This window comes from Pleurodeles waltl, chromosome 2_1 (assembly GCF_031143425.1).
Source record: "Pleurodeles waltl isolate 20211129_DDA chromosome 2_1, aPleWal1.hap1.20221129, whole genome shotgun sequence".
Taxonomy (NCBI): Eukaryota; Metazoa; Chordata; class Amphibia; order Caudata; family Salamandridae; genus Pleurodeles; species Pleurodeles waltl.
Window position 1 is genome coordinate 645,488,689 of NC_090438.1, and position 1,153,433 is coordinate 646,642,121.

The window sequence follows — 1,153,433 nt, forward strand, 5'->3', positions numbered from 1 at the left end:
AAACTTCTAAAAATATCTGGATCTTCTTCCAGAACCACTTTTATGGAACAAATCTGTTTATTGGTTTTAACATACAAAGTACGAAGCACATTGTTTGAGTCGCCAGCAATTCGACCACCTAATTACAGTGTCTTAATCTGACATCCAAGAGAGCATGCACATGATCACTGTCTTATCGCCAAGAGAAATCTCCCTTTTCGTCCACTTCCAAACATTTAGAAGAACAAGGTAGGTAAAGACAATGATCTAATGACCTCAGAGCTTCGTACATAAGCAAACAAAACATACAAAAAATTAACAACACAAAAACTGTGCCTCCCCCATCTGCTATGTCGCTCCTCTCCCCCAGCATTCTCCCCGTCTTCACACGATAACATCATGCCGGGTCACACCCAGCCAACAGGCCAAACATCTTCTAAGAAGCATTCGTCAGCCCCAGAACCCTCAAATAAGCCGGCCATGTCAGCTCCGTGAACTCTGTTGATAGGATCTTAACAAACGGCTTCCATAACGTATCTATGTCACCCACTCTCTGCTGAGAAACCAGAGTAAGCTTCTCCATTGCAAGAACAAACCACAGCTTCTGAAGCCAGGTCGCATACGTCGGTACCCTGTCCGTCCCCCATAAGGCTAGTATTGACTGCACAGCCGCATTGAGTGCCAGCGCCATCTGTCGCCCTTTTAGGGATCGTAGAGGGAAGGTGAGGGGGTTGTGTAGGCCCAAGAGTACATACGATGGAAACCTAGGGAGCTCGGTCTGAAACACTTTGTCAATATCGTCTAAGATGCTCGTCCAATATCTCTGAAGTTTGGGGCAATGCCAGAGCAGATGTACCAGCGTACCTGTATTACCACACCCCCTCCAGCAAAGGCTAGGTGGGGTCCCATGAATGTATCCTGGCTGGGGTGTAATACCAATAGGAAGCCACTTTATACGCCGTCTCCGTCCCCGCTGCATTGAAAGCTGTATGATGTGCTCTACAGTATATATTGTCCCATTCCTCGTCAGAGAACTCCCTCTCCAGCTCCCTCACCCATCTCAGTTGCCCTTTAGACTTAGCCAGGCGTTCCCCTCCTTGCAAGAGTCTATACAGTTCTGAAAGGACTCGTCTGTCATCCTTCTTCATCAACAGCCATTTTTCGAACAGCGTGAGCGGCCTATCCATCAGTGTTCTGTTCGCCGGCTGAAGAGCCCAGTGCCTCACCTGGTAATACATCAACCTATCTGCCTCTGTCAGTCCATATGTCTCCCTCATCTGATCAAAAGAAACTACTCCCTGTTCATCAAACAAACTCCCCACCCTTTTACATCCTCCATCATACCATCGGCGCAGGCCCTCCAGACGCAGCCCAGCCTCAAAATCAGGGTTCGCCCCTATCGGGGTCATAGATGACTGGAACGACGCAAGCCTGCTCGACATGCCACTGCATCCCAGACACGTAACGTCCCCTCCGTAATCGGGGAGGAGTATAGGCCCCATGCCCTATGTCAACGTCGAAGCCAAGGTTCCTTTCAAATGTGAGATCCCGCTACCGCCTGATCCATGAAACACCAGTGTTTCTCAGTAAATGGACGGCTCCACTCTAAGGGCCAGATTTAGGAAGCCTTTTGCGCCTCGCAAACTGCGAAAAATGCAGTTTGTGAGGGGCGCAAAAGGCCAAACGCGATGCACAACCGCAAATTGCGAGTCGGTACCGACTCGCAATTTGAGGCTTTGACTCGCAAATAGGAAGGGGTGTTCCCTTCCTATTTGCGACCGCATCGCCATGCTGATTTGCTTTGGGACCGCGAATGCGGTCGCAAACCAACTCGCAGTTACCATCCACTTGAAGTGGATGGTAACTCATTCACAAAAGGGAAGGGGTCCCCATGGGACCCCTTCCCCTTTGTGAATGTTAATAAAAATATTTTTTCAGAGCAGGCAGTGGTCCTATGGACCACTGCCTACTCTGAAAAAACGGAAACCAAATGGTTTCGGATTTTTTTCTTTTTGCAGCTCGTTTTCCTTTAAGGAAAACGGGCTGCAAAAAAAAAAAAAAAACTGCTTTATTCAAAAAGCAGTCACGGACATGGTGGTCTGCTGTCTCCAGCAGGCCACCATCCCTGTGAGTGCATAGACTCGCTATGGGGTCACAAACTGCGACCCACCTCATTAATATTCATGAGGTGGGTCATTGCGACCCCATAGCGAGTCGCAGAAGGTGTTTGAGACAACTTTCTGCATGCACGTTTGCGAGTTGCAATTTGCGAGTCGCTATGACTCGCAAATTGCAAGTCGCAAAATAAAACTTACCTACACCTGGCCCTTAGAGAAAGCGCAACTGTGCTGCCTGATAATATTGTAGAAGGCAAGGGACCGCCAACCCTCCTTCCGCTCTAGAGCAATATAAAAGTCTTCTAAGGAGCCGTGCCGGACGCCCATCTCAGATGAACTTGAGGATTGCCGACTGAAAGGACAAGACGGGGGAGCCAGAGGGAGCACCTGGAAGACGTATAATATGCGCGGCAATGTGGTCATCTTCACCGCCGCTACCCTGCCCCGCCAGGAAAGTTTATGTTTCGCCCAGCTCTCCAAATCTCGCTGCACCTCCCGGACTAATGTCGCATAATTCAAGCTCACCGTCTTCGCAACTGAAGACGCCAAATCAATACCCAAGTAAGGGAGTTGTGATGACGACCAAAGAAATGGATATCGAGTCTTCAACTCCTGCTCGCGTTCTGGGTTCACAGACAAACTAAGGACCTGGGATTTCTGCATATTTACTCGGAACCCCGAGATCTGGCTGAACTCCTCCATTATCGCCATTAGCTCAGGCAGGGAGGTCGCGGGTTCAGCCAGGGTAAGAATCACGTAATCTGCATACAGAGTGATAAGGTGATGATCCCCTCCAAACTTAACCCCAGAGACCAAGGGGCTGTCGCGTTGACGCTGCGCAAAGGGCTCCATATAGAGCGCAAACAAAAGGGGGGAGAGAGGGCACCCCTGTCGAGTCCCCCGTCCAATCGAGAATGGCAAAGAGACTGTACCATTAACCCGGACCGCAGCCCTAGGCGAGCGATAAATTCACTGAACCCACCTCCTAAAGCCCGGACCCAACCCATAACACTCCAGCACCCGGAATAAGTAAGGCTAGTGGACCCTATCAAACACCTTCTCTGTGTCAATAGAGAGGAGCAGCACCTCCCTACGAGATCTGTTACTTTTATCTATCAAATGTAGCAGTCGCTTCGTATAATCACTACACTGACGGTGGGGTATAAAGCCCGCCTGGTACGGATCTATAAGACCCGGCATATAGGTATTAAGGCAGTGGGCCAGTATTCCAGTAAAAAGCTTAGCATCTATGTTCAAAAGCGAGATTGGTCTGTACGAGGCACACTCCTCAGGGTCTTTCCCTTGGTTGTGTATCACCGCAATGGTAGCTTCGGACATACTGGGCACAAGAGCCCCTGACTCCTGAAAAGAGTTAAAAAGACGCGCCAGAAGCGGTGCAAGCTCCACGCAGAAAGTCTTATAAAAGAGCGCCGTAAAGCCATCAGGGCCGGGAGACTTCCCCACCTTTAGCCTTGATATTGCCGAGATAACCTCCTCTACTCTGATAGGCTGATCCAAGGAAGACGGTTCCCTCTCACCAAGCGGAGTAATTGCTATCCCCGCGAGGAATGCGGCTGGATTCGCATCGCTCTGAGCATCAGCCGTATATAACACTCGCTAATATTCGGCGAACGCTTCTGCAATATGATCATCTGTGTGGACCTCTCTCCCCGAAGGTGAGCGAACCATTTTTATCGCTGCCGCGCGCTGTGCTCTCAACCGAAGCGCCAAGAGCTTGCCACACTTATTACTCCCAATGTAATATTTATGCTTAAGCCGCGCTGTCCCCGACCAGCCACCTCAACTGCTGCCTCATTGTCTCCAGTTCCCGCCAAATTCTCGGTGCACCCGTGGACTTATGGGATCGATCCAGTGCTGCCTCCTTTTGTTCTAGTGCCACCCTCTGCTCCCTCCTTGCCCTATTATCTCTTGCTGATAGCGACATTAACTCCCCCCCCACCACTGCCTTCAGAGCCTCCCACAGAGTCTCTAAACGGGTTGTCCCATCATCATTGTGGCTAAGATAATCCGAAATCACGCGCCGTAGCGACTCCTCCGTTTCTCTATTCTGCAAGATCGCGTCCCTAAAATGCCAGCTCGAATTGCCCACCGACCCACATCCACACCAACCTCCACCGTGATAGGCGCATGATCTGTAAGGGCCCTGGGCTCTATTGTGGTCTCTCGAACTCGAGAAGGGAATTCTCGTGAGGTCAGAAAGAAGTCAATCCGCGCGTACGTCTTGGTAGCCGCCGAATAAAAGGAGTAGTCCCTAAGCGAAGGATGTGTTCTCCTCCAAACATCCTCCAGTCCACACTCAGCCAACCACTGTCGCCCTGCCATCGTCAACGCACCGTCTGTCCAAATCGGTGCCCAGATCGGTCCAACTCATAGTCCATTACCAAATTAAAATCACCTCCCACTAAAACAGCACTATCGGGTGTCACAAGCACCGGGGCAATCGCCTGTTTCAGGAAGGATTCTTGCTGTGCAATGGGGGCATACAAAGAAGCAATGGTGAAGTAGAAAGCCCCCACCCGTAGTCTAAGGGCCAGGAGTCTGCCCTGTGCCTCATGTATCTTTGCTATCACTTCCCCAGAGAAGGTCTTCAAGAGCAATATTGCCACCCCAGCATGTTTCGTGGACGACGAGGACCAGAACTGTCTAGGAAACCACTTTGAGTGCATACGATATGTGTCCCTAGCCAGTAGATGCATCTCCTGTAAGAGGCAAATGTGACTACCAGAGCGCTCAAGCATCGACAGGATCGCTAATCTCTTAGCCGGACTGTTAAGACCACGGACATTCAAGCTTAGACACTTAAGAGACATATGACCCAGTATCAAAATCACTCATGAGGAGGATCCGCCGGGGGAGCCCGCACCCAGACCAGTCCCAAGGCCGCTCCGAAACACGGGGCCAGGCAGCCAAGACAACTTGTATACAAGTTCCAGGGGAAGCACACCAACATACAACCGTAATGCACAACAGGTGCTCATAACCACAAAGTCCTCTATCACTCATCTCCTAAGAGGCAAAGTCTCAACAGGGGCAGCACAACCACTCAAGTTCGTCGTACAGCGTCCAACGACTCCACCGCCCAAGTCCTGCCATAATGGTCACATGACCCGAATTGTTGCGCCCCACATCCGAGCCACCGTCCCAGCCCTCCAGCCACAAAGTATGTGTTCCAGCAGCCAGATTGCCGCTCCAACGCCTGCTCCGATGTTGTAGGTCGCTGCTGTTTCCTCTTCCTCTCCTTACGCCGCCATCGAGGTCGATCCCCATCAGCCGTGTCCATAGATGTGCCCTCTTCTTGATTGTCTCCCTCCAAACAAAGAACCTTTCTCGCTTCTGGCACTGATTTCACCTGGCGGAGCTGCTCTTCCCAACGAAAGAGAAGGCGGAAAGGGTGCCCCCAAGTGTAAGACACCGAGTGCACCCGCAGGTGCTCCGTGATGGGCTTAAATTTGCGTCGCCTCTGCAGAGTCCATAGCGAGAGGTCTTGAAATAATTGGAGCATGTGCCCTCGAAACTGAATCTGTGGGAGATTACGGGCTCTGCAAGATGCTTTCTTTAAGCCCATAATTATGAACACATGCCAGGATATCGGGTGGATGTTCCCCGGGTCCGCCGCTGCGGCCCGCACGATGGACCCTGTCTAGTGTAATCTCCCGAGCACCTTCCAGGCCAAGCAGTGAGTAAACAGCGCCACCACAAATTCACTAATGTCCTCCTTCTCTGCTCCGAGGGCACATCTCTGATGAGAATGTTATGGCGTTGCAACGTATTTTCCAAGTCTTCAACTGCAGACTGGAGGAATTCCTGCTGGTCACGCAGGCGTATGACCTCTTGTTGCATGCCCGCTAACTCCTCACCACGAGAGATCTCGCCATCCTCAACCTGGGACACCCGTTCGCCCAGATACGTGACCTCCACTCGTAGCTCTTTCACCTCTTGGAAAATGTCTCTACGAAGTTCCTGCAGGTCACTCAGCAATGAGTCAAACAATGAGGTAAGGAAACCCTTTGTGACCGGGGCCTCCCCGTCCTCCTCCATCTCCCCACGTACCTCATGAGACCGCGCCGCTGCTGACCCCTCAGCCGATTTTCCTTGTACCGGGTGGGATCTGGTCAACATTTCTCTCACCGACTGATCTCGTTTTGGCTTGGAGGACATCAGAGCCCCGAGTGCCTCTCTGAGGCCCGCGCCCATCACGTCTAGAGCCTCTTCGCACTGCCCGCTGTGGGTCGAGTTGCAAGTTCCTTCACTTTATGCCCTTCAGACTCTGGCCACCAGCTTCTGCATCCACCGCTGCCAAAAGTTCAGAGGCCAGTTGCAGGCCCCAAGCTCCCCCCGAACTTGGGCTGCGCCACCGCAGGCCGACCGCTCCGCCAATGGGTGTTCCGACCTCCTAGCGCCGGTCCAAGCTCCACCAACCTAGAATGGGAGCGCAAATAAGCAATGGTGCACTGTATCGCGCCCGGGACCTCCATCCCGCAACAGCCCAGCAAAGAAAAGGCCGCCACGGGCCGCGGAGACCAGCTGCACCCCTGGTTGAGCACTCTCTGCTGCTCCAATGCGGGCCCGGGCAACCTCCGCATTGCTTCAGGGTGCCGGCCGGCAGCCGCGCACCCGGCCGCCCCATGCAGCTCAACCGCCACGCACCGCGGCCGCCGACCGCTAGCGCAGTCCAGGCCGCAAGGCCCAACACCGCCACCGCTCTCCTCAGATATCGTCCCCACTCTCCCTCGGGGGCCTGCAGTCTCTCGGTCCCCTTCAGCTAGCCAGGAGGGCCTGGGGCTCCAAAAGACGGGGCCACCAAGCTTTTACTGGGACCCGGGTGGCAGAGCTCAGACGAACGCATCCGCTCACGCCGCCATCTTGGCATTCCCCCCCAGAACTACTTTTAGGGTCCTTTAGGTGTTTACAACTCACCCCAAGGTTCCAGAAGCTCTTGGGGGATAGGACTTCAGCTCCTAGAATGCACCTGGTCCAAATCCTAAAATGACCACTGGTCAGCTGGTCAGTTTTGGCATGGCTTGATGCAGTGGACTCTGGTCAGCTCTTTTCTACTTGTACCTGTAGCTTACAGGATGTCCCGTCTTGAAGTAGTAGAAGACAGGCAAAGTCCTTTTCTTGGTGAAGGGCAAAGTGTGCAGCTGGTGCAGTCCTTCTGAGTGCTGTGTTCAGGTGCAGGCAAAGGAACCAGCAGGCAAGTCCTTCTTATTATTATTCCAGTAGGGATCTAAAGTGTGGGGCAGTTCTGCCAATTTTATCATTGCTCCCTGGGTGGAAAGCAGAGGGGTTCTCCTATCAAATCACGTGCAGGCCACCACCCTCTTGAATGACCACTTTCTGGGAAGTGTCGCACAAATAAATCCTAGGGAGAAACATTCCTCCAAAATCCAAGATGGCAAAAATTCAGTCTTAGAGTTTAGATCTAGCTGAGCCCACCCACTGGTGTGGCTAAGTTTCTCTTAACATACCCATTTCCAGACCTCTCTTAACCTGATCAGGGGCACCTAGTTGTCAGGGGCTACAGTAAGTTGGGGAGGTCCAGTTGCTGTCCCAAATGTCCTTCCCTCCTTTGAATTCAAGTTTGACTGCTCTCCCCACTTCCTGTTCTACCATCTGCTGAGGCAGATCTCCTCCCACCAGATGCTTCCTCTGTTTCTGCCCAGACCACTTCACACCTCATCAAAGCAGCCTGGCTCAGGCTGCCAGATGCTGACCAGTCATAGAAGGGCACCACAGGGCTGAAGTTGGTAACTTTTAGAAACAGTTCTAAAATTCCTTCTCTGTCCAGGTTGTATTAAATGTAACAGTGGCAGGTTAGTGGATTTATTATAACTTTTAATTTGAGACCAAACTTGCTATATTTAGCTCCGTCCTATGGAAAATTAGACTTAAAAAAATAAATAAAGTCTCTCCATGTTAGCCTATGGAGCCCATTCACAACAATAGAGAAGAGCAAATTTGGCTATGTTTCTCTCACCAGGGCTTATAAAACATATTTTATAAAGTCACTGCTTATAGGTACACTGCACCCAACCCTGGAGGCATTTAGTACATACCTTAGGGGTGACTTATATGTAAAAGTAAGGTAGCTTAAGACTTTGGTAGCGGAAGTACTTCAATTTCCAAAGTCTAATTTGGGGTTAACTTTAAATTGAAAGCAGCCAACAAGGCTGGCCTGTGTTTGAAATGACACTGGGCACAAAAGCAGTGCACCTATGGGTGCATGGCCTCTGCTGGGGCCCCTAAACCTCCATGTCCTACATATACTAGGGACTTATAGGTAGGTTGGTACAGCCAATTATAATTAGCCTCATTTGCATATGCCAGCACAGGCCCAGGGACTGTTTAGCAGTGCCCAGGGCACCATCATAGTCAGAAAAACACCAGTATGAGTGAAAAACGGGAGAAAAAAGTTAGGGGACTTCTGCAATCAGTCCAGTTTTCCCACACTACATCTCTGGAGTTCATGCAAAAAACACCACCTGAGCTGATAATATAAATATAAGTTTGAATACACACATGAAGAAACATATAGTAGGCTGATTGTATGTGATATGGGTGTTTAATCCATGAAAGAAGCACAGGTGTTGTTTTCATTTTAAAAACGAATGAGAAAGGCATATATTTTAGTGGCTGAATTATAAGATGTTACCATGAATCCTGGAACTGAATCCCAGCATTTGCACTTAATTAAATTACGTGAACCTCCACATACCACTTCTACAATGTGCCTTGTAGTCCCGATATGCCCCAAACCCAATGTATATCGATGTGCAGAAAAATGCCTCAAAGTAGAACGGCCCATGGATTGATATAGTTAATAAAATGCAGACTTGGCCCCTGGACAATTTGTGATTCACAATAAATCATATGCGTGTGGTTTCCACAGTTCAATCTTTTCTTTACAGTGCAGAGAAAATTCACTTGCACTGCCTTCCTGTACCCCATAAATATGGCATGCCCAGGGTATAAGGAAATACTACTACAACACTGGCAACTGCTATTTTATTTGCATTTTTTTAAGCCCAAGGTCGTCCCGAATGCATTGGAGCAGTCTATATCATCATCAGGTAAACTGCATAAGGTCACAATTATATTAATGTTCATGTTTTTTGTAAGGGAGGTGGCAGAGGATAGTAAATGCATGACTGCAAGTTCCTATAAAAGGCTTTTGCTGCAAGTTTGTGAATTTCACAAATTTGTGGCAAAAAATGAAAAAACTAAAATGCTTTTTGCTCTGACGGGGTCCCACTGGGACCCCAACACCAGAGTTAAGGGGTCAGGGTGTCTCTACCCTGGCCCCTTCTCTGTTTTATTGCCAATTTTTGAGGGACTTGGCTGAAGCTGAGTCCCAAGATGGCTGCAGGGACTTCCTTGTTTGAAGTGTTGGCAGCCAATCAGAGCTGTGCATTTCCCTGCATGAGCTTGTCACTATTCACCAAGTCATTGCTGCCAGAAATATAAAAATTTGGATTTCCTTTAATATCTCAAAAACTACTGAATGGATGTTCTCCAAATAAGCAAAAGCCTCATCTGCATACAAAAAGCTAGCATTCTGCCAAATTTAGGTCCTCATTACAACCCTGGCGGTCGGTGTTAAAGCGGCGGTAAGACTGCCAACAGGCCGGTGGTAAAGAAAATGGAATAATGACCATGGCGGAAACCGCCAACATAGACAGCCACTTTAACACTCCGACCGCCAAGGCGGTACAGACAAACAGCATGGCGGTCACTGCCAACAGTCAGGCGGAAGACAATGTACCGCCCACACTATCATGAGAGGCCAATCCACCACCTTTTCCGGGGCGGATTCAACGCTAGCAAAAACACGGCGGAAACAGGACTTAGAAGGGAAAACACTCACCTCTACACACCTCATGAGGAACCAGGACGCCATGGAGCCTGAACTCCATATACTGCCTGCGATTGTCTTCCTGCTCCTCTACCAGGAGCACAACCGATGGTGGCGACGGCCACGGTGAGTACTGCACCTACAACACAGGGGAGGGGGGAGGGAAAAGAGAGTGACACACACACGTACCACGCAACACTCCCACCCCACCCACAACACCATACACACAAATAAATGCAGAAACATTACAGTTACACCCCCAAACCCCCCTGGAAGAACGCAAGGGCAAAAGGAAATGAGTTGAACGATTGTAATCAAGAAAATTCCATTTGCCAAAATCATATATACACCATAAACAAATATGTACACCAAGATTTCAAGTCCAGGTATTGAACCTATATAGTCCGTGGACCACTGGGCCCAAAATGCATGGGCAAGGCCCACACTCGATACCCGATGGAAACGGAGAGAACACTGCTGGGGCATCAGATCAAAATAAAACAGGCACCTCAGGGGGAAGGGAAGGGGGGCACCTCAGCCGAATGAGTGCACAACGCCAGCTCCACGAGGGGGCTACATGCCTATTGATGTATCCTGGGGAGTGCAAAGCCACAGTCTCACAAGTCTTTACAGTGGGTGGTTTGCCCACTGCTTTATCCTGGGGATTGCAAAGCCACAGTCTCACAAGTCTTTACAGTGGGTGGTTTGCCCACTGCTTTATCCTAGGGAGTGCAAAGCCACAGTCTCACAAGTCTCTCCAGTGGGTGGTTTGCCCACTGCTTTATCCTGGGGAGTGCAAAGCCACAGTCTCTCAAGTGGATAACAGTCTCCACTGGTTCTGGAGGTGGCTTGGTGCCCAGAGTGCTTCATCCTGCCAAGGGCTGAATTAGTGGATGAGATTCTCCACTGGTTCTGGAGGGGGCTTTGTGCCCAGAGTGCTTCATCCTGCCAAGGACTGAGGTAGTGGATGAGATTCTCCACTGGTTCTGGAGGGAGCTTGGACCCTAGAGTGCTTCATCCTGCCAAGGACTGAGGTAGTGGATGAGATACTCCACTGGTTCTGGAGGAGGCTTGGTGCCCAGAGTGCTTCATCTTGCCAAGGACTGAGGTAGTGGATGAGATACTCCACTGTTTCTGGAGTGGGCTTGGTGCCTAGAGTGCTTCATCCTGCCAAGGACTGAGTTAGTGGATGAGATTCTCCACTGGTTCTGGAGGGGGCTTGGTGCCCAGAGTGCTTCATCCTGCCAAGGACTGAGGTAGTGGGTGAGATACTCCACTGGTTCTGGAGGGGGCTTGGTGCCCAGAGTGCTTCATCATCCCAAGGACTGAGGTAGTGGATGAGATACTCCACTGATGGTGGGGCAACATGGAAGCTGACCAGGCCCCTGAAACTGACCACCAGCCTCGTACAAATGACCACTGGGGATGGCAGCCATGTCTGCGGTGGGGCCACTGGCTCAGGATGTGGGATGGCCGCTGGTGGTATTGGCGGCGGGCTCAGTAGCGGCGGTGCTTGCGGCGGTCATTGGGCAGCGGTGCTGGTAGGGGGCTCACTGACCTCGGTGCTGGCGGCAGTGTCCTGAGAGGTGGTGCTGGTGGGAAGCTCACTGACCTCGGTGCTGGTGGCAGTGTCCTGAGCAGCGGTGCTGGTGGGAGGGTCACTTACCTCGGTGCTGGCAGTAGTGTCCTGAGCGGTGGTGCTGGTGGTGGGCTAACTGACCTCGGTGCTGGCGGCGGGCTCATCAGCGGCGGTGCTTGTGGCGGGCTCACTGACCGCGGTGCTGCTGAAGGGCTCAGTATCTTGGTTGCTGGCGGCGGTGCCCGTGGCGGCGGTGCATGTTGCGGTGCCGGTGGCGATCTTGTCCACCGTGCAAGTTGGCAGAGACGTTGGCTTGCCTTTCTTTTTCAGGCCCTTCCCCACCTTGGATGGTGGCGCAGCTGTCTTACCACTCCCAACTGTTGTGTTGGCTAAGCCCTTGGCGGCAGGTGTTTTGGCCTTCTCCCTCTGGGATGTGGGCAACTTCTTCTGTTTTGGAGGCAGGGGAATGTTATTGGACTCGCTCTGTGGGACACTGGCAGCCCTGTTGCTTGGCGCACTCCAGAATCCGGATACTTCTTGCACCACTGTGCCCGGTGATGTGGTAGCTGAGGTGCTGGGTTGGGACCTGGAAAGGCGGAACCTAGGGGACGGACGGGGGGGAGGTGTAGGGAAGAGGTCAACATTTAAGAGGAAAAGCTTTTTTGACACACTGGGACGGGTAGATGGAGGGGGTTTGGGAGTGGAGGAAGAGGTAGTGGTTGTAGGAGGTGTTCGTTTGCTGACTTTGGGTGAAGGTGCATGGGCTGGAGGCTGTTGTGAGGTGGATGGCTGTTGTGTGGGTGTGTGACTGCGTTTGTGTAGTTTGGGAGGAGGGCTGACAGACACACTGGTAGAGGACACAGTGAATGGTAGTGGGGGTGGTGACTGCCCATGAGTGGTGTGTGGTGATGGGTGTGCTGGTGATGGAGGTAGTGGCTGAAGATGTAGTGCATGTAGGTGTGAGTGGAGATGTGACAGGGAGGGAGGAGGGAGACGTGGAGGAGGGGGACACAGTGGAGGCAGTGGATGTTGGCATGTCTGCATGGGTATGATGCTAGTTTGAGTGCCTGTGGGATGTGTGGTCCTTATGTTTGCCAGAGACACCCTTGTGTGCTGAGGTGTGTGCATGCTGGTCTGATGGTGTGCTTGGGATAGGCTGAGGTACAGGGGATTGGGTCTGGGTTGAGGAAGTTGGAGGGGGGAGGCTGGAAACAATGGCTGCCATCAGTGCAGAGGCCAGAGCCTGAAATGCTCGTTGTTGGGCTGTCTGGCCAGAATGAATGCCATTCTGTTCCAGGATGCCCACTCCCGGGACATAGTTGTTTGCTTTGCTTGGTGGGAGGTGATCACTCCCACCGAGCAAAAGCAAATATTACTCTGCTTTCTGACAGCAGGACCTGTCAGACAGGTCCTGCTGTCAGAAAGCAAAGTTTTCATCTGTGTTCCCTGCACGCAGATATGTGTGCAGGGAGCACAGATGAAAACATTGCTCCAGCAGGCAGGGAGCTGCTTTTCGAAGCAGCTCCTTGCTTGCTGGAGCAATGCCGTCTCACTCAGGAAGTTGGAGGTGGCTAGGTGTCTGCGCGGGCCTTGAGGCTTCCCCCGCAGTGTCAGATAGCCTGTAAAGGGTAATAAAAAATGGAAAAAAGGGAATCAATTGGGTAGGACCAAGGGGGAGGCCTTGAGACTACCCCTGCGGTCCCAGATAGCCCAGGAAGGGCAAGAAAAAATAGAAAGAAAAAAAAGATAGCGTAATGGTGAATGTCACAGTGAGAGCTGAGGGTTTGACTCCCGGTGTATCAGTAGTCATTTCCCTCCTTGAATTTCTTTTCAACTGGAAATATTTAAGGCTGTTACTGAAATGTGATGGTACTGTTTTTAATTGACAAATACATTTTTCTTTTCAATTTGTGCAGAAATATCACACATCAAAGCCTGAAAAAGTCTCTCTCTTTCTCTTTCTCTCTCTTTCAATCTCTTTCTCCCAATCACACACCCACTCAGACCCTTATGCAGCCACTCACGGACCCATTCAGACACCCACAAGCCCTCTCATAGACCCACTCAGATCTTTGTGCACCCACTCACAGCCTTACTCAGACCCTCTTGCACCCACTCACAGACCCACTCAGACACTCATGTACCCACTCACAGATCCACTCAGACTCTCACACAACCACTGACACCTCATGCACCCACTCACTGTGGCCATGCGCAGCGGTGGTTGGGTTGATTTATTTTAATTAAAATTATTATGCTTTAAATAAATCCATAGAAATTCACTGGACAAAAACAAAGGTTAGAGGGACATTATAGTTAGGCTTACATTTTAAACATACAAAACCATAGAAATTCTCCAGTTATTTTTTGTGTCATCTCAAGTAACTATAACTTGTGCCCTAAGGTAACTATAGCTCACACCCCGCCATGCACTGCTAATTACCCAACAAATTATGGCACTCATTACATTTTTGATAACATCAATGTAATGGTTGCAGTAATATTTTTGATGAAAAAACTGTGCATGGTGGGGTTGCAAGTTATTGTTACCTTAGGGCATGAGCTATAGTTACTTATGATAACTCTAACTGGAGAGCTTCTATGGTTTCAGAAATTTAAAATGTGACCCTAACTATAATGTCCCTGTAACCCTTGTTTTTTTAGGTGAATATATATATATATATATATATATATATATATATATATATATATATATATCACAGATTGCCAGTACCTAATCTATAATCATAGTCAAAGTTATCAATGATAGAATGCCTCAGATATTTCACCATTAATTACTTTGTGCCCGTTTTATGAATCTCCACAAAATCTTCCAAACCGATTGCTCTTTTTGCATTGGCACAGGATGGAAGGTTTTGTAGTGATTGGCCAAAGGGGACCAAAGATGAAAAGTGGGTATTTAGGCATCAATTAATTTGTCTTTCGACTTTGCAGTTATATGTAGCAACAAACCTCTGGATACATGTCCATTAAATTCAGCAGCATTATACATTATGGCATGCAGATGATCCTTTTGGGTTCTACAGGTAGTAAGAGTAAGTATTAATCACATTTTAAGGCATTTAAATGTAGTGAAAGCCATTGTTGTGGTAGTTTCACAAACCTTTACATTTTTCACAGTACTTGTGAACCTACCACAATACATGTCGATGAAAAAGCATTAAGTGATTGGGTAATGACTGCCTTTACAAAGATTAAAGGCAGCTATGATGTTTTCAGTTCACTTTTCTGCTGGGTTCTGAGTTATACCCTTAGATATAGGCTTAATATTTTCCCCTATCCATTACCACTTAATTAAAGTGTAATAGGTAGCTTTTTTTAAATAAAAATCATGTACTTTAAAAAAAATTCACAGATTACCATGGTACTGCCTTAGAGGATCTGGGGACAAAAAAAATTAAAGAAATATGTTAAAACATTTTAAATACTCTGAACTACACATTAATTACACCATTCTAATCTAAACTACTTCACGGTAAGCTATTACACCATATCGCACTCTATTCCAGTCCACTCGTCGACACTCCAGTAAATGCTATTCGACTACATGCCACTCTACTCTATGCCACTCCACTCTGTAACACTACACTGCATGCTATTCCACTCTACACTTCCCCACTCCATTGTACACCACTCTACTTTACACCACTCCACTGTTCACCCCTAATCTCTATGCCATTGTACTGCAAGTTATTCCAAAGTAGGCTATTCCACTCTATACCATTGCATCCTAAGCTACTCCGTTGTATGCTGTTACACTATATGCTGCCCACTCTACCACACTACACTCAATGCCACTGCACTCTAAAGCACTCCACTGTATGCTATTCCACTCTACACCACTTAACTATATGCTTCTCATGTCAACACTACTCTATTGTACCACCTTTGCTGCACTCCACTCAATTATACGCTATTTCACTCTATGCCTGTTGGACTTTTTTCCTTATGCAGGGTCATCCCGTCTTTTTGCCTTCTTCCTCCTATTTTTTCTGACCTCTCGCTGTTGGCTCTAGGACTCTGAGCACTTTATCACTGCTGACCAGTGCTAAAGTGCAGGTGCTCTCCCATCTAAAGTTGGTATGATTGGCTTATACCTCATTGGCATATTTAATTTACTTGTAAGTCCCTTGTACAGTGGTATCTCTATACCGAGGGCCTGTAAATTAAATACTACTAGTGGGCCTGCAGCGGTGTTTGCACTACCCACTGAAGTAGACTTTCAAACCTGTCTCAGGCGTGCTAGCACAGGGCTTGTGTACACAGTTTTCTGTCACAGGGTCCTGACATCTAAATTTACTTGCCAGGCCCAGAACTCCCTGTTTTACTACATGTAAGTCACCCCTAAGTAACGCCTTAGCTAGCCCTATGGGCAGGGTGCTATATATGTAGAAGGCAGGACATGTGCCAGGTTGCGTGGCCTGTCCTGGTAGTGACAAACAGCCTAACTTGGTGTCTCACTGCTATGAGTGCTGCCTTCTCATAGGATTGCGTTAGAAATGCCCTGCATTATGTGTAAGGGGAATTGTCTGATTAATGAGGGGTAGCATAGGTATGTTTGGTATGGCTGTGATGGTGATAATAAATGCTGCTTACTGGTGTAGGTGTATTTTTTATTACTATGACAGAAATGCCACTTCTAGAAAGTGCATTTCTCTGTGCTTATGACTCTGGTGTTTTTCAGCCTGACTCCAATCCATGTCTGAGCAGAGTGACAATTGGGGCTTTGTGCATACTTTTCAGACACCCTGTACACAGGGAGGGTGGAGGTATCACAGAGGTGCATCTGCATACTGAATAGTCTTCCTGGGCTGAGAGAAGGGAGAGGCGGGGCACACCTACATTTGTAAAGGCTGTGCCCTGGCCTCACACAATAGGGTCATTTACCCCCCACTGATGTTTGGAGCCTGTGCTGAAGGAGAGAGGGAGCACTCCCAGAACCAATTGTAACTGGCTGGAAACTCCTCTCCCTACCATTGCAAAACATTGTAAGGACTGAGTATAAGTACAGGGGAATTTTCCCCACAATTTGGAGACTCTTGGAATCATCTTGGAACTGGACTCAGAAATACTGAAAGGACTCACCAGGAACCGCCATGGACTGCTGTTGCTGTGCTGACCTGTGACTTGCTTTGCCACTGTAAAGGACTTGCCACTTGCTGCATCTTCTTTGTGCTGGCCTGTTGATGGGCCCCTCCACCTGTGGGCCCTTTTCCTGGAACTCCGCTCCCCAGGGGCAGGATGCTGTGGCCCCTGACCCCTGCATCCACGAGGGGTGCTTCACCTTTTTGCTAAATTAAGCTCTTGGGAAAGTGCTTATTGGGGGATTTCTTTAGCGCTTAAAAGTGCTTCGCCTTCCCTGTAATGGGTGCCTTAACAAGCACTTATTTATGGTGCCAGGATAAAATCACTGCCGTGACCCGGGCTACATGTTCTCCAGCGCCAGAGTTGTGCTGTCCTTTGTGCCCCCAGGGCACAAGAACACCCAACTCAGCAAGGAATTGGAGCGAAAGCACTCCTGTCATGCCCCTGGGGTGAAGCGTGCTCCGTGGAGTGCCCCCGGGGCACAGGAAGGCACCTACATTGGTGCCTGCCCCTTTCCGATGGCCGGACGGGCCGCTGAGTGCTGCTGGGGCTGGTGGGCAGGGAAGGAAGCCTCATCGGAGGCTCCCTCGTCCCACCAGGCCCCTGTTGGTTCCTTCTGCCGGGCAGGGGGAAGGGAAGCCTCACCAGAGGCTCCTCCTGCTCCCACAACATTCCAGACCTGTTTCCGGAGTCCGCGGGTGGGACGGGAACCCCGCATGAGGTCCCCCCGCTCTGCTGGTTTCCCTTTGTGACCCCGTGTAGGCCAGTGTCATCTTTTTGTGGTCTCCCCCCACAGCGGAGGGCCACTGCAGGCCCAGGGGAGACCCCAGGAGATCGCGGGCCCCACAAGGGGCCTGTTACAAGTCAGAGGGGGGTGCGTGCTGCCCTCCTCTGGCCCAAAGTATACAAGAGGACACGGTTTTGCGCAGAGGAGCGCTGGGGGCCCCATTTTTCATCCTCTAGGCACTGGAGGTGCCTTTATCATTACCACAGATATTCCCTACCAGGAACTATATACTTCTTCTAAAGTTCTTTCTACAGTCTTGAATACATATATTGCCTACATGTGTTTTCATGTGTTGATAGATGTATGAACATGTTCCTATTATGGGCATTACATACTAATATGTTTTGATGGCTTGCCATATGTTTTCTAATGTTCCTACTATGGGTGTTTATGATATTATTATGACAAGTGTCTTAGTGTAATAACGTGTTTCCTGACTACTGCTTATGTTGCAGAATACTAAATAACCTGTGTGTTTTATGTGACAACTGCTAAGGTAGCAGGATAGTACTGATATGTGATGTTTGTTCTAATAATTGTGTTGTGTACAATGCAGTATATTTTCATATAATCTGGTGCTGTGTTTCCTTTGTGTTGGGGATATTGTGTCACGTGTTGTGTGTGTTGTGCAAACGCTCTAAACATTGCTTCTGGGAAAGGCCTGACTGCTCGTGCCAAGCTTCCAAGGGGGTGAGCAGGGGTTATCTTGGACGTGTAACTCCCTTGCCCTGACTAGAGTGGTTAGGTTCTGCCTGGCTGAGGTGCATACCCAACCAGAAACCCCATTTCTAACAATGCCACTACACTATAACAGCACTCCATTATACGCTACTTCATTCTATTCTACTTTATACTATTACATTGTACACAACTCTACTCTATGCCACACCAATCCATGCTACTGCTCTCTACTTCACTTCACTGCAATGTATATAACTCCACTATATGCTAATCCACTCTATGCCACTTCACTCTATGCACTTCACTCTACACTATTGCACTCTAAGCCACTACACTCTACCTTACTCAACTGTAAGCCACTCTACTATACACCACCCCATTATACACTAGTACACTGTATACTATTACACTCTAACCCACTCCACGGTAAGCCAGTCAACTCTTCACAAATCTACTGCATGCTGTTCCACTTTACCCCACTCCCCTCTATGCCAATCCACTCTTGAACACAACACTATGTTTTTCCACCCTACACTACTTTACTGTATGCCATTCCACTCTACAGCATTCCACCGTACCCAATTCCACTCTACGCCACGCCACTGTACCCCACTCTACTTTATGTCACTCCACTATTTGCTATTCCACTGTATGCAACTCAATATATGCCACTCATCTCTATCTAAATTGTCTCTATGGCACTACACTCTACCCAACTCAACTGTATCCACTTCACTGTACATCACTCCACTCTATCCCACTCCACCACTCCTCTCCACCCCATTCGACTGAATGCTGTTCCACTATATTCCACTCTACTTTATGCCACTCCACTCTACACCACCCTACTGTATGCTATTCCACTATACACCACTCCTATCTACCACACTCTGCTCTACAACACTGCACTGTACACAGTCATTTGTACTCTGTTCCACTGTATGCCTTTCTACTCAGCACCACTCAACTCTATGTCATTCCACTTTACAGCATTACACTTAATGCTATTCTACTGCATGCCACTACACCGAATGCCACCACACTCGTCATTCTCATGTATGCCACTCCAATCTATACCACTGCAATCTCCACTACTCTACTGTACACTATGACACTCTACAACACTCCACTCTACGCCACTCCACTCTTTGCCACTCCACTGTACGTTACTCCACATTATGCCACTTCATTCTCCTCCAGTGTACTGTACCTCACTTCACTACATGACACTCCACTATAAGCTATTCTACTCTACACCCCTCCACTCTATGCTGCCCCACTGTATACTATTCCCCTGTACGCCACCCCAAACTTCGCCCATCCACTGTATGCTATTTCACAGTATGCTGCTCTACTCTACTACAATCTACACTATGTCACTCCACTCTACACTTCTACACTCTATACTACTATACTATAAGCCACTACAGTCAATGCTATTCCACTGTACACAACTCTATTGTATACCACTCTTATCTATACTATTCCACTGTATGACACTCCATTCTATGCCACTCAACTCCACGTAACTATACTCTACCTCACTACACTTTTTATACTTTATACTATGCATTGACCACACTGTCATTAACACGCATAAGCACTTACTATGCATGCTTTTACCTTGCATGTGTTTACTATGCATATATGAGGTAATGGCAGAGAAAGTGGTCAAGGGGGCTGGGTGGAAAAGGAAGGAGCAAAGTAGTGAGCGGTAAGGTGGGCCAGGTTTGGGGTGGTTGGGGTCGTTTTTAGGACAGGATGAGGTAGGTTTTAGGGTTCAGGGTGGGGGCGAGTATATCAGGGTAGTTTTTAGGACAGTGCGTGGTAGGTTTTAGGGTTCATGGTGGGGGTTAGGTGCTCAAGGTAGTTTTTAGGACAGGTTGGGGTAGGGATTAGGGTTCAGGGTGGGGGCAAAGAGGTCAGGGTAGTTTTTAGGACCATGTGGGGAAGGTTTTGGGCTACAGGGCAGGTTAGTTTTTAGGGTACTGGGTGGCGGTGGGAGGTCCGGTAGCTTTTAGGGCAGGGTGGGGTAGGTTTTAGGGTTCAGGGTGGAGGTGGGTGTGGGGTAGTTTTTATGACAGGGTGGGGTCGAATTTAGGATTCAGGGTGAAGGGTTGAGATAGTTTTTAGGGTAGGGTAGGGTAGGTTTTAGGGTTCAGGGTGGAGGCAGGTGTCGGGGTAGTTTTTAGGACAGGGCAGGGTTACTTTAAGAGCTCAGGGTGGGGGGAGTTTAGGGCTCAGGGCAAGGGGTGGAAGGGGCAGTTTCAAGGGCTGGGCAAAGTGGTGGAGTATGGTATCAGGTGAAAGGGGGCAGGCATGGGAGAATTTGCCATGCATGTTCCTTTACTAAACACGCTTTTATAACGAAATTCATTGTAAAGTCATGCGTTCTAAAGCCATGTGTGGTAAAGACGTAGTTGTTGTTGAGACCACGTTGTAAAAGCAAATGTGATTTATGCATGTGTTGTTCCATCATACATCCCTCTACTTTCTGCTATTCCACTGTACACAACTCCTTTGTATGCCACTCCACTTTATGTCACTCCACTATACTCAATTCCACTCTGTGACATCCCCCTCTATGATATTCCACTCCACTATATAACATGCTACATCACTCCACTGTATTCCACTGTGCTTATGTTAAGAAACTATTAATTTTGGCCTAATGGCACAAGTTATACTTTCTTCAGAAAAGTATAAATATAACTATAACTGCTGAATTTCTATGGAGCTGTGTAGGTAAAACATGAACCTAACTATAATGTCCTTGTTACCTTTTTTTTTCAGTGAATGTCCATGTTTTTTTTAACATAAACTAATATAGAATTACCGTATGTTACCACAACCACCGCCATGCATGGCATTGGGCTGTGAGTGGAGGGAGTGTGGTGTGTGAGTTTTATTTTTCATTGGGCTTAGGATCTATGGCTCCTTTGTAGATTTACACTGGTGGTTTGCTATGTCCCATGGTTTGCTCCACAGATCTTCCTAAAAAAGGGGCCTTTTGTGCCGATGAGGGGTCCCTGAGAGACCCCCACATGTGTCCTATAAGTCAAGATACCTCTATCCCTTATGTGTGTTTTTAGTTATGTTTTCTCCCTGGGGGCCAAACCTAGAAAGAAAATCGCAGCTGTTCCTTTCCTTCCAGATTTCAGCCAGCCAATCAGGGCCTTTCCTTTTTTCCTGGATCTACTACAGATCCCCCACAAGTGCCAGTGAATCTCCCACAGGTAGATCCACGTAGGATCTGAATCTCTAGATCTCTATATTTTTCCCCTAATAATTCCAAAACTACTGAACAAATTTATTCAAATTGACAAAACGGGGGCTTTCTGGACCAAAAACTAACATTCTGCCAAATTTGCTGTGATTCCTTTCAGTGCTTCAGGCTGCAGTCATGTTTACAAACTGCAAAATTTCCATAGACATTGCATGGGTAAAAAGTGTTTTGGGACAACACCATTTTCTTAGCCTCCGCTTGGTGAATCAGTCCGAAACTTTTCAGGCAGCAGCTAAACGCAATGGCGTATTATTTTAAAAATTTCATCAAACTGTGCCAAAGTTTTTAGCAAAACAAAAAACACTTTTTCTATGAAAAAAGTTGGTCCTAACTTTAACTAAAACATTTTAATTGTATGCAGGGGGGACCGTGTGCCAACCCCCCCAGCCCAGGGACCACCACCTCTCCAAGGCAAAGATTCAATTGCATGTGATAAATACATTGCTACCACAAACAGGGAGATGCTATTTAAAGCAGCTCTATGCTCATGGGAGCTATGTCGGCTCCCCCTGGACATGAGGAGCTGGCTAGGTCTGCAGGGACCTTCAGGCTCCCCCAACGGTCCTATCACTCTCTCTTGGGATGGAAAAAAGAGAGAGAGAGAGAGACAGAGATTGATTTTTATTGCAATGGCCTTTCCATACAATGTCTTCAAAAAGTCAGGCTAGCAAGATGTTTGGTACAAATGGTATTGTTACATTTAGATGCAGAGCAAAACAGGGTCACGTCCGGCCTAATGGTCAAGGTCAGGAGGCTGAAGGTTCAAATCTGAGTATCGCTTGGAAGTGTGTTTGTTTACTTACTAGTGTTTTGACTGTTAAAGCTTCCTAGTGATAAAACAGTCATGTTTCTTTCCAATCTCATGCGTGGGTTGACTGTCATAGATATGTGGAAGCTTCACATTAAAGAGAGACCTATGGCTGAAAGGTTAAGGTCACAGACTCTCCCAGTGTAACTTGAGGGTTCTACTCCTGGTGTGTCTGTGATCCTTTTCCTTCTTTCATTTCTTTTAAACTTCAAAGTTTTAAGATTCATACTGAAAGGTGATCTCACTCATTTTAAATGTCAATTCCACTTTTCTTTTTAATTTGTCCTTTAATATCTTATTCTACGTGTATCATTCATCAGGACCTAAACAAAACGCTCTCCCTCTTTCTGTACCTCTCAAGTTCTCTTTGTCAATCTGTTTCTCTTATTGTTTCTCCCTCTCTCTCAATCTCTCACTTTCATTGTCTCTCATAATGGGATGAAAGAGAGGGAGAGAAATTGTTATTGCAACGGTTTTCCATTCAATGACTTCAAAGTGTCACAGCAGCAGGATGTTTGGTCTGAATGTTCTAGTTATGTTTTAATACACAGCACAATAGAGTCACTTCTGGCCCACTGGTAAACCTCTTGTGCTTTCACTCAGTAGGTTGAAGGTTTAAATACTGGTGTCTTGTGGTAGTGTGCCTGTATATTTAATAGTTTTTCGATATTAAGCATTCCTAGTGATGGAACATTTAAGTGTTTGCCCATAAAAGCTTTGCTTTGAATGCCATAGTTATGTCTCAACATGACACAGTAGGGTTCAACTGTGGCCTAGTAGTTTAGGTGTTGTGCCCTGCCTCTGAAGGTTTTGTGTTCAAATCAAAGTGTGTCACTAGTCATTTCTCTGTTTAAATTTCTTTTCAACTTAAAAATGTAAGGTAAGTACCAGAAGGTAATCGCCCTCTTTTTACTTGACAATTATAAAGTTCTTTTCAATTTGTCCTAAAATATATCATTCTAACTATATAATTAAATGAAATTTAGAAAACTCTCTGGGTGTTTACAGGAAGTTGGCCGCAAGGCTAAATGTAGGTACCTCCCTGCCCTTGCCAATTCCCACTTTCCAACAATCCAGAATGTGCAAGTTTAAAGAATGCTCTTTTTATTTCTTTATTAGTTTTTATGTCAAGATAATACAGAAAAAAACAACCTTACAATTCAATCACTTTCCTATCCCACCCTCCCTATAGCCCCCTATAAATAACAAGAGTGATGTTGGTCACATCATATAACATTAGGCATCAGCATTGGTTATTTTCTTTTTCCCACTAACCACTGTCCTTATAGTATGCCCCTGTCACCAAGACACCCTCAGGTACTCATGCACTCTAGAAATTTAAAATTCAAAATTCATATACATCACCGGAAGACTATACTAAGAGAATAAGGCCCTCATTCTAACCCCGGCGGTCTCAGACCGCCGGGGCCAGGGTCGGCGGGAGCACCGCCGACAGACCGGCGGTGCCCCGCAGGGCATTCTGACCGCAGCGGTTTGGCCGCGGTCAGAAAGGGTAAACCGGCGGTCTCCCGCCGGTTTACCGCTGCCCTTAGAATCCCCCATGGCGGCGCAGCTTGCTGCGCCGCCATGGGGGATTCTGACACCCCCTACCGCCATCCTGTTCCTGGCGGTTCGCCCGCCAGGAACAGGATGGCGGTAGGGGGTGCCGCGGGGCCCCTGGGGGCCCCTGCCGTGCCCATGCCAATGGCATGGGCACGGCAGGGGCCCCCGTAAGAGGGCCCCACAAAGTATTTCAGTGTCTACCTAGCAGACACTGAAATACGCGACAGGTGCAACTGCACCCGTCGCACCTTCCCACTCCGCCGGCTCAATTCTGAGCCGGCATCTTAGTGGGAAGGTTGATTTGCCCTGGGCTGGCGGGCGGCCTTTTGGCGGCCGCCCGCCAGCCCAGGGCAAATCCCAAAATACCCTCAGCGGTCTTTCGACCGCGGAGCGGTATTTTGGTGGGGGAACTTCGGCGGGCGGCCTCCGCCGCCCGCCGAAGTTAGAATCACCCCCTAAATGTTCTCAAATCCTGTTGCAATCTGACCTCCACCAGGTCCCATTCTGCCTTCCCTCTTAGTTCCACTTCCTTGTAAATCAGTCTATGTCGTACCCCATATTCGGCCCTCGCCCATCTTGCAAATTTACATAGCCATTTTTTTCACGTAGGTAAGTGTTTAGTCATCCATCTTAGGGCTATGCATTTTTCTGCCACACATACCATCTGTACATTCATAGAATGATAACTCTTCCGGTTCCTGTACACCTGTTCACTCCTATGGGGGGGGACCAAAGCCACATGGGTCCCATCAATGGCACCTATGATGTTGGGGATATGTCCAAGGGCATAGAAGTCACCTTTCACTGTAGGCAAATCCTCCACCTGAGGGAAAACGATGTAGCTCCGCATGTGTTTCATCAGGGCAGACAACACTCTGGACAATACGTTGGAAAACATAGGCTGGGACATCCCTGATGCCATGGCCACAGTTGTTTGAAAAGACCCACTTGCAAGGAAATGGAGCACTGATAGCACCTGCACTTGAGGGGGGATTCCTGTGGGATGGCGGATTGCTCCAATTGTGTACACAGTTCCTGGATTGTGGCACGGTCAAACCTGTAGGTGATAATCACATTTCTTTCCTCAATTGTCAACAGGTCCACCAGCGGTCGGTACACCGGATGATTCCGCCATCTCCTCACATGTCCCAGCGGACGGTGCCTATGAAGGACAACAGCGAGCACAGAGTTAAACAACTCAGAGGTATGTACCCACAGTCTACACAGAACACCATTCATACACAAAATGTGGCCTGTATGTGTGTTGAGACTAGGCCTAGGTATGTGTGACGCACTTGGTAATTAGGCCATGTGGGCCCCTGAAATGGTGGCTGCCTGACCTGTAAAGTGGGACAATGGGATGTGAGGTAACTATGCTGGCGTTGTACACCGTCGTGGTAGGCGGTCGAAGACCGTGGCGCAATGCTGCATTGGTTAACATAGGACCCTATGGGTCCCAGGAGCCAATGACAATGTACGCCGGCACTGATGGTACGCCCCGCCGCGGACGTGACCGCTGCGGACGTGACCGTCATTTTCTATCTTTTGAATCACTCAATACCTGATCTTCGACAGGAGAGGACCTACACTGCAAGTGCTGCTGTGACCTCGGTCTGGAAGAGACAACGTCTTGTGCGTCTGGGGAAAGGGCCCCTGCCTTCACATCGGAGGAGTTGGAGAAGCTCGTCAATGGGGTCCTCCCTCAGTACACGCTACTCTACGGTCCGCCAGACCAACAGGTAAGTACACAGGGAGCATGTTGTATGGGCTATGCCTGTGTGGACAGGGCTGGTTGTAAGAAGGGGCCAGAGTTCTGAGTGCATGAAAGACGGTGGGTGCATGTGCCACATGGCAAGGGTAGGGATGGGGGCCACTCACTTTGACGGCGCAGTTGGTAATGACTTCTCTTCTTACCCTGTACATTTCATGTAGGTCAGTGCCCACCAGAAGAAGGATATTTGGCGGGCCATCGCCAAGGGCGTCCGGACCCTGGGGGTCCACCACAGACGGAGCACCCACTGCCAGAAAAGATGGGAGGACATTCGTCGCTGGAGCAAGAAGCCGGCGGAGGCTCAGCTGGGCATGGCCTCCCAATGTGGGAGGGGTGCCCATCGAACCATGACCCCCCTGATGTTCAGGATCCTGGCGGTGGCCTACCCGGAGTTGGATGGGCGCTTGAGGGCATCACAGCAGACACAAGGGGGTCTCATTCAGCTGACTTTGCGTGCAGTGGAGGTGTCTGGGTGGGGGAGGAGGGCTGTGGGTTTCCCTAGGCCAGGGCTAGTTCCGTAGGCTAGGCCCCTCCGTAAGGCATGGCCCTGTGGCCCCCCACCCCACCTCTGTAGAGTGCCAGGTACAGCTATTCATGCACCTGTGTCATCTATGTGTGCAGATGTTGTCCATAGCCTTGTAGGCCATTTCCCATGAATTGCACTGTAGAGCCCAACAGCGCGACGTAGTGCAAGGGGCTTCTGTGTTTGTCTTGTCCGCCAACGGTAGCGGTAATCCATGCACTCAACATGCCTTTCTTCTGTTCCCCCCCCCCTTTTTTGTGGTCTCCCTGTTCTTGTGTGCATTAGCATCATCAGGTGGAGGAGCAGTGGCACCGGAGCACGAGGGAGCTGTATCCCACATGGCCCTGGAGGGCCACACTACGGACTCAGAATACACCAGTGGGACGGAGGGCAAGGGGAGCACCACGGCGGGGACAGGAGCTGAAACCAGCGACACGGACTCGTCCTCCGATGGGAGCTCCCTTGTGGTGGCGGCAACATCTGTGCCCCCCGCATCTACAGGTACAGCCGTCACCCCCCCTACCAGCACCGCCCTCCCAGCAGCCCCTCAGCCTTCGCCCCGTGCCCGCTCACCCAGGAGGGTGGGCATCACCTTCGCCCCAGGCACCTCAGCCCCTGCCCCTGTCACTCCTGCTGCCCTCAGTGAGGAGGCCATTGACCTCCTCAGGTCCCTCACTGTTGGGCAGTCTACCATTTTGAATGCCATCCAGGGTGTAGAAAGGCAGTTGCAACAAACCAATGCATTCCTGGAGGGCATTCATTCTGGTCAGGCAGCCCTTCACCGAGCCTTTCAAATTCTGGCCTTAGCACTGATGGCAGCCATTGTCCCTGTGTCTAGTCTCCCCCCTCCAACTTCCTCCACCCAGACCCAATCCCCTGTACCTCTGCCTATCCCAAGCACACCATCAGACCAGCCTGCACACACCTCACCACACAAGGGAAGCTCAGGCAAACATAAGCACCACACATCCCACAGGCACTCATGCAAGCATCACACACATACAGACACACCAACATCCACTGCCTCCACTGTGTCCCCCTCCTCGTCGTCTCCCTCCTCCCTCACAGTCTCGTCTACACTCACACCTGCATGCACTACCTCTACAGCCACTACGTCCCGCACCAGCACACCCACCACCACACCCCGCTCACGTGCAGTCACCACCCCCACTACCATACACACGTCCCCTGTGTCCTCTCCCAGTGTGTCTGTGACGCCCCCTCCAAAGATATACAAACGCAGGCAGAAACCCACCCAACAGACAACCACCTCACGACAGCCTCCAGCGCATGCACCTGCACCCAAAGCCACAAAACGTACACCTCCTACAACCACCACCTCTTCCTCCACTCCCAAACCCCCTCCAGCTACCCGTCCCAGTGTGTCCAAACAACTTTTCCTGTCCAGCCTTAACCTATTCCCTACCCCCGCCCCCGTCAAACTCATAGGTCCCGAACTTGCACCTCAGCCACAACATCTCCGGGACCAGTGGTGCCTGTGGTCACAGGTATGTGGAGTGCACCGGCCACCAGCACAGCCAGTGTGGCACGGAGCCACAGCACAGCCATTCCCCCCCCATGTGAAGCACCAGAAGTTGGCCAGTGCACGGCGGGAGAGGGGGAAGACTCCAGCCACCCAAGCCGCTGCCAGGGGTCCCGGTGGGGAAGGGCCGCAAGAAACCCGGCAAGTCTGGGAGGAGCAGCACGGCAGAGAAGACCGCCATCATCCCCGCTGCCCAGGAGGGCCCCGCCAGCCCCATCCTCGCTGCACAGGAGGACCCCTCCTGCCACAGCCCAGCTGCCCAGGAGGCCACCGGCAGCCCCATCCTCGCTGCACAGGAGGCCACCACCAGCCCCATCCTCGCTGCACAGGAGACCACCGCCGGCCACATCCTCGCTGCACAGGAGGCCACCGCCAGCCCCATCCTCGCTGCACAGGAGGCCACCTTCAGCCCCATCCTCGATGCACAGGAGGACACCGCCAGCCCCATCCTCGCAGCACAGGAGGCCACCGCCAGCCCCATCCTCGCTGCCCAGGAGGGCCCCACCAGCCACAGCCCAGCTGCACAGGAGGCCACCGCCAGCCCCATCCTCGCAGCACAGGAGGCCACCGCCAGCCCCATCCTCGCTGCCCAGGAGGGCCCCGCCAGCCACAGCCCAGCTGCCCAAAGAAGGACCGCCAGCCCCAGCCCAGCTGGGCAATGAAGGACCGCCAACTCAAGCACCGCTGAACAGGGCACCGCCAAATCAAGCACCGCTGAACAGGGTACCGCCAAATCAAGCTCCGCTGAACAGGGCACCGCCAACTCAAGCACCGCTGAACAGGGCACCGTCAACTCAAGCACCGCTAGCCCATGAGTGTCAGCGGACCGATGCAACTGGGACCGTCACGGGGTGCGTGATGCACTCTGGGCACCAGTCCCCCTCCAGAACCAGTGGAGACATGCATCTACCTGAGAGACTGTGGCTTTGCACTCGCCAGGACTGAACAGTGGGCAAACCACCCACTGTAGAGACTTGAGAGACTGTGGCTTTGCACTCCCCAGGATTGGACAGTGGGCAAACCACCCACTGTAGAGACTTGAGAGACTGTGGCTTTGCACTCCCCAGGATTGAACAGTGGGCAACCCACCCACTGTAGAGACTTGAGAGACTGTGGCTTTGCACTCCCCAGGATTGAACAGTGGGCAAACCACCCACTGTAGAGACTTGAGAGCCTGTGGCTTTGCACTCCCCAGGATACATCATTGGGCATGGAGCCCCCTCGTGGATCTGGCATCATTCACTCATCCGGCTGAGGTACCCCCCTTCCCTTCCCCCTGAGGTGCCTGTTGTATTTCTATCTGACGCCCCTGCAGTGTTCTCTCTGTTTTGATCTGGTATCGAGTGTGGGCCTCGCCCATGCTTTTTTGGGCCCAGTGGTCCACGGACTATAAATGGTGCAATACCTGGACTACTATTTTTGGTGTATATTTTGTAAATAGTGTTTATATGTATATTTTTGCGTACTGCATTTTAATATATTCCATTGGTTACACTCATTTCCTTTTGTCTTTGCATTCTTCTGGGGGGTTTGGGGGGTGTTACTATAATATATAGAAATGTATTAGTGTGTGTGTTGTAGTGGGTGGGGGTGGGGTGTTGTGTGTGTGTGTCCCTGTTTTTTGCCTCCCCCCTCCCCTGTGTCGTAGGTGCAGTACTGACCGTGGTCTTCCCCGCCGGCGTTGGTGCTCCTGGTGCAGGAGCAGGAAGAGTATCGCGGGTAGGATTTGGAGTTCAGGGTCCATGGTGTCGTCGTTCCTCATGGAGTGTGTAGAGGTGAGCGTTTTCCCTTCGAAATTCCTGTTTCCGCCGTGTTTTTATCCGCGGTGAATCCGCCCCGGAAAAGGTGGCGGATTGGTAGGTTGTGATACTGTGGGCGGTACTTTGTCTTCCACCTGTCTGTTGGCAGTGACCGCCAAGCTGTTTGTCTGTACCGCCGTGGCGGTTGGAGTGTTAAAGTGGCTGTCTTTGTTGGCGGTTTCCGCCATGGTCGTAATTCAAATTTTTTTACCGCCGGCCTGTTGGCGGTCTTACCGCCGCTTTAACACCGACCGCCAGGGTTGTAATGACCACCCAAGTCTTCAGGTGACGCCTACAGTTCCAAGATGTGATCAGTCAGGTCCTAACTGAGATCTGGGACCTGAAGCAGGTAAAGAAGGAGAGCAATGTGGAGCTACAGAACATCAATTCCACTCTGGACTCCTTGACTGGAGTGATGTATGACATCCACTAGCTCATGCTCAGGGCTTTTCCTAGTCTATCTGCCCCTGTCTGTGGCCTCTCAAATTTGGGCAAGCTATACCTCTGGCAGCCACAAATAGGGAGGCCCTGCAGGAAGAGCCTGATCCTATCACCCTAGGCCCTGTATATATGCTCTCCCCTAATCCTCAGAGTAGACTATCATCTGGACCAGCAGCAAAGGATGGCATGACCAACACCACAACCTCCAAAAGTCGACGTACCTAATCTCCCCAGTGTGTCTATCATTCACCATGTGGACTGATCCATGGACACATTTACCTTTTTGAGGACTGCATTAATTTGGACACTGGACTCCAAAATGTTTTTGGGCTCTACTACCATGCTTCCATCCAACAGAACATACTCTTTTTAGTTGAAAACGAATTATTTGAATTACTTTATGCTTATTTTTGCTTCTACTCAATACATGTAATGGGCACTGAGTACAAGACTACTGTTTGTTTTTTTGTGGTCTTTTCACTCTCATGTCCATATACCAACATCATGTTGGGAACACTATGTACAATCATTTTGTAGAAAAAAGTTGCAATAACAAAGATGGAAAGTGTTAAAAAATGTATTCGAAGACAACAAACTCTACTGAGAATGTATGTGGACCATGCAAAGTTGGGAAGAAAATCCTTGTAGAAATGGAGTCTGGGTAATAAACACCAGTCCTAAACCCCAATGTCTGTGCCAATCAGGTCTACAGGCTCTAATACCTTGTTACCAGGGAAGAAAGGGATAAAGGGAACAGATTAAATAGGCAAACTATCACTGACGCATGACCTCAGTTGGAGCCATACATCCTGCCCTCACAACAAGAATCCTAGATCAATAACTTTAATAGTCCACATCATGGCAGTGACAACAGTTGAGGCCACATGACAAGTTCAGGACCCTATGACCGTATCTAGTGCAATGACACATTCACCATTCAGTGGTATGCTAACAAAACGTCCTTGCACCAATGATTCAATTTAATTTATTGTTTAAGTTAATTAAAACCATAACAGTTTTGCCATTTACATAATAAAAACATTCAAATTAATACAGAGTAATTAAAAATAAAAGGAAAACTAATTTTATGTTTTAGCTTTCCCAGGCCACCGAGCTCCAAGTCCTTGGTAGTGAGACTGGAGGAAGCCTCTTGTACTGTCTACCATGAGCAGTGGATCTGGTCTTAAAGAAGCCTACAGGGCCGATGTGCCATAAGGGTTTAGTCCAATTTGCAGAAAGAACCAGTTAGTGCACTCCAGTCCTAAAGATAGGGGTGCACCAGTTTAGTCAATCAAAAGGTTCAAGGTTACTTAAGTAAGCCACAGCTTTCATTGATGACCTGTGATTTAAAAGCATTAGTTAAAAAAAAAAAAAAATGATTAAGGCTCTCATTAAAACCCTTGCGGTCAGTGATAAAGTGGCGGTAATACCGCCAACAGGCCGGCAGTAATTACGGCCAAATTATGACCATGGCGGTGAGAACTCAGATAGACAGCCATTTTACCATATACATATATATAACAGCTACCACAACCACGGCGGTATCCGCCTACAACCAGGTGGAAGTCAATTTTCTGCCCACCATTATAAGACCCTGGAAACCGCCACCTTTTCTGGGGCAGTACCAACGACATCAAAAGCCTGGTGGAAACACTGCACAGAAGTGAAATGACTCACCATTGGAGACCCAGGGAAGAACCACGCTGCCATGGAGCCTTAACTTCATATATTCTTGATGAATTTCTTTGTCCTGCTCCACCACGAACACCAACATCGGCGAAGACGACCATGGTGAGTACAGTCGCCTAGCACACAGGGGGAGGGAGGAAAAAGAGAGTGACTCACATATGCACAACACACACCCCCACCCCCAACACCATACACACAATCAGCTGCAGTAAAAAAAACATATTTACCCCAGAACCCTGAGGAATAATGCAAGGACTACACTACAGGATTGTGCAACAGTAAGTGTAATAATAACAACACAGTAGAAATACAAAAATGTAATGTAATGGTATATACATACATACAGTTCAAGGGACACTGCCCCGTCCATATTGTGCGTGGGCCACAGGCTAATGTTCAAGGCCCCACTTGTCACCTGCACCAACACGGAGAGAAAACTGCAGGGGCATCAGTTGGTAAATAGGCAGGGACCTCAGGGGGACAGGGAACTGGAGGGGGGCACCTCAACCGGTAGATGAAACAAGAGCACTGGTTCTGGAGGGGGCAACATACCCTGTGCTTGGTTCTGGGAAGTGCAAGGCCACAGTCTCTCAGGTGGGTGACTTGCCCACTGGTTCTGGAGGGGGCATCATGCCCTGTAATGCTCATCCTGGGGAGGCTGGGTTTGGTGGGTGACTTTCCCACTGGTCCTGAAGGGGTCCCTGTGCTTCTGATCCTGGGGAGGCTGGGGTTGGTGGCTGACTTGCCCACTGGTTCTGGAGGGGGCCTCGTGCCCTGTGCTTTTGATCCTGGGGAGTCTGGGGTTTGTGGGTGACTTGCCCACTGGTTTTGGAGGGGGCATTGTGCCCTGTGCTTCTGATCCTGGGGACACTGGGGTTGGTGGGTGCCTTGCTCACTGGTTCTGGAGGAGGCATTGTGCCCTGTGATCATGATCCTGGGGAGTGCAAGGTCACAGTCTCTCAGCTGGGTGTCATACCCACAGGATTTGCAGGGGGCAGGCTGCACAGCAGCCCATGGAGGCAGGACTACATACCGTCTGCCGGCGGTGACGCTGCTGGTGGTGGTGGTGGTGGGGGGAGCTCCAGCCCAACCCCTGCAGCCTCGGATGGCTGCCCACTTGTGGTGCTGCTGCTGCTGGTGGTGGTGGGGGGAAGCACCAGCCCATCCCCTGCAGCCTCGGGCGGCTGCCCACTGGTGTTGGTGGTGCTGATGGTGGTGGTGGGGGGGAAGCTCCAGCCAATCCTCTTCAGTCTCAGATGGCTGCCCACTGGTGGTGCTGCTGCTGCTGGTGGTGGGGGAAGCTCCTGCCCATCCCCTGCAGCCCCGGACGGCTGCACAACCATGGTTGGTGGTGGGTGCTCCGTCTGAGCCCCTGCACCAGGCCCCTTGACCTTCCTGCCAGTTGGTGCTGGCTCCTTGTCTTGCCTGGCAGCAGCAGGGGCAGGCACCTTGCCCTTCCTGGCAGCAGCTGGGGATAGCTCCTTGCCCTTCCGGGCATTAGCTGGGGATGGCTCCTTGCCCTTCTTGGCAGCAGCTGGGGATAGCTCCTTGCCCTTCCTGGCAGCAGCTGGAGATGGCTCCTTGCCCTTCCGGGCAGCGTTGGGGCAGGCACCCCTTCCTTGAGGCTGCCTGGTGCCCTGGATTCTTTCCCACCATGAGTGAGGAGGAGACTACTGGGCCCGTGGACTGGGTGGCTGAGGTGCTTGCCTGAGTTTTTGCCACTCTGGCCAGACGTGAAGGACAGGGGGGAGGGTTAGGGAAGAGTTCAATAGTGGAGAGGAAAAGTTTCTCATGGACATTGGGGAGGGAATGGGGAGGTTTGGGAGTGGAGGAAGAGAGAGTGGTTGTAGGAGGTATTTGTCTGCTGTGTTTGGGTGCAGGAGCATGGGCTGTGGATGCTGTTGTGAGGTGAATTGCTGTTGGTTGGCTGAGTGCTTGCGTTTGTGTACTTTAGGAGGGAGGGCAGACACAGTCAGAGAGGACACAGGGGACGTGTGCATAGTTGTTGTGGAGGTGTCTGCCAGTGAGGTGTGTGTTCTGCTAGGTGTGGTGGTGATGAGGGTAGTGGATGAGGATGTAGTGCATGCAGGTGTGAGCGTAGACACAACTGGGAGGGAGGAGGAGGAGGAGGGGAAGACAGTGGAAATTGTGGATGTTGGTATGTCTGCATCTGGATGGTGTTTGAGTGAGTGCCTGTGGGATGAAGTGTGGTGTTTGTGTTTGCCTGTGCCACTCTTATGTGCTGTTCCGACAGTGAGTGCTCCACCTGCCATAGACCCCCAGGGTCCGCACGTCCTTGGCGATGGCATGCCACATATTCTTCTTTTGATGGGCGTTGACCTGCAGAGAAATACACACAGGACATGGTATCAGTCAGACCGTCTTGCCTGTTACACTTATGGCCCACCATACCCCTTCACATCGCCATTTACACACACATGACCCAGTACACAAGCTGTATGCCGCCAAAGGGACATATACCTAACCTCCCCCCACACAAGGCCTTCACACACACCACTCCATGCATTCATGCCACCTGCATCATGCTCACAGTGTACTCACCTGTTTGTCTGGAGGCCAATGCAGCAGTCCGTACTGGGGTAGGACCCCATCCACCAGACATTCCAACTCCGCTGAGGTGAAGGCAGTGGCCCTTTCCCCAGTCACACGAGCCATGGTAGGTTCCTGACACATGTCACAGCAGCACATGCAATGTAGGTCCTCTCCTATGGAAGGTCAGGTAGCAAGTGAGTGATCAGATAGAAAATGGTGGTCACGTCTGCGGCAGTGCATACGATCACCACTGGCGTACATCACCATTGGCCACCGTACCCCATAGGGCCCAATGTTGACCAATGAGGGGGTTGCATGGCGGTTCCAGACCGCCTACCGCAACGGCGCACAACATCAGCAAATTTGACCTCACTTCCACTTATCCCTCCACCCAGGACAGGCGAACGACATTTCAGGGGGGGGGCAGGCCCTGGATAATAGCTGCGTCACAGTCAAAAATTGGACCTACAGGACAAATACCACTTACCCATTACAAATTAACATCATGCATTGTACTGTTGTGGCTGCGATGTTCGGTTTGTGGTGGCTTTGGCAACAATGGAGGACAGGCACATTATCCTCACCTATAGACTTGACAGGGACACAATCACAGAGCTGTGTGCCCAGTTGGAGCTTGACCTGATATCTGCTAGTCGTCACCCCATTGGGATCCCCACTCTTGTGCAAGACCAATCTGTGCTCATTTCTTGGCAACTGGTTCTTTCCAAGTGACAGTGGAATTAGCAGCAGGAATGTCACAGCCAATGTTCTCAATAGTGCTCACCAGAGTGTTGTCTGCCCTGATTAAACACATGTGCAGCTACAATGTATTCCCCCAGGTGGAGGATTTGGCCATAGTAATGGCTGATTTCCATGCAATGGGACATAGCCCCAACATAATTGGGGCATTTGATGGAACACATATTGCATGTGTACCCCCCCGGTAAAATTAACAGGTGTACAAAAATCGAAAGAGTTTTCACTGAATGAATGTCCAGATGGTGTGCTTGGCGGACCAGTACATCTCCCATGTCAATGCTAAGTATTCAGGATCGGTGCATGATGCCTTTATCCTGAGGAACAACCACATCCCAAATGTGATGGCCCAACTACAGAGGCACAGTGTGTGGCTAATAGGTGAGACCTGGTTCCCACCCAGTAGATGTTGGTGTATGGGTATGGTGTGGGCCATATAAGATAGTGTGTGGCTAAATGTCATCCCTCGATGTTTGCAGATGACTCAGGTTATCCCAACCTATCATGACTGCTGACCCCTGTGAGGAATGCCAGAACAAGGGCAGAAGAACGTTATAATGAGGCACATGGGTGAACAAGAAGGATAATCAAACTGACTTTTGGCCTCCTGAAAGCCAGGTTCAGGTGCCTACATCTAACTGGGGGATCCCTGTGCTACTCACCCAAGAAAGTCTGCCAGATCATTGTGGCATGCTGCATGTTGCACAACCTTGCCTTGAGACGCCATGTGCCCTTTCTGCAGGAGGAGGAGGCTGGAGATGGCCGTATGGCAGCAGTGAACCCTGTGTACAGTGAGGATGAGGAGGCAGAGGATGAGGATGAGGATAACAGAACTGCAGTGATTCGACAATACTTCCATTGACACACAGGTAAGACAGTGTTCCTTCACATTTTATTTTGATTATCTTTGCCACTGGCACTGTCATGCTGTCATTTCCCACTTCTATGCCCACTCACTGTACCCTTTGGCAACTCATTTTGCAGATGTTGGTGCCCCACTATCACTCCTGGTGTGATCACTGCGGCCAACAACAGGTCTTTCCTATTTGAACATTACTGTACATTGGAATTGCAATGTTTGAACCTGGTTAAACGAATACATACTAAAATAAGTTTGACATTCTCCATGCTTGTATTTTTTTCAAAGGGTGTTTATTTATGTGCTAAGAAGTAGAGGGGCAACTGTATTGGGATGTTGTGATGATGGAGGAATGTCCAGGGTATTGTTCCAGTCTAATTGTAGCAGCGCAGGTGCATTGTCCATGGAGACATACGAAGGGGAAAATGGCAGTTCAAGGTGGACAGGGTGACAGAGTGGGACACAAGGGTGACAATGAGGAGAGTATGATTTCCTGGTGGAGGTCTCGGCAATAGTCTCCGTCTTCTGCCTGGATCACAAGGACCGTTTGCGGGGTAGTTCACCTTCTGCAGGGGGAGGGGTGCTGGTGGCCTGTTGTTCCTGTGGCGGGGCCTCCTGTCCACTAGCGGCAGTGGAGGTGGAAGGCAGTTCAGATGTCTGGCTAGGGGCAGGGGCCCACTGTTGTGAGGGTGCCCCCTCATAATATTGGCCATGTCTGCCAGCACACCTGCTATGGAGACCAGGTTGGTGTTGATGGCCTGCAAGTCCTCCCTAATCCCCTGATACTCTCTCTCCGGCAGCCGCCTGTTCTTCTGCATGTTGTCCAAGATCTGGCCCAGCATATCCTGGGAATGTTGGTAGGCTCCCATGATCTCTACAAGTGCCTCCTGGAGAGTCAGTTTCCTGGGCCTGTACTCTCCCTTGTGCACAGCAGTCCTCCCAGGTCTCTGTTGTCCTGTGCCTCTGTCCCCTGAACTGCGTGCCCACTGCCACTAATCCCAGGTCCCTGATTGTCTTGGGTATATGGTGTGCCCTGGGGTCCCTGTACAGGTGGATACACTGCTGATTGATGTTTCCTGGGGACAGAGGTATGGGTACGCTGTTTGGGTGCTGTGTTGATGTTTCCAGATGGGGGAGGCTTTGTGGTGGTGTGTGACTGCCCAGAGGTCCCTGATGGGCCAGGTTGGTCATCCAGATCCCAGGTGACCAGAGTTTCTGTCATCACTCTGGGCCTCTTCAGTTGGGGGACTGGATAGTGCTGGCACCTCTCCGCCACTGACATTGGCTGGGATACCTGTGGAGATGTAAATGCAGTGTTATTGTTTCTGTGTGTGACATATTGTGCATCAGTGGGTTGCCCTCTTTGGTTGTATTTGCCCTGGCAGCTTTCACTTGTGTACCTTGGTATGTGGTGATATAGCTGATTCCCTCTAGTGTTCATGCTTCAGTGACAGGTGTCCATGCAGGTCTGTGAGTGGTATCCATGCATTAGTATTGCTTGCAGGGCTTGGCATTGGGATGAGTTAGATGTGATGGTGGGGGATGGGAGGTGGTGGAGTGATGGGTCTGAGGGTGGGGATATGTGATGGCATGCAGGTAGGGGGGTAGTAGTAGTATAGAGTTGACTTACCAGAGTCCAGTCCTCTTGCTACTCCGACCAGACCCTCAGGATGCATGATTGCCAAGACTTGCTCCTCCCATGTTTTTAGTTGTGGGGGAGGAGAAGGGAATCCACCAGTCCTCTGCACAGCGAGTTAGTGTCTTGCTGCAATGGAACGTACCTTCCTCCGTAGGTTGTTCCACCTCTTCCTGATGTCGTCCCTTGTTCTGAGGTGCTGTCCCACGGCATTGACCCTGTCCACAATCCTCCGCCATAGCTCCATCTTCCTAGCAATGGATATCTGCTGCACCTGTGCTCCAAATGGCTGAGGCTCTACCTGGATGATTTCCTCCACCATGACCCTTAGCTCCTCCTCTGAGAATCTTGGGTGTCTTTGTGGTGCTATGGGTGTTGTGTGTGTTGTGTAGGTGAGGGTGTGTAGGGTGATGTGTTGGGGTGTGTGATGAGGGATGCGTGGGAGGTGTATAGGTGTAGGTGGTGTGTGGCTCTGGTTTTGTATGTAGTCGTGGTGAAGTCATGAAGAGTTGTGGGTAGTGTGGGTGTGTGTTTTATAGTGGTGGGGTGTGTGGGTGTGGTGTGTGTATGGGTGTCAAGCGTGTGTTATTTAAATTGACCAATGTAGTGTTGTTTTGATGGATTGTGTGTATTTTGAGCGCGCCGGTATGTACCGCCAATGGTTTACCGCCATTGAATGTCCGCCATGGTGATTCATGGGTCATAATGTGGTGGGCGTTGTTCTATTGGCGTAACGTTGTGGGTTTGGATACCACCAGTTTATCACTGACCTTTTGTGTGGCATACTTGTGTCTATGGCTCAATAGTAACGGATTGGTGTATGTGTGTCACAATATGGTGAAGGGATATCCACCACGGTGGCGGTATGTTGGCGGCAGTCAGCATGGTGGTAAGTGGGATTTACTGCCAATGTCTTAATGAGGGCCTAAACCTTCTAAAATGTCTCGGCTTATATTAAAAGATATACAGATTTATTCAAAACTGGGGGTTCAAAGTGTTTTCAGTGGGACACATCATTTTGTTACTGTCATGGAGTTTAGATGTATCATAAAGAAAACGTATAAATCCTCCAAAATATGAACTTGACAAACTTACAGTCTAGTTGGGGATCGTGCGGGTTAAAACAGGCTACTATAGCTCCCCTGCAAGTCCATATGACTGTGTCGGTGAACATCCTCTTATGAAACTTCCTCTAAAGGTCTAGCAGACCCAGGCAAGGGAAGATTATGTGTAATAAATCTTCCTTTTGACATGACCAGTGCTTACACTGCTGCGAGATAATGTTCGTCCATGACGGAGTGTTGGCGGAGGTTGGCAGGTTTCCTAGTCACATTAACATAAACTCGTGTTTCAAGTGTGGTGCGTAGGGAGTAGAAAGATAAGCAGTGGGTTCTAATTTGGCATAGTGCTTTATGAGCATCCACACATGTGCCCAGGCACTGAATTTGACTTTGTCTTTGGTGAACAAAAGCAATTTGCTGGCATTATTAACACCTCTTGAAAATGAATTGTATGATGGTGCTGTCTCCCACAGATCCTTGAGCCATAATTGGCTAACAGATGATCAAAGGTACTTATATGAGCTGAGTGCTGGTTATTTTCTACGGCCTGCCAAGGTGCATCGTTCAATTTGTTGACTGAGTGGCTGATTTTATACTAAGTTTTTGCCGCCTCTGCTCTTGCGGCCAAGTCTTGCACTACAACTTCGAATTCAAGGCATAGCTGCACTAGAGAAGTGGAGTTTGGTAATTTGAAGACTCGCCTGAATTCTTCAAGCTGGATGTTACAAATCAGGGGCTCTTCCAGACCACGCATAGCTACTCTAGTGTAGGTTAGTGTGGGAAGCGTTCTGGATGAGATGACTGTTAGCAGTGGATGGAATGATGGACCGTGTAGCCGTTTGGCCAGGAGAGAAAAACATAAGTTAATGCTGAAGCTCTTTGCATGATGTATCTCATCTGTTGACTGAAGGAGCCCTGAGCATCTACAATTACTCCTAAGTATTTGTAGTATGCACCGCCTCTAGCAAAACATTGTTTAAAACCATCCTGGGTCTGAGAGTGTGGCTCCACCCTACACGTATTACTTTAGATTTGGACACGTTGATTTCCTGCTGGTTGGTGTGGACGTAGTTGGCCAGAATATTTAAAGATCTTTGGAGCCCAAACTTGGTACAGCTGAACAGCACCAAATCGTCCACATTCAATAAGTGTGACAGTGAGCTCCCTCCCAACCCTGGGGTTTGAACATTTCCGGCATCCAAATATGGAGTCAAGCCTGCCATAAATAAGTTGAACAAGTGTGGGACAAGCACACAGCCTTGTTTCAGTCCAAGGGTTGTGGAGATTTTCCTTGAGATGCCATCTCTGATTTTTATACCTACTCATGTGTCACAGTATAGAGTGGTTATTGCATTCAGGAGGGAGGCCGGGAGACCCCATAGCTTCAGTTTGCTCCAGAGCAATGTCTGTTCGGTCAAAGGCAGCCTTTAAATCAATAAAGCCAAGATGTGCTTTTCTATGCCACCATCTACTCTGCTCTACAAGTAAGGAGGTTATTAACATGTTCATCATGGTACCCACCCCTTTCCTGAAGTCTGTTTGGTTTGATGGATTAATATTATTTTTTTCTGGCCATGCTGTCAATTCAGTGAGGAGCAGGGAGGTGTAGTTTTTTGCCTCAACATCAATAAGGGCAATTCGCCTGAAGTCACCCAGATTGCCTCTATTACCTCCCTTGAAGATAGGATTGATTATAGAGCCTTGGCAGCTCTCTGGGATGCCTCCTCCTAGACTTGCTTCCTGGTATAGGGAGGTCAGCACTTCTGACCATAAGACTGCTTCTTCCCTGAAGATGGCTTGTGGAAGGCTATTTCGCCCGGGGACTCCTTCCTGGTGGGGCTTAAGGAGTGCTTGGTATGTCCTGTCAGTGGATAGAGTGAGATCAGTCATCTCCCTGTCTTCCAGAGGGAGGATATTTCCCCTTTCATATATCCATTATGGCAGTTGGGGGCTGTTTCCACAGTGATAGCACTTCAATGAAAAAAATTGTCTTGAGATAGCTCACCCAGATCTTTTCAGGGATGTTTTAATTGTTAATTAAGTGCCCTTGAGTATTTAGATGGGTGATGATTTCCCAGAATTTCTTGTTTTTTTTTCTCTTCAGTTGTTCTCAGAGGAGTTAATTGCCTGGGCGAGCCTTCAGGTGTCACACCCACTTCCTTTGAGCTTTTCTAAGGAGGTGGGTTAATTTTGGAAGAAGGGCTGGGGTGAATTGGCTGGTTTGATGAGCTGGCCATGGTAGATTGCGGGAAGAGTGCTGGACCAGTATTTCCTCTCTGAAATCTTCCCAGGCGTCCAATATATGTCCATGGTTTTTGAGGGTCTCCAGCATCTGCAGCTTTGCAGATAAGCATAAGGCTTCTATTGTGTCAGATGACCAGCATAGTCTCTTCAAGCTTGTCGACTCTATAGAGCGGACTTGTACCAGGGCATGGTGATGCACAGGCAGGGAGGACCTTAGGGTGAGTATTTGGTAGAAATGGTCACTGGATGTGGTGTATTTTATTTTGAATTGCTGTACCAGTGGGATCAGGGACAATGTAACTAGGTGTAATGTAGGATGGACCATGTGTTAGGGCTGTGGAAAGTATGGCTTGATGGAGAGTCGCCCGGAAATGTTCCATTTAGGGCTCGTAATTTGAGGTATTCCAAAAACGTCACCAACTGCGCTCCCTGCTGGACATGGCATAAAATGTTGCCTGTGTGGGGACATTCCAGCAGGAGTTGTCGGCACTTAGTATTTCATCATCCTCTTGCACCTTAATTAATTTCGAGTTGAAATCTCTAGTCAGGATGATGTTCCATTCGGGATGGGTCTGCCTGTAGTGCGAGTTATTGGCTGTTAGCCTTTTTATTGCTGCCCGCTTGTGAGAAAAGCCGGGATGAATGTATGAATTGATCTGCAGTGTTAGTGGCCTATCATTCAAAGGCCGGTTACATAGTTTGAACAATTCTCAGTCTTGGCCTTCTTGTGGCTGCTCTTCTATATCCATTTTCGGGTCTAGTGAACTGTAGACTACTAGATCCTCACTTGGCCTTCCATGCTGCTTGTGTTTGACTGCATTTGTTTGGAAGGACGTGAAACCCGACAGAGGAAGATCCTGTTGTGACCAAGTTTCCTGAAGTGGAAACATGATGTGCCGGGCTTAAATTAGGAAGCCAGTTTCCATCAGTGATTGGGCACCTGCTATATTCCAGGTTAGAAGCTTTAGGTGTTTCTGAGCTGGGCATGTCTCTGGTGGTTGTGTTTCTCATGCGAGAAGAGGGGTGTTAAGAGCCTGTGGGAGCCACTCCCATCTAGCTCCAGCAGATAATGTGTGAGTTTGGGTTGGATAGGTTCTTTGATTACCTGGCTGCATGGGCAAAGCACCTAGAGTGCCCCTCAAAAATGGTTAAATGTTCTGCGTCCTCTACCAAGGGAGCATTAGAGCTTAAAAGCAGAAACGGGTATCTGTCCAACTCTGGCCTGGTTATACATATCCCCCCCAGGTCTTGAAGCGCGATGCAATGGACAGAATGTGGTCTATTATTTCTGCTGATTCCCAGGTTGTTAAAGTGGCTTCTGTTTGGTTGTTATCCTTAGCTGATTGAAACTCTACAGTTGTTAATTCGACTGAGCACTAGGTTTTAAGCTCTGGAATTGTTTTTAGAAGCCTCACTATGTTCCCTCTAATCAGGATGTTATAGTTCCCCTGCGAGGTGTAGTGTGGTTGAAACCGCAACTTAAGGAAGGATCCCTCATACCTTGGAGGTGGTAGTAGCTGTGATAATACATTTTGAGCCCGTGCCATCCTGAGTATTTTGAGGCATGGAGAAGAACAGGGACAGGGGGTAGAAGCGTCTGAGTCAGGCGCCCTACCCAATTTTCCTGGGACTTGGAGTAAGGAGCTTCAATTCCACTGGAGGGAAATAGTTGTGTGCGGAGTTGGTTCTTGTCTAGGTGCTATTGCGGGCTTTGCCACGACTGAGCGGCCATTGGTTCCTATGTTCACTGTTAGCCTGCTGTTTAAGGGGGGACCAATTTCTTTTTCACAGTACTTGAAGCATCCACATTAGCAGGTTGGTGCCTTTAGCCAGATGTTTAGCCAGGAGCCAGTGAATTTATGGCTTGTTGGTCAGATGTCCTATTCAAAGAAGGCAAACTGTATTGTTTAGTCATGATTGCATCGCTTGGCTCGTGCCAAGAAGCGCTGCAGAAGAGATGTGAGCCCAGAATGGTTTCTGTACCTGCTGTGGTCTATAGTTGATTAGATTCTGCTGGGTGAGTTGGACCTGGGTGACATTATGGGGTAGTTGTTGCCCTTTATCAGCAGAGGTGGATTGATTATCAATATTGCCTTGGTCTCTGATCCTGTATTTTGAGTTTGTTCCATGTGGCTCTGGCCAAGTGGCTCGAGATTGGGAGTGTGCTATTGATGATTTTTAATCCTGTTGCAACCCTATTTCACCCGAGTCTGGGGGTGGGCTGGAACCGGCCTGTACTTGTTCTTGAGTTGGTTTGCATTAGGGAGGGGAGGGCAGTACCATCTAACATTAAAACTGACAGGGATGATTCTGCCAGATCCAGTTCATTGCTGCCTTCCTGTATACTGGTATCTTTAATGGCCTTCTTTGAGGCAAAGTTGTCAAGTTGATTAACAAATATGGGATATATTATTTTGCTTGTCCCATCCTTGTGATCAGTTTGTTTCTTCGTGGCTTTCCTTAAGCATTTGCATTGGCTCTTCATTCATTTCAGATGGGAAGATTCATTGCTGTTTGGGGTTGGCCCTTCTGGTATGGCTTCCTTGACACATAACTGAGTGGTGGGGTGGATCTGGGTAGTGGGTATTTGTGAGTCACAAATCAGCTCGTGTTGGGTAACATTCACTTCAGGTTTTTGGGGAGAGCTTGCAAACAACAATGTCATTAGTACTTCTTGATTACTGGTGGGCGGTAAAGAGATTAAGATATTTGACAGTTTGGGCCTGATTCAGACCCTGGCGGCCGGTGACCGCCAGGGTCACCGGCCACGGGAGCACCGCCGACAGACCGGCGGTGCTCCAAAGGGCATTCTGACCGCGGCGGTTCTGCCGAGGCCAGAAAGGGTAAACCGGCGGTCTCCCGCCGGTTTACCGCTGCCCTTGGAATCCCCCATGGCGGCGCAGCTTGCTGCGCCGCCATGGGGGATTCTGACACCCCCTACCGCCATCCTGTTCCTGGCGGTTCGCCCGCCAGGAACAGGATGGCGGTAGGGGGTGCCGCGGGGCCCCTGGGGGCCCCTGCCGTGCCCATGCCAATGGCATGGGCACGGCAGGGGCCCCCGTAAGAGGGCCCCACTGTGTATTTCAGTGTCTGCCTAGCAGACACTGAAATACGCGACGGGTGCAAACTGCACCCGTCGCACATGCCCACTCCGCCGGCTCCATTCGGAGCCGGCTTCCTCGTGAAGAGGGGTTTCCCGCTGGGCTGGCGGGCGGCCTTCTGGCGGTCGCCCGCCAGCCCAGCGGGAAAGCCAGAATGGCCTCCAGCGGGCGGCGACCGCCGCCCGCCGGGGTCAAAATGACCCCCTTTGTCTGGAAGTACCGCTAGTTTATCAATGATTGGGCCGCAAGAGCATTGCTCTTGGTTCGTTGTGGAGCCTGCCCGTGGTTTCACAATTAGAGATGATAGAATCTCCATTTTTTTATTTATTCCTGCAATTTGCTCTGTCATTAGGTTCATGATGTCGATCCGTGTGTCCAGCTTATCCGACTAGAAATTTAGGACTAGAAATTTAGGACTTCAATGGATGCTTGCAGGGTTGAGAGTAGGCTGTCCCACTACTGTGGCACGTTTGATTCTTGATTGTGTGCTTGTATTAGGCCTTTCAAATTAGTTTGGTCATGTTTTCACAAAGGGGAAGAGGTTTGCTGAAGGTTTTTTAGACATGCCTCATTGTGGTCCTGCCTAGGTGTGTACTGCGTTAAGTAGAGAGATGAAGAGATCCTAGTATCAGGGGAGATCTGCATTGTCCTAGACAGGAACATTTCCAGTGTGCCATCCACTTTGATGAGGTCTGATGATGATGGGGCCACCTTGATTTCACATATGGTTGTTGCACTGCTGGTTGTTGTTGCCTTGTACTGGGCTTCCCAAGTGCTTTAGAGGGTGAGTGTCCTCAATATGGATGGTTTTGACTTCTAGTGCCTGTATCAAGTCGGTGTTATTTGAAAGTGAAAGAGAGCAAGACCAAAGTTTGTCTATATAGGACTGTACGGGCCCTGCCACACCAAGACCTAGCTTGGCTGGTTCCATGGTACGGGGCTCAACCTGGGGGACCTAGTGCCTCCTGTAAATCACTTCAGCTGCAACCTTGCTGTTGCTGTACGGTATGGTACCTGCTATTATACTAGGTATTGTGCCAGGAAGGTGCAGATATTTGTGGAGGTAGTTGCTCTCCTGGTTGTCCTAGCTCTTCAATGCATTTTCTAGGTCTCCTGGGTATTTTGGTGCACTTCTAGAGCTCTCCTGAGGCACTATGAGACACTCCTGTGCCACCTCTCTTCCCTGGTTAGCTCCTCTTTCAAGAGAGGGGCTGGGAGGGGCATGAGCATGCAGGAGCTGGGGCAAGGTCAGAGCAGTGTAGAAGTTAAAGTTGAAACTGAGGTTGAACAGGTTAAACTGAGTTAAAATAACTCAAGGCACTTAAGCTGGGTTGAATGAAGTTGCGGTTGGTGGTGGATGGTGGGTGGTGGATGGGGTAGAAGGCGGTGGCAGAAGTGAGCAAGCCCTCGAGCACCTGGGAGTTCCAAGAGAGGCAGTCGGGCTGTTAGGACAAGTGTGTCACTGGGCTTCAACATTCAATACAATTCCACCTTGCACCAATGATGAAACACCTCAACATCTACCTCCACTGTCCACAACTTAAAGATGTAGCCATTGTGAAGGGAAAACATTATGCTAGTGCTTCACATACACATATGGTTTGAGTAATTCAAGTGGCACATATTACCTTGATGCAGCCTCACACAGAAAACATGCCAGTTTCAATCTTCTAAACTTCCATGCCATCAGAGAGCAAGTTATCTGTGGAAAAGGTTTGTCCATCCCAAGTGGGTGCCTCTCCCAGGAATCAACACATGTTCACCTTGTACTTCCAAACAGCAACCTATCATTCCAAATGTTAAAACATCGAACTGCCCAAATGAAGATGACATTGTGAAGGTCCCTGAAACAGAACAACAATGGAAAATCAATTTGAACACATACAATACAATATGTAAGTCAATTGACAAGTCATGAGGACACTCCTATATAGCATAAGCATTTTTCAACTATTTCAATGACCACATAACCCAATGTGGAGAAACATTGATCCACTAGCATCTTTGCCTTGAGCCATCCTGCACTGACTAGTCCTTAAAAGGCACCATAGCAGACAGATATGTACACTAGGGAATAAGTTGTACTGAAAATTGAGCATAGACCTTGTAAAGATAAACTTACACTCAGGTGAAGAAGTGGGCAATCACATCTTGACATAAGTCAACTCCTTCTTCTTCATCACTGTCATCTTCATAGGGCCATTCAATATCCTCACCTGGGGGCTCCTCATGGTCACCCTCCTCTGCAATAAAAAGGATGTCTCTCCTCAGGGCAATTATATAGATTATTTGACAGGTAACTGTGATTTGGCACACCTTTTCCCAATGCGTAGAGAAAGGTTTCACCCATCTTCTCCAGGCACTTAAACCTAGTCTTCAGTAGCCCAAAAACCAGTTCCACTGGCCTCCATGGTCTTCCATGGACTTCATTGAAGAACACTTATCCTGGTATTGTTAGATTCCTCAGTGGTACCAATAACTATGGTCAGTCAGGATACGCTGTGTCTACTTCACAGAAGCAACACATCAACAGATTACTATCAAAACAAACCATTGTCCCTTTCTAAACTAAGATTCAGGCAACATATCTACAAGTCATGTTGTACTTACCAACAAGCCAGGCCCAAGTTGTGAACTCTGCATGGGTATGTTGCTGTTACATAGTATGAATTAATCATATGTTGACACAGGGAATGAGGCACTCACAATTGTGATGTATAAGTCTGGTCAGCAGACAACATGCACATTAATGGAATGGAAGTTTTTCCAATTGCTGTAGACCTGTTGTCTGTTGTGTGGTGGCACCAAGGCAATATGCGTGCCATCTATTGCTCAAACTACTTGAGGTATTCCACTCAAACCATATCATTCTCCCCTACTGGTGTCTAAATCATGCAGACTTGGAAATTGGATGTGGCAGTTCATTTTCTTAATCACGGAAGCAAGGACTTCTTGTAGCACACCACTGAATGTTGGCTGAGATATACACTCAGATACTGCCACAGAATACTGAAAGGTGCCAATGGCTACAAAATGTAGTACTGCCATGAGTTTGACTATTGGTGTTATAGCTGATGAGAAGCGGGAGATCAGGATCCAACTGCTGCACAAACACATGATAGTTTGCCTATTTAGACAATATTGTTTGATTAAGTCACTTTACTTCAAGGTGGCAAGGTCTGGAAAAAGCCAGAACACTGGGTCTGTCACCACCTACTCATGGCTGGTTCAGGCATCAATACAGTATGTATGGAAAAGAAAACGTCAGATGAAATAGTCACACCATACTACTAATGCCAAACACATCTGACTACTGGGTAACAGTAAACATTTCATTAGGTGATACATGTACACACTTACATCAAATATATGGCCCACTCATATGTCAATTATACAAATTTATGATTTTGTATCAGTATGTGCAAATATTACTTTTGACCTGTATTATTTGCACCTATATTTATTTTCTTTTTTTTTAGTAAAACCTGGCAACGGGGGTTAGTACTGCCCCCTTGGCACTATCATTGACAAACACAGTCACAGTACAAATGTGTACATGTCATATCTTGCCCAGAAAAGTTTCATTCATATCTGACTGTAAGACATGCACTAGCCCCCATTCTGAGTGTTGGTGACACATATACAATTGTAAAATACGCAAGTAAACACCCTAAAATGGAGGCTACCTGAACTTGCCACCAGAACATTGCATAGCCGGCAGCTGGCAGAAGACATTGTTCGCATAGTAGATGGGAACCTCCATGAGGGTCTTTCCAGTGGCTAACATGTGTGATGGCTATGCACGAAAGACAATGGCTGTGCGGTCTCCATCATGTACTTTTGTGCCATGTTATGTAAAAAAAATCACTTGCCTCCTAACACTGTAGCCATCAAGACCTCCTCGATTCTTGCTGCTGTCACCTCTGGGAGCCAGGATGCCAGGCAATACAGGTTAAAGGGCCCTTTACTTCTCCCCTGAGGAGCCGGAGCTCCTTACCAGGGAGGTTCTGCCCCTGTACAGCCAACTCTAAGGGACCCCAGAGGAACAGATACATGTCTGATTGGCGAATGTCTGACTGAGTAACCTCTTCCTTTATGGTTCAGAGCAAATTTGGTTTCCTTTTGGTAATGTGGCTGTTGGTGTGCTTTGAGCTGTCAGGATGATGTATGTGGGACAGCATTTTGTGATCTAGGTTTGACTGTTCTGTGCATGACAATGTTAAGCCACCTGATAGTAAAAGCTGCAATGTGTGACTATGTGTCACATAAATCCTATTTCTTCACACAAACAGCAGGCCACTGACTGCCAATGGCCAGTGGACAGTCTATCAGTTATGTGACCAACACAACACAGCCAATGTTGAAATGACAGTGATTAAGTTTGAACAATTTGGGGTTTTGGAGTTGTCTGATGCTGTACTGTCATGTGGGAGCCCAGCACATATTGCTGATCATTTAGCTCTATATGATTTCAACCAGTCATGAAGCCACATATAGTTGAACGTATTTAAGGTGCAGCAAGTTCAGATGACAGTGGCTCGCCATCATCCATCCCTCTCTGTCCCATTAGAGTCCAAACATGTCCAAACAACCCACAAATCCAGGCTCTTATTGACATATAGCAACCCTCCTCTGATGCCCTCAGCCACTGAATGTGATGTAGTCCATGGGCTCTGAATCTTGGGAGTTTATGCAGGAAGCCAATGTAGGATGTGAGTATGAATATGTGCAAGGATTATACAAATGGTTTGGTTTACAGTGGCTCACAATGATTGTGAATGACAATGGATGGCTCTTACAAGATAATTGGTAACATAGTTCTGCCCAAGATGATGTTGTAGGCCTGAGTAGGTAACATGAGGATCTATCAGGTATTGATGGTGCACATGACATCACTGCAAATCAGTACTTCCACTCTAACTATGACTGTTTTGTTGACAAAAGTAATTGCAACTATTTTGCAAATGTATGTGTTGATTAGGAATATATGATGTCACTGCAGTGCTGCCAAACAGTGACACTGAATTGCCTTTTCCTGTTCTTTGAAAGGGACATTTGCATGTGGAAGGCTATATTACAGATATGTTGTGGTATCCCATTTTCATCAAGCAAATTCCATCCACAAATCTTATCCTTTAGGGGAAGGGAACCAATATTAGCTCTGCACTTCAGTGGTTCAGAGATGTAGCCAGGCCTATGTGTTCACTCATGCTGTTGGAACCCTTTGTTATGGAGTGAACTACCAATGTATAGGTGACACAGGCATACATGATATGGGAGCAGAGATGGGGGATAACTGAACGTGTTGCAAAAGTTGTGTGTTGAACATTGATGTCCAATTGTGTTCTCACAGAAAAACTATAACTGTTGTATCTTGTGTTTCCACAAACAAGAACATTTTCCTTTGGGAATTATTTAAAACCAATGAACTTAATAAATATTGCTGGTGCACAAAGTTGTAAAAAATGACTAAAAACCAATTTATAGCCGTATCAAATCCTATTTTAAATTCAATACCCTACTTAGACCACAACATGTAATCATTGCTGTTTTATTTACTTTCAATAAATATACAATATACCTCTGCAGTATATATTAAATTCAAATTCTATAATTAAAAATGATCATCTATTTTCATTAAAAACATACAATTCAACACTTAAAAACTACCTTCCTCGTATATTCTCTAAAATGCTATCTCTCATGTACACTCTAAAAAAACCTGTCTCATATGCACTCTAAAAAACTGTCGACGTGGCATTTCTGTGGTTTTCAGTTGGTTCACCCCACCTTCTTCAGGACAAGTTCATTAATATACAAATTATTTCTTTCCAGAGATTAACTGCAGATATATAAAAATCTGTTTTTACAATTTCATAGTGTTTAACATTAAGGGTTAACAATGGCAATGCTTCATATCTTCTAATATCTTTTACTCCATTCTCTCTACTTCTCATTCTTTTCTAAAGGATATCAAGGTCAGTGTCATATTTGAGCATCTCTATAGGATAATATTCCAACCATTAATATCTTCAAACATTTCTAAATAAAAAACCTTCCTACATTTCTTAACAAAATATATTGTGTACCAGCCTCTCAAGTTTAAAGATCCTGTAGCCACAACATTTATTGATTTTTCCAATTGTAGCCTCATGATGCCATTTTTCACTGATTTACTAATTTCTATTTTTGTTCTTTAGTATATCCCCACATTTGTTATTCTCCAATTATATGTAGGGTATTGTTCAGTAACTACAGATTATTTTAAATATTTTTAGTCACTCCAAAAAGATAGCCTGTTTCCTTACTGACCTTATATATTCAACACATTTTAATGTGTCTTTTAACTCAATTTTTTGGTTAATAGGTAGTAGCCCTGTGTTGCAGTGTTTTCTACTGTTTTCACATTACATGGTTATAAATAGAATTATTCCCTATTTTCTTCCCAATACAGGTAGACAGTCAACCATGCTATATTTAAACTCTTTCTTCCTTCATCAATACCTCTTAATTTTTCCAATGCACTCTGCTTCTCTCATATATTTATTCTATTGTTGTATTGAGTCACCACTTTAGAGAATAGGTCCTGCCCCACCTTTTTGACTCTTGTGCTTTCGTCGCCACTTGATCTATGGAGCACGTCTTAGATTTCGTGGGAACTCCGCTTTCACACAGATCTAAGAGAAAAAATAAATTCTATCATTCCCTCTTTAGGTTAGACTATCGAGTTATATCACAAATTATATTCCTAAACCCACAAGCACAATTGCCATGCTCACCTGTTGAGTTCCCCTTCTGTAAAATGTGTCCAGTACCGCTTTTACGACTATCACGCCTCCGACTTTCAATTGGTATATAAAACAAGCAGTCTTGTCTTATTTTTGCATTGTTACGAAATATTTTCTGATAATCTTATTCCTGCTAATATGTGGGCCATGCACTTCCTCTCATTTGTAACAGTGACAAGCACAGGTTGTGTAGTTTAGTTATTATTTAAAATGCATACATTTGAGTGTGTTTATGCTGGACATATTATTTTGGTGCAAGAATTCATCATGTTACTGTACATATCCACCAAAGCTATCTGCGTTTCTGTTACTGTGAGTTGAGAATGCATGTGTGTTTAGTTTGACATGCCATGTCAATGATATGCACATATGCATTACACAGGTGAACTGACACCTTACATTCTTATATGATCATATATTTGTGATATATTACACACAACAAGGGGACATGTGACCTTCGAACATCATTGACATGTTTGCAGCTCACCATTGAGCATTGTGTCACTTTAAGGGTAAAACCACCTGTAGCATGTTGTAGTGTTTGTGCTAAATTGGAATGGGTATTTTGTGTGAAATGTGGGGTTATTTTTTGAATGATCACTTTCAGTGTTTGGGTACATGTTTGCACAAACATTTGTGAATACATTGTGGATTGTTGAGACGTTTTGTGTAGGTGTCCATTGCCATGTAGGTAGTCTGTTACTACTTGGTGGGTGCTACTTATGATCATTTTCCAACTTCAACATAACAAGTTCTGCATTGTGTATCAGTATGGTGGTGTTCATAAATATTTTAAGGCGTGCACAAATCTATTGTTGCTATGCAGCTACAAGTCCGAGAGTAACAGGAATGCCCATGACTTACCTTCTCTTCTGGCAACGATGGGGTTGATTTCCATCTTGGACCTGGCCCAGGAGGACTGTTAGCCCCAGATTCATGGCTACAGGGTATAGTATATTTATAGTATGTATTGTGAAAGTACTTTGAATTCACAAAGTTTTTACAAAAACCTTTCAGTTGGAAGGAAATGCATAAGTACGGATATACAGAATGCATCTGATAGTAACAAGAGAGAAGTAAAAAAAATGGGTAAGGTATGTGTTACCAACTCACAATATGGGGTGAAATAAAGTGCAAGGATTGATCCTTGTTCCATCAATAATCGGCAGTCAGTAAGGCCCACTTGGTGGGGAAAAGTAGTGTAAGCTGGGAGCCTGATGAAAACACAGGGAGCTTGCTCTGGAATAGTGGCAAGTGATGGCTACAGTGCAAATTTTGGTACGTGTGCTCCAGAGTCATTTTCAACACAGTAATAATGTACATTGGTTTTTGAGAGTTTCTCTCCTCAAATAGACCCCTTAGCTTCTAATCCCAGCTTTACAGTGTAGTCTAATTTTGAGGTTAATTGTTGGAGGTTTGACCTAACCTCTCAAATCCAGCACTTATCTGAATGAGCACTGCCGAGGCCTGTGATTACCTGGTGGGCCTCATGAGGCAAAAGGAAGACACTGAACTCTAATGACGCAGTGCTCTGAGCCAATATAGAAAACATAGAGATATACAAAGGCCAAGTCCAGCACCAAATTATATATTGTCTGAAATAATGCCAACAACCCAGCCACCCGCAGGGATGTGCAGATGTTCGATATGGTCTATCTCAAAGGAAATAATAATACTGGAAACCGCAAACACCTCCACGTGAGCTCTGAGCTCAAAAATGTGTGAGAAATTGGTGCAATTGTGGTAATGAGGGGCTAATGACCAGTTTGCATTATCTAACACCTGAAGCTTTACTCTTGATAGGGCTGTATTTGGTACTGCGTTATTCAAATATTTTTTTTTCTAACTTTTTAAATATTTGCGAATTCATTGTGAATTTTTACATTATGTTCACTTGTCACGATTATTCACAAATTCTGCAGTTTTTTAAAACTTTTTGAATTATATATATATATATAAATATACACATTTTGTACTTAATGTTTGAGATCAGTATTTCACTAACATGATGTAAAAAATTGTAATTCTGTGAGAAATGTAATTGTGAAGCCCTTATTTATTTCTTTTTGCGCATTTGCTACAATGACATTATTCAGGAAGACGTTGCCTTTCTCGAGTAACACATGACTCTGAAATGAAGGTACTTCAATGGACAGCAAAGAATTTGTTTATATTTTGAGGATGACCACACCAGTCTTCTCTTTGGCTTAGTATCAGTACTGAGAGAAGAAGCTATTTCTGCTCTGCTCAATCCAGTGATGCTGCTACCAACTTTTGATATATTTCTTAGTTATTTCTTAATAAGATAGCATCTGCACGTAGAGAAGAACCTCAGTGACTTTCAGTGAAGATACTTCTTTGGATGAGGAGCCTCCCCAGAAAAGTCAATTGATTGCTAGGGATTTCTTTATGATCCCTTCAGGAGAAAAGAAGACAGTGGTGAAATTTATGAAGTGCACATTATGTAAGAAAACCCTTTCTAAGGCACAACCAACAAATACTCATGCCCAGGATCAAGCCTGCTCTCTGATTTGAAAGCATACCACAACCCGCAGTACGCAACAGATCAGAGGGACTGAAGAGCTGGAGAAGCCTCAACATCAAGTACACTGACACTATCTGCAGGGGAAGTTGTGCTACCAGAGATAGCAAGGTGACTTTTGGAGATTGCACCTAAATTGCAAAGGGTGAGCTCCTTCTGCCTTGACTGTAAGAGATACTTACAGCAGGTGAGCAGTCTGTCACTGCACTGTTGGGCACAACAAAAAATCAACAATTCAAAAAATTTTGTTTTGAGCTTGTTATTCCTCTTTACCTGTTTTTTTTATGTTTTAGGGACCTTTTTTTGGTCTAGTTGCCATTTTATTTAAAAGAAATAACAAAGTGATTTACAAGAGTTTGTGAAAATAATAAAAAAACTTTTCAAAGTTCCAGAAAAATATGGTTCTCTTTGGAACCAACTTTCTTGGTTAAAATAAAGATGAGCTATATGTGTGATTGTAGAAGAAAGAGAGTCTGTATGATTTACCAATTGCCTCAGTTGGTATACAATTGACTGACTGTATGATTCAGTGAATGTGTGTGTGAGTGTCTGCATATTTGAGTGAGTAGTTATGTGAATGGCTGTATGGGTGAGTGACTGAGTTTGTGAGTGTATGCATAATTGGGTGAGTGGTTGTGTGAGTGGCTGTGTGAGTGTGTGACTGAATATGTGAGTGTCTGGATAGCTGAATGGGTGGTTGTGTGAGTGGTGAATTGGTGAGTGGCTGAGTGTGTGAGCGTCTGTATGGGTGTGTGACTGAGTGTGTGAGGGTTTTTTTTGAGTTAGTAATTGAGTGTGTGAGTTTCTGTATGGGTGAGAGAGTGGGTATGTGAGTGCCTGCATTACTGTGAGTGGTTCCATGAGTGGCTCTATGGGTGAGTGACTGAGTGTTTGAGTGTGTCTGGATGGTTGAGCGGGTGGTTGTGTGATTGGTGAATGGGTGACTGGCTGAGTATGTGAGTGGCTGTATGGGTGAGTGATTTACTGTGTGAGAGGCTATATGAGTGAGTGGTTGAGTTTGTGAGTGTCTATATGTGTGAGCGAGTTGATGTGAAAGTGTGTGCATGATTCATTGAGTGAATGAGTGAGTGACTGAGTATGTGAGTGTCTGTATGATTGAGCTAATCATTGTGTGAGTGGCTGAATGGGGGAGTAACTGAGTGCATGAGTAGCTATTTTGATGAGTGAGTGGCTAAATGAGTGAGTGATTGGTTGTGTGACTAGCTGTGTTGGTGAGTGATTAAGTGTGTGTCTGTATGAGTATGAGTGAGTGAGTGTGTCTATGGGTGATTGAGTGGGTATTTTAGTTGGTGTATGGGTAAGTGAGTAGCTGTGTGAGTGGCTGAATTGGTGAATGAGTGACTGTGTGGGTGATTGACTGTGTGTCTGATTGGGTTATTAGTTGTTGTATTGGTATCTTCATGGGAGAGTCAGTAAAGGTATGAGTTAGTGTTTGTGTGTGACAGTGATTAAATTGTGGTGTGACTGTCTCTATTGGTCAACGAGTGGTGGAATCACTGAACGTATGAGTAGCTGAGTGGAAGTGTGAGTAGCTATTTCATTGAGAATTATTTGAAGAAACAGCTGTCAACAGAGTTGAAATGCATTTATGAGAGTTGTTCCCCATTCACTGCTTCCAAACCAGAATAGTTGTAAAGAATTGTAAGCTCAAGAAGATTCTCTCCAGAACGTCTTCAACAAGTACTCATGAGGCACTAGAAATATGTTCACAGATGTGAACATATAGAAGTGCAATCACTGTTGAAAAAGAATAGAAGTAAATGTTAGTATTAGATTTCTGGAATTTCAAATACAGAACAGTAAACACAGCGTACTCTGTAATTGGAAATTACATCTTCATGAAACATTATAATTCCCCTCTTTTTGGTTCTCAGCTTTTATACTTGCACATGCAGAATTATGATTAGTATGAATTTTCTTCATTGAATAGTGGGGACAAAAATAGTAGCATGGATTGTATAAAAAAACAAAACTGCATAGTACCACTTTACAAATATGCAAGACTATGTATTGTTCTCACTAGAAAACTCTTCATAAATTGTTTTATGTACACTTTTTAAATGTATCCATTTATTAGTGTCTGGAATGTAATATTTTTAGTATTCCATCTGGTACAACAGTAGTTATAAATATAAATACAATTTCACTTTCTGAGGCAATATAGACGACATCATTCAAGGTAGGCCAAATGATCTTCAAAAGATTGATTCTCCTTGTAGATTAAATGCCATATATTACTTTTTCCAGTTTCTAATCTCTTTGCATTCTTTGTTCTTTGGGATGTTGTTCCAGGAGTAAGTACATTTGAATATTTTGGAATCCTTTGTAAGGACATTATCCTTGGTAGGCGTTATGATGTTGAACAATTCCATTTTTAAGTAGCAATCCTTATTAGAATTTTGGTTGAAGAAAGAGTTTGTAAGAATTTGGCATCATAGAAATTCATCTTTGGTTGAATGTAAGTAGTGTCCACAAGTTTCCTAATTTTTTTGCAGAACATTTTAAGGACATCACCCCTGGTAGGCCGAATGATGTCTGAAACACTCAACATTTCTGCAGTGGAAATTATGGGCCTGATTACAACTTTGGAGGAGGGTGTTAATCCGTCTCAAATGTGACGGATATACCACCAGCTGTATTACGAGTTCCATAGGATATAATGGACTCGTAATACGCCTGGTGGTATATCCGTCACATTTGGGACTCATTAACACCCTCCTCCAAAGTTGTAATCAGGCCCTATGTGTGTTACTTACTTTTCCAGAAATAGATGTTTGAATTTTGGTTGAAGAAACATAAGATAAGTTCATTGTAGTTTGAAAGGTAGTTTTGCTTTGAATTTAAGGCTGCTATTGTTGCACTCTGTCCATCCAGTTTCAGCCTTTAAAAGACAATGTAGTGTCCAGATGTTGTATTACCTAATTCTTGTAAAAAGATAGGTGCAGTTATGTACTTTGTTCCAGAAATTGAAATTTGTTCAGCTTTGAGGTTCGTAATTTCAGTTTCAAGTTTAGATCTATCTTCTCTGCATCATTGTAACATTAGAATAAGGCCTTTTCCTGTTCTTTATTTTGAGTGCAGGATGCAAAAGAGCAATCTTCACACGCATGGTCTCATTTGTATCTCATTCCAAGTAACTCATCAACACTTACCACTATAAATTCTTGTGTATCTTGTTAAGTGTTGAGATTAAATAGAACGATCCATTACATGCATCTTCGAGGTTTCGAACGGCTGAAGCAGATTGTAGTAGTGTATTTTCACTCAGTAACGTTTGTAATAAATTGTATAGTGCAGGACACATCCTTTTATCTGTTTTCTGGTTAATTCCATTTACAACATGTGGTAAATGAAATAATACATGAGAACAACATTTACATAGCAGTTGACACCGAACTGTTTTCCAACTGGTAATCTACAATATTGCCCTTATTTTCTAATTTCCTCTTCTTAACACTTTCTAGATCAACCTTCTTTTTCTTCTTGTCCTCAAAATCTGTTGACTATTTTGGAAGTTCTTCTTCAGACATATTATCCATTTCTTAAAAATTGGGTAGTCACCTAAGTGAGGAGCATATAAACTTCTTAAACAAGTATGCTCCCTCACACAGCTTACATCAGCACTAACTTTGTTTTCATCAAATTCAACCAAGAACAAACCAATGTTCTAACGTGATTATGCTACATATGACATACCTTCTTTAAATACTGTACTTCCAATATTAATACAATCTGTGTCTACATTTCAACTTGTTAGTTATGGATTGTGACAGCATATGCTAGAGAGAATGGATATTGTCGGCACTGGACATATAAATCCTTTAATAACAAAAATGATACAACATATTGGCCAATGTGCTTCACGACATCAATCTGTTCAAAATTTACAACCAAATATTCAACCTCATCTCTATTCGGAAATTTATTAGATCGCCGACTTTACCCATTGCACCATTTACTTATCATTTCTCAACACTTCAATTAAGCTGCAAACATAGGCTACAGTTTTTGCCTATGCTTTAGGACTTTTCTAATCCTGCAGTACTTGAGAACTGACTTTTCTAAATAATTCAATTTTGCATGTAGTTTTTATGTTAGTAGAATTGTCACTCTCTGATATTCCATTTTGACAATATCTTCTTTCACCAATCTCAACAATTTTTTGTTAAACTTCAAACACTCTTGAAGTGCTGGCATTAAACAGAGTACAGATTTCTCTTCTTGAATACATTTTAATATTAGTTCAATTGGTGCAATGTTTGACAAAATTATTTCTTGATAAGACAAACTTGCTAAAGCACGTTTTCCATCTTTTGTCAAAATTCCTACTCTAATGTCCTTCAGAATATTTCCATGTTCTATATCAGATGCTTGATGCATAGTCTTCACAAGCTCCCTGTATTAGCCAAATATTTGCATTCCCAATATTTCCCAAAGAATGTTTTATCTCATTGTAGAGAAGTGTTTTGAAAATAGATATGTCATACTCTGCTCTTAAAATTTGCTGCTTTATTCAGTGTATTATGGTAAGCATTAGGTTTGACACCATGCACACCTCATCGATAATTTAAAAAGTCAGTTTCTACTTAACTTTGGGAACTTTGTGACAAACTTCACCAGATGATTTCTGCTATTCCAGTTTATTATCACGTCCGACAAGAAGCAAAAGTAGCTGAAGTAAAGTAATTCCTTTAATGTTGTGGGCAGCTAATCATATTTGTGCTGTTACTACACACAATAAAATTAATTAAATAGTCTTCTGTAGCTAGGCAGTGAGGACTTTAATTAGAAAGCATTTTCCGGTGCCAGCTTGACCACAAATGCATCATAACAGTGGTTTAAATGAAAAGCATGCACATTCTTTCTTTTCATGCAAACTTCTGTGCTCTATTTTATATTTTAGTCATAGATCTCTTTCTGTTCTTTTCTTAGCTGTAACTCCTCCAACTCAACAGGTTCCTCGTTTGCTTGCTGCATTGCAGTCTCTCCTCATTCATTGCTATAGCTGCTCCATTTTGAATAACTAGCTCTCCAAGAGGATCTTGACTGAATGGTCCAGATCTTTGGCTGATTTGTGAACTCCCCTTCACCATCTCAGCAGCTATCATCCTTTCCTGTTCAATTTTATCTTTTAACTTTTGCAAATTGTTAGGAAAGAGGAAACACTCAATGTTGTCTGTCACAATCAACAAAGTCTTCATAGCAGTTATAGTCTCCAAGTAATTCTGATACATCACACAACGGCTTGAATACCTGCGAAAGTGCTAAGTAGAAAAACTCTTTTCATTGCAGTCTAGCAAGTAAGTTTTCTGTGGTTAATTAGATTTCATTTGCTGTGTCTCACTAAACAACCATCACATCCAAGAACTGCATACCTCCCTTCTTCTATATTTCCTGTTACATTATTTCTATACCTGTAGTACTTAAATATTTCATAGAGGCACATATATTCTAAATATGGACTCCTTGGGTACTATGTGTCTAACATGTTTGTTTTTACAAGGTCCCTACTTTCCGGATCAAATTCTGCTAGATACTGAATTTCAGAGAAAGATTTTAAGACTCTATTTTGTGTGCTTGCAGGCCCTAGACTTACCCACACAATTTCTCTAGACTTTGAGAATAAACTAAATGAGTCCAACCTATCTCTGCATCCATAAGTTCCAATTTCCTTGTGATGAAGCATTTTGACGCTGAAACTGTACAATTTCTTATTAAATCTCTTTTCAGCAGAAATCTCGTCCCACATCTTCTTCATTTCTGTCTTCTCAGACTTATGACAGATGATGTGACATACCGAGCAACAGTATTATCTCAAACAAATTATGTCCATGTTTGCATTCCACATCTTTAAACTGACAGGATTATAATCATTAATATACTTTAAAGCCTATGTTCTTTTCAGATTGTAAGTATTTTAAGCTGACATTTGTGTCAATGTATGTCTGACTGCAGATTGAAAGCTGTTTACTCGTCCTTGCAAAATAACAGGTCGAGGTAAACCAAAACGACGTCTTGCATAAAATGTACCTTTGGTTCTTTATTTTTGTTGACAGTAATTTCTACATCTTTGAATTTGGAAGCACAGAACGTGTTGTCTCAATCATTTTTCAGCAGTATTTTTGGAAATTACACATGTCACATACTGTTCAGTGAAAGACAGAACAGATTCATTAATGTCTGTTCCAAATTTAGGTCCACCTTTAATTCATAACAGCATGTGAATATGAGGAGCACCTCTTGGTTGGTACTCTTTACTCCAAAAGAAATCAGCTACTTCACCAAGAGGGGATTTTGCCTTGTTGCAGATGAAAGTCATCATAGCTTGAAATCGATGGTTAAAGTTTCTGCTAATATTAGGGGGATCAAAGGAACCGAGTTTGCCTGCTGTCTTCAAATCATAAATATTTATAAAGCGCACTACTCACCCGTGCGGGTCTCAAGGCGCTTGGGGGATGGGGTTACTGCTGCTCGAAGAGCCAGGTCTTGAGTTGCCTCCGGAATGCGGAGTGGTCCTGGGTGGTCCTGAGGTTGGTGGGGAGGGAATTCCATGTCTTGGCCGCCAGGTAGGAGAAGGACCTCCCACCTGCCGTGGTGCGGCAGATGCAAGGGACGGCGGCGAGAGGGAGTTTGGCAGAGCGAAGTTGACGGGTGGATGTGTAGAAGCTGAGGCGGCGGTTGAGGTATTCGGGTCCCTTGTTGTGGAGGGCTTTGTGTGTGTGGGTGAGGAGTCGGAAGGTGATCCTTTTGTTGATGGGAAGCCAGTGCAGGTGTCTCAGGTGGGCGGAGATGTGGCTGTTGCGGGGTATGTTGAGGATGAGGTGGGCGGAGGCGTTTTGAATTCGTTGCAGACGTTTCTGGAGTTTAGCGGTGGTTCCTGCGTATAGGGTGTTGCCGTAGTCCAGGCGGCTCGTGACGAGCGCGTGGGTCACGGTCTTTCTGGTGTCAGTGGGGATCCAACGGAAGATCTTTCGGAGCATGCGGAGGGTGAGGAAGCAGGAGGATGATACGGCGTTGACTTGTTTGGTCATGGTGAGAAGTGGGTCCAGGATGAAACCGAGGTTGCGTGCGTGGTCTGAGGAGGTTGGTGCGGTGCCAAGGGCCGTGGGCCACCAGGAGTCGTCCCAGGCGGTCGGGGTGTTTCCGAGGATGAGGACTTCCATTTTGTCTGAGTTCAGTTTCAGACGGCTGAGTTTCATCCAATCTGCGACGTCTTTCCTTCCATCTTGCAGGTTGGTCTTGGCGCTGGTGGGGTTCTTGGTGAGGGAGAGTATCAGCTGAGTGTCGTCGGCGTAGGAGGTGATGATGATGCTGTGCTTGCGTACGATGTCGGCTAGGGGGCTCATGTAGACATTGAAGAGAGTCGGGCTGAGCGAGGAGCCTTGTGGGACGCCGCAGATGATCTCGGTGGGGTCGGATCGGAAAGGTGGGAGGTAGACTCTTTGGGAGCGGTTGGAGAGGAAGGAGGTGATCCAGTCCAGGGCCTGTCCTTGGATCCCGGTGGAGCGGAGGTGGGTTATTAGGGTGCGTGGCAGACGGTGTCGAAGGCAGCCGAGAGGTCGAGGAGGATGAGGGCGACTGTTTCTCCGTTGTCCATCAGGGTTCTGATGTCGTCTGTGACTGAGATGAGGGCGGTTTCTGTGCTGTGATTGGCTCGGAATCCGGACTGAGAGGGGTCGAGTAGGTTGTTGTTTTCAAGGAAGTTGGTAAGTTGCTTGTTGACGGTCTTCTCTATGACTTTGGCAGGGAAGGGGAGGAGCGAGATGGGGCAGAAATTCTTCAGGTCGCTTCGGTCCGCCGTAGGTTTCTCCAGTAGGGCGTTGACTTCAGCGTGTTTCCAGCTCTCGGGGAAGGTGGCAGAAGAAAACGAGCTGTTGATGATGGTCTGGAGATGCGGGGCGATGATGTCGTCGGCTTTGTTGAAAATGAAGTGTGGGCAGGGGTTCGAGGGGGCACCGGAGTGGATGGAGTTCATGGTGGCTTTGGTCTCTTCCGTGTTGATGTGAGTCCAGGCCTTGAGGGTGATGGCTGGGGTTGTAGGTTCTGTGGTGGTTGGCTGGGTCTGGTGTCCGAAGCTGTTGTGTAGGTCGGTGATCTTATGATGGAAGAAGGTGGCGAGGGAGTTGCAGAGGTCTTGTGAGGGCATGATGGCGTTGGCGTTAGGGTTGGAGAGCTCTTTGACGATGTTGAAGAGTTCTCTGCTGTTGTGAGTGTTTTTGTCCAGTCTGTCTGTGAAGGAATTTCTTTTGGCGGCGTGGATCAGTTGGTGGTGTTCGCGAGTAGCGTTCTTGAGGGCAGTCATGTTATCTGCGGTGTGGTCCTTGCGCCAGGCTTTCTCGAGGGTGCAGCAGTTTTTTTTTTTATTCCTTGAGGGTATCAGTTCAATGTCTTAAAAAGTTAGAGTTTTTCTCTCAATAATTCAAGGAGATTATAACAGACATACTCAGCAGAACTGAGTGTCAGGGACCAAGTAGGTGGACCTAGGTTTCTTAACATACATATCAGCTCACAGTGTCAACAATATAAATATTCATTTATCCCATGTTGGCACACCATCAAATAATCAAGCTGCACTCCAACATTCCATCCTTTCCATTAATTTTTCTCAATGAACTCCTTTGCAGAAAAGGTTTGAGGATTTACTCCTGTCTTCAATATATGGTCCACAGCATATGAATGTCCTGACAAGTCACTCTCAAAAAGAAGATGAAATACAGAAGGAATGCACTGTCGAAATCTAGGATCTTCTGAATATAATCTTGTTGAGTGGTAATCAGCTAATAGTATCTTTATAGGACGGTCATCATAGTACCCAACGTCTCCAGTTGGAAAGATGTTTTTGAAAACAGTGAGGCTCTAACCTTTTTTCCCAGACACTAATGGGAGGTCCTTTAGTTTTGTTCATTTGGAAAAGGTCAATTTCATCACCAATAACTTCTTTTGATTTAAGAGGATGGATACTGTAGTGTTCATAAATTTCTTCTGATATTGATTGAGCTACCTTTTCTAATTTGACCCCTTGATGGTAATGTCTCATCTTGTATATGTGTTCTGTCTTGAATAATATCCATATTTTTGTAATAAATGTTGTGTGTAGCAGGTATAATGTTGCTTTCTTGCCTTATTAATATTTACCAATTCTTGCCATATCTTTTCGCCCCATGTAGGTACACCATTTACTATAGATAATAAGAGCATCTTCACAATCTCTCTGTACCCCTACAGTTTCAATATACTTTTTTAAATCTAATGGCAATTACAAGATTCTACCCCTAAGTCCTTTTGATAGTTCTGTTGAAAGTCATGTATCTGTTTTCAGTTCCATGCAAGCAATAGCTTTGGAAGGATGTACATATTGAACAAGAATTGATTCATAAACATTTAAATCTTGAAGTTCTTCCAGTATTGGCACTATTTCTACATTTTCATTTACTGTTCTCAATGGCATCTTATTATCCTCTAACGTGTCATAGCAGTACTTACATATTATTTGCTTTGTTGCCAAATCAAATTGTTCCTCTGGAAACAGATAAGCAGCATATTCTTGCCACTTTTGTCTGCTTTCTTCTTTGTTTTTTTGAGTACAGAAGAACATTACCTACGGACTGCTCTCCTACACCTCCTACACCTGCATCTACCATATCTTAACTTTTCCTACACTCTTGTTCTGGATCAAAGAAACAAAACTGAACATCCTCAGAAACTTTTTCTACCTCTGCTATAGTACCATGCAAAATAACTCTCCTAGAGATAAGGCAGGAGTTTGCACATAGTAAAGCCTCCTATCAAACGTTTGCATTCATGTATGACGTACAGAAAACATTTTGAAAGGATGAAACGTGCTTTGACAATCTAGTGAATGTCTTTGTGATGTTCTGTACTTCCTAGCTTAACATGGATCTAATCCTTGCAACATACCTATTTTCTTTTTCAAATGTTTGCAGGGAAAGTTTAAAAGGAAAGATCTCACCCTATCAATTGATTCCTGTTGTACACTTCAAATACTGCTACAGTTCTATTTATAAACAGGGCCTTCTCTACACTGTCCCTGTATCGCTTCAGCTATCACTTCCCCTACATTTCTAGGTACTATCTCTTCTTTTGGAATAACACTACCATCTCTCATCTCATAACGTCATCCACATGCTTCAACTGCATGCACTAATGTATTTTCTTGAAAGCAGCTTTCTCATTAAAGAAAAGCTCAGGAATAGAAGTATGTTTCTATTCATCACTAAACATTTTGCAAAAGATAGTTTTATTTATATGTCTTTTTCTTTTGGCTTTTTTCTCTCAAAGACAGCACAATTTTATCCAGTTTCCTCATTCTGCTTAGAAACAAAATAAATAGCTTCCTCTTAAGAACAAAAGCCTTTTCAACTACAGCCTCAACATGTACCTTTGTCTCACAACTTCACGTCTCCATTTATACTTCTTTATAGATTGTGTCAGACTCTGTATTATCCTACTATTAAAAATTCTGCCTCTTATTTCTGCCTTCTGTCTTCTGGTTAAACTCTGTCCTTGATGATATGATTTGTTTTACTCTTCATGAGGTACATATATAAGTTATTAAAACTATTCATTGGAATGTATCCTTTTTATAACTACTGCTGCCTTCCATTTTAACTGTCTTTCATTTATTAAATATATCCTTCTTGTGCAGCCTTCTTCTGTGAGCTATTCCTGCTTGCCTTCACAATACTCAGAGTGTGGATTGTGGGACACAGCTTTGCCTTTTGGGTTAGTGAGTATGCCACAAAGAGTAGCATTGACAGGACTCCTGGTTTGTCAAATGTGGATATTACTTGGATTGGTCAAAGAGGATTAAAGTGGCATCAGTTGCTGCCTTTGGTAAAATGCATCAGAGATTGCCAACTCCCTCACCTCATGATTGTGCACTGTGGTAGTAATGCCCCCCTGGGCAAACTTACTAAATCCTAATAAACGATAACCTTGCACAATTAGTGACACTTTTTCCTCACGCTTCCTTGGTATTGTCAAACATATGTCAAAGGCGAAAATGGAAATGATCAACCAAATTCTGTCCACTGGCGGACAAAGCCAGGAAACATGTTAATAAAACTGTTTCAGCATTTCTCAGAGACCATCTCTATCTACAGTAACAACCTGCACTTTGATATGGATGACATTTATAGAAGTGATGGCTTTCCCTTCACAGACAAAGGATACAGGGTGTTTCTCACCAACTTAAAACACTGCATCCTATATTATGTGTAGTTATGATCCACTACACAATAAACATAGCAGATCTTCTCAGACCCATCCTATTTCCCAAACCATAGTTCATTTTATTTAACAATCACTTTTTTCCAACTTTTCATAAATTTGCAAATAGGCTGCAAATACACAAAACAAAGCATATATTCAATACACACACAACATTTACATTTTACAAGTACTTAAGTGATTATGATTATCAGAATGGGTGCATCCATGTGTGAATTAGTCTACCTAAGTATATAAGAGGGTCTTGAGTAGGTGCATGACTGTCTGACTGCATCTGTGAGTGAATGCATTAATGTCTGAGTGGGTCTGTGAGTGGGAGCATAAGGGTATGACTGGGTTTGTGAGTGAGTGCAAAATTCTCTGAGTCTATGAGTGTGTGCATAAGCCTCTCAATGCATCTGTCAGTGGGTGCATGAGTACCCAGTGGGTGTGTGAGGGAGTGCCTAAGTCTTTCAGTGAGTCTGTGAGTGGGTGCAGGAGTCTCTGAGTGGGTATGTGAGTGAGTGCAAGAGAGTCTGAGTCTATGAGTGTGTGCATGAGTCTCTGAGTGGGTCTGTGAGTGTCTGCATGAGTACCTCAGTTTGTCTGTGAGTATGTGGATGACTCTCTGAGTGCCTCTGTATGTGCAGGAGTCTTTGAGAGGGTCTTTGAGTGCATACATGAGTACTGCAGTGGGTCTGTGAGTGGGTGAATGAGTACCTTGGTAGATTATGTATAGTGGGTGCATGATTGTCTTAGTAGGTGTATTAGTGGATGCATGAGTCCAAGATTCTATGACTGCATACATGAGTCTCTGATTAGTTCTGTGACTGTCAATTTGACTACCCCCAGTGTGTATCTGTGTGAGTGTATGAGTCTCGGAGTGGGTGTTTGAGTGGGTGTATGAGCCTCTGAGTTGGTCTGAAATGGAGTGCATGAGTCTCTGAGTCTATTAGTATATGCATGAGTCTCTGCCTGCATTTCTGTGTGGCTGCATGAGTACCCCAGTGGGGGAGTGAGCAAGTGCATAAAACTTTCAGTGGGTTCCTGAGTGAGTGCATGAATACCTCAGTTGGTCTCTGAGTGGTACATGAGTCTCTGAATGGGTCTGCAAGTGCCTCCATCTGTGCTTGAGTGAATCTGTGAGTGGGTGCAAGAGTGTGTGAGTGGGTCTGCAAGTGTCAGTGGGTGTCTGAGTAGGTATGTGAGTGGGTGCATGATTGTCTGAGTGGGTCTGTGACTGGGTGCATGAGTGTCAGAATGGGTTTGTGAGTGGGTGTGTGAGTGCCTCAGCGGCTCTGTGAGGGGGTGCTTGAGCATCTGAGTGGGTCTGTGAGTGAGTGCATGATTGCCTGTGGGAGTCTGTGAGTGGGTGCATGAGTGTCTGACTGGATCTGGGAGTGAGTGCATGATTGTTTGAGTGAATCTATGAGTGAGTGCACGAGTGTCGGAGTGGCTATATGAGTGGGTGAATGAGTGTCTGGGTGCATGAGTGTCCGAGTGAGTCTGTGAGTGGGTGCATGAGTGCCACAGTGGGTCTGTGAATAGGTGCATGAGCATCTGAGTGGGTCTGTGAGCGTTTGCATGAGTGCCTGAGGGAGTCTGTGAGTGGGTGCAGGAGTGTTTAAGTGGGTCTGTGAGAGGGGGCATGGGTGTCTGAATGGTCTGTGTGTGGGTGCATGAGTGTCTGAGTGGGTCTGTGAGTGGGTATGTGAGTGTCTGCGTAGATCTGTGAGTGGGTGTGTGAGTGTTCAAATGGATCTGTGACTGGGTGCATGAGTGTCTGACTGGGTCTGTGAGTGGGTGCATGAAGGCCTCAGTGGGTCATTAAATGGCTGCATGAACATGTGAGTGGGTCTGTGAGTGCAAGAGTGCCTAAAGGAGTCTGCGAGTGGATGCATGAGTGCCTGAGTGTGTCTGTGAGTGGGTGCATGAGTGCCTGAGTGAATCAATGAGTGGGTGCTGAATGCTTGAGTGGGTCTGTGAGTGGCAGTGAGAGTTCAAGCAGGCATGCAAGTGGATGCATTTGAGTTGGTCTGTGAGTGGGTGCATGACCATCCGAGTGGGTCTGTGAGTGGGTGTATGAGTGCCTGAGGGAGTCTGTGGGTGGGTGCATGAGTGTTTAAGTGGGTCTGAGAGCTGGTGCATGAGCATCTGAAAGTGTCTGTGAGTGGGTGCATGACTGTCCGAATGAGTCTGTGAGTTGTGTGCATATCTTTTTTTGCTTTTTTTATATTCACAAATTCAGCACAAAGCTAGATAGGGGGCTGCACTCGGAGACAAATTCACAAATATTGCACAAGGGACAAAAAAACATTTTCTTTTGTGCTTTATGTTCATACTTTCTTCAAGAAACACCATAGAGCCAAACTATGGGGTCTGGTTACATCGAACTTGGCCCCTTTTAACAGTTTTTAGATTTTTTTGGAACCCCATGACCTACGCCTATAATTTAAAGTGACAACCACAACTTTCTGTTCAGGTTGCAGCCAGCAGATTACTGCACTTCTATTCATGTATGCATTAGCAACTATGCACAAATTTGTCGCAATTTTGTCATGACCCTAGAGATACAAACTTGTTTTTCTTTAAGTATCTCAAAAACTCCTGAACGGGTTTACACTAAATAACAACCAAATACTCTTTCTGGACCAAGAGCTACGTTCCTGCTAAATATGGTGTAATTCCATTCAGCCGTTCAAGCTGTAGTTGTGTCTAACAATTTCTATGGGAATTAAAATGGGAAATGCACTTTTTTGACCCCCCCCAATTTTCTCATGCCCGCCAAATGGATCACTCTGAAATGTTTCATGCACAAAAAGATTCTAGGGAGCACTTTTTTGGGAACATTTTGTTAAAATTCATCAAATGGTACTAAATGTATGGGCACATCAAAAAATAATTTTTAGAAGGAAACTAGGTCCTAACTAAAACTACCTACTGGCAATCACCAGCAGGTAATCTAGAGAGCTAGCTAGATAGCTAGATAGATAGATAGATAGATAGATAGATAGATAGATAGATAGATAGATAGATAGATAGATATTCTCTGAAAAACCAAGGTTACAGGGGCGTTACAGTTAGGGTCTGAATTTACTTGCACAAAACCATAGAAATGCTGCAATTATAGTTATGGTTAACTGAAGTAACTATAACTCATGCCTTCACCATGCACAGTTTTCTCAACAATAGTCTTATTGCAAATGTTCCATTAATAATATCAATGATGCCATTGAAGGTGTCATCAATGATGTAATATGTGGAGTAATTAGCTGTGCACTGTGAAGACGCAAGTTATAAATACTTCAGGGAGTGACTTATAGTTACTTGAGTTAACCATAACTATAACTGCTGAATTTGTATGTGAGTAAATTCAGAACCTTACTATAACATCCCTGTAACCTTTGGTTTTTCAATAAATTTCCATGTTTTTTTATCAGACACACATGTATATATAATGTGTGCCGCTCATGGCCTTTGGCCGTGAGCAGTGGGGGTTAGCCACCAGACCTACACTATGGCAGGCTTGGCGGCCAACCTACCTGCCTGTACCCAAACCCTGGATGCACACTGCCTTTGGACGTGCATAGTATGAGGTTGGATGCAGTAGATGTTTTTTTTTCTTTTTTTCTCTGGATTCCCAGATCCGCCATGTGGATCTGCTAATCAGACAAAAAAAAAAAAAGCGCAATTTTTTCCCCATGAGGTTTCCCTAAGAGACCCCTCTATATACCCAAGGGTTCAGAATACCTGTATCCTGATCTCTTATGTGTTTTTGCACTCTTCCTTTCCCACCCCCCAGCCAACGCATCAAAGAAATGGTGGGCACAACTTTTCTGTCAGGTTGGAGCCAGACAATCAGGGCCTTTTTTCCCCTCATATCTGCTAATCCGAGCCCTGATCCACAGATCCATATCCGCAGAGGTTCCGTATACCCATATATATATTTTGTAAGCTCCAATATCACAGAAACTACTGATTGGATTTACACCAAATCATAAAAGTGTGCTTTCTGGACTGATAGTTAGCTTTCTGCCAAGGTTGGTGTAATTCCGTCTAGCGGTTCAAGCTGTAGTCAAATTCAAAATCCCCATAGGAAAACACGTTTTGGGACTCCTCCTTTTTCTTGCCTCCCGCTTGATGGATTATTCTGAAACTTTCAAGACAGCAGCTGAAGCAACTGAGGTATAAGTTTCAAGAAATTCATGAAGATTCGTCAAGCGACGCCAAAGTTATAGTCAAAACAAATGTCGATCATATGGAAACTAGGTGCTAACTATTACTGCAACTATAATGATAAATAGATAGATAGATAGATAGATAGATAGATAGATAGATAGATAGATAGATAGATAGATAGATAGATAGATAGATAGATAGATAGATAGATAGATAGATACTGTCAAGCAAGGAGGCAAGAGCCAGAATTTAGGAAGTGCAAGATGAGAGCTCAGTTATAGTAAATATTATGGCGGTCATTCTGACCCTGGCGGTCAAAGACCGCCAGGGCGGAGGACCGCGGGAGCACCGCCGACAGGCCGGCGGTGCTCCAATGGGGATTCCGACCGCGGCGGTAAAGCCGCGGTCGGACCGGCAACACTGGCGGGCTCCCGCCAGTGTACCGCCGCCCCATAGAATCCTCCAAGGCGGCGCAGCTTGCTGCGCCGCCGAGGGGATTCCGACCCCCCCTACCGCCATCCAGATCCCGGCGGTCCGACCGCCGGGATCCGGATGGCGGTAGGGGGGGTCGCGGGGCCCCTGGGGGCCCCTGCAGTGCCCATGCCACTGGCATGGGCATTGCAGGGGCCCCCGTAAGAGGGCCCCTAAATGTATTTCACTGTCTGCTGCGCAGACAGTGAAATACGTGACGGGTGCAACTGCACCCGTCGCACAGCTTCCACTCCGCCGGCTCGATTCCGAGCCGGCTTCATCGTGGAAGCCTCTTTCCCGCTGGGCTGGCGGGCGGCCTGAAGGCGACCGCCCGCTAGCCCAGCGGGAAAGTCAGAATTACCGCCGCGGTCTTTCGACCGCGGAACGGTAACCTGACGGCGGGACTTTGGCGGGCGGCCTCCGCCGCCCGCCAAGGTCAGAATGAGGGCCTATGTGTCTTCTCTCCCCCCATTGCTTAAAAAACTAATTTTGTAAATGCATGATAGGCGACCCATTGCAAATCGTGGCTGAGATTCAGAAAAAATTCTTGCAACACAACACAGCAGCTAAAGTTATTGTTCTGCGTTTCATGACAGGGAGTTTGCAGAACAGTGCAATATCAACTTAGATAGGACACTTGTTGCCTCTCTCACAGCAATGACGCAATTTAGGATGCTATGCACCAAAGCACACACCCTTGTGCAATAGGGCAAGAGTCTGTGTTTTCTATAAGGAGTTCGTTTTCTTTTTTTTTTAGTGAACCCTTTCAGCACAAAGACTATCTTTTAACACAATTCCTGCTTTGCATGTATGTTGTAGAATGGAGCACGAATGTAATGTAGGAAAAACAAGGAGAAATTTAACATTTCTCCTCGTAACATCTGCCTCAAGGAGGTGCAAGGTTTTGATGCAAATCCCTGTCTATGAATACATGTAGATAAGGATTCGTGTCAGAATCCATAGGTGTTTGCAGGGAAACATTCAGGTACCACCTATGGACACCCGGATAATGCAAAGGAAGGCAAACACTGCACAGCAGAACTCTGTGTTAATTTGAGAAAATATACAAGGCAAATCCTGATTTTCGTTGGATACCAAATCCCAGCATAACACCTTGTATGGGTTTGCACCTCAAAAGTAAAAAAAAAGCCTATGCAAAGTGTTAGTAAATCTGGGCGTCCATTTCTGGGTTTGGTTTATTTTCTACGTACATTGTATTATTTGGTGCAAAGGTGTTGTGTTGAATAACAAATGCCTGGCTCTGGCTCTGGTTGTTGTCCTCTTGAACCCTCGAGCCCAAAACGAGCCAAGCTTTCTTGTGACTTCTGCCAGGCAACCATGCTCTAACCTATGGCACAGGGGATTTAAAAAGAAAATGATGTACAACAGAAGGAGGAAATGGATACCCATCAAGTGGCTGAATGGCACAGTGTGAAACTAGAACACCTAGGATTTTTTCAAGCATAACCAAATTGTGTGACCTTATCCAATCATTTTATTTTACTGTGCTTCCTTTCAACTTATTGCATTTTTGAGCTCTTGACGTATGATTTCAGAGTGTGTGCTATATGAGAACCTGCCTTGTATCTGATTTAAGTAGACTGTAATGTTGCTCCATGTAAGAATCTAAGGGCTTGATGTATTAAAGGGTTTTACCAATTCTGTGTCTATGGGGAAATGCTTTGATACATAAGGGCCTACGTCACAGGTAAGGTGCACATGACAGCTGACTTGCCTTCTCTAGAGACATTGTCATGTTGGCACATGAATATTTTTAAGTTCATGTATCAAAGCTGTCACGTTTAGTAAACGCCTCTTAGTGCTGGTATATGATCTCATATACTAATTTGAAACACCTCCACAATTTAAAGGAAAACTTTTTTTTCAATGTAGAAGAGTCTTAATCATAATTTGATATAGTGTTTGTTACACAATGCCTTGCTCGGCTTGTGCACTGGCTCAAAGCTCAGCCAGATCCTCGGCTCGGGTTTGGCCCTCCCTGTTAACTTAGTGGCTCGCCCACCTCTAATTTGTTGCAAATATATTGATAGCAAAGGATAAACACGGTTTAAAGGGGAATCAGAAAACAGCTGTGACAAGCCTGTAATGTTTAAACAAATTAGACTTTTTATACACTATGAAGATCTAAATTATTCCTGCACACCATGAAAAGTCAGCAACAGTGTCACGACTGGCCTGGAAACCAGCCAGGAGAGCAACGTTATTTAAATTAAAAATGTATCAAACCGCAGCACACTTTAAAGGCTAACATAGAGCAGCAAAACCATACATCAGAAGGCCCACTGTATAAAAGCACTTCATTAGGCGTTGACAATTAGTTGGGTATCATGGGCTATTTAGAAATGATGTAATCGTGTGGGAATGGAGCAGCTTCAAATGTGATAGTAACCTAGCCTCTGTCTCGGCAGTTTACAATTAATTTGCCCCCAGTTACTTCGTGGAGACGTGAAAAAGCGTGAACATAGTCAACGTTGGTGCTGACCATACGTACATTATGTTTGCACTCATATATTATGGACGCAGCGATTTAAAAAAAAATGCACAAAAAACATTGGTTGTATCGTCATTGTGATTACGTCTTACTGTCTATTAAATCCATGTATTGTCCATCTTCAGGAAGGAACTTGCTTGAATGGAGCTGACGATATGCAGATTCCCGTTGCATTAAAAAGAATTGAACCTCATTCTGGAGCAAACGTCAGCCTACGTGCAAGCAAGCACATGCATCCGAGGACAGCATTCATAGCCCATTCTCATTTTGCCCGCGGAAGGCTGTCTGCTGATGTGTTTCGCATTCAGTGCTTTTTTTGTACTTTTGTACCAGTTCGCTTGACGGTCGCCCAACTTTCTCCTCCTGTGCAGAATATTATTCCTCCTTTCTCCCCTTGACATGCACCGTTGACTTTATTGTATTCCTAAACAAGGGCTTCATACATCACATTGCAGGCTTTACAAACGTATTTTGTGTCCCTCTTGCACTGTTCATGTTGTCTCTGCGTGGCTTTCGAGCTAACCTTACTGGGGGATATGAATGTTAGGCTAACCATCTTGCAAGTTAACTTTATCACGTGATGCAAAAAAATGAATTAGCCAAAAGGCCGATTTAGTGGCCACTGAGACTTGGCTGTATCCCCCTGTGTGCATTAAGAACACTTTCTGCAGTGACAGCCCAGGCACCGCACGAACTGTTTCTCAGGTGTTTGAGGCGAGTGTCTTTCATAGAAGACGCCACTTCTCTTGAGGTAACGTCTGGTGTACCTCTGTGGAAAGAAACACCATCACGTCATTCTCCATTTGCACCGTGAGTGAGGAAAAGTCAGTAAACGAGATGGTTGCGCGCACGTAGTTGGAAGTTTGTCATTTTTGTGGTCTTTAGAGCTTGCAAAATAGTTACATGAACGGAAATATATGAGCAGCATAGTATATTTACGATGAAATCGGCGTCTGTACGTTTTAAAAATATCGCGAAATAATGGACAATTATAAGGTTCAGGACGTTCGAGGGTCAACGCCACCTCTAATTAAAAGTCATGAGACAACTCTTGGCTGTACGTTATTTTTGCATGAAGTACCAGGACACAGTCCGGGCAGTTTGCCGTATGGAACAGCGTCAGAATAGCGCGGAATATTGGTCTAGAGTGCTTTGAATGAGTACCGTCATCCATGGCAGCACACATGATTGCTATGTTCAGCAGAGCAGAAACGAGAAAAGGACATCGTGTGCTCTGGCTTTCCAGGGCTGTGTAAACACATGTGACAGAGCCCTTTGTAAGAATTCCACATACATTGTTCACTCACAAAACTCATTGAGAAATATCTGCCAACTAGGGGATGCCCCTGTTGCAGATGTCCTCACTCGAAAGCGCAATATGTGTCCCATCAACCGCATCTGATGATTTCCCGGAGACAAAGATGGCGGCAAATAACAGAGGGCCAGATGTATCAAAGGGTTTTTTACCCAGTTTGTGTCTAGGGGAAAATGTGGTCATACACATGGCCCAGAATGCCTATTTTAAGGGTTGTCAGGACCCGAGCCTGTCTTCCAGTGTCTTGTTAATATGCAACGTAGTGTGCAAGTTGCTATGAACTGATTCGTACAAACAGAGGGTTGATTAACATTTTCTGTCGTGGTTAAGCCACTTTTTTGGCGCAGCCACAAAGCAAAATGGATTTTGAAATTTACTAAGCCACCTAAGGCCCGACTTGCATTGCCTTGCATGGCTTTGTTAAAAAAAAAAGAGCGACACAAGGCAGCACATAGCATTGCATTGGGCAGGCATTACATGGTTGGAGCAAGAGCGTTCTCATGCACCCACTCATGTATTTTGATGCAAACCCAGATTTACTAAGATCAGTAAACCTGGGTTTGCACCGAAATGGGGCGCCTACCCGAGGCTGCCGTCTTGAGAAGAAATATCTTTATTTCTGCTTGTTACTTCTTGTTTGCATGTGTGGTGCAATATGCATTCTACAGCACACAAACAAAGAGGAATACACCCCTGAGAATAATTTCTGTGCAGGAAGTTGTCCCTTTCCGCACAAACACTATTCAGACCACAACATAGGCACCCTTGCTATGTGGCACAAGGGTGTCTGCACTGGCACTAGGCAATCACAAGTGCACCTTCGCAAGAAGACAGCTGAACAGTGGTGTATCTTTAAATATGGTGCTGATTAGCTCTCCCACATTCACAACACAGTGCTGCAACTTGATGGGTTGCATGGACCTTTAGTAAATCAGCCCCTGATTTCTAAGACTATGAGAGCCTTTTGAAAATATATTCTTTTATTCTTAATATAAATCAATGGCTAATTCTATAGGCCATTGCATTAATCATGATTGTTTTTACTGGTTAAAATATTGTTATTGAGCTTCCAAAGATGGACTGACAGATAGCATGAGTGTCACACCCCATTCCAGGGGCCACAGGTCAACAGGAGATGCTGGGCACTAACAATGGTGGTCAAGGTAACTTGCCACTGGTTTCCTAGGGCCTATCCTACAATGACTAGTAGTGTGGAGGCAAAGCTCAGAACTCAACAGTCAGTCATCAGACACAATAACATATTGTCCAGCCAAGTGCTTAACATAGTAAGAAAGTACTTTATTATCACAGAAAAATGTAACATAACATAGTTCAGTAGCACTCACATGCAACTTTGCAGTTGCAACTATGATGACTAATAAAGTGACCCACCTGCTATGGCACATTCTCTCCATTCTTGGAGATGGTATGATGGCTTTAGCCCTTCGATTCTGGTCATGGACACAGATCATGCACAACTGCAGTCCACTAATTCTGCACACAATCAGCATAGTTAGCAGTTCAGTTCAAGAGCTTGTACTCAAATTAAACCAATTGCTTAGGCAGCAGTCATGATTCCTGCTGCAGGACCTGGTCTGTGGATCTGCTTTGGTCTCACTTGCGAGGACTTGTTAGCTGCTCATGTGGCAAGAGCCAGCTGGTGCTGCTAGGTGTCCCTCAGAAAGGCACTCTCAGTGGCAACTCTGCTACTCAGCAATGGATCCACTTGCACCTTGTTGCTATGGTTAGGGAGCAACACAGCTGGACTGCTGTAGGAGGCTGGCCTGGCTTATAGTGGGTACCTTATCGTACTTACACCTTGTGCCAGGTCCAGTTTTCCCTTATTAGTAGATTAGAGGTGTTCTAGTAGCATAGGCTGATAGAGGTAGCTATAGCAGAGCAGCTTAGGCTGAACTAGGAGACACGCAAAGCTCCTACTATACCACTTATATCACTTTGCACTGTATCGTAAGAAAACACGATACTCGGAGTTACCAAAAATAAAGGTACTTTATTCTAGTGACAATATGCCAAAAGTATCTCAGAGGGTGCACTCCCTTAGTAGGTAAGTAATATACACAAAATATACACACACAAACCAAAATCAGGTAAGTAACAGTTAGAAAAGTAGTGCAAACAATGTAGAACACAATACAATGCAATAGGGAGAAATAGGCCTAGGGGCAACACAAAGCATATACTCCAAAAGTGGAATGCGAACCACAAATGGACCCCAGGCCTAGTGTAGAGTGTAGAGGGTCGCTGGGAGTGTATGAAAACACTAAGGGTGTCCAAGATACCCCACCCCAAGACCCTGAAAAGTAGGAGTAAAATTACCCTACTCCCCCAGAAAGACAGTAAAGTCGAGATAGGGGATTCTGCAAGGACAACAACTGACTGCAAAGCACTGAAGATGGATTCTTGGACTTGAGGACCTGTAAAGGAAGGGGACCGAGTCCAAGAGTCAACCAAGTATCCAGGGGGGGCAGGAGCCCACTAAACCCCAGATGAAGGTCCAAAGGGCTGCCTCTGGGTGGAAGAAGCTTAAGATTCTGCAACAACGGAAGGTGCCAGGAACTTCTCTTTTGGTTAGAAGATGTCCCACAGCATGCTGGAGGATGCAGAGTTGTTTCCATGCAGAAAGACCGTAAACAAGCCTTGCTAGCTGCAACAGTCATGGTTGAGGATTTTGGGTGCTGCCAGGGCCCAGGAAGGACCAGGAGGTCGCCCCTTGGAGGAGTAGACAGAGGGGGCGCTCAGCAATACAGAGAGGCAACGTAGAAGCAGGCAGCACCCTCAGAAGCACCTGAACAGGCACTTAGAAGATTTGAGGCTGACAGTTGACTCAGAGCAACAAAAGAGGGTCCCACACCGTCGGAGTCCAACTCAGCGAGTTGGGCAATGCAGGACGGTGTGCTGGGGACCTGGGCTAGGCTGTGCACAAAGGAAGTCTTGCAAAAGTGCACAGAAGCCCTAGCAGCTGCAGTTCACGCAGTACACAGGATTACTGTCTGGTGTGGGGAGGAAAAGACTTACCTCCATCAAATTTGGACAGAAGGGCCACTGGACTGTCGAAGAGGCTTGGACCCAGCTCCTGTGTTCCAGGGACCGCGCTCGTCAGGCTGAGAGGGGACCCAGAGGACAGGTGATGCAGAAGTTTGGTGCCTGCGTTAGCAGGTGGAAGATTCCGTTGACCCACAGGAGATTTCTTCTTGGCTTCCAGTGCAGGGTGAAGGCAGACAGCCCTCAGAGCATGCACCACCAGGAAACAGTCAAGAACGCCGGCAGGATGAGGTGCTACAATGTTGCTGGTAGTCTTCTTGCTACTTTGTTGAGGTTATGCAGGCGTCCTGAAGCAGTCAGCGGTCGATCCTTGTCAGAAGTCGAAGAGGGAAGCGCAGAGGAACTCTGGTGAGCTCTTGCATTCGATATCTGGTGAGATAACCACAGGAGAGACCCTAAATAGCCCACAGAGGAGGATTGGCTACAGAGAAAGGTAAGCACCTATCAGGAGGGGTCTCTGACGTCACCTGCTGGCACTGGCCACTCAGAACTGTCCATTGTGCCCTCACACCTCTGCATCCAAGATGGCAGATGTCTGGGACACACTGAAGGAGATCTGGGCACCTCCCCTGGGAGGTGCTGGTCAGGGGAGTGGTCACTTCCCTTTCCTTTGTCCAGTTTCGTGCCAGAGCAGAGCTGGGGGGATCCCTGAACCGGTGTAGACTGGCTTATGCAAGGAGGGCACCATCTGTGCCCTTCAAAGCATTTCCAGAGGCCAGGAGAGGCTACTCCTCCCAAGCCCTTCACACCTTTTTCCAAAGGGAGAGGGTGTAACACCCTCTCTCAGAGGAAATCCTTTGTTCTGCCTTCCTGGGACCAGACTGCTCAGGCCCAAGGGGGGCAGAAACCTGTCTGAGGGTTGGCAGCAGGGGTAGCTGCAGAGAAAACCCTGGGAAGTTACTTTGGCAGTACCCTGGCTCTATGCTGGAGACCCGGGGATGCATGGAATTGTCCCCCCAATACCAGAATGGTATTGGGGTGACAATTCCATGATCTTAGACATGTTACATGGCCATGTTCGGAGTTACCATTGTGATGCTACATATAGGTGTTGACCTATATGTAGTGCACATGGGCAATGGCGTCCCACACTCACAAAGTCTGGGGAATTTGCCCTGAACAATGTACCTTGGCTAGTGCCAGGGTGCCCACACACTAAGTAACTTTGCACCTAACCTTCACTAAGTGAGGGTTAGACATATAGGTGACTACTACGTTACTTAAGTGCAGTGTAAAATGGCTGTGAAATAACATGGACATTATTTCACTCAGGCTGCAGTGGCAGTCCTGTGTAAGAATTGTCTGAGCTCTCTATGGGTGGCAAAAGAAATTGTGCAGCCCATAGGGATCTCCTGGAACCCCAATACCCTGGGTAACTAGGTACCATATACAAGGGAATTATAAGGGTGTTCCAGTGTGCCAATCAGAATTGGTAAAATTAGTCACTAGCCTGCAGTGACAATTTTAAAAGCAGAGAGAGCCTAACCACTGAGGTTCTGGTTAGCAGAGCCTCAGTGATACAGTTAGGCACCACACAGGGAACACATACAGGGCATACTTTATGAGCACCGGGGTCCTGGTTAGCAGGATCCCAGTGACACCTAGGCAAAAACAAACATACATACAGTAAAAATGGGGGTAACATGCCAGGCAAGATGGTGTTTTCCTACAACTGCTCAGCTGGCACCCATCTAGGGTAGTGCAGTCTCACTCCAAAATCTGCCAGGTGCTCATTGTGCAGTTATGACCTTAAGTTTGGGTTTACGAAGGTTGTACTTCTTCGGGCAGTTGAGACCCTCCAGCCTGGATCAGCTTCATCAATGGCAACATTAGCTCTCAGAAACACAAAAGAGTATGGGGTTCACTTATAATAAGGAGCTGCACACAGGGGAAGGTTCCCCGGTGCTCCTTAAACTCACTCAATAAGAAGATTGTGTTAAGTGCTGTGGAGGGTTGTGTAGTGATGGTGGGGGGTGTTTCCTTTACTGACTAGGTGGTCTCACACACTATATAGTGTCATGCTTCATCATTTGACCCCACCTGGGCGGACTCAACCTCACCGTTAGAAGAACAGGAGGGAGTGGGTACATTTTTACTGGCTGGAAAATGTGGGATCCAGCTGAAATAGGGTAAATATAAAAACACCTAGACAGTCACCTGTGTGAAAGTACACATTTAATAGTGGTGTCTGCTGGTGTGATTAAGAACAGGGGTGGGACACCTCTTTGAGAGTAAGGATTCACTGGGTCACCTATCTAAAAGTAAATGGCCAACATGTTTCTGCCCACTACAACGAGCCAAGGAAGGTCTAGGGGCATTCTTCAGGGCCTGGGATACCTCAAAGTTATGCAATGCAAGGAAAACCTGCTCTGTTCAATGGGAGTGTGGGTGGAATCGTGTAAAAAGTGATATGGGGCCTACCTTAGACAAGGAACTACCTTGTGGAGGCGCTATACCTAAAGGCTACGAGCCCCAGGACTCGAAAAGGGGGAGTGTCCCCTTATAGTCACACAAACATCAAAGGAGGCGCTCACTGTGTGCCTAATCTGTCCCCTCACTGGACCGCTTGAGGAACATTAGCTCTCATACAGTATTTACTGAGGTTCAGACAGCAGCAGCACCAAGCTGCCTGACACTTTAGGGGCGCTGGACAGCATAGGATGACTTCTTAGTTTGACTTCTGTATTTTTGTTCACTGCAGGGGCCACAATAGCAGAGCAATAACTTGTGTTAGAGACTGGGTATTGTTGTGGGTAAGTACCCGCCTACCACTAGCAATACACCCCTAACTCAGGATTGTGTCCAGTCAAGGTCCCAAAAAGTAGCCCGTGGCTCAACGCCTGGTAGTTTGGCAACAAGCAGTCAGGCTTAACTCAGAAGACAGGTATATAAAGCATTTAAATGCACCAATAAAGTAAATAAGTAAGACACAACACACAATAAAATCCCTCAAAAATAGTAAATATTTTTAACTTTAAAATTACACCAAAACGACAAAAATCAAATATGGGGAACTAGAGATATGAATTTGTAAAGATTAAAAGTAAAACTAGCGCTTAGTAGCAAATAGCGCTGTAAGGGAAAGTTGCACTGGACCAGGACACAGTCAAGAGTTCCAGCCGTCCACAATGTAACGCTTTTACACTTACTTCCTGCAGTGTTTCTTGATGCAGGAAAGTGATCGACAACCACAATCCATGGTTCCAGAATCTCTGAGTTTCTCCTTGGAACATTGGGACTACAATTCCCAGGATGCACATCTTTGCAAGTCCACTGGACACATTTCAAGCTGGGGACTTTTGTGGAAGTTGATGCAGGGAAGCTCTTTTAGCTTGTTGCTTCAAGGAGTCCACCCCTGAATCCTTTTTGAAACAAGGCAAAGGCCTTTGGGCTGTGGTTCCAGTGTGCGACAGGCATAGTTCTTAAGTGTGCATGCGTCTGGGTTGCAAATCATGGTTTTGGCAGGACATTCCTTCTTGTGGTTTCAGGCAGCAGATCTGAATTCCAATGCAGATCAGCCACTTTTATTCAATCAACTTGGGGGAGAGTCAGTGGGCATACTTGTAAAATGAGCTGCAGGGTGCTACCCAGAAGTATGGCAACTTCCTCCAAAGTGTGGCATCTTCTTGTTGCATAAAGCATGGCACTTTAACATTCCAGGATTAATGATTTTCTTCAAGATGAGTAAGATCTGGCTAAACCAACCCGCTGGTGTAGCTAATTTTCATTAACCCCTCTCTGGACATCTGCAAATTCCTTTCCTAAGCTCCCCATCTATGTGTGGGGTACAGGAGTGAGAGGCAGGCCTGGCTGCATTCCTCTTAACTGGTATCCTTTTGAAACCTCAGCTTGATTCACCCAGCCCCCTTCCTGGTATGGCTTCACCATTTGCCTACCTCCCCCATCAGATAACCTCTACTTGGTGCAGGCCACTTCTCACCTCATCAAAGCAGCCTGGCTATTCCTGTTAGGGCTGACCAACCAGGAGAGACCACTAGCAGGCTGGAACTTGGCTTATAGTTATGAAACTCTGTTAGACCTGACAGCCTTAGGGTGGTCACCCCCAACTTTTTGCCTGCCTCCCTCCACTTTTTGGACACTGTTTTTGCTGGTTTTAGGACTCTGCACTCTTTACCACTGCTAACCAGTGCTAAAGTGCATATTCTATCTCCCTTAAAATATGTTGACATTGGTATTTATCCAACTGGTTTATTTAATCTACTTGTAAGACTCCAATAAAGTGCACTACATGTGCCCAGGGCCTTTAGATTAAATGGTACTAATGGGCCTGCAGCACTGATGATGCCACCCATATAAGTAGCCTCTTAATCATGCCTCAGGCCTGCCATTGCAAGGCCTTTGTGTGCAGTTTCACTGCCACTTCGACTTAGCATTTAAAAGTACTTGCCAAGCCTTAAACTCTCCTTTTTCTACATATAAGTCACCCCTAAGGTAGGCCCTAGGTAACCCATAGGGCAGGGTGCTATGTAGCTAAAAGGCAGGACCTGTACCTGTGCAGTTTATATGTCCTGGTAGTGTAAAACTCCTAAATTAATTTTTACGCTGCTGTGAGGCCTGCTCCTTTCATAGGGCTACCCTCATATACTGTTTGAGGGGTAGATTCTGATCTGAAAGGAGTAACAAGGTCATATTTAGTATGGCCAGAATGGTAATACAAAATCCTTCTGACTGGTGAAGTTGGATTTAATATTACTATATTTGAAATGCAACTTTTAGAAAGTGAGCATTTCTCTGCACTTAAATGCTTCTGTGCCTTACAATCCACGTCTGGCTGGGTTACTTGGCAGCACCCTTGTGCATTCCACTCAGACAAACCCCGAATACAAGATGCTCAGTCACGCTTGCACACATCTGCATATTGAATCGGTCTTCCTTGGCTAGGAGGGTGGAGGGCTAGGAGGGTGGAAGGCCTGACACTTACATGTCAAAGGACAGTAGCCTGCTCTCACACAGAGGACTGCCACACCCCCTACTGGGACCCTGGCAGGCAGGATGAAACTGAAAGAGGACCTTGTGCACTTCTATGCTACTCTTTGAAGTCTCCCCCACTTCAAAGGCACATTTGGGTTATTAAGCAGGGTCTCTGACCCTACCAACTCAGACAATTCTGGACAAGATACCACTGGAGAAGAATCCCTGGACCAGACTCTGCAACCTGCCAAAAGGAACTGCCTGGCTGCCCAAATGACTCACCTGACTGCTTTTCTGCATAGGACTGCTGCCCTGCTGTTGCCATACTGCCCTGCTGCCCTCTGGCTCTGCTGAGAAGTGCTCTCCAAGGGCTTGGATAGAGCTTTCCTCCTGTTCCTTGAAGTCTCAGGACCAAAAAGACTTCATCCTGCAAAAGAAAATCATGTGCAGCGAAAATTCAGTGTAGAGCCTGCCAGAAACGATGCACAGCCTGCATCTCAGTGAGAAAATCACCGCACGCCAAACCGGAATGAGGCAGCCCGGCTCCCCGAAGTGGAGATCGAAGCAGCACCAGCGTTGCGACTGGAACTTTGACGCACGGGCCACGGAATTGATGCAAAGCTGAGCCGGAACAATGCAGCCTGACTTCCTAAGAGGAATAGACGCAGCGCCTGTCGTGCAACAAAAATTTCCACGCATCACCCGCTGGATCAACGCAGCCCCTGTGACTTCGTCTTGCACGCCCAGGATTTCAACACATTGTCCCCAGGGCGTTCGAAAACCCTGCAACCCTAAGAGGATCTAGGTCAGTGCTCCAGAAATTGACGCAAATCCTTCCCTGTGTGAAAACTCAACAACGCATCATCTGTCTGCACCGGAAAAATACACGCACACCTCCCCGTCTTCCACACATCTCCTCCTCTGCGGTCCCTGCAGAGAATTTGAACGCAAACCAGGTAATTTGTGCTTGCAAGAGACATTTGTTGCTTTTTAAAGACCAAATACTTTTTTATCATTCTTTGAAGTAAGTGATATTTCAATATGTACTTATTGAATCTTGATTGTTTTGACCTGCATTTATCCAGATAAATATTCTATATTTTTCTTAACACTGTGTGGTATTTTTTTTTGGTGTTATACTGGGTTATTGCATGATTTATTGCACAAATACTTTACTCATTGCCTTCTAAGTTAAGCCTGACTGTTCAGTGCTAAACTACGAGAGGGTGGGCACAGGATGATTTGGATTGTGTGTGACTTACCCTGACTAGAGTGAGGGTCCTTGCTTGGACAGGGGGTAATCTGACTGCAACCAAAGAACCCATTTCTAACAAACTCTCATAACTTCTTTTCTTTATAAGCTATGATAAATACAACAACTCCAAATTATTGCATTCATCATTACCATTCATTTGAGTCCTTTCATCGTAGTTGTATCTCTTTCCTAGCAATATTTAGATTTCTGTTATAGCCTATGAAGCCAACAATGTGGGAAGTTGATTTTTTCCCTCTACAGGACATTTAAAACATCTTTTATAATGTCCCAGTTATTGTTATATGGCACCCTACCCCTGGGTTATTTATGGAAACTTTGGGGGTGACTTATATATAACAATAAGGTAGATTATTTCTTTGGAAGTACCTTTAATTCTAAAGTCGACTTTACATACATTTTACATTTTAAAGACTCTCCAAGGCAGGACTACCTTAAAAAATGACAGCATGAACACAGCAGTGCACACTCCCGTGCGGGAAATATATTGGGCGTCTAAACGTCCTTGCCCTAATATATACTAGAGACCTATAGGTAGTTTGAATCCCCCTTGCCCTATTACCTACTAGGGACTTAGAGTGTCTGTCATTGCCAATTGCAAATATAACAGTGTGTCATCTGACCATATACCATTTATTCAGAGTGCTGGGTCTTTTAAGCAGAGCCCAAGGCACAGTCATGGTCATTTACCATCAGTATCAGTCAGAAACATTGGGGTGAACATGCTGAAAGGGTGACTTTCTCACAACTCGTAAATCCCTTTGTGAATAGCAAACAATTGTAAACTAACATCAAGTTATAGGTTTACCTTTGTGAATCTGGCACTCATTGTGTAAGGCTCTGCCCTTCCATCACAGGAAAGCAGATATTACATTTTCCCAGTCTGAGTGAAGCTCTCCTCATCCTCCATCTTGTGCCATGTTAAACCAGGGACCTACAACATGGATTGCACCGATCCTAATACCACAAATCTTAAAACATATGGATATAATACCCTACATGTGTCATGCACTCACTGCATTTACACACTTTTGACATGCACACAGAATTTCAATACAGGGCTGTGTGTTTCACACAATAGCAGATTTTTAAATGACTGCAAGTGAGTCTCCTTGACACAAAGACAAAAGTATGGTCACTTTAATGATTCACAAAACACTGCATGCTGCACTACCTACCACCTTATGTGATGCACCCAGGGCATGGACAGGATCCAGTATGCACTAAGGGGTCAAAGAACAGGTTCAGGCCTCAAATTACCTGGGACAGTCTTATGCTTTTGGATACACACTAGATTACTATAACAATTAGGCCAAAATTAAAGCCAAGATACTAATTTCACAAGCAATCAGGCACGCGTTATAGCAGTACATGCACATTTACCCAATAATGTTTTTAAGCACTGCTATATTTGTACTATAAGCCATTCATTTTGACAGTTGTTGGAAATAACTATCCTTTGCATGATATTCCCCTCATGTTTTCCTTCTGTTACTAAACCTGGTTTTGTTGACCTTAGGACTCTGTGCACTTTACCCTCCCTTTCACCCTCCCCTTCAAATATGCCAAAAGTGATATACACCTGATTGGCACATTCCATTTTCTTGTAAGCCCATAGTAGAAGGTACAGTTTGTACATAGGGCTTGCACATTTAATGCACCTAGTGGATTGTAGTACTCATTGTTCACTCACTAAAGAAGCACTGTAAACCATGCCTCCATACTGGCCACTGCAGCCTGAGTGTGTTGTTTTGAACTGTCATTTCAACGTAGCAAAATAAACCTTTCGACAGGCCTAAACCTTCCTTTTTAATATTTAAGAATCAACTCTAAAGTAGGCCATAAACGTTCACATGGCAGAGTGCATGGTATTTTAATGTAGGCATTCAAATTTAGGGTCAGATTTACTATTCATTCATGCAAAGCAGCAAGCGTTCTTGCTGGGCTTCTTTGTGTGAAAGGGAGAGAGCAGAATGTGCTGTATCATCTATTCTCCTTTAGTGTTGATTCACTTCAATCAGCCTAGCTCCAGGATGCCTGTGCTACCGACAGGACTTTTTTTGTGCTGGAAGAGATACCGTAATTCACAAACACAATCCTTAGAGGAATGTTCCCCTTTGTATGTGTGCTGCAAAATGCAGCCTACATGGAAAGAAGAAGCAATAAGGAGAAAGGCATTTCTTGTTGTTGCAAATCTTTCAGGTAGGCGCACCATTTTGTCACAAACCCAGGTTTAAATCTGGGTTTGTGTCAAAATGCATGGGTGGATGCACCAGAGCGTTCATGCTCCACCGATGTTACACATACTCTCTGCAAAGTAATGCAAGGCAGTGCTGCACTGCGTTGTATTACTTTGTATTTACTGAACCATGCAAAGCCACATAAATTGACTTGTGGTGATTTAGCAGATCCCAAAATGGATGTTGTGTTGGTGCTGTGCTACAAAAGTGACACAACCTCAATGTAAAATCTAGGGGCCTTAGTGTTTTACATACTATGGCAGTGAAAAACCTTAAAAGTCAAGGCTGGCACTCTCACTGTTTTAAATTACATTTAATAAGTGCAAAATTCAGTTTAGGAGCAACCAGAAAAATGTTTTAAAACTCATTTTGATAGCAATTTAAAATCTATTATAGTGGCAAAACAAGACTTTAAATTACTATTTTGTAAATGTCATTTTCCTTTGTAAAACCAAAGGGTTATCCTGCTAGGATTCAGTCGTCACCTGGCCACAAATGGCTCTCCTGTGGTGAGATGTTTATTGATCCCAGACAGTGTGCAGAGGACTCTGAGTGTGGGGTTAGGGTCTCCTTCCTCAAAAGTATTGTCTGGGGACTGCGCCCAGGCCCTTCCTCAGCTTCAAAGAATGCCCACCTTTTCACTGGCAGTTGAACTTCATGTCTAGGCTCATTCCTTTTGTTTCCCTAGTCCAGCTGGCTCCAAACAAGTTTGAAGAGGATAAAAAGCCTAGAAATGTTTTAGGGAATGGATAACGTTTTGACCTCTTCCCACAGGCTGCCCCTGGGCATAAATGTCAACCCACAGACCTCTCTTCAGAACACTACTGGACCTTTAAGGAATCTGAAAAAACATTGTCCTGCTGTCTGAAGAGCCTGAAAGAAGACTGGACCTCTTACCTTGTACCAAGGACCCTAGAGGTGACTCCAAAGGTTGATTGGCTGATCTCTTGTTTAAGCTACAGAGACAACACAAGCTTACAGAGGACTATCTCCTTGGATCTGCCCAGCTGACCAGTACCAACTGGACCTGCCCTGGACCTTAATGTTGGCCTGTGCTGGAGTGGGTCCTAAAACCCAAGTGGTGTCTCCTAGATCTTGGCCACTTTGATGATGTTAGGGAGTAAAGGATATTGGGGGTTATTCTAACTTTGGAGGAGTGTTAATCCGTCCCAAAAGTGACGGTAAAGTGACGGATATACCACCAGCCGTATTACGAGTTCCATAGGATATAATGGACTCGTAATACGGCTGGTGGTAAATCCGTCACTTTTCCGTCACTTTTGGGACGGATTAACACCTCCTCCAAAGTTAGAATAACCCCCATAATCGTCTTGTGCCCAAACTGCATGAAGTGTGACCTAGGAATTTTTTGCCACTTTTCCTGGGATCGCTTTTGAAGCTGTATCTGTTGACATCGATTCACCAGTCAGCCTAAATTTGCCGGTTAGCCCCGCTGAAGGTGATCTGACTTACAGAAAATTTTCTAAGTCCTAATTTAGAGGGCTTCATTGAAAGTGATGCTGAGCAGCATCCAATCAACACAAGGCCTTCCTGGAACAGGACTTAAGACTTTGTCCACTTGGAGCTTTCCCACTTTGGTCGATGACCACACCGGAAACCCACTCTTCAGTAACCCGTGTCATTCAGCCCCCACTTCGGATCTGGCATGAAGCTTGCCGCACCGACAATTTGTCAACAACCACTTTTTCTTCATATAAGTTCCTAAGTCACAAGGTAAACCTTTCACCTGGATGAACCTGGTCCTTGTATCTGACTGGAGATCCATCACAATCATCCATAACTGTTGACTTTGACCTGGTCTAGTTGCCTATTAGTGCTGCAAAAATACTTTACACATGCTTCAAAGTTAGGCTTCACTGCTTTGCCGCAAGCTACCAGAGCGATGAGCCCAGGTGTATTTAGTGACTTCAGTAGTTCACCCTGACAAAGACTATGATTGTTATATGAAGTAGGTTTTAATCCCCTTCAGGTCATACTCCAATTTCTTACAATATTGAATCTGTAGTCCAAGTAAAATAAATTCATTTTATACTAAAGGATCTGCTTGAGACATCAACATGCACTATCAGTTCCACAAATGAGGCACCTATAGGCTGCAGAATTAAAGTACAAGTAACATGATTACATTTTTTAAAGTGTAGTTTGTCATTTGTCCTGGGGGGGAGTACATACTAGACATTTTGCTTCATGGTAGTAATGGTTTAGAATAGTCTGGCGGTAATGGATTGTTATTTATATCATGAAAAATATTAGTCTTGCAATTTGAGAACTACGATTATTGAGAAACACAATTTGGAAAAAGGTAAAGCGCTTGAGCTGAGCTCTATGTGCTGTGATATCTGTATCTTTTTGAGATACAAGTATGGCAGATGCACATCCGCATAGTTACCGTTTTTCCAAGTTTGTTCCATGACTCCATTCTCTCCTATCCTCCGTTCTCAGTTAAAACTTGCTCTTAAATCACTGTCACATTATAGCTTCCAAGGCACAGTGATAACAAGCAGCAGCAAAGCTAATTACTATGGCTTTCTAGTAAGGGAAATTGTTGAAATATTTCAGACACTCTTGGTTTGTTGCCCAGAGTCGTTCTAAAAAGAAAGCAACATCTTGGGCTACAATAATATGGAAGTTGGGAGTAGGGCCATTCCCTGATCAGATAGCATTGACAGAAGAAAGTTGTACACTCAAAAAAGAATGTTATTGTTAGAAATGGGGCCTTTGGTTGGCAGTCTGGTTACCTCCTGTGCAAACAAGGACCCTCACTCTAGTCAGAGCAAAGGAGAAACGAGCCTGGTTAACCCTCGCTCACCCCCTTGGTAGCTTGGCACAGAGAGCAGAGACAATGTGTAAAGTATTTGTACCAAAACACACAGTAATACAGTGAAAACACTACAAAATGACTTAACACCAGGTAAGTAAAATAGCCAATATTTGTCTGAACAAAACAAGACCAAAATGACAAAAATCCAACATACACAAGTCCAGTTATGAATTTTTAAAGATTAAACACAAAAATAGTGCTTAGAAACACAAATGCTTCGATTAGGAGATATCAAGACCTCGTGAGGGAGTTGTTCCCAACAATCTGACGCCAATGGTGCCGGTAACGGAGTCAAACAGACCCCCAGGTACAGTACCTTGTGAAAATGAGGAAACAAGCTGGTGCACGGAGTCAGGGATTGCAGCAGCACTGGATCCGAGGCAGTGTCAGTTCTGGTGCTGACACAAAAAGGCTTTGGGTCCGTGCTGCGGGGCGGTGGAGGTGAGGCGGTGTCTGTGAAAAACTTTGGATCCGTGCACTTCTGGCAGAGTCGATGTCTGGTGGTCACGATGTGGTGCAGTGACTTTCACGGAGTCACAGACTTCTACGGGGCTGCATCGGCATAAGGCCTGTGAGGTTGTCGTCCTCCAGCGAGGATCATGGTTTCAGTTGCAGGCGGGATCACGGGATTCGGCAGCAGCATTGGTCTGGAGTGATCCGAAGTCGATTTTCTTGGTTTTCCACCAGCTTTTCCTATCAAGGGCCCAGGGACTGGGGTAGGCGCCTGTTGGAAAATGGGTTATTGACAAGGGCAGGTAAGTATTTACACTTAGCAATAGGCCACTAACCTCCACTTAGGTCCAGTCAGGTCTCAGTAAATTAAACCTAGCTCAACCCTTGGTAGCTTGGCAACGAGCGAGAAGGCTTAACTTAGGAGACAAAGGCGCCGCCCGCCATGCGGTAACCGCCATATGGCCGCTCCGCGGTCAAAAGACCGCTGGGGCCATTTCAACTTTTCCGCTGGGCCGGCGGGCACTAGCCAAGTTAGCGCCTGCCGGCCCAGCGGGAAAGGGGCCTGCAACACTGAAGCCGGCTCCGAATGGAGCCGGCGGTGTTGCAGGTGCGCGACGGGTGAAGTTGCACCCGTCGCGCTTTTCACTGTCTGCCAGGCAGACAGTGAAAAGCAGGCTGGGGCCCTGTTAGGGGGGCCCTGCACTGCCCATGCCAGTGGCATGAGCAGTGCAGGGGCCCCCAGGGGCCCCAGGACACCCGTTCCCGCCATCCTGTTCCTGGCGGTGAAAACCGCCAGGAACAGGCTGGCGGGAAGGGGGTCGGAATCCCTATGGCGGCGCTGCTTGCAGCGCCGCCATGGAGGATTAGCCCAGCCGGGGGAAATCCGGCGGGAAACCGCTGGACCCGGTTTTCCGACCACGGCTTTACCGCCGCGGTCGGAATGGGCTTTGAAGCACCGCCAGCCTGTTGGCGGTGCTTCAGTCATCCGCGACCCTGGCGGTCATAGACCGCCAGGGTCAGAATGACCCCCAAAGTGTAAAGCATTCAAATATCACAAAACAGTAATTAAATAAAACACAGGAAACAGTTTAAAAACCCCAAAACAATTCATAAAAATAGATTATATTTTTATCTTTAAAATGACACCAAAACAAATAAAATCGGATGAGGGGAACCAGAGATATGAATTTGTAAAGGATTAATGCTTTCTAGCGCATAGAAGCAACTAGCGCTCAAAGGGTTAAAAAAGGCCACACTGAAAAGGAACAAAGGGCCAGATGTATCATCACGGCCCTTTGCGATTCGGAAATAGCGATTTTTAAGAAATCGCTGTTCCCGACTCGCAAAGTGCCATGTATCACATTTGCGATTCGGTAATAGCGATTTCTTAAAAATCGCAAATGCTATTACCGAATCGCAAATTGCGATACCGGCCCCATTCACAGCTATGGGCCTGTTGGCCCATATCTGCGGATTTTTTGCATTTCCAAAATTTCGATTTCTGAACCAGATATCACAATTTTGGAAATGCAAAACCCCTAGGTGCTGGGGGGCTAAGGCCCCCCTCTGCTGCACCCCAAACATTTTGTGGGGGACATGTAAGGTGCACACATGCCAAAAGGGCATGTGTGCTTACATGTACAATTTAAAAATGCATTCTAAATGCATTTTTAAATTTTACACATGGTTACCACCAAGTTCGACTTGGTGATAATTAGCGATTCCTAAATGCCAAAATGCATTTGGCATTTGCTTCATACATGTGCTAAGAAATCGCAAATAAGGAATTTAGAGAGTCGCAATTTGCGACTCGCTAAACAGGGTCGCAATTTTAAGGAATCGCTATTTTAGCGATTCCTTAAAATTGCGTTCAGAATGTATTTCATACATTCTGAACTGGCATTTTGCATTCGCAAACAGGCATTCGCACCGTTTGCGAATTCAAATTGCTTTAATACATCTGGGCCAAAGTCCAGAGTTCAGGCCGCCCACGAGGTAACACTGTCACACTTACTTTCAGAAGTGTTTGATTCAGGAAAGTGGTCCACAGCACCAGCCAAGGGTTCAGAGGCTCTGGTGTGCCTCTTAGGGTCTGGGGCTACAACTCCCACAATGCACCTCTTCAACTTATGGAGTTTCTCCAAATGTCTCCAAACTTCTGGATCTTCTTCCAGAGGTCCTTTTTGTGTCCTTGAAGTGTCCACAACTTGATCCAAGGTTCCAGAAGCTCTGAGTTGCTCCGTGGGAGTTGGGAATGCAATTTCCAAAATGCACCTGGTCAGAATCCTCAAATGGCCACTGGATGCTGGTCAGCTGGGCTCTGCTTGCAGGACTTTATGCAGAGGACTCTGGGCAGCTCCTTTGTACCTGTAGCAAACAGGGAGTCCCTTCTTAAAGCAGTAGAAGACAGGTGTTAGACCTGACAGCCTTAGGGTAGTCACCCCTAACTTTTTGCCTGCCTCCCTCCTCGTTTTGGATACTGTTTTTGCTGGTTTTTAGACTCTGCGCACTTTACCACTGCTAACCAGTGATAAAGTGTATATGCTCTCTCTATGTAAACATGGTAACTTTGGATCATACCTGATTGAACTATTTAATCTACTTATAAGTCCCCAGTCATGTGCACTCCAGGTGCCTAGGGCATATAGATTAAATGCTACTAGTGGACCTGCAGCACGGATTGTGCCACCCACTTAAGTAGCCCCTTTTCCTTGTCTCAGGCCTACCATTGCTAGGCCTGTGTGTGCAGTTTCACTGCCACCTCGACTTGGCATTTAAAAGTACTTGCCAAGCCTAGAACTCCCCTTTTTCTGCATATAAGTCACCCTTAATGTGTGCCCTGGGTATCCCCTAGAGCAGGGTGCTGTGTAGGTAAAAGACAGGACATGTACCTGTGTAGTTATATGTCCTGGTAGTGTAAAACTCCTAAATTCGTTTTTGCACTACTGGGAGACCTGCTCCCTTCATAGGCTAACATTGGGGCTGCCCTCATACACTGTTGAAGTGGCAGCTGCTGATCTGAAAGGAGCAGGGAGGTCATATTTAGTATGGCCAGAATGGTAATACAAAATCCTACTGACTGGTGAAGTCGGATTTAATATTACTATTCTAGAAATGCCACTTTTAGAAAGTGAGCATTTCTTTGCACTTAAATCCTTCTGTGCCTTACAATCCACGTCTGGCTAGGTTTAGTTGACAGCTCCTTGTGCATTCACTCAGACACACCCCAAACACAGGGTACTCAGCCTCACTTGCATACATCTGCATTTTGAATGGGTCTTCCTGGGCTGGGAGGGTGGAGGGCCTGCCCTCACACAAAGGACTGCCACACCCCCTACTGGGACCCTGGCAGACAGGATTGAACTGAAAGGGGACCTGGTGCACTTCTTAGCCACTCTTTGAAGTCTCCCCCACTTCAAAGGCACATTTGGGTATAAAACAGGGCCTCTGCCCTACCTCATCAGACACTTGCTGGAGAAGAAACCGGAACCAGAAACTACATCCTGCCAAGAAGAACTGCCTGGCTGCTCAAAGGACTCACCTGTCTGCTTTCTACAAAGGACTGCTGTCTTGCTGTTGCCCTGCTGCCTTGCTGAACTCTTGTCTGGCTGTGAAAGTGCTCTCCAAGGGCTTGGATAGAGCTTGCCTCCTGTTCCTTGAAGTCTCAGGACCAAAAAGACTTCTTCCTTTCACTTGGACGCTCCGTGCGCCGAAAATTTCGACGCACAGCTTGTTTCGCGGCGAGAAAAACGCCGCACACCGACGCTGATCGACGCGACGCCCTCGGGACGATCGAGACTTCGACGCACAACCTCGCAAGGACAAAGCCGCTCGACTTTCCAGGAGAAATCGACGCGACGCCCACCGTGAGTGCGAAACTTTGACGCACGGCCTCGCAAGGACAACGCCGCCCGACTTCCAAGGAGAAATCGACGCGACGCCTGCCGTGAGACCAAACTTTCGACGCACGGCCTCGCAAGGACAACGCCGCCCGACTTCCAAGGAGAAATCGACGCAACGCCTACCGTGAGATCGAAACTTCGACGCGCAGCCCCGCAGAACGACGCGCAGCCGGAAAACAAGCAGGAGAATCCACGCACAGACCCGGGACATCTGGTAATCCCCGCGATCCACAAAAAGAGACTGTCTGCGCGCCGGAAAACGACGCCCGACTTCCCCGCGTGGAAAAGACCGACGCAAGTCTGTGTGTGCTGAGGAGAAATCGACGCACACACCCCTTTTTCCACGCATCTCTTCTCCTGTGGCCCTCTGAGGAGATTTTCCACCAGAAACCAGGTACTTTGTGCTTGAAAGACACTGTATTGCATTCTAAAGACTTAAGACACTTTATATCACTTCCCTGTGATATTTCTACAATTTTCCATTGCAACTTTATTCTTTTTGACCTACAATTATCCTGATAAATATTATATATTTTTCTAAACACTGTGTGGTGTATTTTTGTGGTGCTATATGGTGGTATTGTATGATTTATTGCACAAATACTTTACACATTGCCTTCTAAGTTAAGCCTGACTGCTCGTGCCAAGCTACCAGAGGGTGGGCACAGGATAATCTTGGATAGTGTGTGACTTACCCTGACTAGAGTGAGGGCTTTTGCTTGGACAGGAGGTAACCTGACTGCCAACCAAAAACCCCATTTCTAACATTGGTGATCAGCGGTGAGGATAGGACTTGTATTTGTGCAGTGACATACAGTAGCTAAGTATTTCACTACATACCCACAGTTGAAGGTCAACTTGGTTTTTATCTCTTTTTGAAAATCCGTTTTTTCCTGACAATTTTCAAAAACTAAATCCTCACTCAACATGTCTCTGACTGGGTCTCAGACAGGGGACTTTGACCTAGTCCAGTTGGATACATACACGGTCAAACAACTAAGAGGATTCTGCAGGGCATTAAGGGTACCCACCCAAGGGGCCTCCAGAAAGGAGGACTTTCAAGTGGCGCTGAGGGCCTGGGCAGAAGCCCATTTAGAGGATGATGAGGAAGAGGAGCCAGAAAATGGCCCCTCAGAAGGATTTTCACTATCTATGGATGGTGTTACCACTGCAATTGTGCACCCTTCCAGACCAGGGAGCAGTGTCTCCATGCAAAGCCTGACCGCAGAGGAAAGGAGAGAGGAAAGGGAGTTCCAATTGCAAATGGCAAAACTGAAAATTGAGGCACAACAGGAGGAGAGGAGGGCAGAAAGAGAAGCCAAACAAGCTGAGGCTGAAAGAGCAGCCAAACAGATTGAAGCTGAAAGAACAGCCAAACAGATTCAAGCAGAAGCTGAAAGGGCAGCCAAACAAGCAGAAGCTGAAAGAGCAGCCAAACAAGTGGAAGCTGAAAGAGCGTTGGCTGAAAAGAAACTATTGTTGGCTCATGAACTGAGTCTCAAGGAGCTGGAGATCAAGGCAAGACAGTCTGAATCCAGCAATAATGGTGGCAGCATACAGACAGGACCTGCTGGAGAAAAGAAGGTTCGTATACCCAAAAATGTGGTGCCCAGTTTTGTGGTGGGAGATGACATAGATAAATGGTTAGCTGCTTATGAAGTTGCACTAAGGGCTCATGAGGTTCCTGAAGGGCAATGGGGGGTAGCTATGTGGGGTTATGTGCCGCCATTGGGGAGGGACACACTTCTCACATTGGATCCACCGGATCAAAACACATACCCACTCCAGAAAGCCACTTTACTTGCCAAGTTTGGGCTGACCCCTGAGGGATACCGTCAGAGGTTCAGGGACAGCACCAAACAAACCACACAAACATGGGTAGATTTCTTTGATTTCTCTAGTAAGGCACTGAATTGATGGTTGCGGGGCAACAAAGTAGCAGATTATAAAGGTTTATATGACTTGATCCTGAGAGAGCATATGCTTAATGTTACTTATACCGATTTGCGCCAGCACCTAGTGGATAGTAAGCTGACTGATCCCAGGAAGCTTGCTGAGGAGGCGGACCTCTGGGTTAGCACCAGAGTGTCCAAAAAGGTACCTGGGGGGGACTCCCACAAAGGTGGTCAGGGTTCCCAACAGAAGAAAGAGGGGGGAGATAAACTTACAGATAAGGAACTCTCTAAAGGCCCCCAAAAGAATTCCCAGGGAGGGGGTGGCAACCCTTCCTTTTCCAAATTTGGGAAGAAGCCAGGGACATTTGACAGGTCAGGAAAATCTAGCCCCAAATGCATGGAGTGTTACCAATATGGTCACTACAAAGGCGATCCACAGTGCCCCAAGAGGGCACCGTCCACTACCGGACAGGCGCCTGGGTTGACTAGTGTAGCACTCGGGGGGGAGATGGACCCCACTAGCTTTGGGGAGCAGGTAGAGATTTCCCTAGTGTCCCTGGGAGAAGGAGAAATGATGTCCAAGGTCCACATGCCTAAAAATACTTCCAAGTACCGGCAGTGGGTCCTCATTGATGGGCAGAAGGTGGAGGCTCTGCGTGACACAGGAGCCAGTATGACTACTATCAAGAGTCAGCTGGTGTCCACAGAGCAGATAATCCCTAATACATTCCACCAGGTCATAGTCGCTGACAATCGCGAGAGTCACCTACCGGTGGCTCGGGTTCCCTTTGAGTGGGGGGGGGTCTCTGGTACTCTGAAAGTAGCTGTGAGTCCTGCCATGCCTGTAGATTGTCTGTTAGGCAATGATCTAGAGCATACTGCTTGGAAAGAAGTAGAGCTCAGATCTCACCTGGAGATGTTAGGGTTACCTGAGTGGGTCTGCATGACCACCCGGTCCATGGCTGACCGAGAGGGAAGTCAAGGGCATCTGGAGCCTGGAACGATGGCCCAGGGAGCTGCCAAGAGGAGGGACGAGGGGCGCGGGAAACCGGCCCCAGAAGTTCCCACAGTGGCTGACGGGGCTCCTGAGGAGGAGACTCCCGAGCCAACTGGGGAAGACATTGCCACCCTAGGTGACTTACCGGAGCTTGCTGGCTGGCAAGTTGAGGGTGGACCCACCAGGGAGGAATTCTGCAAGGCGCAGAAAGAGTGTCCCACTCTAGAAGGGTTGAGGAAACAAGCCTTAAACCAGGCAGCAGGTGACGCCTCTGGCAATCACCACCTATATTGGGAGAATGATCTCCTCTACAGTGAGCCTAGGGTTCCGGTCTTTGGGGCAGCACGTGTGCTGGTGGTCCCCCAATGTTACCGAGCCTTCCTACTGGGTCTGGCTCACGACATTCCCCTGGCAGGACATTTGGGACAAGACAAGACCTTCAACAGGCTTGTCACCCACTTTCACTGGCCCAAAATGAGGACACACTCAGACAAATTCTGCAGGGCTTGTCCTACCTGCCAGGCTAGTGGTAAAGCAGGAAAGAGGGTTAAAACCCCCCTGATTCCACTTCCTGTCGTTGGCACCCCCTTTGAAAGGGTGGGCGTCGACATTGTTGGCCCCTTGGACCCCAAAACTGCCTTAGGCAACAGGTTTATCCTGGTTTTGGTGGACCATGCCACCCGGTACCCAGAGGCAATCCCTCTGAGGACCGTAACTGCATCGGTGGTAGCCAGAACCCTGATGGGGATATTTACCCGTGTGGGATTCCCCAAGGAGATAGTGTCTGACAGAGGCACTAACTTCATGTCCGCGTACATGAAGCATCTGTGGGATGCGTGTGGTGTAACCTACAAGTTCACCACACCCTATCACCCCCAGTCTAATGGGCTTGTGGAGAGATTCAACAAGACCCTGAAAGGCATGATTGGTGGCCTCCCTGAGGCCATGAGGCGTAAATGGGACGTCCTCTTACCATGCCTTCTCTTTGCTTACAGAGAGGTCCCCCAGAGGGGGGTAGGGTTCAGTCCCTTTGAGCTTCTCTATGGGTACCCCGTCAGGGGACCCTTAAGCATTGTCAAGGAGGGATTGGAGAACGCTCCAAAGACACCCCCTCAGGACGTGGTCAGCTACATGTTGGCCCTCCGCAATCAGATGACCCGCTTCTGGAAAGAGGCCCAAAGTAACCTGGAGGCCAGTCAAGAGGTGATGAAACAATGGTATGACCAGAAGGCCACTCTGGTAGAGTTTCAACCTGGAGACAAAGTGTGGGTAATGGAGCCAGTGGAGCCCAGAGCTCTCCAGGACCGCTGGTCTGGCCCATTTGAAATAAAGGAGCGGAAAGGGGAGGCCACTTACCTAGTGGACCTCCAAACCCCTAGGAACCCCCTAAGGGTGCTCCACGTGAACCGACTAAAAGCTCATTTTGAGAGGTCGGAGATCAACATGCTTCTGGTCACAGATGAAGGAATGGAAGAGGAGAGTGAACCTCTCCCTGACCTCCTCTCTGCCCAAGAAGGTGATGGGTCCGTAAGCGGGGTCATTCTGTCTGACTCCCTGACTCTAAACCAGAAAGGAGACTGCTATGAGCTGTTGGAGCAGTTCTCCCCCCTCTTCTCCCTTACTCCGGGACTGACCCACCTCTGTGTTCATGATATTGACACCGGTGACAGTCTCCCTGTGAAGAACAAAATTTACAGGTTGTCAGATAAGGTGAAGGCCAGCATCAAGGAGGAGGTCTCCAAGATGTTGACGCTAGGGGTTATTGAGAAGTCCAGTAGTCCCTGGGCCAGCCCAGTGGTGTTGGTCCCCAAGGCTACTGCCCCAGGCGCGAAGCCAGAACTCCGGTTCTGCGTGGACTACCGGGGTCTCAACTCAGTCACACGGACTGATGCTCACCCCATCCCCCGAGCTGATGAGCTCGTGGACAGGCTAGGCGCTGCCAAGTTCCTGAGTACGTTTGATCTTACTTCAGGGTACTAGCAGATCGCCCTGACTGAGGGGGCTAAGGAAAGGTCCGCCTTTTCCACCCCTGACGGCCATTACCAGTTCCGGGTGATGCCGTTTGGATTGAAAAATGCCCCCGCTACCTTCCAACGGTTGGTTAACGGGGTCCTGGCTGGCAAGGATGCCTTCTGTGCAGCCTACCTGGATGACATAGCTGTCTACAGTTCCAGCTGGGAGGAACACCTGCTCCACCTCAAGGAGGTGCTTCAGGCCCTGCAACAGGCAGGCCTGACCATCAAGGCTAGTAAGTGCCAGATTGGGCAGGGTTCCGTGGTGTACTTGGGACACCTAGTAGGTGGTGGCAAGGTGCAGCCACTCCAGGCCAAGATCGAAACTATCAAGGCCTGGCAACCACCTCGAACCCAGACTGAGGTGAGAGCCTTTTTAGGCCTCACCGGATACTACCGCAGGTTTGTCAAGGGCTATGGTACCATTGTGTCCCCCTTGACAGAACTCACGTCCAAGAAGCAACCTAGGTTGGTGAATTGGACAGAGGCTTGTCAGAAAGCCTTTGACGCCCTAAAGGAAGCCATGTGCACGGCCCCCGTGCTCAAGGCCCCTGACTACTCCCAGGAATTTATTGTGCAGACAGACGCTTCAGAGCATGGCATAGGGGCAGTCCTAGCACAGCTAAATGAGGAGGGCCAAGATCAACCGGTAGTCTTTATTAGCAGAAGGCTATTACCACGGGAACAGAGGTGGAGTGCTATTGAAAGAGAAGCTTTTGCTGTGGTCTGGGCACTGAAGAAGCTGAGGCCCTACCTGTTTGGGACTCACTTCCTAGTTCAGACAGACCACAGGCCCCTCAGATGGCTCATGCAGATGAGGGGTGAGAATCCAAAACTTCTGAGGTGGTCCATTTCCCTACAGGGGATGGACTTTACGGTGGAACATCGCCCAGGGGTTGACCACGCCAATGCTGATGGTCTCTCCAGGTACTTCCGCCTTAGCGATGAGAGCTCCCAGGAGGTCGGGTAGCTCTCCCCACTTTCAGCTGGGGGGGACACATGTTAGACCTGACAGCCTTAGGGTAGTCACCCCTAACTTTTTGCCTGCCTCCCTCCTCGTTTTGGATACTGTTTTTGCTGGTTTTTAGACTCTGCGCACTTTACCACTGCTAACCAGTGATAAAGTGTATATGCTCTCTCTATGTAAACATGGTAACTTTGGATCATACCTGATTGAACTATTTAATCTACTTATAAGTCCCCAGTCATGTGCACTCCAGGTGCCTAGGGCATATAGATTAAATGCTACTAGTGGACCTGCAGCACGGATTGTGCCACCCACTTAAGTAGCCCCTTTTCCTTGTCTCAGGCCTACCATTGCTAGGCCTGTGTGTGCAGTTTCACTGCCACCTCGACTTGGCATTTAAAAGTACTTGCCAAGCCTAGAACTCCCCTTTTTCTGCATATAAGTCACCCTTAATGTGTGCCCTGGGTATCCCCTAGAGCAGGGTGCTGTGTAGGTAAAAGACAGGACATGTACCTGTGTAGTTATATGTCCTGGTAGTGTAAAACTCCTAAATTCGTTTTTGCACTACTGGGAGACCTGCTCCCTTCATAGGCTAACATTGGGGCTGCCCTCATACACTGTTGAAGTGGCAGCTGCTGATCTGAAAGGAGCAGGGAGGTCATATTTAGTATGGCCAGAATGGTAATACAAAATCCTACTGACTGGTGAAGTCGGATTTAATATTACTATTCTAGAAATGCCACTTTTAGAAAGTGAGCATTTCTTTGCACTTAAATCCTTCTGTGCCTTACAATCCACGTCTGGCTAGGTTTAGTTGACAGCTCCTTGTGCATTCACTCAGACACACCCCAAACACAGGGTACTCAGCCTCACTTGCATACATCTGCATTTTGAATGGGTCTTCCTGGGCTGGGAGGGTGGAGGGCCTGCCCTCACACAAAGGACTGCCACACCCCCTACTGGGACCCTGGCAGACAGGATTGAACTGAAAGGGGACCTGGTGCACTTCTTAGCCACTCTTTGAAGTCTCCCCCACTTCAAAGGCACATTTGGGTATAAAACAGGGCCTCTGCCCTACCTCATCAGACACTTGCTGGAGAAGAAACCGGAACCAGAAACTACATCCTGCCAAGAAGAACTGCCTGGCTGCTCAAAGGACTCACCTGTCTGCTTTCTACAAAGGACTGCTGTCTTGCTGTTGCCCTGCTGCCTTGCTGAACTCTTGTCTGGCTGTGAAAGTGCTCTCCAAGGGCTTGGATAGAGCTTGCCTCCTGTTCCTTGAAGTCTCAGGACCAAAAAGACTTCTTCCTTTCACTTGGACGCTCCGTGCGCCGAAAATTTCGACGCACAGCTTGTTTCGCGGCGAGAAAAACGCCGCACACCGACGCTGATCGACGCGACGCCCTCGGGACGATCGAGACTTCGACGCACAACCTCGCAAGGACAAAGCCGCTCGACTTTCCAGGAGAAATCGACGCGACGCCCACCGTGAGTGCGAAACTTTGACGCACGGCCTCGCAAGGACAACGCCGCCCGACTTCCAAGGAGAAATCGACGCGACGCCTGCCGTGAGACCAAACTTTCGACGCACGGCCTCGCAAGGACAACGCCGCCCGACTTCCAAGGAGAAATCGACGCAACGCCTACCGTGAGATCGAAACTTCGACGCGCAGCCCCGCAGAACGACGCGCAGCCGGAAAACAAGCAGGAGAATCCACGCACAGACCCGGGACATCTGGTAATCCCCGCGATCCACAAAAAGAGACTGTCTGCGCGCCGGAAAACGACGCCCGACTTCCCCGCGTGGAAAAGACCGACGCAAGTCTGTGTGTGCTGAGGAGAAATCGACGCACACACCCCTTTTTCCACGCATCTCTTCTCCTGTGGCCCTCTGAGGAGATTTTCCACCAGAAACCAGGTACTTTGTGCTTGAAAGACACTGTATTGCATTCTAAAGACTTAAGACACTTTATATCACTTCCCTGTGATATTTCTACAATTTTCCATTGCAACTTTATTCTTTTTGACCTACAATTATCCTGATAAATATTATATATTTTTCTAAACACTGTGTGGTGTATTTTTGTGGTGCTATATGGTGGTATTGTATGATTTATTGCACAAATACTTTACACATTGCCTTCTAAGTTAAGCCTGACTGCTCGTGCCAAGCTACCAGAGGGTGGGCACAGGATAATCTTGGATAGTGTGTGACTTACCCTGACTAGAGTGAGGGCTTTTGCTTGGACAGGAGGTAACCTGACTGCCAACCAAAAACCCCATTTCTAACAACAGGTAAAGTCCTTTTAGTGGTGAAGCCCAAGTGTGCAGCTGGTGCAGTCCAGGTGCAGGTCCGGGGCCCAGCACAGCAGTCCTTTTTCTCCTGGAGTTCTTCCTTGTTGGAATCTGATAGGGATCTGGTAGGGAACTGAGGTGTGGGTGCAGGTCTGCCTGTTTTATCCTTGCTTTTGGGTGAAAAGCAGGGGGGTCCTGGTTCTCCAATCAGGGGCAGGGTCCTTCCCCCTGTGATGACCACTTCCTGGGAAGTGTGGCAAAAATCAATCCCAGGGAGCAACATTCCTCAAAAATCCATCATGGCTGAAAGTGATTTTTGGAGGTTACATATGGCTGAGCTCACCCTCTGGTGTTGCTAAAAATCTTAAACACACCCCTCTCCTGCCCTCTCCAAATCTAATCAAGGGGGGACCTAATTGTCTGGGTTTGCAGGATGTGAGGGTGTTGCTGGGTTGCTCCAAATGTCCTTCTCTGCCTTTGAAGACCAGTATGGCAGCCCTCCCCCTTCCTGCTTCACCATCTGCTGAGAGGAAATCTCCTCTCCCAGACACATCTCTTTGTGTGGAGCTAGGCCACTTCACACCTCATCAAGGAAGCCTGGCCAGGCTGCCAAAGGCTGGCTAATCAGAGCACAGCAGCAAAGCAACTGCAGGGCTGAAGTTGGCAACTTTTTAAGTAAAGTTTAAAACTCTTTACCTGAACAAGTTATATTAAATCCCACAACTGGAAGTTATGGGATTTATTATAACAATTAATTATTATAACAATTAATTTGATACCAAATTTCTGGTATCTGTTACTTAAGGGGATTTTTAAAATTAAAATTAAGTCTCCCCATTGTAGCCTATGGAGGCATTCACTACAATGAGGGGAAAACGAATTTGGCTGTTTTACCTCACCAGGGATTATAAAACTATTTTTATAAGGTCCCTGCTTATAGTTACATGCACCCAGCCCTATGGGCATATAGGGCACACCTTAGGGGTGACTTATATGTAAAAATAAGGTAGTTTGAGACTTTGGAACTACTTTTAATTCCAAAGTCGAATTTGCATGTAACTTTAATTTAAAAGCAGCCAGCAAGGCAGGCCTGCCTTTAAATTGACACTGGGCACCTCAGCAGTGCACCTATGGGTGCACTACCTATGCTGGAGTCCCTAAACCTATATGCCCTACCATATACTAGGGACTTATAGGTAGGTTGACTTAGCCAATTATTGTTAGCCTAATTTGCATACTGGGTTTACACAGAGCACAGGCCCTGGGACTGGTTAGCAGTACCCAGGGCACCATCAGAGTCAGGAAAACACCAGCAAAAAGTGGAAAATGGGGGCAAAAAGTTAGGGGGCCTCTAGAATCAGCCCTGTTCTCTCACACCGCCACCTGGCAAGATAGGAGTCTCAGCAGCGAGTCCAGGGGATGGCAGAGGAAGTCTTTGATGGCCCTGAGACTTCAGAACAGGGGACAAGCTCAGTCCAAGCCCTTGGACATTCTTCTCAAGCAGGAATATACCACAAAGTCCAGTCTTTGTCCCCTTTCACAGGTAGAAGCATCAACTGCAGGATAGCCCAACAAAGCACAGTCACAGGTAGGGGCAGCACTTCTCCTCAGCTCTTCTCCTTAGCAGAGGTTCCTCTTGAATCCAGAAGTGATCTAAAGTGTGGGGGTCTGGGTCCACTACTTATACCCCTTTCTGCCTTTGAAGTAGGTAAACTTCAAAGGAAAGTATGCGTTGTTCACCAGGTCAGGCCCCAGACACACACCAAGGGGTTGGAGACTGCATTGTTTGAGGGCAGGCACAATCCTTTTAGGTGTGGGTGACCACTCCTCTGTCCCCTCTAGCACAGGTGGCTCATCAGGATATGCAGGCTACACCCCAGGACCCTTTGTGTCACTGTCTAGAGGAGATGCACAAACAGTCCCACTGTCAAACTGACCCAGACAGGGAATCCACAAACAGGCAGTCAAGGAATGGTTTAAACAAGAAAATACCTACTTTCTAAAAGTGGCATTTTCAAACTAACAATCTAAAAACCAACTTCACTAAACAATGTATTCCTAAATTGTGGGTTCAGAGACCCCAAACTCCACATTTCTATCTGCTCGTAAAGGGAATCTGCACTTTAATAATATTTAAAGGCAGCCCCATGTTAGCCTATGAGAAAGGTAGGTTTTGCACAGTGAAAACCGAATGTTGCAGTATTTCACTATTAGGACATGTAAAACATATTAGTATATGTCCTACCTTAAACATGCAGTGCACCCTGCCCATGGGGCTACCTAGTGCCTAGCTTAGGGGTGCCTTACATGTATAAAAAGGGAAGGTTTAGGTCTGGCAAGTGGGTACATTTGCCAAGTCCAACTGGCAGTTAAAAACTTCACCCACAGACACTGCAGTGGCAGTTCTGAGCCTTGTTTACAGGGCTACACTTGTGGGTGCCACAACCAGCGCTGCAGACCCACTAGTATCATTTGATTTACAGGCCCTAGGCACCTCTTGTGCACTTTACTAGGGGCTTATTAGCAAATCAAATATGGCAATCATGGAGAAGCTAATGAATACTATTTCACATAGGGGACACTTGCACTTTAGCACTGATCAGCAGTGATAAAGTGCCCAGAGTAACAAAAACAGCAAAAACAAAGTCCGGGGCACAGAAACAACCTGGGAGGTAGAGGCAAAAAGTTAGGAGAAACCATGCCAAGGATGCCAATCTCACAGTCATGAAAATGAGCCTTAAGATGAAGTTTCAATCACATGTGCTGCGCTTAAAATTGATGACACAAGTTAATCCTGACAACTAAAGATTTCTGTAGCTAGACCTAAAAACAGATTGGGCACTCCCCCTTAGATCTTTAGAATAAGATTCTAGATTTACTAAACACTAACAAGACTAGGCGCCAGATGTGCAAAAGTTTTTAGATGTTACAAACGGAGAATCAGGCAGTTTGTGACCACTAAGAAGCATTTCCTCATATACAAAGCCCTATTTTGATATTCCGTAACCTATTATCAAAAAACAAAATTGGTTATCGATTCGGCATTAGGAAGGGGCGTGCTAAAGGCATTCCTTCCAAATAGTGACTCTCAGTGGTATGCGTGAATGTTTTGAGTCCAATATTTGGTGGCAAATCATTTACAACTCCTTGAAGGAGGTGGCAATCATTCACAATGGGGAAGGGGTCCCTAAGGGACCCCTTCCCCATTGTGAATATGGGAGCAAACATTTTTTAGGAGCAGGCAGTAGTCCCAAAGACCGCTGCCTACTCTTAAATAATGAAAAAAAATACTTTAGAACTTATCATTTTCCTTTTTGAAATGCATCTCATTTTGCTTTAAGGAAAACTGGCTGCATTTATTTTAAAATGCTTTTTTTTAAAGCAATCACAGATATGGTGGTCTGCTGAGTCCAGCAGGCCACCACCCATGTGATTTTTGGCTATTCCTAATGTGTCACAAATTGTAGCCTACGTCATGAGTATTGATGAGGCAGGTCCATTTGCACCTCTTTGGGAATCACAAACAGTGTGAAACACACTTAGGTACATCACAGTTTGCATTTTCCCAATAGCAAACCACAAAAAAAAACACTATTAGGAAATCACAAACACTGAGGTGCATGCAGTTAGCATCTTGATACACTTTGAACATTGTGCCATGCAGAGACTTATAAAATTACAATACACTTAGATAATTTGCACATGTGTATCTAAAGACGCATAACTCCAAAAGTGCTCTGGCACATATTTTTTCATGGCTGGTAAAGCTCATCTTCATGCATGCTATAGAATGGTGAGACTTAATTTAAGTGAGGTATTTACAGGCGAGAACAGCTGCCAACCTCTCAATGGAGCACAGTACGCAATTGACAATTTGCACCTGAAAGTTAACATTAAGCATAAGTTGCACAGTTTTGCAATGTATATTTGGAGTTCAGGCCACAAGATTAAACAAGTGCAAGTCCATGAGTCTTTGGCCTTTTCAGGCACACAGTAGTACTCAGGAGTTTCTGTGTGTAAGCAAACTCAACAGAGGAGAATTAAAGAAAGAAAACAAATACCAAAAGCTGATGTGGGATGGTAAAAGAAAGGAGACATGTAGCGAGACACGTATCAAGACATAGATGAATGGAGAGCAGACAAGAGACATATATAAAAAGAATGTTGGTGTTAGAGATTGGGTCTTTGGTTGGCAGTAAGGTTACCCACCCGTCCAAGCAAGGACCCTCACTGTATTCAGGGTACGTCACACACAATCCAAGTTATCCTGTACCCACCCTCTGGTAGCTTGGTACTGAGCAGTCAGGCTTAACTTAGAAGGCAATGTGTAAAGTAAGTGTACAATAAATCATGCAATAACACAGAATAGCACCACAAAAATACACCACACAGTGTTTAGAAAAATATATAATATTTATCTGGTTAAATACAGGTTGAAACGATCAGGATTTGATAAGTACAAGTTAAAATGTCACTTCAGAGAATGATAAAAAGAGTCTTTAGTCTTTAAAAAGCAACAAGTGTCTTTGTAAGCATAAAGTACCTGGTTTGCGTTCAAATTCTCTGCAAGGGAGAGGAGGAGATATGTGGAAAACAGGGAGGTGGGCGTCAATTTCTCCAGCACACACAGACAATGTGTCAATAATTTTCCACTCAGGGAAGGCTTTGTGTCTATTTCCGGCACGCAGACTTGGATCCTCTTTGGGTTGCGGGGTTTTTGGGCACCCCGGGGATGATGAAGAGAAATCCTAAGTGTGCAGAACGAAGTCACAGGAGCTGCATTGATCCGGTGGACATTGCATGGAAATTTCTGTTGCACGGCAGGCGCTGCGTTGATTCTTCTAGCAGGAAGTCTGATTGCATCATTCTGGTTCGGCTTTGGTCGATCCAATGGGCCGTGCATCGAAGTTCTGGTCGCAACGCTGGTGCTGCGTTGATCTCCTCTCAGGGATACTATGGACTATATTTTTTCTATTTCAATTGTTTTTGTGCCACTTTTCACATGAGATAGGTGAATTCAATTTGAAATAATTAGGGTATATGTCTTTGTCGTCCCAAAGCCCAACTGTTAGACCTGACAGCCTTAGGTTGTTCACCCCTAACCTTTTGCCTGCCTCCCTCCATATTTTGACACTGTTTTTGCCGGTTTTAAGACTCTGCTGACTGTTAACCAGTGCTAAAGTGCATATGCGCTCTCCCTTACAACATGGTGACTTTGGCTCATACCCAAGTGGCATATTTAATTTACTTGTAAGTCCCTAGTAAAGTGCACTTCATGTGACCAGGGATAACATTAGGGCTACCTTCATATACTGTTGGAGTGGTAGGTTTTGATCAGAAAGGGGTAGACATGTCATATTTAGTATGGCCATGACAGAAATACAAAATCCTGCTACTGGTGAGGTTGGATTTTATATTACTATTTTAGAAGTGCACATTTCTCAGCACTTAAAATCCTTCTGTGCCTTACAGCCTGTCTCCAATCCACGTCTGAGATGGGCTGGTTGACAGCTCCCTTGTGCTTTTCACCCAGACAACCACAAACACAGGATGCTCAGTCACACCTGCACACATCGTCATACTGAATGAGTCTTTCTGAGCTGGAAGAGTGGTGGGCCTGACACTTACATTTCAAAGGTCAGTGTCTATCCCTCACACAATGGACTGCCAAACCCCCTAAAGTGAATCCTATCTTGTTTTAATGGGAAACAGGAGTTAGCTTAGTCTTCTGGCTTGCGGACCTGTGCCCCGCCACCTAGTGATTTTTACCCTACGTAGCCTGCTCTGTTTTAGCGCCATTATTTAATTTAATTTATTTATATTTTTCCAAGAAGGCTGCATTGTTACTAGTTAGGCCAATGTTTTAGTTTCACGTTATCAGTGCCACCGCGCTAAGGCGTTACTGTCAAGCAACAAAGATAAACATACTTTAGGTATTCACATTAGGTTCTTTCCCTCTTCACAACTTCGAGGGAATTGTTTACATAAATTGCCGTCCCAAACATGTATTGTCATCTATTGTTTGGGAACAGACCTATGTCAGGGGTTCAAGCAGATCTGTATGAAGGCACCTCACTCAGACAGATAATGAGAAGGATTCAGACCAGATGCCATCGCTGCTAGCAATGCTGCACTTCGCCTTGATGCTGACCCAGTTTTCGTGTCTGTAAGGAGTCTGAGCTAGAGACTGCATTTCAAGGTAACAAGGGTTGGGAGGCTCTTCTCATGAGCATGGCATTGGCAGATCAGATTTATCACACCTAGCTCTCTTTTAGGTTAGAGGTTAGCTTTATCATGCTAGGGTATTAGGACATATTTCATATCTCATGTCATTTTGATGTTATTGCAAGATGATGGGGGTCTTTGTACTAACAACACAATTCTGTTTCTTGCATTGTTCATTATCCTGATCACTGCAGCCCATGCAACTTATTGTAGATTGCAGTTTTGTTAATAAAACCTATTGTAAACCTTCCTGCATCTCCTTCATTGCCTGTCTGTGACTGAGACATGTTGTTCAAGTGAGAAAGGGGTAATCTTCATTTAACCACGGCACTCCTTGAGATGTCGCACTCTTGAGTCCATGCGTAAAGGCTGCCACAAATCACCTTTTATTGTTTGGGTTTTTGGTGAGATACTGCTTGTAAGCCGGGAGGGTTGGGAGGACAGTTGCGACCTGTTGTAGGATTGGCATAGTCGCATACAGACATAAATATTGTCATCCTTAAACCAGCAGTCTTGCCTATAGAAGAGTCAAACTACAACATGGCACGACCAACAACGGTGTTTAGGCACTAATTTATAGATACCCTGATTATCACCATCTCACATACAACAGGTACCCTAAGTACCATTATACAGAGACATCCGTGGTCTTGGGGAAGGTCCTCAGCTGAACAGGGAGCACCGAATTAGGCTGTTGGTTGTTCAAGCTCAAACCATTAAAAGGACTTTTCCTCCCACTTGGTGTACCATCTCTTTACCTATTACACAATATGGCTAACGCCATAGACATTCCTGAGAATGGTAGCAAGCATTAACTCTACACCTAACAGACCATGGCTTAACAGATGAGATAGTAGAAGCTAGTGAAGCTTACCAAACAGAAACAATTTACTCTTGGGTCACCTTTCCTGAGGAAGACCAAAGATCATTCAAATTCCACACATACAGAATTGCAAATGTACCTCAACGGTACTAAGCATACTAGTATTTTGAAATCCCAATTACTTATCAAGAACATCAGAACTGGTTTAATGGCACCCCAACACATGCAATATAACCCCTGAGATTAGGTCCCCTAGGAAATGATGGACCAACGTGGCCTATGTTTGCCACTTGCGCACCTCACCCAGGAATACAAAACATGGAGGCAGCTGGTCTGCACAATTTATACATTGAGATAGTAACACTATATAGATGACTTGTTCAGTTCGTAATGCAAACTCTGAACACTACACCAGCACGTCCAGCACCACCAGCACCTGCTGGTTACCAAATGGCTACTACTGGGATCAATCCTCAAACAGTACATTCTATTATGTTTAAAGTACCCACAGAATGAGAGAATTTTCTGTTCTGGATAGTCAAGAAAACAAATCAGCTGGAATTAGTGTTTGCCCCTAGGGGACCACAGGAAAAACATACAATTCTCACAATATGCTTGCCTTTCGGGATGGTTCCCTCAGTGGATGACTGCGCCACATGGGATACAGTCCTTGCTGCAATTTATAATAACTCCCATGGTACCCCGACACATGTTAATTTACCGGAAGAGGTAAAACAAATTCAGAATGAGCATGGGGTTGCACTAGCCCGAGATTTGGGGATGAAATTAATGCGTAAATTCAATGCAGTCTCCTCAACAATACTAGGTAACATTAAAGGAGAAGCAGTAGCACTGGCTACACGCCAGCGTCTCCAAGACATTTCACACTTGGACCAAGAGAAACAGCTACTGAAAATTATTTCCGACACCTATACCAGTATCGGACAGGATAGTTTGGAAACCAAGCCAAAAAAACTCAAAATACAGAGTACTATCCCTAGGGAAGATACTAAACAAGCACAGGAGGGTTCTAAAAAGCGCTGAGATAAACAAAAGCAATTTAAAGACAGAAGAAATAAGAGAGCAGATTCTCCACACCCGGGGAATTCTGAAAGGAGATACACTCTCAGAAGTAGAAAAAATATAAAAGCTCCTGACAAATATACTGAGTCACGTCCCTCTCGTTCCTTTCAGGATGCACTGGATAGACGTAGCGAGAGAGGGGGCCGTTCTGATCGACGTCCTGAACGTGAAACAGAAGAAAGACTCACCACAGTCTTCAGACAAAAAAGAAGATAAGTCCCCACAACAAAAGCCACAGTTTAAAAAGAAAAAGGTCTGTCAATTAAAAGTGCCAGTATTGCTGAAGAATACGACGTGGGCAGTGACACTGTTAGACAGTGCAGCAGATGTCACAGTAGGTCGCCAGAGTCTGAAAGATCATCTGGACGTGACAGCAACTAGTGATTTTATTGCATTTGAGACTACAGATGGGCGCGTCCTCCCACCATACAGGGTTTATGGTTTAAAAGTCCAAATTCTGGGAGACGTAGAGCGCATCATTGGTGTGATCTTCTGGGATGAACTTAGTTGTGATATCCTGCTGGCCGAGGGGGACTGGCCACTCGAGCACATCCGTAAGTTTTCATATGGGGAAGATGTCCTTTTGCCCTCTTTCTCTGACCTTGTTCCAGAAGTGGTAAAAGAAGCCTATGCTGTCAATTGGGCTTTAGCGCGGACACCTGTGTTGTAATGCAATCATGTAGTTTGGGACAAGAATTCACCTTGTAATGTAATACCTAGCAGGTCTACTCCCCAGCCTCAGCCACAATATCCTGTTAAATATTAAGCTAAATCTCCTGTGAGGGAGATCCTCACTCAGCTCAAGAACCAGGGAGTAATTGAGCCCTGTGTCTCTGCAATGAATAACCATTTATTCACCGTTGCAAAACCAGACCATTCCTACAGAATAGTCTTAGAGTACAGACACTTAAACAATCATACATACACATATGCTATACAATATTCGCATAGCACAGCACTAATAAATAACATAGGGCACAAAAAATACAAAACAACCTTTAATATTTCCAACAGTTTCTTCTGACAAAACTTAGCACACAAAAGTTGGGACCTGGGTGCATTCTCATTTGGCTCACAAAAATGTTTTTGCCATTGGCCCCAAGGCTATAAGAACAGTCCTATTACATGATATTGATCCAGGGGCGTTGTCTTACATGGATGACATTCATCTTATGGATGACGACCTTAACATTCATCTTGCCGGGGTCGATTGGATCGTTCTAGATCCGCAGCCCTTGGCTACAAATGTAACTTTAGGAAAACTAAAATAGCATTTCTCAGTGTGTAATTCCTGGGATATCAGCTATCAAACGAGGGCAAGAGCCTGGCCCCACACTTTCTAGAGTAATGTGCTCAACTACAACTACCAAAAATAATCAAGAAACTACAGTCTTTACTTGGTTTCTTTAACTTTGGCAGAACTTACATTCCTGACTATGCACAACATATCAAGCCACTTTATGACTTAATACACCCTGGTTTTTCTAGCAGACACAGGACAGTAGACCACACACACATCCTTAGGGAATTGTAACAGGACATGCTAGAAGCAAAACACTTGCACACCTGTGACAAAAAAACAAATTTGGTCATCAGAATAATTGCTGGTTCCTTTGGGTTCACTTATGTCACCTCTAATGAAGGTGACACAGTACCTATTGCTTATAAATCACATTTATACTGTGATTCAGAACAATGTTTTGCACCCACAGAAAAAATTCGAAGTGCAGTTCAGATGGCTGTCATTAAGGAGAGGCCGCTTGCCCAAGGTAAACACATTATTGGCATTACCATGGTGCCAGCCTTAGAGGCCATTACCAAACAAGTGTTCCTAATGCTAAAGCATTACATCCACGCTGGATTCAGTGGGCAACCTCCCTGACTGCCCCTGATGTAGATTACATCTTTCATCCAAAACTTCAGACACAAGAATTTCTCCAATACAAACAGGAGTAACCCGCGCCTCTAGATATTTTGCTACTTGACAGATACCATGCTGTCATTTACACTGATGGTTCAGCACAACTAGCTGTAGGTACCAAACAGCAATACTCCGCCGCTTGTGCAGCCGTGAGCGGAGTGATGAAGGATTGAGTATTCCACCCTGACAATACCTACACGCAGTCCCTAGGGAATTGCACAGCTCAGCTGATGGAACTCAAAGCCCTTATCTTAGCGCTAGAACACACAGAGCCAGGACTACTGACTTTGATTGTCTGTGTCTTAATCATTGTCGATTGAATGGGTTCAGAGATTCCAAAGGGAACACCATAAAACACTGAACTCGGTGGGGGAGAGTGGCTGATCTCAAGTATAAGTTACCTTGTGTCCATGTAGTACATAGATTGGGCCACCAACGTGTAGGATTACACGCTATTGGCAACACTTTGGCTGATGAAGCGGCCAAATCTGCAGTAACTACTGCTTCTGTGGCTTGCAGTGACTCGTTCTCAGATGAGATTGGATAATCAAATTTTGACTGCTGTGAAAGCTTCAGCTGAAACAAGTCTCTTCCAAAAGCATACCATACAAAATACTCTTACCACATCAGTGAACAGAATGTTGCCTACGCAACACCTCCTGGGGTTGGAGAACGAGTGATCCCCAACCAAGACCAGAGATTAGATCTAATAAAAGCAGCACATGAGGGTGTCGCTTCGGCACATGCTGGCATCTCGGCCACAGTAACACTCTTACAGAAACGCTTCTGGTGGCCAGGTCTATACAAACAGACAAAACAATATGTTCTTTGTTGTGACATTTGCTAGCAAATTAACGGCTCTAATATCAAACGCCCATAGCAGACATCCCTCTTAGTGTCTCTTAGGCAACTGCAATGTACCTACCTGGACCATTGCAGTCCCCTTCAACCTGATGGTGCATACAGATGCATCTTAGTCTTGATTCTTGTTCTAGATTCCTGTGGGTGTGGCCACAGTGGTCAGCTGATGCTTGAACTGTTATCAAAGACATGCTGATCTTTATCGGTTCATATGCGGTTGCAGCATTCTATTCTGATCAGGGCCCTGCCTTTGCCTCTAAGGCATTCAGGGACACCATGGGGACGATGGGTGTTGAGCTCCATTACTCCTCACCATACCATCCCAAGGGAAATTTGGTCATGAAGAGGAGGAATTGTGATCTAAAGCAGTCCTTAACAGCCAGAATATTGGGTTCTGGCTGCAGTTGGCTTCATCAACTATATGGGGTCCAGAGAGCACTGAATAAACTGCCAAGACGGTCCTTGTGGGGATGCACTCCCTATGAGGTCTTTGGGATGCCTCTGTATGTCCAAGATCTTGATGACCCTGGTTTGGTGGCAGCAGATTCACCTTTTGACATAAATAAACGTCTCACTGTCTTACAGGACCTTCAGCAATTTTGTGATGATAAATCAGCCACCAGTGCTGCCAATTTAGGAATAAGGGATTTACCAACTACTTCTACTGGCTGGATTCTTAAAGTTGGGGATCTGGTTCGTGAGAAGTTCACTGTGAAGAGGGAATTCGGTCCATCCTACAGAGCACCGGTCCCAGTCCTGGGAATACAAGTTACCAGAACTGTCATTCTACCACCACTGCCTTCTTGAAAAGCAAACAGAATAATTTCAATTTACGATGTCAAACTTCACCATGTGGCAGATCCTGCACGGAAGACCCAGAGGCCTCTTGGGTAGTTCCCAGGCCCCTCTCACTACCCTACAGAACACACCTCTTCAAAGCAGAACTGACAATACTTCTGACTACACAAGCATGACGAACAATGCTACAAATGCCACCTCGACTGTGGGGAGGTCAGAGAATGAGCTCTTGCTGATTCCAGTTACCACTTCTACAACAACACCTGTCCAAGATTTGGCTGTTTTCTACATCAACACAACACAAACTGACATCGTGTACCGTGAACATCCACGCAAAGTTGATTCATCCACTGGTAATGCACCTGCTCCTGCGTTTGCTGAGACCGCTTCTGGTTACTTGATCGACATTGATGACTTTTCTTCAGATTCATCCACTCCTTTGATTGGAAAAGTTTCAAAGAAATGTAAGCTTAAAAATAAGTATTTGATTCACGCATGGAACTATCTATGGTTATCCTTGACATTATGTGCATTTTTCTTATGTAGTGGTTTTGTGACTGTTTTCTTCTTGCTTATAAATGGTCATTACCTTCCTGAATGCTCCTCTGTTGAGCCTGTGGATGAAGTCTTAACTCCATATCATTCCTCACAAAAGGTACGAAGAGACTTGTCCCTTGTGAACATTTCAGTTGTACCGATTCCTTATGGGATTGTGTGGGATAAAGTTCAATTTGATAGAAACAGGCCTACTGAGGTCATGAAAATTACATGTCTTTAAAATTTCTATGAATTATGTAATCACCCCTTTGTTGAATCTGATGACTGGAATGTCCAGACAGTTGATTCAATGTTAACCAAAATTAAGGATTATTCAGTATTTGAAAGTGATGATGTATAGAGCAAAATAAAGAATTATAAGGAAAAGTTCTGCTATAACAACTGGAGATATTACTACCTGCACAGAACCATGGACATAGATCAATATTTAACTACAAACAGTGGGAACTCTGTTCTACACCACCTGTGGGGAGCCCAAAACATTATTTGGATACATTCACTTATTTTTCTGGGCATGACACAAAACATGCAGAGTTATATTATTTCAAGTTACCTCCTTCAAAAATTAGGAACATTTTGCTAACTGATACAAAACTGATTTATTCCGATTCCTTTTTTTCCTGTCTTGCAGTTGAAGGTTACGAATACTGGAAGAACACCATTGATTTAAAAAGTGTTTGGGGAACACAAGACTGGCAAATAAAGGGTAGGGAAGCTTTAATTAGAGTGTGCTTTATTCCTGTGCAAATTATCTTTTTGAATGATATCATTCAACAGACATCCTGTCTGGGGATAGCGAAAATAAAAGAAATGAGTAATCCTAGAATCCCCACACCAGCCAAGTTTAATAATTGGCAATCCTTCCTGAATGTTACAGAGGGAGAACTAGATGCAAAGGTCCAGGCTGGTACCTATAAGTCTTCACTTTCCAGCCCTGGCAGGTGGTTACTATGGCCAATGGACACAAATGGGTGGCAGGCACATTTTGTGAATTCCTAAGGGGGGTTTCATGATTAGGGGTCCAGGCCCTCGCTTTGTCTCGGGTCAACACACGGTTGTAGTTACAACATACATTTTGGTTAAACTGTGCCAACAGTGGGTACAGACTAACATGTTAGCCGCAGTTAGCCGCAGTTAAGGAACATCTTAACACTCTTTCTGAAGATATAGACTTGCATGACTTCTTGTTAGGTCCTAGAAAGCCACGCTCAAAAAAATCAATCTATGCCACATATAATGAGATTTGGAAGCTTTCTCAGATAGAAGCTGCTGTGCTTTTAAGGCAGATAGACAAAGCAAACTTATAAAAGGCTTTAGCTGTTGTTGACAATGGCATGAACTCCCTGTCCAGCAGGATTTATTTCCTAACAAACATAGGCCCTCATTACAACCCTGGCGGTAAATGGCGCTTACTGCCGTGCAGAAGACTGCCAACCTACCGCTGGGCCCGCGGAATTCCGCTGCAGCTATTACGACCCACAGCTCGGAATCCGCCTTAATACAGACACTCACACAAGTCCACCACACCAAAGGTCAGTGATAAACTGGTGATAACAAAACTGACACCTTCACGCCAACAGGAATACGCCCACACTATCACAACTCACGAATCCACACGGCGGACTTTTAACCACGGTATTCCATTGGCGGTACACACCGCCGCGCTCAAAATACACACACATTTACAAAACACAACCACATTGGACAATTCGAAATACATACACCTGACACACATACACACACCACACCCACACACCCAATCCAATATAAAACACACACATCACCCACAAACCCTTACTTCCAGAATCCTGATACCACGCCCGAGTGAGACACCACCATCAACAACACCAGCATCCACAGACACACAACACCATCACTTACACAACATCCACGCACCTCAAACAACACACACCAACACATCCCCTCACACATCACAACACACACCATCTCACACATCACCCACACCACATCATGGCACCTCAACGACACCCCAGGTTCTCTGAGGAGGAGCTCAGGGTCATGGTGGAGGAAATCATCCGGGTAGAGCCACAGTTATTATGATCACAGGTGCAGCACACCTCCATTGCAAGGAAGATGGAGCTATGGCGCAGAATCGTCAACAGGGTCAATGCAGTGGGACAGCATCCAAGAACACGGGATGACATCAGGAAGAGGTGGAACGACCTACGGGGGAAGGTGTGTTCCGTGGTCTCCGGACACCAGATTGCTGTACAGAGGACTGGCGGTGGACCCCCACCTCCTCCCCCACAACTAACAACATGGGAGGAGCATGTCTTGGCAATACTGCATCCTGAGGGCCTCACAGGAGTAGCAGGAGGACTCGATTCTGGTAAGTCAAAGCTTCACTATTATATACCCCACCCTACCTGCATGCCATCACATACTCCCACCCTCACCCTCATCCCTATCACTCCAACACTTCACATATGCCCCACTATCACAACCCACCCATCCCAACACAAAGCCCTGCATGCAACACCAAAGCATGGGCACCTATCACCAAAGCATGTCCACTACAGATACCCACATAGACCCCAACCCAAATATCACACAAGGACCAAGACAAGAATGCAAGCACTGGAGTACAGGGTCACTCACCCATTGTGCACAATGGCACACACAGATGCAATAATAATGCCTTTCCACCCCTGCAGGACCCCAACCTAAAGTCACTGGACAGGAGGTACCAGACATGGCCAGTCCCCCCACAGAAGAGACCCACAGTGATGACAGCAGCTCTGCACAACTGGATCAAGATGACCAGTCTGGCCAATCAGGGACCTCGGGACAGTCGGTTCCCCTGACACTGGCACATGCCACCACAGAGCTTCCCCCCTCAGGAAACACCAGAACAGCATCCACCCAGCAGGCCCATCCCTCTATCCCCAGGACACGTCAATCAGCAGAGTATCCACCACTACAGGGAACCCAGGCAAACCCACTAACCCAAGACAATCAGGGACCTGGGGGCAGTGGCAGTGGGCACACAGTTCAGGGGACAGAGGCTCAGGAAAACAGGGAAACTGGGAGGACTGCTGTGCAACAGGGGGAGGATAGGCCCAGGAAACCCACTCACCACGAGGCCCTCTCCAACATCATGGGAGCTTACCATCATTCCCAGGAGATGATGCCAACGGTACTGGCCAAGTTTCAGGAGACCCAGTGGCTGCAGGAGGAACACTACCTTGGGATCAGGGAGGACCTGAAGTCCATTAACAACACCCTGGTCACCATTGTAGGGGTGCTGCAAGACCTTGTCAACACCAGGAGGGACACTGTGGCACAAGAAGGGGCCCCTGACACTAGCCTGGACGATGAACAGCCCTCCACCTCTGCCGGCAGTAGTGGACAGGAGGCACCGCCACAGGAACACAACACCAGCACCCCACCCCCTGCAGATGGAGAAACACCCCGCAAACGGTCCCTGAGATCCAGGAACAAGACAGAAAACATTGCCAAGACCCCCGCCAGGAAATGAGACCCCCCTGAATATCACCCTTCTATCCCACTTTGTCACCCTGTCCTTCCTACAACTACCATTGCTCCACTTCCTATGCCTCTTTGGACAATGCAACTGTGAAACAAATAGACTGGACTCTGCCATGGACATTCCTCCACCATCCCCCTGCCCATTTTACAACCCCCTCCACTTATTTGCACAGAAATAAACACACTTCAATCACAAAACAATCTGGAGTCAATCTGTGCTTTAACAAATGTGTAATTACAATAACCATGGAATATAGCAATGTCAATTTAATTGTTCACATACCAATGTAACACAGCTGTAGGGCTGGAGGAAATATAGCAGAGGGCACAAAATGGGACCCACATCTGTGAAATGGAAAGTCAAAGTGACAAGTCAGGGTCCATACACTGAGTGAAAATGACAGACTTATGCTAGCTCCAACAATAGTATGAGATGTGGGAGGCAGTGACATCTTCTTACCTGTGACTCACTGGAAGTATTGCATGATTATGTTGTTTTTCTTGTCAATATCCTCTTCTTCTGCCTCCTCTTCTTCACTGTCCACAGGCTCCACAGCTGCCACAAGACCACCAGCTGGACCATCCTCCTGCGGAAAAGGCACCTGCCGTCGCAAAACCAGGTTGTGCAGCATACAGCAGGCCATGATGATTTGGCACACCTTCTTTGGTGCGTAGTAGAGAGAACCATCTGTCATATGGAGGCACCGGAACCTGGCTTTCAAGAGGCCGAAGGTGCGTTCAATCACTCTCCTAGTTCACCCATGCGCCTCATTGTAGCGTTCCTCTGCCCTTGTCCTGGGATTTCTCACTGGGGTCAGTAGCCATGACAGGTTGGGGTAACCAGAGTCACCTGCAAATATCGAGGGACAAGTGTTAGACACACACTAACCCATAGGGACAACCCCATACCCAGAATACTATTCACACTGTATAGGGTCCTTGTCCTCACCTATTAGCCACACACAGTGCCTCTGGAGTTGCCCCATCACATAAGGGATGCTGTTATTCCTCAGAATGTAAGCGTCATGCACTGAGCCAGGAAATTTGTCATTCACATGGGAGATGTACTGGTCGGCCAAATACACCACCTGCACATTCATCGAATGGTAGCTCTTCCGGTTTCTGTACACCTGTTCACTCCTGCGGGGGGCTAGCAAGGCCACATGTGTCCCATCAATGGCACCTATGATGTTGGGGATATGTCCCAGGGCATAGAAGTCACCTTTCACTGTGGGCAAATCCTCCACCTGAGGGAACACAATGTAGCTGCGCATGTGTTTCAGCAGGGCAGACAACACTCTGGACAACACGTTAGAGAACATTGGCTGGGACATCCCTGATGCAATGGCCACTGTAGTTTGAAAGGAACCACTTGCCAGGAAATGGAGTACTGACAGGACTTGCACTAGAAGGGGGATTCCTGTGGGATGGCGGATAGCTGACATCAGGTCAGGCTCCAACTGGGCACACAGTTCATGGATTGTTACACGATCAAGTCTGTAGGTGACTATTACGTGTCTCTCTTCCATTGTCAACAGGTCCACCAGCGGTCTGTACACCGGAGGATGCCGCCATCTCATCACCTGCCCCAGCGGACGTGCCCTATGGAGGAGAAAGCGAGCAGAGAGTCAGCCAACACTGAGGTATCACAAGTCATTTGCACACATTTATCAATCCGCAATGTGCCAGTTACTGTGTGTATTCAAGGCCTACATTGGTGTGACACACTTAGATTAATGTCATGTGGCCCCCTGATATGGCGGCTGCCTGACCTAGAAGGTGGGACAAGGGAATATGAGGTAACTGCGCTGGCATTGTACACCATCGCGGTAGGCGGTCGAAGACCGCGGGACAATCCTGCATTGGTTAACATTGGACCCTATGGGTCCGAGGAGCCAATGACGATGTACACCAGCGGTGACGGTACGCACCGCCGTGGATGTGACTGCCATTTTCTATCCGTTCCCTCACTTGATACCTGACCTTCAACAGGAGAGGACCTACACTGCAGGTGCTGCTGTGACCTCAGTTTGGAAGCGACGACGGCTCATGTGTCTGGGGAAAGGGTCCCCGCCATTTTCTAACTGTTCCCTCACTTGATACCTGACCTTCAACAAGAGAGGACCTACACTACAAGTGCTGCTGTGACCTCATTCTGGAAGTGACAATGGATCATGTGTCTGGGGAAAAGGTCCCTGCCTTCACTTCGGAGGAGTTGGAGAAACTAGTGCATGGGGTCCTCCCCCAGTACACGCAACTGTACGGTCCTCCAGACAAACAGGTGAGTACACTGTGAGCATGCTGCACGGGCAATGCCTATTTGGAGTGGTGTGGATGGAAGATAAATGGGTGGGGGGGGGCTGAGGCCTGCATGTGCGGACGGTGAGTGTATGTGCGTCAGGGCAAGGGTGGGAACGTGGGCCAATGAGTATGACAGTCCGGACGGTTAAAGATTTTCCTTTTCTCCTGTACCATTCTTCTAGGTCAGCACCCACCAGAAGAAGGCTATGTGGCGTGCCATCGCCAAGGACGTCCGGACCCTGGGGGTCCACCACAGACGGAGCACCCACTGCCGGAAAAGATGGGAGGACCTTCGCCGCTGGAACAAGAAGACAGCGGAGGCCCAGCTGGGGATGGCCTCCCAACATGGGAGGGGTGCCCGTCGCACCATGACCCCCCTGATGTTCCGGATCCTGGCGGTGGCCTATCTGGAGTTTGGTTGGCGCTTGAGGGCATCACAGCAGCCACAAAGGGGGTGAGTACACTCTCATTCAGCTGACTCTGTGCACATAACGAGGTGTCTGGGCGGGGGAGGTGGGCAGTGGGTTCCCCTAGGCCAGGGCGAGCTTGGTAGGCAAGGTCCCTTGTGAGGCAGGCTCAGTGGCACCCCAACCCCACTAGTGGTTAGTGCCTTCTACACCTAGTCAGGCTCCTGTGACTTCCATGTGTGCAGCAATCAGGCTTAGGCCTTGTACCCCATGAGCATTTGATTATTCTAAGAACTATAAGTACCTGGTGTAGTGCAGAGGGCTGCTGTGTCTGTAGTGTCCGCCAACGGTAGTGGTGTTGCATGCACTGAACATGTCCTTCTTCTGTCTCCCCCCCTTTTTGTGGTCTCCCTGTTCGTGTGTGCAATAGCATCATCAGGCAGAGGAGCATTGACACCGGAGCAGGAGGGAGCTGCATCCCACTTGGCCCTGGAGGGTGAAACAACAGAGTCTGAAGCCACCAGTGGGACGGAGTGCGAGGGGAGATCCACGGCAGGGACAGGAGCAGACAGCAGTGACAGCGACTCCTCCTCTGATGGGAGCTCCCTTGCGGTAGCGGGCCCCTCTGTGCCCCCTGCATCAACAGGTACAGCTGCCACCCCCCCTACCAGCACTGCCCTCCCAGCAGCCCCTCAGTGTGTGTCCCGTGCCCGCTCACCCAGGAGGGTGGGCATCTCCTTCACCCCGGGCACCTCAAGCCCTGCCCCAGTCAGCCCTGCTGCGCTCAGTGAGGAGGCTATTGACCTCCTGAGATCCCTCACTGTTGGGCAGTCTACCATTCTGAATGCCATCCAGGGTGTTGAGAGGCATTTGCAACAAACAAATGCATACCTGGAGGGCATTCATTCTGGCCAGGCAGTCCAACAGAGAGCATTTCAGGCTCTGGCCTCAGCACTGATGGCAGCCATTGTCCCTGTGTCCAGCCTCCTCCCTCCAACTTCCTCTACCCAGACTCAACTACCCAGTACCTCAGCCTATCCCAAGCACACCATCAGACCAGCATGCACACACCTCAACACACAAGGGTGGCTCAGGCAAACATAAGCACCACACATCCCACAGGCACTCACACAAGAATCATACCCATGCAGACATACCAACATCCACTGCCTCCACTGTGTCCCCCTCCTCCACGTCTCCCTCCTCCCTATCTCGTCTCCACTCACACCTGCATGCACTACATCCTCAGCCACTACCTCCATCACCAGCACGCCCATCACCACACACCATTCACGTGCACTCACCACCCCCACTATCATTCACACATCCCCAGTGTCCTCTCCCAGTGTGTCTGTGAGCCCTCCTCCCAAAGTACACAAATGCAGGCACACACCCACCCAACTGCCATTCACCTCACAACAGCCTCCAGCCCTTGCACCTTCACCCAAATTCAGCAGACGTACACCTCCTACATCCACTACCTCTACCTCCACTCCCAAACCCCCTCCATCTACCCGTCCCAGTGTGTCTAAAAAACTTTTCCTGACTAATATTGACCTCTTCCCTACACCTCACCCCTGTACTTCCCCTAGAGCCAGGTTTTCCAGGTCCCAGCCCAGCACCTCAGCCACTACATCCCCAGGCACAGTGGTGCCAGCAACTGCAGGGTCATGGAGTGCGCCAACCATCAGGGCTGCCAGTGTGCCACGGAGCGAGGGTAAGGACATTCCGCCAACTGCCAAGGTTAAAAAGGTGCCCACATCCCGGAGGGAGAAGCCGAAAACACCAGCCACCAAGGGGCCAGGGAAAATGAAAGCGGATAGTGGCAAGACAGCTGTGCCACTATCAAAGGTGGGGAAGGGCCAAAAACTGAAGGGCAGGTCAGGAGAGGGCATTGTGGCACCGACTGAGGGACCAGTGTCACACCTTCTGTCCACGTCGACGCCAACCTGTATGGCGGAGAACACCGCCACCTGCACCACCACCTGCACCGCCACAGACTCCCCCGCCAGCACCTCCGCCACAGAGCCCGCAGCCAGCACAGCCGCCACAGAGCCCGCAGCCAGCATCGCCGCCACAGAGCCCGCAGCCAGCACCGCCGCCACAGACCCCACCGCCAGCACCACTGCCACAGAGCCCGCAGCCAGCACCGCCGCCACAGAGCCCGCAACCAGCACCGCCACCACAGAGCCCGCAGCAAACACCGCCGCCACAGAGCCCGCAGCCAGCACCGCCGCGAATGTCACCGTGGCAAGCACTGCCGCTACTGCCACCGCAGCAAGCACCGCCAGCGGCCCCGCAACATCATCAGCCAGTGGCACCACCGCAGACATGGCTACCATCCCCAGTGGTCAGTCGTCCGAGGCTGGTGGTGAGTTCCAGGACCCTGGGCAGCTTCCATGAAGCATCACTCTCATCACAGTTGTCACCTGCATATGGAATGTGAAGCCGCAGCAGTGTTGGGTATGTCGCTGCCTCCATGGCGTATCATGCCACCTGTACCTCAGCAATCACACCCAGGTGAGGGAATTGTACTGTCCACACTGCACGTGGAGCACTCTGGGTACCAGGCCCCCTCCAGAACCAGTGGAGAATGACATCCACTACCTCATTTCTTGGAAGGATGAAGCACTCTGGGCACAAAGCCCCCTCCAGAACCAGTGGAGAAAGGCATCCACTACCTCAGTCCTTGGCAGGATGAAGCACTCTGGGCACACAGCCCTCTCCAGAACCAGTGGAGAAAGGCATCCACTACCTCAGTCCTTGGCAGGATGAAGCACTCTGGGCACCAAGCACCCCTCCAGAACCAGTGGAGACTGTTATCTACTTTAGAGACTGTGGCTTTGCACTCCCCAGGATAAAGCAGTGGGCAAACCACCCACTAGAGAGACTTGAGAGACTGTGGCTTTGCACTACTCAGGATAAAGCAGTGGGCAAACCACCCACTGAAAAGACTTGAGAGACTGTGGCTTTGCACTCCCCAGGATTAAGCAGTGGACAAACCACCCACTGAAAAGACTTGAGAGACTGTGGCTTTGCACTCCCCAGGATAAAGCAGTGGGCAAACCACCCACTTGAGAGACTTGAGAGACTGTGGCTTTGCACTCCCCAGGATACATCAATGGGCATGGAGCCCCCTCGTGGAGCAGTGGCGTCGTGCATTCATCAGGCTGAGGTGCCCCCCCTGCCCCTCCCCTGAGGTGCCCATCCAGTGTTCTCTCTGTTTGGAGTTAGGTATCTAATGTGGGCCTTGCCCATGCATTTTGGGCCCAGTGGTCCACGGACAATGATTGGGGCACTATCCGGACTTGTGTAGTTGGTGTACATATTTGTATATACTGGATTTTTACTTTTGACTAATGGATTTTTATTGATTATACTTGTTACAATCATTTCCTTTTGTCCTTCCATTCTTTCAGGGGGTTTGGGGGGGTGCATATGTCATGTTGCAGCATGTATTTGTGTGTATGGTGTTGTGGGTGAGGGTGGGGGTGTTGCGTGTTGCGTGTGTGTGTCACTCTCTTTTTCCTCCCCCTCCCCTGTATTGTACGTGCAGTACTCACCGTGGTCATCACCGCTGTTGTTGGAGCTCCTGATAGAGGAGTAGGAAGACCATCGCCAGCAGGATCTGCAATTCGGGCTCCATGGCGTCCTGGTTCCTTGTGGGGTGTGGAGAGGTGAGTGTTTTCCCTTCTGTGTACTGTTTCCATTGTGTTTTTATTTGCATTGGTTCTGCCCCGGAAAAGGTGGCGGATAGCCGTGTTGTGATAGGGTGGGCGGTACAGTCTGTTGGTGGTGTCCGCCGCGCTGTTTGTTTGTACGGCCGTGGCGGTCGGAGTGTTAAAGTGACTGTCTATGTTGGCGGTTTCCGCCATGGTCATAATCCCATTTTTATCCGCCGGCCTGTTGGCGGTATTACCAGCGATTTAACACCAACCGCCAGGGTTGTAATGAGGGCCATAGTGTTGTCTGCGATAGATATCATTCAGACACATATGTCTCCTTTATATCATGGGCAAAGTCATCTGCGTTCCATCATGCAGTTAGGTTGGACATTACAGACTCAAAAAACCGGCTGTGTTCCGGGGAAGTATATTAATGGTAGTGCCTTGTTTGCTGCTTTTAATTTATCCAGGGAACAACAGACAGTGGCTAAAAGGGAAGCGAATTTCACCATGCTTCACATGGAAAAGTTAGAGAAGTTGCCTTTCACTGTGGCAGAGATTCCATCAACAGTATGGCTTTTACATTGCATTATTAACTTGCTCATTTCCACTTTTCTTTTTTCGAAATCCCTGAAACATCCTGCCATGGGCAGGTATGAGCGGCTAGGCGATAGCTATATTAAAGAAGAGTGGGAGTTGCTCTTTGAATATAAAAGTTTGAACAGTGAAACAGAGGTCTTACGTAGCAGAAACAAATGTGAGACTACTGTTAGTCATTCAATGATCTGCAAGCAGGTGTCCCTTCACGGCCTTTGCAATTCGGGGTTGCAAACTTGGCCTGTTTTCTGAAGGGTACTCCCATCCCTTTGACTCGACCAGCATTTCATGTACTTTCAAATGAAAGTTATGTGGTGCTGAGTGACCAAAGCTGTTGCAGTATACGACCAGGAATGGCCTATGCCATTTCAGTCTCTAAGGTTGTTACGTGTTGCGGACATGTTTTATTCCACCCCCCTCACACAGGAGAAAAAATGTGGCCTCACATTGATACTGCTGATGTAAATTATGACAAGCTGAGCAGACTAAAGGCACTACTGTTCCAAAAACAAATTTCGTTGACATCGGCTAGAGAGACGCATGCTCTCCAGATAGCAAGACCATCAGACAAGATACAATCCTTATTAAATACCAACTTCCCCAAGCACTTTGGAGAGCTGGTATCCAGAATTTTCAACTCTTCGAGCACTACTGGGATTGTCCATTTCTTTAAGGCTGCTGGGCCTAGATTTGTGTCCATCTGCCAGACTGTCTTTGGAGTCATTGCTTCGGACATCCATTCACTCTTTTCATTTGTGTTTGGCGGCTTCCCTATCATTTTGGCATTAATAGGCAGAATACTACTGCTGTTGGTTCTGATTCACAGTGGTTGTGCTTTCCCAGCTAAAAGGAGTAAGGGAGCCACTACCACTTGCTCAACTGTGCTGTGAACACATGGTTCAGTTATTTAAAGCTCCGCTGCTGGAAGAGTTGGAGCGTGATTGGTCATTGTCATTCAGACCAGTCCAATGGTGCATGCAGCCAGTCTTTCGCTGCGTGTGGTGCCTCTTCAAACACTTGCCTACAGTGTGTCTTGCTGTTCCGCCAGTGCCTTCTGTGAACCAAGAACTGCTGATGTCCCTGATGAGGGTTCATTTACGGTCGTGCTCCTTGAGAATAAAGCTGATTTGTGAGGCCACCTATGAGCCACCCTTGGTGAATGATCTGGCTCTTTTTGGCACTGTGAACCTGCACAAGAGAATGCTATGCACTACTGCTCCGTGGATCCACCTGCCTATCCTGTCATAGATCTAACATATGTTGATGTGGCCTCTTCCCTGTGGTCCTTCCCATTCAATGGCTTCAAAGATGCTCTTCAAGATCATGACTACTGTTAAACAGATTTGATTATTGTCTCTTTTTACCAAATCCAAAGTTTGCATTTATTGCCCTTACTTTGGCCTGCTGTGCTTGTCATGGTTGGCATTTTATATCTTTGTGTGTTTTTTACTGTTTTTAACATGTTTTTAAATGTAATCTTTAGATAGTGTTAATGTCTTTAGCTTATTTTAGTTCAGAGCATCTTTTAACTTGGATTCCTACGCCTTTAGTGGTGTCCTTCTTTGGCATCAAGAATGGTACGACAATATGGAGAGTGTAGTGAAACCTTTCTTGTTTTAATTGCAAACAGGAGTTAGCTTACCCTTCTGCCTTGCTGACCGGTGCCCCCGTCACCTAGTGACCTTTACCCTACTCAGCTTGCCCTGTTTTAGCGCCATTATTTAATTATATGTCTCCAAGTTGGCTGCACTCTTTTTAGTTAGGGCAATGTTTTAGTTTCACGTTATCAGTGCCACAGTGCTAAAGCGTCACTATCATGCGACAAAGATAAGTATACTGTAGGTATTCACATTAGGTACTTTCCCTCTTCAAGCCTTTGAGGGAATTGTTTACATAAATTGCCGTCCCAAGCATGTCTTGTTATCTATTGTTTGGGAACAGACCTATGTCAGAGGTCCGAACAGATCTGTATCAATGCACCTCACTCAGACAGACAGTCAGACGGATTACGACCAGATGCCATGACTGCTATTGATGCTGCACTTCGCCTTGACACTGACCCAGTTTTCGCGTCCCTAAGGAGTCTGAGCTAGAGACATCATTTCAAGGTAACGAGGGTTGGGGGACTCTTCTCATGGACACACCATTGGCAGATTAGGTTAATCACACCTAGCTCTCTTTTAAGTTAGAGGTTAGTTTTATCATGCTAGGGTATTAGGACATATTTCATATCTATTGTAATTTTATGTTATTGCAAGATGGTGAGGGTCTTTGTACTAACTACTCTCGTGTTCACAATTCTGTTTCTTGCATTGGTTCATTATCCTGATCATTGCAGCCCATGCAACTTATCGGAGATTGCAGTTTTGTTAATAAAACCTATTGAAAACTTTACTGCATCTTTTTCATTTCCTGTGTGTGACTGAGACGTGTTGTTCATGTGAGAAAGGGGTAATCTCCGTTTAGCCACAGCACTACCTGAGATGTCGCACTCTTCAGTCCATGCAGAAAGGCTGCCACAAATCACCTTTTACTGTTTGGGTTTTTGGGCAGGTACTGCTTGTGAGCCGGGAGGGATGACAGTTGTGACCTGTTGTAGGATTGGCATAGTCGCCCACAAACATAAGCACAGTCATCCTTCAGCCAGCAGTCTTGCCTAGAGCAAGAGTCAAACTATGACACCCCTTCAGGGATCCTGGCAGACTTGGTTGTACTGAAAGGGGACCTTGTGCACTACAAAACCACTCTTTGAAGTCTTCACCACTTCAAAGGCACTTTTGGGTATATAAACCGCGTCACTGACACTACCAACTTAGACACTTCTTGGGACAGATACTCTGAACCAGACCCTGCAACCTGCCAAGAGGAGCCACCTTGCTGCCCAAAGGATTCACCTGATCTGCTTTGCTGTGAAGGACTGCTGCCTTGCTGTTGCTCTGCTGCCTTGCTGGCTTCTGGCTCTGCTGAGAAGTGCTCTCCAAGGGCTTGGATTGAGCTTTCCTCCTGTTTCCTGAAGTCTCAGGGCCAAAAAGACTTCATCTCTGCAAAGGAATTTCTTGTGCGGTAAAAATTGATGCACAGCCTGCCGGAATCAATGCACAGCCTGCCTAGTGGTGAAAGAATCATCGCATCGCCGAAGCGAAACAATGCAGCCCGGTTCCCTGAATGGAGATCGGCGCAGCACCAGCAATGTGACTGGAACTTTGACACACAGGCCATTGGATCAACGCATTGCCGAGCCAGAACCAAGCAGCCCAACTTCTTGTGGGAGGAATTGACGCATCGTCAAGCCAGAATGACACAGCCCAACTTCTTGCAGGAGGGATTGAAACAACGCCTGCCATGCGGCAGAAACTCCGACGCATCACCCACCGGAACGAAGCAGCACCTGTGACTTCATGCTGCACGCCCAGGATTTCCACACATCGTTCCTGGACATCAAAAGAGCCCACATTGCAAAGACGATTCAAGCCTTCAGTGCCAGAATTTGATGCAAATTCCTTGCCGTGTGGAAAATAATAGACGCATCGTCTGTGTGCGCCTGGAAATCCGATGCACCACCTTTGTTTTCCACGCATCTCCTCCTCTGCGGTCCAAGTGCATGTAATTTTGACGCATACCAGGTACCTTGCTCTTGCAAGAGACACTTGTTGCTTTTTAAAGACTTAAGACTCTTCTTTTCATTACAAAAGTGATATTTCAACTTGTACTTATCAATTCTTGATCGTTTTGACCTTAATTCATTCAGATAAATATCTTATATTTTTCTAAAACTGTGTGGTGTATTTTTGTGGTGTTTTCACTGGGTTATTGCATGATATATTGCACAAATACTTTACATATTGCCTTCTATGTTAAGCCTCACTGCTCAGTGCCAAGCTAACAGAAGGTGGGCACAGGATAATTTGGATTGTGTGTGACTTACCCTGATTAGGATTGTGGTCCCTACTTGGACAAGCTTGTATATCTCTGCCAACTAGAGACCCCATTTCTAACATTGGTGATCCGCAGTGAGGATAGAACTTGTATTTGTGCAGTAACATGCAGTAGCTACGTGTACAATACCTACCCACAGTTAAAGGTCAACTTGATTTTGTCTCTTTTTCAGCAATTTCGTTTTTCTGCTTGACATTTTAACCTAATCCTCAAACAACATGTCTCTGGCTGGGTCTCAAGTAAGAGCTGAGGAGTTTGAAGTAGTTAAGCTGGAGGCATACACTGCAAGCCAGCTGAAAGGGTTCTGTAAGGGATGGGAGTACCTACCCAGGGTGCCTCCAGGAAAGAAAAGTACCAAAAGGCGCTGAGGGCCTGGGCAGAAGCCCATTCAAAAGATGATGTTGAGGTGAAGGAGTCAGAGATTAGCCCCTCAGAGGATTTTCTACCATCAATGGGGGATGTTACCCCTGGAATTGTGCCTCCTGCTAAACTAGGGAGCAGTGTCTCTACCCATGGCCTGACCGCAGAGGAAAGGAGGGAGGAGAGAGAATTTCAATTGCAAATGGCAAGATTAAACATGGAGGCAGAGGAGAGAAAGGCTGAGAGAGAAGCCAAGAAGGCTGAGGCTGAGAAAGCCTTGGTTGAAAATAAACTTCTTCTGGCTCACAAACTGAGTCTCACGGAGCTGGACCTCAAGTCTAGGCAGTCTGAGTCCAGCAGTGATGGTGGCAACATACATGCAGGACCTGCTGGAGAAAGGAAGGTTTGTATGCACAAAGCAGTAGTGCCTGGTTATGTGGTGGGAGAAGACATTGATAAATGGTTTGATGCACATACAATTTCACTAAGGGCCCATGGGGTTTCTGAAGACCAGTTGGGGGTGGGTGGGTATGTGGAAACATGTTCCAGCTATTGGGAGGGACGCACTCCTCATATTGAACCCAAAGGATCAGAGCACATACTCGCCCATGAAGGCCATTTTGATTGCCAGGTTTGGACTTACCCCTGAGAAGTACTGTCAGAGGTTCAGGGACACCACCAAACTCTCCACATAACCTTGGATAGACTTTTTTGATTTTTCCAGTAAGGCACTGTTGGACTTTTTGCCTCACGCAGGGTCATCCCCAGTCTTTTTGCCTCCTTCCTCCTGGTTTTTCTGACCTCTCGCTGTTGGCTCTAGGACTCTGAGCACTTTATCACTGCTGACCAGTGCTAAAGTGCAGGTGCTCTCCCATCTAAAGTTGGTATGATTGGCTTATACCTAATTGGCATATTTAATTTACCTATAAATCCCTTGTACAGTGGTATCTCTATACCCAGGGCCTGTAAATTAAATACTACTAGTGGGCCTGCAGCGCTGCTTGCGCCACCCACTGAAGTAGACTTTCAAACCTGTCTCAGGCCTGCTAGCGCATCTAAACTTAATTGCCAGGCCCAGAACTCCCCTTTTACTACATGTAAGTCACCCCTAAGTTACGCCCGAGCTAGCCCTGTGGGCAGGGTGCCATGTATGTAGAAAGGCAGGACATGTGCCATATTGCATGGCCTGTCCTGGTAGTGACAAACAGCCTAACTTGGTGTCTCACTGCTGTGAGTGCTGCCTTCTCATAGGATTGCATTAGAAATGCCCTGCCTTATGTGTAAAGGGTATTGTCTGATTTATGAGGGGTAGCGTAGGCGTGTTTGGTATGTTTGTGATGGTGATAATAAATACTGCTTACTGGTGTGGGTGTATTTTTTATTACTATCACAGAAATGCCACTTCTAGAAAGTGCGCATTTATCTGTGCTTATGACTCTGGTGTTTTGCAGCTTGACTCCAATCCACGTCGGGGCAGAGTGACAGTTGGGGCTTTGTGCATACTTTTCAGACAGCCTGTACACAGGGAGGGTGGAGGTGTCACAGAGGTGCATCTGCATACTGAATAGTCTTCCTGGGCTGAGAGAAGGGAGAAGCGGGGCACACCTGCATTTGTAAAGACTGTGCCCTGGCCTCACACAATAGGGTCGTTAACCCCCCACTGATGTTTGGACCCTGTGCTGAAAGGAGAGAGGGTGCACTCCCAGAACCAGTTGTAACTGGCTGGAACCTCCTCTCCCTACCATTGTAAAACACTGTAAGAACTGACTATAAGTACAGGGGAATTTTCCCCACAATTTGGAGACTCATGGAATCATCTTGGAACTGGACACAAAAGGCTGAAAGGACTCACCAGGAACCGCCATGGACTGCTGCTGTTGTGCTGACCTGTGACCTGCCTGGTCACTGTGAAGGACTTGCCACTTGCTGCCTTTCCCTTGTGCTGGCCTGTAGCTGGGCCCTCCACCTGAGGACCTTGTCTTAAGATTCTGCTCCTCAGGGGCAGGGGGCTGTGGCCCCTGACCCCTGCATCAATTTCTTCAGGAGGGGTGCTTCTCCGTGGTTGCGGCTGCCATAGGGCTGATTGCAGCACGCTTATGGAGCCTTGGGAGCTCGTAGGCTCCTTGCTGCATTGTGCCCCTTTAAATAAGATCACCGCAGCGGCCCGGGAAGCTGGAAGAACACTCGCGCACTGCATCGGGTGCAGGCGAGTGTCTGCTCGGGCCCCAGGAGGGGTCTGATCTTCTTGTGGCTTCACGGCAGGACCAGGGGAAGGTGCGGAGAGTGACCCCTTCCCCCTGGCCTCTGCGTTAGGAGCAGGACGCTCCTTTTCTGCTGTTAGGTAAAACGGGCATTATTGCCCCCCCCCCCTTGGTGGAAGGGCCAGTGGAGGCCCGGGGGGCCCCCAGAGATTGCGGGTCCCAGAAGGGGCCTGTCATTAAACCGGAGGGGGGGCGTGGTGCCCCCCTCCTGCCCTAAGTTGTTTTTGCTGGCTTTGGCCCCCCTTGTGAGGGACGGTTGAGGCCCTGGGGGGCCCCCAGTAATCATGGTCCCCAGAGGGGCCTGTCTATAAAAGAGAGGAGGTGCATGTCGCCCTCCTCTGACCCCAGAGTATAAGGGAGGCCCCCGTTTTGCGCATAGGAACACCGGGGGCCCCATTGAGCACCTTCTAGGCACTGGAGGTGCCTTCATCCAACCAGGTACTGTTTAAAGGACCAATATAGTTGCAATCCAAAGTTCTTTCTACAGACTTTTGTTTGATTCATATATTACCTACCTGCGTTTGATGTTTTTACATATGTGTATGCAAATGTTCCTTTTATGGACATGCTTGCTAATATGTTTTTCTAACTTGCCATATGTTTTCTAATGTTCCTACTATGGGCATTTTTTGATATTCTTATGACAAGTGCTGTGATGTAATAACGTGTTTTCCTGACTACTGCTTATGTTGCAGAATACTGAGTAACCTGTGTGTTATGTGTGACTACTGCTAGGTTGCAGAGTAACTAATGTGTAACATTCTGACAACTGCTAAGGTAGCAGGATAGTACTGATATGTGATGTTTGGTCTGATAATTGCCTTGTGTACAATACAGTATATTTTCATATAATCTGGTGTTGTGTTTCCTTTGTGGTGGGGATATTGCGTCACATGTGTTGTGTGTGTTGTGCAAACGCTTTACACATTGCCTCCAGGTTAAGCCTGACTGCTCGTGCCAAGCTACCAAGGGGGTGAGCAGGGGTTATCGTGGACGTGTAACTCCTTTGCCCTGACTAGAGTGGGTAAGTTCTGCCTGGCTGAGGTGCATACCCTAGCCAACCAGAAACCCAATTTCTAACAGGCACTGAATGGATGGGTGTGGGGCAGTACAGTAGATGACTATGTGGAGTTGTATAATTTGATCCTGAGAGTGTGTATGCTCAGTGTTTGCTTTACAGAGTTGTGCCAGCACCTAGTTGACAGTAAGGTGACTGATCCTAGGAACTTGCTGAGGGGGAGGACCTCTGGGTTAGCACCAGAGTGTCCAAAAATGTATCTGGAGGGACACCCACAAAGGTGGTCAGGGTTACCATCAGTAGAAAGAGAAGGGGGGGGAAACTTAAAAATAAGGAGTTCTCAAATAATTCCCAGGGGTGTGGTGGTAATCAGTCCCAACCTTTCTACTGAAAAGAGGGCATGGATTTTTTTAATAAGAAGAAAGGGAAGTTTGCACTCAAAGGCTTAGCCTGCACCAAGTATAGTCACTTCAAGGGTGACTCCAAGTGTCTACTAAAGGCATAGCCCCCCACTGGATGGCAGACACCGGGGTTAGCTAGCATAGCGCTGGGAGAGGAGGTAGTACTAGATAGCTTTGGGGAACAGAGAGAGGTAACCCTAGTGTCCCTGGGAGATGAGGGAATGGTGCCAAAAGCCCAAATGTCTGCAAATACTTCCATGTATAGGCAGTGGGTCACAATTAGTGGGCAAAGGGTGGAGGCTCTGCATGACACAGGAGCCAGCATCAATATTTTCAGGGGTCAGCTGGTGTCAGCCGAGCAGGTCATCCCCAATACATTCCACCAGGTCATAGTCGCTGACAATCGTCAGAGTCACCTACCGGTGGCTCTCATTCCCTTTGAGTGGGGGGAGGGTCTCTGGTACTCTGAAAGTAGCTGTGAGTCCAGCCATGCCTATAGATTGTCTGTTAGGCAACAACCTTGAGCATAGAACCTGGAAAGAGGTAGAGCTCAGAGCTCAGGCCCCAACTGGAAATGTTAGGTTTGCCTGAGTGGGTCTGCATGACCACACAGTCCATGACTGCCCGGGAAGGGAGTCAAGGGCGCCTGGAGCCTGAAACAATGGCCCAAACAGCTGCAAAGAAGAGGGCAAGGGGCACCGGAAACCAGCCCCAGAAGTTTCCGCTGTGATTGGCAGAGTCCGAGAGGAGGAGGGCCCTGAGCCAACTGGGGAAGACATTGCAGCCCTCAGTAACCTGTCTGAGCTTACTGGCTAGCAAGTTGAGGGTGGGCCAACCAGGGAGGAATTTTGCAAAGTGCAGAAAGAGTGTCCCACTCTTGAGGGTCTGAGGATACAGGCCTCAGCCAAGCAGCAGGTGAAGCCTCTGACATTCATCATATATTTTTGCAAGAATGATCTCCTCTACAGTGAGCCTAAGGTACCGGAGGCTGGGGCAGCATGTGTGCTGATGGTCCCCCAGTGCTACCGGGCCTTCCTACTGGGTCTGGCTCCCGACATCCCCCTGGTGGGACATTTGGGGCAAGACAATTCCTTCACCAGACTTGCTGCCCACTTTTATTGGCTCCGGATGCAGATGGCCTCATATGCATTCTGTAGGTCCTGTCCAACCTGCCAGGCTAGTGGGAAGACAGGGAAAAGGCTAAAAAAAACCTTGATCCAGCTCCCTGTCAGTGGCACCCCCTTTGAAAGGGTGGGCATTGACGTCATTGGTCCCTTGGATCCAAAGACTGCCTTAGGCCACAGGTTTATCCTGGTTTTGGTGGACAATGCCACCTGTTACCCAGAGGCAATCACTATGAGGACAGTGACTGCACCGGTGGTGACCAGAGCTCTGATGGGGATATTTACCCTGGTGGGATTCCCAAAGGAGATTCTGTCCGACAGAGGCACAAACTTCATGTCTGCATACATGAAGTTCATGTGGGATGTGTGTGGGGTGACCTACCTGTTCACCACCCTTTACCATCCTCATTCCAATGGTCTTGTGGAGAGATTCAACAAGACCTTGAAGGGCAGGATCACAGCCCTCCCTGAGGCTATGAGGCGTAAGTGGGATGTCCTCTTGCCATGCCTTCTCTTTGCTTACAGAGAGGTGCCCCAGAAGGGGTGGGGTTCAGTACCTTTGAACTTCTCTATGGGTACCCTGTCAGGAACCGCTAAGCATGCTAAAAGAGGGATAGGAGAAAGCTCCCAGGAAACCTTCCCAGGATGTGGTCAGTTACATGCTGGCCCTCTGCAACCAGATGCAGTGGTTCTGTAAAAAGGCCAAGAGCAACCTTGAGGCCAGTCAAGAGGTTATGAAACAATGGCATGACCAGAAGGCCACCCTGGTAGAGTTTCAACCTGGTGACAAAGTTTGGGTGATGGAGCCAGTAGAGCCTCAGGCCCCCCTGGACCACTGGACTGGACCACTTGAAATCAAGGAGCGCAAGTGGGAGGTTGCTTACTTAGTGGACCTCAAGTCCCCCAGAAACCCCCTAAGGGTGCTCAATCAGAACCGACTGAAGCCTCATTTTGAGAGGTCTGAGGTCAGCATGCTTCTGGTGATTGATGAGGGTATGGAAGAGGAGAGTGAACCTCTCCCCGATCTTCTCTCTGCCAAGGAAGGTGGTGGGCCAGTGGAGGGTGTCAATCTCTTTGACTCCCAGACCCTGGATAAGAGAGGGGACTGCTACCAGATACTGGAACAGTATTCCTCCCTGCTTTTCCTCACCCCTGGACTCACACACTTGTGTCTCCATGATATTGACACAGGAGACAGTCCCACTGTAAAGAACAAAATGTACAGGTTGTCAGATACGGTCAGGGCTAGCGTCAAGGAGGAAGTTGACAAGATGTTGACTCTTGGGTGATTGAGAAGTCCAGCAGTCCCTTGTCCAGCCCTGTGGTACTGGTTCCCAAGGCTGCCGCTCCCAGTGCCAAGCCAGAACTTAGGTTCTGCGTAGATTACCGGAGTCTCAACTCTGTCACGAAGACAGACGCTCACCCCATCCACCGAGCTGATGAGCTCATAGACATGCTAGGCACTGCCAAATTCCTCAGTACTTTTGATCTCACATCAGGGTATTGGCAGATCACTTTGACTGAGGGGGCTTAAGAGAGATCTGTGTTTTCCACTTCTGAGGGACATTACTAGTTCAGAGAGATACCCTTTTGGTTGAAGAATGCCCCTGCTACCTTCCAACGGTTGGTTAATGGGGTCCTAGATGGGAAGGATGCGTTCTGTGCAGCCTACCTAGAGGACATTGTCATTTACAGTTCCAGCTGGGAGGAACACCTGCTCCACCGCAAGGAGGTGCTTCAGGCTCTGCAACAGGCAGGCCTGAGCATCAAGGCCAGTAAGTGCCAGATTGGGCAGGGTTTCGTGGTGTACTTGGGACACCTAGTAGGTGGTGGCAAGGTGCAGCCCCTTAGGCCATGATTGAGACAATCATGGCCTGGCAACCACCTCGACCACAAACTGATGTGAGACCCTTTCTGGGTCTTAGGGCTATGGCACCATTCGCCCCTTTAACAGGACTCACATCTAAGAAACAACCTAGGTTGGTGCATTGGCAGAGGTTTGTAAGAAGGCCTTTGACTCTCTAAAGGAAGCCCTGTGTACTGCACCTGTGCTCATGGCCCAGACTACTCCAAGGATTTAATCATGCAGACAGACGCTTCAGAGCATGGCATATGGGCAGTTATAGCACAGCTGAATGAGGAGGGCCTAGACTAACCAGTAGTCTATATTAGTAGAAGACTATTACAATGGTAACAGAGGAGGAGTGCCATAGAAAGAGAAGCATTTGCTGTCATCTGGGCACTGAAGAAGCTGAGACCCTACCTGTTATGGGCTCACTTCCGGGTTCAGGCAGACCACAGGCCCCCCAAATGCCTCATGCAAATCAGGGATGAAAATCCTAAACTCATGAGGTGGTCCAATTCCCTATAGCGAGCATCACCCGGGGACTGACCACACCAATACAGATGGTCTTTCCAGATACTTCTGACTTTGCTATGAGAGTTGCCAAGGAGTTGGGTAGCTCTCCCCACTTTCAGCTGAGAGGGACACATATGAGGCCTGACAGCCTTAGGGTGGTCATCCCCTAACTTTTTTGCCTGCCTCCCTCCACTTTTCTGACACTGTTAATGCTGATTTTAGGACTGCCCACTTTACCACTGCTAACCGGTACTAAGGTGCATATACTCTCTCCCTACAAACATGGTAACATTGGGTCATACCCAATTGGCATATTTGATTTACTTGTAAGTCCCTAGTAAAGTGCACCACATGTTCCCAGGGCCTGTAATTTGAAAGCTACTAGTGGGCCTGCAGCACTGGTTGTGCCACCCACGTAAGTAGCCCCTTAACAATGTCTCAGGCCTGCCATTGTAAGGCCTGTGTGTGCAGTTTCACTGCCAGTTTGACTTGGCATTTAAAAGTACTTTCCAAGCCTTAAACTCCCCTTTTCTGCATATAAGTCACCCCTAATGTAGGCCCTAGTTAACCCTGAGGGCAGGGTGCTCTGTAGTTGAAAGGCCGGACATGTACATGTGTGGTTTATAAATCCTGGTAGTGGAAAACGCCTAAATTGGTTTTCTACTACTGTGCGGCCTGCTCCTTTCATAGGATAGCATTAGGGCTACCCTCATATACTGTTTGAGTGGTAGATTCTGATCAGAAAGGGGTAACCAGGTCATATTTAGTATGACCAGAATGGTAATACAAAATCCTGCTTATTGGTGAGGTTGTATTTTATATTACTATTTTAGAAATGCCGCTTTTAAAAGTGAGAATTTCTCTGCACTTAAAATCCATCTGTGCCTTGCAGCCTGTCTCCAATCCACTTCTGGGCTGGTTGACAGCTCCCTTGTGCATTTCACCCAGACAAACACAAACACAGGATACTCAGTCACACCTGCACATATCTGCATACTGAATGTGTCTTCCTGGGCTGGGAGGACGGAGGGCCTGACACTTACATTTCAAAGGCTAGTGGCCTGCCCTCAAACAATGGACTACCAAACCACCTACTGGGACCATGGCAGACAGACCTGTATTGAAAGTGGACCTTGTGCACTTCCAAACCACACTTTGAAGTCTCCCCACTTCAAAGGCATTTTTGGGTATATAATTCCCTGACCCCACCAAATCAGACACTTCTGGACCTGAACCTGCCTCCTGTCAGGAGGAACTGCCTGGCTGCCCAAAGGACTCATCTGGACTGCTTTGCTAAAAAGGACTGCTGCCCTGCTGTTGCCCTGCTGCCGTGCTGCCCTCTGACTTTGCTGAGAAGTGCTCTCCAAAGGCTTGGATGGAGCTTGCCTCCTATTTTCTGAAGTCTCAGGGTCAAAAAGACATCATATCTTCATGGAACTCCTTGTGTATTGACAATCGACGCACAGCCTGCCGGAAACGGCACACAGCATGCCTTGCGATGACAAAATTGCCACACAGCCGAACCCGAATGACGCAGCCCGACTTCCGAAGTGAAGATTTGATGCAGCGCCTGCCTTGCAAGTGAAAATTCGATGCACAGCTCTACTGGATCGATGCACAGCTGAACCGGAACAACGCAGCCCGTCTTCCCAAGTGAAGAATCAACACAGCGCCTGCCGTGCAACAGAAAAGTTTACGCATCGCCATACCAGATCGCATCCCGCATCCCCAGGATTTCCAGCCATCGTCCCTGGGTGTCAAAAAGATTCCCGCATTGTAGTGAGAAACCAAGGCTGCATGCTGGAAATCGACACAAAGCCCCTGTCCTGTGCCTAAAATTCAGAAGCACGCCCTTTTTTTCCACACATCTCCTCCTCTGTGGTCTCCGTGCATGTTATTTTTGACGCAAAACAGGTACTTAGTGCAAACAAAGACAACTGTTGGTTTCTAAGATTTAAGACCCTTTTTAATCTTTCAAATGTGATAGCTCAACATGAACTTATTGTATCTTTATCGTTTTGACCTTAATTTAACCAGATGAATATCATATATTTTTCTAAACTTGTGTTGTGAATTTTTGTGGTGTTTTCACTGTGTTACTGTACGATTTATTGCAAAAATAATTTACACATTGCCTTCTAAGGTAAGCCTGACTGCTCAGTGCCAAGCTACCAGAGGGTGGGAACAGGATAATTTGGACTGTGGATGACTTGCCCTGACTAGGATTGTGATCCCTATTTGAACAAAGGTGACCTCTGACATCTAGAGACCCCATTTCTAACAAGAGGTAGTAGTTAAACCATATCTTTGAACTTGTAATGATATGCTCTCTTTAATGGTAAAGTCTGATTTATAATTTCAAGCTTGAAAATGCCTCTTTAGAAATCTAGCAATGTCCTGCCCTTAGCCCTCTGTACCTGGAGTCTGACTTTGGTTACATGACTGAGTGTAACTGAGAGTTAAGACTTTGTGAATTCATTCTAGACAGTCACACAAAAGTGGGATTCGCAGAGCCTGAATGAGTCAATAACTGACTTGATGGGTGGGGGGCGGACTTAAGAACAACCCCACTTGCACCTGAATGGGCTGGGCTCTGCCACCACACAATAAGCTTCACAACCCTGTGTTGTCAGTGCAGCCAGTAGAGGCCAGGGCAGGGTAGGCGGAAACTCCTGGAACTACAAAGAACCCTTCTGGAAACTTCTCCCAACTTCTAGGAGTAGGTCACCAGGTTCTAAAAATAGGGCTCTCAGACCCACTCTTCAAATCACTACAGGACCTGTGGAAGGACTCTCAGAGGACTGCCTGCTGCTGTGAACTTGTGTGCATGCTGTCAGTATGACGGTGTATCTAGAAGGACTGCTTTGCTTCCCAGAGCCTGCTTTGCTGGCCTTCTGTTCAGAACCACAGGCACATGACAGGCTCCTACCATCTTGAACGTGCACATGGACCCAGTCTGAGTGAGTCTGGAACCCCCAAGAGGTCTCTCTCCACTCCTAGAGTCTTGGTTGTGGTGCTAAAGATTCCCAGGTGGCCATTTTCCAAAACTGAGGACTTGCTATTTTGAACTTTAAACTTTAAAAAGGCGTAATTGCGTTTTTAATAATTGGACTTTGATGACTTTGGTGTCACATAATTTATCACAATTTATTTTCCATTTTTCTAACTTGGTTTGGGATTTTCCTTGTGTTGTGTTTTCACTTTATTACTGCATGTGTGTTGCATTAATACTTCTCACATTGCCTCTAAATTTAGCCTCCCTGTTTTTTGTGCAAGCTACCCAGGGTTAAGACAATTTAAATTAGTTGCTTTTTTGTGGTTCACCATGCAAGGGTTTATGGCTGTTGCTTGTCAAGCACTCACACCCTAGTCATTCTGGTTAAGAAACACCAAATACGAGTAACTAGTTATTCCAAATATTCCACAAAAAGAGCACCTTTCAAAGACAATTATCCCCTGAGAACATGGCTAGCTCTCTTTTTGTTTCCTTACTGAAGTCTAGCTACCAATTGCAGATGGCTAATTGACCAGGCCTGTGCTTATTGATCACCGAACACTCCGATAAACTCCAACATATAGATAGACGGTCCATTAGGTGAGATGAGTCAGTGAACTAGAAATACACATATAAGATTTCTACTCGTAAGATAACTAATATTTCTAGTTTTAAAATACACGAATATGATTATTGAAGTTGTAGTTGACACACCTAAAATTGTTTCATCAGTGCATCAGGAAAACTCGGCAAAAGTCAACAATTCTGAAGTGAAGTTTTTAGATCTGTTGGAATTAAACCAATCCTTCCCTTAAAGTTACTCAGATCTGATTTTTGACTGATATACCTCAAGAGTTTATGAGGGTTGAATGTTTCACAACTGTGACAGCCAACCTCTGTCCTGCAAAATCCTGATTGGTTACAACTTCTCTCCTCGCTTTTGTGCTCACACTTTTGTGATATATGCGGAGTAGTGATGTCTTTTTTCAAAATAACAAACGATGACGCCCGCGAAGCGGGGTTTGGCAACTTATTATTTATTGGATGCAGGCCCTTTTACATGCCTAGAGGACTTAGAATGAGGAATTGCCACTGGTATCAGAGAAGCAGCTGCAGCAAGGTCTACAGGAGTAAGAATGAGGGATTACCATGGGGACCAGAGACGCAGCTAGAAGCACTGTCTAGAGGACTTAGAATGAGGAATTTCCACTGTGACCAATGAAGCAGCCAGCAGCACTTCCTAGAGGACTTAAAATGAGGAATTAGCCATGAAACCAGAGAAGCAGCTAGCAGCAATGCCCAGAGGACTTAGAATGAGGAATTAAATCTGGGAACAGAGAAGCAGCTATCATCACTGCCTACAGGACCTAGAGTGAGATATTACCACTGGTGCGAAAGAAACAACTGCAGCATTGCTACAGGACTAAGTTGAAGGAATTACCACTGAGACCAGAGTAGCAAAAAGCAGCCCTGTCTACAGGACTTAGAATGAGGAAATTCCACTGGGACCAGAGAAGCAGCTAGCAGCACTGCCTAGAGCACTTAGAATGAGGAATTACTGATGGGACCAGGGAAGCAGCTAACAGAATGAGGATTGACCAACGTGACCAGAGAGGCAAATTGGAAAATTATCTAGAGGAGTTAAAATGAGGAATTACTGATGGGACCAGAGAAGCAGCTAGCAGCACTTTCTGGAGAAATAAGAATGAGGAATTATGATCGGGACCATAGATGCAGCTATAGCACTGTCTAGAGGACTTAGAATGATGAATTACCACTGGGACTAAAGAAGCAGCTAGAATAGGGCATTAAAACTGGGACCAGAGAAGCAGCTGCAGCATTGGCTACAGGAGTAAAAATTAGAAGTTACCACTGGGACCAGAGAAGGCGTTAGCAGCACTACCCAGAGGACTTAGAATAAGGAATTACCAATCGGAACAAAGAAGCAGATTATCAACAGGACCAGAGAAGCAGCATGCAGCATTGTCTAGAGGACTTATCATGAAGAATTACTGACAGGACCAATGAAGCAGCTAGTACCACTTCCTGGAGTACTTAGAATGAAGAAATGCCACTGGAACCAGAGACTCAGCTAGCAGCACTGTCTAGAGGACTTAGAATGAGGAACTACCACTGGCAGAAGAGAAGCGGCTGCAGCATTGTCAAGAGGACTTAGACTGAAGAATTTCCACTGGGGGTCAGAGAAGCAGCTGCATCATTGTCTACAGGAGTTAGTATGAGGAATTACACTTGGGACCAGAGAAGCAGCTAGAAGCACTATCTAGAGGACTTACAATGCAGAGTTACCACTGGGACCAGTGAAGGAGATAGTAGCAATTCCTAGAGGACTTAGAATGAGGAATTACCAGTGGGTCCAAAAAAGAAGCTAGCAGCATTGTCTAGAGGACTTAGAATGAACAATTATCACTGGGACCAGAGAAGCAGCTAGTAGCACTTCCTAGGGGACCAAGAATGAGGAATTACCAACAGGATTAGAGAATCAGCAGGCAGCATTTTGTAGGGGACTTAGAATGAAGAATTAAGGACAGCACCAGAGAAGCAGGTAGCAGCACTTCCCATAGGTCTAAGAATGAGGAATTACTACTGGGACCAGAGAACCTGTTAGCATAACTGCCCAGAGGATTTAGAATGAGGAATTACTGACAGGACCACAGAAGCAGTTTGCAGCATTGTCTAGAGAAGTTAAAATGAGGAATTATGGACGGGATCAGAGAAGCAGCTAGCAGCACTTAATGGAGGATTAAGAATGAGCTGAAGCTGCAGCACTGTGTAGAGGATTTAGAATGAGGAATAACCACTGGTACCAGCAAAACAGCTAGAAGAACTGTCTATAGGACTTAGAATACGGAATTACCGCTGGGACCACAGAAACAGCACTTCCTGGAGGACTTTAAATGAAGAATTACTAATGATCCAGAAAAGAAGCTATCAGTACTGTCTAGAGGACTTGGAATGAGGACTGACCGATGGGATCAGAGAAGCATCTAGCAGCATTGTCTAGAGGATTTAGAATGAGGAATTACCACAGGGACCAGAGAAACAGCTAGCAGCACTGCCTGGAGGACTTAAAATGAGGAATTAGCAAGGGAACCAGAGAAGCAGCTAGCAGCACTGTCTAGAGGACTTAGAATGTGGAATTACCACTGGAACCAGAGAGGAAGCTAGCAGCACTGCTAAGAGGACTTAGAATGAGAAATTGCCACTGGGACCAGCGAATAAGCATATAGTATTGTCTAGAGGATGTAGAATGAGGAATTACTGATGGTAGCAGAGAAGCAGCTAGCAGCACTTCCTAGATGACTTACAATGGTACCACTGTGTAGGAAATTAGCCTCTTTCTAGCATGGTTACCGCAAGTTTTGCCCTGTTTGTGAGTGTGTGTCAGTGTGTTTTTACTGTGTCACTGGGATCCTGCTAGCCAGGATCCCAGTGCTCATAGATAAAAACCTATATGTCAGTGTGTTTTACCTGTCTCACTGGGATCCTGCTAGCCAGGACCCCAGTGCTCATAGTTTGTGGCCTAATGTGTATGCCTGTGTAGTGCCTAACTGTGTCACTGAAGCTCTGCTAATCAGAACCTCAGTGCTTATGCTCTCTCTGCTTTTAAATTTGTCACTGTAGGCCAGTGATTTAATTTACCAATTTCAATTGGCACACTGGACCCCCCCTTATAAGTCCCTAGTATATGGTACCTACATACCCAGGGCATTGGGGTTCCAGGAGATCCTTATGGGCTGCAGCATTTCTTTTGCCACCCATAAGGAGCTCAGACAAATCCTTACACAGGAGTGCCATTGCAGCCTGCGTGAAATAGTGCACACACTATTTCACAGCCATTTTCACTGCACTTAAGTAATTTATAAGTCACCTATATGTCTAACTTTCACTTGGTGAAGGTTAGGTGCAAAGTTACCAAGTGGGATGGCACGCTTGCACTAGCAAAGGTGCCCCCACATAGTTCAGGGCCATTTGACTTTGTGAGTGCGGGGACACCATTACAAGTGTGCACTACATATAGGTCAATACCTATATGTAGCTTCACAATGGTAACTCTGAATGTGGCCATGTAACATGTCTAAGATCATGGAATTGTCCCCCCACTCCAAATCTGGTATTGGGGAGCCAATTCCATGCATCCAGCTCTACCATGGACCCCCAATACTGCCAAACCAGCTCTCTGAGGCTTGCACTGCAGCTATAGCTGCTGCCACCTCACAGACAGGGTTCTGCCCTCCTGGGGTCTGGGTAGCCCAGTCACAGGAAGGCAGAACAAAGCATTTCCTCTGACAGCAGGGTGTTACATCCTCTCCCTTTGGAAATAGGTGTTACAGGCTGGGGAAGGGTAGCCTCCCCCAGCCTCGAGAAATGCTTTGAAGGGTACAGATGGTGACCTCCTTTCATAAACCAGTCTACACCAGGCCAGGAACCCCTTCAGCCCTGCTCTGGTGGGAAACTGGACAAAGGAAAGGGGAGTGACCACTCCCCTGTTCATCACCACCCAAGGGGTGGTGCCCAGAGCTCCTCCAGTGTGTCCCAGACTTCAGCTATCTTGCTTTGCAAGGTGTGGGGGCACTCTGGAGGCCTCTGAGTGGCAAGTGCCAGCAGGTGATGTCAGATACCCCTCCTGATAGGTCCATAGCTGATAAGGTAGCCAATCCCCCTCTCAGGGTTATTTAGGGTCTCTCCTGTGGGTTCTCTTCAGATTCTTCTTGCAAGTTTCCTTCAGGAATCCTCTGCAACAACTTCACACTGTCCTGACCTCGGATCAACCGCAGCCTGCTCCAAGAAACGCTGTAACTGCAACAAAGTGTCTACAAGAGACACTTTTCTTCAGCAACCTCAGCTCCAAGTCAGCAACTGCAACAGTTTCCATGGTGTGCATGCTCTGGGGACTCCCTGTCTTCATCCTGCACCAGAAGAACCAAATAAATCTCCTGTGGAGTGACAGAGTCACTCCCATGCTCCAAGCAGGCACCTTCCAAGGCACCAACTGGTACCCTGGTAATCTTCTCATGGCAACAAGCATGCTCCTAAGGACACAGAGGGTGGACATCATTGACATAGACTGTCCTGAGGTCCTGTTGACACAATTTGGAGGAGGTAATACCTTGCCTTCTCTGAGAACAATGGTACCCCTGTGCATTGTGTCTTCTTCGTCTCCTGAGGCCTCTGTGCACTCTTTGCAAAATTCCTTCATGCACAGCCTGGCCCAGGTCCCCAGCACTCCACCCTGCGTTGCACAACTCGCTGAGTTGTTCTCCGGCGGTGTGGGGCCTTCTTTTGTTGTGCTGCATCAACCATGTTTTGTACCTCCTTTGAACATGGATCCTGCAGCTTCTGGGGGTGCTGGCTGGCATCCTGAGGACTCTCTTAAGTTCTGAGAGTCCCCTATTCCTCCTCACACAGAGTTGAGGCCCCCATGTCCCTCCTGGGTCCGTCCAGCGCCATTTTGATGAAAAATTAGCTTTTGTCGTAGCCAAGGATTGTTGGTGCCTTCCAACACGAAATCTCATCTGCAACAATCTTCACACCGTTGGACATCTTTTGCATTATGCAGGAACCCACTGGCTTCTCCCAAGGGTGCCTTGCTGCAGTCTTCAAACTAACTGGGGACTCTTCTTTTGCACCATCTTCTGGGTTGGCAGGGGCTCCTGTCCTTCCTGGAACTTCTTTCAACTTCTGGACTTGGTCCCCTTTCTTTGCAGGTCTTCAGGTCCAATAATCCAGCAGTTGTTCTTTGCAGACTTGATTGGCTGCTGCAAAATCCCAAAATGAGGTATAGTGTGTCCTGAGGAAACTTGCAGTACTTTACTCCTGCTTTTCTGGGCTCTGGTGTGGGGTAATTTACTTACCTTTACTGTATTCTTACTCTCCCAGCGATTCTGCACACACTACACTTGTCTAGGGGGGAGTTCGTGATTCACATTTCACCTTTTTAGTATATGGTTTGTGTTTCCCCTAGACCTATTTTCTCCCATTGCATTCTATAGGATTTCCTACTGTTTGCATTGTTCTATGACTATTTACTTATTTTGGTGTATATTGTATATATTGTGTATAATACTTACCTACTGAAGGAGATTTGTCTCTCAGATATTTTTGGTACTGTGTCACCCAAATAAATACCTTTATTTTTGGTAACACTGAGTATTGTCTTTGCTTGTATATAAGTGCTCTGTAACTATGAATGGTGTTGCATGAGCTTTGCATGTCTCCTAATTCAGCCTAAGCTGCTCTGCTATATCTACCTCTATAAGCCTAAGCTGCTAGAACACTACTACATTCACTAACAAGGGATAATTGGACCTGGCGTAAGGTGTAAGTTCCCAACGTACCCACTACAAACCAGGCCAGCCTCCTACACACTGGAACCAGAAAAACAGCTAACAGCACTGTCTAGAGGTCTTAAAATGTGGAATTACCCCTGGGAGCAGAGAAGCAGCTGCAGTACTGTCTAGAGGACTTAGAATAAGTAATTACCATTGCCACAAGAGAGCAACTGCAGAATTGCCTACAGTACTAAGAATGAGGAATTACAACTAGGACCGAAGAAGCAGCTAGCAGAACTGTTTAGATGACTTAGAATGAGGAATTAGCACTGGGACCAGAGAAGCATCTCAAAGTACTGCCTAGAAGACTAGGAATGAGGAAGTATCAACATGACCAGTGAAGCAGCTTTCAGCATTGTCTACAGGAGTTAAAATGAGAAACTACATACGGTACCAGAGAAGTAGGTAGCAGCAGTGTCTATAGGACTTACACTGAGGAATTACGACTGGGACCAGAGAAGCAGCAGCAGCACTGTTTAGAGGACTTAGTATGAGGAATTACCACTGGGACCAGAGTGGCAGCTTCAGCATTGACAACAGGAGTAGAAATGAGAAATGGCCATTTGTAGGAGGCTGGCCTGGCTTGTAGTGGGTAACTTAGGTACTTACACCTTATACCAGGTCTAGTTATCCCTTATTAGTGAAATGTAGAGGTGTTCCAGCAGCTTAGGCTGATAGAGGTAGCTGCAGCAGAGCATCTTAGGCTGAACTAGGAGACATACAAAGATCCTGCAATATCACTATAGTTACACAGTACCAATACACAATAAAAGACAATACTCAGTATTACCAAAAAGAAAGGTACTTTATTTTAGTGACACAAAGCCAAAAATATCTTAGAAGCAATACTTCTTCAGAAGGTAAGTATTATGCATAATACATATACTAGACACCGAAAACATGTAAGTAAATAGTTATAGCATAGTGCAAACAATAGAAAATACCAATGAATGCAATAGGAAGAAATAGGCCTAGGTGCAACACAAAACATATACTAAAAAAGTGGAATGCGAATCACTAATTCCCCTCTAGGCAACTGTAGTGTGTAGAGGGTCGCTGGGAGTGTAAAAAACCACAAAGCTGAATAAAATACTCCACCCTAGAGCCCAGGGAAGTAGGAGTTAAGTACTGCAAGTTTCCTCAGGACACACTACAAGTCGTGATTAGAGTTATTGCAAGAACCAAGCAAGACTGCAAGCAACAAATGGTGGATTCCTGGACCTGAAGACCTAGAAAGAGAGGAGACCAAGTCCAGAAGTCGCAGAATATTCCAGGAAGGACAGGAGCCCCTGCCAACCTAGAAGATAGTGCAAAAGAGGATTCTCCGGTTGGAAGAAGTCTGCAGAAGAGAACTAAAGAAGATGGCTGCGGGTTCCTGCATGATACAAAGGATGTCCCACATGGAGATGTTGGATGCAGGCGAGTTGCAGTGCTGAATTCGTCCAACAAGTGTTGGTTCAAGCAATTTTGTGGATTGCATCAAAATGGAGCTGCCTGGACTCAGACGGGACCTGGGGGCCTCTAGTCAGACTGAGGAGGCAGAGGGGGCTCCCAACACTGTAGGGAACCCACAGATGACCAGGCAGCACCCACGGAGGTCCCAGGACACGGGGACAAAGAAGGTGCAAATTGCTGTTGCTGCAGCACCACAAAAGAAGGTCCCATGCTGCCGGAGAACAACTCAGTGAGTAGAGCATCACAGGATAGAGTGCTGGGGACTTGGGCCAGGCTGTGCACAAAGGATTCTTGAAAATAGTCCACAGAGGCCTCAGGAGGTAAAGATGATGCAGTGCACAGGGGTACTGTCGCAAACGGGGAAGGCAAGCTCTTACCTCCTCCAAATTTGACAGCTGGACCTTAGGACAGTCTGTGTCAAAGGGGTCTACCACCTGTGTTCCAAAGAGTCCCGGAGAACCTGTCATTGTCTTAGAAGGTGCCTGCTGGAGCAGGGAAGTGACTCCATCACTCCACTGGAGTTTTCTTCGGTGCTTCTGGTGCAGGGTGAAGACAGGGAGTCCCCAGAGCATGCACACTGTAGAAACTGTTGCAGTTGCTGGCTGGAGCTGAAGTTACAGAGTTGCAGTAGCCTTTCTGGATACTTTGCTGTAGTTACAGTGGTTCCTGGAGCAGTCTGCGTTTGATCCGTGGTCAAAGGATGAAGCAGGAGTTGCAGAGGATTCCTGGTGGAATCTCGCAAGCTGAATCTGAAGAGGAACACACAGGAGAGACCCTAAATAGCCCTGCAAGGGGGATTGGCTACTTAACCAGGTATGCACATATCAGGAGGGGTCTCTGACATCACCTGCTGGCATTGGCCACCTAGAGATCTCCAGAGTGTCCCCACACCTTGGAACACAAGATGGCTAACACCAGGGGCACACTGGAGGAGCTCTGAGCACCAACCATGGGGTGGTGATGGACAGGGTGTGGTCACTCCCTTTTCCTTTGTTCAGTTCCATGCCAGAGCAGGGACTATGGGTCTATGAGCCAGTGTAGACTGGCTTATGCAAGGAGGGCACCATCTGTGCCCTTCAAAGCATTTCAAGAGGCTGGGGAGGCTACCCCTCCCAAGCCTGTAACACTTATTTCCAAAGGGAAATGTTGTAACACCCCCCTCCCAAAGGAAATGCTTTGTTCTGCCTTCCTGGGACTGAGCTGCTCAGACCCCAGGAGGGTAGAACACTGTCTGTGAGGTGGCAGCAGCTGTAGCTGCAGTGCAAGCCTCAGAAAGCTGGTTTGGCAGTACTGGGGGTCCAAGGTGGAGCCCCCAGGATGCATGGAATTGGCCCCCCAATACCAGATTTGGAATTGGGGAAATTCCATGATCTTAGACACCTTACATGGCCTTATTCAGGGTTACCATTGTGAAGCTACATATAGGTATTGACCTATATGTAGTGCATGTGTATAATGGTATCTTCACACTCACAAAGTCCGGTGAAATGGCTCTGCACAGCGTGGGGGCACCTTTGCTAGTGCAAGGGTGCCCTCACACTTAGTAACTTTGCACCTAGCCTTCAGTAACTGAAGGTCAGACATATAGGTGATTTATAAGTTACTTAAGTGTAGTGAAAATGGCTGTGAAATAGTATGTGCACTATTTCACACAGGCTGCAGTGGCAGTCCTGTGAAAGGGTTTGTCTGAGCTCCTTATGGTTGGCAGAAAAAATGCTGCAGCCCCTAAGGATCTCTTGGAACCCCAATGCCCTGGGTACCTAGGTACCATATACTAGGGACTTATGGGGGGTCCAGTGTGCAAATTGGAATTGGTAAATGAAGTCACTAAACTATAGTGACTAATTCGGACGCAGAGAAAGCATAAGCACTGAAGTTCTGGTTAGGAGAACTTCAGTGACACAGTTAAGCACTATTGACAACACACACATTAGGCCACAAACTATAAGCACTGGGGTCCTGGCTAGCAGGATTCCAGTGAGACAGTAAAAACAATGACACACACTCACAAACAGGCCAAAAGTGGGGGTAACCATGATAGAAAGAGGCTACTTTCTTACACCATTGGAACCAGAGAAGCAGCTAGAAGTACTGTCTAGAGGACTTAGAAGGAGGAATTTCCACTGGGACCAGAGAAGTTGCTAGGAACACTTTGTGGATGACTTAGAATGTGGAGTTACTGACAGGTCCAGATAAGAAGCTAGCAGCACTGTCTAGAGGTCTTAGAATGAGGAATTACCAATTGGACCATAGAAGCGGCTAGCACACTGACTAGAGGACTTAGAATGAGGAGTTAACTCTGGAACCAGAGAAGCAGCTAGAAGCATTGCTTAGAGGACTTAGAATGAACAATTACCACTGGAACCAGAAAAGAAGGTAGTAGCACAGCCTAGAGGATGCAGCATTGTCTAGAGAAGTTAAAATGAGGAATTATGCATGTGAGCAGAGAACCAGCTAGCATCACTTAATGGAGGATTAAGAATGAGCTGCAGCTGCAGCACTGTGTAGAGGACGTAGAATGATGAATTACCCCTGGGACCAGGGAAGCAGCTAGAAGCACTGTTTATAGGACTTAGAATGAGGAATTACCACTGGGACTAGAGAAGCAGCACTTCCTAGAGGACTTTGAATGAGGAATTACTGATGGGGTCAGAGAAACAACTGCAGCATTGTCTACAGGACTAAGGATGAGGAATTACCAATGGGACTAAAGAAACAGCTAGCAGCATTGTCTAGAGGACTTAGAATGAGGAATTACCCCTGGGGCCAGAGAAGCAGCTAGCAGCACTGTCTAGAGGACTTAGAATGAAAAATTGCCACTTGAACAGAGAATGTAGCATACTTCATTGTTTAGAGGACGTAGAATAATGAATTATTGATGGTATCAGAGAAGTAGCTAGAAGCACTGTCTAGAGGGCTTAGAATGTGGAACTACCACTGGGACCAGAGAAGCAGCTGCAGCTCTGTCTAAAGGAGCTAGAATGAGGAACTACCACTGGGACAAGAGAAGCAACTGGAGCATTGTCTACAGGAGTAAGAAGGAAGAATTACAAATGGGACCGAAGAAGCAACTAGCAGCACTGTTTAGATGACTTAGAGGAAGAAATTACCACTGCGACCACAGAAGCAGATGCAGCATTATCAAAAGGAGTAGAAATGAGGAATTACCATTGGAACCAGAGAAGCAGCTAGAAGTACTGTCTAGAGGACTTAGAATGAGGAGTTACTGACTGGTCCAGAGAAGAAGCTAGCAGCACTGTTTAGAGGTCTCAGAATGAAGAATCACTAATGGGACCATTGAAGCGGCTAGCGCACTGACTAGAGGACTTAGAATGAGGAATTAACTCTGGAACCAGAGAAGCAGCTAGAAGCACTGCCTAGAGGACTTAGAAGGAGGAATTACTGAGGGGATCAGAGAAGGAGCTAGTAGCACTATCTTGAGGACTTAGAATGAACGATTACCACTGCGACCAGAGAAGCAGGTAGTAGCACAGCCTAGAGGACATAGAATGAGGAATTACTACCAGGACTAGAGAGCCAGCTTGCAGCACTGTCTAGGGACTTAAGAATGAGGAAATAAGGACAGCACCAGAGATGCAGCTAGCAGCGCTTCCTGGCGGACTAAAATGAGGAATTATCACTGGGACCAGAGAAGCAGCTAGCAGCATTGCCTAGAGAACTTAGAATGAGGAATTGCCATCGGGACCAGAAAAACAGCTTGCAGCATTTTCTAGAGGAGTTAAAAGGAGTAATTAGGGACAGGACCAGAGACAAAGTTAGTAGCACTTCCTGAACAACGAACAACGAGGAATTACAACTGGGACGAGAGATGCAGCTGCAGGACTGTCTAGAGAACTTAGAATGAGGAATAGACACTGGGACCAGAGAAGCAGCTAGCAACACTTCCTAGAAGGCATAGAATGAGGAAATACTGACAAGTCCAGGGAAGAAGCTAGCAGTACGTCTGGGCGACTTAGAATGAGGAATTACGGATGGGATCAAAGAAGCAGCTAGCAGCACTGTCTACAAGACTTGGAATGAGCAACAACCACTGGAACCAGAGAAGCACCTAGCTGCACTGCCCACAGGACTTAGAATGATGATTTACTGACGGGACCAGAGAAGCAGCTAGCAGTACTTCCTAGAGTACTTAGAATGAGGGAATACCACTTCAACCAGAGAAGCAGCTAACAGCACTGTCTAGAGGACTTATAATGTGGAATTACCTCTGGGAACAGAGAAGCAGCTGCAGCACTGACTAGAGGACTTAGAATGAGGATTTATCACTGGGTCGAAAGACACAACTGCAGCATTGTCTTCAGGACTAAGAATGAGGAAGTACCCTTGGGACAAGAGAAGCAGCTAGCAGCACTCCCTAGAGGACTTAGAATGAGGAATTACCACTGGGATCAGATAAGCAGCTAGCAGCACTTCCTGGAAGACTAAGAATGAGGATTTAGAACTGGTACCACAGAAGCAACTGCAGCACTGTCCAGAGGATTTAGAATGAGGAATTACCATTGGGACCAGAGAAGCAGCTGCAGCATTGTCTACAGGTGTAAGAATGAGGAATTACCAATGGGACCAGAGAAGCAGCTAGCATCAGCGTTCAGCGCCTTGAGACCCTTACGGGTGGGTAGTGCGCTCTACAAATACATTGATTGATTGATTGATTGATTGATAGAGGATTTAGAATGGGGATTTACCACTGGGACCACATAAGCAGCTGTAGTATTGTCTACAGGAGTAAGTGTGAGGAATTACCCTTGGGACCAGAAAAGCAGCTAGAAGCACTGTCTAAAGGACTCCCAATGCAGAGTTACCACTGAAACCAGTGAAGCAGCTAGCAGCACCTCCTAGAGGACTTAGAATGAGAAATTACCGACGGGTCCAGCTAGTAGCACCGTCTAGAGGACTTATAAACAGTAATTACCGAGGGGATCTGAGAAACAGGTTGTAGCACTGTCTAGAGTACTTAGAATGAACAATTACCTTTGGGACCAGAGAAGCAACTAGTAGAACTTCCTAGAGGATATAGAATGAGGAATCGCCAACGGGACTAGAAAAGCAGCTGGCAGCATTGTCGAGAAGACTTAGAATGAGGAATTAAGGACAGCACCAGAGAAGCAGGTAGCAGCACTTCCTATAGGGCTAAGAATGAGGAATTACCCCTCGGGCAAGAGAACCAGCTAGCAACACTGCCTAGAGAACTTAAAATGAGGAATTGCCCTCAGGACAACAGAACCATCTTGCAGCATTTTCTAGTGGAGTTAAGAGGATAAATTAGGGACAGGACCACAGACAAAGCTAGCAGCACTTCCTTGACAATGAAGAAGGAGGAATTATGACTGGGACTAAATATGCAGCTGCAGCACTGTCTAGAGATCTTAGAATGAGGAATAACCAGTGGGACCAGAGAAGCAGCTAGCAACTCTTCCTAGAGGGCATAGAATGAGGAATTACCAACATGTCCAGAGAAAAAGCTAGCAGTACGCCTAGAGGACTTAGAATGAGGAAAATTACCGATGGGATAAAGAATCAACTAGCAGCACTGTCTACAGGACTTAGAATCAGCAACAACCACTGGAACGAGAGAAGCATGTAGCTGCACTGCTTTCAGGATTTAGAATGATGGATTACCGACGGGACCAGAGAAGCAACATGCAATATTGTCGTAGGACTAAGAATGAGGAATTACTGACTACCAGAAAAGCAGCTAGCAGTACTTCCTAGAGGCCTTAGAATGAGGAAATACCACTGCAACCAGAGATGCAGGTTACAGCCCGGTCTAGAGGACTTAGAATGTGGAATTGCCTCTGAGAACAGAGAAGTACCTGCAGTACTGTCTAGAGGACTTAGAATGAGTGTTTATTATTGGTTCGAGAGACGCAACTGCCACATTGTCTTCAGGACTAAGAATGAGGAACTACCGCTGGGACCAGAGAAGCAGCTAGCAGCACTCTATAGAGGAATTAGAATGAGGTATTACCACTGGGACCAGAGAAGCAGCTAGCAGCACTTCCTGGAAGTCTAAAAATGGGGATTTACAATTGGTACCACAGAAGCAGCTGCAGCAGTGTCTAGAGGACTTAGAATGAGGAATTACTATTGGGACCAGAGAAGCAACTGCAGCATTGTCTATAAGTGTAAGAATGAGGAATTACCACTGGGACCAGAGAATCAGCTAGCAGCACTTCCTAGGGGATTTAGAATGATGAATTACTAACAAGTCAAAATAAGAAGCTACCAGCACTGTCTTGCCGTCTTAGAATAAGGAATTACATGAGACCAGAGAAGCAGCTACCACACTGTATAGAGAACTTAGAATGAGGAATTTACACTGGGACCAGATAAGCAGCCAGATGCACTGACTAGAGGACTTAAAACGAGGAATTACCAACCGATCAGAGAAGCAGCTAGTAGCACTGTCTAGAGGACGTAGAATAAACAATCACCACTGGAACCATAGAAGCAGTAAGTTGCACTGCCCAGAAGACACAGAATGACTAGAGAAACAGCTAGCAGTACTGCCTAGACCACTTAGAATGAGGAATTTATGACAGGGCAAAGGAAGCAGCTTACAGCATTGTCTAGAGGAGTTGAAATCTGAATTACGGACGGGACAAGAAAGCAGCTAAGAGCAGTTCCCAGAGAACTAAGAATGAGAAATTATGTCTGGGACCAGAAACGCAGCTGCAGCATTGTCTAGAGGACTTAGAATGAGGAATTACCAGTGAGACAGAGAAGCAGCTAGCAGCACTGCCTAGAGGACTAAGAATGAGGAATTACCACTAGGAACAAAGAAGCAGCTAGCAGCGCTGCCAAGAAGATGTAGAATGAGGAATTACCGACGGAACCAGAGAAGCAGCTGCAGCATTCTCAAGGGGACTTAGAATGAGGAATTTCCCCTGGGACCAGACAAGCAGGTGCAGCATTACCTACAGGACTAAGAATAAGGAATTACACTGGGACCAGAGAAGTGGCTAGCAGCACTGCCTATAGGAATAAGAATGAGAATTTACCCCTGGAAAGAGAGAATCAGTTGCAACACTGTTTAGAGGACTTTAGCATGAGGAAGACTGATAGTGGATGAGTATGTGTGTTCCACGGAGTGCAAAACATGCACACATAGCCAATTATTTCTAAAACAGAAGTGGAGGGAAAAGTGACTTGGAAAACATCAATTAAGTATACCTGAGCATAGGCACATGAACAATGGAAACCTGAAACCTTTGGTTCCTTTCTAAACACAGTGTCTTCACTTATGTGGTGTGAACACATTGCTGTGGACAACTGAAAGAACCTAAAGCTGCAATGTCCAGACGGGAGGTGGGGCCATCACATGCTGTAACAGGAGGAAGCGTGAACATTGTGGGATGGCAAACAAAAATGTTCTCTTAGTGAAATCGCCTGGGAGAGAACTAAGCACAGAAAGGAGGGACATTTAGAAAAATGCACCAATAAAAAGGAAGCTCTTAAGACAAACACAACAAAGAATGAATGGCATTAATGGACATGGTTAAAGTCTATAGATTGAATACAGAAGGTATTGCAGACTGCACATGTGCGCTGCCTAAGCTTGACCTAAAAAAGCTGGCCCTTTAAGTGGTATGTGATTACAGTGTAAAGGGTCCAGGGATTCCCCAGTGAGTGGACAGGGCTTGCTATGCAATCCCAAAAAGGCTCTATTTAGGGGTAGTGTGGTCGAGCAGCCTTGGGTTTAATACAGAGGAGTGCAAGACATCTGCAAATACCCACAATAGTCAACTAATGAGACAACTCAAGAAGGAGATCCACACTGATTAATAAAAATAGCAGATATCTTTACATATGTTTAGGCATCAGAGAGAAATCATTCAGGTACATTTTTAAATAGGAATTATTTTCACTTTAAAAAATAGACACAGTGCAAATTGTGGGTGCTGCAATGTTATCATATGGGAGGAAGAACAGTAATGCATTCAAGTACTGTTTGATGACTTATGGGCCCGATCTCCAAGACTTAAGATGAGTATTGAGCAAGAGCCAAGACCACACCAATAGATCACTGTGGCCAGCACTGTTGCAGCTGGGTGCAGCTGTGTAGTACTGTGTTGGATGCACAATGTATTTCAATACAGATCAGTCTCTGTAGAAAAATGCTGCAGGCTCTGGACAGGAGACCATTCGAGGTCAACAAATTGGTAGGTTACAAACGTAGGGTGCTCTTGGACATAGGTACACTTTTGGTCCTCTCTCCACAGGTCAGGGGTGCGGTGTCTTTTGGTGTCCGGTTTCTGTACCCAGGAGCAGTCGCGGTTGATGGGTCCTGTGGTCTAAGGCTGCAGGCTTCATTGAGGAGTCCAGGAGAGGTGAAGTCACAGTGGACACAAGCTCAGGAGAGCTGAGGGACTTCGTTAACACCAGGGGTCCACTTCAACTCAGGCCGGAGGCGACGAGTGCAGTGGTTGTTTTAGGCATCAGGTTTCTCTCACCACAGAAGCAACGGGAGAGGGAGCCTGCATGCAGAGATTGCAGGTGACTTCAGTGTGTGCAGAAGGGGTGAAACCACAATGGACTCAGACTCTGGGGAGCTGGGGAATCTTGTTTGCTCTGGGGGTCTACTTCACCTTGGGTCAGAAGAGGAGGGTGCAGTGGTGACTTCAGGTGTCGGCTTTTGGTAGTTTCAGAGGCTTTAGAGTCCCTTTTTTGGAAGTTTTTTGGAGAACAGGTCTGCTGTTCATGGGAGGTCTTGAGACTTGTTGAAAGCAGGCTGCCCTCCCGGATCTTTGGAGTCACAGCTGCAGTATGAGTTGACTTTCGTGCAGATTTTATTGAGGGATGCAGACAGGCCATTGGATTTGGTACCAGGTCAGCTGCTCTTTTTCTCCTCTTCTGCTGTTGTGGCTCTTTGGGGTCCTTTTTCATCTCTGGTCCTCAAGATCTGCCTTCTGGTGCCAAGGGCTCTCCTAAATACTAAATTAAGGTGTGTTAGGGGTGTGTCGGTTTGTCGCCAATTGGCTACTGACCACTGGCGTCATTACGTCCCCAATAGGACCACTTCTTGTGGGAAGTGGGCATAACCCTGTCTCAGAATTCCAAAATATGCCATCACCATAGTGGTTACTTCTGAAAAACTGTGTCCACCTCACAGTAGCCATACTTAGGGTTGGTACTAGAGGGGAGTGGCATGCCTACCCGACTAGCTAATTATCCCACTTGTCCAGGTGCCAAATGGGCTCTGGATGGTGGGGTGGCTTCCTCTACTGTGAGGGGAGCCAGTTTCACATTTCAAAGGCGACAACCCTTTGAGGCTTGCCACCTTAGGAAGTCTAATCAGCGGGTCATCCTTTGAGAGTTGATGTTACACCCTTTTCATGGGCAGGCTTTTGATCTGGGCCTCCTGAGAGCAGCGGGCTCTCTCCCTAGGCTCCAAAATGTTTTTTCTGGTGGCAGGCTGTCAGAAACTGGTCAGTGAGCATACCAGAGGCTGGTAGGGTTTCAGGGGGCACCTCTAAGGTGCCTTCTGGATGAATGTATTGGTAAATCAAACACTGGCATCAGTGTGGGTTCACTGATACAAAATAATTAATGCCAAACATCCTTATCTTCAGTGAAGCCATCATGTAGCTGGGGAACTTGTACCAACCAGTGTCCAGCACATGCATTAAAATGGCTTCTCTGGTCACTTACTATGTTTGAGAATGGACAAAGACAAAGCAGGGGCATAGCTGCTTGAGCAGATGTGCCCTCACCTATAATATAATGCACCCAGCCTTAGGGCTGTAAGGCCTGCTAGAGGTGTGACTTATATATATTGCATGCAGTTTGTGTGCCATATTGTGTTTTCACCTTTATCTGCACAAGGACGTGCAGCCTGTAAAGGCAGCCGTCATGTGCATGGTGACGGGTCCCTTAGGGTGACACAATTAGTGCTGCAGTCCTTAGGGGCTCTCCTTTTTACCCCAGGCCCTAAGTACCAAGGATACCATTTATTAGGGACTTACAGAGGGTGCTAGATGATTTGCCTATTACGGAAACAATTGTGCAGGTTTGGGAAAGAGATCTGGCACTGGGTACCTGGTTAGCAGGAAACCAGTGCACTTTCAGTCGAAATCAAATCATGTGCCAGGCAAAAAGTGGGAGGGTAACCATGTCAAAAGAGGCAGAATTCTTCATCATATGCAGCTTTTTCCTTAGACTAATTTACAATTAAAACAGTGTTGCAAGATGTCCATTCTCTGGCATCTTCTCTGTGTTTCTCAGACATTGCTGTTGTGTCAGGGCTTGTCTCTTCATTTAACTCAAACCTGGCTTTATTGCTTTTGTGAGAAAAGCTGATGCTTATTAATGTGCCATAAAACAAGTATTACCAAAGCCAATAGACCTGTTTATTTTATAATTGAAGGGGCCTCTTCATTAATTGGGATATCTGTGTATGTTTGCACATATGGCATCTGTGGCTCACTTCTGATTGGCTGCACTGTTGTTAGAGCACCATGATGTAGCCCCTTCTGAGAAGCAGAGCGTACACTGCTCAGCCACGTAGGACCAACCCACGGGGTCAAGATGATGCCCAGAGGCCCCAGCAGCCCAGGCTTTCGAGAGTGACCACCACTGCACTGCTGCCAGGTGAGCAGAGTGTGTTGGGAGCCCTGAGCAGCGTGTTGTACCCCGCAACTCCAAGTATATCTCAAGACACGTTGGCGCGAACCGCGGTATGGAGGCCTTGGACCCATGTGACATCACAGCCTCTTCTGCTTTCTGGGTCCCATGGGCTCTTCTCAACTTGTAGAGTCCTAGCCCTATCCAAGTGACTACATTTGCAGACACTGCACTGCCACCTACCACAGCAAGCATGACTCCTAAGGCAGTGGGGAGATCAGCATGATGGCACTTATGCGGGGAGAACCCGGACAGAACCCAATCCATGCTGCTAGGGGCAGTCAAAAGGTAATGCCGGCCTTACTTGGTACCATTCAGCAACAAATCAAGCCTTCCACCACTTCCAAACCCCACCAGTGAGTCTTCCGAAAGCATAACCTGCTGCTGGGGACCCACGATAGGCATTAGCACACTAGAGATGAGCCATGATAGGAGGCAGGGAACCAAAAGATGACTCCATCAAAACTATGGTACAGTAGGTCTCTACACGTCAACTCGCCATAGACTCGTCACAAGGCACGGAGCATTCAACTGGAGCCAGCGGGCATTAACCTGACATGGGAACCCAGGCGTCATGAAGGACTTCCTCCTAGTGACTTTTCAGGACCTCCAGGATGAGATTCTTACCATCAATCCCAACCTGCCCAGCAACTTTCAAGAGGTGTGCAGAGGCATATCGGAACTGAGCTTCAAAGTGGAGGAAATGGTGAATGGCCAACATGAGCAAGTTGGCAACTGGGACAAACTCCAACAATGAATGCTACTACTCGAGCAGCAGCTGATGCTACTTCAGGACAAATGAGACGATCCTGAGAATAGATCACACCAGAGCAACATCTGCATCCACTGAGCCCTCTTGGAAGGCTGTGCCACAGACCTCACCACTTATGTTCAGGAATTATTTGAGGCTGTACTGGAGGACCAAATGCACCCACACATTCGACTAGATGCCCGAAGGGGGCTTGACCCCAGATGTCCTCACCAGAATCCACTTGCTTGAGAACAAGGAGACCCTCATGTCCACCCTTTCCAACTGCTCTTACAGTGTGGGAGGGCAAGACAAGATCCCATACTTCACTGTAGATGGCTCAAAAGCTCCTTAGTATGCCCCACTTGGAGGAATCTGCAGGGCCGCATTAGACCCTTGAAATGAGACCCAGGAGTGATAAGTGGACCACAGTACAGCAAGCCTGCAGTGGCTGAATGCCAAATGAAAAGGAACTAGAGGTCAGAAAGAAAAGGCTCATCTTGCATCTGAGGCGAGCCACTGAAGTGAGCCCATTGCTCCCACATGACTAAGATTCCACAGCTGCACAGCAACACTCCATTAAGCATCATTGAATTTCTGCACTCCTTGAATTTCATAAGTTATGCTGGATGCCCTTTCTCCTTTTGCCTTTACGGGGTTGAGGGCCTGACTGGGTCTTGACTCAAGGCTGTTACCTCCCCATGATAACTTTAAGTTGGACATTTCAGCGACCTGATGAACTATTGGGCACTGGATCCACATAGGACCCCTTTACCTTTCTGTGTTGGACATTGGTTCCTCATCATTGGTCATAATGTTTGTTTTGGGTTTACAAGAGGAGAACACGCCACTTATCTTGCCCAAATCTACACAGCAGCCCATTCATCCCTTGTGAATGATCTATGATATCTATCTGCTCTTCATCACCTTTCATGCACACCATTATTACAGTCCTGACATATAGGCCCTCATTATGACATTGGCAGTAAATGCTGCTTACCACCATGGTAACAGCCACCAACATACAGCCACGGTGGCAAATATCCGTTCCCCATATTATGACACACACACACATCAATCGGACAGAATAATGCCACATACACAAATCTGCCAGCCCAAAGGTCAGTGGTAAAGTGGCGGCACCAACACCCATACGGTCACACCAACACAACAGCGCCAACTACATCATGACCCATGAATCACTGCGGCGAACATTCAATGGCGGTAAGCCATTGGCGGTACATACCGTCGCACTCAGAATAGACGCCCACATACAAAACAACACTACATTGGCAATACTAAAAACACATACCTGACACTCATACAGACACCACACCCACCCACCCACAGCACCATAAGACACACACCCACATTACCCACAACCCTTTACGAACAACAATTATTGCCACGAGATAGACATGAACAGCACAGAGACAACCAGACACACACACCACATACACTCATACATCCCTCACGCACCCCACATCACACACCCCACCACATTACTCAACACACTCTCAACAAAACATACCACAAAACACCCATGTCCCCACTAAGGCACCCCCCTTTCACTGATGAGGAATTAAGGGTCATGATGGAGGAAATAGTCAGGGTAGAGCCACAGCTGTTTGAGCACAGGTTCAGCAAATATACATTGCCAGGAAGATGGAGCTATAGTGGAGAATCGTGGACAGGGTGAACGCCGCGGGACAGCATCCAAGAACAAGGGACGACATTAGGAAGAGCTGGAATGACCTACAGGGGAAGGTATGTTCTGTGGCAGCAGGGCACCAGCTCGCCATACAGAGGACTGGCGATGGACCCCCACCTCTTCCCCGACAGCTTACAGCATTGGAGGAGCAAGTCTTGACATTACTGCATCCTGAGGGACTCGCTGGAGTAGCCGGAGGACTGTACACTGAAAAATCTATATTTACTACTTAATTCTCCCCATTCCTGCATGCCATCACCCAAACCTGCACACTGCACTACACATATGACTAACTCCACTGCCAAATCCTGCATGCCATACAATGCATGGACAGCCCTCCAGCCTTCCAGCCCTCCAGCCCTGCATGGACACCCATCACGAAAGCATGCACAGTATAGAGAAACTAACATTCCCACAATACATCACCATACACAAACAAAGTTGGCAGGGCAACAGCAACGTTAGAGGGGAAGCCAGGGATGTACAATATGCCACAGATATGAAGCATAATACATCACTTACAATCCCACAGGTGCCCCAGCCAAAGTCAGCAGAGAGGAGGTGCCACGACTATCCAGTTCCCCAACAGAAGATGCCCCCAGTGATTACAGTAACTCTGGACTTCAGGATCTGGACCAACAACTTGGCCCATCAGGACCACTGGACAGTTGGTAACCCCAGCCCACAGAGACTCCCCCTTCAGTGCCCAACACCACAGCACCCACTCAGTGTACCCACAACTCTGTCCCCAGGACACGTCAATCAGCAGTGTGCCCACCTGTACAGGGACCCCAGTCCACACCTCACTCCCAAGACAATCAGGGACCTGGGGTCAGTGGCAGTGGGCACACTGTTTAGGGGACACAGGCACAGGTCAACAGGGACACTGGGAGGACCGCTGTGGGCCAGGGGGAGGACAGGCCCAGGTAACTGACTCTCCAGGAGGCACTCACCGAGATCCTGGGAGTCTGCCACCAGGACACAATGGGCCAGATCCTTGACAATTTGCAGGAGAACAGGCGGCTGCAGGAGGAACAGTGTCAGGGCATCAGGGAGGACTTGCAGGCCATCAACACCACCTTGATCTCCATAGCGGGGGTGCTGGCAGACATGGCCAACATCATGAGGGAAGCAACAGCACAGCAGTGGGCCCCTACCACTAGCCAGTCTATTGACCAGCCCTCCACTTCCACTGCAGCTAGTGGGCAGGAGGCTCTGCCACAGGACCCACAGGCCAGCAGCACCCCTCCTCCTGCAGGACGTGAACCACCCTCCAAATGTTCCCCGGGAACCAGACAGAAGCCATAGACACTTGCCAAGACAACTGCCAGGAAATAAAACTCTCCTGATTGTCCCTCTTGTGTCCCACCCTGTCACCTTGTCCACTTTGAACTGCCTTTGCTCCCCTTCCTATGGCCCCTTGGACACTGGACCTGTGCTACAAACTGACTGGAACAATACCCGGGACTTTACTCCACCATCACCCCATTCCATTACACTTTTCCCTCAATTTCATAGCACTACAATAAACACCCATGAACGCAACTTGACTACTAGTATTTTATGTGTTGAAAATGTGCATTAATGAAAACAGTCACATCTAGTTCAAATGATCTCAATACAGTGAGAGCATAGAAATAATGACTTGTAGCTGTCTGTAGTCAACACATCAGTACACAATTGCTATCTCACCAACATCTGTAAAATGGCAAGCCATAGGTGACAGTAAGTTGAGATGTAAAGGAAGTTAATGTCATCATGCTACAGCCACACAGAAAACATCAATAGTCAGAGGAATGGTCAGTTGCACTGTCTCACCTGTGTGTCATTGGAAATATTGACATATAACTGATATTCGGTTGTCCTCATCCTCATCCGCTGCCTCCTCACCCTCACTGTCCTCAGGGTCCACTGCTGCCACAGAGGCATCTCCAGTCTCTTCCACCTGCAGAAAAAGTACATGACATCTGAGGGCCAGGTTGTGCAACATGCAGCATGCCACTACTATCTGGCAGACCTTCCCGGGTGAGTAGCACAGGGATCCACCTGTCAGATGGAGGCACCTGAACCTGGCCTTCAGGAGCCCGAAGGTCCTCTCGATGATCCTTCTGGTTCGCCCATGCGCCTCATTATAACGTTCTTCAACCCCTGTTCTGCTATTCCTCACAGCGGTCTGCAGCCACGATAGGCTTGGGTAGCCTGGGTCACCTGCAAGTATTGAGGGACAACATTTAGCCTCATACAATGCTACGGGGATGACACCTGGAGGCATACACTAAAATACAGTGGGTGGGGACCATAGCTCACTATTAGCCACACCTTGTGCCTCTGTAGTTGGGCCATCAAATTTGGGATGCCGCTATTCCTCAGGACAAAGGTGTCATGCACCGACTCAGGATACTTGGCAGTGACGTGGAAGATGTACTGGTCCCCCAGGCACACCATCTGCATTCTGGCGGTGGGGACTAAAAAAAATATGTGTCCTATCAATCACCCCAACAATATTGGGGATATGTCCAATTGCATAGAATCTGGCCTTCACAGTGGCCAGATCTTCCACCTGGGGGAAAGCTATGTACCTGCACATGTGTTTCACCAGGGCAGACACTACCCCTGCCAGTACGATTGAAAACATTGGCTGTGACATTCCTGCTGCCAAGCCCACTGTCACCAGGAAATGGAGCACTGATAGCACTTGCACAAGAGGGGGAATCTCAGTTGGATGACATATAGCAGATATCAGGTCAGGCTCCAATTGTGCACACAGCTCTGTGATTGTGGCCCTGTCCTGTCTATAGATGAGTATAATGTGCCTGTCCTCCAATGTAGCCAAGTCCACAAGGGGTCTATACACGGGGTTTGTTTCCTCCTCCTATTCATCTGCAGTGGTAGGTATCTAAGGGACACAAGAGTGAGTAGGCTGTCACAATTTGAACAATGGAACTAGTGGGAATGGCGAGGTATATGTTAATCTAGGCTGTGACGCAGTTAAGGTTGATATGATCTTTGCCCACCACCATGAAATAGCAACCGACTGTCCTGTATGTAGGGACAGGTGGAAGTGAGGTAACTCCGCCGATGCTATGCGTCGTGGCGGAAGGCGGTCTTGCACCGCCATGCAATTCCTCATTGGCTAATATGAGTACAGTGGCCAATGGGAATCAGCGCCGGCGGTGACGGTGTACACTGCTGAGGACCTGACTGCCATTTTCCATCAAATTCCTCACTTGTTACTTGACCTTCATCAGGAGAAAACCTGCACTTCCTGTGCTGCTGTGACCTGTGTCTGGAACATACCATGGCCTGTGTGACTTGGGAAAGGGCCCCTGCCTTCACTGCAGAGGAGTTGGAACGATTGGTGGATGGAGTCCTACTCCAGTACAGACTGCTGTATGGGCCTCCAGATAGGTGAGTACACCTTGGACACAATGCATGTGTGAAGGATACATAAAGATGTGTGTGCAAGCATCGGGTTTTCTTGGGGTGGTGTACCTCGTGTGTGCCAGGCAATTTGTGTGCCAATGGTGATGAAAATGGGACTGTTGGGCTATATGTGTGATGTCATGTTCTGGATTGTATTTGTAATGGTGTCCTCTTGTCTGTATTACCTCTGCAGGTCAGCGGCCATCAAAAGAAGGAATTATGTTGTGCCATCGCCAAGGATGTGTGGACCCTGGGGGTCTATGGCAGGCAGAGCACCCACTGTCAGAAACGGTGAGGTGACCTGAGACTCTGGGCACAGAAGACTGCAGAGGCCCAGCTCGGGATGGCCTCCCAACGAGGAAGGGGTGCCCATCGAATCTGAACCCTCTCATGTCCCGCATACTGGCAGTGGCCTACCCAGAGCTGTATGGGTGCTTGAAGGCATCACAGCAGCCACAAGGGGGTGAGTACTACAATAATTGGTAGGTGGCATGGGATCCGGGTGTTGGTTGTGAGTTAATGGGTGCCCCTGAATGCCAGGTCAGACATTGCAGCGTGATCCAGCTCAAGGGTAATGGGTGTATGGCAAATGCAGGTAACCTAGCTTGTTAGCATTCCATGTTAGTCAGGGCTTTGTGGGTCCCAGGAGGGGTGCAGTTGGCAGTGTGTGGCCCTCATCTTGACGTGGCATCTAGCCAAATCACTGGTAGTGCAATGCATTGTGCTCAATCCTGACCCCTGAATGTGAAGGTGCTGTATATGCCAACTGTGGTGCTGGTGCAGTAATTGACCCAGTGTTTCCTTTCTCTCTCCCCCTCTTTTTTTCTTCTGTCATCCTGTTCATTTGTGCATTAGCATCATCTGGTAGAGGAGCAGGGGCACCGGTGACAGAGAGAGCTGCATCCCACAGGACCCTGGAGGCAGAGTCCACTGACGCCAAGGGAACCAGTGGAACGGAGTGCGAGGGGAGCACCACGTCGGAGACAGGAGGTGACAACACAGACTCAGATACCTCCTCTGATGTAAGCTCCCTGGTGGTGGCAGACACCCCTGTGTCCATGCTAGCTGCTGGTACAGCCCCCACCCCGTACCAGCACCGCCCTCCCAGTAGCCCCTCAGTGAGTTGCCCATGCCCGTTCGCCCATGGAGAGTGGGCATCTCCTTCGCCCTAGGCACTTCAGGCCTTGCCTCAGTGAGCCCTGCTGCCCTGAGTGAGGAGGCTATTGACCTCATGAGATTCATCTCTGTAGGGCAGTCAACCATTGTGAATACCATCCAATGCATTCCTGGAGGGCATCAACAGTGGATTGGAGGCCGAACAGAGATCAATTCAGGCTCTGGCATCCTCTCTGATGGCAGCCCTTGTGCCTGTCCCCACTGCCCCCCCTCCAACTAACACTTCCCAGTCCTAATCTCTTCAAACCCTACCCATCCCATGCACACATACAGGCGAGCATGTTCACAAGACAACACACAAGAGTGGCACATTCAAACACAGGCACCACACTTCATCCTACAAGCACTCAAACAAACACCAGACAGTGGCAGACACAACAACATCCACTGCCTTCACTGTCTCCCCCTCCTCCTCCACCTCCCTCACAGTCAAGTCCACACTCACACCTGCATGCACGGCATCAACATCCACCACCAGCATCACCACACCAAGCAGCACACACACCTCACTAGCAGACACCTCCACTACATCCTTCCACATGTCCCCTGTGTCCTCTCCCACCCTGTCTGTCCCTCCTCCTAAAGGATACAAACACAAGCATGCAGACACCCAACAGCCATCCACCTCACATCAGCACACTGCCCATGCACCTGCACCCAAGTGCAGCAGACATACACTTCCAACAACCACTCCCTCAACCTCCACTCCCATCCCTCTTCCCTCATCCCGTCCCACCATCCCTAATAAGCTTTTCCTTGCCCAACTTGACCCCGTCCCTCCTTCCCCCCCTGTCCTGTCCATAAGAACAGGGTCCCAGCCCAGCACCTCAGCCAAACAGTCCACGTGGGCAGTGGAGGCACCTCCAAGTCGTGGTGGCAAGACAGTGAAGGATCCCACTCCACCAGCCAGGAAGGCTAAGGATCCCACACCTCCTGCCACAAAGCAGAGGCTGTCAGGGTGACACCACCACCACCAGTGGTCACGGATCCCTCACTGCCAGCTGAGGAAGTGCAGCCTACTCCTCCTGCAGAGGCTGCCCAGGAGGCACCTTCACCTGCTGAGACAGTGCAGCCCTCATCTCCATCAGAGGCTGCCCAGGAGACACCTTCACCTGCTGACACAGTGCAGCCCTCACCTCCAGATGACACAGTGCAGCCCTCACCATCATTAGAGGGCATGTAGGCCACCCTCCAGGGACTGCTGTACAAGGGCCCCCCTCCAGAACCAGTGGGCGTGTTCCCCACCTGAGAGACTGTGACCTTGCACTCCCCAGCAGAGAGAAATGGGCATGAAGCCCCCTCCAGAACCAGTGGGCAACTCAGCCACTTGAGAGACTGTGACCTTGCACTCCCCTGCAGATGAGCATGGGGAAGACTTGTAGTTCCGGTTCCATGGCGGCTTTGTCCTTCTCTGTGTCTCTGATGGTTAGTCTTTGGTCTTCAGTGATGTGTTTCCGTCAGGCTTTTGATGGCATTGGCACCGCCCCAGACATCATGGCAGTTTCCTGGGTCATGCTATGGTGAGTAGTACTTAGTCTTCCTCCTGGCTGTTGACGGCTACCGCCGTGGTCAGTGGTGTTAACGCCCTGGCGGTTGGTGTGGTACCTTGTCTGTCTATGGGAGTTATCACCGCCATGGTTATAATTTGGCAGTAATTACTGCCAGCCTGTTGACGGTATTACCGCCACTTTATCATTCACCGCCAATGTCATAATGAGGACCATAACGTCCATGACTGTAATAATCCAACAGAACAGCTTAGTGTTGTAGATGAACTGAGGAGGTCTGAGGCAGAGATATGCCTACTGCAGAAAACACACTTACTCAAGGGAGTCCAACATTGAGTCCACTCCAGAACCTTCCCACTCCTTGTCCTATGCATCCTCTTCCACTAATACAGTAGGGGTAGCAATCCTTCTCAGAGATGATATGAAATTTCATGAGCAATGGGTTCTAACTGATGACTAAGGCAGATGGTTTCTGGTAGTGGGCACCTGCCATGATATGCCCATAGTGATAGAAAATGTTTACTGCTCGAACACTGGTCAGGAGGTATTTCTGATATCCATAGCTCAAAAATTTGCTAGTGCCATGGATTATCCTGTACTAATTGGAGGAACACTCAATAGCGTTAAGCACACCATACTTAACAATTCACAAAAGAGGGTGGAAAGTCCATTGATCCTATCAGCATCAGGCAATGCAATCATTCATAACCTAGGCTTGACATGTGCCTGGCATTTTCACCACCTATGAGTGGAGGACTACTCCCACTTTTCAGAAGCCCATAGTACCTATGTCAGGATTGAATACCTCCTTATAGATCAAATGATTCCCCCTGGTGGTGGGCGCAACTTACATAGTTACACTCCATGGAATTCTGCAGAGTTACATAAAAACTTTGTTAGTTTCTGTGGAGTACCAAAGATGGGTGGAAAACAAGCATGTCGTACTTCAATTTAGCACCAGTAGCCTGAGCAGGGCTGAAAAATCAATGTGCACAACACCATGCTGTGCACAACAGCGCATGGCCATTGAAGCTGATTTTGCTGCAGCTCACGTAGAAAATCCACTTGAACAGCAGCAAGTAAACTCTAGAAGTAGCCCTCTCACCTCAACCATTCATGAACGCCCATGACGTCCTGCATTAGGAAATGGTGCTAGGGGGCACACAATATCACTTGCACTCTCATTTGTGGAGCCTCACTGGAAATAATTCCACCTCGCAGTGACTGCCAGAAATTGTTGGGATCTCCATATTACTGCAATATTGCAGAATTGCAAAATTCCACCAATTCCATGAGTGAAATGAAACATTCTCTCCATCCATAAAGCTACCCCAGATATAGAGTGTCTCTGAAGAACCGATGACCATTTCAGGTCACAGCTCGGTCCTGACCACATTGAAGTGACCTACCCCAAACCTGGTATCCAAACGGGGCTTATGGAGACAAAATGACTCTCTGTTAAGAGACCCAGTAGTGAAATATGAGGTACTTACCACTATTCAAGAATATCTACAACTATCTGCAACTATGTACAACCGAGCCACATGCAGGAGGTGAGGCTACAGGTAGTATAGGATGCCCTGAAGGCAGTTGTATGAGGTAATCCTAATCAAAGAAGCTAGATGCCTCAAACAGATGAGGGAGACTGCACTACTTTGACTAAAGGAAGATTTACTCTGAGAAGAGCGGGACCAAAAGACCCTTCCCTCCAAGAAACTCTGGTAGGAGTTTAACTGCGCTCCAAGCCGAATCTCACTCTAGAGTATGACAGAGCCAATTACATAGTAGCCTGCTCGGGACCCCAATTCTAGGAGGGAGGAAACAAAGCAAACAAACTCCATGCTCAGTGAATTATGGGGTAAATACGAGAACTCAAGCATGCCGCATGTGTCCTATGTATCTTAGAGGAGGCAAAGACTGAGATATTTCACAAATGTTAAAGCACCATACACAAGGCTGGTACTTCAGATGTAGAGGCCCAATACACCAATTTATTGTCACTCCCCCACCCCACCTTTCATGAGCAGGTAGGAACACCATAGATTCGCTCATCACAAACTCCATCACAGAGGGTTTGACAGTTATAAATCATCTAATGCTAGGGAATGCCCAGGGACCCAACATTTTTACAGCTGAGTTTTATAAACACTATACCCATCTGATAGCACCTTGTTGGCCAAGTCTATAACAAAATGTTCCAGTCCTGAAGGCTGACCTCAGTAACAGCAGAAGCAACAATCTCCCTTAATAGCTCAACTGGACAAAGACCAGAACTAATGCGTATCCTGTCACCCTAACTCCCTTTTGAAGCATAGACACTAAAATTACAGCTAAAATCCTGGTGTCTACCCTTAAAGACTTTAGCACTTGTGGAACAGACAGGATTTGTATCACAATAGCACCAGACCCAGAGAAGGTGTTTGACTGGGTGAACTGGTCCATGCTGAAGTCCATGCTGCATAGGGTGGGCTTTCGGGTCCACTTCCAGGCATGGATTGAAGTGCCTAATGCCTTTTCCTGGGCCAGAGTTGATGTTAATGGGCTCAAATTGTGAGATATTTGCTTCCAAAGAGGCACTCAACAGGGTTGCCCTATGTTACCCATGCTATTCCTCTTTATCTGAAACCCCTCCTGCATAAGATCTGAGATCATAGGGGTTAGGGTGGGTCCCTTCCATCAGGATTTGTTCAAAGTATCAGACTTTTTGATGATATTTTGCTTTCTTTGATCAATCTGGTGCACTCCTTGTGGAACTTACTGCTGCTCCTAGAGAAATATGGAACACTGGTGTGCCTTTAAATTAATCTGGGGAAATCTATTGGATTAGTGGTATTTGGGCTAAGGCGTTCCTTCATAAGCTTTAATTAGAGACCCCATTTCAGTGGACACTTAACTCCTTGTCCTACTTAGGAGTGAGCTTAGCCTCTGACCTGTATAGCTGCGCTAGCACCAACTTTACACACCTGGCACACTCCCTCAAAATGGTAACCTCCTCCTGGCATCTCCACACTCTCCTGTGGGTCAGAAGAAAGTCCTCTTTCAAAATGTCAACTCTCCCTAAGATTCTGTATATGTTTCAGGCACTCCCACTCCCCCTCCAGAAGTATAAAAGAGGTGCAGATGACAGACATTTGTAAATCCTTTATCTAGGCCAGGGAAAGACCCAGACTCACAGATCATATTAGTACATGCCACCTGAAAAATTTAAGTCTGGGAATCCCCAGTAGTCAACTTTTAGAATCAACAAAAACTGGAAGTTAGGGACAATTAAATTGCACAAACTGCAGTGTCCGACAATATTTCTCTTTGTTGCCCACTCTATAAGCCAGCTACCAAAAGGCCTAATCCCATCAAAACATTGGTGATTAGAGAGGCAACCTTTAAACCGTATATAAATAAACACAATTACATGAGTAAGTCCACACAATAAAAGATAATGGTTAGTTGAACATTTTCATTCTTCATACTCTTTTTATCCCCTTCATCTGAAAGTGCAGCCAATGCGTTTCGCCCAAAAAGAGTTTCATCAAGGCATAGGCCCTCATTCTGACCCTGGCGGTGTCTCACCGCCAGGGCAGAGGGCAGAGGAAGCACCGCTAACAGGCTGGCGGTGCTTCCGGGGCATTCTGACCGCGGCGGTACAGCTGCGGTCAGAAACGGGAAACCGGCGGTGTCCCGCCGGTTTCCCGCTGCCCTGGGGAATCCTCCACGGCGGCGCATGGGGATTCCGACCCCCTTACCGCCATCCTGTTCCTGGCGGTGTTCGCCGCCAGGAACCGGATGGCGGTAACGGGTGTTGTGGGGCCCCTGGGGTCCCCTGCAGTGCCCATGCCAATGGCATGGGCACTGCAGGGGCCCCCTCACAGGGCCCCACTATGATTTTCAGTGTCTGCCAAGCAGACACTGAAAATCGCGACGGGTGCAACTGCACCTGTCACACCCCTTCCACTCCGCCGGCTCCATTCGGAGCCGGCATCCTCATGGAAGGGGGTTTCCCGCTGGGCTGGCGGGTGGCCTTCTGGCGGTCGCCCGCCAGCCCAGCGGGAAACTCAGAATAACCGCGGCGGTCTTTTGACCGCGCAGCGGTATTCTGACGGCGGGACTTTGGCGGGCGGCCTCCGCCGCCCGCCAAAGTCAGAATGAGGCCCATAGTCAGTCCCTAGGAAAAGACTCACCAGAGGACATCTTTGATAAATTCCACATGCTCTCTACAAAACACTGCGCATTAAAACAAAAACTGAAGCAAATATTTGCATCGAATGACATGCTGATAGTTTCCAGAACTCAAGATTCCACTGTCTCTCAATAATCAAGCATTTGAAGCCGTGTTCGGCACTGCACCACACCATGGGGGTTATTCTGACCCTGGCGGCCGGTGGCCGCCAGGGCCACCGACCACGGGAGCACCGCCAACAGGCTGGCGGTGCTCCCACGAGCATTCTGACCGCGGCGGTTCAGCCGCGGTCAGAAGCGGAAAGTAGGCGGTCCCCCGCCGACTTTCCGCTGCTCGGGGGAATCCTCCATGGCGGCGGAGCACGCTCCGCCGCCATGGGGATTCTGACACCCCCTACCGCCATCCTGTTCCTGGCGGGTCTCCCGCCATGAACAGGATGGCGGTAGGGGGTGCCGCGGGGCCCCTGGGGGCCCCTGCAGTGCCCATGCCAATGGCAATGGCATGGGCACTGCAGGGGCCCCCGTAAGAGGGCCCCGCAAAGTATTTCAGTGTCTGCTTTGCAGACACTGAAATACGCTACGGGTGCAACTGCACCCGTCGCACCCCTGCAACTACGCCGGCTCAATTCTGAGCTGGCGTCCTCGTTGCAGGGGCATTTCCTCTGGGCCGGCGGGCGCTCTTTTGGAGAGCGCCCGCCGGCCCAGAGGAAATGTTTGAATGGCCGCCGCGGTCTTCTGACCGCAGTGCAGTCATTTGGCGGCGGTACCTTGGCGGACGGCTTCCGCTGTCCGCCAAGGTCAAAATCAGGGCCCATTTCCTTTCTACCACTGTCCCTTACCGCATAGCATTCATACCTAGTGCACAAATGAGATACATAGTGGAATTGCTTCATGGGGAAATGGATAAGCCCTGGTGCTTTACAGACCAGAACCTGACTGCTAGACCACTAGTGGAGGTCCTTTGCCTACCCAGGTCCTGGAGATATTGCAAGCTATACACTTCCCTGATCACAAGGGTTACCCTTGAGGCCTGGGACTACTTTTCTCAATATGAAGGGGTCATTACCTACCCAACCCCTCAGACTCCGATACATGGGAATGGATGCTTCTCCCCAGGTTTAGAGGGATCCCTCATCTGGTCATGGATCACAAATGACTGGTATCAGCTTTGAGACATATTTCATAAAGGTACCATTCTGCCCTTTGAAGATATGAAACTAACATACCATGTGCCGGAGTGAGAGATTCCACTATTTCCAGATCAGGCACTGATCCCCTTGTAAAGGTGGCAGCCCCAAGATCCCTCACATAGGTTGAGAAGTTCATACAAGGCCTAACAACATCTCACCAGTTGATCACCCAAATATACTCCACCCTGCTTTCTAACACTTTGAGGATTTGGGAGTACTATATGATGTGGCTGTGTGGTCTTATCGTGCAGTACATGAGCAAATAACGTCTTGGGTCCAGTCAGGCTCATTTACTCAACTTTAAGCTCAACCCGGGGCAGTTTTGGCTGTGAGTAGTAAGGCTTGGCAACGGATCTATGTGTAAAGCATTTAACAGCACCAAACCACAAAATAAGAAAGTCGTACAATACAAAAGAAATAAGACACCAATTTGTAGAACTAAATTGGATTTTTATGAATTTTTAGAGACCTTAATCATCAAAATCCACAGAGGTTCCTAGAGAAACAAATTGTAGAAGAAATAAATAATTGTATATCAACCACAAACAAGCATTTGCCAACAAAAAAAATGGTAAACATTTGAAAAGTTTTAAACAGTTAGTTGTGCCACCTCGGCCTTAGTTAGACAACCAAGTCTGGCAGGACAGAGGTCTAGGGGGACAGAAAGGATACTTTGGCCCCTTACCTGGCCACCAGAGTGTTTTTAAAAGAAGATCTAAACTTTTTAGTTTGACCGTCATGGACATCAATGGAGTGGTCCTGATGATGAGGGATGCGTTCAAAAAGGTGATCAAAGGATGCTACAGTTGTGGTGCAGTTCAATGGGGTATCTTTGTGGTTGTTCCCCTGTCTATGGGCGAGAGATTGGGGTCCCTCAATGTCCTCGACATTGCAGTAGCAGGCCAGCTGAAGCTAGGGGCTACTGATCAGTCTGAACCAACGTTTGGGCAAAATCCCTATGTTGGGGCTAGGGTCCCTTGGGTACATTGAATCCAGATTGTGCTAGCACTCCTGGGTCTGGCAGACATGGGTGTGACTTTTGGCTGTCTCTGATTTGTCTAATTTGTCCTTTTGAGTGGCTGGCAGCAAAAGTTCTGCAGTGGCTACTGCTAGAGTACCTCTGCAAGTCTTCATCTCACCTTGAGTTCAGAAAACACAAACGCTCAGGTGAGACACGATCCCAATTCCTCACCCTCAGAGGTGGACTGAATCTTTGGACTTGATGATGAAGTCAGCAGTTAGGATTGAACAACCCACACATCAATAACATAAAACTCAATAAACAATATTAAACATGAATAATTCAACATTAAAACAGAACTCCAAACTGGATAGAGTTTCAAAGCTTTCTTGTAATCCTAAAATCAATGTCACATAAATGGTGCTCAGAATTAAATTATAAAGATACATGAAGACCATAGGCTGCCCAAAGTGTCTGAAAAGATTCAACCTACTAAGCATCAATACAGTAAGAAACTCCAAAAGAATAATGTAGATTAGCAACAACACAATATCCACATTATTACCAGACTTCAAAGCAGATGATGTTCACATCAAGAAAACAACAAAAAACTGTTTTAGCAATCAATTTCAAATTTCAGGTTTCAGAGCTGGGCCACTCCTAGCACTAACCAGAATTGAGACTCGCATGTGTGGGAGCGGGCTACTACATAAGGGCAAAAGCAAAAATAAAAGAAGACAAAAATAATTTGGAAAACATTTAACTAAAATAACTCACTACACAAATATGCTGGTGTAAATTGTTAGTTGAAAAGAGAAAACAGGAGACTAGACCTAATTAAACCTCTCCTCATGGGACAGCCTACAGTGTTGATTCATATTCACATTCCTCTGGTGTCGGTTGGCAGCAGCATCAGGACAGTGCAGAGCACGAGCTGCACTTAGGACAGATCAATAGTTCAGATTTAGTTTGCCTTATTAGTACTGAACCACATAACAGAATAGGGCAATTAAGACTGTGATGAGAAAACTCATCAGGAAACTTAGAACAGAAATGTGAGTGAGCAGACTTAAGGAAGAATAGAACTGTCTTTTAGGAAAACTGGCGATGAACTGACAGCAAGAAAGTTCAGAGACAGACTGACATCAAGAAGGTTCTGAACAGATCTGGCATCAAGCATGTTCATGAAGGGGTCTGACTTCTGTTCCAAAGTTCTTTACTAATTAAAATAATCAAAATCCATTCTATTGGTCTTTGTGGTGTGCACATACTGGGCAACAGTTTCCGCTTCCAAACACTGTAGATGGCACCACTAAGTTTTGCAACTTTATGAAAATTCTCTCAGCAAATGTCCCTTGTTTGTTCTATGACTTCATAGAATTCCATTAAAATATTACATTTTCTAATAAACTGCTACATGCAATTCCCTTCCCATGGCACACAAACTAAGCTAATATTCTTTCACATGAGAATCGTGAGCTTCCACTGTGAGTCAGCAGCTAGAAAAAATACTGTTACATTACTGCATGTAAAACATGCCTCTTTTCCTGGAATACAATGTAACATTGTACATTTTGCAGCCTGGAGAAAATAATTCAGGTTAAAGTGAAATTAAACACAAACACATTTTCCATGACTGCTTGCAAAATGAACTTTTCAGGCCTAGTCATGTTAAAGAAGACTAAGCATATTTAATACAGTTGATACATTTTATAAAACCTATTGCACACCTTTAAATTTAAATCAGATATGCAAAATAATTATTTTTCTAAAACATCATTCATGTTGTTTCAAAGCAATTTTAAACATGTATTATTTTTCCCGTTATGAAAGATATTCATTTCAATATGTGTGTTTAATTCTCATTCAATTAATGTTCAAAATACGTTTTGTTTCTATAGTTTTCCACTTGAAAATAATACTTTCATGTTAATGTTTATTAATAATTCACTTAAAAATAAATGCATATTTAACGTGGTGTCAGAAAAACGACTGATAGGCACAAATGGCTCACTGTATTTCAAACTGTTGTGTAGCCATTTTAGTTATAGCTCCATGCACGTTATTTTAGCAAACTAGGCCTGCAATTCTGCACTTTCACCTAAAGATATATTTGATTAAGCTTCGTTTATTATGTTAACAATAGCCACATTTGCGGTCTTGTTTTATTTTGCTATATTTAGCTGTTCTTTTCCTTGGCCAGCACTTGACATCTCTTCACTCTGTGCTTTCTCAAGACTGCAGTAAGATAGAGTGCCGGTAAACGTAGTAACGTTTTGTCTCTGGTATTCAAACAAACATACACATCCTTACGTAGGGACACTTCTCAGAAGATCAGCTGTTTTATTATAAAAACACTTTTCTGTCCCATAAACGTTAGAGGGAGATTCCAGCCAGATGACCACGACTGTATGCTGATTGCTGAACGCTTCACTACAGCTGCTCCTGTAGACTACAGGCCTCGTGCTCAGGTAAGAGGGATGATGTCTTCCCAGGGGAACCTGAAGGGCAGAACTAGAGCTTAACATACTGTGCTCTGAGATAGCCCAGATAGACATTTTTTATTGATTTAAGTGACGATGGGGTAGCGTTATTTTTATGCTTCACTCTCCTTGTCACAATTCTAATCCTGTCATGCTTTATCGGCTTGGTTTTTGCAGTACATGCTTTATTATCTAAGATGCAGTTGCTTCATTTTGACCTCATTGAAACATATACTTCCTCTGACTGTCCTTGCATATGTGAGTCTAATGTAACTGAGAGAAACGGATGCAATCTGAGTGACCACGATCTCCTTGAGGAGTCAATTGTGTCATGTGCTCAGCTGCCCAAACATCCCTACTCTTGGGAGGAGATGAGGTACTGCTAGTTAGCCAGAACAAAACCCAGATTAGGCCAACAGGAGTCACCTGTAGTAGGTTAGACTCAGTCCCCCACAATGCAGGCGATTCTGCTGCTCAAATCCAGTAGTCTCATTAGAATAATGAGAACCTACGCGACATGGCGCTGCCAATGTTTGGTCAGGCTCTAATTTTCGGTTCCTCCTGAGTATCTCTGTCTCACTACATACAAAGACACCTCAGTACTATACACAGAGACGTCTGTGGTATTGAGGATTTCCTCCACAGCTAAGTAGGGAGTACCTAACTAATGCTGTAGGTTGTTTAAGCTTAAACTCTTAAAAGGATAATCCCCATTTGGTGTGCTTATCTCTGGTTAACATTCACCATGTGCTATGGCGAACCCGCAGCGGGTAGGAATTGCAGTCAATATGCGACCTTCCCTTACTGCACATTTACTGGCACGTGGCCTAATGACCGGGGAGGGTCCAGTCACATTTGTTGTTGAGGCTCATCCAGCCCATGGAACAGAAATCTTTTATTCTTGGGTCACATTTCCAGCAGCTGATGGAAACGCAAATACATTTTATCACTATACACCTGCAAATACACCTGCACATTACAGGGCATATGCATATTTAGAACTACCTCTATCTTGTCAAAAACATAATAATTAGCTTGATGGCGCCCTACTCTTTACAACTTTACATATTAGGTTAGGTCCTCTAAGTAATGATGGTCCTAATTGGCCTTTATTAGCCCCTTATACACCTCACCCTGATGCAGCAACCTTGGCAGTAGTTGAAGTTCGACGGAAATATCTAGCCGATAAGAACAGTTTGTAATGCAAACATCAAATACAAACCCAGCACTTACTGCTCCGGCACAACCACATGCATTAATGCCAGGCATTAGTCCTGCAACTGGACATTCGATCATGGGTTAAGTACCTGCCAAACGAGAAGAAATTCTATTTTGGTTAGCTCAAAAGGTAAACTCACTGCAAGCAGTATTTCCCCATACAGGACCTCAGGATAAACATAGAATATTAACTATGTGCTTGCATTTGGGATGGTTCCCACTATAGATAACTGTAATACTTGGGGCACGGTATTTGCCACGCTCTATACTACCACACTTGGTACACTGACACTTGCCAATTTACTGGAAGTGTTGAAACAAATTCAAGATGAATATGGGGCTGCCCCGGTCCTGGAATTGGGGATGCAACTAATGGGCAATTTTCCTACAGTATCCTCATTTGTATTAAGTAACCTTAAAGGGGAATCAGTAGCTGTGTGTATGCGTCTCAGGGATGTTCCTCCATAGGACCAAGAACGTGAGGTGCCAAAGATTATTGCGGAGACCTACTCTGGCATTGGTCGAGAGAGTATGGGGGCCAGACCCACAAAACTACAGTTACAGGGTAAATCTAATAAAGATTCTACCAAGCAAGCTCCTGAGGGTACTAAGAAACGCTGGGATAAAAACAACAAACACCTAAAAAAGAAAGGAGAGAATCTCCACATGTGGAGAGCCGACAAAATAGATAGAATTTCAGAAATAGAGAAAATATGAAAACATCTGATAGATATCAATATACTGAAACATGCTAATCTCGTTTCTTTCAGGACTCACTGGAAAAATGCAGTGAGAGAGGTGGGTGGTCAGAGCAAAGCACTGAGTATGTGAAACCGAGATAGGAATTACAAAGCTCAACAGAAGTTTCAGTTAAAAAAGAAGAGAAACTTCACCAACAAAAACCCCAATTCAAAAAGAAAAAAGTGGCAGCGGTTGCAGTTCGACATGCCACTCAAGAAGAGGGCTCTAATAAAGAACAAGAAGTGGGCATTAGCTAGATTAGACAGGGCAGCAGAGGTCACAATAGTTCCCCGGAATCTTCTAGAGCATCTGGAGGTGAAAGCAACTGATGACTTCCTACAAGTAGAAACCACGGACATGTGTGACACCACGCCTGATAGGGTGTATAAAGTAACGTTACACTTTGAAGGAGACATTGAGCATACAATCAACGCAATCTTTTGGGACCGCGTTGTAAATATTTATGATATTCTACTGGCCGAAAGGGACTGGCCACCTGAATTTGACTGTACTTGCCCATATGGGGAAGATGATATCAAACCTTCATGCTCGCCTCTTTTTCCTGAGGAGCTCACAGACTCCTACGCCATCGATTTGGCATTGTCGCTGCACCCGTGTTATTTCACAACCACGTAAGGTGGGATAAAGACTCCCCCTAACATGTAATTCCTATTAAAAATCAACCTCAACCACAACCCCAATATCCAATTAAACATGATGCAAAAGCACCTGTGAGGATAATCCTCACACAACTGGAGTTCCAGGGTGTAATTGAACCCTGTGTCTCACTAATGAATAATCCCTTATTCCCTGTAGCTAAACCGGACCATTCATACAGAATAGTTTTAGACTACAGCCTTTTAATTAGTCATACATGCACATACGCTATATAAAACTCACATAGTATGGCACTGTTGAACAGTGCACAGAAAATACAAAACAACATTGGACATTTCCAATGGTTTCTTCTACCAAAATATAGCACCTGCAAGTAGAGACTTTCAGCGCACTAGGCTACCGGTAAAATTATTTTGTTTACCCCAGGGGTACAAGAAAAGTCCAAGACTGTTTGCGGCTCATGTGACTTCAATATTGCACAACATTGACCCTGAAGCATTGTCCTATGTTGATGATATTTATCTCATGGAGGATGAATTGCTGCAACATTTAAAATGGGTAGCCCGCATTGTTGTGGGACTTGCCGAGTTTGGCTACAAACTCAATAAAAAAAAAATAAACAAAGATAGCCTTCCTTAGCATCCTCTTTTTGGGATATGAGCTGTCAAGTAAAGGAAAGAGCATAACACCTCAATTCTTGGAAAAATGTGCACAGTTACAACTTTCAAGTACAATTAAATACAATTACCTATCAGGAGGGGTCTTTGATGTCACCTGCTGGCACTGGCCACTCAGAGGTCTCCATTGTGCCCTCACACCTCTGCATTCAAGATGGCAGAGGTCTGGGACACACTGGAGGAGCTCTGGGCACCACCCCTAGGGTGGTGATGGACAGGGGACTCGCCACTCCCCTTTCCTTTGTCCAGTTTCGCACCAGAGCAGGGGCTGGGGGCTCCCTCAACCAGTGTAGACTGGCTTATGCAAGGAGGGCACCATCTGTGCCCTTCAAAGCATTTCCAGATGCTGGAGGAGGCTACTCCTCCCCAGCCCTCAACACCTGTTTCCAAAGGGAGAGGGTGTAACACCCTCTCTCAGAGGAAATCCTTTGTTTTGCCTTCCTGGGATTGGGATGCCCAGACCACCGAAGGGCAGAAACCTGTCTGAGGGTTGGCAGCAGCAGTAACTGCAGGGAAAATACCAGAGAGCTAGTTTGGCAGTACTCGGGGTCCATGCTGGAGCCCAGGGGATGCATGGGATTGGCACCCCAATACCATATTTGGCTTGGGGGGACAATTCCATGATCTTAGACATGTTACATGGCCATGTTCGGAGTTACCATTGTGAAGCTGCACATAGTTATTGACCTATATGTATTTCATGTGTGTAATGGCGTCCCTGCACTCACAAAGTCCAGGGAAATTGCCCTGAACAATGTGGGAGCACCTTGGCTAGTGCCATGGTGCCCTCACACTTAGTAACTTTGCACCTAACCTTCACTAAGTAAGGGTTAGATATATAGGTGACTTATAAGTTAGTTACGTGCAGTGTAAAATGGCTGTGAAATAACATGAACGTTATTTCACTCAAGCTGCAGTGGTAATCCTGTGTAAGAATTGTCTGAGCTCCCTATGGTTGGCAAAATAAATGCTGCAGTCCATAGGGATCTCCTGGAACCCTATACCATGGGTACCTAGGTACCATATACTAGGGAATTATAAGGGTGTTCCAGTGTGCCAATCAGAATTGGGAACATTAGTCACTAGCCTGCAGTAACAATTTTAAAAGCAGAGAGACCATAAACACTGAGGTTCTGGTTAGCAGAGCCTCAGTGATACAGTTATGCACCACACAGGGAACACATACAGGGCATAAGTTATGAGCACAGGGGTCCTGGCTAGCAGGATCACAGTGACACAGGAAAAAACAAACATACACACAAGTAAAAATGGGGGTAACATGCCAGGCAAGATGGTACTTTCCTACAGTCACTAAGATAAAGTACCTTAATTTTTAGCAAATCTGAGTATTGTGATTCTTATGATATAGTGCAATATGATATAAGTGGTATAGTAGGAGCTTTGCATGTCTCCTAGTTCAGCCTAAGATGCTCTGCTATAGCTACCTCTATCAGCCTAAGCTGCTAGAACACTACTAATCTACTAATAAGGGATAACTGGACCTGGCACAAGGTGTAAGTACCATCAGGTACCCACTATGAGCCAATCCAGCCTCCTACATGGCTGGTGCTATTGGTTTCACCTATGTAACTTTCAATGAGGGTGAGACAGTCCTAACTGCATACAAATCACATTTGTATTTAGCAGCAAAACAACGCTTTGCTCCCACTGAGAAAATTCTCACTGCTGTTCAGATGGCCGTCATTAAGGAAAGACCACTAGCCCAGGGGAAACGCATTATTATCATCTCTCCAATTTCAGCCCTTGAGGCTGTTACCAAAACCAGCTTTCCAAACGCTAAAGCATTACATCCATGTTGGATTAATTGGGCAACGTCTTTGACAGCCACCGCTGTTGACTACATTTTTGACCCAAAATTAAAAACTCAAGAATTTTAGCACTATGAACTAGAATACCCAGTTCCAGCAAATACATTCCCTATTGATCAATATCAAAGAGTCATGTACACCGATGGCTCAGCACAACCTGCAATTGGCACAAAACATCAATACTCCGCTGGTTGCACAGTCGTAAGTGGCTTTATGGAACTCAGACAAGACGGAGGTCCTCATCCTCGGACAATCCCCTTCGGCCTTGGACGACTCCTGGTGGTCCACGGCTCTGGGCACCGCACCAACCCCCTCAGACCACGCACGCAACCTCGGATTCATCCTGGACCCCCTCCTCACCATGACCAAGCAAGTCAACGCCGTCTCGTCATCATGCTTCAACACCCTACGCATGCCCCGAAAAATCTTCCGATGGATCCCCGCCGAAACCAGAAAGACAGTTACCCATGCCCTCGTCAAAAGCCATCTGGACTACGGAAACACCCTATATGCAGGGACCACCGCAAAGCTACAGAAATGTCTTCAACGCATACAGAACGCCTCCGCACGCCTCATCCTCAACATCCCTCGCCACAGCCATATATCCGCCCACCTGAAACACCTGCACTGGTTCCCCATCAACAAGAGGATCACCTTCAGGCTCCTCACCCACGCACACAAAGCTCTCCACAACATGGGCCCTGAATACCTCAACAGCCGCCTCTCGTTCTACACGCCCACCCGTCAGCTTCGCTCAGCCAGCCTCGCCCTCGCCACCGTCCCACGTATCCGCAGAACCACCGCAGGAGGAAAATCCTTCACCTACCTGGCAGCCAAAGCATGGAACTCCCTCCCCGCACACCTAAGAACTACCCAGGACCATCTCACCTTCAGGAAACGCCTCAAGACATGGCTCTTCGAGCAGCAGTAACCCACCACCCCCCTCCCCAGCACCTTGATACCCTCTCGGATGAGTAGCGCACTTTATAAATGCATTGATTGATTCATAATAAATTTTGTCCCCAACATACATTCACGCAAACCCTAGAGGATTGCACAGCACAACTAGCAGAGCTAACGGCTCTGGTGATGGCACTGGAACACCTGGATCCTGCACAGTTAACTGATTGTTTGTGATTCGTACTACTGTGTCAAGTGCTTCAATGAATACTTGCATTACTGGCACCAGAATGTGTTCAGAGACCATCAGACACAGACTTCTGTGGGGGAAAGTAGTAGATCTGAAAGAAACGCTACCAAATGTCAATGTTGTACATACACTTGGACACCAGCGTGTTGGAATACACATTGATGATAATACATTGGCTGTTGAAGCCGCTAAATCAGTAGTAGCTATGGCTGCTGTTGCTGCAGTAACCCTTTCTGGAACGAAACCGGACGGTGATGTATCAGCTGCTGTGAAAGGCACTGCTGAAGGCATGCTCCATCCAAAAGTATTTCCTGCTAAATATTCCTACCGAGTGGGAGGCTGCCTGAAAGACAAAGTCAAAATATCCGGCATGGGGGTTTGAGTAATTCCCATCAAAGATATAAGATCAGAGTTGATTGAAGCACCGCATGAGAGGGTAGCATTTGCCCATGCTGGTGTGGCGGCTACAATATCATTGTTGCAAGCATGTTATTGGTGGCCAGGTCTATACAAATAGGCCAAGCAGTATGTCCTTAGTTTTGACATCTGCCAACAAATTAAGGGTTCCACCATCCAACTCCCACCGGAGACACCCCTCCTAATTTCCAACAAACCTTTACAATGTGTGCACTTCGACCATTGTGGTCCCCTAACACTGGATAGTGCATACAAATACATTTTACTCACTGTTGACTCTTGCTCGAGATTTCTATGGGTGTGGCCACAATGCTCGGCTGACACTCAGACTGTTATTAAATATTTGCAAGTCTTTATCGGTACATTTGCAGTTGCAGCTTTCCACTCGGACCAGGGCCCTGCTTTCGCCTCAAGGGCATTCAGGGATGCAATGGCTTCTTTAGGGGTCCAACTTCATTACTTGTCTCCATTTCATCCCGAGGGAAATAGTGTCATGGAGCAACAAAACTATGAATTAAAGCAGACCCTAACAGCCAGAGTCTTAGGTACGGGTCATAGTTGGCTTAATCACCTCCATGGAGTCCAGAGAACACTTAACAATCTGCCTAGAAGGTCCCTGGGGGGGGTCGTGCTTCATATGAGTGCCTGTTCGGAACTTGAATGTATGTTCCAGATCTTGATGGTCCTGGCGTGGAGGTGGCAGAAACACCTTTTGACCGAAATTAACATGTCACTGTCTTGCAAGAATTACAACAGTTCCATGCCGACAACGCTTCTGCCAGTGCTGCCTCCACAGGAATTTAGGATGTACCAAGAACACCTACCAGCTGGATTCCTAAAGTTGGGGATCTACTACATGAAAAGGCTGCTGTGAAAAGGGAGTTTGGTCCTTCTTACCGTGCACCGGTCCCAGTCTTGTGAATACATTGTACCATACCTGTCACTCTACCACCATTGGCTGGTGCTAAAGAAAGTTGCTTTTTATCTATCGACAATGTCAAGTTACACCATGTGGCTGATCATGCACAGCAGATCAAGAGGAGCAGCCAGTAGTTCCCAAATCCCTCTCACTACTGGTCAAGACGTCCTTCTACAAGTTTTGAGCAGCAACGCTGCCACCTCTCTGAGCTTGGGGAGGGTGGGAAATGATTTTGCATTAGTTCCATTTACTATGAGCCACCGCGAGAGACCCCTACCAATTCTCCTCCCACAGATGCGGATCCTGTTTTTGCACTAACTGCTTATGGATACCTTGCCGATGTCAATGACACTTTTTCTGACTCATTTGCTTCTTCTACATCTGAATTGCCAAGGACCTGTAAGCTGATAAACTGGCTTAAAATAAATTACTTTATTTTCATTGGAAGTATCTGTGGCTTTCCTTGACACTATTAGCTTTTCTCCTTTGGATTGGCTTTGTCATAACATTCTTTCTATTAAAATGTGGTCATTTTCTTCCTGAAAGAACAACAGTTGAACTGATGGATGAGGCCCTAAAACCCAATTTTTCTTCTCACAAGGTCTGCAGAGATTTGTCTTTCGTGAACTTTTCCGCTATACCAATTCCTGATGGGATTGTTTGAGATAAAGTCACATTTGATATATACGGCCCCATGGAGGTCATTCAAATACCATATGTGTTTCAACTTTTAATGAACTATGTAATAATACCCGTGAGTTGTTTCTGGTGACTGGGAAGTGGGATTCTATGATGATTGAATTGCAGTATTATACTGTATTTGATAATGAGGATGTTTATCAATCTAAATAGAATTATAGTGATATGTTTTGCTATCATTATTATGGGCACCATTTCATTCACAGAGCAAGTACCCCAAAGACTGTTTTTAATTACACACAATGGGAACAAGCGAGTTCTAAAACATATTCCGAAAAGTTTGCACATTTTTCTGGGCACATTGTTAAAAATGCTGAGTCATATTATTTTAAATTGCTATCAAAGGAAAATGCACATATATTATTGACAGATACGAAATTCATTTATTTGGATTCCTTTGCTTCCCGGTTGGCTATAGAAGGCTATGAATATTGGTTGAAGTCAATTGACACAAAAAGTGTGTGGGGAACAAGAAATTGGCAAATAAGGTGGAAGGAAGCCTTATTTAGAGCATGCCTGATACCTGTTCAAATGATATTTTTAAAAGAAACTGTATAACAAACAAGTTGTTTATGCTTAGCAAAGATTAAGAAATTGAATGTGCCCAGTATTCCTGCCCCTGAAAAAGTTTACAAATGGCAAAAGTATATAAATGCAACTGTAGATCAGCAGAATGAATGGGTTCAGAATGGCATGTTTAATGCTTCACTGGCATGTCCTGGAGGGTGGTTATTGTGGGCAATAGATACCAATGGGTGTCATAAATGTTTTATAAACACCATGGAGGGTTTTAGAACCAGTAGGCCGGACCCTCGCTATGTGTCATCCTAACATGCGGGTATAGTGACAACATACAGTGTAGGGAAACTATGCCAGCAGTGGTTGAATACTTCCTCACTAGATGCTGACTTACAGGACTTCCTGTTAGGCCCCAGAAAACAGCATAGAAAGCGCTTCTTATACACAGTATATAATGAAATTTGGAAGCTTTCCCAACAAGAAGCTGCTGCCTGGTTAAGGCAAATAGATCAGGAAAACTTGCAGAAGGCATTAGCTGTTGTAGACAATTGGATTAATACCCTGTCCGACTGGATATACACCTTCAATCAATCAATCATAAGATTTATAAAGCGCACTATGTACTCGTGAGGGTTTCAAGGTGCTGGGGGGAGGAGCGGGGGGTGCTGTTCACTGATCGAAGAGCCTGGTTTTGAGGAGTCTTCTGAAAGCGCGGTGGTATTGGGTCTGGCGTAGGTTGGTCGGGAGGGAGTTACAGGTCTTGGCGGCGAGGTAGGAGAAGGATCTGTCGCCGGAGGTCTTTTGCTGGATGCGGGGGGCGGTGGACGGGGCGAGGTTCGTGGAGCGGAGCTGGCCGGCGGGGTGTAGAAGTTGAGTCTGCTGTTAAGGTAGGCAGGTCCGGTGTTGTGGAGGGCCTTGTGTGCGTGGATGAGTAGTTTACAAGTGATCCTCTTGTCCACAGGGAGCCAGTGGAGGTCTCTCAGATGGTGGGAGATGTGGTTGTGGTGGGGTATGTTGAGGATCAGTCGGGCAGAGGCATTTTGGATGCGCTGGAGGCGTCGTAGGTGTTTGGCAGGGATGCCTGTGTAGAGTGTGTTGCCGTAGTTTAGCTTGCTGCTGACGAAGGCTTGTGTCACGGTTCTTCATGTTTCAGTCGGGATCCACTTGTAGATCCTGCGGAGCATGCGGAGGGTGTTGTAGCAGGAGGAGGAGACTGCATTGACCTGTTTGGCCATGGAGAGGGAGGAGTGGAGAATGAATCCTAGATTTCGTGCATGGTTGGTGGGAGTTGGAGGAGTTCCCAGTGTGGTCGGCCACCATGAGTTGTCCCAGGCTGAGGGGGTGGTTCCAAGGATGAGGACCTCCGTCTTGTCTGAGTTCAGCTTCAGCCGGCTGTTCCTCATCCATTCGGCGATGGCCTTCATGCCCTCGTGGAGGTTGGTTTTGGTGGTGTGTGGGTCTTTGGTGAGGGAGAGGATGAGTTGAGTGTCATCGGCGTAGGAGATGATGTTGAGGTCGTATTGGTGGGCCGTTTGTGCGAGGGGGGCCATGTAGATATTGAACAGTGTAGAGCTTAAACAATATTGTTTCTTCTGCAATAGACATAATTCAAAGTGACATGTCTTCTTTACATCATGGACAAAGTCAACTAAGGTCCATTATGTAGTTGGGTTGGACACTAAAAACACTGAAGGCAGGTCACGTTCCCTGGCAACATGTTAGTGCAAGGGATATATTTTCTACATTTAATTTAACATGACAACAACAACTAATGTCTAAGAAAGAAGCGACTTATGTCATGTTAACTATTGAAAAGTTAGAAAAGTTGCCTTTTTTCTGTGGCTGAAATACCATCTGCTGAGTGGTTAATACACGGGGTCATTAATCTTCCTATTTCAACACTTCAATTCATGTCTTGCTCAAAACTCATTCCAGTAGGTAGATATGAAAGACTAGGAGATAGATATATCCCTGAGGTGTGGGAGCTGCCCTTCTCGTACAAATGTCTCAGTGGCATGAAAGAGATATTTCTTAGCAGCAGTGAATGCAAGACTTCTGTCACCCATTTGTTGGTTTGTAAACAGCTGTCCTTACATGGTGTGTGTAACGCTTCAGCAGCAAACTTGGCTTGTTATCTGAAGGGAGTTCCAGTCCCCTTGAATAGACCTGCGTTCTAAGTGCTCTCAAATGGCAACTATGTTCTCCTCAATAGTGAAAACTGTTGTGGGATGCAAGCCGGAATAGTTTATGTTGTTTTGGTCTCTTAGATTATTACATGCTGCGGGAACGTACTCTTTCCTCCCATAGGACAGAGAGAAGTAGCTGAGATTTGGCCCCATAGTGCTACTTTTAATGTGAATTTTGACAAGTTGAGCAGACTCAAGGATTTATTGTTCCAAAAATGTACTAACTTTCCGAGACACTTTGATGAGCTTGTGGGACGAATATTTAATGCGTCTAGTACTACTGGAATTGCAAATTTCTTTAAGGCTGTTGGTTCTAGTTTCGTTCACACCTTCTTCTCTATATTCGGTTTAATACCATCAGCCATCCACTCAATATTCTCCAGTATTTTCGGGGGATTTCCGATAACTTTGGCTATAATAGGTGCCATTTTGCTATTTCTATTTTTTCTGCGGAATGGCTGTCCTGCCACAACAAGGAGGACTGAAAGCTCTCCCACCAGCGCAGCTGTGTTGTGAAGGCATGATGCATTACTTTGGAGCAACACTCCTGGAGAAATTGGAGTGTGACTGGTCTCTGTCATTCAGATCGGTTCTGCATTGTGTGCAGCCCGTGTTTCGGTGCCTCTGGTGCTCATTCAAACATGCACTGAAAGTTTTTCTTTCTACGCAGTGCTTGCTTTCATTGGATGCTGATCTGTTGATGTTCTCGCTGAGGGCTCATTACCAGTCATGTCCGTTGAGGGTGCATTGGCTACGGGAAGCTGCTTCTGAGTTGCCCTACATGGAGGATGCAGCTCTAAACTCATTGATGGGCACACCACAGAATGATGTTGCCTTGGCTGGAGCCGAGGCTGCACAAACATCCCTGCTCTTGGGTGGAGATAAGGCTCTGCTAGTTAGCCGGAGCAAAACCCGGATTAGGCCAACAGGTGTCACCTGTAAAATCCAGTAGTCTCATTAGAATAATGAGAGGCTACTCGAGAAAACGTGCATCTTTTATTTCTTGGTAAAGCTTCTAAAACATGTGTTTATTAACTTCCATATGCCACTAATTAGTTAGTAAAATGTGATCTCTCTCACTATCAACTTGCCGGTTTGGCCTTCTTCAATTTTTGTGTCCATGAAGCTAGTTCCAGAAGATCAGCCAATTGATTCTTGGAGTCACTGAGGGAGTCCAAACTTTGGTAGCCCAGAATGCAGAAGGTGCAGTGATTCCGCTGGTACAGTTTCTCTTTGTGGGGGTCCAAGGGCAGCTGGGCAGTTCTTCTACCGCATCCCCTACTACCTAGTGATGAAGTTCCTGTAATGTTTTTGCGTCTGGCTATCCCAGAATGCCACATCCTTTCCCCTTGCATAACTTTTCCTCGGTTGTCAGGAGCTTGGTATTCCAGAAGGAAACATGCCCACAGTAACACCTGTCTACAGGAAAAAGAGGCATCCTGTTCATACCTGTGAAGAAGGAGTTTGGCCCAACCAACCAAGCACCAGTTCATTCCAGGAATACACAGTACCAGAACTGTTATTCTACCACCAATAACTAGTTCTAAAGACAACCGCTTTGTGTCCAATGATAACATCAAATTGCTTCATGTGGACGATCCTGCAAAGTAGACCGCCAATATTCCTGGTAGTTTCCTTATCTCTCTCACTATTATTCAGGATATATCTCTTCAAGCACTAATCATTGCTGAAATTATTTCCCGAAAGCTCGGGAGGGCAGAGAATGAACTTTTGTTGATACCTGTTACCACCTCATCAACAAGAATTGTCCGCAATATAAATATGCAGTTTTCCAATGCACCACAAATGGATGGAATTGTTTATGATGAACCACCTATGCATGCATGCATCTACCAGTTCCCTTTCACATGCACCTGCTCCAGTTTTTGCACAAACTGCTTCTAGTTACTTTGCAAACTTTCAGCATCAGCTATTGCACCTGTAGCCAATATCTGTAAGCTTTTCGATTGGCTTAAACATAACTATTTGGTTTGTCCATGGTACTACCTGTGGATAATACTAACATTGCTTGTCTTTCTTCTATGGATCAGATTTGTTTTGGTTTTCTTCTTGCTGATATATGATCACTATCTTCCTGAATGCTCTGCTGTTGAACTGGTAGATGAAGTTTGGAAATCTTTCTTATCCCCACACAAAGTGTAAAGAGACTGGTCCCTGTAGGAAAGTACCATCTTTCTTGGCATGTTACCCCCATGTTTACCTGTATGTCAGTATGTTTTTGCCTGTCTTAATGGGATCCTGCTGGTCATTTGTTCACAAAGTTCAGGGCCATTTCCCGCGACTTTGTGAGTGCGGGAACGACATTACACGCGTGCACTACATATAGGTCAACACCTGTATGCAGCTTCAGAATTGTAATTCCAAATATGGCCATGTAAGGTGCCTAAGATCATGGAATTGTCCCCCCATTCCAAATCCAGTATTGGGGAGGCCATTCCATGCATCCTGGGGTCTCCACTATTGACCCCCAGTACTGCTAAACCAGCTCTCTGAGTCTTGCACTGCAGCTACAGCTGCTGCCACCTCAAAGACAGGGTTCTGCCCTCCTGGCGTCTGAGCAGCTCAATCCCAGGAAGGAGAACAAAGCATTTCCTTTGGGAGCAGAGTGTTACACCCTCTCCCTCTGGAAATAGGTGTTACAGGCTCGGGAGGGGTAGCCTCCCCAGCTTCTCAAAAATGCTTTGAAGGGCACAGATGGTGCCCTCCTTGCATAAGCCAGTCTACACCAGTTCAGGGACCCCTTGTCCCCTGCTCTGGTGCGAAACTGGACAAAGGAAAGGGGAGTGACCCCTCACCTGTCCATCACCACCCTAGGGGTGGTGCCCAGAGCTCCTCCAGTGTGTACCAGACTTCAGCCATCTTGCTTTGAAAGGTGTGGGGGCACTCTGGAGGGCTCTGAGTGGCCAGTGCCAGCAGATGACATCAGAGACCCCTCCTGATAGGTCCTTACCTGAGGTAGCCAATCCCCCTCTCAGAGCTATTTACGGTCTTTCCTGCGGGTTCTTTTCAGATTCTTCTTGCAAGTTTCCACCAGGAATCCTCTGCAACTACTACTTCATCCTCTGACCTTGGATCAACCGCAGCCTGCTCCAGGAATCGCTGTAACAGCAACAAAGTATCTACAAGGGATACTTTTCTTCTGCAACTTTATCTCCAGATAGCAACTGCAACAGTTTCCATGGTGTGCACGCTCTGAGGACTCCTTGTCTTCATCGTGCACCAGAAGGACTAAAGAAATCTCCTGTGGGGTGACGGAGTCACTCCCCTGCTCACGCAGGCACCTTCTAAGTCGACAACCAGTTCTCTTGGACTTCTCCCCTGGCAATGAGCATGGTCCTTGGAACACAGAGGGTGAACCCCATCAACACAGACTGTCCTTAGGTCCTGCTGTCGCAATTTGGAGTAGTTAAGACCTTGCCTTCCCCCAGAACGACAGTATCCCTGTGCACTACGTCTTCTCCACGTCCTGAGGCTCCTATGCACTATTTCAAAATTCCTTCATGCACAGCCTGGCCCAGGTCACGAGCACTCTATCCTGCGACGCTCAACTTGCTGATTTGTTTTCCGGCAGCGAGGGACCTTCTTCTGTAGTGCTGCACCAACCGCATTTTGCACCTCCTTTGTACCTGTGTCCTGGGACTCCCGTTGGTGCTCTCTCCTGTCCAGAGGGCTATCTGAAAAGGTGACTGCCCCCTCTTCCACCTCACTCAGAGTTGAGGCCCCCAGGTCCCTCTTGGGTCCAGATAGCACCAAGTTGATGCAAAATACGACTTTGACGGAACCAAGGATTGTTGGAGGAATCCAGCATCAAAACTCACCTGCATCCAACTTTACGATGTGGGACATCCTTTGCTTCACACAGAAACCCACTGGCATCTTCCTAGGGTGCATTTCTACAGTCTTTGTCCAATCTGGGACTCTTCTTTTACACCCTCTTCTGCGGTTGACAGGGGCTCCTGTCCTTCTTGGAACTTCTTTCGACTTCTGGACTTGGTCTCAGTCCTTTGCAGGTCTTCAGGTCCAGGAATCCACTGTTTGTTGTTTGCAGACTTGGTTTGTTCTTTTAATAATTACAATCACAAGGTGTAGTGTGCCTAAGGAAACTTGAAGTACTTTACTCCTACTTTTCTGGGCTCTGGGGTAGGGTAATTTACTTAACTTTACTGTATTCTTACTCTCCCAACAATTCTGCACACACTACACTTGGCTATGGGGAAGTCGTGATTCACATTCCACTTTCTTAGTATTTGGTTTGTGATGACCATAGACCTATTTTCTCCCATTGCATTCTATAGCATTTCCTACTGTTTGCTCATTCCTACGCCTAATTACTTACCTTATTTTGGTGCCTAATACATATATTGTGTAAAATACTTACCTCTAGAAGGAGTATTGCCTCTAAGATTTTTTCGGTACTGTGTCACACAAATAATCTACCTTTATTTTTGGTAACACTGAGTATTGTCTTTACTTGTGTATAAGCACTGTGTAACTATAAGTGGTATTACATGAGCTTTGTATGTCTCCTAGTCCAGCCTAAACTGCTCTGCTATAGCTACCTCTATCAACCTAAGCTGCTGGAACACTACTACATTTCACTAATAAGGGATAACTGGACCTGATGTAAGGTGTAAGTACCTAAGGTACCCACTACATACCAGACCAGTCTCCTACAGTCCCTTGTAAACATTTCAGCTGCTCTGGTTCCTGATGGGTTTGTTTGTGATAAGGTACCATATGATATCTTCAGCCCTACAGAATTTATTCAACTTCCATATGTGTTTAAAGTATGAATGAGTGATATTATTACACCTGGGGTTAGTTTTGATGACCATTGATTCTATGCTTTTTGGGCTTGGATTTTATACTATATTTGAAAGTGAAGATGTATTTATGAATACTGGAAGTTATGGGGAACTGTTCTTGTAGGAAAGTACCATCTTGCCTGGCATGTTACCCCCATTTTTACTTGTGTGTCAGTTTGTTTTTGCCTGTCTCACCGGGAACCGGCTAGCCAGAACCCCAGTGCTCATAGTTTGTGGCCTGAATGTGTTCCCTGTGTGGTGCCTAACTGTGTCACTGAGGCTCTGCTAACCAGAACCTCAGTGCTTATGCTCTCTCTGCTTGTAAAAGTGTCACTGCAGGCTAGTGACCATTTTTACCAATTCTGATTGGCACACTGGAACACCCTTATAATTCCCTAGTATATGGTACTCAGGGAACAATGGTATTGGGATTCCAGGAGACCCCTATGGGCTGCAGGATTTCTTTTGCCACCCACAGGGAGATCAGACAATTCTTACACAGGTCTGCCACTGCAGCCTGAGTTAAATAACGTCCACGTTACAAACGTTGAGCCATTTTACACTGCACTTAAGTAACTTATAAATCACCTACTTGGTGAAGGTTAGGTGTAAAGTTACTAAGTGTGAGGGTACCCTGGCACTAGCCAAGGTACCCCCACATAGTTCAGGGTAATTTCCCTGGACTTTGTGAGTGCGGGGACACCATTACATGCATGCATTACATATAGGTCAATACCTATATGTAGCTTCACAATGGTAACTCCGAATATGGACATGTAACATGTTTAAGATCATGGAATTGTCCCCCCATGCCAAATCTGGTATTGGGGTGCCAATCCCATGCATACCCGGGGCTTCAGCATGGACCTCGGGTACTGCCAAACTAGCTCTCTGGGGTTTTCACTGCAGCTACTGCTGTTGCCAACCCACAGACAGGCTTCTGCCCTCCTGGGGTCTGGGCACAAAGAATTTCCTCTGAAATAGGGTGTTACACCCTCTCCCTAGGGAAATAGGTGTTAAGGGCTGGGGAGGAGTAACCTCTCCCAGCCTCTGGAAATGCTTTGAAGGGCACAGATGGTGCCCTCCTTGCATTAGCCAGTCTATACCGGTTCAGGGATCCCCCAGCCCCTGCTCTGGCACGAAACTGGAAAAAGGAAAGGGGAGTGACCACTCCCCTGTCCATCACTACCCCAGGGGTGGAGCCCAGTGCTCCTCCAGTGTGTCCCAGACCTCTGATATCTTGAATGCAGAGGTGTGAGGGCACAATGGAGGCCTCTGAGTGGCCAGCAGGTGACATCAGAGACCCCTCCCGATAGGTGTTTACCTGGCTCAGTGGCCAATCTTCCTCTGAGGGCTATTTAGGGTCTCTCCTGTGGGTTTCTCATTAGATTACGAATGCAAGAGCTCACCAGAGTTCCTATGCATCTCCCTCCTTGACTTCTGCCGAGGATCAACAGCTGACTGCTCTAGGACGCCTGCAGAACTGCAACAAAGTAGCAAGACGACTACCAGCAACAATGTAGTGCCTAATGCTGCTGGCTTTCTCGACTGTTTCCTGGTGGTGCATGCTCTGAGGGCTGTCTGCCTTTACCCTGCACTGGAAGCCAAGAAGAAGTCTCCTGTGGGTCGACGTAATCGCCCCCCTGCTAACACAGGCACCAAACTTCTGCTTCACCAGTCCTCAGAGTCCCCTCTCATCTTGACAAGCATGGTCCTTGGAACACAGGAGCTAGATCCAAGTGACCCCGACAGTCCAGTGGTCCATCTGTCCAAATTTGGTGGAGGTAAGTCCTTGCCTCCCCATGCCAGACAGTAATCCTGTGTACTGCATGAACTGCAGCTGCAAGGGCTTCTGTGCACTTTTGCAAGTAATCCTTCGTGCACAGCACAGCCAAGGTCCCCAGCACTCCATCCTGCATTGCTCAACTTGCTGAGTTGACCACCGGCTTCATGGGACTCTCCTTTGTAGTGTTGAGATGACTGCTGTGCTCAGTTTTCTTGAACCACTGTTCAAGTGCTTCTGTGGGTGCTGTCTGCTTCTGTGTGGGCTCTCTGTACTGCTAAGTGCCCTTTCTGTCTTCTCCTCCAAGGGGCGACCTCCTAGTCCTTCCTGGGCCAGGCAGCACCCATTTTCCTCAACCCTAACCTTTTCAGCTAGCAGGGCTTGTTTGTCGTCTTTCTGCATAGAAATAACTCAGCATCCTCCAGCACTCCGTGGGACATCTTCTGTGAAATGGAGAAGTTCCTGGCATCTTCAGTTGTTGCAGAATCTTCAGCTTCTCCCACCCAGAGGCAGCCATTTTGCACCTTCCTCTGGGGTTTAGTGGGCTCCTGCCCCCCGGGCACTTGCGTGACTCTTGGACTTGGTCCCCTTCATTTACAGGTCCTCAGGTCCAGGAATCCGTCTTCAGTGCTTTGCAGTCAGTTGTGGTCCTTGCAGAATCTCCTATCACTACTTTAGTGTGTTTCTGGAAAAGTAGGATACCTTTACTCCTACTTTTCAGGGTCTTGGTGTGGGGTATCTTGGACACCCTTAGTGTTTTTTTACACTCTCAGCAACCCTCTACACACTACACTAGGCCTGGGGTCCCTAAGTGGTTCGCATTCCACTTTCTTAGTATATGGTTTGTGTTGCCCCTAAACCTATTGCACCCTACTGTATTCTACAGTGTTTGCACTACTTTTCTAACTGTTTACTTACCTGATTTTGGTTTGTGTGTATATTTTGTGTATTTTACTTACCTCCTAAGGGAGTATATCCTCTGAGATATTTTTCGCAAACACCAAGATCTTTGGCGCTAGACGGGTCTAACGCCAAAGTATAAATATGGAGTTAGCTTTGCGTCGGATTTGCATAAAAAAAAACGACGCAATTCCGGCGCAAACAGAGTATAAATATGCCCCATTGTGTCTTCTACTATTTACAATATTGACATCATTCAAAATGACATGTCACCCTTCCACCATAGACAGAGTTAGCTTAGGTTGAATTGAGTTGGATATTACAAGTTCTGAAAAACAGCTGTGTCCCCTGGGATCAGGCTAGCTCAAAGGAGTAATTTGCTGCATTTAATCTCACACAAAAGCAACAGATAATGGCAAAGAAGGAAACTAGTTACATCGTGCTTAACATTGAGAAATTAGAAAAGTTGCCTGTCGTAGCTGAAACACCATTGTCAGTGTGGTTAATAAGTGGAGTGATCTCTCTGCAATAGCAACATTCCAATTCACTTTGTGATTGAAACATTTTCCTGTTGGCAGGTTTGAGCAGTTAGGAAACAGTTACATTCACCAGGTGTGGGAACTGCCATTTGATTACAAATGTCTTAATGGTGACACAGAGGTTTTCTTAGTGGAAGTGAATGTGAAACTTCTGAAAGCCATTCTTTGGTTTGATTTGCCCAGTATTTCAGTTACTTTCAAATGAGAGTTACTTGATGCTGAGTGATCAAGGTTGCTGTGGGATGAGAGCAGGTATCAATTATGTGATTTCTGTTTCTCAAATAGTGACTTGCTTTGCCCCCCTACTCATGAGATAAAAGTAGTGGATGTGTGCTACTTTCAATGTCAATTTTGACAAGCCGAGCAGACTAAAAACACTATTGTTTCAAAAACATGTGTCTCTTACATCAGCCTGTGAAATCTATGACCTTCAAGTGGCAAGGTTGGCTGCTGAGATACAGTCCTTTTTAAATGCAAACTTTCCAAGACACTTTGGTGAATTGGTCAGTCACATCTTCAATGCATCCAACACCACCGAGATTGCACACTGTTTTAAAGCTGTGGGTTCTGGATTTGAAAGAACCTTCCAGCCTGTATTTGCAGTTATACCTTCAGCAAATCACTCATGTTTTCTTGGTGTTTTTGGAGTATTCTCAATAGTTTTGGCATTATTTGGTAATTTCCTGCTGTTGCTATTTTTTATTCACAATGGCTGTCCCATCTCAACTAAGAGAAATGATAGAGCTCTCTCCAGCCCAACAGTGTTGTGAACACATGATGCGGTATTTTAGAGCATCAATATTAAAGAAACTTGACAAAAATTTGTCAATATCATTTCGACCAGTTCTAAACTGTGTCAATCTGATGAAGCACTTGATGGGGGGTCATTGCCATAGATGTCCCATGAGACTGTGGTTTTTACATAACACCGTCTGTGGGACACCCTTTGTGGATCTATTGGCTCCTGGTGTCAACCTCTGCCTCCACAGCTGACATTTCACAGAATGATGCCCCCTCAGCCTGAACTATGGATAAGGCAATGGATCATGTATGCTCCTTCCACCTTTTGACTGACAAGCTGGTGGTTTTATCATTTATCGAAGAGGGGTCTATCTTGGGTTCCATCTCCTTGATGTGCTTGGTGACATTTGTGTAACTGAGAGGAAGGCTATGATCTGTTCACCACGACTTTCCTGAGGAGTCAGAGTGTCATGTTCTAGGCTTCAGCAAATCACCTTTACTTTCCAGTTTTGGGTGTGGTGCTGCTAGCTAGCTAGTGGAAGGAATCAAGTCGACAGCTTCCATATGGGATCGGCTCAGTCATCCACACTTGGTGATGCTGCCCTAAACTATGCAGCCTTATCCTCATGGTAGGAGTCCTATGACAGGAGAGTAGTGACACCTAACTCTGCGCCAACTGCCTTTGTTCCTGAGCCCTGGGGTCATTCACACATCTCCCCAGGAGTGCAGAAAACTGTCTGTGTATTTGTTCCATTGTGAGACCACTGGACTAGCAGAAGCACATGGTTGCAAATTTCGTAGGTTGCTTGGATTTAAAATGGATATTAATTTAGACTTGGCCATCAAGTCACCTTTAATGCCACAATTAATTTTATACCTTACATGATCCAGTTAGGTACCCCCATCAGATGTTAGCAGGGACAGGGCACCAACCAGTAACCCTGTGTTATCCAATGGGGCTACTAACATTATCCACAGCCAAATGACAATTTGAAAGATTTGTTGTTAAGACATATTAAAAAGTTTATGCCTGACTTAACAAAATACATCTTCTTTAGGCCTTCCTTAGTGAAGACTTATATATATTGCTAAGGGATAGGCTGGCTTTGCCATTGGTTTGAATGGAAAAGTCCAATTGGCAGTGAAACACTGTCCTTCCAGTCTGCAGAGTCAAGGTGGTAGCCATTTTGTACTATGTCACACCTAGGGTGGCGCAAACTATTCTGCAGCCCTGAGAAGACACTCTGGGCCTGATTTACTGTTTGGTTGATAGGTTACTCCGTCAAAAATGTGACGGATATCCCGCCTGCCATATTATAATTTCCATAGGATATAATAAAATCGTAATATGGCAGACAGAATATCTGTCACATTTGTGACGGAGTAACCCCACCCTCTAAACTCTAAATCAGGCCCTCTGTCCTACATGCTTTGGGTACCCTGGGTACCATATACTAGGGACTTACAAGTAAATCAGTCCTTGCCAATTGGGTATATACAGATCAACCTGTAATTTGTATAGGTATAGAGCACTGGCACTGTGGTCTGGTTAGCAGGCCTCAGTGCACTCTCAAAGTCGAAAAACCAGCAGCATCAGTGCAAAAAATGTGGGGCTGATCATCCAAAAAGAGGCATTTCTTTACAATCCCTCAGGAACCCCTTTCATATAGAATCAATTGGGAGGTGGATCTGGGTGTTGTGCTAGATGATAAAGAATGGGACACCATCCTCACACATGCACAGCCAAATTAGTGATACACGCTCAGGGGAGAGAGACTCTTCACAAATTTTATTCAGATGGGACTACACCAGCAATACTTCATAAATGGGACGTAACAGACCCAGAGAATGCTGGAAAGGGTGTGAAGGGACAGGAACCATATACCCTACCAAGTTTTATATTCTGACTTTTCATTTGTCCAGACCATACACTCAACAAATGACCATCAGTATGGACAGTAAATGACTCTTACAACTTGTAACCCTCATTGTGTGATATAACATTTCCTGCACATTGAAGGGAACAATTACATTGTTTGTTATATCGGTATCATATGTGCATGTAAAGCACTGTGGCACTCTACATTGAGATGTGTAGTGCTATGAAGGAATTAATTATAAAAGTAAGTGATATTTAAAATGTTATTGTAATTACTCATACAGACAGATATGACATTCTTATTGTGGCTGTATGTCTCTTACATGCAGACGTATAAGAGAATAAAAAGCTTCTAAATCACAGATTTTCCTAAGTGCTTGTGAAGTGATTGAAGGAGGCTGGCCTGGCTTATAGTGGGTACCTGATGGTACTTACACATTGTGCCAGGTCCAATTATCCCTTATTAGTAGATTAGTAGTGTTCTAGCAGCTTAGGCTGATAGAGGTAGTTATAACAGAGAAGCTTAGGCTGAACTAGGAGGCATGCAAAGTTCCTACCATACCACTTACATCATATGGCACTCTATCACAAGAAAACACAGTACTCAGAGTTACTAAAAATAGAGGTGCTTTATTTTAGTGACAATGTGTCAGAAATATCTCAGATAATATACTCCCTTAGGAGGTAAGTAATATACACAGAATATACACACAAACCAAAATCAGGTAAGTAAAACACTTGGAAAAGGGGTAAAAACACTGTAGAACACAATAGTAGACAATAGGCCTAGGGACAACACAAATCATATACTCCAAAAGTGGAATGCGAACAACGAATGGACCCCAGGCCTAGTGTAGTGTGTAGAGGGTTGCTGGGAGTGTAGGAAAACACTAAGGGTGTCCAAGATACCCCACCCCAAGACCCTGAAAAGTAGGAGTAAAGTTACTCTACTACCCCAGAAAGACAGTAAAGTCGAGTTGGCTTCCAGTGCAGGGTGAAGGCAGACAGCCCTCAGAGCATGCACCACCAGGAAACAGTCGAGAAAGCTGGCAGGATTAGGCACTACAATGTTGCTGGTAGTCTTCTTGCTACTTTGCTGCAGTTTTGCAGGCGTCCTGGAGCAGTCAGCGGTCAATCCTTGGCAGAAGTCAAAGAGGGAGATGAAGAGGAACACTGGTGAGCTCTTGCATTCGTTATCTGATGAGAAGCCCACAGGAGAGACCCTAAATGGCCCTCAGAGGAGGATTGGCCACCTAGTCAGGTAAGTAACTATCAGGAGGGGTCTCTGATGTCACCTGCTGGCACTGGCAACTCAGAGGCTTCCATTGTGCCCTCACGCCTCTGCATTCAAGATGGCAGAGGTCTGGGACACACTGGAGGAGCTCTGGGCACCACCCCGGGGGTGGTGATGGACAGGGGAGTCGTCACTCCCCTTTCCTTTGTCCAGTTTCGCACCAGAGCAGGGGCTGGGGGATCACTGAACTGGTGTAGACTGGCTTATGCATGGAGGGCACCATCTGTGCCCTTCAAAGCATTTCCAGAGGCTGGGGGAGGCTACTCCTCCCCAGCCCTTAACACCTATTTCCAAAGGGAGAGAGTGTAACACCCTCTCTCAGAGGAAATTCTTTGTTCTGCCTTCCTAGAACTGGGCTGCCCAGACCCCAGGAGGGCAGAAGCCTGTCTGTGGGTTGGCAGCAGTGGTAGCTGCAGTGAAAACCCCAGAGAGCTGGTATGGCAGTACCCGGGGTCCATGCTGGAGCCCCGGGGATGCATGAAATTGGCACTCCAATACCAGATTTGGCAAGGGGGGGACAAATCCATGATCTTAGACATGTTACATGGCCATATTCGGAATTACCATTGTAAAGCTACATATAGGTATTGACCTATACGTAGTGCACGCGTGTAATGGTCTCCCCGCACTCACAAAGTCTGGGAAAATTGCCCTGAACTATGTGGGGGCACCTTGGCTAGTGCCAGGGTGCCCTCACACTTAGTAAGTTTGCACCTAACCTTCAACAAGTGAGGGTTAGACATATAGGTGACTTATAAGTTACTTAAGTGCAGAGTAAAATGGCTGTGAAATAACGTGGACGTGTAAGAATTGTCTCCACTCCCTATGGGTAGCAAAAGAAATGCTGCAGCCCATAGGGATCGCCTGGAACCCCAATACCCTGAGTACCTAGGTACCATATACTAAGGAATTATAAGGGTGTTCCAGTGTGCCAATCAGAATTGGTAAAAGTGGTCACTAGCCTGCAGTGACAGTTTTAAAGGCAGAGAGAGCATAAGCACTGAGGTTCTGATTAGCAGAGCCTCAGTGACACAATTAGGCACCACACAGGGAACACACATTCAGGCCACAACTATGAGCACTGGGGTCCTGGCTAGCAGGATCCCAGTGAGACAGGCAAAAACAACTGACACACAAGTAAAAATGGGGGTAACATGCCAGACAAGATGGTACTTTCCTACAGTGAAGATGAGAAAAACCACTGCAGGTTGTTGCTCCACACAGAAAGCAGATAATGTTGGGCACTGCCGACTATGTCATGTTTCGGCTAATTACACCAGGAGAAATTCAATATATTTCATTGGTGCTAGCCTGGATTCAGGATTCTGTTTAATGATAGCTGCTGAATTCCCCTCATTTTCCACACTGGTGGCACAAAGATAAGAAGAGGATCTGCAAAACTAGAGTCAAGCTGCTTTACCAATCACCGCTGCACAATGCAAGCATCTACAAAATGCCTTGGCCTGTTCCTGAATAGGAACGAAACTTCAAATAAGCAGTGGCTGGAGGTTGTAGGCCCCAAAAGCCAGAGGCAGAAGGTATCTCACCCATAAACCCTTCTCTGTGTATTTGGTCATGACAAATTATATTGGCTTTTTGAAACCTAAATACTTTTCATATTCACATAAAATGGGTTTGACAAACCCTGACAAACAGATTATGCTGAAACATAGGCTCTGTACTTGCTGATACGCTTTCAAGCTGTAAGAATGACATTATGTTTAAAATTGACACAGACCCAAGCTGAGACTTTTTTTAAATGATCACATGAAGTTTGGGTTTCAAATGTCAGTCATTGTTTATAGTTTGTTAATTTCTGAACCCAGATTTTTATGCAAAATATTTTTGTCAGTTTCAGCAAATGTTTTCGAGGTGTGAGAGTGACTAACTGTAAGAAATGTGGAGAATCTGATAGGGCCATGTGAGAATCTATCTCATGTAATATTCATGATCCTTGACTACAAAATTCACTAAATAAAATCCTGCTTAGGCTCTGGTAGCTTGATACAAACCAGTCAGGCTTAACTTAGAGGCAATGTGTGAAGTATTTATGCAGCACTGAAGCAGAAATACATGAAAGTGTTTGCAGGCTCACACCATAGTCAGAATCTCCTTATATAGCAGATAGTAAGCACGTTCACATCAGCCGTTATTTCAGCATGAAACTTGGGGTCAAATTAGGCCAATTCTATTGCTTCTCATTTGCATATTTAATGTCTTTACAACTCTTATCGCATTCTGGAGACCACTGGAATGGTGCATTTTGCTTTGTCAAGTCTCTCTATGGAGCTCTCACTGTAGCAAAGTTGCGGATATATCTCAGGCAATAACCGGCCATGCCTGAAAAGGATCTCAGCATGGGGACATATTCGGGGGATGGTGGTAAGTGGATGATAGTGCTCTCACCCAGCCTGGATCTGGAGTCACCCCCATCGGAAAATATGTGCCCAAAAAAATTTGAGTATGGTCTTGTGAAACTCACACTTTGTGGCATCCAGAGTGAGGCCTGCATCAGTAAGTAGCTGGCACACTAGAGTCAGGGCTTTATCATGTTGTTTTTGTGTTCGCCCACAAACCAGTATATCACTGTAATTGAAAGCATGCATAACAGTCTGAATTAATAGGTGGATGTAGGAGTCTGGCTCTCTATGTAGTGTGTAAAACTAGGCACACTGTGCAGGGGATCAAGGCAACTACAAGTTGGTATCCAGAGGCAAAAATCAGATCACCTAGGGCCAGATGTAGCAAAGGATTTTACCCATTCTGTGTCTATGGGAAAATGCTTTAGTACATATGGCCCCTAGAGCTCCGATTTTTGGGGTAGGTGGTGGAGCAGTTAGGCAAATCTAGGAGGAGTGCTAAGCATTTTTTTTTTTTTACACAAAGCATCAATCATGCACCACATACACTCAAGGAATAACTCAAGACCAATTATATAAAAATACTCCAAATTTGTACATAATTTTTAAGACCAAGATGGTCAAGATACGTTAAGTACTTTTTGAGTTATGATTTTGCAAAGTTTTAATAAAGTTAATCTTTCTGTGTGTAATTACGCACCATAGGAATCAATAGCCAGTCACATTTAAAAATGCATTAAAAATCATACAGTTAGGTTACCACTCTCTTCTTTTGGAGGATGGTTGAAACTGTCGATGGGCATACTGTGCCAGCTGGAGAGCCTCGGGTGGCTTCAGGTTCCAGCAGAAGCAGATCTGGAAAGTCTCTTGGCACAGGGCCACTTGGAGGGGCCACCTGGAAAAGGAGATCGTTTGCAGTTTGTTTTAAAGGTGGTGCCTTGGGGTCCCCTTGGGCTGTTGAGGTCGCAAGAGATTAGGGACCCCTGGAGCACAGCTGATTCCTTGTTGCAAGGTGCAGAGTGGCTGGATGCAGAGCGGGTTGGTGATCCAGGAGCTGTGCGCAATGGAACCCTTTGGAGCTGGAGGTAAGGTTCTTTGAGGGTGGCTCAGAGGACAACGGTGGCACTCTGGTGGGAGGTCTGGGGTTTTCCTGAAGTCCCTTGACTGGGGCTTCCCCTTGGTCTAGTTTCAGCTTGGAGGAGATGTTTATCTTGGAGTTTGATGCGCACTGACCAGTATCTGGGGTATGGCCATGACTGGGTCACTAAAGGGCACAGTACCACCCAAGTTGGCACTTGGCTGTAGCAAAGTATCAGCAATCAGCATACAGTCGTGGTTCTCTGGCTGGAATCTCCCTCTAACGTGTAAGGGACAGGGAAGTGTTCTTATAATAAAACAGCTGATGTTCTGAGAAAATGTCCCTACGTAAGGATGTGTATATTCTATGAATGTCAGAAACTAAACTTATACCACGTTCAATGGCAACCTATCTCACTGCAGCCTTTGAAGAAGCACAGAGTGAGCAAGAATGTCTTGTTTGAGAACAGAGTGCTGGCCTAGGCAAAAACCGTCAGATATAGAGAAAATAAAACAAGACCGTAAAAGTGGCTACTGTAACAATAATAAAGCGAAGCCAAATTAAATATATATCTAGGTTAAAGTGCACAGCGGTAGGCCTAGTATGTTAAAATAACGTGCATGGAGCTATAACTAAAATGGCTACACAACACCAGGATAGTTAACTTTTGCAGGGGGCCCCTCTAAGGTGACCCCTGGGTACATTTTATAATAAATCCAATACAGGTTCCAGTTTGGATTTATCATTCTGAGTTGTTTGATACCAAACAACCCTGGGTTCAGAGTAGCCATTATGTAGCTGGAAAACTCATGTTGCCCAGTGTCCAGCACATACCTTAAAATAGCTGCTCTGTTGACTCACTATGTCCCAGGTTTGGCAGGGACACAGTGGGGCATATCGCTCATGCAGCTATGCCCTCACATATAATATGGAGAACCCTGCCTTAAAGCTGAAATGCCTGCAAATGGGATGTCTTACCCATAACAAAAGCAGTGATGGTGGACAGGGCACACAGGTTGCGTGCCAAGTTGATTTTGTGTTTAAGGTTTGCACCAGGACTGTCAGCCTGCATTGGCAGTGCTGGGTGCATCTGGATGCATGGCCCTAGAAGGTGACACAATCAGTGCTGCTGCCCTCAGGGGCCTACCCATGGTACCCCATGCCCTGGGTACCTATGTATCTTTTACTAGGGACTTATAGTGGTAGCTAATGGTGTATCCAATTACCTTGACAATGTTGTAGGAAATGAGCACTGGAAGTGGGGACCTCTTTAGCATGATCCCAGTGCACTCCAGTCTATGTTGCTTTCAGAAACCAGGCAAAAAGTGGGGAAGTACTGCAACAAGGTGTCAGCTTTCCACAGTGAATAACATCCTGAAATCTTTCAGCAGCTAACGATACCCCAAAATTCAGTCTCCTGTACCTGGACAAACCAACATGAGTTGAAAAGGAAGTAATGTACAGGCAGTTCTCCTCCAACTCGATTTGATGATACTCTTTATGCAGGTCAAGGCGGGAAAACACTTTGGCTCCATTCAATTGCAAGAACATGTCTGCTATGTGTGGATTAGGATGTCTCCCCTAGTCAATGGGTTTGTTTGCATGGCGTACATGAACACAAACGTTCTCTACTGTCCTTTTTTGGTACTACAGGTAAAACACATGGTGTGGTGCCTGTGAAGCGTTCAATAATGTTGTGTTTCAAGATTTCAAGAGGGCTCCCAACTCTTTCTCTACAGCTTCTTGTAGATGGAAAGCAACTCTACATGTCGCTGAGCAACAGGGAGAATGTCTTCATTGAAACAAAGCTGTACTTTCATTTTCTTGAGTTTTCCCAAGCCATGGAATAACAAAGGAAATTGGCTCATGGTTTCTGATTGGATACAGAAGTTGTAGTTAAGATATATCAGTCCCATGTCAGCAGCAGTGGCAAAGCTGAGTAGGCAAGCACTGGACAAAGTCGCTTGTAGAACATGAATGGTGGCTTGCACCAATGTCTTTTTGTTTTGCATTGTTGCAAAGAATAACCTTTGGCTTTGCAAATTTTCAGAAGCATCAGAAGTACATACCTTTGTGATTGATGGAGTGAGGAGAGGCATAGAGGATAAGCTGTTAAACATTTCCATTGGCATGATGTTAATCAATGCACCACTGTCTATAATGAAGGTTATTGGATGATTGTTCCCCTTCAGCTTGATTTTGGGACAGTGTCCAAATGACGTTTGCTTCTCCTTATGGTAAACGTTCCTTAAATTATGATCCTCTTTTCAGGTAGCTAAGCCCACATTTGCATGCAGTCTTTTGCTGGATATCAGCAGTGCATAGTCATCTTCTTCACTGGTGCTTGATAGTGACGTTGAAGAACCTTTGTACAACAAGCTCAATGACAATTGATTTTTCCTGGTTTCTATTTGTCATAGCTGATGTTGCTTTTTGGTTTTATGGACGTGGGGAAAACACATCTGGAATGTTGTCACTGCTATTTTCTCTTGCCATTGTGACATGTTTCAGTTATCTTTGCCCAGACACACAGTTATAAAGTAGTTCTCTCTTGCACAACCTTTGTAAACCAGTCCCATGGCGGGACATTTACATTCGTGGGTAAATGAAAATCCACATCAGAAGCATAGTTTTGAAGATGCCGACCTGCATGCGTCCTATATATGGTTGTACTTACTTTTCACAGTCAACACCGATACATGTGGTGCCATTCCTGCTTCCATGTCAGCAGCTTGTCTATCTGCACATTCTTCTGCTCTTGCAGGCATCATCATTTACTCTAAACTGTGTTTTTCTTTTAGCATTCACCTACTAAAAGAGTATGAAAGGCAGCCATCAATAAATCTGATGTGCATGGCTTTTTCATCAGTGAAGATGCAGAACTTGCACCATTGAGTCTTTCAACAAACTCATCCACTGTTTCACCAACCTGTTGTCATCGTTAGTTGAAGCTACAACTTTCATAATCAGCATTCAGCATTGGATTGAACTTTTACCTTTTGCTATGATTTTGTATCAGTCTGTAAGATTTTCTTTAGCACTTCTTTTACTCTGTCACCTGATAGATGTTTTAGATATTTGATGATCTTCTTGTTACCTTCTTTCTCTTGTGCATCTATGAAGTCGTCGAATGTTTCAATTCACACGGCCCACCTGGCACTGATGATTTGGTTCTTAAAAACATTGAAAGGTGGTGGTTGATTCAGGAACACAGACGCATTATATTTCGTACTCCCTTCTGCGGCCATTGAGAACATGTGCTGTTTAGACAGCCCTCACCATGCAGGATGGCACTGATGACTCCTGAAAACAGTGAGTGTAGGAGGCTGGAATGGCTTATAGTGGGTACCTGATGGTACTTACACCATGTGCCAGGTCCAGTTATCCCTTATTAGTAGATTAGTAGTGTTCTAGCAGCTTAGGCTGATAGAGGTAGCTATAGTAGAGCCACTTAGGCTGAACTAGGAGACATGCAAAGCTCCTTCTGCACCACTTATATCATATAGCATTATATAAAAAGAAAACAAGAAAACACAATACTCAGAGTTACTAAAAATAAAGGTACTTTATTTTAGTGACAATATGCCAAAAGTATCTCAGAGGATATACTCCCTTAGGAGGTAAGTAAAATACACAAAATATACACACAAACCAAAATCGGGTAAGTAAACACTTAGAAAAGTAGTGCAAACACTGTAGAACACAATAGAATGCAATAGGAGACAATAGGCCTGGGGCAACACAAACCATATACTCCAATAGTGGAATGAGAACCACAAATGGACCCCAGGCCTAGTGTCGTGTGTAGAGGGTTGCTGGGAGTGTAAGAAATCACTAATGGTGTCCAAGATACCCCACCCCAAGACCCTGAAAAGTAGGAGTAAAGTTACCCTACTACCCCAGAAAGACAGTAAAGTTGAGATAGGGGATTCTGCAAAGACAACAACTGACTGCAAAGCACTGAAGATGGATTCCTGGACCTTAGGACTTGCAAAGGAAGGGGACCAAGACCAAGAGTCACGCAAGTGTCCAGGGGGGGCAGGAGCCCACTAAATCCCGGATGAAGGTGCAAAAGGGCTGCCTCGTGGTGGAAGAAGCCAAAGATTCTGCAACAACGGAAGGTGTCAGGAACTTCTCCTTTGGTCAGAAAATGTCCCACGGTGTGCTGGAGGATGCAGAGTTGTTTCCATTCAGAAAGACTGCAAGCAAGCCTTGTGAGCTGCAAGAGTCACGGTTAAAGTTAATGGGTGCTGCCTGGGCCCAGGAAGGACCAGAAGGTCGCCCCTTTGGAGGAGGAGTCAGAGGGGGCGCTCAGCAACAGAGAGAGGCCATTCAGAAGCAGGCAGCACCCAGAGAAGTACTTGAACAGGCGTTCAAAAAATCTGAGCATGGTGGTTGTCTCAGCACAACAAAAGAGGGTCCCACAAAGCCGGTGGTCAACTCAGCGAGTTGAGCAATGCAGGAGGGAGTGCTGGGGACATGGGCCATGCTGTGCACGTAGGAATCCTTGCAAAAGTACACAGAAGCCCTAGCAGCTGCAGATCACGCAGACACAGTATTACTGTCTGGTGTGGGGAGGCAAGGACTAACCTCCACCAAATTTGGACAGAAGGACCACGGGACTAGCGGGGTCACTTGGATTCAGTTCCTGTGCTCCAGGGACCATGCTCATCAAGATGAGAGGGGACCCAGAGGACCAGTGATGCAGAGGTTTGGTGCCTGCATTAGCAGGGGGAAGATTCCGTTGACCCACGGGAGATTTCTTGTTGGCTTCCAGTGCAGGGTGAAGGCAGACAGCCCTCACAGAATGTACCACCAAAAAATAGTTGAGAAAGCCGGCAGGATTAGGCGCTACAATGTTGCTGGTAGTCGTCTTGCTACTTTGTTGTAGTTTTGCAGGCATCCTGGAGCAGTCAGCGGTCGATCCTTGGCAGAAGTCGTAGAGAGAGATGCAGAGGAACTCTGGTGAGCTCTTGCATTCGTAACTGAAGAGGAACCCACAGGAGAAACCCTAAATTGTCATCAGAGGAGGATTGGCTACCTAACCAGGTAAGAGCCTATCAGGAGGGGTCTCTGACGTCACCTGCTGGCACTGGCCACTCAGAGGCCTCCATTGTGCCCTCACACCTCTGCATTCAAGATGGCAGAGGTCTGGGACACACTGGATGAGGTCTGGGCACCACCCCTGGGGTGGTGATGGAGAGGGGAGTGGTCACTCCCCTTTCCTTTGTCCAGTTTCACGCCAGAGCAGGGACTGGGGGTTCCCTGAACCGGTGTAGACTGGTTTATGCAAGGAGGGCACCATCTGTGCCCTTCAACGCATTTCAAGAGGCTGGGGGAGGCTACTCCTCCCCAGCCCTTAACACCTATTTCCAAAGGAAGAAGGTGTAACACCCTCTTTCAGAGGAAATTATTTGTTCTACCTTTCTGGGACTGGGCTGCCCAGACCCCAGAAGGGCAGAAGCCTGTCTGTGGGTTGGCAGCAGCGGTATCTGCAGTGAAAACCCCAGAGAGCTGGTTTGGCTGTACCCGGGGTCCATGCTGGAGCCCCAGGGATGCATGGGAGTGGCAACCCAATACCAGATTTGGCATGGGGGGACAATTCTATGATCTTAGACATGTTACATAGCCATATTCGGAGTTACTATTGTAAAGCTACATATAGGTATTGACCTATAAGTAGTGCACACGTGTAATGGTGTCCCCGCACTCACAAAGTCCGGGGAAATTGCCCTGAACTATGTGGGGGCACCTTGGCTAGTGCCAGGGTGCACTCACACTTAGTAACTTTGCACCTAACCTTCACCAAGTGAGGGTTACACATATAGGTGACTTATAAGTTACTTAAGTGCAGTGTAGAATGACTGTGAAATAACGTGGATGTTATTTCACTCAGGCTGCAGTGGCAGTCCTGTGTAAGACTAATCATGAGCTCCCTATGAGTGGTAAAGGAAATGCTGCAGCCCATGGGGATCTCCTGGAACCCCAATACCCTGGGTACCTGGTTACCATATACTAGGGAATTATAAGGGTGTTCCAGTTTGCCAATCAGAATTGGTGTAAATGGTCACTAGCCTGCAGTGACAATTTAAAATGCAGAGAGAGCATAAACACTGAGGCTCTGGTTAGCAGAGCCTCAGTGATACAGTTAGGTACCACACAGGGAACACATATAGGCCACAAACTATGAGCACTGGGATCCTGGCTAGCAGGATCCCAGTGACACATATTAAACATACTGACAAATAGTGTTTCCACTATGAGCACTGGGGCCCTGGCTAGAAGGATCCCAGTGAGATAGTAAAAACACCCTGACATATACTCACGAACAGGCCAAAAGTGGGGGTAACAAGACTAGAAAGAGGCTACCTTCCTACAGTGAGTCGCTTGAGGAGTCCAGATTTAATTTGACAATCACTAGGTCCCTGAACAACAACTCATGATAGCAATGTCGACCACCACATACCAATGCAAACATTCAACAAAACAAGAACACACAATACCAGATGTAAGTCTTAGTCAACACTCCTCCTAAAACTAACATCTGCCATGGCACACATGACACCACAAATATGCACGACAGACATATGTTACAGCATCCAGCCAGTGATGACTCTTTTTGGCAACCCGACGATGGAGGAAGAGCGGGCGTACAATGAAGGGCACAGAACGACATGAAATGTGGTGGAGAGGACATTTGGGATCCTAAACTCAAGGGGGAACACCATTAGTATCAATGGGACATCATGGACTGGTCAGGGTTAGGGACAAAAGTTTGACCCTAACTCTGCTCCGTATATCAGTGGCATTATGTATTGTGAATGCTATTGGCCTCAACCCTGTCACCTGGTGTGCTGTCTCTCAAATATAGCCACACATGTTGGCTGAGAAGTGCGTTAAGGCTTGCAAGACAAGTGGAGCAGCAATGTGTGCTGACCCACTGCACAATTATGCCCCACAGACAGGAATGATCAATAAAGTGGGAGAATGTACCACCACATGAATGTGTGAGTGTAATGTAGGCAGAGTCTGTAGCACTTCCAATGTCTATTCTGGGACACATGTCACACAATTGTGTTCCCTTGACATATGGCTGCAGCTAATCTGGAAATACATGTGAAGACTGATGTACCAATGTACGGCCTAGGTAGGAAAGGATTAGCAATTACCTACAATAGTTGACATGTGTCTGCAAGGTAATCAAGTAAAGTCTGTATGATACCATCACACACCACATATGAATCATACCTGTCATTGACACTCACATGTCTGTCCAAGAGAAAGTGACCTAATGGGACAAATACCCTAAAATGTCTATTTCACACACATGCCAATCTGGTTTAGGATGTGCATGTAAGTCTAGCAACGTCTAAACATGTCACAGCCCCAATAAAAATAGTATGGGTGAAGAAGGAGAAATAAATGTTTCTTGTTGGAAATCACATATTCATAGCTGAGATGACTTCACACACTAACAAGATACACTCATGGTGAAAGTGACATACATTATGGAATGCAGATGTGAATGTATGCCTTGTGCACCTAAGGGTGTAGAAGAACAGCTGACAGATTCCCTCAGACACTTAGAGACATAACATGGGGAGGTCACTTGGACAATACACAAGTACTGTGGCTGGTATACTGTCAAGTGTGTGTGAATGGCATGTAATTTAGGAAAGCTTGGGAATGGGAGGGATACTGTCCCCAGTAGAAGATGTGTACATCTTCAAATTACACAAGTCACACGTAGAATCCTGTCCTTGCATGATGGGACAATGTTGCAGGAGAAGATGTGCACAAAGGGTAAGCAGCCTAAATAATGGCAGCAATGTAGGACCAAATCAATTCTAAAAAGATATGCTGTTAATTTTGGAGAAGGTACACACATAGACCAATACTGGCTGCGCAACACAACAATGTTACCATGTGATCACCAGACATATTTTCACAAAGGATGTCTAGGTCAGTACACAACCCATTCATGTTTGCAACAGTAACAACAATGTAGTTGCCCATTGTATACTATTGTGACAGAAGGCAGTGACAGATGACATGATCCGTCCCTTGGGTTGGAAAATAAAAACAAGTTACACTAGAGATACATCCCCTAAGCAAGCTGCATATGGAAAATAAAAACAATGGATAACCATTTGTATCAGACCATGCAAAATGATGAGACATGTCCTACACGAACAAGCAGCCAGTCCCCAGTACATTGTAGGGCAAGCCTGACGTAAAGTACCCCAAATGAAAAAAAACATGCCAGGCCATGCGATTACATTTGTGCAGGTGTCTGTCTGCAGGCGACTGTGCATTGCACTGCTGAAGAGCTATCATAATAAGGTAGATCCCCAGACTACACCCCCTAATTCCCCTGCTGAGGATATATTGATTCTTGACACAGTCAGGAGCCTGATGCTTGTGCACAGTGGACTGAGCTGAGTGGATCACCATCAACCTCTGTCAGTACATGCAACCATGGCTTTGCATGGGCACACAAAGTGCCACTGGAGCAATGATGATTAGGGTGCCATCATTGCCTGACAGCAACCCTGCTATACTGTTGTATGTCATTGTATGTAACAGTCAAAACAAACATGTTGTGGTCGACTGTATGTACCAAGTTAGTGCCTTGTGCACATATATCTGAATTCTCAGCACACATGTGCCACTTCAATGGTACAGGTCTGGTATCGTGTATTGGAGTATGCACAAAAGTCAACTTTCCAAAAATGAAAATGTATATGTATTACATGATCATACATAGACTTAAATGACCTTCAGATATGTTCTATTATAGGGAAACATCAGTGGCACTGATATGAATTCACAACCACAAAACTATGGCCAACATATGTCCATGCTGGCAAATAGATTTGTGAGGTTTCACATCCCATTAACACAGCGCTTTGGCATTCATTACACATTTTACACTACATATATCTTTCCCCACACATGTCACATACCAACCTTCATTGATACATGTCAGTATACCATCTCCTGCATCATAGATGCATTGGAAACCATATGTTACACGTGTAGCATAGCATCATGAACCCTGAATCATACAACATACCACAGTGTGGACACACATGCACTGAGTATGATTTGTCAAGGGTATCACATGCATGAACATGTATTGGACATAGAGGGTCATTCTGACCCTGGCGGCCGGTGGCCGCCAGGGCCACCGACCACGGGAGCACCGCCGACAGGCTGGCGGTGCTCCAATGAGCATTCTGACCGCGGCGGTTCAGCCGCGGTCAGAAGCGGAAAGTCAGCGGTCTCCCGCTGACTTTCCGCTGCTCATTGGAATCCTCCATGGCTGCGGAGCGCGCTCCGCAGCCATGAGGATTCTGACCCCCCCTACCGCCATCCAGTTCATGGCGGTAAAGCCGCCATGAACAGGATGGCGGTAGGGGGGGTCGCGGGGCCCCTGGGGGCCCCTGCCGTGCCCATGCCAATGGCATGGGCACGGCAGGGGCCCCCGTAAGAGGGCCCCAAAATGTATTTCACTGTCTGCCTTGCAGACAGTGAAATACGCGACGGGTGCAGTAGCACCCGTCGCACCTTCCCACTCCGCCGGCTCGATTACGAGCCGGCATCATCGTGGGAAGGTCGTTTTCCCCTGGGCTGGCGGGCGGTTTAACTGGAACCGCCCGCCAGCCCAGGGGAAAACTCGTAATACCCGCCGCGGTCTTTTGACCGCGGCGCGGTAATTTGGAGGGCGCGATCCTGGCGGGCGGCCTCCGCCGCCCGCCAGGGTCATAATGAGGCCCTAAGTCCATCACATCTAAAGTGGTGTTGTCAAATGCACATTTGGAAATCAGACATGACAATGTGGTGGACCTACAATTATGTGTAAGATCACATATGTACACTCCCAGTACACATGTGGTAACATGTATGTGGTAAAAGTCTACCAACACATGCACATATGCAAATGGTATCAGTCATCGCATGCATCACACACAAACATATGGTAACACATACCGATGATACCGTTACATATATAATAGTGCACATGCACACACGTAGCCATACCATACTGACCACATACATGTATAGCCCCTGTAACAAAGTATGTGAATCTGGGTGCACTTCCAGCCTTTCCAACAAAATCCACACATTCCCATTATGCGTCAAAATGTTTTACACAAGCAGCAGGACTCCATACTTTGCTAATCAAAATAATGACACCTGTCCCCTGCACATCAATTGTAAGTTGACAGGCCTTGTCAGCTGTCCTGGGAAAAAATACCACGCATGACCGTCATGCGTGAAATGTTTTCATGCAAAGGCCAATACTCCAAACTTTGCTAATCAAGAAAATGATGCCTGACCCCTGCGCGTCAATCCCAAGTCAACTGGCTTGTCAACCTTCATGGGTAAAAATACCACACATGACCATAATGCGTCAATATGTTTCACGCAAATACAAATACTCCATACTTCATACTTCACTAATCAACAAAATGACGTCTTACTCCTGCGCTTCAATTTCAAGTCGAAAGGCCTTGTCAGCCTTCATGGGAAAAATACCATGCATCACCGTCATGCATAAAAAAAATTACGCATACCAGAAAATGTGACGCACATGTCCAAGAAATGATGAAACAGGACTTCCTTGCTACCAACATGGTGCAGTGATTTCATTTTCACTATTACTTTACAGTCTTTTTTTCTGTGATTGTGAGAGGGTGTGTGGAGCGGGTGGTGGTTGTGGTGTGGTGGTTTTGAGATTGTTGTGCTGTGTCCTGTTACTGTCCTGTCAATGTTGTCATTTTGCTGAGTCTTGTGTAGTGTTTTTGTCCTGTCATAGTAAATTGATTTGTCGAGTGTTTGTCTTGGGGTACCGTAGTCTGTTGGAGTATTTGGGGTGAGGTGGGGTAGTGTTTTATTATTGTTAGGGCTATTTTATTTGCAGTGGATGGAAACTGAAATATGTCAGGAAAGGGGAGAACACAAAGAAAGAGTGGAGATGAACTGGGAGGGTTATCTGGCTGGTCAAACTCTACCTCCCTGCAATGTTAAGTGTGGGTGGCCAGGTCATCCATGGCTACCCAGCGGAGACACAGAAGTTGCAGTGGGGCAAAGTGCTCCACCACCTATGATGTATGTTTGGTGTAGTGTGTACCGCCCACCAAATCAAACACCATTGGGCCGACATCACTGCACAAGAGCGAGATCTACTTGATCACTTGGTGATTCGGATTGGGGGACCAGTTGGTAAGTAATATACTCATTTGCATGTGCATGACAGGGGGACATATGGTTGACTGCAGCATGTTTTGTCAAGGGTCAGGACAGGAAGTTTTGTATCTTAATCAAATGGCATTTAAGAGAGCTTAGCTTTGCACCAAGTGCAGACAAATTGCACATTCCTCTTTGTGTACATTGTGTATCATGTATACCCCATAAAGTGTCAAATATCAGATACTCGTCTGTAATGGGGCAAGGGTGCATGTTTCATAAGCACAAAAGTACATGTTCACCAAGGGCATTACAACTGTGGAAATGCTGTAAGGAAAGTTGAAATGATGGGAAACATGACGCAGGAGTATTGCCAGTCATGTGTGTGTGTGTGCCAAGAGTCAGGTATGTGCAGAGTGACATGACAGTTACACAAAGGTAAGCAGGAGTGATTGCCTCATGATACTAAATCTGTATTTATTTTTTTAAAGGTAATGGTGTCAATGGAGGTAACTACTACCTAAACAGATGTCAAAAATTTGGCAAGGGCAAGCATTGTGGCAGTGTGAAAGGCTGGTGCCACAGGACGGCAAAATCAGGTCCGAGGAAAGGAAGCTGTGTGTCCCTGCTGTAGGTGGCACCCAAAAAATATAGCCTCAACATCAACTTGGTTACACTGTTCCCTTATTGGAGTCAAATTATTACATCTGCCTAAAGCTGGTTGACTATTTGACTGTTTCCATGTCATCAAGAAGCTACTTTCTACTTTGCACATGTAGCATATTAATGTATGGTGCCAAATATCCCAACTGCAACCTTACTGACAAGCTTGCCAATATCAGTGTTCTTGCAAGCACAATGGTGTGCCATATATTCAATCAATCAATCAATCAAGATTTTTTTTTTACAGATCGCGCTACTCCCGAGTGAGGGTCTCAAGGCGCTAGTGGGGGAGGGGGTGAGGGGGGTTACTGTTCGAACAGCCATGTCTTGAGGTTTTTTCTGAAGAGTAGGAGGTCTTTGGTTTTGCGGAGGTTGGTGGGGAGGGAGTTCCAGGTTGTGGGGGCGAGGTAGGAGAAGGCCCTGCCTCCTGTGGTGGTTCGGTGGATGCAGGGGACTGTAGCTAGTGCGAGGTCGGATGATCGGATGGTTGCGGGTGGGAGTGTGGAAGTTCACTCTTTTGCTGAGGTAGGTCGGGCCGGTGTTGTGGAGGGATTTGTGTGCATGGATGAGGATCTTGAAAGTGATTCTCTTGTCTATGGGAAGCCAGTGAAGAGATTTGAGGTGTGGTGAGATTTGTTTGTGGCGGGGGAGGCCAAGGATGAGGCATACGGCTGTGTTCTGGATTCTCTGGAGTTTGCGTTTGAGTTTGAGTGTGGTGCCGGCGTAGAGGGCGTTACCGTAGTCAAGTCTGCTGCTGATGAGTGCATGGGTGACTGTCTTCCTGGTCTTTGGGGGAATCCATTTGAAGGATTTTTTTAAGAGTGTGAAGTGTGTGGAAGCAGGAGGAGGTTAGTACATTGATTTGTTGTGTCATGGAGAGGGAGGGGTCCAGGATGATGTTGAGGTTGCGTGCGTGGTTTGCGGGCATGGGTGCGGGGCCTAGGGCGGTGGCCCACCAGGAGTCATCCCATATGATTTTGTTGGGGCCGAAGATGATGATCTCGTTTTTTTGGGAGTTAAGCTTGAGGTGGTTAGTTGTCAGTTAGTTGGTTAGTTGTCATCCAGTTGGCGGTGTCGAGGAGAGGCGCGTATAGGTTGGTTTTGGCGGTGGTGGGGTTGCGATTACATATGAAACACACATGATGGTATTGGTAATTTACATTTTTGTGGAATTTCTGGTGGACAGCATGTGTCATCTGAGTATGCTGTGAACATTGCATGTTTGTTCTACCTGTACCCAATCTAGTAGTTGATGCCATGTTCACCTCATGTTTTGACTGGCATAACAACCACAGCACAGAAGCATGATTTTGATAAGAGGGCAGCGCATTTCTGCCACATCATGCAGGTACAGGCAGGATATCAGAAGATGGCCAGGAAATATTTTTGGAAAAGTCTTCGGGGGCTTGGCTTGCCTTTCCACGTGAGGATCTCCAAAACAGGCCGCTACTGCGCAGGGCACATCAGGCACTACATCAGGGGTGCCTCAGCTGGTCCAACCCCCTTCATATCAACAGGACCTATGCCTACTCATCCACTGCACCAGCCACCTGCAGCAGCCACATCCTCAAGCTTTGAGGAGGACATGAGGAGGGACATGGCAGTCATTATGGCAAGGTTGGACAACCTAGAGCAGGACAAAGCTCACAATTTCAAATTGCTGAAGTTTTGCAAAAAAAAAGCTGAAGAAGCTTTAATCATGTTAATGTACAGCATCCCAGTTCCTGTCATTCTCCCGTTGTATATTTTAATCAGGTTTAGTGGGTGTTGGGTGGGTTGCGATAGGTTGGTTAAATAGATTAGGTTAGTTGTAAGATAGAGTAAGTATAGTTGGGGGCAGGTTTTAGTATTGTTTTTTGTTTTTGGGGGGGTTGGTTGGGGGGTTATGTATGGGGCTCTATGTTTATAAAAAATGAAGAAAAAAATCCATAAACAAATTACAAAAATATAAATATTTGTTCAGGCTATAGGTTAAATTAGTATATGTGTAGCTTTAGTTAATGTTGTTCTACTCTTATTTTGTCTCTTAATGGGTCAGGGCACAATGTTTAGTGTGTGGTGTTAAATGTTTAAGATAAGTTTATATTAGGATAGATAGATGTAGGGGTCAGTTTAGATACGTTAGTATAGGTTTGTTTAGTGTAGGACAGTGTCTAAGTTAAGTTTTAAGAAGGTGCTGTTTTTAAGTTTCAATAAATCCCGTTAGTGTTAGACAATTAGGTGTCCATGTTGATTGAGTATCTGGGTGTTCTCATGTCTGCACTGGCCAAGTTAGAGGAATGGCTTAGGGTATGCTTTCTGTGTTGATTTACATGTATGACTATGGGGGTCATTCTGACCCTGGCGGTCTTTGACCGCCAGGGTCGCGAATGACGGAAGCACCGCCAACAGGCTGGCGGTGCTTCCATGCCCATTCTACCGCCGCGGTCAGAAAACCAGGACCAGCGGTTTCCCGCCGGTTTTCCCCCGGCTGGGCGAATCTGCCAGGGCAGCGCTGCAAGCAGCGCTGCCATGGGGATTCTGACCCCCTTCCCGCCAGCCTGTTTCTGGCGGTTGTCACCGCCAGGAAGAGGCTGGCGGGAACGGGTGTCTTGGGGCCCCTGGGGGCCCCTGCACTGCCCATGCCACTGGCATGGGCAGTGCAGGGGCCCCCTAACAGGGCCCCATGATGCTTTTCACTGTCTGCATAGCAGTCAGAGAAAAGCGCAACGGGTGCAACTGCACCCGTCGCACCGCCGCAACACCACCGGCTCCATTCGGAGCCGGCTCCTGTGTTGCGGCCCCCATTCCTGCTGGGCTGGCCGGCCGGCGCTAACTTGGTTAGCGCCGGCCGGCCCAGCTGGAATGTCCGAATGCAGGAAGCGGTATTTTGGCCGCCCGCCAGAGTCGGAATGAGGGCCTATGTGTATCCCCTATGACCAAAGAGCTGTCAAATTGGCTACAATATGACATCAGCTACTCAAAACATTTGTCATCCCCAGTTCCTGACATTCACATTGTGTATGTATACAGAATCTTTGACAGGTAAGTATGGAACTTCAACTGTCATCACTTTGGTCTGTCAGAAATAATGTTGTAAAGTTTGGCACATATTATTTAAACTTATTTGGGATATGTATCCTGGCACACTGACAGCTGTCCATCACTGATCAAATTTGCCTCTTCTGTTCCACACATATTGATTTTACTGGTGCTCTCATCAGTGAAAATTCCAGACACTTAATTCTGACCCATACAGGCCATATGTCATCTTGCATGGATATCTGTTCAATACATGTTTTTAAGGCTCTGTAAGTTGGTTGTAGCCCACAACACTATCAGTCACCTTTGTCATGTTAGGGTCCTAGTGTGTGGCTTTGTGTCTGACAGTAAGGCACACATGTAATTAGGTTTTATTCTCATTGACATAGCTTCACACAATGCATACATTTCCCTGCAAGACCCCTGCCCTAACAAACAAGTATGTGAAGAGGATTATGGAAGAAATCCCGAGGAAAAAACAAAAGGAAATCATGAACCTAATGTGGAGCGAGAGGCAGGGGGCAGCACTGACTGCATTATAACCACTATCAATAACTACTTGCTGGCGGCAGTTAAGGCACTGACATGGCAATCCCATAAGCTGGAGATTCGATTAGATATAATTCATATGATGGCTCAGAATGTGCTCCTGATAGAAAATAAACTGAATGCGCTAATGGGGAAGCTAGAAGGGTGGGACCAGTGTGGTCCAATAGGGAAGGGAGAGGACGGGAGCCACACAGAAGCAATACTGGATAAACTGTCTACACTGCCAGAGCTGTTAGCCAGTCTAATTCAATCTTGCAGGTCCGTGGGGGCCATAGAAAAGGAAAAAACAACTAGCTGTATGTCACTTGGAGGCAAGAAGCACAACACCCAAATAGGGAGTCCCCAGGCCTCCAAGCCTCAGGGGTCGGCTAGTATGGAGCACGGTGTAAGAATTGCCCACCTCCCCATGGTTCCCCGCTATCTCCTGTAATTACTGTGAGGGGAAAAATTCTGAGCTGTTAAATCTGGAGAAAGCCACAGACCAGCTACAAAAACCCTAATCGCTCATGTCGTTTCCACCCCACTTTCCCACTACTGTGGAAAACAATAGATTAGAAGAGCTAACCTCAGAGATAGGTCTGAAAGTGTCCCAAAATGAGTCTCCCTTTATGGTGTTGCAACCTTTCCCCACAATCACTGTGGGGAAAAGTAGACAAGAAGTGAAGACAGAGTCGGAAAAGCAGCATAAGCTGAGCATGGGGTACGGTCAACAGCCACTGTTGTCTAGAAGACAGAAGAAGAGATTGAAAAAATCTCGTAAATCCACAAAAAAAGTCTCAGATGGAATCCGACTGAGAGACCACTTAACGAAACTAGCAACCTGGTTGACAGACTGGCACCTTACCCCATTTTTATGCAGAGATCAGTAACCACCTCCACATTGAACGCCCGCCCTGTAGGCGAAGATCCCTCATCTAATACTGAGTTTAAACCCCAAAACAACGACAACAAGGCTGTTTCAGCTAACAAAGAAATCTATAATCCCCCACTTATCAACTGTGGGTTGGGTGTTTCTAACACAGCACTTAGGCAAGTACCATCTACAGTAGGTGCTAGGTCTGTTAGAACTTCAGTCCCAAGGCTAATAAGCAGGGCCTTACTAGCTGGAGGGGAGCTGCCCGTGATGGGAAAGGAATCCACAGGGAGTACGGAAAATGCACAGGTGACTTGCCACAACTTTGTGCCTCACCATTTGGGCATGATGGGTGGGAGCAGCATCTTTGAAGGAAATCTAGATAGAGCGTTAAACAACAGGCCTTGTGTCTCTAAAAGGGCAGCAGATCTGAATATACAAAATTATGGTGTCAATGCAATCGACTAGCATCTGAGCTTTGTAGATACCGCTTCTGCATTACATGGGGCCTTGGGGCCTGTTGAAAGGGAGCCTCATTTAACAGGAAATTTAAGGCCAGGCTAGGAGGGTGTCTGGAGTGGTGAGAACAGATGTCAGACTCGTCCAGAATCAGACTTTGAATACACTAGAGTGTTAAAGATAAAGCCTGCAATCTATCAACAACATACGGATCTGACGACCATCATTTTTACTCCATTATATGCCACTCAGGGGCCATGGGATATTCTCAATAGATCGAATATCCTACGATTACTACATCACATATCAGAATTTGCAAACTTAGGGCCTGATTCTAACTTTGGAGGACGGTGTTAAACCGTCCCAAAAGTGGCGGATATACCACCTACCGTATTACAAGTCCATTATATCCTATGGAACTCGTAATACGGTAGGTGGTATATCCGCCACTTTTGGGACGGTTTAACACCGTCCTCCAAAGTTAGAATCAGGCCCTTAATGTCAGAAGACCTAATAGAGGTAAACTTTAGTACTCACACATGGATTAGTGAGCTTGAGTCAACATTGACCACATGGTCTGCACAAAGCAATATTGATAGAATTTTTGAATACAAGGGACACTTATAAAACTGTGGCACAAGAATTTGTAAGGAAGTCGGAGACTGGTACCCACGAGCTGCTGGAGACCAAGCTCCATCTCTGCCAAGAGAAAATCTCAATGTATCGAGAGGTACCTCGGTTATGAATCCGCTACTCTCAGGGGAAAACATAACCATACACCTGATAAGGGAAACTGGTGATCCCAACCAGAATGGGCCTAAAAATATAGGTAGGGCTGAATCTGGTGACTAAATGAGAGCCATGATACTCTGAGGGGACAAAGGTTGGGATTGGCTCCCTGCAGCATTGTCTACCAAAATGAAGAAGTGTATTTAGCCCTGTACGCACTTCCAATAAATGTGAATTTAATACAATTAAAATAATTTGCCAGAATGTGGCTGGCCTAGCTTCACTACTAACCGGGACGGGCTTTAAGACCTTTGCGAACAAGACAGACATAATGTGCTTTCAAGAAACATGGTCATCAGAACCACTGGCTATAGAGGGCTTCATAACATGTCAGTCTCCTGCTTACAAAAAAAAATTGTTTGGTAGACGTATTGGAGGCCTTGCCACATATGTTAAGTGAGATCTGGCCGTTAAACTAGTAATGTGGGAGAAATCTACTTGTAACATGCTATTGCTAACAATACATGGCTTAGCCATATGTAAAAAAACTATTCCCGTCACAGTGATAAACATATACATTGATCTATACCAAGGCAAGAAATTGAAGATGGCCAAATCTACTCTAGCGCTACTGAAAGAGTTTTTTAATTCCTACTTTTAGATATATATCCACAATAGATTATATTTTTCTAAGCCCAGCACTCCTGAGCCAGTGCCTAAGCCATAAGGTGACTCACAGACCTGAAAGTGACCACATCCCGGTGGTAATAAAAGTTGATCTAGGGACTACAAGACATGACCTGTATAAAGCAAGTGGTCGTCAACTCGCAGAAGGACCCACTATAAAATGCATTAAATGGTCTGCTCCCTGTAAAACAAAATATGAGGCATGGAAGAAGGCAAATGGTCCAATAAACCTTCATCAGGGGGTTGGTCAAATAATAGATCAATGGGGGATGGTGTTTAAACAACTTAAACAACTTCAAGCTCACCTCTGCAATAGAGCGCAGCCCGGTCAAACTGGGGGTAATCAGAATAGGGCGGTTAAGCAGCTAGTACCTAAGGAATGGTCATAGCATAAAAAGAGATATCGGGAGGCAGAAAGACTTTACAAGAGGCTCAAAACTCTGTCCTCAGATGTGTTAAGGAAGTCGGCACAGAAAGATTATAAAAAAGCCTTATGGATATTAAAGACCAAAGAGACGGAAGAACGCTGGAAACTTCTGGTAACATTGCTTCCATCCACCAAAAGCAGAGAATTTTGGGACTTTATCAGCACATTGATTTACGATTCCAAAACAAACACTGACGTGATCTCGGCCAGCGACTGGGAAAGGCTTGTCGGAAATCTGTATGTAGACAAAAAATATGTAGGGGATCAAGGGCCAGATGGAGGTATGTCCTGAATTGCACCTCTCAAATTGCGAGTCAGAGCGACTCGCAATTTGCGAGTCGCAATTCAGGATGCAGGATGGTGTCCCTGACACCATCTGTGACTTGCAAGGGGGTCACAAAGGCCCAACTGATTGAAATTAATGTAGTGGGTCACAATTTGTGACCCCCTTGCGACTCGCAGCACTCACAGGGATGGTGGCTGCTGGAGACAGCAGACCACCATGTCTGTGACAGTTTTTAAATAAAGCAGTTTTTTTTGTAATGCAGCCCATTTTGCTTAAAGGGAAACGAGATGCATTACAAAATTAAAAAATGTTTTCCAGGCCATTCACAAAGGGGAAGGAAGGGGTCCCATGGGGACCCCTTCCCGTTTGCGAATGGGTTACCACCAGTGTGAAACTCGTGGTAACTGCGATTGCTTTGTGACCGCGTTCGCGGTCACAAAGCAATGCAGCATTGCGCTGCGACTCACAAATAAGAAGGGGAACATCCCTTCCTATTTGCGACTCGCAGTCCCGTTTTGCGAGTCTGTAACCAAGTTACTGACTCACAAAACGGGAATTGGGCATCGCGATGTGGGTTTTGCATGTCTCAAACAGCAAAATTCTCTGTTTGCGACTTTCAAAACTTTTGCTACATCTGGCCCCAAGTCCATAGCGCTGGTCCCTACGAATTGGAAGTATTAGATGACACAATCAGCCCCATCACTGTTAAAATTGTGAAAACTATCCTTGGCAAAATGAGGCGGGATGGGGTCCCTGGACCCAATGGTTTGCCAGGGAGCATTTTCAGAGACGACAAAGCCTACTGGGACGCACCCCTGACCGCTTTATTCAATGACTGCTTATATCTTTTAGTGGTCCCGGCAGCATGGAAGGGATCGATACTTCAACCTATTTACAAAAAAGGGATCATTACTTGCCCTGAAAATTACAGGCTGATAGCCTTATTGGATGTAGATGGTAAAGCATATGCAAGGGTCTTATTACAAGAGCTGGAAGAATGGATCTCAGCAAGTGGCATAATTCCACCTTATCAAACAGGTTTTAGACCTTGTTCCTCCACATTAGATAATGTCCTGGCACTCTCATATCTTGGACAACAAGCACTAAAACCAACGTCCCCACTGCCTTTTGCATGCTTTATTGACTATAGTGCGGCCTTCAATGGGGTGGTGCGCCACATCCTGTGGAAGAAACTAGCGTCCTGGGGGATCCCAAGGAAATTGTTTGCCTTATAAATTGCCCTTTACTCGGACAACTGGGTGAGAATAAAAATCACAAAATCACACGTGACTAGGAAGATTTTTACCAACAAAGGCCTAAAACAGGGCTGCATTATAGCGCCCACGTTCTTTAATTTATATACAGTTGACCTGGGTGTTGAGCTGCTCAGAGGAAAGACGTTTCCTCAGAGGATGGGGCAACTGGTGCTCCCCATAATACAATATGCGGACGACATGGTTTTGCTTGCCCGAACCCGGATCAGGCTTACAAGGGGCCTTGACATACTGCATAACTACAATGCTTTAAAAGCGAATGCAGAAAAAACGAAAGTTTTGGTTTTTAGCCGTTAGTCAAGAAATTTGTATAGAAGATGGAAACTCAGTCCTCTAAGTATAGAGCTGGAAGATAAATAACACTACTTGGGGGTCTGACTATCAAATACGAGGAGAATAACTCATCAAGCAGCGGCATTGAGTCTAAAGCAGTAAAAATCTCCCACGTATTAGCAAAACTCCATAGACGGCTCAAGGCACCCACATTTGAACCCTCAGGGAGGGTGATAAGAGCAAAACTATTACCCTCCATTACTTATGGCCACTTGGCTTTTATGGGCAAGTTGACAGTCACTCTAGAGAATGCCTAGGTGAGAGCTTATAAAAGGATCCTTAAGATCCCTAGATCCACATGGCATGCAGGGATACATTTGGAATTAGACATAATATGCATGGACTTGTTGTGCAAAATAGATATGATAAAGTTTTATCAAAGTGTCAGTAGGGAAGGGGATTGTAGCCTTAGGGGGGCTTTGAAAGTAATTTTCAAAAATAAAGCAAGTAATTGGACCATCTATCTATCAAAAGCTGAGAACCAGTTCAATCTGGCCCCTTCCTATTCCACAGGTCCTGCCATCACAAAAACTGTTTAGAAGAAAAAACTGAATGTGCTTGGTATGCAAGCTTCAAGAGCCAAAGACATCCTAACAGGTAGGGACATCCATGGAGCTGATGGCCTGCATGAATCGTATGCAACTACCAAAGGCCAGCCCTACCTAAAAGCCCCCCTAGGAGATCGAGCGTTCCAGAACATCCTCCAAATGCACCTGCTAACCTTACCTGCCTGGGAAAACCGATGGAAGTGGAAAACTGCACAAGGGCACATGCATGAATGCTCACTGTGTAAATACCACACAGAATCAATAAAACACCTTGGGCCTGATTCTAACCGCGGCGGGCGGCAGTCGCCGCCCGTCTGGCGGGAACCGCCAGATGGCCGCTCCGCGGTCGAAAGACCGCTGGGGCCATTCTGCCTTTCCCGCTGGGCCGGCGGGCGCTAGACAATATAGGGCCCGCCGGCCCTGCGGGAAAGCGGCCTGCAACACTGAAGCCGGCTCCGAATGGAGCCGGCGGTGTTGCAGGTGTGCGAAAGGTGCAGTTGCACTCGTCGCGCTTTTCACTGTCTGCTAGGCAGACAGTGAAAAGCATACTGGGGCCCTGTTAGGGGGCCCCTGCACTGCCCATGCCAGTGGCATGGGCAGTGCAGGGGCCCCCAGGGGCCCCAGGACACCCGTTCCCGCCAGCCTGTTCCTGGCGGTAAAAACCGCCAGGAACAGGCTGGCGGGAAGGGGGTCAGAATCCCAATGAGGATTCGGCCAGCCGGGATTAAACCGGGGTTAAACCGCCGGACCCGGTTTTCCGACCGCGGCTTTACAGCCGCGGTCGGAATGGCCCAGGAAGCACCGCCAGCCTGTTGGCGGTGCTTTCCGTCGTTCGCAGCCCTGGCGGTAAACGGAATGACCCCCCTTGTCTTTTGTTGCCCCAGTCTGGCGTCTGAACGGCATAGTCTACTAAAACCACTGTTTTTGAAACATGGGGTGAGAACATGCAAAGAAGCCCTATGCCTTATTTTTACCACAGTAGTCCCCATGGAGCTAGCCCGTTTTGGAAAATTCATTCATAAGCTGTATTCAGCCCTACGCCACGGGAGAAGACAATCTAGTAAGGGTTTCTGTGGAGGGTGGGGGGCCCTCAAAGAAACAGCTCTGACAAGATGGCTCGTGCAGCCCAACTCATTCCCCCCGTCACCTAATGGTCTTGGACATTGGTAACTGGTCTGGATTAACGTGCAAACAAATGGTTGGCACTTGCAGAAAGCTGCATTATGGGTCTTTACCTGTGTAACAACTTGTGGTAACACCTGGGTTCTCTAGGTTGGGGCAATCCCCTGGGCATTATAGTACATTTATAGTATTTATAGAAGGTGCCTTGACTAGGCACCTGTTTTTGTTGCAGATTATCAAGCCTCTAGACAAGGTTTACTAATTCTTGACAGTCTGTAGGTTGAGGGTCGATTTGCGCTCAGATATCTTTTAGCTCCTCTTTGAGTCCCTTGTAAAACAAGGCTGCTTGTTTTTCTTCAGGCCAGGATGTCTCAGCGACCAGCCAATTAAAGTTGGCTAAATATGACACTAAGTCCTGGTTACCCTGTCGTAAGTCTAGTTATTCTCGATCTGCCGACAATGTTACAGTTCTGCGATCAAATACTTGTTCAAATTCCCGTACAACTTTTTTCCAGTTGTAAAGCAGGGAACTGTCTTTACGCACAAGAGGAATTGCCCAGGTGGCTGCGTCCCGAGTCAGGTATGATAACAAGAAAGCCACCCTGGAACGGGCATCAGGGAGAACACTTGGTCGACAGGTAAAATGCAATTCTACTTGCATCAGAAAGGATTGCGCTTTCAAAAGATCATCTGAGAATTGTTCTGGAGGAGCCAGAGGAATGGCTGAGGGAACGCTGAGAGAAATGTTGGTTGGAGGGTAACCTCTTGTACCTTGAGGAGGAGGACTAGGCCGACTCACACCCAAAGGACCCTGCTCAATCTTTCCCACTCTTTCCTGCAACTGACTCAATCTCTCAGCTAAGTTGGCTGTTATATCCCTTGATGACACTACCTCTGCTTGGAGCTGTGTAATAACCCTGACTAGCTCGTCCAGCGTAGCCATGTTGAGAACACACGCGAACCAGGAGGATAATAATTTGTGGGCTCACTATTCTGTCAGAGTCACCAGATCCTTGTGGTCTGCGCACGTTCCCAAAACGTCCACCACTGAACAGCTCCAAGACTCGGATAGATGAATCACAGAGGCTAAGAGAGTTCAAGAGGGGAAGAGGGGATTAGGAAGGGGACAGCTGGGAAGGAGACCTGTGGGAAGCAAAAGATTAAACAACACAACATCAGATTCAAAACCACATTTAAATTCAATAAAACTCTTTGTTGGATCTATGGTTCAATGATACTTGGAACATGAACTAATACTCTATTGAGTTCAGAATTCTATGACACTCGGAACATGAAATAACACTCTGTTGAGCCTAAAATTCAGTGATACTTGAAACATGAAATGAACACACTGTTGAGCCTAGAGTTCAGTGATACTCAGAACATGAAATAACAATCTGTTGAGTCTAGAGTTCAGTGATACTTGAAACATGAAATAACACCTAAAACTAAGGAAACATAAATGGTCTAGAACTAAACTCTAATTAGACCTTACTAAATCTAGGTACCTGGAAAAGAATCCAAAATGGTTAGTACAATGTTTCATATGGAGTTTTCATGAATTGAAAATATACTGTTCTAGGAATACTAGAACCTTCCTGAATAATGTCCCAAAAACAAACACAGCCTTATTACATGAGGGTAAGGCTCTCCAAAGATTCCTTTGAAAATAATAGGAATTGTATAAGAGACCCTACATGCACATAGAATATAATATCCAGAATTCTAGCACATCTAGATCTTTAGAATGACAGAACCTAAATTGCGCACATCGCTAATTTCCACAAGAGTTTTGCAAATATCATAAAATAGTAGCACACAATGAATAACATTAATTAAGTACAGGAAACCAATTGCGCGTCTTACCAATTTGAAGGGAACTTTGTAAATGCCAGAAAATGGTTGCACGCAATGAATATCTTGATTTGTACACGAACAAGAATCGCATGTCTTGCCGATTCAAATGCAACCTGGTAAATGTCAGAAAATGGTTGCGCACAATGAATATCTTGATTTGTACACAAGTAAAGAATTGTGCGTCTTGCCGATTCGAGAGCAACCTTGTAAATGTCAGAAAATGGTTGCGCACAATGAATATCTTGATTTGTACACAAGAAAAGAATCGCATGTCTTGCCGATTCAAATGCAACCTTGTAAATAACAAAAAATGGTTGCGCACAATGAATACCAAGGGTTAAACACGAAAAGCTAATCGCCCGTCTTGCTGATTCGAAGGCCACCATGTAACTGCCAAGAAATGGTAGCGCACAATGAATATCATTAATTAAGCACGAGAAAAGGATTGCGCGTCTTGCCGATTCGAATGCCACCATGAAACTGCCAAGGAAATGGTAGCGTACAATTAGCATAAAGAGTTAAATCACTAGGAAAATAATTGCGCGTCTTGCTGATTCGAAGGCCACCATGTGAGTGCCAAGGAATGGTAGCGCACAATGAATAACATGAATTAAGCACAAGGAAAGAATTGCGCGTCTTGCCAATTCGAATGCCAGCATGCAAATGTCATGAAAAGTCCAAACGCACATTCACACGCGCAAGAGCAAATTGTTTAGCATGAAGAATTAGGCCCAAGAATTCGAGCATCTTCGATTACGGTGTTGGGGGCCCAGCCCAACCTCCGTCTTACCGCCCTGATTAAGGATCACCACTGTAGTATGAAGGGCAGAGGCCTGGAAGATCAAGGTAGGCCACCGGAACAGGAGCTCAGGAAGTTGCTGCTGCTCTGCACTGGGACCTCTGAATAGTGAGCACGTGGAGCTGGGCTGGCTCCCTTTTATAGTGTCTTGGCCCAGCCCACAACCACACCCAGGCATGCTGCAGGGAAAGCTTCTAGAAGGCCCTGGAAAGGGACCACACCCTGACAAACACTCTGAAAGCCTGCAGCAATACATTGCAAATGAACAGTATTTACAAGCACCTCAAATATAAGTCTTCAGGATTAAACTCTGCAATGCAAAAGGTTAAACAACAGCATATCAACATAATGCATGAATTACGTTATCTCATACATGCTGGGTTTTTGCATTCCAGTTGCCCGTAGAGCGAGCACTGCCCAGATGTTGACAGAGATTTTGTCCATGTGGTACAGACTTGTGCTACTGGGTGGTATTCCGTGTGAATGGTGTTCCTTCCACATCTTCATTCTCCGATGTGTGTGGTGCCTTCTGTGCCATGGGTGGTGCTGTTTTTGAAGTTGTGGGGCCACACACACATTAGGGGATAGAGATGTGGAATCAAAGGTCCCAGCAGCTGCAATTTGTGGGAACAAATAAGACATCACTGCGGCAAGGAGGAACTGCTGATTTCTCAACACCACAGCTGCATCTTGCTGGTAGGCAGCCATGTTTTCCCTGGGGGAGGCCACGTCCTGCTATATGGAGTACAGGGTATTTTGTATAACCCCTGCCTCATAACAGCATCTATGTTGTCAGGACTGCTGGAGTCCACGTAGCGGGGAGTGGATGCCTGTGATGGCAATTGAGTTGTCCTTATTTGTACTGAGGTACCTATGCACTCCCTCTAGGCTGCCTGCCATGGTCTCCATCCCCACCCGCACCTGCTTGGCCAGCTCCTGTTGGACTCCTACCACTGTCCTCTGAAAGGTGATGGCTGGGTCCTCAGAGTCCAAAGGTTGTGGCAGGACTGGTTGGTGCTGTGTGTTGGTAGTTCATGTGGAAACCCCACAATGCTGTGCGTCCTCCCTGTGACTGGAGGTGGCAACTGGGGAGAACCCAGGACATCCTGGAGAGTTTCTTAATTGATGGTCGGCAGCTGGTCATTCATGTCATCTGTAAAATCCAGGACAGGCAGGTCGGCAGGAGGTAAGGCATCACCCTCTGCAATGAGATAGAGAAATTACAATCTTTGACTGAAGTGGCTGTTGACATGGCTCATCATATACGTTCTACTGGAGGCTCAGTGACATGTTACAGACCCCAGGTTGTAGTTAATTATGTGTTGCATTGTACATCATACACAGGGCGACCTTTAAAGCTATTTTGTACATTGATCCCACACCACTATATTCCTTGCAGGCCCCTTGCCCCAGCCACTGACACTGCCCCAGCCAGCATGCCATTTATCTTCCTATTCACCATGGTGGACATTCCCACAGTAGTGTGATGAGTGTTGTCACTATTTTGGTGTTTTACTGCATTGGCACCATGAATGATGGCACTAGTACAGGAAAGCACAGGGAGGTTCATTGCTTTCAATGCTTGTGTTACTTTGTCATCTGCTTTTAGAAAGCCCCACACATGAGCTAATTGGATAACACAGTGCACCCAATATGGATTGTCAGCCCCATTAGTTTGTCCCTCCATACATTAGGAACATTTCCTTGCATACAACATATCTGCCATGGGCATATGTTGGTGTAAGGATGTAGAATGTGGATCAATATATGCATTTTGAGACTTTGTTAATGTGGCACAAGGGGAATGGGCAGCTTGGATCCACATGGGCAAATATTTGTATAATGGTACTGTTGCATTACGGGCTAGTGACATTGTGTCCGTAGTGCAACATTGATGCCAGTTGTGCCTGTTCTTACTCATGAAGGTGTCCCTTAATGCACAAAACCAACCATTCACATAACACAAACTTGTTACATGGTGAAATTGAAGCTACTTGTACAGCAGCACAAATGATGATCATAGACATGCTGCATATGTTGTATGACTTCACTTTTCTGCCCATTTCCAAATGGCACATAGATGAGTGTGAGAGTTGCTGTTGGGCCACCCTCTGTGGTTTGTGTTCCACATGTAGCACACTGAGGGCCTGATTTTTTCTTAAGTGGCACAGCGGCAATAATAATTGCACCGCACTGCGCCACTTTTGAAACACATTTTCTGGAATGCAGCACACCCCTGCATTTCCCCCAGCTCCTATGCAGATTTGTTCTTCCTGTACCAATGCAGGCATCTTGCCACTATGGTGCAAGGGTGCCTGCATTGAGGGGATAGATTGTTTACATGCAGGAAGGTGTCCCTTCCTGCACATAAACAATCTATTATGGCAGGGTGGCATTCCTATGTATGCTGCAGGATGAGGCAAACATGAAAAGGGCAATGACATGAGGAGGATGGACAGCATTTTGCCTTGTTGCGCCATCCTGACACCACCCCTGGGGTGGTGTTGACTTTAGTCACAGTTTCTGGTGAACATGTTGTCTTGGATCTGGGACAACAACGATATGCAATGAGTGATGTGGTGGCACAGCCACAATAATTGCACACCCCTTCCAGGCAAAGTGCTGCACGTGTAGGGGTCATATTTACAAGGAGTTAAGCCATAGTAAGTGTTTTATATATGTCAGAGTGCATAGCGCCACCAGAGCATCACTAAAAGTGAGGCTCGAGTGATGATGGGGCCTTTGGATTCTGGCCCTATGTGTCCCGATGCAACCCTTTTGCATGCATTTAGTATGTCCTGTGTGCCTCCCTCTTCTGCCATTTGTGAGATTCCAGATAGTCTCCCCCTGCAACTTACCCTGCATTTATGGTAGTTCTTGGTAGTCTGTTCTGTCCTGCGATTCCAGTGACCAGTACCTCCGTGATGACCTTTCCGCCATCTCCTCCAGCTCATCCAGGTCCTCCTAGGGTTCAGGACTTCCACCTCCAGTCTGCAGTGCTTACTTTGGTTCCTGGCCAGTTTCTCCTTAGTTCTGCGCTTGCAATGGTGCCATCGCTTCTTGCAATTGGTGGCAGTCCTCTTCACCTCTCCCATGCCGTTGACTTTATCTACTATTGGCTGCCATGTAGCCTCTCTCCTACCTTTTGGCAATTTGAGAGCGACGAAGATTTGTTGTTGATGCTCTGTCACCTCTCTGACCAAGATGTCATTCTCCTCCTCACTAAAGCAACACTTCCGCTTCCTCTTCTCCTTCTCTTGGGACTTTGCTGGACCCACCCCGCTGGTACTTGGCTGATTGGAATATCCCTGGGGTTTGTCCAGGCCTGCATTCTCCATCTCGTCTTCCCAAGTTTTTGTTCTTGCGCGCGCATTTTTTTACTTTAACGCTGTTAAATATGGCGCAAACCCGTTTTGCGTAAAAAAAAATTCTGCCAAAGGTTCTAACACCACTTTTGCAACATTAGTGTCATTTTTACTTACAGCATATCGCAGAGGTTAGAGTAATTTTTTTTACACTAACTATTCCTTAGGGCCATTATGCGTCATTTCATAAATATGGAGCACGATGGCGCTAGGGAATGGCGTTAGCTTGCAGTACATTTTTTTACGCACAACTACACCAGCGCAGTTGTATGTCCTTTTTGCTTAAATATGGGCCGAAGTATATTACATCAGTTCAAGTAGAAGTAAATGAAAATGTAAATCACTTTATGCAAGATCTAAAAATGTTATGGGTGCATTGATACAAGTTGGAGATTGATTTGTAAAACAGTAATTATTTGCTTCTTTACTGTCCATATTTTTGTCTCAGTAAAAAACGACCACAATTATAGTTTCGGTAAGATTCACAATTTCAGGTCAAACACAAATAATATGATCTATAGTTTATGATTTATAGCCGCATGGCCTGCCTGCGCCTTTGCTGCTCAGCTGAACGTTTCAAGTACCTTCAAACTTATACAGTGGGATGTAAAATAGACAGAATCACGGATATTTCGTTTTTCTACTGAAGATACGTTTGTTTGAGATGTAAGCCAATTATAAACCAGATCACTATGCTTGTAATTAAATATAATTTCAAGATCCAACTGTAGGTGTGTCTAAGACTTCTTTTTATCAGTAGTTTGCCTTGTAGGCGAGGCAGAGCAGGAAGATTAAGCTGACTGAGAATGTTGTCAGTATCGTACAGGTTCACGTACAAGTCGTAAATTGCCTCTTAAATGTAAAAAAAAAAAAAAAACTTTGCTGCAGTTAATGATGTATTTCAATGTCCCTGCGATGTGGAAACAGGCTAGTGATGGTACACTTATTTCCAACTTACGTTTCCTTTGTGGGCTTGCTATTCGTAGGCGGAAAAGATGTCAAATTCTGCCCATATATATTTTTTCCAACTAAAGTACATTTTTACTGTTCAATACTCGAAAATCATAGAGCAAAGAAGGAACAAGCTTTGTTTATAATGGGGAAAGATACTACCCGATAGCTCTTCCTCCCTATAGCTTTTCAAATCGTCTCACGCCTTTGTTTTTCGCAGTTGATTTTAATTTCATGGTGAGGGTATGATCTAAATGTAATAATTTAGGATCGGATTTAAGAGGGCCTCCTTGCCCCACATTAGCATCATTTTTTTGTTTTACGCTAATGTGGCACAACAAGGCCAAAATTGACGTGACACATTTACAGAGTACAATGCGCCACTTTGTAACCCCTTGCGGCACATTATGCCTGCGCCAGGTATAATGGCTGCAAGTGGGGCATTCCCCCATTAGAGGTCTGAAAAAATGGCGCAAAGAAATCTGAAAGATTTATTTGGACCATGCTTTTTCAGCATTTTTAACACCTGCTCTGAGCAGGTGTTAAAAAGGGGGCACACCATTGGTTACAATGGGCCCCTATGTACTGTCCAGGGTTAGCACCAACATTTTGGCCCTAACCCTGAACAGTGCATCAATAGCATAAAAAATTGTTGACACTATGGCCCCATACCAGAGCCATGGTGTGCAGTATATTAAATACAGCGCAGACATGGTGGCAGTAGGGGGGCAATAAGGGGGCGCAAGAAAAGTGGTGCTGCATAGGATGCAGCATTACTTTTCTTAAATCAGGCCCTTAGTGTCCAATTATTACTTCAAGGTAAACACAACTGTTGACATGTTTTAGAATTGTGTTGCCTAGATGCCTTATTGAAGGCTTAGGTCCTCATTATGAGTTTGGGGAGCAGCAGAGGCCTCCCACCAAACTCGTACTGCCATCTGACGGCCAGTGCATCCAGAACACTGCCAGCCCTATTTCAAGTTTCCCGCTGGGCCAGCAGGCAGAAACAGCATTTTCAGACGTCAGCCCAGTGAGAAATAGGGCCGGCTAGTAATCGAGCTGGCTGCAATATGGCTTTGCGGCAGGTGCAGCAGCACCTGCTGCGCTTTCCACTTCCCTTAACTCAGGCAGTGGAAAGCACGACAGGGCTGTCCTTGGGGGCCCCTGCACTGCCCATGTCAAGTGTATTGGCAGTGAACAGGTCCCCATTCCAGCAGCCTTTCCATGGTGGTAGAACTGCCATGAAAAGGCTGGTGGATTGGGAAGTCGTAATCCCCAGGGTGGCGCTACATGCAGTACCACCCTGGCAGATTACAGCCACCTAGACCGCCAGGCTGTTAACTGGTGGCAACCTGTCGGTGGTCAAACCGTGGTGACTCCACCATGGTCATAATATGGCGGTCGAACCACCATGGTGGTCCAGCCGCCACTTAGAGTCTGGCAGTCTGTAGACCTCCAGACGCATAATGAGGGCCTTCATCTTTTTTGCCAAATGTTATTACTTTGGTATTGGAATCGACCCAGTTGATAAGATGTGGAAAAAATGATTAAACAATAGGAAGCACCAAAGGGTAAAATTCATCTTTGCAACCTGGATTTGGAACTGTTAGGGCCTCCAGCTTTAGAAGGGAGACTTTTTTCAATTAACAAAGTGATTTATTTTTCAGTAATGGAGAATGAAGCATGAGAGTAGGCAACAAACGGAGTTGAATCCTTTTTATTGAATGCATTTAGATCTTGTATACGGGATGCCCAGGTGCCACTGGAAATAAAATAATACTTTGATGTTGTATATGACCTATGCCCTTGACCAATCAAGGTCCAGATGAGTTTGTTGTGTTTTATTTTTATGGCATCCACTAGTTTGGGCCATGCAGTTTCCTGACTGTTTCTGGTTATTTCAGTGATCTTTCATCTAATCACAGTTTTGGTATTCTCGATCAATAAGTTACATTTATAGGAGGAAACCTAGACTTACTTTATAAAGTTAATCAGGTGGGAGAAGGTTAATTGCTTTGGACAAATGTACTTTCCGGTCTCATATTCAGTTAGTCTGCTTTTGGTCATACAAAGGACTGGATATTCTTTTCTTAGTAAAATCCAAATCTCTTAGTCCTTGTATCTGATGAGTAAGATCCACATTTGACTTTATTTGATTCTTATTGATTGGCGTATACGATTTATTATGTACATACACACTAGTCTGATGTTAGTAACAGTTAAAATGAATTGTGGTAACTTGAGGGCTGCTATCACTTTCTTTTTGGACAAAATTTCAAAATTTTCATCGATTTGAAATTTTGAGTAGTAAAGGAATCTGTTAGAGCTGACAGCATCAGGGTGGTCTTACCCCAAATGTTTGCTTGCCTCGCTTTTTTCTGAACTCGTTTTGCTGGTTTTAAGACTCTGCACACTTTACCACTCCTGACCAGTACTGACATGATATTGCTCTCTCCCTTAAACATTGCTATATTGGCTACTACCCAATTGGCATATTTAACTTACTTATAAGTCCTTAAAGTGCAGTACATGTGCCCAGGGCCTAGAAATTAAATGCTATTAGTGGGCCTGCAGAACTGATTGTGCCACCCACATAAATAGCCCCTTAACCATGTTTCTGTGTGCAGTTTTTTGCCACCTGGACTTGGCATTTAAAACCCCTAGCCAAGATTTAAACTCCCCTTTTGTTGGATATATGTTACCAATGTAGGATGTATGTTACCCACAGGGCAGGGTGCAGTGTATTTAAAAGACAGGACCTGTCCTGTACTTTTAAGTTGTACATGCCCTCGTAGTAAAAAACTCCCTACGTTGTTTTTCACTACTCTGAGGCCTAGTCCTCTCATAGGCCAGCAATGGTAATTTCTTAATATACTTTTAAGCTTCAATTCCTGACAAGAAAGGAGTAGCTACATCTTGTTTCCTATCTTTGGAATGGTAATAATAAATCCACTTTACCGATAAAGTCAAATTAAACATTACTATTTTTTAAATGCCACTTTTAGAAAGTGGACATTTTCTGCTCTCACTGCTCTGTGTGCCTTACAGCCTGTCTCCAATAAAGTCTGGACGAGGTGACAGCTTCACTTTGTTCATTCCCTCCAGACAGCCACAAACGCAGGAAGGCTAGGTGTGGCTGAGTACCTATCTACATACATCTGTATTCTGATGGCCCTTCCTGGTAAAGACGTATTTAACATTACTATTTAAGAAATACCACTTTTAAAAAGTGGACATTTTTCTGCTCTCACTGCTCTGTATGCCCTACAGCCTGCCTCCAATCAACGTCTGGGCTAGGGGACAGCTTCACTATGTTCATTCCCTCCAGACAGCCACAAAGGAAGGCTAGGTGTGGCCAAGTACCCATCTACATACATGTGCATTCTGATGGCCCTTCCTGGGCAAGAAGGGAGAAAAGGGCTAACACTTACAATTCAAAGGGTAGTGGCCTGACCCCACACAAAGGACTGATTACCCCCCACAGATAGTCTGGCAGAAAGGACTTTGTTGAAAGGGATACTTGTGCACTTCAAAGCCACTCTTTGAAGTCTCCCCCAAATCAAATGCACCTTTGGCTATAAGTACTTGGTCTGTGACCCCCACCAAAACAGTCACTTCTGGACCCACAACTGGACTCTGTCAGAAGAACTGCTGGGCTGCAACAAGGACTGTTAGTTTTCTGGACTGCTTTCGCTGTACTGCCCTGCTGCCTGCTTTTTGACCATGCTGAGGGAGAGTTGGACTCTGCTTTGCATGACAAGTGACCTCCAAGGGCTTTTTCATTTGCCCCCTGTTGTTTGAGACTCAGGGACAAAAAAGTCTCTATCTCTTACTCTCTTCCTGGTTACCTGGAAGTGGACCCAGAGACTTGCAGCATGGAATTCAGAGTATCGCCCGGTTGTGGGAGTAAAATTGTAGCATCGGTCTCTGAACCACTGCATTGCCTTGAGAGCCCAACCCATTGGAACTGCCCTTCACCGCAGCAGCAGTCTAAGGAGATTGACGCATCACAGGACTTTGACAGATCGATGCAGCGCCATCCTTCCAAGGGCCTGATCAATGCATCTTGCTGCTGCAACCAGAAAGGTACTTTGTTTGCCGGGCCTGCCTGGGTCCTGAAGCCAGGCTGCACTCCATCACAAATGGCACAAACGTTGACTTTGCCCTGGTTCAGCACATCCTAAAGTAACCCCTAGCAGCATTATTGGAATCTAAGCAATATTATTGTCATTCTGGTCGTAATTTATCAATAAAATTATAATCTATTTTTCTAACCTGGTGTGTAGTCCTTTTGTGGTGTTTTCACAGTGTTACTGTGTGAGGTATTGCACAAATACTTTACAAATAGCCTTTTAAGTTAAGCCTGAATGCTCTGCGCCAAGTTACCGGAGGTTGAGCACATGAAAATTTAGATTGGTTTGTGGCTTACTCTAGCTAGGATTGTGGTCCCTACGTAGACAGGGTGCATACCTCTGCCAAATGGAGATCCAATTTCTAACATTAGTGATCAGTAGTGAGGATAGGACCTGTGTTGTGCAGTGCCATATAACAGCTAGGATTACACAACCCGTCCACATTTAAGACCATTTTCAAATGTTTCTTCTGCAATTTTCCATTCTTTGCATTTTTGACACATTGATAAGTAATTTCTGATTATGAAGTTGCACTGAAGGTGCCCTGGGGGCAGGACTGTAGAAACACATGCCAACACTTGGAAGGGACACACTTTTATTATTATATGCTAGAGACCAAACCAAGTACATGCCAAATTTGATCTGTTCCCTAAGAAGTCTCACCAAAGATTCAAGATTCAAGGGCAGTCAAAAGCTCCCCAGCCAATCCTGGGTAGATTTTGTTGATTACTGCTGTAAGGCACTGAATGAGCACATGCTCAGTATCTGTTTTACAGAGTTCAGCCAGCACCTAGTTGAAAGTAAGCTGACTGACCCCAAGAAACTTGCTCTGGAGGCCGACCTCTGGGCTAGCACCAGAGTGACCAAAAAGGTATCTGGGGGAAAGAAATGCGTTCTCAAAAGGACCCCAAAACAATTCCCAAGGGAGTACTGGTAACCAGTCCCAGACTGATTTTGAAACGAAAGGGTTCTTTGATCATAAGACAGGGAGGTTTGTATCCCAATGCATAGACTGCTATAAGTATGGTCACTCTAAGGGTGACTCCAAATGTCCCAAGAGGGCAGAGCCTCCCACCAGTGGGCAGACACCTGGATTGGCAAGTGTAGCACTCGGGGAGGAGGTAGTCCCAGATAATTTTGGGGAACAGATAGAGGTAACCTGGAGGATAGAGAAATGGTGCCAAAAGCTCACATGCCTGTGACTACTTTCAAGTATAGGAAGTGGGTCACCAGTACCGGGCAATGGGTAGAGGCTCTGCGAGACACAGGAGCTAGCATGACAACTGTCAAGTGTCATTTGGTGTCTGCAGAGCAGGTTCTACCAAACACATTCCACCAAGTCATAGTTGCATACAATTGTAAGATCCATTTACCAGTGGCTCTGGTTCCCTTTGAATGGTGGAGGGGTATTAGGTTCTCTGGAAGTTGCTGTGAGCCCTGCCATGCCTGTAGATTTTCTTTTAGGCAATGATCTGGAGCACACTACCTGGAGGGAGGTAGAGCTCAGGTCTCACTTGGAGATAATGGGATTGTTTGAATGGGTCTGCATGACCACACAAGCTATTGCTGCCCGGAAAATAAGTCAAGGAAGTCTGGATCCGGGAACAGTGGTGCAGATAGCCACTAAGGAGGGGGGCAAGGGGCGTGGGAAAGTGTTCCCTGAAGTTCCCATGGTTGAAGATGACAGGGTCCCTGAGGAGGAGGCCTTAGGTGACCTACCTGAGCTTGCCAGCCGGCAGGTTGAGGGTTGGCCCACCAAGGAGGAATTCTGCCAAACGTATCCCACTCTTGATGGCTTGAGCAACCAGGCCTAAGCCCCTGCAGCAGGTGAAGTCTCTGGGGATTACATAATCTAGTGGGAGAATGTTCTCCTTTACAGTGAGCCTAAGGTTCCTTGTGGTAGGGCAGCCCAGCCTAGAGGTAATGAAACTCTTGTATGATCAGAATACCACACTGGTAGAGTTTCAGCACGGCCAAAAGGTGTGGGTCATGGAACCGGGCTCTCCAGGACTGCTGGACTATCTGGTATGCGATCAAGGAGTGGAAGGGGAGGCCACATAGCTGGGAACCCTCCAGACCCCTCGTAACCTGCTAAAGGTGTTCTCGGTGGACCAACTGGAGCCTCACTTCCAGAGGTCCAAAGTGAGCATGCTCCTAGTGATAGATGAGGGAATGGAAAAGACAAGTGAACTTCCCCCTGACTGCCTCTCTGAGCAGGAGCAGGGTGGGTCAGCGGAGGGTAAAAACCTTTCTACCACACTGACCCCAGAGCAGCAAGGTGACTTTTACCAGTTAGTGGGACGGTTTGCCTCACTGTTCTCACTCACCCCTGGACTCACACATCTGTGTGTCTATGACATTGGCATGAGAGACAGTCCCCCTGTAAAGAACAACATTTACAGGTTGTCACGCAGGGTGAGAACCAGCATCCAGGAATCCAGGAGGAAGACTCTAAAATGTTAGCTTAAGGGGTGATTGAGCCTCTAACATTCTCTGGTCTAGCCTCATGGTGTTGGTACCAAACGCAGCCCCACCAGGTGCCAAACCACGACACCGTGTGGACTACCAAGGCCTCAATTCTGTCACCAAGACTGATGCCCACTCCATCCCCATTGACAGGCTGGGTGCTGCAAAATTCCTCACTGCTTTTGACTTGAAGTCAGACTATTAACAGATTACTCTGACTGAGGGGGCCAAAGAGAGGTCAGCATTCTCACCCCCAGAGGGCCATAACTAGTTCTTTGTGATGCCGTTTGGTTTGAAGAATGCCTCTGCTACCTTTGAATGATTAGTTAACAGGGTCTTGGCTAGTAAGGAGTCTTTCTGTGCCGCCTACTTAGACGACATTGCCATCTACAGTTCCAGCTGGGAGGAACACCTGTATCACCTCCACGAGGTGCTTCAGGCCCTACAACAGACAGGCCTGACAATCAAGGAACAATAGAATGAGCATCATTGAATGAAAGTAACAGAGTGCTCAAATAACGGGGTGCAGGAGCTGTGTAATATTTTGCAACATTTTACATTTAAATAGAAAATAAATTCAATATAATGCAAAACATATATTAAAATTCTACAGGCGCAGAAGGGAGATTTATAATAACCAGAACCCGAAGAGTAATTGAAAGGTTTGATTTATGGCTTGTATGGAGTTTATTCCGATCTCGAGTGAATTTGATGGGAAGATATGAAACAAAGGGTGAGTCTTGCCACCTGCTCCATGAATAAAAGTTGTTGAGGAAATATCTTACTTATCACTCAGACAGGCCATGGTTTTTCCCCTTGCCTGCATTGAGATTTAAATGTGAGCTAGCATCAAGAAAAATCACCTCCCTTTCTTACTGGATCCTTAATCTTGACTGCCAATTTACATGCAGTTTTTGATGGCAATGTATAGCTTAATTCGTCAATGGATTTTTCTAACATGTTAGCAATAGAGCCATTATTCTTTATCAAGATATATTTGACCATACCTTGAACCGATAGAACGCCTCAGCTTTAAATCACCTATTGGACTAGAAATATTGTGGGGTAATTCTACATGCAAAAATACCAGTCTTCATATTAGATTTCATTGCCTCATATCCAAACACGATGAATTACCGTAAAAAATCTCCGACAATTGAAAGCAGGTGACAAGTTATGGTAAATAACCTGAAACACAAACATGTATATATAAAGTTTCAGTGGCTTGGGACCTAACTTCACACAGTACACAAGCAATACACATGTTTAAAGTCTGGAAAAAAAAACTAAAAACATTTAAAGTCAAAATGATTCATGTGAGTACACAATGACAGTTGTGAATCAATTGATGGTAGAAACAGGATTTAGCACCAACATTAAAATCAGAAGTTGGGCCATTGATTAGCATCACTACATTGCATTGCTGGGCAGCTCCCACTCAGAGAATCGATAATATGAAAACATCTGGAGCCAACCAACATATTTGCCATTTGAGTTTATGAAATTAAAGTACTATTTCAATCAGAAACAAGAAAAGCATTAGACAAAAAAGTAAGTTTCTAACAACATGTTTTTACACGAATGACCCCCTTACAAGCCCTGCTCATTCCAAACTAACCTATTCCTTAACAGACCATGTCAATTGCCTCGCTCTCATATCCCGCTCAATCACACTTTTTGTTACATTTTGTATATTGAAATATAGAACCTGTATGCTGGTAAACGTATTGGCCCTTATTACATAGGGTAATCTATATGTGGAAATCTCTGCATATGCTGATTTCCGCCTACCCTGGTTGATGACTTCGGCCCGGATCATACTATGAATCTCTAGCTTCTGACACAGGAGGTGGAGACTCTTACAGCAACATTTAGAACTTAAAGTGAATACTAGAGACTTTGTGACCAGACTCTAATCAGTCCCTGTACGTTTTCTCCAGAAGAGAACTCCTCCCGCTTCTCAATGGAGAATTAAGAATTCAAAAATAGACAAAAAAGCATTTGTCTGCCCAACATTACACACACCTGACAAACATGAACCCTTTGCCCTGTTTCCCTTGGGCTTTGTCACTTTGCTTTTGAATACATATCCTGAGATCTGCTACAGTCTCAATTATGCAATCAACCCATTCAAAGGGAAGAGAAACTTCACTGTTAGAAAAGACACATCTTCCAGTTACCTTTTGAGGAATCTACCATCTTTTGCATGGTGCACCTCCAAAGTTTTGCTTTAACTGTTTTAGCTGGTCGTACAACTCTACTAACCTGTTGTAACACACCTGAGCTCCTCCTTTCAACTCAGTTCTGACTATACATTTCTCCACCTCGACTTTTGAGTTACCAGCCTCCATAACAGATGAGGAGAAATCTGATGTACAGGAGTAGTACATAGGTAAAAGAGAAAAATAAGTTTGTGACTTGGAAAGTATAATGTATGGAATACTGTATTGTTAGTATAATGTGACCGATGCAAAATAAATGTTTTAGTTGCGTTTTAAAGTACATGCGTGTGGTCATGAAAATGTGTGAATGCAATTCTCGATGTTTTGTATGTTTTTCTCCTCACATAACGTGGTTTGTGAAGAAGGAACTTGAAGGTGTTGAAAGATAAAGATACTGTGTGAAAGATAAATCTATTCATAACATGACATTTATCAAATGGAATGAGTGAATTATATGTTAGCAGATATATAAACATTAAGGGCCAGATTTAAGAAAAGTGGCACTACACTACATGTAGCACCGCATTTCTTGCTGTCCTTTGCGCACCCTACCGCCACCATGTGTACACCATATTTAATATATGGCGCACCATGGCGCAGGGTAGGGGGGAATAGCATTAGAATTTTGTGACACTTTTGATGTACTGTTCAAGGTTAGTGCCAACATTTTGGTGCTAACCCTGAGCAGTACATAGGGGCCCTTTGAAAACAATGGCGTGCCCCCTTTTAATACCAGCTGGGAGCAGGCGTTAAAAATGCCAAAAAAAATCAGGTCCCCCTAATGGGGGAATGCCGCCCCTGCTCCATTATGCATGGCACAGGCATAATGTGGCGCAAGGGGTTACAAAATGGTGCAGTGCATGCATTGCATCACTTTGTAAATATGGTGCAGCGTTTTTAGCCACCTAATGCCACTTTAGCATAAAAAAATACACTAATGTGTTGTTAGATTTCTCTGTGCCCTCTTAAATCTGGGCTTAAGCCCTGTGACTTTGTATTTGACATCATTGTGTTGCAACTGTCTTGTCTCAAAACACTCTGGGGGTCATTCTGACCCCGGCCGGCGGCGGAAGCCGCCGGCCTGGCTGGAACCGCCAGAATACCGCTGCGCGGTCAAAAGACCGCTGCGGGTATTCTGGGTTTCCCGCTGGGCTGGCGGGCGACCGCCAGAAGGCCGCCCGCCAGCCCAGCGGGAAACACCCTTCCATGAGGATGCCGGCTCCGAATGGAGCCGGCGGAGTGGAAGGGGTGCGACGGGTGCAGTTGCACCCGTCGCGATTTTCAGTGTCTGCATGGCAGACACTGAAAATCTTGGTGGGGCCCTGTTACGGGGGCCCCTGCAGTGCCCATGCCATTGGCATGGGCACTGCAGGGACCCCCAGGGGCCCCACAACACCCCATACCGCCATCCTGTGCCAGGAACAGGATGGCATACCGCCATCCTCATATGGGGATTCCGACCCCCATACCGGGGGTCGGAATCCCCATGGCGGCGCAGCAAGCTGCGCCGCAATGGAGGATTCCCCAGGGCAGCGGAAAACCGGCGGTACACCGCCGGTTTTCCGTTTCTGACCGCGGCTGTACCGCCGCGGTCAGAATGCCCAGGGGAGCACCGCCAGCCTGTTGGCGGTGCTCCCGCGGTCGTTGGCCCTGGCGGATTTTACCGCCAGGGTCAGAATGACCCCCTCTGTTGTCTCAGAGTGGTATATGTGGTGGTGATAGCCACCATTTGTCATTTACTCAGCCCTATCCAGCCACTGTTGCAACCAAATTAGAAGGCCAGGTGAATAAAGAGACACATATTTAGTCATCATATAGTTACTTGCCTGTAGACCCTTACTTCCTTCTGTGAGCCACCCCAGGACTCTGGATAGGGCTGAAGTTCAGAGATAAGGTCTACATGTAAGAACCATTGCATGGTAATACTGTGCAAAATGCAAGAGGTCACAGTATGCTTGCAAATAACGTCTGCAGAGTACTGGAGCATTCCTCTCTGATGGCAATATCTGAAGCACGGTTGAGTTCTGTGATGGCTCATGTACTCATGTGTGCATTATCATGCTTATTTTGAAGCTATCTGGGTGGATGTTGGAAGAGTTTGAGGGGATGGAGAGAGAGCAAACCTAACACCACCTGCAACAAAGGCTTGTGATATTTGTCATATTGTGATAACCAAGAGAATGTAACATTAATTCTATGCATGTATGCATTCAGTATTAGAATTGTGGGTGTCTGCTGTTATTTGGTTAAGTTATGATTGAATATATTGATGGTTCCAAACCAAAGATACATATGCAGTCCCGGGCTAGTTAGTTAAACACACCTAGTAGCTGCAAACCCATCAAAATACCCAGCTACCTATTTATGTGTGACAGGTGATTCTCAAAAAAATATAGGTCATGTGTGCACTGAGAAAAGACAGTGCATCCATCAGTGAATCAGCACTAAACATCTGAGAAAGCCTGCACGTTAATGGAAAGACAACAGTGTCTGCTGTTATTTGGTTAAGTTATGATTGAATATATTGATGGTTCCAAACCAAAGATACATATGCAGTCCCGGGCTAGTTAGTTAAACACACCTAGTAGCTGCAAACCCATCAAAATACCCAGCTACCTATTTATGTGTGACAGGTGATTCTCAAAAAAATATAGGTCATGTGTGCACTGAGAAAAGACAGTGCATCCATCAGTGAATCAGCACCAAACATCTGAGAAAGCCTGCACGTTAATGGAAAGACAACAGTGACTGTTGGAGAAATGGTATTCCCTGTGATGGGGTAGTTGAAGTGCCATGTGTGTTTAATAGGTGGCACTTCAACCTGAGCTGAGTGGGCAATGACATTACATCCACTTGCCACCCATTGCCTTTCTACCAGTGATTATAGACTAGTGTGCTTGGCTGATGATGCATCTCAATATCTGCCACAGGCACTGTGATTGGCTTGCTTGTGAGATGCCTACTGTGGTCCCACTGATGCTCTGTAAAGATCCAGTAATCAGGGAATGGAGTGAAGCAGTACTTAATTTGTAAATAAAAACATGCCGGTGGCCAAAGCTCTCCTCTTAAACACGCGGATGATGCAATTAAATGTGCGAACACAGAATACTGAGGCAGCATAATCCTGGATCTATCTCGGGCCTCTCTAATCCATTTACAGCCACTCCCTGCTCATTCAGCTCACTCTTGCAGCTCCTCTGTCTTTCCCATGTGTGTCTTGGGAATGAGTAGAAGCATGCAAAAAGACTCTAGCTTTTCTTTTTCAAGCTAAAGAGTGCAACAAATAAACATATTCTCACTGCTTGCTACCTTGAGCTACAAACATAAAGCAGAAGAAAGAAAAACAATATCCTGTTTTTGTTCCTTTAAATAGCTTTTTCAATTATGGTCTGTCACCTAATCTGCCTTTTACCTCCACTGCTCACTGTGGCAGCAGACATTGTAGTGTCAGAACTCGACTGCAATAACTTATAATGGTCGAGTTTTGATGTGTTTTCTTTATATTTAATGACTAGGTGTATCACAAGTCACAGATAATAAAGAAATTTGAGACTGCAGGGGCCCGAGGAAAGAGAGAGACCTTCTCTAGTCTCTCCGCGGGTACGTTCGGGGTAAAGGAAGTGACGTGTACAGATAGGATTGGAGGTAGGTAGGTGAAGGATTTGTGGGGGTGAGTAGTGCGGTATAGACACAATGAGGGAGTGCAGGTGGGGTTTGTGAACGTCAATTAGGGCAGGTTTGTGATGGAGAGTGAAGTAGTAGAGGGGGAGGGTGGAGAGTCAGATGCAGGCTTAGCCACCCTTCCAGGGGAAATAACAAGCAGGTGAAGGATCAGTGTGGAGGATACACGAAGCAAGTAGGGCATGAAAAGGAAAGGGGAGTGTGTAGGGGAATGGAACCAAAAAATGCAGGGTTTTGAGTAAAAGGATCAGTGAAGAAATGGTTGGGTTTATTAAAGTTGGGTTTTCGTTGAAAGTTAAGGATATGCATTATTGTTACAATCCTGGCCTAAATAAATGACCTTTTATACTGAATGGTTTGTATCACTGAAGTATGACCCGATGACGATAATACAAGGATTACAGAATCTTACATATAATAATGACATTCACCTTTTGATAGGTATGGTGGAGTCCTGACTCTTCATTCGCCACTTGCAGCAGCCAGTGTATTTGATGAAAATGAAGCCTAGTTCCAATATGTGTTCTATATTACTTGGAGACATTTGTAATTTTGTGTTTTTAAATAACATTACATAATATATCAATAACAAAATTAATTTTATAATTTTCATAACAATATTTTCTCTATCCTTTCCCGTTTTTCCAATGTGGTGTTTGGGTTATGCTTTCCCTCCATTGATTCATATGAGAGTGGCTTACATTACTAGTATATGGCCATGTGTAGTGTGTGACTTTCTCCAAAGTCTGGCTGGAGTAAATTTGAGCCTCTTCTGCCCGAAGTGCTATTGAAGTAGATGACGGTGTAATTTTGGTGAAAACAATTGTTTTGTTATTTTGAGAGAGTGTTGGAAAGTGGATTTTTGGTAAGGGCAGGTAAGTACCCACACTCAGCAATAGGCCACAAACCCCCAACAGGTCCAGTCAAAGTCTCAAAAAATTAATCCTGGCTCAACCCTTGGTAGCTTGGCCACGAGCAGTTAGGCATAACTTAGGAGACAGGTTTGTAAAGCATTTATTATCAATAAAAAAGTAAATAAGTAAAACACAAAACACAATAAAAATCCAACACAGTTTGTAAAAGTAGATTACATTTTTATCATTAAAATTACACCAAAATGACAAAAATCAAATGTAGGGAACTTGAGATATGATTTTTTTAAGATTTAGGGGTTCATTATGACCCCGACGGTCGGAGCTAATGTGGCGGTAGTACAGCCAACAGGCTGGCGGTACTTTCCGCCGCATTGTGACATGTTGAAGCCAATCTGCCAATGTACCACTCTGTCTGCCATGGTGGTAGCAGCCGCCAGGCTGGAGATAACAATCTCCAGCCCGGCAGCTGCCATTGTGCCGCCAGCGGTATCAGGACCCTGCCTATCGCCATGATTTCTGTGGCGTTCGTAATGCCACGAAAACCATGGAGGTAGAACCAATCAGTTACAGAGAATTTCTTCCCTGTCACTGATAGGAGGCCTCCTCCCCCTAACACTCCCCAGACTCCCCTAACCGCCCTACATCCATGCTCCCCCCATACACACACACACAACACGAGGACACACACTCATCCACACATACATACACACATGCATTCATTCATTCATGCACACATCCGCACACACATCCAAACTTACACGCAGACATGCATTCACATTTCCATGCATACAGGCACTCACACACATGCATACACGCACTCACACACATACATACATGCACTCACACACATTCATAAACGCATGCAAACAGACCTAAACACACACTCGCATTCATGCACACACACACATATATGCACACCACCTCCACACCCACTCCCCTCCCCTGTAAGAAACCCGACTTACCTGGATCCAGGGGGTCTTCTGCCAGGGGCTGGGACAGGACAGCAGAACACCGCCAGGCCATATTATTTGTCATAATATGGCTGGCGGCAGTGTACTGGGATGGTGCTACTGGAAGTAGCAGTGCCACCTTACCAACGAACGGATGGCAGCCGTGGCGACGGTCTTTTGGCGGCCGTTGCCACAGCGGTAGGCAGTTTTTGCTTCCTTTGTTTCAGCCCACGCCACTTCACCTCTCGTAAAGGCAGCCTGGCTCAGGCTTCCAGAGGCTCACCAAACACAGAAGGGCACAACGGGACTGAAGATGGTAACTTTTAGCAAGAGTTCTAAAATTCGTTCCCTATCCAAGTTATATTAAATTCAACAGTGGCAAGTTGTTGGATTTATTATAACTTTTCAATTTGATGCCAAACTTGCTATCTTTAGCTCCTTCCTATGGAAGATAAGACTTTACTATCTTAAAATAAAGTCTCTCCATGTTATCCCACAGAGCCCATTCAGTTCAATGGGGACAAGTGAATTTGGCTATTTTCCCTTCACCAAGGCTTATAAAACATCTTTTTCAAAGTCCTGGCTTATAGTTACACTGCACCCAACCCTGGGGGCACTTAGGGCATACCTTAGGGGTGACCTATATGTAGCTATAGGGGGGCTTAGGACTTTGGAAGTACTTTTAATTCCAAAGTTGAATTTGGAGTTAGCTTTAACCTAAATCAGCTAGCAAGGCAGGTCTGCTTTTAAAATAACACTTGGCACGAAAGCAGTGCACCTATCGGTTTACTATTTATACTAGGGCCCCTAAACCTACATGCCCTACCATATATAAGGGACTTTTAGAAAGGATGGTACAGCCAAATATAATTGGCCTAATTTGTGCATACCATCACAGGCCCTGAAACTGGTTAGCAGTGCCCAGGCCACCATCAGAGTCAGGACAACACGAGTATGAGTGAAAAATGGGGCAAAAAGTGAGGGGGCTTCTGCAATGAGCCCAGTTTCCCCACATAGTATGTATTATTATTTACATATGCCTGATCCCTTCCTGATTCACCTTTTCCTTCTCTCATTTTGCATTAGATAGTACCTATTTTCCTGCTCCTGCAGTTGTACTTCCCACATTTACACATAAAACAGACATTACTGTGAAGGGAGTTCCCTGCACTCTAGTGGAGATCTCTGCTAATAAGAGATGAAGTAGGAATAGGAAGAGGTCGGTGTCTGGAGATTTGGGAATAGCATTTGTAACTTAGTGAATTTGGACCCCTGGAGTATTTACTTACCTACTCAAAACTGTATTTGTGTATTGGCCCCATCAACTCTACTTCTCATCTTCAGTGCTATCGACACGCCAGCCTTTCCTGACCTCCAGCTTTACACCGCTCATTAAGTTCTGAGAAGACCTGTGACTTCTTGGAAATGTTTGTATATTCATTTACTGCGGTTGCTCCATAACTATTGGCATATCATTCTTTGCTCAATCATGCGTCTGGTGAAAGGTCATGCATAAATAAATTCCAGAATAAAGGCATTTTGAGGAAATTACAGCAGAGTAGTCACAAATATTATAGACCACAGAGCAGATATTCTGGTATTTGGATCAAGAATGAAAGTTTCAAGCCAGGGAACTACTGTAGATCAAAATATAATGTGGCCATTCACAAAAGCATTTATAAGTACTGAAACTAGTACTACAGAAGTACTCCTTCAAATACTCCTCGATGAATTTATGAATCATTCCTGAAACTTCAAACTACCAGTTATTAAAAGTGCTAAGGTGACACAGGGGGTTATTACAACTTTGGAGGAGGTGTTAATCCATCCCAAATGTGACGGATATACCACCAGCCGTATTACGAGTTCCATAGGATATAATGGACTCGTAATACGGCTGGTGGTATATCCGTCACTTTACTGTCACTTTTGGGATGGATTAACACCTCCTCCAAAGTTGTAATAACCCCCACAGTCTTTTTCTTTTTGCACTAACTGTATATATGTATTCTATGAAAACTTCTATTCATTCCCATTTAAGATGTTATGCGGACCATTAACAATGGCATGTAAGAGTACACAAAAAAGAATATTGACAGTACTACCTTAAGTACTCCAAAATGCCTCCATAAATAGGTGCCACTGTGGGTTGCCTCAGACAGACTGCAGACCAGGAGCCATATTACAGAAAGTGCCCCAGTGTGCAATGGGCATTTCCACCCGCTTTGTATGCCCCCAGGGCACTTTCGTATTACACAAGGGTGCTGCAGCCATTTGCCTCTGCTCACACGCCGCATTACCGATGTGAATGCCCTTAGGAGCCACACTGAAAGTGCAACCAAAAAAGGTGAGGGCGGCACATTCTTCATGCTAGGGCACACTTTCCCTGTTTGAATATGGTGCAATGGCTTAAAGGTGTGCCGTGACACAAACAGGGAAAGTGCAGTATTGGAGACTTGCACAAAGGCGCACTTCTTGGACGTGCATACTGAAATCCAATAAAGCTAAATGCAACGTTTTGGTACCTAGAGTCATTCCCAGCACTGACGTGCTTGATGAGCATTTCATATTTTATTAAACCTAAGCTTTGTGAGTATCTCCTATCAGTGGTGGCTCCTCCATGTGGGCAGAGGAGGGTCGATTCCCACCTGCAGCTGCAGCTGCAAAACCTTTTAAAGAAAACAATAATAAACTATGTTTATTATCGTTTTCTTTGAAAGGGGTGGGACCGTGGGTTGTCTCAGGCCAGACAAACACACATGCGCTGTAGGCTCTCCCCAGCCCAGCACTGGAGAGAGCCTGCACAGGCTTGCAGTCTGCCTGGGAGCTTCCCAGCAAATCCTGATGCTGCTCTGATCAGTGTCAGGAGTGGCGCAGGGCAGGCTGGAAGCCTGCGCCTGCAGCAGCAGAGGAGCGTTGAGGGACAAGGAGCAGCGGAGGAGGTAAGTATTTTAAAAAAATATATAATTTCATGTTTATTCCCCTCCTCCCCCATGCCTCCCCACCCCACCACTTCCACAGCCCGCAAGCCGCTACTGCCCTACATAGACTGTTTCAGGAATTCTGGTCAGTTTGTTGATTGGTTTCAACTTCAACCAAGCGCATAGGTATTTTGAGCAATGAAGCACATAAACTAACTAGGGTAGGTTTACTGTGCCAGACAGCTTCATGGCCATTATGGTGCTTTTGTCACATTATATCCTATGTCTATGCATAGAGATCTCAAGTGGTTTCATGTAAGGTGTGATGTCCGGTGCCGTACTTTCAGCTAGTCCTGCTTTTTAGGTTACAGCACCCTGACTCTTGGGATCTGTGATTTTAGCATTGTACATACAGGCTCAAATATAGCAGTGTATACAGGGTTAAACCTGCAGCAATGAATGAGGGTGTAACACATGACATGGGACCAGATGGCAGCTATAACAATTGTTGGTTTAAAGTCAGTCACTTGGTCTTTTAAGAAAGTTTGTATCATTATAATACTGTTTAAAGTATACCAAGTATGTGTCCCAGGCATTAACTTTTATGTTAACTTGTAAAACCATGCACATGGTTTAAATTGTCTGTCCTGCATGTGCTTTTCACAAACGCTGAAAAGCACAATTTCAAAGCATTATCTAAGTGTTACTGTTTCTCTAAATGCCAAGAACAACGTATATACCTCTTCCAATTAGATAAAGAATTTACACAGCAGCAAATAAAACTTTAAAGTTGGTTCAGTGTTATTATTCATCTCTTTGAAAAGAATATAAAAATGATTTTTTTCTGTTGCTCTACCTGCGAAAGAATTCTGCTCCTCGAAAGGTGCCTGCATCCATGTGATAGGCTCCAAATGGTAATATTGGATAAATATTAATGGTTTTAAAAGTTATGGTGAGTAAATAAACTGTTGTACTCTCTATATAACCAGTGTTTTTGCTTGGAAAATGAGAAGCAGTAATAAAATGATCCCTGCTCCTGACTTGGTTAAAATATTGGATAAAAAGTTATGATACTGCAAGAACTAATACAGAGCAACAGCCCCGTTAACAGTATTATTAAGCTATCTCAACAGTCTGCTCCAAAGTGCAGTGCTTGATTTGCAAAAAACAGTGCCTGGTGTGTAGAGTTTTGATCAGAAGCCGAGGTAGAATGTTGGAGGTGCCGAATACCAAGACCATTTAGTCCTGATCCCACCTCATGTCTCTTTCATCCACCAGCAGACACTCCCTGCCTCAGTATTGCATATTCTTTTTTCATTCCTGCTTTCTTTCCTTGTGACTGTTTTTCCTCTTTTCCCTTCTTTTCACCTTTTGTGTTGCTTTCTCTCTTCCTCTTGGCCAATGTCTAATGAAAACTACTTCCTAGTCCCCCAAAATTACTGCTGTTGGGCCACACTGCAACCACTGACTCACATTAAGCACTCTCATGGAGACGGTGGCCATTCAGACACAGGAGACCGCTCCCTTCGAGTTTTATCATTGTCTTTGACTCTTTCGTTCTTCAAACACTGATCAGTTGACAAAATGGGGACTTTGCTAGGCCATCATTATCACTAACGCTCCAGGTCAGAACAGATGAAGATGAATGGCTAATAAATGTAGCACTGGAATATACAAGATGATCTCCTTTTTTATGCGAGTATGTGTATGTATCTGGTATCTGTGTATTTCAAACCCACTGAACAGCAATGGAACTCTCCACATTTTATGGGAAGTGGTTGATAATAAATGGAACTTTGTTTCCATGGATATTTGTGGATGTGGTATGTATTGGTGCATCATTAATGAGGATGAATGTTGACAACTATGGATGGATGTATGGGTGACTAACTAGTGAAGGTGTGGATGAATGGGTTAGTGCTTTGACGAATGAGCAGTAGTGCAAAGAGTAGGTAATGTCCTCCAGCAATCAAAATTACTATGGTTTGATGCGCTGATCGTTGAACCCACTCACACATCAATACACTCTCTTACCCATTCAACTATTTATTCGTACACTCCTTATACTTATCTGTAGAGTGACTCATGCATTCCTCCGACCTTCAGTGAGCGTAGTCACTTTCCTAGTCATCCATGCTTTGACTCAATTTCGTGTTTACCTACTGAAGAATCCGAACTAACACATGCAGAAAATTGCAAATGAATGAAGAAACAAGTATATTTTGTTTAAAGCAAGACATATTGGCAAAGCAATTCTTATTTTTCTTTTTCTTCATGACAAAGCCCTATCGCCAGGCCTAAACACAATGGTAACAATTCACTCAAGTGAAGAGGGAGAGAAGATGGGCCAACATGTTTTATTGCTATAGGCAACACTCAGTAGTTTAATTGGAACATAGAGGACCTCATTTAAAAGCCCCTAGCAACACACTGCGCCACCGGAACTTATTTTTTTCTTTTTACGCTTCGGTGTCACAGTGTGCCAGCCTGTATTTATAAGGCCACTCAAAACCACCTTGCGTGGCCTTTCCTGGCCTTGATAATGTCAACCCCTTTCACGCATAACTGTGTGACAGGGGCGTTCCATGGGTATTGCTGTAGGTGTTCACATGCAACACCCATGGAATCTGACTCATCCAAGATATACAATGCTGGGAATGTATCAGATTCCTACGTCATCTCAAGCATGGCGTTAAAGTAGTGCAATGGGGAGAAATTGCATTATTTCTCCTGTCTTTTTGTCCTCTTTCTATGTGTGCTGCATTCTGCAGCACACATAAAAAGAGGAAAATGACACTATTGATTGTTTAGGTGCTGGAAGGTGTCCCTTCCTGCACATTAACAATCATCCCTGTAATGCAGATACTCTTGCACCATGGCAGCAGCCTGTGCACTAGCCCAGAGGAAAATACAGGAATGCTTCATATTTCTGTAAATACAATGCATCCCTGCACTTTCAAAATGATGTAGCACCGCACAGCAATCTGGCTTGCAGTGCCACACTGCATAATTGTTTTTGCAAATGAGCCCTGGAGTTTTTAACCCTCTGCTTACAAACACCCAGTGGGTTGCAGGACTTAGTGGCCAAGGTGTTTAATCATTGCCATATACACTCCATCTCAGCATAAGTAGCTGGAATGAACCTTATAACTGTGTATTAAAATGTGTTTCACACAATGTGCATATATAAAGCCACCAGCACAACAGCTCCAAGTTAATGCAGTCCTGAATCTGGCATACACTAAAAACCATGCTACTTCTAGTTTATAATATCTGTGCTCAGTAAAACTGGAGGGATTAGGAAACCACCAAAGAGTCTAGAATGTAATATCAGTGAGACAAAAAAGCTATAAGGGAAAGAAACAGTCACTCAAAATACACTGTGTGAGGAAAGTGGTGTGGTTGTTCGACCTTAACCTGTAATGCAGTCACGATACTGACTTAGTCCAGTCAGGCTAATTTGCTAAACTGTAGCTCAACCTTGGATAGCTGTGGTTTCAAACCGTCAGCCTTAAACAAAGGAACAAGCACCAAAAAACAAAATTAAAACATCATGCAACATGAAAGAAATCTAAAACCAATTCATAAAAATAGATCTATTTTTTCTGAATTTTTGAACACCAAAAGAAACAAAAATGACCAGAGGGTTTGGAGATATAAATTTTTAGGTAATTTATAAATCACTGCTTTGTATGCAAAATTTCAACAAGTATTGGTAAGCATAAAGTTTGGAAACTTTGTAAAATGTGTATAAAGTTATGTTTTTCTGTTCCAGCTCGCTTTGGGCAACCAGCTGCAGCAGGAAGGAGGTCTAAGGAGCCAATAAGGAGTTCTAGGACAGTGACCTTGTCACCACACAGACTCCAGTTGAGTTTCAAACTATGTGTGTGAACCACCATGGACTTTAATAGAGTGGTTCTGATACAAGGGATACAAGATGCTGAATGTGCAGTAAGATTCTGCAGATGCTATGTGGTTCCTAGGGCTGCTCCTTGCTCCACAATCCAGGTGGATCGACTTTGACCACAGGGGTCAGTGTTCCTCATAGTCCTCCCTAGTGCAGCAAAAGTCCAGTTTCCACTGGACTACTGGTCTCTGGTCACAGCAAAACCAGGGGTTCCCTTTGTTGAAGGCTAGTGTCAGTCTTCCTGACTAAACTGCAGTCCGACGATTCTCCCAAGTACCAGCAGACATGGGTGCAGCTTTCAAGTATCAAGACTTGGTATCCCCAGCTTCACTTCAGCAGGTAGTAGTGATCAGGCAAGTGTGGCTAATAACTAGCCAGGATGGGCATCCTCAGATTTTGTTACCCTGGTGCTGTAACAGGAAGTCAGCCTACTGTCTCTTGGAGTTCACCTCTTTTGCCTGGTGCTCTTGAGTAGCATTTCCATGAGCCAGGTGCTACAGGCACAGTCTTTTCTTTGCTAGCCCAAGGTTCAACAGGTGCAGTAAGGCAGTTGGTGCAGTCTTTCTTGCCAGGTCCAGGGAACAGCAGGGCAGCCCTTCTTCGATTCTCTCTCCAATCCAGATGTGATCTGAATCCAGATGTGATCACAGGTGGCACATTAATGCCCAGAAAGTAACCTGGTGAAATGCAGTGGTTACTAGCAAATAGGCTCCTTGACCCTTCCCACCAGATGAGAATTTCCTGCAATGTGTGGCATATGGCTATCACAGAATGCAATATCCTGCCCACTACTGAGGTGGCAGAACCTCTCTCTCCATGTGTGCTGCTTAGTAGCCCACCCTAGAAATGTGGCTGCCTGCAGGCTACATGCTCACAGAAATAACAGTTTGGCAATTGGTCTCTCCTCTCTGTCTCCGAAGCCAACCCATCTACTGGAACAAAAGAGCAGCACCTCTCATGTGTGTCCACTCTTTACCCTTCAAAGTAGGCTTCCCCTTTGATACTCACCTATGGGGCTCACAACCTTTGTGTCTTCCTGTTATGGAGACTAAACACCTCTTCCATTTGCCAGTCTCTATTTTAGCCTCTCCTGGGAGACATTCACACTTCTCCCCAGGAGGTAAGAAATGTGTCTGGTGGACAGCATCTGTGAATGGACATGGGAAAACATGGGCAACAGAGTAGCAACTTTCTAAAAGAGTTTGACTTGGGCATCAAGCTGGGTTTAAGGCAATGATCATTTTGATACCTTGAAGTATTGACTTTATTAGTCCCACTCAGATGTTAGCACAGCCTAGTTGTCAGTGTGTAAACCTGAACTCGCTAATGGAGTAATTCACGTTTCCACAGGAAAAAAATAAATAAAATTTAGTACTTTCACTTTGAGTGCAAATAAAATTACATGGCCTACTCTTTAACATATGGCACCTCGCAATAGGACATGATAGGCCTCCTGTAGGGGTGACACATACATTAAAAAGGGAGGCATGGGCTTTACCATTACTTTACATGACAAGCTTGAGTTAGCAGTTTAAAATGGCTTTGCCAGTCTGCATTGACAGGCTTGGATTCATGTTTTCACATTGTAACATCCAGGGTGGCACAATAAGTGCTTCAGTCCTGGTGGGACACTTTAACTTAAAGGCCCTGGGTATCCCTGGTCAGAGCACTGGTACAGAGGTCTGGTTGGCAGGCCTCAGTGAACTCTTAGAGTAAACAAAACAGCAGCACCAGTCCTAACCTTTGGCCGTGATTATGCAAAAAGAGCCATTTCTCTACACATTGGTCTTCACATTATGCTATTCAACAAAGTAAATCTAATCACAGGAACAAAAATTCAAATACCTAATAGATGTGCTGTCTTTCCTCCTTGTTAATGGAACAGCAAGTCAAGGTACAACATGGCTGCCATCTTGGAATATGTGTTAAAAGTGTAGGCAGTTAATTAATCCAACATAGCAAGAGAAGTCTCAAAGAAAATTCTAGTCAGTGGTGAAAGTCAGAAAACAATGGTTTAGTAATAACATGCATCAAAAGTGCAGGTAGGCAAACTGTGAGAAATTGGGTTGTCGGTTGACTGGGATGTGAGCCAGGTCAAGCCACAGCCATAGTCACTTGCAGGGTGAACCACAAAAAGGCACTAAATTAATCTGTGCTTAACACCCTGGGTAGCTGAGCGCAAAAAAACATTCAGGCTAAAGTTAGCGGCAATGTGTTCAGTATTTATGCAGGACACAAACAGCAATGCAGTGAAAACACAACACAATAAACATCCCAAACCAATTTAGAAAACTAGAGTACATTTTAATAAATCATTTGACACTAAAACCATCAAAATCCAATTAGTAGAGCCAGAGTTAATCCCAGCTCCCCCCCATTCTATGCTGAGGACAGCCGCCACAGTGCTTCTATGCGTAGGATGGCTCCCAGCCACCCACGCACACAGCACAGGAAATCCCTTTGGTGTGGGCACCACAGGGATTTTCTTTCTGCCAAAACAGCCTCGGGAGCTGGGGAAGAGCTCCCATAGTTCCTGATACCGGTTTGGGTTATCAGTGAAATGACAATCAGCTCGCACAGCACCCTGACATAATTTCACTGAAGACAAAAGTGAAAAAAGCCGATCAGATCATTTCACTTTCGGTGCCTCAGTGCTCAGGGGGCTATCTCAGCACCTAGGCAGACAGGAGAGGTTTATTTGGAAAGGAGGATGTTCCTAAGCAGGGATCCACCCACTAGAATCCAGGAATGGGGAAGCGGCCCCTAGGACAAAGGTTTTTTCTCTTTTTCTCTCCCCCTAATGTTTTGTCCATAAAGCCCACTAGGCACCATGGATTCTTTTATACATCCAGGGGTGGGGGCTGCCCGGAATGGGAACTTCAATGCCTCTACCCGCCAAATAAATCAACAAAGTGTTCCTGACCCCCCTGGGGGGAGATGAGGCAATAGCCACCATTCTGCCCCCCAGGGAAGGGCAGAAAGCCCACTAGGGACTATTTGTTTTTCATTCATCTAGGGGTGGGGCCTGCCCAGAATGGGCATTGCAATGCCCCTAACCCACAAATAAATCACCCCTCTAAATAAATGGGCACAGTCTTTTTGCTGCCCCCCCTGGGGTGCAGCTGGGCATTATTACCTCAGATCTGTCCCCCAGGACAGGCGGAAAGCCCACTAGACACCAGGGAATTAAAAAAAATAGAGGGGGGCTGCCAATCATCATGTGTATGGTTATGCCACCCCACCCCAACTAAAGGGGTCAACAGTCTTTCTACCCCCGCAGACTATAGAATCTCATCCCAATGGTAAGCAAGAGGACATTAGACTCTTTTGGATTTTGAGTTTACATATGTGCCAAGAAAGCTTGCCTAACTACCAATATGTTCCACTTGCAATGGTGAGTGGTGGCGCATTTTGGATATGGGTACACTGCCACCTGGAAAAACCTACCAGACCCAGACACTTCTGGAAACTAAACATCTGGGAAAGTCCAGAGTGGTGTGCTTCACATGCACCCCACACCATTTTCTTACCCGCAATTCCCTGCAAACCTCCACCTTTGCCTGAAACCATGCATTTTCCCTGCATTTCTGTGATGGAAACTTGTGGAATCCACAAAATTCCTACCATCCAGCATTGCCCCATCTGTTCTGATAAAAACTGTGCCCTGCTTGAGTGGTTGCCCAAGGCAAAGTCAGACTAAAAATGTATGAAAAAACGGCCTTCAATTTCTACATGTTTTCAGCCCTTCCCTGGTGCAGGCCCTTGGCCTACCTACACAAATGAGGTATCATTTTCATCGGAAGACTGATGGGAACACTGGGAAGTAGGAAATTTGTTCCGGCATGATAATTCCACACAGAGAATTGAGGAAAATATAATATTTTAGCTAAATTTGAGGATTGCAGGGGATTATGAGTAAGAAAAGATTGGTGAATCCATGCAAGCCACACCTCCCTGGACCCCCTTTGGTGTTTAATTTTCAGGAATGTCTGGGTTTGGAACGTTTACATTGATGGACACCAAGTCCAGTACCAAAAACACAGGTGCCACCCTTGTGATAAATAATTTTGATGTATCCACAATCTGTTTTGGGCTCATCCCTGTTGTGGGCGCTTGGCACACCCACACAAGTGTGGTAGCATTTTTATCAGTATATTGTTTTTGAAAATCTGCCATAGTTAGAAGTTACAGATAAAAACATAGACACAAATGGCTGTTTTTTCAACTCAATTTCAATATGGTTTATTTTAACTGTTACTATCTTTGGAAAAACCATGAAGAATCTACATAAATGACCTCTTGCAGAATTCTTGAAATCTTCTTTTCAGCAATGTATAGCTCTCCGGAATCCACCATTGGTTTCAAACCCATTTGTACCACTAACTGGAAGGAGGTAGAAAGCACATCGTATTGGGCTATCTGCCAGTGAAATGCCAAAACAGTGTTGAAAAATGTGGTTTTCTGATTCAAGTCAGCCTGTTCCTGCAAGCTGGGAAGATGGTGATTTTAGCACCACATACTCTTCAGTGATGACCTTCGCAGGGGAAAAAACAGACACTTTCTTCTGCAGCACCTTTTTCCCATTTTTCTCAAAAAAACAAAATGTAGCTGTATTTTGGCTAATTTCTCAGTCCCCTCCCGGGAAATCCACAAACCCTGGGTAACCTTAAAATTCTCAGGATGTTGCAAAAAAAAAGATGCAAATTGGCATGGATAACTTATATGGACAAAAGTTATTGAGCCTAAGCACAGCCTACCCCAAATAGCCAAACAAAAAGGCTTAGCGCTGTGGGGGAAAAGGCTTACAGCGAGAGGGTTAATTATCCTAGCTCATATTTTATTTACAAGGCTAAGATCTTTTCAATAAATATTTGAAAATGCATTTTTGTATTTTTTTGTGTTTCCTTAGGCATGCAAAAGTGACAAACAAAAGGGTTAGATCAGTTTTCAAAATTTTTGGGGAATTGGAGTGGGCATATTTGAGGTTACTGACAGCACCGATCAACCTGATAGGTTAGGGGTTTTAGATGTGGTTCTGTGAGCTAGCCAAACAAACCAACCTTGACTGATGATATAAGAAAATTCAGTGCATGATATAGATGTTTGTAGTAATGGTCCAGCTATCGTCCTGTCCATCCCTGCAATGGATTGCCCACCATATTTAGATGTTGGCGGTCCCATAGATGGAAGCCAGCATTCGAACTACCATCTACGCCAAGAAAGACCCCCCGCATCGATGAAACAATAGGGAAAAGTGGCTGATGGCAGAACCCCAGACACCCTTCCCGTCGGGATTTGGATGTGCCTTACTTCCAAGAAAAAAGTGGTGGTCTGACCTCCATGTCTGAGTTGGGGGACTGGGAGGGGAAGGGTGAAAACCCTTTATTTTCTCCATTTCATCCCTGTCTTTGACTGGAAAACACATGCCATCACGGTTGCCAAGGACCCCTGGAGAAAACATGACCCCTCCGTCACCGGACTCAAAGGTAGGGACACCGCATTTCCAGGGTACATTGGGTGGGCACTGCATGGGAGGTTGGGGCCACTGCACTCATATACATGTCATAGTAATTTTTTTAATTATGGTGACATGTATATGTCAGGGACAAGAGTAAGTTAGACATGGATGGGGACCCACTGGAGCACAAAACATATTGCACACATACATAACTGTCATTATATTGCCAGTATTCAGAGACTAACGAATGCTGGCACCACACTGATGGTACATTCAGACCTGTCAACTGTGTTCATGTTTGCACATTGCCAGGGGACTTGCACCTGTCATGTTGTGCTATGAGTTGTGTGTGTGAGTCAGTACTTGTATGTGTGTGTGCAATGTGATTGGCTGGTTGAAGTAGAGGGAGCTAGAGTGGATGATGTGATCATGTCTCTATATGTGTCACTTGCATGTGAGACGAATGTTGTTGTTTATGTTGTGTTGCTTTGGGACACATTCAGGTGAGTGTGGTTGTTGTGTGGTGGACATTGTAGTGATGTTTGTAGTCGTGCATGTGTGTGAGTGTGTTTGCGTAGATGAGTGGGTAGTTGGGGTGTCTGTCGTGGTTGTATTGTGTGTGCTTCAGTGTCAATGGAGTGTGTGTGTTGTGTCATGGATTTATGTCAATGTGTGTTTCCAGCATGTACAGGTTGTGTCATATTGGAATTGTAAAGGTTGATGATATGTATGTGGTGTGTTGTGTAGTGTGTAGTGCAGGGTATACATATGGCTAAGGGACTCTGTGTGTGTGTCACCAATATCTTTTCCATAAGCTCTTCAATTATACGAAATCCATTGGGATCTGCCGCCGTCTTCCTCCTTCAGCAATCCTTTGGCATTCAATTTGCTTGCAGAACTGTAACATCTCGTAAGGTGGGCAGAGCACAGGTGGCTTGACGGTCTTTTGGGGTCTGCTGAGACCGCCAAGATCTAAATCAGGATCTAAGTCTCTATGTTGTGAAGTTTTGTTGACCTCATTTACAGTCCTATTAAGTTCCTAGGAACTGTATAAACCCTTAGCAGTTCCTTTATGACCCTTGGCCTCAAAATGGGTGCCAAGTACATTCGGGCTGCTCTGTGTTTTTCAGTTTGTTTTTATTTATATTAATAGTGAATAATGTTCTATTATTCAATATTAGTGTAATAAACAAAAAGAGTACACTTAGCTGGAATGTTGCTTTTGGTGGCAGCTATGATAAGCACAAATGGTTATAAATGTATGTTGTGTGTGTGGATGATGGTGAGTGTTTTGTGTGAGAGAGAATTTATGTATGTGTGAGCATGTGTCTGCACGTGTAAGCATGTTTGTGTGTGTCAGTGACATGTAGTGAATGAGATTATGTATGACTGAGGTCCAGATTTATTATTTGTTGATGCAAGGCAACGCTGCACCAAAGATGCTGCACTGCCTTGCATCAAAGGGAAAGAGAAAAAAAACCACCATATCAAGTGACATATGGTGCATTGTTTCTCGCACTGTGCGCTGGTTCACTTTTGGAAGCCATGCTCCAACGCACACACCCTTACGTCATATAGCAAGGGTGTGCGCATTCTCTGAAGCATTTTTTTTGTACTGGAAGGAGACCATTTCAGTACAAACACTATGGTTTAAGGCTTTTCCCACTGTGAATGCATGCTGTATAATGCAGCACACATGTAGATTTGGAAAAGAGGAGAAATTAAATCATTTCTCCTCATTATGCATGCCATGAGGAATTGTAAGATTTTGCCACAAATTACTCAGTAGAAATGTTTGCAGATAGGAATTTGCATTAATATCTATGGGTGATTGCAAGAGAATGTCCATGCATCACCCATGAAACACTCACTTGATGCAAAATACCACAAAGTAGTGTATAGCACAATTTTGCTTTACTTTGGGATACTATCCAGCGCAAATCAAGATTTGCGTGGGTAAATCCCACACTAACACAAAAGTGACACAAACACGGTGCAAAGCTTTAGTAAATCTGGTTCTGCGTGTCAGTAGGTATGAGTGAATATGAGTGAGATTACGTGAGTGATTTGGAATGAATAAGAATGAGTTTAAGGGCATGTAAGAGTGTGAGTGTGATGTTAGGGTCATGTAACATGTCTTCCTGGAAAATCAGGGAAAAGGGTCATTTGATGTATTTTCCTGTGATGTCCTTAAAGCATTACAGTTGAAGGGTATGTGATGTCACTTCTACTACCCCTGCCATATTTCTGAATCAATACCCATGGGATACCCATGGGATTCCACTCCTATTCCAATTGCTCTGTATTGAGCAGTTGTCAGTGGCAACAATTTAGGCATCCTCATGCCACGGCAGTTTGAAATGTTTCTTTTACTTTGACTCAATTCTTGGACCAGAGGTAGGTTTTCACTGAGCCCCTTTTGAAGTTCATCACTAGCAGCCTTTGGGCGATTGAATCGATCATGCCAGATAGTACTTGTGGGATATTTCCTAAAAAAATGTGTTGTGCTGTTTACACAAGATTCATAGAAATGCACAATTTCAACATGTTAATGAATGCAGTTTTTCCGCCTGGTGCTATAGCCACATTTTTTATTACAACACATTGAAGCATAAAAAGGAATCACTAACCACTGCAAAGTTCTTTGAGGGGTCCTGGGATCCTTTGTGAACCCCCTCAAAAGTCAGAAACTCTCAAGGGCTTGAAATTTGTGAATTTGTTGTACAGTGTTCTTTGTGAATCGAGTACGAGGACTTCTTTCTTGCTGAAGAGTCTGGATAATACCATCTATAGATATAGAGGGTCATTCTGACCCTGGCGGCCGGTGGCCGCCAGGGCCACCGACCACGGGAGCACCGCCGACAGGCTGGCGGTGCTCCAATGAGCATTCTGACCGCGGCGGTTCAGCCGCGGTCAGAAGCGGAAAGTCAGCGGTCTCCCGCTGACTTTCCGCTGCTCATTGGAATCCTCCATGGCTGCGGAGCGCGCTCCGCAGCCATGAGGATTCTGACCCCCCCTACCGCCATCCAGTTCATGGCGGGAAAGCCGCCATGAACAGGATGGCGGTAGGGGGGGTCGCGGGGCCCCTGGGGGCCCCTGCCGTGCCCATGCCAATGGCATGGGCACGGCAGGGGCCCCCGTAAGAGGGCCCCAAAATGTATTTCACTGTCTGCCTTGCAGACAGTGAAATACGCGATGGGTGCAGTAGCACCCGTCGCACCTTCCCACTCCGCCGGCTCGATTACGAGCCGGCATCCTCGTGGGAAGGTCGTTTTCCCCTGGGCTGGCGGGCGGTTTAACTGGAACCGCCCGCCAGCCCAGGGGAAAACTCGTAATACCCGCCGCGGTCTTTTGACCGCGGCGCGGTAATTTGGAGGGCGGGATCCTGGCGGGCAGCCTCCGCCGCCCGCCAGGGTCATAATGAGGCCCATAGTGCGGACAAAACATTAATTTTAGGTAAAAAAGGTTCTGAATTCAACATATTATAACACACTATCCATAAGAATTATTATGATGTTTGGATAATTTTATGAATTCCAACCTCTACAAATTCTACATTGGCAATGAAATTGTTGCAACAACTAGGTGCTCACAATGTGGAAGGCCTGTTGAGGCTTGTTGGCCTACTTGTCTTGCTTCCCTGGCTCTGGGAGTCTTGTTCATCCTTGGATTCTCTCGTAGTTTGTTGTGTACCTATTTTCACTCATTCTTTATGAGGGGACAGAGGTAACAGGAAAGTGTGGGCCATACCTCTGAGTAGCTAAAACCAAAATAAAAGAAATGTTGTTATGTTCAGCCATTGAAAGAAATGTGTATGGATTTCCTAGATTATATTTAAGAGCAAGCAGCGTGTAGAATCTGCAGAAGCTTATTTACATATTCATGAACCAATATATTATTGGGAACACAATACGTTTGTCATTGTACTTCAGTACACAAGCAAGCAATTCTCAAGAGAAGGAGACAAAAAGGGCTTAAATCGGTTGCTCTCAACAACTTGCACAAAAACCAAATTAATAAAACAAAAATAATGCACTAAAATGTAAATTACACAAGAAAAAAAATAATGTGTTACTGGCAAGGATAGGAAATGATAACAAAAAAATAATTCTTAAACAGATCATCCATCTAATAATACTGTAACGTTTCATTTACCAGCAAATTGACCTATGTCCATCAATACTTTGATCATTGTGCACCTTGAATATCAGAGCTAGAATATCGAGGGAGGCAACTATCGAAGACAAAATATTGAATCCAAAATATTGAAAGGTAAGTAAGTATGGGTTTTTTGCGAGAAGGTGCCTTATTAGTTGGCCTGGATGGTAGTCAATCTTAAGTAATCAGGTCACTATTCTTGTTAGTTTTATTAAAGGTTTCAATAATTTAAACCTAAGGTCAACCACCGGCAGATTTTACACAGACGACAAGCATTAGAAGTAGTAAAACTGTTAAAAAGTTAAAAACACAAGACAATAAAAATCCCACTACAATTTATAAAAATACAGAATCATGTAATAAACAAAATCACACCAAAACAACAAAAATCCAATAAGGATTACCAGAGAAATGCATTTAAATTTTTTAATGGAAAATAGCACCAAAAAGGGTTAAGAGCCAACCACGGCCATCTGATTGCAGTTGACCCAGACCTAGAAGCAATACAAAGCCAGTCGAATTGGAAAACGGCTCAGCTAGAAAAACCTGGTTTGACCCCTGTTGTTAGTTTTACCTTTGTGATGAGTCTCTGAAATGAAAGTCAAAAATCCTCTGCTGTACAATACAGATATCTGTGGCTGGGAAGGGCTCTGCAAGGCTGTAAAGCGATCAGGTGAGGTTCAGGTGAAGCCATTGACTTTTGGAGGGAAAGCTCAGAAAGGGAAAATTCAAAATTTGCTCTCAATGAAGATCCTTCGCTGGCCGAATGCTTTTGGCACCTTCGCCTGGTGGAGATTTCAGTGTTTGTAGGAGTACAGTTTGACACAGCCAAGTGTCTCAGGACCTCAGGAACATCACTGGGTGGAGGGTGCGAGGTCTATATTCATCCCAGAATGAGTCATCAGCAGTGTCCAGGGCAGGTCCAGTTGGAACTGGCCAGCTGGGCCCTTCAGGAAAAGGGTCTTCTTGCAGTGTGTTGTGTCACTGTAGCTTAATTAGACGTCAGTCAACTAACCCTAGGTGGCACCTTTTTGGTCCTTAGTACACTTGGGAGCAGATCCAGTTTTTCAGTTCTCCTCACAGGTCTCAGAAGCAGGTGCACTTCTTCTTCTGTCTTCCACAGGCCAAGCAGTGTTCTGAAGAGGGTGCCTGGGGATGCCACATTTATGCTTGGCCCGAGTCTGTCATTGGAGGTGACTCCTGGTCTCCTATCTAATAGGGAAAAAGGTCCCCGGGGTAACGCTATCCACTTTTGCAGGAAATCCTGTGTGACCTACTGCAAACAATCACACAGTGTCCCCCTCTGCCCAAATCCAAAGTGGTGAAAAGCTTTTCCCTTTGTGAAGAGCATGTATGCCCACCCCAGGTATGTGGCCAGGGAAATGAGCAACCTCAGTTCTGCATCACTTCAAACTATTTCTGGGGGCAACTCCTCTCCTTTGGGATTGATGCCTAGTGGCTTGGGAACAATGACGGGCGATGTCTAGGTCTCAGCTAACATTTGCCTTTGGTAGGCCTTTTTGTAGGTAATCCAGTGGTTAATTTGGAAATAAAAACATGCCGGTTCCCAAAGCTGTCCTCTCAAACATGCAGCTGCTGCATTTAAATGTGCAAGCACAGAATACTGAGGCAGCCTAATAATAAAGCTGTCTCAGGCTTCTTTAATCCATTTGCAGCCACTCCCTGCCCCTTCTGGTCATTCTTGGAGCTTTCTCCCTTTCTGACACTTTTTCATCTTGCTTTCCTCCATCTTTCCCATATGTGCCTTTTGCTCACAGTAACTGTCTGATGCATAAACATAGGTGCATGCCCTCAAAAATATGTGCTGTGCCCCCACCGGCAACCACCAGCTCAAATTAGGCACTGAGCTAATCAGGTGCTTAAGCTGAGCCCATCTGGCCATTTTACCAAAGGGACAGAAACACCTCAGACTGAAGGCTTTTGTCTTGCCCTGGGAGCAGTTTTCACATCTCATTAAGAGGCCTGCTAAGCTGCCAGGTGACAGTTTAAGTTCATGTCAATTGATCCGTAGAGACCTTAGGCAGAGGAAAGGTAACTTCCTAAAAGTAAGGCCTGCAAAAGGGTGACTAATTACTGTTTAAAAAGAAGGTTATTTTGACAGGTTAAATTTTCAGTTTACAGTTCTATTACCACCAAATGCTTCACCTGCGCAAATATGTTTGGAGTTTGGGTTAGTGAATCAGATAATAGATAGAAAAGTAACTTATATGAAAAGCTGGTATAGAAGAAAAACAAATAAGAGGCATGGTTTATGCCAGGTGCTATAGCAAGAATTGCAAAGGGACAATGGGACTCCTGCGGTGCAGTATCTGAATCAGGAAAAAAATGATCTAGGGCTGCAAAAAATATGGGAAGCAGACTAGTCTGCAGAAGGTTTTAAGAAGCATGTAAATAACAAAGTAAAGAGGCTATCATTACAACAAGACATAGAACAATTAGCAAAAAGATCACATTCCTGGGGTGGTTAAATAAGAATAAGTTCCTCAAACAACAGCCTCACTTAGGAGAAGTTTGGTCCTTTGTTTTAAACTACAGTTCATGCATTTTAGATTAGGGAAGCTACCGGGTGACACCACGCTCTCCCTAAGAGAAAGGGCAAATAAGAATAACCACTGCAAGCTATGTAAACAAAAGAAAATTAACCTAAATCATTTAATATGTCTTTGTCCAGTCCTAATGCAAGAAAGAAAATGTATGTTCAAAGTTTTGTTTAACCAATGAGGTGTACAAACATGCAGACAAGCAGTAATAGCATGCCTAAAACCTGATGATCCTAATCTGAACTCCCGCATGGTGAAATTCTTACAAGTGGCAGAGAAAATAGTTTTGGCACACCAGCAGACGTAGCCTGCTTGGGAGACAGACGATAAACCTTAGACTCTCATGAACAAGATCAAGTAGAAGCATGTGCCTGTAATATTAGTGAAGTTGTGCTCTTATCCATGAGTGTGTTTTTTTTAAACAGAAATAAAAACACAAAAAAAACAATGTAAGAGCTATTTATACTACGGTTATGTAGTTTAATATAAACAGATTTATATCTGTAATGGTTTTTATGAATTGAATAACAAATTACTTACCTTGCCTTATGGCCACCTATGTGTTATAGGACAATGGTATACACTGTCCCTGCTAGTAGGGAATGTTTTTGGATTTGGATTCTGGTGGTAGCTCTTAGAATTTGGAAATAGCTTGGGGGTTAAAATATTTTATGTGTCAAGGGCTAAAAGGCATGGTTTTACAGGTTAAACCGGATCACATTTCATTCTTTTATAAATGGTGTCATTACTTCTGATGAACACCTTTTACAGGAACTTTAATATTTGCTTTTACGTTTTTATAATTGAATATTGTGTGGCTACATGTGGCTTTTATGGCTTTAATTGGCTGAATAAAGTATATATATATATTGTTTTTTCAGTTTTAAAACTGCAACAGTCAGGCTACAAGAGTAGGCCTGCGGTTGTTTACACTGTCACTGTAGTGGATTGTACAATGGGTGCCGCAGTCCAAAAGAGCCAGTTAACTTGAAGACCCAGGCTACACATTGTAACATATACTAGGTATTTATAGGTAAGTGAAATGTGCCAATTAGGTGTATTCCAATTCAACATGTTTTTAGGGGGTCAAGGCACAAACACTGGGCACTGGCCATCACGGTCCCACTGTGCAGAGTCCACAAAAAAGCAATACAATCTAGCAAAATGTGTGCGTGATCATGCAAAATGGATCATTTTTCCTGCAATAAAGTACATTAAATAAAAGAGGGACATATTCTTCATGCACATTTTCTGACATCAATAAGGTTTCTAAATGATAAATGGATTCAGTATATCTTCAAATAAGAAAATGTAGGACTGAAGCTACCAATTTGCAAACCACAATCAAGCCTCTAGGTCTAACTTTAGCCATTATGTCACTTCAGAATGTTCAAAATAGGGTAGTTTGAATTTCTGCCATGTTTCTCTTTGTGACAGTATTACTATTTCAAATATGAGGCCTCTTTTGATTTATATTTGTCAGTGCTCCCTAATATGTTATTAAAATTTGAATGACATTTATTTCCACTTTATATGGTTTGCCTTTCATATTGAATCAGCCAAGATAAATTAAAATTTTATCAAGATAGCTAAAAGCGCACTCTCATAGGTAGCATTGTTATCTGGGATTACTGTTTTATATTGTCTTACTGTTGGACCTGGCCCTATCGCAGGGTCACAGCAGGTTTTTGCCTTCTTCGGCCTTCATTTGCTGAACACATTTGTGTTGGATTTCGGGCTCTGTGCCCTTTTCTATTTTACAAGTGGTAAACTGCTTGTGTTCTCTCCCTAAAACATGGTAAAATTGACCTATACCTGCTTGATACATTTAATCTACTTATAAGTCCCTAGTAAATCATACTACATGTATCAAAGATTTGTAAATTGATAGTTATCAGTGGGCTGCGCTGATTTTTTAGCGCCAAAAGCTTGTTCTGTGCTGAAAACTCAGCATGAACGGCACCATCTGGTGCATTAGAGGGCGCTACTGCTTGAACCTGCTCGAGCTTAGGTTTTCTCAATGCAAATAGTCACTATGTCCATGACTTGGAAAATCTCGACAGGTTCTGTTCTAGTACCATAAAATTGTGCTAGGGGATGCCAATTCTTGCTCGCATCTGCCAAGTTATGGCTGGTGAGATGTACAGCAGACAAAACTCTTCCACATGTAGGTCGGCAGATTTGGTTGGAACTTTACATTACAAAAGTAAAGCAGAGTGGCCAAAACTCTGCCAACTCTGCCTGAGGAGCGGTATTTATCGCCCACCCCTACTCTGGACCCATTCAAGCCCCTTATTTTTTGCTCACTGTTTAAAATTTGCTCTGGTGCTGCTCCAGTAAGAAACAATCTTGCTCAAACTGCTAGGCCATGTCCCTCTGAAGAGAAACACAAGCAATCTAAGACCAGTTTTATCCAGTGCTTAATTTGTAAATTAAGAGGTGCAGGTGCTCAAAGCCCTTCTCTTAAACACGAGGCTGCTGTAATTAAATCTGCCAACACTGAATACAGAGGCAGCGTAATCCTGAAGCCATCTTGGGCCTCTTCAATCCATTTACGGCCACCCCTGCCCCTTCAGCTCATCCTGCAACTTTCTACTTTCTCCCTTTATGACGCTTTTTAGTTTTTCCTTCTAACGTCTTTCACATATGTGTCTTTTGCTCGCAGCAAATGCTTGAGGCATAAGAATAAGACCCGGCCCTCACAAATAAGTGCCGGTGCTCAGCACCGGAAACAACAAGCAAAATTAAGCACTGGTTTTATCCATGTTGTCCATTAGCAGTCAGCTGCAGCTATAGTCCTCTGATATAGCAAACCGCAAAGCCAGTTCCTCTCCAAACAGAAAAACAAACCACCCTGTTATGTTCCACAGGTAGTACTGCATAAGTAATCAAGGAACCAGGCACAGTTGTGTTGAGATATCCAGTTTAATCAACAAGCTCCTCGCACATCGCCTCACCAACTCCACAATGAACAGTCCTTCACCAACATTCTAAGGCAAGCTCCAGGGCATTCCAATGCCCAACATTCTTAGGAGCTGTTGGACTATACCACTAATGCTTTAAGTTAGTATTCATATGTGAAATGTATATTATACACTGAATTAGATGTTTCAACAATTTACCTAAATTAATATCTATAAAACAGGTTAGTATAAATAAATAACGAGTATACACATACATTGTATGGTTACAACATATCTCCCTTCTTTACTGTTCAAAAACAAAGTCTTTGTGCCAAGTCGGGCGCTTAGTGGTCCTGGCGTGTCTGGTTTGATAATAGCGCTCCGACATGTTTCCCATTTCCTTACCAGGAACCTGACCGGGCACCCCAGTAGATTCCTTGCTGCATGATATTCTGTCCATACTCCACACCCTACCATCTTCTAGCGTTACAACATTCTTTTGCACCTTGATAATTCTTTGTGGTTGAGAAAACCTGCTGCCCTCTTTCTTTATGGATTCCGGAAGCTTAACTTTAACCCATTGTCCCACCCTCCATGGTCTCCTTCGGGTGCGAAAACGATCATCATACCACTTCCTGTACTTCTCTTGATGATGCCTGACTTTAGCTGCAACCTCCTCTTGCTGCCCTTTACACGGTTCCCCTTCCTTCAGCCAATTAGGAGTAAGTTTGGTACCCGGGTGCCTTCCTTTCAGTGAAAAAAATTGTGATATTCCCGTAACCAAATTCGGTGCGGTGTGATACGACCACAACATTTGCTTGAGAGCTGTTTCACATGGTACATGACTTGTTGACGCCCATTGCAAACACTCCTTAATCATCCTGTTGGCTCTCTCAACTAGGCCATTCGCACGGGGATTGTATAATGCTGTTCTAAAATGGTGTACACCGCACTTCGTCAAAAACTCTCTCATGGCTTCTGACGTGAACTGCACACCATTATCGGTGACCAGGGTGCTGGGTATTCCTTCCCTCAAGAATGCTTCCGATAGGAAATCAATTGCATCCTTGGTTGTCACCTGATTCACTATCTTGAACATCATCCAGTGCGAGTGGTAGTCCACTAGCACAAATATGAACCTGCCTTTGACACCTAATTGTGATATGGGTCGTAAAATGTCCAATCCCAGTTTGTCCCACGGTTTAAGTGGTACAGAAATAGGTGACAACGGTGCCCTCCTCGTAACGTTTGTCTTGTCACTCTGGGCACAAGTGATACAATCCTTTACTGCGTCCTCCACCAGCCTATCCATGGTGGGGAACCAATATGATGCACGAAGTCTATTCTTGGTAATGTTCCTCCCCAGATGCCCTTCATGGGCTAGACCCACTAATTTGTTCCACAACTCACTTGGAGGTACTACTCTCTCACCTCTCATTACCATGTCCTCAAATATGTGGAGTTCTGACCTCACTTCCCAATATCCTTTGAGCTCTTCTTCCAGATATCTAACTTTCTCTGGCCACCCTTTGACTATTTTTTCTCGGAGCATTTCTAGTACACTATCATTTGAGTTTTTCTCTATCCATTCATTTCTGGTAAGGCCAGCCAATTCAATGTGTAGTACAGGTTCAAGATCGTCACTTCCTTCCTCCCTTCCAACTCCCCTCAGTGATCTGGATAGGAAGTCAGCCACAACGTTATTTTTTCCAGGAACATACTCCACCCCAAAATTATATCCCTCCAATCCTAAAATCCACTTTGCAATGCGTGGGGTGGTATGCTCTCTTCCCTTGGTAGTGAATACACTAGTGAGGGGTTTGTGGTCGGTTCTAATGGTGAAGGGTAAACCCCATAGGAAAAAACTAAAATGAGTGATAGCCCAATAACATGCCAAGGTTTCTCTCTCTATGGTTGAATAGTTCACCTCTGCAGCTGTCAGAGACCTGGATGCAAATGCTATGATTCTTTCCTGTCCCTCTACCACTTGGGAAAGGGTTGCTCCAAGACCCTTTCCACTGGCATCAGTAGTGACCCATGTTTTTCTTTTGAAATCAAATTTTCCTAGGTTGGGAGATTTCACAATGGCCCCCTTCACCTCATTGAAAGCTTCCTGACATTCCCTATTCCATTCAAATGGGACATTTTTTTTTAACAAAGCTCTCATGGAAGCCGTTCGCTCAGAAAAATGATGCACAAACTTGGCCATGTACTCAGCTAAACCTAGGAAAGACTTTAGTTCCTGCTTGTTGGTAGGTGCAGGTGCCTCTTTCACAGCAACCACTAAATCCAACTTAGGTTCCACCCCATCCTTTGTGATTTTATGGCCCAAATAATCAACTGACTCCACTCCAATTTGGCATTTATCTCTACGGATAGTCATGCCAGCACGTTCCAGCGCCATAAACTCCTTCCGCAAGGTAACATTATGCTCGCTCTCCGTAACACCATAAACGAGAATATCGTCCTGGAAGCACATTACTTGGTTTATTCCCTGCAGTATGCTCTGCATGATACGCTGAAAGACAGCCGCCGCCGAGGCTAAGCCAAAAGGCATTCTGCAGAACCTGAATGCTCCATACAGGGTGATAAAAGAGGTAAGGGAACGAGAGGAAGGATGAAGTTCTACCTGGTGATATGCCGAGGACAGATCTATTACGCTGAAGAATTTGGCTGGACCCATGGTGCTCAACATCTCATTAATCCTGGGTAGGGGGAACCTGTCCACCCATATGTTGGCATTGAGGTCCCTTAGGTCAACACATAAACGGATTCCTCTTCCACCCGACTTACTCGTGACTACAATGGGGGCCAACCATACTGAACTTTCAATAGGTTCTATAACTCCTAAATCCACAAGTTTGTTCAGTTCTTGCTTAAGAGACTCCTGCATTAGGTAGGGGATCGGTCTGGCCTTATGGACTTTTGGAATAGCATTCACCTTCACCTTTATCTTGTGTTGATAGTCCCTGAGCAACCCCAATCTGTCTCCAAACAAATCTGGAAATTCCTCACAAACACTCATGCCACATTTGGATTCACTTACTTGTAGTACTGGTTCGTCATTGTTGGAGTCAAGTCTGATTCCTAAATCCCTTTGGTGTTTCCAGCCTAGAAGGTTGGAACCTTTGTCTGTGAAGTACACTTTCCCTTTAGTATGTCGTCCCTTAAAGGTTATTTGGAGACATAACATACCCCTCAGAGGTATAGGGTCATTGTTGTACCCTCCAGGAGAAATGTCTGCCGGTTGTAGTTTATACCCCTTATCCTTAAAATTCTTTTCAAATACGCTATAATCCATAAATGTAAATGGAGAACAGGAGTCTGCAAATACTCTTACACATATTCCATCCAGTTCGATAACACAAGTAGGGTATAAAGTACCACCTTTACCGCTCTCACTCAAATTTTTCAGTTGCAACACAAATTTGTTCTTTACATCTTGGGTCTCTTCAATAATATGTACGTTCTTCTTCTCAATACTCTCACCCCTATCATTCTTACATACTCTCGCATAATGTCCTCTCGCTCCACACTTCCGACATACACAGTTGCGAGCCGGACACATAGGATTGTTGGCCAAGTGTCTGCTGTTCCCACACCTAAAACATTTACTTTTAATCCCCTCCATGTTACTCTGGGCATTTTTCTTGAGGGACACTTCGTGAATTTTGCAATCTTCTTCTAGGTTAGGTGCACTATTCTCTCGTTTGGGATAAGCTTTAACCTCTTTGACATCTTCTTCCCCCGGGGAATGTTTCATTAGTTTCATACACTCCACCGTATCTTCTATTCCTTTTGCTATATCCACAGCCTCCTTCAAGGAAGGATTGTGAACTAATAACTTCTCCTGAATTTTCATATTATTGGTACATCTTACTAACTGGTCACGTATTAAGGAATCCTCAAGGTTCCCAAACTCACATGTGTTGGCCATTCCCCTCAAACACGCAATGTAACTGGCTATTTTTTCATCCTTACTTTGTGTTCTACAAAAAAATTTATGTCTCTCGAGGACTACATTGACTTTGTGGCCAAAATGATTTTCTAATTTTCTGACCGTTCTCTCATAATCATTCAGGCCATCCCCTTCACCTTCCACTACATCATCAGGGTCTGTTAAACTTTCATACACTTTTCGTCCATGTACCCCTAAATTGTGTAGAAGAATATGCTGCTTTCTTAACGCCGAGAATTTTTCCCCACCAATTGCAATTAAGTAGGATTCAAACAATTTCTCCCACTCCTTCCAGGGTAGGACTGGTTCACCAATTTCGTTCAAAAATGGTGGAGGCTGTGACATGCCAGTTGCCGCCATTTGGTAAGCTCTCACTGAGTTCCAAGATAAGTCTGAAATTTAAAAATATTTGAATACCTCTACACTAAACTTAATAGTGTCTACTGTTGTTATTCTTCTTTTTTTTTTTTTTTTTCAGAATTCTTGTCTCATATAATGCTAATAGTCACTAGTCAACATATAGGGAAAGGAACCTTCCTGAAGAAACTCCTTCTCACTTGCTGCAACAAAAAAAAAAATACCTGTAGCTTCTCACAAAATCCTTCCCTGCACGTCTGAAACGTGTACTCGTACTCACACAACGCTAGTACAGCCGTGTGGTATAATTTCCACGACGTGTTGTGTGCCCTGGGTCTCTAAACGCTCCACGTTACCCCTGGTTACCAGCTCCTTCCTGGTAACGCTACGCCAGAAAATACGATGCCAGGAATGCAGGTCTCCGCCTTCCACACGCCGATGCCAGTTACACTGAGAGGCGGCGCCGTGCTCCACCTTCCCGCGTCACACTGTTTAAATCGAGGAGCAACGCCCATATGCCAGGGGTCGCACCTCCTTCACTCAACGCCACGCCGATGCGCGACACCGCAAAGTGAGCCGGGTCCGCCCACCCGACAAGGCTTCTCTTCGCTGCACCTCTGGGACTAGAGTCGCCGCACTTCCCTTAGCGCCGGGACGCACCTTCAGTACAAAAACACTCACGAACATGAAGTGCCTCCTTCAGGACGGAAAACGGTTACTGCACCGCCAGCCTTCAACACGGTGAGCTCGGAAAAACGAGTATCCAACACCTCACTGGAGTTCCTGGGGATCCCACAGAGATGATGAAAGTACTCAGGGGTGAGGAGTCTCACTGCCCTCTGCACAGGTATCCCACCTTCGTCGCCAACAAAGATGTTATGTTCCACAGGTAGTACTGCATAAGTAATCAAGGAACCAGGCACAGTTGTGTTGAGATATCCAGTTTAATCACCAACTCCACAATGAACAGTCCTTCACCAACATTCTAAGGCAAGCTCCAGGGCATTCCAATGCCCAACATTCTTAGGAGCTGTTGGACTATACCACTAATGCTTTAAGTTAGTATTTATATGTGAAATGTATATTATACACTGAATTAGATGTTTCAACAATTTACCTAAATTAATATCTATAAAACAGGTTAGTATAAATAAATAACGAGTATACACATACATTGTATGGTTACAACACACCCCCAGACCAGTTTCAGATTCAATGGAAGTTAAGTTCAACTTGAGCGCTTTGACATAGTGCGTTATGTCTTACCCATCACACATAAATTGGTTCACTGAGAAAAACAAAATAACGTGCTGGATGAAATGCTTCAATTCATTTGATCAACTGGTTATTGGCCTTCATGAGAAAGTTGTAGCTTGAGTCACAACCAAGCTCTGGGCATACTCATAAAGCTTGAGGTGTCACACTGAAAAATAGAAAAACAAATGTAATGTGCGGAGTGTTCCGGTCAGACTCTACCTCCATTAATTAACCTGGCTGCAATGTACTCCATCTGCAACGCGTTTATTTGTTTTATTACTCATTGTTCCTGTCTAAAAAGAAAGGTCCACCCTCAGCTGTTAGGCTACGTCCAGTCTGAACGGAAACATTAGCAACCTCCGGGTAGTTTCAGCCTCAACCATGAGACAGCTGCTGACCTACAGTAAGATTCTGATTCTCATTTATGAAGTGGCTTTTGTTAAAACTACCCCATTTGCAGTGGCATGATTCTTTAATGGCCTCTTATTATTGCCTCTAATATGCACGCAAACCCTTATTTGTCTACCCGACCCCAGTGTGTTATTGTGCACAGAGGCACGATCCAAGTAGATAATGTTCTTCTTTTAATTTGGTCAAGTAAAACAATGACGTTTGATTCACAAAGCTTTTTCTATGAGGAGCTGTATCTTAAACATATATTAAGAGAAAGTTACATATGAAGTTCCAGGCCTCATTCACACAGCATTTTATGTGATTAGTTTATCTTTCTCCAGCTTAGGTGTGACTTGCTACTTAAATTTCCAGAAGTAAGAAAGGCTTACTACCTAAAGAAAAATATAATTGTGAGTCACAATACTTTTTTTGTGAATGAGCATGTCTAAATCTTATTAGAACATTGGAAGTTGGCAGCTCCATTGAAAACAATGGAGTGCTGCGGGCTTTTACTGGCGGTAAAAGCCTGCAGCACCAACATTCCAATGGGCTTTGTTCACAGCAGCAGCTGTGAACAAAGCCTCACGGAGAACGAGGGGATTCTAATCCCCTCGGGATCCGTGAGCAATTTGTTTTTTTTAAGAGAACATTCTGCCCTGAGTGGCAGAATGTTCTAATAGCCTTAGAACCCGCCGTAGCGGGCTCTACTGGCTATTAAAGGCCCTTTCCCTTGTTAAATGCCCTCGCCTTCGGCTCGGGCATTTAACTCAGGATAATAACTCGGGAGCGGGCCTTTAATAGCCGGTAGAGCCCGCTACGGCGGGTTCTAAGGCTATAAGAATTCATTAGTAACGTACACATGCCTAGAGTAAGAAAAACTATTCACTGAAAATGATTTGTGGATCAATCAGGTCTGGATAGACAGAAATATTTTTAGACAAGAGTAAGACAAAACTTCTAGGAACAACTTTCCTGCCTTGAATGTTTTATGCGATGCCAAACGTACTCTGTCATTTGCTTCCCAATACTTATCCGGAATATAAATATATATATATATATATATATATATATATATATATATATATATATATTGATCTCGTTCCCTTCTCTTCTGCCATTCAAAAAAACATAAACATATATGCTGTCATTGAAAAGCCATGTAGCCATTGCTTTTCCATGCGTATTCCCATTAATGATGCCTACATATTCTGCGGGATGCCAGCGGCTGTAACGAGGTTCAGCTAAGTAACTGTGAAGTCAATGGAAAAGCGCTTGAGGACCAGCAGAAAAGAATGCAATTTTGTTAGGCATTCCTTACTTTTCTCCCACGTAGGCCATGTGTTTGACATCTGCTTTGTTCATAGAAAACTATGATTTTGAACATGATATTTCCATGTACGATGTCTGGGTTTACTTTACTGTTTAAAAGCATGAGCTGGATTTGATATATTGAGTAGTTATCAACACCCGACTTGGCGTGGTAACTGATTCCCAAAGAGGACTCTATCCCGTGGGACAGCTTTCCCCCTTGGGAATTGTGTTGACTTCTATGGATGTCAGCACTGAAAACCTTCAATTTTCTTTTTAAGTGACATGAGATCATTGGTCCTCGAAGTAGAAGAGAGCAACGTATCTCAGATGTAAATATTGAATGCATGCCTCCTCTTTTGAGTGTTACTGTATAAACGCGATGAAATACTTGTCATTAATTTAATAGCGAGCCCAAACCTTCCAGTAATCTTGGCACTTCCTGGTTATGTCATCATAATTGCAAAAAAATAGGTAATTGGTTGAGGGGATTGAAGGCGCCACTCAGGCAACAACCATAATCCTTGTCAGGGTAAATCACAAAAGTCATAACACTAACCTGTACTTAACCCTCTAGTACAGTGGTTCCCAACCTCTGGTCCGGGGACCCCTGGGGGTCCGCGAAGCCTCTTTAGGGGGTCCGCAAAAGTAAATCAAATCAACAGATTAGATCCCCAGCTTTTAGTAATGACTCAGTGGGGGGTCCCCTGATTAAAATAAAGATTCACTGGGGTCCCTGGGTTCCAGTAATGATAAAGTGGGGGTCCACAGAAGTCAGAAGGTTGGGAACCACTGCTCTAGTAGATTGACACAAAAGCAGTCAGCCTTAACTTAGAAGCAATGTGTAAAGTATTTATGCAGCACACAAACAATAATAAAGTCAAATCACATCATAAGGAAATCCCAAACCAATTTAGAAAAATATAGTACATTTTATGAAATAAAATGATAACAGAACAACAGAAATCCAATCAATAGAACCAGAGATATTCCATTCTAAAGTGTTAAGTGAAAAGAGCACCTAAAAGCACTCACTGTCATCTGGTCATGCAAGACCGGGGTTATGTCACAAGTTCAGGCCAACCATGATGGAGCATGGGTCGGATACAGGGACCAGTTTAATTCCATTGAAAAGTTATCTTCAAAGTCTGGCTCTGAGAGCTCTGTTTGCTTTGAAGAAGACCACGAGGAGGAAGAGGAGGCAGAGCGTTGCAGATGGTCGTCACTGTAGCGCTGCTACACCTGTCTGCCTTTTGTGTGTTCTTCTCCCAAACTTTTTGCCTTTTCATCTCCTGTTTGCTGAAATTCATTTTTGTTAGCTGTAGGACTCCGTGCACTTTACCACTACTAAAATGTGTTAAAGTGCATGTGCTCACTCCTTTAAACACATTAAAATGACACCCAATGGGCACATTTAATTTACTAATAGTCAAATGGTTGTACATGTATCCAAAGCCTGTAAAATAAATGGTACTAATGGGTCTCCAGCACTTTTTGAGCCGTCCACTTAAGTAGTCCTGCCTGCCATTGCAGCCTGTGTGCAGCATTAAACAGCCATTTCGATCTGGCAAAATAAACCTTTTGCCAGGCCTAAACCTTTCTTTTTAATTTATTTAAGTCCCTCCAGGGCCTGGACATTTGGTTGGCATCAGTTGAGCTCAACCTGCAGAAGAAATCCTGAGGCTTTGGGCTGTCCATGACCCCGAATTGGTCATTTGCACTGAGACTTGCAGCAACTAGCAATGCAAATCTCTTGTGGACCTGACTCTTCTTGCTACATCGACCAGCAGTGATGACTGGCAACATGAGGTCTGCACTTCATGCTACAGCTGCGACAGCCTGCAGTGATTATCAACTTAAAGCTCCTAGAATGACCATCTGTGATGCCCAACAGGATCTTCGCGTTACATCTGTGACACTATCTAGCAGCAGCCCCTCCCCCTCAAACTAGACTCTTTGCACCAGTCAACAAGCAGGTAATTCTTTCAGTGGCACTAGCCTGGTCCCTCTAGCCTGCCTGTAGGCCATCAAAATTGGCCTGAACTTCCGACTTTTCCACGATCTAGCATGACTAGACAACCATTATTGGCGCTTTGGGCTCTTGAGCGCTATGCTTACCTACATCTTTGAAATTGCACACTCAAGCATGCTTATATTTGTATGGGTGAGTTGCTGGTAACACCATGCGTATGTTGAGACGTGTACTGCATATTGCCACATTGCAGTGGAGCCGCAAGGAGGAGTCGAGAAAAGCGAGCGGCGAGCTGCTACGAGCATGTCCCCATGGACTGCAGGTCAAGGGTCACAGTCCAAGAGAGGCAGAAGTGGCAGAGTGGCAGAGAAGTGGCCACTGGCAACCAGCCCAAGTCTATGTGGTTGGAGAGAAAGGAGAAGGGAGATATGCATATTATTTTATTTTCCTGTTTGAACTGGGCCGTTTGAACTGGGCTGCTGAGTTGGAGCTCGGCAAATTCAGCAATTGCAGTGACAGTGATGGCCTCCATATAGGGTTTATGGGAACTGCAGGAGGCCTATAACAGCGTGCTGATGGCCTGTAGAGATGACCCGCAGAAGAAGCCAGGCTGCATGTGCCGTGGCCCATTCAGCTTCACTGTGTTCTCCCTTTTCTTTGTTCTCTGACACTCTTTCTTGACCTTTGAGTGTTGCCCCCTTGCCAAGTGGAGCCTGCCTCTTACCCTATAAGATATTTGCCCCTGCATCAGAGCCCCCAACATCTCAGAGGTGAGGTGGGACTAAGGTGGGTGGACTGTGATAGGTGTTAGGTCGGCACAGTGTAGGCATTGTTGCAACTGGTCCATTGGTCCTTTGGGGCTCTTAGGGAGCATTGAGGGGGGTATAGCAGTGAGTGCAGGGAGGGTTGGCTGGTGGCTCAGGTGCAGCTTATGGGTGCTAGTCAGAGGAGGCACGCACATATGTTGCTTATGGTACTGATGGCACCTTTTGGCTCTTAGGGGGTCATTTTGACCCCGGCAGTCGGTGTTATAGTGGCGATAGTACCGTCAACAGGCTGGCAGTACAATCTGTCAAATATTCACATTGGAGGTTTGGCAAAAGCCAAATGGCCAATGTACCTCACTGACCGCCACGGCGGTAACGACTGCCGGGCCGGAGACTACAGTCTCCAGCCTGGCGGCCACCCACAGTATTATGACCACCCCCACCGCCAGGGTTTCCGTGGCTTTGTTAGCGCCATGAAAACCATGGCGGTAGGCACTATCAGTGCCTGGGAATTCCTTCTCTGGCACTGATAGGGGTCTCCCCCGCCCCCCTCCCCCTCCCGTTCCCCCTCTCCCTTCTGACCCCCTCGACATACACACAACTACACGCACAGACTTACACACGCATTCACACACACATACCTGCATTCACCCACGCATGCATACATCCATGCACCCACACATCCACACACACTGACATACATACAAGCACACACGCATTCCAAACGCACCACACCCACATGCAGGCACACAGAAACATACACATACACACACACACAACACCCCCCCACCCCCCTCCCCTGTCGGAGCACCAACTTACCTGCTTGCAGGGGTCCTCCGGCAGGTGACAGAACGTGGCACTGCTGCCAGCAGCAGCATCCGCCAGCAGAACAGCCTTGCCAGATTTATGGCAAAATAACTACGTAACAGTGGATTATCTGGTGCTGAGTTGATGCTGTACTGTGCTGTATTGAGCACCTTACATTATTACTTTGCTAGGTCAGCTTTATTTTTTATTACAGTTGCTAAGTCTCTGCAATACAAGTACCGACAGGCATAAGAAGGTCTGAAATTGTGGAGTTTTCCCACTTTTATGTGTTGTTGTGTAGCCATTTTAGCTATAGTTTCACACACACTATTTTAGCAAACTAGCCCTGCCACTGTGCACTTTAAACTAGACATATTTTATTTAGCTTCATTGTTATTGTTTTAACAAATGCCACATTTGTGGTCTTGTTTTATTTTCTCTATGTAGCTGTTCTTTGCCTACACCAGCACTGCGTTCTTAAACAGGACATTTCTTTCACTCTGTGCTTGTCTCAAGGCCGCAGTAAGAATGGTTGCCGGCAAAAGTGGTACGCTTTGTCTCTAATGTTCACAGAAACATAGACACTATCACGTGGGGATCCTTTCTTGGAACATCAGATGTTTTATTATAAAAACACTACTTTGACCCATGTACATTAGAGGGAGATTCCAGCCAGATGACCACAACTGTATGCTGATTGCTGAGTGCTTCGCTGCAGCTGCTCATGTGAACTACAGACCTCTTGCTCAGGTATGAGGGTTGATGTCTTCCCAGGGGAACCTGAAGGGCAGAATTAAAGCTTAACATGCTGTGCTCTGACATAGGCTAGGTAGGAGCTATTTTTTAACAATCTTAGTGATACTATGATAGCGTTATTTTTATATTTCACTCTCTTTGTCACAATTTTAATCCTGTCTTGCTTCATCATCCTAGTTATTGCAATCCATGCTTCATTATCTAAGATGCAGTTACTGCAATAAAACCTTATTGAACTATACTCTTATTGTCCTTGCAAATGTGAGACTAATGCAACAGAGAGAAACGGATGAGATCTGAGTGACCACGATTTCTCTGAGGAGTCAATTGTGTCATGCGCTCGGTTGCCCAATCATCCCAGCTCTAGGGTGGAGATGAGGCACTGCTAGTTAGCCGGAACGAAACCCAGATTAGGCTGACAAGTGTCACCTGTAGTGGGTTCAGACTCAGTCCCCCACAGTCCAAGTGATTCTGCCGCCCGAATCCAGTAGTCTCATTAGGATAATGAGAGCCTACGTGACATTGTCTGGTAATAAAGTGACACTGAGGAAGCTTTGATCTGGTCATCAGACCAGCTCTACTGACGATAACAATTTATCTAGTTCAATTGACAATTTATTAAGATTGAAAGAATCTATTTGTCAAAGGAAGCCTCAACAGTCTAAGCTGAAGTCTTATCCTTCCATATCGAGCTTCATATCAGTGAGCGACAACGATAGTGAGGAAGAAAGAAAGATGATGGCTACTGTGATGGGTCAAGCTGTTGGTTCTCCTTTTGATTCACTTCCCTCTCAAAGTACCCATATGTGTGTGTGGGCTCAATTTAGTTAAACCTCTCCTTGCACACTTAAGTGTTCCGCTCAGTGTGTCCCTTTGGGTGCAGTAGAGGGGGAGCTGATCCAAGGGTGTCCATTCTAAGTTTGTGTTCAAGAGTCAAACCCTGCGGATCTGGAAGTTGTAAATCCTGATTCTCTTTTGAACAGGTATTCTGCTCTTGTTCCTGTAAACGGCTTGCCTAAACCCCAGGAGCTGGGCCTAATGCTGGCCCAGGGAGATCCCATGAAAATCCCCTGTGACTTAGCACAATATAATTTGTCTGGCTGGAAAAATCCCATTGGCCCCAGTGGTGAGGAACTTGGTTAGGGACATAGCATGCTGGAGGATTGCACCTTGCCTAAAATTGGGGTTATCATTAACAAGATTTGTCAGAGGGAGTCATGTTTGAAATAGTTTATTGCTCCAGGGAGGGGTCAAGTTAGGTCAGGTCCTTCAGTGATCGCCCAGCCTCCCTTCCCTGCCAGCATTGTACTGTAGTACACCCTTATTAAGGCACTCTTTGGCTTTGCTGGATTCAATTAATTTAATTAACTCAATGCTCAATGAACATGATAAATTGTGATTCTGTAGTAGTGTCACCAGGTTTACAGGAAAGTGGGCAACAACCAAACATGGAAGGGCATGGAGGGAGGATGTTTCCTTTGGAAATAATGTTTTCCATTACAAAAGTGCTATCTTTCATGTTATCGTTGCAGGACAGTTTGGTTTCTAATTCTGTTCATGTACTAGATTTGTTGTCTTCTATCGTTTTGGGGGTGAAACAACTTACCATTTCAGGTTTGGGTCACTTGGAGGGCCAAAAGGAAAAAGAGTCGAAATCTCAGGCTACCCAACTCAATAATGTGGTTAATGGAGGGGTTTAAAGAAAGTGGCACTCAGGCAGGTAAGCCCTGTGGGGTTCTTTTTTCTAAAAGAACTAATGAAGAACCATGTATTAAATTAGAGAATGATAATGTGTACTCACTGAAATACATATTTCAGGGGTCTGAGCAGGAGGAACCAGAGGCCCAGCTGTCAGAGAAAGTCCTACCTGGTTTTCCAATTTTATCAAAGGAGAATCTTCCGCTGGTGGTGTCCACCTCCCCGGCTTGTTCTGGTGTAGCCTCTGCACCTGCTATTGGGGTCTTTCACGAGCGATGGCTGAGCTCAGGATTCTAGACTAAAACCGTCAAATGGAAAAAGGAAAAAGAAACAGAGCATTCCGAAACATAAGCCTAGAAATTTAAAGTTTGTAAGTATTCTGGCTGAGTCTGTTCCGGTGGATGCCCCTGTGGTCTGCCTCATAAATGCTAAAAGGTTGAATGATGCTTCTCTAAGTTCTGTGCCCAATGGTTCAGAAATTTCTACCACTTCCGTACCACTCAATGGCCCGAGGAGGTAGGAGTATATGAGGGGAGACAGGATTTAACTTGCCCTCCATTAGTTCCTCCTCTGGGGAAGATTCCTATTCGGCTTAAATTACTGCCCTTAAGGAGGAGGCACAGACTTTCTTTAGCTTATTATCAAAACCTTCAGTTGGCCATGATATCATGTCTAGTAACCCCTAAGGATGTTATGAAAGGAGATGGTTCAATTTTCAATACACTGGACTTTGTATCTCTGTTTGATGGGGAATTTGTTTTTTTGAATAAACAATTTATTTTACATTGGCTACGGGATAATGAGGCCCTGAATTTGGTTACAAGCAATGACATTGATAGCGTTTATATACAACCATATGCTAATGTTTCTGAGTTCAAGGGTAACATTCTGTTCAAAGATTGTGGTGATATTGATTTTTGAGAATGCTGACTTTTTCAAGAAAAGAGAAATTGATGCCTTCTGTTTATACCCTCTAAAAGAGTCAAAACGTGATAGCTAAATGTTGATTTCTCAGGGCTGCATATTGGATCTACATTTGAGGGGGTCTTGTAATTTGAAGGATATCACCATCTCCATGGGGGAAGATATGGGAAGAAAAGTTATAAGCACTGCAGAAATGGAGGCTTCGAGTGGTTGGGCTCCTGAGAGGTGTGACGGCTCAACAAATTGAAGTTCGGTAGCTGGCGCCCTGAATGCAACCAGCATTAATGCAAAGCTTCCAGTGTTTTGGAGGTGACCCTTGGGGTAAATTAGTTTCCTAGAATATAGCTGACTTAATCAATCAAATTTAAAACTGAAGTGGGTAACCCAACATGCCCCATTAATTATATGTTTGCAGGAAAAAAGGGTCTGTTCTAAATTGGAAGTCAAAAATGATTTTGTTTACTCTTGTGGGGCACTCCCTTTAAGAAAAAGTAACGCCAGTGAAGTGATTGCAATCTTACTTCAAAACAATAGCAAGTGGAACCCAAGAGGTATTAGTACACTCCTCTAATTAATGCCTTTGTTTAAAGCTTTAATGAGGATGGAGGGTCTTCATCATTACTGCTTGTAAATGTTTATATCCCCCTTGGTCAGGCCAAGGTTTCATCATTTAATTCTGCTTTCTTTAGTTCGCTATATCAATAAGTTGGAGGATTGTCCCTTGATAATTATTGCTGGGAACTTCAATGCCAAAGTGACTACTTCAGCTCACATGGCCCTCTTCTGAACCTTGGGGAGTAGAGAGAGTTGTAATCAATCGTTTCTTGTGCTGTGAAAAGGGTAAATCAAGGAATAAATTCCCTCATACAGGAACAATTTAAGCTCTTTTTACCTTCAAGACAGCAAGAAATTAATTACCTTAAGTGGAAGAGAGTGAGATTGAAGACTGCGGAGCACAGGACGAAGGAGGAAAATAAATTGATTACTTTGAGGGAAGCAGCCACATCTTCTAATTCTCGTAAATACTGGGCTCTAATATCTAAATACTTTGACTCTAGAAAGACAGCCCAGGCAATTCAGATTTCAGATGATGCCTGCACGCAGTACTTTTCCCATTTATATCCAGCAATTCTAGTGGTTGTGTTCAGTACACTCAAAGTGTCAAAGTAGATGGCATGGGATTACTATGTCCTCCCTCTTGTAAAGTGAATGAGGGTTTTATTAAAGGTGCACGATCATCCGTGGCTATGGGTATTGGTGAACTTCCGATTGTTCTCATTAATCACAAGGTGTTTTTATGAGACACTATTCTATATCCCTTTTTATAGCTCTGTTATGTGCCCTGTGATACTCCTTTCTCTTGGAAGAGAAGTCCCAGGGCCCTCCCTGCCAGTTACAGACAATTCACCCTTCTTCATGCAACAGGCAAATTATTTGCCAAATGTTTACTTATCTATCTTCAAGACTGACCATTTGGTAATAATCTTATTTCAGCTGAACAGGCAGGTTTCTGTAAGAGCTGTGGCACTCTTGATAACATTACACCTTTGTAAACATGTTTGAAGAGTAGGAGTATGGCTTTGTAGTCTTCCTTCATTGATTTCCCAACAGTGTTTGATAGGGTTGATTGGTCGATGCTGTGAAGAAAACTATCTGAGTCAGGGATTCTCGCTGATCTTTTGAGGTTACTCATTGCCCTGCACTCTTCCACTTGGACTCAAGTTTTGATGGAGGCAATCAAGGAGAGTGATGATGCAAAATGGCTTAAGGCAGGGGTGTCTCCTTGCACCTCTTTTTTTTCTTTACACCATAGTAGAGTTGGCTCAGTAAAGGGTGACCCACCTAAATGTGGATCAATGTGTGTTGGTTGTCTTCTTTATGAGGATATTATTATTTTGATGCATCTAACCCCAGTATGCCTTCAAAGACACCTTTGTGCTTTGCAAAAACATGCAAGGGAACACTCTTTAAAGATAAATATTGCAAAGAGAAAGTTGACAATTTTCAGAAAGAAGGGGGCTAGATTAAGGAAAGCTTTTGATTGTGCTTTGGGGAGTTCCAAAATGGACATAGTATAGGTTTACCCTTATCTTGGCAGAATTCTTTCTAGTAACTGTTTAAATCACTTTAGAAGTAGGGCACTGTCTCAGGCCTTGGCTATCCGTAGAATGTATAAATGTTGTGGACAGAAGTCATTTGCTCATGTCTTACCTGTTTATAAGACAAAAATTCCACCCATCTTGAGTTAAGCTTGTGAAGTGGTGGATGTCAGGTGCTGGGCTTTTTTTGAGAAAACTGAGGAGCGCTTATGGTGAGAGATCTGCAATATAAACTCAATGGCTTCTCACCCTGCACTTCCATTGAAATTTGGCCTACCTCCCACATTTTTGTTTACATTTGTACGGCTCTGAGGTGGGGGAATAGTATACTGGGTGGTGAATTGGGGTACAATTGAGCTGCACTGAAAATTGAAGTTTACCAATTTCTGAAAGATAGAAGTGCCTTTTTGCTCTACTTATTCAAAAGTATTGGATATATTTGAAATTGTACTTATTGGGGATTTCCCCTTCCCAAATTCTTTGTTAAAAAGCTTGATTTAAAAAAAGAAATCGCTTCACACAATGAGTAGAAACAGAGACATCAAACTCTGCGGACAGTCTGCAAGGAATTAAAATGTAGTGGGAAGTAGTATGCACAAAAAAACACAACCTCCTCTGTTATGGAACCTTTTGCATGGTGTCCGTAGAATCCTTTTGTCAATCAGGCTAAATCCATTACGTGTAATTATGAGTGTGTGGAAAGGTATTCTAAAGGATAAGAGGTGTTATGAGCTCTGCCGAACTTGTCCAAAACTTGAATCATGTAATTTTCATTTTCTCATATTTACACTCTGTATGTCGCCTCTTTCTGAGACCAATTTTCTTGAAAAACATTATCAGCTGCTGAGGCTAGATTTGCTTGTTTGCACCATCCTCAAAAATGACGTGCGCAAAAATGTTTACATTATTTAAATGTTTTCAAAATGTCCTATTTCCTTTTCTCGGGTATTGTGCAATTATTTTTGTAGCAGATCGAATTGGTGGAGAATTGCATATTGCGACCTGTGTATTTTTAATTCCACGTAATCATCTCTATAACAATTTACCTGCACATTTGTACTTTATTCTCTTCATCTAAAAATGGAGTGTAATGACTGTGTCATACTCTAGTGCTTTAGTTCATGATTTGTTTAAATGACTCTCTCTTGTGAATTTGCACTTTTTTGGCTTTTGCACCTTCTATTGGGGTAATGTATATTTTAATTGCACATTGGTAAAATTGGTTAGCACTATATGGAGTTTTATATTTTATATGCCTTTTAAAAAAATCAGTTTTTTTTTTATTTTGTGTGAAAACTGATATAGTAATGTTGTCATGGATCAATTTTATGTGGATCTCGGTTGAGTTCCAAAACACAAATAAAATAATTGAATTGAATTGAAATGGTGTATCTACTGATTGGATTTTTTAAGTTTTGGTCTCCTTTTATCCATTAAAATGGAATCTATTTTTCTAAATTGATGTGGGCTTTTAGTTCTGTTTTCACATTATTACTGGTGTGTGCTGCATAAATACTTTACACATTGCCCCTGAAGTAAACCTGACTGCTTTTGTGCCAAGCTACCAGAGGGTGAAGCACAGACTCATTTAATGACTTTTTGTTGTTCACCCTGACAGCGATTGTGGTTGTTGCTTGTGAATGGTCTTCACCCCCTCAATGAAGAACCCAATTTCTCACAACCGCGAAGAGTGAGCTGGGCATCATGAATGGTCATCGCTGTTTCACATAGAGCTGACCAAGCACTGGTGACATTGTTGCTGTAGCTTCACATAGGCAAGCATTGTGGGCAGTCGCTGGTGTAGATTGAAGTGCAATACTCGTGTTGCCAGTCGTTACTGACGAAGTGAAGAGCAGGTCTCACCAGAACTTCGCATTGGCAGTCATTGCAGGTGACAGAGTCCTGGTGAAAATGGGCTCATTTGTAGGTGTGAGGAGCCTGAACATCAGGATGTTCACATTCCATTAGTAGAAGTACACTCTGATGGCAGCCAAGTGTCCAAGACCAGGGGGGCCTCTTGGGGATCAGTGAGTCTTTTCTGGAGAGGTCAGCAGGGCTCAGGTAGGTCCACTTGCAGGTCCAGCTGGGCCCAGTTGCAACAGGTCAGCTGGCCTATTACTTGGAAGTCTCTGAATCCTGTTGTGTCCATGGGCTCACATTGAAGGTCAGACAATTAACTAGAGGGGGGCTGAACTTGTAGAGCTTCACTCTGTGGAATTCTTCTGATTTACAATAAAACTCAGCAAGATTCAGCAGAATTCCACCAACGGACATAAAATATGCAGCAATTTAGTGCCGGTAGACCGAGCAGGACAGAAAATCAACATAAATGGCACCAATGCATTGCACAAGAGTGTATGGCCATTAGAGTTGATTTTTTTGCCGCTCAAGTAAAAAGTCTATTTGAGCAGCAGAAGATCTACTTGAATGGCAGCCCTCTGACCTTTACTGCCCATGAACGCCGGTTACCACCCACACTAGAAAATTGTGCTAGGGGACACCAAATCTCTCTCACAATCTTGCATATTCTGGAACGTCGCTGGAGAAAAATTCTTCCACATGGTGATTGGTGAAATGTTGGCCACAACACAGCATTAAAGAGTAATGTGGAGTGGCCAAAATTCTGTCAATTGCACAAGCAGAGCAGGACATTACTCCCACCCCTACAACTGAACATTAGAGTCACTCAGCTTAGCCTGGGATGAATGCAAGCAGGTTCAGTCTTCTTTCTCAGACATCAAGGCAGTCCACAAGCAGAAGGGCAGTTGTCTGGCGGCAGGCAGGGAAGTCTTTCTTCTGTAACTTTCAGAGGTCCAGTAGTTTTTTCAAAACTGGCTTTGGAGTTCCAGTATTTAGACCTGATGCCAGTCTTAGTGTAGGGGAACTCACTCTTCTACCCCCACACCTGGCTCACCATTTACCATGGGAGTAATACAAGGGCTAAACTACAATCACCTAATCTGAAAACCTGAAAGCTGTCAGTTTGAAATGAGAAGTGCAGTGTGAGGAAATGTGGCAAATTATAGATGTGGTTGTGTAACCTCACCATTGAATATACTCATGTAAATGACTTGGGTTCATTCCGGTTTGTTTGTTAAATCTTAGCTCAACCCTTGGTAGCTGTGACTTGAGCAATAAGGCTTAAACAAAGGAACAAGAGTAAAGTATTTAGAAGGACCAAAATGTAGAATAGAAAAGTCACAGAACACACACACACAAACAAACACCAGTTTATAAAAATGGATTGTGTTTTTATAAATTTTAAGACACCAAACTGGGTAAAATTCACTGAAGCGTTCTGGAGATATAGATTTATTTTGTGAAATGTAAAACTCAGCTTTTCACTCAAAATCTTGAATAAGCATTGCTAACCTCAATATTTGGAAAAAAAAAATTGTTAAAGAGTTGTGTTCTGCTTCTCTGACTCACTTTAAACAATCAAATCCAAAAGGGGGGCTGCTGACTGTTAAAAAAGGCTACCACAGCTTTTGTGGCCCTGGTGCTGTAAAAGGAAGTCCTAACATGCTCTGACTAGTTCCAGGCCCATGTGGCTCTCCTCACTGAATAGACCTTATACAGAATTTAGCAAGTGTAAAATTATAGCAGGAGGGACTGGAATAAGATTGTGGAACAACACCTTAACACAACCGGCAGCCTACCATACCCATGATTCAAATGAGCAGACCATCCTCTTAGACATCAAGGCAGATTATGCACTCTTAGACCCCTAGTGACTGCTACATCCAATGGGGAAGTTATATACTTACCTATCTCCTGCTTATGGCATCCAGAATCACCTTGTTCCTGCTCAACGCTACCACTCTTCCTAAAGTCAACTCCAGTGTGATTGGTGTCAGCAACATCTCAGATTACACCCTCCTTTGCCTAATGTTAGATCTCAGATTAAGCCGCCTCACTGCCTGAATATGGCGATTGAATGTCTTAACGTTTAAATTTCAAGAGAAAAAAAGAAAACTTGACAATCTACTCCACACCAACTTAGTCCTAATGAATCATCATTTGACTCTTCACAACTGCCCCGGGTGGCAGGCAAACTCTACCTAAGAGCTCACGAGGGATTCAAATATTACACACAAAGGGTTGTAGGATAAACAACTAATTCTGGAAGCAGAAACACTGCAAGCAGCCTATCATATTAAGCTGACAGCAGCTCTACTGCACTTTCTGACAGGGAAAAAGTTTGAACTCAACACTGTCTTGAAACAGGCAGATAAAAAGGCCTTCACCCAAATTAGGAGGAACACCTATGAAAATAGGGGGAAAGCAAGACACCTTCTTGTATGATGATTGAGACATGGACTAGCCTAATTGTCCATTCCCCATACACAATGCTTCCAGCACACCTGTATCTCATATTGCATCACTCCTGAAGGAATTTACCACCTTCTACACTACTCTATATAGCTCAATCTCCCCAGTTTTGACATCCATTGAAGACACCTTCATGTGTGGCTTTTGACACCCTCATCTCACTCAGCATCTTCACAATTAACTCAATAATTACATAACAGAGGATGAAATTATGAAGGTAATCAATCAAAAACATGGTGGCAGGTAAAATCCCTGAGGAAGACGGCTTGCAACTTGCAATTTACAAACCAACACAAACACTGAACATCCAGCTTCTGTCACATATCTACCATGATGCCATGGAGTCAGGCTTACTGCACACTGAACTGCACACTTTGTCCTCATTCCTTAACCTAGGAAAGATAACTCTCTTGTGAAAATTCAGACATATATCTCTCATTATCTGTGACATGAAAATCCTGGTCAAAGTACTAAGTACCAGACTCTGAAGGGTGAATAATATTCTAGTTCATGAGAATCAGGTGGTATTTGTTCTGCACTGTTCCTTCAGAAAACACATGAGCTCTCTCCTCCATCTCCTCTGGTTGATGAACCCCAGTAGGGGTGATAAACTCATGTTGTCCTTGGATGTTAAAAAGTGTTTGACTACATTGAATGACCATTTCTCTTCTGCACTATGAAACATTTCAGCTTCACTGGGACCTTCCCCAAAATGATCCAATGGCTTAATGCAACCCCTTCTGAACAGATTACTTCAGTGGCCTGATAACAGATACCATACTGATCAATGGAGGCAAGATACTGGGTTCATGCTAGACCTAGAACTTCTGGCTATAGTGATACACACTGCAGCACATATTTTGTGGATACTTACCACTGATGGGCAATCCAAGATACTACTTTACACCGACTATATTCTCCTGACACTGGATAACCCATGAAACATTATCCAGACACTGCTTCCCATCATGACTGACATCTCATCCTTTTCTGGATATAAGATCAGCTGGGACAAAACTGAAGCTATGCCGATACCTACCTCCACAACTAGGTAAGCATTAGAGGACATGCTAGTGAGATGTGTCCTGTCAGTGCTCAAATATCTGGGGATCCTCGTGAGCACAAACTTCTCTGACATGGTAAGGGACAATGTCCTTCCTTTGCTGGAGATGTTTAAGATGGATATTGTCAAATGGATATGCATTCAACTCTCCCTTACGGATAGGGTCCAAACAGCTGAGATGGTGATCTCCCCTTGTTTTAACTATTTTTCTAGCATGTTGGCACTCAAGATTTCCCAGGCCACCCTCAAACTCATAGATTCTGTAATGCAGACATTTATGTGGGATCGAATATCGCCCAAATTAGCTGTGTGAAGACTTTTTGTGCCAACCACCTCAGGAAGTCTATGTTTGCCCCACAAGCAAACATATAACAGGTCACTCCACTTCTCACAGATGGCCTACTATCTGAACTCTCACGCACGAACCCCATTTTAGGGTAAATGGGAACAACATCTGCACAAGGGGGCTGGGAGCCCCACATCCCTCTATGATGGCTAGAAAGCATGCTCTGAATTCAACAACACCATCCTGATAGCAGTGCAGGATATCTGGTTCCGAACCTACTTGTGGCTGGGCCAACACAGTGTCCTACACCCCAAAGTGACCCTGTAGCATAACCAGGCATTGATGATTGACAGCTCCTTCTTCAAATCAAAGGGCTGGGACTTGAAAGGGGTACATATGCTGAATCACATCCTCTCCTGCAACACCTTTAAACTGTTTCATGAATTAGGCCCTCATTATGACATTGGTGGTAAATTCCGAATATCGCCGCGGTGACTGCCGCCAGCATACCAACGCAGAGGTGAACATCTGTCCGCCAGATTATGACATACACACAAAACCTACAGAAAACAGCCACAACCACAAATCCACCAGATCCACTGAACGCGATAAACTGTTGGTACAACCACCAACACAGTTATGCCACCAAAACAATGCCCTCCAAATAATGATCCACAAATTACCACAGCGGACATTCAACGGTGGTGAACCATTGGCGGTGCACACCGCCGCAGCAGATATGGCCACCCAAAAACAAAACAATACAACATTGTCCAGAACCGAAAACCCACACCTGACACAAATACACACACCCCACACACCCACCAACAACACTATAAAACACCCCCCCACATCACCCAAAAACCTTTGCAAACACAGGTAGACTACAACACTTTGCCACACCAATCCAAGAGAGAGATGCACACACATACCACAATTACCCATTCATCTGTCACACACCACACACTCCACCACTTCATACATCACTCTCTACACTACACACACACCACACAACACCCATGTTGGAGAATTGCACGTCATGATGGAGGAAATAGTCAGGGTAGAGCCACAGCTATTTGGAGCACAGGTACAGCAGATCTCCATTGCCAGGAAGATGGAGCTATGGTGGAGAATCGTGGACAGGGTGAATGCCGTGGGACAACATCCACACAAGGGATGACATAAGGCAGAGTTGGAACTGTCGCGTAGGCTCTCATTATTCTAATGAGACTACTGGATTTTGAGTGGTAGAATCGCTCCCGGTGTGGGAGACTAAGTCCAACGCACTGCGGGTAACACCTGTCGCTCCAATCCGGGTTTTGCTCCGGCTAACTGGCAGTGCCTCATCTCTACCAAAGGATAGTGATGATTGGGCAGCCGAGCGCATGACATACTGGGCTTCTCAGGGAAGTCGTGGTCACTCAGGTCTCATCCGGTTCTCTCATTTACAATTTAGTCTCGTACATCAATGACAAACAGATGCAGTATGTGTTTCAATAATGAGTTTAATAAAACGACTGCATCTTAGATAGCAAAGCGTGAGCTGCAATAACCAGGACGACACAACATGACAGTATTATAATTGTGACGAGAAGAGTGAAGCATAAAAACAACGCTATCATATTGTCACTATGATCGATAAACTATTTCTTATCTAGGTTATAATTGAGCACAGCATGTTAAACTCTAATTCGTTAGCATCTGTAGCGAGGCATTCAGCAATCAGCATACAGTTGTGGTTCCCTGGCTGGAATCTCCCTCAAACGTGTAAGGAACAAGGAAGTGCTTATATAATAACACAACTGATGTTCTGAGAAAATGTCCCTACGTAAAAGATGTGTAGTTTCCACGAATGTTGGAGACTAAACTTCTACCGCGTTTGCCGGCAATGTACTGAGCTGCAGCCTTGAATAAAGCACAGAGTGATCAAGAATGTCTTGTTTGAGAACAGAGTGCTGGCCTAGGCAAAAACAGTTAGATAGATGAAAATAAAACAAGACTGTAAAAATGTTTATTGTAATAATATTAAAGCAAGCTGAATAAAATTTATCTAGGTTAAAGTGCACAGCGGCCTAGTGTGTTAAAACAACGTGCATGGAGCTATAATTAAAATGTCTACACAACAGAACGACCTACGGGGGAAGGTGCATTCTATTGCAGCAAGGCACCAGCTCACCATCACGAGGTCTGGTGGTGGAGCTTTACCCCCCCCCCACATCTGACAGCATGGGAGGAGCAAGTCTTGGGAATACTGCATCCTGAGGGGCTCACTAGAGTAGCTGGACGACTGGACACTGGTGAGTCACCATTTACAACCTATCACCCCTGATACCTACATACCATCTCGACCCCTCACCCTGACTCCCATCATCCACTCCATCCCACACAGTGCCCCACCCCAATTACCAAACCTAAATGCCAATCCCTGCATGCCATACTCACTGCATGCACATCCCTTCCAGCTCTGCATGCACACCCATCACCAATGCATGCACAGCATGGAGAACTTACAAACCCACAATCCATCACCACACACTACCATAGGTGGGAGGACAACAACCTTGTCATTGGGACAGCTAGGAATGCAGAATATGTCACAGACATGTACCATAACACATCACTTACATTCCCACCAGTTCCCCAGCCAATGTCAGCGTCCCCACCAGAAGATGCCCCCAGTGATGACAGCAACTCAGGAGCTTTGGATCTGTATGATCTCCCTGGCACATCAGGGACCATAGGTCCGTTGGCCACGCCATCCCACAGCCAGTCCACCACAGAGCCCCACCTCAGAGTCTAACACCACAGCAGCCAGCCAACACCTCCAGACCTCTGTCTGCAGGACACATCAATCAGTAGCGTGCCCACCTGTACAGGGACCCGAGTCCACACCACACAGGCAAGGCAATGAGGGTCCTGGTTTCAGTGGAAGTGGCACACCATCCAGGGGACACAGGCACAGGGGGCCAGGGACAGTCGAAGGACAGTTGTGCGCCAAGGGGAGGACATGCCCAGGGAACCCACTGCCCAGGAGGCACTCACAAATGTCCTGGGGCCATACCAACAATTCCAGGACAGGATGGGTCAGGTGTTAAACATCATGCAGGAGAACCAGTGGCTGCAGAGGGAAAACCACCAGGAGGTGACGCATCAATTGCACACCTTGAGTACCACCAGGGCCTCAATTGCAGGGGTGCTGGGTCACATGGCCAACATCATGTGGGAGTACACAGCACACCCGCGGGTCCCTACCACTAGCAAATGTACTGACCAGCCCTCCACAACTGCTGCAGCTAGTGGACAGGAGGCCCTGTCACAGGACCCGTGGGCCTCCAGCACTCCGCGAATGTTCCCGGCGACCCATACAGACACCAGAGAGATTCTCAGCCCCTGTTCTCAGATTCCTAACAGGGGTCAAGAGCCAAGACAGGTTTGGGTAGCCGGAGTCACCAGGAACAAGTGAGGAACACACATTAGCCTTGCACAGTGGCATGGGGTATGACTCCTGAAGGCATACACTGACATACATTGGGTGGGGACTCAGGCTCACCTATAAGCCACAATCTGTGCCTCTTAGTTCTACATTCAGCTGTGTGATGCTGCTGTTCCTCTGGTCAAAGGCATCATGCATTGACTCAGGATACTTGGCAGTGATGTGGGAGATGTATTGGTCATCAAGGCACACCATCTGGACATTGAGTGAGTGGAAACTCTTCCTATTCCTGAACACCTGTTCATTGGCCCTAGGGGGACTAAGGCAATATGGGTGCCATCAATGGCCCCAATCACATGTGATATGTGTCCCATTGCATAGAATCCAGCCTTCACAGTGAGCAACTCATCTATCGGGGGAAATCAATGTAGTTGTGCATGTTTTGATCAAGGCAGCCAAAACCTTTGCAAGCACAATAGAGAACAATGGCTGTGACATTCCTGCAGCCAAGCCCACTGTCACCTGGAAAGAGTCTGTTGCCTGGAAATGAAGCATTGATATTGCCTGCACAAGATGGGGTATTACTGTGGTGCGACGGATAGCAGGTATCAGATCAGGCTCCAATTGTGCACACAGCTCTGTGATTGTGGCCCTGTCCAGATGATAGGTGAATATGATGTGCCTGTCCTCTAGTGTAGCCAAGTCCACAACGGGTCTGTACACGGGTGCTTGTCTTCTCCTACTATTCCTCTGCAGTGGCTGGTACCTAAGTGACCTAAAAGTAAGAAGGGAGTGACAACAGGGATTATGGACACACAACATCAGAGCACACAGAGCATGTTTGTATGTTGGACACTGAAATTGTCTAGGTGTGGTGTCAACACCAATGATGCACTTTTAAATCAATGCCTGTTTACTAGCAGTAGAAAATGGCAACTGCGTGTTCTGCATGCAGGGACAGGTGGAAGTGACCTCATTCCTCCGGCTTTAGGCGTCATGGCAGGAGGTGGTTTGCACCGCTGTGCAATTCCTCATTGGCTAACATGGGGCTCTATGAGAACAAGAACCAATGATGATCAACGCCGGATGTGCCAACCATTTTCCTCAGACTACTTCACTTGATTCCTGACTTTCCATTGGACTACATCTCCAATGCATGTGCTGCTGTGACCTGTGTATGGTACCAGCCATGGCCCCTGCTACAGGGGAAAGGGCCCCAGCCTTCACATCAGAGGAGTTGGAGAGGCTGGTGGATGGGGTCCTACCCCTGTATGGGTAGTTGTATGGGCTTCAAGACCAACAGGTGAGTACATCATGGGTACGTTGCTTGCAACATGGCTGCATCTAGATGTGTGTGTATGTTGGCATTGTGTCATTTAGGGGAGTATGGCTGGTGGCAGTGTTAATGCAGAGGTACGGGTCATGTATGTGCTTGATGAGGGGCAAATGCAGTATGTTGGCAAAATGTGTGACAGGCTGGATTGTCTGGTTCAAGATGTCCCTCTGTCTGTGTTTCCTCTGCAGGTCAGCGCCCTTCAGAAGAAGGGGTTGTGGCATGCCATTGCCAAGGAAATGTGGACCCTGGGGGTCCACAGCTAGCGGAGCACTCACTGCAGGAAACAGCAGGAGGACCTGAGACACTGGCCTGGAAGACCGCAGAGGCCCAGCTGGGGATGGCCTCCCAACAAGGGAGGGGTGCCTGTTGGAACCTGACCCCCCTAATGGCCCGCTTACTGGCAGTGGCCTACCCAGAGATGGATTGGCACTTAAGGACATCACAGAAGACAAAAGGGGGTGAGTAGAGTGTGTGTGACAACCCTCACTTGTTGCCTGCCGTGAGATTTGGGTGCAGGGTTCTAGTCAGTGGATGCCCTAATATGCCAGTTTAGACATTGCTGTGCGGTCCAGCGTAGGCACTCTGAGTGTAGTACATAATTTTGATAGCTAGGTAGCTGGCTTTCCATGTTTGACAGGGCTTAGTTGGTGTGCAGATGGCAGGGTTTGGGTCCTACCTGCTGTAGTACCTATCCATTGGCATGCTAGTGTGGTCCGTACTGCCCATTCTTAGTCCCAGTGAGTGATAGTGATGTGTATGCCATCTGTGTGGTTGGTGCTGTGATTGACCCTGTGCTCCCTTTCTTTCTCCCCCTTTCTCCATTTGTCATCCTGTCCATGTGTGCATTAGCATTATCTGGCAAAGGAGCAAGAGCACTGGCAAGTGAGAGAGCTGAAGCCCACGGGATTCAGGAGGCAAAGTTCACCAACGCTGAGGGGACCAGTGGGATGGAGGGCAAGGGGAGCACCATGGGGGGGACAGCAGCTGATACAACTGACTCTGATTCCTCCTCCAATGAGAGCTCACTGGTGGTGACAGACCCCTCTGGGACCACCACAGCTACAGGATCTTCTGCCACCCCGTACCAGCACCGCCCTCTCAGTAGCCCCTCACCCACTTGTCCGTGCCCGCTCACCCAGGAGGGTGGACGTCTCCTTCGCCCCAGACACCTCAGGCCCTGCCCCAGTCAGTCCTGCTGCCCTCAGTGAGGAGGCTATTGACCTCCTGAGATCCATCTCTGTAGGCCAGTCAACCATAGTGGGATGCCATCCAGGAGCTGGCACCCCAGATGCAGCAATGCAATACCTTCCTGGAGGGAATTCACAGTGGCTTGGCGGCTCTACAGAGATCGTTTCAGGATCTGGCCTCCTCCCTGATGGCAGCCAGTGTCCCTGTTTCTTCCATCCTCCCTCCAACTACCACTTCCCAGTCCCAGTCTCCTCTCCCCAAACCCATCCCACGCACACATTCTGACAAGCATGCACCCAAAACAACAGACAAGACTCACACAGACAAACACAGGCAGCACACTTCAGTCCACAAGCACACACACACAGCCAACACACAGATGCACACACATCAGCCACTGCCTCCACAGTCTCCCCTCCTCCTCCTCCCTCACAGTCACAGCAGCACGCACACCTGCATGCACAGCATCAACAGTCCCAGAAAGTGCCACCTGCACAGCCTTGACCACAGTTACCACAACAGCAAACCTGCAGACATGCACCCCACACACCACATGCACAGTCACCACCATCACCACCTCATGCAGCACACCCACCTCACTTGCAGACACCATCACAAAATCCGTCCACGTGTCCTGTTTGACCTCCCCACCCTGTCTGCCCCTCCAAAGACACACAAACGCTCACACTCAAACCCCGAACAGCCATCCTTCTCAACATGCACACTGTACATGCACCTGCACCCAAGTCTAGCACACCTCCTCTTCCTACAACCACTCCCTCTACCTTCACTCCCATACCTCCTCCCACAGCCCACCCCACTGGTCCTAAAAAGCTTTTCCTTTCCCGTCTTGACCTCTTCTCTCCTCCTCCCCCATCATGCCTGTAAGAGAAAAGTCTCACCCCCCCAACCCAGTACCTACAGCACCAAATTGAGCCCTTTTCCACCCACTAAGACTTCAGCTCCACTAAGGGGCACATGAGTGGCACTCTGGCCCCCCACCCCAAGCCCACTCATCCGTCCCCAAAACAGAAGGGTAAAGAACAGACCCCTGCCAAAAAGAAGCCCCTCTCAACCCCCCTGTCCCTGTGGTGCCTGCCTATTTCCAACATGATGCCCCTGCACAGTGGAGTCCCCATGTTGTCAGGAGTCAAGTTGGGCCTTGCACTTTGCACTGTGGGCATTTTTAGACTTTGGACTGGCCAATGGCCCTGCCTGTATATATGAATTTCTGTTTTATTTTGATTTGGGCTCTTCATCGAACAGGATTACAGTGGTTAGAACAAAGGTATGTGTCCTAGCTTTCTTTCCTCCTGGGTTCTATTACTGTTGGTTTACTCTGCAGATGGTTCTGGGTGTGTGGTGTGTGTTGTGTGTTGATGTGTCACTCTCCCCTCCTTCCCTCCCTCCCTTGTGTGCTAGGTGGCTGTATTCACTGTTGTCGTCTTCATCAGCGTTGGTGCTCCTGAACGGCCATGGGGTGGTACAGCATCGGGAAGACTTCCAGTTCTGGTTCCATGGTGGCCACGGACTTCTCTGTGTCCCTGGAGGTGAGTGTCTCTTTTTATATGATGTGTTTCCACCAGGCTTTTGGTGGTGTTGCTACCGCCCCGGAAATCCTGCTGGTGTGCAATATCATAATATGGTGGGCGGATCCTTGTCTTCCGCCTGGCTGGAGTTTGCTACCGCCGTGTTCAGTGGTCGTACCGCACTGGTGGTTGGGATGGTACATTGGCTGTCTATGGGAGGCATCACTGCCATGGTCATAATTTGGTGGTCATAACCACCGGGCTGGCGGTGCTACTACTGCCATCGCCGGTGTGATAGTCACCTGACCACCAATGCTATAATGACCACCTATATGTACTACTACTTGACTTGCCACCAACTGTAGAAGTATCTCAAACAGAGACATTACCTCCGCTCCAAACTGGGACCAAAAACCATGGACACTGCCTACCTCACCCTGACACGACTACTTAGTGAAATGGGGACATTATAGGAAACAGATCACCAGCTTGTATGACCTCCTGATTATTAAACTCTGTCCTACACCAACAGAAAGGTCACTTCAGTTATGTTGGGAAGATCAGCTGCAGTCTTCATACCCCGGCACAGATTGGCCTCACTTTACTTCAGACACATGATAGTGGACTCTAAGAGGCATGCATATGGTTCAGTTTCTTTAAAATCCTACACTATTGGTGCTGGAACCATAAAAACTCCACTGGACTCGGAAGTCCACTACTGATTAATGTTGGCACTGCTCGATGCCTGGTAGTGACTTATTACACAACTTATGGTCTTAACCCCCAATCACCCATACTGGTCACAAGTATGGAACATCATCAGAACCTCAAGGAGACTCTTACTTCCTTCTTCACTAGCATCATTGATTCTACATAACACAGGTAATGTCCCCGCCTTAAAAAACATTGGATGGACTTAGCCATGGTGTAGGAAGTTGGCTCTGTATGTGCTATTTCAAAGTAAGGAATAGCATGCACAAGTCCAAGGGTTCCCCTTAGAGGTAAAATAGTGGTAAAAATAGATAATACTAATGCTCTATTTTGTGGTAGTGTGGTCGAGCAGTAGGCTTATCCAAGGAGTAGTGTTAAGCATTTGTTGTACATACACATAGACAATAAATGAGGTACACACACTCAGAGACAAATCCAGCCAATAGGTTTTTGTATAGAAAAATATCTTTTCTTAGTTTATTTTAAGAACCACAGGTTCAAATTCTACATGTAATATCTCATTCGAAAGGTATTGCAGGTAAGTACTTTAGGAATTTCAAATCATCAAAATTGCATGTATACTTTTCAAGTTATTCACAAATAGCTGTTTTAAAAGTGGACACAGTGCAATTTTCACAGTTCCTAGGGGAGGTAAGTTTTTGTTAGTTTTACCAGGTAAGTAAGACACTTACAGGGTTCAGTTCTTGGTCCAAGGTAGCCCACCATTGGGGGTTCAGAGCAACCCCAAAGTCACCACACCAGCAGCTCAGGGCCGGTCAGGTGCAGAGTTCAAAGTGGTGCCCAAAACGCATAGGCCAGAATGGAGAGAAGGGGGTGCCCCGGTTCCGGTCTGCTTGCAGGTAAGTACCCGCGTCTTCGGAGGGCAGACCAGGGGGGTTTTGTAGGGCACCGGGGGGGACACAAGCCCACACAGAAATTTCACCCTCAGCAGCGCGGGGGCGGCCGGGTGCAGTGTAGAAACAGGCGTCGGGTTCGCAATGTTAGTCTATGAGAGATCTCGGGATCTCTTCAGCGCTGCAGGCAGGCAAGGGGGGGATTCCTCGGGGAAACCTCCACTTGGGTAAGGGAGAGGGACTCCTGGGGGTCACTTCTCCAGTGAAAGTCCGGTCCTTCAGGTCCTGGGGGCTGCGGGTGCAGGGTCTCTCCCAGGCGTCGGGACTTTGGATTCAAAGAGTCGCGGTCAGGGGGAGCCTCGGGATTCCCTCTGCAGGCGGCGCTGTGGAGGCTCAGGGGGGACAGGTTTTGGTACTCACAGTATCAGAGTAGTCCTGGGGTCCCTCCTGAGGTGTTGGATCTCCACCAGCCGAGTCGGGGTCGCCGGGTGCAGTGTTGCAAGTCTCACGCTTCTTGCGGGGAGCTTGCAGGGTTCTTTCAAGGCTGCTGGAAACAAAGTTGCAGCCTTTCTTGGAGCAGGTCCGCTGTCCTCGGGAGTTTCTTGTCTTTTCGAAGCAGGGGCAGTCCTCAGAGGATGTCGAGGTCGCTGGTCCCTTTGGAAGGCGTCGCTGGAGCAGGATCTTTGGAAGGCAGGAGACAGGCCGGTGAGTTTCTGGAGCCAAGGCAGTTGTCGTCTTCTGGTCTTCCTCTGCAGGGGTTTTTCAGCTAGGCAGTCCTTCTTCTTGTAGTTGCAGGAATCTAATTTTCTAGGGTTCAGGGTAGCCCTTAAATACTAAATTTAAGGGCGTGTTTAGGTCTGGGGGGTTAGTAGCCAATGGCTACTAGCCCTGAGGGTGGGTACACCCTCTTTGTGCCTCCTCCCAAGGGGAGGGGGTCACAATCCTAACCCTATTGGGGGAATCCTCCATCTGCAAGATGGAGGATTTCTAAAAGTTAGAGTCACTTCAGCTCGGGACACCTTAGGGGCTGTCCTGACTGGCCAGTGACTCCTCCTTGTTTTTCTCATTATCTTCTCCGGCCTTGCCGCCAAAAGTGGGGCCTGGCCGGAGGGGGCGGGCAACTCCACTAGCTGGAGTGTCCTGCTGGGTTGGCACAAAGGAGGTGAGCCTTTGAGGCTCACCGCCAGGTGTGACAATTCCTGCCTGGGGGAGGGGTTAGCATCTCCACCCAGTGCAGGCTTTGTTACTGGCCTCAGAGTGACAAAGGCACTCTCCCCATGGGGCCAGCAACATGTCTCGGTTTGTGGCAGGCTGCTAAAACTAGTCAGCCTACACAGATAGTCGGTTAAGTTTCAGGGGGCACCTCTAAGGTGCCCTCTGGGGTGTATTTTACAATAAAATGTACACTGGCATCAGTGTGCATTTATTGTGCTGAGAAGTTTGATACCAAACTTCCCAGTTTTCAGTGTAGCCATTATGGTGCTGTGGAGTTCGTGTTTGACAGACTCCCAGACCATATACTCTTATGGCTACCCTGCACTTACAATGTCTAAGGTTTTGTTTAGACACTGTAGGGGTACCATGCTCATGCACTGGTACCCTCACCTATGGTATAGTGCACCCTGCCTTAGGGCTGTAAGGCCTGCTAGAGGGGTGTCTTACCTATACTGCATAGGCAGTGAGAGGCTGGCATGGCACCCTGAGGGGAGTGCCATGTCGACTTACTCATTTTGTTCTCACCAGCACACACAGGCTTGTAAGCAGTGTGTCTGTGCTGAGTGAGGGGTCTCTAGGGTGGCATAATACATGCTACAGCCCTTAGAGACCTTCCCTGGCATCAGGGCCCTTGGTACCAGAGGTACCAGTTACAAGGGACTTATCTGGATGCCAGGGTGTGCCAATGGTGGAAACAATGGTACATTTTAGGTGAAAGAACACTGGTGCTGGGGCCTGGTTAGCAGGGTCCCAGCACACTTCTCAGTCAAGTCAGCATCAGTATCAGGCAAAAAGTGGGGGGTAACTGCAACAGGGAGCCATTTCTTTACACATGGCAACAGCAAAACTCTGCATCCTATGGCGTTGAAAAATAATCTCCCCTCCTACACATGCGGACTGGATGAATTCCAGGACCATGGTGGCAGCCCATTAACAGCAGATGTACAGACTGAGCAATGAAGTCCTAACATTCAATGAGATCTTGGGTGCATTCCTGTCCTGACCTGCTACCTCTGTGATTGCTCCGTACAGGACTTTATGCCAATTATGCTGCACCCAGACCAGGACCTGATGCTCCTCCTTTTAGTAATATCTACCCAAGGAATGACCAGAGTTACACTGATATTTGTGTACCCCGAGTGGGCCAGGATGCTGCCACTACCTCTTTTACTATGCTCTGGACACTTACTTGTTTACTCAGATGTTTAGGTGCTGAGTGGCTTCCCTTCTTCTTTGTACTGGACATTATGTACCTACACTTGCTACTTTTCAATTGATATTATACCAGTTGTCTGGATATTGGTATCCCTTGATAAGAGTGTTCATTGTATCCCATGATACATTTTGATTATACTCCTGTACTGCGACATATGACAAAATATTAAAAATATTCAAATAGAACAGAATGCTCTTCCAGTCTGCATTGGAAGGCTTGAGGACATGTTTTCACATTGTCACATCCAGTGTGGCACAATAGGTGCTGCAGCTTTGGTGGAACACTTTAATTTACAGGCCGTAGACACCACTGGTACCAAATACTAGAGACTTGTAAATAAGTAAAATTTTACCCAATTGCGTGTAGGCCAGTTAGTCATATAGTTTGTTGGGTCAGAACACTGGCACTGAAGTGTGGTTAGCAGGCATAACTGAAAAAAACCAACAACATCAGTCTAAATCTTTTTGGGTGAAAATACAAAAGAAGCATTTTTGTACAGGCTTTATTTTATTCCCATCAGTGTCTGTTAATGCACCCTATGAAGACTGTGTTGGATTTATAAAGAATATTTCTGATTAATCCTGTAAAATAGATTGAATTCTAAAGAAAACATTTTGAAGCAGTAGTGATGGGGAAGAGTCTTTTCAAACCTTAAACTCTCTACCTCTGCACTTATGCTCTGGCATTATGATCCCTATATGAAATATACTGTAATGGCTGATGCTTCTGAAAGTGTTTTTATGGCAGCCCCTTTACAGTTAAAGTTAGACAACAATGTAGAGAAATCAATATTCTGCTATGGTAGATCATTATCATCCTCTTAACAAAATCATTCAGTCATAGAGCCAGAACGTTTGACCTTAAATGTGATTTGCTAGGAACTGAAATATTTGCTTTTTGAATCTCAATATGCTTATGAAATCAGTCTTGATTATAGGACCTTGCTGGTGTTGTACAACCTTGAATGTAAAAACAGTTGCCACATTTGTTGAGCCTATTTCTTTGCACATTATGAGTTGTTCATTACGACATTGCTGTTTAAAACACTGTCTTGGCTGATACCTTGTCCCAGCATCATTCTGCAACTTGTAATATTGTGCCTCAGCATGTTTTCTCTCGGACATCTTCATTTTTTGAAGACATAAACAATGGACTACTATCAATGGCTAATAAGGAATTGCAAGAGCAGTGTAAAAAATTCAAAGTCAGAAGACTGGATGAGTTTTGTTTCCAGAAATCAGCCCTAAATGGTCCTATGCCCACATTTAAAGAGGAGTACTGTGTCTGAAAACCATTTATTTAACCAAGGAATCTTTTAGAGACTTGTCTTAAGAATTTTATCTCCAAACCAACAATTTGAATACGTCAATCAAATACTTTTTTTATGTTTCAGTAATGATACATTTTACAACTTACTTCTTTGTTGCCATGTGTAGATTTTGCTTATTAGAATACCACACACAAAGCCACCAGAGTATCACAATTTTTTTGCTTGCAAGGGTCACCCCAAAATTAGTCCACAGGTAATACCTTCTTCTTCTGTACCTTCCGGTTCTGATTTTACGGAACATCTTGAAATAGTAAGGAATAGTAGCAAAGAGCTTAACATTAGCTAATGAAAAGGATGAAGAAGCAGTAATATGTACCCAGGTGTTTAGAGATTCTAGTAGAAAATAAAAAAACAAATTAAATAACAGATATGAGTGATAACTAGGCCTCACCAAAAGCCACATTTAATCTTGCACTTTACTTTCTATGACTCACGTTTTGCTTGAATTGCTTGATTTGCTAACATTGACAAATCCCAATATACTTTAATTCAGTAGAGATGTTTCTATCGTAACTTTCCATTGCATATACATGATGCCAACTTCCTGTCTGACAAAGAAAGATCTATTATTTTATTTTTTCTACCTGCCTGACCTGAATTAGAATTTCAAAACTTGCTATTGTAATTTAAAATGTGCTTCTTTATGAATTGGCTTTAGTGTGGAAGCGTGTGAGAACGCATGATCTAAATTCATTTATACAAAAGTTTACACTATTGTCTTTTCTTTCAGAGATCAAGACGAGTGGGAAAATTCTTGTTTATTTCAATTTTAGTAGAAAAGTAACAAAATACATCTTGTCGTAATACTGTCTTTGTTGAAAATTTCCATCCCAGCATAAACTGGCCTTATTGTCCAGGTTTTAGTGCATTTGATTGGCTGTCTAATTTAAGATAAGGCTGTTATGGTTAGAGAAGTGAGCTGCAATAAATAAAAAAGATACCCAAATTTAGATAAAGCCTGAGTGCCCAGAACTCAATTGCGAGGACTGATGTGGTACAGTTTCTGAAGTGGTTGCAGATTGCAGTTGAAGAATTGGTGAAATCGACAGGTGTGACTATTGATAGTGCTAGCACAGGTGTTCTAATAAAAAGTATTAAAGGGTGTTCATGTATTCTGAATAATGGGTTTGTGTAGAAAATAATAAAGTAGGAAAATAATGCACAAATCTGACAATGTGATTACGATGAGTGATGGCCACCGATGTTCACAAAGTGTACTATTCTAATACTGTGAAATGTGGAATATATGTTTGACTAATGTAGCAATATGTCATATAAAGAGTTATACATTATGTATTATCTTTATTCATTGTAGGCCTTAACGTAGCGAAGGTCTTGGCCTAGTTGCCAGGCCTCATGTCAAAGCTGTATTTCTTAATGTTTAATAAATGGCTGTCCTAGAGAGTTAAACTGTGATTTTCCATTTGCATTGTAAAAGTGTGCTCATAATTGAGAGTTTTCTCATGAAAACTGACTGCTAGAAGATGCTGTTCTTGTTACTGCAACATTTTGTGTGTAATATGTGTGAGACTGACTTTCTCAGGAGGAGAACAATGGGGACACTGACTGGAGTAGAAACTGCAACAATATTGTTACATGATGAGGCGGATGATGTGGATATTGCAGGACAACCAATCAATGACATGGGAATGGAATAATAGTAGAATTCATAGATTTTGAGTTTTAGTTTTATTGGACAAAGTGTGAACCTGCGATACATTGACCAATGGGGATTTGGGAAATAGTTTTAGTGGTTTTAATTTAACATGACTGCATGGGGGAAGGGATAGCCTATTCTTGCCCATTATGCGTCTTGACATTATACATGCTTAACTTTAACGCTTAAAGACTGCATTTTTCAAACTTTGATGCTGAATCCTGATGCCTTGCTGATCGACTGATGTCCTGAGGATGAAGACTGACTCTGCTTGCTGATCCACATTGAGGATAGGTATTAGGAATTAGACTGTTGATTATTATGTTTATTTGCTTTTTTTTCTAGGTACCAACTGCACCTATGATAGGGCGATAGATGTTTTTCCAAATTTTTGTTACTAAATTGTTTGCATGAAGCCCAACATGCTGATGCTAATCTGATGTTAGTTAAGGATCCTCACTAATGAAATTGTGCTAAAAGGGAATAATGCTTGATGGATTTCTCTGCTGAACTTGAATGTATGCAATCACTTTGTCACAGTTGACTTTGTTAGTAATTTGCACCGTAACCTTAGAATGTGTCGTAGTTAAAGCTTTGATTAGATCATGTTTTTTCCGCCACTTTGGACAGCCAGTATTGTTTCTGTGTGTGTTTTGTTTGATATTGAGATTAATCTACATGACCTTAGCAGTGTTATTATAAGGAAATAAATAATCTAACTTTTAATAAAAGGTGGGGTTATTTATGACTGAAAGGTCATGGTGTATGACAATTACTCACTCTGTTAATTATCACTGTTATGGATTGTTGTTGATTATTGATATTGTGGATCGATTATTGATCTGCATGTACTGGAGTTATGGAAAGAACATCTTAATTGCGAGTCAAAAGGTTCATCGACCTATGTGTGTCCCCTTCTAAGTTTACTTATTAAGGTCAGACGTGCTAACAATAGGGATGATGCGTCAAAATTGTGCATATTGTGATTTGTATTAAAAAAGGTTTTTATGATGTTTTGATTTGCAACTGCTATGATTTATGTTTAATGTGCTTTGTCAAGGAGATAAAAAAGCTATCAGACTAAGAAATAGTCTAAAATCCCAGGATAGAGATAAAGATATATCGAGAAAAATAAGGTATTCTTGCCTGCTAGGAGAAGGGTAAGTTGTGAGATGTGGTCCACTTTGCACACAGATAGGGAAATAATATGCTGTTGTGATTGTGATATTTGAATTGGTACTTTTGAAACCTGATGCTCAAGGGTGATGCAACAATGATTAGGTGATATCCCGCAGGTCAAGAACTCATCATTGTGAGTGAGAAATTCTTTTTGATTAAAAATCAAAAGGTGGAAAACCTATCTCAAATGTTGATTTGTACTATTGGTTTTCTTTAGAAGATGCAGACAAAGATTGGCGTCTTTTTATGTGGCTTAGGTTTTAGATTGCCTTTCCTTCATTTAGATTGATTTGATTTAACCCCTTGGGTGCCCTGGATGAACTGGGCTCGCCCTCGGCAACCGTGGCGGAGCCCAGCTCGTCCAGCACCCGGCCCATGGGGGGAGCGCTAGTACTCCCCCTGTGGGCCTCCCACCCACACCCCTGTCAGGGATGGGAGGGGAATCACCTCCCCTTCCACTTCGACCCCAGATACCCCCCAGTGACATCTGATGACGTCAGCATGCGATCCCGTGCTGATCTCATCAGAGGTCACCTCCCATCGCGCTGGAAGCATGCTTCCAGCGCAATGCGGAAGAGAAATGCTAAGCATTTCTCTTCTGCTTGGGAGGAGCAGGCAAGCAGATGCATGAAAGGAAAGGAAAGGAAAAGCCTTTCCTTTCCTATCTCTGCTAGCATTTCTGAAGCCCGATCTCAATGCGATCAGGATGCAGAAATGCAAACTATGCCCCAGGGAACTAGTTTTTTTTGTTTCTGTCTGTTATTACATAAGGGCAGCGGCCCCTTGGGCAAGGGTCACTCCCCAGGGGGGGAAATAATTATTAGGCCTACTCCGCCCCCCCTTGAGTGCAGATCAGCCTATTTTTATAAGGCCGCCTGGGATGGTTTTTTTTTAGGTAGGTTTCACAAAACGGGAGCGATCCCTTAGGCAAGGGTCACTCCCCTGGGAGGGTAAATTTACTTAAGGCCATTTCTTCCCCCCTTGGGGCAGATCGGCCTATTTTTCCTAGGCCAATCTGCCCTCAAGGGGGGCAGAAACCACTAGACACCAGGGATTTCTTTTGTGCCAATTTCATGCAAAGGAAGCAACCCCTTAGGCAAGGGTCACTCCCCTGGGGGGCAAATTTATTTTAGGCCATTTCTGCCCCCCTTGGGGGCATATCAGCCTATTTGTGAAAGGCCCATCTGCCCCCCAGGGGGCCAGAAACCCCATCAGACACCAGGGAATACTTTTATTAAAAGAAAGAGTGAGGGGAGAATGGCCATACACCCACCCCAAATAAATAAGGACAAAGGTGTTCTCCCCACCGGTTGGCAGATGGGGCAATGACCCCTGATCCACTCCCCAGGGGGGAAGAAAGCCCACTAGATGCCAGGGAATAAGAAAAAAAAAGAAATTGTGGGCTGGTGGCTACCAACCAGTATGGGCATGGTTATGCCCCGACTCCAGCTAAAGGGGGTAACAATCTTTCAGCTCTCCCCTGCACTCTAAAACATGTTTTCCCGTGGAAAGCAAGAGGACCTTTGATTGTTTTCAGTTTTGGTTTTACATTTGGGCCATGAGAGCTAGGCTAACTCTCAAAATTGTCCCACTTGGAATGGTCAGGGCTGCAATTTTTGGACTTTGGGACGCTGTCATGTAGAAAAATCCACAAGACCTAGATACATCTGAAGGCTAAACATCACCCCGCACCATTTTCTTACCCACAATGCCCTGCAAACCTTCAACTTTGCTGGAAATCACACATTTTTCCCACATTTTTGTGATGAAACCTTTCGGAATCTGCAGGAATCCACCAAATTCCTACCACCCAGCATTGTCGCATCTATACTGATAACAATTCTGCCCCACTTGTCAGCCTAAACATTTTTGTTTTTCAAACTGCCCTTTTGGATCTGCTTTTATTCCCCCCTCAATTTTGACATGTTTTTGGCTCTTCCTTGTCACAGGCACTTGCCCCACCTACACAAGTGACGTATAATTTTTACCGGGAGACTGAGGGGAACATTGAGTGTAGGAAATGGGTCGCGTGTGGGGATCCCACAGAGAAATGTGGGAAAAATTCGATTTTTTCTGCTAAATTTGAGATTTGCTGAGGAATCTAGGTAAGAAAACACTGGGGATCCACGCACGTCACACCTCCCTGGACTACCTCCGGTGTCTAGTTTTCAGAAATGTTTGGGTTTGGTAGGTTTCCCTATATGGCTGCTGAGCCCAGGACCAAAAACGCAGGTGCCCCCGCAAAAACAGGTAGTTTTTTATTTGATAATTTCGATGTGTCCAGATAGTGTTTTGGGGCATTTCCTGTCACGGGCACTAGGCCTACCCACACAAGTGAGGTACCATTTTTATTGGGATACTTGGGGGAATGCTGGGTGGAAGGAAATTTGTGGCTCCTCCCAGATTCCAAAACTTTCTGTCACTGACATTTTAGGAAAAAAAATATTTTGGGCGAAATATTGAGGTTTGCAAAGGGTTCTGGGTAACAAAACATTTTGAAAGAGCCCCACAAGGCACCCCATCTTGGACTCCCTAGGTGTCTAGTTTTTAAAAATGCACAGGTTTGATAGGTTTCCCTAGGTGCCGGCTGAGCTAGAGACCAAAATCCACAGCTAGGCACATTGCAAAAAACAGCTGTTTTCTTTGGGAAAATGTGATGTGCCCACGGTGTGTTTTGGGGCATTTCTTGTCACGGGCAATAGGCCTACCAACACAAGTGAGGTACATTTTTATCAGGAGACCTTGGGGAACGCTGGGTGGAAGGAAATTTGTGGCTCCTCTCAGATTCCAGAACTTTCTGTCACCGAAATGTGAGGAAAAAGTGTTTTTTTGGCCACATTTTGAGGTTTGCAAAGGATTCTGGGTAACAAAACATTTTGAAAGAGCCCCACAAGTCACCCCATCTTGGACTCCCTAGGTGTCTAGTTTTAAAAATGCACAGGTTTGATAGGTTTCCCTAGGTGCCGGCTGAACTAGAGACCAAAATCCACAGCTAAGCACATTGCAAAAAACAGCTCTGTTTTCTTTGGGAAAATGTGTCCATGTTGTGTTTTGGGGCATTTCCTGTCACGGGAACTCGTCCTACCCATGCAAGTGAGGTACCATTTGTATCTGGAGACTTGGAAGAATGCTGGGTGGAAGGAAATTTGTGGCTTCTCTCGGGTTCCAGAACTTTCTGTCTATGAAATGTGAGGAAAAAGTGTTTTTTTTGTCAAATTTTAAGGTTTGCAAAGGATTCTGGGTAACCAAACCTGGGTGAGAGCCCCACAAATCACCCCATCCTGGATTCCCCTAGGTGTTTTGTTTAAAAAATGCACAGGTTTGGTAGGTAATCCTAGGTAGCGGCTGAGCTAGAGATCAAAATCCACATCTAGGAACTTTCCAAAAAACACATCAGTTTTCAGTGTAAAAATGTGATGTGTCTATGTTGTGTTTCCTGTCGCAGGCATTAGGCCTACCCACACAAGAGAGGTACCATTTTTATCAGGAGACTTGGGGGAACACAGAAGAGCAAAACAAGTGAAATTGTCCCTTGTCTTTCTCTACATTTTGTCCTTCCAAATGTAAGACAGTGTGTAAAAAAGACATCTATTTGAGAAATGCCCTGTAATTCACATGCTAGTATGGGCACCCCGGAATTCAGACATGTGCAAATAACCACTGCTTCGCAATACCTTATCTTGTGCCCATTTTGGAATTGTAAAGGTTTCCTTGATACCTATTTTCCACTCTTTATATTTCAGCAAATTTATTGCTGTATTCCTGGAATACAATAAAAACCCATTGCAAGGTGCTGCTCATTTATTGGCTCTGGGTACCTCTGGTTCTTGATGAACCCACAAGCCCTATATATCCCCACAACCAGAAGAGTCCAGCAAACATAATTGTATATTTCTTTCAAAGATCGCAGGAAAAAGTTAAAGAGTAAAACGTGGAGAAAAATGGCTGTTTTTTTTCACCTCAAATTCAATATGTTTTTTATTTCAGCTGTTATTTTCTGTAGGAAAACCTTGTAGGATCTATACAAATGAAATTCTGAATTTTGTCTGCTTTTCAGAAATGTTTAGCTTTCTCGGATCCAGCATTGGTTTCATACCCATTTCTGTCACTAACTTGAAGGAGGCTAAAAGCAGAAAAAATAGTAAAAATGGGGTATGTCCCAGTAAAATGTCAAAATTGTGTTGAAAAATGTGTTTTTCTGATTCAAAACTGCCTGTTCCTGAAAGCTGGGAAGTTGGTGGCTTTATCACCACAAACACTTTGTTGATGCCATTTTCAGTGAAAAAAACAGAAGCCTTCTTCTGCAGCCCTTTTTCCCATTAAAAAAACACATTTCTGCAGTATTTTGGCTAATTTCTTTGTCTCCTCCAGGGGAACCCACAAAATCTGGGTACCTCTAGAATCCCTAGGAGGTTGGAAAAAAGGACGCAAATTTGGCATGGGTAGCTTGTGTGGACAAAAAGGCCCTCATTACAACCCTGGCGGTTGGTGATAAAGCGGCGGTAATACCGCCAAAAGGCTGGTGGAAAAAAATGGAATCACGACCATGGCGGAAACCTGCCAACACAGACAGCCACTTAAACACTCCGACCGCCACGGCGGTAGAAACAAACACCGCAGCGGTAACCGCCAACAGACAGGCGGAAGACAATGTACTGCCCACAGTATTACAAGGCACCAATCCGTCAGCTTTTCCGGGGTGGTACCAACGGCAACAAAAGCACGGTGGAAACAGTACATGGAACCTCTCAACACCCAACGAGGAACCAGGACGCCATGGAGCTCGAGTTACAGGTGTTACCAATGTTGGTTTACCTCATCTTCTACCAGGAACATCAAAGACGGCGGCGACGACCACAGTGAGTACTGAACCTAGCACACGGGGGAGGAAAAAGAGAGTGGCACACACACGCAACACCCCCACCCACAACAACACACACATAAACACATGCAGCAACATTATTTTTACTCCCCGTAACCCCCTGGAAGAACACAAGGACCAAATGAAATGATTGCAACAAGTGTAATCATCGAAAATCCAGATAGGCCAACATAACTGTAAAAGATCAGTATATACAAATATGTACAACAACTACACAAGTCCGGATACTGTTCCATTCAATGTCCGTGGACCAGTGGTCTCAAAATGCATGGGCGAAGCCCACACATGACACCTGCCTCAAAACGGAGAGAACACTGCTGGGGCATCAGGTCGAACAAAACACAGGCACCTCAGGGGGAAGGGGAGGAGGGCACCTCAGCTAGATGATGGGATGACGCCACTGCTCCACTTGGGGGCTCCACGCCCACTGCTTGGTCCTGGGGAGTGCAAAGCCACAGTCTCTCAAGTCCCTCAAGTGGGTGGTTTGCCCACTGCTTGGTCCTGGGGAGTGCAAAGCCAGAGTCTCCCAAGTCTCTCAAGTGGGTGGTTTGCCCACTGATTGGTCCTGGGGAGTGCAAAGCCACAGTCTCCCAAGTCTCTCAAGTGGGTGGTTTGCCCACTGATTGGTCCTGGGGAGTGCAAAGCCACAGTCTCTCAAGTCTCTAAAGTGGGTGGTTTGCCCACTGATTGGTGCTGGGGAGTGCAAAGGCACAGTCTCTCTAGTGGATGTGTTCTCCACTGGTTCTGGAGGGGGTTTTGTGCCCAGAGTGCTTCATCCTGCCAAGGACTGGGGTAGTGGATGTGATCTCCACTGGTTCTGGAGGGGGCTTTGTGCCCAGAGTGCTTCATCCTGCCAAGGCCTGGGTTAGTGGATGCTTTTCTCCACAGGTTCTGGAGGGAGCTTTGTGCTCAGAGTGCTTCATCCTGCCAAGGACTGGGGTAGTGGATGCTTTTCTCCTCTGGTTCTGGAGGGGGCTTTGTGCCCAGAGTGCTTCATCCTGCCAAGGACTGGGGTAGCGGATGTGTTCTCCACTGGTTCTGGAGGGGGATTTGTGCCCAGAGTGCTGCACATGGGGTGTGACAGTTCCCATTCCCTCAACTGTGGGTGTCTGAGCCACGAGAATTTCTAGGAACAGGTAGCATGATACTCGATAGAGGCAGAGACACTCCACCCTGCGGCGACTTTGCCTGGCAACTGCTGGTACTGCCAGTGCTGGTTGTGGTGCCTCATGCAGTATGTGCAGGGTCCAGGGCGTCTCCTGCAGCCTCCGATGACTGCCCACTGGGGATGATGTTGTTGTCAGCTCTGGCGGCACTGGCTGGGCATGTCGCGGGGCAGGTGGCGGTGGCTGCAGTGGTGTCTGCGGCGGAGATGCTGCCGGTGGTGCAGGTGTCAGCACCTGTGGAGGGAGACAGCAGGATGTCTCCTGCAGCCTCGGACGGCTGCCCACTGGGGATGATGCTGGGGACTGTAGCGGAGGCAGCAGACATGCAGGTGGCGGTACAGGTGGCGGTGCAGGAGGCGGTGCAGGTGGCGGTGGTTGTGATGGTGGCCACCGCCGTACAGGTTGCTGTTCTGTCTTGCAGAAGGGGTGACATCAGTCCCTGACCCGGAGGCTCCGTGCCCTGACCTGACTTCCCTTTGGCCTTGTGTCCCTTCCCCACGTTGGAAGTCGCTGCTGGGACCGCGGCACTGTCCTCTTTTGTCTTGTAGGAGGCCATGCTGTGTGGTTGGTGCATCTTTTCCCTATGGCATGTGGGCCCCTTCTTCATCTTGGCAGGTGGCAGAATAGGGTGATCCTTGGCCTCACTAGGTGGCACACTGCCAGCCCTGATGGGTGCCGCCCACAATGTTACTGGACTTGCAGGGACCACAGTGCTAGAGGATTTTGTGGCTGAGGTGCTGGGCTGGGATCTGGACATCCTGGCCCTAGGGGAAGGACAGGGGGAGGTGTAGGGAAGAGGTCAATGTTAGCTAGGAAAAGTTTTTTAGACACACTGGGATGGGAAGATGTAGGGGGCTTGGGAGTGGAGGAAGAGGTAGTGGTTGTAGGAGGTGTACGTCTGCTGAGTTTGGGTGAGTGTGCATGGGCTGGAGGCTGTTATGAGGTGGATGGCTGTTGAGTGGGTGTGTGCCTGAGTTTGAGTACTTTGGGAGGAGGGCTCACAGACACACTGGGAGAGGATAAAGGGGACATTTGAATGTTAGTGGGGGTGGTGATTGCACGTGAGGGGTGTGTGGTGATGGGCGTGCTGGTGATGGAGGTAGTGGCTGAAGATGAAGTACATGCAGGTGTGAGTGGAGACGAGACTGGGAGGGAGGAGGAGGACGTGGAGGACGGGGACACAGTGGAGGCAGTGGATGTTGGTGTGTCTGCATGGGGATGGTGCTTGTGTGAGTGCCTGTGGGATGTGTGGTGCTTATGTTTGCCTGAGTCACTTTTGTGTGTTGATGTGTTTGCATGCCGTCTGAAGGTGTGCTTGGGATAGGCTGAGGTAGAGGGGATTGGGTCTGGGTAGTGGAATTTTGAGGTGTGAGGCTGGACACAAGGACAATGGCTGCCATCAGTGCTGAGGCCAGAGCCTGAAATGCTCTCTGTTGGGCCGCCATGCCAGAATGAATGCCCTCCAGGTATGCATTTGTTTGCTGCAAATGCCTCTTGACACCCTGGATGGCATTCAGAATGGTTGACTGCCCAACAGTGAGGGATCTCAGGAGGTCAATAGCCTCCTCACTGAGGGCAGAGGGGCTGACTGGGGCAGGGCCTGAGGTGCCTGGGGCAAAGGAGATGCCCACCCTCCTGGGTGAGCAGGGGCACAGGAAACCCGTTGAGGGGCTGCAGGAAGGGCGGTGCTGGTAGGGGGGGGTGGCAGCTGTACCTGTTGTTGCAGTAGGCACAGAGGTGCCCGCCACCGCAAGGGAGCTCCCATCAGAGGAGGGGTCGTTGTCGTTGGTGTCCCCTCCTGTCCCCGTCATGGAGCTCCCCTCGCCCTCCATCCCACTGCTCCTCCGCCAGATGATGCTAATGCACACGCATAAGGACAGGGTGACAAAACAAGGTGGGGGGAAGACAGAGAACACACATGGTCAATGCCAGCAACACCACTACCATTGGTGGATACAACACACACTGAGCTGCCCTATGCACTAGGCCTTGCCCAACCACTCACTATGGTAGTCACCAGCCCATGAGATACAATGCCTAACGCCAACACATGCACACCTGACACCCACCAGACCCTGCATGCTAGTAGCTGCCCAATTGTACCATTGGGGTAGGGGTGCTTCTGAGCCTGCAAACAAGGGACATACCCTGGCATGACTGCCCTGGCCTAGGGGCACCCACAGCCCACACCCCCCACCCAGATACTTCCTAAACCGCGCAGAGTCAGCTTTATGACACTGTACTCACCCCCTTGTGGCTGCTGTGATGCCCTCAAGCGCCCATCCAACTCCGGATAGGCCACCGCCAGGATGCAGAACATCAGGGGGGTCATGGTGCGATGGGCACCCCTTCCACGTTGGAAGGCCAGCCCCAGCTGGGCCTCCACCGTCTTCTTGCTCCAGCGGCGCAGGTCCTCCCATCTCTTGCGGCAGTGGGTGCTCCGTCTGTGATAGACTCCCAGGGTCCGCACTTCCTTGGCGCTGGCATGCCAAATACCCTTCTTCTCGTGAGCGCTGACCTAGAGGGAAGGTGCAGGAGGAAAGGAAATGACTTGGCCGTCAGGACCGTTAGACTTATTGCCCAGCAGTTCCCACCCATGCCCTGACAAACGTACACTGACCATCCTCACATGTAGCACTCAGCCCACCCCCCAACATGTGGCTTACATCCACACCACTCGAAACAGGCATTGCCCACGCATCATGCTCACAGTGTACTCACCTGTTTGTCTGGAGGACCATAGAGTAGCGTGTACTGGGGAGGACCCCGTCCACCACTTTGTCCAACTCCTCCACAGTGAAGGCAGGGGCCCTTTCACCAGACACTGTAGCCATTGTGGCTTCCAGACTCAGGTCACAGCAGCACTTGCAGTGTAGGTCCTCTCCTGTTGATGGTCAGGTATCAAGTGAGTGAACAGATAAAAAATGGCGGTAACGTCCGCGGCGGTGCATACCGCCACCGCCGGCGTACATCGCCATTGGCTCCGGGAACCCATATGGCCCAATGATAACCAATGCAGAGTTGCGCGGCCGTCTGCGACCGCCTACTGTGACGCTGCAAAACGCCAGCGCAGTTACCTAATTTCCCCTTGTCCCTCCTCACAAGTCAGGCAGCCACCATTCCAGGGGTGCAAATGGCATGGCACCTAACTGCTTCACAGCACATAATGGCACTTATAGGGACTCACGATTTCACACACAGATTCTCTAACATGACTTCTGACACAGTTGTGCTACCTATTTGGTAAATTACCCTCTGCTCACCGTTCTCCTCAATAGGCTACAACTGCTGTGGCAGATGATGAGATGGCAGCATCCTCCGGTGTACAGACACGTGGTGGACCCGTCGACAATTAAGGACAGACACATTATAATCACATACAGACTTGATCATGCCACAATCCAAGAACTCTGTGCCCAATTGGAGCCAGACCTGATGTCAGCTATCAGCCATCCCACAGGTATCCCCCCTCTAGTGCAAGTCCTGTCAGTGCTCCATTTCCTGGCAAGTGGTTCCTTTCAAGCTACAGTGGCCATGGAATCTGGGATGTCTCAGCCAATGTTTTCTTACATGTTGAGCAGGGGGCTGTCTGCCCTGCTGAAACACATGCACAGCTACATCGTGTTCCCCCAGGTGGATGATTTGGCCACAGTGAAAGCTGACTTCTATGCCCTGGGACATATCCCCAACATCATTGGTGCCATTGATGGTAGACACGTGGCATTTGTTCCCCCCGCAGAAATAAACAGGTATACAGAAATAGAAAAAGCTACTATTCGATGAATGTGCAAATGGTGTGTTTGGCGGACCAATACATCTACCATGTGAATGCCAAGAATCCTGGCTCTGTGCATGATGCCTATATCTTGAGGAATAGAAGTATCCCTTATGTGATGGGCCAACTCCAGAGGCACCGGGTGTGGCTAATAGGTGAGCCCAAGGTCCCCACACAGTATGAGTAGGTGTCTGGGTATGGGGTAGTCCCTAAGAGTTAGTGTGTGTCTAACAGGCATCCCTCGAAATTTGCAGGTGACTCTGGTTACCCCAACCTCTCATGTTTACTGACCCCAGTGAGGAATGCCAGGACAAGGGCAGAGGAATGATACAATGAGGCACATGGGCGAACTCGGCGTATTATTGGGAGGACGTTCAGCCTCCTGAAGGCCAGGTTCCGGTGCCTCCATCTGACTGGTGGATCCCTGTACTACTCACCGAAGAAGGTGTGCCAGATCATCGTGGCATGCTGTATGTTGCACAACCTGGCATTGAGACGCCAGGTGCCTTTTCTGCTGGAGGATGAGCCTGGTGATGATCTTATGGCAGCGGTGGAGCCTGTGGACAGTGAGGAAGAGGAGGCAGAGGAAGAAGATATTGACAACAGAACAAATATCACCATGCAGTACTTCCAGTGACACACAGGTAAGAGGCTGTCACTCCTCTTCACATTTCAGTATACTTTAGGACATTGTACATGGCAGCCTCTTAACCTCTGTCTATGGACACTGACTGTTCCCTTTGGATTTCATTTTTTCAGGTGTACCCCATTCTGCCTTCTGCTATGTGTACTGCTGCCCAACAACTGTCATTCATTGGTATGAGTAAATGAACATTTACATTACAATTTGCTGCTATTGTTTTGATAATACATTTGTGAAAGATCAGACTGACTCTAGATTGGGTTTTGACCAAAGGGTGTTTATTTAGGTGCTAATGGGTATAGGAGTATGTGCAAGGGGCTGGGGTGATGGTGGAGGAAAGTCCATGGTAGAGTTCAGTCTCTTGGTATCACAGGTGCATTGTCCAAGAGGGCATAGGAAGGGGAGCAACGGCAGTTCAAGGTGGACATGGTAACAGAGTGGGACAGAAGGGTGACAATCAGGAGAGTCTTATTTCCTGGTGGGGGTCTTGGCAATGTTCTCTGTCTTCTGCCTGGATCACAGGGACAGTTTGCGGGGTGGTTCTCCTTCTTCGGGGGTGGTCTGCTGGTGGCCTGTTGGTCCTGTGGCAGGGCCTCCTGGCCACTAGCGCTGGTGGAGGTGGAAGGCTGTTCCTCGGTTTGGCTAGTGTCAGGGGCCCTTTGTTGAGCCACTGCCTCCCTCATGGTCTTGACCATATCAGCCAGCACCCCTGAATTATTATTTGTAGCGCCGCCAACATGACGTAGAGGGAAACGCTTGAAGATATTCGAGGCTTATCATGGTCCTCGTATTTTACCTTCTTCAATCGTTTTTTCATCATATACGACATTAATTTGTTTCTAACAATTTGGAATTTCGAGATATTGTCCTTACTATAGCCTTGATAAAGTCTATCTAGACGAAACACGTGTCGGCTGTTTGTATACCATTTGGACTGCTGTCCACGGCTGTTATATATTATTTGGACTTGTACACTTGAACAAGGATTCATGTTTCCATCTTCGATTCTGGTTCCAAGATGTCAGCTTAGGCCACAGGCCATTGTTCTTATTCAAAGACAATACGAGGAATAAAACTGAACATTACAGCTTCTTGGGATGTGCCTTGGTGTTTTTTCTATACCCCTGCTATGGTGACCAGAATGGTGTATATTTTGGTGAGGTCCTCCCTGATCCCCATTTAGCGCCCATCCTGCAGCCGCTGGGTCTCCTGAAACTTGGCCAGTAACGTGCCCATGGTCTCCAGGGAATGGTGGTATGCTCCCATGATGTTGGAGAGTGCCTCATGGAGGGTCGGTTCCCTGGGCCTGTCCTCCCCCTGTCGCACAGCAGTCCTCCCAGCTTCCCGGTTGTCCTGTGTCTCTGTCCCCTGAACCGTGTGCCCACTGCCACTGACCCCAGGTCCCTGATTGTCCTGGGTTAGTGGGGTTGCCTGGGGTCCCTGTAGTGGTGGACACACTGCTGATTGACGTGTCCTGGGGACAGTGGAATGGGCCCGCTGGATGGGTGCTGTGCTGGTGTTTCCTGAGGGGGGAGGTTCCGTGGTGGTTTAAGACTGTGGCAGGGGAACCGACTGTCCAGAGGTCTCATATGGGCCAGGCTGGTCATCCTGATCCAGGCGTGAAGAGCTGCTGTCATCACTGTGGGCCTCTTCGGTGGGGGGAGTGGATATAGCTGGCACCTCCTGTCTGGTGACATTGGGTAGGGGTCCTGTTGGGATGCAAATGCATTGTTATTGTATCTATGTATGCCATCTTGGGCAATGGGTGTGTTTCCCTGTATAAATGTGCTTGCACTGTCGCCTTTGCCTTGTGTGATTGCTGATTAGGTGGGCTGAGTGAGTCTATCTAGTGTGCATGCTGTGGTGATGGGTGCCCATGCAGGTCTCTGATGGGTGTTAATGCATTGTTGTTGCATGCAGGGCTTGGTATTGGGATGGGTGGGTTGTGCTAGTGGGGTATATGTGAGGTGTTAGAGTGATGGGGGTGTGGGTAGGAGTTTGTGATGGCATGCAGGTAGGTTAGGAGGGATTTAGTAGTAAAGATTTGCCTTATCAGAGTCCAGTCCTCCTGCTACTCCTGCGACGCCCTCAGGATGCATGATCGCCAAGACTTGCTTCTCCCATGTTGTTAGCTATGGGGGAGGAGGTGGGGGTCCTCTGTACAGCAATCTGGTGTATTGATACCACGGAACGTACCTTCCCCCGGAGGTCGTTCCCCCTCTTCCTCATGTCATCCCTGGTTCTGGGATGCTGTCCCACGCCGTTGACCCTGTCGACAATTCTCCTCCATAGCTCCATCTTCCTTGCAATGGATGTCTGCTGCACCTGTGAATTGAATAGCTGTGGCTCTACCTGGATGATTTCCTCCACCATGACCCTTAGCTCCTCCTCAGAAAACCTGGGGTGTCTTTGAGGTGCCATGATGTGGTGTGGGTGATGTGTGAGGTGATGTGTGGGGTGCTGTGTTGTGATGTAGTATGTGATGTGCGGGGAAGGTGTATGTGTGATGGTGTTCTATGCCTCTGGGCAATGGTGTGGTCTTTGCTTTTTTCTCTCTGCTTGTTCTAATTTGTTTGTTGAAAGGGTTGTGGGTAATGTGGGTGGGTGTTTTATAGTGGCGAGGGTGTGGTGTGTGTATGTGTGACAGATGTGTGTAGTTTGAATTATCCAATGTGGTTGTGCTTTGTAAGTGTGTGTGTATTTTGAGCGCGGCGGTGTGTACTGCCAATGGATTACCTCGGTTGTAAGAGCACTGTGGTGATTCGTGGGTCGTGATACTGTGTGCTTATTCTTGTTATCGTGACAGTGTGGGTTTTGCTGTCGCCAGTTTATCACTGACTTTTGGTCTGGTGGACTTGTGCGGGTGTCTGTAAAGTGGCGGATTTCTCAGTGTGGGTCATAATACCCGTAGCGGAATGCCACCGCGATCAAGGTATGTTGGCAGCCGTCGGCACGGCGGTAAGCGGAATTTACCGCCAGGGTTGTAATGATGGCCTTAGTTGGCAGTCGCACTAAGCTGCACAAATGGAAACGATTGAAGGACTAACGTCACTGTACAGTCCTTCTGTCTGTTTTGCAGTACTGCAGGTGATGTCACCTCTTCTCTTGTGCACCTAAATGCACATAAGCAAGAAAAACATTAAGTGAAACAATGCATTGTTGCAGTTTTAATTAGTGCAGACAAAAACAATATTAGTGTGGTTGGTTAGTTAAGTAATAATAAATCAACCACTTTATGGTTAAACAAAAACACCATCCCTCTAACATTTATTTTCTAATCAGGATAAACTAACATACTAATATAGCTCTTTGCTTTATGTATATCTATTCTAAAGGAGACACCTGTGAGAGTCAGGGAATTGGTGAGTGAATGGAATAATGTTTAGAAAAATGAAGGTTAGTGTGCTCCTATTAAAGGCAAGGTGGTCTAGGGGGAAATGGAAATATTATTTAATAAAATGAATGATGCTGAATGCATTTACAGTTCACCACAGGCAGGGTGTCCAGGAGAAAATGGAGTTATACCTAAACAAACTGAATGCTGTTGCACGGCTGTGCCCCTTGATGAATGGATGGGTCGAGACAAAATGCAATCAATCAATCAATACATAAATTAATTTGAAGAAATCTAAATTCAAAAGTATTTTTTTTAATTTAAAATAAAAATGTAAAGAATGAAAATGAAAATAAAGAATAGAAATAAAATAATTACAAATAAAGAAATTAAAAAAACTTTAACCCCTTAGCTGCTGGGCCTTTTCCCCCCCAGTGCTGAGCCCTTTTTTGGCTATTTGGGGTAGTTCGCGATTAGGCCTTCATAACTTTTTGTCCACATAAGCTAACCATGCCAAATTTGCGTCCTTTTTTTCCAACATCCTAGGGATTCTAATGGTACCCATAGTTTGTGGTTTCCCCTGGAGGAGACCAAGAAAATAGCCAAAATACAGTGAAAATTTCTTTGTTTCCAAACAAATGGGAAAAAAGGGCTGCCGAAGAAGGCTTGTGTTTTTTTCCCTGAAAATGCCATCAACAAAGGGTTTCTGGTGATGAAATCACTATCTTCCCACCTTTCAGGAACGGGCAGACTTGAATCAGAAAACCACATTTTTCAACACAAATTTGGCATTTTACTGGGACATACCCCATTTTTACTATTTTTGGTGCTTTCAGCCTCCTTCCAGTTAGTGACAGGAATGGGTATGAAACCAATGCTGGATCCCGGAATGCTAAACATTTCTGAAAACTAGACAAATTTCTGAATTCAGCAAGGGGTCATTTGTGTAGATCCTACAAGGTTTTCCTACAGAAAATAACAGCTGAAATAAAAAAATATTGAAATTGAGCTGAAAACAACAGCCATTTTTCATTATGTTTTACTCTGTAACTTTTTCCTGCGATGTCAGATTTCCAAAAGCAATATACCGTTTTGTCTGCTGGACTCTTCTGGTTGCGGGGATATAAAGGGATAGTAGGTTCATCAAGAACCCTAGGTACCCAGAGCCAATAAATGAGCTGCACCCTGCAGTTGGTTTTCATTCTATACTGGGTATACAGCAATTCATTTGCTGAAATATGAAGAGTGAAAAATAGGTATCAAGAAAACCTTTGCATTTCCAAAATGGGCTCAAGATAAGGTTTTGAGGAGCAGTGGTTATTTGCACATCTCTGAATTCCGGGGTGCCCATACTAGCATGTGAATTGCAGGGCATTTCTCAAATAGACGTCTTTTTTACACACTCTCTTATATTTGGAAGGAAAAAATGTAGAGAAAGATAAGGGGCAATAACACTTGTTTTGCTATTCTATGTTCCACCAAGTCTCCCGATAAAAATGATACCTCACTTGTGTGGGTAGGCCTAGCGCCCGCAACACGAAATGCCCCAAAACACAACGTGGACACATCCCATTTTTTTGACAGAAAACAGAGCTGTTTTTTGCAAAGTGCCTAGCTGTGGATTTTGGCCTCTAGCTCAGCCGGCACCTAGGGAAACCTACCAAACCTGTGCATTTTTTAAAACTAGAGAACTAGGGGAATCCACGAAGGTGTGACTTGTGGGGCTCTGACCAGGTTCTGTTACCCAGAATCCTTTGCAAACCTCCAAATTTGGCTAAAAAAACACATTTTCCTCACATTTCGGTGACAGAAAGTTCTGGAATCTGAGATGAGCCACAAATTTCCTTCCACCCAGTGTTCCCCCAAGTCTCCCGATAAAAATGATACCTCACTTGTGTGGGTAGGCCTAGCGCCCGCGACAGGAAATGCCCTAAAACACAACATGGACACATCACATTTTTTGACAGAATACAGAGCTGTTTTTTGCAAAGTGCCTAGCTGTGGATTTTGGCCTCTAGCTCAGCCGGCACCTAGGGAAACCTACCAACCCTATGCATTTTTGAAAACTAGAGCCCTAGGGGAATCCAAGATGGGGTGACTTGTGGGGCTCTGACCAGGTTCTATTACCCAGAATCCTTTGCAAACCTCAAAAAGTGGCTAAAAAACAAGTTTTCCTCACATTTCGGTGACAGAAAGTTCTGGAATCTGAGAGGAGCCACAAATTTCCTTCCACCAAGCGTTCCCCCAAGTCTCCCGATAAAAATGATACCTCACTTGTGTGGGTAGGCCTAGTGCCCGCGACAGGAAATGCCCCAAAACACAACGTGGACACATCCCATTTTTTGACAGAAAACACAGCTGTTTTTCCCAAAGTGCCTACCTGTAGATTTTGGCCTCTAGCTCAGCCGGCACATAGGGGAAACCTACCAAACCTGTGCATTTTTGAAAACTAGAGACCTAGGGGAATCCAAGATGGGGTGACTTGTGGGGCTCTGACCAGGTTCTGTTACCCAGAATCCTTTGCAAACCTCAGAAGTGGCTAAAAAAACAAGTTTTCCTCTCATTTCAGTGACAGAAAGTTCTGGAATCTGAGAGGAGCCACATCTTTCCTTCCACCCAGCGTTCCCCCAAGTCTCCCGATAAAAATTATACCTCACATGTGTGGGTAGGCCTAGCGCCCGCGACAGGAAATGCCCCAAAACACAACGTGGACACATCACATTTTTTGACAGAATACAGAGCTGTTTTTTGCAAAGTGCCTACCTGTAGATTTTGGCCTCTAGCTCAGCCGTCACATAGGGAAACCTACCAAACCTGTGCATTTTTGAAAACTAGAGACCTAGGGGAATCCAAGATGGGGTGACTTGTGGGGCTCTGACCAGGTTCTGTTACCCAGAATCCTTTCCAAACCTCAAAAAGTGGCTAAAAAAACAAGTTTTCCTCACATTTCGGTGACAGAAAGTTCTGGAATCTGAGAGGAGCCACAAATTTCCTTCCACCCAGAGTTCCCCCAAGTCTCCTGATAAAAATGATACCTCACTTGTGTGGGTAGGCCTAGCGCCCGCGACAGGAAATGCCCCAAAACACAACGTGGACACATCAAATTTTTTCATAGAAAACAGTGCCTACCTGTGGATTTTGGCCTCTAGCTCAGCCGGCACCTGGGGAAACCTAGCAAACCAGCGCATTTTTGAAAACTAAAATCCCAGGGGAATCCAAGATGAGGTGACTTGTGGGGCTCTGACCAGGTTCTGTTACCCAGAATCCTTTGCAAACCTCAAAATGTGGCTAAAATACCACGCTTTCCTCACATTTTGGTGACAGAAAGTTCTGGAATCTGAGAGGAGCCACAAATTTCCTTCCACCCAGCGTTCCCCCAAGTCTCCCGATAAATATGATACCTCACTTGTGTGGGTAGGCCTGGTGCCCGCGACAGGAATAGATCACACAACGGTCAATGTTGGTCCTTACGTGAGGCAGCTGTTGACCCTGCGGTGATCCATTCCTGATGCAGGCACTAGGCTTAGGCACTCAAGTGGGGTAGTGTTTTTATCAGGACAGGTGAGGAGTCACTGGGTGGTAGGAATTTTGTGGATCCCAGCATATTCCTGTAGTTTGTGTGACAGAAATGCGAGAAAAATAGAGTTTTTATTCAACATTTCAGCTTTGCAGGGTATTCTGGGTAAGAAAACTTTGGGGAATCCACACAAGTCATAACTCTGTGGACTCCCCGAATGTCTAGTTTCCAGAAGTGTTTGGGTTTAGTATGTTTCTCTATATGGCCGCCGAACCCAGGACCAAAAACACAGGTGCCTGCCTCACAAAACCAATTTGTTTTGCCATGGATAATTTTGATGTCTCCACAATTCGATTTGGGTGGTGGAATTTGGGGCTGAACTAAATTGGGGAGATCCCAAGAGAGCACTCTCTCTCTCTCTGCTTGCAGCCGCATTCACTTGCTCTCTGGGTTGGGCTAACCCACTATTACCCAGTTGCACAAACAGCTTGCGAAGGGACAGCAGGACTGTCCTCATCACCTCCCTCATAATGTACTGGAAGAGGAGTTATCGAATGGGACTCCTCCGACTGAAAAATCACTCCCAGTCTGCGCCATTGTCCTATCCCTCAGATGCTGTCTCAGTATCTGATGTCTCAGTCTCTGATCCTATGTCAGAGCTGTCCTCTATAACCCGAGTGCAGGCAGCAGTCATCCATCAAGATGCCATCTCTGCTATTGGCTAAACTGTTGCTCTAAAACACTAGCCTACGTAGACAGTCACAAAATCGATGGTGTGTGTGAGATACGTGCAACAGTAGAGGCCACCTTACTGCGCTTCTTCCCTCAATCAGCACGTTCTTTCAAGACAATCAAAAAACACCTTGTCACATACCATTTGTCACAGTCTTTAGCACCTCCTGCGCCCAGTCCAACAATCATTATTGGTGCTCCCACTCCCTCCTCCTAGGATTCCCTCATTACCACCCAGCAAAAGTGCCCTTCATCTCTCCATAGCCGCCCTCCACCCCGCACATACATTTCATTGGTATTATAGCGCAGGTAATGGCTGACTTTACTAATGTACTCAGCTATTTACATAAAATACAGATTTGCTCTTTGCAGTAGGCATATAAACCTTCTGCGCTTCTTTATGGCACTAAAACTGCCACTAGACAAGTCTGACTCTTTTCCCCCCAGGGAAACCACACACATATTGACAAAAGTGATATATATATATGACAGCCAACAACCTGAAACTCAACTCAAGCAAAACCGAAATAATCCTCTTTGGCCTACACAAAAACACCTGGGACCCCTCATGGTGGCCCACCACGCTAGGCCCTGCACCCACCCCCGCCAACCACGCACGCAACCTCGGCATCATCCTAGACTCCTCCCTCTCGATGACCCAACAAATCAACGCTCTCACCTCCTCATGCTTCAACACACTCCGTATACTGAAAAAAACATTCAAATGGATCCCCACAGAGACCAGAAAAACTGTCACTCACACACTCATCAGCAGCAGACTTGATTACGGAAACGCCCTCTACGCCGGCACCACTCTAAAACTCAAGCGCAAACTACACGCATCCAGAACTCAGCAGCACGACTCATCCTCGACCTCCCCGGACACGAACACATCTCTCCACACCTCAAATCCCTCCACTGGCTCCCCATTGACAAAAGGATCACCTTCAAGATCCTCATCCTCGCACACAAATCACTCCACAACACAGGCCCTGCCTACCTCAACGAGAGTCACCTTCCACACCCCTACACGAAACCTCCGCTCAGCTGACCTCTCTCTCGCCTCTGTCCCCGCATAAAACACACCACCATCGGGGGCAGATCCTTCTCCTACCTTGCACCCAAAACCTGGAACGCCCTCCCAACCCACCTTCGCAAGACCCAAAACCTATCTTTAATCTTTTTAGGAAGGGCCTCAAAACCTGGCTTTTCGAACAGTGAACCTCCCAGCCCCTTTCCCTCCCCCCATCCCCCCCAGCACCTTGAGACCCTCACGGGTGAGTAGCGCGCTTTATAAATCTCTTTGATTGATTGATTGGGGGAAGCGCTGAGTGAGGAGAGGAGGGGCAGGAGCCCTTTAAACATTTTGCCGCGCTCCCGCCGTCGCGGGAAGCGCTGTGTGTCCGGAGGAGGGGCAGGAGCCCTTTAAAAGCTTTATCCCGCTCCCACAGTCGCGGGAAGCGCTGTGTGTCCGGAGGAGGGGCAGGAGCCCTTTAAAAGCTTTATCGCGCTCCCGCCGTCGCGGGAAGGGCTGAGTGAGGAGAGGAGGGGCAGGAGCCCTTTAAACATTTTGCCGCGCTCCCGCCGTCGCGGGAAGCGTTGTGTGTCCGGAGGAGGGGCAGGAGCCCTTTAAAAGCTTTATCGCGCTCCCTCCGCGCGGGACGCGCCAGGGCGAAGCCCTGGCCAAGGGCGGGCCCGTCCTTGCCCGTCATTGCCAGGAAGAGGCAGGGCAGGGCCACCCCCCTAACATTCACCCAAAAGAAGTCTGGATCAGCTAGCCCAATTGGACAGGGCCGCCTAAAGGTACTGTGCCGGTGATTATTCTCCAAAAACAAAAGAGGGTCCTCGGGGAGTGCGCCTTTGGCACCGCGGTGGAGGAGCACTAATTACTAGCTGAAGGTCTCACCCCCCTCACGCAAGGATTGACCTAGGCGGTTCATGCACAAGGTACAAGTCAGGCCTATAACTCTATAACTGCAGTAGTCTCTGGTGCGATTATTTGGACATTTGAACCAACTAGGGTCTGACTATAATCTGGTTCTATCTTCCTTCCCCCAGACAGGGGATTTGAGAGTGATATATCTGTTAAAGTAATTTACAGTGCCCTATCTTGGACATAGGGACTAGCCTGCCAAAATGGGAAAACGCAAGGGAGATAATGGGGGAAGGGAAACCACCCAGGAGGCCCCCCCACCCAGGCTAATAACAAGCTACCTAACGTCTGTAATGGGTGCCATTGAGACAGAGATAGGGAGGGTAGAAGCTACCCTAGAGTCATCTCTTGAGAAAGCAGGAAAGGCTGGGGAGGGGGGACGAATCCCGTCGGCTACACTGCGGCCGAGTAAGATTAAGGAAAGAAACCCCTGTGTAATAACTGAAATTGATTTAATCGATCTAATTACTCCAACAACCCCAGAGAGTCCACCCTAAAAAAAAACCAGGCAAATAATCCCCCCCCAAACGGCACCAACCCCCATACCCCAAGGGGGACTTCCTGTAGATAGGGAAGGCTTTGGAGAGTCCTCTTCAGGAACTAAGAAGATCAAGAGCAAATGTCCCTCTAAAACCCCAAAAATAAAACAAACTATAGGGAAACAACCAAAAGACAGTAAAATTCTGGATTCAACTAAAACTTATTTTTTGCAAATTGAAGACCAACTCAGAGACATTAAAAAGCTATGCTCATTAGTTCTGGAGAAAGTGGCCGTCCTCGAACAGAAGGTTGAATCTATATCAAATATAAAACTCGAACCACCGAAGGCAGAATCTCACAATATTCATTTCATTCCTGAATATATACCAGCTCCACCTACTCACCAACCTCAGAACTTTAGAATATCCCCTACCCAGAACCCAATCCAAAAACCCTTGAATACAGAGGCCCCATATCATTCTACAAACCCACAATATCAGTGGGACATAAATAAACGGGAAGCCCGTCGGGGCCAGGAAACTATAAGTACTCAGGCAGCTCGCCCAAGGATACCTTTGGCATGTACCCCCTATGTTTTAATCTTGGAAAATGCCCCCATACTGGAAAGCACCCACCCCAAATCCCATATGTCTCTACTGAATAAAGTGAAGCATTGGGTAGGAAAACACACGGGAGGGCGGGTTGACTTCCAGAGGGACATTTTAACTGTAAGAAGGGTACCTTGGGTTGGCTCATCCACTAAAACATCACCTGGGGACTGTATTATAATAAATTTCAGGACCCCCCGGACTGTTAATGTTCTGTATCACCACCTCTCATCTATGAGATCACCTGTAGGGCCTATAAGAGCCCAACTCCTGACTAAGTTTATCCATCCGTTACCAAACCCATGTCATTCTGATTCAACCTACTCCGGATTTCAGAATCCCAGTAACCTTGGTCTCTCTAACCCCTCTGATACTGCCCTGACACTATCTAATAGATATGAGACCCTGACCTCACTAGAGCAGTTAGATTGACAATCACTAACTGACCCATCCCTGCAAGATCCACCGGAGACAAACGTACTCTCACAGTCCCACCTAGAATTTAAAGGAGTCCCTAACATACGTAATATACAGGGTACGACACCCCTAGGGATTATTTCATGGAATGTCGCAGGTCTAAAATCAAAAATTGGAAACCCTGACTGGATAAATCTAGTGATGGGAAATCTTATTATTTGCTGCCAGGAGACCTGGCTCACAGAATCCCCACATATTAATGGCTATACCACATACTACGTCCCTGCAACCAAGGCCCAGGCAGGTAGAGCTAAGGGTGGTCTGGCTACCTTTTTATCTGTGGAGGCTGGAGGGACGGAAGCACGTGTTGCCGGTAAATCGCCTTTTTTTCTGGCCCTATCTCTGAAACTAGAAGAACCATACGATATATTACTGATCAACTATTATAACAACACTTTTGACAACTCAGACACTAACGTGGTCAGTAGCTTGGAGACTCTAATACATAAGGTAACAGTATCTAGTAAAAAGGACATAAGAATAGTCTGGGTTGGTGATTTTAATGCCCATCTCTGCGAGCCAGAACTCCTTGACTGTTGTGGACTCCTGGATGAGAACGACATTCCGATTCAACACTTCAAACACTCCCCGTACGGGAACGCCCTCAACTCTCTGATAACAGTAAACTCCCTTTCCTTTCCCACACCTGCTACCCGAGTAATACCAACATTTGTAAGGGGGGACACTCACACCACTATTGATTATATTATCTATTCTAAAGAATTGTCCCCTATTACAGGTCAATTCAGGGTTACCCCGACCTGTTTTAGTGATCATAACCCCTTATCCATTATGATTAACTTAGATCTAACAAATGATCCAAGCAGAGGGAAGCAACACCCTCCCATGAAGCTCTCATCCCAAAAAGGGCTCACAATCAAATGGGGAAAGATAAACAGCAAAACATTTTTTAGTGATGTATTCTTGAACAAATGGCCAGATGTTATGACATCCCTGGATGACAATAAGGCCCCACACGAAATTATTCGGGCAGTCTCCTCCCTGACAAATTACATGGCAGAGAAACTACAGCCTCAACGAGCCAATAAAGCCCGTGGCCCAAGATGGTTTAACCACGCATGTACCTCATCTTTAAGCAAGCTAAAAAAAACAATCAATGCATCTCACAAAGATCTACAAGCAATTAAGATTGCCCGGAACAACTAAAAAGAAGTTCTTGCCAAAAGGAAAGTTGATCTAAGTGAATCTGCGTGGGAGGAACTGATGACTGCAAGCAAACTCAAAGATACAACTGCATTCTGGCGTGTGGTTAACTCCTCACTATTCAGCGATAACTATGAGACGCCCATGGACACTGTCATTCCAGCCAAGACCTGGGTGAACTATTTTAAAAAAACCTTTGCCACAGAGACAAACACCCAATCAGAAATGCTAAACTGTTTAAAACCTGCAGGAAACGACCAGCTAAGTTTGGCTTTTAGTAACACTATAAGTGTAGACGATGTTAAACAGGCAATCCAAGATAGTCCATCTGAGAAAGCCCCGGGTCCGGACAGAATTCCCGCTGACCTATATAAAGCACTTCCAGACTTCTGGGGCCCATTGCTAACCAACGTCTTAAGGTCGGCTGTGGTAGGTCCTTTAGTAGACTCTTGGAAAGAAGCAATCATCGTCCCGACCTTTAAGAAGGGAGATAGGACAGACCCTCTGTGCTATCGTCCAATCTCCTTGCTGGATAGCTCAGTCAAAATTTTGGGCTGGGTAATTCTAAATAAGCTAGAAGAATGGGCAACCGATACTCACTCCCTCTCAGAGGTACAATTTGGCTTTCACCCAAGGGTGGGCACAGTCGAACAAACCCTTAATTTGACACTCATAGCCCAGAAATATACTAAAGCCAAAAGGGGCTGTATACACTTAGCATTTATGGACCTCTCCTGCGCCTTTGATACAGTCAGCAGGGAGAAATTGTGGAAGGAAATGCTGGATATGGGCGTGGATGAACACATAGTTATATTACTCAGTAAACTTCACGCCTGCACAGAGGCTCGGGTCCGTTACTCTCGGGAGGGAGGTCTGACAGAGAAATTCCCCTCACAAAAAGGGGTCAGACAGGGCTGTGTTCTTGCCCCTTTCCTCTTTCTCTTAGATATAAATGGGCTGGAGAAATTTCTCTGCGATCTAGGAAAAGACTCCGCAGTTATTAATAACTCCCCAATCCCTGTACTTTTATATGCAGATGATGCAGTTTTAATCTCAAGGACAGCAAATGGCCTCCAGATTTTATTGAATGCTTTTAATACCTTTATGAGGAACCTTGGGCTCAAAGTTAATAGAACCAAGTCATTTGTCATGAAGTGTGGTCCTAAGTTAGCAAAAACGAAAAAAATTATTTTAAATGGGAATGAGATACTTAAGGTCCCACATTTCACATATCTGGGGGTCCCTATTGATGTAGATTTTAACTGGAAGTTTTTAGTTAATACACGCTCAATACAATTCTGAAAAACCTTTGAAGCTGTTTTTAGATTTGCAAGAAGACTACGACATAAACCTGTTAAGGAAATGATGACTGTCTACACTTCTAAATGCCTCTCCGTCGCAACATTTGGAGCTGGGGTCTGGGGGCACGCAGACTGCACAGGGCTCCAGATTATAGAAAACAAATTTTTAAGAAGGCTACTATCAGTCCCCCAATCTACACCAATAAAGTTCTGTCACAAAGAAGTAGGTCTAAGATACATATCCAGCTATATAAAACTTCAACCTCTCATATTGTGGATAAAAATCTGGACTAAGCCTGAAACGCTTCTATGTAGAAAGGTGATACAGGACTCCCTTCATCTGTCACGATTTCTAGATATACCCTGGCTTAGATATGTTTACCTTTCTCTCCTATCATTAGGACTAGGAGTTTTTTTCCTTAAACCACATACCTTAACAAGACAGGACATTAAGAAGGTCAAAGACATATTCTGGCAGAAAAATCAGGATATGGACCCGGTCTCTTGCTTAATGAGCCAACGGACAAGATTAGAGACACAACTTCAACCGAAGCTGTACTTGACCATCATTAATCATGAGCAACAAAGGTTTTTACTCACAAGACTACGCCTAAATACCCTACATTATCTGGTAGCATTCCCAGTTGCTGGAACCTGGTTTAAGATCCTCCCTCCCAGTTGCTGCGATGGAAAGACAACTCAAAGTACATTACATTTTATGCTTTTTTGCTCTTTATACACTATTCCAAAAAAAAGGTTTTTACGTCCGCTATTTCAGTCCAACAGTATTAGAACTAGCCAACCTGCTTACTCCCACTTACATGATTTGGGAACTATGGACATAATCCAAGCTGTGCAAAATTTTATACATGCTGCTTTTGGTGCTCGGAAAATGTATTAACAGTGTTTTTAGAAATTTTTATGACTGGAAATTCTGTATGTTATTTATTTATTTTATGTCTTTTATGGTCTTTTTGCACCGAATAAAGTAAATTAAAGAGTGAAAGAGATTGACATATATAGATCTATATATATATATATATATATATATATCTACATAGATATATCCATGTACATAGATATATCTACATAGATATATCTATATATATATATAGATCTATATATAGTTATATTACTTTTTAGTTGTTGTATGGTCCTTGGGGGCCAAAATGGCCCCCAGGGAAACCCTACAACATCTCAAAAAAAATATTGCCCCCACAGGGGGTCACCCTGCCCACGGGCGACCCCCTGTCTTTTTATTTTTAGACATTTTAAAAAATAAAAATGTTTTTAGGGGGCACCTACCTTTTTTTTTTTTAAATATGCCCCGTTTTCTGAGGGGGCCGACCCCCCCAAGTGAAATCCCTGTTGTCTAGTGGTGTTTCCCGGGGAAAGGGAAAAAAAATAAAAAATCCTCGGGTGCGACGCACCCGAGGATTTATTAATACCCTTCCTGGTGTCGGCCACTGGCCGTGACCCACACCAGGGAGGGTGTGTGGCACCAAAAAGGTTAAATAAAAGGTTAAAACAAAAGAAAAGATAAATATTCACTGATGCTTGTATGGGACGGTGAGAAGAAATCTATTGGGAGGCAATGAGGTGCAAAATAACAAAAATGCAAAAATATGCATGTAATATAAGCACTGTTCATCAAAACCATATTCAAAATATATTTGTATTCCAATTATCCTCAAACATCTCATTAAACTGATATCACATCCATCCATTCAAGACTATGGCAAAAACAAATTGGCCAAATGCACAAGATGGCCTTCAGCCACATGGTCAAAAAACAACAGAGAGCAAGGAGACATGGAAAACAAAGAACACATGCCAGCCTAAGGAGAAGGCACACTGACTGAATACACAAAATCACCACCAGCTACAAGGTCAACAACAATAGCAAACAAGGAGGCATGGGGAATAAAGAAAACATTCAGTCCTATGGACACAGACTACACAAAATGGCTACTGGCCACATGGAATGGACTACAAAGACAAATGGTGGCAGATGACAAACACACACACCCACACACACGCACACACACACATACAAACATTTGCCAGAAAAATGGAGGGATAGTGGTAACACTGAAGAAAACACTAATATTAATTCAGCAATGCAAAACACAAAAATGAACTGATCTATAAAAAATGTACAACACACATTTTCCTATGCCACCAAATATTACCCCACATTTCCACTTTCTACAGTACAATGCAAAAGCAAACAATAGCCCACATTTTTAATTCATCGTGTTCCCCCAGGTGGATGATTTGGCCACAGTGAAAGCTGACTTCTATGCCCTGGGACATATCCCCAACATCATTGGTGCCATTGATGGTACACATGTGGCATTTGTTCCCCCGCAGAAATAAACAGGTATACAGAAATAGAAAAAGCTACTATTCGATGAATGTGTAAATGGTGTGTTTGGCAGACCAGTACATCTCCCATGTGAATGCCAAGAATCCTGGCTCTGTGCATGATGCCTATATCTTGAGGAATAGAAGTATCCCTTATGTGATGGGCCAACTCCAGAGGCACCGGGTGTGGCTAATAGGTGAGCCCAAGGTCCCCACACAGTATGAGTAGGTGTCTGGGTATGGGGTAGTCCCTAAGGGTTAGTGTGTGTCTAACAGGCATCCCTCGAAATTTGCAGGTGACTCTGGTTACCCCAACCTCTCATGTTTACTGACCCCAGTGAGGAATGCCAGGACAAGGGCAGAGGAACGTTACAATGAGGCACATGGGTGAACTGGGTGTATTATTGAGAGGACGTTCGGCGTCCTGAAGGCCAGGTTCCGGTGCCTCCATCTGACTGGTGGATCCCTCTACTACTCACCGAAGAAGGTGTGCCAGATCATCATGGCATGCTGTATGTTGCACAACCTGGCATTGAGACTCCAGGTGCCTTTTCTGCTGGAGGATGAGCCTGGTGATGATCTTGTGGCAGCGGTGGAGCCTGTGGACAGTGAGGAAGAGGAGGCAGAGGAAGAAGATATTGACAACAGAACAAATATCACCATGCAGTGCTTCCAATGACACACAGGTAAGAGGCTGTCACTCCTCTTCACATTTCAGTATACTTTAGGACATTGTACATGGCAGCCTCTTAACCTCTGTCTATGGACACTGACTGTTCCCTTTGGATTTCATTTTTTCAGGTGTACCCCATTCTGCTTCTTCTATGTGTACTGCTGCCCAACAACTGTCATACATTGGTATGAGTAAATGAACATTTACATTACAATTTGCTGCTATTGTTTTGATAATACATTTGTGAAAGATCAGACTGACTCTAGATTGGGTTTTGACTAAAGGGTGTTTATTTAGGTGCTAATGGGTATAGGGGTATGTGCAAGGGGCTGGGGTGATGGTGGAGGAAAGTCCATAGTAGAGTTCAGTCTCTTGGTATCACAGGTGCATTGTCCAAGAGGGCATAGGAAGGGGAGCAACAGCAGTTCAAGGTGGACAGGGTAACAGAGTGGGACAGAAGGGTGACAATCAGGAGAGTCTTATTTCCTGGTGGGGGTCTTGGTAGTGTTCTCTGTCTTCTGCCTGGATCACAGGGACAGTTTGTGGTATGGTTCTCCTTCTTCAGGGGGTGGTGTGCTGGTGGCCTGTTGGTCCTGTGGCAGGGCCTCCTGGCCACTAGCGCTGGCGGAGGTGGAAGGCTGTTCCTCGGTTTGGCTAGTGTCAGGGGCCCTTTGTTGAGCCACTGCCTCCCTCATGGTCTTGACCATATCAGCCAGCACCCCTGCAATGGTGATCAGAATGGTGTATATTTTGGTGAGGTCCTCCCTGATCCCCATTTAGTGCCCCTCCTGCAGCCGCTGGGTCTCCTGAAACTTGGCCAGTAACGTGCCCATGGTCTCCTGGGAATGGTGGTATGCTCCTATGATGTTGGAGAGTGCCTCGTGGAGGGTCGGTTCCCTGGGCCTGTCCTCCCCCTGTCGCACAGCAGTCCTCCCAGCTTACCGGTTGTCCTGTGTCTCTGTCCCCTGAACCGTGTGCCCACTGCCACTGACCCCAGGTCCCTGATTGTCCTGGGTTAGTGGGGTTGCCTGGGGTCCCTGTAGTGGTGGACACACTGCTGATTGACGTGTCCTGGGGACAGTGGAATGGGCCCGCTGGATGGGTGCTGTGCTGGTGTTTCCTGAGGGGGGAGGTTCCGTGGTGGTTTAGGACTGTGGCAGGGGAACCGACTGTCCAGAGGTCTCATATGGGCCAGGCTGGTCATCCTGATCCAGGCGTGAAGAGCTGATGTCATCACTGTGGGCCTCTTCGGTGGGGGGAGTGGATATAGCTGGCACCTCCTGTCTGGTGACATTGGGTAGGGGTCCTGTTGGGATGCAAATGCATTGTAATTGTATCTATGTATGCCATCTTGGGCAATGGGTGTGTTTCCCTGTATAAATGTGCTTGCACTGTCGCCTTTGCCTGTGTGATTGCTGATTAGGTGGGCTGAGTGAGTCTATCTAGTGTGCATGCTGTGGTGATGGGTGTCCATGCAGGTCTCTGATGGGTGTTAATGCATTGTTGTTGCATGCAGGGCTTGGTATTGGGATGGGTGGGTTGTGCTAGTGGGGTATATGTGAGGTGTTAGAGTGATGGGGGTGTGGGTAGGAGTTTGTGATGGCATGCAGGTAGGTTGGGAGGGATTTAGTAGTAAAGATTTGCCTTATCAGAGTCCAGTCCTCCTGCTACTCCTGCGACGCCCTCAGGATGCATGATCACCAAGACTTGCTTCTCCCATGTTGTTAGCTGTGGGGGAGGAAGTGGGGGTCCTCTGTACAGCAATCTGGTGTCTTGATACCACGGCACATACCTTCCCCCGGAGGTCGTTCCCCCTCTTCCTCATGTCATCCCTGGTTCTGGGATGCTGTCCCACGCCGTTGACCCTGTCAACAATTCTCCTCCATAGCTCCATCTTCCTTGCAATGGATGTCTGCTGCACCTGTGAATTGAATAGCTGTGGCTCTACCCTGATGATTTCCTCCACCATGACCCTTAGCTCCTCCTCAGAAAACCTGGGGTGTCTTTGAGGTGCCATGATGTGGTGTGGGTGATGTGTGAGGTGATGTGTGGGGTGCTGTGTTGTGATGTATGATGTGATGTGCGGGGAAGGTGTATGTGTGATGGTGTTCTATGCCTCTGGTCGATGGTGTGGTCTTTGCTTTTCTCTCTCTGCTTGTTCTTATTTGTTTGTTGAAAGGGTTGTGGGTAATGTGGGTGTGTGTTTTATAGTGGTGAGGGTGTGGTGTGTGTATGTGTGTCAGATGTGTGTAGTTTGAATTATCCAATGTGGTTGTGCTTTGTAAGTGTGTGTGTATTTTGAGCGCGGCGGTGTGTACTGCCAATGGATTACCTCGCTTGTAAGAGCACTGCGGTGATTCGTGGGTCGTGATACTGTGTGCTTATTCTTGTTATAGTGACAGTGTGGGTTTTGCTGTCGCCAGTTTATCACTGACTTTTGGTCTGGTGGACTTGTGCGGGTGTCTGTAAAGTGGTGGATTTCTCAGTGTGGGTCATAATACCCGTAGTGGAATACCACCGCGATCAAGGTATGTTGGCAGCCGTCGGCACGGCGGTAAGCGGAATTTACCGCCAGGGTTGTAATGATGGCCTTAGTTGGCAGTAGCACTAAGCTGCACAAATGGAAACGATTGAAGGACTAACGTCACTGTACAGTCCTTCTGTCTGTTTTGCAGTACTGCAGGTGATGTCCCCTCTTCTCTTGTGCACCTAAATGCACATAAGCAAGAAAAACATTAAGTGAAACAATGCATTGTTGCAGTTTTAATTAGTACAGACAAAAACAATATTATTGTGGTTGGTTAGTTAAGTAATAATAAATCAACCACTTTATGGTTAAACAAAAACACCATCCCTTTAACATTTATTTTCTAATCAGGATAAACTAACATACTAATATAGCTCTTTGCTTTATGTATATCTATTCTAAAGGAGACACCTGTGAGAGTCAGGGAAGTGGTCAGTAAATGGAATAATGTTTAGAAAAATGAAGGTTAGTGTGCTCCTATTAAAGGCAATGTGGTCTAGGGGGAAATGGAAATATTATTTAATAAAATGAATGATGCTGAATGTATTTACAGTTCACCACAGGCAGGGTGTCCAGGAGAAAATGGAGTTATACCTAAACAAACTGAATGCTGTTGCACGGCTGTGCCCCTTGATGAATGGATGGGTCGAGGCAAAATGCAATCAATCAATCAATCAATACATACATTAATTTGAAGAAATCTAAATTCAAAAGTATTTTTTTTAATTTAAAATAAAAATTTAAAAAATGAAAATTAAAATAAAGAATAGAAATAAAATAATTACAAATAAAAAAAATAAAAAAAACATTAAATAAAAGGTTAAAATAAAAGAAAAGATAAATATTCACTGATGCTTGTATGGGACGGTGAGAAGAAACCTATTGGGAGGCAATGAGGTGCAAAATAACAAAAATGCAAAAATATTCATGTAATATAAGCACTGTTCATCAAAACCATATTCAAAATATATTTGTATTCCAATTATCCTCAAACATCTCATTAAACTGATATCACATCCATCCATTCAAGACTATGGCAAAAACAAATTGGCCGAATGCACAATGGCCATCAGCCACATGGTCAAACAACAACAGAGAGCAAGGAGACATGGAAAACAAAGAGCACATGCAAACCTAAGGAGAAGGCACACTGACTGAATACACAAAATCGCCACCAGCTACAATGTCAACAACAACAGCAAGCAAGGAGGCATGGGGAATAAAGAAAACATTCAGTCCTATGGACACAGTCTACACAAAATGGCTACTGGCCACATGGAATGGACTACAAAGACAAATGGTGGCAGATGACAAACACACACACCCACACACACGCACACACACACATACAAACATTTGCCAGAAAAATGGAGGGATAGTGGTAACACTGAAGAAAACACTAATATTAATTCAGCAATGCAAAACACAAAAATGAACTGATCTATAAAAAATGTACAACACACATTTTCCTATGCCACCAAATATTACCCCACATATACACTTTCTACAGTACAATGCAAAAGCAAACAATAGCCCACATTTTTTATTCAATCCAATGCCATCCTTGCCCTAAATGAAGTTTTAAAACCATATACCACAAAATATTTTTTTCATACACTGATGACTAGTGCTGGGCCTACTGGCGTAACAGCCTAATGGAAGTCCAGGAATGGTGGTAAAATAAAAAAATATTGCAAATGTAACAAACATGGAGATAAGGGACTGAACCGTGCAACAGTTTTCCTTTACAAAAGATAAAATATCAATGAAATGCACAAAAAAATGGTTGTCTGAAGTGCCTGGAAAATATGATGTAAATTTGGAGATATTAAAGCCCTGAAATAGAAGTTACAGATTGGAGTCTATCGTAAAGAATATAGCTAACATGAGATCCCATGGAATGAAATTGCACATTAAAGAATTAATTTCGTACGGCAAGAAATGGGGAACATTAGATAAGTGGGAAGGTAGATGGGCAAAGAAAAGAGATCAGAAGAAAGAAAAAACAGATGTGTCTCTGGCAGGAACAAATCAAGCTGAGGCTAATGTGAAGATGATTCTTAGGAGAGAAATACCAGGTGGAAGCTATGTTCAAGTACCTTGGTGTTGGGGTGATATTTTGTCCTTCGCAAATGATTGCCCAAAATTGAGAGAGCAGCCAGTGGAATGGTATAAGCAGACAACAAGCTTTGTGAAGCTTTCAAAATGCTTCTGGAAAGTTGTATATCCTGTTTGAAATTGTGGTTCCAAATGTCTTGTGGAGTGAATACAAAGTTTTGGTTGATTGGTCTAAAAGTTAATCTCCAGGAGATCAAGTAACAGCTGTGCTATCTGAAAAGGTGATGAAATACTATTAAAAGGCAATTGGCTTTCTGAAAGACAAGGTGTTTCTGAAAAACACTGATTGGCTGAGACTTGACAGAACGACTCAGAAATCGAAGAAGTCGATTCATCCTTACTATGAGTTATTGTTGCAGGTTTTTAAACATTACAATTGTATAGAAACCATATGGGCTAAAGATTGGGGTCATTTTGTGTTCGGATTTGTGCAAGGATTCAAACTAGAGATTGTGGCAGAACAAACCGATAGATTAAATCCTGTGAAATGTAAAATACTGAAGCAATTAATTGGAAATAATGCAGAAGAAATTGAAGGGGATGGTCATGGTTATGCAATTGAAAGCTGTTCAGAAAGCTAGTCAAAGTCTGCAAATGGTGGTGAACACTGGTGGCATGCAAAGAGTGAAACAGCGGGGAACAAATGTTTTCCAACCTAGAGGTAAAGGCTGTGGTACTCAGGTAGAACATGCTGGTGTTTTTGATGCCCAGACTTTAAAAAGATATAGGCCCTCATTATGAGTCAGGCAGTCCATGGACCACCAGACTCACAGTGGCGGGCAGACCTCTGCGGTAGTGGCGGTATACCTGCCATATTATGACCTTGGCAGAGCTGCCACGGTCGAAACGACACCACTGCCAGGCTGTCGCCACCAGGCAGCCTTGCGGTCTCGGCGTTTCAAATCCCCCAAGCAGGGCTGCCCTGGAGATTATGAGTCCCAATCTGCCAGCTTTTCCATGGTGGTTAACACCGCCAAGGAAAGGCTGGCTGAATAGGGGACTCGGGGCCCCTGCACTGCCGATGCCACGTGTATGGCCACATGTATGGGCAGTACAGGGGTCCCCAAGGAGCCCCGAGTCCCCTATTCAGCCAGCCTTTCCTTGGCAGTGTTAACCGAATTCCGGGCAGTCAAATGCGCAATGGGTGCTGCTGCACCCGCCACACTGCTACATTGGTACCGGCTCCATTAGGAGCCTGCGTCAGTATAAAGATCCTGTTTCCCGCAGGGCCGATGGGAAGAAACACTGTTTCTGAGCCCTATTTTGAGCTTTCTGCTGGGCCGGTGGGGACTTGACCGCACTGGCGGTCAAATGGCAGCAATGAGTTCGGTGGTAGACAACTCATAATGACCCCCATAACCCGTGTCATGATTGTGGCAATTGAGGATATTGGAAGAGAGAGTGTCCCCTTTGTCATGTTGGCTCTCATTGTTCCAATGAGGATGCTAGATCTGGGTGGCAGCCTCACCTGAATTGTGGGGAACTGAGATCGATCCCACACCTTCTGATAACTGTTGTTCCAATCCGTTTCCGTATAGCTAGCAGCACCTCACCTGTGCTCAAGAGCAGGGGTGATTTGTGCCAGCTGGACACATGACATTTTGACCTCGAAGGGAAATTGTGGTGATCTGATCTTATCTCTTTCTCCCAGTTACATTTGCCTCACACATGCAAAGACAAACAGAAGCAGAAAATGGATCAATAAGTTTTATTGAATCAGCAGCGTTCGAGATAAAAAGACATGGACTGAAATAATTGGGATGATAAAACATACTGTAAACAGAATAGTGACAAGAAAAGTGAAACATAGGAAAAGACCAACCATACTGTCACCATGCAAGATGTGTGATTTCTACCTACGCTACTAATGTTCTATGTTAGAGCAGAGCAGGATAAGCCCTACTCCGCCCTTCAGGAACCCCTGGGAAGACATCATCCCCCATAGCTGAGTATGGCAGAAGTGAAGAAGCCTGTGGTCTTTTGAGACACCTTCCCCATATCAGCCAGGGAACCGACAGTCAAAGCAAGCTGCTGTGGCAAAGTCAAACAGCATGCAGCGGCAGTCATCTGGCTGGAACCTCCCTCTAGCATACAGGAGGCAGAGAGATGTTTTATAATAAAACAGATAGTGTTCTGAGAGAAGTGTCCCCATGTAAAAATACATATGTTTATGTGAATTGTTGGAGGTGCGTTGAACCACTTTGTGCCGGCAAATCTATCTTGTTGCAGCCTTGAACAAAGCATAGAGTGAAAGAATGTTGTGCTACGAAACGTAAATGCATTCCTAGTTGAAAGGACAGCAAGATAGAGGAAAATAAAGCATCACCACAAATGTGAGCATTTCTAAAAGAAACAAATGGAATAAAATGAAAAGTAAGCAGGCTAAATGGCACAGGCAGCAGACCTATTTGCTAAAGTATTGTGCCCAAAAACAAAACTAGAATGGCTTCACTAAACCTTAATAATGTGAATAATCAGGAACAGAGTAATGTAGCTGTTCAAGTAGTACAAGGTAATATTTAGGTTCAAATACAGGAATTTCAAAGACCAAATGTGCAAAATGTAAATGTGCCTCAAGGACAGCACATACAAATACTATAAGCTCCGATGAATCAACAACAGATAAAGTAATATCAGGTTGCAAACATAGACGTAATTCAGTTAGCATCAAAGTTTCCTTTACTGGATTTGAGAGATGAGGATTTCTCAGAAATTCTTCAACTGGATTGATCAGATGATGAAGAATGCATGCTAGCTGCTTCCTTAGAAGTAGATCAATGTGGTGCCTATGTAAATGCTGATGTAGTGGGTCACCATGTGTCATTTCTTGGCGACACTGGAGCTACACGCTTCACTGTCAGAACAGCAGAAGTACCAAATTTGCCCCTTTCAGGAAGGAAAAGTCAGGTTGTAGAAGTCACAGATATACAATTGTCCAACCCAGTAACAGAATCTATCCCAGTAAAAATAGGTTCTTTTGAAGATGAGCACCATTTTGTGGTCACGTATTCAAGTCCTGTAAGCTTACTTTGATGCGACCTATTGTGGAAGCAAAAGTGCTGCACGCCCAGTGGAATTAGGATCCTAACGAATTATGTGCCATGTAAATTTCGGAGACAGTACCCAAGTGTCACATTGTACCCAATGCTGACATGTAATGATTTGCCCAAGGATTTAAAAGCTACTGTGCCACCTGACATTTGGGACTTCTCAGAAACATTTGTACGACTTATTAAAGGAGTTAAACCCATAAAAATAATAGTGAAGCCAAATGTAGTGTATCTGAAAATTCCCCTATAACACCTGAGACAATAGCAGGAATTACTCCCTTGATAAATTGTATAATCAAAAAAGGAATTCTGAAAGAGATAATGGAAAGACCATGTAACTGTCCCATTATGGGACTGCGGAAACCCAATGAAAAATACCTCATAGCCCAGGATCTAAGAAAGGTGAACAAAATACTTGTCCCAGGTTGTCTTGTGGTACTGAATCCAGCAGTGGTTTAATTTCAAATTCTATTTGAAGCAGAGTTGGTTCACAGTGATTGAAGGTTGCCATGCATTTTTTTCCATATGTTGCATGAGGAGAGCCAATTTCTCTTCACATTTTGGTTTGGCACTTGTGCTTTGTCAAGGGTATACTGAGAGTTCTATTGAATTTTCAACCAGGTGAAGAGTATACTGAGAGCCCTTTTCGATTTTCAACCAGATGGTGGAAAAAAATGTGGATTAACTTAAAATGTCTCTTAAAATGCCCTCTCATTTATTCTTAGTTCAGGATAGTGATGACATTCTTGTAACATCAAACAAGCAAAACACATGTAGGAGAGATACAATTGCTCTCTTGAATCATTTAGGAGAAAATGAACATAAATTGTTGAATTTAGGTCACCACATTGAGAATAGTGTACGGAAGGTGTTGCAAGAAAGAATCTCAGCAATTTTAAAAATGAATCCTCGTATCACTCTGAAAGAAGTCAGAATGTTCCTGGGGATGGTTGGCTCCTGTCGTCAGTGGATTTCAAACTTTTCCCTTTTGGCAAGCCTTTACAGAGGCTGACTCACAAAGATGTGACAGATCCACACCATTGGATGACAACTGCAAATGTACCTTCACAGAGCTGAGAGAAAATCTCTGTGCCCCTGCTCTGGGAATGCCTGATTATAACAAATGTTTTTCTTTGTATTGCAGTGGGAGGAAGGGATGCACTGTTTCAGTTTTGACTCAGTTGCATGGAAATGCTAACAAGCTTGTGGCTTATTGTTCTGACACTTTTGATCCTGTGGCTTCAGCTTTGCCTGGTTGCATAAAGGCAATTGCATCCATAAGCATTAGCATCGAACAGTGTGAAGGGATTGTCATAGATCATCGCCTGAATGTTTTGTGCTCCACTCCATGGAGTTATTATTGTTGTGAACCAAGACCCAACATCTTACCAGTACACTTCTGATTTATTATGAACAAGTCGTCCTTGCCACACCCAATGTTAATTTGCTGAGATGCACCACGTTGAATCCTGTGAATTATTATCTACCCCTAATGAAAATGTTAATGCTTGTACCGGTGAGATTGAGCATGACTGTCTCGATGTTGCTAAACTATGTACAAAGTTAAGACCTGACATTCAACATGTTCCCATAGCTGCACATGACTATGGGGGTCATTATGACCCTGGCGGTCAGTAGACCAGGGTCATTGTCACGGTCGTGACTGTGACATTATGACTGTGGCGGAGCCTCCATGGTCAAACTGTCAACATCGCCGGGCTGTCTCCAGCCTGCAGCCTGGCGGTCCCCTTGGTTGTAATCCACCAGGACAGCACTGCCCTGGGGATTGTGAGTCCCCATCCACCAACCTGTCCATGGCGGTACACACCACCATAGAAATGCTGGTGGTATGGGGAACTCAGGGGACTTGGCATGGGCAGTGTAGGGGCCCCCATGCACAGCCCCATCGCGCATTCCACTCCCTGAATTACGGGCAGTGGAATGCATAATGGGTGCTGTTACACCCGCTTCTCTGCCACATTGGAGCCGGTTGCAATGTTAAGGTCCTGTTCCCCGCTGGGCCGGCCTCCGCCAGCCAATGTCATAATGAAGACCTATGTCATGTTTCTTCTTGGCTTTTGTTTCAGAGATAACGATGGTACTCTGAGAGCTGATTCTGCAGTTTGCACAGTCTCATTTGTGATTGAATCTTCCTGGCTGCAAGGAGTCTTGCCTTCCCAAGTAGTCAAATTAGTTGCTCTTATTAGAGCATGCTGTGTTTCTGAACAGCTGAAAGTGAACATTTTCACTGATAGCCAGTATGGCATCAGCATTGGTCATGACTTTGGTCAATTGTGGTCCCAGAGCGGCTTTATGACCTCTTCCGGCTTACCAATAAGGAATGGAGACATAGGGCCTGATTTAGATATTGGCAGTAACAATCCTGAGGTTGACATTTTGTCTGAAAAAGCACCTGCTATCGTGACGGTCCGCCCACCATAGCTAGATGTTGGTGGTGCCATAGACAAAAGCCCACACTCTAACCACTGTCACCACCAAGAAACACAGCCCATGTCAATGGCAGGATAGGGAAAAGTGGCTGCCAGCGGGCCAAATCACCCTTCCTGCTGTGCAGATATGGATGTGGCTTACCGTCAAGAAAAAAATGGAGGTCCAACCTCCACTTCTGAGTTTGTGGATTTGGGGTGGAAAGGAGTGAAAACCCGCCTATTTTCCCCATGGCATCTCCATCTTTGACTGGACACAACTGGACAACGCCTGCTGTCACTATTGCCACCAACGCATGAATAAAACACAACCTCCCATCTCCAGACTCAAAGGAAGGGACACCGCATTGCCAGGGTATGTTGGGGGGCACTGCATGAGAGGTCAGGACCACTGCAGGCATATTGATGTCAAGGTAATGTTTTCAAATCACTGTGACATGCATATGTTGGGAATACAATTTTGTCACACAGGGCTGGGGACACACTTAATCAACATGCATTTTGCACACATACAACTGTCATTGTAGTGTCATTATTCTTTGCAAAATGAATGCTGGCACCAGAATGATGGTACACTCATACTGCACAACCATGTCCACGTGTGTGTATAGCAAGGTGACCTTTATGAATAGGTTTGTGCTATATGTTGTGTATGTGGGTTAGCATGTGCATGTGTGTGTGCGAATGGATTGGCTTGTTGCGGTGGAGGGTGCTGGAGTGTGTAATGTGGTTCTGTCTGTATGAGTGTCACTGGCATGTGAGACTGATGTTGTTGTTTATGTTGCGTTGCCATGTGGCACATTCAGGTGAGTGTTGTTGGCGTGTGGTGGATGTTGTCGGGATGCATGTAGAGGTGCTTGTGTGTGAGTATGTCTGTGTTGCTGTGTGTTAGTTGTGTTGGTTGTTGCGGTTGTGCCGTGTGTGGGAGCGGTGTGGGTATGTTGTATCATGGATGTATGTCAATGTGTGTTTTCAACATGTACGGGTTGTGTTGTGTTGAAATTGTGATGGATGATGGTGTGTATGTGGTGTGTTGTGTGTAGTGCAAGGGGACACAAATATCAAAGGGACAATGTACATGCATGACTTACCTCTATTCCATTGACCCTGCCATTGTACGAAGTCAATTGGGTCCACCACCATGTCTCTTGGTCAGCAATCTGTTGCCAGTCCTCTGCTTCCAGAGCGGTTACATCTAAACACAGTGGATAGAACACAGTCAACTTCATGGTCTTCTTGGGTCCACCACCACCAATCTAAATCAAAGTCTATAATTTGTTGAATGCATTACAGCTGCCCACAAGAATAGCTGTTGTGAAATGTACTGCACGGAAAAAGTCTACTGATTATGCAACATTGGGAAATACGCATGCCGATAAAGTGGCACCTGTATGTAATGGACTGAGATATATCTTGGTCATTGTGTGCATTTTCTCTTGTTGGGTTGAAGCTTACTCAACCAGATGAAATGATAGTCTCAGAGTAGTGAAGCTTTCACTTCAAGGTTTGGCTTCCTGACTTCTTTAGAGTCAGACTGAGGGACACATTTCAACAGTGAGGTCCTGAAATTGTTATGTGCAGCATAACAAGTTGAGCAAAGACTACATTTCAGTTGAGGACCAATGGCACACTGAAGCCCAGACTGGCAAAAGTAGGTAGTCTACTTGAAATGGCCAGACACTTTTTCTCTTCTTTTGATAAGCATGTGAAGTATGCCTGACAGAAAGACTGGTATTCCCCCTCATGAAATAACCATGGGGAGAGCCAAGAGGTTCCCAGCTATGCCTGCAAATGGCATTGTGAACATTACAGATGACTTGGTACTGGATTATTGCAAAGGACTAGCTGACATGGTTTGTTCTGTGTCTCCTCAGTTTGGAGAAGCTACAGCACAATTGCGGCAGGGACTCGGCCATGACCTGTGTCCAGGTGACTGAGTCATACTCAAGAAGCATATGATGAAATCCTGCTTGGAACTACGTTGGAAGGGTCTTTACCAGGTGGTGATGGTCACAACAACAGCTGTGAAGTGTGCTGGTCTCCATAACTGGGTACACTCGAGTCACACTTGCAAAGTTTAAGGTCTCTGGGATAATACAACACCAGTTCCTGAAGGGCCGGTTACAGTGAGCGAGAGGGATCAGGTTAGTCAACCTGTTGGAGCTAGACAAGTGGCTGAAACAGCAAAGTTGTGGTCTTGGGGGGTCTGAGCGAGTCAGCAGTAGTGAGTGGTACAGAAGAGTCAAGACAGAGTCATGCGACTCATGAAACTCAGATGCTGACGGAGGATCAAATGCTGTATTGAGAAAAGCTATACCAGGAGACAATTGGCCAAGTGAGAAAACTGTGCCAGCTGTACAAGTGCATCCCAATGATTGCTGAGGAGACAGAGGAGTCAAGTCAAAGTGACAGTGATTCAGGAAAACAAGTAACTCAGAGATCAAAAAGAAGGAAAGTACCCAGTGGTAGATAGTCAGCTCCTGAATAGACATATGTTGTTGCAAATGTATGGGAGAAGGAATTTGCAACCTTTTGCTTTACCAATTCAAATCCAGTTCAAATTCTTGAGTTTGTGATTGTGGCGGAACTGAACTTTGATATCTTGTTACCACTTGATGAACAAAGAAATTATGGGGGTCATTACAACCCTGGCAGTCTTTGACCGCCAGGGCTGTTTTGACGGAAGCACCGCCAACAGGCTGGCGGTGCTTCCTTGGGAATTACAACAGCGGTGAAAGTTCCACCACTTTAGTCCCGGTGGTTTAAATCCCCCAGGGCAGCGCTGCTTGCAGCGCGGCCCAGGGGATTACAAGTCTCCCTCCTGCCAGCCTTTTCATGGCGGTTTGAACTGCCATGAAAAGGCTGGCGGAAAGGGGAGTCGCGGGGCCCCCTGCCACGGCCCTATGGAGCTTTTCACTCTCTGCTATGCAGACAGTGAAAAGCGCGACGGGTGCAACTGCACCCATCGCACAGCCGCAACACCGCCGGCTCTATTTGGAGTTGGCTCCCGTGTTGCGGCTGAGATCCCCGCTGGCCCGGCGGCCGGAAACCAGGTTTCCGCCCGGCGGCCCAGCGGGGATCTCCAAATGGCCTCCGCGGGAGTGTGGCTGCATTGGCGGCCGCCAGACGGATACAACATGGCGGGTGGCGGGTGGCAGTTGCCGCCCGCCAATGTGTAATGAGGGCCTATATCCTGGAAGTACTTATTACTGCATTGAAGCTGTGCTTTTATTAGAGACATTAGAACTTTTATTAGAAGCTTTTTGGACATTTGCCAGTAGAAACACTTTCTAGAAGATCAAGGAACTTTTGGGAATAATTTGAACTTTTTCAAAGGAGACTATTTTTGATATTCGTTTTGCTCACAAGTAAAAAAGGAGTGAAAAGAGACAGTGATATATTGAAGCTGCTTTGCATTTTGAGTTTTGAATTTTTGATTTTTGAATTCAGATTTTTGGTCTGAAATTAGAGAACACATGGAGTCTACTGGGAAATAAATAGCAAGTATAAGTATATATGTGTGGGATTATTAATTATGACAGTCTTTATGATCATGTTATTGTTAGTTTGGTTGAGTTTTCCTACACCTAGTGATTTAGAAAAGGTCAAATCTAGAAGTGCCCAGGTTTTTCAAGCCCAAAAGTGAACCAGAAATCATTGTTCAATGGGAAAGTTACATGCAGATGGATCTAAAGGTGATTTGTCCACAAATGCTTATTACAGACTGCTGAATGAATATGTAAATACAATGGAGGGTAGAGACTGTTATGTCTGTACACAGTTGTCGTCATCAGTAGGTAGTATCCCCTTAACCTATAGAATTTCCGGTAGTCTATTACTAACACTTTTGTATCAGCAGGAACAATGGCCCTCATTACGACCTTGGCGGGTGGCTGAAGCCGCCCGCTAAGATCGGACCGCCGCCAATGCAGCCGCACCACCGCCGCGGCCATTTGGAGATCCCCGCTGGGACGGCGGGGATCTCGGCCGAAACACAGAAGCCGGCTCCAAATGGAGCTGGCGGTGTTGCGGCCGTGCGATGGGTGCAGTTGCACCCGTCACGCTTTTCACTGTCTGCATAGCAGACAGTGAAAAGCTGCACGGGCCCTGTCAGGGGGCCCCTGCACTGCCCATGCCAGTCGCATGGGCAGTCAGGGGCCCCCAGGGGCCCCGCGACTTCCCATACTGCCAGCCTTTTCCTGGCAGTTCAAACCGCCAGGAAAAGGCTTGCGGTAGGGAGACTCATAATCCCCTGGGCAGCGCTGCAAGTAGCGCTGCCCTGGCGGATTACAACGGCCGGGGCCATTGTGGCGGGAAACCGCCGGCCCCGGCGGTGCGACCGCGGCACTTCCGCTGCGGTCGTAATGCCCTGGGAAGCACCGCCAGCCTGTTGGCGGTGCTTCCTCCAGAACAGCCCTGGCGGTCTTGGACCGCCAGGGTTGTAATGAGGGCCTATAAGTATTTATATTTCATTTAGGATTTACTTTTCTCATTTGTTCCAACCATTAAACGTTTGAGCAGTATTGCTCAAGCGAAGAACATTTACAGGGTAGGATGTTTCTTTGAACCAGCATTGTGATTTGGTTCAGTTTTTGCACATAGAAATAATCTAACCTATAGTCTTACCCCAGTAGAAAAACAATTCATTGGACAAGTTGAAGACAGAAGGAGAGCTACTAGAAATTCATTCATTAGCAGGGAGTCAAGGATCCCTTGCCTTAGATTGTCAAAATGTAGGGAAATGATGAGTATATAGACCCAATTCAAAGACTGATACAATTTTTGTAAGGATGAGTGAATGTAGACATGTATCCATGTGTTTCTGTGTAAAAGTGTTTGGTGTTTGGACTTGTACGTTAGTGTCAACACCAGGACAGTGCGTGCTCCACGGGCAGTAAAATGCAAAATGTCAAACCTTACACAATGTAATAATTGATGCATTATGTGTTGATATTGCATTTTAACCTTTTGCATTGCAGGCATTTATCTTGAAATGTCATTAATGCTGTTTGTAATGTATTGGTAATTTTCAAGCCTTTCCTGCAGCCTGGCTGGGTGTGGCATGTGGGCGGGGCTTGGGTCTATTTAACGGACCCAGCCCAGCTCCACGTGCTCACTATTCAGAGGTCCCGGTGCAGAGCAGCAGCATTTTCCTGAACTCCTGTTCCGGTGGCCTACTTAGGCATTTACCTGGCCCTGTCCTCATTATTTTGCTGATCTTCAAGCAGGGCGGTAAGGCGGAGGTCAGGGTATGCCCTCGACTCCGTTTCTAGAAACATTTGAGTTTTGGCCTTGTAATTTACAGTGTGCGCGATTTATTCTTGGCAAGTAACCTTGCAGTTCGGATCGGCAGAGTGCGCGATCATTTCGAGGCATTTGAATCTTGATGGTTCTATCGGCAACAGTGTGCGCGATTTATTCTTGGCAATTAACCCTTGCAGTTCGGATCAGCAGAGTGCACGATCATTTCGAGGCATTTGAATCTTGATGGTTGAATCGGCAACAGTGTGCGCATTTCATTCTTGGCAATTAACCCTTGCAGTTCGGATCGGCAGAGTGCGCGATCATTTAGAGACATTTGAATCTTGATAGTTGAATCGGCAACAGTGTGCGTGATTCATTCTTAGCAATTAACGCTTGCAGTTCAGATCAGCAGAGCGCGCGATCATTCCAGGTATTTGAGTCTTGATGCGCAGTCTGGCAATAAGGTTCACAATCATTTCTGGGCAATTGAATCTTGAAACTCACATCAAACAGAGTGTGATCTTTCTAGACAAAACAAGTTTAGTCAGTTTGCCTACAGTATCATTCATGAATCCTATAGAGGTTAATTATTTGGGAACGAATGTACTCATTGATTCTTGTAATGACGTAATTGATATTCTAAGGACTAACTTGAGAGAGTTCAATGTTCAGAGTATATGATTATAAAAAGGTCACGTTATTGAAAAGTTCTTGATCTCTCATGTTATTAGAGCATAGATAATTAAAACAAAGTTCATGAAGATTAATGTGAATAACCTTGCTATTGTGTTCTTAACTTTTGCTTCCACAGGTCTCCTTCCCTGCTGTTCCCAACCTAAAACCCCATTCCCCACTTGGCCATTCTTTAACTCTGTGCTGTGATAGCTAGTAGAGTTTGGAGCTACCAAGAGGTGGACATCTTGGGAACAGGCACAAATCCCGAGGATCCGGTCTTGCTGAGAGTTAGCTGGACAAGACCCCACCATATTAGGTGTTTGTTTCATTTGTAGAAAAATTATAACCTGCTGAAAGGATGCTATCTGCTTCCTAGGTACACGCTACCTAGGAATAGTATTTGCAAAGATTTATCATGTGAAAAATGTTAATGATCCAATTTGGGATGAAAAATTATACACCAGAGTTAAAAGAGGGGCCAGTGCTTCAGAAATAGTAGGAGATATTTTTGGTACCACAATTCCATCAGTGGGTGTTATCCTGAATGATCACAAGATAGGGAAATTGTCAACCATGGTAGATAAGCTTTCTACAGATACAACAGGTGCCATCTTATTAGTTGACACATTTTTGCTTTGAGATCAATTGTTTTTCAAAATCGTCTTGCGTTAGACATCCTTCTCGCAAAAGAGGGTGGAGTTTGCAAAGTGTTACAAGTCCAACAGTGCTGCACTTACATCACTGATAACAGTAAGGAGCTGAAGAAGCATATTGCGAATATGACAGAATTTGAAAAAGGACCTGGAAAAGTTAGAAGCAACAGGTGCCTGGGAAGCAATAGGTAATGGTTTTTCAGCTGTTGGAAAATGGTTTGGAACTTTGGGAGTGAAATTATTGGAACCATTATGAAACCTGTCTTGATAATAGCCCTGTGTACCCTACTTGCAGTTGGTTTTCACAAGTTGATTAAGAAACTGATATATGAAAACCATCAGAGGAGATAGGAGAGAGTAGTTTGATATGAAGACTAGGTGATACCTTTATTTTATTGATATTAGTTAGAAGAGTCCAGAAAATCTTACCTGGAATGACCTCCGAAACGTTGAGCTGTCGCATTAAAATGAGACATTGTAGTTTGTGTCATGGCTCAATTTGCCATCAGAGGGTGAGTTGATGTAGCAAAAATTATAGTACTGTCCAAAGCACTAATAGTTTTCATTTAAAGTGGTGCACTGGAAAGCCATTATAACGTGCATTGACTGTAGTTTATCAGACTAAAAGTATATGGTATAGTTTTATAAGGTTATGTCTAACAGATTAATTCATTTCCATCTTATAGGTTATGATGTAAATTTATAGTCTCCACTAAAATGATAATAGATTTTTTGTGAGGATTATTTTCAAAGTGTCATTGAAATGTAGAGAATGTAATAATTCTTCATAACTACATGAAAGTGTTAACAGAATCTTTTTTGTTTGAATAAATTGTAACCTGAACATGTGTGGTAGTTAATTAATATTGAGTTTATGGTTTAGAAAAGCTAAATGTATATTAAATACATGAATGAATGTTCTGCTTTAAGTCACTTACATTGGCCTAATTGAGGCTGCAGACTGTGACTGTGCAGAAAATGTTTAGTTGTTTTTGCTAACGTGAGTTTTCCTTTCAGACATCATTCTCATGAGAAGGCTAGCTTAGTAATAGATGTTCTAATGTCTTATACATAGAGAGCTTAGGAACCTGACCCTGAGCCATCGGCATATATGGAACTGTGGAACTGGTAACATATACAAATTGTTCAACTTGCATGGATGAGCCAGATGGAATATTTTCTACCTGTTGGTAATGAAAACATTCAGCAGTGTTGGAGCCTGTGTCACATGCTTGAGTTTTTTTGGATGTAACATCTTCTGCATCATGTGGAGTGATGAATTGATTAATCATCTTACTCCATGAACTTTAATATACTGTTCTCCAGATGGATTAGCACCAATCTTTTCTTTAGACCCCACTGGAGCTGTCTGCTCCATCATGATTGATGAACCCCTTGGACTCTGGGAGGTATAGTCCTCTTTAGTCTTTGTCCCTTTGAAATGCCTTGCTGAGACTTAAAGATTTTTCCCCTGACCCAGAAAAGAAGACTTTTGACCAAGCTTCTGAAATGCTGACACCTTCCTTTTATTTACGTTTTGCCTACTTTAGTTAGTAACCTGTTACCCCAAATTTCCCTTTTCCCAATTCGTTTTGTTCTTTTTGTGGTTTTTATCCTTTTTGCTCACATATGTTTAGCCCAGCACATGATAATCCTTCATTGGCTAATCTGTAGTGGTTCCCTTACCCAAATTAGCTCAATTTAAATGACTTTAAATTACCTCAATGCTTGTAAGGACCGAACAGCATTTGTTTTCTGTCCATCAGATGATTCCTCTGATATTTTGGATGTTTTTTGTTGAATGATTAGTTTTGCTAATGTTAATTCATTTGAATGTTTTCTGTTTCCTTGGTCAATCCTTGGTCATTCTGTATCTTTATAACTTTTTTTGTGAATTGTCTCTATGTCTTTGTGTTTGAGTTTGTCATAAAATCTTGCAACTTTATTTCAGGCTGGAGCTACATTCATCATAATATTTTATTTTAGTTTTATTTGCTGTGAAATTTAATGGCATATCTCCACATGTTAGGTCCAAAGAATAATTCACCCCATTTAACAACATTATCCTGCGCAGGAAAAATGCTACAGCATTAGTTCCTGTTCAACCCTGCAGGTCAGGCCCAAATATAAGCCCACTAAAAATGCTGCTTTTCACACACTTAAACAAATCACTTTTTCTAGTTGAAAACGAGTACTACATACACTTTACTTTACAAACACATTTTGAAGTTCAAAGCAGCTTAACCAGGGTCTTACACTCACCCTGGTTAGTCTCTAGGGAGTGTTTTGCCTTTTAGCTTGTAAAAAGGGTAAGGGAGTGGATTAACTTCTAGAGGCCTTAGCACAGTTTAGGGGAAAACTAGGAGAGAAATATAAACAGTCACAAGTAGGAAAAATCACAGTTTTTAAAAAGTACAAATTGTACAGAAACCAAGAGATATATTTAAACAGTCATGAGTAGAGGGAAAAAACTGTTTGAAAGTTTCAAAATACACAGCACAAAAACTGTGTTCCTGCTACCTTTTCTATCATTGCTCACTAGTAAATTGGACCTTGGCAAGCTGTTGGATTTGTTCTACCCACTGTTGTAACCATTATTTCAATACTGTGAATGATATTACTAGCCAGCTGCAATTAAAAGTTCAACTTTATTAAGTTTAAGATAACCTATGGGGCTAGCAGCACTACAATAGGGAAAACAACTTTGGCTATTTTCCTCACCAGGCCATATAAAACATATTTTTTACTGCCCTGCTTTTTATAAGAATACACACTACTCCTGGGGCACCCAGGGCAGACTTTAAGGATGATTTATATGTTATAAATGGTAGGTTTGGGCTTTGGGACAACCTCTAATTCCAAAGTTGAATTTTGACATAGTAGTACCAGCCTAGGATGTCTAGGCCAATTATATTTATAACATTTACCATATAATGCTAGATGACATAACACTGGTCCTGAGTCTCGTTTGCAGAAACCAGGACACTTTTAGAGTCAGTGACCACCAGCATCAGTGAAAACATAAGGGTGACCAGGACACACATTTTTTACTTTTCTACATGTTCCTTAAAGAAACCAATGTTTCTTTAAAAAAGTAAACCTTTTCCTTTAGAGAAAACATCAGAGGGAGCAGGCAGTGGTATCAATGAACCCCCTTTATCTTTGTGCATTAGTTACCAACTTTTTGTTGTGTTGTTAACTGTTAAATTTTATCAGACTAGAATTGTGGTCTCAAACCATAGACACATTGCATACTTATTGGCATTTTGAAAAGCCACATTCATGCTCCTAACTAAATGCAAATCGGTATTGATTACAAAACTCATTTAATGAGCTGTTTTTTGCATTTGAAATGTTCAAAATTAATTCACATAACTCAGAAATTCTTACAAATAATGCATGAACCATAAATAGCACACATCAGAAACAGAACGAGGCAATCCCTGCTTATTGGTTAGGGCATTTGCTTTTTACATTTGATGCATTTATTTGGAGGTCATAAGCTTTAACGTTAGACAGCTAAAAAACATAAAATCAGGAGCTCGGCTCTGCACTGAGCCAGCACAGTTCCTCATCAGATGCCCAAGATGGCTTAAATTTTTACATCAGGTGTTTGGGATTGTCCATCTGAAGACCTTTACAGGTGATACTAGCTTTGCTGTGTGTGTATCTTAATTGTAGAAGGTATGACTTCTCCGGGATTTTAGGAGTAGAAATATTAACTCAGCTCCCTCTTCACATAGCCAGCATAACATGCACTGTCTAGAATCAAGTCACATCAACATATTCATAGTAAGATGGCAGCACAACCACTGGCAGCAGAACTGCTACAGATGGGAACACATTCTTGGATTTCAGCCATCTATGATGAATATGAGACTGTCCTAATACCTGGGCATTGTGAATTCCCTTCCTACTTTTCATAAATGCCTTTATAGTTCAAAACTGAAAAACTCCAGGGTGGAGGAGGAAGCCTTCCAGTCTTACCTTATTAGGTCCAAGCTATGCCCTGGGACAGTTTAGGGCATGATTTAGTGTTTGGCGGACAGGTTACTACATCGCAACGGTAACAGATATGCTGTCTGCTAAAGTGGTAATCAACTTATAAGTTTGCCTGATCTTCACCCATGTGTTGGAGTATAAGCTGTTAATTACATTCAGCAACTGTGGGGAGATACCCCAATTGACCCACCACAATTCCCTCACTTTGCTCAATCATACTGAAAACAGATGTAAACGTTTCAAACATCCAGAAAGTCTTACAGTTACTGGATCCAACACAACTGATAAATAGGCCACTAGCCTCATGGGTCCACCATGTTTCTGTATAAGCACAGAAAGTGCACACCCGCCTCTCTAATGGCAATAACAAAAGAATACAAGGTATCAATTTGACATTCCAATGGAGGGTGCATTACACACACTTTCCCTCATCAGTCAACACCTGGAAGGCCTCTTAATATTCATCATCAAATGGTACTGGATCTTTGATATCACTGTTGGAAAGACTTGCTAAAGGCTTTGCAATCAATGAAAAGTTTGGATCCACTGTTGACAGTAGCCAACAGTTTCGAGGAAGATCCTCACCTTCTTCTGGGTGGTAGGAGGATTCATTTCCAGAACTGTAGAAATGTGTTCTTTAGAGACTTTCCTTGGTCCTTTTACAATGTGATGCCGAAGAAAAAGTACTTCTTTTTATAATACTGCATTTTTGTGCATTTAGTTTCCAACTATTGTCAGCTAAATTATTCAACGTCACATTTATGTCCAGTTTACAATCCTCTTTCCCCTTTGATGCAGCCAGAAGATCATCTACATGATGAACCGAGATTGAGTTACAGGGCAAGCGCACATTTTTCAAACATTTTTTGTAGAATTTGACTAAAATTGAAGGACTTTCAGTACACTATTGTGGGAGTCAAACCAAATTAGATTTTTGTTCTAGAACTGAAATGCAAAACCATTTTGCCTGTCCTCATGCAGAGCAATGATGAAGAACCTTTGGCATAAGTCAATGACTGTATATCATTCTTGCATCTGTAGGGATCTTGAACAGAATTACTGCAGGATTTGTTACCACTGGACACGATGGAATCAATAGGTCCTGCACTATTCTCCAATTACTAATCTATTTTTTAATCCCATTCACGGGACAGTTGCAAGGGCTATCAATGGACTTCCCGAAGAATCTCCTGTTCAATCTTTTTTTTCAATGACAGTCTTCATTTCGTCCTCTGGTTCTCTTGAAAGTTTGAACTGTTTAATTCTGGGGAAAACTGTGTTTGGTTTTACATTTATCCTCATTACCAGAGAAATCCCATGCCTTTTACTTGACTCCATGTCTTAAATCCAGAGGCAAGTCATCTTTTGCCAGAACAAGAAAAAGTTGAACTCTTATGTTATATGATTTAATTTTAAAAACGTATCTTCATCTTGGGTTTCAAATGCAACACTATCCAGAGTGCAGTAAAGCAAGTCCTTGTCCTACAAATTAACAGGAGTCAAATCACACAAAATGAACTGATGATTATTCTCTATTGACCTTATCTTGACAGAGACATCTGCTGCAGCTTGATTAATAATATGTTTTTTATTGTTGCCTACAACTTGGACTTCTTTTCCTAAGAGTGGTAGTTTTGAAACCTCCACAGAAACAATTGTAGAATGGGTACAACCTCTTTCTATCAAGAAGGGAACAGCCATTAATGTCACTGTCAAAATATGGCTTGGCAGTTTGGACTGGACTGTTCCTATAGGGAACACGGACAAGACTGATTTGCATATGCCTGGGTCCAAACTGGAGTAGTGTGGTGGGCAAAAAAATGATGGATTAAATTCAGATCTATGTGACTAGGGGTAAATGTTTGCATTGTTCAGCATTCCGCCCATCATCTGCTCTTTTTGTTTTTGTCATTCTAAGTGGGAAGGGTATGCCCAGATATTGATCCTGTGCTCACTATGCCACTGGATTTAAGCTAGCCTGGTTGATGAGGGGGTGATACCTTGAAACAGGTCCCCAGATGCTTGTTTCAGGTCCAGGGAGGACCTGGCTTGGCAATTCGGGCTGGATTGTTCCCATAGGGAACAGGGTCAAGACTAATTTGCATATTACTGGGTCCAAACTAGGGTATTGTGGTAGGCAAAAAAATGTTAGATTAAACCCAGATCTTATTGACTGGGGGCGAATGTTTACATTGTTCAGGAAGCTGTCCATCATCTGTTCTTTTTGTTGTTGTTACTGTCAATATATGGGCCACTCTAGTCTACACCCAGGATTGCTCCACGTAAGTAGTCCTCCTCCCCCTCAGGCACCATCATAGAGAACTTTTCTAGAGAACATTGCAGCATGAATGGATCCTGTTGATATCCTGGGTTACATGGCATTTTGTTTTTCATGTTTTGCTGCAACAAATAACTATAGGCCTTCTTACAAGTGTGGTAGTCCAAGGACTTGATGGTCAGACCACCGCAACTGATTACAACTCCATGACTGCCATAGAAAGGCTAACGGTAAGGGTGTGCTGGGGACCACAGGAGTTCCCATGTTTAACACCCTTGGAATGTTCACTGTGCTTTGCAGAGAGTTCGCATTCTGAGGGTGCTAGTTGGTCCCCTCTGTGATACGTCATAGGACTCAGTTCCCTTAAGGGAGCCGAGTCCAATATCGTAGCACTGTACCCGCCGGACTGACCGGCGAACACTCTATTACAATGTATCCGTCCGTCAGCCTGGCGGGAACATTGTAATAGGGTGGGGTATCGTCCTCCCCGTGGCATTGACACTCGGCTGATCTGACCATCAATGTCATAATAAGACCCTATGTTCATACCTGGGTTACATTCCAGTGCATCTGGAGAAAAAAAACATTTTGAATTTGATCTGGAGTTTGTTGATGTTCTCTTTTCCAGTGCTTGATTTTTATGCAGAAATGGCAAGCACTGCTTTTATTTTGCATTTGTATATGTATATCAGTCCAGAATTGTGCACACCCTCTCCTCCAGTGCATTGTATCTGAACTATTGCATTTCTCATTTTCACAGCTTACATGAAAGACATAGCATTGAATTTTAGCAGTGTCTGCTTAAATCAGAACCTATCAATGTTTTTTGCCATGTCTTTCAAACTGCTTTGTTTGAGCAATCATCTGTGTTTCTTTGATCCCTTTCTGATTTGCATCAAGCTAATTACTGCTGCACTTGGCATATTTCAGGATTTCAATTATACTCTTTATTTTCTGGCATATCACACTTTGTTGCATCTGAGAACTAAGAGCAGGACACAAACTCATAACAACGTCAGAAATGAAACCACTTGAACCATCTTTCTTGGGATCTTCGACTCTACCACTGTGCTTCTTAAAAGAAAAGTCTCATATAATAGGCATGCACTGACTCTTTTGGCTCTTCCAAAGATCTTAAAATTCTGCACAGTTAATGGCCCTCATTATCAGCCGCTGTGGCAGTCTCAACGCAGCGGGACAGAAGGTGTAGACCGCCATATTATGACCACGGAAGTTGCCCACTGCCAAACCGCTGCATCTCCGCCCATCCCACCGCTTTACCATGGATCACCATGATGGAGGTTTCCACCTGCAGCCTGGAGGGAGTCAGATAACCGTCAAGGTTATTCTGACTAGGAACACCAGCAGTATTTTCCTGGCGGTCTCATTGCCACAAAATGCTGGTGGAAAGGTATCCCGATGGCAGGAACTTGCGTTCCTGTCATTGGGATACCCCCCAAACACCTCTTCACACATGCACGCATGTTCCCACACACACAATCACACACAGACACACCCCCACTCACACACGCACTCACCTCATTCACCCCATAGATGTGTATACCCACCCATACGCATCACACATGCACGTATACACTCTCCACCCCCCTGCCTTCAACTACATAATACATACACACCCCCACACCCTAACTCATATTCACACACCCATACCCCCTCTCCCAATTGTACCTCACTGCACGTAGACACACACCATATACACATCCATACATACATGCACCTCCACGCACTCACTCACACTTCCCTTACCCCTTACTCATTCACCCATGCACAAACTCCCACCCCCATCCACATGCATAAACACATGCATCACCATCACCACATTTACACACAGGCACACAAGCATGCACAGACACTCTACCACCCTCCCCCCACATTCATGACACACATACACACCCTCACACCCACACACACACCCATTCACACCCCCACACATCCCTTCCCTTGCAGACAACACTTACCTCGTCCAACGAGGTGCTCCTATGTGAGGGGATGGGACCCGGCACTCTCACCGCTAGCACCGCCACGCCACAAAAAGACCACCACACAAAATTACTGGTTATAATTCTGTGGGTGGTCTTTTTTCTGGCGTGGCGGTGCCGGCAGTGGAACCACCTCAGCGCCGCCAACCGAAGTGATGAATGCTGCTGGATATCCGACCGCCGATATCCGGATATCCGATGGTAGTCATAATACGGTGGCAGGAAGACCACCAGCACTTGCGGTCTTTCGGCAGCTGCGACTGCGGTGGTCTTGGCAAAAGACCGTTGCAGTCATACTGAGGGCCAATGTCTTTCTCTGGCATCTTCTTTTTCAAATGCTCCATCATCTTGTTGTATTTGTCAGCAATCACTTCAGATGGAACATTATTAAGTACAACCATAACTGGTTCTTCAGTTAGCCAAGCAACAGCAACCAAAGACTTGATCACAAATCACTACAAATTAAAATCTCAAACAGTGACTTAAAGTTAGTTCAGAGCATTTTTGAAATCATTGTCTACCTATGAACCTCTTTTTACCACTTCTCAGGTTTCTCCCACAATTTTTTTTATAAAAGCATAAAGATCATCTCTCACCCTAGGTACATGTACATAGTTTCCTCCATATAATTCCCCTTAAAGAAAAGATTAAGCCTGTCCTTATTTCTACATCACCAGTTGACCTCTTCACTTTCCTCTCTACCTCCAAAGATTTCTTTTGTTCCTTTCATTGTTCTCTGTTTTTCTTCAAGTCCTTCATCCCCTTTCTCTTTTAGGGAAGATGCATGATGTGAGCGCTTAAAGTTATTAAAACACATTCTTTTATTTTATCATTTGTTAAATCCATTTTATAAATCCCCTTACATTTTTCATTTTTTTATTTTACAGATGTCTACCTCACACCAATTCTCGCTGATTCCTTGAGAGTATCATGTGTTTCCTTTGCATATCTCACTGCGTATTTCATCAAGTACTTCATTCCATCAACATTAAATGAAAATAACCAGTTCATTCCAATTGTCTTGTCAAATTTCTTTGAATTCAGGGGCATATTTATGAAAAGTGGCACTGCACTGAGCGCAGCGCCACTTTCCATGCGCCTCTTAACAACCCCGTACCACCATCATGTGTGCACCGTATTTAAAATACGGCGCACCATGGTGCAGGGTAGGGGGCAATAGAGTAATTTTTAACTGCTCTATGGATGTACTCTGCAAGAGTAGCGAAAAACTGTTGGTGCTACTCCTGCAGAGTACATAAGGAGCCCATTCTAAAGAATGGAAGCCCCTTTTAAAGCCTGCTCTTACGCAGGCATTAAAAGTGCCATAATAAATGGCGTAAGGAAATCTCATAGGTTTCCTTGCACCATTTTACTGGCTCCCCTAATTGGAGATTGCCCTGGCGCAGGCATAATGTAGCGCAAAGAGTTACAGGATGGTGCAATGCATTAATTGCGCCACCCTGTAAATATGGCGCAGGGATTTTGTCCTAGTTGGGCCACATTAACGTCAAAACAAATTACGTTCATGTGGCGCAAGGTGGCGCTAGAGGCCTATAAATCTGCCCCTCTATTTTTAAACACCCAACACTAATAGCCATCTCTTTAGGAGACACTGTTATAACAGTAGCATTCATGTCATTGGAAACTGGCAGAAAACTGTAATATCTCTTCTAGTACTTGACAAAACTGTCATTGCATTTTAAGGTGGGGCAGTTACTGACATACTCACAGCAATAAGTGTGGTTGATACCGGTCCCTGTGCCCATGTGCTATTTTCTGCTGCACCCATATCAGGTACAACAAGACAGGGTCTCTGTATTCAGTCTGTACATGGAGGTGGTCTGGAATTCAATCAGTCATTTAAAAAGTTATCTTACTCATCTGAGTCTTGCAGGGAAGACTCACTTTAATGATCAGATCCTCTCCCCAGCTTCCCTGTTGTTGATTCCACTTGCCTTTGAGCCACTGTGTAAACGAACCCTTCACCTGCTTCTTCATTTTATTTCTCTCTTTTTCTGTAGACATTTGATCCCATTTGTTGACTGTCTCAAACTGTGTAGGCATAGTTAATGTTTTTTTATCATTTATAGTTTGTCTCAGGTAATTTAGCTTTCTAATGTTAAAGGTACCCTCTAGAGGAAACTGCACGTGATTGTCAGAAGAGGTTTGTACATGCATTCAGAAATCTAGACACACATTTAAAATGTCTGTCATCATCTCATATGCAGGAGTTCCCTCAGCAGAAGACAGGGCTTTACCTCCTTTTTGTATAACTTTTATGGACTGACACCTGACCTCAATGTAGTCTTGATGAGACCAGTATTTAGAAGCCAAAAGACACCAACATTCAACAACAGGAGCACAACAACCTACTGACAAAGCACATAGAACCATCATTTTGGGCATAGAAATACCATCAAGTCAAGTGACCATGCAATAAACAGGTTGGACCACATAATTAAAGGAAAGACTGGACACCTTGAAATAGAATGTAGCAATAAGGAGTACACTCTGGCTTGGGCTTTTTAAAAAGTGCAATATTATTTTGGTAGAACATATTATTTTGAACTATCTTTGAATGTAATGCAACATAAACTACTGAAATTGTTTTCCACACTCTTACCAAGCCAATTGGGGTGGTAAAAAGATTGTGTGCAGTATTCTTTTGAAGTAATGATAGCTTGGCTGGTCTAAAACAATGATAGTATTATTAACTATAAGTGCATGCTGCTAATTTAGGCCTCCAGCAGCAAATGTCTGACCCTCCCTCGCAGGTAAACTAGGAACTGTAGTACCTCATTATAACATTGACTGTAAATCCCACTTACCACCAAGCTGACTGCCGCCAACTTACCGCCGCCGGAGCGGATATCCACTCACCTTATTATGACACACATACACCAATCTGTCACTATTCACCACATACACAAATCCACCACACCAAAGGTCAGTTATAAACTGGCAGTATTAAAACCCACACCATTATGCAAACAAAATGAATCACCAATGCGGACATTCAACGGTGGTAAACCAATGGCCGTACATACCGTTGCACTCAAAATCGAAACACACAAACAAAACAACACCACATTGGACAATTCAAACAACACACAGCTGACACCCATACACACACCACACCCATCCATTCACACCACTATAGAACACACACCCACATTACCCACAACCCTTTACCATTACAAACAATTGCCACCAGAGAGACAGCAAGACCACAGACACAACCATAGCCACACACTACTCACACCTATGCACTACTCACGCACCCCACATCACACACCCCAACACATTACCCAACACACCCTCACCTACACACCTCACACAACAACCACTTCACCACAAAGACACCCCCGCTTCACAGAGGAGGAGCTAAGGGTCATGGTGGAGAAAATCATCAGGGTAGAGCCACAGCTATTTGGAGCACAGGTGCAGCAGATAATGATAGCTAGGAAGATAGAGCTATGGCGGAGAATCGTGGACAGGGTCAATGTTGTGGGACAGGACCCAAGAACTAGGGATGACATCAGGAAGAGTGGAATGACCTACAGGGGAAGGTAAATTCCATTTCACCAAGACACCAGCTCGCTGTACAGAGGACTGGTGGTGGACCTCTACCTCCTCCCCCACAACTAACAACATGGGAGGAGCAAGTCTTGACAATTCTGCATCCTTAGGGCCTGGCCGGAGTACGAGGAGGACTGGACTCTGGTAAATCAACTCTATACTATTATCACCCCCCTACCTTCATGACATCACATACCCCCACCCTCACTTCCATCACTCCACCACTTCCCCCACACCCCACCATCACATCTCACTTTTCCCAATGCCAAGCCCTGCATGCTCTACCAATGCCTGGACACCACTCACAGCCCTGCATGGACACTCACCACTGAAGCATGCACACTATAGAGAACTAATTATCCCACCATACACCAACATACACAAGTGAAAGCTGCCAGGGCAAATACAACCAAAGAGGGCAAGCAACAGATGCACAATATGTCAGACACAGAAACCATAACACATAATTTACATCCCCACAGGTACCCCAGCCAATGTTACCGGAGAGGAGGTGCCAGCAATATCCAGTCCCCCAACAGAAGAGGCACACAGTGATGACAGCAACTCTGGTCCTCTGGATCTGGATGACCAACCTGGCCCATCAGGGACCTCTGGACAGCTGGTTACCCAGGCCCAGTCACACACCACCACAGCACCCACCCTGTGGGTGAGACATCAATCAGCAGTGTGTCCACCTCTACAGGGTCCCCAGGGCACACCTCATACATATGACAATCAGTGTAGGAAAGTACCATCTTGCCTGGCATGTTACCCCCATATTTCACTGTATATATGTTGTTTTAGTGTATGTGTCACTGGGACCCTGCCAGCCAGGGCCCCAGTGCTCATAAGTGTGCCCTGTATATGTTCCTTGTGTGATGACTAACTGTCTCACTGAGGCTCTGCTAACCAGAACCTCAGTGGTTATGCTCTCTCTGCTATCTAAATTGTCACTAACAGGCTAGTGACCAATTTCACCAATTGGCATACTGGAACACCCTTATAATTCCCTAGTATATGGTACTGAGGTACCCAGGGTATTGGGGTTCCAGGAGATCCCTATGGGCTGCAGCATTTCTTTTGCCACCCATAGGGAGATCTGACAATTCTTACACAGGCCTGCCAGTGCAGCCTGAGTGAAATAACGTCCATGTTATTTCACAGCCTTTTACCACTGCACTTAAGTAACTTATAAGTCACCTATATGTCTAACCTTCACCTGGTGAAGGTTGGGTGCAAAGTTACTTAGTGTGAGGGCACCCTGGCACTAGCCAAGGTGCCCCCACATCGTTCAGAGCAAATTCCCCGGACTTTGTGAGTGCGGGGACACCATTACACGCGTGTACTGTACATAGGTCCCTACCTATGTACAGCGTCACAATGGTAACTCTGAACATGGCCATGTAATATGTCTAGGATCATGGAATTGTCCCCCCAATGCCATTCTGGCATTGGGGGGACAATTCCATGATCCCCGGGTCTCTAGCACAGAACCCGTGCACTGCCAAACTGCCTTTCCCGGGGTTTCACTACAGCTGCTGCTGCTGCCAACCCCTCAGACAGGTTTCTGCCCTCCTGGGGTCCAGCCAGGCCTGGCACAGGAAGGCAGAACAAAGGACTTCCTCAGAGAGAGGGTGTTACACCCTCTCCCTTTGGAAAAAGGTGTCAGGGCTGGTGAGGAGTAGCCTCCCCCAGCCTCTGGAAATGCCTTGATGGGCACAGATGGTGCCCATCTCTGCATAAGCCAGTCTACACTGGTTCAGGGATCCCCCAGCCCTGCTCTGGTGCGAAACTGGACAAAGGAAAGGGGAGTGACCACTCCCCTGACCTGCACCTCCCAGGGGAGGTGCCCAGAGCTCCTCCAGCGTGCCCCAGACCTCTGCAATCTTGGATTCAGAGGTGTGCTGGCACACTGGACTGCTCTGAGTGGCCAGGGCCAGTAGGTGACGTCAGAGACTCCTTCTGATAGGCTCTTACCTTTCTTACTAGCCTATCCTCCCTCCTAGGTAGCCAAACCTCCTTTTCTGGCTATTTAGGGTCTCTGCTTTGGGGAATTCTTCAGATACCGAATGCAAGAGCTCATCAGAGTTCCTCTGCATCTCCCTCTTCACCTTCTGCCAAAGGATCGACCGCTGACTGCTCAGGACGCCTGCAAAACCGCAACAAAGTAGCAAAGATGACTACTGCAACCTTGTATCACTTCATCCTGCTGGCTTTCTCGACTGTTTCCTGGTGGTGCATGCTCTGGGGGTAGCCTGCCTCCTTTCTGCACCAGGAGCTCTGAAGAAATCTCCCGTGGGTCGACTAAATCTTCCCCCTGCAACCGCAGGCAACAAAAGACTGCATCACGGGTCCTCTGGGTCCCCTCTCAGCATGACGAGCGTGGTCCCTGGAACTCAGCAACTCTGTCCAAGTGACTCCCACAGTCCAGTGACTCTTCAGTCCAAGTTTGGTGGAGGTAAGTCCTTGCCTCCCCACGCTAGACTGCATTTCTGAGTGCAGTGTCATTTGGAGCTGCTCCGGCTCCTGTGCACTCTTCCAGGATTTCCTTTGTGCACAGCCAAGCTTGGGTCCCCGACACTCTAACCTGCAGTGCACAACCTTCTGAGTTGTCCTCCGGCATCCTGGGACTCCCTTTTCTGACTTCAGGTAGACTCCAGTTCACTCCTCTTCTAAGTGCCTGTTCCGGTACTTCTGCAGGTGCTGCCTGCTTCTGTGAGGGCTCCCTGACTTGCTGGGTGCCCCCTCTGTCTCCTCATCCAAGTGGCGACATCCTGGTCCCTCCTGGGCCACAGCAGCATCCAAAAACCCTAACCCCGACCCTTGCAGCTAGCAAGGCTTGTTTGCGGTCTTTCTGTGTGGGAACACATCTGCAAGCTTCTTCATGACGTGGGACATCCATCCTCCAAAGGGGAAGTTCCTAGTCCTCTTCGTTCTTGCAGAACAGCAAGCTTCTTCCAACAGGTAGCAGCTTCTTTGCATCATCAGCTGGCATTTCCTGGGCATCTGCCCACTCGCGACACTGTCGCGACTCTTGGACTTGGTCCCTTTGTCTTACAGGTACTCAGGTCCAGAAATCCACTGTTGTTGCATTGCTGGTGTTTGTTTTCCTTGCAGAATCCCCCTATCACGACTTCTGTGCTCTCTGGGGGTTGTAGGTGCACTTTACACCTACCTTACAGGGTCTTGAGGTGGTTTTTTTTTCTAACCCTCACTGTTTTCTTACAGTCCCAGCTACCCTCTACAAGCTCACATAGGTTTGGGGTCCATTCGTGGTTCGCATTCCACTTTTGGAGTATATGGTTTGTGTTGCCCCTATACCTATGTGCTCCTATTGCAATCTATTGTAACTTTACACTGCTTGCATTACTTCCTTTTGCTATTACTGCATATTTTTGGTATTGTATACATATAGCTTGTGTATATTTGGCATCCTCATACTGAGGGTACTCACTGAGATACTTTTGGCATATTGTCATAAAAATAAAGTACCTTTATTTTTAGTATATCTGTGTATTGTGTTTTCTTATGATATTGTGCATATGACACCGGTGGTATAGTAGGAGCTTTGCATGTCTCCTAGTTCAGCCTAAGCTGCTCTGCTATAGCTACCTTCTATCAGCCTAAGCTGCTAGAAACACCTCTTCTACACTAATAAGGGATAACTGGACCTGGCACAAGGTGTAAGTACCTCTGTTACCCACTGCAAGCCAGGCCAGCCTCCTACAATCAGGGACCTGGGGTCAGTGGCAGTGGGTACACAGTTCAGGGGACAGAGGCACAGGCCAACAGGGAAACTGGGAGGACTGCTGTGCGCCAGGGGGAGGTCAGGCCCAGGGAACTGACACTCCAGGAGGCACTTGCAGAGGTCCTGGTAGCATATCAACATTCCCAGGACACTATGGGCCAGATCCTGGATAATGTGCAGGAGAACAGGCGGCTGCAGGAGGGACAGTTCCAGGGGAGCAGGGAGGACTTGCAGGCCATCATTAACACCTTGATCTCCATAGCAGGAGTGCTGGCAGACATGGCCAATATAATGAGTTAGGCAGTCACACAACAGCGGGCCTTTGCCACTAGCCAGACATCTGAACAGCCACTAGTGGCCAGGATGTCCAGCCACAGGACTCGAAGGCCACCAACACCCTTCCCCCTGCAGAAGGAGAACCATCCTGCAAATGTTCCCTGTGAGCCAGACACAAGCCAGAGACACTTGCCAAGACGCCTGTCAGGAAATGAGACTCTCCTGATTGTCACCCTTGTGTCCCATTCAGTCACCCTGTCCACATTGAACCGCCATTGCTCCCCTTCCTATGAACCCTTGGACAATGCACCTGTGCTACAAACAGACTGGAAAAATACCCTGGACTTTCGTTCATCATCACCCCATCCCATTGCACTTGCCCCTCTATATTTTAGCACCTCAATAAACACCCTTGGAAAAAAAAGGAAGTTTGGAGTATGTCAAATTCTTCAAGTATGTATTCATTTAAGCAGCCACAAACATTGCAATTCAAGTGCCCAGAAAATGAGCATAGATTAATGACCTGTAGCTGGCTGTAGTGATCACACCAGGAACATATGTGAGGTCACCAACATCTGCAAAATAAATTGCCAAAGGTTATAGTAAGTGGGCATAGAAGTGGGAAAAAACAGCATGCCAGTGCCACAGATATTCAAACAAATGTCATTGAAAAGTGAAGTAACACTGTCTTACCTGTGTGTCACTGGACGTATTGTCTGATCACTGATGTTCTGTTTTCCTCATCCTCTGCCTCATCATCCTCACTGTCCACAGGGCCCTCTGCTGGCACACGGGCATCTCCAGCCTCCTCCTCTTGCAGAAAAGGCATATGGCATCTCAGGGCAAGGTTGTGTAACATGCAGCATGCCACTACTATCTGGTAGACCTTCTTGGGCGAGTAGCACAGGGATCCACCTGTTAGATGGAGGCACCAGAACATGGCCTTCAGGAGGCCAAAGGTTCTTTCAATTATCCTTCTGGTTCGTCCATGTGCCTCATTATAACGTTCTTCTGCCCTTGTCCTGGGATTCCTCACAGGGTTCAGCAGCCTTGATAGGTTGGGGTAACCAGAGTCACCTGCAAATTTTGAGGGACATAATTTATCCACACACTATCCCATGTGGCCCACACCATACCCCAACATTTACTGGGTGGGAACCAGGTTTCACTTATTAGCCACACCCAGTGCCTCTGTAGTTGGCCCATCACATTTGGGATGCTGCTATTCCTCAGGATAAAAGCATCATGCACCGACCCTGCATACTTAGCATTGATGTGGGGGATGTACTGGTTCGCAAAGCACACCATCTGTACATTCATAGAGTGGAAACTCTTCCGATTTCTGAACACCTGTTCATTCTGAATGGGGGATGACAAATGCAATATGTGTTCTATCAATCGCCCAATTATGTTAGCTATGTGTCCCATTGCATAGAACTCGGCCTTCGCTGTGGCCAAATCTTCAACCTGGGGAAATACAATGTAGCTGCACATGTGTTTAATCAGGGCAGACAACACTCTTGAGAACAATGGCTGTGACATTCCTGCTACCAAGCCCACTGTCACTTGGAAAGAACCAGTTGCAAGGAAATGGAGCACTGATAGAACTTGCACAAGAGGGGGGATCCCAGTGAGGTGACGGATAGCAGATATCAGGTCAGGCTCCAATTGGGCACACAGCTCTGTGATTGTGGCCCTGTCAAGCATAGGTGAGGATAATGTGCCTGTCCTCCATTGTTGCCAAGTCCACCAGGGGTATGTCTCCATCTCCTATTAATCTGCAGCGGTAGCAATCTATGGGGCAAAAGAGTGAGGAGCTGGTCACAAACTGTACAATGGGGCTACAAGAGAACTTTGCATGCTGTTAACTTGTAATGGGTAAGTGTCATTTGTACAGTATGTCCTAATTTCACCAGTGACGCAGCAATTATCCAGGGCCTGCCCTCCTCTGAAATGGCATCCTCCTGACCTGTGAGGGACAGGAGGAAGTGAGGTAATTCCGCTGATGTTGTGCGCCGTTGCAGGAGGCGGTTGGGAACTCCTCATTGGTTAACATTGGGCGCTATGGGTTGCAGTGGCCAATGGCGATCGACGCCGGCGGTGACGTTACGCACAGCCGTAGACGTGACAGACATTTTCTATCTCATCCCTCACTTGCTACCTGATCTTGTAACAGGAGAGGACCTACACTGCATGTGCTGCTGTGACCTGTGTCTGGAACCTACCATGGCCTGTGTGACTGGGGAAAGGGCCCCAGCCTTCACTTTGGCGTAGTTGGAGGGACTGATGGATGGGGTACTACCCCAGTATGGACTGCTGTATGGGCCTCTAGAACAACAGGTGAGTACACTGTGGGCATGATGCATGTGGCATGAATGCATGGAGTTGTGTGTGTGAAGGCCTTGTGTAAGGGGGCTGGGTGGATGTCCTCTGGGTGACGTATTGGTTGTGTGCTGGGCCATGTGTAAGTAAATGGTGATTTGAAGGGGTATGGTGGGCCATAAGTGTAACAAGCAGGACTGTTTGACTAATTCTATTTTCCTGTGTGTATTTCCTTTGCAGGTCAGCGCCCATCAAAAGAAGGGTATATGGCGTGCCATTGCCAAGGAGGTGCGGACCCTGGGGGTCTACGGCAGGTGGAGGACCCACTGTTGGAAACGGTGGGAGGACCTGAGACGCTGGGCATGGAAGATGGCGGAGGCCCAGCTGGGGATGGCCTCCTAATGAGGAAGGGGAGCCCATCGAACCCGGACCCCTCTGATGCCCTGTATACTGGCGGTGGCCTATCCTGAGCTGAATGGGCATTTGAGGGCATCACAGCAGCCACAAGGGGGTGGGTACAGTGCCCATCATTACAACTTATGCATGGTAGGGTGGTATCCGGATGGGGGATTTGTGTCAGTGGGTGCCCCTAGGTCAGTCCTGACATTGCAGCATAGGTCCCCTGGTTGCTAGGGTTCAGAAGGGACAATCTAGATACTTAGCTCGTAGTCATCCACAGCTGGCCAGGGATGCGTGGGTCCCAGGTGTGCTGCATTTTGTGGTGTGTGCCCCTCCCCATGGCATGGCTGCTAACTATTTCTCTGGTAGTGCTATTGCATATTGTGTATGGCTGTTCCCTGTGTGTGAGGGTGCTGTGTATGCCATCGGTGGTGTTGGTGCAGCCAGTGACCAAGTGTATCCTTTGTCTCTTCCCCCCCTTTTTGTTTTGTCACCCTGTCCTTAGGTGCATTAGCATCATCTGGCGGAGGAGCAGAGGCACCAGCGACAAAGGGAGCTCCATCCCACAGTGGGATGGAGGGTGAAGGGATCACCATGGCGGAGAGTGGAGGGGACAGTTCTGACACAGATACCTCCTCCGATGGAAGCTCCCTGGTGGTGGGGGACACCTCTGTGACCACCCCAGCTACAGGTATCACTGCCACCTCCTGTACCAGCACCACCCTCCCAGCAGCCCCTCATCGTATTGCCCGTGCCTGCTTACCCAGAAGGGTGGGCATCTCCTTTGCCCCAGGCACCTCAGGCCCTGCCCTTGTTAGCCCTGCTGCCGCGAGTGAGAAGGCTATTGACCCCCTGAGATCCCTCTCTGTAGGGCAGTCAACCATTGTCAGCCCAGATGCAACAGACTAATGTATTCCTGGAGGGCATTCACACTGGATTGGCGGCCCAACCGAGATCGATCCAGGCTCTGGTCTCCTCTTTGATGGCAGCCATTGTCCATGTTTCTACCATCCCCCCTCCAACTTTCTCTTCCCAGTCCCATTCACCTCAACCCTAACCCATCCCATGCACATAGCCAGACGACCAGGCACTCAAGGCAACACACAAGTGGTTCAGGCAAACACAGGCACCACACTTCATCCCACAGGCACTCACACAAACACCGCCCAGATGCAGACACATCAACATCCACTATTTTCACTGTCTCCCCCTCCTTTTCCTCCTCCACCTCCCTCCCTGTTCCGTCTACACTCACACCTGCCTACACTACATCATCATCCACTACCAGCAGAACACAACTCACTGGCAGACACCACCACAAGAGCCAAGCACACGTCCCCTGTGTCCTCTCCCAGCAAGGGGCCTGGGACAGGAACTGCGAAAGAGTCCCCACCACTAACCATGGTTGTGCAGCCATCCAAGGTTGCAGGGGATGGGCAGGAGCCTCCCCCCACCATCAGCACCATCATCTCCAGTGGGCAGCCATCAGCGGCTGCAGGGGATAGGCAGGAGCCTCCCCCCACCAGCAGCACCACCACCTCCAGTGGGCAACCGTCCAAGGTTGCAGGGGATGGGCAGGAGCCTCCCCCCACCAGCAGCACAACCACCACTGAGCAGCCATATGTAATCCTGCCTCCATGGGCTGCTGTGCGGACTGCCCCTGCAAATCCAGTGGGTATTACACCCACCTGAGAGACTGTGACCTTGCACTCCCCAAGATCAACAGCACAGGGCACGATGCCCCCTCCAGAACCAATGGGTAAGACACCCACAGAGCCAAGACTCCCCAGGATGAAGAGCACAGGGCGGGATGCCCCCTCCAGAACCAGTGGGTAAGACACCCATATAGCTACCGCTCCTTAGGATCAAGAGCACAAGGCACGATGCCCCCTCTAGAACCAGTGGGTAAGACACACATAGCCAAGACTTGTTAGGATTAAGAGCATAGGGCATGGTGCCCCCTCCAGAACAAGTGGGCAAGTCACCCACTCAAGAGACTGTGGCCTTGCACTCCCCAGGACCAAGCACAGGTCATGTTGTCCCCTCCACAGCAAGTGGGCAAGTCACCCAATCAAGGGACTGTGGCCTTGCACTCCCCAGGACCAAGCGCAGGGCATGTTGCCCCCTCCAGAGCAAGTGAGCAAGTCACCCACTCAAGAGACTGTGGCCTTGCACTCCCCAGGACCAGGCACAGGGCATGGAGCCCCCTCCAGAACCAGTGATATTGTTCCATCTCCCGGCTAAGGCGCTCCACCGTTCCCCATCCCCCTGAGGTGCCTGCCTATTTACCAACTCATGCCCCTGCAGTGTTTTCTCCGTGTTGATGCGGATGACATGTATGGCCTTGGACTTTGGCTTGTGGCCATTTGGGCTACGAACATTGTGGACTGGGCTGTGTCCCTTTTTGTGTACGTATGTATATATCTATTATCATGCCTAAGTTATTTATTTTGATGTGTTGCTCTCATTACATTCACTTTTTCAAAATCGTTTTGTCCTTGCATTATTCATCTGAGATACAGGGGAAAAATGTTTTTGTGATGCAGCTGATTGTGTGTATGGTGTGGGGGGGTGTTGTGTGTGTGTGTGTGTCACTCTCTTTTTCCTCCCTCCCTCCCTTGTGTGCTGGGAGGCAGTACTCACCGTTGTCACCGTTGTCATCTTCGCCGCATTGATGTTCATGGTGGAGCAGTACGTAGAAGATCATGGGGAACACATGCAGCTCGGGCTCCATGGAGGTGTGGTTGTTCCCTCTATCTCCAATGGTGAGTCCTTTCCCTTCTGAGCACAGTTTCCTCTAGGCTTTTGATGTCATTGGTACCGCCCCTGAAAAGGTGGCAGTTTCCTGTGTCTTGATATGGTTGGTGGAACATTGACTTCCGCCTGGCTGTAGGCAGCTACCACCCTGGTGGCTGTTGTTTCCGCACGGGGGGTCAGTGTGGTATATTGGCTGTCGATCGGAGATCTTTCCGCCATGGTCATAATTTGACGGTAATTACCACCGGCCTGTTGGCTGTATTACTGCCACTTTAACATCAACCGCCAGGGTGGTAATGAGGGCCTTAGTCTTTTTCTACACAGCACCCATCATTTTGACTCAAAATAATTCAAAAACTGCACAAAATGAACTAGCGAACAACCACTAATCTCACAGCGGCTTTTGCATAGGTTAACCAATCATAGTGGATCTCTGTCAACAAGCAACCAATGACAGTCTGACTCTGTGGTGAGGACTGATAAATCGCAGCTCGACTCCTCAGCATTCCAGCCAATCACTAGGGAAATTCTTTATCTAAGAGAAACAGAGGCATGGCCTTTCTCATATACACTAACTAAACGAAAATGAATCTTGTCTGCTAAACTTAAATAGGAGGAAATTAAGCAGGTTAGAATAGGGCAAATCTCCAAACAATAGAAACAAGACTAGCTGCTTCACAGTACTTGTCAAACCCTCTTCACATTAAGCAGATCCCCATCAGGCGGCAGTCCACTTTGGTTAATGTATTTACTTGAATGCACCGTAGAGCAAGAAACACCAACCTAGATTATACACACACATTGCTAGATAGGAAACCTCATTAATTCAGGAAGTCCTATCTGAGAGCATTCTACATTTTACAATACACACTTCCTTTGTGGAGACAAGTAGAGCCACAATATCTCAAGATGATGGATTTCAATGAATCCAATAACCACAAAACCACCAAACATAAACTGCTTCAACACAAATTACAAATACAAATAATATATTAAAATAACAGTGATCAAACCACCAATTGAACCCAAAATCAACATTGCAAACTAAGAGCTTCAAATACAACACAGCAATCCATCACTCAACACAAGACTCAACACCTCAATAACACAACATACAAATAGCCATCTCAATCTCCAGAATCATTCCACACTTTTCATACTTACAATCAAAATCATTCAGGAACAGCAATGCAAGCCATGTTGTCGGTAAAATCCACTAGGAAAAACCACACTGGAAAATTCACTAGCAGTAAGAAGTAGGCAAAAAGGGAATTTTAAAATCATAAAGGAGATGCCCTTTTGTGTGCAACCATCATCTGCTGCCAGCCTTTTTGGATGTGGGGTACCTCAACATTTGGACATTGCTAAATTCACCTCAATTAGAATGCCAACTTTTGCTGGATCAGAGAAAGTGTTCAACCTCAGTTTCAAGAAGCAAGGTGTCCCTATGTTAAGGTGCCTCCCATATGCATCAGAATGACAAACCACAATTAAGTAAATCCACTCACTCAATAACTGAGTTATAGATCAAGAAAGGTAAAGGGTTTCATTATAAAATTCAAAAATAAAGCAGTTCATTGTCAATGACATAATGTCTCTCAATGGAAAGGATAATGCAGAGAAATCCAAAATCAGAAATTATTCAAAGTCCTTAGTGGGCAGCAAAATTTAAAGAGCAACGTAAAGCATCCCTAGTAGAACAGGAACGTTTTATGATTCACCCCTAATAATCTAGGGGTTTTATACATTATTTTTGCAAATTAAATTACAGAAACAGCAGAATTACTGTTGGGTGAGCAAATGAATACTTTTGTCAGCAAACTAGAGCACAATGCATTTAAATGTCATATTGCCTTAACATGTAAGCACTATCACACTACATGAATTCTGCCCCCTCTCTGCTAATGTGATAAGGAGATGCTAGAAAAAACTAGAATTCACATACCACAGAGGGGTATAGGAATAAACAGGGAACAGTGAACCAACAGAAGGACTTTGAGCAAAACAGTCACAGTTTCATAACTGAGCTGAGAAGGTTCATCAAGAGCAGCATAAACAATTAAAGTAAGAATAATCAAGTACGACTCAGTTTGACTGTGTGCCGCAAAAATTGTGAGGAGAGACATGGGCATGAGAGGAAAGAGATGAGTGATGAGGGTGACTTCCATCTTGGACAATATGGTGTAAAATACCTAAATTAAGGCCTGGTTAACAAGGATTAAGACAACACACTTTTACACATCATGGAGAATTTGTTGCAAAAGCAACTACATTATATCAGTATATACATGTAATTAATCGTGAAAATACATTCTGCACATTATTAATGATTCACAAAAATATAAACACATAAAAATCTTTAACAATGCATGAAAATAAAAATGTTAAAATGCTTCACCTCCTCATTGGGAAATAAAGCTTCCATTTACATAGATGGTCATATGGCCGCGTAACATGACTACTCACAGAATACTCACTGCTTTTAGTGAGGTGGATTCTGCCAGGTCTCAATCCCTGGCAGTAATAAAAACTGACTTTGAAATGGGTCTTTACCCTATATTCTTGTGCTTTCCTTTACAGGGAAATACACAGAATGATTTTTCAAATATGACTGCAAAAACCCTCGAGATAATCCATGTTAGGGATGAAGTCCATATTTTCATTTCACATGTTTTACTTTATCGTGCATTCTCTAAGGGTTTAACTAGATGTTGTGTGTTTGCATGCTTTTTATGTGAAACAAGATTCTTGCATAGTACATATTGTGGACCAAGTCACCTCTAGGTGTCTGGGTGAGTTCAAGTTGTGAGTGGGTGCTCATGATGGGGCATAATTAAGAGCTCTAGGGCTGAGGCCCGTGGTAGGTTTCTCAAAGTCCCTGCCAGTCCATCATAAATATGTTCAGACTATGGGCCAGATTTATCAAGCCTTTGTGCTAGTGAAGAGTCACCAAAAGTGATACAAACTGGTAACATGAGTTGAATTGAGATTTATGTTCCTGTGGTGCAAATTTTGATTTGTCCTGGAAAGCAGTCTCAAAGTAACACAAAGTAGCACTTTGTGCTGCTTTACACTACTTTGCCATACTTTGCATCAACGGGACAAAATTCCATGATTGTTACATGGGCATCCTTCTGAAACCACCCAAGGGTTTTAATTGAGTTTTTGCTGGATCAGAGACAGTGTTACACCTCAATTTCTAGAAATAAGGTGTACCCCGATAATTCTGGTGGACAGGGATTTGTACCACAAGCTTGAGCATTTTTGAGGCAAGTTTATTTTCTCCAAACCTTTCAACCTTTTCATGTGTGTTGTACTGTGCATTACACATATAAACTTGGAAAAGTATCAAACTATGCCTAAGCACAGTATTTGTACTGGAATAGTGTTTGGTTGCTGCCCAGCATTCCATCAAGTCTTAGTAAAGATGCTTTTTTATTCTCATCCAGTCCTTGGTCTCTCTCTGTAGATCACACATCACAACAGTTTCATATGTGCCACTTTAGATAGCATTTTATGTGCAAGAGATTGAGAAGGTTTAGAAATAAGTTAAAATATTAATAGCATCTAGGGAAAAGAAAATGACATGTGTACTAGTGAGAAGAGAAAGAGGGTGTGTGCAAAGAGAGAGGAAATGCTTGGTGATGGAAAAGTGATGAAAGGAAGTACATGGCGAAAGACAAAGTGAAAAGACAGTGATCAATGATGTGTGAGATATGTAGATGGAGGATATCAGAAAAGTGTATTGAGATAAACAGCATAAGAGTCTTAAAGTATCAGAGACAACAGAGGAAAGTGGTCTGAAGTGGACAAATGGAGTGATTGATGGGGATGATTTGGAGTTTGGCGGAGAGGCTCCTCCATCACAACAGAGACAGATTACCCTCTACACCAAACTGAAGGTCTACCAGCCTGATATACAGTTAGGCAGACTTTAAGTATGTCAGTGAAAGAGGCTACTCTGACTCAATCACTGGCATACTCCTCCAATGGCCTGATGGATTAAGGGCTATCGGGGTTTTGGCCATTTGACCACCCGCACAAATTTGAGTGGGTAGTCAAATGCCTAGTTCTTACTTTACCTTACTATACCTTTCCACCTTTAAAAATATGCAATAAGGGAGAGTAAAAGCTTTTACATGACCTACCATTGGAAAACTCTCTCATGGTATGGGTCATTAGTTTTTGTTTTTTTCTAAACAGAAACTCCTGCTTTGCCATTTTGTTTTTGACAACAAAAACATGATAAAAGTTTGACAGGCAGCTGTCATGCTTAACTGAACTTTTAACTCTTTGACAAGAATATTTATAATGAAGGTTCCTGTCAATGACAATGTCGGTGAACATCTCTAAATTCGGAATACAGGCACTCTGAGCTCTCAATTAGGCCCTGAGACACCTCAAATACCACTAAATGTTCTCCAGCCCTTAAAGCACTTTCTCATATTTACAGAATTAAACCATTTTCATTTCTAATCAACCACCACTACATCATTTGTGTTACTCATTTGTCTGATGCAACTAACAATCACTGGCAAAGTCAACAGATCTCATGTTTTTACATGCATGTTCATTTGTGTGTGATGTGTCTGGTAAAATACCAGAAATCTAACACAGAGGAACCCAAATACTAGTCAGGTGGCACACTGTGTGAAACATAGAATTTTGTTCATATGGTTTTAACAATAGTTTATGTGTGTTTAAAATGATTTGCAGTTACATTTTTTTACAACAACCCTTTTAGGGACCACCCACATTTTTCTTGCTGACTTGTTTAGAAGAGAGAAGAATAAATGTATCTCTTAGTCAATTGAGGTTTAGATCTGGCCACTCCATTTATGCAAGCATCTTATTTGTTTGGTGTGCTGGGAAAAAACATTTTAGTTCACAATTGTTCCCCCAGGAGAGCTCTATGCTGTTATCATACTTTTGAAAGGAAATCAGCCTTGTGTCAAGAGATTCAGCATTAAGGTTGGAAGTAAAGGAACAAGTAGGCATCCCACAAAGTTAAAAAAGTCAAATGTTTGATGCCTTCACAACACATTTTGGGGTGCTTCATTTCAGTGGTGCTAGGCCCAACCACAAAAAGGCAGTTCCATTTTTATCAGGAGAAATGTGAGAATGCTATGTGATGGGAATTTTGTGGACCTCCATAAATTCTAAAACGTTCCCTCACAGAAATGTGAGATGAATCTGTGACTTTAGCTAAGGTTTGAGGTTCACAGAGCATTGTGGGTAAGAAAAGGTAGTGAGATTCATGCAAGTCAGACCACCCTGGACTCCTCTTGCTGTCTTGTTTTCATAAATGTCTGAGTTTGATAGTTTTTCCTGGGTGGTGGCCAAACCCTGGCTCAAATTCCACAGGTATCCACTTTGCCAATAAGGGTAGTTTCTCATGCCCAAAATTTAATGTTTCCATGATGCATATGGGGCCAAGTGCGTCGCTGGAGTTAGGCTGAGCCACACAAGTGGAGTACTATTTTTATCAGGAAAAGTGTAGGAATTCTGATTGGGTACCAAAGCCACATGAAGGCACTAATCACTTTATTGGCCACTTACATGCCTTCATGTTCTACACACAAAGTCATTTGCACCACCAGCAGAGGGCCCAACACAACAATTACATCAACAAACTACCACCCTTCAATGGCCCATCACATTCATACACCCACATAACTGAAACACCAGTCACATCACTCCTGACCTAGTGATCGGCCAACTTACATACAAACACACCTCCAGCAAACCACTACATACCACTAGCCATCAGACTCACATACTGCCAGCCAACAGCCACACAATTGTCACTACACACAACTCCAAGCCAATTATAGTGATTAATGCTTTTTTCTGTGTGTCTTTCCTGCCTTGACTATCTGCCTTCTACCCAAATGACATGCCTGTGAAACTAAACCTCGGCTAAACTTCTGAGAATCTGTTCCTGCCTCTGTCTCACTCACTGTCCTAATTAATAAAGCTAGGGAGGCAGGTGCATCTTTAGGAACACCTCCTCTTAGCAATCTGTTTAGAGTTGGAAAGACTTGTTTTTCATGTACCTCACACTCACTAAGCTAAATGTAACTCCTGCTAGTGTTTAGATGTAAGTAGAGGGAGTCTGAGGACGAATTCCTTAGACAGTGTGAGGATATCTACGTTTGAAGAGTGAGGTAAACATGCTGGGGCTTACTCTCCTCAATACCCTAAAGAGCACTTCTAGAAATACTAAGGGCCTGATTTATGGAAAGTTAGAGCCACCTTTGAGTAATTTTTTGATGCAAAAGCGTCATAAACGTAGAAAATATAACTATGCCTAATGAACGCTGCCTAATGAACACTTCAAGAAAGACTAAAGGCCGTAGGGGTTTGGCACTTAAGGAACTCATTCAAAGCAAGGCTGATATCAATCCACCAATACGTACAGATCATTGATTTTAATGCTGTTGCTATACAGTGGACAGAACATCACTATGTTTTGACAGAGGAAAAAAGGTGGCAAGCAGGCAGTAAGCAAGACCAATAGGTAACTGTTTACTGAAGTCAGTAAAGACACAGTGGCTCACATCTAGTTTAGGGAGAAATAGTCTTGGATCATGGTACTTCTTCCCAAATTAGATTGAACAATTTGAGAGGTTAGACAGCGTGTCACGTAATGGGCAATGAAAGATATGTATCCATACACAGTCATTTAAAGGAAGACACTAACTTAATCTGTCTGCTCCACTTCATTTAGTTTCTCAGAATTACACATTGGTGTGGTACAAAGTGAAGCAAGATGGAAAACACAGGCTAGGCTGAGACGGGCACCAGGGACAGTGAAATTTGCGCTCCTGCCTCTTTCCTTGCCAAGCGGAAACTTTTCATCAGTGATACCTTTAACTCTTTTGCTCTATTACAAGAATGCAGTCGGCAAAGGGACAAAGGGACAATTCTGCAGCCTTGCAACATCCTCCACAACATCCTCCACAACTGATGAAGTAGAGACTACTGTTCCTACAGCATTTAAACTTTCATTTTGTTTTTATTTATTTATTTTTTTGGAAAAGAAAGAGAAGTAATTACATTCATAACATAAGATTCAAAAGATGATTACATATTCCCATTAGCCTGGAAGGAGGCGAGTTACTCCTTTGTCATCAGAACAGAACTTTAGATTGAGCCTTCATTCATGGGCCAGAAGCAAATTCTGAAATTGTCCCCAAATTACTTTCCCTTTCTTTCTGGACGATCTCCCCTTACGGTCATACAGTGCGATTTCCAAATGATACACAGATAATAACCTGCCCAACCACTGTTGCCATGACGGTGGTTGCGGGTTCAGCCATGCAGAGGAGATACATAATCGATAGACTGCCATGGCCAGAAAGATAAGCGCCCTATGTCGTCCTCTCATTTCCTCCGCGATCTCTAAGACCATGATCTTAGGGGTTAGGACCACTTCATATCCCAATATTTCTTTTAGCACAAGTTGCATACCGTCTCTCAGTACCGTCAGTTCCCCGCACGTGGCAAACATATGAACAATATCTATTCCATGCGCCCCACACCTTGGACAGTTTGTCCCTCGTGAGTCCCCTGACTTGACAAGGTGAGCCGGTGTATAGTGCAGATCGAACATGGTCTTATAGTGTTGTGCTTGTAGAGAGGAAGAAAGTAACATAGTATGTCCCAGTTCAAGTGATTTGAGAAAATGAGTACCTCCATCCACCAATTTGTCCTTCCACCTCTCACTATGCTTCCCCAGATCATCAGGTTGTTCTGCCATCAGTGATGAGTAAAGTAATTTAATAGGCATATTCGATTTCCCCAAAATACCCTTAACAACAGATTACTTCTGAATCCCTGTGCCCCCCCGTTTTTTACCCAAAAAATCTTGCATCTGTAAATATTTGAAGAAATCCCTTTGTTCTAAACCATATTGTTCTTGAAGACTCCTAAACACCTTCACTCCGAGATCATCAAAGAAGTCTCCTAACCTCTCTTTGCCTTCGGGAGGCCCATTTTACCATATGGATACCCTTAAATATTTCGGGAAGCGACGGGTTGTTCTTGATTATTGTATAGTAATTAAATAAAGCCCATTCTTTATGCACCATGACCACCAACATTTATAAGCTGCCTCTAATACCTTGTATCTAGCTTTCTTATAGTACCCAGGTTCGTGGAAGGTTAACAGACATCCATTAGCGGCCGATCCTACGAGCAGCTCGTAGATATTGGGACCGTCCTCCACCTCATTCTCCCCTGCCCTTCCCCCCCATAATGGGCGCATACATTGAAAAGCTGCTGCCGTTTGATATAATTTCATATTTCGAAGGGACCACCCCCCCTTTTCCCGAGGCAAAGACATAAATTTACCCACTCTTCTGCACTTGCCGTATGCCCAAATAAATCTCATGACTACCAGCTCCATATCCTTAAACCGAGAGTTTGTAAAGTTTAATGGTATGGCACGTAAAATATACAATAGTTTTTGGAGGAGAATCATTTTAACCATATTGCACCTCCCCATTATAGTCATATTCAAATTGTTCCATCTATGCATATCGTTTTTGGTCTTTGCAAGTATTGGGTCTAAGTTCAGGTTGATGATTTCTCCTACTCTTGGTGTAATATCAATACCCAAGTAGACTGCATGATCCACCCTCCGATTGTCCTGAGAGTTCGTATATTGGTTAGCCAGCAACTGTGTTTTGGTTCTATTTAGCAGATACTCAGAGAACAATCAAAATGTGCTCGTCACCATTTCTTTCAACACTAAGGGGGTCATTCTGACCCTGGCGGTCATTGACCGCCATGGCAAATGACCACGGAAGCACCGCCAACAGGCTGGCGGTGCTTCCTGGCCAATTCTGACCGCGGCGGTAAAGCCGCGGTCAGAAAAGGGAAACCGGCGGTTTCCTGCCGGTTTTTCCCCTGGCCAAAGGAATCCTCCATGGCGGCGCTGCAAGCAGCGCCGCCATGGGGATTCCGACCCCCTTCCCGCCAGCCTCTTCCTGGCGGTTTACACCGCCAGGAAGAGGCTGGCGGGAACGGGTGTCGTGGGGCCCCCTAACAGGGACCCAGCAAGATTTTCAGTGTCTGCTTGGCAGACACTGAAAATCGCGGCAGGTGCCACTGCACCCGTCGCACCCCAGCAACTCCGCCGGCTCCATTCGGAACCGGCTTCATCGTTGCTGGGTCTTTCCCGCTGGGCCGGCGGGCGGCCTTTTGGCGGTCGCCCGCTGGCCCAGCGGGAAAGTCAGAATGACTGCCGCGGTCATTTGACCGCGGTGCGGTCTTCTGGCGGTCTCCGCCCGGCGGGCGGTGCCCGCCGCCCGCCGGGGTCGGAATGACCCCCTAAATCCGGGTAAGAAGATATAATGGTTATATCATCCGCATACGCTAAAACTTTTGTATCCCATCCATTCCTACACACCGGCGAGATCTTACTATTCCCTTTGAGCTGTGTGAGCAAGGGATCTATATATAGAGCAAACAACAACAGGGAGCAAGGGCATCCCTGCCTAGTGCCGCGCCCCACTTGGATATATTCAGACTGCCCTCCCATTAGTTGTATTCTCAGTCCCGGTGACCTGTAAATAGCTTTGATTGCCAAAATGAACTTCTCCCCAAAGCCATAGCTCTCCATAACCTGCCAGAGATATTTCCAATTAACCCGATCAAATGCTTTCTTGGCATCTAACAATGCGACAGCCATGGGCTCCTCCGCGACTTCTGTTGCATCGAAGAGCGTAATAACACTTCTGAAATGTTCAACCGTGTCTCTACCCGGGACGAACCCATGTTGTCTAGGCGTTACCAATTTCTTGATCACCAAAGATAATCGAGCAGCTAGTATTTTTTAATGGATTTTAGCATCGCTGTTGATTAATGTTATCGGCCGGTAAGAAGCCGGGCTTTGTGGAGCCTTCCCTTTCTTAAAAAAAAACTGCTATGTTGGCCATTCCCCATGATGGCGGGATTTACCCACCGTTCTGTACCTGAATAAATAACTCTATCATCAGAGGAAGTAACAATGTTTTAAAGATTTTATAGAACTCTAGGGGGATCGCATCAGAGGCTTTCCCAGTGGCGAGTTCACTTAATGCCTTATCTATTTCTAGACTATCAATCTGTCCCTCCAATTGCAAATGATCCTCCTCTGATACTTTGTTAAACCTAATGAAGCTTAGAAATTCTTGCATCTCTGTAGCTAAAAATCCAGATGTATCGCTATAAAGCTCCATATAGTATCTCTGAAACATCTTCCTGATTCCATCTGCATCTGACACTATTTGTCCTTGCTGACCCCTAATCTCTCTAATCACCCCAGCTGCTGCTTTATGCCTTGCCCTTATCGCCAGCAGGTGCCCGGTTCTTTCTCCAAACTCATACCCTTCAGATCGTTGTGCAAGATATTTTTCCGCTATTCTTTGTGCAGTAAGCTCGTTTATTGCTGCCTTTGCTATAGCAATCCGCTCCTGAATTTTGTTTATATCCTTCCTCTTTTCTATAGTTATAATCAGATGTCTTTCTGCATCTCTGAGTTTCATATGCGTTTTTGTTTCTTGAGGCTAAAGCTCAAAGTTTCCCCCCATTAACCTGCTTTCAAGGCATCCCAAACTATCTCTATTGGGGCAGACCCCAGATTAATCTCTCAGAATTCAACTAATCCAGTTCTTCATATAATAACAATATTCAGAATCCTTAAGGATCCCTCTTTCAAAGGTCCAACTCCTGGCTTTATACTCAAGACCATATAGCTCCAGATCAAGTACCAATGGGTTATGATCTGACGTAATCCGTGGGAATAATTCCATACTAGCATGCGTTAACAATTCGGGGGATATCAAGAAAAAATCTGGTTGAGCCAATTTTGCCGAGGGGCAGAGAAATAGGTGTACCCAGGATCTGAGTCGCAAAGCTTAACCTAAGCATCTACCAATCCTAACTCCTTCTGAATACCAACCACTGCCTTAAATACACGAGGCTTACGTCTCTGATATTTCTTAACTACGGGCGCTAATAAATCCTGCAATCCATCCCAAGAGCCATTAAAATTGAAATCCCCACATAAAATCTATGGGGAGGCCAGACAGTTAATTCTACAGCTAAAGTATCCATTACTACTGGATCATCGGTTACTGCCCCATATACAGAACATAAAGTAAAACATCCTTTACCATAGGAGCATTCTACAATAGCCCATCTCCCATTCCTGTCAGCCTTCTGTCTAGCAAATTTTAATCTATTACTCCGATCCAATATTGCTACCCCTTTAGTTTTCACATCTTGTTCTGAGCACACTACCATTCTCATACCAAGTGCTCCTAAAATTCTGCGGTTCTTATATTCCACATGTGTCTCTTGTAGGCAGTAAATATCCGCCCTAAGAGTTTTCAGGTCTTCCATAACTTTTCTTCTTTTCGGGGATCATTTAATCCACAGATATTAATAGAAGCTATTCGGAGTCTAGTCATTTCTATCCCCTCTTTCCCCCCGCCCCCTTTTCTACCTCCCATTCTTTTTCCTTTGCTTTCCATCCTGGCTGTATAAAATCTCTAGTATCTTAAATATACCTCCCTTCTCCTTTCTCTCTCTTTCCCTTATACTTCTCTTAATTCTCTTTATCCCCTCCTTTCCTATTTTTTCCCCCATCCCCCCTTCCAATTACCACCCTTCTCCCCGGACCAGCTTCCACCCTCTTCCCCCTCCCCACACCACTCCCATTCGCCCCCCTCCCCTGCTAGGGCTGGTTGGGATCCCCCTCTCCCACCCAGCCCCCCCTTCCTGTAGAGCAATCAGACCACCTTTGGTCAGAATATTGGCATTGTGTAGATGTGAGGTGCCCGCCCACCACCGGGTTCACTTGACATCTTTAGCCCACATCATTTTAACCCCATCAAATACTCCTTTGCTTGGATCTCTGACGTAAACCATCTCACTTTCCCATTCATAATCGTTTTTAGGCGAGCGGGGGCTATCAGATAGGCTTCCCCTTCCTTGTCCAAAAACGGTTTAATCAGCTGTCGGAGCTGCCATCTGCGTTCCACAGTTGTATGGCAAAAATCCAGTTGAGTGAAAAAAGTGACTCCTTCTATGTTACGTGGGGCATTAGGGTGAGATTTGTCAAAAATAGCTTGCCGTAGCAAAAAGTTACCAAAAAAGACCAGGATAGCTCTAGGATATTTGGAGTCTGCTGTGTGCGAACCCTCCCTCAGAGTTGCCGGAAACCTATGAACACGCTGAATCTCATTATCCCAGTCCCAGTTGCTCAGTTCGGGAAAAGCCCCCCGCAGAAGCTTAATCATGTAAGCCCGAATGTTGCTCCCTTCCAACCCTTCATTTATGCCCAAAAAGCACAGATTATTTCTTCTCTGTCGGTTCTCGTAATCTTCCAGCTTCCACATTATGTCAGTCAGTTGACCCTCCTCTGTAGCATTCTGTTGTTTCAGGATATCGACATCCCCTTCGACTGCAACCATCCTCTCATCCATTGAGCATAATTTAGCTTCAATCTCGGTGCATGACTTTGCTACTTTGCGAACTGTTCCTTGCAACCGCTTTGTAGCTACCCTGGCGTGGCGATTTTCAATCCGAGTTTCTGTTTGAAGTTCTTTAATCGAATTGTATATTGATTGCAACATCCCAGAGTCAGTGCCCACCAGTCTTGCACCGCTAATCACATCCCCGGTGCTTCCTTCCATGTTGTTGTCCGCCAGCTGTTGACCACTCGTGGGATTTATATCTGTTGCATCTGTTAGTCTAATGCCAGAGTAGTCCCATTTTAAGGTCTTACTGCCACTTGATGTAGAAAATTCGGTCACCTCCTGCGAGCCAGACCTTATTTTTGTGCACTTATGCTGCCGCCGCGCCTGCCGTACTGTGGGTTCATTACTTGATGATATGTTTCCCATCTCAGAGGATATACTGCTACCAGACTCGCTGAGGCCATGCTCTCCACTGCTGAGATCGGATTCCTCTGTCAGAGAATAAAATTTATCCACGCTGTCTTTTGCCCAATCCAAAGTTTTCGTCTCTTTTTCCTTGTCCCGTCCTCCTGGTTTTAGCAATGTGTTTTGCCCAGTTTTGGCACCCAATGTAGCACTTATATTGCTTGCATCCTCTACTCGTGTTGAGTTCCCGGGCTGCTGCGCTTGAGGCCCCTCCTTACTGGAGGGGGAACCCCTTCCCTTCCTTCTTACCCCCAGGCAGTTATCTAGGCCCACTGATGGACCATCGTCGCATTGTGCAGTTGTTAAACGGGGTTCTTTAATTTCCGTAGAAATCTTCTCGCTGAGGACACCCAAGGATATAGTTTCTGTTACAAGCTGACTATCTCCGGAGGGGTGGGTTTGTACGCAAAGTACCACTTTCTTGTGTCCCTCCTGCAAGAAAAGATGTAATAGTGGGCTGGCTTTTGCTTTTCCCCCTGACCTCCAACTGGGGAGTTATGTTATAGTCGGTCTTGGCATCTTTCCCTAGGCCGGTCGTATTTCTCCCAGTTTGCCTGGCCATTGTTGATAAGGGGCGTGTATTTACCCCAGCTGGGTCCCCTTTATCTTTTCCAAGTCGTGAAGCTTTAGCTCCGTCCATATTATCTCCAGAGTTCCGAGCCATTTTAGGTGCCATACTTATTTTCAAAGAGTGAGGGAGTGCCCTCACAAATCCAGCTTGTCCTACTATTGCTGCTAACACGTCGTGTATCACCCTTTTAATAACACCCCTTGCAGGCTGGTAAGGGGTGCACTGGAGATTAGTGATGCCAACCTGAGTGACCAATAACATTGGAGCGACCCAACACTTGTTAAACTAATAGCCAGTGTAACTCATAAGCTTGAGGAAAGCCTTTTCAAACAAGAGCCTGCTCATCAGATGGGATACCCCCACGGCTGCTTTCCCCTGTTGCAGAAGCGAGCTTTCTGTTTATCATTATTGTTTTTTTCTCCCCATTCTCCATTTTCTTAGTCTCAGTCTTAAGCATTATAGTATTAAAATAAAAAATCTGTTTTTCCTTTAGAATAGTTCCCAAGTTCAAAAAGCTCAAAAGTTCAGTAGGGTGAGTACCCTCGGAACCCTGTATTATATCAAAACCCGTTGGGGTACCATTAAAAAATTGCTAGTGCTTTTTTACAGTCTGCTGCCAAGCAAATCCAGCCATTTCCCCCCCTTATCTTACTTGAAGTCTTTTTTTGTTTGTTTGTTTTTTGCAGGCTGGGGAGAAGAAGCAGCGTAGCGTGACGTCCATTGTTTGTCAATCGGAGCTTTCCTGCTCCAAAAAGAGAGCAGCCCTTTGTGCTGCTCTCATGCCATAGGGGTCGCTCCCAGTGCCTCCATCGTCCGTCCTTGCCGCCTGGAGCCGCAGCGAAAGAAATCCAGCAAAGAAGCAGCGATCCGTGGCCAGAGAGAACGGCTTCTCTCCAGCCTCTCCGCATCCTGTGCGCCGCGGTGTGAACTTCGTCCGATATCCGGGGTGGGCGGGCCCGGCAAGCCCTCCCGTCCTAAGCAACAGCCATTGCTCCTTGTCTCCCAATCATCAGAATTTCAACTTTCAATAACAGCTTGCTGAAAGTCTGGGAATGACATCAGTATCCTTCTGGTGGTCTGATGATAGACCACATGTGCATTGTCTGATGCCAAATGGATCATGTGGGTCACCAACTTCTCATACCATTTATGTGTTTTACGACTTGCATTATACAGTTGGAGTACCTCGTTGTTTTTACCATTTGAAGCATGTATTTGTTGTAATAAAATATACTGATGGGCATTTTGTCGTCTTCCAACTGATCCCAGAGCATGACCGGAGAAGTGATCTAACAGTGTAGTGAGCACATATACTTCTCCCATTGGAGAATATGTCAGAAGGTAGCTCGTTTCAACACACACTTTGACATGTTTGTAGCTTCTTACAAACAAGTTCTTGAGGGAATACCTTGTGGTTCTTTTGAGTTGTATTGTAAGCCACAGTAAAAGCTTTACATCTGTAAAACTCGCTGAATACCAGGACTCCTGTACAGAGGCTATCCATATAAGGTTATAAACTTTAGGAAAGAGTTATTGTACAAGCTCCCAAATGCCGTCCATAATTTCTAACATGGAAAGACAACTTACAGGATTTACTGTGGAGTCCTTCCCCGTATATATTCTCTCACGCTCTATACATAACCATCAGGACTTTCACATACCACATACATCTTGATGCCACAACAGCTTTTTGCTTGATATGTACTGCCTGGCCAGCAACCACCATTTGTACAGGATCAATGAATCATCCACCTCTTTATTCTTTCCAGGAGCACAATTCTTTGGACACTTTATCAGAATAATATGCTAGGAGAGGCAAAATTCTGCTCAACTTATCATTATCTGTTTGGTCCTGGCAATGCTGCAGAATTATTATGGAAAAGCAGCAGACTCTACAGACTAATAAATCTGTCTCTGATTATGATGAGTGCAAAGCTAGGTGCTGCCCAGACTATACGAGTAGACTTGAAGGACTGCACAGCTGGTCTGCACTATTCCTACATTGAGCATAAAGCCCTGAAAGTATTTCTATTCTCCAAGTGAAGTGGGAGTAAATAGGTGTGTCCTGGAATGAGGCCTGAGTACCACCATGTTCCCTTTGACACTGGCACAAAATTTGTTTGGATAACAATGTGCACCAAAGCAATTATCGAAATAGTGAATAGGCAACAAAAATTACATCTGTAGTTAATTGGGGGATTTGTGGCTAACTGCATCGGGAGGAAGCCAAATCAACATTCTCCCTGTGTGCACTACTGTACCTGCTTGCGCTATTGATTGGGATGCCCTGCCAGAGTCTTTCAGTTGAAGAGAATGTGCTTCCGAAGAGACATAACGACTGGCATGGGCAGTTCCTCAGTCCTTGGAGGATGAATCATCATCAAATACAATTCCACTAGCTGAAAAAAACACTCCCATATTCTGCTCCATTACCTGACCCTCAAAAGTTATCTCATGTTAAGACCTCAGAGCTCTCTTCTATTCTAATCAAATAAAAAACATATGCTCTCTTCTATTATTTGAGTTAGGCCTTCTGCAGCAGTCATTCAATGAGACAACATCTCTGTTAACTATATAAAACTGTCCTCCACAAAAGCTAAATGCTAGGCAGAATGCTGTTGTAGTCATAGAAATGCTGTATGTGATATAAGCTGAAAGAGACAATACAGGTGTGAGTCTAGTAATTACATATCTTGGCCTAATAAAAATGAAAAAAGACAAATCTGTATTCATGCTGTGCTGCAAAGCAAAAAGGGAACATAATGTTGTCATAGTTATCTATGGCACTAAAAGGATATACCTTGTGTGGGGACATGCACCTGGTGAAAAAGAAGAGTGTGGGTGACTTGCAATAAGGGTACCCATGTGTCCCTTGCTCCCACCCACCACAGCATGTCAGCCCATTTCAGCCCTTTATAAGTTATGTGACTCACATTTCATTTCAGCCACCACAGCATACTGTATATCATGGGAGAATGGAGTGGCCCACTTCACCCACTGATCAGTTATTGTACATAGGAAAGATGACTATTATTTGAGGAGGACAAGTGTTTGTCTAAGGGAAGAGGCCAACACCTACTATTAAATGTTAAAGACAATGTGTAAAGATTCAATCAGTGCATAAACAGTATAAAAAAGTCACAAAAAACTCCATTAGCACTTTTAAACTAACATACATTTGTTATGAGTAATTTAACCAAAATGACAAAAATCTAGTAATGGGAACTGGAGAAATGAAGTTTTAAACAATTAAAATGAAAATGCACAGAGAAAAATAAAGCGCACAATATGTATTACAACAGTTGTGGTAGAAGTGGACCAAGTCGCAATTTGGGTCTGACTTTGATGGAGGCCGAGTTGAATACACCAAGTAGATTTATTTCGGTCAAAGTCTGAAAGTCAAAAAGTTTGAAAACATCTCTAAATATTTGTTACCTTCTTGAAGAAAAAGACTGGAATGTCTTATACATCCCAATGCATAATGGGACTTTGTCACTTTTAACGCTGAAAAATCTTTTTCATATGGGGCGATGTAGAAACTGGTGCTGTTGCCATGGAACTGAACCCCAGATAGATGAAGTATGTTACTCCCTATGGTAATCCTGGGCTTTTGAGGCTTCTTGCTGAAAATGTCCTAAGTCTTGGTATGTGCAGTGCAGGGGTCCCTATGCCCAGCACCCTTGAAATGTGCACTGTCTGCTGTGCAGACAGAAAGCATTTCAAGGGTGCTGGTGCACCCTGCATGTGGCAGTGTTGCCGCCAGCTCCATTATGAGTCAGGAATAATGGTGCTGCACCTTTCCCACTGGGCTGACGGGCGGGAAGCTTGGCTCCCACCTGTCAGCACAGTGGTCATTTTGTAATAGGTCAGGCGAGGAGACCATCAGCTCAACGGCAGTCTCCTCACCACAGGTGTGGCGGTCAGGTTTGTGTCAACCAAACTCATAATCAAGCCTTTAGCCATTTTTGTAGAGGTGTGTAGCTCTCTGTGCAGGACAAAGCTGAAATCCAACTGATGCTGTAGAATGGCTGGTCATATGCATACATATTTTCCAGTGCGTACTACTAAAGTTCTCAAAGAAACGTTTTCGAAGGTTCCAAACTTTCTTCTAAAAACCAACAACCACACGAGTGCACTTTCAGGGACCCCAGGACCTTAAGGGTGGTACGTATTGACTCTCAGGGTGTCAGGCAGAGGCCAACAGCAAAGTCCAGTTTCAGTCTAGTTACCACTAATCCATTGGGATTCTTCATAGGAATGTCCTCTTCAGCTTCTTTTATGTTCCTGAAGCCATCCAAGGGATCAGCTTTCTAATCCTTGGAGATCTCTCTCTGCTGGGATTTCGAGTGAAAAGAGGTCCAACTTCTCAGATCCTCCTCATAGATCACAGAAGTCAAGTGTAGCAGGTTCAGTCCATTTGGTATCCATTCACAAGTCCAACATTATTCTAAGGAAGACTGGTTTAGGGTCCAGCTTTGTAGAATTCACCATCCTATGGATGGGGGATACCTGAAGACATTCCTAGACTGTCTCTCACCAAGGAGAACATTTTCACAAACTTTGATGTACCTAGTTTTTCAGTTGTTCTTGTTTGCCTTGCTGAAAACAGGCCTAAAATGCAATGTGCCGGGGCTCATCCAAGTTGGCCAAAATCTTCACCACACTCAACTTGGGCTCTGAGAGTTCGGGTACTGTGGAAGTCAAAAATGAGATAGAAGTCTAGTAAAACAAAGAAATGTCATTCAGTAACCAGTCCACACAGGGGATTACCAGAGTCGTAACCTGGCTTGATAATATCTTTAAAGAGTGCACATATTTTACATTTTCCTCAAATATGCCTGTCATGCAGGATGTGACACTATTCTGTCAACAGGAGGAGAACCAGCCCCAACCCTAAATAATCTGCTGGGTCACGCCTATCCATTCAGGTCAAACTTTTAATCAAAGAGGTTTATTGGTTGGTTGCTGTAAGGAATTTCACCCTGTTTTAGGGGAAGGGCAGCAGTTGCAGATTAAGGTTAATTTGACTATAGTGACTCAGGGAAGTGAATATATCTTTTCTGATTTTTTTAAAATAAAAATCTGACTTTACAGATGAATTGGATTCTTAAAAACTGAAAAAGTTATTGAACATTTTGTATAGATATTTCCTACTAGACAGCACAGAAATAGAGATGTAATCTGGTTTACAAGTATTTCCTATGTGAACAGAGATACTCAATAAAGTAAAAAATGAACTTTTGGTTATTTATTCACTGAAGAAAATGCTAACATTAATTTGTGCCTGCACCACATCTAGGCACGTGGGGTACATCTACGAGCCCCTTGTGCCCCTTAGCGCTGAGGTAGCATCATTTTTTTTTAAAGCCACGCCATATTTACAAAGTGGGGCACTGCTAGCATTGCACCACTTTGCAAACCCTGGTGCCACATTATACCTGTGCCAGGTATAATGAATGCAAGGGGGGCCATTCCCTCACAGGCAGTTGCAAAAAAATGGCACACTTAAATTTACAAGATTTGACTGTGACATTAATTTTTAATGTCCACCCAGAGCAGGCATTAAAGAGATTCTTGGCTATTTCCTATGGGCCTCCCTGACCTTTGCTAGTCCAGCAAAGAACCACAATAGCATAAAAAACGTTGATTATATTGTGCTAACATGTGCCATGTTGCACTGTATTGTAAATACAGCACTACTATGGTGTCGTTAGGGGGGCGCAGGGCCACGCAAGGAAACTGGCACATCAGAGCAAATGCTCCAGTTCCTTTTAAATATTCCCCTAATTGATTAGAAAAAGAGTTTGCCAGCTGCAGGGGACCAGGCTCAGTGAATGTCTTTCTTATGTTTCCAAGGTCACAAAGTAGACAGCACAGTAGAGTGCTTCGGTCCACCTGTGAAATGTAACTTTACATCTCAGGGATGTTGTTGTTACCCCATGTAGAATGGACTTATAGTAAAATTAAAAATGCCACGTAGGGTTTTAGGCCAATTTTAACTTTGTTTTAGGGGTCAGAGACCAAACAATGGGCACTGGACAGCAGCACCCTAGTGTTAGAGTTCATAATCGAGATGAGTCACAAAAAAATGAAAAACTGGGGATGACCACCTAAAAAGGGGCCACTTTACAAATATGCTTCATTCACATTTTGCATCCACTCAATAAAGGGCAATCAATATGTCAGTCCACTTCAGAGACTGATCAATAATTGTGCCATTCACATTTCAATATGCCCACCACAGCATACATCTTGGAGCAATGGATTAGCCCACTTCATCCATTTTTCTGCTATTGTGTCATTCACATTTTAATTCCAATCACCAAAGCATAATCATGGGCAATGGGTATGCGAGCAGGAATCTGTTTGAGAGAGGCATCCCCCTCAGACATGAGTGGATCTGACTCACATTCTCCTCATGGCACCGTCTGGTGGTGGTTGTGGTTGGCAGCTGTGGAGGCTGACACTGAAGTGATTTCTGCATTGACCTCCACACATGATTAAAGAGAAGTTTATTGTGAGAGCGAGCACCAGAGGTTCCCCATGCCTCACACTTTCTGGATGACCGATTGGCTTCCTCCACAGTACAGAAATAGAGCAGAGAACATCAAAGGGGTGTCCTCCACTCAAGAGGGGATAAAATGTTGAAACACATTTGTTAAAATCAATTCAAATACCTATTTCTTTGGGAGCAGTATTGAACCATATGCTGAAAATCGTAAAGATTAGATTCACAGTGGAAGCCCTGGAAAATAGCTCAATAGGCTACTCATGTGTACAAAAGCAAGGACAACCTCAAGGCAAGGTTTAACCAGCACAGCCATGCCAGCCCAGTAAAAGCATATAGGAAGCAGATGTCTGCCCTGAGACCCCTAGCTTCAGCTTGGCTTCTTCTCTCCTACTGGAAAGCAGACTTCAGTAAATTTGTACTGCTAGATCTGTCATCCTTAAGGTGGTCTTCCCACAAACCTTTTGCTTGCTTACCTCCTGTTTTTGGTGATTCTTTTTGTTCGCCATTAGGGCTCTGAGCACTTTACTACTACTGACCAGTGCTAAAGGGCATGTGCTTCACCCTAAACATTGGTGTATACACAATTGGCATATGTAATTCCCTTGTAAAGTGGTATACCATATAGTCAGGGCGTATAAATTAAATGCTACTAGTAGGGCGGCAGCAGTGATTGTGCCACTCACTTGAGTAGCCCTTTAAACATGTATAAGGCTCACCACTGCAGAGCCTGTGAGCTGTTTTACTTGCCAAGCCTTAAACTCCTCTTCTATTACACATCCGTCACCCTTGAGGTAGGCCCTTAAGGCAGGTCCTAGGGAGCCCATAGGGCAGGATGTTGTAAGTTAAAGGTAGGACATGTTCGTTTTAAGGTTTGCATGTCTTATTAGTGAAAAACACCTGACTTAATTATTTACTACTGTGAGGCCTACGTCTGTCACAGGTTCACATTGGGAATTTCCTAATACACACTTAAGCTAACTGTGTCTTGTTTCATATCTTCTGAATTGTGATGATGAATCATATTTACTGGTAAAGTCAGATTTAACATTTTTCAGAAATGCTCTTTTAGAAATGTGGCATTCCTCTGCTCTTACAGCTCTGTGTGCCTACAGCCTGTCTCCAATACACATCTGGGGTGGGTGTAGGAGGCTGGCCTGGCTTACAGTGGGTACCTTAAGGTACTTACACCCTGTTCCAGGTCCTGTTATCCCTTATTAGTAGAATAGAGGTGTTCTAGCGGCTTAGGCTGATGGAGGTAGCTTTAGCAGAGCAGTTTAGGCTGAACTAGGAAAAATGCAAAGCTCCTACTATACAATTTAAATCACTTAGTACTATATCATAAGAAAACACAATACAAAGAGTTACTAAAAATAAAGGTACTTTATTTTATTGACAATACACCAAAAGTATCTCAGGAGGTAAGTAATATGCACAAAATATACAAACACAACCAAAATCAGGTAAGTAAACAGTTAGAAAAGTAGTGCAAACACTGTAGAACACAATAGAATGCAATCGGAGACAATAGGACTAGGGGCAACACAAACCATATACTTCAAAAGTGGAATGCGAATCACGAATGGACCCCAGAAGCACCTGAACAGGAGTTCAGAAGATCTGAGCACAACTGTCGACTCAGCACAACAAAAGGGAGTCCCACGAAGTCGGAGTCCAACTCAGCGAGTTGGGCAATGCAGGACGGAGTGCTGGGGACCTGGGCTAGGCTGTGCATGAAGGAAGTCTTTCAAAAGTGCACAGAAGCCCGAGCAGCTGCAGTTCACGCAGTGCACAGGATTACTGTCTGGCGTGGGGAGGCAAGGACTTACCTCCACCAAATTTGGACAGAAGGGCCACTGGACTGTGGGGGACACTTGGATCTAGCTCCTGTATTCCAGGGACCACGCTCATCAAGATGAGCGGGGACCCAAAGGACCGGTGATGCAGAAGTTTGGTGCCTGCGTTGGCAGGGGGAAGATTTCACCGACCCACAGGAGATTTCTTCTTGGCTTCCAGTGCAGGGTGAGGGCAGACAGCCCTCAGAGCATGCACCACAAGCAAACAGTCGAGAAAGCCGGCAGGATGAGGCACTACAATGTTGCTGGTAGTTTTCTTGCTACTTTGTTGTGGTTTTTCAGGTGTCCTGGAGCAGTCAGCAGTCGACCCTTGGCAGAAGTCGAAGAGGGAAGTGCAGAGGAACTCTGCTGAGCTCTTGCATTTGTTATCTGGTGAGATACCCACAGGAGAGACCCTAAATAGCCCTCAGAGGAGGATTGGCTACAGAGAAAGGTAAGCACCTATCAGGAGGGGTCTCTGACGTCACCTGCTGGCAGTGGCCACACAGAGGTGTCCATTGTGCCCTCACACCTCTGCATCCAAGATGGCAGAGGTCTGGGACACACTGGAGAAGCTCCGGGCACCTCCCCTGGGAGGTGCTGGTCAGGGGAGTGGTCACTCCCCTTTCCTTTGTCCAGTTTTGTGCCAGAGCAGGGCTGGGGGGATCTCTGAACCGGTGTAGACTGGCTTATGCAAGGAGGGCACCATCTGTGCCCTTCAAAGCATTTCCAGAGGCCAGGAGAGGCTACTCCTCTCAGGCCCTTCACACCTATTTCCAAAGGGAGAGGGTGTAACACCTTCTCTGAGAGGAAATCCTTTGTTCTGCCTTCCTGGGACTGGGCTGGCTAGGACCCAGGGGGACAGAAACCTGTCTGAGGGTTGGCAGCAGTGGTAGCTGCAGAGAAAACCCCGGAAAGGTAGTTTGGCAGTACCCGGGCTCTATGCTGGAGACCCGGGAATGCTTGAAATTGTCCCCCCAATACCATTCTAGTATTGGGGTGACAATTCCATGATCCTAGACATGTTACATGGCCATGTTCGGAGTTACCATGGTGAAGCTACATATAGGTATTGACCTATATGTAGTGCACACGTATAATGGTGTCCCCGCACTCACAAAGTCCGGGGAAATGGCCCTGAACAATGTGGGGTTACCTTAGCTAGTGCCAGGGTGCCCTCACACTAAGTAACTTTGCACCTAACCTTCACTAAGTGAAGGTTAGACATATAGGTGACTTATGAGTTACTTACGTGCAGTATAAAATAGCTGTGAAATAACATGGACGTTATTTCAATCAGGCTGCAGTGGCAGTCCTGTGTAAGAATTGTCTGAGCTCCCTATGGGTGGCAAAAGAAATGCTGCAGCCCATAGGGATCTCCTGGAACCCCAATACCCTGGGTACCTAGGTACCATATACTAGGGAATTATAAGGGTGTTCCAGTGTGCCAATCAGAATTGGTAAAATTAGTCACTAGCCTGCAGTGTCAATTTTAAAAGCAGAGAGAGCATAAACACTGAGATTCTGGTTAGCAGAGCCTCAGTGATACAGTTAGGCACCACACAGGGAACAAACATAGGCCACAAACTATGAGCACTGGGGCCCTGGCTAGCAGGGTCCCAGTGACACATAGCAAACACACTGACAAGTAAGGTTTCCACTATGAGCACTGGGGTCCTGGCTAGCAGGATCCCAGTGAGACAATAAAAACACCCTGACATATACTCACAAACAGGCCAAAAGTGGGGGTAACAAGGCTAACAATGCTACCTTCCGACCGTGGGTGACAACAACGCTTTGTGCATTCCTTTTAGACAGCCACCACCACAGGAAGGTTAGATGTGTCTGAGTGCTCATCTACATTCTGATGGCTCTTCCTGGGCAGGAAGGGCAGGAGGAGCTGATAGGCAGTGCCTGTCACCACACAAAGGGCTGATTACCCCCACTGTCTGGAGCCAGGGCTGACTAAGAAAGGTTACTTGTGCACTTCAAAGACCCTTCTTTAAAGCCATCCCCACTTCAAAGGCACATTTGGGTATAAGTAATGGGTCTCTGACCCCACAAAATCATATATTTCTGGACCTACAACTGGACGCTGTCAAAAGAACTGCTGTGCTGCATCAAAGACTGTCACTCTGCTGTTCTGCCCTGCTGCCTGCTGCTTTCTGACCTTGCTGAGGGAGGACTAGACTCTGCCTCGCATTCCAAAGTGATCTCCAAGTGCATGTTGGCTTGCCTCCTGTTGCTAAAGACTCATGGATATCAAAGTCTCTACTCCTGCTCCTGTGCCTAGTTCACAAGAAGTGGACCCAGATACTTATACCAGAGAAATTGGCCCATCTCATGCCTACTGGAAGTGGCAAACGGCATATCAACCCACTGGCAGGAGTGATCCTGGTGTATCACATTTGGGGCCTGAGCAGCATCTCTAAAACTGTTGCATCCCATGCCTGCAGAAAGTGGCACCTGGCACATTGGCATTGACGCAGCTCTGAAACCACTGCATCCCCACCATTGCTGAAGGAAGATCGATGCATCCCTTTGAAAGAGTGGAGAAACCTGGTACATCTGCTTCAGAATCAACTCATCACAGCTTCAAAACGCATCAGTGGAAATCAAGGCATCACCATCAATGCATGTGAAAAATCAACACATCCTTCGACTGAGGGAGTGACATCTGTGCATCTGCTGATGCATCAACCCCACATTTCATGCTTGTGACCAGGATCAAGGTACAGTGTTCAACAGGCCTGCTTGTCTCCTGTACTCAGCCCATGCTGCATTGCGGTCAGCGTGAACTGTTGACTTTGCCCAGGTCTAGTGTTACCTCAAGTCACTCCCAAAGCACTACTTGCTTCCAAGTGCTATTGTTTACACTCATTCTTCTACAATTCACAGTTCAATTTCTACTCATTGGATTTTTGTTGTTTTGATTTTGATGTATTTATAAAATTATTGTCTGTTTTTGTAAACTGGTCTGGATTCTTTTTGTGGTGTTTTCATTGTGTCATTGTGTGTTTGTTGCATCACAAATTGTCATAAATTGCCTCTCCCAGAGGGTGAGCATGGGTTATCTTTTAGTGTGTATCTAACTTACCCTGATAGAGTGGTGATCCATATTCATACTGGACACATATCTCTACCAACTAGAGACCCCATTTCTAACAATTACTCTACCATGGTTGCATGTCACTCTTTCACACTGGAGGGCTTTTGGGGGATGGTGCAGGAACCTATTCCTTAATCTGATGCATTGTTCTCTTGGAGAATTTTTCTCATCATGCATGGAGGGAAGCAATTGATTTATAATCTCATATAATTCTTTTAAATTTGTCATTGTAAAAATATCAGAAACATGTTTCCAACTTCAGAAACAAAAAAAGTGTGCTTTAGAAGTCACTGTACTGTAAATAAGAAGACAGGACTTCCCAGGTTGACTCAGAAAGTGGTGTACTCATCTATATTTCATCATATTGTAATTGCATTAATATAGCTCTTAAAACTTTTGAGGAGGTTATGAAGCACTTTATGATGAGTAGCATCCTACTCCACAACCTGAGGTTAGTGGTTAATGCTCTGATTATTGGTTACTATTACTAGGTATTGTTTATTGATATTGGTCTTGTGCTCTTGAGGAACCATTCTATGCATTTACTCCAGTTTCTTCGCAGCACATTAAACTAACAGGAGGTAGGTTTTTTCATTAGTGTGAGCTCATGCAAATGGTTTGTGGAATGAACAGATAAACCTAGATAGGTTACTTACCATTGGTTTCCAGGGATATAGGTTCAAAGAAGGAAAGGATATGATCTATGAGGTAAGCTGTAGGCAATTTGGAGAAACTCCAATATATAGAGCAAGATACACAAGCATGATACTTAGAGCAGGCCACACTAAGAGAGAGTAAGGCATGAAGATGATGGAGGGTAAAGAGAGCGACGTTCAATAGAAAGGAAGGAGAGAGAACAATCTTTAGTCTAAAGTCAAGATCTATTTTTCATGCAGGGTTTTAGGAACTAAGGGCCAGATGTAGGTAGGTTTCCTTTTGCGAGGTGCAAATTGCGAGTCCCAGCGACTCGCAATTTGCACCTCGCAAAAGGAAATGCAGAAAGGTGTCTCAGACACCTTCTGCGACTCGCTATGGGGTCGCAAAGACCCACCTCATAAATATTTATGAGGTGGGTCGCAGTTTGCGACCCCATAGCGAATCTAGGCACTCACGGGGATGGTGGCCTGCTGGAGACAGCAGACCACCATGTCCGTGACTGCTTTTCAATAAAGCAGCTTTTTTTTCTCTTTGAAGCCCGTTTTCCTTAAAGGAAAACGAGCTGCAAATAGAAAAAATACCGAAACCTTTTAGTTTCGGTTTTTTTCAGAGGAGGCAGTGGCCCATAGGACCAATGCCTGCTCTGAAAAAATATTATTGTGAGCATTCACCAAGGGAAAGGGGTCCCATGGGGAGCCCTTCCCGTTAGCGAATGAGTTACCATCCACTTCAAGTGGATGGTAACTGCGAGTTGATTTGCGACCGCTTTCGCGGTCACAAATCAACTCTACATCGCGGTGCGACTCGCAAATGGGAAGGGAACACCCCTTCCTATTTGCGAGTCTAAAACACATTTTGCGAGTCGGTTCCTTCATCGTGTGAGGGCGTTTGCGAGGCACTAATGCCTTCCTACATCTGGCCCATAGTACGGGGAGGCTCTTTTAGACAATGGTGATCATTACAACCCTCTCGGACGGTGTTAAAGCGACGGTAAGACCGCCAACAGGCCGGCGGTAAAAAAATTGCATTTATGACCGTGGCGGAAACCGCCAACAAAGACAGCCACTTTAACACTCATACCTCCACGGCGGTACAAACAAACAGCGCGGCGGTCACCGCCAACAGACAGGCGGGAGACAATGTACCGGCCACACTATTATGACAGGCCAATCCGCCACCTTTTCCGGGGTGGATTCACCGCGGATAAAAACACGGCGGAAACAGGAATTTCGAAGTGAAAACGCTCACCTCTACACACTCCACGAGGAACGAGGACACCATGGGACCGGAACTCCAAATTCTCCCTGCGATAGTCTTCCTGCTCCTCTACCAGGAGCACGAATGCCGGCGGCGAAGACCACGGTGAGTACAGCACTTACGACACAGGGGAGGCAAAAAACAGGGACACACACACGCAACACCCCCACCCTCACCCACCACAACACACACACTAATGCATATCAATATATCACAGTTACACCCCCCAATCCCCCCCACCGGAAGAATGCAAAGACCAAAGAAAATGAGTGTAACCATCGGAATATATTAAAAACAAGTAGGCAGAAATATATATATACACCATGTACAAAATAAATACCAGGCATAGTAGTCCAGGTACTGCACAAAGAAAGTCCGTGGAACACTGGGACCACACGGTATGGGCGAGGCCCACACAAGATCCCCGACCATGACGGAGAAAACACTGCAGGGGCATCAGACAGCAATAAAACAGGCACTTCAGGGGGAGGGGAAGGGGGGTACCTCAGCCGCTTGAGTGCACGGCGCCAAATCAACGAGGGGGCCACATGCCCACTGTTCAATCCTGGGGAGTGCAAAGCCACAGTCTCTCAAGTCTCTACAGTGGGTGGCTTGCCCACTGTTCAATCCTGGGGAGTGCAAAGCCACAGTCTCTCAAGTCTCTACAGTGGGTGGCTTGCCCACTGTTCAATCCTGGGGAGTGCTAAGCCACAGTTTCTCAAGTCTCTACAGTGGGTGGGTTGCCCACTGTTCAATCCTGGGGAGTGCAAAGCCACAGTCTCTCAAGTCTCTACAGTGGGTGGGTTGCCCACTGTTCAATCCTGGGGAGTGCAAAGCCACAGTTTCTCAAGTGGATGACAGTCTCCACTGGTTCTGGAGGAGGACTGGTGCCCAGAGTGCTTCATCCTGTGTGTGAAGGACAGAGGTAGTGGATCGATTTCTCCACTGGTTCTGGAGGGGGCATGGTGCCCAGAGTGCTTCATCCTGTTAAGGACAGAGGTAGTGGACGACAGTCTCCACTGGTTCTGGAGGGGGACTGGTGCCCAGAGTGCTTCATCCTGTTGAGGACAGAGGTAGTGGATGACAGTCTCCACTGGTTCTGGAGGGGGACTGGTGCCCAGAGTGCTTCATCCTGTGAAGGACAGAAGTAGTGGATGGATCTCTCCACTGGTTCTGGAGGGGGACTGCTGCCCAGAGTGCTTCATCCTGTGAAGGACAGAGGTAGTGGATGGATCTCTCCACTGGTTCTGGAGGGGGACTGGTGCCCAGAGTGCTTCATCCTGTTAAGGACAGAGGTAGTGGATGACAGTCTCCACTGGTTCTGGAGGGGGACTGGTGCCCAGAGTGCTTCATCCTGTTAAGGACAGAGGTAGTGGATGACAGTCTCCACTGGTTCTGGAGGGGGACTGGTGCCCAGAGTGCATCACTCAACCGTGACGGACCCAATTGCGTCAGTGCCCCTGCCGCTCACGGGCTAGCGGTGCTTGAGATGGTGGTGCCCTGTTCAGCGGTGCTTGAGATGGCGGTGCCCTGTTCAGTGGTGCTTGAGATGGCGGTGCCCTGTTCAGCGGTGCTTGAGTTTGCGGTGCCCTGTTCAGCGGGGCTTGAGATGGCGGTGCCCTGTTCAGCGGTGCTTGAGATGGCGGTGCCCTGTTCAGCGGGGCTTGAGATGGCGGTGCCCTGTTCAGCGGGGCTTGTGCTGGCGGTCCTTCATGGCCCAGCGGGGCTTGTGCTGGTGGTCCTTCATGGCCCAGCGGGGCTTGTGCTGGCGGTCCTTCATGGCCCAGCGGGGCTGGTGCTGCTGGTCCTTCATGGCCCAGCGGGGCTGGTGCTAGCGGTCCTTCATGGCCCAGCGGGGCTTGCACTGGCGGTCCTTCATGGCCCAGCGGGGCTGGTGCTGGCGGTCCTTCATGGCCCAGCAGGGCTGTTGCTGGCAGTCCTTTATGGCCCAGCGGGGCTTGTGCTGGCGGTCCTTCATGGCCCAGCGGGGCTTGTGCTGGCGGTCCTTCATGGCCCAGCGGGGAAGGTGCTGGCGGTGGCCTCCTGGGCAGCTGGGCTGGGGCTGGCGGTGGCCTCCTGGGCAGCTGGGCTGGGGCTGGCGGTGGCCTCCTGGGCAGCAGGGATGATGGCGGTCTTCTCCGCCGTGCTGCTCTTCCCAGACTTGCCGGGTTTCTTGTGGCCCTTCCCCACCTTGGAAGGTGTCACAGCTGACTCCACACTCCCAATGGGACCCCTGGGAGCGGCTTTGGTGGCTTGAGTCTTTCCCCTCTCCCACCGGGCACTGGCCAACTTCTGATGCTTCACAGGTGGGGGACTGTCTGTGCTGTGGCTCCGTGCCACACTGGCTGTCCCTGTGGCCGGTGCACTCCACATACCGGTGACTACAGGCACCACTGGTCCCGGAGATGTTGTGGCTGAGGTGCAACTTCGGGACCTATGAGATGGACGGGGTGGGGGAGGTGTGGGAAAAAGGTCAAGGGTGGACAGGAACATTTTGTGGGACACACTGGGATGGGTAGCCTAAGGGGGGTTTGGGAGTGGCGGAAGAGGTGGTGGTAGTAGGAGGTGTACGTTTGGTGACTTTGGGTGAAGGTGCATGCGCTGGAGGCTGTTGTGATGTGGATGGCTGTTGGGTGGGTGTGTGCCTGCGTTTGTGTATCTTGGGACGGGGCATCACAGACACACTGGGAGAGGACACAGGGGACGTTTGAATGGTAGTGGGGGTGGTGACTGCACGTGAGCGGGGTGTGCTGGTGAGGGACGTAGTGGCTGTAGAGGTAGTGCATGCAGGTGTGAGTGTAGACGAGACTGGGAGGGTGGAGGGAGACAACGAGGAGGGGGACACAGTGGAGGCAGTGGATGTTGGTGTGTCTGCATGTGTGTGTTGCTTGCGTGAGTGCCTGTGGGATGTGTGGTGCTTATGTTTGCCTGAGCTTCCCTTGTGTTTTGAGGTGTGTGCAGGCTGGTCTGATGGTGTGCTTGGGATAGGCAGAGGTACAGGGGATTGGGTCTGGGTGGAGGAAGTTGGAGGGGGGAGGCTAGAGACGGGGACAATGGCTGCCATCAGTGCTGAGGCAAGAGTCTGAAAAGCTCGGTGATGGGCCGCCTGACCAGAATGAATGCCCTCCAGGACTGAATTTGTTTCTTGCAACTGCCTTTCTACACCCTGGATGGCATTCAAAAATTGTAGACTGCCCAACAGTGAGGGACCTGAGGAGGTCAATGGCCTCCTCACTGAGGGCAGCAGGGGTGACTGGGGCAGGGCCTGAGGTGCCTAGGGCGAAGGTGATGCCCACCCTCCTGGGTGAGCGGGCACGGGGCAAAGGCTGAGGGGCTGCTGGGAGGGCGGTGCTGGTAGGGAGCTCCCATCAAAGGACGAGTCCGTGTCGCTGGTGTCAGCTCCTGTCCCCGCCGGGGAGCTCCCCTCGCCCTCCGTCACACTGGTGAATTCCGAGTCCGTAGTCTCGCCCTCCAAGGCCATGGGATGCAGCTCCTTCGTGCTCCAGTGCCACTGCTCCTCCGCCTGATGATGCTAATGCACACAAGAACAGGGAGACCACAAAAAGTGGGGGACGACAGAAGAATGATATGTTGAGTGCATGGATTACCGCTACAGTTGGCGGACACAACAGACACAGAAGCCCCCTGCACTACGCCGCGCTCTTGGGCTCCACTGTTCAATTCCTGGGAAATGGCCTACAAGGCTATGGACGACATCTGCACACATAGATGACACAGGGGCATGAATAGCTGTAGTTGGCACTCTACAGGGTTGGGGTGGGGTGCCACATGGCCTGCCTTACGGAGGGGCCTTGCCTATGGAACTTGCCCTGGCCTAGGGAAACCCACAGCCCTCCTCCCCCACCCAGACACCTCCACTGCGCGCAAAGTCAGCAGAATGAGAGTATACTCACCTCCTTGTGTCTGTGCCCTCAAGCGCCCATCCAACTCCGGGTTGGCCACCACCAGGATCCTGAACATCAGGGGGGTCATGGTGCGACAGGCACCCGTCCCATGTTGGGAGGCCATCCCCAGCTGAGCCTCCGCCATCTTTTTGCTCCAGCTACGAATGTCCTCCCATCTTTTCCGGAAGTGGGTGCTCCGTCTGTGGTAGACCCCCAGGGTCCGGACGTCCTTGGCGATGGCATGCCAAATATCTTTCTTCTGGTGGGCGCTGACCTACATGAAATGTACAGGGGAAAAAGAGAAGTCATTACCAACTGCATCGTCAAAGTGATTGGCCCCCATCCCTACCCTTGCCATGTGGCACATGTATTCACCGTCTTTCATGCATGCAGCACTCTGCCCCCTTCCTTCTTACATCCAGCCCTCTCCACACAGGCATAGCCCATACAACATGCTCCCTGTGTACTTACCTGTTTGTCTGGTGGACCGTAGAGTAGGTTGTACTGGGGGAGGACCCAGTCCACGAGTTTCTCCAACTCCTCCGATGTGAAGGCAGGGGCCCTTTCCCCAGACGCACGAGCCATTGTCTCTTCCAGACCGAGGTCACAGCAGCACTTGCAGTGTAGGTCCTCTCCTGTCGAAGATCAGGTATCGAGTGATTGAACAGATAGAAAATGGCGGTCACGTCCGCGGCGGTGCGTACCGTCACTGCCGGCATACATCGTCATTGGCTCCTGGGACTCATAGGTTCCAATGTTAACCAATGCATCATTGCGCCGCGGTCTTCCGCCTACCGCGACGGTGTACAACGCCAGCGCAGTTACCTCACATCCCATTGTCCCACTTTAGAGATCAGGCAGCCGCCATTTCAGGGGCCCACATGGCTTCATTTTCAACTGCATCACACATACCTAGGCCTAGACTCAACACACATACAGGCCACCTTTTGTGTATGGATGGTGTTCTGTGTAAACTGTGGGTACGTACCTCTGGGTTGGTTGACTCTGTGCTTGCTGTTGTCCTTCATAGGCACCGTCTGCTGGGACATGTGAGGAGATGGTGGCATCCTCCGGTGTACCGACCGTTGGTGGACCTATTGACAATGGAGGAGCGACATTTGATAATCACCTACAGGCTTGACCGTGCCACAATCCAGGAACTGTGTACCCAGTTGGAGCCAGACCTGATGTCAACAATCCGCCATCCCACAGGAATCCCCCCTCAAGTACAGGTGCTGTCAGTGCTCCATTTCCTTGCAAGTGGCTCTTTTCAAACAACTGTGGCCATGGCATCAGGGATGTCCCAGCCTATGTTTTCCAACATATTGTCCAGAGTGTTGTCTGCCCTTCTGAAACACATGCGGAGCTACATCGTTTTCCCTCAGGTGGAGGATTTGCCTACAGTGAAAGGTGATTTCTATGCCCAGGGACATATCCCCAACATCATAGGTGCCATTGATGGGACCCATGTGGCTTTGGTCCCCCCCCACAGGAGTGAACAGGTGTACAGAAACCGGAAGAGTTATCATTCTATGAATGCACAGATGGTATGTTTGGCAGACCAGTATATCTCCCATGTGAATGCCATGTTCCCTGGCTCAGTGCATGACGCCTACATCCTGCGGAATAGCAGCATCCCTTATGTGATGGGTCAACTCCAGAGGCACCGTGTGTGGCTATTAGGTGAGCACCTGGAAGCAAGTCTTTGGGAATGGTTTTCTGGGTCTGGGGTTATCCCTACAGGTTAGTGTGTGTCTAACAGTTGTCCCCCGCCATTTGCAGGTGACTCTGGTTACCCCAACCTGTCATGGCTACTGACCCCAGTGAGAAATCCCAGGACCAGGGCAGAGGAACGCTACAATGAGGCCCATGGGCGAACTAGGAGGGTGATCAAGCTGACCTTCGGCCTCCTGAAGGCCAGGTTCAGGTGCCTCCATATGACAGGTGGATCCCTATTCTACTCACCAAAGAAGGTGTGCCAGATCATCGTGGCCTGCTGTATGCTTCACAACTTGGCTTTGCGACGGCAGGTGCCTTTTCTGCAGGAGGATGGTCCAGATGTTGGTGTTGTGGCAGCTGTGGAGCCTGTGGACAGTGATGAGGAGGAAGCAGAGGAAGAAGACATGCACAACAGGGACTCAGTGATCCTGCAATATTTCCAGTGAGACACAGGTAGGAATCCAAACCTGCCTACTACATGTACTTTGACACTACTACCCCTCTCCTGTCTGTCGTTTTCACCCAGTGTAGGATCACTGAGTTGTCACTTTCCCTTACGATTTCACAGATGTGGTTCCCACTGTGTGACATCTGCTTAGATTCCGCATGGACTAGAGCTGTGTGACATAGGTATGTTGACATTACTATTTAAAAAAACATTTTAGCACTGTAATTGCTAATGCACTATTTCAAAATCACAGACAGACTCCAGATCATTTTGTGCTTTAGGTGTGTTTATTTAAATGCTCAATATTGGAGGGGGTAGTGAAATGGTGAGGGGTGATGGCGGAGGAGTGTCCATGGCAGAGTCCAGTCTATGAGTCTCACAGGTGCAGTGCCCATATGGGAATAGGAAGTGGAGCTGGGGCAGTTTAATGATGGGCAGGGTGACAAAGTGGGACAGTAGGATGACAATCAGGGTGGTCTCATTTCTTGGCACCAAGACTTGGCATTGTGCTCTGTCTTTGTCCTGGATCTCAGGGACCGTTTGCGGGGTGGTTCTCTGTCTGCAGGGGGTGGGGTGCTGGTGTGGTGTCCTGTGGCGGGGCATCGTGTCCACTAGCGCCGGTGGAGTTGGTGGGCAGTTCATCGTCCATGCTAGTGTCAGGGGCCCCTTGTAGTGCCACAGTGTCCCTCCTGGTGTTGAGTAGTTCCTTCAGCACCCCTACGATGGTGCCCAGGGTGGAGCTGATGGTTCTGAGTTCCTCACTGAAGCCCATGTAATGTTCCTCCTGCATGCGCTGGGTCTCCTGAAACTTGGCCAGTACCGTTGCCATTGTCTCCTGGGAGTGGTGGTAGGCTCCCATGATGGAGGAGAGGGCCTCGTGGAGAGTGGGTTCCCTCGGCCTGTCCGCCCCCTGTCGCACAGCAGCCCTCCCAGTTCCCCTGTGTTCCTGGGCCTCCGTCCCCTGGACCGTGTGCCCACTATCCCTGCCCCAAGGTCCCTGCTGTTGTTGGGGTGGTGGGCTATCCTGGGTTCCCTGTAGTGGTGGACACACTGCTGATTGACGTGTCCTGGGGACAGAGGTATGGGCCCGCTGGGTGGGTGCTGTGCTGGTGTTTCCAGAGGGGGGAAGGTCTGTGGTGGCCTGTGCCTGTGTGAGGGGAAACGACTGTCCTGAGGTCCCCGTTGGTCTGGGCTGGTCATCTAGATCCAGTTGGACAGAGGTGCTGTCCTCACTGTGGGCCTCTTCTGTTGGTGGTGTGGACATGTGTGGACCCTCCTGTCTGGTGACGTTGGGTAGGGGTTCTGCAGGGGTATAAAAGGATGTTTATTAAATCTGTGTGTGTAATGGTGTGCAATGGGTGGGTGAATGTGTACCCCAGTGCTAGCATTCCTGTGTGGGAGCTTGTGTGATGATGGTTTAGGGGGGTGTATGGGTATGTACAGTGGGCATGCTTTGGTGATGGGTGTCCATGCTTTGTTGTTGCATACAGGGCTTGGTGTTGGGATGTGTGGTTTGTGATGTTGGGACATATGTGAGGAGTTGGGGTGCTGGGGGTGAGGGTGAGGGTGGGGGTATGTGATAGCATGCAGGTAGGGTGGGGGATCTAAGAGTAAAGCTTTGACTTACCAGAGTCCATTCCTCCACCTACTCCTGCGAGGCCCTCAGGATGCAGAATCGCCAAGACCTGCTCCTCCCATGTTGTTAGTTGTGGGGGAGGAGGTGGGGGTCCGCCGCCAGTCCGCTGAACCGCCAGGTGGTGTCTTGAGACCACGGAACGCACCTTCCCCCGTAGGTCGTTCCACCTCTTCCTGATGTCCTCCCGATTTCTTGGGTGCTGTCCCACTGCGTTGACCCTGTCCACTATTCTTCGCCATAGCTCCATCTTCCTAGCTATGGAAGTGTGCTGCACCTGTGATCCGAATAGCTGTGGCTCTACCCGGACGATTTCCTCCACCATGACCCTGAGCTCCTCCTCCGAGAACCTGGGGTGTCTTTGCCGTGCCATGGGGTGGTGTAGGTGATGTGTGGGGTGGAGTGTGTGGTGATAAGTGTGGTGATATGTAGTGGGGTGTTGTGTGAGGTGCATGGAAGTTGTGTGGGAGATGGTGTTGTGTGCCTGTGGATGCTGTTGTTCTTGCTGGTGGTGTCTCTCTCTGGCCTTCTTTCGGAATGTTTTGTCGTGGGGGTTTGTGGGTGATGTGGGTGTGTGTTTTATATTGTAATGGGTGTGTGGGAGTGGTGTGTGTATGTGTATCAGGTGTGTGTATTTTGAATTGTCCAATGTGGCTGTGTTTTGTAAGAGTGTGTGTATTTTGAGCGCGTCGGTGTGTACCGCCAATGGAATACCGCGGATGAAAGACCGCCGCGTGGATTCGTGTGTCGTGATAGTGTGGGCGTATTTCTGTTGGCGTGACGGTGGAGGTTTTGTTTTCACCAGTTTATCACTGACCTTTTGTGTGGCGGACTTGTGTGGGTGTCTGACTTTTGGCGGATTCCGAGATGTGGGTCATAATAGCTGTGGCGGATTTCCGCGACAGTGTGTTGGCGGTCTTCTGCACGGCGGTAAGCGGCTTTTACCACCAATATGCAATCTGATAATGTAGAAACTATGGTAACAGGTGACATTATTTGCATGTGAATTAGCATATTGTACTGTGCAAGCCCCTTATCAGGTACCCAGCAGCAGATCCTGTTGTAGCTCTGTCACCTTGCCACCCCGCCCGTTCTCTCCTCCATTTGCTCTGAATACTCACTCCGGATTGCCCCAGTACTCAACACCAATTGGCAGCAGTCCTCATCCCAATAGACCCCCTAGTCCCCACCCCCAATTTTCAACTCTCCTCACTTCCCCATATACCCCATTCATAACCCCATTAACCCAAGTCCTCACTCCTGATTGCCCTCCACTCAGCTCCATTTGGCCATCTCCTACCTTCCACTATTCACCAGCTCTCAGTTTCATCCCCCAAACCTCATCCCCTATTGCCGCGATCCCTTACTACTGGTTCTCTCAGGTCCTCCCCCTAAAACTGCCTAATTCATCACCCTCTATTTTCCTCGTCCTCTTCCACAACTTCCCCAAACCTCACCCCTAATTGCCCCTCTCAAGTCCATTCTGTACCACTCTGGCCATCACCTGGTAGGGTCCATGCACAATACTGTCAATGGCACAGGTCCATGAGGCATTGCCATCTCCACCAGCTGCTGCTCCTGCAGACTTGGCTCTGCAGCCCTAGCACCTTTCAGTTCCTGGCTAGTGCTGCCTCATCCAGGACTCAGGCTGGTACTCCTGCCCCTACACAAAGCAGCAGGGATCTCCAGCAGGCATAAGCTGACCTCTGCTTCATATGGCTGCCATACACTTGCCTGTTTCTATTTAACTTAAGCACTTGGTTCAAGTAGTGCAGTGCTTAAAATCTCTTAGGGCTATTCCCAAAGGCAAGTTACACTTGTGAGACATTTGCACGTATAAATTTACTCTTACCCTTTTGAGTAACTTTACTACAGTTGGCGATTCACAAAATCTGATTGTAAAGTTTGTCAAAAGCGTGGACTTAAATGACTTCACTCCCTGAAAAACAGGGTAGACCCTAAACCTACAAGTGTAAGTTATTACTAAAAAAAATAGTAGGAAGTCTAGCACTGCATATGAGCCCCTCTGGTACAGCAACACCCTCTCAAAGAAAATAGGACTTAAATTTAAACCACATAATTTAAATGGTACATGTTTTTAATTTAATGATAATTTTTTTTTCAATCTTTTTTTGTTTTTAAAACGTAATGTAACTATACATTTAATCACATTTAAGTAGATTACTTTTAATTAATTACATAGATGATGTTTAAGAATTATTAATGCATAACGAACATTTATATATTTTACTTTAGATTGTAATTCATTAAAAAAATTAACCTTGGAAACATGGTTTTAATGTAATTTAATTTTAATTTATTTTAATTTAAATAATTTATTTTTAAGTCAAAATGTAGTTAATAGTGCTCTAGCATTTTCTCTTTAGTTCTAAAGATCTACATTTAAAATGCATATATTAGCATTTAACAAGTTGAAAAAATGTTTTACTTTTTCCTATACTTTACCATGCAGGGATCTCCGCTACTGAGACGGAGATCTCCCTTTGGTAAAGCATAGCCAACTTTCCCCTATATTTAACTATATAAAGATCTCCTCTCTGACTATCCTGCTGGGAAGGCATCTTTTTAAGTAGAGGGCAGGCCTGGAAGGTTGCCTGGCCAGGATACCTGAAAGGAGAACCAACCCACACCAGTTTCAAGGAAGCATATCCTCCTTCTGCAAAATCAGAATTAAGATGGAAGCTTGAGACACATCAATGTTTGTTATTGTTGTCTTTTCTAAAAAGGAAGAGGCACACTGCAGAATACTCAGGAAATAATACTCAGGGAATAATATGCAGCAAAGGTTTGGTGTCACGCTAACAGACACCTCCCCATAGGTGAGGGAACATTGCCTTTAGTCCGATCTGGAGGAGGAATTAGTAGACTGTCCTGGATGTAAAGAAACCCTGTATTTTTACATCCTGTGAGTGAAGGAAGGAAGCACCAGTCCCATAGGAGGAGCTAATCTTGGATAGGGCTGCTGTAGTTTACCCATGTGTAAGATCTGTCTGACAGACGCTTAATAAGCCAGAGTGCCAAAGTACTTGCCGTAGGGTGACATTCGTCAGCTATTCCTGTGTGAGCTACCAGGCAATTGGAGCAGTGTGGTATTGTGGTAGGTCTGAATGAGGTGGGATAAGGACCTGCTGGTGGCCCATGTGCCCCATAAGTTGACTCCATGACCTGTTCACTGTCAAGTGTGTCGTTAATCGAGGACCAGTCCTGAAGATTAAGCAACCCGAGAGATACTTTGGGGGCACATTGTGAAGATTCGAGGTCATCGCTGTTGCGTCCTCCCGAGCCCAGTAGCTTGCACAAGAACACACCACATACGAAGCATGTAGTTAATGCCTTAACCCATTAGTGTACAACTTTCAACTGAACTCTCAATAACCTTTAGAGACAACACCCTAACACCTCCCAGATCAATTGCGTAATGTCCTCCATATGTCCACCCCTAGTCACGGGGTCCTAGCTCTTACAGTTCTAAGACATTACAATCACCTGGAGCACTGTGTGCCAAATACAGCACCTGACTACTGCCGTACTAAAGAAGTGGCATCTGCAGGTGTCTCTCCCAAAAACAAGCACCAAGTAGTCACAAACATATTTAAATGAGCGAAGTATGCAATGCAGTGCAGAAGTAAGCCACAACCTGCAGCACACCGCCTGGAGGGCGCTGGAGGGCCCTGTCAGAAGCCTCCATTCCTGTTGTGATCCACTGAACAGTATGCTGCATGGCTGGCTACTACGCAGTCCCAGATAAGACTGCTATGTGGTGTCTGGAGGCTTCCTTATGCTAAAGAGATTACCCTGCTGCAGAAGTATTTAACACAGTTCAGTGCTGCTGCTACAAATGTGATGAGAGAATGAACGGGCCTTGGCCAGAAAGCCTGTGTTTTAACACAAATTCGGCAGGGGAGCCCGAGCTGCACCCATTGACCCACCTCAAACTCATAACTAGAAAGGTTGAATCCAGTGGAACTTGGGGCACTAGAGACATGCGATCCATAGAGCACTAGGCATAGGTACCTGGAGCAAAACATTTTCTCCCATGAACTGGGTATTTGTGCACTATTGAGTATGTTATTGAATTCCATGTTTTTCTGTACAAAGTACTTGTCTTTTCAACAAAGAGAAGCACAGGGCTAGATATTGATCTTACTGTGCTGCTGGAGGGATGGTATTAATTACTGACCCTGAGTAGCCCCTACACCTCCCTTAGAATCTGGTGATTGCTCACCCTCGCTACCAATGAGAGTGCAGAAAGGGATGTACTTGACCCAGTTTGCAAAGTCATATTAGGCTAGGCCCTGGGATAGCAGTGGTAAAAGGCCTCAACTACCAAGGTTGTGACCAAGTAGCCCCTGCCTGCCCTGTGGCCTCCTAAACAGGTTCCGACAATCGTAAACCTGAAAAACTTTTAAAAATCACACAAAAAGCTGAAGTAGGCTGCTTGTGTGACCGTGCTATGCTGTCTTTGGTTGTCCTTAAATCATCAAGTAATTTATTTCATTTATATTGTTTATACAAATGCACATGTATTACAATATTATTAATATATGTTAAATATGTTTTTATTACATTTACTGTACATTATAAGAAAATAAATTTTATTTAATATGTTACATTACATTATATTTACAAAGTTACATTCAAGATTTCAATATTACATTTACAGTAAGTTAAGTATTTTTTGGTATATGTGTATGTGTGTGTTTGATCATTTTTAATTTATTTTACTGTTACTGCAGAAAAAATCAATATTAGAAAATATGTTTATGCCCTGTTAATTTGTTCTATTACATATACTTTAAATGATTTATTGACAATTATTTTACATTTAAAGAGTGAAATGTTTAAAATATACTACTGTTAAGACAAAATTCGTTTAAAAACATTTCTTTCTGCTTTCCGACAATATTTCTGTAAATGATAGTGTTGACACTATGGCCCATATTTATACTTTTTTAGTGCCGCATTAGCGGAATGTTTTGATGCAAAAGCGGCGCAAACGTACAACATATTATTGTATTCTGTAAGTTTGTGCGTCAAACAATGATGCAAATGCGGCACTAAAAAAGCATAAATACAGGCCTATATTTTTGTGATCTAGATTTGTATGATCACAATATTTTTGAAAACAATACTTTGACACAATATTTCAGTATACCGACAATATTGTGTCAGTGATTCAACAGTGGTGCTGCTTCTAATGCATCCAGCTGGGTCTCAAATTTGCAACATGCATTGCTCCCTGCCTCCCTAACTTGCACCAACAAAATACATGTGCTTCACATCAACCCACGTCACAAGCCCCTTACCACCTTTGACACTGCCAATATGGCCTACGCAGAGACTGTTATCAAATCCTGATTTCTTTAACTTTGTAGTTTTTTCCTATGTTTAAGAAAGACGTCTTACATCAGATGTAATTACTATGGGCATGATCGCGAGATTGGGAGTCCGGGGACTGCCATGGCAGCAGGGGCAGACCAACCGCCACCGTGTTGGCCGTCCAATCGCCATATTACAAGGATTGGCAGTTGCTGAACTAATGCCTGCCAGAGTCCCACCAACATGACCGCGATCTGCCGAGTGACTTGGCGGCTGGGGGAAAAGCAGCTGTCACAGAAAGGTATAGACAAGGGTACCACTGTGCACATTATGATGTGCTGTTCCGCTGACCGACCACCTGTTTTGAGCTGGCAGAATCAAAGACATGGGGTGCTAGATTCCCCTTTTCCCTGCAGTCCCCAATGTGGTCCCCTTCATCCAGCACCCCCCTTCATGGCAGCAACTTCACCCCTGAAAAAAAAATACAGGTAATAGCAATTTGCATTTTTCTTGCATTGACTGGACTAGGCATATATGGCCCATTATCCAGGAATGGAATGGTGCATGCACAAAGATTTTTTATACATGTGTCATGCATATGTGTACCTTTTGGTCAAAGTGTACACCCCTGCATCAACACAAATGTAATGATATACCTTGTATAGCTGACCCCGTCCCACTGGTCCACCGCCATCACGTACACCCCACTGGGTCAGCGATACCTTTGTAATATAGTGGGTGGGAGACCGTTGACTCAGCAGTCTTTTTGGGACTGCCACCTCAGCGGTCTGGCGGTCCAGCCGCCAAACTTGTAATCAGGCCCTTAGTGATCACAGAGTACTGATACGCTCTAAATACTATTGTATATAAAACCTCTGTCCTTTGGTGTTAACTATAAAAGAAGATGACAACCCAGTAACTAAATTGAACATTGTGTAACCAAGAATCCTGGGGGGTCTAATCCATGCTTCTCTCTTTGACCAGGTTGTGGTATCTTAGGCAAATCACTTTACTTCACTGATCTCATTTTCCTTGGTGTTCTTATTTGAGAGCATCATGAAGTATTTCAGTTCAGGTTATGAATTATACAAAGTTCTCTTTTATCTGGTTTAATCAGGATCATGTTGCTTATCTATAACAGCAATATTAGCCACGCATAGCGGAGCACATAACTACTGACTTGTCTCTAGGCTTCCTTATGACATCATCATACAGTGTTGAGGGGTGGTGGGCAGAAGGAAAGATTCATGATGATTCTAAGCTCATATTTAAGTACTTTCACTTTTAATACATGTCTTATATTTCAGTGATATCATCTAGATGCTGAATTAAAACCCTTCAAAAAGTTAAAGAAGCACACTTGTTAGTTTTGTTAAGTCTTCATCATATTTATACACTTTTGAGTAATTTACATATCACATTTTTGATTGCTCAGCTAATGCTTTAGCACTCAGGGGGAAAAAATCGGGTTTTGGCTCTGGCTCCGCTGTCCCTATTTATTTCTAGTTTTGTTATGCTTACCACTATTCCTGACTTATATTAATACAGTATGCAACATGGCAGAAAAATATTACTTTTAGTTTTATAACTACAGGATGTACAGAAGTGCTCACAACTAGTTGTTTATGACATTTCTGAATTTGAGGTATTGTGTTTGCTATTTATATAGCACTTTCTATAAGCCTTAAGAAACTAAAAGGACTTTCCTACATGGTCCTATTCAATATTTAAATAGCACCTCCTTCCCTTCATAAGGTCATCAAGTTTTCTGATTTGCATCAAGTTCCTCGGCAACTGTTATAGTGTATGGTTGGAAATGGTATGTTTATTGTTTTACATATATATGGGACATGTTGAAAAGGTGTGAGAGTTTCACCCATGGTGGGTACCCAATGCGCTGAGTGTTGTTATGCATAGGAATGGATATTGCAGATAAGAGCATCAACTGGGTGTTGTACACAAAGTTCACTCAGTAATATCAGAAGAGCCAAAGAGTTTGCAACATTGTTACACTACCCAGGAGTACTTTAAGGAGACCACCCAAGAATAACTGTTGCACTGGCACTCTCTGCAGGGTCACTCCTGCTGGCCTTCAGGCTCTATGGACTTTACCACTGCTAACCAGTGCTAAAATGCTTGTGCTCTCTCCACTAAATATGGTAGAACTGGCTTACACCTAATCTGCATATTTTATTTACTTATAAATCCCGAGTAAAGTGGAACTACCTGTACACAAGGCTTGTAAAATAAATGCTAATAATGGGCCTGCATTACTTGTTGTGCCACTCACTTAAGTAACCTTACAAACCTGTCTCAGGCCTGTCATTGAAGACTGTCTGCAGTTTTAAACTGTCATTTCAATCTGGCAAATAAAACTGTTTGCCTGGTTCAAGCCTTCCTTTTTAATACCTAAATATCACCTCTAAGGTAGGTCCTGAACCGCCCAGAGATCAGGATGCATTGTATTTAAAAAGTTGATCATGGATTTTTAAGTTTTCAATGTCCTGGCAGTGAAAAACTCTCAAGTCTGTTTTTCACTACTGCAAGGCCTACCTATTGCATATGATAATATTGGAGTTACCTTTTTACAGTTAATAAGCTGTAACTTCAAAATGGAAACATGTAAGCAGTTTATGTTTTGTTTCTTTGGAATTGTAATGAAATATCCTCTCTTATTGGAAAATCAGATTATAAATCACAATTATGAAAATGCCACTTTTCAAAAGTTGGCATTGTCCTGCCTTATTCATTTAGGCCCTGCTGCCTTTCTATGGGTCACATGACTGGGTATAGCTGATAGCTGGGCTGAGTGTATTCCTCCTAAGACAGCAGCACACAATAGAAATCTTTGGTGGGCCTAGATGGACCATCACTGGCAGGATAGGAGAGCGGATCTAGGCACAGTCCTACTTACACTTGAATAGGATGTGTCCTGCCTCCACACAAAGGGCTGCATACCCTGTGTATTTAGTCTAAAGCCAGGACAGGGGATGCAGGAAACCTGTGCATTGCAAAGGAAAACCTCTAGAAGCTTATCCCACTGCAAAGGCAGACCTATGTATAGATGTTGGACCTAGACACCAGCTTTTCAGTATACTTCTGAACCTGTGAATAATCTGCCATGAAGAAGAACTGCTGTTCTGCTGAAAGGACTGCCACTGTGCTGGACTGCTGCTCTGAAGGATTGCTGCCCTGATGTGTTGATCTGTTGCCTATTGCACTCTTGCCTGGGTAACAAGGACTGAACTGTATCAGTTGAACCCAGAACCCCAGAGTGACTCTAAGGGCTAGTTGTCTGACCTCCTGACTAGAGCTTCAGGGACAGAAGGCGTCAACACTATTGAATCCAGCACCTGGACTCTGCCATTTGTGAGTCCTACCCTGTCAATAGGTGCCACCCTGCAAGTAAACAGGGTTTTTGCAGCCCCCACATACCTTTTGCCCCCATTTAGACTACTAGCTTCTGTTTTTTTTTACTTTGAGAGTGTACTGCGACCTACCAAACAGGCCTCTTTGCCAGTGTTCTGACCCGTTACAAAAGATATGTTGAATTGGATGTCCGCAACTGGCACATAGTCATGTAATTATAAATCCCTACTGTATGGTACCCAGCCTGCCAAGGTAATGTAGGGCAGAGTGTCCACACAAGGGTTGAGCACTGATATTGCCACCCTGTGTGTGACAAAGTACAAAATGGCTCCCAACCTGCCACTGTAGATCAGAAGGGCAGTATTGTAGCTACCAGTTCTACTCTGCCATCTAATCCAATGGCAAGGCCAACCCTTTTCAATATTAACAATATATGTAAAACACCCCTAAGTAAGGGGTACAAAGCCCTATGGCCGTGATCTCTATATAATCTTCATAAGTCTCAGCAGTAACACTTCCCAAACTGTTGTATTGCTCTGGAAAAGTTAGTAGCCACATTGGTTAGTGTCAGGTTACCAGCTGACACCCCAGCCTGGCTAACTTGTGAATGGGAATACCTAACTGGGTACTGTAAGGTATCAAATTAGTTGCAAGATTGAACCTGACCTGATACCCAGGTGAAATTTAATGCCACAATTGAAGTTAAGCAACTTTTAGAAAGTTGTACTCCAGCTGGTCCAGTAGTCTCACATTGGCCAACAGACAACTTTCTGCTTGCCTAGAGAGCATCTTTTCGTGCTGCATCCCCGTCATCAGGACCGCTCGATTATAGTCTATAGCAGTCGTTCTCTGAAAGTTGGAACCTGACTGGAAAAGGCTTTGGTGGCCAGGTAACTGTCCAAAGTATCCCTATAGGCCTCCTAGACTTCTGCCCTGTTGGAATTGGTCATCCAAGTCATATTGGAATTGCTGAACAAACTATTTCAAACTATTTAAAGGTTTGCAAACTTTTTGTTGACCAGTACTTGTTTGCAGTTCAACTAAAAAGTTAGTAACTGCTTAAAGATTCATATCTCTAGAACCCTCCAGTGTAGTTACATGATCAATGACTTTAAAACTCCATAAACATATATTCTATTTTTATGAATTGTTGTTGTGTCTCTTTCTTGTTCTGTCACTTTCTTATTTAGTTGGTTGGTGTTGTTAAATGCTTTACACTAAGTACCTTTGCTAAGCCAGTGTTTGTGGAGCCTGTCCACAAAAAGAAAATCTAGGTGTTGGAGCACCAGTCAATGTATGATTGAGAGTAGGGGAATTCCACGTCAGAATGTCTGCAGCACTCCACCGATAATGAGTACTAAATAGGAATAGTGAAGAATGATTGGACAATTTGCAAAAGTGCAACCCATCATACTGTCCCTTTAACAGAAAACGCAAAATGGACTTAGAATCTTCACCTATTGCCCTCAAAATGGGATCAAAAGAGCCCTAGATCAGTTTCAGCCTACATGAGTCTTCTCAGTTATGATAATTGTGCAGCATACTAGCATTGTGCGAAATACTCTGACATACAGATGTATGTCAGATTGTGGAGTAGAAAAAAATGCGTTCAAAACATTGGCAACTACATTATTGTTAACGTCATCATATATAAATAAGTAAAGATTTGCCATTTTTTACTTCATTCATTCATTCATTCATTCATTCGCATTTATAAAGCGCGCTACTCACCCGTAAGGGTCTCACGGCGTTGGGGGGGGGGTGGGGATCAGTGCTCAAAGAGCCAGGTCTTGAGCTGCCTCCTGAAGGAGAGGTGGTCAGGTGTGGTGCGAAGGTGGCTGAGCAGAGAGTTCCAGGTCTTCGCTGCCAGGAAAGAGAAGGATCTTCCTCCGGCGGTGGCTTTGCGGCTGCGGGGTACGGCTGCCAGGGCTTGTCCGGTCGCGCGTAGGGTGCGCGGAGGAGTGTAGAAGGAGATGCGGTGGTTGATGAGTTTTGGTCCGAGGTTGTGAAGGGCTTTGTGTGCGTGGGTGAGGAGTCTGAAGGTGATCCTCTTGTTGACTGGGAGCCAGTGATGTTTCTTCAAGTGTCCGGAGATGTGGTGGTGGCGGGGTATGTTCAAGATGAGTCGTGCGGCAGCGTTCTAGATCCATTGAAGTTTCCTCTGCAGCTTGATGGTGATGCCGGCGTACAGAGTGTTCCCATAGTCTAAGCGACTGGTGACGAGGGCGTGGGTGACGGTCTTTCTGGTATCGGTGGGGATCCAGCGGAAGATCTTGCGGAGCATGCAGAGGGTGTTGAAGCATGCCGAGGTCACCGAGTTGACCTGTCTGGACATGGAGAGGGATGAGTCCAGGATGAAGCCGAGGTTGCGTGCGTGGTCGGTGGGTTGGGGAGTGCTGCCTAGGGCGGGAGGCCACGAGGAGTCGTCCCAGGCGGTGGGTGTAGGGCCGAGGATGAGAACCTCTGTCTTCTCTGTGTTCAGTTTAAGCCTGCTGTCTGTCATCCAGTTCGCTACTTCCTTCATGCCTTCGTGTAGTCTGGTCCTGGTTGTTGGTGAGGGATAAGATGAGCTGGGTGTCGTCGGCGTAGGATATGAGGTCGAGTCCGTGTTTTCGTGCGATGTTCGCCAGGGGGGTCATGTAAATGTTGAAGAGGGTGGGGCTGAGGGAGGTTCTTTGGGGGACGCCGCAGATGATCTCCGTGGCTGTAGATCTGAAGGGGGGGAGGCGGACTCTCTGAGTTCTTCCGGAGATGAAGGAGATGATCCATTCCAGGGCCTTGCCTCTGATGCCGGCGTTGCTGAGGCGGTGTATCAGGGTACGGTGGCAGACCGTGTCGAAGGCTGCAGAGAGGTCCAGGAGTATGAAGGCCACGGTTTCTCCCTTGTCGGTCAGGGATCTGATGTCATCCGTGGCTGCGATGAGGGCGGTTTCGGTGCTGTGGTTAGCTCTGAATCCGAACTGTGTGGGGTCGAGTGAGCCGTTGGTTTCCAAGGCGGTGGTGAGTTGAGCGTTGACGATTTTCTCAATCACTTTGGCGGGGAACGGTAGGAGAGAGATGGGCCGGAAGTTTTTGAGTTCGGTGGGGTCTGCTGTTGGTTTCTTTAAGAGGGCGTTGAGCTCTGCGTGTTTCCAGCTCTCTGGGAAGGTGGCGGAGGTGAGAGATGCGTTGATGACGTCTCGGAGGTGGGGTGCGATGATGTTGTCGGCTTTGTTGTAGATGTGGTGCGGGCAGGGGTCGGATGGAGATCCAGAGTGGATCGAGTTCATGATGCGGGTGGTTTCCTCGGTGGTGGTTGGGTTCCAGGTGAGGATGGTGGTGATGTCGGTGGCGGGTTCTGGGGGTGGGTTCGTGTTGGTAGTGGTGAAGCTGTTGTATATGTCGGCGATTTTGTGGTGGAAGAAGGCTGCGAGGGAGTCGCAGAGGTCCTGTGAGGGAGGGATGGAGTTGTTTTCTGCGTCGGGGTTGGAGAGCTCTTTGACAATGCCAAAAAGTTCCTTGCTGTTGTGGGCGTTGTTGTCTAGTCTGTTCTGGTAGGCTGATTTTCGTGCGGCGCGGAGGCGTTGGTGGTGTTGGCGGGTGGCGTTCTTGAGGGCTGACATGTTCTCCTCGGTCTGGTTAAGGCGCCAAGACTTCTCGAGGGTGCGGCATTCTTTTTTGGAGTCCTTGAGGTCGGGGGTGAACCAGAAGTTTTTCTTGTGGTTGTTGGAGTTAGCTTGGGTCTTCAGGGGGGCCAGGAGGTTGACGCAGTCTGAGATCCAGCTCGTGAGGTTGTTGGCGGCTTCGTTGGGGTTAGTGGTGCTGGTGGGTTGGTTCTGGGAGAGGGTCGATGCGAGCTGTTCTGTGGTGATTCGATTCCAGTGTCTTCTTGGTAGTTGCTGGGTGTGGTGGTGCATGGTGGTCTTCTTGAAACTGAAGTGGACACAGCTGTGGTCCGACCAGGTGAGTTCGGTGGTGTGGCTGAAGGAGATGTGTTTGCTGGAGGAGAAGATGGGGTCGAGCGTGTGTCCGGCGTAGTGGGTGGGGGTGTTGACTTCACATAAAATTGTGTATACATATAGATATTTATTACATGTAAATCTAAGAATAGTACATCTATATTGTCCTATGGTTACATACCTTCACAATATTGTGGTAGTTTATAATTTCACTCAGATATTTTGGCAGGGCAATATAAAAAACATCAATATTATGGTAAAATAGCATACCTGAGCTTGCACATATTCTTGTCAAGGCCTAGAACTCTGTTTCTTTGAGAAATAACTGAAGGAATTTAAAGACACCTAACAAAATCAAAACATGTTTGATTTTAGACAATGTTAGAATTCTATCTGTAGAAAATTCATTCTCCATGTGACAGCAGTGAAAACAACTTAATTATCATTTTGCATGTAACATTCATGTCAGAAAATAGCCTTCTCTGAAGGGTCTCTCCAAACTTTTTTCCTCTTACCCTCTACTTTTTGCTGTATCTTTTTTAATGGCTTTAGGACTCTGAGCCCCTTACCACTGCTGACCATTGCAAAAGTGCACGTGCTTCTCCCCTGAACATGATAACATTGGTGTATCAACCATTGGAATGTTAGATCTACTTGTAAGTCCCTTGTAAAGTGGTGTACCACATACCCACGGACATGTAAATTAAATGCTAGTAGTGGGTGTGCAGCACTGATTGTGCCACCTACTTAAGAAGCCCTTTAAACATGTCTCAGGCCTGCCACTGTAGAGTCTGTGTATGCAGTTTCACTGACACTTTGACTTGGCTCTTAAAACTCCTTGCCAAGTCTTAAACTCCCATTTTATTACATATATGCCACCCCTATGGTAGGCCATGGGTAGCTCACAGGGCAGGGTGCTATGTAAAGAAAAGGAGGGACATATACTTTTGGGTTTTGCATGTCCTGGTAGTAAAAAAACTCCTAGAGTCATTTTTCACTACTGTGAGGCCTATTCCTCTCATGCACGAGCATTGGGGTTTTCTTAATATTCTTTTAAGCTGTAATTCCTGGTCACAAAGCAGTAGCTGTATCATGTTTGATATCATTGTAATTGTAATAATAAATCCTCTACAAGTAAAGTTGGATTAAATATTACTATTTTAGAAATGCCACTTTTAGAAAATGGCAAAAAACATTACACACACCAATGAAATACTCAGTGGGTGGCTGATAATTTAAATTAAAAACAATATATATAAATTCACTGTATTGCACTATATTTCACAAAAATATTGCACTGCAATGAATTGAAAAAATTTTCTATATATTTTTTGATTTTCCCTGTAGCCAATGCATCACTTTATAGGTACTAATGTGGTTCTTTGTAATGTGTTTTAACAATATGTAGAAAATGTTAAATGACTTTCACCACCTAATGCCACTTTAATAAAGTAGTAATAGGTATCGACAACAATAAAACTTACAACTTACCTATATTTAAGGCCATAACCTAGAATACAGCAAAAGTGAGCTGAAAACTATACAGCTGCTTTTTATGTTTTGTAAAGACAGCTATTAGAAAATTCTATAACTAATTATTTTGAGACTTAAAACTTTAAATCTACCTAAACTATTTACACCTACTGCCAAAAATTACCATTTACACTGTAACCTATATTCCTGCATAATTATATCTACATCAGTTTACTCACTTTCATGCTACATCTCTTGAAAGTACCACACTTGACTCTACGTCCCCTCTACTCAATGCCACTCCACTCTATGCCACACCACTATATTTTATTCCAATCTGTGTCAGTATTTTCTGTGTCCCTACCTATACACCACTCCACTCTACACTAATCCACTCTACATCACTCAAAACTACCCCACTCTACTCTATACAACCCAACTCAACATCACACCACTGTGTATTATTACACTCTATGCCACTCCATTCTACAACGCTTGAGACTACACCACTCCAATATATGCAACTCTACTCAACTCCACGCTACTCCACTCTACACTATTACACTGTACACAACACCACTCTACACCACTTCAGTATATGCCACACCATTGTACGCTATTCCAGTGTATGCCACTCCCCCATGCCACTTCACTGTATGCCACTCTACTATATGGCACTCCACTCCAGTCCATGACACTTCACTGTATACTATTGCACTCTACACTACTCTACTCTATGGCACTCCAGTATAAAGCACTTCAAGGTACGCTAAAATTGTAAACGAATTAAACATTGAAAAAAAAATAGGAATACACTGTACTACACAATATTTTACTAATATAGTGTACTACATGTATTTTTAATTATTTCAATATAGATTTACATTTTTCCTGTAGTTACTGCATTACTTTGAAGTTACCATGGACAGATCTCTGTAAAGTGTAGAAAGGTAAATACATTCCACTACCTATTACCACTACAATATCGTGGTAATAGATAGCGAATAACAATAAAATCTACTGTTTACCTATCTCTAAGACCTTAACACAAAATGCAGCAAAGTGTGCTATGAGCTACATAGCTGCCTTTTGCTTTTTGAGAAAACAGCCATTAGTCAATCATATACTGCCTTGTCATTGACATGTCCACAAAGTTACCATGGTATACCACAGCAAAATATCTAACTAAGGCCCACATTAAGGCTGCCGAAGCCGCAGGAGCCAACATACCGCCAGTGCTGGAGGTATGCTTGGCCCCCTATTTTGACTTTTGCCCTGGGCCAGCGGACAGAAACAGCGTTTCCATCTGCTAGGACAGCAGAAAAGTCACATCAACATTGAAGCTAGCTAATAATAGAGCCGTGGCAATGTTGATGTGCAGCGGGTGCAGCAGCACCCATCGCGCATTTCACTGCCGGGAATTTGGGCAGTGAAATGAGCAATGGGGGTGTGCCGGGGGGCCCCTGCACTGCCCCTGCCAGGTGCATGGGCAGTGCAGGGGCCCCCAGGGGCAACCCGAGTCCCCCTTACTGCCAGCCTTTCCATGGCGGTGTTTACCGCCATGGACAGACTGGTGGTTGGGGACTCATAATCCCCAGCAGTGCTGCCCTGGGCATTATGACCGCCCGGCGGAAGCCTGTCAGTATAGTGGAGGGACCGGTGGTATGACCGCGGCAAATGCGTCACGGTAATAATACGCTGGCGGAACATTGCCAGCCTGTTGGCAGTGTTACCGCCAGTGTTCAACCCACCGCCGGGCTCGTAATGAGGGTCAAAGTATTTCGAGACTTATAACTTTAACAGTACTCAGTTATATCCTGTATTCTACATTTATGCAACATTACATCTCCATCCAGTCACCAATTTTCACCCTAGATCTCATTAAAGCTCCAGACTCGCCTCTACGCCACTACAATCTATGCCACTTCACTCTATGCCCCTCCACTCTATGATATTCAAATCTATGTCACTACACTCTACACTAATCAAATGTGTACCACCTCACTTTACTCTATGCCACTCCACTCTCCACCATACAACTGTACCCTATTCTATTGTACACAGTTTCACCATAAGCCACTACACTCCATGCTATTCCATTCAATGCCACTCCACTCTACACCACTACAATCTATGCCACTCCACTGTGCCCTATTCCGCTGTATGCCACTCCATGCTATGTCACTCCACTATATACCACTAAACTATATGCCACTCTACTACACAATACTCCACTGTACACTATTACACTCTACACTACTCCACACTATGCCACTCCAGTCTCTACAACTCTAGTTTACACCAGTCCACTCTACTCCACACTACACTATTCCACTGTATAACACTCCATTCTATGCTATTCAACCATGTGCCAAACCAGTCTACACCACTCCACTGTATGCCACTGTATTCAATGCTTTTCCACTCTATACCACTCCACTCTATGCTATTTCACTGTATGCCACTCCACTCTATAGCACTCTACTCTATGCCACTATGCTCTATGCCATTCTACTTTATACCACTCCACTCTACACCACTGTAATTTATGCTTCTGTACTCTACACTATCATACTTTAAGCCGCTATACTCTACCCCACTCCACTCTACCTCTCCACTCTACAACATTTGACTCTACATTATTCTACTCTACATCACTTCACTCTTTGCTATTTCACTGTCAGCTATTCTACTCTGCGACACTCCACTGTACACCACTCCACTGAACTCATTTCCAGTCTATGCCACTTCAATCTGTGCCACACCACCATCTGATACTCAGCTCTATGCCATTCCACTATATGCCACTCCACTTTGTCACACTTTACCCTATGCTACTCCACGCTGCACCGCTCCACTTGACACCTCTCCACTGCATGCTATTCCACCCTACACTGCTGCACTCTACACCACTCCAGTATACACCACACCACTGTACGCCACTGCTTTGTACGCAAATCCACTCTATGCACTCCACTGTATGCCACTCTACTCAACCACACTCCACTCTATGGCACTCTAGTCTATACTACTCCACTGCACACTATTCCACTCTATGTCACTCTGCTCTACACCATTCCACTCTACTCTATTGCACTGTATGCCACTGCACTCTATTCTCATATCACTGTACACCACTCCACTGCACATCACTCCACTTTATGACACTCCACTCTATGCCACACCACTGTATGCTATTTCACTGTATTCCACTCTACTTTATGCCACTACACTCTACACCACTCCATTGTGCACTCTTCTAATTTATGTAACTAAGGGCCATATGTATGAAAACTGGAGCTTGCGAATCACAAATAGCGATTTTTAAGAAATCGCTATTTCCGGGTCGCAATTGGCCATGTAACAAAATTGCGAATCGGATATAGCGATCTCTTAAAAAACGCTATCTGTGGTTTGCGAGGCCTATTGACCAAATCGCAATTTGCATTATCGCAAATTGCGATTTTTTTGCGATTCGGTAAAAAATCGCAACATGCAAGAAAGTTTGAGAATGCACACCTGTAGGAGCCTGATGATATCACCAGCAGGAAATGAGTCATCCCAGGCAGTTTCAGGTGCCACACCCAAACCAGCATCCTGAGAGAGAGAGCAGCCTAGCCACACAGAGCAGCACTCAGAAGGAGCAAGAACACCTGAGCCAGGATGGACACTCCAGGCCAAGCACAGGAGAAGGCTGAAAGGAAGCGCAAGCTGAAACTCAGCGAACAGGAGCTTGAGGTTCTAACTGAGGAGGTGGTGAGGAGCCATGACCACCTGTTTGGAAAAAGCTCACTCCAGGTGCCTGAGAGTGAAAAGAGGAGAATATGGCTGGACATACAGTCCAAAATCTGCACCATTGGAGTGGCACAGCGATCCATCGAAGAGATCAAAAAAAGGTGGAACGACCTGCGCTCCCGTGCAAAGGAGAGGGTGGCAAAGAGACTTGCGGAGGCCAGAGGAGCAGGAGGCAGACCAGCAACAGAGGCACCATCAACACCATTGGAGGACCTAGTGGAGTCCACACTCCTCCCTGAAGCTGTGACTGGGGTCACAGACATCGACACCTCCTGCACACCGAGTACCAGCCAAGGTAGGCGCAATATTGTATATGTTTATGCACAAAAGCCCCTTAGGAATTAGCATGTAATGTGAAACAGTGTGAGAAGTAGTCCAGTCCACATCTTAGAAGCAGCACAACAATGCATTATGGGAGTGGCAGTCCACTAACTAGTACTGAAAGTAGCACAACAATGTAATTAAGTAGAGTGCCACCCAAAGTAACACAACACACACAACGCCGTGTAGAGCATTACCTGTACCTTTATTGCCATTGTCTGACAGATAATGTAACATACAGAACTGACATGCTGAAAATTGTTGTTGCAGGTGGGCCAGGCCCTGCAGCCACACCATCTACATGTGTAGGAGAGACAGACACCCATCAGCCCTCAGATTCCAACACCAGTGGGTCCCTCCACATGTCGACTGTCCGACGCAGGCCCAGGGCACTGCCACTGCCAGAGCTCAGCAACGACTCTGATGAGCAGCAGGAAGGGCCAAGCACACCGTCAGCACCAGACAGGCGCAGCCAGATTCCAGAGGGCAGGGGTCAGCCAACCACAGCACCACGCAGGATTGCGACGGAGTCCCGGGCACAACATCATGAGGCAGGTGAGGGTCCCTCCTTATTCGGGGGCCTTGAAGCTGCTATGTTGCAGCAGCAGCATCTACAAAATAAGCGGATCCTTAGTTTAGACCCAAACCTGCGCAAACACAATCGCAACATGATGGGCCTGCATCGCCAACTGGACGGAATCAATGGCAATATTGTACAGCTGCGTGAGGGACAGGTGCAGGCTTCACAGGACACCAGGGACCTTACAAGTGCTGTCCGTGACCTCTGCCAGGAGCTGCGCCATGAGAGGGTGAGTCGGCGCAGACAGGAGCACAGATTCCGGACAATGTTTGACAGCTACTGCAGGTCCTCTAACAGGATGGCAAACTCCACTGCATTGATCGCCCGTCGCGCAGTGGCTGCACAAGTGGAGGCTGCACATAGCAGCAGGGACGTTGTCCAGGGACTTGTTCAGATCACGAATGTGATAGAACACATAATGGGACAAAGATCAGCCACTCCAAGTGAGGTAGCACTGGGGGACACTGAGGACAGTTCCAGCCTCAGCAATGTTGCCGTACCAGCAGCAGACACCAGACGGCGCAGTGCCAGGCACAGCACTGCCACTGAAGGTGACAATAGAGGTGTCAGTGACGTAACTGGGCACCCGAGTGGTGTGCATGGGTGAAAAAAATGACTCTTGCTGCCATTAGACGGCTGTTGCCACAATGAGGAAATAGTGCATTACTATGATCATTAGTTGTTTTGCGTTTGTCACATCACCTGTTTCATTTATAACTCACTCATACATTACCTGACGTAAGGTAATAAATTTATATCACTACAGGTACAGTTGTCAGTGGATTTGTGTCATTCATACTCACGTCTGAAATGGTTGTGTGTGATGTCGGCAAGCCTCTGCCTTCCCTCTGCTGCACTGGTCCTGTCTGCTGGCTGTAGAGGTGGTATGCGATCATCATCCTCATCTGATTGAGTGTCACTGATTTCTACAGGTATGCCCCTGGTGGTAGCTATATTGTGCAAGATTGCACATGTAGCCACTATTCTACATGTTGTCTCTGGAATGTACTGTAGTGCCCCTCCACTTTTGTGGAGGCACCGGAAGCGACACTTCAGCAGTCCAAATGTGCGCTCCACCACGTTGCGGGTTGCCCTATGTGCTGCATTGTATCTCCGTTCAGCTGGTGTTGTAGGATTGAGGTAGGGCGTCATCATGTAGGTGCGCACTGCGTAGGCACTGTCTCCTGGAAGGAACAGAGGGTATAATGAGTAAGTGAGCCATCTGACGTCACAACGGCATCAATGCACCAGTGTACAGAGTGTCAATACCTAGTAGATATCCTTCACCAAACTCCCCAGCTAGCAGTCTTGTGTGAATGCCGCTGTGGCGAAAGATGTACGAATCATGTGTGCTCCCTGGGTACCTGGCCACGAGATCAGTTATGATATAGGAGGCATTGCATATCACCTGAATATTCATGGAATGTTTGTGTTTACGGTTTCGGTACACATACTCTGTGGCTGATGGTGGACATATTGCCACAAGTGTGCCATCTATGGCACCTAGGACGTGGGGGAACTGTGCTATCTGGTAAAACTCTATTTTTGTCTGCTGTATATCCTGTGGGGTGTGGGGAATCTGATGTACTGTTGTAGTTTGCTCAGCATGGCGTTGATGAAAGAAGTAAGAAATCTGGAGAGGGTACTCTGTGAGACCCCTCCAGCTGCTGCTATGACCCCTTGATAGCTCCCTGAGGAGAATAGGTGTAGGGAGCATAATACCTGCACATAAGTGGGTATGCTTTGACTCCTATGTGTTGCGCGCTGCAGTATGGGTTGTAGCTCAGCTATCAGGTCAAGTATCATGGCTGAGTTCAACCTATACCTCTCATATATTTCCTCCTCTGTCAGGTCAAGAAGTGTAATGCGCACTCTAAAAATGTGCTCCTGTCTCCTCCTCCCTCTCCTCAAACCTGCCATGATCCTCATCCTCCTCACCATGACGTAGAGTGCAGCCATTGTGGAAAAGAGTCTGAGGCATTCTGGGCCTCTTTATATAGGTTGCAGCTGGTTACCACCTGGTTTCAGCTCATGGTATTTTTGCATGTGCAAAATGCCATTCTGCGAAAAATCGCAATTTGCGATTTTTTGATGCATCTCTTTGTGATTTGGATTTTGTGAATCACATTTTGCGCCTCGCAATTTCCTACTGGAAATACCGAATCGCAAAATACGACTCGCAAAACCAGCTCGCAACGCAAAAAATCGCAAAAATTGCGATTTCTTATTTTTGGTCTGCGAATGCCTTTCATGCATCGCAGACCACTTTTTTGCACTCGCAAACGGCCGATATTTGCGATTCGCACCGTTTGTGAGTGCAAAAACTTTTCATACATCTAGCACTAAATTCTATACCATTCCACTTTATGCTGTTCCACTATATGGCACTCCACTCTATGCCACTCCACTCTATGACACTTCTCTCTACACCACTCCACCCTCATCTATTCCACTGCACGCCTCTTTTCTTTACTCCAATCCACTCTACACCACTCCGCTATACATTATTCAACTTTATGCAATTAAAGTCTATGCCATTCCACTCTATGCCATTCCACTCTACCCCACTCTACTCTATGCCACTCCACTGTATGCTGTTATACGCAACGCCAAGCCAATCCATGCCACTCCACTGTATGCTATCCCACTGTGCATCTCTTTACCCTACACCATTCCATTGTACACTGTTCCATTCTACGCCATTCCAATGTATGCCACTCCAGTCTATGCACCTCTACTGTGTCCCACTCCACTCTAAGCCACTCCACTGTACACTATTCACCTGTTCACAACTACATCTTACACAACTCCTTTCTATGCTATTCTGCTCTATGCTACTTCACTCTACCCTACTCCAATCTACACTACTCCACTGTATGGCATTCCACTGAAAGTAACTTCACTGTATGCCACTCAACTCTACACCACTCCACTATACGTCACTCTACACCACTCCACTGTACACTATTCTATTCTATGTCAATTCACTCTATGCTAGTCCACTGCACCTAATTCCACTCCACCCCGCTGCACTTTACACTATTCCAGTCTATGCAACTCCACTGTAGACCACTCCACTGTAAGTCACTCCACTGTATGCTATTCCACTGTATTGCACTCCACTCTACACCAATCCACTCCACGCTACCCCAATCTACGTCACTCCTCTCTAGGCTATTCCAGTATATGCCACTCCAGTGTTCCAACTTCCCTCCACTATACTCATTTCACCCACACTGTACTCCACTTGATGACAGTCTACACCCCTTCACTCTACCACACTATAATCCACTCTATAGTGCTCCATGGTACAACAATGTACTCCTGTCAGTTGGCATGTACAGCATTCTACTTTACTCCATGCTGCTGTACAACACTCTTTTCCAGTCTATGAAACTCTATGCAACTCTCTCTACAATGCTCCACCCCACTTTACTATACTTTGCTCTATGAAACATTACTCCATTCTACTCCACTACTGCACTCTCCATGCCACTCCACTGTTCACTACTCTATGCCATTTAACACCATGACAGTCTATGCCACTCCACTCCACCATACTCTACCACAGTCTAATCTACTCCATGCTACTCACTCCCCTATACAATACTCGAATCCATTCTCTTGTACACCACTCCAAAACACTTCTCGACACTCTACAACAAGCTAATCCACCCCACTGTATGACACACCACTCCAATCATGACTCCACTTTATGTTATGCCATTTCACTCTACTCCATTCCAAGTCACTCTACTCTACAAGATGCTACTACTTTCTGCACTATGCTACTCCACTGGACTCCACTCGACTCCACTGTACAATGCTTTACCCCACTCTATGACACTGTTGAATACTCCACTATACGTCCCTCCACTCTATGCAACTTCAGTCTACAAAACTCAACGACACTGTGTGCTACTAAACCACATTGTACTCCACTCTTTGTCATTACATAATGCTTCACTGTACAACATTTTTCTTAAATCTACAACACTTTCCAACACCATATGACACACCATCCTACTGTTCTATACAAGACCCACTCCAATATATTAATGTTTACTTGACACTACGCTACAACTCTCCGCTTTACTACATTCCATGCACTCTACTGTACAACATGGCACTCTATTCTATGACATTTTACTCCACTGTATGCTTTACCACACCACTCTACTCGACTCTATGACAGTAAACTTTACAACACTACTCTATAAAACAGTCTCCTCCACTCTACTGTACACTTCACTTAGAGGCACTGGACTCTACAATTTAAAACACATTTGTATTTAAAAAGAAATGACAAAATTCAGTGGAGAAAACAAAGATTAATTCTCTTAAGTATAGTTAGGACAACTTTAAGTATTCTTTCCATAGAAACCAAACTTAAACTACACAAATATTAGAAGTTCCAAAGTTATAGCTATACCTATAGCACACCTAAAATGGCATATTTATAAAAAAATCATGAAGCGCAGTGCAGCAAATCACCTTGCTGCGCTGTGTGACAGGGAAAGGGCAGGAATGTGCCATATATAACATATTATGGTGCATTCCTGTCTTTTCTCAGCGTTGGTGCACAATTTGCTGCCTAGCACCAACTTATGCTCCCTTGCACCATGGTGCAAGGCCGTCTGCATTGTAAGACAGATTATTTTTGTGCAGGGAAGGACACCTTCCTGCAAAAAGCAACCCCCTGAGGCATTTTCCACTTTATATGTGTGCTGCAGGATGCATCACACTGAGAAAGATGAAGTAATACAGAGAAACAATTATATTTCTCTTTAACATGCCTCACCTGGAGAGGCGTACCATTTTGACACATTTCCAAGTCTATCAGTAATGGTAAATCTGGGAATGTGCCAAAATCCACAGGTGGATGCCTGAGAACACCCAGGCTCCCCCTAGGGAACGCCTTCCCAGGGCAGAGTAATGCAACTCAGTGATTTACACTGCATAGCACTACTCTAGATTTAACAAGTCTCAAGATCACGCAAGGTGGCCTTACGTGTCTTGATAAATCTAATGTAAGAGTTGTGGCGCAAGGGGAACACAACTTTTTGATAAATTTGGCCATCTGTTTATTATTTATGCACACAACATTTAAATTACTACACCCTTTTCTTTCTATAAAAATGAAACAACCTATACAAACATTACAAATTCTAAAGTTACACCTATGCCTTAAATTTAATATTTATGCAACATGTCACATTTTTATAAATTACAAACCTCCGTACACAGTGTATTGAACTTGGTAGACACACTACATTAACTGTAACTCCCAACTTCTACTTGCACTGCTTATATCCTTTTGTATTACATCACATATGCCATCTGAAATCATAGCACTTACAGCAATGCTTATGACATTGCAACTCACATAATTTGTGTGAACAGCGTGTATGGTAGAGTGGCATGTTATAGTTAATGTATTTGTAGCTTGTTATAGTTAGGATACCAGGGTTAGGAATTTTTCAGATATTTGCTTGCTAATCATTTTGCCATTGCTTGGCAAATCTTCACAAAACTTGCAGAGCTATTCCTTTTTCTAAAGTGCTTAGTGTTGCAAAGTTGACTAGTTAAGAGGGTGCAAAGAAAATAAGGGGGGTCCCACAACACGTTTTTCCAATAATGCTTTTTCCACTGACTTTTTACACAGATAATGCGACAAAACGGCTGAACACACTTTAATAAAAGTTGACAGAAATATAGATTATTGTCTGCAAATGATCATTTTTGCTATTTCATGAAAATCCATTCATTAGTTTAATAGTGAAACAGGACTAAAACTTAGTGATATATTGGGCCACTGTATACCTCAGTATTTTGGGGGATACCACAGTACATATCAATGGCAAAAATGACAGAACAGTATTATTATTGGCTAATGAAAGCTTTTACAAAATAAAAATGCAGCCTTATTGCTTAGACCACACTGTGGCTGTGTTGTGGGCTTCTACGTGAAACATAGCTTATTAGTATGTTTTTATACTGTACATCACTGCAGTGTACACTATTGCAGTCTCTACTAATGTAGTGCAGTGGCATACAGCAGAGTGGTGTAGTGTGTTATACCCTCTACTTGCATTCCTTAATTTGTTTTTAACATTTCTAAGTAGTAAAGTGCTTTTGAGGGAATACGGCAGTATGTTGAAAACTTTATAAAAAATATACAAAGCAACATTAATGATTTTACCAACATGTACAGACTAAGCTCAATTACTTCATGTCTTAACAAGCTTAAAAACATACTTATGAGCTATATCTTACGTACAATCTACCACACAGCCAAAGTGTTTTCTGAGCAATATGGCTGCCTTTTTATTTCATTCTATACCACCGCACTGTAAGCCACTGAAATGTGTGCTACTGCACTGTACTCCACTGCTCTCTGTATAACTGCACTCTAAGCCTGTTAGACTTGGCATCCTTGGTGTGGTCTCCACTAACTTTTTGTCTTTGCTTCCCAGGTTGTTGATGTGTGCTGTACTCTGTTTTTGCTGTTTTTGATACTCTGGGCACTTTGCCACTGCTAACCAGTGCAAAACTGCAAGTGCTCCCTTGTAAAATGTATGTGTAATTGGCTTATCCATGATTGGCATATTTGATTCACTAGAATGTCCCTAGTAAAGTACACTAGAGGTGCCCAGGGCCTGTAAAGGGCCTGTAAATCAAATGCTACTAGTGGGCCAGCAGCACTGGTTGTTCCACCCATATTAGTAGCCATGTCAACACGACTCAGACCTACCACTGCAGTGTCTGTGTGTGCAGTCTTGCACTGCCAATTTGACTTGGCAAGTGTACCCACTTGCCAGACCTAAACCTTCCCTTTTCATACATGTCAGGCACCCCTAAGGTAGGCCCTAGGTAGCCCCATGGGCAGGGTGCAGTGTATGTTAAAGGTGGGACATGTCCTGATGTGTGCTACATGTCCTAACAGTCTTCACTGTTGCAAGGCCAATATCTCTCATAGGTTAAGATGGGGGCTGCCTTAAATAACTTTAAAGTGCAGATTCCCTTTGAAAGCAGATAGAAATGTAGAGTTTGGGGTCTCTGAACTCTAAATTTTAAAATATATCTTTTATTGAAGTTGGTTTTTAGATTGTTAGTTTGAAAATACCACTTTTAGAAAGTAGGCATTTTTCTTGCTTAAACCATTCTGCGACTCTCCCTTTCTGCGGATTCCCTGTCTGGGTCAGTTTGACATTTGGGCTGTTTGTGAATAACCTCTAGACAGTGAGACAAAGGGGTGTAGCCTGCATATCCTGATGAGCCTTCTGTGCTAGAGTGGAGGGAGGAGTGGTCACATACACCTGAATAGGCTGTGCCTGCCCTCTCACAATGCACTTTCCAACCCCCTGGTGTGTTTCTGAGGTCTGGCCTGGGCAAGGCAGGATCTTGTGAACAACAGATACTTTCCTTTGAAGTAGGTCTACTTCAGAGGCACAAAGGGGTATAAGTATTGGACCCAAACCCCTTGAAAAATAGATCCCTTCTTGATTCAAGAGGAACCTCTGCCAAGTAGAAGAGCTGGAGAGCTGAGAAGTGCTGCCCCTGCCTGTGACTGTGCTTTGTTGGGCTATCCTGCAGTTGCTGCTTCTGCCTGTGAAAGGGGACAAAGACTGGACTTTGTGGTATAGTCCTGCTTGTGAAGAATCTCCAAGGGCTTGAGTTGAACCATCAAATACTTCCTCTGCTAACATCTGGACTCTCTGCTGAGACTCCTGCCCTTCCAAGTGGTATCCTATCTAGTCCCTGGGCCATTGAAAGGTGAAGTAGACACGCAAGACCTGAAAATCCATGCACAGTACGCCGTGTGGTGAAATGTTCAATGCACCATCAGCAACATGACTGATAAATGACATGCCACCGGCTTTGCGGATGAAATTGATACACCAACTGAATCGCGGCTGAGAGATCGACGCATCATGGCTGGAGAAATGACACGCGACAGACACTTGCAGCTGCTGATAACGATGCAAACCCCACGCAGCATGGTTTTCTAACACCGTGCAACAAGATTTTCCACGAATCGCCCCTTGGCATCAAAGTCAACATGACTCTGCACGGATCCGAGGTGCCTCATCTGGAAATCGAGTCTTTGTTCTGGGGAGGGAGAAAAACAATGCATCGCTGACCTGACCAAAGAAGAAACGATAAACAGCCTCCCTTGTGAGGAAAGAATCAACACATCGCTGCCTTTTCTGATGTACGCACACCCGTGCGGCTTAATTTTTGATGCTAACAAGGTACTTTCCAAAATCATATCTATGTAGTAGGACTCTTATTATTTTTATAATTCATATTTTAACTTGTGTATGTTGGATTTTTGTTGTTTTGTTCTTGTTGATTTATATAAATATTACCTATTTTTCTAAACTGGTGTGGTGTCCATTTTGTAGTGTGTTCACTGTATTACTGTGGGTGTGTCAAGCTACCAAGGGGATTAGTGGGGGTTAACAAGGTGTGTTTCTTCTTTGCCCTGACTAGAGTGAGGGTCCTTGCTTGGACGGGGGTAACCTGAATGCCAACCAAAGACCCCATTTCTAACAATGCCAGTGCACACTACACCACTACACTGTATGGGACTGCATTGTGTTCCACTGCACTCTATACCACTGCACTGTATGCTACTTCACTCTAAGCTGTTGCACTGTATGCTAGTGCTCTGTGTCACTACACTGTATGCCACTGCACTATACACCACTGTACTAGACTGTACTGCACAGTATATCACTGCACTGTACACCACTGCAATGTAGGCCTGTGCATTGTATGATATTGCACTCTATGCCATTGCACTCTACCCTATGCCACCACACTCTATGCCACTCTACTTAACTTTGGACCACTGCACTCTAAGCCATACACTCTTTACTACTACACTCTAACCGACTCTATTATGTGAAATGCTACTCTACTCCACACAATGCCCCTGTGCATGCCACTCTACCCCTCTCCACTCCACGGAATACCACTCCAGTGTATGCCACTCTACTGTATGCCACTGCACTCTATACCTCTCTAAGCTGCTGCACTTCACTCCACTGTACACCATTCTACTCCACTCTACTGTCTTCAACTCAACGCCACTCCACACCACTCTATGTCACTCTACGCCACTCTACTCTATGCCTCTCTACCCCACTTCACTCCACTCCACTTCATTCTACTGTACATCACTCTACTCTATGGCTCTCTACTGTATGCCACTCTACTGTACGCCATTGTACTCTGCCCCACTCTACTCTGTCCCACTTTACTCTACCCCACGTCACTCTACACCACACTACTCTATGCCACTCTACTTCACCCCACTCCAGGCCACTGTACTCCACTCCACTCTATGCCACTCTACTGCACCCTACTCTACTGCACTACACACCACTCCACACGACTGTATGCCAGTGCACTCTACTCCACTGCATTGTATGTTACTCTACTCAAGTCTGCACCCTTCTACTTTATGCTACTTCACTCTACTCCACTCTACTCTACTCTGCACCACTCTATTCTTCATTATGCCAAGCTCTGTACTTCACTCCACTCTGCCACTGTACTCTACTATACTCTACTCCACTCTATGCCACTTCACTGTACACCACTGCACTCCACTCTCCACCACTATACTTCACACCACTAAACTCCATGCCACTCTACTCTATGCTACTCTATGCTATGGCATTCTACTGTATGCTACTCTACTCTATACTACTCCAAGCCACTGAACTCCACTACACACTACATCGCTCTAATCTATTCTACTCCACTCCACTGCATTCTAAGCCACTGCACTCTACACCACTCAACTCTGTGCCCCTCTACTCTATGCCACACTACTTTATGCTAATCTCCTCTAAAACACTTGACTCTACACCAATTCACTCTATCTCATTCCTCTCTACCCCACTTTACTCTACAGCACTCTACTGTATCTACTTCACTCTACACCACTCTACTGTATGCCACCTCTCTCTACGCCATGGCAATCTACACACTCCCCTCTGAAGTGCTCTTCTCTACACCCCTACACTCTCCACCACTCTAAGCCAATGTACTCCACTCCACTCTATGCCACAGTACTCCACAGTACTCTTATTCACTCCACGACTACTTCACTCTTTGTCACTCTACTCCATACCACTCTTCTCCATGCCACTCTACTCTACCCCAGCTCACTTACTGCCACTCTACTTTATGCCACTCTGCTGCACCCCACTTCACTCTGCACCACTGTTAAAATTGTGTTGATGCACACAGTGATACATTCATACATAAGAACAAAATCACATCACTATTACCAAGTTCACCCTTCATGAATTATCCACCTCTTCAGACGTACATGGTCAGGCAGGCTCAGAGACAGAGGCATGAGGTTACTGATTGACAGATCACAGGTGGGGTGGCATATAGCTGGCAGACAAATGTGCAAACAGAAAAGTTAGATCAGTTTCACAGATAGGCGCAGTGACACCGCAATGGTCTCAGTAAATTGTCCCAAATAAAACACACATGGTCAGAGGGGTGCGCACGTTCTCAAAAAACCATAAAGTCAGATGCCACATGAACTTAGGAAATCAGAACACAGCATGCACAACAAAAGACAGTGATCACGTGCCCCTCAGGCCGGACATCTGCATACGTTACCCATTGGCCCCCACTGTTTCCATGCAAGGTCGAGGCCTCTTTCATTTGCTATCAGGACCTTTTTTATGACTCCAAGACAATGGCCCACGTTTCTTACCTAAAAAGGATTGCTGTAATTATTTATGGTGCCTGGAGAAATGTATAAAACACCGCTCAGCTCAATTTTATTTTGAGAATGTCCTCAGACACTGTTTCTGTATCTGTTCTCCCAGCCCTAATGTTTAATTAAATAAACTGTACATTAAACTGTTCCTGCTTTACCAAACTCCTATTGTCATTCATTTTTTCATGGTAAATTCACATTCAAGCAACATTTTAGTGAGCCAGATAGGAGCTGGTTGGTACCTTGGACCAGACTACACCCAAAGGAAGGGGATCCTGCCCAGACGGATTCACGTTTGTGCAACACTGAAGGGTGAGCAGACGTCACACAGTTCTGCTGAATCCGTGGGGCTAAGGTCCAACCTGAAGCCACCATCAGAGGGTAAGAGACTACATCAAAGCCTTAGTCCAGCACTTAGTGAATAGCAAACTCGGAAGAAGCGTGAAATATTTAACCTGAGCACCCTGCCACTGCCAGAAATCTGGCCAGTTACCTTTTTTTGTGTCCGAACTGAGGAGTTGGAAGGTGGCCTTTGAAACATTCTCACAGCAGTCACCTTTTTTCGATAGTCAGCATGCTGGAAAAGGTGAATGCTGTTCCCCTAGGAGTGATACAGGGTTGAGGCTTCATCACTCTGGTTGTTGGACATGACACAGATGGTACGCTTTCTCCTCAGAGTGACACAGGGTTGAGGTTTGTTTGCTTGGACCACTGGGCATGGCACAGATGGTAGGCTTGTCCCCTGGGTGTGCCACAGAGTTGAGACTTGTTTGCTTGGATTACTGGGCGTGACACAGATGGTACGCTTGTCCCCTAGGTGTCATACACGGTTGAGACTCGTTCACTTGAACCACTGGGCATGACACAGATGGTACACCTGAGCCCTGGGTCTCATATACAGTGATTTTTTTTTTTTTTTTACCCTTGCACCACTTGGCATGATGCAGATGGTAAGCTTGTTTCCTGGGTGTGATACAGGGATTGAAATCTCACCGCTTGGACCGCTGGGTGTGACACAGATGGTATACATAGGCCCTGGGTGTGATATAGGGCCTGTGCCTCAATCTTATTTTTTAGTTTAAAAGGGTTTCTCAGTGCTAACTGTTTCTTAACACTGTTGGTATCTGAAAACAAGTAAGAGATATTGTTTGTTTGGACCACTAGGCATGACACAGACGATGCACATGACCTGTGGGTGTGATTTGGACATTAGGGAATACGATTTATATCTGGAGAGTAGGTGTAGCATGTGTATGGCCCAGGAGGGCCTGTGGTTTTGAGTTATTCCTCTTTTTTGCATAAATTGTTATTATCTCTGCCCTGGAGCTGATATTGACAAACTATCAGGCTCACTTCATCCTGTGTACTGCGCAGGGCTTCCCCTGGTCACAGGATGGCATGCGCTGGGAGTGGGCCAAGGTATTTTTGACAAAGTCATCATTTGTACTCTGTAATTTTAATCTGTTTTTTTAAATGAATGAAATTTGAAGTAGCTCTGATGTCGTGGAGCTGATGAATGAATGCAACTTTGTTTTGTCTTGATTGTTGTGTTTATTGATGACGCATGTGCTATATGAAGGCATAGCTATTTCTCACAATCACTATTTTTAATACCAAAGTAAAGTTTGCTTTTTGATGCATGACGTTGAATTAACAATTGTACTTTCTTCTAGGTCGTGATGCTTCACATGCATTGCTATTTGTGTTTTTGAAATGTTCATGGTGATACATCTAATGCTGAGCTCATTATAACTATTTCTCCCCATGTATATATTTCCCCACTACCAGAGTAGAACTATTAAACTCCATGTATATATTTCCCCACAACCAGAGTAGAATTCAAGAATCCCTAAACTCAAAAAGCCAGAGGATTATGTGTCCCCTAAAAAGTACCCAACTTTTCATGGAGTCACCGCTAAAACACATGTAAATCAGGTTTCCCACACAAGGTAAAAAACGTAACAAGCTTTGCCATGAGTGGCACACAAACACTAAGGCAAACATGCATTCCTGGCTATAGGAGGGAACCTTTAACATGAACGTTATCGAACACATGAGAAAACATACATGAACCAAATACACAGGGCAAAAGAAGGACAGGAGAGATGCACTGTTAGAAATATGTGCTATATTTGAGGAGGCCCAGATCAATAACACTACCACACAATCAGCAAGCAAGACGTCCACACCTCCCATTCTATATTTGGAAATGGAGGTGCTCTCCCCGATGTTGCAAAAGGTTATACCAATCTGCTGGTTTAGGGAGCAGGATGGTTCCCTACCAAACAATGAACATTTAGGTCCAGGCATGATGTCTAGCAGGCCCAGGCAATCTCTGCACCACCCCAGTCCAGCTCTAGACTTCGATCCCCATCCATTGCGGTCAGCCCATTGAGCCCCAGCGGTTCTGGTGAACACACTCCAGTAATGAGGTTCATAGCGGTTCTGGGTAACGATACAATAGTGGACGTGAAGAAAGGGATCCCAGTCTCCTGGAATCTGATGATGAAGGGGCAGCCACAGGGTATGCTCAGGTAGTGGAAAATACAACAGAAATAAAGTTTGAAGACAAGTCCTGATGAAAAAGAACAGCACATAGCTCAGAGCGAAGGAGGCAACCTCAGTGGGATTTGGAGGTAAGGTGCCATCTAAGGAAGGGGAGAGAGAAAGAGCTCCCTGGAAGCTCAACGAGAAGTTAGAGCAACGCACTCGCCTCCTGAGGAGAGCAGGGCTAGGTACAGAGCCCCGGTTGGGGGAACGTCTGAGGCAGAATCAGTAGGGAGGCTTTTGGCTGGGAGCCAAGCCTCACCAGATCATTAGCGTAGAAGACGGGCTGACCAGGGAAAGAAGAGACCAAGGCAACCTGGTGCATACTCAACTTAGATGCACGAGAACCAAGATGGCACCTTTGCGTGCGAACTAGGAGAGTAATGGTAAAGATGGCTGCTGCTCCTCCCAAACATTCATCGCAGACAAGCTAACCTCAAGAGAGATAGTGGCCCAGAGAGGAAGGCAAGATCTTTGCACAGATGTTTTCTCACCTGCTAGCCAGCTGGACCCAGGGGAGAGACCTGCACAAAAGATCCTGGCCAGAGGAGAGATCCTTCGAACCAGAGGACATGGCAGTTGTGGAAGACTGCATCTGGCACAGAGAGGTAGAGCCCAAGTAGAACTTCCTCTACATGCAGGATTGTCTAAGAAGATAGGAGCACTATGTTGAGGACAAAGCTGAAGAGCTACCAAAAGCTAAGTGTGCCCACTACTGAAGAAGGGCACGTCAGGGACCATCTAGGAGCCATGGGCTCAGATGGATAAAGAAGGACTAAGGACCACATTTCCACCATTGTTAGGATGTCTAGGGAAATGAATCTCATTTTTTGAGAAAAACACAATGGAAATAAACTGAGCAATAGGCAATGTCAAAAATCTGCTAAGTAGTCTTATGTAAGGACAGACTAACACAGTGTTTGCCCGAGGTTGCATCCCAACAATCATGCTGACAAACACCGACCATGACAGGGCCACATTCAATTTGTACAGGCACCAAATATGAACAGCCCAGAGGGAAATGTTCCCTGGCTACCCAGAAGTAGGAGGACTAATGGCAGAAACCATGAAACTCTGGGAAACCATAACTGATATTCTGTATAGTATGACGGAATGATGGGGACAAGAGACAGGGGAGCCATGGATCAGTATGTGCCCCCAGGTCACATTCTCTTACAATATGCTAAAAAAGGGGCTGCTCAATGAGATACAAAGTGGGTTGGACAGCCTAGTGGGGCTAGATACCAAACCCTGGAGAGAGGTATAAGCTTACATATTACATTATCACAAAAAGAAACAAGAAAAGGACAGGAAAGACAGTTGCAAACCCAGAGAGACACAGCTAAGTCAGTCCAAAACAAACTGAAAAAGACCACCCTGTACGGGGCTGTGTTGCCTGCGAGCATGCAAATGGCACCAGTTCTTAAAGGAGCTCCACCACAAAACCCTTGAGGGTTTCATCCTAGCCACAAGGACAGAAACCAGCCAGGCTGGCAGCAGCTAGACCTTAGAGAATGTTACTATTGCCACAGAATGGGCCACATGACCAAAGGAAGCTGTCTAAAGGCACAATACGAACAGATGTCAATGAGATGGGCCAGTCCCCGCACAATCTCCATGCACAAAACCAAGCCTAGGGAAACCTGAATGCATCTTACACTCTGCTGCAGGGAAGTCTGTCTAACGCTGCATCACAAAAAGAGGGGTCAGGTAGTTGGGCAACCATGTGGCTACAGCAACCACAGACAGGGCACCCACCCCCACAAGGACTGGGACACAAACATTGGAGGGAGTGGTAACTGTTTGGGGAGGTAATGCATTTGTACAAATGCAGAACTTAAATGTGCAGTAAGTTAAAACCCTCATGCAGAGCATACATTTCTAGCACCGCGTAAAATTCACTGTACTAAACCTCAAAATAAGGACCAACGAGACAAAATTAGCAATTCAAGCCTTTGAAGCTCAGGGCTGCTGTGGGTGTTTTGCTGATCGAGTGTCCTCACCAGAGGTGGGGTCAGATGGCCACACGCCGGGGGTAGGGCCATCCGACAAGGGAGGGAGGGCAGCTCCTTGACCAGTGCTTAAAAACAGACACCCAGGTCCCTGCATCTATAAGTCCATTGGAGCGGTTTGCAATCAGCAAGTCAGAAAGCCCTCCTTCTTGGACATCCAGCCGGGACTGAAATTTCTTTATGGCAGGCAGTCCCAACAGCAATAGTGCTCCCAGAAAGCTAAATGGCCTCCAGCCATATGGAGGCCCCCTTTTTAATTCCAAAACAAAGTTGTCTTCCAATGTTGGGAGGCAGGTTTCCTGTACGCCTGGGATAGTGAGAACCCCATAACCTCCACTGTAAACTCATGAATTCCAACAGATTACAAAGCTCCGCATGGCGGTGAGTCAATAATTGGGGTGGGAGGTTCAACAGAATAACCTGACCATTTCTGTTAGACCTGACAGCATTAGGGTGGTCACCCCTAACTTTTTCCCTGCCTCCCTCCACTTTTTAGATACTGTTTTTGCTGGTTTTAAGACTCTGCACACTTTACCACTGCTAACCAGTGCTAAAGTGCATATGCTCTCTTCCTTTAAACATGATAGCATTGTATCATACCCAATTGGCTCATTTAATTTACTTATAAATACCTAGTAAAGTGCAATATCTGTGCCCAACACATGTAGATTAAATGGTACTAGTGGGCCTGCAGCATTGATTGTGCCACCCACTTAAGTAGCTCCTTAACCATGTCTCAGGCCTGCCATTGCAAGGCCTGTGTGTGCAGTTTCACTGCCAATTCATCTTGGCATTTAAAAGTACTTGCCAAGCCTAAAACTCTCCTTTTTCTACATATAAGTCACCCCTAAGGTAGGCCTTAGGTAAAAGGCAGGACATGTACCTGTGTTGTTTACATGTCCAGGTAGTGTAATACTCCTAAATATGTTTTTACACTGCTGTAAGGCCTTCTCCTTGCATAGGCTAACATTGGGCTACCCTCATATACTGTTTGACTGGTAGCTGCTGATCTGAAAGGAATAGGAAGGTCATATTTAGTATGGCCAGAATGGTAATACAAAATACTGCTGACTGGTGAAGTTGGATTTAATATTACTATTTTAGAAATGCCACTTTTAGAAAGTGAGCATTTCTCTGCACTTAAATCCTTCTGTGCCTTACAATCCATGTCTGGCTGGGTTCAGTTGATAGCTCCCTTGTACATTCACTCAGACAAAGCCCAAACACAGGAAGCTCAGCCTCACTTGCATACATCTGCATTTTGAATGGGAGGGTGGAGGGTCTGACACTTCCAAAGGACAGTAGCCTGCCTTCACACAAAGGACTGCCACACCCCCTAGTGTCCTAACTAGGTCTAATGATTGTAAAAATGTGAAATGGGAATGGGTGGAAGACGATGAAAACTTCCAGCTACTAATCTATAGAATAGTTGTAACAATGCTTTCCCCATTAAAGCATACAAATATGATATTGGTGGATCTGATCAATCTGCATAGCGTTCTGATCACCCGGTTAAAACCACATTTCCAGGTAGCAAGGAGGCGGACAGAGACTGGGATTAGAGAATCGAGGTGGTTCACCAACACTTGTCGTCAGGCCAAAATACAGCTATTGGGAGCACTTAAGGAAGGGAACTGCCGAGAGATAAGAAAATCTAGGGCTGCATACAAAATTGTACTTAAAAACTGAAAAAAAGAGTGGGTAACCAGATACTGGAACAGGATGGTTGATGCACTTCATGAGAAGGATTTTAATTTATTCTGGAAATTAGTGGCAGACAAAAGTAATCCCCAAGGTGTGGAGAACTACCCTGCAATCCAGCCAGAAACTTGGGTGAAGTATTTTTCAAATGTATACAGAAAACCTCATTTTAGTAGTACTGCTATTCCTCCGTTAAAACCTAATGTCCTTTTTGCAAACACCTTAACGGGAGGGAGAGTTATACCACCCAAATTTGACCTGGACCTTTTCTCCCTAAAAGAAACAACACTGGCTCTTCAATCAATACGTAAAGGGAAGGACCCTGGTCTTGATGGCATCCCAGGTGAGTTATATTTGTCCCGACCGACAACCTGGTCTCTGTATCTAAATGCACTCAGTAATGAGATATTGAGGGGGGAGGACTTCCTACCACGTGGCAAGGAGCAATCATAGTCCCTATTTATAAGAAAGGGCCAAGGGAACAACCTACCAACTATAGGCCTATTAGTCTGATTGATGTTAGTCAAAAGATATTCAGCAAGCAGATTCTAAATAGACTACAGATATGGATAGAGGATTCCCAAATTCTCTCTGACTTCCAGGCAGGTTTTAGAAAAGGAATGAGTACAATAGACCAGGTTTTTAGGTTTAACCTTCTCTGTTGGAAATATTTGTCACTCAACAAGAGCCATTTGTATGTAACCTTTATTGATTTAAAGGCTGCCTTTGACATGGTACCTCGGGATATACTATGGAAAGTTATGGAGAGTTATCAACTTGATGGAGAACTACTAAGATTGATTAGATACCTACATGAAGGGACTTATGCTCACGTTCGCTGGTCAGAAAGTGGCGACCTAACTGAAGCCATACCTGTCAATAGGGGGGTTAGGCAGGGGTGCATTCTGGCACCAACACTGTTTAACCTTTACATCAATGGTGCCGCGGACCAACTGTTACACTGCAACCACGATGCCCCAAGGCTAGCTGGATCCCCCGTCCCCATTTTAATGTTCTCTGATGATACTTTACTAATCTCAAGAACACCCATGGGCTTACAAAATGAATTGGATGCTTTTTATAACTTTTGTTTTAAAAGAGGACTTGAAATTAACCCAACAAAATTGAAGTTCATGGCTTTTAACCTGCATAAACTGTTTAGGGGGAAAATGACTATAGCGGGCCAACCAGTGGAGAGAGTCAGCAAATTTGATTATTTGGGGATCAGGCTAAGTGATGACCAACATTGGTCATCACAGATCGGGAAGAGTCTGACAGCACTTAGGCAGTGGGCAACAGTGATAGGGAGGAAAATCGCCAATACTTTGGAAGGGGAGATATCACCGGCCATCACTGTTTATAAAGCAGCGGCAGTTGCAGCTTCAATTTATGACGCTGAGGTTTGGGGACACAATAACTCTAGGTGCCTGACCACGGTAGAAAACCGTTTTATACAAAAAAAATTGAGGCTGCCTATGAGCACCCCTCTCACCCCCCCTTAGATTTGACCTAGCCCTAAACGAGATCCATAACGAAATTGCATTAAAACCTCTCATGTATTGGATTCGTCTTTGGTCATCTGAGAATTTGTCCACCCTCCACTTAGCATTAGATGAGTTTCTTGTAAGTGACAGTGCACTTAAGATCCCTTGGTTTAGACATATTAGAGACACGTGTAAATTCCTCATGATGGAGGAAGTGTGGAGTGCTCCTCATAATCTGACCAAGGAAGTAAAAGAGCGTGTAAAAAGGTGCTATTGGGAGAACATCTTGGCTCAAACCTGGTCTAAAAACCATGGCAGTCGGACCTTACAGTTCCTAGACCATAAATGTAGCCCCAAATTTGAGGCCTACATGGATAATGTAAAATCTCCCTATACTAAAACCTTATTCATCAAGTTCAGATTAGGGACCCTCCTGCTCAAGACATTTACAGCGCAATGGAGGATGGAGGACCGTAACTTAATATACTGTCATCATTGTCAAAAGACAAAAGAGTCACTCGCGCACTTTATGTTTTTCTGTCCTAGATATTTGGTACCTAGGAAGAAGTGGATTGCTCCGTTATGTAGGTCAGTTGGGATAAGGGAATGGAACACAGTATTACGTCTTTTGATAACTGACACAAATGACAAAATAGTCTTTCCAGTTGCGAGGTATTTGCAAAGTGCATGGGCCATAAGAACCAGAGAATTGCCATAATAGTGTGCTTTTAACACATTAGTCTTAGATTTTATTTATTTAACATAGCAATTCTTAACTGGTTGGAGTTAAGACAAAATGGCCTAATATTTGATATTTTTATTTTGGATCCTAAGATTTTAAGAAAAATGATTGTTTGCTCAGTTTCTTACAACTTTGTGATTCTATAACTTATCTAGGGTTCTTAAAGCAAATTATGGTGTGCTTTGCCTAAATTCCTCCTTCTTATACTCAACAACTGATACAAATGATAAAATAGTTCCCCCAGCTGCGAGATACTTGCAGAATATATGGACTATAAGAACTAGAGAATTGCTATAATCATGTGCCTTTTAACATATTGGTCTTAGATTATATTTATCCAACATAACAAGTTTTAATTGATTGGAGTCAAGACATAATGATCTAATATTTTATATTGAATATTTTGGGTTTTTAAGTTTTTAAATAATAATACATGTTATGCACTGTTTTTTCTACAACTATGCGATTTTATAACTTATTCAGGGTTCCTAAAGCAAACCGTGTTACCTCTTTGCTATTTTCTCTTTCTTATATTGCATAATTATGTTATGGTGTTTCACTGTTTACTTTTATGGCTTTTAGCCGAAATAAAGTTATCGATTGATTGATTGACTGCCACACCCCCTACTGGGACCCTGGCAGACAGGATTAAACTGAAAGGGGACCCTGTGCACTTCTAAGCCACTCTTTGAAGTCTCCCCCACTTCAAAGGTGCAATTGAGTATTTAAACAGGGCCTCTGCCTCTACCAACTCAGACACTCCTGGAGAAGAGAACCTGAGCCAGAACCTGCAACCTGCCAAGAAGAACTGCCTGGCTGCCCAAAGGACTCACCTGACTGCTTTCTGTGAAGGACTGCTACCTTGCTGTTGCCCTGCTGCCTTGCTGCTCTCAGGCTGTGCTGAGAAGTGGTCTCCAAAGGCTTGGATAGAGCTTGTCTCCTGTTCCCTGAAGTCTCAGGACCAAAAAGACTTCGTCTCTCCAAGAAGGACTCCTCGTGCAGTGAAAAACGACGCACAGTCTGCCAGAAACGACGCAGAGCCTGCATCACGGTGAAAAATGTACTGCATGCTGAACCAGAATGATGCAACCCGTTTTCGCAAGGAGAAGATCGATGCAGCGCCAGCGTAGCGACTGGACATTCAATGCATGGCCCACTGGTTCGATGCACAGCTGAGCCGAAACAACACAGCCCAACTTCCAGAGAAGAATCAACGCAGCGCCTGCCGTGCAGTAGAAATATCCATGCAATGCCCACCGGATCGAAGCAGCCCCTGTGACTTCATCCTGTCAGCGCTGAAAATCCACGCATCATCCCTGGGGCATCCGAAAACCCCGGAACCCGAAGAGAATCCAAGACCGAGCACCGGAAATTGAAGTAAAGCCTTCGCTGTGTAAAAATCTATCCTGCACCTAGTCAGTCACAAAGAAAGGGGAGGCCCATCAGCCCATAACATTAATGTGTCCATGAACAATAACTCACTTTTTGTCAAAATAGATACGCCAAGTAGGGCCACCTTCCACTACCTCACTAAAAATTGCATGAATGAAGTATGAAAGAAACACCCCCCCAAAGAAAGGCACAGGAACCACTAAGAAATGATTGGCGACAACATATGCGAGGATGCAATGTTTTTCTAACATAACAAAACAAACCTAGCTCTTATCCAAGAGGTTTGAAATCAAGCCTCCCTGTGCACAACCTTTACAGCAGACCATCACTTTTTCAGTGACCACATCAATAATCCCAACAGGATCAATTGCACTGTGAACGTCTGTCTCTCACTGTACCACATCCACAGTCCCAGCAGGATACAGAACTGTGAAACGCACTGTAAACTATTTGAAATGTTAAAAACTGAAAAAAACAATCACCAGAGGTCTACAGAAATTTCCCCTGGATTCATCCCAAGACCTACAATGCAAAATAAGTAATGTATAGGTGTACATTAGTATACTCCCCATTCATTATGGGTGGTGCTGCATCCATTCATTGCCAAGAAACTTCAGTGTCAAATGAAGACTACTCAGAAATTGTCACAGCATTTGCATAAGGACCTCTTCCTAATTACACCATACCCAACACTAGCATTCTACATGTACTACATAGCACCTTCTTACAAAACACATGGTATCGGCATATGACTGCCATGGGCTCCAAGACATCAGCCAGGTCATGTTACTTCTTTTCATTGATACAGCATGCAGTAGGCACAGACTGGCTTTATTTGTCACAAGAGGTAGCCCCTAAAAAAGCGAAATGCCTTCTCCACCTATATCTATGTAGGATTAGGGCGAAGATACAACCCAACAGATCAGAACCCCATAGAGTGATAATGAATCTGACCAGGTACGAGACCAATCCCACACCACTGTACCTTTTGAACAAGCCTAGTAGGATCCAAATTGAGCTAGATAGGATGTGCAGGAAGGGCAGCTTAGCCTTGGGACTTTACAGAAAAGAGTTACTTAGAGGTAGCAAAACCACCAAACCAATGCACAAACACATCCGCTCTTGCTTCCATCTGTGGGCCCAGGGTATCCCGTAGCCTATCTGGGGCTTTCTTCTTTTTACAACAAGTGGACCCCAGACACAGAGTTTCAGTGTAGGGCCTACCATCCCAATGTTTCGAAGGGAAATGAGTCCAGTAGGGGAAGGTTGAATAAAAACACAGATACCCTATTTCAGGTAACCTGGGATACTGAGCTAGATAGATACACATGGCTAGAATGGAAGGGGCAACCCCTAATTGTGTGGAAATGTATACTGCATTCCTTGTGTTTTGGAGGAAAAGGAACAATTCCAGTGGGAACAAACAATTACTAACACAATCTTACACATTCTGGACATGCAATGGGGCACCTCCATGCTGATGGACACTTATTGGCAATGCCTACACTCAGTTCATACTCAACTTCCTGAATGGCATGGCCTCTTCTCACTAATCATCATACACACCCCAACCCTGGTCATTCCCAGAGAAGATCTGTCAGAGTTGCACCAACACCGGCTAAGGAAGAAGACAACTGTGTTGCGCCAGGCTTGAGAAACAAGAGCTGCTGATTATTTTGGCTTGGTTCAGTACAGGAAGAATTCAGACTTTTCTCTGATGCACAGATATCAGCGGGAGGGTCCATACCTTTTGTCACTGTGCAGACAAAAGTAAACACCTGCTGGTTGCAAATAACCAATGGGAAATGCTGAAAATGATAAAGAGCAGTGAGTTCAGACTTAATTCAATCAAGTAAGAACTGAAGCCATCCACTTAATGGTGATACAACATCGATATGTGTTAGACTTAATGACCACAATTGAGGCAGGGGTAGTAAAACCGGTGCATCCTGCTGCATGTTTATTCCAGGCAATGACATGGCCAATGGGACTCCAACTCTTGGCATCCAAGCATCGCACTGCTCACAAAGAGACATCTGCAAGAAAGGAGGTGACCCTGAGCAGGAATGGTTCACAAACTGGTTCTCCTGGCCCCTCTGGTGGTTGCCAGGTCTGTTCACATCAATGCTGCCTGTTTTCATTAAATTATTATTTTTGTGTGGTTTGCTGCAAGTGCTGTTGTCCTGCTGTAAAAACGCTGTCCTCAAATTGGGTAGAATGCAAGTAGCTAGGGAAGTACGAATAGTCAAAACTGAAGCCCTCAATATAGTGACTGTCATGAAGTGTGGGGTCGATAGTGTAGTTGGAAATTCAACTGGGGGGTAATGTTCATATTGGAAAAGTTGATGTTTATGCACACAATGATGCATTCATATATAAGAATGATATTGTATGACTGTTAGAGAGTTCACCCCTCATGAACTTTCCACCAACCCCGCCTCAGGACTACATTGTCAGGTAGGCTCTGAGATCTAGTCATGAGGTTACTGAGTGACAGGTCACAGGTCGGGTGGCGGTTAGCCAGCAGACAAGCGTGCAAACAGGAAAGTCAGATCAACCCCACAGACAGGCACAGTGACACAACAATGGTCATAGGAAATTGGCACAAACACAACAGGGAGTACGGGGTTCTTTTAATGTAACGAGGGATGGATCAATGGTGCATCAATTGTGACACCAGATCCCTCGTGGTCCTCAACTGGAGGCAGGGTATCAGTTAGCTATAGTGCTGCAGAGGGTCTGTAAGACGGGGGGGGAAGGAAGGGAATTTCCTTTATGGACTAGGTGGTCTCACACACTATATAGTGTCATGCTTCATCATATGACCACCTAGCCCCACCCAGGTAGGACAGTGCCACCTGGGCGGACTCAACCTCACTGTTAAAGGAACAGGAGGGAGTGCGTAAATTAATTCTGGTTCTGGAAATAGAGGGATCCAGCTAAACTAAGGAATAAAAACACCTAAACAAATACCTGTGTGAGTATTTAATAGAAGGTTCTGTTTGGTGTGGTTAAAAAAGTGGAGATTGGGACACCTCTGTGAGGACAAGGACTCACAGGGTCACCTATCTAGGAGGAAGGAGCTGACATGTTTCTGCCCTCAGTAATGAGCTCTGGAAAGTCTCGGGCCATTCATCAGGGCGAAAGATCCCTGCTACTCATGCTAAGTGTATGAATAAGTGCGGAAAAAAATATATAATATAAGGGGCCTACCTTGCCAGGAAACTACCTGGGAGGGGGCCTATTGGAAGTAAGACAGATCAATAATGAGAGTAGCATTGTGACACAGCACTGCACAGCAAACCACAGCACACGTGAATCAGATAATCATGCAGCAAACAGAAATACTGGGTGAACAAGGCATTCATCACATAATTTATGGACAAAATCACAACTAAGTAGTGGACAGTCATACTATGATGGTATGTAAGAAGTTCTTACCCTATCCCTAGAGGCTACTGGCCTCTGGTGTCCAGGAGAGGGAGTGTCCCCTTATTGTCCGACACTAAGTTTCAGAAGAAGGAGAAAGGGGAAAACTAAGTGAAGAAAAAAACAAAGAGAAAAAAGGACCAGCCTCTAGACATGCGAAGGCGAGGCCCCTTGGTGGAAGGGCACCTGCTTGGTTCCATAACACAAAAAGCGCCTGACCCAGAGAAGAAAGGGGGAGGCAGAAAAAGGACAAAAAGATCAAATAGAAGGAGAAAAAAGGAAAGAAGAAAAGAACAAGAAGTGGAAAGACAAGGAACAAGAAAAAGGAACAGGAGAAGATGACTGAAAAAAGAGAAAAAGAGAAAAAGAAAAAGAAAAAAGAAAAAAGAAAAAAGAAGAATGAAGAGAGAAAAGAAGAGGGAGGAACAGGGGAAAAAAGAAAAAAGAAGAACAAGCTAGAGGGAAAGAAAAAGGAAGAAAAGGGGAGGAAACAGAAGAGAAGTAGGTCAAGGAAGAAAAAAGTAGGTAAAGGAAGAAAAAAGGGGAAGAGAAAGGGATGAGAGAGAAGGAAGCGTATTGAAATCTTATCTGTGTTGTCCAGAGGTTGCCGGATCACTCACTGCATCAAAGGTGGGCGCTCACTGTGCGCCTAAACCGTCCTCTCCCAGGACCGCTTGGATGAAGTGGTCTGGGAGAGCCGGGTTAATATAGTGATAATCACCAGGGTTAATTGTAAGCAGGTGGAGGCAATCACCGCCGCTGCCCGTGGTTCGGACGATAATTGGACGTGGGACCCAGAAGAGCAGCCTCCATTGTGGTCGGCCGGTTCGTTGTCTCCTCCGTGCCCCGGCGTCAATAGGACGTGGGGCTCGGAAGAGGAGCTTCCATTGCGGTCGGCCGGTTTGTGGTCATGGCCCTACCGCGGGTCTGCGCGTCAGGAAGTGAAGCGAGCCCCGCGGGGCGGCCGGGAAACGTAGTTCCCCGGCAGCCGCGGGGAAAGCGGGGGAACAGGTCTGCCCGGCAGCCCGCAGCCTAGGAAAATGAAGCGGAGAAGGGGAGAGGAAATAAAAGTACAATAAATTAAGAGAAAAACTAGAGGCTGGTCCTTTTTTCTCTTTGTTTTTTTCTTCACTTAGTTTTCCCCTTTCTCCTTCTTCTGAACCTTAGTGTCTGACAATAAGGGGACACTCCCTCTCCTGGACACCAGAGGCCAGTAGCCTCTAGGGATAGGGTAAGAACTTCTTACATACCATCATAGTATGACTGTCCACTACTTAGTTGTGATTTTGTCCATAAATTATGTGATGAATGCCTTGTGCCCCGAGTATTTCTGTTTGCTGTATGATTATCTGCTTCCCGTGTTCTGTGGTTTGCTGTGCAGTGCTGTGTCACAATGCTACTCTCATTGTTGGTCTGTCTTACTTCCAATAGGCCCCCTCCCAGGTAGTTTCCTGGCAAGGTAGGCCCCTTATATTATATATTTTTTTCCGCACTTATTCATACACTTAGCATGAGTAGCAGGGATCCTTCGCCCTGATGAATGCCCAAGACTTTCCAGAGCTCATTACTGAGGGCAGAAACATGTCGGCCCCTTCCTCCTAGATAGGTGACCCTGTGAGTCCTTGTCCTCACAGAGGTGTCCCAATCTCCACTTTTTTAACCACACCAAACAGAACCTTCTATTAAATACTCACACAGGTATCTGTTTAGGTGTTTTTATGCCTTAGTTTAGCTGGATCCCTCTATTTCCAGAACCAGAATTAATTTACGCACTCCCTCCTGTTCCTTTAACAGTGAGGTTGAGTCCGCCCAGGTGGCACTGTCCTACCTGGGTGGGGCTAGGTGGTCATATGATGAAGCATGACACTATATAGTGTGTGAGACCACCTAGTCTGTAAAGGAAATTCCCTTCCTCCCCCCCCCGTCTTCCAGACCCTCTGCAGCACCATAGCTAACTGATACCCTGCCTCCAGTTGAGGACCACGAGGGATCTGGTGTCACAATTGATGCACCATTGATCCATCCCTCGTTACATTAAAAGAACCCCGTACTCCCTGTTGTGTTTGTGTAGTTATTTTGGGAGCTGAGTACGGGTTTATTCTTCTTTTGCCTTTCCCCTCTCTCCCATATACTCTCTCATTGTGAATTCATAGGAAATTGGCCCCAATAAAACACACATTGCCAGAGGGGTGAGCACATGGCCAAAATCCCATAAAGTCAGATGCCACATGAAGTTAGAAATACATAGCCAGTCAAAACAAAGCACACACAGCAACATGCAGTGATCACGCACCGCTCAAGTCAAACTTCTGGCCACGTTACTCACTGGCCCATATTGTGTCCATTCAAGGTCACGGCCCACCTGCATTTGTCATCAGGACCTTATTTAAGACTCCATGACAATGCCCCACATTCCTTACCTAAAAAGGAATGCTGTAATTGTTTTATGGTATTCAGAGAAATGTATAAAACTCAGATCAATTATACTTTCATCACAGTCCTCAGACCTTGTTTCTGTAACTGTTCTCCCGTCCATAATGTTGAATTAAATAACTTTTCCTCCTTTGCCAAACCCCTCTTGTCTTTTGCTCTTTCAATGTAAATTCATATTCAATGAACATCACTCTACTCTACGCCACACTACTGGATGCCACTGTACTCTACGGCACTCTAATGTATGCCACTGTACTCTATACCACTATAAGCCACTGTAATCCACTGCACTCTATGTCACTGTACTCACCTTCAACCTACCCCACTGCACTCTAGGTCACTGCACTCTACTCTGCAACACTCCACTCTACACCACTCTACTCTATGCCAGTCTAATGTACCACACTTCACTCTACCCCACTTCACTCTATGTCACTACGGTCTACACAACTCTACTCTACCCCAGTTTATTCTCCCAATTCATCCAACCACCCCCACTTCACTCTATCTCACTTCACTCTATGCCACTCTACCACGCTCTTGCCTGCACCACTTTACTCTACCCACTCTACTCTACCCCCTTTCCATTCTACCCCACTTCACTGTACAACACTCTGCTCTATACTATTCTACTTTCTGCCATTCTACTTTAGGGCACTCTACTGTATGCCACTCTACTCTACACCATTCCATGCCAACTGCACTCCATCTATACTCTATACCACTCTAATCCACTTTACTCTACTCCAGTCTACTACACTGCAATCTACTCTGCACCACTGGACTCTATACCACTATACTGTATGCCACTCTACTCTATCACACTTCATTCTAACTCACCATACTGTACCTCACTTCGCTCTATGTCACTCTAATCTATGCCACTATACTCTACCCCACTTCACTCTCCCCCACTGCACTCTACCACACATCACTCTACCCCACTTCATTCTTCCCCGACTTTACTCTATGCCACTCTACTTTATGCCAGTATTCTCTAAGCCACTGCACTCCATTCCACTCTTATATACTCGTCACGTCACCACTCTACTCAATGCCAATGCACTCTATACTACTTCAAGCCACTCAACTGGACTCCACTCTCTGCCACCACACTCTACACTACTGCACTCTACTTTGCACCACCGCACTCTAAGCCACTCTAATCTACTCCACTGTGTTCTACATCACTCTACTCTACCTCCCTTTACTCTATCCCACTTCACTCTACACCACTTTATTCTACCCTACTTCACTCTATGCCACTCTACTGTATGCCCCTCCACTCTACACCACTATACCCTATGCCACTTTACTCTACTCTCCTGTACTTTACTCTATCCTACTTCACTCTACCCCACTCTGCTGACACTACTCTACTCTAGGCTACTTAAGTCTACCCCACTCCATTCTACCCAACTTCAATCAACCACACTTCACTGTATGCCACTCTACTGTATGGCACTTTACTCTATGCCACGCTACTCTTCCCCACTTCTCTCTGCCCCACTTCAGTCTAATGGCACTCTACTTTATGTCACTCTACTGTATGTAACTCTACTCTACCACACTTTTCTCAATCTGACTTCGCTGTACTCCACTTCACTGTATGCCACTCTACTGTATGTCACTCTACTCTCCGCAACTCTGCTCTACTCTGCATGACTGTATTCCATGCTACTGAACTCCATGCTACTGTACTCTAATCTGCACCACTCTCCTCTGTGCCCCTGCACTCTATGCCACTGTACTCTATGCCACTCTACTGCATATCAATCCAAGCCACTCCACCCCACCCACCTACGCACCACTTTACTGTCCTACACTCTACTCTGCTTCACAGCATTCGATCCTATGGCACTTGACTCTACGCCACTGCATGAAAATATTATAGCTATAATTTAAAGTTATAATTTCCATAACAACCAAAACTTTCTATAACTTGTGCAGCTTTGTATAGAGTATTGTAAACTTGGTAGGCAGACTAAGGGCCTGATGTAGATATTGTTGGACGAGTTACTCCCTCACAACAATGACGGATATCCTGTCCAGCAAAATCTAAATCCCATTATAACCTAAGGGATTTAGTTTTCAGCTGATGGGATATCCTTCACTGTTGTGATGGAGTAACTTGTCCGTCAATACCTAAATCTATACCTATATCAATATCTGAATCAGACCCTAACTGAACTTTAACCCATGCCTTCACCAAGCATTGTTTATAACCTTTCATATTATATCACATATAGCATGGTAAATAATAGCATTTAGAACAACACTCATGCTATTTCAAATGACACTACTTATGAGAACAGAGGGTCGAGGTATGGTAGACTTCATCTGATTAGCGACCTTAAAGCACTTTGTACGAAGGAGTGCAAGTTTGCATAGGAAATGCCTTTTTTTTGCTAATACCTTTGGTGCCATTTGATGAACGTCCACAAAACTTTTCAAAAAGTTTCACTTTTTTGCCTTATTTGTGAATGTAAAGTTTTGGGGTGATCCATCATGCAGGTGCCGAGAATAAAGTGGTCTCAAAATGCAAAACCTGTATGTATTTTCAATAGACGTTTTTAAGAATCACTACCCTAAACACTGATGAATAGAATGACACAAAATCTTGCAGAAAGCTAGATCTTGATCCAGAAACCAGGGGGTTTGTCATTTGGTGTAAACCCATTCAGTAGTTCTTGAATAATTAATACACAAAAATATTTATATATCTGGATGGTTGGGTTTGGGGGACTCTCAAAAAAATACCTCTGACCCCGTTTTAAAAATGAGAGCCTTCTAATTGGCCCAGTGTTTTTTTTTTTACCATTGGACCATCTTGCTCCAACAGAAGCAACGCACCTATTGCCCTGCTGGGTCCCCCAGCACCCATATGGGGTGCCAATGGGAGCAAACATTTCTTTTTAAAAAATGGGTACCCTGGTGCCCACCTAAGCCACCACATGCAGGCAAATCATCGGAGGCCATGGGAGAAGTCCAGCTAACCTCACTGCAGTACTGGCACAAACCTGCCGACTCAGGAACTGTGCTGCCTCCCAGGCGAGAGCAGCCCTTTTTATTGCTCCTTCCAGGATGAGAGCAAAATTGTACTCCATGCCTAGGATAGTGCAGTCAGGTATTTCTGCTCTCGCCAGGGGAGGAAACTACAGTGTCCCAGGGGATAGGGTATCTGGGACACTGCTCACATTGAGCCCCAAGGAATGGGGTCCTACGGGGATAGTGACTGGCGCGGGGTGAGCGCACCACACCCCGTTCCCCTCAAAGAAAAACTGAAGGGCACTCTAGAATCAATATCTTTAGAAATATGATTTATTTGAACATGAAGGTTCAGTGTGACTTCCCTCTTTGCCAGTTCCTAAAAACTGTGAAAGATAGGAACCTCACAGCTCTCCTGACAACAATAGAACTCTGAGCATTGAAACACTCCTTGAAACAGTACTGATTCACACCAGAACATCTATAATAATGAGCAGATTACAACAGCCTCCCAGGGCATTTGTGTGGCTAGAACCATGGTCCCTCCCCTAATTGAGGTTAAAGGCCTCAGAGGATGGGGACGCCCACTACTCCCCTTGTACTGAAGTGTGACTACAGGAAAAAGGGTTCCTAGAGCCTAACTAATGCCTAGATAGGGGAGTGCTGCAGACCCCTCCCCATAAATAATAGTACTGCTGACCCTCTGGGCCCTGACCCACCCCAGAGGCCTCATTTTAAAAATGGGACAGAGCCTGCATTTTTTTCTTCAGTGCTGTGGATCACATGCAGCTTGCCAATTGTAGTTGGTGAGCAAGAATTGGCATCACCTTGCATGATTTTCAGGTGCTAGAAGAGCACCTGGTGAAATTTTGCCAATGCGGTCAGTTGAGGGCAGTTGCAACCTTTCGCGTACAGAAAGCTTCTGCTAATGAAGAAAATCTACTTGAGTGTCAGCAAAGCCAACTCAAGCAGCAGCGCCCTCTGGCACACCATATGGTGCCTTTCACGCAGTTTTTTCAGCACATAATAAGCTTCCGGTGCTAAAAAATCAGATCAGGCAGCAGAACGTGCTGATTTCCACATCAACATACATAAAGCAGACCTTGACCCATATTTATACTTTTTTTGCACCGCAAATGCATCATTTTTCGATGGAAAAGCGGTGCAAACTCACAAAATACAATGATATTTTATAAGTTTGCGCCACTTTTGTGTCAAAAAGTGACACAAATGCGGCACAAAAAAGTATAAATATGGGCCCTACTGTTTGTGTAAAAAAGTCACTAATAATTGATGTCAAATATATCTTTTAGAAATTCACACGTTGCAATATTTAAGGTATAATAAAGTAATTGTCATATTTTATTAAAAAGAAAAACATCAACATGTCTTGCTTTCAACATTTTCGGGCAACAAAGTATAACTATAGAACTGACCACAAGGGGTACCTGCACTCCAGATGAACAGCATAGAGCTGTAGCCTAGAGTACTTGAAAAATAAACGGTAAGCTCTCCTTTAGCTATAGATAGAATGGCCCAGAAGCCTTAGGGGGTCATTCTGACCCTGGCGGTCTTGGACCGCCAGGGCCACGAATGACGGAAGCACCGCCAACAGGCTGGCGGTGCTTCAATCCCCATTCCGACCGCGGCGGTAAAGCCGCGGTCGGATTGCCGGGGCCGGCGGTCATTGCCCCGGCTGGGAGAATCCGCCAGGGCAGCGCTGCAAGCAGCGCTGCCCTGGGGATTCTGACCCCCGTACCGCCAGCCTGTTTCTGGCGGTTTTCACCGCCAGGAAGAGGCTGGCGGTAACGGGTGTCCTGGGGCCCCTGGGGGCCCCTGCACTGCCCATGCCACTGGCCCATGGGCAGTGCAGGGGCCCCCTAACAGGGCCCCGGCCTGCTTTTCACTGTCAGCTTTTCACTGTCTGCATGGCAGACAGTGAAAAGCGCGACGGGTGCAACTGCACCCGTCGCACCGCCGCAACACCGCCGGATCCATTCGGAGCCGGCTCCTGTGTTGCGGCCTCATTCCCGCTGGGCCGGCAGGCGCTAACTTGGTTAGCGCCTGCCGGCCCAGTGGGAATGTCAGAATGGGGGCTGCGGAATTTTGCCCGCGTGGCAGCCAAATGGCGGTGTCCGCTTGGCGGGCGGCGGAAGCCGCCCGCCAGAGTTGGAATCACCCCCTTAGTCCCAAATTTATACTTTTTGACGCAAATCTGATCTGGATCAGACTCCATAGGGACACGAAGACTGGGTCAGCGTCAAGGTGACGTGCAGCATCGATAGCAGCGATGGCATCTGCTCAGAATCCATCTGACTACCTGTTTAAGTGAGGAGTATTTATACAGATCTGCTTGGACCCCTGACGTAGGTCTGTTCCCAAACAATAGATAACAAGACATGCTTGGGATGGTAATTTACATAAACAATTCCCTCGAAAGCGCGAAGAGGGAAATTACCTAATATGAACACCTACAGTTTGTTTATCTTTGTTGCTTGATATTGATGACGTGGTGGCACTAAAACATGGGCCTAACTAAGAATGAGGCAGCCATCTTAAAAACTTTAATTAAATGAATGTGCTAAAACAGAGCAAGCAAAGTAGGGTAAACGTCACTAGTTGACGGGGGCATGAGTCTGCAAGCCAAAGGCTAAGCTAACTCTTGTATCCCATTAAAACAAACCAGGATTCACTGCACCCTCCCCATTGCTGTAACAAGCATGACACCATAACTTGAGGCCACCAAAGGTGAATGAATCCAAATGCTAAATATGCTCTGGACTAAAAGCTAAAAAGATAAGAACTAGATAAAAAAAAATCACATTTAAAAACGTGTTAAAAAATCTAATAGCTAAAAACATACAAAGAGATACAGGCCCTCATTACGACCCTGGCGGTTGGTAGAGAAGTGGTGGTAATACTGCCAACAGGCCGGCGGAAAAGAAAATGGAATTACAGCCATGGACAACCGCCACTTCTCCACTCCGATCGCCAGGGTGGTGACGACTGCTGGGCTGGAGACTGCTGTCTTTAGCCCGGCGGCCGTCACCAGACCGCCGGCGGTGTCAGGACCCTACATACCGCCATGGATTTTGTGGGGGTTTGGAAACGCCACAAAATACATGGCGGTAGGCACTATCAGTGCCAGGGAATTCATTCCCTGGCTCTGATAGGGGTCGCCCCCACCTCCCCTCCCCCTTCCCAGAGTCTTCCCCCACACCCACGACTCCCCTACCACCCCCCCAAAGGTGGCAGGACCCCCCTCCTCACCCCCCAACATCGACACAAACCCCCATCACGCACACTGACACTACCACCACACATACCCGCACACATACTAACAAACATTCCAATAGACACACACAGTCATACACGCACACGTACTCACATACATACAGACAGACAGACACGCACACATTTCCAAACACACAACACCCCCGCATGCATACACGCACTCACACACCCCCTCCACACACTCACACTCACACCCTCATGCACGCACACAACACACAACACGCCCTCACCTCCCCCAACAGATGATCACCTTAGCTGTTCTGGTGATCCTCCGGGAGAGAATGGGATCCATGGGAGCTGATCCGCCGCCAGCACCCCATCACCAGAACACGGCCACGCCTAATCATGGAATGTGATTCGGTGGGCGGTGTTCTGATGACGTGGCGTTGGAGGTGGAGCAGCCTCCACTTCCCCGCCGACTGCCAGTATGGCTGCTGGCGGCTCTTGGACGGAGGGCTGCCAGCAGTCTTAATACGCTGTGCGGAAAACTGCCTGCACTGGCGGTCTTCAGCACGGCGGTACCTCAACGGTCTTTAAAAAAGACCACTGAGGTTGAAATGAGGGCCATAATGTTGATCATGACATAGCAGGCCAAAGTAAGGGCAATAAATGTAAACTTTGAATTTGGTATAATAAGCCAATCATCACATTTTTCTAACAATAGTCATGATCTTGAAGAGCATCTTCGAAGCCATCGAATGGAAAGGACCTCAGGAAAGAGGCTACATCGTCAGATGTTAGATCAATCAAAGGGTAGGCAGACGGATCCATGGAGCAGTAGTGCGTAGCAGTCTCTTGTGCAGGTCCAACTGCAGGAGTGGCACTCTCCAGAATGCCAAAAAGAGCCAGATCGTTCACCAAGGGTGGCTCATAAGTAGCCCGTGAATCAGCCTTAGTCTCAAGGGGCACGACCGTGAATGAACCCTCATAGGGAACATCAGCAGTGCTTGGTCCACAGGAGGCACTGGCATAACAGCAAGACACACTGTAGGCAAGTGTTCGAAGAGGCACCATATGCAGCAAAAGACTGGTTGCATGCACCATAGGAGTGGTCGGAATGACATTGACAAATTACGCTCCAATTCCTTCAGCAACGAAGCATCAAAGACCTGAACCATGCGTTCATGGCACATTTGAGCCGGTGGCAGAGGCTCCATTGCTTTGCATAGCTGGAAGGACACAACCACTGTGAATCAGAAGAAATAGCAGCAGATCTATTCCGCCAATCAATGCCAACATTATAGAAAAGCCACCAAGCACTCTGGAAAAGAGTGAATGGATGGCTGATGGAAGTCTGGAAGATGGACACAAATCTAGACCCAACAGCCTTACAGAAATGGACAATCCCAGTAGTGCTCAAAGTGTTAAAAATTCTGGACACCAGCTCTCTAAAGTGCTTGGGGAAGTTGGTATTTTACAGGAATTGTATCTCAGCTGATGATCTCGCAATCAGGAGAGCATACATCTCTCCATCTGATGTCAACACAACTTGTTTTTTAAATAATGTGCTTCCCTTTTATCCAATGTCTGTTGTTCCCTGGATAAATTAAAGGCGATGATCAATTCACTACCCTTAATGTGCTTCCATGGAATTCGGCTATTTTTCAAAGTCTGTAAAGTCCAACCTAACTGCATGATGGAAATCAGCTGACTTTGCTCATGATATAGATGGGACATGTCTGTCTGAATGATATCTATCGCAGATAACACTATGGGGGTTATTCTAACTTTGGAGGAGGTGTTAATCCGTCCCAAAAGTGACGGAAAAGTGACGGATTTACCACCAGCCGTATTACGAGTCCATTATATCCTATGGAACTCGTAATACGGCTGGTGGTATATCCGTCACTTTACCGTCACCTTTGGGACGGATTAACACTCCTCCAAAGTTAGAATAACCCCCTATATTTGTCAGTGAATAAATCCTGTTGGACAGAGTGTTCATGCCGTTATCGACAACAGCTAAAGCCTTTTCTACGTTTTCCTTGTCTATCTGCCTTAAATGCGCAGCAACTTCTATATGAGAAAGCTTCCAGATCTCATTATAGGGAGCAAAAAGTCCTGCAAATCTATATCCTCAACAAGAGTGTTTAACATGTTCTTTAACTGCGGCTAACATGCTAGACTGTACCGATTCTTGGCACAGTTTACCCACACAGTGTGTTGTAGTAATACCCGTGTGTTGACCCGAGACGAAGCGAGCTAATCTTGAAACCCCCTGAGGAATTTCAAAAACATGCCTGACATCCATCGGTGTCTATTGGCCAAATCAACCACCCACAGGACTGAAAAGTGAAGAGTTCTAGGTGCCTTCCTGAACCTTTGCATCTAGCTTTTCCTCTGTGACATTCAGGAAGAATTACCAATCATTAAACTTTGCCAGTGTGGGTATACTGGGCGTGTTCATTTCTTTTATTTTTTCTAACTTCAGACACGATGTCTGTTGAATGGTGTCATTTAAAAAGATATTTTGCACAGGAATCAGGAATGCTCTAACTAAAGTTTTCCATACCCTGTATTTGCCAACCTTTTGTTCCCCATACACTCTTTAAATCAACAGTGGTCCTCCAGTATTCAACTGCAAGACTGGAAATAAAGGAATCTGAATAAATCAGCTTTGTGTCAGTTAAAAAAATGTTCCTAATTTTTGAAGGAGGTAATTTGAAATAATATGATTCTGGATGCTTTGTGTCATGCCCAGAAAAATAAGTACATTTATCTCTATAACGTTTAGGGCTCCCCACAGTTTGTGTTGAACAGTGTTCCCAGTGTGTGTAGTTAAGTACTGGTCTGTGTCTAGTGGCACGGCACAGGTAGCAATGTCCTCAGTTTTTGTAACAGAACATTTCCCCATAATTCATTGTATGACTATATACATCTGTAATATCAATATAAAAAATGACTATATACATCATCAGTTCAAACACTGAGTAGTCCTTCATTTCTGTTAACATGGATTCTGGACTGTCTGGACATCCCAATCATCATATACAACACCAGGTGTAATTACATCTGTCATGGAAATGTTGAATACATATGGAATTTGAATGACATCAGTAGGCCCATATATATCAAATGGAACGTTGTCCCACACAATCCCATCAGGAATTGCTACAGCTAAAATGTTCACAAGGGACTAGTCTCATTGGACCTTATGTGAGGAAAGATATGGAGTTAAAACCTCATCCATAGGTGCAACAGAGGAGCGGTCAGGAAGGTAATGACCATTTATGAGCAAAAAGAAAACAGTCACCAAACCAATCCATAGAAACAATGCAAAGCATGTCAAGCAGAACCATAAATAGTTCCATGGGTGAATTAAATAGTTATTTTTAAGCCATAGGTACAGCTCATGTGTCTTTGAAACATTTTCAATTTCTGGAGTGGATGAGCCTGAAGAAAAGTCATCAATGTCAATGAAGTCACTAGAGGCAGTCTCTGCAAACACAGGAGCAGCTTGTGCCAGGTCCAGTTATCCCTTATTAGTAGATTAGTAGTGTTCTGGCAACTTAGGCTGATAGAGGTAGCTATAACAGAGCAGCTTAGGCTGAACTGGGAGACATGCAAAGCTCCTACTATACCACTTATATCACATAGTACTATATCATAAGAATCACAATGCTCAGAGTTACTAAAAATAAATGCACTTTATTTTAGTGACATTGTGCCACAAATATCTCAGAGGATATACTCCCTTAGGATGTAAGTACAATACACAAAATATACACACAAACCAAAATCAGGTAACTAAACAGTTAGAAAAGTAGTGCAAACACTGTAGAATACAATATGATGCAATAGGCCTAGGGGCAACACAAACCATATACTAAGAAAGTGGAATGCGAACCACTTAGGGACCCCCAGGCCTAGTGTAGTGTATAGAGGGTTGCTGGGAGTGTAAGAAAACACTAAGGGTGTCCAAGATACCCCACCCCAAGACCCTGAAAAGTAGGAGTAAAGTTACCCTACTTCCCCAGAAGCACACTAAAGTTGTGATAGGATATTCTGCAAGGACAACAACTGACTGCAAAGCACTGAAGTTGGATTCCTGGACCTGGGGACCTGTAAAGGAAGAAGACCAAGTCCAAGAGTCACAAAAGTGTCCAGGGGGGCAGGAGCTCACTAAACCCCGGATGAAGGTGCAAAATGGCTGCCTTTGGGTGGAAGAAGCTGAAGATTCTGCAACAAAGGAAGACGCCAGGAACTTCTCCTTTGCACAGAAGATGTCCCAAGGCATACTGGAGGATGCAGAGTTGTTTCCATGCAGAAATACTGCAAACAAGCCTTGCTAGCTACAAAGGTCGCGGTTAAGGAAAGAGGGTCCTGCCCGGGACCAGAGGGGGCGCTCAGCAATAGAGATAGCCCATGCAAAAGCACCCGCAGAAGCACTTGAACAGGGGTTCAAGAAATCTGAGCACGGTGGTCATCTCAACACTACAGAGGAGGGTCCCACGAAGCCGGTGGTCAACTCAGCGAGTTGAGCAATGCAGGAAAGAGTGCTGGGGACCTGAGCTATGCTGTGCATGAAGGATTCCTTGCAAAAGTGCACAGAAGCCCCAGCAGCTGGAGTTCACGCAGTACACAGGATTACTGTCTGGCGTGGGGAGGCAAGGACTTACTTCCACCAAATTTGGATAGAAGGACCAATGGACTGTCGGGGTCACTTGGATCCAGCTCCTGTGTTCCAGGGACCACACTCGTCAAGATGAGAGGGGACCCCGTGAGAGGGGACCCCGAGGACAGGTGAAGCAGAAGTTTGGTGCCTGCATTAGCAGGGGGAAGATTCCGTCGACCCACAGGAGATTTCTTCTTGGTTTCCAGTGCAGGGTGAAGGCAAACAGCCCTCAGAGCATGCACCACCAGGAAACAGTTGAGAAAGCCGGCAGGATTAGGCCTTACAATGTTGCTGGTAGTCTTCTTGCTACTTTGTTGCGGTTTTGCAGGCATCCTGGAGCAGTCAACGGTCAATCCTTGGCAGAGGTTGAAGAGGGAGATGCAGAGGAACTCTGGTGAGCTCTTACGTTCGTTATCTGAAGAGAAACCCGCATGAGAGACCCTAAATAGCACTTAGAGGAGGACTGGCCACCTAGTCAGGTAAGCACCTATCAGGAGTGGTCTCTGACGTCACCTGCTGGCACTGGCCACTCAGAAGCCTCCATTGTGCCCTCACACCTCTGCATTCAAGTTGGCAGATGTTTGGGACACACTTGAGGAGCTCCGAGCACCACCCCTGGGGTGGTGATGGACAAGGGAGTTGTCACTCCCCTTTCCTTTGTCCAGTTTCACACCAGAGAAGGGGCTGGGGGATCCCTGAACCGTTGTAGACTGGCTTATGCAAGGGTGTCACCATCTGTGCCCTTCAAAGCATTTCCAGAGGCTGGGGGAGGCTACTCCTCCCCAGCCCTTAACACCTATTTCCAAAGGTAGAGGGTATAACACCTTCTCTCAGAGGAAATTCTTTGTTCTGCCTTCCTGGGACTGCGCTGCCCAGACCCCAGGAGGGCAGAAGCCTGTCTGTGGGTTGGCAGCAGTGAAAACCCCAGAGAACTAGTTGGGCAGTACCCGGGGTCCATGCTGGAGCCCCAGGTATGCATGGGATTGGCACCCCGATACCAGATTTGGCATAGGGGGACAATTCCATGATCTTAGACATGTTACATGGCCATATTCGGAGTTACCATTGTGAAGCTACATATAGATATTGACCTATATGTAGTGCACGCGTGTAATGGTGTCCCCGCACTCACAAAGTCTGGGAAAATTGCCCTGAGTAATGTGGGGGTACCTTGGCTAGTGCCAAGGTGCCCTCACACTTAGTAACTTTGCACCTAACCTTCACCAAGTGAGGGTTAGACATATAGGTGACTTACAAGTTACTTAGGTGCAGTGTAAAATGGCTGTGATATAACGTAGACATTATTTCACTCATGCTGCAGTGGCAGTCCTGTGTAAGAATTGCCTGAGCTCCCTATGGGTGGCAAAAGAAATGCTGCAGCCCATAGGGATCCCTGGAACCCCAATACCCTGAGTACCTAGGTACCAAATACTAGGGAATTATAAGGGTGTTCCAGTGTGCCAATTAGAATTGGTAAAAATGGTCACTAGCCTGCAGTGACAATTTTAAAAGCAGAAGGAGCATAAGCACTGAGGTTCTGGTTAGCAGAGCCTCAGTGACACAGTTAGGCACCACACAGGGAACACATTCAGGCCACAAACTATGAGCACTGGGGTCCTTGCTAGCAGGATCCCAGTGAGACAGGCAAAAACAAACTGACACATAAGTAAAAATGGGGGTAACATGCCAGGCAAGATGGTACTTTGCTACACAACCCCCCCAAACGAGGGACAATAAGGCCAACCTTGCCCAGATGAGTCTTCATTGTCTAAGTGTAAATATCTGGAGAGTCCATCTGCATTGGAGTGGGTACTCCCAGGTCTATGTTCCACTGTATAGTCCATTCCCTGTAGGGAGATGGACCACCTCAACAATGTAGGGTTTTCACCTTAAGGAAATTGCTTCAGGATACCTAGTGGCATGGTCCACTACCACAAGGATAACCCTATTGCCTAAAGCTGTTGGAGGGTCAAGGGGGGCAACTATGTAAACCCTTACCCTTTCAAAGGGCACCCCAACCACTGGGAGTGGAATTAACGGGGCCTAAGGTGTGCCACCAGTCTTGCCACTGGCTTGGCTGGTCACTCAAGAGCGACAAAACTGTTTAGTGTCCTCTGACATGTGAGGCCAGTGAAACAATGGAACAAGTCTGTCCCAAGTTTTACTCTGGCCCAAATGCCCATCGAAAGGAATATCATGTGCCAAGGTCAGAAGAAACTCCCTATACTGCAAAGGGATGACCAATCTCCTGGCAACTCCAGGTTTAGGGTCACTTGACTCAGTGTAGAGGAGGTTTCCTTCCCAATAGACCTTATGGCTATCAGTGATATCCCCATTCTGTTGTTTGACAGCTTGCTTTATTAAACCCTCTAGTGTGGGACAGGTCTGCTGTGCCACACTCAGCTCTTCCCTAGCAGGCCCCCCTGCACCCAAAAGCTCACCAGTGTATGTTGCCAGCTCATCTGGTGTAGGTTTTGCACAGGGAGAGGATTCATCTTCCTCAAAAGGGGAATCTTCTGGAGAGGGAGGGATAGTGGGCAAGGATTTACCCTTTCTACCCCTAGCTTTTGGGAGCACTTTGTCCATTGTTCCAGGATCCCAGCTTCCCTGTACTCTTTGCTTCTGGGCTTGAGCCCTTGTGAGAGCAAAGATATGCCCTGGAATGCCCAGCAGTGCTGCATGAGCCTCCAACTCCAAATCATTGCATAGTAAGCAGTCTACAGGTAAATCAGTGCCTACCACAACTTTCTTTGGACCAGTAACCCCTCCACCCCCCAGTTTAGATTCACAACCGCCATGGGGTGGCTAAGAGTGTTGTTATGAGCATCAGTCACTTGGTACTGCTGACCAAGTAGGTGTTGATCACTGTGAACCAGTTTCTCAATAACCATCGTGACACTGGCTCCTGTATCCCTGTAGGCCTCAACACCATTTTTTAGGGGTAGTTGCTTGTACTTACCCATATTAAGGGGACAAGCAACCAAGGTGGCAAAATCAATACTCCATCAGAGACTAAAACAGCCTCTGTGGTCTCCCTAACAAGACCAACCCCAACTACATTATCAATGGTGAGCCAAGCTACACCCTTTTATTTGCTATTTGTAGTAGACTTCCCACCACCCCTGCTATTACTAGGGGCACTAGAGGATGCAGTTGGGGCTGTGGTAGTGGGAGCCTTGGTGTTTTTCTTTGGACACGTGGAATTACTTGCCCAATAGCCTTTACTTTTACATAAATAACACCATGGCTTCTTTTGATTGTGGGAGGAGGATTTGAACTGAGGGCAGAAGCCTGTCTGTGGGATGGCAGCAGCAGTAGCTGCAGTGAAAACCCCAGAGAGCTATTTTGGCAGTACCCGGGGTCCATGCTGGAGCTCCAGGGATGCATGGGATTGGCACCCCAATACCAGATTTGCCAAGGGGGTACAATTCCATGATCTTAGACATGTTACATGCCCATATTCGGAGTTACCATTGTGAAGCCACATATAGGTATTGACCTATATGTAGTGCACGTGTGTAATGGTGTCCCCGCACTCACAAAGTCCGGGGAAATTGCCCTGAACAATGTGCGGGCACCTTGGCTAGTGCGAGGGTTCCCTCACACTTAGTAACTTTGCACCTAACCTTCACCAAGTGAGGGTTAGACATAGAGGTGACTTATAAGTTACTTAAGTGCAGTGTGTAGGAAAGTACAATCTTGGCTGGCATGTTACCCCCATCGGTCATAATACGTCAGGAAGCACCGCCAGCCTGTTGGCGGTGCTTCCGTCGAAACAGCCCTGGCGGTCTTGGACCGCCAGGGTTGTAATGAGGGCCATAGTTGTTCTCCGGTAGCGTGGGACCTTTTTTGTTGTGCTGCATCAACCACTTTTGCACCTCCTTTGAACTCAGATCCTGCTTCTTATGGGGGTGCTGTCTGGTATCCTGAGGGCTCTCTAAAGTGCTGAGAGACACTTCTTCTTTCTCAAATAGAGATGAGTCCCTCCTGGGACCATCCAGCACCATTTTGATGAAAAATGCACTTTTGGCATAGCCAAGGCTTGCTGGTACCTTCCAACACGAAATCTCATCTGCAACGATCTTCACACCGTGGGACATCTTTTGCATCATGCAGCAACTCTCTGGCATCTTCCTAGGGTGCATTTCTGCAGTCTTCTACTAACTGGGAACTCTTCTTTTGCACCCTCTTCTGGGTTGGCAGGGGCGCCTGTCCTTCCTGGAACTTCTTTCGACTTCTGGACTTTGTCCCCTTCCTTTGCAGATCTTCAGGTCCAATAATCCAGCAGTTGATCTTTGCAGACTTGGTTGGCTGCTACAAAATCCCCAAAAAGAGGTGTAGTGTGTCCTAAGGAATTTTACAGTACTTTACTCCTGTTGCTTTTCTGGGCTCTGGGGTGGGGTAATTTACTTACCTTTACTGTATTCTTACTCTCCCACTGATTCTGCACACACTACACTTGTCTACGGGGGAATTTGTGATTCACATTCCACTTTTTTGGTGCATGGTTTGTGTTGCCCTTAGACCTATTTTCTCCTGTTGCATTGTATGGGATTTCTTACTGTTTGCATTGTTCTATGACTATTTACTTGTCTAATTTTTGTGTCTAGTGTATATATTGTGTGTAATACTTACCTCCAGAAGGAGAATTGTCTCTAAGATATTTTTGGTACTGTGTCACCCAAATAAATACCTTTATTTTTTGGTTACACTGAGTATTGTCCTTACTTGTGCCTAAGTACTGTATAACTTTAAGTGGTATTGCATGAGCTTTGCATGTCTTCTAGTCCAGCCTAAGCTGCTCTGCTACAGCAACCCCTATCAGCCTAAGCTGCTAGAACCCTACTACATTCACTAACAAGGGATAACTGGACCTGGTGTAAGGTGTAAGTACCCAAGGTACCCACTACAAACCAGGCCAGCCTCCTACACATATGTACCGATAAAGATCAGCAAGTCTTCCATAACAGTTCGAGCATCAGCTGACCGCTGAGGCCATACCCACAGGAATCTAGAACAATAATCTATCATTACTAAGATGTATTTGTATGCACCATCCAGTTGAAGGGGACCAAAATGGTCCAGTTACACACATTGTAGTGGCCTGCTGGACGCTAAGAGGGATGTCTGCAGTGCGCCTGAGCCCTTAAGTTGCTGGCAAATGTCACAACAAAGGACGTACTGTTTTGTCTGTTTGTATAGACCTGGCCACCGGAAGCTTTTCTATAAGAGTGTTACGGTGGCCAAAATACCAGCATGAGCAGAAGCGACACCCTCATGTACTGCTTTTATTAGATCTAATCTGATCATTGTTGGGGATCGCTCGATTTCCAACCCCTGGAATTGATGCGCAAGCAACATTCTGTGCACTGATGTGGTAAAAATACTTTGTAGGGTAAGTTTTTGGGAGAGACTTACCTTCAGCCGAAGCTTTCACAGCAGTCAGAATTTCATTATCCAATCTCATCTGTGAATGAGTCACACTGCCGATTAAAGTCAGCAACCCTGGCTCTGTGTGTTCTAGTGCTAGTATAAGGGCTTTGAGTTCATCCAGCTGCACAGCTGAGCTGTGCAGTCCCCTAAGGTCGTGTGTAGGTATTGTGAGTGTGGAAAAGCTCTATCCTTCATCACCCCACTCACAGCTGCGCAAGCATCTGAATATTAATATTTGGTACCTACAGCTGGTTGTGCTGAACCATCAGTGTAAATGACAGCATTATATCTGTCAAGAGGCAAGATATCTAGAGGAGCAGGGTACTCCTGTTCGTACTGGAGAAATTCTTGTGTCTGAAGTTTTGGATCAAAGATGTAGACAGCATCGGTGGCAATCAAGGAGGTTTCCCATTGATTCCAACGTGGATGTAATCCTTTAGCATTAGGAACGCTTGCTTTGGTGACGGCCTCTAAGGCTGGTGCCAGGGTAACGACAATGATGCGTTTCCCGTGGGCAAGTGGCCTCTCCTTAATGGCATCCATCTGAACTGCAGTTAGAATCTTTTCTGTGGGTGCAAAACGTTGTTCTACATTTGAGTATAAATGTGATTTATATGCTATGGGCACTGTGTTGCCTTCGTTAAAAGTGACATAAGTGAACCCAATGGCACCAGCAATTATTCTGATGACCAAATATGATTTTTTGTCACATGTGTGCATGCTTCTAGCATGTCCTGTTGCAATTCCCTAAGGATGCGTGTGTGTTCAACTTTCCAGTGTCTGCTGGAAAAATCAGGGTGTCTTAAGTCACAGAGATGCTTAATCATTGTGCATAGTCAGGAATGTATGTTCTGCCAAAATTGAAGAAACCAAGTAAAGACTAGTTTCTTGAGAGTGTTAGGTAGGTGTAGTTGAGCACAATTTTCCAAAAAGTGCAGGGCCAGGCTCTTCCTCTCGTATGAAAGCTCATATCCCAGGAATAATACGCTGAGAAAGTCTATTTTAGTTTTCTTAAAATTGAAGTTGTAGTTGAGGGCTGCGAATCCTAAAACGATCTGATCGACACTGGCAAGATGAATGTTGAGGTCGTCATCTGTGAGATAGATGTCATCCACGTAGGACAACGCCTCAGGATCAATATCATGTAATATTGATGATACATGGGCAGAGAACAGCCCTGGGTTGTCCTTGTAGCCTTGGGGCTAACGGCAAAAGCGTTTTTGTGAGCCAAATGAGAATGCACTCAGGTCCCGACCTTCATGTGCTAAGTTCTTGCAGAAAAAACTGTTGTAAATATCCAATATTGTTTTGTATTTTTTGCGCATTATGTTATTAATTATTGCTGTGCTATGCGAATTTTATGTACGTGTATGACTGTTTAAGGGATTCATTATGATCTTGGCGGTCGAGCACCGCCACACCGGCGGTGGCAGTATGACCGCCTATGGCATGGTCATGCTCGATGTCATATAATGATGCAAGTAGTGAAATGGCTGCAAAGCAGCCAGTTCACCACCACCACTGCCAGGGCTGAGTCGACCGCCGGGCCGAAGGTGGACATAATGATCCCATTTCCACCAGGGATTTCCTGGCGGGATATCCCGCCAGGTAATCACTGGCAGAAGGCATACTGGTGACAAGAATTTTCATTCCTGTCACCAGTATGTGACAAGTCAAGACTCCCCACTGCCACAACCCTCACCGCCCCATCAAGCGCCTAGACCCACCCCCACCCCCGAACCCTGAAATTTGAACCCCTGCCCCTCCTCCCCCAGATCTCCCTTTAGGCCCTCCCCAACCCTCCTCCCCATCCCTGTCCCCCCTCCCCCACAAAAACATATTCACATCCACACTCATGCCTACACATGCACACACGTGTACCCTCACCATCAGTCACACACGCACACATTCAGACATACACACAAACATACATACATGCAGACACACATACCCCCTTCAAACACACACGCACACCACCATGCACACACTCAATCACTCCACACACCACCCCCCTTCCCTCTCGGACAGCACTTAGCTTTTCCGTAGCGCTGCTCCGGGAGGGAACAGGCTCCCTGGATGCTGCTCTGCCCACAGCACTTCGTCTCCATACACCGCCAAGCCTATTCTTGCATCATAATAGGTGTGGCGGTGTCTGGCTGACGTGGCGGTGAGGGTGGAGCAGCATCCACCTCCGCCACCGACTTCCAGTATAGTGTCTGGTGGTTCACACTGCCATGAATGGTGGTGTGCCAATAGGCATCATTGTATGGCGGTCATAGGACCCCCAGCCCTGGCGGTCCTGCCGCAGCGGTGATCTCGATGGTCCACTGTTTGTACCACCAAGATCATAATGAGGGCCTACGTTTTTATAATCTAAGACTATTCTGTATGGATTGTCGGGTTTTACAGATTATTCAATGCAGAGACTCAGGGCTCAATTACTCCCTGATATTCGAGCTAAGTGAGGCTCTCCCTCACTGGAACTTTTGCTTCGTGTTTAACAGGATATTGTGGCTGAGGTTGGGGTGTAGACCTGATCGGTATTGCATGACAAGGAGAATCCTTGTCCCAACCTACATGATTGTGATACAGTGCAGGTAACTGCGCTAAAGCCCAATTGACAGCATAGTATTCTTTCATCGCCTCTGGAACAAAATCAGAGAAAGAAGGCAAAATTACATCTTCACCATGTGGGAGCTTACAGACATGCTCTGGTAGCCCCTTTCAGCCAGCAGGATATCATAACTATGTTCATCCTAAAATATCACACCAATGGTGCGCTCTATGTCTCCCTCAGTTTGGATATTTAAATCATAAATCCTGTCGGTGAGAGTATGCGCCCATCCGCAGTCTCAACTACAATGAAATCACTAGTTGTTGTCACATCCAGATGATCTTTCAGACCCTGCCGACATATTGTGACCTCTGCTGCGCTGTCTAACAGTGTCACTGCCCACTTCTTATTCTTCAGCAATGTTCTCAAGTGTATTGGCATTTTTAATTGACAGTGCTGCCACCTTTTTCTTTTTAAACTGTGGCTTTTGTTGTGGGGACTTAACTTTTTTTTATCTGAATACTGGTGAGTCTTTTTTCTGTTTTACGTATGCAGGACGTCGATCAGGATGGCCTCCTCTCTCGCTACATCTATCCGGTGCATCCTGAAAGTTACGAGAAGGACATGAATCAGTATATCTGTCAGGAGCTTTTATATTTTCTCTGTTTCTGAGAGTCTATCTTCTTTCAGAGTCCTCCGGATGTGGAGAGTCTGCTCTCTGATTTCATCTATCTTCAAATTGTTTGTGCTTATCCCAGCGCTTCTTAGAACCCTCCTGTCCTTGTTTAGTACCTTCCTTAAGGGTGGTACTCTGTATTTCAAGTTCTTCGGCTTGGTTCCTAAACTATCCCATCCTATACTAGTATAGGTGTCTGAAATAATTTTCGTTAGCTCTTTCTCCCAGTCCATAAATGGAATCCCTCTGAGGCGGTGGCGTATAGCTAGTGCTACCGCTTCCCCTTTGATATTACTGTGATATTAGTATGATTGAGGAGACTGCCTCAAAGTTATGTATTAATTTCAGCTCTCCATCCAGGGCTGGTACAGCCCCATGCTCATTCTGTGTTTGTTTTAACACTTCCGGTAAATTGGCTAGTGTAGGGGTGCCGTGTGTGGTAGTATGAATTGCAGCGGAGACTGTACCCCATGTGGTGCAGTCATCCACCGAGGGACTGTGAGAAGGTAGCCTCTTTCTAGCCTTGTTACCCCCACTTTTGGCCTGTTTGTGAGTGTATGTCAGGGTGTTTGTCACTGTTTTCACTGTCTCACTGGGATCCTGATAGCCAGGCCTCAGTGCTCATAGTGAAAACACCATGGTTTCAGTATGGTTGTTATGTGTCACTGGGATCCTGCTGGTCAGGACCCCAGTGCTCATAGGTTTGTGGCCTATATGTATGTGTCACTGGGACCCTGTCACACAGGGCCCCAGTGCTCATAGGTGTGCATGTGTATGTTCCCTGTGTGGTGCCTAACTGTCTCACTGAGGCTCTGCTAACCAGAACCTCAGTGGTTATGCTCTCTCATTTCTTTCCAAATTGTCACTGACAGGCTAGTGACCATTTTTACCAATTTACATTGGCTTACTGGAACACCCTTATAATTCCCTAGTATATGGTACTGAGGTACCCAGGGTATTGGGGTTCCAGGAGATCCCTATGGGCTGCAGCATTTCTTTTGCCACCCATAGGGAGCTCTGACAATTCTTACACAGGCCTGCCACTGCAGCCTGAGTGAAATAACGTCCACGTTATTTCACAGCCATTTTACACTGCACTTAAGTAACTTATAAGTCACCTATATGTCTAACCTTTACCTGGTAAAGGTTAGGTGCAAAGTTACTTAGTGTGAGGGCACCCTGGCACTAGCCAAGGTGCCCCCACATTGTTCAGAGCCAATTCACTGAACTTTGTGAGTGCGGGGACACCATTACACGCGTGCACTACTTATAGGTCACTACCTATATGTAGCTTCACCATGGTAACTCCGAATATGGCCATGTAACATGTCTATGATCATGGAATTGCCCCCTCTATGCCATCCTGGCATTGTTGGTACAATTCCATGATCCCAGTGGTCTGTAGCACAGACCCTGGTACTGCCAGACTGCCCTTCCTGGGGTTTCTCTGCAGCTGCTGCTGCTGCCAACCCCTCAGACAGGCAGCTGCCCTCCTGGGGTCCAGCCAGGCCTGGCCCAGGATGGCAGAACAAAGAACTTCCTCTGAGAGAGGGTGTGACACCCTCTCCCTTTGGAAAATGGTGTGAAGGCAGGGGAGGAGTAGCCTCCCCCAGCCTCTGGAAATGCTTTGTTGGGCACAGGTGTGCCCAATTCTGCATAAGCCAGTCTACACCGGTTCAGGGACCCCTTAGCCCCTGCTCTGGCGCGAAACTGGACAAAGGAAAGGGGAGTGACTACTCCCCTGACCTGCACCTCCCCTGGGAGGTGTCCAGAGCTCCTCCAGTGTGCTCCAGACCTCTGCCATCTTGGAAACAGAGGTGCTGCTGGCACACTGGACTGCTCTGAGTGGCCAGTGCCACCAGGTGACGTCAGAGACTCCTTGTGATAGGCTCCTTCAGGTGTTAGTAGCCTTTCCTCTCTCCTAGGTAGCCAAACCCTCTTTTCTGGCTATTTAGGGTCTCTGTCTCTGGGGAAACTTTAGATAACGAATGCATGAGCTCAGCCGAGTTCCTCTGCATCTCCCTCTTCACCTTCTGATAAGGAATCGACCGCTGACCGCGCTGGAAGCCTGCAAACCTGCAACATAGTAGCAAAGACGACTACTGCAACTCTGTAACGCTGATCCTGCCGCCTTCTCGACTGTTTTCCTGCTTGTGCATGCTGTGGGGGTAGTCTGCCTCCTCTCTGCACCAGAAGCTCCGAAGAAATCTCCCGTGGGTCGACGGAATCTTCCCCCTGCAACCGCAGGCACCAAAAAGCTGCATTTCCGGTCCCTTGGGTCTCCTCTCAGCACGACGAGCGAGGTCCCTCGAATCCAGCGACACCGTCCAAGTGACCGCCACAGTCCAGTGACTCTTCAGCCCAAGTTTGGTGGAGGTAAGTCCTTGCCTCACCTCGCTGGGCTGCATTGCTGGGAACCGCGACTTTGCTAGCTACTCCGGCCCCTGTGCACTTCCGGCGGAAATCCTTCGTGCACAGCCAAGCCTGGGTCCACGGCACTCTAACCTGTATTGCACGACTTTCTAAGTTGGTCTCCGGCGACGTGGGACTCCTTTGTGCAACTTCGGCGAGCACCGTTTCACGCATCATCGTAGTGCCTGTTTCTGGCACTTCTCCGGGTGCTACCTGCTTCAGTGAGGGCTCTTTGTCTTGCTCGACGTCCCCTCTCTCTGCAGGTCCAATTTGCGACCTCCTGGTCCCTCCTGGGCCCCAGCAGCGTCCAAAAACGCCAAACGCACGATTTGCGTGTAGCAAGGCTTGTTGGCGTCCATCCGGCGGGAAAACACTTCTGCACGACTTTTCAAGGCGTGGGGGATCCATCCTCCAAAGGGGAAGTCTCTAGCCCTTGTCGTTCCTGCAGTATTCACAGTTCTTCAGCCTAGTAAGAGCTTCTTTGCACCAACCGCTGGCATTTCTTGGGCATCTGCCCATCTCCGAGCTGCTTGTAACTTTTGGACTTGGTCCCCTTGTTCCACAGGTACCCTCAGTCAGGAATCCATCGTTGTTGCATTGCTGATTTGTGTTTTCCTTGCATTTTCCCTCTAACACGACTATTTTGTCCTTAGGGGAACTTTGGTGCACTTTGCACTCACTTTTCAGGGTCTTGGGGAGGGTTATTTTTCTAACTCTCACTATTTTCTGATAGTCCCAGCGACCCTCTACAATGTCACATAGGTTTGGGGTCCATTCGTGGTTCACATTCCACTTTTGGAGTATATGGTTTGTGTTGCCCCTATCCCTATGTTTCCCCATTGCATCCTATTGTAACTATACATTGTTTGCACTGTTTTCTAAGACTATACTGCATATTTTTGCTATTGTGTATATATATCTTGTGTATATTTCCTATCCTCTCACTGAGGGTACACTCTAAGATACTTTGGCATATTGTCATAAAAATAAAGTACCTTTATTTTTAGTATAACTGTGTATTGTGTTTTCTTATGATATTGTGCATATGACACTAGGTGGTACTGTAGTAGCTTCACACGTCTCCTAGTTCAGCCTAAGCTGCTCTGCTAAGCTACCATTATCTATCAGCCTAAGCTGCTAGACACCCTATACACTAATAAGGGATAACTGGGCCTGGTGCAAGGTGCAAGTACCCCTTGGTACTCACTACAAGCCAGTCCAGCCTCCTACATTGGTTGTGCAGTGGTGGGATAAGTGCTTTGAGACTACTTACCACTCTTGTCATTGTACTTTTCATAAGAGAAAAATATACAAAACAAGGTCAGTGTATATACACATAGCCAAAAAGTTTTGCATTTCCTCTTTTCACTCTTTTCTAAGTGCTGAAAAGTACTTCTAAACTTTCAAAAAGTTCTTAAAAGTTTAAAAAGTTTTTTTCTGTCTTTCCAAAAAGTTCTGAAAACTTTTTTCTCTTTGTCTATCACTTTAACTCTCTCTAAAAAATGTCTGGCACAGGCCAAAAAGTTGAACTGTCCAAACTTACATATGATCACCTTAGCTGGAAAGGAGCAAGGAGTCTCTGCATAGAGAGAGGTTTGAGTGTAGGGAAGAATCCTTCCTTAGAACTGTTAATTAATATTCTTAGAGTACAGGATAAGGCCATAAGTGCCCAATCTGTAGAAAAAGTAGCTAATGGTTCTCAATCTGATCCAGGGACTCCCCCAGGAAAAGGTTCAGGAAAGAAACTTCTCAGCCTGCCCATTACTAGACAGTCTAGCATAGTTGGTACAGAGGTTGAATCACATCATACTGATGATGTGCTCTCACATTATACTGGTAGCCAAGCTGTTAGGGTGCCCTCTGTAAGGGACAGGTCTCCTTCTGTTCATTCCCATCATACCTCTGTATCTAGAAATGTCCCTCCCACCCACCCTGATGACAGATTGTTAGAAAGGGAGCTCAATAGATTGAGAGTGGAACAAACCAGACTGAAGCTCAAGAAGCAACAGCTGGATTTGGATAGACAGTCTTTAGAAGTAGAGAGGGAAAGACAGAAGTTGGGTTTAGATACCCATGGTGGCAGCAGCAGTATTCCCCATAGTCATCCTGCAAAAGAGCATGATTCCAGGAATCTGCACAAGATAGTTCCCCCTTATAAGGAGGGGGATGACATTAACAAGTGGTTTGCTGCACTTGAGAGGGCCTGTGCTGTACAGGATGTCCCTCAAAGGCAGTGGGCTGCTATCCTATGGCTATCATTTAGTGGAAAGGGTAGGGATAGACTCCTTACTGTGAAAGAAAGTGATGCCAATAATTTTACAGTTCTTAAGAATGCACTCCTGGATGGTTATGGCTTAACCACTGAACAGTACAGGATAAAGTTCAGAGAGACCAAAAAGGAGTCTTCACAAGACTGGGTTGATTTCATTGACCATTCAGTGAAGGCCTTGGAGGGGTGGTTACATGGCAGTAAAGTTACTGATTATGAAAGCCTGTATAACACAATCCTGAGAGAGCATATACTTAATAATTGTGTGTCTGATTTGTTGCACCAGTACCTGGTAGACTCTGATCTGACCTCTCCCCAAGAATTGGGAAAGAAGGCAGACAAATGGGTCAGAACAAGGGTGAACAGAAAAGTTCATACAGGGGGTGACAAAGATGGCAATAAGAAGAAAGATGGTGAAAAATCTCAAGATAAGCATGGGGATAAGGGTAAAACCAAAGATCTCACTTCAAATCTTAAACACTCTTCAGAGGGTGGGGATAAAACAAATTCTTCCTCTTCTTCCCAACCTGCACACATTAAAAAGCCTTGGTGCTTTGTGTGTAAAAACAGAGGCCATAGGCCAGGGGATAAGTCCTGTCCAGGTAAACCCCCTGAGCCTACCACCACTAATACATCAAGCTCTAGTGCCCCTAGCAGTAGTGGTACTAGTGGTGGGACTGCTGGCAACAGTCAAGCAAAGGGTGTAGTTGGGTTCACTTATGGGTCCATAGTGAAAACTGATGTAATCAGTCCCAAGACAGTTCCTGTCACACCTAGTGGCATTGGCCTTGCCACACTGGCTGCTTGTCCCCTTACAATGGATAAGTACAGGCAGACAGTTTCAATAAATGGTGTTGAGGCCTTGGCCTACAGGGACACAGGTGCCAGTTTCACTTTGGTGACTGAAAACCTAGTGCCTCCTGAACAACACATCATTGGACAACAGTATAAGATTATTGATGTCCATAACTCCACTAAGTTTCTTCCCTTAGCTATAATTCAGTTTAGTTGGGGTGGAGTTACTGGCCCTAAGCAGGTGGTGGTATCACCTAGCTTACCTGTAGACTGTCTCTTAGGTAATGACCTAGAGGCCTCAGGTTGGGCTGATGTAGAGTTTTATGCCCATGCAGCCATGCTGGGCATCCCTGAGGAATTGTTCCCTCTCATTTCAAGTGAAATGAAAAAGCAAAGGAGAGAAGGCCTGAAAACTCAGGATCCCTCTCCATCAACAGGTAAAAAGGGTATCACAGTATCCCCTAACCACCCTACCATTCAGGATACTATTCCTGTGGTGGGAGAAACCTCTCCTGGGGTGGCACCTGTTCTAAGGGAATCATCAGCTGGCAAAGCTGGACTCCCTGAGGTGGAAGTACCTCTCTGTGGGATAACTAACATTGGTGAGAAAAACAGCACCATTTTAGTTAACATGGAGCATCCCTCCAACCCTTCCAGAGAAACTTTAGTGCAGAAACCCTGCACTACCTCACAACACTTAGGACAGCATCCCTGCCCTAGTGTGGAGCTCATAGGACAGCATCCCTGCCCTGCTCCAACTCAAGAGAAACAGCATCCCTGTTCTCTCTTCCAGCCAGATGGACAAAGTTTTTGCCCAGCTATGGCTTTTCTGAGACAGCATCCCTGTCTGGCATTTCCATCACTACAAATAGGTTCAGTGGACAATTCCCACTGCTCTAAACTAAAACTTACTGATAGAAACTCTGAAAATACATCTTCACATTGTTGCTTAGCTAAAAAACTTCAAACAGGGTGGTTTACATCCCCACAGGGAAGTAACCATATAGTGGATGATAAAGGGAGTAACCAGTCTATTGCAGAGCTACTCTCTACTTATCACCACTTAGACAATAAAGTCTCAACTGGCCAAGGTTAGCCTTATTGTCCTTCGTTTGGGGGGGGGTTGTGTGAGAAGGTAGCCTCTTTCTAGCCTTGTTACCCCCACTTTTGGCCTGTTTGTGAGTGTATGTCAGGGTGTTTGTCACTGTTTTCACTGTCTCACTGGGATTCTGATAGCCAGGCCTCAGTGCTCATAGTGAAAACACCATGGTTTCAGTATGGTTGTTATGTGTCACTGGGATCCTGCTGGTCAGGACCCCAGTGCTCATAGGTTTGTGGCCTATATGTATGTGTCACTGGGACCCTGTCACACAGGGCCCCAGTGCTCATAGGTGTGCATGTGTATGTTCCCTGTGTGGTGCCTAACTGTCTCACTGAGGCTCTGCTAACCAGAACCTCAGTGGTTATGCTCTCTCATTTCTTTCCAAATTGTCACTGACAGGCTAGTGACCATTTTTACCAATTTACATTGGCTTACTGGAACACCCTTATAATTCCCTAGTATATGGTACTGAGGTACCCAGGGTATTGGGGTTCCAGGAGATCCCTATGGGCTGCAGCATTTCTTTTGCCACCCATAGGGAGCTCTGACAATTCTTACACAGGCCTGCCACTGCAGCCTGAGTGAAATAACGTCCACGTTATTTCACAGCCATTTTACACTGCACTTAAGTAACTTATAAGTCACCTATATGTCTAACCTTTACCTGGTAAAGGTTAGGTGCAAAGTTACTTAGTGTGAGGGCACCCTGGCACTAGCCAAGGTGCCCCCACATTGTTCAGAGCCAATTCACTGAACTTTGTGAGTGCGGGGACACCATTACACGCGTGCACTACATATAGGTCACTACCTATATGTAGCTTCACCATGGTAACTCCGAATATGGCCATGTAACATGTCTATGATCATGGAATTGCCCCCTCTATGCCATCCTGGCATTGTTGGTACAATTCCATGATCCCAGTGGTCTGTAGCACAGACCCTGGTACTGCCAGACTGCCCTTCCTGGGGTTTCTCTGCAGCTGCTGCTGCTGCCAACCCCTCAGACAGGCAGCTGCCCTCCTGGGGTCCAGCCAGGCCTGGCCCAGGATGGCAGAACAAAGAACTTCCTCTGAGAGAGGGTGTGACACCCTCTCCCTTTGGAAAATGGTGTGAAGGCAGGGGAGGAGTAGCCTCCCCCAGCCTCTGGAAATGCTTTGTTGGGCACAGGTGTGCCCAATTCTGCATAAGCCAGTCTACACCGGTTCAGGGACCCCTTAGCCCCTGCTCTGGCGCGAAACTGGACAAAGGAAAGGGGAGTGACCACTCCCCTGACCTGCACCTCCCCTGGGAGGTGTCCAGAGCTCCTCCAGTGTGCTCCAGACCTCTGCCATCTTGGAAACAGAGGTGCTGCTGGCACACTGGACTGCTCTGAGTGGCCAGTGCCACCAGGTGACGTCAGAGACTCCTTGTGATAGGCTCCTTCAGGTGTTAGTAGCCTTTCCTCTCTCCTAGGTAGCCAAACCCTCTTTTCTGGCTATTTAGGGTCTCTGTCTCTGGGGAAACTTTAGATAACGAATGCATGAGCTCAGCCGAGTTCCTCTGCATCTCCCTCTTCACCTTCTGATAAGGAATCGACCGCTGACCGCGCTGGAAGCCTGCAAACCTGCAACATAGTAGCAAAGACGACTACTGCAACTCTGTAACGCTGATCCTGCCGCCTTCTCGACTGTTTTCCTGCTTGTGCATGCTGTGGGGGTAGTCTGCCTCCTCTCTGCACCAGAAGCTCCGAAGAAATCTCCCGTGGGTCGACGGAATCTTCCCCCTGCAACCGCAGGCACCAAAAAGCTGCATTTCCGGTCCCTTGGGTCTCCTCTCAGCAGGACGAGCGAGGTCCCTCGAATCCAGCGACACCGTCCAAGTGACCGCCACAGTCCAGTGACTCTTCAGCCCAAGTTTGGTGGAGGTAAGTCCTTGCCTCACCTAGCTGGGCTGCATTGCTGGGAACCGCAACTTTGCTAGCTACTCCGGCCCCTGTGCACTTCCGGCGGAAATCCTTCGTGCACAGCCAAGCCTGGGTCCACGGCACTCTAACCTGTATTGCACGACTTTCTAAGTTGGTCTCCGGCGACGTGGGACTCCTTTGTGCAACTTCGGCGAGCACCGTTTCACGCATCCTCGTAGTGCCTGTTTCTGGCACTTCTCCGGGTGCTACCTGCTTCAGTGAGGGCTCTTTGTCTTGCTCGACGTCCCCTCTCTCTGCAGGTCCAATTTGCGACCTCCTGGTCCCTCCTGGGCCCCAGCAGCGTCCAAAAACGCCAAACGCACGATTTGCGTGTAGCAAGGCTTGTTGGCGTCCATCCGGCGGGAAAACACTTCTGCACGACTTTCCAAGGCGTGGGGGATCCATCCTCCAAAGGGGAAGTCTCTAGCCCTTGTCGTTCCTGCAGTATTCACAGTTCTTCAGCCTAGTAAGAGCTTCTTTGCACCAACCGCTGGCATTTCTTGGGCATCTGCCCATCTCCGAGCTGCTTGTAACTTTTGGACTTGGTCCCCTTGTTCCACAGGTACCCTCAGTCAGGAATCCATCGTTGTTGCATTGCTGATTTGTGTTTTCCTTGCATTTTCCCTCTAACACGACTATTTTGTCCTTAGGGGAACTTTGGTGCACTTTGCACTCACTTTTCAGGGTCTTGGGGAGGGTTATTTTTCTAACTCTCACTATTTTCTGATAGTCCCAGCGACCCTCTACAAGGTCACATAGGTTTGGGGTCCATTCGTGGTTCACATTCCACTTTTGGAGTATATGGTTTGTGTTGCCCCTATCCCTATGTTTCCCCATTGCATCCTATTGTAACTATACATTGTTTGCACTGTTTTCTAAGACTATACTGCATATTTTTGCTATTGTGTATATATATCTTGTGTATATTTCCTATCCTCTCACTGAGGGTACACTCTAAGATACTTTGGCATATTGTCATAAAAATAAAGTACCTTTATTTTTAGTATAACTGTGTATTGTGTTTTCTTATGATATTGTGCATATGACACTAGGTGGTACTGTAGTAGCTTCACACGTCTCCTAGTTCAGCCTAAGCTGCTCTGCTAAGCTACCATTATCTATCAGCCTAAGCTGCTAGACACCCTATACACTAATAAGGGATAACTGGGCCTGGTGCAAGGTGCAAGTACCCCTTGGTACTCACTACAAGCCAGTCCAGCCTCCTACAGGGACCCATCCCGAAAGGCAAGCACAGTGTGAGATTTCTATGTTTCTCCTATAGTCCCATATAGGGAAACACAGCTTCCAGCTGATTTGTTTTCTGGGCTATTCAGAACTGTATTTTCTCCAGTTCTGTGGGTACCCTACCCATAATAGTATGTACTGTTTGTGGATTAATCCCAGTAGGCAATTGATATCCGGCAGGTGCTGGTGTTGCTAAACGCACTGGTGTAGTGTTCAAAGTTCACGTTACGAACTGAACAAGTTATCTGTAGAGTGTTACTAGCTCAAGATATAGATTTTGAAGGTCTGCTGCCTGCATGTTTTGTATACCTCGTTGAGTTGTGTATGTGGCAAACATAGGCCACATTGGTCCTTCATTATATAAGGGACCTAATCTCACAGGTTGCATTACATGTGGTAGGGTGTCTTCAGACCAGTTCTGATGCTCCTGATAAGTGAGCGGATACTGGTATGCTTGGTACCGTATTGGTACGTTTGCAATTCCTCATGTGTGGAATGTGAATGTAGTGTTGCCTTCCTTAGGAAAGTGAACCCATGAATAAAATGTTTCAGCTTGGTAAGCTTCACCAGCTCCCGTTATGAATGTAACATTCCCCCCCTCTTCTCTTTAGCCATGCGCTACTAGGTGTAGAGTCAGTGCCTGATTAGCATTTTAAGGAATTTCTATGGCATTATCCATATTTTGAAATGGGTAAGAGAGATGGAACACCAAATGAGGAGCAAAGTCCTTTTAAGAGTTCAAGCTCGAACAACCTACAGCCTAATTAGGTGCTCCCTGTTCAGCTGAGGGGGGCCTTCCTCAAGACCACGGACGTCTCCGTATAATGGTACTTACGGGTACCTGTTGTATGTGAGAAAGTGATAGTCGGTGTATCCGTAAATTAGTGCCTAAACACCATTGTTGGTGGCGCCATGTCACAGTTTGACTCTTGCTCTAGGCAAGACTGCTGGTTTAAGGATAACAGTACTTAGGTTTGTGGGTGACTATGCCAATCCTACAACAAATCACAACTGTCTTCCCAACCCTCCCGGAATTCAAAAAGCACCTCACCAAAAACCTAAACAGTAAAAGGTGATTTGTGGCAGCCTTTACACATGGACTCAAGAGTGTGACATCTCAGGGAGTGTTGTGGTTAAATGGAGATTACCCCTTTCTCACATAAACTCAACATCCCAGTCAAACACAGGCAATGAAGAAGATGCAGTAAAGTTTCAATAGGTTGTATTTAGCTAAACTGCAATCTGCAATAAGTCGCATGGGCTGCAATGATTAGGATAATGAACAGTGCAAGAAACAGAATAGTAAAGACAAGAGTCATTAATACAAAGACCCTCACCCTCTTGCAATAACATATAATGACATGATATGTTAAATGTGTCCTAATACCCTGCATAATGAGCCTAACCTCTAACCTAAAAGAGAGCTAGGTATGTTAAACCTAATTAGCCAATGCCGTGTCCATGAGAAGAGCCCCCAAACCTCGTTACCTTGGAATGAGGTCTCTAGCTCAGACTCCATAGGGACACAAAGACTGGGTCCGCGTCAAGGCGATGTGCAGCATTGATAGCAGCGATGGCATCTGGTCGGAATCCCTCTGACTATCTGTTTAAGTGAGGAGTATTTTTACAGATCTGCTTCGACTCCTGATGTAGGTCTGTTCCCAAACAATAGATAACAAGACATGTTTGGGACGGTAATTTATATAAACAATTCCCTCAAAAGCATGAAGAGGAAAAGTATCTAATGTGAACACCTACAGTTTGTTTATCTTTGTGGCTTGATATTGACGCCTTAACACGGTGGCACTTATAATGCAAACTAAAACATGGGACTAACTAAAAACAAGACAGCCATCTTAAAGGATTTAATGAAATAAATGTGCTAAAACAGAGCAAGCTAAGTAGGGTAAATGTCACTAGGTGACAGGGGCACGAGTCTGCAAGCCAAAGCTAAGCTAACTCCTGTATTCCATTAAAACAAACTAGGATTCACTACAACTGCTCACCTATTACAGTAACTTAACTCTGTGTCCTACCTCTGAATAGCTTCATCGGTTTGAAGTGAGATGCAATAGCCATCTTCTCTGAAAAAAAGGTTAAAAAGTGAAATAATCATAAAAAAGTGCCACAGTAGGTGCACATTAAAGCATAGTCAAAGTCAGACCGTTGTGAGTGCTGTAATAGTGATTTCTAAGACACTCGTGAGAATATGCCACAAATATCTACTTCCCAACAGTATAGACATTGGACTATATGCAAAACTAGAAAATATTTAGTTTTACAATATTTATCAGTGGGAAGGCTGTTATGAGTTCAAAAGTTACATTTTGTCATTAAGTAGTGAAAGTAGAAGACTCGCCAGCATCGCATCTGGATCTTCGGAACCTTAAGCAGATATGCATGACAGAGCATTGTCATTCTTCAATATTGTCAATACTTAACAATAGGATACATAAAACAGACTTACTGAGGGCATCTAGGAAACAACTCCTAGTCCTAAATTGCAAGGTTTTATTCAAAAAATGGGAGAAGAAGAGGACTGGGCTTGATGAAAAAGTAAAGAGCTTATTTACACAAATATATTACTACAAGTGTAGTCATGTTTGAATTACAGTGGGCATAATAGAGAGACTAATATTTGTTTTCAAGAGTAAAGCATGTATATCTATTTTTGACTGCAAGGAGATGTAACCTGACACATTTTAACCTCATCTAAATTGTTAATATTGAGCTGGGAACTTAGTTTTTACCAACCTCTAGACGTAGTTTTTTTCACATTAAGGCGGGTAATTACATAAATTTATTTGCAAAATGAGACTGCAAATTTTAGCCAATAATCTCTGTCTAGCGATAAATGATGCAACAGGACTGCGCCCCCCCACCTCAACAATCAGTCCTCCTTTTCACATGACTACTGCTAAGATCATTGAATTTCAAATGGTAATACTATGGGGTATCAATAACTTTAGTAAATAGCATATGTATACATGCCACAATATCCCACTGGAGGAGTACTATGGTCTACAAGCACTTGGATCTAACCATGATATAATCACCAAACCCACATATAAAGGTGGTGGTATTGTACAGGACAAGGACATCTACTGTGTGGAAATATTTATTCAATTGTCCAGGTTAGAACATTATACAAGACTGGGGATTGATCCTAATCTGAGATTCAAACACACATTCATCTCACAACCAAGGATGTTCTAGCTAGTGCTTTCCTGGATAAAAATTGACTTGACTCCCTTAATAAAAAAAAATCTAAAAATACCAACTATCTATACTGTAAGTAATGGAGTTATTGATAAAAAATTATGACTAGTCACTTTGAGTAATAATTAGGGGTGGGCATAATGTTTCATTCCGCCTGTGGAATTGGTAGAATTTGGCTAATCCATGTTCCTCGTGTAATGCAGAGTTCCAGCCAATTTCAACTATTCACCACGTGACAGACTTTTTTTCCAGCAAAGCTCCCATAATGTGAGCTGCGGAGTTCAAGTGAGATTTGGTTCACACACAGAGTGATTTTTTTATGAGGGCAGTCATGAGCAGACAGAAATGGTCACAGTCAGAGGGCTGTTTCTCTAGAAGATTTGCTGCTGCTCAAGTAGATTTTATGCTCGAGCAGCAGCAAAATCAATTTGAATGGACACATGCTCTTGTGGAATCCATGGTGCTATTTGTGCTGATTTTTCAGCACTGCTTGCACAAAATTGCAGTGCAACATGCATAATTTCTACCTGGTGGTGTAACTGTGCAGAATCTCACAGAGTTTTTAAGTAACTCTGTGGAATTTGGCAGAATGCAATCTGTGAGTTTTGCCATGAAATCTGTGAGTTTCGCACACCCCTAGCATTATTAACAATCCTTGTCCGGCTCAACCCTCAAAGGCACTAAATTGACCAGTAATCCACCCTGTGGTAGCTATGGCACAGAGCAGCCAGGTTTAACCTAAGGAAATGTGTAAAACATTTATGTAGAATCAAAACAGTAAAACATTCAATACATAACACATTAAAAATCCCAAACTAAAGTAGAAAAATAGAGTGAATTCTATGAAATAAAATTACAGTAAAATCACAGAATTTTAATAACTGGAACCATAGCTATAAATTGCTTTACGGCTAGGCCCTCCCCCACCCCAGGGCTGACCACTTTTTTTTGGCTATTTGGGGAAATTCATCCTTGGGACTCCATAACATTTTTCCACATAAGCTATCCACACACATTTGCGTCCTTTTTTTACAACATCTGTGGGATTCTAAAGGTACCCATGGTTTGGGGATTACCATGGACTGAGAAAATAGGCAAAATAAAGCAACAATTTGAATTTTTGGAGACAAAGAGGGAGAAGGTGCCCACTAATGGTTTGCTGTACTAAAGTCACCATCTTTCCATCTTTCAAGAACATGCAGAGCTGATACCAAAAAAATCTGATTTGGCCCACAGTTTTGGCATTTTTCTAAGAGGTCGCCTATTTGCCCTATTTGTTTATGCTCTCAAACTACTTTTCAGTGTGTTCTAGAGACCCGTGTGAAACCCATGAGTGCCCCAGAAAACCTATAGATTTCTGAAAAGTAAATACAATTCTAAATTCAGCAACTGGTCATATGTGTACATCCCTCAATGTGTTCCCAAGGAAAATAACTGTTGAAATAAAGAAATATTGAAAATGAGTAGGACAGGCTTTTGTGCCAACATTTTCATCTGTAAGTTTTTTTCGCAAAGGCCAATTTACAAAAGCAATATACTATTACATCAACTGGATCATACTGGTTGTGGGGATTTATAGGGCTTGTAGGAGCTCCAAGAATCAAAGGTACCCAGAGGCATAAACTGTGTTGCACCATAAAACGTTTTTTCATTACGTACCTAGTATAGACCAATTCAAATAGTGAAATGGGCAGAGTGGAAAATGAGTATCAAGGAAATCCATGTATTTCTGAAAGGGGCACAAGATATTTAGTTTAGAAGCATTGGTCATTTGTATATCTCTGAACTTATGGGTACCTGTACTAGCATATGATTTAGAGGATATATTTCAAGATCTCTTTTTTCCTAAACACTGGCTTACATTTGAAAGTCATAAATGCAGCAAAATCGAATGGTTGATAATACATGTTCTATTATACTGTGTTATCACAAGTCTTCCGATATAAATGGTACCTCACTTATGTGGATAGACTTAGGCCCTCATTACAACCCTGGCGGTCGGTGTTAAAGCGGCGGTAAGACCGCCAACAGGCCGGCGGAAGAAAAATGGAATCACGACCATGGCGGAAAATGCAAACATAGACATCCACTTTAACACTCCTACCGCCACGGCGGTAGAAACAAACAGCGCGGCGGTCACCGCCAACAGACAGGCGGAAGACAATGTACCGCCCACACTATTATGAGAGGCCAATCCACCACCTTTTCCGGGGCAGAACCAACGCAAATAAAAATACGGTGAAAACAGGACTTGGAAGTGAAAACTCTCACCTCTCCATACCCCACGAGGAACCAGGACGCCATGGAGCCAGAACTCCAAATACTCTCTGCAATGATATTCCTGCTCCTCTACCAGGAGCACAAAAGACAGCGGCGACGACCACAGTGAGCACTGCACCTACAACACAGGGGAGGGGGAGGGAAAAGAGAGTGACACACACACGTAACACGCAAACCCCCCACCCCCACCCTCACCCACAACAACATACACACAAATACATGCTGCAACATTACATTTACACCCCCCAAACCCCCCTGGAAGAACGCAAGGACAAAAGGAAATGAGTTGAACAAGTGTAATAAATAAAAATCCATTAGTCAAAACTTTAAATACAGTATATACAATTATGTACACCAACTACACAAGTCCGGATAGTGTACCATTCATAGTCCGTGGACCACTGGGCCCAAAAAGCATGGGCGAGGCAAACGGAGAGAACACTGCAGGGGCATCAGATCGAAATGAAACAGGCACCTCAGGGGGAAGGGAAGGAGGGGCACCTCAGCCGGATGAGTGCACAACGCCAGCTCCATGAGGGGGCTCCATGCCCACTGCTGTATCCTGGGGAGTGCAAAGCCACAGTCTCACAAGTCTTTACAGTGGGTGGGTTGCCCACTGCTCTATCCTGGGGAGTGCAAAGCTACAGTCTCACAAGTCTTTTCAGTGGGTGGGTTGCCCACTGCTTTATCCTGGGGAGTGCAAAGCCACATTCTCTCAAGTCTCTCAAGTGGATGGTTTGCCCACTGCTTTATCCTGGGGAGTGCAAAGCCACAGTCTCACAAGTCTTTACAGTATATGGTTTGCCCACTGCTATATCCTGGAGAGTGCAAAGCCACAGTCTCACAAGTCTTTACAGTGGGTGGGTTGCCCACTGCTCTATCATGGGGAGTTCAAAGCCACAGTCTTTTAAGTCTCTCAAGTGGGTGGTTTGCCCACTGCTTTATCATGGGGAGTGCAAAGCCACAGTCTCACAAGTCTTTACAGTGGGTGGTTTGCCCACTGCTGTATCCTGGGGAGTGCAAAGCCACAGTCTCACAAGTCTCTCCAGTGGGTGGTTTGCCCACTGCTGTATCCTGGGGAGTGCAAAGCCACAGTCTCTCAAGTGGATGCCTTTCTCTACTTGTTCTGGAGGGGGCTTTGTGCCCAGAGTGCTTCATCCTGCCAAGGACTGAGGTAGTGGATTCCTTTTTCCATTGGTTCTGGAGGAGGCTTTGTGTCGAGAGTGCTTCATCCTGCAAAGGACAGAGGTAGTGGAGGTGAATCTCCACTGGTTATGGATGGGGCTTTGTGCCCAGAGTGCTTCATCCTGCCAAGGACTGAGGTAGTGGATGTGATATTCCACTGGTTATGGAGGGGGCTTTGTGCCCAGAGTGCTTCATCCTGCCAAGGACTGAGGTAGTGGATGTGATATTCCACTGGTTCTGGAGGGGGCTTTGTGCCCAGAGTTATTCTTCCTGCCAAGGACTGAGGTAGTGGATGTGATACTCCACTGGTTCTGGAGGGGGCTTTGTGCCCAGAGTGCTTCATCCTGCCAAGGACTGAAGAAGTGGATGCCTTTCTCCACTGGTTCTGGAGGGGGCTTTGTGCCCAGAGTGCTTCATCCTGCCAATGACAGAGGTAGTGGATGTGAATCTCCACTGGTTCTGGAGGGGGCTTTGTGCCCAGAGTTCTGGAGGGGGCTTTGTGCCCAGAGTGCTTCTTCCTGCCAAGGACTGAGGTAGTGGATGTGATATTCCACTGGTTCTGGAGGGGGCTTTGTGCCCAGAGTTCTTCTTCCTGCCAAGGACTGAGGTAGTGGATGTGATATTCCACTGGTTCTGGAGGGGGCTTTGTGCCCAGAGTTCTTCTTCATGCCAAGGACTGAGGTAGTGGATGTGATATTCCACTGGTTCTGGAGGGGGCTTTGTGCCCAGAGTTCTTCTTCCTGCCAAGGACTGAGGTAGTGTATGCCTTTTTCCACTGGTTCTGGAGGGGGCTTTGTGCCCAGAGTGCTTCATCCTGCCAAGGACTGAGGTAGTGTATGCCTTTTTCCACTGGTTCTGGAGGGGGCTTTGTGCCCAGAGTGCTTCATCCTGCCAAGGACTGAGGTAGTGGATGTGAACATGCAAGCTGGCCAGACTCCTGTAACTGACCACCAGCCTCGTACGACTGACCATTGGGGATGGCAGCCATGTCTGCATTGGTGCCACTGGCTCAGGATGTCATGGGGCCGCTGGCCGTGGTCTCAGTGGCATGGGTGCTGGCGGAGGTCTCTGTGCAATGGGTGCTGGTGGTGGGCTCTGTGGCACTGGTGCTGGCGGCGGTCTCTGTGGCGGCGGTGCAGGTGGAGGGCTCAGTGACTGCGGTGCTGGTGGCGGGCTCAGTGACTGTGGTGCTGGTGGCGGGCTCAGTGACTGCGGTGCTGTTGGTGGGCTCAGTGACTGCGGTGCTGGTGGCAGTGCAGGTGGCGGTGCAGGTGGCGGTGCTGGTGGTGGTCTTGTCCTCCATGCAGGTTGGCGTCGACATGGACCTGCCCTTGATTTTCTGGCCCTTCCCCACCTTGGATGGTGGCTCAGCTGTCTTTCCACTATCCACTTTTGTTTTGCCTGAGCCCTTGGTGGCAGGTGTATTCGCCTTCTCCCTCTGGGATGTGGGCAACTTTTTTACTTTTGGAGGTGGCAGAATGTCCTTGCCCTCGCTCCGTGGAACACTGGCAGCCCTGATGCTTGGCGCACTACAAAAGCCCGCAGTTGCTGGCACCACTGTGCCCGGTGATGTGGTAGCTGAGGTGCTGGGTTGGGACCTGGAAAGGCGGGCCCTAGGGGACGGAGGGGCGCGGGAGGTGTAGGGAAGAGGTCAAGGTTTGACAGGAAAAGCTTTTTAGACACACTGGGATGGGTAGATTGAGTTGTTTTGGGAGTGGAGGAAGAGGTAGTGGTTGTAGGAGGTCTACGTTTGCTGACTTTGGGTGAAGGTGCATGGGCTGGACGCTGTTGTGAGGTGGATGGCTGTTGGGTGGGTGTGTGGCTGCGTTTGTGTACTTTGGGAGGAGGGCTCACAGACACACTGGGAGAGGACACAGGGGATGTGTGAATGGTAGTGGGGGTGGTGAGTGCACGTGAGCGGTGTGTGGTGATGGGCATTCTGGTGATGGAGGTAGTGGCTGAAGATGTAGTGCATGCAGGTGTGAGTGGAGACGAGACAGGGAGGGAGGAGAGAGACGTGGAGGAGGGGGACACAGTGGAGGCAGTGGATGTTGGTATGTGTGCATGGGTATGATGCTTGTGTTCGTGCCTGTGGGATGTGTGGTGCTTATGTTTGGTTGAGCCACTCTTGTGTGTTGAGGAGTGTGCATGCTGGTCTGATGGTGTGCTTGGGATAGGCTGAGGTACAGGGGATTGGGTCTGGGTGGAGGAAGTTGGAGGGGGAGGCTGGACACAGGGACAATGGCTGCCATCAGTGCTGAGGACAGAGCCTGAAATGCTCTCTGTTGGGCTGACTGGCCAGAATGAATGCCATCCAGGTATGCATTTGTTTGTTGCAACTGCCTCTCTACACCCTGGATGGCATTCAGAATGGTAGACTGCCCAACAGTGAGGGATCTCAGGAGGTCAATGGCCTCCTCACTGAGGGCAGCAGGGCTGACTGGGGCAGGGTCTGAGGTGCCTGGGGCGAAGGAGACACCACGGGACACACGCTGATGGGCAGCTGGAAGGGCAGTGCTGGTAGGGGGGGTGGCGGCTGTACCTGTTGATGCGGGGGGCACAGAGGGGCCCACCACCGCAAGGGAGCTCCCATCAGAGGAAGAGTCGCTGTCACTGATGTCAACTCTGGTCCCCGCCGTGGACCTCCCCTCGCCCTCCGTCCCACTGGTGGCTTCTGACTCCGTTGTCTCGCCCTCCAGGGCCATGTGGGATGCAGCTCCCTCCTGCTCCGGTCCCACTGCTCCTCCGCCTGATGATGCTAATGCACACAAGAACAGGGAGACCACAAAAAGGGGGGGAAAGACAGAAGAAAGACATGTTCAGTGCATGCATTGCCACTTCCGTTGGTAGACACTACAGACACAGCAGCCCTCTGCACTACGCCATGCACTTAGAGTTCCCTAATTGATCACAGGAACATGGGGTACAAGGCCTATGCCCGATTGCTGCACACATGGAAGTCACAAGAGCCTGACTACGTGTAGTTACCACTGGTGGGGTTGGGGTGCCACAGCCCACCTCCCCCACCCATACACCTCTTAAGGCGCGCAGAGTCAGATGGATGTGACTGTACTCACCCCCTTGTGGCTGCTGTGATGCCCTCAAGCGCCCATCCAACTCCGGATAGGCCACCGCCAAGATCCGGTACATCAGGGGGGTCATGGTGTGACGGGCACCCCTCCCATGTTGGGAGGCCATCCCCAGCTGGGCCTCCCCCGTCTTCTTGCTCCAGCGGCGAATGTCCTCCCATTTTTTCCGGCAGTGGGTGCTCCGTCTGTGGTGGACCCCCAGGGTCCGGACGTCCTTGGCGATGGCACACCAAATGTCCTTCTTCTGGTGGGAGCTGACCTAGAGTAGTAGTACAGGGGAAAAAGGAAGATCTTTGACCGTTCCGACCGTCACAGTCATTGACCCACATTCCAACCCTTGCCCTGACGCACATACACTCACCGTCCGCTCATACAGGCCTCAGTCCCCCCCGTATCTTCCATCCACACCTCTCCAAACAGGCATTGCCCATACAGCATGCTCACAGTGTACTCACCTGTTTGTCTGGAGGACCCTAGAGTAGCGTGTACTGGGGGAGGACCCCATCCACTAACTTCTCCAACTCCTCCGAAGTGAAGGCAGGGGCCCTTTCCCCAGAAACATGAGCCATCGTCGCTTCCAGACTGAGGTCACAGCAGCACTTGCAGTGTAGGTCCTCTCCTGTCGAAGGTCAGGTATCAAGTTAGTGAACAGACAGACAGAAAATGGCAGTCACGTCTGCGTCACTGCCAGCGTACATTGTCATTGGCTCCTGGGACCCACAGGGTTCAATGTTATCCAATACAGGATAGCTCAGCGGTCTTTGACCGCCTACCGCTACGGTGTACAGCGCCAGCGCAGTTCATATCCCCTTGTCCCACCTTACATGTCAGGCAGCCGCCAATTCAGGGGGCCACATACCATTAATTTTAAATGCGTCACACCTATCTAGGTCTTGCATACACACAGTGACACGCACATTGCGGATTGACAAATATGTGCAATAAACATTTTTTTAATACCTCAGTGCTGGCTGACTCTCTGCTCGCTGTTCTCATCCATAGGGCACGTCCGCTGGGGCAGGTGAGGAGATGGTGGCATCCTCCGGTGTACAGGCCACTGGTGGACCTGTCGACAATTGAAGAGAGACACGTAATAGTCACCTACAGACTTGATCGTGCAACAATCCATGAACTGTTTGCCCAGTTGGAGCCAGACCTGACGTCAGCTATCTGCCATCCCACAGGAATCCCCCCTCTAGTGCAGGTCCTGTCAGTACTCTATTTCCTGGCAAGTGGGTCTTTTCAAATTACAGTGGCCATTGCATGAGGGATGTCCCAGCCTATGTTTTCAAACATGTTGTCCAGAGTATTGTCTGCCCTGCTGAAACACATGCGCAGCCACAGCGTTTTCCCTCAGGTGGAGGATTTGCCTACAGTGAAAGGTGACTTCTATGCCCTGGGACATATCCCCAACATCATAGGTGCCATTGATGGGACACATGTGGCCTTGGTACCCCCCGCAGGAGTGAACAGGTGTACAGAAACAGGAAGAGCTACCATTCAATGAATGTGCAGATGGTGTGTTTGGCCGACCAGTACATCTCCCATGTGAATGCCAAGTTTCCAGGCTCAGTGAATGATGCTTACATTTTGAGGAATAGCAGCATCCCTTATGTGATGGGGCAACTCCAGAGGCACCGTGTGTGGCTAATAGGTGAGGACAAGGACCCTATACCCTGTGAATAGTTGTCTGGGTCTGGGGTTGTCCCTAAGGGTTAGTGTGTGTCTAAAAGTTGTCCCTCGATATTTTCAGGTGACTCTGGTTACCCCAACCTGTCATGGCTACTGACCCCAGTGAGAAATCCTAGGGCAAGGGCAGAGGACCGCTACAATGAGGCACATGGGCGAACTAGGAGAGTGATAGAAAGGACCTTCGGCCTCCTAAAGGCCAGGTTCCGGTGCCTCCATATGACAGGTGGTTCTCTCTACTACTCACCAAAGAAGGTGTGCCAGATCATCGTGGCCTGCTGTATGCTGTACAACCTGGCTTTGTGACGACAGGTGCCTTTTCTGCAGGATGATGGTCCAGAAGGAGGTCTTGTGGCAGTTGTGGAGCCTGTGGACAGTGAAGAAGAGGAGGCAGAAGAAGAGGATATCGACAACAGAAACAACATTATCCAGCAATACTTCCAGTGAGACAGAGGTAAGAAAATGTCACTGGCTCACACATCTCATACAATTGTTAGACCTATCATAAGTCTGTCACTTTCACCCAGTGTATGGCCCTGACTTGTCACTTTGCCTTTCCATTTCACAGATGTGGGTCCCACTGTGTGACCTCTGCTATATTACCTCATGGACTAGAGCTGTGTGACATAGGTATGTTGGCAATACAAAGCAACATTGCTATTTTGCTTAGTTATTGCAAATACACATTTGTGAAAGTACAGACTGACTCCAGATTATTTTGTGATGCAAGGGTGTTTATTTCAGTGCGAATTAGTGGAGGGGGTTGTAAAATGGGCAGGGGTGATGGTGGAGGATTGTCCATGGCAGAGTCCAGTCTATTTGTTTCACAGGTGCATTGTCCAAAGTGGCATAGGAAGTGGAGCTAGGGCAGTTGATGGATGGACAGGGTGACGAAGTGGGACAGAAGGATGACATTCAGGATGGTCTCATTTCCTGGCGGGGGTCTTGGCATTGTTCTCTGTCTTTGTCCTGGATCTCAGGGACCGTTTGCGGAGTGGTTCTCCATCTGAAGGGGGTGGGGTGCTGGTGTCATGGTCCTGTGGCGATGCCTCCTGTCCACTAGTGCCAGCAGAGGTGGTGGGCAGTTCATCATCCAGGCTAGTGTCAGGGGCCCCTTGTTGTGCCACAGTGTCCCTCCTGGTTTCCAAAAGGTCCTTTAGCACCCCTACAATGGTGACCACGGTGGTATTGATGGACTTACGTTCCTCCCTGATCCTCAAATACTGTTCCTCCTGCAGCCGCTGGGTCTCCTGAAACTTGGCCAGTACCGTTGCCATCGTCTCCTGGGAATGATGGTACGCTCCCATGATGTTGGAGAGTGCCTCGTGGAGAGTGGGTTCCCTGGGCCTGTCCTCCCTCTGTCGCACAGCTGTCCTCCCAGTTCCCCTGTTATCCTGTGCCTCTGTCCCCTGAACCATGTGCCCACTGCCCCCAGGTCCCTGATTTTCTTGGGTTGGTGGGTTTGCCTGGGTTCCCTGTAGTGGTGGACACACTGCTGCTTGATGTGTCCTGGAGGCAGAGGGATGGGCCCGCTGGGAGGGTGCTGTGGTGGTGTTTCCTGAGGGGGGAGGCTCTGTGGTGGCATGTGCCAGTGTGAGGGGAACCGACTGTCCCGAGGTCCCAGATGGGCCGGGCTGGTCATCTTGATCCAGTTGGACAGAGCTGCTGTCATCACTGTGGGCCTCTTCTGTGGGGGGAGTGGACATGTCTGGAACATCCTGTCTGGTGACGTTGGGTAGGGGTCCTGCAGGGGTGTAAAGGCATGATTATTGCATCTGTGTGTGCCATTGTGTGCAATGGGTGGGTGACCCTGTACTTTAGCGCTTGCATTCTTGTCTAGGACCTTGTGTGATGGTTGGTTTAGGGTCTGTGTGGGTATCTGTAGTGGACATGCATTGGTGATGGGTGTCCATGCTTTGTTGTTGCATGCAGGGCTTGGTATTGTGATGTGTGGGTTGTGATAGTGGGGCATATGTGAGGTGTTGGAGTGATGGGGGTGAGGGTGAAGGTGGGGTATGTGATAGCATGCAGGTAGGGGGGATATAGTAGTAAAGTTGTGACTTACCAGAGTCCATTCCTCCTGCTACTCCTGCGAGGCCCTCAGGATGCAGTATAGCCAAGACCTGCTCCTCCCATGTTGTTAGTTGTGGGGGAGCGGGTGGGGGTCCGCCGCCAGTCCTCTGAACTGCAATCTGGTGTCTTGAGACCACTGAACGCACCTTCCCCAGTAGGTCGTTCCACCTCTTCCTGATGTCATCCCGTGTTCTTGGGTGCTGTCCCACTGAGTTGACCCGGTCTACAATTCTGCGCCATAGCTCCATCTTCCTAGCTATGGAGGTGTGCTGCACCTTTGATCCGAATAGCTGTGGCTCTACCCGGACGATTTCCTCCACCATGACCCTGAGCTCCTCCTCAGAGAACCTGGGGTGTCTTTGCGGTGCCATGATGTGGTGTGGGTGATGTGTAGGGTAGTGTGTGTTGTGATGTGTGAGGGGATGTGTTTTTGTGTGTTGTCTGAGGTGCGTGGATGTTGTGTGAGTGATGAAGGTGTGTGCCTGTGGATGCTAGTATTGTTGATAGTGGTGTCTCTCTCTGTGCTTCTTTCTCAATTTTTGCCGTAGGGGTTTGTGGGTGATGTGGGTGTGTGTTTTATATTGGATTGGGTTGGTGGGAGTGGTGTGTGTATGTGTTTCAGGTGTGTGTATTTCGAATTGTCCAATGTGGCTGGGTTTTGTAAATGTGTGTGTATTTTGAGCGCGGCGGTGTGTTCTGCCAATGGAATACTGCAGTTGAAAGACTGCTGTGTGGACTCGTGGGTCGTGATAGTGTGGGCGTATTCTTGTTGGCGTGACGGTGGAGGTTTTGTTATCGCCAGTTTATCACTGACCTTTGGTGTGGCGGACTTGTGTGGGTGTCTGGATTTTGGCGGATTCCGGCCTGTCGGTCGTAAAAGCTGTAGCGGAATTCCGCCGCTATAGCGGTGTGTTGGCAGTCTTCTGCACGGCGGTAAGCGGGATTTACCGCCAATGTTGTAATGAGGGCCTTAATGTCTGCAACAGAAAACAGCTGAAAATGCAACATGGTTGCGTGGCATTTTTCCACCGAAAGCCCTTTTTTTCAATGTAGGTAGCTCTAGATTTTGGACCCTAGGTCAGCCGGCTCAGGAAAGCATAGCCACCCTGTAAATGTTTTAAAACTAGACACCTAGGGGTATCTAGGGTGGGCTGACTTGTGTGGGCCTCGCCATATTTTCTAAGCAGAATACCTTACAAACCTCAAACTTTGACAAAAAAATATATTTTCCTCACATTTCTGTGATGGGAAGTTCTGAAATCTGCAGGAAGCCACAAACTTCCTTCCACGCTGTATTCCCCCAGGTCTTTTAATAAAAACGGTACCTCACTCATGTGTGTAAGCCTTGCGCCCATGACAGAACACATCAAACCAAGGTTGATGAGTGTCCCTTTATTATAACTAAATACAGTGAAAATGTGTAATTTAAATCACAATTTGAAGTTTGCAGGGCATTATGGGTAAGAAAAAAGTATTGGATCCATGAGAGGCACACCACCCTGTACTCCCCTGGGTATCTAGTATTCGGAACTGGCTGCGTTTGGTAAGTTTTCCTGGATGGCCACCGAACCTAGGCCTAAAAACTGCAGCTACCTCTTTTGTTGGTTTTGCCACACTGCTTCTTGGCACCAGGCCCACTCACGCAGGTGAGGTACCATTTTAATCAGGAGATATGTGGGAACGCTTGGTGGCAGGATGTTTGAGGCTCTCAGCTGATTCCAATTCTATGAGGGACCCACACGAGCCACCGCTGAGTCCCACTGGTGTCTAGTTTTTGAAAATATCTAGAGTTGGTAGATTTTCCCTACAGACATTGTATACTTTGGCAAAGAAAGACAGAAATTACAAATATTGCTGCACAACCATCTATGCCTCAAGCACACACCCACACAGGTTGGATTTGTTACAAGGGTAAGTGAAAGGTTCAAAATGTACATTTTCTTAACAAGAGATTTCACAAAAATTAAATACACTGTTGCTAATTGAAAGTTTAAAAAACAAACTTAATGACTCACAGCTCGTGAATTGTGAAGACGAGGCACCAACCGCTTTACAGGCCATTCACACACCTTCCATGTGTGACATACACAAAACTATTCACACCTGTAGCCAGAAGCCCGGAACATTACAATACTCACATCAACAAACAGTGGCATTCAAGGGCCCATCACTTCATACACCTACAGGACTGACAGAGCAATTACACCGTCTGGCAGCTGGCAGAGTATGTGGACTGGAGTTTGACTCACAGTGTGTGTGTAGTGACTAGCAGCAAGTCATTACACACACCGCCAGCCAAATGGCAGCTCACACACACAGCTAGCTAATGCACACCGCCAGCCAAAAATTAATGAGAGCCCAACAGGGAATGAGTCTATTCTATGTATTTTTATTCTTTTGTGCCCCAGAGGAAAAGAAAATCATTTATAAAAATATTATGCCCCCTTCGGGAGGGAGGGCTGCCCCTTAGAAATTAAGGTTGACATCCCCTAATACTGGTCACTGGTGCTCTTCTGGTATTCCTGGTCATGGATCGTGCATGAGCGTGATCCACAAGCAGCAAAAGGTTTGGAGAGTCAACCCTAAAAAAAGGTTCCCACAAACAGTAACTCCCAACTTACTTGCCTGGTTTACGCTCCCGTGGTGGTTTGTGACATCATCGTGCTATGAGGTGCGCTGACATCACAGATGGGTGGGAGAGAGGCAGACACATAAGTAATTCTGTGTCTCCCCTGTCATTTAGGAAAAAAAGTAATCCTTTGGTGCTCACACCAGACAATCCTTTTAAGCCCTCCTGGTTTTGGCAATTAGCTGACAAATGTAGTGGGGTGTGTGCGCGTGTCGGCCATTTGCCAACACATGCACTAAAGAAGTCAGGGGCAGACTTAAGAGCCCCTTGCACCACATTAGTACCACCTTAGCTTCATTTTTTTTTACTCTAAGGTAGCCTTTTCCCCATGCCATATTTACAAAGTGGTGCAATGCATGCATTGCACCACTTTGAATCCCCTTGCACCACAATATGCCTGCACCAGGGATAACATATTCAAGGGGGCGTTCCCAGGGTAGGAGTGCCAAAACAAATGGTGCAAAGAAATTTCAAAGATTTCTTTGCACCATTTCTTTGGGCATTTTTAATGCCTGGAAAGAGCAGGCATTAAAAGAAGGCACATTATTATTTATAATAGGCCTCAATGTGCTTTGCAAGATTATCAGCAAAATTTTTACGCTAATCCTGCAAAGCAGCAAACTAGTGTCAAAGACTTTGACGCTACTTTCCTAACTACTGACATAGAGCACGGTATCTTAAATACGGCCCACACATGGTGGCTTTACGGGGCCGTAAGGGGCGCCAGAAGAGTGCTGCTGCATTGGATGCAGCTCCACTTTTCTTAAATCAGGCCCTTAGATTTTAAAATTTTAAATAAAAATAGCATTAAAAAGATTTAAATACCAACTGCGGTTAACTGGTCATGGTAGACCACCACCTAAGTACCCTTTGAGGCCTACCATGATGGAGGGCAGGTCAAATACAGGGATTAATGTGGTCATTATGACCCTGGCGGAAGGCGAAGAAGCGGCGGTAAGACCGCCAACAGGCTGGCGGTCTTTTTTTTTTGTATTATGACCATGGCGGTTACCGCCATGGTCACCCGCCGGTTCTCCGTCCCGTCCTCCAGGGCGGAGACGACCGCCTCCAGGTCTCCAGCCCGACGGCCATCACTATACCACCGGCGGTATTTTGACCCGGCTTACCGCTGTGGATTTCCTGCAGTTGGAACCGCCATGAAATCCATGGCGGTAAGCACTATCAGTGCCAGGGAATTCCTTCCCTGGCACTGATAGGGGTCTCCCCCACCCCCACTACGACTCCCTCCCCTATACCCCCCACCACCCCTGCCACCCCCAAAGGTGGCAGGGCCCCCCTCCCCACCCCGACCCCCAACATCACAGACACTCACACACACACGACACGCACGCAGGCATCACCAACACACACACGCACACACACCGACATACATGCCCACATCCACACACACAGTCAGACACGCACACCCACATACAAACATACATGCACACATCCATACAGACATACCCACATACATACACGCACTCATTACTAAAAAACACGACACCCCCGCAAGCATACACGCACTCACACACCCCCTCTACATACACAGACGCACACCCCCATGCACCCACACAACACTCCCACACCCCCCTCCCCTAACGGACTATCGACTTACCTGTTCCGTCGATCCTCCGGGAGGGGACGGGAGCCATGGGGCAGCTCCACCGACACCACACCGCCAACAGAACACCGCCACGGCGAATCACAGGACGTGATTCGCTGGGCGGTGTTCTGTTGGCGTGGCGGTGGAGGTGGAGCAACCTCCACTTCCCCGCCGCCCGCCAGTATGGCTGTTGGCAGCTCTCCGTCCGTAAAAGGACGGAGAGCTGCCAACGGTCATAATAGGCCGAGCGGCAAACCGCCACCACTGGCAATCTTCCGCACGGCGGTCCCTCGGCGGTCTTGTGAAAAGAATGCCTAGGTTGTAATGACCACCGAAGTTTGATCCATTTGAGGTTTTACCTTGGGACTTAGGACCAGATTGTCAAAGGTTTAGCAATGGGTTGGCATTATTTTGTAACACTAAACCAATGCTAAACATTTTTTGGGATTCACAAACCAACACAAATTGTTACATGCGTTGGTTTGTATGGTAAAGTAATGCAAAGCAGCATGAAACGCTTCTTTGCATTACTTTGCGATAAGGGATGTTATATGGATGGTACATGGTCCCACCCATATCTCGAAACAGCATAAGAAAGGTTGTAGTGCCAAAAATTAATGCTGCTGAAAAGCAGGCATTAAACAGAGAAATGCTTTTACTTCTCCTTGCTTTTCCGACTTTGCATGTGTGCTGCACTGTACAGCACACATACAAAGTAGGAAAAGCATTTCCACTTATCAAGGCATAGTATTTTGTACAGGAAGGGTACCCTTCCTGTACAAAACCTACGCTAACCTCACTCACACACCATAGCACTATGACAGTAAGGTGTGTGCGTTACTCACAGTAGGTCAAATCAGCGCTGGTGCTAGGGAGAGGGGAGGTGAGTGTCATATCTATGTAAATATGGTGCTCTCCTTCTCTCTCCTTGTCACGCAGCGCAGCATTTTGGCTGCTGCACTGCGTGACACCTTTCAGAATCTGGACCTTAGTCTCAAAAATGGAATTCCAAAATCTTCAGCAGAGCAAAGTAGCAGGCTGTAGCTGAGGAGGGCACTATGAGGTTGTATTGTAATTTTACATCATATCTAAGAAATCCATTGGATTTTGGAGGGAATGCTCCAAGTAGGATGATTTCAGGGAAGGTTCCTCCCTGGCCCAATACTTTTGGTGCTTTCTCCTGGTTGCGATATATTCATTCGCACATTTTGGTAGCTAGGTTCCTCCAGGGGTGAAGGCTGCAGGCTGTAGTGGAACATGACTCCTTGAGACCATTTACCATCTCTACAAGGTTCTCTTGAAGAGCATTTACTTCACAAAAAATCTTAGAATATGAGAAGCGTGAATCATCAACACAGTGACAATGCTCCTGGTTTGACTTGGCTTGACAGGTTTATCCCAGTTCTCTGGAGTTTTTTGGGGCTAACATTTTCAAATTAACAGGTTCTCAGGGGTGGTAGCAGAAGTTCAGCCAGCCAATGCAAAGAGTTCTTGGACCTCCGGAATAGCACTGTCAGATCTATGAGACATTGGGCTGTTGGTTGACTGGGTTGTAAGCCCTGCTCAAGCACTAAGCACAATCCTCACAGGGTTAGGCACAAATTTACCCTAAACTAACCTGTGTTCACCCTCTGCAGCATGACACAGGACAGTAAGGCTTAACTTAGAGTAAAAGTTTAAAGTATTTTTGCAACACTTCAAACAGTAAAACAGTGAAAATACCACACAAAAAAGATTCCACAGCCAGTAAGAAAATTAGATCTGAATGTAATAAATAAAACTGGCCCAAATGGCAAAAATCCAATAAGTAGAAATGGAGATTTTGAATTTCAAAGTTTTAGATACAAATAGAGTCAAGAAGCAAGAACTGCTATTTGGGGGTATCTGGTTGTGTGGAACGGGTACATTGTCAAAATTTCAGGCTGAATGCGATACAGTGTGGGCCGGCTTCAGTTAGGCTTACTGACCAAAGAATCTTAAATCTGGGTTGGGGAGCATTGCAAGGATCCACATTGAAGATGCATCCAGCAGATGCCCACAGCAGGGTTCAGGGCAGGTCCAGATGGATTTAGTCAGCTGGACTGTTGCAGAGAAAGGCCTCTTCTAGCTTCTTGTGTAATGTTAGCTTAACAGGAGGTCTGTCTTATGACCCTTGAAGTCCAATTTCTTTGTTTTGGGTACAGGTCCAGTCCTTGAGGTCTCCTCTCGGGTCACAAACAGTATATCCAGTTTTTTTCTGTTTTTCCTCAGATCGGAAAGGTGTTCTAACAAGTGAGCCAGGAGATGCTATATTTATGCCTTGTACTAACCTGTGGGTCAGGCCGACTCCTTGTCCCTCTCTAACCATTGGCGTAAAAGTTTCCAGGGGTAACCCTATGCACTTTTGAAGCAGCTTCTGTCTGCCTTACTGCTAACAATCACACCCTGAATCTCTCTGCCTACATCTAAGATGGTGAAACCCTTCTCCCCTTGTGTAGAGCCTGTGTGCAAACATAGAGGAGTGGCCATGATAATGAGCAGCCCTTCCTCTTTTTTGACTTTAAAACATTCTGGGCACACCCCCACCATTGTGCTTGGTGCCAGCTTGACTAGGGGAATAAAAGAAAGTGCCTGTTGAGGTGTAATCTGATATCTCCCTGTGACAGGGAAGGCCCCTTTGCAGCAAATTATGTTTGTGGGAATAGACTAAATTGCCATCCTGTAAGAGGAACAAACGCACCTACCCACACCCAGGTCTTTGTCTCTGGTCGAGGAGCAGCTATCACACCTCATTCAATGCTTCAACACTCAGAGGATTGAAACTGGAGGCTAATGTGATAAAGCCTCCAAATGGTTTAAGCATGGAAAAGTTAACTTTCTAAAATTTCATTTTTTTCTTATGAAAATGCCCTTTATTGTGTAGTCACCCCTGTTTTTTGCTAGATTTTGGTGCTTTTTCACTCTGCATACTTCAACACTACTTTCTGGTACCCAGTATATGTACGGTGACCTCTAGTGGAATTAATTGGTACTGACCTAATTGGCAAATTTAGCTTGCCTTTATGTCTTTAGTAAATGGTATAAAGTACACCATGGGTTTGTGAATTAAATGTTCCTGGTGTACTGCAGAACTCATTGTTCCACTCTAAAGTGACAATGCAAAACTTGACCGCAGGGCTGCCACAAGTAACTTAGCTGTGCTTGTTTGAACTGCAAATTCAACCTGTCAAAAAAAAAACTTGTGACAGGCCTAAATGCACCTTTTAAATAGTAATAAGTCACCTATAAGTACACTTTAAATTCCCATAAGGCAGGATGCATAGTACTTAAAAGTATGGACATGTAAAGGTTTAATGTTAAACATGCCCTTACAGTGACTATGCCTTAAAAGTTATTTTCACTGTAGGAGGTGATCCACAGGATATAGCAGATCCACAGCAAAACATTGGGATACTTTATGAACGTTAATATTGTAGCTCTTCCTAGGAAACAGATGAAAAGTTATTTCTTGGACTTCTTTAAATATGTATTACAAATCTAGTTCACTGTTATAGTAGGGCTTGTAACAAATATATCACAAAAGGTACTTTTATAACATTTCTGTAGCCTGCCTGAAGCCTCTAGAAACCCATTTACTGGAGCTTCTAGAAGTACTGCTCCTGTGACCGAATGACCATCTGGGCAGTGCTCAGGAAGTTATTTATCTTCAAAGTGACCTGCCATGTCAAAAGCAGATGTAGCTCATTCCTGGGCATGCCCACTGTATTGTCCTTCTAGCCAGTCAGGAATCAATCCCAATGGGAGAGGAGCTGCCCCAGAACTAGTTATGAGTGACCACAAGGAAGTGTGTGCTCGTTTCCAAAGGCACACCTCCAGAATGGGCATAGGAGCTCTGCTCAATAAAAGGACATTTCTGACGTCCTGGTTTTAGGTAAAGAGGTGGCACTGTGTGATTGTTCGTGGTAGACACGTAGGAGCTGTGGGTAGGGTTACCTCTGGGAACATTTCCCCTATTGTTGAGGAAGGGTCCAAGATTCACCCACATTCACAGGCCGGTGCCAGACATAAATGTGGCTCCCCTGGGCACCCTCTTCAGAACACTACTGGACCTGTGAAAGACTGAAGAAGGGCTGCAACTACTGCCGAGATGTGTGCAGAGAACCCTCTGTGCTGGACCTGTGACCCAGGACAAAGAAGTAGACTCCAACCATCAGTTGGCTGACCTCCTGGTACACTACAAGGGCACAAAAGTTGTAAGAAACCCACTTCCAGAAGGAGCCCAGCTGATCAGTTTCAAACGGACTCTAAATGCTGTTCCATAGCTGGCAGGGGTTGAGCTCGGGTTTAATTTATTGTAACCTTTACTGAACCTAACAAGAATAGTGCCATAATAACATGTGGTTGATTTTAAAACTAGGTTTTCAGATTGTCAGAGTATGCACCCGGTACAAGCAGGTAGTACCACGTCTAGGCAGGGTAACCTAGATATAAATTTGGAGATAACCTGAGTTCACCCTCTGGTAGCTTAGCACAAAACAGTCAGGCTTTTCTACAGAGGAAATGTGTAAAGTATTTGTGCACACAGTAGCACAATGAAAAGATCGCATAAAGATTTCACATAAGGTTAGAACAATAGAGAATAATTTTATGAGTAAATCAAGACCAGGCAGAGATATGAATTTTTAAAGAATAAACCAAAAATAACACATAGAAATCAATAACACCAAACGGTTACTTGAGGACGCGCTAGATTGGGGTAAATCCAAAGTTCAGGCCAACCGTGATGGATGAGATGATGGCTACAGGACCCACGCAGAATCCTCTGCCAAAGTACCTTTGATGGAGCAAGTGTCAGTGTTGAAGACTCAGTGCGTCAGTTCTGATTCACACAGGCGGGTGGATGCATTGTCGAGCTTCACAATGGGGTCCTGTGTCATGTCAAACTGCATTGAGATACAGGCCCTGTGTCGGCGAGATACACCGATTGTTGTTGCCGAGCCACACTTGCTATGGAAATGCTGTCCTTAAGCAGCTGCTGTGTCGGCATCGAAGGGCAATGCATCAGCTCCAATGGGCGCAAAGTCACCTATGGGTCAACGTCGATGTAGAAAAGATGCAGAAACCCACTTCTGAGGCAGAGGACGGGGTTGGCACCTCAGGCAAGGATAGAACTCACAGGTGGCAGAGACCAGAAGCAGCAAGGTTATAAGAAGTATTTGATGGCCCTGAAACTTCAAAAACAGGAGGCAAGCCAGAATGCCCTTGGTGTCACTCTGGGTTCAGGTGAGAAGTGTCCTTTCCTCAGCAGTGCAATGATCAGCAGGCAGCAGGGTAACTCATCAAAGCAGAGAGCGGTCCTTTTTGGAAACCAGTCCAGCAGAGTGGCACTCCTTGTAGAACAGCAGTCCTTACTGTTGGCACAGTGCATCATAGATCCAGTACTGTCTGATTTGGTTGGGTCAGAGACCCTGTTCTCATGCTCAGATGTTCCTTTGAAGAGGGGGTAACTTCAAAGAAGTGTCTTTGAAGTACACAGAGGTCCTTTCCTCCCCAGCCCTGGCTCCATACTATCAGTAGGAAGTAATCAACCCTTTTGTGTGGGGATAGGTGCTTCCTATTCAGGTGGCAATGTCAGCTCCCCCTCACCATTCTTGCCCAGGATGAGCCATCAGAATGCAAATGAATGCAGAAGAGTGCCAGACACACCTAAATAAGATTTATCATTATCATTCCAATGATATGAAACATAATTCAGCTACTCCTTTCTGATCAGGAATTACAGCTTAAAAGTATAATAAGGAATTCCCAATGCTCTACTATGAGAGGAGTATGCCTTGCAGTAGTGAAAAATGACTTTGGGTGTTTTTTACTATCGAAACCTCGAAAGTACATGTCCTACCTTTATTTTAACTCCACCCTGCCTTTAGGTCTACCTAGGACCTACTTTAGCAGTGACCTTCATATGATAAAAGGGCTTGGCAAGAAGTTTTAAAAACCAAGTCAAAGTGGCAGTGAAACTGCATACACAGGCTCTGCAATGGCAGGCCTGAGTCATGTTCAAAGGGCTACTTAAGTGGATGGCACAATCAGTGCTGGAGGCCCACTAGTAGCATTTAATTTACAGGCCCTGGGTATATGTTGTATCACTTTGCAAGGGACTTACAAGTAAATTATACATCCCAGTTGTGGATACACCAAAATTATCAGGTTTAGGGAAAAAGCAAATGCATTTCGGTGCTAGTCAGCAGAGGTAAAGTGCATAGAGTCCTAAAGCCAACAAAAAGATACATCAAACAGTGGAAGGTAGAAAGGCAAAACGTTTGGTGTGAAAGAGCCATTTCCAATAGTGGACAACCATCTACCTCAAGTAATAATCTATTTACTCAGATTTTTCTTAATACTTATCACAAATCTGATGTCACCATTAAATTGTCCTATTGATAAATATTGAAACAAATTTTGAATATATTTCTGGCTGGTCCCTACCCTGAGATAGCCAAATCAACATTTAATATTGTTTCTCATTTTTTCTCTGTGGACAAGCCAGCTAGCCTATAGTGAAAAAAGCTTTTGGATGCCAGTCACTCTAAGGACATGTTAAAATAAAATTTCTAGTTGTCTTACTTTTTAATACTATGTGACCTGCCTTGGGGATACAAGGCCTAACTAGGAGGTCTATTAATATTTAAAGGAAGGATTAGATCTGTCAAAAGTGTTTACTTTGACAGGTTGAGTTGCTCCAGTCAAGCTACAATGGTAGGACTGATGACAGGTTTGCACTCACACTGTAGTGGATGGCACAATAGTCCTGAAGTCCATTCAGCATTTAACTTGCAGGTCCAGGGTAAGCTTTGTACCGTGTACTAAGGACTGAACGGCAAGGCACACATGACAAATAGGAATTCTACTGTGTTAGGAGAGGAAGCAAAGAAACTTTACTGCTGTTTGTTAGGGGTAAAGGTCTACAACCAGCAAAAACAGATTGGGCAAAAATCTGGGGTTACACCTCACAAAAGGCAGTCATTTCCTATATATATGTAAAACCAGCAAATAGCAGATTACTCCACTAGGGAAGCTCCTAGCATCAGGGTGTAGTACTACTCTAGAACCACTTCTCCAATATTATTATTTATTGTTTAAACCATTTGTTCCCAAAACGTGAACTTTTGTAAGAAATAGCATGAAGTTTATACAAAATATTACATATTTTACTTTTCACCATGACTCATAGGTATTGAGTGGAATTCCGGGCACTTTACACTATTATACCACAGCATGGGGCACTCTAAGTTATTTAATATACTCTATGAGCCAGTTAACATCTGGTCTTGATTCTCACAACATTTCTGGTTAGACCAACTGAAATTGCTTTTGCCATTTACTATTTTTAGTTCCAAAACACATTTTATTTTCAAAAGAAAGGGGTGGCAATGTGAGCTGATTGTGTCTTGAATATGGTGAATGAGTAAATGGACAACTATGAGCAAAAATACCTCTTTACTGACACCAATCTCCTTCTAATCGTAAAATATATGTGGGCGAGGCAACACACAAACTGACGAACAGGATCATTCGGCACCACAGCAGGATGAAATGTGGAATCATCCGTGCACCTCTGGCTTAACACAATAAGGACTTTGGCCATTGTATAAATGATCTTTGTTGGCAGATAAATAAAAGTAAAGACTTGACCCGTCCCAGGTGAGAGAAATTCTATAGTGATTCTGGCTCTTCATGAGTATAAATGGATGGAGAGAGTCAAACCTATGAATGTGGACCTAATGAAGTTCAGGAACAGGGCCAACTAATTACAGTATGCAAATCGTAACCTTCATTCAGCTTTTATAATGCCATTTAATACGGTAAGATTTGTAATTATTGGATATTATGCCTACATACCACCTGGCTTTACATTCAACAGATTAGTTCCTTTAACCAATACTGTTTCAGATCTCTTGTGGACAGAATCATCTGTTGCATTCATATACGTGTTCCCCATGGATTGTTTCGGAACAAAAATGTTAGATTCATTTTCTGCATATGTGGAGTATTTCTGAAAAACAATATTAGTCTCTCTTTTATGCCCAGTGTAGTTCAAATAAGCCTACACACATAATTATGTACTTTTTTGAATTAGATCTATAATTGTTGGCCAGGCCCACTCCTCTTCCTCTCCCTTTTTGTTCAGAGTAAGACTTTTTCTTTTAGGATCTGTAGCTGTTTTCTAGATGCTCTCAGTAAATCTGAGTTTTAGCGCCTTTTAATTAAGTCTTTACATGACGGCACAAGTGCAGTGCCACTTCAGCATCTTTTATCAGGTGCGTTGCTGGTGAGTGTTAGAAATGGGGTCTTTGGTTGGCACTCAGGTTACCCCCTGTCCAAGCAAGGACCCTGACTCTAGTCAGGGTAAGTCACACACAATCCAAATTATCCTGTGCCCTTCCTCTGGCAGCTTGGCACTGAGCAGTCAGGCTTAACTTAGAAGGCAACGTGTAAAGTATTTATGCAATAAATCACACAATAATACCATATAGCACCACAAAAATACACCACACAGTGTTTAGAAAAATATGTAATATTTCTCTGGAAAAATGTAGGTCAAAACGATCAAATATGCAATAAATAAATGTAGAGATATCACTGAAAGGTGATATAAAGTATCTTAAGTCTTTTAAAAGCAAACAAAGTCTCTTTCAAGCACAAAGTACCTGGTTCACGTGAAAAATCTCCGCAAAGGGCCGCAGAGGAGAAGTGTGGAAACAAAGGGGTGTGCATAGATTTCTCAGGCCGCACACAGTGATGCAGGGACGGCCATGCGTCGATTTCCGGAGCTCGGTTGTGGATCCTCTTTGGATTGCGGTGTTTTCAGACACCCCGGGGACAGTGTGTGGATTTCCTGTGCTGGCAGGACGAAGTCACAGGAGTTGTGTGAGCGTCAAATTTTATACCGCACGGCAAGCACTGCGTCGATTCCTCTCTGGAAGTCGGGGTGCGTTATTCCGGCTCAGATATTCGTCAAACCAGTGGCCCGTGCGTCAAATTTCTGGTCGCTACGCTGGCGCTGCATCATTCTTCCTGTTGCGAAGTCGGGCTGCATCATTCCTGTTCGGTGTGTGGTGAAATTTTCACTGCGGTGCAGGCTGTGTGTCGTTTCTGGCAGGGTGTGCATCGAATTTCACTGCACAAGGAGTCCTTCTTGAAGAGACAAAGTCTTTTTGGTCCTGAGACTTCAGGGAACAGGAGGCAAGCTCTATCCAAGCCCTTGGACAACACTTCTTCACCTCAGCCAGAGAGCAGCAAGGCAGCAGGGCAACAGCAGGGCAGCAGTCCTTCACAGAAAGCAGTCAGGTGAGTCCTTTGGACAGCCAGGCAGTTCTTCTCCAGGAAGTGTCTGAGTTGGTAGGGGCAGAGGCCCTGTTTATATACCCAAATGTGCCTTTGAAGTGGGGGAGACTTCAAAGAGTGGCTTAGAAGTGCACCAGGTCCCCTTTCAGTTCAGTCCTGTCTGCCAGGATCCCAGTAGGGGGTGTGGCAGTCCTTTGTTTGAGAGAAGGCCCTCCACCCTCCCAGCCCAGGGAGACCCATTCAAAATGCAGATGTATGCAAGAGAGGCTGAGTATCCTGTTTTTGGGGTGTGTCTGAGTTAATACATAAGGAGCTGTCAACTAAACCCAGCCAGATGTGGATTGTAAGGCACAGAAAGATTTAAGTGCAGAGAAATGCCCACTTTCTAAAAGTGGCATTTCTAAAATAGTAATATTAAATCCAACTTCACCAGTCAGCAGGATTTAATGTCACCATTCTGGCCATACTAAATATGGCCTTCCTATTCCTTTAAGATCAGCAGCTACCACTCGAACAATGTATGAGGGCAACCCCAATGTTAGCCAATGAAGGGAGCAGGCCTCACAGGAGTGTAAACACAAATTTAGGAGTTTTACACTACCAGGGGCACAATCAGTGCTGCAGGCCCACTAGCAGTATTTAATCTACAGGCCCTGGGCACTCTACTAGGGACTTATTAGTAAATTAAATAGTCCAATTGGGTATGATCCAATGTTACCATGCTTAAAGGAAGAGAGCATATGCACTTTAGCACTGGTTAGCAGTGGTAAAGTGCACAGAGTCTTAAAACCAGCAAAAACAGTGTCTACAAAGTGGAGGGAGGCAGCAAAACGATAGGGGGGACCACCCTAAGGCTGTCAGGTCCAACAGTCAGTGTTTAATAGGCTTGGTGGAGTTATTAATTCCGCTGGTGGAATCGGAAAAATGTAGTAAATCTGAGTTACTGTTGTAACAAAGAGGCCCAGATTTAAGAAAAGTTGTGAAGCGCCACTTTTCTTGCACACCCCCAACGCCATTGTGTGTGTCATATTTAAGATATGGCGCACCACAGTAGTATCAAATTTTTTGATGCTATTGTGGCGCTTAGCTCTGCTAGCGTAAAAACATCTGACGCTAGTGGAGCAAAGTGCAAGGAGGCTCATTGATTCCAATGGGTGTGTCCATTTAACAACTGCTTCAGGCAGAAAATACCACCAAAAATGGTGCAATGAAATCTTGAAGATTTCATTGTGCCATTTTTGCGGGCCTCCTTACACTGGAACACCCCCTTGCATACATTGTACATAGCACATGCATAATGTGGCGCAAAGGGTCACAAACTGGCACAATGAAGTTTTTGAAGGACTTTAAACAGTAGCTGCTCTCATGAGTCCCTCAATAATTACAATAAACTAACACTGGATTATGGTTCATTTTGACTGTAAAGAGTTTCCACTTTTGCTATCTCCTCTAGTAACCTCAGGGAAATGATGATCCTGAGCAACTTTTGATTTTGGATGTGGTGCATCAGTATATTCTACTTCCTGATATTTAGAATAGAATCCTTCCATGTTAAGGTACTTCACATACATTTAAAACTGAAACCAGTATTTTTCCTTTCTCTCCATTTGCTTCTCCAGTGTGCAACTCTATAAAAAGACATATAGTTGTGTGGAAAGGGCATGTCAACATGTGATATTTCTATGGGTGAAACCCATGCTCTAGACACTCATTTGTCCCTGCCTGGAATGTTTTATTGTCCTTTAGTCTTTTTGGTACTTCATTGATTCATTTTATGTCCAGGATGGTTTGGATTTTCTCTGCTCACAGCTTGCAATCAGCTTTGAGTAGGAGCTGCCTATTTGGTAAGACCCTCATGCTGATATCTTAAAACATTCTACTCAAACTAATTAAAGCATTCTACATATTCTTCACATGTTCAGTTTTGCAAAGTTACGTGTATTTTTTGTTCTCTTATTATTGATGGCTATTGACGGTTTGGTCCTGACACTCTGGCTAGTCACTGTTATGAAGTACTGAATTTGGTGTGCCTCTTCCTTCATTATCATCACACCTAGCACCTGTACCACCTCATGTAAGAATTATATTTTTGCACATGCCGCTATATATTGCCCTGTTGGTGATGTAGGCAAGATGGGTGGTATGTGATATTTCAGTGTTTTTGTTTTCCAAAATGTTCAGGTTCAAGCTGATTCAGTGTTGATGTTGATGGGTTACCTGTTTGTCCTTGTTGGTTGACTCCTGTAATTGTCACATGCATATGCACTTCTTGCATAGGAAAATGGTAGAAAAATAATTCAAAGTTATTTTCAACTTAGTTTTGGAAATCTGATTTATGGTGAAACCAGGTTTTTCATAACTTTAGTTGAATAATAACTTTACAAAAATACACTTTATGCTGCCTGAACCAGAAGTGGCACAAAATCAGTTCCTTCACTCATCACATCCCAAGAGTCCAGTATAAATATCTGCTGGACTTAAAAACCTTGGCTGCCAGAAGTCAATGGACTGGTCTTTGAACCCAGGAAGACAGGAGGGATCAACTGGCTGCTAAGCAGGAGTTAGCCATCTTTTAGGGGTACAGGATAGTTGATTGAGCAAAAGACAGTCTTAACGCTTCTTATTTTGAATGTTGATCCCAAACACGGCTGAAGGATATACTCCCATTTATTCCCAGTGCCCTCTTAGACCAGTGGTTCTTAAACTTTTAACTTCTTTGGACCCCATCATGTCACAGCTGGAAATCAAGGACCCCCAGGCAATTTTTATGATTTGTACCTCAAACATAATAAACAAAAAAAAAAATGAATCAAGAATATTCACTTTTCTCTTCAACTGCCTGTTTAAACATGGAGTGAAAGCACACTATTGTAAGACTTAGTTTGCATTTCCAAATCAGTTTGTAATCTTGCGAAACCCGGTATCTCAACAGAAGTGATGAAACTGAAGAGTAACTATATATACATAGAGACAAAGGGCAGCAATTGAACTTGGTATGTGTAAAGTTGAAGACCATGCAAGGTATGTGTCAAAAGCTGACAAAGACAGCGATGCATAAAAACTAGAAGAGCGGTTGTCATTATGCCAGAGTGTATGCTGTTGTTAGAAATGGGGTTCCTTGTTGGCTAGGTTATGAACCTTAACCAGGCAGAACCCACCACACTACTCAGGGCACTTAAGTTACGCACCAAAGATAACCTGTGGTCACCCACTGGTAGCTTGGTACAGAGTAGTTAGGCTTATCCCCAAAGGCAATGTGTAAAGCATTTACGCAAAACACAATAGTAACACCTATGGCACCTATGCTCCTATTAAACCTTAAATGTAACCAGACAAGCGTTGTAGGCTGCAGGAACCTATGAGTGCCCACTTCCTATACTACAGTACACTTCCAGAGATATTTGTGGCAAGTTCTTAATGGAAGAATGGGAGGCCTCTGTTGAAGACTTCAGGGTGCTTAGGGGCTCGGTGCACTCTACTGAGGTAATGCTGAGTACCAGTGCTCCTTTTAGCAAGTGCTTAGCATGCCCTGGTGAGCAGAAGAGTGCACAATACTCATCATGCACTGATCAACAATAAAGCACGCACCACGCTCTAGGCATGAAGGAATAAAGAAGACAGTGATCACCACGCTCTAGCTTACAAATGACTGTGAGGGCCAGATACAGGGTCCCACTGCCATTTCTGGAGCAGCCAGCAGTCCCAGTAGAACAGCTGGGGCACAAGCAGGGAGCAGTAGACAGGCAGACTAGCACAACAAATAAAGTAGTTCTAATGGCAATGTCCCCTGGCAGCACCATAGTGCGGTGGCATAACAGAATCAAGGAGTAGCTGTCAGCAGGGCAATGAAAAAAAAAACAATCCAGTTAGTCCTTTAGGCTACCAAGCAAGTAGCAGGCAGCAGGGCAACATCAGAAAAGCAGTCCAGATGTGTCCTTTGAGCAGCACAACAGTCCTTCTCACAGAGGTTCGGTCCCAGTTCCAAAAGTGCTCTGAAAACATGGGGTCAGAGCCCCTGCACTTATACTTAAAAGTGTCTTTGATTTAAGGGGTGTTAGAAATGGGGTCCCTAGATGGCAGAAGTAAACAACTTTGCCCATATAGGGACCACAATCCTAGTCAGTGTAAGTCACACACAATCCAAATTATCCTGCCCCCACCCTCTGGTAGCTTGGCACAGAGCAGTCAGGCCTCATTTAGAAGGCAGTGTGTAAAGTATTTGTGCAATAAATCATACAGTAACACAGTGAAAACAGCACAAAAATACACCACACAGGTTTAGAAAAATATAGGATATTTATCTGGTTAAATTAAGGTCAAAACAATAAGGATTCATTGAGCACAAATTGAAATATCACTTTTGCAGGTTTAAAAAGAGTCTTAAATCTTAGAAATCAACAGTTGTTTCTTGCTTACACAAAGTACCTGGTTTGCCTCAAAAATAACATGCATAGAGACCGCAGATGAGGAGATGCATGGAAAAATAGGGTGTGCATCATTTTTCAGTGCGCAGTCTTGATTCCTCACTGTGATGCGGGGATATTTTTGATGCCAAGGGACAATGTAGGGAAATACTGGGCGTGTGGGAAGAAGTCACATGCATTGGTCGATCCGGTGTGGCAATGCATCAAATTTTCTGTCACATAGCAGGTGCTGTGTTGAATTTCCATTCGGGGAATCAGCTGTGTCATTCTGGTTCGGATGTGCATTGATCCGGTAGGGTTGTGTGTTGAATTAACAGTCACAAGGCAGGCGCTGCGTCAAATCTTTACTTGGGAAGTCGGGCTGTGTTGTTCCAGCTCGGCTGTGCGGTGATTTCTTGGTCACAAAATGGCTGTACATCGATTGTTTGGTGCAAAAGAAGTTTCCTGAAGAGATGTAGTCTTTGTGGCCCTGAGACTTCAGAAAACAGGAGGCAAGCTCAATCTAATCCCTTGGAGAGCACTTCTCACCAAAGTCAGAGGGCAGCAGGGCAACAGAAGGGCAGCAGTCCTTCTCAGCAAAGCAGTCCAGATGAGTCCTTTGGGGAGCCAGGCAGTTCCGCTTGGCAGGTTGCAGGTTCAGGTCCAGAAGTATCTGAGTTGGTGAGGCCAGAGATCCAGTTTATATACCCAGAAATGCCTTTGAAGTGGGGGAGACTTCAAATAATTATTTGAAATACACAAGTTCCCCTTTCAGTACAGGTCTGTCTGCCAGGGTCCCAGTAGGTGGTTTGGCAGTCCACTGTGTGAGGGAAGGCCATTAGCTTTTGAAATGTAAGTGTCAGGCCTCCACCTTTCCAGCCCAGGAAGCCCCATTCAGTATGCAATGAGTGGAGGTTCTGACTGAGTATCCTGTGTTTGTGGTTGTCTGGGTGAAATGCACAAGGAAGCTGTCAATCAGCCCAGCCCAGACATTGATTGGAGTCAGGCAGTATTGCACAGATGGATTTTAAGTGTAGAGAAATGCTCACTCTCTAAAAGTGTCACTTCTGGAATAGTACTATAAAATCCAACCTCACCAAATAAGCAGGATTTTCTAATACCATTCTGGCCAAACTAAATATGATCTGGTTACCCCTTTCTGATCAGAATCTACCACTCATACACTATATGAGGGTAGCCCAAATGCTAGCCTATGGAAGGAGCAGGCCTCACAGTAGTAGAAAAGAAATGTAGGAGTTTTCCCCTACCAAGACATGTAAAATACATATGTATATGTCCGGCCTTTTACTTACATAGCACTCTGCCCCAATGGGCTACCTAGGGCCTATCCTAGGGGTGGCTTATATGTAGAAAAAGGGGAGTTTAAGGCTTGGCAAGTACTTTTAAATGCCAAGTGGAAGTGGCAGTGAAACTGCACACACAGGTCTTTCACTGGCAGGCCTGAGACATGGTTAAGGGGCTACTCATGTGGATAGCACAATCAGTGCTGCAGGCCCACTAGTAGCATTCAATTTACAGGCCCTGTGCACATGTAGTGCACTTTACTAAGGACTTACAAGTAAATCATATATGCCAATTAGGAATGAACCAATAGTACCATGTTTAAGGGAGAGAGCATTTGCACTTTAGTACTGGTAAGCAGTGGTATAGTGTGCAGAGTCCAAACACCAGCAAAAACAGTGTCAGAAAAGTAAAGGGAGGCAGGCAAAATGTTGGGTTATGACCACCCTAATGCTGTCAGGTCTAACAAGGGGTGACTTCAAAGGAACCCTTTCAAGTGTACAAAAATCCACTTTCAACCCAGCCCTTGCTCCAGACTATCTGTGGGAGGTTATCAGTCCTTTTTATAGGGTCAGGCTACTACCATTTGAAGTATAAGTGAGGACTACTCCCATCCGCCAGGCCCAAGAAGACCCATCAGTATGCAGATTGAATGCAGATGCAGCTGAGTGTCCTGTGTTCGTGGCTGTATGGATGGAATGCACAAAGGTAGCTGTCAAGCAGCAAAGACTAGACATGGATTGGAGGCAGGCTGCAAAGCACATAGAGTTGTAAGCACAGAGAAATGCTCGCTTTCACAAAGTGTAATTTCTGAAATAGTAATGTAAAGTCTAACTACACTAGTAAGCAGGATTTCTCACTACCATTCCAGACATAACAAACATGGCAACTCTACTCCTCTTAGATCAGAAATTACCACTTAAAATTATATAAGTAAATTTCCAATTTCTACTGTTCACAATAGTGGAAAATGACTACTAGGAAATGCAAAACATAACGGTACATGTCTTACCCTTTTCCTACCCAGCACCTTGCCCATAGGACTACCTAGGGCCTGATGTGGGGGTAATAAAAGGGGAGTTTATGCCTTGGCAAGATGTTTGAACTGCCAGGTCAAGGTGGCAGTAAACTATGCACAAAGGCACTGCAGTGGCAGGCCTGAGACAGGTTTGAAAGGCTACTCTGTGGGTGTCACAATCAGCACGGCAGGCCCACTAATAGTGCTTAATTTGCAGGTCCTGGATATATGGTATACCGCTTTACAAGGGACTTACAGGTAAATTAGATATGTCAAACAGGTGTATGCCAATCATACCAGGTTTTAAGGGAGAGAGCATGTGCAATTTAGTACTGTTTAGCAGTGTTAAAGTGCCCAGTGTCCCAAAAGCCAGCAAAAAGAACGTCAGAAAAGTAGGAGGAGAAAGGCAAAAGGTTTAGGAATAACCCTGCAGAAAGGGGCATTTGTAACAGATGTCTACTGAGAAGTGGTACTCTGCCTGTGGGAGTATTTTAGCTCTGCTGGAAGGTGCAGACATTCCCCCTTTCCAAAACAAGTGTAGGTGCATGGAATACCTGCCCATGTAGAGCACTGGATGGGAAAACATGCAACCTAAAAGGCCCTTTTGGGCAGTATACCATTGCATGCATGCGTAGATCACTGAGAGCTAAGACCACTTCCTCTCTAAGTGTGCAGATTCATATGAGTTTCTAGAAAATCATAAGCAACTGAAAATTGTTTTTCTTCTGCAGATGATTGCTAGTTAAGTTTGGAGCCTGTTTGAATGTGAACTGTGCACATTCAAGCATGCTCCTCCCTGAACTAGCAATCAACTTCTGACTGAAATGTTGTAAAATTCTTATGATTATTTTTTTAAATATATTTTTAGCAAATTTTTATTAATGCATACATCAAATACATTGGTAAAGTAATATAGTAGTTTTCAAGTAAGTATTATTGTTACTTGATGAAACGTTTATCCTCTTAGGTGACACCATTTCTATACAATTATTTCGCTCGAAAAATGTATGACTATTGACAGAAAATAATTATATAGATCCTATGAATAGGCACCCACAGGTCAAAGGACCATTGTCCTAGCCCCTTTGGCTCCAGCTCCAGCTTGAGCCTGATGGAAGGAATGTGACCTTATCCAAATAGGAGAATGTCAAGGGCCTGTTTGGAGTGCTTACAAAGGGAAAGGGAGTTTGCCCATCTCAAATGTATGGCCTCTGCATTTTGTTTTCAGTGAAGCAACAAGAAGTGCTGAAAAGGAGGTGGTCCAAGGGCAATAAAGTAGAGTTGATTGGATAGGAAAAATTATTCAATCTCCGGCTAACACCACACATAATAAGACTATCACCTCATCACTTCTTCCTCAGAACATTAGTAGACCTGGGAAGACTGCACCTGAAGACGAAGGCCCTCCTGGAAGAAAGAAGACTCCTGACTTCTGCATGCCTCCCAAGGACTAGAACTGCTCTATTAAGGTCAAGTGGCTTGCTTCCTATTTGCCTGCTCCATTGACATAAGGTAAAAGGACTCCTGACCACAAATGAGGCCCAGAGAACTAGATCCCTTAGGTGCCCTGGATAGAGAAAAGTAGGATCAGGGCAAGGTGCTGAGGCTTTCCGAACAAGGTTTCACCCAAGTAGGAAAATCAGAATTGCCTCCTGACAGATTTTTACCATTTTGAAATCAGGTTCTGCAGGACTTCTTGAATAGGTATCTGGACTTGTGCAGTCCTACAGCTTCCAGCCTTGCCCCCCTTGAGAATTGTGAGAACAAAAATGAGACTAACTGTGAAGATGAGTCCTTGGACCTGCATGAGGTGGCAAATTCATCACAGTGACAAAGCTACATAGGTGGCTATAGCATAAAGCTTTGTTCCACTCAGCACTTTTGGCATAAAACCAATGAAGAGACCAGGAGCACAATGTCAGCATACCTGACTTTAGGGACTCTCGTCAACCTCAGCCTTGGATATTGCTGAAGGATTCTTTCATTACAAAGACTAAGGCCCAGTTTTAAGAGGGCCTAGTGCCATTCTAACAACACATTAGCTTCATTTTCCACGCTAATGTGGCTTTGATGGCCAAAGACGCAGCCCCATATTTACAATCTGGCGCAATGCATGCATTGCACCACTTTGTAACACTTTGTGCTACATTATACCTGTGCCAAGCAAAATGTATGGAAAGGGGGCGTTCCCCGGTTAGGTAGGGGGGGCTCAAAAATGGTGCAAAGAAATCTAAGAGATTTCAGCACTTTTAATGCCTGCTCCAAGCAGGCGTTAGAAGGAGGCCCCCATTGATCACAATGGTCTCTGGGTGCTTTTCTGGATTAGCATCAAAAATGTTGACGCTAATCCTGAAAAGTGGCGAACTAGTGTAAAAGATTCTGACCCTAGTTCCCTAACTACTGGCCTGGTGCACGCATATTGAATACAGCACACACATGGTGGCATTAGGGGGGTGCTAAGGGGCGCAAGAAAAGTAGTGCTGCATAAATCTTCCCCTAAGTGTGCCTAATCAAATTGAGTGGCTGACTTTTCTTAATTATGCCCCTAAATCTGAAGGTAAACACTTTCACTGGTGCAATCTGCTTGGTGTATTTCTAACTCTGCTCTATCACGGCAGGTCTCAAATCATGCTCAGGTTGTTGTAAACCATAAATTGTTGTTTTTCACCGACGCTTTGATGCTTTAATTTCTTAAGCACGTTTGCCTTATAAGCCAAACAAATTCATATCACTGTTCCTCTTATACAATTTTAATCACTTTGATGTGTTTTTGCTCATTACATTTTTTACTCTTTTGCTAAATTGGTTTGTGAATGGGCTTATGCTGTTTTGTTGGCTTTTGCATTGCTAGTACTACTTGAAGGTAACATACTCTTCTCTAGGGACTGCTTGTTGCTTGTTCCAAAGATCCCAAGAGATGATCCAAGATTCTCAGAGACCTGTGTTTTGGCCTAACTAGATTGTATGCTTTTTAAAGCTAGAATGTGTTAACCCGATTTCTGCAAGAGATCTTTTATTTATTGTGGTTATCATCTAGTCTGGCATTAAGGGGGTCATTCTGACCTCGGCGGTAAAAGGCCCTTACCGCCGGTCAGAAGACCGCCATAACACCGCCGCGGCCGCGGTTAACCGCCACGGTCATTCTGACCCACAACGGCCAAACCTCCAAAAATCCATCCTCCACTGCAGCCCGCCACATCAGCGGGCAGCGATAAACTGGAGATGACCAAACCTCCACCGTCACGCCAACAGAAATACGCCCATGCCATTACGACCCACGAATCCACACGGCGGTCATTCAAACGCGGTATTCCATTGGCGCTACACACCGCTGCGGTCAGAATACACACACATCACCAAAACACAGCCACATTGGACAATTTGAAATACACACACCTGATACACATACACACACCACTCCCACACAATCAACCAACTATAAAACACACACCCACATCACCCACAAACCCCTGCGACCATAATTACTGAGAGAAGGAGAGAGAGACACAGCAGACAATCCATAGCAAGACACACTGAGGCACACCACACCATCACACACACCACATAGTAGCACAAAGCACCACTCACCAACATACTCCTCATCACATACACCACCCCACACCTCACCCACACCACCCCATGGCACCCCAAAGGCACCCACGCTTTTCGGACCAAGAACTCCGGGTCATGGTGGAGGAAATCCTAAGAGTGGAACCCCAGCTCTTCGGCTCGCAGGTGCAGCACACCAGTATAGCCAGGAAGGCGGAGCTATGGCAGCGGATCGTGGACAGGGTCAACGCGGTGGGACAGCATCCCAGGAATAGGGACGACATCCGCAAAAGATGGAACGACCTATGGGGGAAGGTCCGATCGATGGTCTCCAGGCACAACATCGCGGTCCAGAAGACTGGCGGCGGACCCCCACCCACCCCTCCCGAATTTACATCGTGGGAGCAAGACGTCTTGAACATTCTGCATCCTCAGGGCCTCGCTGGAGTAGCCGGAGGAATGGACTCTGGTAAGTCCAATCTCAACTACTATATCCCCCCCACCCCACCAGCATGCCAACCCACACCCCCACCCTCACCCCTAACCCCCCAGCACACATCCTCCCTGACAATGTCTCACCAGCACAACCCACCCATCCCAACACCAACTCCTGCATGCCAACACAAATCAAGGGCACCCATCACCTAAGCATGACCACTGCACTAACCCCCCCCCACTAACTACCCTCACAACACCGCCCTCAAGGGAATGCCTGCACTGGGGGACAAGGGCACCCATAACACGCACGCTATTGCACACACAGAAACAATAACCAAACTCTCTTACCCCATGCAGGACCCGAACGACAACACACCAGCCAGGAGGGTCCAGAAGTGTCCATCCCACCACCGGAACAGGCCCACACTGAGGATAGCAGCTCTGTCGACAGTGAACCTGATGACCAGCCCGGACCATCGGGGACCTCTGGGCAGTCGGTTCCCCTCAGGCAGCCACAGGCCACACCAGACCCGACCCCCTCTGCCAACACCAGCACAGCTCCCACCCAGCGGGCCCATGCCTCTGTCTCTAGGACAGCTCAATCAGCGGTGTGTCTGCCACTACAGGGCACCCAGGCTAACCCAACACCCCAACAACAACAGGGACCTGGGGGCAGTGGTAGCGGGCACACCGTCCAGGGGACAGAGGCCGGGGGAAACCGGGCAGCTCGGAGGGCTGCTGTGCGACAGGGGGGGGAGGAGAGGCCCAGGGAACCCACTCTCCAAGAGGCCCTCACCACCCTCATGGGGGCCTACCACCACTCCCAAGAAACGATGGCGACGGTACTGGCCAGGTTCACTGAGATCCAGGCACAGCAGGAGGAACGCTACATGGGGTTGAGGGAGGAGCTGAGAATCATCGGGACCGCAATGGGGACCATCGTCCTGGCCCTCAACAGGATAGAGGACGCGTTGCGGGACCATGGTGCACCACACAGGGCCCTTGTCACTAGCCCGGACCAGGAACAGCCTACCACCTCCGCCGGCGCTAGTGGACAGGAGGTCCCAACACCTCGACAGCCCCCCAGAACCCCACCTCCTGCTGAAGAACAACCACCCCGTAAGAGGAGCCTGAGACCAAAAAAAAAGACAGAGTAGGATGTCAAGACCCCCGCCAGCAGGACATACCCCCTCAAGTCTTCCCACTGTCCCACATTGCCACCCTGTCCAACCATGAACTGCCTATGCTCCATCCTTCCACAGGCAAAAGGACAATGCACCTGTGAGACTGAGAACTGGACTCTGCCATGGATATTCCTCCACCCCCACCCATCACCCTTAGAATCACATGTACCGATATCTAGCACTGTAAATAAATCACATTTTGCACACAAATCTGTTTTGAGTCATGCTGTATTATTAACAAATGTATTACATATTACTGTTCAATTTCTGTTCTGTCAATTAGTCATGACAACATACCAATGTCAATACGCTGTATTTCATGGGCGAACCAAGCAGAAGTCAGGTACTGAGTCAGACAGCACTGAGAAGGGAAGGGAAAGGCAAAAATTTATGAAAAACATCTGTGGGGAACTACAGAAAGTACAGATGCAGGAGGCTATAAGCAATTGTGAAATGGCGTGGGTGATTCTTACCTGTGTGTTACTGGAAATACTGTTGTATCACTCTGTCCCTATTGTCTGTGTCGTCCTCAGAGTCTTCCTCCTCTTCACTCTCCACAGGCTCCACGGCTTCTACAACACCACCATCTGGACCATCCTCCTGCAGGAAAGGCACCTGGCGTCGCAAAGCCAGGTTGTGAAGCATACAGCACGCCACGATGATATGGCACACCTTCTTTGGTGAGTACATAAGGGATCCACCTGTCATATGCAGGCACCTAAATCTGGCCTTCAGGAGCCCAAAGGTTCGCTCAATCACCCTCCTAGTACGCCCATGGGCCTCATTGTACCGTTCCTCTGCCCTGGTCCTGGGATTCCTCACTGGGGTCAATAGCCACGGCAGGTTGGGGTAACCAGAGTCACCTATTAGACACACACGCTGTCTCTGTAGCTGGTCCATCACATAGGGAATGCTGCTATCTCGCATAACATACGCGTCATGCACTGACCCTGGGAACTTGGCATTTACATGGGAGATGTACTGGTCAGCCAAACAGACCACCTGGATATTCATTGAATGGTAATTCTTCCTGTTCCTGTACACCTGTTCATCGTCATTTGGGGGGACTAAAGCCACATGGGTCCCATCAATTGCACCAATGATGTTGGGGATGTGTCCAAGGGCATAGAAATCAGCTTTCACTGTAGGCAAATCACCCTCCTCTGGGAAAATGATGTAGCTCCGCATGAGTTTCATCAGGGCAGACAACACTCTGGATAAGATCTTGGAAAACATAGGCTGAGACATCCCAGATGACATGGCCACTGTTGTCTGGAATGAGCCAGTTGCAAAGAAATGGAGGACAGACAGAACCTGCACTAGAGGGGGAATTCCTGTGGGTTGGCGGATGGGGGACATCAGGGCTGGCTCCAGCTGGGCACACAGTTCATGGATGGAGGCTCGGTCAAGTCGGTATCGTAGTATTATATGGCGTTCTTCCATTGTCGACAGGTCCACCAGCGGCCGGTACACGCGAGGATTCCTCCTTCTCATCGCTAGTCCCAGCGGACGGTGCCTAGGAAGGAGAATATGGAGTACAGAGTCAATCCACTCACAGGTACGTACAACACAGCTTGCACAGTACAGGTAAATGTATGGTTTGATATGTTTGTATGTGTGCCATTGCAAGGCCTAGGCCTGTGTGACGCATTAGAAATTAAGCCATGTGGGCCCTTGAAATGGCCGATGCCTGACCTGTGAAGTGGGACAATGGGATGTGAGGTCACTGGGCTGGCGGGGCACACCGTGGCGGTAGGCGGTCGAAGACCGCTGTGCGAAGACGCATTGGTTAACATTGAAGCCTATGGGTTTCAGGAGCCAATGACGATGTGCGCCGGCGGCCGCGGTACGCACCGCCGCGGTACGCACCACCGCGGGCGTGACCGCCATTTTCTATCTGCTCAATCATTCGAGACCTGATCATCCACAGGAGAGGACCTATACTGCAAGTGCTGCTGTGAACTCGGTCTGGAAGTGACAATGGCTGCTGCTACTGGTGAAAGGGCCCCCGCCTTCAGTTCAGAAGAGTTGGAGAAGCTCGTGGACGGGGTCCTCCCCCAGTATGCGCTACTCTACGGTCCTCCATACCAACAGGTGAGTACACTCAGTGCACATTGAATGGGTTATGCCTGTGTGGAGTGGGGGGGATGTAAGTTGGTGAGGTGTGGAGGGAATGAGGAGTGCAACGCACGACAGATGAGAGAATGGGAACCCTGGCAAGGTTGGGGAGGGGGGGGCATGTACTCCAAACATGCAGATATGTGACGGTTTCTCTTTCCCACCCTGTACATGTCAAACAGGTGAGCGCCCATCAGAAAATCAATATTTGGCGTGCCATCGCCAAGGAAGTCCGGAACTTGGGGGTCTACAACAGACGGGGCACCCACTGCCGCAAGAGGTGGGAGGACATCCGCCGCGGAACGAGGAAGACCGCAGAAACACTGCTGGGGATGGCCTCCCGACCTAGGAGGGGTGCCAGTCGCACCATGACCCCTCTGATGTCCCGGATCCTGGCGGTGGCCTACCCTAATTTGGATGGGCGCTTGAGGACAGCACAGCAGACACAAGGGGGTGAGTATCTGCACATTCTCCTATCTGTATGCGCAGTGGAGGCGTCTGGGTGCGGGAGGAGGGCTGTGGGTGACATTAGGCCAGGGCGCTCTCTGTAGTGTAGTCCTCTCCCTTAGGCATGGCCCTGTGCCCCCGCCCCCCACCTCTGTAGGGTGCCAAGTGCAGCTACCCATGCTCCAGCATCACACATGTGCGCGTCTGTTGTCCCTAGACCTGTTTGCCTAGTCAGAAGTACTGAGTAGTGTACCCCAAGTTCGCGACTTAGTGCACGAGCCACCTGTGTCTGTCCTCTCCGCAAAGGGTATTGCTAAGGCATGCACTCAACTTTGTTTAATTTCTCCCCCCACCCTAAATCTTTGTCTTCTTGTGTTTTAGCATCATCAGGCGGAGGAGATTTGGCGTCGGAGCAGGAGGGAGCTGCAGGTCACCAGGCCCCGGTGGGCACTGACACAGACACCAAGGGCACCAGTGATCCGGAGGGCGAGGGGAGCACCACAACGGGGGCCGGTGGAGACACCAGCGACACGGACACGTCCTCGTTTGGGAGCTCCCTAGCGGTGGCGGCACCATCTGTGCCCCCCGCAACAACAGGTACAGCCGCCACCCAGCGCACCAGCACCGCCCTCCCAGCAGCCCCTCAGTCTTCGCTCCGTGGCCGCTCGGCCAGGAAGGCGCGCGTCTCCTTCGCCCCAGGCACCTCAGCCCCTGCCTCTGTTACCCCTGCTGCCCTCAGTGCGAGCTCATTGACCTGGTGAGGACGGTCATTGTTGGGCAGACTACCCTTCTGAATGCCATCCAGGGGGTGGAAAGGGAGGTGCATCGGAGCAATGCCTACCTGGAGGGCATTCATTCGGGTCAGGCTGCCCATCAACGAGCGTTCACTGCTCTGGCCTCAGCACTGACGGCAGCCATTGTCCCTGTCTCCAGTCTCCCTCTTCTATCTGCCTCCACCCTTTCTCTGTCTCCTGTACCTCAACCTATCCCATCCACACCATCAGACCAGCCTGCACACACCTCAACACCCAAGGCCAGCTCATCCAAACATAAGCACCACAGAAAACACAAGCATTCACCCAAGCAACACACAGATGCAGACATATCAACAGTCACTACCACCTCTGTGTCCCCGTCCTCCTCGTCTCCCTCCTCCCTCCCTGTGACGTCTACACTCACACCTGCATGCACCCCAACATCAGCCAGTTCTTCCACCACCAGCAAACCCTCCACTACAGTCCGCACACCTGCAGTCACCACCCCCACTGGCATTTACACGTCCCCTGTGTCCTCTCCCACTGTGTCTGTCACCCCCTCTTCCAAGACACATAAACGCAGGCAGACACCCAAACAACAGCCAACCACCTCACCACAGCCTACGTCCCAGTCACCTGCACCCAAGGACAGCACACCTGGCTCTCATACAACCACATCCTCTTCCTCCACTTCTCTCACCACTACTCCTACCCCTTACCTTGGTCCCAAGAAATATTACATCTCCAATTGTGACCTCTTTCCCTCCCCCGACCCACCCCCTCCAAATGGGAAAAGTCCCAAGGGCACCTCAGCCACCACCAGCCCAACTTCTACAGTGCAAGTGGTGCATGGCATGTGGAGTCCACCCTTTGGCGGCAGTAACACTTCGGTGAGCAGCAAGGGGACAGCAAGCCCCCCCCAGGCAAGAGGACCCGGAAATTGAAGGGCCGCCGTGAGCGGACAGAGACGGCTGCCCCCAAGGAGGTGACTCCGGCCACTTCACCGGCCACAGCAGCCAGGGGAGGCAAGGGGCCGAGAGCCCCATCTAAGGAGCGGAAGGACAGCAGGGCGGAGAGGACAACCACCAGGAGCGCGGAGCAGGAGGGCCCCACAAGCCCCATCCCGGCTGCAAGGGACGACACCAAAGGGCCCAGGACTCACTCCCCGAAGGGGCCTGACACAGCACGGTCGGAGGGCGAGTGAGCAGGGTGTCCAGGCCAGGTCTGACTCCCTTGACATACTGCAAGAGCACCGCTGAACAGGGCCCGCCGTGAAGACAGGTACCGCTGAAGAGGGCCCCGCCGTGCAGAAGAGCACCGCTGAACAGGGCCCCGCCGTGAAGACAGGTACCGCTGAACAGGGCCCCGCCGTGAAGACAGGTACCGCTGAACAGGGCCCCGCCGTGCAGAAGAGCACCGCTAAACAGGGCCCCGCCGTGAAGACAGGTACCGCTGAACAGGGCCCCGCCGTGAAGACAGGTACCGCTGAACAGGGCCCCGCCGTGCAGAAGAGCACCGCTGAACAGGGCCCCGTCGTCTCAAGCACCGCTCCGCTGGGCCCTTCCTGTCAAGCACCGCTCCGCTGGGCCCTTCCTCTAAAGCACCGCTCCGCTGGGCCCTTCATCTCAAGCACCGCTCCGCTGGGCCCTTCATCTCAAGCACCGCTCCGCTGGGCCCTTCATCTCAAGCACCGCTCCGCTGGGCCCTTCATCTCAAGCACCGCTCCGCTGGGCCCTTCCTCTCAGGCACCGCTCCGCTGGGCCCTTCCTGTCAAGCACCGCTCCGCTGGGCCCTTCCTCTCAAGCACCGCTCCGCTGGGCCCTTCATCTCAAGCACCGCTCCGCTTTGCCCTTCATCTCAAGCACCGCTCCGCTGGGCCCTTCATCTCAAGCACCGCTCCGCTGGGCCCTTCCTCTCAGGCACCGCTCCGCTGGGCCCTTCCTGTCAAGCACCGCTCCGCTGGGCCCTTCCTGTCAAGCACCGCTCCGCTGGGCCCTTCATCTCAAGCACTGCTCCGCTGGGCCCTTCCTCTCAGGCACCGCTCCGCTGGGCCCTTCCTGTCAAGCACCGCTCCGCTGGGCCCTTCATCTCAAGCACCGCTCCGCTGAGCCCTTCCTCTCAGGCACCGCTCCGCTGGACATCGCCATGTCATGCACCGCTGCGCTGGGTCCCGCCGTCTCAGGCACTGTTTATGGTTCACTGTGCCCACCATGCCTCCTCCTTGACCAGTGGAGACTGTCATCCACCGGATGGACTGTGGCTTTGCACTCCCCAGGATGGTGCAGTGGGCAGCCCACCCACTGTAGAGACATTGAGAGACTGTGGCTTTGCACTCCCCAGGATGGTGCAGTGGGCAGCCCACCCACTGTAGAGACATTGAGAGACTGTGGCTTTGCACTCCCCAGGATGGTGCAGTGGGCATGCTGGCTCCTCGTGGATCTGGCGTCGTGGACTCATGTGGCTGTGGTGGCCCCCCCTTCCCTTCCCCCTGAGGTGCCTGTAGTTTTAACATCAGATGCCCCTGCAGTGTTCTCTCCAAAGGACTCAGGTCTCGTGTGTGGGCTTTGCCCTTGTTTCGCAGAACATTGGCCCACGGACATGTTAGATTCGTAGGATGTGCAGGACTTGTTACTTCAGTGATACACTGATGTGTATATATTTTTGGTTTTTGTAAATATTTTTCACGGTTGCTCAATTATTTCCAGGTGCTTTTTTTGTACATAAATATTTATTCCAAATTTGGTTGTGTCATTGTATTTTTAAAGGGTGTTTGTGTGGTGTCACTGTGACTTCCTGCTCTGCATTGGTGTGTACATATTGGGGGGGTGGGGGGGTCGCATATGTGTATGCCCGTAACCTTTCGTCCTCCCCCCTCCCGTGTGTCATAGGTGCAGTACTCACCGTTGACCTCTGCGCCGGAGTTCGTACTCGTGGTAGATGAGCAGGTAGACGAGAGCAGGTATGATGTTCAATTCGGGTTCCATGCTGTCCGGATTCCGCGTGGAGTGTCTCGAGGTGAGCGTTTTCCATTGAAAATGTCTGTTTCCGCCGTGTTTTTATCGGCGGGGCTCCCGCTCTGGAAAAGGTGGCGGATTGGTGGGTCGTGATAGGGTGGGCGGTACATTGTCTGCCGCCTGGCTGTTGGCGGTGACCGCCGCGCTGTTTGTTTGTTCCGCCGTGGCGGTCGGAGTGTTAATGCGGCGGGCTGTGTTGGCGGTTCCCGCCAGGGTCAGAATTGCATTTTTTTGACCGCCGGCCTGTTGGCGGGTTGGCCGCCGCTTTATCACCGACCGCCAGGGTTAGAATCACCCCCTAAATGTCTACAATGCACGTGAGATTCTGACTAGGCAATCATCAAGGTAAAATCAGAATATTTTAAAATGTCCTTTATCCGTTATACTGCCCTATATTCTGTGCTCCACATTTTTATTTTGATATTTCACAAGTCAAAAGCTTTAATCTGTGCTCTAAAAGAAATATTACAAAGCAGTTTCATTTGTTAAATTAACTTTTACCTAATGACTGTTTTCTTGAAAGGAGTGTAGGACGTTCAGTTCTGCTTGTGTGCCAGCATCAGTTTTTAAGATCTGCTGAATTATAGTTGATAAACAAATAGTGAGTAACTACAGCACCAGCCTAAGGTGAGCTGTGCTTGACAATATGCCAACTTAAAATATGTCTCTTTTAATGACGGCAATTTTCTACTGATAGATTTGCCTAGTCTGTCTATTTTCTGGCTCCTAGTGTGAATCTGATAACGTCTTTCAGAGCAACTTGAGTCTAGCATTACACATTAGGCACACATGCACTGTGAAAGGGCATGTCATTACCTCACTGGAATGCTATGTCTGAGTCAATGTATGCTAATGCTTTAATCTAATGGACTTTAAGCGTTCGCTCCGTCACACCTTCAGCTTAGCATTCAGAGAGTATTACATGAAAAAGAGCACAGCAATTTCAAGTAGGCATCACCTCTAAAATACATAAATTCCAAAAATGTTCATTAACATCATACCTGGATTTCAGAGGGATAGATTTTTAACGTGAAATAGTTCAGATTAGAAAGTGTTCGCGGTTAAATATAAATAAAAATGATAAAGGAAAGCGGAAAACATAACTTATGAATCATTATTTGGAGAAAATGAGCAACCTAAACGAATGGCAAAACTGTTCGCGGTGGGACCTCATTGTAGAGGCTTTTTAAGTCAGAAGACCTCAAAAGATATTTTATATTTTTTAAGATCAGATCTAGATGTGAAAATAAGTGTGTCAGGGGACTCACTGCACATTCTTCAGACCTTTCTCTTCTTTCACAGCTGGCTTCATGCCATTTTATTCGCACCACATCTGCACCAGAGCAGGCACCAACTATTTAGCATGGCATAATGGTGCCGACTCTACTTGCATCAGCTGCTTCATGATGACTGGATAAAGTTTCAATGTTCGCTTCGTCTCCTAAGTCTATTGTCTTGATTGTAGAATTCCTCAGAGGTTAGCTCTCTCCTCCATCATTCTCTTACAATTTTACCCCTTACCACCGATCAATGTTTTAAGTTTAAAGTTGTACATTACATTGACTACAGAATGGGCAGGTTGTATAACATGACACCACATATAACAGCTGCTCCTTACAGTGTGGTCAACTTAGGTTAAAATTCAGGGCCTCATTTACAAGGATTTGACGCATTGCCATCAATGAGTCAGATTTTTTATGCTTCCCGCACATCCCCTAACAACGTCATGGATATGCTATATTTACAATACAGAGCTCGATGGCACATGTTTTCACAGATGCAGCAGAAATTCTGACCCATCTGTTGGCGCTAAACTCATGAATTGCTGGAGCAGCATCGCTAAACTAATGCAACTCCAGCAGTGCAAGGAGTCTCCCATAGAAAAAAGCCCTGTGTCAATTCTACGCCTGCACTGAGCAGGTGGTAAAATTTAGACACAGTGAAGTTGCAGAATGATGCAGTGAAATGTTGGACATTTCACTGCATTAGTTCTGTGTGGCATTTCTTGTGGGAACACATAACCTGCATACATTGTAGGTGGCACTGCTATACTGTAACACAGGGCCTTACAAACTGAAGCATTGGGCCCAATACATCAGTTTATAAATATGGAGCAGTGTAGTGCACTGTTAGTGCCACCTTTGCTTAAAAAATTTTTTATGTAGTGGTAGTGCAAAGGGCTTGTAAATAAGGCCCTGAGTGACGACAATAACCAAATTATGGTGATTGGTGAGAACATCAAAGTCTAGTCTATCAAAAATCTTGCTGCCTGTGATGAGACTTCTCTCACTCTCTCTATCTCTGTTCAGGAAAGAAAAATACTTTTCCCTTGCCTCCAACGTAAAGGCAGTGGTAAGCAACATTTTTCAAACAAAACATTGTCAACACATCCTTTCCGTTATATCCCTCTGAGGCTCAATCACAATTACAATATTCTACTTCACTGAAAATACAGAAACTCCACACATGAGCCTATCAAACTACCTGAGTTGATATATGCTCTGGATTGAAAAAACAACCAACAATCCTCCTACCAAGAGCCTAACAATGTAGCACAACACCTTTCCTCGCATCCATCAATTGGTTTCCTGATGCTTCTTCTTCAAACTCAGGTTCCACCAATGCTTGGGCACAATACTTGATGGACAAACTCCAGCACCAAAGGACAACAGGACATTTCTGCTAAACACCTGTCAGGTTTGTGTCCAGCAATTTTTTTAGAATATTCTTTTCATGGGGCTTGGTTCTGGTTGTTTATGCCCCCTCTCTTTTGGAATGTCCTACATAAGGAGATCAAAATTATGATTCCCATCAACAATTATTTTAGAACTCCCTCCTTTTCATGTTTTTCCACAGGTCAGTATTTGGCCATTCTAGTCAGCCTTTTATCCTTATGAGATTGATAATATAAGTACCATTAAGTTGGTTGACAGTAAGCATTCTTTATTTCAGTGCAGTGAGACCCAAGGTTGAATACACGATTTACAAATTCAAATGTTAGGTTTTGTTCAGTTCACTTTATTGCATCAGTTAATTAAAAATATAGCAAAAGAAAGATAAATAACAATAAATATGACATTACGACTATAGGAGGTTACACTGTCCTCAAAGCAGCCTCTGTTCTTTAAACTTGGTAATAAAAAATTTAGGCTGCTTATAGGTTTGGCTCCCTTGAGGAGTAAAAACTATTGCCACTAGAATTATAAACTTATAAAATTGTCATGAGCGAGACTGCCGAGATGTTTTTTGAAGTAACCTTTGATTAAAGGCACCCAGCTCCAGTCCTTGCAGCCACTACTTGTAGAAAACCAGCAACAACATCGATGAATCTGCAATTCAAAATGGGGTTATCAGGACTTAGACATGCAATAATAGCCTGTCTGTAATTTATAACCCCTCTTGAGATAAATGCTGACTTTTTCTTGTGTCTATTAAGACTGGACAGATGCAGGCAAGGTGAAGTAGATCCTCTTTCAGTGACCCGCATAGTCGGCATGCAGTGCCCTCTTTTGCTTGCCGTGACTGTTTTGCCATCAGGGAGGGAAAGACACCAAGTCATAGAGTAATTAATTTCTGCTTCTTGTAAGCTGGGTATGTTTGACTAAAATGTATGGCCGGTTTGAGCTGCTTAACGCTGTCAACTAGTAAATAAGCATTGCATCTGTTTGTCATGGCTGATTTATCTTTGATCAGAGATTTTTCATTTGCACATATATTTAGAGTACCTTTGAAGATCGAGTATGGGAGGGACTGGTCTCATAAGGCGTTCACGTTAGCGTGCTTCTAAGGAAAAACAAGGAAGGACTTTAATGATGATGTGGGGAAGCTAAATACCAGAGATCAAAGTTTTTTGTTGAGAGAGTTATTACAATAGCACCTCAGCCAGTAGCAACACTTAATAAAAGCACTGTGCCTCACAACTGGTTGCTGAGTGACTTCTAGATGAATCATTGCCAGGGATGCTGATTTCGGCATCATAAAAACTCTTCTGTTAGCCTTTATGAGTAATCCATCCAGGGACGCTACATATCAACCTAGAAGCACCTCACATCCACTGGTGATTGATGGAAGGATTTCTCGCTGCCATGACAGTTAACAGTGGCAGAGAGCTCAGGTCATTTAGATGGTTTGAGAGGATACAAAAGGCTGAAATGAGTATGTTACCTGTTCTTTTTTGTAACTCTTTTGGGGTAGAAAGGTACCTTTGTCATCTATCAACACCCCCAGGTACTTGAATGTGTCCACGTTTTCAGGAGGGCACTGGATCAGCGGCTACGTTAGCCTTTTTTTACACCCTGTGATGGACCTAACTTTTGACTTGCTTTTGTTAATATCCAAAGTGTTTTCCCTGGTGTAGTTAGATAGAGAACCTATCACTCACTGTAGGCCACTTTTTGTGGAGCTACAGAGAAAAACATCATCAGCATTCAGAAGGGGGTTTAAGGTAAAGGACCACAACCAGGAGTAGTGGTTTTTAGTCGAATTGAGTACCTTTGTCACATCTGACAAAAAGACATTGAAAAGAGTGATGCTACCTCACACACTTGGTTGAAGCCTTTGTTTTGTAAGAATTTTCCTTGATAGGCCGTTTGCTATTTTTACTCTGTTCCATGTATTTGTAAAAAAAAAAGCGTTTGGATTCCTTTTAGCAGGGAGGATGGTATGCCTCATTTTGTGACATTTGAAGACAATTTACCCTTGATTCACATGATCTAAGGCCGACTGGAAGTCAATGGAACCTAGATGAACTGTGATTTTAGATTCATTTTGTTTTTCTATGAAGAGAGCTAGAGTCAGGATGTTTGTTGAAGTGCTGGTACTTTTTGAGAACCCTGTTTGCTTGAGGGGTACGATATTGTTTGACTCGACCAAGCAGTCAGGTCAACTAACAGTGTTGTGGCAAAATACTTGACCTTATTGTTCAATAGAGATATTAAGTGGTAATTTTGTGTCTTGGATCCGTTGGCACATTTGATAAGCAGATTTATTGTTGATCCACGCCACCCATCCAGTATTGACCTAGTAGCAAATGTATGGTTGAATAAAGAGGTAAGTTTTCCTGCTCAAAAATAGTTTTTAACCTTGAATATTGTGGAGGGAATTCCATTTGGGCCGGGAGCCCCATCCTGCCTTCCTTGTGAAATATTTTTCATTAGTTTTGGTTGCTAAAATAGACTATGATTCTGGGCGATATCCACAACTGGAGTACTTCTTTTGTTCAGTATTTCACAATTGAAGCATTGTAGGAGTTATGGCGACGGAGCCTGTAATAAGGGATTTCATCTGTCCAAGGTGCGTTCCCCTGAGAGCACTAGTCCCCTGATGAATTCCGAAGACAGGTATGAGACCCATGTAGTCTTAGGTGTATTTGAGTTGATCAGTGCATTAGATGGTATTATTAGGGATTATACTAAGCACCAGAAGTTTTTTAAGTTATGTGGTTTACTGACTTACATCAGTTTAGCTCAGAATGCATCTGACTGGATTCCACTGTCTTTCCATTGCTGGTTCTTTGAAAGGTTTTTAGCAATTCTCAGTTGGTTATTGGCAAGAGGGGATGATTGCATTTTTCTCTGCATTTGGAGGGCTTGATTTAGCTTCTTTTTTTACCTAAACGACAGGCTAGTAATATTCAGTCTAGCAGGAAGTAAGATTTGAAGACTTTTTTTGCTGATATCGGGCCAATTCCTGTTGGGAAATCTGATAAGGGTGGTGCAGAATGCTTCCTAGGATTGCATCAGGTTGTTATGTTTGAACTTTCATTTTGGTGTTATCTCTACCGCCATTGATGCTGTTTTAGAAATCTATTTAGATTATTTTAAAATCTACGGTATATACATGCTGATAACTTTGGTTCTTCAGTGAGACTGTAAAGAGCTAAGTTTAGTTCTATAACTTGAGGAAGATGGTCACTGTTGACGGTAGTTTCAATTTTGAATGATTTTGTCAGTGAAAATAAATGTAGTGACATCAGGGCGCGGTTGATGAATGAATGAGAATATGACCCATAAAACCTAGAGTTTGGTGGAATGTCGCTGATGTTTCTACCATTTGATGTCCTCAGACTAGCAAATTCGAGATCTTTTATAAAGTGCTCACCAAGTTTATCAGAGAGTGTCTTTCCTTGTACGTTAGCTTATGTTATAATGTGGAGGTATGGCTAGTGCTGGTCCTGCCATAACAGAGTTAATAAATGGCACAAAGTGGTCATCTTTGACCTGAAATTGCGCATCTCCGGGAATATTGATGTCACTTCAATTTCACTTTTTACAAGACACACCAGTTGACAATGTAACTACTGTTGCGTAGGCTCTCATTATTCTAATGAGACTACTGGATTTTGAGTGGCAGAATCGCCTGCGGTGTGGGAGACTGAGTCTGAACCCACTACAGGTGACACCTGTCACCCTAATCCGGGTTTTGCTCCGGCTAGCTAGCAGTGCCTCATCTCTACCCAAGAGCAAGGATGATTGGCAGCCGAGCGCATGACAAAATCGACTCCTCAAGGAAATTGTGGTAACTCAGGTCTCATCCGTTTCTCTCAATTATGTTAGTCTCACATACACAATGACAAACAGAGGCAGTATATGTTTCAATACGTTTTTAATGAAGCGACTGCATCTTAGATAGCAAAGCATGTACTGTAATAACCAGGACGGTACAGCATGACAGAATTAGAAATGTGACATGGAGAGTAAAGCATAGAAACAACGCTACCATGTTGTCACTAAAGTCTATGGGCCAATTCCTACCTAGGCTATGATAGAGCACAACATTTTAAGCTCTAATTCTGCCCTTCAGGTTCCCCTGGGAAGACATCATCCGCCACACCTGAGCAAAGACCTGAAGTCTGCATTAGCAGCTGTAGCGAAGCATTCAGCAATCAGCATGCAGTCGTGGTCCTCTGGCTGGAATCTCCCTCTTAACATGTAAGGGACAAGGAACTGTTTTTATAATAAAACAGCCGATGTTCTGGGAAAATATCCCTATGTAAGGATGTGTGTTTTTCTATGAATACCAGAGACAAAATGTTTACCACGTTCAGCGGCAACCTATCCTATTACAGCCTTGAGCGAAGCACAGAGTGAGCAAGAATGTCTTGTTTGAGAAAGCAGTGCCGGCCTAAGCGAAAACAGCTAGATAGGAAGGAAATAAAACAAGACAGCAAAAGTGGCTTTTGTTAAAATAATAAACAAAGCTGAATAAAATATATCTAGGTTAAAGTGCACAGCGGTAGGCTTAGTGTGGTAAAATAACGTGCATGGAGCTATAACTATAATGGCTACACAACACCCTCCCCTTGTCGGTCAAAGTATATAAGTATATAAAAAACCATTAAAACTCAACCTAAGATATATATGTAAACGCTTCAGTAATGGAAAGTTAAAAAGACACATAAGCATATATTAACGACAATTTAAAATGTTAACATGTGGCGTAAAAGGGGGCCGAATCAAGAGTCATAGTCATTTTGAAAGTTGCCAATTGAATCTGGGTCAATGGATGACAGGAAATCTTCCACTTCTGCAGGTGCTAAAGTTGGAAAGGCATTGCCAAGAAGGACCAAGGAGCATTTGGGTTCCAAATCCTGAGCCTCAGCCACGGCAGCAGCGTTCAGTGGTGTTCCCAGTAATGAGTTCAGAGCTGCATCCTCCAGGAAGGGCAACTCATAAACAGCTTCCTGCAGCAAACGCACCCTCAACGCGCATGTCCGGTAATGAACCCTGAACAAGAACATCAACAGATCAGCGCCCAATGGAAGCAAGCGCTGCGTAGAAAGACAAACTTCTAATGCATTTTCGAATGAACACCAGCGACACCGAAACATGGGCTGTACACAATGCACAACTGGTCTGAATGACAAAGACCAGTCACACTCCAATTCCTCTAGGAGTGTTGCTCCAAAGTACTGCATCATGCGTTCACAAAACAGCTGCGCTGATGGGAGCACTATTATTCCTCCTTGTTGTGGCGGGACATCCATTGCGCATGAAAATTAGCAACAGCAAAATGCCAACTATTATAGCCAAAGTCATTGGAAATCCCCCGTAAATACTGGAGAATATTGAGTGAATGGCTGTTTGTATTAAACCAAATATGGAGGAGAAGGTGTAAACGAAACAGAACCAGCAGCCTTAAAGAAATTTGAGATTCCAGTAGTACTGGACACATTAAATATTTGTCCCATGAGTTCACTAAAGGGGTACTTAAAAGGGACTGAATCTCTGCTGACGACCTTGCGACTTGAAGTGCGTAGGTCTTGCATGCAGATGAGAGTGCCACATGTTTTTTTGAACAATAAAGCTTTGAGTCTGCTCAACTAGTCAAAATTCACATTAGAAGGAGCAAAATGGGGCCAGATGTCAGCTACCTCTTTTAAAGTAGTGGGAGGAAAAAGTAAGTTCCCTCAGCATGTAACAATCTTAGAGACCGAAACATCATAAACTAATTTGGCTCACATCCCCCAACAGTCTTCACCATTGAGGAGAACATAGATGCAGTTTGAAAGCACCTGGAATGCAGGTGTAAGCAAGGGGACTGGAACTCTCTTCTGATAACAAGCCAAGTTTGCTGCAGACGCGTTACATGCCCCGTGCAAGGACAGCTGTTTACAAACTATTGAATGGCTGACAGAAGTCTTGCATTCACTGCCGCTAAGAAAGACTTCTTTCATGCCACTGAGACATTTGTAAGAGAAGGGCAGGTTCCACACCTCATGGATGGAACTATATCCCAGCCTTTCATATCTGCCTACTGGAATGTGTTTTAAGCAGGACATGAATTGAAGTGTTGAAATAGGCAGATTAATGACCTCATGTATTAACCTCTCGGCAGATGGTAATTCAGCCACAGTAAAAGGCAACTTTTCTAACTTTGTGATGTTTAGCATGGCATAAATTGCTTCTTTCGTAGCCATTAGTATTTGTTGTCACATTAAGGTAAATGTAGCAAATATATCCCTTGCTCTAACGTGTTGCCAGGGAACGCGACCTGCCTTCAGTGTTTGAAGTGTCCAAACCAACTGCATAATGGACCTTAGTTGACTCTGTCCATCTGTTTGTATGATGTCTATTGCAGAAGAGATAATGTTATTTATGGCATACATCTGGTTGGACAGGATATTAATCCCACTATCTACAACAGCTAATGCCTTATGCACATTTTCCTGGTCTATTTGCCTTTACTGGGCAGCAGCAACTTGTTGAGAAAGCTTCAAAATTTCATTTCATTATATATTTAATTTAAGAAGCACTTTCTGCATTGTTTTCTGGGGCCTAAAAGAAAGTCCTGTAAATCAGTGTTATTAGACAGGAGACTGAGGTGTTCTCTAACCACATAGAGTGAGGAACTCTCTAACCATTGCTGGCATAGTTTCCCTACACTGTATGGTGTTAGTGTACCCACATGTTTGGATGATATATAGCGAGGGTCTGGCCTACTAGTTCTAAAAATCCATGTGGAGTTTATGAAACGTTGATGACACCCATTGGTATCTATTGGCCACAATAACCACCCACCAGGACGTGACATTGAAACATTAAATGTGCCATTCTGGACCCATTCATCAAGCTGGTCTTCAGTTGTATTAATGTACGTTTGCCATTTATGAATTTTGCAGGGGCAGGAATACTGGGCGTGTTCAATTCCTTAATCTTTGCTAAGCCTAAACAACTTGTTTGTTGTACAGTTTCATTTGAAGAAGTATCAGGCATGCTCTAAACAAAGCTTCCTTCCCCCGTATTTGCCAATGTTTAGTTCCCCACACACTTTTTAAGTAAATCGACTTTAGCCACTATTCATAGCCTTCTATAGTCAATCAGGAAACAAAGGAATCCGGATAAATACATTTTGTATTTGTCAATAATATGCATACATTTTCTATCAATGGCAATTTAAAATAATATGACTCAGCATTTTTAACATTGCTCCCAGAAAAATATGCAAACTTTTCAGAATATGTTTTAGAACTCCCTTGTGGTGGAGTTGGACAATGTTCCCATTGTGTGTAATTAAAAACTGTCTTTGGGGTACTTGCTCTGTGGATGAAATGGTGCCCATAATAATTATAGCAAAACATATCACCATAATTCTCTTTACACTGGTAAACATCTTCGTTTTCAAATAGAGTATAATACTGCAACTCAGTCATCATAGAATCAACTTTCACATCCCAATCATCAGAAACAACTCTGGGTATTATTACAGCCTTCATTGAAAGTTTACACAGATAAGGTATTTGAATGACCTCTGTAGGGCTGTATATATCAAATGTTACTTTATCCCAAACAATCCCATCAGGAATTGGTATAGCGGAAATGTTCACAAAAGACACGTCTCTGCGGACCTTATTGGAAGAAAAATGTGCTTTGAGGACCTCATCCACCAATTCAACTGTCGATCTTTCAGGAAGAAAATGACCATGTATTAGTAGAAAGAATGTTATGACAAACCCAATCCAACGTAGGAAAGCTAGTACAGTCAAAGAAAGCCACAGATAGTTCCATGGAAGAATAAAGTCTGTTGCTTTAAGCCAGTTTATTAGCTTACATGTTTTTGACAGTTCAGGTGTCAAAGAGGCGAATGAGTCCGAAATGTTGTTGTTGATGTCGGCAAAGTATCCAGAAACAGTTTGTGCAAAACCTGCAACCATGTTTGTGGGGGGAGTGGGTGTAGGAAAGTACCATCTTGTCTGGCATGTTACCCCTATTTTTACTTGTATGTAAGTTTGTTTTTGCCTGTCTCACTGGGATCCTGCTAGCCAGGACCCCGGTGCTCATAGTTTGTGGCCTGAATGTGTGCACCTGTGAAGTGATTAACTGTGTCACTGAGGATCTGCTAACCAGAACCTCAGTGCTTATGATCTCTCTGCCTTTCAAATTGTCACTATAGGCTGGTGACCATTTTCACCAATTCTAATTGGCACACTGGAACACCCTTATAATTCCCTAGTATATGGTACCTAGGTACCCAGGGTATTGGGGTTCCAGGAGATCCCTATGGGCTGCAGAATTTCTTTTGCCACCCATATGGAGCTCAGACCATTCTTACACAGGACTGCCACTGCAGCCTGAGTGAAATAACATCCACGTTATTTCACAGCCATTTTACACTGCACTTAAGTAACTTATAAGTCACCTATATGTCTAACCCTCCCTTGCTGAAGGTTAGGTGCAAAGTTACTAAGTGTGATGGCACCCTGGCACTAGCCAAGGTGCCCCCACATTGCTCAAGGCAATTTCCCCGGACTTTGTGAGTGCAGGGACACCATTACACGTGTGCACTACATATAGGTCAATACCGATAAGTAGCTTCACAATGGTAACTCCGAATATGGCCATGTAACATGTCTAAGATCATGGAATTGTACCCCCATGCCAAATCTGGTATTCGGGTGCCAATCCCATGCATCCCCGGGGCTCCAGCATGGACCCCGGATACTGCCAAACTAGCTCTCTGGGGTTTTCACTGCAGCTACCGCTGCTGCCACCCCACAGACAGCCCAGTGCCAGGAAGGCATAACAAAGGATTTCCTCTGAGAGAGAGTGTTATACCCTTTCCCTTTGGAAATAGGTGTTCAGGGCTGGGGAGGAGTAGCCTCTCCCAGCCTCTGGAAATGCTTTGAAGGGCACAGATGGTACCATCCTTGCATAAGCCAGCCTTCACCGGTTCAGGAAACCCCCAGCCCCTGCTCTGGCGTGAAACTGGACAAAGGAAATGGGAGTGACCACTCCCCTGTCCACCACCATCCCCGGGGTGGTGCCCAGAGCTCCTCCAGTGTGTCCCAGACCTCTGCCATCTTGAATCCAGATGTGTGAGGGCACAATGGAGACCACTGAGTGGTGTGTGCCTGCAGGTGACCTCAGAGACCCCTCCTGATAGGTGCTTACCTCTCCAGGTGGCCAATCCTCCTCCGAGGGCTATTTAGGGTTTCTTCTGTGGGCTTTTCCTCAGAAAACGATTTGCAAGAATTCACCAGAGTTCCTCTGCATCTCCCTCTCCTACTTCTGCCAAGGATCAACTGCTGACTGCTCCAGGACTGCAAAACTGCAAAAAAGTAGCAAGAAGATTACCAGCGACATTGTAGCCCCTAATCCTGCTGGCTTTCTCAACTGTTTCCTTGTGGTGCAGGCTCTGGGGGCTGTCTGCCTTCACCCTGCACTGGAAGCAAATCTCCCATGTGTCGACGGAATCTTCCCCCTGCTCCAGCAGGCACCAAACTTCAGTGTGACCAGTAGTCTGGGACCCCTCTCATCCTGACGAGCGTGGCCCCTGGAACACAGGTGGTGGACCAAAATGACCCAGACTGTCCAGTGGTCCAACTGTCCAAATTTGGAGGAGGTAAGTCCTTGCCTCCCCTCTCCAAACAGTAATCCTGTGTACTGTGTGAACTGCAGCTGCTAGGGCTTCTGTACACCTTTGCAAGGAATCCTTTGTGCACAGCCTAGCCCAGGTCCCCAGCACTCCGTCCTGCATTGGTCAACTCACTGACTTGACCACCAGCAATGAGTGACCCTCTTTTGTAGTGTTGAGATGACCACTGTGATCAGTTTTCTTGAACCTGTGTTCAAGTACTTCTGCAGGTGCTGCCTTCTTGTGCATGGGCTCTCTGTGTTGCTGAGGCCCCCCTCTGCCTCCTATTCCAAGTGGGGACCTCCTGGTCCTTCCTGGGCCCAGGCAACACCCTTTTTCTTCAACAGCGACCTTTGTAACTAGCAAGGCTTGTTTGTGGTCTTTCTCCAATGAAACAGCTCTGCATCCTCCAGCACTCCGTGGGACATCTTCTGCAGAAAGGAGAAGTTCCTGTCTCCTTTTATTTTTGCAGAATCCTCAGCTTCTTCCATCTGGAGGCAGCCCTTTCGCACCTTCATCCGGGGTTTAGTGGGCTCCTGCACACTTTCGTGACTCTTGGACTTGGTCCCCTTCCTTTACAGGTCCTCAGGTCCAGGAATCCTTCTTCAGTACTTTGTAGTCTGTTGTGGTCTTTGCAGAATCTCCTATCATGAATTTAGTGTGTTTCTGGGAAAGTAGTATCACTTTACTCCTACTTTTCAGGGACTTGGGGTGGGGTATCTTGGAACCCTTAGTGTTTTCTTACACTCCCAGCAACCCTCTACACACTACACTAGGCCAGGGGTCCCTAAATGGTTCACATTCCAATTTCTTAATATATGGTTTGTGTTGTTCCTAGGCCTCTTGCATCCTATTGTAACTGTTTACTTACCTGATTTTGGTTTGTGGATATATTTTGTGTATTTTACTTACCTCCTAATGGAGTATATCCCCTGACATATTTTGGCACATTGTCACTAAAATAAAGTACCTTTATTTTTAGTAACTCTGAGTATTGTGATCCTTATGGTATAGTGCTATATGATATAAGTTGTATAGTAAGAGCTTTGCATGTCTCCTAGTTCAGTCTAAGCTGCTCTGCTATAGCTACCTATATCAGCCTAAGCTGCTAGAACAATACTAATCTACTAAACATGCATAACTGGACCTGGTACAAGGTGTAAGTACCAGCAGGTACCCACTATAAGCCAGGCCAACCTCCTACATTGGTGGTGCAGCAGTGGTGGGATAAGTACTTGTAACTGCTTTACCACTTTGTCATTGGTGCTTTTCATAAGAAAAACATATTCCAAATACTTAAAAATATACACAGTTAACCTAAACAGTTTGACTCTCTTTCTAAAAAGTTTCTAAAAAAGTTTTGAAAAGTTTTGAAAAGTTTTCTCTTTTCTTTAAAAGTATCTAAAACTTTTTCTCTCTATCTTAAACTCTTTTCTTGCAACTATGTCTGTAGTAGAGACCACCCCCACAGTTGTCCAGGCAACCTATGGTAGTTTAAACTTTACAAGTTTGAGGAATCTCTACATAGAAAGAGGTTTAAGCATTGGTAAGAACCCTACCAAAGATCTTCTCCTTAGCCTTCTCTTAGAAAGTGACCAGATCCAGTCTGGCCCATCCCAGTATCAGGAGGTAGGGGAGGAGGGTACCCAGGAAGAATCAGGGGAGGGCCCTGAGGACTCTGGGGAGTGTTCCTCCAAAGACCTGTCAGCTAACAGGCCATCCAGTGAAGCTGGTAGTGGGAGGGGGTCACACATCAGTAGGGCACCTTTCACTCCAAAAGGCCAGGTAACTAGAGTCCGGCAGTTAGAAACAGGTCCACTTCTGCCAATTCCCACATTGCCTCTGTGTCTCAGAATTCCCAAGCCTCCTTCCCTGAGGATAACACGCTAGAAAGGGAACTCAGAAAGCTGAGGTTGGAAGAGGCCAGACTGTAGCTGAGACAGCAGCAGTTGGCCTTAGCCAGGGAATCTCTAGATGTAGAGAAGGAAAGACAGAGGTTGGGGTTAGTTCCCCATGGTGGCAGCAGCAGTGTTCTTGATAGTAATCCTGTAAGAGAGCAAGATTCAAGAAACCTGCACAAGATACTCCCCCCTTACAAGGAGGGGGATGACATCAACAAGTTGTTTGCTGCACTTGAGAGGGCCTGTATTTTACAATTGGTCCCTCAAAGGCAGTGGGCTGCTATTTTGTGGCTATCTTTCACTGGTAAGGCTAGGGATAGGCTCCTTACTGTCAGAGAAAGTGATGCCAACAACTACAAAGTTTTGAAAGATGCACTGTTAGATGGATTTGGCTTAACCACTGAACAATACAGGATAAAGTTCAGAGATACCAGAAAAGAGTCCTCTAAAGACTGGACAGACTTTGTAGACTGTTAAGTGAAGGCCTTGGAGGGATGGTTACATGGCAGTAAGGTGACTGACCATGAAAACCTATATAACCTTATTCTGAGAGAGCATATTTTGAATGATTGTGTGTCTGATTTGTGTCAGAACAAGAATGAACAGAAAAGTTCATACAGGTGGTGACAAGGATGGCAAGAAGAAGGATGGTAAGTCTTCTGACAAGGGTGGGGACAAAGATAAAAAGCATTCTGAGTCTTCATCAGGCCCACAAAAATCATCAGGTAGAGGTGGGTCCAAATCCTCTTCTAATGATCAAAAGAAGCCATGGTGCTATTTATGTAAAAGTAAACGCCATTGGGCAAGTGATTCCACTTGTCCAAAGAAAAACACCAAGGCTCCCACTACCACAACCCGAACTGCCTCCTCTGGTGCCTCTAGTAATAGCAGTGGTGGTGGGAAGTCTACTACAAATAGCCAATCAAAGGGTGTAGCTGGGCTTACCATTGGTAATGTAGTTGGGGTTGGTCTTGTTAGGGAGACCACAGAGGCTGTTTTAGTCTCTGATGGGGTATTGATTTTGCCACCTTGGTTGCTTGTCCACCTAATATGGGTAAGTGCAAGCAACTCCCCCTAATAAATGGTGCTGAGGTTGAGGCCTACAGGGATACCGGAGCCAGTGTCACGATGGTTATTGAGAAACTGGTTCACAGTGATCAACACCTACTTGGTCAGCAGTACCAAGTGACTGATGCTCATAACAACACTCTTAGCCACCCCATGGCGGTTGTGAATCTCAACTGGGGGGTGGAGGGGTTACTGGTCCAAAGAAAGTTGTGGTAGCCACTGATTTACCTGTAGACTGCTTACTATGCAATGATTTGGAGACATCAGCTTGGGCTGAAGTGGAGTTGGAGGCTCATGCAGCACTGCTGGGCATTCCAGGGCATATCTTTGCTCTCACAAGGGCTCAGGCCCAGAAGCAAAGAGGACAGGGAAGCTTGGATCCTGGAACAATGGACAAAGTTCTCCCAAAAGCTAGGGGTAGAAAGCGTAAATCTTTGCCCACTATCACTCCCTCTCCAGAAGATTCCCCTTTTGAGGAAGAGGAATCCTCTCCCTGTGCAGAACCTACACCAGATGAGCTGGCAGCAGACACTGCTGAGCTTTTGGGTGCAGGGGGGCCTGCTAGGGAAGAGCTGAGTGTGGCACAGCAGACCTGTCCCACACTAGAGGGTTTATTACAGCAAGCTGTCAAACAACAGAATGGGGATATCACTGATAGCCATAAGGTCTGTTGGGAAGATAACCTCTTCTACACTGAGTCAAGTGACCCTAAACCTGGAGCTGCCAGGAGATTGGTCATCCCTTTGCAGTAAAGGGAGTTTCTTCTGACCTTGGCACATGATATTCCTTTGGCTGGGTATTTGGGCCAGAGTAAAACTTGGGACAGACTTGTTCCATTGTTTCACTGGCCTCACATGTCAGAGGACACTAAAGAGTTTTGTCGCTCTTGAGTGACCTGCCAAGCCAGTGGAAAGACTGGTGGCACACCTTAGGCCCCCTTAATTCCACTCCCAGTGGTTGGGGTGCCCTTTGAAAGGGTAAGGGTTTACATAGTTGGCCCCCTTGACCCTCCAACAGCTTTAGGCAATAGGTGTATCCTTGTGGTAGTGGACCCTGCCACTAGGTATCCTGAAGCAATTCCCTTAAGGACCACTACAGCTCCTGCAGTGGCAAAAGCCCTCCTGGGAATCTTTTCCAGAGTGGGTTTCCCTAAGGAAGTGGTGTCAGACAGAGGTAGTAACTTTATGTCTGCATACCTCAAAGCTATGTGGAAGGAGTGTGGTGTAACTTACAAGTTCACTACTCCTTATCATCCTCAGACAAGTGGACTGGTTGAGAGGTTTATTAAAACTCTCAAAGGCATGATCATGAACTCCCTGAAAAACTCAGGAGGAGATGGGATGTCCTATTGCCATGCCTCCTTTTTGCTTACAGGGAGGTACCCTAGAAAGGAGTGGGCTTTAGCCCCTTTGAACTCCTCTTTGGGGATGATTGGCTACTACTTTATGAAAGGGACAAATCTAATTCAATGTTGCTGCTCATCGGTGTTGCCATGATTGTAGTGGCTGCCTCACTTTCAGACATGGACTTGGGCTTAGGTTGGGGTGGTGCTGTTGATGCATGAGTGCTGCTTGCAGGTTCCTTCCCGGAGGCCAGTTCGGCAGGTACATGTCTCCTGAAAAAGGTTGTGGTCAGTGCAACAGTGGGGGACAGCTGCTTTTTCTCACTGGTCACTTCCTTTGCAGCATCTTTCTTTGGGGCCATCTTAAAGCTGTCAGTTAGCAGTGGCACTAAGATGCACATGCAGAAGAGATTGGAAGACTGACGTCACTTGCTTTTTGGTACAGGCATTCTGTTGGGCAGTACTGTGGGTGATGTCTGTTCTTCTCTTTTGCACCTAAAAGCATAAAAGCAAACAAGCAAGGAAAACATTTAGGCCCGTATTTATACTTTTTTAGCGCTGAATTTGCGCCGCTTTTTCACGCAAAAGCGGCGCAAACTTACAAAATACCATTGTATTTTGTAAGTTTGCGCCGCTTTTGAGTCAAAAAATGCCGCAAACGCGGCGCTAACAAAGAATAAATACGGGCCTTAGTGCAGACAAAGACAATATAATTTAGTGTGGTTGGTTACTTAGGTAATATTTAACAACAATTTATCCAACTATTTTAAAGTCAAACCACACTACCAAATTATAAAATTTAATTTCCAATTTAGATAACAACATATAGATATAGCTCTTTGCTTTATGTGCGTCTGTTCTAAAGGAGACACCTGTGGCACTCAGGGAGGTGCATAGGTAAATTAAATAATCCTTAAAAAATGAAGGCTAGTGCATGACTATTGCAGGCAAGGTGGTCTGGGAAAGGGAATAGTAATTAAAAAAAAGAATGATGCTGATGTGTGTACAGTGTACCAACTCCATGGCAGGTAGGGGGCCAGGGGGAAATGGAATAATAACTAATAAAATTAATGTTATTTTGTGGATGTGTGCCTTTGTCAGTAAGGCAGGCAGATGGATCTGTTCAAGGCAAAATGCATAAACAGAATAAAAAATAAAATTGAATCAAAAAATCAAAAACAAATTAAAGAATAATTAAAATAAAGAAAAAAAAAATGCATATGAGTATGAGAAACCTATTGGGATGCAAGGAGGTGCAGGTAAATAAATACACAAAAATGCATGTAATATAAAGTACACTTCATCATAATCATATTTGTAACAGACTTATACTACAACAATCCTTAAGCATATTATTAAACTAATATCACATGCAATCCTATGGCAAAGGCACACTGGCTGACTGCAGAAAATGCCCACCAGTCGCATAGGCAAACAACAACAGGGAGCAAGGAGGCATGGACAACAAAAAACACATGCAAGCCTATGGCAAAATCACACATGCTGAGTACACAAAATTGCCTCTTGCCACATGGTCAAACCAACAACAGCAAGCAATGAGTTATGAAGAACAAAAAAACACATGAAAGCCTATGTCAAAAGTTCACTGGATGACTGCACAAAATGGCCACCAACCAAATTGTCAAACAACAACAGCAAGTAAGGAGGCATGAACAACAAAAAACACAAGCAATCCTATGGCAAAAGCACAATTTCTGAGTACATAAAATGACATGTGACTACATGCTCTAACCAACAACAGCAAACAATGAGGCTTGCAGGACAAAGAACACATGCAAGCCTATGGCAAAAGCACACTGGCTGGTTGCACAAAATGGCGGCCAGCCACATGGTCAAACAACAACAGCAAGCAAGGAGGCATGGAGAACAAAAAACACATGCAGACCTATGGCAAAAACACACTGGTTGGCTGTACAGCGTGGGCAAAAGCCACACGGTCAAACAACAACAGCAAACAATGAGGCATGGCGAACAAAAAGCACAAGCAAGACTATGACAAAAGCACACTGGCTGACTGCACAACATGGTGGGCAGCCACACGGTCAAATAACAATAGCAATCAAGGAGGCAAGGCGAACAAAAAACACATCCAGGCGTATGGCAAAAGCACACTGGCTGGCTGCACAATATGGGCACCAGCCACATGCTCAAACAACAACAAGCAAGGAAGCATGGAGAACAAAGAAGAATACATTCAGGCCTATGGACACCGACTACACAAAATGGTCCTTGGCCACATGGCATGGAGAACACGGACAAATGGTGGCCTATGGCAAACACACGCACAAACACACACACAATAGCCAGACAAAGGACACATGTTAACACTGAAGAAAACACTGCCATTACAATGGCAAACACAAAAATTTACTGAGCTATAAAAACTTTACAACAACACACATCCTCCCTTGACATCCAGTATTAACCCAATGTACATGTTTTGTAGAAAAAACATGAAATACAAACAATAATCAGCATTTTTAATTTAATCCAATGCTTTAATTAACGCAACAAATATGTCAGAAACAGTTCTTTCATGCAGTGGTGACTAGTACTGGGCCTATTGGCTGGATTGCCCATTGGCAGACTAGGCCTTAAGCAAAAAAAATGAATTTTGCAAATGTAACAAACATGTGAAAATATACTGAACTGTGCAGTATTTTTCCTTTACAAAAGGAAAAAAACACTACCATTACTTCAGCAATGGCAAACACGAAAATGAACTGAGCTATAAACATTTGACAACAACACACATCCTCCCTTGGCATCCAGTATTACCCCTCATGTACATGTTTTGTAGAAAAAACATGACATACAAACAATAATCAGCATTTTTAATTTAATCCAATACCATCCCATTCTTAAATTATGCTTTAATTAACACAACAGATATGGCAGAAACAGTTATTTTATGCACTGGTGACTAGTACTGGCATACGGGCTGGATTGCCCATTGGCAGACCAGGCCCTAAGCAAATAAAATGAATTTTGCAAATGTAACGAACATGGTGAAAATATACTGAACTGTGCAGTATTTTTCCTATACAAAAGGTGAAAAATGAAATGGAAAAAAGCAACTAGGCCCCTGCTAAGATTCTAGGCCACTCACAAAAATTAAATGTAAAAATCTAATAAAAGTGCAAAGAACAACTGGTGCAGCCCCAAGCAAACAAAGAACATCTTTATACAATAGATTTTCAACTTACTTGTGTGATATCAGAAAGGCAATGGCCCTCATTACAACCCTGGCGGTCGGTGATAAAGCGGCGGTAATACTGCTAACATGCCGGCGGTAAAAAAATGGAATCCCGACCATGGCGGAAACCGTCAACACAGACAGCCACTTTAACACTCCGACCACCACGGTGGTAGCAACAAACACCGCGGCTGACACCTCCAACAGATAGGGGGAACACAATGTACTGCCCACACTATTACAAGGCACCAATCTGCCAGCTTTTCCGGGGCAGTACCAATGCCATCAAAAGCATGGCAGAAACAGTCTTTGGAAGGGAAACCACTCACCTCACAACACTCAACGAAGAACCAGGACACCAGGGAGCTGGAACTACAGGTCCTGCCCATGTTGCTGTATCTCTTAATACACCACGAAGTGGAAAGAAGGCGGCGGCGGTGACGACCACTGTGAGTACTGTACATAGCACACAGGGGAGGGGAGGAGGGAAAAAAGAGTGACACACACACAAAAAACACAACACCCCCACCTCCCACCACCAACAACACACACACACACATATCCAATAACATCACAGATACACCCCGTCACCCCCTGGAAGAATGCAAGGACCATACTAAATGAGTTTAACTAGTGCAATATTTGAAGAATCAGATAGATCAAGAGAACAGCAAACAATCAGTATATACAAATATTTACAGCAAGGACACAAGTTCGTACACTGGCCAATGAAATGTCCGTGGACCATTGGTCCCAAAAAGCATGAGCGTAGCCCACACATGACACCTGCCTCAAAATGGCGAGAACACTGCAGGAGCATCAGGTCGATAAAAAAACAGGCACCTCAGGGTGAAGGGGAGAGGAGGCACCTCAGCCGGATGATGGTACGACGCCACTGCTTCTATAGGGGGCTCCATGCCCACTGCTTGCTCCTGGGGAGCGCAAAGCCACAGTCTCTCAAGTGGGTGGTTTGCCCATTGCTTGGTCCTGGGGAGTGCAAAGTCAGTCTCTCAAGTCTCTCAAGTGGGTGCACTTCCCACTGCTTTGTCCTGGGGAGTGCAAAGCCACACTCTCTCAAGTCTCTCAAGTGGGTAGTCTGCCCACTGCTTGTTCCTGGGGAGTGCAAAGCCACAGTCTCTCAAGTCTCTCAAGTGGGTACTTTTCCCACTGCTTGGTCCTGGGGAGTGCAAAGCCACAGTCTCTCAAGTCGGTGATAAGTTCCACTGGTTCTGGAGGGGGCTTTGTGGCCAGAGTGCTTCATCCTGCCAAGGACTGTGTTAGTGGATGCTTTTCTCCACTGGTTCTGGAGGGAGCTTTGTGCCCAGAGTGCTTCATCCTGCAAGGACTGTGTTAGCGGATGCTTTTCTCCACTGGTTCTGGAGGCAGCTTTGTGCCCAGAGTGTTTCATCCAGCCAAGGACTGTGTTAGTGGATGTTTTTCTCCACTAGTTCCGGAGTGGGCTTTGTGCCCAAAGTACTTCATCCTGCCAAGGACTGTGTTAGTGGATGCATTTCTCCACTGGTTCTGGAGGGGGATTTGTGCCCAGTGATGCTGCACCTGGGATGTGGCATATTGACCTCGTCTCACCTGGGTGTCATAGTCACGCGATGTACCCGGAACAGATAACATGATACTCCATGGAGGCGGACCCACACTCCATCCTGCGGTGACTTGGGCTGTCAATTGCTGCTTCGTGTCAGTGCTGGAGGTGGTGTCTCAAGTGGCGTGTCCAGGGTCCAGGACGTCATCTGAAGACACTGACGGCTGCACACTGGGGATGGGGCTGATGTCCGACAGAGTGGCATCGGCTTTGCACGTGGCGGTGCTGATGGTGGTGCAGGCGGCGGTGGCTGCGGCGGAGATGCTGCTAGTGCTGGCCGTGGTGCAAGTGACTGTTAGGGTGGATGGAGACACCATACCATCTCCGGCAGCCTGAAATGGCTGATCGATGGGGACTATGCTGCAGACTGACCTTGTGGCACCGGCGATGCAGGTGGCGGTGCAGGTGGCGGTAAAAGCGGCGGTGGTGACTCGGGTGCATGTGGCTGCCATCCCTGATGATTTGGTAGTCACCAGCCCCTCCCCAGGTGACATTGTGCCCAGAGGTGATGTGCCCTTTTGCTTGTGGCCCTTACCCATCTTGACAGCCACTACAGGGACCTTGGCACTGTCCACTCTGTGTTTGTGCGAGGCCTTGCTAGGTGGGTGGTGTGACTGTCCCCTGCTGGAAGCCGGTCCCTTTTTGAGCTTTGCAGGTGGTAGAATAGGGTGGTCCTTCTTTTCTGTCGGTGGCACTCTGGCAGCTTTGACGGGTGCCCCCTTTGACCGTACTGGAGTAGCAGGGACCACAGGGGATGCAGATTTGGTGGCTGAAGTGCTGGGCTGGGATCTAGATATCCTGGCCCTAGGAGAAGGACGAAGGGGAGGTGTAGGGAAGAGGTCCAGGTTAGCTAGGTAAATTGTTTTGGACACACTGGGATGGGAAGACGGAGGGGGTTTGTGAGTGGAGGAAGAGGTAATGGTTGTAAGAGGTGTACGTCTGCTGAGTTTGGGTGAAGGTACATGGGTTGGAGGCTGTTGTGAGGTGGATGGCTGTTGAGTGGGTGTGTGCCTGTGTACTTTGGGAGGAGGCTCACAGACACACTGGGAGAGGACACACTGACACAGACACACCGGTAGGGGACATGTGAATGTTAGTGGGGGTGGTGATTGCACGTGAGCAGTGTGTAGTTATGGGCATGCTGGTGATGGAGGTAGTGGTGAGGATGCAGTGCATGCAGGTGTGAGTGGAGACGAGACTGGGAGGGAGGTGGAGGACATGGAGGAGGGGGACACAGCGGAGGCAGTGGATGTTGGTGTGTCTGCATGGGTATGGTGCTTGTGTGAGTGCCTGTGGAATGTGTGGTGCTTCTGTTTGCCTGAGCCACTTTTGTGTGTTGATGTGTGTGCATGCTGGTCTAATGGTGTGCTTGGTATAGGCTGAGGTAGAGGGGATTGGGTCTGGGTAGTGGAACTTGGAGGGGGAGGCTGGATACAGGGACAATGGCTGCCATCAGTGCAGAGGCCAGAGCCTGAAATGCTCTCTGTTGGGCTGTCACGCCAGAATGAATGCCCTCCAGGTATGCATTTGTTTGCTGCAAATGCCTCTCGACACCCTGGATGGCATTTCAGAATGGTTGACTGCCAAACAGTGAGGGATCTCAGGAGGTCAATAGCCTCCTCACTGAGGGCAGGAGGGCTGACTGGGGCAGGGCCTGAGGTGCCTGGGGCGAAGGAGATGCTTATCCTCCTGAGTGAGCGGGCACGGGAAACATGCAGGGGGCTGCTGGGAAGGCGGTGTTGGTAGGGGGGTGGCGGCTGTACCTGTTGTTGTGGTGGGCACAGAGGTTCCCGCCACCGCAAGGGAGCTCCCATCAGAGGAGTTGCTGTCACTGGTGTCCCCTCCTCTACCTGTCGTGGAGCTCCCCTCACCCTCCATCCCACTGGTGCCTTCACCCTCGGTGGATTCACCCTCCTGGGCCATGTAGAATGCAGCTCCCTCCGTCTTCGGTGCCTCTGCTCCTCCGCCAGATGATGCTAATGCACACAAGGGCAGGGTGACAAAACAAGAAGGGGGGAAAGGCAGAGGAGACACATGGTTGGTGTGTGTATGTGTATCAGGTGTGTGTATTTTGAATTGTCCAATGTGGTGGACTTTTGTGGGTGCCTGTATTGTGGAGGATTTCTTAGTGGGGGTCATAATACCTGTAGCGTATTTCTGCCGCGGACACAGTATGTTGGAGGCCGTCTACACAGCGGTCAGCAGACTTTACCGCTAGGGTTGTAATGAGAGCCAAAGTCCTTAAATTCAAAGGGATAGATCCAGCAGACAAAGAGAGTGGTCCTTCCACCTCGAAATCTAAGTGAAAAGTGACCAGGAGATGGACAAAGTACTAGGAGGAGCCTGCTGGTCAAGAAAAGGAAGTTGGAGTTTCTCTTGCATTTCCTTCCTATTGGTAAAAAAGTTTAAAAAGGCTTCTTGTGCTAAAAAAAACTTGAACTGTCCATTCGAGTAGAAAATCCACTCAAAAACATCTTTTCATGTAGATTCAGCTGCTTCTCAAGTAGAGAATCCACTCGAGGTGCACCCACTCTTGCTCACAAGCGAAACTATAAAGGCGCTCTTGCTTAGATGCGGCACTATAAAGACACTGTCGTAGCCAGAAGCTGCACAAGTGGGTGTTAAATCTCGTGCACACTCCCTAGTGGCCCAAGAATATTGTGGAACTTGAGAGTGAGCACCCAAAACAATTCTTGTGCATGCTAATGGTAAAAAACATTCAGCCTTGCACAGGATGGTGGAATTTTGGGAACTCTGCATCACTCCATGTAGCTCAGACTAGGCAAATTCCGCAAACTACATGAGCAGACGAGATGTTACCACCTGAGCCTAGTTTCCTTATGACTGGAGGTTGATATCTGTAACCAAACTTTGGGCCTGATTTTGACCCTGGCGGACGGCGGAGGCCGTCCGCCAAGGTACCGCCGCTGAATGACCGCACCGCGGTCAAAAGACCGCGGCGGCCATTTAGACATTTCCTCTGGGCCGGCGGGCGCTCTCCAAAAGAGCGCCCGCCTGCCCAGAGGAAATGCCCCTGCAACGAGGACGCCGGCTCAGAATTGAGCCGGCGTAGTTGCAGGGGTGCGACGGGTGCAGTTTGCACCCGTCGCGTATTTCAGTGTCTGCTTAGCAGACACTGAAATACTTTGCGGGGCCCTCTTACGGGGGCCCCGCGGCACCCCCTACCGCCATCCTGTTCCTGGCGGGCGAACCAACAGGAACAGGATGGCGGTAGGGGGTGTCAGAATCCCCCATGGCGGCGCAGCAAGCTGCGCCGCCATGGGGGATTCTAAGGGCATCGGTAAACCGGCGGGAGACCGCCGGTTTGCCTCTTCTGACCGCGGCTGAACCGCCGCGGTCAGAATGCCCTGCAGGGCACCGCCGGCCTGTCGGCGGTGCTCCCGCCGACCCTGGCCCCGGCGGTCTTAGACCGCCGGGGTCAGAATGACCCCCTTTGTTTTATAATGACTATGCTATTAAGAAATGAACACATTTAAGTCCTTCTTTCGTGTAACTTTTCAACTTTTTGATGCAGGACACAATTTCAGCTATTTGTTAATTTTTGATGTTATTTTTTTTTTGTTTCTATTCTTGTATATGGTTTCTTCAAATACTTTGAAATCATGTTTCCATCCGGATGTCGATTTGTTGCTTTGTTTCTATGGGTCAAAATGTCAAATGCTTATAAGTGGTTTCCATATTTTAAATGTAGACTTGCTTGGATTATTGGCTAAGGTCTCTTGCCCAAAAGATACCTTAGCCATTTTTATATAAATGTACCTGTAGTTTAATCATTATTAGCATAACTATTGATTCTATAATATTTCCTTGTGTAGCTCTATTGTTTGAATGAGTACTGCATTGTTCACACTTTAATCAATGATAGCAATTATTCTCTCTGCTATTAATACATAATTTGTGCTCTTGGCAGGTGGGTAGAGAGTGTCCCTTTTTGGAACTGTTGTGTTTTAAGGAACACGTTAACTGCAGTATTCATTAGTAGAGAGAAGCACCTATGTTATTGGTATAATCTTTATCCATATGCCACTTTATCTTTGGGCTGCCCTGTCTTTATCTACATAACGTGCACTACTTTATTCAACCATTCGACATGCGATCTTTAATTTGATGCCCTGTATCCACTTGCCTGGCGCACTGCAGTTCATGATGGCTAATAGGGAATTGTATTACATGTCTTCTAGAAATGCATTTGCACTGGATGGGTGCAATAGATTTTACGACCTACCCAAACCTTCTGCAGAGGAAATTGCAATGTCATCATGAGATCTGAACATCTACGGCTTGCCCCGATATACTGATATCACGGACCACGCTTCTAATGGTCCTATTGAATGTTTCGACGGAGTCATTGATGTTGGTGAGCAGACTCTGATTGATGCCGCCTGTCAGTCATCTGATTTCATTATGTCAATAGCTAAAGCTTTCCTTTCCTAACGTGCAAAGCAACCCTGACATGAAGGTGATCTGGTACTTCTTTCATGTCAAAGAGAATAGCTGTGAACTCAATGACTATTGATGACGCAGAAAAAGAGGGTCCAACATATATTCATATATCATGTAACCAAAATCGTATAATGTAGTGTGATTTTAGTAAAGAAAATAATGTACGAGGGAAATTGTGCCCTGGGGGTAGTTCGCCATCATTTTAAATGAGCTTTATTAATCATGAAGAATTGAAAAATTTAGTAATCCGTCATAATTGCAAATGTGTGCCATGATTTCTTATTGAAACTGTTTTATGCTTAGCTTAAATTTTGTAGAGGCTTTGGCCTAGTTGCCTGGTCTCAAATTCTAACTGCGTGGCTTTTCCTTGAACTAATGAAACATATATTCTTGCTTTAAGGTTGTATTTTTCCAGTAGAGATGACTAATACACTTATCTCCAAGGTTTCTTGCTAGGCCAGTTTCATCCCCTTTGATACAAGGTCAGTCTCTACCGGTGCGGACAATGAGGGTACAGATACCAAAATTAATTGGCAAACCATGTTGCAACTTGTGTTCCAAGGCTCCAAGGACAATGTATGCATAAATGAGTGCTATTAGAAAGACATTTTTCATTGGTCAATTTGAAGCCACCCTATGAACCCTCCAATGGAAGACCCTGCAGAATTTGGAATGTTTCTTATTTAAACCTACCGGACAAAGAGAAGTCAGCCATTTTTTCCTTGATGCCAATTTGAAGCCAAATGCCAGACTCCATTTTGGACAACATCCCGATGCCCTTTTCTCTATTCCAGAGAAAGAGACTTTAAGAATTCTCACCCTAGAGACTTTGGGGGTTATTCTAACTTTGGAGGAGTGTTAATCCGTCCCAAAAGTGACGGTAAAGTGACGGATATAACACCAGCCGTATTACGAGTTCCATAGGATATAATGGACTCGTAATACGGCTGGTGGTAAATCCGTCACTTTTCCGTCACTTTTGGGACGGATTAACACCTCCTCCAAAGTTAGAATAACCCCCTATAACTTTGATTTGCCCCGTCTTGCCCATGCAGTAACTTTGCTCCATTCTCCTTGCCGCTGCAAGGAAGCTTGCCCTTAACTTTGCCCCCTTGAAATCTGACCCATGCTGATTGAACCGGTACCTGAGGGACGAAGACTTTCTTGAATTCTGATTGTATTTGGTAAATATGAAAGGATAATTGTATTATGCATTGTGTTTTCCTTTTAGGTACCAACTGCTATTTTGATAGGGCCCAAGCTAGATGTTTTCCAAATTTGTGTTGACTAAATTCGTTTTGCATGAAGCCCCACATGCCAATGCTAATTAGAGGTTAGTTTAGGGTTTTCATTCGATGCACCATGCTAATTTGAAATCTTGTTATGCTGACCGATGTATGAAATTAGTCAAATTCAGTTACTTATATTAGTGATTTGCATTGCTCTAACTGAGTGCATTATAATACAGATTTTGCGTAGATTGAGCTTCTTCCGCCGCTATGGACAGCTAGTAATGTTCGTATACATATATCATTTGGATTCGAGACTTATATACATTGTGCTAGCTTTGTTAATATAGGGAAATAAACTCATTAACTTTTAATACACTGGTGTGGTTATTCATGACTGAAAGGTCATGGTGCGTCGAAATACCAACTGTTATTGATTCCTAATGTGTTATTTTTATCTATTTACTGAGTATTGGGTGGCAATTACAATAGTTATTAATTATCGATCTAAGTGAGCCAACTATTTTAGAATGAGGAGAGCCCAACTCGGCTAAAAGGTTCACCGACTTCCAACGTGTCCAGGTACAGGTAATTTATAAGGGCTGGATGCGTTATCAGTAGATGGTAGCAGAGACTGATGGTTTCGCCCTTTGGGACCCCATCCGAACAATAGACGGAGTTAAGTTAGAGTTTTCTTTGATAAAACAAGTTGAAGAGATGATGATGCCCTAAGTCCCAATGACTTTCCCGGAATCTCGGAGCTTGCGAATGAAGGACATGGAGGTGTGAGAATGTTTTCGGCGTTTCTAGTGACGGTATGAGAGAAGTTAGGGTTTTGCGCTTGCACAGCTTATTGCCGCAGATTAATTGAGAAGTTTGTGAGGGTTTTAGGGGGTTAGAAGATATTAGATGAGTGTTACTCCAAAGTGTGAGAGTAGGGAAGGCGTTGAACTTCACATGTGAGTAGCGCTTTGTGCATAAAATTGTCCACGTGGTTGTTGAAGTTGAGACGGGCCCTGCGAGGTCAAGAGACTCCGGAGTATGTTGAAAAGTGTATGAGACACTTGATTGATGTTGTGATCTGTTCGGTTTAATAGGTTGATCGGGCGTGGTCAACAAGTCGGTATGAATATTGAGGAAGAAAGAAAATTTTCGACTTTGAGATTTGACGAATTCTAAGGTGCACTAGAATAGTTCATTGATCAGTTGAGGGTAAAGTTTGCGGGTCAAATTTTACTTGCGAAAGCGGGAAACCGAGAAAGATGGAATAACTGCTGAGGCTAGCGAAAAATCTCTAAGGTTTCTGAAGCGATTGTGTTAGCCTTCCTGTAGTAAACCGACAGATTTGTTTTTCTTCTTTTGATTAGTGCTTGCGATATATTGCAGAAATTAGTTTTTGAGTGAAGCCGAATGAAGAAGGACAAGGCACAGGACTTTGTCAGCCGCAGTGTGTGAGTGTGACGTCACTAGGAGCCGCGCTGGGATAGGTTGGTCAGTAAGAAGGGTCACGCACGGATTGGACACAGTCCGTGAAGCGCAATTGGTAGGGGAAAGGCAAGCGAAGAGTATTCTGGGAATTAAAGTCACTTATTGATTACATATTTTAGAAAAATAAAAGACGGAAAGATTAAATTTTTCAAAGCATTTAAGAGTGCCATGAGGGGAGATGTTTATATTAAAGCAAATGTAGGAGAAGAAACACCGCCTGAGGGTACACCAGCTTACATCGTGATTGAAGAAAAGGGGGTAGCACCATGTCTTTGGCTAAAGCAATGGTGCAAATTAACAGAGAAACATGGAAGTGTAGCGTTCCCTATCCATGGGTCATTTAATCTAAGGGTTTTGGAGAATCTAAGATTTGCGCTATACGACATGAAAGTACCTCCAAGACCAGCACAGTTTGAAGCACTGGCAATTTGGGAGCTAATAGCTAGAAACCAACAACAAAAGAAATTTGAGACAAGAATAAGAAAAGTAGAAAAGACACTAGCAGATGCTAGATGGGATAGCACACAGAAGGTTTGGAGATCAGATGTATTGCAGGGGATTAAATTGTTTCCAGCAATCACTGATGAAGCAGAGACGGAAGGAAGGAAAGCTACCTATAAAACAAACAGGAGTCAGTCCAGAGATAGAGAGAACAACAGAAACTCGAAAAGGTCAGACAAATCAGATGATGAGCAGTTCATTATACAATTTCTGAATGATCGCCCGCCACCATATGTGGAAAGCGAAAAAGGCTCAAGCATTAGTACTGCCCCTCCAGAACAAATACAGGGTAATGTAACACCGAATTTGAGAATATCTCAGAGGCAGAGCAGTTCCGATATGCCTTTCTCACCACAAATACCACAGATTCAGAGAATATACCCAGACGTGCCTAAATTGAAACCTGTTGATAATTATCAGCCACAGGTTCAAAGGCACTGCTGTAATGAGCATAACATGGGATTGACTTCTGATTCAATGGCGCAAGGAGGACAAAATTATCAAAGACCGACATTGATTCAAGCCGAATCAACACAATTTTTGATGCCTCAAAAGCAGGCACCAGAAGTGCTGAGGTATACTCGAGTAACGGAGACCCAGTTAGGTGTACGAGCAATGATGAACCATAATGTGGGGATTAATATGCCACAGAATTCGGGGAACAGACAGAATCCAGACGCAATATCTCTGCCTATCACTGTGGGTCCGCCAGTACCACTGTACATACAGGCAAACCCAAATGTATGCGGACAAGGGGTAGCAATACAAAGTGGGACAGGGAGAAGATGCATAGAAAATACTCCAGAAACGACTCCGATAGCGACACTGCCAAATGGATCTGGGTCCTTGTCGGAATTTAGTCCAATTCCAATTTGTGCTCCGTCAACTGTGGTAAGGTCAAGTCCACCACTAATAGTACCGTTAACTTCAAAGACTGAAACGTTACACCAACCATCAGTAGCAGTTGATGTAAGTGCTACATTGATGGGACTGAACGCACAACAGCTAACACAATGGTTCAACAGTTTGAACTCCCCACAGAGTACATCCAGCGGGAAGGGAGAAGAGTACCTGAATAAAATAAGATTGGGCATGGAAGCGGATGAACTGGTAGAGGGAACAATGGGTCTGAACAGATTAGAATCATACACAGAAGAAGAGCTGAGATACATGTGACCTAGGATTACGAGAGAAGTAAGCAGCATACATAAGAAGTTACAAGAAATTGCAGACAGAAACTGTCGCGCCGCGCGGTGCGGCGCTAGCCGAGAGCTCGACTTCGGCCGGGCGTTCGGCTCGGGCCGCGCACCGCGTTATTAAGACGCGGCGCGCCCCCAGCCTCTCCTGCGCGTTTCGAGGCCCCAGATTTGCTTGGGGCCTCGTTCTTCCTTCTGCCTTTCACTGTCCCAGGGGTCTCTGAACCCTCTTACCTGTTTTTCTTCGTTTCCTTGTCCTTTCTTCTGTTTGCAGTCTGTTGTGTGCCTTTCTTTATGTCTTTTCCTCCTTCCCAGATTCCTGTGCTTTCCCAGCATTCCTTGTTCCCTATTCTCTATGGTTCCTCTACTATTCTGTTCTATATATTGTTTCCCTATCTAAGATGGTGTCCTTTTACTTCCTGTGGGTCACTTCCTGTTTGTTGGTATATAAGGGCTGTGTTTTTCCTCTTTCCTTGCGCTGCAACACTTTCTGCTCAGTTGGTGTCTTCGCTCCTGATTTCCTTGCCTTTTGGTTTTGGACTCAGCATTCTGTGTTTTCTGAATTTTGCTCCTTTTGGATTCCTGTTTGTTTGTTCTTGTTTTTCTCCAGGACTTTTCCTGTTTGGAGGTTTTTCCCCTTTGGAAGGGGTTTTTCCCTCTGGCGCTACTTTCTGAAGGGCACGGTCTGTTCTTGGTGTCTCCATTGCCTACAGCACCGTGGCTACCAGAAAGAGTCGCCCCTTTTTGGGCCAAAGCCGAACATTGAAGATTCACGCCACCAGATCTGCAAATTCCAGGCGCAAGCAGCACGTGAGTCGTGACAGATTGCAGCGCCTAACCATTCCGACGTCCTCAAACACCATGGATAATACAGTGGCGGCTGCTGCAGATCCGGAGCAATCTCTGTTAACCACGATTCAGCAACAAGCCCAGGAGTTGCAACAACTACGTAATGAAAATGCTGCGTTACGACAGGCTTTGGCCCTCCGCACCAGTGATGTTCCGACAATCTCCGCTTCTACCCCTTGTTTCTCTGGTGAACCAACCAAGCTTCGCGAGTTCTTGGATGCTTTAACGGTGTATTTCGCCTTCCGACCTACTCAATTCTCCCACGACAGGACCAAGGTGGGTTACCTTATCAGTGCCTTATCCGGCCCAGCCTTGGCCTGGGCAACCCCGATGGTGTCCTCCGACGACCCTGTATTGTCAGACTATTCCGCCTTTGTGAGTCGCTTCAAACAAATGTTTAGCCGTCCTGGATTGGAAGCCTCCGCTGAAGAAGCCTTGTGCGACATCCAACAAGGCTCCCAAGACGTCCTGCAATATATAACCCGTTTTCGTCAGCTGGCGGCAGAGACCACTTGGGTGGAACGTACTCTGGTAACATTATTTCGTAGAGGACTCAAAGAAGAAATAAAGGATGAACTAGTGCATTCTACCAGAGCGGAAGATCTTCGTGGCCTGATGGATCAAGCACTGTCCATCGAATATCGTCTTCAGGAACGGAGATCGGAAAAGAAAAGGAGTAGAGGGTTTACCCAGCCAAGTAGCTCACGTGCATACCTGCGGCGTTCCGAGGAACCTCGCACTCCTGCTAGAGACATCGAAGGGGAACCCATGCAGGTGGATACTACCCGAGGTCCGCTCTCTGCTAGTGAACGAGAAGACAGACGCAAGAGAGGGTTGTGCCTGTATTGTGGTTCTGCTGGTCACATACTCCGTACCTGTCCAGTACGTCCGTCCAGACCTTCGGGAAACGCCACCTCCCGTCCTCTGTAAGAAGGGAGGGGACGGGATCTACAGCTATACCTTCCATCAGCTCCTTTAATGACAATACAACTGCCTTGTTCATCTTTCCTGTCCTGTTACAACTTCCTGACGGTCGTCAAGAAAAGACTATGGCATTACTAGACTGTGGTGCTAGTGGTATATACATGGACAAGACATGGGCTGCTGCTAACCTAGTTCCTACTCAAGCAAAAGAAGTACCCGAACAGGTACACACTGTGGATGGATCTTTGATATCCTCTGGTCCTGTAGACACCACTACCCTGATGTTAAGTCTACAGGTGGGAAACCATCAAGAACACATCTCCTTCGATCTTATTACGTCCCCTAACCATACCATCATTCTTGGAATTCCGTGGCTCATTAGACATAACCCATATATAAATTGGGTTACCCGGACAGTCTCTTTGTCTTCGCAATTTTGTCACGAGAACTGTTTTACTTCCGACAAGTATTGGTCTCCGAAAAGATCCTTAGCTACTGAAGGTGCCACTGGTATGTCCATTAATACGGTCCAAGGGGTCCCAGACCACTATTTGGAGTTTCAGGATATTTTCCAAAAACCGTCAAAACCTGTGCTACCTCCACATCGAGAATATGATTGTGCAATTCCATTAGAACCCGGCACAATTGTTCCTTTTGGGAGGATGTACTCCCTCACGGAACCCGAAAGGGAAGTTCTAAAGGAGTATCTGGACGAAAATATACAGAGTGGTCTTATTGTTCCATCGTCGTCTCCGGCTGGGGCCCCTCTCTTTTTTGTGCCCAAGAAGACTAAGGATCTTCGTCCGTGCCTGGATTTTCGAGGTCTGAATAAAATCACCATTAAGGATCGTTATCCTTTGCCTCTCATCAGGGACATACTGGAAGCAATCAGAGGGGCCCAACGTTTTACTAAATTGGATTTACGAGGAGCCTACCACCTTTTACGCATAAGAGAAGGCGACGAATGGAAGACAGCATTCAGGACCCCATTTGGCCATTTTGAATATAGGGTTATGCCGTTTGGTCTTACTAACGCCCCGGCAATCTTCCAGAGATTTATGGACTCAGTGTTTTCAGACCTACTTAATCAGACAGTCGTGATCTACCTAGATGACATTCTTATTTATTCTAGAAATCCTGAACTCCATACTTCCCATGTGAAACAAGTTCTTCAAAGACTTCGTGATCATCAACTATTTTGCAAACCAGAGAAATGTGAGTTCGACATAACGGAAGTCAAATATCTGGGCTATCATTTAAGTCCCACCGGCATAGCTATGGATCAAGAAAAGGTACAAGCTATCCTAGAGTGGCCTTCTCCTTCTACCATAAAAGAAACACAATGTTTCCTAGGTTTAGCAAACTTCTATCGACAATTCATTCTAGACTTTGCCAGTCAGACTAGCCACATAACTCACACCTTAAAGAAGGACAATTTAAAGAAGGGGTTTGTCTGGACTGAGGCTGCTGAAGCAGCCTTTCAAAGCTTAAAGAGAGCCTTCACCCAAGCCCCCATCTTAAGACATCCAGATACCACCAAGCAATTTATAGTAGTAACTGATGCTTCTGAGAGAGCCATCGGAGCTGTCTTACTCCAACGACAAGAGGATGATGGCCTTGAACATCCTGTTTTCTATTTGTCTCATATCCTTTCCACAGCTGAACAACATTATTCCGTACTTGAAAGGGAATTATTGGCTCTGAAAACAGCCTGCCTTGAGTGGAGGCAGTTTCTGATGGGTTCCAAGGAACCATTTGAGGTGAGGACAGACCACCGTAATTTACAATGTTTAAGAAATTTTGTATGCCAGAATAGTCGTCAGGCCCGCTGGGCCTTTTTCTTCAGTCAGTACGATTTTTATATTACATATATTCCAGGATCTCAAAACATTCTGGCTGATGCTCTGTCTCGCCGATATCCAGAGTGTTCTCCTTCCTCATCCCAGTATCTTCTAGAACCCAGTAAGATCATTGGAGTGGCTCAGTCTTTCCTGGAAGAAGTACAACAAGAATACGCCAACCTATCGGACCATGACATAGAAGAACTAAGACCATTATTGTACAAAAGACAAGGATATTTTTATTACCAAGACCTGATATTCCTCCCTACAAACAAGGTGCAAAAGAAAGCATTACAAATGTGCCATGATTCCCCTGTAGCTGGTCACAGAGGCATCAAGGCCACACAAGAATTACTTTCACGATTTTTTTGGTGGCCTACCTGGAAACTGGATGTGGAAAGATACGTTCAGGCCTGTCCCATATGTGCCCAAGTCAAAATACCTCACACCAGACCGGCAGGATTACTACAACCTTTGCCTGTTCCATCGGCCCCATGGCATACTATCTCTACTGATTTTATGTGTTCGCTCCCACCATCAGCAGGAAACCGGGTTATCATGGTCACAGTGGATTCTTTCACAAAGATGGCTCATTTCACTGGCCTAAAAAAGCTGCCTACTTCCCAAGAACTAGGTCAAATATTCATAGATCATGTCTTCCGTCTCCATGGACTTCCACATACCATAATCTCTGATAGAGGACCTCAGTACATCTCCCGATTTTGGAAGCATTTTTGTAAAACACTGAATATGAATAGAGCCCTGTCTTCAGGGTTCCATCCTCAGACCAACGGACAGACTGAGCGTCTGAACCAAGGACTAGAGCAATATCTTCGATGCTTTTGCAATTCTACCCAAAGTAACTGGAGCACTTACCTCTCTTTAGCTGAATTTTCCTACAATAACTCAGTCCATAGTGCCTCCAAGGTCACTCCCTTTTTCTGTTCCTATGGTTTTCATCCTACCTCTTTCCCTACTTCTCCACAATCCAACTCTCCTCTACCTGCTATTAACTATTTCTCCAAACGCCTTCTCCAACTCCATAAACTAATTCGATCTAATTTGTTACATACCAAGAGGTATATGAAGAAGGCTGCAGACAAGAGACGTACAACCAATCCAAATTATCATCTGCAAGATAAAGTCTGGCTCTCCTCCAAATTCTTGCCCTCACGTCTCTCTCAAAACAAGTTCACACCTCGTTACTATGGGCCTTTCCGTATTCTCCAGTTGGTCAATCCTGTCACTGTCCGTCTTCACTTACCCCATACATGGAAGATCCATCCGGTTTTTCATGTTTCTCAGCTTAAACCTTATGTGCCTGATCCTTACTCACGTCAGTTTCCTTGTCCACCTCCTGTCCTTGTGAATGATGCTCCTGAATATGAAGTGCAGGAAATCTGTGACTCTCGTCTTTTTCATAAACGACTTCAGTATCTGATTCATTGGAAGGGTTATCCTCTCAGTGAATGTTCATGGGAAGATGCCTCTTCCGTTCACGCTCCTCTCCTGACTCAACGCTTTCACTGTTTATTCCCTCTTAAACCTGGGCCTTCGGGAGGGGGACCTACTGTCGCGCCGCGCGGTGCGGCGCGAGCCGAGAGCTCGACTTCGGCCGGGCGTTCGGCTCGGGCCGCGCACCGCGTTATTAAGACGCGGCGCGCCCCCAGCCTCTCCTGCGCGTTTCGAGGCCCCAGATTTGCTTGGGGCCTCGTTCTTCCTTCTGCCTTTCACTGTCCCAGGGGTCTCTGAACCCTCTTACCTGTTTTTCTTCGTTTCCTTGTCCTTTCTTCTGTTTGCAGTCTGTTGTGTGCCTTTCTTTATGTCTTTTCCTCCTTCCCAGATTCCTGTGCTTTCCCAGCATTCCTTGTTCCCTATTCTCTATGGTTCCTCTACTATTCTGTTCTATATATTGTTTCCCTATCTAAGATGGTGTCCTTTTACTTCCTGTGGGTCACTTCCTGTTTGTTGGTATATAAGGGCTGTGTTTTTCCTCTTTCCTTGCGCTGCAACACTTTCTGCTCAGTTGGTGTCTTCGCTCCTGATTTCCTTGCCTTTTGGTTTTGGACTCAGCATTCTGTGTTTTCTGAATTTTGCTCCTTTTGGATTCCTGTTTGTTTGTTCTTGTTTTTCTCCAGGACTTTTCCTGTTTGGAGGTTTTTCCCCTTTGGAAGGGGTTTTTCCCTCTGGCGCTACTTTCTGAAGGGCACGGTCTGTTCTTGGTGTCTCCATTGCCTACAGCACCGTGGCTACCAGAAAGAGTCGCCCCTTTTTGGGCCAAAGCCGAACATTGAAGATTCACGCCACCAGATCTGCAAATTCCAGGCGCAAGCAGCACGTGAGTCGTGACAGAAACAAGATCGATATAGGTAAGACCAAACACTTGAGCAGAAGCTACAGGCTTGACTTTGAGACAAAAGACTTTGAACACAACTTAAGGAGATACTGCAGAGCGCGCAGGTCTGGAGATGTTTAGACAAATGGGAAAGTAGGTGGGTTAAGAAAAAGGACAAAAAGAAAGAAAATACCCGTGATCGGAATGAGAAAACACAACAGAATGACGACCTGATAACCATGTTACCAATGAGAGAAACAGCAGGGGGAAAACTTGTACATGTACCATGGCACAGGTGCGATATTCAGTCCTTTACGGCTGATTTTCCTAAATTAAGAGAGAAATCGATCGAGTGGTATCAACAAACAGATGGATTTGTGAAACTCGCAAAATGTCTCTGGGAAGACCTGAATACCTTATTTGAAATTGTGGTACCGGTAAATTTGTGGGAAGATTGTAAAAGGGCTGTAGTGTTGGCCGACGAGCGAACCGGAGAGAGACAGGGACACAGGTGCACCATCACCTGCGGTAATGAGTTTATACCATAAGGTGATCGAGCACTTGAAAACAAAGGTTGCGTCGAAAAATGTGGATTGGCAGAGGATTGACAGAACAGCCCAAGAGGTTAAAGAGTCAATACATGCGTACTATGAGAGATTGTTGAAAGCGTTTAAAAATTACAGTGGCACGGAAACGATTGAGGCGAAGGACATCGTCCATTTTGTGTTCAGATTTGTGGAAGGGTTGAGACCCGAAATCTGCCAGATGATTAAAACGCATTTGATTTGTTGGCAGTCAAAGTCGATCGATGAAGTATTGAACTATGCAAAATACTGCAGCGATGAGAATGAGACAAAGCAGAAAAGGTTGAAAGAAAAGGTGATGGTGATGCAGCTTAGAGCAGCTCAGACAGGTTTGCAAAGTTTGCAAGGTTTTCAACAACAGATGCCGCAGCATCAACAGCAGGGAAATGCTATGTTTCAGCCACAGGTGAGAGGTAGAGGCCGAGGAGGTTTTGTGAATAATGGGCCTGATTTAAATACTGTTATGATTCCGAATGGTATACAGGCAATGTAGAAGGAGAATCCATGTCACACGTGCGGAATCGTCGGGCATTGGAAACGGGAGTGTCCAATGATGGTGCAGGAGGGTGTAGGTCAGCAAAACAATGATGTCAATGCATTTCAGAATATGAGAGGACCGAAATTGAGCGGTCCAAATCCAAATTTTCAAAATAATGTAAATCAGATGCAGGGTTTACAACCCATACAATCGCAGCGGGTGCAAATGCCCCGTGTGCAAATGGCACAGTTGCAGCCAATGCAACAGCAGTTTCCTATGGTACCTAATCAGCAAATGCAAATACCCTTAGCACCAATGAATCAGCAACAAGCAATGCTTCCTCAACCGGTCACGGGTCAGGGAATGAACCAAAATGACACAGTGCACCAATTCCCATTACACAGTGAGAATGGAATAAACGATGCATGGGAGAGTGAAAGTTCAGATGAGGAGGGAAATTGTATGCTTGCAGCATCTTTGGAAGTTGATCAAAAGGGTCCGTATGTGGAGGGAAGAGTTATGGGTCACCGCGTTTCATTCTTGGTTGACACAGGAGCTACACGCTCCACGGTTAGGAGCATTGAAGTACCAAATTTGCCACTTTCAGGGAGAACAGTTCAAGTAGTGGGAGTAGCAAATAGGTACCTGACAAACCCGATCACAGATCCAGTGCAAGTCAGGATTGTCAACTATCAAGGGTCAAAAATTGGAGGTGTGCGACTCAAGCCCGATATCGCTATTAGGGAGAGACTTATTGTGCAAATTTGGGTGTTCAATTATGTGTTCAAATTATGGAATTAAAATTCAGACAAACAGTGATGGGGAAGAAGAGGATAGTGTAGGAGGGGATGAAGTGGAAACTGCCGATGAAGAGTATCCCCTGATTACTCTTTATCCAATGCTCACCGAAGCAGATATTCCTGCTGAGTTACAGGAAACAGTCGGAAAATAAGTGTGGGATATGACAGGGAAAGAAGTAGGATTGGTCAAAGGAGTAGAACCAGTGAAAGTGACTGTAAAACCCAATGTAACTTTTCCCCAGCCCTCACAATACCATATGGCGCAAGACACCCTTATGAAAGTCGCCCAACTCATTGATGAGTTTGTAAAACAGGGAGTACTGAAAGAAGTGTTAAGTAGTCCATGTAATTCGCCAATCATGGGACTAATAAAACCGAGTGGAAAGGTCCGGATTGTTCAGGATTTGAGGAAAATAAATGACATAATAGTCAAATGTTGCCCTGTGGTACCAAATCCAGCTGTGATAATGTTTCAAGTTCCCTGTGATGCTGAGTGGTTCTCAGTCATCGACTTGTCACAAGCATTCTTTTCTGTGCCTCTTCATGAGGACAGCCAATTTCTCTTTTGTTTCAAATTCCTAGACAGAGTCTACAGTTGGTGTCGAATTCCTCAAGGGTTTTCGGAGTCACCATCAATTTTCAATCAGATTCTAAAGAAAGATTTGGAATCGTTGGAGTTACCATTTGAATCAACCCTGGTACAGTACATTGACGATTTGCTGATCGCACCTAAGACAGAAAATGACTGTACAGCTGACACCATTGCCCTATTGAACCATTTGGGAAGGAACGGACACAAAGTGTCCCCTTCAAAATTACAGTTCTGCCAGAATAAAGTGAAATATTTGGGTCACCAAATAGAGAAAGGGTCACGAAGAATTATGAAAGAAAGAATAACAAGTTTACTTCAAATGAGTCCACCGAAGACGAGAAGAGAGGTGAGAAAGTTTTTGGGAATGGTGAGCTATTGTTGCCCATGGATTCCCAATTTCTCAACTCTAGCAAAACCTTTACTGAAACTGACCCAGAAAGATGCGTTGGATGAAATAGAGCTGAAAGGAGATGAGATGAATGCTTTTATTGAATTTAAAAAATGCATGTGCAGGGCTCCAGCTTTAGGTATGCCTGATTACACAAAGCATTTCACATTGTTTTGTCATGAACGTGATGCATGTTCCTTGTCTGTCTTGGCTCAAGCCCATGGTGCATAAACAGACCAGTAGCATATTTTTCAGCTACTTTGGATCCGGTCGCAGCAGCACTGCCAGGGTGCTTGCGTGCCGTAGCTGCAGTTGGTATCAGCTTAACTCAGAGTGAAGGAATAGTGATGGGACACTCTTTAACAGTCATGGTCCCACACTCAGTCGAGATACTTTTGACACGTTTCCGACCACAGCACATGACTGGTACTAGGCTTACAAGGTACGAGACAATAATTCTGGGATCACCTAATGTACAGCTGAAACGAGCACTACGTTGAATCCAGCAACCTTGTTTCCCAGGGAAAATGTCGAAATTGAGAACGCTGATGACATCGAACACGACTGTCTTCAGGTGACTGAATTTTGTACAAAACCAAGACCTGATATCAAAGACACCCGATTGGAAGAAAATGATCAAGTTATTTTTGTTGATGGTTCATGTTTAAGAGATGCACTAGGAATATTGAAAGCAGGATATGCTGTATGTACAGTAACAGGTGTTCTGCAAGCATCTTGGCTTCAAGGAGTTTACTCTGCACAAGTAGCGGAACTGGTAGCACTTACTAGAGCTTGCCAACTTTCCGTATTAATGAAAGTCACCATTTACACTGACAGTCAGTACGGATTTGGAATAGTGCAAGACTTTGGACAGTTGTGGTCACAGAGAGGCCTCATGACCTCTTCAGGATCACTAGTGAAAAATGTTGAAAGAATAAGAGAATTGTTACATGCCATCCAGTTACCAGGAGAGGTAGCAGTGGTAAAATGCAGTGCACACTCAAAATCACAAGACTATGGGGGTGATTCTGACCGAGGCGGTCGGCGGTCGCCGCCCGCCAAGCGGTTCCCGCCGAAAGACCGCTCCGCGGTCAAAAGACCGCAGCGGTCATTCTGGCTTTCCCGCGGGGCCGGCGGGCGACCGCCAGAAGACCGCCGGCCGGCCCAGCGGGAAAGCCCCGTCAACAAGGAAGCCGGCTCAGAATTGAGCCGGCGGAGTTGAAGGAGTGCGACGGGTGCAGTGGCACCCGTCGCGATTTTCACTGTCTGCAAAGCAGACAGTGAAAATCTTTGTGGGGCCCTCTTACGGGGGCCCCTGCAGTGCCCATGCCACTCGACACCCCATACCGCCATCCTGTTCCTGGCGGGCGAACCGCCAGGAACAGGATGGCGGTATGGGCTGTCAGAATCCCCATGGCGGCGCAGCAAGCTGCGCCGCCATGGCGGATTCCCATGGGCAGCAGAAAGTCGGCGGTACACCGCCGGCTTTCCGCTTCTGGCCCCGGCTGTACCGCCGCGGTCAGAATGCCCGGCGGAGCACCGCCAGCCTGTTGGAGGTGCTACCGCCAACCTCCGCCCTGGCGGTAATTACCGCCAGGGTCAGAATGACCCCCTATGTTTCTCTGGGAAATGGATATGCAGATCAAGTCGCAAGGTTTTGCGCATTGAACTGTATATTGCTCAGAGATGAATGGAACTTGATAAATGAGCCAGAACTTGAACCAAGTGAAGCTTTTGCTCTAAAAGTTGTAGATACAATGGATTAATTGAAGTCCTTACAGAACGATGTTAGCGAAGATGAGAAACTCTCATGGACCAAATCGCAATGTGTAAAGAAACTAGATGATTTATGGGTTTCAAGTGAAGGGAAATTGGTTCTGCCAAACAGTCTTTTGACACAGTTGGCCAGATTCTACCATGGACAAGCCCATCTTGGAAGGGATGCCATGGTTAGACTATTTAAAACTGATTGGTTTAACCCCAAATTCCGTCAAGTTGCTGAAGCAGTTTACCATTGTTGCGTCATTTGCCAACAAATGAACGCATGGAAGGGAACAGTAGTAAATTTGAGCCACATTGGAAGAGCGGAGGGTCCCTTTAGCAGGATGCAAATGGACTTTATTGAGATGCCTGTGCATGGAGGCTTGAAGTATGTGTTGGTGATTGTATGTATTTTTAGTCACTGGATTGAAGCATACCCTACACGCAGAAATGACAGTCCCACAGTTGCAAAACTACTCTTGAGAGAGCTAATACCACGTTTTGGATTCCCGATCTCCTTAGAATCAGATAGGGGAAGTCACTTCAATAACGAAGTAATAAAATTACTTTGTGCAGTGCTGAACATTGAGCAAAAGTTGCATTGTAGCTACCGCCCTGAAGCATCAGGACTAGTGGAGCAAATGAATGGCACATTGAAATTGAGGATGGCGAAAATATGTGCATCGACAAACTTAAAATGGCCTGACGCATTGCCCTTGTTGTTAATGTCAATGAGAAACACCCCTGATAGAAAGACTGGACTGTCCCTGCCCGAGATCCTCATGGGCAGAGCCATGAGGCTTCCAGCAGTTCCTGCAAATGCTCTTTTGAATATTACAGATGATATGGTGTTAAACTACAGCAAAGTCTAGCTGATGTGGTGCGCTCTTTCTCTAACCAGGTGGAGGCAACCACCTTGCCACCGATCCAAGGTCCAGGACACGCCCTGAAAGCAGGTGAATGGGTCGTGATAAAGAAGCACGTGAGGAAGTCGTGTCTGGAACCCCATTGGAAAGGACCTTTCCAAGTGATTCTGACAACTACCACCGCTGTGAAGTGTGCGGGAGTTCCAAACTGGATTCACACCAGTCACACGAAGAGGGTGACGTGCCCCACAGATGAGGAAGTTGAAGCACTGAAATCGCCAGTGTCTGACAAAAGAGTACCAGGCACCGAAACAGAACAAAGAGAACCTGGAGGAGAACAGGTAGAAATAGAGGAAGGAGAAATATTTTCTGAGGAAGAAGCAACTGATTCATTTGAGGAGGACCAAGGAGAAGCCTCAGGAAGTGATGAAGGTCCTGAAGGTGACAAAGAACCTGAGACAGGTGAAGGTGACAAAGAGCCTGAAACAGGTGAAGGAGCAGGAGAGCCTGATCAGAGGAGGGCTTTCCCAGAAGCAGACAATACAGGAAAAGAAAAGGAAAACCTGATTGACCTCCTAGAGGGAGAAGACAAGACAGGACAGAGTGAAAGTGTTCAAACTCCTCCAGAAGCGGTTGCAGGTCAATCAAGTGAAAACAGTGCAAAACGAAGACAAAGCATATCGCCAGTGAAGTTAAGGATCAGAGAAACATTAAACGAAAGTGAAGGGCCAAAAGTGAAAGAGAAAAGAAAAGCAGTGTCTGTCGCAATAGCAACACCAAGTGAAGAGAAAGACTTGGCCAAGGAAGAAAGTATCAGCCAGACAGAATCAAAAGGAGATGCAAAATTGAAAAGGAAAAGAATACTGAGCAAAAGATATTCTGGTCTGGAGTGGGCATACTTAGCCACTAACGATTGGTCAGATGAATTCCTATCTCTCAGTCTTGAGAACGAAGAAGCAGAACGACACTTTGGCACTTGAGAAGTAAAATCCCATGAACATTACCGAATAAGACATTGACAACCTGATTGACTTTTTGAACCGGAAAAGACATTGCTAACTTGATTGACTTTGAAACCGACCTTGACACAAAGCTGCTAAAACCGATAAGAGACTAAGGGGGTCATTCTGACCTCGGTGGTAAAAGGTGCTTACCGCCGGTCAGAAGACCGCCATAACACCTCCGCGGCCGCGGGAAACCGCCACGGTCATTCTGACCCGCAACAGGCAAACCGCCAAAAACCCGACATCAACAAAAGTCCGCCACACCAACGGCCAGCGAGAAACTGGCGATGACCAAACCTCCACCGTCACGCCAACAGAAATACGCCCATTCCATTCCGACCCACGATTCCACGCGGCGGTCTTTCAACCGCGATATTCCATAGGCGGTACACACCGCCGCGGTCAAAATACACACACAGCTCCAAAACACTGCCACATTGGTCATTTTGAAACACACACACCTGATACACATACAAACACCACTCCCACATACCCAACACAATATAAAACACACACCCACATCACCCACAAACCCCTACGACCACCATTTATTGACTAAGGCCAGAGAGAGACACCACCAGCTAGTACAGAGCATTCACAGGCACATAACACCATCACTCACCATCACTCACACAACATCCACGCACAAAACACCACACACCACCACACACACCACACTCATCACCACAAACGCCACCCCACACCTCATCCACACCACCCAATGGCACCCCAGGTTTTCAGACGCTGAACTCAGGGTCATGGTGGAGGAAATAGTTCGGGTAGAGCCCCAGCTCTTCGGGGCACAGGTGCAGCACACCACCATTGCCAGGAAGATGGAGCTATGGCAAAGAATAGTGGACAGGGTCAACGCTATGGGACAGCATCCACGAAATCGGGACAACATCAGGAAGCGGTGGAACGACCTACGGGGGACGGTGCGTTCCATGGTATCCAGACATGGTATCCAGACACAACACTGGCGGCGGACCCCCACCTCAACCCCCAGAATTCACAACATGGGAGGAACAGGTCTTGGCGATCCTGCATCCTGAGGGCCTCGCTGGAGTATGCGGAGGAATGGACTATGGTAAGTTTAATCTCAACTACTTCACCCCCCCCACCCACCGGCATGCCAAATCATAACCCCACCCTCCCCCCCACCCCCATCACACATCCTCCTTGCTAATGTCTCACCATCACAACCCACCCATCCCAACACCAAGCCCTGCATGCGACCACAAACCATGGACACCCCTCACCTAAGCATGCCTGCTGCACATACCCATCCCCCCCAAACCACCGTCACAACAGCCCCCACAAGGGAATGCCAGCACTGGGGTACACGGGCACCCACCCATTGCACGCTATGGCACACACAGAAGCAATAACCATACTCTTATACCCCTGCATGACCCGAACGCCACGACACCGCCCAGGAGGGTCCAAAAATGTCCATTCCACCCCCAGAAGAGGCCCACAGTGATGACAGCAGCTCTGTCTCCCTGGACCCAGATGACCAGCCCGGCCCATCGGGGACCTCGGGACAGTCGGTTCCCCTCAGACAGCCACAGGCCACAGCAGACTTGCCCCCCTCTGGGAACACCAGCACAGCACCCACCCAGCGGGCCCATGCCTCTGTCTCCAGGACAGGTCAATCAGCGGTGTGTCCACCATTACAGGGCACCCAGGTTAACCCACCACCCCAACAACACCAGGGACCTGGGGGCAGTGGTAGTGGGCACACGGTCCAGGGGACAGAGGCCCAGGGAAACAGGGCAACTGGGAGGGCTACTGTGCGACAGGGGGAGGACAGGCCAAGGGAACTCACTCTCCACAAGGCCCTATCCTCCATCATGGGAGCATACCACCGCTCCCAGGAGACGATGGCGACGGTCCTGGCCAGGTTCCAGGAGATCCAGGTACTGCAGGAGGAACAGTTTATGGGGTTCAGGGAAGAACTCAGAAATATCAGTTCTGCAACAGGCACCATCGTTGTGGCTCTCAATCAGATTGTCAGCACATTGCGGGACCATGTGGCACCACAAAGGGCCCCTGTCACTAGCATGGACCAAGAACAGGCTACCACCTCCGCCGGCGCTAGTGGACAGGAGGCCCGACACAAGAACAACAGGCCACCAGAACCCCACCCCCTGCAGAAGGAGAACCACCCCACAAGCGGTGCCTGAGATCTAGGAAGAAGACAGAGTAGGATGCCAAGACCCCCGCCAGGAAAGGATACCCCCTGATTGTCATCCCACTGTCCCACATTGTCACCCTGTCCAACCTTAAACTGCCCCTGCTCCACCTTCCACAGGCATATGGACAATGCACCTGTGAGACTCAAAATCTTGACTCTGCCATGGACATTCCTCCACCATCACCCATCACCGAATTGCAACCATTACCCAAAATTGAGCACTTTAATAAACACACTTATTGCACAAAAATAATCTGGAGTCTGCCTGTATTTTTGAACAAATGTATTACACAGAACCGTGCCAAAATGTCCAGTTACATTGTGATGACAACATACCACTGTCACACAGCTGTAGTCCATGTGGAAACAAAGCAGAGGTCACGGAGTGGGGCCCACATCTCTGAAATTGGAAGGGAAAGACACAACTCAGTCAACATACACTGGCTGGAAACTCAGACAGTAGAGAGGCAGGAGACTTTAAGTAAATGTAAATTCCGGTGTTGATTCTTACCTGTATGTAATTGAAAATACTGCTGTATAACTCTTTCCCTGTTGTCTGTGTCGTCCTCTTCGTCTTCCTCCTCTTCACTCTCCGCAGGCTCCACAGCTGCCACAACACCACCATCTGGACCATCCTCCTGCAGGAAAGGCACCTGGCGGCGCAAAGCCAGGTTGTGAAGCATACAGCAGGCCACGATGATATGGCACACCTTCTTTGGTGAGTACATTAGGGATCCACCTGTCATATGTAGGCACCTAAACCTGGCCTTCAGGAGGCCGAAGGTCCGCTCGATCACCCTCCTAGTACGCCCATGGGCCTCATTGTACTGTTCCTCTGCCCTTGTTCTGGGATTCTTCACTGGGGTCAGTAGCCATGACAGGTTAGGGTAACCAGAGTCACCAATTAGCCACACACGGTGTCTCTGAAGTAGTTCCATCAGGTAAGGGATGCTGCTATTTCGCATGATGTACGCGTCATGCACTGAGCCAGGGAACTTGGCATTTACATGGGAGATGTACTGGTCAGCCAAACAGACAACCTGGACATTCATGGAATGATAATTTTTTCTGTTCCTGTACACCTGCTCACTCGTGCTGGGGGGGACCAAAGCAACATGTGTCCCATCAATTGCACCAATGATGTTGGGAATATGTCCAAGCGCATAGAAATCACCCTTCACCGTAGCCAAATCGCCCACCTCAGGGAAAACAATGTAGCTCTGCATGTATTTCAACAGGGCAGACAACACTCTGGACAACACCTTGGAAAACATAGGCTGTGACATCCCTGATGAAATGGCCACTGTAGTTTGGAATGACCCACTTGCCAAGAAATGGAGTACTGACAGAACCTGCACTAGAGGGGGAATCCCTGTGGGTTGGCGGATGGTTGACATCAGGTCTGGCTCCAGTTGGGCACACAGTTCCTGTATAGTGGCTCTGTCAAGCCTGTATGTCAGTATGACATGTCTTTCTTCCATTGTCGACAGGTCCACCAGCGGTCTGTACACGGGAAGATTCCTCCATCTCCTCGCAAGTCCCAGCGGATGGTGCCTAGGAAGGACAACATGGAGCACAGAGTCAATCAACCCACAGGTACGTTCCCACAGCTTGCACAGTACACGATTCTGAATGCATTGAATGGCTTGTATGAGTGTTGATGCAAGGCCTAGGTATGTGTGACGCAGTAGATTTTAAGCCATGTGGGCCCTTGAAATGGCGGCTGCCTGACCTGTGAAGTGCGACAGTGGGATGTGAGGTCAATGCGCTGGCGTGGCACACTGTGGCGGGAGGCGGTCGAACACCGCAGCGCAAAGCCGCATTGGTTAACATTGAACCCTATGGGTCTCAGGAGCCAATGAAGATGTGCGCCGGCGGTCGCGGTACGCACCGCCGCGGTACGCACCGCCGCGGGCATGACTGCCATTTTCTATCTGCTTAATCACTCGATACCTGATCATCCACAGGAGAGGACCTATACTGCAAGTGCTGCTGTGACCTCAGTCTGGAAGAGACAATGAGGGTCATTCTGACCCTGGCGGCCGGTGGCCGCCAGGGCCACCGACCACGGGAGCACCGCCGACAGGCTGGCGGTGCTCCAATGAGCATTCTGACCGCGGCGGTTCAGCCGCGGTCAGAAGCGGAAAGTCAGCGGTCTCCCGCTGACTTTCCGCTGCTCATTGTAATCCTCCATGGCTGCGGAGCGCGCTCCGCAGCCATGAGGATTCTGACCCCCCCTACCGCCATCCAGTTCATGGCGGGAAAGCCGCCATGAACAGGATGGCGGTAGGGGGGGTCACGGGGCCCCTGGGGGCCTCTGCCGTGCCCATGCCAATGGCATGGGCACGGCAGGGGCCCCCGTAAGAGGGCCCCAAAATGTATTTCACTGTCTGCCTTGCAGACAGTGAAATACGCGACGGGTGCAGTAGCACCCGTCGCACCTTCCCACTCCGCCGGCTCGATTACGAGCCGGCATCCTCGTGGGAAGGTCGTTTTCCCCTGGGCTGGCGGGCGGTTTAACTGGAACCGCCCGCCAGCCCAGGGGAAAACTCGTAATACCCGCCGCGGTCTTTTGACCGCGGCGCGGTAATTTGGAGGGCGCGATCCTGGCGGGCGGCCTCCGCCGCCCGCCAGGGTCATAATGAGGCCCAATGTCTGCTGCGACTGGGGAAAGGGCCCCTGCCTTCACTTCTGAAGAATTGGAGAAACTCGTGGATGGGGTCCTCCCCCAGTATGCGCTACTCTACGATCCTCCAGACCAACAGGTAAGTACACTCGGACCATGCTTTGTGGCCAATGCCTGGGTTGAGTCGGGTGAATGAACGATGGTGGGGAGGGGAGCGAATGAGGCATGCATCAAACGACAGATGAGAGCATGTGCCACATGGCAAGGGTGGGGATGGGGGGCCACTCACATCGAGCATGCAGAAAATGATTGTTTATTTTTCTCCCCCTGTACATGTCACATAGGTCAGCGCCCATCAGAAAATCGACATTTGTCATGCCATCGCCAAGGACGTCCGGACCCTGGGGGTCCACAACAGACGGGGCACCCACTGCCGCAAGAGGTGGGAGGACATCCGCCGCGGGAGCAGGAAGACCGCGGAGGCTCTGCTGGGGATGGCCTCCCAACGTAGGAGGGGTGGCACTCGTCAATTGACCCCCCCTGATGTCCCGGATCCTGGCGGTGGCCTACCCCGATTTGGATGGGCGCGTGAGGACATCACAGCAGACACAAGGGGGTGAGTACAAATACATTCTGCTGACTTTGCGCGCAGTGGAGGTGCCTGGGTGGGGGAGGAGGGCTGTGGCTAACCCTAGGCTAGGGCGATTTCCGTAGGCTAGGCCCCTCCGTTAGGCATGGCCCTGTGCCCCCGCCCCCCACCTCTGTAGGTTGCCTAGTACAGCTAATCATGGCCCTGTGTCACCTATGTGTGGATTTGTCGTCCATAGGCTTGTAGGCCATGTCCCACGGATTGAGTAGTGTACCCCAAGTGCGCGGCGTAGTGCAGGGGGCTTCTGTGTCTGTCCTCTCCGCCAACTGTGTCACCAATGCATGCACTCAACATGTCTTTATTTCTCCCCCCCCCTTTTTTTGGTGGTCTTCCTGTTCATGTGTGCATTAGCATCATCAGGCGGAGGAGAAGTGGCATCGGAGCACGAGGGAGCTGCATCTCACATGGCCATGGAGGGCCATGCAACCGACTCGGAGTTCACCAGCGAGACGGAGGGCGAGGGGAGCTCCACAGCGGGGACACGAGGTGACACCAGCAACACAGACACGTCCTCCGAAGGGAGCTCCCTTGTGGTGGCGGCAACATCCGTGCCCACCGCAACAACAGGTACAGCCGCCACCCAGCGCACCAGCTCCGCCCTCCCAGCAGCCCCTCAGCCTTCGCCCCGTGCCCGCTCACCCAGGAAGGTGGGCATCTCCTTCCCCCCAGGCACCTCAGGCCCTGCCCCAGTTACCCCTGCTGCCCTCAGTGAGGAGGTCATTGACCTCCTGAGGACGCTCATTGTTGGGCAGTCTACCCTTTTGAATGCCATCCAGGGCGTAGAAAGAGAGGTGCACCGGAGTAATGCATACCTGGAGGGCATTCATTCGGGTCAGGCTGCCCATCAGCGATCGTTCAACGCTCTGGCCTCAGCACTGACGGCAGCCATTGTCCCTGTCTCCTGCCTCCCTCCTCCAACTTCCTCAACCCAGTCCCACTCCCCTGTACCTCTGCCTCTCCCAGACACACCTACAGACCAGCCTGCACACACCTCAACACCCAAGGGAAGCTCATCCAGACATAAGCACCACACATCACACAAGCATTCACCCAAGCAACAGCCACATGCAGACATTCCAACAGCCACTGCCTCCTCTGTGTCCCCCTCCTCCTCGTCTCCCTCCTTCCTCCTTGTGACGTCTCCACTCACACTTGCATGCACAACATCATCAGCCACTACGTCCATCACCAGCACACCCACCAGAACACTCCGCACACATGCAGTCACCACCCCCACTACCATTTACACGTCCCCTGTGTCCTCTCCCAGTGTGTCTGTCACCCCCTCTTCCAAACCACACAAACGCAGGCAGCCACCCACCGAACAGCCATCCACCCCACGACAGCCTCCAGCACAAGCACCTGCACCCAAAGACACCAGACTTGACTCACATACAACCACATCCTCTTCCTCCACTCCCATACCCACTACACCTACCCTTCCCACTGCTCCCAAAAAGTTTTTCCTGTCCAAAATTAACCTCTTTTCATCACCTGACCCACCCCCTCCATCTCATAAGACTCCAACCAGCACCTCAGCCACGACAAAACCTGGACCTACAAGGACAATAGTCCAAGGATTTTGGAGTCCACCACCTTCAAGGCCAGCTACTTCGGCTAGCAGTAAAGATACAGCCAGCCCACCCCCTGGAAAGAAAGCCAAAAAAGCCAGTGCCCGGCGCAAGAGGCCAGAGACAGCAGGCTCCAAGGGCACTACCCTGGCACCGTCAGGAAGTGGGGTGCCACCTGGCACACCAACAAAGGGAGGGAAGGGCCACAGAGGAGCAGGGAAGGGTGGCAAGGGCAGCACGCCCGACAAGTCCGGCAGCAGGCGAGCTGCCCAGGAGGGCCCCACCAGCCCCATTCCAGGGGTGAAGGAGGACACCCACGGGCCCGGGACGGCAGCACAGAAGGGCCCCGCAAGCGAGAAGACAGATGTGCACGAAGGGCACTGCAGCCACATGTCGGGTGGCGTGTGAGATCCATGTCATGGCCGGATCTGGTGCCCTGGAGACACATGTCAAGCACCGCTGAACAGGGCCCTTCAAGTCAAGCACCGCTGAACAGGGCACCGCCGTCTCAAGCACCGCTGAACAGGGCCCTTCAAGTCAAGCACCGCTGAACAGGGCACCGCCGTCTCAAGCACCGCTGAACAGGGCCCTTCAAGTCAAGCACCGCTGAACAGGGCACCGCCGTCTCAAGCACCGCTGAACAGGGCCCTTCAAGTCAAGAACCGCTGAACAGGGCACCGCCGTCTCAAGCACCGCTGAACAGGGCCCTTCAAGTCAAGCACCGCTGAACAGGGTACCGCCGTCTCAAGCACCGCTGAACAGGGCCCTTCAAGTCAAGCACCGCTGAACAGGGCACCGCCGTCTCAAGCACCGCTGAACAGGGCCCTTCAAGTCAAGCACCGCTGAACAGGGCACCGCCGTCTCAAGAACCGCTGAACACGGCCCTTCAAGTCAAGCACCGCTGAACAGGGCACCGCCGTCTCAAGCACCGCTGAACAGGGCCCTTCAAGTCAAGCACCGCTGAACATGGCACCGCCGTCTCAAGAACCGCTGAACAGGGCACCGCCATCTCAAGAACCGCTGAACAGGGCCCTTCAAGTCAAGCAGCGCTCCGCTGGGCCCTTCAAGTCAAGCACCGCTCCGCTGGGCCCTTCAAGTCAAGCACCGATCCGCTGGGCACCGCCGTCTCTGCACCGCTCCGCTGGGCCCTTCAAGTCAAGCACCGCTGGGCCCCGCCGTCTCTGCACCGCTCCGCTGGGCCCCGCCGTCTCTGCACCGCTCCGCTGGGCCCTTCAAGTCAAGCACCGCTCCGCTGGGCCCCGCCGTCTCTGCACCACTCCGCTGGGCCCTTCAAGTCAAGCACCGCTCCGCTGGGACCTTCAAGTCAAGCACTGCTCCGCTGGGCCCGCTGTCTCTGCACCGCTCCGCTGGGCCCTTCAAGTCAAGCACTGCTCCGCTGGGCCCTTCAAGTCAAGCACCGGTCCGCTGGGCCCCGCCGTCTCTGCCCCGCTCCGCTGGGCCCTTCAAGTCAAGCACCGCTCCGCTGGGCCCCGCCGTCTTTGCACCGCTCCGCTGGGCCCTTCGAGTCAAGCACCGCTCCGCTGGGCCCTTCAAGTCAAGCACCGCTCTGCTGGGCCCTTCAAGTCAAGCACCGCTCTGCTGGGCCCTTCAAGTCAAGCACCGCTCCGCTGGGCACCGCCGTCTCTGCACCGCTCCGCTGGGCCCTTCAAGTCAAGCACCGCTCCGATGGGCCCTTCAAGTCAAGCACCGCTCTGCTGGGCACCGCCGTCTCTGCACCGCTCCGCTGGGCCCTTCAAGTCAAGCACTGCTCTGCTGGGCCCTTCAAGTCAAGCACCGCTGGCCAGGGCACCGCAGTCTCATGCACCGCTGGCCCATTGGCAGAAGGGGCAGGGCCGGATCTGTGTCGGGCAGGGCTGCACGAAGCACTCTGGGCACCATGCCTCCTCCAGAACCAGTGGAGTCTGTAATCCACTTGATTGACTGTGGCTTTGCACTCCCCAGGATGGCACAGTGGGCAATCCACCCACTGTAGTGACTTGTGAGACTGTGGCTTTGCACTCCCCAGGATGGCACAGTGGGCAATCCACCCACTGTAGAGACTTGTGAGACTGTGGCTTTGCACTCCCCAGGATACAGCAGTGGGCAACTCACCCACTGGAGAGACTTGAGAGACGGTGGCTTTGCACTCCCCAGGATACAGCAGTGGGCAATCCACCCACTGGAGAGACTTGAGAGACGGTGGCTTTGCACTCCCCAGGATACAGCAGTGGGCAACCCACCCACTGGAGAGACTTGAGAGACGGTGGCTTTGCACTCCCCAGGATACAGCAGTGGGCAACCCACCCACTGGAGAGACTTGAGAGACTGTGGCTTTGCACTCCCTAGGATACAGCAGTGGGCATGGAGCCCCCTCGTAGATCTGTTCTCTCCGTTTTGATCGGGTATTGAGTGTGGGCCTCGCCCATGCATTTTGGGCCCAGTGGTCCACGGACTATGATGGTGGAATACCTTGGACTTGTATTCTTGGTGTATATGTTTGGTGTATATATTTGTTTCTAGTGTAAATATATATATATATGTATATATTTTTGATTACTGTATTTGAATTGATTACAAACGTTCAACTCTTTTCCTTTTATCCTTGCATTCTTCCAGGGGTGGTTGGGGGTTGTTAATGTAATGCATCAACATGTACTTTTGTGTGTGTTGTAGTGGGTGAGGGTGGGGGCGGGAGAGTTGCGTGTGTGTGTCACACTTTTTTCCCTCCCCCCCTCCCCTGTCTCGTAGGTGCAGTACTCACCGTGGTCTTCGCCGCCGTCTTTGTTGTTCCTGGTAGAGAAGCAGGAAGATAAAGGCTGGGAGTATCTGGAGCTCGGGTTCCATGGCGTCCTGATTCCTCGTGGGGTGTGTAGAGGTGAGTGTTTTCCCTTCCAAGTCCTGTTTCCGCCGTGATTTTGTTCGCGGTGAATCCGCCCGGGAAATGGTGGCGGATTGGACTGTTGTAATATAGTGGGCGGAACCTTGTTTTCCGCCTGTCTGTTGGGGGTTACCGCAGCGGTGTTTGTTTGTACCACTTTGGAGGTCAGAGTGTTAAAGTGGCTGTCTATGTTGGCGGTTTCCGCCGCGGTCGTGATTCCAATTTTTTTACCGCCGGCCTGTTGGCGGTTTTACCGCTGCTTTAACACCGACCGCCAGGGTTGTAATGACCACCTAATTCTTTAAAAATTCATATCTCTGGTTCACCTAATCCCATTTTAATCTTTTGGAGTCATTTTAAATATAAAGATATGCTCTATGTGTATAAATTGGTGTTGTATTTGTATTGTGTTTTGTGTTTTACTTATTTACTGTATTGTGATTTTAAAATGCTTTACGCACCTGTCTCCTAAGTTAAGCCTTGTCACTCATTGCCAAGCTTCCAGGGGTTGAGCAGGGATTACTTTATTGAGACCTTACTGGACCTAGTGGGGGCTAGTGGCCTTTTGCTAAGTGTAGGTGCTTACCTGCCCTCACCAATAATCCATTTTCCAACAAAGATATATAAAAACTCCCCTGAGAAGAAACTCAATTTTGTATGCCTCCCTAGCAATATACTCATTTTCATTTTGACTATATGTCAAGGTCGTGATTCATCTTGCGGGACGCTTTAATGCTTTACCATCTCAGCAATCATTTGCTTTTGTCATGATGGACCATTAGTGTAAGTGACTAAAGTGACCATTAGTGTAAGTTTGTTGCAGAGCCCAGCACAGCAATAATTATAGAGTACACAAAGAACGCATTTACAAGAGAGGGCTTCCCAGCATTTTTTATTTCAGACAACGGTGTGAAGTTTTCGAATGTGCTGATGGCATAGTGTTTGGAACCTGACAAGCTCACTTTACGATCCTCAGACGAATGGGTAAGTGGAGCATATAAATAGTGTTTTGGGACATTGCATCCAGTGGGTACTAATGAATAAGTATGATGTCTTGTTTGCAGTTAGGCCAAGGCTATTGTTATATTGCACTACTCCTCATTCAGTGGCCAAGATTTCTTCTTTGGAATTAGTATAGAGGAGGAAATCATGCCTCACTGTGTCACTGGGGCTCTGCTAATCAGAACCTCAGTGCTTATGCTCTCTCTTTCTTTAAAAGTCACTGCAGGCTAGTGACCATTTTTACCAATTCTGATTGGCACACTGGAACACCCTTATAATTCCCTAGTATATGGTACCTAGGTACCTAGGGTAGTGGGGTTCCAGGAGATCCCTATGGGCTGCAGCATTTCTTTTGCCACCCATAGGGAGCACAGACAATTCTTACACAGGACTGCCACTGCAGCCTGTGTGAAATAACGTCCACGTTATTTCACAGCCATTTTACACTGCACTTAAGTAACCTATAAGTCACCTATATGTCTAACTCTCACTTGGTTAAGGTTAGGTGCAAAGTTACTAAGTGTGAGGGCACCCTGGCACTAGCCAAGGTGCCCCCACATAGTTCAGGGCAATTTCCCTGGACTTTGTGAGTGCGGGGACACCATTACACGTGTGCAATACCTATATGTAGCTTCACAATGGTAACTCCGAATATGGCCATGTAACATGTCTAAGATCATGGAATTGTCCCCCCTTGCCAAATATGGTATTGGGGCGCCAAGCCCATGCATCCCCAGGCTCCAGAATGGACCCCGGGTACTGCCAAACTAGCTCTCTGGGGGTTTGAATGCAGCTACCATTGCTGCCAACCCACAGACAGGCTTCTGACCTCCTGGGGTCTGGGCAGCCCAGTCCCAGGAAGGCAGAACAAAGGATTTCCTCTGAAAGAGGGTGTGACACCCTCTCCCTCTGGAAATAGGTGTTAAGGGCCTGAGAGGAGTAGCCTCTCATGGCCTCTGGGAATGCTTTGAAGGGCACAGATGTGGTGCCCTCTGTGCAAAAACCAGTCTACACCGGTTCAGAGATCCCCCAGCCCTGCTCTGGTGCGAAACTGGACAAAGGAAAGGGGAGTGATGACTCCCCTGCTCAACACCACCCCAGGGGTGGTGCCCAGAGCTCCTCCAGTGTGTTCCAGACCTCTGCCATCTTGAATCCAGAGGTGTGAGGGCACAATGGAGGCCTCTGAGTGGCCAGTGCCAGCAGGTGACGTCAGAGACCCTTCCTGATAGGTGCTTACCTGACTCTGAGGGCTATTTAGGGTCTCTCCTGTGGGTTTCTCGTCAGATAACGAATGCAAGAGCTCACCAGAGTTCCTCTGCACTTCTCCCTTTGACTTCTGCCAAGGATCGACCGCTGACGGCTCCAGGATGCCTGCAAAACCACAACAAAGTAGCAAGAAGACTACCAGCAACATTGTTGCGCCTAATCCTGTTGGCTTTCTCAACTGTTTCCTGGTGGTGCATGCTCTGAGGGCTGTCTGCCTTCACCCTGCACTGGAAGCCAAGAAGAAATCTCCAGTGGGTCGACGGAATCTTCCCCTTGCTAATGCAGGCACCAAACTTCTGCTTCACTGGTCCTCTGGGACCTATTTCATCTTGACGAGTGTGGTCCCTGGAACACAGGAGCTGGATCCAAGTGACCCCGACAATCCATTGGTCCACCTGTCCAAATTTGGTGGAGGTAAGTCCTTGCCTCCCCACGCCAGACAGTAATCCTGTGTCCTGCATGAACTGCAGCTGCTAGGGTTTCTGTGCACTTTTGCAAGGAATCCTGTGTGCACAGTACAGCCTAGGTCCCCAGCACTCCGTCCTGCATTGCTCAACTGGCTGAGTTGACCACCGGCTTCATGGAACCCTCCTTTGTAGTGTTGAGACAACCACCATGCTCAGTTTTCTTGAACCTGTGTTCATGTTCTTCTGTGGGTGCTGCCTGCTTCTATGTGGGCTCTCTGTGTTGCTGAGCACCCCTCTGTCTCCTCCTCCAAGGGGCGACCTCCTGGTCTTTCCTGGGCCCAGGCAGCACCAATTTTTTTTAACCATGACCTTTGCAGCTAGCAAGGCTTGTTTGCAGTCTTTCTGCTTGGAAACAACTCTGCGTCCTCCAGCATGCCGTGGCACATCTTCTGTGCAAGGGAGAAGTTCCTGGCATCTTTTGTTGTTGCAGAATCTTCACCTTCTTCCACCCAGAGGCAGCCATTTTGCATCTTCATCTGGGGTTTAGTGGGCTCCTGCCCCCCCTGGACACTTTAGTGACTCTTGGACTTGGTCCCCTTCCTTTACAGGTCCTCAGGTCCAGGAATCCGTCTTCAGTGCTCTGCAGTCTGTTGTGGTCTTTGCAGAATCTCCTATCATGACTTTAGTGTGTTTCTGGGGAAGTAGGTTAACTTTACTCCTACTTTTCAGGGTCTTGGGGTAGGGTATCTTGGACACCCTTAGTGTTTTCTAGCAGCCCCAGCGACCCCCTACACACTACACTAGGCCTGGGGTCCCTAAGTGGTTCGCATTCCACTTTCTTAGTATATGGTTTGTGTTGCCCCTAGGCCTATTGCATCCTATTGTATTCTACAGTATTTGCACAACTTTTCTAACTGTTTACTTACATGATTTTGGTTTGTGTGTATATTTTGTGTATTTTAATTACCTCCTAAGGGGGTATATCCTCTGAGATATTTTTGGCACATTGTCACTAAAATAAAGTACCTTTATTTTTCGTAACTTTGAGTATTGTGATTCTTATGATGTAGTGCTATATGATGTAAGTGGTATAGTAGGAGCTTTGCATGTCTCCTAGTTCAGCCTAAGCTGCTCTGCTATAGATACCCCTATCAGCATGAGCTGCTACAACACTACTAATCTACTAATAAGGGATAACTGGACCTGGCACAAGGTGTAAGTACCAGCAGGTGCCCACTATAAGCCAGGCCAGCCTCCTACATTGGTGGTGCCGCAGTGGGATAAGTACTTGTAGCTGCTTTACCACTTTGTCATTGGTGCTTTTCATAAGAAAAACATATACCAAATACTTAAGAATATACACAGTTAACCTAAACAGCTTAACTTTCTTTCTACAAACTTTCTAAAAAGTTTCTGAAAAGTTTTGAAATGTTTTTAAAAAGTTTTAAAAGTTTTTTTCTTTCTCCAAAAAGTTTCTACAACTTTTTTCTCTCTGTCCTAAACCGTTTCTAACAAACATGTCTGCAGGAGAACTTACTCCCACAGTTGTCCAGGCAACCTATGGTAGTTTAAACTTTAAAAGTTTGATGGGTCTCTGCATAGAAAGAGGTTTAGACATTGGTAAGAACCCTACCAAAGATCTTGTCCTTAGCCTTCTCCTAGAAAGTGACCACAACCAGTCTGGCCCATCCCAGGATCAGGAGGTAGAGGAGGGGGGTATCCAGCAAGAATCAGGGGAAGGCCCTGAGGATGCTGGGGAGGGTTCATCCAAAGAGCTGCCAGCTAACAGGCCACCTAGAGACACTGGAAGTGGGAGGGGATCACACACTAGTAGGGCATCTTTCACTCCAAAAGGCCAGGTTACTAGAGTCCAGCAAGTTAGAGACAGGTCCACTTCTTTCAATTCCCACATTTCCTCTGTGTCTCAGAATTCCCAAGCATGCCTCCCTGAGGATAACACCATGGAAAGGGAACTCAGAAAGCTGAGGTTGGAAGAGGCCAAACTGAAGCTGAGACAGCAATAGTTGGCCTTAGACAGGGAATCTCTAGATGTAAAGAGGGAAAGGCAGAGGTTGAGGTTAATTTCCCATAGCAGCAGCAGCAGTGTTTTGATGCTAATCCTGTAAGAGAACAAGATTCTAGACACCTGCATAAGATAGTCCCCCCTTACAAGGAGGGGGATGAGATTAACAAGTGGTTTGCTGCACTTGAGAGGGCTTGTATGGTACAGTTGGTCCCTCAAAGGCAGTGGGCTGCTATCTTGTGTTATCTTGCACTGGTAAGGGTAGGGATAGGCTCCTTACTGTCAGAGAAAGTGATGCTAATAATTACAAAGTTTTGAAGGATGCACTCTTAGATGGATTTGGCTTCACCATTGAACAATACAGGATAAAGTTCAGAGATACTGGAAAAGGCTGGACAGACTTCGTAGACTGTTCAGTGAAAGCCTTGGAGAGTTGGTTACAGGGAAGTAAGGTGACTGACTATGAAAGCCTGTATAATCCTGAGAGAGCATATTTTGAATAATTGTGTGTCTAACTTGTTGCATCAGTACTTGGAAAACTCAGATCTGACCTCTCCCCAAGAATTGGGAAAGAAGGCAGACAAATGGGTCAGAACAGAAAAGTTCATACAGGTGGTGACAAGTATGGCAAGAAGAAGGATGGTAAGTCTTCTGACCAGGGTGGGGACAAAGATAAAAAAACATTCTGGGGCATATTTATACTCTGCGCCGGAATTGCGTCGTTTTTTTTTACGCAATTCCGACGCAAAACGAACTCCATATTTATACTTTGGCGTTAGACACGTCTAGCGCCAAAGTCCAGTGGAGTTTGCGTCATTTTTTAGCGTGGACACCTACTTTGCGTTAATGATATGCAAGGTAGGCGTTCCCGTCGAAAAAATTGACTCCGAGGCATGTGCGCCGTATTTACACTTCCGGGCAAAATTCACGCCCGGGAGTGGGCGGGTCAAAAAAAATGACGTACGGCCGCTTTTGCGCCGTTTTTTAGCGCCTGGTCAGGGCAGGCGTTAAGGGACCTGTGGGCTCGGAAGGAGCCCAGAGGTGCCCTCCCATGCCCCCAGGGACACCCCCTGTCACCCTTGCCCACCCCAGGAGGACGCCTAAGGATGGAGGGACCCATCCCAGGGACATTAAGGTAAGTTCAGGTAAGTGTTTTTTTTTTTTTTTTTTTGTGGAAAGGGGGGGCCTGATTTGTGCCCCCCTACATGCCACTATGCCCAATGACCATGCCCAGGGGACAGAAGTCCCTTGGGCATGGCCATTGGGCAATGGGGCATGACTCCTGTCTTTGCTAAGACAGGAGTCATTTCAATGGGGGTTGGGAGTCGAAAAAAATGGCACAAATCGGGTTAAGGCGAAAAATTTGCCTCAGCCTGACTTGCCCCATTTTTTGGCGCCCAAGCTCCATATCCCCCTACGCCGGCGCTGCCTGGTGTACGTCGTTTTTTTTCACGCACACCAGGCAGCGCCGGCGGCTAACGCCGGCTAACGTCATTGAATAAATACGGCGCCCGCATGGCGCTTCAGAATGGCGTTAGCCGGCGCTAATTTTTTTGACGCAAAACTGCGTTAGCACAGTTTTGCGTCAAAAAGTATAAATATGGCCCTCTGAGTCTTCATCAGGCCCACAAAAATCCTCTGGGGGTGGTGGGTCCAAATCCTCTTCCCACAATCAAAAGAAGCCATGGTGTTATTTATGTAAAAGTAAAGGCCATCGGGCAAGTGATTACACCTACCCAAAGAAAAACACCAAGGCTCCCACTACCACAACCCCAACTGCGTCCTCTAGTGCCCCTAGTAATAGCAGTGGTGGTGGGAAGTCTACTACAAATAGCCAATCAAAGGGTGTAGCTGGGCTCACACTTGGTAGTTTAGTTGGGGTTGGTCTTGTTAGGGAGACCACAGAGGCTGTTTTAGTCTCTGATGGTGGGATTGACTTTGCCACCTTGGTTGCTTGTCCCCTTAATATGGGTAAGTACAAGCAACTTCCCCTAATAAATGGTGTTGAGGTTGAGGCCTACAGGGATACAGGAGCCAGTGTCATTATGGTGATTGAGAAACTGGTTCACCCTGATCAACACCTACTTGGTCAGCAGTACCAAGTGACTGATGCTCATAACAACACTCTTAGCCGCCCCATGGCTGATGTGAATCTCAACTGTGGGGGGGGAGTTACTGGTCCAAAGAAGTTGCGGTAGCCACTGATTTACCAATAGACTGCTTACTAGGCAATGATTTGGAGACATCAGCTTAGGCTGAAGTGGAGTTGGAGGCTCATGCAGCAATGCTGGGCATTCCTGGGCATATTTTTGCTTTAACCAGGGCTTAGCCCAAAAAGCAAAAAGGACAGGGAGACTTGGATCCTGAAACAATGGACCAAGTGCTTCCAAATGCTAGAGGTAGGAAGGGTAAATCCTTGCCCTCTATTCCTCCCTCTCCAGAAGATTCCCCTTTTGAGGAAGAGGAATCCTCTCCCTGTGCGGAACGTACACCAGATTAGCTGGCAGCTGATACTGCTGAGCTTTTGGGTGCAGGGGGGCCTGCAAGGGAAGAGCTGAGTGTGGCACAGCAGACCTTTCCCACACTAGAGGGTTTAAGACAGCAAGCTGTCAAACAGAAAAATGGGGATGTCACTGATAGCCAAAAGGTCTATTGGGAAGGCAACCTCCTTTATACTGAGTCAAGGGAACCCAAAACTTGGAGTTGCCAAGAGATTGGTCATCACTTTGAAGTATAGGGAGTTTCTTCTGACCTTGGCACATGACATTCCCTTGGCTGGGCATTTGGGCCAGAGAAAAACTTGGGACAGACTTGGTCCATTGTTTCACTGGCCTCACATGTCATAGGACACTAAGGGGGTGATTCTAACCCTGGCGGTCGGTGATAAAGAGGCGACCAACCCGCCAACAGGCTGGCGGTCCAAAAATTGGAATTCTGACCCGGCGGGAACCGCCAACACAGCCCGCCACATTAACACTCCGCCCGCCACGGCGGTACAGACAAACAGCGCGGCGGTCACCGCCAACAGACAGGCGGCAGACAATGTACCGCCCACAGTATCATAACTCACCAATCCGCCACCTTTTCCGGGGCGGGAGCCCCGCCGATAAAAACACGGCGGAAACAGACTACGAACGGGAAAACGCTCACCTCTACGCACTCCACGAGGAAGGAGGACAGCATGGAACCCAAATTAAACATCCTACCTGCTCTCGTCTACCTGCTCATCTACCACGAGTACGAACGCCGGCGCAGACGACAACGGTGAGTACTGCACCTACGACACACGGGAGGGGGGAGGAGAAAAGATTAAGGCACACACATATGCGACCCCCACCCCCCCAAACTATGTACACACCAATGCAGAGGAACAAGTCACAGTGACACCACCCAAACCCCCCTGAAAAATGCAAAGACATAATTAAATTGTGAATTAAAATTTATGTACAAAATAGGCTCTGAAAAGTATTGGTCAACTAGCCAAAAAATCAATATCAAAATAATTCTATATACAGTGCAATGGATAACCGAGGCAATTAGTCCTGCACATCAAAAGAAAATCGAAGTGTCCGTGGGCCAAAGTGTAACAACACAAGGGCAAAGCCCACACAGGAGACCTGAGTCCTTTGGAGAGAACACTGCAGGGGCATCTGATGAAAAAACTACAGGCACCTCAGGGGGAAGGGAAGGGGGGGGGCACCACAGCCACATGAGTCCACGACGCCAGATCCACGAAGGGGCCACCATGCCTACTGTGCCATCCTGGGGAGTGCAAAGCCACAGACTCTCAAGTCTCTACAGTAGGTGAGTTGCCTACTGTTCCATCCTGGGGAGTGCAAAGCCACAGTCTCTCAAGTCTCTACAGTTGGTGGGTTGCCCACTGTGCCATCCTGGAGAGTGCAAAGCCACAGTCTCTCAAGTCTCTACAGTAGGTGGGTTGCCCACTGTTCCATCCTGGGGAGTGCAAAGCCACAGTCTCTCAAGTCTCTACAGTTGGTGGGTTGCCCACTGTGCCATCCTGGGGAGCGCAAAGCCACAGTCTCTCAAGTCTATACAGTAGGTGGGTTGCCCACTGTTCCATCCTGGGGAGTGCAAAGCCACAGTCCATCAGGTGGATTACAGTCTCCACTGGTCAAGGAGGAGGCATGGTGGGCACAGTGAACCGTTAACAGTGCATGCAGGAAGGGCCCAGCGGAGCGGTGCTTGAGACGGCGGTGCCCAGCGGAGCGGTGCCTGAGACGGCGGGGCCCAGCGGAGCGGTGCTTGACAGGAAGGGCCCAGCGGAGCGGTGCCTGAGACGGCGGGGCCCAGCGGAGCGGTGCTTGACAGGAAGGGCCCAGCGGAGCGGTGCTTGACAGGAAGGGCCCAGCGGAGAGGTGCTTGAGACGGCGGTGCCCAGCGGAGCGGTGCTTGAGAAGGCAGGGCCCAGCGGAGCGGTGCTTGACAGGAAGGGCCCAGCGGAGCGGTGCTTGACAGGAAGGGCCCAGCGGAGCGGTGCTTGAGACGGCAGTGCCAAGTGGAGCGGTGCTTGAGACGGCGGGGCCCAGCGGAGCGGTGCTTGACAGGAAGGGCCCAGCGGAGCGGTGCCTGAGACGGCGGGGCCCAGCGGAGCGGTGCTTGACAGGAAGGGCCCAGCGGAGCGGTGCTTGACAGGAAGGGCCCAGCGGAGCGGTGCTTGAGACTGCGGGGCCCAGCGGATCGGTGCTTGACAGGAAGGGCCCAGCGGAGCGGTGCTTGACAGGAAGGGCCCAGCGGAGCGGTGCCTGAGACGGCGGGGCCCAGCGGAGCGGTGCTTGACAGGAAGGGCCCAGCGGAGAGGTGCTTGACAGGAAGGGCCCAGCGGAGCGGTGCTTGACAGGAAGGGCCCAGCGGAGCGGTGCTTGACAGGAAGGGCCCAGCGGAGCGGTGCTTGAGACGGCGGTGCCCAGCGGAGCGGTGCTTGAGACGGCGGGGCCCAGCGGAGCGGTGCCTGAGACGGCGGGGCCCAGCGGAGCGGTGCTTGAAATCGCGGGGCCCAGCGGAGCGGTGCTTGACAGGAAGGGCCCTGTTCAGCGGTGCTCTTCTGCACGGCGGGCCCTGTTCAGCGGTGCTCTTCTGCACAGCGGGGCCCTGTTCAGCAGTGCTCTTCTGCACGGCAGGGCCCTCTTCAGCAGTGCTCTTCTGCACGGCGGGGCCCTCTTCAGCAATGCTCTTCTGCACTGCGGGCCCTGTTCAGCGGTGCTCCTCTGCACGGCGGGGTCCTGTTCAGCGGTGCTCTTCTGCACGGCGGGGCCCTGTTCAGCGGTGCTCTTCTGCACGGCGGGGCCCTGTTCAGCGGTGCTCTTTTGCACGGCGGGACCCTCTTCAGCGGTGCTCTTCTGCACGGCGGGGCCCTCTTCAGCGGTGCTCTTCTGCACGGCGGGGCCCTCTTCAGCGGTGCTCTTCTGCACGGCGGGGCCCTCTTCAGCGGTGCTCTTCTGCACGGCGGGGCCCTGTTCAGCGGTGCTCTTCTGCACGGCGGGACCCTCTTCAGCGGTGCTCGTCCAGTAAGTCAAGGGAGCCAGACCTGGCCTGGACTCCCTGCTCAGTCGCCCTCCGACCGTGCTGTTGCTGGACCCTTCGGTGACGGAGTCCTGGGCCCTTTGGTGTCCTCCCTAACACCCGGGATGGGGCTTGTGGGCCCCTCCTGCTCCGCGCTCCTGCTGGCTGACTTCTCCGCCCTGCTGTCCTTTCGCTCCTTAGATGGGGCTCTCGGGCCCTTGCCTCCCCTAGATGTTGTGGCTGGTGAAGTGGGCGAACTTTGCTCCTTGGGGGCAGCCGTGTCAGTCCTCTCACGGCGGCCCTTTAGTTTCCTGGTCCTCCTGCCTGGGGGGGGGCTGGCTGTCCCCTTGCTGCTGATTGAAGTGTCACTGCTGGCAAAGGGTGGACTCCAGAACCCATGCACCACAGTGACACTCGAAGCTGGGCTGGTGGTGGCTGAGGTGCTCTTGGGACTCTTTGCAGATGGAGGGGGTGGGTCAGGGGAGGGAAAGAGGTTAAGATTAGCGAGAAAAAGTTTTTTAGGACCAAGGTAAAGGGTAGGAGAAGTGGTGATGGGAGTGGAGGAAGAGGATGTGGTTGTAGGAGAGTCAGGTGTGCTGTCTTTGGGTGCAGGTGCTTGTGCTGGAGGCTGTCGTGAGGTGGATGGCTGTTGGGTGGGTGTCTGCCTGCGTTTGTGTGTCTTGGAAGAGGGGGTGACAGACACAGTGGGAGAGGACACAGGGGACGTGTAAATGGTAGTGGGGGTGGTGACTGCACGTGTGCGGACTGTACTGGAGGGTATGCTGGTGATGGAAGCACTGGCTGATGGTGGTGTGCATGCAGGTGTGAGTGTAGACGTCACAGGGAGGGAGGAGGGAGACGAGGAGGAGGGGGACACAGAGGTGGTAGTGACTGTTGGAATGTCTGCATCTGGGTGTTGCTTGCGTGAATGCTTGTGGGTTCTGTGGTGCTTGTGTCTGGATGAGCTGCCCTTGGGTGTTGAGGTGTGTGCAGGCTGGTCTGATGGTGTGGATGGGATAGGCTGAGGAACAGGAGACAGAGACAGGGTGTAGGCAGTCAGAAGAGGGAGGCTGGAAACAGGGACAATGGCTGCCGTCAGTGCTGAGGCCAGAGCATTGAACGATCGTTGATGGGCAGCCTGACCCGAATGAATGCCCTCCAGGTAGGCATTGCTCCGATGCACCTCCCTTTCTACCCCCTGGATGGCATTCAAAAGGGTAGTCTGCCCAACAATGATGGTCTGAAGGAGGTCAATGACCTCCTCACTGAGGGCAGCAGGGGTGACAGGGGCAGGGGCTGAGGTGCCTGGGGCGAAGGAGACGCCCGCCTTCCTGGGCGAGCGGGCATGGAGCGTAGGCTGAGGGGCTGCTGGGAGGGCGGGGCTGGTGCGCTGGGTGGCGGCTGTACCTGTAGAGGCGGGGGGCCCGGATGTTGCCGCCACCGCTAGGGAGCTCCCATCCGAGGACGTGTCGGTGTCGCTGGTGTCACCACCGGTCCCCGTTGTGGTGCTCCCCTCGCCCTCCGGATCACTGGTGTCCTCGGTGTCTGTTCCTGGGCCCACCGGGGCCTTGTGACTTGCAGCTCCCTCGTGCTCCGATGCCAATTCTCCTCCGCCTGATGATGCTAATGCACACATGCACAAGAAGATGAAGAAGAAGGGTGGGGGGAGAAAAACGAAGCCCAGGTTGAGTGCATGCAATGTCAACACCGTTGGCGGAGAGGACAGACACAGGAGCCTCATGCACTAAGCCGCGCATTCGGGGTACACTACTCAGTACTTCTGACTAGGACAACAGGTCTAGAGATGACAAACGCGCACATGTGTGATGCTGGACCATCGATAGCTGTACTTGTCACCCTACAGAGGTGGGGGCCGGGAGCACAGGGCCATGCCTAAAGGAGAGGACTACACTACAGAAAGCGCCCTGGCCTAATGTCACCCACAACCCTCCTCCCCCACCCAGACGCCTCCACTGCGCAGAGAGATAGCAGAATGTGCTGATACTCACCCCCTTGTGTCTGCTGTGATGTCAAGCGCCCATCCAAATCAGGGTAGGCCACCGCCAGGATCCGGGACATCAGGGGGGTCAGGGTACGACTGGCACCCCTCCTAGGTTGGGAGGCCATCCCCAGCAGTGACTCGGCGGTCTTCCTGGTCCCACGGCGGATGTCCTCCCACCTCTTGCGGCAGTGGGTGCCCCGTCTGACGTGGACCCCCAGGGCCCGGACTTCCTTGGCGATGGCACACCAAATGTCCACTTTCTGATGGGCGCTGACCTATTTGACATGTACAGGGTGGGAAGGAAAAAGTCATCAATTTTCTGCATGTTAGATGTGATTGGCCCCCCCCCAACCTTGCCATATGGCACATGCTCTCATCTGTCGTGCGTTGCACTCCTCATTCGCCCCCCACCCCACGAACTTACATCCACCCCACTCCACACAGGCATAGCCCATTCAATGTGCACCCAGTGTACTTACCTGTTGGTCTGGAGGCCCGTAGAGTAACGCATACTGGGGGAGGACCCCATCCACAAGTTTCTCCAACTCCTCAGATGTGAAGGCAGGGGCCCTTTCCCCAGTCGCAGCAGCCATTGTCACTTCCAGACCGAGGTCACAGCAGCACTTGCAGTATAGGTCCTCTCCTGTGGATGATCAGGTCTCGAGTGATTAAGCAGATAGAAAATGGCGGTCACGCCCGCGGCGGTGCGTACCGCGGCGGTGCGTACCGTGACCGCCGGCGCACCTCGTCATTGGCTCCTGAAACCCATAGGCTTCAATGTTAGCCAATGCGGCTTCGTATAGCGGTCTTCGACCGCCTACCGCCACGGTGTGCCACTCCAGCGCATTGACCTCACATCCCATTGTCCCACTTCACAGGTCAGGCAGCCGCCATTTCAAGGGCCCACATGGCATAATTTGTACTGCGTCACACAGGCCTAGGCCTTGCATTGCCACACATACATGCCTTTCAATACATAGATAATCGTGTGCTCGGCATGCTGTGGTGAACGTACCTGTGATTTGCTTGACTCTGTGCTCCATGTTGTCCTTCCTAGGCACCGTCCGCTGGGACTTGCGAGGAGAAGGATGAATCCTCGCGTGTACCGACCGCTGGTGGACCTGTCGACAATGGAAGAACGCAATATCATACTACGATACCGACTTGACCGAGCCACTATACATGAACTGTGTGCCCAGCTGGAGCCAGCCCTGATGTCCCCCATCCGCCAACCTACAGGAATTCCCCCTCTAGTGCAGGTTCTGTCAGTCCTCCATTTTTTGGCAAGTGGCTCATTCCAGACAACAGTGGCCATGTCATCTGGAATGTCTCAGCCTGTTTTCAAAAATTTTGTCTAGAGTGTTGTCTGCCCTGACGAAACACATGCGGAGCTACATTGTATTCCCTGAGGAGGTTGATTTGGCCACTGTGAAGGGTGATTTTTATGCCCTTGGACATATCCCCAACATAATTGGTGCCATTGATGGGACCCATGTGGCTTTAGTACCCCCAAAAGACGATGAGCAGGTGTACAGAAACAGGAAAAGTTACCATTCTATGAACGTCCAGGTGGTCTGTTTGGCTGACCAGTACATCTCCCATGTGAATGCCAAGTTCCCTGGGTCAGTGCATGACTCGTATGTGATGCGTAATAGCAGCATCCCTTATGTGATGGAACAGCTACAGAGACAACGTGTGTGGCTAATTGGTGACTCTGGTTACCCCAACCTGCCTTGGCTATTGACCCCAGTGAGGAATCCCCGGACCAGGGCAGAGGAACGGTACAATGAGGCCCATGGGCGAACTAGGAGGATCATAGAAAGAACCTTTGGCCTCCTGAAAGCCAGGTTTAGGTGCCTGCATATGACAGGGGGATCCCTGATGTACTCACCAAAGAAGGTGTGCCAGATCATCGTGGCCTGCTGTATGCTTCACAATCTGGCATTGCGACGTCAGGTGCCTTTCCTGCAGGAGGATGGTCCAGATGGTGGTGTTGAAGCAGCTGTGGAGCCTGCGGAGAGTGAAGAGGAGGAAGACGAAGAGGACGACACAGACAACAGGGACAGAGTTATCCAACAGTATTTTCAGTAGCACACAGGTAAGAATCACCCACGCCATTTAACATTTACTGAAAGCCCCCTGCATCTTTACTTTGTGTATTTACCCCCAGTTCTTTTAAACTGATGTTTGATTTTCCCTTCCCTTTTCAGTGCTGTATGACCCACTGCGTGACTTCTGCTTGGTTAGCCCATGGACTAATGCTTATTGACATCGGTATGTTGTCATCACAAAAATAACAGAACATTATTGATCAGTAATGTGTTATACATTTGTAAATAATACAGTCTGGCTCCTGAATGATTTCAGTGCAATGAGTGATTTATTTTTAGTGCTAGATATTGGTACATGATATTATAATGGTGATGGGTGAGGGTGGAGTTATGTCCATGGCAGAGCCCAGTTCTCAGTTTCACAGGTGCATTTTCCATATGCCTGTGGAAGGATGGAGCAGGGGCAGTTCAAGGTTGGACAGGGTGACACTGTGGGACAGTGGGATGACATCAGGGGGTATCTTATGCTGGCGGGGGTCTTGGCATCCTACTCTGTCTTCCTGTGAGATCTCAGGTTCCTCTTGCGGGGTGGTTGTTCTTCAGCAGGAGGTGGGGTTCTGGTGGGCCGTCGTTCTGTGGGGGCCTCCTGACCACTAGCGCCGGCGGAGGTGGTAGGCTGTTCCTGGCTAGTGACAGGGGCCCTTTGTGGTGCCACATGGTCCCACAATGTGGTTTCTATCCGGTTGAGGGCCTGGACTATGGTCCCCATTGCGGTAGCGATGTTCCTGAGTTCATTGCTGAACCCCATGTACCGTTCCTCCTGCTGTGCCTGGATGTCGGTGAACCTGGCCAGTACCGTCGCCATCGTCTCCTGGGAGTGATGGTATGCTCCCATGATGGTGGTGAGGGCCTCTTGGAGAGTGGGTTCCCTGGGCCTGTCCTCCCCCCACTGTCGCACAGCAGCCCTCCCAGTTGCCCTGTTTCCCCGGGCCTCGGTCCCCTGGACGGTGTGCCCACTACCACTGCCCCCAGGTCCCTGTTGTTGTTGGGGTGTTGGGTCAGCCTGGGTGCCCTGTAGTGGCGGACACACCGCTGATTGACGCGTCCGCGAGACAGAGGCATGGGCCCGCTGGGTGGGAGCTGTGCTGGTGTTCCCAGAGGGGGTTGGGTCTGCTGTGGCCTGTGTCTGTGTGTGGGGAACCGACTGTCCAGAGGTCCCCGATGGTCCGGGCTGGTCATCAGGTTCTAGGTCAACAGAGCTGCTGTCCTCGCTGGGGGCCTGTTCTGGGGGTGGGATGGACAAATCTGGACCCTCCGTGGCGGTGTGTTGGCGTTCGGGCCCTGCAGGGGTAAAGGAGTATGTTTATTGTTTCTGTGTGTGTCATGGCGTGCATTTTGAGTGCCCTTGTCCCCCAGTGCTGGCATTCCCTTGTGGGAGGTGTTGTGAGGGTGGTGGGGGGGGGGGTGTATGGGTATGTGCAATGGTCATGCTTTGGTGGTGGCTGTCTATGGTTTGTGTTGGCATTCAGAGGTTGGTGTTGTTTAGGGTGGGTTGTGCTGGTGAGACATTGGCAGGGAGGTTGTGTGCTGGGGGGTTGAGATTGGGGGTGGGGGGGGGGTTGGCATGCTGGTGGTTGGGGGGGGTGAAGTAGTTGAGATTCGACTTACCAGAGTCCATTCCTCCGTGTACTACAGCGAGGCCATCAGGATGCAGGATGTTTACTACCTCTTGCTCCCATGCTGTGAATTGGGGTGGAGTGGGTGGGGGTCGGCCGCCAGTCTTCTGCACAGCGATGTTGTGTCGCGACACCATCGAGCGCACCTTCCCCCGAAGGTCGTTCCATCGCTTTCTGATATCTTCCCGATTTCTGGGATGCTGTCCCACAGCGTTGACCCTGTCTACGATCCTTTGCCATAGCTCAGCCTTCCTTGCTATAGTGGTGTGCTGCACCTGTGTGCCGAAGAGCTGGGGCTCAACCCTTATAATTTCCTCCACCATGACCCTGAGTTCTTGGTCCGAGAACCTGGGGTGTCTTTGGGGTGCCATGGGGTGGTGTGGATGAGGTGTGGGGTGGTGTTTGTGGTGATGTGCGTGGTGATATGTGGTGATGTGTGCGTAAATGTGGTGTGGGTGATGAAGTTGGGTTCCTGTGTGTGTTGGGGTTTTCGATTGCTGTGCTCGCTCTCTCTATCTCTATCTCTATCGCCTTCTCTCCGATTTCCAACTAGTGGGGGTTTGTGGGTGATGTGGGTGTGTGTTTTATAGTTGATTGGATGTGTGGGAGTGTTGTTTGTATGTGTGTCAGGTGTGTGTATTTCAAATTGTCCAATGTGGCTGTGTTTTGGAGCTGTGTGTGTATTTTGAGCGCGGCGGTGTGTACCGCCAATGGAATACCGCGGTTGAAAGACCGCCGCGTGGATTCGTGGGTCAGAATGGCATGGGCGTGTTTGTGTTGGCGTGACTGTGGAGGTTTGGTCATCTCCAGTTTTCCGCGGCCCGCTGATGAGGCGGCCTTCCTTGGATGTCGGGTTTTTGGCGGTTTCACAGTTGGTGGTCAGAATGACCGTGGCGGTTTGCCGCGGCGGTAGAATGGCGGACTTCTGACCGGCGGTAAGGGCCTTTTACCGCCGAGGTCAGAATGACCCCCTAAAATGTTTTGTCGCTCTTGTGTGACCTGCCAAGCCAGTGGCAAGACTGGTGGCACACCTAAGACCCCCTTAATTCCGCTTCCTGTGCTTGGGGCACTTTGAAAGGGTAGGGGTTGACATACACTAGGCCTGGGGTCCCTAAGTGGTTCGCATTCCACTTTCTTAGTATATGGTTTGTGTTCCCTTAGGCCTATTGCATCCTGTTGTATTCTACAGTATTTGCACTACTTTTCTAACTGTTTACTTACCTGATTTTGGTTTGTGTGTATATTTTGTGTATTTTATTTACCTCCTAAGGGAGTATATCCTCTGAGATATTTTTACCACATTGTCACTAAAATAAAGTACCTTTATTTTGAGTAACTCTGAGGATTGTGATTCTTATGATATAGTGCTATATGATATAAGTAGTATAGTAGGAGCTTTGCATGTCTCCGAGTTCAGCCTAAACTGCTCTGCTATAGCTACCCCTATCATCCTAAGCTACTAGAACACTACTAATCTACTAATAAGGGGTAACTGGACCTGGTACAAGGTGTAAGTACCATCAGGTACCCACTATAAGCCAGGCCAGCCTCCTACAATCAAGGTTGTGGAAACTTTGTCATTGCCCACAGAAGCACAAACAATTTCATACATCCTCTCAAGCATGGGCAAGCTATAGCCTGGTGGAGTTAGAAGATACTTTTGTTTTTATAGATTCATCTTCATCTTTTCATAGTTTTGTTCTTTTTGTTTTGTTGAAGAAGAAACGCCAATGTAGAATTCAATGCAATCTCTTTTATTATGATCTATAATATGTGTCAGTGGTTGAGGCTTTGTGCCTAGTCATATATAGTTAAAAGAACTATGTGGATTTGCTCTTTACTTACAGTGTTCTCATATGCAGAACCTTGTGTGGTCACAGTCTTCTATTTATCTCAAAGAAATACCTACAACTGAAGCACTGTGTGTGGGAAATTGGGCTTTTGGTTGAGGGGGTTGTAAGTTCTTCTTAAGCAAGAACACACTCCCTGTCAGGGTGAGCAACAACTGTGAAATGTAACTAAATAACATGTGCTTAACCCTCTAGTAGTTTGGCACAATAGCAGTCAGGCATCACTTAGAGTAAATGTGTGAACTATTTAAGCTGCACTTCAATGTTAATAAAGTGAAAACACACGGCAATAAAAAATTCACACCCACTTAGAAAAAAATAGTAAAATCTAATCAATTATTTGACACTAAAATGAAAAAAAAATCCAATCAGTAGAACCGTAGTTATAAATTTTAGAGCTTAAAGGGAAAATTGCACCTAGCAGATCAAAGTATAAACCGCTGACCTTTAGTCGTGCAGAACCGGGACACAGTCAAAGGTTATGGCTGATTGGAATGTAGCACGTGTCAGAGACATAAGGTGGAGTGGGCACAGTCTCTGCTTATCTTCGGACTTAGATTAAATTTTGGAAGAACCTGTCTGAGAAGGTAAAGTTTAGCAGGACAAGTCATCTGGCAGTGTCCGAGGAGGCGGCATCATTTTCAGAGAGACCCTGGATGAAGTTCCTATGAAGATTTCTTCATTCAGGTCGAGGGCCTGATTTAGAGTTTGGCAGATAGGTTGCATTGTCACAAACAAGACTGAGATTTCATCTTTTGTATTGTGATGTCCATAGGATATCATGTAATCGTAATATGGCAGATGGGATATTGGTCTCATTTGTGACGGAGTAACCATACCCATCAATCTCTAATTCAGACCCTTAGTCTCTATTTTGAAAATTGAAACTTTCCAGTGGAATGAAGCTGCAGCTTACAAAGGCTCCACAAAATCATATACCTCTTCTGTGAAGCTGCTAAACCAGATTTGCCGCTGGGGAGAAGAACAAAGGGGATCTGTTGTGAAGTCAGGGCAACCAGTGATGCTCCTTGGGCAGATCAATGAGCAGGTAGGTCCCAGTCTCCTCTCGGTTTCAGAGCACTTTTTCAATTTTTCCAAGTTCTAGTTTAGGGGAATTCTGGGGACCTTTATTACCACTTTCAAGGATCAAGGACTGGAGAGACACCACTTGGAGGGTCCATGAGCGGGTTCAAAATGGTTTGAACCTTTTCTGTCCGTGAGGCTCTGATTAGGAGGTCAGTCAACTAGCCCTTGGATTCACTCTGGAAGCCTTTGGATCAGGTAGAAGAGCAAAGCAGGGCTCAAGCAGCAAAGTAGACCTCCGGGGTCTTAAAGCAGGCTTCAGGCAGCAGAGCGATCCTTCTTGGGACAGCAATGCAGTCATCTGAAGTACATGAAGAACACAGTAGCAAGTAGTCCTCTGAATTCCTTCCACAGGACCAGAATTAAACTGAAGAGTGGATCTGAGGGTCTTGTTTATACATCTTCTTTGACGTGGGGGAAACATCTGGAGGCTTATCCTCACAGAAGTGTCTGGAATTTCCTAACTCCCTGCCTGAGCCTGTCTGTGACACAAAAGGCTAGTGTGAAGTTATTTATGTGAGAGCAAGGCATAGCCTATTTTAGTGCAAGGAGGGCTTTGTACAGCTCCACCCCCTCCATCTTGCCAGTGATGGCTTGTACAAGCACACCTAGTCCCTCAATTGTGTGACTTTCTCAGAGGAATACACAAAGGACGTTTCAACTACATGCAATAATGTGACCCACTCACAGGCAGCAAACACCAAATTGTTAGGACATCAAAATGTCAAATCCTAAAAGTGGTATTTCCATATTTGTGGCTTAAAAATTGACTTTACCATTACAGAGGACTTTAATTACAATTCCTCAGACACCAAACATGACTTCCCTACATGTTCCCAATCAAAAGATGCCACGAATCAAAATTGTTGAGGCAACCCAATATTTTCCTATGAGAGGGGTTGGCCTCAAGGTAATAAAAACATGATTTTGTGAGTTTTTCACTAGCACAATATGTACAAAGGTTAGCAATCTTAGCAACAAAAACTTCTACAGTACAACTTTAAATTTGAATACATTCTGGCTTGAAAAAATATCTAAGTTGATTGTATTTCAAGATCACTCCTAGCAATGATGTTCGGAAAATCTTTAACAAGGTTGAAAAATGTGTTATTGCCACTTCAATAATCAATTTGGCTGTGTGAGGGTTGATTATCATGTCCATCCTGGCAATATTTTCTGATATTGCAACAAGCATCTACCAGCAATATCAGGTCATCTTCACCATGCACTTTAGATGGGCTGGGATGCTGACTGGATTGGGCCTGTGAGGTTACATTTAAAAATGTTTCCATGGCGTCATGACAACAGAGATGCGTTGCAGCGCAAATGAGACTACCTGTATTCTATATTTTTTGCCAATGTTTTAGCTGAAGAAAAGAAATCAAGAGTGAAACAAGAGACTGACATAACAACTCTGCATCTGCCACCTTTTGTGCAATTTCCATCATTCCCGTACTGATCCAAACCACATGTTCAGAATGGTTGAGCAAGTAGTCCAACTTATACCCAGTATAGTCTGTGACTGATGCCTGGGCAAAGGTCCTAGAATGATCTTTACATAGTTTGCTGGTCATCCTTCTTCCCTTGCAACAACACCTTAGCCTTGGAGAAAGGAAGTCATGTCATGGTTAGTGTCCATTGGTTACAACTGATCTAAAAAAATATTTCCATCAATTACCTAGAATATGAGCGAACACACTGAAGTTCAGTGAGGAACATGAATAGTATAGACCTAAGTAAGTAAATATAAATCAAACGCTATGTCTCCTTCTGCCAGTAGAAGTCAAAGGCCAGCTGTAAACAAAGACAAACAGACCTCTATAAATGCCTTTAGATAATGCCACTCTTATTGCTGCTAGTGTTGATTTGCTATCATGAAAGATTCTACTACCTAAATCAATTGGACCAAAATAAACATTTATAAAAAACAAAGTAGAAGTCAAGTTGATTTGCTTGATCAATTAGAAGATTCATTTTTCTTTTTTTCTTGTATTGCTTTCATTCCAGGGTTTTTACAATTGGTACAAGAGCAGCTGGTGGCTAAATGTGTTTAGATGGCAAAATAAAAATCTCCTGTATTAGTTTATGTAGCAAATTACTATGTTGCAATTCAGGAACAGAAGAAAGAATCCACTGAACCCTAAATAATGTCAGGTACTGTACCTAATACTGTAGCTGCACTGTTTATAAATGACTAAAAATCAGCACCCTTCTATGGCCAGATCGTAATATGAAATATTACTATTCTGTGCTTCTCAGACCATGGGTCATTTGCCTACTTAAGAATCATTCAGCAGACCCCATCGAACACGGCAAATAATAGTTGCAGTTTTGCATCAAAAGGTTTAGCGCCAGCTTGTGCAATCCTACTGCACTAGCCTGGTGCCATATTTAAAGAATGGAGCAAGCCGGCACTAAGCTTGGCCTAGCATCAAAATAAAAGGGGTGACAGTAGAGGAGATGGAGGTTTAGTGTCAAACAATGACGCTAGGCTGGTTAGAGGCAAAACAAATGCTGCTAACCAGCCTAGCTTAATTTCCTGATGCACAACCATCCATAAGACATGACTCCCTATGTGAGCGGCATTATGGGCCTCATTATGACCCTGGCAGCCGGCGGTAAGCTGGCGGTAACACCGCCAACAGGATGGTGGTGTTTCGCCAGCTATTATGACCGTGGCGCAATAGCCAGGGCCATACCACCGGACCCTCCACTATACCGACAGGCTTTCGCCTGGTGGTCATAATCCCCAGGGCAGCGGTGCAAGCACCGCTGCCCTGGGGATTATGAGTCCCTGACCGCCAGCCTGGCCACGGCGGTAAATACCGCCATGGAAAGGCTGGCAGTAAGGGGGACTTGGGGTGCCCCTGGGGGCCCCTGCACTGCCCATGCACTTGGCGTCGGCAGTGCGGGGGCCCCCAGGCATAGCCCCGTCGGCATTTAACTGCCCGAGTTTCGAGCAGTGAAAGGCGCGACAGGTGCTACTGCACCAGCTGCACATCAGCATTGCCGCCGGCTCTATTACGAGCCGGCAGCAATGTTGCTATGACTTTTCTGCTGGGCCAGCGGACAGTAACACTGTTACCGGCCACTGGCCCAGCGGAAAAGTCATAAAAGGGAGCCAGAAATACCACTGGCACTGGCGGTATTCTGGCTCCCGCAGCCTCGGCAGTCTTTTCAAAAGACCGCCGAGGTTATAATGAGGGCCTATGTCTTTCTGACGTATTCTCAGTAGAAAGTACCTACATATTGCTGACCAAATCTGCCACAAAGCCTGCTTCATCATGTTATGGTATTTAATTCTGAAGGACTAAATTTATTACATAAAGGTCCTTTGCAGCATTTCAGCAGAATTATCCGTATGCCGTATACCGTTTGGAGGACAGGCGCTAGGATTTTGTATGTCAACGTTTAAGAATGTTTCCAAGAGTGCTTTGCTTCTGAGATATTTTCTAATCCGTTCCTGTATTAAGCCAACCAACAATCATATATTATATTGCAGTACTATGATAAGACACATATGTATATCCTTTCTTTCGACTGCTTACATAAAATACATATTGTTTAAAGTTATATGTCTGATGCTTTAATTTTAGATCATATGCTCATATTGCATTTGTATGAAATTATACTTACACATCATTTCTTTTCCAAGAACATGCTTTGAACTCATCCTTTTACTGAAAACTGAGCAGCCTGGAAACTTAAACAAACTGCATCCAATTCAAAAAGCCATTTCTGCATAGAAGTTTCTCTTACATAAACAAAACAAAATGCAGAATTTATACTGTGCCAAATACAACTCTGCAATTCCACTCGTTGTGAGGAAAGGGCGTTTTAGAGCATGGTTTGCCCGAAAAGTCATGAGTTTGTAGTTTTAAAAAAACTCCCATCTGACCCCTTCCCAACTTGGAAATGGTGAAAGATTTATTCAGAACATATACAGGAGTAAATCCCTTTTCAGTATGGGACGAGGAAGGGAAAGACACAATTTCTTACTGATGTAGGGAAAGGAGATTCTTCGCAGGAAATTAAATGTTCACTTTGGAAAAATAAAAATAAAAAATAAACATATGGGAAAAGTACTATCATTTCAGCAAGTGTGATTTTACATCCTGTAAATTTATGTTTTCAGGAATGGCATATGGATGGAAAGATGCAGCTGGTGCATTTTTCCAGATGCAACCTAGAACACTTTTGTGAATTGCAGAAAGTCATAAAGGTGCACCCAAACAGGGCGGAGAACTGTCACTGCAAATTTATGGTCTGTGTGTTTTAATCGATTCCACTGTCTTAAACCTTTCCATGGACTATCACAAATTGCGTTGAGCACGAGCTTTGGTTCCAGGCCACATCTTTTCGTGTAGTGTGAAATCGATGAGAAATGTTCAGAGAAATGCATGTAAATAATTTAAAAGTCAACAATCCCAGAGTTTTCCATCAGGAAGTAAACGTCACAATTGAGAATTAAACATTAAAAATGATTTTCTGGGAACCGAACAACGATATATAATGGATTAGTTTTATGCATTTTAGTAACTGGAACTTTCATTACAGTAATATTTATGAACGCATTTTATCTCGGTTACCGTTAGCTGTCACACGACTACGTCTAAAAATCCCTGCGTTGCCAAACAGTGGAAAAGCCTGGAGGGTGAAAAGTCCCATAAAATGTGTGTTCAACGTCATGGAAAGATGTTGTCATCATAGGTTGCAGTAGGAATACTGACTCTTCACCTAGCCACCTTTTATGTTTATTTCGTGGTCAAAAAAGAAGTAATACGTTAGACAACACATTCCTAGTCGTTGATTGCTCACCGATCTCACGCCTGCTTTATCACAGATGCCCTGTGGTACGGCAGAGTAATGCAATGCAAATAAACCACGTGACTTTTTCCATTCTTCTTGCCAGCTTTATTTTATTGTATGTCTGCTGCTGTGCAGTTTTAAATTGTTTTGTAACGGCATGCAAGCAGTAAAGAAACAATTGTACGCTTAAACGAATATAATTAGGCTCTTAGATCAAAGTACATTTATATTATAATATCCACACTTAACTTTTCCTCACAGACAGGTTGAACTAAATTGTAAACATATTCAAAAGCGAAAATGTGGCTATGCAACAAGAGATGAAAGAATCGACCGCCCGGCTGTCTCTATTAGGTGAAAATTGAAAGTGGTAATCCGTAGACAGGTCTCTGTCAGTTTTTGGGCGAACAGTATTTTACATAGTGGTTGACCTTAATCAGCTGTATTTTACCACCTCAAACAGTGACAAGTAGTTGTATAAGATCAAGTTTTAGAGGAATGTGCTGCCTTTTGCTGGAAATGTAAAAGCACGTATTGACATTTCAAGAGTACAGAGCAGAACAAAAAATAATGTCAAATCAACATAGCAGCACAACTGAAACAAGCATTTCCAATGGAACGGGTCTCGCATTTCGTCGAGTTAGAGCTATTAGCGTTGTAAACTCCTAACCGGACTTTTCTTTCCACATAAATTGAAAAAAAAAAACGAGTGCGATTGAGCTATGTAAAGCCTCGTATGTTTTCAGTAGTTGGCCGGTGCTCTCGAGGAGTGCTACACACCAGAAAAGGCATGACGTATGCATGCCTTTTGTTAATGAAATCAAGCGGATTTTAAAAGGCAAGCCCACGAACCAATGAAAGTGACAGGCGTTACATGGGCATGGTTAAAAGCCCAAAGAGAGAGTACAACAGGGACGGAGCATTTGTGCGCTCAACCCTAAAAACAACACATAACACAACAACCACAGTACAGCCCAATAAAAGAATGCTGTAATGCAGCTCAAAAACACAACACATCACAAGTACAACAAATTGCAAGATTAGATATACATGTATATTATTGTAATCACTGCCTCTGTGAATTTGCACCACGCACAGTTTTAGTTACCACTAAAGATATATAATGGCACCAGTCAAAATGTTTTGTGTTTCTGGCATGTATGTCCCTGACACTAGCAAACTGATTTAATCAACGTAAGATCAGTACGTTTGAAGAGTATAAAATGACTAAGAATACTGTCAATGTTGTCAACTGGCTCCATGTAATTATGATAGTCAGTTCCTGTTTTCAGCCCTCAGCATAGAGCTGGGGCTTATGGAACTGCAATCATAATATGACAAGTGAAACTTTAAGTCCGTGCGTGCTTTGTACTATTGACTGAAAAATCGTAGAGTGAGAGAAGGTTGCCTTTTGACATGAGTTTGTTATCTGCCATGTAACTACATATTTACAATGTAAGGAAGGTTTGCCATATAACACTGCACTACCGACGATAACATGCCTTCCAGCCATTTTCTGGTATCTAGCACACACACACACACAGATGAAAGTCCCAGAGATAAAAAGTCCAAGTAAGTGAAGACCCTTACTAACAATTGGTGGCACAGCTGTAAAACTTGAAGCCATCGGAGCAGGTAAGGGCCACTGGCAGAGCTCCCTGGATGTTAAAAGGGTGATGTGACAGAGCAGATTACTGGGCAACCATGTGGATGATGATTGTGATTGTATCACTGAAAGAATAAGCATTGGCAAAGCCAATAGGTCTCACCTTTGAGATATATTGCCTTTGTCAATTATTTTAAGCAGTGATGCAGAGCATTCCTGTAAGAAATTGGGTTGCTGGTTGAGAGGTGTGAAACCCTACTCAAGCAGAAACCACAATCCTTGTCAGAGTGAAGTCACAAGTAAACTCAAAATTAACCAGGTTATGGTAGATTGGCATATAGCAGTCAGGCTTAATGTAGAGGCAATGTGAAAAGTATTTGTGCAACACTTCAAACAGTAACAGCGGGAAAACACTCCACAAAAGGATTCCACAACAGTTTAGCGAAATAGAGTAATTTTCAATAAGTAAAACAAGATCAAAACAAGAAATATCCAATCAGTAGAACCAGAGATATCACGTCTTACGCTTTCAGTAAAAATAGTGCCAAAAAGAACACAGCAGCTATTGTGGATACCTGGTAACGCTGGACTGGGATAAAGTCACAAGTTAAGGCTGACCACGATGGAGTGCATTGTGGCTACAGGGACTCAGTTAGTCCCATTGAATGTGAGAACTTTAAGTCCTGGTCATGGAGCATTGTGAGGTCTCGCACTGAGGATGCATCATGCAGCTGAGGCGATGTGTCGCTTCCGAAGTGTTCTGGAGCTGTGATGCGAGGTCCTACATCGTTGTTGAGGATCTCAAAGACAAGGGCTTGTGTTGCGAAGTCTGGCAATGAGAATGCTTCATGCAGTTGAGGCAACGTGTTGGTTCCAAGGAGCTGTGAGGCTGCGATGCAAGAACGTGCATCATCCCTGAGGCTGTCATCCATGAGAAATAGGCAATGCGATGGCCTATGTTGGGAAAGCTTCTGTAGGAGACTGGCCTGGCTTATGGTGGGTATTTGATGGTACTTACACCTTGTGCCAGGTCCAGTTATCCATTATTAGTAGATTAGTAGTGTTCTAGCAGCTTAGGCTGATAGAGGTAGCTTTGTCAGAGCAGCCTACGCTGAACTAGGAGACATGCAAAGCTCCTACTATACCAATTATATCATATAGCACTATATCATAAGAAACACAATAATCAGAAGTACTAAAAATAAAGGTACTTTATTTTAGTGACAATATGCCAAAAGTATCTCAGAGGATATACTCCCTTAGGAGGTAAGTAAGATACACAAAATATTCACACAAACAAAAATCAGGTAAGTAAAACACTTAGAAAAGTAGTGCAAACACTGTAGAACACAATAGAATGCAATAGGAGAAAATAGGCCAACACAAACCATATACTCCAAAAGTGGAATGCGAACAACAAATGGACCCCAGGCCTAGTGTTGTGTGTAGAGGGTCACTGGGAGTGTAAGAAAACACTAACACTAACATACACCGCCCCAAGACCCTGAAAAGTAGGAGTAAAGTTACCCTACTACCCCAGAAAGATAGTAAAGTCAAGATAGGGGATTCTGCAAGGACAACAACTGACTACAAAGGACTGAAGACGGATTCCTGGACCTGAGGACCTGCAAAGGAAGGGGACCAAATTCAAGAGTCACACAAGTGTCTGGGGGGGCAGAAGCCCACTAAACCCAGGATGAAAGTGTAAAAGGGCTGCCTCTGGGTGGAAGAAGCTGAAGATTCTGCAACAACGGAATGTGCCAGGAACTTCTCCTTTGGTCAGAAGATGTCCCACGGCATGCTGGAGGAGTTGTTTCCATGCAGAAAGACTGCAAACAAACCTTGCTAGCTGCAAGAGTCATGGTTAAAGATTTTGGGTGCTGCCAGGTCCCAGGAAAGACCAGGAGGTCGCCCCTTGGAGGAGGAGACAGAGGGGGCGCTCAGCAACAGAGAGAGTCCATGCAGAAGCAGGCAGCACCCGCGGAAGCACCTGAACAGGCATTCAAGAACTCTGAGCATGTCTGTCATTTCAGCACAACTAAAAAGGTCCCACGAAGTCGGAGGTAAACTCAGCAAGTTGGGCAATGCAGGACAGAATGCTGGGGACCTGGGCTGTGCTGTGCATGAAGGAAGTCTTGCAAAAGTGCACAGAAGCCCTAGCAGCTGCAGATTACACAGTACACAGGATTACTGTCTGGCGTGGGGAGGAAAGGACTTACCTCCACCAAATTTAGACAGAAGGACCATTGGACTGTCGGGGTCACTTGGATCTAGCTCCTGTGTTCCAGGGACCACGCTCGTCACGATGAGAGGGGACCCAGAGGACCCGTTATGCAGACGTTTGGTGCCTGCGTTGGCAGGTGGAAGATTCCGTCAACCCACAGGAGATTTCTTCTTGGCGTCTAGTGCAGGGTGAAGGCAGACAATCCTCAGAGCATGCACCACCAGGAAACAGTTGAGAAAGCCGGCAGGATTAGGTGCTACAATGTTGCTGGTAGTCTTCTTGCTACTTTGTTGCGGTTTTGCAAGCGTCCTGGAGCAGTTAGTGGTCAATCCTTAGCAGAAGTCAAAGAGAGAAGTGCAGAGGAACCCTGGTGAGCTCTTGCATTCGCTATCTGAAGAGAAACCCACAGGCGAGACCCTAAATAGCCCTCAGAGGAAGATTGGCTACCTAACTAGGTAAGAGCCTATCAGGAGGGGTCTCTGACGTCACCTGCTGGCACTGGCCACTCAGAGGTCTCCAGTGTGCCCTCACACCTCTGCACTCAGGATGGCAGTGGTCTGGGACACACTGGAGGAGCTCTGGGCACCTCCCCTGGGAGGTGCTGGTCAGGGGAGTGGTCACTCCCCTTTCCTTTGTCCAGTTTCGCGCCAGAGCAGGGCTGGGGGGATCCCTGAACCGGTGTAGACTGGCTTATGCAAGGAGGGCACCATCTGTGCCCTTCAAAGCATTTCCAGAGGCCAGGAGAGGCTACTCCTCTCAGGCCCTTAACACCTATTCCCAAAGGGAGAGGGTGTAGCACCCTCTCTCAGAGGAAATCCTTTGTTTTGCCTTCCTGGGACTGGACTGCCCAGGCCCCAGGGGGGCAGAAACCTGTCTGAGGGTTGGCAGCAGCAGTAGCTGCATAGAAAACCCCAGAGAGCTAGTTTGGCAGTACACAGGGTCCATGCTGGAGCCCCAGGGATGCATGGGATTGGCACCCCAATACCAGATTTGGCTTGGGGGGACAATTCCATGATCTTAGACATGTTACATGGCCATGTTCAGAGTTACCATTGTGAAGCTATGCATAGGTATTGACCTATATGTAGTTCACACGTGTAATGGTGTCCCCGCACTCACAAAGTCCGGGGAAATTGCCCTGAACAATGTGGGGTTACCTTGGCTAGTGCCAGGGTGCCCTCACACTCAGTACCTCTGCACCTAACCTTCACTAGGTGAGGGTTAGACATATAGGTGACTTATAAGTTACTTAAGTGCAGAGTAAAATGGCTTTGAAATAACGTGGACGTTATTTCACTCAGGCTGCAGTGGCAGTCCTGTGTAAGAATTGTCTGAGCTCCCTATGGGTAGCAAAAGAAATGCTGCAGCCCATAGGGATCTCCTGGAACCCCAAAACTCTGGGTACCTAGGGTCCATATACTATTGAATTGTAAGGGTGTTCCAGTGTGCCAATCAGAATTGGTAAAATTAGTCACTAGTCTGCAGTGACAATTTTAAAAGCAGAGAGAGCATAAACACTGAGGTTCTGGTTAGCAGAGCTTCGGTGATACAGTTAGGCACCACACAGGGAACATATATTGGCCACAAATGTATGAGCACTGGGGTCCTGGCTAGCAGGATCCCAGTGACACATATCAAACATACTGACAACATAGGGTTTCAGCTATGAACACTGGGGCCCTGGCTAGCAGGATCCCAGTGAGACAGTAAAAACATCCTGACATATACTCACAATCAGGCCAGAAGTGGGGGTAACAAGGCTAGAAAGAGGCTACCTTCTTACAGCTTCACACAGGCAGTGGTTCCGATGCAGGCTGCAGGTTCAATGCAGAGTTATTGCATCAGTAAAACCCTTGCATCAAAGACTATGCATCAGTTCTGCTCTGGGTTGCACCACAGAGCAGAGTAGTTGTGTTCATTCTGCTGAATCCAGAGATGGGCTGGCATGGTGCATTCAGCCCCACCTCAGATTTCAGAGTCCAGTTGTTGAGTTCAAACCTCTTGGAGCCGTCTGTCCCTGTGGCTCTAGTCAGGAGACCAGCCAAATAGCACTAGGAGTCACTCTGAGATCCTGGGTTCAACAGATGCATGTTCAGTCCTTCACACCCAGGCAAGAGGGCATTTGGCAACAGTGAAGCCAGCAGGGCAGCAGTCCTTCAGAGCAGCAGTCTAGCAGAGTGGCAGTCCTTTCAGAAGCACAGTAGTCCTTCTTTCTGGGAGAGTATCCAGAAGTCCAGAAGTGTACTGAAGAGCTGGTGTCTGGGGGGCAATACTTATACCTGGTGTCCTTCCTCTGGAAGGTGAGAGAAGCTTCTAGATATTCTCTTTGAAGTGAACAGGTGTCATGCCTTCCCTGGCTCTAGACTAACTACAGGGGGTTTCCAGTTATTTGTGTAGAGGCAGGACACAGCCTATTCAAGTGTAATTAGGGCAGTGCTCAGCTCCACTCTCCTATCCTGACAGTGATGGCCCATTTAGACACACCTAATCACTCTATTGTGTGTGACTGTCTAGGAAGAATAGAGGAATTCACAAAGCATAAGTGTGAGCTACACCCAGTCATGTGAACAAGAGACAGGCGAAAGGCACTAACTGGCTGAGGCAGGAAAATGCCAGCTTTCTGAAAGTGTCATTTTGAAAATTGTAATTTAAAACCCAATTTCAGCATGAGCGAGGGCGTTTCTTACAATTCTAAAGACACCAAACCTGAACTGGTTACCTTCTCCCATTTGAATATTATCACTTATTAAATGCCATAAGGTAACTCCAATGTTAGCCTATAAGAGAGGTGAAAATAAATAAATATAAGAGTTTTTCAATACCATGGCATGTAAAACTTATAAGTACATATTACCTTTTTTAAATACACTGCACCCGGCCCTCTGGGGTGTCCAGGACTCACCCTGGGGGTGACATGTATTGAAAAAAAAGAGTTTGAGTCTGGCAAAATGTTTATTTCACCTCGTCAAAATGTTAAATCCAAACTGCACACACACAGATTGCAATGGCAGGCGAGAATCATGTTTATAGGACTACTTAAGTGGGTTGCAAAATCAGTGCAGCAGGCCCACTAGTAACACCAAATTTGCAGGCCCTGGGTATAGGTAGCACCATTTTACTAGGGACTTACAAGTAAAATTAAATATGCCAATTGGGTATAAACCAATATTACTATGTTTTAAGGAGTGAGGACTTGCACTTTAGCACTGATTAGAAGTGGTAAAGTGTGTAGAGTCCTGAGTGCAGCAAACACAAGATCAGAAAAAATAAGTGGAGGAAGGCAAACATTTGGGGGAAGACCACCCTAAGGCTGACAGGTCTAACAACCCCTAACACCCTGAAGCATGGCCAAAGAATGTTTAAAAAGTTTTTGATGTGGCAGAAAAAGAAAAAAAAAACAGCCTTTTCATTTAATAACAAAAACAAGGTGATGGATAGAATGCTTGAATTGACATCAGCCACTAGCAATCAAAGTAGACTGCATTCCAGTCCATCCTTATTTGCCCAGTATGCCACTCTAGACAAAGGACTGCTTTATGTAAATCAGCAGCAACCATGCTCTTCATGGAAAAAGTATTTCCCGAACTTCCAGGCAAGGCCCCCTCTAGAAGGGACCTCAAGAAAACCTAGAGTAGTTTCAACCTACTTAAGTCTCATCTGTGAGGTACAGCTTTAGTCCTATGGCACAGTGAGCACAGGACCCATGTCTGGGTATTCCCATCACACTTAGGGCATACACAGCAACAACAACAAGGTGATGGTTGGAATTCTTGAACTAATCCCAGCTACTGGCTGTGGCTCTGGACTACATTCCATTCCATCATTTTTCACCCACTTTGCCTCTCTAAACTAAGACCTACCTTAGACAAACCCCTAGTGACCATGCTCCTCACAGGAAAAGTCCATCCTGCACTGTCAAGCAAGGCTCCCTCCAGAAGGGACAACAAGCAACCCTAGAGCAGTTTCAATCTACTTAAGTCTCATCAGTGAGTTGTAACTTGTGACCTATGCCACAGTGAGCAAGAGACCCCAGTCTAAACATACTCATTTAATTTGCAGGGGGGAAGGATTGTACCCTTCAGTTGTTATCTGGTAGGCACAGGCATGCTTGGTGTGTGTGACTACAAAATGAAGCTGCTACTTTAAAGCAAAGTGTGTGGGGGAAAATAACATAGGGTGACAAAAGCAATGGGATGGAAGCAACACAGGGTTTGGGGGGTCAAAAACAACACAGTGAACCAGAGGTGTGGAAGCAGCATGTGGGCTGTGTTGGGGATGGAAGCAACATGAGAGGTGCGGGTAGGGAAAGGATAACAGAGTGTGTCGGTTGGGCAAAGCAACACCAAGGGTGTTTTTTTGGGCAAAGGAAATGACAGAGAGAGATCAAAAAGGTGCACTTGTAGGAACAAATAGGTGAAGAAGACCAATGTTGAGCTGATGGGAAAAACGCACACAGGTAAGAAAACAACACAGGGTGGAACACTAGAGCAAAGTGGGGGTGGGGAGAAATACACAAGGGAGATAGCTGGAAAACGTGCACTCTTTGGGAGTGTCTAAAAAGAAAAAAAGTAGCACCTGAAAATCTAGCAGTAGAAGGACAAAAGTAATGTATACATGCTCCAAGGTATTGTCAAACCCAAAAAGAGGAAGAAAAACACACACAAGCTAATAAGAAGCAAGCAAATGACAACAAAGCCAATAAATGATTACCAATGGGCAGACTCAAAGCCCACTGTAAGCTAACAGTATGTCTCTAAACAGAGGGTGCATGTGCAGGCTAGTAAGTGAGACCTAAAAAAAGCCCAGAGAGATCCTCTGCATAAGGGCTGGGGCAAAGGACTGGAACCAGTTCAGAGCTTTGACTCTTATACTGATCTCAATAAGATGTAACCATGGATAACCTTGAAATACACAATGATAAATCCAAAAACCATAGAGTTAACACGGTTGATGATGGCCTTGAGGAAAGGGTAGCGCTGAAGTGGTTCGAATGCATTTATCATGTTTCTAAATTGACCAAAATATTATCCAAAATCTGAATCCAGAAAGATGTAGAGATGTTTGTCTTTATAATAGTCTTTGGGCTTAGCTTAGCAGCTGGGGTCAGTGTTGATGTAGGCTCCTAAGAAGCAGGAGCGCTGGGTCTGTCCCAAGGGGGGGCCCTCTGCTATGGCAGAGGAGCATCGCTGCTGAAAACAGTAAAATAAAGGGATAGTAAAAATATTTTATTATTCCTTTATTTTTCTGCTTTCGTAGGGCGGGGTGGGGAAAGGCTAGCCTCCTCTACTTCAAAAAGTGGAGGAGGAGTAGTGGTGGGCTTCTAAATGTGCATGTCAGTTGGGCACACCATCTGAGGCCAGCCAAACTGACATGCACACATAGAAACTCTTCACCTGAGTGTATTTTACAGCCGGGTGGAGACCAAGTACAATGCCTCACTCCCGTACTGAGCAGCATTTCTGCCCATTCAGGCCAATTGTGGCACTTCTTTGATGCTGCGTAACAGCATTAGAGAAGCATCAGGATCGGTTGGGTAGGGAAGAAGACGAAAGGCAGCGGGAGCAGCAGATCACGGAGAGTCAGATACGTTTTTTTTTAACTGCCCCGCCCCCACTCCACTGCCACAATCGGATATCTGTCATCATCATGAAAAGGTGCTCTCCCATGTTCACTGATCCTAATCCTCAGGGGATGGCATCTAATGGGACGGTGCTTCCAACATAAGTAAATTCACATTTGCACATTATAATGTAAATAACAAATGTAGTGTTACAGTTTATAGCAGATTAACTCTTATAAGTATGATTTGTGGTACTGGTAAATTCATTCTTAACATGACAAGCCCGTCTGCACATCCCACATTGACGTATTTGAAAAAACCCTTCTTATGTTTGGAGAGCCAATCCCCTGTACTTTAACTGTTAGAAAACTAGGACTAAGTATATTCCTCAACTATATACCTTTTCGATATGTGATTTCAGGTGTACTTGAAATTAGATCTTTAAGAGAATCATCCTGAGGTAATATGCCCCAATGGTTGTTCTGTACACAATACAAAATTACAGTCTGCATGTACAACTCACTCATAGGCAGTGGAGCTTCCTGGCAGCAGCCATGACTGTCCATACCTGGGTCCATCAAGGAAAGTAGAGCAGTAATCTCTTTCTATCACCTCAGAAGAAAAGTGTGGTTTAAAATTCTGCAAAGGGGATAGAGGGGTGTAAGCTCACTGAAGAAAGAATCATGGCAATGGTTCAGGCCTGAGCATAATAAAGACAATAAGTGCAATGTTTATATTCTGGTGCTCCAGTAATCGAAGTGGAAAGGACATAAAATGAATGAAAGAAAAGAAAAAGGTAACCTGAAATGACCTATGAGGTGAAAGCCTCTACTGAAATATATTTTCAATAGTTTCAACTTTAGCATTGAAGAAGGCATCAGATCTCCACATAGTTGAAGTGAGAATTTATCAAAGAGTGGTCACCCAGAGGGTTGGTTTATTTGCAGATTATGTTAAAGTTCTTCTTGGACGTTTTTCTGGCTGCCACGTCAATAGAAAAGATTGCCAAACAACTCCATAACATTTTAGCCAACAGAATGCTATTCTCATGGACTCATGACATCACTTGTTATTGAAGGTATATGCTAAGCCCCCATCTCCTTCATCACCACCATTGTAAGCAATGTTGGCTAAAAAGTCTAGGCTTGAAAAAGCGTGATGCCGCTTGGTGACCATGTTTCTCTAAAGGTGCTTGCTAGAAATTGGGTTTCTGGTTGCCATAGTATGCACCCTGTAAAAACAGGGACCACACTCCTAGTCAGGATAAATCAGACAAGCACTAAAAGAAAACCTGTGCTCACCCTCTGGTAGCTTGTGTAAAGTATTAGTGCAACACAAAACACAGAACCACAATGAAAACACCAAAAAAGGCTTCACACCAGGTTAGAAAAATAGACAATAAAGTATTAGTGCAACACAAAACAAGGAACCACAATGAAAACACCAAAAAAGGCTTCACACCAGGTTAGAAAAATAGACATTCGTTCTATAAATAAAGCAAGACCCAAAACAAAAAATCTAATAAGTAGAAGTTGAGCTATAAATTTATAAATAATAAAGATTGTTCTAGTGCTCACAAGCAAGAAGCGCTAATGGGGGTTATCTGGGTGCTCAGGACTGGGGCACAGACAACAGTTCCGGCTGACCGTGATGGAGCGCTGAGGGGGGACAAGAACCACTTAGGCCTGGTAAACAGAGTACCTAGTTCCTAGACACAAAAGTGAGATGTGGGGTGCAGACCAGTGATTTATCGAGTGATGTGTTAATGCTGGACCTGCAGTCGAGGTGATATACTGATTTTCTTCATGCTCTGGTGGTGATGCACAGGTTCCAAAAGGCGAAATGCTGGGCAAAGATGCATTGGTACCGAAGTGCGATGTGCCAGGTTTCTTCACACAAGAAAGAGGATGCATTGATCTCTCCAAGCTTCTGAAACAGTGATGCGTCAAGTTCTCAAGGTGATGCGTTGTTTCTGAGTGCGATGCAATAGTTCTACTCCCACAACAGGGTTGTTGCACTAGTTCTGCTTCAAGCAGACTGAAGATGCATTGAGTTTTCTGGTGCAAGTATCTGGGTCAACTTGCAGTGAACCACGGACAGTAGCAGGAGTAGAGATTTTGACGTCCCTGAATCTCAAGCAACAGGAGGCAAGCCAAAAATCCCTTAGAGATAACTTGGGGTGCAAGGCAGAGTCCAGCTCTCTCTCAGCAGAGCCAGAGAGTTGCAGACAGCAGGGCAACAGAGTAAAAATTCAGTCCTTCCAGGTCAGCAGGCCAGTAGAGTAAGTGTCCTTGGTGCAGCATAGCAGTTCTTCTGACAGAGTCCAGTTGTAGGTCCAGAAGTGACTGATTTGGTGGGGTAAGAGATCCAGTACCTAGACCCAGTTATGCCTTTGAAGAGGGCATGGTTTCAAAAGGGGGTCTTTGAAGTGCACAGAAGCCCTTTTTCCCCAGCAGTGGCTCTAAACTATCAGTGGGGAGTAATCATTCCTTTGTGTGGGGATAGGCACTACCTATTCAGGTATAAGTGTGAGCCACTCCCTCCTTTCCTGCTCAGGAAGAGACATCAGAATGTAAATGAGTGCTCAGACACACCTAACCTTCGTGTGTTTGTGACTGTACAGAGGGAATCCATAAAATGTAGCTGTAACCCACCCCAGACATTTATTGGAAACAAGCTGCCGAGCCCACACACAGGATTGTAAGAGCAGAAAAAGCCAATTTTCTAAAAGTGGCATTTCCAAAATAATAATGTTAAATCCAACTTTACCAAAGAAGAGGATTTATCATTTCCATTTCCAATGATATGAAGCAATACATAGCTACTCCTTCTCAATCACAAATTACAGCTTAAAATTGTAATAATGAGCTCTTCACGTTGACCTGTGAGAGGAGTAGGCCTCTCAATAGTGAAAAAGAAATGTAGGTGTTCTTCACTACTTGGAAATTAACATGTCCCTCCTTGTTCTTACAAAGCGTCCTATCCTATGGGCTACCTAAGACCTAAAAGCAAATGCCCACTGGTTGCAGATAACATGCTGGGAGATCCCCAACGAGGCTGACCTGTTTGTGCATGTCACTGTTTTCATCATGTTACTGGTTTGTGTGGTTTTCTACAATTGGGGGTTTTCTGCTGTAAAACGCAGTCCCTAAATTGGGTAGAGTAAAAGTTGCAAGGGAAGTAGGACAACAAAGTACTGGTACTGTGACTGTCATAACTTGTGAGCTCGATGGTGTAGTTGAAAATTCAACTGGAGGGAGGAATGTTGATATTGGACTGGCTAAATACGATGTGCATGACAGCAAGGCATTCTTACACACAAACAATACATTTTCATACAAGAACAAAGTTGCATTACCGCTGTGAGGTTCCCCAGATGTGAACTCTCCATCAACCCCGTGTAGCTACATGGTCAGGCAGGCTCTGAGATCCAGACCTGAAGGTTAATGATTGACAGGTCACCGGTGGAGTAACACTCACCCAACAGCCAAATGCACAAACATGCAAGCTTAGAACAGATCCTACAAGAAAAGCAGCAACACTACAATGGTCCCCACAGATTCTACCAATAAAGCACACATGGCAGGGAGGGTTTGTGCATTTCCAAAACACCTTAAACTTAGATGCCACACATAATTAAGTACACTTGGCCAATAAAGACAGAGCACACTCAGCACATGCAGTGACCACGCACCCCTCAGGCCCAAAATCGGGACACGTACTCGCTGGCCCACATGTCCACACCAGGTCGAGGCCCACCTGCTTTACCTATCTAGAATTGTATTTAAGATTATGTAATGAATGTTCACTTTGTATGAATTTACTGCACCCAGAGAAATGCATAAAACCTGCATCAATTCAATGTACTATGAGAGACAACACTCAGACCCTGGGACTCTAACTGCTTTCCCAGCAGTTTCCTGTTTTGCCAGATGCCTCTTGTCTTTTGTGTTTTTAAGGTAAATTCTCATTCGAGCACTATTTGTATGAAAGACGGAGACTCTGCATGTGGGAGGGAGTCCTAGCTGCCTACACTAAATTGGACAGATAATTTTATAAAAGCCTGCAACAATTTAATTGTGAATTCAAAATTGAGCTACAGTCAGTTCTCAGGATTTTGAAACTGTAAAGCAAATATTTGGATAGATGTCCTAGGGGTGCAGGTACCTGTTCAAGAACTGTTAGACTTGTCAGCCTTAGGGTCGTCTCTCCCCAAACATTTTGCGTACTTGCCTCATGTTTTTGCTGATTCTTTTTTTGGCCTTAGGACTCTGAGCACTTTACCACTGCTGACCGGTGCTAAAGTGTATGTGCTTCTCCCTTAAGTAACATTAGTGTATACACAATTGACATATTTAATTTACTGGTAAGTCCTTGTAAAGTGGTGTACCATATTCTCAGGGCCTGTGACTTAAATTCTACTCATGGGCCTGCAGCACTGCATGTGCCACCCACACAAGTAGTCCATTAAACATGTCTCAGGCCTGCCTCTGCAGGGCCTGTGTGTGCAATTTTACAGTCACCTCGACTTGGCAATACAAATTGCTTGCCAAGTCTTTAATTTCCCCTTTTATTAGACTTGTTACCCCTAAGCCCCTTAGCCTTCTCAGCGGCTACCTCTTGGGGTAAGTACAATCTATCTGTGCCTATTGCATGTGGTATCAGAGAACAAACATAACAGGACCCAGCTGATGTCTTAGAGCCCACCTCAACCATGTGCTGATCCCATGTGTTGTATAAAAGAGTGATGTGTAGTGCTAGTGGGATGCTAGTGTTGGATGCAGTGTAATTAAAGGTGAAGTGAGTTAGATCCCTGCGCAAACATGACAATTCGTGAGTAGTCTCCATTAGCTCAGGCAGTTAATTGGAAACACATGGATGCAGTAGCATCCCTAACAACCAGAGACTGTATAAATGCATGAAATACACATAACTTAGGCATTATTGTAGTTCTTGAGGTGATTCCCGTTGAGATGTCTTTTGTTTTTTTCAGTGACACAGGAAAATGGTTGGAAAACAGTTTGGAAAAGTCTTTAGCAAGGTGCGGTATGGAATCCCATTGGGAGTATGGATGGGATTGTGTTGTGGCTCTTGATCTTCCCAGGAATTCTTATGCAGCCACTGAGAAGGTGATTGCCCCCTGTAGAGGTGGTGCACTTAACGGTTCGACTGCAGACCTGTTGGACAAGAGCTATGTTTGGTAGTTATAAAAGAAAAAAATGCATATCTGTACGTCGCCAACTAATCTTTAAGAATTTCTGTCTTTTCCATGAATTTTGGTGAAGCTCCGGATGGTGGCCCCATTCCTAATACCTGGTTCTGGAAGAAATATGGTATTTATGCATTTTTCATTTTTACACATAGTTGGGTCTTCCCCCTCTCAGGTCTCGCCCCTCTCTGTGCTTAACCGAGTGCGTGACCTTCCCAAGTGGCACCAGGTGTCTTAACTATGCCCTTTCTCTTGAGACTTCCTTTGGGCTAGCTTTGGACTTCTTCATTTGGTTCTTGGGCGTTTTCTCAGACCTCTGAATTTTATTGTTGTTTACTGGTGGGGGTTGCACTGTGGTTGTGTCTGATTTGCGGAGCGCAATATTGGGATTGTTGCTCCCTTCAAAAAATGTAAGGCCATGTGTTTCACCCTACTGCTAGAGCTGTTGTGTGGGTAGGCCTACTCCTGTGTTATACTCTGCTCAGAGCTGCGGTGAATGATTTGGACACCCCTCCCAAGCACCCCTTCTCCCTCTGACCTTTTCTTTTTGGGCCTACTGTTACCAGCTGCTGTTAGGAAGCCTGAGGATAAGGAGGAGTCAAAAGATATCCCAGTTTGGAGAGTCTGTAGCAAGACAGGGAACAAGTCTGAGTTTTGCCTGCATTATGGGAATGGACTGGGGTACCCCCACACCCCCATCCACGAATGCACACACCACACTTGCACACATGCATGCACATAGCCACGCTCACTCTTTCACACACACATGCACACACGATCACGACACCCTCCCACCCCTGCATACATGCACACATACTCCCCCATCCCCTGCATACACGCATTCACACACACACACACACACACACACACACACACACCTACACAACACCCCACCACCCTCCATTCACACACACACACCCCCATTCATGTAATCAACACTCAACACCCCTCCCCCTGTCGGTCGATCACCTTACCTGCTGGTCGTGGTGGTCATCCGGGAGGGAATGGGGTCCATGGCGCTTGCTCCGCCGCCAGGGCCCCACCAACACAACACCGCCACACCATCTACAATGTAGCAATACAGTGGGCAGTGTTGAGGTGACGTGGCGGTGGCGACGGAGCAAGCTCCACTAGACCACCGACCGCCAGTATGGCTGCAAGCGGCTTGTCTGCCAAATAGTCGCAGTGAGCAGCCTGCAGCCATAATATGGCAGTCTGATGACTGCCAACACTGGCGGTAATTTGGCAGGAGTGACTTCGGCGGTCTAAGAAATAGACCACTGAAGTCATAATGAGAGCCTATGTCTTCTGGTTCAAAGGACCTCTCCTACAGCAAGGGCCTATCATATTGATTGCTTAGCACAGTCCAGTGGGCTAGCAGGTGGGAAAAGGGTAAGGAGAATATTTTGCCTTCCTCTTGAGCTACTATGTCCCTTGGCATTGGTTTAATCCTCCTGTGCGTTGGGGGAGCAGTGGATGTCCTTGTCACTGCTCTCCCTGTGCGCACGCAGTGGATCCATCTTGGTCCTCCTGTGTCTAAGTTGGATCTACACCAGGTTGCCTTGATCCCTGATCTCCTGGTCAGCCCCTCTCTTTTGCTGGTGCTCTGATGAGGCACGGACCCCTGTCAAAAGCTTCCCTTCTGACGCTAGTTTGGACTCTTTCTGACGGGGACTCCGTACCTACTCCCACTCTCCTCAGGTAGAGCGCACAGTACTCTATTCTCTCACTGGGCTTCAGGGTGCTCTCTCTCTCTCTCTCTCCTCAGTTTACACTTTTCCTCTGACTCCCATGTAGTTTGTCTCCTTTGCTCGGAACTATGTGTTGTCCTTCTAAGTCGGGATCTGCTCTCATCTTCACTCTCTGTGGTCTCCTCAGGTACCTGAGCGTACCCTGTGGCTCCCTCCTCACTGCCAGATCTTACAGGATTTGGACCTCTTTCTTCACTCCTTTTAGCTCTCACTATCCAAGACGTCTATAAATCTTCCCTTCACTCAGGTTAATTCCCCGATACTAGCAGGGGTGGGTGCTTCCTGTTCTGCTGAGGCTCGGTCTCCTAACCGTGATGGATGGGGGGCTCTAGTGGACTGGACTGCACAGTGCCTGGAGTGCTGGGGTCTGTGAGCCTGTTGGTCTTCATGCCTAGTCCTAACAGTCTGCTGTTCAGTAGGGGTCCCTTGAGCTCGCTGGACTGGGGGCAGAGTGTATCCTAATGCTGAGATAGCAGGCATCAGGGAGAGCATATTCATACCTATGTTTGGAGGGGGAGCTGCAGACATCCAATGGTGGGTCAATGCTATTTGCCTGTACTTCCTCAAAGAATGCCCACAATTCTAGCAACGCTTCCCTTTTGTCCTTCTTTTGCCCTGTACATTTCTTTTGTATGTGTGTTCTTGTATGTTCAATGATGTTGGTGTTGAATGTTCCCTCTTCTGACCTGGGAAACATGTGTGCCTTGGTGTACACATGTAAATCGGGGCAAAGCTTGCTAAGGGCCATATGTACGAACACATTTTCCCATAGACACAAAATGGGTAAAACCCTTTGCCACATCTGGCCCTCAGTCTTTTAGTGGATAGTTACTCTTCCAGGTTCATGTTTTTTAGAGTATTTTTAATTTATGCGGGTGCTAACTTTCTACTAATTTAGAGTTTTCTTTTCTAAATTGCGAACTTTTCTGTTTTTATAGATTTCTAATTCTCATCCGAGTGAGGGAATAATGTGTTCAAGGATTTTACTGGATTACTCCGGTAGTGAGAAATATATACACAAGGGATTTACTATCTCTAATCTGGTGGGTTAGGATATATACACAGGAACTCATAGATCTAATGAGCTCAATGTTATAAACAGATGCTTCAAAATATACAGTTAACAAACAAATGCTTGAAGAATCCCAATCCTGGGAAAAAGTGCAAATGTTAATGCAGGTAGCTTGCAATTTTGCAACAAAATAGCAATCTTTACTTTGGCATCAAACAAAAAGTTTTGAGAATCAACAATATCTTCGTATATACATTAAACATTGACAAAAATACGACACTCAACATTTAAGACAAACACAGTCACGTTGGTTCACTAGCATCATAAAATCAAAAAAACACCATTTCAACTGGCAGCTGACATGCTGACTAGGCCCCAAAAATTAGGGGAACCGCCTGCTCGCAATACTTTAGCCCCACCTGTTACTAGCACACATTATCCTGTCACCAAAGGAAGCTAATAATCTTGTTGGGAAATGATTGAAGCAATTTATGCAGAAAAGGAAGGGACTTTCCTCAATAACCATAGACTCCTCTAGGATAAACACACGCTATTCCCAATCTCTTGGATCTCAACTCTTCTAGTACCCTAATGTCCGAATTCCCCCTATGTCACCCCCAGGAGTCCTGCATATCATCTGTGTCATGGCCAGCGGTCCAAGCGAAGCACACCTCTGACTTCTGTCAAATACCAGCAGTGTTAAGAAACCAGTAGCACTGAGAAAGCCAGGCTAGCCTAATGAGATTGTGATGTGGGCTCTATAGATATTATTGCTGGTATTACTATTTTTCCCCCTGCATACGGTAACTGAGGCCTCTGCCAAGTATGTAGAATGTAAAATATGGTTGTAAATTTGCTATTAATACATTTATTGCCATAAATTGCATTTATGCTGGACAAATGCTGATGGGTGTTCACATATAAACCTACATCTAGAAGTAACTTTACACTCAGAAATGATGAATGGTAAAAAGTACTAAAGTTATGTGAGTCAATCTACACATGTAAATTTACATTGTGAGGAACCCCCAGACAGAAAGGCAGTTTAGGTAGAGCGGCCAGGGCAAAGGCCAGATTGGACTCTGTGCACTTTCAGATCAAAGATGACAGCAGCAGTAGTCTAAATGGGGGCCAAAAAGTTGGGGGAGGGCATCTGCAAAGAGCCCAGATACTTACAATATCTTATTTTACAACATCATTTTCTCTGAATCAGTGAGCGTACAATAGGGTATAACTGTTGCCCACATGCTAAAGAATAGACCAATTCAACCTCAACTTCTGTTTATTCCATCAGGACTAAGGGGAATACAGAAAGCTTTCCACTCATGCAGGATTCCATCTTTTGTACATGCAGTGCATATGGTAGAATATAAAATAAAGGGCCACACAGTAACTTCTGAGAAGAGGGTAGATATGTACTTCCAAGGAACCACTGAGAAAAGGGAAGCTCCAACCCAACATTTTGTGTAGCGTTTTTGCAATATAGGATCGCACTGGCAGTATTTGGTAGTAAGCCACCAACCCAATGGCAAGTACTAGGCATAAAGGCTAACTCTCCACTTCACTAATATTGAACTGACCTCTGGTTGCAAGTCCAGTTCTTATTCCCCAGGCAAGAGGGCAACAGGTTTGCACAGCAGGGCAGCATTTCCTTGAGAGCAGCAGTGCAGCAAAGTGGCAAGTCTTGTAGCAGCACAGCAGTCCTTATTCCTGACAGAGTATCTACAGGCCCAGAAGTGTCTTGGGGAGAAGGTCCTACTTTTAAACCCTGGTGTTTTTTCCTGGAAGGTGGGGGAAGCTTCTGGAAAGGTTCTTTGAAGTGCATGGAATTTCTTGATTCCTCTGCCTTGGCTCCAAGCTTAGCTCCAAGCTGGTTGCAGCGACAATACTCGGTTGTTAGGCCCTTGGTGTGAAGGTAGAGCACAGGCTATTGAGCAGATGGTTCATTCAGGCACACCTAATCCCTTCATTGTGTAGCTGTCTGGGAGGAATTCACAAAATCTCACTGTCAGTTACCCACAGTTATGTGACCAAAGACAGGCTGAAGACACAAAGGGCTGAGCAAAGGAAATTGTCAACTTTATAAAAGTGTCATTTTCAAAATTGTAATGAAAAAGCTGACTTTACATTAAAGAGGGTTTAACATTCCAATTTCATAGGTACTAAACATGACATATATACTTCCTCTCAATTAGGAATTACAGCTCATTATGGCCCTCATTACAACCCTGGCGGTAAATTCCGCTTACCGCCGTGCAGAAGACCGCCAACACACCACAGCTATTACGACCCACAGCTCGGAATCCGCCATAATCCAGACACCCACACAAGTCCGCCACACCAAAGGTCAGTGATAAACTGCCGATAACAAAACCAACACCGTCACGCCAACAGGAATACGCCCACACTATCAAGACCCACGAATTCACTTGGCGTTCTTTCCACGGCGGTATTCCATTGGCGGTATACACCGCAGCGCTCAAAATACACACACATTTAAAAAACACAACCACATTGGACAATTCAAAATACACACACCTGATACACATACACACACCACACCCACACACCCAATCCAATATAAAACACACACCCACATCACCCACAAACCCTTACAACCAAAAATTTGAAAGAAGGCCAGCCAGCGAGACACCACCAGAAACAACACCAGTATCCACAGACACACAACATCATCACTCACACAACATCCACGCACCTCAAACAACACACAACAACACATCCCCTCACACATCACAACACACACCACCTCACACATCACCCACACCACATCATGGCACCTCAACAACACCTCTGAGGAGGAGCTCAGGGTCATGGTGGAGGAAATCGTCTGGGTAGAGCCACAGCTATTCGGATCACAGGTGCAGCACACCTCCATTGCTAGGAAGATGGAGCTATGGTGCAGAATCGTCGACAGGGTCAACGCAGTGGGACAGCATCCAAGAACTAGGGATGACATCCGGAAGAGGTGGAATGACCTACGGGGGAAGGTGCGTTCCGTGGTCTCCAGACACCAGATTGAGGTACAGAGGACTGGCGGTGAACCCCCACCTCCTCCCCCACAACTAACAACATGGGAGGAGCAAGTCTTGGCAATACTGCATCCTGAAGGCCTCGCAGGAGTAGCAGGAGGAATGGACTCTTGTAAGTCAACTCTTTACTACCTTATCCCCCACCCTACCTGCATGCCCTCACCCTCACCCCCATCACTCCAACACCTCACATATGTCCCACTATCACAACCCACCCATCCCAATACCAAGCCCTGCATACAACACCAAAGCTTGGACACCCATCACCAAAGCATATCACTACAGATACCCACACAGACCCCAAACCAATTATCACACAAGGACCTAGACAAGAAAGCAAGCACTGGAGTACGGGATCACTCACCCATTGCACACGATGGCACACACAGATGCAATAATCATGCCTTTACAACCCTGCAGGACCCCTACCCAACGTCACCGGAGAGGAGGTACCAGACATATCCACTCCCCCCACAGAAGAGACCCACAGTGATGACAGCAGCTCTGCACAACTGGATCAAGATGACCAGCCTGGCCTATCTGGGACCTCGGGACAGTCAGTTTCCATGACACTGTCACAAGCCACCACAGAGCCTCCCCCTCAGGAAACACCAGCACAGCACCCACCCAGCGGGCCCATCGCTCTGTCCCCAGGACACGTCAATCAGCAGTGTGTCCACCACTACAGGGAACCCAGGCAAACCCACCAACCCAAGAACATCAGGGACCTGGGGGCAGTGGCAGTGGGAAGTGGGCACATGGTTCAGGGGACAGAGGAACAGGAGAACAGGGGAACTGGGAGGACTGCTGTGTGACAGGGGGAGGACAGGCCCAGGGAACCCACTCTCCACGAGGCACTCTCCAACATCATGGGAGCATACCATCATTCCCAGGAGACGATGGCAAAGGTACTGGCCAAGTTTCAGGAGACCCAGCAGCTGCAGGAGGAACACTATCTGGGGATCAGGGAGGAACTGAAGTCCATTAACACCACCCTGTTCACCATTGCAGGGGTGCTGCAAGACCTTGTCAACACCAGGAGGGACACTGTAGCACAACAAGGGGACCCTGACACTAGCCTGGATGAGGAACAGCCCTCCACCTCCGCCGGTGCTAGTGGACAGGAGGCAACGCCACAGGAACACGACACCAGCACCCCACCCCCTGCAGATGGGGAGCCACCCTGCAAACGGTCCCTGAGATTCAGGAACAAGACAGAGAACATTGCCAAGACCCCCACCAGGAAATGAGCCCCCCTGAATGTCACCCTTCTGTCCCACTTTGTCACCCTGTCCATCCATCGACTGCCCTTGTTCCACTTCCTATGCCCCTTTGGACAATACACCTGTGAAACAAATAGACTGGACTCTGCCATGGACATTCCTCCACCATCACCCATGCCCATTTTAAAACCCCCTCCACTTATTTGCACAGAAATAAACACACTTCAATCGCAAAACAATCTGGAGTCAGTCTGTGCTTTCACAAATGTGTAATTGCAATAACTATGGAATATAGCAATGTCAATTTAATTGTTCACATACCGATGAAACACAGCTGTAGGGCTGGAGGAAATATAGCAGAGGTCACAAAGTGGGACCCACATCTGTTAAGGCAAAGTGACAAGTCAGGGTCCATACACTGAGTGAAAATGACAGACTCATGCTAGCTCAAACAATAGTATGAGATGTGTGAGGCAGTGACATCTTCTTACCTGTGTCTCACTGGAAGTATTGCTGGATAATGTTGTTTCTGTTCTTGATATCCTCTTCTTCTGCATCCTCTTCTTCACTGTCCACAGGCTCCACAGCTGCCACAAGACCACCAGCTGGACCATCCTCCTGCAGAAAAGGCACCTGCCGTCGCAAAGCCAGGTTGTGGAGCATACAGCAGGCCATGATGATCTGGCACACCTTCTTTGGTGAGTAGTAGAGAGAACCACCTGTCATATGGAGGCACCGGAACCTGGCCTTCAGGAGGCCGAAGGTCTGTTCAATCACCCTCCTAGTTCGCCCATGTGCTTCATTGTAGCGTTCCTCTGCCCTTGTCCTGGGATTTCTCACTAGGGTCAGTAGCCATGACAGGTTGGGGTAACCAGAGTCACCTACAAATGTCGAGGGACAACTGTTAGACACACACTAACCAGTAGGGACAAGCCCAGACCCAGACAACTATTCACACTGTATAGGGTCCTTGTCCTCACCGATCAGCCACACATTGTGCCTCTGCAGTTGCCCCATCTCATAAGGGATGCTGCTATTCCTCAGAATGCAAGCGTCATGCACTGAGCCAGGAAATTTGGCATTCACATGGGAGATGTACTGGTCGGCCAAACACACCATCTGCACATTCATCGAATGGTAGCTCTTCCGGTTTCTGTACACCTGTTCACTCCTGCGGGGGGTACCAAGGCCACATGTGTCCCATCAATGGCACCTATGATGTTGGGGATATGTCCCAGGGCATAGAAGTCACCTTTCACTGTAGGCAAATCCTCCACCTGAGGGAACACGATGTAGCTGCACATGTGTTTCAGCAGGGCAGACAACACTCTGGACAACACGCTAGAGAACATTGGCTGGGACATCCCTGATGCAATGGCCACTGTTGTTTGAAAGGAACCACTTGCCAGGAAATGGAGTACTGACAGGACCTGCACTAGAGAGGGGATCCCTGTGGGATGGCGGATAGCTGACATCAGGTCTGGCTCCAACTGGGCACACAGTTCATGGATTGTTGCATGATCAAGTCTGTAGGCGACTATTACGTGTCTCTCTTCCATTGTCGACAGGCCCACCAGCGGTTTGTACACCGGAGGATGCCACCATCTCATCACCTGCCCCAGCGGACGTGCCCTATGGATGAGAACAGCGAGCAGAGAGTCAGCCAACACTGAGGTATCACAAAATTATTAACCCACAATGTGCTTGTTACTGAGTGTATGCAATGCATACATTGGTGTGACGCAGTTAAAATTAATGCCATGTGGCCCCCTGAAATGGCGGCTGCCTGACCTGTAAGGTGGGACAAGGAGATATGAGGTAACTGCACTGTACACCGTCGCGGTAGGCGGTCGAAGACCGCAGTGCTATCCTGCATGGGTTAACATTGGACCCTATGGGTCCAGGCGCCAATGACGATGTATGCCGCGGATTTGACCGCCATTTTTTGTCTGTTCCCTCACTTGATACCTGACCTTCAACAGGAGAGGACTTACACTGCAAGTGCTGCTCTGACCTCAGTCTGGAAGCGACAATGGCTCATGTGTCTGGGGAAAGGGCCCCTGCCTTCACTTCGGAGGAGTTGGAGAAACTAGTGGATGGGGTCCTCCCCCAGTAAACACAACTGTACGGTCCTCCAGACAAACAGGTGAGTACACTGTGAGAATGCTGCATGGGCAATGCCTGCTTTGAGTGGTGTGGATGAAAGATAAATGGGTGGGGGGGACTGAGGCCTGCATGTGCGGACGGTGAGTGTATGTGCGTCAGGGCAATGGTGGGAACATGGGCCAAAGAGGATGATGCTCTGGACAAGTAAAGATTTTCCTTTTCCCCTGTACTATTCCTCTAGGGCAGCTCCCACCAGAAGGATATTTGGCGTTCCATCGCCAAGGACGTTAGGACCCTGGGCGTCCACCACAGACAGAGCACCCACTGCCAGAAAGGATGGGAGGACCTTTGCCGCTGGAGCAAGAAGACGGTGGAGGCCCAGCTGGGGATGGCCTCCCAATATGGGAGGGGTGGCTGTTGCACCATGACCCCCCTGATGTTCCGGATCCTGGCGGTGGCATATCCGGAGTTGGATCGGTGCTTGAGGGCATCACAGCAGCCACAAGGGGGTGAGTACACTCTCATTCTGCTGACTTTGCGCGCATTACAAGGCCCCTGGGCGGGGGAGGTGGACAGTGGGTTCCCCTAGGCCAGGGTGAGCTTTGTTGGCAAAGTCCCTTGTGAGGCAGGCTCTGTGGCATCCCAACCCCACTAGTAGTTAGTGCCATCTACACACCTTCTGGCTCCTGTGACTTCCAGGTGTGCAGCAATCGGGCTTAGGCCTTGTACCCCATTGGCATGTGATAAATCTAGGAAGTATAAGTGCATGGCGTAGTGCAGAGGGCTGCTGTGTCTGTTGTGTCTGCCAACGGTAGTGGTGTTGCATGCACTGAACATGTCTTTCTTCTGTCTTCCGCCCCCCCCTTTTTGTGGTCTCCCTGTTCTTGTGTGCAATAGCATCATCAGGCGAAGGAGCAGTGGCACCGGAGCAGGAGGGAGCTGCATTCCACTTGGCCCTGGAAACAACGGAGTCTGAAGCCGTCAGTGGGACGAAGGGCAAGGAGAGCTCCACGGCGGGGACAGGAGCAGACAGGAGTGACAGCGACTCTTCCTCTGATGGGAGCTCCCTTGCGGTGGCGGGCCCCTCTGTACCCCCTGCATTAACAGGTACAGCCGCCACCCCCCTACCAGCACCGCCATCCCAGCAGCTCCTCAGCGTGTGTCCCGTGCCCGCTCACCCAGGAGGGTGGGCATCTCCTTTGCCCCAGGCACCTCAGGCCCTGCCCCAGTCAGCCCTGCTGCCCTCAGTGAGGAGGCTATTGACCTCCTGAGATCCCTCACTGTTGCGCAGTCTACCATTCTGAATGCCATCCAGGGTGTTGAGAGGCATTTGCAACAAACAAATGCATACCTGGAAGGCATTCATTCTTGGCAGGCAGCCCAACAGAGAGCATTTCAGACTCTGGCCTCACCACTGATAGCAGCCATTGTCCCTGTGTCCAGCCTCCCCCCTCCAACGTCCTCCACCCAGACCCAATCCCCTGTACCTCAGCCTATCCCAAGCACACGATCAGACCAGCATGCACACACCTCAACACACAAGGGTGGCTCAGGCAAACATAAGCACCACACATCCCATAGGGACTCACACAAGCATCATATCCATGCACACATACCAACATCCACTGCCTCCACTGTGTCCCCCTACTCCATGTCTCCCTCCTCCCTCCCAGTCTCGTCTCCACTCACACCTGCATGCACTACATCCTCAGCCACTAACTCCATCACCAGCACGCCCATCACCACACACCGCTCACGTGCACTCATCACCCCACTACCATTCACACATCCCCAGTGTCCTCTCCCAGTGTGTCAGTGATCCCTCTTCCCAAAGTACACAAACGCAGGCACACACCCTCCCAACAGCCATCCACCTCACAACAGCCTCCAGCCCATGCACTTTCACCCAAATTCAGCAAATGTACACCTCCTACAACCACTACCTCTGCCTCCACTTCCAAACCCCCTCCATCTACCCGTCCCAGTGTGCCTAAAAAACTTTTCCTGGCTAATATTGACCTCTTCCCTACACCTCCCCCCGTCCTTCCCCTAGGGCCAGGCTTTCCAGGTCCCAGCCCAGCACCTCAGCCACCACATCCCCAGGCACAGTGATGCCAGCAACTGCAGGGTCATGGAGTGCGCCAACCATCAGGGCTGCCAGTGTACCACGGAGCGAGGGCAAGGACATTCCGCCACCTGCCAAGGTGAAAAAGTTTACCACATCCCAGAGGGAGAAGCCGAAAACACCTGCCACCAAGGGGTCAGGGAAAACTAAAGGGGATAGTGGCAACACAGCTGCGCCACCATCAAAGGTGGGGAAGGGCCAGAAAATGAAGGGCAGGCCAGGAGAGGACATGGTGGCACCGACTGAGGGACCAGTGTCACACCTTCTGTCCACGTCGACGCCAACCCGTACGGCGGAGAAGACTGCCACCTGCACCGCCACCAGCACTGCCACCTGCACAGCCACAGAGCCCGCTGCCAGCACCGCTGCCACAGATCCCTCAGCCAGCACAGCCGCCACAGACCCCGCCGCCAGTACCGGCGCCACAGAGCCTGCTGTAAGCACTGCCGCCACAGACCGCGCAGCCAGCTCCGCCGCCACAGACCCCGCAGCCAGCACCGCCACCACAGACCCCGCAGCCAGCACTGCCGCCTCACACCCCGCAGCCAGCACCGCTGCCACAGACCCCACAGCCAGCACAGCCACCACAGACCCCGCAGCCAGCACAGCCGCCACAGACCCCACCGCCAGCACAGCCACCACAGAGCCCGCCACAAGCACCGCTGCCACAGAGCCTGCCGCAAGCACTGCTGCCACTGAGCCCGCCTCAAGCACCGCAGTGACTGACACCGCTGCAAGAACCGCCAGCGGCCCCCGACAACCTGAGCCATGGCACCACCGCAGACATGGCTGCCATCCCCAGTGGTCAGTCATCAGAGGCTGGTGGTGAGTCCCAGGAGCCCGGGCAGCTTCCATGAAGCATCACTGTCATCACAGTTGTCACCTGCAAATGGAATGCGAAGCCGCAGCAGTGTGGGGTATGTTTCTGCCTCCATGGCGTATCAACCTACCTGTACCTCGGCAATCTCGTGGCACACACACCCAGGCGAGTGTATTGTTGCGGCCACAATGCACGTGGAGCACTCTGGGCACAAAGCTCCCTCCAGAACCAGTGGAGTATCACATCCACTACCTCAGTCCTTGGCAGGAGGAAGCACTCTGGACACAAAGCCCCCCCTAGAACCAGAGGAGAAAGGCATCCACTACCTCAGTCCTTGGCAGGATGAAGCACTCTGGGCACAAAGCCCCCTCCAGAACCAGTGGAGAAAGGCATCCACTACCTCAGTCCTTGGCATGATGAAGCACTCTGGGCACAAAGCCCCCTCCAGAACCAGTGGAGAATCACATCCATTACCTCAGTCCTTGGCAGGATGAAGCACTCTGGGCACAAAGCTCCCTCCAGAACCAGTGGAGAAAGGCATCCACTACCTCAGTCCTTGGCAGGATGAAGCACTTTGGGCACAAAGCCCCCTCCAGAACTAGTGGAGAAAGGCATCCACTACCTCAGTCCTTGGCAGGATGAAGCACTTTGGGCACAAAGCCCCCTCCAGAACCAGTGGAAATTCACATCCACTACCTCAGTCCTTGGCAGGATGAAGCACTCTGGGCACAAAACCCCCTCCAGAACCAGTGGAGGATCACATCCACTACCTCAGTCCTTGGCAGGATGAAGCACTCTGGGCACAAAGCCCCCTCTAGAACCAGTGGAGAAAGGCATCCACTACCTCAGTCCTTGGCAGGATGAAGCACTCTGGGCACAAAGCCCCCTCCATAACCAGTGGAGAAAGGCATCCACTACCTCAGTCCTTGGCAGGATGAAGCACTCTGGGCACAAAGCCCCCTCCAGAACCAGTGGAGAATCACATCCATTACCTCAGTCCTTGGCAGGATGAAGCACTCTGGGCACAAAGCCCCCTCCAGAACCAGTGGAGAAAGGCATCCACTACCTCAGTCCTTGGCAGGATGAAGCACTTTGGGCACAAAGCCCCCTCCAGAACTAGTGGAGAAAGGCATCCACTACCTCAGTCCTTGGCAGGATGAAGCACTCTGGGCACAAAGCCCCCTCCAGAACCAGTGGAAAATCACATCCACTACCTCAGTCCTTGGCAGGATGAAGCACTCTGGGCACAAAACCCCCTCCAGAACCAGTGGAGGATCACATCCACTACCTCAATCCTTGGCAGGATGAAGCACTCTGGGCACAAAGCCCCCTCCAGAACCAGTGGAGAAAGGCATCCACTACCTCAGTCCTTGGCAGGATGAAGCACTCTGGGCACAATGCCCCCTCCAGAACCAGTGGAGACTGTTATCCACTTGAGAGACTGTCGCGTTGCACTCCCCAGGATAAAGCAGTGGGCAAGCTACCCACTGGAAAGACTTGAGAGACTGTGGCTTTGCACTCCCCAGGATAAAGCAGTGGGCAAACCACCCACTTGAGAGACTTGAGAGACTATGGCTTTGCACTCCCCAGGATAAAGCAGGGGGCAAACCACCCACTGAAAAGACTTGAGAGACTGTGGCTTTGCACTCCCCAGGATTAAGCAGTGGGCAAACCACCCACTTGAGAGACTTGAGAGACTGTGACTTTGCACTCCCCAGGATGCAGCAGTGGGCAAACCACCCACTGGAAAGACTTGTGAGACTGTGGCTTTGCACTCCCCAGGATAAAGCAGTGGGCAAACCACCCACTTGTGAGACTTGAGAGACTGTGGCTTTGCACTCCCCAGGATACATCAATGGGCATGGAGCCCCCTCGTGGAGCAGTGGCGTTGTGCGTTCATCAGGCTGAGGCGCCCTCCCCCTCCCCCTGGGGTGCCTGTATATTTTCTATGTGATGCCCCTGCAGTGTTCTCTCCGTTTGGAGTCAGGTATCTATTGTGGGCCTCGCCCATGCATTTTGGGCCCAGTGGTCCACGGACAATGATTGGTGCACTATCCGGACTTGTGTAGTTGGTGTACATAATTGTATATACTGGATTTTGAGTTTTGACTAATGGATTTTTATTGATTACAATTGTTACAATCATTTCCTTTTGTCCTTGCGTTCTTCCAGAGGGTGTGGGGGGTATATATGTAATGTTGCAGCATGTATTTGTGTGTATGGTGTTGTGGGTGAGTGTGGGGGTGGGGGTGTTGCGTGTTGCGTGTGTGTGTCGCTCGCTTTTCCCTTCCCCCTCCCTTGTGTTGTAGGTGCAGTGCTCACCGTGGTCGTCGCCGCCTTCGTTGGAGCTCCTGATAGAGGAGCAGGAAGACCATCTCCGGCAGGATCTGCAGTTAAGGCTACATGGCGTCCTGGTTCCTCGTGGGGTGTGGAGAGGTGAGTGTTTTCCCTTCTGTGTACTGTTACCGCTGTGTTTTTATTCGCGTTGGTTCCGCCCCAGAAAAGGTGGCGGATAGCTGGGTTGCGATAGGGTGGGTGGTACATTGTCTTCTGCCTGTCTGTTGCCGGTGTCCGCCGCGCTGTTTGTTTGTACCGCCGTGGCAGTCGGAGTGTTAAAGTGGCTGTCTATGTTGGCAGTTTCCGCCACGGTCGGAATCCCATTTTTTTTTTCGCCGGCCTGTTTGCGGTATTACCGCCGCTTTAACACCGACCGCCAGGGTTGTAATGAGGGCCTAAATGTAATAAGGAATCCTCAATGATAGATTATGGAAGGGGTAGGCCTCACATTAGTGGAGGTTTTTCACTACCAGGACATGGACAACTTAAACGTGAATGTTCAGCCTTTTAATTGCACAGCACTCTGCCCTCTGGGATACCTACGGCCTACCTTAGAGGTGACATATGCAATAAGAGGGGAGTTTAAGGCATGCCAAAGGGTGTTTAGTGCCAAGTAGACATAACAGTGAAACACTGCATTTAGGCAGCAAAGGCAGGCCTGGGACATGCTTTAAGAGCCTACTTGAGTGGATGACACAACATGTGTTGCAGGCCCGGACAAGATGGCCACAGCACACAGAGAGTAATGTCCAACAGTAAAACGAGAATAGGTAATCCTGGTGTCGTAATGAGTTGGGAGAAGTATGAAGTTGAAGCGAGTCTCAAATCCTGTTTGCAGATGGTATCTTTATTTGTAAGTGTTCGAAATCATTGAGTCATCATGGAGATACAGCCAACACGTGTTTCGTCACACAGGTGACTTCATCAAGGCTGGGGCAGTTAGCCAATATGGGTGATGGTAGTACTTGGTAGAGAAGTTGCTCAATGGTTCAATTGGGCTTAGTATAGTCATAAAGCTGTAATTAGTATGGCTGTGCCAAGCAGCTGTAGGTGCGTAGGTGTGGAGCTTGTATGATACTGCAGACAGAGGAGGCCCTGATAAGCCTGTCACCATAACCGGGAAGCCGAGTGGCGGTGAGCTCAGAGTGAACGCGAGGTCATGTGTTGCAGGCCCACTGGTAGTATTTGATTTAGAGGCTCTGGGTGTATGGTATACCACTCTACAAAGGACTTATAAGTAAATTAAATATGAAAATTAGGTATACAACAATCAAACAAAGTGAAGGGGAGTAAGCAGAAGCGCTTTAGCACTGGTTAGCAGTGATAAAGTGCACAGAGTCCTAAGTTTAACTAAAAGCAATTCAACAAAAGGTGAAGGGTGAAAAGCAAAACGTTTTGTGGTGACCCTGTAGAGAGGGCAAGGTCCAACACTATAAGACTTACTTTTCACTGCATAGGCCTAACATTTTTTAGATGATTGTGACATTCCAAAACTCTCAACCCTACCTCGGCATTCACAATTTTATTACAACTAGGAAAAATGTTGATCACTACCCCTAAGTAATTTGTAATCATCTTCTTTTAGCTAAGCCTTAACTGCTTGTCCAGAGCTATTCTATGAGTGGATGAGTCATGGAGACCAACATTATATTGGAGTCTAGGGGCCATGTTTATGGCAAAGTGACGCAGAGCAGTGCAGCAAGTCACCTTGCTGCGCTGCGTCACACAGAAAGGACAGGAATGTGCCGTATTAAAAAGAATACTACACATTCCTACCTTTTTTTCCTGCACTGGTGCTGTTTTGCCAGCGTAGCACCAATGTAGGCATCCTTTCACCATGGTGCAAGGGTGCCTGCATTGTAAGGAGGATTGCTTTTGTGCAGGAAGGTGCATCTTCCTTCACAAAAACATCACCTGTGGCATTGCAGCACACATAGAAAGAGGAAAAACAAGAAGAAATAAAGTTACGCCTCACCTGGGAAGGTGTAGCATTTTGGCACATTCCCAGGTCTACCTCTTCTGGTAAATCTGAGAATGCATCAAAATCCATGGATGTTACGTGGGAACACCAATGCAGCACCCATGCAACACCTCCCTAGGGCAGATTAATGCAACACAACAATTTGGTCTGAGATGCTTAACTCCACATTTATGAAGCTTCTCAGGGTCAGTCAAGGTGGCCTTTTGTGGCTTCATAAATCTAATTTTTGAGTCATGTCACGCATGCAATACATTATCTGGTGCATTTGTGATGCAATTGGGCTCATAAATATGGTCTGAGGTTTACAGTGTCTTGATAAGTGGGAGAAACCCTCACTCTTACCTGTGACAGCGCTTGACTTCCACTTTAATTGAAAATATCTTGGAAAGTGCCTGACAGAAAAACAAACGCTACCCGTTGTAAAACATTCAAACAAGACCTAAAAAGGGAAAATGCCAAAAAAAGTGAAAAATGACAAAGTGAATGTAGTGCATTACACGTTTGTGGATAGTCCTTATGAAAGGATTTGCTGTGAACTTAGAAACCGTTTTGGGGGTGAGAATATGTTTAACTCTGCAGGCCTGAAAGATATAGCTAGTAAAATCTCCTGAAGGTCGGGCACAAAAACAGGCTTGTTCATCTGTAGCCTTTAATTTCAAGTAAAGATGCTCAGTACTTATTATGTAAAAGAAGAAGTGATGGGGCATAAGGTTTTGCTCTTAATCCCAAGACCAGCGCTAATAGAGGTTAGGGTACCAAATACCAAGACTGGCAGTTTTGATTCTACCTCATGCTTCTTTCATCCACCACCAGACATGCCTCTTTCATCCAACACCAGACACTCCTTGTCTTTTTATTTCTCTCTTGTAGGTTCTTTTTCATCTCAACTTCTCCCTTTGTCACTGTTTTTCCATCTTTCGCATCATCCTCCTTTTCTGTTTTTCTCCTTCTTCATCTGGATCTGTTGAGGGAAAATAACTGCCAGTTCCCAAAAATGAATGCCCATTGGCCCTGCCTGCAACTACTTGCTCAAATTAAGCATGGAGCCCATAGAGGTTGTGTTTTTAAATCCCAATGCTTCAGTACATTACTTTCTGTGGAGCTATTTTTGAGTGTGGAACTACATTAGTTTATAACTTAGTCAAGAGAACCATGTGCACACGCACCTTTTACAAAGGAGTGAGTTTTTCTTTCTGTACCCTTTCCAAGCTTTTTTACAGTACTGTTTCCACCCCATCATAGTTTGCTGTATATTATTATGACCAGCATTAACAAATTGTAGGTACAGCATTTCCATTTGTGGCATTAATATGAGTTCGACTGCCCTTATTTCCAGTCATATAAAGCATTGTTTCCTTTAACCTATAAGAGTGCAATATTACTCCACTCTGTGCTGTAGAATGAGCCTGTTGTGTGCTTCAAAGCAACCTGTGCTCCATCAGTATGACTGTCAGGGAGGGCAACATTTTGTTTTTTAGAATATTACATTTTTCAGATTGCCCTGTTGTACTAATAGAAGTCAGTGGTCAATGATCTGACTTCCTGGAGTCTGATTGTGAACCCTTTCCCAAGCAGGATAAGATTCTTTGAGGTTGATTATGAGTTAGACTGAGAGTAATTACCCTCATGGCATTCTGCTTGGCTTAACTCTGATTAGTTACGTTTTTCCATACTGAGGGGCCTACTTATGGTAAAGTGATGAAGTCACCTTGCTGCACTGCACTATGTCCAAAGGGAAGGGCAGGAATGTGCAGTGTTAGAATATTGACTGTTACTCCATTTTCCCCTGTGCTGGCACCCTTTTGGAACCCTAGTGCCAATGCAGGCACCCCCGCGCCATGGTGCAAGGGTGCCTGGTTAGCGTGCAGAATTGTCTTTGTTCAGGAAGGGACACGTTCCTGCACAAAAACAATCCTGAGAGGAACAATCCTCTTGCTATGTGTGCTGCATAATGCACCACACATAGAAGAGGAAGTAATGAGGAGAAAGAAAAATATTTTCCCTCATTATGCCTCCCCTGGGAAGGAATAGCATTGTGGGGCATTCCCAGTTTTACATCTTCTTTTAAATCTGGGAATGCATCAAGATCCATAGGAGTTGCATGGTAATGGTATCCTTAGCACACTTTGCAGAGCCATAGTGGTTAGGCCTCAAGAAAACCAGTGTAAAACAGCCTCATCCAACACAGAAGGGACCCAGGAGCCCCTCTTTCCCATTAGACCCCAAAAGCTGGGTCTGATAACCATCACAAGGATGATGCAACCACGTTTTTGTGCCCAGGGCCTTGCTCTAAGCAGGGCCATATGTGTGATTAATTGCTGGAAGGAAACATGAAGATAACAATGTCTTATCTTGATCTTGTCATTTTAATCTCCTGAGACTGAGTACTGCAGCTTTGCAAAAGCCAGTCAGGCCTATTTTTAGGGGATTTGGGGTGACAGTGGAGGAGAAATGGCTCTTTCTACAAAGAGCAGTACACAAGTGTGTACACACTATCCAAAAGATGAGACAGTATTCTTTCCTACTCAGTTCAATAACCATTGTGTGGGAAAACTGGGCTGACTGCAGAAGCCCCCTAACTTTTTGCCCCCATTTTTCACTTGTGCTGGCGTTTTTCCTGACTCTGATTGTGTCCTGGACAGTGCTAACAAGTCCCTGGGTCTGTGCTCTGTTTAAAATGGTTATACAAATTAGGTTAATTATATTTGGCTGCATCAACCTACCTAATACATGGTAGGGCATGTTGGATTAGGGACCCAAGGATAGGCAGTGCACCGATAGGTGCACTGGTTTGGTGCCCAAGGTCACTTTAAAGGTAGGCCTGCTTTGCTGTTTTTACATCAAATGTACAAGCAAATTCTACTTTGGAATTAAAATACTTCTAAAGTCTTAAGCTACCTTATTTTTACAGACAGGTCATCCCCTAAGGTGTGCCCTTGGTGCCCCCATGGTTGGGTGTGGTGCACCTATAAGCAGGGACTTTATAAAAGATGTTCTGTAAGCCCAGGTGAGGGGAACATAGCTACATTCATTTTCCCTCATTGTAGTGAAAGGGCTCCCCAGGCTAACATGGGGAGATTTTATTTTAAATTAATAAATTCTCACAAGGAGCTAGATATTTCAGGCTTGGTATCAAGCGTATTGTCATAATAACTCCAACAACTTGCCATTGTTGAATGTAATATAATTAACTCAGGGAAAATGTTTTAGAACTCTATCTGAAAGTTGGGAGTTTGAGCTTTGTAGTGCCCGTCTCTGATTGGCCAGACTCTGGCAGCCAGGCCAGTCTGCCTTGATGAGGTGTGAAGTAGCCTGGCCAGAACACAAAGGAAGTGCCTGGGAGAGGAGAACTACCTTAGCAGACAGTGAAACACGATAGGGGGAGAGCAGCCAAACTGTAGTTCAAAGGAGGGAAGGACATTTGGGCCAGCAAGTGGACCTCCCCAATTTCCTGCAAAACCAGACAGCCAGGAGCCTTCTGATTAGATTAGGAGAGGGCTGAAAAAGGAACTTAGCCACACCAGTGGGTGGGCTCAATCAGACCTAACCTCTAAGATTTAGTTTTTGCCATCTTGGATTTTGAGAGAATGTTGCTCATTGGGATTGTTTTTTGCCACACTTCCCAGGAAGTGGTCACTCAAGAGGGTGGTGGCCTGCACATGATTGGTCAAGAAGCCCCAATGCTTTCTCCCCAAGGAGCAAGGATACAATTGGCAGAGCTGCACCCCCACCTAGATCCTTAATAGAAACAAGACAAAGAAGAGGAAAGACTGCCCTGCTGGACCCCTAACTTGCAACTGGACACTGCACTCTGAAGGACTGCACTAGCTACACAATTGGGCTTTATCACTGAAAGGACTTTGCCTGTCATCAACTGCTTTAAAAATGGACTCACATTTGCTACAGGTAGAAAATAGCTGACCAGAGTCCACTGCATCAAGCCCTGATGAAAACTGACCAGCTGACCAGTGACCAGTGACCAGTGGGTATTTTTGGATTTAAGATAAGTGCTTTATAGGAGTTGGAGTCCTAACCCTCAAGGAAACACTCATGGCTTCTGGAACCGTGGGTGAGTTGTGGACTTCTAAAAGACCTTCTGTAAGAAGATCTAGAAGTTTGGAGAAGTTTGCAGCAACTCTGAAAAAAAAGCTCCATAATTGGTCCGACCTGATGTCGTGAGTCAAGGCAACTTATGTCGACCGCGACCCGGCCTGATTTGAAAGTTCGTCCGACTGAAAAACTCTGGAGCCCCAGAGTTCCAGGATTTAACTGGGGGCTCGTGAAAAGGCAATCTGACAACTTCAACTCCAAATCAGCTTTCTATGGAGGTTCGTCTGACATTGGAGAGATATAGCTCCAAAAAGGTTTCTAAGTCTGAACGTAAAAAGTTGACCAAGACTTCTCACGCAGCGTATCCGAAGAGGACTCTAGGGAGGTCGGCTTCATGTTTAAGTTCATCCTGGATGAAGATTTCCGTCACAAAAAATTGTCTAAGTCTGAACATAGATCTTTGGCCAAGGTCTCCTGGAACGCGCATCTGAAGAGGGCGTTAGGGAGGTCAGATCCGACTTGTGACTTCCTCCCTGTGAGAAAAATATTGAAGAAAAAGACTAAGTTGAAAGGCAAAACTTTGACCGAGGCCTCTCGCTCACTGTAGCCAAGCAGGGCTCCTTCACGCTCGGCCTTAAATTTTGATTTTGCCCCAGTCGAGTGCAACCAGATGTCCAGATTAGCACTTTTAATTTCTATGCACTAAAAAACATTTAATATTTAAAAAATCATATCTCTGTTTCACTTTACTGGATTTTTTTGTTATAGTGTCATTTTAAAGAATCTATTTTTATAAATTGGTGTTGTATTTTTATTGTGTTTTGTGTTTCACTTATTTACTGTTTTGTGATTTCTAAATGCTTTACACACCTGCCTAACTGCTCATTGCCAGGCTACCAAGGGTTGAGCTGGTATTAATTTATTGAGACCTAACTGAACGTAGTGGGGTTAGTGGCCTATTGATAAGGGTAGACACTTACCTGCCCTTGCCAATAATCCACTTTCCAACATATTGATAAAGCCAATTATTTTCTGCAGCAAATCCATGTTAATTAGGGGTATTTTGTTTGGAAACAGAAAAGAGAAACTTCGGAAGCTGCTTGGGGAGAAATTTTTTTACAAAACCACAAAAAAAAAATCTTTTGCGCCAATATTTGGTTCCATTGTTTTTTATATGTAGGTTCTGTCCAGTTACACTCTTTGTCCAACTGGGAACTGATCTTTTAGCATCCTGGAGCAGGAGCTCAATGAGCTGAACATTTGTCACTTGAACAACGTGGTTAGCGACAAGTCACAATTTTGGGTCCTGGCGAAGCCAATGCAACTTTTCACTCTTTAAAAGGACCATAAATTGAGCACTATGATCTCTGTAATAGTAACAATCTGTAAAAGTACAGAATAAATAATTAGTTTTATGAACATTATTCAGACTGTAACAAATGCAGAAAGGCAGGTGAAGAAGGGAAACAGGTGAGTGGATGCAAAACCTTCAAGGGAGGGTGTAATTTGCCAGAGGAGGGTGAGATGAAAGGTAGCATGTTTGTTTTGATGAGCTTGTGGAAATGTCTCAGCAGCATAAATTCTATATTTGTGACCACCTAATGACATTTACTTGCATCACACCACAAAAAAGAAGGAAAAATATACATTATGCTTTCTGCTTATATTCTACTTGTTCCCAGGCACACTGTATTCGTATTAGGAAAAATGAGGTAACTAACTATCATCATAAATACATTTATTTTAGACCGTGATCCATATTTTAGACCTTGATCCATAAGACATAGCACATATAATACTCTACACATGACATCAATGACAGAAAATACACTATACTTTATAAAATGAAATTGTATATTGATGATAAAATATCTCACATTAAAGAGAGAAGATTAGCTTTGAATGCCATAGCTGTTAGTCAGCATAGAACTTCCGATTCCTCTTATACCAGACTGTATGTTCCCAATGTCTGCACATATATCTCTGTACCAATAAAATGTTTCCAGTCCTTGTTCGTTGTTGTTACAAAAACACCTATTACAAAGGCCACGTCTAAAATTTGCAAATGGGAAAAGTTTTAGAAGCTTCCCACCGGTTAGACATTTCGCATTTGCATGAAACTGGCTTTAAGAATTTCCTACTCTCCCTTCTAAAAAAACAAACAGCGCAATAACAAATGCTTATTTTGGGATTTTATTTGTATTCTACAATTTCATAAACCTCCATTTAGTATTAGTCTCTCAGCCATCCTCGCCATCTGCTACATAGGGTTAACTCCAATTTGAAACCTTAAAGGTCCCTGCCTCATAATGGGATTTGCCAATTCTGATAAATAGGGGAACAAAACATTATTTTGCCATGGGGCCCAAAAAAGCAGTGGCTCTGTTCATTCGGATGTAATTAAAATCACCCCTTTTTTAGATTTTTTCCATTCTTCCCTGCAGATCTTTTTTGGATACATTGAGTGGCACCTGGCAAATGGGACGAGGCAATGAATATTGATCTTTTAGTGATAAAAAATAAATTACATCCTTGTTATACAGAGCACTGTGCAAGCTATAAATTACAGATGATAATTCTGTCCAATCTACTCATCTTTTATCCTTCTCGGGTTAATAAGAATTGCTCGGTTACATGGTCCCACTAACACGTTTTGCCCTTGGCTCCATCACACTGGAAGCTCAGCTGAAAAAGTTTGTTAATCATTTGGTCCCTTGACTGGACCTAAAAATGGCATTACATTTATCCATCATCTTTCTAATGTGCCATGTAAAGTGACAATTTTCAGTGGAAAAACTTCCAAGACTGAAATAATTGATGTGCTAAGCTGCATTACAGTATATTTATACTAAACTATCCTAACATATTGCTTTGGACCTTATTGCCTGCAAGGACCGCCCGATAATGCCCTAGGCATTTTGAAAAATATGTTTTTAGTGTTCGGTGTCACCTCTCGAAGGGGCATGGGCACCACCAGTCATTTTTTTAAGTGCTGGGGGAACTGCAGGGAGAGCAGAATTACACTAGCAACATTGATAAAAAAGCACAGTAAGGCCCATATTTATACTTTTTGATGCAAACCAGCGCCAGCGCTGGTTGCGTCAAAATATTTACCGCCGGCTAACGCCATTCCTACGCACCATGCGGGCGCCTTATTTAAGGATTGACGTTAGCCGGCGCTGCGGGCTGGTCAGAGTAAAAAAAATATGACTCAAACCAGGTAGCGCCTGCGTAGGGTAAAATGGGGGTTTTGCGTCAAAAAATGGTGCAAGTCAGGTTTGAGTCAAAAATCATGGCTCAAACCGGACTTGCGCCATTTTTTGATGCACAACCCCCATTGCAATGACTCTTGTCTTAGAAAAGACAGGAGTCATGCCCCCTTGCCCAATGGCCATGCCCAGGGGGCTTCTGTCCCCTGGGCATGGCCATTGGGCACAGTGGCATGAAGCCCCCCTAAGCCACTTAAAAAAAATTTAAAAATAATACTTACCTCAACTTACCCATCCATGGGTGTCCTCCTGGGGTGGGCGAGGGTGGCAGGGAGTGTCCCTGGGGGCAGGGAAGGGCAGGTCTGGACTGCTTCCATGGTCTGAGACCATGGAAGTGAGCCCATGGGTCCCTTAACGCCTGCCCTCACCCAGGCATTAAAAAATGGCGCACACCCGCCCCCTCCTGTGCTTCAAAATGACGCAGGAGTATAAATAAGGCGCACAGGCCTTAAAGTAATTTTTTGAACGGGAACACCTACCTTGCATGTCATTAACGCAAGGTGGTTTCCTGCATCCAAAAAATTACGCACACAGAGGATTTTTGACGTCCGTGGGGTCGGGTGTCATAGTTTAAATATGGGGCAAGGTTTACGCCGAATGTGCGTAAAAAAATTTGACGCACGTTCGGCACAATCAGAGTATATAAATGCCCCTCAGTCTCTTGGGTCGTTGTTTCAATGACCGCAGGAAAGCTTACCATAATTTTTCAAAGCACTCTGAGTGAGCTCAATATTCTTCAGCTGGAGTTTGAGACCCTTTTTTAATGGATACTATGGGGGCTTGAAAGTTAATTAAAAAGATTCAAGGACATGCAGACTTTTTTTTTTAGTAAAGATTTATTAAATGTAATGATAATCACTTTCATTAAACATTGTAATTTGTAAATTTAGAAAATATACATACGGCTATAGCTATTGGTGACTTTTTCTAACAAAGACCATAGGTCTGCCTTATAAATGTTGATATGCTGACTTACTGATGCCATTAGGCCTGCTTTTTGTATTTTTGTGTTCTGACCCTTTGTCAAAGTCCGTAGGATACCCTTTTTAGGTCCATCCTGCTTTAAATGTCACCTTTTATATTGTTACATCACATGGTCAGTTGTGCATGTCCATTCAGGGCTGTACCTAACCTCATGTCACACATGGCCGAAGTGCCATGTACAACCAAAATATTTGAGAAGTGAGGGGAGTTCGGGCAATGCACCCATCCAAAAACCACACACAGCCAAAGGACACGTGCTATTGGAGGTAAGCTGTCACGGGGTTGTGTACAGGGCCTGGCAGCAGACCAGTCCTTGAACCGAACCCTACAAAGCACATGGCTAAAGGCTTCTTGGGGGGTAGGGTGCCCACAGGGAGGTGAATGGAGGGCCTGGCTTCAGGCCAGATTGAAAGGTGTTTATAGTTAGGTGTGATTATTAGTTACACCATACTATTTTGAATAAAAAAACACTGGAATTCATGTTATAGTAATTATAACTCATGCTCTAACGCAATATAACATGCATCCTTGCCATGCACAATTTTTTCATCAATGGTGTCATAGACAAGTAATGAGTGATGTACTATAGGAGGTAATTAGCAGTGCATGGAGAGGGAGCAAGATATAGTTATTTAAGAGCACAAGATAAAGTTACTTGAGATAACTGTCACTGTTGAATTTTAGTGGTTTTGTTTGTATAAACCTGTATGTTTTTACTGATATTTCACCTAAGTATAACATCACATTAATATGGCCTGCATTCAGTCCCTGTGCCCAAAACACCTGCTGGTGCCCAACGCTCTTTGTGCAGGGTCTTTGACAATGACCGGTGTAGGGACAGGCACAGGGCCTGGCCTGCCACCAGGCTCAGCAGCCTTCCACCCGTTGGTGCCCAACCCCCTGTTTGGTCATGCACAACATTTCAGCCATGCATAACATGCGGTTGGGTGCAGGGTAAAGTAAGACGTTATTACAGTTCCCACCCATAACAATACTTGAACCTTTATTTTGTTCAGTGAATGTATGTATATATTACTATTTATTATTTATTATTATGTCTCATAGGGTTTTTATATTTTCAGACCCTGTCTCCGTAGTTTACAAATGAAGTGTGTAGGAAAGTCCTCCTTTTTGCCCTGGTCACCCCAAAATTTTTGGACAGATACTGGTGGTTGCTGACTCTTGGCTGTGCCCTGGGTACTGTTTACCAGTCCAACGGCCAGTGCTCTGTGTAAAGTGGATATGCAAATTAGGCTAATTATAATTGGCAATATTAACCTACCTCTAAGTCCCTAGTATATGGTAGGGCATGTAGGTTTTTGGGACCCCCGCATAGGTAGTGCACCCATTGGCACACTGCTGAGATGCCCAGTGTAATTTTAAAGGCAGGCCTGCCTTGCTTGCTGCTTTTAAATTGAAGTTACATGCATATTTGACTTTGGAATTAAAAATACTTCCAAAGTCTTAAATTACCTTATTTTTACATATAAGTCACCCCTTAGGTGTGCCCTATGTGCCCCTAGGGCTGGGTGCCATGTAACTATAAGCAGGGACCTTATAAATATAGTTTTATAAGCCTTGGTGAGGTGAAACAGCCAAATTTGTTTTTCCCTCATTGTAGTGAATGACCTCCATAGGCTGGAATAGGGAGACTTTATTTTAATTCATAAAGAAACCCTTATGTGCCAGATACCTTACACTTGGTATCAAATAAATTGTTATAATAAATCCCATAACTTACAATTGTTGGATTTAATATAACTTGTTCAGGTAAAGAGTTTTAAACTTTACCTAAAAGGTTGCCAGCTTCAGCTCTGCAGTGTTTTGCTGCTTTACTCTGATTGGCCAGCCTCTGGCAGCCTGGCCAGGATGCCTTGATGAGGTGTGAAGTGGCCTGGCTCAGCACAAAGAGATGTGCCTTTGGGAGGAGATGCCTCAGAAGATGGGAAGCAGGAAGGGAGGGCTGCCAAACTGGTCTTCAAAAGAAGGGAAGGACATATGGAGCAACCCAGCACCTTCCTCACATCCTGCAAACCCAGACAATTAGGTGCCCCCTTGATTAGATTAGGAGAGGTGTGTGTTTAGGAGTTTTAGCCACACCAGTGTGTGGGCTCAGCCACATGTAACCTCCAAAAATAATTTTCAGCCATGATGGATTTTGGAGGAATGTTGCTCCCTGGGACTGATTTTTGCCACACTTCCCAGGAAGTGGTCACCACAGGGGGAAGGACCCTGCACTTGATTGGAGAACCAGGACCCCCCTGTTTTTCACCCAGGAGTAAGGATAAAACTGGCAGACCTGCACCCACACCTTAGATCCCTACCATGAAGAACTGCAGGAGATGAAGGACTGCCCTGCGGGACCCCTGACCTGCACCTGGACACTGCACTCTGAAGGACTGAACCAGCTGCACACTTGGGCTTCACCACAAGAAGGACTTTGCCTGGCTTCAACTGGATCAAAGGGGGGACTCCCTGTTTGCTACAGGTGAAAACCTGCTAAACAGAGTGACCTGCACCAACTTCTGAAGAAACTGTCCAGCTGACCACTGTCCAGTGGCCAAATTGGAGTTTGCATCAGGTGCATTCTGGGAGTTGTAGTCTGCATCCTCAAGGAGCATCTCAGAGCTTCTGGAAACTTGGGATGAGTTGTGGACCTCAAAAGAACCTTAAAAGAACATCTGGGAGAAGATCCAGAAGTTTGGACAACTTTTTGAAAAAAGCTCCATAAAGGGACTGACCCGCCACAGCAACTCTAGCCAGCTTGCCTCAACCGGCCTGACTTGCAGGCTCGTCCCGGTGAAGAAAATCTCTGAAAAAGTGACTAAGTCCGAACGTTGGAAGTTGACTGGGACCTCCCAGGCAGTGTATCTGGAGAGGGCTCCAGGGACGTCAGATCAAGATTCAGGTTTGCACTGGTCGAAGGATTTTCACCTCGAAAAAATGACTAAGTCCGAAGGTAAAAATCTCCACGAGGGCTCCCGCGACGCGTATCCGAGGAAGAGTTTCAGAAGGTCGGATTGGACTGGCGACTTGGTCCCGCTGAAGAAAATCTCCAGAAAAACAACTAAGTCCTATGGTAGACTTTTGACAAAGGCCTCCTGCGGGCTGTAGCCGAGCAGGGCTCCATCACAGTTGGCCTTAAACTTTGACTTTGCCCCGGTCGAGGTGCAACCAGATGACCAGATTGGCACTATTCATTTCTAAGCGCTAAAAACATTAATTCTTTAAAAATTCATATTTCCAGTTCCCTTTATCTGATTTTAATTGTTTTGGTGTAATTTTAAAGCTAAAATTATTTCCTACTTTTATAAATTGGTTTTGGATTTTTAAAATGTTTCCTGTGTTTTATTTACTTACTGTTTTGTGATATTTTAATGCTTTATGCTTTGTCTCCTAAGTTAAGCATTGTCGCTCGTTGCCAAGCTACCAAGTGTTGAGCTGGGTTTAATCTACTGAGACCTAACTGGACCTAAGTGGAGGTTAGTGGCCTACTTCTTAGTGTAGGTACTTACCTGCCCTTACCAATAACCCATTTTCCAACAAACTGCTTTGCAATACCTCTGAGTTGCCTTTGGGTGGGTTTGTGTGGGGTTTGACCTACTCCAAGGATGGGCTGGAGTGCTAGAGAACATGTACTTCAGTGTTGTCACCCTTAGAGCCATAGTAACTTTAGAAATGTAGGGCCAGATTTTCAAGGACTTAGCGCCTCTTTGCTCTACATTTTGTAATGCTGATGTGGCTCAACGAGGCAAAAATCGTCACGCCATATTTACAAAGTGGAGCAATGCATGCATTGCGCCATTGTCTGACCCCCTTGCACTAGATTATGCCTGCACCAGGCATAATGTATGCAAGTGGGGCATTCCCTCATTAAGCAGGCTTTAAAACGATGGGATCATTGAGATCAATGGGCCTCTTTGCACTTTGCTCCAGTAGCATCAAAATCTTTGATGCTAGTGGCGCAAAGTGCCACAATAGCGTCAACAATTTTGACGCTATTAACCTAAGGTGCACCGTGCTGCGCTACTTTGTGGATGAGTGTTTCTATTAGCAAATCTGTCCCAAAGTTCCTCCTTACTTTTCCTTAAAAATCTTCCATTTTGTTGTAAGTATTCCCCGATTTTGTTGTAAGTATTCCCCGTTTTCCACTTGCTCCCCTTGTCCCTCCCACACTTACTACTAAAATGTAGGCTTATCAGTGTGAAGATGTCTGCCACTGTGTCAAAGTTCTCCATACTGGAAAGATAGGAGAGGCTTGCAGAGGTATTTACCCCTAGGACAGAGGCTAACTTTTCGTAGTATGTGAAAAGTACTACTATATTCGTACTTCATATACAACAAAAATGCAGTTGTGAATACACCCAAACTTGGGTGATATTGCATGAAAATGTCCTACAAACTAAATACAAATTGCACTGGATTTGGTGTTTGTCACAATTTAGACCTGATCCGAGTTTCCAAGTTCAATGGTGAATAAAACACAAATTATGTATGTTTTACTTTGTTCCAAGCTGTGCAGCCTTATTTTTCGAGTATTTTCCCGAGACAAAATTTGCATAAACAAAGTCCATGTATGCATAAATCTCATATGGGTTATAATCATGTTTATAGCCAAACTCCTGTTTGCTCGTAACACAGGAGTTCGGCATAAATTTAATTGAGGTTCGAGCTTTTCATTATTTTTGGCTTAATATTAAAAGACATTGGATATGGAATTTTGTAAAAATGGACTGTTTATATCCACGGTAAATAAAAATGAAGATTTCACTGTCAAAAAACACAAACGTGTCCTGTGTTTGCAAGTAATTGCTAACATATTGAAGTTACTTGTGAATCATGCCTTCTCATTGAGAATCACTCACCTATGTATCGGCAACTTTATATTTACAAAGCTGCAAAAACGGGATTAATGGTTGATTGACAAGGAAGTAGAATACTTAACTACTCACCAATGTCTTGTCTCCTTTTTCCAACTGGTAAAAACTACGACCAGTGGAAAATGTGCATCTAATGCAGTCTTATATGTACACGAATACAATTATGCGAACGTGGATCCATGACTGTTTTGCACAGTTTCAAAGAAAATTGATAGGAGATACAAAATTGTTGAATTCCACTGTATTCTACAGTATTCCGGCAGAAGTATTGCGATATAATTTTGATGATGCACGCGTTGTTTACAGTACTATAGGTCATAACAATCTCTTGTTCATTTTCATTTTGAAAGGATTACAAGGTATAGTTTATGAGAACCATAATACAGTATATCACTGCCTGCTAATTGAAAATAGACAGCATGAATTACTACAGACAGTAAATATTCCGCCCATGCCAAATTTATACGGCATAAGCAGCCTTACCTTTAGATTTATTGCTTTATGTGTAATGAAAAAATAATTGAAAAATACAGCATACACGCCATAAATAATTGTTTACTTTTCCATTGGTCGTACTTTAAAAAAAATGTTCACTGCAACTAGGATGACGCTTTCTAAAAATATGTGCTTTTCACGGAAGTACTTGTTAGAACATGTGCATAAATTGCAGCTCGGTTAAATATTAATAATTCAAATTGATGGTGATGTTGCAAAAGTCAGATACTATTAGGGACTATTTCTTTATTCATCATTGTTTTTATGTAGTTGCTTCTGAATTATGAACGAAACAACTGCATATTCCTAAACATTCGTACCCAATTGGAATATTTCTTTTGTTAAAACCATTCTTCTGTCGAGATGAAAGTAGGAGCATGAAAAGTTGCAAAATATTTCTTCTCAAGACTGCAGGAATATTAAAACTTTTCAAAATTGCAAACTTTCGGAAATGCTAAGTTTGAGAAAAATATTTAGCAAGTAAAATATAAAGCTAGAAGCAACGTTTCGAAAAGCTTCTTCCATGAAGTAACAAGCTTAATAACTATGCAAAATTTCTCAGTTAAAATGAAAGTGTTTTTCATTCCTAGCCAGGAGATAATAGTTTCAGTTTATAGCCTTTGTCTAGTTAATAGTGCCAATCCCTTACCCTGTCGTCTAATTCATCGTTAAAGAATAGCCGGTTCAAAAATTGAATACATTTTCCTTTGACTGATCCTTTGCATCTGGGATGTACGATTGGATTTATGACAGGTACTTAAGAGGTCGAATCTAAAACATATACATGTTCTGGGGCTTCTGTGACCACACTGCAATAACCAGGGAACAAAATAATATTCTGTGAACCATGGCATCAACTCCAAAAGAGGATGAGTTGGTAATTCAGAACAGAACCAGCGGTGTGCTGCACGTTAGTGCACATAAGCCCTGGTTATAACGTAGATAGGGCGATATCAACACATGATTTTATCTGTTAATTGCACACCGCCTGATAGTAAGTCGTTTAATTTTTCCACGCCCGGTTTGCTGGATGTAGGATAAACAAACACGATTTGTCCTGCCCGAAAACCCAGCCAGACAAATTGCCGAAGACTTTCTAAGCAGTACCTGCCAAGTATCATTCCGCTTTTTTACCTAACAATAGGAAGCATACAATCCAATATATATATATATATATATATATATAAAAAACAAAGGTTGCAGGGACTTTATAGTTAGGTTCACATTTTAAATGTATGAGACCATAGAAATTCACCTGACATAGTTATCTCAAGTAACTTTAACTCATGCGCTATCTCACGCCCTCACCATGCACAGTGTTACTGCAAATATTACCTTGATATTATCAATGATGCTATCAAAGGTGTCATGAGTGCCATAATCTGAGGGGTAATTAGCAGTGCATGATGAGGGTGGGAGTTATATTTACGTTAGGCCATGAGTTATAGTTCTTTGAGATAACTTTAACTGTAATAGGTGAATTTCCATCGATTGGTAAAATGTGAAACAAACTGTTACCTTCCTGTAATCTTTGTATATTTCAATGAATTTCTATGTTTTTTTTTTAACATAAAGTACTTTTTGTTACTTTACTTTAATCCACAGCACTGAATCCAACCCATTACAACCACCCGACCCCATACGGTGCATGGCTTTTGCCTGTGTGTGGAGGGAGTTAGCCACAGCCTATCTCTCTGGGTGTGAGAATAAGTGCAAAAGGGTGTATCTGGGTGTGAGAGTGGCAGTGAGAGTGTCTGGCTGGTGTGAGAGCGGGTGCATCAGTGTCTTACTGGGTTTTCAGTGTCTGTGTGGGTCTGTGAGTGGGTGCATGAGGGTTTCAGTGGATTTGTGAGTGGGTGTGTGAGAGTCTGAGTAGGTCTGTAAGTGAATATGCGAGGACTTGAGTGGGGCTGTGAGTGGATGCATGAGGGTCTGAGTGGGTCTGTGAGTGGGTGTGTGAGTGGGAGAAATACACTGAAAAAGAGAGATAGAGAGTGAGATGGAGAGAGATGGAGAGTTTTTAGGTTTTGATGAATTATATACTCAGAATGAGATATTTATGGATAAACTGAAAAGAAAAATGTATTGGTCAATTAAAAAGAGTGAGACCACCTTTCAGTATGAACCTTAAACCTTTGAAGTTTCAGAGAAATTAAAGAAGGAAAATGACCACTGGCACACCTGGAGTACAATTCTCAACTTTCAGTGTGAGGGTCTGTTAGAAATGGGGTCTTTGGTTGACAGTCAGGTTACCCCCTGTTCAAGCAAGGATCCTCACTCTAGTCAGAGTAAAAGAGAATCACCCTCATCTAACCCCTGCTTACCCCCTTGGTAGCTTGGCAGAGCAGTAGGCTTAATTTCAGAGTGCTAGGTGTAAAGTATTTGTACCAACACACACAGTAACTTAATGAAAACACTACAAAATGGCACAACACCAATTTAGAAAAATAGGAACTATTTATCTAAACAAAACAAGACCAAAATGCCAAAAATCCACAATACACAAGTCAAGTTATCAATAAAAATGCAAAAAGAGTCTTTAAGTAGTTTTAAACACACACTAACACTGTCAGCCTGAAAAAGTACCTTGGGCGCGTCAAAAAAAAACCGCACGAGCGAGTATGCGTCAAAAAGGGCTTGCGAGGCATTGATTCCACTCACGAGCGGGACAATGCGTTGTTTCTCCTTTCGCCGGGTCAGAGCGTGTCGTTTCTTCTCTCCGCAGGAGAGCGATGCGTCGATCCGGTCAGCACTCTCGGGTCCAGGCAGGTCTTGCGTTGTTTTTCTACGCACGGTACTTGAGTCAGAAATCCAGGCGCATGATGATCCGAAAACCCCGCAGTGCAGGTTGTGATCTCCCAGCCTCCGTCAGCGATGCTGAGCGTCATTTCTCCTGCTCCGTGCGTCGATTCTTCAGTTGTGTTTCCTGCGAGTGTCGTTTCTCAGCTGCAGAGCTGGCCGCGCATCGTTTCTTCAGCCGCAGATCGGAGTTGTGTCAATCTTTTCCCCGCACGGTGCTCTGTGTGCGGATTTCCTTGTCTTTAGGCTGCCAGCTTCTCCTTTAGGGGTCCCAGGAACTGGATGGACACCACAGGGCAGAGTAGGAGTCTCTCCAGAGACTGACTCCAGAGGATGGTAGAGAGAAGTCTTTGCTGTCCCTGAGACTTCAAACCATAGGAGGCAAGCTCTAAATCAAGCCGTTGGAGATTTCTTCTCAAGATGAAAGGCACACAAAGTCCAGTCTTTGCCCTCTTACTCTGGCAGAAGCAGCAACTGCAGGATATCTCCACAAAACACAGTCACAGGAAGGGCAGCTCTTCTTCCTCAGCTCTTCAGCTCTGCTCCAGGCAGAGGTTCCTCTTGTTTTCAAAATGGTTTCTAAAGTCTGTGGTTTTAGGTGCCCTTCTCATACCCAACTTCTCCTTTGAAGCAGGCCTACTTCAAAGTAAAGTCTTTTTAAATGTGAAATCCTTCCTTGCCTGGGCCAGGCCCCAGACACTCACCAGGGGGTTGGAGACTGCACTGTATGAGGGCAGGCTCAGCCCTTTCAGATGTGAGTGACCACTCCTCCCCTCCCTCCTAGCACAAATGGCTCATCAGGATATGCAGGCTACACCCCAGCTCCCTTTGTGTCACTGTCTAGTGTGAGGTGCAACCAGACCAACTGTCAAACTGACCCACAAAGGGAATCTACAAACAGACAGAGTCACAGAAATGGTATATGCAAGAAAATGCCCACTTTCTAAAAGTGGCATTTTCAAACACACAATCTTTTTTACTAAAAGATGTATTTTTAAATTGTGAGCTCAGAGACCCCAAACTCCACATGTCCATCCACTCCCAAAGGGAATCTACACTTTAATCAGATTTAAAGGTAGCCCCCATGTTAACCTATGAGAGGGACAGGCCTTGCAACAGTGAAAAACAAATTTAGCAATATTTCACTGACAGGATATATAAAACACATTACTATGGCCTTCATTACAACCCTGGCGGTCGGTGTTAAAGCTGTGGTAAAACCGCCAACAGGCCGGCGGTAAAAGAAATGGAATCACGACCATGGCGGAAACCGCCAACATAGACGGCCACTTTAACACTCCGACCGCCACGGCGGTACAAACAAACACCGCGGCGGTAACCGCCAACAGACAGGCGAACACAGTGTACCGCCCACAGTATTACAACAGGCCAATCCGCCACCTTTCCCGGGGCAGATTCACCGCGAACAAAAACAAGGCGGAAACAGGAATTGGAAGGGAAAACGCTCACCTCTACACACCCCACGAGGAACCAGGACGCCATGGAACCGGAACTCCAGATTCTCCCTGCCTTTGTCTTCCTGCTCCTCTCCCAGGAGCACGAACGCTGGCGGCAACGACCACGGTGAGTACTGCACCTACGACACAGGGGGGGGGAGGGAAAAAAGAGTGACATTCACACGCAACACCCCCACCCCCATCCTCACCCACTACAATACACACATTAATACATAATGATACATTACAGTTACACCCCCACCCCCAAAGAATGCAAAGACAAAAGGAAATGATTTGAACGTTTGTAATCTATTAAAATCCAGTACACAAAAATATATATACTCTATAAACTAATATATACACCAAGAATACAAGTCCAGGTATTGCACCATTAAAGTCCGTGGACCACTGGGCCCAAAATGCATGGGCGAGGCGCACTCCAGAAGCCGGTTACTTCCCGCTGAGGTGCTGGGTTGTGACCTCGAAAGGCGGGCCCTAGGGGACTGAAGGGGTGGGGGAGGTGAGGGGAAGAGGTCCAGGTTGGACAGGAAAACATTTTTGGACACACTGGGACGGGTAGATGGAGGGGGTTTGGGAGTGGAGGAAGAGGTAGTGGTTGTAGGAGGTGTACGTTTGCTGACTTTGGGTGAAGGTGCATCGGCTGGAGGCTGTCGTGAGGTGGATGGCTGTTGGGTGGGTGTGTAGCTGCGTTTGTGTACCTTGGGAGGTGGGCTCACAGACACACTGGGAGAGGACACAGGGGATGTGTGAATGGTAGTGGGGGTGGTGAGTGCACGTGAACAGGGTGTGGTAATGTATGTGCTGGTGATGGACGTAGTGGCTGAAGGTGTAATGCATGCAGGTGTGAGGGGAGACGAGACAGGGAGGGAGGAGGGAGACGAGGATGAGGGGGACACAGTGGAGACAGTGGATGTTGGTATGTGTGCATGGGTATGATGCTTGTGTGAGTGCCTGTGGGATGTGTGGTGCTTATGTTTGCCAGAGCTTCCCTTGTGTGTTGAGGTGTGTGCATGCTGGTCTGAGGGTGTGCTTGGGATAGGCTGAGGTACATGGGTTTGGGTCTGGGTGGAGGAAGTTGGAGGGGGGAGGCTGGACACAGGGACAATGGCTGCCATCAGAGCTGAGGCCAGAGTCTGAAAAGCTCGCTGTTGGGCTGCCTGACCAGATTGAATGCCCTCCAGGTATGCATTGGTCTGTTGTAACTGCCTCTCTACACCCTGGATGGCATTCAGAATGGTAGACAGCCCAACAGTGAGGGATCTGAGGAGGTCAATGGCCTCCTCACTGAGGGCAGCAGGGCTGACAGGGGCAGGGGCTGAGGTGCCTGGGGCGAAGGAGATGCCCACCCTCCTGGGTGAACGGCCACGGGGCACATGCTGAGGGGCTGCTGGGAGGGCGGTGCTGGTGGGGGAGTTGCGGTTGTACCTGTAGATGCGGGGTGCACAGAGGTGCCCGCCACCGCAAGAGAGCTCCCATCAGAGGAGGAGTCCGTGTCAATGGTCTCAGCTCCTGTCTCCGCCGTGGAGCTCCCGTCACCCTCCATCCCACTGGTGGCTTCAGACTCCGTTGTGTCACCCTCCAGGGCCATGTGGGATGCAGCTCCCTCCTGCTCCGGTGGCACTGCTCCTCCGCCTGATGATGCTAATGCACACAAGAACAGGGAGACCACAAAAAGGGGGGGGAGACAGAAGAAAGACATGTTCAGTGCATGCAATACAGCTACCGTTGGCGGAAACTACAGACAAAGAAGCCCCCTGCACTACGCCGTGCACTTTGAGTTCCCTAATTAATCACAGGGACATGGGTTACAAGGCCTATGCCCGATTGCTGCACACATGGAAGTCACAGGAGCCTGACTAGGTGTAGTTGGCTCTGAACACAGGTGGGGTGGGGTGCCACATGGCCTGCCTTACAAAGGGACCTTGCCTACTAAACTCGCCCTGGCCTAGGGGAACCCAAAGCCCACCTCCCCCACCCAGACACCTCCAATGCGCGCTGAATCAGCTGAATGAGAGTGTACTCAGCCCTTTGTGGCTGCTGTGATGCCCTCAAGCGCCCATCCAACTCCGGATACGCCACCGACAGGATCCGGAACATCAGGGGGGTCATGGTGCGACGGGCACCCCTCCCACGTTGGGAGGCCATCCCCAGCTGGGCCTCTGCCGTCTTCTTGCTCCAGTGGAGAATGTCCTCCCATCTTTTACGGCAGTGGGTGCTCCGTCTATGGTGGACCCCCAGGGTCCGGACTACCTTGGCGATGGCACGCCAAATATCCTTCTTCTGGTGGGCGCTGACCTACAGGAATAGTACAGGGGAAAAGGAGAAGATATAACCGTCGGCACCGTCACAGTCATTGGCCCGCATCCCTACCCTTGCCATGATGCACATACACTCACTGTCATTACATGCACGCCTCATTCTCACCCCCCATCTTCCATCCACAACACTCCACACAGGCATTGCCCATACAGCATGGTCACAGTGTACTTACCTGTTTGTCTGGAGGACCGTAGAGTAGCGTGTACTGGGGGAGGACCCCATCCAAAAGTTTCTCCAACTCCTCCGTGCTGAAGGCAGGGGCCCTTTCCCCAGACACATGAGCCATTGTCTCTTCCAGACTGAGGTCACAGCAGCACTTGCAGTGTAGGTCCTCTCCTGTCGAAGATCAGGTATCAAGTGAGTGAACAGAGAGAAAATGTCGGTCACATCTGCGGCGGTGTGTACCGTCACCACCGACGTACATCAACATTGGCTCCTGGGACCCATAGGGTCCAATGTTAACCAATGCAGGATTGCGCCGCAGTCTTCGACCGCGACGCTGTACAACGCCAGCGCAGTTACCTCATATCCCCTTGTCCCACATTACAGGTCAGGCAGCCGCCATTTCAGGGGGCCACATGACATTAATTTTAAATGCGTCACACATTTCTAGGCCTTGCATACACACTGAGATAGGCACATAGCGGATTTTAAAAATTGTGGAATCAAGTTGTGTTTTCGTACCTCAGTGTTGGCAGATTCTCTGCTCGCTGTTCTCCTCCATAGAGCGCATCCGCTGGGGCAGGTGAGGAGATGGCGGCATCCTCCGGTGTACAGACCGCTGGTGGACCTGTCGACAATGAAAGAGCAACATATAATTGTCACCTACAGACTGGACCGTGCCACAATCCAGAAACTGTGTGCCCAGTTGGAGCCAGACCTGATGTCAGCTATCCGCCATCCCACAGGAATCCCCCCTCTAGTGAAGGTCCTGTCAGTACTCCATCTCCTGGCAAGTTGGTCTTTTCAGACAACAGTGGCCATAGCATCAGGGATGTCCCAGTCTATGTTCTCCAGCGTGTTGTCCAGAGTGTTGTCTGCCCTTCTGAAACACATGCGCAGCTACATCGTTTTCCCTCAGGTGGAGGATTTGCCTCCAGTGAAAGGTGACTTCTATGCCCTGGGACATATCCCCAACATAATAGGTGCCAATGATGGGACACATGGGACCTTGGTCCCCCCCGCAGGAGTGAACAGGTGTACAGAAACAGGAAGAGTTACCATTCGATGAATGTGCATATGTTGTGTTTGGCCGACCAGTACATCTCCCATGTGAATGCCAAGTTTCCTGGCTCAGTGCATGACGCTTACATTCTGAGGAATAGCAGCATCCCTTATGTGATGGGGCAACTCCAGAGGCACCGTGTGTGGCTATTAGGTGAGGACATGGACCCTATACAGTGTGACTAGGTGTCTGGGTCTAGGGATATCCCTAAGAGTTAGTGTGTGTCTAACAGATTTCCCTCGACATTTGCAGGTGATTCTGGTTACCCCAACCTGTCATGGGTACTGATCCCAGTGAGGAATCCCAGGACAAGGGCAGAGGAACGCTACAATGAGGCCCATGGGCGAGCTAATAGGGTTATAAAAGGACCTTTGGCCTCCTGAAGGCCAGGTTCAGGTGCCTCCATATGACAGGTGGTTCCCTATTCTACTCACCAAAGAAGGTGTGCCAGATCATCGTGGCCTGCTCTATGCTTCACAACTTGGCTTTGCGACGACAGGTGCCTTTTCTGCAGGAGGATGGTCCAGATGGAGGTCTTGTGGCAGCTGTGGAGCCTGTGGACAGTGAAGACGAGGAAGCAGAAGAAGAGGATATCGACAACAGAAACACGGTGTTTCATCAATACTTCCAGTGAGACACAGGTAAGAAGACATCACTGCCTGCTGCATCTGATACCCTTGTTCTACCTCTCATCTGTCTGTCACTTTCACCCAGTGTATGGACCCTGAGTTGTCACTTTCCCTTTCAATTTCACAGATGTGGGTCCCACTGTGTGACATCTGCTTTGTTTCCTCATGGACTAGAGCTGTGTGACATAGGTATGTTGACAATACAATGGATATAGCAGTTTTCCACAGTTAGTGCAAATACACATTTTCGAAAGCACAGACTGACTCCAGATTGTTATGTGATTTAAGGGTGTTTATTTAAGTGCTAAATAGTGGAGGGTGTTGTAAAATGGTCAGGGGTGATGGTGTAGGAATGTCCATGGCAGAGTCCAGTCTATTAGTCTCAGTGGTGCATTATCCAAAGGGGCGTAGGAAGTGGAGCTGGGGCAGTTGATAGATGGCCAGGGTGACAAAGTGGGACAGAAGGATGACAATCAGGGTGGTCTCATTTTTTGGCGGGGTCTTGTCATTGTTGTCTGTCTTGTGCCTGGATCTCAGGGACCGTTTGCGGGGTGGTTCTCCATCTGCAGGGGGTGGGGTGCTGGTGTCGTTGTCCTATGGTGGTGCCTCCTGTCCACTAGCACCGGCAGAGTTGGTGGGCAGTTCATCATTCAGGCTAGTGTCAGGGGCCCCTTGTTGTGCCACAGTGTCCCTCCTGGTGTTAACGAGTTCCTTCACCACCCCTACAATGGTGCCTAGGGTGGTATTGATGGATATGAGTTCCTCCCTGAACCCCAAATACTGTTCCTCCTGCAGCCGCTGGGTCTCCTAAAACTTGGCCAGTACAGTTGCCATCGTCTCCTGGGAATGGTGGTAGGCTCCCATGATGTTGGAGAGGGTCTCGTGGAGAGTGGGTTCTCTGGGCCTGTCCTCCCCCTGTCGCACAGCAGCCCTCCCAGTTCCCCTGTGTTCCTGTGCCTCTGTCCCCTGAACCGTTTGCCCACTGCCACTGCCCCCAGGTCCCTTGTGTTGTTGGGGTTGTGGGTAAGCCTGGGTTCCCTGTAGTGGTGGACACACTGCTGCTTGATGTGTCCTGGGGACAGAGGTATGGGCTCGCTGGGTGGGTGCTGTGCTGGTGTTTCCAGAGGGGGGAGGCTCTGTTGTGGCTTGTGCCAGTGTGAGGGGAACCGACTGTCCAGAGATCCCAGATGGGCCGGGCTGGTCATCTAGATCCAGTTGGACAAGCTGATGTCATCACTGTGGGCCTCTTCTGTGGGGGGAGTGGACATGTCTGGAACCTCCTGTCCGGTGACGTTGGGTAGGGGTCCTGCAGGGGTCTAAAGGCATGATTATTGCATCTGTGTGTGCCATGGTGTGCGATCGGTGGGTGACCCTGTACCCCAGTGCTTGCATTCTTGTGTAGGACCTTGTGTGCTAAATGTTTAGGGGTCTGTGTGGGTATGTGTAGTGGACATGCATTGGTGATGGGTGTCCATGCTTTGTTGTTGCATGCAGGGCTTGGTGTTGGGATGTGTGGTTTGTGATAGTGGGACATGTGTGACGAGTTGGAGTGATGGGGGTGAGGGCGAGGGTAGGGGTATGTGATGGCATGCAGGTAGGGTGGGCGATGAAGTAGTAAAGATTTGCCTTACCAGAGACCATTCTTCCAGCTACTCCCGCGAAGCCCTCAGGATGCAGTATAGCCAAGACCTGCTCCTCCCATGTTGTTAGTTCTGGGGAGGAGGTGGGGGTCCGCCGCCAGTCCTCCGAACTGCAATCTGGTGTCTTGAGACCACGGAACGTACCTTCCCCCATAGGTCGTTCCACCTCTTCCGCGTGTCATCCCGTGTTCTTGGGTGCTGTCCCACTGCATTGACCCTGTCCACGATTCTGCACCATAGCTCCATCTTCCTAGCTATGGTGGTGTGCTGCACCTGTGATCCTAATAGCTGTGGCTCTACCTGGATGATTTCCTCCACCATGACCCTGAGCTCCTCCTCAGAAAACCTGGGGTGTCTTTGCGGTGCCATGGGGTGGTGTGGGTGATGTGTGGGGTGGTGTGTGTTGTGATGTGTGGGGTGATGTTTAGGGGTGTGTGGTGTTTTGTGCGTGGATGTTGTGTGAGTGATGGTGTTGAGTGCCTGTGGATGCCAGTTTGTAGATGGTGGTGTCTCTCTGTGGCCTTCTGTCGCAATTGTGGTCGTAAGGGTTTGTGGGTGATGTGGGTGTTTGTTTTATATTGTATTGGATGTGTGGGAGTGGTGTGTGTATGCGTATCAAGTGTCTGTATTTGGAATTGTCCAATGTGGTTGTGTTTTGTAAATGTGTGTGTATTTTGAGTGCAGCAGTGTGTACCGCCAATGGAATACCGCGGTTGAAAGACCGCCGTGTGGATTCGTGGGTCGTGATAGTGTGGGCGTATTCCTGTTGGCGTGACGGTGTCGGTTTTGTTATCGCCAGTTTATCACTGACCTTTGGTGTGGCGGACTTGTGTGGGTGTCTGGATTTTGGCGGATTCCAGGCTGTGGGTCGTAATGGCTGTGGCGGAATTCCACGGCCTCAGAAGTGTGTTGGCGGTCTTCTGCACGCCGGTAAGCGGCATTTACTGCCAATGTTGTAATGACCCCCTGTATGTCCTACCTTAACCATACACTGCACCCTGCCCTTGGGGCTACCTAGGGCCTACCTTAGGGGTGTCTGACATGTAAGAAAAGGGAAGGTTTAGGCCTGGCAAGTGGGTACACTTGCCAAGTTGAATTTACAGTTAAAACTGCACACACAGACACTGCAATGGCAGGTCTGAGACATGATTACAGAGCTACTTATGTGGGTGGCACAATCAATGCTGCAGGCCCACTAGTAGCATTTGATTTACAGGCCCTGGGTACCTCTAGTGCACTGTGCTAGGGACTTACTAATAAATCAAGTATGCCAATCATGGATAAGCCAATTACATATAGATTTTGTAATGGAGCACTTGCACTTTAGCACTGGTTAGCAGTGGTAAAGTGCCCAGAGTAACAAAAACAGTAAAATCAGAGTCCAGCACCCATCAACAACCTGGGGAACAGAAGCAAAAAGTTAAGGGAGACCACGCCAAGGATGAAAAGTCTAACAAGGTCTTTGACCTTAAACTTAAGGCCATAAGTGATTCCTTACTGTGATGCTTCCAGATATACCTATGACAGTCAACCCGCATGTGACTGGAAAGAAACATGAATGTTCCATCACTAGGAAGGTTTAACAGTCAAAACACAAGTAAATAAACAAACACACTGCCAAGTGATACTAGTATTTGAAGCTTCAGCCTTCTAAGTGACAACACAAGACCTTGACCATTAGCCCAGAATTTACCCTGTTCCGCTATGCATCCAAACCTGATTATAACATTTGTACCAAACATCTTGCTACTCTTACTATTTGAAGTAATTGAATGGAGAGACCATTACAATGACTATCTCCCTCTCTCTTCCATCCCAACATGGGATGGAAGAGAGAGACAGAGAGGGACAGGACCATGCGGGGGAACCTTAAGGCCCTCACAGTCCTAGCTGGCTCCACGTATTCTGTGGGAGCCGGCATTGCTGCCAGAAGCAGGGAGCTGCTTCAAAAATCAGCTCCCTGCTTGTGGAAGCAATGTTTTCATCTGTTTCCCTACACACACTTTTGCATGCAGGGAAACAGATTAAAACACCGCTTTCCGTCAGCGGGAGTTGTTTGACAGCTCCTGCTGTCAGAAAGTGGACTTTGTTTGCTTTTGTTTGGTGGGAGCTGTCAGCTCACACCAAGCAAAAGCAAACAGCTACATCCTGGGGTTCAGCACCCTGGGACATAGCAGGTGCCAAACCTCTGGGGGGGCAGTCCCCAAGGCCATCATTGGAGCCTTGAGATGGGGCCACACGACCCCCCTCCAACGAGCATTGCCCCAGGTAGTTGCTCCCGGGGCTCTGAAAATGGACCCTCTTTACTCTTTTAATGTAGACCCCGTTAGGTGTCAGTCCCTGGGGTAGTGGGGGGCCCTTGACTACTGCATCATATTTGTTTAAAGTCCCAGGGAGGTAGCAGTCCCTGGGGCTGCGGGGGCTGTATGGCCCCTGCATCATATTTGTTTAAAGCCCCAGGGAGGTGGAGATCCTGGGGTCTGCAGGAGGGCAACATGGCCCCTCAACACAGAACTAAGGCCCTCATTATGACACTGGCAGTAAATCCCACTTACCACCACACTGACGGCCACCAACATTCCACTGCAGTGGCAGATATCTGTTCACCATATTATGACATACACACCAATCTGACAGAATACAGCCAGATACACAAATCTGCCAGACCAAAGGTCAATGATAAATTGGCAGTCCCAAAACCCACACCGTTATGCCAACAAAACAGCGCCCATCACATTATGACACAAGAATCACCACGGCAGACTTTCAACAGTGGTACACCATTGGCGGTACAAACCGCTGCGCTTAGAATGCATACAAAACAGCACTACATTGGCCAAAAACACACACCTGACACCGATACACACACCACACCCACATACCCACATCACTATAAAACACACACCCACATTACCCACAACCCCTTACAAACAACAATTGCCACCTGGAGACTGAGAAGAAGAGCACGGAGACAACTAGACACACATACTACTTACACCCTTGCACCCCTCATGCACACACATCACACAACACCCAAGGCACCACAACGGCACCCCCGTTTCACTTAGGAGGAGTTAATGGTCATGGTGGAGGAAATTGTCAGGGTAGAGCCACAGCTCTTTGGAGCACAGGTACAGAAGATATCTATAGCAAGGAAGATGGAGCTATGGTGGAGAATCGTGGACATGGTCAATGCCGTGGGACAGCACCCAAGAACAAGGGACATCAGGAAGAGGTGGAACGACCTACGGGGGAGGGTACATTCCATAGCAGCAAGACACCAGCTCGCCATACAGAGGACTGGCAGTAGACCCCTCCCTCCTCCCCCACACCTCACAGCATGGGAGGAGCAGGTACTTGAAATATTGCATCCTGAGGGACTTGCTGGAGTTGCCAGAGTACTGGACACATGCAAATCAATATTTACCATCATCAACCCACAATACCTGCATGCCATCTCACACCCACACCCTCACCCTCACTCCCATCACTCCACTTCATCCCACACATTGCACCTACACATCTCAATCCCAATGCCAAGCCCGGCATGCCGCTCCCAGCCCTGCCTGGACACCCATCACTAAAGCATGCATGGCATAGGGAAACTAACAATCCCACAATACATCACCACACAGAAGCAAAAGCTGGCATGGCAATACCAACCATAGAGGGAAGCTACGGAAGTACAAATGTCATGCACTTGAAGCATTATACATCATTTACATCCCCACAGGTACCCCTGCTAATGTCAGTGGGAGGAGGTGCCACCACTATTCAGTCCACCAACAGAACAGGCCCCCAGTGATGTCATTAACTCTGGTCTTCTGGAACTAGAGGACCTAACTGGCCCATGAGGAACCACTGGACAGCTGGTCACAAAGCCCATTCACAGACCACCACAGAGCCTCCCCCTTCAGGAACAAACACCACAGCGCCCACCCAGCATACTACCCAAACCTTTTTCCGCAGGACATGTCAATCAAGAGTTTGCCCACCTGTGCAGTGACCCCAGGCCACACCCAGCCCCCAAGACAATCAGGGACCTGGGGTCAGTGCCAGTGGGCACACCGTTCAGGGTACAGGGGCACAGGCCAACACGGAAACTGGGAGGACTGTTGTGTGACAGGGTAAAGACAAGACCAGAGAACCGACTCTCCAAGAGGCACTCTCCGAGACCCCAGGAGCCTAACAACATTCCCAGGACACGATTGGCCAGATCCTAGACAACATGCGGGAGAACAGGCGGCTGAAGAGGGACAGTATCAGGGGACCAGGGAGGAATTTCAGGCCATCAACACCACCCTGATCTCCATAGCAGGGGGGCTGGTAGACATGGCCAACATCATGAGGGAGGCAACAGCACAGCAGTGGGCCCCTACCACTAGCCAGTCAACTGAACAGCCCTCCAGTTCCTCTGCTGCTAGTGGGCAAGTGGCCCTGCCACAGGACCCACAGGTCACCAGCATCCCTCCCCCTGCAGAAGGTGAACCACCTCGCAAAGGTTCCCTGTGACTCAGACAAAAGCCAGAGACACTTGCCAAGACCACCTCCAGGAAATGAGACTCTCATGATTGTCCCCCATGTGTCCCACTCAGTCACCTTGTCCACCTTGAACTGCCATTGCTCCCCTTCATATGGCCCCTTGGACACTGCACCTATGCTACAAACAGACTGGAACAATACCCTGGACTTTCCTCTATCATCACCTATTCCATTGCACTTTCCCCTCTTTTTCTTAGCACTACAATAAACAACCTTTGATAAAACTCGACTGCTAGTATTTTATGTATTTCAAATTTGAATTGATTGAAACAGCTACATCCATTGCAAATGAAAATTATAATCCATAGGTGACAGTAAGTAGAGGTAACAAGTGGGTAATGCCAGTATGCCAATGCCACACAGAATACAACTATACTCATAAATATGTGAAGTTGCACTGTCTCACTTGTGTGTCATTGGAAGTACTGACGGATCACTGATGTTCTGTTGTCCACATCCTCATCCTCTGACTCCTCAGCCTCACTGTCCTCAGGGTCCACTGCTGCCACAGGGGCATCTGCAGTATCCTCCTCCTACAGAAAAGGCCAATGGCGTCTGAGGACCAGGTTGTGCAACATGCAGCATGCCACTACTATCTGGCAGACCTTCTCGGGCGAGTAGCACAGAGATCCACCTGTCAGATGGAAGCACCTGAACCTGGCCTTCAGGAGGCCAAAGGTCCTCTCAATAATCCTTCAGTTTTGCCAATGTGCCTCATTATAACGTTCTTCAGCCATTGTCCTGACATTTCTCACAGGGGTCAGCAGCCACAATAGGTTTGGGTAGCCAGAGTCACCTGCAAGTATTGAGGGACAACATTTAGCCACACACTATCCTATTTGGTCAACAGCAGGGGCATAAACTAACATACACTGGGTGGGGACCAAGGCTCACCTATAAGTTACACCCTGTGCCTCTGTAGTTGGCTCATCACATTTGGGATGCTGCTATTCCTCAGAACAAAGGCATCATGCACCGACCCAGGATATTTAGCATTGACGTGGGAGATGTACTGGTCTGCCAGGCACACCATCTGCACATTCATGGAGTGGAAACTCTTGCCATTCCTGTACACCTGTTCATTATGCAATATGTGTTCGGTCAATCGCACCAATAATATTGGGTATATGTCCCACTGCATAGAATCCGGCCTTCACTGTGCCAAATCTTCCACCTGGAAGCAATGTAGCTGTACATGTGTTTTACCAGGGCAGACAACAGTCTTGCCAGCACGATTAAGAACATTGGCTGTAACCTTCCTGCTGCCAAGCCCACTGTCACTTGGAAAGAACCTGTTGCCAGGAAATGGAGCACTGATAGAACCTGCACAAGAGGAGGGATCCCAGTCAGATGACGGACAGCTGAGATCAGGTCAGGCTCCAACTGGGCACAAAGCTTTGTGATTGTGGCCCTGTCCAGTCTATAGGTAAGTCCACCAGGGGTCTGTACACAGGGGTATGTCTCCATCTTCTATTCATCTGCAGTGGTATGTATCTAAGGGGCACAAGAGTGAGGAGGCTGTCACAATTCGAACAACTATACCACAACAGCAGTCCACATCGTGCAATTATGTATTGGGACAGTGTAATTTTCGAAGTATGTGCCTATTCATCCTGTGACGCAGCAGTTATCGATAGGCCTGTTCATCTCCCTCTGAAATGGCTACTGCCTGTCCTGTGTGGAGGGACAGGTGGAAGTGAGGTAATTCCATCGACGTTGAGCGTCGTGGCAGTGGGCGGTTGTGAAACGCCGTGCAATTCCTCATTGGATAAAATTGGGCCCTATGGGGTACAGTGGCCAATGGGGATGTACGCCAGCAGTGACTGTGTACACCACCGTGGACGTGACCGAGATTTTCTCAATCATTCCTCATTTGTTTCCTGACCTTCCACAGGAGAAGACCTACACTGCATGTGCTGCTGTGACCTGTGTCTGGAACTTACCATGGCCCGGGTGACCGGGGAAATGGCCTCAGCCTTCACATCGGAGGAGTGGAGCAACTGGTGGATGGGGTCCTACCCCAGTACGGACTGCTATATGGGCCTCCAGACAAACAGGTGAGTACACTGTGGGCACGATGCATGTGGCATGGATGCACGGGGATGTGTGTGAAAGCATTGTGTAAAGGGGGGGATTATCTGTTGGTAATGTGTATATGTGGTGCGCTGGTTAATGTGTGTGCCAATGGTGATGGAAACGGGCATGGTGGGCCATGTGTATGACAGCATAGGCTGTCAGTTTAATGGTGTTTTCCTGTCTTTATTGCTTCTGCAGGTCAGCGCCCATCAAAAGAAAGGAAAATGGAGTGCCATCACCAAGGAGGTGCGGACCCTGTGGCTCTATGGCAGGTGGAGCACCCACTGTCGGAAACGGTGGGAGGACCTGAGAGGCTGGGCATGGAAGACCGAGGAGGCCCAGCTGGGAATGGCCTCCCAACGAGGCAGGGGTGCCCGTTGGACCCTGATCCCCCTGATGGCCCACACACTGGCAGTGGCCTGCTCTGAGCTAAATGGGCGCTTGAGGGAATCACAGCAGCCACAAGGGGGTGAGTACAGTGGGTATCATTAAAACCTTTGGCTGGTGGGGTGGTATCCGGGTAGTGATTGTGTGTTAGTCGGTGCCCCTAAGGCCAGGCCAGACATTGCAACATGGGTCCTCTGAAGGGTAATGGTTGCATGGCAAACACAGGTAACCTAGCTTGTTAGTAGTCACTTCTAGGCAGGGCTGCATGAGTGCCAGGTGTGCTGCATTTGGCAGTGTGTGCTCCTGCTCATGCCTTGGTGACTATCCATTTCACTGGTAGTGCAATGCATTTTGCGTAGGCCTGTTCCTTGTGTGTGAGGGTGCTGTGTACGCCAACGGTGGTGTTGGAGCAGTCATTGAGCCAGTGTATTGTTTGTCTCTCTCCTCCCTTTCTTCTTTTGTCATCCTGTCCTTGTGTGCATTAGCATCATCTGGCAGAGGAGCAGAGGCATTGGAGACAGAGGGAGCTGCATCCCACAGGACCCTGGAGGCAGAGTCCACCGACGTCGAGGAAACAAGTGGGACGGAGGGCGAGGGGAGCACCATGGCGTATACTGGATGGGACAACACAGACTCTGATACCTCCACCGATGGGAGCTCCCTGGTGGTGGCGGACACCTCTGGGACCACCCCTGCTGCAGGTACAATTGCCACCCTGTACCAGCACCCCACTACCAGTAGCCCTTCAGTGAGTTGCCCATGTCCGCCCACCCAGGAGGGCGGGCATCTCCTTCTCCCCAGGCACATCAGGCCCTGCCCAAGTGAGCCCTGCTGCCCTGAGTGAGTGAGAGATCCATCTCTGTAGAGCAGTCAACCATTGTGAATGCTCTACAGAGGCTAGCATCGCAGAAGCAACAATGCAATGCATTCCTGGAGGGCATTCATGGTGGATTGGCGTCCCAACAGAGATCGATTCAGACTCTGGCCTCCTCTCTAATGGCAGCCATTTTCCCTGTTTCTATCTTCCCCACTCCAACTTCCACTTCCCAGTCCCATTCTCCTCAACCCCAACCCATCCCAAGCACACATACAGATGAGCATGCACAAAAGGCAACACACAAGAGTGGCACAGGCAAACAAAAGCACCACACTTCATCCCACAGGCAGTCACATGACAACATCCACTGCCTCCACTGTCTCCCCTTCTACCTCCTCCTCTACCTCCCTCCCAGTCACATCCACACTCACACCTGCATTCACTACATCTACATCCAATACCAGCATTACTACACCAAGCAGAACACACACCTCATTGGCAGACACCTCCACAACATCCATGCACGCGTCCCCTGTGTCCTCTCCCACCATGTCTGCTCCTCCAAAGGACACAAACGCAAGCACTCAGACACCCAACCGCCATCCACCTCAGATCAGCATACAGCCCATGCACCTGCACCCAAATCAAGCAGATGTACACCTTCAACAACCACTAGCTCATCCTCCACTCCCATTACTCCTCCCTCCCCAACATCCCTAAAAAGCTTTTCCTTTCCCAACTTAACCTCTTCCCTACCCCACCCCCCATCCTGCATGTATGGGCAGGGTACCTAAGAAACAACCCAGCACCTCAGCCAAACAGTCCACGGGGACAGTGGTAGCACCACCTACTCATGGTGGTAAGGATACCAGACCTACAACACAGAAGGGGAAGGTGCCAGCACCACCAGGGAAGAAAGAGAAGGGACCTGCACCAGCTGTGGAGAAGGGGAAGAAGCCTATACCACCAGGCAGAGGGGGGAAGAGTCCATCCACCCCTGCCAGGAAGTGTAAGGGATCCACGACCCATTGACAGGAGGAGGCGAGGCACTCTACACCAGCAGAAGCTGTCAGGCTAACACCACCACCAGCGGTCACGGGGCCCCCACCGCCAGATGTGTATGTGCAGCCATCAGAGAGTGCAGTGGCTGCCCAGGAGACTCCTCCAACCACCATCGCAATGCAGCCATCAGTGAGTGCAGGGGCTGCCCAGGAGACTCCTCCAACCACCACCACAATGCAGCCATCAGTGAGTGCAGGGGCTGCCCAGGAGACTCTTCCATCCACCACCACAGTGAAGACGTCACCGCGGACGGACGCCATGTAGGCCACCCTCCAGGGGCTACTATGTGGGCTGCCCCCTCCAGAACCAGTGGGCAAGTCACCCACTTGAGAGACTGTGGCCTTGCACTAACCCAGGACAAGGTGATGGGCATGTTGCCCCCTCCAGAACCAGTGGGCAAGTCACCCACTCCAGAGACTGTGGCCTTGCACTCCCCAGCAGAGAGAAAAGGGCATGTTGCCCCTTCCAGAACCAGTGGGCAAGTCATCCACCCTGGAGACTAAGGGCCTCATTCCGACCCTGGTGGTCATAGACCGCCAGGGTGGAGGCCGGAGGTAGCACGGCCAACAGGCTGGCGGTGCTACATGGGCAATTCTGACTGCGGCTGTAAAGCCGCAGTCAGAAAAGGGTAACCGGCGGTTTCCCACCAGTTTACCCCTGCCCAAGAGAATCCTCGCCGCCATCGGGATTCCGACCCCCTTCCCGCCATCCTGTTCCTGGCGGTTGTTACCGCCAGGAACAGGATGGCAGGAACGGGTGTCGTGGGGCCCCAGGGGGCCCCTGCACTGCCCATGCCACTGGCATGGGCAGTGCAGGGGCCCCCTAACAGGGCCCCATTAAGATTTTCAGTGTCTGCATTGCAGACACTGAAAATCGCGACGGGTGCCACTGCACCTGTCGCACCCCTTCAACTCCGCCGGCTCCATTCGGAGCCGGCTTCATTGTTGAAGGGGCTTTCCCGCTGGGCCGGCGGGCGGCCTTCTGGCGGTCGCCCGCCGGCCCAGCGGGAAAGACGGAATGACCGTCGCGGTCTGTTGACCGCAGAGCGGTCTTCCGACGGGGTTACTTTGGCGGGCGGCCTCTGCCGCCCGCCAAAGTCGGAATGACCCCCTAAGTGTGGCCTTCCACTCCCCTGGACAAAGCAATGGGCATGTTGCCCCCTCCAGAACCAGTTTGAAAGTCACCCACTCCAGAGACTGTGGCCTAGCACTCCCCAGGACAGAGCAATGGGCATGTTGCTCCCTCCAGAACCAGTGGGCAAGTCACCCACTCCAGAGACTGTGGCCTTGTACTTCCCAGGACAAAGAAATGGGCATGTTGCCCCCTCCAGAAGCAGTGGGCAAATGGCCCACTCCGGAGACTGTGGCCTTGCACTCCCCAGGACAAAGCAATGGGCATGTTGCCCCCTCTAGAACCAATGGGGACGTTCCTGTATTCTGCGGAGGTGCCCGCCAATCCCTCTAAGGTGCCTTACCACTTGCAAAGTGATGCCCCTGCAGTGTTCTCTCCGGCTGTGTCGGGAAACATGTTGGGCCTGGTAATGTGCCTTGTGGCCTTGTGTGCCCTCATGACTTTGGACTGGACATTGGCCCTTTATGGACATTTGTATGTATTTGGTTCGTGTGGGGGATTTTGCTATGCTAATACATTGTCGTTTCTCCAGCATTATGGTCCGTGTGTTATTCTGCCGTGTGTCTTGTGCAATTGTTTAAAATGTGCAGCTGGTTGTGTGTATGGTGTGTGTGTCGTGTGTGTGTGTACCACCCTCCCTTGTGTTGTAGGCAGCTGTATTCACCGTCATTGTCTTCGTCGGTGTTGGTGTTCCAGGTGGAGCATGATGTAGAAGATCATCAAGAAAATCTGCAGGCTACCGGGAGGGCGATGCTAGAACGGGGTGGTGTAGGAGGCTGGCCTGGCTTATAGTGGGTACCTTGTGATATTTACACCTTGTGCCAAGTCCAGTTATCCCTTATTAGTAGATTAGAGGTGTTCTAGCAGCTTAGGCTGGTAGAGGTAGCTATAGCAGAGCAGCTTAGGCTGAACTAGGAGACATGCAAAGCCCCTACTATACCACTTATATTACTTAGCACTATATCAAAAGAAAACACAATACTCAGTTACTAAAAATAAAGGTACTTTATTTTAGTGACAATATACCAAAAGTATCTCAGAGGATATACTCCCTTAGGAGGTAAGTAATATACACTAAATTCACACACACAACCAAAATCAGGTAAAGTAAAGAGTTAGAAAAGTAGTGCAAACACTGTAGAACACAATAGAATGCAATAGGTGACAATAGGCCTAGGGGCAGCACAAATCATATACTCCAAAAGTGGAATGCGAACCACAAGTGGACCCCAGGCCTAGGGTAGTGTGTAGAGGGTCGCTGGGAGTGTAAGAAAACACTAAGGGTGTCCAAGATACCCCACCGCAAGACCCTGAAAAGTAGGAGTAAGGTTACCCTACTATCCCAGAAAGACAGTAAAGTTGCGATTGGGGATTCTGCAAGGACAACAACTGACTGCAAAGCACTGAAGACGGATTCCTGGTCCTGAGGACCTGTAAAGGAAGGGGACCAAGTCCAAGAGTCACGCAAGTGGCAAGTGTCCGGGGGGGCAGGAGCCCACTAAACTCCGGATGAAGGTGCAAAAGGGCTAACTCCGGATGGAAGAAGCCAAAGATTCTGCAACAATGGAAGGTGCCAGGAGCTTCACCTTTGGCCAGAAGATGTCCCACGGCGTGCTGAAGGATGCAGAGTTGTTTCCACACAGAAAGACCGCAAACAAGCCTTGCTAGCTGCAAGAGTTGCAGTTAAAGGTTTTGGGTGCTGCCAGGGTCCAGGAAGGATCAGGAGGTCGACCCTTGTAGGAGGAGACAGAGGGTGCACTCAGCAACAAAAAGAGCCCACGGAGAAGCAGGCAGCACCCGGAGAAGCACCTGAACAGGCGTACAGAAGATCTGAGCATGGCAGTCAACTCAGCACAACAAAAGAGGGTCCCACGGAGTCGGAGTCCAACTCAGCGAGTTGGGCAATGCAGGACGGAGTGCTGGGGACCTGGGCTAGGCTGTGCACAAAGGAAGTCTTGCAAAAGTGCACAGAACCTTAACAGCTGCAGTTCACGCAATACACAGGATTACTGTCTGGCGTGGGAAAGCAAGTACTTACCTCCACCAAATTTGGACAGAAGGGCCACTGGACTGTCGGGGACACTTGGACCCAGCTCCTGTGTTCCAGCGACCACACTTGTCAGGATGAGAGGGGACCCAGAGGACCAGTGATGCAGAAGTTTGGTGCCTGCATTGGCATGGGAAAGATTCTGTCGACCCACTGGAGATTTCTTCTTGGCTTCCAGTGCAGGGTGAAGGCAGACAGCCCTCAGAGCATGCACCACCAGGAAACAGTCGAGAAAGCCGGCAGGATGAGGTGCTACAATGTTGCTGCTAGTCTTCTTGCCACTTTGTTGCAGTTTTGCAGGTGACCTAGAGTAGTCAGTGGTCGATCCTTGGCAGAAGTCAAAGAGGGAAGTACAGAGGAACTCTGCTGAGCTCTTGCATTCGTTATCTGATAAGATACCCAAAAGAGAGACCCTAAATAGCCCTCAGAGGAGGATTGGCTACAGAGAAAGGTAATCACCTATCAGGAGGGGTCCCTGACGTAACCTGCTGGCACTGGCCACTCAGAGCTGTCCATTGTGCCCTCACACCTCTGCATCCAAGATGGCAGAGGTCTGGGACACACTGGATGAGCTCTGGGCACCTCCCCTGGGAGGTGCTGGTCAGGGGAGTGGTCACTCCCCTTTCCTTTGTCGAGTTTTCGCCAGAGCAGGGCTGGGGGAATCCCTGAACTGGTGTAGACTGGCTTATGCAAGGAGGGCACCATCTGTGCCCTTCAAAGCATTTCCAGAGGCCAGGAGAGGCTACTCCTCTCAGGCCCTTCAGACCTATTTCCAAAGGGAGAGGGTGTAACACCCTCTCTCAGACAAAATCCTTTGTTCTGCCTTCCTGGGACTGGGCTGCCTAGGCCCCAAGGGGGCAGAAAGCTGTCTGAGGGTTGGCAGCTGCGGTATCTGCAGAGAAAACTCTGGAAAGTTAGTTTGGCAGTACCCGGGCTCTATGCTGGAGACCCGGGGATGCATGGGATTGTCCCCCCAATACCAGAATTGTATTGGGGTGACAATTCCATGATCCTAGACATGGCACATGGCCATGTTCGGAGTTACCATTGTGACGCTACATATAGGTGTTGACCTATATGTAGTGCACATGTGTAATGGTGTCCCCGCACTCACAAAGTCTGGGGAAATTGCCCTGAACAATGTGGGAGCACCTTGGCTAGTGCCAGGGTGCCCACACACTAAGTAACTCTGCACCTAACCTTCACCAAGTGAGGGTTAGACATATAGGTGACTTATAAGTTACTTAAGTGCAGTGTAAAATGGCTGTGAAACAACGTGGATGTTATTTCACTCAGGCTGCAGTGGCAGTCCTTTGTAAGAATCGTCTTAGCTCCCTATGGGTGGCAAAAGAAATGCTGCAGCCCATAGGGATTTCCTGGAACCCAAATACCCTGGGTACCTAGGTACCATATACTAGGGAATTATAAGGGTGTTCCAGTGTGCCAATCAGAATTGGTAAAATTAGTCACTAGCCTGCAGTGACAATTTTAAAAGCAGAGAGAGCATAAACACTGAGGTTCTGGTTAGCAGAGCCTCAGTGATACAGTTAGGCACCACACAGGGAACACATACAGGGCACACTTTATGAGCACCAGGGTCCTGGCTAGCAGGATCCCAGTGACACAGGCAAAAACAAACATACATACAGTAAAAATGGGGGTAACATGCCAGGCAAGATGGTACTTTCCTACACAACCCCCCCCCCCAAACGAGGGAGAATAAGGCTAACCTTGCCCAGATGAGTCTTCATTGTATAAGTGGAAATATCTGGAGAGTCCGTCTGCATTGGAGTGGGTACTCCCAGGTCTATGTTCCACTGTATAGTCCATTCCCTGGAGGGATTTGGACCACCTCAACAATTTAAGGTTTTCACCTTTCATTTGTTTTAACCAAAGTTGAGGTTTGTGGTCTGTCTGAACAATAAAGTGAGTACCAAACAGGTATGGTCTCAACGTTTTCTGTGCCCAGACCACAGCAAAGGCCTCCCTCTCTATGGCAGACCAATGCTTTTCTCTAGGGGTCAACCTTCTGCTGACAAAAGCAACAGGTTGATCCTGGCCCTTAGTATTAAGCAGTGATAGCAGTGCCCCAACCCCCAATTCAGAAGCATCAGTCTGGACTATGAACTTTTTGGAGTAGCAAGGGCTTTTTAGGACAGGTGCAGAGCACATGGCCTGTTTGAGCCCATCAAAAGATTTTTGACAGCTAGCTGTCCACAATACCTTTATAGGCATCCATCTTTTTACTAGTGAGGTCATTAAGAGGAGCTACAATGGAGCCATAATTCTTAATAAACCGTCTATAGTACCCTGTGAGGCCTAAAAAGGCTCTCACCTGGGTTTGAGTTGTAGGGGGAGCACATTCTAAAATGGTCTGGATCTTCCCCTGCAGTGGTGCAATCTGTTCCCCACCTACCAGGTGGCCCAGATAAACCACTTTCCCCTGCCCTATCTGGCACTTTGAGGCCTTGATAGTGAGGTCTGGCTTTTCCAGGGCCTCTAAACCTTTCCACATGTGGACCAGGTGATCATGCCAGATGGAGCTAAAGACAGCTATATCATCCAGATATGCTGCACTAAAAGCTTCCAACCCTTGCAGGACTGTGTTCACCAACCTTTGAAAAGTGTCAGGTGCATTCTTCAGACCAAAGGGCATCACAGGGAACTGATAGTGCCCTCCAATGTTTGAGAATGCAGTTTTAGGTTTTGCATCTTCTGATAACTTAATCTGCCAGTATCCTACAGTTAAGTCAAAAGTGCTCAGATAGTTGGCAGAAGCCAGTGTATCAATCAGCTCATCTGCCCTTGGTATAGGGTGAGCATCTGTCTTGGTTACTTGGTTGAGCCCTCTATAGTCAACACAAAACATCATCTCTCTTTTACCATCCTTACTGTGAGGTTTTGGAACCAGCACCACTGGGCAAGCCCATGGGCTTTCTGAATGGCTCAATCACTCATAAGCCTAACATTTTCCGAACCTCTTGTTTAATGCAGTCCCTGACATGGTCAGGCTGCCTATAAATCTTACTTCTGACAGGTAAACTGTCTCCAGTGTTGATTGTATGCTCACACCAAGTAGTGGTTCCTGGAATCAGTGAAAGAGTTCAGAAAACTGACTTAAAAGATTTATACAGTTATCTTTCTGCTCAGCAGTAAGACAATCTGCAAGTACCACTCCCTCCGCTAAGCCATCAGCTTCAGTGGTGGAGAAGAGACCAGGAAGAGGGTCACTCTCTTCTTCCTGTCCCCCATCAGTTGCCATGAGCAGGGTGAGATCAGCCCTGTCATAGTAGGGTTTTAGGCGGTTGACATGGAGCACCCTAAGGGGACTCCTGGCAGTGCCCAGGTCTACCAAGTAGGTAACCTCACCCTTTTTCTCAACAATTAGATGGGGTCCACTCCACTTATCCTGGAGTGCTCTTGGGGCTACAGGCTCCAATACCCACACCTTCTGTCCTGGGTGGTACTGAGTCAGGACAGCCTTCTGGTCATGCCATTGCTTTTGCAGCTCCTGGCTGGCCTGAAGGTTTTTACTGGCCTTTTTCATGTACTCAGCCATTCTTGATCTTAGGCCAAGTACATAGTCCACAATGCCCTGTTTAGGAGCTTTTAAAGGTTGTTCCCAATCCTCCTTAACATGTTCAAGGGGACCTCTCACAGGGTGCCCAAAGAGGAGCTCAAAGGGGCTTAAGCCCACTCCTTTTTGGGGTACCTCCCTGTAAGCAAAAAGGAGGCAAGGTAACAGGACATCCCATCTCCTTCTGGGTTTTTCAGGGAGTCCCATTATCATACCTTTGAGAGTTGTATTAAACCTCTCAACCAGACCATTTGTTTGTGGATGATAAGGAGTAGTGAACTTGTAAGTTACACCACACTCCTTCCACATTGCTTTGAGGTATGCAGACATGAAGTTACTACCTCTGTCTGACACCACTTCCTTAGGAAAACCCACCCTGGAGAAGATTCCCAGGAGGGCCTTTGCCACTGCAGGAGCTGTAGTGGTCCTTAAGGGGATTGCTTCAAGATACCTAGTGGCATGGTCCACTATCACCAGGATAAACCTATTGCCTGAAGCTGTTGGAGGGTCAAGGGGGACAACTATGTCAACCCCTACCCTTTCAAAGGGCACCCCAACCACTGGGAGTGGAATTAAGGGGGCCTTTTGTGTGCCACCAGTCTTGCCACTGGCCTGGCAGGTCACACAAGAGTGACAAAACTCTTTTGTGTCCTCTGACATATGAGGCCAGTGAAACAGGGGAACAAGCCTGTCCCAAGTTTTACTTTGGCCCAAATGCCCAACCAAGGGAATGTCATGTGCCAAGGAAAGAATGAACTCTCTGTATTGCAAGGGAATGACCAATCTCCTGGCAGCTCCAGGTTTAGGGTCCCTTGACTCAGTATACAGGAGGTTGTCTTCCCAATACACCTTATGGCTATCACTGACATCCCCATTCTGCTGCTTGACGGCTTGCTGTCTCAAACCCTCTAGTGTGGGACAGGTCTGCTATGCCACACTCAGCTCCTCCCTAGCCGGCCCCCCTGAACCCAAAAGCTCAGCAGTGTCTGCTGCCAGCTGCTCTGGTATAGGTTCTGCACAGGGAGAGGATTCCTCTACCTCAAAAGGGGAATCTTCTGGTGAGGGAGGGATAGTGGGCAAGGATTTACCATTCCTACCCCTAGCTTTTGGGAGCACTTGGTCCATTGTTCCAGGATCCAAGTTTCCCTGTCCTTTTTGCTTTTTGGCCTGAGCCCTTGTCAAAGCAAAAATGTGCCCAGGAAGTCCCAGCATTGCTGCATGAGCCTCCAACTCCACTTCAGTCCAAGCTGATGTCTCCAAATCATTGCCTAGTAAGCAATCTACAGGTAATTCAGTGGCTACCACAACTTTCTTTGGACCCGTAACCCCCCCAGTTGAGATTCACAACAGCCATGGGGTGGCTAAGTGTGTTATTGTGAGCATCAGTCACTTGGTACTGCTGACCAAGTAGGTGTTGATCAGGGTGAACCAGTTTCTCTATAACCATAGTTACACTGGCTCCTGTGTCCCTGTAGGCCTCAACCTCAACACCTTTAATTAGGGGTAGTTGCTTGTACTTACCCATATTAAGGGGACAAGCAACCAAGGTGACAAAGTCAATGCCACCATCAGAGACTAAAACAGCCTCTGTGGTCTCTCTAACAAGACCAACCCCAACTACACTGCCAATAGTGAGCCCAGCTACACCCTTGGGTTGGCTATTTGTAGTAGATTTTAAACCACCACTGCTATTACAAGGGGCACTAGAGGTAGTTGGGGTTGTGGTGGTGGGAGGTTTGGTGTTTTTCTTTGGACAAGTGGCATCCCTTGCCCAATGGCCTTTTACTTTACATAAATAACACCAAGGCTTTTTCTGATTTTTAGAAGAGGATTTGGACCCACCACCCTCAGAGGATTTTTGTGGGCCTGATGAAGACGCAGAATGTTTTTTTATCTTGGTCCCCACCCTTGTCAGAAAACTTACCATCCTTCTTCTTGCCATCCTTGTCACCCCCTGTATGAACTTTTCTGTTCACTCTTGTTCTGACCCATTTGTCTGCCTTCTTTCCCAATTCTTGAGGAGAGGTCAGATCTGAGTCTACCAAGTACTGGTGCAACAAATCAGACACACGTATTGTTCAAAATATGCTCTCTCAGGATTAGATTATACAGGCTTTCATAGTCAGTCACCTTACTGCCATGAAACCAACCCTCCAAGGCCTTCACTGAACAGCCTACAAAGTCTGTCCAATCTTGAGAGGACTCTTTGCTGGTGTCTCTGAACTTAATCCTGTATTGTTCAGTGGTTAAGCCAAATCCATCCAATAGTGCATCCTTCAAAACTTTGTAGTTATTAGCATCACTTTCTCTGACAGTAAGGAGCCTATACCAACCCTTGCCAGTGAAAGATAGCCACACGATAGCAGCCCACTGCCTTTGAGGGACCAACTGTACCATACAGGCCCTCTCAAGTGCAGCAAACCACTTGTTAATGCTATCCCCCTCCTTGTAAGGGGGGAATCTCTTATGCAGGTTTCTGGAATCTTGCTCTCTAACAGGATTGCTATCAAAAACACTGCTGCTGCCACCATGGGAAACTAACCCCAATCTCTGCCTTTCCCTTTCCACATCCTGAGATTCCCTGTCTAAAGCCAGCTGCTGCTGTTTAAGCTTCAGCCTGGCCTCTTCCAACCTCAGCTTTCTGAGTTCCCTCAGGGTGGGAGGCTTGGGAATTGTGAGATACAGAAGAAATGTGGGAATTGGCAGAGAGAGACCTGTCCCTAACTGTCTGGACTCTAGTAATCTGGCCTTTAGGAGTGAAAGGTGCCCTACTAATGTGTGACCCCCTCCCACTACCAGTGTCACTAGGTGGCCTGCTAGCTAACAGGTCCTTGGAAGAACCCTCCCCAGCAACCTCAGGGGACTCCTCTGAGTCTGACTGGGTATTCCCCTCCTCTACCACCAGATCCTGGGATGGGCCAGACTGGTTCTGGTAACTTTCTAGGAGAAGGCTGAGGAGAAGACCTTTGGTAGGATTCTTTCCAGTTGCTAAACCTCTTTCAATGCAGAGACCCCTCAGACTTTTAAAGTTTAGATTCCCATAGGTTGCCTGGACAACTGTGGGAGTAAGCTCTACTCCAGACATGACAGAAAAAGGTTTAGGACAGAGAGAGAAAAAAGTTTTTGGAACTTTTGGAAGAACAGAAAAAAACGTTTTCTAACTTTTGAAAACTTTTAAAGGTTTTCAGAAACTTTTTTGAAAGTTTTAGAGAAAGAAAGTTAAACTGTTTAGGTCAATGTGTACATTCTGAAGTATTTGGTATATGTTTTTCTTATGAAAAGCACCAATGACAAAGTGGTAAAGCAGTTACAAGTACTTATCCCACTGCTGCACCACCAATGTAGGAGGCTGGCCTGGCTTATAGTGGGTACCTTGTGGTACTTACACCTTGTGCCAGGTCCAGTTATCTCTTATTAGTAGATTAGAGGTATTCTAGCTGCTTAGGCTGATAGAGGTAGCTATAGCAGAGCAGCTTAGGCTGAACTAGGAGACATGCAAAGCTCCTACTATACCACTTATATCACTTAGCTACTTCACTAGCTACGTCAGTAGCTACTTACTATTTCACAAGAAAACACAATACTCAGAGTTACTAAAAATAAAGATACTTTATTTTAGTGACAATATACCAAAAGTATCTCAGATGATATACTCCCTTAGGAGGTAAGTAATATACACAAAATATACACACACAACCAAAATCGGGTAAGTAAAGAGTTAGAAAAGTAGTGCAAACACTGTAGAACACAATAGAATGCAATAGGTGGCAATAGGCCTAGGGGCAACACAAACCATATACTCCAAAAGTGGAATGCGAACCACGAATGGACCCCAGGACTAGGGTAGTGTGTAGAGGGTCACTGGGAGTGTAAGAAAACACTAAGGGTGTCCAAGATACCCCACCCCAAGACCCTGAAAAGTAGGAGTAAAGTTACCCTACTACCCCAGAAAGACAGTAAAGTCGAGCTAGGGGATTCTCCACGGACAAAACTGATTGCAAAGCACTGAAGACGGATTCCTGGACCTGAGGACCTGTAAAGGAAGGGGACCAAGTCCAAGAGTCATGCAAGTGTCCAGGGGGGGGCAGGAGCCCACTATACCCCGGATGATGGTACAAAAGGGCTGCCTCAAGGTGGAAGAAGCCAAAGATTCTGCAACAACGGGAGGTGCCAGGAGCTTCTCCTTTGGTTAGAAGATGTCCCACGGCATGCTGGAGGATGAAGAGTTGTTTCCACGCTGAAAGACCGCAAACAAGCCTTACTAGCTGCAAGAGTCGCGGTTGAAGGTTTTGGGTGCTGCCAGGGCCCAGGAAGTACCATGAGGTCGCCCCTTGGAGGAAGAGACAGAGGAGGCGCTCAGCAACACAGAGAGCCCATGCAGAAGCAGGCAGCACCCGCAGAAGTACCTGAACAGGTGTTCAGAAGATCTGAGCACGACGGTTGACTTAGCACAACAAAAGAGGGTCCCACGGAGTCAGAGTCCAACTCAGCGAGTAGGGCAATGCAGGACGGAGTGCTGGGGACCTGGGCTAGGCTGTGCACAAAGGAAGTCTTGCAAAAGTACACAAAAGCCGTAACAGCTGCAGTTCAAGCAATACACAGGATTACTGTCTGGCGTGGGGAAGCAAGGACTTCCCTCCACCAAATTTGGACAGAAGAGTCACTGGACTGTCGGGGACACTTAGACTCAGCTCCTGTGTTACAGGGACCACGCACATCAGGATAAGAGGGGACCCAGAGGACCGGTGATGCTGAATTTTGGTGCCTGCATTGGCAGGGGGAAGATTCCGTCGACCCACTGGAGATTTCTTCTTGGCTTCCATTGTAGGGTGAAGGCAGACAGCCCTCAGAGCATGCACCACCAGGAAACTGTTGAAAAAGTCGGCAGGATGAGGCCCTACAATGTTGCTGGTAGTCTTCTTGCTACTTTGTTGCGGTTTTGCAGGCGTCCTGGAGCAGTCAACGGTCGATCCTTGGCAGAAGTCGAAGAGGAAAGTGCAGAGGAACTCTAGTGAGTTCTTGCATTCGTTATCTGATGAGATGCCCACAGGGTAGACCCTAAATAGCCCTCAGAGGAGGATTGGCTACAGAGAAAGGTAAGCACCTATCAGGAGAGGTCTCTGACATCACCTGCTGACACTGGCCACTCAGAGCTGTCCATTGTGCCCTCACACCTCTGCATCCAAGATGGCAGAGGTCTGGGACACACTGGAGGAGCTCTGGGCACCTCCCCTGGGAGGTGCTGGTCAGGGGAGTGGTCACTCCCCTTTCCTTTGTCCAGTTTCACGCCAGAGCAGGGCTGGGGGAATCCCTGAACTGGTGTAGACTGGCCTACGCAAGGAAGGTACCATCTGTGCCCTTCAAAGCATTTCCAGAGGCCAGGAGAGGCTACTCCTCTCAGGCCCTTCAGACCTATTTCCAAAGGGAGAGGGTGTAACACCATCTCTCAGAGGAAATCCTTTGTTCTGCCTTCCTGGGACTGGGCTGCCCAGGCCCCAGGGGGGCAGAAACCTGTCTGAGGGTTGGCAGCAGCAGTAGCTGCAGAGAAAACCACAGAAAGTTAGTTTGGCAGTGCCTGGGCTCTATGCTGGAGACCCGGGGATGCATGGAATTGTCCCCCAATACCAGAATGGTATTGGGTGGACAATTCCATGATCCTAGAAATGTTACATGGCCATGTTCGGAGTTACCATTGTGACGCTACATATAGGTGTTGACCTATATGTAGTACACACGTGTAATGGTGTCCCCGCACTCACAAAGTCTGGGGAAATTGCCCTGAACAATGTGGGAGCACCTTGGCTAGTGCCAGGGTGCCCACACACTAAGTAACTCTGCACCTAACCTTCACCAAGTGAGGGTTAGACATATAGGTGACTTATAAGTTACTTAAGTGAAGTGTAAAATGGCTGTGAAATAACGTGGACGTTATTTCACTGAGGCTGCAGTGGCAGTCCTGTGTAAGAATTGTCTTAGCTACCTATGGGTGGCAAAAGAAATGCTGCAGCCCATAGGGATTTCCTGGAACCCAAATACCCTGGGTACCTAGGTACCATATACTAGGGAATTATAAGGGTGTTCCCGTGTGCCAATCAGAATTTGTAAAATTTGTCACTAGCCTGCAGTAACAATTTTAAAAGCAGAGAGAGCAGAAACACTGAGGTTCCGGTTAGCAGAGCCTCAGTGATACAGTTAGGCACCACACAGGGAACACATACAGGGCACACTTTATGAGCACTGGGGTCCTGGCTAGCAGAATCCCAGTGACACAGGCAAAAACAAACATACATACAGTAAAAATGGGGTTAAAATGCCAGGCAAGATGGTACTTTCCTACAAGTGGCAGACGATCTTTAGCTAGGGTGGTTCCAGAGGGGTCCACCACCACCAGGGAGCTTCCAATGGAGGAGGAATGAGAGTCAGTAGTATCAGCTCCTGTCTCCCCCGTGGTACTCCCCTTGCACTCCAATCCACTCGTCCCCTCGAGGTCAGTGGACTCTACCTCCTGAGTCCTGTGGGCTGCAGCTCCCTCACTCGCCGGTGCCCCAGCCCTTTCACCAGATGATGCTGATGCAGACATGGACAGCATAACAAAAGGAGAGAGTGTGGGGAAGAAAGAAAGGGAGCACAGGGTCAGTCACAGCAACAACATCATTGATGGCATACACATCACAATTACTCCCTGGGACTTACATTGCGCAATATGGACCACAGTGTCAAACCATTGCCTAGGTACTACAGCAGGAAGGAACCCAAACACTAAGCCCTGTCTGCCATGGCATGCTAGCTACCTAGCAATACCAAAAATGCATACCATCCTATATAGCTAAGCAGGACCATGCAGGAATGGCTAACCCGGCATATTGGGGCATGCAATGACTAGAACCCTGCACCTAAATCCCATGGCAGGCAGCAAAATATGAATACCACACACTCTGTACTCACCCCCTTGTGGCTGCTGTGCTGCCCTCAAGTGCCCTACCAGCGGTATGACTAGTCACAAAGGCAAGATGAGGCGCACACACTGCCAATTGCAGCACACCTGGGACCCATGATGCCCTGCCTGTAAGACACTACCAACAAGCTAGGTTACCTGTATTTGCCATGCAACCATTTCTCTAGAGATGACCCACACTGCAATGTTTGGCCTGGCCTTAGGGGCAATCACTAACACACATCCGCCACCCAGGTACCACCCCACCAGCCAAAATATGTAATGATACCCACTGTACTCACCCCCTTGTGGCTGCTGTGAATCTCTCAAGCGCCCATCCAGCTCAGGGTAGGCCACCACCAGTATGCGGGCCATGAGGATGGTCAGGGTCCGACAGGCACCCCTTCCTCATTGGGAGGCCATCCCCAGCTGGGCCTCCGTGGTCCTCTGGGCCCAGCGTTTCATGTCCTACCACCGTTTCCTGCAGGGGTTGCTCCGCCGGCTATAGACCCTCAGGGTCTGCACGTCCTTGGCGATGGGACGCCACAACCCCTTCTTCTGATGGGTGCTGATCTGCAGAGGAAACAAAGACAGAAGGACACCATAAACTAGACAATCCAGCATGTCACACAAATGGCTTACATACTGCATTTGCCCCTCATCAAGCAACCACATGACCTGCACCTCTGCATTCACATTGCCTGCAGCCATACCCACAAAATGACACACTACTAGCACACACATACATCTACATGCAGCCATGTTGCATGCAATGTACCCATGATGTAGTCACCTGCTGTTCTGCAGGCCCATACAACTGCCATACAGGGGTAGGACCCTATCCACCAGCTTTTCCAACTCCTCCAACATGAAGGCTGCGGCCCTTTCCCCTGTGGCATGGGCCATGGCAGGTTCCAGGCACAGGTCACAGCAGCACACACAGTGGAGATGTATCACAGTGGAAAGTCAGGAATCAAGTGAAGTTGTAGAAAGAAAATGGTGGTCATGTCCACTGCAGTGATCACCGTCACCGCTGGCATTGATCATCATTGGTTCCTGTACTCCATGGAGCCCCATGTTAGCCAATGAGGAATTGCACAGCGGTGCAGACCGCCTACCGCCATGATGCCTGATGCCGGCGGAGTGACCTCACCTCCACCTGTCCCTGCATACAGGAAAAGCGGTTGCCATTTCCAACTGCTGGTACTCATGTTTTGAATTCTTATGTGAGTCATTGGAGTCTACTGTACACACCTAGACAAATCTGATGTCCTACAGATATACATGCTCTGTGTACTATGATGTTGTGTGTTCATAAGTCCTGCTGTCACACCCTTACTACTTTTGGCTCACTTAGATACCAGCCAATATGGAGGAATAGGAGGAGGGGCCAAGCACCCTTGGACAGACCCATTGAGGACTTGGCTACACTGGAGGACCGGCACATCATACTCACCTATCGTCTGGACAGGGCCACAATCACAGAGCTGTGTGCACAGTTGGAGCCTGATCTGATACCTGGTATCCGTAGCACCACAATAATTCACCTTCTTGTGCAGGTACTGTCAGTGCTCCATTTCCTGGCAACTGGTTCTTTCCAGGTGACTGTGGGCTTGGCTGAAGGAATGTCACAGCCAATTTTCTCAATTGTGTTTGGAAGGGTTTTGGCTGCCTTGCTCAAACACACGAGCAGCTATATCGCATTCCTCCAGGTTGATGATTTGCCCACTGTGTAGGCTGGATTCTATGCAATGGGATGCAAACCACATGTGTCTCGGGCCATTGACGGGACCCATATTGCCTTAGTCCTTCCCTGTACAAATGAACAGGTTATGAGAAAGTAGCCTCTTTCTAGCATGGTTACCCCTTTTTTGGCCTGTTTGACTGTGTCACTGGGATCCTGCTAGCCAGGACCCCAGTGCTTATGGTTTTTTACCTGTTTGTCAGTATGTTTGACTGTCAGTATGCCTGGCTGTGTCAATGGGATCCTGCTATCCAGGACCCCAGTGCTTATGCTCTCTCTTTTCCCAAATTTGACACTACATACTGGTAACCCAGTATTTCATCCCAAATTGGCATACTGGTGCCCCCTTATAAGTCCATACTATATGGAACTTAAGTAAGTACCCATTAACGGTTTGCATGCTTCTTCCAGCTGTAGTCTGCCAGTCTCGGGCACCACCGGGTTTCTTGCTTGTTCTGGATAGGCCAAGGTAAGGGCAACCCCTTCCAGTAGCCACAGTGCTGCTGACAATACAATGCCTAGCAGGCCGTAAACTCCAGAAGGAGTCCCACAGGAAAAACCCAATATTGGGAAAAAACCTCAGATCACAGGAACTCCTGAAAAGAGGCAAAAAGAAAGCTGAAAAGAATTAAGAATCAGGAACAACAAAACTGTAGACAAAAACAGGATAGGTCCAAAAACACAAGAAAAAGCAGGAGTGAGAAGCACCACTTGGACAGAAGTGTTTGCAACACAAGTAAAAGAAGACCTTCTGTGCTTTTATTCTGACAAACAGGAAGTGACATGCAGGAAGAACTAAAGATACAATCCTGGATCGAAAAAGCCACATACAGGTGAATGGAAAAATTGCCATTGTAGAAAAGGTAGTAAGCAATGCATGCAGGAAAGGAAACACAAACACCTTGGAAGAAGAAAATATGGCCACAAGAAGAAAAAGGAAAAAGAAGAAAGAAAAAAGAAAAAGCCCAGCAAGCAGGTAAGAAAAACTACGGGGCCACAAGCGAACGTGGCGTGACCCAGAGCCCAAGAGAGGACTCCCGAGCCACGCCGCGGTCGAGAAAACAGGTTGCATCCCAAAAAGCTGCCCGCAGCAGGACAGGTCACCCGAAACGTGAATCGCCGATCCGACCGTAGTCCACGAGGGGGATGCCATGGGTCCCTGCGGCGTCACAACCTTTGGCATTGGGGTTCTTGGGGATCCTTATGGGCTGCAGCATTACTTTTGCCACCCATAGGTAGCCCATGCAAAGGCTTCTACAGGACAGCCATTGCAGCCTGTGTGAAACAGTGCATGCACCATTTCACAACCATTTACACTGCACTAGGTCACTGATAAGTCACCTACATGTCAGGCCTCCCAACCCTGAATGCTAGATGCAAAGTATCTGGGTGTGAGGGCACCCCTGCACTAGCAGAGGTGCCCCCACCTTGTCTAGGACCATTGTACTGGACTTTGTGAGTGCGGGGGCGCCATTTTACGTGTGCACTGGATCTAGGTCAATGCCTATGTCCATCTTCACAATGGTAACTCTGAATATGGCCATGTAAGGTGTCTAACACCTGGGAATCGTACCCCAATACTGATTCTAGTAATTCTTTTACAATTCCATGCACTCTGGGGGCTCCACAGTGGACCCCCAGTACTGTCATTCCAGCCTTCTTAGTTTTTCCAGGTAGCCCCAGCTGCTGCCACCTCTCAGACATATTTCTGCCCTTCTGTTGCTTGAGCAGCTCAAGCCCAGGAAGGCAGAACAAAGCATTTCCTTTAGGAGAGGGGTGTTGCAACCTCTCCCTTTGGAAAGAGGTGTTACAGGCATGGGAGGGGTAGCCTCCCAGAGCCTCTGGAAATGCTTTGAAGGGCACAGATGGTGCCCTCCTTGCATATTCCAGTCTACACCAGTTCAGGGACCCCCAGTCCCTGCTCTGGTGTGAACCTGGACAAAGGAAAGGGGAGTGACCACTCCCCTGTCCATCACCACTCCAGGGGTGGTACCCAGAGCTCCTCCAGAGTGTCCCTGGGTTTTGCCATCTTGTATTCCAAGGTGGTGGGGCACTCTAGGAGCATCTGAGTGGCCAGTGCCAGCAGATGATATCAAAGCCCTCCCCTGATAGGTACTTACCTGTGTAGCTGACCAATCCCCCATTCAGGGATATTTAGGGGCTCTCTCCTGGGTGTTTCCTCAGATTTGGATTGCAAGAATCCAGCAGGAATCCTCTGCATCCTTTACTTTATCTCCTATTGATGGACCCGCAGCTGAACCCTCCAGAAACTCTACAAACTGCAACAAAGAAGCAAAGACCACTTCTGCAACATTGTTTCTTCAGCTCCTGCCAGCAACTGCAACTGTTTCCAGGTCGTGCATCCTCTGAAGACTGCCTGCCTTCAACCTGCATCAGAAGAACCGAAGGAATCTCCCGTGGAGTGACGGAGTCACTTCGCTGCTTTAGCAGGCACCTTTCTGCAACAGCGACTGGTGGCTTGGTTCCCCTCTCCAGACGACAGGCATGGATCCAGTGACATGGGTGGTGGACTAAAGTGACCCCAACTGTCCCAAGGTCCAGCTGTCCAACTTTGGTGGAGGGAAGGGATTGCCTCCCAACGTAAGACAGTACCCCTGTGCACTGCGCGACTTGCAGTTGCCAAGGTTTCTGTACGATGTTCCAAAAAGTTTGTCATGCACAGCACAGCTTAGGCCCCCAGAACTCCATCCTGTGACCCACAGCTTCCTAAGTTGTTCTCCGGCGGTGTGGTATCCCTTTGTGTAGTGCTACACGGGCCTCCATTTGCTCCTTCTTTGTTCCCATGCTGTGGGACTCCTGTGCTCGCTACCTGCTCTTCTGAGGGCTCTCTGAGTTGCTGAGAAGCCCCTCTGTCTTCCCTTCCTGGGTAGAGGCTACCAGGTACCTCCCGGTCCCGGGCAGTGCCATTTTCCACTGTGAGCTTTGGGTGTGCCAAGGCTTGTTGGTGGAATCCAGCGACCCAAACTAGACTGCAATCATCCATCCGGCGTGGGACATCTTCTGCACCAACCAGGAACCCGCATCTGTCTTCTTGGGTGCATAACTGACTTTGTCTTCTCACCGGTGGGTCACCTTTTGCATCTTCATCAAGGTTAGCAGGGGATCCTGTTGTCCCTGGACTCTTCAGTGCTTCTTGGACTTGGTCCCCTTCTTCCACTGGTCTTCAGGTCCAGGAATCCATCATTGGTGTCTTGCAGTCTCTTCTGGTTCTTGCATAATCTTCTATCACAACTTCTTGTGTGTTCTAGGAAACGTACAGTGATTTACTTCTGTTTTCCTGAGCTCTGGGGTGGGCTCTATTACTTACCTTTGGTGTTTTCTTACACTCACAGCACCCCTTTATACACTACACTTGCCTAGGTGGGAGACCGACTTTTGCATTCCACTATTTTAGTATATGGTTTGTGTTCCCCCTAGGCCATTTCAACCTATTGTGATTTTTTGTTTTCTATTTGTTTTTACAGCTATTTCTGTATTCCAGTGTTTATACTGTGTATATTACTTACCTCCTAAGGGAGTATAGTCTCTAAGGTATTTTTGGCATTGTGTCAATAAAAATAAAGTAACTTTACTTGTGTCACACTGAGTATTTTCTTTCATGTGTGTGAGTCCTGTGTGACTACAGTTGCATTCCAAGAGCTTTGCATGTCTCCTAGATAAGCCTTGGCTGCTCAGCTACAGCTACCCCTAGACAGCCTGGCTTCTAGACACTGACTACATTTCACTAATAAGGAATAACTGGTCATGGTATTAGGTGTAAGAACCTTTGGTACCCGCTACAAACCAGGTCAGCCTCCTACACAGGTGTACAGGAATAGGAAGAGGTTCCACTCTCTCAAAATCTTGATGGTGTGCCTTGCTAGCCAGTACATCTCCCATGTCACTGCCTGGATCTGTGCATGATGCCTATGTCTTGAGGTATAGCAGTGTCCCACAGGTGATGGCACATCTACAGAGGCACAGAGTGTGGCTTGCAGGTGAGCTTGAGTCTCCATCCAATGTATGTCAGTGTATGCCTACTGGAGGTGTGTCCCTCACTTCTTCCAGGTGACTCCGGCTACCTAAACCTGTCATGGCAGTCGACCCCTGTTAGGAATCCGAGAACAGGGGCTGAAAATCAGTACAATGATGCACATGGACGTACCAGGAGGATTGTGGAATTCACTTTCGGTCTCCTGAAAGCCAGGTTCAGGTGCCTCCATTTGACAGGTGGATCCCTGTGCTACTCGCCTGAGAAGGTCTGCCAGATTGTGGTGGTCTGCTGCATGCTGCACAATTTGGCCCTAAGACGCCATGTGTCCTATCTGCTGGAGGAGGGGGGTGACAATGCACCTGTGGCAGCAGTGGACACTGAGGACAGTGAGGAAGAGGAAGAGGAGGAGGTTGTGGACAACATGACACATATCATTCAGCAGTACTTCCATTGACACTCACATAAGACTGTTGATCTATAAATGTTTCCAATTTAGTAAAGTGCTATGTGGCTGTTGTGTTGTGCCAGTCACTACCTTCCCATCACAATTGACTGTCACCTATGCCTTGTCTTATTGCAGATGTTGGTGTGGTCACAACTGTGTACTGATGTGATATTTACAGATTGCTGGAACACATTTGTTGGATGGATTAACACATTACAGGACGTTTGCACAGGATAGTGCAGTTCAATACAGTTCAATACATTGCACATTTCTTACTGATAAAGCAATATTACTCTAGTTGTGTGTAAGGGTGTTTGTCTGGCTTACAAAAAAATGGAAAGTGCATAAGAGTGGGGTGATGGATGGGAAAAGTCCAGTGTAGTGGCCCAGTCTGTTTGTATAACAGGTCCAGAGTCCGTGGGGCCGTAGTTAGAGGAGCAATGGCAGTCCAAAGTGAACAAGGTGAATCAGTGGAATACAAGGGGGACATTCTGGAGGGGCTCATTTCCTGGTGGTGGTCCTGGTCTTGACAACTTTCTCTGGTGTCTGTCTGGGTTGCAGGGAACGTTTGCGGTGTGGTTCATCTTCTGCAGGGGGAGGGGTGCTGGTGGCCTGTGAGTCCTGTGGCAGGGCCTCCTGTCCACTAGCTGAAGCAGACGTGGAGGGCTGGTCAGTACACTGGCTGGTGGAAGGGGCCCAGTGGTGTGTTGTGTACTCACGTATGATGTTCGCCATGTTACTTAGCGCCCCTGCAATGGAGGCTAAGGTGGTATTCAAGGCCTGCAATTGTAGCATGACCTCCTGGTGGTATTCCCCCTGCAGCTGCTGGTTCTCCTGCATGATGTTGATCACCTGACCCATCCTGTCCTGGGATTTTTTGTGTGCCCCCAGGACATTTGTGAGTGCCTCCTGGGCAGTTAATTCCCTGTGCCTGGCCTCCCCCGGTTCACAGCTGTCCTCTGACTGTCCCTGGCCCCCTGTGCATTTGTCCCCTCAATGGTTTGCCCACTTCTACTTACACCAGGACCTTCATTGTCTTGCCTGTGTGGTGTTGAGTCGGGTCCCTTTAGAGGTGGGCACACTACTGATTGACATGTCCTGGGGACAGAGGTTTAGGGGCATTGGCTGGCTGCTGGGGTGTTTGAGTCTGAGGGGGGGTCCTGTGGTGGACTGTTTGCGGGTTGTGACAGCTGCCTGACCTGTGGTCCCAGGTGGGCAAGGGAGTTCATCCAAATCAGGACCTCGAGAGTTGCTATCAAATCTGAGGACATCTTCTGGTGGGGGACTGGGTTGCCATGGCACCTCGTTGCCGCTGACATTGGTTGGTGTACCTGTGAGGATGTAATTGATTTGTTAGGGTGATTGTCTGTCACATATTCTGCATTTCTACCTTTCCTAATGATATTGGTATTGTCCTCCCACCATTGGTAGTGTATGGTGATGGATTGTGGGATTGGTAGTTCTACATGCTGTCCATGCATTGCTGGTTGGTATGCATGCATAGCTGGGAGGGATGTGTTTGCAGTGGGTATGGCATGCAGGGATAGACATTTAGGTGTGGTAATTGGGGTTTTGCACTGTGTTGGATGGAGTGAGTTGGAGGGAGTCAGGGTGAGGGGGTGACATGGCATGCAGGTATGGGTGGTAGTAGGTAGGTAATGGTGACTCAGCAGTGTCCAGTCCTCCGGGTACTCCAGTGAGGCCCTCAGGATGCAGTATTGCCAAGACTTTCTCCTCCCATGCTGTCAACTGTGGGGGAGGATGTGGGGGTCCACCGCCAGTCCTCCTGATGGTGAGCTGGTACCTTGCTGCAATGGAACGCACATTCCCCATAGGTCATTTCACCTCTTCCTTATGTGGTTCCTTGTGCGTGGGTTTGTTCCCACAGTGTTCACTCTGTCCACGATCCTCTGTCTATAGCTCCATCTTCCTGGGAATGGAGATCTTAGCCCCTGTGCTCCAAACAGCTGTGACTCTACCCTGACTATTTCCTCCACCATCACCCGCAAATTCTCATCACTGAAACGGGGGTGCCTTTTTGGGGACATGGGTGTTGTGTGGTGTGTGTGTTGTGTAGAGGGTGATAAGTGATGTGGTGGGGTATATCTTTGGTGCTGTTTGACGAATCTTCATGAAATTTTCCAAAAATAAAGTGTTCATGTCATTTTTGTTACACATGGAAAGTTTCAGGGTGATCCGTCAAGCAGGGGCTGAGAAAAAGGGGTGGTCAAAAAAGTTCTGTTTCCCATGTTAATGCCCATGGGACCGTCAGACCCATCTACAGCCCGAACCGCTGGACGGAATTATACCAAATTTAGCAGAAAGGTAGCTTTCGGTACGGAGATTATGCTCTCGCTTATTTGATGTAAACAGATTATTGCGTGAAAATTTGCGAATCTGACTAGAAAGTTGCGGCCACAATTTTATTTCATGGGACACGGTACCCGGGAGAGAAAATCCTATTTGAAAGTATCATGAGGAGTCAGGATGAAGGTACCTTGAGCCAAGGGGTGTGATATAGGTGTGCTTTTGGGGCAAATTATGGTTTTAAAATAATTTTGCATCACTACGCGCAATATTCACAAAAATTAGTGAATTTTCACAAGTTATACACTAAATGTTCATGAATGTGAAAACATTTGTAAGACCACCACATACTCATTCATACAAAAATTCATTCACTCATACATGCACTCAGAGACTCACGTACCCATTCACACGTCAACTCAACACACCTGCACTCATTCAGACCCACTCAGACTCACACACCCACTTTCAGATCCACTCAAACACTCATGCACCCACTCACAAATCTACTGACAGAGACAGGCCCTGAGGCCAACCTATGCCGTGCACGGTCAAAAGATGTGCATGGCGCGGGGCCATGGGGTTGGAATAATGTATAGTCATTAGAATTACTTTATGTTAAAAAACACAGAAATTCAGTACAAAAAAAACAAAGGTTACAGGAAACTTATAGTTAGGATCTGAATTTACATGTACAAAACCATAGAAATTCAGCAGTTATAGTTAGAGTTCTTTCAAGTAGCTATAATTCACGCCCTGAGGTAACTATAACTCGCACCTTCGCCATGAACAGCTGTGAAAAAACTGGACTGATTGCAGAAACCCCCTAACTTTATACCCCCATTTTTCACTTTTTGCTGGTGTTTTCCTGACTCTGATTGTGCCCTGGGCACCGTTGAACAGTTCCAGGGCATGTGCTCTGATTAAAATGACTATGCAAATTAGGCTAATTATAATTGGCAGAATCAACTTAGCTATAAGTCTCTAGTATATGGTAGGGCAGGTTGGCTTAGAGACCCTAGCATAGGTGGTGTACCCCTAGGTGCGCTGCTGAGGTACCCAGTGTCATTTTAAAGGTAGGCCGGCCTTTCTGGCTGCTTTTAAATTAAAGTTAGATACAAATTCAACTTTGGAATTAATAGTACTTTCAGAGTCTTAAGCTACCTTTTTTTTACATATAAGTCACCCCTAAGGTGTGCCCTAGGTGCCCCCAGGTATGGGTGCAGTGTAACTATAAGCAGGGACCTTATAAAATATGTTTTATAAGTCCTGGTGAGGAAAAATAGGCAATGTTGTTTTTCCCTCATGGTAGTGAATAGGCTCCATAGGATAAAATGAGGAGATTTCATTTTAATTCATAAAGTCTCAAAAGGAGCAAAATATGTCAAGTTTAGTAACAAGCTTATTGTTATAATACATCCAGCAACTTTCCATTGTTGAATTTAATATAACATCTTCAGGGAAAATGTTTTAGAACTCTACCTAAAAGATGCCAACTTCAGCTCTGTAGTGCCCTTCTGTGATTGGCCAGCCTCCGGCAGTCTGGCCAGGCTGCCTTGATGAGGTGTGAAGTGGTCTGGTCTGGAGACAAAGGAAGTGCCTGGGGGAGGAGACATGCCTCAGCAGATGGTGAAACAGGATGGGGTTAGAGCAGCCAAACAGGTCTTCAAAAAAAAAAGGACATTTGGAACAGCAAACCTGCAAACCCAGATACCTAGGTGCCCCCCTAATTACGAGAATTACGAGAATTAAGAGAGGGCTAGAGTGATATGTGTGCTTAGGGACATTACCCACAGCAGTTGGGTGGATTCAGCCAGATCCAACCTCCAAAATTCTGATTCTGCCATTTTGGATTTTTGAAGACTTTTGCTCTGTGGGATTGATTTTGCCATGCTTCCCAGAAAGTGGTGGCCTGCCTGTAATTGGACAGTTGCCCCCGCCTGATTTCCACCCCAGGGGCAAGGATAAATATGGTAGAGCTGCACTCACATCTCAGTTCCCTACAAGGAACAAGACAAAGTAGAAGAAGAACTGCCCTGCTGGAGTCCTGACCTGCACAGAGACACTGCACTCTGAAGGACTGCATCAGCTGCACACTTGGACTTCACCACTAAAAGGACTTTTCCTGGCTTCAACTGGTTCAAAAAGGGACTCCATGCTTGCTACAGGTGAAAAATAGTTAACCAGAGTCCCCTGCCTCAAATCCTGAAGAAACTGACCAGCTGACCGCTTTCCAGTGATCATTTTGGTGTCTGAGGAAGGGGCATTCTGGTAGTTGGAGACCTAACTCTCAATGAGCCACCCAGAGCTCCTGGAATCTTGGGGTGGGCTTTGGACTCCTGAAGAACCTTCAAAGACCTTCTGGAAGAAAATCCAGAAGTGTGGAAAAGATTGGAGAACTTTTGTGTAAAAGCTCCATAAAGTGACTGGCCCGCCGTGGTGAGTCAAGCCTGCTTACCTCAACCGTGACCCATCCTGACTTGCAGGTTTGTTCCGCTGAAAAGCTCTGTAGCCCCAGACTTCCAGGATTTCACTGGGGGCTCCATGTAAGGCAACCCAAAGACCCTGCCTCTAAATTGTCTTCTGTGGAGGGTAGACTGCCTTTGAAAGGAAAAAGCTAAAAAAAAAAGTGACAAAGACTAAACGTAAAAAGTTGACCGGAACTTCCCACGCAATGTATCCGAAGAGGGCTCCAGATACATCAGATCTAATTTCAACTTTGGCCCGGACAAAGATTTCCATCCTGAAAAATCATCTAACTCTGAAGGTAGAATTCTTCACCAAAGTCTCCTGCCACCCGCATCCTAAGAGCGCTCCAGGGAGGTCCGATCGGATTGGTGACTTTGTCCTGGTAGAAAAATCTTCAAGAAAAAGACTAAGGGCCTCATTATGACACATAAATACACATAACTGTCACCCTCTCACATTACAGCACCCACACATCCTCCACACATTATTCATCATTTTAATCACATATTCACTGTCTTTACCACTACTACCATGTCTCCTCAAAAACAGCTACATTTCACTGATGAGGAGTTGAGAGTCATGGTGGATAAGATAAAATTGTCAGGGTAGAGCCACAACTATTTGGAGCACAGGTCCAACAAACATTGATTGCAGGAAAAATGGAATTGTGGCAAAGGAAAGTCAACAGGGTCAACTCAGTAGGCAGCCATCCACGCACAAAGGAGGACATCCGGAAGAGGTGGAAGAAGGTGCATTCCATGCCATCACACCACCAGATCACCATGCCAAAGACTGGCGGTGGGCCCCTACCTCCTCACCCACAGTTCACATCTTGGGAGGTGAAGGTCCTGGACATCCTGCTTTCAGAGGGCCTGACTTGAATACCTGGTGGACTGGAGTCTGGTTAGTACCCACAACAGTCATGTCACACAACTGTATTGTCCTGCATGCTTCCTCACCACCAAAATACTCCCAAATTAACTAAACTTCCCACTGCACCTCCCACCTATTCACCTAATGCCCCTCTCCTGCATGCCACCACTTCACCCACCCCAACTGCCCTGGATAATGGCACGTTAACTGTTGGCAAATCAACAGTTCCACCAGTTCACCAAGAGTGCCATGTCAACTAACACGGCATGCAATATAGGTAAATCTCCCATATGGCATGTCTTACTACCATAAGGCAGGGTGCACCATAATGCATGAGAGGGCATTTGTGTGCACATACCGCTAATTGATGATCTTGGTCTTAAAAATGTTATAAAAATCTGACATATTTTTATAAATTGGCCTTGAGTTATTCTTCTGAGTGTGTGTTTACATTTATTTATACTGTATGTACAATACACGCTTAGCACATCTCCAAGAAAAACCTAACTGTTTGCCCACACTACCACAAAAACAGAGATTTAGGTGGTCTGCTTTCTATCTCTGAATACCAAAGTAGGGTTGCTTTGATTCTCTGCACAGTGTGCGTCATTTTGGTACACTAGATTGAGAGACAGTCTCTTACAGCTGTGATTTGGCAGCAACTTTGACAATTCCTTGTTACAGCACACTCCCACACACGGAGGTCCAGCATATGTGCATGGACCTTTCATTTCAGCTATGACCACTCAGATGCATCAAGATCATTCCCGAGTAGACACTCTAATGGGAGTGTAGGAGACACAGCTACCTTTGGAGGGTACTATCTTGCCACTCCAAGCTCGCCATGGGATAGGTGCTTGGCTCTGCTGTCTGAATAAGTCACCTGTGAAATACACCAGGTAGGATCTGCTGGGGAGAAACTAATTTGACATGACCATGCTCACACTGACACCTGTATCTCTCAGAGCTTCCGCCTCAGTACTGTTGACCTTAGGCCTCTGCCTGCACTTTTTCCATAATTGGAAGTAAGATGGCTGTAACTTCCACCCCACCCACGGACACTAAAGTTACTTCTGTATATCCTCATGCCACCTCTGGGCCAAGTTCCACCCCCACACTAACACTAGCAATCCCCTGGGACTGCCCACACATGGAGGGCTTCTTGGAGGAGACAGCATTGCCTCTTTAGTGACCTGGCGTCAAGCGATCAAAACTCTTCCATGTCAATGGAGGGTCAAAGAACTCTCCTGCCTTAGCATGGTGAAAGTGTTTTCCCTGTTAGCCGCTCACCTTGGAAGTGGAATGGTTAGTCCCCCCTCCACTCCCACTTGTGCAGGTTTTTTGGGTTCTACAAGGACTGTTGTGATCTTTTATTATCTTTCCCCAGGGCATTCCCCTGGGTAGGACCTTGACGTCCTTTCTTCTGGTCTCCCCCTGTGGTGTTTATTGGGAACCCTGGTTCTCAACCATTTGTCAGCTGTCTCCACAGGTCCCTGGGACTAGTCAGCTTAGAGTCTACTAGTTACTTGCACAACTTCTCTGAAGTACCAATACTTTAGATGTGTTCCTTCATGATTACTTTATTACAGTGTATCCAGCCCTCTAGTGCCTTAACCAAGGTGTCTACAAATCAATCCGGGACAGGGTACTCACTTTCTGGCTGTCCCTAAACTTCATCCTACACTGCTTTTGGGTGGGAACAAAATTCTTGATGAGACATCTCTTCAAGTGTGGGTAGGATTCTGTCTCCACCCCTCTAGGATCAGAAGCCTACCCCTCCCAGATACTGGGATCAGATTCCTTAGAGGTGAACCCCAATACTGAGGACTAAACCTTCTCATCATGAGAGCCTCTCAAAAAAAATCAGCCACTTATCTATGTAATCACCCTCCTGGTATTTGGAACAATCCCCGTGGTTAGTCTGGGGTTAAACCCACCACCCCCGGACACCTCAAACTCTACTTCACTGCCACCATCTCTCTGTTTTTCTACCTGTTCTCTAGTTCTAGCTTCTCTGTCTCTAAAATTATATAGGCTAACTGTGCCTCGACCACTCTTTCCCTGAGGGAGAGGCCTACTCCTCCTGTGGTGGATCCTCTCCTCCAACTAGATCTAGGCAGGGCCATGTTCACTCTGTTGATGGACAAACTCTCTCTCTCATCATCACTAAGGTCCAAAGGCTCTTCCTTCCCTTGGTGGTTGGAAGAGTCATGCTCCCCCTTCCTCTCCCCTCCTAACTCTGGAGCATCTATTGTGCATTCCTGCTGAGCCTCTACCCAGGCGAAGTGGGACTTGACTAGTTTGGTCTTCCTAAGGTTAATGGCTGCTGGTAAATGCCTTTCCTTACACAACTGCCTCAGCTGAACTACAGTGAGTGTAGGTAGGCTAGCGAGAACAAGCTCCATGGCATCCCTAAGTTCTGGGATAGGCAAAAAAACTTTGCAAAAATGTTGTCAGTAATTTAAAAATAGAATAAATGAATTAATTTGAAATGAGTCCAAATGAAAAAAAAAAAAACACTATGACAAGTTAGAGAATTTCTGATATTAAACACAAGTCCTGGCTCCCACCACTGTGCACCAAAATGTTGGAAAGTGTATTATTAGTAACACCAGTTAAGTACGTACACTTATTAATAGGCCACAGTCTCACAAAAGTTCCACTCACGGTTTCAATAAATTAATCCTTGCTCAACGATTGGGAGCATAGCCCATGAGCAGTTAGGATAAATTTAGTGTGTAAATCATTTAATATCAACAAAACTGTAAATAAGTAAAACACAACACACAATAAAATGTAAGAATAATTTAGGACAATAGGAAATATTTTTATCATTAAAATGGCATCAAAACAACAAAATTCTACTGTTTGGAACAAGAGATATGCATTTTTAAAGATTAAGGGCCATATTTATACTTTTTGACGCAAAACTGCGCTAACGCAGTTTTTGCTCAAAAAAATTAGCGCCGGCTAACGCCATTCTGAAGCGCCATGCGCGCGCCGTATTTAATCAATGACGTTAGCCGGCGTTAGCCGCCGGCGCTGCCTGGTGTGCGTGGAAAAAAACGACGTACACCAGGCAGCGCCGGCGTAGGGGGATATGGAGCTTGGGCGCCAAAAAATGGGGCAAGTCAGGCTGAGGCGAATTTTTCGCCTCAACCCGATTTGCGCCATTTTTTCGACTCCCAACCCCCATAGAAATGACTCCTGTCTTAGCAAAGACAGGAGTCATGCCCCCTTGCCCAATGGCCATGCCCAGGGGACTTCTGTCCCCTGGGCATGGTCATTGGGCATAGTGGCATGTAGGGGGGCACAAATCAGGCCCCCCTATGCCACAAAAAAAATAAAAAAATATACTTACTGGAACTTACCTTAATGTCCCTGGGATGGGTCCCTCCAGCCTTGGGTGTCGTCCTGGGGTGGGCAAGGGTGACAGGGGGTGTCCCTGGGGGCATGGGAGGGCACCTCTGGGCTCCTTCCGAGCCCACAGGTCCCTTAACGCCTGCCTTGTCCAGGCGCTAAAAAACGGCGCAAAAGCAGCCGTACGTAATTTTTTTTTGACCTGCCCACTCCCGGGCGTGAATTTTGCCCGGGAGTGTAAATACGGCGCACATGCCTCGAAGTCAATTTTTTAGACGGGAACGCCTACCTTGCATCTCATTAACGCAAAGTAGGTGTCCACGCTAAAAAATGATGCAAACTCCATGGACTTTGGCGCTAGACGTGTCTAACGCCAAAGTATAAATATGGAGTTAGTTTTGCGTTGGAATTGCGTAAAAAAAAACTACGCAATTCCGGCGCAAACAGAGTATAAATATGCCCCTAAATGTAAAAATTTGCTTTCTAGTGCCTAAATGCAACAAGTGCCAATTGTGGACATCCGGTCGTACTTGACCAGGGCAAAGTCAAAGTGTGAGTCTGACTGCGATGGAGCCCAAGTCGCATACTCTGAGTTGAAGGCCTCAGTAAAAAATTTGCATTCGGACGTAGCCTTTTTTTCAGCGTTTTCTCTTCTGGTCGAGCATGGCTCCTCTCCATGGCAGCTTGCAATGAAATGACAGCGGGTTGCTCAGAACCATTTCCTGGTCGACTCATGAAAGTGGGAAAAGCTCCAGAGCTTTAGCAGGATCAACATGAAATTCAGGCCCGGGTTGCAGTTCGACATTGCTGGCTTGACTCTCATCAACGGGTCTGGTACTTTATGGATCTGTTAAACAAAGTTGATCCAAACTTCTACATCTTCTTCCAGAGTAGAAGTCCTTTATGGGGTCTTGCAGTGTCCACAAACTTGGTCGAAGGTTCCGGAAGCTCTGAGTTGCTCTTTGTGAGATGGGACTACAATTCCCTGAATGCACCTGGTCAGAATCATCAAAAGGCCACTGGACCTCATCAGCTGGGCTCTTCTTACAGGATTTGATGCAGGGGACTCTTGGTAGCTCCTTTATACCTGTTGATTACAGGGAGTACACTCCTGGATCTTTAGGACCAAGACAAAGTCCTTTTTGTGGTGAAGCCCAGATTGTGCAGCTTGTGAAGTCCTTCTGGGTGCAGTTCTTCAAGTTCAGACCTGGGGTTCAGCAGGCCAGTCCTTCTTCTTCTGATCTTCTTCCAACAGGGATCTGAGTTGCTGGGCAGCTCTTCCATATTTATCTATGTTCCTATGGTGGCACACAGGGGAATAACCTTGTCCAATCCAGTGTAGGGTGTTGTGTCACCCTCTGGGGTGACCAGAAAGCATTGTTTCTTAAATATCCAAGATGGAGAAAATCTCTCTTGGGAGGTTAGATCTGGTTACACCCACCCACTGGTGTGGCTATGTTTCCCTAACACACCCTTTCCAGCCCATCTTCTAATCTAATTACTGGGGCTCCCACCTGGCTGGGGTACAGGAAATAGGGGAGGTCTGGTTTCTGTGTCTTTCTCTCCTTTGAAGACCAGTTTGGTGTCTCAGCCCCCTTCCTGCTCTGCCATCTACTACAGCAGTTCTCCACCTACCAGATACTTCCTTTGTTTCAACCCAGGCCACTTCAATCCTCATTAAGGTAGCTTGCCTCAGGATTCCAGAGGCTGACTCATCAGGAAGGGGCACTACAGGTCTGATTTAGTTAACTTTTAGAAATAGCTCTAAAACTCTTACCCTGCAGTATTTATAATAGATCTAACATTGGCAAGTTGTTCTAACTATTAAAACTATTAATTAAGTACCGTACATGACATTTAGGACCACATGAACGTAGCTTTTGTTTGGTTGCAAATGGCCCAATTCAGAGAGTCGGGCAATTCCCAACCAAAAAAATGCAGTTTCCTATATACAAGACCCTTTTTTGTGATTCAGTTACCAATTACCGAATTGCAAACTGAGTTAGCGATTCAGTATTAGGAAGGGGCGTGTTAATGGCATCCCTTCCATAATCCTATGTATGAATGGTTCACGACTGGAATGGATTCACAAAACATTTTCTTTGTAACACGAATTTGAACTTTGTGCTAAAGCATTTGCAAATGTGATGGGTCCCCAAGAGAACCCCTCCCCTTTGTGAATGCATGCCAAAATGATTTTTAACAGCATGCAGTGGTCCCACTGACTACTCTTAAAAAAATGAAATTTCATTTTTTCCTGTTTTTCTTGAAGAAAAATTGGCTGCTTTATTTAAAAGCAATCACAGACATGGTGGTCTGCTGTCCCCAGCAGGCCATCGTCACTGTAATTTTAGCAGTTTGCAGTGGGTCGCAAATTGCAACATACCTTATTAATAGTAATGAAGTAGGTCTATTTGCAACCCACTGGGAATCGCAAAAAAAACTTGCATATTTATGCACATTTGGAATTGTGATATCGTAATTGTGATTCACATGGAATCTCAATTCCTAATGTATGTACATGTGGCCCTTAGCTCTTTCCCATCAAAAATAGGATTTTGTTTTTTAAATAATGCCTTCCAATGTTACCATATGGAGTTAATGTACTACAATGGGGACAAACAAAATTGGCAGTTTTGACCTAACCAGGGCTTAGAAAACAGCTTTTATAATGTAACTAATACCAAAGCAGTGTGGGCCAATTTTGCTCACACCAGTGTAAACTAAATCCAAGTCAGATCCTCTGCTCTCAACCCCACAGGGATCAACTGTTTAAGAATCACCAGTCCTAGACATAAAACAAAGCACTGAAGAGGAGCGCACTATTATAGAGAAAAGCTTCCTTAATGGTTAGCTGTAGTCTTAATCAAGAGAGAAAATCCACTTATGTAAGGAAAATGTATTTTATCCAGTTCATCAAATTCATCAGCTAAGTATCAGAGAGATGCCATTTGTAATGTCCTATTCACATCTTTTTAAATTCTCTTGGTAACATACAGCAGCCCAGCCAACGTGTTTTGTCCAAAGAAGGACTTCATCATGGTCATTGTATCAGTATATGCATATTGCTTGTATTCTTCCTGTCAGATAGATCCCCCACAATCCAATACATTGGAGAAATAGTAGCTTGCCCAGATCTGTATCATCTGAGCAGCACCATTTACACTGGACCCAACCCTTGGGACACCTAGGTTAGACTTTAGGGATGATGTATATTTGAAAATTAGGTTTCTTAAGACTTTGGGAGTACTTTTAATTCCAAATTCAAATTTGGGATTACATATTGTTTTAAAGCATCATGCAAGGCAGGCCTGCCTGCCTTTGCAATGACACCAGACACCCTGGCAGTGCATCTTGGTTACCCTACCTCCACTGGGGTCCTTAAACTTAAATGCCCTACCATATTCTAAAAACTTACAAGTAGGTTGTCAAAGCCAATTATAATTATGCCTAATTTGCATATACCTTTTAAACAGAGCACGGCCTGGGCCACATTGGCAGAGCCCCGGTCACAGTCAGTAACCACCAGTATCAGCCACAAAAGGAGGGGCATCATTGCCAAAAAGATGACTTTCTCACAAATATGCACAGCTAGCTAGTTTTTAGAATCCTGATCCTTTTTAAGATGTTGTCTTGAAAGTGTTTGTTTGGCAGATTCTGTGCTTTAATGGATTTCTTGTAGCCATACCATCAAATGGCAGAGAAGGGTGAACACCCACATCCTTACATTTGTATGTGCGCTTGTAAAGGCCTTCTCCTTCATGAAATTGGCTCATGCTCATGTGATCATTAAATTAGTAAGTACTTCACTGTTTTAAAAAGTATTTTTTACACTGTGTTAGTCGTAGTAATGCACTTCTGATAACCAACTCTTAAATGGATACCAGTCTTTTAAACTTAAGTTGGGCACGAATGGTGTGGGAAAACTGGGCTGATTGCATAAGCCCCCTAACTTTTTTCCTCAATTTGTCACTCATAGTTGTGTTTTGCTGACTCTGATAGTGCCCTGAGTACTTTTAAACAGTTTCATGGTCTGTGCTCTGATAAAAATATTTTGGAAAGTCAATTATTGGTAAGGGCAGGTAAGTAGCTACACTTAGCAATATGCCACTAAGCCCTACTACGTCCAGTTAGGGCCTCAATAAATTAATCCCAGCTGAATCCTTGGTAGCTTTGCAATGAGCAGTTAGGCTTAACTTAGGAGACAGATGTGTAAAGCATTTAAAAATCACAAAACACTAAGGCCCATAGTTATACTTTCTGGAGCAAACCTGCGCTAACGCAGATTTGCCTCATAAAGTTTAATGCGGGCTACCGCCATTCCAAAGTGCCAGCCGGGCACCTTATTTATGGAATGACGGTAGCCGGCGCTGCGGCCTGGTTAGCGTCAAAATAAATGACAGTAACCAGGCAGCAGAGGCGAATGGAAGACTGGGGGTTGTGCGCCAAAGAATGGTGCAAGTCCGGTTTGAGCCAAAAATATTGGCTCTAACCTGACTAGCGTAATTTTTTGTTGCACAACCCCCATGGAAATCACAACCCCCATGGAAATGACTCCTGTCTTAGCAAAGACAGGAGTCATACCCCCCCTTTTCAATGGCCATGCCCAGGAGACTTCAGTCCCCTGGGCATGGCCATTGGTCACAGAGGCATGTAGGGGGCCCCAAGTTAGGCCCCCTATGCCACTTCTACAGAAATACAATATTACTTACCTCTACTTACCGTAGATGGGTCCCCCCATCCATGGGTGTCCTCCAGGGGTGGGTGAGGGTGGCAGGGGGTGTCCCTGGAGGCAGGGAAGGGCACCTGTGGACTGCTTCCATGGCCGGAGACCATGGAAATGAGCCCACAGGTCCCTTAACGCCTGCCCTTACCCAGACATTAAAAAATGACTCTAAACCGGTTTACAGTAATTTTTTGAGGCCCTCCCCCTCCTGTGCGTCATTTTTGCACGCGAGTAGAAATAAGGCACAATTAGGCCTTAGAGTAATTTTTTGCCCTGGAACGCCTACCTTGCATCTCATTAACGAAAGGTAGGTTTCCATGGTAAAAACATGACTCAAACTCCATAAATTTGGCGCTAGACGGGTTTAGCACCAAAGTATAAATATGGAGATAGGTTTGCGCCGGATTTGCGTAAAAAAAATGATGCAAATGCGGCGCAAACAGAGAATAAATATGCCCCCAAATAAGCAAAACACAATACAAAATAAAAATCCAACACCAATTTATAAATGTAAATTCTATTTTCATCTTTACAATGACACTAAAATGACTAAAATTCAAAGGAGGGAATAAGAGATATGAATTTTTAAAGAAGAAATGTTTTCTAGCGCATAGAAATCAAAAGCGCCAATCTGTGCCTCTGGTTGCATTCGACCAGGGCAAAGTCAAAATTTGAGGCTGACTGCGAATTAGCTGGTAATGGGTAATTGACCTGATACTGAATGTCTATTTTAATTCAGACATTAACGAAGGTTACCTATTTGATGTTGAAGAAATTTCATACTTCATATTTTGAGAGACTTTTTCTATCAATTTTATATTGCCATCATTTCTGGGTGCTGTTCCTGCAAATATTTTGCACTCTTACTGTAAATTTATTTCTCTCTTATATTGCACTAACTGTTTTTTACAATGCTCACCAAACCAATTTTCTAATCCTGTGTAGTTTTTATCAACATAAAGCAACCATGTTTTAGTTATAGATGGTTTCCTGGTAAATATTACTCATTAGAACATTGGAATGCTGGGGGCTCCATTGAAAACAATGGAGTGCTGCGGGCTTTTACTGGCCGGTAAAAGCCCGCAGCGCCAACATTCCAATGTTCGCTTTGTTCACAGCAACAGCTGTGAACAAAGCCTCATGGAGCCCGAGGGGATTTTAATCCCCTCGGGCTCCGCGAACATTTTTTTTTTTTAATAGAACATTCTGCCCTGAGTGGCAGAATGTTCTAATAGCCTTAGAACCCGCCATAGCGGGCTCTACCGGCTATTAAAGTCCCTCCACCTTGTTAAATGCCATCGCCTTCGGCTCGGGCATTTAACGCGGGGAGCGGGCCTTTAATAGCCGGTAGAGCCCGCTACGGCGGGTTCTAAGGCTATGGTGGATAGAACTGGATAGAAGCAATAAAAGAGTAGGTTAGCAATTTGTTACTGAAACCAACCCGTTTGACAAGGAAGTATATTATTTAGGACCTGTTTTTGTTTGTCAGTTTTTGTTGTGAGATGGATGCCCAACATATCTCTTTCTGTGTAGTTATATCAGGCCATTTGGGTGTGAAAGAATACCAGTAAAGTAATCATACAGCCTTCTGTACTTAGAAGTCATGCTTTACAATGTTAGGGGTCATGACCAACTAGGGGCTGATGTACCCTCTCACCTGTCAATGTTCAGAAAGTATACAGTAAACCATGGTCAAAGGAATTAAGGGTTTACATCAGAAAGGGTTATTATGCAGTTTACCTGTTGGATGAGTTTGGGCATTTGGCAAAAGGAAACTGAATGCCTCCTCTATACGGATTTGGCGGGGTGAGCAATTGATTCTTCATCATATGCTTATACAGATAACAGTAGAGCCCCAACTACGAGATATGTGCAGGTCTGCCTCTAAACGAGTTTTAATACAGTAACGAGAACAAATACTGCTTCATACTACAGCTTTGTTTGGTGTCAATCTTGATAGATTTCTGCACTCTCCAGAATTATGGAAGCCTTATACATTTGACGGAGAGGCATTTAGATGACAACAGATCAACCATATGTTCCTAGGGACTGTAAGAAACCTACCCAGTTACAACAAATGCAGTGTGAATTTCTCATAACTTCCTTTCAAGTAATTGCATAAAATATCAACAAAATTATATAAAATTATGTTAAATGAAAATCTGTCATTTAACACTATGGGCCTCATTACGAGTTTGGCGATCACTAGATTGCCAGACTTGTGGATCGCGGTCGGACTGCCGCATTGGCACATTACAACCCTGGCGGTCGGGCTGCCACTGAACTGCCAGCTCCGCAAGGGTCTGGGGGTAGGTAGCGGTCCAAATCCACCAGGGCAACACTGCAAGCAGTGCTGCCCTAGGGATAACAACCGTGTTCTCCGCCAGCCTTTTCATGGTGGTAGCACTGCCATGAAAAGGCTGACAGAGAACAGGTGCAGGGGGCCCAAAGGGGGCCCCTGTACTGCCCATGTACTTGGCATGGGCAGTGCAGGGGCAACCCTGGCCAGCACCCTCCCAATGTTGACTGTCTGCCTGGTCCTACTCCTAAAGGAACCCACCCAACCCATTCTGTCAGACCATAGTCTTTCTTGACATGAAACACATTCTTGAATTTAATGCAAAATCTAAACTTTCTACTTATTGGCCACACTACAAAGTACCACCATGCAAACTCACTACTTTATTTTGTCTATATTAGACTGAGAAGCATTTACAGGCTATGAGTGCTTACCATACAAACAAAATACATATGAACAAAAGTATATCCAAAGAATAATCAAGCAGCCTAAAGAACTGTGGGTGGCCAACAGGCTGAAAGTAGTTTATTTTCTCCACTGTCATTGGTGGCTGCCCTTAGCTTCTAATACTTTCCATTCATGACTGCTGCTGAATGCACCCTGCAGCATGGGAATTAGAGGTATTAGGTACATTGAATGGATGCTACACAGGGAAATGTTAAGCTGTGGAAGCTGAGCAATATTTCACTGCCAAGAATGGGAATGTGTAAGTTGACAAAATCACAAAGAGTACTTTTTGCTGATTTGTTACCCTTTTCTGTAAAAAAGTGACAGTTTCACAACTGTGTGAATTTGTCAAACACTTCAAAATATGTAAAGATGTTCGGTATACGTCTTCATATCTTCCCACAATGAAAACAATGGCAGAGGCACACAATGGCACTGTTATACTGTGAACAACAGTTAGAATAATGTTATATTATTATATTATTTAATAATTATAAAATGAAAAAGAATATACATGACATAGCTCTATTGACAATATTAACATCTATCTGTCCTAACCCCCCCACATGAGCAGCTTTTTCTTAGGAAAGGTTTAAAAAAATATCACTGGTCATTGGGACTGGCAGCAATAAGCACATGTATATAAAAACAGCAGCACAACTCTGAGTTCCCCATTACTACACCCATATCCTCCATCATTTATTAGCCCACTAATCATTAGCAGACACACTTATAAGGAGTGAAGCATAGCTAAGTTATGGCAGCGATGTGTCAAAATTTATTTTGCTGAGTCGCCAGGTTACAATGCCATGGATGCGTCATATTTGCAATGCGAGGCACCATGGTGTAAGGTCCCAAGGATGTGTTAGGAATTCTGATGCATCAGTGGAAAGGCTACCACAATGCATCAGCCGCAAAAGTGATGCATTGCTGATGTTGGCTTTACGACTGATCCCACTTCAGCAATGTGTCAAAAAACAGGCGTTGCTTACTGATACAAATAGCCTAACGTATGGTGACCAATGTAATGGACTGTAAAATGGTGGAATAGTCACCTTGTACACCATTACGTTGGTCATGAATGTAATGCAGATAAGTATGAAATCTGGTTATGTGTCTCATAACAGTGGGCACAGTCTACTTATATGTTATAGAGGCCAAAGTTTGTGTGAAATAGTGACACGAATGTAAGTGGATACAAGAATATGTTGTAAAGTAAAGTGGCAATTCCTGTGTTACCTACCTTATGTGTACTTACCTGTTGTGCTTTGGAGTACGCTTGGTTGGAGTTGAGGATCCATACCTCCATACAGATGTGTGTGTGTGTGTGCGTATATATATATATATATATATATATATATACATATATATATATATATATATATATATATTTATATAATGCAACAGCCAAAACCGAAGTGCTGAGGCCCAGTTCTAGTGAACTTCCAAGCACTTTTATTCAGAATAAAATAACAGCTCTCACAAAGTTCTGGCATGTTTCAGGTAAAAACTCTTGATCACAGGTAAGTGGTTTCAGATGTGCTTTTAAATCACAAGTCACATTACTAAATATTAGCAGCGTACATCTCCCATAATGCACTGTTAGTGTCAACATTCTGTACTGCAGAGTTGTTATCATAATCCTGCTGTGACAGCCTTCAATAACTCCATAGTTCCCATTCCCATCAATAATCACAGTTCATCAAATATCTTCGTAGATTAGCCACGTGAACCAGTACAATTCATATACTGTTCTGAAAAGAACACTTTACTGGAACTGCTACCATTGTTGTTTCAAAATGGACACAAAAAGTGAGGTGGCTTCTGCAATCAGCCCACTCACAGACAGACTCACAGCCAGACACTACCAAAGGCATTTATATCTAGCTAAACAAACAATAGGCACCCCTGCACATTGCACTCATCACGCATCCCACACTTGCATAACATACACAACATATAATTCTCAAAACCACACAATACACAATAGCTGTCACACACTCCATCACACCTCATCACAATCATTTTTCATCATTTTTTCACCTCACCATCTTTACCATCACTGCCATGTCCCCACAAAAACATGCAAATTTCACTGATGATGAGTTGAGGGTCATGGTGGAAGAAATTGTCAGGATAGAGCCGTATCTATTCAAAGCACAGGTCCAGCACACATTAATAGCCAGCAAAATGGAGTTATGGCAAAGGATAGTCGACAGGGAGACTTCAGTAGGCAGTTATCCACGCACAAGGGAGGACATCAGTAAGAGTTGAAAGAACCTCAGGGGAAAGGTACATTCCATGGCGTCCAGGCACCAGCTGGAGGTTCTCAAGACTGGCAGTGGGCCCCCACCTCCTCCCCCACAGCTCACATCATGGGAGGAGAAGGTCTTGGACATCCTGCAACCTGAGGGCCTGACAGAAATGCCTGGGTGAGTGGACTTGGGTAAGTCACAACAACATTCATGTCACCAAACAGTTTTGTCTTGCATGCTCACTCATCACCTTTCCCCACCCCAATGACCAAACCACCCACCACCCCAGGGTCCAAATCACCTAATACCTCTCCCTGCCATGCCACATGTCAAGTAAACTCATCTTGGGCCACAGTGTTTGGGAAGGGCATGTGAAGTCCTGGGAATTGACAGCACTACAACTCCCAGAATGCAGTGTTCCACCATTAACAAAACGAGAACAGTGCACTAAATTTATAATGTCTTGAATGTAAAACTAACAATCTAAGTAATCCATCCTGAATGGGTCACTACTTAACAGTTCATGGCAATGACAGCTATGTAATGGCCTACTACCAGTGTTGTGTAGCCATTTTAGTTATAGCCCCACGCACGTTAATTTAACACACTAGGCTGCTGAGCACTTTAACCTAGATATATTTTATTCAGCTTCACATTATTATTATTACAATAACCATTTTTACGGTCTTGTTTTATTTTCACCTATCCAACTGTTTTTGCCTAGGCCAGCACTCTGTTCTCAAACAAGACATTCTTGATCACTCTGTGCTTCATTCAAGGCTAAAGTTCGGTACATTGCCGGTGAACGTGGTAGAAGTTTAGTCTCCAACATTCATAGAAAATACACATCATTACGTAGGTACATTTTCTCAGAACATCAGCTGTGTTATTATATAAACACTTCCTTGTCCCTTACACGTTCTGAGGGAGATTCCAGCCAGGGAACCACAACTGTATGCTGATTGCTGAATGCTTCACTACAGATGCTAACACACACCACAGGCCTTTGCTCAGGTATGGGGGTTGATGTCTTCCCAGGGGAACCTGAAAGTAAGAATTAGAGCTTAACATGCTGTGCTCAAACTATACCTAGATAGGAAATAGTCCATTGATTATAGTGACAATATGATAGCGTTGTTTTTATGCTTCACTCTTCTCGTCACAATTCTAATATTGTCATGTTGTGTCATCCTGGTTATTGCAGCTCACGCTTTGCTATCTAAGATGCAGCCGTTTTATAAAATTCTTCATTGAAACATATACTGCTTCTTTTGTCATTTATATATGAGACTAAGGGGGTCATTCTGACCTCGGCGGTAAAAGGCGCTTACCGCCGGCCAGAAGACCGCCATAACACCGCCGCGGCAAACCGCCACGGTCATTCTGACCCGCAACTGGCAAACCGCCAAAAACCTGACATCCACAAAAGTCCGCCACACCAAAGGTCAGCGAAAATATGGCGATGACCAAACCTCCACCGTCATGCCAACAGAAATACGCCCATACCATTCCGAGCCACAAATCCACGCGGCGGTCTTTCAAACGCGGTATTCCATTGGCGGTACACACCGCCGCGGTCAAAATACACACACACATAGAAAACTCGGCCTCATTGGTCAGTTTGAAATACACACACCTGATACACATACTAACACCACTCCCACACACCCAACACAATATAAAACACACACCCACATCACCCACAAGCCCCTACGACCCGAAATCATTACCGAAGGCTAGAGAGAGCACAGATTAGACAATCCCACAACACCATCACCCACACAGAATCCACGCACCAAACACCACACACCACCACACGCACCACACTCATCACCACAAACGCCACCCCACACCTCAACCACACCACCCCATGGCACCCCAAAGACACCCCAGGTTCAGTGACGCTGAACTCAGGGTCATGGTGGAGGAAATAGTCTGTGTAGAGCCCCAGCTCTTCGGGGCACAGGTGCAGCACACCACAATTACCAGGAAGATGGAGCTATGGCAAAGGATAGTGGACAGGGTTAACGCGGTGGGACAGCATCCACGCAATCGGGAGGACATCAGGAAGAGATGGAACGACCTACGGGGGAAGGTGCGTTCCATGGTATCAAGGCACAACATTGCGGTGCAGAAGACTGGCTGACCCCCACCTACTCCCCCCGAATTTACCGCATGGGAGGAGGAAGTCTTGCACATCCTGCATCCTGAGGGCCTCGCAGGAGTAGGTTGGAGGAATGGACTCTGGTAAGTCAAATCTTCACTACTGCTTCCCACCCCCACCCCACCTGCATGCCAAATCATACCCCCACCCTCACCCCCACCCCCATCACACCAACTCCTTGCAAATGGCTCACCATCACAACCCACCCATCCCAACACCATGCCCTGCATGCGGCCACAAAGCATGAACACCCATCACCAAAGCATGCCCACTGCACACACACATCACCCCCACAAGCCACCCTCACAAAAGCCCCCACAAGGACATGCCTGCACTTGGGTACACGAACACCCACCCAACACACGAAATGCCACACACAGAAGCCATAACCATACCTTTATACCCCTGCAGGACCCGAACGCCACCACACCGCCACGGAGGGTACAGAGATGTCCATCCCACCCCCAGCAGCTCTGTCTCCCTGGAGCCAGATGACCAGCCCGGCCGATCGGGGACCTCTGGACAGTCGGTTCCCCACAGACAGGCACAGGCTACACCAGACCCAACCCCCTCTGGGAACACCACCACAGCTCCCACCCAGCGGGCCCATGCCTCTGTCTCCAGGACACGTCAATCAGCGGTGTGTCTAGCACTACAGGGCACCCAGGTTGACCCACCACCCCAACAACAACGGGGACCTGGGGGCAGTGGTAGTGGGCACACCGTCCAGGGGACAGAGGCCCAGGGACACAGGGAAACTGGGGGTCTGCTGTGCGACAGGGGGGGGGACAGCCCCGGGGATCCGACTCTCCAAGAGGCCCTCTCCTCCATCATGGGAGCATACCACCGCTCCCAGGAGACGATGGCGACGGTACTGGCCCGGTTCCAGGAGATCCAGGAACTGCAGGAGGAATGGTACATGGGGTTCAGGGAGGAACTGAGGAACATCGGTTCCGCAATGGGGACCATCGTTGTGGCCCTTACCCAGATCGTCACCACATTGCGAGACCATGTGGCACCCCAAAGGGCCCCTGTCACTAGCCCAGGCAGGAACAGCCTACCACCTCCGCCGGCGCTAGTGGACAGGAGGCCCCCACACAACGACAGGCCACCAGAACCCCACCTCCTGCAAGAGAAGAACCACCCCGCAAGCGGAGATCTCACAAGAAGACAGAGTAGGATTGCAAGACCCCCACCAGCCAAAGATACCCCCTGATGTCATCCCACTGTCCCACATTGTCACCCTGTCCAAACTTGAACTGCCCCTGCTCCATCCTTCCCCAGGCATATGGACAATGCACCTGTGCGACTGAGAACTGGACTCTGCCATGGACATTACTCCACCCCCACCCATCATCGTTTCCCAATCATGAACCTATATGTAGCACTTAAAATAAATCACTTATTGCACTTAAAATAATAGGAGTCTGCTTGTATTCTTTACAAATGTATTACACATAACGGTGCAATAATGTCCAGTTACTTTGTGATGACCACATACCAATTTCAATAAGCTTTAGTCCATGGGCAAACAAAGCTGAAGTCAGGCAGTGGGTCACACAGCTCTGCAAAGGGAAGGGAAAGTCACAAATCAGTCAACAGGAACTGGGGGGAAACACAGACAGTGGAGACCCATGAGGCCGTAAGTAAATGTAAAATGGCGTGGGTGATTCTTACCTGTGTGCTACTGAAAATATTGTTGTATGACTGTATCCCTGTTGTCCGTGTCGTCCCCGTCGTCTTCCTCCTCTTCACTCTCCACAGGCTCCACAGCTGCTACAACACCACCATCTGGACCATCCTCCTGCAGAAAAGGCACCTGGCGTCGCAAAGCAAGATTGTGAAGCATACAGCAGGCCACGATGATATGGCACACCTTCTTTGGTGAGTACATTAGGGATCCCCCTGTCATATGCAGGCACCTAAACCTGGCCTTCAGGACCCCAAAGGTCCTTTCTATGATCCTCCTAGTGCGCCCATGGGCCTCATTGTACCGTTCCTCTGCCCTGGTCCGGGGATTCCTCACTGGGGTCAGTAGCCACGACAGGTTGGGGTAACCAGAGTCACCAATTAGCCACACACGTTGTCTCTGTAGCTGTTCCATCACATAAGGGATGCTGCTATTTTGCATGACATACGCGTCATGCACTGACCCAGGGAACTTGGCATTTACATGGGAGATGTACTGGTCAGCCAAACAGACCACCTGGACATTCATCGAATGATAACTTTTTCTGTTTCTGTACACCTGCTCACTTTCTTTGGGGGGAACCAAAGCCACATGGGTCCCATCAATGGCACCAATGATGTTGGGGATGTGTCCAAGGGCATAGAAATCACCCTTCACTGTAGCCAACTCGCCCACCTCAGGGAAAATAATGTAGCTCCGCATGTATTTCATCAGGGCAGACAACACTCTGGACAAAACCTTAGAAAACATAGGCTGAGACATCCCAGATGATATGGCCACTGCTGTCTGAAAAGACCCACTTGCCAAAAAATGCAGTACTGACAGAACCTGCACCAGAGGGGGAATCCCTGTGGGTTGGCGGATGGGGGACATCAGGTCTGGCTCCAGCTGGGCACACAGTTCATGTATAGTTGCTCTGTCAAGCCGGTATGTAAGTATGATATGTCGATCTTCCATTGTCGACAGGTCCACCAGCGGTCGGTACACGGGAGGATTCATCCTTCTCCTCGCAAGTCCCAGCGGACGGTGCCTAGGAAGGACAACATGGAGCACAGAGTCAAGCAACCCACAGGTTCGTACACACAGCTTGCACAGCACACGAATCGCCATGCATTGAAAGGCTTGTATGAGTGGCAATGCAAGGCCTAGGCCTGTGCGACGCAGTAGAAATCATGCCATGTGGGCCCTTGAAATGGCGGCTGCCTGACCTGTGAAGTGTGACAGTGGGATGTGAGGTCACTGCACTGGTGTGGCACACCGTGGCGGTAGGCGGTCGAAGACCGCGGCGCAAAGCAGCATTGGTTAACATTGAACCCTATGGGTCTCAGGAGCCAATGACGATGTGTGCCGGCGGTCGCGGCACGCACCGCCGCGGTACGCACCGCTGCGGGCGTGACCGCCATTTTCTATCAGCTTAATCACTCGAGACCTGATCATCCACAGGAGAGGACCTATACTGCAAGTGCTGCTGTGACCTCGGTCTGGGAGATACAATGGCTGCTGCGACTGGGGAAAGGGCCCCTGCCTTCACTTCGGAAGAATTGGAGAAACTTGTTGATGGGGTCCTCCCCCAGTATGCGCTACTCTACGGTCCTCCAGACCAATAGGTTAGTACACACGGTGCACGTAGAATGGGCTATGCCTGTGTTGAGTGGGGTGTATGTAAGATGGTGGGGAGGGGAGCGAATGAGGAGTGCAACGCATGAAAGATGAGAGCATATGCCACATGGCAAGGTTGGGGAGGGGGGGCCACTCACATTGATCAGGCAGAAAACTGATGCAATATCCTTTACCACCCTGTACATGTCACATAGGTCAGCGCCCATCAGAAGATCGACATTTGGCTTGCCATCGCCAAGGACGTCCGGGCCCTGGGGGTCCACAACAGACGGGGCACCCACTGCCGAAAGAGGTGGGAGGACATCCGCCGCGGGACCAGAAAGACCGCCGAGTCTCTGCTGGGGATGGCCTCCCAACGTAGGAGGGGTGCCAGCCGCCAATTGACCCCCCTGATGTCCCGGATCCTGGTGGTGGCCCACCCCGATTTGGATGGGCGCGTGAGGACATCACAGCAGACACAAGGGGGTGAGTATCAGCACATTCTGCTATCTTTGCGCGCAGTGAAGGTGTCTGGGTGGGGGAGGAGGGCTGTGGCTATCTCCAGGCCAGGGCGCATTCTGTAGGCGAGGCCCCTCCGTTAGACCACCTCTGTAGGGTGCCAAGTACAGCTATCCATGGTCCGGCCTCACCCATGTGTGCATTTGTCATCCAGAAACCTGTAGGCCTAGTCACAATAACTGAGTAGTGTACCCCGATTGCGCGGCCTAGTTCAGGGGGCTTCTGTGTCTGTCCTCTCCGACAACGTTGTTGGCAATGCATGCACTCAACCTGCCTTCATTTCTCCCCTCCCCCCCATTTTCTTTGTCTTCCTGTTCATGTGTGCATTAGCATCATCAGACGGAGGAGAAGTGGCATCGGCGCACGAGGGAGCTGCATCTCACATGGCCTCGGAGGGCCATACAAATCCGAGTACACCAGTGAGACTGAGGGCGAGGGGAGCTCCACAACGGGGACCCGTGGAGACGTCAGCGACACCGACACGTCCTTGGAAGGGAGCTCCCTAGCGGTGGTGGCAACATCCGTGCCCACCGCCACAACAGGTACAGCCGCCACCCAGCGCACCAGCCCCGCCCTCCCAGCAGCCCCTCAGCCTTCGCTCTGTGCCCGCTCGCCCAGGAAGGCGGGCATCTCCTTCGCCCCAGGCACCTCAGGCCCTGCCCCAGTTACCCCTGCTGTCCTCAGTGAGGAGGTCATTGACCTCCTCAGGACACTCATTGTTGGGCAGTCTACCCTTTTGAATGCCATCCAGGGTGTAGAAAGGGAGGTGCATCCGAGCAATGCATACCTGGAGGGCATTCATTCGGGTCAGGCTGCCCATCAGCGATCGTTCAACGCTCTGGCCTCAGCACTGACGGCAGCCATTGTCCCTGTCTCCAGCCTCCCTCTTCTGACTCCCTCCACCCAGTCCCAGTCTCCTGTTCCTCTGCCTATCCCATCCACACCATCAGACCAGCCTGCACACACCTCAACACCCAAGGGCAGCTCATCCAGACATAAGCACCACAGATCACACAAGCATTCACCCAAGCAACATCCAGATGCAGACATGCCAACAGTCACTACCACCTCTGTGTCCCCTACCTCCTCATCTCCCTCCTCCCTCCCTGTGACGTCTCCACTCACACCTGCATGCACACCACCACCAGCCAGTACTTCCATCACCAGCACACCCTCCATTACAGTCCACACACGTGCAGTCACCACCCCCACTGCCATTTACACGTCCCCTGTGTCCTCTCCCAGTGTGTCTGTCACCCCTTCTACCAAAGCACACAAACGCAGGCAGCCACCCACCCAACAGCCATGCACCTCACGACAGCCTCCGTCACAGGCACCTGCACCCAAAGACAGCACACTTGACTCTCCTACAACCACATCCTCTTCCTCCACTCCCAAACCTACTACACCTACACGTCCCTGTCCTTCCCAAGTCCTTTTCCTTTCCAACCTTGAGCTCCTTCCAATCACTGACCCACCCCCTCCATCTGGTAAGAGTAAAAAAAGCACCTCAGCCACCACCAGCCCTGCATCTACTGTAACCAAAGTGCAGGGCTATTGGAGTCCACCAGATCCTAGGGCAGGAACATCGGCCAGCAGCAAGGGGACAGCCAGCCCACCCCCTGGGAAGAGGACAAAAAAGAAGAAGGCCCGGCGCGACAAGAGTGAGACGGCTGCCACCAAGGACAGGAGCCTTGCCCCGTCACCTGCCACATCATCCAAGCGAGGCAAGGGCCACAGAGCTTCAGCGAAGGAGGGCAAGGGCAGCAGGGTGGAGAAGTCAGGCAGGAGGCGAGCTGCCCAGGAGTGCCCCACCAGCCCCATTCCGGGTGTGTCGGACGACACCCACGGGCCCAGGACTCCTTCACAGGAGGGCGCCGCGACCGCAAGTTCGGATGGTGAATGAGCGGGAAGTCTTGCCCAGGTCTGGCTCCCTAGACACACAGGACAAGCACCGCTGAACAAGGCCCCGCCGGGAGGAGCACCGCTGAACAGGGGCCCTCCGGGACAAGAACCGCTGAACAGGGCCCCGCTGGGACAAGAACCGCTGAACAGGGGCCCGCCGGGAGGAGCACCACTGAACAGGGCCCCGCCGGGACAACATCTGCTGAACAGGGCCCCGCCGGGAGGAGCACCGCTGAACAGGGGCCCGCTGGGACAAGAACCGCTGAACAGGGGCCCGCCGGGAGGAGCACCGCTGAACAGGGGCCCGCCGGGACAAGAACCGCTGAACAGGGGCCTGCCGGGACAAGTACCGCTGAACAGGGACCCGCCGTCTCTGCACCACTCCGCTGGGGCCTTCATCTCAAGCACCGCTCCGCTGGGCCCTTCATCTCAAGCACCGCTCCACTGGGGCCTTCATCTCAAGCACCGCAAGGCTGGGTCCTGCCGTCTCTGCACCGCTCCGCTGGGCCCTTCATCTCAAGCACCGCTCCGCTGGGCCCTTCATCTCAAGCATCGCTCTGCTGGGCCCTTCATCTCAAGCACCGCTCCGCTGGGTCCCGCCGTCTCTGCACCGCTCCGCTGGGCCCTTCATCTCAAGCACCGCTCCGCTGGGGCCTTCATCTCAAGCACCTCTCCGCTGGGTCCCGCCGTCTCTGCACCGCTCCGCTGGGCCCTTCATCTCAAGCACTGCCGGGACAAGTACCGCTGAACAGGGGCCCGCCGTCTCTGCACCGCTCCGCTGGGGCCTTCATCTCAAGCACCGCTCCGCTGGGCCCTTCATCTCAAGCACCGCTCCGCTGGGGCCTTCATCTCAAGCACCGCTCCGCTGGGTCCCGTCGTCTCTGCACTGCTCCGCTGGGTCCCGTCGTCTCTGCACCGCTCCGCTGGGGTCTTCATCTCAAGCACCGCTGGCCCATTGACAGTGCTGGTTCTGTGTCGACCAGGGCTTCAGGAAGCACTCTGGACACCATGCCTCCTCCATTAACAGTGGAGTCGGTAATCCATCTGATGGACTGTGGCTTTGCACTTCCCAGGATGGAACAGTGGGCAAGCCACCCACTGTAGAGACTCGAGAGACTGTGGCTTTGCACTCCCCAGGATGGAACAGTGGGCAAGCCACCCACTGTAGAGACTCGAGAGACTGTGGCTTTGCACTCCCCAGGATGGAACAGTGGGCATGGAGGCCCCTCGTGAATCTGGCGTCAAGGACTCATGTGGCTGAGGTGCCCCCCCTTCCCTTCCCCCTGAGGTGCCTGTAGTTTTGTCATCTGATGCCCCAGCAGTGTTCTCTCCAATGGGATCTGGTCTCCTGTGTGGGCTTTGCCCATGTGTTTGTGCACATTGGCCCACGGACTATGGAACTTTGAGGGTATGTGCAGGACTTATTGCCTATGTATATATTGTTGACTCTGTTCATTCCTTATTTTTGTATCTTTTTTATGGCATATTTCCCATACCTTTAATGGAGCTATTTCTACATATATTTTATAGATCAATTTAATTGTGTCTTTGCATTATTCCGGTGGGTTTGAGGGGTGTCACTCTGACTTGTTGCTCGGCATTGGGGTGTTGGTATTTGTGGTGGGGGGGTGGGTGTATGGCGCATGTGTGTGGGCGTAAGCTTTCCTCCTCCCCCCTCGCCTGTGTCGTAGGTGCAGTACTCACCGTTGTCGTCTGCGCCGGCGTTCGTTCTCCTGGTAGATGAGCAGGTAGACAATAGCTGGTAGGATGTTTAATTCGGGTTCTATGCTGTCCTCCTTCCTCGTGGAGTGTGTATAGGTGAGCGTTTTCCCGTTCGTAGTCTGTTTCCGCCGTGTTTTTATCGGCGGGGCTCCCACCCCGGAAAAGGTGGCGGATTGGTGAGTTGTGATAGGGTGGGCGGTACATTGCCTGCCGCCGCGCTGTTTGTCTGTCCCGCCATGGCGGTCGGAGTGTTAAAGTGGCGGGCTGTGTTGGCGGTTCCCGCCAGGGTCAGAATTCCATTTTTTGGACCGCCTGCCTGTTGGCGGATTGGCCGCCGCTTTATCACCGACCGCCAGGGTCAGAATGACCCCCTAAGTTGTAAATGAGAGAACCGGATGTGACCTGAGTGACCACGACTTCCCTGAGAAGCCTAGTATGTCATGCGCTCGGCTGCCCAATCATCACTATCCTGTGGTAGGGATGAGGCACTGCTAGCTAGCCGGAGCAAAAACCCAGATTAGAGCGACAGGTGGCACCCACAGTGGGTTAGACTCAGTCTCCCCCACCACGGACGATTCTGCTGCTCAAAATCCAGTAGTCTCATTAGAATAATGAGAAGGCTATGCGACATGGCGCCACCAACGTTTGGTCAGGCTCTAATTTTCAGGTCCTCCGGAGTATCTCTGTCTCATTATATATAATGACGCCTCAATACCATATACGGAGACGTCCATTGTACTGAGGATTTCCACCCCAGCTGCGTATGCTATCCTATTTGCAGCATGGAGGTTGTTCAATCTTGAACCTTAAAAGGAAAACCTTATTTGGTGTGCCTTCTCTGAACTTATAGTGTCACCACAATGGTGAATCCACAGCAGGTACAAATAGCAGTTAATATGAGGCAACCTCTAACTACACATTTATTAGCGAATGGCCTAACGGCCCAGGGGGGTCCAGTCACATTTGTGGTGGATGCCCATGCAGCTTATAGAACAGAACTTTTTTATTCTTGGGTCACATTTCCAGCAGCTGATGGGAACACAAATACATTTCACCAATATACACCTGCAAATGCGCCTGGACAATACAGAGCATATGCATATTTAGAAATACCTCTATCTTATCAAGAACATAATAATTGGCTTGATGGCACCCTACTCCACACAATATTACCAGTAAGGTTAGGTCCTCTAAGTAATGACGGTCCTACCTGGTCTTTATTGGCCACTTATACACCACATCCTGCGGTTGCAAATTTAGCGGTGGCTGAGGTTTGTCGTTTATATACTGAACTAACAGCGATATATAGACGATTAGTACAATTTGTAATGCAAACATTAAATACAAACCCAGCACGTGCTGCTCCAGCACATCCACCTGCACCGACGCCAGGTATAAATCCTGCGACAGTACATTCGATTATGGGTAAAGTACCCGCCAAACGAGAGGAAACTCTGGTTTGGTTAGCACAAAAGATTAATGCGCTAGAGGCAGTATTTCCCCATACGGGACCTCAGGATAAACATAGAATATTAACAATGTGCTTGCCCTTTCGGATGGTCCCTACAGTAGATAACTGTAATACCTGGGCCACGGAGTTTGCTGCGCTCTATACAATCGCACATGGAATACCGACACTTGCTAATTTACCGGAGGTGTTGAAACAAATTCAAGATGAATACGGGGCTGCCCCGGCCCTAGATTTAGGGATGCAATTGATGGGTAATTTTGCCACAGTATCCCCAATCATTTTAAGTAATCTTACAGGGGAAGCGGTGGCGCTTGCAGTGCGCATGCGGCTCCGTGACGTTCCACAACAGGATCAAGAACGAGAGCTGCCTAAAATAATCGCAGAGACCTATTCAAGTATTGGTCGAGATAGTCTAGGGGCCAGACCACAAAAAACACAATTTCAGGGTAAATCGAGTAAAGATTCCCCTAAGCAAGCACCTGAGGGTAATAAGAAGCACTGGGATAAAAAGCAACAAACTCCTAAAAAAGAGAGGGGAGAATCTCCGCGTACGGAGACACCGCAGAATAGATATAATCTCAGAAATAGAGATAATATAAAAACACTTGATAGATATCAATATACTGATACGTGCCAATCTTGTTCCTTTCAGGACTCATCTGAAAAACAAAATGAGATGCGTAAGCGATCAGAGCGCAGGACAGAATACGTGAAACCGAGACAGGAATCATAATGCTCTTCGGAGGTTTCTGTTAAAAAGGAAGAGAAACCCGCCCAACAAAAAACACAATTCCAAAAGAAAAAAGTGGCAGCAGTCACAGTCTGACATGCCACTTAGGAAGAGGGTCCTCTTGAAGAACAAGAAATTGGCTCTAGCACTGCTAGACAGCGCGGCAGAGGTCACAATAGTTCGCCGGAATCTTCTAGAGCATCTGGACGTGAAAGCAACTGATGATTTCATACAAGTAGAGACTGCGAACATGCGTGTCTCCACGCCTGATAGGGTGTATAAAGTAATGCTACAGTTAGAAGGAGACATTGAACGCATAATAGACGCAATCTTTTGGGATTGCGTAGTAAACATCTATGATGTCTTGTTGGCCGAACAAGATTGGCCACCTGAATTTGTCCGTACCTTCCCATATGGAGAAGATTTTATTAAACCTTCCTTCTCACCCCTTGTTCCAGAGGAACTCGCCGAATCCTATTCCATTGAATGGGCTTTGGCACAAGCACCCGCATTATACAGAAACCACGTAGGATGGGATAAAGAATCCCCCTACCATGTAATTCCAATTAAAAATGAATGTCAACCGCAACCGCAGTATCCTATAAAACATGAAGCAAAAGCACTGGTGACAGAAATACTCACGCAATTAGAGTACCAGGGCGTAATTGGACCCTGTGTCTCGCCAATAAATAATCCATTATTCCCAGTAGCTAAGCCAGACCATTCATATAGAATAGTCTTAGACTACAGACATTTAAACAGTCATACACTCACTTATGCTATCCAAAACTGCCATAGCACTGCACTAATGAACAATATAGTGCGTAAAAAATACAAAACAACACTGGACATTTCCAATGTTTTTTTCTGCCAGAATATAGCGCCTGAGAGTAGAGACTTAACAAGTTTCAGTGCACCAGGCTCCCAGAAAAAAATCTGTTGTTTACCTCTGGGGTATAAGAACAGCCCAGGACTGTTCACAGCTTGTGTTACTGCAATTTTGCACGAGATTGACCCTGAAGCATTGTCCTATGTGGATGATATCTATCTTACGGATGATAAATTACTACAACATTTAAGACGGGTAGCCCGCATTGTTGTCCGATTTGCTGAATTTGGCTACAAATTCAACTTTAAAAAAACAAAAATCACCTTCCTCAGCGTCCTGTTCCTAGGATATGAGCTGTCAAGTGAAGGAAAGAGCCTAGCGCCACACTTCTTAGAGAAATGCTCACAGTTACAACCACCAAATACGATTAAAAATCTCCAATCTCTATTGATTTGGCAGAAATTTACAGTCCAGATTATGCTACACGCATAAAACCTTTATACGATCTAATACGTCCTGATTTTTTAAGTAAATTCTGGAAAATTTAACAGACACGCATTCTTTGAAAGTTGCAAACAGACATGCTTGCAGCGCAACACTTACACACAAGGGACAAAAGAACACATTTGGTCATCAGAGTAATAGCTGGGGCCATCGGTTTCACCTATGTGACATTCAATGAAGGTGAGACAGTGCTGATTACATACAAATCACACTTATATTCGGCGGCAGAACAACGCTTTGCTCCCACTGAGAAAATTCTCACTGCTGTGCAGATGGTTGTCATTAAAGGAAGACCTCTTGCCCAAGGAAAACGCATTATTGTCGTTTATCCGATCCCAGCCCTAGAGACTGTTACAAAAGCTAGCGTTCCCAACGCAAAAGCATTACATCCATGTTGGATACAATGGGCTACGTCTTTGACAGCCACTGATGTAGACTACATCTTTGACCCAAAGTTACAACCTCAAGATTTTTTACAATACAAAATAGAATATCCAGTTCCAGCAAATACATTGCCCATTGAACAATATCATAGAGTCATGTACACCGATGGCTCAGCACAACCTGCAATTGGTACTAAATACCAATAATCTGCTGCTTGCGCAGTCGTAAGTGGCTACATGGAGGGCAATACATTTTGTCCTCTACATACCTTTATGCAAACCCTGGGGGATTGCACAGCACAGTTGGCAGAACTAAAAGCTCTGCTGATGGCACTGGAACACGCGGATCCTGCATAGCCTACGCTGATTGTTTGTGATTCATATTATTGTGTCCAGTCCTTTAATGAATACCTGCATTATTGGCACCAGAATGGGTTCAGAGATTCCAAAGGCAACACCATCAAACACAGACTTCTGTGGGGGAAAGTAGCAGATCTGAAAGAGACGCTACCAAATGTCCACGTTGTACACACACTTGGACACCAGCGCGTTGGGATACATGTTGCTGGAAATACATTGGCTGATGAAGCCGCAAAGTCAGCAGTGGCAGTGGCCGCTGAAGCTGCAGTGACTCGTTTGAGTTCCACACCGGATGCAGACATTTGGGCTGCCGTGACAGCAACGGCTGATGGTAAGCCCTATCCTAAAGGATTTCCTAATAAATATTCCTACAGAATGGGAGATCGCCTGAACGCTGAAGTTAGAATACCAGGTGTAGGCGTAAGGGACATTCCCAACAAAGACATAAGACCAGGGTTGATTAAAGCAGCACATGAGGGGGTGGCATCTGCCCATGCTGGCGTGGCGGCTACAATTTCGATTCTGCAGGCCCGTTATTGGTGGTCAGGTCTCTACAAAGAGACCAAGCAGTATACCCTTTGTTGTGACATCTGTCAACAAATCAAAGTTTCCACTGCCAAGCGCCCGCCGCAGACACCGCTCTTAATTTCAAACAAACCTTTACAATGTCTGTACTTGGACCACCGTGGTCCCCTAACACCAAATAGTGCATTGAAATATATTTAGTTGCTGTTGATTCATGCTCCAGATTTGCATGGGTGTGGCCACAATGCTCGGCTGACGCTCGGACTGTTATTAAAGATTTGAGAGTCTTTATCAGTACATATGCGTTTGCGGCTTTCCATTTGGACCAGGGCCTTGCTTTCACCTCAAGGGCATTCAGGGACGTCATAGCTTCGTTGAGGGTCCAACTCCAGTACTCGTCTCCATTTCATCCAGATGAATATAGTGTTGTGGAGCGATTAAACCATGATTTAAAGCAATCCTTAACACCCAGAGTCTTAGGTACGGGTCGTAGTTGGCTTAATCATCTATATGGAGTCCAGAGAGCACTAAATAATCTGCCTAGAAGGTCCCTTGTGGGTCGTACTTCAAATGAGTGCCTGTTCAGAACTCGATTGTATGTTCCGGATCTTGATGGTCCTGGCGTGGAGGCAGCAGAAACACCTTTTGACATAAAAGAACGTGTCACTGTCTTACAGGAATTGCAACAGTTCCATGATGATAATTCTTCTAACAGTGCCGCCTCCACAGGAATCAAGGATGTGCCTGTAACATCTACCGGCTGGATTCCCAAAGTTGAGGATCTTGTACGTGAGAAAGTCACTGTGAAAAAGGAATTTGGCCCTTCTTATCAAGCACCAGTCCCAGTACTAGGGATACACGGTACCAGAACTGTAATTCTACCACCTTTGGCAGGTGCCAAAGAAAATCATTTTGTCTTCATCAACAATGTCAAACTACACCATGTGGCCGATCCTGCACAGCCGACCAAGAGGAACATCCAGTAGTTCCCGAATCCCTCTCACTACTGGAGAAGAAGTTCCTCTACAAGTTTCATATACCAACACCGACACCTCTCCGAGCTTGGGGAGGGTGGAAGATGATCTTGCATTAGTTCCACTAACGTCAAATAATTTAGAAATATTTGACCAAGCTGACTCAACTCCAACACAGACGGATGGTGCTATCTATAGTGTGCCACCACAGGAAACACCAACTCCACCACTGACAACGGCTCCGCCATTTGCACGAACTGCCTCTGGATATTTTGCCGACTTCAACGATGACTTCTCAGACTCATTTGACTCTTCGACAGCTGACTTGTCAAGTACACGTAGGCTAAATAACTGACTTAAAGAAACTTATTTTATCTTTCCATGGAACTATCTATGGCTCTCTTTGACTGTCTTAGCCTTTCTACTTTGGATTGGTTTTGTCATCACCTTTTTCTTGTTAATACATGGTCACTTTCTTCCTGAAAGATCAACAGTTGAACTGGTGGAGGAGGTTTTAAAACCACATTTTTTTATCACATAAAGTCCGAAGAGACTTATCCTTTGTGAACATTTCCGCAGTACCAATTTGTGATGGCATTGTTTGGGACAAAGTAATGTTTGATATATATGGTCCAACGGAAGTTATTCAAATACTGTAAGTGTTGAAACTATCAATGAATGATATAGTAATGCTAAGCATTGTTTCTGATGATTGGGATGTGAAAACAGTTGATTCTATGATGACTGAATTGCAATATTATACTGTCTTTGAAAACAAAGATGTTTACCAATTTAAAGACAATTATGGTGATATGTTTTGCTATAATTATTATGGGCACCATTTCATACATAGAGCGAGTAGCCCCAGAACTGTTTTGAATTATTCACAATGGGAACATTGTCCGACTCCGCCACAGGGGAGTTTCAAAACATACTCTGAAAAGTTTGCTAATTTTTCTGGGCACAATGTGAAAAATGCTGAGTCATATTATTTTAAAGTACCACCTACTAAGGATATACATATTGTAATGACCAATACAAAATTAATATATTCGGAATCCTTTGTTTCCCGTTATTGATAGAAGGCTATGAATATTGGCTGAAAACAATTGATCTGAAAAGTGTGTGGGGAACATGAAATTGGCAAATTAAGGGAAAGGAAACTTTGTTTAGAGCATGTCTTATTCCTGTTAAAATGATCTTTTTAAATGAAACAGTACAACAGACAAGATGTTAAGGCTGAGCTAAAATGAAGGACTTAAACATGCCCAGTATACCTACCCTCGCAAAGATTTATAAATGGCAAAAATATGCAAATGCAACTGAAAATCAGCTCGATGAATGGGTCCAGAATAGCACATTTAATGCATCACTGACACGTCCTAGCGGGTGGTTATTATGGCCAATAGACACTAATGGGTGTCATCAATGTTTTATTACCTCCTCAGGGGACTTTAGGGTGAGTAGGCCAGACCCTCGATATATATCATCCAAACATGCAGGTATAGTCACAACGTATAGTGTGGGAAAATTGTGCCTACAATGGTTAAGATCATCCTCACAAGATGTGGTTAGAGAACACCTCAGTCTCCTGTCTAACACCACTGATTTACAAGACTTCCTGTTAGGCCCCAGAACACCACGTAGGAAGCATTTCTTATATGCAGTATATAATGAAATTTGGAAACTTTCCCAACAAGATGCTGCTGGCCGGTTAAGGCAAATAGATCAGGAAAATCTAAAAAAGGCATTAGCTGTTGTGGATAATGGGATTAACACCATTTCCGACTGGATATATACCATAAATAATATTGCCTCTTCTGCTATAGACATTATACAATCAGATATGTCTTTTTTACACCATGGACAGAATCAGATCAGGTCCATTATGCAGTTGGGTTGGACGTTTCAAACATTGAAGGCGGGTCGCGTTCCCTGGCAGCATGTCAGTGCAAGGGAGATATTTTCTTCCTTTAATCTAACGTGACAACAACAACTAATGGCTAAGAAAAAAGCGACTTATGTCATGCTTAACATCGAGAAATTAGAAAAGTTGCCTTTTACTGTGGCCGAAATACCATCTACTGAGTGGTTAATACAAGGGTTTATTAATCTGCCTATTTCAACACTTCAATTCACCTCCTGTTTAAAACACATTCCGGTAGGCAGATATGAAAAGCTGGGAGATAGTTACATCCATGAGGTGTGGGAGCTTCCCTTCTCATACAAATGCTTCAGTGGCATGAAAGAAGCCTTTTTTAGCAGTAGTGAATGTGAGACTTCAGTCAACCACTCAATGGTTTGTAAACAGCTGTCCTTGCATGAGGCGTGTAACGCCTTTGCTGTGAACTTGGCTTGTTATCTGAAGGGAGTTCCAGTCCCCTTGATTAGACCTATGTTCCAGGTGCTTTCAAACGGCAGTTACGTCCTCCTCAATGGTGAAGACTGTTGTGGCATGCGGGCCGGAATAGTTTACGTTGTTTCGGTCTCTAAGGTCGTTACATGCTGCGGAATGTACTCTTTCCTCCCACTAAAATTAAGGAGGTAGCTGATATTTGGCCTCACATTGCTACTTCAAACATGAATTTTGACAAGTTAAGCAGCCTCAAGGCTTTACTGTTTCAAAAGCATGTGGCCCTTACATCTGCGCGCGAGACCTACGCACTTCAAGTGGCAAGGTCATCAGCAGAAATACAGTCCCTGTTAAATACAAACTTTCCGAGACACTTTGGTGAACTCATGGGACGAATATTCAATGCGTCCAGTACAACTGGAATCGCACATTTTTTCGAAGCTGTTGGTTCTGGTTTCATTCACACCTTCTTCTCTGTATTCGGTTTGATACCTTCAGATATCCACTCAATTTTCTCTAGTATTTTCGGGGGATTTCCAATAACTTTGGCTTTATTAGCTGGCATCCTGCTGTTGCTGTTGTTTATGCGCAATGGCTGTCCCGCCACAACGAGGAGAAATGACGGCGCTCCCATCAGCGCAGCTGTGTCGTGAACGTATGATGCAGTATTTTGGAGCAACACTCCTGGAGCAATTGGAGTGTGGCTGCTCTTTGTCATTCAGACCGGTTTTGCATTGTGTGCAGCCCGTGTTTCGGTGCCTCTGGTGCTCTTTCGAACATGCACTGGAAATCTGTCTTTTACAGCAGCGCTTGCCTGAAGTAGACGCTGATCTGTTGATGTTCTCACTGAGGGTTCATTACCGGACATGCTAATCGAGGTTGCGTTTGCTGCGTGAAGCTACTTATGAGTTACTCTTCCTGGAGGAAGTTGTTCATAACTCATCAATGGGCACACCATGGGATGCCACCTTGGTTGACACTGGAGCTATGGAATACACCTGCTCCTTGATCCTTATTGGCTAGGACTTTCCGATTTTAACATTGGCTTAAGTGGAAGATCTCCTATTCTCCATGACTCGTACCTAGTTTGGAACTTTTCTAAATAGACATGCCCTTCAAATACAGTTTTATGCCACATGCTCATGTTTTAAATTGTCACATAGGATGCTTGTGTGTCCCTTTAGCTTGTCCATATTAACTTTGCTTTTATAGATATCGTAGGTTGAGCTTTTTAGCAATAAAATTTTAGCTCTGGCTGTGAACCACTTTCAACGGACAAGGGGAGGGTGTTGTCTAGCCATTTTAGTTATAGCTCCATGCACGTTATTTCAACACACCTGGCCGCTGTGAACTTTAAGCTAGATATATTTTATTCAGCTTTGCATTATTATTATTACAATAACCATTTTTACGGTCTTGTTTTGTATTCACCTATTTAACTGTTTTTGCCTAGGCCAGCACCATGTTCTCAAACAAGACATTCTTGATCACTCTGTGCTTCATTCAAGGCTACAGTTCAGTACATTGCCGGTGAACGTGGTAGAAGTTTAGTCTCCAACATTCGTAGAAAATACACATTCTTACGTAGGGACATTTTCTCAGAATATCAGCTCTGTTATTATATAAACACTTCCTTGTCCCTTACACGTTAGAGGGAGATTCCAGCCAGGGAACCACGACTGTATGCTGATTGCTGAATGCTTTGCTACAGATGCTAACATACACCACAGGCCTTTGCTCAGGTATGGGGGCTGATGTCTTCCTAGGGGAACCTGAAAGTCAGAATTAGAGCTTAACATGTGGTGCTCAAACTATACCTAGATAAGAAATAGTCCATTGATTATAGTGACAATATGATAGCGTTGTTTTTATGCTTCACTCTTCTCGTCACAATTCTAATATTGTCATGTTGTGTCGTCCTGGTTATTGCAGCTCATGCTTTACTATCTAAGATGCAGCCGTTTTATTAAATTCTTCATTGAAACATATACTACTTCTGTTTGTCATTTATATATGAGACTAAGTTGTAAATGAGAGAACCGGATGCGTCCTGAGTGACCACGACTTCCCTGAGAAGCCTAGTATGTCATGCACTCGGCTGCCCAATCATCACTATCCTGTGGTAGGGATGAGGCACTGCTGTTTGCCGGAGCAAAAACCCAGATTTGAGCAACAGGTGTCACCCGCAGTGGGTTAGACTCAGTATCCCACACCGTGGACGATTCTGCTGCTCATAATCCAGTAGTCTCATTAGAATAATAGCCTATGCGACATCTGTACCATTACAAGTAAATCACAGCTACAGCTGTGTCCCATAGCAAACTGGCCTCTGCGAAAAGCTCCGAAATAATTTCATATACTCACCTAAGGGGGACACTTAAGTGGCATACTGGACACACTTGCAATACATCCAGACAGAGGGACAGGTCAAATGGTAACTTATATGTTCTGTGCCAGCTCTGACAATGCAGTGCATTGTTCACCTTCTAGTTGACTCAATGATGCCATAGACCTTAATAGGAGAGAAATGTACTTTGTCATGTCTTTTCCCAGACAAGATATGAGGATATTAGCAGTCATCTAAACACTAACATACTCCAAGAGCCTGGATGTCTGGACACTGAGGACGAAGCTGATCCATCGGGGAAACCTGGTCAGTCAACAAATGTCAGACTCACCCTGCCCACAATGACTCCTCACAACCCTGTAGCAACTACATCACAGACAACCATTCGCCCCGAAACCTGTGTCCCAAGTGCAGTCTCTTCCATTGTGTGCCCACCAGTACAGGTACCTGAGTCTCCTAATATTACATTTGACAGTGATGGTCCTGCCACCAGTGGGTAAGGTGCGTAGTAGGGATAGTGTGGGCCAGAAGATGGGGGGTCCATGGACAGAACCGACCAGTAGACAATCTCCCAAGCCTTAGGAGCCTTTCAAGGCATGATGAGCCAGGTACTGACCATGATGGGGGAGATCAGACAGCTGCAGAGGGACTACCACCAGTAAGACATACAGCAATGGCAAGCCCAAAATGCTCTTCAGGCTTCCATTGCTGGGAAACTGAGGGGCATGAACACTACCCTGAGTAGGTTTGACACCCAACATCAGGCCTCTTCCACTAGCAATGAGACATCAGGCCCCTCGACATCTGTGGCTGCTAGTGCAATTGAGACCCTGCCAGGGGAAAGGAATGCCCCGGACACCACACCCTCCGTAGCAGAAGAACGATCCCACCCTCAAACGTGGATGTCCACTCAGACATCCAGGAGGAACAGATGCCAAGACTAAACCCACTACCAGGAAGGGAAACTCTCCTGCATGGTTCCTCTTGTGTAGCACTGGTACGCCCTGTTGACTGTGCTGATATCTAACTCCATTTTCCTATGGTGGAAGGACACTGAACTTGGTATACCAGCTACCCTGGTGATTTGATCCACCATGACTGAGCTCTTCACTGTTAACTTCTTGTCATTTCTGTTTCAATTCACTCATTCTGTTGTGCACTCCCCAATAAATGCCACTTAACCACAGATCCTATGTAATTGTGATGTATCAACCATATACAACTGCCATGTATGACAACCATTGTACCAAAATGTTCCTCTCCAAAGGTATACCTTTGTTATGGTCATCACACATGTAGTGGACAACCAGGATACTAATTACATTGGGACTGTAACATAGGAATGGCACAAGTCACCTGTATTGTAAATCTCCACATATTTATTTGGAGAATAGCAATCAGCACATTGTGAAGTCATGCTGTGGACTTCAGTTTTTCAGCTTAGGTGTCATTCACTACCATCCCACAGAATACAGAAGTTAGGGACATGTCAATATATCACCATGTCAGGAGGCAGACAGATTGGCTCAATATATCATCAACTAAAGCCTTATCACATACCCATAAAATATCCTTCCAAATGACTATGCCCCATGAAACAGACAGAGGTCAGTACTAATCTCCCCAGTCATGGAACCTCCCACCTACCATGGGCAGGTATCTGTAGGTTTGCCACCCACCTATGTCAGTCTTCAGACACATGCACTGTGGTCTGCAATGAGGAAACACACAGATACCTGTGCACAAGTTAGGTCACATACACCATAAACCATAATGATAGTAGAGGGTCTGGATACCACATTATGACATGTGTTGAACACAAATGGACACACACGTGGCCCATTTGAATCACCTCCAATAACAAACAGGTCTATTTGTGGAAAAGGATACTTCCAAACCACTGTCCTGGGCATATAACTCAAACACCACAAATCTCATGCTACGCAGCACCTGATTTATTCAATGTCCACTTCTCATGTCAGTCTGCAAATCCCATCTGCCTGTGACGCTGTCTGAGATTGCCAAATGAGGATGAGCCAAACAGACAATCTGCAAATCTGAGACTGACAAAGATAGGGTATAGGCCAGAGTGGAACACATATATTACATTTTATATTCATAACTACAAATCTGACATTGACAGTGCAATTTCTAAACAATAGACTATGGCCCTCATAATGAACACGGCAATCGAAACCGCCGGGTTCATGCTGGCGGTCAAAACACTGGCTACCAGCATCCCCGGATCCCCGTCGGCCGTATTAGGAACAATCCTCTGGGCTGGCGGGCGGAAACTTTGTTTACGCCCGCCGACCCAGAGGAATGTCTGACCAGGACATTGTGGAGCCGCCGCCAATGCCTCTGTGCAGCGGGTGCAGCTGCACCCATCACGCAGATCACTGCCCGATTTTCGGGCAGTGATCTGCTCAATGGGGCACTACACAGGGGCCCCTGCACTGCCCATGCCAAGTGCGTGGCCAGTGCAGGGGGCCACAAGAGTGCCCCGGGGCATCCCCTCCACCAGCCTTTCCCTGGCAGGTTTCCCAGCCAGGGAAAGGCTGGAGGATTAGGGATCATGATCCGAGGAGCAGCACCGCTGCCCTGTCGGATAATGATTCCGACCACCGCCAGGCTGCCTGATGGAGGCATCCTGGCGGTGAGTAAGGGCTGCCGATGGCGGCCCTCAAGGTGTTCTTTATGTGGCGGTGTGGCCCGCCATGCCGGCTATTGGGTTTTCCTGCCTCCGCCGGCATGGCGGGCCACACCCCCAACATCATAATAACCACCTATGTTCATAACAGTTCTGTACACAACTCCAAGCATCAATATCTGAAACTTGGGCTTTGGAGCCACTTACTCACTGATGGTGATAAAAAGAAGATTAGATGGCATGCATAACCTCAACAATACACCATGGAATCTCTATCATGACCACATATCACATACCTTGAGTCAGTTGAAGCACTGATTGATGACATCTGCCCTGATGTCTCCAGCTTCATTCTCATCATGCTCATCCTCACTTGGCAAATCTGCATTTCCACCCACGTGATCTGCTGGCTCCCCCTCATCTGGTATGAATTGTATCTGATGTCTCAGGGTAAGGTTGTGGAGCATGCGGCAGGCAACAATTATTTGACATACCTTTTAGGATGAGTAGAGGAGGGCTCCCCCAGATTTGTCTATGCCACCCAATCCTGCCTTCAGGAGCCCAAAAGTCTGCTTCATGATACGCTTTGTCCTTCTGTGGGACTCATTGAAGCGTACTTCCCTTAGCGTGGTTGGGTATCTCACTGGTGTCAATAACCAAGAAAGGTTTGGGTGGCCAGTGTCCCCAGTGAGGAATAGTTATACCAATCCAAACGTTAATCTTGGACATCCACATACTCGTAGCTGAAAAAGGTACAGACATGCATGACATATATGACTTATGAACCAGCCTGACCCTCTTTGTGTGTAGTCATGTCATCAGCAGTGGGATTTTGCTGTTACACATGATGAAGGAATCATGGACTGATCCTGGATAACTTGCACAAACTTGTGAAATGTATAGGTCAACCAAACAAACCACTTGGATGTTCATGGAGTTTAAGTTTTTCCTGTTCCTATATACCTGTTCTTTAGCACTTAGGGAAACCAAGGCTATATGGGTGCCATATAATTGCTTCAACCACATGTGAAATATGTCCCAAAGCATACAAATCTGCCTTCACAAGGGCCAAATCCTCATGTTGGGGAAATCTGATTTAGCTGCCCAGGTGTTTTAACAATGCAGACAGTACAACCTTCAAACCCAGACTGAACGTGGGCTGAGGCATCCCTGCAGTCAGGGCCACTGTACTGTGAAAGGAACCAGTGGCCAGGAAGTGCAGCACTGACATGACTTGAATATTGGGAGGTATGCTATTGGGTTTGCGAATGGCAAGCACCAGACCTGGCTTGAACTGATGACATTGATCCATAGTTGTATGCGCATCCAAACAATATATTTGGATTACATGTCGTACCTCCAAGGTCAGCAGATCTGCTAGTGGATGAGACACTGTAGGAGGCTGGCCTGGCTTATGGTGGATACCTGATGGTACTAACACCTTGTGCCAGGTCCAGTTATCCCTTATTAGTAGATTAGTAGTGTTCTAGCATATTGGGCTGATAGTGGTAGCTACAGCAGAGCAGCTGAGGCTGAACTAGGAGACATGCAAAGCTCCTACTATACCACTCATATCATATAGGTACTTTATCATAAGAAACACAATACTCAGAGTTACTAAAAATAAAGGTACTTTATTTTAGTGACAATGTGGCAAAAATATCTCAGAGGATATAGGGGGCCATTCTGACACTGGCGGTAATTACCGCCATGGCGGAGGTCGGCGGTAGCACCGCCAACAGGCTGGCGGTGCACCGCTGGGCATTCTGACCGCGGCGGTTCAGCCGCGGCCAGAAACGGAAAGTCGGCGGTGTCCCGCCGACTTTCCGCTGCCCTTGAGAATCCTCCAAGGCGGCGGAGCGCGCTCCGCCGCCATGGGGATTCTGACACCCCCTACCGCCATCCAGTTCCTGGCGGTTCTCCCGCCGAGAACAGGATGGCGGTAGGGGGTGCCGCGGGGCCCCTGGGGGCCCCTGCAGTGCCCATGTCAATGGCATGGGCACTGCAGGGGCCCCCGTAAGAGGGCCCCAAAAAGAATTTCTGTGTCTGCCTAGCAGACACTGAAATTCGCGACGGGTGCAACTGCACCCGTCGCACCTTCCCACACCGCCGGCTCAATTCTGAGCCGGCGTCCTCGTGGGAAGGGTGTTTCCCGCTGGGCTGGCGGGCGGACTTTCGGCGGTCGCCCACCAGCCCAGTGGGAAAACCAGAATGACCGCCGCAGTCTTTTGACCGCGGAGCGGTCTTTCGGCGGGAACCGCGTGGCGGGCGGCGACCGCCGTCCGCCGCGGTCAGAATCACCCCCATAATCCCTTAGGAGGTAAGTAAAATACACAAAATATACACACAAACCAAAATCAGGTAAGTAACCAGTTAGAAAAGTAGTGCAAACACTGTAGAATACAACAGGATGCAAAAGGCCTGGGGCAACACAAACCATATACTAAGAGAGTGGAATGCAAACCACTTAGGGACCCCAGGCCTAGTGTAGTGTGTAGAGGGTCGCTGGGAGTGTCAGAAAACACTAAGGCCCATATTTATACTTTTTGACGCAAAACTGCGCTAACACAGATTTGCGTCAAAAAAATTAGCGCCGGCTAACGCCATTCTGAAGCGCCATGCGGGCGCCGTATTTATTGAATGACGTTAGCCGGCGTTAGCCGCCGTCGCCGTCTGATGTGCGTTAAAAAAAACGACGTACACCAGGCAGCGACGGCGTAGGGGGATATGGGGCTTGGGCGTCAAGAAATGGGGCAAGTCAGGTTGAGGCAATTTTTTCGCCTCAACCCGATTTGCGCCATTTTTTTTTCACTCCCAACCCCCAGAGAAATTACTCCTGTCTTAGCAAAGACAGGAGTCATGCCCCCTTGCCCAATGGCCATGCCCAGGGGACTTCTGTAGCGGTAGCTGCAGTGAAAACCCCAGAGTGCTGGTTTGGCAGTACCCGGGGTCCATGCTGGAGCCCCAGGGATGCATGGCATTGGCAGATTTGGCATAGGGGGACAATTCCATGATCTTAGACATGTTTCAAGTCTGCTTCATGATATGCCTTGTCCTTCTGTGGGACTCATTGAAGCAAACTTCCCTTGGCGTGGTTGGGTATCTCACTGGTGTCAATAACCAAGAAAGGTTTGGGTGGCCAGTGTCCCCTGTGTTACCATTGTGAAGCTACATACAGGTATTGACCTATATGTAGTGCACGTGTGTAATGGTGTCCCCGCAATCACAAAGTCCAGGGAAATTGCCCTGAACTATGTGGGGGCACTTTGGCTGGTGCCGGGGTGCCCTCACACTTAGTAACTTTGCACCTAACATTCACCAAATGAGGGTTAGACATATAGGTGACTTATAAGTCACTTAAGTGCAGTGTAAAATGGCTGTGAAATAACATGGACGTTATTTCACTCAGGCTGAAGTGGCAGTCCTTTGTAAGAATTGTCTGAGCTCATTATGGGTGCCAATAGAAATGCTGCAGCCCATAGGGATCTCCTGGAACTCCAATACCCTGGGTACCTAGGTACCATATACTAGGGAATTATAAGGGTATTCCAGTGTGCCAATTAGAATTGGTGAAAATGGTTACTAGCCTATATTGACAATTTGAAAGGCAGAGAGAGCATAAGCATCGAGGTTCTGATTAGCAGAGCCTCAGTGACACAGTTAGTCACTACACAGGAACACACATTCAGGCCACAAAATATGAGCACTGGGGTCCTGGCCAGCAGGATCCCAGTAAGACAGGCAAAAACAAACTGACATACAAGTAAAATGGGGGTAACATGCCAGGCAAGATGGTACTTTTCTACATACACTGAAGTTTGCCTTGCTCTCCTCAGGCCAGGCTAACTATGTGGTACAACACCAGAATGTATGTGAATGACTCAGACTATACATCATGTGTATGATCACAATAAGTTCACACATATATCTAAATCAAGTCACATGAAACAGTGAATATGTGGTATTCAGCATATAGTGAGGCAAAATTTGAAAGTGTACTGGATTCAAATCCTCTAAACCCTTGCATGTTCTCTAAGTGGAGATACATGTTACTTACAGTGAAAGTTACATCAACCTAGTTGGCATGAAACACATCTTTGTTGCACCTATACCATCTTCTGATTGTTATTTGTATGGTGACAACACTGTTTCATGTACGTAACACAAAATACCTCATTTCACTTCTTCTACTAATGACATGCACACTGATACTTGTAAACATTAAGCCAGCACGTTGCACATTTGTCATAGATATAGGTTTACTTTAAATTATACAACTTTCATAACTTGATCATACAGATGAGCCCAAAAATGGCAGCTGCCTGTCCTACTGTACAGGACATCAGGAAGTGACCTGACTCCACCAGCGGAAGTCAGCGTGGTGGTAGGCGGTTATAACACATTACTGCCTTTGGTGGACTTGGACCAATGGCGATGTCAGCTGGGAGTAACGGCCCTGTATGTGATGGATGTGACCCCCATCTTCTGCACTATCCCTCACGTGACCTCTGACACTGCTACCAGCAAGACCTCCACAACCTGAGCTGTTGTGTACTGACTCTGCGAGCAATCATGCCACGTCCTGCAGGTGGTAGGGCCCCTGCCTTCTCTCTGGAAGAGCTGGACAAGCTTGTGGAGGAGGTCCTACCTCTGTATGAACAGCTATGTGGTGCACCAGAGGAGCAGGTGAGTCCAATGAAATACCAATGGGTGAAAGGTAGAGATGTCAACACCAAGAGAGAAGGAGGAGGCAGCTGATGAGTGGTTGAGGACAAGACTGATAACCAAGTTCTAGGGGAGACTCCAAAAAGGGGGGCCAGGTCCACAAAAACCTAAAGAGGGAGGTGGTAAGCCCACCACAGAGACTACCTCTGTACCCCAGAACCCTAAAAAAGAGGAGAGTAAATCCCACTCCCACTCTGACAAGCAGAGGCAGGGGGACCCAGCGTTAAAAAAGCTCTTGGATGAAAGGGCCTGCTTTGACTGTCAGCAGACAGGTCTCTTCAGGGGTGATGCAGCCTGTATCAAGAAGTTGGTTAGCACTGGGCTGCCCAGTGTAGCCACAGAGGAGGACTCCTAAGATGAGGAGGCCCTCATAGTATTGTGCTGGGAGACAGGTCCAGATGGTAAACTGGTAATCCTGAGGGTGGGAGTAGGCACTTTCACTCCATTCAGGTGAATGGGATCACTACCACTTGCCTGAGAGACACATGTGCCAGTGACACCAAAGTGAGTGACCGTTTGGTATCCCCAGATATATGTGTCCCAGGGGAGGCAAGGAGAGTCAGGGTAGGCACAGGTGAGGTCATTACCAGACCTTTTGTCATATTGCCCCTGGAGAAGCATGGTATCCTAGATTGGTGTAAGGTAGTAGTCAGTGATGGCCTTCCCTTTAGATTGTATCCTGGGCAATGACATCCCAGAGGTTGGTCTGGTCCCAGAGGGACTTAGCCCCTACAGGTACAAGACAGGGGTGTGAGAAAGTAGCCTCTTTCTAGCCTTGTTACCCCCACTTTTGGCCTGTTTGTGAGTGTATGTCAGGGTGTTTTTACTGTCTCACTGGGATCCTGCTAGCCAGTGCCCAGTGCTCATAGTGAAAACCCTATGTTTTCAGTATGTTTGTTATGTGTCACTGGGACCCTGCTAGTCAGGACCCCAGTGCTCATAAGTTTGTGACCTATAGGTATGTGTTCCCTGTGGGATGCCTAACTGTCTCACTGAGGCTCTGCTAACCAGAACCTCAGTGGTTATGCTCTCTCATTTCTTTCAAATTGTCACTAACAGGCTAGTGACCAATTTTACCAATTTATATTGGCTTACTGGAACAACCTTATAATTCCCTAGTATATGGTACTGAGGTACCCAGGGTATTGGGGTTCCAGGAGATCCCTATGGGCTACAGCATTTCTTTTGCCACCCATAGGGAGCTCTGACAATTCTTACACAGGCCTGCCACTGCAGCCTGAGTGAAATAACGTCCACGTTATTTCACAGCCATTTTACACTGCACTTAAGTAACTTATAAGTCACCTATATGTCTAACCTTTACCTGGTAAAGGTTGGGTGCTAAGTTACTTAGTGTGAGGGCACCCTGGCACTAGCCAAGGTGCCCCCACATTGTTCAGGGCCAATTCCCTGGACTTTGTGAGTGCGGGGACACCATTACACGCGTGCACTACATATAGGTCACTACCTATATGTAGCTTCACAATGGTAACTCCGAATATGGCCATGTAACATGTCTATGATCATGGAATTGCCCCCTCTATACCATCCTGGCATGGTTGGCACAATCCCATGATCCCAGTGGTCTGTAGCACAGACCCTGGTACTGCCAAACTGCCTTTCCCAGGGTTTCACTGCAGCTGCTGCTGCTGCCAACCCCTCAGACAGGCTTCTTCCCTCCTGGGGTCCAGCCAGGCCAGGCCCAGGATGGCAGAACAAAGGACTTCCTCCGAGAGAGGATGTTACACCCTCTCCGTTTGGAAAATGGTGTGAAGGCAGGGGAGGAGTAGCCTCCCCCAGCCTCTGGAAATGCTTTCATGGGCACACATGGTGCCCATTTCTGCATAAGCCAGTCTACACCGGTTCAGGGACCCCTTAGCCCTGCTCTGGTGCGAAACTGGACAAAGGAAAGGGGAGTGACCACTCCCCTGACCTGTACCTCCCCTGGGAGGTGCCCAGAGCTCCTCCAGTGTGCTCCAGACCTCTGCCATCTTAGAAATAGAGGTGCTGCTGGCACCCTGGACTGCTGTGAGTGGCCAGTGCCACCAGGTGACGTCAGAGACTCCTTCTGATAGGCTCCTTCAGGTGTTGCTAGCCTATCCTCTCTCCTAGGTAGCCAAACCCTCTTTTCTGGCTATAACGAATGCAAGAGCTCATCCAAGTTCCTCTGCATCTCTCTCTTCACCTTCTGCCAAGGAATCGACTGCTGACCGTGCTGGAAGCCTGCAAAACTGCAACATAGTAGCGAAGACGACTACTGCAACTCTGTAACGCTGATCCTGCCGCCTTCTCGACTGTTTTCCTGGTGGTGCATGCTGTGGGGGTAGTCTGCCTCCTCTCTGCACTAGAAGCTCCGAAGAAATCTCCCGTGGGTCGACGGAATCGTCCCCCTGCAACCGCAGGCACCAAAGAACTGCATCACTGGTACCTTGGGTCTCCTCTCAGCACGACGAGCGAGGTCCCTTGAATCCAGCAACTCTGTCCAAGTGACTCCCACAGTCCAGTGACTCTTCAGTCCAAGTTTGGTGGAGGTAAGTCCTTGCCTCCCCACGCCAGACTGCGTTGCTGGGAACCGCGACTTTTGCAGCTACTCCGGCCTCCGTGCACTTCCAGCGGAAATCCTTTGTGCACAGTCCAGCCTGGGTCCACGGCACTCTAACCTGCATTGCACGATCTCCTAAGTTGTTCTCCGGTGACGTGGGACTCCTTTGTGCGACTTCGGGTGAGCATCGTTTCACGCATCCTCGTAGTGCCTGTTTCTGGCACTTCTGTGGGTGCTGCCTGCTGCTGAGAGTGCTTTTTGTCTTGCGCGACGCCTCCTCTGTCCCCTGATGCAATTGGCGACATCCTGGTCCCTCCTGGGCCACAGCAGCATCCAAAAACACTAACCACATGATTTGCAGCTAGCAAGGCTTGTTGGCGGTCTTTTGGTGGGAAAACACTTTTGCACGACTCTCCACGGCGTGAGAGATCCGTCCTCCAAAGGGGAAGTCTCTAGCCCTTGTAGTTCCTTCAGAAACCTAAGCTTCTACTGTCCAGTAGCAGCTTCTTTGCACCCACAGCTGGCATTTCCTGGGCATCTGCCCATCTCCGACTTGCTTGTGACTTTTGGACTTGGTCCCCTTGTTCCACAGGTACCCTCGACTGGAAATCCATCGTTGTAGCATTGTTGGTTTGTGTCTTTCCTGCAGAATTCCCCTATCACGACTTCTATGTCCTTTGGGGAACTTTGGTGCACTTTGCACTCACTTTTCAGGGTCTTGGGGTGGGCTATTTTTCTAACCCTTACTATTTTCTAATAGTCCCAGCGACCCTCTACAAGGTCACATAGGTTTGGGGTCCATTCGTGGTTCGCATTCCACTTTTGGAGTATATGGTTTGTGTTGCCCCTATCCCTATGTGTCTCCATTGCATCCTATTGTAACTATATATTGTTTGCACTGTTTTCTAATACTATTACTGCATATTTTGGTATTGTGTACATATATCTTGTGTATATTTGCTATCCTCATACTGAGGGTACTCACTAAGATACTTTTGGCATATTGTCATAAAAATAAAGTACCTTTATTTTTAGTATATCTGTGTATTGTGTTTTCTTATGATATTGTGCATATGACACTAGTGTTACTGTAGGAGCTTCACTCGTCTCCTAGTTCAGCCTAAGCTGCTCTGCTAAGCTACCATTATCTATCAGCCTATGCTGCTAGACACCCTATACACTAATAAGGGATAACTGGGCCTGGTGCAAGGTGCAAGTACCCCTAGGTACTCACTACAAGCCAGTCCAGCCTCCTAAGGGAAAAAGAAAAGGAAAGATAGGCTTCACTTTAAAAGAGGTCCAGTGAGCCAAAGGCCTTCTGCCCTGGTAGGAAGGGAGCCAGGAATTGGCACTGGCAAGGCCACACCTGACCCCAAGGAAGTCCTGAGTAGTCAGGCAGCTGTCCGGCTGCTGGGTGTTTCCCCTGCACTGACAAAAGGAGAGTTGAGGAACGGTGTCTGACATAGAATATGCTAACTCCCCAATCTAAACAGCAAGAGAGGTGCCAGAACCCCACAGTTGTCCCTAAAGCAGCTCGCCCACCTCTCAGTGGAGAGCTTAGGGTGTGGTTCTGGGTTCTGACAGCTGTCAGTAGCCTCTGCTGGGTGCTGGCCTTCATGGCAGCACTGCACTTGGACTGTGAGGGAGACCCCATGGCCAAAAGCAAAGTAGGCCTCCTGACCTTGTTGGTCATGACAGGGTTGCTCAAGTGCTGGGCAACCTCTGTGGGTAAGCTAGGTGTTGCCCTTGCAAAGTTATGGATATTGGAGGTGGTCTGCTTTTAAATTAAAGTTAACCCCAAATTCGACTTTGGAATTTAAAGTACTTCCAAAGTCCTAAGCTACCTTACTTCTACATATGCATCACCCCTAAGGTATGTCCTAAGTGCCCCCCAGGGTTTGCTGCAGTGTAACTATAAGAAGGGAATTTATAAGAGATGTTTTATAAGTCCTGGTAAGGAAAAAATAGCCAAATCCATTTTCCCTATTGCAGTGAATGGGCTCCATAGGCTAACATGGAGAGACTTTATTTTAAAATTATAAAGTCTTATTTTCCATAGGAAGGTGCTAAATATTGCAAGTTTGGTCTCAAAATAAAAGGTATAATAAATCCACCAACTTGTCGCTGTTCAATTTATTAGAAGCTGAACAGGGAACACGTTTTAGAACTCTTGCTGAAAAGTTACCAGTTTCAGCTCTGCAGTGCCTATCTCTGATTGGTCAGCATCTGGCAGCCTGAGCCATGCTGCCTTGATGAGGTGTGAAGTGGCCTGGGCTGAAACAAAGGAAACATCTGGTGGGGAGGGGAACTGCCTCAGCAGATGGTGGAAGAGGATGGGGAGAGAGCAGCCTAACTGGACTTCAAAGGAGGGAAAGACATTTGGGATAGCAACTTGACCTCTCCCATTTCCTGCAGCCCCAGACAGCCAGCTGCCCCCTGATTAAATTAAGAGAGGGCTGGCCACAGGTGGGTGGATTCAGCCAGATCTCAACTCTAAGAATGAATTTTTGCCATCTTGGACTTTGGAGGAATGTCGCTCCCTGAGATTGATTTTTGCCACACTTCAAAGGACGTCGGATCCCTACTGGAAAAAGATAAGAAGAAGAACGATTGCCCTGGTGGACCCCTGGCTGGCACCTAGACCCTGCTCTTAGAAGGACTGAACCAGCTGCACACTTTGGCCTTCACCAGGAAAAAGGACTTTGACCTACTTCTACACTTCAAGAACGGACTCCCTATAAGCTACAGGTAGAAAAGGGCTGACCAGAGCCTCCCTGCATCAAGTCCTGCAAAAAATAGCCCAGCTGAACAGTGTCCAATGGCCATTTAAGGATTTGAAACAATTCTATTCTGAGAGTTGAAGTCCTAACCCCCAAGGAGCAACTCAGAACTTCTGGAACTTTGGGGTGAGTTGTGGACACTTGAAGGACCTTAAAGCTATTTCTGGAAGAATATCCAGAAGTTTGGAGAAGTTTGGAGTAACTTTGCAAAAAAGCTCCATAAGTGGATCAATGTGATATTCTGAGCTGTCTAACGTTGACCACTACCCAACCTGACTTGCTGGTTGGTCCTGCTAAAAAGCTCCAGAGCCCCAGACTTCCAAGATTCGATCAGGGGCTCCTGGAAAGGCAATCCGAAAATATTTCATCGAAAATGGCTTGCTGAGGAGCGTCGTCTGACATTGGAGAAGAAAAGCTCAAAAAAAGTTTCTAAGTCCAAAGATAAAAGCTTGACTGAGGCCACCCACACAGTGTATCCGAGGAGGGCTCCAGCTAGGTCGGCTTCAACTTTTGACTTGGTCCTGGGCAGAGAGGTTCGCCTCAAAAAAGTTTCTAAGTCTGAACATAGAACACTTGACTGAGGCCTCTGGTGACACATATCCAAAGAGGGCTCCTGAGAGGTTGGTTTCAACTTGTGACTTTATTGCGGACGGTGAGAAATCTTCAAAAATGTGTCTAAGTGTGAAGGTAAAAGTTTGACCGAGGTCCCCCGCTCAGTGTAGCTGAGCAGGGCTCTATCACGGTTGCCCTCAACTTTTGACTTTAACCTGGTCGAGTGCGATCAAATATCCAGAGTGGGGCTCTTGATTTCTAAGCACTAGAAAACATTTAGGCCCTCATTATGACTTTAAGGGTTTCTGAGTGAGACCGCAAAAGCCACTGGCGCCAGAAGATCGCCAGTGGTGGTGGTCTTCCGCCCGCCATATAATGGGTACTGCCTGATTTCTGCCACACTTTGGGCGGATATCCGGCAGTACCAATGCTGGCAGGTGGTGGCGCACTGGTGTTGCAACCACCTGCACTGCCCCGCCTGAAGGATGCCGCCAGACGTATTAAGACCATTAATAATGCCTGGCAGGGTCCTGATGGTGGGGAGCTGCAGGCAGTAGCAGTGCCCCTTCCCTGCTGGACGACCTCCTCGCCGGACAAGGTAAGTCAGGTGTCCGACAGGGGAGGAGGGTGGGATGGTGGAGAGTGTTGTGTGTGTGTGTCTGAGTGTGTGGTGTTGCATGTATGTATGCATGTGAGTGTGCTTGTGTGAATGCGACTGTGTGTATTGTGGTGTATGCGTGGTTGTATGCGTGTGAGTGAATATGTATATGAATGTTGAAGTGAGTGCGTGTCTGCATGTCATTGTGTTTGCATGTGAGGATGCGTTTTTGGATGTTTGTGAGTATGCATGCCTCAATGCGTGTGAGTATGTGAAAGTGAAAGCGTGGATGGATGTGTGTGAATGAATGCATGAATGGATGAGTGTGAGTGGATGCATGTCTGGAAGTGTAGGTGAGTGGGTGTATGCATGGTGCATGTGGGTGTGAGTGTGTGCATGTATGCAGGGAGAGGGTGGGGGCCCTGTGACTGTAGGGGGGGGGGGTGCTGTGACTGTAGGGATGTGTAACTGTAGGAGGCACTGTGACTGTAGGGGGGGTCAGGTGCTTGCTGGGGGGAGCCATCTACTGGTGACAGGGAATTCCTTCCCTGTCACCGGTAGCCCTATTGCCATGGTTTTCATGGTAGTGGTACCGCTGCAGAAACCATGGTGGTGGATTGGCAGTGGCCAACCTACCATTCTCATAATGTGGCGGTCCGCACCACCAGCTTGTTGGTGGTGGGTCCGTCACATTTACACTGGCGGTCAAAATACCACCAAGGTCATAATGAGCACCTAAATGTTTAAAAATTAATATCTCTGTTTCCCTATATTAGATTTTTGTCATTTTAGTGTCATTTTAAAGATAAAGATTATTCTTATAAAGATCTATTTTTATAAATTGGTGTTCAATTTTTATTGTGTTTTACCTATTTGCTGTTTTGTTGATATTAAATGCTTTACAAAGCTTTCTCCTAAGTTAAGCCTGACTGCTCGTGGCCAAGCTACTAAGGGTTAAGCAAAGATTAATTTACTGACACCTTGACTGGACCTTTAGGAGTTTGTGGCCTCTTGCTAGGGTTAGGTACCTACCTGCTCTTACCAATAATTCACTTTCCAACATTACAAATATATCTATAAAATAATATCTACAGAACAATATACATATATATCTACATATATATTCATTTCAGAATACCCACCGAAATCCCAAACCTCCGCTCCTCCATGTGGCAGTGATTCAGTCCGTGAGGATGGTTCTCGTACCAATGCATGTCAAAGTCTGACACTCCAATACAGTACAAAAATTAAATGTATTGCCACAATGAAAAAACAAATAAAACAGATGCATTTCGGCACTTCCTCTAGTCAGTGTCAGTGTCCTGCATGTCATCACTGTCCTCAGTGAGTTCATTGATGCCTAAATAACTACAAATATCCCATACATGTGGAGCGAACATGGCAGCCAATTGTAAATTCATTTAGAGGTAAAAGTGCTCACTTCTAAAAAGATATTGCCATGGCTCACACCAGACATCAGATATATCAAATTATACCAAAAATGAAATATAACAAATTATAACAAAAACAATTTTGAATAAATACAATACTGATTCGACAATAACTATTAACATGCCAGTTTGAAACGCTCACTCTAGTTGGTAAATGACTAATGTCCTGCCCTGAATGGACTCTACATACTCAACCAAACTTTCAAAATAAACAGATGTATCAAAAGGTATTGGTGACCACCTAGTTCCCACTAATGTCTTCACTTTCACCAAATGTATTGAAAGTATGAGTTACCATCTGACCATCCCCTGTTAAATTGCCTTTCCTGATAGCACCTTGAATGGGCATGTAACCTCTTCCCCACAAGTCTCTTTGATTCTTATGGAGGTAAAATCTCCCTCAAGTGTCAGTTTTTACCCTCCCTAAGTGCTTCTTGATTGGTCCCTGTGAAGAGGATGCTCCTTCTGGGAGTGTACCAGACAAGGACTTCTCCACCTAGGTAGGAGTACACAAAGGCGGGTGTGAGCAGGTGTATCTGACCATCTAATCCTCCCGGATTGTTTTTGCTTTTTGATCACCATGTGTCATTGGCCTTTTACTGTGGAGGTGCCTCATAACCTGTGACTCATCTATAGTAAACTCATGGTAAAATGGACTGTGCATGTTTACTGCCAATGCCCACCTTTTAAGACAAGGCAATTGCATTGCATCAAGGATGAGAGTCACCTGGCTGGTTACACGTGCACATGTGTATACACATGTGTGCACCAGTGTGAGGACTCTGTGTGGAGACTTCTGCCGTCCGCAGCCCAGGAACTGCACACAGGTAACCTGGCACATAAGGGACTTTGCAGAGTTTGATGGTAACCTGGAATTGGCCTTATAATGTGGATGTACATAGGTTGGGAAAGACAGTGTCCTTTACTGTCTTGACTGCAGTGACACTACATGATCTCCTATGGTGAAGGCTGCCCTAGGGCATAACTCCAGTTCTCTCAGGTCCACAGACTCCAGAGTCGCACTAATATACACTGTAACCTGTGTGAAAAGAACACTGCTGTGAAGTATAAAAGCATATCTGAACAGCTTATGGGTCATCCAGGAATGTCATATTTCTCTGACTCAGCCCAGGATCAAAGCCCAGGCCTTTTGTGACCCTGCTCTGCTAGGTTAATTGCTTATTTATCCAGCTGCAGAGAACAAAGGCCTCACCCATCAAAAGAAGCAATTAACAATGCTTAAGTTAGCTCTAAAGGAGGAAGGGATTGGGTGAATTGCTCTCCATCAATCAGTCAGCTGTCATGCCATGCCAGGAAGAGGGCCTGCCCCAGGCCACTCAACAAAGGAGGGAGTCCAGACCTCTGGAGCCAAACCAGAGGGTGGCTTCTGTGAAGATTTGCTGGGGAAAGGCCCGGCAAGTGATGTAAGTAAAGGAAGGAGCTGAGGCCCCCAGAGCATTTGTGGCAAGGGACTTCCGAGTGACTCCATCTGGAGATATTCCAGAAGACTATGTAGGGTGGTTGGCACAGGGGTGGAGAGGTAATATGGCACCTCAGGATAGGCCAAAGGTGCAGCCCTGCTGGGAACACCTGCCCCCACTAAAAATGTCCTGCACAGGGGAGAGAGCTCTCTCTCGTTGTGCTTTTTTGCAGAACACTGGGACTGGAGGCTGGCACAATGGACAATTGGAAGGAAAAAAACCCTGACTTCTGACTGAATCAAGGTCTCCACTTCTGATTTACCCCAGGACCAGTCGAATGAAAGATTGGGCTCTGCACTAGGAGGAGAGGCCCAGAAGAACCCAAGGTGAAAAGCTGGTGCAGGGAGCCAGTGCAACCTGCTCCCTACAAAGTCTGGCATCTGTGAGGCCAGGCAAAAGTGCTCCAGGTGGCAAGGGATCACCACTAGCAGCAAAAGGAACCCAAGATCATCAAAATCGGTCCAATGGGGCCCAAGATCTCCCTATTTGAGGATGAGTGACCTTTGACCTACTTTCAGCTATAGCGCATATGGGGCTCTGCTGCTGTTCTCATCTCGGTCCCCGAGGTGGGCCAAGGCCCAGGGACTGCCCCCAAAAAACAGAACCAAAGGGTGAACTGCGCCGTATTTTCTTCCCCAGAGAGTTATGAAGTGTTGGATGTTTGCTATAAATATATATATATATATTCCCTTCTTAGGGGCAAACAACTGAGACTACATAACTCAAATCTTATCACGCATTACCGGTAATGTGGGAATGTGGGAACTTAAATTGTGTTATCTGAACATGATGTGCATGACACTTGGCAGGACTGAGGCACAAAGGGCAAGAAACAGAAAGAAAAAGGACTGAGAGACACAAACTGAGAGCAAAAAAACAGACAGAAAAGCATAAACAGAGGGCAGAAATGTGCAGAAAGGTGCAAACAGAGGACAAGAAGGAAGAAGGAAACAAGCATAAAATGACCAGAAAGGCACAAACAGAGGGCAAGAAACAGACAGAAAGGCATAAATAGAGAGCAGCTATTAGCAGAAAGGCATAAATAGAGGGCAAGAAATGAGCTGAAAATAGGCAGAGAGGCAGAAACAGAGGTCAATAAATGAGGAGAAAGGCAGAAACAGATGGGAAGAAACAAGCATAAAATTAAAAGAAAGGCACAAATAAAGGGAAAATACGGTCAAAAAGGAACAAACAGAGGGAAAGAAACTAGCAGAAAATGGGTAAAGAGGCATAAAGAGAGGGCAAGGGATGAGAGGAAAGGCACAGACAACAAGAAACAAGCAGAAAATTGGCTGAAAAAGAAGGCAAGAAACGGACAGCGATGGACAAACAGAAGGCAAGAAACAGAGGGCCAGACGATGCACCATATTACTTTAATGCCCCAAGGAGGTTGTGGTACCCGGGGCTGCGGGGCCCACTGAGCCCCCTGCCCAGAATACAATATATGCCCTGAGGAGGTGGCGGTTCCTGGGCAGCAGGGGGGTGTGCGCACCCCCTCCACATAATATAAATATATGCCCTGGTGTTCCTTGGGGCTATGGGGAAGGCCGATGGGAAAGTAGTGGTCCCTGGGACGTGGGGGGCCATGTTCCTACCCCCTGCATAGATAACAAAATGGCCCTGAGACCTAGCCCACCTGAGAGCTTATCAAAAAAGAGGTGCCTACAATTAAGTCTGATGAGCAGCCAGCCAGTTGGCCTTTGAAAAAGAAAGGAAATGTTTGTTCTCTGCTGATGAAAGGATGAACCCAGAAACACATGTCCAGAGATGCTTGAAAACATAAGGCCTGAAATAATGAAAATGCCAAAGAATTCTATGTAAGTTGCTGACTTTTCTAAATTCCATAATCACCTGTTGTGAGTGCGCCTATATGTATATATGTGTGTGTGTGTGTGTGTGTATATGGTAGGGAATGTAGCTTTAGGGACCCCAGCCTAGGTACTGCACCCATAGGTGCACTGCTGAAGTGCCCATTGTCATTCTAAAGGCAGGCCTGCCTTGCTGGCTGCTTCGAAGGTAAAGTTAACCCCAATTTCGACTTTGGCCCCAGGGCTGGGTGCAGTGTAACTATAAGTAGGAACTTAATAAAATATGTTTTTAAGTCCTGGTGAGGGAAAAATAGCTACATTTGTTTCCCCTCATTTTAGTGAATGGGCTCCATAGACTAAGAGAAGGTACTTTATTTTAAAATAATAAAGTTTTATTTTCCATAGGAAGTAGCATAGTATGGCATGTTTAGTGTCACATTAAAAGTTATAATAAATCAAACAACTTGCCACTGTTGAATTTACCATAACTTTCTCCAAGCAAGAGTTGTAGAACTCTTTATAAAAGCTACCAGTTTTAGCTCTGCAGTGTCCTTCTCTAATTAGCCAGCCTCTGGCAGCCTGGCCAGGCTGCTTGATGAGGTATGGAGTGACCTGGGATGAACACAAATGAAGTGCCTGGGGGAGGAGAACTGCCTCAGAGGATGGTGAAACAAGATGGAGGAGAGCAGTCAAACTGTACTTCAAAGGAGGGAAGGACATTTGGGCCAGCAAGTGGACCTCCCCCATTTCCTGCACAACCGGACAGCCAGGTGCCCCCTGATCAGATTCAGAGAGGCTAGAAAGCGGTGTGTTAAGGGTACTAAGCCACACCAGTGGGTGAACTCAGCCAGACTTAACCTCTGAGATTGAATTTGTGCATCTTGGAATTTGGAAGAATGTTGCTCCCTAGAATTGATTTTTGCCATACTTCCCAGGAAGTGGTCACTCAAGAGCGTAGTTGCCTGCACATGATTGGTTAAGAGGCACCCTCCTGCCTTCCATCCCAGGAGCCAATGTAAAATTGCCAGAGTTGCACCCTACCTCAGATCCGTGTAAGTACAAGACAAGAAGAAGAAGGACTGCCCTGCTGGACCCCTGACTTGTACCTGGATACTGCACTCTGAAAGATTGCACCAGCTGCACACTTGGGCTTCATCACTAAATGGACTTTGCCTGAATTCTACTGCTTCAAGAAGGGACTCTCTGCTTGCTACAGGTAAAAAAATAGCTGACCAGTGTCCCCTGCATCAAGCCCTGAAGAAACTGACCTGCTGACCAGTGGTCATTTCTGGATTTGAGCCAGGTACATTCTGGAGTTGGAGTCCTCACCCTCAAGGAGCGGCTCAGAGCCTCTAGAGCCTCTAGAACCTTGGGGTGAGTTGTGGACTCCTAAAGGACCTTCAAAGATCCTCTGGAAGAAGATCCAGAAGTTTGGAGAAGCGTGGAGCAACTTTGGAAAAAAGCTCCATAAGTGGACCAACTCAGTGACGTGAGTCAAGCTTGATTAAATTATTGAAACCTAAGTGCATCCAGTGGAGGTTTGAGGCCTATTGCGAAGTGTAGGTACTTACCTGTCCTTACCACTAATCCACTTTCCAACTATATATATATATAGATCTACTGAAAAAAACAAAGGTTACAGGGACATTATAGTTGCTGACTTTGCTACATAGAAGTTACAAAAACATAGAAATTCACTTAAAAAACAAAGGTTACAGGGACATTATAGTTAGGATCACATTTTAAACATACAAAACCATAGAAATCCACCTATTATATTTAGATTTATCTCAAGTAACTATAACTCGTGCCCTAAGGTAACCATAACTCGTGCCCCACCATGCACAGTTATTTCATCAGAAATTTGAATGCAAATATTAGAATGATATTATCAATGATGTTATCAAAGATGTCATGAGTGCCATAATTTGTGGGATAATTAGCAGTGCATGGCGAGGGTGCGAGTCCTAATTACCATATGGCATGAGTTATAGTTACTTGAGATAACTGAAACTATAACAGGTGAATTTCTATGGCCTAAAATTTGAACCAAACTTTAACAATCCTGTAGCCATTGTTTTTTTAAGTGAATTTCTTTCTTTTTTTTAACTTTATTTCCTAACTATAACATCCTGTAACCTTTGTTTTTTTTCAGTGAATTTCTATTTTTTTAACTATACATTAATCCAAACACCGCCATGCACGGCCTTCGGCCAATCCCTAAAACAACCCAAATCCATGCTGTGGACGAACTTCGTCCTTGTGCAGGGGTCTGCCACAGGGCCTGGCCTATTACCAATCCCTATAACCACCCAACTCCATGCCACACAGAGCCTTCAGCCGTGCATAGTGGGGGCTGGCTGCAGGCCCCTATAACCTCCCAAACCTGTGCTGTGGACAGGCAAAGGCCATGTGCAGTGGGGGTTGGCTGCAGGGCCTGGCATGGGGCCAGACGCTGCAGCCAACTCCCCTAATCACCTTGCTGTGCATGGCTTGTCTCTTGGGTGTGAGAATAGGGTTGACAGGGGTGTCTCGGTGTGGGAGTGGCTGTGCGAGTGTATGTCTGGTTGTGGGAGTAGGTGTGTCAGTGTCTTCATGGGTCTGTGAGAGGGTGCATGAGGGTTTCAGTGGGTGTATGAATGGGTGTGTTAGAGCCTTAATGGGTCTGTGAGTGAATTTGTCAGTGTATGAGTTGGTCTGTGAGTGGGTGCCTGAGGGTCTGAGTGTGGCTGCGAGTGGGTGCACAAGGGTCTGAGTGGGTCTGTGAGTGGGTGCATATGTGTCTGAGTGGGTCTGTGAGTGGGTGTATGAGTGTCTGACTGGGCATTTGAGTGGGTGCATGAGTGTCTGAGTGGGTGTGTGAGTAGGAGAAAAAGATTGAAAGAGAGAGGGAGAAAAAGAGTGACTGACAGAGAGATTTCTTTAGGCTCTGATGAATGATATACTTAGAATGAAATAGTTCTGTACAAATTGAAATGAAAATGTATTTTCAATTAAAAAGAGTGGAATCACCTTTCAGTATGAACCTTAAACATTTGGAGTTTAAAATAGATTTAAGAAGGATTAAAACCCTCAACCTTCACTGTGAGGTTCTGTAACCCTAACATTTAAGCAATATGTGACTCCTTACTGTGATGTTTCTAGACAGTCAACCCATGCATGTGATTGGAAATAAACGTGAATGTTCCATCACTAGGAAGGTTTAACAGTCACAACACTAGTAAATAAACAAACAAACTGCAGAGCGATACTAAGATTTGAACCTTCAGCTCACTGAGTGACAGCACAAGACCTTGACCATTAGGCCAGAAGTGACTATGTTCTGCTCTGCATCCAAACGCAACATTCATACCAAACATCTTGCTAGTCTGAATCTATGAAGTAATTGCATGGGGAGACAATTGCAATGACATTCTCTCTCTCTTTCTCTTCCATCCCATAATGGGATGGAAGAGAAAGAGAGAGAGAGCGAGAGAGAGACAGAGAGATAGAGAGAGAGAGAGAGACAGAAAGAGGAAGTGCCACTGGGTGAGCCTCAAGGCCTCTACGATTCTAGCCAGCTCCCATGTCCTGTGAGAACCAGCATAGCGCCCACAAGCAGGGAGCAGCTTTAAATAGCAGCTCCTTGCTTGTGGGAGAAATGTTTTAATCTGTTTCCCTGCATGCATTTTTGCTCCTGCTGTCATAATGCGAACAGTTATGTCCCAGGGGTGGGCACCCCGGGAGATAGCATAAGATGACCCTGGGGAGTGGCTTGTCCAGGGCCATTATTGGCTCCACAAGGGGGGCCCACACGTATCCCCTCCAACATAATCGAGCCCTGGGGAGGTTGTGGTCCCCAGGTCTCGGGTCCGCAACAGGAACCCCTTAATTCTTTCATTGAAGCCCTGGGGAGGTGGTGGTCCCCAGGGCTGAGGGGGCCTCTGTGGCCCCCCACATTGCATTTATCTAAAGCCCAGGGAGTTTGTGGTCCCCAGGGCCCCCCTCTCCCAGGTGAGTTTGGCACCTGGACCCCACCCCCGGGGACTTCTAAATTATTTTTTGTAGGGGACCAAGTGTTCCCCTACCCCAGCCTATTTCTGCCCCAGGGACCCAGAGAAATGACCACAGACAAACACTTGAATCCTCAACCTTCAGTGTATGGGTCTGTGACCTTAACCACTAGGCAAAAAGTGACTCCTTAGCATTTGGTGTCCAGACTTAGCTATGACATTGAACCAAAAGATTTTGAGTGGAAAAAGACTTCAATGTTATCAACAGGATTTTTTAACAGTAAAAACACCTGAAAAAAACACTGCCATGAGTTACAATTATTTGAGCCTTCGGCCTGTTGTGTAGCCATTTTAGGTATAGCTCCATGCACGTTATTTTAACACACTAGGCCAAGCCGCTGTGCACTCTAACCTAGATATCTTTTATTCGGCTTCATTTTATTATTGTTACAATAGCCACTTTTTATGGTCTTGTTTTATTTTCTGTTTATCTAACTGTTTATGCGTAGGCTAGCACTCGGTTCTCAAACAAGACATTCTTGCTCACTCTGTGCTTCTTCCAAGGCTACAGCAAGATACATTGCCGGTGAACGTGGTATAAGTTTAGTCTCCGACATTTATAGAAAACACACATCTTTATGTAGGGACATTTTCTCAAAATATCAGCTGTGTTATTATAAAAACACTTCCCTGTCCCTTACACGTCAGAGGGAGATTCCAGCCAGAAAGCCACATCTGTATGCTGATTGTCGAATGCTTCACTGCATCTCTTTTGCAGGCTGCAGGCCTTTGCTCAGGTATGGGGAATGATGTCTTCTCAGGGGAACCTGAAGGGCAGAATTAGAGCTTGGTCAGGCTCTAATTTTCAGGCCCTCCTGAGTATCTTTGTCTCATTATATACAATGATACGCCAGTAGCGTTTGCGGAGACATCCGTGGTACTGATGATTTCTGCCCCAGCTACATAGGTTATCCTACCTAGTGCTGGAGGTTGTTCAAGCTTGAACTCTAAAATGAAGAACCCTATTTGGTGTGCCTTCTCTGAACATACTTTCTATCTAGCATGGCAAATCTGCAGTAGGTAGCAATAACAGTCAATATGAGACAACCTCTGACTGCACATTAATTAGCAAATGGCCTAACGGCCTGGGGGGTCCAGTCACATTTGTGGTGGACACCCATCCGGCTTATAGAACAGAACTTTTTTATTCTTGGGTCACATTTCCAGCAGTTGATGGGAACACAAATACATTTTACCAACATAAACCTGAAAATGCGCCTGGACAATACAGAGCATACGCATATTTAGAAATACCTCTATCTTATCAAGAACATAATAATTGGCTTGATGGCACCCTACCCCACACAATATTACCATTAAGGTTAGGTCCTCTAAGTAATGATGGTCCTACCTGGCCTTTATTGGCCACCTATATACCACACTCTGCAGTAGCGACTTTAGCAGTAGCTGAGGTTCGTCGCTTATATACTGAACTAACAGCGACATATGGACGATTAGTAGAGTTTGTGATGCAAACATTAAATACAAACCCAGCACGTGCTGCTCCAGCACCACCACAGGCAGTCACACCAGGTATAAACCCTGCAACTGTACATTCGATCATGGGTAAAGTACCTGCCAAACGAGAGGAAACTTCGTTTTGGTTAGCAGAAAAAATAAATGAACTGGAAGCAGTATTTCCCCATATGGGACCTCAGGATAAACATAGAATTCTAACAATGTGCTTGCCATTTGGGATGGTCCCTACAGTGGAGAACTGTAATACCTGGAGCACGGTATTTGCCGCGCTCAACACAACTGCACACGGTACACCGACACTTGCCAATTTACCGGAAGTGTTGAAGCAAATTCAAGATGAATACGGGGCTGCCCCGGCCCTGGACTTGGGGACGCAATTGATGGGCAATTTTGCCACAGTATCCTCAATTATTTTAAGTAATCTTAAAGGGAAAGCAGTCGCACTAGCAGTGTGCATGCGGCTCGGTGATGTTCCTCAACAAGATCAGTAACACGAGCTGCCTAAGATTATTGTAGAGACCTATTCTAGCATTGGTCGAGATAGTCTAGGGGCCAAACCAACTAAACCACAATTTCAGGGCAAATCTAATGAAGATTTTTCCAAGCAAGTTCCTGAGGGTAATAAAAAACGCTAGGATAAAAAACAACAAACTCCTAAAAAAGAGAGGGTAGAATCACCACGTACAGAGACCCCACAGAATAGATATAATCTCAGAAATAGAGATAATATAAAAACACCTGATAGATATCAATATAATGATACGTGCAAATCTGGTTCCTTTCAGGACTCATTGGAAAAACGAAGTGAGAGAGGTGGGCGATCAGAGCGAAGAACAGAGTATCTAAAACTAAGAAAGGAATCACAATGCTCATCTGAGGTTTTGATTAAAAAGGAAGACAAACCTCCCCAACAAAAACCCCAATTTAAAAAGAAAAAGGTGGCAGCAGTCGCACTGCGACATGCCAACCAAGAAGTAGGTCCTCTTGAAGAACAGGAAATGGGCACTAGCACTGCTAGACAGTGCGGCAGAGGTCACAATAGTTCGCTGGAGTCTTCTAGAGCATCTGGAGGTGAAAGAAACTGATGACTTTCTACAAGTAGAAACTGCAGACATGAGTGTTTCCACGCCTGATAGGGTGTATAAAGTAACGCTACAGTTAGAAGGAGACATTGAGCGCATAATAGATGCAATCTTTTGGGATCGCATAGTTAACATATATGATGTCTTGTTGGCCGAACAAGATTGGCCACCTGAATTTGTCCGTACCTGCTCATATGGAGAAGATGTTATTAAACCTTCTTTCTCGCCCCTTATCCCGGAGGAACTCCCTGAATCCTATGCCATTGAATGGGCTTTGGCACAGGCACCTGCGTTATATCGCAATCAAGTAGGATGGGATAAAGAATCCCCCTACCATGTAATTCCCATTAAAAATGAACCTCAACCTCAACTCAGTACCCAATAAAACATGAAGCAAAAGCACCTGTGAGAGAAATACTCACACAACTAGAGTACCAGGGCATAATTGAACCCTGTGTCTCCCCAATGAATAATCCTTTATTTCTAGTAGCCAAACCGGACCATTCATACAGAATAGTCTCAGACTACAGACATTTAAACAGTCATACACGCATATATGCTATACAAAACTCACATAGCACAGCACTGATGAACAACATAGTGCGTAAAAAATACAAAGTCACACTGGATATTTCCAATGTTTTTTTCTGCCACAATATAGCGCCTGAGAGTAGAAACTTAACAAGTTTCAGTGCACTAGGCTCCCAGAAAAAATTCTGTTGTTTACCTCATCAGTATAAGAACAGCCCAAGACTGTTTGCAGCTCGTGTCACTGCAATTCTGCATGAGATAGACCCTGAAGCATTGTCCTATGTAGATGATATTTATCTTACGTATGATGAATTATTACAACATTTAAGATGTTGTCGGATTTGCCGATTTTGGCTACAAATTCAAATAAAAAAAAACACAAATTGCCTTCCTTAGTGTCCTGTTCCTGGGATATGGGCTATCAAGTGAAGGAAAGAGCCCAGCGCCACCATTTTTAGAAAAATGCTCACAACTACAACCTGCAAACACGATCAAAGAACTCCAATGTCTCTTGAGTTTTCCAAATGTTGGCAGAATGTACATTGCAGATTATGCTTCACACATAAAACCTTCCTATGACTTAATACGTCCTGACTTTTCAAGTAAATTCTGGACAGTTGAACACACACAAATACTTAGGGAACTGCAGACAGACATGCTTGCAGCACAACACCTACACACGATGGACAACAAAACACACTTGGTCATCAGAGTAATTGCTGGGGCCATTGGTTTCACCTATGTAACTTTTAATGAAGGTGAGACCATCCCGATAGCTTACAAATCACATTTGTACTCAGTAGCAGAACAACGCTTCGCTCCCACTGAGAAAATTCTCACTGCTGTTCAGATGGCTGTCATTAAAGAAAGACCTCTAGCCCTGGGCAAACGCATTATTGTTGTTTCTCCAATTCCAGCCCTTGAGGCTGTAACAAAAGTAAACTTCACGAACGCTAGAGCATTACATCCACGTTGGATACAATGGGCCACGTCTTTGACAGCCACTGATGTAGACTACATCTTTGACCCAAAATTACAAACTCAAGAATTTTTGCAATACGAACTAGAATACCCAGTTCCAGCAAACACATTGCCTATTGAACAATACCACAGAGGGTCCACTGCTTACCAATGTCCTGAGATCGGCTGTGGTAGGCCCTCTAGTAGATTCTTGGAAAGAAGCAATCATCGTCCCGATCTTTAAGAAGGGAGATAGGGCAGATCCCTTGTGCTATCGCCCAATTTCTTTATTGGATAGTTCAGTTAAAATTTTAGGTCAAGTGATCTTAAATAAGTTAGAAGAATGGGCGACTGAATCTCACTCCCTTTAAGAAATACAATTTGGCTTTCGTCCAGGGGTGGGCACAGTAGAACAAACTATTAACCTGACTCTTATAGTCCAGAAATATACCAAAGCCAAAAGGGGCTGTATACATCTAGCATTCATGGATCTGTCCTGTGCCTTTGACACAGTTAACAGGGAGAAATTGTGGAGGGTAATGCTGGGTATTGGCGTGGATAAAGATATAGTTATATTACTTAGTAAACTTCATGCCTGCACAGAGGCTCGGGTCCGTTATTCCCGGGAGGGATGTTTGACAGAGACATTTCCCTCATCAAAGGGGGTTAGAGAGGGATGTGTTCTTGCCCCCTTTCTCTTTCTCTTGTATATAAATGGGTTAGAGAAATTTCTTTGTGAATCAGGGAAGGATTCCCCATTCATCAATAACTCTCCAATCCCTGTACTCTTGTATGCGGACGATGCAGTACTCATTTCAAGGACAGCAAATGGCCTCCAGACTATATTAAATGCTTTTAATATTTTTATGGGGAACCTCGATCTTAAAATTAACAGAACTAAGTCATTTGTGATGAAGACCGGACCCAAATTAGCAAAAACGAAAAAAATCGTTTTAGACGGCCATGAGATACTTAAGGTCCCACATTTTACGTATCTGGGGGTCCCCATTGATGTAGATTTTAATTGGAAATTTTTAGTTAATATGCGTTCAATACAATTCCAAAAAGCCATTGAAGCTGTTTTTAGGTTCGCGAGAAGACCCCGATATAAACCTGTTAAGGAAATGATGACTGTCTTCTCCTCTAAGTGTCTCTCTATTGCGACATTTGGAGCTGGGGTTTGGGGGCATGCAGAATGTACAGGACTTCAGATTATAGAAAATACATTTTTAAGAAGGTTATTAGTAGTCCCTCAATCTACACCAGTAATGTTCTGTCATAAAGAAGTAGGTTTGAGATACATATCTAGCTATATAAAACTTCAACCTCTCATATTGTGGGTAAAAATCTGGACTAAGCCTGAAGCGTTTTTATGTAGAAAGGTGATACAGGATTGTCTCCTCTTGTCATGATTTCTAGATATACCCTGGCTTAGATATGTTTATCTCTCTCTCCTATCATTAGGATTAGGAGATTTTTTCCTCAAACCAGATACTCTAACAAGACAGGACATCAAGAAGGTTAAAGACATATTCTGGCAGAAAAATCAGGCCATGGAGCCAGCCTCTGGTGTAATGAGACTATGGATGAGGCATGAGACACAACAACTTCAACCAAAGTTGTATCTGACCATTATTAATCACGAGCGACAAAGGTTTCTACTCACGAGGCTACGTTTAAGTACTTTACACTATCTGGTAGCATTTCCAGTATGTGGAACCTGGTTCAAGAACCTTCCTCCTTGTTGTTGCGATGGAAAGACATCTCAGAGTACATTACATTTTATGCTTTTTTGCACTTTATATGCTGTTCCAAGAAAAAGGTTTTTACGTCCGTTATTTCTGTCCAACAGTATCAGAACTAGCCAGCTTGCTTATTCCCACTTACATGAATTGGGAAATACGGACATAATTCAGGCTGTGTTAAATTTTATATATGCTGCTTATGGTGTCCGGAAAATGTATTAATAACGTTTTTTAGAAAAAATTTATGATTGAGAAATTTGTATGTTTTATTTATTTGATGTCTTTTATGGTCTTTTTGTACCGAATAAAGTAAAGTAATGAATGAATGAATACCACAGAGTCATGTACACCGATGGCTCAGCACAACCTGCTATTGGCACAAAGCATCAATACTCTGCTGCTTGCGCAGTTGTATATGGAGGACAATAAATTCTGTCCAGACCATACATTTACGCGGTCCCTAGGGGATTGCACAACACAATTAGCAGAGCTCAAAGCTCTGGTGATTGCACTGGAACATACGGATCCTGTACAGTACACACTGATTGTTTGTGATTCGTACTATTGTGTCCAGTCCTTCAATAAATGCCTGCATTCCTGGCGCCAGAATGGGTTCAGAGATTCTAAGGGCAACACCATTAAACACAGACTTCTGTGGGGGAAGGTAGTGGATCTGAAAGAAACGTTACCGCATGTCCATGTTGTACATACACTTGGACACCAGCATGTTGGAATACACGTTGCTGGGAACACATTGGCTAATGAAGCCGCAAAGTCAGCAGTGGCTGTGGCTGCTGATGCTGCAGTAACTCGTTTGAGTTTGAAACCGAACGCAGACATATGGGCTGCCGTGAAAGCTACGGCTGATGGTACGCCCTATCCAAAAGCATTTCCTGACAAATATTCCTACAGAATGGGAGGCTTCCTGAATGCTGAAGTTAAGAGACCAGGCGTAGGCATGCAAAATATTCCCAACAGAGATATGAGACTGCAATTGATTAAAGCAGCACACAATGGGGTAGCATCTGCCCATGCTGGTGTGGCGGCTACAATTTCAATATTAGAAGCCCACTATTGATGGCCAGGCCTCTACAAGGAGGCCAAGCAGTATGCCCTTTGTTGTGACATCTGCCTACAAATGCCAACAAATCAAAGTTTCAACTGCCAAATGCCCACCACAGACACCCCTATTGATTTCAAATAAACCTTTACAATGTGTGTACTTGGACCATTGCGGTCCCCTAACACTGGACAGTGCATACAAGTATGTTCTAGTCACTGTTGATTCTTGTTCCAGATTTCTATGGGTGTGGCCACAACGCTCGGCTGATGCTCAGACTGTTATTAAAGATTTGCGAATCTTTATCAGTACATATGCAGTTGCGGCTTTCCACTCGGACTAGGGCCCTCTTTCACCTCAAGGGCATTCAGGGATGCCATGGCTTCGTTGGGCATCCAACTCCAGTACTCGTCTCCATTTCATCCCAAGGGATATAGGGCCTGATTACAACTTTGGAGGAGGTGTTAATCCGTCCCAAAAGTGACGGTAAAGTGACGGATATACCACCAGCCGTATTACGAGTTCCATAGGATATAATGGACTTGTAATACGGCTGGTGGTATATCCGTCACTTTACCGTCACTTTTCAGACGGATTAACACCTCCTCCAAAGTTGTAATCAGGCCCATAGTGTCGTGGAGTGATATAAAGTAACCCTTAACAGCCAGTATACTAGGTTTGGGTCATAGTTGGCTTAATCACCTGTATGGAGTCCAGAGAGCACTTAATAATCTGCCTAGAAGGTCCCTGGGGGGGTCGTACTTCAAATGAGTGCCTTTTCGGAACTCAAATGTATGTTCCAGATCTTGATGGTCCTGGCGTGGAGGCGGCAGAAATACCCTTTGACATAAATGAACATGTAACTGTTTTACAGGATCTACAACAGTTCCGTGATGACAATTCTTCTCTCAGTGCTGCCTCCACAGGAATCAAGGATGTACCTGTAACGCCAACTGGCTGTATTCCTAGAGTCGGGGATCTGGTACATGAAAAGGTTGCTGTGAAAAAGGAATTTGGTCCTTCTTATCGAGCTCCAGTCCCAGTCTTGGGAATCCACTGTACCAGAACTGTAATTCTATCACCGTTGGCAGGTGCCAAAGAAAATCGTTTTGTCTCCATTGACAATGTCAAACTACACCATGTGGCTGATCCTGCACAGCAGACTAAGAGGAACACCCAGTAGTTCCCGAATCCCTCTCACTACTGGTCAAGAAGTTCCTCTACAAGTTGTGAGCAACAACACTGACACCTCTCCGAGCTTGGGGAGGGTGGAAAATGATCTTGCATTGGTTCCACTAACATCAAATAATACAGAAATAGTTGATCGATTCGATACAGCTTCAAAACAAATGGATGGTGCGATTTATTCAGTGCCACCGCGAGAAACACCAACTCCTCCAACTAAAACAGCTCCAGTTTTTGCACAAATTGCTTCTGGATAATTTGCTGACATCAACAATGACATCTCAGACTCATTCGCCTCTTCAACACCTGAACTGTCAAAAACACGTAAGCTAATAAACTGGCTTAAAATAACATACTTTGTTCTTCCTTGGAACTATCTATGGCTTTCCTTGACTGTAACAGCTTTTCTTCTTTGGATTGTGTTGGACCTGGCCCTTTTACAAGGGTCATTCCCCAGACTTTTTGCTCTTTGCCTCCTTATTTTTTTTACCTTTGTTGGCTGACGTTTTGACTCTGTGCACTTTTTCACTGCTAACCAGTACTAAAGTGCATGTGCTCTCCCTTACAAAAATGGTATGATTGGCTTATACCTAATTGGCAGATTTAATTTACCTATAAATCCCTTGTAAAGTGCTATCCATATACCCAGGGCCTGTAAATTAAATGCTACTAGTCGGCCTGCAGCGCTGCTTGCGCCACCCACTGAAGTAGTCTGTCAAACCTATCTAAGGCCTGCTGGCACAGGGCCTGTGTGCAGAGTTTTCTGCCTCAGGGACCTGGCATCTATATGTACTTGCCAGGCCCAGAACTCCACTTTACTACATGTAGGTCACCCATCAGGTACACCCTAGCTAGCCCTTTGGGCAGGGTGCCATGTCTGTATGTTGCGTGGACTGTCCTGGTAGTGACAAACAGCCTATCTTGGTCTCACTGCTGTGAGTGCTGCCTTCTCATAGGATTGCATTGGAAATGCCCTGCCTTATATGTTAGGGGTATTGTATGATTTATGAGGGGTAGCATAGGCATGTTTGGTATGGTTGTGATAGTGGTGAGAAATGCTGCCTACTGGTGTAGGTGTATTTTTTATTACTATCACAGAAATGCCACTTCTAGAAAGTGTTCATTTATCTGTACTTATGACTTTGGTGTTTTGCAGCTTGCCTCCAATCCATGTCTGGGCAGACTGACAGTTAGGGCTTTGTGCATACTTTTCAGGCAGCCTGTACACAGGGAGGGTGGAGATGTCACATAAGTGCATCTACATATTGTAAAGCCTTCCTGGGCTGACAGAAGGGAGAGGCGGGCACACATGGATTTGTAAAGGCTGTGCCCTGGCCTCACAGAATAGGGTCGTTTACACCCAACTGATGTTTGGAGCCTGTGCTGGAGGAGAGAATGGGCAATCCCAGAACCAGTTGTAACTGGTTAGAACCACCTCTCCTCCCCATTGTAAAACACTCTGTAAACCTAGTATAAGTATAGGGGAATTTCCCCCACAATTTAGACAGCATTTGACATCACTTTCGACTCAAGGAACCTTACATGGAGCTGGACAGGATGCCGTTGGAAGGACTCACCAGGACCACCTTGGACTGCTGCTGCTGTGCCTGCACCGCCTTGCTGTGATGACCTGCTGCTGGGTTATTCAGTCCTGCACCCCCCTCCTTCATTTGTAGTGTCCAAAGGCAGGGTGCTGTGGCCCCTGACCTCTGTAAAACTGCTGCACCTTAGAGGTGCTGCTGCGATTGTGTAGCACTTCTAGAGCGCTCCTTTTGGACTTCCAAGTGCTTTTCCAAAAGCACGCTTTTCTGCCAGAAGAAAATCACTGCAGCAGCCCGGTGCTGCAGATTTGAGCATTAGCACTTTCAAAAGTGCTCCCTTAATTGCCCCCAAATCATCGCCGCGACCCGGGCGTCTTATTTTCATCCAGCGCAAGGATCGCGCTGTTGCCAGTGCCCCCGGGGCACCAGAAGAAGTTAAGCGGAGCAAGCATGCTCCTGTCTGTGCCCCCAGGGCACGGTCCTCTCTTGGGAAAGCCCCCAGGGCACCCGCCGCCTCAAACTTTCCAATAAAACTTCAGGTGCAGGCGAGTGTCCTCTCGGGCCCCAGGAGGGGTCCAAGCTTCAGAGCCACACCAGCAGGACTCGGGGGGAGGTGCGGGGAGCACCCTCTCCCCCCGGTCTCTGCCCTAGGAGCAGGACGCTCCTCTCTTTTCCTTACTTGTTTGTTGGGCCTCGCATTGCCCCTACCACAAGGTCAGGGTGTGCGGAGGCTGAGACAGGCCCCCATCAAAATCGAAGGCCCGCGGAGGGGCCCATTCACTACGAGGAGAGGGTGTCGACAGCCTCTCTCTCCCATGAGCACCGCGTGGCCCCCGTTGTGAGCACAGTGGCACCAGGGGCCCCCCATGCTCTTTTAGGCACAGGGAGTGCCTCTTGACCAGGAAATAAGGTACTTTCTAGCTCAGTGAATCAAATATGGACCTAGGAGAATTCATATGTTTTACCTGCTTTTCCTGCCATTACATATATGTACTAATGTTCCTTTAATAGGCATGATTTGCTGATATGTATTTTTATGACTTGTGATATGTTTTCTAATGTTCCTTTTATGGGTATTTAGGAGTTATTCATGACAAGTGCATAGAATGCTTACAGTAATTCCTAACTACTGCTTACGTTGCAGAATCCTGAGTACTTACCTGTTCTAATGTGACAACTGTGTATTCTAGCAGAGTATTAGTAACTTGTGTGACATTCTAACAACTGCTAAGGTAGCAGGGTATTACTTACATGTAATGTTGGTCTAATTATGTTTTGTGCAATACAGTTTATTTTTACATAGCTCAGTGTTGTATTTACTTTGTGGTGTACATTTTGTGTCACGTGTGCTGTGTGTGTTGTGCAAACGCTTTACACATTAGCCAACCAGAAACCCCATTTCTAACAGATTTGTTTTGTCATAACTTTCTTTTTGTTAATACATGGACATTTTCTTCCTGAAAAATCAACAGTTGAACTGGTGGATGAAGTCTTAAAACCACATTTTTCATCACATAAAGTCCGAAGAGACTTGTCTTTTGTGAACATTTCCGCAATACCAATTCCTGATGGGATTGTTTGGGATAAAGTAACTTTTGATATATACGGTGCCACTGAGGTTATTCAAATATCATATGTGTTGAAACTTTGCATGAATGATATGATAATACAAGGCATTTTTTCTGATGATTGGGTTGTGAAAACAGTTGATTCTATGATGACTGAATTGCAGCATTATACTGTTTTTGAAAACAAAGATATTTATCAATCTAAAGGAAATGATGGTGATATGTTTTGCTATAATTATTATGGGCACCATTTCATACACTGAGCAAGCAGCCCCAAAACTGTTTTTCATTATACACAATGTGAACATTGTCCGACTCCACCACAAGGTAGTTCCAAACAAATATTCTACAAAGTTTACTTATTTCTCTGGGCATGATTTTCGTGTCGTATTATTTTAAATTGCCACCTACTGAACACATACGCATATTATTGACAAATACGAAATTAAATATTCGGATTCCTTTGTTTCCCGGTTGACTATAGAAGGCTATGAATATTGGCTGAAGGCGATTGAGTTAAAAAGTGTGTGGGGAACTAGACATTGGCAAATACGGGGGAAGGAAGCTTTACTTAGAGCATGCTTGATACCTGTACAAATGATATTTTTTAATTAAATGAAACAGTACAACAAACAAGTTGTCTAGGCTTAGCAAAGCTTAAAGAATTAAACACACCCAGTATACCTGCCCCTGCAAGGTTTTAGAAATGGCAAAAATATACAAATTCAACTGAAGATCAGCTCAGCAAATGGGTCCAGATTGGTACATTTAGGGGCATATTTATACTCTATTTGCGCCGGAATTGCGTCGTTTTTTTTTACGCAATTCCGATGCAAAACTAACTCCATATTTATACTTTGGCGTTAGACCTGTCTAGCACCAAAGATCTTGGAGTTTGCGTCATTTTTTAGCGTGGACACCTACCTTGCGTTAATGATATGCAAGGTAGGCGTTCCCGTCTAAAAAATGACTCTGAGGCATGTGCGCCGTATTTACACTCCCGGGCAAAAATGACGCCCGGGAGTGGGCGGGTCAAAAGAAATGACATCCAGCCGTTTTAGCGTCATTTTTTAACGCCTGGTCAGGGCAGGCGTTAAGGGACCTGTGGGCTCAGAAGGAGCCCAGAGGTGCCCTCCCATGCCCCCAGGGACACCCCCTGCCGCCCTTGCCCACCCCAGGAGGACACCCAAGGATGGAGGGACCCATCCCAGGGAACTTAAGGTAAGTTCAGGTAAGTATTTTTTTTTTTTTTTTTTTTGTGGCATAGGGGGGCCTGATTTGTGCCCCCCTACATGCCACTATGCCCAATGACCAAGCCCAGGGGACAGAAGTCCCCTGGGCATGGCCATTGGGCAAGGGGGCATGACTCCTGTCTTTGCTAAGACAGGAGTCATTTCAATGGGGGTTGGGAGTCAAAAAAAATGGTGCTAATCGGGTTGAGGCGACAATTTTGCCTCAGCCTGACTTGCCCCATTTTTTGGTGCCCAAGCTCCATTTTCCCCTACGCGGGCGCTGCCTGGTGTAAGTCATTTTTTTTTATGCACACCAGGCAGCTCCGCCGGCTAACTTCATTCCATAAATACGGCGCCCGCATGGCGCTTTGGAATGGCGTTAGCCGGCGTTACATTTTTTGACGCACAACTGCGTTGGCGCAGTTGTGCACCAAAAAGTATAAATACGGCCCTTAATGTTTTACTGACATGTCCTGGCGGGTGGTTATTGTGGCCAGTAGATACCAATGGGTGTCACCAACGTTTCATTAACTCCTCGGGGGGTTTTAGAACTAATAGGCCGCACCCCCGCTGCATATCATCCGAACATGCAAGTATAGTTACAACATACAGTGTAGGGAAACTATGCCAGCAATGGTTAAGAACTTCCTCACTAGATGTGGTTAGAGAACACCTCAGTCTCCTGTCTAATAATACCAATTTACAGCATTTCCTGTTAGGCCCCAGAAAACACAGCAGAAAGCATTTCTTGTATGAAGTATATAATGAAATTTGGAAGCTTTCCCAACAAGAAGCAGCTGCCCTATTAAGGCAAATAGACCAGGAAAATCTAAGAAAGGCATTAGCTGTTGTGGATAGTGGGATTAATACCCTGTCCGACTGGATATACACTTTAAATAACATTGTTTCTTCTGCTACAGACATTATACAAACAGATATGTCTTCTTTACATTATGGACAGAGTCAGCTAAGGTCCATTAAGCAGTCGGGTTGGACACTTCAAACACCGAAGGCGGGTCGCGTTCCCTGGCAACATGTCAGCGCAAGAGAAATATTTTCTTCCTTTAATCTAACGCGACAACAACAACTAATGGCTGAGGAAGAAGCAATTTATGTCATGCTGAACATCGAGAATTTAGAAAAGTTGCCTTTTACTGTGGCTAAAATACCATCTGCTGAGTGGCTAATACACAGGGTCATTAATCTGCCTATTTCGACACTTAAATCACCTCCTGTCTAAAATACATTCCGGTAGGCAGATATGAAAAAATAGGAGATAGTTACATCCATGAGGTGTGGGAGCTTCCCTTCTCGTACAAATGTCTCAGTTGCATGAAAGAAGTCTTTTTTAACAGTAGTCAATGCGAGACTTCAGTCGGCCAATCGATGGTTTGTAAATAGCTGTCCTTGCATGGGGTGTGAAACGCGTCTGCGGCAAATTTAGCTTGTTATCTGAATGGAGTTCCAGTCCCCTTGATTAGGCCTGCGTTCCAGGTGCTTTCAAACGGTAGCTATGTCCTCCTCAACGGTGAAGACTGTTGTGGGATGCGAGCCAGAATAGTTTATTTTGTTTTGGTCTCTAAGATCGTTACATGCTGCGGGAATGTACTTTTTCCTCCTACTAAGATAAAAGAGGTAGCTGACATTTGGCCTCTCATTGCTACTTCGAATGTGAATTTTGACAAGTTGAGTAGACTCAAGGCTTTCTTATTTCAAAAGCATGTGGCCCTTACATCTGCACGCGAGACCTACGCACTTCAGGTGGCAAGGTCGTCAGCAGAAACACAGTCCCTTTTAAGTACAAACTTTCCAAGACACTTTGGTGAACTTGTGGGATGGATATTTAGTGCGTCCGTTCAACTGGAATTGCAAACTTTTTTAAAGCTGTTGGTTCTGGTTTCATTGACACCTTCTCCTTTATATTAGGTTTAATACCATCAGCCATCCACTCAATTTTCTCTAGTATTTTCGGGGGATTTCCAATAACTTTGGCTTTATTAGCTGGCACTTTGCTGTTGCTATTTTTTATGCGCAATGGCTGTCCCACCTCAACAAGGAGGAATGAAATCGCTCCCATCAGCGCAGCTGGGTCGTGAACGCATGATGCAGTATTTTGGAGCAACACTCCTAATTGCAATTGGAGTGTGACTGGTCTCTGTCATTCAAACAAGTTTTCCATTGTGTGCAGCCCGTGTTTCCGTGCCTCTGGTGCACTTTTGAACACGCACTGGAAGTCTGTCTTTCTACGCAGCGCTTGCTTTCATTGGACGCTGATCTGTTGATGTTCTGGCTGAGGGCTCATTACCAGGCATGGGCATTGAGGTTGCATTTGCTACGGGAAGCTACTTATGAGTCGCCCCTCCTGGAGGATGTAGCTCTTAACTCATCATTGGGAGCACCACGGAATGCCGCCTTGGCTGAAGCTGAGGCTATGGAACATGACTGCTCCTTGATCCTTCTTGGCGATGCCTTTCCAACTTTAACACCTGCCGAAGTGGAAGATTTCCTGTCCTCTATTACAGCTTAGGTAGGATTTAGTCTACTGACTGTAGTGACAATATGGTAGCGCTATTCTTATGCTTTACTCTCCTTGTCTCAATTTTAATACTGTCATGCTGTATCATCCTGGTTATTGCAGCTAACGCTTTGCTATCTAGGATGCAGATGCTTCATTAAAAACATTACTGAAAATATACTGCCTCTGTTTGTCATTGTATATAAAAGACTAATGTAATTGAGAGAAACGGATGAGACCTGAGTGACCACAGCTTCCCTGAGAAACCAATTATGTCATGCACTTGGCTGCCCAGTCATCCCTGCCCTTGGGTAGAGATGAGGCACTGCTAGTTGGCCAGAGCACAACCCGGATTGGAACGACAGGTGTCACCTGCAGTGGGTCACACTGAGTCTCCCCACACTGCGGGCGACTCTGCCGCTCAAAATCCAGTAGTCTTGTTAGATTAATAAGAGCCTATGCGACAGGCCTACTGAGTGACAGTCCAGGAGCTTTACTATGAGGCCAAATGTGACTATAGTCTGCTGTCCATCAAAATTAGATGATAACATTCGTACCAGGCATCTTGCTAGTCTGACTCTTTGACTTCATCCATTGGAGCCATTTTATGGAGAGACCGTTGCATTAACAATCTCTCTATCTCTTTTCTATCCCATTATGGGGTAAAAGAGAGAGAGAGAGTGAAAGAAAGAGTGATAGGTCACTGGGGCGCCTCATGACCCCCATGGTCCTTGCCGGATCCCAACTTCCTGCTGGAGCTGGCATTGCTCCCACAAGCATGGAGCTGCTTTAAATAGCGCCTCCCTGCTTGCAAAAGCAATTTGTTTTCATTTCTTTCCCTGCATGCATATTTGCATGAAGTGAAACAGATGAAAACTCCAATTTTTTCAAACAGTAGCTGTTTCACAGCTATCACTTGCAGAAGATAGAGTGTTTGCTCTGACTTAGTGGGAGCTGTCAAAGCTCCCGCCAAGTGAGAGAAAACAGTTATGTCCTTGGGTAGACACCCTGGGACATAACAGGAGCTGGCCCTGGGTGGGGTTGCGGTCCCCAGGCCATCATTTGATCCCCAAGGGGAGCTGCACGGCCCCCCTCCTCCAATGTGAAGTAGCCACAGGGAGGTGGTGGTCCCCAGGAATGTGGGTCCGCAATGGACCCTCTTTATTTTTTTAGTTCAGCTCCAGGGAAGTGATGGTCCTTGGGGCTTAGGTGGGGGTAGTGTGGCCTCTGCATTCTATTTGATTTCAGACCCGGGAAGGTGACAGTCTTTGGGGATGCAGGGGGTGTTGCTACCCCCGCACACAATTGACACTTTGCCCATGGAGGTAGCAGTCCCCGGGGCTGCTTGAGGGCCTCATGACCCATTTGCGCACAATTGACACTTTACCCCAGGGAGGTGGCAGTCCCCAGGACATAAAAGTGCTCTAGAAGGAGGGGGGGACGTGCCCCTCTCCTTCATTTTCATATGCCCCCGGGACCTGGCCCACCTTTAAAGTTAAACAAGCACGGGAGCAAACCCTTGTTTGTTTTTTGTTTTTTTTGTTCACCAGATTTATGGATCCGCCATGACTCACTGCAAAAATGTTGAAGAATTTGCTTTTTTGTCCTGGGGATTCCCTATGAGACCTCAGCACCAGGGCTAAGGGGTCAGGATGTACCTACAAGACTCCTTTTCTTTTTTTAATCTTTTTTGTTGGGACTCGATTGAAGCCAAATCCCAAAATGGGTGACAACACTTCCTGGTTGAAGTTTTGGCAACCAATCAGTGCTTTGCATTTCCCTGCACGATCTTGTTAATATTTGTGAATCCTTCACACCTCTAGATACCTATAGTTCTTTTTCTTTTAATACCTCAAAACTACTGAATGGATTTAAACCAAACAACTAAATACACTCTTTCTGGACCAAGATCTACTTTTTTGCCAAATTTGTTGTCATTCCCTCCAGCAATTCAGGCTGTAGTAGGGTCTAAAATCCCTATTGTCATTATAATGTGAAATGTACTTTTTCAACCCCCCTTTTTCTCAGCACCCGCTTGATGGATCACCCCAAAACTTCCCTGTACAACAAGATTCCCAGGAACACTTCTTTGGAATATTTCGTGAAGATTTGTCAAATGGCACCAAAGATATAGGCAAGTCAAAAAATGTTTTTTCAATGGAAACAAAGTCCTATCTATAACTAACTACTGGCGACTCCATTACACAACCATGGAAATTCACTGAAAAAAACAAAAGGTAGAGGGATGTTATAGTTAGGTTCTGAATTACTCCACATAATATATATCAATGATGACATCTTCTTTGGCATCTTTGATATTATCACTGCAACATCTGATAAGAAAACATGCAAGTTTAGTTACCTTAGGGTGCAAGCTATAGTTACTTGAAATAACTCTAACTGCTATAATGTCCCTGAAACCTTTGTTTTTTTCAGTGTATATATATATATGTATATATATATACACACACACACACATACACACACACACATACACACTACCAACAACAAAATGAGAAACATTGAGGAGATCTCAGATGAAATGGTAATTGTCCAGCAGAATATGGTGTAATAATGAAATATTGACAAGCAAACCATGTGCACCCCTTTTGATCATAGTTTTGCTGCAAACCAAAGAATTCACTCTTTGAATGCAGGTAAAAGAAAGAAACAAAATATTTTATGTCAAGATGTACAGTTGCTAGGCTAAAAGGGTTATAACTTATTATTCAAACAGGCGTGAGCTGCAGGACTCATTTGCATCTCTACTTGATAATGTGTTGTTACGTCTCAAAATGCAGCTGCATGTGTATGAGAGAAGTAGGGCAACTCTCAGCCTCATTACAGCAGTAGAACCACAGTAAACATGGAATCCACTGTAAGAAAAAATGTTCTGTCTTCTCATGGTAGGGCACACTTGTAAAAAACTAAACAAATTGAGTTTGTCTATTGAAATTTTAAAAAATCTATTAACACTTCTGTCACCACATGTAGGATATAACCTTAAATGGTACAGTAATTTCAATAACTATCTTGAATTTTTGGAGGAGCTCCTTTTCTACCCAAACCATGGGTCAGATTTAAGAAAAGTGCTGCTGCCCCTAGTACAGCGCCACTTTCCTTGCACCCCTTAGCGCCCCCCCTACCACCACCATATGTGCCCCAGCATGGACAGGACCTGTAACTCAGGCTCCATGGCGTCCTGGTTCCTCGTTGGGTGTTGAAAGGTGAGTGGTTTCCGTTCCACAGACTGTTTCCGCAGTGCTTTTGATGGCGTTGGTACCGCCCCGGAAAAGGTGGCGGATAGGCCTCTTGTAATACAGTGGGCGCAACCTTGTCTTCCGCCTGTCTGTTGGCGGTTACCGCTGCGGTGTTTGCTTCTACTGACGTGGCGGTCGGAGTGTTGATGTGGCTGTCTATATTGGCGGTTTCCGCCATGGTCGTGATCTCATTTTTTTTTACCGCCGGCCTGTTGGCAGTATTACCGCCACTTTAACACCGACAGCCAGGGTTATAATGAGGGCCTTAATGTCAAACAAGAACTCAAGTAAACCATAGTGTGGCAGATACCTTTGACCTCTGGTATAGCAGGGTGCTTATCTGGAATAACTTCCCCTCCAAGTGGCTGCACCATATCTGCTCATGTTTTGCTCTGTGGAAGTCTGTTTATGCCTCAATCATCCTGTAGCATCTTTCTGTTGTTGGAGTACCAAGCTAAGTTTTTGTATGGACTGGGGATTGTTTGTTAGTGGTGGTATGGTTTGTGTCTTAAAATTATAACATTTAATTCCTTCTAAGACTTTGAACTACATATTTGTTTTGGCTGTCTGAAACTAGTGTGAACTGCAATCAATATTATTTGAATTATTCCCAAGCACACATAGCTACAGAGTGTTATCCAACTCCAAAAGTTATATCTTAGGTATCAAGTATATTTCTCAGTTACGGAAAGTAAGTTGGAATGTTGTAATGTTGTTTGTTTACTCTCTTCAGGAATTGAATAGATGAGACACAATCATACCAGGTGGGAAAGAGGGTGTTCGCAGCGGTGTGTGTTTTTCTCAATTCACCTTCCCGCTGCATGTTCTTGAGTGGTTTTTAGCCTCCTTATAGTGAAAAGTGGGTGAGCCAAGCAGCATCAAAGTCCAGACTTCCCCAGAGCAGAACCATGATTCTGACAATTGTATAAAGTATTTACATTGAACGATTAAGAATGAAGTAGTTATTTTTACTTTGTTGCTGTGAATTATCAGATTGCTAATTAGTGCATCACCAAAAGAAGAATTATTACAAATATAAATTCTACCTACTTTCCATGAGCATTACTAATCTAAAACAGCTAATTAGTGATTGTGCTTTAGTTACAAAATAGCTGTATCAAAATAAAATTGTCTTGATATAAATCATTGAATTAATCTATCACCGTCTGATTTTACCTGTATGTTGTTCTCACTTAGCAACATGTTGGGGCACCGTCTCGAGTATTTATAGATGTATTATTTGCCTAACATTGTCTGTGTTTATTTATGTTGGCATGTTTCTAACCTCTATTGAACTTTTGGCTTCTGTGATCATGGAAAAGTACACGTGACAGAAACATTTTTATTAACTGTACCACATTGCTAACTCAGAATACAGTAGAAGCATTTTCTGGGGGAATCAAGGATATCTTTCAGGTAGCTTTCTGCAAGATAGTACATTCTGTTCAAATGTTTGCAGTATTTGCGCTCATCCTCCTGAGGCTTCTACCTTCAGGGACCTTCCAGGTTTCCCGGCTGTTAATTATCTACACGTTGTGTGTGAAAATACCTGAATTGTGCTAACACTTGTGAGCTGTTTTTTATGTGATTTATGGGAAGTCCCATCAAAATATCAATAAGGCATTGAACTTGTTTTGGGAAACTCCTTTCTTCAAAACTAGACCGTGGCACATAGAGTTCCTGCAAATAAGTGACATTATACCTGAACAGAATTTTCGAACTTCATTAATATCGGATGACTGGTCATATTGTTATATATACATCTGTGGTCGCCTGTGTTTTAAATATGAAATTGTGGCACGGTTTATATTACAACTTAGTAATTTAATGAAGAACTTTACTGACCAATTGGCATGAGATGATTGAACTAGGAGTTAGTGTTTTTCTTATAGTCTTTCTTATGCCTAAATTCAAAAGTACCTGTTTTACTAGTTGATAAAGGGTGATTTGCAATGTATCATATGTGTTTTAGATGTCCACATATGTCGAAGTTCTGCACAAGTGTGCATTTGAATTCTTACGTTTTCCCAATTGCCCAATCTGAAATTAAGAAGTGTACATTATGCTGCTTGTTTCAGCTAATGTTTGAGTTAATGCACTCATCACACTGGAAGCCATGTCGCAATTTTAGATTAAGACACCAGTGAAAAATAAGGTTGCCTACATTTGTAGCAACGATGTTCATTAGCATAGTGATTACCGTAATCCTCAAGTGATGGTCAGGAAGGGAATTTTACATGTGAGAAGCAGAGATACATACAGTAGAATGCAACACCAATAGTGCATATCGTACTCTTGGGCAACTTCCCATTTATAGATTGGTTGCTGATATTTTGCCAAACGATGAGTGCTGATTGGCCACTCAATTTGACTAGGCACACTTATGGGCAGATTTATGAAAAGTGGTGCTGCACCTAGTGTAGCACCACTTTTCTTCCACCACTTAGCGCCCCCCTAACGCCACCATGTGTGTGCTGTATTTAATATACGGTGCACCATGGAGGAAGTTAGGGAACTAGCACCAGAATTTGTAACACCAGTTCTGCTCTTTGCAGGATTAATGTCATAAATTCTGACATTAATCCTGCAAAGCACCCGGAGGCCCATTGAAACCAATGGCAGTCTCCTTTTAACACCTGCTCTGAGCAGGCATTAAAAGTGGCGAAAGAAATGATGCAAAGAAATCTCTTCGATTTCTTTTTGCCATTTTTTTGGCCCCCCTAACGGGGGAATGCATACATTACGTGGGGCGCAGGCATAATGTAGCGCAGAGCGTTACACAGTGGTGCAATGCATGTATTGCACCACTTTGTAAATCTGGTGTGGCGATTTTGGCCTCGTTGAGCCACATTAGTGTAAAATAAAATGACACTAATGTGGCACAAGGAGGCGCTAGTGCTCTTGTATCAGGAGCAGCAAAGACGCCGGCAATGACCACGGTGAGTACTGCACATAGCACACAGCGGAGGGGAGGAGGGAAAAGAGAGTGAAACACACATGCAACACTCCACATCCCCACCCCCACCCTCACCCACAACACCATACACACAAATACATGCAGCAACATTATATATACACCCCGTCACTCCCTGGAAGAACACAAGGAAAAAATTAAATGATTGTAACGAGTGTAATCATTGAAAAATCAGATAGGCCAATTTAAAATATCAGTATATACAAATATGTACACCAACTACACAAGTCCGGATAGTAATGAAATCATTGTCCGTGGACCACTGGTCCCAAAATGCATGGGCGAAGCCCACACATGATACCTGACTCGAAATGGAGAGAACACTGCTGGGGCATCAGATCGAGAATAAACAGGCACCTCAGTGGGAGGGGGTGGGGGCACCTCAGCCGGATGAACGGACAACACCACTGCTCCACGAGGGGGCTCCATGCCCACAGTTTGGTCCTTGGGAGTGCAAAGCCACAGTCTCTCAAGTCTCTCCAGTGGGTGGTTTGCCCACTGCTGTATCCTGGGGACTGCAAAGCCACAGTCTCTCAAGTCTCCAGTGGGTGGTTTGCCCACTTCTGTATCCTGGGGAGTGCAAAGCCACAGTCTCTCAAGTCTCTCCAGTGGGTGGTTTTCCCACTGCTTTATCCTGGGGAGTGCAATGCCACAGTCTCTCCACTGGTTCTGGAGGGGGCTTTGTGCCCAGAGTGCTTCATCCTGCCAAGGACTGGGGTAGTGGATGCCTTTCTCCACTAGTTCTGGAGGAACCCTTGTGCCCAGAGTGCTGCATCCTGCCAAGGACTGGGGTAGTGGATGTGATTCTCCACTGGTTCAGGAAGGGGCTTTGTGCCAAGAGTGCTTCAGATGCAGTGTGGCAGGTCCCATTCCCTCACCTGGGTGGGTGTGCCACGAGATTGCCTGGGAACATGTAGCATGATACTCCATGGAGGCAGAAACACACTCCACAGTGCTGCAACTTCGCCTGCCACCTACAGGTACAAACAGTGCTGGGTGTCGTGCATCATGTACGCTGTGCAGGGTCCAGGACGTCTCCTGCAGCCTCGGACGGCTGCCCACTGGGGATGATAGCCATGTCAGCTGTGGTGGCACTGTCTGAGCATGTCGCAGGGCTGGTGGTGGTGGTTGCAGCGTTGTTTGTGACGGAGATGCTGGCGGTGGTGAATGTGTCAGCACCTGTGGAGGGACACAGCAGGACATCTCCTGCAGCCTCGGATGGCTGCCCACTGGGGATGATGCTGGGGACTGTTGCTGAGGTAGCAGACGTGTTGGTGGCCGTGCAGGTGGCGGGGCAGGTGGCGGTGCAGGTGGCGGTGTCCACCACCGTACAGGTTGCTGTTCTGGTTGCCAGAAGGGGTGACTCTGGTCCCTCAGCCGGAGGCTCCATGCCCTGTCCTGACTTGCCCTTCACCTTGTGTCCTTTCCCCACCTTTGATGTCGCTGCTGGTCCCTTGGCACTGTCCCCTTTTTGCTTGGAGGAGCCCTTTCTGAGTGGTTGGTGCGGCTTCTCCCTCCAGCATGTGGGCACCTTCTTCACCTTGGCAGGTGGCAGAATGGACTGATCCTTGGCCTCGCTAGATGGCACACTGGCAGCCCTGATGGGTGCCGGCTGCAATGTGACCAGACTTGCTGAGACCACAGTGCTGGAGGATTTGGTAGCTGAGGTGCTGGGCTGGGACCTGGACAGCCAGGCCCTAGGGGAAGGACCGTGGGGGAGGTGTAGGGAAGAGGTCAATGTTAGCCAGGAAGAGTTTCTTAGAAACACTGGGACGGGAAGATGGAGGGGGTTTGGGAGTGGAGGAAGAGGTAGTGGTTGTAGGAGGTGTACATCTGCTGAATTTGGATGAAGATGCATGGGCCGTAGGCTGTTGTGACATGGATGGCTGTTGGGTGGGTGTGTGCCTGCGTTTGTGTACTTTGGGAGGAGTGCTCACGGACACACTGGGAGAGGACACAGGGGATGTGTGAATGGTAGTGGGGGTGGTGATAACACATGACGGGGAGGGGTGATGGGTGTGCTGGTGATGGAGGTAGTGGATGAAGATGTAGTGCGTGCAGGTGTGAGTGGAGACGAGACAGGGAGGGAGAAGGAGGACGTGGAGGAGGGGGACACAGTGGAGGCAGTGGATGTTGGTGTGTCTGCATGGGTCTGGTGCTTGTGTGAGTGCCTGTGGGATGTGTGGTGCTTATGTTTCCATGTCCACTCTTGTGTGTTGATGAGTGTGCGTGCTGATCTGATGGTGTGCTTGGGATAGGCTGAGGTACAGGGGATTGGGTCTGGGTAGAGGAAGTTGGAGGGGGGAGACTGGGCACAGGGAAAATGGCTGCCATCAGTGCTGAGGCCAGAGCCTGAAATGCTCTCTGTTGGGCCACCACGCCAGAATGAACGCCCTCCAGGTATGCATTTGTTTGGTGCAAATGCCTCTCAACACCCTGGATGGCATTCAAAATGGTTGATTGCCCAACAGTGAGGGATCTCAGGAGGTCAATAGCCTCCTCACTGAGGGCAGCAGGGCTGAGTGGGGCAGAGCCTGAGGTGCCTGGGGTGAAGGAGCTGCCCACCCTCCTGGGTGAGCGGGCATGGGAAACTCGAGCAGGGCGGTGCTGGTGGGGAGGTGGCGGTTGTACCTGCTGTTGCAGTGGGCACAGAGGTGCACTTCGCCGCAAGGGAGCTCCCATCAGAGGAGGAGTAGCTGTCGCTGGTGTCCCCTCCTGTCCCCGTCGTGGAGCTCCCCTTGCCCTCCGTCCCACTGGTGCCTTCTGACTACGTTACTTCACCCTCCAGGGCCATGTGGGTTGTAGCTCCCTCCTGCTCCGGTGCCAATGCTCCTCTGCCAGATGATGCTAATGCACATAATTACAAGGTGACAAAACAAAAAGGGGGGGGAAGACATAGGAGAGACATGGTCAATGCCTGCAACACCACTACAGTTGGTGGACACAACACACAGGGAGCAGCCCTAAACACTAAGCCATACACTAACAGTGCAGGGGAAAAGCACATGCCCAAGGGGGACTCTGTCTAGACCCATTTCATGCATAGCTGGAACCCATGGGAGCCTGACTAGGTGTAGAGGGCAAATACCACCTTTGTGGTTGGAGTGGGAATAAGCCTGCAAATCAATGGATCTACCTTTGCGTGTCTGCCCTGGCCTAGGGGAACCCACAGCCCACTTCCCCCACCCAGACACCTCGTGAAGCATGCAGAGTCAGCTTAATGAGAGTGTACTCACCCCCTTGTGGCTGCTCTGATGCCGTCAAGCGCCCATCCAACTCTGGATGTACCACCGCCAGGATCCGGTATATCAGGGGGGTCATGGTGCGACGGGCAGCCCTTCCACATTGGGAGGCCATCCCCAGCTGGGCCTCCGCTGTCTTCTTGCTCCAGCGGCGCACCCATCTTTTCGGCAGTGGGTGCTTCATCTATGGTAGACCCCCAGGGTCCGCATTCCCTTGGCGATGGCATGCCAAATACCCTTCTTCTGGTGGGCGCTGACCTAGAGGCATAGTGAAGTAAAAAAGGATGTTACTCTCCCGTACAGTTCTTCTCACACATTGGCCACAAACCTCCCACCCTGTCCAAGAAAACATACACTCACCGTCCTCACATGCTGGCCTGTCCCCCCATCTCTTCCATCCACGACACTCCATACAATCATGTCCCATCCACCATGCACACGGTTCACTCACCTGTTTGTCTGGAAGACCGTAGAGTAGCGTGTACTGAGGGAGGACCCCACCCACCAGTTTGTCCAATTCCTCCGCAGTGAAGGCAGGGGCCCTTTCCCCAGACACTGTAGCCATTGTCGCTTCCAGACTCAGGTCACAGCAGCACTTGCAGTGTAGGTCCTCTCCTGTTGAAGGTCAGGTATCAAGTGAGGGAACAGATAGAAAATGGCGGTCACGTCCGCGGCGGTGCGTACCGTCACTGCCGGCGTATATCATCATTGGCTCCTGGAACCCATGGGGCCCAATGATAACCAATGCTGAATCGCGCAGCGGTCTTCAACCACCTACCACGACGCTGCACAATGCCAGCGCAGTTACCTAATTTCCCCTTGTCCCTCCTTACAGGTCAGACAGCCGCCATTTCAGGGGGCCACATGGCAGGCCAACTAACTGCGTCACACCTATTTAGGGCAGGAATACGGACAGACAAAGGCGCATACAGATAATTTCACGATTGGGCTAAACTGCCTTGTTAAACCTATGTGGTGTATGACCCCCTGCTCACCCTTCTCCTCCATAGGGCAGGTCCGCTGGGGCAGGTGATGAGATGGTGGCATCCTCCGGTGTACAGACCCCTGGTGGACCTGTTGACAATGGAAGCCAGACACATCATTATCACGTACATACTTGATTGTGCAACAATCCAGGAACTGCGTGCCCAGTTGGAGCCAGACCTGATGTCCGTTATCCGCCAACCCACAGGAATACCACCTTTAGTGCAGGTCCTGTCAGTGCTCCATTTCCTGGCAATTGGGTATTTTCAAACTACAGTGGCCATGGCATCAGGGATGTCACAGCCAATGTTCTCAAATGTGTTGTCCAGAGTGTTATCTTCCCTGCTGAAACACATGCGCAGCTACATCGTTTTCCCTCAGGTGGAGGATATGCCCACAGTGAAAGGTGACTTTTATGCCCTGGGACATATCCCCAATATTATTGGTGCCATTGATGGTACACATATGGCATTTGTCCCTCCCCGCGGGAATGAACAGGTGTACAGAAACCAGGAAAGCTACCATTCTATGAATGTGCAGATGGTGTGTTTGGCAGACCAGTACATCTCCCATGTGAATGCCAAGTATCCTGGCTCAGTGCATGACGCTTACATTTTGAGGAATAGCAGCATCCCTTATATGATGGGCAACTCCAGAGACACCATGTGTGGCTAATAGGTGAGCCCAAGTTCCCCACACAGTTTAAAATCGTATCTGGGTATGGGAGATACCCTAATGTTTGGAGGATGTCTAACAGTTGTCCCTCGATATCTGCAGGTGACTCAGGTTACCCCAACCTGTTATGGCTACTGACCCCAGTGAGGAATCCCAGGACAAGGGCAGAGGAACGCTACAATGAGGCACATGGGTGAACTAGGAGGATATTAGACCACACCTTCAGCCTCCTGAAGGCCAGATTCTGGTGCCACCATCTGACAGGTGGATCCCTATACTACTCACCGAAGAAGGTGTGCCAGATCATTGTGGCATGCTGTATGTTGCACAACCTGGCTTTGCGATGCCAGGTGCCTTTTCTGCAGGAGGATGGGCCTGATGCTGGTCTTGTAGCAGCTGTGGAGCCTGTGGACAGTGAAGAAGAGGAGGCAGAAGAAGAAGATATAGACAACCGAAACAACATCATCATGCAATACTTCCAGTGAGGCACAGGTAAGAGGATGGCACTGCTTCCCACATATCATACTACTGTAGGACATAGCATAAATCTGTCTTTTTACCTCTGTGCATGGACCCTGACATATCACTTTGCCTTTCCATTTACCAGATCTGGGTGCCACTTTGTGCCCTCTGCTATGTTTACTGCTGCCCAACAACTGTGTAACATTGGTATGTGAACATATACATTGACATTGCCACATTTCTGAGAGGTTGCTATTACACATTTGTGAAAGGACAGCCTGACTCCAGATTGATTTCTGATTCAAGGGTGTTTATTTCTGTGCTAATAAGTGGAGGGGTGTGTGCAATGGGCTGGGGTGATGGTGGAGGAATGTCCATGGTAGAGTTCAGTCTCTTGGTCTCACAGGTCCATTGTCCATGGTGGCATAGGAAGGGGAGCAATGGCAGTTTAAGGTGGACAGGGTGACAAGGTGGGACAGAAGGCTGACAATCAGGAGGGTCTTATTTCCTGGCGGGGGCTTGACAATGTTCTCTGTCTTGTTCCTGAATCTCAGGGACCGTTCGCGGGGTGGGGTGTTGGTGGCCTCTTGGTCCTGTGGCGGTACTTCCTGTCCACTAGCGCCGGTGGAGGTGGAAGGCTGTTCATCGTCCAGGCTAGTGTAAGGAGCTCGTTTGTGTGCTACTGTGTTCCTCATGGTGTTGGCCAGGTCTTGCAGCACCCCCGCAATGGTGACCAGGGTGGTGTTAATGGACTTCAAGTCCTCCCTGATCCCAAGGTAGTGTTCCTCCTGCAGCCACCGGGTCTCCTGAAACTTGGCCAGTACCGTGCCCATGGTCTCCTGGGAATGGTGGTATGCTCCCATGATGTTGGAGAGTGCCTCGTGGAGAGTGGGTTCCCTGGGCCTGTTCTCCCCCTGTTGCACAGCAATCCTCCCAGCTTCCCTGCTGTCATGTGCCTCTGTCCCCTGAACCATGTGCCCACTGACCCCAGGTCCCAGATTGTCTTGGGTTGGTGGGTTTGCCTGTGGTCCCTGTAGTGGTGGACACACTGTTGATTGACGTGTACTGGGGACAGTGGCATGGGCCCGCTGGGTGGGTGCTGTGGTGGTTTTTCCTGAGGGTCTGTGGTGGCTTGTGACAGTGGCAAGGGAACCGACTGTCCAGAGGTCCCTGATGGGCCCGGCTGGTCATTTTGATCCCGGTGTGCAGAGCTGCTGTCATCACTGTGGGCCTCCTCTGTGGGGGGACTGGATATATCTGGCACCTCCTGTCCGGTGACATTGGGTATGGGTCCTGTTGGGGTGTAAATGCATAATTTTAGTATCTGTGTGTGTCATCTTATTCATTGGGTGAGTTACCCTCTACTCATGTGCTTGCATTATTGTGTTTGCCCTTCTGTGATTGTTGTTTTGGGGTCTGGGTAGGTATCTGTACTGGACATGTTTAGGTGATGGGGGTCCATGCATAGGTGTTGCATGCAGGGCCTTTGTATTGGGATGGCTGGGTTGTGATAGTGGGGAATATATGAGCTGCTGGAGTGATGGGGGTGAGGGTGGGGGTATGTGATGGCATGCAGGTGGGGTGGGAGATATAATAGTAAAGATATGACTTATCAGAGTCCAGTCCTCCTGGTACTCCTGCAAGGCACTCAGGAAGCAGTATTGCCAAGATCTTCTCCTCCCATGTTGTCAGTTGTGGGGGAGGAGGTGGGGGTCCACCGCCAGTCCTCTGTACAGCAATCTGGTGTCTGGATACCACTGAATGCACCTTCCCCATAGGTCCTTCCACCTCTTCCTGATGTCATCCCGTGTTCTTGGATGCTGTCCCACTGTGTTGACCCTGTCGACGATTCTCCACCATAGCTCCATCTTTCTAGCAATGGATGTGTGCTGCACCTGTGATCCGAATAGCTGTGGCTCTACCATGACCCTGAGCTCCTTCTCAGAAAACCTGGGGTGTCTTTGAGGTGCTAAAATGTGTTGTGGATGATGTGTGAGGTGCTGTTTGTTGTGCTGTGTGATGTGTTGTGTTGGGGTGTGTTGTTTGAGGTGCGTGGATGTTGTATGAGTGATGGTGTTTTGTGCCTGTGGATGGTGGTATTGTATTTGCTATTCTCTCTCTCTCTACTATTTCAAAAAAAAATTGTAAGGGTTTGTGGGTAATGTGTGTGTGTGTTATATAGTGGTGTGAGTGTGTGGGTGTGGTGAGTGTATGTGTATCAGGTGTGTGTATTTCGAATTGTCCAATGTAGTTTAGTTTAGTTTAGTTTATTTTATAGATTTGTAGAGCGCATGGCTACCCGGGGGCATCCCAGCGCTAAAGTACACCATGAATGTCGGAAGAGCCAGGGGAAGCAGATTAACTGGGAAAGAGAATGGTTTTCAACTTCCTCCTAAAGAGAAGTTCAGAGGATTCCTGACGGCATTCAAAGGGCAGGGCATTCCAGAGCCGAGCAGCCCTGATGGAGAACGAATTACCTCCCCATGATCTCTTGACCGAAGGGATGTAAACCTGTCGAGAAGAACGAGATCTAAGAGATCTAAGGGGCGAGTAAAGAAAGATCCGTTTTCTAAGGGGAAGGGGACCCTTATTGTGTAAGGCTCTGTGAACAAGACACAGAGCTTTAAACTGAATGCGCTGCTTAATCGGGAGCCAAGGAAGAGCTGCAAGTGCTGGTTTAGCGGAAAGATGCCTTGGGGTATTCATGAGAAGTCTAGCTGCCGCGTTCTGAGTAACCTGCAGCCTCTTTATTACATAATCTGGAGAACTAAGATATAGGGAGTTCCCGTAGTCCAGGCGGGAGAGAACTAGGGCTTGTACAAGAATTCTTCTGGCAGTGAATGGCAGAAGTCCAAGAATCTTCCTGACACTTCTAATTAAGCCGAAGCAGATTGAGGAGATTCTTTTAGCTTGTGGCTCCATAGTTAAACATGGGTCAAGCAGAAAGCCGAGGCTTTTTACTTGTGTTATTGGAGGAGGCAGGCTGTTAAAAGCCTCAGAGTACATAGCCAGAGGGGTGGTAGGGGCGCCATTACCTATAATCATTACCTCTGATTTGCTGTCATTAAATTTCAGGGACATCCAGTCCCCAATATCTTTCATGCAGTCGGCCAGGTTGGCAGAGGGGGAGTCCCTACTACTAGAGAGGGAAACCACCAATTGCGTGTCATCAGCATAAGTGACCATAGAGAGGTTATAAGGAGCGACTACTGTGGCCAAGGATGACAGATAGATGTTAAACAAGGTGGGGCTTAAAGATTAACCCTGCGGGACTCCACAAGATAGAGACCTGACGTCAGACAAAAAAGAGCGATCCAAAACTTGAAAGGATCTTCCCTTGAGGAAGGAGGAGAGCCAGGCAAGGGCTGGACCTCCTAACCCTATCTTGGAAAGTCTATCAAGGAGAAGAGTATGATCGACAGTGTCAAATGCTGCACTAAGATCAAGGAGGATAATAGCAGCATGACCACCTTGATCTAGAAGTTGCAGAGTAGATTCAGTTACAGTAAGGAGTGCCGATTCTGTACTGTGATGGGTTCTGAAACCCATTTGAGAAGGATGTAAATGATCGTGGCTCTCAAGATGCCTGGTCAATTGCAGGTTCACGTGCTTTTCCAGAATTTTTGCCAATATAGGAAGAAGGGCAATGGGTTGATAATTATCCAAGACAGAGGGATACATCCTAGGTTTTTTTAAGAGAGGCTTTATGATTGCATGTTTGAGGGAACTGGGAAGAATACCAGCGGACAAGGAATTATTAAGTATTTCTGTCAAAGGACCAACAACAATATCTGCTGCCTTCAAAAGAATAGAAGGAGGGGCCGGATCCAAGGGAGAACCCGATTTGATATTGGCAAGAAAATTCCCAATCAGAGTACCTGTGAGGGGGGAAAAATTGGTTAACTGGGTCATACCCGTAGGAGAATTCATCTCCTGCCCCATGAGATTATTCTGAGAGGGAGATGGAGGAAAACCGGAGTATATCTTGTTAATCTTGTCTTGAAAGTGAGCCGCTAATACATTACTATGCATAATAGAAGCTTCCACCGGGGAGGGCGGCATAGGGGGTAAAGTGAGCTCCTTGAAGATCTGAAAGATTTCTTTCTGAGAAGTGGACGAGTTCTCTATTCTACTGCTGTAATATAGAGCTTGTGTTGTCTTAATATTATGATGGTAAGATCTAATAGCTGATCTATAGGCTTCTTTAGCAGATGGATTATAATCTTTTCTCCAAATTCTCTCCAATTTTTTACAGTTCTTTCTAAGGTCCAATAGAGAAGACGAAAACCAGGGACTAGACTTATGAGCAGGTTTTTTCACCCTCAGTTTGCAGGGCAAAACTGAGTTTAAAGAGGTAGTTGTGTTTTGTAAGTGTGTGTGTATTTTGAGGGTCATGCGTCATGGGTCATGATAGTGTGGGCGTATTCTTGTTGGCGTGGCGGTGTAGGTTTTGGTATCGCCAGTTTATCACTGACCTTTGGTGTGGCGGACTTGTGTGGGTGTCTGTATTGTGGCAGATTCCGAGATATGGGTCGTAATACCTGTAGCGGATTTCCGCCCCCGCCACAGTATGTTGGCGGCCTTCAGCACAGTGGTAAGCGGGATTTACCGCCAGGGTTGTAAAGAGGGCCTAAATCTTCATTACATGAGCCCCATAGTTGTTTAGGAAAGATAAATCAGACACACACCGTTTCAGTTCTGCATTTGATGTTAACTACATGAAATCATAATTCAAGATACAGGCCCTCATTACAAGTTTGGTAATCTTTCGACTGCCATGTTGGTGTCGGCGGTCGTACCACTGATGGCCCGGTGGTAAAGACTGCCAAAATATGACCATGGCGGTGTTTCCAACAGAACACAGTCAAACTAGCACCAGTACCGCCAGTGTGGACTGGCCGCCATGAACGGAGGTATGCACCTTCAGACAGGAGGGGAGCATGTTACTGCTGGACACATTATGAGGCTTCACACTGCCAGGCTTTCCACCGCGGGCCCACCGTCACCAAAACCCTGGAGGAAACAAACTCTGTAAAAGGAAACATTCACCTTCAGGAACACATACCTGCCCGAAGCCGCCATGGAACCAGAATTAGAAGTCCTCCTACTACTCCTGCATGCACAATGATTTTGGAGCCAACAACGGCGACAAAGACAACAACATTAAGTACACACACCTAGCAAACACTGGAGGGAAAAGCATTAGTACACATGCACTCACAACACACACATTCGGGACAGGTTTCAACGGACACACACACACACACACGTAACCACACACCCGTATGAACACACACACGCAAACTACACACACCACGGGCAACACACACGTGCCACACACACACCAACCCGCACACACCCAGCACCGCAACAAACACAATCATGCACAACACCGAGTCACATAGTGACATTACAACCACAACTACACAAACGTTTCACCAAGCACTCTGAATGCACAGCTCCACAAGACAACATATTCATACAACAATACATAACAATACCACACAGCCAGTGTTCCCTCTAATTACTTTAGTGTTTGTACTTCAGTGACTTGTTTCTGTGTGCACATTTTGAGTTTGCGTGCGCAACTGAGTGAAACTATAAAAAATGATACTACTTTCTATTGAGATCAGAAGGGACACGTGCCCAAGCATTTAAAAATTAAGTAATGAATTGAAATAGGTCTGGCTTTAATATGTTGCACCTTGTACTTATACAGGCACATCACTAATCCTGCACTGGCAATACACTCAGAGAACTTGGCCTCAGGCACAATACTCACCCTTTACTCACAGCACATCACTCACCCTACACTAAGAAAGAAACACCACTTACCATACACTCACGCAGTCACATTGTGTACCTTATTTAGGCACTTTGCTTACTTCACATAGATGTACTCATAAACACACTAAGGCCCTCATTAAGAACATGGCGGTCCGTACCGCGCCGCCTGCGGTGGCTGTAAAAACCGCCAACAGAGGAGCGGGTCGGACCGCCAAATAATGAACCAAATGAAAGACAGGCATCCAGAAATCCACCCACCGCCAGTAGAGGAGTGCCGACGACGACGGCAGAGTCCGCCCACAGGCCGACAGAAAGTCCCAACCCGCCCATCAAATAATGAACCACCAGTCCGCTGCCAGTTCCAGGGTGGGAACCACCACCACGCAAAGCCAGACGGAAACAAACCTAATATGAGGAAACACTCACCGGAGGCCACACAACGCGCCAAAGCAGACGTGGATAGAGAGCTGCAGATCATGCCAGCCCTGCTCCTTGCCATATACCCCCACGACCGAGACCGCCGACGAAGATGACGAAGGTAAGTACCGCAACCTACGAAACAAGGGAGGAAAGGGCACAGTTACATACCCACCCACTCAACCCGCCCTGCAACGCCCCCGAACCCTTCACAGCAGCACAAGTCATACACCCCACAGCAAGAGGTACTTATCCGACACAAGGCAAATCCAACTTGACCATAGAACATACAAATGCCCCACACCCATAAACAATGAAACAAAAGACCAGGGTTCAACAGTGTGCCGCCAAAACACAGGCCACACAGAAATGTTTTATTAAAGCTCATAGAGCCAAATATTCCAAACAGGGCTAATGGCCAGTCCACACGGCTACAAGTGCCATGGGCCACAACGGACCCAACCTGACTCCCAAAAGTGCACGGTACTCCACCTAATGGGGCAACAAAGGGGCATCCAGGCACCTCACGGAACGGGGGCAGCGGGTGGTGGGGATTTGCCATGGGGTGGGCCTTGGACTTTCGTTTGGAAGATGGGGGGGCTGGGCTTGTCCTTTGAAGGTGGGGGGGGTGTTTTGAGCAGGTGGAGCCAGATAGACTATGCTCTGCCCGGGCCTTTGTTTCTCTGGGGAAAAGGGCACGGGAATGTGAAGGGCGGACAGGGGTGGGCTGTGAAGTGGAAGGAGTGGAAAGGGCAAGGAGGTGAGCACACTTAGGGACAACACAGGGTGGGCCAGTGGATTGGAAGAGGTCAGCACAGGAGAGGAAAAGTTTCTTCGGAGCTATTGGGGGTGTCCTGGGTGAGGGCATGGGAGTGGAGGCAGAGGCAGTGGATGTATGTGGTGCAGGGGTGCGTGTAGTGGGTGCAGGTGACTGGACAGTATGCTGTGGTGTGGTGGATGTGTGATGGGTGGGTGTCTTGGTGCGTTTGTGTGTTTTTGGAGGAGGGGGGGTGGACATAGTGGGAGAAGACAGGCAGCTAGTGTGGATGTATGTTGTGTGGGTGTCTGCAAGTCTGGTGAGTGTGCTGCATGTGTCAACTACAGTAGTTGTGGTGAGTGCAGGTGTGGTGTATAGGGTGCATGTATGGATGGCTGCTATTGTGGTGAGTGCAGTAACAGGAGCAGCAAAAGTGACTGAAGGTGCAGTGCATGAGGGTGTGGATGTAGAGGGGACAGACAGGGAGGCGGACGGGGTGAGCACACTGGGGGAAGTGGATGTTGTTGTGTGTGCATGTATCTGTTGGCTGTGTGAATGCTTGTGGTGGGAGGTGTGGTGCTTGTGTTTAGAAGTGTGCTTCTTGTGTGCTGATGTGCTTGACTGCATGTCTGAATGTGTGCTTTGGACCGGTGAAGGGAGTGGAGTGCTGGAAGGGGTAGAGGAGGTTGGAGGGTGGATGGAATGGCCAGGGAAACTGGATGCCGTCCAAGAGGAGGCCAGAGCCTTAAAAGATCTCTGTAGGGCAGACATGGCACTGTGAATGCCATCCAGATAGGCATTTGTCTGCTGCACATCTGATGCTGGCCCCTGGATGGCATTTACAATGGTTGTCTGCTCTACAGAGATGGTTCTCAGGAGGTCAAGAGCCTCCTCTGTGAGGGCAGCAGGGCAGATTGGGGCAGGGGAGGAGGTGCCTGGGGCGAAGGAGATGCCCACCTTTCTGGGTGAGCGGGCATGGGCAACTCGGTGGGGAGCAGAAGGGAGGGCGGTGATGGAATGGGGGTGGCGGAAGATGTCACTGTAGTGGTGTGGCCACTAGGGTCCGCCACCGCCGGGGATCCCCCATCGGGGGAGGTCTCAGAGTCACTACCTCCAGTGGTAGTTCCCTCCCCCGTGGAACTCCCCTCGCCTTCCCATCCACTGGTCCACTGGATGTCGGATGTCTTTGCCTCCGAGGATCCGTGGGCCGCTGCTTCCCCACTTGCCGGTGCCTCAGCTCCCTCGCCAGATGTTGCTGCTGTACCATACCAACACATGAGAACATGTATGGGGAGACAAAACAGGAGAGACACTTGTAAATAGCTGAATGGAGGTACATAATGGCCAGACATACACCCACCCAGAAGACACACCTAACAGGTAGCACCCTTCACTATGCCCATGGCCATGCCCCTGACTACCGACCAGAATACTGCTCTACACCCATCCCCTGGACTACCTAAGGAGGTGACATGTGGGAGACCTGACAAAGACACCCCTACACCCTTTGGGGACCATAATGTACATGGACACCAGTCAGAGTCCCTGCCTCTAAGCAGCATGAACCCTAATGCACACACAGACATCCTTCCAGACTGAAGTTTGTGACATGAGTACTCATCCCCTTGTGACTGCTGTGCAGCCTGCAAGCGTCCATCCAGGTCTGGGTACGCCACCGCCAGGATACGTCACATGAGGGGGTGGTCAGTGCCCGACGGGCACCCCTTCCACGTTGGGAGGACTTCCCCAGATGAGCTTCACAGATCTTACACGCCCAGCGCCGCAGGTCCTCCCACCTCTTTCTGCAGTGGGTGCTCCGCTGGTTGTAGATCCCCAGGGTCAATACCTCCTTGGTGATGGCATGCCAAAGTACCCTCTTCTGGTGGCGCTGACCTAAAAGGGTGACACAGATATGGAACACAGAGGTCAGGCACTTGCAAGATAGGTACAGCTGGCTAATTGTCCACTATGGGACAGACAGAACTCTCAGACTTACAGGCCATGCGTACGCAACATGCCATGCACCACGGCCCATGCAGGCTCAGAGATGCACCCATATGTCCATTCAACACCATCCGCTACACCCAAACCCTGCCCCCCAAACCCAGACTCACCTGTACCTCTGGGCGTCTGTACAGTTTTGCGTACAGGGGCAGGACGCCATCCCCTAGCCTCTCCATTTCCTCTTGGGTGAAGGCCTGGGCCCTTTCCCCAGCAAAACGAGCCACATCCATTGCAAGAGGCAAGCCGCAGCAGTACACACAGTGGAGTACATGTCTGTACAAGATCAGGGAGTCAAGTGAATAATAGATTATGAAATTGCGTACGTACCGCGGCTCTGTGCACCGTTACCGCCGGCGGCGATCATGATACGCAAGGATTCCCCATTGGCATCCATGTTAACCAGTGACGATGCGAACAGCGGTAAACACCGCCTTACGCTGTGACGTCAACCGCTAGCAGTATGAGGTCACTTCCACAACGAAAAGCCTGGATTACAGTGGGCAGACATTTTGGCAGTGACTACACATCTATAAATAAAAATGTGCACAATGCAGGTCCTACTAGCCACATGAAGCACCTATGCATGTGACCATTCCGTAATATACCACACATAAAAAACACTGTTCCCTCATTGAGGTGTAGATGTAGATCTGTCAAGAAGCAGTTAATGTAGAGTCACTACAGTGAAATATGCAGTGCACAATTGATGACAATGTGTGCCTATGTATGTGTGTTCATCACACCTTTTTGATACCCCCCGTAGGTACCGACCCTTGTGGCGAGGAAGGGCACCATCGGTGTACAGATCAATTGTGGATATGAGGACCATGGTGGAGTGTCAGATCATAATCAATTGCAGACTACCATGTGCAACAATTCAGGAACTTTGTGCTTTACTGGATCCTGCACTAACTCCGGGAAATCGTAATCAGCATGCCATCCCTACTGAAGTGCAGGTGCTCTCCACACTCCACTTCCTGGCCACGGGCTCATTTCAAGTGACAGTGGGCATGGGTGCTGGATTTTCACAGCCAATGTTCAGCATGGTACTGATAAGATTTCTAAATGCACTTGTACGACACCTGCAGTCCTATGTGAGGTTTCCCCAAAGTACTGCCCTCCCTGCCATCAAGTCTGAATTCTATGCCTTTGCCAACATACCCCATGTGATAGGTGCCATCGAGGGCACCCACATACCGATCATCCCCCCAAGAGTCAGTGAACAGGTGCACAGAAACAGAAATAACTTTCACTCCACGAACATCCAATTAGTATGTACTGCAGACCAGTACATCTCACATGTGAATGCCATGTTCCCAAGTTCAGTCCATGATTCCTTTGTGTTGAGGAACAGTAGTGTGCCACAGAGGATGGAACAACTCCAAGAGGACAGAGGGTGGATCACAGATAAGTGTGTCTGTCACTAACTGACACATAGCAGACAACCAGGCTGTCTGACTAAGGGGCTTAACAATGACTACTCTGTATTGCACCTTTTTCTAAGTGATTCTGGCTATCCAAACTTGTGTTGGCTCCTGACACCAGTGAGGAATCCTAGGACGGATGCAGAGAGGAATTACAATGAGGCCCATGGACGTACTAGGAGGGTGATAGAGCGCACAGTAGGTCTCCTGAAGGCTAGATTTCATTGTCTACAAATCTCTGGTGGTTCCCTGGCCTATGGGCCTGAAAAGATGTGTAGAATAGTGGTGACCTGCTGCATGCTGCACAACGTCGCAGTGAGACATTCTATCTCCCTCTTGGAGGTGGAGGGTGCTGTATGTCCTGACCAGCTACCTCAGAGAGGGGAGGAGAGTGATGGTGATGATGAGGAAGGGGAAGATGTCAATTCCAGGACCCAACTGATACAACTCTACTTCCAGTAACTGTGTGGGACTTTGGGCTAACATTGGGGTTTGTGACACATACTATCAGTGTGCTCTGTTATATAGGGGGGGGTTGATAATGTAGGTGAAACATGGTCCAGTTCTGCATGGTACAGATTGATATTTTCTGCATTTACTTAGGGCCCACATTTAGGCACACAGGACTCCTTTCATGCAAAGATTTGACAATAAAGTAGTCATCAGCCAGTTGCATCCATACTTCACTTTGTTCACAATTTAACACAGGGGACAGTGTTACAGGTGTGGTATGTGTTTTATTGGTTGCAGGGAGTGACTAGTGCTATTTACAGTGATGGCAAGTCGTAAGGGGTGGGTGTCCTCAAAGCCAACATGGTGGCAGCCTTGTTGGTAGTATTAATGGGTCCATCTTTTCTTACATTAGTTCATATTGCCTCTTAGCAATGTGTGGTGGCTGATTGTGTGGGATGGTTGCTGTGCAGATTGTTGCTGAGTTACTTCTTGAAGGGGTCCTTGTTCTTTGCTGGGGTTCCAGTGCCATATCTTGGCCTGAGGGTCCGTTTGGGCGCCTGCTGTTGATCTTCAGGGGATGACATGGTAGGCCCTTGGGTTTCCTGTGTGGAAAGTTCCTGGGATGTTTCTGCTGATGGTGTAATCTCATGGTGGGTGTCTGGTGCTATATTGGGGGCCTCTTGTCCTGTGTGGGTCTTAGACTGGGTTTGTGCCAGCTGCACCAGTGCTCCTGCTATGGTGGCCATTGTGGCATTGTGCTGTTTCCACTGCTCCATGGCCTGTTGGTGGTGTTCCTGCTGCATCCTCTGACTGTGCTCCAGGGTGGACACTATCTGTGCCAACCTGTCATGGGTATGATGGTAGGCCCCCAATACCTCTGATATCATGTCCTGGGCTGCTGCATCCATCCTGTGGCCTCCCCCCTGGCCTACTGACACCCTTGCACTTGCCCTAGCCCTCTGTGCCTGTGTCCCCTGCACGGGTCTGGCAGTACCACTTGTACTGGGGCCCTCGCCTTCTTGCATGTTGGGAGAGGGAGACTGTGGCCTCTGTACCTGTGTTCCACCAGTCTCTGGCCTGAATACACTGGTGTTGGGACGCTTGCCCTGGGCTGCTGGTCTTGACTGGTTGGAAGAGGTGACAGTGGTTTCCTGGGTGGGGCTGCTGCATGGTAACAGTCCAGGACTGTGTGAGGGGCCTACCTGCTCATCAGTGTCCAGGGATCCTTCACCAGTGCCCTGTGAGGTGCCTCTGTCTCCCTTGGGGGCACTGGCACTCCTTGTCCCGTCTGTTAGGGTGGCATGGGTGGTGGTGCCTGTTGGGGGACACAGACATGTCTGTTACAGCTGCATGAACGTTTGAGGTGAACAGGACTGGGCTATTTTGTGCTGGGGTTACTTTCAGTGGCCTTACAGGGTGCCTTTGTGAGGTTGACACTGCATTTAGCTTTGACTGGTGGGTTGCATTGTGGTGGGGGTGTCGTTGCATTGTGGGTACTTGCAGGGGAAGGTGGCTGTGCACAGGGGGAGGGATGTGGGCCTATTAGTGGGTTTGTAGTCATGCAGGGGGGATTTAGTGGCTATTGCCTGAGTGGGGTGTTGGTCCTGGAAGGTGTGGGTGGGTTGGGGTGGTGCATGCATTACAGGTATAGTGTAGATGGGGTATATGTTGATGACTTACCCGAGTCCATTCCTCCAGTGAGTCCAGTGAGTCCCTCGGGGTGCAGGATGGCCAGTACCTTTTTCTCCCAGTCTGTGTATTCTGGTGGTGTTGGTGGTGGTCCTCCCCCAGTCTTCTGGACTGCAATGTGGTGCCTTGATGCCATGCCCCTGATCTTCCCCCGCAGATCGTTCCATCTCTTCCGGATGTCGCCCCGGGTGCGTGGATGGTGTCCCACTGCATTGACTCTGTTCACAATGGTCTGCCATAGCTCCATCTTCCTTGTGATGGGTGTGTGCTGCAACTCGGCCCCGAATATTTGTGGCTCCACCTTCAGGATCTCGTCCACCATGGTCCTTGACTTCCTTTCTGTGAAGCGTGGATGTTTGAGGGGTGACATGGTGAGTGTGGTGAATGGTGTTGGGTCTGGGAACGCGGTGAGGGTGCTCTTCTGTGGGTCGCTGTGTGTCTTGTGTATGCTGGCGTTCGGTGTCTGCCTCTGGTGCGCTCCGTCTTCTTGGCCTGGTTTTGTTGCAAAAGATTGTTGGATATGTCTAGGGGTGTTTTATGGGGTTAAGGATGTGTGTCAAGTGTGTGGGTTGCACGCTTATCCAATGTGTGCATTTGTTCCTGTTAAGTCCACTTGCCGCATGTGGCAGGCGGAACCACCAATGGTCATCTGGCCTCCACTGTCCGCCAAGGTGATTTGTGTATCATTATTTGGAGGGCGGGATGTGGGTGTGCTGGGCGGTGGCGGGGTGGGGAGGTCGGGGATTCCGGCCAACAGGGTCATGGTATGGAGTGGTGGTCTGGTGATTTTTGGCGGGGTTGGGATTTTCGTTCATTATATGGCGGGTTTCCATTCACCGCCAACAGCGGACTTCTGTTCAATGCCGCCACTGCATTCGGCGGTGTTTCCCGCCGTGTTCATAATGACCGCCTAAGACTCTGCATTCAGGCACACTGTTCACTCTACACACACGGAGACACACCACTCATTCTACTCTCACACAGATCCAACTCACCATACACATACACATGTACAGCACTCATTCTACACTAAACAAGCAATCTCTTCTCCCTAAACTTCCCCTACCAACCACTACCTCTGTACTCACATTACTCACGCGCTGAGATGAAAACACACGCTTTCCAATGGTGGAGTTCTTTTCAGTGGACTAGGTGCTGTGTGAGTTGCGGCTGTGCGGATACTGTGCTCCTGTTTATATAAAGCCGGTAGGAAAGCTGAGGGGTTTCAGAGACTGTTCAAGATGACATTTCTACTACCATTTTCAATCCGTTCCTCATAATTTCTGTGGTTTGGAACTGCTGGTGTTGTGTTATCTATGGTACTGTTTGGAGATATTTATATAATTGTGTCGGCTGGAACAACTCATTATGTGCCAGGTCCGAGAGATTTGCTGAACATTGTTTAGCGAATTTCGTGGCGCATAGGGTGACCACAGGGGGGCTGGCCTGAAAGTGCTGCCGGTGGTTTGGATGCTCTTTTAAAGGAGTCCAGAACTGATCTTTGTGCTGTTCTTTCAGCTGGTTTGCCCTGTTTTATTGTTAATTTAACGCTGTTCCTGTTTGGGTGGCTATCTATCAATAGATCACAGCTTTTTGCAGGACTAGAGGGTGTCTCTTTGGCAGAACCTTTAAGTCGCTCATTGTAATACAGTCTCAAGGTGTTAGGTGGCCGCAAGGATTGGGGCATCCAGGACTGTAGAAAGGCTGAGCATGAGACCCCCGGGGCTGATTTCCATGACTTTTCCTGGGGATCTTTTGATTATGTTCTCAATAATCCTAAACTAGAGGCCTGTCTGGCCATGAGACATGTTGCCACAAGTTTAAAAAACGGTGGCAGAAAGACAGTGAGCAAGATATTTTACAGGAATGCAAATGCAGGCTTGGTCTTTCTGATGGGGTTGAGAGCTGTCTTGTGCTGTTCTTGGTGGCCTTACATAATTTAGACATTGCTTGTGTCAGGGCCAGAGTTTGGAGGTAATTGTCCATCGATAGGGATGCATTTGAGGATGACAAAGGCGACGCAATGTTGACTGTATTACAGGCTGTATTGCAGGCATCTGTGTCAGCATCTGTGCCACTAAAGTAAGTGAAGATAAACAAGTTGGGTGAAATATGCAGATTAGAGTAGGTGACAGCAGTTTGTAGTTGCAGTTGAATTTAGATCTTCAAAAATAGCATGCCGAGGGCAGAGCAAGCAGGGCCTGAGCAAGATCTGGGTGGAGGAGGGCTAAACGCTCAGGGAATTGAGGTTAAGGGTTCGAAGCGAGGCTCTCCAGACCACTGCAAGCACTAGCCGGGCTGTTCTGTAAGGTTCTTCACACACTCTTGGTGGTGGCTAACTACAGCCACCACGCTCTGTCCTTCCCAGTCCTCACTTGACCTTTCCCCAATGATCTTGAGGAATATCGGTAGGCAGTCAGCCTGACACCTCCACTCACATCTGCTCTCCTTGGGGGCATTGGGGTTCAGGTAGAGGGGTAGAGGTAGGGAAGTGGAGAGCAATGGCAATGCAGCAATGCAGCAGGAGGTGCTATGCTCACTCTCTCAGTCCTCAGGTCTGTAGTCCGGGCCCAAGTGCCAATTGCCGGGTGCTCTGGGTCCCCAGCGGCTAACAGCAAGATATTCATGAGCCGTTTACTGTTCATGGCAGTGTGATGTATCTGTAATGCTCTTCCAGGGGACCAAGGAAGCTGCTCCGGGAGTAGGTCTATCATTAGTCCATGGTTAGAAGAAGATGCTAACAGTAATGACACTGGACTACTTTTGAGTGGTAATGCTAAGATCTTCCAGGAGTTACACATTCCCAGAATCGATAGTTCCTGCTTTGATGAAACATTGTCTCATTAGCCAGAGATACAGGCTCCGTTCTCTTCTACACTCTATTGTTTGAATGATCTTTGAGACTAGTAGGTTAGCAACGCTCCTTCGCTTAACCCACTCAATTACTCACAGCCAGTGTATGGAAAAGTAAACTGCAATGAGAGTTAAATAAATCTGTGGTTTGCAATGATATACAATACAAAATGCTTTGGCCTATAAAAAGGGGAACAGAAACGTACAAAACAAAACTGAAAATGTTATACTTGATGTTAGACTTTTCATCCTTGGCGTGGTCTCCCTTAACATTTTGCCTCTGTTCCCTAGGTTGTTGATGTGTCCTGGACTCTAATTTTACTGTCTTTGTTACTGTGGGCACTTTACCACTGCTAACCAGTGCTAAAGTGCAAGTGTTCCTTTACAAAATGTGTATGTAATTGGCTTACCCATGATTGGCCTATTTGATTTATTAGTAAGTCCCTGGTATAGTGCACTAGAGGTGCCCAGGGCCTGTAAATCAAATGCTACTAGTAGGCCTGCAGCACTGGTAAGTAATCATGTCTCAGACCTGCCACTGCAGTGTCAGTGTGTGCAGTTTTAACTGTGAATTCGACTTGGCAAGTGTGCCCACCTGCCAGACATAAACCTTCCCTTTTCTTACATGTCAGACAACCCTAAGGTAGGCCCTAGGTAGCCCCAAGGGCAGGATGCAGTGTATGGTTAAGGTAGGACATTTAGTGATGTGTTTTTTATGTCCTGACAGTGAAATATTGCTAAATTAGTTTTTCACTGTTACAAGGCCTGTCCCTCTCATAGGTTAACATGAGGGCTACCTTTAAATCTGATTAAAGTGAGATTTCCTTTGGGAGCGGATGGACATGTGGAGTTTGGGGTCTCTAAGCTCACAATTTAAAAATACATCTTTTAGTAGAGCTGATTTTAAGACTGTGAGGGTCATTCTGACCCTGGTGGCCACCGGCCGCCAGGGCCACCGACCACGGGAGCACCGCCAACAGGCTGGCGGTGCTCCAATGAGCATTCTGACCGCGGCGGTTCAGCCGCGGTCAGAAGCGGAAAGTCAGCGGTCTCCCGCTGACTTTCCGCTGCTCGTGTGAATCCTCCATGGCTGCGGAGCGCGCTCCGCAGCCATGAGGATTCCGACCCCCCCTACCGCCATCCTGTTCATGGCGGGAAAGCCGCCATGAACAGGATGGCGGTAGGGGGGGTCGCGGGGCCCCTGGGGGCCCCTGCCGTGCCCATGCCAATGGCATGGGCAAGGCAGGGGCCCCCGTAAGAGGGCCCCGCAAAGTATTTCAGTGTCTGCCTTGCAGACACTGAAATATGCGACGGGTGCCACTGCACCTGTCGCACCTTCCCACTCCGCCGGCTCGATTACGAGCCGGCATCCTCGTGGGAAGGTCGTTTTCCCCTGGGCTGGCGGGCGGTTTTTCAGCAACCGCCCACCAGCCCAGGGGAAAACTTGTAATACCCGCCGCGGTCTTTTGACCGCGGCGCGGTATTTTGGAGGGCGGCATCCTGGCGGGCGGCCTCCGCCGCCCGCCAGGGTCGTAATGAGGCCCTGTGTGTTTGAAAATGCCACTTTTAGAAAATGAGAATTTTCTTGCATATACCATTTCTGTGACTCTGCCTGTTTGTGGATTCCCTGTCTGGGTCAGTTTGACAGTTGGGCTGGTTGCACCTTACACTAGACAGTGACACAAAGGGAGCTGGGGTGTAGCCTGCATTTCCTGATGAGCCATCTGTACTAGGAGGGAGGGGAGGAGCGGTCACTCACACCTGAAAGGGCTGTGCCTGCCCCTCACACAATGCAGTCTCCAACCCCGTGGCGAGTTTCTGGGGCCTGGCTTGGACAAGGCAGGATTTCACATTCAAAAGAGACTTTACTTTGAAGTAGGCCTACTTCAAAGGAGAAATTGGGTATGAGAAGGGCACCCAAAACCACAGACTTTAGAAACCCTTTTGGAAACAAGAGGAACCTCTGCCTGGAGAAGAGCTGAAGAGCTGAGGAAGAAGAGCTGCCATGCCTGTGATTGTGCTTTGTGCGGCTATCCTGCAGTTGCTGCTTCTGCCAGAGTAAGAGGGCAAAGACTGGACTTTGTGTGTCTTCCATCTTGACAAGAACTCTCCAAGGGCTTGATTTAGAGCTTGCCTCCTGTTGTTTGAAGTCTCAGGAACAGGAAAGACTTCTCTCTGCCAGCACCTGGAGTCTCTGGAGTCTCTGCCCTGTGGTCCCATCCAGTTCCTGGGACGCCGAAAGGAGAAGCTGGCAGCCTAAAGAAAAGGAAATCCACGCACAGAGCGCCATGCAGGGAAAAGATTGGCGCAACTCCGATCTGCGGCTGAAGAAACAATGCACCGCCAGCTCCGCAGCTAAAAATTTACACTCACCTGAAACGTGACCAAAGAATCGATGCACAGAGCAGGAGAAACAACGTGCAGCATCGCTGACGGAGGCTGGGAGATCGCAAACCTCGCTGAGTGGTTTTCGGATTATTGTGCGGCTGGATTTCCCACGCAAGTACCGCTGGGTGTATAAAAACAACGCAAGGCCTGCCTTGACCCGAGAGTGCTGACCGGATCGATGCATCGCTCTCCTGCTTAAAGAAACTATGCACCCTGACCCGGCGGATTTTTGTTGTTTTGTTTAGATAAATATTTCCTATTTTTCTAAACCTGTGTTGTGTCATTTTGTAGTGTTTTCATTAAGTTTCTGTGTGTGCTGGTGCAAATACTTTACACCTAGCACTCTAACGTTAAGCCTACCGCTCTGCCAAGCTACCAAGGGGGTAAGCAGGGGTTAGCTGAGGATGATTCTCCTTTACCCTGACTAGAGTGAGGGTCCTTGCTTGAACAGGGGGTAACCTGACTGTCAACCAAAGACCCATTTCTAACACTTGAAAATAAAATAAAAATATGTAAATGTTAAATGAGAGATTAACAGTAATGTAGACTTTACAGATAATATTTCTAGTTTATCCATTAAGGTAATGAATAATCAAATATAAAACAGTAAAAATTATTACAGCAAAACCTGTAACATGAGACATTAAAATAGGTGCAAAAATGTTCCTGCATGATTAATTTCTGTGCCAATCCCTATAACCAAGAAAAGGCCTGCGGGTGTAGCATTATCTACCTCCTTCCAAGTTGAAAATGTTAATTGTTATGCAATTTATGCACACAAACAGAACTAAAATGGTTTAGCAGCTTATTTGATAATTAGAAGAATGATGATTCAAAAGTTTCATTTTACCTGAAGGCATGTAAATGCTAAACAGCTACCTTAATTTTTTTAATATGGGTTGCAAGCTGATTTGTAATATCACATAAAACAGTGAAGGTGCACACATACTTATCTGTTGCATCTATTACGTTATCACTCGTGAAATGATTAATTAAACGGAGCAACATTGTTTCCATTTGTCAGGAAACCCTGTTCTATGACAAGAAGGTTGCTAAATGGCAGCCAATTTCCTTCACTGGAGTTAAAGACGCCAGGGGCATCGGTAACTACAGGGTGGCAAAAATGCTCATTATTAGTGAATTATAGGGAGCAACAAGGGATTAATTGACATGCACTGATTAGTTCGTGTGTTTCGGCGATACCCGTGATCTGAAGAGTCACAGTGAATCCTGTGATTCGGATGGGCCAGGTAACTCTGGTAACTAGACTAGTCAGACTAAGGGGGACGTAATGAGGTATTTAAGCATATATAAAATTGTAGAATTCTGTTACATTATTACCATTAATATTTGATGCACTTATATTTGCTTCAGTGGTCCAGCCCAGTCCTATTATAAGCGTCCCAGCAACAGCAAGATTTTTTTTCTGAGTGACTTCTTTATAACCTCCCTAAATCAGGTTAATTATGCTGCTACTGTTTCTCAAGACTTAAAACAAATTTACAGCTTTGCACACCCCTATTTGAGACACTGTATTCACAGTACACACATTGCTAATGTGAACACATAATCATGTTTGCTATGGCTCTGTTGTAATGTCCCTCACACCTGTATAATACAAAGCACTAAGGGCCAGATGTAAAAAGCCATTTAGCATTGCTTAACAGTCCGAATCTCTAATTGTGGGCCGTTAAGAAACTGTAATTGTAACTGTATTATACAGCGCTTACTACCCTTGAGGAGGTGTCAAAGAGCTTTTCGGCGAGTAGCACGCTACTCAAGAATCTAAAAGAATTAGTGGTGGATTAGTATAGGGGATTATGAGTAAAGTATTAGTATAAGGTGGTGTAATTTAATTTGAGCGGATGATGTGAGTCTGTTAATTGGAACTGACAGAATACATGGAGGTATAGAGGAGGGAAGAACCTAGAAGTGTTAACTGGGAGATCATAGTAGCAAGATGAGGTTTGTGATGAGTAAAGGAGAGATAGAGGAAGGGAGAGCCTTTAGAAAGGGGTTAAAGAGATCATGGTAGTAAAATGGTGTTTGGGATAAATTAAAGGAGAGGTAAATGAGGGAGAATTTAGTAGGGTTGTTTGGGAGATCATAGTAGTGAACAGAGGTTTGGGGTGAGCCAGAAGGGTTAGAAGAGGGAAGAGTCTAGGAGGCTTATTTTGGAGATCATAGTAGCAGAATGGGCCTGAGATGAGTCAGAGTAGAGATAGAGGATGGATTGGTAGAGGTATAGGACGATGGTGAGACAGAGTAAAGCTTTCAAGAGAATATTTATTTTTTCTTGTACAGTAGGACTAAAGTAATAAATATATAAATACATGATTACATAGTAAGGGAATATATGTGTAAGGAATATAATATATTGAGATGTGAGTTGTATCTTATAAACATGGACTTTTAAGAGCTGCAGTATTTGAAGTTAATTTATTCATGTACTTTATATAATTATTTTATCTTTCTTCAATATTTCAATAGTGAAATGCTTGTAGATAAATAGGATAACATTTACAAATTCTGATGGATAAAATAAAAACAGAGACTCTTAAGCATCGATCAAACAACTTATATAGAAATTATGTAATGACCTATGAACATGTTAAGCGTAGAATAATATTCACATATACATACACATATGCATTAAATATATACTCATACATACATATATACATTTAACCATATATAAAATATAAGTTTGTTAAAAGAGGCGTAAAGAGTATGTATGTATTGTAATATAAAATAGTTATACCTATTTGTTCAAAGAAATACACATATCTAGATATATACACATGATGAAATTATAAATGTTTATAATGTTTGATGTTTGGGTATGGTGGTTATGTAGGAAAGAGACAACTCTTGAGTAGTCTTCCAAAGATTAGATAGTTATCCATGGATCTTTTATTTGGGGGTAATGAATTCCATAGTTTGCCCACTTGATCAGAAAAAGATGTACCACCTGTTGTCTTTTTCTTGCATGGTGGTGTTTTGAGGTGGAATGCCAATCTTAAGTGGAGGTTTCTTTTTTTAATGTAGATGGAGGATATAATAACGCAAAATGTTTGATACCAAACATCCCTATTTTCAGTGAAGCCATCATGTAGCTGGGGAACTCGTATTAACCAGTGTCCAGCACATGTACTTAACAATGGTTTCCCTGTTCACTCACTATGTCTAAGTATCAGCAAGGTCATAGCAGGGGCATATCTGCTATTGCAGATATGTCCTCACATGTAATCTAATGCACCCTGACTTAGAGCTGTAAGGCCTGCTGTAAGGGGGACTTACATATATTACATGAAGCGTTAGAGGACATGCCACAAGGCTGTGTGCCATGCCATATTTTCACTGCAATGGCAGTTGGCATGCACTAGGTGAGGGGTCCCTGAGGGTGGCACAATACATGCTGCAGCCTTTGGGGACCCTCTGTGGTACCCATGCTCTAGATTCCAGGGGTACCATTTACCAGGGGTTCACAGGGGTGCCAAAGGTGTTGCTAATTGGTGAACAACAGCACAATTTTAGTGGAAAAGATCTGGCACTGCGGACCTGGATAGCAGGAACCCAGTGCACTTTCAGTCACAATGAGATCATACATCAGGCAAAAGTTGAGGGTGACTATATCAACAAGCATTGGCATAGCCAAAAGGTCTCGCATTTTGCATGTGAATGCACTAGTTTTGTGTTTCTATTGTGTTATCGTATAGCATCTTGCATGGCCACTACAAGCAAACAAAAAAAACTCCTAGATATGTGTGTGATGCCATACTCACAGACTTCAAAATATTAAAGAACAGTTGGGGGTCTGTGTTCAGAGCTTTGGCCAGCTTCTGGTATTAGACTACTGATATGCTTTGTGAATTACATACTGTGTCAGAATCAACAAGTGTTGGGGGAGTGTGAGAGAGAGAGGTGTAGAGAGGTAGAGGTGTAGAGGTAGAAAGGTAGAGGTTGAGGGGTAGAGGTAGAAAGAAGGGTAGAGGTAGAGAGAGAGGCTTAGAGAGAGAGAGGTAGAGGTGTCGAGAGGTAGTCTTGTAGAGAGGGAGATGGGTAGAGGTAGAGAGAGGAGTAGGGGTAGAGAGAGTGCTAGAGGTGCAGAGAGGTAGAGATGTAGAGATAGAAAGGTAGAGGTGTAGAGGTAGAGAGGTAGAGTTGTAGAAGTAGAAATAGAGGGGGTAGAGGTAGAAAGAGGAGTAGAGGCAGAGAGAGAGGGTTTAGGTAGAAGTAGAGAGAAGGGTAGAGGTGGACCGAAAGGGGTAGAGGCAGAGAGGTATACAGAGAGCTAGAGGTAGAGAGAGAGGTAGAGGTGTTGAGAGGTAGAGGTGTAGAAAGGTAGAGTGAGCGCTAGAGATAGAGAGAGGTAGAGGTAGAGTTGTGAGTGCACACATTGTGAAAATAGAGAGAAGAAGCTATTACAACACACTGAAGCAGGCCACTCATCCCAAAATAGGTAAAACAACAATTAGATTTGCTGACCTTCTACTGACCTTCTACTGACACTAACCACATGTACCATGACGATGAAATGCAAGACATGATCCCACCCAGCCCTGAAAAAACAATAGTACACTGCAATGATTCAAGTCATGCCTAGCAAGTGTCAGGCTTTATAAAGAGAAAAGGCACAGGGACTCAGAAAACATCCAATTTATAGTGCTTGGGATGGACTGATGTTCTAATTCTCAAGGGTTGCCAAACATCATGACAGAAATTCCGCCTGCCCTTCAAATATGAACTCCCAGGAATCTAGAGTTTGACTTACTACTCAAGAGTATGCTTAACGTAATAGGGAATCTCAACTACATCTCTTGTATTACACAAAACTGACCAGTTACTGGTCAGTCTGTGAATTGCACAGGAGTTTACACATGGGGTGGGTGAGATTTCTATGCCCTTCTACACTTCTTCTGCCAGCCACCCCTTTCCTATACACAGAGTAGCAACAATACACAAACCCTATCTGCCCTTCTTCTTGCTTTGCTCTCCCTTAGTCCCTCACCAACACAGAGATTAAATCACAAGTGTTGTTCTCGGACTGTCTTCACCTAGTTGGGGCAGTTAGATACACAGCTGACTACAAGGTTGAAAAGACATGTATAAATTGGCCAGATACACAACATGCATATACAGGCTAGAACAGGTGAACAAGAACAATGACGCCCCCATGCACAAAGAACATGAATGGGCAAAAATGTGTGAACTAATGTTTAACTCCAGATTATAAAGAAACAGTGTTGATTAACAGGGTAATTGCAAACCATCACAAAAATGCACATTGCACTGAAAATGTCTCAAAAAATATAGGTTATAACAAACAAATGTAAGTAAATAAACACAAAAAATTGTAATAAATTCTAAACTGCCCTTTACTTAATAGTTATATTGTTCTATTTACCACTGATTAAGCTACGGAGAAATAAATGACAATTCGGAAAAAAGGTGTCAATAATTTTCAATTACAAAATACGGACTAAAAGTCTAGCAACCAATGACATAGATTAGCACAGATTATGACCCAGAAGAAAAGGTCATTTAAAATCTCTGGTATCATAGTATAATGTTCTTAAAATTTGTCACTGTTTTAAGCTGCATCTAGTACTTTCATCTACACACAAAAATATTCATGCAAAGCAACTGAAGGCAATCAACCTTTTAAAATATAGGGGCATATTTATACTTGTTTTGCACCAAATTTGTGTCATTTGTTTTATGCAAATTTGGTGCGAAACGAACTTCATATTTATAGTTTGGCACTTGACCCGTCTAGCACCAAAGGTATGGAGTTAAAATGAATTTTTCAAAGTGGAAACCCACCCTGCATCAATGAGATGCAAGGTAGGCGTTCCTGTGCAAAAAATGACTCTATGGCCTTTGCTTAATATTTATCCCCCGCTAAAATCATGCAGGGGGCGAGGGGTCAAATAATGGTATTTAATGCCTGGGTCAGGGCAGGCATGAGAGGACCTCTGGGCCTATTTCCATGGTGCTCTCCACAGGACCCAAGGACACTCCCACCCACACCAGAGGGACAGCGGAGGATGGGGGACATCATCCCAGGTAAGTATAGGTAAGTACAGGTAAGTATTTTATTTATTTTTTAAAGTGCCATTGGAGGCCCTGAAATGGGCCCCCCTACATGGCACAGGGTTCAATGGCCATGCCAAGGGGACCCTGGTCCCATGTGCTGGTTATTGTGGTGGTGGGCATGACTCCTGTCTTCTCTAAGACAGGAGTCATGTGGTATGAATGGTTTTGCGACAGAAAATGACGTTAGGCTGGTTAGAGTCTTTTTTTTTTTTTACTGTAACCTGCCTAACGTAATTTTTTGGTGCAAAACCCCCTTCTCCCATACTGCCAGCCCCATGCAGCTAACGTCATTTTATTTTTTTACGCTAGCCTACCATTTGCACTGGCATGCACCATTCCAGAAATATGATGCACGGCTGGTGCTCAGAAATGGTGCAAGCCAGTGCTAAACATTTTGGTGCAAGACTGCAGTAGTGCAGTTTTGCACCAAAAAGTATAAATATGCCCCTCAGTTCTACAAGGAACTGAACTGGCTGACTGAACACAACTCAGATTCTCTATTTTCTTAAACAAAGACCACTTTCAATTTTTTCTAACAAAAACAAACTGAAAATAACTACATGTAAAAAATAATTTTATTTGTGATCATTAATAGACCTATCTAAACTCAAGAGTGCTAAATTGTTTTTTCATATGTAAAAAGCCCTTTAGGGAATCACAGATAGGGATGACCTTTTTGCTCCTATTCAGATGGTCAAAGCATTTTCTAAATGCTAACTGGGCACTTAGGAAATGCTATTACCATTGACTCCAAGTTAATGGTAACCATGTGCAATTAAAAAAAGTATCCAAATATGTTTTTTTCAAACTGTAATAAAGCACACACATTCCCCTAGGGCATATTTGTGATATACATGTGCACCGCTATTTTTGGGGTGCATCGTGGGGGGCCTTTTGCCCATAGCCATCCTTGGTTTTGCATTTCTAAAATAGGGATTTAATAGGAAATCACTATTTTGGAAATGCAAAACGGGCCCTTGCAACAAACCCCATGGAATTACTTAATTGCAATTTCCTAAAAGCGATGTGTGCTTTGTAGGAATTGCTATTAGACAATCATTTTTTTTATCCATATTATTTTGCATTTCCTAAATAGCACTTTCTATGGAGACACTATTTAGGAAAAGCAAAATTGCATCTACGTTCATCTGGCTCACTGTTTCATATTCACATGTGGAAAACGTTATTTTTTGTAAACGGAAGTGTCCTGTAGGTTCAGTATATGCTATTCTCCATCATCTACCAGGCCGCAAAGCCATTTTATTAGAGTTAGTACATTTGCACATTTCATGCCTCTCATAGCAAAGTGTAGCTGTCCCAGCCTTTTCATGTACGTATACTGGATAACACTTTCTAATAATTTTATGCAAAGACAGCACATTCCTCACTGACGTTGTATATACCAGGAAAATTAATGACAGTGTGTGGTCTAAGACTTCACTCTGGTGACTACTAAATGAAAATCCAATAGCCTAGACTATGCTGGGCTATGTAATCTTGTAATAAATTGGAGCATTATAAATCTTGCCATAATTTTCATACACCAAATATTTCAGCGTTTATTCATTTCTTCTGTCACATTAGATTTAAAGCATTTTCATTACTGAATACATTTTAGTTTCAAGAGTAACAAATATGTATGTTTTTCTGCAAAATTGTAAAATAGCTATTTAATCTTTAGAGGATGTTTTCATAAATGGTTGCTTCAATGATAACACTTCGGTGGTCATTACAACCCTGGCGGACGGTGTTAAAGCGGCGGTAAGACCGCCAACAGGCCGGCGGTAAAAATTTTGCAATTACGACCGTGGCGGAAACCGCCAACAAAGACAGCCACTTTAACACTCAGACCGCCACGGCGGTACAAACAAACAGCGCGGCGGACACCGCCAACAGATAGGCGGAGGACAATGTACCGCCCACACTATTATGACAGGCCAATCCACCACCTTTTCCAGGGCGGATTCACCGTGGATAAAAACACGGCGGAAACAGGAATTTTGAAGGGAAAACGCTCACCTCTACACACTCCACAAGGAACGAGGACACCATGGAGCTGGAACTCCAAATCCTACCTGCGATAGTTTTCCTGCTCCTGTACCAGGAGCACCAACGCCGGCAGTGAAGACCACGGTGAGTACTGCACCTACGACACAGGGGAGGGGGGAGGCAAAAAACAGGGACACACACACGCAACACCCCCACCCTCACCCACTACAACACACACACTAATACACATCTAAACATTATAGTTACACCCCCCAACCCCCCCGGAAGAATGCAAAGACAAAAGGAAATGAGTGTACCCATTGTAATATTCAAAATGCAGTATGCAAAAACATACATATATACACTATCAACAAGATATACACCAAGAATAGTAGTCCAGGTATTGCACCACTCATAGTCCGTGGACCACTGGGCCCAAAATGCATGGGCGAGGCCCACACACGATACCAGATCAAAACAGAGAGAACACTGCAGGGGCATCAGATAGAAATACAACAGGCACCTCAGGGGGAAGGAAAGGGGGGGCACATCAGCCGGATGAGTGCACGACGCCAGATCAACGAGGGGGCTCCATGCCCATTGATGTATTCTGGGGAGTGCAAAGCCGCAGTCTCTCAAGTCTCTACAGTGGGTGGTTTGCCCACTGTTCAATCCTGGGGAGTGCAAAGCCACAGTCCCTCAAGTCTCTACAGTGGGTGGTTTGCCCACTGTTCAATCCTGGGGAGTGCAAAGCCACAGTCTCTCAACTCTCTACAGTGGGTGGTTTGCCCACTGTTCAATACTGGGGAGTGCAAAGCCACAGTCTCTCAAGTCTCTACAGTGGGTGGTTTGCCCACTGTTCAATCCTGAGGAGTGCAAAGCCACAGTCTCACAAGTGGATGACAGTCTCCACTGGTTCTGGAGGGGGCATTGTGCCCAGAGTGTTTCATCCTGTGAAGGACAGAGGTAGTGGATGCATGTTTCCACTGGTTCTGGAGGGGGACTGGTGCCCAGAGTGCTTCATCCTGTGAAGGACAGAGGTAGTGAATGCATGTCTCCACTGGTTCTGGAGGGGGCATTGTGCCCAGAGTGCTTCATCCTGTGAAGGACAGAGGTAGTGGATGCATGTTTCCACTGGTTCTGGAGGGGGACTGGTGCCCAGAGTGCTTCATCCTGTGAAGGACAGAGGTAGTGGATGCATGTCTCCACTGGTTCTGGAGGGGGACTGGTGCCCAGAGTGCTTCTTCCTGTGAAGGACAGAGGTAGTGGATGCATGTCTCCACTGGTTCTGGAGGGGGCATTGTGCCCAGAGTGCTTCATCCTGTGAAGGACAGAGGTAGTGTATGCATGTCTCCACTGGTTCTGGAGGGGGACTGGTGCCCAGAGTGCTTCATCCTGTGAAGGACAGAGGTAGTGGATGCATGTCTCCACTGGTTCTGGAGGGGGACTGGTGCCCAGAGTGCTTCATCCTGTGAAGGACAGAGGTAGTGGATGCATGTCTCCACTGGTTCTGGAGGGGGCATTGTACCCAGAGTGCTTCATCCTGTGAAGGACAGAGGTAGTGGATGCATGTCTCGACTGGTTCTGGAGGGGGACTGGTGCCCAGAGTGAATCACTCACCCCGTGACGGTCCCAGTTGCATCAGTGCCCCTGCAGCTCATGGGCTAGCGGTGCTTGAGTTGGCGGTGCCCTGTTCAGCGGTGCTTGAGTTGGCGGTGCCCTGTTCAGCGGTGCTTGAGCTGGCTGTGCCTTGTTCAGTGGTGCTTGATTTGGCGGTGCCCTGTTCAGCGGTGCTTGAGTTGGCGGTCCTTCATTGCCCAGCTGGGCTGGGGCTGGCGGTCCTTCATTGTGCAGCTAGGCTGTGGCTGGCGGGGCTCTCCTGGGCAGCTGGGCTGTGGCTGGCGGGGCTCTCCTGGGCAGCTGGGCTGTGGCTGGCAGGGCCCTCCTGGGCATGAGGATGGGGCTGGTGGGGCCCTCCTGGGCAGCAAGGATGGGGCTGTCGGTGGCCTCCTGTGCAGCGAGGATGGGGCTGGCGGGGCCCTCCTGGGCAGCGAGGATGGGGCTGGCAGTGGCCTCCTGTGCAGCGAGGATGGGGCTGGCGGTGGCCTCCTGTGCAGCGAGGATGTGGCTGGCAGTGGCCTCCTGTGCAACGAGGGTGGGGCTGGCGGGGCCCTCCTGGGCAGCGAGGATGGGGCTGGCGGTGGCCTCCTGTGCAATGAGGATGGGGCTGGCGGGGCCCTCCTCGGCAGCGGGGCCCTCCTCGGCAGCGGGGATGATGGCGGCTTCTCTGCCGTGCTGCTCCTCCCAGACTTGCTGGGTTTCTTGTGCCCCTTCCCCACCTTGGGAGGAGTCACAGCTGAGTCCACACTCCCACCGGGACCCCTGGGAGCGTCTTGGGTGGCTGGAGTCTTCCCCCTCTCCCGCCGGGCTCTGGCCAACTTCTGGTGCTTCACAGGGGGGGGAATGGTGGTGCTGTGGCTCCGTGCCACACCGGCTGTCCTGGTGGCCGGTGCACTCCACATACCTGTGACAACAGGCACCACTGGTCCCGGAGATGTTGTGGCTGAGGTGCTACTTCGGGACCTATGAGTTGGATGGGGGGGGGAATAGGTCAAGGCTGGACAGGAAAAGTTTTTTGGACACACTGGGATGGGTAGCTGGAGGGGGTTTGGGAGTGGAGGAAGAGGTGGTGGTTGTAGGAGGTGTACGTTTAGTGGCTTTGGGTGCAGGTGCATGCGCTGGAGGCTGTTGTGAGGTGGATGGCTGTTGGGTGGGTGTATGCCTGTGTTTGTGTAGCTTGGGAGGGTGGGTCACAGACACACTGGGAGAGGACACAGGTGACGTGTGTATGGTAGTGGGGGTGGCGAGTGCATGTGAGCGGGGTGTGCTGGTGGGTGTGCTGGTGAGGGACGTAGTGACTGTAGAGGTAGTGCATGCAGGTGTGAGTGTAGACGAGACTGGGAGGGAGGAGGGAGACGACGAGGAGGGGGACACAGTAGAGGCAGTGGATGTTGGTGTGTCTGTATGTGTGTGATGCTTGCGTGAGTGCCTGTGGGATGTGTGGTGCTTATGTTTGCCTGAGCTTCCCTTGTGTGGTGAGGTGTGTGCAGGCTGGTCTGATGGCGTGCTTCGAATAGGCAGAGGTACAGGGGATTGGGTCTGGGTGGAGGAAGTTGGAGGGGGGAGGCTAGACACAGGGACAATGGCTTCCATCAGTGCTGAGGCCAGAGTTTGAAAGGAGTCGGTGAAGAGCCGCCTGACCCGAATGAATGCCCTCCAGGAATGTATTTGTTTGTTGTAACTGCCTTTTTACAACCTGGATGGCATTCAAAATGGCAGACTGGTCAACAGTGAGGGACCTCAGGAGGTCAATGGCCTCTTCACTGAGAGCAGCAGGGGTGACTGGGGCAGGGCCTAAGGTGCCTGGGGCGAAGGTGATGCCCACCCTCCTGGGTGAGCGGGCACGGGGCGAAGGCTGAGGGGCTGCTGGGAGGGCGGTGCTAGTATGGGGGCTGGCGGCTGTACCGGTAGATGCGGGGGGCACAGATGTTGCCGCCACCACAAGGGAGCTCCCATCAGAGGAGGAGTCCGTGTCGCTGGTTTTAGCTCCTGTCCCCGCCGTGGTGCTCCCCTCGCCCTCTGTCCCACTGGTGAATTCTGAGTCCGTAGTGTGGACCTCCATGGCCATGTGGAATGCAGCTCCCTCGTGCTCCGGTGCCACTGCTCCTCCGCCTGATGATGCTAATGCACACAAGAACAGGGAGACCACAAAAAAGGGGGGGGAAACATAAGAAAGACATGTTGAGTGCATGGATTACCGCTATAGTTGGCGGACAAGACAGACACATAAGCCCCCTCCACTATGTCGCTCTTGGGCTCTACAGTGCAATTCATGGGAAATGGCCTACAAGGCTATGGACGACATCTGCACACATAGATGACACAGGTGCATGACTAGGTGTACTTGGCACTCTACAGAGGTGGGGTGGGGTGCCACAGGGCCATGCCTTACGGAGGGGCCTAGCCTACGGAACTCGCCCTGGCCTAGGGAAACCCACTGCCCTCCTCCCCCACCCAGACACCTCAACTGCACGCAAAGTCAGCAGAATGAGAGTGTACTCACCCCCTTGTGTCTGCTGTGATGCCCTCCATCGCCCATCCAACTCTGGGTAGGCCACCGCCAGGATCCGGAACATCAGGAGGGTCATGGTTCAGCGGGCACCCCTCCCACGTTGGGAGGCCATCCCTAGCTGAGCCTCCGCCGTCTTCTTGCTCCAGCGGCGAATGTCCTCCCATCTTTTCCGGAAGTGGGTGCTCCATCTGTGGTGGACCCCCAGAGTCCGGACGTCCTTGGTGATGGCACGCCAAATATCCTTCTTCTGGTGGGCGCTGACCTACAGGAAATGTACAGGGGAAGAAGAGAAGTCATTACCAACTGCGCCGTCAAAGTGAGTGGCCCCCATCCCTACCCTTGCCATGTGGCACATGCACCCACCGTCTTTCATGCACACAGAACTCTGCCCCCTTACTACTTACAGCCAGCCCTCTCCACACAGGCATAGCCCATACAACATGCTCCCTGTGTACTTCCCTGTTGGTCTGGAGGACCGTAGAGTAGCGTGTACTGGGGGAGGACCCCATCAATGAGCTTCTCCAACTCCTCCGATGTGAAGGCAGGGGCCCTTTCCCCAGACGCACAAGCCATTGTCTCTTCCAGACCGAGGTCACAGCAGCACTTGCAGTGTAGGTCCTCTCCTGTCGAAGATCAGGTATCGAGTGATTATACAGATAGAAAATGGTTGTCACGTTTGCAGCGGTCACGTCCGCGGCGGTGCGTACCATCACCGCCAGCGTACATCGTCATTGGCTCCTGGGACCCATAGGGTCCAATGTTAACCAATGCAGCATTGCGCCGCGGTCTTCGACCGCCTACCGCGACGGTGTACAACGCCAGCGCAGTTACCTCACATCTCATTGTCCCACTTTAGAGGTCAGACAGCCACCATTTCAGGGGCCCACATGGCCTAATTTCTAAATGGGTCACACATACCTAGGCCTAGTCTCACCACACATATAGGCCACATTTTGTGTATGATTGGTGTTCTGTGTAGACTGTGGGTACATACCTCTGAGTTGTTTGACTATGTGGTCGCTGCTGTCCTTCATAGGCACCGTCCGCTGGGACTTGTGAGGAGATGGCGGAATCCTCCGGTGTACCGACCGCTGGTGGACCTGTCGACAATGGAGGAGCGACATTTGATAATCACCTACAGGTTTGACCGTGCCACAATCCAGGAACTGTGTACCCAGTTGGAGCCTGACCTGATGTCAGCAATCCGCCATCCCACAGGAATCCCCCCTCAAGTGCAGGTGCTGTCAGTGCTCCATTTCCTTGCAAGTGGGTCTTTTCAAACAACTGTTGCCATGGCATCAGGGATGTCCGACCTATGTTTTCCAACGTGTTGTCCAGAGTGTTGTCTGCCCTGCTGAAACACATGCAGAGCTACATCGTTTTCCCTCAGGTGGAGGATTTGCCTACAGTGAAAGGTGACTTCTATGCCCTTGGACATATCCCCAATATCATAGGTGCCATTGATGGGACCGATGTGGCTTTGGTCCCCCCCCACAGGAGTGAACAGGTGTACAGAAACAGGAAGAGTTATCATTCCATGAATGTACAGATGGTATGTTTGGCAGACCAGTACATCTCCCATGTGAATGCCATGTTCCCTGGCTCAGTGCATGACGCCTACATCCTGCGGAATAGCAGCATCGCTTATGTGATGGGTCAACTCCAGAGGCACCGTGTGTGGCTATTAGGTGACTCTGGTTACCCCAACCTGTCATGGCTACTGACCCCAGTGAGGAATCCCAGGACAAGGGCAGAGGAACGCTACAATGAGGCCCATGGGCAAACTAGGAGGGTGATCGAGCGGACCTTCGGCCTCCTGAAGGCCAGGTTCAGGTGTCTGCATATGACAGGTGGATCCCTATTCTACTCACCAAAGAAGGTGTGCCAGATCATGGTGGCCTGCTGTATGCTTCACAACTTGGCTTTGAGACGACAGGTGCCTTTTCTGCAGGAGGATGGTCCAGATGGCGGTGTTGTTGCAGCTGTGGAGCCTGTGGACAGTGATGAGGATGAAGCAGAGGAAGAAGACATGCAGAACAGGGACTCAGTGATCCAGCAATATTTCCAGTGAAACACAGGTGAGAATACATTCCTGCCTACTACACATACTTTTTCACTTCTACCTCTATCCTGTCTGTCGTTTTCACTCAGTGTATGGTCACTGAGTTGTCACTTTCCCTTACGGTTTCACAGGTGTGGGTCCCAATGTGTCTCATCTGCTTAGATTCCTCATGGACTAGAGCTGTGTGACATAGGTATGTTGACATTACTATTTCAAGAACATTTTGTCACTGTAATTGCAAATACACTATTTCGAAATCACAGACAGACTACAGATCTTTTGGTCCTTTAGGTGTGTTTATTTGAATACAAAATATTGGAGGGGTAAGTTAAATGGTGAGGGGTGATGGCGGAGGAATGTCCATGGCAGAGTCCAGTCAATTAGTCTCACAGGTGCATTGCCCATATGGGCAAAGGAAGTGGAGCTGGGGCAGTTTCAATATGGACAGGGTGACAAAGTGGGACAGTGGGATGACAATCAGGGTGGTCTCATTTCTTGGCGGGGGTCTTGGCATCGTGCTCTGTCTTGTTCCTGGATCTCAGGGATTGTTTGCAGGGTGGTTCTCCGTCTGCAGGGGGTGGGGTGCTGGTGTGGTGGTCCTGTGGCGGTGCCTCCTGTCCACTAGCGCCGGTGGGGGTCGTGGGCAGTTCATCGTCCATGCTAGTGTCAGGGGCCCCTTGTAGTGCCACAGTGTCCCTCCTGGGGTTGAGTACTTCCTTCAACACTCCTACAATGGTGCCCATGGTGGAGCTGATGGTTCTGAGTTCCTCCCTGAACCCCAAATACTGTTCCTCCTGCATCCGCTGGGTCTCCTGAAACTTGGCCAGTACTGTTGCCATTGTCTCCTGGGAGTGGTGGTAGGCTCCCATGATGGAGGAGAGGGCCTTGTGGAGAGTGGGTTCCCTTGGCCTGTCCGCCCCCTGTCGCACAGCAGCCCTCCCAGTTCCCCTGTGTTCCTGGGCCTCTGTCCCCTGGACCGTGTGCCCACTGCCACTGCCCCCAGGTCCCTGTTGTTGTTGGGGTGGTGGGTTATCCTGGGTTCCCTGTAGTGGTGGACACACAGCTGATTGACGTGTCCTGGGGACGGAGGTATTGGCCCGCTGGGTGGGTGCTGTGCTGTTGTTTCCTGCGGGGGAAGGTCTGTGGTGGCCTGTGCCTGTGTGATGGGAACCGACTGTCCCGAGGCCCCCGATGGTCCGGGCTGGTCATCTAGATCCAGGTGGACAGAGGTGCTGTCATCACTGTGGGCCTCTTCTGTGGGTGGAGTGGACATGTCTGGACCCTCCTGTCTGGTGACGTTGGGTAGTGGTCCTGCAGGGGTGGAAAGGCATGATTATTGCATCTGTGTATGTCATGGTGTGCAATGGGTGGGTGCCCGTGTACCCCAGTGCTGGCATTCCTGTGTGTGAGCTTGTGTGATGATGGTTTAAGGGGGTGTATGGGTATGTGCAATGGGCATGCTTTAGTGATGGGTGTCCATGCGTTGTTGTTGCATGCAGGGCTTGGTGTTGGGATGTGTGGTTTGTGATATTGGGACATACGTGAGGAGTTGGAGTGATAAGGGTGAGGGCGAGGGTGGGGGTATGTGATGGCATGCAGGTAGGGTGGGGGTTGTAATAGTTAAGATGTGACTTACCAGAGTCCATTCCTCCACCGACTCCTGCGAGGCCCTCAGGATGCAGAATCGCCAAGACCTGCTCCTCCCATGTTGTTAGTTGTGGGGGAGGAGGTGGGGGTCCGCCGCCAGTCCGCTGAACCGCCTGGTGGTGTCTTGAGACCACGGAACGCACTTTCCCCGTAGGTCGTTCCACCTTTTCCTGATGTCCTCACGATTTCTTGGGTGTTGTCCCACTGCGTTGACCCTGTCGACTATTCTTCGCCATAGCTCCATCTTCCTTGCTATTGAGGTGTGCTGCACCTGGGATCCAAAGAGCTGTGGCTCTACCCGCACGATTTCCTCCACCATGACCCTGAGCTCCTGCTCTGAGAACCTGGGGTGTCTTTGCTGTGCCATGGGGTGGTGTGGGTGATGTGTGGGGTGGTGTGTGTGGTGATAAGTGTGCTGATATGTAGTGGTGTGTTGTGTGAGGTGCGTGGAAGTTCTGTGGGTGATGGTGTTGTGTGCCTGTGGATGCTAGTTTGTTGATGGTGGTGTCTCTCTCTGGCCTTCGTTTGTGACTTTTTGTCATAGGGGTTTGTGGGTGATGTGGGTGTGTGTTTTATATTGTATTGAGTGTGTGGGAGTGGTGTGTATGTGTATCAGGTGTGTGTATTTCAAATTGTCCAATGTGAGGATGTTTTGTATATGTGTGTGTTTATTTTGAGCGCGGCGGTTGAAAGACCACCGGGTGGATTCGTGTGTCGTGATAGTGTGGGCGTATTTCTGTTGGCGTGGCGGTGGAGGATTTGTTATCGCCAGTTTTTCACTGACCTTTGGTGTGGCGGACTTGTGTGGGTGTCTGAATTTTGGCAGATTCCGAGATGTGGGTCATAATAGCTGTGGCGGAATTCCGCGGCCGCGGCGGTGGTTTGGCGGTCTTCTGCACGGCGGTAAGCGGCTTTTACCGCCAATGTTGTAATGAGGGCCTTTGTCTCATAATTCACAGTGCTGGTGTTGAAGTAAGCCTCAGCAAGGCCTACTAGTGCAAGGGGTTCACCTTTCTCTGCACAAAGTCCTCAGACCATGTAGGAAGAAGTTGGCATGGAAACTGGAATAAAAGACATAAGTTTATTAACCTCATGAGGTGGTACTACAATTCAGACAGCACCCTTTGGTAATGTCTGAAGTAGCACCCTGAACTGAGAGAGCATGGTCCTTTTATACCCACGCAGGGGCCAAAAGGAGATGGTACAATTATGGAAACAAGACTTGTATACATGTAAGGTCATGTGGAAAATGCACAGTCGACAGGTAGGAGGAGCTAACAGTTTCCAAGGACTAACAGCTGCAGACCTTACTGAGCATGTGCGAAAGTAAGAGATGCTAAATATAACTCGTCACTAGGCAGATTTCAAGAGCAGTTAACAGAAAGGTAGGACAGAGCACATGGTGAGCACATGGCAGAATGTAGCAAAGAAAATGGCTGCAATGAATACAAATGGATTCCGCAAAATGTTTACAATAGTAACTAAATACAAGATGTCTTCTGCTAATGCTTAATCTAATCACTGCTAAATTACAACAGACGACCCTTTCAGCATTAGCTGAAGACATTCGTCTTTCTGGGATAATCTAAATATTCATCCTGTATATTTATGCTCATCATTTCAGCTATTTCCTTATCTAACATATGTTGTGCTTTCATTTCTGTAATATTTCTTTTGGTAGGGATACAAGCAGTAATACACATGGAGCAGAACATTGGACCAAACTGAATACAGATACAGCATGTAAAAAATATTGCAATTATTACACACAGGATAGTCAATAGTTTCCAGCCCCAGACGGAAACAAGAGCCCAAAACCATCCAGAAAAAGTCCAAGTACCAGTCTCTGTATGGATTTCTGCAGCAATTTTATGCAATTTAGATATTGCATCATAGACTGAAGGTGAGTGATCTGGGATAAAAACACAACAACTACTACCGATGATTCGACATGCACCACCTCGATCAGCTAATATCACATCTAATACCATACGATTTTGGAGCGCTACAATGCTTGCAATTTGGAGCTCTTCAGTAATATTCCCAAGTGCCAGAGTTGCCTGATTGGTAACAGTTTCCACAACCCTAGTCAATTGTCTCACTTTCCGACTGTTTAATACAACACCTACAAAGGGGAACAATACTAAATTAAAATCAACATATTGTTGCAGGCTAGTATCAGTTTGGTCTACCTCATTAGTACTTATTTCCCTTTTATATCTATTGTTAATGATGTCATTGAACAGTTTTAAATCTCGGTGATATGATGCAGGAGCCAAAAACACAGGAGGTAATAGAAAAGATACATAACACACACCTGACCACCCAACAGATAGTTGGTAATATCCATAGTTACCACAAACAAAATATGTATTATGTGAAGCTGTAAAACTACTATTATTTAGACCCTCAATAGTTAAAATCAAGGTACAATCGCTTATCCCTACTGGAATTCGTCCAATGCTTCGTATACATAAATCTGCTTTAGTTTTTGTAATAGAAATCAAAAATTGTTCTTTCTTGTCAGAGTCTCGTATATTTGTGAAGACATATGGTATTGAAACATTGTCCGGCTGATACTCTTCCGATTCCCATTTAGTTCCTTTAGCTTGGGATACCCATCTTTGTCTTGGTAGCACACTTTATTAAGGCGAAAAAGAAGTCCGCCCTCTGTACGTTTTCCAGATGCAAACAAAAGCATGTACCAAGCTTGACAAGAACCATTGTGTGAAAAAGGAAGAGGAATGAAAGGTGTTCCTCCATTCTTTTGATGCGCAGGTATCATTCCACATACCCAACAGTTAGTAGTATTTGTAGCATTATGAGTATGATGCAACATCTGAATGAAAGTATTATTGAAGTACGATTGACGGTGCTTCTGCTCCTGATAGGGAAGCGTAAAGTAATAGTGATCCTCTGGTCCTGGAGTAGTGGCAACAAAGAACTCACGAGCAGGAGACTTCTTTTCAATAAACCAGGTGATCGTTGCTGTTACCACCAAAACAACAACAAACCCCATAATACTAATGATCAATTTGTTATTCATTTTAGCAACAGTGATAATCGACATTTTCAGAAATGAATTCAAAATAATCGTTGGAGCTCTTATCCCTGGGCAGCCGCTGATTTCTTCACCACGGGCCAAGACGGGTGTCACTACTCTAATGCACGGCTGATCCACCCCCCTTGCCACATTGGCTCTCCGTTTCACTAACCCATGGCGGTAGCTCAACCAGTCTTTTCAAAACAATTTCCAGATTCTTTCCTTGGTCTCAAATTATATCGCGACACTCCAGAAGTCGTATGGTCCAAGAAGACCTCTGCAGATTCATCAGGTGATATAGCACGGCCTTTCTCCGTAGTCAAAATCTCTCGATGATCGGTCAGCACAGCAGGTTCCACCAAGGTAGGTAGCATTCTCTTGCAGTGAGTACTATGGACCCAAATCTTTCGATTCGTCACTCGAACTGCTGTCCTTGTCGCAAGGAGCACCTGTTCTGGGCCTCGCCACCTTGGTTCCAAGCTGCTTGATCTTTCAAAAGACTTAATCATCACCTGGTCACCAGGTCGGAGTTCATGGCCTTCACCTGTGGATCTCTCAGGAAGTGCTTCTCGAACCTGTTGATGAATAGAAACCAATTTGTCGGTTAACTGTGCCAAATAATCATTCATCAAGACACAAGGTACATCATATACAGATTTTGGTTTAGGAACTCCCCAAATGTTCATTGGCCTCCCGAACACTACTTCATAGGGGCTAAGGCCAAGTCAGGAGTGTGGTACTGACCTAATAGACAATAATGCCAATGGTAATGCATCCGGCCAAGTTAAGGATGTGGAAGCCTGTATCTTCGCTAATTTCAGTTTCAATGTGGCATTATACCTTTCCACCAACCCTGCTGATTGTGGGTGGAAAACCGCATGGAACTTCTGTTTGATCCCTAATCCTTTCAGGACATACTTAGGGCCTGATTCTGACCCTGGCGGCCAGTGACCGCCAGGGTCACCGGCCACGGGAGCACCGCCGACAGACCGGCGGTGCTCCGAAGGGCATTCTGACCGCGGCGGTTCAGCCGCGGTCAGAAAGGGTAAACCGGCGGTCACCCGCCGGTTTACCGCTGCCCTTCTGAATCCTCCGCCGCCATGGGGATTCAGACACCCCCTACCGCCATCCTGTTCATGGCGGGAAATCCGCCATGAACAGGATGGCGGTAGGGGGTGCCGTGAGGCCCCTGGGGGCCCCTGCAGTGCCCATGCCAATGGCATGCGCACTGCAGGGGCCCCCATAAGAGGGCCCCGCAAAGTATTTCAGTGTCTGCTATGCAGACACTGAAATACGCGACGGGTGCCACTGCCCCCGTCGCACCTTCCCACTACGCCGGCTCAATTCTGAGCCGGCGTCCTCGTGGGAAGGTTGATTTGCCCTGGGCTGGCGGGCGGCCTTTTGGTGGCCGCCCGCCAGCCCAGGGCAAATCTCAGAATCACCGCAGCGGTCTTTCGACCGCGGTGTGGTGTTCTGACGGGGATACTTTGGCGGGCGGCCTCCGCCGCCCGCCAAAGTAAGAATGACCCCATTAATAACTTCCCCAACAAAATGAGGTCCGTTATCACTCCATAAAAGTCTGCAAACACCAAACCTAGGGAAAAATTATTTCAAAAGCACCTTCGCTGTGGTAATGGCAGTATTATCCTTTGTGGGGTACGCCTCTATCCACTTACTGAAGGCACAAACCACCACCAAGACATACTTTAAGTTATTGCAGCGTTCAAGCTGAATATAATCCATTTGTAAAACTTCAAAAGGTGCAGTTGGTGTAGCAAACCCTCCCACAGGAGTACGTGTCCCTTTTCCAGGATTGTATTGTAAGCAGATCAAACAAGACTGTACTACTCTCTTAGCTGTACTGGAAATTTCTGGATGCTCCCAAACTTGCGTAAGCAACTTCGTTATTGTTGAAGCTCCAACATGTGCCAGTCCATGTGCCATCTGAACCATATGTTGTACAAAAGCTATAGGCAATTTCCATTTATCCATCTGCTTATTCCGCCAACAGCCCTCATCATCCAATTCTCCATCTTTAGACCATTGCTCATGTTCTTTCACTGAAGCAGATTTCTGTATATCTAATACGTCTTGTCTTGCCTTATGCCAGCGTTCAGCTTGTGACTTCACTACATGCATAGAAGTAGTACTTCGCTGCATCGCAGTCTCACGTGCTACACGGTCTGCAAGAGCATTACCTTGCCCTATCTTATCGGTCACTTTCTTATGTGCACTACATTTCACAATAGCTAGTTTTTTTGGATATGTCAATGCAGTCAAGAGGTTATGCACTAATTCTCCGTGCATTATCTGCATTCCGTGGGATGTAAGAAAACCTCTCTCCTTCCAAAGCAAACCAAAATCATGAGCCACTCCAAAAGCATAGCGGCTGTCTGTGTAAATGTTCACACTTAAATCAGTCCTAAGCTCACATGCTCGTGTCAAAGCTATTAGTTCAGCTGCTTGAGCTGACTTCTGTGGTATACGAGCTGTCTCCACTACTGTGTGTATTGTGGTGTTTGCATATGCAGCTGAGGTCGTACCATCTGGCAACTTCAAACAAGACCCATCAACCCACAGTTCCTCGTCTACATTTAAAAGGGGCGTATCTTGTAAATCAACACAACCCTTTGTCTGTTCTTCGGTAAGGAATATACAATCATGTGTTTCTTGTGACTGAGGCTGAGTCACTGGATATGGCAACAAAGTAGCTGGATTTAGTGTCGCACATCTCTTCAGTGTAATGTGAGGAGCCAATAATGTCAACTCATAACCTGTCATGCGGGCACTAGTTACATTTTGTGTCTTTGTTTGATTTAAAAGAACATCAACCGCATGGGGTACTAGCACCAACAGCTTATGTGACAAAACTATCCCTTCACTCTGACGTATTGAGACAGCTGTTGCGGCAACTGAACGAAAACACCCGGGCAACGCTCGAGTGACAGGATCAAGTACTGCTGAAAAATATGCACAAGGACGCTGCTTATCGCCATGTGTCTGTACTAAAACTGATAATGCACATCCATCTTTCTCATGTACATAAAGTACAAAAGGTTTCATGTAATCTGGAGTACCTAACACTGGTGCAGAACAAAGGGCTTGTCGCAGCTGTCGGAAAGCAGTCTCACATTCATCTGTCCATGGGAGGGGCATTGGAGTATTTTTAGTCAGAAGTGCTAGCAAAGGTTTTGGCAATGTGTGAAAACCCTAATATCCATTGTCTACAAAAAGAAGTAAGACCAAGGAATGCTCGAACATCTTTCTGAGTAGAGGGTACTGGTGTGTTTAAAATGTCTTGAATATGATCTGATGTAAGTGCACAGCCCTCCTTAGACAAAAGGTGACCTAAATAGGTTACCTTTGGTCTACAATATAGCAATTTCTTTCGTGACACTTTATGATGGTGTGAAGCAAGAAAAGAAAGTAAGGACAAAGTGCACTTTTCACATTGCTCCGGGGTATCAGCTGCCAACAAAATATCATCGACATATTGTATGAGAGCCACACCTTCAGGCAAAACAAAAGAATCAAGTTGTCGTTTTAACGCCTGACTATAAATGCTTGGGCTCTCCGTGTAGCCTTGAGGAACTCTGCAAAATCTATATGATCGTTTATTCAAAGTAAAACCAAACAAATATCGGCTGTCAGGATGAATAGGGATCGAAAAGAAAGCATTCTTCAAGTCTATCACAGAGAACGTAGTTGCTGTCGGGGGAACCATAGTAAGAAGTGTCGTGATGTCAGATACCACAGGATATTGTGGTATCACAATTTTATTGACTTCTCGTAAATCAATAATGAATCGGTAAATCCTAGTATCAGTATCCTTTTTCAGAATAGGAAGAATCGGACTGTTACAAACATTATACAGAACTTCCTCGACAACTCCGACTGCAATAAGATCATGCACAATTCGTGTGAGTGCTTCTACGCCCTCCTGTGAAATTTTGTATTGAGGCAAACGTGGCAATACAGCTCCCTCCTTGACACTAATATGTACCGGTGGAATAATCATTTGTCCCACATCAGTATCTGAAGTAGCCCACAAAGTACTAGGGAGTGAGGCTAATGCAATATCCTCTTTAACAAGACAAACTCTTTCCATCACAGGATGATTATCATTTAAAATAACACGCACCCCTTCAGGAGAACATCGTATTGTAGCCCTGAAATACTTGAGCATATCAAGACCCACAATATTGTCTGGTGTATTTGGAGAAAGCAAAAATGGACATGGAGCAGTAAATTTATCAACATGGAATGCAAGTGGTTGTGACAATGGGCTAGGGGAAGGTGTTCCATCGAAACCTATCGATGTAATGGTTAAGCCAGACAGGGGAGCCCTTGGAATCATTTGTTTAGACAAGGCGCTACGAGTAGCTCCTGTGTCAACCAGAAACTGATCAGTAAGACCCAAAACGTGTGCTGTAACATAGGGACCCCTCTGATCTACTGGAACTTCAACTGATTCCTTACCCCATCCTAGGCAATCCTATGCATAAGCAGAATCTTGGAAATCAGGCTGAACATGATCAGACATCTGGTATTGGTTCCGTCTATCAAAAGTGTTAAACCCATTCTGCCCTCGTGTATTAGCATCAACCCTAGCATGATCATTCGTACTTCTTCTAGGTCCTGAATATCCTGAGCGATTTCTCATTTGTCCCCGACCACGTGGACACTGCTGAACACGTAGTGCTGGACAATCGGCAGCCCAATGCCCAAATTTCTTACAATACGCATACTGATCATCAGACAAATTCGAACATAACCTTCGTCTTTAATTCTTTAATCTTTTTCTCCTCGCTACCTTTTGCTTCTAATTCCTGTCGTTCATAATACTGAGCCATAGTTAAAAGAGAAACCGGAGTAGAGGTAGTCCATGAACTTTCACTAGCTTTTAGGCGACTAGCTATTCCTGGTAACAGATTTGCAACATATTTATCGACGAACAAATGTCTGCCCGTATCATCTGACAATGACTGACCGCTAAAATCATGAAATGCTTCTTCAAAGCGTGTAAAGAAATCAGAGACCGATTCATCTGCTTTTTGTTTACAAGACGCTAAAACCGTCCAATCTATCTTTTTAGGGGGAATAATTGTTTTCAACTTAACTAATATGGCTGCAGGAAGATCTAGAATCAACTGATATGGCTTTTTCGCAGGTTCCCTATCCCTGTCCATCTGTTCTATTTCTTTCCATGATGCCCCAAAAACTGTACGATCATCAATTTTACGAACAGTTCTCCACATATCTGGCGGTAATATCAATCCGAAAAAGAAATCAATGTCAGCCAAAGTCATAGTACAAGAACTAATTGCTCCCTCAACTTCCTCATAAAAGGCGGCTGGATTTTTCCGTGGGTCAGGTAATGCTGTTTTAAGTGCCATTACATCTGCCCTATTCCAAGGAGTATACACCCAATTATAAATAAAATAACCCTTAGCATCAACAGAAGTTTTATCATCATTTGTACCCAATCCTTTAGGAGGAACATACAAAGGCGCAGCCTCCCGCATTGGTTTCGCGTGAACTATCATAGTCTTATCTGTTTCAAAGATGGAAGCTTGCTTCCCTTCGGTCTGAGATGCTCGTGCAACTGCGTCCGCAGCCCTTTTCTCCTCCTGCAAACGGACTGCCACAATACATAATTTCATTAAACGCCCGATTGCATCAGCCACCTGGGAGAAAACAAAAAGACCATCACGCATTTGCTTACGATCAGCTGCTACATCATCGGGCTCTAACTCATCAGAATATTTCCGGTATAGTTCAATCACTTCTGAGCCAAATGCCTCAGTAAAATATAGCTGCTCTTTTTCCATCCACCCTTTCATGTTGTCTAAAAGTTCAGAAGCAGAAACAACGCTACGAATTGTTTTACGTGCAATAGATCTAAGCTCAGCCGCACGGTCAGCAGGCAGCATAGAGCGACTGTCCCGCATCTTCTGTTGCTCCGAACTGGAGACTTTAGGTAACTCATGAGGGGCAGAAGGGACGACATACGGAGGTGGAGGGCGATCCAGTAACAATAAATCATCATGTGGTTTATTAAGGATAGGATAGAGGGGTTGCCTAACAGTGTATTGGCCAGTTACCTGAAGCTTACATTCTTTCTCCTGTAGCTCCTTTAAGTCATTTATTTATTTCTTTCTCATTTCCAATGCTTTCACATATACATTTTTCCGCTGCTCTCGTTCGTGCACAGTCAAACATATCTTGCCTAGACTTTCGCTTACGCATACATTGTTCCACATACTCAATCTTTCGCAAATCATATGACCCATGCATAGGCCAACGTAACTCAGGATCCGCGCGGGTGTATTTATTCCATAATGTGCTGTAAATTATAGAAGAAGACCATGTTTAACATACATATCTCTATTTGGCGTCCCCTCTGTCCCCAGTTGCGATTCTTCCAGTTTCAAATTGGTACCATTACAAAAGCAACACATCCAACGAAGTGCGCTAAAAACAGGCATGACAAAAATAGTGCAGAATATGCAATATTATAATCAAAGTTAAGGTGCCGTTCAAATCAAAATCAAATTGGAGAGAATTCTCCTCATTACCTGCCTATATAAATTGCAATTTATATATCAAATCCAAAGAATACAAATTGACTAGTCACCCAAATCACAAAAGCCACAGTAAGTAGTACTAACTACATTACCAAACACAGGCATCAAAACCCACAGCAAGTGCCGTAAAACGGCTCTTACCAATCACAGGGTGTCCAGGTTCCAACTGCCAAGTTCTAAAATCGACCAAATGGTCACTGCATGACGAATGAACAAAAAAAGGATCTCAGTCGAGGACCGGCGCCACCTGGATGGTCAAATCAGAAAGAAGGGAAAAACGCCGTGGTTGCCAAGACTCGGGTCTCCTCAGGCATTGATCGTCCGCAGCGAGATTCCAATCCTTCGTCGCGACCAATCCATTGGGCATCCGAGTCACCGATGAGTCCCTGTTCGGGCGCCAATTTGTTGAAGTAAGCCTCAGCAAGGCCTACTAGTGCAAGGGGTTCACCTTTCTCTGCACAAAGTCCTCAGACCATGTAGGAAGAAGTTGGCACGGAAACTGGAATAAAAGACATAAGTTTATTAACCTCATGAGGTGGTACTACAATTCAGACAGCACCCTTTGGTAATGTCTGAAGTAGCACCCTGAACTGAGAGAGCATGGTCCTTTTATACCCACGCAGGGGCCAAAAGGAGATGGTACAATTATGGAAACAAGACTTGTATACATGTAAGGTCATGTGGAAAATGCACAGTCGACAGGTAGGAGGAGCTAACAGTTTCCAAGGACTAACAGCTGCAGACCTTACTGAGCATGTGCAAAAGTAAGAGATGCTAAATATAACTCGTCACTAGGCAGATTTCAAGAGCAGTTAACAGAAAGGTAGGACAGAGCACATGGTGAGCACATGGCAGCATGTAGCAAAGAAAATGGCTGCCATGAATACAAATGGATTCCGCAAAATGTTTACAATAGTAACTAAATACAAGATGTCTTCTGCTAATGCTTAATCTAATCACTGCTAAATTACAACACTGGATTCATTCGATAGATATTTATACATATTTAGGCACAGATTTAAGAGGCCTAGTGCTCCCTGGCGCCATATTAGCAGAATTGTGTTATGTTAATGTGGCCCAACGAAGCCAAAATCGCTCTACTAGATTTACAAAGTGGCACAATGCACGCATTGAGCCACTTTGTAACCCCTTGTGCCACATTATGCCTGGTACAGACAGCTTTCGCTTTGTGAATGCATGCATAAAGGTTTTTAAGGACAGACAGTGGTCCAAAGGAACACTGCCCATTCTTAAAAAATGAAACTAAAATTATTAATTTTTCTTTTTGAAACACACCCTTTTTTCCTTTAAGAAAAACAGACTGCATTAAAAAAAAAGTTGCTTTACTTAAAAGCAAACATGGACATGGTGGTTTGGTCACCTCAGCAGGCCACCAGCCCTGTGTTTTAGCGGTTCCCAATGGGTCACAAATTGTGACCTACCTCATAAATAATAATTAGGTAGGTCAATTGCAACCCCACTAGGAATCGCTAAATTTGTCAAAGACACATTAATACAAAGATGTTTGCAATTTCTTAATAGCGAATCGCAAAGACTTGCTAATAGGAACTCGCAAAATGAAACCTACGTAGATGTGGCCCTATGTCACAGCAAAGAAAGGGGAGCTTTATATGGCATTTATGGACTTAAGTGGTGCTTTTGACCGGGTTAACTGGTCAAAGCTGTGGGATATTTTAACTAATATTGGTATGCCTTTCCCATTGATTCGTTGAGAGTTGCATATAGGGTTAGAGCATCCAATCAATATGTTGTTGCGGGGGAAGTACAGACTTCTTTGAACTCTCACATGGTGTTTGGCAAGGATGTGTTCTAGCCCCCATCTTATTTTTATTGTATACAAATGGACTTATTTGCTTTTTAACATCAAATGGTAAGAATGTGTCCAAGTTAAAGACTGCATTTATCCCAGCCCTCCGGTATGCTGATGATGCTGTTTTTCTCTCTTGCACTCCCAGTTACGCAAGGTTCATGGATGAGCTAGACCAGTGGTTCCCAACCTTTTAATTTCTGTGGATACCCACTTTATCATTACTGGAACCCGGGGACCCCGAGTGATTTATTATTGGAATCCGGGGACCCCCCCACTGAGCAATTACTAAAAGCTGGGGACCTAATCTGTTAATAGTATTAAATTTTCTAAAGCAGTCATGGACCCCCTGAGGAGGCTTTGCAGACCTCGAGGGGTCTCCGGACCACAGTTTGGGAACCACTGAGGTAGATCTTGATACCAACATCTCCAAAATGTACTATATATGGTGTGTGGCAGACAGTCCAGTAAACCAAGGCCGAATTCTATCAAGGGCTAAGTATAGTGAGCGAATTCCCTTATTTGGGTGTTATGTTTGATGCACACGATAGCTGGGTTCCCTGCATTGCCAATCATTGCATGCACTTTCACCAATCCTGTGATGCTCTATTTAAGTTTTCCTCTTCTATTGGTATTAAACCTATCTTGCCACTATTGGAAGTATACAGGATGAAGGTTCTTCCTGTCTTGACCTATGGGGCAGGCTTGTGGGGTTACCAGGATTGCGCCTCTCTGCAGAGAGAAGAAAATCATTTTTGTAGAAGGCTGCTGGGTGTGGCCCAAGGGGACCCCTAATTTTGTCATGCATGAAGAGCAAAATTTAGCCTATGTGGAGAACAACATTAAATATGCTCCTATGCACTTGTGGTTGGCAGTTTGGTGCAATCAGGCTACTTATTGCCCTTAACAACAATGTGATCGTGGACTGTCTAGATTATGAGCATGGCCACAAAATCCCATGGCTAGACCCTGTTAGGCAACTAGTAGTTTTGATCAGTAAGCCAACATTGTTTATTTCCCCAAAGGTGACGAGTAAGGGGGAGCGTGCCAAGGTCAGCGAGAAATTTGTCCTCAGTAGGAAGGAATTGAGAGAGAGAGTCTGGATAAAGTACCACTGATTAATTATTTGGTGATTAATACCTGTCCAGGACCAGAACCTTATCTGTCATTGGAGAAGAGCGTTTGGTAATGGTCTCTCTTAATTAAATTTAGGATAGGCTGTATTTGAAACTGTTTTTTCAATTTGCTCCCAACAATATATTGCCCTGTCCGAGTGATGGTTCCTCCCAGCGGATGGTATGACATTTTACATTATTTTGCATTGATTTCGCTCCTTTCCTCCATAGACACCTTTTACCAATTCTTAGATCCTGCAGATTGAATCGGCATAGGTCAGCTTTACTCTTTCTGCAATCGTTGCTTGATTAGGTGGTGTGCTTTGCCTTTGGAGCTTTTTTAAAAATGTGCCCTGAACTGGCATAATACTGCTAGTTTTTAATACAGCCTATTTGTATGGTACAGGGTAATCATGATCGGACTGATTTTATGTGTTCGTAAGGATTTTTGCATTCATGTTCTATGTATGTATTTTTGTTTATGTATGTATTATTGTATTATTATAATTTTGGAGAAAATGATTTTTAATTATTTTATCATTACTTGTAAATAATTGAATAAGGATTTTAGAAGAACAAGGTCTTTGAAATAAAGATAATTGGTGAGCATGATGAAGTAATTATGATAAAAATGATAATAAAACAGTATGTAAGGAATCCATTATATACCTGAATGGCACAAACAAGGAAACAGCGTATAGTCACAGTCGATGCCTGTGGTTTGAAAGACCGGTTTAAAAGGGTCAAGTTAGTTCAGGGACTAAAAGCTCAAGGTGTAAACATTGTCTATGAGAGGCACATCTAGAGGGGGTGAGAAGGGAATTGCTTGAATTCTTGGGTTATGCACTTTTGGTGAGCACTGCATAGGGAAACACAAAGAGGGAAGTGACAATTCTGACATGAAGGAATGTCTGTGAGGTGAAACGTAAACTCTCAGATAATTTAGGAAGATGGACAGTTGTTGAATATCAGGTGGCCGGGTCATGTTTCACTATTTGTACTATTCATGGCTCTAATGTTGATGAGCCAGCAGTCATTGAACACTTGGATGTGGAATTGACCTTGTGGCCTAGGCTGCTTATAATGTGAGGAGATCTGAGTACCCATCTAGAGGGGCTAACATCACCTGGGATATATGAGGGCAAGAAGACTAGGGGCATATTTATGAGCCCTAGTGCCGTCAGAATGTCACTTTTTTGAGGCTCTTATGGTGCAGACTACAGACCTATATCTATAAAGCCACGCAAAGCTGCTTTGAATGGCTTTCCATGACATCATAGATATGAAGCAAGGGAAGACAGTGCAACCCACTGCATTGCCTCGCCCTGCACCAGGGAGGAATTCCAGGGGTGTGGTGGTGGGTTTTTCCACACCACATCCATGGATTTTGACACATTCACAGATTTACAAGAACTTGTAAGCCTGAGAATCCGCCAAAATCTCACGCCTCCCCAGCGAAGGCATAAAGAGGAGAAATATTATTATTTATCCTAGTTTTTTTCCTCTTTCTATTAAGAAGGAGGAAAATGTCTCCATGGATTGTTTCTGTGCAAGAAGGTATCACTGCGTGCACAAAAATAATCCTGCATGCAATGGAGGCATCCTTGCACCATGGAACAAAGGGTGGCTGTGTTGGCACGAGGCTGCCTAAACGGCACCAGGGTGAGGGAAAAGGACAGGAATGCACTGTATTTCATAAATATGATTCATTCCTGCCCTTTCCCTATTGTGCAGGGCAGCACAGCAAGGTAACTTGCTGCCCTGTGTCACTATTCAAGTAAATATGCCCCCTAGAGTTTATAGGGTGGTGCAGCAGATTATGGAAATTATTAATTTATGGATATGTGGGATGAGGTGAAGGCGCCCGTTTCAGGGTACACTTATTTCTTGCATCCTCACAAGAAATTTGCTCAACTTAATTACTTTTTGGTCTCTCCTGGGCTAATCAGAGAGGCTTGCATTGAGAGGCATTCAATGATATTTTCAGAGCATAAGCCTCTGGTAACAGAGTTCCAGGTAGCAGTTGCTGTAGGACAGATTCTTTTGATAAGGGTTGCTCTTTAACTCTGAATATATAGCACATATGAATAGGTGGTTAACACACTTATTGGAAAGCAATAGAGAAAGTGCATCAGTAGGTGTGGTCTGGGTTTTAATGAAAGCTGGAATTAGGGGGGAGACCCTCAGTTTTAGCCTACATATGCAAGGGATGCAGGCCCAAAAAATAAGGGCATTGTTTAAGGAACTAGCTGAACTTAAAGCCCTACTTCTCACAGCAATAGTGGAAGGGCATGAAGAGCAGGACATGCTCGAAAAGATCTCTGTGGTTAAGGCACTTATCCACGATATGAAAATCTTTATCAAACAGAGGAGCTTCTTCCATTGGCAGGTGTTAAGCATTAAGTAGACTAGCTAAAAGAAGGGGGTCAGGGGCAGGCGAACAGGTAGTCCTGGATGACCCAATCGCCTTAAAGGAGATCAAATTAGCACTCACTCATCTCTATAGCAATTGGAAAGGCTGTAGCAATAGAATTTTATTAAGATCTGTTTTCAGTAATGGAGAGGGATTTGGTTAATACTTTTCATGAAGCTCAGCAAGTCTTCTTTCTCCAGCCTTGTGGGCAGTGACTAATATTGTGTTTTTGAGAAGAAGGGGAAGCCTCCTTTGAACCCAGTCTCATATAGACCTGTCTTACTAATTTAAACAATAGTGGTGCAAAAATATATTCTTAGATATCTGTGATGCATCTCTCCTGGCAGCATGGCTTTATCCTGGGTAGAGAGACCACTGATCAAGTTAAACCGGCAATCACATTGTTTGATGTAGCTGAGGAAATAGACTATCCCATGGCTATGATTCCAAAAAAGCCTTTGATTAGGTGGCTTGGCACTATCTACTGCTGGTACCCAAGAAAAAAAGGGTTAAACCCCATTTTTATTACAGCTATTCAGGCACTATATAATAAACCAATAGCAAGTTTGAAGATAATGAAAGGAATCAGGCGAGATCCAGTTTCCGAGGGGGACCAGGCAGGGATGCCATTGTTCACCCCTCTTATTTGCCCTATATATAGGCCCTCATTATGAACACAGCGGTCCGTACCGCGCTGCCGGCGGTGGCAGTAAAAACCACCAACAGAGGAGCGGTCCGGACCACCAAATAATGAGCCAAAAGAAACACAGGCATCCAGAAAACCACCCACTGCCAGTAGAGGAGTGCCGACGATGACGGCAGAGTCCGCCCACAGGCCGACGGAAAGGCCCAACCCGCCCATCAAATTATGAACCACCAGTCTGCCGCCAGTTCTGGGGTGGGAACCACTGCCATGCAAAGCCATACGGAAATGAACCAAATCCAATGAAACACTCACCAGAGGCCCTCACAAAGCACCAAAGCAGACATGGATAGAGAGCTGCAGATCATGCCAGCCCTGCTCCTTGCCATATACCTCCACGACCGAGACTGCAGACGAAGACAACAACAGTAAATACCGCAACCTACGAATATTTCTGTGTAGTAGGTGGTTCCTTATCTAACCAAGCCATTGTTATGAGAAGCCGTGCTACAGCCATGGTGATTAATACAACTGGAGCTTTCCCTTAGACTTAGGGTACCTCAGTCAATTCCTAATATCATCAGTGAGGACATATTGACTTCTAGTTCAAGAGCCATTTTCAAGAAAGCCCTAACTATTTCTTTTAATACTTGAAGGTTTGTGAATCCATATAACATATGCACGAGGTCTGCAACCTCCACAGCAATGGCATTTATTATCAAGTCTTTTCCCCCACTTACATGGACTGACTGGGGTATAGTATAGATTAAAGAGAGCCTTGTAATGTGGGCTCCTCAGGCTTGCTGTGAGCAAAACTTTCATGTCAACCTCAAGTGATTCCTCTAGATCTAAACCCGGGATCCCCAGCCTTTCTCTAAATCATTCAATGTCCTCTCAATCAAAGCTTTATAGATCTGCCCAATCTTGTCTCTCTGTATCATGAGCTCTAAAAGAGGAATTTTTTTCACAGATGGTTGTCTTCTCCCAAGTTTTGAAATAAAAGCACTGATCTATAAATATTTTTAAAATGTTTTCCCGCCCAGGCCATATTTGATCCGGAGGTCTGGCAGTAGTAGAGGTATTTTAATCAAATTACATCTTCCTGCTAAAGTTAAATGTAAGCCATTGACTCTCATGAGACCTTGCCTGCCATTTCCCAGTATTAAAATATAATTTGTCTAGATTATTTTCTCTACAGTGGCAGTGATTTTAATCCCTAGATCAGTTGAATTTTCTACTCTTTTACTAACCATCATTATGATTTTATTAGTACAAACAATCTAGGTTTCCCTGTTGTTCAGATTGCATCCTGAAATCACCCCCAAACAATTCAGCCTTCCTTTCTACCTTAGCCAGGGTGTTGTGAGGTGCTATGTTAACAGGACTATGTTATATGCATATGTTAAAAGTTTGGTGTCATACCCCTTTATACTGATTGGTGTTATAGCCACGTCCTTTAAGAGTTGCATGATGAAATGGTCAATATATAACACAAACAGGAGAGGGGAGCAGGGGCACCTCTCCCTTGTCCCTCTTGTTATCCTGATCCTTCCTGATTCTACACCCATGATTTGAAGTTGGACAGTAGGATTATAATATAATGCTTTAATGGCCTTGATCAGGCCTTCTCCGAACTACTTAATATTGAGTAATTCCCAGAGATACAACAGGAAACTCAGTAAAAGGCCTTCTCTGCATCAAAGAGGATCAAGGCCAGAGGATCCCTGTCCCTTCCACAATGTCAAATAGTGGTATTGCTCTCTAATATGGTCAGTAGTCCCTTGACAAGGTGTAAAACTGTGCTGCCAGGATGAAACAAACTTGGCCATGATCCTTCCTAATAGTGTTGCAAAGCATTTTTAATATAATTTGGCATCAAAATTGACTAATGAGATTGGTCTATATGACCAGGGGTTTCCCTCTCTTCCTGAAGATGACAATATCTGTGCAACTCTATGAATCTGGGGGAACCCCACACACCCTGAACATCTAAAACATACTTAACATGTATTCTGCCACTTCCAGAATACCCAATAAAACTATAAAAGTAACCTATTAGGTCCTGCGGCTTTACCAGATGCAAGTGCATTGAAGGCTTCTTTGACATCATTGAAAGTGATTGCAAACTCCAGTGGCTTCACCTCTTATGTGTCTAGATGTTCTTTACTGATTCCCCCTAAGAAACCTTTTATCTGAACCAGTGATGTGAATATGTCTTTTTGATATAGTTCTCCATAATATTCTTCACAAACTTTAGTAATGGAGTGTGGGGTAACAGTCAGGCTGCCAACATTTCTTTCAACAGTCTCAATGCCCCAGTCAACTTCTTGCTGTAGTGTATGAAGGGCCAAAAGTCTACCCACGGACTCTCCATACTCCTAACTCTCCATCCTATAGGACTGGAGTTTTTCACCTGTAACTCTGCAGTGATAGCTGTTGATCCTGGCCTTTGTGACTGCTGTTTTTTCCTGCATATCTTAATCATCCTGTCTGCCCGTGATCAGGTTCTTATACTGCACTTTCAGCTATTGAGAGCTCAGCATACAATGCCTGATCTCCTTAGCCTCTTGTCTCCTATTGTAAGAAGAGAAACTAATAGTCTTGTCCCTTACTCCCGCTTTTAATGTGCCCCATACAACCCCTCTGGTGGCACTGTCTGTGTTAACTGCCTAAAAATCCATTGCCTACTTTTTCATATGATTGATATAGCTAGTATTTAGGAGCAACTTCGTGTCAAATGTCCATTTCCTCTGGGTCCTGGCTTTACCAATATCTGATATTTCTAAAATCAAGCAAAGAAGCAGGATGGCAGCAGTGTGAGATGGATGTGAGCAACTCATTGTCCTGGCAGAGCCAGGAGCCGTGTGGCCTGCTGAGTATGCTCCCTGAAACAGCTGTCAATTTTTGGCATGCACTGCTGCAGCTGGAGGCATATGTTAATCAGTGTCAAGACCATGTAGTAGCTGGAATGCAGCTGCTGCAGGTCTTGTGACTCTCTGGCCTTCAATCAGTGACAGGAGCGGCAAGAGTAGAAATCATCAGAGAGAATCCGGTACAATGGGCCCAAAGGCTAAAGGCCCAAGGATGTGGGCGCAAGAAAAAAGGAGCACAATGAATTCAAACAGCTTAGAAATCCCAGCTGGTGTGGGAGTCAGTGGGAGCTCCACTATAGGAGGTACAAAGCAGAGATGGGAATCCTACTGTAAGCGCAAACAGGAAGCAAAATGAAGGCAATGGAAAAGAAGACGAGAGCTGACTCAGCCAGCTCGATGCGGCCTAGACATCATGGGTTAGCAATCACAAACTATCTGCAGACGCCTGCTGGAGAGTGTGAACAGTGGGTTGAGACAAGAGAGACCAGGTCATTGCAGGGGTCGGAGCAACTGGAGCTCATGGGAAGTGATCTCCTAGCCAGTGACAGTATAGGTCAGGTAGAGGCCCGCTCTTTGTGCTCACTCACAACAAACCTGGAGAAAAGCAAACTATACATTCCCTTGGGGTCCGAAGAAGGCAAGCAGCAACCCAGTGGAGACGATTGGCAGGTCAGTGATCTCATGGCAGTGGTTACAGGTGGGCCTGTTGTAGGGAAGTGGTCCAAAAACTCACTGACAATAAGGCAGTGAAGGGTAGTCACCATGAGACAAAAGAGTCAGTTTTCTGGGCAGTGGCCAGGTTGGCCAAATTAGGGAGGATAAAAAAAACAACCTTTAAACAGTATAGGCATCACAAGAAAGGTCATGCAGCACTCAATAAAGGGGGGTCAGACCCAGACAAAATCAAATCCTTTTTCTCACTGTCAAATGGAACGGATTGGTCTGACGAGGGCTCAGACTTATCGAAAGACCCCAAAGATACTACACTCAGTGAGCTGAGTGATGTTCCGCATGACAAGGCTCCTCCAATGACCCACAAAGCCCCAGGAGGGGCAGACAGAGAGTAGAGGTGGGTGGAAACTTGAAGTGAGACTACTCGATGACACATCACAGTATTTTGGAGAAGGCATTAAGGCTCTTCCAGGCCACTTGATGCAGGTCCCGTCAGTGGGAGTTCCAACTTTGAAGGCTGTCCATCAATGATGTATAATGGAACAAAGGGACAAAACATGAGTGGATAGCCGAAGGGTCCAGGCTGCGAACAGGAAGCTCCAAAGATCAGTACAAAGGGTCACCACAACATGTTTTGTGATTTCAGAAAGGATGACTAACTTGCAATGCAGGGCGGCTGCCCTAGAGGCAGATGTAACAACTACTTGGGGTCAAACAAAGGCCCATGAAGCTCAGTTGACTGACATCCAATGGAAGCAGGAAGAGCATGAAAATCAGCAAAAACTTAATAACGTCTGAGTACTAGGGGTAAGCAAAGGGGCGGAAGGGGGTAATGCAAGACTGTATATCATTAACCTGTTCCAGAAGCCCTTCCATGAGCTTGAGGAATGAAACCAGGGCCAAGAGACCCAACAAGCACACATGGAAGGGGTGGGTCAACAGAAAGGTAGTGTGGGGAGTCACTTAAAAAAGTAGCAAAACATGAGGAGTGGGTATAAGGCTCTGAGTAGTTGGGCTTTATCAGGTGTATTGCATGAATAAAGCAAGGTTGACATGATTTGGGCCAAGACATGGGGTGGAGACCATCATGAGTGATGGGGCCCTGATTTGTTACATGGAGTCAAAGATGCAGGCTAATAAAATCACCCAAATGACAGAACTAAGAGGTAAAGGGTTGCAAAGGTGTTCAGAACCTTAGGACTAGACTTCATCTGTGAGCAAGAAACTCATATACCTTGGGAGAAGAGATAATGGCAACTGAACAGGGGATACTCCCTTCCACATATACCTCCCAAAGTACCTCTATAAGGGGGTAGCAATCTTAGCAAGGAGAAATTGCTGCCTGGTGTGGCATACCCTCTCTGACAAGCAACGTAGATGGGTGATAGTGTAATGCCAGGTGGCAGTGGTCAGTCTTACCATTTGTTCTATGCTACAACCTATATGAAGCAGCAGTCCTGCTATATAATATGCATCAAGGCCTACTTGTTGTGTGTGGTTAATATATCTCAATCTTCACATGGAGGTAGCAACTAATAAGAGGCAGGCTGAGAAGTATGCAGAGAGGAAGCCACATTATAAGCAATCATAGCTTAGTGGATCTTTAGGATTCACTAAAATTTCCTGGTCCCAGCTATACATACCATTCCAATCCTCAAAATAGTATGACCGACTGGACTATTTTCAAATCAGGTTTTGTAAGCAAGGTGGATATTAAACAGATTTTGAGGGTTTTCTCCAACCACAACTTCCTAACAATTCATTGAAAAAAAAAGAAATTTCATATTAGAACTGACAAATCATAATCGTGCTGGTCTCAAACCTTTAATGTTTTACCTTTCCACCTTCCTATATTTAACAAATGGTTACTTTGTTATGATCTTACTCAAGTCTTTATCAACTTTGAGACTATCCCAATGTTTTTTCAAGGTATATGTCTTGCCATTCTCTCCACAGAATTAAGTTGTAAATGTAATTTGGTCAAATGTGTTGATTTCACTCTTCTTTTAGTTCTAGCCATCAACAGGTCTGTTTTGGTTATATTCTGTGCTTTAGATTTTGATTTTAAAAGAACTTTGTTTGGATAAGCACTTTTGTTAAGTTTCCCTAATGTCCCACTTTCCATCATCATGACTCGTACACTTTCTCTTGCGTCTGAACAGTTCACCATATGGGAAGTTCTTTTTCAATTGTAAGGGGGTCCAGAAATAAAATTAAGAATGTGATTGCTCCACCCCAACTGCATAGTCTCCTCAGTCATAAGGCTACTACTAAGTTGCAGTTTTGTGAATACAGAAAAAGAATAAAGATACACAAAAGTATAAGTTTACTGTTGTGAATCAGGCCTTCAACTTAAAGACATCTTCATTGTTCATTCACCTTCTAAACTCCAGCATCGTTAGTTTTGGGAGATGCCGTAGCACTCTGGCATCCCTATTTCCCTGTACCCATGTTGATCACAAGCCAATGAAAGTACCAACGTGTACAGTTTTCCCCCACCAAAATAAGTTTTGATTGTAAGAGATGCAGTTGGGTTTTTGTGCAATTTTGCTTATATGAACTATCAACTGTTCTTAATTTATTTTTTATTTTTAAAATCTTAGTCAAACACATTACAGCCATCCATTTTACACCTTGAACAGGAGCTTCAAGTCTCTCTGGTGCCTTTTGACTCTTACCTCAAATATTGTGGTCTTGCTTTTACTCTCTTTGTCATTCAACATAAGACAATAAGACAAAGCATCTTTAATTTAGCTTGCCTGTATAAATTAGTAAATTGAATCATTTAATGCTCAGCTTTGCTTATGGAAACACAAAACAGTGCCAGCATATTCCGAATTCAGTTATTTATTTTTAACTGTGGGTTGGGTTCTTTAATTTTTCTGACTCAAACAAAATAATCTCAGCAATCATAGCTCCACCTATGATTCTCTCTTGCTGTGAGCTCCAATTAAACTAAAATCAGAAAGAACAAATAACCTATTTATATGTTTTTCAAGGTTTGAAAGCTTATAATGCAGAAATGTTATAAAGTTATGCAACTATTATTTGAACTTGTCCATATACAGTAGTTATGTTCTTTAAAAAATATCAAATCTGTGCCATGATTCAAAAGATTAAATCAACTGTTGATTCATTTGTCCAATCAAAGATTCCTTTCTAGCAGACCTAGTGATGTACCTGGGTACCTTGTACAGAGTTTTAAACATTACCAGTGAAATGCAGTAGTAAGAGGCATATGTATGAAACATGTATATGGTCACAAGTGCTCTGTTGAAAGTTGCAGTTTTTCTCCAACTCTTAAAATGGGTTTAGAAATTGATAACATATGTCTATTTGGGAGTGGTATTTTGTAGCCATCCCTCCCAAATAGACATTCATAACCATATGTATCCAAGGTTTAGTACCAAATAGAAGTTGTAAACCATTGAAAAGTTACGGAGCCCCAAACTGGGGTAGTAATCCATTTGCAAAAGAAAATTGTCTTTGTCAATGTTAAAAAAAGTTTGATGAGGACTAGAAAGCAGTCCTCAGGACCACTACCAACTGTCAAAAAACATTTATAAAAGTTTTTTTTAAACACAGTCCTGGTTCCTTACAGGAAATCGAAGAGCATTTAAAAAAAAGTTTACTTTAGTGAAACACAATCACATACATGGTGGTCTACTTCAACTCGAACCGCTGTATGTCATTTCACCACATTTGGAAGAAAGGTAGCTTTTGGTCTATAGATCATACTTTCAGAGTAAATCTGTTCAGCAGTTTAAGAGAAATTAAAGGAAGTCCAAATTTGCACATCTAGAGGCCTGAACACTTTGCAAATATTCCCTATCTTGTGAATAGGTCTCATTGGCTGTCAACACTTCAAACAGCAAGTGTTGGCAGCAGAAAAACAAAGAAAAAGGAGTACATTTCCGTTAAGCCCCTACCTTTGGTCCAGGGATTCCCCTGAAATGCCCCCAAAGCTTAAAAGCATGTTTTTAAATTAATGGAAACATTTGAGAATGTTCGCAAATTTGTCTGTGAATAAAAAAAAAAGGAAGAACAGTCTCCTGGGCTTGCTTTTAATATTATGGGCCCCCCTCCTAGGATTTTAAAAAAGCCCCGGGAACGACCACCCTCCCGGAGTTAAATGTAAAATTAATGCAAGGGGGCCACCAGGATCCCCCAGGTACTGCTACATACCTGGGGCAAAAAGCAAGTATAGATGCGGGTGTGCCGCACAGAACCCCAAGGGCCCTAGAGACCACCACATCCCTAGAGGCATTTTTATAAAATATGCAGGGGTACTTGGCCCCCCACACACAGGGGACCACCTTCTCCCCAGGCCTAGTTTAAAAAAAATAATGGGGGGATCCTGTGGACCCCCCTGCTCCCTGGGGACCAACACCTCCCTGTTGCAACATCAAAATGTAATAGGGGGTAGTCCTGCAGACACCCTGGCCCCAGGGACCGCCAACTCCCCAGAGAAATGTGTTACCCATATACATGGACAGGTCCCACAACTCAGGGACCACCACCTTGCTGGAGCAACACTTGAAAATAAATAATAGGGGGGGCCTGCGGCCCAGGGACCATGACCTACCCAGGACAACAACTATATTTAAGAACTGGGTCCGTCGCGGACCCCTGGCCGCAGGGACCATCATCTCCTTGGAGCCAAATTGAAAAGAAGGAGGGGCCCTGGGGATCACCACTCCCTAGGTGGTGGCTCCTGCTACCCCCGAGGTGCCCTGCCTCACGAGATAGCGTTTTTCTTTTGCTTGGTAGGAGCTGGCAGCTACGACCAAGCAAAAGTAAATATAACTCTACTTTTAGCAAGCGTGAGCTGTAAAACTGCTTAAGCTTGCTGAAAGCAGAGTTTTCATCTCTTTTTCTGTCCTCTGTCATGCGTGCTGGGAAAGAGATGAAAACATTGCTCTCGCAGCAGGCAGCTGCTATTTAAAGGAGCTCCATGTGTGCAGGAGCAATGTTGAGTCCTGCAGGGGATGGAAGCCAGCTGAGACGACGGGGGACTTTAGACTTCCCTCGAAGTCCCATAAGCACTTACCTATATTAACTACAAATCATTCAAGTGTTTTCACTGCAGTTTCAACTTGTAAAGTTATCTGATAAAGGTGCTAAAGAAATAATCACATTGGCAAAATTACGGACACACAAGGTCACTGAAGACATTTCCTTGACGTCCTTTAGGCAGCTGTATTGAGGAAGTGCATTATTATTAAGTTTACCCAAAGGGGTAGCACTTACTAGGTAGCCAGTAGAAAGTATTCCAGTTGGGTAGACGTTTTGCACAAAATGGTGGTTCTTATTAGATAAATAGGCATGGCAGGATGCATTCTGGCAAGATGCTCATTTCACAGAAATCAAACCTCAACGGAAAGAACTTACAAATACAAACAAAGCAAGTGCTCAAGTTGAAGCTCAGGAAGCCCCTCTCCCCAACATAAATACAGCCCTTGGGGGGGAGGATCCCAGTAAACAAAGTCAAAGAATGTGACCCAATCATCATTTTGATTTTTTTGTTTTACTTTTTTGGGATCACAGCAATTCTTTGCCAATCTTTTTTGTTTTTAGCCCCAAGGGGGTCCCATCTGGGTTCGTCCATAGGGCATAGGGTGTCAGGGTATATCTACCCCCTCTTAAATTACTTTTAATTTTTTACTTCATGACAGGGGTTTAAGGGCCTGATTCAGATATTGTCGATATTGGTACCACTGTCACTTTACCGCCTAAAAATCAGTCTGCTGCCGTGGCAGTCTGTCCACCCTATTTAAATGTTAGCAGAAGCATAAGCAAAAGGCCACCGACGATCCACTGTCACCACCAAAAATCACCCCCCCCATCGATGGCACTATAAGCAAAAGCGGCTAGCGTTGGGATGTCAGCCCTTTTCTCACCGAGTCAATCATGATGTGCATTTGTGGCAACACAACTGTTGCTCTTTAAACCTCCACACCTGAGTTGGCTGATTGGAAGGCATAAAAGGATGAAACCCATCTGTTTTAAGCTTTCCACATTTCCTGCTGCCATGAACCCTCTCATACCAGTCCTGTTATTGCTCCTGGTCCAGGTCCAAGATGTAAACCAACCTGGTTGTCGCCACAACAGAAAATAAGTCACAGTCATCCCTGTTATCCTCAGAAGTGTTTCTTCACCGTAGTAATGGACTCGTGCATGTATAAAGGTTTTTGGCAAACAATAGACCACTCGTATACCTCGACTAGAGGTGAAAAGTGGGTGAGCTGTGAAGTGGTGTCAAGTCTAAGGGGGGGGGGAGTTTCCTTTATGGACTAGGTGGTCTCACACACTATGTAGTGTCATGCTTCATCATATGACCACCTAGCCCCACCCAGGTAGGACAGTGCCACCTGGGCGGACTCAACCTCGCTGTTAAAGGAACAGGAGGGAGTACGTAAAATAATTTAATTTCTGGAAAATGGGATCCAGCTATGCTAGGGAAATAAAAACACCTACTCAGATACCCGAGTAAATTTAATAGAGGGTTCTGTGTGGTGTGATTAAAAGGAATGGGGAACCGATGTGAGAGCAATGACTCACAAGGTCACCTGTCTAAAAGGAGTAGCCAACATGTTTCTGCCCTTATGATTGAGCTATGGAGGGTCTCTGGGCATTCATCAGGGCGTTGGATCCCTGTTGCAATTGCTTCGTAAGCGCTGCAGCAATAATCACATTAGAGAAGGGGAAGGGCCTACCTTAACCAAGGCATTACCTGGGGAGGACCCTAACACTTTAGGCTAGTGGCCTCTGGTATCCTGGAGAGGGAGCGTCCCCTTATAGTCAGACTTGCATCAAAGGTGGGCGCTCTCTGTGCGCCTATACCGACCTCTCCTTCAGGACTGCAATGCTTAAGTGTGCAGTGTTGTACTTAAGAAAAAGTATCAGAAAAGACCTTGACATATAGGTAGCACCCACCAATCTGGTACAAACTGTCTCCATGACAATGGACACCTTAACAAAAGTCACAGCAATCACAGAGAGAAATGGGTTCACACGGGTGTGTGCAATAATTGCCCCAAAATATAAAAAGCATTAACTGAAACAGAATACCCAATCGGAACCCAAAAAAATCCTATGATAATGTAGCAATTCCACTACAACATGCTACAGGTGGGTGTACACAAAATCTACTACCAATCTTACCTCTAAACTTCAACCATTGCAGATATGTATAAAGGTCACATGTCCCCTTGGTGTGTGCAATATATTACAAATAATAGACTCCACTTAAATGTAAATTGCCAGGTTCTCTGTGTAATGCATACATGTATATCATTGACACATCATGTCAAAATAAACACACATGCAATCTCCAGTCACAAAAACAGAAACACATATAATTTTGGTGTAAGTGTCCAATAACAACATAAATGCTTGCACCAAAATTAAAAAGTCCAGCACTAATGTACAACAGTAATGTTTGCAGTCTTTAAAAAACATAACTACAATGTACAAACTGTGCTGGTCACTGTCACAGATGCGAGAAGGTGCATGGAACATACATTAGCAGAAATTACATTATCAGCGAACAATTAGTAACAATCATTAAGTGAAGCCATAACAAATGTATTCCTAAAATAAAATTGTAATATGAAAATGAGATAACTCTCTCATAAATAATGTCTCCAATGTACATGTCAGAATCAAGGCACTAGGCCTGGAGTCCAGAGTGTGTGTGTGTGTGCATGCCCACAACTTGCCTTTTAATTTCACTGTCAAAATAAACCTCCTCTGGAAGGGGCATCCACGGGACAGAGAGCAAGCAACTCAATGGTCTCACTGGGAAGTGGGGTCTAGGGTTTGGAAGGGGTGGTTGTAGGTATGGGAGGGGTGGGTATGGACTTGGGAGGCGTAGGTTTGATTGGGGTAGGTTGGGATTCAGAAAGAATGGATTGGGATTTGGAAGGAGTTGGTTCGGATTTGGAAGGGGTATAAAGATGTTTGGGGTGGATTTACATTGGGGAGAGGTGAGGTGAGGTAGGATGTGGAAAGGGTAGTTTGGGATGTAGAAGGGGTGGTTTGGGAGGTGGAAAGGCTGGAAAGAGGTTTAGGAGGAGTGGTTTTGGGTTTGGAAGGGGTCAGGGACTGGGCAAAATGTAGGTCTTCTAGGAAAATGGGTAGGGTGATTTTCAGGGAGTTCAGGTTTATAGACAGAGGGAGTGGAGGTTTCTGTTGTTCATGTGTCTGTTGAAGCTGTTGGTGGCTGAGGGTCTGGTGTATGTGCTGTATGTTTTGATATGTGTTTCTTACTGATTGCCTATTGGGTGGGTGAATGTGGGTACCTGTGTGCAGTGTGTGTATGTGTCTGTTGTGGAGGCCTTATGTGTTGTTGTGGTGTCTGTGGGTGTGCTGCTGATGTATGTGAGTGTTGATGTATTGATTGGTGTGCTGACTGTGGATGCTCTGGTGGTATGCATGGGTGTTGGTGTGGCAGTGGGTGTGGTGTCTGCAGGTGTGCTGATGGGCGTGTGTTTGTGTCATGATGGGTGTGCTGACTGTGGGTCTGCTTGTGGTGGGGTGTGTGTGGCATCTGCATGTGTGTGTCTGGGTTTTGTGCCATGTAAGCATGAGGATGTGCTGCTTGTGATCATTGAAGTGGGTGCATGCAAATGTTTGAATGTACTTGAGGTAGGGCTTGGTGGAGAGACTTGAGATTCAGAAGGAGTGGGAATCTGGGAGTGAGTTTGAGAGGAGAGACAGGGCACTGTGAGTGCCATCCAGGTAACCCAGGATCGGGGTGTTCTGCCCAGCCTGCCCCTGAATGGCATTCAGTAATTCAATCTTGCCTTCAGCGTTCATTCTTAAAAGCTCAACAACCTCCTAATTGAGTCCAGCCTGGGTCACAGGGGTGGGAGCAGTGCCTTCTGCGTAGGTGATGCCACTCCTTCTAGGGGATGGATACAGCCATCTGGGGAGTCTGCAAGAGGCAGGGTGGAGCTAGAAACATTTATAACGGATAATGATGCAGGTGCTCCAGGGTCTGACACTACTAGGGACGGGTGTTCATTGGAGGCCTCCAAAGGAGATGTTGAGTACTGATTGCCTCTGTGTAAGCCCCCTCACCCTCTATGGTACTGCACCAGAACCACAGTGGCCAGCTTCTTCCCTACCAACGTGGCTGCTGTCACCTTTGCCTTGCCAGGACAATGCTGATAAAAGAGATATAACAGTTTAAGGGTATCTGCCGCCTGGGACACTGGGGTAGGGGGTGGTGCCTGCTGTGAAGGTGGTGTCACTCCTTCTAGGGGGTGGCTAGTTTCAACTGGAGGGAGCAAGAGGGATGGTGAAGATACAAACGTGGGTGGCGGACGACAATGTAACAGGTGCTCCAGGGTCTGGCACCACTAGGGAATGGTGTTCATTGGAGGCCTCCGAAGAAGATGTTGAATCACTGTTGGTCTCCATGTCAGTCCCCTCACCTTCCGTGGCACTGGGTCTATCAGTGTTGGGGGTGTCTGCACTGAAACTCTCTTTATAATATCTTACGTAAACACCAGCATCTATTGTCCAAAGATAAGGATTCACAACCATTTTAACCACTTACCCAAGCAATAAAAACTGTAAAGGAAGAACAATATGGAATCTGGTTAGCCCTAGTCATGCCATTTGGAACAGACTAGAGACATGGCCTAAGCAATATGTCAGTGGGTCTTTTAAATGTGGGCATTGTAGCATGTGTAGATGGTCCATTGAAGAAATAACCACATTTTCATATCATGACTTGCATGATGTGTATTCCATGCACATCCAGATTGACTGATATACCCGGTATGTTGTCTGCATACTTGTGTGCAAATGTGCTAAGATATATGTAGGACATACAATCAGACCACCACAGAGCATATGGCTGAGCACTTCAGGGCATTGAAACAGTTGGGCAAAAGATACCCAATAGCAATACATGATAATGATTGTGCTGCTCAGTTACACTATATGGACCTCATTACAACCCTTGCAGTCGGTGATAAAGTGGCGTTAATACCACCAATAGGCTGGCGGTAGTACATGCAGGATTATGACCATGGCGGAAACAGCTCAGACAGGCAGCCACTTTAACACACCAACCGCCTGGGCGGAATCAAAAAGCACCACGGCGGTAACTGCCAACAGCCAGGTAGAAGACAATGTTCCGCCCACAGTAATATGACACACCTATCCTCCACCTTTTCCGGGGCGGTATCAATGACATCAAAAGCCAGGCGGAAACACTGCACAGAAGGGAAACGACTCACCTTTGGAGACTCAGAGAAAAACCACGCCTCCATGGAGCCGGAGTTGCATGTCTTTCCGATGTTGTTTTACTCCCTGCTCCACTACAAACACCAATGACGGCGAAGGCGACCACGGTGAGTAAAGCCGCCTAGCACACAGGGGAGGGGGGGAAGAAAAAGAGAGTGACACACACACCCCCAACACCACACACACAAGCAGATGCAGCAACATAACATGTTTACCCCGTACCCCTCAGGAATAATGCAAGGACAATTACTAAAGAGTAAAAAGTGTGTAATAAGATAAATATAGTTGAAATACGTGCATCCAAATCATATATACATATTTACAATGCAAGGGACACTGCCCAGTCCTCAATGTCTGTGGGCCACAGGGCCACATCACAAAGTCCAAGGCCCCACCTAACTCCTGCAACAATACTGAGAGAGCACTGCATCAAGTCAAAAATAGCCAGGCACCTCAGCGGGAGGAGGAACAGGGGGCTCCTCAGACGGAATATGGTACAACGCCACTGATTCTGGAGGGGGCAACATACCCATTACTCTGTCCTGGGGAGTGCAAGGCCACAGTCTCTCAAGTGGGTGACTTGCCCACTGCCTCTGGAGGTGGCAACATCCCTTGTGCTCTGTCCTGGGGAGTACAAGGCCACAGTCTCTCAGGTGGGTGACTTGCCCACATGCTCTGGAGGGGGAAACATGCCCATTACTCTGTCCTGGGGAGTGCAAGACCACAGTCTTTCAAGTGGTTGGCTTCTTCACTGGTTCTGGAGGGGGCATCGTGCCCAGTGAGCTTCATCCTGGTGAGGATGGGGTGAGTGGATGCCTTCTCCACTGATTCTGGAGGGGGCATCGTGCCCAGTGAGCTTCCTTCCTGGGGAGGATGGGGTGAGTGGATGGCTTCTCCACTGGTCGTGGAGTGGGCAACATGCCCATTTCTCTGTCCTGGGAAGCGCAAGGCCACAGTCTCTCAAGTGGGTGACTTGCCCACTGCCTCTGGATGTGGCAACATCACTTGTGCTCTGTCCTGGGGAATACAAGGCCACAGTCTCTCAGGTGGGTGACTTGCCCACATGCTCTGGAGGGGGAAACATGCCCATTACTCTGTCCTGGGGAGTGCAAGACCACAGTCTTTCAAGAGGTTAGCTTCTTCACTGGTTCTAGAGGGGGCATCGTGCCCAGTGCGCTTCATCCTGGTGAGGATGGGGTGAGTGGACGGCTTCTCCACTGGTTCTGGAGGGGGCATTGTGCCCAGTGAGCTTCATCCTGGGGAGGATGGGGTGAGTGGATGGCTTCTCCACTGGTCCTGGAGGGGGCAACATGCCCACTTCTCTGTCCTGGGGAGTGCAAGGCCACAGTCTCTCAAGTGGGTGACTTGCCCACTGCCGCTGGAGGTGGCAACATGCCCTGTGCTCTGTCCTGGCAGTGCAAGGCCACAGTCTCTCAAGTGGGTGACTTGCCCACATGCTCTGGAGGCGGCAACGTGCCCATTACTCTGTCCTGGGGAGTGCAGGGCCACAGTCTTTCAAGTGGTTGGCTTCTCCACGGGTTCTGGAGGGGGCATCATGCCTAGTGACCTTCATCCTGGTGAGGATGTAGTGAGTGGATGGCTTCTCCACTGGTTCTTGAGGGGGCATCATTCCCAGTGAGCTTCATCCTGGTGAGGATGGGGTGAGTGGACGGCTTCTCCACTGGTTCTGGAGGGGGCATCATGCCCAGTGAGCTTTTTCTTGGGGAGGATGGGGTGAGTGGACGGCTTCTCCACTGGTTCTGGAGGGGGCATTGTGCCAAGTGAGCTTCATCCTGGGGAGGATGGGGTGAGTGGATGGCTTCTCCACTGGTTCTGGAGGGGGCATCATACCCTGTGATGCAGATCTTGGGGGGTGCAAGGTCACAGTCTCTCAGCTGGGTGTCATACCCACAGGATTTTTAGGGGCCAAGTCGCGCAACAGCCCATGGACGCAGGACTACACACTGTCTGCCGGCAGTTTTGGATGTTCAGTGGTGGCGCTACTGGTGGAGCTGGCAGTGGTGGGGGGAGACTCCAGCCCATACCCTCCAGCCTTGGACGGCTGCCCACTGGGGCTGCTGCTGCTGGTGGCGGTGCTGGCAGTGATGGTGGGAGGCTCCAGTCCATCCCCTGCATCCTCGGACGGCTGCACCACCATGGTTGGTGGTGGGGTCACTGACTGAGTCCCAGCACCAGGCCCCTTGTCCTCACTGCCTGCTGGTGCAGGCCCCTTGCCCTTACTGCCAGAAGCTGGGGATGGCTCCTTCCCCTTCTTTCCTGCTGTACTTGGGGATGGCTCCTTGCCCTTCTTTCCTGCAGCACTTGGGGGCTGCCTATTTGCCCTTCCTTTTGCAGCACTTGGGGATGGCTCCTTGCCCTTCTTTCCTGCAGCAATTGGGGCTGCCTCCTTGCCCTTCCTTCCTGCAGCACTTGGGGATGGCTCCTTACCCTTCATTCCTGCAGCACTTAGGCCAGGCACCCTTTCCTGCTGGCTGGCTGGTGGCCGGGATCCTTTCCCACCTTGAGTTGCTGGGGACACTACTGTACCCATGGACTGGGTGGCTGAGGTGCTTGCCTGGGTTTTGACCATCCTGGCCTGATATGAAGGATGGGGGGAGGGGTAGGGAAGAGGTCAACAGTGGAGAGGAAAAGCTTCTTAGGGACATTGGGGCGGGAAGAGGGAGATGGTTTGGGAGTGGAGGTAGAGGGAGTGGTTGTTGGAGGTGTCAGTCTGCTGTGTTTGGGTGCAGGTGCTGGGTTGGATGCTGTTGTGAGGTGGATGGCTGATGGGTGTCTGAGTGCTTGTGTTTGTGTACTCTGGGAGGAAGGGGCACAGACACAGTAGGTGAGGACACAGGGGATGTGTGCATGGGTGTGGGGGTCGTGACTGCCAGTGAGGTGTGTGCTCTGATAGGTGTGCTGGTGATGATGGTAGTGTATGAGGATGTAGTGCATGCAGGTGTGAGTGGAGATGCAACTGGGAGGGAGGTGGACGACGAGGAGGAAGGGGCCACAGGTGAGGCAGTGGATGTTGGTATGTCTGCATCTGGATGGTGTTTGTGTGAGTGCCTGTGGGATGATGTGTGGTGCTTGTGTTTGCCATGTCCACTCTGTGTGTTGTCCTGTGTGCATGCTCATCTGCCTGTCTGCTTGGGATAGGTTGGGATTGAGGGGAGTGGGATTGGGTAGAGGAAGTTGGAGGAGGAGGGTTGAAACAGGGACAATGGCTGCCACCAGAGAGGTGGCCAGAGCCTGGATTGATCTCTGTTGGGCCGCCAAGCCAGTGTGAATGCCCTCCAGGAATGCATTGGTCTGTTGCATTTGGGCTGCCAGCCCCTGGATGGCATTCACAATGGTTAACTGCCCAACAGAGATGGATCCTAGGAGGTAAATAGCCTCCTCACTCAGGGCAGCAGGGCTGACTGAGGCAGGGCCTGAGGTGCCTGGGGCGAAGGAGATGTCCACCCTCCTGGGTTAGCAGGCACGGGAAACTCGATGAGGGGCTCCTCGGAGGGCAGTGCTGGTACGGGGGTGGCGGATGTACCTGTAGCTGGAGTAGGCACAGAGGAATCCGCCACTACCAGGTAGCTTCCATCAGAGGAGTTATTCATGTCTGAACGGTCCCCTCCAGTCTCCGCCGGGGTGCTCCCCTCACCCTCCATCCCACAGATGCCCTCACCGACGGAGGACTCGGCCTCCTGGGCCTCCATGGGATTCAGCTCCCTCCGTCACCGGTACCTCTGCTTCTCCGATAGATGATGCTTATGCACATAAGGACAGGGTGACAAAACATAAAGGGGAGGAAGAGGCAAAGGATACACATGGCCAATGGCGACACCAACATCACTGTTGGTGTACACAACACACTCACACACAGGGAACAGCCCTACGCATTAGGCAATGCACTACCAGTCACAATGCTAGTCATCAGCCCATGGATAGGGACACCTAACGCCAACTGCAGCATATCTGAGACCCAAAGAGCCCTGCCCAGTAGTGGATGCCTACTCACTTGGTTGGATGACTTTCTCATACGAACCCTGCCCAACATGGGACCTACTCTGCAATGTCAGGCCTGGCTTAGGGGCACCCATAGGCCCACATCCCCCATCCAGATAGCACCCCACCAGGCGTAATTAGTAATTAAGGGCACAGTACTCACCCCTTTGTTGCTGCTGTGATGCCCCCAAGTGCCCACCCAGCTCCGGATAGGCCACCGCCAGTATGTGGGCCATCAGGGGGGTCAAAGTTCGATGGCCACCCCTTCCTCGTTGGGAGGCCATCCCCAGCTGGGCCTCTGCCATCTTCCATGCCCAGTGTCTCAGGTCCTCCCACCGTTTATGAGAGTGGGTGCTCCGCCTGCCGTAGACCCCCAGAGTCCGCACGCCCTTGGCGATGCCACGTCATATACCCTTCTTTTGATGGGCATTGACCTGCAGAGGAAATATTCAGAGGGAAAGGTATTAGTCTAACCATCCTGCCTGTTTCACTCATGGCCCACCATGCCCCATCCCATCCCCATTGTCACAAACATGTCCCAGCATACATGCAGCAAGCAGCCCAGGGCCCAACCACCCACCCCCCCACATGAGGCCTGCACACACAGCACTCCATGCATTCATGCCCCATGCATTGCATTCACGCTGTACTCACCTGTTGGCCTGGAGGCCCATATAGCAGTCGGTACTGGAGTAGAACCACATCATCTAGTCTCTCCAACTCCGTCGAGGTGAAGGCAGGGGCCCTTTTCCCAGTGACACGAGCCATGGTTGGTTCCAGACACAGGTCACAGCAGCACATGCAGTGTAGGTCCTCTCCTGTTGAAGGTCAGGTAGCAAATGAGTTAACAGATAGAAAATGGCAGTCACGTCCGTGTCAGTGCATACCGTCACCACTGGCGTACATCACCATTGGCCACTGTAACCCACAGGGCCCAATGATAACCAATGAGGAGTTGTACGGCAGTTCTCGACCGCCTCCCTCAACGGCACACAATGTCAGCGGAATTACCTCATTTCCACCTGTCCCTCTATACAGGACACGCGGACTCCATTTCAGGGGGTGGCAGGCCATGGATCCTAACTTTGTCACAGTACACATATAAACATTATGGACATATCCCACCACAATATTGTAACAATCACGAAATGCATTGCTCTGTAGTGGTTAGAATGTACAGAGAATGACCAACTACTCACTCCTTTGCCCCATAGATTGCAACCGCTGTGGCTGAATAGGAGATGGAGACATCCCCCATGTACAGACCCCTGGTGGACTTGGCAACAATGGACGACAGGCACATCATCGTCACCTATAGACTTGACAGGGCCACAATCACAAAGCTGTGTGCCCAATTGGAGCCTGACCTGATATCTGCTGTCTGTCACCCCACCCCACTGGGATTCCCCCCTCTTGTGCATCAATTCTCCATTTCCTGGCAACTGGTTCTTTCAAAGTGACAGAAGGCTTGGCAGCAGGAATGTCCCAGTCAATTTTCTCAGTAGTGCTGACCATAGTGTTGTCTGCCCTGATTAAACACATTTGAAGCTACATCTTTTTCCCCTAGATGGAGGATTTGGCCAACGTGAAAGCTGACTTCTATGCAATGGGACATATCCCCAACATCATTGGGGCAATAGATGGGACACATATAGCATTTGTCTCCCCCCCGACAAAATGAACAAGTGTTCAGAAATCGAAAGAGTTTTCACTCCATGAATGTCCAGATGGTGTGCCTGTCAGACCAGTACATATCCCATGTCAATGCTAAGTATCCTGGATCTGTGCATGATGCCTTTATCCTGCGGAATAGCAGCATCCCAACAAACATTACTGTACAGTTGAATTCCAGTGTTTGAACCTTGTTAAACAAATATATTTTTTGAAATCATTTGACATACTCTATACTTGTATTTTTTCAAAGTGTGTTTATTGCAATGCTCTGAAGAAAGGGGGTAGTGCAATGGGCTGGGGTGATGATGGAGGAAGGTTCAGGTTAGAGTCCAGTCTATTTGTATCACAGGTGTGGCGTCCAAGGGGACATATGAAGGGGAGCAATGGCAGTTCAAGGTGGACAGGGTGACAGAGTGGGACACAAGGGTGACAATCAGGAGACTCTCATTTCCTGGCAGCAGTCTTGGCAAGTGTCTCTGGCTTCTATCTGGATCGCAGGGAACGTTTGCGGGGTGGTTCTCCTTCTGCAGGGGGAGTGGTGCGGGTGGCCTGGGAGTTCTGTGTTGGGTCCTCCTGTCCACTAGCGGTGGCGGAGGTGGAAGGCTGTTCAGATGTCTCGCCAGTGGCAGGGGCCCGCTGTTGTACCACTGCTTCCCTCGTAATATTGGCCATGTCTGCCAGCAACCCTGCCATGGAGATCAGGGTGTTGTTGATGGCCTGCAAGTCCTCCCTGATCCCCTGGTACTCTCCCTCATGCACCCACCTGTTCTCCTGCACATTGTCCAGGATCTGGCCCATCGTGTCCTGGGAATGGTGATAGGCTCCCAGGATCTCTGCAAGTGCCTCCTAAAGAGTCGGTTCCCTGGGCCTGTCCTCCCCCTGGCGCACAGCACTCCTTCCAGTTTCCCTGTTGGCCTGTGCCTCTGTCCCCTGAACTGTGAGCCCACTGCCACTGATCCCAGGTCCCTGATTGTCTTGAGTATGACGAGTGGCCTGGGGTCCCTGTAGTGGTGGACACACTGCTGATTGATGTGTCCTCTGGACAGAGGTGTGGGTACGCTGGGTTGGTACTGTGGTGGTGTTTCCTGATGGGGGAAGCTCTGTGGTAGTGTGTGACTGGGTCTGGGTAACCGGCTGTCCAGAGGTCCCTGATGGGCCAGGTAGGTCATCCAGATCCTGAAGACCAGAGTTGCTGTCATTATTGTGGGCCTCTTCAGTTGGGGGACTGGATAGTGCTATCACCTCCTCTCCGCTGACATTGGCTGGGGTACCTGTGGGGATGTAAATGGTGTGGTATGGTTTCTGTGCCTGACATATTGTGCATCCGTGGCTTGCCCTCTTTAGTTGTATTTGTCCTGGCAGCTTTCACTTGCGTACGTTGGTGTATATTGAGATTATTAGTTCTCCATAATGTGCATGCTTTAGTGATGTGTTTCCATGCTTTGGTACGGCATGCAGGCCTTGGCATTGGGATGAATGTGATGTGATGGTGGGGTGTGTGGGAAGAGGTGGAGTGCTGGGAGTGAAGGTGAGGGTGGGGGTATGTGATGGCATGCAGGTAAGGGGGTGATAGAAGTAGAGAGTTGACTTACCAGAATTCAGTCCTCCTCCTACTCCGGCCAGGCCCTCAGGATGCAGGATTGTGAAGACTTGCTCCTCCCATGCTGTTAGTTGTGGGGGAGGAGGTGGGAGTCCACTGCTAGTCCTCTGTAAAGCAAGCTGGTGTCTTGCTGCTATGGAACGTACCTTCCCCCGTAGGTCATTCCACCTCTTCCTGATTCTACAGCGTTGACCCTGTCCACGATTCTCCGCCATAGCTCCATCTTTCTAGCTATCGATATCTGCTGCACCTGTGCTCCAAATAGCTGTGACTCTACCTTCACTATTTCCTCTACCATGACCCTTAGCTCCTCCTCTGTGAAACGGGGGTGTCTTTGTGGTGCCATGGGTGTTGTGTGAGGTGTGTAGTTGAGGGTGTGTTCGGTAATATGTTGGGGTGGGTGATGTGGTGTGCGTGAGTGGTGTATAGGTGTGAGTAGTGTGTGGCTCTGGTTGTGTCTGTGTTCTTGATGCCTCTCTGCTGGCAATGGTTTGGAATGGTGAAGGGTTGTGGGTAATGTGGGTGTGTGTTTTATAGTGGTGTTGGTGTGGTGTGTGTATGGGTGTCAGGTTTGTGTTGTTTGAATTGTCCAGTGTGGTGTTGTTTTGTCTGTGGGTGTCCATTTTGAGCGCAGCGGTTTGTACCGCCAATGGTTTACCGCTGTTGAATGTCTGCTGTGGTGATTCCTGGGTCATAATGTGATGGCCGTAGTTCTGTTGGTGTAACTGTGGGTTTTGATACCGCCAGTTTATCAATGACCTTTGGTGTGGCAGGATTTGTGTCTGTGGCTGAATACTGACAGATTGGTGTGTGTGTCTCATAATATGGTAAACGGATATCCGCCGCAGTGGCGGTAAGTTGGCGGCAGTCAGCCTGGCGGTAAGTGGGATTTAGCACCAATGTCATAATGAGGGCCTTTGTCTTGTAGGAAAAAATTATTTGTTGAAGGCACTCTCTTGATGGCTACACTGATTCTATAGCTTTTCCTCATGTCTGCTTGCTGAAGACCTTTGGAATCTGGGCATCTCTTTTTTAATTTTATTTTTTACTTACTCACTACTAAGGCTTCCTTGTTTTTTTTTCACAAGGATAGTGTTTGCATGCTTCAATTTGATGTCAGTAGAAATCAATTTTCTCTCACCATATCTTGACACATTTGGTGCAGGTATCCAGTGGTATAACCTAGAATGGTTTTAATCATAGCATTGCATGAAATTTGTGTTGGCTACGTTATTGTATACATGAGTTACTACTGAATCCAAAGACAAAATTGAGCTGTTGCAATTCAAGGTACATTGCTGTACTCTTGGAAACATTGTATGATCAGGATATACTGTGACTCTTAAGATCTACACTATGAATGAAGGACTACCTGACAATATATGGACTTGTTGATGTAAAACTACATTTGGGTTGTTCAGAGGGTTGTTTTGTTCTATATTTGAAGCAACTGCTCCTATAACATGGGTCTAAGATGCCCCCCTCATCCTCCATAGAGAACCATACCACACAGGTTTACAGTACGTTTGGGTTTACGCCTCCTTATACCTGGCCATCTACCCTAATATATCCTACCAAGACGAAGACCAACTTCCACAATTGCAGGAAAAAATATCTGCTTGAATGAAGGGCAATTGCTTGAAGCTCAGCACAGACAAAACTGAAGTTCTGATCTTTGGCAGACACTCTATGTTCTGGAATGACTCCTGATGGCCAGAAGAGCTCAGACCCACCTCATCAATGAAAGATCACACCTGCAACCTTTGCATCATTCTCGACATGGAACTCTCCATGAAACACAAAGTCAAAGTGTTTCCTCAGCCTGCTTCCACATGCTTCGCATGCTCCACAAGATCTTTAAGTGGCTCCCCATCAGCACGAGGAAGACAGTGACTGAACTACGGCCACCACCAAAGTCATGCAAAGACTCAAGATGATCCAGAACACAGCTGCCAGACTCATCCTCAACCTGCCCAAGAGAACCCAAAGTCACCCAGCTCGTCAAGGACCTCCTTTGCTTCCTGATCCAATAAAGATGACACTTCAGTCTCCTGACCCATGCCTATAAAGCCCTAACTAACCAAGGACCTACCAACACGAACCACCGTCTTCACCTTCACCAACTGACCAGGAACCTCCCCTCAGTACACATCGCCCTCGCACTGATACTATGCATGTGCCGCTGCCACATCGAAGGATACTCATTCTCCCACTTCAATGCAAAGCCTGGAATGCCCTCTCTCTTCACCTCCCCACCACACCCTCTTCAGAAAGGGACTGAAAACCTGGCTTTTTGAATAAACACCTTCAGCAAGCAACTGGATACACACTCTGGTAACAAGCTGTGCATTACAAATAACACCTGATTGAGTAATTGATTGATTTAATCACAGCACTTCCCCATGAACAAAAATGGACAAGTTAGGCAGTGCACAAAAATGGAACAAGTAAAATATTCAAAGATTTCCCAATCACACAGGTATCTGTTCCTCTGGGGTCCAATATAGCTGGCTGTACAGGGACAGGACCTCCTTGGCAAGGAGCTCCAGCTCCTCGGTGCCGAAGGCAGGGGCCAAGTCACCCACTTTGCCTGGCAACCTGGCTCCCACAGATCGGTAACAGCAGCAGAAGAACAAGTAAGTCTTGTTGGCTGCAGTGTTAGGAGAAAAGTGAGCTTTTTTTCAATACATCGTGTACAAGTGCATGACGGACGCGATCTGTGATGAAGATGGACACAGGCTTTCATGAGCAGCCGTCACACACACAGCCTATGTCAGAGACTGTCATAGAAGGTGCTATCTACTACGCTCTTAACTTCTGCCATCGGCTATTGGGTAACCAATGTCCTGACGGCAAGGTCAGGCAGCAGCCTTTTTAGGGTGTGAAGCTGTGCATTTTTCAATTGTTAATGCATTACAAGCACTCAAAATGGAGGATAGTGTATTTATAATGTCAGATACATACTACACTGTTCTTGGCAAGATACAACACAATAACATGTGAACCATGATTGTGTGTGAGATCAGTAGTGTTGCTGGGGAAGTAATACCTCAGTTCACAGCATTTCTTTAAAAAAAATGATGTGCAAATAATACATATCAGATGTATTAGTTGCACATAATTTGAAAAAAAGATATAAAATGAAATTATGCTTTTTAAATTAAAAAGACTGGTGTGTACATGTGTTACACAATGACAGTCCTAATGTTACCAAGACTTAAGATGTGTGTTGATGTTAAAAGTAGGGTGTGACCATTCCAGCTTATATTTTCTTTTTTCCATACTTGCAGAGTTTTGAACCTAGGCATAGGTAGGAGGCAATGGCCTCAGGTTTTCCGACCCTTTCCAGACCTTCCAACCATGGAGGAAAGGGTTGTCATCAAGAAATTTTATCTCAATAGGCAAGCAATCCTGGATTTGTGTCAGTGGTTTGTGCCTGATCTGTCTCCTATCTGATGATATGAATCCAACAGTAATAACACTAATAGTGAAACTCATGGCAGTATTGCATTTTGTGGCCACTTACTCTTTAGTACACTGTGGCAGTATCTGGGGCATGTCCCACCCAACTTTCAGTAGTGTGCTACAAGAAGTCCTTGCTTTCTTGATGAGACACATGAACAGCTACATCCAATTCCCATGTCAACAGGATTTGGCCACCGTGAAGGGAGAATTTTATGCTTTGAGTGGACTACTGTATGTTGTTAGAGCAATACATGGCACACATATTGCCTTTGTGCTACCAGGTGCAAGAGGTCTAACATAATAAAGAACTACCATTCCAGCAATGTTCAAGTTGTCTGATCACTGGAGTTACACATCTAAAGTGTGTGTGCCCATTTCTCTGGGTCAACCCATGATTTGTTTGTACTACAGAACAGCACCATACTCATGCAGATGTCACAGCTTGACCCAGAGAGGGCCTGGCTTGTGGGTAAGTACAATATGATTTGAGGGACTTTTGCCAGAATACTAGTGTCGGAAGGGACAATGGCTTGAAATGTAAGTAATATTTTGATGTTCTGCTTGCATGTAAGAGACTGAGTATATCCTAACCAACCATGGTTATTGCCACTGCTGAGAAATCCAACAATGCCGGGGAGAGTCTGCTTCAATGCGGCACATGGAAAAACACTGAGGATAGTGGAGTAGGCTTTTGGGCTCTGGAAGGCCAGATTAGGTGCCTAGAGGAGACCGCTGGAGCCTTCCTCTTCTCACCCAATAAGGTGTGCCAAATCACAGTTGCCTACAGCCAGCTCCATAACATTGCTAGGTGATGGAACATCCCTATAATCAGATAGGAGGCAGACCGTGATGAGTCACAGGCTGAGGATGTTGAAATGCCCAATGAAGATGACAGTGGTGAAGAATAAGGAGTTGACTTATGTAAAAACGTGATTGACCACCACTTTACTTGAGTGTAAGTTTACCTTTATGAATTGTTGTAGGAAAGTACCATCTTGCCTGGCATGTTACCCCCATATTTCACTGTATATATGTTGTTTTAGTTGTATGTGTCACTGGGACCCTGCCAGCCAGCCAGGGCCCCAGTGCTCATAAGTGTGCCCTGTATGTGTTCCCTGTGTGATGACTAACTGTCTCACTGAGGCTCTGCTAACCAGAACCTCAGTGGTTATGCTCTCTCTTTGCTTTCCAAATTGTCACTAACAGGCTAGTGACCAATTTCACCAATTCACATTGGCATACTTGAACACCCTTATAATTCCCTAGTATATGGTACTAAGGTACCCAGGGTTTTGGGGTTCCAGGAGATCCCTATGGGCTGCAGCATTTATTTTGCCACCCATAGGGAGCTCTGACAATTCTTAAACAGGCCTGCCACTGCAGCCTGAGTGAAATAACGTCCACGTTATTTCACAGCCATTTACCACTGCACTTAAGTAACTTATAAGTCACCTATATGTCTAACCTTTACCTGGTAAAGGTTGGGTGCTAAGTTACTTAGTGTGTGGGCACCATGGCACTAGCCAAGGTACCCCCACATTGTTCAGGGCAAATTCCCCGGACTTTGTGAGTGCGGGGACACCATTACACGCGTGCACTATACAGAGGTCAGTACCTATGTATAGCGTCACAATGGTAACTCCGAACATGGCCATGTAACATGTCTAAGATCATGGAATTGTCACCCCCATGCCATCCTGGCATTGGGCAGACAATTCCATGATCCCCCGGGTCTCTAGCACAGAACCCGGGTACTGCCAAACTGCCTTTCCTGGGGTTTCACTGCAGCTGCTGCTGCTGCCAACCCCTCAGACAGGTTTCTGCCCTCCTGGGGTCCAGCCAGGCTTGGCCCAGGAAGGCAGAACAAAGGACTTCCTCAGAGAGAGGGTGTTACACCCTCTCCCTTTGGAAAAAGGTGTCAGGGCTGGGGAGAAGTAGCCTCCCCCAACCTCTGGAAATGCTTTGATGGGCACAGATGGTGCCCATCTCTGCATAAGCCAGTCTACACGGTTCAGGGATCCCCCAGCCCTGCTCTGGGGCGAAACTGGACAAAGGAAAGGGGAGTGACCACTCCCCTGACCTGCACCTCCCCTGCTCCAGTGTGCTCCAGACCTCTGCCATCTTGGAAACAGAGGTGCTGCTGGCACACTGGACTGCTCTGAGTGACCAGAGACAGCAGGTGACGCCAGAGACTCCTTCTGATAGGCTCTTACCTGTGTTGCTAGCCTATCCTCCTTCCTAAGTAGCCAAACCTCCTTTTCTGGCTATTTAGGGTCTCTGCTTTGGGGAATTCTTCAGATAACGAATGCAAGAGCTCATCAGATTTCCTCTGCATCTCTCTCTTCACCTTCTGCCACGGAATCGACCGCTGACTGCTCAGGACTCCTGCAAAACCGCAACAAAGTACCAAAGACGACTACTGCAACCTTGTATCACTGATCCTGCCGCGTTCTCAACTGTTTTCCTGGTGGTGCATGCTGTGGGGGTAGTCTGCCTCCTCTCTGCACTAGAAGCTCCGAAGAAATCTCCTGTGGGTCGACGGAATCTTCCCCCTGCAACCGCAGGCAACAAAAGACTGCATCACCGGTCCTCTGGGTCCCCTCTCAGCACGACGAGCGTGGAACTCAGCAACTCTGTCCAAGTGACTCCCACAGTCCAGTGAACCTTCAGTCCAAGTTTGGTGGAGGTAAGTCCTTGCCTCCCCACGCTAGACTGCATGGCTGGGTACTGCGTGATTTGCAGCTGCTCCGGCTCCTGTGCACTCTTCCAGGATTTCCTTTGTGCACAGCCAAGCCTTGGTCCCCGACATTCTAACCTGCAGTGCACAACCTCCTGAGTTGTCCTCCGGTGTCGTGGGATCTTCTTTTGTGACTTCTGGTGAGCTCCGGTTCACTCCTCTTCGTAGTGCCTGTTCCGGCACTTCTGCGGGTGCTGCCTGCTTCTGAGAGGGCTCCTTGTCTTGCTGGGCGCCCCCTCTGTCTCCTCCCGCAATTGGCGACATCCTGGTCCCTCCTGGACACCAGCAGCCTCCAAAAACCCTAACTGCAACTCTTGCAGCTAGCAAGGCTTGTTTGCGGTCTTTCGGCGTAGGAACACCTCTGCAAGCTTCTTCACGACGTGGGACATCCATCCTCCAAAGGGGAAGTTGCTAGTCCTCTTTGTTCTTGCAGAATCCATAGCTTCTACCATCCGGTGGCAGCTTCTTTGCATCCACAGGTGGCATTTCCTGGGCATCTGCCCACTCCCGACTTGGTCGTGACTCTTGGACTTGGTCCCCTTGTTCCACAGGTACCCTCGTCTGGAAATCCATCGTTGTTGCATTGCTGGTGTTGGTCTTCCTTGCAGAATTCCCCTATCACGACTTCTGTGCTCTCTGGGGAACTTAGGTGCACTTTACACCTACTTTTCAGGGTCTTGGGGTGGGCTATTTTTCTAACCCTCACTGTTTTCTTACAATGCCAGCGACCCTCTACAAGCTCACATGGGTTTGGGGTCCATTCGTGGTTCGCATTCCACTTTTGGAGTATATGGTTTGTGTTGCCCCTATACCTATGTACTCTCATTGCAATCTATTGTGACTATACATTGCTTGCATTGCTTTCTATTGCTATTACTGCATATTTTTGGTATTGTGTACATATATCTTGTGTATATTTGCTATCCTCATACTGAGGGTACTCACTGAGATACTTTTGGCATATTGTCATAAAAATAAAGTACCTTTATTTTTAGTAGATCTGTGTATTGTGTTTTCTTATGATATTGTGCATATGACACCAGTGGTATAGTAGGAGCTTTGCATGTCTCCTAGTTCAGCCTAAGCTGCTCTGCTAAGCTACCCTTTTCTATCAGCCTAAGCTGCTAGACACCTCTTCTACACTAATAAGGGATACCTGGACCTGGTGCAGAGTGTAAGTACCCCTTGGTACTCACTACAAACCAGGCCAGCCTCCTACATTGGTTGAGCAGCGGTGGGATAAGTACTTGTAACTACTTACCACTTTGTCATTTTGTACTTTTCATAAGAGAAAAATAAACAAAACAAGTTCAGTGTATGTACACCTAACCAAAAAGTTTTGCTTTTCCTCTCTTACTCTATTGCTAAGTGCCGAAAAGTACCTCTAAAACTTTCAAAAAGATTCTTAAAAGTAGAAAAAGTTTTTTTCTGTTTCCTTAAAAAGTTCTGAAACTTTTTCTTTCTTTTTCTGTCCCTTAAACCTTTTTCTATCATGTCTGGTACAGGTCAAACTCTTGATCTGGCCAGCACTGCTTATGACCACCTTAGCTGGAAAGGAGCTAGGAGTCTCTGCATTGATAGAGGTTTAGGGGTAGGGAAGAATCCCTCTAGAGAATTGTTGATTAATATGCTCATTGAAAATGATAAGGCCTTAAGTGGCACATCAGGTGAGAAATTAGCAGATGGTTCACACTCTGATTCTGGGGTAGCCCCAGTAAGAATGTTAGATGGTATTCTTTCCAACCTGCCCCTTAGCAGGCCACCTAGCATCACTGGTACTAATGTGAGCTCTCATCACAGTCTGGGTTTCACTCCTGCAGGCCAGGTTGTTAGATTGCCAACTGTTAGGGACAGGTCTCCCTCTGTTCATTCACACCATTCTTCTGTGTCTAAGCATGCCCAACCCACCCACCCTGATGACAGAATGTTAGAAAGGGAACTCAATAGATTGAGAGTGGAAGAGACCAGGCTGAAGCTTAAACAGCAACAGCTGGCTCTAGACAGGGAAACGTTTGACTTAGAAAAAGAAAGACAGAGGTTGGGGTTTGGACCCCATGGTGGCAGCAGCAGTATTACAGATAGTAATCCTGTAAAAGAGCATGATTCTAGGAATCTGCACAAGATAGTTCCCCCTTATATGGAGGGGGATGACATTAACAAGTGGTTTGCTGCACTTGAGAGGTCCTGTGTTGTACAGGGGGTCCCTCAAAGGCAGTGGGCTGCTATCCTATGGCTATCTTTCAGTGGAAAAGGTAGGGATAGACTCCTTACTGTGAAGGAAAGTGATGCCAATAATTTTACAGTTTTAAAGAATGCACTCCTGGATGGTTATGGCTCAACCACTGAACAATACAGGATTAAGTTCAGAGAAACCGAAAAGGAGTCTTCACAAGACTGGGTAGACTTTGTTGACCATTCAGTGAAGGCCTTGGAGGGGTGGTTACATGGCAGTAATGTTTCTGACTATGAAAGCCTGTATAACTTGATCCTGAGAGAGCATATTCTTAATAACTGTGTGTCTGATTTGTTACACCAATATCTAGTGGACTCAGATCTGACCTCTCCCCAAGAATTGGGAAAGAAGGCAGACAAATGGGTCAAAACAAGAGTGAACAGAAAAGTTCATACAGGGGGTGACAAGGATGGCAAGAAGAAGGATGGTAAGTCTTCAGACAAGGGTGGGAACAAATCTAAAAATGAGTCTTCATCAGGCCCACAAAAACACTCTGGTGGGGGTGGTGGGTCCAAATCCTCTTCTAATCAAGTAAAGAAACCATGGTGCTATTTATGTAAAGTAAAAGGCCATTGGACAACTGATGCCAGTTGTCCAAAGAAAAGCACCAAGCCTCCCACTACCACAACCCCTACTGCTACACCTAGTGCCCCTAGTAATAGCAGTGGTGGTGGGAGCAAACCTACTAATAGCCAATCCAAGGGAGTAGCTGGGCTCACATTTGGTAATTTAGTTGGGGTTGGTCTTGTTAGGGAGACCACAGAGGCTGTGTTAGTCTCTGAAGGTGCCATTGATTTGGCCACCTTGGTTGCTTGTCCCCTTACTATGGATAAATACAAGCAACTTCCCCTAATAAATGGTGTTGAGGTTCAGGCCTACAGGGACACAGGTGCCAGTGTTACCATGGTAATAGAGAAACTGGTCCACTCTGAACAACACCTACTTGGTCACCAGTACCAAGTGACTGATGCTCATAACAACACTTTTAGCCACCCCATGGCTGTTGTGAATCTCAACTGGGGGGGGGGTTACTGTTCCAAAGAAAGTTGTGGTTGCCTCAGATTTACCTGTAGACTGTCTACTAGGGAACGATTTAGAGACATCAGCTTGGGCAGAAGTGGAGTTGGAGGCTCATGCAGCAATGCTGGGCATTCCTGGGCATATTTTTGCTTTGACCAGGGCTCAGGCCAAAAAGCAAAAAGGACAGGGTGACTTGGATCCTGGAATAATGGACCAAGTGCTCCCTAAAGCTAGGGTTAGTAAAGGTAAATCCCTACCAACTATCCCTCCCTCTACAGATGATTCTACTTCTGAGGATGAAGAATTTCCCCCTCGTGCAGAACCTTCACCAGAGGAGCTGGAAGCAGACACTGCTGAGCTTTTGGGTGGAGGGGGGCCTGCCAGGGAGGAACTGAGTGTGGCACAGCAGACCTGTCCCACACTAGAGGGTCTAAGACAGCAAGCTGTCAAACAGCAAAATGGGGATGTCAGTGACTCTCACAGAGTTTACTGGGAGGACAACCTCTTGTATACAGAGGCAAGGGACCCAAAACCTGGAGCAGCCAGGAGATTGGTTATTCCCCTGCAATACAGAGAGTTCCTCCTAACTCTAGCCCACAACATTCCCTTGGCTGGACATTTAGGGCAAATGAAAACATGGGATAGGCTTGTCCCCCTGTTTCATTGGCCTAGAATGTCAGAGGACACAAAGGAATTTTGTAAGTCCTGTGTCACCTGTCAAGCCAGTGGCAAAACAGGTGGCACACCAAAGGCTCCACTTATTCCACTGCCTGTGGTTGGGGTTCCCTTTGAAAGGGTAGGGGTTGACATAGTTGGCCCCCTTGACCCTCCTACTGCTTCAGGCAATAGGTTTATTTTGGTGGTAGTGGACCATGCCACCAGATATCCTAAAGCAATTCCTCTAAGGACCACTACAGCTCCTGCAGTGGCAAAGGCCCTCCTGGGAATCTTTTCCAGGGTGGGCTTCCCAAAAGAGGTGGTATCAGACAGAGGTAGCAACTTTACGTCTGCTTACTTAAAGGCCATGTGGAAGGAATGTGGTGTAACATACAAATTCACCACACCTTATCATCCACAAACAAATGGACTGGTTGAGAGATTTAACAGAACTCTCAAAGGAATGATAATGGGACTCCCTGAAAAACTCAGGAGGAGATGGGATGTCCTGTTACCTTGCCTCCTTTTTGCTTACAGGGGGGTACTCCAAAAAGGAGTGGGCTTCAGCCCCTTTGAACTCCTACTTGGGCACCCTGTAAGAGGTCCTCTAACACTTGTAAAGGAGGGTTGGGAACAACCTTTAAAAGCTCCTAAGCAAGACATAGTGGACTATGTACTTGGCCTAAGATCCAGAATGGCTGACTATATGAAAAAGGCCAGTAGAAACCTTCAGGCCAGCCAAGAGCTCCAAAAGCAATGGCATGACCAGAAGGCTGTTCTGATTCAGTACCAACCAGGGCAGAAAGTGTGGGTCTTGGAGCCTGTGGCCCCAAGAGCACTCCAAGACAAATGGAGTGGACCCCACATTATTGTTGAAAAGAAGGGAGAAGTCACCTACTTGGTTGACTTAGGCACTGCCAGGAGTCCCCTTAGGGTGCTCCATGTCAATCGCCTGAAACCCTACTATGACAGGGCTGATCTCACCCTGCTCATGGCAACAGATGAAGGGCAGGAAGAAGAGAGTGACCCTCTCCCTGAACTCTTCTCTTCCACAGAACAAGATGCTCTAGTGGAAGGTGTAGTTTTGGCAGATTGTCTTACTGCTGAGCAGAAAGACCACTGCATAAATCTCCTGGGTCAGTTTTCTGAACTCTTTTCTACTGTGCCAGGCACCACTTCTTGATGTGAGCACACTATAAATACTGGAGACAGCGTGCGTGTCAAAAGTAAGATCTATGGGCAGCCTGACCATGTCAGGGACTGCATAAAACAAGAAGTTCAGAAAATGCTTGAACTGGGAGTGGTTGAGCACTCTGAAAGTCCATGGGCCTCTCCTGTGGAGCTTGTACCAAAGCCTCATTCCAAAGATGGGAAAAGGGAAATGAGATTTTGTGTAGACTACATAGGTCTCAACCAGGTAACTAAAACTGATGCTCACCCTATACCCAGGGCAGATGAGCTAATAGATACCCTGGCATCTGCGGAGTATCGAAGCACCTTTGATTTGACTGCAGGGTATTGGCAGATCAAGTTATCAGAGGATGCTAAAGGAAAAACTGCATTTTCGACTATTGGAGGGCACTACCAATTCACAGTAATGCCCTTTGGTTTGAAAAATGCACCTGCCACTTTTCAGAGGTTGGTGAATACAGTCCTGCAAGGGTTGGAGGCTTTTAGTGCAGCATATCTAGATGATATATCTGTCTTTAGCTCCACCTGGGATGATCACCTGGTCCACCTGTGGAAAGTTTTGGAGGCCTTGCAAAAGGCAGGCCTCACTATCAAGGCTTCAAAGTGCCAGATAGGGCAGGGAAAAGTGGTTTATCTGGGACACCTTGTAGGTGGAGAACAGATAGCACCACTTCAGGGGAAAATCCAATCTATCATAGATTGGGTTCCCCCTACAACTCAGACCCAGGTGAGAGCCTTCTTAGGCCTCACTGGGTATTACAGGAGGTTCATAAAGAACTATGGCTCCATAGCAGCCCCTCTTAATGACCTCACTTCAAAGAAAATGCCTAAAAAGGTATTATGGACAGCTAGCTGTCAGAAAGCTTTTGAGGAGCTGAAACAGGCCATGTGCTCTGCACCTGTCCTAAAAAGCCCCTGTTACTCCAAAAAATTCATTGTCCAAACTGATGCATCTGATTTAGGGGTAGGGGCAGTCTTAACACAACTTAATTCTGAGGGCCAGGATCAACCTGTTGCTTTTATCAGCAGGAGGTTGACCCCTAGAGAAAAGTGTTGGTCTGCCATAGAGAGGGAGGCCTTTGCTGTGGTCTTGGCACTGAAGAAGTTGAGGCCATACCTGTTTGGCACTCACTTCATTGTTCAGACAGACCACAAACCTCTACTTTGGCTAAAACAAATGAAAGGTGAAAACCCTAAATTGTTGAGGTGGTCCATATCTCTACAGGGAATGGACTATACAGTGGAACATAGACCTGGGAGTACCCACTCCAATGCAGATGGACTCTCCAGATATTTCCACTTAGACAATGAAGACTCATCAGGTCATGGCTAGTCTTATTGTCCTTCGTTTGGGGGGGGTTGTGTAGGAAAGTACCATCTTGCATTGCATGTTACCCCCATATTTCACTGTATATATGTTGTTTTAGTTGTATGTGTCACTGGGACCCTGCCAACCAGGGCCCCAGTGCTCATAAGTGTGCCCTGTATGTGTTCCCTGTGTGATGACTAACTGTCTCACTGAGGCTCTGCTAACCAGAACCTCAGTGGTTATGCTCTCTCTTTGCTTTCCAAATTGTCACTAACAGGCTAGTGACCAATTTCACCAATTCACATTGGCATACTGGAACACCCTTATAATTCCCTAGTATATGGTACTAAGGTACCCAGGGTATTGGGGTTCCAGGAGATCCCTATGGGCTGCAGCATTTCTTTTGCCACCCATAGGGAGCTCTGACAATTCTTACACAGGCCTGCCACTGCAGCCTGAGTGAAAAAACATCCACGTTATTTCACAGCCATTTACCACTGCACTTAAGTAACTTATAAGCCACCTACATGTCTAACCTTTACCTGGTAAAGGTTGGGTGCTAAGTTACTTAGTGAGTGGGTACCCTGGCACTAGCCAAGGTACCCCCACATTGTTCAGGGCAAATTCCCCGGACTTTGTGAGTGCGGGGACACCATTACATACGTGCACTATACATAGGTCACTACCTATGTATAGCGTCACAATGGTAACTCCGAACATGGCCATGTAACATGTCTAAGATCATGGAATTGTCACCCCAATGCCATCCTGGCATTGGGGTGACAATTCCATGATCCCCCGGGTCTCTAGCACAGAACCCGGGTACTGCCAAACTGCCTTTCCTGGGGTTTCACTGCAGCCGCTGCTGCTGCTGCTGCCAACCCCTCAGACAGGTTTCTGCCCTCCTGGGGTCCAGCCAGGCTTGTCCCAGGAAGGCAGAACAAAGGATTTCCTCAGAGAGAGGGTGTTACACCCTCTCCCTTTGGAAAAAGGTGTCAGGGCTGGGGAGGAGTAGCCTCCCCCAGCCTCTGGAAAGGCTTTAATGGGCACAGATGGTGCCCATCTCTGCATAAGCCAGTCTACACCGGTCAGGGATCCCCCAGCCCTGCTCTGGTGTGAAACTGGACAAAGGAAAGGGGAGTGACCACTCCCCTGACCTGAACCTCCCCTGGGAGGTGCCCAGAGCTCCTCCAGTGTGCTCCAGACCTCTGCCATCTTGGAAACAGAGGTGCTGCTGGCACACTGGACTGCTCTGAGTGGCCAGGGCCAGCAGGTGACGTCAGAGACTCCTTCTGATAGGCTCTTACCTGTGTTGCTAGCCTATCCTTCTTCCTAAGTAGCCAAACCTCCTTTTCTGGCTATTTAGGGTCTCTGCTTTGGGGAATTCTTCAGATAACGAATGCAAGAGCTCATCAGAGTTCCTCTGCATCTCTCTCTTCACCTTCTGCCATGGAATCGACTGCTGACTGCTCAGAACTCCTGCAAAACCGCAACAAAGTAGCAAAGACAACTACTGCAACCTTGTATCTCTGATCCTGCCGCCTTCTCGACAGTTTTCCTGGTGGTGCATGCTGTAGGGGTAGTCTGCCTCCTCTCTGCACTAGAAGCTCCGAAGAAATCTCCTGTGGGTCGACGGAATCTTCCCCCTGCAACCGCAGGCAACAAAAGACTGCATCACCGGTCCTCTGGGTCCCCTCTCAGCACGACGAGCTTGGTCCCTGGAACTCAGCAACTCTGTCCAAGTGACTCCCACAGTCCAGTGACTCTTCAGTCCAAGTTTGGTGGAGGTAAGTCCTTGCCTCCCCATGCTAGACTGCATTGCTGGGTACCGTGTGATTTGCAGCTGCTCCGGCTCCTGTGCACTCTTCCAGGATTTCCTTTGTGCACAGCCAAGCCTGGGTCCCCCGACAGTCTAAACTGCAGTGCACAACCTCCTGAGTTGTCCTCCGGCGTCGTCGGATCTTCTTTTGTGACTTCGGGTGAGCTCCGGTTCACTCATCTCCGTAGTGCCTGTTCCGGCACTTCTGCGGGTGCTGCCTGCTTCTGAGAGGGCTCCTTGTCTTGCTGGGTACCCCCTCTGTCTCCTCTCGCAATTGGCGACATCCTGGTCCCTCCTGGGCCACAGCAGCATCCAAAAACCCGAACCGCGACCCTTGCAGCTAGCAAGGCTTGTTTGCGGTCTTTCGGCATGGGAACACCTCTGCAAGCTTCTTCACGACATAATACATCCATCCTCCAAAGGGGAAGTTCCTAGTCCTCTTCGTTCTTGCAGAATCCACAGCTTCTACCATCCAGTGGCAACTTCTTTGCATCCACAGCTGGCATTTCCTGGGCATCTGCCCACTCCCGACTTGGTCGTGACTCTTGGACTTGGTCCCCTTGTTCTACAGGTACCCTCGTCTGGAAATCCATTGTTGTTGCATTGCTGGTGTTGGTCTTCCTTGCAGAATTCCCCTATCACAACTTCTTTGCTCTCTGGGGAACTTAGGTGCACTTTACACCTGCTTTTCAGAGTCTTGGGGTGGGCTATTTTTCTAACCCTCACTGTTTTCTTACAGTCCCAGCGACCCTCTACAAGCTCACATAGGTTTGGGGTCCATTCGTGGTTCGCATTCCACTTTTGGAGTATATGGTTTGTGTTGCCCCTATACCTATGTGCTCTCATTGCAATCTATTGTGACTATACATTGCTTGCATTGCTTTCTATTGCTATTACTGCATATTTTTGGTATTGTGTACATATATCTTGTGTATATTTGCTATCCTCATACTGAGGGTACTCACTGAGATACTTTTGGCATATTGTCATAAAAATAAAGTACCTTTATTTTTAGTATATCTGTGTATTGTGTTTTCTTATGATATTGTGCATATGACACCAGTGGTATAGTAGGAGCTTTGCATGTCTCCAAGTTCAGCCTAAGCTGCTCTGCTAAGCTACCCTTTTCTATCAGCCTAAGCTGCTAGACACCTCTTAAGGGATACCTGGACCTGGTGCAGAGTGTAAGTACCCCTTGGTACTCACTACAAACCAGGCCAGCCTCCTACAATTGTAACCTCCAGTGTCAGAACAACTTGTGACATAGAGAACATATCAGTCTGTACTGCTAATTTGCTAGGAATGGTCAGTATAGGAAATTCCAAGGCAAATATGTTAGTTGGTCAGAGTTTCCTTACATTGACTACTGTGGTCATTGACATAGATTAACTTTGCTTGTGCTAAGTATGTGTCTCCTCGTGGCTCAGAATGAATATGTGAAATCATTAATTATCCCTTGTTATGCTGTTTCATGGCTCGTCACCATGTCATCTTCATGTGAACCTTTCAACGTTGCCACTTTTGCAGTGATATGTTGCTGTTTGAAAGTTCAAAGTGAACATGTGTTTATCCAGGGACTGACTCCTACTTGGGATGGACAGATCTTTTACAAAGACAACTTGCATCTTATAGTATGAAAGTTTAGAAGATTGTATCCTGCCTGTTTTTTGTGTGATGGTGGCAATATATGCTACTTAACTTGACCAAACCACACGTGTTTGCAAACCCTAGCGTACTCTTCTTCCTTCACATTGGCTAAATCTTCAGTATGTGGACAGTGGAGGTAGCTGTGGATGTCTGTCCTCATAGTTGATAGAACTTTTAGTTAGGACACTGCTGAATGGTAAATGAATCATTGCACCAGAAACTGCCACAGTGACCTGTAATGGTCATGTGGCCTCAAAAGTTCTTACTGCCATGATGTAGACTATTGCATCTAGGATTCCTATTGTGAAGGAAGGATGTATGGCTCCAACTGAGGTCATAGATCAATGATAGTTTGCCTATTTAACTAGATCCCATGCAATATTCCTTTTCTTCCATGGTGTCAAGGCCATGGAGTGTCTAATCCTGAATGGCACAGACTATTGGGGTTTAGCGTGGTTTGCAAAACTTAACTCCTATTTTTTCAAGGACTTGTTAGCTACATATGTATGTTCCAAAACATTATGAATTGTGTTTGTTTTGTTTGAATAAAAAGGGTAACACATTACCTCTTTATCATTTCTAATTTTCATTAGCAAAAACTTTTTCCAAAGAATTGACAGCATGATGGTGGAAGACAGAAATGACAACTGAAAGGCCGCAAAAGCTCCAACAAGAACCTTGCAGTCTGCATCCATACCATTTGCTTGCATGACCCAAAAAAACACTAAGGTGCATTAGAAAATTAGGAAATGAACCAAAAACGTCTATCAAGGTATATGGAAGTATGATAGTAGAGCCAAAAACAGTTTGGAGTCTAATGCACAAATTACAACTTTCCTCAGACAAGGTAAATGTGTCCCTGCAATAGTCTACACAGTGAATGGAAGACACACACTAAAGGAATTTAGGATTTGCATGTCTTGGAGGTGGTGGTGGCGGTCTTACCATCCTCTCCTGCCGGTCCAGATGACCATCCCCTCTGGGGATGGGGGCACAGGTATAGAGAGTGAGGAGCTGGCTACTTTTGAGGCAGGGGCACCCTGTCAGTGGCTGGCAGTGTTGTACTTGGCCCAGATGTGGAGGGACCACAAACAAGGGCAGATGGAATGAGAAAACCCCTGCTCACCTGGTCGTAGATAATGTAAAGCTCCCCAGTCTGGGAGCTCATATTTTCATTGTGATTGCATATTTCCAAGATGAGCTCCCTCTGTACCTCCTTGATCTCCCTGAGCTCAGTTACAACCTGGCCTATCTCATTTTGGGACTGTTGTGCTGCTCCCAAGATTTAGTCAATGGTGGTCTGGCTGACAAAGACCACAGTGCCCTCACTTGGCTGGCCCACAGATTTCTCCCATGACCCCTACTCCCACTACCCTGTCTCCCTGAGAAAGTGTGTCCTTTCCCACTGGGTACTGGCAGAACTGGAGACTGTGTTGGAGGTGCCTCAACATCATCCAGGACTGGGGGCAAAGGATTGGTGTGTACTCCATCTGTACGCAGGAAGTGGAGGTGTCTTCATGCTGAGATGGTATTGCAGCTGTGATGGGAGGTGTAGGTATTGGCCGAGTGTGACTCACTGGAGTTCTCTGACCAGACAGACCAGGTGGCCCATCTGACTCCTGATCATCTGGACTTGCAGCTATTAAGTCCTCACTGAAGGCTTGCTCCTGGTCTGGATTGGAGGTGTCTTGGGTGGCAGACCATGGTCACCTTTCCTGGGGCATTGGACTTGTGAAGGATGCAGTGAATATGCAATTAATATATAGTTAGTGCAGTTTATGTGTCTTTGTCTACAAATGGACCAACCTTAAAAAGTAGAAACAAACTGATAGACTCATTAGGCCTTTGTGTGATTTTCATTATTTTACACATGCAGCCTAATTTACACCGATAACAACTCCAGTGCTAACATTGTAGAAATGTTCTAAAATGCAAAAGTTGAATTTCATAATTGTTCATTACGTGTAGCAGACATTCAATCCAACACAGTGGTGAGTAGATGGGAGTGCTGAACCAATCCAAAGCCTAGCAGGCCACAAAACATTGGATTCAAAGTGGTTTACCTTACAAATAAAACTGTAATTGCTCATCATAAGAACAGTGCAAATTAACTTGTGTGTGGCTACTACTTCTATTCACATGCCACAACACATTGTTGGGAATCTTGGATTTAAAATCCAATTATTTAGGTGAATATTTCCTTCACAGTAATGTAGATGTGAGAAGGTTTCAACATGCTTGAGATGCACATATCATGACATGGTGACTGTCAAATGCACAAGTTTTGGTGATGTGTGGACAAATGAAAGTAAAGGAAGGTAAAACAACTTTAGATTTAACTATTGTTTTGCAGGTTCAAAAACAAGGCATCATGGTAGTTGTAGTAATCTGTTGACACCACCGACAATACTTGTTTAAAAAGTGAGGAACACATATTTATTTTAATCACTATAATGTAAATGAACACACGTTTGCAGCATGTACACACATATAGGTATGTTGTGGATAGGTTAAAATATCACTTACAAACACTATGGCCCTCATTACAACCCTGGCGGTAAAGACCGCTGACCGCCGTGCCGACGGCCGCCAACATACTGTGTCAGCTGCGGAAATCCGCTACGGGTATTATGACCCACACTTCGAAATCCTCCACAATTCAGACACCCACACAAGTCTGCCACACCAAAGGTCAGTGATAATTTGGCGGTACCAAAACCCACATCGTCATGGCAATAGGAATACGCCCACACTATCACAACCCACAAATCAACACGGCGGTCATTCAACCGCAGTAAACCATTGGCGGTACACACCGCTGCGGTCAAAATACACACACATTTACAAAACACAACCACATTGGACAATTCAAAATACACACACTTGATACACATACACACACCACACCCAAACACCAAATCCAATATAAAACACACACCCACATTACCCACAACCCCTTACAACAACATTTTTCGAAGAAGCAGAGAGAGAGAAAAGCTAAGACAACACCAGCATCCAGAGGCACACAACACCATCACTTATACACCATCCACGCACAATACACTACACACCCCAAAACATCACCCCACACATCACATCAACCATCACCATACACATCACTTACACCACATCCCAGGTTTTCTGAGGAGGAGCTCAGGGTCATGGTGGAGTAAATCATCCGGGTAGAGCCACAGCTATTCGGATCACAGGTGCAGCTGACATCCATTGCAAGGAAGATGGAGCTATGGCGGAAAATTGTCGACGCAGTATGACAGCATCCAAGAACACAGGATGACATCAGGAAGAGGTGGAACAACCTATGGGGGAAGGTACGTTCTGTGGTATCGAGACACCAGGTAGCCATACAGAGGACTGGCGGTGGAATCCCCACCTTCTCCCCCACAACTAACAACATGGGAGGAGCAAGTCCTGGCGATCATGCATCCTGAGGGCCTCGCAGGAGTAACAGGAGGACTGACACTGGTAAGTCATATCTTTACTATTATATCCCCCCCACCCTACCTGCATGCCATCACACACCCCAACCCCTACCCTCACACCCATCAGTCCACCACCTCACATATACCCCACCATCACAACCCACACATCCCAATACCAAGCCCTGCATGTTACAGCAATGCATGGACCACCATCACAGACCTGCATGGACACCCATCACCAAAGCATGTCCAAGGGAGAGACTCACCCAGGGCACACAATCACCACTCACAGAAGGGCCAAGGTGATATTGCAAGCACAGTAGTAGAGGGAAACATACCCATTGCACAAGATGGCACACACAGATACAATAACAATTCATTTCCACCCCAACAGGACCCCTACACAACATCACCGGACAGGAGGCGCCAGCCATATATAGTCCCCCCACAGAAGAGGCCCACAGTGATGACAGCAGCTCTGCACGCCATGATCAAGATGACCAGCCCAGCCCATCAGGGACCTCTGGACAGTCGGTTCCCCTGCCACAGTCCCAAACCACTACAGAACCTCCCCCCTCAGGGAACACCACTACAGCACCCACCCAGCGGGCCCATGCCACTGTGCCCAGGACACATCAATCAGCAGTGTGTCCACCACTACAGGGACCGCAGGCAAACCCACAAACACACGGCAATCAGGGACCTGGGGTCATTGACAGTGGGTACACGGTTCAGGGGACAGAGGCACAGGATAACAGGGAAGCTGGGAGGCCTGCTGTGTGACAGGGGGAGGACAGGCCCAGGGAACCCACTCTTCACGAGGCACTCTCAAACATAATGGGAGCATACCACCATTCCCAGGAGACTATGGGCATGCACTTGGCAAGTTTCAGGAGACCCAGCGGCTGCAGGAGAGACAATACCTGGGATCAGGCAGGACTTGAAGTCCATTAACACCACCCTGGTCACCATTGCAGGGGTGCTGGCAGACATGGCCAACACCATGAGGGAGACAGTGGCATACCACTGGGCCCCTGACACAAGCCCAAACGATGAACAGCCTGCCACGTCCGCCAGTGCTAGTGGACAGGAGGTCCCGCCACAGGACCAACAGGCCACAAGCACCCCACCCCCTGCAGAAGGAGAACCACCCCGCAAGAGGTCCCTGCGATCCATTGCCAAGACCCCCGCCAGGAAATAAGACTCTCCTGATTGTCACCCTTCTGTCCCACTATGTCCACCTTGAACTGCCATTGCTCCACTTCCTATGCCCCCTTGGACAATGCACCTGTGATACCAAGAGACTGGACTCTATCCTGGACATTCCTCCATCACCCCAGCCCCTTCCACTTACCCCTATACACATTAGCCCATAAATAAACACCCTTGAATCACAAACCAATGTGGAGTCAGTCGGTACTTTCACAAATGTATAATTACAACTTCTTCGACAAATATCAATGTTAATGTTCATTTGCACATACCAATGTATGACAGTTGTTGGGCAGCAGTAAACATAGCAGACGGCAGAATGAGGTACCCAGATCTGTGAAATGGAAAGCCAAAGTGAACGGTCAGTGACCATACACAGAGGTTAAGAGGCTGACTTATACAATGTCCTATAGTAGTCAGATATGAGATGAGCAGTACCAGTCTCTTATCTGTATCTCACTGGAAGTACTGCATGATGATATTGTTTTGGTTGTCAATATCTTATTCCTCTGCCTCCTCTTCCTCACTGTCCACAGGTTCCACAGCTGCCACAATACTATCATCAGGCCCATCCTCCTGCAGAAAAGGCACCTGTCATCGCAAAGCCAGGTTGTGCAACATGCAGCATGCCGCGATTATCTGGCACACCTTCTTCGGTGAGTAGTATAGGGAGCCACCTGTTAGATAGAGGCACCGGAATCTGGTTTTCAGGAGGCCGAAAGTCTGCTCAATAATACGCCTAGTTCGCCCATGTGCCTCATTGTAGCGTTCCTCTGCCCTTGTCCTGGCATTCCTCACTGGGGTCAGTAGCCATGAGAGGCTGGGGTAACCAGAGTCACCTGCAAATGTCGAGGGATATCTGTTAGACACACAATAACCCTAAGGGACGACCCCATACCCAGACACCTATTCATACTATGTGGGGACCTTGGGCTCACCTATTAGCCGCACCCGGTGGCTCTGGAGTTGGCCCATCACATAAGGGATGCTGCTATTCCTCAAAATGTAAGCGTCATGCACTGAGCCAGGATACTTGGCATTCACATGGGTGATGTACTGGTCCGCCAAACACACCATCTGCACATTCATAGAATGGTAGCTTTTTCGATTTCTGTACACCTGTTCAGTTCTGCGGGGGGACAAATGCCACATGTGTACCATCAATGGCAACAATGATGTTGGGTATATGTCCCAGGGCATAGAAGTCAGCTTTCACTGTGGCCAAATCCTCCACCTGGGGGAATACAATGTTGTTGCACATGTGTTTCAGCAGAGCAGACAACATTCTGGTCAACACGTTGGAGAACATTGGCTAAAACATCCCTGATGCCATGGCCACTGTAGTTTGAAAGGAGCCACTTGCCAGGAAATGGAGCACTGACACAACATGCACTAGAGGGGGCATTTCTGTGGGATGGCGGATAGCTGACATCAGGTCAGGCTCCAATTGGGCACACAGTTCTTGGATTGTGGCACAATCAAGTCTGTAGGTGATAATGATGTGTCTGTATTCCATTGTCGACAGGTCCCCCAGGGGTCTGTCTGTACACCAGAGGATGATGCCATCTCATCATATGCCCCAGCGGATATGCCCTATGGAGGAGAATGGTGAGCAGAGGGTCATGTACCACATAGGTTGCACAAGTGTTTTTGCTGTAATGAGAGTAAATCTATGTGTGGCATTGTCTGTCAGTATGTCTGCCCAAATGTGCGGTGACGCAGTTAGGTGCCATGCCATGTGCCACCCTGAAATGGCGGCTGCCTGACCTGTAAGGAGGGACAAGGGGAAATGAGGTAACTCCGCTGGTGTTGTGCAGCATCGCGGTAGGCGGTCGAAGACCGCTGCGCAATTCAGCATTGGTTGTCGTTGGGCCCTATGAGTTACAGGAGCCAATGACGATGTACGCCGGTGGTGATGGTATGCACCGCCGCGGACGTGACTGCCATTTTCTATCTGTTCACTCACTTGACACCTGACCTTCAACAGGAGAGGACCTACACTGCAAGTGCTGCTGTGACCTGTGTCTGGAAGCGACAATGGCTCGAGTGTCTGGGGAAAGGGCCCCTGCCTTCACTTTGGAGGAGTTGGAAAGATTAGTGGATGCGGTCCTCCCCCAGTACACACTACTCTACGGTCCTCCAGACAAACAGGTGAGTACACTGTGAGCATGATGCATGGGCCATGAATGTATGGAGTGGTGTGGATGGAAGATACATGTGGGGGTGGGGCTGAGGCCTGCATGTGAGGATGGTGAGTGTATGTGTGTCAGGGCATGGGTGGGAGCTGGTGGGCAATGAGTATGACAAACCCGGATGGGGGAGTAATTTCCTTTCATCCTATACCGTTCCTCTAGGTCAGCGCCCACCAGAAGAAGGGTATTTGTCGTGCCATCGCCAAGGAAGTGCAGACCGTGGGGGTCTATCATAGACGGAGCACCCACTGCCGCAAGAAATGGGAGGACCTACATCGCTGGAGCAAGAAGATGGCGGAGGCCCAGCTGGGGATGGCTTCCCAACGTGGAAGGGGTGCCCGTCGCACCATGACCCCCCTGATGTTCCGGATTCTGGCAGTGGCATATCCGGAGTTGGATGGGCGCTTGAGGGCATCACAGCAGCCACAAGGGGATGAGTACAGTCTCATTCAGCTGACTCTGTGCGCTTTACGAGGTGTCTGGGTGGAGGATGTGGGCTGTGGGTTCCCCTAGGCCAGGGCGAACTTGGTAGGGTAGGTCCCTTGTTAGGCAGGCTCTGTGGCACTCCAACCCCAATAGTGGTAGTGGGCATCTACAACTAGTCAGCCTCCTGTGGGTTCCAGGTGCTCAGCAAATGGTGTTAGGCATAGTCCCCCACGGGCAGGTGATTTTCCTATTAACTGCTAGTGCATGGCCCAGTGCATAGGGCTGCTCCCTGTGTGCTGTGTCCACCAACTGTAGTCGTGTTGCTGGCATTGACCATGTGTCTCCTCTGTCTTTCCCCCCTTCTTGTTTTGTCACCCTGTCCTTGTGTACATTAGCATCATCTGGCGGAGGAGCAGAGGCACTGGAGACGGAGGGAGCTGCATCCCACATGGCCCAGGAGAGTGACTCCACTGACGGTGAGGGTACTAGTGGGATGAAGGGCGGGGGGAGCTCTACGACGGGGACAGGCGGGGACACCAGCGACAGCGACTCCTCCTCTGATGGGAGCTCCCTTGTGGTGGCGGGCACCTCTTTGCCCACCGCAACAGGTACAGCCGCCACCCCCCCTACCAGCACCGCCCTCTCAGCAGCCCCTCAGCGTGTTTCTTGTGCCCGCTCACCTAGGAGGGTGGGCATCTCCTTCACCCCAGGCACCTCAGGTGCCCCAGTCAGTCCTGCTGCCCACAGTGAGGAGGCTACTGACCTCCTGAGATCCCTCACTGTTGGGTAGTCAACCATTTTGAATGCCATCCAAGGTGTCAAGAGGCATTTGCAGCAAAGAAATGCATACCTGGAGGGCATTCATTCTGGCGTGGCGGCCCAACACAGAGCATTTCAGGCTCTGGCCTCTGCACTCATGGCAGCCATTGTCCCTGTGTCCAGCCTCCCCCCTCCACCTTTCATTACCCAGACCCAATCCCCTTTACCTCAGCCTATCCCAAGCACACCATCAGACCACCATGCACACACATCAACACACAAAAGTGGCTCAGGCAAACATAAGCACCACACATCCCACAGGCACTCACACAAGCACCATACCCATGAAGGCACACCAACATCCTCTGCGTCAACTGTGTCCTCCTCCTCCATGTCCCATCACTACACACCACTCACGTGCAATCAACACCCCCACCACCATTCACACGTCCCCTGTGTCCTCTCCCAGTGTGTCTGTGAGCCCACCTCCCAAAGTAAACAAACGCCGGCACACACCCACTCAACAGCCATCCACCTCACAACAGCCTCCAACCCATGTACCTTCACACAAACTCAGCAGACGTACACCTCCTACAACCACCACCTCTTCCTCCACTCCCAAACCCCCTCCATCTTCCCATCCCAGTGTGTCCCAAAAAATTTACCTAGCTAACCTGGAGCTCTTCTCTACACCCCCATCCTTCTCCTAGGGCCAGGATGTCTAGATCCCAGCCCAGCACCTCAGCCATCAAATCTGCATCCGCTGTGGTCCCTGCTACTCCAGTATGGTCAAAGGGGGTACCCGTCAGAGCTGCCAGTGTGCCACAGATGGAAAAGAAGGACAACCCTATCCCACCACCTGCAAAGATCAAAAGGGACCAGTTTCAAGCAGGGGACAGTCACACCACCCGCCCAGCAAGGCCTGGCACAAACACAGAGTGGACAGTACCAAGATCCCTGCAGGGGCTGTCAAAATGGGGAAGAGCCACAAGCCAAAGGGCACATCACCTCTGGGCACAATGTCACCTGTGGAGGGGCTGGTGACCACCTAATCATCAGGGATGGCAGCCACATGCACCCCAGTCACCACTCCCGCTCCGACCGCCACCTGCATCGCCACCTGCACCGCCACCTACATCGCCACTGCCACAACGTCGGTTTGTAGCATCCTCCCCACGGATCAGCCATCGAAGGCTGCCGGAGACGGTATGGTGTCTCCATGCACCCCAACAGTCACTTGCACCACGGCCTGCACTGGCAGCCTCTCTGCCACAGCCACCTCCGCCTGCACCACCATCAGCACCGCCACATGCACAGCTGAAGCCACTCTGTTGGACGTCAGCCCCATCTCCAGTGTGCAGCCGTCAGAGTCTGCAGATGATGTCCTGGAGCCTGGACACACCACTTGAGACATCACCCCCAGCACTGACACAAACCAGCAATTGGCAGCCTAAGTCGCCGCATGATGGAGTGTGGGTCTGCCTCCATGGAGTATCATGCTACCTGTTCTGGGTACATCGCGTGGCTGTGACACACAGGTGATTCGAAGTCAACATGCCACACCCCAGGAGCAGCATCACTGGGCACAAAGACCCCTCCAGAACCAATGGAGAAAAGCATCCACTAACACAGTCCTTGGCAGGATGAAGCCCCCTCCAGAACCTGTGGAAAAAAGCATCCACTAACCCAGTCCTTGGCAGGATGAAGCACTCTAGGCACAAAGCCCCCTTCAGAGTATGTGGGCAAACCACCCGCTTGAGAGACTGTGGCTTTGCACTCCCCAGGACCATGCAGTGGGCAGTGCACCCACTTGAGAGACTTGAGAGACTGTGGCTTTGAACTCCCCAGGACCAAGCAGTGGGCAGTGCACCCACTTGAGAGACTTGACAGACTGTGGCTTTGCACTCCCCAGGACCAGGCAGTGGGCATGGAGCCCCCTGGAGGAGCAGGGGCGTCGTACCATCATCCGGCAGAGGTGCCCCCCTCCGCTTCCCCCTGAGGTGCCTTTTTTTTTTTTTCTACCTGATGCCCCTGCAGTGTTCTCTCCGTTTTGAGGCAGGTGTCATGTGTGGGCTTCGCCCATGCATTTTGGGACCACTGGTCCATGGACATTTCAGGAGACAGTGTACGGACTTGTGTACTTGCTGTAAATATTTGTGTATATTGAATATTTACTGTTCTCTTGGGCTATCTGATTGTTCGAATATTACACTAGTTAAACTCATTTCTTTTGGTCCTTGCGTACTTCCAGGGGGTGACGCGGTGTATCTGTGATGTTATTGTATATGTGTGTGTGTGTTGTTGGGAGTGGGGGTGTTGCGTTTTGCATATGTGTGTCACTCTCTTTTCCCTCCTCCCCTCTATTGTGTGCTAGGTGCAGTACTCACCGTGGTCATTGCCACCACTGTTCGTACTCCTGGTAGATGAGAAGATACACCAACATTGGTAACATCTGTAGTTCGGGCTTCATGGTGTCCTGGTTCTCGTTGAGTGTCGAGCGGTGAGTGGTTTCCCTTCCAAAGACTGTTTCCGCTGTGCTTTTGATGGCGTTGTACCGTCCCGGAAAAGCTGGCGGATTGGTGCCTTGTAATAATGTGGGCTGTACATTGTGTTCCACCTGTCTGTTGGCGGTTACCGCCGCGGTGTTTGTTGCTACCGCTGTGGCGGTCGGACTGTTAAAGTGGCTGTCTGCATTGGCGGTTTCCGCCATGATCGTAATTCCATTTTTTTTACAGCCGGCCTGTTAGTGGTATTACCGCCACTTTATCACCGACCGCCAGGGTTGTAATGAGGGCCTATATCTTTCTATGCAAGTGGGTGGTATTTTGGACCTGTTTTTGGAAGAACAACAACATACATTGATAGAAAGCAAGGGGCTGAGCAAATGCAAGGGATTATCCATAAGGAATAATACACAACCTGACTAAACATATTGCACATTGTGAAAGGGAGAGATACAACCATAATGCTAGTATTTGGTGTGAAACAAGATATTTTGTGGAGCCAAGTTTAGATAAATCTGTTTTGCTTAGGATTTTGAAGCATTCTTTTTTTACAATGAGAAATGATTTTATTTCTTCTAACACTTCCCATTTTGCATGTGTGCTGCGCACCTGTAATGCACACCTCCTACATGGTAAACATTTGTTTTTGTCTTTTTCTAAAATGTATTGTTTTAAAAACAAAATCCAATTACAATTCATTAACCTATCCCACCCCGTACACACCCTAAACAAGGAGAGAGATGTGAATCACACCATGTACAAATAAATATAAACCCATATATAACATTGGATCACTTAAACAGCATACTTGGCACTATTGCATCAAATTACAGCATATCTGCATCACAGACATCGAAACAGTAATTAATCAATTGTCCCCTCCCCATCTTGTCCCAGTTCAGGATCTCCCATTTCCTGTTGTATCCACACTTATACTAAGTTTCATTCTATCCTAACTCCCTGTTCCATTTTGTTGTAAACCAACTTGTGACGTAACCAGCTCGTACCCACTTCGCAGATTCCCATAACCATTGCTTTTGTGTGGGCAGTCATTTGTACGTCCATCTTATTGCCATACACTTCTTTGCCACGGGGAGGCTTAGTTCCAGTAACTTCTACATATATTTAGTATGTTTATTATGGGTGCTTAGTCTCAGTAAGCACATCTGTATCATTGGATCAATTTGCTTAGTATTCCTAAAGTTTCAATTACTTCACCCTACAAACCCTTCCACCCGGGCATGTCCACTATATGTAAATATAGGTTTCCTGTGTTATTCTGCATTTGGGACACTTCTCTGAATAAATATAGTATGTGACACCACTGTGGCATGATTTAATCGCTATGTATGTGTTTATAATGGATATGTTTCAATCTTACATCAGAAGTAGCTCTCTTGCAGTTTTCCAATATAGATTTCCAGTCCCCTTCCCTTAACTCTGCCCATATCTCCGTTTCACTGTCTCTTCAGCGTAGTTGTACAGGCAGTTGTAAATTTGAGTGATGAGTTTGTCTGGGAGGGTCTGGTTTAACATATATGTTTCCGTTTCTTGTGGAAACCCTGCACAGGCCTTTCAAAAAGCCTCTGCCTATCCAGCATATGCCAGGAAGCATCCACTAGCCAACCCTAATTTATCACAAAAATCTGCACATTCCATCATTCGGCCATCCTCAAACAGGTCCCCCATGTCACAAAGGGTATCACTCTCATCTCTATGCCTCAGGAAAGATCATTTGGCTAATCCTAGAGCACAAGGGAATCAACTGCTGCATATAAATGTTCTTGTCCTCTTCACTTTTAGTTGCTTGCCCCTATATATCTAGTAAGGTCTTAACCTGTAATGGTATAGTTGTCTGTTTCTGGTAAGGGACTAAGGGCAATGCCAGTAATGTCCGAGGCTGTCCCAAATGTGCCAACATCACTGTCACTGTGTCAGTGGTTCTCTACTGAAACCACAGCACAGTATGCTGAATATGAGCTGCCTAATAACCGTCCCTGAAATTTGGTGCCTGTATCCCTGTCCTAGCCCATGGTAGTTTTGCTACCTCCAAACGCATCTGTACCCTTCCAGTCCCCCAATAGAGCAATCAAAGCAGTTCATCCAGTTTGAAGAAGCAAAATTCTGGTATGCGCATCGTCATGTCTTGCAATACATATAGGCCCTCATTACAAACCTGGCAGTCGGTGATAAAGCAGCAGTAATACCGTCAACAGGCCGGTGGTAATTTTTTTTTAATTGTGACCACGGCGGAAACCGCCCACACAGACAGCCAATTTAACAGATTGACCGCCATGGCGGTAGCAACAAGCACTGCGGCGGTAACCGCCAACAGCCAGTTGGAAGTCAATGTACCATCCACACTATTACAACAGGCCTATCCACCACCTTTTCTGGGGCAGTACCAATGGCATCAAAATGCATGGCGGAAAAAGAACACAGAAGGTAAAGGACTCACCTCTGGAGACTCAAGGATGAACCATGACGCCATGGAGCCTGAGTTGCACATGTTTCCCATGATTGTATACGTCCTCATTCACTACGAACAGCAATGCCAGCAAAGACGACCACAGTGAGTACTGCCGCCTAGCACACAAGGGAGTAGGGAGGAAAAAGTGAATGACACACGCAACACACAACACCCCCAACACCACCCTCAACACCATACACACAAACAGATGCAGTAACATTAAATATACACCCCGTAGCCCTCAGGAATAATGCAAGGACGAAAGGAATTGATTAAAGTGAGTGTAATAAAATAAAATGGGAGAAAATAGTGATTCAAAATCAAAACAGTATATACATATATACAAATGGAGGGACACTGCCCAGTCCACAATGTCCGTGGGCCACAGTGCCACAACACATATGCCAAGGCCCCACCTTACTCCTGCAACAACACAGAGCGAACACTGCAGGGGCATCAGGTTGAAAATACACAGGCCCCTCAGAGGGTAAGGGAATGGGGGGCACCTCAGCCGAAAGATGGTACAACACCACTGGTCCTGGAGGGGGCTACATGCCCTGAGCGATGTCCTAGGGAGTGCAATGCCACAGTCTCTCAAGTGGGTGACTTGCCCACTGCTTGGTCCTGGGGAGTGCAAAGCCACAGTCTCTCAAGTGGGTGGTTTGCCCACTGCTTGGTCCTGGGGAGTGCAAGGCCACAATCTCTCAAGTACGTGGTTTGCCCACTGCTTGGTCCTGGGAAGTGCAAAGCCACAGTCTCACAAGTGGATGGCTTCTTCCACTGGTTCTGGAGGGGGCATTGTGCAAATGTGCTTCATCCTGGCAAGAAGGGGGTGAGTGGATGGCTTCTCCACTGATTCTGGAGGGGGCATTGTGCCCAGTGTGCTTCATCCTGGCAAGGAGGGGGTGAGTGGATGGCGTCTTCCATTGGTTCTGGAGGGGACATTGTGCTCAGTGTGCTTCATCCTGGCAAGGAGGGTGTAAGTATATGGCTTTTCCACTGGTTCTAGATGATGCATTGTGTAAGTATATGGCTTCTCCACTGGTTCTGGAGGGGGCATTGTGCCCTGTGATGCAGATCTTGGGGAGTGCAAGGTCACAGTCTCTCACCTGGGTGTCAGACCCACAGGATTTGCAGGGTCCAGGATGCACTACAGCCCATGGAGGTAGGACTAGAAACTGCCTGCAGGCAGTATTGGCTGCTCAGTGGTGGCAGAGTGGTGCTGGTGTTGGGGCTGGCAGTGGTGGGGGAGGCTCCAGCCCTTCCCCTGCAGCCTCGGACGGCTGTCCCTGGGGCTGCTGTTGCTGGCAGTGGTGCTGGTAGTGGTGCAGGCAATGGTTGGGGGAGGTTCCAGCCCTTCCCCTGCAGCCTCGGACGGCTGCCCACTGGGGCTACTGCTGCTGGGAGTGGTGTTGATGGCAGTGCTGGTGGCGGTACTGGTGGCGGTGCCAGTGGTGAGGAGAGGCTCCAGCTCTTCCCCTGCAGCCTCGGATGGCTGAACCGCAATGGTTGGTGGTGGGGGCCCAGAATCAGTCCCAGCACCAGGCCTCTTGTCCGTTCTGCCTGCAGGTGCAGACCCTTTGTCCTTCCCCTTGGCAGCTGGTGGTGCCTCCTTGCCCTTCCCCTTGGCAGCTGGTGGGGACTCCTTGCCCTTCCTCTTGGCAGCTGGTGGGGCCTCCTTGCCCTTCCCCTTGGCAGCTGGTGGTGCCTCCTTGCCCTTCCCCTTGGCAGCTGGTGGTGCCTCCTTGCCCTTCCCCTTGGCAACTGGTGGCACCTCCGTGTCCTTCCCCTTGGCAGCTTGTGGTGCCTCCTTGCCCTTCTCCTTGGCAGCTGGTGGTGCCTCCTTGTCCTTCCCCTTGGCAGCTGATGCAGGCACACTGTCAGTGCTGATGGTTGGTTCACTGGAGCATCTCCCACCTGCAGTAGCTGCTGGCACTACTGTGGCCGTGGACTGGGTGGATGAGGTGCTAGCCTGGGTTCTGACCACCCTTGCCCGACACAAAGGACGGGGGGGACGGGTAGAGAAGAGTTCAATGGCGGAGAGGAAAAGCTTCTTAAGGACACTGGGGCAGGAAGAGGGTGAAGGTTTTGGAGTGGAGAAATTGGGAGTGGTTGGAGGTGTCTGTGTGCTGTGTTTGGGTGCAGGTGCATGGGCTGGATGCTGTTGTGAGGTGGATGGCTGTTGGGTGTCTGAGTGCTTGGATGTGGGGGTGGTGTCTGCCAGTGAGGGGTGTGTAGTGATAGGTGTGATGGTGATGGGGGTAGTGGATGAGGATGTAGTGCATGCAGGTGTGAGTGAAGATGCTACTGGTAGGGTGGTGGATGAGGAGGAGGAGGGGGACACAGTGGAGGCAGTGGGTGTTGTTATGTCTGCATCTGGATGGTGTTTGTGTGAGTCCCTGTGGGATGATGTGTGGTGGGGCTTGTGTTTGCCTGAACCACTCCTATGTGTTGTCTTGGGTGCATGCTGGTCTGAATGTGTGCTTGGGATAGGTTGGGGTTGAGGGGAATGGGACTGGGCAGAGGAAGTTGGAGGGGGGAGGCTGGAGACAGGGACGATGGCCAGAGCCTGGATTGATCTCTATTGGGTCGCCATGCCAGAGTGAAGGCCCTCCAGGAATGCATTTGTTTGTTGCAAATGGCCTGCCAGCCCCTGGATGGCATTCACTATGGTTGACTGCCCAACAGAGGTGGATCGCAGGAGGTCAATAGCTTCCTCACTCAGGGCAGCAGGGCTAACTTGGGCAGGGCCTGAGGTGCCTGGGGCGAAGGAGATGCCCACCCTGCTGGGTGAGCGGGCACGGGAAACTCGCTTAGGGGCTGCTGAGAGGGTGGTACTGGTACAGGCGGTGGGGGCTGTACCTATAGTTGGGGTGGGCACAGAGGGGTTCGCCACCAGCAGGGAGCTTCTATCGGAGGAGGTATCACTGTCCGAACTGTCCCCTCCTATCTCTGCCCAGTGCTCCCCTCGCCCTCTGTCCCACTGGTGTCCTCACCGTCAGTAGATTCAGCCTCCTGGGCCCAGTGGGATGGCGCTCCCTCCATTGCCAGTGCCTCTGCTTCTACACCAGATTATGCTAATGCACAAAAGGACAGGGTGACAAGAAAAAAAGGGGGGGACGAGACAAAGGATACACTTGGTCAATGGCAGCAACACCACCACCGTTGGCGTACATGACACACACACACACACAGGAAACAGCCCTACGCACTAGACAATGCACTACCAGTCACAATGCTAGTCACCAGCCCATGGACAGGAATACCTAATGCCAATAGCAGCATACCTGAGACCCACAGACCCCTGCCCAGTAGTGGATGCCTACTAGCTTGGTTGGAGGTGCTGTTCATCAGCCCCTGCCCAACATGGAACCTACCATGCAATGTCCGGCCTGGCCTAGGGTCACCACAGGCCCACATCCCCCCCCCCCAGGAGACCAGCCCACCACACACACGTAGTATATTGTGAAACTGTACACACCCCCTTGTGGCTGCTGTGATGCCCTCAAGCGGCCATTTAGCTCCAGATAGGCCACCGCCAGTATGCGGGCCATCAGTGGGGTCAGGGTTCGACGTGCACCCCTTCCTCATTGGGAGGCCATTCCCAGCTGGGCCTCTGCCATCTTCCTTGCCCAGCATCTCAGGTCCTCCCACCGTTTGCGACAGTGGGTCCTCCACCTGTCGTAGACCCCGAGGGTTCGCACGTCCTTGGCGATTGCACACCATATACCCTTTTTCTGATGGGCGCTGACCTGCAGAAAAAGATACATTGAAAAAGATATCCGTCATACCGTCCGGCCAGTTACACTCATGGCCCACCATAGCCCTCACATCCCCTTACGCACAGACATTGCCCACCATACATGCATCATGCTGCCCTGAACCCTTCCACCAACCCCCCCACACGAGGCCCTCACACACAGCACTCCATGCATTCATGACCCTTGCATCGTGCTCACAGTGTACTCACCTGATGATCTGAAGGCCCATACAGCATTCGGTACTGGGGTAGGACCCCATCCACCAGTCTCGCCAACTCCACAGCAGTGAAGGCAGGGGCCCTTTCCCCAATGGCACGAGCCATGGTCGATTCCAGACACAGGTCACAGCAGCACTTGCAGTGTAGGTTCTCTCCTGTGGAAGGTCAGGTAGCAAGTGAGTGAACAGATAGAAAATGGCGGTCACATCCGAGGCAGTGCGTACAGTCACCACCGGCGTACATCACCATTGGCCACTGTAACGCATAGGACCCATAGGCAACCAATGAGGTGTTGCACGGCGCTACTCGATCGCCTGTCGCAACGGCACACAACGTCAGCGGAATTACCTCATTTCCTCCTGTCCCTCCAAACAGGACAGGCAGATGCCATTTTTGGGAGGGGGGACAGGCCATGGCACCTAACTGCGTCACAGTACACATAGGCACCATTTGGGCCTATCCAACAACATACTGTTACAGTCACAACATGCAATGCAGTGTAGTGTTTGGAAATGTGGAATGCTGACTAGCTGCTCCCCGTTTTGCCCCCTAGATTGCAACCGCTGCAGATGAATAGGAGATGGAGACATCCCCCGTGTACAGACCGATGGTGGTCTTGTCAACAATGGAGGACAGGCACATTATCCTCACCTATAGACTTGACAGGGCCACAATCACAGAGCTGTGTGCCCAATTGGAGCCTGACCTGATATCTGCTATCCGTCACTGCACCAGGATCCCCCCTCTTATTCCAGTCCTATTTGTGCTCCATTTCTTGGCAACTGGCTCCCTGCAAGTGACAGTTGTCTTGGCAGCAGGAATGTCACAGCCAATGTTCTCAATAGTGCTGACCAGAGTATTGTCTGCCCTGATTAAACACATGCGTAGCTACATTGTTTTCCCCCAGGTGGAGGATTTGGCCACAGTGAAAGCTGACTTCTATGCAATGCGACATATCCCCAACATTATTGGGGCAACTGATGGTACACGTATTGCATTTCCCCACCCCCCCCAAGAGAAATGAACAGGTGTTCAGAAATCGAAAGAGCTTTCACTCGATGAATGTGCAGATAGTGTGCCTGGCGGACCAGTACATCTCCCATGTCAATGCAAAGTATCCTGGCTCTGTGCATGATGTGTCTATCCTGAGGAATAGCAGCATCCCATATATGATAGCTCAACTCCAGAGGCACCAGGTGTGGCTAGTAGGTGATCCCTGGTTCCCACCCAGTGGATGTTGGTGTATGGGTTTGGTGTGGGCCCTAAGGGTTAGTGGGAGTCTAACAGGTGCCCCTTGATATTTGCAGGTGACTGGTTACCCCAACCTCTCATGGCCATTGACCCCTGTGAGGAATCCCAGGACAAAGGCAGAGGAGCGTTACAATGAGGCACATGGGTGAACAAGGAGAATAATTGAGAGAACATTCAGCCTCCTGAAAGCCAGGTTTCGGTGCCTCCATCTAACAGGTGGATCCCTGTGCTACTCACCCAAGAAGGTGTGCCAGATAATCGTGGCATGCTGCATGTTGCATAACCTTGCCTTGAGATGCCAGGTGCCTTTTCTGCAGGAGGAGGAGGAGCCTGGAGATGGGCATGTGGCAGTAGTTGACCCTGTGGACAGTGAAGATGAGGAGGCAGAGGATGAGAACAACAGAACAGCAATTATACAACAGTACTTCTACACAGGTAAGACACTGTAACTTCACTTTGCATTGACAGTTTTATATTTGACATTTTACATGGCATGCAGATGTTCCCACTTCTATGGCCACTTACTATACCCTTTGGCATCTCTATTTTCAGATATCTGTGCCCCACTCTGGCACCTGGTGTGTTGGCTGCAGCCAACTCCAGGTCATTCCTATGTATACATTACTGTACAGTTGTACTGCAGTGTTTAAACCTTGTTAAATGAATACATAGTTAAATCATTTGACATACTCCATACTTTTTTCAAAGGATGTTTATTTAGGTGCTTGGCGGTAGAAAGGGATGTGCAACGGGCTGGGGGATGATGGAGGAAAGTCTGGGATAGAGTCCAGTCTATTTGTATCGCAGGGGCATTGTCCAAGGGGGCATAGGGAGGAGAGTAATGACAGTTCAAAGTGGACAGGGTGACAGAGTGGGACACAAGGGTGACAATCAGGAGAGTCTTATTTCCAGGCGGGGGTTTTGAATGTTCTCTGGCTTCTGCCTGGATCGCAGGACCCGTTTGTGGGGCGGTTCTCCTTCCACAGGGGGAGGGGTGCTGGTAACCTGTTGTTCCTGTGGTGGGGCCTCCTGTCCACTAGCAGCAGCGGAGGTGGAGGGCTGTTCATCGGTGTGGCTAGTGTCAGGGGCCTGGTGGTGTGCCACTGCCTCCCTCATGGTGTTGGCCATGTCTGCCAGCACCCCTGCAATGGTGACCAGGGTGGTGTGGATGTCCTTCAGGTCCTCCCTGATCCCAGGTATTTTCCCTCCTGCAGCCACTCGGTCTCCTGCAACTTGTACAGTGTCTGGCCCATCATCTACTGGGAATGGTAGTATGCTCCCAGGATGTTGGTAAGTGCTTCGTGGAGAGTCAGTTCCCTGGGCTTGTCCTCCCCCGGTGCACAGCAGTCCTCCCAGCTTCCCTGTTGTCCTGTGCCTCTGTCCCCTAAACTGTGTGCCCACTGACACCAGGTCCCTGATCATCCTGTGTTTGTGGGTTTACCTGGGGTCCCTGTAGTGGTGGACACACTGCTGATTGATGTGTCCTGTGGATAGAGAGAGATATGGGCCTGCTGGGTGGGTGCTGTGCTGGTGTTTCCTGAGGGGGGAGGCTCTGTGGTGGTATGGGACTCTGCCTGGGTAACCGACTGTCCGGAGATCCCTGATGGACCAGGTTGGTCATCCTGATCCAGGCGAGCAGAGCTGCTGTCATCACTGTGGGCCTCTTCTGGGGGGGGGGGACTGGATGTGGCTGGCACTTCCTCTCCAGTGACTTTGGGTGGGGGACCTGTGGGGATGTAAATACAGTGTTATAGTTTCTGCGTGTGACATCTTGTGCATGGGTGTGTTGCCCTGTATGGTTGTGATTGCCCTGTCAGCTTTGCCTTGTGTGAGTAGTGATTTTGTGGTGTAGCTGATCCTCTCTAATGTGCATGCTTTAGTGATGGGTATCCATGCAGGTCTGTGATGGGGGTCCATGCATTGGTTTTGCATGCAGAGCTTGGTATTAAGATGGGTGGGTTGTGATGGTGGGGTATAGGTGAGGTGGTGGAGTGATGGGGGTGAGGGTAGGGGTGGGAGTTTGCGATGGCATGCAGGTAGGGGGGTTGATAGTAATAGAGATTTGACTTACCAGCGTTCAGTCCTCCTGCTACTCCTGCCAGGCCCTCAGGATGCATGATTGCCAAGACTTGCTGCTCCCATGTTGTTAGTTGTTGGGGAGTAGGTGGGGGTCCACTGCCAGTCCTCTATATAGCTATCAGGTGTCTTGCAACCACAGAATGTACCTTCCCCCGTAGGTCGTACCACCTCTTCCTGATGTCGTCCCTTGTTCTGGGATGCTGTCCCACGGCGTTGGCCCTGCCCACAATTCTCCACCATAGATCCATCTTCCTTGCAATGGATGTCTGCTGCGCCTGTGACCCGAATAGCTGTGGCTCTACCCGGATGATTTCCTTCACCATGACCCTTAGCTCCTCCTCTGAGAACCTAGGGTGTCTTTGTGGTGCCATGGGTGTAGTGTGTGTGGTGTGTGTGAGGGTGTGTGGGGTGATGTGTTGGGGTGTGTGCTGTGAGGTATGTGGATGGTGTATGGGTGATGGTGTTCTGTGGCTCTGGTTCTGTGGGTGATCTTGGTATGTCTCTCTCTCTCTGTTGTCAATTTTTTGGAGTCGTAAAGTATTGTGGGTAGTGTGTGTATGTGTTTTATAGTGGTGTGGTTGTGTGGGTGTGGTGTGTGTATGTGTGTCAGATGTGTGTAGTTTGAATTGTCCAATGTGGTGTTGTTTTGTATGTGTGTGTGTATTTTGAGCGCAGTGGTATGCACCACCAATGGTTTACTGCGGTTGAATGTCCGCCGCGGTGATTCGTGGTTCATAATGCTGTGGGTGTAGTTCTGTTGGCGTGTGGGTTTATGGTACCGCCAGTTTATCACTGATCTTTGGGCTGGCGGACTTGTGTGCATGTCTGTATAGTGACAGATTGCTGTTTGTGGGTCATAATATGGGTAGAGGTACACCACTGCAGCGGCGGTATGTTGGCGGCAGTCAGCATGGCGGTAAGCGGGAGTTACCACCAATGTAATAATGAGGGCCATAGTCTCGATGTAGCATGATCATTTTGCTAATTGTGATACGCCCCATTAAGGACATCAGGAACTTTAGCCACCTTTGTACGCTTGGCTTAAGAAATGTCAGCAAATTGCTCAGATTAGAATTGTATGTTTCATTGCAATCTCACTCATAAATACTCCTAGATCCTTTACTGGGGTCATCTGGATCTTAATATTTTGTAGACGTGCCTCAGTTGCTACAGATGACTGTCTAGAATACAATACCAATTGGTCGGCATTTAGCCGGAACCCTGAGGGTGCCTCTCCCCTCTCAAATGTACTGTGCACAGCCAGCCATGTAGTCTTTGGATTTTTCAGTGTTAACAGGACATCATCAGCAAATAATGAGATGATTTCCCGCTTACTGCCCATCATTATACCATTGTTTGTGTGTCTGGTACGTATAATTTGTCCCAGTGGTGTTATAATTAGTGCAAATATCAGTGGATAGAGAGGAGAACCCTGCTGAGTCCCTCTCTCCATCGAAAAACTGTCCAACACTCTCTTACCTACTTTCACTCTCGCCTTGCTCGCAGTATAAAGTATCTTTACTCTATGCAAGTAATCTGCCCCTAAGGTGTAGCGACGTAATGTACAGTCCATAAATATCCAATTAACAGTATCAAAAGCCTTGTGGGCATCTACACTAGCAATTGCGTTTGGTTCCACTCTTTGCATAGCCTGTTCCATAATTAAGAATGCCTTTTGAATGTTGGGAGTGGTGGTGCCCTCGTCTACAAATCCCACCTGATCAGCATGTATTATCGCTTCTGCTGCATTTGTTATGTGTTGTGCTAATATTTTCCCCAATATTTTACCATGCACATTTATCATTGAAAATCAGCGATATGATTCACAATCAATGAGGGTCCTTTCCAGGTTTGGGTAAGACTACTATATTTGCCTACCTTAGTGAATCTGGTAAATACTGCAGTCTCAAACGCCTCCTTATATATAGCTAACAATGGCATCCACACCAAATCCACATATGTCTGGTAGAATTTAACGTACAGCCTGCCATTACCTCGTGCTTTCCCTGGGTTCTTATGCTTGATAGCCCACCTAATATCTGTTTCTTCTATTAAAGCATTCAGAAGAACCATAGTATCCACACGCTTTATCCAGGGGGAAAATGGGATGGGATACAACAAGAAAAGATGATCTTGCATCACTGAGGGAACTGCTTGGCTGTCTCGTGCATTGTCTAATATGATCTCGTCTCCCTGGTTCTTTTTATCCTCAATACAATAAAAAACAGCAAGAGGCAATGTTACCCATAAATTCCCAACCCAAAATGATCTATTAATTGTTTACACTATTTATACACTTACAGACTTCATCATAGATATTGAATGAGAGAGAGCAGAACTCATTTGAAGAATGGACTGGTTGGTATTGGGGTGACAATTCAATGATCTTAGACATGTTACATGGCCATGTTCGGAGTTACCATTGTGAAGCCACACATAGGTATTGACCTATATGAAGTTCACACGTGTAATGGTGTCCCCGCACTCAAAGTATGGGGAAATTGCACTGAACAATGTGGGGGCAACTTGGCTAGTGCCAGGGTGCCCTCACGCTTACTAACTTTGCACCTAACGTTCACTAAGTGAGGGTTAGACATATAGGTGACTTATAAGTTACTTAAGTGCTGTGTAAAATGGCTGTGAAATAACGTGGACGTTATTTCACTCAGGCTGCAGTGGCAGTCCAGAGTAAGAATTGCCTGTGCTCCCTATGGGTGGAAAAAGAAATGCTGCAGCCCATAGGGATCTCCTGGAACCCCAATACCCTTGGTACCTAGGTACCATATACTAGGGAATTATTAGGGTGTTCCAGTGTGCCAATTAGAATTGATAGAATTAGTCACTAGCCTGCAGTGACAATTTTAAAAGCAGAGAGAGCATAAACACTGAGGTTCTGGTTAGCAGAGCCTCAGTGATACAGTTAGGCACCACACAGGGAACACATACAGGGCACACTTTATGAGCAGTGGGGTCCTGACTAGCAGGATCCCAGTGACACAGGCAAAAACAAACATACATTTAAGTACAAAATGGGGGTAACATGCCAGGCAAGATGGTACTTTCCTACACAACCCCCCCAAATGAGGGACATTAAGGCTAACCTTGCCCAGATGAGTCTTCATTGTCTAAGTGGGAATATCTGGAGAGTCCATCTGCATTTGAGTGGATGCTCCCAGGTCTATGTTCCATTGTATAGTCCATTCCCTGTAGGGAGATGGACGACCTCAACAATTTAGGGTTTTCACCTTTCATTTGTTTTAGACAAAGTAGAGGTTTGTGGTCTGTCTGAACAATAAAGTGAGTACCAAACAGGTATGGTCTCAACTTTTTCAGTGCCCAGACCACAACAAAGGCCTCCCTCTCTATGGCAGACCAACGCTTTTCTCTAGGGGTCAACCTCATGCTGATAAAATAAATAGGTTGATCCTGGCCCTCAGTATTAAGCTGTGATAGCAGTGCCACAACCCCCAATTCAGAAGCATCAGTCTGGATTATGAACTTTTTGGAGTTGCAAGGGCTTTTTAGGACAGGTGCAGAGCACATGGCCTGTTTGAGCTCATCAAAAGCTTTTTGACAGCTAGTTGTCCACAATACCTTTTTAGGCATCTTCTTACTGGTGAGGTCATTAAGAGGAGCTGCAATGGAGCTATAATTCTTGATGAACATCCTATAGCATCCTGTGAGGCCTAAAAAGGCTCTCACCTGGGTTTGAGTTGTATGGGGAGCCCATTCCATAATGGTCTGAATCTTCCCCTTCAGTGGTGCAATCTGTTCCACACCTACCAGGTGGCCCAGATAAACCACTTTCCCCTGCCCTATCTGGCACTCTGAGGCCTTGATAGTGAGGCCTGCCTTTTGCAGGGCCTCCAAAACATTTCACAGGTGATCATGCCAGGTGGAGCTAAAGACAGCTATATCATCCAGATATGCTTCACTAAATGCTTCCAACCCTTGCAGGACTGTGTTCACCAACCTTTGAGAAGTGTCAGGTGCATTATTCAGACCAAAGGGCATAACAGTGAATTGATAGTGCCCTCCAATAGTTGAAAATGCAGTCGTGGGTTCAGCATCTTCTGATAATTTAATCTGCCAATACCCTGCAGTTAAATCAAAAGTGCTTAGATACTTGACAGATGCCAGATGCCACAGTCCCCCGCATCCGAAAAACCACCGTCGGCGGCAGATCCTTCTCCTACCTCGCCGCCAAGACCTGGAACACTCTCCCCACCATCCTACGACAGACCCAGGACCTGCTGGCCTTCAAAAGACTCCTCAAGACCTGGCTCTTCGACCAGTAGCACCCCCCCTCCCCAGCGCCTTGAGACCCTCGCGGGTATGTAGCGCGCTTTACAAATGCAGTGATTGATTGATTGAGTGTATCTATCAGATCATCTGCCCTGGGTATAGGGTGAGCATCTGTCTTGGTTACTTGGTTGAGCCCTCTATAGTCAACACAAAACCTCATCTCTCTTTTACCATCGTTACTGGGAGGTTTTGGGACAAGCACCACTGGGTTAGCCCATGGGCTTTCTGAAGGCTCAATCACTCCTAAGTCTAACATTTTCTGAACATCTTGTTTAATGCAGTCCCTGACATGGTCAGGCTGCCTATAAATATTACTCTTCACAGGTAAACTGTTTCCAGTATTGACTGAATGTTCACACCAAGTAGTGGTACCTGGTATCAGTGAGAAGAGTTCAGAAAACTGACTTAAAAGATTTACACAGTTCTCTTTCTGCTCAGCAGTTAGACAATCTGCCAGTACAACCCCCTCCACTAAGCCATCAACTTCAGTGGTGGAGAAGAGATCAGGGAGAGGATCACTCTCTTCTTCCTGTCCCTCATCAGTTGCCATGAGAAGGGTGAGATCAGCTCTGTCATAGTAGGGTTTCAGGCAGTTGACATGGAGTACCCTAAGGGGATTCCTGGCAGTGCCATGGTCTACCAAATAGGTAACCTCACCCTTTTTCTCAACAATGAGGTGGGGTCCACTTTATTTGTCCTGGAGTGCTCTTGGGGCCACAGGCTCCAATACCCACACCTTCTGTCCTGGGCGGTACTGGGTCAGGACAGCCTTCTGGTCATGTCATTGCTTTTGCAGCTTCTGGCTGGCCTGAAGGTTTTTACTGGCCTTTTTCATGTACTCAGCCATTCTTGATCTTAGGCCAAGTACATAGTCGACAATGTCCTGTTTAGGAGGTTTTAAAGGTTGTTCCCAACCCTCCTTAACAAGTGCAAGGGGACCTCTCACAGGGTGCCCAAAGAGGAGTTCAAAGGGGCTAAAACCCACTCCTTTTTGGGGTACCTCCCTGTAAGCAAAAAGGAGGCAAGGTAACAGGACATCCCATCTCCTTCTGAGTTTTTCAGGGAGTTCCATTATTATACCTTTGAGAGTTTTATTAAACCTCTCAACCAGACCATTTGTTTGTGGATGATAAGGAGTAGTGAACTTGTATGTTACACCACACTCCTTCCACATTGCTTTGAGGTATGCAGACATGACGTTACTACCTCTGTCTGCTCCACTTCCTTAGGGAAGCCCACTCTTAGGGAAGCCCACTCTGGAAAAGATTCCCAGGAGGGCCTTTGCCACTGCAGGAGCTGTAGTGGTCCTTAAGGGGAATGCTTCAGGGTACCTATTGGCATGGTCCACTACCACCAGGATAAACCTATTGCTTGAAGCTGTTGGAGGGTCAAGAGGGCCAGCTATGTCAACCCCTACCCTTTCAAAGGACACCCCAACCACAGGAAGTCGAATTAAGGGGGCCTTTGGAGTGCCACCAGTCTTACCACTTGCTTAGCAGGTCACACAAGAGCGACAAAACTCTTTAATGTCCTCTGACATATGAGCCCAGTGAAACATGGAAACAAGTCTGTCCCAAGTTTTACTTTGGCCCAAATACCCAGCCAAAGGAATGTCATGTGCCAGGGTATGAAGAAACTCTCTGTATTGCAAAGGGAAGACCAATCTCATGGCAGCTCCAGGTTTAGGGTCCCTTGATACAGTATACAGGAGGTTGTCTTCCCAATACACCTTATGGCTATCACTGACATCCCCATTCTGCTGTTTGACAGCTTGCTGTCTTAAACCCGCTAGTGTGGGACAGGTCTGCTGTGCCACACTCAGCTCTTCCCTAGCAGGCCCCCCTGCACCGAAAAGCTCAGCAGTGTCTGCTGCCAGCTCCTCTGGTGTAGGTTCTGCACAGGGAGAGGATTCCTCTTCCTCAAAAGGGGAATCTTCTGGTGAGGGAGGGATAGTGGGCAAGGATTTACCCTTCGTACCCCTAGCATTTGGAAGCACTTGGTCCATTGTTTCAGAATCCAAGTCTCCCTGTCCTTTTTGCTTTTTGTCCTGAGTCCTGGTTAAAGCAAAAATATGCCCAGGAATGCCCAGCATTGCTGCATGAGCCTCCAACTCCACTTCAGCCCAGGCTTATGTCTCCAAATCATTGCCTAGTAAGCAATCTACAAGTAATTCAATGACTAAAACAGCCTCTGTGGTTACCCTAACAAGACAAACCCCAACTACACTGCCAATAGTAAGCCCAGCTAAACCATTGGATTGGCTATTTGTATTAGACTTCCCACTATCACTGCTATTACAAGGGGCACTAGAGGTTGCAGTTGGGGTTGTGTTAGTGGGAGCCTTGGTGTTTTTCTTTGGACAAGTGGCATCACTTGGCCAATGGCCTTTTACTTCACATAAATAATGCCATTGTGAGAAGAGGATTTGGACCCACTACCCCCAGAAGATTTTTGTGGGCCTGATGAAGACTCAGAATGTTTTTTATCCTTGTCCCCACCCTTGTCAGAAGACTTGCCATCCTTCTTCTTACCATCCTTGTCACCCCCTGTATGAACTTTTCTGTTCACTCTTGTTCTGACCCATTTGTCTGCCTTCTTTCCCAATTCTTGGGGAGAGATCAGATCTGAGTCTACCAAGTACTGGTGCAACAAATCAGACACACAATTGTTCAAAATATGCTCTCTCAGGATTAGATTACACAGGCTTTCATAGTCGGTCACCTTACTGCCATAAAACCAACTCTCCAAGGCCTTCACTGAACAGTCTACAAAGTCTGTCCAGTCTTGAGAGGACTCTTTTCTGGTGTCTCTGAGCTTAATCCTGTATGGTTCAGTGGTTAAGCCAAATCCATCCAAGAGTGCATCCTTCAACACTTTGTAGTTATTAGCATCACCTTCTCTGACAGTAAGGAGCCTATCCCTACCCTTACCGGTAAAAGATATCCACAAGATAGCAGCCCACTGCCTTTGAGGGGCCAACTGTACCATTCAGGCCCTCTCAAGTGCAGCATACCACTAGTTAATGTCATCCCCCTCCTTGTAAGGGGGGACTATCTTATGCAGGTTTCTGGAATCTTGCTCTCTAACAAGATTACTATCAAAATCACTGCTGCTGCCACCATGGGGAACTAACCCCAACCTCTGCCTTTCCCTTTCCACATCCAGAGATTCCCTGTCTGAAGCCAGCTGCTGCTGTTTAAACTTCAGCCTGGCCTCTTCTAACCTCAGCTTTCTGAGTTCCCTTACCATTAAGTTATCCTCAGGGTGGGAGGCTTGGGCATTGTGAGACACAGAAGAAAAGTGGGAATTGGCAGAGTTGGACATGTACCTAACTGACTGTACCCCAGTAACCTGGCCTTTAGGAGTGAAAGGTGTGACCCCCTCCCACCACCAGTGTCACTAGGTGGCCTGTTAGCTGACAGGTCCATGGAAGAACCCTCCCCAGCATCCTCAGGGGAATCCTATGAGTCTGGCTGGGTACCCCCCTCCTCTACCTCCTGATCCTGGGATGGGCCAGACTGGTTCTTTCTAGGAGAAGGCTAAGGAGAAGATCTTCTGTAGGATTCTTACCAATTGCTAAACCTCTTTCTATGGAGAGACCCCTCAAATGTTTAAAGTGTATGTTGCCTGGACAACTGTGGGAGTAAGCTCGACTGCAGACATGATAGAAAAGGTTTAGGACAAAGAGAGAAAAAACATTTTTGGAACTTTTTAAAGAACAGAGAAAAATGTTTTCTAACCTTTTCAAACTTTTAAAAGTTTTCAGAAACTTTTCAGAAACTTTTTAGACAGTTTTAGAGAAGGAAAGTTAAACTGTTTAGGCTACTGTGTATATTTTGAAGTATTTGGTATATGTTTTTCTTCTGAAAACCTCAATGACAAAGTGGTAAAGCAGTTACAAGTACTTATCCCACCGCTGCACCACCAATGGAGGAGGCTGGGCTGGCTTATAGTGGTTACCTGATGGTACTTACACCTTTTGCCAGGTCCAGTTATCCCTTATTAGTAGATTAGTAGTGTTCTAGCAGCTTAGGCTGAACTAGGAGACATGCAAAGCTCCTACTATACCACTTATATCATATAGCACTACATCAAAAGAAACACAATACTCAGAGTTACTAAAAATAAAGGTACTTTATTTTAGTGACAATATGCCAAAAGTATCTCAGAGGGTATACTCCCTTAGGAGGTAAGTAAAATACACAAAATATACACACAAACCAAACTCAGGCAAGTAAAACACTTAGAAAAGTAGTGCAAACAATGTAGAACACAATAGAATGCAATAGGAGACAATAGGCCTAGGGGCAACACAAACCATATACTCCAAAAGTAGAATGCGAATCACAAATATACCCCAGGCCTCGTGCAGTATGTAGAGGGTTGCTAGGAGTGTAAGAAAACACTAAGGATGTCCAAGATACCCCACCCCAAGACCCTGAAAAAGTAGGAGTAAAGTTACCTACTACTCCAGAGAGACAGTAAAGTCGAGATAGGGGATTCTGCAAAGACAACAACTGACTGCAAAGCACTGAAGACGGATTCCTGGACCTGAGGACCTGCAAAGGAAGGGGACCAAGTCCAAGAGTCACGCAAGTGTCCGGGGGGCAGGAGCCCACTAAACGCCGGATGAAGGTGCAAAAGGGCTGCCTCGGGGTGGAAGAAGCCAAAGATTCTGCAACAACGGAAGATGCCAGGAACTTCTCCATTGGTCAGAAGATGTCCCACGGCGTACTGGAGGATGCTAGCTGCAAGAGTCATGGTTGAAGGTTTTGGATGCTGCCAGGGCCCAGGAAGGACCAGGAGGTCGCCCCTTGGAGAAGGAGACAGAAAGGGCGTTCAGCAATACAGAGAGCCCACGCAGAAGCAGGCATCACCCACAGAAGCACCTGAACAGGCATTCAGAAGATCGGAGCATAGCGGTCGTCTCAGCACAACAAAAGAGGTTCGCACAAAGTCAAAAGTCAACTCAGCGAGTTGAGCAATGCAGGACAGAGTGCTGGGGACCTGGGCTAGGCTGTGCACAAAGGAATCCTTGCAAAAGTGCACAGAAGCCCTAGCAGCTGCAGTTCACACTGTACACAGGATTACGTCTGGCATGGGGAGGCAAGGACTTACCTCCACCAAATTTGGACAGAAGGACCACTGGACTGTCGGGGTCACTTGGATCCAGCTCCTGTGTTCCAGGGACCATGCTCGTCACGATGAGAGGGGACCCAGAGGACCGGTGAAGCAGAAGTTTGGTGCCTGCGTTGGCAGGGGGAAGATTCAGTCGACCCACGGGAGATTTCTTCTTGGCTTCCAGTGCACGGTGAAGGCAGACAGCCCTCAGAGCACGCACTACCAGGAAACTGTCAAGAAAGCTGGCAGGATTAGATGCTACAATGTTGCTGGTAGGCGTCTTGCTATTTTGTTGCAATTTTGCAGTCGTCCAGGAGCAGTCAGGGGTCGATCATTGGCAGAAGTCAAAAAGGGAAGTGCAGAGGTCTTGCATTTGTTATCTGAATAGAAACCCACAGGAGTGACCCCAAATAGTCCTCAAAGGAGGATTGGCCGCCTAGTCAGGTAAGAGCCTATCAGTAGGAGTCTCTGACGTCACCTGCTGGCACTGGGCACTCAGAGGTCTACATTGTGCCCTCACACCTCTGCATTCAGGATGGCAGAGGTCTGGGACACACTGGAGGAGCTCTGGGCACCACCCCTGGGGTGGTGATGGACAGGGGACTGGTCACTCCCCTTTCCTTTGTCCAGTTTCACGCCAGAGCAGGTGCTGTGGGCTCCCTGAACCGGTGTAGACTGGTTTATGCAAGGAGGGCACTATCTGTGCCCTTCAAAGCATTCCCAGAGGCCAGGAGAGGCTACTCCTCTCAGGCCGTTAACATCTATTTCCAAAGGAAGAGGGTGTAACACCCTCTCTCAGAGGAAATTCTTTGTTCTGCCTTCCTGGGACTGGGCTTCCCAGGCCCCAGGGGGGCAGAAACCTGTCTGAGGGTTCACAGCAGTGGTAGCTGCTGAGAAAACCCCAGAGAGCTAGTTTGGCAGTACCCGGGGTCCATGCTGGAGCCCCTGGGGATACATAGAAGTGTATTGGGGTGACAATTCCATGATCCTAGACATGTTACATGGCCATTTTCGGAGTTACCATTGTAAAGCTACACACAGGTATTGACCTATATGTAGTTCACATGTGTAATGGTGTCCCCGCACTCACAAAGTCCGGGGAAATTGCCCTGAACAATGTGGGGGCACCTTGGCTAGTGCCAGGGTGTCCTCACACTTAGTAACTTTGCACCTAACCTTCACTAAGTGAGGGTCAGACCTATAAGTGACTTATAAGTTACTTTAGTGCAGTGTAAAATGGCTGGGAAATAACAGGGACGTTATTTCACTCAGGTTGCAGTGGCAGTCCTGTGTAAGAATTGTCTGAGCTCCCTATGGGTGGCAAAAGAAATGCTGCAGCCCATAGGCATTTCCTGGAACCCCAATAAACTGTAAACTTTGCACTTGTATAGCGCACAACTCACCTGTTAGGGTCTCAAGGAACTGTACGCATACCGCTGTGGAACCACTCCTTGCTTTTCCCTGTGAGGCACCCACTCCTGGACAGCCCCAGGGTGAAGCCAAGCATCCAAGCTCTGTGAGAGCTGTTGTGGAGATTAAGCAAGCTATTGCCCAGAGTTACAGAGTGAGACCCATTAATTAGATTAGGCACCAAGGCGAGAATAATCTGGTCCAAGGAAATTGAGTCCATGACCAACTGAGGTGGGAATTGAACCCTGGTCCCAGACCAGATTTCTGCATCAGGGTCTGCCGCTCTAATCATTGTGCCACACAATACCCTGCGTACCTAGGTACCATATACTAGGGAATTATAAGGGTGTTCCAGTGTGCCAATCAGAATTGGTAAAATTAGTCATTAGCCTGCAGTGACAATTTTAAAAGCAGAGAGAGCATAAACACTGAGGTTCTCATTAGCAGAGCCTCAGTGATACAGTTATGCACCTCACAGGGAACACATACATGGCACACTTTATGAGCACTGGGGTCCTGACTAGCAGGATCCCAGTGACACAGGCAAAAACAAACATATATATAAGTAAAAAATGGGGGTAACATGCCAGGCAAGATGGTACTTTCCTACAAATAGGCATGTGATATCTGCAGGTGCACAATAGGCCAAACCTGCATAACAACATAAAAGAAGGGTCAATGTTTCAGGCTTCCTGGGAGGGAAATCATGAGTGCTCCAGATTGGAAGGCACCATAAGGGAAGCATGGCTTGGAATACTCGGGCAGGGAGGCACCACAAGGAAAGGGTGACATGAGCTCGGTGAGTAAAACCGACTGCACATAGGGCACAAGATGGAGTCTTAACACCCCGGGCCAGTCAGAATACTCTGTTGTTAAACCAGTGCTCCTGCGAGAGTCTCTTGTAGACACAACTGTCCAGATATATAATTATTTTTGGACCATAATATCTCATAAACTACTGAATGGATTTACATCAAATCACAAATAGACTAAGATCTACTTTCTTGCCAAATTTGGTGTATTTCTGTTCAGCAGTTTTGATTGTAACCTTGTTTAAAAAGTCAATGGAAAATGCATGGGGATTTTGCATTTTGGGACTTCCTTTTTTTTGTAACCCTTGCTTGATGGGTCACCCAAAACTTTCCATGCACAAATTAGCTAACAAGTAGCACACTTTCAAAAGTTTAATGGAGATTCATCAAACTGGTTAAAGTATATACATGGATAGATAGATAGATATAGAAAATATATATTTATATATATAGAGTGAGATATGGTTATATATCTAGATATAGATTTATAGATATAAAGAAACACAAGGGCCTCCTGCCTGGATCCCAGTGGTGCACATGCGGGTGAGCAGCACAAAAACGTGAAGCCGCTCCTCTTATGCCAATACTGTAAGTACCACACACACTCCAAAGGGGTTGCAAAGCACACAGTTAATTCTTGTAGTGTCCTAAATGCATTGTCAAAAATGGAACTAACACCTCACACATTTCAGCACTTTGGCGTCTTGATCACATGTGAAAGGTCCTCCTTTCTCTACAATGTTTAAACTACACATCTGACACCCTGATGTGAACAGTAAAAAGAAGACTACCTCATAGAAAATAAAGAAGTCCCTTACTGGTGGCCATCTTAACATGTTCAAAACAGAATGTTTAAAGCAAGTGGAAACACCCCAAATTCTCAAAATTCTCAGTGATACAATATCTGTAACCCTGTTCATGGGATGTTGGTAAATCTGCTGTACATGCAAATAATAAAGCCTAAAAATAGCCTCAATGAGCGAAATAGACTCTGTTCCCTCTTCAAACACCTCATATCAATATATATTGTAAATATATCATGTCAATCAGTGTTCACCAAATAGTCATAGTCCCAATCTCCTCAAAGGCTCAATAATGCTGAGTGGGCTACTAAATTCAAATCACAGTAAGCAAAAATCTTGACATATTCATTAACCAAACAAAAAAATGAATATTGAAAAATGGGGGTTCTTGGCTCAGTGACCCTCTCAGACATGCAGAATCACAATACTTGCATTCTGTAGTCCTAAAAGAAAGGCAAAAACAGTGTTTAGAAGTAAAGCCCAGTGACAAAGAAAGGAAGAACTGAACAAAGAAAAAACATCTTAACAGAATCTCTAAAAATCTATCTCTATACTCTAGATTAAAACCCAGTACACATTGTCATGAGGAGAAAACATATATCTACCTGGAATATGTTATAATCCACTCCCCTTACCCTAGATCAGTGGTCTCCAAACTTTTTAATGCTGTGTCCCCCCAGTTGAAAAATAAAAATCATTGCCCTCCCTCCAAAATTTTCTATAATTATTATTTTATAAAGATGACAATGTTTAAATATGTCTAGACCTACTTAAACATTGCAGTTCAGTACTGTTACTTTTTTAAAAATGCAATAATATGCTTCTGCTTAAAACAAAGGCCTGTTATCTGTATAATGCTTGTTTTGGACAGAGTCTGGCACCCCTCCAGGATTACTTGAGGACCCCCTAGGGGGGCCCGCCCCCCAGTTTGAAGACCTCTGCCTAGATGGTTATTTAACTCCTCATCTGTATTCAACCCATTAGGGATCTTGGAATTCAGTTCAACTAAGTACCTAGAATTAAACAGTCTAATTATGCGCTCCCTTTCACCTCCTCTCTTCTGTACACCCACCTCGTCAATTATGTAGAAACTCAATTTCATGATGTCCCTGTTGTGCAATTCATTAAAATGTTGTGCAATTTGATATTATTGATTCACAGGCCTGATCACCATCATGTGTTCTAGTACATTTGTGGTAAAACTGGGATGATTGCAGAAGCCCCCTAACTTTTTGCCCCTTGTTTCACTCACACTGGTGTTTTTCTGACTCTGATAGGGGTCTTCCCCCCTCCCTCTCCAGAAATCCCACACCCCGCCTCTCCAAAGCCTCCCCCACCCCACACACACACACACCCATTCCCACAAACATCCAGTGTAATGGAATGGGTTTGGGTTCCTATGTCTTGTTTCAGAGGAGAGGGAGTGGAGGTGGGCTGTGTCCCAGACTGTCCAAGATCGTCTCATAGCCTGGTTGTTTTCATGAGGGAACACCAGGAGAGGAGCCTTGCCTGCACCGTCGGGCCAGCTGCTCAGAGGGATCCCATTTTGCCAAGAGGACTTGGGCAGGTGGCTGGTGATAGGGTTCTGACGGTCCTGGTGTCTGGTAGTCTCACTCCAAAGTCGAGAAGACAGGAATCCAAGTGTATGGTTGAGAGGGGGTTGCGGACCCCAGTGGAGAACTTGGAAGGTCAGGGATCAGCTCTGAGGACAGAGCTCCCCAGTAATGACCCTTGTGAAACCCTTTCTGGGCTGTGGGGAATCCAGGCTCTGCCAGATGGGCAGAGGCCAGGAGACCTGCGCCAACCAGAATCTAGTGTCGCCCTTGGGAAAGGTGGGTTAGTCGAGGTTGCCAGGAAGCATTGACAGAGGGACCCAATTGGGATCAGAGTGTACAACTGGAGCTTGCCCCTGCATTTGTGGGCCAGGGTCCATGTTCTATCGCCCCAACAAGGGAAGCCCATCAAGGTATTGATTGGTCTCCCCTGGCACTAGGCTGGTGGGGAGTTGTGTTGGAACCTGCCTTTTTTGCAGGTTCATCCCCAGACTTTTTGCCTCCTTTCTCCTATTTTTTCTGACCTCTTGTTGTTGGCTCTAGGACTCTGACCACTTTACCACTGCTGATCAGTGCTAAAGTGCAGGTGCCCTCCCTTCTAAAGTTGGTATAATTGTCTTATACCTAATTGGCAGATTTGATTTACCTGTAAGTCCCTTGTATAGTGGTATCCATATAACTAGGTCCTATAAATTAAGTGGTACTAGTGGGCCTGCAGTGCTATTTGTGCCACCCACAGAAGTAGCCATTCAACCCTGTCTGAGGCCTGCTAGCGCAAGGCCTGTGTGTGCAGTTTGCTGCCACAGGGACCTGGCATCTTAATTTACTTGCCAGGTCCAGAACTCTCCTTTTACTACATGTAAGTCATCCCAAAGGCAGGCCCTAGCTAGCCCTATGAGAAGGGTACTCTCTATGTAGAAGGCAGGACATGTGCCTGGTTGCGTGGCCTGTCCTGGTAGTGACAAACAGCCTATTTGGCTTCTCCCTGCTGTGAGTGCTAACTTCTCATAGGATTGCATTGGAAATGCCCTGCCTTATGTCTAGGGGGTATTGTCTGATTTATTAGGGGTAGCGTAGGCATGTTTGATACAGTTGTAATGGAAGTGAGAAATGCTGCTTACTAGTGTAAGTAGTTTTATTATTAGTATTACAGAAATGCCACTTCTAGAAAGTGAACATTTATTTGTGCTTATGACTCATGTGTTTTGCATCTTGACTCCAATCCATGTCTGGGCAGAGTGGCAGTTGGGCTTTGTGCATACTTTTCAGGCAGCCTGTACACAGGGAGGGTGGAGGTGTCACAAAGGTGCATTTGTATTTTGAAGGCTCTTCCTGGGCTGCGAGAAGGGGGAGGCGGGACACACATGCATCTGTGAAGGCTGCGCCGTGGCCTCACACAAAAGGGTAGTTTACCCCAACTGATGTTTGGAGCCTGTGCTGGAAGAGAGAGGGGGCCCTCCCAGAACCAGTTGTAACTGGGTGAAACCTCCTCTCCCCTTCTTTGTTAACATACTGCAAAACTGAGTATAAGTACATGTGATTTTTCCCCACAGTTTGGAGACACTTTGGACTTGAACTTACTTGTGACTGGACACAGAATGCTGCTGGAGGGACTCCCCAGGAACCGCCTTGGACTGCTGCTGCTGTGCTGACCTGTGACCTGCCTGGTCACTTGGAAGAACTGGCAACTGCCTGCATCCATCTTGTGCTGGCCTGCTGATGGGCCCTGCCGCCATGTTCTCCATCTTGTTGTGTCCAACAGGGGCTGGGTGCTGTGGCCCTGACCGCTGCTATCACCTGCTGCAGCCTGGACAAGCAATTCCTTTCTTGTGAAATTAGAGCCTGGGAAAGCTCTCTGCCTGCTGCTATGACATTTGGAAAGCACCCGACTTAAGTGTAAAAGCACCTGGGGAACGCTGTGGTTTTGACCCATTTTCACTCTTGGAAGCGATTTGCCACCATGAGTAAATCACCGCCGCGACCAGGGCTTTGCTGAAATCAGAACTATTCAAGAATGCGCTGTACAGCATGCCCCCAGGGCATGAGGAGAAGGAGAAAGGGAGCACGGTGTTGTTGTGCCCCCGGGGGACTGAGCGGGGACTGAGCCACCATAAGGAGTGCCCCCGGGGCACAGGCAGGCACCACCATTTGAGGAGCACCATCGCAGCCCAGCTTGGGTGCAACCTGAGACGCGCGATCTCCCCTGATGGCAGAGAAGTAGTGTGCAGTGCCCCCCAGACAAGGAGGGGGCACCAGAGAAGCAGGCCACGGGGGCAAGGGTGAACTCCTCCCCCCAGTCACTGCAAGATGAGCGTGAGGCTCCAAGGGTTGTCTATTACTGTTTGTGGTCTGGGGCCAGGAGGGAAGCCTCATCAGAGGCTCTCGGAATTGCCAGGCCCCTTTTTCTGCTGTTCCTCTGCTTCCCTCCCCCGGGAGGGCCAATCATAGCCCCAGGGGGGCCCGCAGAGATCATGGGCACCCTAGTTCAGGTGAATGCCCCAGGAGGGGCCCCTATATAAAAATGGAGGGGTGCATGCTACCCTCCTCCCCCCAAAATAAAACCATTAAGAGCAGAGGAGAGCAGGGGGACCCCAGTTTACATCACGGCACTAGAGGGGCCTTTTCCTCATAAGAAGACAGGTACTCTTTCACCGTGCTGTTTTTGGGCATTTTTATGATGGGCCAAATGCTTGCATATGTTCCTTAGTTATAGGCATCCATGCCAACCTGTTTTCTTCATGATGTGCCATATATGTGCTGATGGTCCTTTTATGGGCATGACATATTGATATGTTTTTATGACTTGCCATGTGTTTTCTAATGTTCCTGGTATGGACATTTATGATACTGTCATGACAAGTGTATTGTGTAGTAATGTTTCCTGACTACTGCTTATTTTGCAGAATAATAAGTAACATGTGTTATATGTGACAACTGTTGGTTTCTGCAGGGTAACAGTATTGTGTAATGTTCTGACAACTGCTTGGGTCAGAACAGGGTATTACTGACATGTTGTGTCTGGTCTAATAATGTCATGTACAATACAGTTTATTTGTTTTTATATAACTTGGTATTGTGTTTCCTTTGTGGTGGGGATAGTGTGTCGCGTGTGTTGTGCAAAGACTTTACACATTGCCTCTGGGATAGGGGTGACTGCTCATGCCAAGCTACCAAGGGGGTGAGCAAGGGTTATTTTGCCCTGACTAGAGTGGGTGGGTTCTGCCTGGCTTAGGTGCATACCCTAGCCAACCAGAAACCCCATTTCTAACAAATATATAAAAGATGATAACTTTAGCTTCATGGATTCTGTAGTTTTAATATCTTTTTCTTATTTCATGAAAACTGCTGACCTTTCCATGAACTGAATCTTAAAAGCACACTGCTACTGTTGAGAGTAATTGGTAAATCCAAGGGCAAGCCAGTTCACTGAAATGCCATGAAGAAAATAATGTTGGGTTTACTAGAAACTCTCTTTCTGACAGACAAGTCTTTGTTTCCTGTGAATTTATGGTTTAGATAGCATTAAACTACTCCAGGTACAATGTTTCTCAAAACAGAAAGAAAGGAAGGCATTGAAAAAAAAGCAGTGGAAAGGATCTTCCTGACTGAATGGAAAAAATAAATGTTTATCTTCCTAATTAAGGCTGCTGCCACAAGAATTCTAAACCACAGACACTAAAACTATGCTAGAATAATAATGCCTCTATCTTAACTACCTTTCCAATGGAGACTCTGGAGAAGGATGTTCTCTGAATAAATTCTTAAGTGAAGTGCACATCCCTAAGCTAGTCTGAGCTTCACATTCCATTCATGCTTGGAAGAGAGAACAACTAGTCTGGCAGCCACTTGAGTTTCCAGCGCTGCCAGTTCTGTTTCCAATCGTTTGATTGTTTTCCTATTTGTGTCCTACTTTTGATTTTGGTTGACACTACACTGGCCATTAGAGTTTTGTCAAAAGGGATCCTCTGTAGGATCTTGAAAGAGATTTTGTACAGGAATAGTGGCCAAACCACTGGATGGATTTACACCAAATTTGGCAGAAAGCTAGCTCATGGTCCTGAAAGTGGCCATTTTGTGATTTGGGACCAGATGTAGGAACGAAAAAAAAATTCGAGTCTGAAATAGCGACTCCATGCGAATCGCTATTTCCGTCTCACAAAACAGTATTCTAGTAAAAATTGCGATTCCAAATAGCGAGTCGCAGCAGAGTCGCACCGCATTTTGCACGAAGGGTGTGGTCCGGTGTAGCAAATTGCGACTGACTCGCAAATTGCATGCAGGTACAATTAAACTTTTGAAATACCTACTTCCTGGTTCTGAGTGGTGACATCAGAACCAGGTAGTAACCACATGGAACAGGGAGGAGGGAGAAGCCCACCCAGCCCAAACTGCAGAGCCACACCCAGGTGAGAGGAGCTGCAGCAACAATGGCCACACAGGACAAGGAGACACCCAGTGGAGGCAGAAAATGCAAAATCAAGTTTTCTGACAAGGAGTTGGAGGTGCTGACCGAGGAGTGCTGCCTGCGCCATGAATAATTATTTGGCAAGGCAGCAATGAGTGTCCCTGATGCCCAAAAAAAGAAGATCTGGCAGGACATCCAGAACAAGATCAATGCCATTGGTGTAAGCCACCGCACCCTGGATGAAATTCGCAAAAGGTGGTATGACCTTTGCTCCAGGACCAAGGAGAGGGTTGCGGAGCGCATGAGGGAGATGCATAGCAATGGAGGAGGGCCATCTACTGTTCCACCCCCTACAGAAATTGAAAGCGTGGCGGAGACAACGCTGGAGCCGGAGGCTGTACTGGGCATCGGAGACGTAGACAGTTCTGCACCAGGAACTTCAAAAAGTAAGTACCAAAATATATGCATTCACACCCGCACATGCACTATGCACACAATCCCAGTACACATCAGCAGGCACCTCCAGAGTAGCTCCATTCACAGTTTTGCAACCAATAGAATAGTGCATTATGGGCAATGTAGTACAGTAGTCAAAATATAGGCAAATGTTTATTTTGAGGCATCAAAAATATGTACGAGACTGACAGTGTATTCCCTATGTCCCACAGGTCTCCCACAAGGCCCACCCATCAGCGCCACTGTGCAGGGAGAGGAACATGGCACAGACACACAGGAGGAGGCTGCCACAGACACCACAGGGGAGTGCAGGACAACACCACCCGTGGAATTGGCACAGGAGACCATGGACGATCCTGCACTGGGTATGGAGGCAGCCATTGGGACACCACGGCCAATGCCTATGGAACACATGGATCATCAGGCGCGGTGTGTAGACAACGCCGCACAATGCAGTCTGTGCATAGGGAGGATGTGTCCTATGTAGATTTTGTGGGAATTGAGGCATCCTTATTGCAGAGTCAGCACCTGCAAAATAGACAAATGAGGTAAATGAACCATAACCTCTCAAGACTGAAGACCACTATCACCCATGGGCTGGCAACCACAAAAATGAACACTCACTTGGGTAACCTGATTACCTCCATAGACAATTTGGTCAGGGAACTGGTGGCTGACAGTCACAGGCATGGCCCAATGAGCGCAACACTGCTACCTGTTTAGACAGGCTAGGTGTGTCCCTAGGGCGCCTGGCAACCATTACAACCTGCCTGCCAAGGTACACTGTCAGCCTGCAAGTGGAACTGGGGCATTTTGCAGGAGATGTGGCACGTGGAATTGGTTGCATCAGCCATCTGGTGGATCTGCTGGAGACCAGACAGGCTGCAAGGGGCATTGGGGCTACCCCGCAGGACAGTGAAGAGGGCTCCACTGAGAGACTTGTATGTCTGCCACTGATGCACGTGCATTGTGGAGTAGCAGTGCACGGCAGGGCTCAGGGGACCATGGTGGCCGCAGTCGTAGGAGGCTGTGAGCTACTGACACAGAAGCACATGGACATAATGTGTCCGATTTGACTTGTTTTTTTCCATAGTGTAGCATAGTTCACAATGATTTTAACATTATGGTCCTGCAATAAAAGGGTTAGTTTGTTTGACTACACAACTGGGCTATGTGTGTCTTACATTAGTGAGTGTTGTCACGGTTGCTACGTACCTGCCAAAGTAGTGGGTTGCAATGTGGTTTCATCTCTGTCTGCTCTCCTTTGCGATGCTTCTATCCCCAGGCTGTCGGTGTGGTAGCTACTGCTCCTCATCCTCTGTATCTGTGTCTTCAGGGGTGAGATATAGCCCACGTCTGGTGGCAATGTTGTGTAGGATGGCACAGGTGGCAACTATCTTGCATGCTGTTTCTGGGGCATACTGAAGTGCTCCTCCACTTTTGTATCCCTCCTCTGTGTTGGCATCAACACTTGCAACCTTGCGCTAGTAGTATGCTTATCTCATGTAATTTGCTGTAGCATTAAACAAAATGATGGAAAAATGATGCTTGATTATATTGAATTTTGCAAGAAGCATACCAAAGCGCTATTCTCTCACAGAAAAAAACCTCCCTTGCATCTACAATGGACCTGAGAATAGATGTTGTGCTGAGGTAATAGTGCTAAAAGCAACCGAACCTGAACAGCAGCAGCCAGCACCTGCTCCTGTGCACAAAGTGTTTGTTCTTGTGGTTGAACAGTAGGATTTTTGTGTCAGTATACTTATAATTAAATTAACTGGTGTAATTGTGAATTTTGCGCTAATTTTGCATCCAAAGAATAACGCAGAATTATTGAGAAATTAGTTTTCCCAGGCCTACAATGGTCCCCATTGCTGTTTATCCAACCGATACATTTTTAATGCTCTCTCTTAAGAAATACACCATTTGCCAATGTCATCTCCCACCACAAAATTAGGCATAACATCCCCAGAAAAAGCCAGTTTCTTTTTTTCCAGGGTAATCGCCTTCTTCAGCAAGGTAATGGAAGCCTTCTTGCATGGTAGTCCCTCTCTGAGTGTATCTCATATTTCTCCATCTAGTAGACTGCTCGCTCTTGGTGGCTCAGGTTGTGGCCATCAACCATCTCAGCCTTGGAAGATGTACATGAGAAACTTTCTTGATATAGTGTTGTACAGTTCAGTGCTTAATTAGCAAATAAAAACATGCCTATGCCCAAAGCCATCCTCTTAAACACGGGGCTGCTGCAATTCAATGTGTGGATATGGAATACTGAGGCAGCTAATCCTGAAGCCATCTCTTGGCTCTTCAATCCATTTACAGCCGCTCCCTGCACCTTCGGCTCGCTCTTGTGCCTTTCTGCTTTCACCCATTGCGACCCTCTTTCATTTTTCTCTTCCTCCGTGTTTCCCACGTGTGTCTTTTGCTCAGAGTAAATTCTTGAGGCAGAGAAAGAAGTGCCGGCCCGTCAAAAATAAGTGCGGGTGCCCCGTGCCGGAAACAACAAGCACAAATTAAGCACTGGTAAAGGTACTCTTGATTCATAGACTGTAAATACCAAAAAAAACATTAAACACATAAAAGCGTAGGCCGTTACCCACAGCCTCTCCAAAATATTAACCGCGAATTCCATAGACAGAACTTCCTCTGCTATTTTTAGAATTCACACTACTGACGTTGTGACATACAAAACATTGTTCTTTCAGGTATTTGGTAGATTAGTAGGGCCAAAGAAGACCTCCCTGGAATTCAAATTACGACCTAACAATATTGTTTTACATCAAAGGATCGAAAGCATGTTTTTCCTAAGGAGTCTGTTAATTAGCACTCCCCTTTTGAAAATGACCTCAAAAGCAAGATTCTGCAGAACCACCTATGGAAAGCTTTGTTCGCACTGAAAAAAAGTAGAAGACATTCCCATTTTGAAATGTGTGTGCAAAAGCAGACTTGGATTATAAAGGGCAAAGATGAAAGTAAGTCTTCAGCATACATTTGTTTCTCTGTATAGAATAATCACCAGTTCACCCCCTCCAACCCAAAAATGCAACATACAGACCATCCTTGAAATGATAAAAGATGCCTAATTCAATGTAAGAGAAAACAATTGGGAGAAGAAGGTATCCCAGAAACACTCCAGATGTCCCAGATGTCACAGCCTCACAATTTATGATTGAAGCCGACCTCTTTCTAAATGGAGGTGAGTATTTTGTTTTCATGCATTCATAAAAATGCAGCCAAAAATAGTCCTTTAGAAATGTGTGGCAACACTCTTGGTAAGAGATTGTGGGGGTCATTCCGACCCTGGCGGGCCGGGGCCCACGGAAGCACCGCCAACAGGCTGGCGGTGCTTCAATGCCCATTCTGACCGCGGTCAGAAAAGGGAATCCGGCGATTTCCCGCCGGATTTCCCCTGCTTGGGCTGAATCTCCATGACCCCCTTCCCGCCATCCTATTACTGGCGGTTTTTACCACCAGGAACAGGATAGCGGGAACAGGTGTCGTGGGGCCCCCTAACAGGGCCCCATAAAGATTTTCACTGTCTGCATTGCAGACAGTGAAAATCGCGACGGGTGCAACTGCACCCGTCGCACCCCTGCAACTCCGCCGGCTCCATTTGGAGCCAGCTTCATTGTTGCAGGGCCTTGCCCGCTGGGCAGGCGGGCGCCCGCTGGCCCAGCGGGAAAGCCAGAATGGCCTCCGTGGTCTTTTGACCGCGGAGCGGCCAAATGGTGGTTTCCGCTTGGCGGGCGGCGCCCGCCGCCCGCCAATGTCGGAATGAGGGCCTGTGTCTTCAACCCTTTTGTTGATGCATTTTATGCAATTATTATGGCTGTGCAATCTATCCTGGTTCGAGTCCATTCGAGATTTGACAAAATAGAACCCAAAACGTGTGTTTCTCAGTTAAACTGCTAAATGACATATATCATTTATAAGTAACCATTTTAACTCCATTTCTTTACAAAGCGTAAACAGAATTTAGAAGGTTATAAAATGTTATACGTTTAAAAAATTATTTAGAATTCTAAATAAAGTAAGTTTCACCTGTGCACATTTTGTACATACTAATTTTCGACTTTGTCCCTGATCTGTATAATGCATAATACATTGCTGTCCCTACTATTGGAATGATATTTTGTGCATATGTTGCAATTTTCACTTACTGCTAGGTTTAACTGCTGTTAACCTTGGCAATGCTAGTTACAATACCTTATTCACACATTAGAGGAGCAACACACAGTTTCGGAGTGATAAATGACCAAATAAACAACATTGTACAAAAATTCTTGAATTGTTTTAGTCATCTTCACACACAGCACAGCACTTCTGCACGTGTGTGAAGAAGAATACAAGAAAAGAATCGTTGTGCAACGTTGTGTATTTGATCATTCGAGTTTGACTTACTAAAGCTCACGAATGCCCTAGGGCGTCTTGCCGAAATCAGTTTACTGAGTTTTACCACAGCCCAAAAATAAATACTGTGCGGATATATTATAAAGATTCCGTGAACATCCAACTTTTTAACTACATAGGAAAAGAGACTACATTTTCTTGACATTTAAGTGTCATAGGCAATCTATTCTAGAGATGATCAGTAAACAAAACTAGGATATCCCAATCTTGCTTTCTTTATTCTAGGAATCTGAACTGTTCAAGCTATGGCAGATCAAAGCTGTCTTGGTGGCAAATACCAGATTAACTTATTTTTTAGATACTCCCGACCTTTTTCCATATAGTGCTTTATGTGCCAAACATAATGCTTTGGACACAGTTCTGTTTTTTAAACAGAAGCCAATGAAGATCTGCCAATGCTGCCCTAGCAGATTGGTACTTTGGTATTTTCTTAATAAGGTGACAGGCAGAGTTTTGCAGCAGTTGAGGATTTTTTACTGGTCTCTGATCAATTACTAGGGATATGAGCACCAGGTTTTGTAACTCCAAAGGAATAAAAGGGAAAATGTTCCTTAACATTTTAAGAACAGAAAAACAAGAAGATGGCAATTTGTCAATCTGATCTACAAATTAAACTTCTGCATTAAAGATAATTCCTAGGTTCCTGTCCTTTGGGGCTGGCACAGAGAGACAACCCAGTGATTGGGGCCACCAGGATGTATTAAAAAAAGAACAATCTTTACCAACAGAAGAACTTCTGTTTTCTGTGAATTTAATTTTAAACAGTTTCTTTTCATCCAAGTTTCAATCGCCTTCATACACTTGCTCAACTGATCAACCATCTCTTTTGTGTTCTCAAAGATTGAAACAACAATCTGTGTATCGTTGGCATATGCCACAGCAGTGAAAGCAAACATATGAATGAGTTTAGCTAAAGAAGCCACATACCGATGAAACAGAGTGGGGCTAAGGCATGGACAAAGTGAAAGCTCTGGTGTTAAAGTCCCCTAGATTCACTCTATGCCCGTGATCTCCTGTGGAAGAAGAAAGCAGATCATGATCAGAGCTGGTGATCCCAATTTCCTGTTCACATAGAACCACATGACTCACAGTATGGAAGGCCATGAAAAGGTCTAACAAGGTCACTGCAGCCTTCCCGTTCTTGTCCATGATCAGTTTGATTTCTGCTGCCATTGCAACTAAAGCAGTTTCTGTACTATGACCAGATCGAAAGCCAAATTGCGACTTAATCAGAAATGTATTCTGATCCAGAAAATCTGACAGAATTTTGCTGATATATTTTTCAATAATCTTAACAGGAAATGGGAGAAGGGAAATTGGACAGTAATTTTTTATTCTGATTTGGTATGTTGCCTCTCTAACATGTAAAAAATATCTTCATGTCAGGTTTTTTGGTAGCAAACCTATAGAGGTGGGCAGCTAGCAAATATACTTTGAGGAACTCACAGGTGAAGTGGTACATCGGTCCTTAGCTAACTTATTATATGTTTGTGCTTATTTACAATACCTTTACACTTATAAGTCATCTGACCTTAATTCACCATGTACATCAATCAGTTTTCAGTTCTGTCAAAGGTACTACTCCACACCAGGGAGATTCAAAGTTCCGCATTAATCTAGTGCTTAATAAAGAGGTTGGCTTCAAAGCCTGCTCTGTGGTAGTTACAGTCAACCAAACTCTTTCCTAACTTTCCCAGAGCTTTGTCTCATTCCATTACACACATAGCTATGCTTTGAGCAACAGTTATTGGTACCTTATTCCTGCTTGTCTTAGCGGCTGCACAGTTGCGGTTTTGACGGTAATCCACTATTGTTTCCTTTTCTTTCTTGCAGGTATTCACATTACTGGAGGACTATGTTTGAATCTTAAAGAACTAGAAACAAGGAGCCAAACAGTTGCCAGGTAAGTCATCTTGGAGTTGGCGTGCTGAACATAGAGCACCCACTCTGTTGTGAAACTCAAGGCAAAGCAGTTTCTGGAACTTGGACGTGGTTTAAATAGGAACCGTGACCAAGATGGCTGCTGAAAGTTCCTGAATTTTTGCAAGAGTTAAGGAGATCTCAGTAAGCACTGTGCATCCCAAGCATGGACATGTATGTACAATATCCCAGGAGGAAAACTTAAAATCCAACCTTGAGGAGATGAGAAAGAGTGAATGGGTCAGACGTCCCTGCTAGCATAAACATACAAAAATACCAATACATAACATAGAACATGGGACACATCATTTGTAAAGTGAAGGCAAAAAACATCATAAGCTTGACTACATAAGTATGTGATTCTTACTGTGGCCACATGCTAGGGGCCACCATGAAGGCCATCCACTCAGGTACCCTGTTAGACCTGACAGCCTTAGAGTGGTCACCCCTAACTTTGTGGCTGCCTCCCTCAACTTTTTGGACACTGTTTTTGCTGGCTTTTAGACTCTGCGCACTTTATCACTGCTAACCAGTGCTAAAGTGCATATGCTCTCCCTTTAAACATGGTAACCTTGAATCATACCTAATTGGACTATTTAATTTACTTATAAGTCCCTAGTAATGTGCACTATATGTGCCTAGGGCGTGTAGATTAAATGCTACTAGTGGGCCTGCAGCGCTGGTTGTGCCACCCACTCAAGTAGCCCCTTTACCTTGTCTCAGGCCTGCCATTGCAAGGCCTGTGTGTGCAGTTTCACTGTCACCTCGATTTGGCATTTAAAAGTACTTGCCAAGCCTAAACCTCCCCTTTCTCCACATATAAGTCACCCCTAATGTGTGCCCTAGGTAACCCCTAGAGCAGGGTGCTGTGTGGGTGAAAGGCAGGACATGTACCTGTGTAGTTTACATGTCCTGGTAGTGTAAAACTCCTAAATTCGTTTTGCACTACTGTGAGGCCTGCTCCCTTCATAGGCTAACATTGGGGCTGCCCTCATACAGTATTGAAGTGGTAGCTGCTGATCTGAAAGGAGTAGGAAGGTCATATTTAGTATGGCCAGAATTGTAATACCAAATCCTGCTGACTGGGGAAGTTGGATTTAATATTACTATCCTAGAAATGGCACTTTTAGAAAGTGAGCATTTCTTTGCACTTAAATCTTTCTGTGCCTTACAATCCACGTCTGGCTGGGCTTAGTTGACAGCTCCTTGTGCATTCACTCAGACACACCCCAAACACCGGTTACTCAGCCTCACTTGCATACATCTGCATTTTGAATGGGTCTTCCTGAGCTGGGAGGGTGGTGGGCCGTCTCTCACACAAAGGACTGCCACACCCCCTACTGGGACCCTGGCAGACAGGATTGAACTGAAAGGGGACCTGGAGCACTTCTTAGCCACTCTTTGAAGTCTCCCCCACTTCAAAGGCACATTTGGGTATAAAACAGGCCCCCTGCCCTACCTCATCAGACACTTGCTGGAGAAGAAACCTGAACCAGAACCTGCATCCTGCCAAGAAGAACTGCCTGGCTGCCTAAAGGACTCACCTGACTGCTTACTACAAAGGACTGCTGCCTTGCTGTTGCCCTGCTGCCTTGCTGAACTCTTGTCTGGCAGGAAAAGTGCTCTCCAAGGGCTTGGATAGAGCTTGCCTCCTGTTCCCTGAAGTCTCAGGACCAAAAAGACTTCTCTTTTTCATTTGGACTCTTCGTGCGCTGAAAATTTCGACGCACAGCTTGTTCCGCGGCGAGAAAAACGGCGCACACCGACGCTGATCGACGCGATGCCTTCGCGACGACCGGAACTTCGACGCACGGCCTCGCAAGGACAACGCCGCCCGACTTCCAGAGGAGAAATCGACACGACGCCTGCCGTGAGAGCGAAACTTCGACGCACAGCCCGCGGAACGACGCGCAGCCGGAAAACAAGCAGGAGAATCCACGCACAGACCCGGGACATCTGGTAATCCCCGCAACTCACAGAAAGAGACTGTCCGCGTGTCGGAAAATGACACACGACTTCCCCGCGTGAAAAATAATGATGCAAGTCCGTGTGTGCTGGGGAGAAATCGACACACACACCATTTTTCCATGTATCCCTTCCTCTGCGGCCCTTTGCGGAGATTTTCCACTCCAAACCAGGTACTTTGTGCTTGAAAGAGACTTTGTTTGCTTTTTAAAGACTTAAGACACTTTATAACACTTTCCAGTGATATCTCTACAATTTCACATTGCATCTTTATTCGTTTTTGACCTACAATTATTCTGATAAATATTATATATTTTTCTAAACACTGTGTGGTGTATTTTTGTGGTGATATAAGGTGTTATTGTATGATTTATTACACAAATACTTTACACATTGCCTTCTAAGTTAAGCCTGAATGCTCGTGCCAAGCTACCAGAGGGTGGGCACAGGGTAATCTTGGATTGTGTGTGACTTACCCTGACTAGAGTGAGGGTTCTTGCTTGGACAGAGGGTAACCTGACTGCCAACCAAAAACCCCATTTCTAACATACCCCATCGGACCCTTTCGCACGCCATGCCTACTCCCACACCATTCTGAACCAGTGCCTACATGATATTGAAAACTAAGGATACGCCTTACTGTGGATCTTCTACTTGCTGACTGGAAGGACCCAGTCAGTCAGTCTTCCACAGTGCACCTTGGATGCCCATGACCTCATCTGTGGGGTTCAGCAAGGACGCTGCCTGAGCCCAACCCTCTTCAACGCATACATGATCTCTGTAGCCAGCATCATCCACTCCCATGATATCAACATCCTCTCCAATGCTGATGACATGCAACTCCTTCTCATCTCACAGATATGACACCCAGCACCCAGATTAAGTTCAATGCCTGCATGACTGAATCCCCCATTGGATAAAGATCAACTGAGTGAAACTGAACAACATCAAGAACAAAAGTCATGATTTTCAGAAAGAGCACATCAGCATGGAACTCCATTTCGTGGCCAAAGAGTTAGGATTGAAAATGATGAGAACCATAGGATCATTATTGACAGGAAACTTGACATGACCCACCAAGTTAATGCAGTCACTGCCTCATGTTTCCATACCCTGAAGATGCTGGAAGATTATCAGATTGCTGCAATAAGCATCTGCAAAACTGTCATGCATGTCCTTGTCACAACCAAGCTATATCGGGATTGTAGGACTATGGGTGGATTTTTGGCTTTTTGATCACCGGCTTTTAGTGTCTACCTTTTAAGATAGGGGCACTGTGGCTCAGCAAGGGTAAGAGGCACTTGACTGGTTACATATGAAAACTTGTGCACACACATGTACATGTATGGGATGGCTGTGCATGAAAGACTCCTGCCATGCACAGCCCAGGAACTGTGCACAGGTAGCCTGGCACAGAAGGGACTATGCAGGGTTGGGTATTGACCTGTGATAGGCCTTTGTAATGTGGTTGTGAACATACAGGAAATATCAGTGTGGTTTACTGTCTTGTCTGCAGTGACACTCCATTAAAGACTTATGGGGAAGGCTGTCTTAGGACAAAGCTCATCTTCCCCTTGGTCTACAGAGTCCAGAGTCATACCAATGTATACTGTAACCTGTGTGAAAAGAAGAAGTATGTAAAGTCCAAAGACATATCTGTACAGCTTATGGGTCATCCAGGAATGGCATATTTCTCTGGCTTAGCTCAGGATCAGAAACCTCTCTCCAGCTGCAGGAACAAAGGCCTTCCCTTCAAAAGGAGCAATTAACAGTGCTTAAGTCAGCTCCTGACAAGGAGTGGGGAAGACTGCTCTGCACCAGTCAGTCAGATTTCACCCTGTGCCAAGGAGAGGGCCTGTCCAAGCCCACTAAACAGTGGAGGGAGCTCAGACTTCTGGAACTAAACCAGGAGGGGGCTCCTTTGATGATATGCTAGGGAAGGTCCTGGTAGTGATGTCAGTGAGGGGTGGAACTGAGACTCCCAAAGCAGATGTGGCAAGTGACTCCTGTATTATGTAATTTTGAAATATCCCAGAAGACTGCGCAGGGAGGTTGGGACAGTGGCAGAAAGGTAGGGATGTTGGGACAGGGGCAGAATGGTGATGTGGCACCTCCGGATAGGCCAGAGGTACATCCATGGTGAATACTTTCACCCCCACTTAAAAGGACCTCTGCAGGGGAGAGAGAGCTCTTTCTTGGGGGTGCCTTTCTGTTAGACACTGGAACTGTAGGTAGCCACCATGAACAATTGGAAGGAGGAATCTCCTGACTGCCATCTGGCCTAAGGACTCTGACTTCAATTGACCCCCGGACCAGTGGAGGACCCTCCAGGACCAGGGAATCTGATCCCTTTACACCCCATGAGGAACAGCTGGGGAAAAGACTGGGCATCTGCACAAGGAAGGAGAGACACTTAGAGAAAAAGTAAAGAGAAAGTCTTGTCCAGGGAGTCAGTGAAAACATCTCCCTGCAAAGTTTGTCATCCTTGAAGTCAGGTTGCTAGGTCTCACCACCGAGAGTACAACAAGACCAAAGTCAACCGAACCGGCCTAACTGGGCCTGAGATATGCCCTTTTGCCCTTATGAAGTTTGATGATCTTTGACCTAATTATGATGCATTTTTATATACAAGTGAATGTTTTGACATGTGATTTGGTGTTCCAAACCTCCCTTTGGCAGGGGTAAGAGTGTCTACGCAATGTAATCAAGAAGTATTTCTATCTGCCTATGTATATTTGTAAATTGCTGCCTAGTATTGAGTAATATGTGAAATAAAGGTAAATTTTCCTTTTTCAAAAGAAAAAGTACAAACTGGACAACTATTTATTGAGTTTTATTATTGCATATCTGTGAATGCTGATTCAGCCTACATCACCTCCCTCGATTAGGCCTTAGACTGCTCAGCTTTGCTACTCTGAGACAGTCAAGTGCTACAATGGGGTGTTTGATTCCCAAAAGAGGACACATGTGTGACACATTACTTGTGCAAGCACCCTCACCAGAAGGCTGCAGACCATATAAAACTTAGTGACCAGAACCACTCTTAGCCTCTCTCATATCACATCACGTTTGAAGAAGCTCAACTGACTACCCATTCAGAAACTAGCACAATTCAAACTCCTCACACATACTTTCAAGGTACTACATAACACTGGCCCAGCAAACCTCAGCAATCTCATCTGTTTTCACAAAGCTTCCAGACACCTCTGATCGCCCATACTCCTACTTGCACAAATTCCACGCATACAAAAAACCTGATCTGATGGTTGATCCTACTCCTACATCTCTCCTAGAGCATGGACAACCTACCTCTCCTTATAAGGGCCTCCTCCTCACTTCATTAATTCCACACAAAAACTGAAGACCTGGCTTTTTGAGCAGTCCCACTAGGCTCTAAGTGTGGCTACACATACACCTGCTCCCTGCCAGGTTATCCTCCTGGGTAGTAGCACACTCTATAAATGTGTATGACATAACATAACATCTTCCACCATATTTGGATTTGAAGTTACACAAATATTCTGAAGTGGACAATATCCAAGATTACAAGAATTCCTAATGCTGTACCATGAATAGTTTATAGTCTTTCAAGAAACATAATTGCAATGGATGATTCTCCAGGTTGTTTCCTTTTGTCTTTCTTTTTATTTTGCAGACTGGGGAATGGAAAAAAATGTATAAGTAATTCTTATAAAGAGTATATACAGTTAATCACCAGAATTGCTACCAAGAGCACATTTCAAAACCAAACTTTATACAAATGAAGAACAGATAGCCTAGTTCTTTTTGGAAATGTGTGGCCATTGCCACATCAATATCCATGCCTCTAGCACTTATTATATCAAATGTACAAATATGCAATATGACCCAAACTTCCTTAATGGCAATTCTCTGTTATCATTACTGATACTTTGATGTACTTTTTAATACCAAGGTACCTCAACAGTTTGCAGTTACTACAGTAGAACCCCGTAAACTGTTAAGCCACTGGATATGAGGGATCCTTTAGTATACCCCATCAGTTATACAAAATCATTTTCTTAACTAGAAACATGGTACCATACATGTACCATTTTGACATGGGCATTCCTATACATAGACCAAATATGAACTTTTATGAGACGTGTCTCTAATCCTAAGCATCTCTGAGCTGTTTGTTTTTTTCAAATGTGGCTCTAGTATTATTGTGCTTATAGATCTTACAATTAACATATCAGGAATAACATTTCTTCCTCTCAAGTCATGTCTTAAATGAGGTGACTACTCACAAAGAACTTCCCAAGGGACTTCAATTTTCTGTATATTGTAGAAGAGCCAGGTCCTATCCTGCTTTTCAAACATTCTTCTGTGTGTAAAATATATGTAAATCTTCTCTTGAAAATATATCTATGCCTGTAGCACTTATTGCTGTATGTTGTGATGAGTTGTATTACATCACAATTCCATTTTGTTTCCTTCCCTTTTCAGTGGGTGTGAATACAACTTCACTGTTGATTAGATGTGCCTTTCCAATGCTGTTCTTACAGCATGAATAGGATAACCCTTATCTTGTAATCCTTTAATTGTCTGTGTCACTGTTACAATTCCTGCATACCCAGAGTAGTTCCACACCACGGATACTACAGTCTATATGCATAATATCTTAGTTACTAGCTACAATGACTATCAGCTAGCATTTCTTTTTTACACAAATGAGTGCATACCACTCCATCTATCACTTTCAGTTTTCCATCTCCAAGTGTGTAACTCCCTCATAAATCACCATATGCACATTTACCTTATAATTACCCAGTATGGTCATAAATTTCCTTGCCAAAGTTTGCCTCTCCCAAAGCAAAGATTTTAATATTTCCATAGCTGCATGGGATCATTATATTTTCCTATCTAACTTGTCCAGTGCACCTACTCTTTCCACCAGCCTCTGAACAAGTTCACATATGTGGGGTCCTTGCCCTGCACCCTCACTGTTCATACTGTTGGAAAAGTTGATGCTTTAACAGAAAATGTTTATGATCAAGCAGAACTGATACGTTGTCTGGATCATGTGAGTATGAGCTAATACATGTGTTGATCTCAATAACAAGTAGTGCTAGCTTAAAGGTTTAAGTCCCTTTACCTTTTGCCTTAAATACTAAGATGATTTGTGTTCAGACTAATTTTCAGCCCACAGGAACTCTGTATGTTTGTTTTTCCTCCCAGAATGGTGCAGAGGCCACACATTGGAGAAGTCAAGTGACTGTTACTGAAGGCCAAGTTTCATTTCTTCGCCTTTCTGCATCAGGGTCAAAAGAGTAGAATATATTTGCACTACAATATCAATATTTAAAATCCACAACGATTTTGCTTTTTGAAGTGTTAATATTTTATCATTGATTGTGAAAGCATTTTATCCAATTATGAGGATTTCTCACAAATTGCATTTTGTAGCGCGTTTAGTAGTACTACAATAGTACTACTCATTGTGAGGATTTGAGTGTATTGTATGATATAGCTATGAGACCTTATAGAGGAATACACTTGCGAAAACTGTCTTGGGTCCAGTCAGGCTCATTTGTATCACCTTTAGCTTAACCCTGAGCAGCTGTGGCTTGGAGCAGCAAGGCTTAACAAAGGACATTAGTGTAAAGCATTTAACAGTACCAAACAATGAAATAAGAAAGTCAGTCGACACAAAAGAACCAGGACATTAATTTATAAAAATAGAACATGTTTTTATACATTTTTAGAGACTTAATGAGCACAATCCATTGGAAGGTTCCAGAGATAGAGATTTTAGAAGATATTATCACTTTTAAATGCAACCACAAACATTCATTAGTCAACAAAAAGCTTGAAAACGTTTGAAAAGTTTGAAAGAGTTAGTTTGGCTACTCCAGTCCAGCTTGGGAAACTAAATCCAACAAGATGGCGGTCTAGGGAACCAGAAAGGACGTTTTAGATGGCTACTTGGCCACCAGGGTGTTTATAAGGGAAGTTTCAAACTTGACAGGATGACACTATAGATTTTAATGGAGTGGTCTTTATGCAGATGAAACAATGCTCAAGCATGCTCCGGTTCAGATGCTGGTGAGATGCAGTTAATGGGGATGCCTTTGTCATGATTCCTTGATCTTTGGGCGAAGTGTGGAGCCACAGAGGTCGGGATCCCTCAAAGTCCTCTACGTTGCAGCAGCTGGCCAGCCTCTGCTGGGCTACTTATCTTTGAGCACCACAATTGGAGCAAGATCCTTGGGTGGAGACTAGTGTCCTTTGTGAATGATGAAACCAGACTCTGATAGCACTCACGGATCCAGCAGACATGGGTTAAATGTTTTGTTATTTTGTGTTTGTCTTTCGGGGTGCCCAGCGACTCGTAGCATAAAAACTTCTGTGGTAGCTTCCAACTTGTAAACTTGGGCTTCTTCAGCTCTTTTGTTCCTGGAGCTGGCTCTAGGGGATCAGCCAACTTATCTTTGAAGTCACTGTGGGTCAGGAATCAACTTTCCCTGAGCCAGAAGCCACAGACATAGCCCAAACTCCACTAGCCCAAAGTGCAGCAGGTGCATTTCCTCTGATGGTGCAGCCTCTCTTTGTGCAGGTTCAAGTTCAGCCTGGCAGTCCTTCTTCAACCCCAAATCCAGCGTAATCTGAGGGGCAGGGTGCCAGAGGCACCATATTTATCCCAGGAAAGTACCCTGCAGAGACCATGCAGTCACTAGCCAATGGGCTACTAGATCCTGTCCCTTCTGTTTATGTGTCTCTTTCAATGTATGGCATTTACATTTTCCAGACTGAATTATTGTAGCAACTCTCAAGATGTCAAGACCTCTCTTTGGTCTTCAAACCTTGATAGCAAACTCTAGAGAACTGGCTACCTGAGGGCTACACACCAATAGGAAAACTGGTTTGGGCAATGTATTTCCCTCTCTGTAATTGTCTCCAACTTGTCTACATGATCAAAGGTCAGCCTGTCCTCTGAGCATTATCACTGTTTGCTCAACAAAGGCAGCTTCCCCTTTGAAGCTCTCCTTTTGGGCTAATACCTGGGTGGTCATTCTGGAAAGGATGTCACACCTCACTCTCCTGTCTTTGTTAATAAGACTGATAGTCACTCACATGTCTCCCTAGGCAGGCAGAAAGCCGTCAGTGTGCCAGAGCTCATGTAAGACTAATGGAACAGCTGGGGCACAGAGTGGCAACGTTCTAAAAGATGCAGAAATTTAATTGGGACATTAAATTCAACCTGGGTATCAGATCGGGTTAAATGCCACTATTGATTTGATACCTTGGAGCATGCAGTTAGATAGATTAATTCAGGAGTTAGCCAGTGTGGGGTGCCAGGCGGTAATCCTATGTGAGCCAATGGGTCTACTTTGCCCAGCAAAACAGCAATTTACAAGTGTTACTGTTAAGACACATGAAAACATATGTCTTACTTAACAATATGTAGCTTTCTGCCATATGGCTCCCTAGATCTTCCTTAGGGAGACTTACACATACAGATAAGGGAAGTGGTGGCTTTACAATTGGTTTAAATGGCAAAGTCGAACCAGCAGCGTAAACACTGCTCTTCCAGGCTGCAGTGGCAGGCTGGGAGGCATTTTGCCCTTTGTAACACTCATGGTGGCATAAACAGTGCTGCAATCATGGGTGGATACTAAGGAACTGGTTACGAGTTTGGTGGATGGAAACATCCGTCTGTCAAACTCCTGACAAGGAGATTGCAGCAGTGCTGGTGACCTCCCCGCCGGCCCCATTACAACTTTCCCACTGACAAGGCCAGCAGAAACCAAGATTTCTGCCGGTCAGCCCAGTGGGAAAGGTGCAGCAGCATTGCTGCCGGCTCATAATAGAGCCAGCAGCAATGCTGCCACATGGAGGGGGCACCAGCACCCTTGAAATGTGCAAAGCAGACAGTGCATATTTCTGTGGCCCCCTGCACTTGTTCTGCACAATCATTTTCATGGAGGTGAAACCGCTATGAAAAGGCTGGCAGAGAATATGGTTGTAATCAGCAGGGCGGTGCTGAGTTTAGCGCTGCCCTGGCTGATTACAGCCTACACCACTGTTTGTCTGTTGTGATCTGGGATCCTGGGGTGGGAGGGGAAGGCGGTAGATTGGCAGGGCTGCCCACCACCCTTGTAAGGTGGCAGTTGGGCCGCCACAGCAAAGGCAGTCTGACCACCACAGGGAGCGGGGCAGTCCTAGGACCACCAGACTCGTAATTGGGCCCTCTGTCTTACATGCCATGGGTACCTTAGGTACCATGTACCATGGACCTATAAGTAAATCAGCACTTGCCAATTAGGTATAGCCAATTTAACATATACTTTGTAAGGGCTTAGAACACTGGCTCTGAGGTCTGGTCAGCAAGCCTCATGCACTCTCAGAGTTGAACAAAGAGCAGCATCATTCCAAAGATGTGGAGGTGAACATGCAAAAAGGTATTTCTTTACACTCCTGTACAACAAAAGTTTGATCACAAACTTTCGTTCTGAGGTCTCTGTTTCCATCTATCATAAACTTCCATGTGGAGACCTCCATTCTGACTAAAGAGATATCATCACACAAACACCTGCTTTTTAGTAATGAATGTAGAGGGACAGAGATGAGGCGTGAAAATTGAGATACTTAATTCTAATGGGAGGAATTTAAGGGAGGAGTAATGAGAGATTAAGAGGGGACTAGTGAGGGGTTTATGAAGGATTATGCACACACCCACAAAACAGTAAAAGCATTGCTATTTATGAACTACATTTTTATATTTACTACAGCCAAAAAAAGACCCCAAAAAATAGTAAGTGTACTCCATTCCAGACCTGGAGTAAAACAAGTGCCAGAAATAGCCGACAATAAGTACTGCAATACCATCCCATAGAAAATAATGGAGGTGAAAACATGAAATATAATAAAGTGATACATATTATTTTACTATGTCATATTTTAATAAAATTTTCAACTTGGAAAACATGTAATTTCATTTTTTTTAAATAATAAAATTAATTACATTCATTATGCACAATGCCTTTTTTACATACATAAATAAATATACATATTTTACATTACGTGGGAATGTTTTAATAAATATTTAGAACAATACATTTAATTCAATTTAATATAGTTTACATTAATTAAATATTTTTTTCAAAAATAGGTCAAAAACACTACAGCACTTAATTTGTTTTCCATTTAAAATAAGTTTGTTTAATTAATTTACATTAATATTTAACATAGAGATAGCTTTACTATTTTTTACAAACTCTAATAAACGTCAGTAAAGCTTCCTGTACTTTACCATATGAAGATCTCTGCACCAGGTTTGGAGGTTTTCACCAGGGACGCATAAAATATGGTCCTAAAGTTCTTACTAGTGTAACTTTGCAGGTTGTATTTGATGCTTTTTTCAGGTTTCACCCATGTTGCATTGAGCGGGACATTTAAGGCTACACTTTGTAGGAACTTTGTACTCAGAAATGGTGAATAGCTAAAAGTAGTTTAAAAGTGTAAGAGCAAATTTATACATAGATTTACTCACATATGAATGTAAGCATTCTAACAAATAGTCTGTTCTCACTTAGGAATTGATTTTAGAATATTAATGCATGCCATATTTGATACATTATTTATTGCATCATTACGAGTTTGGAGATCCGACCGCCATGGCGGTAGCGCTCCCTCCACCCTATTACAGTGTTCCCGGCAGTCTGACTAGATGGAACATTGTAATAGAGCATTTAAGTGCTACGAGGCAGCACTGGGCTCCCTTAAAGGAGCTGAGTGCTATCTCATAGCACAGAGGGGGCTGACCAGCACCCTCGGAATGCACACTGTCTGCAAAGCAGACAGTGCGCATTCTGATAGTGCTGGGCACAGGGGCCCATGTGGCCCCCAGCGCACCTTCACCGCCAGCCTTTCCATGCTGGTGGAATTGACATGGAAAGGCTGGGGGTGAGGGGAGTTGCATTCAGCCATGCATGCTTAGTTCAGCGCCACCCTGGCAGACTGCTGTCACCACACCAAGAACAATGTTCCTGGTAAGGATGGCAGTTCACTGGCTGGTCCGCCCAAAAGAGTTGTAATTGGGCAGTCAGACTACCCATAGTGCAGCGGTCTGACCGTCAATGCGTGTATGATGGTCCTCAGACTGCCACACTCATAATGAGACCCACAGTCTTGTTAATGAGCCAACTATGAACTGTCAGAATGTGGGGCAGAAGGACCATGGATTTGATATATATAATGCAAAGAGCACAATCATATCACAGATGCTTTCAAAAATATTGGAGTCTCATCAGAGAGGACCAAGATGAAGATCATTTATTGAAGGATCATTTCACTGAAACATGTAGTACAGCTCCATGTTTAAACGATGTCATGGTAGGGAGCCGTGTTGTGAGTGGTGTAATTTAAATGTGGCTAGACAAAAAACAAAAACAGGCTTTTCATATGTAAGACTTACAGAGCTTATAAAATTGGAATGAACAACACCAGAATATGGATGGAAGTGACCAGGTACTTATCTTCAGCAATAGGCCTACACGTAACTCCCAATTTGTAATATGTTTTCTGGAATGCACATGCAGACTAAAGTATGTAATGCAACAATATATCAACTCGTAAATCAATTCTTTATACTATTCTAGCCATAATTAACAGAGTTTTTACATAAGTCTTGATTAAATATTACTATAAAAACATAGGGAGGATCAGGCAAGTTTTAAATATTATGGTATTGATAAAGTGGCAAAAGGCATGAGTTGGAGACAGAATACATCATCTAAGAAGATTGGATTCAAAATGAATCATTAGATTGTGAACAAAAGTACCATATGAGTTCAACTCAAATTAGGACAAATTTCAAATCAGTGTTTCACAATAAGCTCCAAAACTCAAATTGGTGCTAGCAAGAAGCTCACTTGTACCCTGGCAAATTGACCCACAGGCCACTTGGATGTCTGAGGCCCTGATGTCTGCCACCCCCCCCCCAGCAGAGGGCCACATGTTATTTCTAGATACTTTTGCCTGACTGGCAAGAGTCATTGTGGTTAAAGTACAGTCACTGATGCACAAGATGCACTTTCAAAACTAGTGAATGCTGAGTGTGCCACCATTATTATTTGTTCCACTCTGTATTGTCTTCTGCTTTGCAGTACAAACCCCAATGTTGGGTTTGTTGTTTAAATGCAAATGAAAAATGACCATTGTGTGCAAGGAATTTTCTGCTTCTGTATTGGAGTTTTTTTTTCATATTTTCTTGTTGGGTCTGCCATTTTTTACATGGCACTACCGGGAAGGAAAGGTCAGGAATGTAGCACTTGCCTAAGTAGTGCAGGGACACTATCACTGTCAACTGGCCACCTAATAGAGGTTACTAGCTCAAGTGACTCAGATTGCAAAGGCCAGTTGCATTTCTGTCAGCACAACCTCTGCAGTTCCCCTTTCTATACGTGGGGTGTGGCAATCACGAGTATAGTGGGAAAGAAGCACTACTAATTTATGGCATTGCTTCCTTTCTACCTAACTTTAAACAATCCTCTAACTGTTCAATGCAAAGCATTTGGGAAAACACTCCAAAACTGGCACTTACTTAAGCAAACTTGTATCATAAAAAAATCATATTCACATGTTTATTAGTATAAAATAATAGAAGCAGGGCCTAAAATAAAAGATCATAGCAAAGATTTTTTTCCCCAAAAACATTTTTAGCTGCTATAAAAGCTATTTATTACAAAACGAAATATTATATTTGTTGCAACGTTTTAATAAACTTTTTTAAATTTAAAAATAAACGAAAATTCATTTTGTGCGAAAAAGTAAATCAATTTAAATTCATTCTATACATGACTTTCAGTAATTTTAAAAACATGTTAAATAAACAAAATTACTGTTGGTGGATTATTTACATAAATATTTCGGTATTTATATACATTAATTACATTGAGTTCAATTCATTATTTGTTTTAGACTTTTGAGGTTACAGTGCAGTTATTTTTATTTGTTCTAGGTTTAAAAAGTATACAAAGTTAATTTACATTAATATTTAACATTAAAACATTTTACAGTTTTTTAACGTTTATTAGTTTCACTTTTCCCGATACTTTACCATAACAAGATCTCCGCCCTGACAGTGGAGACCTCCACTTACATGGTAAAAGTTTCCAGTTGTAACTTTATATTTGTAAATTTGACTCCACTTCCTGGTTTGAGGTGCTGGGGACTGGAGATAGCTGGAAAATGGGAAATAGTTGCTATTAGTTGGGATGGCATTTGGGAGAAGCAAGTAGAGCTGAAAGGGGGGTAAGGAGGGGGTAAGGAGCGACATGCATCTGCTGACAAAAGAGTAGGCCCAATCCAAATTACAAATTGCACTTCTAAAGTGACTACAGCCAAAAATGACCAAAAACATTATGAAATGTCCTCCAGCTCAGACATAGAGTAAACCCGGCACCTTATATAGCCAATGACTACATTTATTTTGACTACTGAAATCCATTAATACATTTAACTAAATCTAACAAAATGATATATAAATAAAAAGTAATTCGTATTTTATTTTAAAATATATTAATTACCTTTTTAATTGAAAAATACATTTAATTAAATTTTTGTTTTGAATTACATTTATTTGATTTATTTCTATGCATTACTTTAAGTACTTTTGATACATAATAAATTAATATAAATAACTTAATTTAAGTGGCATGTTTTGTAAAACATTGTAACCAAAATTAAGTTAATAATGCTGTAGCATATTTTATTTATTTTCTATAGATATATAAAATGAAATTACATTAATTTATTAGCACAAAATTATTGTTACTGAAGAAAACGCCAACTTTTTTAAAGTGGCATTTCAAAATTGTGACTTAAAATCCAACTTTACCATTAAAGAGGATTTTAAATTGCAATTAATTTCAGTCTAACAGTATATCTGCTCCCAATCCAAAGTTATCACTTACTAAATGTAATAAGGTAAACCCATGTTAGTTGTAGTGTTGAGAGGGTAGGTGCACTAGGACCCTTGCGGTTCTAGGCAGACTCTAGAGTGGAATTATGTAACTTGCTGTGAGGTGTTAGGGTATGGTTATCAAAGGTTATGATGTGTTCCGCAGGCAGTGTGTGATTGTATGCAAAGGAATAAATATGTCTTTTACAGAGCTCCATGTGTGGCATGGACCTTTACAATGTCCTGGGCTAGGGAGGATGCTACAGCTGGTGGCGAGTAGGCGATACGTGCCTTGAGGTACAGACACTGCTCTCCCTTAGAGTTTGTGATGGCACATCAAACTGATTGTGCATGCCACATGCACCCAAATTGATGAGAAGCAATTTGAGGTTGTTGTGTGTGGAGTCAAAGCCCCACTCCAGCCCACATACAGCCCTCAAAGAAGTGGAAGTCTCTACAGAGGAGAGCACTCAAACATCCCACCAGAATCCATTGGTAAGGTTGAAAGAATAAACACTACAGCACGCCATAACACAGAGCCATCCTCAATAAAAAAAAAGAAATGCTAAAGGCAGTGACAACCAGGTGTGATGCAAAAGCTAAACACAACTATGATCAAGTGCGAGTAACAGAACCTCTACCCACCATCAAGAAGAAAGACGATGATGCATGTTTCAGTTCAGACATGATGACCTAAGTGAGAATACATGGCCGGTACTTGAAGAAGGTACAGGTCCAAGTGAGCAGAGGCAGTCATCTGAACAGCATGTACTCTCAACGGTGGTAGAAAAGGGTGCAAAGTATGATTCAGCTGTGTTTCTGAAAACACCACAGTGCAAAATATTGGCGCCAGATGGATCATGTGGATCGCAATGTTTGATGACTTCATAGATGCAGTGGAAGAAGGAGATGACAACAAAATCATTAAGTATTTAAAGAACCTTGCCGGTGAAAGAGTAAAAGAAGTGCGGAACAAAATCTCACAGACTGATGCAATATCATATTGTCAGATCGAAGAAGCTTTGGGTCCCACGTTCTATCCAATGCCAAATGTTGATATGAAAGGTAGATTTTCAATCAAGTGTGCCAGCAAGCTGGTAAAATGATGGATGGGCTTGTTGAAAGATGTGACATGCTTTTCAAACACTGCAAGTTTAGTGAATTAAATGATGAAAAGCCATACACCTTAGAGTCATCAATGGGTGTCTTTCAAACTCTTTCAAAAGGTGAATGTTGAGAGAGGCGCTCAGTCTAGAGAAAATAGTAACAGCTGCAAAAGCCGATGAAAGGGCAGATCGACAAGACAATGACATGGAGGCTGGAACAGTGAAAAATAAATGTGCATTGGTCAAGAAAAGTAAACACTAGGTAGATGCACACAAGTCATCTTCAAAGAAGAAAATATTGTGCTTCCGATGTGGTTTTTCATTTCCCTATGAAGGTAAATGTCCAGCCATGGGACAGATGTGCAAGGTTGTGGGAATGAAATCCACTTCATAACAATTTGAAAAATGAAAGAGAAGCCAAATATGTCACAGCGGGATGAGAAAATTAATGTCAGATTGTTCCAGAAGCATTTTAGCTGCCCCACAAGGCCAAAAAGCAGCAGCAGGTGCGATATATAGAAACCCCACAAAGTCGATCATTGTCAAGCTCATCCTACAAAGGCTCATGGGCATCATTATCAAGCATCAGTGAAGAAGATGGATGTGCCATGATGATGTCGACCAAGTAACAACAGACCCACATCAGTTTGGCCACATGCAGGGAAGATCAAAAGACAAAGGCAAACCATCAAATGAAACAACTGTATTCATTTGGACACTGCCCCAAGAATACAATAAAGGTCAACAGTTGCCCCATAATTTTTATCATAGACAGTGGTGCGTCGATGAAAATACAGACAGTTGATAAGTTTAATAGCCTGTCTCCTGTGTCATGTCTCGAAGGTATACACATGTGCTACCTCCAAACTGTTGTAGAGTCAAGGGTCATTCATAGCGACAATGCGCCAAAGCATTTTCAGTGAATTTTTCACAACCAGGACATGTAAAACCTAAACCCACATGTAATACTTTTTGAATTGCAATGCACTCTGTGTGATGAGCATTTTAGGGGCTAGCTTAGGGGTAACTTATAAATATTAACATTTAAGGTTTTTGCCTGGCAGGTGGTTTATTTTGCCAGTTCAGAATGGCAGTTTAAAACTGCACTAAAGGCTGCAGTGGCATGCCTGAGACATGTTTTAAAAGGCTACTTTAGTGAGTAGCACAATAAATACTGTAGGACCTCTAGTAGCAGTTAACCGACAACTAGTACCATTAACTAGGGACTTACGAGTAAATTAAATGTGCCAGTTAGGTGTGCCAGTTGGGTGTACCATGTTTGGAGGAAAGAATTATCCCAAGCTGCAGGGCCAGGGAAAAACAGCCCTAAATAACTTGTATCATTTTATTAAAAAAAGAATGCAGTTGCATTTGTGATCAAATGCTATTTACAAAGCACTTTGTAAGCCACCAGCTGGCATGGCAGGCCAAACTGCCATATAATGGACATTGTGATGGCCGCCAGCGGCAACCATCACCCACCGCCAGGCTCCTGCCGTCAGGCAGCCTGGTGGCGGGTTGAAACACCATCCGCCAGGGTAGCAGTGCTACCCTGTGGATAATGTTTCATTTCCCACCAGCCTTTTCCTGGAAAAGGCTGGCAGAGGGGGTGCCCCGGGGCACCCCTGGGGGTCCCTGCACTGCCCATGCACTTTGCAAAGTTCATTATCTGGCCGGCGGGGTTCCGGGGTCGCTGGCGGTCAGTATTTTGACCGCCAGTATGAACACGACTGTTGTTTCCGCCGTGTTCATAATGACCACCTATGTCCCTGTGGCTGTGAACAGGAGGCTGCTCAACTAGCCCATGGAGTCACATCTGAAATCCTGGGTGCAGGCATTAATGCAGGGCCTGCCTTGTACCTTCAGAGGCCAGCCCTGCATTAGTACCAGGTAGCAAAGCTGTAATTCCACATACATCAGCAGTCTGGTAGAGTGCCCAGCAGGTCACAGCAGCAGGTAATCCTTTGAGAGTCCTTCCGCAGGTCTAGTACTGAACTTAGGTCTGTTTTTAAGGCCTGGTGCCATGCTCCTAGAAGTTAGGAGAAATTTACAGAAGTGTTCTCTGAAATTACAGGAATTTCCTGTCTTCCCTGCCCTTGCCCTGATAATACAGGGTCGTTAAACCTATTGTGTGGCAGCAGAGCTCAGTTAATTCCGATGTGAGTGGGGCTGTGCTCATCTCCGCTCCCCCCATCCTGCCAGTGGAAAAGCCTTTCAGGCCTTGCTAATCCCACTATTGTGTGACTATCAGGGGTGAATTCACAAAGTCCCAACTGTCAGTTACACCCAGTCATGTGACGTTGTGAGGCTGCAGCCACAAAGGGCTAAGGGCAGGAAAATGCAAACTTTCTAAAAGTGGCATTCTTAAACTTGTAATGATACATCCGACTTTACAATTAAAGAAGGTTTATCATTACAAGTTCATAGAAACCAAGCATGATATATCTATCACCTAGGAATTACAATTTATTAAATTTAATAAGGAATCTCCAGTGTTAACCTATGGGAGGGGTAGGCCTCACAGTAGTGAGAAAACTAACTTTTTCACTACTAGGACATGTAAAACTAAAATGTACATGTCCTACCTTTTAATTACACAACACCCGCCCTATAGATTACCTAGGGCCTACCTTAGAGTTGATGTATATGTAATAAAATGGGAGTTTGAGGCCTGGCAAGAGGTTTTTCTAAATGCCAAGTCAACATGACAGTGGGACATTGCCTTCAGGCTGCAATGGCAGGCCTGGGATAAGTTTTAACATGCTACTTAAGTGGGTGGCACAATAAGTGCTGCAGGCCCAGTAGCATCATTTAATTTACAGTCCTGGGATATATGGTATACCACTCTACAAGTGACTCACATGTAAATAAATTATGCCAATCTGGTGTTTGCCAATCAAACCACATTTAGGGGAGTGAGCACATGCACTTTAGCAGTGGCTAGCAGTGGTAAAATGCACACAGGCCTAAGCCCAACAGAGCAAAAATTCAGACAAGATGTAGACAAGTAGGCAAAAAGATTGGGGGATGACCACCCTAAGGCAGACTGGTCCAACAAAATGTATGGAGAATGCCCTGGTAGAATTGTTTACTAGCATTATAGACTTGTGTGCAGCACTTGAGCAAGGGGCCACTGACTAGCATGAACAAGAGCATTGTGGTTGAGGAGGGGCAAGAAGGAGCAGTGAGGCATGTTGAGACTGGCGGAGGGAGAGAGCCACCACTGCTACTCCTGTCTCCATCGCTGATGGCCAGTGCAGCTTCGCGTAGGCTGTGTTTAGGATCAGATTTTGGATTCACTGATATCCTGGTGAGGAGGCCACAGAGCCATGGATCAAGGCTCTAGTAAGGATCTATCCAGAGAACAAGGTACGATGGAAGGTCTGCCATTCACTGCAGACTGCTGCGTAGAGCGGGTGCCGCTGTGGTGAGCAGAAATAAGACGGCAAAGAGAGAATACATAATTTGGCCACAAGTAAGGCAGTGGCCCGAAATCCATGGTAACATTTCTTCTTTTCTGTTTTATCGGTCTAATGTTTTTGGCGAGGGTAAGTGTGTGGTTGGGCAATATTCACACTGCATGGGATTGGCAAACACTACCCATACTGTCCTGAAGGAGTCGTTTTTTAGGGGACAAAGGACAGGGTCCCCCTTCTATACCCTTCTCCATATGCTGTCACTTCTCTACTACTAAAGACTTGGTGTATTGGGTAACATCTGAAAAATGAACTGAGCATGGGGGGCTGTAGATAGTGCTCTTTAGAACTGAACCCGACTGACCAGCAGAGGCAGCCTAGCTAGGATTGGGTGGGCTTGCATTACTAGCTGGTGTGCTCCTGTCCAGTTGCTATGAAATTGCCCAAACATTGACTACTGTATTACTGAGGACCATGCAGCTGGGCCCTTTTATATATTGTACTATAGTCCAGTGATTCTCAAGCTATGTGTTGGGGACCCCTGGGGTCCATAAAGGCTCCTCAGGGGGTCAGTGACTGCTTAGTAAATCTAGTAATATTAACTTATTAGGTCCCCAGTTTTCAGTGATGACTCAGTGGAGGTGCCCAGATTGCAAGAATGATTCAGTGAGGGGCCCCAGGTGCTAGTACTGATGAAACGGGGGTCCACAGAAGTCAAAAGGTTGGGAACCACTGTTCTAGTCCAACCCTACAGTGATCCAGAGTGATCCAGTATCGCGCTCTATGTTTTTGTGCCTGAACTATCCAGGAGGCACTCTGTCAGGCTGATTTCGACAAGAACTTGCAAAAATACCAAATCAAATCCACTTAGAAATAAGGGGCATAGCTTGACCCAGGAACAAATTTCAAATATGCTTTTCTCCTTTTTCCAAAAAGACAAGCAAGATGACTCTTCCATGATGGCCAATGTAGAGGCCTCTGACTCTTTTAAGGTTGTTGAAACAGCTATAAATCATGCCTCCTTTGTTGAGAAATCACTATCAGTCATAGAAATTGAAAACGGTGTCCAGCTCTAAGGTTTTATGTAACCCTCTTATTCAGAATTTTACCTTACCTGATATTGGTGTTGATGGTAATTCAGGGAGTTCTTTGACCTGTTGTCCCAGTGGACCCTTCACAGGTTTCTAGTCTAAGGCTCTCTAGTAGCACTCCCTCAGATCAATCATCTTCAGTTCTTCAAAGATCTGGTTCTGTGATCTTTCTGGTCAATATGTGTTACTATCTAAATCCTTTGAGTGTATGAAAAGAATTTTGTCTTCTGTTCTAGCACTGTTAGAAAAATTGTTGAATATTTCAGACCATGTATTGAAAGTGTTGATGGGCTCAAAGAATGAGGGGATGGGGCTAGGGGAAAATGTTTAAATGGACAACATGAGGCTTAGAGAAAGCTGGGTCTTACAGACATTCATCTACTGCCTGTGGCCTCTGATTGCTATTTGTCTGTAAATGTCCCCCTGGCAGGCCTCACATAACTTCTGAAGCAGTCTATATTAAGAAGTCAGTGAGTCCAGAAAGTCCTGTCTACTCATTAAAAAAATCCTTTTTGCTATAGACTCTACTACCCTACTGACGCTGGCAGCTGGGTTAAAGCCCTGGGTTTTGGGGTGGAACCATTTCCCATTTTTATATCAACAATCCAGTCTACAAATTGATAATTAGTATCTTCCGCTCCTATAGCTATTAAGGGAAAGAAGAAAGTAAAAAAAAAAAGTCTTCAAAGAAGAATAAACCAAGAATATAAAAAGAAAAAATCCACAAAAACTTCCGTTCCGGGAAGTGGGGGACTCTGGAGCTCCAGCTCCAAAGGTGACCGATGGTCCAACACCAAAGCAAGGAAACAGAGACCCACAATCTCCATGGGTTGAGCAATCACCTGTAAATCTGGTAACCTCGAAATGTAATCCTAGAGCTGGTCCTTTTGTTGGTATGACAAACTCTGTGTCCAATGAATTCCATATTTGCTGTCAGCAGAGTGGGAACCATTTTCCATGTGTTGCCACTCCCACACATGCTCCTGTGGACCCTTTAAGGCAAGACGTTGTTTCATTTGATTCTGATCTAACCACCAAACACAAAAATTGATCAACGAGAGGTTATACTTCTAAACTATCTAAGAAAGAATGGATACGTGATTTTAAAAAGGAGATTGAATCTAGGCTTGTCCACCCTATTCACTCATAAATCTCCGCTGGGAGGTTCCATTATAGACTACATTGTTGTGTCATATGCTATAGCTCAAAATGTTGCAGACCTGGCAATTTTTAGAGTCTTTGTTTAGATATCATGGATTACTTGTTCTGTCATTAAATGTAAGCCTTTCCTCCATAGGGACTTGTAATTTCAATGGTTTACTTACTAATTTCAATAAGAGCACAGGGAAAATTCCTTGGCCTCCTTCCACAAAAGTTAATCTAAAAAAAGGTTTCAAGAGGGTTATTCTGATCCTAGATCGGAACAGGGATATCCTTAATTTCTTTCTGACTTCATGGGTCAGATTGTAAAGGATCATTGCCAAGCAGACTCTAAGCCCCATCATAAAATAATGTGTCTCCTGGTGCTCTACTGGAATATGAAATTAATAGATTAACTTGGTTACAATTTATTTTGTTTTCAAAAGAAAAGGGCAGATTCATATAATTATTAAAGAGAAGAAGGCAGCTGCTGAAGGTTAGCCTAGGAAAGCAGAATGCTGAGCGTAGGTGGATTGACCTGAAAGAAGCAGACTCCATTAAAGGTTCTCTCAAATATCGGGTGATTATTGCAGTGTTGCAGTACTAAAATGATCTTTCATCCTCTTTCTATTGCTGAGCTTGTGTGGTTAGGGTATATCCTCTCTCTCAAAAAACACAGATGCCACCTTTCTTGTGAAATATGTTATGTCTGATTATGAAAGGAAAGCTGACAGTTATGCCCACCCTGAGTAGATGAGATTGAGACATCAATTAGAGCATTGTGATCCTCTGGTCCAATTGGCCCTGATGAGGTTCCAAACTCAGTGATTAAGCAAGAGTTTCTGCAGCCTGTATTTGAACATTATTATCTAAAAGTTACAGTTCCCCCCTCTCCTGCTAATTATCACCATATTTCCCTGCTGGATGCAGTTGGCAAGCTTTTTACTAAAAGCCTGTTAGAACACCTCAAGACTTGGGTAGAGAGCAGATTGATCATTCTTACGGAACAAACTGGTTTCAGGAAAGGCCACGGTATGTGAGACAAAATTGCAGCTTTTCAGATAGTAAATGAAAAATATGTAATGAATAGGAACGCTTCAGTTTATGCTGCTTTTTAGAGTTCTCCAAGGCCTTTGGCAAGTGTGATTGCTCCACTCTGTGGAAGAAGCTATTTAAGCTAAGCATTCCAGCTAATTTGCTGCACTTGATTATAGCTCTGCATTCGTCTACCTGGTGCAATGTATTGTTGGGTGGCGATCAGGGATTATCTACTGCCGCCCAGTATTGGAGGACTCCCTTTGATTTGTTTACTGTATGCAGATGATAGTGGTCTAAATAATCAACTGGAGGCCCTCAAATGTTTTTTTTTTATTGTTGCAGGTAAGATTACTATGTGAGGTAATACATTAACAAATCATGCATTGAATATTGTAGTAATTGTACATGAATGCTTCCAAAATATCCAGAGTTGTAGAGCCTCATTGGTGAGCCCTAATGAAAAAGAAAACTAATAGACTACATTCATCGAACATGACTGTATGTTCTCCCCCCAGGCTTGACTTCTGGTAAAAATCATCCTGCTAATTCAACATTTAGAGGCATTAATAGACAAGCAGCTAGCAACACAGGCCTGGGGTTCCCAATTTACAGTGTCTGTTCCATCCATTCATAAACAGGTACCCAGATTAAATTGCCCATCTTCTGAGCCCGCCTCCCCTTTCGCTCGTAGAGGCCTTTCTCCAATTATGTGCGGCCAGAAAGCATGCTTGCTACTCTGAAAATGCAGGGGCCTCTAGGCTTAACCAGCCAGCTGCAATACATATACGAGCTGTTGCCACGAAGAATAGAATCCTCTCTGCTTTTGAGAGGCCGTGCTCCTCACTGATACAGAGCATTACTTTTTGAGGTGTGACCTGAACTTTTCTCTTGAAGATCATGACCAAAAAGTCTGCAATAACCCTGAAATAATTAATTAACCGAGAACAGTACACAACCATATGTATAATGCCACCTTTCTCTGCCCCACATCTGTGACACCTTGAATCAGGTCATTTGCCCCATTTGGGTAATTTATTAGGAGTGTGGTATAAATCGGTGACTGTTTTAAAGTGTTGAATTTTGAGACCGGCATTCAGGAGAACCTCCTTGCAAGTTGAAAGGTAACTCCAAAGTAAGCCACCTTTTGCCCCAACCTGGATCCCCATCCCGAATTCTGTGACTCAATATCATCAACGAGGCCCTCAATCAGAATGTTGTAGATCTGTCCAATTCGGCACCCCTGGTTGATTATAAATATTAATGAGTATTCAATAACAGGTACGTGATTTGCATCCAACTTAAAAAGATAATCTTGTGTGTGCAGGTATTTATGGAATTTCTCTTTCGTCAGCCCAAATTCATCCTGAAACTCCCAGAAGGAACTAAGCTCCCCATTCTCATATATGCCTCCCAGCTTCACGATCCCACATGAAATATAGCCAACAGCACATGAAAATTACAAAGGGGTGTATATAAAATACATTTAGTAATATTGAACCTCCTTCTGACCTGAACACCAAACCTGAAATGCCCCCTCAATCATTTTAAACCTAGTTCTTTGTAATAACTCACCTCAAGGTACATTAAAAGGCAACTCTTGATATCAGTGCCCAATGAAATTGTAGGATAGAGGGTGATGCAGCGGGATTAATTTTAGTGATATTACCGGTTATCAGGACCTTGAAATGCTGTAGCATACATGACCAATAGCAAAATAAGAAACTAGGGACTGCCACCACTCCACGCAATCTGGGGAGGATCATATACTTTGCCACTCTCCTTGGCTTCCTAAATTCCCTAATGAAACTGAAGCACAGGCTTTCTAACTTGGTAAACAAACTCAGATGGATTTCCAAGGGCATTGTTCTAAATAGGTATAATACTCTTGGGAGAACCATCATCTTTAATAAATTGCATCTTCGCATCAATTTAAAATGCAGATTATTAATTCTGAGAAGATCCTGCTTAATCATATTCAATAGTGGCCCCAGATTGTTTTAAACAATCCTTTTTACGTCTGGAGTAAGGTTCATCCTCAAATAAGTTATAGCTTTTAGCCAGCATTCATCATCAAGGGTAAGGCCATCATTACTCATCACTTGGGTCTTGCCCTCATTAAGATGATATCAAAGGGCACCAAGTATGCCAGCTTCCACTTCTATGACCTCTAAAGCCTTACAAGGGGTTACAATCGCTATATCATCTTCATATACCAACACTTTATACATAAATTGATTCACAGAGACTGATTGAATCTTGCTATTCCTTTCCAAACTGGCAATGAACAGATCTATATTCAAAGCAAATAGTAAAGACGAACATGGACACCTGTCTTGTTCCTCTAGTTATAGGAATCAAACCCAACCCTCTACCACTGAGTTGTATTCTCACCTTAGGTGTTCATTAAAGAGCGCTAAAAGATCCATTAGATCCCATTAGGGCCCTCAAATGGTATGATGAGCAGTATTTTTTGAAGATCAATACCTCAAAATCCCCACGTATTCTGTTTTCTGGGGGAAAAAAAATATGTAAAAAGATGCGTTTTCTGTGGTATTAGGGGTCGCTGAAGTTAAAGCAAGTTAAATATTACAGCTTTTTGGGAAAAAATATGTCCAGTTCCCTCAGTGATTCTGAACACATAGCTAATAATGTGGGAAAGGAACTATCCAAGCTAGTGAGTTAGGCACTTTCTATAAGGCTGTACATACATGGTATTTTCCTCATTTGCTTCCAGTCTACCAGGTCAAGACCCCTGGTATCTTGTTATATGCGGTGGAACTAGCAGATGCAGCTGACTGGGGTTTCATGGATAAAACCGAAGGGCACATTGGAAGGCACTTGATTTCCTGTAACACCTTATCATCTACTGCTGATCTAGGGTTAGAGTTTGGAATCAAGAGCTTCCTTGTACAAGGCCTGGTAGCTTTGATTTGGTGGGCGTATTGTCTGTCTCAAAGTGATGCTTCTTCGTTAAGGCATCTTATATATGAAAAGGTTTTTGTCATGTTGAGAGACAAATCTCAGTTTTTTTGAAATTTTAAGTATGCTTTAGAACATCTGGAAATAGATTTAAATCTAAGACTCTCTTTATTGTCTGCCCAGTTGGAAACGGCTTCCTTAAATAAAAGCTACCGATTAGACTTAACTTCTTGTAGCCAAAAGACGAGATTGGACGTTCTCAGTGATTCTGCTACTATAAAGTAATCGCTACCCTATTTAGCGTGGAATTTGCCCCATGGGGTAAGGCACATTTGTACTCTACTAAGATTGGATATGCTTCTGTTAAAGGTTTTAACCTCAAAATGGTAGGATACCTCGAATGTTTGTGATTTTTGTCAAATCGATATTCAAGATTTAAAACATGCTCTACTTGTTTGTCCATCTTTTGCTGCTATTGCGTAGAAAGTGGTTGAAACCTCTCTTGAAATTTAAGGCACAGACATCAGGATAGGCTCTGCAATTGCTATACAACTCTCCTGATGAAATGAAATGTTTTGTTTTCAGATTGTTAACTTTTTGAAAGTATTTGTAAATTTACATTGACCATTTCAATTGATTATTTGAAGCTTCTAGAGTAATGTATTATGTCTGTAATAATTCTTTTTTTTTTTTTTTTTTTCATGTTTTTGATTTTGTTTATTATGTTGTGATGTTTTTTTTTTTTTGATGTGGACTTCCAAATCATGATATAAACTTTGTGGCATATTTAGGAAAAGTGGCGCTGCGCCCCTTAGCGCACCCCTAGCACCACCATGTGTGCACTGTATTTAAAATATGGCCCACCATGGCGCAGGGTAGGGGACAATGGCGTCAATTTTTTTTACACTATTGATGTGCTGTTCAGGGTCAGCACCAACATTTTGCTTCTAACCCTGACCAATAAATAGGGGCTCATTGTAACTAATGCTGTGATCCCTTTTAATGCCTATTCTGAGCAGGTGGTAAAAATGCCAGATCTCTTAGATTTATTTGGGCCATTTTTTCAGGCACCCTAACGGGGGAATGCACCCCTTACATACATTATGCTTGGTGCAGGCAAAATGTGGCACAAGGGGTTACAGAGTTTGTAAACATGGCACGGTGTTTTTGGCCATCTAATGCCACATTAGCTTTAAAAAAATTACGCTAAAGTGGTTTTAGATGACACTAGGTCCTCTTAAATCTGGGCCATTGTACTTTGTACTTTTGAACAAGAGACCACTGGCCTGACTGGTTGAAAAAGCACACTGTGTCACAAGCAAGGAGCAAACATTCCATGACAAGAAGGGTTCAAAGGGTGCTAAACTCTGCACCAGAGCAAGGAGAAGGTCATTTTAACTTATTTTTTCAAAAAGGGCTAAGTGGGTTTGGTTTACAAAATTCATCATTTTTAAGAGTCATGCCATGTTAATTGCTAAATTGCTCAAAAATGCACCCTGCCCTAAATAGATAAAGAAGAGAAAAATAGCATGCAAAATATTAATTTAAAAGAAAAAAAAAACATATCCTCAGTAGATCACAACCAACACTTCTGCATAATGATGTGTACCACACATTTACCTTTGCACAGGGTTATCATGCTCAGAATGTACGTTTCTATTATGTTCCCCAATAGACCTGGCATGGCCCTTCTCAGTATTTGTTTGTGTTGACATACGCTAGGTGTGAATGGTGTACCTCTCAGAAATTGCAGATGACACATTATATAGCTGTTATTTGCTAGCTAAGAAAAATACAAGTTCTATGCACAGACCATAAACAATTGGGGCCAGATGTAGGAAGCATTTTGTGATTGCAAATGGACTGTTTCACTTGAACGGGCCATTTGCAACCTCAAAGATGTTTTTGTTATATACAACCACCAAACTGGGATTCTACAGAATAACATGTGGGTTTGTAAATCGGTATTTGAGAGGGGAGTGTTTAGGGCGTCTCTTCCAAATTCGCATTTACAGTAGTATCTGTTAATATTTTGTGACCGAATAATGGTTGCAAAACACTGTCTTTTATTAAATATTGAAAGGTAGTGGTAAGACATTGGTAAAAGGGAAGAGGTCCCGAGGGATCCCTTTCCCTTTGACAATGTTAAAAAAAATACGTGCAAGCAGGCCTACAGATCACTGTCTACTCAAAAAATGAATGTTAAACGTTCCCATTTTATTTCCTTAACACAGACCATTTTTCGTTTAAAGAAAATGGGCTTCATTTAATAAAAAAGACAGTTCACAAAAGACATGCATAGGGGTACCACATGGACATGCGCATTTAATACAAAGACACACAAACAGTACATATGTGCACTACGACAACATCAGATACAAATGCACAGGCATAAACAGGCATGCATGTATGCATGTTGTCTGCAGGAAAGAGAAGGCTCAATATTTGGTGCCAGCGTGTTGTGGTAACAGTTTATATTGCTGAGAGTTTGCTAGTGCACCAATGTAGATTTTAGTAATTATTGCAACATTTGTATAGTTGTGAACTTGCATGCATGCTGGAACTTATAGATCTATATATATGATGGAAAAATTGAAACTAAAGCCCAGATTCTCAAACTTTTAGAGTCAGATTACCATTACTTTTGAAACACTAAACCAATACTAAACTTTCTTTGGGATTCACAAACAAATCCAAATTGGTATTTGTGTTGGTTTGTGTTGCAAAGTAAGGCAAAGCAGCGCAAAACGCTGCTTTGCATTACTTTATGTCAACTGGGCCTTACATGGGCGGTACATGCGTGTGCCTAAGCTACCACCCATGCTTTTTGACATTAGACCCTATTTATCAGTAGAAAGGGTTTAGACCAAAACTTTAACTCCGCTGAAAAGCAGGTGTTAAACAGATAAATGCTTTTATTTCTCTCTGCTTTTCCTACTTTGCATGTGTGCTGCAATGTACAGCACACATACAAAATAGAAAAGGCATTTCCACTTGTCTAGACATAGGCCCTCATTACGAGCCTGGCGGTCTGTGACCGCCAGGCTCGCGGTTGGCGGGAGCACCGCCGACAGCCTGGCGGTGCCCCTTAGGGCATTCTGACCGCGGCGCTTTGGCCGCGGTCAGTGCAGGAAAACCGGCGGTCTCCCGCCGGTTTTCCGCTGCCCGTCAGAATCCTCCAAGGCGGCGCAGCATGCTGCGCCGCCTTGGGGATTCTGACACCCCCCTACCGCCATCCTGTTCCTGGCGGTTCGCCCGCCAGGAACAGGATGGCGGTAGGGGGGTGTCGCGGGGCCCCTGGGGGCCCCTGCAGTGCCCATGCCAATGGCATGGGCACTGCAGGGGCCCCCGTAAGAGGGCCCCGCTTGTATTTCACTGTCTGCATAGCAGACAGTGAAATACGCGACGGGTGCAGTAGCACCCGTCGCACCTTCCCACTCCGCCGGCTCGATTCCGAGCCGGCGTCCTCGTGGGAAGGTTGTTTCCCGCTGGGCTGGCGGGCGGCCTTAAGGCGGCCGCCCGCCTGCCCAGCGGGAAACTCAGAATGCCGGCCGCGGTCTTCAGACCGCGGTGCGGTATTCCTGCGGCGCAACTTTGGCGGGCGGCCTCCGCCGCCCGTCAAAGTTGTAATGAGGGCCATAGTATTTTGTACAAGAAGGATACCCTTCCTGTCCAAAACCTATGCTAGACTCACGCGCACACTTTAGCACTATGGCGCTAAGGTGTGTGCATGACACATGGCAGCTAAAATCTGCGTTGGTGCTAGGGAGAGGGGAGGAAAGTGCCATTTATATGTGTATATGGTGCTCTCCTGCTCTTTTGATGTCACACAGCGCATAATTTTTGGCTGCTGCACTGTGTTGGGTGACAGCTTTTAGAATCTTGGCCTTCATGTCCCAGAATGCACAAAACTAAAGTGTGCAAAACCAAAGTGTGCACATAGGTCTGTATGCATGGTAAGTTGTCTGCCACTGCATCTGCATTATTATTTTAATGGATTCTGTGGTCACATGAACTTTTCAGAACAGATCAGTGGTAATATGCCATACTGGAGTTGACAGTGCCACCCTACCAATGGAGAACCGTCTTAACTGTGAAAACAGTATGGTGAAATGCACAGCGGGATTTCAGTCTAGTGCCACACAATGACACACTGCTGATATGCCTCCAGGTAACTGCTATAAAGGTGCTAGACTAATGACACCAGAAGAAAAACAAGTAAAAAGACACATGCATTAAAATTAAACTGCCTATTATGTCTGAAAAATACAACTTCGCAAAGTTCCCTTATTGCATATTATAACTTATTCAAAGATTTCTGAAAATCTCATAATACATGTCAATTTTCCCCGAATATGTTATTTCTTGGTAGGAAATGTTACTGAACTGCAATACTTAAAATATCAGAACAATTAAGCACACATGCAAAGTTGGAAAATGAGGAGAAGTGAAAACATTACTCCTCGATATGCCTTGAGGAGGCATAAGATTTTGGCCCATTCCTGGTAGTTTTGCTGAAAGTGGTTTGCGTCAAAGTAAAAGTGACACAAACCCAGCACAAAGCATTAGTAAATCTGGATGTTGATGTTTGGCACATTTCACCTTTTCTCCAGCCATTGGCCCTTTATATTTTGCACAGATATGTTCCTGCTATTTGTGACTGGGGAAATGTGCAGTGCCCCATATATGTGATGTTGACTTTGGGTTTGTAATAAACTTTGAAACTTATTTCAGTTTGGAGTTTGATATAATGTTAAATTGTTCACAGTGTTTAGAATTGTTTATGGTTTATGTCATTGATTTTTTAGTATTAAAACAACTAAAACTAACTAAAACTACTAAAACTGAAAATTAACAAGAATCTCACTGTTCTTGTTTCTGTAGACCATTCACCCTCTATCCAGACATTGCTCAACTGATTTAAGGAAAGGCTGTCAAGTTCTATGGCCACTAATCTTGTAGCTGCCATTGTACTGTTCGGGTAATACTGTGTTAAAACTGAACTTATAGTTTTCTTCAAGAAAGCTAGCACAGTCTTTGGCAGATCTCACACCACTTCCTGCCAAATGTCACACACATTTGGGCAGTCACAGGTGAGACAAGGTTACTGGACCATAACCTTGGAGGTTGATGACATTTGTCACTGATATCCAGTGACCCATCCTCCTTTGGCTCTGCAATCTGGGCCAAGTAGAACCCCTTCCACTTAAGCTTTTGAAAGTCAGCAGGCACAATCTTCTCGTGAACAATCAACAAATAAACACAATAATTTCTGTGTTCATTCCAGTAATTTACTCACATAGTTGTGCTAAATACTTCACATATCCAAAGATCATAAAGGTTAGTGTTTCTAAGTGTGATTCTCCCCAGGCACTACATCTCTACCATTCTCTCTGCTACTTTCTCTAGGATGGCAACCCCTAGCTCTTACGCCCTCCTCCCCCTTGCAGGAGACATGAGCTAGTGTGAGTCAAGCTCAGTTGCAGTATTATGCCAACAGTCAAATGTGCACTCAACATTTTCAGTCTTACCCTTTTCACTGGAGGAATGAAGGTTTGGAGTTCCTGTTTGACCTCTCTCATCAGCCACATGTTATATGAGGGCAGCTGCAAACCAAAAAAGTCTGCTGGAGTGCTTCAGAGGCCATGTCAGAGTCTTATCTGTCACCACACCTGTGAAGTTTCAGGCTGTGTACCTGCAGGGCTAGTGCAGGTACATAGGTGGGACTGGTAGTGGGACTGGTAGTGGTGCTCTTCAGATGTTTCAATGAAGCAGCAGTGCTGTGCAGGGAACATATACTACACAAGATGGGTGAGGAGTGGTCACAGCAGTTGCGGTTCCAGTCAGATTGGAACAAGGTGAGTTCCTGGTCACACACTGGCAATCTGTCAGTGGCTTATCTGTGAGAACAATCACATATGTGTAGTCCTCATCTGATGCTATGGCCAACACACTTGCAGCCCTTTCCTGGGCCTTTGACAGTCATGCACTTGTAGCCACTACTGGGCCAACAATCAGCATTGTGATTCCATCAAGCATCGGGAGGAGAGAGCAGAGATGCCCCACATAGCACGTGGGCCATCCCTAGTTTGCTCAAGATATCTTGCAACTTAGGGGAAATTATTACGAGCTTGAAAGATTACGGTAGGCATAACAATGAAGGTTTCTATTGCATTCCACAGAAAATAGAACAGGAGGACATGTTGGCATTCTTAGGTGGTTTGATTCTTTGATTTCATGGAATACACTTAGCTGAATCACTGGAATTTCAAACATTAAATTAGATCTAGACAAACCTCAGCATGTGCCCACCCATGCCCCATCATAGCAAACTTTTTTTTTATACCAATGTGCTAAGCTGGCGTGACAGAAGGTGAACAGGAAAAAATAGACTACTCAACAGATACTACTCTGAAGAGGAAAACGTTCCTATTTTTTCCGATAGATTACATTAATGAGACATAAGGCCTCCTGGACCCCACAATTGTTGATAACAGGTCAGAATACACCGAACCTGATGAATTGGAAGGCTTCACTGGATTCATCTTTTATGGAATTGATTGTTTCCTCAGACGTTGTCTCCTGAACAAATGTAACCACTGCATAGAAGAATATCAAACAAGCACCAGGCACTGAGCACTGGCACAGGTGCATTTCACAACTAATTAGGTAGAAATGGACTAAACTAGATTATAGAATGGCTAGTTTGTGATAGAAATAAATACAAAATCTCCTCTGGAATAAGATCCTATGGTACAAGGTACTAATGAGAGAATTCCTACTTAAGAACATTAATGGTTTGTACATTTTATCTTGGACCACTAGGTCCTTAAAGTTATTCTGGACAATGCTTTTAGCCTTCTTAGTAATATGTTAATAGTAGACATGAAACAGAGTTATATTCAAATCATCAAAGTAAGTCTGCTGCCTATGCAGAGTATAGACACTTTTCTGAGACGTCGGCAAATATTTTCTACAGGCCATTCTCGAATCTTCACTACATCTTATATCTTACTATCATAATCAGTTTCTCATCATTTATTACTTTGTTCTTTACTGATGTACCCTAATTAACACATCATCTTCACTCCCTTTGTATCAAATGCCTTATACTACAAAGATTTGGGATCATACTTAAGAGCCCCTAGTGCCATCTACTAACACATTAGCGTAATTTTTTGATGCTAATGTTTTGTTAGATGGCCAAAATCCCTGTGCCATATTTACAAAGTGGCACAATGCATGCATTGCGCCATTTTGCAACCCTTTGCTCTACATTATGCCTATGCCAGGCATAATGTATAAAAAGGGTGTGTTACCCCATTGGTGGGGGGGGCAAAAAAATCTAAAAGATTTCCTTGAATCGTTTTTGTTTACACTTTTAATGCCTGCTCAGAGCAGGCATTAAAAGGGGGCACACCATTGAATACAGTGGGCCCCTATGTACTCTGCAATATTTTGGCACTACTCCTGCAGAGTACATCAATAGCATCAATAAAAAAATATGTAATTTCCCCCTACACTGTGCCATGTTGTGCTGTATCTTAGATACAGTGCACAAATGGTGGTGGCAGGGGGCCCCTGGGGGGCCCAAGGAAAATGTCGCTGCACTAGGTACTGCACAACTTTTGTTAAATCTGCCCCTTGGTATTTCTGACATGCACCCTTTGACATGAATGGCTCAACAAGACATTCTCCCTCTGCACTACTGTAAAAATCTCCTACAGCATCTCTGATTCCCTCTACTTCCTCTAGTTTCATGTGCTTGTTCAAAACTGGGTGATGTCTCGCAATATAGGAGTGTAACTCATGAATGAGATCTGATTGAACCACACCATCATCACACTTAATTCTCCCTAACATTATTTCACTTGATTACTACCCATGTTGATTCATATAGGACACAAATACCTTCCCTGTACAGGTGGTGTTTATAATCTCACCTGGTGTACCCCTGGCATTTGCAATCAGATTCACAGTGCACACATCTCAGAAGCAACAAAGGTAATTGTTCTTGCTGATCTTCACACAAAACTAACCCCTCCACTGACCTCAATCCATAAAACCCTTACTAACTCTTATCACTCGTGCATACGACTTAAGGGTTCCTGATACTTTTGACACTGACTACTGCATAGTAAGTCCCCCTCATTCATTATGAATCTTGTAGTCGTGAGGTCACATCCCTGAACATGATGAACTTCATACATTTCCTCAACCCCTTAAGTGCTTTGCCTGCTCCTTCCTAGTACTGGGATGTTTTTGGCTATTAGGGGTAGTTCATGCTTAGACCTCCAAAAGTGTTTGTCCATATAATGTGTCCTTTCTTTCCAACATCTGAAGGTACCCAGGGTTTGTGGATTCCCCTGGAGGGGACCAAAAAAATATTGCCAACATTTTGCTAAAATTTGATATTTTGGGGAAAAATAGGAAAAAAGTGCTCTGGATAAAAGTGTCTGTTTTTTTCATAAAAATTGCATAAATTATTGGTTTGCTGTGCTTACGTCACCATCTTCCCTGCTTTTAGGAACATGCAGAGCTGATTCAAAGAACACACATTTTACCATAGTTTTTGGCATTTTTTAAAGAGGTAGCCCATTTTTCCTGTTTTCCTTGTTTTATGTGCTATTAACGTACTTCTACTTTGAGGTGGACACCAGTGTGACACCCATGTGTGATGCAGTAAAGATATATATTCCTGAAAAGTAAACCACATTCCAAATCCAGCAAGCAGTCATATGTTTAGATCCTTCAAGGTATTCCTTCAGAAACTGACTGTTGAAAGAAACATTGAAAATGAGTAGTAAAAAAACAGCAATTTGTGGCAGTGTTTTTTTATGTAACTTTTTGCCACAATGGCTGATTTACAAAAGCAATGTACCATTACATTCACTAGATCCTTTTGGTTGTGCAAAATATATAAGGTTTGTAGGTTCTCCAACAACCTGAGAAACTCAAAGCCAACAACTGAGCTGCACCATACAATGGTTTTTCATTGTGTACAAACAAATGTGGTGAAGTATTTCTGAAATGGGCAGAAGATATGGAGTTTAGGAGCAGTGGTCATATGTACATTTCTGAATTTGTGGGTAACCGTATGAGAATAAGATTTATATGGTATTTCTCGAAATGTCTTCTTTCTTACACACTGGCTTACATTTGGAAGGCACAAATGTAGTGAAGTCCGATTGGTGATAACAAATATCCTACTATTGTATTTTCCCCCATGGCTTCTGATAACAATGGTATCTTACTTGTGTGGGTAGGCTTAGTGCCTGCGACAGTATATGGGCCAAAATATTGATACATCACATTTCTCTGCTCCAAATTGATCAGTTTTTTGCAAAGTGGGTAGCTGTGGGTTTTGAGCCCTCACTCAGCCAGCATCTAGGGAAACCTAACAAACCTGTACTTTTTTAAAAAACTAGACACCTAGGGGAATCTAGGATGAGGTCTCTTGAGTGACTCTCACCAGGCTGGTTTACACAGAAACCCTACCAAACCCCAAACTGTGAATAAAAGACAGATTTTCCTCATATTTCTGTGATGGAAAGTTCCGGAGAGCCACAAACATCCTTCCACCATTTATTATAATTATATACAATCAAGTTACAATTATGATTATCATAAACATATTTTACCAACTTTTTCCAAGTTTAATAAAAGGTTTTACATTTATTTACTATACTTTACTATAAGGAGATCTCTAACTCAACTGGAGAGACAGGAATCAGCCATCTGGGAGGGGTACATGAAGAGTAGGCAGAGCAAAGGATAGCCTTCATGCCGCTTCTTTTGTCTTGGGGATGTTAAATGGGGATAACATGATTTTTTCCCATGCATTACTAGGGCCTTTCTACACTCTATGGCTTCAGCTTCAGCAGGGGAAAACAGTAAATAGCAAAACAAATTAGGGAGAGCTAGAGTCCCTTCTGAAGGACGAAGGGCTTAGCCACTTTGAATGTAGGACTTCAGGGAATTTTTACAGGACAGTGAAGAGGAACTGCTGCTAAAGAGGATGGTATTGGGTGACACATTTATGAAGATTGAATAGGAAAAATGCTCTGATGACTTGCTAGCACACATGCACCTCACCACTACTTCATCAAAACACTCTTGGACCTGGGCAGTCTCTATCTGTCTATATCTGAATTGAAGGCTCTCCCGGAAGAATTACTGTTGACTCCTGCTGGGGCCTGGGACTGAAACTACTCTTCAGAAACTGCCCTCCTGTTAGCCTGTCCAGGAATACTAAATGCAGAAAAACTCCTGAATCCACGAAAGTGTAAGGTTTCAGAGTAAAACAGCAAACAAGATAGTTAGGAAACGTGCCAAGTGGAGGACATGTAGAATACGGCAATGGAGTGTACAGTCATGAAGGACAAAATCTTCAAGTGTACAGTCTAACCCTATAAGGTGAACCCCCCGCCACCAGTGGACTGGTGGTTGGCTTCTAGGTCATAGATGGCAAAGCCCTATTGAAGGTAAGTGGGCACAGAAGACCATGCCTGGCAACATCAGTTGTTCTTACTCCTTCACTTGACGTTACAGTTCACACCCATAATTCAGTTCTAACACCTGTGCTGTTTTACCCTTTTGTCAGATCCCTTGGTCGCCCTTCTTCCTCTTCCTCATACTGATCAATGATTTGTATTTTGACTCAGGTACTGATTTTTCCATGGTCCAATTGTCCCCTGTAATTCACTCAGTCAACTACTCACTTGTCTTTGACCGGCCTTCGAATATTAATATATATGAGGTGTTGTCTTATTTCTGTAGTGTGATACAGGAAGTAGGACCACCTAGAAGGGATGAAGACAGCATTAGCCTCATTCGCTTTAGCCTGAACCTCAAGGATTGTGGCATACTGTAGGGCCAATAATATGGAAGATAATCCATTACCAGTTATGGAACAAGTGATTATTAAGATACACAAGGAGCTGGAAACAGCGCTTCACGAATATTGTTTTTATTAGAAATGCTTAACTAGTTACCATGTGGAAGTACGCTCAACACATACAAAGCTGAAATCCCACCACATATAAGGCCTAGCTCTATTGCAAGTAATTGAGATGCAATTGAAGGACATTCCAGAAAAGCTATTGCTGTACTTAGCTCTTTCAATATTTCACTGCACAGTAAAATCTCTATTTTTTGCCACAGCTCACCAGTTTGGCACTAATCAAGTTAAGGTAACTATTTGATCAAAGATGCATTATTGTGAGCAACACCCTTAATTCTGAACTAAAGTATTTGTCTTTCTAAAACATGTTTGCAGAGGTTTATGGTTATTTTTTGGTTGTGCACAGAATTGTGTAGGTGCTTGCACTGGACTACTCATACTTTGACAAGGATCAAGGGATCTAATTGCATATATTAGTCTGTATTAGCAGTTAGCAGCTGAGGCAGGCTGGATGGAAGAATTGGCCACTGCTGCAGAACCTCCTTGAAGAATTAAAATAGGTGTTGTCTCTGGTGGTGAATCGGTCTACATAAGCAGCTCTGATAGACTCAAGGCTTCAAGTTGAGATGCAGAAAAAACATATAAAGCAGGAAAAACGTTTGAAAAGTATCCGAAAGTGTTGACGCGATTATTTAACATCAAGAAGATTCTAATGCCCAGACGTGGGTCCAGTGCATACTGTGTCACTGGAACCAACCTGCACCCAGCTGATAAGCCCATAACTTGGGTGAAACCGGTCCTGGATTGCTTGTGTTTAGGTTCAGGGAGGACCTGGCTTTCCATTTCGGACTGGACTTTTCCAATTGCTGCAGGGTCAAGACTGATTTGCATATAGCTGGGGTGCAAACTGAGTTGACACAGTGTGCAAAATAACAGTAGACAGTGATGCAGCCCTGAGTAATAACCAGTGGCTGAGAATAATTCAAGCATTCCATCTATCACTTTTTTATATACTTATGATCTACGGGGTATCAGATCGTTTCATGAATCAATCACTTCATGTGCTAAACAAGCTTTCAAAACAGGAGAAAGAAAAGTCCAACTGGACTGACAGCAAAGCTTTGTTGGATGAGGAAGTCTGTTGTGAAACTACAGAGCTATTTATAGCATCAGAGAAAAGATGTGTAGAAGAGGTATGATTTGACCTCATAAGTGCCATTACAATCACTGAGATTTTAGTAGCTAACTTTATCCACAACCCTAACCCCCAGATTAATTGGAGTGAGCAGAACCTCTCACTTCTATCACAGTGTGATGAACTGAAATATTTTCCACAATAAGAGCTAAGACATATTTGTCCATTAACGTTTGCTGCATTACAGACTGAGGGGGTCATTCTGACCCTGGCGGCCGGTGGCCGCCAGGGCCACCGACCACGGGAGCACCGCCAACAGGCTGGCGGTGCTCCCACGAGCATTCTGACCGCGGCGGTTCAGCCGCGGTCAGAAGCGGAAAGTCGGCGGTCCCCCGCCGACTTTCCGCTGCTCGGGGGAATCCTCCATGGCGGCGGAGCGCGCTCCGCCGCCATGGGGATTCTGACACCCCCTACCGCCATCCTGTTCATGGCGGGAAACCCGCCATGAACAGGATGGCGGTAGGGGGTGCCGCGGGGCCCCTGGGGGCCCCTGCAGTGCCCATGCCAATGGCATGGGCACTGCAGGGGCCCCCGTAAGAGGGCCCCAAAAAGTATTTCAGTGTCTGCTTTGCAGACACTGAAATACGCGACGGGTGCAACTGCACCCGTCGCACCCCTGCAACTACGCCAGCTCAATTCTGAGCCGGCGTCCTCGTTGCAGGGGCATTTCCTCTGGGCCGGCGGGCGCTCTTTTGGAGAGCGCCCGCCGGCCCAGAGGAAATGTTTGAATGGCCGCTGCGGTCTTTTGACCGCGGTGCGGTCATTTGGCGGCGGTACCTTGGCGGACGGCCTCCGCCGCCCGCCAAGGTTAAAATCACCCCCCTGAATCCTTTCATTACCTATCCCAAAACTGAATCAAGATTTTCTAGATGGGTTCAGTAAGAAAGGGTAGATCAACTACCACCATATTGGTCCTGTGACTGTCCAGATGATCTCCTCCCTGAAGCTATTTTTCCTAATGGTCGTATGTCTCCATTAACCATTAAAGAGAATGAAGTACTTATTTGATGGAAGATCTATAGAAAAGGTTCATCAGTCACTCCACTGCCTGGGTTAGAGGTCCCATCTTCTTTCTACCAGAATTAGTAGAGGAGTACCATTCATGCATTCACTACAGAGAAGGAAATGCCACCACAATACATAATAGTTATCCTTTACAACTCATTTTGGGTCCAGTTAGACCAAATAAAATCATCCAAGATAAACTCAAAATTGGATTTGAGGGGTGCATGCAATTTGGGGTGTATCAGAGGGAGAAATGAGTAGAAGACTGCCAATAAAACCCTTTGAAACAAACATTTTGAATGTTTAGTCATGCTTTTTGAACTGTGTAAAGCTCCTTCTGTGTTTCAATGTTTTGTCAATAAAAATTAAAGAGATGTGTTGGATATATATTGTAATGTAAATGGATGATATTTTAACATTTCCTGAGTCCATTGAACAACACTGGAATCATGTAATGGAAGTGTTGAAAATATTTTAGATACAGTTTTTGAAAAAGCTGAAAAATGTATATTTGAAATTACTGAAGTTGTAGTTTTAGGTTTTAAGATCTCTTATAAGGGAAGGGAATCCATATGGACCAAGACAAAATCAAGGAGATATAAGAGTGGCCATCCCACAGATGAGTGAAAGAGATTCTGGGATTTGTCGACTTTTACAGGCATTTTGTACAAGGATTCTCAGAAATCAGTAAGTCTATCTCACAAAATACATAGAACAGTGACCTATTTAATTGGAGAAATGAAGAAGAAAAGCCATTACAGAGACTTAAAAAGGCATTCACTACTGTCCATATTTTGAAATATCACAAAAGTGAAGTGCTGTTATTCAGGAATTCAATACATTATCAGATGCTATCAAGTTAATTCTATCACAAAAAGACCAGGAGATGCTGGTGGTACATCCTTTAGCATACTATTCTTGAACCACCAATGCTGCAAAGATTAAATTATACTATATAAAATAGAGAACTACTGACTATCAAAGATGCTTTGGCCCATTGGCAACAATATTTGGAGAGGGATTAGCATCTAATTAGTATCTCAACTTGTCATGAAAGGTTAGGCTAAAGTAAATGAAGGGAATAAAGCATGGGCATGCTAGGTGTCCCCTGTTTTGTTCCAGATTTAACTCTGAAATCACAAATTGACCATGTAACTTTCAAGGAAAAGCAGATGTTTTGTCATATCAAGGAAAAGCTTCCATCAGCCCTCTATTGATCTAGGTGCTAAAAGGAAAGATTATTGATGAAGCAGAAGCCTTCATTTAATCCATAATAGAATGATATCAAACCCTCAACATTTCTGAATAGATTACCCAAAATCCAACTAGAGAAAGAGCTTCTTTGGCACCACAGAAATATTTTCCTCCTACACTCTATATTTCACAATTATCCTATAGGGTGGCATGAATCATCTGTGTCAGGACACCTAGGGATCCCCAAACCTCAGGTGCTATAAACCTGTAAATTGTGGTGGCATGAAATGAGAGGAGAGATTGACAATTTTTTAAGTGATGTCCCATCTGTGCACAAGTCAAGGTCCCCTGAAAAAAAACCAGTGGTATTGTTGCAGTCCATGCCTTCACTTCAACTTCCGTGGTCACATATCTCGAAGGACTTCATAACCAATTTGCCCTCTTCAGAAGGAAAGGATGTCTTGTTAGTAGAAAACTGTCTCAGAACACATTTTCCATTAGAAAAGCTTCTCACAGCCCCAACACATGCACCAATATTCCTCTAAGAAATTGTCAGATTACATGGACTTCCACATTTCATCAATGCAGATCGAGGGTCTCTATTCAATGTAAGATTTTACTTGAAAATGACACAGGTGAAAGGGTAAATCAAACGCTTGAACCTATTTAAGATACATTTTTCATGAATCATTCAGAACAGTGAGTGCAATGGAATTCTATTGCAGAATTGTCCTACAGTAACACTTTGCACACCTATGTGGGATACACCCTGTTTTTTGTCTCACAGGCTTTCAACCCCACTTCTAGCTACCTACCTTTTCTTCATCTACTGTTCCTCCAATACAATCTATACTCAAAATCATATGTAAGATCAAAGATGTAGCAATAAATTTTTTACAAATGGCAAATGCCCAGTTCTAAGTGGTTAGTAAACATAAAATCTAGTGCAGGACCAGTTGTTAAGGTGTATGAGAAGTTTTGGTTATCTATTGATTACCCGTCCATTCCGGAGTCCTATCCCAAGTTTACATCAAGATTTGCAGGACTCTTTCCATTATCGGATTAATAGTACGGGTGTGTGAAATTAGCATAATATTTTTCACATACGTATGCAAAGTTATAGGAAATGTACAAAATCACACATATTTCTATGAACTGTGAATCCATCATTTTGTACCAGATTCAAGCATGAAATGCATCCTCGCTTCACTTTTTGGCACAAGGGTGCATTTAATCAAAATCACAGCAAACAACAGTGGATTGTGTTCTATTGTTTCTGTGTGTTCTCTGTAAACGTTTAAATGAAATTTCAATGAATTATGCCTTTTTACTAAATTTGTACTGAGAATGATGTATAATTATGCAAAGTAACGTAATGGCACAGTTTCAGGAATTTCACATAGCAAGTCCGAAGGGAAATTCAAAAAATTATCCACGTTTCTCTAGTGTGATTTAACTTTTGCCCAGGCCTATCTAAAAAGGAAATATGCATTAGAATTAAGACTACATGATATCACTAGAGGACACTCCTCATATATCATATTCGCAGTGCAAAAAAATGACTTTCTCTACTTCCCTAATATAGTGGGGTAAACACTAGACTATTGAGCAGCGGAAACACTAGAGTTAAGATGCCAAAGAACATCCACAATATCTGGTTGCATGGAAGGATTATGACGTATTTGATAACTTCTCTGAACCAGAAGCCTTTATCCATGCAGAGATTAGTAAAATTATTTCATAAAAGGTTTCCATACAAACCTAAGGCTAAGAGGATGGCAACTTTTTGAGGGGTGGAGGGTTTAGTCAGGTTTCAGGGTAAAGCATCACACAAGAGAGTTGGGAAACAGGGCAGAAAGGGTAGAGCGTTATAAAGGATTTGTGGATGCAGAAGATCATGTCCGGCAACATTGGTTATTTTGACTCACTCACTTGACATTACAGTAAACACCCAGAATTCCATTCCCGCACCTTTGTTATGTTTCCCTAATGTTACAGTTAACACCCATAATCCCATTCCCATATCTTTATTATGTTTCCCTCATGTTACAGTTAACACCCATAGTTCGATTCCCATACTTATGTTGTGTTTCCCCTCTATCAGTTCCCTGGGTCTCTATTTTTCTGTTTCCTTGTACTGACACTTGTATTTGTTTTTAAATGGATCTTAGTATTTTAATTCTGACACTTTCCCATACTCATATGCATTTGCAAAAGACTGACAACGTGGCAGCCACATCTGCACAACTTGGTCTTAACATCCACAGGAGAAAAACCAAGATCCAGAAGGCTATCATGGCCAGCAGACCCACAGTTACTCTTGCAGGCAATGCATTGGAGGAACGTGAGAACTTCACCTGCCGTGGCACAGACACCAATGTCAAGGCAAGAGTCGACAAATCAAGGGCTGCCTTCATTCAGCTAAAGAAGATCTAAAGCGCCATGGACCTAACTCTGCAAACTAAGATTATACTTTTTAACACCAACCTAAAATGGGTCCTTCTGTATGGAGCTGACACTTGGAGAACAACAGTGAACAGCAGCAAGGAAGTCTAGACCTTTTTCAACACCTGTCTGAGGAAAATCCTCCAACTCCACTGGCTAAACCCTATTGGCACTAATGACCTATGACAGCAGGCTTTCCAACTCTCTAATCATGAAGAAATAATGAAAGGTCTCTGGGGCTCGATAGGTCACATCCTTGATCTAATTCTCATTGTCCTGGGGGTCCCGGATATCTCATTACCTGCAATGGTTGAGGAACTGGGGAGATATGACAGTATTTTCAGGCTGAAAATAAATATGGATAAGTCAGAACCTCAGTCTCCTAGAACCTCACTCTCTCATATTAAATGGGAGAGGCTTAAAGGGAAAAATGACCTCTCAAATGCACCCAGAGACAAATAAAATGTTTAGAGATGCAAATACGCCCACACATTTATCGCTATGTGAAGCAGGCTATCTCTGTCTACTTCTTGAGGTCAAGAGGCATTCTTTTCTCTTGTGGACGGCCATCTAAGTACAATAAAAATGAATATTCTCAGTGCCCTGTTTAGTCCGAGATAGTCCACACCTTATAAAAATGGAGACCTTATTTAATTTATGTGCTGCGGATGAGTGATAGGCAATAGGGTGGGATTTACTTATTATCCTATACTGGTCTATCCTTGTCAGGTGCTTTTCTGGAAAGCATATACTATTTGGTTGGCAAATTGAAAAAGATCTCCATATTGTCCCTCTTTTGACAAGTGAATTGAGAGTCTTCACATTATATGTGAGTCCCTTTAATATTGACTGTTCCTATGAGAAGGAATGTCATTGTTTGCTGTTATGCAGGTTTGTGTCTTCTCAGTTGGGGTCGAGTTGAGCCCTCCAAGACTAGCACAACAGCCTGTGTCTTTTGGTAGGTGTGTCCCTTCTTAAGTCTAATGAGTGTGAACAAACACTCCCTTCATGAACCCCCCCCCCCAGCTTTTTGAAACTTCACTACAAAGAAGTGTGCAAAGGAGACCTTAAGTGCTATTGCAGACAATTGTCATCACAATAAAAATGTTTGCAATCCCTTTCTGGTTGTACTATGCCGGTTCAGTCCCGACCAACGGAGTTCATCCTGCCTGTAACCTCTTCAATTTGTCCATTAGGTGTCTGCTATCCTTTTAAACATCTATGAGAGGTGCTGAGAGGTGCATAGTTCTCTAGCTGAATGTCCCCCTTCCTATCCATCCTCAACAAGTATATGATAAATGTAGGCACAATGTGCCTTAGATCACCCCAGATCAAAATGTATGACCAATTCCCAGAATAAATCACAGTGATTCATATAGTCTTTTCTGATAGCTCACCATTCTAGATTATAAGTGGAGCACGTCATGGTCACCTTTATGTCCATGTCCTTCCATCTTGGCTGGCTGCTTCTTGGCCACTTATTTGCTGCAGAGCCTAATAAACCATTTGTACTCCCATTCACAGATCTCTCCTTCTCTGCATACATCTTCATTATTTTGGTTTCTTCCTTATAGTCCATAACATATTGAGTTGAGCTAGAGCAGTCAAAAGCCACACCAAATGGATCTGTCCAACTGTATCAGACCTTTTCTTTTTTGAGTTTCTCAATGACCATTTGGAAACTAGTTCACATTTGCAATGTTAACTGTGAAAGGTGCTGAAAGAGGGAGCAAGATTGTCCATTGAAGGATATTATGTTGCATTTTCTGGTGGCCTGAAGCACCTCCTTTTTATTAAAATAGACAAACATTGCCATCACGTTGCATGGTATTTTGCCTGGTTTAGAAGGGCCCAGCCTGCAATCTCATTCTAGTTGGACCTTTGAGTAACCTGGACCAAGCAATGATATTAAAATAGTTATAAGGGGATTCCCTGTACCAATGAGTGTAGCTCAAGCAGGGAATGAACCAATGTAGAGAAAACTACTATATGAGTAACTAGTTACGCGACCCCCAGCAAAATAAAAAGTATATATAAAATCATATAATGGGATTACTTTATCTGTAACTAATAATAAGTATATAGCAGTCCGATATCCTATGTGAATCATTGGCTTATTATACTTAGGTCATATTATCCTTAACTTTATTGTTGTTTTTATGAAGATCATGTTATCTTCATATGTATTCGAGTAGCTCATATAGTAGTTTTCTCTACCAAGCAATGATATTAACAGGTCTGTCAAGAATATGACCATGTCATGGACTCCTGATCACTCCCTCAGTTGTCTAATTCTGAAGTTCTTCCTCCTCGTCCTATTATCCATGCCCTCAATCTTTAGCAGGACTGTTAGGAGCTACCCCTCCCTGTCTCCCATCTTCTGTATTGCTTTTGAGCTAGCCACTTCTGGTTGATCAGTCCCATCAGTGCTGAGGCCAGAGCCTGAAATGCTCTCTGTTGGGCTGCCTGGCCAGAATGAATGCCCTCCAGGTATGCATTTGTTTGTTGCAAATGCCTCTCAACACCCTGGATGGCATTCAGAATGGTAGACTACCCAACAGTGAGTGATCTCAGGAAGTCAATAGCCTCCTCACTGAGGGCAGCAGGGCTGACTGGGGCAGGGCCTAAGGTGCCTGGGGCGAAGGAGATGCCCACACTCCTGGGTGAGCGGGCCCGGGACAGAAGCTGAGGGGCTGCTGGAAGGGTGGTGCTGGTAGGGGGGTGGCGGCTGTACCTGTTGATGCGGTGGGCACAGAGGGGCCCGCCACCACAAGGGAGCTCCCATCAGAGGAGGAGTCGCTGTCACTGGTCTCTGCTCCTGTCCTCGCCGTGGAGCTCCCCTCACCCTCTGTCCACTGGTGGCTTCAGACTCTGTAGCTTCACCCTCCAGGGCCAAGTGGGATGCAGCTCCCTCCTGCTCCGGTGCCAATGCTCCTCCGCCTGGTGATGCTGTTGCACACAAGAACAGGGAGACCACAAAAAGAAGGGGAAGATAGAAGAAAGACATGTTCAGTGCATGCAACACCACTACCGTTGGCAGACACAACAGACAGTGAGCAGTCCTCTGCACTACGGCATGCACTTATAGTTCCTAGATGTTTCACATGCCCATGGGGTACGAGGCCTAAGCCCAATTGCTGCATACCTGGAAGTCACAGGAGCCTGACTAGGTGTAGATGGCTCTTACCACTAGTGGGGTTGGGGTGCCACATAGCCTGCCTCACAAGGGACCTTGCCTACCAAGATCGCCCTGGCCTAAGGGAATCCACTGCCCACCTACTCTGCCCAGACACCTCATAATGCGCGCAGAGTCAGCTGAATGAGAGTGTACTCACCCCCTTGCTGCTGTGATGCCCTCAAACTCCCATCCAACTCCGGATAGGCCACCACCAGGATCCGGAACATCAGGGGGGTCATGGTGCGACGGGCACCCCTCCCACCTTGGGAGGCCATCCCCAACTGGGCCTCCGCCGTCTTCTTGCTCCAGCGGCGCAGGTACTCCCATCTTTTACGGCAGTGGGTGCTCTGTCTGTGGTAGACCCCCAGGGTCCGGACGTCCTTGGCGATGGCACGCCAAATAGCCTTCTTCTGGTGGGCGCTGACCTAGAGGAATGGTACAGGGTGAAAGGACATTACTCACCCGGCCGGACCGCCATACTCATTGCGCACCAGTTCCTACCCATGCCATGACGCACATACACTCACCATCCGCACATGTAGGCCTCAGCCCCCCCATGTATCTTCCAGCCACGCCACCTAAAGGAGGCATTGCCCATTCAGCATGCTCACAGTGTACTCACCTGTTTGTCTGGAGGACCGTACAGTTGTGTGTACTGGGGGAGGACCCCATCCACCAGTTTCTCCAACTCCTCCGAAGTGAAGGCAGGGGCCCTTTCCCCAGACACTGTAGCCATCGTCGCTTCCAGACACAGGTTACAGCAGCACTTGCAGTGTAGGTCCTCTCCTGTTGAAGGTCAGGTATCAAGTGAGTGAACAGACAGAAAATGACAGTCACGTCCACGGCGGTGCGTACTGTCACCGCTGGTGTACATCGTCATTGGCTCCTTGGACCCATAGGGCCCAATGTTAACCAATGCTGAATTGTGCTGCGGTCTTCGATCACCCACCACGACGGTGTAGAACGCCAGCGCAGTTACCTCATATCCCCTTGTCCCACCTTACAGGTCAGGCAGCCGCCATTTCAAGGGGCCACATGGCATTAATAATAACTGTGTCACACCTATCTAGGCCTGGAATACACACAGTTACAGGCACATTGCGGATTAATAAATTTCTGAAAATTACATTTTGTGATACCTCAGTGTTGGCTGACTCTCTGCTCGCTGTTCTCCTCCATAGGGCATGTCTGCTGGGGCAGGTGATGAGATGGTGGCATCCTCCAGTGTACAGACCCCTGGTGGACCTGTCGACAATGGAAGAGAGACACATCATAGTCGGAGCCAGACCTGATGTCAGCTATCCGCCATCACACAGGGATACCCCCTCTAGTGCAGGTCCTGTCAGTATACCATTTCCTGGCAAGTGGCTCCTTTCAAACAAGTGGCCATTGCATCAGGGATGTCCCAGCCAATGTTCTCTAACGTGTTGTCCAGAGTGTTGACTGCCCTGCTGAAACATATGCGCAGCTACATCATGTTCCCTCAGGTGGAGGATTTGCCCACAATGAATGGTGACTTCTATGCCCTGGGACATATCCCCAACATCATTGGTGCCATTGATGGGACACATATGGCATTAGTACCCCCACGCAGGAGTGAACAGGTGTACAGAAACTGGAAGAGCTACCATTCAATGAATGTGCAGATGGTGTGTTTGGCAGATCAGTACATCTCCCATGTGAATGCCAAGTTTCCTGGCTCAGTGCATGACGCTTACATTTTGAGGAATAGCAGCATCCCTTATGTGATGGGGCAACTCCAGAGACACCGTGTGTGGCTAATAGGTGAGGACAAGGACACAATACAGTGTGAATAGGTGTCTGGGTATGGGGTTGTCCCTAAGGGTTAGTGTGTGTCTAACAGTTGTCCCTCGATATTTGCAGGTGACTCTGGTTACCCCAACCTGTCATGGCTACTGACCCCAGTGAGGAACCCCAGGACAAGGGCATAGGAACGCTACAATGAGGCACATGGGCAAACTAGGAGGGTGATCGAACGCACCTTCGACCTCCTGAAGGCCAGATTCCGGTGCCTCCATATGACAGGTGGTTCCCTATACTACTCACCAAAGAAGGTGTGCCAGATCATCGTGGCCTACTGTATGCTGCACAACCTGGCTTTGCGACAGCAGGTGCCTTTTCTGTAGGAGGATGGGCCAGCTGGTGGTCCTGTGGCAGCTGTGGACAGTGAAGAAGAGGAGGCAGAAGAAGAGGATATCGACAACTGAAACAACATAATCATGCAATACATCCAGTGAGACACAGGTAAGAAGATGTCACTGCCACCCACATCTCATACTATTGTTAGAGCTAGCATAGGTATGTCATTTTCACTCAGTGTATTGACCCTGACTTGTCACTTTGCCTTTCCATTTCACAGATTTGGGTCCCAATTACAATACTGATTGACTGTTTAGCTAAGATGCTGGCAAATAAACTGTGCTTTTTCTTACCAACCATTATACATTCAATTCAGCTAGGCTTTATCTCAGAGAGGTTGTTACCTGAAAACTCTGTCAGACCTACTGAGACAAACAACAAATATTGAGATGGAGGCTATTTCTCTTTTCTTGGATGTGAAGAAAGTTTTCAGCCACATGAGTAGCACTTCATTTCTAGAAACCGTTGGGTTAATAATTCCCCCACAGTGATCGTCAATTGTGCAGATGCCTCTTGTGCCCAACAAAGATTAATTGAGGCAAGTAACAATTGTGGTCAGTATGCCCTTCCTTTTCTCTTAGCTCTGATGATTCTAGCAGCAACAATCAACGAAAGAGAGGAAATATACACAATACTTTCAACAGAGGACTCCTTTAAAATATTATTGTGCTCAAATGAACTTCATTCTCATCTCTCTTGAGGTTTATCTGCCCTCAATGGTGTTACTTGTTCATGCATTCTCGTTGTTCTCAGGCTGCAAATTAAACTGGAGAAGAGTGAAGAATTCCACGTACTCAAAATGACTGCTAAAGGCAGTTTATTGTCATGTCATGTTTATGACATGACATGGAAATAACCCAGATAGGTTTGTACTGGTTCTGTTTGATGTTCACAAATAATTAAAATCCTGTCAAACAAATAGAGTTGTGTATCATCGGAATACTGCTGCATTTTGACATGGTGTCTGTGAATAAAGCACCACATGAAGCTCCATGTGGGGATTGAAGATGGCAGGAGACAATATTGAGCCCTGAGGGGTTAGACAGGTGACAGGTATCATTTAGAGCCTGGAGTTACTAACGTGAATGGACTAGTTTGTATTGAAAAGATGAGAGAAACACCAGTGAATGACATTGAAGGTGAATCCTATTAGAGAGTGGGTATATGCATATGATGGTGGAATCGTCAACAAAGCATTACATGTTCTCAAAAACATAACAGTGCACAAAAATGCTTCTCGAGTAGTGACACCATGCATTTTCTGGCAACTTTGTTTTTGCTTTTTTAACAAAACAGATAGGGTAAGTTCTCCTTCAAAATATGTAGCTGTTCAATAAATTTTTCTTATGATCAATAAACGCAGACAGGACCCCGAAATATAACTTTTTATGGCTGCTGCTACTGCTGATGATGAGGATCAGTCTGTTCGTATCAATGATATAAATAAGGAAATGTGTATTGAAAGATCTATATGTCAGTTGGAAGCCTAAATTTTATAGATTTCAACTGTATTTGAAGATAACTGTATTGAAGTATTTCATAAACAGTTTAATGCTGGTTTAAAGAAAAGTCTGATAATATTAGGGTCATACATAACATCCGCATGAAGCAAGACCTTAAAATGGACATCATCATCAGTTTCAACAAAATCCGTCAATGAGGAAATGTAGGTGATTCAAAAGGTCAGAGTAGATTGCTGAACTTTATTGATCATATCTTTGTTTTCTAAATTTTCTGATAACAGATATTTTTGAAAAAGCTAGCAGGGGCTGATTTTACATTGTTTACTTAGTTTCAGTCATAAAATACGTAAAATGATTTTGCATCATAGCACAGCCTTTCACATTTGAAAATCATTTTTTTCATCCCGTATACTGTCAATTCAGCTCTATTATTGGGTATTTGCAGGCATTACCTACCTCCTAATGAATGCCCCTGCAGAGACAGAAGAAAAGAGAGGGACTGATGGGAGTTCAACTGCTATGCGTACAGTAAACAGCTTTCTGACCCTTTCCTATACATTGGTCGATATGACAAGCTATGTAGATCAAGAAGAAACGTGTACTCTGTTCTGAGTCTTGTATGCCCTTTGTACTGCACCTCTCCGTCTTAAGTCCATCCCTAACCTAGGACATTGAGGCCTTTCCCAGTTATTCTAAACATATACATTAATTCTGAGACACTATTGAAATTTGTAAAAATGATGGAAGACTAACTGAGTTGAGTGTGTTTCTGAAACTGGCCCAAAATCTTCTCTGCTATAATTAATTTTTGTATGTTTTTTTATTTAGAGTGTTTTATAAAGTGAAAACATGTCCCAATGGTATCAGAGTGCAGTGCATATGGTTGATAAACAAAAAAGATACATCAAATGAAACAAAGTTAAGTAAGATATGATATGTTCTCACAGAGATATTACACGTCCATCATTCGCTTATTAGGCCACACAATAGAATCTTTAGGGTGGCTTCCTGAGACCCCTCAGAAATTGCTCAGTTCCAGGTACCCAGGAAGCAGAGATTAAGTGGGGTTCTCCTGGAAGGATGTGCTTCTGTCTTGTATAAATAATACTGTCATTGTGGTGCCCATTGAACTCAGGAGATAGGCTAACTGAGAAATTGGAAGAGGAATCTATTAATTATGAGACGAGTATATGCATTAGGATTGTTTTCACCTCTTCTTTGAAAAAGTGGGAAGATGGATCAGATCGCACCTTGGGTGGTAAGGAGTTCCAAATCTTTGGAGCAGCTCCTGAAAACGAATGTGTGTGGGTGTTTTGTTTTCTGAATCTCAGGGTTTCAAGTCTGAGAGAGTCTGTACTTCTGAGGGAGTGACTGCCTCCTGAAATTCAAATCTTTTCTGCCAGGTATCTTGGTTCATTAAAATATAAGGCTCTGTGTGAGACAAGCAATTTTCCATTTAGTTCTGGCCTCAATAGGAAGCCAATTTGGATGCCTAAGTGATGGGATACTGTGGACAAAGCCTCTAATTTGTCACCAGTCTTGCTGCTACATTGAGAGTCACTTTGAGTGGAGCTGTACTCACCTTGGGGAGACCTTAAAGGGTCATAGATCTACATTCTAGTCTGGAGACCACTACTGACTGTACTGCTTGTTTGAAATCTGAGAGAGGCACAAATGTTTTCGCTTTATTCAATAGTTGAAGTTGGAATGATGTGGTTGCACTGATGTGTGGTAGCATGTTGAAATTCTTGCCCACTGTTATTCTAAGGGATTTAGTGGAATCATAAATGGTAGGTTTATATTTGAGGGCATCTAGGTGGTTCAGCCAGTCTTGGATGCGTTAGAAGCTGTTATGAGGTGAGAAAAGTAGGAATTATGGCCCTCATTATGATCTGGGTGGTTAAATCTGCCGAGATCCGCGCTGGAGGTCAATAGATGACCGCCAGCATGACTACCCCCCCACCGGCCATATAATGTTTTCCCCGCTGGGCCGTAACATTGACAGTGGCTCCAAATGGAGCCGCGTCCAATGTTGGTGTGCAGCGGGTGCAGCTGCACCCGTCGAACAGATCACTGCCCGTAAATCGGGCAGTGACCTGTGCGATGGGGCAGTGAATAGTGGCCCCTGCACTGCCCATGCCAAGTGCATAGGCAGTGCAGGGGCCCCCATGGGACCCCTAAATCACCCCAAGATACCCATTCCGCCAGCCTTTCGCAGGCGGTGTGAACCGCTGGGAAAAGGCTGGCGGAATGGGTATTTTTATCCGGAGGGCAGCGCTGCTTGTGGTGCTGCCCTGTCAGATTGGAATACACCGTCCCCGCCAGCGTTTCCGCTGGCGTGTATTCCACTGTGCGGTTTAGGGCGGGTCATTATATGGCGGTCTGGGCCACCATGCTGGATGGCGGTATTTACCGCCACCGCCGGCATGGCGGCCCAGACCGCCAGGATCATAATGAGGGCCTATGTTTTCAAAGAGTTCAGCTTGAAGTTGTTTTGAGCTAGCCAGGACTGAGGTTTGACTATAGTGCTATTTATTTGGATGACATCTTCTAGGGAGGATATCTTTAAGTATAGTTGTGTGTAGTCTGCATAGCATGTGGTATGCAATGTTTGATTATTTCCATTAGTGGCTCCATATATAGGTCAAAGAGGGTGGGGGACATGATTGACCCTTGTGGTACTCTGCAACTCACTGGTGAGGTATTCGAGAAAGAATTACCTAGTTTGATTCATTGTGAGCGGTTTTGCAGGAAGGATGCAAACCAGGAGAGCATTTTCCCAGACAGTCCCATTCTGTTTTATAGCAATCTTAAGAGGTTGTTGTGATTGACAGTGTCAAATTACATGTGTTTTGTAAATTGCAAGGGACACAATGAATGATGCCATATTCTCCTTTTGTCCAACATAGTTACCATTGGAGGAGGAAAATCAGACAACCTCCTGTGTACCATTCACTGGCAGATCTGTAGGCTACAGAGGACAAACACATCATCCAGATTTACTGCCTGGATAGACAGGCAATCGGGCCATCAGTCATCCAAATAGCATACCACCCATTGCACAAGTCATTGCAGTGTTGCATTTCCTGGCCACAGGGTCCTTCCAACATACAGTGACCTTAACTGCTGGGATGTCCCGGCCTATGTTCAGTCGTGTCTGAAGGATGTCCTCTCAGCAATGCTGAAACACCTGGCCAGCTACATTCGGTTTCCTAAACATGAGAATTTGCTCATGTGAAGGCTGAGTTCTATGCTTTGGCACACATCCCACATGTGGTGCGAGCCACTGATGGTACTCATGTAGCCTTGGTTCCACCACATGGCAATGAACGGGTCTATCAGAACAGGAAGAACTACCATTCTATCAAAGTCCAAGTAGTTTGTTTGGCGGACCTCTACACTTCACATGTATGTGCCCGTTACCCGGGTTCAGTCCACGATGCCTTCATCATGCGGAACAGTGCTATTCCGCAGCTGATGACATGACTGTAACCGGAGAGGACCTGGCTGGTTGGTAAGTAACATATGTCATGTGTGTTTGCATGCTATGTCTGCTGCTATTGAGGCGATGCTTGGGACTCAAGGTTGCACACATGTTGCTTTCCCTTACATGGGCCCCTGCATACCTAAACTGTCCATGGTTGTTGACACCAGTGAGGAACCTAACTACATCAAGGGAATTCCACTTTAACGAGGCACATGGAAGGACATGGGGGTCATTACGACCTTGGCGATCTTTTCGCAAGACAGTCGAGGTATTGTGACCGCTGGCAGGCCGCCGTCTTTTTTCGTACGGAAAGCCGCCAGCAGCCATACTGGCGGACGGCAGGAAAGTGGAGGTTGCTCAACCTCCACCGCCACGTCAACAGAACACCGCCCACTGAATCACGTCCCATGATTTGGTGTGGCGGTGTTCTGGTGACGGTGTTCTGGTGGCAGAGCTGCCCCCATGGATCCCGTCCCCTCCCGTAGGATCAACGGACAAGGTAAGTTGATCGTCCGTTGGGGAAAGGGGGTGGGGGGTGTTGTGTGTTGTGTGCGTGCATGGGGGTGTGTGTGTGAGAGTGTAGAGGGGGTGAGTGAGTGAGTGTATGCGTGCGGGGGTGCTGTGTGTATGGGAAATGTGTGCGGGTCAGACGGTGTGCTTGTGTGTTTGTATGTGTGCGGGTATGTGTTGTCGGGGTGTATGTGTGCGTGTAGGGGTGTGTATATGTGCATGTTCGGGGTCGGGGTGGGGAGGGGGGTTGTGCCACCTTTGGGGGGTGGCAGAGGGGTGGGGTGTGGGGGGAGGATTCGGGGGTAGCAGGGGGTGGGGGAGACCCCTATCAGTGCCAGGGAAGGAATTCCCTAGCACTGATATTGCCTACCGCCATGGATCTCATGCCGGTTCCCAACCACCCGAGATCCATGGTGGTATGCAGGGTAGTGACGACCGCCGGGCTGGAGACCGCAATCTCCAGCCCAGCGGTCTTCACCGCCATGGCGGTCGGAATGGTGAAGTGGCAGAAACCGCCGCGGTCATAATTCCATTTTCTTTTCCGCCGGCCTGTTTGCCGTTGTACCGCCGCTTTACCACCGACCGCCAGGGTCGTAATGAGGGTCATAGTGTGTTGTGGAGCAGGCTTTTGGGCTCCTGAAAACGAGATTTCAAAGCATTGAGAAGACTGGTGGAGCCCTCCTCTACTCACCCAGAAAAGTATGAATGATCATTTTGGCCTACTACATGCTCCACAACCTTGCCCTGAAGAGAAATATCCCAGATATCCCTGATGAAGGGGAGCTGGTAGTGCCACCGGGTGAGCCTCCTGAAATGCCAAGTGAGGATGACAATGATGAGGATGGAAGTGGAGACCAGCGGTCAGATTTCATCAATCACCACTTCACTTGAATATAAGAATGTGATGTTCTGTGATTACTGTGACTGCATGAGGTCTGTGGGGGTTAAGATTTATTGAGAAGGGTATCTCTGTCATCAAGAGACAGGGGCATCTCCTGCTATGCATCATACAGCAAAGGTTTGCTAGCTACATCAGACTTGAAGATGTGCCTCTCTTGATGATCTCCTTTGTTTGGGGCAGTCACATTGCACTGTCAGTGAAACAACTGAAGTTTGAAATGGGGTTTGTGTCTTATGTATGCCTTTACCTACCTAAACTTCTTGTACGTCACTTTTTCCTTCCAGGTGCCTTCACCATGCCATCCTTATGTGGCCATTTCTTGTGTCATTATTAGGTGGCTGTTGCTCATCTGGCATGTGAACTAGACATGGATTGAACCAGATAATGTTGGTCGCAGATATTGGATACATGAGTCCCATGCCCAGGCAACCTGGACTGTGGTAGGGCAGGACTCTGAGCTACACAATAGACCTGTTTGCTGTGGTGCGTTGATCCAACAGCCCTATGTGTGTAATCATGTGGCCTTGCAACATGTCATCCTGTGCAATCCATTCATTCTACCTTCACTTGTGTTGGCATTGATCCCGTATGATCTGTTAGTGGCTGTTGATGTGTTTCCTCATTGTAGGCCAGTGTGCCTGTGCCACAACACTGAAAAAAGTTTGTGACATTCCACCAGATGCTTGCTCATTGTTATGTGAAAGGCCTGGGTTTTATTTCTTGCAATGACCAAAATGCAAGGACCCTGCACAAGACGCATTAAATCTGGATGAAAGAGGCAACAAGGCTGTGGGATCAAGGGACCTGCCAAGATATGTAAGGCTATGGCCATGTCTGTGCCATGGCATGTGTTAAGTTGGCAGGTCTGGTTTTGGTATGTGATAAGAGTCAAACTGGAGACAACATCTGATACTATGCTGGCTCAATCTATGGGACAAGGTCTTCCAAAGCCCTTTCAGATATGGTCTGGGATGTGGTAGTAATAGGATATCTGGCTTGACTTCATATGGCTATGACGTTCTTGGCTATGACTGTGCAAACATTCCTAATACCTTATGTGCAATACAGAACAATAAAACGCATGCCGTGACCAGACACTTGTAGCATTGTGTTGCTAGCCATCCTCAGCATGACACTACCTGAGACATCTCCCACCGTCCATTGCCTTCTTTTATCTTAATCATGTTCATTACATGCAATTAGCATTCTATGTTCCAGATAGTTATAAAAGAGTTAAAGTAGGCAGTGTTTTAGTGATGAGTATGTATATTTACACTACAACAGAACTCAATAGTGATAATGGAAAAGAACAAACGTTGATAAGGTGCAGGGATCAGTCATGGTGGATGCCATCCATAGAACTGAGGTCACAACATCGGAGATCCAGTGACCTACTACCATGGGAAATGGAAAGTGGTTAAGGAACAGTCAACAGAGTGAGTCTGTGCACACAAAGGAGTGACATCAGGAAGTGGTCACTTGCTGCCAGTGGTTGGTGTCTTGACATCCGCACCTCCTGGATGCTTGGCTGGACGTCCCTGCTTTCACATGGGGGTCAGAAACTACAGAGGCAGGGGTGCCTGTGACGGGTGCTTCCCCTCCCTTCCAGTGGCTGCCACTGATGAAGGGCATGATGTGGATGCTCTCGGTACTGGCAATGTTCCTCACCACCCCCGTTAGGGAGTCCATGTTGAAATTGTGGGCCTTCCACTGTTCCCGCATCTTATGATGGAAATTCCTCTGTAGCTCCCTGATTTCCTTGATTTCATTCAGTACCTGGCCCATCACACCTTGTGACCGTTGGTAGGCTCCCAAGACCTTGCAGGTGGTATCCTGGCCAGGGGCATCACCAGCAGCCTCTTGCTGCTGTGCCACACCATCCCTCCCACACACCTTACTCCCATGTGCCTGTGTCTTTGATACACCTGCTCCCTTCTACTGGTTTCAAGGTCCTTCATTGTCAGGGTTGGCAGGTTGTGACTCAGGAACCTAGACAAGGTGTTGGTGACTGTTGTAGGAATGCAGGTATGGGGACAACTGGCTGCCTGCAATGTAGAGGCCAATGAGCTGGGAGGAGTTGATGTGGTCAGGCTGAGGCTGACTGGTGTAGTTTTTGCAGGTTGCCCGGCTGGTCTAGAACTGCCCTCAATGTCCAGTGATTCAGGAGTGTTCTAATCTCTGAGGGCTTCGACTCTCCTCTGTGGTGTCAGTAATAGCAGTAGCAGGTGCAGTGGCAGCACAACCTGTTGATGTTGAGAGATAATATTAGTGCTTTTATTGTAAAATCACCCTCCAATAGTTGATTGTGACATTGGCTCAGGGCCATGTCCACATAGTATTTTCTGATTTCCCTTGTGTGGCAGGTACACATATTGTCATTTGTAGTGAGCTGACATTGTTGCCACATACCAATTTCTGTTCAGTGACCTAGGCTCAGACTGTCAGGAATCATTAGCTGTTGGAGGGATGGTAATAGACTCATATCTTGCCAGCAGTGCAGGCAGGACATTGGCTGGGCAGGGTGTTGTTTGAGTCATCTTGAAAGCTAAATGTTTGTTATGCAAGCATTGTCAGAACCTTGGATGATATATGACAGTTGTCATCCTGTGGTCAGTGGATTGTGGATGTGACTGCTGCCAATGCCATACAGCAGACACAATTGAGGGCCTTTGATCTGTGTAGGCAGTTCGTTCCAGACATTTTGAGCTGTCCTTCCTGTCTACACTATTTTCGTCTTGGCATAGCAGCTTTAGATGGATGTGGGTGTTGCCACATCAAAGGATGTACCGTGATCTGTATCCTTGTCCCTCACAGATGTGTCACGTTCATTAGTGGGCAGGGAGCAGTTCTGGTCCTGCTGGATCTCTCAGCAGCATTTGATACCATCTCTCCTCAGATTATGGTATCTCGACTCCACCCAGCAGGGATTCAAGATTCTGCCCTTAAGATGCTGGAATCTTTTTTAGACGAGAGACCGATTACTGTGTGGTGGGACAACTTTAGGGCGCCTGCCTTTTGTCTGCCTTGTGGGGTTCCTCAGGGTTCAGCGCTCAGCCCGACTCTGTTTAATGTCTAGGTTGCCCCTCTGGCTAAATTGATCAGTTCGTACGGTTTTATGCACACCTCTTATGCGGATGACACCCAACTTATCATCCCGGTGTCTAGGAAAAACTGGGAGGAAGTGGCTGACCTGTTCTGCAACTATATGCGGGAGATCAGTCGTTGGATGGGTCAGAATTGGCTGAAGCTTAACATTAATGAAACAGACATTGTGCTCTTCGGATGCAGTAATGAGGTGTGGAATTCTCAATGGTGGCCTTTGGAGTGTGGGGAGCTTCCCTCCCCCATTACTGCCACCAAACAAATTGGGAGTTATCTTCGATAAATGTCTATGCTTTAAGCCTCAAGTAAACACCATGGTCAAAAGAAGCTATTGGATTTTAAAAACATTGAGAAAAATGTGTCCTTATCTGCAGCAAGAGGAGAGAGTTACGGTCATTCTGGCACTGTCCAGGCTGGACTACTGTAACTCTCTGCTGCTGGACCTGGATAAAATGTCATTGAGAAAGCTTCAATTGATTCAAAATAATGTGGCCCGATTGATTTTAGATCTCCCTCGCTCGGCTTCAGTCAGCAATAGCCTAAAACTACTGCACTGGCTTCCAGTTGTGAAGCAGATTATATTTAAAACTCTATGTTTAACGTTAAAGGCGGTACATGGAGGAGGAGCAGACTACTTAGTTGCCAGACTACGGTGGTATAGGCCATGTCGGCAACTTAAATCTAAAGATGCTCACTTGATTCAAGTATGTCGCACTCGCAGGGCCAGATGGGGGGACAAAGCGTTCACAGTGGTGGCACTTAAGCACTGGAATTCGCTCCCTTGGGACATTAGGAAGGAGGACAACTTCCTGACTTTCAGGAGGCTGGTAAAAACTTGGCAGTTTCCTCCCTAATTGTCTGTTTCGGCAGCTGGCCCTCTCTCTCGGACTCTCACTGTACCTGTACTGATTGATTTTTGCCACACTTAACAGGAAGTGGTCACCCCAGGGGGTGGTGGCCTGCACCCCATCTGACAGGAGCATCCGCCTGCTTCCCACGCCAGGAGCAAGTATACATGTGGCAGAACTGACCCATAATTCAGATCCCTGCTGGAAGAACATACTGGAGAAGAAGGACTGCCCTGTTGGACCCCTGCCTGCACCTAAAGAACTGCACTCACAAGGACTGCACCAGCTGCACACTTTAGACTTCCCCAAGAAAAGGAATTTGCCTTGATTCTGCAACACTAGGAGTATAAGCTAGATGTGTAAAGGAGGTGACCAGAGTCCCCTGCCTCAAATCTTGCAAGAAGAGTCCAGCTGACCAGCGTCCAGTGGCCATCTGAGGACTCTGACAAGGTGCATTCTGGGAACTGAGATACCAACTACCAAGGAGGAACTCAGCGCTTCTGGAACCTTGGATTAAGCTTGTGGACACTTCAAGGTCCTCTGGAAGAAGATCCAGAAGTTAGGAGAAGTTTCGAGCAACTGTTGGAAAAAGCTCCATAAGATGAAGAGGTGCATTGTGGGAGCTCTACAGATCCAAAGAGGCAAACCAGAGCTTCTGAACCCTTGACTGGTGCTGTGGGCCACTTTCCCAAATCAAGAAACAATTATAAAAGTAAATGTAACAGTGATACATCGTGGGTGGCCTGAACTCTGTTCCTGTCCAGTGCGACCTTTTTTAACCCTTTGAGCAGTATTTGCTTCTAAGCGCTAGTTTTACTTTGAATCTTTAAAAATTCATACCTCTGGTTCCCTACATTGGATTTGTGTTGTTTTGGTGTACTTTTAAAGATAAAAATACTTCCTATGTTTATAAATTGGTGTCAATTTTTTAGTGTGTGTTGTGTTTTACTCATTTACTGTTTTGTTGATATTGAAAGATTTACACACCTGTCTCCTAAAAAAAAGCCTAACTGCTCATGGGCCAAGCTACCAAGGGTTGAGAAAGGATTATTTACTGAGATCTTGACTGACCTATTGGGGGGTTGTGGCCTATTGCTAAGTGTAGGTACCGACCTGCTCTTACCAATGATCAACTTTCCAACAGGTAGTAACTAGATTGAGTGAGGGTTGTGTTTGACTAGGATCCTGCTTAATTTTTGTCATTGCTGTAGAACAGCTGAGTTTCTTATGGAAGGGGTATTTAGAATGGTAGGGGACAGCTGGGCCTATATTGACAGTTGTTCACACCTTTAGCCAAGCAGCACTGAGTATGAGATGCACATTTACAGTGACTGTTGGAGGTTAGGGACTCCCAGAACCAATATGGGGTTGTCAGGTCCTAATATGTATCATGGATATGTGTTGTGCAAATTACATAAATTCTACCTCCGCCAGTTTTCAACAGTCTTCAAGCATTAGATTCATGCCATTATAGGCTTCATTCACAAAGGAAAGTTACAATTTTTATAATATTTACACTTTGTAGTAAGTTTATTACTTTCAGTATTCACAAACTACAAAGGGCATACTTATGAGCCCATTTGTGTCGCTCTTTCCCAATGCAATATGGTGGAGGACCAGTCCGAATGAAAAATGTCATTTATAAAGCCACCCAAGGCCACCTTGCATGACCCTCTGTTGCTTCATAAATCTCAAGTAATGTAGCACAGGGCAAACTGCTGTGTTACACCACTGTGCCCCAGGGATCTGTTTTTATGGGTTGTGGATGGGTGTTTCCACGCACCATCAATGGATTTTGATGCATTTCCAGATTTAGAAGAACAAGTAAACATGGGAATATGTCAAAAGGTAACGCCTCCCCTGGAGAGGCATACTGAGGAGAAATATATTGATTTCTCCTCTTTTTTGCAGCACACATAGAAAGAGGAAAAGGCCTCGCTGGATTGTTTTTGTGTAGGTAGGTACCCCTTCCTGCACAAAAACAATCCTGCATGCAACACAAGGACCATTGCACTATGGTGCAAGGGTGGCTGCGTTGGTGCTAGACAGCCTATTGTGTGCCAGCACAGGGAAAAGGACAGGAATGTGCCATTTTGCCTTAAATACAGTGCATTCCTGCCCTTTCCTAGTGACATAGCGGAACAAGGTGACTTGCTGTGCCTCACCACTTTTTAAAAAATAGGGCCCCAAGTTTAAACTTCCTACAAAAGTGTAGGTTTCATGTCTCTACCCTAGAGTAATGCAATTGGCTTACTCTTGTGGCTAGGTGAAGTCCCTCACTAAACCCCTCCCTAACTCTTCCTAAATTCCTCCTACACTTCACTAATTCCATGCCCTCTAGTAATAAGTCTGAGGATTTTTCTAATAACTCTCCTGTGTCCCTCCAACAAATACTACTGAAATGTACCCTTGACTCTGCAGCCAGGGCTGAGTAATCCACACCTATAAGTATGGGCAACACTTGCACGTTGTAGTACGTTTTGTAGTACTACAAAATATACTACAGAGTGCAGTTTGTGAATCAGGCCCTTTGAGTGCAGCAGAATTGGAGAAACCGACTGCGGATTCTTAAGAGAAGGCATTGCTTGATTAGCTGCTTTCAGTAAGTGAACACACTCCATTCTGATTTAACACAGCTCCTTGTTCCAGACATAAAATAAGAACAAAATATATGTTTATATGATCTATAAACATTAACAGTGGCATTATTATCCAATTAAACATTCACCTGCATACATCTATGCTTTTAAGGAGTACCTTAAGGTCCAAAGATACTGTTCCCTCACAGCTCTTATGCACATACTGTAATAATACTCTATTCAACATGTGCACTGAGTCTCTTAGAGGTACTGTTTCCCCAGTGCCCTATATGCACAGAGTCTTTCAGAGAGGCTGTTTCCCCTTTCCCCCTTATAGACACAGTTTAGATTTCGACTAGTCCCTTTAACCTTTGTGCTCTGTTCGTCTGTCGCTTCACAGTATTTCTATTAGTTAGCCTTCATGCTTCTCAAAGCTAATGTATTGGTTACTCACAGGATTATGCTTGGTTTGCATATTAATTCTTAGCAGGATTAAATTGAGTTTGGCATGCAGGTAGTTGCAGCATTATTGGTTAAGCATTCATGCATTGACTTCTTTCACTTGCTTCTGTTGGTATTTGTCATGCCATAGTGTTAAAGCAAAGCAGTGCTCCAAATTCAGGCATGGTCTTATGATGAAGTGAAGTCCAGATTTTGGGGAACACAATATAATGTTTAGGACATTTAGGAGTCCAGGAGTGTTTGCACGTTGCAAATAAGTATCAATTGCTTGTCTTGCACAGGGGCGTGATACTTGCAGGCCTGCTGTCACGAAATAACACCAAGCAGCTGGCCGTCATGTAGACTAACTACACGAACTCCAATATGAGTATCATCTCCCCATGAGATCTTCAAATCTCACAAAATTCAGCACGACTTTTTGAGTTCTTTGGGAGGACTGACCAAAGGTTAACTGCGCATTGGGAGACCACAGAGTGAAACTGGCAGAGAGGAGCATGGAATTGATTTGCACAACATGGTCCAGGGTCCAAATGACATCGCCCTGCAGCACCAGAAGGAGGCAATGTGCTGATGGGATCAAGGAACCCCCAAGTGCACTGAGAATCACTCTATTTTGGTGTCTTGAACCTATAACTGACTTTCGATACTCCAGGGCACATCAGTACACCATCAAAGCTTAGGTAGATATAAACAACTTGGTGACATTTGTACTAAGAATCTAAGGGGGTTATTCTGACTTTGGCGGGCGGCGGAGGCCGCCCTCCAAAGTCCCGCCGTCAGAATACCGCTGCGCGGTCAAAAGACCGCCGCGGTAATTCTGAGTTTCCCGCTGGGCTGGCGGGCGACCGCCAGAAGGCCGCCCACCAGCCCAGCGGGAAACCCCCTTCCATGTGGATGCCGGCTCAGAATGGAGCCGGCGGAGTGGAAGGGGTGCGACGGGTGCAGTTGCACCCGTCGCGATTTTCAGTGTCTGCTTGGCAGACACTGAAAATCTTGTTGGGCCCTGTTAGGGGGCCCCACGACACCTGTTACCGTCAGCCAGGTTCTGGCGGTCAAAACCGCCAGAACCAGGCTGGCGGTAAGGGGGTCGGAATCCCCATGGCGGCGCTGCCTGTAGCGCCGCCATGGAGGATTCCCTAGGGCAGAGGGAAACCGGCGGGACACCGCCGGTTTCCCGTTTCTGACCGCGGCTGTACCGCCGCGGTCAGAATGCCCATGGATGCACCGCCAGCCTGTTGGCGGTGCATCCGCGGTCCCCGGCGGTAGTCAACCGCCAGGGTCGGAATGACCCCCTAAGTGTCCCAATTACATTCTTTTTCAGTACTGAGTTAAATGCTATGAAGAAGGATATTCTAACTGGTACAGGAGACTAACTACACGAACTCCAATATGAGTATCATCTCCCCATGAGACCTTCAAATCTCACAAAATTCAGCACGACTTTTTGAGTTCTTTGGGAGGACTGACCAAAGGTTAACTGCGCATTGGGAGACCACAGAGTGAAACTGGCAGAGAGGAGCATGGAATTGATTTGCACAACATGGTCCAGGGTCCAAATGACATCGCCCTGCAGCACCAGAAGGAGGCAATGTGCTGATGGGATCAAGGAACCCCCAAGTGCACTGAGAATCACTCTATTTTGGTGTCTTGAACCTATAACTGACTTTCGATACTCCAGGGCACATCAGTACACCATCAAAGCTTAGGTAGATATAAACAACTTGGTGACATTTGTAGTAAGAATCTAAGGGGGTTATTCTGACTTTGGCGGGCGGCGGAGGCCGCCCGCCAAAGTCCCGCCGTCAGAATACCGCTGCGCGGTCAAAAGACCACCACGGTAATTCTGAGTTTCCCGCTGGGCTGGCGGGCGACCGCCATAAGGCCGCCCACCAGCCCAGCGGGAAACCCCCTTCCATGTGGATGCCGGCTCAGAATGGAGCCGGCGGAGTGGAAGGGGTGCGACGGGTGCAGTTGCACCCGTCGCGATTTTCAGTGTCTGCTTGGCAGACACTGAAAATCTTGTGGGGCCCTGTTAGGGGGCCCCTGCAGTGCCCATGCCATTGGCATGGGCACTGCAGGGGCCCCCAGGGGCCCCACGACACCTGTTACCGCCAGCCAGGTTCTGGCGGTCAAAACCGCCAGAACCAGGCTGGCGGTAAGGGGGTCGGAATCCACATGGCGGCGCTGCCTGTAGCGCCGCCATGGAGGATTCCCTAGGGCAGAGGGAAACCGGCGGGACACCGCCGGTTTCCCGTTTCTGACCGCGGCTGTACCGCCGCGGTCAGAATGCCCATGGATGCACCGCCAGCCTGTTGGCGGTGCATCCGCGGTCCCCGGCGGTAGTCAACCGCCAGGGTCGGAATGACCCCCTAAGTGTCCCAATTACATTCTTTTTCAGTACTGAGTTAAATGCTATGAAGAAGGATATTCTAACTGGTACAGGAGACTAACTACACGAACTCCAATATGAGTATCATCTCCCCATGAGACCTTCAAATCTCACAAAATTCAGCACGACTTTCTGAGTTCTTTGGGAGGACTGACCAAAGGTTAACTGCGCATTGGGAGACCACAGAGTGAAACTGGCAGAGAGGAGCATGGAATTGATTTGCACAACATGGTCCAGGGTCCAAATGACATCGCCCTGCAGCACCAGAAGGAGGCAATGTGCTGATGGGATCAAGGAACCCCCAAGTGCACTGAGAATCACTCTATTTTGGTGTCTTGAACCTATAACTGACTTTCGATACTCCAGGGCACATCAGTACACCATCAAAGCTTAGGTAGATATAAACAACTTGGTGACATTTGTAGTAAGAATCTAAGGGGGTTATTCTGACTTTGGCGGGCGGCGGAGGCCGCCCGCCAAAGTCCCGCCGTCAGAATACCGCTGCGCGGTCAAAAGACCACCGCGGTAATTCTGAGTTTCCCGCTGGGCTGGCGGGCGACCGCCAGAAGGCCGCCCACCAGCCCAGCGGGAATCCCCCTTCCATGTGGATGCCGGCTCAGAATGGAGCCGGCGGAGTGGAAGGGGTGCGACGGGTGCAGTTGCACCCGTCGCGATTTTCAGTGTCTGCTTGGCAGACACTGAAAATCTTGATGGGGCCCTGTTAGGGGGCCCCTGCAGTGCCCATGCCATTGGCATGGGCACTGCAGGGGCCCCCAGGGGCCCCACGACACCTGTTACCGCCAGCCAGGTTCTGGCGGTCAAAACCGCCAGAACCAGGCTGGCGGTAAGGGGGTCGGAATCCCCATGGCGGCGCTGCCTGTAGCGCCGCCATGGAGGATTCCCTAGGGCAGCGGGAAACCGGCGGGACACCTGTTGGCGGTGCATCCGCGGTCCCCGGCGGTAGTCAACCGCCAGGGTCGGAATGACCCCCTAAGTGTCCCAATTACATTCTTTTTCAGTACTGAGTTAAATGCTATGAAGAAGGATATTCTAACTGGTACAGGAGGTTGAATTGAACGTTTTTAGAATAAAGTGGTCTCCATCAAATGAAAAACTGCTTTAAGCTGGTGCAGTAAATAGTAAGCCTGGGTGGAACTTCAACTATTCTAGAGTGATCTGGGTAATTCATGTCACTCTTTGATGCAGAATTACCAATAACAATGCAATTAATTCGTCTTGCGTAATTTAGGGGAAATAATTCTTACCACAAGAGGATACCTAGGGAGGGGCTGTGCACGGTCTCTATTCATATTCTGCTGTATTTAGAACTATTTCTTAGCTAAAAATACATCCACACATCCATTTTGGACAAGGGGTGCATTTTGTGCTAGGAAAATAGTCCTGAATGCCGTAGTATGTTGGGGAAAAAATCCATCCCAAAGAGCACATTTAGTAAGTGCAAGCAGCTGCTCGCTATTTGTATTCTGTGACATTTAGCGCTATTTGTTAGCTCGAAAATGCCACCTCTCATCCAAAATGGATGTTATGGGGCATGTTTGCTCTAGGCAATAGTTAAAGGCAGAACAACTCTTCTCACTCAATTCCATGTAATCTCATGGAATTCTCAGGTAATTTTGTGTGATTATGCTACATAGAATTACATCTGTTACACCCACCCCTGGTAAATAGCATTTTGGGCTAATTTATTAGTGCAGAAACATACAGTAACAATTTCTACAAGGTTCACGTTTAAGCATTGTGCACAAGGCCTTGGAAACTTCAGAGCACTTCTTACATGTAACTTATTTATTGCTAGAAGTAGGTTTTAAACATATTACACTGTGCTGCTTCTGTATCTGAGTGTGTCCGAGCTTCACAAACATCACAACTCTTTTCAGAGTATTGTGAAAAATATCATATCATGAATCATATACCTACATATAATGTTCATTGCTATATTGATTTATCACTGTATTCATTGAGCATTGGTTTATGTTTTGTGTTTTTAATTACAACTTTCAGAACGTAATGCTTAGATTGTAAATATTGTTAAAGTTTTGGCATTCACTTCTTAATTTCAGCGGTTATAATAGCAGAGTATGGTATATAGACACGTCCTAAACAACTTTCCTTGAGATAGGCTTTGGCTTTTGGCTCCTTGTCCGTATTCTATGTCAAAGAGCTATAGCAAATCTCATATTCCATTCTGCTACTCAAGGACACTTGTCAAAACTAACTTCTGCTGCCCGCACTCTGACTGTATGTGACATTTAGGAGAGTGCCTTATCGCCATGCATGGCAGGGCATCTAAAACGTCCTAACGTTGAAATAGATAAGACAAAGATTGGGATCATAGCTGGTGACCTCTCAGAATTAGAGGTTTTTCCAAACCATGATGAAAAACGTTCTTGGTCCAGTATCTGGGAGCAAAAGGAGTTTAGTTTGAACAAAATATGAATTTAAACATTGTGGTCAAGACATTTTGTGCTGCTTTGAATGTTGAATATGTACTCTCCATTCTTACCAGTAGAAGCAAGACTGGGCCACATGATCTTGCCTTAACTCTGCAAGAGCAGTTCTGTTTTGCTTGGTCCCATAAAGATGTCCTCATGACAATTGCAGAGACTAAAGAACTTTGGGCTTCACCTTGCATGTGTCACGTAAAAGCAGATATTGGCACTAGCTTTCGATAAAGAGATGCATCCAATTTACGGGTTTCTTATTTGTACTATGTGCTTGCCATCGAATTGGTCAGTTTTTCAGTCTGACCTTATGAGGCTTCATATTCCTACGAAATATATTGAATCTGCCCGGGTTTAAAAATCCTTGCTCGTTTTTGGGAGCGTTCATGTTTCTTGGCCTCAAGTCTGGAGTGCTTTACTAATTCATCTGCAGTCATTTTCTGATTATCCACTTTGCTAAAATCCTTTAAACACCTATGCTCTGCTAACTGATGTTTTCTCTTGTTTGTGACCCCACTGGTTGTGTTTTCATTATGTAATGTTTAACGCCATGATGCCCTGTCAAAGCAAGGAAGATTCGATAAATAAATAAACGTAACCACTGCAGATCAAGTACTTGGAAAACTGATTGTTAGGGACTCCCTTTCATTCCCACTTTCAGAAACTTTGGTGGCCTATGCAACATCTTGTTCCAAAGACCTATCCTGACAATTGAACTTTGAATAAATGGCCTTTGTTAAAAAACGAGAAAAACAAGAGAATGGGAGTTAATCATTTACCTAGCCCTTCATGTCTGAGAATAAAGCTGACTTTTTTCTAGCCACCTCTAAGTGGACATTATTACAGCGAAAGTAATTCCAGTTCTCATAGACAGTAGTACTATAAACATGGGAAAATATTTATTATTGTGAGTTTTATCTGCTCCAGACAACTTTGGACTGATAAGAAAGGATTATTGGACTGTCTTAAAACAATGTAATAAACATGTCTAAACTTTATTCCCGTGTGCCTTGACTGTCTATGATGTTATTATGTGACTTATTATATCAATGGTGTTGCTTGCCTGCTGACTAGGTGATTTTTTATCCAGAGTATGTGTAATGTTCGCAGGGTGAAGCAAAGTGCAAGGCATCTCAGTGGCGGTTCTGTGCGAAGGTCGAGGCAGAGGCTTGTATCTAAATAACAAGGGGCCAGATGTACCAAACGTTTTGCGACTCGCAAACGGCAAAATCTGCCGTTTGCGAGTCGCAAAACGCGTATCCCAATGCAGAAATGCATTTTGCGAGTCGTTACCGACTCGCAAAATGCATTTCAGACTCGCAAATAGGAAGGGGTGTTCCCTTCCTATTTGCGAGTCGCATTGGGATGCAATACCATTTGCGACCGCATATGCAGTCGCAAATGGCATCGCAGTTACCATCCACTTCAAGTGGATGGTAACCCAATCGCAAATTGGAAGGGGTCCCCATGGGACCCCTTCCAGTTTGTGATTGCACCCCAAAATATTTTTTCAGGGCAGGGAGTGGTCCAAGGGACCTCTCCCTGCCCTGAAAAATCCGAAACTAAAGGTTTCGTTTTTTTTTGTAGTGCAGCTCGTTTTCCCTTAGGGAAAACGGGCTACACTTCAAAAAAAAAAAACCTGCTTTATTGACAAGCAGGTCGCTAACATGGAGGCCTGCTGACGTCAGCAGGCCTCCATGTTAGCGAGTGCCCATACTCGCAATGGGGGCGCAATTTGCGACCCACCTCATGAATATTCATGAGGTGGGTCATTGCGACCCCATTGCGAGATGCAGAAGGTGTCTGAGACACCTTTCTGCATAGCAAATTGCGACTTGCAATTTGCGAGTCGCACGGACTCGCAAATTGCAAGTCGCAATTTGCAAGCTACCTACATCTGGCCCAAGGTGTGTTCATGTTTTCTTCCCAAGTAATTTACAAAATGTGAAAATCAGTTTACATAATTAAGTCTATTCAAATTGCAAAATCAAGACTTACTGGTTAGAGAAATTCTATACCTGTATTCATCGCACAATTTGATTAAATGTGTATTCAATTGCTTTTGAAAAGTACTATATAGCACTGCATGTCATTTGGGAGATGCAACCATGATTAAGGATTCAGTCTGGCTACTGCATAGTCAAATCAAATCAAATCATAAGCATTTATAAAGCGCGCTACTCACCCGTGAGGGTCTCAAGGCGCTAGGGGATGGCGTTACTGCTGCTCGAAGAGCCAGGTCTTGAGTTGCCTCCGGAATGCGAGGTGGTCCTGGGTGGTCCTGAGGTTGGTGGGGAGGGAATTCCATGTCTTGGCCGCCAGGTAGGAGAAGGATTTCCCACCTGCCGTGTTGCGGCGGATGCGAGGGACGGCGGCGAGAGCGAGGTTGGCGGAGCGAAGTTGACGGGTGGGTGTGTAGAAACTGAGGCGACGGTTGAGGTATTCGGGTCCCTTGTTGTGGAGGGCTTTGTGTGCATGGGTGAGGAGTCGGAAGGTGATCCTTTTGTTGACGGGAAGCCAGTGCAGTTGTCTCAGGTGGGCGGAGATGTGGCTGTTGCAGGGTATGTCGAGGACGAGGCGGGCGGAGCCGTTTTGAATTCGCTGCAGACGTTTCTTGAGTTTAGCGGTGGTTCCTGCTCATAAGGTGTTGCCGTAGTCCAGGCGGCTTGTGACGAGGGCGTGGGTCACGGTCTTTCTGGTGTCGGCGGGGATCCAACGGAAGATCTTTCGGAGCATGCGGAGGGTGAGGAAGCAGGAGGATGATACGGCGTTGACTTGTTTGGTCATGGTGAGAAGTGGGTCCAGGATGAATCCGAGGTTGCGTGCGTGGTCTGAGGGGGTTGGTGCGGTGCCAAGGGCTGTGGGCCACCAGGAGTCGTCCTAGGCGGACGGGGTGTTTCCGAGGATGAGGACTTCCGTTTTGTCTGAGTTCAGTTTCAGACGGCTGAGTTTCATCCATTCTGCGACGTCTTTCATTCCATCTTGCAGGTTGGTCTTGGCGCTGGTGGGGTCCTTGGTGAGGGAAAGTATCAGCTGAGTGTCGTCAGCGTAGGAGGTGATGTTGATGTTGTGTTTGCGTACGATGTCGGTGAGGGGGCTCATGTAGACATTGAAGAGAGTCGGGCTGAGCGAGGAGCCTTGTGGGACGCCGCAGATGATCTTGGTGGGGTCTGAGCGGAAAGGTGGGAGGTAGACTCTTTGGGTGCGGTTGGAGAGGAAGGAGGTGATCCAGTCCAGGGCCTGTCCTTGGATGCCGGTGGAGCTGAGGCGGGATATTAGAGTTCGGTGGCAGACGGTGTTGAAGGCAGCCGAAAGGTCGAGGAGGATGAGGGCGACTGTTTCTCCATTGTCCATCAGAGTTCTGATGTCGTCTGTGACTGAGATGAGGGAGGTTTCTATGCTGTGATTGGCTCGGAATCCGGACTGAGAGGGGTCGAGTAGGTTGTTGTCTTCAAGGAAGTTGGTAAGTTGCTTGTTGACGGTCTTCTCTATGACTTTGGCAGGGAAGGGGAGGAGCGAAATGGGGCGGAAGTTCTTCAGGTCGCTGGGGTCCGCCGTAGGTTTCTTTAGTAGGGCGTTGACTTCTGCATGTTTCCAGCTCTCGGGGAAGGTGGCAGAAGCAAACGAGCTGTTGATGATGGTCTGGAGATGCGGGCGATGATGTCGTCAGCCTTGTTGAAGATGAAGTGTGGGCAGGGGTCCGAGGGTGCACCGGAGTGGATGGAGTTCATGGTGGCTTTGGTCTCTTCCGTGTTGATGTGAGTCCAGGCGTTGAGGGTGATGGCTGGGGTTGTAGGTTCTGTGGTGGTTGGCTGGGTCTGGTGTCCGAAGCTGTCATGTAGGTCGGTGATCTTATGATGGAAGAAGGTGACAAGGGAGTTGCAGAGGTCTTGTGAGGGCGTGATGGCGTTGGCGTTAGGGTTGGAGAGCTCTTTCACAATGTTGAAGAGTTCTTTGTTGTTGTGAGTGTTCTTGTCCAGTCTGTCTGTGAAGGAATTTCTTTTGGTGGCGCGGATCAGTTGGTGGTGTTTGCGGGTAGCGTTCTTGAGGGCAGACATGTTATCTGCGGTGTGGTCCTTGCGCCAGGCTTTCTCGAGGGTGCAGCAGTTTTTTTTAGATTCCTTGAGGGTGTCTGTGAACCAGAGAGGTTTTTTGGTGTTGGTCTGTCTTGGGAGGTGTCTGAGGGGAGCGAGGTTGTCTGCGCAGTTGGTGATCCAATGCGTGAGGCTGAGGGCTGCGTCGTTAGGGTCGGTGGAGAAGGTGGGTTGGTTGTCACTGAGAGTGGAGAGAAGCTGTTCCGCGGGGATTTTGTTCCAATGTCGGCGTGGGATGGATTGTGTGCGGAGGTGGTGAGTCTCGCGTCGGAAGGTAAAGTGGACACATCTGTGGTCGGTCCAGTGTATTACGGAGGAGTGGCTGAAGGATACGTGGTTGCTGGCGGAGAAGATGGGGTCGAGCGTGTGTCCGGCGATGTGGGTGGGGGTGTTCACCAGTTGCTTGAGACCAAGGTTGCCGAGGTTGTCGAGCAGGGCGGTGGTGTTGGGGTCGTTGTTCTGTTCCAGGTGGAAGTTGAGGTCACCGAGGAGGATGTAGTCCGGCGAGGCAAGGGCGTGCGGGGAGATGAAGTCGGTGATAGAGTCGCTGAAGAGGGCGCGTGGTCCAGGGGGTCTGTAGATCAGGGTTCCTCTGAGGGTGGTCCTGGGGTCGGTGTGGATCTGAAACTGCAGGTGTTTGGAGGCGAGGGGGGTGTCTTCGGTGGAGGTGGTGACGTTGATGGAGTCCTTGAAGATGATGGCGATTCCTCCCCCTACTTGGTTGATGCGGTCTCTCCTGGAGATCTTGTAGCCGTCGGGGATGGCTATGGCGATGTCGGGGGCCGAAGAGGCGTTCATCCAGGTCTCGGTGATGAAGGCGACGTCCGGTGCGGTGGAGTTCAGGAGGTCCCATAGTTCAACTGCATGCTTGTGGACGGAGCGTGCGTTGATCAGGATGCATTTGAGGGGGTTGTTGGCGCGATGGCTGGCGGACGGGGTGGTTTCGCGGTGGAAGGTGAGCTTGCAGGTGAGGCATGCGAAGGGTCCATGGGTGCGTCTAGGGTTGGCTTGGAAGCAGGTACTGGAGCGCCCCGGTTTGAGGGCGTGGAGGGTGTTGGGGTCGTAGCGTGCTGAGGGGATTGGGAGTGCTGGGGGCCAGAGGTCGTGGCGCTGGGCGCGGTCCAGGCGCGGACTGGCGCAGACGGGCTTGCCTTTGGCGCGGCCGCGCAGCGGCCACCATGAGAGGGAGGGGGGAGGAGGGGTCAGCTGGGGGCGGGAGGGGGGCGACGATTGGGAGCGGGGGGCGGGGCCGAGCAGGAGGTGGCGGCGGGAAAGCGGAGGGTGGGGGGTCAGGTAGAGGGGAGGGGAGAAAAGATAGGGGAGGGGGGTATACAGAGGTGGAGGGGAGTAAGGAAAAACAGAAGAGGAGAAGAGTAAAGAAGAAGAGAAGAGTCAAGAACCGAAGAGGGAAGAGTAAAGAAGAAGAGAAGAGTCAAGAACCGAAGAGGGAAGAGTCAAGAGGAAGACTAAAGAAGAAGAGAAGAGTCAAGAACCGAAGAGAGAAGAGTCAAGAAGAAGAGTAAAGAAGAAGAGAAGAGTCAAGAACAGAAGAGAGAAGAGTGAAGAAGAAGAGGAGAAGGGTCCGGAGGGAAGAGAGAAGAGTCAGGAAGAAGAGGAGAGACCTGAGAAGCAGAGGGGAAGCGGCCAGAAGATGAGGCGAGGTCACAGAGGAAGAGAAGGAGCACGCAGAGAAAAGTACAGAGGAGGAGAAAGAACACACAGGTTGGGGTGCAGAGGAGAAAGAAGAAACACAGATGAAGAACACAGATGAAGATAGAAGAAAGGACAGGCAGGTCGGGGTGCAGAGGAGAAAGAAGAAACACAGATGAAGAACACAGATGAAGAAACACAGATGAAGATCGAAGAAAGGGCACGCAGGTCGCGGTGCAGAGGAGAAAGAAGAAACACAGATGAAGAACACAGATGAAGAACACAGAAGAAGAAGGACACAGAAGAAGACCACAGATGAAGAAAGAAGCAGGAAGAGAACGCGGTGAGGAAGAGGAGCGGGGCCGAGGAAGAGCAGAACACGCAGCAAGAGGGCTGCAGAAGAGGGCAGAGAGTGAAGGGAAGAAGGGCAGCGGAGGTGCGGAGAGAGGTTGGAGGAGAGAGCGGAAGGCAGAAGACAGAGGTACAGGAGAAGAGAGGTGAGTAGCGCGGGGATGGGCACGGGGCTGGGCGGGGGGAGTACTTTCTGTTTTTAGCAGGTCTTGCTGGGGGTGTCAGCAGCCTGGACTGGTGGAGCTGCAGCGGCAGGGGGAGCGACCTACCCTCTGGTCTACGTGGGGTTCATAGTGTGGTCTACATCGACATGGCCTTCCTGTTGAATGGACAAAACCCTTCCCCGCATGAGAATGCTCTTGAAACATAAGTGAAACAAGCATTTGCAATGCAATAGGTCTTGCATTAGCAAGATTTAGAGCTGTTGGCATTGTAAATGATAATGACAACCTCACATTTGGGACGTTATAAATATTTAGCCATCCGGCACATTAAACCTTCATCAGAAAGAAACTGTGTTTGTGCATTCCTTCATACAATTGGCATTAGACTGTAATGGTCTGAACAGCCCCTACAGAGCATTACAGTAAAAATAGCATTTGGAAGAAACATGGGGGGTCATTCCAACCCTGGCGGTCGGTGTTAAAGCGGCGGCCAACCCGCCAACAGGCAGGCGGTAAAAAAAATGGAATTCTGACCCTGGCGGAAACCGCCAACAGAGACCGCCACTTTAACACTCCGACCAAACAGCGCGGCGGTCACCGCCAACAGACAGGCGGGAGACAATGTACCGCCCACCCTATCACAACCCACCAATCCGCCACCTTTCCCGGGGCGGTAGCCCCGCCGATAAAAACACGGCGGAAACAGACATTATGAACGGATAACGCTCAGCTCTACACACTCCACGAGGAATCTGGACAGCATGGAACCCGAACTACACATCCTACCAGCTATTGTCTTCCTGCTCCTCTAACGACACAGGGGAGGGGGGAGGCAAAAAATTACGGGGACACACATACGCGACACACCCACCCTCACCCTCACCCACAACTAAATACACATCAATGCAGAGCAACAACTCAGAGTGACACCCCCAAACCTCCCGGAAGAATGCAAAGACAAAAAAAAATGATCATGAAATTTGAAGTATATTGTACGGCTAAGTAAAAAAATATATCAAACATCTATAACTATATATACATATGTAAATTGTCCAGTCCAAATTGGGTATCAGCCATTGTTTGTGGGTCAATGGGCCTAAACACATGGGGAAAGCCCACACAGGATACCCGGCTCCAATGGAGAGAGCACTGCAGGGGCATCAGATAGCAAAACTACAGGCACCTCAGGGGGAAGGGAAGGGGGGGCACCTCAGCCAGATGAGTCCACGACGCCAGATCCACGAGGGGCCTCCATGGCCACTGTTCAATCCTGGGGAGTGCAAAGCCACAGTCTCACAAGTCTCTACAGTGGGTGGATTGCCCACTGTGCCATCCTGGGGAGTGCAAAGCCACAGTCTCACAAGTCTCTACAGTGGGTGGGTTGCCCACTGTGCCATCCTGGGGAGTGCAAAGCCACAGTCTCACAAGTCTCTACAGTGGGTGGGTTGCCCACTGTGCCATCCTGGGGAGTGCAAAGCCACAGTCTCACAAGTCTCTACAGTGGGTGCATTGCCCACTGTGCCATCCTGGGGAGTGCAAAGCCACAGTCTCACAAGTCTCTACAGTGGGTGGATTGCCCACTGTGCCATCCTGGGGAGTGCAAAGCCCCAGTCTCACAAGTGGATTACTGACTCCACTGGTTCTGGAGGAGGCATGGTGCCCAGAGTGCTTCGTGCAGCCCTGACCGACAAAGATGCAGGCCTGCCCCTTCTGCCAATGGGCCAGCGGTGCTTGAGACGGCGGTGCCCAGCGGGGCGGTGCTTGAGACGGCGGTGCCCAGCGGAGCGGTGCTTGAGATGAAGGGCCCAGCGGAGCGGTGCTTGAGATGAAGGGCCCAGCGCAGCGGTGCTTGAGATGAAGGGCCCAGCGGAGCGGTGCTTGAGATGAAGGGCCCAGCGGAGCGGTGCTTGAGATGAAGGGCCCAGTGGAGCAGTGCTTGAGATGAAGGGCCCAGCGGAGCGGTGCTTGAGATGAAGGGCCCAGCGGAGCAGTGCTTGAGATGAAGGGCCCAGCGGAGCGGTGCAGAGACGGTGGTGCCCAGCGGAGCGGTGCTTGAGATGAAGGGCCCAGCGGAGCAGTGCTTGAGATGAAGTGCCCAGCGGAGCAGTGCTTGAGATTAAGGGCCCAGCGGAGCAGTGCTTGAGTTGAAGGGCCCTGTTCAGCGGTTCTTGAGATGGCGGTGCCCTGTTCAGCGGTTCTTGACTTGAAGGGCCCTGTCCAGCGGTTCTTGACTTGAAGGGCCCTGTTCAGCGGTTCTTGACTTGAAGGGCCCTGTTCAGCGGTTTTTGAGATGGCGGTGCCCTGTTCAGCGGTTCTTGACTTGAAGGGCCCTGTTCAGCGGTTCTTGACTTGAAGGGCCCTGTTCGGTGGGACTTGACTTGAAGGGCCCTGTTCAGCGGTTCTTGAGATGGTGGTGCCCTGTTCAGCGGTTCTTGACTTGAAGGGCCCTGTTCAGCGGTTCTTGACTTGAAGGGCCCTGTTCGGTGGTACTTGACTTGAAGGGCCCTGTTCAGCGGTTCTTGGGATGGTGGTGCCCTGTTCAGCGGTTCTTGACTTGAAGGGCCCTGTTCAGTGGTTCTTGACTTGAAGGGCCCTGTTCAGCGGTTCTTGACTTGAAGGGCCCTGTTCAGCGGGTCTTGAGATGGCGGTGCCCTTTTCAGCAGTTCTTGAGATGGCGGTGCCCTGTTCAGCGGTTCTTGACTTGAAGGGCCCTGTTCAGCGGTTCTTGAGATGGCGGTGCCCTGTTCAGCGGTTCTTGACTTGAAGGGCCCTGTTCAGCGGTGCTTGCCTTGGCAGTCCTTGCCATGTTCAGCGTTGCTTGAGTTGGCGCTCCTTCATTGCCCAGCTGGGCTGTGGCTGGCGGGGCCCTCCTGGGCAGCTGGGCTGTGGCTGGCGGGGCCCTCCTGGGCAGCTGGGCTGTGGCTGGCGGGGCCCTCCTGGGCAGCTGGGCTGTGGCTGGACTTGTCGGGCGTGCTGCCCTTGCCACCCTTCCCTGCTCGTCTGTGGCCCTTTCCTCCCTTTGCCGGTGTGCCAGGGGGCACCCCACTCCCAGATGGTGCCAGGGTAGTGCTTTTGGAGCCTGCTGTCTTTGGCCTCTCGCGCCGGGCACTGGCTTTCTTGGCTTTTTTTGCAGTGGGTGGGCTGGCCGTCTTTTTACTCCTAGCCAAAGTAGCTGGGCTTGAAGGTGGTGGACTCCACAATCCTTGGACTATTGTCTTTGTAGGTCCAGGTTTTGTGGTGGCTGAGGTGCTGATTGGAGCCTTATGAGATGGAGGGGGTGGGTCAGTTGATGGGAAGAGGTCAAGGTTGGAAAGGAAAAGCAATTTAGTAAGACAGGGACGGGTAGTTGTAGTGGGTATGGGAGTGGAGGAAGAGGATGTGGTTGTAGGAGAGTGAAGTCTGGTGTCTTTGGGTGCAGGTGCTTGTGCTGGAGGCTGTCGTGAGGTGGATGGCTGTTGGGTGGGTGGCTGCCTGCGTTTGTGTGGTTTGGAAGAGGGGGTGACAGACACACTGGGAGAGGACACAGGTGACGTGTAAATGGTAGTGGGGGTGGTGACTGCACGTGTGCGGAGTGTTCTGGTGGGTGTGCTGGTGATGGATGTAGTGGCTGAAGATGTTGTGCATGCAAGTGTGAGTGGAGACGTCACAGAGAGGGAGGAGGGAGACGAGGAGGAGGTGGACACAGAGGAGGCAGTGGCTGTTGGCATATCTGCATATGGATGTTGCTTGTGTGAATGCTTGTGTGATGTGTGGTGCAGATGTCTGGATGAGCTTCCCTTGGGTGTTGAGGTGTGTGCAGGCTGGTCTGTAGGTGTGTCTGGGATAGGCAGAGGTACAGGGGAGTGGGACTGGGTTGAGGAAGTTGGAGGAGGGAGGCAGGAGACAGGGACAATGGCTGCCGTCAGTGCTGAGGCCAGAGCGTTGAACGATCGCTGATGGGCAGTCTGACCCGAATGAATGCCCTACAGGTATGCATTACTCCGGTGCACCTCCCTTTCTACACCCTGGATGGCATTCAAAAGGGTAGACTGCCCAACAATGAGCATCCTCAGGAGGTCAATGACCTCCTCACTGAGGGCAGCAGGGGTAACTGGGGCAGGGCCTGAGGTGCCTGGGGCGAAGGAGATGCCCACCTTCCTGGGTGAGCGGGCACGGGGCGAAGGCTGAGGGGCTGCTGGGAGGGCGGAGCTGGTGCGCTGGGTGGCGGCTGTACCTGTTGTTGCGGTGGGCACGGATGTTGCCGCCACCACAAGGGAGCTCCCTTCCGAGGACGTGTCTGTGTCGCTGGTGTCACCACGTGTCCCGCTGTGGAGCTCCCCTCGCCCTCCGTCTCACTGGTGAAATCAGAGTCAGTTGCATGGCCCTCCATGGCCATGTGAGATGCAGCTCCCTCGTGCTCCGATGCCACTTCTCCTCCACCTGATGATGCTAATGCACACATGAACAGCAAGACCACAAAAAAACAGGGGGGGGGTGGAGAAACAAAGACATGTTGAGTGCATGCATTGGCAACACCGTTGGCGGAGAGGACAGACACAGAAGCCCCCTGCACTACGCCGCGCACTTGGGGTACACTACTCAATCCGTGGGACATGGCCTACAAGCCTATGGACGACAACTCCACACATAGGTGACACAGGGCCATGATTAGCTGTACTAGGCAACCTGCAGAGGTGGGGGGCGGGGGTACAGGGCCATGCCTAACTGAGGGGCCTAGCCTACAGAAAACGCCCTGGCCTAGGGATACCCACAGCCCTCCTCCCCCACCCAGACACCTCCAATGTGCGCAAAATCAGCAGAATGTGCTTGTACTCACCCCCTTGTGTCTGCTGTGATGTCCTCACGTGCCCATCCAAATCGGGGTAGGTCACCGCCAGGATCCGGGACATCAGGGGGGTCAAAGCACGACTGGCACCCCTCCTACGTTGGGAGGCCATCCCCAGCAGAGCCTCTGCGGTCTTCCTGCTCCCGCGGCGGATGTCCTCCCACCTCTTCTGGCAGTGGGTGCCCCGTCTGTTGTGGACCCCCAGGGTCCGGACGTCCTTGGCGATGGCACGCCAAATGTCGATTTTCTGATGGGCGCTGACCTATGTGACATGTGCAGGGGGAGAAAAAGGAACAAACATCACCTTCTGCATGCTCGATGTGAGTGGCCCCCATCCCCACCCTTGCCATGTGGCACATGCTCTCATCTTTCGTTTGATGCATGCCTCATTCGCTCCCCTCCCCACAATCTTTCATTCACCCCACTCAACCCAGGCATTGGCCATAAAGCATGGTCCCAGTGTACTTACCTGTTGGTCTGGAGGACCGTAGAGTAGCGCATACTGGGGGAGGACCCCATCCACGAGTTTCTCCAATTCTTCAGAAGTGAAGGCAGGGGCCCTTTCCCCAGTCGCAGCAGCCATTGTCTCTTCCAGACCTAGGTCACAGCAGCACTTGCAGTATAGGTCCTCTCCTGTGGATGATCAGGTATCGAGTGATTAAGCAGATAAAAAATGGCGGCCACGCCCGCGGCGGTGCGTACCGCGGCGGTGCGTACCGCGACCGCCGGCGCACATCCTCATTGGCTCCTGAAACCCATAGGGTTCAATGTTAACCAATGCGGCTTTGCGCCGCGGTCTTCGACCGCCTACCGCCACGGTGTGCCACGCCAGCACATTGACCTCACATCCCACTGTCGCACTTCACAGGTCAGGCAGCCGCCATTTCAAGGGCCCCCATATCTTAATTTCTACTGTGTCACACATACCTAGGCCTTGCATCAACACTCATACAAGCCATTCAATGCATTGAGAATCGTGTACTGTGCAAGCTGTGGGAACGTACCTGTGGGTTGATTGACTCTGTGCTCCATGTTGTCCTTCCTAGGCACCGTCCGCTGGGACTTGCGAGGAGATGGAGGAATCTTCCCGTGTACAGACCGCTGGTGGACCTGTCGACAATGGAAGAAAGACATGTCGACAATGGAAGAAAGACATGTCATACTGACATACAGGCTTGACCGAGCCACTATACAGGAACTGTGTGCCCAGCTGGAGCCAGACCTGATGTCACCCATCCGCCAACCCACAGGGATCCCCCCTCTAGTGCAGGTGCTGTCAGTACTCCATTTTTTGGCAAGTGGGTCATTTCAAACAACAGTGGCCATTTCATCAGGGATGTCTCATCCTATGTTTTCCAAGGTGTTGTCCAGAGTGTTGTCTGCCCTGCTCAAACACATGCAGAGCTACATCGTTTTCCCTGAGGTGGGGGATTTGCCTACAGTGAAGGGAGACTTCTATGCCCTTGGACATATCCCCTACATCATAGGTGCCATTGATGGGACCCATGTGGCTTTGGTACCCCCCAGAGAAAGTGAACAGGTGTACAGGAACAGGAAAAGTTATCATTCCATGAATGTCCAGGTGGTCTGTTTGGCTGACCAGTACATCTCCCATGTAAATGCCAAGTTCCCTGGGTCAGTGCATGACGCGTACATCATGCGAAATAGCAGCATCCCTTACGTGATGGAACTACTTCAGAGACACCGTGTGTGGCTAATTGGTGACTCTGGTTACCCCAACCTGTCCTGGCTACTGACCCCAGTGAGGAATCCCAGGACAAGGGCAGAGGAACGGTACAATGAGGCCCATGGGCATACTAGGAGGGTGATCGAGCGGACCTTCAGCCTCCTGAAGGCCAGGTTTAGGTGCCTCCATATGACAGGTGGATCCCTAATGTACTCACCAAAGAAGGTGTGCAATATCATCGTGGCCTGCTGTATGCTTCACAACCTGGCTTTGTGACGCCAGGTGCCTTTCCTGCAGGAGGATGGTCCAGATGGTGGTGTTGTGGCAGCTGTGGAGCCTGCGGCGAGTGAAGAGGAGGAAGACGAAGAGGACGACACAGACAACAGGGACACAGTGATACAGCAGTATTTTCAATGACATACAGGTAGGAATCAACACCGGCATTTTACATTTACTTAAAGTCTCCTGCCTCTCTACTGTCTGAGTTTCCCCCCAGTGTATGTTAACTGAGTTGTGACTTTCCCTTCCAATTTCAGAGATGTGGGCCCCACTCCGTGACCTCTGCTTTGTTTCCCCATGGACTACAGCTGTGTGACAGTGGTATGTTGTCATCACAATGTAACTGGACATTTTGGCACGGTTCTGTGTAATACATTTGTTCAAAAATACAGGCAGACTCCAGATTATTTTTGTGCAATAAGTGTGTTTATTAAAGTGCTCAATTTTGGGTAATGGTTGCAATTCGGTGATGGGTGATGGTGGAGGAATGTCCATGGCAGAGTCCAGATTTTCAGTCTCACAGGTGCATTGTCCATATGCCTGTGGAAGGTGGAGCAGGGGCAGTTTAAGGTTGGACAGGGTGACAATGTGGGACAGTGGGATGACAATCAGGGGGTATCCTTTCCTGGCGGGCATCCTACTCTGTCTTCTTCCTAGATCTCAGGCACCGCTTGCGGGGTGGTTCTCCTTCTGCAGGGGGTGGGGTTCTGGTGGCCTGTTGTTCTTGTGTCGGGGCCTCCTGTCCACTAGCGCCGGTGGAGGTGCTAGCCTGTTCTTGGTCCATGCTAGTGACAGGGGCCCTTTGTGGTGCCACATGGTCCCGCAATGTGCTGACAATCTGATTGAGAGCCACAACGATGGTGCCCATTGCGGAACTGATGTTTCTGAGTTCTTCCCTGAACCCCATAAACTGTTCCTCCTGCAGTACCTGGATCTCCTGGAACCTGGCCAGGACCGTCGCCATCGTCTCCTGGGAGCGGTGGTATGCTCCCATGATGGAGAATAGGGCCTCGTGGAGAGTGGGTTCCCTGGGCCTGTCCCCCCCCTGTCGCACAGTAGCCCTCCCAGTTCCCCTGTTTCCCTGGGCCTCTGTCCCCTGGACCGTGTGCCCACTACCACTGCCCCCAGGTCCCTGTTGTTGTTGGGGTGGTGGGTTAACCTCGGTGCCCTGTAGTGGTGGACACACTGCTGATTGACGTGTCCTGGAGACAGAGGCATGGGCCCGCTGGGTGGGTGCTGTGCTGTTGTTCCCAGCGGGGGGTAGGTCTGCTGTGGCCTGTGGCTGTCTGGGGGGAACCGACTGTCCCGAGGTCCCCGATGGGCCGGGCTGGTCATCTGGGTCCAGGGAGACAGAGCTGCTGTCATCACTGTGGGCCTCTTCTGGGGGTGGAATGGACATTTCTGGACCCTCCTGGGCGGTGTCGTGGCGTTCGGGTCCTGCAGGGGTATAAGAGTATGGTTATTGCTTCTGTGTGTGCCATAGCGTGCAATGGGTGGGTGCCCGTGTACCCCAGTGCTGGCATTCCCTTGTGGGGGCTGTTGTGACGGTGGTTGGGGGGGGATGGGTATGTGCAGTGGGAATGCTTAGGTGATGGGGGTCCATGGTTTGTGGTCGCATGCAGGGCTTGGTGTTGGGATGGGTGGGTTGTGATGGTGAGACATTAGCAAGGAGGATGTGTGATGGGGGTATGATTTGGCATGCCGGTGGGTGGGGGGGGGGGATGAAGTAGTTGAGATTAGACTTACCAGAGTCCATTCCTCCGCCTACTCCTGCGAGGCCCTCAGGATGCAGGATCGCAAAGACCTGTTCCTCCCATGTTGTAAATTCTGGGGGTTGAGGTGGGGGTCCGCCGCCAGTCTTCTGCACCGCGATGTTGTGTCTGGATACCATGGAACGCACCTTCCCCCGTAGGTCGTTCCACCGCTTCCTGATGTCGTCCCGATTTCGTGGATGCTGACCCACAGCGTTGACCCTGTCCACTATTCTTTGCCATAGCTCCATATTCCTGGCAATGGTGGTGTGCTGCACCTGTGCCCCGAAGAGCTGGGGCTCTACCCGAACTATTTCCTCCACCATGACCCTGTGTTCAGCGTCTGAAAACCTGGGGTGTCTTTGGGGTGCCATGGGGTGGTGTGGATGAGGTGTGGGGTGGCGTTTGTGGTGATGAGTGTGGTGAGTGTGGTGGTGTGTGGTGTTTTGTGCGTGGATGTTGTGTGAGTGATAGTGTTATGTGCCTGTGAATGCTCTGTACTAGCTGGTGGTGTCTCTCTCTGGCCTTAGTCAATAAATGGTGGTCATAGGGGTTTGTGGGTGATGTGGGTGTGTGTTTTATATTGTGTTGGGTGTGTGGGAGTGGTGTTTGTATGTGTATCAGGTGTGTGTGTTTCAAAATGACCAATGTGGCAGTGTTTTGGAGCAGTGGGTGTATTTTGACCGCGGCGGTGTGTACCGCCAATGGAATACCGCAGTTGAAAGACCGCCGCGTGGATAACGTGGGTCGTAATGAAATGAGCGTATTTCTGTTGGCGTGACGGTGGAGGTTTGGTCATCGGCAGTTTTTCGCTGGCCGTTGGTGTGGCGGACTTTTGTGGATGTCGGGTTTTTGGCGGTTTGCCTGTTACGGGTCAGAATGACCGTGGCGGTTTCCCGCGCCCGCGGCGGTGTTATGGCGGTCTTCTGACCGGCGGTAAGCGCCTTTTACCGCCGAGGTCAGAATGACCCCCATGGTCATGTAAACATATATTCAGCCCCGAGAAGGCATAATCACATGAAAAAGAATGATAAAGAATATTGCGGTGAAATCATATAATCAGCCCCTTGAGGGCATTGTGTATTACACATTTTCAGGCCTAACAGGCCTTTTAAATATCATTTGACTGTGGAGTCAGTGGCACAAGGGTGAAGTGCCGCAGGTCGTTACTAGATGCCCCTGAGGAGTCAATAGAAGAAGGTGCAGTCCCACTGGTCGTGGCTCGATATCCCTGCAGTCAACAGCAGACGGTGCAGTACTACTGGTGGTGGCTAGATGTCCCTGTCAAGCCACGGGGCTGTCAAAATAATATTACAAACAAGGCCCTGATAACACAAACTCCTCTCAGCTGTGAAAACAAACGTTTTAGCTATAAGAAAATGTAAATAGGCATTGTATGGTGGAAGAGGTTATGATTTTTGGGACCCTCTCACCTAAGGTGAGCCACAAGATTGCCAGAACAGAAGAAGCACATCGTCCTGAATGTTTGGGGGGGAGGTGCTATTGTCCTAGGACCATCACAGGCTGAATTATGGCCAAACATTTGTTGTAAAAGGAATGCCTTGAAAGCATTATGGGTGAGTTTCCGTGCATATATTAAACATTATCAGAACTAACCTGTGTTTAAGCATTAGCAGAAGGTGCAATACCACTTGTGGTGGATACATGTATCTGTCAAGACAACTACGTTAGTAGTGCCTTGGAAAAACTATCACCCTTCCAGAGCATAGTGCATTTCACATTTGCAGGCCAATCAGGGCTGTAAAAATATTATTACAAAATAGACCCTTATAACACAAACTCCTCTCAGCTGTAAAAACAAACATTTTACCTTTGATAGAATGTATTACTCATTAAATGGTGGAAGAGGTTATCATTTGTGTGCCCCCTCTCACGTAATGTGAACCACAAGATTGCCTGAACGGAAAGAGCACATCTTTCTGAATGTTTTGGAGGTTGTCCAATTGCACTACAGTAGGTATGGGCACAAATGTGTTGTAAAATGAATGCCTGCAAAGCATTATGGGGTGAGTTTCCATGAGTGCAGTGAATATTGTAGTCTCGGCTCTCCTGTTGTGATGAGACTTCACACATAGTCGTGGCTTTGCTTGCATATATGCTGACACATATATATATATGAAATTATATGGTATAATCTTGGGGCCCTATTCTTTAGGGATAATCGCTTTATTTAAAACCATTCACAGACATGGCAGTCTGTTAAACCCCAGCAGACCAACATCCCTGTGATACCACAAAATAAAGGATGGTAGGAGTGTTGAAACTTTTCAAACACTCACCCTCAGTCACAGATCTGGGTTTAATCCATAGTTATTTTGCTTGCCACATCACCCCAGTTTGGACCCAGCCATATGCAAATCAGTCTTGACCCTGCTCCCTATAGGAACAGTCCAGCCTGAACTGCCAAGTCACGTCCTCCCTGGACCAGAAACAAGAATCCTGGGGCCGGTTTCAGGTTATCAAATCAGCCAAGCTAGCTTGAATCCAGTGGTGCAGCGAGCAAGGAATCCATGTCTGGTAGCACTTTAAAACTTGCACTGCAGCCTGAATGCAGTGTCACACTGCCATGTCGACTTGGCATTTAAAAGCCCTTGCCAATCCTTCAACTCCACTTTTATTATGTATAAGCCACCCTAAGGTGGGCAGTAGGTAGTCCATTTGGCAGATTGCTGTGTAATTAAAATGGAGGACACGTACTTTAAAATTTTACATGTCCTTGTAGTGAAAAACTCCCAAATTCATTTTTCACTACTGTGAGACCTAGCCCTCCCATATGAGAACATTGAGAATTTGTTGTTACATTCAATTAGCTGTAACTCCTAAATGAGAGGAGGTAGATATGTCATGTTTGTTACCTAAGAACAAGCAATGATAAACCCTCTTTAACCCCTTGGGTGCCCGGGACGTAACGGTTACGTCCTTGTTTGCACCGTTTGGGTGCCGAAGACCTAACCGTTACGTCCTGGTACCTCCTCCCTTTGGCAGGGATGGAAGGGGAATCGCTTCCCCTTCCATCCCTCCCCTGACCCCCCCGTAGCGTCTGATGACCGTGCTAAAAGCTGAGTGGAGGAGAAATGCAAAAACAGTTTTCCTCCAATCATGTGGGGGGGCAAGAGAGGCAAGAGAAGAAAGGAAGGGCCTTTCCTTTCCTTTCATGTCTCTCTTTGAATTTCTGCTGCCCAATCACGGTGCGACCAGGCAGCAGAAATGCACACTAGACACCAGGGAGTTTGTCTTTTTATTTATTTGTGCATAAGGTGAGCGGCCCCTTGGGCAAGGGTCCCTCCCCAGGGGTACAAGTTAATTTAAGGCCCTTTCTGACCCCCCTTGGGACAGATCAGACTATTATAATTAGGCCGATCTGCCCCCAGCGGGATAGAAACCCCTAAACAGCAGGAATCTATTTTTTTTTTGGTTTATTTTATTTTTTTATATGTGGGGAGCAACCCCTTAGGCAATCGTCACTCCCCTGGGGGCAAAATTATCTTTCGACCATTTCTGCCCCCCCTTGGAGGCAGATCGGCCTATTTTTATTAGGCCAATCTGCCCCCAAGGGGGGCAGAAACCACTTAGGCACCATGGATTGGGGTGTGTGTTTTGTTTGAGGGGCAGCCCCTTGCGCAAGGGTGACTCCCCTTGGGGGAACATTACTGTTTGCCATATCTGCCCCCCTTGGGGCCAGATCGGCCTATTTTTGGAAGGCCCATCTGCCCCCAAGGAGGGGCAGAAAGCCCACCAGAGACCAGGGAAGATTTGTTTTCAAAGGCCAGAACCCCATCCCAAAATAAATGAGGCCAAAGTTGTTCTGCCCACTGGTGGACAGATGGGGCAGTTACCCCTGATCCTCTTCTCGGAGGGGGGCAGAAAACCTACTAGATGCCAGGGAATTAACAAAAATATTAAATAGTGGGATGGTGGCTACCAACCAGTATGGGCACCCCAGCTGAAGGGGGTAACAGTCTCTCAGATCTCCCCTGCACACTAAAACATCTTATCCCACAGCAACCAAGAGGACATTTGATTATTTTGGGGTTTTGTTTTACATTTGGGCCATGAGAGCTTGTCTAACTCTCAAAATCATCCCACTGGGAATGGTGAGGGCTGCCCTTTTTGGACTTTGGGATGCTGCCGTTTAGAAGAATCCACAAGACCGAGACATATCTGAAAACTGAACATCTGGGTGAGTCCAGGTGGTGTGCTTCACATGCACCCTTCACCATTTTCATACCTACAATGCCCTGCAAACCTCCAACTTTGCTGGAAATCACACATTTGTTCCACATTTTTATGATGGAACCTTTGGGAATCTGCAGAAATCCACAAAATTCCTACCACCCAGCACTGTCGCATCTATACCGATAAAAATTCTGCCCCACTTGTCAGCCTAAATTATTTTTTTTTAAACTGCCCTATTGAACCCACTTTGGTTCCCCCTCTATTTTGACATGTTTTTGTTTCTTCCCTGTCACAGGCACTTGGCCCACCTACGCAAGTGAGGTATCATTTTTACCGGTAGACTAAGGGGAACGTTGGGTGGTAGGAAATTTGTCCCTGTACATTGATCCCACAGAGAAATGTGGGAAAACTGAGATTTTTTAGCTGAATTTGAGGTTTGGTGAGGATTCTGGTGGTTTTGTATTTGATGTGTCCAGATAGTGTTTTGGGGCATTTTCTTTCACGGGCACTAGGCCCACCCACACAAGTGAGGTACCATTTTTCTTGGGATTCTTGGGGGAATGCTGGGTGGAAGGAAATGTGTGGCTCCTCTTAGATTCCAGAACTTTCTTTCACCGAAATGTGAGGAGAAAGTGTTTTTTTTTTGCCAGATGTTGAGGTTTGTAAAGAATTCTGGGTAACAGAACCTCTTGAAATCCCCAAAAAGTCATGCGATCTTGGATTCCCCTAGGTGTCTAGTTTTAAAAAAATGCACAGGTTTGGTAGATTTCCCTAGGTGCCAGCTGAGCTAGAGGCCAAAATCCACAGCTAGGCACTTTGCAAAAAACAGCTCTGTTTTCTTTGGGAAAATGTGATGTGTTCACGTTGTGTTTTGCGGCATTTCCTGTCGCTGGCACTAGGTCTACCCACAAAAATGAGGTACCATTTTTATCGAGAGGCTTGAGGTAACACTGGGTGGAAGGAAATTTGTGGCTCCTCCCAGATTCCAGAACTTTCTGTCACAGAAATGGAAGGAAAAAGTGTTTGTGTGGCCAAATTTTGAGGTTTGCAAAAAAAGCTGGGTAACAGAACCTGGTGAGAGCCCCACAAGTCACCCCATCTGGGATTCCCCTAGGTGTATAGTTTTCAAAAATGCAAAGGTTTGGTAGGTTTTCCAAGGTGCCGGCTGAGCTAGTGGCCAAAATCCACAGCAAAAATCAAGTCAGAATTCAATGTAAAAATGTATGTGTCCATGTTACATTTCCTGTCATGGGCATCAATCCTACCCACGCAAGTGAGGCACCATTTTTATCTGGAGACTTGGGGGAATACAGAATAGCAGAACAAGTGTTATTTCCCCTTGTCTTTCTCTACATTTTTCCCTCCAAATGCAAGACAGTGTGTAAAAAAGACATCTATTTGAGAAATGCCCTGTAATTCACATCCTAGTATGGGCACCCCAGAATTCAGAGATGTGCAAATAACCACTGCTTCTCAACATCTTATCTTGTGCCCAATTTGGAAATACAAAGGTTTCCTCAATACCTACTTTTCAGTCTTTATATTTCACCAAAAGAATTGCTGTATACCCAGTATACAACGAAAACCGATTGCAAGGTGCAGCTCATTTACTGGCTCTGGGTATCTAGGGTTCTTGATGAACCTACAAGCCCTTTGTATCCCCGCAACCAGAAGAGTCCAGCAGATGTAATGGTATATGGCTTTAAAAAATCTGACATCGTAGGAAAAAGTTACAGAGTAAAACGTGGAGAAAAATGGCTGTTTTTTACCTCAATTTCAATTTCTTTTTTTTAGCTGTTATTTTCTGTAGAAAATCCTTGTAGGATCTACACAAATGACCCCTTGCTGAATTCAGAATGTTGTCTACTTTTCAGAAATGTTTAGCTTTCTTGGATCCAGCACTGGTTTCACACCCATTTCTGTCACTTACTGGACTGAGGCTAAAAGTACAAAAATAGTAAACATGGGGTTCGTCCCAGTAAAATGCCACAATTGTGTTGAAAAATGTGGTTTTATGATTTAAGTCTGCCTGTTCCTGAAAGCTGGGAAGATGGTGATTTTAGCACCACAAACCCTTTGTTGATGCCATTTTCAAGGAAAAACCACTAGCCTTCTTCTGCAGCCCTTTTCGCTGTATTTTGGCTAATTTCTTGGTCTCTTCTAGGGGAACCCACAAATTCTGGGTACCTCTAGACTTCTTGGTTTGTTGGAAAAAAGGGACGCAAATTTGGCGTGGGTAGCTTATGTGGACAAATAGTTATGAAGGCCTGAGCGTGAACTGGCCCAAATAGCCAAAAAAGTCCTGGCCTCTGAGGGGGAAAAAGTTCTGGCAGCAAAGGGGTTAATGTTAAAGTCAAATTTATCATTACAATTTTGAAAATAAAATTTTTAGAAAGTTGGCATTTTCCTCCCCTTAGTTCTGAGCACCTGTAGCCTGTCTTAGGTCACATGACTGGGTGCGGCTTACAGTTAGGGCTTTTTGATTTCCTCCCAAGTAGCCACACTTTGTAGGATTAGCAAAACCTGAATGGCCCATCAACTGGCAGGATGGGGGGGAATCTGAGCACAGCCGCACTTGCACCTGAACAGCCTGTGTCCTATCTCCTCATAATAGGCTAAATAACTCTCTACTGTCAGTGTACCCATCTTGGAGCCAGAGCAAGGGAGGCATGAAACTACTAGAACTGCAAAGAACCTTAACCAAAAGTTATCCCACCTTCTAAGAGCAGGGTACCAACATATAAAAATACGTCTCTCAGACCCACTCTTCAGTTCCCTACAGGACCTGCGGAAGGACTCTCAAATAACTGCTTGCTGCTGTGACCTGCTGTGCAGTCTGCCAGACTGGTGCTGTACCTGGAAGGACTGCTTTGCTACCTGGAGCCTGCCATAAACCCTCAGAGGCCAGCCTGATGCTGAGCCTGCATCTTCACCTGCACCCAGAACTTCCAGAAGTGACTCCAAGGGCTAGTTTTCTGGCCTCCCATTCAGAAGCACTGGGACAGGGAGTACTGGACCTGCAGAAGGACTGTCAGAGGACTATTTGCTGCTGTGACCTGCTGTGCACTCTGGCATACTGCTGCTATACCTGGAATGACTGCTTTGCTGACTAGAGCCTGCCTTGAACCCTCTAGGCAAGCCCTGATGTTGAGCCCTGCATCTTCACCTGCACCCAGGACTTCCAAAAGTGACTCCAAAGGTTGGTTTCTGGCCTCTTGTTCAGAGACACAGGGACATAACTGGATCCCACCATCTTGAACCCACAGTTGGACCCACCTTAAGTGAGTACTGAATCCCCAAGAGGTCTCTTTTCACTTCCTTCTGGAGCCTTAGTTGTGGTGTTAAAGCTGCACGATCGCAAATTTCCAAACCTGGGACAGACAAAATTTGGCTAGAAAGTGTTCTGAGAACCAATAAGGGACTGGACCAACCTGCTTGCCTATCCACCTGAGTTGCACCGCTGGTCACATTGACATTGAGGCTTCTCCAACTCTATTTTCCTCTTCAACAGCAAATCCCTTTCATTGGTCCTTCGCCAAAGGTGTATCCAACCTCGTGGAACTGTCTTTGCTACAGCCTTCTGCTTCGTTCTGCTGGAGATTTTCAACTTCCATGTCGATGACTAAGTCCAAAGGTAAATAGCTTCACTGCGGCTTTGCTTCTCGGCTATCCAACGATGAAGCTTGGACACTCCTGCACCCTTGTCCCACTTAACCTCTACCTCCTTTGACATTTTCAATTCAAACTTTTTCTAGGTCTGAAGGTAAGGGTCAAATCAACTTCTTGTGTCTGAACCAAACTTTTGACTTTGCCTTGGTCTAGTGAGACCAGATGTCGGCGATTGGCACTGTTCTCTAATTTATTAAAATGTAATCTATTTTTCTAAATTGATTTCAGATTTTTCTTGAGTTTTGTTTTTTCACTTTATTACCATTTGTGTGCTGCTTAAATACTTTACACATTACCTCTACATTAAGCAAGACTGTTTTTTGTGCCAAGCTACCTAGGTTTAAGCACAGATTAATTTAGTTATTTTTTATGGTTCACCTTGCAAGGGACTGTGACTGCTGTTTGACCAGGGCTCACAACCCAGTCAATCAACAATCCAATTTTTCACAGTTATAATCATTTTCTCACTGAATGACAACATACAAATTATAATAAGAAGCTAGTGCCAGTGACAAACGTGCTTGGTGCTCTCTTTAGTTTCATACACATATATTATTAAGATGATCAGTGGGTGTATCTTGTAATATGAACATGGGACATTTACTTAATATCTAATGAACGCTATAGGGTTTGTCCTATCTGTCAAAGACGATTCAATCGCATTGAAAATTCTGAGAGAATCATGTGTGCTTTCATAGTGGGGGCCCCAAGAAGAAGCTGAAAGATTGAGAACAAGAGAATAGGAAAGTAAATAAAAGGGAAAAAATAATAAAAGTAAACACATAAGCAATATATAGAAAGTCCAATTCACAAAGGTAACTTACGAGTAGTAAGGAAATGAGTACAGAGCTTCTGCGCTCGGTTGTAGTCTCTGTACTCGGGGCACTGCACAATGTACAGACTGGTGCTGTACCTGGAAGGACTGCTTTGCTGCCTGGGGCCTGCCTTGAACCTTCTGAGGCAAGCCCTGTTGTTGGGCCCTGCATCTTCACGTGCACCCAGGACTTCCAAAAGTGACTCCAAAGGTTGATTTCTGGCCTCTTGTTCAGAGCCACAGGAAAATAACTGGATCCCACCATCTTGACCCCACAGCTGGACCCACCTTAAGTGAGTACTGAATCCCCAAGAGGTTTCTTTTAACTTCTGGAGCTTTAGTTGTGGTGTTAAAGCTGCACGATCACCATCTTCCAAACCTGGGACAGACTAAATTTGTCTAGAAAGCGTTCTGAGAACCAAGAGGGGACTGGACCAACCTGCTTGCCTATCCACCTGAGTTGCCCCGCTGATCATATTGACATTGAGGCTTCTCCAGCTCTATTTTTCTCTTCAACAGCAAATCCCTTTCGGTGGTCCTTCGCCAAAGGTGTATGCAACGTCATGGAACTGTCTTTGGCTACAGCCTTCTGCTTCGGTCTGCTGGAGATTTTCAACTTAAATGTCGATGAATAAGTCCAAAGGTAAATAGCTTCACTGCGGCTTTGCTTCTCGGCTAAACAACGGTGAAGCTCCCTCCTTAGACACTCCTGCAGCCTTGTCCCACTGAACCTCTACCTCCTTTGACATTTTCACTTCAAACTTTTTCTATGTCTGAAGGTAAGGGTTGAACCAACTTCTTGTGTCTGAACAAACTTTTGACTTTGCCTTGGTCTAGTGAGACCAGATGTCAGCAATTGGGACTGTTCTATAATTTATTACAATTTCATCTATTTTTCTAACTTGGTTTCAGATTTTTCTTGAGTTGTGTTTTTTCACTTTATTACTGTTTGTGTGCTGCTTAAATACTTTACACATTACCTTTACATTAAGCAAGACTGATTTTTGTGCCAAGCTACCTAGGTTTAAGCACAGGTTAATTTCGTTATTTTTTATGGCTCACCTTGCAAGGGACTGTGACTGCTGTTTGACCAGGGCTCACAACCCAGCCAATCAACAATCCAATTTTTCACAGTTATAATCATTTTCTCATTGAATGACAACATACAAATTATAATAAGAAGCTAGTGCCAGTGACAAACGTGCTTGGTGCTCTCTTTAGTTTGATACACATATATTATTAAGATGATCAGTGGGTGTATCTTGTAATATGAACATGGGACATTTACTTAATGTCTAATGAACGCTATAGGGTCTGTCCTATCTGTCAAAGACGATTCAATCCCATTGAAAATTCTAAGAGAATCATGTGTGCTTTCATAGTGGGGGCCCCAAGAAGAAGCTGAAAGATTGAGAACAAGAGAATAGGAAAATAAATAAAAGGGAAAAAATAATAAAAGTAAACACATAAGCAATATATAGAAAGTCCAATTCACAAAGGTAACTTGCGAGTAGTAAGGAAATGAGTACAGAGTTTCTGCGCTCGGTTGTAGTCTCTGTACTCGGGGCACTGCACAATGTACAGACTGGTGCTGTACCTGGAAGGACTGCTTTGCTGCCTGGGGCCTGCCTTGAACCTTCTGAGGCAAGCCCTGTTGTTGAGCCCTGCATCTTCACGTGTACCCAGGACTTCCAAAAGTGACTCCAAAGGTTGATTTCTGGCCTCTTGTTCAGAGCCACAGGAACATAACTGGATCCCACCATCTTGACCCCACAGCTGGACCCACCTTAAGTGAGTACTGAATCCCCAAGAGGTCTCTTTTAACTTCTGGAGCCTTAGTTGTGGTGTTAAAGCTGCACGATCACCATCTTCCAAACCTGGGTCAGACTACATTTGTCTAGAAAGTGTTCTGAGAACCAAGAGGGGACTGGACCAACCTGCTTGCCTATCCACCTGAGTTGCCCCGCTGATCACATTGACATTGAGGCTTCTCCAGCTCCATTTTTCTCTTCAACAGCAAATCCCTTTTGGTGGTCCTTCGCCAAAGGTGTATGCAACGTCATGGAACTGTCTTTGGCTACAGCCTTCTGCTTCGTTCTGCTGGAGATTTTCAACTTCCATGTCGATGAATAAGTCCAAAGGTAAATAGCTTCACTGCAGCTTTGCTTCTCGGCTAACCAACGGTGAAGCTCCCTCCTTAGACACTCCTGCAGCCTTGTCCCAATGAACCTCTACCTCCTTTGACATTTTCACTTCAAACTTTTTCTATGTCTGAAGGAAAGGGTTGAACCAACTTCTTGTGTCTGAACAAACTTTTGACTTTGCCTTGGTCTAGTGAGACCAGATGTCAGCAATTGGGACTGTTCTCTAATTTATTACAATTTCATCTATTTTTCTAACTTGGTTTCAGATTTTTCTTGAGTTGTGTTTTTTCACTTTATTACTGTTTGTGTGCTGCTTAAATACTTTACACACTACCTTTACATTAAGCAAGACTGTTTTTTGAGCCAAGCTACCTAGGTATAAGCACAGGTTAATTTAGTTATTTTTTATGGCTGACCTTGCAAGGGACTGTGACTGCTGTTTGACCAGGGCTCACAACCCAGTCAATCAACAATCCAATTTTTCACAGTTATAATCATTTTCTCATTGAATGACAACATACAAAATATAATAAGAAGCTAGTGCCAGTGACAAACGTGCTTGGTGCTCTCTTTAGTTTGATACACATATATTATTAAGATGATCAGTGGGTGTATCTTGTAATATGAACATGGGACATTTACTTAATATCTCTTGTACGCTATAGGGTCTGTCCTATCTGTCAAAGACGATTCAATCCCATTGAAAATTCTGAGAGAATCATGGGTGCTTTCATAGTGGGGGCCCCAAGAAGAAGCTGAAAGATTGAGAACAAGAGAATAGGAAAATAAATAAAAGGGAAAAAATAATAAAAGTAAACACATAAGCAATATATAGAAAGTCCAATTCACAAAGGTAACTTGCGACTAGTAAGGAAATGAGTACAGAGTTTCTGCGCTCGGTTGTAGTCTCTGTACTCGGGGCACTGCACAATGTACAGACTGGTGCTGTACCTGGAAGGACTGCTTTGCTGCCTGGGGCATGCCTTGAACCTTCTGAGGCAAGCCCTGTTGTTGAGCCCTGCATCTTCACGTACACCCAGGACTTCCAAAAGTGACTCCAAAGGTTGATTTCTGGCCTCTTGTTCAGAGCCACAGGAACATAACTGGATCCCACCATCTTGACCCCACAGCTGGACCCACCTTAAGTGAGTACTGAATCCCCAAGAGGTCTCTTTTATCTTCTGGAGCCTTAGTTGTGGTGTTAAAGCTGCACGATCACCATCTTCCAAACCTGGGTCAGACTAAATTTGTCTAGAAAGTGTTCTGAGAACCAAGAGGGGACTGGACCAACCTGCTTGCCTATCCACCTGAGTTGCCCCGCTGATCACATTGACATTGAGGCTTCTCCAGCTCTATTATTCTCTTCAACAGCAAATCCCTTTTGGTGGTCCTTCGCCAAAGGTGTATGCAACGTCATGGAACTGTCTTTGGCTACAGCCTTCTGCTTCGTTCTGCTGGAGATTTTCAACTTCCATGTCGATGAATAAGTCCAAAGGTAAATAGCTTCACTGCGGCTTTGCTTCTCGGCTAACCAACGGTGAAGCTCCCTCCTTAGACACTCCTGCAGCCTTGTCCCAATGAACCTCTACCTCCTTTGACATTTTCACTTCAAACTTTTTCTATGTCTGAAGGTAAGGGTTGAACCAACTTCTTGTGTCTGAACAAACTTTTGACTTTGCCTTGGTCTAGTGAGACCAGATGTCAGCAATTGGGACTGTTCTATAATTTATTACAATTTCATCTATTTTTCTAACTTGGTTTCAGATTTTTCTTGAGTTGTGTTTTTTCACTTTATTACTGTTTGTGTGCTGCTTAAATACTTTACACATTACCTTTACATTAAGCAAGACTGTTTTTTGAGCCAAGCTACCTAGGTTTAAGCACAGGTTAATTTAGTTATTTTTTATGGCTCACCTTGCAAGGGACTGTGACTGCTGTTTGACCAGGGCTCACAACCCAGTCAATCAACAATCCAATTTTTCAAAGTTATAATCATTTTCTCATTGAATGACAACATACAAATTATAATAAGAAGCTAGTGCCAGTAACAAACGTGCTTGGTGCTCTCTTTAGTTTGATACACATATATTATTAAGATGATCAGTGGGTGTATCTTGTAATATGAACATGGGACATTTACTTAATATCTAATGAACGCTATAGGGTCTGTCCTATCTGTCAAAGACGATTCAATCCCATTGAAAATTCTGAGAGAATCATGGGTGCTTTCATAGTGGGGGCCCCAAGTAGAAGCTGAAAGATTGAGAACAAGAGAATAGGAAAATAAATAAAAGGGAAAAAATAATAAAAGTAAACACATAAGCAATATATAGAAAGTCCAATTCACAAAGGTAACTTAAGAGTAGTAAGGAGTTCAGTACAGAGTTTCTGCGCTTAATTGTAGTCTCTGTACTCAGGCCACTGCACAATGTACAGACTGGTGCTGTACCTGGAAGGACTGCTTTGCTGCCTAGGGCCTGCCTTGAACCCTCTGAGGCAAGCCCTGTTGTTGAGCCCTGCATCTTCACCTCTACCCAGGACTTCCAAAAGTGACTCCAGAGGTTGGTTTCTGACCTCTTGTTCAGAGCCACAGGAACATTACTGGATCCCACCATCTTGACCCCACAGCTGGACCCACCTTAAGTGAGTACTGAATCCCCAAAGAGGTCTCTTTTAACTTCTGGAGCCATAGTTGTAGTGTTAAAGCTGCACGATCACCATCTTCCAAACGTGGACAGACTAAATTTGTCTAGAAAGTGTTCTGAGAACCAAGAGGGGACTGGACCAACCTGCTTGCCTATCCACCTGAGTTGCCCCGCTGATCACATTGACATTGAGGCTTCTCCAGCTCTATTTTTCTCTTCAACAGCAAATCCCTTTCGTTGGTCCTTCACCAAAGGTGTATGCAAAGTCATGGAACTGTCTTTGGCTACAGCCTTCTGCTTAGTTCTGCTGGAGATTTTCAACTTACATGTCGATGAATAAGTCCAAAGGTAAATAGCTTCACTGCAGCTTTGCTTCTCGGCTAACCAACGGTGAAGCTCCCTCCTTAGACACTCCTGCAGCCTTGTCCCAATGAACCTCTACCTCCTTTGACATTTTCACTTCAAACATTTTCTAGGTCTGAAGGTAAGGGTTGAATCAACTTCTTGTGTCTGAACCGAACTTTTGACTTTGGCTTGGTCTAGTGAGACCAGATGTCGGCGATTGGCACTGTTCTCTAATTTATTAAAATGTCGTCTATTTTTCTAAATTGGTTTCAGATTTTTCTTGAGTTGTGTTTTTTCACTTTATTACTGTTTGTGTGCTGCTTAAATACTGTACACATTACCTCTACGTTAAACAAGATTGTTTTTTGTGCCAAGCTACCTAGGTTTAAGCACAGGTTAATTTAGTTACTTTTTATGGTTCACCTTGCAAGGGACTGTGACTGCTGTTTAACCAGGGCTCACAACCCAGTCAATCAACAATCAAATTTTTCACAGTTATAATCATATTCTCATTGAATGAAAACATACAAATTATAATAAGAAGCTAGTGCCAGTGACAAACATGCTTGGTGCTCTCTTTAGTTTGATACACATATTGATTAAGATGATCCGTGGGTGTATCTTGTAATATGAACATGGAGCATTTAATTAATATCTAATGAACGCTATAGGGTCTGTCCTATCTGTCAAAGACGATTCGATCCCATTGAAAATTCTTAGAGAATCATTTTTGCTTTCATAGTAGGGGCCCCAAGAAAAAACTGAAAGATTGAGAACAAAAGAATAGGAAATAAATAAAAGGGAAAAAATAATAAAAGTAAACATATAAGCAATATATAGAAAGTCCAATTCACAAAGGCAACTTGAGTAGTAAGGAAATGAGTACAGAGTTTCTGCGCTCGGTTGTAGTCTCTGTGATCGGGGCACTGCACAATGTACATATTTCGCCCCAAGTGAGCTTGTATGACATCTGCCAGCAGTATCATGTTCATGTTGATGACTTTTGGGCTGAATGAGAAGCCCTGAGGGACTCCACAATTAAGATATCATGCTTCAGAGATGTAAGGGGCATATTGACAGATTGGGTTCTTCCAGTGAGCAAGGAGCAGATTTATTTGAGGGTGAGTCCCTTAATACCTGCTGATGGAGCCATTGAATTAGGATGGGGTGGGAGACGATATTGAAGGCTGCTGATAGGTCCTAGAGAAATGCAGGCTGCAGTTTCCTCCTGATGACAATCATCCGGATGTCATCCGTTGCTGCTATAAGGGTGGCTTCCATGCTGTGGTTGGGTTTGAAACCTGGTATGTGGTGTCAAGAAGCTGGTGTTTGGTGATGTGATCTGGTAGGCTCTCGTTAATGGCTTTTTCTAGGAGTTTGGCTAAGTAGGAAAGAGGAGACATCAGTCAGTAATTAGCTAGTTTGGTCAGTTCAGCCGAGGGTTTCTTTATGAGAGCGATGACTGTTGCATGTTTTCATGGTTCAGTGAAGGTGGCTAGTCTGATGAAGGTGTTGAGGAGAGAGATGAAGCCTTGTTTATAGGGATTGCTCCATTGTTGAAGGTGTGGTGGAGGCAGGGCTCCCTGAGGACCCCAGTGTGAATGGACTTCATTGTTGTTGTGGTTTCCTCTGTGGTGATTTTGTTGGCTTCATTTATCACTGGTTGTGGGGAAAAGTTGTATATGTTTGTGATTTTGCTGCAGAAGCATCCTAGAGGTAGTTGGGCAGATCTTGTGATGGGCTGATATTTCTGGTGACAGCTGTGTGTGTGGTGCAGTCTTTGGCGATTGTAAAGAATTCTTTGCTTCTGTCGGAGTGGTATTTGCTTGTTTAATTAGGGACCACCTCCTCGTTTCTCTGATGACCTGGTGGTACCTTCTCTGGGTGGCTTTGAAGGCGTCTATTTCCACTTCCCTGCTCCATTTGCATTTCAGTTGTTTGCAGTGTTGCTTGGTCATTTTGAGGTATTCTATGTACTAGTTGGCTTGTGTTCTGGCATTTGCTCTGCTGCTTCCTTACATGGGGGCCAGAATGTTGATGGAGTTTGTAATCCACTTATTGAAGTCCACAATGTTGTTTGACAAGATGTGTGTGGGTTTGTTCTTGAGTAGGAAGTCCAGTTCCCCTCTGTTTTTTCCAGTGTCAGTGTGCCAGGCCCACTGTGAGGGTCTTTTCTTGGTTGATGAATTGCAACTGTAAATCTGACTATGGAGTGGTCTGTTTATGTGACAGGTCTTGGGGTGTTAACCGTAATGCTGACAAGAGATATGAAGATAGAGTCTAGATTCTCCCCAACACCGTGATTGGGGTCCCTGATGTGTTGAGTTAGTCTTAGATTCTACAGATTGCTGAAAAAGGCAGCTGAGTTGGGGGTCAGTATGGTTTTCAAGATAAAAAAGAGATCTGCTGTCGAGGACTGGGGGGAGCAAAGAAATCGATACTGCTACTGTTCAGACACTAGGCTCAGTAAGTCATGCGCACCTCATCACAGGTTTGACATGTAAAGTGTAGACTCCTATAGTCCTCAAAGGGTACTGTTACAGCTGCTCATTTCTTCATCCAGGTAATTTACCCACTCTTGCCATACTGTGCATTTTATGACTTCACCCTTTGGCCTGCTCACCTCCAACTCCATCCCCAACTTCCAGCTACTTTGTACATCCCAGGACCAGTTCCATTTGGCCATTGCTGCTTACTAGCTATCCGAGGTGAGCCACTACCATCCTCATATTTATGTCTTCTCTTGTCTCTCCTCTTTTTTCTTCTGTGTCCAGCATGATGAAGATAGTGTAAGAAATCCAACAAACAAAACATAATCATATGCTAAGTGCAATTTTTGTGTCTTGGTTATGTTTTTACTTTTATTATTTATTTCCTTTTATTTCCATCTGTCTTTTCTAGTTCTAAATCTATCAACTCCCTTTCAGGCTTCCCAACTGTAAGAATCCTGATGATATTGTTCAAGAGGATTAAAATATCATTGACATTTAGGACAGACCCTTTAACATTAATTAGATCCTAAATAGATGGGCTGTGTTCCTGTTTACATGATACACACTGATCACATGACTTAATCACACATGTGTATCCCGATAAAGAGATCACTGAGCACCCTCTTTTTATTATAATTGTTATTTTGTCATTAAATTAGAAATTGATAATACTTAACTTGGTAGGTGTATTTTAGAGACCAGACTTCCATAAGGGATACAGCACTATACTGCCTCCGTGTCCACTGTATGACAACTCTTCCTACTCTGACACATCAATGGCAGACTGGTGATCTCCAGAGCAAGGGAACAAGGGAGAAAGAAGGTGATGGCTAGAAAGCAGACACATCTGCTCTTTTAAATTTATTGGAGTTGCATTTAAAACATGGGTGTCCTCCAAACAAATTTGTGGAGTGTAGAGTGCCCAAAGCCTTTAGATTCTGTAAACATCTGTGAACCCAAGAAATGAAAGGTAAGAAAGCCATGGAACCTAATGTTATGAGCATGGCACCAAGCTATGTGAAACCAGACTGTGAAAGGCTTTACTATCCTATTTGCCAAGTGTGTTAAAGGGTGTGACAAAAGGGTAATTTCAAACTCTCTAAAAATTAAGCTTCTGGTCATCCAATCTTGTGACTCTGACCAGTTTGAACCTCTAAAATTATCTGACTGAGCGTGCTACTTTGCAGAGTTTATTAATTTCTAATTTTTCTAGAAGAAAATGTATGCCTAAAAAGACCGTCTCTGTAAGCCAGGTAAACCGTAACCATCTCTACGAAGATCTATTCTTGTGAGCTATATGTAATGTGCAAATGGAGACCCAGTATAGTCAGGCCAGGCAAGCCTTTTATTCCATCTGGCATTTTCCCAATGGGCTGGAGACATTGGAGCCCAATTTTGAAAAGACAATTTTGACCCATTTCCAGGATTACAGAGCCTTGTAAATCTAGAAATGCCTCAAAACATAAGGATGTTGCTTGGGAAAACTCACTGCAATGCCCATGGAACGTCCCTGATGCAGCGACTTGTGCTGCATTGCCTTACACCACATATATGAGACCATGAAAAACCACACAGAGCAGCTTTGTGTGGTCTTCTAGCTATGAATCTGCACTCTGCGCCACCGTTGCGTCACAAAAAGTGATGCACCGGTGGCTCAAGAGGCTTGTAAATATGCCCCTATGTCACAATCTCACTATGCTACAGTCAGGGGCCCCTGGAATTTTGAAGCAGGGAAGGGCAAAATAATGGACAAGCTTGACAAAATTATGCAGCAAGAAAACACAGATTACGTTCCATAATGCAACAGATTTTTGGATAGTATTAGTCATTATTTTTTCATTTTTATTAGGGGTGAGTGGAACTGGCAAAGTTTCATTCTGCAGAATTCCGAGCTATTACATTATAATTCAGTAGAATTCTAAAAAGGGGCAAAGTGGACACCGAGAGGTATCCACTCCAGTGCATAATCTTTCTGTGTCCTTACATACATATGTAAGTGCACTGAGGGGTATGACATACAAATGCAAGGGCACTTAGGAATCTGCAGTACACTTCAGTGTAGTCCGTACCACTCTGAGCCCTTATGTAAGTATGTAAAGCACTAGGGGTGTCCACTCATGAAAGAGCACTGAGGGGTATGTAGTGTGCTCAAGTGCAATGCATACACTCTCTGCCCTTACATAAGTATGCAAGGGTGCCAAGGGTTATCCACTCCAGTGCATACCTCTCTGTGCCTTTACATACTTCTTTGAGGGCGCAGAGAGTGTGCAGGGCATAGACTGAAGTGCAGTGCATACCACTGAGTGCCCTTAGCAGAAGTATGTAAGGCACTGAGGGGTATCCATTCCAGTGCATACTACTTGGCACAGAGCAGTATGCAGTGCACTCCAGTGCCTTGCATACCTATCTGTGCCCTTACATATCTATGTAATGGCTCCGAAGGGCATGCACTGCACTTTAGTGGTTTTAAACAGTGCTGGAAGAGGTAGCAGTTCCTCTATGTTTAAATCACTGGAGATTAATGTTAGTGCTCCCTCTTCCAGCACTGTTAAAAACTATTTACAGTGCTGATTTAATTCTGCCGGCAGGATAGCAGAATTAAACAACAAATAGTAATTCCGCATTCACATGATTAACGCAGAATTACTAAATCACTCCAATTCATTAGTAACAGTTCCACACCCTAATACAGGTTTATATAACTGAAAGGCGACCAGTCAATCTTAGTGAAGGAACCTGTGAAGTTTTTGACTAACTTCAGATTAATTTGAACCACAAAAGTGTTTGTTAACATCTGTAGGTTAAGCAGCAAATGATGGATTTTGTGGCTAATCTGCAAATTCATAATTGTATGTAAAGTGCTGCAGCTGCAGAATCACATAATTTCAGTGGCAGTGTGTAAAGGGAGTGCAGAAACAAAGACTGTAGAATGTCAGTCTGTTTTTAATGCATAAAAAACATAAAAACCTGCAAATTAGCACTATCCAAATATTACAACATACATCAGCAATTAAGAAAGCAGGACTCAAGCACAGTTGGTTTGGTAATTTTTAAGTATGATGGAAACAAAGATTGTAATAAGATCAAAATAAATCACAGGGATGCACAAATGCTAAATATTGTATTATATTGTATTATTTGTATAGCACTTGCTCTCTTTGTGTTGCACTAAAGCTCTTACATGCATGGGCTTCAAACTACACCATATAGGGTGGTGTGTGGTTGGAAGGATGTTGTCTTTGTTTTGTGATCCTATGAGGGAATTGTTTCCTTGTTATTCGTGTTGACCACAGAGATACAGTTATTGTGTTATGGGCTGTAGGGCATAGCAGTGGTGGATGATGAGATGTGAGAGACACAGACATGCAGTTTATGGTTTTTCAGTACACTTGAACTGCTCTACATGTCCCTTTAGGGTATTTTTATGGCTATATTCTGCTTACGTGATAACTGTACTGGGTTTTCCAATCAGTAATGTTCTGTATAGTTGTGGGCCTGAGCTGGAATGGGTGAGGGAGAGTGGAGAGATATGTTGGGATATGCAATATCATCTCATATCTGACTGTGATTGTGAGATGTAAAGACATGGCCATAGTGTATAGATATTTGGAACCTCCAGTCCTGTACTAGATTAAAGTCCTGCAAAAATGTGTGACAGATATCTTCAGTTAATCCATGTCTGTTAATATAGTGATGTCTTATTTATTGGTTGCACAGGATGGTGATGGGAAATCCTTGCAGCAGATAAGTCTAATGAGAATGTAACAGGTATACATTACAGTTGTCTGTGACTGCTGAGTGTTCTTAGTGTGGGTCTGAAATGTTATTTATTAAATTACATAGTTATATAATTCTCTGGTTAGCCATAGGTCAGCTCTCCTTAACTCACCTGCCTGTCAAACGTAGTTTGCAGGTTAGTTGTTCCCAAACTGTGGATTGTAACTTGAAGATTGAGCTTGAGGGTGTGACTATGTTTCCAGATTCAGTTGTCGGAATGGGTTGTGATGCAGTTGTTTGAAAATAGCCATGTTTTCAAATCTCTTCAGAAATGTGTATGCTCATGGATGATTCAGACACTGGCCAGGAGTTAGTTCCAGAGCATGGTGGCATGAAAGGAAGCAGTGCCTCCTACTATTTTATTCAGTAAAGTGATATGATAAGTGGGTCAAGCTTGGAGTGTAATGTCCTGTTTCCTTTCCATAGCTTGAATTTAGTTTGTAGGTGTAGTGGTCCTTTTCCTTGGAGGCACTGTGGTCAATGCACAGTGCCTTGAATATTGCCCTTATTGCTGTAGGTATCCAGTTACTAACATGTAGTATAAAATATAGGTCTGTATCCATGGTTACCCCTTGGTTTCTGACTCTTGTTGATATACTTGGAGGGACCTCATGTTCCCTAGGCCATATGGTGGAAGGCTGATATGTGTACACATGCCCTCAGATCATAATCTGCAGTAGTGAGCTTTAGATTTATATTCATCATCCAAGTTTTGCATTATCGATGTCAACTATACCATTTATTTTAAGTGATTTGGGTGTCATCTGCTTAGTTGTAACAAGTGAGGTTGAATGATTTATTTAGGTATCAGAAGGGGTTAGGTAGATGCTGAATAACAGAGGGAATATGTTGAACTCTTGGGGGATGCCACACTGTTGTGCATGGGGAGCTGATGTGAAAGGTGGTACCAATACTAGTTCACAGTTTAGAGGCCAGGAATTCAATAGACATCAGCTGAACTACCTTCTCAACTTTCACATGACAAACAATAATTTGTAGAATGAAATGTTTGCACAACTGTACACAACATTGAGTCATGTAGCTGTTAAGCCTGCAACTTTCGTGACCTTACCTAACCCTGGGACATAAGTGATTGTCACTACCCAAACCTACCAGCCATTCAGAAGCAATGTTTAATCATGAAACTCCAGACTCAAATATGTCATTCTTCTTTGGTTAGGCTATTGTGCTAGCCCAGAGTCATGAAACATAATGTATGACTTACATTTGACTGACATTGCTCCAATCTACACTGGCCTGTTATGAAATTTAACTTGATAAAATAATTTGTCTGCTCTGGAGGTCTTTATTTTGTTTTGTAGGATCCAGATAGTTTGTTACATTAATGTGTCTGCTGCAGAGGGCTACCTCTACCAGTAGTGTGAATCTGCACTGACCCAATACAGCCTGCTGTGTCACTAAGGGCTGCCATAACAGAATATATATCTTTCACAAATGGTTTAATATTTAGATAACCCTGCCAAAGGCAACACACTGAGGATTCCCCTACTCAAAACAAATATTGTGGTATCAGGGCACATGAAGGCTGAAAGCATCTGTATTATAATTGACTTCTCTAGACATCTTTGCAGAACATCGACTAACATTTACTGATTTTTATATATTGTAATTTAACATCTGTGTAATATGAATCTGCTTTTTGAAATCTATTGACTTCATTGAAATTCCATTCTATCTTTGTCTACTTGATGATCATAGCAAATAAATTGCTGTTATGTGGTTCAATGTAATTAATTTACTAAATGCATAATATTTGGTGAACATTTGGGTTAGTGTTTTTATTGGGAGACGCATAGGAAAGTTAGGTGGTAAGAATTATATGGGCCTATACAGGTTCTGGAATTTTCCTTTGTATAAATGAGGAAAATAAGAGATTTAGCCAAAGTTTGGAGTCTGTTGGGTATTCTGGGTAATAAAAGATATTGAGAGCCACGCAAGCCACACCACCCTAATCTATCCTATGTGCCTTGTTTTGAAAAGTTACTTGACCTGTTGACTGTGCCCTGGCCTAAAAGCAGCAGCTGCCCACATCACCCCAGTAAGGTGTTTGCAAGGCAACATCTTGATATTTCCTTGTGTCTTAGGGGGCTTAGGGAGCCTTTCATTTCACAGGTGATAGTCTGACAGAAGTCAGTTGCTATCAGGAGAAGTGTGGGAATGCTCTGTAGTAGGACATTTGTGGATCCCACAGATTCCATTAGCACATTTTGCTTTGATTTTTGATTTGTTTATATAATGTCAGTGCACACAGTGTGCTGCGCAATACAGCAAAACTAAATAATGAACTCTGGACTTATAGGAAGCATTTATCTCATGTATTGACTTTGATTTTAGAAAATAAAATGTTTTTGGAGTTTTTACCAGAAGCATTTTCTTTTTTAGTAATGTGAATGACCCTTTAAAGTCCAGTGGACTGCAGTGTGAAAGTAGTGTGATAGACGTCAACTGGTCATTGTCTGCCCCAAGCAGTTAAAACCCACCAGATCCATGCAGCATATAGGGGGTCATTCCGACCCTGGCGGTCCATGACCGCCAGGGCCGGGGACCACGGAAGCACCGCCAACAGGCTGGCGGTGCTTCCAGGGCCATTCTGACGCCGCGGTCAGAAAAGGGGAACCGGAGGTTTCCCGCCGGTTTTCCCCTGGCCCAGGGAATTCAGCAGCGCCATGGGGATTCCGACCCCCTTCCCGCCACCCTGTTTCTGGCGGTTCTTACCGCCAGGAACAGGATGGCGGGAATGGGTGTTGTGGGGCCCCTGGGGGCCCCTGCACTGCCCATGCCACTGGCATGGGCAGTGCAGGGGCCCCCTAACAGGGCCCCATGAAGATTTGCACTGTCTGCTGTGCAGACAGTGAAAATCGCGATGGGTGCAACTGCACCCGTCGCACCCCTGCAACTCCGCCGGCACCATTCGTAGCCGGCTTCCTCGTTGCAGGGCCTTTCCCGCTGTGCCGGCGGGCGCCCTTTTGGCGGTCGCCCGCCGGCCCAGCGGGAAAGCCTGAATGGCATCCGCGGTCTCCTGACCGCGGAGCGGCCATTTGGCGGTGACCGCATGGCGGGCGGCGATCGCCGCCCGCCGCGGTCAGAATGACCGCCATAGTCCTGTCCAACAAGAAATGACAACAATTTGCAGAGGTATGAAAGCCATATTGCACTAATTATTTTGTTCCATGATTGTAGGAGATGTCTCCAATTCCAGAAGGCCCCAATGATGGTAGGCTTCTGGAACTGGTAAGCAGTGAAAAGCACAGTAGTCAAAGAAAGTTGGCAGGTGCAGATAGTAGCCATGCACAGATAAGAGAATGTTTCAGTTTTTTTACATGGTCTACGGAAAAGACTGCAAGAGTGAGAATAAAATCTTTGAGAGTTCAGAGAAGATAGAACAGAAGCTAGAGAGAAGAGATTCTGGAAAAGGAGAGAAGATTGAAACAAAAAGAGTAAGTAGAAAATCACAAGACAAAGCAGGAGAGAAAGGAATAGGGAGATAGATGCAGCAGCATACATAAAGAGATATTGAGCAAAACATTGAGCGAGGCTGAGAGAGCAGAGATTGTGGTTGGGGGAGAATAAATAAAAGAGAGAACCTGAAGGAGCAAAATGAGTGCTAGGTTGTAGAGGAAATATTATTCAGGATTTTAAGTTTGATTTATAGGTTATTGTGCTGGCCAATACACCTGGTCCAAAGAGATTTCAATGCACAATTTTGCATTTTATTTTCTAAGAAGGATCTTAGAGCCAGATTTAAAGAAAAGTGGCGTAGCACGGTGCTGCGCCAAAATTGGCAGCACCGCACTGCCTCAATTTAGAAATGCAGGCATGCACCGTATTTAAGGGATGGTGGTGCACCTCTGCATTTCCCCCCTGCGCTGGCACTACATTTAGCTCCCAGCGCCAACGCAGGCATCCTTGCACCATTGTGCAAGGATGTCTGTGTTGAGGGGTGTGATTGTTTATGTGCGGGAAGTTGTCCCTTCCTGCACATACACAATCACTAATGGCACTTTGGCACTTCTGTGTGTGCAACACACACAGAAGTGCCAAAGGGTCATTTTCAATTTCAAATGATTGTGTATGGGCAGGACGGGACACCTTCCTACACATAAACAATAATTCCTGGCATTTTGCTCTTTCTATGCATGTTGCAGGATGCAGCATGCATAGAAAAAGCAAAAAACGAGGAGGAGTAAAAGTATTCCTCCTCATTGCGCCCTACTAATGCCACCTTTGGGGTTGGTGTTAGATTTTGGCGCTCCCTCAGGCTTATGGAATTTCATAAATCTGAGGCAGCGTCAAAATGCAATGGGTGTTGCTCTGGCACTCCCACAGCAAAACCCATTGCACACCCCTGTGCTGCATGGGGAGGGGCCGTATTTACAAGGTGGAGATAAGGCACAAAATTGATCCTCCTTCAAGTCCCTGCAGTTTTAAATGCTGCTTTGGATCAAATGTACTTGAACTGTCCATCTTTTGTCAAAACATTATAGTGGAATTTACTGTGGAACTTTGGGAACTTCCCCTGAAAAAGACATCTAAGCTCTATTTAGTTGCATCCCTAAAATGTTTAAAGCACACTGTTCACCACCAATGTCCTTAAATGTTCATGATTGCTATGGTGAAAGCTCTCTGTAAATTTATTTAAATTAGTACTGAGTTAAATTAATGCTTCAGAAGTTCAGCAGAATTAGGAAACTACACACTGTTCAAAGCACATGAAGTTGCCTAACTTTACGTGAGGTAAGGTTTTTCCTGATGATTTTCTGAAACAGAATGTGCCAGGTAGGATAGCTTCCAACACAACAATGTTGAGTGTAGAGGCTGGACATTTACTACCTGAGGTAAAAAGTGTGGAAATACGTATTCCGAGTTGAGTTTAAAAAAAAAAAACTTCATAAGCTTTGCATTTCACAAAGCTTAAAAAGTTTAGAAAATGCACAAAGCTGCAGCTAAGCTTACTTTACTCCTTTGCACCTGTAGGAAAGTACCATCTTGCCTGGCATGTTACCCTCATTGTTACATGTATGTACGTTTGTTTTTGCCTGTCTCACTGGGATCCTGCTAGCCAGGACCCTAGTGCTCATAGTTTGTGGCTTGAATGCAGCATTTCTTTTGCCACCCATAGGGAGCTCAGACAAATCTTACACAGGACTGCCACTGCAGCCTGAGTGAAATAACACACACGTTATTTCACAGCCATTTTACCCTGCACTTAAGTAATTTCTAAGTCACCTATATGTATAACCTTCACTTAGTGAAGGTTAGGTGCAAAGTTACTATGTGTGAGGACACCCTGGAACTAGCCAAGGTGCCCCCACATAGTTCAGGGCAATTTTCCCGGACTTTGTGAGTGCGGGGACTACATATGCACTACATATAGGTCAATACCTATGTGTAGCTTCACAATGGTAACTCTGAATTTGGCCATGTAACATGTCTAAGATCATGGAATTGTCCCCCCATGCCAAACCTGGTATTGGGGTGCCAATCCCATGCATCCCTGGGGCTCCACTATGGACCATGGGTACTGCCAAACCAGCAGTCTGGGGTTTTCTCTGCAGCTACCGCTGCTGCCAACCCACAGCCAGGGTTCTGCCCTCCTGGAGTCTAGGCAGCCCAGTCCCAGGAAGGCAGAACAAGGAATTTCCTCTGAGAGAGGGTGTTACACCCTCTCCCTTTGGAAATAGGTGTTAAGGGCTGGGGAGGAGTAGCCTCCTAAGCCTCTGGAAATGCTTTGAAGGGCACAGATGGTGCCCTCCTTGCATAAGCCAGTCTACACCGGTTCAGGGAACCCCCAGTCTCTGGTCTGCTGCGAAACTCAACTAATGAAAGGGGAGTGACCACTTCCCGGTCCATCACCACCCCAGGGGTGGTGCCCAGAGCTCCTCCAGTGTGTCCCAGACCTCTGCCATCTTGAATCCAGAGGTGTGAGAGCACAATGGAGGCCACTGAGTGGCCAGTGCCAGCAGGTGACGTCAGAGACCCCTCATGATAGGTGCTTACCTCACTAGGTGGCCAATCCTCCTCTGAGGGCTATTTAGCGTCTCTCCTGTGGGCTTTTCCTCAGATAACGACTTGCAAGAATTCACCAGAGTTCCTCTGCATCTCCCTTTTTGACTTCTGCCAAGGATCGACCGCTGACTGCTCCAGGACGCCTGCAAAAGTGCAACAAAGTAGCAAGAAGACTACCAGCAACATTGTAATGCCTAATCCTGCCAGCTTTCTCAACTGTTTCCTGGTGGTGCATGCTCTGAGGGCTGTCTGCCTTCACCCTGCACTGGAAGCCACAAAGAAATCTCCTGTGGGCTGACGGAATCTTCCCTCTGCTCCAGCAGGCACCAAACTTCAGCATCACCTGTACTCTTGGACCCCTCTCATCCTGACGAGTGTGGCCCCTGGAACACAGGTGGTGGACCCAAGTGACCCCGACTGTCCAGTGGTCCAACTATCCAAATTTGGAGGAGGTAAGTCTTTGCCTCCCCTCTTCAGACAGTAATCCTGTGCACTGCATGAACTGCAGCTGCTAGGGTTTCTGTGCACTTTTGCAAGGAATCCTTTATGCACAGCTTAGCCCAGGTCCCCAGAATTCCGTCCTACATTGCTCAACTCGCTGAGTTGACCACGGCTTCGTGGGACCCACTTTTATAGTGTTGAGAAGACCGCCATGCTCAGTTTTCTTGAACCCATGTTCAAGTACTTCTGTGGGTGCTGCCTTCTTATGTGTGGGCTCTCTGTTTTGCTGAGGGCCCCCTGTGTCTCCACTCCCAAGTGGCAACATCCTGGTCCTTCCAGAGCCCGGGCAGTACCCTTTTTCTTCAACCGCGATATTTGCAGCTAGCAAGGCTTCTTTATGTTCTTTCTCCAAAGAAACAACTCTGCATCCTCCAGCACTCCGTGGGACATCTTCTGCACAAAGGAGAAGTTCCTAGCACCTTTTGTTTTTGCAGAATCTTCCGCTTCTTCCAACCTTCATCTGGGGTTTAGTGGGCTCCTGCCCCCTGGACACTTTTGGGACTCTTGGACTTGGTCCCCTTCCTTTACAGGTCCCCGGGTCCAGGGATCTGTCTTCACTGCTTTGCCGTCTGTTGTGGTCTTTGCAGTGAGTTTCTGGGGAAGAAGTGTCACTTTACTCCTACTTTTCAGGGTCTTGGGGTGGGGTATCTTGGACACCCTTAGTGTTTTCTTACACTCCCAGTGACCCTCTACACTAGCCTAGGGGTCCATTCGTGGTTCGCATTACACTTTCAGAGTATATGGCTTGTGTTGCCCCTAGGCCTATTGCATCCTATTGTATCCTGCAGTGTTTGCACTACTTTTATAACTGTTTACTTACCTGGTTTTGGTTTGTGTGTATATTTTGTGTATTTTGTGTATTTTACTTACCTCCTAAGAGAGTATATCCTCAGAGATATTTTTTGGCACACTGTCACTAAAATACGGAACCTTTAATTTTGGTAACTCTAAGTATTGTGTTTCTTATGATCTAGTACCTGTATGATATGAGTGGTATAGTAGGAGCTTTGCATGTCTCCTAGTTCAGTCTAAGCTGCTCTGCTATAGCTACCTCTATCAGCCTAAGCTGCTAGAACACTACTAATCTACTAATAAGGGATAACTGGACCTGGCACAGGGTGTAAGTACCATCAGGTACCCACTATAAGCCAGGCCAGCCTCTTACAAGGTCTACACGGCCACACACTCACTCTAAAAAGTGGAGGTACTGGGAAGGATCAGGGTATAACTCCTGGCACTACACGGGGCATAGAGCACAAACCTTTTTGCTCATCCATGTCCCTGTCAATCTTGTCACGGGATGTGGCAGAGCTCAGGAGCACCGCTACATCCAGCGAGGCAAGGTCCTATTTAAACTCAAATGACATCATCTGTATGCAGAAAACCTGGGAATGTGTCCCATCTCACTTCTCAGGCTAATACGAGATCTTCCAGCCAGCTATTCACCCAAGTATCTTTGGACGGCCCTCCAGTGGCTTATCCACCTTTATCAAACATGCAGTCTGTTTGGCAGCCACTGAGCTGACAATCAACAGCAAAATGGGCAAAGTAATTTGCATCAGCGGTGTGAACATCAATAGAGAAAAGATAGACTTGATACTGATCAACTGTTATATAAAAGCTCAAAAAAATCAAAGGTCGAGTCAATCTTCTAGAGAACATGGAAAGTGTTATCTTTAGTCACCCCAGCCATGAAATAGTCATGTTGGGAGATTTCATTGTAAGTGGGCTAGATGTACAACTGGAGGACACTCCCCAGGATAGAGGCTGTCAAATATTATCTTTCAAATTAACTTCAACCCACCAGAAGTGTGTGAAGAATCTGAAAGGCTGCCTCTTTCCCCAGTCTTTCAAGGGAGGGTCAACTGATGACTACATATACCTCCCAGAAAAGCTCATGCAGAGACTTAGCCACTTTGAAGTCACCGTGAGGGCAGAGAGTGATCATAACCCGCTGAAATGTACCATAGTCCTACAGGTCCAGGCAGCAGAACTGAACTCATTGGTAGGGGCATCATCGAACACAGAGAAGGGAAGGTACACTTGGTAAAAAGAATCCAATGGAGACTCACCCAAAATAGCTTTATGGTTAAACTCTCAGCCTTGGGAGCCTAACCTGAACCTTGAATGGTGGGAGAAGTCAGTGGACAGTTGTTTGTGATGCCCGTTATGTCATCACGGACATCGTAGCTAAGTTTCCTGGCAGTACCCATGACTCATACATTTTTAGGCATAGTGGGATACATCAACGCCTGGAACGTGGGGAATTTGGAGACGGTTACCTCCTAGGTAGAGCCACAGACACTTGCAGACATACACACAGGTCACTGTGCACGACAATCTGGACTTCCTGACCGTGTACTTTTGTGCCCAACAGGTGACAGTGCATATGCTCTCAGGCCTTGGATCATGACTCTGTTTTTAACACCCAGAACTGAATCGGAGAGGCAATACAACAGTGCGCATAAGAGGACCAGGAACCTGATCGAGCGCACCTTCGGACTGCTGAAGGCAAGATTCAGATGCCTCCACTGCAGTGGAGGCGCCCTCCAATACACCCCCATTACCGCTTTCAAAATTGTGGTCGCATGCGCCATCCTCCACAACATGGCCACCCGACGTGGGCTACCTCTCACCCCTGCAGACCCAGATCCTGATGATGAACAGCAAGAACGACCACATCGCCATCATGGGGATAGGAGTCTAGCTAATCAAGGCAGACTGAGACGGGACCACATTGCAACGCAATATTTTGGACGGTACGTGTCAACTCCCACCATACTCACCTATTAACCATTTGTTAAGTGGAACAAAAATAACTGTTTTAGTAATGTCATGAAGAAACTATATACAAGTTGAAATTGTCCAGGGGCAGGAAAATGCCAACCAGTCATGTGGCACATTAACGCCATGTGCCACATGAATCTGTCCTGGCTGTTATCTATGATCTCCTGCCCCTCCTGCCAGCCTGGCTGGTCCCTGCTGCGTCCATGGTGCTGTGCCTACCACTCCTCAGCACCCTACTGTGAGTGGCAGAGACACTGCTCACTGTTGAGCCCTCCTCCCAGGTGTATTTGTTAACTTCCTGGCTGTGATGCCATCATCATGTGCCAGGAAGTGTTTCCAGAGTGTTCTGGTATGCTTTCTGGAGTGTTCTGCTGCATCTGCAAGCAATTTTGAAGGTATTCGCAATTTGCGACACCCACTCGCTAATTGCGAGTTCGTTTTTGCACACTCGCAAACAGCGACCTCGCAAACTGCGGACTCGCACACAGCATTGCGAGTCCGGCTGCGAGTCGCAAAATCGAATCGCTTTTTTTTCTGGCATTCCAATTTGCGACTAGCATTTTGCGAGTCGCATCAACTCGCAAAATGCGAGTCGCAATTTTTATTTTTGCTACATCTGGCCCCTAAATCTCACCCGTTTCTGGGAGCATGTTAACAAGATAAGGAATGGCCACTTGTCTAGGGAGAATGGTGTTGCAGAGACCGCTTGGGTCTCCCATGTTACACACTTGTACATGGCCATACAACCAGAACCAGGCATTACCAGGTACAGGTTTGTGAAAACCCAGCACACATCCCCCCTTCACAGTTAAACACCCTCCTCAGCGGTAGAAGAACATCTAGAGAGCAAAGCTGATCAGCTAGTTGCCCCAGATGAGAGAAAAGGATAGTGCCCCAGGGCCAAATGTTCAAATGTTCTCAGTTGGACTGGACAGAGAGGTTGTCTCAACTTTTGAACAGTGCCTACCAGCTGGCAACTGTCCCTGACTCCTGGAGAGGATCCTAACTCTGCCTAATCTTCAAAAAGGGGGACCTCTCAGTAGCATCAAACTATCGACTAATAGCTCTCCTGGAAATGGAGGCAAAAATGTATGTTCACTTGATGTTGGGCCAATTGGAAGTCTGGGTACAGGAGTGACAAATCCTGCTGCTCTTTCAATCTGGCTTTAGACCTGGGGCCTCAACAGTGGGCAACATCGTGGAGCTTTCATACTTGCAGCAACAAGCAGCTAACACCAATAACCGGCCGCTATTCTGCTGCTTCGTAGATTACAGTGCAGCCTTCTACAGAGTGGACTGTGAAATCCTATGGAGAAAGCTGTCAGCATGGGGCATCTCCACACAACTCCTAAGAACTATTAACTCACTGAACACTAACACTTGGGTCCGAGTTTGTCAGGCCCAGGTACAATGTCTAGTAAAATAGAAATTAACAGAGTCGTAAAGGAGGGCAGTGTCCTAGCACCACTGCTGTTCAACTTGTTCACAGCAGATTTAGGTAAACACCTGATTTAACCAAAGATTGGCCACAAAAAATTCCAAATCATCCAATATGCCAATGACATTGTGGTAATAAACAGCACAAAAACTGGCCTACAACGAGCACTAAACACCCTGAACACTTTCAATATAGCCAGCTCCAAGTAAACCAGGAAAAATCAAAAGTCCTTGTATTTGGAAGGGACAAGAACAAATAGCTCATAGCTTGGCAGCCTGGAAGCCAGAGCCCTCAAAAATGTCAAAAAAGAAATGTAATTACCTAGGAGTGTGGTTCTCCGAAAATAATGGGGCAGGAAGACAGAAAAGTACTATCAGACAAAAAGCTGCTGCCATTTTAGACGGTATCTCCCAAATGAGTAATGAACTAAGAAGTGCTTTGGCAGTCCTAATACTGAGGGTAACAAAGGGGATCCTACGTCCCTGAAGCAATGAAGACCTTTCAGATGGGTGACTTTATTCAGCTGGCAGACACTGTGACATTAAGGTAGTCATTATGAGTTTGTCGGTCCCATATTATGAGCATGGCGGTGTTCCCAACGGAACACAGCCAATGCACCGCCAGTGCGGACAGACCAACACGGCCAGCATCAGGCATCTTCAGGCAAGCGGAGACAATGTTTCTGCCGACCATTTTACGAGGGTGCAAACCAATAGGATTTCCAGGGCAGTTTCATTGCCACGAAACGCCTGGCGGAAACAAACAACATAAAAGGAGACACTCACCTTCAGGAACACAGACACGTCCGTAGCTGCCATGGAACCCAAACATGAAGTCTTCCCACTGCTCCTGCTGGCCATACTACTCCAGAACCAGCGACAAAGACAACAACCGTAAGAACACCCACCTAGCTGACACCGGAGGAATGGCGATCAGTACACACCCATACACAACACACAACCCTGGCACGGCTAGCCATGCCCACACACAAATGCAAACATACACCTGTACCAACACAAACACATCTACATACACACACCAACACACAAACAACACACACCACGGCAAACATACAGGTGCCATTCACACACCACACTGCACACACACACCGCCACTGTCCAACACATCTAAACACAACACCATTGAGTTACACAATGAAAACACAATCGTAACCACACAAATGCATTGCCAGAGAGGCACACTGCACACTTATACAAGAAAACACATACTGTCAGCAACACGTAACAACAGCACACAACCAATGCAAACAAATAACACTGCCAAATGTGTCTGAGCACGCACCACATCCACCCAACACACAAGGTACATCACAGATGCATCACAACTCACACACCACTACCACACAATGCCATACAACACCAACACATCACAAGTTCATAGCACAATTCACCCACACAACTCATACTGCTACAAAAACACATCACATACACAGAAGACACACACCAAATCGCACATGTACAACACATACATGTGGAAGAAAAGCCAGGACAAGTTGTAAGCATCAACACCAATGGTTAAGTGGTGTGGATATAATAAAATATGTAAATAGATGTGGGAAAAAACTATATACAAAAAGAGCCTATTGGCCAGTCCAAATGTTCTCGGTGCCCCTGGCTCACTGGGCAATGTCACTGGACCCAACTTGACTCCTGACTGCAAAGTGGCCTCCACTTGGCAGGGGCATCATTGGGGCAGGCAGGCACCTCAGGGGTGATGAGGGGGCGAGGTGGGGGCTTGGGTTTGGGAGGAGGGTCCTTTAGTTTAGGTTTGGAGGGGTGTTTGCCCTTAGACTTCGACTTAGGGGGTTGGTAGGGCTCTCCCTGTCTTTTGTGGGGGTCAAAGTATTTGGTGTTGTAGGGGCATGGGCAGTACCAGGGGGGCCTTGGTATGACTGGGAGGTGGAAGGACTGGGTCTGGGGAGGGTAGCAGGGAGCTTGGGGGAAACAGGTACTGGGTCAGTGGGAGGGAACAGGGCAAACTCATACAGGAATCTTTTTTTTTGTAACACAAGGGTGGTCATGGAAAACACGTTTGGGAGTGAAGGGAGAGTGACTGCTTGAGAGGTGTGTATGTGTGTGTGCCTTGGGTGCTAGTACATGGGTGGATGCCATGTCTGTGCTGAGTGTCTGTTGGGTGAGTGTGAGTGAGCTTTTAGGTGTACTGGGAGGAGGAGGGGAGGAGATGCAGTGAGATGCCAGGGTGGATGTGTGAGTGTCTGTTAGGTTGGTGTCTGCATGTAAGGTGGATGTACTGCATGTGGGGGTGGGGGTAGTCGTGGTGAGTGTGCATGTGGTATATTGGATGTATGCATGGGTGTCTGCTATTGTGGTGATGGTGGGCATGATGGGACTGGTGGCTGGATCTGGTAGTGCTGATGTGGTGATTGCAGGTTTGAGTGATGTAGTATCTGTGAGGGAGGAGGTGGTGGAGGAGTCTGTAGGGAGTGGATGTTGTTGTGTTTGCATGTGTCTGTTCTCCGGTGCATGGCAGTGGTGTGACTTGTGGTGTCTTTGTTTGTGTTTGCGAACCATGGGGCATATTTATACTCTGTTTGCGCCGAATGTGCATAAAATATTTTGACGCACATTCAGTGCAAACCGTGCATCATATTTAAACTTTGACGCCCGAGCCCGTGGACGTCAAAATTCCTGTGTGCGTCATTTTTTGGATGCGAGAAACTGCCTTGCGTTAATGACATGCAAGGTAGGCGTTCCCGCCCAAAAAATGACTTTAAGGCCTGTGCGCCTTATTTATACTCCTGCGTCATTTTGACGCACAGGAGGGAGTGGGCCTTAAAAAACAGCCCACAGCCTGATGTGCACCATTTTTTAACACCTGGGTGAGTGCAGGCGTTAAGGGACCTGTGGGGTCACTTCCATGGTCTCTGACCATGGACAGAGTCCAGAGGTGCCCTTCCCTGCCACTAGGGACACCCCCTGCCACCCTCGCCCACCCCTGGAGGACACCCATGGATGGGGGGACCCAGCCCAGGTTAGTGCAGGTAAGTTGAGGGAAGTGTTTTTAAAAAAAAAAATTTAAGTGGCATAGGGGAGCCTAATTTGTGCTCCCCTACATGCCACTGTGCCCAATGACCATGCCCAGGGGACAAAAGTCCCCTGGCCATGGCCATTGGGCAAGGGGGCATGACTCCTTTCTTTGCTAAGACAGGAGTCATTTCAATGGGGGTTGTGCATCAAAAAATGGCACAAGTCAGATTTGAGGCATGATTTTTGCCTCAAACCTGACTTGCACCATTTTTTGATGCACAACCCCCATTTTCCCCTACGCCAGCGCTGCCTGGTTTGAGTCATTTTTTTTTACTCTGATCAGTCTGCAGCACCAGCTAACGTCATTCCTTAAATAAGGCGCCCGCATGGTGCGTAGGAATGACGTTAGCCGGCGGTAACATTTTTGACGGAAACTAGCGCCGGTGCTGGTTTGCGTCAAAAAGTATAAATATGGGCCCATGTCTGTTGAGGTGGATGAATGATGATCTGACTGTGTTGTTTGGATGGGTGTGGGGAGAGGGGTGTGGGATTGGGCACAAGTAGCTGGAGGGAGGACGGAAGATGAAGGGACACTGGCTGCCGTCAACAAAGAGGCCAGAGCCTGTAAGGATCTCTGCATGCAAGTCAGGGCACCATCAATTCCTTCCAGATAGGCAGTCCCTGGTTGGCATTCATGATGTTTGACTGTCCCACAGAGATGGACATCAGGAGATCAATATCCTCCTCATTGAGTGCAGCAGGGCAGGTGGTGCTGGTAAGGGGGTGGTGGACAAGGATGGGGATGTGCCAGTCCGAGATAGGTCTGCCACTGCCAGGGAGCATCCAACGGAGGAGGATTCGGAAGAAGATGTTGTTGTTCTGGTCTCCCTCGTGGCGCCTTTCATCCCACTAGTCCCCTCGGCTCCGCTGGTCTCAGCCTCCTGGGTCCCGTGGCTTCCCCACTCGCTGGTGTCCCTTCTCCTTCACCTGATGATGATGATGCACACAAAGCCAAAGGAGGAGAGGGAGGGAGGGTTGGAGAGAAAGAAAGGGTGCAATGGGTCAATACCTACCCATCATTCACAAGTAACAACCTCAAAATCTGCTGCTATGCCATGCCATTTGATGTCTTTAAACTGACATGCACATCTGGCTGAAATCATAGGGCAAATTGAAGCTATGCAGTGAAAACCTACTAATGTGGAAACATTTGGCACACTTTGACTTGATAAAGGGTCATATAATGCAGAGTGACAAAGTACTTGTCAGACTACCATGGCCGTTACATAGACATACCCTGTACTCCTTTCCCATACGATTCCTGCATGACAAGGTAGCATGCAAACAAATCCATTCATATTGTAGACAGTAATATCTTGGCCCCCTCAAGCCATCTACACCTACGGTATGAGGCAGCTTATTAAGAACTCACCAATTTCCTCTGCCATAGTGGCAGACTATTACTGATGGCAATGCCCTGACACCTCAGAAATACTGATGCTAATGGAAGGATATGGTCACTCAAAAGATGTGTAATGTGTCCAGGTAACTCAAACATGGGAGTACGTCCCCTCATGAGTCACTGTCTGCATGGTATTGGCAGACATAGTTGAGACAAATCCTGCCAGGGTGGCTCATACCCATAGCCAATGTGCAAATACCAATGATATACAACACATCTTACCACTAGTAGGCTACCCAAACCCATACATGCATACCATTAGCGAGTTGCGAGTGTGAACTTACCCCTTGCTACCCCTTGTGGCTGCTGTGCTGCCCTCAAGTGCCCAGCCTCAGGGTAGGCCACCGCCAAAATGTGGGTAATTAGGGGGTCCAGGTCCGACGGGCACTGCTCCCTCAGTGGGAGGACATGCCCAGCTGGGCCTCAGTGGTCTTACGGGCCCAGCGTATCAGGTCCTCCCACATCTTTCTGCAGTGAGTGCTGAGACGGACATGTACGCCCAGGGTCTGCGCTTGCTTGGTGATGAAACACCAAATCCCCTTCTTCTGCTGGATGCTGACCTGCATGGATGACACAGACAGAAGGAGAAAGTCATGTAGAGTGGCATCACAGAAACAGCAGTGGACTCCACACAACAGACATATCTCATGACCACAAAAACATACACGTATGCCACTAAGGTACCAACTCCTTTGCCATCTGCATGCATCCACTCAGTGTGCATCGTCACAATGCATTTCAGATTACCACACATCACTATCCGACAGGACAGGAACATTTGACTCACCTGCTGCTCTGGCACCCCATACAATTGTCCAGATAGCGGTAGGACCCCATCTACTAACTTCTCCAGCTCCTCCTGGGTGAATGTAGGGCCCTATATCCTAAAGGATGGGGCATAATGGCTTCCAGAGAGAGAACACAGCAGCTTACGCAGTGGAGGTCTTGCTATGCAACAAAAAATGGCGGTCACGTCCAACGGGTACATGACCATTACCACCAGTGGTGATCATCATTGGCCCCAATCTCCCAAAGGCAATAGCCTTAGCCAATGGGAAGTTGCACAGCAGTTGAGACTGCCTGCTGCCATGACGTCTAACACCAACAGAATAAGGTCACTTCCATCTGTCCTGTGCTTGCAGGACAGGCAGCTGCCATTTTACATGCATGTGGTGTGTTGTAGGTGAATGATAAGTACGTCATGGACAATTTTAGTGAGATGTGCACAGATTACCTATGTTCACACATCAAAACAAGGTTCACATATTTGATATTCATGGATAGTGTTATTGGATGCACAGATAACTATGACACAACATGTGCAGTCACTTGCTGGCTCATAGATGGGGTAACCATATCTTTATGTTCCAATTTCACATGCACCTCATTACCTGTGGCAATAGGGTGTTGTTACATGGACGTGTCAAAGGTATTGTGTCTGCCAAACTGTCTGTCTGGGTCTGGAACTGTCATCAACAATGGCAGACAGGGTCAGTCTACATGGCCATATGGATTCTGTGTACTTCAGTGTTATGTCCACACTACTCTGGTGTGCTACGTATATTTTGTTTGGTGGCTTGTGAACTGACAACATCAACTTGTGGCTATCCCTCTCTCCCATTCCTAGATTGTGTGCAATGGTGAGAATGAAACATGCACCAATGTACCGGACCCTTGTTGATCTTGCTACCGTGGAAGAAAGACACAACATACAGACCTATTGTCTAAACCGTCAGACCATCATGGAACAGTGTACCCAGTTGGAGCCAGATCTCTTGCCTTCCATACGTAATCCCTATGCCATTCCTCCAACAGTGCAGGTGTTGTCTGTGCTACACTTCCTTGCCCCAGGCTCATTCCAGATCACTGTGGTCTTGACAGCAGGGATGTCACAGCTCATGTTCAGTCATCTGTTGAAGGATGTACTGTGTGCTTTACTCAAACGCACTGTTAAAGCTGACTTCTATGATATGGCACATATCCCTCATATAATAGGGGCCAAAGATGCCACCCAAATTGCTTTGGTTGCTCCCAGGTCCAATGAGCAAGTGTACAGGAACAGGAAACACTTTAACTCCAGAAATATCCAGGTGGTGTGTCTCGCTGACCAGTATATCTCTCAAGTGATGGCCAAGTTTCCTGGTTCTGTGCATGAATCCTGCATTCTGAGGAACAGAAATGTCCCACACATGATGGCACAACTACAGAGAGAGAGGGCCTGGTTCACTGGTATGTATCAAATCGTATGTGTGCATCTGTTATTTCACCTCTCTTCACATTCTGCCCTCTGTCTCTACCGGTAGTGTGGTGTGTCCAATCTTTGTGCAGACAGGTAACTATGGCTATCCTAACCTGGTGCACCTACTGACACCAGTGAGATACCCAACCACAGATGGGAAAGACCATTTCAATGAGGCCCACTGCAGGACGAGATGTGTCACGTAGATGACCTTTGGGCTACTGAAGGTCAGATTCTGGTGTCTACACATCTCAGGAGGTGCCTTGCTCTACAGACCACTAAAAACCTGCCAGATAGTTGCTGCCTGCTCCATGCTACACAATCTAGCCCTGAGGGGTCACATCCCATTATTGGATATTGAGGAGGTGGCAGCTGGACCAGTGGCTGATGATGTGACATAGCCATTAATGAAGAGGCAGATGAAGAGAATGCAGTTGACACTAGAACAGAGTTGATCCAACAATACTTTCTATGACATACATGTATGTGTTCATTATGTTGTATGTGTACTGTACTGCTGTCTGCCTTGTGGCATTGCTCCTCCTGATGTGTGCCATCAGTGGAGGTGGCAAGTGCAGCTATCCCACTGTGTTGGTTTGGGGGACAACATGTTGGTCATCAGGAAAGGTCTTACTGTTCTGATGTCAGAGCTATTTTTACTATGCTGAAGTCTAGCATCACAGCTGTAATGACTGGGGCATGTTGTATGTTCACTGAACTGCTATGTCAACTGCAATTGGACTGCCATACAGAGTGTGGTTATCAGTATTGCTACCTACCCTCACTGTACACAATGAATGTTTATGGAAATTAATAGTTACTGACAGTGGGACTTGCCTTTAGTGGAGTAACGTCAGCTGTGAGGGATGTACCATTGGGAATGCATGTCCGGAACACGAGGGTCTGCCATGGTAATATGTGTTAACATTCCACTTGCCTATTTGCATTAGGGAGCTCAACAATGTACTGCATTTGTGTTGGTTGTGCAGCATTGACTCCTATCATGATGGTCGGCCCTGTCTTGGTCTATTTGCAGGTCTGTTGGGTGGTGCTACTTTGGTTCTTGGCTTGACTAGTGGCTCCCTTGACACAAGATTTCAGAATATGTCTGTTCTACTGTCATACTCCCTGCACATTGTACCCCCTTCTTCCCATCTTCCAGACTCTTAACGGTCAATGTGTTAACTGTAATTACATTTTGTACAACAGTAAATCTTACTTGTTACAATACAGCAAGCAGTAGCTGTGCTCAATTCTGTTTATTGTGATGCACAAGTACAATGGGTGATGAGTGGAGTCATGGTGGATGACAACTTCAGAGTGGTGGGACCAGCTGTGATTAGTCCTGGTCTAGTATCCAAGGGGTCATGGGAACATGGAGACATGACAGTGGACAGTCAACAGGGTGTCTCATTGGCACACAAGGGAGAATGTTCAGAAGAGGGTCACTTCCTGGCAGTGGTTTTGGTCTTGATATCAGGTCTTGCAGGATGTCTGGATGGATTACCTTGTTTGTGTGGGGGTTCCTCAGCTACAAAGGAAGGGGTGCTAGTGGCCTTGGGGCCTCTGGCAGGGCCTCCATTTCACTAGGTGCAGCAGATGTGGATGGCTCAGTTGGTATGTGTTTAGTGGAAGGGGTCTGCTGGTGGGTGGAGGACATGCGCAGGATTTTAGGAAGTTCCTTGAGCACACCTGCAATGTAGGCCATGGTGGCATTGTGAACCTGCCACTGCTGCATGGCCTCCTTGTGGTATTTCCTGTGCAGCCTCTAGTTCTCCTACAAGGTTGAGAGGACCTGGCCCATCTTGTCCTGGGATTGCTGGTATGTTCCCAGGACTTTGGAGAAGGCCTCCTGGCCAGTTGTTTCCCCTGGGGCCCCATCCCTTGACCCAAAGGTGCCCTCAAACTGCCCCTGCCCCCGTGCTTGTGCCAGTGGCACAGTATGCCCACTCCCAGTTACATGAAAACCTTCATGATCTTGGGCGTGAGGGGTTGACTATGGTCCCTGTACTGTGGGGCACACTGCTGATTGACCAGTTGTTGAAACACAGGTTTGGGGATGAGGGGTTGGCTGTGCTGTTGTTGCCACTTGGGTGGAGGACTCAGAAATGGTCAGAGCCTGGTGGTGGTAGACTGACCAGCTGTCCCTGATGGGCTGGGTATGTCTGGGACCTTCCTCCTGAGGAGGGCTGGCTGTCTCTGGCATCCTCTGCAGGGTGGCAGTGGCAGGGGTACCTTTGGATGGAGAGGGAGGAAGTTACATTGTGGAGGTGTACTTCTTTGTTTCATAGTCTGGTGCATACAGTGGCTTGACGTGCTTCCCAATGATGGCAATGATAGATGCAGCACTCCAGACATTGTCTGTGGGACATGGATTGTGACATTGGTTCCATATTCCATTGAGGGTTGTGGATAGTGATTAGCATTGCTGTCATTGCCATTTAGTAGTACGTAGTCAACACATCAATTTGGTGTAGCTGGTGCAATTGTTTTACATGCAGGTGTTCCACTATGAAGTAGGTATTGCAGCTTTTCATGTGTAGGGAGTAATCCATTGTGGGAGCTGTAGTGCTTGCCAGTGTGAGTGGTATCCGTGCACAAGGGAGGGACTCTGTGGAGTTAGTGGTAGTGGGGTGGCATGTAGGGGAGGGGCATTAGGAGATGGGGTGCAGAAGTGTGAGTTTGGGTGAGTTGGGGAGTGATAGGGTGGTGGGGATGCATGCTGTACAGGAGTTGTTGGTGCCAGGGGAGTGTTGTTAACTTACTAGATTCCAGTCCTACGGTTATTCCAGTCAGGCCCTCTGGATGCACTATGTCCAAGACCTTCTCCTCCCACAATATGAACTCTGGGAGAGGAGGTGGGGGTCCACCACCAGTCTTGATGATGGCAATCTGGGGTTGTAAAGCCATGGAACACACCTTCCCCCGTAAGTCACTCCAACTGTTCCTGATGTCCTCCGTTGTGCGTGGTTGGGTGCCATCTGAGTTTACCCTGTCAACTATCCTCCACCATAACTCCATTCTCTTGGCTATGGATGTTTGATGGACGTGTGCTCCCAAGAGTTGTGTCTCTACCCTGACGATTCCATCTACCATGACCCTCAACTCTTCAACTATGAATTGGGGGTGCTTTTGAGGAGACATGGTGGTTTTGATGTGGTTTGGGGGAGTCGTGTGCAAGGGTGGGGTGTTTAGGGCTTTATGGGGCATGGGCGGTGCTTACTTTTGTGTGCTGGTTTGTTGTGGAACTTGTGTGCAGTTGTGATGTGTTTATGGTGTTGATGGTGCAGTTGTGTGATGTGGGCTACGTGTGTAGTGTATATGTGCCTATGGTGCATAAGTGGTAGGTGATGTGTTTGTTGCTCCTCTCTGACTGTCTGTGGTTGTAGTTGCAAAGGATTGTGGGTTGTGTGCGTGTATGTTTTATTGTGGTAGGTGTGTGTAGTGTGGCTATGTGTTTCAGGTGTGGGGTTTTCATACTGTCCAATGTGGTGTTGTGTTCTGGTGGAGGTGACAATTTGAGAGTAGTGGTTCACACTGCCAATAGTTTTCCGCCATGCAATGAACGCTGTGCTGATTTGTGGATCGGAATATGGAGGGCAGGATGCTGTCGGCATGGCAGATCTGGTGGTGGGACCGCCTCTCTCCTGCCCTTGGTCAGCCTGGCAGTCTCAGATTTGTGACTGTTTTTGGGCGGTCTTGAGTATGTGACTCGTACTACGGCGGTCGGGATACCTCCAACACTGGTGGTCTTTTGGAAGCCATAGCTGTCTTCCAAAAAGACTGCCAGACTCATAATGAGGGCCTCAGTGCTTAGAAAAAATAAATCAACAGAAGGGTAAAGGAAATCTCAAGGAAGCATGGTCCACTGTCAGTCAAATCACCATTAGCAGTGCCAATGTTAAACAACTCTTATCTGATCGGGCCCCTCAGGCGTACCTCCTAGAAGCAAGAAATGCAGGAATTTTACACCAGATTCTTTACATGCCAACATTAGTCTTGCCAATCAAGGACTTTAATCCTTCCTGGCCGGCATAGAGGGACAAAAGAGCCTGCAGACTCTGCTCCTACCAACACGAAAGTTGGCTGCACTTTCTGTGTTGCTGTCCCACGTTAGCCACTGAAAGAAGACAGTTAATAAAACCAGTAGCTTTGTCCTTGTGGGCACAGACTTGCATGGAGACATCCAATATTTGCTTTTCACACTCAACGGCTTGGGCCTTGGCTAGATGTGCAAAATATGTTACTATGCTAAGGTGGCTGCTAGCCAAGTCAGCAGGAGTGGCAGGCACAGTGCACGTGCAAGTCTAAGCATCTCTTGATGATAATTGATACAAACACTAACTGCCTCTTAACAGAACTGCATTTTTTTGTTATGTTATCTATATATGTTATTTTAATTTGACCAATTTTTAATGCACATATTATTCACTGAGCTTGTTTGTCTTCTAATGGTTTTAATTAACTGAACAATAAATTGATACTGCTACTACTAAAAAAAGAGACTTGTATTCTGCATACTAGAATAAGGATAGGTCAAAGACACTTTAAAGAATAATTTTTTGCATGTTTATAGTCCTCTCTACTAAGACTGTTCTAGCTTTGACACATAAATATGTGTGTAACTACTCTTCCCTCTTCATCTACATAAAGAACTTCAAACATTTTAATGAGTATTTTGGGGTTTGAGCAAACATTTAGATTTTATTCAGAATTGCAAGTAATGGAATGGAAATGCAAAAAACAGCTAATACTGCAATCGTAGAGCCAGATGTATACATTTTTTGCATTCGCAAACGGTGCAAATCGCAGAATTTGGCCATTTGCGAATGCAAAAATGCCTTTCATGATGTATGAAAGGCATTCACAGTGCAAATATAAGGAATTGCTAAAATAGCGATTCCTTGCGACTGCAACATGAATTTGCGTTTCGGAATCTGCATATCGTCAATAGTGACATGATTTAGCAAATCATTATCTGCTTAACTGCGAGAAAGGAGCCTCTTTCGAGCATGGTTACCCCCACATTTGGCCTGTTTGTGAGTGTGTGTCAGTGTGTTTTTACCGTGTCACTGGGATCCTGCTAGCCAGAACCCCAGTGCTCATAGATAAAAACATATATGTCAGTGTGTTTTCATTGTCTCACTGAGTTCCTGCTAGCCAGGATCCCAGTGTGCATAGTTTGTGGCCTACTGTATGCCTCTGTAGTGCCTAACTGTGTCACTGAGGCTCTGCTAATCAGAATCTCAGTGCTTATGCTCTCTCTGCTTTTACATTTGTCACTGTAGGCCAGTGACTTAATTTACCAATTTCAATTGCCATACTGGAACCCCCTTATAAGTCCCCAGTATATAGTACCTAGGTACCCAGGGCTTGGGGTTCCAGGAGATCCATATGGGCTGCAGCATTTCTTTTGTCACCCATAGGGAGCTCAGGCAAACCCTTACACAGGACTGCCACTGCAGCCTGCGTGAAATAGTGCACACACTATTTCACAGCCATTTCCAATGCACTTAAGTTACCTATATGTCTAACCTTCACTTGCTGAAGGTTAGGTGCAAAGTTACTAAGTGTGAGGGCACCCTTGCACTAGCAAATGTGCCCCCACATAGTTCAGGGCCATTTCCCCAGACATTGTGAGTGCGGGGACACCATTACACGTGTACACTACATAACCATCAATACCTATATGTAGCTTCATAATGATAACTCCGAATACGGTCATGTAACACGTCTAAGATCATGGAATTGTCCCACCATTCAAAATCTGGTATTGGGGAGCCATTTCCATACATCCTGAGGGCTCCACCATGGACCCCCAGTACTGCCAAACCAGCTCTCTGAGGCTTGCACCTCAGCTACAGCTGCTGCCTCCTCACTGACAGGGTTCTGCGCTCCTGGTGTCTGGGTAGCCCAGTCCCAGGAAGGCAGAACAAATCATTTCCTCTGAGAGCAGGGTGTTACACCCTCTCCCTTTGGAAATAGGTGTTACAGGCTGGGGAGGTGTAGCCTCCCCCAGCCTCTGGAAATTCTTTGAAGGTTACAAATGCTGCCGTCCTTGCATAAACCAGTCTACACCGGTTCAGGGACCCTTTCTCCCCTGCTCTGGCAGGAAACTGGACCAAGTAAAGGGGAGTGACCACTCCCCTTTCCATCACCACGCCAAGGGTGGTGCCCAGAGCTCCTCCAGTATGTCCCAGACTTCAGCCATCTTGCTTTGCAAGGTGTGGGGGAACTCTGGAGGGCTCTGAGTGGCCAGTGCCAGCAGGTGACATCAGAGACCTCTCCTGACAGGTCCATACCTGTTAAGGTAGCCAATCCCCCTCTCAGGGCTATTTAGGGTATCTCCTGTGGGTTCTCTTCAGATTCTGCTTGCACGTTTCCTTCACGAATCCTCTGCAACAACTTCAGACTCTTCTGACCTCGGATCAACAACAGCCTGCTCTAAGAAATGTTGTAACTGCAACAAAGTATCTACAAGAGACACTTTTCTTCAGCAACCTCAGCTCCAAGTCAGCTCTGTGGACTCCCTGTCTTCATCCTGCACCAGAAGAATTGAAGAAATCTCCTGTGGAGGGATGGAGTCACTCCTCTGCTCCAAGCAGGCACCGTCAAGATGACGACCGTGATCCTGGGACTCCTCTCACAAGGACGAGCGTGCTCCTAAGGACACAGACGGTGGACATCATCAACATAGACTGTCCTGAGGTCCTGCTGACGCAATTTGGAGGAGGCAAGACCTTGCCTTCCCTGAGAACGACAGTACCTCTGTGTACTGTGTCTTCTACACCTCCTGAGGCCTCTGTCCACTCTATGCAAAATTGCTTCATGCACAGCCTGGCCCAGGTCCCCAGTACTCCACCCTGTGATGCTCAACTCACTGAGTTGTTCTCCGACGGCGTGAGACCTTCTTTAGTTGTGCTGTATCAACTGCATTTTGAATCTCTTTTGAACCTGGATCCTGCGGCTTCTGGGGGTGGTGTCTGACACCCAGAGGGCTCTATAAAGTGCTGAGAGCCCCCTCTTACTCCTCACATAGATTTGAACTCCCAGGTCCCTCCTGGGTCCGTCCAGTGCCATTTTGATTAAAATTTCACTTTTGTTGTAGCCAAGGCTTGTTGGTGCCTTCCAACACGAAATCTCATCTGAAACAATCTTCACGGCGTGGGACATCTTTTGCATTATGCAGGAACCTGCTGGCATCTTCCTAGGGTGCATTTCTGCAGGCTTTGACTAACAAGGGACTCTTCATTTGCACCCTCTTCTGGGTTGGCAGGGGCTCCTGTCCTTCCTGGAACTTCTTTCGGCTTCTGGACTTGGTCCCCTTCTTTTGCAGGTCTTCAGGTCCAATAATCCAGCATTTGTTCTTTCCAGACTTGGTTGGCTGCTGCAAAATCCCAAAAACGAGGTGTAGTGTGTCATAAGGAAACTTGCAGTACTTTACCCCTGCTTTTCTGGGCTCTGGGGTGGGGTAATTTACTTACCTTTACTGTATTCTTACTCTCCCAGCGATTCTGCACAAGCTACACTTGTCTAGGGGGAATTCGTGATTCAAATTCCTCTTTTTTAGTATATGGTTTGTGTTGCCCCTATACCTATTTTCTCCCATTGCATTCTATGGGATTTCCTACTGTTTGCATTGTTCTATGACTATTCACTTGTCTAATTTTGGTGTCTAGTATATATATTGTGTATAACACTTACCTCCAGAAGGAGTATTGTCTCTAAGATATTTTTGGTACTGTGTCACCCAAACAAATACCCTTATGTTTGGTAACACTGAGTATTGTCTTTACTTGTGTATAAGTACTGTGTAACTGTAAGTTGTATTGCATGAGCTTTGCATGTCTCGTTGTTCAGCCTAAGCTGCTCTGCTATAGCTGCCTCTATCAGTCTAAGCTGCTAGAACACTACTACTTCACTAATAAGGGATAACGGGACCTGGTATAAGGTGTAAGTAACCAAGGTACCCACCACAATCCAGGCCAGCCTCCTACAGTAATGCAAATTGCAAGCTAGATTTGCGATTCACAGATAGCGATCCGCAAATTCATGCCTCTATTTGTGATACTTAGATTGCGACATGCAAATTCCATCTCGCAATGCTATGCATCATAAAATCTCAAATAGCCAATATTCATAGAATGGCCTTTTGCACATCTAATTTACCACAAATTGAAATCAAGTGGTAAGCAGGTGCAACCTATATAAAGTGGCCCAGAATGACTCAGCCTCTTTTCCACAATGGCTGCACTCTACGTGATGGCGAGGAGGATGAGGATCCTGTCAGGTTTCAGGAGAGGGAGGAGGAGACAAGAGCGCATTTTTTGCTTGCGCATACCCCTTTTTGACCAGACAGAGGAGGAGATATATGAGAAGTACAGGTTAAGCTCAGACATGATACTTGACCTGACAGCTGATCTACAACCCCTACTGCAGCACTTCACATACAGGACCAATAGTATACCCACTCATGTGCAGGTATTATGCTCCTTGCACTTATTAGCCTCAGGAAGCTATGAAGGGGTTTTATCAGCAGCAGGAGGGGTCTCACAGAGTGCCCTCTTGCGATTTTTCAATGCATTTCTCAACACCATGCTGAGCAAAATTCAACAGCACATAAGATTCCCCAGCATCTCACAGGAATTACTACAGACAAAATTTGATTTCTACCAGATTCCCAAATTCCCACATGTCATAGGTGCCATTGATGGGACACATGTAGCTATCTGTCCACCATCGGCCACAGAGTATGTTTCTCGGAACCGTACAAATTCACATTCCATGAACATGCAAGTAATTAAAAATGCCTCCAACATCGTAATCGATCTCGTAGCCAGATATCCAGGTAGCACACATGACTTCTACCTCTTTCGCCACAGTGGAATTTACACAAGACTACTAGCTGGGGAGTTTTGCGAAGGATATCTACTGGGTAATATAATAGTTGACAATGTTACATTGATGTAAATGTTTCGTAACATATAACAAATACTCATTTTACTCTCATTTCATTCCATGAGACAGGGCCTATGCCGTGTGGTCCTTTATACTGACGCCCTACCTGTGTCTTGCAACGCCAGCCGAGAAGAGGTACAATGCTCCACACAGGACAACCCACAGTGCTGTGGAGAGGATCTTTGGACTGCTGAAGAGCCGCTTCAGATGCATCCACAAGAGTGGTGGTGCACTACAATACAGCCCTGAAACAACTTGCAAAATCATGGCTATGTGTGCTATGTTGCACAACATTGCAACAACAAGGGGCATACCTGTGGAACCCACTGAGCCGGACTCAGATGAGGACGGTGATCCCTTACCACCCCTTCACCCAGTAGACAGGAGCAGTGCAGCAGAGGGCAGACAAAGACGTGCTGACGTCACGTGCAACCATTTCTGATGTAAGTAATGACAATACTACGTCTATTATATGTATTGCTGTAGGTAGCATCTTTATTACCTTGACTTCAGGTAACATATGTGTGAATAGGACATAGCTATGCACTGTAGACAAACAGGTGCTAGTAACATTGTCACACTATTAGCATCATAGTATTACTGTATTGCTACATGTTAAGCTCTCCACATGAGTGCTCAGTGGCCTCGCTGGCACCTCTTGTAGCAGGTTCAAAAACAGTAGTGTGCCTGGTACTGCGACACCTAGGATCCATCACAGGGGCTGTGAGACTGCTGAGGCTACAGAGCTCCTCACTATCCCCACCATCCAGTTCGCTGTTTGTAGCACTCTATGCTGTCTGCCTTGTATTCAGAACATTGGTGATATGCACCAATCCCTTTGCAATGTCCCGACTGCAATGTGCCATCTCCACTTGTATGCCCACAGCATGTCGTGATATCAAGGCAGTTGAGGTAGCGAGCCAATTGACCAATCTGCAGAACCCATCCAACCTGCCCATAAATTGATGATGGCGCCTACGGTGGCTGACACACTCCTGCTGAATCTCAGTGCAGAGTTCGCTAATGGCGTTTGTCATCTCTTTTGTGTTTTCTGCTGCTGCTTGCTGTCCCTCATGCAGCTTGCACATGTTTTCATTCAGAGACTCCAACTTCTTGTGCAGTACTCCCATGTTGCCATTGTGAGACACCAACTGCCTGTGCATTGACCTCATGTGTTTGCATTGCAGGCGCTGCACTTTCAGCATGGAAGCTTCAAGGCCGCCAAAGAGTGATGGGCCCTCTCCTTCATCAGTGCACTGTCTGCCTGTATCGTGAGGCCTCCTGAGGGGAGTGGACTACCGCTGGGGGAGGGACTTCTGTCTTCCTGTGAATCTAGCCTCTGGGGGTGGTGTGGGTACTTTATCCGGCATTTCATCTGAGTACAGGTTATACTCTGGGAGAGGTAACACTCTTGCTCTGTGTCTATTTGGTGCAATAATGAAGGACTCACTAGTGTTTGAGTCGGACTGTGGCTGTGTTTTGCTATCTCCCACATTTCCACTTTCTGCTGCGGCAGGGCCTGGGACATCTACGAAAATGTACAGAATTTTTTTTTTTTTATATTTCACAAATTGTTGCATAATAGTAATAAATGTACACTAACATCATATCACTATGAGTCGTTTGTGTTGTTTCTCTATGTGGCTGAATACTATCTTGCTGTTTATGTAGTATTTGCACTTTAGGGGTGTGGACTACCACTCCCATAAGGCATTGCTGGGTTGTATGTAAGATGTGGCATGGACTACTTATCACACTACATTGAGCTAATAGATATTTTCTAAGGGGCATTTGTACATGCACATATGGGGAGCCACATCATTACTGCCCTTACCTTTGCTGGTGCTGGGTGTCCCTGAGGTGCCAATATCAGTGACACCACTGACATCTTCAGGAAGCATTGTGGACTCCACCATGTCTTCCATTGGTGTGGACGGTGTCTGGGTGGGTGGTCCTCCTCAGGTGCTCCTTGCCTTCTTTAGCCTGCTAGCTACCCTCTCTTTGGCAGGGGAACGCAAGTCATACCATCACTTGCGTATCTCCTCAACACCCACTGTGCTTTTTTTGGCCTGGATGTCTGACCAGTTTCCTCTTCTCACTTTCAGATACCTGGAGTGAGTTTTTCCCAAAAATTTTGTCGTGGTTCCTGACCACCTCCTCAGTGAGCATTTCCAATTACTGCTCACTGAATTTGTGCTTGCGCTTCCTGCCTCCTTTCTCCTTCACATTCCCATCAGTGGCCATGTTGCTGTTTGGTTCTGGCTGGCTCACTAGGCTGCCTTCCTGGTGCTGGACTGTGTCTCTCTGCCTACTGCTGTGGGTGTGGCTCATGGAAACAGCATTGGGTGACTCATTTTCTGGTTGTGATGTCATCAGCCTGTTCCGGTTTACCATTTTCACAATTTGCGATTTTCAAATACCGATTCGCTATATGCCCCTTCAAAAGCAAATGCAAGAGGAGTTAGGGATGCATTTGCGATCCTGGGAGAACATCGGAAAAATACTAAATACGCCATAGTTAAGCCCCAGCGAATGAGGATAAAAAAATTTAACAAAATGACTAATTCTCAAATTGTGAAGCTCAACTTAGAATTACCCACAATATTTACTGGTGGCAATGTCAGCGGATGGTTGAAGAACAGTTCTCACAGCTTTACAAACATCATTGGGCCGTGAAATCATAAAGTCGTTCCTGGTAGGATACTTCATCACAGATTCATTAGCAGTCTTCGAAGTTACATATAATTAAACAAAGCAGTTAAATGTGACTGGATGGTGGTCTTGATGATGACTGGATGGTTGTATTGATGGTAAATGGATTGTGTTATTGGTTTTTTAGTTGCCAGCATCGGACACTGATACCATATTAACTTAAATCCCAAAGAAAATAGAAAGTATTTTTTTTTTAAATGAGTGACGCTGATAGCCAGACTAGGAGATTTACTTGGAGACTGCCCCAATCACTAAGTGACCACACATTTGATAAGAAGCATATTTGATTTCCATTACAACCTGATTGTTTCATAGCTCTCATACACAGAAGAATTAAAAATGGCATGCAAAAGATGAATCCACAAGAGGATGTATATAAATCTTAAATGGACCACTAGAGGTTAGATAAGGTTCCTAACAGTCAGCTGAGGTTTCATACAGAAAGAAAGGCATCAAGTGTTTGATAAGTATGGAGGGAATCTGTGATTGATGCTAGTGCTATGGGTAAAGAATTGAAGCAGCACTTTATCCAGATGCCCACGGAAGAATGTTGGGACAGTCACAAATTTTAGGGCAATGTTTGCTGCGGGCTCTGAGGTTCACATGCAGTGAATTAAGAAGGTCTTTGGTTTTCAAGTAGCTAGCGTCCCAGTAGGAATAGGCAAGGCTTATTTTTGTTTATTTCTTCTTAGAAGGTGAGAAACAAAGTAATCGGTGAGCCTGTCTAAGGTCTTTTCCAATATCCAGAAATACCTTCATATGAACCAGTAAATATGTTACGGTTGACTCACCCTAGGGACACTGGTACATGAAGTAATTTTGTGGTGAAAATCATTTAAAAACCCAATCAATTTCTGAAGGGTCATTACACAAGTGTCTTGAGAATCCATAGAAGGTATTGTTAGTATCCCTTAGCAGGCTTTATCTTGGATTTAGGGGAAGTTTTGGTAAGAGTGGAGCTGCAGTAGTCCTCGATCTTCCATTCAAGTGTGTCTTGTAGAGTTACTTAAAAGCCTCAGAAGCCATCTGAGTTTTGTATATTTGGAAATTCAGGAGGGCTTCGAACACAAGAAAGATGAAAAAGGAAGAACACATCGAAAATGGAAAGACCTACTTCAATATAAATATAGTTTCCTGATCCTCAGGTGGAACCAAACAGGTGCCTAGGCCCTCTTTTTGACCTCTGTGAATGCCTGAATCTAACAACATTGCAGTCTGCAGGAGGAAAACAGGGCAAATATCAACAAATAACAATAGCTGAGTTATGTACCCAACAGACTGAACATTCTGAAATCCAAAGTAAAGTAATTCTTAAAGGCCTTCAAACAGCTAAAATCCAGCAATACCCCATCGCTAAAGAGGGAGTACAAAAGAAACAGAGCAGTTAAGGAAAATTGGGCACAATTTTCCTGACAATTAATTAGCTCTGGTGGGGTTCTGGGCAGTCACTGACTCAGTCAGAGAATATGATAGGGTTTACTGATTCTCATTTTAGAGGTAAATGGGGGAGGTTAATAAGAAGACTTAAAACAATCTTCAGAATGCTGTAGTAAATTGGATATCTGTACCTTCCCTTAGGTACACTAGGCCACATGTACAAAGCATTTTTCTTGTTGCAAATGTGCTGATTCACAGAATCGCCCCTTTGCAAAAAGAAAAATGTTTTTGTGGATGTACAAAGCCCAAATTGAGATCCAGTAACTTGTTACCACATTGCAAATTGGGTTTTGTGATTCGATTTAGGAAGGGGAGTGTTCAGGCTGATCCTTCCAAGTACTGAATCTGAATGGTTCATATGATTGTTTTGCGATCGTGAATGTGGTCGCAAAACAATCGTAGTTAACACCAATTTCAAATTGGTGCTAACACATTAGCATTTGTGAATGGTAGCAAAAACATTTTTTTAGAACAGGCAGTGGTCCCACAGACCGCTACCTACTCTGAAAAAAATAAAAAATAAAACTTTTCATTTTTTTTTAAACACATCCCTTTTTCCTTAAGGGGAAAACAAGCTGCATTTAAAAAATAAAACAGCTTTATTTAAAAAGCAGTCACAAACATGGTGATCTTTCTCCAGCAGGTAACCATCCCTGTGAGTGCGGCCATTCCCTATGGGGTCACAAATTGCAACCTACTTCATGAAAATTGATGAGGAAGGTCATTTACCACCAATTGAGAATTGTAAACAGTGTACTTAACACTGTTGTACATTTTGTTTTGCTACTCATAATTTGCAATTCCCAAACGGATCACAAATTGGGAGTCGCAAAACAAAAGGTCGTACATCTGGCCCACTATGTCTAGCTGGAATGTTGTGGGTAATAGACTGGCAAAGCTCAAATTGATATCTTGACCCAAAAGACTTGCACTTTGGACCAGAAGAAGAAAGTGGTGCCCCAGTGTTATGGAAGTTTCTTTCAAGAATGACTTATATAATTTGTTCAGTCGATTGGTGCTACGCACGCCCTTATGTAGTTTGGCAGCTTTTTGGTTGGCCTCAAAAACTAAAGGATGAAGGCTTTTCATTTTAGATAGACTTATCATTCAAATTGGCAACTGCATGCAGGATTTCACTGGCTCTGCTGTCAGGGGAGAAGGCACATTTGAATGTGTGTAGGAAAAAAGTTTGCAATGAGAGAAACATGCTTTTCTCTAGTGCAGTGACATCGAAACTGAATGTTATGCCTCATACCAACCTGTTGAAACCAGAATTTGGAGAATACTCTACACTACGAAGAAAACTGCAAGATGAAATATTTCTCTATATCGGTTTGTGTTACAATATTATAAATGCGTGAAGAATGAAGGTTTAAGACTACTTTAAATCACAGGTTCACAAGTAAGGCTGTAGACCACTCAATAAAGCAACCAAAGGCAGCATCTCAGGGGAGCATGACTTCTTGTGGGTTGGCTAGTGCTCTAATTGATTTGTATCTTTGCCAGAGTGGGTTTCCTCAAAGTTGCTATCTCAGAGAGAAAAGGTTCATGTTAGTTTACATCATAGCCATATGAGATGGATACAGAGCAACCAACCCATTTTCCATAGCATCTCACTTTCAGACCAATGCAACATGACATTTAATAGCATGATTGGTGACCTTGTAGAGCTCTTGAATTGACAGTATGATAAGGTCATGCATCTTATTGATTCCCAGGAGGAACCACATGGATTATGATGATGATGATGATGATAATTATTATTATTATTATTATTATTATTATTATTATTATTATTATTATTATTATTATTAATAATGTAGGAGGCTGGCCTGGCTTGTAGTGGGTACCTGATGGTACTTACACCTTGTGCCCGGTCCAGTTATCCCTTATTAGTAGATTAGTAGTGTTCTAGCAGCTTAGGCTGATAGAGGTAGCTATAGCAGAGCAGCTTAGGCTGAACTAGGAGACATGCAAAGCTCCTACTATACCACTTATACCATGTAGCACTATATCACAAGAATCACAATACTCAGAGTTACTAAAAATAAAGGTACTTTATTTTAGTGACAATGTGCCAAAAATATCTCATAGGATATACTCCCTTAGGAGGTAAGTAAAATGCAAAAAATATACACACAAACCAAAATCAGATAAGTAAACAGTTAGAAAAGTAGTGCAAACAGTGTAGAATACAAAAGGATGCAATAGGCCTGGGGCAACACAAACCGTATACTAAGAAAGTGGAATGCGAACCACTTAGGGACCCCAAGCCTAGTGTAGTGTGTAGAGGGTCGCTGGGAGTGTTGGAAAACACTAAGGGGGTCATTCCAACTTTGGCGGGCGGCGGAGGACGCCCGCCAAAGTTCCCCCGCCAGAAGACCGTACCGCGGTCAGAAGACCGCGGCGGTCATTCTGAGTTTCCCGCTGGGCTGGCGGGCGACCGCCAAAAGGCCGCCCGTCCGCCCAGCGGGAAACCCCCTTCCACGAGGATGCCGGCTCCGAATGGAGCCGGCGGAGTGGAAGGGGTGCGACGGGTGCAGTTGCACCCGTCGCGATTTTCAGTGTCTGCCAAGCAGACACTGAAAATCAATGAGGGGCCCTGTTAGGGGGCCCCTGCAGTGCCCATGCCAGCGCCATGGGCACTGCAGGGGCCCCCAGGGGCCCCACGACACCCGTTACCGCCATCCTGTTCCTGGCGGTGAAAACCGCCAGGAACAGGATGGCGGTAAGGGGGTCGGAATCCCCATGGCGGCACTGCAAGCAGCGCCGCCATGGAGGATTCCCTGGGGCAGCGGGAAACCGCCGGTTTCCCGTTTCTGACCGCGGCTTTACCGCCGCGGTCAGAATGCCCCTGGAAGCACCGCCAGCCTGTTGGCGGTGCTTCCTCCGTCACCTACCCTGGCGGTCTATGACCGCCAGGGTAGGAATGACCCCCTAAGAGTGTCCAAGATACCCCACCTCAAGACCCTGAAAAGTAGGAGTAAAGTGACCCTACTTCCCCAGAAACACACTAAAGGCGTGATAGGCGATTCTGCAATGACCACAACTGACTGCAAAGCACTGAAGACAGATTCCTGGACCTGAGGACCTGTAAAGGAAGGGGACCAAGTCCAAGAGTCACAAAAGTGTACAGGGGGAGCAGGAGCACACTAAACCCCAGATGAAGGTGCAAAATGGCTGCCTCCAGTTGGAAGAAGCTGAAGATTCTGCAACAATGAAAGATGCCAAGAACTTCTCCTTTGCAAAGAAGATATCCCATGGCATGTTGGAGGATGCAGAGTTGTTTCCACGCAGAAAGACCAAAAACAAGCCTTGCTAGCTGCAAAGGTCACAGTTGAAGAAAATGGGTGCTGCCCACGCCCAGGAAGGACCAGGAGGTCGCCCCTTGGAGGAGGAGACAGAGCGGGTGCTCAGCAACACAGAGAGCCCATGCAGAAGCAGGCAGCACCCGCAGCAGAACTTGAACACTGAGCATGACGGTCATCTCAACACTACAGAGGAGGATCCCACGAAGCTGGTGGTCAACTCAGTGAGTTGAGCAAAGCAGGACGGAGTGCAGGGGACCTGGGCTGTGCTGTGCACAATGGATTCCTTGCAAAAGTGCACAGAAGCCCTAGCAGCTGCAGATCATGCAGCACACAGGATTACTGTCTGGCGTGGGGAGTCAAGGACTTACCTCCACCAAATTTGGACAGAAGGACCACTGGACTGTCGGGGTCACTTGGATCCAGCTCCTGTGTTCCAGGGACCACACTTTTCATGATGAGAGGGGACCCATATGACCGTGAAGCAGAAGTTTGGTGCCTGCGTTAGCAGGGAGAAGATTCCGTTGACCCACTGGAAATTTCTTCTTGGCTTCCAGTGCAGGGTGAAGGCAGACAGCCCCCAGAGCATGCACCACCAGGAAACAGTTGAGAAAGCTGGCAGGATTAGGCGCTACAATGTCGCAGGTAGTCTTCTTGCTACTTTGTTGCAGTTTTGCAGGCATCCTGGAGCAGTCAGCGGTTAATCCTTGGCAGAAGTTGAAGAGGGAGATGCAGAGGAACTCTTGCATTCATTATCTGAAGAGAAACCCACAGGAGAGACCCTAAATAGCCCTCAGAGGAGAATTGGCCATCTAGTCAGGTAAGCACCTATCAGGCGGGGTCTCTGACATCACCTGCTGGCACTGGCCACTCAGAGGCCTCCATTGTGCTCTCACACCTCTGCATTCAAGATGGCAGAGGTCTGGGACACACTGGAGGAGATCTGGGCACCACCCCTGGGGTGGTGATGGACATGGGAGTGGTCACTCCCCTTTCTTTTGTCCAGTTGCATGCCAGAGCAGGGGCTGGGGGATCCCTGAACCGATGTAGGCTGGCTTAAGCAAGGAGGGCACCATCTGTGCCCTTCAAAGCATTTCCAGAGGCTGGGGGAGACTACTCCTCCCCAGCCCTTAACACCTATTTCCAAATGGAGAGGGTGTAACACCCTCTCTCAGAGGAAATCCTTTGTTCTGCCTTCCTGGTACTTTCCTACAATTGATAACGTAATTTGATATTGTGCATGAATCACCCCAACCAGGGTATCTCTGCGCATGGCTAAACTGAAACAAAAGAACACAGATTTTAATCTAAATGTATTGAATAAATGAATATGCTTCTCTTATATTTCTCCTCTCCATTCACTTCTCCTTCCTTCAATGATTGGTTTCCTGACCCTTCTCTAGTTTTTCCCCATTAATAGGACTTTTATAGCATTCATTTTTGCAGTATTAGATTTTTTAATTATAGAAGTATATGTTAATTTTCTTTGTATTAAATTCAGATTTGTATTTTTTTCTATTTGTTCAAAATAATACAGTTAATAGTGACATCGCAAAATAGGTGCCTTGTTTTTTAAAACCACAGATGCAGAAAAGGAAGACAAATAATATTGTGTGAAGGAGGAGGAGCAAGTGGCATCTGTGATAAGCAGTAACTCAAGGCCCCACTCCCTTTTTAAAATCAACTGGCGCATTTGTATATCCTTTTTCTTTCTAGCTTCTTCCTGAGATCAGCTCCCAACCCTTTTTAACTTGTCTCCCATCCTATGTTTCTGTCTCTACCCAACGGCCATTTAAATGATGGGAAGACAAAGAAGAGTTGTGTTTATGTTGCCGTTGCCCATCCCCTCCCAATCCTACAAATAACCCTAAATTAACCTTTCAGGTTCTTCCTAACTTTCTTCATCAAATGCCACCCCTTACACTGGTCTGCCTTCTACCTTACATTAAATAACTAACCTGACAATAGTCCTGATCACGTGGGATTCTTGGATCTCAATCTTTTTATTAAAATTATCAAAAAGGTTGTATGAACCTTTGATTGGTGACTTGAACTTTAAGAAAGGAGCTAAAATTTACACTACATTTCAAATACAATAGAACCAATGTGACTCTACAAAAGCAACAGTGAGGATGGTGTTCAACGTTAAGGGTTTTATTAACAAAATCTAGTTTGGATTTCAAATTAAATGAGTCAGCAAAATTAGAAGAAAAATATTGTGAGAGTACACATATTTAAATGATTTAAATGATCATGCAGTTTGAATTTGTTTATAAACAGAAAGAATATGCAAAACAGATTAACATAGAGCAAGCAAAATCTATTGGTGCCAGGGCAGGGGATTCCAAGCACTTCAAAAAGAAACCTTAAGAAACCTCTCCTACATCAAAGAAGGCTAAAGGAATAAACATGTAGCCCTCTGAACACTTAGCTCACTTTTGGACCTGTAGAAGGACTCTCACAGAACTGCCCACTGCTTTGACCTGACGTGTACCAGACTGCTTTGCTACACCTTGAAATTCTGTTCTGCTGCCTGGAGTCTGCTTTGAACCCTCAAGGGCCTGCCCTGCTGCTTGAGCCCTGCTTTTTCACCTGAACCCTGGGCTATCATACTGCATTCAATGGCTCATTTGCTGGCATCTTCTACAGAACCACAGTTACATAACAGGCTTCCATCATCTTCAAACTGTACTCGAAGCCAGTATGAATGACTCCTAATCGCCGAAAGTGATTCCCCTCTAGCTCTAGATTCTAGAGGTGCCCAGATAAACAAAATCTAAAACTTAGAACTTAGAAGGTTTTTGGCTAAAATCTGTTCTATGAGAACCGAGGGAAGACCAGGACCAATCTGTTTGTCAATTCACCCAGAGTACATTGACGGGCAGCCTGACTTTGCAGAAGCTCCCGCTACATTCTTCTCCACAGCAGCAAATTCTGATCAGTAGTCACTCGGCAAATAGCTATCCAGCCTCGTGGAACTCTCATCAGTACAGCCTCCTGCCTAGACCCGCAGAAGATTTTCAATTTCCTAAAAAGTGACCAAGTCTGAATCTAGACATCTTCACTGTGACTTCCTACAGTGGCTCCCCGGCGACAACTAAAATCCTGCTTCAGACATGACCTACAGCCTTGTCCTGCTGTACTTTACCTTCTCAGAACATTTTACTAATAATCCTTCTAAGTCCGAAGGTAAGTGATGACAAAACACAATGCACTTCTTGTATCTGACCAACCTGCACTCCATTGTGGTCAGCCCTATTTTTTTTTATTTGACCTCGTCTCTCATGACTAGATGTCCATGGTTGGTGCTTTGATCTTTAAGGTGCTAGTTTTTACTAAAAGCTTTAAATATTCATAACACTGATTCTACTGACTATATTTTTTTCATTTTGGTGTCAAATATTTTATTAAAATGGGCCATTTAGCCAAACTTCTGCTGCCTACCATAATCACCAATGTGAAGCTCCAGTCAACCTGACTCTTCATGGAATATCGACCACCAGCGGCACCTGGCAACCTGAGATCTGCACTTTATGTTACCGCAATGACAGCATGGGGTGACCTTCAGTGCAAAGCTCCAGCATTGAATGTCCATAATACACAGCAGGGACTTTGTGGTACAGTGATGATGGAATGCACTGCAGAGCCTGCTATTTGTGATACAGCAACGACCATTTGCTATGTGCTCCCTGCTCCTCACGACCTCCTCCATCATGAATGGTACTCTTCATGCTGGACCTTAAGAAGGTAATTTTTACAGTGGGACTAACCTAGTCCCTGTTTGCAGCCCATGCTGACCAGATGTCTGTGAATGTCACATTGTGCTTTTAGTGCCTTATTCACTAAAAACTTTATAATTTAATATTTGTGGTTTTACTGATTGGATTTTTGTCTTTCCATATCATTTTATTTATTAGAATTTACCCTTTGCTATATTTTTCTAAATTAGTTGGGTTTTTTCTTGTGTTGTGTTTTCACTGTACTACTCTTTGTGTGCTGCATAAATACTTTACACCTTGCCTATAAATTAAGCCTCATTGATGTTTGTGCCAAGATACCAAGGGTTAAGCACATGTTAACTTCGTTAGTTTATATAGTTCTTCCTGCCAGGGACAGTGGCTATTGCTTGATCAGGGCTAACAACCCAGTCAATCAACCACCCAGTTTCTCACATAAGGGTAGTAAAGCAAGGCTGATGGTGTTTTGTGGGTAGTGGAACATTTGGCAAGACTGGGACTCAGAGTATGGCAAAAGTAGGGTCATTGAAACTATTGTTATGTACCAAAGCTGGTCTGAAATCATGCTGTCCCACCCGGTTTTCTCTATTACAATTGCAAAATATAGTAAAATAAATTGTGCAGCATACAATTAAAGCACCAAAATTTACAGTAGCAATGTTTTACAATGTTTTTGCCTCATCACATTTTTTTAAACATGTTACTTAAATGTATGGTGAAATAAAGTGTCATCCATGAAATCATTTATTTGAACTTTTAAATTTTTTCATTTCTTCTCTTCCATCAAATCAAAGCATTTTTTAACTATACAGGTGCTAGTGTTTGTGTAACTAAGGCAAAGTGTTGCAAATAGTACTAATTATAGGAGTAATGTGCAAGTCACAGGGAAACAGAATCCCGGTGGCCCAAGTGAATCAGCTTCACATTGTGGCTACCTCACTATAAAAATATTCTTAGAAGGGGTGCTAGACTTCATGTTCTTGTCTTATTTTCTCCACCGATACCACCAAAAAGAATGCACATCAGTGGAAGGTAGACACTCAGCTGCATCTCTAAAAAAGAAGTAGGTGATTGGCAAATGAATGCTGGCACCACAAAGATGGCACATTCATACCTGTCAACTTTGTCCATGTAAACACAGTGCAAGGGCAACCGTACCTTTCATGTTGTGATGCAAGTTGTGTGTGTGAGTCTGTACATGTATGTGTGTATTAGTGGTGGAACGTGAGCTCTGCTCTGCTGGCGAAATTAATTGAGTTCTTGGAAATCCACGCTTCACTCGAAGTGTGGAGTTTGGCCAAAAACTCAGCTGGTCCTGACAGCAGAGCAGATCTCACTGTTCTGTCTGTGCACTAGTCTGCAGCCCCACATAGCACAGGCGCAGACTGTCTGTGCTTACACAGTTCAAGCACAGCCAGTCTGCGCCTGTGCTATGTGTCCCATAACTGGGCTGCACTTTACACTTGGACCACAACATTTGCCCCACTATGAAGGGCTTTGCTTTCTGCCGGTTGGCATGGAACTGTTGCCAGTTGCTGCTGAGAGGCTGCACCGGTACCAGCTCTGGATCCCGGCCTCTGTCCTTTCACTGTCCTCAGCAGACCAGGAGCAGGGGGCAGAGGAAGGCAGAGAGCCATGCCATTGGCAATTGGGACCCTGCTGGACTCTGGACCCAGGTCAGACCCTCGATTCGCTTTTTCTTCTAAGTGCACTGGGCATGGACACCATTTGCATATGAGGTGGGTCAGTGCTTAGAAAAAAGAAAATGAGCACTCTTACCTCCACTTGAAAAAAAACTGTCTTCCCAGAGAGGGAAATGGTGTGGGGTTAAGGGCTGGGGTGCTGAGGCCAGCAGAGAGAGCTGGACACAGGGTGAGCATCAGCTGCTGAGTAGTAGTCTGGCAGCCCCCGCCCGATAGAGATGTGTGCGGGCTGAGAGAGTGCCTTAGAGCCCAGTGGCAAGCCAGGCTACCCACTTTGTGAAAATACCAGGCTGCTGGTGGTGAGCTGGTTTGCTACTGCTAGTTCTGGGCCCTAAAGAAAGAATGGTCTGAGGCTGTGTGCAAGTGCAGAGGAAGCAATTGCAAGGCTAGTGCAAGACAGGGAGTGTGCTTTGCCCTCCACAGCAAGTTTGTGAAGGAGGGCAGTTGGTGGAGAGCATCAGGCTTCAGGCAAGTGGGCTGTGTCAGCACAAGAGGACTAAAATGGCACCTTTCGCCCCCTACGGCATGTCACTCTGGTCTGAATGCACCTAATCTCAGAAGCGCTAAGCAGGGTCGGGTCGCCCAACCCTGCTTAGACCTTCAGAGATTGGGCGCATTCAGGCCAGGTTAGAATTGCAGGTGGCACTCTGTAGCATGCAGAACTCTGCGGAATTCCACAGATTTATTAGCCAACTCTGTGGAATTCCGCAGAGTTTAACTCTGTCAGCTCTGCTCACCCATAGTGTGTATGTGATGCGATTGCCTGGGTGAGGGGGTGGGAACTGAAGTGGGTGCTATGGTTGTGTCAGAATGTGTGCTACCTGCATATGGCTTTAATGATATGATGTGTTGTGGGTTGTGTTGCTGTGTGCAACTTTCAAGTAAGTGGTGTTGTGTGGTTGTCATTGTCCTGATGTGTGTAGTTGTGTTAGTTGTTGTGGTTGTGTCTTATGTGGGTGCAGTGTCAATGGTGAATGTATGTTGTGTCACGGATGTCCGTTAATATTTGTTTCTGACATGCATGTGTTATGTGGAATGGCAATGGCTTTGGGTAGGTATGTGATGTGTTGTATAGTGTGTTTTTCAGGGCGATGCATATGGCTAAGGTACAGTGTGTGTGTGTGTGTGTGAGACTTACCTCAATTCCATACCCCTGCCATTAGGTCCTGCAAAGTCCTTCCTCTGTCAGTGAACCACTGCCACTTCTCCGCTTGAAGAGTTGTAACATCTGGCAGATGGAATACGGTTGACTTGACGGTCTTTTCGGGTCCACCACTGACGCGGCTTGTCAGTGCAACTGCCAAGATCTAGATCAGGTCCTTCACCTAGTCTTGGTAAACTAAGCAATTTTGGAAGATCCAAGAGTCGCTGGCATGTAAATTACTAAAATGCTAATAAAATAAAACTCTCAGCAGTCATCCTGAATCACATGATCGCTCAAGCATGAAATTCCAAGTTGGCCTAAGTTAAGCCTGTTACACATCTTCACATGAATCTTCATTTGGCATTTATGGAAGCAAGCTACTTATTCCAAGCCCAGTTTCCATCTAATTATCAAAGCTTCACTTGTTTCCCCATAGAGGAGGTGTACTTAAGCTATGTGAGTCAATCCTTTGTGCCTTCATTTACAGCAGAGCAATAGTCTGCAGGCACAGGGGGCAAGCATCTTTATTTTTTAGCAAATGGTCTGTCTGTAGGGATCCATTACTACCTCAAAAACAATTAATTGCTCACTACACAACCTACAATTGTTTTTAAGGTTGAATTAATTTTCTTTCTTCATCACCACTCAGTCACCAGGCCAAATGGCTGTATCCTCAATGATAAATTTTGTGTGCGAGGTATACTGGTTGATTTACGTTTATTTACATTAGCTGCATTCCATATCTAACTGTAAAATGATTTTCTTTTCATAAAATGTTTTATAGTAAACATTTCTGTTGTGTTATTATTATTATTTTTAATCTAGAAAATATCATTTGTTATCATATTCAGGGAATTCGTATGGATGATGATAACTCTCCACACTTGAGATGCCTGAAAAGCTTCCTTCATCCATGGTTGTGTCTTCTGGATCCTTGTAATTTCTATCTATGAAATGTTTGTTCATTTTAATCACAGTCAACTTCTCCACTTTTTGTTTTGAGGAGAGAGAATGATCCTTCTGACTGTGATTCTTCCGCCAGCTGCACTGATCATTCAATCAAAAGCTACACTTGTCACAAGAGATGCCAGATACTTTGTTGCCAGTCTGCTCAGTTCTGGCCATTGTCCGTTCTTTCCATACCAATAGGTAAATGAGTCTGTATCTTCAATTGGACCATCCAAACAGTTCTTTACCATATTTTTATGTGTATTTTTTGCTTTCAACTGTTGTTTCAACTTTGTCTGCACCTGTGCACTTGATTAAAGTCCTGCTTTACCCACAAATCAACACATTGTTGATGTTAGAAGTAAAGAGATTGGTGCTATGTGTTTAGTAGAAGGTGATGATGTTACCACTGGTGGGTGCTGGTGCTGTAGTTGCAACATGCTTCTTGATTCTGGGCCAGCACTACAATTGTCCATCTTTCTAGTCCAGGGGTCTCCAACCTTTTTCAGTGAAAATCATTGTCAGCTACATAAGACTAAACAACTTGCACATTGTTTCCAGACACCGCCATACCCAGCTTATTTGACCTAAAACCTAATATCCGTAGAGCCAGATACAATGGCTGAAAAAAAATATGTTTATGGGTAAAGGTGACTCTTTGGAATGGGAATAAATTGAACTGAAGAGTTATTTTATGCTTACATTGATTGCATAAAACTCATAATTTCAATTGTGTTCCATTTCCAATTGTCACATTTACAAATGCAAGGCATCTTGCTCTCATTGGCCTGTAGACACAGTGCCATATCTATAAAAGAAAAATACATCCATTTGTTTAAATTGGAGAAATTAATTGAAGAAACATGCTTCATAAAACATTAAGACACAATTGGCTTAATTGACAGTAGAGAAAGACATTTACACTTATTGTTTCATGGAAATATTTTTCTTCACCTTAACCCGTTAAGTGCGGGCGTCGGCCACTGGCCGCCGCCCGCACTACCTCCCTGGTGCGGTTCACGACCAGTGGCCGACACCAGGTTGGGGGTTCGAAAATATATATATATATATATATATATAAAATATAGATCGAGCTATATATATATATATATATATATATATATATATATATATATATATCTTTTGTCAGTGCATGTGTGGTTTCCATGGGGGCTGCGATCGGCCCCCAGGAAAACCAGACCCACATATATAAGAGATCAATATATATGTCATATATATATATATATATATATATATATATATATATATATATTTGCCACCAGTTGTCCTGCAGTTGCAGCTTGCATCTTCAAAGCATTGCACATACTTCAACTGACGCATTTCAACTGTAGCTTTTAGGCAGCAATAAAAAAGTCAAGTAAGTCTTGTGATTATGTTTCTTCTACAAAAGAATCAGACTTTTGTCTAGTGGCAGTTTTAGTGCCATAAAGAAGCGCAGAAGGTTTATATGACTACTGCAAAGAGCAAATCTGTATTTTTTATGTAAATAGCTGAGTAAATTAGTAAAGTCAGCCACTACCTGCACTATAATACAAATGAAATGTATGTGTGGGGTGGGGGTGGCTATGGAGAGATGAAGAGCATGTTTGCTGGGTGGTAATGAGGGAATCCCAGGAGGAGGACATGGGAGTGGGAGCACCAATAATGATTGTTGGACTGGGCGCAGGAGGTGCTAAAGACTGTGCTTGAGTGTCTTGAAAGAACGTGCTGATTGAGGGAAGAAGTGCAGGTAAGGTGGCCTCTACTGTTGCACGTATCACACACACACACCAGCAATTTTGTGACTGTCTATGTAGGCTAGTGTTTTAGAGCAACAGTTTAGCCAATAGCAGAGATGGCATCCTGATGGGTGACTGCTGCTGACGTCACTCGGGCTATAGAGGACAGCTCTGACATAGGATCAGAGACTGAGACAGCATCTGAGGGATAGGACAATGGCACATACTCTGGGAGAGATTTTTCAGTTGGAGGAGTCCCTTTAGATAACTCCTTCCAGTAAATTGTGAGGGAGGTGATGAGGGCAGTCCTGTTGTCCCTTCGCAAGCACAGTCTGTGCAATAGGGCAATAGGGCAATAGTGGGTTAGCCCACCCAGAGAGCAGGTGAATGCGGGGGCAAGCACAGAGAGGGTGCTCTCTTGGGAGCTCCCCAATTTAGTTCAGCCCCAAATTCCACTGCCCAAATTGTATTGTGGAGACATCAAAATTATCTAGCACAAAACAAACTGGTTTTGTAAGGCAGGCACCTGTGTTTTTGGTCCTGGGTTTGGCGGCTATATAGAGAAACATACTAAACCCAAACATTTCATGAAACTAGACATCCAGGGGAGTCCACAGAGGTGTGACGTGTGTGGATTCCCCAAAGCTTTCTTACCCAGAATGCCCTGCAAAGCTGAAATGTTGAATAAAAACTCTATTTTTCTTGCATTTCTGTCACACAAACTACAGGAATATGCTGTGATCCACAAAATTCCTACCACCCAGTGATTCCTCTCCTGTCCTGAAAAAAACACTACCCCACTTGAGTGCCTATACCTAGTGCCTGCGTAAGGAATTGATCACCCCAGGGTCAACAGTTGCCTCATGTGAGTACCAACATTGACCGTTGTGTGAGCTATTCCTGTCGCGGGCACTAGGCCTACCCACACAAGTGAGGTACCATTTTTATTGGGAGACTTTTGGGAATGCTGGGAGGAAGGAAATTTGTGGCTCCTCTCAGATTCCAAAACGTTCTGTCACCAAAATGTGAGGAAAAGGTGTTTTTTTGGCCACATTGTGAGGTTTGCAAAGGATTCTGGGTAACAAAAACCTGGTCAGAGCCCCACAAGTCACCCCATCTTGGATTTCACTTGGTGTCTAGTTTTCAAAACTGTGCAGGTTTGCTAGGTTTCCCTAGGTGCCAGCTGAGCTAGAGGCCAAAATCCACAGCTAGGCACTTTGCAAAAAACAGCTATGTTTTCTTTGTGAAACTGTGATGTGTCCACGTTGTGTTTTGGGGCATTTCCTGTTGCGGGCACTAGGCCTACCTCCACAAGTGAGGTATCATTTTTATGGGGAGACTTGGGGGAGCGCTGGGTGGAAGGAAATTTGTGGCGCCTCTCAGATTACAGAACTTTCTGTTACCGAAATTTGAGGAAAAAGTGTTTTTTTGGCCACATTTTGAGTTTTGCAAAAGATTCTGGGTAACAGAACCTGATCAGAGCCCCAAAAGTCAGCCCATCCTAGATTCCCCTAGGTGTCTAGTTTTCAAAAATGTGCAGGTTTGGCAGGTTTCCCTAGGTGCTGGCTGAGCTAAAGGCCAAAATCCACAGCTAGGCACTTTGCAAAAAACACATCAGATTTCAATGAAAAATGTGATGTGTCCATGTTGCCTTTCCTGTCGCGAGCATTAGGCCTACCCATGCAAGTGAGGTACCATTTCTATAGGGAGACTTGGGGGAATACGGAATAGCACAACAAGTGTTATTGCCCCTTGTCTTTCTCTACATTTTTTCCTTCCAAATGTAAGACAGTGTGTAAAAAAGACGTCTATTTGAGAAATGGCCTGTAATTCACATGCTAGTATGGGCACCCTGGAATTCAGAGATGGGCAAATAACCACTGCTGATCAATACCTTATCTTATGCCCATTTTGGAAATATAAAGGTTTTCTTTATACCTATTTTTCACTCTTTATATTTCAGCAAATGAATTGCTGTATACCAGGTATAGAATGAAAACCCATTGCAAGGTGCAGCTCATTTATTGGCTCTGGGTACCTAGGGATCTTGATGAACCTACAAGCCCTATATATCCCTGCAACCAGAAGAGTCCAGCACACGTAACGGTATATTGCTTTAAAAAATCTGACATTGCAGGAAAAAGTTACAGAGTAAAACATTGAGAAAAATGGCTGTTTTTTTAAGCTCAATTTCAATATTAATTTTTTCAGCTGTTATTTTCTGATAGAAAACCTTGTAGGATCTACACAAAGTACCCTTTGCTGAATTCAGAATTATGTCTACTTTTCAGAAATACTTAGCTTTTCGGGATCCAGTGTTGGTTTCACACCCATTCCTGTCACTAACTGGAAGGTGGATGAAAGCACCAAAAATAGTAAAAATGAAGTATGTCCCAGTAAATTGCCAAAATTGTGTTGAAAAATGTGGTTTTCTGATTCAACTCTTCCTGTTCCTGAAATCTGGAAAGATGGTGATTTTAGCACTGCCAACCCTTTGGTGGTGCCTTTTTCAGGGAAAAAACCACAAGCCTTCTTCGGCAGCCCTTTTTCCCATTTCTTTTTAAAAAAACTAAATTTTAGGTGTATTTTGGCTAATTTCTTGGTCTGCTCCAGGGGAACCCAGAAACTCTGGGTACCATTTAAATCCCTAGGATGTTGGAAAAAAAGGACGCAAATTTGGACTGGATAGCTTATGTGGACAAAAAGTTATGAAGGCCTAAGCGCGAACTACCCCAAATAGCCAAAAGAGGGCTCAGACTAGGTGGGGGGAGGGAAAGCCCAGCAGCTAAGAGGTTAAGGTTCTCTCAGTTTCAAAAAAGGGAGCTGGATTTTTCAGTTATAAATATGGAACAGTGTCTACTGGCCACTGGGAGCAAGAGGCCTGCCTTTTGTAAATGTGATACTTTGAAATGAGAGAAAAATAAATTGAAGAGTTAATCATTAAGTTAACTTTTAATTTTACTTTTCTCCAATGTAAAAACATTCAGAAGCACCATTTTGTTAACACGCTCCAATATTGAGTCGACAAAGGCTTTTATACAAGAGTTAAATACCTCAGTGTTCAGTTCTTCACAACTATGCCCCAGCCTGGGCCATAAATCTGACCATGCACTGCTCAATAGACGGCCCTGCTATCTGAAGCCTGATGATCATAATGTAAAATAAACATACCATTTTCTAAGGAAATGTGACCCTGTGCCTATCGAAAAATGAACAAGCTACTCTTAAGGTGTCTGTGAACTTCTGGTAACTCATGTTGAACAGGTTGGAAACAGCTGATATAGTCACTTGCTTCCCTGTTCTAATTCTTGCAAATTGAAACATCTACTGTTGTCTTCTAAAGACAAAGGCCCTCATTATGACATTGACAGTAAATCCCGCCTACGCCATGCCAACTGCCGCCAACATAACGCCGCGGCGGCAGATAAATGCCAAGCATATTATGACACACACATTCCAATCTGTCACTATAGAGCCACTCGCACAAGTCCGCCAGTCCAAAGGTCAGTGATAAACTGGCAGTAGCAAAACCCACACCGTTACGACGACAGAACTACGCCCACAGCATTATGACCCACGAATCACTGCGGAGGACATTCAATGGCAGTAAACCATTGGCGTACATATCGGCACGCTCAAATTACACACACTAAAAAAAACTACACCACATTGGACAATTCAAACTACACACACCTGACACACATAGACATACCACACACACACACACCCACACCACTATACAACACACACTCACGCTACCCACAACCCTTTACGACTAGAAAGAATTGCCACCAGAGACACAGCAAGAGCACACACAGCCAGAGCCACCTAACACCATCACCTATACACCATCCGCGCACCTTACATCACACACCTCAACACATCACCCCACACACCCTCACCCACACCACTTACACAACACCAATCGAACCACAACAACACCCCAGATTCTATGAGGAGGAGCGGAGGGTCATAATGGAGGAAGTCATCTGGGTAGAGCCACAGCTATTTGGATCACAGGTGCAGCAGACATACATTGCTAGGAAGATGGAGCTATGGCGGAGAATTGTGGACAGGGTCAATGCCGTGGGAAAGCACCCCAGAACAAGGGACAACATCAGGAAGAGCTGGAACAATCTCCGGTGAAGGTATGTTCTACAGCAGCAAGACACCAACTAGCTGTAAAGAGGACTGGCAGTGGACCCCTCCTCCTCACCCACAACTAACAACGTGGGAGGAGCAAGTCTTGGCAATAATGCATCCTGAGGGCCTGGCAGGAGTAGGAGGAGGACTGCACTCTGGTAAGTCAAATCTCTATTACTATCACCCCCCACCTGCATGCCATCACAATCCCCCACCAGCACCCTCAATCCCATCACTTCACCACCTCCCACATACCCCACCATCACAACCCACTCATCCCGATACCAAGCCCTGCATGGAACACCAATGCATGGACACTCATCACAGACCTGCATGGACACCTATCACCACTGCGTGCACACTGGAGAGAATCACCTAACCCACCGAATAGCTACTCACTCAAAGGCAAATCTGCCAGGGCAACAACAACCATAGAGGGCAATACCCCGATGCACTTGATGTTACACGCAGGAACAATAACACTGCATTTACAACCTCAAAGGTCCCCCAGCCAATGTCACTGGAGAAGAGGTGCCAGCAATATCCAGTCCCCCCCAGAAGAGGCCCACAGTGATGAAAGCAGCTCTGCTTACCTGGATCTGGATGACCAACCTGGACCATCAGGGATCTCCAGACAGTCAGTTACCCAGGCACACTCTCACACCACCACAGAGCCTCCCCCTCAGGAAACACCACAACAGCACCCACCCAGCGGACCCATACCTCTGTCCCCAGGACACGTCTATCAGCAGTGTCTCCAGCACAACAGGGACCCCAGACCACTCCACAAAAACAGGACGATTAGGGACCTGGGGTCAGTGGCAGTGGGCACACGGTTCAGGGGAGAGAGGCACAGGACAAAAGCAAAGCTGGGAGGAGTGCTATGCGACAGGGGGAGGACAGGCCCAGGGTGACTGGTGACTAGCATTATAACTGGTAGTGCATTGCCTAGAGCGTAGGGCTGTTACCTGTGTATACATGTGTCATGTACGCCAATGGTAGTGTTGTTGCTGCCATTAATCAAGTGTATCCTTTGTCTCTTCCACTCTTTTTGTTTAGTCACCCTCTCCTTATGTGCATTAGCATCATCTAGCAGAGGAGCTGAGGCACCGACGATGGAGGGAGCTGCATCCCACAGGGCCCAGGAGGCTGAATCCACCGACTGTGAGGGCACCAGTTGGGCGGAGGGCGAGGGGAGCACCACGGCAGAGACAGGAGGGTACAGATCCTCCTCCGATGGAAGCTCCCTGGTGGTAGCGGACACCTCTGGGCCCACCTCAGCTACAGGAACATCCACCATCCCCATACCAGCAACGCCCACCGAGCAGCACCTCAGCATGTTTCCCGTGCCCGCTCACCCAGGGGGGTGGGCATCTCCTTCGCCCCAGGCACCTCAGGCCCTGCCCAGGTTAGCTCTGCTGCCCTGAGTGAGGAAGCTATTGACCTCCTGCTATCCATCTCTTTTGGGCAGTCAACTATTGTGAATGCCATCCAGTGGCAGGCAGCCCAAATGCAACAGACAAATGCATTCCTGGAAGGCATTCATACTAGCATGGTGGCCCAACAGAGATCAATCCAAGCTCTGGCCTCCTCTCTGATGGCAGCCATTGTCCCTGTTTCTAGCCTTCCCACTTCAACTTCCTCTACCCAATCCCATTCCCCTCAACCCCAACCTATCCCAAGCACACAGTCAGACGAGCATTCACCCAGGACAACACACAAGAGTGGACATGGCAAACACAAGCACCACACTTCATCCCACAGGCACTCACACAAACACCATTCAGATGCAGACATAACAACATCCACTGCCTCTAATGTGACCCCCTCCTCCTCGTCCTCCGACTACCCTCTCAGTTGCATCTACACTCACACCTGCATGCACTACATCCTCATCCACTACCCCCATCACCAGCACACCTATCAGCACATGCCCCTCACTGACAGTCACCACCCCCACTTCCATGCAAAAGTACCCTGTGTCCTCTCCCACTGTGTCTGTGCCCCCTCCGCCCAAAGTACACAAACGCAAGCTCTCAGACACCCAACAGCCATCCACCTCACAACAGCATCCAGCCCATGCACCCAAACACAGCAGACAGATGCCTCCTACAACCACTCCCTCTACCTCCACTCCCAAACTGTAGGAAGTTGGCTCTGTGTGTACTATTTCAAAGTAAGGAATAGTATGCACAGAGTCCAAGGGTTCCCCTTAGAGGTAAGATAGTGGCAAAAAGAGATAATACTAATGCTCTTTTTTGTGGTAGTGTGGTCGAGCAGTAGGCTTATCCAAGGAGTAGTGTTAAGCATTTGTTGTACACACACAGGCAATAAATGAGGAACACACAGAGACAATTCCAGGCTAATAGGTTTTTGTATAGAGAAATATATTTTCATGGTTTATTTTAAGAACCACAGGTTCAAGATTTACATGTAATACTTCAAATGAAAGGTATTGCAGGTAGGTACTTTAGGAACTTTGAATTAGCAAAATAGCATATACAGTTGTCACATAAATCACATATAGCTATTTTAAAACTAGACACTGCAATTTTCAACAGTTCCTGGGGGGAGTAAGAGTTTGTTAGTTTTTGCAGGTAAGTAAACCACCTACGGGGTTCAAGTTTGGGTCCAAGGTAGCCCACCGTTGGGGGTTCAGATCAACCCCAAAGTTACCACACCAGCAGCTCAGGGCCGGTCAGGTGCAGAGGTCAAAGTGGTGCCCAAAACGCATAGGCTTCAAAGGAGAAAGGGGTGCCCCGGTTTCAGTCTGCCAGCAGGTAAGTACCCACGTCTTCGGGGGGCAGACCAGGGGGGTTTTGTAGGGCACCGGGAGGGACACAAGTCAGCACAGAAAGTACACCCTCAGCAGCACGGGGCGGCCGGGTGCAGTGTGCAAACACGTGTCGGGTTTCCAATAGGTTTCAATGGGAGACCAAGGGGTCTCTTCAGCGATGCAGGCAGGCAAGGGGGGGGGCTCCTCGGGTAGCCACCACCTGGGCAAGGGAGAGGGCCTCCTGGGGGTCACTCCTGCACTGGAGATCGGATCCCTCAGGTCCTGGGGGCTGCGGGTGCAGAGTCTTTACCAGGCGTCGGGATCTGAGGGACTGTCACGACTCACGTGCTGCTTGCGCCTGGAATTTGCAGATCTGGTGGCGTGGATATTCAATGTTCGACTTTGGCCCAAAAAGGGGCGACTCTTTCTGGTAGCCACGGTGCTGTAGGCAATGGAGACGCCAAGAACAGACCGTGCCCTTCAGAAAATAGCGCCAGAGGGAAAAAACCCCTTAGGAAAAGGGGAAAAACCTCCAAACAGGAAGATTCCTGGAAAAAACAAGAACAAACAAACAGGAATCCAAAAGGAGCAAAAGTCAGGAAACACAGAATGCTGAAATCCAGAACCAAAAGGGGAGGAAATCAGGAGCGAAGACACTAACTGAGCAGAAAGTGTTGCAGCGCAAGGAAATGAAGAAAACACAGCCCTTATATACCAAAAGACAGGAAGTGACCCACAGGAAGTAAAAGGACACCATATTAGACAGGGAGAGGAACATAGAACAAAACAGAATAGCAACCATAGAGAATAGGGAACAATGAATGCTGGGAAGAGAAAGGTAACCTGGGAAGGGAAGAAGACATAAAAAAGGTACAACAAAAAGACCCCAGAAAGAAGAAAAGAAAGAGGACAAGAAGGAAGAAAGAAGAACAGGTAAGGGGGGTCAGGAGACCCCAGCAAGGCGGTGGAAAACGATAGAGCGAGGCCCCATGCAATGCCTGGGGCCTCGAAAAGTGCATGAAAGGCTGGGGGCGCGCCGCGTTTTAGAAACGCGCTGTGCGGCCCCAGCCGAACACCCGGCTTGTGCCGAACATTCAGCTCGCGCCGCACCACGCGGCGCGACAGTAGGTCCCCCTCCCGAAGGGCCAGGTTTGAGAGGAAATAAACGGTGAAAGCGTTGAATCAGGCGAGGAGCGTGAACAGAAGATGCATCTTCCCAAGAGCATTCACTGAGAGGATAACCCTTCTAATGAATCAGATACTGAAGGCGTTTGTGAAAAAGACGAGAGTCACAAATTTCCTGTACTTCATATTCAGGAACATCATCCACGAGTACAGGAGGTGGACAAGGAAACTGACGATAGTAAGGGTCAGGCACATAAGGTTTAAGCTGAGAAACATGAAAGACCGGATGAATCTTCCATGTATGAGGTAAGTGAAGACGGACAGTGACAGGATTGACCAACTGAAGAATATGGAAAGGCCCATAGTAACGAGGTGTGAACTTATTTTGAGAAAGACGTGAGGGTAAGAATTTGGAGGAGAGCCAGACTTTATCTTGTGGATGATAGTCTGGATTGGTAGCACGTCTCTTGTCAGCAGCCTTCTTCATATATCTCTTGGTATGTAACAAATTAGATCGAATTAGTCTATGGATTTGGAGAAGGCGTTTGGAGAAATAGGTAATAGCGGGTAGAGGAGAGTTGGATTGTGGAGAAGTAGGAAAAGAGGTAGGATGAAAACCATATGAACAGAAAAAGGGAGTGACCTTGGAGGCACTATGGACTGAGTTATTGTAGGAAAATTCTGCTATAGAGAGGTAAGTGTTCCAGTTACTTTGGGTAGAATTGCAAAAGCATCGAAGATATTGCTCTAGTCCTTGGTTCAGACGCTCGGTCTGGCCGTTGGTCTGAGGATGGAATCCTGAAGACAGGGCTCTATTAATATTTAGTGTTTTACAAAAATGCCTCCAAAATCGGGAAATGTACTGAGGACCTCTATCAGATATTATGGTATGTGGAAGTCCATGGAGACGGAAGATATGATCAATTAATATTTGACTTAGTTCTTGAGAAGTGGGTAGCCTTTTCAGGGCAGTGAAATGAGCCATCTTCGTGAAAGAATCCACCGTGACCATGATGACCCGGTTTCCTGCTGATGGTGGGAGTGAACACATAAAATCAGTAGAGATGGTATGCCATGGGGCCGGTGGAACAGGCAAAGGCTGTAGTAATCCTGCCGGTCTGGTATGGGGTATCTTGATTTGGGCACATATGGGACAGGCCTGAACGTATCTTTCCACATCCAGCTTCCAGGTAGGCCACCAGAAAAATCGTGAAAGAAGTTCTTGTGTGGCCTTGATGCCTCTATGACCAGCTACAGGTGAATCATGGCACATTTGTAATGCCTTTTTGTTGCACCTTGTTAGTGGGGAGGAATATCAGGTTTTGATAATAAAAATATCCTTGTTTCTTATGTATTAATGGTCTTAGTTCTTCAATGTCGTGGTCCGATAGGTTGGCGTATTCCAGTTGTACTTCTTCCAGGAAAGACTGAGCCACTCCAATGATCTTACGGGGTTCCAGAAGATACTGAGATGAGGAAGGAGTACACTCTGGATATCGGCGAGACAGAGCATCAGCCAGAATGTTTTGAGATCTAGGAATATATGTGATAAAAAAATCGTACTGACTGAAGAAAAAGGCCCAGCGGGCCTGACGACTATTCTGGCATACAAAATTTCGTAAACATTGTAGGTTACGGTGGTCTGTCCTCACCTCAAATGGTTCCTTGGAACCCATCAGAAACTGTCTCCACTCAAGGCAGGCTGTTTTCAGAGCCAATAATTCCCTTTCCAGTACAGAATAGTGTTGTTCAGCTGTGGAAAGGATATGAGACAAGTAGAAAACAGGATGTTCAAGACCATCATCCTCTTGTCGTTGGAGTAAGACAGCTCCGATGGCTCTCTCAGAAGCATCAGTAACGACTATAAATTGTTTGGTGGTATCTGGATGTCTCAAGATGGGGGCTTGGGTGAAGACTCTCTTTAATTCTTGAAAGGCTGCTTCAGCCGCCTCAGTCCAGACAAACCCTTTCTTTAAATTTTCCTTTTTTAAGGTGTGAGTTATGTGGCTAGTCAGTCTAGCAAAGTCTAGAATGAATTGTCGATAGAAGTTTGCTAACCCTAGGAAACATTGTGTTTCTTTTATGGAAGAAGGAGAAGGCCACTCTAGGATAGCTTGTACCTTTTCTTGATCCATAGCTATGCCAGTGGGACTTAAATGATAGCCCAGATATTTGACTTCCGTCATGTCGAACTCACATTTTTCTGGTTTGCAAAATAATTGATGAGCACGAAGTCTTTGAAGAACTTGTTTCACATGGGAAGAATGGAGTTCAGGATTTCTAGAATAAATAAGAATATCATCTAGGTAGATCACGACTGTCTGATTCAGAAGGTCTGAAAACACTGAGTCCATAAATCTCTGGAAGATTGCCGGGGCGTTAGTGAGACCAAACGGCATAACCCTATATTCAAAATGGCCAAATGGAGTCCTGAAAGCTGTCTTCCATTCGTCGCCTTCTTTTATGCGTAAAAGGTGGTAAGCTCCTCGTAAATCTAATTTAGTAAAACGTTGAGCCCCTCTGATAGCTTCTAGTATGTCCCTGATGAGAGGCAAAGGATAACGATCTTTAATTGTTATTTTATTCAGACCTCGAAAATCCAGGCAAGGACGAAGATCCTTTGTCTTCTTGGGCACAAAAAAGAGAGGAGCCCCAGCCGGAGACGACGATGGAACAATAAGACCACTCTGTATATTTTCGTCCAGATACTCTTTTAGAACTTCTCTTTCGGGTTCCGTGAGAGAGTACATCCTCCCAAAAGGAACAATTGTGCCGGGTTCCAATGGAATAGCACATTCATATTCTCGATGTGGAGGTAGCACAGGTTTCGACGGTTTTTGGAAAACATCCTGAAACTCCAAATAGTGGTCTGGGACCCCTTGGACCGTATTAATGGACATACCAGTGGCACCTTCAGTATCTAAGGATCTTTTCGGAGACCAATACTTGTTGGAAGTAAAACAGTTCTCATGACAAAATTGCGAAGACAAAGAAACTGTCCGGGTTACCCAATTTATATACGGGTTATGTCTGATGAACCACGGAATTCCAAGAATGATGGTATGGTTGGGGGACGTGATAAGATCGAAGGAAATGTGTTCTTGATGGTTTCCCACCTGTAGACTTAACATCAGGGTAGTGGTGTCTACAGGACCCGAGGATATCAAGGATCCATCCACGGTGTGTACCTGTTCGGGTACTTCTTTTGCTTGTGTAGGAACTTGGTGAGCAGCAGCCCACGTCTTGTCCATGTATATACCACTAGCACCACAATCTAGTAATGCCATAGTCTTTTCTTGACGACCGTCAGGAAGTTGTAACAGGACAGGAAAAATGAACAAGGCGGTTGTATTGTCATTAAAGGAGCTGATGGAAGGTATAGCTGTAGATCCCGTCCCCTCCCTTCTTACAGAGGACGGGAGGTGGCGTTTCCCGAAGGCCTGGCCGGACGTACAGGACAGGTACGAAGCATGTGACCAGCAGAACCACAGTACAGGCACAACCCTCTCTTGCGTCTGTCTTCTCGTTCACTAGCAGAGAGAGGACCTCGGGTAGTATCCACCTGCATGGGTTCCCCTTCGATGTCTCTAGCAGGAGTGCGAGGTTCCTCGGAACGCTGTAGGCAAGCTCGTGAGCTACTTGGCTGGGAAAACCCTCTACTCCTTTTCTTTTCCGATCTCCGTTCCTGAAGACGATATTCGATGGACAGTGCTTGATCCATCAGGCCACGAAGCTCTTCTGCTCTGGTAGAATGTACTAGTTCATCCTTTATTTCTTCTTTGAGTCCTCTACGAAATAAAGTTACCAGAGTACGTTCCACCCAAGTGGTCTCTGCCGCCAGCTGACGAAAACGGGTTATATATTGCAGGACGTCTTGCGAGCCTTGTTGGATGTCACATAGGGCTTCTTCAGCAGAGGCTTCCAATCCAGGACGGCTAAACATCTGTTTGAAGCGACTCACAAAGGTGGAATAGTCCGACAATACCGGGTCGTTGGAGGACACCATCGGGGTTGCCCAGGCCAAGGCTGGACCGGATAAGGCACTGATAAGATAACCCACCTTGGTCCTGTCGTGGGAGAATTGGGTAGGTCGGAAGGCGAAGTACACTGTTAATGCATCCAGGAACTCGCGAAGCTTGGTTGGTTCACCAGAGAAACAAGGGGTGGAAGCGGAGATAGTTGGAACATCACTGGTGCGGAGATCCAAAGCCTGTCGTAACGCAGCATTTTCATTGCGTAGTTGTTGCAATTCCTGAGCTTGTTGCTGAATCGTGGTCAAAAGAGATTGTTCCGGATCTGCAGCAGCCGCCACTGAGTCATCCATGGTGTTTGAGGACGTCGGAATGGTTGGGCGCTGCAATCTGTCACGACTCACGTGCTGCTTGCGCCTGGAATTTGCAGATCTGGTGGCGTGGATCTTCAATGTTCGACTTTGGCCCAAAAAGGGGCGACTCTTTCTGGTAGCCACGGTGCTGTAGGCAATGGAGACGCCAAGAACAGACCGTGCCCTTCAGAAAATAGCGCCAGAGGGAAAAAAACCCTTAGGAAAAGGGGAAAAACCTCCAAACAGGAAGATTCCTGGAAAAAACAAGAACAAACAAACAGGAATCCAAAAGGAGCAAAAGTCAGGAAACACAGAATGCTGAAATCCAGAACCAAAAGGGGAGGAAATCAGGAGCGAAGACACTAACTGAGCAGAAAGTGTTGCAGCGCAAGGAAATGAAGAAAACACAGCCCTTATATACCAAAAGACAGGAAGTGACCCACAGGAAGTAAAAGGACACCATATTAGACAGGGAGAGGAACATAGAACAAAACAGAATAGCAACCATAGAGAATAGGGAACAATGAATGCTGGGAAGAGAAAGGTAACCTGGGAAGGGAAGAAGACATAAAAAAGGTACAACAAAAAGACCCCAGAAAGAAGAAAAGAAAGAGGACAAGAAGGAAGAAAGAAGAACAGGTAAGGGGGGTCAGGAGACCCCAGCAAGGCGGTGGAAAACGATAGAGCGAGGCCCCATGCAATGCCTGGGGCCTCGAAAAGTGCATGAAAGGCTGGGGGCGCACCGCGTTTTAGAAACGCGCTGTGCGGCCCCAGCCGAACGCCCGGCTTGTGCCGAACATTCAGCTCGCGCCGCACCACGCAGCGCGACAGGGACAGGCAGTCGCGGTCATTGGAGCCTCGGGATTCCCTCTGCAGGCGTCGCTGTGGGGGCTCAAGGGGGGCAACTCTGGCTACTCACCGTCTCACAGTTGCCGGGGAGTCCTCCCTGAAGTGATTGTTCTCCACAAGTCGAGCCGGGGGCGACGGGTGCAGAGTAGCAAGTCTCACGCTTCCGGCGGGAAACGCAAGTTGTTTCAAAGTTGCTGCTTTGTTTCAAAGTTGCAGTCTTTGGTGAACAGGTCCACTGTCCTCGGGAGTTCTTGGTTCTTCTAGATGCAGGGCAGTCCTCTGAGGCTTCAGAGGTCACTGGTCCCTGGGGAAAGAGTCGCTGGAGCAGTGTCTTTAGAAGTGGGGAGACAGGCCGGTAGAGCTGGGGCCAAAGCAGTTGGTGTCTCCGTCTTCTCTGCAGGGTTTTTCAGCTTAGCAGTCCTCTTCTTCTTAGGTTGCAGGAATCTGAGTTCCTAGGTTCTGGGGAGCCCTTAAATACTAAATTTAAGGGCATGTTTCGGTCTGGGGGGTTAGTAGCAAAAGGCTACTAGCCCTGAGGGTGGGTACACCCTCTTTGTGCCTCCTCCCGAGGGGCACATTCCTATCCCTATTGGGGGAATCCTCCATCTGCAAGATGGAGGATTTCTAAAAGTCAGAGTCACCTCAGCTCAGGACACCTTAGGGGCTGTCCTGACTGGCCAGTGACTCCTCCTTGTTTTTCTCATTATCTCCTCCAGCCTTGCCACCAAAAGTGGGGCTGTGGCCGGAGGGGGCGGGCAACTCCACTAGCTGGAGTGCCCTTTGGTGCTGTAACAAAGGGGGTGAGCCTTTGAGGCTCACCGCCAGGTGTTACACTTCCTGCAGGGGGAGGTGTGAAGCACCTCAACCCAGTACAGGCTTTGTCACTAGCCACAGAGTGACAAAGGCACTCTCCCCATGTGGCCAGCAACATGTCTCTAGTGTGGCAGGCTGCTAAAACCAGTCAGCCTACACTGGTAGTTGGTTAAGGTTTCAGGGGGCACCTCTAAGGTGCCCTCTGGGGTGTATGTTACAATAAAATGTACACTGGCATCAGTGTGTATTTATTGTGCTGAGAAGTTTGATACCAAACTTCCCAGTTTTCAGTGTAGCCATTATGGTGCTGTGGAGTTCGTGTATGACAGACTCCCAGACCATATACTCTTATGGCTACCCTGCACTTACAATGTCTAAGGTTTTGCTTAGACACTGTAGGGGCACAGTGCTCATGCACTGGTGCCCTCACCTATGGTATAGTGCACCCTGCCTTAGGGCTGTAAGGCCTGCTAGAGGGGTGACTTATCTATACTGCATAGGCAGTGTGAGGTTGGCATGGCACCTTGAGGGGTGTGCCATGTCGACTTACTCGTTTTGTCCTCACTAGCACACACAAGCTGGCAAGCAGTGTGTCTGTGCTGAGTGAGGGGTCCCCAGGGGGGCATAAGATATGCTGCATCCCTTAGAGACCTTCCCTGGCATCAGGGCCTTTGGTACCAGGGCGTACCAGTTACAAGGGACTTACCTGGATGCCAGGGTGTGCCAATTGTGGACAGCAGGCGTCAGCACACTTTCAAATCAAAACTTAGCATCAGCAAAGGCAAAAAGTCAGGGGGTAACCATGCCAAGGAGGCATTTCCTTACACAAACCATCTCCCTCTTCCTGACCCAATGTCCCAAAGAATGTTTTCCTCTCCACCTTTGACCTCTTCCCTAGCCCTCCTCCCCCATCCCTCAAGTTAATCTAGGGTGGTCAGAACCCAGCCAAGCACTTCAGCCACCAAGTCCAGGGGTACAGTAGTGTCCACAGTTACACCATGTGGGAGAGGATCCCGGGCACAAGGCAGCCACACTGATAGGGTGCCTGCACCAAGTGCTGCAAGGAAGGGCAAGGAGGCACCCCCAACTGCTGCAAGGAACAGCAAGGAGGCACTTCCAGGTGCGGCAAAGAAGGGCAAGGAGGCATGACCAGCTGGTAAAAGGAAGGGCAAGGAGCAATCCCTGGCTGCTGAGAGGAAGGGTAAAGAGCAGTCCCCAGCTGCTGCCAAAAGGAGCAAGGAGCCATCCCCAGCTGCTGGCAGGAAGGGCAAGGGGCGTGCACCAGCAGGCAAAAAGGAGTCCTGGTTCTGGGAGTCAGCCCCCACCACCAACCATGGTGGTTCAGCCATCCAAGGCTGCAGGGGATGGGCTGGAGCCTTTCCCCACCACTTCTAGCACTGCCACCAGCACCGCCACCACCACCACTGCCAGCTGCAGCAGCCCCAGTTGGCAGCCGTCAGAGGCTGCAGGAGAAGGGCTGGTGCCTCCCCCCACCACTGCCAGCACCGCCACCAGCACCAGCACCACTGACAGCAACAGCAGCCCCAGTGGGCAGCCATCCGAGGCTGCAGGGGAAGGACTGGAGCCCCCCCAAAAACTCCCAGCACCGACACCAGCACCACTGCTAGCAGCAGCAGCCCAAGTGGGCAGATGTTCAAGGCTTCAGGGCAAGGGCTGAAGCCTCCCCCACCACTGCAAGCACCGACGCCAACTCCACTGCCAGCAGCAGCAGCCCCAGTGGGCAGGGGTCCGAGGCTGCAGGGGAAGGGCTGGAGCATCCCCCCACAACTGGCAGCACTGACACCGGAACCACCACTGCCATCACTGAGCAGCACTCTCCGCCGGCAGTCAGTGTATAGTCCTGCGTCCATAGGCTGTTGTGCGGCCTGGCCCCTGCAAATCCTGTGGGTCTGACACCCAGGTTAGAGACTGTGACCTTGCCCATGCATCACAGGGCACAGTGCCTCCTCCAGAACCAGTGGAGAAGCCATCCACTCACCCAATCCTTCCCAGGATGAAGCACACTGGGTACAATACCCCCTCCAGAACCGGTGGAGAAGTCATCCACTCTCCCAATCCTTCCTAGGATAAAGCACACTGGGCACAAAGCCCCCTCCACAACCAGTATAGAAGCCATCCACTCACCTCATCCTTCCCAGGATGAAGCACACGGGCCACAATGCCCACTCCAGAACCATTGGAAGTAGTCACCCACTAGAGAGACTGTGGCCTTGGACTCCCCAGGACCAGGCAGTGGGCAAATCACCCACTTGAGGGACTGTGGCCTTGTACTTGCCAGGACCAAGCAGAGGGCATGTTGCCCCCTCCAGATCATGTGGGCAAGTCACCCACTTGGGAGACTGTGACCTTGCACTCCCCAGGACAGAGTGATAGGCATGTTGCCTCCTCCAGAGCAAGTGGGCAAGTCACCCACTTGAGAGACTGTGGCCTTGCACTCCCCAGGACAGAGTGATGGGCATGTTGCCCCCTCCAGGACCAGTGGTGTTCCATCTTCTGGCTGAGGTGCCCCCCCATTCCCTGTCCCCCTGAGGTGCCTGTCTATTTTCTACCTGATGTCCCTGCAGTGTTCTCTCCGTGTTGTTGCAAGAGTGAAGTTGGGCCTTGGATTTGTGATGTGGCCCTATGGGCCACGGACTTTGAGGACTGGGCAGTGTCCCTTGCATTGTAAATTGATTTGGATGCACGAATTTCACCTATATTTATCTTATTACAGCTTTTTTACACTATAGTAGTTGTCCTTGTATTATTCCTGAGGGGTACGGGTGTATATGTTATGTTACGACATCTGGTTGTGTGTGTGGTGTTGGGGTGGGAGTGTTGCGTGTGTGTATCACTCTCTTTTTCCTCCCACACCCCCCTGTGTGCTAGGCGGCTGTACTCACCGTGGTCGTCTTCGCAGGCGTTGGTGTAGCAGAAGTAAGAAGAGCATGGGGAAGACATGCAACTCCGGCTCCATGGAGGTGTGGTTCTTCCTTGAGTGTCCAGAGGTGAGTCGTTTTCCTTCTGTGCAGTGTTTCCGCCAGGCTTTTGACATCATTGGTACCACCCCAGAAAAGGTGGCGGATAGGTGTGTCATATTACTGTGGGCGGCACAATGTCTTCCATCTGGCTGTTACCGCTGTGGTGCCTGTTGGTTTTGCCCTGGCGGTCGGTGTGTTAAAGTGGCTGTCTGTCTGAGCAGTTTACGCTGTGGGCATAATTTCATATTTATTACCGCCGGCCTGTTGGAGGTATTACTGCCACTTTATCATCGACCGCCAGGGTTGTAATGAGGGCCACAATCTTTTTTTGCAGCCAGTTTTTGATCACACAAAGAATAAAGCAGCTTTCCAAAGGAGTTGTCTTTTTATTAACATTGGTCAATGTTTGCTCCACCTTTAGCAAATGTTCTTGTAGCATATGCAACAATGGTATCACTTGGCTCATGGTACTGTGCTCCTTGCTGAATGCCTAACTCAAAATCTTAAATGACCTTAGAATTTGGGTCATGCACTCCACTAATCCCCAATTCATATCCCAAATCATCACCAAATTGTTTTGGCAGTTGCATCCACCTCCATTGTAGTACATAATCATTGATATACCCATACTCTTTAAACAAGGATTTGCAGCATGTAGAATGTGTAGTTTCAATGCGTTGGGAACTCATGTATGGTGGCTTTTTTAGGGAGTCTATTAGAGCACTGAATGATCCTCAACTACTTCTTGGCTTTGACTGAATGAGTAGGAATCCAGCATTAAGCGACTATTTATCATCTATTGCTTATTTGTTGAGGACGTCCTGCTCATTTGGATAGATGCAATGCATTAAACAGAGAACTCTGAAACATCCTACATAAGCCTTGCTTATTTTCAGTGGAATTTTCAGTAGAAACAAATCCAGTGCTGAGACCTCTCTGTTAAAACCATTGATAGTCTTTGTTGTTAAATGTTTTTACAATGTTGGCAGTTGTATGTAATTTCTCCATACAAAATATTGCAACAGCTCCATGATAGTGAATGCTGAAAAGTATCCTCAATGGTGAAATTCGAGGCTTGTGTTTGGTTAACCTCTGTGTAAAGTGATATACATGTAGTCTGTGGCTTGACCACTTGTCACCATATTTGTTTTGGGGTGGAGGACTGAGAAATAATCTTTGGATTGGAGGACTAAACAAGCAATCTCCTTCATTGTTTTACCAACAGTTCTAGCATTTGATAGTGAAGCACTGGCATTGCAACAGTGGAAAAATAGCTTAGGATTTGAACATTCCACTTTAGATAGATATTCTCCACAAATTCCAGAAACTCTCTCTTTCCATAAAAAAGGGAGGAGTTAAATTGTTAACATTTTGTCCAGTTTCCCACTGTATAAATGGACTAGCTCATGAGTTCGGAAACTCCCTCCTTAACACAAACTTGATAGTGGATCAATATGACTGTTTTCTTTGTGTGATACCTCCACATGTGAACTACAGGCAGGGGGTAAGCTGCTTGGATACTTTGTGGTGCCTCTGCCACCTCGAGATTGCTTTGGTTGATGACAGCACACTATAAGCAACAGCCATGGGGCTGCTTTATATGACATTGTCTTTCTCATCATCACCTCCTTCTATTGGTTTAACTTCTCCTTTCTCACTATCAGTATCTTTTTAAGATGTTCTTCCTACACAATTGTGTGTTGACTTTTCTTATTGCCTAACTGGCCCCCAGTACTATAATGTCCACCGTGAGGACCTGCAAGGCAAGGAGACCAAGTCCAAGAGTTGCGATAGTGTTCAGGGGGAGCAGGAGCCCAGGAAACACTGGATGAAGGTGCAAAAGGGCTGCCTCCCGGTGGAAGAAGCCGAAGATTCTGCAACAACAAAAAGGGCTAGGAACTTCTCCTTTGGATGGAAGATGTCCCACGGCGTGCTTGATGTTGCAGAAGTGTTTTCACGCAGAAATACCTCAATTACGCTCATCAGGATGAGAGGGGACCCAGAGGACCGGTGATGCAGTCTTTTGGTGCCTGCGTTAGCAGTGGGAAGATTCCGACGACCCACGGGAGATTTCTTCTTGGCTTCCAGTGCAGGGTGAAGGCAGACAGCCCTCAGAGCATGCACCACCAGGAAACAGTCGAGAAAGGCAGCAGGATGAGGTGCTACAATGTTGCTGGTAGTCGTCTTGCTACCTTGTTGCGGTTTTGCAGGCGTCCTGGAGCAGTCAATAGTCGATCCTTGGCAGAAGTCAAAGAGGGAAGTGCAGAGGAACTCTGGTGAGCTCTTGCATTCGGTATTTGAAGAATTCCCCAGAGGAGAGACCCTTAATAGCCAGAAAAGGAGGTTTGGCTACCAAGAAAGAAGGTTTGGCTACCAAGAGAGGTAGGCACCTATCAGGAGGGGTCTTCGACGTCACCTGCTGGCACTGGCCACTTAGAGCAGTCCATTGTGCCCCAACACCTCTGAATCCAAGATGGCAGAGGTCTGGGACACTCTGGAGGAGGTCTGGGCACCTCCCCAGGGAGGTGCAGGTCAAGGGAGTGGTCACTCCCCTTTCCTTTGTCCAGTTTCGCACCAGAGCAGGGCTGGGGGATCCCTGAACCGGTGTAGACTTGCTTATGCAGCGATGGGCACCATCTGTGCCCATCAAAGCATTCCCAGAGGCTGGGGGAGGCTACTCCTCCCCAGCCTTTCACACCTATTTCCAAAGGGAGAGAGTGTAAAACCCTCTCTCAGAGTACATCCTTAGTTCTGCCTTCCCGGGACTGGGCTGCCCAGACCCCGGGAGGGCAGAATCCTGTCTGAGGGGTTGGCAGCAGCAGCAGCTGTAGTGGAAACCCCAGAAAGGCAGTTTGGCAGTACTCAGGTTCTGTGCTAGAGATCCGGGGGATCATGGAATTGTCTCCCCAATATGGCCACTTCCTGCTCCGGTGGCGAAAACGGGCCTCCCCACCATTCGGGGAGGCCTCGTTTGAAAGGGAAGATTCTCCCCTTTCAAAGCAGGCCTTCCTGAAAAGGTTTCCCTGCCCTCAATTGTAGCGTAGCTGCGATCGATTGCCAGGAAACCCAACTAGACACCAGGGAATTCACTTGTGGGGGGTCGGCTCCCTCTTAAATGCATATTTAACAAAAACAAGGGGTTACCAAAAATTAAAAAATATTTAAAAAATTAATAAATTAATAAAATGACATTGACAGGGGGCCCTGTGGGGGATTTTTTTTTTTTAAGTTAGTTGTATGGTTTTCCTGGGGAGGTACTATGTCCCCCAGGGAAGCCATACAGCTCAAAAAATATATAGAGATCTATATATTTATATGGATCTATATATAGACATAGCTACATCTATATATATATATCTATAGATATATATATTTAGATAGATATATCTATATGTGTATACAGATATGTATATATGTGCATATATATCTGAGTGTGTATGTGTATATATATATATATATATATACATATATATATATATATATATATATATATACATAACAAAAACAATTGCAAAGCAATTGATTTGTTGAACTCCAGGAGACTTTATTACTTAATCCGAAAAAGTGTACTGCAACAACACCACCAATGCGTTTCAACCTAACTCTGAGCAAGACCGAAAGGTTGAAATGTATTGGTGGTGACCCAAATTCCACCCTTCAAATCGTATTGTGGACACATCAGAACTATCTATCACAAAACAACCTTGCTTTGTAAGGCAGGCACCTGCATTTTTGGTCCCGGGCTTGGCGGCCATATAGGGAAACCTACCAAACCCAGACATTTCTGGAAACTAGACACCCGGGGGAGTCCACTGAGGTGTGACTTGTGTGGATTCCCCAAAGTTTTCTTACTCAGAATACCCTGCAAAGGTGAAATGTTGAATAAAAACTCTATTTTTTCTTGCATTTCTTTCACACAAACTTCAGGAATTTGCTGGGATACACAAAATCCTACCACCCAGTGTTTCCCCACCTGTCCTGATAAAAACCCTACCCCACTAGAGTGCCTGTACTTAGTGCCTGCATCAGGAATGGATCACCCCAGGATCAACAGTTCCCCAATTATAAGGTCTAACATTGACGGTTGTGTGATCCATTCCTGACACGGGGACTAGGCCTACCCACACAAGTGAGGTACCATTTTTATCAGGAGACTTGGGGGAATGCTGGGTGGATGGAAATTTGTGGCTCCTCTCAGAATACAGAACTTTCTATCACCTAAAATATGAGGAAAAAGTGTACTTTTTGCCAAATGTTTGGCAAAGGATTCTGGGTAACAGAACCTAGTGAGAGCACCACAAGTTACCCCATCCTGGGTTCCCCTAAGTGTCTAGTTTTACAAAATGCACAGGTTTGGTAGGTTTTCCTAAGTATCGACTGGGCTAGAGACCAAAGTCAGCTTGGCACTTTCCAAAAAACACATCAGTTTTCAATGTAAAAATATGATGTGTCCATGTTGCGTTCCCTGTCGCGGGCATTAGGCCTACCCACACAAGTGAGCTACCATTTCTATCGGGAGACTTGGGGGAACACAGAATAGCAGAACAGTGTTATTGCCCCTTGTCTTTCTGTACATTTTCCTTCCAAATGTAAGAGAGTGTGTATAAAAGATGTCTGTTTGAGAAATTCCCTGTAACTTACATGCTAGTGTGGGGACCCCGGCATTCAGAGATGTCCAAAAAAACACTGCTTCTCAACACCTTATCTTGTTCTCATTTTGGAAATACAAAAGTTTCCTTGATACCTATTTCTGACTCTTTATATTTTACCAAATAAATTGCTGCATACCCAGTATACAATGAAAACCCATTGCAAGGTGCAGCTCTTTATGATAATAGACACATTATTACTTGAATGACTAAAGTGAACTCAGTGTGGATCCAGAGCCGTTGACATATTGACATTTGAAGTTATAGGAGCTTCTGTTGCTGCTGCATGCAATGCAGGCCTGCTCTACTACCCCTACATTTAAGGGGTTTCTGGCAGTGTGTGGGTGGTTCCTCAACCAGATGTGTCTGGATACTTGATTAGGAATGAATAAATCATTTGGTGCAACTAAAAGTATGTCTAGATAGAAGAGGCATACTTTATTTGTTGTGTCGGTTAGAACATCTTAAGAGTACGATGTACGGAGAGATATTTATAATGGGGTCAGCATGTTTCATGACCTCTTCAGTTAAGCAGATTCATCAGGACTGAAGGATCATTAGGAAATGGTAACAGGATCCCCCCTGGAGTACTTATGGTACCCTCTGCAACCCCACCTCTTTTATCTCTCACTTATTAACACATTCAGGGTGTGTATTGTAATGTTTCACCCGAATGCCCTTGATACATACATTATCAGCATGTTAGAATGGTGGCTGATATCATTATCTTTCTAAGTGAAATGAAAGGTCCACCTAGGTCTGTGCTTATTCCATCATACAATTCAGTCTAACACAAACTGCAGATACAGCACCTCTGCAATAAATTTGAGTGCTATACTGCTGCTACCACCCAGTCTAATATGTTTAACTCCACTAAATCGTGCTCACGCTTAATTAGTACCACTAACACTAAATTTAAATGGCCGTACATCTACCACTACACGACTAATCGGTTTAATGTTTAATAACCCCTTCGCTGCCAGGCCTTTTCCCCCTCCTGTGCCGAGCCTTTTTTTGGCTATTTGGGGCAGTTCGCGCTTAGGCCCTCATAACTTTTTGTTCACATAAGCTACTCACGCCAAATTTGTGTCCTTTTTTTCCAACATCCTAGGGATTCTATTGGTACCCAGACTTTGATGGTTTCCCAGAAGGAGGCCAAGAAATTAGCCAAAATACAGTGAAAATGTTGTTTTTTTCAAACAAATGGGAAAAAGGGGCTGCAGAAGAAGGCTTGTGGTTTTTTACCTGAAAATGGCATCAACAAAGGGTTTGCTGTGCTAAAATCACCAGCTTCTCAGCTTTCAGGAACATGCTGACTTGAATCAGAAAACCAAAATTTTCAACCCAATTTTGGCATTTTACTGGGACTTACCCCCTTTTTACGATTTTTCGTGCTCTCAGCCTCCTTCCAGTCAGTGACAGATATGGGCGTGAAACCAATGCTGGATCCCAGAAACCGAAAAATTTCTGCAAAGTAGACAGAATTCTGAATTCAGCAAGGGGTAATTTGTGTAGATCCTACAACGGTTTCCTACAGAAAATAACAACTTAAAAATATTGACATTGATGTGAAAAAATCGGCAATTTTTCTTTACATTTTACTCTGTAACTTTTTCCTGCAATGTCAGATTTTTGAAAGCAATATACCGTTACGTCTGCTGGACTTTTCTGGTTGCGGGGATATGTAGGACTTGTAGGTTCATCAAGAACTCTAGGTACCCAGAGCCAATAAATGAGCTGCACCCTGCAGTGGGTTTTCATTCTATACCGGGTATACAGCAATTCATTTGCTGAAATATAAAGAGTAAAAAATAGCTATCAAGAAAAGCTTTGTATTTCCAAAATGGGCACAAGATAAGGTGTTGAGGAGCAGTGGTTATTTGCACATCTCTGAATTCCGGGGTCCCCATACTAGCATGTGAATTACAGGGCATTTCTCAAATAGACATCTTTTTTACACACTCTCTTATATTTGGAAGGAAAAAATTTAGAGAAAGACAAGGGGCAATAACACTTGTTTTGTTATTCTATGTTCTCCCAAGTCTCCCGATAAAAATGGTACCTCACTTGTGTGGGTAGGCCTAGCGCCCACGTCAGGAAATGCCCCAAAACATAACGTGGACGCATCCCATTTTTTCACAGAAAACAGAGGTGTTTTTTGCAAAGTGCCTACCTGTAGATTTTGGCCTCTAGCTCAGCCGGCACCAAGGGAAACCTACCAAACCTGTGCATTTTTTTAAACTAGAGACCTAGGGGAATCCAAGATGGGGTGACTTGTGGGGCTCTGACCAGGTTATGTTACTCAGAATCCTTTGCCAACCTCAAAATTTGGCTAAAAAAACACATTTTCGTCACATTTCGGTGACAGCAACTTCTGGAATCTGAGAGGAGTCACAAATTTCCTTCCACCCAGCGTTCCCCCAAGTCTCCCGATAAAAACTATACCTCACTTGTGTGGGTAGGCCTAGCGCCCGCAACAGGAAATGCCCCAAAACACAACGTGGACACATCCCATTTTTTCACAGAAAACAGAGGTGTTTTTTGCAAAGTACCTACCTGTAGATTTTGGCCTCTAGCTCAGCCGGCACCTAGGGAAACCTATCAAACCTGTGCATTTTTTAAAACTAGAGACCTAGGGAAATCCAAGATGGGGTGACCTGTGGGGCTCTGACCAGGTTCTGTTACCCAGACTCCTTTGCAAACCTCAAAATATGGCAAAAAAAACCACATTTTCCTGACATTTCGGTGACAGAAAGTTCTGGAATCTGAGAGGAGCCACAAATTTCCTTCCACCCAGCATTCCCCCAAGTCTCCCAATAAAAAATGATACCTCACTTGTGTGGGTAGGCCTAGCGCACGCAACAGGAAATGCCACAAAACACAACGTTGACACATCCCATTTTTTCACAGAAAGCAGAGGTGTTTTTTGCAAAGTACCTACCTGTAGATTTTGGCCTCTAGCTCAGCCGGCACCTAGGGAAACCTATCAAACTTGTGCATTTTTTTAAACTAGAGACCTAGGGAAGTCCAAGATGGGGTGACCTGTGGGGCTTTGACCAGGTTCTGTTACCCAGAATCCTTTGCAAACCTCAAAATTTGGCTACAAAAACACATTTTCCTCAGATTTCGGTGACAGAAGGTTCTGGAATCTGAGAGGAGCCACAAATTTCCTTCCACCCAGCATTCCCCCAAGTCTCTCGATACAAATGGTACCTCACTTGTGTGGGTAGGCCTAGCGCCCACGGATGGTAATGGCACAAAACACAACCTGGACACATAACATTTTTTCACAGAAAACAGTGCCTACCTGTGGATTGTGGCCTCTGGCTCAGCTGGCACCTGGGAAAACCTAGCAAACCAGCAAATTTTTTAAAACTAGACACCTAGGAGAATCCAAGATGGGGTGACTTGTAGGGCTCTGACCAGGTTCTGTTACCCAGAATCCTTTGCAAACCTCAAAATTTGGCCAAAAAAAACACTTTTTCCTCTCATTTCAGTGACAGAAAGTTCTGGAATCTGAGAGGAGCCACAAATGTCCTTCCACCCAGCGTTCCCCCAAGTCTCCTGATAAAAATGGTACCTCACTTGTGTGGGTGGGCCTAGCGCCCATGAAAGGAAATGGCCCAAAACACAACGTGGACGCATCCCATTTTTTCACAGAAAACAGAGGTGTTTTTTGCAAAGTGCCTACCTGTGGATTTTGGCCTCTAGCTCAGCCGGGCCCAGGGGGGGCAGAAATGCCCTAAAATAAATTTGCCCCCACCCCCCCCGGGGAGCGACCCTTGCCTACGGGGTTGTTCCCCTTGCGTGACGGCGCAAAAAAAAAGATCCCTGGTGCCTAGTGGTTTGACCTAAAATCGGCCGATTTGCCCCCAAAGCGGGCAGAAATGGCCTAAATACAATTTGCCCCTCCAGGGGATCGACCCTTGCCTAAGGGGTCGCTCCCCATCTGTAAAACAACAACAACAACAAAAAATCCCCAGTGCATAGTGGTTTCTGCCCCCATAGGGGCAGATCGGCCTAATTCAAATAGTCTGATCTGCCCCCCTGGGAGGCAGAAATGGCCTAAAATAAATTTTCCCCGCAGGGGAACGACCCTTGCCTAAGGGGTCGCTCCCCTTACGTGAAATTCACGGACAAAAAAAAAAAACTCCCTGGTATCTAGTGGTTTCTGTCCCCCTTGGGGGCAGATTGGCCTCATAAAAATAGGCCAATCTGCCCCCAAGGGCGGCAGAAATGGCCTAAATATAATTTGCCCCCTATGGGAGCGACCCTTGCCTAAGGGGTCGCTCCCCACCTCTAAAAACAAAAAGAAAACAAAAAAAAAAAAAATTATTATCCCTGGTGCCTAGAGGTTTCTGCTCCTAGGTGGGGCAGAAAAGGCCTTAAAAAAAATGCCCCCTGGGAGCGACTCTTGCCCAAGGGGTCGCTCCCTCATGCCAGTTTCCTTTTTGAAATAAAATCCCTGGTGTCTAGTGGGCATTTTGACAGCCGGATTGCTTTCAATCTGGCTGCCAAAACGCAGAGAGAGACTTCAAAGGGAAGGAAATAACTTTCCTTCCCTTTGAAGCCTCTCTCGGCCTCCCCCACGTGATCGGAAGAGAAATGCAAAGCACAGTGAGCAAGGGAAGAATACAGATGCAGCTCAGTGTCCTGTGCCGGTCACTGTTTATGGGAACAGGTGACAGTTATATTGCACCAAACAGATCTTACATATCTTTCACAGGAAAAGCTATACATCTGAAGCCTGACCTCTTATTAATGACTGCAGATGTTATTTATGTTATAACAATACAAATGAGCGAAATCTTCTTTTCCACCCAACATACAAGGACAGTAAGGACCAGTATTTTCCTAAATTCTACAGGGAATATGATGTTCGTAAGAGAACAGAGGAAACACAGTTTCTCTCATTCTTGAAGAAATTTCAGAAACAACAAACATCAAACCACGTCTCTCTGAAGCATAGCAGGTTAGATGTTTTTCCACATTTTACATCAAGAGAGTTTTGGTGCCAACGCTGAAGAGCAAATGTGGGAGATGACCTTTATTGTGAGTGAAAGAAATGTCTTCAGCTATCTCCAGATGCAGCATTTGTCACTGGTGTTCCAAAGCTAGGGGGAAGTAAGGTCTATAGTTGGGGAGTGACAGCGAAAAAAGACCTAGTGGCTGAACATTAATTGCAGGCTATGGAACTTTTAGCAATCTCAAATTGGTTGACCTCAGGTCTTGTGATGTAAATTCGGATGCAGGAAAAATTAACCTCTTCTATGAAAATATAGGAGGATTATGCCTATGTTTTATAATTTGTTGCTCTACAGTAGTAGGAGAAACATTTTGTGTGGTAGTATTGAGGTGAAGAGTTACCATTCCATGTCTCTGACTTTTTCAACCATCTGTTGATTAGGATGACATGACTGAGTACTCCATGTGAAAGCTTACTGAGAAATCTACTCGAATCCTGGTGCTGTATTTCCTTGGTCAACTGCTCTTATAAGGCCATCCAAGATTGAAACTGCAACTGATTCTGCAATCAGAACAGAAGAGCTTCAATACTTTGGGCAAGATTTATATCTTAGTGGGTGGCCCGTTTCCTCCACCAGGACAATGCTTTTTGCAGTTTGGTGCAGGGCTCCATGAACATGATGAAGCCCTGCACTAAACAGACTACTTTTTCATTTTCAAAAAGAAAATCCTGAAATTGGATCCTGAAATGTCTTTTCATCCTAACTGGGCAGACGGATATATAGCCAATTATCCGACAGCCCTTACTCCATCAGGCTGTCTAAGAGGTTAGGCTATGGCTTGAGAGAATAGTAATACATATCCAAATTATAGTCCCACGCATATAAATTGGGCAGAGTTCCTTCTTGAACAACATCAAATTGGCACAATTTACAGAATGGAGAGAGGACAAAACATTTTTGTTTTAAATTAACATTTAATCAAGTAATAAAGTAGCCTGGAATTAATCAAAACACAGTTACTCCACACTTTGTCTAAATGTAGATGTTTTTTAAACCGATTAGTCATTGGAGATCGCGCACCGTAGCAGCTAAGATGGCTGCTCGATAACAACACTCCTGAGCTGCCTAGGACGTTTTATTATCGAGGGAGGCGTTTTTGACAGCTGACTATTTCTTTTTCCAAAATCTGATGTTGGAACAAGCAACGTAAACAAATGTTGTGGTCGGGCCAAAAGATTTTCTTTAGCCAGGATGTGGCCATGGCGACCGCCAAACGAAGGAAGGAATTTCTGGATCTACGACCAGCCTTAAGATCTATGAATGCTAGATTTGGCCTTCTTCACCCTTGTTTCTTTAGGGTCACCTTCAAGGACAGAACAACTACTTTTGAAAATCCCTCTGATCTGAAACAGTTTATATATACTCACAAAGGGGAGGCAATGGAACTCAGTAAGACTTGATTGGTTAATGTGAAATTCTTAAATTATGTATTTCTTCTTTACAGATATTGAAACCGTTGAAATCTCACGTTGAGAAAATCCCCTTTCCGATTGTGTCTATATTCCTGTAAATCTCGACATCATAGAGTTCTTTCCCTTGTTGGTAAGTCACGTCATCAGTTGTTCATATTGTAATGTATTTATTCTGTTTCCTCGTCTCTCCTCTCTCTTGTTATCCAATCATTGTAGTTCCTCAGGGGTACTGTTGCTGATTGGCCTCTTTTTCTTTTCTTGTTCCTCCCTTTCTCCCATGCAAAGTATTTTTCTTTTCGTTAAGACAATTATGACTGAAGCTTCTTGGCTTTTTGTCATCTTTTCTCTCTTTTATGAATGGGGTGCTTTTGCTACCCCTTTCTTTTTCTTTCTCTCTGGTATTTTCTCTTTCTACTTTTCTTTCTTCCTTTATTATTTTCTATGTCCTACAATGCAAGATTGGCATCAACACGTAACTTCACTTAGATATGTGGTCATAATTTTCCCTTCCACCTTCTTCTATGATTCATATGTTGTGTGTCTCTTAGGTTCCGGTAAGGTTCTATTGTCTAAATGTCTTCTACTAGTTAAATGACCAGTCTTCGTATTATCTCATGGAATGTTAAGGGCTTATGTAATCCAGTTAAGAAACAAAGAGTGCTCCAACATCTCTCTAAATTGAATTGTCAAGTTGCACTTGTACAAGAAACCCATCTTAAAGAGCAGGACTTTAAAAGTTTAAATAGAAATTGGGTTGATCATGTTTTTGGTTCCTCTGCAGCTCATAATAAGAATGGGGTAATTATTTTGTTTCATGGATCTTTACAAATAAAAGTTGTGGAGGAGATTAAGGATGATATAGGAAGATGGATTTTAATGACAGTTAAGATTAATGGTAAGCTGTTTTCCATTTGCAATGTTTATGGTCCAACTGGAGTAGAGCCTCAATTTTGGGTTAACTTTTCTTATTTATCATTATCTTGCAACTCAGAAAATCTTGTGGTAGGAGGTGATTGCAATCAACTTATGGATCCTTTTGTAGATCGTCGCTCTCAAACTCGTTATATCCCTAATAAAATGCAAAAAAATTTTTATCAAGCAGTCTCCTCCAGAGGCTTACGTGATGTATGCAGAATTGCTCACCCAGATGTATTAGAATTCACGTTTTATTCTCCAGTACATCACTCATATTTTAGAATAGATTATATATTTGCTACAGAAAATGTTTTACAAACAATTTCACATGCTGACATTGGGTCTATTCTTTTTTCAGATAATGCCCCAGTAATAATTGATATGAACCTTCCAGGAAATTCCTCCTTTTCTAATCGTCGGAGGTTTAATAACACTCTATTGCAAGATCATTTACCTTCTGATACTCAGATGAACTTTATATGGGATGCATTTAAAGCTACTGCTCGAGGCTTTATTATGGATTATGTTGCCATTAAAAAGAAAGAAAAATCTGAAGTTTCCTCTCAATTGCTCACACAAATAAAATGTCATGAGCATGAATATATCTAATCTAACAAACCAGACAGGTTGATTGATGCTAAATTACAATACAATAAGCATTCCTTGGAAAGTGCATGTGGAACTCTACTCAAAATAAATTCCAAATTTTATGGGGGGGAAATAAAGCGGGTAAACTATTGGCAAATTATTTAAAGATCAAAAAACAAAAGTCTAAAATTACTGTTATCACAGACACATTTGGAAACAGACACACTAAAGATTCAAAAATCCTGGAATGCTTTACCGACTATTATACCACATCATATAATCCCAAAAATACTCCTAATATGAATGAAGTAGATACTTTCTTCCACTCTGTTCCTTCGAAACAAAAAGTAGATTTGTCACTATTAGACTCTGACCTATCTGAAACAGAAATTAAAAATGCCATTACCAAGCTTCCTAAAGATAAGGCTCCTGGCCCAGATGGCTTTTCAATAGAATGTTACTCAACTTTTGCATCTATTTTAGTTCCAAAGCTATTAACACTTATACAATATTTCATATCAAAAGATCAAGCAAAGGGCATTTTTTCTGAAGCTATGTTGTGTTTGATTCCTAAAAAGGATAAGGATTTATCCAAATGCGGTAATTACAGACCTAGGGCCAGATGTAGGAAGCGATTTGCATGGTGCAAAGTGCAAAAATCGCAGTTTGCGCCATGCAAACAGCCTTCTGCAATGCACATTCCTTTAAGGAAAATGGGCTGAAAAATAAAAAAAATAAACTGCTTTATTTAAAAAGCAGTCACAGACATGGAGGTCTGCTGACTTCAGCAGGCCACCATCCCTGTGAGTGCAGGGACTCGCTATGGGGTCGCAAAATGCGACCCACCTGATTAATATTTATGAGGTGGGTCTTTGCGACCCCATAGCGAGTCGCAGACGGTGTCTGAGACACCGTTCTGCATCCGCATTTGCGATTTGGAAATTGCGAGTCGCACAGACTCGCAATTTCCGAATCGCAAATGCGGAAGTTGTTACATCTGGCCCCTATATCGCTTATTAATGTTGACTGTAAAATCTTTGCAAAAGTCCTAGCCTTACGGATTAATCATTTTATCCCAGACTTAATAGACAGTCATCAGTCAGGTTTTGTTAAGGGGCGATACATATCGGATAATTCTAGAACTTTTCTCAATATTATCCATCTTGCCTCTAAGTCCAGGGATCCTATAGCTGCCATAACTCTAGATGCTGAAAAAGCCTTTGATCGAGTTTGTTGGGATTTTATGTTTGGAGCATTAAAATGGCATGGTTTTACTCCTCATATTATTAAACTTATTAGAATGTTATACTCTTCACCCTCTACATCAATTTTGGTTAATGGTAAACAATCCCATTACCTCCCCCTGCACAGAGGTTGTCCTCTATCCCCTCTGTTATTTATATTAGCATTTGAGCCCCTTCTAAAGAAAATACGTAGGTCATCTGATTTTTATGGTTTTAGGCATTAAGACACTGAGATTAAATTCACAGTTTATGCTGATGACATTTTACTTTTTATCTCTAATCCTCAAAAGACTATTCCAGAATGTTTTTATTTATTACAAGAATACTCAAGTGTCTCAGGCTATAAGCTTACTGTAGACAAAACAGAGGTTTTGCCATTAAATGCTTACTGTCTACCAGAAATGTTTAAAGATACTGGTTTTACGTGGAACTCTAAGCATATCAAATGCCTGGGCATATCCTATTCCAACTCTCTTAAAGACACTATTCAAACTAATCTCAAAGAGGTAGAGTCAAAGATTTTGAAATTACTTGACAGATGGTATCCTCGTTATTTAACTTGGTGGGGAAGACTGGCCACAATTAAAATGATGTTGTTGCCCATTTTAAATTTTTATTCATCTATGCTCCCAGTAAAACTTCCTTCTAGTTTTTTTTTAAAACTATAAATGCATTATTTATTAAATTTTTATGGAACAAATGTAAATCTCGTATATCTCTAATCAAACTGCAGGAACCTAGAGATAATGGAGGTGTACATTTTCCATGCCTTAGAAGATATCACTCTGCATTTGTTTTAAAACAAGTATGGTTGTCCCTCTCTCCCACTTTTCATAAAGGGACCTCTCTATGGAGTCAATTGGAACATTCACAAATTACACCATTTACATCTAGAGATGCAGTTTGGCTTTCAAAACCTCCTAAATCTCTTTTCTCTCTGATAATAACTCATTCTATTTCTATTGCCAGGCCATTACTTCTTGCCTCTCACTCCTCATATGAGAACCTTAGGCAAACTCCTATATGGTACAATAATGATATTAAATTGCATAATAGAATTTTAGTATGGAAAGAGTAGATGAACAAAGGTATTATAACTTTAGATCATTTAATTCTAGATAATGCTGTACTTGAATTTCAAGATATTCAACGGACATTTCATATCTCCACTTATTACGCTGTGCAATACCAAACTCTCTTTGCTATCCTCTATAACTTGTTGTCTCAATCTTTGGAGGCTCCCTCTTCTACACAGCCTAATTCCCAACCTCATAATTTTTCCTCACAAGTCCCATCGTCCTTTATATACAGAACCCTTACACATACCAATCTTGTGAGACCAAAATCTAAAATAGAATTAGCATGGGAGCAGGATTTCAATCAAAACATTCCTATATCTACATGGAAAAAAATATGGTAAAAACTCCATACAACATCCCGTTCAGCATCTACAACCCAAGCGTTATTTTACTTTTATATTAGGTTGTACTATACTCCTATAGATCTTTATAAATTTAAACTTACTACAGATAGCAAGTGTTGGTCGTGCTCTAAAGAAAACAGCCATTATATGCACATTTTTTTTGAGTGCCCTGCAGTTCATACTTTTTGGGAACAAGTTTGGGATAAAGTTAATCAGATTTTCTCCATCAATGTACCTTTCAATATATTACATATTGTTTTGGGTAGTACTTCATCTATTTGGTATTCCCAACCACTGCTTGGTAAATTGGCTGATTTGCTCATTGCTAGTGCGCTGCAAATTACAACTTCTAATTGGAAAGATACCACGAAAATATCTGTTGTAACTTGGTGGAATCTGATCTGTTATAATCACAGAATGGACCGAGCAAATGCTAATACTACTCAACTGTTAATTAAAAGAGACATGCTTTGGCTTCCTCTCACCTCTTTCCTTTTGCAACACAAGACCTTTCATACTACTTATAATACTTAATGGTTGCTTTATGGTAACTATGTGATTTTTAATTTGCATTGTTTTAATTTTTCTTTTCTTTCCTTTCTCTCTTCTCTTTCTCTCTTTACTAAAACATAACAAAAAATGCTATTATTCTACGGTAAAATATTATAGTCTGGTTGTGTATACAAATTGTTTCTTATAAGATATAATTATCTTTATGATTATGATTATTGATGTTTTTCTTTTAGTTACAATGTATTTATTCTATTGTACCTGTGTATGCTAACTTATTCAATAAAGCATTATCCCCTTCTGTGCCCAGGACGTAATGGTTACGTCCTGAGGCACAGTGCTGCTGTGCCCAGGACGTAACCATTACTTCCTGGGCACACAGCCCAGAGGGAGCGTGGTTCCCCCACCCCCCCCAAGGCACGGATGGTAGGGGAAGCCCTTCCCCTTGCACCCCGACCCCCCAACCCCCTGTGAGTGTTTGTATTGTCAGCACTCCGTCCATCATCCTTTTGTGTTGGTAAAGTTGCCCTAAGTGGGAAGGGTATGCCCAGACGTGGGTCCCTTGCTCACTGTGCCACTGGAATCAAGCTATCCTGGCTGATGAAGGGTGAAACCCCGAAACCGGTCCCAGGATGCTTGTTTCCGGTCCAGGGAGGACCCGGCCTGGCAGTTCGGGCTGGATTGTTCCCATGAGGAACAGGGTCTAGACTGATTTGCATATGGCTGGGTCCAAACTGGGGTGGCATGGTGAGCAAAAGAACAATGGATTAAACCCAGATCTGTGACTGGGGGTGAGTGTTTGCATTGTCAGCACTCCGTCTATCATCCTTTTGTGTTGCCTCTGTATTCTTCTGCATCAGTATGAGTGATCCTGTGCAGAGGGAGGGGGAGCGACTGACACACTTACATCTGAATAGGTTGTGTCCTGCCCTCCCACAAAGGGCTGATTTACCCACTACTGGTAGTCTAGAGCCAGGGCTGGGTTGAAAGGGATCCGTGTGCACTTCAGAGAGTTCCTATGAAGTCACCTTTATATTAAAGGAACATTTGGGCATAAGTTCTGGGGCTCTGTCACCATCCAATCAGCCGCTATGTGGGATTTGTAACCAGATGCTGCTGGCTCTTCATCTGCACATTGCCAGGAGGACTGCTGTTCTGTCAGGAAGAACCGCCATTCTTTCTAACTGCTTTACTGTGTTGGCCTGCTGAGTGCTGGGCTACAGAAAGGATTGCCACTCTGCAGCTTGTCTGGATGTCCTGGACTGCTGCTGGCTACCTGTTTTTGTGCCCCCCAAAGTGTCCTCTCAAGGCTTGTTGTTATGCCACCTGTTCTTTGGGATCTCAGAGCCATCAAATATCTCCCCTACCTGCCCCTGCTGTGTGACTCTGCAGGTGGTGGGTCTGGCAGTGGAACCTTTGCACAATCAGAGCATGGCTGATCCACCATTCATCTGAGGAGTATTGTTGTGCTGGGGCATATTACCTGGCCGAGTGTCCTGAACTACAAAAACAGATGCCACAGCACCAAATATTCATGTCTGTTGGATTCCATGTGTCCTGGAGGATTATTGAAGGATTGATGTGTTTTCAAGGGACTATCATGTCCCTCTACTGACTCGCACTGCACGGGCCATGTGCACAGAGCTGATAAGCCGCATTCCTGCAGGGGCATGTTGTCCGGGCAAGGAAATGGTGTCAGTGGTGCTTCAACCCATCTGAGGAGACTCTCACCGAAGTCAGCTCTGCCTTGCCCCACCCATTGGGAACTCTGGAGCTCAACAACAGGGGTCGACATACTTCAACAACCTAAGGATATTTTATGGGATGTGGTGGCAGACTCTCCGAGTGGCCCCTACCCATGAAGGTAATGTGTGGGTAGCCCGCATGGAGTAACAAAGCCATCCGGTGCTCCTTCACAGGCAGCCCCATGCACTTTGACAGGAGTGGCCCCAGGGGGCTGGCGATTCTTTACAGATTGGGGGCCTTGCTTGGCTCTGTGTTTTGATCATTGAACTGGTGTGCCTCCCCTCAGCAACCTGTGAATAGCAGGCAGCTGGGACTCATTGGCATTCTGGTTTCAAGTGACCTAGTGGGAACATTCTGAGTCCCTACATGGAGAAAGCTCTGGTGCCGTTCTTGCTAAGAAAATTACCATAGACAATAGCAGCACAGATGCTTCTGTGCCCTGTTCCTACCTGATGCAATAATTATGAAATTTACCCTAAACCTGCATTACTACAAATATTCTTATTTAACATGTGTTGTTTTGGTCTTCTGGTACACGAAATCCTTTTTGTAATCATGTATGGAGTCTCTTTTTGTTGTGTTTTCATTGTGTTACTGCGTGTGTTGCACAAATACTTTACACATTGCCTTTTAAGTTAAGCCTAGCTACCAGAGGGTGAGCACAGGTTAATTTAATCTGTGTATGTTACTTACCCTGACTAAGATTGTGGCCTCTACTTGGACAGGGTGCATACCTCTGCCAACTAGAGACCCAATTTCTACCAGCAGTTCAATATAACCTCAACAATTCCTTTTGCACATCTCAATTGCTATTTCCTCCTTATCATTAGAAACAGGAAGTGTAAACGTATTGGCAGGGCCTTTGTTTTTGCAAGATGGTTGGATGATGCATATCAATCATTTGTTTAATTCCTTTGTATAAGAAAACTACAAATACAATTATTTCAGTAATTTTGTCTAACATATTTATTCCTCAGGGTCTAAAGATTCCCCCAGGCACGTCCAGAAGACTTTGGGACTTCGGCCTGGCCCACTCTGTTGCTCATGTAGTTTTCTGTCACTCTTCGTAATGTTATCAGCCTGCTCATGTATGCTAATCAAAGTATTGAGAACAGGGGTGAAACATTCAGTACCAACAATGGTGCTGCCCCCCTTTGGCTTCTAGGATGTAAACTAATGCCATTAACATGTTGGAATGAGAGTCTATTGGTCTGACACTAAACCCAAAGCTATTGTGGTAGATTTAGCTATTTCTTTTAAAAGCTCAGTTTTTTCAGCTGTGATCCTGTAAAGGGGAAATAAAACCAGTAAGGTGCTGATTGTAGTTGAAACAGCCAGCCTACACTTCCTTTGTTCTAATAATGTTCATCAAATTGTCTCATAGTGAGAACACTGTGGGGGTCATTCTAAGTCTGGCGGGCGGCGGAGGCTTCCCCCCTCCAAAATACCGCTCCGCGGTCGCAAGACCGCTGAGGGTATTTTGGCTTTTGCACTGGGCTGGCGGGCGACCGCCAAAAGGCCGCCCGCCAGCCCAGTGCAAAAACCCTTCCCACGAGGACGCCGGCTCAGAATTGAGCCGGTGGAGTGGGAAGGTGCGACGGGTGCAGTTGCACCCGTCGTGAATTTCACTGTCTGCAATGCAGACAGTGAAATTCAAAGTGGGGCCCGCTTACGGGGGCCCCTGCAGTGCCCATGCCATTGGCATGGGCACTGCAGGGGCCCCCAGGGGCCCCATGACACCCCATACCGCCATCCTGTTCCTGGCGGGCGAACCGCCAGGAACAGGATGGCGGTATGGGGTGTCTGAATCCCCATGGCGGATTCAGAAGGGCAGCGGTCTCCCGCCGGTTTTCCTCTTCTGACCGCGGCTGAACCGCTGCGGTCAGAATGCCCTGCGGGGCACCGCCAGCCTGTTGGCGGTGCTCCCGCCGACCCTGGCCCCGGCGGTCTAGTACCGCCGGGGTCAGAATCACCCCCTGTATCTTGTAAAACACGCCTTAATCTAAGGGCAGCCTAGGATAGGCTTGTGACCTGCAAATTAAATATGCATGACTTTCTGTACGTTATGAAACAACAGCCCATAAAGAAGACAGCGCTGAAAAGCATTTAATTTGAAAGGAGTGGTCTCCACTGTTAAATCATACTTACTATGCCCAACAAAAATAATAGAGATGTTAGCTTCTCAGTGCATGCAAAGAAATCCTTGCTCAATCATTGCAAGATATGTTACATCTGCATGTTTGAGTTTAAAGGATTGTTAAACCTTTGAAATCATTGACAAGAAATGGGGCAAGTGACAGCACACTCTGACATTCAGTGCCCATTGAGGAAAAGATGAAGATGTGTCATTCTAACTGATGGGTACCCTGGTTATTATCTGTCACATCAACAGTCATGGGCATGCAAATATACCTAAAGGATGAATTAACTGTCTGTGTGTACTTTTCCAACAAGAACATATTGGAGTTACCACTACTGGCAGAGAGAAGGCTCAGTGAATGGAAAGATTCAATAAAATGTAATCTCAGAATAACTACCCATTCTGGAGCAAATATGTATCCCACCTCCAGCCAGACACTCAGAGCAGAAGCAAAAGTAGGCCAGATATACAAAGGAAACCGATAACCAGAAGTAGGAGTAGGAAACCAATAACCAGAAGTAGGAGTCTGAATATCTTGGATAGAGGTAGTAGCAATCAGAGGCTGCTGAGGCAACATCACATGGCAGTGGTGGAGCAGGCAAAGAAGGTGAACACGAAAAGCTTGACCCACTGGCAGACAATGGGCCTACAAAAGGGATAGTTTTAACAGGAAATCTGGGGTCAGACGCATTCTCAAAAGCAGGAGAACAAATGTTTCTCAGAGGAATGGCTCCCTTGCTGGGAGAAGAGTGGATCCAAATCAAAGAACCTGACATGTGAGGCTGCCGTGTGGTCTTCTGCTGGTGTATGTAAATCCAATAGTTGTATTGGTGGCAGTGGAAGGGCTTAGTCAGACCTTAGGGAAGGTGGCTTGCACCTGAAAAATGAAACTGCAAAGGCATTGTATAACCTTTCTGTAATACTGTAAGACTGCATTATCATTTAATTGTAAATCGAACTTGGCAGTAGAGGCTGTAGATTTTGAGGGTATTATTTCATGCAGGATCAATTTTACCTTCTGAGAAGGAATTGTTGTGAGGTATCATAATGCTAATGGTTGGGCATTTGGCACAACCACAAAACGAGGCACAGCAACAGTTTAAGGGAAACACATCAGAATATTTCCCCTACCCTTCAACAAGGTTTTTGGCAGCTGGCAGACCCTGAACATAGTGATAGTCCAGCTGCAACTGGGCCCAGTACTGAAGTGGGGGAAAAGCTATCTGTTTTTTCTTATCCCATGAACTGTACTGCCTTATATACCCAGCCTGCTACTAGAAAGATATGTACATGGGGGCAGTTATAGGCCATGCCTGCAGAAATTTCATAACCAAGAATCTTACTTGGGGACGACAAAAATTTAGCTTTTCTTTTGCAGTATTACTCCCTCTACTAGCTAATTCAGTGAGTAGATAGGCTGAGTCCTCCTTGCATGGTAGATGTAGAATAACAAATGCCAAAAGTAAATCATCTACATATTGGATTAAAGTTGAAACTCTGGGAAAAACCAGCATATATAGTCTTCTTTAGGACCTTTGTGAAAAGTCCATAAAACCTTGAGAAAGGTATGTCTATAAAACAAAAGACTCTCGGAATGTGAATGTGAAGAGATACTAACTCTGTATATAGGGATGGAGAAGAATCTAGCACAAAGATAAACCACAGAGAACTGTTGTGCATTTGTAGGGATACAAGAAAGGATGATGCTAGGACTGAGGGCCACATGGAATCTTGGGATAACCATATTGTTAGTTGTCCTAAGGTTCTGTACACACCTGTACATATTGGCTGTCCCTGCTTAGCATTTAGGGAGAATTCGAGTATTACACCTACTGACAATCGGTACTAAAGCCCACAATTGTATAGATCTCCTATTAGAGGGTATATTTCTTCCTATGCCTCAAGATTATGTGGGTGATGACATACACTGGGAAGCTTCTTTTGAGGGTCAAACTTTAACTTTACAAGAGATACAAGAGATGCAAGAGATGAACCCCCCAACATTGAAGGCCTCTTTGGACCATAACATGGATGCACCTGTGAAAGCAATTCAGTTTAGTTCATCAACATAACAAGCTTCCCCTTTTTACTTTGTCAACTTAGGCTCTCACATAAAGTACCTGTCTTTCTTGTTGAGGTATATTTAAGAACAGCCCTTCCTTGGTATGACACATAGGTCATCATTACAACCCTGGCGGTCGGTGCTAAAGCAGTGGTAATACCACCAACAGGCCGGCGGGAAAAAAGTGGAATCACGACCATAGCGGAAACCGCCAACATAGACATCCACTTTAACACTGATCGCCATGGCGGGAGAAACAAACACCGCAACCGGTAACCGCCAACAGACAGGCGGAACACAGGGTTCCGCCCACTGTATTACAACACACCTATCCACCACCTTTTCTGTAGCGGTACCAACGCCATCAAAAGCACGGCGGAAACAGGACTTGGAACGGAAACCACTCACCTTTCGACACTTTACGAACAACCAGGACACCATGGAGCCCGAACTACAGGTCCTGTCCATGCTGGTCTACCTCCTCTTGTATCAGGAGCAGCAAAGATGCCAGCGACAACCACAGTGAGTACTGCACCTAGCACACAGGGGAGGGGGGGAGGAAAGGGAGAGTGACACACACACACAACACCCCCACCCCGACCATCACCCACAACACCATACACACAAATACATGCAGCAACATTACATATACACCCCTTGACCCCCTGGAAGAACGCAAGGGCAAAATGAAATGATTGTAACAAGTGTAATCAATTAAATATCAGCTAGGCCAAATTCAAAAATCAGTATATACAAATATGTACACCAACTACACAAGTCTGGATATTAATGAAATCATTGTCCGTGGATCAGTGTCCCAAAATGCATGGGCGAAGCCCACACAAGATACCTGACTCGAAACAGAGAGAACACTGCAGGGGCATCAGATCGAAAATAAACAGGCACCTCAGTGGGAGGGGGAGGCGGGCACCTCAGCCGGATGAACGGACAACGCCACTGCTCCACGAGGGGGCTCCATGCAGACTGCTTTATCCTGGGGAGTGCAAAGCCACAGTCTCTCAAGTCTCTCCAGTGGGTGGTTTGCCCACTGCTTTATCCTGCTGAGTTCAAAGCCACAGTCTCTCAAGTGGGTGGGTTGCCCACTGCTTTATCCTGGGGAGTGCTAAGCCACAGTCTCACAAGTGGATAACAGTCTCCAATGGTTCTGAAGGGAGCTTTGTGCCCAGAGTGCTTCATCCTGCCAAGGACTGAGGTAGTGGATGCCTTTCTAAACTGGTTCTGGAGGGGGCTTTGTGCCCAGAGTGCTTCCTCCTGCCAAGGACTCATGTAGTGGATGCCTTTCTCCACTGGTTCTGGAGGGGGCTTTGTGCCCAGAGTGTTAAACACATGCAGTGTGGCAGGTCCCATTCCCTCACCTGGATGTGTTTGCCATGAGATTGCCTAGGAACAGGTAGCATGATACTCCATGGAGGCAGAGACACACTCCACCCTGCTGTGACTTCGCCTGCCACCTGCTGGTACAAACAGTGCTGGGAGTTATGCCTCATGTACGCTGGGCAGGGTCCAGGATGTCTCCTGCAGCCTCGGACGGCTTGCCACTGGGGATGATTGCCATGTAAGCTGTGGTGGCACTGTCTGAGCACTTTGCAGGGCTGGAGGTGGTGTTTGCAGCAGTGTCTGTGGCAGAGGTGCTGGCGGTGGTGCATGTGTCTGCACCTGTTGAGGGACACAGCAGGACGTCTCCTGCAAACTCGAACGGCTGCCCACTGGGGATGATGCTTGGGACTGTTGCTGAGGCAGTGCTGGTGGCGGTGCTGGGGGCGTGTGCAGGTGGCGGTGTCCACCACCGTACTGGTTGATGTTGTGGTTGACAGAAGGGGTGACTCTGGTCCCTCAGGCAGAGCCTCTGTGCCCTGTCCTGACCTGCTCTTCGGCTTGTGTCCCTTCCCCACCTTTGATGTTACTGCTGGTGCCTTGCCACAGTCAACTTTTGGCTCGGAGGAGCCCTTGCTTGCTGGTAGGTGCGGCTTCTCCCTCTGGCATGTGGGCACCTTCTTCACCTTGGCAGGTGGCAGAATGGCCTGCTCCTTGGCCCCGCTAGGTGGCACACTGGCAGCCCTGATGGGTGCTGCCCGCGATGTGACTGGACTTGCTGGGACCACTGTGCTGGAGGATTTGGTGGCTGAGGTGCTGGGCTGGGACCTGGACAGACTGGCCCTAGGGGAAGGACGGGGGGGAGGTGTACGGAAGAGGTCAAAGTTTGTGAGGAAAAGTTTCTTAGACACACTGGGACGGGAAGATGGAGGGGGTTTGTGAGTGGAGGAAGAAGTAGTGGTTGTAGGATGTGTATGTCTGCTGAATTTGGGTGAAGGTGCATGGTCCGGAGGCTGTTGTGAGTTGGATGGCTGTTGGGTGGGTGTGTGCCTGCGTTTGTGTAGTTTGGGAGGAGGGCTCACAGACACACTGGGAGAGGACACAGGGGATGTTTGAATGGTTGTGGGAGTGGTGTTTGCATATGAGCGGTGTGTGGTGATGGGCGTGCTGGTGATGGAGGTAGTGGCTGAGGATGTAGTGCATGCAGGTGTGAGTGGAGACGAGACAGGGAGAGAGGAGGAAGTGGAGGAGGGGGACACAGTGGAGGTAGTGGATGTTGATGTGTCTGCATGGGGATGGTGCTTGTGTGAGTGCCTGTGGGATGTGTGATGCTTATGTTTGGCATGTCCACTCTTGTGTGTTGATGAGTGTGCATGCTGGTCTGATGGTGTGCTTGGGATAGGCTGAGGTACAGGGGATTGGGTCTGGGTAGAGGAAGTTGGAGGGGGAGGCTGGACACAGTGACAATGGTTGCCATCAGTGCTGAGGCCAGAGCCTGAAATGCTCTCTGTTAGGCACGCCAGAATGAATGCCGTCCAGGTATGCATTTGTTTGCTGCAAATGCCTCTCAACACCCTTGATGGCATTCAAAATGGTTGATTGTACAACAGTGAGGGATCTCAGGATGTCAATAGCCTCCTCACTGAGGGCAGCAGGGCTGACTGGGGCAGGGGCTGAGGTGCCTGAGGCGAAGGAGATGCCCACCCTCCTGGGTGAGCCGGCACGGGAAACTCGATGAGGGGCTGCTGGGAGGGAGATGCTGGTGGGGGGTGGCGGCTACACCTATTGATGCGGTGGGCACAGAGGTGCCCGCCACCGCAAGGGAGCTCCCATCAGAGGAGGAGTAGCTGTCGCTGGTGTCTGCTCCTGTCCCCGTCGTGGAGCTCCCCTCGCCCTCCATCCCACTGGTGCCTTCGGACTCTGTTACTTCACCCTCCAAGGCCATGTGGGATGCAGCTCTCTCCTGCTCCGGTGCCACTGCTCCTCCACCAGATGATGCAAATGCACGCAGGGACAGGGTGACAAAACAAAAAGGGGGGGAAGACAGAAGAGACACATGGTTAATACCTGCAACACCACTACCGTTGGTGGACACAACACACAGGGAGCAACCCTATGCACTAAGCCATGCACTGACAGGGCAGGGGAAAAGCACACGCCCATAGGGGACTCTGTCGAGAACCATATTATGCACAGCTGGGAGCCATAGGAGCCTGACTAGGTGTAGAGGGCAAATACCACTTTTTGGGTTGGACAGGAAATGAGGCTGCAAATCAATGGATCTAGCTTGGCGCGTCTGTCCTGGCCTAGGGGAACCCACAGCCCACCTCCCCCACCCAGACACCTCGTAATGCGTGCAAAGTCAGCTGAATGGGAGTATACTCACCCCCTTGTGGCTGCTGTGATGCCCTCAAGCGCCCGTCCAACTACGGATATGCCACCGCCAGGATCTGGTACATCAGGGGTTCATGGTGTGACGGGTACCCCTTCCACTTTCGGAGGCCATCCCCAGCTGAGCTTCCGCCGTCTTTTTGGTCCAGCGGCGCAGGTCCTCCCATCTTTTCTGGCAGTGGGTGCTCCGTCTATGGTAGACCCCCAGGGTCCGCAGTCCCTTGGCGATGGCATGCCAAATCCCCTTCTTCTAGTAGGCACTGACCTAGAGGAAAAGTGAAGTTAAAATGGATGCTACTCTCCCATACAGTTCTTCTCACACATTGGCCACAAACCTCCCACCCTGGCCCAGAAATACATACACACACCATCCTCACATGCTGGCCTGTGCTTCCCCCCGTCTCTTCCATCCATGACACTCCATACAATCATGTGCCATCCACCATGCACACAGTTTACTCACCTGTTTGTCTGGAGGACCGTACAGTTGCGTGTACTGGGGGAGGACCCCATCCACCAGTTTATCCAACTCCTCCACAGTGAAGGCAGGGCCCTTTCCCCAGACACTGTATCCATTGTCGCTTCCAGACACAGGTCACAGCAGCACTTGCAGTGTAGGTCCTCTCCTGTTGAAGGTTAGGTATCAAGTGAGGGTAGAAAATGGCGGTCACATCAGCAGCAGTCCGTACCGTCACCGCCGTCACACATCGTCATTGGATCCTGGAATCCATAGGGCCCAATGATAACCAATGCTGAATTGCGCTGCGGTCTTTGACCGCCTACCGCGACGGTGTACAATGCAAGTGCAGTTACCTCATTTCCCCTTGTCCCACCTTACAGGTCAGGCAGCCGCCATTTGAGGGGGCCACATGGCAGGCCAAATAACTGTGTCACACCTATTTAGGCCAGGAATCCATCAGACAGAGGCACATAGAGAAATTTGTGTGAAATCTATGTGTTGTGTGACCCTCTGCTCACCATTCTCCTCCATAGGGCACGTCCACTGGGGCAGGTGATGAGATTGCGGCATCCTCCGGTGTACAGACCCCTGGTGGACCTGTCGACAATGGAAGACAGACACATCACTATCACTTACAGACTTGATCGTGCAACAATCCAGGAACTGTGTGCCCAGTTGGAGCCTGACCTGATGTCAGCTATCCATCATCCCACAGGAATACCCCCTCTAGTGCAGGTCCTGTCAGTACTCCATTTCCTGGCCAGTGGGTCTTTTCAAACAACAGTAGCCATGGCATCAGGGATGTCCCAGCCAGTGTTCTCTAACGTGTTGTCCAGAGTTTTATCTGCCCTGCTGAAACACATGCGCAGCTACATCGTTTTCCCTCAGGTGAAGAATTTGCCCACAAAGGTGACTTTTATGCCCTGAGACATATCCCCAACATCATTGGTGCCATTGATGGTACACATGTGGCATTTGCCCCCCCTGCAGGAATGAACAGGTGTACATAAACTGCAAAAGTTACCATTCTATGAATGTGCAGATGGTGTGTTTGGCAGACCAGTACATCTCCCATGTGAATGCCAAGTATCCTGGCTCAATGCATGAAGCTTACATTTTGAGGAATAGCAGCATCCCTTATGTGATGGGGAAACTCCAGAGGCACCTTGTGTGGCTAATAGGTGAGCCTAAAGTCTCCACACAGTTTCATTTGCTGTCTGGGTATGGGAGATTCCTTAATGTTTGGAGGATATCTAATAGTTGTCCCTCTACATTTGCAGGTGACTCTGGTTACCCCAATCTGTCATGGCTACTGACCCCAGTGAGGAATCCCAGGACAAGGGCAGAGGGACGCTACAATGAGGCACATGGGTGGACTAGGAGGATAATAGAGCATACCTTCGGCCTCCTGAAGGCCAGATTCCAGTGCCTGCATCTGACAGGTGGCTCCCTATACTACTCACCTTAAGAAGGTGTTCCAGATCACCGTGGACTGCTGTATGTTGCACAACCTGGCATTGCGACACCAGGTGCCTTTTTTACAGGAGGATGGGCCTGATGGTGGTCTTGTGGCAGCTGTGGAGCCTGTGGACAGTGAGGAAGAGGAGGCAGAAGAAGAAGATGTAGACAACCAAAACAACATCATCATGCAATACTTCCAGTGAGACCCAGATAAGAGGATGGGACCTCTTCCCACATCTGATACTACTCTAGGACCTAGCATAAATTTGCCTTTTTACCTCTGTGTATGGACCCTGACTTGTCACTTTGGCTTTCCATTTCACAGATCTGGGTCCCATTTTGTGCCCTCTGCTATGTTTACTGCTGGCCTACAGCTGTGTAACATTGGTATGTGAAAAAGTACATTGACATTGCTATATTTCAGAGATGTTGCAATTACACATGTGTGAAAGCACAGACTGACTCCAGATTGTTTTATGATTCAAAGGTGTTTATTTATGTGCTAAAAAGTGGAGGGGGTGTGCAATGGGCTGGGGTGATGGTGCAGGAATGTCCATGGCAGAGTCCAGTCTCTTGGTCTCACAGGTGCATTGTCCAATGGGGCATAGGAAGGGGAGCAATGGCAGTTTAAGGTGGACAGGGTGATAAAGTGGGACAGAAGAGTGACATTCAGGCAGGGGTCTTGGCAATGTCCTCTGTCTTGTTCCTGGATCTCAGGGACTGTTTGCGGGGTGGTTCTCCTTCTGCAGGGGGTGGGGTGCTGGTGGCCTGTTGGTCCTGTGGCGGTGCCTCCTGTCCACTAGCGCCGGCAGAGGTGGAGGGCTGTTCATCATCCAGGCTAGTGTCAGGGGCCTGTTTGTGTCCCACTGTTTTCCTCATGGTGTTGAGAAGGTCTGCCAGCACCCCTGTAAATGGTGACCAGGGTGGTGTTAATGGACTTCAAGTCCTCCCTGATCCCCAGGTAGTGTTCCTCCTGCAGCTGCTGGGTCTCCTGAAACTTGGCCAGTACCGTGCCCATGGTCTCCTGGTAATGGTGGTATGCTCCCATGATATTGGAGAGTGCCTCGTGGAGTGTCAGTTCCCTGGGCCTGTCCTCCCCCTGTCGCACAGCACTCCTCCTAGCTTCCCTGTTATCCTGTGCCTCTGTCCCCTGAACCGTGTGCCCACTGCCACTGACCTCAGGTCCCTGATTTTCTTGGGTTGGTGGGTTTGCCCGGGTTCCGTGTAGTGGTGGACACACTGATGATTGACGTGTCCTGGGGACAGGGGGATGAGGTAGCTGGGTGGGTACTGTGGTGGTGTTTCCTGAGTGGGGAGGGTCTGTGGTGGCTTGTGACAGTGGCAGGGGAACCGACTGTCCAGAGGTCCCTGATGGGCCGGGCTGGTCATCTTGATCCAGGCGTGTAGAGCTGCTGTCATCACTGTGGGCCTCTTCTGTGGGGGGACTGGATATGTCTGGCACCTCCTGTCTGGTGACGTTGGGTATGGGTCCTGTTGGGGTGTAAATGTATAGTTTTATTATCTGTGGGTGCCATCTTGTGCATTGGGTGAGGTACCCTCTACTCCTGTGCTTGCATAATTGTGTTTGCCCTTTTGTGATAGTTGGTTTGGGGTCTGTGTGGGTATCTGTACTGGACATGCTTTGGTGACGGTCGTCCATGCATAGGTGTTGCATGCAGGGCCTTGGTATTGAGATGTGTGGGTTGTGATAGTGGGACATATGTGAGATGATGGAGTGATGGGAGTGAGGGTAAGGGTGGGGATATATGATGGCATGCAGGAGGGGTGGGGGATATGGTAATAAAGACATGACTTACCAGAGTCCTGTCCTCCTGCTACTCCTGCAAGGCCTGCAGATTGCAGTATTGCCAAGACTTGCTCCTACCATGTTGTTAGTTGTGGGGGAGGAGGTGTGGGTCCACTGCCAATCCTCTGTACAGCAATCTGGTGTCTTGATACCATGGAACGCACCTTCCCCCGTAGGTCGTTACACCTCTTGCTGTTGTCATCCCGTGTTCTTGGATGCTGTCCCACTGGGTTGACCCTGTCGACGATTCTCCGCCATAGCTCCATCTTCCTTGCAATGGAGGTGTGCTGCACCTGTGATCCGAAAAGCTGTGGCTCTACCCGGATGATTTCCTCCACCATGACCCTGAGCTCCTTCTCAGAAAACCTGGGATGTCTTTGAGGTGCCATGATGTGGTGTGGGTGATGTGTGAGGTGCTGTCTGTTGTGACGTGTGGGGGGATGTGTTGGTGTGTGTTGTTTGAGGTTCATGGATGTTGTATGAGTGATGGTGTTGTGTGTCTGTGGATGCTGGTGTTGTGTTTGCTTGTCTCTCTCTCTGGGCTTCTTCCAAATTTGTTCATTGTAATGGTTTGTGGGTATTGTGGGTGTGTGTTTTATAGTGTTGTGGGTGTGTTATGTGTATCAGATGTGTGTATTTTGAATTGTCTAATGTGGTCGTGTTTTGTAAATGTGTGTGTACTTTGAGCGCAGCGGTGTGTACCGCCAATGGATTACCGCGGTTGAAAGACCACCGCGTTGATTTGTGGGTTGTGATAGTGTGGGCGTATTCTTGTTGGTGTGACGGTGTAGGTTTTGGTATTGCCAGTTTATCACTGACCTTTGGTGTGGCGGACTTGTGTCAGTGTCTGTATTGTGGCGGATTCCGAGATGTGGGTCATAATACCTGTAGCAGAATTCCGCCGCCGCAACGGTATGTTGTCGGTCTTCAGCACGGCAGAAAGCGGGATTTACCGCCAGGGTTGTAAAGAGGGCCATAGTGCTTGAGCTTATAAGAAATTAAGACTGCTTCTATGTACATGCCCATGAGACATAAAGGTTTTTATAGCAAAGCCACTAGCATCTGTGTCAATAAGGCAAGTAGCACATTTACCATCTTTGAGAACCTGGGTTGTTGGTTGACTGGGGTGTGAGCTATGGTCAAGCTGGCTTAGAGTGGAATGGCATAGAGTGGAGTTGCATTCAGTGGAATAGCATATAGTCAAGAGGCATAGAGTGGAGTACCGTAGAGTAGAGTCTGTAGAGTCATGTATAGTGAAGTAGAGTGGAATAATGTAGAGGGAAGTGGCATACAGTAGAACAGTATGAATTAGAATACCTTAGAGCGGAGTGGTGAAGAGTGATGTGTGGTGCCGTGGCACAGAGTGGAATACCGTAGGATGGAGTCAGATATAGTGGAGTAGCGTAGAGTTAAATAGCAAGCAAAAAGCAGAATGGAGTACAATGGAGTGGCATAAAGCAGAGAGGTGTAGCCTAGAATGGAGTGGCATAGATTGGAGTGGCATAAAGTGGATTGGCATACAGTAGAGTGGCATAGAGTGGGTTGGCGCAGAGTCAGATGGCATAGAGTGGGGTGGCATGGAGTGGATCAGTGTAGAGTGGATTTACACAAGCAGAGCAGAGTGAAATAGCATAGAGTGGAACAGCATAGAGTGGAGTGGCATAGAGTGTCATAGCTCAGAGTGTTGTGGCACAGAGTGTCATTGTGTAGAGTGGATTGGCACACAGTGAAGTGGCATACTTAGGAGTGGTGTACAGTGTGGTGGTGTAAATTTGAGTGGAATGTCATTGAGTGGAGAGTCGTGTCATAGTGCCATGCAATGTGGTTGAGTGGAGTGGCATGTCGTACAGTGGAGTGACATGTCGTGGAGTGTTGTTGAATGGAGATGAATAGTGTACAGTGGAGCAGCATGGAATAGATTATTGTAGGTTAGACTGGCATGTTGTACAGTGTGGTGGAGTGGAGTGAAATAGAGTGTCCTACAGTGGAGTGGCATACTGTGGTGTAGAGGTTTAGAGTGTTGTGGCGTAGAGTTGTGCAGTGTAGTACAGTGAAGTACAGTGCAGTACTGTGTCACTAAGAAGAGTGGAGTCAAGTGAAATGGAGTGAAATAGAGGGAGTTGCATAGAATGATATACTGTGGAATAGAGTGAATCTCCATTTACTCGTGCTATAAATGGTTGTACATCTGGCCCCTTGAGTGTTGTGGTGTAGAGTGTCATTTTGTAGAGTGGAGTGTCATACAGTGGAGTGGCATAGAGGGGAGTGACTTGCAGTATAGCAGTGTACAGTTGAGGAGCATGTCACAGAGTGGAATGGCATGTTGTAGAGTAGAGTGACATTCAGTGTGGTACAGTAGAGTGGAATAGCATGTTGTATAGTGGAGTGGTATGTCATAGACTGTTGTAGAATGAAGAGGAATAGCGTACAGTTGAGGGGTGTGGAGTAGGGTGGACTGGTTTTGTACAGTGAGTTATAGTGACGTGGAATTAAGTATCATAAAGTGGAGTGGCATTCCTCAGAGTACAGTTCAGTACTGTGTCACAGAATAAAGGTTTGAGTAAAGTGGCATGGATTGACATAGATGGAGTTGCATAGAGTATTATATGGTGAAGTTAAGTGTCATAGAGTGTCATACAGTGGAATGCAGTGTCCCAGAGTGGAGGAGCATACAGTGTTATAGAGTTAAGTAGTGTGCCGTACAGTGGCATACAACGGAGTGGGGAACAGTTGAGTAGCATATCCTGAAAAGGAGTGGCATGTAGTAGAGTTGAGTGATATGTAGTAGAGTGAAGTGGCATGCCATTGATTGGTGTGTAGTAGAGTGGAGTGACATTCGAAAGACTGAAGGGGTGTATGGTAGAGTAAAGTGGCTCATCATAGATTAGAGTTGCGTGCATTATTATGCAGTAGAGTGAACTGCTGTAGAGTGAAGTGACATTTTGTACAGTGAAGCGTAATAGAGTGGAGTGGTGCTTTGTACAGTAGAATTCAGTGGTATGTCATAGGGTAGAAGTAGAGTGAACTGGGATGTTGTAGAATGGAGTAACAATAGCTAGAGTGGACTGCATGTGGTAGAATGTACCATGTGGTAGAGAGGACTAGTGTGGAGTATCATCAAGTGGAGTAGACTGTCACTGAGTGAAGTGGGGTGTCATAAAGTAGAGTGACGTTTCATAGAGGGGATTGGCATGTTGTACAGTGAAGTTAAGTGGCATGCTGTGTTATAAAGTATTCGTTAAAGAGGTATTGTGAAAATGGTTGAACAGATTTAGATGCAATATGTCAGAAATATGGATTTTGAGGTGCAAAGTATCCTTTTTGGTAGTGGATATCAATTATTTCAGTAGTTTTAAAGTTATAGTGCCTGATCCACAAAAGTAAACTTGCATTTTTGTTTCATTTTATGATTGTTTGCTATTCACAATGGTATATTACTAGTGATATTTTACGACAGCAGAATCTCTGAACATTAAAAGATAGGCTAGTCCCATTTTTAATGTGCGAACTCTGCAGTTTTGAAGACAGTACTAGTAAAATACATTTGTAAATAGCAAACCTTTGTAAACCTCTGCAAAAGTATAAGATTTCCATTGTGAACCTTGCCTAAATTCACAAAAACATAGTGATATGGTGGGACCCTGTATACTGCTGCAATTGTGTGGTATACTGCAGTACTCACTGATGACGAACCAGTATATGATTGGCTAATGACTGCCCTTAAAAACGTAACAGGCAGCCATATTTTTCAGACCACACTTTAGCTATGTCATGATTCTTAAGTGTAAATATAGTGTCCTACTGTTTTCTAAGTGTAGAAGAAGCAATCAATCAGTTTATATGTATGTAACGGTAAGACATGTTTTAATACTTTATATATTTTAGAAAATGTGTGCAGAATACAGTAGTAGTACCATAATGTTTAGACTGCACCTAGTATGCATTATGGGTTTTAATGCTAAATATAATGTAGTTGAATTTTTTTTCAATTTTTATATATTTCTTTTTTATTTTAAATGTTTTAAGTAGACCATAGTGCACTACATTTCCGCTTACAACCTGGAAAGCAGACTAAGGGGGTCATTACGACCCTGGCGGAAGGTGGAGAACCGGCGGTAAGACCGCCAACAGGCTGGTGGTCTCCCCTAATGGAATTATGACCAGTCATCCGCCGGTTCTCCATTTGGCCCGCCAGGGCGCAGACGACCGCCGGGCTGGAGACCTGGGTCTCCAGCCCGGCGGCCGTCACTATACCGCCGGCGGTATTTTGACCTGACTTACTGCTGCGGATTTCCTGCGGTTTGAACCGCCATGAAATCCACGGCAGTAAGCACTATCAGTGCCAGGGAATTCCTTCCCTGGCACTGATAGGGGTCTCCCCCACCCCCACCCCGACTCCCTCCCCTACACCCCCCACCAACCCTGCCACCCCCCAAAGGTGGCAGGGCCCCCCTCCCCACCCCGACCCCCAACATCACAGAATCTTACAACACACACGACACGCACGCAGGCACCACCTACACACTCACACGCACATACGCCAACATACATGCCTACATACACACACATAGGCAGACACGCACACCCACATTCACACATTAACGCACACATCCATACTGACATACCCACAGACATACACGCACTCATTCCCATAGACACAACACCCCCGCAAGCATACACGCACTCACACACAACCTCTACATACACACATGCACACCCCCATGCACCCATACAACACACAACACCCCCCACGCCCCTCCCCTCACGGGCGATCGACTTACCTGGTCCGATGAGCCTCCAGGAGGGGACGGGAGCCATGGGGGCAGCTCTGCCGACACCACACTGCCAACAGAACACCGCCACGGCGAATCACAGGACGTGATTCGCAGGGCGGTGTTCTGTTGGCATGGCAGTGGAGGTGGAGCAACCTCCACTTTCCCGCCTCCCGCCAGTATGGCTGTTGGCGGCTCTCCGTCCGAAAAAGGACGGAGAGCTGCCAACGGTCATAATAGGCCGAGCGGAAAACTGCCACCACTGGCGGTCTTCCGCACAGCGGTCCCTCGGCGGTCTTTCAAAAAGACCGCTGAGGTCAAAATGACCCCCCGAATGTGGTCTAAACAATATTTTGCCCTTCTGAAATTAGAAATGCGAAAAATAGTTTACACCACATTTAGGACCTGATTTAGATCTTTGAGGGTCAGGTCCTGCTGTTGCTTTTCTATCTATTTCACTGTCCACCTACTAGGCGGTTGGCCCACTCTATTTAGATGCGGGCGGTTCGATGAAGGATAGTCTGTCCAAGTGGCACCATCTCCATCAGAATTTTCCTGCCTTTTTGACAGTGCCAAAGGCAAAAGCGTCTATCAGAGGGAGAACAGCCAGTTTCTCCACCAAGCAAATCACAATGTGACTTCCCACCGAAGTAACTGTGGTGGGTAAACCTCCACACCTAAGTTGGCGGAATCAAAGGGATAAAAGGTCAAAACAAATTTTCTTGTTTCTACTTCCCTTTCTGTCATAAACCCAATCGTCCAGGACCTTTCTCTGCTGCTGCTAATTGACCATGAAGCAAATCAACTCTGTTGTTCCCAGAATCAAAGGTAAGCTTTTTTTTTTGCTTGTGACCTTCTGAATTGTCTGTTTACATTAGCTCTTGACTTGTGCATTTTTAAACCACTTTCACAAGCAATATTTTCCTAATGTGTAATGCATATGTGTGTAGTGTCATAGTTTAAGAAATTTAAAGAAACACACTTTTTTACATTTTTTTCATTGCAAATTTGGTGCAAGCTTCCTTCATCATAATGGACCCTTAGACATCATTAGCATATGCATCACACATTAATGGAATGATTTCATGTATTATAATATCGAAATTGTATGAGGCAAGGTAAAACATTATATTTGACATAAATGTAAAATCAATGTTAGTTCTAAACTTAATTAATTTAAATATGTATAAATGTAATATTTACCCTGGTCTATTGCCTTTTATATATATTATGTCTTGAAAATGTTCTCCTAATTTTATTTAGGTTTAATGCAAAGGTGTTTATTTGTATTACTTTTCAAGTTAAAATAAACACACCTATATTGCCACAAATGGACACACTTGCGTCATAGGTGGATTAATCCACCAGTCTATATTACTTTGCTGTACAGGTCATGCACGGAAACACTCAACATTTTGAGCTATTTCACTGTGATTGAAGCATTGGCATGTGCTCATGTCAGTGATCAGTTTTGTAATATCCCTTTGTCACCTTTTTATACAAAGTTCAAAATGATTTCATGGCATTCATAAATGTTTTCTTCTTTTTGATATAACACTGTGCCACTATCAGCAGTAACACTGCACAAATGTATTCCCTACTGATATCCCTACCTGATGTACTATCTGGGTTGGGTACTTGGCAGTGGTCATCATGAAAATCTGAGACTCACATACCCTGAATATCATTGACTAGTAGACAGTCCTGAGGAAGGTGAGTCTGTAGTCTCATATTAGAAATCTAAGGTTCGGATCACAACTTCTCTCCTATCCTCCCATACCGTGCTAATATGCACATCTGTGATTACTAGGTTTAGTGGTCCAGGATTGGCCTTGTATACTCCTGACCCTAGCCAGAGCAGACCTTTGCTGGAATTGTGCCCTTAGTACAACAATATTTATTACAGGATGACTAAAAAAAAGTCGGGGATGAGAGCTGATTACCTCACGATGATTGCATGACAGCTAGGTGATGTGCGGAGATTTCTTCACGATGACTGTATGACAGCTAAGGGATGGGAGCTGATGACTTCATGACTACTTCATGATGTGTTTTTTATTATTACACATTGACTTCATGAATACTTTAGGACGTGCTTTAATTTCTTCAGGGTGACTTATAGAGGACTTTTGAAAAGCTTTTTCTCCAATCGAAACCCAAGAGAATTGATTTGAAGTAATTCTCAGCAACTGATAGGTTTCTCTCCCACTGAAGTATGTTGTTAAGCAAAAATATAGGCACTCAGTTAGTGCATGTGAGATACCTGCCTGATATACTGTGGCGGTAGCCTGTGTTTAACCCTGGGTAGCTTGACACAAAAAGTATTTAGGCGTAACGTAAAGCAATGTGTGACATATTTAGGCAGCACATAAACAGTATTTAAAGTAAAAACAAAACACAAGAAACCAATTTAGAAAAGTAGAGTACATTTTAATAAATTATTTGAAACAAGAAATGACAAAAATCCAATTAGTAGAGATGTGTTATCAATTTATGAAGTTTTAGGTTCAAAATACCCCCTAAAATATTAAGGGTCAGATGTATCAAAGGGTTTTTCCCATTCTGTGTCTATGGGAAAATGCTTTAGTACATATGGCCCTAAATCTCTAACTGTGAAAATCTAGTCACTCAAGACCGGGTCAAAGTTGAAATGAACACAGACCATGATAGAGTGAGATACTGATATGAGAAGAGGTTTGGGTTTGTTCAGCACTTACCTTTGGACCTAAAAACAATTATGAAGAAAAATGAATTAGAAGGTAAAGTTCAGCTGGGCAATGCTGTAGGAAGTGTATGAGGATGGAGCGTCATATATGGAAGGCCCTGGGTCAAAGCTGAAGTGAAAGATTTCTATGCTCAACCTTAGTTGTTAAAATGGAGGTTGAGAAACTCCATGGTATCAAAGCAGATAGCTGTAGCAGAAAAGAGTTCCACAAGGTCAGATACCCCTTTGGTGAGAGACCAGTGAAACAGATTTGCTACTGCAGGGAATAATGCAGCGGGAGAAGCCGTGAAGTCAATCCCACCAGCAATGCACCTTAGGAGGAGAGGCGAGCAGGTTGGTCGCAGTCTCCTCCTAGTTCTCAGAGCACATCTTGGCAAAATTTTGTCACAGTCCCCAGTTTTGGCAACTGGCCATGTGGGTACCTGTCACACTACAACCAAGGTCCCAGGACTCGTGGGACACCTATTGCGGATCAGGACTCACTCAGGCTGGGTCCAGGTGTGGGTTCAAGATGATGGGAGCTTGTTATTTCCCTGCGGCTCTGAACGCGAGGTCAGCAAATTTGCCCTTGGAGACACTTTTGATAGTCTTGGGTGAAGGTGTAGATGCAGGGCTCAACAGAAGAGCTGACCTGTGAAAGTTCAAGGCAGACTCTTGGCAGCAGGGCAGTTCTTCAAGGTCCATCAGCAGTTTGCCAGATGTGAAAGCAACAGGCAGTCCTCTGGGAGTCCTGCCGGTAGTCTAGTAGTGAACTGAAGAGTGGGTCTGAAGGTTCTATTTTTATACCCTGCTGCCATTTTTCTGGAAAGTGGAAAAAGCACCTGGAAAGGTTTTTTAAAGTGGATGGAATTTCCTGACTCCCTTGCCCTGGCTTCAAACTGGCTGCACAGACAATACAGGGTCAATAGGCCCTTTGTGTGAAAGCGGAGCACAGGCTAGTCAGGTATAAACGGAGCTGTGATCAACATTGTGATCATTGAGATACCCCTAATCCCTCTATTGTGTGACTGTCTGGGAGGAATTCACAAAGTCTAACTGTCAGCCACACCCAGTCACGTGACCCAAGACAGGAAGCATGCCTAAAGGCTAACAGCAGTAAAATACCAACTTTCCAATAGTAGCATTTTCAAAATTGTAATGAAAAATTGGACTTTACCTTTAACGCAAGTTTATCATTACCATTCCCTAGATACCAAACACAATATATCTGCCTGCTCCTAATTAGGATTTACAGCTTATTAAATGTAATAAAGAATCCCCAATGTTATCCTATGTAAGGGGTAAGCCTTGCAGATGCAGCTTGCGGTCTCCTGGCTTTACTTTTCACCTGGCAGTGACGTTACACTGCAGAACTGCTTTGCTGGCCTCTACACTGTACACTACATACCTGTCCAGGTAACGCAAACAAGCTATTGACCAAGCACAGGATGAAAAGGCTGACACCGGATTCTCGGCTGCGCCCCTGCACTGCCAGTAAAGGCTCCAAAACTGAGAGGCATCAGGTCAATTACACGCCCACCAACCTCAAAGCTAAGGCAGACCTCACTAAAAAGAAACAAGCGATCAGTGTGGACCATCCATAGATCTCCTTACATTCCATATCCCACAGAAGATCAATAGTAGAACGGTGTCAGGCCCTCCGGTGCCAATTTTTGATAGCAATATGACGCTCGCCACCCAATCAAGGTCACCCATAGGAGAGCGAGATTCTGTAGGAGTAAGTAAGGCTATTGAGGGGGACACTAGGCCTGTCAACAACATGCACAATAATGCCGCAACGGAGATAGAACAAGAACCCAGACATGTAGCAGAAAGCAGACACAATTCATTAAATTTATCAAAAACTTTACCAATATATCCCATCTTTGTGGTCCCAACCATAAGACACTCACCAAGACAGCAGGCCGTATCAGAAGTTTCATCAGATGTGATTGACACCGGCGAGATCGAAATGACCCCACAGTCAATGGTTGAAACTCATAGCGTTGAGAGACAAATATCCACTGGGAATGTAGGTATTGTTCTTTCAGAGCCAGGTGGTAAAAAGAAAGACATGGGATTGATTGTCTCATCCCAGGACATCGAAATCGTACTAGAGATGCAGACAGCACCTTCAGTGGAATTGCTTTTGCATCAAATTCTGGGCAGAGGTACGCAAAATGAAAATATCCCAGGAAGAGGCCCACAGGAAAACGAGTGAGCAGCTAGTCCAATTCAACTCAAATATCCAGATGTTTAACATGTGAATGTCCCAGGCAGAATAGCGGATCTCAAGGAGAAGGTAGATCCAACAACCCAAAAACTACAGACCAAACTGACAGAACTTCAGTCAACAATGTCGATAATTGTTCACACAGATCCAATCTACGATTCATATGAATTCAAGACGGATGTGAGAATGGAACCACTGCCATGGTAGAGGTCTCTGAACATATTTGCAACTATATATGTCTGGTTATGGCTGCCACAGAGGCCGATCTTATGATCTCAAGAGTGCACTGTGTCCCCCTTATCAGAGAGCAAATATAAAGCACCCTAAAACTATACTGGTCAATTTTGATGACTTTTGCATAGAAGAGAGGGTACTGAGTAGCGCTATGGAAAAATGGATCTGCCACACTACAGAGAACATTTCTCTTGAAGTTTTCTCTGATATGTCATCTGCTGCAGCTTGTCGCTGGAAGGAGATCAAGGGAATTATTTACAGCTTTATTGTATTGTTCAACAGACAAAATTAAAAGTACTGCGCAAGGTTATTCTCAAATATTTCAGACTGTGGATCTTTCTGGACCACATTTTCTTGATTTTACAACACTACAGTATGGGCAGCGGGGCTTCTCAGCATGATTGGGGAGCTCAAATCTTTTAGTCTGTGGAACAAGCTACGATCTTTCTTGACCAAATTCGCTTGATCTAAAGAAGTTATAATATGGGCAAGAGGGGCTCTTCTGCATGACTGGGAGGTGAAACTAGGAGCACCCTTAGTAGGTCATTCCCTCTAGATTCTGTTCGGGTGTCATGTCAGCAACCATAATTTGGGGAAAGGGTGTAGAGAGGGGAGGGGGATAGGTGAGTGAGGCAGCACGACGGTGGTACAAGAGGATGGGGTTCCCAGAGTCACTAGGCAAGGGGCTAAGACAAAGGAAACTTAGGGAAGGTCGAAGGAGGGTGGGTTTACACAGAGAGAGGTGGTGTATGGGGTAAAGAGAAAAAAAAGGATGATCAACATGGTACGGTTAGCCACATTCATAATCAGATGTAATACTCAGTCAGATGGGGTAAGCACTTATTAATAGAGAACCACGACTAAGCTAAACTTAAAGGAGCATCAGATTAAAGTTATCACATAGAACGGTAACAGATGTAACAACCCAAAAAAACGGCAGTCGATATTAGCATGGCTCCAATCTTCTGGAGCACAAGTTATTTTCCTTCAGGAAACTCATTTAAAAATAAATACCTAACCACTGGTACGATCCAAATACATATGGCAATCGTTCTTTGCATCAGCCAATGCCGCAGTAAGGAAGGTCACTATTTCAATCACACACATGGGGGAAATATTGCAGGTGGAGAGTGACCCCCTATCTCGATGAATCTCGGTGTCAGTAAGAATAATAAGGTTACTAGCCATCTAAATAGCCTGTATGGGTGAATCCAAGACAAACTCATTCAGTTTCATGAACTATATGAGCTTTTACTCCCACTCAACGGATTAATTGTGATCGGGGGGAATTCTAATCTCCTTCAAGACATTATTCAAGATTGCTCAGACTGAATCATTCTACTCCTTTCATTGATTCTGATTTATATAATACAAAAAACAGGAGGGACGCTGGACCTCAGGTAGGTCCCTGCTAACCCAAGTGGGGTGGGTCATGAATATGCAGCCGATATAAACAGCATTCTTTCAAATTAATCAAAGGTCTGCCTTTAATTATGCAATCTGGGGGGCATGTAAGGCATGGGGATGGGGCGAATGCATTTCCTATGTTGCAGGGCAAAAAAACAAGACAGCAGGAAATAGATACACTTCAGCAGGAATTATATCTAGCCAGATGATCAGACAATATATATAGAACCACCCAAACATATAGGGGGTGATTCTAACCCTGGCGGTCGGTGATAAAGCGGCGGCCAACCCGCCAACAGGCTGGCGGTCCAAAAAATGGAATTCTGACCCTGGCGGGAACCGCCAACACAGCCCGCCACATTAACACTCCGACCGCCACGGCGGGACCGACAAACAGCGCGGCGGTCACCGCCAACAGCCAGGCGGCAGACAATGTACCGCCCACACTATCATGACCCACCAATCCGCCACCTTTTCCGGGGCGGGAGCCCCGCTGATAAAAACACGGCGGAAACAGACTACGAATGTGAAAAAGCTCACCTCTACGCACTCCACGAGTACGGAGGACAGCATGGAACCCGAATTGAACATCATACCTGCTCTCGTCTACCTGCTCATCTACCACGAGTACGAACTCCGGCGCAGACGTCAACGTTGAGTACAGCACCTACGACACACGGGAGGGGGGAGGACGAAAGGTTACGGGCACACACATATGCAATCCCCCCCCCCCAATATGTACACACCAATGCAGAGCAACAAGTCACAGTGACACCAACCAAACCCCCGTAAAAAATGCAATGACATTTCAAAATTGACAATAAATATTTATGTCCAAAATAGCCTCCGATAAGTATTGGTCAACTAGCCAGAATATTTACATTTAAAAAGTCTATATACACAGCAGTGGACAACTGAAGAAATCAGTCCTGCACATTTTACGTATTAACGATTTGTCCGTGGGCCAAAGTGTAGCAACACAAGGGCAAAGCCCACACACGAGACCTGAGTCCTTTGGAGAGAACACTGCAGGGGCATCTGATGACAAAACTACAGGCACCTCAGGGGGAAGGGAAGTGGGGGCACCTCAGCCACATGAGTCCACGACGCCAGACCCACGAAGGGGCCACCATGCCCACTGCCATATCCTGGGGAGTGCAAAGCCACAGTCTCTCAATGTCTCTACAGTGGTTGGATTGCCCACTGCCATATCCTGGAGAGTGCAAAGCCACAGTCTCTCAATGTCTCTACAGTGGTTGGATTGCCCACTGCCATATCCTGGGGAGTGCAAAGCCACAGTCTCTCAATGTCTCTACAGTGGTTGGATTGCCCACTGCCATATCCTGGGGAGTGCAAAGCCACAGTCCATCAGGTGGAGGAATTGCTCCACTGGTCAAGGAGGATGCATGATGGCCACAGTGAACTGTGAACTGTGTTTGAGGAATGGCCCAGCGGAGTGGTGCATGAGACGGCGGGGCCCAGCGGAGCGGTGCTTGACAGGAAGGGCCCAGCGGAGCGATGCTTGACAGGAAGGGCCCAGCGGAGCGGTGCTGGAGACGGCGGGGCCCAGCGGAGCGGTACTTGAGATGGAGGGGGCCCAGCGGAGCGGTGCTTGACAGGAAGGGCCCAGCGGAGCGGTGCTTGAGACAGAGGGGCCCAGCGGAGCGGTACTTGAGACAGAGGGGCCCAGCGGAGCGGTGCTTGACAGGAAGGGCCCAGCGGAGCGGTGCTTGAGACGGCGGGGCCCAGCGGAGCGGTGCTTGACAGGAAGGGCCCAGCGGAGCGGTGCTTGAGACGGCGGGGCCCAGCGGAGCGGTGCTTGACAGGAAGGGCCCAGCGGAGCGGTGCTTGAGACGGCGGGGCCCAGCGGAGCGGTGCTTGACAGGAAGGGCCCAGCGGAGCGGTGCATGAGACGGCGGGGCCCAGCGGAGCGGTGCTTGACAGGAAGGGCCCAGCGGAGCGGTGTCTTGACAGGATGGGGCCACCGGAGCGGTGCTTGACAGGAAGGGCCCAGCAGAGCGGTGCTTGAGATGGCGGGGCCCAGCGGAGCGGTACTTGAGACGGCGGGGCCCAGCGGAGCGGTGCTTGACAGGAAGGGCCCAGCGGAGCAGTGCTTGAGACGGCGGAGCCCAGCGGAGCGGTGCTTGACAGGAAGGGCCCAGCGGAGCGGTGCTTGAGACGGCGGGGCCCAGCGGAGCGGTGCTTGACAGGAAGGGCCCAGCAGAGCGGGGCTTGACAGGAAGGGCCCAGCGGAGCGGTGCTTGACAGGAAGGGCCCAGCGGAGCGGTGCTTGAGACGGCGGGGCCCAGCGGAGCGGTACTTGAGACGGCGGGGCCCAGCGGAGCGGTGCTTGACAGGAAGGGCCCAGCGGAGCGGTGCTTGACAGGAAGGGCCCAGCGGAGCGGTGCCTGAGACGGCGGGGCCCTCTTCAGCGGTGCCTGTCTTCACGGCGGGGCCCTCTTCAGCGGTGCTCTTCTGCACGGCGGGGCCCTGTTCAGCGGTGCTCTTCTGCATGGCGGGGCCCTGTTCAGCGGTGCCTGTCTTCACGGCGGGGCCCTCTTCAGCGGTGCTCTTCTGCACGGTGGGGCCCTGTTCAGCGGTGCCTGTCTTCACGGCGGGGCCCTCTTCAGCGGTGCTCTTCTGCACGGCGGGGCCCCATTCAGCGGTGCCTGTCTTCACGGTGGGGCCCTCTTCAGCGGTGCTCTTCTGCACGGCGGGGCCCTATTCAGCGGTTCCTGTCTTCACGGCAGGGCCCTCTTCAGCGGTGCTCTTCTGCACGGCGGGGCCCTGTTCAGCGGTGCCTGTCTTCACGGCGGGCCCTCTTCGGCGGTGCTCTTCTGCACGGCGGGGCCCTCTTCAGCGGTGCTCTTCTGCACGGCGGGGCCCTGTTCAGCGGTGCCTGTCTTCACGGCGGGGCCCTCTTCAGTGGTGCTCTTCTGCACGGCGGGGCCCTGTTCAGCTGTGCCTGTCTTCACGGCGGGGCCCTCTTCAGCGGTGCTCTTCTGCACGGCGGGGCCCTGTTCAGCGGTGCCTGTCTTCACGGCGGGGCCCTCTTCAGCGGTGCTCTTCCAGGAAGTCTAGGGAGCCAGACCTCGGCTGGACACCCTGCTCACTCGCCCTCCGACTGTGCAGTGGCAGGCCCCTTCGGGGACGGAGTCCTGGGCCCTTTGCTGTCGTCCCTTGCAGGCGGGATGGGGCTTGCGGGGCCCTCCAGCTCCGCGCTCCTGATGGATGACCTCTCCGCCCTGCTGCCCTTTCGCTCCTTAGATGGGGCTCTCGGGCCCTTGCCTCCCTTGGCTGTTGTGGCAGGTGAAGTGGCCGTTGTTGGCTCCTTGGGGGCAGCCGTCTCAGTCCTCTCACGGCGGCCCTTCAGTTTACGTGTCCTCTTGCCTGGGGATGGGCTGGATGTCCCCTTGCTGCTCAGTGAAGTGTCACTGCCGCCAAAGGGTGGACTCCAGAAGCCATGCACCACTTGGACACTCAAAGCTGGGCTGGTGGTGGCTGAGGTGCTCTTGGGACTCTTAACCGATGGAGGGGGTGGGTCAGGGGAGGGAAAGAGGTTAAGATTAGAGAGGTAATATTTCTTAGGACCAAGGTAAAGGGTAGGAGTAGTGGTGATGGAAGTGGAGGAAGAGGATGTGGTTGTAGGAGAGTCAGGTGTGCTGTCTTTGGGTGCAGGTGACTGAGGCGTAGGCTGTCGTGAGGTGGTTGGCTGTTGTTTGGGTGTCTGCCTGCGTTTATGTGTCTTGGAAGAGGGGGTGACAGACACAGTGGGAGAGGACACAGGGGACATGTAGATGGCAGTGGGGGTGGTGACTGCACGTGTGAGGACTGTAGTGGAGGGTGTGCTGGTGATGGAAGCACTGGCTGATGGTGGTGTGCATGCAGGTGTGAGTGTAGATGTCACAGGGAGGGAGGAGGGAGACGAGGAGGAGGGGGACACAGACGTGGTAGTGACTGTTGGAATGTCTGCATCTGGGTGTTGCTGGGGTGAATGCTTGTGTGTCCTGTGGTGCTTGTGTCTGGATGATCTGGCCTTGGGTGTTGAGGTGTGTGCAGGCTGGTCTGATGGTGTGGATGGGATAGGCTGAGGAACAGGAGACAGAGAAAGGGTGGAGGCAGTTAGAAGAGGGAGGCTGGAGACAGGGACAATGGCTGCCGTCAGTGCTGAGGCCAGAGCAGTGAACGATCGTTGATGGGCAGCCTGACCCGAATGAATGCCCTCCAGGTAGGCATTGCTCCGATGCACCTCCCTTTCCACCCCCTGGATGCCATCCAAAAGGGTAGTCTGCCCAACAATGAGCGTCCTCACGAGGTCAATGAGCTCCGCACTGAGGGCAGCAGGGGTAACTGGGGCAGGGGCTGAGGTGCCTGGGGCGAAGGAGACGCCCGCCTTCCTGGGCGAGCGGGCACGGAGCGAAGGCTGAGGGGCTGCTGGGAGGGCGGAGCTGGAGCGCTGGGTGGCGGCTGTACCTGTGGAGGCGGGGGGCCCGGATGTTGCCGCCACCGCTAGGGAGCTCCCAAACGAGGACGTGTCCGTGTCGCAGGTGTCTTCACCGGTCCCCGTTGTGGTGCTCCCCTCGCCCTCTGGATCACTGGTGCCCTCGGTGTCTGTTCCAGTGCCCACCGGGGCATAGTGACTTGCAGCTCCCTCATGCTCCGACGCCAATTCTCCTCCGCCTGATGATGCTAATGCACAAGAAGACAAAGAATAAGGGTGGGGGGAGAAATAAAACAAAGTTGAGTGTATGCCTTGCCAATACCGTTGGCGGAGAGGACAGACACAGGTGCCTCATGCACTAAGCCGCGAAATTGGGGTACACTACTCAGTACTTCTGACTAGGCCAACAGGTCTAGGGACAACAGACGCGCACATGGGTGATGCAGGACCATGGATAGCTGTACTTGGCACCCTACAGAGGTGGGGGGCGGGGGCACAGGGCCATGTCTAAGGGAGGGGACTACACTACAGAAAGCGCCCTGGCCTAGTGTCACCCACGGCCCTCCTCCCCCACCCAGACGCCTCAACTGCGCTTAAGGATAGCAGAATGTGCAGGTACTCACCCCCTTGTGTCTGCTGTGATGTCCTCAAGCGCCCATCCAAATCAGGGTAGGCCACCGCCAGGATCCGGGACATCAGGGGGGTCAGGGTACGACTGGCACCCCTCCTAGGTCGGGAGGCCATCCCCAGCAGTGACTCGGCGGTCTTTCGGGTTCCGCAGCGGATGTCCTCCCACCTCTTGCGGCAGTGGGTGCCCCGTCTGGTGTAGACCCCCAGGGCCCGGACTTCCTTGGCGATGGCACGCCAAATGTCGATTTTCTGATGGGCGCTCACCTGTTAGACATGTACAGGGTGGGAAAGAGAAAATGTGTAATTTCGGCATGTTTGGAGTACATGCCCCCCCCTCCCCAACCTTGCCATGTGGCCCATTCTCTCATCTGTCGTGCGTTGCACTCCTCATTTTCTCCCCACCCCAACAACTTACATCCACCCCACTCCACACAGGCATAACCCATTCAATGTGCACTCAGTGTACTCACCTGTTGGTCTGGAGGACCGTAGAGTAGCGCATACTGGGGGAGGACCCCATCCACTAGTTTCTCCAACTCTTCAGACGTGAAGGCAGGGGCCCTTTCCCCAGTCGAAGCAGCCATTGTCACTTCCAGACCGAGGTCACAGCAGCACTTGCAGTATAAGTCCTCTCCTGTGGATGATCAGGTCTCGAGGGATTAGGCAGATAGAAAATGGCGGTCACGGCCGCAGCGGTGCGTACCGCGACCGCCGGCGCACATCACCATTGGCTCCTGAATCCCATAGGGTTCAATGTTAACCAATGCGGCTTCGTATAGCGGTCTTCGACCGCCTACCGCCACGGTGTGCCACGCCAGCGCATTGACCTCACATCCCATTGTCCCACTTCACCGGTCAGGCAGCCGCCATTTCAAGGGCCCACATGGCTTAATTTCAACTGCGTCACACAGGCCTAGGCCTTGCATTGCCACACATCCAAACATAGCCATCCATACCTTTTCGTGTACTGTGCATGCAGTGGTGAACGTACCTGTGACTTGTTTGACTCTGTGCTCCATGTTGTCCTTCCTAGGCACCGTCCGCTGGGACTTGCGAGGAGAAGGATGAATCCTCGCGTGTACCGCCCGCTAGTGGACCTGTCGACAATGGAAGAACGCCACATCATACTACGATACCGACTTGACCGAGCCACTATACATGAACTGTGTGCTCAGCTGGAGCCAGCCCTGATGTCCCCCATCCGCCAACCCACAGGAATTCCCCCTCTAGTGCAGGTTCTGTCAGTCCTCCATTTTCTGGCAAGTGGCTCATTCCAGACAACAGTGGCCATGTCATCTGGAATGTCTCAGCCTATGTTTTCAAAGATCTTGTCTAGAGTGTTGTCTGCCCTGACGAAACACATGCGGCGCTACATTGTATTCCCTGAGGAGGTCGATTTGGCCACTGTGAAGGGTGATTCTTATGCCCTTGGACATATTCCCAACATAATTGGTGCCATTGATGGGACCCATGTGGCTTTAGTACCCCCAAAAGACGATGAGCAGGTGTACAGAAACAGGAAAAGTTACCATTCGATGAACGTTCAGGTGGTCTGTTTGGCTGACCAGTACATCTCCCATGTGAATGCCATGTTCCCTGGGTCAGTGCATGACGCGTATGTGATGTGAAATAGCAGCATCCCTTATGTGATGGAACAGCTACAGAGACAACGTGTGTGGCTAATTGGTGACTCTGGTTACCCCAACCTGCCTTGGCTATTGACCCCAGTGAGGAATCCCCGGACCAGGGCAGAGGAACGGTACAATGAGGCCCATGGGCGAACTAGGAGGGTCATTGAAAGAACCTTTGGCCTCCTGAAGGCCAGGTTTAGGTGCCTACATATGACAGGGGGATCCCTGATGTACTCACCAAAGAAGGTGTGCCAGATCATCGTGGCCTGCTGCATGCTTCACAATCTGGCATTGCGACGTCAGGTGCCCTTCCTGCAGGAGGATGGTCCAGATGGTGGTGTTGAAGCAGCTGTGGAGCCTGCGGAGAGTGAAGAGGAGGAAGACGAAGAGGACGACCCAGACAACAGGGACAGAGTTATCCATCAGTATTTTCAGTAGCACACAGGTAGGAATCACCCACGCCATTTACCATTTACTGAATGCCCCCTGCATCTTTACTTTGTGTATTTCCCCCCAGTTCTTTTAAACTGAAGTTTACTTTTCCCTTCCCTTTTCAGTGCTGTATGACCCACTGCGTGACTTCTGCTTGGTTAGCCCATGGACTAATGCTTATTGACATCGGTATGTTGTCCACACATAAATAACAGAACATTATTGATAAGTAATGTGTTATACATTTGTAAATAATACAGGCTGACTCCAGAATGATTTATGTGCAATGAGTGATTTATTTTTAGTGCTATATTTTGGTACATGATATTAAAACGGTGAAGGGTGAGGGTGGAGTTATGTCCATGGCAGAGTCCAGTTCTCGGTCGCACAGGTGCATTGTTCATATGGCTGTGGAAGGATGGAGCAGGGGCAGTTCATGGTTGGACAGGGTGACACTGTGGGACAGTGGAATGACATCCGGGGGGATATTAGACTGGCGGGGGTCTTGGCATCCTACTCTGTCTTCCTTTGAGATCTCAGGTTCCTCTTGCGGGGTGGTTGTTCTTCAGCAGGAGGTGGGGTTCTGGTGGCCCGTCGTTCTGTGGGGGCCTCCTGACCACTAGCGCAGGCGGAGGTGGTAGGCTGTTCCTGGCTAGTGACAGGGGCCCTTTGCGGTGCCACATGGTCCCGCAATGTGGATTCTATCCGGTTGAGGGCCTGGACTATGGTCCCCATTGCGGTAGCGATGTCCCGGAGTTCATTGCTGAACCCCATGTACCGTTCCTCCTGCTGTGCCTGGATCTCGGTGAACCTGGCCAGTACCGTCGCCATCGTCTCCTGGGAGTGATGGTATGCTTCCATGATGGTGGTGAGGGCCTCTTGGAGAGTCGGTTCCCTGGGCCTGTCCTCCCCCCCCTGTTGCACAGCAGTCCTCCCAGTTGCCCTGTTTCCCCGGGCCTCTGTCCCCTGGACGGTGTGCCCACTACCACTGCCCCCAGGTCCCTGTTGTTGTTGGGGTGTTGGGTCAGCCTGGGTGCCATGTAGTGGCGGACACACCGCTGATTGACGCGTCCGCGGGACAGAGGCATGGGCCCGCTGGGTGGGAGCTGTGCTGGTGTTCCCAGAGGGGTTTGGGTCTGCTGTGGCCTGTGTCTGTGTGTGGGGAACCGACTGTCCAGAGGTCCCCGATGGTCCGGGCTGGTCATCAGGTTCTAGGTCGACAGAGCTGCTGTCCTCGCTGGGGGCCTGTTCTGGGGGTGGGATGGACATCTCTGGACCCTCCGTGGCGGTGTGTTGGCGTTCGGGCCCTGCAGGGGTGAAGGAGTATGGTTATTGTTTCTGTGTGTGCCATGGCGTGCATTTTGGGTGCCCTTGTCCCCCAGTGCTGGCATTCCCTTGTGGGAGGTGTTGTGAGGGTTTGGGGGGGGTGTATGGGTATGTGCAATGGTCATGCTTTGGTGGTGGCTGTCTATGGTTTGTGTTGGCATTCAGGGGTTGGTGTTGTTTAGGGTGGGTTGTGCTGGTGAGACATTGGCAGGGAGGTTATGTGCTGGGGGTGATATTGGGGGGGGAGGGGGTTGGCATGCTGGTGGTTGGGGGGGTGAAGTAGTTGAGATTCGACTTACCAGAGTCCATTCCTCCGTGTACTCCAGCGAGGCCATCAGGATGTAGGATGTTTACCACCTCTTGCTCCCATGCTGTGAATTTGGGTGGGGTGGGTGGGGGTCCGCCGCCAGTCTTCTGCACAGCGATGTTGTGCCTGGAGATCATCGAGCGCAACTTCCCCCGTAGGTCGTTCCATCGCTTTCTGATATCTTCCCGATTTCTGGGATGCTGTCCCACAGCGTTGACCCTGTCTACGATCCTTTGCCATAGCTCAGCCTTCCTTGCTATGGTGGTGTGCTGCACCTGTGTGCCGAAGAGCTGGGGCTCAACCCTCATGATTTCCTCCACCATGACCCGGAGTTCTTGGTCCGAAAACCGTGGGTGTCTTTGTGGTGCCATGGGGTTGTGTGGATGAGGTGTGGGGTGGTGTTTGTGGTGATGTGCGTGGTGATATGTGGTGATGTGTGCGTAGATGTGGTGTGGGTGATGAAGTTGTGTTCCTGTGTGTGTTGGGGTTTTCTAATGCTGTGCTTGCTATCTCTATCTCTCTCGCTCTCGCCTTCGCTCCGATTTCCAACTAGTGGGGGTTTGTGGGTGATGTGGGTGTGTGTTTTATAGTTGATTGGATGTGTGGGAGCGTTGTTTGTATGTGTCTCAGGTGTGCGTATTTCAAAATGTCCAATGTGGCAGTGTTTTGGTGCTGTGTGTGTATTTTGACCGCAACGGTGTGTACCGCCAATGGAATACCGCGGTTGAAAGACCGCCGCGTGGATTCGTGGGTCAGAATGGCATGGGCGTGTTTGTGTTGGCGTGACGGTGGAGGTTTGGTCATCTCCAGTTTTCCGCGGCCCGCTGATGTGGCGGCCTTCCTTGGATGTCGGATTTTTGGCGGTTTCACATTTGGTGGTCAGAATGACCGTGGCGGTCTACCGCGGCCGCGGCGGTAGTATGGCAGACTTCTGACCGGCGGTAAGGGCCTTTTACCGCCGAGGTCAGAATGACCCCCATAGTCGTTTGAAAGGCAAATCAACCGCTTGAAGACTACTTCTTGTCTCGCGAAATCATTAATCAACTAATATGCTTTCAGCGAGTTTACAAAAACAGTGCATACATGAGACATCTTTTGGCCTAGTCAGTAAAAAGAAGGCACAATCAGGGAACTATTTTAAGATTTGGGGTTCAATTAATAAAGGCACTATGACCGGTAACAGATCAAACATGTATTTCTAAACCATTACTCTGAGCTATACTCCCAAAGAGACCCTCGCAATCAAACAGGCCAATGCTCTTTTTGACCTACTAAGATTTCCGTCCATATCTGAAGATCATCAGAAAAGCCCTACCAAACCTATAACACGAACTGAGATACTGAATACCATCAAAACTCTCCCCAACACTAAAGCCTGTGGTGAAGATGTCTTACCAGCAGAGTTCTAAAAGACCTTTGCCAGTCAAATTGTGGATCACTTATTGGTGGTTTTTAATCAATTTCTGAGTGGAGACAACATCCCAGTGAACTTTACCAAAGCGACTCCGGGCTCATATTGACCAATTAGTTTATTAAACTCAGACTACAAGCTTTTTACTAAAATCATGGCTCTTCGGCTGGCCCCTTTTGCAGCATCAGTAGTGCATAATAATCAAAATGGCTTTTTGCCGGGTTGATCCATCACCAGGAAAATAATTTTCCTAGTACAGGCTATTGATTATTATTCAACTAACAAGGTGAAAGCAGAAATCATGATGTTCGACGCCGAAAAAGCATTTGATCATTGTTTCTAACACGGGCACATTTTGGCTTCCCATCCAGAATAATAAAATAATTAAATAATCTATTTTTTCAAGAGCAGGCATCTATTATGATCAATGCACAAGTAGTAGACTATGGCCCTCATTCTGACCTTGGCGGGCGGCGGAGGCCGCCTGCCAAAGTCCCGCCGTCAGGTTACCGTTCCGCGGTCGAAAGACCGCGGCGGTAATTCTGACTTTCCCGCTGGGCTGGCGGGCGGTCGCCTTCAGACCGCCAGCCAGCCCAGCGGGAAAGAGGCTTCCACGATGAAGCCGGCTCGGAATCGAGCCGGCGGAGTGGAAGCTGTGCGATGGGTGCAGTTGCACCCGTCGCGTATTTCACTGTCTGCGCAGCAGACAGTGAAATACATGTAGGGGCCCTCTTACGGGGGCCCCTGCAATGCCCATGCCAGTGGCATGGGCACTGCAGGGGCCCCCAGGGGCCCCGCGACCCCCCCTAACGCCATCCGGATCTCGGCGGTCCGACCGCCGGGATCTGGATGGCGGTAGGGGGGGTCGGAATCCCCGCGGCGGTGCAGCAAGCTGCGCCGCCGCGGAGGATTCAATGGGGCGGCGGTACACTGGCGGGACCCCGCCAGTGGTGCCGGTCCGACCGCGGCTTTACCGCCGCGGTCGGAATCCCCATTGGAGCACCGCCGGCCTGTCGGCGGTGCTCCCGCGGTCCTCCGCCCTGGCGGTCAAAGACCGCCAGGGTCAGAATGACCACCTATATCTCCATATTGAGAGGGACACACCTAGGATGACCCACGTCACCCGTCCTTTTCTCTCTATTTATCGAGCCATTGACATTGGCAGTCACACTTGATGTTGCCAATACTCTGCCTGCGGTAGGTACACCAAAACTAAAAATATTTGCGGATGACAAAGGGACTCGTGCCAACGTTCAAAGAGCTTTGGGCAAAATCCAAGTTTTCCGATATATAATATCAATTAGACGCATACAGAGACCTTATTATTCAACTGCCAGTCAGATGTTTTGCCCCAAGAAATACAAGCTAGGTGTTCAGACAATGAACCCTGAAGCAACTCGAGCATATTGATGACCCATTGTTTTTTCATAACTGTTTAAACTAAACTATTCTGTCACTTTGAAGAAAGCAGCAGACATCTAGGCTAACTGTCAGCACTTACCCCCAAAATAACAGGACGTATCTCTATCATTAAAATGCCCATTTTACCACTTTTCACATTGACTTTTTCCAATGTTATGATCTCAGTAAAACAGGCCTCTTTTACAGAAATAGATCAAATGATAAGGAAATGTTTGGCAAGGGAAGAAAGCATGTGCCAAACTGTCTATGTTGCAGCTATCGGCAGAGGACTGTGGGTATGCACTTCCACATATCCACAAATACTACCATGCTGCATGTTTGGATTGGTTAAACAGGACAACAATACAGAAAGACAAATCAAACTATTTCTATCTACAATTGATACTTTAGGAAATTGGATTCCAAGTACCTGTATTCCTTGAAATCCCCAAACCACCCAAGCAATCCAGATACAAACTCCCCAACATTTTAGTCAAAAAATTCATGCAGATAAATGAAAGATACAATTTCCCATTAACACATCCTCAGATTCTTTTGAAAAATACAAGGATTGTTGATTTGAGTCTACCAGCAAATATAGTCAAGGCGTGGGGCAGCTTGGGGTAACATAAGCTTAATTTTCTTCTTGCAGACCACATCAAAACATGACAACAAGTAGCAAATGTTAATGTCCCAATAGCTCTTAGATTGTTGCGCCTACACATAACACAACACCTATCTAGATATAAAACAAAAGGCAGTGGAATCTCCTACCATATTAATAAAGCACATTTCGTAAAAAATCTTACTGGACTAGGAAATGGGTATTGGACATTGTACACATACACCCATGAGACAATTGCACGTCTAGCATTTGACTCTATTTCTCGATACATTGAAGTACGGCTAGACATGAGGGGCTGGGCTAGGTTCAACTAAATGGACCTTCGGAGAGTCAATTTAAAAGGAATGGCCCTTTTTACAAAGTGGGATCTATATTACACTCCACACCGAATACAGCAGATGTACCCAGCATCATCGCTGCCCTAGATGTAATCACCCTTGTGGAGACTGGTCTCATATAGGCTTTCTTTTCCCTAAAGATAGCTCTTGGAAAAAGATCTGCAGCTTTTGAGTAATAATCTAGAAGCAAAGATGAAACCTGACATATGTGGAACCTTACTGGGGAGCTCTCTAGCTAGCTGCCAGCTTGGCACACGGAAACAACAATTCTTCTTTATTGGCCCTCTGGTAGCTAAATCGTTGATTCTGCAAAAATGGAAGAACTCTAGTGCTCTCACCCATGAGGCCTGGATTATTAAGATGAGCTAGGTACAGAGATAAGAAGAAGCATATGCACAGAGGGTAGGGGCAAGGAGAAAATCTGAAGCCATCTGGAGATATATGAAGAGAAAGGAGTCAGTAGAGGATGCTCCATCAATGAACCAGAAGGGAGTGGGGATAAATCAAGAAGGAGAAAGGATTTGTAATTCCTTTTGGGTTTTTCTTTTTTTCTTTGAGACTTGATACAGTGATTTATGTTGGACAGTGTATTTGTGAAACTGATTATCCACAAAAAATAAATACATAAAAAAACACAACAGACCAATTAATGAAGATAAGTGGAGGAAAGCCATTTTAAGTAAGTATAGTATGCATATAATTTTATTAAAAGCAAAAGGTCTCTGCTAACAGCAGACCTAAGAAGTTACAGGTGGCTCTGTTGAGAATCATTTTTTCAGATCCATGCGTGAAAGGAAATTGCATATGCTAAAGAATGTGGTCAGGTGATCACTATGCATTTATATTGGTGTGTTATTCTTCACTGCAGCAGGAGAATCACAATTGAATGAAAATAGCAACCCAATTTTGTGCCTTGTCCATATTTCCGCAAGTGCTTTTTACTCCAGTTTATGCATGCAGCTCAGAATGAAACTGTAGTCAGATAAAACATGTTGCAGATATAGAACACCAGCCTCACAAAAAAGCATTGGCAAAGTCAATAGGTCTCGACTTTGTGGGGAAAAAAAACGCTATTGCGTGATCAGTATTGGCCGCTTTATAGTGTTTTTTTCTTACTTTCAGTTATGACGGATGAGAACAGGACCAACATAGACTGCGGGATGTCAGATGGGTGGGATCAAGCAACAAAATGGAATTTGGGAAGGGTCAAGGAACTCAACAGAGAGTGGGAGGAGGGTGGAATGGGTGAGCAGCATGAAGGTCTTTGGGAGGAAGATGGGAGTCAGAAAGCTACACAATGGACAGTGGGGGAAAGGTGGGAGAGAGTAAGCATACAATGGACAGCAAAAGGAGAGCGGGAGGGGCAAGCAGTATGATAGAACATGCAAATACATACACTCTTATGGAGTGCTCTGCAACAAGAAAAAAGTAGCTCCAAAAGCACAAGCAGTGGAAGGGCAGTGGTAAACTCTTGATCTGGTGGACACATGTTAATTAATGGGTACCCAATTTCTTTAATTTCTATTCAGTAACTGAAACAAGTTTGTTGCAGCAAATTTCAAGTTTGAAACAAAGCAATTGTAACAACAGTTCAATGAGTGTTTTTTTCCATTTTCTACTTTCAAGATTTTCTGTGTCTGTTCCGCATTCAGATGTGAGGAGGCTCTCTCACTTTCTAGCTTAGTTTAGCCTCTCTTTGAACCTGTAGTGATATGTAAGTTTGGCTTTCTACAACAATATTTTTCCCTAGAAGTCAGTCATATGTGGATAGTCAGGAAAGCTCTGCACTTCTACTGTTGGAGACTACGTTACCTGTATATTTGTCACATGCAACCAGATTTTTTTAGAGGTTTATTAGAACATTGGGGCGTGGCCAGCCCGGGAAAACACTATATTAACTATTTATCTACAAGCATTTTACTGTTGAAATATTGAAGAAAAATAAAAATAATGTTATAAATTAACTTAAATGCTGAAACACTTGAAAGTCTGTGTTTATACCATACAACTTTAAATCTCAATATATGATACTACATACACATATATTCCCTTACTATATAATCATGTATCTATATATTTAATAGTATAGCCCTGCTTTACAAGAGAAATTACAGAAGGTAAAAAATAAAAAGTCACCCTCTCCAATGCATTACTCTGTCTCACCCTCACCCTATACCTCTATCAATCTATTCTCTATCTCCACTCTCTGACTCATCCCAAACTCATTCTACTACTATGATCTCCAAAATAACCGCTTCTCGTTTATTCCCTCATCTACACCTCCTGGCTCACCCCACACCTCATTTTACTACTATGATCTCCCAAAACAACCCAACTAAATTCTTCCTCATGTATCTCTCCTTTGACTGATTTCAAACCTCAATTTACTACTATGATCTCCCTAATCCTTTTCTATAGACTCTTATCTCCTCCATATTTCCTTTAGTCATCCCAAACAAATCCCAAACCTCATCTTACTACTATGATCTCCCAATTAACACTTTCCCTATCTATCTCGCTATCATTCTATTCAATCCAACTAACAGACTCACATGTCTTCTGCTCAAATTAACTCACACTTCCCTATACTAATACTAATACTATACTCATATTTCCCTATACTAATCCACCACTAATCCTTTTGGGTTCTGGAGTAGTGTGCTACTTGCCAAAAAGCATTTTGATGCCACGTCAGGGTTAGTAAGTATCTATAAGTACATTTACGGTTACAATTAACACTCAAAAACAAATATTTCGGTTATTATTTTGGTGTATTTGTCCATCGTGATAATGAATGCTTGCACCAAACCTTTTAGCATCATCACACCCTACTTATCACTAGTGTATTGAAGTTACCAATAAGACATTACGAAAAACAGTTTTTTTTACTGTCATAATTTTAAGTAAAAATATGTATTTCATAGTTTAATTATTAACATTTTTATTAATCAATGATTTGTAAAAGAAAAATAATGTTCAAACAAACTTTGTCAAATTAAACTATTTTAATAACAAATGAGATACTTCTCTCATACATTTTTAATAAAATCAAAACATAAAAGGATAACAAAAGACTTAAACGTGATAACAGCCTATGTTTGTGTTGTCCTTAACTTGCCTCCTGTACACACTTCCAAAGGGTGACCACCTCAGGAAGGGGGGGTCTAGTGGACAGAGAGCAGGCACCTCAAGGACCTTTCTTGGGAGGGGTGGGGTTTGGTTTGACAGGGGTTAAGGAGAGGTAAGACATGAATTTGGGAGAAAGCAATGGGGAGGACGGGTAGGGAGGTTTCGGTTTTGTAGGTAGAGGGGGCTGGAGTGGGTGATATGTGTGTTTCTGTATGTTTGGGTATTGCATGTGGGTCTGGTGTATGTTGTGTATATCTGGATGTGTGTTTTTTGCAGGTGTGTGGTATTCAGGTGAGTGTGAGCATTGGTTTTGGGTGGTGCTGTGTTGCATGTAGGTATGCTTTTGTGTGGGTGTGTTGTTTGGATGAGTGTGATAATGAGGTGGTTGATGTGGTTGTGGTGTATGTGGTAGTGGTTGTGGTTGTAGGGGTGGTTTTGGTGCTTGTGGGTGTGCTGGAGGTTGTGGGTGTGGTGGTGATTGTGGTGCTTGTGGGTGTGGCGGTGGTTGTGGTGCTTGTGGGTATGGTGGTGGTTGCGGGGGTTGTCAGTGTGGTGGTGTTTGTGGGTGTGATGGTGGTTGTGCTGGTGGTGGTGGTTGTGAATGTGGCATCTGTTGTGTGTATGTAGTTTGTGTGTTTGTGTTTCTTTATTATTTGTGTTTATATGTATGTGAATCTGATGCTTGTGTTTCCTGGAGTGGGTATCTACGCAAAAGTGAGTGTGTTTGGGATTAGGGTTGAAGTTGGGATTTGGGTGAAGGAATGGACCGGAGTTGGGGCAGACCTTTGGGTTGGTTGGGAGGCTGTGGTCAGTGAGGAGGCTATTTTTGTAAGTGATCTCTGCATGCCAGATATTGACCTGTGAATGGCATCCAGAAATGCAACCATTTGTTTTATTTGGTAACCAAGGCCATAGACGCCATTCACAATTGCAGACTGGCCTACAAAGATGCTAGGTATAAGGTTAATAGTCTCCTCACTCAGCGCACTTAGTGGTGAAGGAGACCTCAGCTTATTTAAGGGGTCTGGTTTGGCCAACTGGGGGGGCAAGAGGGAGGGTGGAGATTGTTATCTGGGTGGTGGACAAGAATGATGTTGGAACAGTTCCTGTAGGGTCTACCACCAATAGTGACTGGGCACTTGTGGAGGCCTTTAAAGACAATGACAAGGTGGTGGCCTTCATCCCAGTACCCTCACCCTCCATGGAACTGTGCCCATTGGTGTCAGATAATTTACCACCCAAAACCCAGTGGCCAGCTACTTCCCTAACTTCTTGGCCAATGTCCCCTTCACCTTCTCTTGAAGATGCTATAAAACATATACAATAGTTTTATTGTATCCATGTAAATATAACTGCTTATGAACTTTTTTCTCAAAACATTTTAAAACTTTTAATATTCCCCCTGCTTGAAGGCTTTAAAACTTTGGGTCATTTATACCATTATCTCTTACATGTAGGGAAGATCTTCAGAAACCAGTTGCTCACAGTTTTGTAATTTCTCATTATTACTCACATATTATTTGTTATCATTTCTCTTAACCATTTCCAGTTCCCGAAAGGAACTGTTAAACACCTTGGAATGGTTCTGATTTGCTGTTTTGAATAGTGAACTTATGTCACAAAAAATAATATAAACTGAAAGCCCCTTTGTACATTGTCTGTACAAGGCAAAAAAAGAGACTTTTTATCATTTAAAAAAATATATAAATTTGAATCAGTGTGTGTTAGTATTTCCTGCAGTGTTGTAGCAATATTTATATAAACTGAAATCCTGTTTCTTTTGTTTGGGGCATTTCACAATGGTAACAAGTACTTAAAGAAACTTAAGTATTTTTGAATTGTTAAAATTATTTTTATTGAATCAGTACTCAAGTTGCTTGTTAATGTATCATGCCCTATGTATTTACTTATGCTGTTGAAGACATTCAGAAATAATTGTGGGGGGTTTTCACATTACTTCTTACGCATAGGTAAATATATAGGGCATGATACATATCTAATCCACTCAGTACAGAGTTAAAAAATTGACAATGTAACTCTAAACTATCCTAATTTATTTGTAGTTTGTTTTACCATTGTGTAAAAAATTCAAAAATGTCTGGTTTTCGCGTTAGGTCAAAATTGGTGCAACATTCCAGTAAATATTTAATACACTGAATCATATAAAATTTGAATACAAAATAAAAATGCAAATCACAATATGCAACAGATAACCTTGATACATTTCTAAAATTTCCCAATGAGTCATATTTTGTGCTTGATTTTGAGTTTTCCAGATGGGACACTCCAACATAAATGTGGCAAACCTTTCCACCTACAAAAGCCCCTTTACATATCCTATTTCTGTTCATTATTGATTTATCATCTGGACATAACAAGACTAAAAAAATGTTTTAGGGTATGTGTTACTCTGTCACCAATGTGTTTACATTCCTATCTGCGTTTTCAAAAGCTGTATGCTATTAAACTTTTTTTCTAAATAAGAATATTTCCAAAAAACATATTTGGGATATAACCATTTAATCTTATGTTTGCAGTCAGTGTGGCTCATATGCTCACTGCTGTATGTTAATAATACTAATTCACAAATGTGACATTTGGACCATCCACTGTTTCATAAGTACATTTCATGCTATGTCACCTGTAATAGACCTAACATAAAATCCTTCACAATTGTGACGGAGGACCACATCTGGAACCATTATAAATTGTGGCCTGTTTGGTCAAGTGTCTCTTATAACATCAAACAAATGTGGTGTATTTGTCTTGTAGGCAGGAATGTGTCTGCTCAAAATAGTCCTTTGGTAGTAATAGTGGTATTATTTTCCACAAATCTATATGCAAACATATCATCATTCACCTTGTGCAACATTTACACCTTTGAGAACTCTTCTTGTGTGTTGGACATGTATTAACCTTTATGCTGGTGCCATAATTTGTTGCTGTACCAAAATCTAGCTATTTATCATGAGAAACTCAAAAAATAACTCTCAACTACCCATTGAGCTGGGGAAAGGCCATCACAAATATGCAGGCCATTGTGAGGGCCAAGGTGCGCTGTACACACATTGCATTTTGGGAGGACTAGCCGAGCTGGACTTCTGCTGACTTCTTGGTCCAGTGTCATAGTACTTTCCATCTCTTACAGTGAATGCCGTGCCACTTGTGGACTCCCCAGGGTCTGCACCCTTTTCACAATGGCCTTCCAGATGTCCTTCTTTTGTTTTGTGACTTTTTGTTTGGTTGTATTGATGTAACACTATATTGAGAAATCAATCACAAGCACTTTCAAAAAGTTACAATAGCATATGTTTTTTAATTTTTATTAAATAAATAAAACAGCAGTAACCTTTTGAGTACCATTATAGCGTGTCATGTCCTTATTTTACTAACTCAGTCTTGTAACATAATTTAGGCTGAGTTTGTGTGGGATAATACATATGGCAACAAATATTTTGTTTGGCATGTAAAAAATATACACATATAGGGTAATTTGTATGAAATATATGATATATTTTCTAAATTAACATAAGGTGATTTTTTTTTAGATTTTACCTGAAAGTGTTAAATATATATATATATATATATATATATATATATATATATATATATATATATACACACACACATACACAACACATACTAATGTGGTGTTGTCTAATTTAATGTGTTATACTTCACTCAGGAACTAAAAAAGACATTCTAGCCTATGTTAAAATAAACAAACATTAGTCAGAATCACATTTGTATTTTAACATATACCTGTTGCTCTGGTGAGCTATACTTCTTGCTGTATAGGGACAGGATCTCTGTAGCCAACAACTAACTCCAGCTCCTCTGGCCAGAGGTTTGGGGCCCTTTCTCTTTCTTTTCCTGGCACTGTGGCTCACAGAGGTCTGAAACAGCAGCCAAAGTTGAGGAGGTGTTGTTCATTGCAGGGTTAGGAATCATGTCAGCTTTTTTGAAACACTGTGTACATCTACATGACGTACGCTATCAACATGGACAAACACATCCACTGGCTTACATATGTTGCTTTAAAAAATGTTAACCTATGGCTGTGTTTATCATGCAGTTTCACACCCACTATCCGGTCAACTTCCACATTGAGGTGCCTGCCATTATAGATTGTGAAATCGTCTGTTTGTGAATGTTAGGTGTGTCACTACCACTCAAAATGGTGACTAGTTTGTTTACATATACAAAATGCAAACTTTTTTAGACAAAAAACTATGTATTGCCTTACTGTTGTTGAATGCGATAGTTGCACATTTTTGTTTATACTTAAGTTGATGTAATTTTTGTTGAACAAAAAAAATAAGAATGTTTAAATCCTGCAGTTTAAATGTATTATTTACACATTTCTCTCAAACATTAAACATGTAAAAAATGTTTTTTTCAGGAATCACTAATAAATATTTGTTTTAATTATGTTGAGAAAGCAAATACATTTTAAAAAAATCATGATATTTGTGTTAAATATTCCAAAAAACAGGTTTGCCAATTTTTTAAAACAAATTCTATTTCTAAATGCAGACATTTGAACCTAGTTAGAGTGAGTAGACAACAACCTCAAGTTTAAAGGCCATTTCCAGGCTTTGCCACCATGGAAGAACGAAATATTATCAAATAATTTAGACTGAATAGGCAAACTATTATTGAATTATGTCATTAGCTGGAGGTAGATCTCCTGCCTCACAACAGGAATCCCACATCAATTACACTAATAATCAAAATTATGGCAGTACTGTTAATTAAAGATCAAATGTAAAAATATGCTTTCTAGTGCCTAAAAAAAATTTGGGCCAACTGGGATATCTGCTCATGCTCAAGTCAAATTTTTAGGCCAACCACGATGGAGCCCAAGTCAGATACACTGAGCGGTAGGCCTTGGTCCAAATTTTACCTTCCCATTTAGTCTCTTTTTTAGAGTTTTTCCCTCATTGTTGGTCAAGGCTCCTCTTCAGGCCGGCTTGCAAGCCAATGTCATCAGCTTGTCTCAGCACGAGCTGCCAGTCAACTCCTGGAAGTCTCATTGAGAAGGAAAAGCTCATGAGCTCATGAGATGAACCTGAAATTCAGGCCAGGTCGCAGTTTGACATCACCAGCTTGATTCTCGTCAGCGGGTTGGTCATCTTATGGAGGTTTTTCACAAAGTTGCTCCAAACTTCTGGATCATCTTCCAGAAGTCATTTTTCAGTCCTTGAAATGTCCACAAACTTAATCCAAGGTTCCAGAAGCTCAGAGATGCTCCTTCGAAGTTGCCAAAATGGTTCTGGTCAGAATCCTCAAATGGTGACTAGACACTGGTCAGCTAAGCTCTTCTCTGCAGGACTTGATGCAGAGGACTCTAGTCATCTCCTTTGTACGTGTAGCTTACAGGGAGTCCAATCCTGGTGTTGCAGAAGCAAGACAAAGTGTTTCTTGTGGTGAAGCCCAGAGTGTGCAGCTGGTGAAGTCCTTTTGGATGCAGTCCTTCAGGTGCAGACCAGGGGTTCAGCAGGGCAGTCCTTCTTCTCCAGCATCTTCTTCCAGCAGGGATCTGAATTCCCAGACAGCTCTGCCCTATTTATCCTTGCAAGCAGGGGGCAATCCTGACCAATGGGGTGCAGGTTGCCACCCTGGGGTTACTACTTCCTGCAAAGTGTGGCATAAATCAATTCCAGAAAGCAACATTCTTTTAAAATCCATCATGGAGAACATTTTTCCTTGTAGGTTACACATGGCTGAGCCCACCCACTGGTGTGGCTACGTTTCCCTAACACAGCCCTTCCAGCCTCTCTCCTAATCTAATTACTGGGGCTCCCATTTGGCTAAGGGGGCAGGCAATAGGAGAGGTCTAGTTTCTGTCCCTGGTGGCTTTCCAGTTTGGCCACTCCATCCCCTTCCTTCTCTGCCATCTTCTGCAGCAGTTGTCCTCCCACCAGATGCTTCCTTTGTTCTATCCGAAGCCACTCCACACCTCATTAAGGGAGTTTGGCTCAGACTGCCAGAGGATGACCAATCAGGAAAGGGCACTACAGGACTGATTTTGGTTTCAGAAAGAGTTCCAAAACTCTTTATCTGTACTAGTTATATTAAATCTTACACTGGCAATTTTTTGACACCAAACATTATATATTTAGCCCTTTTCTAGTGGAAGTGAGGCTTTATTATTTTTAAATAAAGCCTCCCAATGTTAGTCTTTGGTGCCAATGCACTACGATAGCGAAAAAAGGCTTTGGCTGTTTTCTCCCTCACCAGGGCTTATTACATCGTTTGCAAGGTCCCTGCTTTTTTGCACTGCACCCAACACTTGGGGCATCTGGGGCAGACCTTAGGGGTGACATATGTAAAATAAGGTAGTTTGATACTTTAGAAGTACTTTTAATGCCAATGTCAAATTTGGGCTAAACATTAAACTTAAAAGCAGCCAGCAAGGCAGGCTTGTTTTTGCAATAATGTCAGAGACCACAACAGTGCACCCTATCTGCGCTGGGTTCCCTAAATCTACATGCCCTACATATACTAGGGACTTGTAGGTAGGCTGCTGAGCCAATTATAATTATGCATAATTTGTACATACCATTTCAAACAGAGCAATGGCCCTAGGATTGGTTAACAGTGCAATGGGCACAATCAGAGTCCAAACACCAGTATCCATTAAATATGGGGGTAAAAAGTGAGATGGCTTCTACAATCAGCTACTTTTCCAACACCCATACACAGAAAGGAAAAGATGAGTCAGGCAGCAGCAGCCAGGGCAACAACCCCAACAGTCCCAGAAGTAGCCAAGATGTCCATGGAAGAGAAAGTGGAAGAGTAATTTTAAAGAAGAGAATCAAATACCCATAGCAGAGGTGACAAAGCATGACAATCAACTCTTTGTCACCTCAAAATTGCCAATAGAGAAGAAAGAGGCCATATGGAACTCCATATGGATAAAATAAACAGTGTATGAAAAGGCAAAAGGACAGCAACAGACTGCAAGAAGTGCTAGCATGACTACAAGTGCAGGACCAAGAATAAACTGGCCAGCAACTTGAAGGCTGCCATGTGGACCAAAGGAGGGGGACTCGAGGTCCAGAAGGAGGTAATGTTCTTGGAGGAGCTGGTGGCATCAGTTAATCCAGCCAAGTTGGTTCCAGAAGTGGAAGGACATGACAATGCAGCCTATGAGGACCAACAAGACACACAGGGTAAGAGGCCAAAGGGACATATCACCAAATATGTCAGACTCAGCTACGTTTCTGTGCTGAACTGCGCTGACTGTAAGGGAAAGGGATGGAGGTAGCCACATGTCCAGTCACACATCATAGAAGTGCAGCTTAAAAAAATAGTCACATGTTGCAGAACTCAGTCCACATCAGTCATGTGTGTTCAGTCCATGTGTGATGTGCTGAATTAGGCCAGCTACACCATTGGATTTTGGTATTTGTTGGGCAATGTATAACATCAGTGTCCAGCACTACAAGTCCTGCAATACCAATCAAAAGATCTGGACTGGAACACCATAACATGGCAGGACACTGGAACCCTGACCACCCTGAATTGGATAATGCATTCCCCATTGCACCTTGAGGTTAATGGGTTTGTCTTGGGGCCATGCAGACAAATCTGGACTGCAAAGCCATGGGATGGAATGGGAATGTCAGAGGATCAATGTTTTACCTGAAAAGGGAGTAAGTGTTGGGCATGTGAAGTACCACCACATAGGGCCATGTGCAGAGCCACATCCAGAGGGTCATAAGTACAACAATTGTGGCCCAGGGCAGCACAGTAAGTGACCATGCTTTGCTGCTCTGCACCACAGGATAAGGGCAGAAATGAAATGTGCATTCCAGCTCCTTAGCCACAGTGCTGGCACCCTGTTGAATGTCTACCATCAACACAGGCACACTTGCACATGTTTCACGCAGGATTGTGTTGCCTAGGTATGCACACCTTCCTGCACAAAAACGATCCATGGAGACATTTACCTCTTCCCATCTAGACAGCAGAATGAAGCACACATAGAAAGAGGCAAAAAGAAGGAGAAATAAAATTATTTCTCCTCGATATGCCTGCCCTGGGGAGTTGCATGTGTTTTATGAATTTCCAGGTGTACACATCCTTGTGAATCTGGGAACGAGTCAAAACCCAGGGAGTTTGCGTTGGACTCCACAATGCCCATGGAATGCCCCCCTTCCACAGAGTAAGGCAACACAGCCATTTTCCCTGCCTGGCCTTAACCCATATATATGAGGCAAATCAAAGGCACACAAATACCCTTTGAGTGGCCTCATATATACGAGTCTGCCCTCTGCACCGTTGGTGTGGTAAACAAATGTTGCACTGGTGGCACATGGAGCTTGTAAGTATACCTCTTACTCCCTAGAATTAAACTACATTGCACACAGCTGCACTGATGTGTGGGCTGTAAGTACACAGGTGTCGTCTGTCATGGTTGCCAACACGCTAAATTCTGGTATATAAGAGCTCTCAGGGGGTGATGTAAGTGAAGCACAAAATAGGGAGATTGTGTTTCATCAAAAAGTAGATGGTGTGTGAGACAGGTTGGCCCCTGGTAGTGCAGTTTAATGTAGGTATAGCTGAGCACATTGAACTGTAATTGTGTTTGAAATGGGGCATATTGCATAGCAAGGAGGTGAGACGTGGCGTGTGTACTGCAAGGTACCCAGAGATATGCACACAATGCTCTGTTTGATAGTGTCACATATTTGTTGCAGCTGTGAAGAGCTGACATAGAAGACGGCATAGGTATATTACATCCCACATGTGATGTGCAGCTGAGGGAAGATGTTGCAAGTGTCACGAGGGGGATGGAAGAAGAAATCTCGTACCAGGCTACATATGTCTAAGCAGGAGAGTGACAAACAGGGAACTCAGATGTGACAGGATGAGCTATGTTGCCGTAATTTTGGACAGGAATATGTGATGGTTTGAGGGTGAGAAGTGTTGGTAAAGTTGTGTGGCAAACCAGGGTCATGTCATGCAGTATCAAAACTATTAGCATGTGTATGCCCAGCACAATACATAGCTCACAAATACACTCAGTCATTTTAGGCAATTGTAAGTGGTGAATGTAATTGTAGGCTTTGGCGTCACATGCGAGTCAACGTATGATCAGTGTTAAACCTGGCATCCGTGGCATGGTCTCACCTGTCTTTTTTGCCTCTGCTTCCCATGTTTTGACTGTGTGCTGGACTTTGATTTTACTGGTTTTGGTACTCTGGGCACTTTACCAGTGCTAAAGCGCAAGTGCTCCCTGTGTAAATTGTATCTGTAACTGGCTTTTCCATGACTGGCATATTTGATTTACTAGTAGGTCCCTAGTAAAGTGCACTGGAGGTGCCAGGGCCTGTACATCAAATGCTACTAGTGGGCCTGCAGCACTGATTGTGCCACTCAAATGAGTAGCCCTGTAAACATGGCTCAGACCTGCCACTGCAGTGTCTGTGTGTGCAGTTGTAAACTGCCAATTCAACCTGGCAAGTGTACCCACTTGCCAGGCCCAAACTTTGCTTTTTTATACATGAAAGGCACCCCTAAGGTAGGCCCTAGGTAGCCCCATGGGCAGGGTGCACTGTATGTTAAAGGTAGGACATGTGCTAGTGTGTTTTACATGTCCTAAGAATGAAATACTACCAAATTTGGATTTCCCTGTTGCAAGGCCTCTCTCTCTAATAGGTTAACATTGGGGCTGAAGAGCTGGAGGAGGAGTACTGCCCCTTTTCCGGTGACTGTGCTTTGCTGGGTTGGCCTACAGTTGCTGCTTATGCCTGAAAGAGGACAAAGACTGGACTGTGTGGTATATTCCTGCTTGTGAAGTGTATCCAAGGGCTTGGACTGAGCTTGCCTCCTGTTTTGAAGCCTCTGGGCCATCAAAGACTTCCTCTGCCAGCACCTGGACTCTCTGCTGAGACCCCTACCCTACCAAGTGGAGCCCTATCTAGTCCCTGGGCCCTTAAAAGGTGAAGCTGGTAGAACAAAGTTGGAAATCCACGCAGAGGAGCCGTGTGGTGAAAAATTGGATGCATCACCTGTAATGCGGCTGTAAAAGCAACACATCACCTACATCGTCGCTGAGAAATCGACGCACCACCTGCATCGCTTGCTGGGAAATCAATGCATCACCTGCATCACGGCTGGAAAAATGACGCAACACCCACCTGCTGAAATTGACACAAGCCCTGTGCAGAGTGGTTCCTCATCAACATGTGGCTGGATTTTACATGCATCATCGCCGGGCATCAAAAGCGATGTGAACCTGCAGGATCCGAGGTGCCAGCCCGATGTATTGTTGTTACACAAAATAACTGGTTTGCATCAAAAATAAAGCCGCAGGGCCTCACTTTTGAGTAAGGAATCAACGCATCACTGACTTTTCCAACCTACGCTTGCCCATGCAGCTTTATTTTTGATGCAAAACAGGTAGTTTGTGTAACATCAACACATTCATTGTTTTCTATGGAGTAAGACTCTTTTTAATCAAAAAATGAATAACCTTCCTGGTGTATGTTGGAGTTTTATCATTTTGATCTTGTTTGATTTAGATAAATAGTGACTATTTTTCTAAACTGGTGTGGTGTCTATTTTGAAGTGTTTTCACTGTATTACTGTGTATTTTGGTGCAAATACTTTATACATTGCCTTAGAGATAAGCCTGACTGCTTGTGCCAATATACCAAGGGGGTGAGCAGGGGTTATCTTAAGTGTGTATCTCCATTGCCATGACTAGAGGGAGGGGCCCTGCTTTGACAGAGTGCAAACTAACGGCCAACCAGAGACCCCTTTCTAACAATGAGGGTTCCGTCTGTGTGTGACAGTTAGTGGAGTCTAAATGAAGATTGCCAGAGGAGTCATGGCACATTCAAGTGAGTGGTTCTAAGTCTAACAATGTGTGATACGCAGCAGATAACCAACTCTGACAATGATGAAATGGGGTGAGCATCAGTGCTAGCTATCTACCTAGTTTGAATGTGCATATCCCTTCAGAGGTAGTGCACACTGGTGACGGATAGCACACCCATGGCAAGTACACACACTTACACATTCCTGCAGTGTAGCAGGTTGCTAGATGTGTAGAGTAGTGTGGATGCATGACCCATATGAACCTTGCCCACATGAATGCACAATGTGTATGCCAGACAGCACAACAATGCAGATTGCTATGACGTAGTGTGTGTAAGCCTGACAGCAGGATCAAATTGAATACATCAAAAAGCCATGCTCACTTTCACAAGAGCTGTGGTCTGAGTAGTGGCCATATAAAATGCTTGGCACTCTGTTGACTTGGGACAATATTGGTGTAATGAGCAAAATAGTACTGTAAATAAGTGAAAACAACATTAGGTATAGCCATCATGAAAAGAAGTGCCAATCTCCATGCTCGATGTGTACCTTATGTCAACATATAGGCACTCGCAGGGCAGGCCTTCAAGCTGTGTAACTGTGTTGCAATGTGTGGTATTCGAGAAACAAGTATCCTTGTCACACAGTGGCATGTGAACAATGCACATATACTGCTATATGTAGATGCAAGCCACATAGGTACTACACATCAATATTGAGATGAGAGTGAATGAGGATAAATACTGTATGTAAGCCAGGTAACTCCTGTCAACATTTAGCATTGATCAGCATTGACATATATCCATTTGATTGCAGAGGGAGAAACAATTTCTCCTGGACAGCTGCCTGTCCAGGATGATCAACCTGCTGACAATGATATCCTGCCCCCCATGGACAAAGACAAGCTTCAACAAATCCTGTATTACATTGTCTCATCTTCTCTGGGGTGGGAAGGAGCTGACAGACTCATCGGATCTCCAGAGGAACCACCTACAACCCAACCTACTCCATCAGTAAGTCCCAGGCCAACATGGGACTCCAAAGACCCACTGGTTGTATTTGCCAAGCGGTAGGAGTCCAGCTGCAGATGTTGGATGAGGTGCAGTGGGGATGGAGACCTTTGTGGCCCCCTGAAGGGAGTGTGTAGGTGTCTCAGTCCCAATAAGTACATCTTTGATGCAATTAAAGGCACCTACTCTCTACACCAGAGATTGAAACAAGGTTTGCTGACCTCCCTGGTGTCATGAGGCACAGGCAACAACAAGAGCCCTGTCAATGTTATACCAGTGATGTTGCCACCTATCTGGTGACTATATGCACCATCCTTCAATCTATTAAGTGGAAGCAGCACTCCTATATTGCAATGATGGGTGCCTTTCACCATGACATCATTGCTGTGCTGACAAGCAAGTAGGCCCTTCTCAGCACTGGGCTGCCTTCCTTGTTAGCACAGGCAAACACTGCTGGGGGAAGGGGATCCACATATTTAGCCCCTGGATGTCTGCATGACTCAGATGCCACCTGCACAAACACTACCGACCTTGGAGGAGTCACACCGCACATCAGAGGCGGAACATGCAGACCTTCCCAGTTTCAAGCGGGGAACATCCCACTAACATTGGTCTGTGGCCTTTGGCTAGTTTCCCATTGGGCTTATGTTGAGTAACATGCTATTGCCCTTGTCATATTGCGCTGTCTGCTTTGTGTTTGCCCACCTGATGCTATTATCTATTTGTGGACTGTGAATGTGGCTTGCCTTCTCTAATGGCAATTCAGATCTCCTCCTAACTGGAATACTCCTCTTCTTCACATGGCACATGACATGTATCCCCCATGGACTCTGTCTGGAAATCTTCTAGCTCTAAAACAATGTTGGAATTGATGCTGAAATAAATGCTACTATGATCCTTCATATTTACAGATATGTACATAAATGCACTATCTTCAACATGCGTGTTGAATGTCTGTTGATGATTGGACTAAGTAAACTATTGTGGATGTGCTGATCCTAAAGACACTACCTATTATCTAAAGGGAATTGTGCTTCTTAGATACATGAGAAACCTACACAGGTCAAAGGGGAACAGCTTATGTGAACCCTATGTACATCTAAACTAGCACATAGTTACCCAAGGCACAAACATGAAGTGCAACAATTAGCAATCAGAATACTGGCCAGCAAACAACGCTTCTGTGACAATAAAATGGTGAAAGGTTGAGTGTGTGAGTGACTGGCATATTTGTGTAACCCAAAACATACTTGATTAGTGACAATGGTTTGACAGAATCATCCATACAATATATGTAGCATAACTTACACACACAGTGCAACAGTATCTGAATACCTAATTTGGGTTGTGTTTCCATTCACAGCAAGAGTGACACTTACAGTGCACAATCATGTTTTGAAGATCCCTTAAGAGAATCCATTGAAATGAGACAGGATTTTCTCCATAGATGTTTCACAGAGTTACACTTCTGCCGGCTGAGCAGTGGAGGGTCCCGGACCTCAACAGATCCAATACGATAGGGCATTTAGTCATCCTGGCTGGTATGTGCCTTCTCCGGCTCTTGTTGGTGCATACGTCCATGTCCCAGCCATCTTCCGTTCAATGTGCTGAGGTTCCGTGTGCCGGTAGACCTGGGCAACGTACCTGATGTGGCAGTATCTCTCCTACCTTATAACATAAGCTGTTTGCTAGTCAGACATCATGTTGTCTGTTGGAGAGGAAGGAAATATGTATCAGAGAAATCTGAACTTGTACATGTTACCATCAATAACAGTCTCAAGTTACAAAAACAATGCATGTGGCAAGTCTAAACAAAAAAAAATCTACTGATAGAAAAATGACCAACCATCATGAGAAATATATACTTCTCCTAATGTAAAGAAAGTACTCAAGCATTGCCCTTGAAGGTGTATGAAATTGTAGTTTCTGCCAAAATCAACCTTAAACCATAGTAATACAAGTATATTGTGCTTAATATTGCAGGTATTTACCAAAATTGAATCAAGGTTCACAGCTTTTTGGGAGCTAGTATGGGTAACACCACCAGTAGGTGGACTATGTAATGTGCTGTATAAGGACAACACAGTGCAGACGTGCATGCGGACCTTCACACAATGGCCTTTTTTTCACACCACACTACAAAGGTATGAGCATGTGTCAAATATAGCCACTAGGTATATGAGTGCATAAGTCAGGCATTTAACTGCATTATGATGTGTGGACTGCTGACACATGCTGCATCTAGCCATACCTATTCTGTCAGCACTGAGGTAGGAATCCCCACATCTTGTCTAGACTTGCCAGACAAAATGTCAATACATTGCCATGTGGACAACTACTCTAGCAATGTGTATTTTACAGGCAGATTGAAGTTGAATCATCCAATGCCATGTTCACATAGAGTTTTTCTCTCCTACATACTTAAGTCCACCATGGCATTTTGCAAATTGCTCCTCTGTCAACCCATCTCTCAGGAAGTCATGATGCTGGATGACAGTTGCCACACATCATGATAAATGTGGGCTAAGTGGTGGATCCAAGTAAATGATTGCAATGGACATTGTAGTTACACACTCACAGTAACACAAGGGATATGTCATTTGGCCACTGGTATTGCTTTATAAAATGATAAATTTTCACTTTGCAATCTCACAAATACATATGTAGCGTGTATCCCAGGAAGGAACATTGTTACGTGAGGCATAGCCTCCTCGCACAGTCACACACATTTATGGATTCCAAATTTTGGCTAAACACCTAGATACTGGCACATGTATGGATCCCAAAACATTGTCCTGTTTGAATGACATGAATGTCTGCACATGCCTTGAATCCTTCACACTGTACTCATTGTGGTAGCGATGAGAAACATATTCTGTGTTTATGGGCATAGTGTGATGTGAACACAGGATAGTAGGACTATTACATTTTTAAAGATGTTCGCTGTGTATAGTTTCACATAAACATGTAATGCTGACTATTGGTAAGGTTGTCTGATATATGTCTTACATCCCAACCTCATCTGTGTCCTGCTCAAATTTGGACTTTGTTAAACCTACTGTGTTTTAAAACTCCCAGCCGATCTCATGCAACTTTTCTGTCACATATGTTTTGAATATATTTATTACTTTCTGTACATGTTATGGGTGATAGACATTTAAAATTATGACCACCTTATGGTCTTGGTGCTGGTGACAGTACATGTGCCATAGACATCCACACCATATCTGAGTAAACATTACAACAGCAGATTTTGAGCCATCCATCAAGTGGGACCACACAGATTAGCAATACATCCACATTGGCATTTTTCCCTATCTATTGCACATGCAACTTTGTCCTATTTCACTTATGATGCAACATGCATGTAAAATTATTTTTCTAGTGAATAATGATACCCCTTACACATTTCAATGCAACCATTTTCAGAGATCACATACAATACATACAGAATACAGACAGAATTCAGGTGACACTCACTGGTTGCATTGGGATCCAGGAAGGTGTCCACCTCAGGATTGGAGTAGGATGCAAGTCCACCTATGTGAAAAAAACATGTTATTTTGCTCTGTGAATATTGAAAATGTACACTGTGTACATATCAAGTACAGTACATTGACCTCGCCAATGTCTGGTATTGTTTGCATGCTAGACATGTAGCATATAACAAAGTTGACTTGGCTTAAGGATGAGCATGTGTATGACATGTTGCAGTGTTTACAGATAACATCAGACTAATCACATTTCAGGTGCATAGAGTGCAGAAAATGTACCATCCTTACTTGCTACATGGTGCAAGGGTGCCTGGCTTAGATAGCTTTGTGAATGGAGTAATTTGACAAACAACACTCTGCAAGGTATTTTGCTGGGACCTTCTCAACTCAGTATGTGTTGTGAACAATGATGGACAACTCAGATAGTCAACATGCTTGTTTTTTCTCTTCAATTAACTCCTTACATGTTACTAGTGCATGGTAAATAAACATTTGCCATTCATGCCCTGCTTTGGCTCATTAAGAAATTGTGATCATCTTTTAAAAGACATCTATGTCAAAATATTTGGGCGTGAACCAAACACCCTGTCCAACTTGTGTCCTAATGAAATATGAGTGTGGTCCCCTGGAACATGCATGGTGGGTGGCCCCAAAGTTGGTACTCAGTAATAACTTTGCAGAACAGGTGACAACACACCCTGCACACTGCCAGATGTGTCACCCAGCACCTCTGTGCCTCCCCTGCAATGAATGGTATGTTTGGTCTATTGTTATGTCACTGTGAACCTGGCCCTCTGGCATGGTTTCTGTTTTTAACTGAGTTAGCTGGTATCATGGCATACTTCCCCAAAAAATATCTGACCCTTTCAGTCAAAAAAGCAATTACAGATTTTTGCAAAAGACACACAGCCACAAGCTATGGACTATAGGTACTTATCAATAGGCCTAACAATCAAATAATCAATAAGATCTGCCTCCCGGCTAGCCACATCTGCCCAACTGTGCTTCTGTTGGTGGACAGTGCATTGGATGCCAAAGACACAGCTCATGTGGAAGCGAACCTTCTCCCACTACTCCTTTTTCTCTGAGGTAGGGTAACCCTGACTCACCATACCCGCTGTCCCAATCATTTTAGGCAGATAGTGGACCAAGAGCCACAGCAGGCCCCCAAACTCCTCCTCCAACAGATTCCTTGCTCTGCCCCTCCCTGACATATTCCTAACAAAACTAAATACACTCACCTATAACTAAACTTAAACTAACCCTTCCCCTCACCCCTAAAACTACAAACCCCTAAATAGATGAACACCCAACAAAACAGTGGACAAAGCAATGCAAAATACAAATACAATACACAAATAATACTTTTGGAACACAACAGGGACAGCACAGACACTAACAAGACCAAAAAATGCAATCCAAGGGCACACACCAAACACCTCCACCAGCCAGCACAGACAAAAAGACTGTAAGTGAAAGTGAAAGTAACTACATACTTCCTGGTTTACAGCAAGGCAGAGCCATTCCATCATTTTCTGTGTGGATGCATCACATTTTCTACTAATGCATCATTTTCCCTGACTCATCGTTAGAGAAATAGCACAACACACATGAATACACAAATAATTGTTTTTGCTGCACTGGTCTTGATGCTTGGGATCTGATGGATGCTCTGGGTGCATTGCGTCCTGCAAAAGGCCAATGCATGTGTTTTGATTGGCATCCCTAGCCTATTGCGTGTGGTACAATGTATTGAATTGTGCAATGCAGGTAAACACTTCCAGTGCTCACTTTTCTTGCTCAAATTGTCTTTGCTGACATGCTTGAAGAATTGGATGTATTGCATGTGTATGTGAACTGTGCACATATGGGACATGCATTATATTTTAGTGAGGTGCACAGGCATATTGTGAATTGTTGACACCTTGGCATTATTTGTGTGTATCACAGTTTGCATTATGCTTGGCTGAACATAGGTAGCTGTGTAGTAGGGCTTTTGATTTTACAAATAGTACAGTCCTATGCAAATGTAACCTACATAGTTTTTAAAGATTTTGCCCAAACATGAAGATCGTATTATCTGTCTGCATTCCTGAAACAGGACGTGGTATGGACACAATACACACTCAGATAATGACATACTTTGGCTGCTTCTGCAAGTCTACAATGAAGGTGCTATCCAGCTCACAGATTGAATGTCTAGATATGAAAGGTATGTGGCTAGGCCAACAGGACACCTGTTAATATGTTTGAGACATCATTTAGCAGACTAAAATACTAAAATACGCAACACCCACCATATTATGTTGTTGTACATTTACAACTGCTGTGTCGGCTTGGTGTCTGGCACAATATGTGTGGCACATGCGAATTACACCAGCAGAAATGTTTTTGCCAAAAATTTAATTTGATCATAAAAAGGCCATCTTGAGTAGCCCAAAGAAGTGTGCTCACTTCCAAGTAGAAATATGTTTAGCGTTTCCATTGATCACATTATTCAGCTACAGAGAAGGTTTAACTGAACTTAGGATGTGTGTAGGTATTCACAACAGATATGTGCATTTACTGATAGATTAGGTCACTCTAACCTGGAATGAGTCAGTGCATGCTGCCTTGGAAGGAGTGACATTGCATGTAGTTATACCTTGTCAGTGTCCAAAAACACCAAGTGAATGTATGATATCCATCACTTTATCAACTGTACCATCAAATATGTGATGTATGTGAATGTCTGTGGATGCAATAGGATCTATGTTGAAAGTGATATTACACTATTGAGGCTACAAATACAGGCACATCTGCGAGCCCTTAGAAATAAGGACTTGAGGTACCCCATATCTTTTCATTACATGCAACATCATGTTGGAAACACTGATATTTGGTTTCATGGTATTGATCATATACTAGTGGGGGTGAGAGGTGGTGATAGGGAACTATTGCTGTGACGCAATAAAGCAAGTTGGATTTGTTACCTGCGCTGAGTTGAGCTTGTCCACAATACGGATGATGAATTTCACTATTTTCTGTAACACAAATGACCCCTTTGCTAGTTAGTTGAAGTGTATGTTCTGTAGTCCATTATTACATAAGCATATGGTGCTGTGATCTAAATTGGGACAGCACAATTGGATAAAACAAGTCTTATATTATGGATGGCAGTGATGACTACTAGATATCGCAAGTGGGACTGATAGTTTGTTCTTCAACTCATAAACTGTGAACCTGCATCTTTGCACCCAAATGAAGAGAATATATGAACAGGAGAAAGTGCTGTATTCTTACAATTTCAGTGGTCTCAGTGGTACTTAATGATGACCATTACTGCTTACAGAAATCATGTGAGGGGTACTGTGTACGTTGCAAATTGATTACTTACCGCGTTGTTTTTGTGATGTGATTGGGAATCTATATTAGTTTATTTATTTTATGAAGAGTATTTATGGGTGGATTATATGTCACATTTCCAGGACTTGGGAGTGTGCTGGCTACATTCCAAGGTGGCCGACACAATTTTGTGAAAAAGGTGCCATGCATGATGGGAATTGATGTTTTATGGCTATATTTTTTTAAATAGTCACTTTTTGATGAAAGCGTTGTTTTTTCTTTAACCACAGTGGTATGGGTTATACTTCAGATGACCATCACACTTTACACATATTTTGTGAGTTTGATTTATTTGGAGAGAATCTGCGTATGGGAGAAGTGTTGCATTTTCTAAATTTGTATAATGCTGCATATTTTCCATGAGGGTCAACACACATTTATGCAGATAACATGTCCTAGGGTGATGGGCCACATGTATGATGTGAACTGATGCATTATTTCAATCCAATTCTTGAAATGATTATCTCTTAAACGTATAGTTAGATATGAGTTGCCTTGGTTAAATTGTCTGGCTTATTTGGTCATAAGAACAGATGAGGGTGTGGGCGACAATGGCTATGCATCCCTCTTGTAGACACCTTTGCATACTCTAGGATGGCTGACATGATTGTTATTACGGAGTGTGATTGACCAGAACCTGTTGTGTGAGTTTTGCTGAGCATTTGAATATGTCTGAAGTTGCATTTTTCTGCTTAATTTTGCAGGTTCGGAGCATATAGTAGCTTGCTGACCATTTCCGCCACATACTATGATAAGGATCTCGAGTTTTACAGGAGGTGATGAAGATGTGGGGCCATATTTATACTTTTTGACGCAAAACTGCGCTAACGCAGTTTTGCGTCAAAAAAATTAGCGCCGGCTTGCGCCATGCGGGCGCCATATTTAATCAATGACGTTAGTCGGCGTTGCCTGGTGTGCGTGGAAAAAAACGACGTACACCAGGCAGCGCCGGCGTAGGGGGATATGGGGCTTGGGCGTCAAGAAATGGGGCAAGTCAGGTTGAGGCAATTTTTTCGCCTCAACCCGATTTGCGCCATTTTTTTTCACTCCCAACCCCCATAGAAATGACTCCTGTCTTAGCAAAGACAGGAGTCATGCCCCCTTGCCCAATTGCCATGCCCAGGGGACTTATGTCCCCTGGGCATGGTCATTGGGCATAGTGGCATGTAGGGGGGCACAAATCAGGCCCCCCTATGCCACAATTTTTTTTTTTTTAAACACTTACCTGAACTTACCTTAATGTCCCTGGGATGGGTCCCTCCAGCCTTGGGTGTCCTCCTGGGGTGGGCAAGGGTGACAGGGGGTGTCCCTGGGGGCATGGGAGGGCACCTCTGGGCTCCTTCAGAGCCCACAGGTCCCTTAACGCCTGCCTTTTGCAGGTGCTGAAAAACGGCGCAAAAGCGGCCGTACGTCATTTTTTTTGACCCGCCCACTCCCGGGCGTGAATTTTGCCCGGGAGTATAAATCCGACGCACATGCCTCGGAGTCGATTTTTTAGACGGGAACGCCTACCTTGCATATGATTAACGCAAAGTAGGTGTCCACGCTAAAAAATGACGCTAACTCCATGGACTTTGGCGCTAGACGCGTCTAACGCCAAAGTATAAATATGGAGTTAGTTGTGCGTCGAAATTGCGTCATAAAAAACGACGCAATTCCGGCGCAAACGGAGTATAAATATGCCCCGTGGTGTTTATGAAAGACCATGATCCTAATGATGCTTTGATATGAGAGCTGGTTCTTGTGAAGACTAGTGGCTTTTGAGGACTACTAACACTTGGGGGGGCATCTAAGATATAATGAATGGTCATCTCTTAATGACTGTGGTCCTCTTGGGAAGTGTGCAATGTCTTGCATGTGCAAATAAAATTTTATGATTTGTACCATCACAATGGTAACTATTCACTATTAATGTGTTAGTGTTATTTGGGGATCAGTCCAGGGAGCCAGGATTAACACATACATAGCCACCACCTGGGGCAAGATTGGATGTGTAAGGAGTTGATATTGGCATATAACATTTTGAAGTTATGAATGTGCAATCATTAGGGTTGAATGTTTTAGTCTGGGTCATCTTGTCTAAATGGATGTGGTAATGTGTTGTTCTTCTTAGAATGCTAGTGAATATTGTACTATAAGAGGTATGTTTAGTAATGGGTTATAATATTGAGTTCCTCTGAATCAGATTGTGATGTTCTAATAGGTGCTGCTTGCTGGGGACTCAGACCGCAAATTTGGTGATTAGGTGCTTGTTGAAATCAACTAATACTCCTGAGCTTAAAGAATTTAACTCATTAGTGTGGGTGACAGGATTAGGCATCCTTGCTCGAATCATTACAGTTGAACTTACAAAGGGTATTACATAACTTATACATCACACTCTCCATATGTATGTTTTAGGTGAAGATAATGCATATTAGGATAATAGGTGCAACATAGCTTTCCTGCTTATCATTGCTTGAGTATATTTTGTATTCCTTGTTTGGGGAAGGACCATGGGTGATCTTGCTATATGACTTCTTAGTAACACCGTCTGACCAATTGCAGTACTCTTTTCAGTCCCTTTTTGTATGCATAATGACTTCAGGTATGAGGATGATATTAGGGTCTCACTGAAAATCTCTGTACGAATGATATTAGACCGTACCGTTACAATTTTTTGTCATTTGTGTCATTTTTTTTTTTTTCTTCATTGTCTTTGGGGAAGTGTACGGGTTTGGAGGATTGTCTATGTAATGCAGAATGATTTCAACATGTTTTTGTGAAACACATGTAAGTGTATTATGATATATTGTCTTTTTATGATTATGTATTGCAACTGCATCTTTGTCAGTGTTGCAGCCGTGAAGACATTTATATGAAGTAAATGAAATGTATTGGCTGGCTGTTTGTCTTCTAAATTCAAGATTCTTTTATAGGAAGAGTGTGAATATCTAATTCTGTGAAGATTAAATCTGTCAAGAATTAAAGCTAACAAAAGAAGCACTATATAATGGACTTTTTGCGTAAAGGGTATTTGTTGATGGTGCATCACCATTATTTGTTTTTTTGACTTGGAGATGGAGCTGTAGAAGTCACAGCATTGTTTGTTTCTGACTAAGACACACCAACAGGGTTGCATCCATTCCTGCATGTAGCAGTTGCATCTTTGCCTAGTGGGGCAAGTGTGCCTCCATTGGGCCTAGTAAGCCAATCCAGCAGTGCAGAGGTAAGGACTCAACTCTTAGATGCGTCATGGGAGATACCACACTGATTTTGCTATGTGATTGCAAACATTGATGCAGCATTTGGGGACTATCTATGTGCTAATGCATAAGGGCCTCTGTTTACAGTCACAGGACTATTAGGTCACTACGCTTGCCTCCACAAGCATAAGACAGTTAAAAATGTCAAGGCTCACAACATACACACAGTCATTGAACATTGCTTACATTTACACTTCCTTTGGATTGTGTTAGGATGTCTGACGGTCAGTACACTATAGCAGCACACATACACACAACATGTGCACACTATTCCACATTGCTACCTTTGTTTGGTGTATGTCTTCCTAAAGCAGCAAACTTGACTATGGCAATGCACTCAATACCGGCATCACCCAGAAAATCCAGACAATACTCCATAAAATCCAGAATGCCTTAACCAGTCTCATCCTGGACGTTCCCCACCACAACCACATCATAGCACACCTGAGACCTCCACTGGCTACCATTCAACAAAATAATCATCCTCAAGCTCCTCACACACGCATACAAAGCCGTACACAACATCGGACCCACCTACCTAAAATACCACCTCTCCTTTTACACACCCACCAGACAGCTCCACTCTGCCCACCTGGCCCTCACCTCCACCTCCACCCCTAGGATCTGCAGGACCTCAGCTGGAGGAAGATCCTTCTCCTACTTTACGGCACAGACCTGGAGCAGGCTGCCTTTCCACCTCAGGCAATCCCCCTCGCTGATCCACTTAGGGAAGGACCTCAAGACCTGGCTCTTCGACAGATCCGCATCTTCCCCCCACTGCCTTGAGACCCACTGGGTGATAAGCGGCTCTTTATAAATACCTGGATTGATTGATTGACCGGGTACCAAAAATAGTGGCTACACTTTCCCCTCTGTCTTCATCTTCCACATCATCCTCATCCAGTGCTTCCTGGTCCTGTTGGACCACGTACCATGGGACATTTGTTCACACACATACATTGTGCAATATAGAGCACACTAGGATCATTTAGCTGACCATAGAGGGGTGTATAGCAATCTCCCCCTGGACATGACCAAGCAGCGGAAGAAATGCTTTAGCTCCACGGAAGTCCGCTCCACTATACCCCTAGTCTTACCCAGCATGGTGGTGTATGTGGACCCTGCTTCTTTCTGGGAATATGCAAATGGGGTCATGACCCATGGCTGCAGACCATATCCTTGGTCAGCTAAAAAGACAAAGAAAGAAAAGCTACTCAATTATTTTGGTGATTGATCAACCACATTCAAGTATGTGTCTGTTATGTGTACTAAATGACTCACACATTTCTAGCAGTTTTGGACACTGCTGGGTACGTTTACATTAATACTTTTTAATTTCATATGTCTATTCCTATTCTCTGTGACCTAGCGGTCTCTGGGCGGTTTGAGTTTGGGGGCTGGGCTCTTGCGCCCACCAAACTCATAATGAGGGCCAATATGTGACATTTATTTGACAATTTCCCAATGACAGCGGGAGGATTTCTAGCACATACTGTGAAGTATTTGGAATAGAAAGCGTATTAGAAATTGCTTGAGGATGTCACAAATAATGTGTAACCCATGACTCCCCACCCCATCGTAAATGCATAACACCTGGCCCCCAATCATCCAAATAATGCATGAGACCTGTCTCCCAATTCCACTTTACTAGTGGGAGCAGGGCTTAATTTGTGAAATAATAATTGATTGGTGCCAAAGTTTTGGTCAGAAGCCTGCAGCTGATGCCATCAATGGTCGTACTAAAAAGTATCAAGTCTGTGTGATGCTGATTTCTCATTATGCCTATTTAATCCACCACCAGAATCCACTGGCTCTTCATTTCAGTCTTAAAGGTTGTGTTGCATCCCTGCTTTCTCTCTTTGCCACTGTTTTTCCATCTTTCTCTTCCTCCTTCTTCCCTTCATTACTGTTTTCTCTCTCCTGCTGTGAGTCAAGGCATAGTGGAGAAAATTAAGTGCGGGTCCATAGAAATGAGTGGCAGTAGGCCCCACATCCAACCACAGGCTCAAGATAAGCACTGCTATTAAACTGGGAACATTGAGGACTGGAGCGCGCTGGCTTGTGTTAAAAACAAAACCCACTAGAGAAACAACATTTACGTTTGATGAACAACAAACTTCAACACTTTAAGTACTGAAGAACATTTACAGCACTTGCTGAAAATTATCTGGAATGCAAAAATTACTTCATGATTTCACAATGTCGGTGAGCTGTTTCTTGAACCGTATTTGGACTTCATAATCACTGTGTGCCACTCTGCTTCTCATCCTGATGAAACACCATATTGATATTGACATTGATATACTTCTATAGCGAGCGAATGCCAAAGGCTCTTGGTTGAGAATCTAGAGCACTAGAAGTATTAGAATGCCAAGGTAGAGGAACAGTTGTACCAAACAGGGGAACGTGGCGGCAAGTGGAGTACAGTGTGGTTAGAGGCTTTACTAAAAAATATTGGGTTGGATGTTGTTTATAAAAGAATATATTTATTTAATGGTTTAGAGAACAAATAGCAAAAATAGTTGATAGAATATTTGCTACACTGCGCACAGTGAAAACAGAACGCAACACTGCACCAAGCTCTACCTTAGAAAATCATCTAGCTTCATAGTAGTAGTTTAATTATAAATACTCTGAAATCGTGATAAAAACGCCATTTAAGAGACAAAAATAATTTATGTAGTAAACATCATATTTGGCAGGGAAAAGTGTGCTTGCCCTTCACCAAGCTGAGTTGTGTTCAGACATAAAACATACACTCCCTTAATATCTAATTACATTGTTGAAAAGCTCTAATAAAACTTAATTAGTTACTGAGGGAGTGTACAAATTTCACTGGCAGGCGAAGCATGCCATGTTACATTGCGTGGAGATTAGAGAGCTAAAGTTAATAGCATCTGAAGCATCTCAAACAATTTAGATTTTTAGCTGACACTGCTTGTTAGGAGGATTATTGAGTTCACTGACTTATTGCAAATTGCAGTGAGATATGCATCAGTAGAGTCTGTTGGAGTTTTCATTACTAAGCAGTTAAATAAAATAAAACATAAGAGCAAATGTTAATTCTCAGACTGTCACTCTTAGGGGCTCATTTACAAGTCCCTGGCATCAACAGAGCACCTTGTAAACATGGTCCCCCGACTGTTTTCTGCAGCAGAGGGGCATGCAATGGGTGTTGCTGTGGGTGTTTCCAAGCAACACCCATTACTTTTGACACTGCCCCATATTTACAAGAAATCGTAAACCTGAGGCAGCACCAAAAATGAACTTACCTGCTGAGCTTCAGGCTCTCTGTAATGGTGAAATACCGGTGAAAAACATACGAGAGACATATTTAACATCACAATATCTGGATAACCCCTTGGTTTTCTGAACATTAATATTTCGGACATTTGAAATATTGTAAATACTGCTGTTTTTGGTTGAACACTGCTGTAAATGTAATATGTTCTAGAAGTATTTCAAAGAATGTAACTTACAATAAGTGAAAGAGTAGTGTTGGAAATTATTATCCTGTGCGTGGTATTGCCCTGATTTGTACCTTCTTTAACAAAATCTATTTTTTAGCAATAGGACTCTGCACACTTTACTTCTCCTAACTAGTGGTAAAGTGCTTATGCTCTTCTCTTCAAACATGGTAAAGCTGGCTTAGACCTCAATGGCAAATTTAATTTACTTGTAAGTCCCTCATAAATGGTATTACATGTACCCAGCACTTGTAAATTAAATGCTACTGGTGGGTCTGGAGCACTCACTGTGCCACCTACTAGGGAAGTCTTTTAGAACATGTCTCAGGCCTGCCACTGCAGCCTGTACTGCAGTTTGAAACTGACATTTTGACCTGGAGAGGCCCATGTCTTCCTTTTTAAATGTTTATGTCACCCCCAAATGTAGGACCTAAATGTCTAGAGAGAAGGGTGCATTTTATTTAAAAGGAGGGAATGCATATTTAATTTTTTACATGTGCTGGCAGTGAAAAACCTACAAAGTAATTTTTAAATGGGACTAGGCATTCCTTCACAAAGTAAAACACTGGGTTACATTATAACAGGTTACAATGCTTGTCATCAGTTTGGAGCAGCTAGAACCATTTTTTGAGGTCTCATCTTAATAGTAATTTATAATTCAACTAGATTGTCAAGCCAGTTTTTACATTGCTATTTGAAAAATTGCACTTTTAGAATGTTGTCATTTCTCTGTCTAAGCCAAACGTCCCTTTCTATCAGTGTCCAGTGTCACCTGTCTGTTAATGGTTCTCCTATGTGATTATATGTATTGATCCCCAAAAGTGGACAAGAGGCTTGGCTGTGGGGAGCTGTTTTCTTCCTTGAGCATGATGGCATGGAATGTTGTGCCCGGCTCATTCCTGAGCCACAAAGGATGTGCCCATGCCACTATCAGATTTGCTCACACATAGGCCTGCCTCCATTTGTCTTTCAAGTCAGCTTTGCTGCAGACCCTGTGGTAAGAGGAGTGGCCCCAGATCTGGCTTGGAGTGACCTCAAAGGAGGGTTTGCCCTTTATCATAGTCACACTTATGTGTGGGCATAGGGAGCTTTGAGGTGTGAAAGAAGAGTTCTGTCTGCCATGTTGGATTTAGGGCACGGTTGAATAGTTGACAGTAAAACAGACAGAAAAGTGGGGAGGATCTCCCAGGGATCATTTACCTCATTGGTTAGGAACTGGGCAGAAGCTTTCCCTACCCACAGGCTGGCAATGGGCATAAAAGTGACATCCCCAGAAAACTTCTCAGAACACTCTTTGACCTTTGGAGAATCAGAAGAAGGCCTAAACTGTGACCTAAAGACCCTTAAGTAAGACTGAACCAATGTGTTTTGGATTCAGTACCCAGAAGCCCATTTGGCTGACCTTCTTTTTGAGCTACAGAGACATAGCAAGTTTCCGTAAAACTGTACCGGACCCTGCGGTGGTATTTTATTACTAACATAATATTCAAACGTATCAAACTGCATATTAAATATTATAAAAAACATAAATTAGTGTTCACCATAGAAGGACATAACCAATAAAAAGTTTAAATCAAAGCTAAACTAACCAATAAAATTAAACTATAAACACACTGGAGAGAATCTTGACCCACAAGGGCTGTTCAAAAGGTCCTGGACATTTGAGTGTGCACTCCTCCTAAAGATAACCTGTGACTTAGAAACATTTGGAAACTTTTTTGTCTGAGAACCAACAGGGGAATGAGGCCAACTTGCAAAACTGATCCGACAAAGATGCACTGCAGCTGTGCAAAAGATACAGGCCGCTCCCGCTACATTGTTCTCCACAGCAGCAAATCCAATCCAGTGGGACTTTGCAGAAAAGATGCACAGCCTTGTGATCCCTCTTCGCTTAAGCCTGCAGCCTTTCACCCCCGGGAATAATCCAAGCTCCACAAATGTGATGATGTTTAATGTTCAAAATCTTCACTGAGCAAAGGTGCAAAAAGTAATCAACTAGGGAAGGATGTTCTGTGTGCATGAAATTCAAGTTTCTCCTGACCCAAGCCTCCAACCACAAATGAACAGAATCACCAATACCTTGTTGGGCAGCTATCCAACGATGTAGAGCCTTCTTCAACCAGAGCCTGTTGTCTTGACCACTGAGGATTTTTGATTTCCATTTCAGAGACTAAGTCAAAGCTAAAGCATTTCAACAGGACAAACATGGTCCCTGTATATGATCTGCTATCCATCTCCATCAGACTTAACTTTGTCCAGGTCAACTGCAACCAGACCCTACTTTACATATGTGGTGCACTGCCCTTGTTTGCGCCACAGCACAATTTTAAGCAACTAAGCAAGGCACAAACAGGGACAATGAACCCTTTTAGAGTGAATGTGCTGCCCCCAAGGCGGCTGTAAATGTGCGCTGACCTGGGGTCAGTCCATTCATTGAAGTACGGAGCAGCTTTTTACAAGCCGCTCCATGTTTCTGTGTGCAGACAGCAACCCACCTGCACGTTAAAGAGGGGTAAGAGATCCCTGTACAGGTGGGTGCAGTGAGAGACTGCACCTGCCTTCAGAGGTATGTCTTGGGTGGTCCTTAAGACCCCCTTTCACCTCTACAGAGGGCTGCCTTAAGAAGAGGCACCACCTTTTTGTGCCTCCTAATGTTACATCATGGGCCCCCCTGCCTGACAGCTTCCCTTGCATCTTATCTGTTGAATGGAATGTGTGTACTTCTTATCTGTGGTCAGGCACTAGTTTGGGTGGCCACCCTATTAGCCACAGAAGATTGTGGTCTTTCCAATTATGATGCCTTTCTAACAGTCTTTAGGTGCATGTTTGAAAGAATTGGCTTAGAGAGTTCAGCTAAAAAGGCTCTCCATGATATCCAGCAAGGGAACCAAGATGATTTGACCTACATCACCTGCTTTTACCAGTTGGCCACATAGACTACTTGAGTAGAGTGGACCCTTGCCACTCTTTTTCACTTGGGTCTACAGAAGCAGATAAAATGAAGAGATAAAAGACAAACTGGTGCCTTGTGCCTGTGCTGAGACAATGTCAATATTAATGGATCAAGCATTATCAATTTAACACCGCCTATATGAACAATTATCTGAAAGATGCAGAACCTATAATCAACAACCTCACTGAAGTACTCAACCACCAGCCCAAACTGTTGAGGTTTCTCCTTCAGAGTTCTCTGTGTTGCCCAGACAAGAACCAATCCAAATTGGGCTTGCTCGTGGAACACTTTCGAAATCTGACAGAGAACAGCAATGTAAACAGGATCTATGCATGCATTGCAGCTCTCACAGACATCTAAATGTGCCTGTCCGATTAACCCCTGGAATGCTTCTGTAAACACCAATTCCTTTCATTTTTAAAGGGGGAGAGAATGGGAAAGTTTGGTAGCCCTTCAATTTGTACCACAAGGGAATTGTTAGTCTCCCTTTTTCACCTGTGCAGTTGGAACTCCCACATGGAAAGGCTATAAACTAATTAGCACTGCTGGATAACAGAGCCAGTGGGTTAAATCTGGATGAGAAATGGTTGCTTGAGAAACAGATTCCTCTATTTTCCAAAGAAGCACCCGAAAAAGTGCATACAGTAGATGGTACGACATTGGTCTCTGGGCCAGTTAAAGAGATGACAAGTCCTATGAAAATAACCTTTTGAAGACATTAGGAGTGAGGAAATTCGATTTTTAATACGATCGTATCGACCCGCCATTTTGTGGCCCGCCGCCATTTTATGTTGCCTTCACTCAGGCAGCACAGCGAACGAAGTCCATTCTGCCTTTTCTGCTTATTCTGCAACATGGTGTTCAAAACAGCCTTCTGCCTCTATCTTTACAAGGCTGGTATTAAGGTCTGACCGAGTACACTAATCCCTGTCTGGTTTTCTAATCCTTGTTTCAACTATCTGTAGGCTCACACTATTCTCCGCCGATCTTATCTTATCGTCTGGCCTTCGCTGTCCTTTGCTAGTATTCTCTCATTTCACAACTGTCCTCCAAACGCACACAAACTTATCACACCACATGCAACTTCGTTGTGGATCGGTTAATGAATTAGTTCAGGGGAGGGGTGACAAACACAGCTGGAGGGGAGGCAACCTTAAGTCACTTGATACTTTGTTTTCCAATTCCTTCTATTGGTGCTGTCTTGTTTTCCGACATTTCTATTGGCTCTGTTCTATCTTTACATTATTCTTACTGGCTCCTTTCTATGTGTTCTGGGAGTGTATGTAGTTAATAAATGGTTTTTATACGGTATATAAGATTGTGCGCCACAAAGTAAAGTGGCAGTCTCCTGAGAACATACCTTGTGTACTTCTTGGACAACTGTAATAGCTGCAGCTAATAAAATCTGATCTTTTACGCCTGACAGAGTGTCCCGTGTCTCTGTTAGTTGAGGCAGGTGAATCCAAGGAGATTTCAGGCGTACCCTGCGCCGCCAGGCCCATAAGGTTCTGGTTCTTCAACTGGCGCCCAACGTGGGGCGGCTTCAGCGGTACCGGTTCTGCCTGAAGGTCGTGAGGAGCCCCGCAAGAAAATTCTGGAGGAATCGCGAGCCACGTCAAGCGACCCCTGTATGTCGAAGTGGTCCGAAGGTCTTTTTCAGCGCGGTTACTCCTTCCTGACGGCTACTGACGACTGCTGCCCTGACTGCCGCCCTGCCTTGGCCCTTTCTTTGATGATGTATGGTAAAGCGAGACGATAGACGGGCCTCTGTTGGTGTAAGAAGACATCCTTAGTTAAGTATTTGGTGGGTCGCGCCCACAAATTTTGGTCTTTGTTTTGTCCTTAGGTCCTTAGATTTGGCCATTGCAGTGGCCAAAGCCGAGGGGTAAGTGCATTTGTGCTGTGTAAACTGAAAGTTTTACCCCCTTGATGTTTGTGAACAGCCAGTAAAAATCGTGAGATGTCTGGTCTGACTAAGTTTGGAAAACTTTGTTGCTTTGGTTGTAATAGGGACTCCCAGCTTGAGGACTCCTGTCCGATTCCTTCGGTTGGAACTCCCACATATGAGCTCTATTCTAAACATGGTGTTGGTCCTATTGCCTTTAATAAGACATGGACCCGATATACAAAGAAAGATGGTGTTTTAAAATGGCCAGAAAATGGTAGTTTCGAAACTGATGTGCTAGATAATTTAGAAGCAACGTTATTTAAAAGAAAAGCCCGGCCGGCAATGTTTGACTCTTTTCGCCTTTGGCGTAAGGAAGCCAAACAGAGAGAAATTAAACAAGCGAAACGAGATAGGAAAACACAGGGAATGACGATTATACAGGCTGCTCAGCAATTCAAAGATGATGAAATAGATAATGCAATGGAAATTTCAGACAGACAGCATCGAATGGCAATAGATAAATGCTATTCGACGTTGCCTATCTCTTCCCTTGATAAGAGAAAAGATTTTGAGGAAGATTCCTTAATGTCCCACTTATTGAAATTGCCTCCGCCCTATGTACAAGGTGCTAATGCACCCCCGATGTTACAGCCTGTTCAGCCGCCAGTTGTGCTTCCGCCTGCTCCAGCTTTTCCACATTTGCCTCCTCAAGTATTGCCTATGCCAGCTTTGCCTTTAACTCCTTTGGCTTCTGCTCCTTTGGCAATTCATAATGCTCCTTTAGTTAATTCACCTAATACCTTGTCCCCTATCCTTATGTCAAATTCTCCATCTATGCGTAAGCGATTTGCAGATACTGTCTCTGGTCTCTTATCACCTTTCTTTGAAGCTTTAAACGTGTCTCCAGCTTTTTCTCGAAGACAGTCTCGTAGTCAATTCCCAGACTCCGAAGAGCGAGAAAAATTGGACTCACTTGCTTGTAGATGGATCAAGAAGGGTCCCCAATATAGTACGTCTGATATTATGTCCACCTTTCTGCAATGGAATGCACCTACGCAGAGATATGTTTTTAAAGTTATGTGCGATACTCTCGCTAAAGAATGGGAGGATATGAATTTGGGTTCGGTCCCACAGGATCTGTTAGATGTTCAGGCTGACTTTGACAAAGGACTTATTGTGGGTCCTAAGGTTGAAAACGCTGTCAGAACACTTATTTCTTTCAGATCCCTATTGTTCTCACAGACTTTTCCTGATTCTGATCCTTCAGTTAGGACAGCACTGAAAAACTATCCCATGAGAGAGGTTTCTCCAATATGGAAGGAAGAAGTTGCAGCAGCAGGTGCTAATCCAGCTATTCCTGCGCATTTTCAGCGCATATGGATACATGTCCCCTGGAAAAGGTCTGAAGTTTTAGCACTTAAACAGTCACTACCAGATTCACGCAAAAATCTTGCTGGTTACTATAAAGAGTTGTCGCAAACAGTTGATGCATGTACTATGAATCTAGCAGATATTGACATGTTGATGGGAAATGTAGTTCCACAGACAATATGGGCTAAAATTCGTAGAGAGGATCACGCTCAAGAATTAGGCGGCGATTGGAACGCTATTATTGCCGCAGATAGAGGTCAAGTAGGTGGTGCAAAGCCCGACGCTTTGATCTCAGAACTCCCTGGTAGGATTATTACATTAATGAAAACAATGATGCCTGCTTTGAGAGTTAATTGGGATAAGCTAGCAGCATGTAAACAAAAGAAAGATGAAAGTGTTTCCGATTTCTTTACCCGATTCGAGGAGACATTCATTGATCACAGTGGTCAAGATATGGCTACAGAAGGGGGACAGCGATTATTTGTGGATAAGTTCGTATATAACTTGCTTCCTGAACTATAACACAAGCTAAAAGACTCCGAGAGTTCATGGGCAGTTTCTTCTTCCGCCCAGATATTGGCTACTGCACAATATTATGAAAATAGAGACAAAGAAGAAAGGGAAAAACAAGAGAAAAAGACGAAAGAATTAAAAACTAAAGTTCTCTTGCAACAGGCTTATCCTCCTCGTTATGTTCAGCCTCAGTTTCAACAGCCTCCGCAGTTTCAGAGGTTGTATCAAAAGCCTGAACCATTCATTCCAAGACCTTTGCTAGGTCCCAATCAATGTGCTTATTGTAGGGAGGAAGGTCATTTTAAGAACAGTTGTCCGGCATTGTTGCAGCGTAATGGAGCAACATCTGCTTCACGAGGTCGTGGTGGTTCTCAGTCAGCAAATAGAGGTAGAGGTCGAGGTGTGTTAACCCAAGAGCAGCGTTCTTTTGTTCCTCCAAATTCCGGAAATTACTTTGACCAGCAAAATGTTAGGTCTACACAGTATTACAGTGAGGATCAGTATATTGAAGGAGGGAATGAAAGTCTTCATTTTGAATAGGACAGCCATGGACAAAGTAAGGGGGTTACGTCAATTCCAGTGGATCAGAATGGACCTTATGTTAATGTCACTACAATGGGTGTTTCAGAGCCATTTCTTTTAGATACTGGTGCCATGAGAAGCTCAATCATTCATTCTAAACTCCCTGGCGCACCTTTGTCTGGCTTAACGAATGTATCTGTAGGATTTTCTGGCGCCCCTGTTCGCAATCCAGTTTCTTGCCCTTTGCCTGTTTCAATAGGCCCTTATGATTTAGAAGCTCCGCTTCTTCTGACGAATGGTTGTGGTGAAAATCTGTTGGGTTTAGATCTATTAAAAAGAATGCATGCTACGATATATTGTTCACCTTCTGGTGTATACCTCACTCTAGGACAGAAAATGACTAGTCCAATGTACTTATCAAAAGATCAATTCCCACCTGAATTGCTTTCTCTTCCCGAAACGCTTTGGGCTACGGGTCCGAATGACGTTGGTTGTCTTGAGATCCCACCTTATGTTGTTACTCTTAAGCCCAATGCTGAAATGCCACGTATTCCGCAATACAGAATCTCTACTGAAGGTGAGAAAGCACTTCTGGAAATTGTCCATGATTTGATTCAGAAGGGTGTGGTTGAGGAAACGAGAGGAAATACATGTAACAGTCCTGTTCTTCCAGTTCTTAAACGCACTGATCCTTCTCAGCCTCCTGTTTATCGTTTTGTAATTGATCTTCGGGAGGTAAACAAGATTGTCGTACCGCAGTTTCCTGTAGTCCCAGATATCACTGCTCTGTTGACGATGATACCTTCTACAGCGACTTGGTTTTCAGTTATTGATCTAAAGAATGCTTTCTTTAGTATTCCCATCGCCGAAGAGAGTAGAGATATTTTTGGTTTTTCCCTCGGAGGCCGAAGCTTCCGGTTTAAACGCGCACCTCAAGGTTATTGTGAAAGTCCCTCTATTTACAGTCAAGCTCTAAAATGTCATCTTGATGCCTTTTCCTTACCGTCCGGTGCCGCTCTCATTCAGTACATGGATGACTTATTAGTTGCCGCTGATTCAGAGGAGATTTGCAAAAACGTGACCGTTGCACTGTTGCGTCATTTGTTTGATCTGAATCACAAGGTTTCTCCTTCTAAATTACAATATGTCTGTCGCGAGGTGACTTATTTGGGTCATCTCTTGTCAAAGGAGGGACGACGATTGACCCCCGAACGAATTCAGGCAATTGCACAAATGTCAGTGCCATCCACACAAAGAGAGGTACGTGCCTTTTTGGGCATTACTTCTTATTGTAGACAGTGGATTCCGAGTTTCTCTTTATTGGCTAAACCGCTGTTGGCGCTAACTTTAAAAGATACGCCTCAGCCTCTTCCGTGGACTGACGAATGTCAGAAGAGTTTTACTGATTTGCGTATTGCTTTGTGTTCTGCTCCTGTATTGGGTACTCCTGATTACAGTAAGCCCTTTACGCTCTATGTCCACGAAAGAGAGGGTTGTGCATTGTCAGTCTTAACGCAGCGTTTTGGAGATCAACAGCGACCATGCGCATATTTCTCAGCTACGTTAGATCCAGTAGCTAAAGCATTGCCTAGTTGTCTTAAGGCGACAGCGGCAGCAGCAATTTCTATTCGACAGTCTGCTGGAGTAGTGCTAGATAATACTCTCATTGTTATGGTGCCACATGCAGTGGATACTTTACTAAATAGGACAAAAACGCAGCATCTTACGAGTGCTCGGTTGTCCGGATATGAGCTGACGCTTTTGGCTAGTCACATACACATCAAACGATGTAATACCCTGAATCCAGCTACTTTGTTGCCTCTTCCAGAAGAGAGAGATGTCTCTGAACAGCATGATTGTTTTCTCCGTACTGAAGAAGAGACTAAGGGTAGAATTGACCTAAAAGACACGCCATTAGTGAATCCAGATGGAACACTATGGGTAGATGGTTCTTGTTTCAAGCTCCCGAATGGAGATACAGTTTCAGCCTACGCTATTACTACTTTGCATACGATTGTGGAGACAGCACGCATTAGACATAATTCAGCTCAGGCAGCTGAA